The sequence below is a fragment of the Musca autumnalis genome, unplaced genomic scaffold (assembly GCF_047663935.1).
Source record: "Musca autumnalis isolate F117 unplaced genomic scaffold, ASM4766393v1 scaffold_4, whole genome shotgun sequence".
Taxonomy (NCBI): domain Eukaryota; kingdom Metazoa; phylum Arthropoda; class Insecta; order Diptera; family Muscidae; genus Musca; species Musca autumnalis.
The window spans coordinates 53,559,810-54,713,242 of NW_027411977.1; the positions used below are offsets into that span (position 1 = coordinate 53,559,810).

The window sequence follows — 1,153,433 nt, forward strand, 5'->3', positions numbered from 1 at the left end:
GTGTCCGTCTAAACTTTGTAATCAGTAGACAACGGAATTTAATGCAACCCCTATTTTTGGTCCGATTCATGTAAAATTTTGGGACTGGGCCAATTTGTGTCTCCTGATTACGTTGCAATCGAAACGTATAACATATGCAAAATTATGCAAAATGCATAAATTATTGCATATGAAATACCGAAAATCGAGAGGTATCGTTCTATTGGGGCTCTATGATGACCTGAACCTAAACCAACAAATTTTAGATGGAAAGTTGTTTACCCCCAAGGAAGACTTAATACCAAATTTCAGCCATTTTGGCGGGATATTGAGGCCACAACCTTCAAAATACCGAAAATCAGGAGGTACCGCACTATTGGGGCTATATGAAGACGTGGACCTATACCGACAAATTTCAAGTGGAAAGTTTTAAACCCCCAAGGAAGACTTAATACCCAATTTCAGCCATTTCGGAGGGATTTTGATGCCACAACCTTCAAAATACCAGAAATCCGGAGGTACCATTCTATGAGAGCTATATCGTCGGTGTCATGCTTAAGTGTTCCATACGCCATTTGCCTGATTCGAGAAAAACTTAAGTTAATGTTTAAGGTCATACAGGATAAAAATGGTGCGATAATCCAATACTTTAAGAGCTCAGTTCTACTTAACTAAACTCATAGAATATATCAGTAGTTTATTTAAGTCAGATATCTGTGATAGTCTAGAATTTATGGCCAATTTTTATAATTGCAAAAAGTTGATGAATTGTTCCATGGAATCTTTTTTTCATGTTTTTGGCAGTTTGTGTCACATGGAACACGTTTTGTCACATTTCAACCAAAACACTTTTTCTCAATCGTGTTCCACCTCCCTTATATGAAGTCCTATTGTGGAGTTGAAAAATCAGGACTTTAAATGAAACATTATTATAGGTTTCCTTAACACTTATCACTATTTTTTGTGGTAAAATCGGACAAAACGGATTGGTATTTTGCATTTCTAAGGTAACATAAAACATTAAAACGCGTTTTACTCATAATACCATTTTTTAAGTCGGTGTCCGCACTAACTTCAAGTCGAATGAACGTTTTTGTGTATACTTTTGTGGACTTACATCAAAATTTTGTCTTTATACCAGGGATTTTTTGTTTAAACGCTTGATCAATTTTCGTTTTCATATAACCATACAATATTCAAAAATATTTGGAATAGGAAACTATTATTCTTCAGTTCTTAAACCAAGTCCTTTAAAAAAATTTGTTCCATACGCCACATTATTCATAACTTGGCAAAAAATGGGCAATTTCTTGTTCAAAACGCCATCATTTTTGGTGCGGAACAATTCGTTTTTGTCTCTTTTTGTTCCATACGCCAAACGACATGGATATGGAACTAAAGAGTTCAAAGTTGTTTTGTTCCATACGCCAGGCTTAATGGATATGGAACAAAACGACAAGAGTTTTTGGATCACAAAGCGGATATGGAACATACTGGCATTTGAATATCTCAGAAACTATACGAGATAGAGAAGAACCGACCAAAAAATCTGAAAGAGCATGGTTCAAAACCTTGTAGGGTACCTTTATTTCAAAATGTCAAAAATGGCGTATGGAACACTTAAGTATGACACCGACGATATGAAGACGTGAACATATATCGAGAAATTTCAGGTGGAAAGTTTTATACCCCCAACGAAGACTAAATACCCAATTTCAGCCATTTCGGTGGGATATTGAGGCTACAACTTTCAAAATACCGAAAATCGGGAGGTACCGTTCCATGGGGGCTATATGAAGACGTGGACCAATACTGACAAATTTCAGGTGGAAAGTTTTATACTCCCAATGCGAACTTTATACAAAATGTCAGCCATTTAAATGTGATGTTGAGGCTACAACCTTCAAAATATCGGATATCGGGAGGTACCGTAAGTGTCGTTTAGGGTCACCTCTCGATGCATTTTTATTACCTCCATAATATAGGGTATATTGAGTTAATTATACCCTCAGCCTTTAGGCTTGAAAGGGTATATATCCAGCAAAATGTTCGATGAAAAATCATGAGTTGAATCATGGCATGACATGTCATATTTTTGTAATTTTCACTCACGAATTTTATATGAGCGTGACCCCTAAAAGATGACGTCCTTTTTTGGAATCCTAAGCATGTCATTTTAACCAATGCGTTGACATGTCATATTCACCAATGCTTTGACATGTCATTTTCACCAATGTTTTGACATGTCATTTTCACCGATGCTTTGGCCTGAATTTTTCATGTCTTGTTTGGAAAATGCTATATTTAAGTAAGATTTTCATGACAAACAAAACTCTTTATTAATTCAAACGAATAGCAAATGGGCTATATTGGTCCACGTTTTGATATATGTAGCCCCCATAGAACCGTACCACCCGATTTTCGGTATTTTGAAGGTTTTAACTTTACTATCACACCGAAATAGCTGACATTTGATACTCAGTCTTTGTTGGGATTATATAAAACATTTCCCCAGAATTTTTTCGGTATAGGTCCACGCCTTCATATAGCCCCAATAGAACGGTACCACCCGATTTTCGGTATCTTGAAGGTGTTAGATTCACTGTCACACCGAAATGGCTAAAATTTGGTACCTAGTCTTCGTTGGGTGTATACAACTTTACCCCCGAATTTTGTCGGTATAGGTCAACGCCTTCATATAGCACCCAAAGAACAATACCTCCCGATATTCGGTATTTTGTGGCATCAATATTCTACCGAAATTTTTGAAATTTGGTATTTAGTCTTCGTTGGGGGTATGAAACTTTGCACCTGAAATTTGTCAGAATAGGTCCACGCCTTCATATAGCCCCCATAGAAAGGTACCAGCCGATCTTCGGTATTTTGACGGTTGTAGCTTCATTATCACACAGAAATGACTGACATTTGTACTTATTCTTCGTTGGGGGTATACAACTTTCCCCCAGAATTTTGTCGGTATAGGACCACGCCTTCATATAGCCCCCATAGAATAATACCTACCTAGTTTCGGTATTTTGAAGATTGTGGCCACAATAATCCACCGAAATTGTTAAAATTTGGTATTTAGTCTTCGTTGGGGGTATAACACTTTCCATATGAAATTTGTCGGCATAGGTATAGGCCTTCATAAAGCCCCATAAAGGTACATCCCAATTTTCTCTATTTTGAAGGTTGTGGCCTCAATACTCCAACGAAATTTCTGAAATTTGGTATTTAGTCTTCGTTGGGGTACAAAACTTTCCACCTGAAAAGTTTAGGTAGAGGTCCACGCCTTCCTATTGCTTAAATTACGGTACATCCCGATTTTCGGTATTTTGAAGGTTTGTGGCCACAACTTTCAAAATACCGAAAACCATTCACCGAACGGGCTGAAATTTGGTATTTAATGTACGTTGGAGGTAAAAACTCTTCCGACTGAAATTCGTCGGTATAGGTCCACGCTTCGATATAGCCCCCATAGAACGGTACATTCCGAATTTCTTAATTCTTAGGATTGTGACGTCAATATCCCCCGAAATGACTGAAATTTGTTATTTAATCTTCCGGGGGTTATAAAATCTTCCAGAAGAGAATTTTCTGTACAGGTCTACGTCTTTCTATACCCCCATAGAAGCGTACATCTTCGATATTTTGAAGGTTTTACCCACATTATTTTACCGAAATATCGGAAGTTTGGTATTTAGACTTCCTTGGGTCTAAAAACTTTCCCCCAGAAATTTGTCGGTATAAATCGAAGTTTTGATATAGCCCCCATAGAACGGTACCACTCGAAGTTCGATATTTTGAAATTGCTAAAATTTGGTACTTAGTCTTCTTCATAAACGAAAGCAAGCTAATTGTTCCATTTTACTTCAATACAACTCATGGTGGAGGTTATAACAAGTTCGGCCCGGCCGAACTTAACACCGTTCTTACTTGTTAAGTTATAACATTTTCTTTTCAAAAGTCTTTACTTCTTCTTTTCAAATTCTTGTTCCTTTTCTTTTCGGACTTTTTGTTCAAGTTTCGAAAAACGAGAATGATTTCATTCTATGTCAGATTTAGAACAGACAAGAGAACTTTTATAATACCAAAGAGTGCAGTCCAATTATATTTTTAGCTCGATGTTTGGGACTTCCTTTTTATTGCAGTGTATGAACGACGTTTCGAGCTAGGTACAACACCAATTGTTTAGTAGTCGTACTTGTATGATATACAAGAAATGTAAGACAACATTACGACGAGAGTTTTAACAACTTTGCTCGTGATTTCGAGTCTCCGACAACATCAAGCCTATTGTAAATAATAAACCTTATATAGCTTTAAACATATTTAGATAAACAAAAGAAAATGTAAAGCTGTGTAAATAAAAAACACAAACATCATCTTCATTGGATCGATGGAATTGGTTCAAATGTTGACAAAATGATCGGAAATTGCACGGCTTCCTTTGCAGGATTCAACTGCCGATGAAAAGATCGGATCTTTCACGGCTTCCTTTGCATGGGTTCAAATGATAATGAAAAGATCGGATCTTTCACGACTTCGTTTGAACCTATGCAAAAGATGACATGACACATTTTGCTGAGTACACTTTGATACGACCAAAAATATGGTTCATCGAAATAACGGTTTTAGACCCCAAGTATGTTTGAACGAAATTCCTTTCAGACAATTTGGAGTCGACTTAGCCATGCCCATCTGTCTGTCTGGCTGGTGCGCACGATAACTCTCGAAAGAATCAACCAATTCGAACCAAATTTTGGGTATCGTAATATTTTGTCCAAACTTAGTTTAAGTTCGAAGATGTGCCATATCGGTTCCCTCCCTTGGCTACCTTCCCCACAAAAGTTCAACATTGTTCTGTAAAATGCTGTGAACGATAGCTCTTGAAGGGAGCGATTGATTTGGTCTAAACTTTGCCCATCGTATTATTCCCCCCAGATATAGATAGGATTCAAATATGGACTCACACACAAAATTCGGATAAAGAGAATTTTAAGAGCACCTCTCGGATCGGATTGATTTTTTTAGTAGGTTGTCCTTGCGGCTCCCTTTACGATGGTACAATTTTTTTCTTGCGCAAGTCCACACTTCTTGAGATATTATCCTAAAAGCTGCAAGAAACCCTGACGGCCCGAACCAAAATGGCAAATCCGCAAGATAATTTTCGCAGTGAGTTTCTGATTGGTGCAGACTTTGCACATCGTATTATTTCATCCAGTCATGTATCAGGTTGGAATATGGACTATATCGGTGTACTCCTTCCAGTACCTCCCCACACAATTCGGAAAAAGTGAAGTTTAAGAGCATCGTTTTGATTCTTTCTTTCAGTAGGTTGTTCTAGCGTCCTCAATTACAACGGTACAATTTTTTTCCGGAATAAGTCAATACTTCCAGAGTTAATGGCCTAAAATCTCCAAAACCCTGCATACTAAAATGGCTATTGTGCAAGATAACTCTAAAACTTTTTCAAAAATTTTGGTATCTACAGATTTTAAAGCAAACTTATGCTTTGGTTTGGTTTGGTTTCGTTTTTTTATCAGTGGTTGAGGGTATATCTCCGTCAGCACATCTGACTGATACTTTCTTACTTGTTTTGTAATGCATCGAACAAATAATTTGTGACCCCATAATGGTACACCAGTTCTACCCAATTTTTATATGCTCCACCATAATATGGAGGGTATAATTAAAGTATATATGGGGATTTCTGAGTGAAATCGGACACTTTTTCAAGATGAGGTTTCTGATTTTCTTTATTTTTTTGCTGTGGTGATGCTGCTGATTAACAAAACATGTTAGTATATTTTCAAATTTTTTTGACTAATGGTTCCAGAGATATCGCGCCTTGAAAAGGTCAAATTTTGTAAAAACTACATGCAAAGAAATACTCATAACTTCTTTAATATTGGTCCAATTTGAAAAAAAATCTTTTTTTGTATGTTTTGTTGTTTTATCAGCTATTAAATAAAAAATAGCAAAAAAACTTGCACAGTGGGCTTGGATGCTATTTTCGCGATTTAATATTTAAAATCAATTTTTAAAGATCTTCGACCCCTTCGATTTTCTTTAATTTTTTTTTGTATTAAACTACGTTCAATTACAAAAAATTTAAGTCCTATATGGTAATGGGATTCGGACGATTACTATTTTTTCTGAATTTTTTAAAATTTGTCAATTCAATTTTTCCTTTATACCATTGTCCAAAATTTATTATTTTATTAAAAAAAATTAAAAGTTTAATTTATAAATATTTGTTTTGATTTTATATTTATGAATTTATGCCAAACATCTTAAAAACTGCGTCAATTTTTGATATTGAAAATGCATCAACGAAAATTCCATTAAAGCCCACTGTACATTTTTTCTATTTTTTATGATAAATATATAATACATAATGATAAATATGTACTCTTAGCTTCAAAAATACAGGAAATACAAATTTTGGACAAAGGTATTAAGGAAAAATTGTATTGACAAATTTTAAAAAATTCAGAAAAAATAGTAATCGTCCGAATCCCATTACCATATAGGACTTAAAATTTTTGTAATTGAATGTAGTTTAATACAAAAAAACTTAAAGAAAATCGAAGGGGTCGAACATCTTTAAAAATTGAAATCAAGATACAGCTCGCACATTTTAAGATAGATCTTTGCAATTTGGTATGGACAACCCGATTTTCGGTATTTTGAAGGTTTTAGCCTCATTATGACACCAAAATGGCTGAAATTTGGTACTTAGCCTTCTTTGGGGGTACAAACCTTCCCCACAGAAATTTGTCGGTATGGGTCCACGCCTACATATAGACCCCATGATACGGTACCTCCCGACTTTGGGTATTTTGAAGGTTGGGGGCCACAATAATCCACCGAAATGGCTGAAATTTGGTAATTAGACTTTGTTGGGGGTATAAAACTTTACCCCAGAAATTTGTCGGTATGGGTCCACGCCTTCATATAGACCCCATAATACGGTACCTCCCGAATTTGGGTATTTTGAAGGTTGTGGCCACAATAATCCACCGAAATGGCTGAAATTTGGTAATTAGTCTTTGTTGGGGGTATAAAACTTTACCCCAGAAATTTGTCGGTATAGGTCCACAGCTTCATATAGTCCCCATAGAACGGTATCTCCCGATTTTCGTTATTTTGAAGGTTGTGGCCTCAATAATCCACAAAAATGGCTGAAATTTGTAACTTAGTCTTCATCGGGGGGTTTAAAACTTTCCCCCAGAAATTTGTCGGTATAGTTCCACGCCTTCATATAGCCCCCATACACACAGGTACATGTCCATGTCTTAATATAGCCCGCAATACAACTCGTGGTGGAGGGTATAACAAGTTCTGCCCGGCCGAACTTGACGCCGTTCTTACTTGTTTCTTTTTTTGTTTCTTATGCCCTACACAACAATGTTTGTTTTTCGAACAATTCGTTCCGCGAAATATTCGTCTTAAACCCCCATGTGGTATACCAAAATTCGTATCTTGACGAGATAAAACGATTTTGAGATGTGCGTCCGTCTGTCCGACCATTAAAAATTTTCACGTAATTTTGCATGGAGGTCGGGCTCAGACCAGAATACTTATTGCTAATGATCGCAAAATATTTACCAAAAAACTAAATTTTTGACCGATTTTGTAGCGGATCTGTGGGTCGCAATTGTAGTCTGATTGCCGTGGAATTTTATATAAGGTTTGGTTTGCACGCCCGCCTTGCACGCAGAATGTCGGTGGTTCGATTCTCCGCCAGGCAACCTCAAACATTTTTCAACGGTGGAAAAATACCCCTCAGTAATGTTGGTGACATTTCCTGAGTATTTCAGCCTTGACTCGGCGAGAGACTTCTCGGCCGTTCGTACTCGGCAGTAGGTCCCTGGATGATATGTGCCACCAATGTAAAACGTATTTAGAAGAGAAACTCTTGGCCTTTCCATTGATGTCAATATGTTGATGTGCGCGGTCAGATAAGCGAGTTACATCCTAGTATATACGAAAATCCCAGAATTTTAATTGTGTGTAGTGTAGTCATTATCAAACTAGAGGTCACAGTTATACGAGGGGAACTAGAAAAGTTTGCGGCCTAGGCAACACGCAGTGTCTCTAGGCGTCATTTGACATTTTTGTTTTTTAAAAGGTTGACAGTGTCTAGCCTAAGCCTACTCAGGACAGTTTGACAGCCTAAGCCTACTCAGGACAGTTTGACACACTACCATCTGTTGGGTTGTTTACAGTGGCATGATTGAGACACCTCCAAAACATGGTTTTTGAATGCTTTTCCAGCATCTTCTGGCGAATGCTGCGATTTTTCGGGCTCATACGCATAGTTCCAGGATTCGTCACCTGGATCCATCTTATAAATGTCTTTTGAAGCGCCGCGATCGTATTTTTTTAAATTTCTTTCACCGATCAACACGGGATCCGACGAGAAACCCCGAAAAATTGCCAACATAGATCCATGTTTTGGAATAGTCCCCTTATAACGGTACCTGCCGTTTTCGGTAATTTGAGGGTTTTAGTCACATTTATTGCCTGAATTTGGCATTTCCCACAGTCACGAAACTTATTCACCAAATTTTGTCAACGAAAGTTTAGTTATAGCCGCCGTATAACGGTACCTCCCGATTTTCGGTATTTTCACTGAACTACCAGTACTTTGACATTGCCCGCAATCACGAAACTTTTCCACCAAAAATTGTCAACATACGGCCACGTTTACATATTCCCTCGAACTACGGTACCACCCGATTTCGGTAAGGGTAAATAGAAGGCATCTAAGGGTTAAGGGTTTTTGCTTCATTTTTTGACTGAACTACCCGCAATGTAACATTTTATGTTCCCAGAAGTCACGAAAATTACTCATAAAAAATCTCAACATAGGATCGTGTTTATGTAGAACCCACAGATATAAGTACTTCCCGATTTTCGGTATTTCGAGGGTTTCAGCTATATTTTCTGACTGAATTTGTCACTTGAGGTTCCCTGCAACTACTCAATCAAAAATTGTCGCATAGGCCTATGTTTCTTTTCTTTATAGCACCTATACAAGGGTACCTTCCGATTTTAGCTAATTTAATTTTTTTTAGCTAAATTTTTTTCCGAATTACTTGTAATTTGACAATTCCCAGTGGTCACAAAACGTTTCCAAAAAATTATCAAAATAGGTCAACGTTTTGGTTTTCAGTTATACCCTCAGCATTTATGCTAACGAGGGTATATGCGTACACTTTAATACCGGCAAAATGCGCCCCATCGAAATAATGGTTTTAGACCCCAAGTATGTTTGGACGGAAACCGTTTCAGACAATTTGGAGTCGATTTAGCCGTGTGCGTCCGTATGTCTGGTGCGTACAATAACTCTCGAACGGATTAAGCGATTTGGTCCAAAATTTATTTATTGTCCAAACTTAGTTTAAGTTCGAAGATGGGCCATATCAGTCCACTGCTTCGGGTACCTCCCCACAAGAGTTCCAAATTATCTGTAAAATGGTGTGAGCGATAACTCACGCAGGGCACGGGTATCCCCCACAAAATTTCAAACTATTTCGGAAAAATTATGCGCACGATAACGCTCGAAGGGACTAACCGATTTTGTACATACTAAATATGGGCTATATCGGTTCTCTCCTTCGGGTACCTCCCCCACAAAAGTTCAGAACTTTTCGCTAAAGTGGTGCGCACAATAACTCTCGAAGGCAGTAACCGATTTGGTTCATATTTTGGGCATCGTAATATTTCTACGAAACATAGGTCAGTTTAAAATATGGACTATATATGTCAACTCCTATGGATACTCCATTTGGATCCCACAGTAAAGTTTGGAAAAGTGCAGGTTAGGACCTCCTCTCGAATAGTTTTGATTTTTCTTGCAACAGGCCGTACCGAAGGCGTCTATTACCGTGGCATAGTTTTTTTTTCAGTGGCAAGCCCATACTTCTTGAGAAAATGGCCCGAAACCTACGGCCCCCAGCATGTGTAGCGGCGGGTGCGCACGACAACTCCGGAACTGAATGCTGAGTTGGTCCACGCTTTGAATATCGTAATATTTCTTCGAATATTAGATGAGATTCGAGGATGGTGCTTAAACGTCTACTCCTTCCGGTACCTCCCCCACAAAAGTTCGAAAATATCCGCTAAAATTGTAAGTGCAATACCTCATAAACGGAGACACCAAACTTTGGATCTCGAAATATTTTGTCCAAACTTAGATTACGTTCAAAAGTGGGCCCTATCAGTCCATTCTTTTTCAGTAAGTTCATACGTCCAAAATTCTGAAGACCTCCTAAATACACAATTTTCTTGGTAAATAGGTGTTTCAGTGCACACACGCTGAGGGTATACCTCTGTCGGCAAAGCTGACTGATACTTTGTTACTTGTTTTTATCTACTTTTTCAATCAAGATTGGATGTCCTTTGGCATATATGGTTCGCAGTGGTTAAAAACTACTCTATCAAAAATTGTGAACATTGGCCTACGTTGTGGTATAGCCCCCATACCACCGGATTTGCTTAACTGTGATATTTGGGTTCCCAGTGCTACAAAAAATCTCGACATAAAACTGTGAAAATTATTAATTTCATGAAAGTTCAGAATATTTCATGGTGGAGAGTATAAATAGATCGGCCCGACCGACCCGACTATAGCCTTGGCTCCTTTGTTAAAATTTTCATTCCGTTTGTAACACATCGAAATATTCGTCAGAGACCCTATAAAGTGTTTATATTCTATACACTATTGATCAGCATAAAATGTTAAGTCGATATAACCATGTCCGTTTGCCGGATGAAATAAAGATACAGCTCGCAATATTTAAGATAGAGCTTTATAATTTAATACAGAAGTTTCTATTAAATGGGTTATTTCCTGATTTTCGGTATTTTGAAGGTTTTAGCCACATTTTCCCATAGAAATGGCTGATATTTTGTATTTAGTCTTCTTTGGAGCTACAAAACTTTCTCCCAAAAGTTGTAATTGCAGGTCCACGTTTTGATATAGCCCTAATAGAAAGGTACCTCCCGATTTTGGGTATTTTGAAGATTTTTACCTCATTCTCTCACCGAAATGCCTGAAATTTGGTATTTAGTCATTTGTGGGGCTTCAACACTTTCCCTAAGAAATGTGTCCGATGTGTCTACGTTTCGATTGGGAATGTACAACATTCCTTTGAGTTGATTGAGCCATGTCCGTCCGTCTGCCTGTCTGGCTGGAGAGCACGAACCTCTCGAACTGATAAACGGATTCGGTCCAAAATTTGGCTTTCGTAATATGTAGTCCAAACTTAGTTTAAGCTCGAAGATGGATTATATCGGTCCACTCCTTCCGGTGTTCGAAAAATTTGTGCGTACGATAACTCTTGAAGGGGGTAACCGATTTGGTCCATACTTCGAACATCGTGAAATGTATATCACACATAGAGGAAGTTCCAATATGGACTCACTCGGTTCACTCCTTCGGGTACCTCCCACTCAAAATTTTGGAAAAGTTTAGTTTAGCACCTGCTTTGATTTTTGTTGTAGCAACTTGTTTTCACTGCCCCCATCACAACGGTACAAGTTTCATCAGTATATACTTCCTGAGAAAATTGCCTAAAAGCTGTAAAAATCCGCATGTGCTGTGGATGGAGCGAGCGGTAACTCTCGAACAGATAAACTGATTCTATCCACAATTTGGCAATCGTAATATTTTGCCCAAAGTTAAATCAAGCTCTAAGATGGGCCTTATCGGCACGATAACTCTCGAAGGCAGTAACCGATTTGGTACATACTTTGGACATCATAATATTTCTACGAGACATAGATGAGGTTAGAATATGGACTGTATATGTCAACTCTTTCGGATACCTCCCACACCAAATTTCAGAAAAGTGCAGGTTTGGACCTCCTCTCGAATAGTTTTGAATTTTCTCGCAACAGGTTGCACTGAAGGCGTAAATTACCATGGTACAGGTTTTTTCAGTGGCAAGTCCATACTTCATGAGAAAATTGCCCGGTCACATTAAAACCTTCAGAGTTTCCACAACATTGCTCATGAAGGACTTTCATAGATTAGCTAGGCCTGTCTAATCATAATCATAATTCCTGCAGACTTTTCAGTAAAGGCTCCGACCATTTCTCATAAATGTTTTACAATTATTGTGAGCACTGGCAACTCTAATAAAATGAAAGAAGATTGCAAGTGAACATTACAAGGCATGTGTAAAAATGCAAAAACAATGAGAGGCGGGAGCAGTTTACTGTTATTGTGAATTAAAAATGTCTGGGATGTATTAAAAAACAACAACAACAACAGCAATACAATGAAATGTCATAAACCCCAAAATGTGCCGTTCAATTACTATTGACTGGCGACTGTGCCTTACACTTTCGTTCGTTTATCTTATCATCCACGAAAGTACATTCACAGACATGCAGGTATTTTTTCGTTGTTATTCGGGCTGATGAATGATTTGTGGTTAATTAATGTATGGGCAAATAAAACAAATATTTAATTTAATAGATGTGGTTGGAATTCTGACATTAACTGGGAAACGAACCACCCCCATTGAGCTGCTGATGCAATTATTATTTCCTCTTTTTGTTTGTTGCTTTGTATTCTACACCTGTTTCTCATTGTTTGTCTATCTGACATTTCTTGCATCTCTGACATTTTCATAGTACCTATCCCAACCACCTCCGACCCCACAAGTGACTGTTGGTTATACCGGCTTTCTTAGAAAACTTGATTGATTTTTTGCAAATAATTTAATTATTGCAGTGATGCAATACTCAGCCCAACACAAGTCGAATCACTTTTTTTAATATTTCCCCAGAAAGGCAACATTTGTAATTTTGTTGCGTTTGTTTTGTGGCCCCCCCTGGCTACAGCAACAACAATCAATGAGCAACATGAATGTGTATGCAACTCCCAGACATGCATCCCCAAAACACCTTGCCTTGCCGGTTGCGGCCCCAAAGAGAATTTTCAAAGAGTGTAAAGAAGTAAAATAAACAAAACAAAGTAAAATGTATGAATGAAAAGCACATCATCATAACAGATTGTAATAACAGTCAGCTACAATATTCACGGGTTCATTTGCGTCATTCTACCGGGCCATGTTATCGAGTCTGTAATGAATAACATAATGTACAATGTTTATGAAAACTAACATAGCCAACCGTCTCCTGAAATATTTGCAGCGATTCTCAATCTACGTAACAAAATCTTAAATTACACTGTGCGACAACAAAAAAATGACAAGGAAAATCGAGTAGATTATGAAAGTAGAGCTAAAAATATGAGACACGTGTATCGGCGTTTTTAAAGTTTACGTCGGAAAGTAACCAAAATAGGCGGGGCAAGTTCCGCCCATTTTTAAATTTTTCGAAATATTCGAGTTTAGATATCTTGGAATCCTTGCATTTCAGGTATATAGTGTCTTTGGCAACTTTACTACGTAGGGTGTGGGAAATATTTTTGTTAAAAATTTTAACCCTCATGCAGTTCAAAAAGGGGTCTTTTTTGTCCTTTTTTCGAAAATCTTTCAAAAACTCATTAAAAATGTGATCGTATCAAATCCGAATATTCTACAAAATTGTTCGCCATAAAATTTTACTATAGGTCTCAGAATACACCAAACCTGTAACTCTTGTCTAATCGCCAGGAATCACTAAAAATGAAAAACACGTTTTAGGGTTAAAGTTGGACTTCATCTGAGTTTATTCAAAATTGTCCCACAAAACAAACTTTTAAAGAGATGATGTCAGAGACAAAAATATTCTTCGTCAAATTTCACTATAGGTCACCAAAGAAATGAAATGTTTACTTACATTCTATAGCATGAAAATATCAGTATCAATTTTGCTGAAAAAACATGAAAATATTTCCTAATTTTTTTATGAAATTTTTTTCCTTCTTTTTTCTAGTTGATATAAATACTTGGTTATAAGTGAAAAGTGTCAAAGGATGAAAAATTCTACACAAAATTTCACTATGAGTTTAAAAATAAACCATAAATCTATGTACAAAAATTAGATTACTAATTTATATATATACTAGCAAATACCCGCTACTTCGTATGCGGAAAGGGAATAAAATATAAATAAATAATAATTTATATGAAAAAAATATTTCAAAATGGAAATTTTATCTTAACCTTTCACAACAATAGCGTACATTCAAAGTTCAAGGTTCTACTTTCAGCGGTTTCGAACGCGAATAGGCCCGTAAAATTTTCGGTATTCAAAATGGCCATAGAAATCCACGTTTTCTATATCTACATATCGACTTTGGAAATTTTAGAAATATAACATACCTATAGTGTCCCATTTTTAAGGTAGAATTAGACGTGACATAGCCATAACGCCATAACCATAGAAAACCGAAACCCAATTGGTTTCTTATGGTTATGTCTATGGCAATATGTTATGTTACTACTAATCGAATACATTGATTTCCATAGGTTTGGTTGAATCAGCTGATTGGTATGGCCTTATGGCTTTATGGTTATGTCACGTCTAATTCTACCTTTATGTTTTAAATTTTGACCTTGAATTCTCTCACATTTATTAGGACGGACATTTTGATGATTTAGAGCATTTTGAAGATTTTATGCATATTTTGCATGCGAAGTAACTGTATTTTCGGAATTTGCACAATGAAAGTTTTGAAAACTGTTTAAAAAAATTTGCTTAATGTGCATGCCTTGACATATACCTAAATGACTGTAATTTTTATGCATTTTTTGGCCACTTTGTTCCCCCTGACAACATAAAATTGTCGCATAGACGTGGTCCTTGAATTAACTTCCTAAAACGTTCAAAACAAAAAAACTTTTTGTTGAAAAGATACTTCACGTTTGACTACTTGATTTCAGTACATTGTGTAGAAACCGCCTTCGGTGAACATAAAATCAATGGAACAATATTCACTTTTCAGACTCAGGACTTTATCTCAGCGACGTCCTTACATAATTTCAGATTTTGTACGCATTTAAAAACTCCTTACTTAAACAAAAACATTGACCCTTATACAAAAATTTGGAATTCAAATCCAATCCGTTTATACAATACCAAAGTGGTACCAAATGTAATACTTTTCCAAACATAGGTTCAAGTCTCAAAAAAGAACATATTTATATCCCAACTACGAGTACATCCCAATCGCACTTTACTATTCGAGCTTTATCTGTTCCCCTAAAACAAATTATTGAACTATTTAGAACTTCTCGTATAAATAAAAATCATAGTTAGTAGTTAACTAACAACTTCATCCGTTCTCTCAAACTGAAATTGTACTAAATTTTGTACCATATAATACACTTCGTAAACTTATGATTCGAATTGCCAAAAATCCTTTGGAACATCTTTCTTACTCTTCATTAGTAACCCTCCTTCCAAACTTCAGGATTCCAGCTCAAATTCAATATGTCCTAAATTTAGTACTTTTCGTATACTTATGGTTTGAATGTACAAAAACATATTTGTTGCTCTTCATCAGAGACCCTCTTTCCAAATGACAGGATTCCAGCTCTATCCGTTTACCCAAATCCAAATTGTACTAAATTTAGTACTATTTAGTAATTTTCGACTTTGGTCCATCTTTGTTAATCTTCATCAGTGACCCTCATTCCAAATTTCAGGATTCCAGCTCTATTCTGTCACCCAAATCCAAATTGTACTAAATTTAGTACTTTTCGACCTTTGGTCCATCCTTGTTACTCTTCAGGAATGATCCTTATTACAAATTTCACGGTTCCAGCTATTCGTTCACCCAAATCCAAATTGTACTAAATTTAGTACCTTTCGTACACTTATAGTTCGAATTTCCAAAAACCCTACGGTAATTCTTTGTTATTCTTCATCAATGACCCTAACTCCAAATTTCAGAATTCCAGCTCTATCCGTTCGCCCAAATCCACTTTTTACTAAATTTAGTAGCATTTAGTACACATTAGTATGAGTTCCCAAACCACCATATTTTAATCCTACACTCCAACAGTAACCTGATCCCAAATTTCAGGGATCCTACTCTATCCTTTCACTCAAATCCAAGTTGTTCTAAATTTAGTACATTTTAGTATTTTTAGTACCCGTAAGTAGTACAATTATCCAAAACATCCTCTATCCTACAATCCAACAGTAATCTCAATTCCAAATTTCTGCATTCCACGTGTCTCCGTTCACCCAAATCCAAATTGTACCAAATTTAGTACCATTTCGTACTTTTCCTACCCATAAGTACGAATATGCAAAATTTCCTCTATCCTACAATCCAACAGTAATCTTAATTCTAAATTTCTGCATTCCACGTGTCTCCGTTCACCCAAATATAAATTGTGTCAAATTTAGTACCATTTAGTACTTTTCGTACCCATAAGTACTAATGTCTAAAACTTAATTTATCCTACAATCCAACAATAATCTTAATTCCAAATTTCAGTATTCCACTTGTCTCTGTCCACCCAAATCAAATTGTACCCAGCTTAGTACCATTTAGTACTTTTCGTACTCATAAGTACGATTTTCCGAAACTACCTTAATGCTACAATCTAAGAGTAATCTTAATTCCAACTTTCAGGTTTCCAGCTATATCCATGTTGTACTAAATTTAGTACCATTTAGTACCTTTCGTACACATAAGTACGAATTTCCTAAACCATTTCCTTATATCAACACCACAACCCAACCTTGATTCCCATACCAAATTTCAAGATTCTAGCTGTATCCATTCAAAATATACAATTGGTACTAAATTTAGTAAATTTTAGTACCTTTCGTACACTTGTAGTTCGAATTTCCAAAAACCCTTTGGTACACCTTTCTAGGTCTCCATCAGTTACCCTCATTCCAAATTTCAGAATTCTAGCTCTTACCGTTTGCCTGATACAAAGGGTACCATATTTAGTACCATTTAGTACTTTTCGTACACATAAGTACGATTTTCCAAAACTAACCACATTTTTTTCAACAGTAGTCTGAATTCCAAATTTCCGTTCACCCAAATACAAATTGTACTAAATTTAGTACCATTTAGTACTTTTCGTACGAGTGCGTATTTCCCAAACCATTTCCGTTTTTAAACAACACTTTCCAACCTTGTTTTCCATACCAAATTTCAAGATTCTAGCTATATCCGATCAAAATATACAATTGGTACTAAATTTGGTAACTTTTAGTACACTTAGACGTCGAATTTCCAAAAAGCCTTTGGTACATCTTTCTAACTTTCCATCAGTGACCCTCATGCAAATTTTCAGAATTCTAGCTCTTCCCGTTTGCTTAATACAAAGGGTACCATATTTAGTACCTTTTAGTACTTTTCGTACACTTCTAGGTCGAATTTCCAAAAACCCAGCCTTATCTCAACCCTACACACCAACAGCAACCTACACCCAAAATTTCAACTTTCTAGCTTCAGCGGTTTCGCCTGGGCGCTGATGAATCAGTCAGTGAATACCTCACCTCACTGCTCTTTTATATATATAGATTAACAGTCCAAAATTAAAACATATAATTTCATCCTAATCTATATATATAAACAAGTAAAAAAAGTATCAGTCGGCTTTGCCGACAGAGATATACCCTCAGCCTGTGTGTATGGAAACAATTTTTTCCCAAAAATATGTGTGTATTTAGGGGGTTCAAAAATTTTGGGCGTTTGAACCCACAAAAATGTTGATTAGGATTAAAGATCAAAAGTTATGCTAAGGAGATACCAAGAGGAATGGCAGCCACAACATATGGTGCCATAGGGGGTTTTTACACTCTTCGGGCTGTTTGATCAAGAAGTATGGACTTGCCCCTAAAAAACCTTTTACCATCGTAATTGAGGCAGCGAATGCAAGTTGCTTCAAGAAAAATCAAATTGATTCGATATGAGGTCTTAAAGTGAACTTATCCGAAATTTTGTGTGGGAGGTACCGGATGGAGTGGACAAATATAGTCCATATTTGAACCTGATCCATATCTGGTAGATATATTAGGATGTGTAAAGTATAGACCAATTCGGCCACTCCCTTCAATAGTTACCGTACGAACAATTTTTCCGAACATTTTTGAACTTTTGTGGGGGAGGTACCTGAAGGAGTGGACCGATATGGCTTATCTTCAAACTTAAACTATGTTTGGACAAAATATTACTAATGCCATATTTTGGACCGTATCGGCAGATCCGTTCGAGAGTTATCTTGAGCTCCAACCCCTCACACGGTGTCATAGGGGTTTTTTGCAACTTTCATGCTATTTTCTCAAGAAGTACGGACTTGCCCCTGATGATACTTGTACCGTCGTATGGAGGGCAGTGAATACAAGTTTCTAAAACAAAAATCAAAGCGATTCGAGAGATGGCCCTAAACTGATCTTTTCCGAAAATTTGTGTGGGAGGTACCCGAAGGAGTGGACCTATTGAGACCATATTGGAACCTCATATTACCCTTGTCGAAAGTTTACGCTATACAAAGTATGGACCAAATCGGTCACTCCCTTCAAGAGTTATCGTGCGCGCAAACTTTCCGAACATTTTCGAACTTTTGTGGGGGAGGTACCGGAAAGAGTGGACCGATATAGCCCATCTTCGAACTTAAACTAAGTTTGGGCAAAATATTACGAAAGCCAAAATTTGAACCGAATCAGTTCATCCGTTCGAGAGTTATCGTGCGCTCCAGCCAGCAGGACAGACAGACAGACAGACGGACGGACATGGCTAGATCGACTCCAAATTGTCTGAAACACATTTCGTCCAAACATACTTGGGGTCTAAAACCATTATTTCGATGAGGCACATTTTCATCGTATCAAAGTTTATATACCCTCCATAGCCTAAAGGCTGAGGGTATAAAGAGCAGTGAGGTGAGGTATTCACTGACTGATTCATCAGCGCCCAGGCGAAACCGCTGAAGCTAGAAAGTTGAAATTTTGGGTGTAGGTTGCTGTTGGTGTGTAGGGTTGAGATAAGGCTGGGTTTTTGGAAATTCGACCTAGAAGTGTACGAAAAGTACTAAAAGGTACTAAATATGGTACCCTTTGTATTAAGCAAACGGGAAGAGCTAGAATTCTGAAAATTTGCATGAGGGTCACTGATGGAAAGTTAGAAAGATGTACCAAAGGCTTTTTGGAAATTCGACGTCTAAGTGTACTAAAAGTTACCAAATTTAGTACCAATTGTATATTTTGATCGGATATAGCTAGAATCTTGAAATTTGGTATGGAAAACAAGGTTGGAAAGTGTTGTTTAAAAACGGAAATGGTTTGGGAAATACGCACTCGTACGAAAAGTACTAAATGGTACTAAATTTAGTACAATTTGTATTTGGGTGAACGGAAATTTGGAATTCAGACTACTGTTGAAAAAAATGTGGTTAGTTTTGGAAAATCGTACTTATGTGTACGAAAAGTACTAAATGGTACTAAATATGGTACCCTTTGTATCAGGCAAACGGTAAGAGCTAGAATTCTGAAATTTGGAATGAGGGTAACTGATGGAGACCTAGAAAGGTGTACCAAAGGGTTTTTGGAAATTCGAACTACAAGTGTACGAAAGGTACTAAAATTTACTAAATTTAGTACCAATTGTATATTTTGAATGGATACAGCTAGAATCTTGAAATTTGGTATGGGAATCAAGGTTGGGTTGTGGTGTTGATATAAGGAAATGGTTTAGGAAATTCGTACTTATGTGTACGAAAGGTACTAAATGGTACTAAATTTAGTACAACATGGATATAGCTGGAAACCTGAAAGTTGGAATTAAGATTACTCTTAGATTGTAGCATTAAGGTAGTTTCGGAAAATCGTACTTATGAGTACGAAAAGTACTAAATGGTACTAAGCTGGGTACAATTTGATTTGGGTGGACAGAGACAAGTGGAATACTGAAATTTGGAATTAAGATTATTGTTGGATTGTAGGATAAATTAAGTTTTAGACATTAGTACTTATGGGTACGAAAAGTACTAAATGGTACTAAATTTGGCACAATTTATATTTGGGTGAACGGAGACACGTGGAATGCAGAAATTTAGAATTAAGATTACTGTTGGATTGTAGGATAGAGGAAATTTTGCATATTCGTACTTATGGGTAGGAAAAGTACGAAATGGTACTAAATTTGGTACAATTTGGATTTGGGTGAACGGAGACACGTGGAATGCAGAAATTTGGAATTGAGATTACTGTTGGATTGTAGGATAGAGGATGTTTTGGATAATTGTACTACTTACGGGTACTAAAAATACTAAAATGTACTAAATTTAGAACAACTTGGATTTGAGTGAAAGGATAGAGTAGGATCCCTGAAATTTGGGATCAGGTTACTGTTGGAGTGTAGGATTAAAATATGGTGGTTTGGGAACTCATACTAATGTGTACTAAATGCTACTAAATTTAGTAAAAAGTGGATTTGGGCGAACGGATAGAGCTGGAATTCTGAAATTTGGAGTTAGGGTCATTGATGAAGAATAACAAAGAATTACCGTAGGGTTTTTGGAAATTCGAACTATAAGTGTACGAAAGGTACTAAATTTAGTACAATTTGGATTTGGGTGAACGAATAGCTGGAACCGTGAAATTTGTAATAAGGATCATTCCTGAAGAGTAACAAGGATGGACCAAAGGTCGAAAAGTACTAAATTTAGTACAATTTGGATTTGGGTGACAGAATAGAGCTGGAATCCTGAAATTTGGAATGAGGGTCACTGATGAAGATTAACAAAGATGGACCAAAGTCGAAAATTACTAAATAGTACTAAATTTAGTACAATTTGGATTTGGGTAAACGGATAGAGCTGGAATCCTGTCATTTGGAAAGAGGGTCTCTGATGAAGAGCAACAAATATGTTTTTGTACATTCAAGCCATAAGTATACGAAAAGTACTAAATTTAGGACATATTGAATTTGAGCTGGAATCCTGAAGTTTGGAAGGAGGGTTACTAATGAAGAGTAAGAAAGATGTTCCAAAGGATTTTTGGCAATTCGAATCATAAGTTTACGAAGTGTATTATATGGTACAAAATTTAGTACAATTTCAGTTTGAGAGAACGGATGAAGTTGTTAGTTAACTACTAACTATGATTTTTATTTATACGAGAAGTTCTAAATAGTTCAATAATTTGTTTTAGGGGAACAGATAAAGCTCGAATAGTAAAGTGCGATTGGGATGTACTCGTAGTTGGGATATAAATATGTTCTTTTTTGAGACTTGAACCTATGTTTGGAAAAGTATTACATTTGGTACCACTTTGGTATTGTATAAACGGATTGGATTTGAATTCCAAATTTTTGTATAAGGGTCAATGTTTTTGTTTAAGTAAGGAGTTTTTAAATGCGTACAAAATCTGAAATTATGTAAGGACGTCGCTGAGATAAAGTCCTGAGTCTGAAAAGTGAATATTGTTCCATTGATTTTATGTTCACCGAAGGCGGTTTCTACACAATGTACTGAAATCAAGTAGTCAAACGTGAAGTATCTTTTCAACAAAAAGTTTTTTTGTTTTGAACGTTTTAGGAAGTTAATTCAAGGACCACGTCTATGCGAAAATTTTATGTTGTCAGGGGGAACAAAGTGGCCAAAAAATGCATAAAAATTACAGTCATTTAGGTATATGTCAAGGCATGCACATTAAGCAAATTTTTTTAAACAGTTTTCAAAACTTTCATTGTGCAAATTCCGAAAATACAGTTACTTCGCATGCAAAATATGCATAAAATCTTCAAAATGCTCTAAATCATCAAAATGTCCGTCCTAATAAATGTGAGAGAATGCAAGGTCAAAATTTAAAACATAAAGGTAGAATTAGACGTGACATAACCATAAAGCCATAAGGCCATACCAATCAGCTGATTCAACCAAACCTATGGAAATCAATGTATTCGATTAGTAGTAACATAACATATTGCCATAGACATAACCATAAGAAACCAATTGGGTTTCGGTTTTCTATGGTTATGGCGTTATGGCTATGTCACGTCTAATTCTACCTTAAAAATGGGACACTATAGGTATGTTATATTTCTAAAATTTCCAAAGTCGATATGTAGATATAGAAAACGTGGATTTCTATGGCCATTTTGAATACCGAAAATTTTACGGGCCTATTCGCGTTCGAAACCGCTGAAAGTAGAACCTTGAACTTTGAATGTACGCTATTGTTGTGAAAGGTTAAGATAAAATTTCCATTTTGAAATATTTTTTTCATATAAATTATTATTTATTTATATTTTATTCCCTTTCCGCATACGAAGTAGCGGGTATTTGCTAGTTTTACATAATTCCATACTGGATCAAAATCTTGCAAAATCCTTTACTTTTTGGGAATATTGTTAAAGAAAGAAATGTTCCAAATGAAATTTCATTATGAGTCTCTGAATAAAAGAAATCTGTAACCATAACATATAACATTCTTAGCAGCACTTGTTTTTGATATATAGGTTTTAGGGCCATATTTTCCGATTTGCATACAGATTGTCGTTGTGATTGAAAAAAAGCCGTTACATGTGTCTAATATTTTTAGCTCTACTTTCATAATGCACTCGGTTTTTCCCATAGTGTTATACATATATGGCCCACCATGATTGTATCATGTGAGACACCTTCCTTAAATTTTGCCATTATTTCGTAAAATGAAATTATATTTTCTCATGTAAAATGTAAAGTTTGTATACCATCAGCCTCAGGGCCAATGATGGTACACACTAGGGCTATAAAAAAAAACAACAACAACAACAGAGATATACCCTTAGCCTATGTGAATTGAAACTTTCATCTACGGACAGATCGACACAATTGTTGAACTTTTGTGGGAGAGGTAACATAAAGAGAAGATCGTTGCCGGCCATTTTAGAAGATAAAGTAAATTTGGACAAAATTTTAGGAGATCCAATGTTTGGATAAATTTGGTTGCCCCGTTCAAAGGATATCGTGCATACCATTATAGTGAAATTTTTTAAATATTGGAGGAAGTTGTTGCGAATCTTCGAACTGATACTAAGTTTGTACACCTGTTGGGCTAATTTCTCAAGAAGTATGGACTTGCCCCTGAAAAAGCATTTACCATCGTAATTGAGGCAGTGAATGCAAGTTGCTTCAATAGAAATCAAAGTGATTCGAGAGCAGGTCTTACAGTGAATTTATCCAAAATGAGTGGACAAATATAGTCCATATTCAAACCTGATACATATGACAGATGTATTAGGATGTGTAAAGTATGGACCAAATCGGTCACTCCCTTCAAGAGTTATCGTGCGCACAATTTTTCCGAACATTTTTGAACTTTTGTCGGGGAGGTAGCTGAAGGTGTGGACCGATATGACTTACCTTCAAAGTTTGGCCAAAATATGACGAAGGCCAATCTTTGAACCGAGTGCGCACATCCGTTCAAGAGTTATCTTGCGCTCCAACCACTAGGGGCTTTTTGCACTTTTCAGGCTATTTGCTCAGGAAGTATGGACTTGCCCCAAATGAAACTTTACCGTCGTATGGGGGACGGTGAATACAAGTTGTTACAACGAAATCAAAGCGATTCGAGAACAGGTACTAAACTGAACATGTCAGATCTTTTGTGTGGGAGGTACCCGAAGAAGTGGATCGATTGAGTCCGTATTGGAACATAAGCTAGGTCGGGTAGAAATTTCACGATATGCAAAGTATGGACCACATCGATTGCTCCCTTTAAGAGTTATCGTGCGCACAAGTTTTGCGACAATTTTTGAACATTTGTGGGGGAGGTATCTGAAGGAGTGAACCTATTTTCGAACTTAAATCAAATCTGGACAAAATATTTCGATACCAAAAATTTGAACCGAATCGATTGTTCCGTTCGAGAGTTATCGTGCGCACAATCCAGCCAGACAGACAGACGGACGGACATTGCTAGATCTACTCAAAATTGTCTGAAACGTATATCGTACAAACATACCTGGGGTCTAAAACCATTATTTCGATGAGGCACATTTTTGGTCGTATCATTAGCATAAGTGCTGAGGGTATAAAAATATTTTTTCAAACAAAAAATTATTTATCTGACCAAAATATGTAGTCCGGTCAAAAGAGACATGCGTATAAGGGGGAAATAGCAAAAATTCCTACAAAGCTGAATTTTGGTGGAGAGCTAGGGTTGGCAATTAGAAGCAACGTCCTAAAAGTCCCCATCGATCCCATGTGTGCAAAACAAGTTATTCGGGGTCAAAGGTCATTTTTGGAGGCATTATTCAGTTTTTTTAATTTTTCCAAAAAACGGTAAGACTTAGCAAAAATAAAATAAAAGTTGTAGATTCAATAATTGCCTACAAGAGTGGTCTTTATGATTCTTAAAAAAGACTTACCATTTTCGAGATATCGCGATCTAAAGGTCAAATAAAAAATTAGCCGCTTAAGTACATTGTGAGGCGAACCGGTTAAAGTAACGACACTATGTGTTAGTTACTTCCATAAGCTTTTAAACGATATCCACTTTGCAGTAATCGGTTCAGTAGAACCGGGTCTAACCCGGTTTTTCTGGTCGAATAACCGGCGAACCGGATCCGCAACCGTTGAAAATTATACATTTCCGTAATCAGCGCAACAATCCCTACCTTCGGACAAAACTTGAAAAAAATCGGAGAGTTTTCGTTGGGGTCGTTCCCGTTGGGCTTTCGATTATACATGCGGGTTAAATGGGCTTTTTTTGCATAAAATGATTCTAACATTGAATAACTCTACTAAATACACTCCGATTTTGTTGGAATTTTTTTAGAAGATAGCTATAATTTCGCTCTTCAAGAAAATATATGTTTTTTGGGGGACAGACCCGATTACTTCGCTTATTTTAGCCGGTTCGTCTGAATATGCGCATATTTCCCTTATAAGTGCATAAAAATCATGTGTTTTTTAGAACAGCTATATCTCAAGAATGGTTCCTTCTAGGAACAAATTATAAATGTCAAACTTGTAGATAATTTTTCTGTCTACAATATTTACTTTAGTCACTTTTTGATTAGATCAACCGTTTTCAAAAAATAAATCCGATATCCTAAAAACCCTTAAAATTTGACCTTTGACCCCGAATAATTTTTTTGTTGCACACATGGGATCGATGGGGACTTTTAGGAGGACATTGCTTCTAATGGCAAACCCTAGCTCTCCACCAATATTCAGCTCTGTGGGAATTTTTGCTATTTCAATGTCTATTTTGACCGGACTAATGTGCTTATTTTGACTGTAACATAGAAACTATAATACCAATCTGTATGATTTTAGTCTCATTTGATTCACCGTAAAGTTTTGATCCACAACAAATTTTTATGTAACTTTATGACCGGTGACTGGACTTACATACATATGTATATACAATAATTTATCAATTTTATGTAGATTCTGTGAATTCTGAGTAAAATTTTACATGTATTATGCAATCTACTCGCTGAAGTCACTGTGAGAGAACTTTTTAGTAACAATTGTGCTCATTAAAATAATTAGCGTTTTTATAAAATGTTCCTTCTTAAAAACCGAAATAAAACCGCCATAACTTTTGTCCGCAACAACCAAAACTGGCTCGCGTGGGGAATTTTTTCTTAACCAATGTACCAAAATTCTTTGATGTAGCGCGAAAAATTGCCTTTTTTGAAGAGTTGCCGCATCTCTACGCAGCTGAATGTGTGCTGAAACACGATTTTTCGTATGCTTTGACTTTTGACTTAAAGCCGGAAGGACATGCAACTTAATAAATTAAGCCAAAAATCCTCTTATGTGACGAGGCCTTAATACCAAATTTCAGCAATTTTGTTAAAACAATGTCGCTAACCTTTAAAATACCGAAATTTGGGAGGTACCGTTCTGTGGGGGCTATATCAAAACGTTGATCTATACCGACAAATTTCTGGCGTAAAGTTTTTAGGTTCAAAGAAGACCAAATTTTCGATATTTCAGTAAGACAATGTGGTTAAAACCTAAAAAAAAAATACCGTAAATCAAGAGGTACGCTTCTATGGGGGATATAGCAAGACGTGGACCTATACTGATAATTCTTTTCTGGATCATTTTATAAGCCCTTGAATGACTAAATAACAAATTTCAGTTATTTCGGTGGAATAGTGTCGTCACATCCTTCACAATTACGAAAATCGGGAGGTAGCGTTCTATGGGGGCTGTATCGAAACGTGGACCTATACCGACAAAATTCTGTCGGAAAGGGTTTTACTTCCAATGTTGACTAAATACCAAATCTCAGCCATTTGGGAGGTACCGTTCTTTGGGGGCCAACGATGACTAAATACCAAATGTCAGTCATTTCAATAGATTATTGGGTCCATAACCTTCAAAATACCGAAAATCGGGAGGTACCGTTCTATGGGGGCTATATGAAGGAGTGGACCTAAGAACCAAATAAGCCGCGCGAACATGATCCCTAGTTAGAACGTATTGCAGATAAATTTTAAAAAAATGTTGACGACCTCCGTACATTTTTACAACACATGGTAAATAGTTCTTTAAAGAATATTTGTTTTTAGTTCGAATCGGATGCTTTTTTGTGTTTAATATTTTCTTCACCAAATCAAATGTTAAAAAAAAAAAAAATATTTCGTCCTATATGACGATTTTTTCCGCTCTAACAAACATTTTGTTGAAAATTATATCATAAAACGGAAAGAACACACCCCCACCATTCCACTGAATATCATATATGAGGCGCTCAGCGCCAAAACGGCCTAACCCACATAGAGATAGTTTCGAGAAAAACGAAGTTCAAAGAAAACAAGTTTTTAAAATATTTTTATAATTTTTTCATTAATCATAAATACATATTAGTTGTAATATTTGTTTTAGGTTAATCATTAGGTATTAGTTTACATAGATAAAAACTGTTTTAATCAGTTAATAAAAAAACTTAAGTGGCTTAGGCCGTTTTGGCATCCATTTAAAAAAAATATATTGATAGGAACTGAGGGTTAGGTCATTTTGTCTCCATTTATTAAAACAAAAGTTATGCAGATGAATAATAAAAATAACTGTGAGCATTTTAATTGATACATATTAATAAAAATTATTGGTCTTCTTCCTGGATATCTTCATCTTCGGCTCTCGAGTTTGTTTTTAAATTATTTTAAAATGCATGATTTACCCGTTGAGTTTCTGTAAATCCTTAAACTTTGCAACTTTAATGAATTTTCCTCCCGGATAAAGCGGTTCCAATTCAAAATTTAGTACTTGCTGGAGTTCCTTTTTGAAATATTAACTTCTTGAAATAAAGCATTTATGTTATTTGAATATTTGTATTGAATTATAAATGGCTTCGCATTTTGGAATTGATTTTTCTGTTTGATACTAGTTTCTCAATTGAGGATATGCTTTTTATTTCATCTGTCGTCATCTTTACCAAGTGACAAGATTCCCTTTTTGCCGTGAGGATTACACGATCCCAATCATCAGGCGTAAAAATGCCCTTATAATATTTTTTTCCTTTTCAATGAGACCAAAATCTTGATCGCATGGTAGGTATGAATGGTAAAACACTAAAAATTTCTGGTCTATCCGTTCCACTGAGAAGGTCGAATTATTGACTATGAATGTGCAAATATTGTTCATTCTTATGTTACAGTTTTGGCCACCACATTGATCGCGATACATTATTAACTTCTTACGTTGTACATTGACGCCAGGGCGTAAGTCAACTTTATTACATAACCTTTGGTTTTCACTTACAAAATCTTATCGAAAATTTATTTTTAAATTATTTTTCAAATATACTCCTGACTAAAACGTAACATGTCTAACCCACACGTATTTTTTTCCAGTATTCGATTTTGTCTATGTGGCTTAGGCCATTTTGGCGTCCACATTTTTTCAAACTTTCAGTAAAGGAAAAACGGTTTTCGGCATGTAGAATAACATAGGGTTAATCTATGCAATTGGGGATTTTTTTAGTATGTATTACAAAAGGTTCCGGTTCGTCCAGCATAGTCAGTTTGATTTTTTTGAAAATGTGGGTTAGGCCGTTTTGGCGCTGAACGCCTCATATATATATATATGTATTTGATTATTACCAAACTCTAACAAGTAAGCAAAGGCTATAGTCGGACGGGGCCAACCATGAGATACCCTACACCACAACCTCTAGGAATTAGCTATGTGCAAACGCCTTGCGCGCTGAATGTCCGGGTTCGATTCCCAGGCCTGGCCACATCAAATGTTCAACGGTGGCAAAATAATACTTAGTAATGTGGGCGATATTTCCGTAGTATTTCAGCCATGAAAAACGTCTCTACTAGTGGCAACTTAGGACACGCCGCACAGTGTTGCTGCTTCCATACAAAAGTGGACAAAAATAGAAGGAGTTGACCTAGGTTGATGAATTTTTGCACAAGTACTTGTAAGGGCATTGGAATAAAAAATTTTCAACTTTGGTCAATATCGGTTCAGATTTGGATATAGCCCCCCATATACATATCTTTCCCCGATTTTGCTATAACTCAGTCAATTTTGATTGAATAGCCTTCAAATTTAATATGTAATATTTTCTTATGCCCCTGAGTAACTTTACCGATTTTCACAAAAATCGGTTCAGATTTGGATATAGCCCCCATATATATCTTTCCCCGATTTTGCTATAACTCGGTCAATTTTAATCGAATAGCCTTCAATTTTAATATGTAATATTTTCTTAGGCCCCTGAGTAGCTCTACCGATTTTCACAAAAATCGGTTCAGATTTGGATATAGCCCCATATATATCTTTCCCCGATTTTGCTATAGTTTTTCCGATTTTGATTTGATTTCGCAAAAATTGGTACAGATTTAGATTTAGCCTCCATATATAGCCTTCAAATTTAACATGGGATGTTTTCTTATGCCCTTTTTAAGTTTCACCGATTTTGACAAAAATGTATGTAAATGGGGGCTATATCCAAATCTGAACTTATTTCTACCAAAATCGGTGAACCTATCCAGGGACCTAAGAAAATATCACATATCAAATTTGAAGGCTATTCGATTAAAATTGACGGAGTTATAGCAAAATCGGGGAAAGATATATATGGGGGCTATATCCAAATCTGAACTGATTTTTGTGAAAATTGGTAGAGCTACTCAAGGGCCTAAGAAAATATTACATATTAAATTTGAAGGCTATTCGATTAAAATTGACTGAGTTATAGCAAAATCGGGGAAAGATATATATGGGGGCTATATCCAAATCTGACCGATTTTTGTGAAAATCGGTGTAGCTGTTTAGGGGCCTAAGAAAATAACACATATTAAATTTCAAGGCTATTCGATCAAAATTGAACAAGCTGTAGCAAAATCGGGAAAAGATATATATGGGGGCTATATAAAATCTGAACCGATATATCTCAGAAGGTTGCAGGGATGGGCAGAATGTTTTTACACATTTCGCTTCAGATTCATATTTCCAATTAACGGAAATCAAGAGCCAAGGTGGCAATAGGTGGCAATCAAAAGATATACTCTATGAAATATTAAGAATTTATACTTTTTTTAAAAATATAAATTTTTAGTTCTTGATAACGGTACTTTGCCCATGTGCAGTTAATGTAAACTTTTTGCACTAAAATTTTTTTTTATAGCCCACCCATCAAATCCACATCCAAAACTTTTAATATTATCAACAAACTTTTCAGAAAATGTTATTTTAAATGTCGTCTAATTTTCATATGATTATCGCTTTAGATTATCTGGGAAATATTTTTCATATTTAAAGAGATATAACTTCATTATGGATGCACATATCGACAAAATTCTTTCAGATTCGTTGTATCGGATGTGTTTACTGTAAGAAAAAAACATAAACATATGTAAAAGTTAACATCACATTTTTTTGATTGTTGTCCACGCGGCAACACTGTGCGCCGTTCGGACTCGGCGATAAAAACGAGGTCACATATCAATAACTTATGCCCGTAATTTCTACGCGTAGTTATCTATGAGTTCATAGATATCCCCCGTGTAAGCAAAATTTCATAATTTCAATCCATAGGTAACGTTAACGGGTCGAAAACGGCCGTGTTACTTACACCAGGGATTTTGCCTGGTTGATCGTTAATGTGCTAAAAATTGTAAAACACTTATATGTGGCAATGTTTTTACGAAATCATGAATGAAAATAACCAATGTTACCACAGGTTTCCATATTTATATATAATTGTTCCACAAACATCCCATAAGGAACAAGGGAGACTTCTCTCATATCAATGAGTGCACCCCGATTCATATTAGATCAATGATATGGGACCTACAGTTTATTGCCGAGTCCGAACGGCATGTCAAAGACACCACTTTTGTAGAGATTTACATGGCTGAAATACTCAGGAAATGTCGCCAACATTACTGAATGGAATTTTGCCACCGTTGAAAAGTGTTTTGATGTTGTCTGGACAGGGAATCGAACCCACGACCTTTTGTGTGCAAGGCGGGTGTGCATACCATTGCACCACGGTGGCACCCAAACTTTCAAAAATTTCAAAATTTGCACGCATCGGTAAATGGCACGTAGAAATTACCAAACGCGTAAAGATAACTAATAGGTAGCTACCTACGCTGAAAGAAAATTACGTTGTATCAATTAAAATTTTCATTGATTTTGAACCAACGTAAGACTTCATTGTAACATCATTGAGTTTCATAAAATAATTTTCATTATTGTTTCGTAGTATTAATGTGAAAGTTTCATAGCGATAATAGAACTGTAACTTCAAACTACTTTATTGATTTAATAAAGAAGTATCATAGCATAATTGAGGAAATTTCATTGGAATAATGAAGAAACTCATTATTGTTATTTAATGAAACTTTTCATTTATTCAATGAAGCTCTACGTTGGTTCAAAATCAATGAAACATTTTTCTTTCTGTGTACCCGGTTACCTAGGGCTAGAAATTACGGGCATTAATATGAATCCATTGGTATAACAGAAGCCTTCCTTGTCCCTACTGGGATGTGTGTGGAACAATTATATAAAATATACATTTCTAAAAAATATTCTAAAATTGGAAAATTCACATTGATTAGCCCCTCCTGCTACATCTTCAAATTGTCTTTGAATGTCAGGTTTCTTTTCGGAATACACCTAAAATAAATAAATAAATATCTATATACAATGCACTCTGCTATGTCTCTGATATTTGATATTTGAGAAAATTGTGAGTTTGTTGAAGATCTATCGTCCAAAAATTGTGCACTGGTACCTCACATATTCTTGATAATGCACGTAATTTTGTGCTTTGCAGAGTATTTCGAAGATAGTTCAATGTGAATATATATTGTGATATCAAAAATATATTTTATACCGATAGAAATAACTAATAACGAATAGAAATTCAAATAATTTGCATGCAAGCAAGTTTATAAATCCAAAAATTATTCATATTCAATTACAGATAGTATAAGTCAGCTGCGCTAACGGTGATAGACCTTCATCCTCTGACAAAAAAAAAAAAAAAACACAATAATTAGGCCGCATAAAAATATATTGATTTTGTATCACGAGTTTGCTCCGAAATACGTGGAATCTGTAGGTATCGTAATGTGGGGCTATTTTAGTAAGCTAACTTCTGATTTCTGAAAAAGTTTGAGAATTATTTTTCGGATTTCTAATTTTAATTGGAACCGACAGGGGTCTTTGGAAATTTTTTACCATTACCTCAGGAAGTATTGACTTACCCCAGAAAAATCGTACCGTTGCAAAAGGGACGGTGAAAAAAACATTCTTCAAAACAAATCAAATAAATCCGATACGAGTCCTTGATGAAATAATACGATGTGCAAAGTTTGGACCAATCAGAAAATCCCCTTGAGAGTTATCTTGCGGATTTGCCATTTTATTTAGGTTTCCTGTTTGTTTTTCTGGGTTTCTTGGAGTTTTTCGGCCATAATCTCAGAAAGTATGAACTTACCACTGCAATTGTACCACTATTGTGGGCGAGGAGTGGACCTATATAGCCTATATTCGAACTTAAACTAAGTTTGGCCAAAACATTACGAAGTAGAAAATTTGGTTTAAATCGGAAGACCTGTTCCAAAGTTTTCGTGCGCACCAGCCAGCTAGGCAGTAAGAGAGACAGATGAACGGACAGGGCGAAATCGACTCCAACGAATTTCGTCAAAACATACTTGGGGTCCAAAACCATTATTTCGATGAGACATATCTTTGGTCGCAATTTGTATGTGATTTAGGGTAAATCCTAAAATAGAATAGATTGCGAGCCGACCCCAAGCTGCAATATTTGTATAAAAAATCAAGTTGAATAACTGAACTGAAAATTTCTCTGTCATGATAGAGACAATTCATTGTAGCATGGGAGGAAATTGTGGTTCTCCACACAAAGCTACTTTGCCCATGACATTAAAATTATACAAAGCGATTTTAATGCCAAAATTGGAAAGGAGAATATCTTTGGCCCAACATTCGGGAAATTCAGTCTCCACAGTGAAACATCTGATAATGGTATGAGGCTGATAGACTTTGCAGCTGCAAGAAACATGGTAGTTAGCAGTACCAGATATAAGCATCTCGATATTCATAATGGCACATGGCTGTCCCCAGATCAAAGAACAAGAAATCAAATTGATCACGTTGTGATAGATGGAAGACATGCATCAAGCGTGTTGGATGTACGATCGTTCCGAGGTGCAAACATAGACTCGAAGCACTACCTTGTTGCAGCAAAGGTACGTACCAGATTAAACGTAGCAAACAAAGTGCAAACAGACACAGTTCTATGTCTTTGTTATTAATTTTGCCTTCGAAATTTTGACTTTGACTTTGAATTATACCAAGAATTTTAAAAATTTTTGAAAACAAATTGCATATTTCTATAATTTGGCATGTTCTTTCTTCAAATCAAATTATAAAGCTCGCGTTTTTAAAAGTGAAAAAATCGGCTTTTTGCCCAAAAACCTGTCCGAATTATCTACAGTGCAGTGGCACGTGTTAACATATTCCGATTGTGCCCAGACTTTGGAAATTTTAAAATCTTAACACTTTAGGGGGGTGTCGCCTAAAAAATCCGATATCGATTTTTTTACTTTGAGTTAAAACCAGTCTAATGATTAACTAAGGCAATTTATTCCCGAATTTTGGACGAAAATAACTAATAGCAGTCCTTTTGCAACAGTATTCGAGGTCTCATATGAACATAAATGTTACCAGCGTTTAGAAATTCAACGAAAATAATTCCGGGCTGAGGCAACGTAATGACATTTTTGGTTCCACGTCGTTAAATATTTGTATTTCGTTCCATATTTGTAATTTTAGAACACTGTTCTGAAAATTATGAGGAATTAAAGATTATTAGACTCGAAAATTTCCCCGCAAATAATCCATTTCTTCAATAGGTTCTTTCCTGGCCAACTTACCTCATTCCTTTGACATTTATGTATTCATTTTGGACCGTTCGGTAAATAAATTGTATTTTCTAGAAGTAAGAATCGTTATTTTTGCAATTTTATCAGCAATAGTCCTCGTTCATAGTAAGCTTAAAATTTTAGTCGTAAGCAGACAGTATGAAGGCTTGTATAGCTAAATTGGTCCACATAATTTCTCGCAGTTTTCGACATTTATGCTGGTGAGGATTTATTATCGCCCATGTCCCCTATCTTTATCCTAAAGTGGTCTAATTATAAAAGTCGAAAAAAGGTAAAGTCAATTCTCCCGCTAATTGAGACATATGTGTTTAGTTTTCATGACTGATGGACCGTTGAACTTTAATTTAAGAGAAAATTTCTAAATATATAGTTTTTCTTAATAGGAGAGATGCCGTGCCACCAAAATTTTCAAACCGATATATTCGTTATTATTGCAAATGTAGTGTTTTTCTGATACGATCACATTTTAAAGGAGTTTTTAAACGTTTTTGAAAAAAGGGACCATATACCCCTTTAGTGACTCGCATGAGGGTTAATTTTTTTTCATAAAAGATACCCAGCATTGTTGTCAGTAACATTGCCATAGACACGTTATGCCTAAAATGCAGGGATTCCAAGGAATCTGATGTCGAATATTTCGAAACCTGTAGAAATGGGCGGAACTTGCCACGCCTATTTACGTTACTTCCCGACGAAAGTTGTCTATGTGTGTCTATATGTGTTTCGACGTAAACTTTCAAACGCCGATACACGTGTCTTTTTTTTGGTCCACTTTCATAATCTGTGCGGGGTTTGAAACCAGAATTTTTCCCTTAACCATTATGATAAAAATCGTAGATGTGCTCGCAAAAAAAAACATTGTTTACATTTTTTAAAATTGAATTGCAACAGAAATTTGTTACCACATAGCCACAATGGCCTTAAGGCTGAGGGTATAAAAATGCAAAAACATTAATTAACTAATTAATTAATTTCCTCAAGTAGCTGTATCCTAACTTTAAATTAATATTGCGAATAATTCTCTAATAGAAATCCCCTTAAAATTGCGTTTAACCTTAAGTAAATTTTAGAAGTCGCATTTTTAACAATTCTTTTCGCCGGTTGATAGTGTGATTTATTGAGAACAAAATTTGTTTGTTTAAATTCATTTCATATATTTATATAGAAGTACATACTTACCAAAATTCCCACTCACCCACAAAAGCACCATTAAATATTCAACATCCACCACAACTGCAGGGTTTTACTTAAAAATATCCTTTCAAGTTTTATTTTCTCCGTTTATTCAAAATAAATAATACATCCACATTTATGGTTTTTTCCTCTTTTTTTCACTTACATTTAATTTAACTTTTATTTCGCTTTATCTCTTCATTATCTTCTTTGCTTCAGCTTATCATTGGTTTACCACTACGTTTGTTTTTTTTTTGTTTTTTCTTTAAGAACTACTGGATTTTCTGGGATTTTTATCATCTTCTTTTTTTGTTTGGAAATTTTACAAAAATAGCTTAAGAAAGACAGTAAACAAAGAAGGTGAGGAAAAAAACATAAAAAATTCATTTATTATTATAAACTACTAAAACTAGAAAAAAAACATTACAAAAACACATGACTACATTCAAATAAAAAACCTATTTCCAGGGAGTTTTAAGATGGTGCAGCAGCACCAACTTTATCTCTCCCTCAGATCCTAATAAACGATGGAATGTGCAGCTTAAGATTACTCGGTATTCCCAAAGAAAGAAAGAACGAAACGAATATGAAACATTTCTATTTGGCTACGGCGAAAATTATGCTGGTGATGATGAGATGATGATGATGATTATGTCCTCCAAAGGCCAGGGCAGCTAAGCTGGCAGCTCCGGCATTCGGTTAGGTGACACTCATTTGCTCAACAAAGAGTTGGCTGGTCTCTTTGTAAGAGAAATAAAAAAATACTTATTTTTTCTTCTTGTTGTCTGTCATGAGGCAAAGCTACAGCATGTTTTTGTTTTGTCTTATACTTAATGTTTTTTTGTTTATTTTTCTTCTTCTTATACTGCTGGTTATTTTTTCTTCGTCGTATAAAACGTTGCCAGATGTTTGCATACTTATGTTGTAAGTGATTGAGTGTGTTGTTGTTGTCGTTATCTATGATGTATGTAAGTATGTGTGAATTGTAGACAAAAAGCCAAAAAGCCATTAGAATTATTTGGCTTTTGTTTTTTCTTATTTTTGTTTTCTTTTTTTTTTGTTTTACTAAAAAGCGTGTTTTTTCTTTCAAAAAATTCATTCATTTTTCATTCTATCATCATCAATGTTGCTTGGTTTCATTCTTCTTCTTTCGGCTTTCTTCTCATATATCTTTTCTTCTTCTTCTTATTCCTTCTTCAACGGTTTCCGGTTACAAACATAAATTTTGGTTTCTTATGATACTCATCCATTTATGGATAGACTTAGAACTGTTTTGAGAAAAAAACAAAGAAAGAAAGAAAAGAAGAACACAAAATAAAATTTCAATTACCACGTCTCTGCTTTGGGGTTTCGGATGCAGCATCCACAGCAGCATTGCCAACTCACCTTAACAAACAAAACATTCATCTACTTGGGTGCTAAGGGATGTAAAAATTGTGTATAAGCAGCCCCATTGGGTGAGGCAGCAGTACTCAATGCCTGCTCAGAGGAATCTGTCATAGGTATGGTAGGAATCATTGGAGGAGCATAATAAGGATATGAGGGACTTATATACTGCAATTTAAAGAAACGAAGAAACATACAGAGCAGAGAAAGATAATGTTAATTGTTGTTTATATGTATGAGAGTATGTGTGAATGTGTTTTGTTTTAAGAAAAATTTAATTTAATAAAAACAATTAATAAATTCAAATTGCAAATAGTTTTGCAAATTGTTGTTGCAAAACAAAATCATCATCTAAATCACCTGCAAAGGACCCATGGGTGGCATCATAGCTCCATATGGCATTACGGCTTCCGAGCCATTCAAATACATTCCGGGACCCTGTAGGGTATTCACTAGATCTGTCTTATATGGCGAAACGCTTAAATGTTGTGGCGACGAAGCCAATTGTAAATACTGCAAAGAGAACAGAAAAGGGTTTATAAAAAATGTGTTCAATTTTTTCATCTTTCCTCTTTAATTTCACCTAATAAGTTTAAAATTTTCTTCCTTGGTGTTTACAGAAATACTCGTATATAAAAACAATTATGAACGGCGTAATGCTCGGCCGGGCCGAACTTTGTGTACCCTCCACCACGAACTATATTAAAGTTAATAGGAACATTTTGTTTCCTTTCGTTTATTAACGTTAAGGCTTATTTCTTGGAGGATCAGAATATCTTAACTCATGAAAATCACTTAATTTTGATATCTTTCTTAGAGGAGGCTTTTTAACCATTGAGATTCCAAAATATCAAGTTACAAGAACTTCAGAAAGAAAATGTAGCAACACAATTTAACCGAAGAAACAAGTAAAAAGTAGTTAAGTTCGCCTGGGCCGAACGTTTTATATCTGTTTTTGTAACATAAAATATTCTTAACTAAAATGGAATATTGATTTTCGATTTAAATAGGTGCAAAAATTTCGACCACGGATACCCCAAATAACTAAATTATCTAATTTAAAAAAATGCATTTAATCAGGTTGTACCTTATTATGGAACCAATATCAAAGTGTGGATCCATCTTGACAATTTTTGGAGGAAAAGTTGTGTAGCTGCAGAGAACCTCATATGTCAAATTACGGGTAGTTCCGTCAAACTATATACCTAAGACCCAGAAAACACCGAAAATCTGGAGGTACCGTTATATGGGGACTATATCAAAACATCGACCTACGTTGACAATTTTTGGTGGAGAAGTTTCGTGACCACTGAGAAATTCATATGTCAAATTACAGTTAGCTTGGTTAAAACTTTTAGCTAAAACCATCAAACTACCCAAAAGTAAAGAGGCTATACTAAAACATGGACCTATGTTGACGATTTTAAGTTAAGAAGTTTCGAGACCACTTTGAACCTCATATGTCCAATTACAGCTAGTTCGGTTAAAAATTTTAGCTAAAACCCTCAAGATACCGAAAATCCCGAAGGGCAGTTATATGCGGATTAAATCAAAACATGTTGACAATTTTTGGTGGAGAAGTTTCGTGGCCACTTAGAACCTCAAATGTCAAATTACAGCTAGTTCGGTTAAAAATTGTAGCTAAACCCCTCAAGATACCGAAAATCGGGAAGTACTGTTATATGGGGACTATATCAAAACATGGACCTAAGTTGAAAATGTTTGGTGGAAAAGTTTCATGGCTATTGAGAACCTCAAATGTCAAATTACAGATATTTCGGATAAAAATGTTAGCTAAGACCCTCAAAATACCGACAAATCGGGAGGTCCCGTTATATGGGGGCTATACCAAAACATGGACCTATTTTGACAATTTTCAGTGAAGAAGTTTTGTGACCACTGAGAACCTCAAATGTCAAATTACAGCTAGTTCGGTTAAAAATGGTAGCTAAAACCCTCAAAATACCGAATATCGGGAAGTACTGTTATATGGGGACTATATCAAAACATGAATCTAAGTTGACAATTTTTGATGGAAAATTTTCGTGGCTAGTGAGAACCTCAAATGTCAAATTACAGCTATTTCGGTTAAAAATTTTAGCTGAAACCCTCAAAATACCGAAAAATCTAGAGGTCCCGTTATGTGGGGGCTATACCAAAACATGGACCCATCTTGACAATATTTGGTGGAGAAGTGTTGTGACCACTGAGAACCCTAAATGTCAAATTACAGCTATTTCGGTTAAAAATTGTAGCTAAAATACTCAAAATACCAAAAATCGGGAGGTACCGTTGTATGGGTGCTATCTATACCAACACGTGGGCCAATATATCCCATCTTCGACCTTATTACTTCAATGCGTTACAAACGGGTGGAGGTTATAACAAGAAAAAATTGCAGCAATTTCGAAAATTACACAAAAAATGCCTCAAAATATATAAAATTGGGTAATCGTACTTTTGTGGGGGAGGTACCGGAAGAGGTGGATCTATAAGCCGAAGGAGTGGACCGATATAACCCATCTTAGAACTTATTTTTATTTTGAGCAAAGTTTTACGACTGCTAAATTTTTGACCAAATCGGTTTATCCATTCGAGAGTTATCGTGCGCTCCATCCACTGCACATGGCGGATTTTTACAGCTATCGGGCCATTTTCTCAGGTAGTATGGACTTGCCCCTAAAAAACTTGTACCGTCGTAATGGGCGCAGCGAATACAAATCGTTACAAAAAAATCAAAACGATTCGAGAGGAGATCTTAAACTGTACTTTTCCGAAATTTTGTGTGGGTTGTACCCGAAGGAGTGGACCGATGTAGTCCATATTCGAACTTGATCTATGTCTGGTAGAAATATTACCGCGTGCGAATTATTAACGATATCAGTAAGTCACTTCGTGAGTTATCCTGGGCACCATTTTTGCGAAAACTTTTGAACTTTTGCAGGGGAGGTAACCAAGTGAATGGGCCGATATGACCCATCTTCGAACTTAAACTAAGTTTGGATAAAATATTACGAAAGCCAAATTTTGGACCAAATCGTTTAATACGTTCGAGAGTTATCATGCACTCCAGCCAGCCAGACAGACAGACGGATGGACATTGCTAAATCCACTCCAAATTGTCTGAAACGGATTTCGTCCAAACATACTTGGGGCCTAAAATGAAGACGTAGACCTTTACCGACAAATTTAAGTACTATACCGACAAATTTCTGGTGCTAAATGCTTATACCCACACCGGAGATTAAATACCAAATGTCAGCCCTTTCGGTGGGATACTGAGGCCACACCCTTCAAAATACCGAAAATCGGGAGGTATCCTTTTATGGGAGCTATATGAAGACGTGGACCTATACTAATAATTATCTTCTGGAATTTTTTTGCTCCCGTCGAAGCTAAATAACACATATCATTCATTTAGCTTTTATAATGACGCTGAAACCTTAAAAATTCCGGAAATCCCAAGGTATCCTTCTATGGGGGCCATATGTGGACCTTTACCGACTTTCTGGTGCTGAGTTTTATACCCCCAAAGAAGACTAAATACGTAAGTTCAGCCCTCTCGTTGGAATTTTGGGGCCACACCCTTCAAAATACCGAAAATCGGGAGGTACCCTTTTATGGGAGATATATGAAAACGTGGACTTATACTGATATTTCTGTTATGGGATGTTTTATACTCGCGTCGAAAACTATATAACAAATCCCAACAATTTTGGTTTGATAATGACGCTGAAACCTTCAAAATACCGAGTAGCGAGAGGTACTCTTCAATGGGCCCTTATGAAGACGTGGACATATAGCGACAAATTTCTGGTGCAAAGTTTTATACTCCCAACGAAGACTAAATACACAACGCAATTAAAAACGGCACCATAACCCACTACCGAAAAATAAATTGAAATCAGATTTCAGTAAATACGTTTGGATGCTTCCGAAAATCGGCAGATCGGTAGGATAATGCGACTAAAACCTTGAAATTGGCGAAAATCGGCCGGTAAAGTACTATGGTGTTTATATTGAATCGTGAACATATTCCAAGAATTCTCTGCAAGAATGTTTAATACCCATAACGGGGATAAAGTAGTCACTGTCTTCTTAGCTTTTAGTGAAATGTGTAGAGACCATTTGTTTTAACCTCCGGCTATATACGAATCTACAATCACACTCGTGATTTATATCATGACAGCTATAATACAGTGCGTCACCTTTAGGTGTTGTTTTGACGCCTTTCCCAATCCACAGTATTTCCGGTATTATATTAATATCGGTTTTTTACTTTGCAGGAACATCTGCCACTACGTAACTTGTCCCCTCTTTATAGAGAGTCTGTTTGCGGAGATCGTCAACCCGACGCCCGAACCATAGTTTGTATGATTCTTATGGGTGAACGAGCAACACAGGCTAGCTCACTACCTTTAGTGGGTGTTAGAGGCAGTTTGCCAGGTGAAACCACGAGAAGTCTGTATCCATTTGACCTGTATCAGGACCGTTCCTTGGTATCTTTCATGCCAAGCATTACTAAAGACCTCATTAGGAGGTACCATTCATTATATTGCCCTATACCAAAACGAGGACCTATTTATATATTTTTCTGTATGAAAATTCGCTGGCTGTTAAATCCTGTAAAGGATAACTGCAGATGTCTTTGTTTTGTTTACAGATGTGGACAAAAACATCAGAATACCCAAAATCGAACATTGGCGATATATGTATGTCTTATATAGTCTTTCTTCGAACTAGGCCTGCCTGCAAGCCAAAGATACGCTTGTGCATCATCTGTCAATTCGTTTGGATGCTAAAATTCGAGGTATATACCAGGACGGCCGATAAGTCCTGCTGTTATAAAACATTATTGTGGTTTAAAAGTTGTATAAAAAAAATCACAGTATGAACAAAGTAGGGAAACATGGGCAGCTTCACCATGCCGACGTCCGCAAACAGTTTATGCAACGTTGCTGGAAAAATTACTCCCCTTCCCCGTATAAACAATGAATTTCCCACTTTTTAAACTCACCTGATTTTCAAATGCCGCAGCTGGTTGTGTAGCTGTTGTAGCCATCATATAACCGGGTATCCATGGAGAACTAGCCAAGGGATAACTACCTATTTGGGGTGTACCAAAACGAGTATAGCCAGCTGTAGTACCATTTTGCTGAGCCCCTGGATCAGGGGTTACAGGTATACTTTCCATACCTGCTGTTCCGGCTGAGATATCCAAACGCGAACGATTATTGGGATCACGAGCTTTTAGCAAATTCTTTTTAGCCGATGAACCGCTATCAGCGAACTTAACCACCAATGGATCATTAGCACCCGGTATTGTAGTACCATTCAAAACTTGTATAATCTGTTCGCATTTTTCACGATTTTCCATGCGTGCAAAACCAACACCTGCAAATTTATCATGGAATCAGAAGAAGAAGAAAGGGGAGAAAGAAAAATGAAAATAAAAATGGTTAATTAATAAACCAACAAATTAAGTGGATTACAAATTGTAATCTATGATTTTTTGTTGTTGTTGCTAGTTTCTAGTGTTTGTTTTGCTGTTTTCATTTACCTCGAGAATTCAATTGTGCATCACATAGAATCTTGGTCGATACCACGTGTCCGTACTTCGATAACATTTTCTCTAAATCAGTCTCTTTGAAATATGGCGGCAAATTTGTGATGTACAAATTTGTTGGATCCTGTTCTTGTTGCTGTTGTTTTTTGAGTTTGGTTGGTAGGTTGTAGGTGGGTCGTGGGTGAGTGGTGTCGATGATGGTTTAAAGTTTTTTTCAAAAACAAATTTACAGTTAGTTAAGAATTCATATACAGGTGTGTTGTTGTTGGGTTTTTTTACTATTAGTTATGGGTTAATTGAGTAAATATATTGGGATGTTTGATGTTAGTTATAATAGCTACAATTACATGTGTGTTAGTATGTGTGTGTCTGCTGTTTGAAATGAGACATTTGGTAGTTATTATGATGGTGGTAGCTAGGTTGGTATGTTTTGTAACTACAATTATGTACTACTCAACTTTTGTAAAACAATTGTTAACTAAGGCCGGTCCATGTCTACTGAAAATTACTTAGTTTAAAACTCAGTTTCTAAGGGTTTTTTTGGTAAGAAAAAACAACTTTCTATTAACAAATATTTTTTTGTAACTAGAATAGAAGACAAGACACCATACCCATTTGTGAGACATATTGGGTAACTGTAAATTTTATTCTTTTTATTTTTGGATTAGTTTTGAATTACATTGCGAGATCAATATATAGATTTTTAGGAATGATAGAAGAAACCTGGTTTTCAATAATTTGGGTATGATGTTTGAGTAAAGAATTTCTATCTTCTTACTATTCAACAACTATTTATATAATTAATTTATAACATGTTTTTTATAACATATTTTGTGATCATGCTTAAGATCTCAATAAAATGGCAACTGTTCAAATGAACATGCTTCTAATGTCAATTGGCTATTTATTCACATACTTTTTTCTTAGTTTTGTAATTTTAATTTATTAATTTGAAAACACTTATGTATATAGGTAACTTTTTCAATTGCTATTGTGGGTTAAATGAACACTGTGTTACCCTGCATAAATAACCGAATAACCCATTACAAAATAATTTAAACAAAATACCGTTTGCATTGCCAGAAGTTTAAAAAATACAAGGCAAACATATTTATTTTACTCATTACCATATTACCACATATTTATTTTACTCATTATTTTACTCATTCCGAAGGACCCCACTTCACCTGCGGAATGAATACGAATTTCTTTATCTTATCTTTGAAAATTCGTTCGTAATTTAGGTTTTTACGAAAAGAAACATTGACCACTCCATTTTTTTAAAAATGTACATCTACAAAATTACTAAACCGACTCTTTTGGAATTTTCAGGGGATGAAAATAGGCTACATATTTTGTTGAATTTCGGTTTTAAAATTAATTTGTGAGATAATGGAGATTGTTTCTCTGACCTTACGTACTTAATTGGGGCCTAAAGAGCCGACCACGCCCATTTTTTATACCCTCAGCATTTATGCTAACGAGGGTATACACACTTTCAAAATGTGCCTCATCGATATAATGGCTTTAGACCCCAAGTATGTTAGGACGAACTGTGTTTCAGACAATTAGGATTAGCCATGTCCGTCCGTCTGTCTGTCTGGCTGGAGCGCATGATAACTCTCGAACGGATCAACCGATTCGGTCCAAAATTCGGCTTTCGAAATATTTTGTCCAAACTTAGTTTAAGTTCGAATGTGGGTTATATCGGTCCACTCCTTCCGGTACCTCCCCCACAAAAGCTCGGAGATGTAAGGAAAATTTGTGCGCATGATAACTCTCGAACGGATCAATCGATTCGGCCCAAAATTCGGCTTTCGTAATATTTTGTCTAAACTTAGTTTAAGTTTGAAGATGGGCCATATCGGCCTACTCCTTTGGGTACCTCCCCCACAAAAGTTCAATTTTTTACGAAGTGACTAACCGATTTGGTCCACATCGTAATATTTCTATCAGACATAGATAAGGTTCGAATATGTACAGCATCGGTTCACTCCTTCGGGTACCTCCCACACAAAATTTCGGAAAAGTGCAGTTTAAGACCTCCTCTCGAATCCTTTTGATTTTTGCTGTAGCAACTTGAGTTCGCTTCCCCCATTACGACGGTGCAATTTTTTTCAGCGGCAATTCCATACTTCTTGAGAAAATGGCCTGAATGCTCTAAAAACCCGCTATGGCACCATGTGTAGTGGATGTTGCGCGCGGTAACTCCTTCTATCCAAAATTTGGCAATCGTAATATTTTGCCCAAACTTAAATCATGTTCTAAGATGGGCCTTATCGGTCCACTCCTTTTGGCACCTCATCCAGAACAGTTCAAAAGTTTTCGCTAAAATGGTGCACACGATAACTCTCGAAGACAGTAACCGATTTGGTCCATACTTTGACCATAGAATATGGACTATATGTCAACTCTTTCGTGTACCTCCCACACCAAATTTCAGAAAAGTGCAGGTTAGTAACTCCTCTCGAATAGTTTTGATTTTTCTTGCAACTGGTTGCGCTGAAGGCGTCTATGGCCATGGTACAAGTTTTTTCAGTGGCAAGTCCATATTTTTTGAGAAAAATGACCGAAAACTGCAAAAAACCCGTAAGACCAGCATGTGCAGTGGCTGGTGCGCACGACAACTCTCGAACCGAATACTGCGTTGGTCCACACTTTGGATATTGTAACAATTCTTCGAACTTAAGATGAAATTCGAAGGTGGTGCTTATAGGTCTACTCCTTCCGGTACCTCCCCACAAAAGTTCGAAAATAGTCGCTAAAATTGTACTCTCGATATCTCATAGACGTATCAACCGATATGGTCCAAACTTTGGATCTCTAAATATTGTCGAAACTTAGTTCATGTTCAACTTTGGAGCCTATCTGTCCAATCCTTGTGGTACCACCCACACAAATGTTCAACATTTTTGTGTGATTAAGGGTCTGTTGGAGGATCCTTTGGACATTTTTACCGAAGGTTTTTCTAGCGGCCCTGTTTACAACGATATTATGTTTATCGTAGGCTAGTGTGATAAAAAAGCTCTATCGATATCCCCGCAAATTTTTGAGCTTTAATACTATCTATACTTTTGTCGGTTCATACGCCCAAAATTTTGAAAATCCCCCAAAATCCATAAGTTTTTTTTTTGGAAAAGAGTATTTTAAACCACATAGGCTGAGGGTATATCTCTGTCGGCGAAGCCGGCTGATACTCTTTTATTTGTTTTAATATGTTATGTCTACAAAACTACTGAACGGATTTTCTTGAAATTTGCAGACAATATTCATAGTTGTGCTACTGCGAAAATAGAAAATAATATTTATACAGCGGGGGTGGAGAGGTCCCCTGTCCCCTATTTATACCCAAAACCACAATGGTATTATGTATTTGTTCTTTATTTTGTATCATTGTCCTTTTTAGGAATATGTATATGTAGAATCTGATTTACGATCGAAAAATTCGATGACAGAGAAGCCAATCCGCAGCCGAGGAGCTGCTACCAACAGCGAAACCAGGTCACATAAGGTGGTTCTGTGGGTTCGAATCTTCGGCTTGTCTTTTTCACTTGCAACAATTTTTGATCGTTAAGCTCGACTCCAACGAGAAATTATTTAAAATTAATATTAATATGATCTTCGCCTTAATAGGCAAAAGATTTTTTTATTTTGGTCTTAACCTACAATCTTATTGAATATGAAATAAGATCGTAAACATGATCACATCCTGCCTTAAATAAAAAACTACATAAATATTTCTGTTGTTGTAAAGTTTTAAAGGTTTCTAATATTCTACAAATTTAAATGAAAATACTCTTAAAATCTCGAATAGAATAAAATAAATAATTTTGAACATAAAGAAAAATGAAGAAAATTAACTATTTTATACTTCGAAAAATGTTTTCAACCAACTGAGAATATAATTTAGCCGAAATCCCATATAGTTGTGTTTACGTAACCCTGAATTTGTATATTTAAACAATTAACCCAGATATGCCCAAGGCTTGATAGTGATCATGATAATTTTTTGCAATTTTTTTATATTTTCCTCTCAAAAATTAAAATGTTGTGTACTGGGCCCCTCCCAAATGGTGTCAAGATGTATTTCTAGCTATATCCTTGAGGCCAGAAATAAAAACGGTACTCTGATAAAGCTGATATGTCATGAAAACAAGAATTTTGTGTGTCCTATATACAGGACATTGTGCATATCTGGGTTAACAAATATCAAATGTTCTTTCCTACGGTTATACGAAGAGAAATATTACAATAGTGTGTGACAGTAAAAAACTTGTATTTATGGACTAATTGCTGGAAAGTGATGATCTTGTACTAGATTTAGTAAGTCAAGTGGATCGAAACTGTCACTCCATTCCATATACATATTGCTCATTTACTCAAGGAGTGGCACATCTCAAAAAATCAAGTTTAAGTTGTCGATTGAAATTTGACTTCCCAACTTAAAAATCATATTTTTTAAAGAGCTAGCCAGATATCATTACTAAATGCCTGTGCAAGGTCAAGCATGATTTGAAGTGTTTAAGTACTTCATAAACTCAAAACCCGTTTTTGTTGATTTATGCCAAACTTCTAGTAAATCAGATGTAACTCGTTGAGTTTTAGAGATATCAACACGAAAATTTGACACAAGATAAAGTAGAAGTCGAAGAAAAAATAGAAATAACTCCAAAAACTTATTATTTGAGTTATGTCACTTCTTGAGTAAATGAGCGATATGTCAAATAAAACCTTATATAGGAGATTTAATTGTCGAAAACTATATATAAAAAATTATAGTTTAGAACTTCTACAGATGCACTATTGTGTATCTGTTTTCAGCAAATTACACTGTGCAATAGTTTTAAGGTAATCTTGTACAAACAATTTGAGCTGAGGGGTTTTTGAAAGTACAAAACCAAACGACAAAACCCCTAGTTGGGTTATGTTGTGTCAGATCCAGCTTGGATTTTATGGCCCCATCTAAACTTGGATACATATTGACTTTTTAAAGAAATTCTGGGCTATATCTCTGAAACCTATGTGAATCTTCATCTGACCTCTGAATTAAATTTGTAGATAAGGGTAGGAGTAAAATATTTGTAGAAATAATGAACTCGAAAACGTGCATTTATTGCCTCAAATTTAAAAAAAAAAAAATTAAAAAATTCCATAAGTTGTATACATTTCGCACCAATTCTCCAAAACCGTTAATTATACCCTCAGCATTTATGCTAACGAGGGTATATACACTTTCATACAGGCAAAATGTGCCTCATCGAAATAATAGTTTTAGGCCCAACTATGTTTGGACGAAATGTGTTTCAGACAATTTGGAGTCGATTTAGCAATGTCCGTCCGTCTGTCTGGCTGGCTGGTGCGCACGATAACTATCGAACGGATGAACCAATTCGGTTCAAATTTTGGCTCTCGTAATATTTTGTCCAAAGTTAGTTTAAGTTCGAAGATGAGCTATATCGGTCCACTCCTTCCGAAAGTTCAAAAATGTTCGGAAAATTTGTGCACACGATAACTCTTGAAAGGAGTAACCGATTTGGTCCATACTTTGCCCATCGTGAAATGTGTACCAGACTTAGATAAGGTTTCAATATGGTCCACTCCTTCGGGTACCTCCCACACAAAATTTCGGAAAAGTTCAGTTTAGGACCTGCTCTCGAATCGCCTTGATTTTTGTTGTAACAACTTGTATTCACTATCACCCATACGAAGGTACATGTTTCATCAGGGGCAAGTCCATACTTCCTGAGAAAATAGTCTGAAAAATTCCTATGACACCGTGTGTAGTGGTTGGAGCGCAAGATAACTCTTGAACAGATCTGCCGATTCGACCTTCCTAATACTTTCTGCAACCTTAGTTTAAGTTCGAAGATAAGCAATATCGGTCCACTCCTTCAGGTACTTCCCTCACAAAGGTTCAAAAATGTTTGAAAAAATTGTGCGCACGATAACTCTTGATGGGAGTGGCCGATTTGGTCCATACTTTACACATCCTAATATATCTACCAGATATAGATCAGGTTCGAATAGGGACTATATTTGTCCTCTCCATCCGCTACCTCCCACACAAAATTTCGGATAATTTCACTTTAAGGCCTGCTCTCGAATCACTTTGATTTTTGTTGCAGCAACTTGCACTCGCAGCCACAATTACGACAGTAAAAGTTTTCTTCAGGGTCAAGTCCATACTTCTTGAGAAAACAGCCCGAAAGTTGTAAAAAGCCCTTATGGCGCCATATGTAGTGACTGGAGAGCTCGAACTGATGCTTATAGGTTCACTCCTTCCGGTACCTCCCCCACAAAAGTTCGAAAATATTCGCTAAAATGGTACGCGCGATATCTCATAGACGTAGCAACCAATTTGGTCCAAACTTTGGATCTCTAAATATTGTCGAAACTAAGTTTATATTGAAATTTGGGCCCTATCTGTCCGATCCTTGGGGTACCACCCACACAAATGTTGAACATTTTTGTGCGGTTAAGGGTCTGTTCGCGGATCCTTCCTGTTTATAGCGATTTTATGTTTTTCGTAGGCTAGTATGGTAAAAAAGCCCTATCTGTCGATATTCACGCAAATTTTTGCGCTTTAATCCTATCCATATTTTTGTCGGTTCATACGCCCAAAATTTTGAAAATCCCCCTAAATACATACGTTTTTTGGGAAAAAAGGATTTCAATCCACAAAGGCTGAGGGCATATCTCTGTCGGCAAAGCCGACTGATACTTTTTTATTTGTTTTTTTCTTAATGTTTTCTTTAAAAAAAAATATTCACAACTCTTTAGAACATGCCATTGTTGTCTCTATCACGTCGTTTTCAATATATTTTTCAGCGACGATTTAATAAGTATGTCAATAATGTGGTGAAATCCGAAACGCGAGAATAAACTGATGGTGTGAAGTGTGTTTGAAATACGTGTTGAAAAAGATATGATGTGGCCAATAACAGCAAGGCTAAAATCCTATTCGTTTCTGAGATAAAAGTCCGATAAATGCAAAAAACTGTAGTTTTAGCCCGGTTTAGATGAGGCCATAAAATCCGAACTGGATCTGACAGGACAAAACCCTACTAGGGTTTTTGTAGCCTCAATATGTACTTTCAAAAATTCGTACTAGAAGTTGTTTGCATTTTCAGTGTTGCATAGTGTTACCATCTTGTTTAAAGGCAGTACACAACCCATGCAGTTGATGACGTGGACATATGCGAGTAGCATGTGCTGTTTGAAGTGTTTTATGTTGTTGCTTCCGCTTACTTCTCCACTAAGGTAATAAATATATGGAGTTATAACTTATTGTTTTCATTACTAAGTATAAGCAGTGGTACAGATTGTCGGCTACATCACCATGTGTTGTGAGCTCAACATTTATTTTAATCTTCGCAAATATGACACAGTGTGTACTGTTTTCACCCAGAGACGTAGTCAGAAATGGCTCTTGACACCATTTCTCAGTCGGCTTTGCCGACAGGGATACACCCTCCGCCTGTGTGAATTGAAACACATACATATTTCCCAAAAAAAACGTTTGTATTTAGGCGGTCTTCAGAATTTTGGGCGTATGAACTTGCCGACAGATATATGGATTATGTTAAAATCTTAAAAGTCTTGCGCGGGAGGTTCTTAAGGAATGGACCGATATAGTCCGTTTTGGAAGTGTGTTTTAACTTTTGGGAGACATTCCTCTCGATAGGATCATTTTATCAGGAAGCATGGACTTTCCCACGAAAAATATCAAACGCTGTAAACAGGGTTACTAGGAGTACCTTCCGCAAAAAATTTCCAAAGGATTCTTGCACAGACCCTTAACCGCACTTAAACAAATATGTTGATCATTTGTGTGGGTGGTACCGATACGGCCCACTTTTCAACATAAAATAAGTTTGCACAAAATATTTCGAAATCGTAAGTTTGGACCAAATTGGTTGCTCCGTTTATGAGATATTGCGCTTACCATTGTAGCGGATATAATGGAATTCTGCGGGGGAGGTACCGGATGGAGTGAACCTATAAGCACCATCTTCGAATTTCATCTAATATTCGAAGAAATATAACGATATGCAAAGTGTGGACCATCGCAGTATTCAGTTCGGGAGTTGTCGTGCGCACCGGCCACTACACATAATGGAGGACATAAGGGTTTTTTACAGTTTCGGGCTATTTTCTTCTTGAGAAACTTGCCACTGAAAAAAACTGTACCATGGTAATAGACGCCTTCAGTGCAATCAGTTGCAAGAAAAATCAAAGGAGATACTAACCTGCACTTTTCCGAAATTTGTTGTGGGAGGTATACGAAAGAGTTGACATATAGTCCATATTCCAACCAGATCTATGTCTGTAGGAATATTACGATGCCGAAAGTATGGACCAAATCGGTTACTGGCTTCTAAAATTATCATGCGAACCATTTTAGCGAAAAGATTTAAACTTTTGTGGGGGAAGAACCCAAAGGAGTGGACCGATAAGACCCCTCATAGGACATGGTTTAAGTTTGGGCAAAATATTACGATTGCCAAATTTTGGATAGAATCGGTTTAACCGTTCAGGAGTTAGCGCACGCTACATCCACAACACATGGTGCCATAGCGGGTTTTTACAGCATTCAGGCCATTTTTTCAGGAAGTATGGAATTGCCCCTGAAAACAATTGCACCTTCGTAATTGGGGCAGCGAACACAAGGGGCTACAGCAAAAATCAAAAGGATTCGAAATTTTGTGTGGGAGGTACCCGAAGTAGTGAACCGATGTTGTACACATTCGAACCTTATCTATGTCTAAAAGTAATATTACGATGTGGACCAAATCAGTTAGTCACTTCGAAAAAAATTTTAACTTTTTGGGGGAGGTACCCGAGGGAGTGGGCTAATATGGCCCATCTTCAAACTTAAAATAAGGTTATACAAAATATTACAAAAGCTAAAATTTGCACCAAAACGGTTAATTCGTTCGGGAGTTATCGTGCGCACCAGCCAGCCAGACAGACAGACGGACGTTAATGGCTAAATTGATTCCAAGTTGTCTGAAACAGATTTCGTCCAAACATACTTGTGGTCTAAACCATTATTTCGATGAGGCACACTGGGGCCTCGAAGTTTCCATAGTAATTTATATGGGGCCAAAGGTGAATTTTCACGAAATAGCTCTAAAGGCAACCTTTATTGTCCAATCGATGAGAAATTTTTACCAGATCATTTCTGTGGCTAAACAAGTAATCCTACAAAAAATTTTGAAAATCGGGTCGGATTTTAATATAAGCTATATAGGGCCCATGGAAACTTTGAGGCCCCAGTGGCACGTGTTAAGATATTCCGCTTGTGCTCAAACCTTGGCAATCTTGAAATCTAACAAAACTAAACACTTTAGAGGGGTGCCGCATACAAAAATCAGACATCGATTTTTTAAAACCAGTCTAATGTCCATAGACAACGGGCTTCGATGCCCAAAGAAGCTTTCGATCGATCGCAGTGTCAAAAACTATTTTGGGGCGCATACTTCTGTTTTTGAATATATTCTCAGGAAAGGGGATGATGGCACAAACATAGCCGATACAAATAAAATAACTTATAAGAAAAGTAAAAATGTTATAAAAGAATAAATCCAAAATACGATTTCTATGGTATCTTATAAATACGTGTCTATGCTTTAACGGTAACATTTGTGATGGATTATTTGAAATAATTATCAAGTAAATCATATTTCTTTTAGAATTTCACCCCATCACTAATGTTTGTTTTAAATTTATAATACAACATAATTTACATAACAAATTTGTTCTAAATTAAATTGTCTCCATAGAAAATATGTTCTGGTTCAGTTACCAAATTAAATAAAATCTCGCTATTGTGGAAACACTATTGTAACGAAATACCTTTCTTGCTTTCATCATTAGATTCTGAAACTGAGCAGGATGTTATTTTATATATATTTTTTTTTTGTTTTCTGTTACATTTTGTCTGTGGATTTTGTTTCCTAAAAAATTAGCACATAACAACAAACAAAAAGAGTCCCTCCTGTAAATGAATGTCTTTACGTTAGAAGCGTTAGAAGGAAATAATGTTATAGTGGTGATAGTGTCCAGAGAACATACAGAAATGAAAACCAAAAACAAAAAAGAAGAACCAAAAAAAGAATAGTCCACTATTTTGCAAAGAAATGTCCTTTTCCCTCTATGTTGAGGTTCATTTGATACGTTTATATGTAAGTCGGTTCGTTCATTTGGTCTTAGCTGGTCCGTTTGGTCCCATGGTTTTTGTTCTAATTATACATAGGTTTTTTGTTATCAAGCATGCAATATAAACAAAAAAGAGTACAGGGAAAAAAACTGAAGGCAACGTGATAAATGAAAACTGAAAAAAGGAATAAAAACAACGTACTATGGCCGGCCTAAGGAGCACCCAAACACCCACTTTTGCCATTTGTGCTTTAATGCCTTTAGCTTGAAGAGATTTAACGGCATTCTCAGCATATGCCGGTGATTCGAAATCTACAAAGCCGTAACCTGAAAATAAGTACCAAAAAAGAAGAAAAAAAAAGACAAATCCACAAAACAATGAAAGAAGTTGAAAAAAATAGTATCAGAAAATATGTGAAAGATAAGTTTTTTTTCATAATATTTTTTGTGGTTTTGTTGGTTGTTTGGTTGGAGAGAGAAAAAAAAAACAGAGAAAAAATAACAAAGTTTCATTATGAATCTTTATGCGAAGATAAAAATTACGTTAATGATAAAACAAAGTTTAAACCGGGCATAAAAACTCTCATAAAAGAAGTATGAAAACGACGAACTTACCTTTACATTTTTTTGTTGTCTTATCAAATATAGCTTTGGCCGACACTATAGTACCATATCTGTAAGAGAAAAAGGAAGAAAAAATAAAATCAACACGAAAGCCAACAAAAAGAAGCTATAATCTCTGTCAAAAGAGAAACATTATTGCTGGCATTTGAGATAAGTAATCTCAAATGAATCTTAATTGTATTCTTAGTATAATTTTCTAAAATTGGTTTTTATAATTCTATGGGAGCTTTTAAGAAATTAATTTAGTGTGCTATTGGTAATATTTGAAACAGCATATCCCAAAAATAGCACCTACACCACAAATTTTATATTTTGTTTTTATATTTTATATTTTATATAATTTACCAGCTATACCCCGACCAAATATACATTAATTTGCAGGTTGCATTTAAATGGATTTAAGATTTGTAGGTTATTTTGTTAGATTAGAGGTACACATCCCCTGAGGCCAATCTATCCTAGAAAGAGTGCTTCAACCATGAGGATAATTATAAATTATTTTTATCATATATCCTATGGTAGTAAAGTACCAAATTTGAACTTGGGTTCTTTGTTACTTCCTCTGAGGCTACCCGTCCTATTTTTTCGCGACTTCATATAATAATATAAGATTGGTCCTTACCGTGGTTGATATTTCTCAAACATAAAGTGAGTCCGACAAATAAAATTTATTATTTTAATGCATTATGGAGTACCTTCCCCATGCCACTGCACTCTTACCTTATCATTAGTGACGTTATAAACTATAACTTGGTAATGAATGTTGACACTTGACAATTCTCGATAAAACAATTCTCGATAAAAAAATAATTTTTGTAGTTTGGTCCCATGGGGTTACTTCCCCCGCCAATTCCTAACATGATTTTTTGCTCGCGTCACATTAAAAAATTTCACATTCTCAAAATTTCAGCAAAATCTGTCAAGCGGCTTTTGAGTTATTAAGTCACAAACAAACGTATAAACAAACATTTTTTCATTTTATACATAGATAGAAGATCTTTACATTTATATATATATATTTGATATTTTATTTTTTATTTAATTTTTATGTTTTACTAGAAGACCTCGGTCCGCGTTGCTGGCCCGTCGTAATGAGTTTTAATTTTTTTAATTCTAAAATTGGTATTTTCTAACTAATTCCTTCGGGTCCATTGTCAAACCGAGGATTTTAAATTTATCAACAGATTTTCTCTGTAACCTTTCTTTTCTCTACGGACTTTGTCAGATTTTTTTCGCCCATTGCTGCTGTTTAGGATTTATTATCGTCCATGTCCCCTGTCTTTATCCTAACGCGATCTAATTATAAAAGTAAAAAAGCTAAAGTGTAATTCTCCCGCTTATTATATGTTTTTAGGTTTTCATGGCTGATGGAACGTTGGACCTCACTATTTAAGGAAATTTGTAAATATATAGTTTTTGTTGACGGGAGGCGCAACAACCGTTGTCTCGAAAATTAAATTGCAAGCCGATGCGCTCGAAAGTTTAGCAAATAAAGCGATTATAAAAAATAGGCCCCGAAATTCGTCTACAAATATATAGCATTTTGTACCACGGGACATTTTCTGAAAATTGCATGAAATTAGGTTCAGTAGATTTGGAAAAATAATGTACTGAAAAGAGTGGGCGTTGCCATCAGTTTTAAAGATATAACATATTTCAAAAAGTGAGCGTGGTCCGGTACTTTGGCTCAAAATATGTACCTAGGGTACACAAAAGCCCATTGAATACTAAAATGTATGCTGAATACACATATAGCGTCTAAAAAAAGGCGTGGGAAAGTACCTCACCTCCTCTGATATTCATAGAGTATACATTGTACATTCATAGTATATACAAACCATGTGCATTTGCTGCAAATTTCATGGAAATCGGTTCCGTAGTTTTGGAGATATAACATATTTAAACAACTAAGAACGGCGTCAAGTTCGGCCAGGCCGAATTTGTTATACCCTCCACCACGAGTTGCATTGAAGCAAAATGGAACAATTAGTTTCTTTCGCTTATGAAAAAGACTAAATACCAAATTTCAGAAAAATCGGTAAAAGAACATTTCTAACGTTCAAAATACCGAAATTCGGGAGGTACTGTTCCATGGGGGCTATATCCAAACGTCGATATATAGAATCAAAGAATACTAAATACCAAATTTCCGATATTTCGACAAAACCTTCAAAATTGTACGCCTTTATGGGGGATATAGGAACCCGTGGACCTATACTGATAATTCTCTTCTGGAATATTTTATAACCCCATGGAAGACTAAATAACAAATTTCAGTCTTTCGGTGAGATATTGACGTCACAACCTTCAGAATTACGAAAATCGGGAGATACCGTTCTAAGGGGGCTATATCGGAACGTGGACCTATACCGACGAATTTCAGTCAGAAAGGCTTTTACCTCCAACAAAGACTAAATACCAAATTTCAGCCATTTCGGTGGGTTGCTGTGGCCACAACCTTCAGAATATCAAAAAGAGGTACCGTTCGGTGGGCGCAATATGAAGGCGTAGACCTTTACCGACAAATTTTATATGGAACGTTTAATACCCCAAATGAAGACCAAATACCAAATTTCAGCCATTATTGTGGCCACAACCTTCAAAGTACTGAACATAGGGAGGTACGGTTCTATGGGGGTTATATGAGACGTGGACCTATACCAACAGAAAGTTGTGTATCCCTAACGAAGACAAAGCACCAAATTTCAGCAATTTTTGTGTAATAATGAGGCTAAAACCTTCAAAATACCGAAAATCGGGCGGTACCGTTCTATGGGGGATATATGAACGTATATATGAACGTGGACCGATATAGCCCATTTGCAATACCAAACAACCTGGGAATAATAGAAACTTCTATACCAAATTACAAAGCTCTATCTTAAAATTTGCGTGCTGTATCTTGATTTCAACAGACGGACATGGTTATATCGACCTAGAAATTTACCCTGATCAAGAATATATGTACTTTATAGGGTTTATAGGGTCTCCAATGAATATTTTGATGTGTTACAAATTTAATTATACCCTCCATATTATGGTGGAGGGTATAAAAAAGTACGCGTGGCCAGGTCTTTAAGCCCAAAAGAAGTACCTAGATTCTAGATAAATTCATAAATTTTCAAACCTATATATATGTTATTATTGCAAAGGTATCGTTTTTTTAAATATCAAACAATGTATGCAGTCTATTTTCGCCGGGGCCATCCTGAATATTTCAGTAAAATCGGTTCAGTAGTTTTGTAGATGTAAAATATATTAAAAAGTGCGCGTTGTCAAGTCTTTGGGTCCAAAATAAGTACGTAAATTCGGAGACACAACCACAATTGTCTCGCAAATTAATTTCCAAAACGATACATTCGTAATTATTATAAATATAGCATTTTTAAAAAATAGGATATAGGGGAAGTACCCCGCCCGCACAGAAATTCAACTAGGGGAGGCCATAACTGTATATTCCGTGACAATTTCAGGAAAATCGGTTCAGTAGTTTTTGTAGAAAAGATAAAAATTGAAAAAAGTGGGCGTAAATGTGGGCGTGGTCAAATTTTCTTTGCATATAAACTTAAGTCGGGTTATGACGAACATTTCAAAAAAAAAAAAAAAGAATTATACAAATCGGTCCAGCCGTTCTCAACTGATGCCATTACCAACGACATTTGATTTTTATATTTTATAGTTTATATTTTATATTTTACATTTTAAATTCTATATATTATATTTTATATTTAATTTTTGTTATTTTATATTTTACATTTTATATATTAAATTTTATATTTTATTTTTTATATATTTTTTTTTAAATTTTATCTTTTATATTTTACATTTTATATATTATATTTCATTTTTTATATTTTATATATTTTATATTATTTATTATGTTTTTCAAAATAGTCAGGCTTAATCCCATAGTCGTTGTTTTAATATTTAATTAAAACAACTTTAATTTATTAGTGGGAAAAAATTGGCGATGTTTACCAAGGGGTAAGCAGGGAATACTATAGTTTCAGATCTCGCCACAGATCTTCATCAGTTCCGTTATTTCTTGTTTTTCAACAAGAAACTTTTTATACCCAAGTGTCAATTGCTAGCTCAAATAGATAGATACAATTTTTTCCCACTAATAAATTAAAGTTGTTTTAATAAAATATTAAAACAACGACTATGGGAATAAGCCTGACTATTTTGAAAAAAAAATTGAAGTCGTCATCCCAAACAAAAAAACGCCAACCCTCCTAATTGTGCGACCGGGCACCGTCAAAATGTTGTTTATTGCTGTAGTATGCAATACCAAGAAATTAGTTATGTGCTTTTTCGTCGAGAATCGACGAACGCATAGCAGTGGAAAAAATTTGGTTTTGTTTGCAAGTGAAGTTGCTAGAGTTTAGGTAGTGCCAAAGAAATTCTCGATCAGAGTGTTTCTTTGCGCACGTATCTATTTGAGCTAGCAATTGACACTTGGGTATAAAAAGTTTCTTGTTGAAAAACAAGAAATAAGGGAACTGATGAAGATCTGTGGCGAGATCTGAAACTATAGTATTCCCTGCCTTACCCCTTGGTAAACATCGCCAATTTTTTCCCACTAATAAATTAAAGTTGTTTAATAAAATATTAAAACAACGACTATGGGATTAAGCCTGACTATTTTGAAAAACAAAATAGAAGTCGTCATCCCAAACAAAAAAAGCCAACCCTCCTATTATTTATTATTTTATTTTTCATATTTTGTATTTTTTATTTTGTTTTTTTTTTATTTTATGTTTTAAATTTTACATTTTGTATTTTACATTTTATATTTTATGTATTGTATTTTATATTTCATATTTTATATATAAAATATAAAATATAAAAAATAAAAAATATAAAGTGTAAAATACAAAATGCAAAATTAAAAACATAAAATACAAAATAAAAAAAATAAAATATAGAATATATATTACATTTTATGTTTTATATATTTTATTTTTTATATTTAATATTTTGTATTTTATATTTTACATTTTATATTTAACATTTTATATTAAATGTTTTATATTTTTTTATATTTTGTATATTTAATTTTTATACCCTATACCACAATGTGGAAAAGGGTATTATAAGTTTGTTTTGGTAAAAATTCATGTAACACCGCGAAATATTCGTCGGAGACCCCCAATGTGGTATACCATTCTTCATATCTCGACGAGATAAAGCGATTTTGAGATGTGTGTCCGTCCGTCAGTCCGTCCGTCCGTCCGTCCGTCCGTCTGTCCATTATAAATTGTAAACACGCTCCAGGCCGCAATTATGGACCGATCGTCACGAAATTTTGTATGGAGGTCGGGTTCAGATCAGAATAGATCCCTATTCTTATTGGTGATGATAGTGAAATATTTAGCGGGTGAAATGGACCAAAAATATAATATTTATCCAATTTTGTAGCGGCTCTGTAGGTCTCAATAATAGTCCGATAAACGCGTAATTTTAAATAAGGTAAGAGTATGTCACAAAGGAGAAGCTTGCAATTTGAGATGGCGATCGGATAATATTTAGAGGGTTAAATGGACCAAAACTTTTGTGTGAAAATTGTGAAAAATTTTAATATACAGCTTATATCTTAATTCCTGGAAGTGACATTCCGGACAAGTGAGATATACTTGAAAGTGTAACGCTTGACCTTTCAATTGATGCCAATTATGTTGGTGTGCATGATCAGATAACAGAGTTACAGCCTAATATATTCCGTTATTTGTTTGTAGTGTAATAATAAACTCGCTAGAAGTCGCAATTATACATCAATAGTCACGAAATTTTGCACCGGCTAAGAGTATAGAATGATGATCTGATATTCTTTAGCGGGTGAAATGGACCATAACTTTTGTATAAAAAATATAAAAATTTTATTTTTGGTCGATATTTTAATTCCTTGAGGAGATATATATTTCGCAAAGTAGCCTACATATGGAAAAAAAAAACTACTGACCTTTCCTCTGATGTAAATTGCAATAAAGTGTTTGCTAGATAACGGGCCTACTGCCTAATATATATTGGGATCTGTGTAGAGAACCACATTTTTATACCATGCTACATATTGTCTCTCCAAGAGTTTATGTAACATCACGAAATATTCGTCCTAGACCCCTTATTTGGTATGCCAAAATTCATATCTCGACGAGATAAAGCGATTTAGCGGTGTGTGTCCGTCCATTAAAAATTTTAAACAAGCTTAAGGTAATTTGAACTTCAATAACAAATTTCTTAAGGAGATTGTATTCGGGCCAGAATGAAATGTACCAAAAACAACATTTTAACCAATTTTGTAGCAGCTCTGTAGGTCAAAATAATAACCCGCAAAATTTTAAAGTTTGAGTTTATGATGAAGAAGAAGCGTACAAACCAACGTGAAGATCAGATAATACTTAGCGGGTTAAATGGACTGAAACTTTTGTGTGAAATTGGTAAAAATTTCAATAACGTAGCGGTTAAACAACGGAAGTAGTAGTACTACATATCACGATGGGGCCGATGATATGTTTTTGAGGCAAAAAATCACAGGGGCAAGCTAGACCTTCAAAATTTCGTGCAGATGTTTATAATCGGCCTAGAAGCTAATCTGCCAAATTTGGTTGATATCGGTTCATATATAGATATAGTTCTCATATATATGTTCGCCCGATTTCGAGTAATTGATGGACCAAACACGAAAGTTCTCTCCAATTATGATGATATTTGGAATATGTGGCGGCATTCGGACTGGAAATAAGTTTGCCAAGTTATTTTGAAATCGGTTCAGATTTGGATATGGCTCCCTTATATATTTTCGCCCGATTTGAGGTATTTCGTGCAATAAACACGCAATTTCTGTCCAATTTCGAAAAAAATTTGAAACGTAAGAAAAGAATTTGGTCTAGAAATATGTTTGCTAAATTATATTCAAATCGGTTCAGATTTGGATATAACTCCCATATATATTTTCACCCGATTTTAGGTATTTCGTGCAGCAATCACGCTATATACGTCCAATTGTGATGAAATTTAAAGTGTGTGACGGAATTTGGTCTAGAAAACATTATTGAGACATCATATTGAAATCGGTTCAGATTTGGATATATCGTTCATAAATTTTCTCTGTCGAAGTTAATTGTTTTCTCAATTTAGTTGGTTAATACCGAACTTCCTTGAGAACATAGTTTAAATATGTTTCTTTTCACAAATTGGCCGAAACAGAGTCGGCATGAGTCAAGGGTTTGGTATTGTTGCCGTGTTCATAGCAGACTTCCGAAGCAAGTTTTCTTCCTTGAATATAATCCACATTAGGGCGCCCATTCTTTTTTTTATCATTACCTTGTTCAAGCGTAAATACTGTGCCGCTAGCTAACCATAAGCTTTCAAATTGTAATACACGACATTTTGAGCTCCAATTTTTTATCCATTTTTGGTTAAGGCGTGCACAAATATTATAAATTTGCTTTTTAACTTCGGTCATGAAGTTGTCTTTGACACCTCGATTAAATTCTGCAGAAATCCATTCTATAAGGTGTTTAGGTTTTCGCTGATTTCCCAACCAAAAATTAAAAATATCCAATTTTTTAAGTTTTACGAAATCTGGAAGTTGATAATTTTTTTATTCGCAAGTATACGCAAAAATTCTTTTCTAAATCTGTTAGCCGACATTGTCACCTTTCACCAGATACATATTTTTACGAGAAAGCACCCTAAAGCCGAAAGTTCTACTCCAAAGAACACATGGACGATACCACAGACTACATCAAAAACCATCACTTACTGACACAACAAATTATTGACCACATCTAATATTACATTTACACTTTTAATAATAATCTTAATTTACATACCATTACCAGTATTTTCCATTTTTAAAAAATAGATAATATCAAAAGATCAGGTTTTGGCACCAAAATACTTAAATTGTTTAATTACGACTGAATGTCAGAAATAAACGGAATCATAATTATGAGATCTTTGACTGCTTGGCATGTCGCCGTGGGTCGTTGCCAGATTGTAAATTTTTGGTTTTGGAGGTTTAAAAGTGTTAAGAATATAATTCCGTTATTATTTGATTTCAATCGCTGACATGAAAAAATTACTTTTTGCCTCAAAAACCTGCCATTGGCCCCATCGTGCATATGTGGATTTCATTACATTTTATTTTGTGTGAACTAAATTTTCCTTTCCGGCTACAAACATGTCTTTGTCATGCTAGATAGCTTTTTGGTTTTGGTCATAAGTATTATACATTACATCTCTGATATTTGATAATTAAATTTTCACAATCATTGAAAAGAAGTACCGTGGAGAGCGATTGTACAGGGATAGTGGTATAGGGTATCCCATGGTCGGCTCCGTCCGACTATAGACTTTTCTTACTTGTTTTATTTTATATTTTATATTTTTGTATACTTTATATTAATTTTTGTTTTTTTATTTTATATTCCATATTTTACCTTTTATATATAATATTTTATATTTTACATTTTATATTTTTTATATTTCATATTTTTTATCTTATATTGTAATTTTATATATCATCGATACTTACTCTGAACATAAAATAACTAAATCTTTATCAGTCGTTCCTTCGGGCAAGCCGCGTATATAGACATTTGTTTTTGACAGTTGATCTGAACCTGATTGTTGATATTGCTGTTGTTGTTGTTGATGCTGCTGCTGTTGTTGTTGTTGCTGTGGCTGATGCGGCTGTTGATGTGGATGATGTAGATGCTGCTGCTGCGTATCAGTCGTTACCTGTGGCTGTTGTAAATGTTGCTGATATTGTTGAAGCTGAGCTGGTGGAGGCTGTGTGCCATTCAATGTGGTGGGACCCATCGCTGCTGTGTTGTTGTTGCTGCTGTTGGTACTGTTGTGATGGTTTGGATTCTGATGATGCTGTTGTTGCTGCGGTTGATAGTGCTGTTGTTGATGTGAATGATGCTGCGTCGCAGGGATTTTATTCTTAATCGAATTTTGACCCAGACCAGTTGTTGCTGTTACTGATGAGGGTGTTGTTGGAGTGGCACCCGTAACTACTATGGGATTGTTTGTATTTAAGACCTGATTTGTATTTGAAGTAGTAAATGCTGATTGTTGTTGGCTGAAATTTTGTTGATTCGTTAGCAATGCCGGTGTGGAATGCTGATGATGTTTAGAGTTGATGTTGTTTTGGTTTTGATTGTTATATCCAGCTGGATGATTAGTAGTAAATGTTGAATGCTGCTGAAAGCAAAGGAAGAAAAAATAAATAATGAAAATCAATAGGTTTTTGTGTTTGGCATTTTTCTTTATAGACATAAAAGGGTCAAATAACTTTTAATGAGTTTGATTTATTGTTGTTGTTTACTTGTTTTTGATTTTTTGGTTGCTACTTTAGTGACTTGATACTGATTGGAGGAGTAGTTAGAATAGTTTGCAAATAAAATAGAAAACAGTAATTTTGTTTCCTTAGCAATATGACAGATAAAATAATAAATTATTCAGGAATACTCTTTTATATACATATACATATGTACATAGATGTTTCAGAGGCGATGTTTCATTGTAAATCCTAGGACTTTCCATCCCATGTGTCAAGTGTTTGCAATTAATGTCAACAGTTTATGCCATAACTTTAGTATCTGTACAACCGTAGAAAAGAATGTGCGTATATGCACATACCTTTTTCCGTGGTTGTTTTTGTACTCAAACTTATTATCCAGGACACTTTATTAAATATTAGTGAACAAGTTTCCATTATGTTTCATATTTAAGTGGGGGTATGTTTATAATTGTAGGTTGGAAAAAGAAAGCATAAACCTTCATAACTTTGACAGTGTACATTAATTAGCGTTTTTATTGTTCGTTGTTTACCTTTTTTGTTAAGCATTGTTATTGGAGGATAGTTTGGAAAGGCTGGTTGGTATGAAACTCATTCTCTAAATAATACAATTGGCTTGGTAATATCTTATACAAAATTGTGCATTTAGAAAACGATCACATCATTTGTATCATCGCTTTTAAATCCCTTTAGAAGGATACTAAATATATTGAATTACTTGCCGTCGAATAATGAACCTTTTATGAACTTTGCTATTTTCATAACAAAGGAATATGTGAATGATCCCGAATTATTATACTGACGTTCGTTACAACAGATGTTTAACTTTAGCTGTATGTGTTTTTTTATTGTAATAACCTCTTGGCAACCAATGTAACTTTCACGTGATAACACGGTATTCTTTGTGCGTAAGAACATGAATATAGTGTACATAAGTATATATATAATTGAATGGAACATTTTTACATACCACAAGTATGCATACAATTATGGCTATTACACATGTGTTCCCACAATTGTAATGGTAATAAAGTAATTAAATCAGATACCAGTGTTTATCATCGAGTCCAAGCCAAACAAATGTAAACACAAAACAATGTAAAGAAAACGTTTTTTTTTTGGAATATTATATCCTCCACAGTGAAGAAGTATACACAACTTTAATGGCAGAATCAGTTTCCTTTTATTTACGAAAATATTAAGGATCTCCGCCACATCAAGACTGGGAACACAAAATGTCAAATTGAAGCTAATTTTTTCAAAAAAAATTTCTTAAAATTTCGAAATACCTGATATCGGCGGTATAGTTACTTCTACCTATGCACAATGGTCGCAAATCCAAATTTTCTGGCCAAAACTATTTCAACGTCCATTTAGTATTGAAATTAATTATTATTTATAATAAATGTGTACAAACAGCAATTCTTACGTTTTATAGACCAAAATGACCAAAAACTGCCAACATTTTTTGAACAGGGTGGTCCCGTTGTGTGGGGTCTAAACCAAAACATTGACCTATGTGTTGTTGTTATTGTTGACCTGTTGTGTATTTATTTGTGGTTGATTTATTTTGGCTTAAGGTCAATTGAAAAGAATTAGTTGTTTGTTGTATTTTCTTTTTTATTTTTATTTTCCAATATTTCGACTGTATTCTACAGTCATCTTCAGGGAATATTTGATGAGAAAAGCAACAGCTTTGTTACACCGACTGCGACAACAAACAACTAATTCTTTTCAATTGACCTTAAGCCAAAATAAATCAACCACAAACATTGACCTATGTTAATAATTTTTGGTACGAAGGATTCATATCTTCCAAGAGGTCAAAATACCAAAAAATATCTAAAATCGGACGGTACTTTTATGTGGGGGCTATGACAAAAAATGGACCTATTTTCAAAAAACTTACACTTACTTGTTTTCTACACTCTGAAACCCTTAAATATGAATTTTAAGGAAAATCGGTTGATAGATGCGGGTATTACCGTTCTATTTCAATTGGATACTAAATTTGGAGGTAGACAAACTTGGACATTTTTTTAAAAGTTTAAGAAGATTTAAAAAGTATTTGTAAAAAATAATTTTTAATATATATAAAAACATTGATTTTATTACGCTAATTTTACAAATTTCATCGTTCTTTTTGTAAATGTTATGAAAGTACTCATTAACAGCTTCCCGATTCATAATAACTTTGGTCTCACTTCTGTATATTTATGCAGCGACGCAATACAACAAAAATTGTATATTTTACAGCACAAAGTCTGTTTTATTTTTACGTAAAAAAGTGTCAATTTTGGTACTTCGCCAATCAACGAATACTAACGTTATTTACAAAAACTAATTATTTTCAGATGACTTGATGTGTTTTTTATTATTCTGTGCAAAAAAATAAAATTTCGAAACTTCAAAAATAGGGTTTTGGCCAAAAATTTCCTGATTGAAACCTATGTGCTATGTCCACAATTTTTGAAAAATAAGTCATTTCACCATTCTGAACCCCGTGCGAATGCGTTCACATGTTGCGGATCAAATTAATGGTTGCTCATAATTCAGCGGTTAGGGGGAGCTGCCTGTAATTCCTAGATCGACAAAGTGAATCTTTGGCACACTTACTTACTTAGTTGGCCTAAACAAAACATTTATCCTATAAGCTGAACTAAGAAAAAATTTCCATTGCTCTCTATTTGTTTCTCTATCGAAGCCTTGGCTTGCCAGCTCTGCGTGTACCGTGATGTGGCCCGATTTATACGCCTTTTTAACGGTTTCATCATCGCTCATTCTTATGACATGGCCTACACAACGCAATCGTTGTATCTCGATACGTTTATCTATACTGATATCGTTCTATAGCAGATACAGTTCGTGCTTCACACGACGTCGATATTCACTGTCAACGCAGATTGGCCCGTAAATCGAAAATTTTTCGAAGAATTTTTCTCTCAAACACACCAAGCACTGCCTTATCTGCTTGCGCAAGTACCCAGGCTTCGGAACCATACATTATCACGGGCGATATCAGTGTTTTGTAAAGCGTTGTTTTTATTTGACGAGATGTGGCTTTGTTTTTAAAATGCTTACTTAAGCCTAAGTAGCATCTGTTGGCCAATACAATTCTTCTTCTTATTTCGCAACTGATGTCGTTTGTTGTGTTCATGGAGGTGCCGAGGTAGGGTAAGTCTTTTATTACCTCAAAATTATAGGAATGGCGCGTCGACACCATCAATTTGAATTTCTCGCCGTTTACCGCCAGACCCACTTTAGCAGATTCTCCTTCGACATTTTTAAAGTTACTTCTTTTACTGATCGGCCCATGATGTCTATACCGTCAGCATAATCAAGTAACATGTGGCTATAGGTGTAAATTGTGCGATTTCTTTTAACATCTGTATCTCGTATAACGTTTCCCAGCAGAATGTTGAATATGTCACACGGGAGGCTCTTTTGGTACAGTTAATGTCATTTTACAAAGCGAATGAACTTTGCGGGGATACCAAATTCAGACATGGTTTGAATGTAGTGGGCTGTCGAAGGCTGCTTTATAATCGACAAAAGTGTGGTAGGTGTCGATCTGCATCTCTTGAGTCTTCTTTAGGATTTGCCGCATGGTAAATATCTGTTCAACGGTGGATTTGCCAGATCAAAAGCCGCATTGGTATGGTCCAATTATTTCGTTGACCATATGCTTTAGTCGTTCGCAAAATATCCCTGACACTATCTTTTAGGCAATAATGAGAAAAGACTCATGCCCCTGTAGGTAGTGCATACAGTCTTATCTCCTTTCTTGTGGACAGGACACAGAATGCAAACGCCGGATACTCGTTCTTTCTGTCAGATGGTGCTAACTAGCTAATGAATATACCTTATCAGCGTGGCGTTAGCACGCAATTACAAAGCAACAAATCTTCTTGAAAAACATGAAACCTTAGTATTTCAAATTCACATTTTATACACTCAGAATTTAGTTTAACGAGGGCACATACATTTTAATAAGACCAAAACAACCAGCTTCAACCGAGGATTTTATGAAAGTACAGAACTAAAGGACAAAAAATCTGGTCCGGTTTAAATGAGACCATAAAATCTAAACCCGATCTCACATCCCAAAACACAGCTAGGGTTTTTATAGTCTCAAAATGTAATTCAAGGAAATACCTACTTGAATTTGTTTTCATTTCCATTGTTGCGCGGTGTTATCGAGATTTAGCCCTATCTGCTCGTCTTTCTGTAATATATATATTATATTTTGTCCAAATTTAGATCAAATCAGACGTTGGAAAATATCGTTGTACTCCGTTGGGTACTTTCCCACAACAACAAAAATGTTCAAAAAATTTCCCTAAATTTCCAACCGATTTGACCCAAGCTGGAATATTCCTCGGTAACCTCCCACACAAGATTTCAAAATATTTCGCAATAGTACAGTTTATGGACATATTTTGGATTGCTCTGAAATATCCTTGTTCCCACTACTACGCGTTTTTCTGTGTCTTATATGGAATATCAAAGACATTAACTTCCCACAAGATTAAAAACATTAACACCATTAAACCTCAGTCTATGTGAATTGAAACTTTCATCTACGAACAGATCGAATGTATTTAGGGCCTTTTTGGACATTTGAACTTGCCGACAAAAATGTGGATTTAGATTAAATGTCAAAAGTGTTGAAGGAATGGACCAACATAGTCCATTATGGACGTGATTCTTTTTTTGTCATATCTTTTCGATAGATATCGCGCCCGCTAGTCATTTCTGTGGATTATCGTATAACTTCTGAACCAGTATGGCAGGAAGCATGGACTTGTCCACGGAAATCATAATATCACTGTAAACAGGACCACAAGGAACAGCATCGGTATACATTTCCAAAGGATCTTCGAACAGACCCTAAACTGCGCTTAGACACAAATGTTTAAGTTTTGTGAGGGAGGTACCCTAAGGACAGAACCGATATGAGACATTTTAAGAGGTCAACTAAATTTGGACAAAATATTAGGAGAACCCAAGTTTGGACCAAATTGGTTGCCCCGTTCAAGTGATGTCGTGCATACCACTTTAGTGATATTTTTTAAATATTGGAGGGAAGTACCGGAAGTTGCGGACCGGTATTGACCATCTTCGAACTGAAATTAACTTTAGACAAAATATGACGAAACAAATTTTGGACCAAATCGGTTGATCAGTTCGAGAGTTATAATACTCTCCAGCCACTACATATGATGCTATAGGGGGTTTTTACACCTTACGGGCTGTTTTCTCCAGAAGTATGGATTTGCCCCTGGAAAAACTTTTACCGTCGTAACTGAGGCAGCGAATGCAAGTAGCTTGAACAAAAATCAAAGTGATTCGAGAGCAGGTCCTGAACTGAACTGAAGGAATGGACCGATAGAGTCCATTTTGGAACCTCATCTATGTCTGGTAGAAATTCCACGATGTGTAAAGTATGGACTAAATCGGTTACTACCTTTAAGAGTTATCGTTCGCACAAATTTTCCGAACATTTTCGAACTTTTTGGGGGAGGTACCTGAAGGTGTTGACCGATATAACCCATCTTCGAACTTAAACTAAGTCTGGACCGTTATAACGCATCTTCGAACTTAAACTAAGTTTGGACAAAATATTACGATAGCCAAAATTTGGTTCGAATCGGTTGATCCGTTCGACAGTTATCGTGCGCGCCAGCAAGGCACACAAACGGATGGACATTGCTAAATCGACTCCAAATTGTCTGAAACGGATTTCGTCCAAACATACTTGGGGTCTAAAACCATTATTTCGATGAGGCACATATTGCCCGTATGAAAGTGTATATTAGGGTTATGACTTTTTGACATTTTTCCTCAAAAATGATTTCCTGTAGCAGGGATGAATGAACTTTTGCCTATTAATCACTATGCTATCGTTTATTCCATTGAAATATAAAAAAAGTTCACGCACAAATCGATTTTAAAAAAATATTTTTTTGAAAAAATATATGAAATAAAAAAAAAATTTTTTTCAAAAAATTATTTTTTTTGCACGAATGAATAAATATAAGCCTACTAATAACTATAATAACGTTTATTTTATTCAAATATTAAAAAAGTCGCGAAAAAAAGTCACTTTGAAAAAATTTTAAATTTTTTGTTTTTTGTTAAAAAATTATATTTTTGAATAAAAGCGTTTACGACATTTTTACGATTGTCAGAATTGAAGAAAAATAGTGAGAAATAAATTTTATGTCATTTTAATTATCTCATGTGGCTCTAAAGTTTATTTTCAATTATGTATGTATCTGTTTTCAGTGTCTTCAAAAAATTGTTCATAATTTTGATGAATTCAAATTTTAAAATCATTTTGTGCGTGAGGTTTTTTCACCGAATCACCTTATAATTAAGATTTTATGTAATCTTATGGCAAAACTCATCACGCTATGATGCAGGGATATGAGGTTATAAAAAAGTCATAACCCTAGTGTATATACCCTCGTTAGCATAAATGCTTAGCATAAATGCTGAGGGTATAATTAGATATTCTATTCTTATGAGCTGGAAAGAATTGATCCCATTTGCAATAAAATAACTGGCTTATAATATTGAAGAAAATATTATAATATTGAAGAAAATTGCAAATCATTGAAAATACCCACAAACACAGTTTGACAAACACCTTCCATCCATCCCGATTATATAGCCCTTTGGCTTAACATGTTTTATTGTCAAACAATGATTCTTTTATTGTACGTGTGACAAAAACGTTAAATTCGATAATTGTGTGTGTGTAAATTATCTCTTTGTCTGCTGCCATGTCATATTAAGAAATTAATTGCTCTGTTCCAGAACCTACAAGAAGCTACTAGTTTTTACTACGATAACATTTTTTCCTTTATGTTATCGGAAAAAATAGTAAAAATTAGTAGATTCTTGCAGTACTGGAACAGACCAAATAAAAGCAGACAATTAAGGAACCTATATATATGGGAAATGTTGCCAATTCTTTCGTATCCCATCTTCAAAAATGTAATTTTTTTCTTTTCTTCTTTTTTAAGAAAAAATTCCCCAGTACAAATCCGCTCGCGAGAAAATTTTTGGTTGCTGCGGACAAAAGTTTTACTTCTGTTTTTAAGAATAAATTGTTATAAAAACGTTAGTTATTTTAATGGGCACAATTGTCACCAAAAATTTATCACGAAGCGCCGCCAGTCAGTAGATTGCATTATATTTGTAAAATGTTACTCAGTATTCGCTGAAGACAACATTTTAAATGTGATCCGACTTTCTTTCAATATATAAAAATTAGGCCCGAAAATTATAATTTTTAGAAAATTGTTCGCACAAAATTTTCGTATTTGGATGCAGATTTCTGTGAAGCTGCGTATTCTACATTTACGCCACATATATATTTAATAACTCGTGAGTGCTACAATCGTAGTATATACGATTATTGTGAAAACCCCTTTTGCGGAACGAAATTAGAAGAAAATTTAAAAAAAAATCACTTAAAATCAGGCTTTAGAATGTCTGCGCAGTGGTAGAACAAATTTTAAAAATTTATACATTTGTGAGATAATCCTTATTTAGTTGGCTGCTACATCTACTTTGACAGGAATATCGTGAAAAGTGTGGTTTAAGCACAAATCGAAAGAAAACAAAAAAAAAAAACACGTTGGCTTCAAAACATTTTTACCCATTTTTAACATAAACATAGCCACAGCTCCCACGCAAATAATCTTTTAAGACCAATATTTTTTGCCAAGTCTAAAAACATTTCATTTTAGCCAAAGGCATTTAATTTGTATAATATACATCCACAATTCGCGAGTTATAAACGGGTAAACCATGCCTCTACCTATGTTAAATTTTCAATAATATTGCCCATATGAACATACAATTTGTGTATAATTGCAAATCTTATAACATTTATAACACTTCAAAATAATAGTAGCTATTAAAATTGGATATCCCTTTCTTCCGGTTTATTGACCTTTCCCCATAAATTGAATTTTTTTATTGCAAACTATTTTGTGGTTGTAACAAATTTAGAAATAAAATTTATTTGCACACAGACACACTCTTTTATTCAAATAAACAATAAAAATAAAAGTAACAATGTAAAAATATGTGTATGAGCATACATGTTGTATATGGCTGAAAATATAAAAATAAATGATATGAATTTTGTGGGTTTGTTTATTATACATTGTTTAATTAAAAGAGAAAATATACTATAAATATCTGCTTGTTTGTTTTTATCAATACACTCTTTTACAACGGGCATGAAATTTAATTATAACTAAAATACCCAATTTGATTACACTATGCAACACTGAAAATGCAAACAACTTCTAGTATGGATTTTTTGAAAGTACATATTTAGACTACAAAAACCCTAGTTGGGTTTTGTCCTGTCATCTAAACCGGGCTAAATCTACACTATTTTGCATTTATCAGGCCTTTATCTCAGAAACGAATAGGAATTTGGCCTTGCTGTCTTTAGCAATATTGTAGCCCTGAACTAGTAGAACTTGTCTTTTGAAGAAACTACTTAAGAAAAACTCCATCTAGGGCATCAAAATCTATAAAATATAGTAAATTTTACATAATTGCTGAAATTCTGGTCTGTACCGGCTAAACTGTTGGGAGTTGAACCAAGTAACCTTTTGCAAAAATCTTCCAAATAAAGTTCTCAACAATTCTTTAGAACATTCTGAAACTCTAAAATGCTTACTTCATGTTGTTTCATCGGTATTTTGCATCATATCTTTTACAACACGTATTTCAAACACAGTTCCCACCAACAGTTTATTCCCGCATTTCGGATTTCACTACATTATTGACATTTTTATTAAATCGTCGTTGAAAAATGTACTGAAAACAACGGGATAGAGGCATTTTACAACAATGACATGTTCTGAAGAGTTGTGTATTACATTCCAGGGAATATTTTTCCAAAAGAAAGTATTCAGAAAAAATTAACGGTTTTGGAGATACGGTGCGAAATGTATAAAAATTGTGGTATTTTGCATATATTTTGAAATTGTAGGCAATAAATGTAGTTTTTCGAGTTTATTTTTTTTATTTTATTCTTTTCCTTACCTACAAATTTGCTTCAGAGGTCAGAAGAAGATTCGCATTGGTTTCAGAGATATAGCCTCGAATTTCTTTAAAAACTCAATATTTAACCGTGTTTAGATGTGGCCATAAAATCCGAACTGGATCTGACACAACAAAACCCAACTAGGGTTTCTCCTTAAAAATGTTGCACAGTGTTATTGTGGCATGTGAAATAAAATTTAAATAGGTGTGGTGTATCCATATTAACAAGGACGATAAAAATACGCTTACATATAAATGGATATTGTATAATCACTGGATTTCAAATGTCAATTCCATTGTATATACGTCAAAAATAAACCCTCATAACGAAGGCTAACCCCGTAAAAAAGCCCTAATGCAACCTTATAACTGGGATTGAAGCATCGTGTATGTCAGACCGGCTCACAGAGAACAATTTTCTATTTAAGAGAAATTAGGAAAAAACAATTTTTGGACTATTCTTTTGATGTTTCATTGAGTTTTGAACTTTATTGTCCTCAAAAACGATTCCCTTGATTAAAACACGGTGCCCTTGAAACAAATTTAAATGGAAGGTGCTTATACCTGGGAAGTTTTTACGGATTCTGAAACTACAATGTTCATAGATGAGAAAAATCAAAAAAAAAAAAAAAAAAAAAAAAAAACAAGGAAAAAAGTATCAGTCGGCTTTGCCGACAGAGATATACCCTCAGCCTGTGTATATTGAAACAATTTTTTTTCCCAAAAAACGCATGTATTTAAGGAGTTTTTGGGCGTTTGAACTGACAAAAATGTTGATTAGGATTAGAGATCAAAAGTTTTGCGGAGGAGATACTAAAAAGAATGGATCTCCAGCCACTACATATGGTACCATAGGGGTTTTTTACAACTTCAGGGATGTTTGCTCAAGAAGTATGGACTTGCCACTGAAAAAACTTTTACCATCGCAATTGAGGCAGCGAATGCAAGTTGCTTCAACAAAAATCAAAGTGATTCGAAAGCAGGTCTTAAAGTGAACATGTATCCGAAATTTTGTGTGGGAGGTACCGGATGGAGTGACAAATATAGTCCATATTTGAACCTGATCTGTATCTGGTAGATATATTAGGATGTGTAAAGTATGGTCCAATTCGGCCACTCTCTTCAAGAGTTATCGTACGCACAATTTTTCCGAACATTTTTGAATTTTTGTGGGGGAGGTACCTGAAGTAGTGGACCGAAATGGCTTATCTTCGAACTTAAACTATGTTTGGACAAAATATTATTAAGGCCAAACTTTGGAAATGGCTTATCTTCGAACTTAAACTATGTTTGGACAAAATATTATTAAGGCCAAACTTTGGACCGAATCGGCAGACCTGTTCGAGAGTTATTTTGCCCTCCAACCTCCTCACACGGTGTCATAGGGGTTTTTTGCAACATTCAGGCTATTTTCTCAGGAAGTATGGACTTGCCCCTGATGAAACTTATACCGTCGTATAGAGGGCAGTAAATACAAGTTGCTAAAGCAAAAATCAAAGCGATTCGAGAGGTGGTCCTAAACTAAACTTTTCCAAATTTTTGTGTGGGAGGTACCCGACGGAGTGGACCGATTGAGTCCATATAAAATCCTGATCTAAGTCTGGTACACGCTCCACGATGGGCAAAGTATGGACCAAATCGGTTACTCCCTTCAAGAGTTATTGTGCGCACAAATTTTCCGAACATTTTCGAACTTTTGTGGGGGAGGTACCGGAAGGAGTGGACCGATATAGCTCATCTTCGAACTTAAACTATGTTTGGGCAAAATATTACGAAAGCCAAAATTTGAACCGAATCGGTTCATCCGTTCGAGAGTTATTGTGCGCTCCAACCAGACAGACAGACGGACGGACATTGCTCAATCGACTCCAAATTGTCTGAAACACATTTCGTCCAAACATACTTGGGGTCTAAAACCATTAGCATAAAGGCTGAGGGTATAAAAAAAATCGCCTGAGCGCTTTTTTAAAAAAATCGCGCTTCAAGTTGACATTTTTAAGGGTTATAGGGTTTTCCGATTTTTCTTGGAAACCGCAAGTGCCATCGAAATGGGACTAAAGAAAATGTTGTAGCTATGGAAATTCTCTGCAAGATAGACTTTTATGATATCTCCGTAATATTCCCGTTACTGAGATATAGAAGTTCAAATTAAAACAATGGATTGACCATATCGCCTCCTTATTTACAATGTTATGCACAGTGCTCCTTAACTAACTTTAAATCAAAAAACCGCTTACACCAGGGAAGTTTTTGCGGATTCTGCAACAGCAATGTTTATAGATGAGAAAAATCAAAAAACAAGAAAAAATCACTGGATGCATTTTTTAATAAAATGCGATCAAAATTCACATTTTTGGTATTTTTTAGTTTTCACGATTTTGCTTGAAAACCACAAGTCCTATTGAAATGGGACTAAGGAAAATGTTGTAGCAGTGAAAATTCTGTTCGAGATTGGCTGATTGATATTTTCCTAGATTTTACCTTTTTTGAGATATAGAGGTTCAGATCAAACTTTTAGATTTTTTCTTAGGTCTTCAGAATTAAGCTTGAAAGTTGCAACTCCCTTCGAAATGGGACTGGAGAATATTTTATAGCTGTGAAAATCTGCATAATCTCTACAAGACTGTTGTACCATTTGTTAGATATATACGTTTACGTTGGGAAATTGCAGTCATGACATTGTTTTATAAGGAGGCGATACTGTCAACCCACCGTCCTAATTTAAACATCTATATCTCAATAACGGTGAAACCCTAAAACCTAAAAAATCCTTAAAAATGTCAACTTGAATCGCGATTTATTTAATAAGCGATCCAGCAATCCATTGTCCTAATTTGAACATCTATATCTCAATAACGGTGAATATTACGAATACATCACGAAAGTCAATCTTGTAGAGAATTTTCGTAGCTACACAATTTTCTTTAGTCCCATTTCGATAGGACTTGCGGTTTCCAAGCAAAATCGCGAAACCCTAAAAAACCCTTAAAAATGTCAACTTGAATCGCGATTTATTTAAAAAGCACTCCGGCGTTTTTTTTTTTTTTTTGTTTTTTGATTTTTCTCATCTATGAACATTGTAGTTTCAGAATCCGCATAAACTTCCCACGTGTAAGCAACTTCCATTTAAATTTGTTTCAAGAGCACCGTGTTAAAATTAACAAATTAAAAAACAAAACTATAAAAATATTCATTTATTTGTATTTCAACAAAAACCGTAAGAGAATTTATGGGACAAACTTCACCATTCTGAGCAGGGCTGGAGTACGTATATCACCCTTGAAACAAATATGATAAGAGGGTCAATGTTGGCCACCCACGCAGAATTTTCAATAATCAAAATATGCAAATTTACACCATAAACGCCCGGACGAAAACTCGATTTTTCCACAGCGTCGTTTCGAATTTAGCTTCCATGTATATTTTCGGCCGATTTGTCCAAATTTCATAAAATTCGATTAGAAATTTAGTCTAGAAAAAATATTTGCAATTTTATGTTTAAATCGAACAGATTTGAATCTACCATCCATAAATATTTTCCCCATTTAATGTAGTTTATGTTCCACTCCCCAATTACGGTCAAAATTAATGGAAAAAATTTATATATTTTTATGTAACATTTTATGGTTACTTTAAAAAAAAAATTCTAAAAAATTGTATCACATTAGTAAATCATTGTTGATGACTATGCGTAGAAATGCTTATTTATAGTTATTGTGGTTTTATGTGGTTTACATACATATATTTCAAATGATATTTATACACAAATACTAATATTTCTAAACGTTGCGATATGTGGTTTCATTGATTTGAAACTGTTACAATATTTTTAAATTTATCGATTGAAAGTTGTCAGCAATTTGATATAGACAAAAAAGCACACAAATTTAAATATTTGATTTTCAGTAAAGTACCATATGTCGTCACAGGATGCTATGGAAATAAAATATAAACAAATACAATAAGGCATTTGGTCAAAAGGTTTTATTTTGTTTTCCTGCAGATTTTCATTTTAAATGTTTCCTTATATAAAATGAAGAAAAAAGAGTTAACCATCCAGAAAGTCACAGTCAGAATGTCAGGATTGTAGAAATACTATTTTGTATAAGATATAACAATTGCACTATGGGACAAAACTTGAATAAATCAGAAGTTTGATGTACCAATTCCGTTTTGTTTGACTCCATGGAAGACAAAAATACATTTATTAAGTTTCTAGTTTAGAGTTAAGCTTGATGATAGTAAATTATTTGCAAGTGAAAAAGGAACGCCAAGGACTCGAGCCCACATAGTCACCAAATTACATTACCTGGTTTCACTGGTGGTAAAGCAGATCTTCGGACGTATCGACTATGTAATGGCTTCTCTGTCCTAGAACTTATCGTTTCTCAAATGCAAATGTGTTTTTTACATTTACGCGGATACTTGGCCGCTGAAATGTATTTTCTTCACGACAAACGCTTTTTTGCGCTGCCTTTGAAGTTATGAGTTTTGGCTTTGAACGCTAACACGCCATGACAACATTTTTTGATATGTTTTCAAGGACGTGGGTTGAAATCCCAGCAGGGCTCAGCCTGTTTTTTATTTTTTGCAAATAATTTACGATCATCAAGCTTAACTCTAAACGAGAAAATAAATAAAAAATCATTAAAAATGATCTTCGCCCCAAAAGGCAAAATTTCAAAAAAAAAAAAAAAAAATACATTTCATTTTAGGTCACTTCATAAAATGATTTTATGACCGTAAATGTAGCAAAAAACCATTTTTAAACGGATTTCTATTATTTTTTCTTTTTTCTTTAGAAGGGCCAAATACTATATTTCAGATAAACCAAATATATTTTTAAATCAGTTAATAAATCATCGCCAGTGCGTATGATTGCTATTATTATCTTAATAACAATCATACGCTGTGGCTCCAATTTAAAAAAAAAAATATTAATAAATAAACAAAATGTTGAAGCACAAAACATTTCATAATTCCTCTATTTTTTAACGATTTTATTATTTTTACCAGGGTTACAAAAAAATTGTTTCTATTTGGACCATTATTAAAGAAGTTATGAGTTTTTCTTTGCTCATAGTTTTTACCGAATTTGATTTTTTCAAGGCTCAATATCACCGGAACTTTTAGTCAAAAAAATCTGAAACTATACTAAAATGTTTTGCTGATGAGCAGCATCACCACAGCAAAAACTAAAGGAAATCAAAAACCTCATTTTGAAAATCGTTGAGTAAAGACGGTAAAGTGAGTGAATAACAAGTAAAAAAGTATCAGTCGACTTGGCCGACAGAGATATACCCTCAGCCTATGTATATTGAAACAATTTTTTCCCAAAAAACGTATGTATTTAGAGGGGTTTAAAAATTTTGGGAGTATGAACCGACAAAAATGTTGATTAGGATTAAAGAGCAAAAGTTTTGCGCAGGAAATACTTAAAGGAATGTATCGACATGGACCAGTATGCAAGTGGATCTCCTGCCAGTACATATGGTGCCATAGGGGGTTTTTACACCCTTCGGGCTGTTTGCTCAAGAAATGTGGATTGGCCCCTGAAAAAACTTTTACCATCGTAATTGAGGCAGCGAATGCAAGTTGCTTCAACAAAAATCAAAGTGATTCGATAGCAGGTCTTAAAGTGAACTTATCCGAAATTTTGTTTGGGAGGTACTGGATGAAGTGGACAACTATACTCCATATGTGAACCTGATCTATATCTGGTAGATATATTATGATGTGTAAAGTATGGACCACTTCGGCTACTCCCTTCAAGAGTTAACGTACGTATAATTTTTCCGAACAGTTTTAAACTTTTGTGGGGGAGGTACCTGAAGGAGTGGACCGATATGGCTTATCTTCGAACTTAAACTATGTTTGGACAAAATAGTACTAAGGCCAAATTTTTAACCCAATCGGCAGATCCGTTCGAGAGTTATCTTGCGCTCCAACCACCTCACACGGTGTCATAGGGATTTTGTGCAACTTTCGGGCTATTTTCTCAGGAAGTATGGACTTGCCCCTGATAAAACTTGTACCGTCGTATGGGGGGCAGTGAATACCAGTTGCTAAAACAAAAATCAAATCGGTTCGAGAGCAGGTCCTAAACTGAACATATCCGAAATTTTGTGTGGGAGGTACCCGAAGAAGTGGACCGATTGAGTCCATATTGGAACCTCATCTAAGTCTGGTAGACATTTAACGATTTGCAAAGTTTGGACCAAATCGGTTACTTTCTATAAGAGTTATCGTACGTACAAATTTTCCAAACATTTTCGAACTTCTGTGGGGGAGGTACCGGAAGAAGTGGACCGATATAACCCATCTTCGAACTTAAACTAAGTTTGGACAAAATATTACGAACGCCAAAGTTTGGACCGAGTCGGTTGATCCGTTCGAGAGTTATCGTGCGCTCCAGCCAGCCAGACAGACAGACAGACGGACGGACATTGCTCAATCGACTCCAAATTGTCTGAAACACATTTCGTCCAAACATACTTGGGGTCTAAAACCATTATTTCGATGAGGCACACTTTGCCCGTATGAAAGTGTATATACCCTTCATAGCCTAAAGGCTGAGGGTATAAATAAGTGTTTTGTCTTTTCTTAAAGAAATTGTGCTTTTTAGTAAATTAAATGTGCAATACAATTAAATGTGCAAATATTTTATTGGACAAGGAAGAAATCTCATTTAATATTGGTAATAACATCAATACATTTTGCATATACATTGCAAATACATACGTACATACATACATACAGGTTTTGTATTGTCTACATGTCATGTTTTGTCTTTCTTTGGAATTTTTTATGTACCTGTTGTGCTTTTGCTTTTTTCTATGCCTTTCAATAAAACACCACCATTTATAAATGTGTGTATATGTTGGAGATAGCCAGTAAGCGCTTGCTGAGAGCAAGTGAGCATACATTTCAATGTGTTTCACATTGACATTTACGCTCCCTTGCTCTCAGAAAGCGCCCACTGGGTCATGGGTTTGTTTCTTTGTGGCTTTTAGGTTTGTATTTGGTTGCACCCAAACATATAATTTGTTTGCACCCAGACCTATAATTTGTTTGCACCAAACATATAATTTGTTCGCATCCAAACATATAATTTGTTTGCATATGTTATGTTTGGAACTTCTTGCAAACTAATATATGTTTGCTGCAAAATTTGTTTGGGACATACATATGTTAGAGAGGCTTTTTTTCTGTGCGTATCTATGGTGGGATATTTGTCATTATAATTGATACCCAAAAATGGAAATATGTAAAATATTGTGAAGGTGAGATTTTCTCCATTCCTCCGTCTTAATATTTTCCCTCTCTGGAATCACCATTTGCACCAAAAACGACGATCTTATCAAAATTGCGTCACCGCTGAAAATGCAATGTTGCGATGGTGGCTTGTACATACAACTGGTATATATGTATAGAAGTTTTTTCTGTTTCCATATACGAATAAGTATATGTATATTAGACTTAACCATTTATACCCTCAGCATTTATGCTAACGAGGGTATATACACTTTCACACGGGCAAAATGTGCCTCATCGAAATAACGGTTTTAGACCCCAAGTATGTTTGGACGAAATCCGTTTCATACAACCGATTCGGTCCAAATTTTGGCTTTGGTAATATTTTGTCCAAACTTAGTTTAAGTTCAAAGATGGGCTATATCGGTTCACCCCTTCCGGGACCTACCCCACAAAAGTTCGAAAATGTTCGGAAAATTTGTACGCACCATAACTCTTGAAAGGAGGAACCGATTTGATCCAAACTTTGCACATCGTGATATTTCTACCAGTCTTAGATGAGATTTCAATATGGACTCAATCGGTCCACTCCTTCGGGTATCTCCCACACAAAATTTCGGATAAATTCAAATTAGGACTCTCGAATAGCTTTAGAGCGCAAGATAACTCTCGAACGGATCTGCGAAGTCGGTCCAAAATTTTGCCTTCGTAATATTTTGCCCAAACATAGTTTAAGTTCGAAGCAAGCCATATCGGTCCACTCCTTCAGGTACTTCAACCACAAATGTTCGGAAAAATTGTGCGCACAATAACTCTTGAAGGGAGTAGCCGATTTGGTCCATACTTTACACATCCAAATATATCTACCAGATATAGATCAGGTTCGAATATGGACTTTATTTATCCACTCCTTCGGGTACCTATCACACAAAATTTCGGATAAGTTCACTTTAAGACCTGCTTCCGATAGCTTTGATTTTTGTACCGATACTTCGTCCAAACTTCAGTTTCAGTTCGAAGATTGGCACTACCGGTCCACAACTTCCGGTACTTCCCCCAATATTTTAAAAATATCACTTAAATGGTATGCACTATTTCTCTTGAACGGGTCAACCAATTTGGTCCAAATTTTGGATCTCCTAACATTTTGTCCAAATTTAGTTAAACTTCTTTAATGCCCCATATCGGTCCTCACCTTAGTATACCTCCCCCACAAAAGTTCAACATTTGTGTCCAAGTTTAGGGTCTGTTCGAAAATCCGTTGGAAATGCATACCGATGATGTTTGATATGGACCTGTCTACAGCGATATTATATTTTCCATGGACAAGTCCTGACTTACTGGTCCAAAAGTTATACGATGGCCCACTGAAATGGCTAGAGGGAGCGATATCTTTCGAAAAGATATGACTCCCAAAATAAGATCCACTTCCATTCCTTTAAGTACCTCTTCCGCAACACTTTTGAACTTTAATCCTAATCCACATTTTTGTCGGCAAGTTCAAATGCCCAAGAAGTGTTTCAATTCACATGGGCTGAGAGTATATCTTTTTTACTTTTACAGTTTTTTTTTTTTTTGAAAATACATTTTTGGCGACCTACAAATTACTATGGAAACAAAGATCACCCGGGTGTCACGGGTCAAATGGAAAAAAATTAGGAGGGAAGAGTTCAAACCTCAAAAATTTTTTTGGTTCGGTCTAAGGTACATACATATGTAGATAAGTACATATAAACAATTATGTACATACATATTTATGAATAATACGGATAAACGAATAGAACGTTACAAGAAAAGCAAAAAAAAATAACTCGCTCCAGAATCTGTACGTGTTATGTTGTAAATATTTGATTGATGACACAAAAAGTTCAATTCACTTTGATTTTGTTAAATCTTCTTATTCGCATATGTGTATGTCTCGCATGGCTATGGTGCAAGTTAAAGCTATACCCATCAATAACAACAATAAAAGCAAAAAAAGGAACAATAGGAACATGGAAGGCGTAATTGTAGCTATGGTTGTTGGATGTTATAAACAATACACACGAGACGTTATAATATTAAATGAAAAAAAACTCAACAACAAGAAGAAGAACAAAAACAACACTATAACCGATGGCAAAATTCAAAACAAAACGAAAAAAAAAAGAAAAGTGCCAAGAAAACAACTTTACTTTAACACGCGAACGTAGACCTTTGTGTAACTTCTGTAACACACAAACAAATCACATACCTATGTATATCACATACCAACATACATACCCAGCAAAATTTATTTGAAGTTGTTCTATGTGAAGTAGTGATTGAATAGCTTTTTTAGAAGCAGTCCACGCAGAGTCATGAAAAATGCATTCCGTTCTTCACATTTTGACAATGTCCGATTTGAATCCATTTCATACAATTTTCACATTTTGGCAATGTTTACATTTATAATAACTTTTTGCAAATAAAATTCTTAAGAACACAGGAAACAATTTATTTTATGGTATTTTAATTACTCAGCGAAATGTTTGTATACAAAAAGATAATCAAAGGGCAAGAAATGTCAAACTGCATATTTGTTTTTGGCCAAAAAAGTAGTTGAATCATGAGTGCAAGTGACTATGTCTTTTTACGTGAAAGAAGTCATGATTTTTACAAGGGCATGGTGCAGCTAGAATGCAATCAATTTTAGATGTTTATCACCTATTTTGCATGACTCTATGCAAGAAGCGTTTTAAGATGTTTTTGAATATTTTTGAGTAATAAATAAAATGTTCTACAAAAACATGAGTTTGGTAGTAATTTGAACGAAACGAGAGAAAGAGGGCATAAATATTAATTAGAAGTTACCACAACTCTTTTAAATACTTTTTCCAAATGGCCCTGAGGTCTCAAATCAGTGAAACATCCTCGCTTAATAGATGTTAAATTCTCCCATATCCTCAAAATGCATGCTTGCGAATCAATTTTTAAATGAATCGAAAAATCAATTCAAAATACATTCCATGGAATGTATATTTATTCACACAAAGAACTAATGCAAAATGTGTGCTTAAGAGGCAAATTAGACAGTATCCTCACTGCACCATGCCCTTGTAAAAATCATGACTTCTTTCACGTAAAAAGATGTAGTCCGAAATCACTTGCACTCATGATTCAACTACTTCTTTGGCTATAAACATTTTGCTGGGTATACATATACCTTCAACAATATAGTATAGACAACAAGCTGTGAACCACCACACAACGTTCACATTGTTACACCTGATTTTCAGAAATGACAAATGTAAACAACGAAAACGACGACAACAACAATTCGGCGAGACAAAGTCAGTCAGTCAGGCAAACCAGCAATTTTGTTCGTTCGCTGTGTTGTTTGGCTCAGGCAGTTCGAAAAGAATGTTGCTCTGTGCTACTACTCTGTTTTGCTTACACCTGAAGAATACATACATGCGAAAAAAAACTCTCACAGCGATACTAAATCAAGGGTGTTAAATCAAAATTGTTGGCAACATTGTTGCAAAAAAATATTTTACAAAAAATAAAGAAACATGAATCTCAAAGGAGAAATGCCAACGTCAACAAAGACATTGTCGTCAAAACGTTTTACAGTTGTAGTCAAGCAAAGTGACGAGAGTACAAGTTTAATAATGATGTTCATCAAGCCTGTGATATAGTGGTGGTGATGATGATGCTGCTGCTGGTAGTGGTGTTCCCACCCCCCACATAAAAAAATATAAAACAAGTCATAAATATGAAAAAAAAGAGGAAAGAAGAAAACCCCCATAAAGTAAAATTATAAGTAAAGTATTACAAGAACATACTTGAGGCAATACTTAAATTATACACTCGGGCGTACACAGGCTACACACCCACATAACGTTAGTTATGCACCCAACCAGCCGCCTATTCGGCTATACACTTTCGTTTTAGTATTCAGTAATACTTGCTCACGTCCACAGAGTACAAGGATTTTTTCTTTAACTTAGAAACTCATCTACTAACTAACGGCATACAGTTGTGGTTAATTTTGTAGCAAATGCTGCTGGAGAAATGGCGAAGAAGCAATTCAAGACTGACGTAACGAAAAGAAATGTATAGGAATTACTATAACGAAGAATTATTAAACAAAAACAAAACAAAATTTCAATTAATTTCATATTTGGATACAGATTTCTGTGAAGCAGTTTAGACTACATTCACGACCCTATATCAAACAATTCAGAATCGTTAGTTCTACAATCCTATATATAATTTTTTGAAAAAACTGTTGCGGAATGAAATCAGAAGGAAATTAAAAAAAAAACACTTAAAATCTAGCTTCAAAATGTCAGCATCATTTAACCGTAGACACAGATTAAATTTTGAAGAGTTGTACATTGGAGAGATTATCTTTATTTAGTTGGCTTCTACTTTTACTTTGACACGAAAATCGTGAACAGTGTGGTTTAATCACAAATCGAGAGAAAAAAACAGACACGTTGGCTTCAACCCATTATTTAACATAAATATAGCCACATTAGTCCATTAGTCTGTATGTGTGTATGGCCAGCTGGCGCCCACGATAACTCTCGAATAGATCAACCGATTTGTTTGGAACTTTAAGTCTCGTAATATTATGTCCTAACATAGTTTAACGGCCGACTCTATTTAATCCGGACGAATGTGGACTATATTGGACTAATCCACTGGGTACCCACCCCCACACATATTTCCAAAATTTTTCCCAAAAAAATTAGATTAACTGCATGTTTATGTATGTCGACCGAAAGGTTTCATGCGTTTCCAAAGTGAAAAAATCATTTTCTGTTCATGTAAACACCTTCAAAACGAAAATCTATGCGACCGACAACCCATACGAAATAACACGTACACTTTTCCATGTAAATTTGTGTTTATGCATTTCGAAAGGACTGTCTTTTGTGAAAAGAGAATGTCAAAATCACTTACTTGCTTTGTAGCTGTCGAGTAGAACGTACACTCGCGAATAACACCGAAAAGCTTAAATCAAATTTATGCAACACATTCTTGAAACAAAATAAAAATTTTAAAGACAGACGTTTTTAAGGTGATATCATTCATTATTTTGAAGAAATCAATTAAAAAAAATAATTTAAAATACCGGCACATTTCTATATATTTTATATTTTCTCAAACAAATCACCGGTGTTCGAAAATAAACACTATGGTATCGTACCGTACCGTTCTGTACGGTACCAAGGTGGATAGGTACACTACGGTAACACTGTGCAACACGAAAATATATTAACCATATATTGTGACTCCACAGTGTGATAGAACAACAAAAATGAGAACAGGTGTCTCGCCGTTTTTTCGTATCTCATCAACTTTCGAGGTTATTGACTTCCAAAGGTTTAAGGCTTTTATGTAAAAAGGGTCATTTAGTCAGGACTATATCTTCCAAACCGTTAGGAAATTTGAATTTATCTCAGAGGCAAAGTTGTAGCTCTTGTCTTAAAGAACGAATATTGTGAACACATATAATCCATCAAACTTCATCTGCAAGGTCAAAATCGCCATGGTCAAATTCCCTTTAAAATTTTTTCTCAAGTTTTGTTATACAGCTATCATACCGATCAAATTTGAAGCAAACAACCAACTACAAAAATGTACCTCAGATCTCAGAGACAAAAAGGTCGACTCCGGCACCGACTCCAGCAAAATTTGCTAGACTCCGAAACCTTGATTACGACGGTACAAGTTTTCTCATACTTCCTGAGCAAATCTCCCGGAAGTTGTTTTATACAAACAACTGCCTCCATATGCAGCGGCTGCTGTGCATAACCACGTTCGAACCGGATGCAGCTTTAGTCCAAATTTTAGATCTGGTAATATTTTGGTCAAACATAGTTTTAGTTCGAAAATACCCAACATTGGTCCCCTCCATAGTTTGCCTACCTCACAAAAGTTGAACATTTTTGTTTGAGTTCAGCTTATGATGTGTTCAAGGATTCTTTGGAAATTGTTACCGAAGCTAATCTGTGTGATTTGTTTAAAGCGATATTATGTTTTTCGTGGGCAAGTCCATGTTTCCTGGCATAATGATCCAAATAAGATTCACTTCCAAAAAAATGGAATATGTAGGTCGTTTACTCAGCGAGGGTATATACACGGGGAAAATGTGCCTCTTCGAAATAATGTTTGGACGAAATCAGTTTCAGGCAATTTTGAATCGATTTAGCCATTTCAGTCTTTCTATCTGTCGGCTGGTGCGCACGATAAATCTCGAACGGATTAACCGATTTGATTCAAAATTTGGCTTTCCTAATAGTTTGTCCAAACTTAGTTTAAGTTCGAAGATAAACCCTATGGCACCATATTTACACAGAAAAAAAGCCACCCTGAAAATTTTGAATAAAAGCTTTATCACCATATTTTTGTCGAATGGCGATAAAATATTACGAATATATAGGGAAAATGTTTATCAAACATGAAAATGTTACTAGAAAGCGATCGATAAACGATTCCAAACAAATAATTTATTGAAATTTGCTCATGGTTATTAATGAATTTCTGTTGTTAAAATGGTTTTCAACGTTTGTCACATGTTCTCGCTCTCAAGAGCGAGAGAAAAAACTTTTTTACGGCATAGAGAGAGAGAGAGAGAAAGCGCTACAACAATGTACATACTGTGTTTTTTCTTGAGATGTGAGTGTCGTTGCTACGTACATATATTTCAAAGCATGGTGATGGTATTTTTGCGGCATGAAGGAATGATACGTTTGTTTGGCATTAGGTTTGTTTATCTACCCAGCAAACACAATGTCGGACGTCCGACACGTCTGCTCAAAGTCGGAAGTTTTTTCCGACACGTCTGACCGAATAGTCTGACGAACTTTTTCCCTCTCTCTCTCTCTCTCTCTCTCTGAAGGGATTTTTCTTATTTTTTCTCTTGTGCTGCTTTGGCTATATTCATTGTAAATAAGCAGAGAGAAAAGAATTGTACATGTGGCGCTCGCACATGTTGGGCAAATTGTGTGTATTTCTTGATGTGCCGATGAAGTGCGAACGAAAAAATGAGTGCTCGGGTTTTAATTTCTGTGACGGAGAACAAATTTGGTTTATTTTTGTTATGCGTGTTGATGCATGATAGTGTTTAAAGATCATTCATAGTGAACCGTTGTATACACATTTGTTTATTTTTATAAAGTTAATGAAAGTAAATATTTTTTCGTCAAACTTCAACGCTATTTCGTGGAAAGTCATATGTTTTATAAATATTGCAAAGTTAAGTTTCATGTATATCAACTTTTGTATGTGAAGACATGTATTTTTTCATATATTAATAAAATGGTTTTACATATTTCACAGATCCTGTCTATAAATTTGTTGTTCCCACTGCTGGTGGGGACGTACGGATTTAAGAAAACCACTGGGTTTCGAATATCAATTCCGTTAGGTCAAATAAGTCCTCATAGAGAAGGTTAACCTTGCAAAAATCTACAATATAAACAGGCTATAAGATGATATTAAAACCCTTCATATGTTTATAGTAGGTGAACAAACATTTAAATTTAAGGATTTTAAGTTTTCATGAATTAACTGTGTACATTTTACACTTTTAAATAATAAAAACAAATTCTGTGCGAACGGCGGTAAATAAATCAGAAATTCATACAATAGTTCATCAGACTTCGGACCGTATTCGGTCCGAAAGTCGTCCAAAACTTCCGAATTTCATAAGATTTTTCTTCCGAATTCGGACCGATATCTGTCCGAACGTCGGTTAATAAATCAGAAATTCATACGACAGTTCATCAGAATTCGGACCGAATTCGGTCCGAAAGTCTGCAAAAACTTCCGATTTTCATCCGAATTTCGGTCAGAGAACACGTCAACCACGCCATATGACTTTCGGTCAGAGTTCGGACCGAATTCGCATCCGAATTCGGATGTTTATTCCGATTTTGGTTTGCTGGGTACTTGTGCTAGGGTGAAGTTTTGTATGTATACAATAAGTTTCTTACTGTTTTTTATGAACCTAACAAACGAAGAGGGAAGGAAAAAATGGTACGAGTTCTCATGTTTTTTTCTGTTTGGTGGTTAAGTTAGGCAGATAATATTTTTAACCGTCAGTTTGGTTAATTTTGGCAGTCTCTTTAAAGCATTAGTTGTGTGTGGATCGGTACTGCAGAAATAAATCAGTGTTTCTGTGTTTTCTTAAAGTAAAGGTGTCTTTCATGTAAATTAAATGCACAATACATTTTATAATTGAATTCACGTATCTGAAAAAGGAGAATAAGAATATTTTATTGGACAAAGAAGCAACCGCATGTGATATTGGTAATAACGTCAATACATTTTATATATGTATGTGAAATATGAATGTAATATATTATGTAATATATTTGTAATTACAGATATCCATTTTCCGCTGATGATTTTCAATGTGGCAGAAGAATGTGCTTTATTGCACAACTAACGAGAAGCGTTAAATGTGATTTCTTTGTTTTCTTTTATTAAAATTGAAGTGTGGCACTAAATAATTATTTACTTATGTTATTTATTAATCCATTCCGTTTTTCTTTCTTTCATCTGTTATTTGTATGTACCTATGTGTGTGCTGTTGTTTTTTGTTTGGCATTTTTATACGTTTTAATTAAATAAATAACCACCACCACCATTTATAAATGTGTGTATGTATCTTTTTTGTGGCTTTTGGGTTTGTATTTAACAAAAAACAACGAAATAATTGTAAATATGAACATTTTTTATCGATTGAAAAAATGCATTCAACAATTTTTTTAATCAAGAAAATATTTTGTTTTTATCAAAAACGTGGAATATTTTGATAAATATTTTTGTCAATATGTGAAATATTTTATCAGTTCACGATAAACAAATTCGATATATATTTTAGTCAATATTACAATTTTATTTTATCGAACTGTATTTTTACTTTGTGATCAAATAATTTTATCGAATTTTGTCAATATGACAATTTTCTTTATTGCCGGAAAATCGATAAATTTTTTGTTGAATCTTTAAATTTCTTTATCAAATGGCTACAATTTTTTTTTCTGTGTAACGGCTGGAGAGCGCAATAACTCTCGAACTGATCAACCGATTTGGTCCAAAATTAAAAAAGATCTACTTCCAAAATGGAGTATGTCGATCCACTCCATCAGGTACCTCCTCCGCATTATTAGTGAGCTTTAGTTCATACGCCCAGAAGGGCCACAAAATCTGAGACCTGCTTAATACATAATAATTGGGGAAAAAGACATTGGTTGATGAAGGTTTTAACTCGCACAGACTAAGGGTATATCTCTGTTGTCAAAGCCGACTGATACTTTTTCAATTGTTAAAGCACAAGCGGACAGCGACGTATTTAAGCACTGTTTCAAATATTTGAATATAAAATATTTAAAAGTAAACTTTAATACAGTCGGACCTCGATTATCCGTGATGGTCGGGACCGGAGGCATTACGGATAATCGATTTTCACGGATAATGGAGTCAACGCGTTTTATGCCGCTTTTGAACACATTTCTTAGGAAAAATGGAATAATATCGTACACATTTGCACAATAATATTTAACTGTGCTATTTTTATTATATTGGTTTGAGGAAAGAAATGAAATAAAATCAAGAATTCAAAAATTTACATCTGCATAAAAATCGTTCGGGAACATAAAATAAATAAATTGCTTATGCTTGTCTTGCTTAATTGTTTTTGTGATCGCATAAATACACAAATTGTGTGAAAAAGGAGAGTTTCTTAATCAAATTAATTGAAAGGTGTGCTTTTACTCCCTGACAATGGAGTTTATAATGGATAACAGATGCAATCGAAACAACGCCAACATTTCTTTTCTATCCCGGATAATGGAGGTTCCCGGATAATCGATTCACGGATAATCGAGGTTCGACTGTAACAATATTACAGACGAAAACGGTTTTAACGAACGGCGGATATAACGAACAAATTTTGTTGTTCCTACCCCCTGTTCTTATTTTACCTATTTTATTCATTCCAACCCAATGAACGCGGTTAAAACCAACAACTAAGAACGGCTTTAAGTTCGGCCGGAACGACTTGTTATACCCTACACCACGAGTGGTATTTAAGTGAAATGGAACAGTTAGTTTCCTTCCGTTTATGAAAAAGACTTAATACCAAATTTCAGCAATTTTGGTAAAACTATGTCGCTAACCTTTAAAATACCGAAATTTGGGAGGTACCATTCTAGGGGGCTATATTAAAACGTTGATCTATACCGACAAATTTCTGGCGTAAAGTTTTTAGACTCAAAGAAGACCAAATTTCCTATATTTCAGTAAGACAATGTGGATAATGCCTTGTTCATATTGACGGTAATTTGCTCTCTATTCGTTGTTCGAACCCAAATTACGATTTAATTACTTCATTTCCCATACAACATTTTGAGAACGAACGATTTTTTTACATTGTTCAATTTAAATTACTCTACGAACGAAGAAAATATTAGTCCCATCTCTAACAACTGAGAGTATTTATCGAAAAAATGAGAGAATTTATCGAAAAAATAGAAAATAGAAAATGAAAAATATATTCAAAATTCAAAAGTTTTTAGAAAATATGTAAAAGATGAATGGAAAGTGAGATACCAAATGGTTAAAATGCATTCAGTGGGAGGTTCAAAGTGTTCTCTATTTCCTTGATGGTACGTTTGTGGTCCATGTGTCCACAATTTCCTAAAAACTTGAAAACAAAAATGTAACAAATAGACAAAAGTCTGTATAACAAAAAGTAATAATGACATGTCTCTTTTCTACTGGTTTTGAAAATAGAGAAATCAAAAATGAATTGAAAAATACCAACAATTGGAAGAAAAAATAGAAAACATGAATGAAAGTTGTGCAGCTTCATACAGAATACATATTTGTGGGAAAGATAATTCTTTTTCCTGTTGATTTCAAATCATATTACGTTGTTTTGTGTTAAATTTCCATTTAAAACTGTTAATAAAAATAATAAAAAATTATCGAGTAAACGAACATACCTATTGTTTGACGTAGGCAGACAATACAAAAGGGACGTTGAACAGAGTTTGGCCTGAAAACTTGGATTTGGAACTATAGTGCATTGGAACAAATGTTTCTTTTCGAGCCAACTTATTGAGTATTGCAATGGCGTTAGATTTTAAGATATTAATTTCTTTGACCAATAGCAACAGCTTCCAGATGGCCTCCCATAATGTTTAAGAACACTCTTTAAACTTATTTTACAAATCTCCGTCTAATGCTACTTTAATAGTCTCAGGTGTAAATTACTAGGTGAGTAATTTATATTATGTATTCTGTTTTTGCTTTACAAATTTCCCCCACCATTCATTCCAATCATCTTTGGACATGCTGCTGATGGTCTAAAATATAATAAAAACGTGGGCAAAACAAAAGAAAAAAACACCTTGAAATGAAGAAAAGGAATATCGCCATTACAGCGGCAACAAAATTTCTTGGCAAAACCTCGTCTTATTCTTTGAGGCTGCTTCTTCCCCTTGAAATAATGTTTGCTTGGTTCTTTTTAGAAAAGAAGAAGCGGCTTCAGTTATTTAAGAGGTTAAAAAGAACTTTGTGGGTAACAGTTGTGTGAAGTAGTTCAGACTTAGTTTGTTAGGTTGCAAAGAAATGCGAAAAAGAAAACTTCTTAAAAAACTTAAAAACTTAAAATTTAAATACACATCAATTTAAAAAAAATATTAAACAAAACTGACACAAGTTGTTTTTCCCGAAAGAGGGTAATAAAAATTTCCATGAAACCCCCCAAAATAAATACAATTTAGTTTTTTTTTTTTTTTTTATCTAAAAACTCTTCAACATTAAGGCTTACTTGGTGGTTGACACTATTATTTCTACATACACACATATTGTGGCCATAAGTGCGAATGAGAGCCCACAAATCTCTGAAGATGGATGAATGTGTTTTCTTGTAACTTTTTTTCTTTATGTGTGTATGTGTGTTACAATTTTCTTGTGAAAGGATATGGATGTAGGTTGCCATTGTTCTTGGCGTTCGGTCGGTCATGTGTGGGTGAGAAAATGAAAAAATGAAACTAACTGCAAATGAAACAACAAGAAATGATTGCCAGGGTTGGGGGTAGATACGTTGGGTTATACTGAAGTTTGAATCATTTCTTATTGTCAGCTTAAGATTTCCTACAAAAGAGCCAAATGCTTTTGAGCTTGAGTAGCAGCATCATCTTTACCGTCAACACTCCCCGATCTCATTACCTTCATCTAGAATAAAAATTGTATGTGTGTAAGTGAAATAATAAAAGCCTATAGGGTTTCTTTTTTTCTACATATATTCAGTATGTTGTATTCATCGCCTGAATTTTGTAAATTCTCTATGGTATTAAAGTCAGATATTAATTTATTTCACATGGACTTAATATTGTCGAAATCGAGTATAAAAAGAAAAGTGAAAGCAGCACATGAATGAGTTTGCAGGGGATAAAAAAGATTAATATGGAAAACCCATTAATTTGCAATATGTACATGTGAGAAATAACCGATCAATGTGTATGTTAAAGTGTGTGTGTGTGTTGGGATTTTCGTTTTTAATATTTCATTCCCGTGTTCATGTGCCATTAATTAGAGTGTCAAGTGATGTAACAATCGGATTGGCGTGAGATGAGTGATAGGCTGTTTAGAGAGCTTATGAAAATGTTTTTTTAATAATAGATTGCTAAAACTTCAATAATACAGTGCTGCTGAAAACATTTTCAACTAAAATTCTTCTTTCTATGTGATAGTAGGGTAATGCTTTCCGACTTTTTCCATAAAAATCATTTGCTGTAGAACGAATGAATGGACTTTTGCATATTAACGACTAAAATAACTTTAATATTACAAACGTCATGCATGAACCACTTTGGAATTATATTTTTGCGAACAAAATATACATATTTTTAAATCATATAAATCCGAAACATTCAGGAAGAAGTCCGTCCGTCTGTCTTGCTGGCTGGAGCGCTGGCTGGGTTTGGCCTTCGCAATATTTTGTCCAAAATTATATTAAATTCGAACATGGGTCATATCGGTCCACACCTTCGCGTACTTCCCCCACAAAAGTTCAAAACTTTTCGCTAAAATTGTGCGCACGATAACTCACGAAGGTAGTAGCCGAGTTAGTCTATACTTTGCACATCGTAAAATTTCTACCAGGCCTGAAAGCTGTGAAAGCCCTACGGTACCAATTTAGTTTCCTAAATAAAAAATTTCATAAGTTTCAGTAAAAAAATATGTGGCTAATCTTCAAAATACCGAAATTCTGGGGTTACCGTTCTATGGGAGCTATATCAAAACGTCGATCTATACCTACAAATGTCTGGCGAAAAGTTTTTAGACTCAACGAAGACTATAATACCGAATTTCCGATGTTTCGGTAAGATAATGTGGCTAAAACCTTTAAAATAAAATCAAGACGTAAGCTTCTATGCTGATTAATTCTCTTCTGGAATATTTTATAACCCCATGGAAGACTAAAAAACATATTTCAGTCTTACGGTGGGATATTGATGTCACAACTTTCAGAAGTACGAAAATCGGGAGGTACCGTTCTATGGGGGCTATATCGAAACGTGGATCGACGACTTTCAGTTCGAAAGGTTTTTACGCAGACTAAATACCAAATATTAGCCACTTCGGTGGAATATTGAGGCCACCACCTTCAAAATACTGAATACAGGAAGTACCGTTCTATGGGGGCTATATGAAGGTGTGGATCTGTACCAACAAATTTCTGGAGGATTGTTTTATACCACCAACGAAGACTAAATACCAAATTTCAGCCATTTCGCTGGAATATTGAGGCCACCAACTTCAAAATACCGTTAATCGGGAGGTACCGTTCTATGGGGGCTATATGAAGGTGTATACCTATACCGACAAATTTCATATGGAAAGTTTTATTCCCCAAATGAAGACTATTTATCAAATAGCAGCCATTTCGGTGGAATATTGAGGCCACCACCTTCAAAATACCGTAAATCGGGAGGTAACGTTCTATGGGGACTATAAGTAGGCGTGGACCTATACCGACAAATTTCTAGGGCAAAGTTTTGCACCCCCAACGAAGACTAAGTACTAAATTTTAGACATTTCGGAGGGATCCAAACATAATATGTTTGGGTCCAAACAAATATATGTTTGCAACATTTTGTAACATATCTCAATTTGATATGTTTGGGTACCAACATATTTTTTATGTTAGAACATTTTTTTCATGGGTGGAGAGAGGATGTTTGTCGACGAGAGCAATAACAGTGATCTCGCGGCTGTGGATTGCTGTTTTATAATGAAGAGTTGTGTGTATTGTATAATAGAAGACGTAGAAGCGAAGAAGGGGGCTTTGGTGGCGTGTATGCGACAAACTCGTGTGTTTCTTGTTTTGTTGTTGTTAACCAACTTAGGAGGAGAAGAAGAAATGATATGAATTATATTTTATTTCTTTCTTCAGTGTTTTAGATGCCTTTGAAGAGTCAAGACGGTAAAGTGAGTGAATAAATCAGTTTTTTGTGTTTTCTTAAAGAAATTATGTTTTTTAGTAAATTAAATGCCCAATACATTTTATAATTGAATCGGAAAGTTGAATGGAATTATTTTATTGGGCAAGGAAGAAATCGCATTTAATATTGGTAATTACATACATACTTATGTATATTTGAAATATGGCATATCCATATTTATTTATTACATTACATAATCATTTGATTCTAGATGCCGATTCCCCGCTGATGATTTCAACTATGAGGATAATTTGTTTTATTTCACAACAAAGGAGAAGCGTTCAACTACGTTTCTATATATTTTTTCTTTTTAAAAGTGTGACTATTTAAAATTATTTCAATCAGTTTTTCTTTTATTAAATTGTGTTATGTATTTCTTTGGAATTTTGTATGTACCTATGTGTTTGTTGTTCTTTTGCCTTCCAATAAACAACCTCAACATTTGTGTGTATACTATGGAGATAGCCAGTGAGTTCTTACTGAGAGCAAGTGAGCACACATTTTAAAGTGTTTTACATTGAATTTTACGCTCTCTTGCTCTTAGTAAGCGCTCACTGGTGCATGTGTTTGTTTTTTTTGTGCCTTTTGGGTTTGTATTTTTTTGCACCCAAACATAAAATTGTTTCCACCCAAACATAAAATTGTTTGCACCCAAACATAAATATCTTTGCACCCAAACATATATATGTTTGCACCCAAACATATATATGTTTGCACCCAAACATATATATGTTTGCACCCAAACATATAATTGTTTCCACCCAAACGTATATTTGTTTGCAGACCCAAACATATATTATGTTTGGGACTGTTGCAAACATATATATGTTTGCTGCAAAATATGTTTGGGACATATGTTAGAGAGGCCGATTTTTTTTTTGCGTGTAGGCATAAAGAACAACAACGGTGATCGTCTTATAGAACTCTGCCAAACATTCGACCACATAATTGGTGGGTCCATATTCCCTCACAAAGACATACACAAATACACTTGGACATCCCCAAATAGTCAAACCCATAACCAAATTGATCATCTTTGCATCAGTCGCAAATGGAGAGGTTCCTTACAGGACGTGCGCACAAAACGAGGAGCAGATATGGACACTGACCGCGAACTTTTAATTGGTACGATTAAAATAAAGCTCCGTCACAACTATAAATGTAAATCGAAGAAGATAGGTAGGCAACTCGATGTGAATATACTTAATAACAATAATCAGAAGAGAGAGACGGTCAGTGAACTTCTAGAAACATGTATACCCACTAACAACAAACCATGGGAGGAAACAGTGAACGCGTTGAAAACAATCGCGGAAAAGGAAATAGGATACAGGAAGAAAGAAGCAAGAAAAATCTGGATATCTGACAACACCTGGAAATTAATACAGGAAAGGAATACCCTAAAGGAAAGACTACTCGGAAACTTCAATACCAACCAGCAATACAAAATAATAGCAAAAGCAGTAAAAAAAGCAGCCAGAACCGATAAAAGAAAATATATCGAAAACATAGCCATCGAAGCTGAGGCTGCAGCAGGAGCGAACGATGCCAGGAAAGTCCACCAGTTAATAGGCCGATTATGCAACAACAGTGTACGAGCTAATCGAGGGCTAAAAGATTCCAACGGACAGATAGTCACTAATCCCGAGGATCAAATCCATCTATGGAAACAACACTTCGAACGTATAAGTAATATTGATCATGACAACAATCAAAATTTCCCTATTCATCTGAATGTGAATACCCCCATTAACGTTTCGATAGATGTACATACGCCCACCGTAGAAGAGATAAGAGACGCCATATTAAAACTAAAGCGCAATAAATCACCAGGAGAAGACGAACTACTCCAAACAAATCCCACAACATCAGCAAACATTTTAGAACCTTATGTAAAAGACATCTGGGCAAATGAGCAATTTCCAGCTACATGGTCGAAAGGAGCCATCATAAAACTGCCAAAGAAAAATGACTTAACTGTCTGCGATAACTGGAGAGGCATAACCATATTAAACACAGTTTACAAATTAATGTCCATCCTTCTAAATGATAGATTGCAGAGCATAGAGAAGTCTCTGCGTGACGAACTAGCAGGGTTTCGACCAAACCGTAGCTGCTTAGATCAAATTAATACACTGCGCATAATAATAGAGCAATCCATAGAATGGAAAACTCCACTGTATCTCATATTTGTAGATTTCAAAAAAGCTTTCGACTCTATAAACCGCGATGCTATATGGGCAACACTAACAGCAAAAGGGGTACCGCAGAAAATAATAAATATTATCAAATCAATGTACGAGAGTACCACACTCCACGTTCGTCATAGCGGCCTCACAAGCGAATCCTTCCATACGAACGCGGGAGTTAAACAAGGTTGCCCCCTCTCCCCCCTTTTATTTGCAGCAGTTTTGGATGAGATTATGTTATATTTATGTTCCAAAAAAGAGGTATCAATTGGACCTTTGACAGGCAGTTGGAGGATCTTGATTATGCCGATGACATATGCTTATTGTCACATAATTTTAATCAAATGCAAAGCAAATTAGACGACCTCATTAAAATTGCAAAGACTGTCGGCCTAGAAATAAACATTGAAAAAACATATGCGATGCGAATAAATAATATTAGCGCAAACAGCTTTATGATTGACAATAATCCCATAAAATATGTCAAAACCTTCTGCTACCTCGGTAGCATCATGTCAGCAGATGGTGGAGTAAGCGAGGATATTAGCAGTCGGATAAACAAAGCCAGATCAGCATTCGGTCGCTTGAGAAGAACGTGGAAATCAGTCCACATCTCAAAAAATACGAAACTTCGACTTTTTAACAGCTGTGTCAAATCAACATTGCTGTATGGAAGCGAGACTTGGCTAATGACCAACAGTTTGGCGCACAAATTGCAAACATTTGTAAACAAATGTCTCCGTATTATACTGAAAGTGTTTTGGCCAAACACTATATCAAACGACGAACTGTTAAGACAGACAAATGAAGATCCAATACTTCAACAAATTACCAGACGAAAATGGAAATGGATTGGCCATACACTGCGCAAATCACCTAACAGTGTCACCAGAATAGCCCTGGAATGGAACCCACAGGGTAGCCGTCGACCCGGACGTCCAAAAAATACTTGGAGGAGAACCATTAATAATGATCTAAAAAAAATAAATAAATCTTTCGATGAAATAAAATTAATATGTCAAGATAGATTAACATGGAAATTTATTATAGAAGCCTTATGTTCCCAAGTGGAATAATAAAAGGAAAAAAAAAAGTTATATACATCAATTAAAGATCAAATACCAAATTTCAGCCATTTCGGTGGAATATTGAGACCACAACTTTCAAAATACCGAAAATCGGAAGGTACCGTTCTATGGGGGCTATATGAAGGCTTGGACCTATACCAAATAAGTTCTGGGGGAAAGTTTTGCACCCCAGCAAAGACTAAGTACAAAATTTCAGCCATTTCCGTGTGAAAATGAGGTTAAAACCTTAAAAATACCGAAAATCGGGGGGTACCGTTCTATGGGGGCTATATCAAAATATTGACCGATATAGCCCATTTGCAATACCAAACATCCTAGGAGTAATATAAACTTATATACCAAATTACAAAGCTCTATCTTAAAAATTGCGAGCTGTATCTTGATTTCAACAGACGGACATGGTTATATCGACTTAGAATTTTACCATGATCAAGAATATACATATATACTTTATAGGGTCTCCGATGAATATTTCGATGTGCTACAAACGGAATGACAAATTTAATTTTACCCTCCATATTATGGTGGAGGGTATAATGAAAACAGAGGGCGTGCTCAAATTAAAAACTTATGTTGGGTTATTACGAACATTTCAAAAAAAAAAAGAATTATCCAAATCGGTCCAGCCATACTCAACTGATGCCATTGCATACAAACGATATTTGATTGTTATTTACATAGATATATTGCATTTGTATATTCCCTGACAATTATAGGAAAATCCTTTGAGTAGTTTTTGTAGAAAGGATTAAAATTGAAAACAGTGGGCCTAAAAGTGGGCGTGGTCAAATATATATGGGCTATGACGAACATTAAAAAAAAAAGAATTATACAAATCGGTTCAGCCATTCTCAACTGATGCCAATACCAATAAACGACATTTGATTGTTATTTATATAGTTGGTAAGTTCATAAGTCAATAAAAAATAATTAAAAACATTTAAGTTTCAGTGTTTTATTTAGAAATGCACTTAAAACTAGAAAATAATTTGTCGCTTAGCCTCAATAAATATATTCTTTCTCATGATGGAATCTCCCAAATAAAACGCTTTGAAACATATTTTTTTAAATATAGCAAAGCCTATACCAATACCAAAAAAAAATGTGAAATAAAACAAATTCATCAACGGTGTTTTTTATTGAAGTTCACACTAAAAAGGAAAAGCAAAACTCGTGAATCGCTTTTAGAATAAAAACTGCTTCAAAATGCGTTAAATTTCCAATGACTACTATGCATAGTTTAATTTAGTTGCTTAAAATGACAAGCTTGCCATTTTGCCCCGGTAGTAATTCGTCGGTCCCCAACTGCTTCGTTTAGAGAACTTCGAACTGAATTTAATATTTCTAATTATAATTAGATAAATCAACATCATCATCACTTATTAAAAAAATAAGTAATTATTAATACGTATTAGTGTATTATTCCTAAATTTGTTTATTATATATTTGAAATATTCTAAACATTAATATTAATCTGTGGTTTATATAGACATACACACATATGTATGTACGTATACGTAGCACATGAGGCTTACAGTTATTGTATACACAGGATATACTTAAAAATAATTTGCCTGGAAGTAATGGTTTTCTACTTAGCAAGATTTATTATTTCCAATTAAGTCTGATTTGCCCTAGTTGAGATGAATGGGAGGAAAATGATTTGCAATATTATAATAAGGAGTAATTTCGTATATTGGAAAAAGGAAGCAATAAGAAGACAACGAATTACGGTAAGTAATTAAGAGTTGCTCTTTATAAGTAAGTTGCAGTCGAAAAAAATAGGACAGGTTGTAATATAATAGAGCCTGACCATGTGATGACACCGGCACAGATAAACCATACAGGATCAAAAATATCAAGTCGTACATTAGGGTATATTTTATTGAAAATTATGGCGATTGGGCAACGTTAACACCTGCCAATGGAACGAACTTTTTACATAGGTAAATTTTCTTAAAATCAATTATTTGACCGATTAATGTTAAACCAGTTCACCCTATTCAAATTGGTGAAAAGGTTTCAGTTTTCGATATAGCTTCTACTTATACCCTACACCACACGTACAGGTCGTATTTATTGTCCGATTCAGCTGAAATTTTGGGAATATAATTTTTTAGCCATGGGCAGAATGCTATTGCTTTTGGTGAAAAATCGGTTCAGATTTGGATATAGCTCCAGTATATATTTTCGGTCGATTTTACGTATTTGCTGCACCAAATACGCTATACACATCTGATTTTGATGAAATTTGAAATGTGTGACTGAATTTGGTCTAGAAATAAATGTGTCAAATTATATCGAAATTGGTTCAAATATTTTGTTAATAATTGGTTTCGTTAATTGAGAAATAATGTAAATGTTGCGAATTTTTTAAATAAAATGATAAAATATAAAAAAATGGGGTGACGTAGGGGATGAGAGATACCAAAGAACGGCCCTGACCGGCTTTAACATGGCAAAGTCCAGGATATATTTTGGTCCCTCTCTCATCTCAAGTGGACACTGACCTCCCCGTTGTGTCACCTGGGGAGCTGCCTTTAACACTCGTTAAAGGTAGCCGCGCGTTCATCCATAAGAACGTCAAAAACTTGGGTTTGGGCGCCGGGTTAGTAACCCTCCCCTAGAAAAAGCAGCCTACTATGAAAAAACAAAAGAAAAGAAAAACAAATCCCTCTAAAGTTGACGACCCCCGCAAACATTTTAAGGACCATGATCTGCGAATCTGCACCTGGAATGTTCGCACACTTTATAGAGAAGGTGCAGTTTACGCATTGGCAGATGTACGTGAAATATACAAGGCCGACATTACTGTCATACAGGAAATACGATGGAATTGCGTCACAACAACACCTAAAGGTGACGCACTGTATTATAGCTGCCATGACATAAAGCATGAGTTTGGTTGCGGATTTGTAGTTGGTCGGAGGTTAAAACACCTGGTTTCCAGTTTCACACCCGTGAATGAAAGACTTGCTACAATTCGAATAAAAGAAAAATTCTTCAACATCAGCTTTATTTGCGCTCATTCTCCCACTGAAGACAAGGACGAACAGACCAAAGATATATTTTATGAGCGCTTAGAAGAAACATATGACCCTTGTCCTAACCATGACATTAAAATTATTCTAGGCGAATTTAATGCCAAAATTGGAAAGGAAAATATCTCTGGCCCAACAGTCGGAAAATTCAGTCTCCACAATGAAATAATGGCATGAGGCTGATAGACTTCGCAGCGGCAAAAAACATGGTAGTTAGCAGCACCAGATTTAAACATTTCGACATCCATGACGGCACCTGGCTGACTCCAGATCAGAAAACAAGAAATCAAATTGATCACGTTGTGATAGATGGAAGACATTCATCGAGCGTGTTGAAAGTGCGTTCGTTCCGAGGAGCAAAATAGACTCGGACCACTACCTTGTTGCAGCAAAGGTACGCAGCCGGTTAAACGTAGTAAACAAAGTACGAACATACACAACACGAAAGTTAGACATCGGAAAGCTGCAATCACAACAGACAGCCACAGCTTATTCCACTCAACCCAATTGCTTAATCAAAGCACTCCTCATCCCGATAGCATATCATCGCAATGGCAAAGCATTGCCCATTCCATGCAAACAGCCGCAAAGTCCATACTTGGATACCAAAGACATCAACCAAGGAATCCATGGTATGATCAGTACTGTCGTGCTGCTACCGAAGAGAAAGATGCGGCATATAGGGCTACTTTACAAACCGTAGCAACGCGTAGCGCACGAGGAATGTATCGGGAGAAAAGGAGAGAGGAGAAACGTCTTTTCCCCAGGAAAAAGAGAGAGATGGAAAAGAGTGAGTGTAAAAAATTCGAGATGTACAAGAGCCAGAATGAAGTCCGAAAATTCTACCAAGGAGTGAAGCATCAAACTGATGGCTTTGGTACAGGCAACTCCTCCTGTAGAGACCAGCAAGGTAATTTGGTAAGTGATACAGTGTGCTCAGGATATGGAAAGAACATTTTTCAAAACTGTTGGTATCCAGCGAAGACGACGAAGATACCACAGATCCAATCCCAGAAGATGGTATTGCATGTATACCGCCCAGCCAAGATGAGGTAAAGACAGCAATAAATCGGCTGAACAATAATAAGGTACCAGGAGCCGATGGCTTACCAGCCGAGCTGGAGCAGACGAGACGCTGATAAGGTGTATTCATCAGCTTGTTAGCACCATCTGGCAGGAAGAACGAGTACCCGGCGATTGGAACCTGAGTATCCTGTGCCCCGTCCATAAGAAAGGAGGTAAGACTGTATGCTCTAACTATAGGGGCATAAGTCTACTCCCTATTGCCTACAAGATCGTGTCAGGGATATTGTGCGAACGACTAAAGCCTATGGTTAACGAGATAATTGGGCCATACCGATGCGGCTTTAGACCTGGTATTTACCCTGCGGCAAATCCTGGAAAAGACCCAAGAGATGCAGATGCGACACCTACCACCTTTTTGTCGATTATAAAGCAGCCTTCGACAGCCCGCTGCGTTCAAAGGTATTCCAAGCCATGTCTGAATTTGGTATCCCCGCAAAGCTCATCCGGCCTAGTAAAATGTCTTTGACTGACACGAGGTCCTCAGTTAAAATAGGAAAGAACCTCTCCGAAGAGTTTCAGACAAGGAGACAGCCTTTCGTGTGATCTCTTCAACATCCTGCTGGAAAAGGTTATACCAATAGCCACATGTTAAATGCTTATGCTGATGATATAGACATCATGGTACGATCAGTAAAAGAAGTAACAGATACCTTTATAAAGGTCGAAGGAGAAGCTGCTAAAGTGGGTCTGGCGGTAAGCGGCGAAAAGACCAAATTGATGGTGTCGACGCGCAAAGCGTCCATAGAGCTCGGACCAACTGTGGATGTTGGTACTTACAATTTTGAGGTAGTTAAAGACTTCGTCTACCTCGGCACTGCCATAAACACAACAAACAACATCAGTTGTGAAATAAGAAGAAGAATTGTATTGGCCAACAGATGCTACTTTGGCTTAAGTAAGCACTTCAAAAACAAAGCCACAACTCGTCAAACAAAAATAACGCTTTACAAAACACTGATACTATCCGAGCTGATGTATGGTTCCGAAGCCTGGGTACTTGCACAAGCAGATAATGCAGTGCTTGGTGTGTTTGAGAGAAAAATTCTTCGAAAGATCTACGGACCAATCTGCATTGACGGTGAATATCGACGTCGCATAACCACGAGCTGTATCTGCTATACAAAGACATGAATATAGTTAAACGTATCTAGATGCAACGATTGCGTTGGCTAGGCCATATCATAAGAATGAGCGATGATGAAACCGCTAAAAGGCGTATGAATACATGCCACATGGCGGTGCACGCAGAATCGGCAGGCATCAGCTTCGATGGAGCATATCAGTGGATCAAGAAATGAAAAGGCGCGGTATTCCAGAAAGCGAAGCGAAAAACAGAGGGAATTGTAGATCTTTTCTTAGTTCGGTCTATGGAACAAATGTTCTGTAATGGGCCAGCTAAGTAAGTAAGTAAGGTAGTTAGCCGTAGACGTCCCACGCATTTTATGAGATATACTAATAATATTAATATATAAAATCTTAATATATAAAAGAGCTTAGTGATGACGACGATAAAACAGTCACTCACTCAGGAGTGACTGGTATATCGTCGCCCAGACGAAACGGTGAAGCTAGAAGTTTGAAAATTTTGAGTGTGGATTGTTGTTGGTGTGTAGGTGTGAAATAAGGCAGGGTTTATAGAAATTCGAGCTAGAATTGTGAAATTTTTGAGTTAGAAAGATCTACCGAAGGGTTGCGCAAAGTAATCAACATAACATTGAAAAATATTTTGGGTTCTTTCTTCTTTTGTTTCCCTTAATCTTTGCTTTAATTTATTATTCGGAATGCTAGATTGTTAAGTTTTTACAAATTTACAACGAACAAATTATGTGGCAATACTTTCTTAATAATTGGTTTCGTTAATTGAGAAATAATGGAAATTTTGCGAATTTTTTAAATAAAAGATAAAAAAAATATGAAATTAATGTGATTTTGTTAATAAAATAATATTTTTATTGTGTTTAAGTGTTTTTGAAGTGCTTTAAAGTGACATGCTTAAGAAAAATACAATTCCACTTGCAAAAATGAAAGTGGTTTCAATTCCACTTTCGATCGGAATTTGTTTCTGTGACATGCCTGTATATCACATGTTTCGTAGGATTAATATATTTAGGAGTGATCACAGATTTAGGAGTACTCTTTCCTTCCTTAAAATCCAATTGGAATGCATCAATAATTTTTTTACATCGTTCATATTTTTTGTCAAGATTTATTTTAAGGCATTTCAGATTAGACTATTTTCTCTATAGTCCCGGCAATATTTGGGTATTCTTTTGTAGAAATGAGAGAGGGTATTACTGTAATTTCGTGCATGGTGATACTTAATTTAAATTAAAGACCTGTGCATGACTGGTTTGAGGCAATAAAAACGATTGTTAGAAGCTTGATTTTATTGCCGTTAAGAACTTAAGAAAGTAATGTGTAGAATAATAATATACTAAATTCGTATGGTTATTTTTTAATGTACCCCTTGTAGAAACTTAACAATTTTGGCTTCTAGTAAAACACCTTTTTGGGGGTTGAAATGTTTCACTTTCTTCTTTCCTTATTATTCAGAGAGTAGTAATACTTAATTAGGTTTATGGTCTTAATAATTATTCATTATTTCCGGTTAGGCATAACATTTTTCTATTCTTAATAATTTCTTAAGCACATTCATAAATGACCTTTGGCTTTGAAACTTTTCTGTTTTACCATTGCATGTTGGAACATGTAAATTTAATGTTTTATTAGCATTTTAGTGAGTGCGAGTAAGTATGCCAGCCCTATTCAGGGTGAGTTAGGTAGGTAACTAGGTATGTGTATGCTGCATTGTATAAATCAATTACAAAATGTGACAGTTTTACCCCCCTAATCAAAAAAAGAACACTCACACACACACCGACAAATATAGAGATTTAGCAAAAAATGAAATAAAATCTCATCAATTACGCATAAAATGGCTTTTGAAAACAAAAAAATTACCGGCTTTATATTTGCCGCAGAGCAACACACATCAACCAATCACAACAATGTTTTGCTGGACGGGGTAAAACGAAAATGAAATTTCAATACAAGTATACATATGTATGTGAATGTGTATAGGGAGGGTAGGTCGAAAACCCCCCAAAAAAGCAGACCATCAATAAAAATACTACAGAACATCTTAACCAAAAAAAGAAAATAAATATACAGAACAAAATATTTCTTAACAATGGTCTGCAATGGCATTTACATTTTTATATACAGTGGCTCAGATAAGTATACGTACCCCTTATAAAAATGAAGTTTAAGCTAAATCGTTGCATTTTTTATAGCAACAACTGCCCTGTGTGGTTCCATGGGGACAAAATAACCATAATTACACAAATTTATTTTAATTTAACATGACAGGAGATGACATTTCTCCCCTCCGGTTCGTTTGAAAGCGATTTTCTATGTTTCACGGCTACTAACTATAGATCTTCATGAAAAAATCCCATTTAAATGGCTCACATCGTTTCCTTTCGCAATATACTTGCCGACTGGGGTCATACTTACTTACTTAGCTGGCCCATTACAGAACATTTGTTCCATAGGCCGAACTAAGAAAAGATCTCCATTTTTCTCTATTTGTTGCTTCGCACTCTAGAATAACGTGCTTTTCATCTCTTCATCCACTTGTTTGCGCCATCTATTCCTTGACCTGCCAATTCTGCGTGCACCGCCAAGCGGTCCGTATTTATACGCCTTTTTAGCGGGTTCATCTTCGCTCATTCTTATGATATGGCCTAGCCAACGCAATCGCTGTATCTCGATACGTTTAACTATATTGATGTCGTTGTATAGAAGATACAGCTCGTGGTTCATGCGACGTCGATATTCACCGTCAACGCAGATTGGTCCGTAGATCTTTCGAAGAATTTTTCTCTCAAACACACCAAGCACTGCCATGTCTGCTTGCGCAAGTACCCAGGCTTCGGAGCCATACATCAGCACAGGTAGTATCAGTGTTTTGTAGAGCGTAATTTTTGTTTGACGAGATGTGTTTTTTTATTTTTGCCTTATTAAGGCGAAGGTCATTTGAGTTGAGCTTATTAGACCTATTATATACATTGAAAAATTAGGAGTCTACCGAAGTCCCACGCATTCAACAATTACGCTATGTTTCACGGGTGTTTATGCCGATCTTCAGGCGTATTGAATGTTGTTTTTGTGGCAGACGAAGGCAAAGCTTGGGAACTAGTATATATATCGCACTTCATAAGATAAATTCATACGCGAAATTATGTCAGTTAATTGAAACTCCAAACTTTTCCCATAGTCCTGCTTGGTAATCCCATTTTTCAATGTTCACAAATACTATGGTAAGTTTAATTCTGCGTCATTAGTAATTGCTCTCCTATATCAGAAGATTTTTGATCATCAATTATTGTCTACTAAAGTTTTGACAAGTTGATGGTGGCTCAGAACGCTAAGACGCCGGCAACCTTGACACTCAGTTGTCGGAGACCCAGGTTCGAATCCCAGCCTGGCTCATGCTGAAATTATTTTTTATTTTTGCCTTATTAAGGCGAAGGTCATTTATAGTGATATTTAATTAATTCTCTTTCGAGTTGAGCTTCTCAGACCTATTATTGTTTTTAAACTGCTTACTTAAACTAAACTAGCATCTGCTGGCCAATACAATTCTTCTTTTTATCTCACAACTGATGTCGTTTGTTGTTTTTACGGAGGTGCCGAGATAGACGAAGTCTTTTACTACCTCAAGATTACACTGTGCAACATTTTTAAGGTGATATTGTGCAAACAATTCGAACCGAGGATTTTTTGAAAGTACAGACCCAAACGACAAGAAACCCTAGTTGGGTTTTGCTGTGTCAGATCCAGCTCGGATTTTATGGCCCCATCTAAACATGGTTAAATATTGAGTTTTTAAAGAAATTCGAGGCTATATCTCTGAAACCAATGCGAATCTTCTTCTGACCTCAGAAGAAAATTTGTAGACATGGACAAGAATAAAATTTTTGGAGAAATAGCGAAATCGAAAAACTACATTTATTGCCTCAAATTTCAAAATATATGCAAAAATGCCGCAATTTTTATGGATTTCGCACCGTATCTCCAAAACCGTTAATTTTTTCTAAATTTTTCCTTTTGGAAAAATATTCCCTGGAATGTAATACACAACACTTCAGAACCTGTCATTGTTGTAAAATGAACAGAACATTTTTCAACGACGATTTAATAAAAATGTCAATAATGTAGAGAAATCCGAAATGCGAGAATAAACTGTTGGTGTGAACTGTGTTTGAAACACGTGTTGTAAAAGACATGATGCGAAATACCGCTGAAACAACATGAAGTAAACATTTTAGAGTTTCAGAATGTTCTAAAGAATTGTTGCGAACTTTATTTGGAAGATTTTTTCAAAAGGGTACTTGGTTCAACTCCCAATAGTTTAGCCCATACTGACTAGAATTTCAGCAATTATGTAAAATTTTCTATATTTTATAGATTTGATGCCCTAGATGGAGTTTTTCTTATGGGTTTTTTTCAAAAGATAAGTTCTACTAGTTTAGGGCTACAATATCGCTAAAGACAGCAAGGCCAAATTCCTATTCGTTTCTGAGATAAAAGCCTGATAAATGGAAAAAAGTGTAGATTTAGCCCGGTTTAGATGAGGCCATAAAATCCGCACTGGATCTGACAGGACAAAACCCTGCTAGGGTTTTTGTAGTCTAAATATGTACTTTCAAAAAATGCATACTAGAAGTTGTTTACATTTTCAGTGTTGCATAGTGTTATAAGAGCCAACTTCCACAGTTGGTCCGAGCTCAATGGACGCATTGCGTGTTGACAGACCGTTTACCGCCAGACCCACTTTAGCAGATTCTCCTTCGACCTTCATAAAGGTACTGATCGTCCCATGATGTCTATATCATCAGCATAAGCAAGTAACATGTGACTATTGGTGTAGGTTGTGCCACTTCTTTTGACGTTTGCCTCTCGTATAACCTTTTCCAGCAGGATGTTGAAGAGATCACACGATAGGCTGTCTGCTTGTCTGAAATCTCTTTTGGTACAAAACTCTTCGGAGAGGTTATTTCCTCGTTAAACTGAGGAACTCGTATCAGTTAAAGTCATTTTACAAAGCCGGGATAGCAAATTCAGACATGGCTTGGAATACCTTTGAACGCAGCGGGCTGTCGAAGGCTGCTTTATAATAAATTATACAAAAAGGTGATAGGTGTCGATCTGCATCTCTTGGGTCTTCTCTTGGATTTGCCGCAGGGTAAATATCTGGTCAATGGTGGACTTGCCAGGTCTAAAGCCGCTTTGGTATGGTCGAATTATCTCGTTGATCATTAGTCGTTCACACAATATCCCTGACAAGATCTTGAAGGCAATAGGGAGTAGACTTATCCCCTATAGTTAGAACGTAAAGTCTTATCTCCTTTCTTGTGTACGGGGCAAAGGATACTCAGGTTCCAATCGTTGGCTACTCGTTCTTCCTGCTAGATGGTGCTAACTAGTTGATGAATACACCTTATCAGCGTGTCGCCTCTGGTTTTGAACAGCTCGGCTGGTAAGCCATCGCCTTATTATTCTTCAGCCGATTTATTGCTGTCTTTACCTCATCTTGGTTGGGCGGTATACATTCAAAACCATCTTCTGGGATTGGGTCTGTGGTATCTTCCTCGTCTTCGCTGCTATTGGATACCAACAGTTTTGAAAAATGTTCTTTCCATATCCTGAGCACACTATCCCCCATTATTACAAGTCTTCTTTTGTTATTTATTGGATTTTTCGAACAGATTTATAGGGTTCCGGTTAACATAAAATTTAAAGTGATCATTAAATTCGAAGGAGGACCTTCTTAGCATTGAATTTTAATGTGTAAATTATATCTTCAAGTCCTCTAAATTGGTTTATTTTGCGATTGTAAATCCATCCAATAGTAAAAGGCAACCTGTAATAATGGCCCTATCTGTAGCAGTTACCAAATTAAGGTAATCTCTACAGAAGGATGTGCCTTTACCCAAGCCATCAGTTTGATGCTTGACTCTTTGGTAGAATTTTCGGACTTCATTCTGGTTCCTGTACATCTCGATTTTTTCACACTCCCGCTTTTCCATCTCTCTCTTTTTCCTGCGGAAAAGGCGTTTCTCCTCTCTCCTTTTCACCCGATATCTCTCTCGTGCTCTACGCGTTGCTACGGATTGTAAAGTAGCCCTATATGCCGCATTTTTCTCTTCGGTAGCAGCACGACACTCCTGGTCATACCATGGATTCCTTGGTGGAGGTCTCTGGTATCCAAGTATGGATTTTGCGGCTGTTAGCATGGAGTGCGCGATACTTTGCCATTGCGCTGATATGTTATCGGGATGAGGAGTGCTTTGATTAAGAAATTGGGCTAGTTGAGTGGAATATGCTGTGGCTATCTGTTGTGATTGCAGCTTACCGATGTCTAACTTTCGTGTTGTGTCTGTTCGTACTTTGTTTGCTACGTTTAACCGGGTGCGTACATTTGCTGCAACAAGATAGTGGTCCGAGTCTATGTTTGCTCCTCGGAACGAACGCACATCCAACACGCTCGATGAATGTCTTCCATCTATCACAAAGTGATCAATTTGATTTCTTGTTTTCTGATCTGGAGACAGCCAAGTGCCCTTATGGATGTCGAGATGTTGAAATCTGGTGCTGCTAACTACCATGTTTTTTGCAGCTGCGAAGTCTATCAGCCTCATACCATTGTCAGATGTTTCACTATGGAGACTGTATTTTCCGGCTGGGGTCATAAATTGTATTAATTTATAGTTTGTCGAAAAGTTTTTCTTCAAACGAAGATCGCTGTATATCAAAGGACACCACCTCCATTCATTTCCGATGCTCAGAAGAACAAGAAATACCTTCGGAATGTCGGAATGACAACCCCGGACCATTCTTCTCTTGAAACAGAACAAATATCCCACACTATGCAAATGTTGTTGTTGTTGTTGTAACAGTTTTTATTATTATGTTTGTATATTCGTTCCTCTGTACAATCCGGCTCTGGGTCTATCTCCAGTTCCAGAAAAGTGGCTGCTTCGATGGGATGTAGCCACAGATCCACTGGAGTTAGATGGGTAGGTATGCAAATAGTGTGCAAATAGTTTTAAGGCGTACGTATACTCTTCCGTGTTGTGAAAATTTAATTTCTTTAACTGTAATAAATATAGGTACATAGGTGTTATATTAAAATAAATTTGTGTAATTATGGTTATTTTGTCCCCAAGGGACCACACAGTTCAGTTGTTGCTATAAAAAATCCAACGATTTAGCCTAAACTTCATTTTTGAAAGGGGTACGTATACTTATCTGTGCCACTGTAGGAAAAAATAAACAAAAACCGAAATGAATAACAGTTTGGTTGACTGGTTGGTTGGCTATATTTACCAGACATTATCCAGAGAGAGAGAGAAAAAATGTAGTAGAAAACAACAACAGAACCCATAAGCTATGGCAACAATGCTACATTGAAAAGTACTTTATAAATGCGGTTGGATGTTGGCAAACAAGAGTGGTGGTGGGTGGTTCAATGGGGGGATCCTATAAATAACAATAACAAAATAACCATCGTCGTCGTCATCATCATCGTCGTCATCTTCAGACGGCATTTCGTTACACTAACAAATTCCACAAAAACACCCAAGGAAAAATGCGTACTAAGCAGCTGAACAGCAGTATCTGAGTGAATCATACGCTCAGGAGTAATTGATAAAATGAGACTAAGAGCCTGTTTTTGAGAGCAAGTTGCAGAAGCGTAGTAGTTGTTGTTATTATATGAATTTCATATGCCACAAACAATGCTCCTGAGTTACTGTTTGGAAATGAGCGAATGAATGGTGAATTGAACCCCAAGGGGGATTTTTGGTTTGAAGAGCATAGAAGAAAAAAAAAACAAGAGATTTCTTTCTCTAACACTGCACAGCAACTTTTAGGGCGTCACACGACGACCGACACACAGTAACAACAATAAAGATTAACATCCATACAGTCGGTCTGTCTGTCCAGTCCACAAGCCAGTCATCACAATTGCATACACATAAATACATGTACATACAAACATACGGTACTTACTATATCCAACTACAGATATTTACCGTCTTCCGACAAGAGTAAAAGATACTAAACACTAGTCTACAGCAATAGAGGGAAAGTATGACTTTTTATGAAGGCGAAAACTTTGTTTGGAAAACTCTTGTGAATGAGAATTCCCAGAAACTCGGTGCCGGTAGTTGTTGTATCGCATTAGGTCAATGCGCTTCGAATTATAAGCGAAGTATAGCTTAATGGGGGCTATATGAAAACTTCTCTACAAGTGGTGTCGTAAGACACGCCGTTCGGACTCGGCGATAAACAGTAGGTCCCATATCATTGAGCTAATATGAAGCGGGGTGCACTCATTGATATGAAAGAAGTCTCCCTTGTCCCGTCTGGGATGTTTGTGGAACAATTATTATATATATATATATATATTATAGCTTAATGCATTTGTATTTTCGTATGTAACCAAAGAAGTTTTGAAAGTTTTAAGACGTAAAACCTTCAAAATATTAAAAATTAAGAGGTAATCTTCTATGGGAGATATAGGAACTCGCGGACCTATACTGATAATTCTCTTCTGAAATATTTTATAACTGGAAGACTAAATAACAATTTGCAGTCTTTTGGTGGACTATTGACTTTACAACCTTCAGAATTACGATAATCGGGAGGTATCGTTCTATGGGGGCTATATCGAAACGTGGACCTATACCGAGGAATTTCAGTCAGAAAGGCTTTTACCTCAAACAAAGACTAACATTTCTGGGGAAAAGTTTTGCACCCCCAACGAAGACTAAATAACAAATTTCAGCCGTTTCGGTGTGCTAATGAGGCTAAAATCTTCAAAATATCAAATATCGGGAGGTACCGTTCTATGGGGGATGTATGAAGGCGTGTATCTATACCGACAAATTTCAGATGTATAGTTTTATACCCCGAATAAAGACCAAATACCGAATTTCAGCCATTTCAAAATACCGAAAATCTAGAGGTGAGCTTCTATGGGAGACATAGGAATTCGCGCACCTATACTGATAATGCTCTTCTGGAATATTTTATAACCTCATGGAAGACTAAATAACAAATTTCAGTGTTTCGGGGGGATATTGACGTCATACTCTTCAAAATTACGAAAACTGGGATGTACCGTTCTATGGGGGCTAAATGAAGCCTCTAAATTTGTGGGTATAAAATTTAGAGGGGAAAGTTTCGGTGCGATATTGAAGCTAAAACTTTCAAAATATGACAAATCGGGTAGTATCGGTCTATGGGGGCTATATCAAAACGTGGACCGATATAGCCCATTTGATATACCACACCTCCTAGGAGTAATAGAAACTTCTAGATTTTTTGAAATGTGTCACTCTTTGAGTAAATGAGCGATATGTTCCCTTTATTCTCATCTGTCGTAGTTTAGCAAAGGAAAGACTCGCTCAGAGAGACTAATGCACAAAATATTTGAGCACCACCGATTTACACTGCTTACTTAGCTATTGTTGGTGTACTATTTCTTTCTATTTATTTTGAATATTCGATTATGCTTCTGCATTGTAACCCCTTCTCCTCTCCCTTATTTACTACAACATCCCGATTAGTTGTTAACACTCTGTTTGTATGTGCGTACATGTGTGTATTTGCCAATTGGTTAGCATTTCTCCTGAACATTGTAGAACCTCCCAGATCAAGGGGACTAGAAAAATCTAAGTTGCAGCGGGCACATATAAATACGGGAAAAGAGAGGTTGGGAGTATAGTTATGAATTTTATCGCGACTTGTAATCATCGACTAGTAAAGAAGCAACCTGATTAGAGTACAGCTGTGTGTTTATTAGTTACTAAAGTAAGCTGTGTGCTAGTAGAGAAATAATGTCTTGCGTGAATAACTGAAGTTAATAAGGTCAATGACGCATTGTAGAATCGTAATCCAAAACGAACCATGTTTATAACCTCAGTATTTATGCTAACCAGCAACGACCAAAAATGTGTCTCATCGAAATTACGGTTTTATACCACCAGTATGTTTGGACTAAATTTGTTTCAGATAATTTGGAGTCGATTTATCCATGCCCGTCCGTCTATCTGTCCGTCTGGCTGGTTCTCTCGAACGGATAACCCGATTCGAATTAAATTTTGCACTTCATAATGTTTTGTTCAAACTTAGTTTAAGTTCGAAGATGGGGCATATCGGTCCACAACATCGAGTACCACCCCAAAAAAAGTTTAACAATTTTTTGTAAAATTGTGTGAACGATAACTCTCGAAGGGAACAATCGATTTGGTCCAAACTTTGCACATTGTATTATTTCTTCAAGATATAGATCGGGTTCGAATATGGAGTATATCGCTTCTCTCCAACTGGCACCGCCCACACAAACTTCGCAATAGGTGTAGTTTAAGAGCTCCCCACGGACAAAATCCGATAAAAATTTTGTTTTTGGTCCACTATTTTGCGATCATCACTAAGAGCTAATTGTTTCAATTATGGTTGGAACCCGACCTCCATACAAAATTTCGTGAGGATTGGTCCATAATTGGACGGACAGATGGACACACATCTCAAAATCGCTTTATCTCATCAAGATATGAATTTGGCATATCACATGTGGGATCTACGACGAATATTTCGCGGAGTTACATGAATTTTCGGAAAAAAACATACATATAATATGTGAACTAAAATAAACGATTCATATCGTTCGTTGCTTTAATGCACTATAACACGGTGCGCCTTAACTAAATTTAAATGAAAGCTGCTTTTTAGGGATTTTTAGGGTTTTCACTATTTTGCGGGTCGTATCGTAATAGGACTAAAGAAAATGTTGTAGCAGTGAAAATTCTCTATAAGATTGACCTTTATGACTTTTTCGTAGGATTTACCATTTTTGAGATATTGAAGTACAAATCGGGACAATGGACTGACTGTATCGCCTCCTTATAAAACAATGCCATGTACGGAACACCTAAACTAACTTTAAGTGAAAACAGATTACATCTGGAATGTTTTTGTGGATTCTGAAACAGCAATTTCGTTGGATGAATAAAATCAAAAAACAAGAATAAATCGATGTAGGGATTTTTAAATAAGTCGCGGTCAAAGTTCACATTTTTATACCCTACACCACTATGTGGTAAGGGGTATTATGTGTTAGTGCATTTGTATGTAACATACAAAAGGAAGCGAGATAGACCCATAGTTCCTTCTAGCGATATACATAGAATCACTTTCTGAGTCGATTTATGCATGTCCGTCCGTCCGTTCGCAACATTCGCATTTGTTGACCGATTTCGCTGAAAATTGGGGAATACCATTTTTTTAGCCGTCGGAAGATCAAGTTCGAAGATGGGCTATATCGGTCCAAGTTTTGGTATAGCCCCCATATAACAGTACCTCCCGATTTAAGGTATTTTAAGGATCTTAGCCGCATTTGTTGCCCAAACCAGCTGAAATTTTACATTTGAGGTTCCCAATGGCCGCGAAATTGCTCCACTAAAAATTGTTAAGATAGGTCCACGGTTCGGTATAGTCCCCATATAACGATACCTCCCGATTTAAGGTATTTTAGGGATCTTAGCCACATTTTTTGCTTGAACTAGCTGAAATTTTACATTTGAGGTTCTCAATGGCCGCGAAATTGCTCCACTAAAAATTGTCAAGATAGGTCCACGGTTCGGTATAGTCCCCATATAACGATACCTCCCGATTTAAGGTATTTTAGGGATCTTAGCCACATTTTTTGCTTGAACTAGCTGAAATTTTACATATGTGGTTCCCAGTGGCCACGAAATTTCGCCACTTAAATTGAGCCAAATTATATCGAAATCGGTTCAGATTTGGATATAGCTTCCATATATATGTTCGCCCGATTTCACGTATTTGCTACACCAAACACGCTATATACGTCCGATTTCGATGAAATTTGGAATGTTTGACTGAATTCGGTCTAGAAATAAGTGTGCCAAATTATATCGAAATCGGTTCAGATTTGGATATAGCTCCCATATATATTTTCGGCCGATTTCACGTATTTTCTGTACCAAACACGCTATATATTTCCGATTTCGATGAAATTTGGAATGTGTGACCGAATTCAGTCTAGAAATAAATGTGCCAAATTATATCGAAATCGGTTCAGATTTGGATATAGCACCCATATATATTTTCGGCCGATTTCGTTTATTTTCAGCTCCAAACACGATATATAAGTCCGATTTCAATGATATTTGGAATGTGTGACTGAATTCGGTCTGGAAATAAATGTGCCAAATTATATCAAAATCGCTTAAGATCTGGATATAGCTCCGATTTATATTTTACATATTCACAGTGGTGTAGGGTATTATATAGTCGGCCCCGTCCGACTTTGATCCTTTCCTTACTGGTTAGGTTTATTTTAGGTTTTCGCGATTTTGCTTGGAAACCGCAAGTTCTGTCTAAATGGAGCTAAAGAAAATGTTGTAGCTATGAAAATTCTCTACAGGATTGACGTTAATGATTTGTTCCCAGGTTGTACCATTTTTGAGATAAAGAAGCTCAGGTTACATTTTTAGGTTTTTTGTTAGGGTTTCGCGTTTTTGCATGAATACGGCAAGTCTTATCGATATGGGACCTGAGAAAATCTTATAGCTGTGAAAATTCTCTACAAGACAGATTGTGTGATTTTTTCTTAGGCTGTACCATTTTTTAGGAATATGAGTTTAAGTTGAGAAATTGCAGTGTTGGCATTGTTTTATAAGGAGACGATACAGCCAGTCAATTGTCCCAATTTGAAGTTCAATATCTCAAAAATGGTAAATCCCAGGAAAAAGTCATAAACACCAATCTTGTAGAGAATTTTCACTGCTACAACATTTTCTTTGGTCCCATTACTATTCGACCCGCGATTTCCAAGCAAAATCGTAAAAAACCCTAAAAAAGCCCTAAAAATCTGAACGTTGACCGCGATTTATTTGAAAATCACTCCGTCGATTTTTTTTTTCTTTTTTTGATTATTTGATTTTATTTAATTTCATATACGAAAAAACCATTTTTTAGAAGGTGGTGCTATTATTTTTTTTTTGCAGCTGTACATGTGCTGGCCGCAGAAAAATGAAGTAAATGGTTCGTAGATGACGATCCATTGCCGTAATATGTATTTCCAGGGTTTAAAATGCTAACGCCATATTAGAAAAAGCACCGAATTTTTGAAGCTTTGTCTGCTAAAATTTCTTCGAAATATGTTTAGCAACAATGAACAACGGCAACATGTAGCAACAAATTTCACATAAATATTGCTAGCGATGCTAATGCTATTTGATATTGTCGCTATAATAAAATAGCATCGGACATGCATACTCATATTTTGTAACACACATGATCAACACATATCAGGAAAAAGAATAAGCATAAAGTTTCAAAAGCTTAGCCAGGTTTTCAGCAAACAATTGTTTTTGAGATCAGGGTTACCAGTGTAATGCATTAAAAATCACAAAGGACATGTGAATTTTTGGTGAAGCCGTTCAATATATATTTTTTTATTTTTAAACAATAATAATTAGTATTATTTTGGTTCTACCATATTATGGAGGCATTTTGACATTAAATGACACCTTTTTATTACTGCGTTGGCCATTCTAATCACAAAACCACCCTCGGCTGCTAATTTGCTGCGATGAATGGTCAGCCGACTGCTAAATATGTAGCGTGGTTGTCGATTATGCCTAACGAAAAAAGCTTAGGCGTACAAAACGAAATAAGTAAACATGTATAAATATGCGTTCGGTTGCTGATTTAGCCGTGTGTGCCAATATTTTGTAGCAGTTGAAGCGTACCGCTAATGTTAATGGTTTTAGTTGCTGGCTTTTAAACCCTGTGTATTTCACTTATAATATGTGGTCCAAGAATGCGTTTGGAGGATATACATATGTAGGTAAAGACTTGCCTCAACATTTGTTAATTCTGAAGATAAATATGTATATCAATAATTAACCGTTATAACATGTTATTCACATATTGTGATTTTATTTTATCAACTATATAAATAAATGCATACATATGTAGATATGCATTTGTGTTCAGTTTTGGGTATCTCCCCTTACTTATATTTATTGGGCGAAATTATTAGTCACCACTAAAAAAAAATAACAAAAACACAAACTCTTTATTGCTTTTAGCGATAAGAGAAACGATTCAGAGTTGTGAAAATCAATAAAACGTTATCTTGCAAATGTGTTTTATGATAGCAGTTCGAATGATTTTAGCAGAACAATTAGTTTTGTTTGGTTTGTTTTTTTTATTTTGCTTTTGCAAACCAGTGTAAACAGCTGTAGAAAATACTATAAGTAACATATTTTGGCTTAAATGTCAAGCGTCATTTGCAGAGATTACATGCGATATTGGATACTGAAAATGAACGAATATTTAAGTATGAATGTATGAATTTTTGAAAAACCTCACAAATTTTGCAACACTAGACGACAATAAATGTTATTGGTTAATAGACTAGAGAAGAAACCACAACGCAAAGACATACGCGAAAATATTTAAATTGCCAAATTGAAACAAACGCGAGGGTAAAAACGTTTACTAACAGAATTGTTATGGGTGGTTCCGTATACCAGTATATAATATCGACTTACTCTTCGAGTGATATGAAATCAGAAAGTATTTGCAATAACACAGACATTTCATGCAATGTGGGTTAGTGATTAGGCGGAGTATTAAACATCTCTTCTCCACATTCACACCAGACAAACTAGCACAAATTAGTTCTTAAACCTTTCGGTGATTATATGCCATAGCCAGTTTTTGAAGTCCGTTTTAAGGCAAAATACTTATGGTTACCTTTTTTAATAATTTTGTATTTTTCCCTGAAGTGTTATCTAAAAATAAATCGTCAAAAAATGTTGATGGGTGGACCCTATACATTGTTATGTCTCAAAGAGCGAGCGCTCCCTTTCGATTTAAAATTTTCATGAAAATACCATCTTATAATTTGATATATTTTATTAACAAAAATTATTATCTTGTTAACATTTTGTAATTAATTCATTGCCTTAATCATTAATCATTGCCTAAATAATTAAAACGAAAAAAAGATCCGAAATATAGTTCAATAGACCTGCCAGATTATTTATATTTCATACTATGCCATATGGCATAGATTTTTCCCAACGGAAATGTTTCACTTTGGTTGACTCCCAGATCTATAGTAAACCCCGTATAAGTAGACTTCCAGGTCTTCTATATGAAGACCTTCAGATTTACCATGAGAAGACCTCCAGATCTACTATAAGAAAACCTCCAGATCATGTATAACAATTCCTGCAGATTTTCTAAAATAAGTTATTAAGATTTTCTCTAAGATGATCCCAGGCTTCTACCAGATGACCTCCAGCCCTTTTATAGGAAGACATTCAGGTATTCTGTAAGAAGTTCTTCATATCTGCTTAAAAAGACATTCGGGTCTTCTATAAGAAGTCCTCCAGTTTTTCTAAAAGAAGGCCTCAGATCTTCCATAAGAAGGCCTCAAATCTTCCATAAGGAGACCCTAGGTCTTCTTTAAGAAGAAGCTTTCAATGTTCTAAAAGAAGACCTCCTGTTATTCTATAAGAAGACCTTCTTAGTGAGAAGACGCCCTGATCTTCTATGAGAAGATGTCCTCCTCTTCTATGAGACGACCTTCTGCCCTTCTATGTGCAAACGTCCTGCTCTTCTATGAGAAGACGTCCTGCTCTTCTATGATCAGACCTCCTGCTCTTATATAAGAAGACCCCCTGCTCTTATATAAGAAGACCCCCTTCTCTTCTATAAGAAGACGTCCTGCCCTTCTATGTGCAAACGTCCTGCTCTTCTATGAGAAGACGTCCTGCTCTTCTATGATCAGACCTCCTGCTCTTATATAAGAAGACCCCCTGCTCTTATATAAGAAGACCCCCTTCTCTTCTATAAGAAGACGTCCTGCCCTTCTATATGCAAACGTGCAGCTCTTCTACAAAAATCAAGACTATTCGAAAGGAGGTCCTCAACTGCACTTTCCAACAACTGCACTTTCCAACATATTCGAACTCAATCTATGTCTGGAAGAAATATTGCGATGTGCAAAGTATGAACCAAACCGGTAAGACCATTCGAGAGTTATTGTACCCATAATTTTTGCGAAAAATATTGGACGAAAGGAGTGGACCGATATGGCCCATATTCGCACTTAAATTAAGTTTGGACAAAATATTAAGCCAGATTTTGGACCAAATTGGTTAATCCGTTCGAGAGTTATCGTGCGCTCCAACCAGTAAGAAAGACATACGAACGGACACACATTGCTAAATCGACTACAAATTGTCTGAAACGGATTTCGTCCAAACATACTTGCCCAGCAAAAATTCGGATCCGTTAGTCATTACGTAACCCATTACAAAGTAATGTAAACAAGCTTCTATTCGGATTACAAGCAATCTGAAAAGTAATGGGTTACTTCTTAAAAGATTTAGAATGCATGCCTTACTTTACTCCTCACTAAGTAACGACTATTAATCCTAGGGTTGTGTGTACAACAGTCACCGCCGGCACGCCGGATTCATAGAAGCACCCTTTCTTTTAGAAAGGGTTCATCTAAGCACCCTTTCTTTCAGAAAGGGTTCATCGAAGCACCCTTTCTTTCAGAAAGGGTTCATCGAAGCACTTTTTCTTTCAGAAAGGGTTCATAGAAGCACTCTTTCTTTCAGAAAGGGTTCATAGAAGTACCCTTTCTTTCAGAAAGGGTTCATCGAAGCACCCTTTCTTTGAGAAAGGGTTCATTTCTTTCCGAAAGGAAGCACCCTTTGTTTCAGAAAGGGTTCATAGAATCACCCTGAAAGGGTTCATAGAAGCACCCCGAAAGGGTTCATAGAAGCACCCTTTCATTCAGAAAGGGTTCATAGAAGCACCCTTTCATTCAGAAAGGGTTCATAGAAGCACCCTTTCATTCAGAAAGGGTTCATAGAAGCACCCTTTCATTCAGAAAGGGTTCATAGAAGCACCCTTTCATTCAGAAAGGGTTCATAGAAGCACCCTTTCATTCAGAAAGGGTTCATAGAAGCACCCTTTCATTCAGAAAGGGTTCATAGAAGCACCCTTTCATTCAGAAAGGGTTCATAGAAGCACCCTTTCATTCAGAAAGGGTTCATAGAAGCACCCTTTCATTCAGAAAGGGTTCATAGAAGCACCCTTTCATTCAGAAAGGGTTCATAGAAGCACCCTTTCATTCAGAAAGGGTTCATAGAAGCACCCTTTCATTCATAAAGGTTTCATAGAAGCACCCTTTCATTCAGAAAGGGTTCATAGAAGCACCATTTCATTCAGAAAGGGTTCATAGAAGCACCCTTTCTTTCAGAAAGGTTTCATAGAAGCACCCTTTCTTTCAGAAAGGTTTTATAGAAGCACCCTTTCTTTCAGAAAGGGTTCATAGAAGCACCCTTTCTTTCAGAAAGGGTTCATAGAAGCACCCTTTCTTTCAGAAAGGGTTCATAGAAGCACCATTTCTTTCAGAAAGGGTTCATAGAAGCACCCTTTCTTTCAGAAAGGGTTCATAGAAGCACCCTTTCTTTAAGAAAGGGTTCATAGAAGCACCCTTTCTTTCAGAAAGGGTTCATCGAAGCACCCTTTCTTTCAGAAAGGGTTCATAGAAGCACCCATTCTTTCAGAAAGGTTTCATAGAAGCACCCTTTCTTTCATGAAGGGTTCATAGAAGCACCCTTTCATTCAGAAAGGCTTCATAGAAGACTACCATCAATGAAAACTTCAAAAGCACCCCTTAAGCAAAATGTTTTTCAAATTTTCTGAGGGAGGTCCCGGAAGGAATTGTCTATATGGGCAGGCCTAATGGGACGTAATGTACGTTTGGAAGACATTTTACGATGTGGAAAGTTTCGGATATCAGAGGTTGGGATTTCTCAACGCTGATGGACCTTCTAGAAACGTACAAACGTCTTAGCACTGGGGTCCGGTCCCGTGAGAAAAAATCACCGACCCGTAGATTCGATAGAACCGGATAATCCACCTACCGCTATTGATCCGAAAACTGCATGAAGTCGGGAAACACCAACGGTGTCCGACAGAACAGTGCTGGTGACATTGCAATTCTAGAATGTAACAACGACAGGCAGCAACGGCAAGTGCTGCATTCTATTAAGCCCTGCTCGTTTCACCTCACCAAACCCGCTTTGGAACTTCTCAAGTAACGAGTTTTGTCAACCCTTCACTCAACACCAAACTATGCAGGAACCTCCACCCTCAACCTACCTACCTTGCGGAACTATTCAGTGGATAAACTAAAAACAGTCAGAATGCCATCCGCTTCGGGTCGAGGCAAAGATGTCAACCCAGGTCGAAGAATTTTTCGGATGAGTCTACCGGCAACACCAGATGGAAATATTGTTAATTCACCATCTTCACGCTATGCGTCGGATTCCGAGTCGGAACCAGGACCCACCACCATAATATGGAGAGTATAATTGAATTTGTCACTCCGGTTTTAGCACATCGAAATATTCTTAATCAGGGTAAAATTCTAAGTCGATATAACCATGTCCGTCCTTCTGTCTGTCGGTTGAAATCAAGAAACGGCTCGAATTTTTTAAGATAGAGCTTTATAATTTGGTATAGAAGTTTCCACACTTCAAGGATGTTTGATACGGAAAATGGGCTATAACGGTCAACGTTTTGATATAGCCCCCATAGAACGGTACCTCGCTATTTTCAGTATTTTTAGAGATGGACAGTGGGTAAATACCCAATGGGTAAATACCCGGTAAATTGGGTTAATTGGGTAAATACCGGGTAAATACCCATTTGTGGGTATTTATTTGGGTATTTACTATATTGAATCGCTAATACAACATCTTAGACCCTATTTCTGGGTTTAGGCTATGAAATCGATTCAAAATGGATAGTTTTACAATACTTTAAACAAGTGGGTAAATACTTGGGTAAATACCCGAGTATTTACCCAAGTGTTGGGTAAAAACTCATTAACTGCCGAACCACTTGACGTAGGCTGACAAAATTTGGCTCAAATCTTACTTATGTCAAGAGAATATCTAGCATTGAAAATGGGGTCTCTGGGTCCATGTTTTGAAATAGCCCCCATATAACCGTACCTCCCGATTTAAGGTATTTTTTGTCTATTTGCCTCATTGTACAATCATAGTGGCTGAAATTTGGCATAGTGAGTTCTCAATATGTAGCAAATACCCTTGCAAAAACTTGTCAACATAGGTCCACGTTTTCTAATAGCCCCCATATAAGTGTACCCCGATTTCGAGTATTTACCCAAATTTTGGGTAAAAACTCGTTAACTGCCGAACCACTTGACGTAGGCTGACAAAACTTGGCATAAATCTTTCTTATGTCAAAAGAACTTCTGGTACTGAACATGGGGTCTCTAGGTCCATGTTTTGATATAGCCCCCATATAACCGTACCTCCCGATTTAAGGTATTTTTCATCTATTAGCCACATTTTACAACCAAATTGGCTGTAAATTAGCACAGTGAGTCCTCAAGGAGTAGAAAATATCCTTGCAAAAATTTGTCAATATAGGTCCACGTTTTCTAATAGCCCCCATATAAGTGTACCCAGATTTCGAGTATTTACCCAAATTTTGGGTAAAAACTCTTTAACTGCCGAACCACTTGACGTACGCTGACGAAATTTGGCTCAAATCTTACTTATATCAAGAGAATATTTAGTATTGAAAATGGGGTCTCTAGGTCCATGTTTTAATATAGCCCCCATATAGCCGTACCTCCCGATTTAAGGTATTTTTTACCTATTAGCCTCATTGTACAATCATAGTGGCTGAAATTTGGCATAGTGAGTTCTCAATATGTAGAAAATACCCTTGCAAAAACTTGTCAACATAGGTCCACGTTTTCTAATAGCCCCCATATAAGGGTACCCCGATTTCGAGTATTTACCCAAATTTTGGGTAAAAACTCATTAACTGCCGAACCACTTGCACATTTCAGTTCTTAAGCAACCCTTAATATTCGTGTGCGTGGCACAGTGTGTAGTGTCTTTGGCTAGAAATCAGAGGGTACGTGGGGCAGACAGCGAAATAAAATAAAAGTAAGAAGTGTAATGAAATTAAAAACAAATTCTCTACATCAACTGTTCTAAAAATATATATTTTTTTCACCTTACTTTTCAACTTCTAGTGACCACAGAATAACTAGTTATTCTAGTGGTCATAAAATAACTAGAAATTGAGTGCGACATGCCCTTGTAAAAATAATGGGGAAGAAAGGGGGTTTGTGAGTAGTTACGGCTGCTAAAAATCCCTTACAAAACCCATGATTTTGGGAGGACTTTTTTGCTGGGTGGGGTCTAAAACCATTATTTCAATGAGGTACCTTTTGCCCATATGACGGTGTATATACCCTCATTAATGCTGAGGATATAATAAAGAGCAAATGGTGGTTGTACGCGTGGCCGAGCTTGTACTGTGTTCGGCTACAAATCAGAAGTTCGCATGATGAAATCCAGCAGAGAGCGAAATAAAACAAAATATGAAATGTGTTGAAATTGAAAACAAATTCCACCTCAACTGTTCTAGTAAAAAATAATTTAAAAAATAACCCCCCATATCTGTAGCTGATATTATTCGAATGTTCGGCACAACTTTCGAAAACGATTATCACTGTCGAATGTTTGGCAAATGTTTTTCGTGTGCACAGAAGCACGTTGTTCATTCGTTCGCCAAAAAGTTCGAAAACGATATCATTTTCGAACAATGGATCTCATCAGTTCCCTTGTTTCTTGTTTGTGGATATTCTCCACCGAAGTTATTTTTCAATAACTTCTTCAACAAAAAACGTTTTATACCCAAACATCAATCGTCAACTAGAAGTATAAAAGTTAACCAAGAAAAAACTTCAATGAGAAGTTTTTCTTTGGCAACCTCACACAACCCCGACGAAAGTGTCTGCAAAACAATATAAAAAATTTTTTGTTGAAGAAGTTATTGACTTCGGTGGAGAATATCCACAAACAAGAAACAAGGGAACCGATGAGATCCTGTGGCGAGGATCGAAACTAGTCTTCCCTGCCTTACTCCTTGGCGAACAATACTAATAATAAAATTAGTTTTTAAAATATTAAAACAACAACAATCAGATAAAGCCGGACTATTTGGTGAATGTTTTTTCCTCACAAGAAAATTTGTTTCGAAAAACATTTTTTACTATGAATTTTTTTTGTTTCAAAAAATAATTTTATGTTGTTTGTGTAAAATTCCTATTTGCTTTTTTCAAATAATTTCGGTATAAATACTACGTATAATATAAACAATAAGTGCTGATAAAGACAACATATGGGTAGGATGCCAGACAGAAGACAACAATGTTTATCAACAGTTAAATATCGAGTCAAAAACATAACAAAGAAATAAAAACGGAAAAGGTACATAACAGAAACATCAAGGAACTCCACAAAAAAAATGTTTTTCGCCACTATCGTAGAATCTATCGTCATTCATTCGCTAATAATATTATTGCCGACATTCGAAATCGAAGGTTTACCTGCCACAAACTGAGCGACGAATTAATCGTTTTGAATTCATTCTCGAGTGTCGCTCTCGAACAAAATATCCGCAAACCTATCGAGAAACAGTCGAAAACGATATCGTTTTCGGGAGCAATGGAATAATGATAAGCTACAATGTTTTAGTGTGTTTAGAAAACTAGAAAATAATTTTTCATGATGGAATCTCACAAATAAAACGGTTGCTTTTGAATTAAAAATTGTAACAATATTAAATGGCAAGCGTTTTATTTGAGAGATTCCATCATGAAAAATTATTTGCTAGTTTTAAGTGCATTTATAAATAAAACACTGTAACTTTTTTTATACCCTCCACCATAATATGGAGGGTATAATTAAATTTCTCATTCCGTTTGTAACACATCGAAATATTCATCGAAGACCCTATAAAGTAAATATATTCTTGGTCAGGGTAAAATTCTACGTCGATAAAAAAATGTCCGTCCGCCCGTGCGTCTGTTGAAATCAAGATACAGCTCGCAATTTTTAAGATAGAGCTTTTTCATTTGGTATAGAAGTTTCTATTACTCCTAGAATGTTTGTGGGCTATGGGCTATATCGGTCCACGTTTTGATATAGCCCCCATATAACGATACATCCCGATTTTCTTAATTTTGAAGGTTTTAGCCTCATTATCACGCCGAAATAGCTCAAATTTGGTAATTAGTCTTCGTTGGGGGTTCAGAACTTTCTCCTAGAAATTTGTTGGTATAGGTCCTCGCCTTATTGTGGCCACAATAATCCACCGAAATGGCTGAAATTTGGCATTTGGTCTTCATTTGGGGTATTAAAGGTTCAATAAGAAATTTATCGGTATAGGTCCACGTTTTGATATAGCCCCCATAGAACGGTACCACCCGATTTTCGGTATTTTGAAGGTTTTAGCCTCATTATCACGCCGAAATAGCTCAAATTTGGTACTTAGTCTTCGTTGGGGGTTCAGAACTTTCTCCTAGAAATTTGTTGGTATAGGGCCTCGCCTTATTGTGGCCACAATAATCCACCAATTTGGTACTTAGTCTTCGTTGGGGTACAACACTTTCTCCCATAAATTTGTCGCTATATATGTCCACGCCTTCATATAGCCCCCATAGAACTGTACCTCCCGATTTTTTGGTACTTTGTTGATTGTGGCCACAGTTGTAGGTATATGCCTTTCTGACTGAAATTCGTCGGTATAAGTCCACCTTTCGATATAGCCCCCGTAGAACGATACCTCCCGAATTTCGTAATTATGAAGATTGTGAAGTCAATATCCCATCGAAAAACTGAAATTTATTAATTAGTCTTCCATGAGGTTATAAAATATTCCAGAAGAGAATTATCAATATAGGTCCGCGGGTTCCTATATATCCCACAGAAGCGTGCCTCTTGATTTTCGGTATTTTGAAAGTTTTACCGAAATATCGGAAAATTGATTTTTAGCCTACTTTGAGTCTAAAAACTTTCCGTCATAAATTTGTAGGTATAGATCTACGATTTGATATAGTCACCATGGAACGGTAACTCCCGAATTTGAAAGTTAGCCTCATTGTTTTACCGAATTTGCTGAAATTTGGTATTTAGTCTTCTTCATAAACGAAAGGAAACTAATTGTTCCATTTTACTTCAATAAAACTCGTAGTGGAGGGTATAACAAGTACGGCCTGGCCGAACTTAACGCCGTTTTTACTTGTTTTGCTTATTTCAATTATTTTTTTTTTAACGTTTCAGTAATTAAATTTTGGTGAACACTGAGAACATCATAACAAAATTATAGCCAATTTTGGCCGAAAATGTAGATAAAAACTTTAAAATGCCTGAAATCGTGTGATACCGTTATATAGGGCCTAAACCAAAACCTTTACTTATAGCCATAATTTTTGGTGGGGAAGTTTCTGCACCATTGGGAGCTCCAAATGCCAAGTTTCAGCCAATTCGGGTTGAGAATGAAGATAAAATCCTTAAAAATCGTGTGGTACCGCTATATAGAGGCTACAGCAAAACCTTGACCTATGTCCAATATATGTGGTGAGGAAGTTTCTGTACCATTGTGAATCCCAAATGCCAAATGACAGCCAATTCGGCTTAAAAATGAAGTTAGAATCCTTAAAATACTTTAAATCGGGTGGTACTGCTATATGGGGTCTATAAGAAAAAATGTACCCATATTGGCTTGGTTTCGTATTCATTTATTGTCAGCCAAATCTGAAAAGTGTGCAAAGTTTTAATTCGATTGGTCAACTGCAGAAAATGAGTTACTAGATTTGAACTAAACGGACATCAAATCAAGTTAAAAAAAAGAAAAACTGTAAAAATAGATTTTTTTAGCTTATTTTTCAACTTCTAGTGATCATAGAAGTGTTAAAATAATGGGTTAGTAGGGTGTTTTAAGGAAGGAGTTGCGACTACCTAAAAGTGCTATATAAGAATTTTTTAAGGATTACGTATTTTTTTTGCTGGGCATAGTCACTTTCTTCTGTGTGCAAGGCGGACATACCACCACCAAATCACATCGCACAATTCAGTACAATTGGGGATTTTTGTGAAAGGATAGACCTGGAAACTTGAAATTTGGAATTAAGATTACTGACGGAGTATAGGATTGATATATGGGTATAGTTTTGGAAATTCATACTCATGTGTACGAAAAGTACTAGATGGTACTAAATTAATACAACTTGGATTTGGGTGAACGGATAGAGTTCGAAACCTGAAATTTGGAATTAAGATTACTGTTGGAGTGTAGGATTGAGATAGGATTGGAAATTCGTAAATTATTTGAACGAAAATTACTAAATGGCACTATATTTAGTACAACTTGGATTTGGGTTAACGGAAATAGCTGGAAACCTGAAATTTGGTATTAAGATTACTGTTGCAGTGTAGGCTTGAGATATGGGGTAGTTTTGGAAATTTGTACTTATGTGTACGAAAAGTACTAAATGGTACTAATGGATACGGATAGAGCTGGAATCCTGAAATTTTGAATTAAGATTACTGTTGGACTGTAGGATTGAGAAAGTTTTGGAAAATCATACTTATGGGTACGAAAAGTACTAAATGGTACTGAATTCGGTACACTTTGGATTTGAATGAACGGATAGCGCTGGAACCCTGAAACTTGGAACTAAGATTACTGTTGAAGTGTAGGATTGAGGTTGTTTTGGAAATTCGTACTTATGGGTATGAAAAGTACTAAATGGCACTAAATTTGGTACAATTTGTGTTTGGGTGAACGGATAGCGCTGGCCTGTAGGATTAAGGGAGTTTTGTAAAATTCGTACTTATGGTTTTACATTTCGTACAATTTAGATATGGTTGAACGGAGAGAGCTGGAATTATAAAATTTGAAGTTAAAGTTACTGTTTAAGTGAAGAATTGAGGTATTTGTGGAAAATCGTACTTATGGGTACGAAGAGTACTAAATGGAACTAAGTTTGGTACAATTTGATAATGGACAGATACTGTTTGAATCCTGAGATTTGGAATCAATATTAATGTTGTTATTTTTTATAATTGTCAGTGTAGGTAGGGTTGAGATTTGTGGTTGCCACAATACGTACCAGCAGTTTACGAAAATTACTAAATGGTACTCAAATTTTTGTTGGGTGTGGGGACGGAGCTGGAATCTGTATTTTTGGAGTTAGGGTATATTTAGTACGAAGTGTGCTAAAGAGGTTTAAATGTTGTATCGTGTGTAGGCACGGGTGAAATTTTAAAATTTGTTCTTAGAGTCACTGTTGGTATGTGGGGTTTGAGATGGTTTTGGAAATGCATACTATAAAAAGTTATTATAATATAATATTATTATTGTGTAAAGGGGTTAGCAGGAATTTTTGGTATTTTAGGAAGAGGTTTCGGAAATTCGTTCTTATGTATTTATATGTAAAGTACTATAATTTAGTTTGGGGGAACTGATAAAGCTGGAAATGATAATCGCGGTTGGTATAAGATGGTAATTTTTTGAGGTTATATCCACGTGTATGAAAAGTACTAAATTTGGTACGATGAACGATAATATAAGTAGTTTTTTAATGCGTAAAAATTCTGAAATTTGGTATGAGGGTCGTTGATGGCTGAAATGATATTGGAAATACCTAATATTATCAACGAAAAAATATTAAATGGTACTGAAATTTGGATTTAAGATTACTGTTGGAGTGGAGGATTTACTCGTAAGTAACCTTTGAAATTCGTTCTTATGTGTACCAAAAGTACTAAATTATACTTAATGTTATAAAATTTGGATTTGGTGAACGCATCGAGCTAAAATACTGAAATACAGAACTAAGATTACTGCCGAAGTGGAGGATTGAGTTAGTCATTGAAATTTGTACTTTTGTATGAAAAGTATTAAATGGTACAAAATTTTGTATAAGGAATTCGGAAATTTAGTACTATAGTTGCTGTTGGTGTGTAGGTTTGAGTTATGGATGTCATTGTGGATATATGTACATACAATTGTGAAATTCGGATTAGGATAGCAGTTGGGGTATAGAGTGGAGATAAGTAGGATGTTTTGGAAATTCATTAAATTTGGTTTTAGGAGAAAGATATAGCTGTAAATAGGTATAGCTGTTGCGATATACTTTTAGATATAAGGATGTAATTTTTGAAACTATTACCTATTATTTGTACTAAATTTGGTACCGTTTTGTTGTTGTATAAAGGGATATAGTTGGAATTTCGAATACTTGTATTAGGTTCAGTGTTAGTGTTTATATACGGAGTTTTTTTAAACGCATACAAATTCCGAAATTAGGTATGGAGGTCGCTGAGGGCTATGGTATTGAGCTGGTGTTGGAAATGCGGAAATACATTTTGGTATCACAAATTCCGAAATTACAACTATTTCGGTTGAAATTTTTTTTTGGAAATTAGAGCTACAGGTGTACGAACGGCATTTAAATAAAATTAAAAATCAATTAAAATAGGTATTGATACATCAAAATTTTTGTTTTCATATTAAGTATTGTTTATTTGTATATTCTTCCTATTCCGCATACGGAGTAGCGGGCATTTTGCTAGTTATTCGAACAAAATGTTCCATCACATTTATTATAGTACTTTTTTTGTGGATTTTTTTTCCAAGTCCTAAAAATTGATGTTGAGTTTTACTAACTTCGCCATCCTTCGCCACTCTCCTATTTTTTTTTAAGTATGTTCGAAATAGTGTCAAGTTTACAAGAAATTTGGTTACAGCTGCATACAGTTACATTTCCGTGTGTGACATTAAAAATACAGACGATGCCTCTGGTCGTTTCAGTGAATATGCTGTATTACTGTATTCTCAGTTTTTTTTGTTTGTTTTATGTTTTAATTGTTTGTTTTGGTTTTTTTTCTGTAAAAATTTAGACATTTTTGTTGTGGGATCTACTTATGAGTGTATTTTTTACATTTGTATTTTTTTGATATATATATGATCCTACATATAATATGAAAAACAAGTAAAAATGTAAAGTTCCGTCGTACCGAACTTTATTATATCCCCTACCATGAAATATTCTGACCTCAAATAGAATAATTTGTTTCCTTTCCTGTCCACGATACCATTCGGAGACGTTTTTTAGCAAACTACAGCCAATTCGAACCAAAAATGTAGATAAAAGCCTCAAAATAACTGAAATATGGAGGTACCGTAATATGAGGGCTATACCGAAACCTGGACCTAAGACCAACATTTTTGGCGCAGAAGGTTTTTGATCATTAAGAACTCCAAATGGCAAAGTAAAGCCAATTAGGGCCGAAAATGTACATAAAAACTTCAAAATACCTGAAAATGGATTGTACCGCTACATGGGGGCTATAGGAAAAACTAAAATCGGGAGGTATCGCAATATGAGAGCTATACCGAAACCAGGACCTAAGACCACAATTTTTGGCGCAGAAGGTTTTTGACCATTGGGAACTACAAATACCAAAGTACAGTCTATTAGGGCCGAAAATGTACATACAGGCTTCAAAATACCTGAAATCGGTTTGTACCGCTACATGGGGCCTATAGGAAAAACTGGACCCATATCGATGATTTTTTGCTAAAGTATTTTTTTACTTATTTTTAGCATATACTGAAAAAATCACATTGATCCGACGATTATAAATACTATTGTCGCTCCTTCCCACACAAGTTGGACCACAGTGCATCGGCTCCCCACCCTAACATCATCCGCTTACTTTTAAATCGATTCAAAAGATTTTCTTTTTTAATTTTAAACAAAAATATCATAAAATTGTTTATTCCTTAAATAACACAATTTTTCGTTGTTCTTATAATAATTTCGTCCAGTGTGTAGGTACATTCTCTAACTGTGTATCTAGAGAAGTTGTCGTGTATTGTAGACAAGAAGAAAAAAAAAATTGGCTAACTGAATAGATGTATGCTCTATGGCTGGTTGCTTGATTGGGTTGGTTTGGCTGCCTGGCTGGTTGGGTTGGCTGGTTGGTAGGTAGGTTAGCAGACTGCTGATGTCTGTATGTTTATACGTTGCTTGAATGGCTGGACTAAGTAGGAAGTGGGGGCCATAAGACATCGAAGATGACGACGACAATGATGATGAAGTGGAAAAAAAACGTGGCGGAATTATCTAAAAATTTTATTTTTGCAAGGCATCAAATCAATGCTGCTAAAATTGCTTGGCCTGACAAAAAAATAATAAATAGTGGTAATTGAATACCCCCCACAACCCACCGCCAACATCGTCATCAACACCTTGTCGCCCATAAAATCATCCATGACAAACCCGGCTGAGATGAAGTGAAAAAACTGGTAAACATATGGAAACTAAAAATAGATAAGCTGGTATACGAAACCACTGGAGCTCTGTGAAGCAATGTAGACAAGGGGGGTGGGTGAGGGTGCCAATGTTTGGCGCACAACGTCTAACGTCGCCAATACTCCAGCCGCACATAAGCAAAATGCAAATTGAACTTAGACATTAATCATCACCATCTTCATTATCAACTTCTTCCTCATTATTGTGTTTATGGAGATTGCAAAATAATTAAAAACTATAAGGAATCCAACTTGGATACCAACTAAGTAATACCGTTACTTACTTTCTTCTCTAAGCTATAATGTTTAATTTCCGCTTTCCTTTAAATCCTGGGAAACATATTGCACTTTCAATGCGGGTCTGGAGAAGGGGGAGGCGGTGAGTTATTATACGGCGACTGCGGCGGTAGAGATATCTTTTTACTTTATTTTGCTATTTCGTATTTCTTTTACTTAGATTTTCTTCTCTCGCTAAAAATATTTTACACTATTCTTGGTTGTTGTGGTTGTTGTAAATGAAGCACCATATTATTAATTTGCTCTATGAACAAATATTAAAATTTTCTTGCTTTCTATATAAGATTTGATAGTAGAAAAATATATTTAATTTTTTATGTGGGGAATAATTTATTTCACAAAAACTTCGGCGTTGCAATATTTTTTTCGCTAGCTATTTTCTTTGTTTTTTCTTCTTCTTTTTCTTGATTTTATCTTTTATTTTATTTTTGGGATAGTTCTCTAATGGAAAAGAGCAATAAGAATTTATTTGTATTAATTTTTGTTGTTTAATTTTCCCTTCCTATTTTTGTTGTATGTAATTATTATTATTATTAATTATTTGTTTTTGTTTTCTTTAATTTCTGGAATTAATATTTATTTAGTTATTTCTTTTTTGGTTTCCAGACGACGTTGCCGCTGTCGTTTTCTTTACATTAGATTTGAAATAATTTTTGTTGCTGTTGTTTTTTTTTTTTTTTTTGTTTAATTTGCTTTCTTCTTATGTGTGTATGTGTATGTACGGGGGTATGTGTGTTTTATTGTTTCTTTTTTTTGTATTGTTCTTTCTTTTACTTTTGGTGTGTATATTAAGCGCAATTGAGTACCCACAACTTGTAAAGAAAAAACGCGTCTGACGTTTAAAAACTCTATGCGAATGTTATACTCACAGCAAAAGATGACTACTGCTGGCTGCTTGTTTGCGGGGTTAGCTGACTGGCCCGACTGTAAAATGTACACGAGGCAACAACAATAGTTTAACACTCAGAGAGTCAAAACGATAGAGAGCTACACACAAATAATGTTATTATTACTGATGTTGCTTGCATAAACGTTGTATTCCATACAGAATAAAAACCGCTCACTAACTGCTCTCTGCCGCATTAGCAACATTGAATGAGTAAACTCACAACGGAAACCCCCAAAAATATTAGTGTGACCACTCATACGCTCATTTCCTGAACGTACACAACCCCACTTACCGTCGTCTCTTTGTGGTTGCACTGGAATCTAACATTATTTTGTCGTGGGTTTCGTTCTCATTTACAGTAATAGTAGCCAGTGATGCCAACGTAAGTAATGCTTATAACGGTAACATTATTTGGTTAACCGGAAATGGAAAGAAGTAAACAACTACTGAAGTATAAAATGGAGTTTCTTTTCGATTATGAAAGGCTCCGCGATGTCAAGGCTTATTCCTAGGAGCATTCGAATATGTTAACTCATGGTAGAACAAGAAAAGGTAACAGCAATACCCAGCTGACTGAACTGGGCTGTAATGTTAGTGTCAAATTCCATACGAAACAAAAAATTCAACTTTGTAAAAAACAAATTACATTTGAAAGAGGAAAAAAAGTTAGATGATAGCGAAGCCGCTCCACAATCGATGTGTCTGAGGAGCCTTCCTAAACCAAATGCGAAACATGTCTTGTCACACAGTAATGGTTGATAGGTTCGTATTGTCGGCTTTCCTTTTTCAAAAAGCATCTTGGTCAGTAAGCTCGTCTCTAACGAGAAATTAATTAAAAAAATTAATAAAAAATGAAATTCGCCTAATGGGCAAAATTTTCAAATAAAAATCAGCTAACGAGAAATTAATTTAAAACATTAATAATAAATGACCTTCGCCTAATAGGCAAAGTTTTCAAATAGAAATTTTTTATATTTATTTCTATGTTCGATGTATATTAGGGATATATATTTTTTGAAGAAAAAATATATTCATCAGAAAAAGAAACTATTTCCCATAAAGACTTCTTCATATAAATGACATGTAACCTCCTCCAAGTCCGAACGTCGTGCCGCACACTAAAACACCGTTTATAGAGGCGGTACAACATTTGTTAATATGGTGTGGTATTTTGATAAGTTTGAAAAAATAAATTCCTATTAAACATGTGTTTTTTGATTTTCAAAACAAGAGATTGAAACAGCTTCTCCTTTTTCAATGAATTTCCAGCGACCTCACCCTATTTGCAAGAATTCTACTTTCTGCGTGATATTATACAATTAGTGGAATGATATGGAAACATTCAAATTGAAAATCTAACGAGTTTTCATTCATGTTTTCCAACATATTAAATCAAATGTGAAAATATTATTAGTTTTTTTTAAATTCCAATAATTTATAGACATTTCCTTATTTTGTTTACATTTATCTTTGACACTAACGTTACAAACAAAAAGAAATTCCTATGTGGTTGTTGTTGAGTTGTATTTGTTGTAGTACTTACTTTTCCAGGCTTGTTCTACCATGATGTTAACTGAAGAATAAATGATTCTTGTTATGAATTTAAATACAGTTGATCATGCCTACAATGAATCGGTCACCCTTCCCAGCAAAAATCCTCATTACAAACCTCCTTTCCCACCCATTATTTTAACAAGGGCATGTCGCGCGAAATATCTGGTTATTTTGTAACCACTGAAAAAGGTAGATGGTAACCACTGAAATAAGTAGATACTGAGTAGATTCTGACTACTTATTTCAGTGGTTACAAAATAACCAGATATTTCGCGCGACATGCCCTTGTTAAAATAATGGGTGGGAAAGGAGGTTTGTAATGAGGATTTTTGCTGGGTTTCTTCCCATAATTCTACGATCAAATATAAAAAGATGAGATCTAGAACGCATTTTACACATGCATTTAACACATGTGTTTTGTCATTTATTTGAAAGATATTCTATGAAATTGACAACTTAAATGACGCATGTTTTTTACCCTGCACCATAGTATGGAGGGTATATTAAGTTGGTTTTTCTGTTTGTAACACATCGAAAATCTCGGGTTTTAGTGTAAGTAATGATTTTTATGAAATTCCAAGTACACAGTGTTATTACTCCTCACTAATTGACAACGGCAACGGTAAATTTTACAAAAACCAAAAATGATAGGGACAAAAGTTTACATACACCCCAATGAAATGCAATTTATGGAATTAACAGCAAAATTTATACATTTTATTGTTTTGGCGATTGTTCTCCGGGTATCAGAGATATATTTTAGAGAGAAAAAAATAATGTTTGGGGGTTAAACGTCGTTATTTAAAGTCAGACTTATTGTATAGCTCGTTAAAGCTGACAATTGCTTAATTCTGTGCGATTTTCAATAGTTTGGAGTCTTACAGGCATGTCATAGATTCCGAGCGGAATGGTTTTAATTCCGTTATTTCATTTCGTCGTTTTTGTTTTAGCATCTTCAGATTTCGATCGATTTGTTGAATTCCGAAAATCGTATTATTTAGTATAAATATGGCAACATTAGAGGAATCAAAAGAAAAAGAAAATCGGGAAAATATTGTGTTAAAAAAGCTTTTTTTGTGTGAAAAGAAAGATAATTTTTATTGGGTTTTCAATTTTTCTATTGTTGAGGTAATCGAGGCGCAAACTAATCAACATAACATTGAAAAATACCTTGCTTGAGTTATTTTTGTTTTGTTTTTTATCTTTGCTTTATTTTATCATTCGTAATGTCAGATTGTTTAGTGGTTTTCATGAAAAAAATATGTATGTGGCAATACATAGTTAATAATTGGTTTTGTTGATTGAGAAATAATGAAAATGTGCGATTTTTTGAATAAAATGATATAAAAAAAATATGAAATTAAATGTGGTTTTGTTAATAAAGCAATATTTTTATTATTTGTCAGTGTTTTTGGAGAGTTCTTAAGTGACATGTTTCCAAAAAATTACAATTCCACATGAGAAACCAAAAGTGGTTTCATTCCGAAAAATTTTCTCATTTTTCGGTTTGTGAAGAAGCTAAATACGGAATCAATTCCACTTTCGATCGAAATTGGTTTCTGTGACATGCCTGTTAGCCTAATTATCCCATCGAAATGGCTAAAATTTGGTGTTGGTCTCCGTCGGGGGTCGTACGCATTCCTGCAGAGAATTGTCAGTATTTTGATATAGCTCCCGTAGATCGGCACTGGTCGATTTTCGGTATTTTGGAGGATTTAACCTTAGTATCCTCTCGAAATGGCTGAAATTTGAGGCCTAATTATGACATTCGATTCGATCGAGTATTTCCTCAAGAATGAAAAAATCAAAGTATGAAAACGAATTCGCGCCACCAACCGTACATTTACTAACGTAGATGCATTAGCAATTTGTTACAACAATGTCAAAAAGTTTTACAAAAATACATCATTTCGGACAGTTTTCTAGCACAAATTCATTCCGAAATTATTATCGAAAGTATTATTCAACGATTTCAACAAATATTTACATTTTTCATTAAATAAACACATTTTTTACTATCTACCTTCTTAATGTTCTTCAAAGTTCAATTTTTTTCATTCACGAGCAAATACTCGATCGAATCGAATGTCGTAATTAGGCCCCTGGTAATATAATATAATATATTTTAAAGCAGAGAGTATATATGTATATTCGGCCCGATCGAACGTAACGCCGTTTTTACTTGCGCTCTGTATGCAATGTTGGTAAATTTTCGCTCATGTAGGCGACATTTTATGAATCCCCGTGCACTCATTGGTATGAGAAAAGTCTCCCGTGTCTCTTCGGGGATATGTATGGCAACATGTATATAATTCACAAGAAATTACTTCTATAAATTATAGTTGGAATTATCGAGATTGCTGTATTCAAAAATTTTATCCTTATCTAGGTATTCCAAAGATTGAAATCAATGTTCATGGAGTTTATAATGTCTCACTTCCCACATTTGGAGACCTTATCCGTAATTAAAAATTTTTCAAAAATCGGACACGATCTCGGTATTCTGATTCCAATGATGGAATAGCCCACAATTACCATTGTATAGTATTTCAATATCTGTAAGGTGCTATTTTAGACAGTTTTATCGGGAATTTCGACCTACTGACATCTCAAGTTATCGGGATTTTACTGTATTTCAAAATGTGAAGTTGGTCGCGCTTTACCACTTATTGAAGTCAGTGTATATAGTGTTCTGTAGTCAAGCTTACTAAAATTAGGTGTATTATCTGAAATAATACATTTTTGAAAATTTTGGAATGGCCTCGATATTTCACTTCCGCGATGACCATTCAGGATCAACTTTTAAAAAATACGGTCAAAAATATTATGGATTTAACGTTTTCTTAAAAAAAATTTTTGGGAGGACCATAGGGCACTCCACTTAGACGTTAAAAAAAAAATAGCTCACGACCTATTATGAGACCTAAAAACTCCACATACTAAATTTCATCAAATTCGGTCCAGCCGTTTCGGAGGAGTTTAAGTCAAACACCGTGAGAGGAGAGTTTTATATTTTAGATAGATATTCTTTTGTTGTTTTAAATATTTTTTATTAGTGGGGAGAAATAAAATTGTGTAATTGGAATTTCATAAAAATCATTACTTACACTAAAACCCGAGAATTAGGGGGTGTATGTAACTTTTCTCCCTAACTGTACATTGTTGATGAGGAAAAAATTCTAAGACGATGTAGCCATGTCCGTCTGTCTGTCTGTACTACGAGTAATCACTCTAGCGTCCGCAATAATTGAGATATAACGCTAATATTTTGCACCCGAGTTTTTTTCAAAAGGCAGGTCAAGTTCGGAAATGGGCTACAGAGGTCCACGTTTTGCTATAACCCCCATATAACGGTGCCAGCAGTTGTAAGGTATTTTAAGGATTTTAGCTACATTTTTTGACGAACTAGCTGAAATTTGACATTTGAGGTTTCCAATAGTAAAGAAATTTCTCCACTAAAAGTTGTCAAGATAGGACAGCGTTTTGTTTTAGCCCCCGTAAGTACCTCCCGATTTAAGGTATTTTGAGAATTTTATCTACATTTTCGGCCAAATAGGCTACAATTTGGCACTTGGAGTTTCAAGATATCAAAAAACTTCTGCATCGAAAATGGTAGAGATAGGTCCACGTTTTGGTATAGCCCACATACAACGGTATTTTTAGGCTTTCAGCTATATTTTTTAACCGAATTAGATTAAAATTTGCTCTCAATGATCAAACAACTTCTCTACCAAAAATTGCCAAGCTAGGTCCACGTTTTGATATAACCCCAAAATAACGTTGCCTCCGATTTCAAGTATTTTAACGCTTTTAGGTACATTTAAGCTACATTTTCTGATCGAATTAGCCTAAATTTGACATTTGAGGTTCCCAATGACCAAAAAGCTTCTTCACTAAAAATTTTCAAGATGGGTCCACGTTTTGGTATAGCCTCTATATAACGGTACCTCCCAATTAAAAGTATTTTGGAGATTTTAGCTAAATTGTTTGCCCGAACTTGACCTGAAAACCTCAAATGTCAAATTACAGACCTCTGGGACCCCAATTAACCCCCAAAATATCATGATGATCCGATCAAAATTGCTATCTGTAGCGTGATTACAAAAAAATCGAAAAATGGGATGTATTACCGATTATTGCGATATCTCCGTTTCTGAGCCACTGGCATGACACAAACGTACGCACTTCAAACCATGCCTAATATTGCCTAAAATCTCTAAAAAGTCATTGTTTTAATCAAGATATGTATTTTTATTAACTAGACTTTAAATTATTTCTTTAACATTTTTGTACAAAAAGTGCTCTTTTGACTACTCTCTACCAAACCAACAAAAATTTTGTTAAAATTTCTTTAATTTTAATATAATTACCGACATTATTATGTTTACGTCTCCACTAATTTTTTCTTAAGAGACATGGATTTTCGGTTGTTGTGAAAAACGCTCACTAATAACAAGTTAATTTCCGATATAATAAATGGTCTTAGCTCAATGAAATTTTTCACATAGTTAGCTGAGAGTATTGTTGAAGCTTTTTTACATTATTTTCATATTTTGTTACAGTAATTTTGAGTTATTTGAATTCAAATACGAAAGATGCCGACAAACTGGTACATGCCGGAGTTAGGAGCACTTACCCTATGCCATATTTTTTCATTAAACATGAGTAGACAGTGGATATTTTGAAATCACACTTTTTCACAGTTGACAACACTGCCAACGCACCAGACTCTGGCGACAACAACCTTACATAGTAGTTGCTCTCACTTCTCATGCCGATGGGAAAAATACTTATTACATTGGTATTTTAACATTTTTCAGTAGATTACAACAGAAGCAAACGCACATAACTAATTCCCCAGCAGAACGCACCTACACATATTCTCTTGAATTTGTTGTTTTTATTCCTACTGAGAGATAACCAACCGGCTCCAATCAGATGATAATTCTGAGAGCATTAACCCTCATAACAGAGAGTTAAAATTCTCATAAAACATTGGAAGGAAGAACAACATTTTTACCCTCATAGCGTATTAGCAGGTTGTTGTCGGCACTTTCTTTCTCACTACACAAAGAATGTCACAGATTCATAAAATTTAAGGGCGGAAAATGTATTAATAATATTGCATTACGATTTTGATACATTCGTGAAACTACACACACACACGAATACACAGACTGTATATATGTTTGTTGTATTTCCGTATGTGTTAATGGAACGAACACAAGAGATTTCAGCAGCAGCAGACAAACCTTTTTTTATCTCAAACTTTGATTCATACATTGTGGTTTGTGTACGACTAATAACAAAAGATACTACAGTGCGGGCCAGAAGACAGAGAAGATATAGTTTCACAATGTACCAGCTACCTAAACTAACAATGACGAAGTAAATATTGTAATCATTGCGTCCCCTATAACACCATGGAATGACACCCCCATGTTTGCAATTTTGAACATTCTTGTTGAGAGGTTTGTCAGATTTATCAGTAAATGTCCACGTTAATGTCGCATTTATAAGGAACTTTCAAACTGATCTCGCAATATTGTAACTTTTTAGATTTAGAATAGTGCCCATATAAGGGTCCCTTGCATTGCTATATGCAATATGAACGCATTTTGTACTGTTAGCTAAGATTACTTACTTCTCCCAGAATTTTTCAATCAAAACCACACAGATATACATACATTAGGGTTATGATTTTTTGATATTTTTTCAAAAATAAAAAATTAATATGAAATGACAAATTTTTTAAAAAAAAATACCCTTTTTCATATTAATGACTAAAATAAATCGGGATTTCCTTTATTTTTTGCTGTGGTAATGCTGCTCATCAGCACATTTTAGTATACTTTCAGATTTTTTGACTAACGGTTCCAGAGATATCGCGCCTTGAAAAGGTCAGATTCTGTAAAAACTATGTACAAAGAAATACTCATAGCTTCTTTAACCCTCTAGCCGGCAAGCATTCCTTTAGACGGGTCTCAGTAAATACGTTGATATGTAGCTATAATTTTTTAAATCTCGGTTTTGGCAGAAAATATCAGTAAAGAAACGAATAACGCTCTTAGTGACAAAAACGCAGTGATCATTTATTTGTCTGCTGGTTACTACTAATTATTGAGTGTCAAAGTAAATTTTTAGAAGAAATGTGTAAAATAATTATTTTTGAGAAGAGTGACATTTTCACAAAAGTATAAAACATAATTAATTCACAATTCACCCAAAAAAAAAAAAAAAATATTATTTTCGGATAGGTAAATGAGAAAGAATGTGTGTGTAGTGTTTTTTGAATCGTTTTTTTTGCGAAACATAGCTTTTACGTGCCGAAATTGCACACTGCATAAAGGCGGACCTGCCGGTTAAGTTAACTTTTGCCTACACATTGCTATATTCACAGGCAATTTGTATTTTAGTTTTATGTAAATATTTTTATATTTTAGACATTCAAGCTCGATGATAAATGTTTAAAAATGTTTTCCGTTTGCAAAAATGGACAATAATAATTGTTCCACAAACATCCCATACGGGACAAGGGAGACTTCTCTCATATCGATTCATATTAGCTCAATGATATGGGACCTACTGTTTATCGCAGAGTCCGAACGGCGCACAGTGTTGCCTCAGTGGACAAAAATCAAAAAATGTGTTCTTGACTTTTTTATAATTTTATGGTTTTTTTTTATTGAGAACACTTCAAATAGGACAAACCTCAAAGATGTTGTCGATATTTGGTGTTACTATAAAGTTATAGCTCGTTAAACATAGAACATTTTTCATATGTGACATTTACTATAATGTATTTAAAAAAGAAACCAATGTTCATGGAAATTTTATAAAGAAGTTATTGACATAATCCACATCTTTTGAATAGGGAATTAAAGAGTGGTCTATGGTCTTGCAATTTATAAAAAAAAGTTTACATATAATGTGTATACATAAGGTACCGTTATGTTGATTGAAACAGTAACGAGTTATACAAAACTCACGAATTTCGCTTCTTTCATGGAGTGTATCTAAAAATTGCAGCAAATTGCAGTTTCGACCATTTGGTACATGAAACAGACATCCCTTTCGAATTAAAAAATGCAAAGTTTATATCCTATAAAATCCGATTCTCGGAGCCACAACCATATCATCATAAACAATTTGTAAGAAAGTAGCAAGAATCCTTGTTTTGCCTCAGTGGATAAATTCACTTTATTTGACTGCATCGTTTTATATATCCAAATATGAACCGGTAAAACTGATCAGAGGCCCAAGCAAATAATAATTGTTCCACAAACATCCCAGAAGGGACAAGGGATACTTCTCTCATATCAATGAGTGCACCCCAACTCATATTAGCTCAATGATATGGGACCTACTGTTTATCCGCGAGTCCGAACGGCGTGTCTAAGACACCACTTGTAGAGAAGTTTTACAAGGCTGAAATACTCAGGAAATGTCGCCAACATTACTGAGGGGTATTTTGCCACCGTTGAAAAAAGTTTGATGTCGACTGGCCGGGGAATCGAACCCACGACCTTCAGCGTGCAAGGCGGGTGTGCATACCATTGCACCACGGTTGCACCCTCAATCAAATATCGCATATTAAATTTGAAGGCGGTTCAATTAAAATTGGCTGAGTTATAGCAAAATCGGGGAAATATATATATGTGGGGGCTATATCGAAATCTGATCCGATTTTTAATAAAATCGGTAAAACTGATCAGAGGCCCAAGCAAATATCGCATATTAAATTTGAAGGCGGTTCAATTAAAATTGGCTGAGTTATAGCAAAATCGGGGAAATATATATATGTGGGGGCTATATCAAAATCTGATCCGATTTTTAACAAAATCGGTAAAACTGATCAGAGGCCCAAGCAAATATCGCATATTAAATTTGAAGGCGGTTCAATTAAAATTGGCTGAGTTATAGCAAAATCGGGGAAATATATATATGTGGGGGCTATATCGAAATCTGATCCGATTTTTAACAAAATCGGTAACACTGATCAGAGGCCCAAGCAAATATCGCATATTAAATTTGAAGGCGGTTCAACTAAAATTGGCTGAGTTATAGCAGAATCGGGGAAATATATATATGTGGGGGCTATATCAAAATCTGATCCGATTTTTAACAAAATCGGTAAAACTGATCAGAGGCCCAAGCAAATATCGCATATTAAATTTGAAGGCGGTTCAACTAAAATTGGCTGAGTTATAGCAGAATCGGATAAATATATATATGGGGGATATATCCAAATCTGAACCGATATGGACCAAAATGGGAATTTTTCATTCCTATGCCCGCATAAGTACTTGTATAAAAATTCATCGACCTAGATCAACTCCTTCTATTTTTGTCCACGTTTACAAGGAAGCGGCAACACTGTGCGGCGTGTCTTAATACTCAGGCTGAAATACTCAGGAAATGTCGCTAAAATTACTTAGGGGCATTTTGCCACCGTTGAAAATTTTGATGTTAACTGGCCGGGGGATCGAATCCACGACCTTCAGGAGTGCAAGGCGGGTGTGCATACCATTACACCACGGTGGCACCCAATGTACGAAATTGTCACAAATTTTCAAACTTCAACCACGTTGGACCTAGAAAAATATATAGGAATTTTTAATATTTATAATGATATTTCAATAATGAGAGCTACTTTTGCAAAAATTCCAAAAAATTGAACCAATTTGTTTCCATCAAAAATATTTTCACTGATGACACCACAAGCAAATAAACCTCAGATAGGGAATATGGTGATCTTTTCACAATTCGTCCAATTATTGAGAGCCGTAAAAACAATTTGATATTGTGCCAAAAAACTGGTTATGCATTGTTAAACAAATGTGTTCTACGAAAATGTTGACAAAATTTCGGCAATATGTGCCCGCGAAGCCCCACAACTTCTGGCATATCCTTTGTGGCTGTGACGGTTTTTCCAATTATACAACGAAGTTGGCTATAACGATGCGATTCCTCAAATGCCTGACATAGGAAAATCAACCAGTGTGGTCATTGGATTATCATTGGCTATTTAGGATCGCAAGGGTAAAAATTACGTAAACTACAGAGATGTAAATCCGAATACACAAATGTACTGCTCCAAATGTATATTAAACATATGTTTAATATAACAATAAAAAAATGTATCCAAACTTATATTAAGAAACATTTATTCATGTCTTATTTACCTAAAAACTATCAATAAACAAATTTAAACAAGTAGGAAAAGCGTTAAGTTCTCTTTTTATACCCTCCACCACAAATTTCAGCCATTTCGGTGGATTAATGTGGCCACAACCTTCAAAATACCGAAAATCGGAAGGTACCGTTCTATGGGCGCTATATGATGGCGTAAACCTATACCTAACGAACACTAAATACCACAGTTTCATACCCCAAACGAACACTAAATACCACATTTCAGCCATCTCGGTGTGATAATCAGGCCAAAACCTTCAAAATACCGAAAATCGGGAAATATCGTCCTATGGGGTCTATAGCAAAAAGTGGACCTATATAAACATTTTATGGTAGAAGTGTTTCTTAGCCTCTGCAAACACAAAATACAAAGTTACAACCGATTCTGTTGTCAAATGGGACTAATACATTCAAAATATATTAAAGTGATGCGTACTTTATATGGGGCGTTATATGGGGGCTATAACAAAACGTGGACCTATATAAACCAACTTTGGTGCGAATTTTTTGGCCTCTGGAGACACAAAATACCAAATTACAACCAATTTGGTGGTAAAATGGGACAAATATCTTAGAAAGTCCTTAAAACGACGACGCGTCACGCGTCATTTTGCATGGGGGCTATACGAAAGCATGGACCTACATAGTCCGCTTTCAATACCAAAAGTCCTACGTACATATAATAGATTTTCCCTAAATTGCATCCACCTACGTCAATCCGTTCGGACGCTAGAGTGATTTCCAAAGACGGACGGACATGGCTATATCGATGTAGAATTGCACGCTGATAAAGAATATATATACTTTGTGGGGTCTACAATGATTATTTCGAGTAGTTACAAACGGAATGACAAACTTAATATACCCCCATCCTATGGTGGAGGTTTAATATTGGCCCAAATAGGAGAAATCATTCTTGTATTTTTTGTTGTTTTATCAGTTATATAATAAAACGTAGAAAAAAAATTGGGCACAGTGGTCTTTGATGCAATTTTCGCGATTTAAAATTTAAAATCAATTTTTATCATTGCGTGTACTTTTCGATTTTCTTGAAATTTTTTGTATTGAACTACGATTACATACAAAAATTTTAAGTCCTATTTGGTAGTGGGGTTCGACGGATTACTATTTTTTCTAAATTTTTAAAATTTTGTCAATACAATTATTCTTTATACCAGTTGTTTTGATGTTTTATTTAGGAATTTATCTTAAACATCTTAAAAATTCTCCATTTTCCGATTTAAAGAATAGTTAAGTAAATAAATTCCCAAACAACAAATGTCTCACACTGGTATACTGGTATCGTAGTTTAATACAAAAAAATTTCAAGAAAATCGAAGAGTACAATACAACAATTGATAAAAATTGATTTTAAATTTTAAATCGCGACAATTGCATCCAAGATAGCTGATAAAACAATAAAAAATACAAAAAAAAAAGATTTTATCTAATTGGACCCATATTAAAGAAGTTTTAAGTATTTCTTTGCAGAATTCGACTGTTTCAAGGCGCAGTTCCAGAGATACCTTTAGTAAAAACAAATCTGAAATGAAATGAATATTGTGCAGATGAGCAGCATCACCACAGCCAAAAATAAAGGAAATCAAAAACACTCAAAATGTGTACGATTTCATTCAGAAATATATATATTTTTTAATATAAATATTGAATAAAAAATAATTAAAAAAATTAAGATTCCGTGTTTTATTTATAAACGCACTTTAAACTAGAAAATAATTTGTTGCTTAGCTTCAATAAGTATATTCTTCCTCATGATGGAACCTGCCAAATAAAACGCTTGCCGTTTAATTTGAGAGATTCCATCATGAGTATGAATATACTTATTGAGGCTTAGCGACATATTAAGTGCATTTATAAAAAATCACTGAAACTTAATTTTTTTAATTATTTTTATTTTTTAACATTTTCGTAAATAAATTTTTTGACCACTGAGAAGTTCATAACCGAATTGCAGTCAATTCAGGCCGACAATGTAGATCAAAACTTTAAATTGCCTGAAATCGGGTGGTAGCGTTATATAGGGGCTATACCAAAACCTGGACTTATGTCTACAATTGTTGGTGGGGAAGTTTCTGTACCATTGTGAACTCCAAATGCCAAGTTGCAGCCAATTCGGACTAAAAATGAAGATAAAATTCTCAAAATAACTGAAATCGGGTGATACCGCTATATCAGAGCTATAAGAAAAAATGAACCCATATTGGTTTTGTTTTCACATTCATGTATTGTCATCCAACTATGAAAAGTGTGCAAAGGTTTAGTTCGATTGGTCAACTGAAACTGTGTGGAAAATGGGTTACTACACCATTTTAGACTGTAAATCAGAAAATAGCAGTCGTAATTCAGAAATTCCATTTGCAATTCAGATATTTTATTTGTAATTCAGATATTCCATTAGAAGTTCAGATATTTTATTTGTAATTCAGATATTCCATTTGAAATTCAGATATTCCATTTGACATTCAGAAATTACCTTTGATGTTCAGAATAGAGATGGGAAATGTGTAAATACCCAAATGGTAAATACCCATTAAAATGGGTAAATTGGGTACAAATGGGTAAATACCCAGGTATTTACCCAATATGTGGGTAAAAACTACAGAAACTAAAATCATCCAATCGGACGCGAAAACGCAGTATTTTAACAAATTTTAACTGACTTTGAATAAAATTACCTTTTTTGGAAATGTGACTAGTTAATATTTTACCAATTTTGGTCTATATTTATGGTAAATCTCTCATATATAGTTACAGCGTAATTTTTGACATATGAGGGCTTTTAGAACGGTTTGTTGAAGTTCTTCTTGAGGAAAAACGTAAATGCTGGACCGATATTCTTATTTCTTCATATATCTGATGGCTCAACTTTTGATTTCAGCTGATAATCTTGAGATTTTGGTCCTCTTCGACAAAGCTATATTTGCTGTGGTCTGCATTGATTTTCTTCCTACATACAACTCCAACGCTCGATTTTACATATAAAAAGTATAGTACGCGAGGTTAAACCGCTTTTTTTGTTTTCTTTTTGATTTTCTTTCTGACAGAAAAACAAAATTTTCATTTCAAAATAAATTTTTAAATACCCAAATAAACACCCGAAAAAGGTATTTATCGGGAATTTACCAGGTATTTACCCAAGTTTTGGGTAAATACCTGGTAGAATCCCATCTATAGTTCAGAATATTTCATTTGAAATTGAGAATATTTAATTTGAAATTCAGAACCCCTCAATTATTTTTTTTTTTTCAGAAAATAATTAATTTATGAAATATAATCTAAACAGAGAGACATGCTAGCGTTATAAAGTAATTCTGAATTTCAATTGAAATTTTTTGAATTTCAAATGAAATATCTGAATTTCAAATGGAAATTCTGAAATTCAAATGATATATTCTGAGTTTGAAATGGAATATCTGAATTTCAAATGACATTTCTGAATTTCAAATGAAATATTTGCACTCTAAATTATTCGCTGAAAATTGAAATGAAAATCACTGTGCTTTTTTGTTGAATTTTTATTTCGCATCTCCTAAAAAAATCAACAAAAAAATTACAGCGATTTCCATTGCAATTTTCCATAAATAATTTAGAGTGTGCTTATTGTTATTCAAATTTTTTTTTTTAAAAAATAATACAAATTCTAAGTGCGTGAGATTTTTTTATTGAATCATCTTATATCTAAGATTTTATCTAATCTTAGTTAAAAGCTCATCAAAATATGATAAAGGAGTAAAAGATTGTAAAAAAGTCGTAACCCTAATGTGCATACTACATACATACATATGTATGTATGTGTGTGTTGTTGTATAGCTAAATCTAAAATTGACGATGTGGTGGTTCGGTCGAACTGGTCTGTTAATTTATTTCACTTGAAATGTTTACTTGTTTGTTTAAAAATAATTTGCGGTTGCACTTGTAATGATTTAATTTTTCTTGAGTTATTCACCTCCTAAAATATGACACTTTAACGGTTATTAACCGATATAATATTATGGGTTTATCTTTGCATATTCCAAAATACACTCTAAACTTTTTTTCTGTTGAATTTCACAAAGATAATGATAGGCAACAAGATGCGACACAAAAATGCGTAACTTTCAAGAGCTTTGCTATTGTAAGATTTTACGCAAAATGGAATTAGACACAATATATTGTAATTTTACGCACTTTTTATGTAAATGTATGCAAAAGTATCCAAATAATCTTATTTCATTTATGTAAATAAAACAAGTAAGCAAAGACTACAGTCGGACGTGGCCGACCATGTGATACCCTACACCACTACCCATGGAAATCAGCAAATCAAAATTCATTTATGGAACAAATAAACTTATTGTAATTGTAAGAAATAACTTTGTGGATTCTGTTACCTTATAACATCAAGCTTAAATAATAATATAAGCTCTGTTCCTTTACGTGCAAGAATCTTCAAGTTTTACAACTTTTTACTCGAAAAGCGTTCCTTTACTTCAGACACCATACAATTCATATGGAAGCAGTTTACAACTTTTGCTACTTTTGCCGGTTTTACCACTTTCAAAAGTAAAGGAACAGACCAATAATAATTGTTCCACAAACATCCTATAAGGGACAAAGGAGACTTCTCTCATATCAATGAGTACACCCCGATTCATATTTCCTGATATGTGGACCTACAGTTTATCGCCGAGTCCGAACGGCGTGCCCTAAGCCACCACTTGTAGAGAAATTTTACATGAAATACTCAGAAAATGTCGCAAACTTATAATACCCTTTCCACATAGTGGTGTAGGGTATAAATACTAATAAAAGTAAATATAAATAAACTGTATATATTTAATTATATAAAATCCTCTAAACTTTAAATTACAGTGTACAACAAAAAGCAACTTTTTTTAAAATTACAAGAAACCATGCACAGATTATGAAAGAGGGTCGAAAATAGAAGACACGTATATCGGCGTTTTGAAAGTTTACGTCGCGAAGTACCCTAAATGAGTGGGTTAAGTTTCCCCTATTTGTACATTCGAGTTAGGTTTCCTTGGAATCCTTGCATTTTAGGCATATAGCATCTATGGCAATATTACTGCCAAAAATTCGAGGAATCTTTTATATACAAAATTTATCCAACAAACGGGTCATTAAAGGGATCTTTTTGGAAAAAGTGACCATTTAAATTGGAATTTAAATAGAATTTAAAAAAATGCGCAATTGGCTTGGATGTAATTTTCACGATTTAATATCAGGATTCGAATAATTACTATTTTTTCTAATTTTTTAAACTTGTCAATAAAATTTGTCCTATATGTGCACAATTTGTTATATTTAAAAAAAAACTGACCAGTGTTCCAGTGTTATCAACTTTTATTTGAACTTTTCATTCATAAATTTGCGTTTTAATTTTACCGATTTTTGTCAGTAACTCAAGAAATGAGTTAGAAAATAGCATTGAAGATGCCAATTCAAATTGTTTTCAAGCTGTAGTTATTTGATTATTAATGTAGTTAGTTTATTGTCCGGCTGATACAATAATTGCTGAACTATTTTCAAAATCGAAAAATTACGCAGTTTTTAAGATGTTTAAAATAAATTCCTAAATAAAACAACAAAACAAATATTAAACAAGTAAGAATGGCGTTAAGTTCGGCCGGGCCGAACTTTAAGGCGTGGCCTATACGAAAAAATTTCTGGGGGAAAGTTTTATACCCACAGCGAAGACTTTATACCAAATTTCAGCAATTTCGGAGGCCTTCAAAATGCCTAAAATCGGGTGTTACCGTTCTATGGGGACTATTGGAAGGCCTGGACCTGTACCGACAAATTTCTGGGGGAAATGTTATACCCAGAACGAAGGCTAAGTATCAAATGTCAGCCATTTCGGTGTGATAATGAGGCTAAAACCTTTAAAATACCGAAAATCGGGTGGTACCGTTCAATGGGAGCTATATTAAAACGTGAGACATATAGCCCATTTGCAATACCAAACATCCTAGGAGTAAAAACTTCTATACCAATTTAAAAAGCTTTATCCTCAAAATTGCAGGCTGCATCTTAATTTAAACAGACGTACGGACTTACAGACATACATGATGATATCGACTTAGAATTTTACCCTGATCAAGAATATAAATACTTTATAGGGTCTCCGATATATATATATTTTGATGTGTTACAAACGGATCGACAAAGTTAATTGTGCCCTCCATAATGTGGTGGAGGGTCTAAAAATGTACCTTTTCATTATTTGTTAAATAGCAAATGTCACTGTGCTCTTGAATCAACATTAAATGGAAGGTGCTTACACCTGGGAAGTTTTTGCGGATTCTGAAACTACAATGTTCATAGATGAGAAAAATAAAAAACAACAAAAAAATCGCCGAAGCGCATTTTAAACAAATCGCGATTCAAGTCGGCATTTTTAAGGGCTTTTTAGGTTTTCATGATTTTGCTTGGAAACCGCAAGTCCTATCGATATAGGACGAAAAAAAGATGTAGCAATGAAAATTCTCCACAAGATTGACCTGTATGATATATTCATAGGTTTTACGGTTTTTGAGATATAGAAGTTCAAATTGGGACAATGCACTGACTGCATCGTCTCCTTATAAAACAGTGTCATGACTGCCATTTCGCAACATAAACTTATATATCTCAAAAATAGTACAACCTAGGAAAAGATACGAAAATATTGTAGAGAATTTCACAGCTACAACATTTTCTTTAGTCCCATTCCGATAGGACTTGCGGTTTTTAAGCAAAACCCTGAAGACCTGAAAAAAATCTGAATGATAGATCTGAACTTCTATATCTCAAAAACGGTAAAACCTACGAAAATATTATGCAGGTCAATCTTGTACAGAATTTTCACTGCTACAAAATTTTCTTTAGTCCCATTACGATAGGACCTGCGCTTTCCAAGCAAACCCGTGAAAATCTAAACAAACCCTAAAAATGTGAGCTTTGGCCGCGATTTATTTAAAAATCCCTCCTGCGATTTTTTCTTGTTTTCGGATTTTTCTCACCTATGAACATTGCGGTTTCAAAATCCGCAAAAACTTCCCAGGTGTAAGCGGTTTTCATTTAAAGTTAGTTAAGGCGCACCATGTATGATATTGTTTTATATGGTAGCGATACAGTCAATGCATTGTCCCAATTTAAATTTCTATACCTCAATAACGGTAAAAATTACGAAATTATCATAAAGGTCAATCTTGTAGGGAATTTGCATAGCTACAACATTTCTTTAGTCCCATTTCGATAGGACTTGCGATTTCCAAGCAAAATTCTGAAAACCTAAAATGTCAACCTGAATCGATATTTATTTAAAAAGCGCTCCGGCAATTTTTTTGTTTTTTGATTTTTCTCATCTATGAACATTGTAGTTTCAGAATCCGAAAAAAATTCCCAGGTGTAAGCACCTTCCATTTAAAGTTGCTGCAAGAGCACCGTGTTGTGTCACACTTGTATAATGCGGTTTCTACACGGACTGTGTTTTACATAACGACTGTCACTTTTTATAGAACATAATTTTGTACACATGGTGTGAAACATAGAGACATTTCAATGCATCAAATTGACAGGGCAATACACAAGTACTTTCTTACGAATAGAACGAGCTCTATTCTTGTCTTTACAACAAAAGGAAAACAGCTGCTTCGTTTGTTCGCAATATAAAAAACGAAAACAACAGAAAACGAATGAAAATTTGGTATTGCAGTTTCTATTACTCCTAGGATGTTTGGTATTGCAAATGGGCTATATAGATCCACGGTACTACCCGATTTTCGGTATTTTGAAGGTTTTATCTTCATTATTATACTGAAATGGCTGAAATTTCGTACTTTGTCTTCGTTATGGGTATACAAATTTCCACCTGAAATTTGTCGGTATAGGTACACGCCTTCACATAGCCCCCATAGAACGGTATCTCCCGATTTTCGGTATTTTGAATGTTGTGGCCTCAATATTCCGCCGAAAAGGCTGACATTTGGTATTTAGTCTTCGTTGGGGTTATACAAAATTTCCCCAGAAATTTGTCAGTAAAGGTCCACGCCTTAATATCGCCCTCATAGAACGGTACCACCCGGTTTACGGTATTTTGAAGGTTTTATTTTCATTATTATACTGAAATGGCTGAAATTCGATACTTTGTCTTCGTTATGGGTATACAAATTTCCACCTGAAATTTGTCGGTGAAGGTTGTGGCTTCAATATTCCACCAAAATGGCTAAAATTTGGTATTCTGTCTTTGCCCGTACATGTCCACGCCTACATACATCCGCCATTTCCGACTGAAATTGCATTGGGCTATATAGATCCACGTTTTCAAATAGCATTAGCATCATTATTATACTGAAATGGCCGAAATTTGGTACTTTGTCAAAAAAATATCCGAAATTTCCACCTGAAATTTGTCGGTATAGGTCAACCCCTTCATATATCCTCCATAGAACGGTACCTCCCGATTTCCGGTATTTTGAAGGTAGTGGCCTCATTATTCCACCGAAATGGCTGAAATTTGGTATTTAGTCTTCATTTAGGGTACAAAACTTTTCAATTGAAATTTTTCGGTATAGGTCCACGCCTTCATATAGCCCCCATAGAACGGTATCTCCAGATTTTCGGTATTTTGGAGGTTGTGGCTTCAATATTCCACCGAAATGGCTGAAATTTGGTATTTTGTCTTTGTCTGTACAGGTCCACGCCTTCATATAGCCGCCATTTCCGATTGAAATTTGTCGATATTGGCCACGTTTCGATATAGCCCCTCCTAGAACGGTACCTCCCGATTTTTTGAAGGTTGTGACGTTAATAACTCACAGAAATGACTGAAATTTTTTTATTTAGTCGTCCATGGTGTTATAAAATATTCCAGAGGGGAATTATCAGTAGACAGCGGAATCCTATGCAAATGCATATATGGTTAGGATGGTCGTGGGGAAAATCTGATTAGACAGAAACTCGTTTTATTACAAAATAAAACGAATTTGGCCCAGAAATTTTTGCATATTTTTCATATCGTACATATTTGCATAAAATGAGCATATGCAAAAATTATTAAAAGATTTGTGGTCTAAATATCCCACCGAAATAACTGAAATTTGGTACTTAGTCTTCATTGAGGGTATAAAACTTTCCACCTGAAATTTGTCCGTATAGTTCCACATCTTCATATAGCCCCCATAAAACGATACCTCCCGATTTTCGGTATTTTGAAGGTTGTGGCTGTGGTTATTCATTTCTCATTTTATTGATTTTTCTGAAGAGAATTTTAAACAGAAAAATTGTACACACAAGCATTTTTGTACCTATTTTTGAAATATTTGTTGCATAAGAAAATATGTAAAATGCATAAATTTTGCAAATGCAAAAATTTATGCATTTTGCAAACTAATTGTTCCATTTTACTTCAATACAACTCGTGGTGGAGGGTATAAGAAGTTCGGGCTGGCCGCTCTTATTTGTTTATATTAGTTTTGTATAAAAGTGGTATACGTTCTCTTAATACCTTTACTAAACCTCAAAATTAAATATTTTATGTACCATTTCTTCGTCCACTGTTACTGATATTATTTCCTTTCAAACCAACTGTCATGGGCGCCACACAGTGAGACTGGCTTATAATTAACTCTCTCTTGGTCTCTTCTCATTCGTTGCCATCGACAATCGACAACTCAGTCATCAGATGTTTACAAAAACAACATCCGAACAGTACATCCAGTGGATACAGTTGTTTTTTGTTTTGATTGTATTTTCGGTATGCGGTATCCAAAGTGCGCAGTCTCCGTTATTCACCTGCCCTTCCACACACGTACGAGCTCACAACAGACTACGCCGCAAAGATTAACAGCAGACAGGGAGTGTTTCCTATACTCTCAGAGATTTTTCTTTGTACGGAATTTTAGCATAACATTTATTTCAATAGTGGTAGTGGTGTTTTTTTCTTCTTCTTGGATTTCGCAGAGTTTATTGTTGGCTGGCTTACAGCTGGTTTATCGGGTTGTTAACTGCTGACGATGATGTTAATAACAAACAACTAGCAGTTGGCCCAACAACAATAAATGGTCCAAACGAAAAAGAAAAACGAATAATAATTAGAAAATATGCCGGTTTTTTCGTTTCTGGCCTGAGTGAGAGCTAATTTTTCAATAAAAACAAACTTTAACATTTTAGACAAATATGTATAACACACTAACGTCGTTGTTGCAACCCATATGCATGCCCCCACTCAATAATTGATACATATCTTTGTAATGCAGTCGGTATCACGGTTTTTATAGAGATGGGAGAGAGAACATAAAACCGGCAACAACTTTTGAATCTCTCTTGGGTTGGTTAAAGCGGAGAATTAAGTCATTCTCAAAATGAATGCAAATTTTAGTGGAATGATCAGTTGCGGGTATTACCAACGTTTTTGTTGTTGTTGCTGTTGTCGAATGGTTTGTTTGAAACCTGTTCATTTGGATCTACATATGAATGTTATGCAATAAATGACAAATCTTTGTTTTCTGCAACACGTTTTAAACTGCACTTTATTTTTGTTTTAAAGAGACGTGTGTATCTGAAGAGGTTCTCAATTGAAAAGGTTAACAGATATTCATGTGTGATTCATAATTTTGATATTTACTGTGGGGCGTATCTAATTAACTGTGTAATTAAGCTATAAAAATTTTGGAAATTTTGAATAATTGGGAAATTTTTATTCTAAGAATTATAAACATATTATTATAGGTACTTTATAGCGCAAACACGGATTCAGAGGGAGAAATTTGAAGGTTGTAATAGATTAACATTTTCGGAATCGATCAGTGCACATATCAACATTACCAGTAACTGACCATTGCACAGTGCTCGAGAATGTTATTTAACTGACTGTAAAATATTTACGGAATCTAATAATACGCATGGGGTGCCACCGTGGTGCAATGGTATGCACTCCTGCCTTGCACACTAAAGGTCGTGGGTTCGATTCCCCGGCCAGGCAACATCAAAAATTTCAACGGTGGCATAATACCCCTCAGTAATTTTGGCGACATTTCATGAGTATTTCAGCCATGTAAAACTTTTCTACAAGTGGTGTCTTAGGACACGCCGTTCGGACTCGGCAATAAACAGTAGGTCCCTTATCATTGAGCTAATACATATGAATCGGGGTGCACTCATTGGTATGAGAGAAGTCTCCCTTGTCCCGTATGGGATGTTTGTGGAACAATTATTATATTATAATAATACGCATACAAGTGTTGCACGAAAAGTTTTTTGCCTACGCAACACCGTGTGTTTCCAGCCACACTTTGATTTTTTTTTATCGTGTTGTTATAATGTGTTGTTTACAGTTCACGAAGCTCTTGAACCAACTTTAGATTAAAGGTGCTTACACTTGGGAAGTTTTTGCGGATTTTGAAAATACAATGTTCATAGAAATTGCTTAGAAACCGCTAGCCCTATCAAAATGGAACTAAAGAAATTTTTCTCTAAAAGACTTTTTTACGATATTTTCGTATGTTCTACCATTTTTGAGATATAGAGGTTCAAATTGGGACAATTCACTGACTGCATCGTCACCTTATATCATAAAGGTCTGTCTTGTAGGGAATTTTTACAGCTACAATATTTTCTCCAATCCCATTTCGGTAGGACTAGCGGTTTCCAAGCAAAATTGTGAAAACTTAAAAAAAAACCCTAAAAATGTGAACTTTAACCGCGATTTATTTAAAAAACGCGATTTTTTTGTTTTTTGATTTTTCTCGTTTATGAGCATTGTAGTTTCACAATCCGCAAAAACATCTCTGGTGTAAGCTTCTTTCAATTAAAGTTGGTTCAAAAAAATCACTGTGCAAAAAATGGAATTTACTTGTGAACATTTTCGTCCGATAATTATACCCTCAGCATTTAGGCTACAGAGGGTATTTACACTTTGATACGACCAAAAATGTGCCTCATCGAAATAATGGTTTTAGACCCCAAGTATGTTTGTACGATATCCGTTTCAGACAATTTTGAGTAGATCTAGCAATGTCCGACCGTCTGTCTGTCTGTCCGTCTGTCTGGCTGGCTGGCTGGTGCGCACGATAACTCTCGAACGGATCAATCGATTCGGTTCAAATTTTGGTTATCGAAATATTTTGTCCAGATTCGATTTAAGTTCGAAGGTGGGCCATATAGGTCCAGTCCTTCAGGTACCTCCCCCACAAATGTTCAAAAATTGTCGCAAAACTTGTGCGCACGATAACTCTTGTAGGGAATAACCGATTTGGTCCATACCTTGCACATCGTGTAATTTCTACCAAACTTAGATGAGGTTCCAATATGGACTCATCGGTCCACTCCTTCGGGTACCTCTCACGCAAAATTTCGGAAAAGTTCAGTTTAGGACCTGGTCTCTAATCGCTTTGATTTTTACGCAAGTTGTATTCGCTGTCCTCTATACGACGCTATAAGTTTCATTAGGGGCAAGTCCATAATTCCTGAGAAAATAGCCTGAAAGTTACAAAAAAACCCTATGACACCGTGTGTAGTGGTTGGAGCGCAAGATAACTCTCGAACGGATCTGCCGATTCGGTCCAAAATTTGCCTTTCGTAATATTTTGTCTAAACTTAGTTCAAGTTTAAAGATGGATTATATCGGTCCACTCCTTCCGGTACCTCCCTCACAAAAGTTCGAAAATGTACGGAAAATTTGTGCGTACGATAACTCTTGAAGGGAGTGACCGATTTGGTCGATACTTTGCTCATTATGAATTTTCTACCGGACTTAGATGAGGTTCCAATATGGACTCAATCGTTAAACCCCTTCGAGTACCTCCCACACAAAATTGTGGAAAGGTTCAGTTTAGGACCTGCTCTCGAATCGCCTTGGATTTTGTTGTAGCATCTTGTATTCACTGTACCCTATACGAACCAACTTTAGATTAAAGGTGCTTACACTTGGGAAGTTTTTGCGGATTTTGAAAATACAATGTTCATAGAAATTGCTTAGAAACCGCTAGCCCTATCAAAATGGAACTAAAGAAATTTTTCTCTAAAAGACTTTTTTACGATATTTTCGTATGTTCTACCATTTTTGAGATATAGAGGTTCAAATTGGGACAATTCACTGACTGCATCGTCACCTTATATCATAAAGGTCTGTCTTGTAGGGAATTTTTACAGCTACAATATTTTCTCCAATCCCATTTCGGTAGGACTAGCGGTTTCCAAGCAAAATTGTGAAAACTTAAAAAAAAACCCTAAAAATGTGAACTTTAACCGCGATTTATTTAAAAAACGCGATTTTTTTGTTTTTTGATTTTTCTCGTTTATGAGCATTGTAGTTTCACAATCCGCAAAAACATCTCTGGTGTAAGCTTCTTTCAATTAAAGTTGGTTCAAAAAAATCACTGTGCAAAAAATGGAATTTACTTGTGAACATTTTCGTCCGATAATTATACCCTCAGCATTTAGGCTACAGAGGGTATTTACACTTTGATACGACCAAAAATGTGCCTCATCGAAATAATGGTTTTAGACCCCAAGTATGTTTGTACGATATCCGTTTCAGACAATTTTGAGTAGATCTAGCAATGTCCGACCGTCTGTCTGTCTGTCCGTCTGTCTGGCTGGCTGGCTGGTGCGCACGATAACTCTCGAACGGATCAATCGATTCGGTTCAAATTTTGGTTATCGAAATATTTTGTCCAGATTCGATTTAAGTTCGAAGGTGGGCCATATAGGTCCAGTCCTTCAGGTACCTCCCCCACAAATGTTCAAAAATTGTCGCAAAACTTGTGCGCACGATAACTCTTGTAGGGAATAACCGATTTGGTCCATACCTTGCACATCGTGTAATTTCTACCAAACTTAGATGAGGTTCCAATATGGACTCATCGGTCCACTCCTTCGGGTACCTCTCACGCAAAATTTCGGAAAAGTTCAGTTTAGGACCTGGTCTCTAATCGCTTTGATTTTTACGCAAGTTGTATTCGCTGTCCTCTATACGACGCTATAAGTTTCATTAGGGGCAAGTCCATAATTCCTGAGAAAATAGCCTGAAAGTTACAAAAAAACCCTATGACACCGTGTGTAGTGGTTGGAGCGCAAGATAACTCTCGAACGGATCTGCCGATTCGGTCCAAAATTTGCCTTTCGTAATATTTTGTCTAAACTTAGTTCAAGTTTAAAGATGGATTATATCGGTCCACTCCTTCCGGTACCTCCCTCACAAAAGTTCGAAAATGTACGGAAAATTTGTGCGTACGATAACTCTTGAAGGGAGTGACCGATTTGGTCGATACTTTGCTCATTATGAATTTTCTACCGGACTTAGATGAGGTTCCAATATGGACTCAATCGTTAAACCCCTTCGAGTACCTCCCACACAAAATTGTGGAAAGGTTCAGTTTAGGACCTGCTCTCGAATCGCCTTGGATTTTGTTGTAGCATCTTGTATTCACTGTACCCTATACGAAGGTACAATTTCCTCAGGGGCAAGTACATACTTCCTGAAAAAATAGCCTGAAAGTTGAAAAACAAACCCTATGACACCATGTTTATGGGTGGAAGCGCAAGATAATTCTCGAACGTATATTCCGATTCCGGCCAAAATTTGGCCTTCGTAATATCGTTTCCATACTTAATTTAAGTTCGTAGATAAGCCATATCGGTCCACTCTTTCAGGTACCTACCCCACAAAAGTTCAGATATATTCGGAAAAATTGTGCGCACGATAACTCTTGATGGGAGTGACCGTTTTGGACCATACTATACACATTCTCATAATATCTACCAGATATAAATCAGGTTTGAATATGGACTATATTTGTCCATTCCATCCCGTACCTCCCACACAAAATTTTTAATAAGTTCACTTTAAGACCTGCTATTGAATCACTTTGATTTTTGTTGAAGCAACTTACATTCGCTGCCTCAATTACGATGGTAAAAGTTGTTTCCATACTTCTAGAGAAAACAGCCCGAAGGGTGTAGAAACCTTTAAGTACCATTTCCTAATCAACATTTTTGTACCCCCTAAATACATACATTTTTTGTGAAAAGAGTGTTTCAATTTGCACAGGCTGGGGGTATATCTCTGTCGGCAAAGCCGACTGATACTTTTTTACTTGTTTTTCACACATTTCGACGTGGATAATCACGGCAAGAGTGCACCGATCAAATTGGATCTTTGTATGTCGATAAATGGCCATCCAATAGCACTGTGAAAAACTGGTTTAATGAATTCAATCGTGGTCGATACCTTTGGAATTTTTGTTATTGAAAAAAATTGCACAGTTTTGTGGTTAATGTCTACCTGCGAAAACCATTTTTTGTAAAAGAGTTTTGCAGTGACAACGCTTGCTCGAAAACGAATGGGCCGATCTTCATATATTTTGGTGTGAGTTTTAAGAACCTAATAATCTTGTCTATAAGCGATACAGAAATTTGAAAAAAATAGTGACCTGCAAAAGTCAAAATTTCGATTTTAACGATTTTTGCCCAAAAATCCGCCAAAACAAATTTAAAAAAATTTAAGCGAGACAGAATTTCCAAAAATCTATTTTAACAAAACTAGTGACCTGTAAAAGTCAAAATATCGATTTTAACAAACAAAATTGACTGATTTTAGCCCAAAAATCGGCAAAAATATTAAAAAATATGTCTCTCTTAAAGACAAGGTTTTTATGTATTTAATAAGCTCACTAAAATATACGAAGATTCGTGCTATCGTTGGCAACGACTTCAAAAATGGCATTTCGAGAAAAATGCGTTTTAAGTTTTTATTTCGGTTTACATGAATAAAAAATGTATTTTTGGTAAAATTACAAGGAGTCATCTATTCCCATACAGGGGCTCTTCCGCCGACGATGCAGCTTCTAAGATGGAAATTTGGTGTTGCCTTCGCAACATTCTTCCTTCACGAGTGCACTCGGCCGCAAGTCTCTCTGACAGTGCAATTCGTACTTGGTCGATTTTTTTTAGCATATTCGTGTGCGTTTTATCCATAGCTTACTCCGATCGAGCTCAAATAAAATAACAATGATTTTGTACCTTCGTTAAAAAGATCAATCGTAATCTATGCTGCTAAATTTACAACGATTGCTCCACTTGAAAGGGGTTTGGTGCAAATTTTCAAAATAAGTTGATTGAAGCTTTCGTTGCTATTTTGATTGAAGCCGCACTTCACTTTTAAATTTCACTAAATTTGAAATAGCATTAAAAACAACTCAAAAGTTTGAAATGCGATATTCACCATCGGATCACGATTAACCGTCCCATCAACATTAGTTTGCAGTTTCTTGGCAGAGGTACTGAAGTTTTCAGGTTGCGATTCATCATCTCTCTTGCAGAACATAGACTTCCGTTTGTCTGGTAGTTATTTCCGTATTTTATATGTTCGTCTAAGAGCTCGTGAAATTTTTTTCTTATCCATTTTGAAAAGTATAATAAAATACACTGTTTCTTGTTATGTAGAACAATCTCTTTCGCTGACACTTACTAATAGAAAAAAATAATGAATGACAGGCTTTATGATATGAAAACGCCCATTCACAGGTACAATACGGTATACCTGGACCTGGAAATAAATGAATGACCGTCCACATGTATCATTCATAGGTTACAAGTGAATTCATTTCAGGGAATTCCCAACAGGTAGCTATTGTGAGGTACATTAAAATTATGAAACAAGTAAGAACGGCGTTAAGTTCGGCCGGGTCGAACTTGTTATACCCTCCACCACAAGTTGTATTGAAGTAAAATGTAATAATTAGTTTCCTTTAGTGTACGAAGAAGACTTAATACAAAATTTCAGCAATTTCGGTAAAACAATGGCTATTTCAAAACGACGAACTACACCGACAAATTTCTGACGGAAAGTTTTTAGGCTCAAAGAAGACTAAATACCGAATTTCCTATATTTCGGTAAGATAATCTGGCTAAAACTGAAAAAATACCGAAAATCAAGAAGTACGCTTCAATGGGGATATAGGAAGACGTTAACCTGTACCGATAATACTCTTCTGGAATATTTTATAACTCGTGGAAGACGAAATAACGAATTTCAGCCATTTCGGTGGAATATTGAGGCCACAACGTTCAAAATACCGAAAATCGGGAGGTACCGTTCTATGGGGCCTATATGAAGGCATGGACCGATAACGACAAAATTCTGGGGGAAAGTTTTATACCACCGACGTAGACTAAGTACCAAATTTCAGCCATTTCGGTGTGATAATGAAGCTATAACCTTCAAAATACCGAATATCGGGAGGTACCGTTCTATTGGTGCTATATGAAGGAGTTGACCGATACCGACAAAATTCTGAGGGAAAGTTTTTTCCCCTAAAGAAGACTACGTACCAAATTTTAGCCATTTTGGTCTGATAATGAAGCTAAAACCTTCAAAATACCGTAAATCAGGAGGTACCGTTCTATGGGGGCTATATGAGGGTGTGGACCGATACCGACTAAATTCTGGGGGAAAGTTGAATATCCCTAAAGAAGACTACGTGCTAAATTTCAGCCATTTTGGTAGGATAATGAAGCTAAAACCTTCAAAATACCGAAAATCGGGAGGAACCGTTCTATGGGGGCTATATCAAAACGATAAAAACTTCTGTACCAAGTTCTGACTCTCTATCTTTAAAATTGCGAGCTGAATCTTGATTTCAACAGACAGACGGACAGATGGACATGGTCAAATCGACATAGAATTTTATGCTGATCAATAATATATGGTAATATTCAAAAAAGTTTTACAATCGTTGAAGTTGAGGTTCACCATTTAATAAGTCGCGAACTGTTAATATATTTTATAAAATATGAATATATTTATATTAATTGAAGTGTTTTAGCCATGATCTCATAATATGGACCATAACAAATAATTTTCGTGGAAGCTGCGTTGGTGGTAATATAAAAAAATGGGAAAAATGTGTTGAAGTTTACAAGTTTTTTTATGTTCTTTCTTGATTTCTGTCCAAACCACGCAAAACTCAAACCTGTGCTCAAAGAGAGAACTAAAGAATACCCCTTGGGCAAAATGGTTCTAGTGTATGACTTTTCGATATATACAGTGCATCCCCCTAAAATTGATGCTGACATTTTGAAGTTTTGATTTCAGTGTTTTTCGAATTTTTCTTATAATTAGAGGGTGAAACTCGATAATAATCGAAACTGGTATATAGGATTGTAGAACTCGCGATTCCACGTCGTTCGATGTATATCTCATGAGTGTGCTCCGTACAGCTTCCTAGTAATAGGAGTCCAAAGGCGAAAATTTGGTGCGTAAATTTTTTGAAAAAACCTATTTTTTGGCTTTAAAATTTACAACTGTCGTACAGGTACCCTTGAACGCCGCGTGATTTTAGTTTTTTTACGTGCCGGATCTAATAAGCTCTTCCGCGTTCGAATACATCCACTAAAACGCCAGATACAGATACCCTGAAAGTAGGAAAATCTGCAAAAATATATTTTGAAAATTCCGCGAATTGAACCGCGATTTTCTTTGATTATTTTTACATAAATGTAATCCTTTATACGCGATTATTATATTTGCCAAAAAGGTGTGTCACAAATTACAAAGATTCGGGAGTAATATCCCTATTTATCCCAAAATAGAATGTGGTGGCACATCCGCAGTTCTTGACGAATCTGTCTAAAATAATTTATATTGACGTATTTTTAATAGGCGGCCATTGAAATCGGATGCACCTTATAATCATATGCACGTCGCGTAATTTTTGCCCACTTGTAGGTTTTTTGAATAGTAAGATGCAACTGATGGCACACTTTGTCCGCTGAATAAAACATGGGAAAATCCATGCATATTGATAGACATGGACTCCCTGTATCCGAAAAGCACATGCACCTCAACTGATTTAAACGGATTCGCGAATTACACGCTTTTTAATTTTTGTGTTTTTTCTTTGGTTGTAATTTCATTATTACGCTCTACTACTTATTTCTATTGCTTATCGCAAAAAGCAAATATACTTTCGCGATGACAAATTATTTTCCTTGTAATAGTTTTAGCAAAATACTTCAGCTTTTGTATGGAAAATTAGCGAAATAGTAGAATAACTCCCAAAAATATTTCTCCATTTTTTCGCATTTAAGCAAAATATATATTTTTGAAATAAATTTCTACAATAAGTTTTCGTCTTTTGTTGTTGCTGTAATATGCATGCAATGAACCCAATCTTTATAATTTTGGTCTCACATTTGTCTACGCGTTGTCTAGATTCTGTACGAATTTTTAATTAATTTTTTAGAGATTTTTGTGGACTCCAAATTAGAATAAATAAAATTTACTCCAAGATTTCTTCATTTTTTTTTTATTTTCCGCGAAAATAAAAATAAATTTTGAAAATATTTTAGCATCTACGGATAGATATCAAATTCTGTGAACGATTTATATATATATTTTCTTATTACAACCCAAAGGGAATTTTTAAATATTTTTTCTTTATAAAGGAACAAACCCCCCTATAACTTTTGGGTGCAGCATCCAATTTTGTGAACGCGAACATATTTGAAACCACATTTTTTTTCTTAACCTAAGTACCAAAAATCGCGGATGTGCTCGCAAAAAAAATTTCAATTTTTTCAATGGTATTGGAAAGGAAATTTGAAATTTACCATATACGCTCGTTAGCATAAATTCTGAGCGTATAAAAATCAAAATATTTCAGTTTAAAGTATGTTCGAGGATCTATTCGACATTTGGATCGAAGGTTCTCGTTGTGATGGTATTTAGATAGTATTTAGCAAAAGGAAAGGAATCACTCCTAAAATAAGATCCACTTCCAAAATGGACAATGCGGTCTATTCCTTTATTAATTTTTGTCGGTAAGTCCATACGTCCAAAAAGGTCAACCATGTTCTGAAAACCCCCTAAATACATAATTTCAATCTGTCCATTGATGAAAGATTCAATTCACACGAGCTGAGGGTATGTCTCTGTCGGGAAGGCTAACTGATACTTTTTTTTGCTCTTTCCCCCAGGAAAGTTATTTCTTCAATCTCAGCTTTTCTCACGGTACCCCTCTCGTTCTCTACGCGTTGCTACTGTTAGCAAAGTGGTCCTATATGCATTTTTCTCTTCGGTAGCAGAAAAACACTTGTGGTCATACCATGGGTTTCTGTTATCCAAGTATGGATTTTGCGGCAGTTGACATTGAGTGGACAATACTTTGACACGGTGCTGATACGTTATCGGGACGAGAAGTACTTTGATTAAGCATTTGGGACAGTTGAGTGGAATGTGCTGTGAATATCTGTTGCGATTGCAGCTTTTCGATGTCTAACTTCCGTTGTGTGTCTGTTCTTACCTTATTTGCTACGTTTAATCGTTTATGTGCTCTTGCTGCAATAATATTTGATCTGAGAAAATTATGATTTTTCTGAATGGTACAAATACTACCCAGCAAAAATTCGTATCCGTTAGTCGTTATGTAACCCATTACAAAATAATGTAAAAACAGATGGTGGTGTACGTGTTAGCGTTTAAACAACCCTTAATGTTCGTAACCGTGGCCGAGTGTGTGGTGTGTACGGCTACAAATCAGTAGTTCGTATGATCAAGACCAGCGGAGAGCGAAATAATATAAAACAAGTAAGAACGGCATTAAGTTCAGCCGGGCCGAACTTGTTATACCCTCCACCACGAGTGGTATTGAAGTAAAATGGAATAATTAGTTTCCTTTTGTGTATGAAGAAGACTTAATACAAAAATGCATCAATTTCGGTAAAACAATGTGAGGTACCGTTCTATGGGGGCTATTTGAAAACGTCAATCTATACCGACAAATTTCTGGCGGAAAGTTTTAAGACTCAAAGAAGACTAAATACCAAATGTCCGTTATTTCGGTAAGAGAATGTGGATAAAACCTAAAAAATACCGAAAATCAAGAGGTACGCTTCTACAGGGATATAGGAAAACGTGAACCTATATTGATAATACTCTTCTAGACTATATTATAACCTCTTGGAAGTCTAAATAATTAATTTCAGTAATTTCGGTGGGATACTGACGTCACAACCTTTAGTATAACGAAAACCTGGAGGTACGGATCTAAGGGGGCTATATCGAAACATGGACCTGTACCGACGAATTTTAGTCGGAAAGAGGGGCAATATGAAAGCGTGGAACTGTACGGACAAGTTTCTGGGGAACAGTTTTATACCACCTTCGTTGGAGGTATAAAACTGTTCCCCAGAAATACCACATTTCAGCCATTTTGGTGTAATTTTGAGGCCACAGCCTTCGGGGGCTATATGAAGGACAAATTTAGAGAGGAATGTTTTATACTCGTAAGTAGCATAGAATATGTGCTATAACTTTCAAGTCGATCGGAACAAAATTGACTGAGATATGAGTGTTGGAAGGGAAAAATTAATTGTTATTTGTATGTAGCATAGAAATTTAAAACGTATTTTTCTCGAAATGACTTTTTGAAAACTCTAGCTCAAAAACTTATGAACCGATTGTCATATAATTTGTGAGCTTATGAAGGACATCAAAAACTAGTCCTTCGTCGATCGATTTTATTTTTAAAACATTTCTTTGTCCGGTTTATGACCAGAAAATTTCAGTTTTTTAAGCCAAAAATTGAAATTTTGATTTTGGGTCCACCATTTCTGTGATGGACAGATATTGGCAATTCGGCTCCGAATTGTGAGAAACAAATTTCGTCCAAACATAATTTTGAGTGGATATGTTGTTAACCACTGAAACTTAGAAATGTCAAATAACACCCTATTTACTTAAAAGGCGTGCATAAAACCTACAAAATAACTTAAATCAGACGGTACCATGACATGAAGGCCATGCTTGACATCGAATGACAAACGTAATATACCCTCCGTTCTATGGTTGAAGGTACCTTATTCTTACCCTATTGTTATAACCACATTTGTACATTTTAAAAGAAACCCGAAACATTTTATCGTTCAGCTATTTATGGAATTAAATGTTGCTCCTCAATTATGTTAATTATAATCATAGTAATATTTTGTATTTTATTTGTATTTTCCGTTAAGAAATCCCTTCCTTTGCAGTTTTGCAAATCGTTTTAACTTGGCCTTACCAATAACTGCTGACCATCTTTACAACACCAAATATTTAATATTTTCTTAATTTCCTTTGCAATCTTAAAGTTTAATTTAATGCATGGTCTATTCTGAGGTCTCTGGTCAGTGGCATAGCAGGACAAAAAAAGTAAAATAAAAATAGAAACAAGAGATTCCATAACAGCTTGAAGCTGTGTTTAAAGAGCAACATCTAACCAACTCAAGTGTGCCCACTTCAAAATGAAACTTTTCAAGTAATTGTCAGTTTGTAGATGAAACTTAAAGAAGTGGATGAGCACAAATTTATTACACTAGGGAACAATGATTGGTGATTTTAAGAAATAGGTCTGTAAAATATTTTTTTTTACATTTAACCATAATATGAAGGGTATAAATAAATTAAAATTGATCAGCATAAAATTCTAAGTCGATATCACCATGTCCAACTTCTGTCCGTCCGTCTGTTTTTAACATAGAGCTTTATAATTTGGTATGGAAGTCTCTATTACTCCTAGGATGTTTGATATTGAAAATAGGCTATATCGGTCCACGTTTTGATACAGCCCCCATAGAACGGTACCTCCCGATTTTCGGTATTTTAGAGGTTTTAGCCTCATTATCACACCGAAATGGCTGAAATTTGGTATTTAGTCTTCTTCCACCCGAAATTTTTCGGTATAGGTTTACGCCTTCATATAGCCTCCATAGAGCGGTACCTCCTAATTTTCGGCATTTTGAAGGTTGGAGCCTCAATATCCCACCGAACTGCCTGAAATTTGGTATTTAGTCTTCGCTGAGGGTATAAAACTTCCCACCTGAAATTTTTCGGTATAGGTCCACGTTTTCATATAGCCCCCATAGAACGGTACCCCCCGATTTCTGGTATTTTGAAGGTTGTATCCTCAATATCACAACGAATTTGTAATTTTGTCTTCGTTGGGGGAATAAAACTTTGCGCCTGAAATTTCTTGGTATAGGTCCACGCCTTCATATAGCCCCCATATTGCGGTACCTCCCAATTTTGAAGGTTGGGGCCTCAATATCCCACCGAACTGCCTGAAATTTGGTATTTAGTCTTCGCTGAGGGTATAAACCTTCCCACCTGAAATTTGTCGGTTAGGTCCAAGTCTTCATATGGCCCCCATAGACCGGGGGTACCGATTTCCGGTATTTGGAACATTGTGACCTCAATATCACAACGAATTTGGAATTTAGTCTTCGTTGGGGGAATAAAACTTTTCACGCGAAATTTGTTGGTCTATGTCTGTATATAGCCCCCATAGCACGGTACCTCCCGATTTTCGATATTTTGAAGGTTGTAACCACATTTTCTCACCGAATTGGGTGAAATTTGGTATTTAGTCATCTTTGGGGCTAACCAATCTTCCCCTGGAAAATTACCAGTATAGGGCCATGTTTTGATTTAGGCCACATATAACGGTACCTCCCGATTTTCGGTATTTAGCCATATTATCCCATCGAAATAACTGAAATTTGCTATTTAGTTCTTATGTGGGAAAAAACGTTCCACCTGAAATTTGTCCTGAAATTATTTTTCAATAACTTCTTCAACAAAAAACTTTTTATATCCGGGTCTTTCGATTCACTCTGGTCTATGAGAGAATTGCCGCAATTGGTATAACCGCAAAGTTTTTTTTTTAATATTAGCGTCTTCTGTGCCCTCTTTCCGACAGAAGCAGATATTAACAGACCAAGGATATACTCTGAGAACGCCTAGAGGCAGCATATGGCTGTTGTCCGACCCGTGAATTAAGGATTTATTCTCGGTGATTTAAATGCTAAAATTGGGAGGGAAAATACTCTGGTCCTGCGTCGGCAAGTTTCGCTCTCATGAGGTAACATCCGGCAACGGATTGAAGCTGAATGATTTATCAGCGACAAAAACATGGTAATGACACCTCGACATTTCCAAGCCACGTGGATGTCCAGGAAGAATAAAAGTTATTGAAATAGTTCGCAGTGTTAATGTGTGTGAGACGTCCCATCTGAAGAGCGAACATCGATGAATAGTTGTGCCCTGCGTTATATGAATGATGTTAGTTCGCTTTTGGAGGGCAATAACCGTCGTGTTCTAGATTTTAATTCGTCATAGGTAATGGGAGGGGTACAATACAGCCCGAGCAAATTGATAACTCCAGATTTTGCAAGGTGAACTAATACGCTCCTATGAGGATAAGAGGAGATTTACACAGTTCGCGAATCATAACATTTGTGGCACCCGGTTTGATAAATGACGTGACGTGGCAATTCCACATTTCGCTTGTCTCATTTCACCTTCCTAATATCGACTCTATTAATAGACTACCCGACTTCATAAACTCTGACCGCAGTACTTTTCTTAACCGCGGAAAAGCTGATTGGTAAGGGTTTAGAGATTTCGAGAATTTGACGGGACACCATCATAGCTGCAGCCGCTCGCTACATACCCATTCTTGATCCCACTCGAATCCGGGAAAAAGCGATGATGAAATGGCTTTTACTTTCATTGGTGTGACAACTCCTGAAAGGGTAGTTTTGCTACTACAGCCAGGCAAGGATGCTAGAAAAGGTGAATTGTACAGGCCTTGTACCTTCTCCCCATATTGGAAGCTGTTGTCAGTTGCCCAATATAAACAAGGATTCCGAAAAGTACACAGTGCTACAGCAGCATTACACACCATACCCACACATATCAGTTGAGGACTGAAACTCCTGTAGTGGTTAAAATATAGTAGAACAAGTAAAAAAGTATCAGTCGGCTTTGCCGACAAGATGTACCCTCAGCCTGTGGGAATTGAAACACTTTTTTTCTAAAAAACTTATGTATGGGACCAGGTACCTAAAGGAATGTTGCGACATAGTCCATATTGGAAGTGTGTCTTATTTTGAAAATCATTCCTCTCGATATATATCGACCCCACCAGTCATTTCAGTTGGTCAACATATAATTTAGACCATTATATGGACTTGCTTTGGGTGATACACTAAGGAGTGGACCGAAAGTTCCCACTTTTGAAAATATACTAAGTTTGGACAAAATATTTCGAGATCCAACGTTTGGACCAAATCGATTGCTCCGTTTACCATTTAATATTTTCGAAATTCTATGGGGGAGGTACACGAAGGAGTCGACCTATAACTAAACGAATTTCATCTAGTATTCGAAGAAATATTACTATGTATATGCAAAGTGTGGGCCAACGCAGAATTCGGTTCTAAAGTTGTTGTGCGCACCAGTCACTACACATGCTCTCATTTTCTCAAGACGTATGGACTTGCCACTGAAAAACATGTGCCATAGTAATAGGGGCCTTGAAAGCAAGCTGTTTCAAAAAAAAAAATCAAAACGATTCGAGAGGAGAACCTAAGATGCACTTTTGCGAAATTTTGAGTTGGAGGTACCCGAAGGAGTTGACATATATAGCCCATATTCCAACCAAATCTATGTCTCGAAAAATATTACGGTGTGGAAAGTATGGACCAAATCGGATACTGCCTTCCAGAGCTAGCGTGCGCACCATTTTAGCGAAAAGTATTGAACTTTTGTTGGCGAGGTACCCAAGGGAGTGGACCGATATGGCCCATATTAGAAGTTGATTTAAGTTTGGGCAAAATATTACGACTGCACAAATTGTGGATCGAATTGTTTTATCCGCTGGAAAGTTTTCGTGCGCTGCATCCACTACACATGGTGCCTTAGCGGATTTGTACAGCTTGCGGGCCATTTTCTCAGTAAGTATGGACTTGCTCCTGAAAAAACTTGTACCGTCGTAATGGGAGCAGTGAATACAAGTTATTACAACAAAAATTAAAGGGATTCGAGAACAGCTCTTAAATTGTACTTTTCCGAAATTTTGTGTGGGAGGTACCCGAAGGAGTCGACCGACATACTCCATATTTGAACTTGATAAATGTCTAGAAGATATATTACGATGTGGTCCAAATCGGTTAGTCCCTTTAGAGTTATCGTGTGCATAGTTTTTAAGAAAAAATTGAACTTCTGTGGGGGAGGTACCCTAGGGAGTGGACCGATATGGACCACCAAAGAACATCAACTAAGTATGGACTAAATCGGTTAATCCGTTGGAGAGTTATTGTGCGCTCCAGCCAGCCAGATGGACGGACAGGAAACGGATTTTGTCCAAGCATACTTGGGGTCTAAAAGCATTATTTCGATGAGGCATATTTCGCCCGTATGAAAATGCATATACCTTCGTTAGCATAAATGCTGAAGTCGATATACGAAGTTGAAGACCCGGAGGGAGTTCTCTACGGCGCATTGATATCTCCGGGACTGCTTAAAGTCACCGTTTCTAAAATTCTACACCCTTTAGACGGCAGAAAGGTCATAAAATATGTGGGTTATTGTACGAGCTTGACGTCGGGCCCTATCGTCGATGATATCTGTGATAGGTTAAATATCTACATAGCTGACTTATTAAAGTTCTTTTGACTAAGGGATATAAAAATATGTGCAGTTAAATGTACTGTTCAATCTGGGTCACCCAGGATTGGTTAGAATTTACACTGTTGTAGTGGAATAGTTTGTTCTAAGGTATAGGGTGCTCTTGAACCAACTTAAAATAGAAGGTACTTACACCTTGGAAGTTTTTGCGGATTCTGTAACTACATTGTCCATAGACGAGAAAAATAGAAAAACAAAAAAATCGCCGGAGCGCTTCTTAAATAAATCGCGGACAAAGTTCACATTTTTAAGTTTTTTTTAGGTTTTCACGATTTTGCTGGGAAACCGCAAACTCCACCCTGGTGGAACTGAAGAAAATGTTGTAGCAGTAAAAAAAATTCTCTACAAGATTGTCCTTTATGATATTTTCGTAATTTTTACCATTTTTGAGATATAGAAGTTCAAATTGGGATGTCATGTCATTCAATGTCATGTACGGTGCGCCGTAACTAACTTTTAATAAAAACCGCTTACACCTGGGAAGTTTTTGCGGATTCTGAAACTACAATGTTTATAGACGAGAAAAATCGAAAAACAAACAAACTCCGGATCGCTTTTTAAAAAAATCGGGCAATAACGAGAAAAATAAAATTGATCAACAGATGTCACTTTTGTCCAAGTAAACTTTTTAAAAGTAAAACCACCTTTATCCACAAAAATATTTAAATATTTCAAATAAACCAACTTGTGATCCAGTGTAAATTTCTATATATTTTTGCCCTTTAATTTCTACCCAGCATAACGTCAATATTTCTAAGGTTAACTTTGGAAGCTGTTATTTCGTATATGAAATAAGTAGTGCGTGTGAGCCGGCCACACAAGTTTGCCCCGAGAAAATCAAAGTGCATTAAACTCCAAGGAATATACCACCAGAGTACCTAAATACACAACCCTACAGACGAAGAAGTGGACACACACACACATATGTACGTATTTTTAGTTTACTTTGTTGGCTGAATAGTTTAAGACAAGTTCAAAAACTAACGAAATCCCTTATGGATGCCAAAACAAAGAGATGTCAGAATGTTGTAGTACATTTTTCAAACATGTGAACGTGTGTGTGTTTATTTGTGTGAGGATTCTGTTTAAAAATATTTAATATTTCATAAAGTAAAGTTAACAACATTTTCAACTTCACCAGTCTCCTAACTATGTTTTCTTTCCAGCCGACCATCTAGCAAACCCCTTGTAATAAAATGTGCAGCTTAACAACACAATATTCATAAACACACCCACACAGATAACAGTTTTGTGCTAATATTTAAAGTTGCTTGTAAAAAAAAGATACGAGGAGTGATATCAAAACAAAGTATTGTGTTTTTATTCTATTTCCTGGCGAAATATTTTGACACTGTCGATCAATGTGATAGGGGTGGGGGATGTCCATAATTATTGAAATGATGCTGCAGATTGTATTAAAAGAAGTCAGAACTGACTAAACAGTCCTGCATAATCGTCGCAGTTCTGCATGGATGCCAATGACAGACATGGCTTGGAATACCCTTGATCTTATTGAGCTGTCGAATGCGGCTCATTTGAATTAATAAGTGAAATGGGTTTCTTCTCTTCTCTATGATTTGGTCTAGAGTAAATATTAGACCTACAAGGATTTTCTATTTCTAAAGCCGCATTATGTTCTGAGACACAATTCACATCTCACTTCACGCCTCAAGCGTTTTGCTCACCCAATTTACTCCAATTTGTTTGCGAATTTTTGGGGCTAAGATTCCTTATAGTATTTAAAATACTCAAAAAATAAGCGAAAATTGGGTGAACCAAATGCTTGAGGCGTGAAGTGAAAGGTGAAGTGTGTCTCAGAACATACCCGATAGTTTTTAGTCGTTCACAACTCAATCAATTCACAACTCGATCAATTGAAGCATGTTCCTTGTGGCCGCCGGATAGGCAGGCAGTTCATCAGCTCCCGCTGCTTTTTTGTTCTTCAGCCGAATAAGTACTGTCACGACCTCACTTTGGCTAATCGATACCAAAAAATGATAAAATGCGGCTTCAATATCTTCAGTACGCTATATGTATCACTTAAAATGTTCCTATCATCATCTTTGCCGTAGAATTTTCCTGCACGTTTTGGTTAAAATTACTTACTTCCGAATAATTGCTGTCATGACTTCACTTTGGCTAGGTGGTAAACACACAATGCCATCGTTTGGAATTAATTTTTTGGTTCCCAGCCCATAATCGACACAAAAAACATGATAAAATGCTGCTTCCACATTCTCAGTACACTATCTGTGTCAGTTGAAAGTCTCCCTTTATCACATTAGCGGGAGAATGTGCCTGCACTCTCTGCCGTACTAAATAATTGCTATGTTTGTTGTAACAGTATGCTTTATTACGGTCTGTGAATATCTCCAGTTCTTGGAATGAGGCTGCTTCGATTGGTTATAACCACGAAGCTAGAGGAGATAGTTGAGTAGGTTTGGCAGGGCAGTTGAAAAAGGTACAGTGTATCGTACGGACCTGTACTGTATGCTGGACGGATGTTTTGCACGGTGTCATTGATCCTTTCCCCATACAAACTTAGAAGGCAGCGCCATCCGAAGCGTAGTTGAGCCAAAACTTTGGTTTGTGGTGGCAGCTGACGCTCCTTACACAGAAAAAAAAAATCCGGCGATAAAAAAATTTTCATATTGACGAAATTCGATAAAATTATTTGATCACAAAGTAAAAATACAACTGATAAAATATTTCACATATTGACTAAAATATTTATCGATTTTTTATATTGAACTGATAAAATATTTCACATCTTGACAAAAATATGTATCAAAATCTTCCAAATTTTGTATCAGCATTCAGTGGTTATTAGAATAGCTACCAATAAACATTAGGGTTATCACTTTTTTGCAATTTATGCAATTATTAAAAATACCACACCGTAGAGCTCGAAAAACTACTATGAAATATTATTATTTAATTTTATTTGTTAAAATGACATATACGCTTTCCGTAATAACTTATTAATAGTTTTAATCTAACTTAAAATCAATTTCGACCCATTCTCGATTAATAATTGTAAATTTGAAAATTTTTTATCGATTGAAAAATATGTATTGAACAATTTGTTTCATCAAGAAAATATTTTGTTTTATCAAGCACAATGTGGAATATTTTGATAAATATTTTTGTCAATATGTGAAATATTTTATCAGTTGTATTTTTACTTTGTGATCAAATAATTTTATCAAATTTTGTCAATATGGCAATTTTTTTATCGCCGGAAAATCGATAAATTTTTGATTGAATCTTTGAATTTTTTTTTATCAAATGGCTAAAATTTTTTCGGTGTAGCTCCGATAGATGGGGATGATCTCCGAGCGACTTCATCTGTGTGAATGATATTTAAACTTGCTTGATAGGCTTGTTGATCTAGAAGTTATTTTTTGTAACATTGGACCTCTCATTCAAGATCATGAAGATCCCTCCTGACATGCCTGGGAGATAGAATTCTATCCACCATACTGTGAGGTAGGATTCTATCCACCATACTGTGATTAGGATGACTGTCAGAGTAACACCCGGAAAAGTACTGCAATGAGAGCATGCCAATATGTTGCTGTACCGGAACAATCGTTGTCTCCTTATGTGAATAGTACAAACTTTTCCATCGTACTGCACCTTATCACAGATCGACCTATCGCGTTATATGTGGTCAACAGTGTTTCCTTATATGCCTCCCAAAAAATGGCCAGGGACTTGAGAACCTTGTTCTTAGATCTCAGCCTGTCACAGATAGCTTTGGCATGAGTGGACGATGTAAGCATGTATGCCGAATTTGACCCCTAGAATGTTGTTGTAGTTGGTGGTCAGAATTCTGCTAACTTTGACCATGATATTCAGCTCAGTGTTCACCACCGCAGTTCATGGGGTGATCAGAGTAGCCGTGGATTTAGTGGCGGGTTTTGCATATTCTTCGCGTGGCAAAAGTTGGTAAGATCAGTCAAACAGGAGTTTAGCCTTTCACAGATGACATCAGGAAAGGTACCTGATGCCAAGATTATTAATCATCCGCATACATTACGATCTCAATGCCGACAGTGGGGGTGGAATATCGAAGAGGTAGAGGTTAAATAGTTCCGGACATATCACAACGCCTTGGGGAAGTCCCTGTTTCACTCTACGGAGTTTGGACTACCTGTTTCTGAATTTACGACTGGCATCCACACGTATAATTGATTAACCAACGTTTCAAACTTGGCCGGAGGGTTGTCTGCTCAATGTGCTCAAACAGAGTTTCAAACATGGTCGGAGTGTAGTCTACAAAATGTCGTCATACAGAGTACAGTGCTTGACAGTATTGAAGGCTTTTGATAAGTCGAGCGCGACCATAACTATTCTATCGCACGGTTTACTCTGGTTGAGTCCTCGACTAATATGGGTTCGTACGGAACTTGTTATCGGCAACTGGATAGCTCTGTCTAACGTTTGGGGGTAGTAAAGCCTCAAGAGTATTTTCTAGGAGCGTAAAATGTGACATTAGACTGTACAATTAACCTTTGCCGGCAACATTGCCTGGCCTCAGTAGTGGTAGCACTATGTCCATTTCCACACTACGGGAACGATTTTGGTGGCTAGCTACAGGTTGAGAACTTTGGTGAGATATTCCACTCCCGGCTCATTTAGATGTTTCAACATTTCCGTGGAGATTACACCAGAGCCAACACTTTGTACGATGGCATTCTCAACATGCATACATATGTTCCCAAAACATCTTTGAAGGGACAAGGGAGACTTCTCTCATATCTATGAGTGCACGCCGATTCATATTGGCTCAAAAATATGCGAGCTAATTTTTATCGCCGAGTCCGAACGACGTGTCTTACGACACCTCAAGGCTGAAATACCAAGAAAACGTAAGCCAACACTATACCAACATTCGGCAGCCCTTTACTCGCGACCAAGCAAAGAGAGCTTCTCTCTCCACTCACTAATTGAAAGACCATGCACTGACAACAGTGTTTGTGTGCCGATTGCTACATTATACAGAGGGGATTTGCAACCGCCAAAAATGTTGATGTTCTGGTCAGGAATTGAACCGCAGACCTTCTGAGGTCAGACGTGCTCACCTCTGCACCACGGTGGCTCCTAACATCATCCGTTGCAAATTGTGGTGGTCTCTCCTCGGCAGGAAGCGATCGAATGCCACGTAATACTCTATTCTTGGCTCTACCTTCTCGCTCTTCTCTTCACTACCAGTCGATTAAAATAACTTGCGCTCCTTTTAAGATCTATCAGCGTAACGTCTTCAAACGTGACTGAGGCCCAATCTTCCTTCTTTCCAGGCAGGAATCGAGAGTGACTCTAATGTTCCAATGTTGCAACTCTTCAGATGATTTAGCCACTTGTTCCGTTTAAGCTCACCGACCAACCTGTTAACCTACAGTATTATAGTGACAGCTCCCTGACTCTTGGGTTCGCTCGACGAAGCTAATCACGCTCATTTGCTAATCCCGCCGTATTCAACCAGCAGGTATAAAGCGAACGGCTGCAGCTGTGAATTCCTTTCTGCTACCCGAACATCTGAAAGGTTTGGCAGATTTCTGAAGCAGGGAAGCAACTCCAATTAGCTTTTTCATGACTGCTGAAAGTCCGCTTTCAGAGGTGATGATATGGGGCGGTCTACTGATGGAGACAATTATTGGGAGAAGATCTGACCCAATACTTTTCATCGAGGATGTAATGTAATGCGTTCAGCTTTGTATGATAGACGTGGAATCCAGGACACCGTTTAAACGCCTGGAAGACTTGGAATGCGATGATGAGGTATGTCTACTGAGCCAAGTATCTAGTAACCTCCAGGAAAATATCAACTCTATTAAAAATGAGTCGCGTTCAGTCGGGCTCGAAATCAACATCTCAAAAACTAAGTACATGCTGGGAAGATATGGAGCGAACTCTGATTCATACATCCGCATCGACGATGTTGACATCGAATGGGTAGACACATTCAATTACCTTGGTAGTCAAATAACGATAAAGATTTGAGCTGAAGAAGACATCAACGTTCGATTAAATAAAGCAAAGGCTGTTTTCGCATGCTTCAGCCAATTTAAAGATCCCGACAAATCTCAACACACACCAAGCTTCGTGAATGTTAAATCTGTCTCTGCTTTTACGGATGCAAAACCTGGAAACGCACGAGTTCAAAAGACACCCGTCTACAAAGCATCACAAATAAATGTCTGCGGCAAATTTTAAATATTTGGTGGCCGAACCGCATACGGAATGCTAAAATATTGAATATCTCCAATCAAATTGCAGTTCCCTTTGAGATAAGTCAACGGAAATGGCGTTGGCCACTCGATACGTAAACCTGCAGAAAACATTGCTCGTCAAGCGCTTCGTTAGAATTCATAGGGTCGAGGCCGGCGTGATGGTTGCACCAGCTAAAATGTGGAGAAGGTCGATTGACACAGAACTACAAGCCCCAAACTATTCATGGAACGACGTCAGTCAAGCATCGCACAACAGAGTTCGATATAAAATAATGGTTGAGGTCCTATGCTCCATAGGGAGTGAAGGATAACAGAAGAGGAACTGACCCAAGAGAAAAAACGGGTTGGCAGATGATCAATCTGCTCAGCCAGCACTATAGAACAAACAAACAAAACATTGTTGCACAACATCCCATACGGGACAAGGGAGACTTCTCTCATATCAATGAGTGCACCCCGATTCATATTTAGCTCAATGATATGGGACCTACTGTTTATCGCCGAGTCCGAACGGCGTGTCTTAAGACACCACTTATGGAGAAGTTTTTCAAGGCTGAAATACTCAGGAAATGTCGCCAACATTACTGAAGGGTATTTTGCCACCGTTGAAAAATGTTTGATGTTGCTTGGACGGGGAATCGAACCCCCGACCTCTGCGTGCAAGGCGGGCGTGCATACCATTGCATCACGATGGCACCCAGCACTATAGCCCTCTGGTTAATGCTGAGGACCGAATGCCACAACTTATGTTGAGCATTAAGTCCCCCAAGAACAGACGGCTATGACCTTCTAAAAGCGGGCTAATGTTGGCCCTATAACCCGGATTACAGTTATTTATCGGTGGGATGTATACGTTAAGCAGCGCTACCTTGGCAGTTTCACACCTGACTGCTAACCCCATATATTCCATGCACGGTTAATTAAATCTAGGCTCAAGCGAGATAAATCTGTATTGAACTGACTGGTGCGATAGGAAAGCAATCCCCCACCCTCACTTCTGGTGTGATCCTTCCTCAGTACGTTGTAACCATTACAACGCTGTAAGCTGCAGTTGTTGTTGTTGTAACCCCCATAGGTATTCTTGTATCGGTGCTAGAAATAATAGGTAAAAGAAAGAAAAGCATCCACGTCCAGCCCAAGAAAGCGCGCCGCTGCCACTGGATGTGTTCCTAGTGACTCCCGTGTCGGGTCTGTTGGATTTGCAAGACATGCGAAGAGGTGTCGTGTGATGTATGGTTATTGGCCACATTTTGGGCAGGTGTCTCATATCTCAGGATTTACGGTAAAGATAACTATTTAGGTACCTAGAGATACCAAACACCTCTCATCGCCTCGCTTATGGGTAGAACTCTCACACAACACTGCTCGCATACAATGAAGTGTACTTCTCTACCGCCCTTGTATGTGCCAGCTTTAAGGAATTTTGTATGTCATCATTCCAAGGGTTTTGGGGGATGTTTTGAAGCTCCTTACGAAAGTCCTATATGACTGACACGTTTATTTCAGAAGATGTCTGTTAGGTGGGTGGTCTACTTTCTTGCATTTCATTGCGTATTGTTTCGTTAGTAACGTGCAGTTGGATTTCACGGGGAGAAGCTTAGTTTCGTGATGAAGATGTTCTTCGGGGCATTGGAGTGGCACCCGGTAGTGCAGTATTCTGAACCGTTTTGAGGTATTACCATTGTGTAATACTAATACCTGGTGACCATATTGGGGCTGTATGATCCATAATAGGACGGCCTATTGCTATGTACGTGGTCAGGATTATATCCGTGACCTTCCCCTCTTTCAGTATTTTATTCCTTTTCCCTACGTTCACAGTCAACACCTCGGGGGCATTGGAGTGGCACCCGGTAGTGATGCGCAGTGCAGTATTCTGAACCGTTTTGAGGTTTCTCATTGGGTAATAATAACACATGGTGACCATATTTGGGCTGCGTAGTCCATAGGAGAACGGCCTATTGCTATGTACGTGGTCAGGATTGAACCCGTGTCCTTCCCCTCTTTTAGTATTTTATTGATTTTCCCTACGTTCATAGCCACTACCTCAGCATGCTTGCAAAAGAGGTATATTTGGCGAAAGTGACGCCCAATATTTCAGTATTCTTGATCGTCGGAATAAACTATCCCCGAATATGAATTTCTAATCCTGGGTTAGCACTTTTTTCCTCGAAATCAAAGTGGTAGCTGTGGACTTTGGGGCAGATACTTGTAGATTTCGATCTTCAAAGAATTCGTTGGTGGTGGGGATAGTTATTTATATGTGACTCAATGTCTTTGAAGTCTCTGCCGATTGACATTACAGTTCAGCCGCCGGCGTATGATATTAAGCACACGTTATCAGGTGGATTGGTGGCCTCCGATACATTAACATTAAAGAGACCCCTTGGGATACCCCTACTTGTTCTTTCTGGGAGGAGATTTGTGAATACCTAGGGAAAACGTCTCCATAAAGTCCTTCGGGAGAATGGTATGGTTTACTCTGTAGACGGCTTTCGACAAGTCCAGAGCCACTAATATGGTTTTTATACCCTCAGCCTTTAGGCTAGCAAGGGTACATACACTTTGATACGACGGTTTTAGACCCCAAGTATGTTTGTTTCAGGCAATTTGGAGTCGATTTAGCCATGTCCGTCCTTCTGTCTGGCTGATGCGCACGATAACTCTCGAACGGATCAACCGATTCGAACTAAATTTCGGGTATCGTAATATTTTGTCCAAACTTAGTTCAAATTCGAAGACGAACAGTATCGGTCCACTCCTTCGAGTACCTCCCCCACAAAAGTTCAAAATTTTTCTGTAAAATAATGTGAACGATAACTCTCGAAGGGAGCAATCGATTGGTCAAAACTTTGCACATCGTATTATTCCTTCCAGATATAGATCTGGTTCGAATATGGATTATATTGGTCCACTCCATCAGGTACCTCCCACACAAAATTCGGTTTTTAAGCGGTGTTTAAGAGTTCCTCTCGGATCGTTTTGAAATTGGTTTCAGTAGGTTGTCCTTGCGGCTCCCTTTATGAAGGTACAAATTTTTTTGAGCAAGTCCATACTTCCTGATATGTTGGCCTAAACGCTCCAAGAAACCGTGACGGCACCAACCAAAATGGCAAATCCGCAAGATAATTCTCGCTGGGAGTTTCAGATTGGTGCAGACTTTGCACGTTGTACTATTTCATCCAGTCATGTATCAGGTTGGAATATAGATTGTATATGTCCACTCCTTCGAGTACCTCCCACACAAATTTCGGATAAAGCGGAGTTTAAGAACTCCTCTCGGATCGTTTTGAATTTTTTTCAGTAAGTTTTTCTTGCGGTTCCCTTTACGATAGTATATTTTTTTTTCTTGCGCAAGTCCATACTTCCTGAGATTTTGGCTTAAAAGCTCCAAGAAACCCTGACAGCACCAACCAAACGGCAAATTCGCAAAAAATTATCGCAGGGAGTTTCTGATTGGTGCAGACATTGTACATCATATTATTTCATCCAGTCATGTATCAGGTTGGAATATAGACTAAATCGGTCCACTCCTTCGGGAACCTTCCATACAAAATTCGGATAAAGCGATGTTTAAGAGCTCCTCTCGCATCGTTTGATTCTTTTTTCAGTAGGTTGTTCGAGCGGCCTCATTTGCAACGGTACATTTTTTCCGGAGTAAGTCAATACTTCCTGAGATAATGGCCCAAATGATGCAAAATTCTGCCGGCACAGACTAGAATGGTTATTGTGCAAGATAACTCTAAAACTTTTTTCAAAAATCTGTTTCAAACTTAGTTTAACGTAATTTAATATTTCGAGTGTGTGTGTGTAGGTGCTAGCCATGTGGGCAGGTTTGCCCTATGTTTCAGTGTGTGCTGTAGGTGTAGGTTAGCTTGGTTTCTTGCACCGCCGCGGTCAAAAGAATCCAAAGCAGTCACTCTGGGATATGCTGCTACCAACACAGAAAACCAATACAATTTCAAACATGTGCATATTGAGGTGGCTGCCGCTGGACCGTTCTGGGTTAATCCGGCCTCGGTGATTGTCAATTTTCTTAAATATTGTCATTATAAAATTGGTGTTCTCTTTAAGACACTTGAAATTTTATAATGATAATATTTAAGAAAATTGACAATCACCAAACATGACATTATCGTCCAGAAACACTTTTAAAAACTATTCATATGCAAATATTTAGAAGTGTATAAAACGGATATGATAATATTGTATGGGAATTATAACCGTGTATCACTACTACCACAACAACAACGGACTGTATAAACAAACGATATGAAATTCTCTGTGTAAAAAGTGAATTCCAGTGAACATGTAAACATGGTTGTTGGCGTATGTGTGTACTTTAAATTAATTTTAACTAAAATCAGATGACAATGGCATGGAATTGTCGACAACACGGTGTAACTGTAATAGGGAGGAATGAAATGCAAACATGATACTTATATGATGATGATGATATCCATCGTTGTCTTTGACGTTGTCGTCAACGCATTGTGGCGCTCGTGTTTGCCTTTAATTCTTTGTTTTATGCTGTTGTTGGTTTTTTGCTTTGTGTTCTGTATTTCCTTCTTTGGTATTTTGTTCCCAAGTTTTGTCACGTTTTTTTCTTCTGCTTTGTTTTACTCTTGCATGGTAAAAAGAAAACAAATTCATAAAGTATCATATGATGGATACAAGAAGTTGTCACATAGAGAGGGAAAGCGAGGGTGGGGGCGTTATAAGGGACAATAGATGCTGACAATGACGTAACATCATGGAATGTCATCAAAGGACAAGAGACAAAAAATCAAAAAAAAAAGTATGAGAGTTGGTTTTTATTAATTTACAGTGGTGGTCAAATATTTAAGTATAGAATGGCAAAAAAAAAAATGAGATAAGACTGTGTGTTCAAATTACATATGGGTAAGTGTGCTTCCTATAGCATACAAGATACTATCGCGAACGACCAAAGGCTAACTAGTAGGAATAAAATATTTAGGTTTTGTAAATGCGCATTAGGTTTGGTAAATGCAAACCCAAAGCTGATCAACTTTTCACCACAGGCCAAATCCTGAAGAAGGCCATCTTTTTGCAAGGCCACTTTCGATATCCATCAACCAAAAATACCTCGACCCCGACTCCAGACCAGTTTTTTTTCATGACTGCGGCTCCGACTCCTGGCCGATTCCGAGGTAAAATTAACAAGTGAGCAAAGGCTATAGTCGGGACGGGCCGACCATGTGATACCCTACACCACTACCCCTGTGCATAAGCTTTTCACTGGTAAACATTTCTTTTAGGGAATATAAACCGACTACGACCAAAAATAATATTCCTCTTTGTCTCTGGGACCCCCATAAGCAACCAAATGGGATGCATTACCGACTATTGCGATATCTCTGTTGTTTGAGCAGATACGACAACCTACTTTACATCGTTGTAAAGCTGATATTTTCTAATTTCCTTGCCAGGTTGATATACCTCTTAAAGAAACAGAGATATTGGCTTTGAAATAAAACGTAGACCTTTTCTCCAAATAAGTTTTTGCCCATTCCGACCCTTGAATATTATCCGACCATCATTAAAATCAGTAGGCTTCTTCCTCTGTGGGACCCCCATTAACCCCTAAACTTTCGTGACCATCCGATCAAAATTGCGACCTGTGGCGTGATTACAAAAAATCGGAAATGGGATGCATTATCGATTATTGCCATATCTCTGCTATTTGACCACCTATGACAACCTAATTTACATGGTTGTAATGGTGATATTTTCTATTTTCCTTGCCAGATTTTGCGTTTGATATACCTCTTAAAGAAACAGAGATATTGGCTTTGAAATAAAACGTTGACCTTTCTCCAAATAAGTGTTCGCCCATTCCGACCCCTGAATATTATCCGACCATCATCAAAATCAATAGGCTTCTTTCTTTTTGGGACCCTCATCAACCCCCAAAATTTCGTGACCATCCGATCAAAATTGCGATCTGTAGCGTGATTACAAAAAAATCGGAAAATGGGATGCAGTATCGGCTATTGCCATATCTTTGCTATTTGACCACCTACGACAACCTGCTTTACACCGTTGTAAAGGTGATATTTTCTACTTTCCTTTCCAGGTTTTTTTGATATACCTCTTAATGAAACAAAGATATTGGCCTTGAAATAAAATATTGACTTTTCTCCAAATAAGTGTTTGCCCATTCCGACCCCTAAATATTATCCGACCATCACCAAAATCAATATGCTTCTTCATCTGTGAGACCCCCATTAACCCTGAAAATTTCGTGACGATCCGATCAATATTGCGACCTGTAGCGTGATTTCCAAAAAAATAGAAAAATGGGATGTATTACCGACTAATGCGATATCTCCGTTATTTGGTTACCTACGCCGACCTAGTTTGCATCATTGTAAAGACGGGATCTTCTAGTTTCATAGTCAGGCTTTGCTTTTGGGAAATTTTCAACCAAAGCTGTGATATTTGTCAATATAATTAAAATCGCTAAAATGAAAATTGGGGTTTTATTTGCTACTATTGCGATATCTTCGTTGTTTGATCACCTACGAGCACCTACTTTACATCATTAGAAAGGTGATATTTTCTGCTTTCATTGTTAGGTTTTGCTTTTGGTATACCCCATATAGAAGCTGAGATATTGGCTTTGGAAAAAAACGTTGTCTTTTTATACACCTAAGTTTTTTGCCCTTTTCTACCCCTAAATATTATCCGACCATCACCAAAATCAATAGGCTTCTTCCCCTCCGGGACCCCCATCAACACCCAAAATTTCGTGACGATCCGATCAAAATTGCGGCCTGTAGCGTGATTACAAGGTTTAGATGGACAGACGGACAGACGGACAGACGGACGGACTGACGGACGGACACACATAGCCAGATCGACTCAGCTCGTCGAGACATTCATTTTGATATATATAAGTATGGGTCTACGACCATTATTTCGATGCGTTACAAACTTTTTGGCCAAAACCAACTTATAATACCCTCCCCACATAGTGGTGTAGGGTATAATAAAATGTGCACAAATGTTTAACTTTTTTCAATATTTGGGCCCATATAGGCTAATCTCAATACTCAACTACAGAACATAACTGTGAAGTAACATTCATAAATGCCCGAAGACGTAACCCACAAAAACAAAACTTTACAGGAGAAGCAAAAGACGTTATAAAATTAAAAACTGTTTTACGGAATAATAATCTTATGAAGGCGAGTATAAGGGATGTTATCGATTATATACGAAAGGGAATAAGTAGTGAAACCAAAACCGCTGAAATGCTTAGTTTTGAGATCCTCCATTAAAACAAAATATGCAACATTATCCAATTTTCCAAAGTGCCATTTCTTGAATAGGATCGTTGTTTTTGAACGTAGAAGCTTGAAATTGCCAGGGCATGTATTTTAGCCTTATGTATCAGATTACGTCAAAAAACGAATTTCGATTTTCATGTCGGTTACGTTTTCCGGCATTTATGGTGACGATATCTATATTGTTTCTACTGAATTTTAGCATAAAAACAAGTAAGAAAAGTCTATAGTCGGACAGAGCCGACCATGGGATACCCTATACCACTATTCTTGGACAATCGCTCTCCACGGAACTTCTTTTCAATAATTGTGAAAATTTAATTATCAAATATTAGAGATGTAATGTATAATACTGACCAAAACCAAAAAGTTATCTAGCATGACAAAACATTTTTGTAGCAGGAAAGGAAAATTTAGTTCACACAAACTAAAATGTAATGAAACCCACTTATGTAGTACTACTACTTCCGTTGTTTAACCGCTACGTTATTGAAATTTTTACCAATTTCACACAAAAGTTTCAGTCCATTTAACCTGCTAATTATTATCTGATCTTCACGTTGGTTTGTACGCTTCTTCTTCATCATAAACTCAAACTTTGTTTAAAATTTTGCGGGTTATTATTTTGACCTACAGAGCCGCTACAAAATTGGTTAAAATTTTGTTTTTGGTCCATTTCATCCCCTGAACATTTCACGATCATCACCAAAAACTAATCATATATATTCTGGCCCGAACCCAACCTCCTTAAAAAATTTGTTACAGTCGGTCCACAATTGCGGCCTTAAGCTTGTTTACAATTTTTAATGGACGGACACACATCGCTAAATCGCTTTATCTCGTCGAGATATGAATTTCGGCATACCAAATAAGGGGTCTAGGACGAATATTTCGTGGTGTTACATAAACTTTTGGAGAGACAATATGTAGCATGGGATAAAAATGTGGTTCTCTACACAGAACCCATTATATATTAGGCAGTAGGCCCCTTATCTAGCAAACATTTTATTGCAATTTACATCAGAAGAAAGTCAGTAGTTTTTTTCCATATGTAGGCTACTTTGCGAAATATATATGTCATCAAGGAATTAAAATATCGACAAAAAATAAAATTTTTTTTATTTTTCATACAAAAGTAATGGTCCATTTCACCCGCTAAGAATATCAGATCATCATTCAAAATTGTAGGCATCTTTTTCGACCTATACTCTTACCCGGTTTCGCGGTGTTACATGAATTTTTACCAAAACAAACTTATAATACCCTTTTCCACATTGTGGTATAGCAACAAAATACAAGTTGGAAAGTTTTTATTGATTTTCTTTTTTTTTGTACTAGTTTATTCTGGAAGGAACTCTTCCCCGTGAGCTTCAAAAATATGTGAAAATGAAATGGCAATACACATCATAAGCATTTATATATTATAAGTAGACAGCGGAATCCTATGCAAATACATATATGGTTTTTGCATATCGTGCATATTTTGACATATTTGCATAAAATTAGCATATGCAAAACCATATGCAAAAATATGTACAAGGATCCAAATATCCCACCGCAATGGCTAAAATTTGGTATTAAGTCTTCGTTAGGGGTATGAAACTTTACACAAGAAATGTGTCCGCATGAGCCTTCATATAGTACGGTACCTCCCGATTTCCGATATTTTGAAGATGGTGGCCTCAACATCACACTGAAATGGCTGAAGTCTTGTGTAAGGTCTTCGTTGGGACGGTACCTCCCGATTTTCGGTATTTTAAAAGTTGTAGCCTAAATATCCCACCGGAATAACTGAAATTTGAAACTTTCCACCTGAAATTTGTTTGTATAGGTCCACGTCTTCATATAGCCCCCATAGAACGGTACCTCCGGATTTCAGGTATTTAGAAGGTTGTGGCCTCAATATCCCTCCGAAATGGCTGACATTTGGTGTTAAGTCTTCTTTGGAGGTATAAAACATTCCACCTGAAATTTCTCTGTACAAGTCCACGTCTTCATATAGCCCCCATAGAATGGTATCTCCCGATTTTCGGTATTTAAAAAGTTGTAGCCTCAATATCTCACCGAAATTACTGAAATTTGGTATTTAGTCTTCGTTGGGGGTATAAAATTTCCACCTGAAATTTGTTGGTATAGATCCACGTCTTCATATAGCCCCCATAGAACGGTACCTCCGGATTTCAGGTATTTTGAAGGTTGTGGCCTCAATAACCCTTCGAAATGACCGAAATTTGGTATTTAGTCTTCTTTGGGGTATAAAACTTTCCACCTGAAATTTCTCGGTATAGGTACACGTCTTCATATAGCCCCCATAGAACAGTACCTCCCGATTTCCGGTATTTTTAGGGTTGTGGCCTCAATATAGCTCCGAAATGGTTGAAATTTGGTATTAAGTCTTCCGCAAAACGCTTTTACAAAAAATGGGTTCCGCAGGTAGCCATTTACCACAAAACTGTGCAATATTTTTCAACAACAATTCCAAAGGTAGTTTAAGATGTGCTCTTTCTTATGAATAAAAGATTTACCTAAAAATATTGGTAATTTTCTCAGAAAAAAATTATGAAAATTGGGTTTTTTGGTCAGCACAACTAGGGATAACTCCTTAATATTAGACCAGAATGATTTCTCACAAAATACAAGATGAGATGAGCCCTTTGTGAGAAGACCAGCAGGATTTCTCTCAGAAGACTTTAAGGACTTATATAGAAGAAGTTAAATGTCCAGTTATTATTCGATTGTCATAGAACTTTACTTTTGCTTGCGATAATTAAAGGTTCAATTGGACCAAAAATTATTCTCGAAAATAGAGATGAAAAGACTAGACTTCAAAGGTTAGTAAATATCCTGTGAATCGCCCTCAAACTTAGTATAATATGTGGCTTGCTTATACATATGTTTTCTTATAGTTTTCTTTTAATTCCAATAATAATTTTGAAAAAAATATTTGGTGTAACGAATTTAATGTTATATTTCTACAAAAAATTGCCCGGAATCGAGTCGTTTTCGACTCAAACTCCGACTCCAACTAAAATGCTCGACTCCGACTCCGGAACCCTGATATCCACCATATAAGGCAAAAGGTGTTTCAGGGCACATCAGAGGGTGGCTTCCCCACAAAGCTCACCTGACTGCAAAATAATTAACTGATGCAAGCCTCCCAGTTCATATTTTATATGTTAAGGTCTCTTCAGCTGTGTTTGGATTACAAGTCCATACTATATAGTTTTTGAAAGTCCTATACTATGCCAACATTCACAAGAAAAAATTTTCCAATAGCCCTGTTATAATAAAAATGCACCAAAAAGTGCTAAATTTTTTGGCTCATCTGAATAGTTTTGAATCAAATAAAATTGCAAAAGGTACTACCTATGCAAATTTTGCCCAGTTGTTTGTTTTAATTTAATAATTAAATAAATAAATAATTAATACCATTTTTCGAGCATTTATGACGCATGTGGTCAACTGTAGTTGAGTTCTGGGCATGATAATAATGCTTCATTTATATTGCAAGGAAAGTTTAATAATGAAACTTGGACCAAAATACCAAAAATTTTCAATGACCTTTGTAGTTTATCGATTCTAATATTATGGCTAACACTTGGTATTTGCTCCCAGACAATCGAATCTTAAGAGGGGTCTTACAAATCAAATCAAACAGTAATTTAAAGCATGGTTATAAAAAGTTTTTGTTGGAACATTTCTTGTTTTTGTATGAAAGTTCTTGGTACCTTTTCCTGCTTGAGATTGGAAATCACGTACTAAATAATGTGGGTCAAACTTTATGTCGGATTTACCGGAATATTCCATTTAAATAAATTAAAGCAAAAAACTGGGAAAAGTTTGCAAAGGTAGTACCTTTTTCAATTTTATTTGATTCAAACCTATTCAGATGAGCCAAAAAACTTAGCACTTTTTCGATACATTTTTATTATAACAGGGATATTTTCCGAAAATATGGCAACACCGTTGAAATTTTTCTTGCGAATGTTAGCATAGTATAGGACTCTCGAAAACTATATAGTTTGGACCTGTAATCCAAAGAGACCTTCAAACATGAAAAGAAAAAACGTCAAACCCATTCAGAGGAGCGGGAGTGTATGTCAGTTCCACACCGTATTTTTCTAACAAAATATAACGAATTTGATATACTTTTGCTCTTTACTGTTGCTACTTTTACATTCATGACATGTTAAATATATGTATGAATGTATATTTTTGTTGTATCCATCTTTTCAAACAATTAATCTTGTAGATTTTTTTCGCTATGTACATATGTAGGAATTTATGGAGGAATATAGAACGCGACACCAACGAACCAGCCAACCAACTGCTTGGTCATCTCATGCATTTTAATCACATTATTAATGGTCAAAGTTTACTTTGACTTCGTGATTTTTCATAATTTTGTTCCCTTTTCTAGCAATTGTTGGCTTAGCATAATTAAAAGTTTTTTTGTTGTTGATTATTTGACATTTCTTAAAGGGAAAGGATCTCAAAACAAAACTAACAACAAAACAAGACTCATAGGACAAATTACGGATATTTGATTGGGAATAATAGAAGCGCTATTCATATTGATTAGCTTGATTTTGAAGAAAACACATATGAACATACATAAATAAGTACGTACATATGTTAATGTGTCATTTTTTCCTGCGGAAAAGACGTTTCTCCTCTCTCCTTTTCTCCCGATACCTCTCTCGTACGCTACGCGTTGCTACTGATTGTAAAGTAGTCCTATATGCCTCATTTTTCTCTACGGTAGCAGCACGACACGCATGTTCATACCATGGATTTCTTGGTGGAGGTATCTGGTATCCAAGTACCGATTTTGCGGCTGTTTTCGTGTATTGCGCAATGTTTTGCCATTGTCCTCATATGTTATCGGGACGAGGAGTGTTTGATTAAGCAGTTGGGACAGTTGAGTGGAATATGCTGTGGCTATCTGTTGTGATTGCAGCTTACCGATGTCCAACTTCCGTGTTGTGTCTGTTCGCACTTTTTTTTGCTACGTTTAATCTGGTGCGTACCTTTGCTGCAACAAGGTAGTGGTCCGAGTCTATGCTTGCACCTCGGAACGATCGTACATCCAACACGCTTGATGCATGTCTTTCATCTATCACATCGTGATCAATTTAATTTCTTGTTCTTTGATCTGGCGACAGCCAGGAGCTCTTATAAATATCGAGATGCTTAAATCTGGTACTGCTAACTACCATGTTTCTTGCAGCTGCAAAGACTATCAGCCTCATACCATTGTCAGATGTTTCACTGTGGAGACTGAATTGAAACTGAAACTGCACCTTCTCCATAAAGAGTGCGAACATTCCATGTGCAGATTCGCAGATCATGGTCCTTAAAACGTTTGCGGTGTTCGTCAACTTTAGTTGTTATTGTGACGTCTTTCCCAATCCTTCTTATTTCCTGTATGGAAGTAATGGCGGCCTTGTACTTTTCAAGTACATTTGCCAATGCGTAAACTGCACCTTCTCCATAAAGAGTGCGAACATTACAGGTGCAGATTCGCAGAACATGGCCCTTAAAACGTTTGCGGTGTTCGTCAACTTTAGAGGGGTTTGTTTTTCTTTTCATTCGATTTTTCATAGAAGGCTGTTTTTTCTAGGGGAGGGTTATTAATCCGACGCCCAAACCCAAGTTTTTTACGTTCTTATGGGTGAACGCGCGGCACATGTTAGCTCACTATCTTTAACGGGTGTTAAAGGCAGTTCTCCAGGTGACACCAGGGGGAGGTCAGTGTCCAATTGAGATGAAAGAGGGACCAAGATAAATCCCGGGCGTTGCCATGTTAAAGTCGGTCAGGACCGTTCCTTGGTATCTTCCATCCCCTACGTTACCCGCGGACCTATATCCATAATTATACCCTACACCACTATGTGGGAGGGTATTATAAGTTGGTTTTGGCCAAAAAGTTTGTAACGCATCGAAATAATAGTCGTAGACCCATACTTATATATCGGCCTTTTTGTAGAAAATTTACTTCTGTTGAAACTGAGGTATGGGGTATTGTATCTCGCGAATTGTTGTAATATACCATAACTTTTGAACGCATTTAGGTAAAATAAACTGTTTTAGCACGATTCGCCGATGGATTTCTTAAAATTATAATTTGAGCGGAAGCTGTGGTCTTATTAATGTAAAAAATAGGAAAAAATCGTTGAAGGAAACGAGTTTTTATACCCTCAGCCTTTAGGCTAAGGAGGGTATATACACTTTGATACGATGAAAATGTGCCTCATCGAAATAATGGTTTTAGACCCCAAGTATGTTTGAACGAAATGTGTTTCAGACAATTTGGTGTCGATCTAGCCATGTCCGTCCGTCTGTCTGTCTGTCCTGCTGGCTGGAGCGCACGATAACTCTCGAACGGATGAACCGATTCGGTTCAAATTTTGGCCTTCGTAATATTTTGCCCAAACTTAGTTTAAGTTTGAAGGTGAGCTACATCGGTCCACCCCTTCCGGTACGTCCCCCACAAAAGTTCGAAAATGTTCGGAAAGTTTGTGCGCCCGATAACTCTTGAAGAAAGTGACCGATTTGGTCCATACATTGTATAGTGTAAACTTTCTTCCAGAGTAATATGAGGTTCCAATATGGTCTCAATAGGTCTACTCCTTCGGGCACCTCCCACACAAAATTTCGGAAAAATTCAGTTTAGGGCCATCTCTCGAATCGCTTTGATTTTTGTTTTAGCAACTTGTATTCACGGCCCTCCATACGACGGTACAAGTTTCATCAGGGGCAAGGCCATGCTTCCTGAGAAAATAGCATGAAAGTTGCAAAAAAACCCCTATGACACCGTTTAAGGTGGTTGGAGCACACGATAACTCTCGAACGGATCTGCCGATTCGGTCCAAAATATGGTCTTAGTAATATTTTGTCCATAATTCGGTCCACTCCTTCAGGTACCTCCCCCACAAAAGTTCAAAAATGTTCGGAAAAATTGTTCGTACGGTAACTCTTGAAAGGAGTGGCCGAGTTGGTCTATACTTTACACATCCTAATATATCTACCAGATATAGATCAGGTTCAAATATGGACTATATTTGTCAACTCTATCCGGTACCTCCCACACAAAATTTCGGATAAGTTCACTTTAAGACCTGATATCGAATCACTTTGATTTTTGTTGAAGCAACTTGCATTCGCTGCCTCATTTACGATGTTAAAAGTTTATTTAGGGGCAAGTCCATACTTCTTGAGCAAACAGCTAGAAGAGTGTAAAAACCCCCCGTGGCACCATATGTTGCGGCTGGAGATCCACTTTCATAACGGTCAATGTCGATCCATTCCTTTTAGTATCTCCTCCGCAAAACTTTTGATCTTAAATCCTAATCAACATTTTTGTCTGTTCAAACGCCCCAAATTTTTAAAACCCCCTAAATACATACGTATTTTGGGAAAAAATTGTTTCAATATACACATGCTGAGGGTATATCTCTGTCGGCAAAGCCGACTGATACTTTTTTACTTGTTTAATTTAATTTTCAATTAGTGGCTTTACAATACAATGTAGAGTATAATGTTCAAAGAAGAAGTTAAAGAATACACTTCAGAGATGAAGTTTCTAATGTATGATTTTTTAATATAACCAACGCATCAATCTCAAACGGATGCTGACATTTTGAAGACTGAAAAATTGGGTTTTTTGAATTTTTGCTCTAACCGGGACGCGCAACTGTACTCGTTTAAAAACTGATTATGAGATTGTAGTACTCGCAATTACTCATTTTTTGATGTATAACTCGGGCGTGTAGCCTTCAAACGTTCACAACAATCTCAGCTTAAAGTCGAAATTTTTGTGCGTAAATTTTTCTAAAAAAACAGTTTTTTGGATTCAAAATTTACAAATGCCATTCGATTTCAGTGGAAACCCGCGTGAATTTAGTTTTTTTTACGTTCTGAATCTAACAAGCCTTTGCGCGTCTAAATCCATCCACTAGATGAAAATCTGCAAAAAATATTTTTGAAAATATCGCGTATTTAGACGCGTTTTAGATGTGTTATTCCTACTTAGATATATAGAGCGAAAGGCATATTTAAAATGTGCGAAAACAGATATTGAAAAACGTTCGCGAATCCGGAGATATAATAGATTTTTTCTAAAAACTGAGTGCGATGCTACATCCACGGTTCTTGATGGATCGCATTGAAATGACATAGGATGATGTATTTTTTAATGGTGATCATTGAAATCGGATGCGCATAAAATGCAAATGTACTTCGTGGAAATTATGGGCATTTTACTGTTTTTTGCACCCTGACATGCAACTGATGTTACATCGTGGTCGCCAAATGGAATTTCGCAAAATGTATATCAGATAAGAGGGATTGATTCGCTGTTCGGATGCGCATCTTGTGATTTCCACTATTACGCGGTTTCTACGCGTTTCAAATGTTGTAATATTCAATATAACATTATTTCAATGTTATGCTACAATTGGAATTCCTTGTGATTTAATATAATGTTCTAAAAATATTCGCCAATAGGAAAACTATAAGTGAAAAAGTTGTTGCAACGGAATATCTTCATTATTGCGTGAAATTTGGACGAAAATGACGAAGACCTCAATCATTTTTTCTTCAACCTTTCCTATAAAACCATAAAAAAAATAAAATTAGAATAACATAATTTGTATTTTTATACCCTACACCACTATGTGGGGAGGGTATTATAAGTTGGTTTTGGCCAAAAAGTTTGTAACGCATCGAAATAATGGTCGTAGACCCATACTTATTTATACCAAAATGAATGTCTCGACGAGCTGAGTCGATCTGGCTATGTGTGTCCGTCCGTCAGTCCGTCCGTCCGTCCGTCCGTCCGTCTGTCCGTCTGTCCGTCTGTCCATCTAAACCTTGTAATCACGCTACAGGTCGCAATTTTGATCGGATCGTCTCCAAATTTTGGATGTTGATGAGAGTCCCGGAGGGGAAGAAGCCTATTGATTTTGGTGATGGTCGGATAATATTCAGGGGTCAGAATGGGCAAAAAACTTATTTGCGGAAAAAGTCAACGTTTTATTTCAAAGCGAATATCTGCGTATCTATAAGGGTTATATTAAAGGCAAAGCCTTGTAATGAAAGCGGAAAATATCACCTTTACAGCGATGTATGATAAGTTGCCGTAGGTGGTCAAACAACGAAGATATCGCAATAGTCACTTATAGAACCCAACTTTTCATTTATTCGATTTTAATTCTAATGACGAATAACACAGCTTTTGTTGGATACTTTCCAAAAACAAAACCTGGCTATAAAAGTAGAAAATCCTGTATTTACAATGATGCAAAGTAGATCAGCGTAGGTGGCCAAATAACGGAGATATCACAATAGTCGGTAATACATCCCATTTTTCCACTTTTAAAGAAATCACGCTACAGGTCGTAATTTTGATCGGATCGTCGCCAAATTTTAGGTGTTGATGGCGGTCCCGCATGGGAAAAATCCTATTTATTTTGGTGATGGTCGGATAATATTTAGGGGTCGAAATGGGCAAAAAACTTTTTTTGGAGAAAAATACAATGTTTTTTCCAAACCGAATATCTCAGCTTCTATAGGGAGTATATCAAAAGCAAAACCTGCTAATGAAAGTAGAAAATATAGCCTTTGCAAAGATGTAAGGTAGGTTGTTGTAGGTGGTCAAACAACGAAGATATCGCAATAGCCGCTAATAGAACACAACTTTTCATTTTTGCGATTTTAATAATAATGAAGAATATGACAGCTTTGGTTGGGGACCTTCCAAAAATGAAAGTAAAAAATCCCATCTTTACAATGATGCATAGTAGGTTGGCGTAGGTGGCCAAATAACGGAGATATCGCAATAGTGGTTAATACATCCCATTTTTCCATTTCTTTGTAATCACGCTACAGGTCGCAATTTTGATCGGATTGTCACGAAATTTTTGGGGATAATGGAAGTCCTACACAGGAAGAAGGCTATTGATTTTGGTGATGGTTGGATAATATTCAGGGGTCGGAATGGGCAAACAACTTATTTGGAGAAAAAGTCAACGTTTTATTTCAAAGCGAATATCTCCGCTTCTATAAGGGGTATATCAAAAGCAAAACCTGCTGATGAAAGTAGAAAATATCAACTTTGCAACGATGTAACGTAGGCTGTCGGAGGTGGTAAAACAATGAAGATATCGCAATAGCCGCTATTAAAACACAACTTCTCATTTAAGTGATTTTAATAATAATGACGAATAGCACAGCATTGTTTGGGGACCTTCCAAAAGCAAAGTCCGACTATGAAAGTAGAAAATCCCATATTTACAATGATGTAAAGCATGTTGGCGTATGTGGCCAAATAACGAAGATATAGCAATAGTCGTTAATATGTCCTATTTTTTAATTTTTTGTAGTCACGCTACACGTCTTAATTTTAATTGGGTCGTCACGAAATTTTGGGTGTTAATGGGGGTCCCACAGAGGAATAAACCTATTGATTTTGGTAATGGTCGGATATTATTCAGGGGTCGGAATGTAATGGTTGATGGTTGGCATACATCCCACTTTTCCATTTTTGATTTGGGTTGTACAGTCGATGCACTTAAATGCGTTTCAATAAAATTGACCTGTATCAATGAAGACATTCAGAGCAAAGGCGCTAAGCCATCCCAATTTGAATATTTTGAATTTACCAGTCAAAAGCTTATGCACAGGGGAAGTGGTGTAGGGTATCACATAGTCGGCCCTGACCCGACTATAGCCTTGGCTCACTTGTTTTCGTCATATTTTCATTGTATTTTTGCAAATAACACGAATACTATAGCTCCAAACTTCACGACTTAGATTTCATTTTATTCCTCACAATGTCTGGATGCTGCTATAATTTTTTTATATATATTTTTTGTAAGTATAAGCGCTATTGTTTCAAAAATATGTTTGTAAATACGTGAAATTATTTAACAAATTTAATTTTTCGCGAATCCATTGAAACTTTTTGAATTTTTTTGCATATTCTCAAAAGGTGCGAATTCAGTTAACGATAATTGGATATAACAACATACTATATTAAGCCACGATTTTTTTAGAATTTTTTCTAATTAGCATAATTAAAACGGTCATATCTTTTGCGCGCAACGATCAAAGTTGGTAACGAAAACAGATTTGGAATGACGATTTTTTCTTAATCTATGTACCAAAAATCATAGATGTAGTATCAAAATTTTTTTTTGATTTTTTTGAAATGGAAAAGACGATTTTAGACATTTTTGCTGATATACCAAAATGAATGTCTCGACGAGCTGAGTCGATCTGGCTATGTGTGTCCCTCCGTCAGTCCGTCCGTCTGTCCATCTAAACCTTGTAATCACGCTACAGGTCGCAATTTTGATCGGACCGTCACGAAATTTCGGATGTTGATGGGGGTCCCGGAGGGGAAGAAGCCATTTGATTTTGGTGATGGTCGGATAATATTTAGGGGTCGGAATGGGCAAACAACTTATGTGGATAAAAATACAACGTTTTCTTCCAAAGCGAATATCTCAGATTCTGTATGGGGTATACCAAAAGTACAACCTGGCAATGAAAGTAGAAGATTCCATCTTTAGAATGATGCAAACTAGGTCGGCGTAGGTGACCAAATAACGGAGATTTTGCAATAGTCGGTAATATCCATTTTTTTGGAAATCACGCTACAGGTCGCAATTTTGATCGGACCGTCACGAAATTTCGGATGTTGATGGGGGTCCCGGAGGGGAAGAAGCCATTTGATTTTGGTGATGGTCGGATAATATTTAGGGGTCGGAATGGGCAAAAAACTTATGTGGATAAAAATACAACGTTTTCTTCCAAAGCGAATATCTCAGATTCTGTATGGGGTATACCAAAAGTACAACCTGACAATGAAAGTAGAAGATTCCGTCTTTACAATGCTGCAAACTAGGTCGGCGTAGGTGACCAAATAAAGGAGATATCTCAATAGTCGGTAATACATCCCATTTATACATTTTTGTGGAAATCACGCTACAGGTCGCAATTTTGTTCGGATAGTCACGAAATTTTGAGGGTTAATGGGGGTCTCACAGATGAAAAACCCTATTGATTTTGGTGATGGTCGCATAATATTTAGGGGTCGTAATGGGCAAAAAACTTATTTGGATAAAAAGACAACTTTTTTTTCCAAAGCGAATATCTCAGCTTCTATATGGGGTATACCAAAAGCAAAACCTGACAATGAAAGTAGGTGATCAAACAAACAAGATACCACAATAGTCGCAAATAAAACCCATCTTTTAATTTTTGCGATTTAAATAATAATGACGGATATCACACCTTTGGTTGGGGACCATCTAAAAGCAAAGCCTGACAGAGAAAGTAGAAAATCCCATCCCATGACTATCCGATCAAAATTGCGACCTGTAGCGTGATTTCCAAACAAATGGATATTACCGACTATTGCAAAATCTCCGTTATTTGGTCACCTAAGCCGACCTAGTTTGCATCATTCTAAAGATGGAATCTTCTATTTTTATTGTCAGGTTGTACGTTTGGTATACCCCATACAGAATCTGAGATATTCGCTTTGGAAGAAAACGTTGTATTTTTTATCCACATAAGTTTTTTGCCTATTCTGACCCCTAAATATTATCCGACCATCTTCCCCTCCGGGACCCCCATCAACATCCGAAATTTCGTGACTGTCCGATCAAAATTGCGACCTGTAGCATGATTACAAGGTTTAGATGGACAGACGGACAGACGGACGGACACACATAGCCAGATCGACTCAGCTCGTTGACACATTCATTTTGGTATATGGTAACATGGGGCGCCTTCGCCACTGGGGCGGCTACGCCAGCGCTGATTTTCTCGCAAAATACAAGTGCTAGAAAAAATCCGTTAAAGGGAAAATTGTGAGTTTAATATAGATCTATCATCTCCCAAAAGTTGGCAGTTGTGTCATAAGTATGATAGCGGACGCATGCGGTTTTGAGTTTTCAGGGTATTGGGGAAAATAATTATGGTAGGTATTTTTTGTGATATCTCCTTTACCTTTTGTGATATCAAAAACACGTTTTATACAGTTAGAAGACAACTACTGAAGAATATAAATCCCAATAATTCGCACGAAAAAAGCAATTGCAAATGTTAATATCTTAATATTATGCAATATGTAAGGGGTGGGGCGCCTACGCCATGATAGGGGTGTGGTGGGTTAATGTTAGAAATTTGTCATGTTTAATTAAATTTTTTGTACCATAGATAAACCACACTATACTGTGAAGTTAAAATCAAATATTATTCTAAACGTATCTTGTTTTAGTTATATTATGATTTTTGTACCTAAATTCAAGGTACCTACTTCAATTAACCGCTAGAATCGGTTACTTTGGTGATTTTTAAAATCATTTTTCATTATTCAATAGAAAAAATGTTCCTTTTTTGCATAATGTTGGTATTTAAGGAAACAGTATGGTAAATTAAAGTTTTAGAGTTCGTTGTAGAATGTTCAATATCGATGGCGAAGCTGCCCCATGGGTGGGGAGGCTTCGCCATGTTTTAGCCATTTTGTAAATTCTCAAAAATAATATTTTAAAAATAAAATTATAACCATTTATATATCAAAACTTATAGCTAAGATATGCTAATATTTGTACCAAAAATAATATTTGAAAAAACTTTAACGGTGTCGGTATGAGAACATTTTAAACAAAAACGTGGCGAAGGCGCCCCATGTTACCATATATAAGTATGGGTCTACGACTATTATTTCGATGCGTTACAAACTTTTTGGCCAAAACCAACTTATAATACCCTCCCCACATAGTGGTGTAGGGTATAAAAACAACTTATATCGGGAGATACGCTTACAGGGGGCTATATCAAAACGTGGACTCAGATACCCCATTTTCAATACCAGAAGTTCAGTCGATATATTAAAGATTTGAGCAAATTTTTTCAGCCTACGTCAAGTGATTCGGCAGTTCAAGAGATTTTACCAACATTTGGGTAAATACTCGGGTATTAACCCAAGTATTTACCCACATGTTTGTAATATTGTAAAACTATTTTGATTTCAGAACCAAACCCAGGGATTGGGTGTAAGATGTTGTATTGGCGATTCAAAATAGTAAATACCCAATCCTGTATTTACCCACCGTGTGATATATGAAATGCATTTATATAATATAAAATTATATATATGTACTAGCCGGCCCGGTCCGCCTTGCTGGCCCTTGAAACAGTTTTATGTTACCTTTTCTTAAAACATCTTCGGAAATGTTGGTGTCTATATGAAATTTTGACGGTATGTTAACTGATGACTTGAGGCATGCATTTATTTCATCTGCTGGAATAGTATAACTGAAAGTGTTTGTCTGAAATATAAACGTGAATTGCTCTTAAATCCTTAAAGAATTGTTCTAAAGCTTCTTGGGAATTTTTATGTGCCATCGTACATTCGTTCCAGATGATAACTTCTATTTAATATTGCATGTGTTCAATTGAAGCAAAAGAATGTCCAGTGGAAGCTTAAGGGTCGAATGTGTCGTCCTTGTACCTTCTTATAATGTATACCTGAAAGCTATATCTATCGATATGTTACCTTCTAATTTAAAGACTTGCTTTCCAATAAGATCAAAGCTTCGTTATGCATAACATCTGGTATTTCCATTGATTTGTAACATATTTCAGAAATTGGGAGTGATCGGATCTTAATGCTAAAATATGTAACACGGGTTGGGAAAACGGACACGTTCGTAAATTTATATAGCCTATTTCCGCCGGTGGCCAAACCTGTACATCATCTGAAAATGAAATCGGTTCAGAAGTTTTGGAGATATAACGTATTTAAAAAATGGGCGTGCTAAAAGTGTTTTAAAATAAGGAGGGCATGGGGGGGTACCCCGTCCACACCGATTAAAAAAAATCAATTCAAAAAAATTTATAGCCAATTTTCACCACGGGTGTTCATGGTGGGCCATCGCTGTACATACTCGGAAATTTTAAAGAAAATGGGCTCAATACTTTCAGAGATATAACATACATAACAAAATGGGCATGGTCGGGTCTTTAAGCCATAAATAAGTACCTAGGATCGGAGATTCAACCACCGTTGCATCGCAAATTTATTTTCTAAGTCATACGTTAGTAAGTTTTGTTGCAAAGACAGAGTTTTAATAAAATAGGGCAAAGGGGAAGTACCCCGCCCACGCAGAAATTCAACAAAATATATAGCCTATTTTCACCAGGGGTCATCACTATCCATTCTCTGAAATTTTCAAGAAAATCGGTTTAGTAGTTTTGGATATATAAGATATTTAAAAAGTGGTCTGGGTCCAAATGAGTACATAGGGTCGGAGACACAAGCACCATTGTCCCCGGGTTCAACAAAATATATAATCTATTTTCACCACGGGTCCTCCCAGAAGATTCTCTGAAATTTTCAAGAAAATCGGTTAAGCAGTTTTTGATATATAAGCTATTTAAAAAAGTGGACGTGGTCGGGTCTTTAGGCCCCAAATTAGTACCAAGGATCAGAGAAAAAACAACCGTTGTCTGGCAAATTAATTTTCTCTCCAATACGTTCGTCAGTTTTGCTAAAATAGCGTTTTTAAAAAATAGGACATAGGGAAGTTACCCCACCCCCTCCAAAATGCAAAAAAATATATAGCCTATTTTCACCACCGGTGTTCCCTGTACATTCTCTGAAATTTTCAAGAAAATCGGTTCAGCCGTTTTTGAGTCTATACGGAACATACAAACACACAAACATACTAACATACACACATTGTCTTTTATATATAAGAAGATAAAATAATACATATATGGTAAAAACCAAAAATGTTTTACAATCGATGAATCCAAGATTCACTCACTCAGAATTCGCAAACTGTTAGCATGTGCTATACAGTATGACTAAAATTCTTTAAAATGAAGTGTCTACCATTAAAATTAATTTTCGTGCAAGCTGTGTTGGCATCAATGTAGAAAAATGGGTCAAAATGGGTTGAAGCCAACAAGTTTTTTTATATTCCCTTCCGATTTCTGGCTTAACCTTACATTTTATAGTCCTATGCCCAAAGAAAGAATCACAGAATACTCCATGGGCAACATGATACTAATGTTTGATTTTTCGATATATCCACTGCACCCACCTAAAATTGATGCTGACATTTTGAAGCCGGAATTTTCGGGTTTTTTGAATTTCTTTAATAATCCGGACGCGCAACAAAATAATATTTCAAACTCATAACTGGATTATAGAACTCGTGATTTTACGTCGTTTAATGTATATCTCATGAGTGTGCACCTTACAGTATCCTAGTAATTGGAGTTGTAAGCCAAAATTTGATGCGTGAATTTTCTTAAAAAACATTTTTTTTTGCGCGTAAATTTTACAGCTGTCATTCAAGTTGTAAGCCAAAATTTGATCCGTGAATTTTCTTAAAAAACCTATTTTTTGCGCGTAAATTTTACAGCTGTCATTCAAGTCCCTTTAAACCCCGCATGAATTTAGTTTTTTACGCGACGGGTCTAATGAGCCCTTCCATCATGATTCCCTTCCATGATCCATCCAATAAAACCGCGGATATAGATACCTTGGAAATAGGAAAATCAGCCAAAATATATTTTGACAAACACGTGTACTAAACCACAATTTTCTTTAAGATTTTTTACATAAATGGAGTCCTTTATATGCTATTATAATATTTGCGAAAACGCCTGTCATAAATTACATAGATACGCGAATAATACGGCTATTTTACTCAAAATAGAATGTGGAGGCACATCCGCGGTTCTTGAAGAATCTATTTGAAATATGTGTATATAGACGTATTTTTGATGGGTGCTACTGAAACCGGTTTTTTGCATTGTGTGATGCAACTGACGGCACACTTTGGCCGCTGAGTGAAACATCGAAATATGCATAGATATTGAAAGAGATTGATTTGCTGTATCCAAAATCGAATGCTCATCAACCGACTTTAATTAATTCCCGAATAACAGGTTTTTTTATTTTCATATTTTTTGAATGATTGTAATTTCGATATTGCTCTTATCCTTATAAGTAGACATAGATGCAACCCCTATATTTGGTCCGATTCATGTCAACTTTTGGGACTGGCCATATTTTTGGCTTCTGATTACATTGCAATCGAAACGTATGACATATGGAAAATTATGCAACAAATATTTCAATATAAGGTACAAAAATGTTTGTGTGTAAAATTTTTCTGTTTAAAATTGTCTTCAGACAAGTCAATAAAATAGAGAAATGTATAACCACAACCACAATCTTCAAAATACAGAAAATCGGGAGGTATCGTTCTATGGGGGCTATATGAAGGCCTGAACCTAAACCGAAAAATTTTAGGTGGAAAGTTTTTTACCCCCAAGGAAGACCTAATACCAAATTTCAGCCATTTCGGAGGGATATTGAGGGCACAAATCCGGATGTACCGTTTATGGGGGCTATATGAAGACGTGGACCTATACCGACAAATTTCAGGTGGAAAGTTTAATACCCACAACGAAGACAAAATGCCAAATTCCACTATTTCGGTCGGATATTGAGGCCACAACCTTCAAAATACCGAACATCGGGAGGTACCATTCTATGGGGGCTATATGAAGACGTTGACCTATACCGATAAGTTTCAGGTGGAAAGTTTTATATCCCCAACGAAGTCTTAATACCAAATTTCAGCCATTTCGGAGGGATATTGTGGGTACAACCTTCAAAATACCGAAAATCGGGAGGTACCATTCTATGGGGGCTATATGAAGACGTTGACCTATACCGATAACTTTCAGGTGGAAAGTTTTATACCCCAATGAAGACTAAATACCAATTTGCAGTCATTTCGGTAGGATATTGAGGCCACTACCTTTAAAATACAGAAAATCAGGAGGTATCGTTCTATGGGGGCTATATGCAGACGTGGACCTATACCGACAAATTTCAGGTGGATTGTTTTATACCCGCAAGGACGACTTAGTGCCAAATTCTAGCCATTTCGGTGGGATATTTAGACCACAAATCCTTGAATATATTTTTGCATATGGTTCTGCATATGCTCATTTTTTGCAGATATGTAAAAATATGTCAAAATATGCAAAAATGTCTGGGCCTAATTCGTTTTATTTTGTAATACAACGAGTTTCTGTCTAATTAGATTTTCTCTACGACCGTCCTAACCATATATGCATTTACATAGGATTCCGCTGTCTACTTACAAGGTATCACTGTAAGCAACTTAGCATTCGTGATTGTAAACCATATTTCTTGATAAATTTTTAGCAGTATACATGTATGTAATTTTTTTCTCTTTTGTTGTTGCTATAATATGCAATTTATATACTCAATCTCCACAAATTCGGTTTCATACTTTTCTATGCATTGTCTAGATTCTGTAGATATTTTTTATTTATTTTTTAGAGGTTTATACGGACTCTGAGGTAGTATCATTTAGATTTGCTCCCAGATTTTTTTTTAATTTCTTGATTTTCCGCGAAAATAAAGACAAATTTAAGAAATTATGGAGCATCTGCGGATGGATATCAAATGCTGTTACTGATATATGCATACATTTTCTCAATACAACAAATAAGAAATTTTAAAATATTTTTTCTTTATAAGAGAATCTTCTTCTTCTTTATTTACTCATCCGTTATCCGGAGAAGAGAATAAAAACCGCTATAACTTTTGCGCGCATCAGCCAATTTTGTGAACGCGATCAGATTTGAAACTAGATTTTTTCCTTAACCTCTATACCAAAAATTGTAGATGTGCTCGCAAAAATTTTTTATAATTTTTTTCAAATGGTTATGTCGTGTGCCTCTATACCTTGTTTTCACATAAATATCTGCTTACAGTGACTTCTACAAAGTGCGGAAGTTTTTTTCATCGAATCACTTTATAATTAAGATTTTATGTAATCTTAGGTAAAAGCTCATCAAAATATCATACAGGGATACGAGGTTGTAAAAAAGTCCTAAGCCTAATGTCCATAGAACACTTAAATCTATCAGTACTGTGATTTGAACTGTAGGTTCAGCAACTAAGCTGACGGGCAGCGTCGTCGTCATTGCCAGTTACAATAGATTGACTTTACATAGCATCTGAGATACACCTGCTTTCGGTAAGTCATGGGAAAATCCTTCGCTCTCTTTTTTTTTTTTTTGAAAATTGTAGATAAAATACTGGCATACTTTGATCAATTGGTTCCTCCTGTTCGTCCTCACCAATATACATTTCTATGTACGATGTAAAGTTGTAAACTACTCTAGTCGACCAAATCCCATCATTTCTTCATCCATCCATCTAGTCAATCAAACCTGTCCATCCCTTTAGCTCGTTAAATGAAACATTATACAACTGAAAATGGGCAAAGCTCAAATAACTCTTCCAACTTTTATACTGAATAAATAAATAAAAGCATAAAACTTTACACCCAAAAAATCTTCATAAAAAATCCCAAAATTTCTATATTCAAAAACTGACTTGTTAAAAATACAATACAAAAGTTCACAACTTTGTTTTTTTTTTTGCGCGCACTGCTTTCACTCACAACATTTTCCTTGATGTTCCTATTCGCAGTGTTGATATTATCCGCAAAAATATGGAAACTCTACTTACTAACTACCATTCGTCGTAGAATCCATGCTGTGCGAAATGTTTCTCAACTAAATTCGGCTAAGCTCAAATAACTTTTCTTACTTTAACACTGAACTGAAAACCATAAAACTCTATGCCCAACAAATACAATTTGCGTAAATATTTCGTGGAAGGGATATAAAATAATTCTAAACTAAGTTTTACCCAAAAACAGAGTTGCTACAGACCGAAACACAGAAAAATAATAAACGCCAAAAACCCTTTTAGTTGCATCAGCAACGATGGATGGATAGATGGTTGCATTCTCGACATAGTCGTTGTAGCTTCTTTGGCAAAAACAATGCTAACAAACAAATAAAATACTTAGAAGAAAACTTTTCCTACACCGCCAACGGTTGTATAATGGGTAGGATGTTGAAACAGCCTCAAATTGTGTAAACAAATCAAGCGGTAATGTACGATGGCAATATTTTTGTACATGGATGCAACTGCATCTTCATCAGAGACGTAATGTCAAGTAAATCCTTATAAAATTCTAAAAATTTTATGTCACCTAATGTGATGTGTATGTAAAGGATGATAAACAGAAATCAGTTGTTCTTATCGACTATGGTAATGGTTTAGACTTATACTCGTCCCTCTTTCATCCTAGGGGTAGTTTACACTAGCCATCAATGTCATATGTGCTGTAATGTTTTTATAGTCGCTAAAGTGTGCAGTATTGGCAATTTTATGCAATTTACTTTTTGCGTTCACACCAGCAAAAAAGCAGAGAAATTACGTCTTCACTTTGTATGAATGGGTAGATATGGAATGTTTTTATTTCGATTTGACATATGACATTGATGGCTAGTGCAAACAACTGCTTAGATGAAAGAGATACTGAGAGCAACATATACTTTCACGGAATGCTTTCTCCCCTGGGATACAAAAAGCTTAAGTTCAGACTCTTTTTGCCCAATGCATTCTTATGACATCTACACAAGGGGGTCATTGTACCACTATGCCTCCAAATATCAGTACATATTTGTTATAGCCTCAGTCTTTAGACTAACGGGGGTATATCGACAATGTTTTTGAAAATTTATAACTTGCGAATTGTGGTTGTATATTATACAAACTATATGCTTTTGAATAGAATGAAATGCTTTTAGACTTGGCACATAATATTGACCTTAAAAGTTGATTTGCGTGGAAGCTGTAGCTACATTTCGGTGGGTTATTGGTGACTACAATAACCCTTCAAAATATCGAAAATCGGGAAGTACCGTTCTATGGGGGCTATATGAAGCCGTGTGCGTGAACCTATACCCACACATTTCATACGGAAAGTTTTATACCCCAAGTGAAGACTAAATACCAGATTTTAGCCATTTCAGTGGATTTATTATTTGTATTAAACATGATGTTAGTTTAGCTATAATATCCATGCTATGATATCAATCATTATTTTTGTTTGTATTGGATGTACCGCGAAATTAAAAGTTTTTAATTTTTTTGAAATGGATTATGAATACCGAATAGGAAACAAATTTGGCAATATTTCCCATATACACTTTCATATGTGCAAAATGTGCCTTATCCAAATAATGGTTTCATACTTGGGATATGTTTGGACGAAATTAGTTTCAGACAATATGGAGTCGATTTTTTGGTTGGATGGAGCGTACGATAACTGTCGATCGGATCAACCGATTGGGACCCACATTTGGGCTTCGTAATATTTTGTCCAAACTTAGTTTAAGTTCGCAGATGGGTATCTACTCTACATTATTTCCGGTATTTCCCCCACAAAAATCAAAAATGGTGCGCACGACAATTATCGACGGCAGTAACCGGGTTTGTCTATACTTTGCATATCGTAAAATTTCTTCGAGGTATAGATCAGGTCTGAATATCAGGCACCTCCAACACAAAATTTCGGAAAGGTGCAGTTTAAGGCCTGCTCTCTAATCCCGTTGATTTAGTTTGTAACAACTTCTAGTCACCCGGTACCTCATCTAAAAACTTGAAAAATTGCCACCAATGGTACGCGCTATATCTGTTGAATGCAGCAACCGGTCTAAACTTTGGATCTCCTAATGGTTTGTACAAATATAGTTTAACTACGAACATTTTCAATATATGTCTTCTCTTTAGGGTACCTTCCCCACAAAAGTTCAACATTTTTGTTCGAAGATCCTTTGGAAAATTATGTTTTTCGTGGACAAGTCCTTGCTTCCTGACAAAGTGGTACAAAACCTCTAGATATACGATGATCAAATGAAATGAGTGAAGGGAGTCCTAAGTATCGAAAAGAAATGACTCCCAAAATAAGATCGACTTCCGAAATTGACAATGCCGATTCATTCCTTCCGGTACCTATTTAGAGCTTTAATCCGAATATAATTTTTGGGCAAATTTAGGGGGAATACATAATTTCACTATAAAAAGTACCGAAGTACCCCCGCAGCCAATTCAGAACCATTTCACATACTCTAGTGCCAAACGTTGACAAATTTTATGTGGAACTAAAAATACAAAATTCATACTTTTAGTATGTTCCAGAGCTACAAGAAAAATTTTTTTGCTATATTTCGATAACATAAAGAAAAATTGTTTTGGTAATGATTTGTATATTCTTTCAAATCCTGGAACAGGAATATCCAAGATTGACATTTTTTATAAATGTATGTATGCAATTTGCTAGAAATTTTAAAAATCTGGATGTATGTACCTTTATATTGGGAATATACCAAAACATTGACCTATATTGATCATTTTCTTAGTGGAGATCTTCCACCCGATGAGAATCCGAATCCTTATCATTTAAAAATCTTTACTTCGGGCCGTATCGTAATACCTTCCAATCTGAGAACCTGTAATACCTCTTCTGTGGGGGCCATATTAGTACTGACAAACTGTCGATAGTCCGACTATCGTTTTGATTACTGACGTAAAACAAAGTTTACATCGGACTCCAAAACATGTTTTTTGGCTATCTGTCGCAAATTATTTAAAAAATAATTTGTTTAAAGTTAAATATAAACTTACTTTACGATAGCGATTAAACCATAGACTATCGATAGTTTGCCAGCTCTAGGCTATATTAAAAAAAAATATACCCACAATCCTCTGTATGCATGTTTTTTATGCATATCGAATACAAACTACCTAATTTCTGTCATGACGATGGGATAATGAGGGTAAAACCTTTAAAATACCGAAAATCGGGAGGTACCGCTCTATGAGGCTACATCAGAACGAGGATCTTCTCAAACCTTCAAAATACCGAGATCGGGTGGTACCGTGGTATTGGACCCATATCAACAAGTGGACCGATAGAATCCATTTTCAATACCAAACATCCTAGGAGGAATTGCAACTTCTGTACCAAATTAAAAAGCTCTATCTAAAATATTTGCAACATTGTTCAGATTTCATAGATATGTTGTTGTTTTATACTGAATGAAAATGATTTATTTTTTACTTAACAAGTAAAAAAAGTGTCAGTCGGCTTTACCGACAGATATATACCGTCAGCCAATGTGAAGTGAAACTTTCACCTACGGACAGATCGAATGTATTTAAGGTCTCATCAGAATTTTGTGGCCCTTTTTGGACATTTGAACTTGCCGACAAAAATCTGGATTAGAAATTAACTGCCCTAAGACACAAATGTTGAACTTTTGTGGGTGAGGCACCCTTAGGGAGGGCCAATATGGGGCATTTTAGAAGTTAAACTAATTTTTGAAAAAAATATAAGGAGATCCAAAGTTTGGACCAAATTGGTTGCGCCATTCAAGTGATATCGTCATAGCACTTTAGTGACATAGGGGTTTTTTACACCTTTCGGACTGTTTTCCCAAGAAATATGTACTTGCCCCAGAAACAAACTTTTACAGTCGTAATGGAGGTAGCGAATGCAAATCGCTTCAACAAAAAATCAAAGTGATTCGAGAGCAGGTCTAAAAGTGAACTTATCGGAAATTTTGTGTGAGAGGTACCGGAAGGAGTAGACAAATATAGTCCATATTCGAACATGATCTATATCTGGTAAATATATTAGGATGTGCAAAGTATGGATAACGTCAGTCACTTCCTTCAAGAGTTATCGTGCGCACAATTTTTCGAACATTTTTGAACTTTTGTGGGGGAGGTACCTGAAGGAGTGGACCGATATGGCATATCTTCAAATTTAAACTATGTTTGGACAAAAAATTACGAAGGCCAAATGTTGCACCGAATCGGCAGAACCCTTCGAGGATTATCTTTCGCTTTTTGCATCTTTCAGGCTATTTTCTCAGGAAGTATGGACTTGCCCCAGATGAAATTTGTACCGTCGTATGGAGGGCAGTGAATACAAGTTGTTGCAACAAAAATCGATGCGATTCCAGAGCAGGTCCTATTTTGAACTTATCCGAAATTTTACGGAGGTACCCGAAGGCGTGGACCGATTTAGTCCATATTGGAACCTCATCTAAGTTTGGTAGAAATTTCACGATGTGCAAACTTTGGACCAAATCGGTTACTCCCTTCATGAGTTATCGTGCGCACAAATTTTCCGAACATTTTCGAACTTTTGTGGGGGAGGTACCGATGGACCGATGGGTTATCTTCAAACTTAAACTAAGTTTGGACGAAATATTGCGAAAGCCAAATTTTGGACCAAATCGGTCCATTTGTTCGAGAGTTATCGTGCGCACCAGCCAGCCAGACCGACAGACGGACGGACATTGCTAAAGCGACTCCAAATTGTCTGAAACACATTTCGTCCAAACATACTTGGGGTCTAAGACCATTATTTCGATGAGGCACATTTTGACCGTATGAAGTGTATTAGCATAAATACTGAGGGTATAAAAAAATAATAAAAAGTACATTTTCGATGAAAAAAGTACCATTTTAGTACTTTTTTCCATCCCTGTCTTGTGGACAGGCTTACCCCACCCAAGCACGAAAGTAGTAAACTTCATGATCTGGAGAGAGAGAGGTTCAGAGGTATAAGCGAGAACCTCTAGATCGGTGGTGCTCAAAATATTTTATGCATTAGTCTCTCTGAGCGAATCTTTCCTTTGCTAAACCACGACAGAAGAGAATAAAGGGAACATATATTGTTCTTGCAGTCACGCTATCGTATATGGGTGATCTTGTCTGGTCTAGATCAGCCGTGTGCACCGGGCATCAACTGGTGGCTGCTGTAATATACTCTTAATTTAATTAATTCAACAACACTTGGACTTTTAAGAACTTTTTGTAATTATTATTTAATAGATTTTAGATTAAAATTATATTGTCACAATTAAAAATCAATTTAGAAAAACCATGAAAAATGGCAAATGTTAAATTCTCTTAAAGTCTGTTCCGCTCACCATTGGTCCAGATCGGTGGTGCTCCAAGTATTTTTCCAAAATTTAGCATTCGTAATATTTTTGTTTGTAGATCGGTCCACCGCTTCGGGCAACTCCCCCACAAATATTCAAAATTTTCTGTAATCTATCGATTTGGCCCAAACTAGTACATCGTATTATTCATTACAGATATAGATCAGGTTCGAATATGGACTATATCGATCCCGTCTTTTGGGTACCTCAGGGATAATTTGGGATAAGTGCAGTTTGTGGCTCCTGTCGGATCTACTTTATTATACCACCATCCACCATAATATGGAGGGTATAATTCCGTTTGTAACACAACGAAATATTCATCGGAGACCCTAAAAAGTACATATATTCATGATCAGGGTAAAATTCGGAGTCGTTATAACCAAGTCCGTCTGTCCGTCCGTCTCTTGAAATGAAGATACAGCTTGTAATTTTAAAGATAGAGGTTTGTAATTTGTTAAAGAAGTTTCTATTACTTCTAGGATGTTTGGTATTGCAAAGGGCTATATCGGTCCACATTTTGATATAGCCCTCATAGAACGGTACCACCGATTTTCGGTATTTTGAAGGTTTTAGCTTCATTATGACACCAAAATGGCTCAAATTTGGTATTTAGTCTTCGCTGGGGGCATAAATCTTTGCTCCAGAATTTTGTCGGTATACGCCCCCGTAGAACGGTACCACCAGATTTTTGGTATTTTGAAGGTTGTGGCTTAAATATTCCTCCGAAATGGGTGAAATTTGGTATTTAGTCTTCATTTGGTTATAGAACTTTCCATATGAATTTTGTCGTTATAGGCCCACGCCTTCATATAGCCCCCATAAAACGGTAACTCCAGATTTTTGGTATTTTGAAGGTTGTGGCCTCAATAATCCTCCGAAAGGGTTGAAATTTTGTATTTATTCTTTATTTGGGGTATAAAACTTTCAATATAAAATTTGTTGATATAGGTATATGTCTTTATATAGCCCCCATAGGACGGTACCTCCATATTTTCGGTATTTTGAAAGTTTTGGTGTCATTATTCCTCCGAAATCGCTGAAATTGTTTATTTATTCTTCCTTGGTAGTATACAACTTTCTGGTAGAAAAGTGTCGGTATGGGTCCACGCCTTAATATAGCCCCCATAGAGCAGCACATCACAGTTTTCAAAATTTCTCTGAAATGGCTGAAATTTGGAAGGTATAGGTCCACGCATTCATATTGCCCCCATTGAAGTGTACTTCCCGATTTTCGGTATTTTGAAGGTTGTGCCTTCAATATTCCACCGAAATGGCTGAAATTTGATATTTAGTCCTCACTGGGGGTATTTAACTTTACCCTCTAAATTTGTCAGTACAGTCCATGCCCTATAGCCCCGATGGAACGGTACATCCCAATTTTCGGTATTTTGAAGGTTGTGGCCTCAATATTCAATATTGACTTTGGCGCCGCTAGATCAGTGATTTCGAACAGTGTGCGACGGGGAGTTTTAGGATATTGCTTTCAATGGCAAACACTAGCTCTCCACCAATATTCAGCTTTGTGGGAATTTTTCCTATTTCATTGTCTATTTTGACTGGACTACTTGTGACGCCACACAGTACTGTCATTATACCTATAGTGTATTGCCATTTGTGTCTCTACCCCTGTCTTTGACGCACAAACTAACATACGCCTCTGTTCCTTAGTTCTCTCTTGCACTGCTAAACTAATTTAATTTCTCTGATTTTAGACACAAAAATTATGATATTGTATAAACAGCATCAACTTTTCTAACGAACGCAGAACGAACCCCCATGCCTTAAAAACTCAACTGAATTTATGGTAATTTTACAACAAAATCATGTAAAAACGAAATATTAACATGTATTTATGTTAGTTGTTGTAAGTTCTTGGCTGTTTTGTATTCAAGGCACAAATAAATTCAACTCTTTACTTTATTATACTTTAACGTTGGGTGCAATAGGGTTGCGGCGGGAGTGGTGTTGAAGTAGACATCTTGAAGAAAACTTAAATAACATTTAACAATTTTTGGAAAAGTAAAAAAGAATTTTTGAGAAACCAACTAACATAACCGCACACTAATAAATACAACAAACTATTCTTTAGCGTGGTTTTTGCAAGGAGATGGATGGATGGATGCATTTCTAAGAATTGATAACAATATTTATACATTTGTATTGTAGTTGTGTAAGTGAGTGTGTGTGTTCGATGAAATACAAAACTTTGTAAATACAAACTCTTTATAATGCACTTATTCACTTAGCTACGCTGGGGGTACGTAGAAAGCTAACGCAGAATGGTCCAACCTTGCAAGAGTACATATTTGACAAGATTTCCGCGAAATTGAATACTGAAGTAGGGTAAATAATTGATAGTTAGTGGTACAAATAATAGTAATTTCCTCATGATTTTACGTTTACCTCATAACAGTGAAAGGTGTACGTACACACGTGTCATCCACAATCAGAAGGTTCCAAGAAAAGAGTTATGGAAAAGTGTGGGCTTCTTTCAGCGAAAAGAAGCAAAAACAAGTAAGAAAATATAAGTCAGCTATGCTGACAGAGATATACCCTCTGTCTCTGATCAAAAAAGAAAAAAGTAAGATCGGTGTTAAGTTCGGCCCGACTGAACTTGTTACACCCTCCCCATGAGTTGCATTGAAGAAGACTAAATACCAAACTCCAGTAATTTCGGTAAAACAATGTGGCTATCTTTAAAATAAGAAAAAAAAATAGGAAGGTACCGTTCTATGGGAGCTATACGAATTTTCGGTGGAGTATTGCAGCCACAATCTTCAAAATAACGAAAACTGAGATGTACCGTTCTATGAGGGCTATATGAAGGCGTGGACCTATACCGACATATTTAGAGGGGAAAGTTGAATACCCCCAAACAACGAAGACCAAGCACCAAATTTCAGCCATTTCGGTGTGATAATGAAGCTAAAACATTCAAAATACCTAAAATCGGGTGGTTTCGTTCTATGTGGTCTATATCAAAACGTGGACCGATATAGCCCATTTGCAGTGCGAAACATCCTAGGAGTAATAGAAACTTTCATACCAAATTACAAATCTCTATCTTAAAAATTGCGAGATATATCTTGATTTCAACAGACGGACGGGCTGACAGAATTTTACCCTAATCAACAATATATGTATATATATACTTTATAGGGTATCAGATGAATTTTTAAAAATTGTACGCACGCTACAAACCGCAATTATGGAACAATCTTCACGAAATTGTACAGAGGTCAGGTTTAGACAAGAATAGACATCTATAGATATTGGCGATGATCGTTTAATATTTAGGGGGTGAACTGGACCAAAAACTTAATTTTTACACAATTTTGTGGTGGCTCTGTAGGTCGCAATGTAGTATAATTGGCGCGAAATTTTATGTAAGGTTTGTGCTTACGACAGAGAAGTAGCTTGTAATTTACGGACAACTTACGAAAACTAAACTTGAAAACCAACCCTTGACCTCTCACGTGATGCAAATTATATCAATGTAGCAGTTGGATCAAGGAACTACTGTCTAACATCACGGTGCGCCTGAACCAACTTTAAATGAAAGATGATTGCACATGGGATGTTTTTGCGGTTTCTGAAACTACAATGTTCAAAGATGAGAAAAACCTAAAAACAGCTGGAGCGCTTTTTAAATTAATCGAGATCAAAGTTCACATTTTTAGTCCTATTGAAATGGGATTAGAGCAAATGATTCGTAGAACAACTACAGCAATGATTCCGCCGACAATATAAATGCTATCGTAGTAGTCGTGGCGGTAAATAAGATCAGAGCAGTCTCGGAAGTGCATTCACGCCATACATCCATTTCATCTCACCGGTACAAACGGAACAGATACACGGCCTTAGGTTATTCTCTATCCCAAAATAGCTGGGATCAGACATTCCGTGACATGTTGCTGCTCCAATGGTGAAAAGATATACGAACACAAACACATAAGAGTCTGTTTTGATTAGTAAAATATTACTACGTTCCATAATACTGATAGCTCTTCAAGAGATCTTCATTACGTTTTCTTTACTATAAATCTATGTCATCATCTAGAGCTTTCAAAAGGAATTGTTTATTTCTTCGAGAGCGCAAAATAATCTTCCCATGTCTGTGTTAAGCTAATATTGATTACTTGAAATGTATGTAGGAAATATTTGCAAAAGAGTTTAAATATAAACAGATATTAAAACCCGCACATTTTTGTAGTTAATCTTATACTGCCTTTAGGAAACATAATAGAGATATATATGAATGTATAGTGTTATGTATGTATGAACATTTTTATGAAAAATGCACAGAAATTTACATTGAATACATACATCCATGCAAGTGCACATATGTATTTTGCATAATATTTCGTTTGTTGTGGTGCTTGTGGTTTTCTTTGGTATATCCTATGAAGTTTTACCCATTGTGCAGGGAATACGCGTATGCATAATAGGTGTTTTTATAATGTAAAACAGTACTTGGCAATAATATTGGGGAATGATATAAAGGAAAATAAGTTATTATACTCTCAGCCTTTAGGCTAGAAAGGGTATATGACGGAAAATCAAAAAATTTAACATTGATGAAGCCAAATTTTGCACTATTATAATACGCGATCTATTCAAGTGCACCACAACATATGATCATAGTTGGTTGGACCAAATTATGTGTTTTTAATCGAAGCTCAAAAATGCGACTAAAAAAGTTAATTTGCGCGGAAATTAATAAAAATAGGTAAAACACGTTGAAGCAAACGATTTTTTTACGTTGTTATTCGATTGCCGGTCAAACCGTTTAAAGTACGGATATCTGCCCAAAGTAAAAGTAGAATAATACAAAATGAAGATTACACTTCTAACGTATCACTTTTTAAAATGTCCACTGCATCCACCTTTTATGAATGCTGACATTTTGAAGCCAGATTTTAGGTGTTTTTTGTATTTTTTATTTAACAAAGACGCGCATTTTGCTTTTGCTAAGAACCATTAATAGGATTAAAGTACTCGCGATTACGTATAATTTGATATTTGACACAGCATCGCAGTAATCCACTGCCAAAGACCAAAATTTAGTGCGATATTTTTTCGAAAAACCCTATTTTTTGGGTACATTATTAACAATATCCTTTTGTTGTGCTGGGACCCCAAGATATTTTAGTTTTTTGACGCTCCGGATCATAAAAATCATAGATCGTGAAAATCCATACACTAAAACGGCGAAACAGCAACTGCAAAAACCGGGAAATGTGCGAAAAGTGTTTTTGATCATATCGCGGATTTAATCGCGTTTTCTGTGGATGATGAAACTAACACATTACTCTTGGTTTTGCGAAATCAGCGGTTTAAAAAATTTAGTGGCATGGGAGCTGTATCCGATTTATCCCAATAATAGTGTGTGATGCTACATCCATGGATTTTGATGGATTTGATCGAAATAGGATTAGAACGATGTATTTTTCCACGGTTGATAAAGAAATCGGACGCGCATAAAAAGTGTATGTACTTTGTGCAAATTATAAGCGTTATACCGTTTCTTGCACACTACGATGCAGGCGATGCACAATGTCGCGAGTTCATATTAACTGTGGCCAAAAATAGAAGGAGTTGTTGTAGGTGCATCAATTTTGGTACACGTACCTATTATTGACTTACAATCTTCAGGACAAAAATTGGGTTGGTCGGTCCACGTTTTGATATAGCCCCCATAGAACCGTACCTCCCGATTTTCGGTATTTTGAATGTTTTAGACACAATGACCAACCGAAAGTATTCAAATTTTGTGGTTAGTCTTCGGCAGAGGTATCAAACATTCCAACAGAGAATTGTGGGCTTAGGTCTATGTTTTGATATAGCCCCCATACAACGGTACCTCCCGATTATCGGTATTTTGAAGATTTTAGCCTCATTATTACACCGAAATTGCTGAATTTTGGTATTTAGTCTTCGTAGGGGGCATTATCCCCTTACCTTGAAATTTGTCTGCATAGGTCCACGCCTTCATATATACCCCATAGGACGGTACCTCCCGATTTTCGGTATTTTGGAGGTTTTGCCTGATTATCACACCGAAATGAATGAAAATTGGTATTAAGTCTCCGTTGTGGGACTTATAACCTTCCACCAGAAATATGTCGGAATAGGTCCTCGTCTTCCTATAGCCCCATAGAACCGTGCCTCATCATTTTCGGTATTTTGAGTGTTGTGACCTCAATATCCACCCGATATGACTGAAATTTGGTGTTTAGTTTTCATATTGTTTGTGAGCATATTGAATATATCAAACTTTTGTCTTTATATATGAGAAATTCCCTTTAAAAATTTTGTTTGACCGATTAGTGGTCAAAAAACGGTAAATTTTTTGTAAAAAATCGAATTTAGATTTTACGCTGTTCGCAATTTTTTTAAAAATTTATATTTTTAAAATTCTCTCGTTCTAAAGCAAGATTTGTAGGTACTTAATAAGCCCACAAAAATATCACGGTGCTCTTGAAACAATTTTAAATGGAAGGTGCTTACACCTCGGAAGTTTTTGCGGATTCTGAAACTACAATATTCATAGATGAGAAAAATCAAAAAACAAAAAAAAATCGCCGGAGCGCTTTTGAAATTAATCGCGATTTAAGTTGACATTTTCAGGGGTTGTTTAGTTTTTCACGATTTTGCTTAAAAACCGCAAGTCAAATCGAAGTAGAGCTGAAGAAAATGTTGTAGCTATGAAAATTCTCTATAAGACTGACTTTTATGGTACTTTCGTAGTTTTTACCATTTTTGAGATATAGAAGTTCAAATTGGTACAATGCACTGACTGTATCGCCCCCTTATAAAACAATGCCATGAAGGGTGCGCCTTAACTAACTTTTGATGAAAACAGCTTACACAGGAAAAGTTTTTGTGAATTCTGAAACAGCAGTATTCATAGATGAGAAAAATCCAAAAACAAGAAAAAATCGATGTAGCGATTTTTAAATAAATCGCGGTCAAAATTCACTTTTTTAGGTGTTTTTTAGGTTTTCACGATTTTGCTTGGAAACCGCAAGTCCAATCGAAATGGAGCTAAGGAAAATGTTGTAGCTGTGAAAATTCTCTAGAGGATTGAAGTTTATCATTTGTTCCCAGCCTGTACCATTTTTGAGATAAAGAAGCTCAGTTTACATTTTTAGGTTTCGCGTTTTTGCTTCAATACGGTAAGTCTTATCGATATGGGACCTGAGAAAATCTTAAAGCTGTGAAAATTCTCTACAAGACTGGCTTAAGTAACTTATCCTAAGTTGTAACATTGTTTTAGATATATAAGTTTAAGTTGGGAATTTGCAGTCATGACATTGTTTTATAAGTGGGCGATACAGAATTGAATTGAATTTGAATTGTCCCAATTTGAACTTCTATATCTCAAAAACGGTAAAACCGACGAGAATACCATAAAGGTCAATCTTGTAGAGAATTTTCATAGCTACAACATTTTCTTCAGTCCCATTTTGATAGGACTTCCGGTTTCTAAGCCAAATCGTGAAAGCCTAAACAACCCCTAAAAATGTCAACTTAAATCGCGATTTATTTGAAAAGCGCTCCGACGATTTTTTTTGTTTTTTGATTTTTCTCATCTATGAACATTGTAGTTTCAGAATCCCCAAAAACTTCCGAGGTGTTCCTTCCATTTAAAATTGTTTCAAGAGCACCGTTATATATGATGATCGGTTCATTCGTTTTCGCGCTATAGCCAACACCGCAGAACGATTTGTTAGAAAAGGGGGTATCCTCTCTGCGAGGTGGTCGCTGAAAAAGAGAAATGACATATTCGTCTGCAAACCTCTGCAGTTGGGACCTTTATATATTTGAAGTACTCACTTTTTACTACTCATACAGCAAAAAGTATCGATATACACTTTTATACCATTTTTTCCCACTCCACTCAATTTAAAATTTGGAAACTAAGATGTTTTATGAGACGTTTAGTTTGCGAGGATGGGTTGGCATCTATTAAAATAAATACTAGCTACAGGATTTCTGGATTAGGAGAGTTCCCAGAGCGACTAAAAATGTACCAGCGCATATTTATTTATTTATTTTATTTTTATTTTGATTCCTACACAGCAAGATTTAAATCTTATAAGTTAGAGTGCAGGATTATACAATGAGAAACAGTAAACAAGACCTTACAGGTGGTCCTGCGTGTCAATATAACCATTCTACGTTGTTTAGTTTTCCGTACGGCAGGCCGCGTTTTGACTTTCAACGGCAGATGATTCTTGCTTCAAAAATAATGGTAACTTTTATAGTAAGCCAATTTGCATGATGTTTATAATTTTTTTTGTCCTCTCGTTGTGTATCAAAATTTTTGAAATTCCTTTGCAGAGACAGTGTATAAAATGAAATCATATCCCGCAACATCCACCTGAAGATTTGCTACAATTTCTTCGAATACCGTCCGTCCCATGCTGGCATTGACAAAGTTTTTTGAACGCCATATTTCAAAAACATACAAATTTGAAAACACACATTCATACTGTAATCCTAAAAACATCATTTTTTATAAAATAAGATCGAAAAAAAAAATGCAAAACAACAACAACGCCGATTGCTTGAAAACATCCAAAAATCCATTCACAAAACATCGAGTATACTCAGTATAATGAAAACTGAATACCGCTCGGCAACTTTCGGCAGACGAGATAATTTTTTTCTAATTCTGGACACTTTCACGAACATTTAAATAAAAATAACGTGAGGATCCGCGAGGATCCAAGGTACTAAAAGTCTATTTCTTTTCACAATATTAAATAAAAAACACTCACGAAACGACAAAAATGTTGTTTGGGATTAAGGATCTAAAAGGAATGGATCGACATTGACCGTTATGGAAGTGGATCTCCTGCCACAACATATGGTGCCATAGGAGGTTTTTACACTCTTCGGGCTGTTTGCTCAAGAAGTATGGACTTGCCCCTAAAAAAACTTTTACCATCGTAATTGAGGCAGCGAATGCAAGTTGCTTCAACAAAAATCGAAGTGATTCGATATCCGAAATTTTGTGTGGGAGGTACAGGATAGAGTGGACAAATATATATATATATATACAAATATATATATACCTGAAGGAGTGGACTGATATGGCTTATCTTCGAACATAAACTATGTTTTGACAAAATATTACTAAGAACAAATTTTGGACCGAATCGGCAGATCCTTTCTAGAGTTATCTTGCGCTCCAACCACCTCACCTCAAAGGGGTTTTTTGCAACTTTCAGGCTATTTTCTCAGGAAGTATGGACTTGCCGCTAATGAAACTAGTACCGTTGTATGGGGGGCAGTGAATACAAGTTGCTAAAACAAAAATCAAAGCGATTCGAAAAATGACCCTAAACTGAACTTTTCCGAAATTTTGTGTGGGAGGTACCCGAAGGAGTGGACCGATGGAGTCCATATTGAAACCTCATTTAAGTCTGGTACAGGTTTCACGATGGACAAAGTATGGACCAAATCGGTTACTTCCTTCAAGAGTTATCGTGCGCACAAATTTTCCGAACATTTTCGAACTTTTGTGTGGGAGGTACCTCAAGGAGTGGACCGATATAGCCCATCTTCGAACTTAAACTAAGTTTGGGCAAAATATTACGAAAGCCAAAATTTGAACCGAATCGGTTCATCCGTCCGACAGTTATCGTGCGCACCAGCCAGCCAGACAGACGGACAGACAGACAGACGGACGGACATTGCTAAATCAACTCCAAATTGTCTGAAACACATTTCGTCCACACATACTTGGGGTCTAAAACCATTATTTCGATGAGGCACATTTTGCCCGTATGAAAGTGTATATACCCTTTCTAGCCTAAAGGCTGAGGGTATAAAAACACAAAAATACGTATTAACTAAAATTGTCGGATTTAAATCCTCATATAGCAAAAACTACTTCACGTACCAGTACCAAACTTCAGATTCTTCTTAATTAATATGTTTTCTATCACTCCCCATCAATAAATTTGTTCAACGAAGTATTTAGTTTTTACCATTTTTTAACCACGGTCGTGATACTGTGCGATGCTACATCTGAGCCGCCAAAGTAAATCCTGGCAAATGTGTACAAATTAAAAGAGAAGAATTCGCTGTATTGATAAACCGCATGCGCATCAAGTGATTTGAGGATTTCGAGATTTACACGCATTTCAAAATGAACATTACCCGATACAGTTTTATTTGAAGATTATATCCCATTCAAAGGAACCCAACATTTAGTTGAACGTTACCCATATCTTCCTCTGGACGTTAGCGTGTACCCGAGAAGTGATTAGAATAAAAAATGTGATTTTTTGCGTGAAATTTAACTGAAATAGAAGAATAACTCCGATCTAATTTTCTTATATTTTCTTCAACTAACTCACAAAATAAATTTAAAAAATTTTTTCTCTTACAAACATTTTCTAACTTCCCTCAATATATTTTGACTATAGCCTTTTCTCACTTGGTTAAAAATATGTACGTAATTTAAACATCGTGATGATTCAAATGAACCCGGTTTTCATTTGAATCATCGCGATGTTTAAATTACGTACATATTTTTAAACAAGTGAGAAAAGGCTATAGTCGGTACGGGGCCGACTATGTGATACCCTACACCACTAACTCTGTGCATTATCTGTTCACTCGAAAACATTTCTTTTAGGGAGATAGGAAAGTTTTCACCTATCTGGCTTTTATACCGAATGACTTAAGGCGAACTGATCCAAAATAATTAATATTTACTTTTATATTTGACTACTACCGACATCACCAACATCAGTAGGCTTCTATCTCTGGGAGAAAATTTCGTGATGATCCGATCAAAATTCCAACCTGTAGTGTGATTGCAGAAAAGTGGAAAAAGGGTTGTATTACCGACTATTGCGATATCTCTATTTTTTGACCACCTACGTCAACCTACTTTGCACAATTTTAAAGATGGGATTTTCTACTTTCTTAGTCAAGCTTTGCTTTTAGATGGTCCCCAACCACTTTGTGCCAATTATAAGCGTTATAGCGTTTCTTGCACACTACGCTGCAGACGATGCTACATCTTAGCCGCCAAAGTAAAAATCCTGGCAAATGTGTACAAATTAAAAGAGAAGAATTCGCCGTATTGATAAACAGCATGCGCATCAAGTGATTTGAGGATTTCGAGATTTACACGCATTTCAAAATGAACATTACCCGATACAGTTTTATTTGAAGATTATATCCCATTCAAAGGAACTCAACATTTAGTTGAACGTTACCCATATCTTCCGCTAGATGTTAGTGTGTACTCGAGAAGTGATTAGAATAAAAAATGTGATTTTTTGCGTGAAAATTAACTGAAATAGAAGAATAACTCCGATCTGATTTTCTTACATTTTGTACAACTAACTCACAAATTAAATTTAAAAAAATTTTCTAACTTCCCTCAATAGATTTTGTTTGCTTTTGCTATAATATGCAAACCGTGTTCATTTGAATCACCGCGATGTTTAGATTACGTACATATGTTCAAACAAGTGAGAAAAGGCTATAGCCGGTACGGGGCCGACTATGTGATACCCTACACCACTACCTCTGTGCATTATCTGTTCACTCGAAAACATTTCTTTTAGAGAGATACGAAAGTTTTCACCTATCTGGCTTTTATACCAAATGACTTAAGGCGAACTGATCCAAAATAATTAATATTTACTTTTATATTTGACTAGGGTGCCACCGTGGTGCAATGGTATGCACACCCGCTTGCACGCTAAAGGTCGTGGGTTCGATTCCCCGGCCAGTCAACATCAAACACTTTTCAACGGTGGCAAAATACCCCTTAGTAATGTTGGCGACATTTTCTGAGTATTTCAGCCTTGTACAACTTCTCCACAAGTGGTGTCTTAAGACACGTCGTTCGGACTCGGCGATAAACAGTAGGTCCCATATCATTGAGCTAATATGAATCGGGGTGCACTCATTGATATGAGAGAAGTCTCCCCTGTCCCGCCTGGGATGTTTGTGGAACAATTATATATTATTACTACCGATATCACTAACATCAATAGGCTTCTTTCTCTGTGAGAAAATTTCGTGATGATCCGATCAAAATTTCAACCTGTAGTGTGATTGCAGAAAAAGTGGAAAAAGGGCTGTATTACCGACTATTGCGATATCTCTATTATTTGACCACTTACGCCAACCTACTTTGCACAATTTTAAAGATGGGATTTTCTACTTTCTTAGTCAGGCTTTGCTTTTAGATGGTCCCCAACCAAAGGTGTGATATCCGTCATTATTATTAAAATCGCAAAAATTATCTTCGTTGTTTGATCACCTACTTTACATCATTAGAAGGGTGATATTTTCTACTTTCATTGTCAGGTTTTGCTTTTGGTGTACCCCATATAGAAGCTGAGATATTCGCTTTGGAAAATAAAGTTGTCTCTTTATCCAAATAAGTTTTTTGCCCATTCCGACTCCTAAATATTATCCGACCATCACCAAAATCAGTAGGCTTCTTCCCCCATCAACATCAAAAGTTTCTTGACAATCCAATCAAAATTGCGACCTGTAGCGTGATTACAAGTTTTAGATGCTTAGCTAGATCGACTCAGCTCGTCGAGACATTCATTTTGGTATATATAAGTATGGGTCTACGACCAGTATTTCGATGCGTTGCAAACTGTTTGGCCAAAGCCAACTTATAATACCCTCCCCACATAGTGGTGTAAACATATAGTATGTAGGAAGCCATAAATTAACACTGTTTCAAAATATAATGAATAATTAGAATTGAAACCGCCATAACTTTTGCGCCCAATAACCAAAATTAGTATCTCGAACAGATTTGAAAATGGGAATTTTTTTCTGAGTCCATGTACCAAAAATCTTTCCTGTAGCTTCAAAAATATTTTTATTTTTTTTTTTCAAATGGAATATTAAAAAAATTTGACAAAAATGAAAAGATAGTCAAGCTCGAGGTCAAATTGTTTTTTATTTATTCTTCATCGATATTTCGCAATTACTTTAAATTGCATCGAAATATCGATGAAGAATAAATAAAAAACATTTTGACCTCGAGCTTGACTATCTTTTCATTTTTTAATAAAGGAAAAAAGGTCGAATAAACACAACAAATTAAAAAAATTTGACTTTTCCTCATATACACTTTCATACGGGCAAAATGTGCCTCATGGAAATAATGGTTTTAGACCCTAAGGGCCATTATTATATGTGTTCTTTTACTATCTGATGGATTTTAAAACGCAAAATAAACCATTTTCGAGGGATTAAAAATATAATATTTACATTGAATGTTAATGATAAGAAGCTCCTCTTTGAAATGCAATCATCACTTATAACTTTAGGTTAACCGGAACGCTATAAATCTGTTCGGTAAATCCAAAATATAACAAAAGAAGACTTATAATAATGGGGGTAAGTATGTTTGGACAAAATGTGTTTCAGACAATTTGGAGTCGATTTAGGAATGTCCGTCCGTCTGTCTGCCTGTCTGGATGGCTGGTGCGCAAGATAATTCTCAAACGGATGAGCCGATTTGGTCCAAAATTTTTTCCAAACTTAGTTTAAGTACGAAGATGGGCCATATCGGTCTACTCTTTCAGTTACCTCCCCCATAAAAGTTCGGAAATGTTCGGAAAAATTGTGCGCACGATAACTCTTGAAGGGAGTAACCGATTTGGTCCATACTCTGACAATCGTGAAATGTGTACCAGACTTAGATAAGGTTTCAATATGGACTCAATCGGTCCACTCCTCCGGGTACCTCCCACACAAAATTTCGGTAAAGTTCAGTTTAGGGCCTGCTTTCAAATCGCTTTGATTTTTGTTGTAGCAACTTGTATTCACTACACCCCATACGACGCTATAAGTTTCATCAGGGGCAAGTCCATACTTCCTGGGAAAATAGCCTGAAAGGTGCAAAAAACCCCTATGACACCGTGTGTAGTGGTTGGAGCGTAAGATAACTTTGGAACGGATCCGCCGGTTGGGTCCAAAATGTGACCTTCGTAATATTTTGTGCAAACTTAGTTTAAGTTCGAAGATAAGCCATATCGGTTCTCCCCTTCAGGTAACTCCCCCACAAAAGTTCAAAAATGTTCGGAAAAATTGTGCGTACGATAACTCTTGATGGGAGTGGCAGATTTGGTCCATACTTTACACATCCTAATATATCTACCAGGTATAGGTCAGGTTCGAATATGGACTATATTTGTCCACTCCGTCGGGTACCTCCAACACACATTTTCGGATAAATTCACTTTAAGACCTGCTCTCGGATCACCTTGATTTTTGTTGAAGCAACGTGCATTCGCTGCCTCAATTATAACAGTAAAAGTTTTTTCAAGGGCAAGAAGTATGGACTTCTTGAGAAAAAAAGCCCGAAAGTTGTAAAAACCCCCTATGGCACCATATGTAGTGACTGGAGAGCTCGAACCGAATACTGCGTTCGTCCACACTTTGGATATCGTAATATTTCTTCGAATATTAGATGAAAAAAAAAATCAATCAGCTTTGCCGATAGAGATATAACTTCAGCCTGTGGCATAATGAAAACAAGCGAATCCAGCATGGGTTGTTTTTTCCCAATGCGTCACTGTTGTTATCAGTAGTGAACGAACTATCCGAAAAATGTTTACCATTTTTTCGCGAATAGGTCTCAACCTCTTCTTAAGTGTACATTTTTATACCCTCCATCATATGGGGGGTATAATCAAATTTGTCATTCCGTTTGTTACACGTAGAAATATTCGTCGGAGACCCTATAAAGTATATATATTATTGATCAGCATAAAATTCTATGTCGATTTGACCATGTCCGTCTGTCCGTCCGCCTATCTGTTGTAATCAAGATACAGCCCGCAATTTTAAAGATAGAGAGTCAAAATTTGGTACAGAAGTTTTTATTACTTGCAGGATGGTTCATTATCCTACCAAAATGGCTGAAATTTGGTACGTAGTCTTCTTTAGGGGTATAAAACTTTCCCCCTGAATTTTGTTGGTATCGGTCCACACCTTCATATAGCCCCCATAGAACGGTACCTCCCGATTTTCGGTATTTTGAAGGTTTTAACTTCATAATCACACCGAAACGGCTGAAATTTGGTACTTAGTCTACGTTGGTGGTATAAAGCTTTTCCCAGAACTTTGTCGGTATCGGTCCATGCCTTCATATAGCCCCCATAGAACGGTACCTTCCGATTTTCGGTATTTTGAAAGTTGTGCCTCAATATTCGACCGAAATGGCTAAAATTTGGTATTTAGACTTCGTTGAGGGTATTCAAACTTCTCCTTTAAATATGTCGGTATAGGTCCATGCTTTCATATAGCCCCCATGGAAAGGTACCTCCCGATTTTTCGTATTTTGAAGGTTGTGTCTTCAATATTCCACCAAAATGGCTGAAATTTAGTATTTAATCTTCAATGTGATATAAAACTGTTCGTCAGAAATAAGTCTGTACAGGTCCACGCTTTCATTTTGCCCCATTTCTGACTAAAATTCGTCGGTATAGGTCCACGTTTCGTTATAGCCCGCATAGAACGGTACCTCCGGATTTTCGTAATACTGAAGATTGTAACGTCAATATCCGAATAACCGAAATGTCTGAAATTCGTTATTTTGTCTTCCAAGAGTTATAAAATATTCCAGAAGAGTATTATCACTATGGGTCCACGTCTTCCTATATCCCCATAGAAGGGTACATCTTGATTTTCGCTATTTTTTAAGTTTTAGCCACATTCTCTTACCGAAATATAGGAAATTTGGTATTTAGTCTTCTTTGAGCCTAAAAACTTTCCGTCAGAAATTTGTCGGTATAGATCGACGTTTTGAAATAGCCCCCATAGAATGGTGCCTCACATTGTTTTACCGAAAGTGCTGAGATTTAGTATTAAGTCTTCTTTTACTTCAATACAACTTGTGGTGGAGGGTGTAACAATTTCGGCCCGGCCGAACTTAACGCCGTTCTTGCTTGTTGAACTTTTTTTGGGGGAGGTGTCGGAGGAATTCAAGTGATATAGTCCATTTTCGAATTTGATGTAAATCTGGAAGATTAATTGCCAAATCGGGTACTCTCTTTATACCCTCAGCATTTATGCTGATGCGCGCGATAACTCTCGAACGGATTAACTTATTCGAACCAAATTTTGCACTTCGTAATGTTTTGCCCATCCTTAGTCCACTCCTTCACCGTACCTCCCACACAAAGTCCAAATTTTTTCTGTAAAATTGTGTGAACGACAACTCTCGAAGGGAGCATTCGATTTGGTCCAAACTTTGCACATCGTATATATACTTCCAGATATAGATCGTGTTCGGATATGGACTATATCGGCACATTCCCTCGGCTTCGAACTTAAATTAAGTTGGGCAAAATATTGCGAAAGCCAAATTTTGGACCGAATCGGTTGATCCATTCGAAAGTTATCGTGCACTCCAGCCAGCCAGACAGACAGACGGACGGACATTGCTAAATCAACTACAAATTGTCTGAAATGGATTTCATCCAAACATACTTGGGGTCTAAAACCATTATTTCGATGAGACACATTTTGCCCGTATGAAAGTGTATATACCCTCGTTAGCATAAATGCTGAGGGTATAAAAATGTTGCATAGTGTAATAAAGCAACACAACGAGTTCTTACATTTGAATACTCATATCTCAGACAATTTTTGTCCGATAGAGTCGGAATTTTTTCCACAATTTCAGTTTGGGCTGTACACCGCCATCATAATAAGGAACAATTTCTTTAATGATTCCAAACATCGCATCTATTTTCTCATTATCACGATATCCATTTCTAAACTGTTCCATGATATTTACTTTTTTCTCAGGATCTTCAAAATTGGCTATTCTTTTTTCATATTCCATCACTTTCTTCATAAACTCATTCTCACGATTCAGCAGCTCGTTCTCTCGTTTCAAAAGTTGCAGTTCCTTCCTTATCATAATAAATTCTGCAGCTTCATTCCTCTTTTCTGTCATTGACTCATTCTGATGCACTTCATCAATTCTTTGTAACTTCCTTTCAGTTTCAATTTCATCCTCTGTTTCTTTTCCTCAATCCTTGGCAAAATCATTGCGTTCATCTTCATTATCCGCTTCATCCGCCACAACCTTTGCCAATTCGGGACAATCGCCTCTTTCGAAAGCAGGAATTTCGTTCAGCCTTAGTATAACCACCAACGAATCTTGGGAGTTATGTTCGCAAAGTGAAGCGGACATAACGCCAAAAATTATTTTGGAACTTATGTCCGGGCACCTATTAATACATCCAGGCATTTATCAGGTTAGAATATGGACTATATCGGTCCCGCTCTTCGGGTACCTCCCACACAAAATTTGGGAAAATGCCGTTTGAGGACATGGACATATATTAAATATTTTATAATAGCACCGGTTTCATTTTACTATCATTGCACTGTTGAGACACATGATTATACTTGTATATGTATTTATGTATGTATGTTTACACGTATGGTATTTGCTTTCAATGCATCTTTATTTGATGTAGTTTTGCAAAAATTCGATTATAATCTTCCCAAAAAAGTAGCACGCATTTGTAATAGTCCGGTCAAAATAGACATTGAAATAGCAAAAATTCCCACAAAGCTGAATTTTGGTGGAGAGCTAGGGTTGGCCATTAGAAGCAACGTCCTAAAAGTCCCCATCGCTCCCATGTGTGCAAAAAAAATTATTCGGGGTCAAAGGTCAAAATTTAAGGGTTTTTAGGTTTTCGGATTTATTTTTTGAAAACGGTTGATCTAATCAAAAAGTGACTAAAGTAAATATTGTAGACAGAAAAATTATCTACAAGTTTGACCCTTATAATTTTTTTCTTAGATGGAACCATTCTTGAGTTATAGCTGTTCTAAAAAACACATGATTTTTATGCACTTATAAGGGAAATATGCACATATTCAGACGAACCGGCTAAAATAGGCGAAGTAATCGGGTCTGTCCCCCCAAAAATATATATTTTGTTGAAGAGCGAAATTTTAGCTATCTTCTAAAAAATTCCAACAAAATCGGAGTGTGTTTAATAGAGTTATTCAATGTTAGAGTCATTTTATGCAAAAATAGCCCATTTAACCCACATGTATAATCGAACGCCCAACGGGAACGACCCCAACGAAAACTCTCCGATTTTTTTCAAGTTTTGTCTGAAGATAGGGTTTGTTGCGCTGATTACGAAAATGTATAATTTTCAACGGTTGCGGATCCGGTTCGCCGGTTATTAGGCCCGAAAGGCCAAATTTAAAAACCGGGTTAGACCCGGTTCTACTGAACCGATTACTGCAAAGTGGATATCGTTTGAAAGCTTACCGAAGTATCTAACACATAGTGTCGTTACTTTAACCGGTTCGCCTCATAATGTACTTACGCGGCTAATTTTTTATTTGACCTTTAGATCGAGATATCTCGAAAATAGTAAGTCTTTTTTAAGAATCATAAAGACCAATCTTGTAGACAATTATTGAATCTACTTTTGCTAAGTATTACCGTTTTTGAGAAAAATTAAAAAAAAAAAAAACTGAATAATGCCTCCAAAAATGACATTTACCCCGAATAACTTGTTTTGCACACATGGGGTCGATGGGGACTTTCGGACGTTGCTTCTAATGGCCAACCCTAGCTCTCCACCACAATTCAGCTTTGTGGGAATTTTTGCTATTTCCCCTTATACGAATGTCTATTTTGACCAATGAACGGAAACAAACAAAACGATTCCCGTACCAATCACACAAAGCCACAAACTTTTCAGTTTCTCTGAATAGTTTCATTCTCACAACCAAAACAAAAACACAAACTTTTCAATGTAAAAAGATGGAAACCGTACGATTGCGGAAATGTAACTTCAGTTATGCTTTGCCGAGTTGTTTCATTCACCACCGAAACAAGAAGTATTTTTGGGAAACGTTTGCCGTGCGTATTGTCAATGTCACACTCAGACACACACACACATGTGATTGCTTAACAACCCTATAAGTTAGCATCAGCATACCACAGTGAATTGTATCAACCACCAAACGTTTTTGATTTATTCACATGTGTTTAGTACTATTCCGTTTTCTATCTGTTCTTGTGGAGTTGAGTACTTTTCGCTTTTCGTTTTGTTCGCACTCACGAATATAAACAAAACAAAACTAAACAGCGAGCTCGGCCAACGAGGGTTATGTTTCGTTTTGTATTGTTCCTATGGAAAATACGAAACGAAACGATTGGAAATGTTATTTAAAGTATTTTTACGTACTCTGATTTTGACCGGACTATAATGGCAACATGTAAAAACTGAATAAAAATATCTACTCAGGACACAGCAGCAAACTAGTAGGAAAATTACTTTAATAGCACTTAAAGTTTGTATCGTTTAAATTCTATGTGTTTTCAGTGCGAAAATGGAAAAGGAGTAGCATATTGGTTGAATGTGTTGGAACTCGTTAAGTATGACTCTGTCAAAACAAATTCCTTAGGTCATAATACCTCAACTAATTCTGTTAATTAAAAACTTTTATAAATAATGCACGGTGCGCCTTAAATAACTTTAAATGAAAGGTGCTTACAACTGGGAAGATTTTGCGGATTTTGAAACTGCAATGTTCATAGATGAGAAAAATCCTAAACCAAGAAAAATCAAAAACCTAAAATAAACGTAAAAATGTGAACTTTGATCATTTACTCATTAATACTGAGTAAAAATTCGTAGTCGTTATATAGCATAATTGCTCCACAAACATCACAGGAGGGACAAGGGAGACTTCTCTCCCGTTGAAAATTTGATCTTGCTTGCCGGGGAATCGAACCCACGACCTTCAGCGTGCAAGGCGGGTGTGCATACCATTGCACCACAGTGGCACCAAGCAAAAAATCCGATCCGTTAGTCATTATGTAATCCGTTACAAAGTAATGTAAACCAAAATAACTACTTACAGTACTCCTTACAAAGTTATGTGTACGGTGGCACAGAGCGTGTGTGTCCGACTACAAATATTAAGGTTGTGTGTTCAACGCTCACCGTCGGCACGTGCGTTTTTTGGAATTAAAAGCAGTAAATAAAGAATCAAAGTCGGGCGGGTCCGAGTATGTGATACCCTACACCACTGTGAATATGTAAAATATGAATCGGAGCTATATCCAGATCTTAACCGATTTCGATATAATTTGGCACATTTAGTTCCAGACCGAATTCAGTCACACATTCCAAATATCATTGAAATCGGACTTATATAGCGTGTTTGGTGCAGCAAATACCCGAAATTGCCCGAAAATATATATGGGAGTTATATCCAAAGCTGAACCGATTTCGATATAATTTGTGACATTTATTTCTAGACCGAATTCAGTAACACATTCCAAATTTCATCGAAATCGGACATATATAGCGTGTTTTGTGCAGCAAATACGTGAAATCGGGCGAATATATATATGGGAGCTATATCCAAATCTGAACCGATTTCGATATAATTTGGCACATTTATTTTTAGACCGAATTCAGTCGCACATTCCAAATTTCATCGAAATTGGACATATATAGCGTGTGTGGTACAGAAAATACGTGAAATCGGCCGAAAATATATATGGGAGCTATATCCAAATCTGAACCGATTTCGATATAATTTGGCACACATATTTGTAGACCGAATTCAGTCACACATTCAAAATTTCATCAAAATTGGACGTATATAGCGTGTTTGGTGCAGCAAATACGTGAAATCGGGCGAAAATATATATGGGAGCTATATCCAAATCTGAACCGATTTTCACCAAAAGCAATAGCGTTCTTCCTATGGCTTAAAAAGTTGTAGTTCCCAATTTTCAGCTGAATCGGACAAAAAATGCGACCTGTACGTTGCGAACAAAAATACATGGACAGACGGACAGACGGACGGACATGCATAAATCGACTCAGAAAGTGATTATATGTATATCCCCAAAAGGAACTATGGGTCTATTTCGTTTCCTTTTGTATGTTACATACAAATGCACAAAGACATAATACCCCTTACCACAGTGTGGTGTAGGGTATAATAAACATGTAAGAACGGCGTTAAGTTCGGCCGGACCGAAGTTTTTATACCTTCCACCACGAAGTGTAATAACGTAAAGAGGAAAGGAAAGAAGCAGAATATTTTAACTGATAATAAACACTCCCACTAAAAGACTCATTATGGGGCGACATTGTTGTTCTTTCCAAAACATGGACCAATATAGCGATTGGTAATGGAAAGCAATAATCGATTTTTCAACTATTCGATTTTGGTCTAAAACTAGAAGTGCGATTATTGCATTTGTCCTAAAATTCGACTTTCGACTTTTTCATAACCGCAGAAAATCGTCTGGGAACTCGACTTTCGACTTTTTCATAACCGCAGAAAATCTTCTGGGAACACAAAAATCCAATTAACAACCAATTCGGTAGAAAAATGTGACTAAAATCTTCAAAAACCTTGGTGGCTCCGCTTATATCGGAGCTATACCAAAACATGAACCTACACTGTCTGATTTTTTGCAAGGGATGTTTTGTACCTGTATAATTGTCTTTTACCTTTTGCGAAGACTAAATACCAAAATTCAGTCATTGCGTTTGAATAATGTGGCTAAAACTTTAAAAACAACGAAAATGGGAGGGTACCGTTCTATGGGGTCTATATGAACGTAGGCCTACATCGACAAATTTCATATGGAAAGTTTTACACCCGCAAAGAAGGCTAAATACTAAATTTCAGCTATGACGATGTGTTAATGGGGCTTAAACCTTCAAAATACCGAAAATCGGGAGGTACCGTGCTATGGGGGCTACATGAAATGAAAATGGCGCAACTGTCTATGCTTTCGTTGACATTTTGCACAAAGAGAAATATAAAGGATAAAAAATAACTCATTTTATTTAATAAAAATATATAAACGTACATTTTAGTTTTCTGAAAAATTTGTGCGTGTGACTGCGGACGTACCTTCTCATATCCACAAAACCGAAAAAACGCGAAATTTCTATTTATTTCAATGAATTTTAGGTTAGAGGTTTATAATCCGATAATATCGATAGACAAAACTATCTATCGATATTGAATTTTTAAAAAATAATCGATATTATCGATAATTCCATCTATAACATACAGTCATGGTTATATCGACTTAGAATTTTATGCTGATCAAGTATATATCACCAATATTTTTTATTTAAAATTTAACATAGTTGAAGCCAAGGTTTACCCTTTTAGAACACGCGACTTGTGATTGTATATTATACAAATTAAATGTTTTTGGCTAAAATGAGATGTTTTTGGACGTGGCAAAAAATATTGGCATCAAAAGTTAATTTGCGTGGATGCTGTGGCTATATTTATGTTAAAAATAGGAAAAAAATGGGTTGAAGCCAACGTGCCTTTTTTGTTTTCTCTTGATTTGTGAATAAACCAAACTTTTCCCGATTTTCCTTTCAAAGTAAAAGTAGAAGCAAACTAAATAAGGATCATCTTACTAATGTATTACTTTTCAAAATTTGATATGCTTCTACCATTAAATGATGCTGACATTTTGAAGCCAGATTTACAATGTTTTTTGACATATTCTTCTAATTTCATTCCGCAAACAGTTTTTTTTTTTCAAAAAATCGTATATAGGATTGTAGAATTCGCGATTCTGAGTTATTTGATATATGTGTCGTGAATGTAGTCTACACAGCTTCATAGAAATCTGCACCCAAATACGGAAATTTTGTGCGAACATTTTTCTAAAAATCATATTTTTCGGGCCTAATTTTTACAATTGTCATTCGAATTCCTCGTACTTGATTGCACATTTTAGTTTTTTACGTTCCGGATCCAATAAATCATCCCCGTGAAAATCCATCTACTAAAACGCGAGTTACGAGAAATTCCAAAGTAGAAAAATCACCTAAAAATGTTTTTGAAAATACCGCGTACTTTATTGCGATTTCTGCGGTTCGTTTCCACTGCAATGAAACAACAAGTACAGCATCTTCGTTTTAGCGGAAACAGAGATTTGAAAACTTCAATGATAAGGGAGCCACATTCATTTTATCCCAAAAAATAGTGTGGGATGCTACATCCACGGTTCTTGATTTATCGCCTTGAAATAGATATATATCGATGTAGATTTTCATGGTGGACATTGAAATTGGATGCGGACAAAAATTGTATTACCTTTGCGCAAATTAGCGACATTTTATAGGGTTTTTAATGCTAGGATGCAGTCGATGCTACATCTTAGCCTCCAATGTAAATTTCGAAAAATATATACAAATTAAAAGATATGGTCTTGCTGTACATGAAAATCACATGCGGATAAAATGATTTTGAAAATTACGCGATTTACATGTATTTTCAAATTCATATAAATTAAAATTGGTTATGTGACCCCTATTTCCATTTCAGAAGCCTTGAGATATATCTTCACCAACCCAATTATCTTCCTCAATAGGAAAGCTTTTATATGAATGTCTATAAAGCAAAATCCGTATATTTTCTTGGGAGATTTAAGCAAAATGAAGGAAGTATTCCTATAGATTTTTCCAAATTTTATACTACATAATGAATGTGAAAAAATATTTTTTCAAACAAAAAATTATTTTTTTAACCAAAATTGTGTTTATTTTGGATGTGACATCGAAACTATAATACCAATCTATATGATTTTAGTCTCATTTGATTCGCCGTGAAGTTTTGCTTCCATACGAATTTTTTCGTAAAACTTTCGAAAAAAGTTGACTTACATCCAAAAATTTATCAGTTTATTACACATTTCGCGAGTACTGAGTAATATTTAACAAAGATTATGCAATCTACTAACTCAAGCCACTTCCAGATAACTTTTTAGTAGCAATTGCTCGCGGTAAAATAATTAGCGTTTTTATGATAATTTTTTCTTTAAAACGAAATTACAACCGCCATAACTTTTGTCCGCATCAACAAAAAACTGGCTCGCGAGCGGATTCGTACTGGGAATTTGTTTCTTAACCTATGTACCAAAAATCTTTGATGTAGCGCGAACAAAAATTTAAAATTTTTTTTGAAATGGAATTTGAAATATTTGACAACATTTGTGATATACACTTCATAGGGTATCCAACGAACATTTCTATGCGTTACAAACGGAATGACAAATTTAATTATACCTCCATATTATGGTTAGGGTTATGACTTTTTGATACATATTTTTTCACAAAAATGATTTCCTGTAGTGAGAATGAATGAACTTTTGCCCATTAATGCCTCAATTTTCAATTCAATTTTATTATAAAACAAGTAAGCCAAGGCTATAGTCGGACGGGGCCGACCATGCAATACCCTACACCTTTACCCCTGGGAATTAGATTTCCACATATCAAAATTTCTTTATGGAACAAATAAACTTATTGTAAGAACTAAATTTGTGGATTCTGGTACCGTATCACACCAAGCTTAAATAATAACATAGTAACAATCATCCCAAAAGGGACAACGCTCAATGATATGGAACCCACAGCTTATTTCCGACTCCAAACGGCGTGTCCTAAGACATGACTGAAATACTCAGACAATGTCGCAAACCTTATTGAAGGATATTTTTCAACCGTTGAAAAAGGTGGCAAATCGACCCATGCTGCAATGTATGTATAAAACTCCAATTGGACAATTAAAACGTTAGGGCACCATGTAGTTGTAATAATGCATCAACCCATTATATATTATGCAGTAGGTCCGTTATCTAACATACACTTTATTTCATCAGGGTAAGTAGTTCCATTTTCATATGTAGTCTACTTTGCCGGTACATTCCCTCCAGGAAGTAAAATATAGGCCAAAAATATTTTTTTGTATTTTTCATACAAAAGTAATGGTCCATTTAACCCACTAAATAATATCACGTCATCATCCAAAATTGTAAGCATCTTCCTCTACCAAACTCCCAATCTCGTGTAAAACTTCGTGATTATTGGGCTATGATTGCGACCTCTAGCGTGTTTATCATTACACTACAAACAAATAACAGGGTAAATTAGGCTGTAACTCTGTTATCTTACCATGTACACCAAAACAATTGACATCAATAGAAAGGTCAAGCGTTCCTCTTCCAAGTACAGCTTACTTGCCCGGAATGTCTCTTCCAGGAATAAAGATATAATCTGTATATTAACATTTTTCACAATTTTCACACAAACGTTTTGGTCCATTTAGCCATCTAAGTATTACCTGATCGCCATCTCAAATTGCAAGCTTCCTCTTTGTCATATACCCTTACCTTATTTAAAATTTCAAGGCGATCTGACTATTATAGCGACCTACAGAGCATCTATAAAATCGCATAAAAAATTATGTTTTTGGTCTATTTCACCCCCTAAATATTTCGCGATCATCACCAATTAAAATAGCGATATATTCTGATGTGAAACCGACCTCCATACCAAATTTCGTGACGATCAGTCCATAATTGCGGCCTGGGTTTTAATTACAATTTATAATGGTCAGACGGACAAACGGACGGACGGACGGATACACATCTGAAAATCGCTTTATCTCGCCAAGATATGAAGATTGGTATACCACATTGGGGGTATCCGACGAATATTTCGCGGTGTTACATAATTTTTTACCAAAACAAACTTATAATACCCTTTCCACATAGTGGTGTAGGGTATAAAAAGGTTCCGCACAAACCACTTTGAAAACAAAAAATTATAAAAAAATTCTTTGAAATAAAAAAAATATTTGTCTCAAAAAATTATTTTCTGTTGCACAAATGAATGGCCTTTTGCCTATTAATGACGAAAATAACTTTTATTCCATTTAAATTTTAAAAAAAGGTCCCGCAAAAACCACTTTTAATTTTTATTATACATGAAATTAATTTATATATAATACAAAATGATATGTATGTTATGATACGTTGATAAAATTAGTGAGAAACAGCGGTTATGTCATTTTAGTTATGTCGTGTGCCCCTATTCCTTGTTTTCAGTTAAATATCTGCGTACAGTGGCTTCAAAAAATTGTCAAAAGTTCTGAAAAACAAAAACTTTCAAAGCATTTTGTGCGGAAGCTTTTTCGATTCGAATCACTTTATAATTAAGATTTTATGCAATCTTATGTATAATCTCATTACGCTATCATACAGGGATATGAGGTAGTAAAAAATCATGACCCTAGTCCACATATAAGCATTTTAACAGACCTTAATGTTCGTAGAAGTGGCATAGTGTTAAGTGTTTTCGGCTACAGATAAGAAGTTCGCATGATCAAATCCAGCAGTGAGCGAAATAAAATAAAAATATGAAGTGTGTTGAAATTGGAAACAAAATTCACCTCAACTGTTCTAAAAATACAAATTTTTAAGCTTATTATTCAACTTCTAATTTTCTTGTTATAATAACGTGTTAGTAGGCGGTTTAGTAAGTAGTTACGACTACCAAAAAGTACTATAAAAACCCCATTATTTATTAAGATTTTTTTTGCTGGGTATGAAAATGTTTCTACAACAAACATGGCATTCCCCTTATTGTTCAACCAACCATTATAAATGAAAATGACAACTGATGATGATGTTGATGTTGAAAATGAATGCGTTAAGAGCTACTTAAACATTGCAAACATTCAACGGCAAATGTTATGGTATTTTCTGCTCAGCAATGTTCAGCGTGCTTTTACTAAAGGAACTCCGTTGTTTGTGTTAGCGTTCACAGGTAAACATTGCCTGAAATGGGTCACGCATAAGCGGATTAAAAGTACAACCGTTAACATCTTTCACTGTGGCAATCAGGCAATTAAAACAAACATAAATATACATGCATGTACAGGATGTTGGTCGAATGTTGGTCCTAATGAGGTTGAGTATGTGAAAGGTGATAGAATAGAAATTATAGTTTTGAATGCCGCATTGGCTACTTCACATTTTGTTGGAACCAACATAACATTTGTCCTTCAAACCCAACAAAGGATAAGGATTTTTAAATGGCACCATTATTTGTAATGGACATAGACACAGCTAATTGATATTAAATGCTTCCTCTCATTTGACCTACATATTATCCGACCGTCATCAAGGCAATAGGCTTCTTCCCCTCCGGGACCCCCATCAACACCCATTTGGTGAGGATCCCCATCCAAGTTGCGACTTGACGGACGGACATTCATAGCCAGCTCGACTCCGCTCGTCGAGACATTAATTTTGGTATATATAAGTATGGGTCTTACTTACTTACTTAGCTGGTCAATTACAGGACAGAACTAAGAAAAGATCTCCAATTCTCTCTATTTGTTGCTTAGCTCTCTGGAATACCGCGCCTTTTCTTCTCTTCTTCCACTTGTTTTCTCCATCGATTCCTTAGTCTGCCAGTTCTGCGTGTACCACCATGTGGCCCGTATTTATACGCTTTTTTAGCAGGTTCATCATTGCTCATTCTTATGATATGACCTACCCAACGCAATCTTTGTATCTCGATACGTTTATCTATACTGATGTCGTTGTATAGCAGATACAGCTCGTGGTTCATACGACGTTGATATTCACCGTCAACGCAGATTGGTCCGCAGATTTTTCGAAGAATTTTTCTCTCAAACACACCAAGCACTGCCATGTCCGCTTGTGCAAGTACCCATGCTTCGGAGCCATACATTAGCATGGGTAGTTTCAGAGTTTTGTAAAGTGTTACTTTTGTTTGACGAGATGTGGCTTTGTTTTTAAACTGCTTACTTAAGCCAAAGTAGCATCTGTTAGCCAATATAAATCTTCTTTTTATTTCACAACTGATGTCGTTAGTTGTGTGTTTGTGCCCATGTAGACGAAGTCTTTTACTATCTCAAAATTATAGGAGCCAACTCCACCAGTTGGTCCGACCTCTATGGACCCGTTGCTCGTCGACACCATCAACTTGGTCTTCTCGTCGTTTACCGCCAGACCCACTTTTGCAGATACTCCTACGATCTTCGAAAAGGTATCAGTTACTTCTTTTACTGATCTCCTTTGATGTCTATATCGTCAGCATAAGCAAGTAACATGTGGCTATTGGTGTAGATTGTGTCATTTCTCTTAACGTTTGCCTCTTGTATGACCTTTTCCAGTAGTATGTTGAAGAGATCTCACGAAAGGCTGTCTCCTTGTCTGAAACCTCGTTTGGTATAAAACTGTTCGGAGAGGTTCTTTCCTATTTGAACTAAGGATCGAGTGTCAGTTAAAGTCATTTTACAAAGCCGTATGAGCTTAGCGGGGATACCAAATTTAGACATGGCTTGGAATACCTTTGAACATAGGGGCTGTCGAAGGCTGCTTTATAATCGACAAAAAGGTGGTACGTGTCGATCTGCATCTCTTGGATCTTCTCTAGAATTTGCCGCAGGGTAAATATCTGGTCAGTGGTGGACTTGCTAGGTCTAAAGCCGCATTGGTATGGTCCAATTATTTCGTTGGCTTTAGTCGTTCGCACAATATCCCTGACACTATCTTGTAGGCGATAGGGAGAAGACTTATTTATACCCCTATAGTTGGAGCACAAAGTCTTGTCTCCTTTCTTCCACATTTCAGGAATAAAGTCTTCCCAAGGTTCAATTTTCTGAATTTCAAGAACGCATGTCATAAAGCAAAAAAACTGTTTTTTTTCTGAGAGATTGAAAAAGAAACATTTTTGGCGAGTTGTTGGTTTTTGTTATTATTGACTAACAACCCACCAACCAAACCAGAGACAAATTTTGCAGTTTTTTTAATTAATGCTTTTATTTTGTATTTTTGTAATTTACCGTTTCTTCTAATGGATTTTCACTGTAGTTGTTATCGTCTTGTGAACATAGCAGAACATTACGAACCCTATGTACGTTGAGTCTATCATCACTACGTTGAGATATTAGATGTTGCCTTTATATTAAAGAATTTACAAAATTGTAAATGCGAACTACTTCAGCCAATCACTTTGTTTTTTCGACACCAAACGCACTGTAGTTGTTTGGTTTGTCAGTTAACTAACTGTGGCAGTGTGTGTGGTTTGTTGATAAAGTCTCAATGTGATGGTGAGACGATGGTGGGGTTGTGTTGTGGTTTGTTGATACATTGTCAATACGATGGTGAGACGATGAGACCATCAAAAGAAAACGAAAACTAAGTTGAGAGCATTTACCAAACAAGAGAGGAAATATGAGAGCAAATAGTGAAATATAGGGAAAAAATAATAAAGTGATTTTGCATCTTATGAAAATCTTACATATTTTGAAAAAATAGTGGCTTTCGGATGGAAAAAGAAACTGCACATGTATCTTATGTGAGGTACCTGTACGGTATGAAAAAACTACATCACGAACGAAATTATGTAAAAATTCTTGATACATTTTGTTCTGTGTGTGGACGGGACACAGGATGCTCAGGTTCCAATCGTCGGGTACGCGTTGTTCCTGCCAGATGGTGCTAACTAGCTGATGCATACACCTTATTAGCGTGTCGCCTCCGGTTTTGAACAACTCGGCTGTTAGGCCATCGGCTCCTGCTGCCTTATTATTCTTCAGTCGGTTTATTGCTGTCTCTACCTCATCTTGGCCGGGTGGTATACATTCAATACCATCTTCTGGGATTGGATATGTGGTATCTTCGTCGTCTTCAGTACTATTGGATACCAACCGTTTGGAAAAGTGCTCTTTCCATAACCTTAGCACACTATCTGTATCAGTTGCCAAATTACCTTGGTGGTCCCTACAGGAGGATGTTCCTCTACCAAAGTTTGATGTTTCACTTCTTTGGTAGAATTTACGCACTTCATTTTGGCTCCTGTACATCTCGATTTTTTAACACTCCAGCTTTTCCATCTCCCTTTTTTTCCTGCGGAAAAGACGTTTCTCCTCCCTCCTTTTCTCCCGATACCACTATCGTGCGCTACGCGTTGCATCTGATTGTAGAGTAGCGCTATATGCCGCATTTTTCTCTTCAGTAACAGCACGACACTCCAGGTCATACCATGGGTTCCTTGGTGCAGGTCTCTGAAATCCAAGTATGAATTTTGCAGCTGATTTCATGGAGTGGACAATAATTTGCCATTGTGCTGATATGTTATCGGGACGAGGAGTGCTTTCATTAAGCAATTGGGCCAGCTGAGTGGAATATGCTGTAGCTATCGTACCTTATTTGCTACGTTTAATCTGGTACGCACCTTTGCTGCAACCAGGTGGTGGTCCGAGTCTATGTTGGCACCTCGGAACGATCGCACATCCAACACGCTTGATGAATGTCTTCCATCCATCACAACGTGATCAATTTGAATTCTTGTTCTTTGATCTGGAGACAGCCAGGTGCCCTTATGAATATCGAGATGCTTAAATCTGGTACTGCTAACTACCATGTTTTTTGCCGTGCGAATTCTATCAGCCTCATTCCATTGTTCGATGGATTTCACTATGGAGACTGAATTTCCCGACTATAGGGCCAAAGATATTCTCCTTTCCAATGTTGGCATTAAAATCGCCTAGAATAATTTTAACGTCATCGGCAGGACAACGGTCATATGTTTCTTCTAAGCGCTCGTAGAATATAACTTTGGTCTGTTCGTCCTTATCTTCGGTTGGAGCATGAACGCAGAAAAAGCTCATATTGAAGAATTTTGCTTTTATCCGTATTGTAGCAAGTCTTTCAGTCACTGGGGTGAAGCTGGAGACCAGATGTTTTAAACTTCTACTAACTATAATTCCGCAACCAAACTCATGCCTGGTGTCATGGCAGCTATAACACAGTGCGTCACCTTTAGGTGTTGTTGTGAGGCCTTTACCAATCCATCGTATTTCCTGTATGGCAATAATGTAGGCCTTGTACTTTTCAAGTACATCTGCCAATGCGTAAACTGCACCTTCTCTATAAAGAGTGCTAACATTCCAGGTGCAGATTCGCAGATCATGGTTCTTAAAACGTTTGCGGGGGTCGTCAACTTTAGAGGGGTTTGTTTTTCTTTTCTTTCGTTTTTTCATAGTAGCGCACATGTTAGCTCACTACCTTTAACGGGTTCCCCAGGTGACACCACCGGGAGGTCAGTGTCCACTTGAGATGAAAGAGGGACCAAGATAAATCCTGGGCTTTGCCATGTTAAAGCCGGTCAGGACCGTTCCTTGGTATCTTCCATCCCCTACGTATGGGTCTACGACCATTATTTCGATGCTTTACAAAGTTTTTGGCGATAAAGCTAAAAGCTCATTATCTAATCTTAGCTAAAAGCTCATTAAAATATAATACAGGAATATAAGGTTGTAAAAACGCCATAATGCTTTCAGTGGATGGCAGTGATGTTCACCACTGCGAAGTTAAATAAGAGATGATCGGATTTGTGCTTTACATGTGTCCTTAGTTAGAATATTGATATTTTATTGAACTTTGTTAAAGATTATGTGCTTACTTACAGCTTACTTTTTATTACCTATTTCAAATTTGACGTATGACCGATATGATTTTGGGGCTTTTAAAAAATGTTACCCATTAGTAAAATGTAATTATTAATTGTGGATTTCTATTACCATCACTCTCTAGATTTTTCCAACCCACTTCAAATATTGTTGCTCAATTGAAAAACATTTTATCTGGAGTCTATTGCACTGCAATGCATTCCAGTTGAAAATCCTTAAAATGTTAGCTCCACCTTTTCGAAATGCAGTGACAACAGGAGACAGAAAACAGAAGTATGATGGCGGTGATGATGATGATGTTGATAAAAACCACTACCAACTACACGCTCTTCTTTGCGGTATTAGGGTCGTCGTCAGAATGGTGGTATGAGTGCACCGCCACATAAGTGTATAAGTGGCTTAATAAATAAGAGAAAATGGGACATGTGGTTTTTATAAAACGGCACTGTGATATTTTAAATACACATGACAACTACATGCCACCATCTCAGGTTAACAAAATGGTGAAATGTGAAAGAGTGTGGTGGTATTTTTAAAAATACACACAGACGCACAAAACGAAAATATATGACATCTGTTTTAAGAACTTTAAAGCATTTATTAAAATGTACTAACAAATAAGAAAAGTATGCAATGATACAGAGTAAACTTTAAGTCAAACCAGCATGTATATATTTCCTACAATATAACGGTCATGTATTAAAAAATTAAACAATAAAGAAAAGAGAAATATTATCTTATGATGTTTATATGGGAGTGGAAGGTAAATAGAATTTAAATTAAAATATTGAAAGTTTAAAGATTCATGTGTAACAATTGCGATTTTCAAACGGATGTTTGATGAAGAAAGAGTTGAGGTATTTGGGGATACTCGTCCCCACAAGGCCTTCTCTCAAGGCAAAATTCAAATTGCATAATGTAGAAACATACTACCTCACACCCGATAAGAAAAGGTTTGTGAATGACAATCAGAATTTAAGAGGTAATATTCTTACACCATATTAAGCTGATAAATTATGCTAAACTTATAATTTTATATAATAAAAAATAAATTCAAATAAAATTCAAATTTATTGATTTCTGTGAATCGTTTCGTTTAACATTCAATAAACGAATTAAACGATTTTTTTGCAATTTCCAGCAATCTTTCCTGTCAATCAATTCCCAGCCACTAATTGTCATTGCTATTAATCCATTGACGGAAATTTGTTAAATTTAACTTGACTGCTTTTTTTGTGAAGGAGTGGCAATGTATAAAAAAACAACCAACAACTTCGGTAATATGATCTGTTCAAGCGTGGATGTTCTAATTTTTTACTTTTGATTTTTAATTCGAAATTTAATTCGACCTTTAGTAAGTCGGATGATAAGCGTGGACTTTTTAAGTAATTTTATCACCTACCATGCGCCCTTATGCGTGAATTTTTTAAGTAATTTTATCACTTATCATGGAGTTTTTAAGCGTGGATTTTTTAAGTAATTTTATAACCTACCATCCGACCTTTTAAGCGTGGATTTTTAAGTAATTTTATAACCTACCATCCGACCTTTTAAGCGTGGATTTTTTAAGTAATTTTATAACCTACCATCCGAACTTTTAAGCGTGGATTTTTTAAGTAATTTTATAACCTACCATCCGACCTTTTAAGCCAGGATTTTTTAAGTAATTTTATAACCTATCATCCGACCTTTTAAGCGTGGATTTTTTAAGTAATTTTATAACCTACCATCCGACCTTTTAAGCCAGGATTTTTTAAGTAATTTTATAACCTACCATCCGACCTTTTAAGCGTGGATTTTTTAAGTAATTTTATAACCTACCATCCGACCTTTTAACCGTGGATTTTTTTAAGTAATTTTATAACCTACCATCCGACCTTTTAACCGTGGATTTTTTAAGTAATTTTATAACCTACCATCCGACCTTTTAACAGTGGATTTTTTAAGTAATTTTATAACCTACCATCCGACCTTTTAACCGTAGATTTTTAAGTAATTTTATAACCTACCATCCGACCTTTTAAGCGTGGATTTTTTAAGTAATTTTATAACCTACCATCCGACTTTTTTTAGGCGTGGATTTTTTAAGTAATTTTATAACCTAACATCCGACCTTTTAAGCGTGGATTTTTTAAAGTAATTTTATCACGTACCAGGTTACCCTTAAGCGTGGATTTTTTAAGTAAATTTATAAGCTACCATCCGACCTTTTAAGCGTGGATTTTTTAAGTAATTTTATAACCTACCATCCGACCTTTTAAGCGTGGATTTTTTAAGTTATTTTATAACCTACCATCCGACCTTTTAAGCGTGGTTTTTTTAAGTAATTTTATAACCGACTCTCCGACCTTTTAAGCGTGGATTTTTTAAGTAATTTTATAACCTACCATCCGACCTTTTAAGTGTGGATTTTTTAAGTAATTTTATAACCTACCATCCGACCTTTTAAGCGTGGATTTTTTAAGTAATTTTATAACCTACCATCCGACCTTTTAAGCGTGGATTTTTAAGTAATTTTATAACCTACCACCCGACCTTTTAAGCGTGGATTTTTTAAGTAATTTTATAACCTACCATCCGACCTTTTAAGCGTGGTTTTTTTAAGTAATTTTATAACCGACTCTCCGACCTTTTAAGCGTGGATTTTTTAAGTAATTTTATAACCTACCATCCGACCTTTTAAGCGTGGATTTTTTAAGTAATTTTATAACCTACCATCCGACCTTTTAAGCGTGGATTTTTAAGTAATTTTATAACCTACCATCCGACCTTTAAAGCGTGGATTTTTTAAGTAATTTTATAACCTACCATCCGACCTTTAAAGCGTGGATTTTTTAAGTAATTTTATCACGTACCATCCGACCTTTTAAGCGTGAATTTTTAAGTAATTTTATAACCTACCATCCGACCTTTTAAGCGTGGATTTTTAAGTAATTTTATAACCTACCATCCGACCTTTTAAGCGTGGATTTTTTAAGTAATTTTATAAATTACCATCCGAACTTTTAAGCGTGGATTTTTTAAGTAATTTTATAACCTACCATCCGACCTTTTAAGCGTGGATTTTTTAAGTAATTTTATAACCTACCATCCGACCTTTGAAGCGTGGATTTTTAAGTAATTTTATAACCGACTCTCCGACCTTTTAAGCGTGGATTTTTTAAGTAATTTTATAACCTACCATCCGACCTTTTAAGCGTGGATTTTTTAAGTAATTTTATAACCTACCATCCGACCTTTTAAGCGTGGATTTTTTAAGTAATTTTATAACCTACCATCCGACCTTTTAAGCGTGGATTTTTAAGTAATTTTATAACCTACCACCCGACCTTTTAAGCGTGGATTTTTAAGTAATTTTATAACCTACCATCCGACCTTTAAAGCGTGGATTTTTTAAGTAATTTTATCACGTACCATCCGACCTTTTAAGCGTGAATTTTTAAGTAATTTTATAACCTACCATCCGACCTTTTAAGCGTGGATTTTTAAGTAATTTTATAACCTACCATCCGACCTTTTAAGCGTGGATTTTTTAAGTAATTTTATAAATTACCATCCGAACTTTTAAGCGTGGATTTTTTAAGTAATTTTATAACCTACCATCCGACCTTTTAAGCGTGGATTTTTTAAGTTATTTTATAACCTACCATCCGACCTTTTAAGCGTGGTTTTTTTAAGTAATTTTATAACCGACTCTCCGACCTTTTAAGCGTGGATTTTTTAAGTAATTTTATAACCTACCATCCGACCTTTTAAGCGTGGATTTTTTAAGTAATTTTATAACCTACCATCCGACCTTTTAAGCGTGGATTTTTTAAGTAATTTTATAACCTACCATCCGACCTTTTAAGCGTGGATTTTTAAGTAATTTTATAACCTACCACCCGACCTTTTAAGCGTGGATTTTTAAGTAATTTTATAACCTACCATCCGACCTTTAAAGCTTGGATTTTTTAAGTAATTTTATCACGTACCATCCGACCTTTTAAGCGTGAATTTTTAAGTAATTTTATAACCTACCATCCGACCTTTTAAGCGTGGATTTTTAAGTAATTTTATAACCTACCATCCGACCTTTTAAGCGTGGATTTTTTAAGTAATTTTATAAATTACCATCCGAACTTTTAAGCGTGGATTTTTTAAGTAATTTTATAACCTACCATCCGACCTTTTAAGCGTGGATTTTTTAAGTAATTTTATAACCTACCATCCGACCTTTGAAGCGTGGATTTTTAAGTAATTTTATAACCTACCATCCGACCTTTTAAGCGTGGATTTTTAAGTAATTTTATAACCTACCATCCGACCTTTTAAGCGTGGATTTTTTAAGTAATTTTATAACCTACCATCCGACCTTTGAAGCGTGGATTTTTAAGTAATTTTATAACCTACCATCCGACCTTTTAAGCGTGGATTTTTAAGTAATTTTATAACCTACCATCCGACCTTTTAAGCGTGGATTTTTTACGTAATTTTATAACCTACCATCCGACCTTTTAAGCGTGGATTTTTTAAGTAATTTTATAACCTACCATCCGACCTTTTAAGCGTGTCATTTTATAACCTACCATCCGACCTTTTAAGCGTGGATTTTTTAAGTAATTTTATAACCTACCATCCGAACTTTTAAGCCTGGATTTTTTAAGTAATTTTATAACCTACCATCCGACCTTTTAAGCGTGGATTTTTTATGTAATTTTATAACCTACCATCCGACCTTTAACCGTGGATTTTTTAAGTAATTTTATAACCTACCATCCGACCTTTTAAGCGTGGATATTTAAGTAATTTTATAACCTACCATCCGACCTTTTAAGCGTGGATTTTTTAAGTAATTTTATCACCTACCATGCGACCCTTAAGCATGGATTTTTTTAAGTAGGTTTATCTATCATCTACCATGGGCCCTTCATCGTGGATTTTTTAAGTAATTTTATAACCTAACATCCGACCCTTAAGCGTGGATTTTTAAAGTAATTTTACCACCTACATTGCGACCTTTAGTCGTTGATTTTTTAAGTAATTTTATCTTCATCCAACCCTAAAGCGTGGATTTTTAAATTAATTTTGTCACCTACCATTGTCATATAATTGTCATATAATTTTGTGGGCTTATCAAGGACATCAAAAACTAGTGCTTCATCGATCGATTTTATTTTTTCCCCCGTTTTATGACGACAAAACGTCCGTTTTTCAAGCCAAAAACTGAAATTTAGAGTTTATGGTTCCACAATTTCTGTAAAACCTAATATTTTTAAAAAACAACCGATCGATGAAGGACTATATCTTCTTGTTCTATATAAGCATACACAAATATATAACGATCGGTTAATTAGATTTCGAGCTAGAGTTGACACCGCAAAACGCTTTAATAAAAACAGGTCAATTGCTACAAAAATACGTAGTAGCTTTTAACCAGAAAAATTCAGAAAATAGATTAAGATGTGCTCTTTCAGATGAAACAAACATCTACTTAAAAACGTTCATAGTATTCTTAAAAAAATAATGAAAACTCGATTTAATTTGGCTTTACAACTGGGGGTCACCCCTTAAGCGTGAATTTTTGAAGTAATTTTATCACCTACCATGCGACCCTTAAGCGAGGATTTTTTAAGCAATTTTATCACCTACCATGCGACCCTTCAGCGTGGATTTTTTCAAACAACATACGACCTTTAAGTGTGTGTTTTTGAAGCCAGTTTGTTACCTACGATCCTACCTCTAAGCGTGGATTTTTTTAAGTGATTTCTCTCACCTACTATTCTAATTCAGTTATGCAAATTATTTAATAAAACAGATTTATGGCGAGATTAATTTACAATTTTTGGAACGATCATAGCTGAACATTCATACATATGTACATATAACATACTATTTACTTTATTCCAAAAAAAAAAAATCCAAAAAAGAACACTTCCAAAAGCAGGCTAGCATTAATGAATAGTTTTTACAAAGTTTACATTGTCAACACTCTCATACAAACTACCGTACACTAACATGTCAGACAGGCGACTAGCCATAAATCCAAGCTGCGTTTTTGTACAGTTATACGTGACACATGTACGTAATATCCCAACATACATACATATTTATACACTCACACAAACTTTTAGTGAACAACGCCTTTGAAAGGATATTAATTTTAAATTAAAGAAAATGCAGATATTGCACATAACAACGTCACTTGTTACAGGTTTTTTTCCTCCTTTGTTCTGTTTTGTGTGCGCCTTTGCTGTTTGCCATTTGCTTGTTCATCGTTTGTCTTACCAGCTATGCACATTGTACAACGGATGCAAATATGGAAATGCCTTTTCGTCTTGTTCTATGCTTTGTTAGCCGGATATCGAAGTGTATCTATGGATCGTAAGCGAAAAGGGGGGAGAGGGAGGGCGGTAAGGCCTGATTATTCTTTTACATACATCAGCAGCATCCTTTTGAAGTAACATTTTCACATTCTCGTGAGTATGAATTTGTTTGTCTTCGTAAAAATATTGGGTTTTTTTGTGCCATGGTTTCTTCCCTCTCTACATTTCAGAATAGACAAAGCGATAGACAGACCATATGTGTGTGAATGTATATTTTTGTATATCGGACTAATGCTAAAACACAAATAAATATCAAGGAATAAGTACAGTGGTATTTTTATGATAATTTAGATGATAAAACAACAAAACATACAAAAACGATATTTTTCATATTGGACTAATATTAACCCACTTGGTGCGAGGAATCTTAAAATTTTTTATGAAAATTTTATTTTTGAGAATTTCTAATCATTTCTTAACAAAAAACTTTTTTCTCTAAATCGTGTAGTTTTCCTGCAATCGGGCCGTCTTTTATGAGTGCCGAAAACTTTGAAGGGTAATATAGGTGTATTCTTACATGACAATCCCTTGGCTTTTGATTGAGAAAATACTCTAACTACATTCCTAACAAATCCCTGAAGTTATATGAATGTAACATTTTTGATTAAATTTTTATGGCATATTTAAACTTTTCATCAAAAGTTGAAAATTACAAAAAGGCGAATTTTTGAATTGCCACGGTGCTCTTGAATCAAATTTAAATGGAAAGTACTTACACCTGGGAAGTTTTTGCGGATTCTGAAACTACAATGTTCATGGATGAGAAAAATCAAAAAACAACAAGTAAGAACGGCGTTAAGTTCGGCCGGGCCGAACTTGTTATACCCTCCACCACAAGTTGTATTGAAGTAAAATGGAATAATTAGTTTCCTTTCTTGTATGAAGAAGACTTAATACTAAATTTCAGCAATTTCGGTAAAACAATGTGAGGCACCATTCTATGGGGGCTATTTCAAAATGTCGATCTATACCGACAAATTTCTGACGGAAAATTTTTAGGCTCAAAGAAGACTAAATACCAAATTTCCTATATTTCGGTAAGAGAATGTGGCTAAAACTTAAAAATACCGAAAATCAAAAAGTACGCTTCTATGGGGATATAGGAAGGACCTATACTGATAAGACTAAATACCAAATTTCAGCCATTTTGGTGGAATATTGAAGACACAACCTTTAAAATACGAAAAATTGGGAGGTACCTTTCCATGGGGGCTATATGAAGGCATGGACCTATACCGACAAAGTTCTGGGGGAAAGTTTTATACCACCAACGTAGACTAAGTACCAAATTTCAGCCATTTCGGTGTGATAATGAAGCTAAAACGTTCATAATACCGAAAATCGGGAGGTACCGTTCTATGGGGGCTATATGAAGGTGTGGACCGATACCGACCAAATTCTGGGGGAAAGTTTTATACCCCTAAAGAAGACTATGTACCAAATTTCAGCCATTTTGGTAGGATAATGAAGCTAAAAGCTTAAAAATAACGAAAATCGGGAGGTACCCTTCTACGGGGGCTATATGAAGGTGTGGACCGATACCAACAAAATTCTGGGGGAAAGTTTTATACTCCTAAAGAAGACTATGTACCAAATTTCAACCATTTTGGTAGGATAATGAAGCTAAAACCCTAAAAATACCGAAAATCGGGAGGTACCGTTCTATGGGGGCTATATGAAGGTGTGGACCGATACCGACCAAATTCTGGGGGAAAGTTTTATACCCCTAAAGAAGACTATGTACCAAATTTCAGCCATTTTGGTAGGATAATGAAGCTAAAACCTTAAAAATACCGAAAATCGGGAGGTACCCTTCTACGGGGGCTATATGAAGGTGTGGACCGATACCAACAAAATTCTGGGGGAAAGTTTTATACCCCTAAAGAAGACTATGTACCAAATTTCAACCATTTTGGTAGGATAATGAAGCTAAAACCCAAAAATACCGAAAATCGGGAGGTACCGTCCTATGGGGGCTATATGAAGGTGTGGACCGATACCGACAAAATTCTGGGGGAAAGTTTTATACCCCTAAAGAAGACTACGTACCAAATTTCAGCCATTTTGGTAGGATAATGAAGCTAAAACCTTAAAAATACCGAAAATCGGGAGGTACCGTTCTATGGGGGCTATATGAAGGTGTGGACCGATACCGACAAAATTCTGAGGGAAAGTTTCATACCCCTAAAGAAGACTACGTACTAAATTTCAGCCATTTTGGTAGGATAATGAAGCTAAACCCCTAAAAATACCGAAAATCGGGAGGTACCGTCCTATGGGGGCTATATGAAGGTGTGGACCGATACCGACAAAATTCTGGGGCAAAGTTTTATACCCTTAAATAAGACTACGTACCAAATTTCAGCCATTTTGGTAGGATAATGAAGCTAAACCCCTAAAAATACCGAAAATCGGGAGGTACCGTTCTATGGGGGCTATATCAAAACGTGGACCGATATATCCCATTTTCAATACCAACCATCCTGCAAGTAATAAAAACTTCTGTACCAAATTTTGACTCTCTATCTTTAAAATTGCGAGCTGTATCTTGATTTCAACAGACAGACAGACGGACGGACGGACGGACGGACGGACAGACGGACATGGTCAAATCGACATAGAATTTTATGCTGATCAATAATATATATACTTTATAGGGTCTCCGACGAATATTTCGATGTGTTACAAACGGAATGACAAATTTAATTATACCCTCCTTATGGTGGAGGGTATAAAAAAAATCGCCGGAGCGATTTTTAAAAAAATTGCGATTCAAGTTGACATTTTTAGGGGTTGTTTAGGTTTTCACGATTTTGTTTGGAAACCGCATATCCAATCGAAATGGAGCTGAAGAAAATGTTGTAGCTGTGAAAATTCTCTACAGGATTAAGGTTTATGATTTGTTCTCAGGCTGTACTAGTTTTGAGATAAAGAAGCTCAGTTTACATTTTTAGGTTTTTTTTTTTGTTAGGGTTTCGCGATTTTGCTTGAATACGGTAAATCTTATCGACATGTGGCCTGAGAAAATCTTATAGCTGTGAAAATTCTCTACAAGACTGGCTTATGTAATTTTTTCTAGCTTGTACCATTTTTTTAGATATATAAGTTTAAGTTGGGAAATTGTAGTCATGACATTGTTTTTTAAGGAGACGATACAGAATTGGCTTGAATTTGAATTGTCCCAATTTCAACTTCTATATCTCAAAAGTTGTAAAACCTACGATAATATCATTAAGGTCAATCTTGTAGAGAATTTTGATAGCTAGAACATTTTTTTATTCCCAATTTGATAGGACTTGCGGTTTCCAAACAAAATCGCACAGACCAAAACAACCCCTAAAAATGTCAACTTGAATCGCGATTTATTTAAAAAGCGCTCCGGAGATTTTTTTTTTGTTTTTTGATTTTTCTCATCTATGAACATTGAGTTTCAGCATTCGCAAAAACTTCCCAGGTGTAAGCACCTTCCATTTAAATTTGATTCAAGAGCACTGTGTTGCTTGTGTTTTAGACCAAATGCGTAGAAATACGTAGAACAAATGAAACTTTATAGAAGTTAAATGACAGATAATAAACAATACTATAACAACATTCAAAAAACCCACAAAAATATGCGAAAATACCCGAGTTTTACATCAATTTTTGCAACCATTTTTGGTGGCGTTTAAACGGTCAGTGGCTTTAAGTGGGTTAAAGACGTTATGAGTATTTCTTTGCATAAAGTATTTCCCTGGACCCATTAGTCAAAAGAAAAAATTTATCATAAAGCTCGATTTCCAACGAGAAATTAATTTAAAAGAATCAAGTAAGAAAAAGTTTGGCCGGTCCGAACTTTTTATACCCTCCACTACGAACAGTATTGAAGTGAATACAAACAAGTTAAAAAGTGTCAGTCAGCTTTGCCGACAGAGATATAACCTCAGCCAATGTGAATTGGAACTTTCATCTACGTACAGATCGAATGTATTTAGGGTCTCTTCAGAATTTTGTGGCCTTTTTTTAACATTTGAACTTGCCGACAAAAATGTGGATTAGGAATTAACACAAATGTTGAACATTAGTGGGGGAGGTACCCTTAGGGAGGACCGATATGGGCCATTTTATAAGTTATAAGTTGAAAAAATATTAGGAGATCCAAAGTTTGGACCAAATTGATTGCACCATTTAAGTGATATCGTCCTAACATTTTAGTGGCATTTTTTAAATATTGGGGAGCTGTATTGGAAGTTGGGGACCGGTATTGCCCCATGAAAGTAAGTTTGGATAAATTATGATGAAGACTAAATGTTGCACCAAATCGGTAGAACAGTTCGAGAGCCACATATGGTGACATATGGTTTTTACACCTTTCGGGATGTTCTCCCAAGAAATATGGACTTGCCCCTGAAAAAACTTTTACCGTCGTAATGGTGGTAGCGAATGCAAATCGCTTCAACAAAAATCAAAGTGATTCGAGAGCAGGTCATAAAGTAAAGTACCAGAAGGAGTAGACAAATATAGTCCATACTCGAACCTGATATATTTGGTAGATATGTTAGGATGTGCAGAGTATGGATTACATCGGTCACTCCCTTCAAGAGTTATCGTGCGCATAATTTTTCCGAACATTTTTGAAGTTTTGTGAGGGAGGTACTTGAAGGAGTGGACCGATATGGTTTAACTTAAACTATGTTTAGACAAAATATTACGATGGCCAAAATTTGGACCCAATTGGCAGATCCGTTCGAGATATATCTTGCGTTCCAACCACTACACACGGTGTCATATGGGTTTTTTACACCTTTCAGGATATTTTCTCAGGAAGTATGGACTTGCGCCTTATGAAACTTGTACCGTCGGATGGGGGACAGCGAATACAAGTTGCTACAACAAAAATCAAAGCGTTTCGAGAGCAGGTCCTAAACTGAACTTTTTCGAATTTTTTTGTGGAAGGTACTCGAAGGAGTGGACCGATAGAGTCCATATTGGAACTTCATCTACATCTGGTAGAACTTTCACGATGTACAAAGTGTGGTCCAAATCGGTTACTCCCTTCAAGAGTTATCGTGCGCACAATTTTCCGAAAATGTTAACTTTTGTGGGGGAGGTACCGGAAGGAGTGGACCCATATAACCCATCTTCGAACTTAAACTAAGTTTGGGCAAAATATTACGAAAGCCAAATTTTGAACCGAATCGGTTGTTCCGTTCGAGAGTTATCGTGCGCACCAGCCAGCCAGACAGACAGACGGACGGACATGGCTAAATCCACTCCAAATTGTCTGAAACACATTTCGTCCAAACATACTTGGGGTCTAAAACCATTATTTCGACGAGGCACATTTTGCCCGTATGACAGTGTATATATACCCTTTGTAGCCTAAAGGCTGAGGGTATAAAAATACCGAAAATTTGTAGATATCGTCCTATGGGGACTATATGAAGACGCGGACATATACCGACAAATTTCAGGTGGAAAGTTGTATACCCCCAACGAAGAGTAATTACCAAATTTCAGTAATTTCTGTAGGATATTGATTAAACAACCTTGAAAATACCGAAATTCGGGAGGTACCGTTCTATGGAGGCTATATGAGGGCGTGGACCTATACGAACAAATTTCAGGCGAAAGTTCTATATCCATAACGAAAACTAACTATTAAATTTCAGCAATTTCGGTGGGATATTGAAGTCACAACCTTCCAAATACCGAAAATCGGGAGGTACCGTTCTATGGGGGCTATACTAAGGCGTGGACCTGTACTGACAAGTTTCTGGGGGAATGTTTTATACCCCCAACGAAGACTAAATACCAAATATCAGCCATTTCTGAGGAATAAAATTCACACCATGCCTTAATATATGTTGCTCTTGGCATACGAAGTGTTGCAGAACAAAATGTGCAGTACATCAGGGACTATAATGCGTTTAATTATGATGCGTGTGCCATGGACGTGAATACAATAGACTTTAGCGGCCTCTACTATACGTCTGATGTAAACAATAAGGTTAATTTATTTAATTCGATAGTTCTTGAGCTTTTTGAGAGACATGTTCCACGTAAACGATTGGTAAATCGTAGAAGCACACCATGGATGAAAGAAACATGTATAATGCAAGCCAGAGAAAAAAGAGATATGGCATACAAGGCATTTACTGAAAATAGGTGTCAAGAACGATGGACGACATTTTGTAAATATAGAAATAAACTTAAATCACTTATGAGAAAACGCAGAAATGCATATTTCCAAACCCGTTTCGGATCATCATTGCAATCTGGGAAATGGAAGGAATTTAGGAATATAGGTGTAGTGGACAATGTTCTCGAATTAGGCGAACATCCGGATGTGAATGAACTAAACAATTACTTCATTCTGCCTCCACCTACCAATGTCCCAGATGTGATTTTTCGAAACTCGGATCATGAAAATGTGCCAAATGAGTTTGAATTTCAATCTGTGGATGATTTTGATGTATACATGGCTTTGTGTGGCATTAAATCCAACGCTATTGGTGTTGACGGGGTATCATCTAAGTTTATTAAACTTGTATACCCGCTTATTTCTCGGCACTTGCTGCACATATATAACTATATTCTTATGACATCCACGTATCCTGATTCGTGGAAAATAGCTAGGGTTGTTCCACTTCCCAAAAAGCAGAAGCCTCATAATTGTTCGGATTTCAGACCTATAAGTATTTTACCCGTGTACTCAAAAGTTTTGGAAGCTATTATGAATAAGCAAATAGTGTCTAGTGAGAATGTTTCTGGCAAAATATCGGAGTTCCAATCGGGGTTTAGGAAAAATTTTAATACCACTACATTACTCACAGGGTTGACTGATGAGATTAGGTCTAATATTGATAACAAAAACATATCAATTCTTATCACACTAGATCTTAGCAGGGCATTTGAGTCTGTTTGTCATGAGTTGTTTTTGAATAAATTGTTTTCTGAATTTAAATTTTCTAAAACATCATGTGCACTTATAGCGTCTTTTTTATTTGGGAGGAAACAGTTTGTGAAGATTGGGAACTCTGTATCTGGAGTCATGTCAGTGGGCACGGGTGTCCCACAGGGGTCTATTTTAGGACCATTATTTTTTAGTTTGTATATAAACGACATTTTTGAAAGCATGTCAGAAGTCATTAGCCATTTGTATGCTGATGATTTGCAAATACTTGTTTCATCGCCTAAAGATGATGTGCATGGGTTGGTAGCTGATATCCAAACACATTTGTGTAATGTTGAAAACTGGTGCTCACTAAATTTCATATCTCTAAATATTGTTAAATCCAAAGCAATAGTTTTTAATGCAGATGTTTCAGAGGTGCCATGTATATATGTAGGTGGCAGTTTGATAGAATATGTAGATTGCATTAAGATTTTAGGTATATATGTTGACCAACAATTGAATTTTGATTTCCACATAAATTACATCTTATCTAGAGTAACCTTTGGATTACGACGTATGCATGGAGTTTCTTGTAGTTTATCTACTAAAATGAGGAAGGTTTTAGCTTGGGCTTTTTTAATGCCAATTATACTGTATGGGCTTGAGGTATACACCGGAACAACAGGTACGAATATCACGTCTTTGACACGATGTTTCAACAGAATAATTAGATACGTATATGGGTTACGTATCAATGACCACGTTACACAGCATGTGTATGATTTCTTAGGGTGTTCATTTGATACATTTATAAAAACAAGGTTGCTCACAATGTTCTACAAGGCATTCAAAAATGGTTCTCCACAATACATAACATCAATTTTTTCATTTGGCCCTTCCGTGCGACAATACGCATTGGTTTGTCCAATATTTACTTCCCTGATAAAGCAACACTCGTTTGAAGTTAGGGTATGTAGGCTTTGGAATACTTTTATACCATACCATGAAAGACATTTTTCTCACACCATTTCTTCCTTTAGAAGTAAAATAATCCTTTATCTTGTATAGTTAAAACATCATTGTTGGTAGTGGATTTTTGTTTATTTTGTTTATTTTATATATTTTTTTAAGGAAATGCTCCATACCCATGATGTATAGATTATTTTTAGTTTTAAGTAGTTAGTATATTTATGTATGTATATACGCCATTAAAACATGATTTAACTATGTAATTAAATAGGCCATTAGGCTTAATTATTATGAATAAATTGAATTGAAATTGAAAATTGAAAAATTGAATATTGAGGCCACAACCTTCAAAACACCGAAAATCGGGAGGTATGTTCTATGGGGGCTATATTAAGGCGTGGACCTATACCAACAATTTACATATAGAACGTTTAATACCCCAAATGAAGACCAAATATCAGCCATTTCGGTGGTTTAATGTGGCCACAACCTTCAAATTACCGAAAATCGGGAGGATCCGTTCTATGGGGGCTATATGAAGACGTGGACCTATACCTTCAAATTCTTGGGGGAAAGTTTCCCCAACGAAGACTAAATACCAAATTTCAGCGATTTCGGTGTGATACTTACTTAGCTGGCCCATTACAGAACATTTGTTCCATAGGCCGAACTAAGAAAAGATCTCCATTTCTCTCTATTTGTTGCTTCGCACTCTGGAATACCGCGCCTTTTTATCTCATCATCCACTTGTTTGCGCCATCTATTCCTTGGCCTGCCAATTCTGCGTGCACCGCCAAGCGGTCCCTATTTATACTCCTTTTTAGCGGGTTCATCATCGCTCATTCTTATGATATGGCGTAGCCAACGCAATCGCTGCATCTAGATACGTTTAACAATATTGATGTCGTTGTATAGCAGATACAGCTCGTGGTTCATGCGACGTCGATATTCACCGTCAACGCAGATTGGTCCGTAGATCTTTCGAAGAATTTTTCTCCCAAACACACAAAGCACTGCCATGTCTGCTTGCGCAAGTACCCTGGCTTCGGAGCCATACATCAGCACGGGTAGTATCAGTGTTTTGTAGAGCGTTAGTTTTGTTTGACGAGATGTGGCTTTGTTTTTAAACTGCTTACTTAAACCAAAGTAGCATCTGTTGGCCAATACAATTCTTCTTTTTATTTTACAACTGATGTCGGTTGTTGTGTTTACGGAGGTGGCGAGGTAGACGAAGTCTTTTACTACCTCAATATTATAGGAACCAACTTCCACAGTCGGTCCGAGCTCAATGGACGCATTGCGCGTCGACACCATCAAATTGGTCTTCTCACCGTTTACCGCCAGACCCACTTTAGCAGATTCTCCTTCGACCTTCATAAAGGTATCAGTTACTTCTTTTACTGATCGGCCCATGATGTCTATATCATCAGCATAAGCAAGTAACATGTGACTATTGGTGTAGATTGTGCCACTTCTTTTGACGTTTGCCTCTCGTATAACCTTTTCTAGCAGGATGTTGAAAAAAATCACACGAAAAGCTGCCTCCTTGCCTGAAACCTCTTTTGGTACAAAACTCTTCGGAGACGTTCTTTCCTATTTTAACTGAAGATCTTGTGCCAGTTAGACTCATTTTACAAAGTCGAATGAGCTTTGCGGGGATACCAAATTCAGACATGGCTTGGAATACCTTTGAACGCAGCGGGCTGTCGAAGGCTGCTTTATAATCGACAAAAAGGTGGTAGGTGTCGATCTGCATCTCTTGGGTCTTCTCCAGGATTTGCCGCAGGATAAATATCTGGTCAATGGTGGACTTGCCAGGTCTAAAGCCGCATTGGTATGGTCCAATTATCTCGTTGACCATTGGCTTTAGTCGTTCGCATAATATCCCTGACACGATCTTGTAGACAATAGGGAGTAGACTTATGCCCCTATAGTTAGAGCATACAGTCTTATCTCCCTTCTTGTGGACGGGGCATAGGATACTCAGGTTCCAATCGTCGGGTACTCGTTCTTCCTGCCAGATGGTGCCAACTAGCTGATGAATACACCTTATCAGCGTGTCGCCTCCGGTTTTGAACAGCTCGGCTGGTAAGCCATCGGCTCCTGCTGCCTTATTATTCTTCAGCCGATTTATTGCTGTCTTTACCTCATCTTGGCTGGGCGGTATACATTCAATACCATCTTCTGGGATTGGGACTGTGGTATCTTCGTCGTCTTCGCTGCTATTGGATACCAACAGTTTTGAAAAATGTTCTTTCCATATCCTGAGTACACTATCTGTAGCAGTTACCAAATTACCTTGCTGGTCTCTACAGGAGGATGTGCCTGTACAAAAGCCATCAGTTTGATGCTTGACTCTTTGGTAGAATTTTCGGACTTCATTCTGGCTCCTGTACATCTCGAGTTTTTCACACTCCCGCTTTTCCATCTCTCTCTTTTTCCTGCGGAAAAGACGTTTCTCCTCTCTCCTTTCTCCCTGTATCTCTCTCGTGCGCTACGCGTTGCTACGGATTGTAAAGTAGCCCTATATGCCGCATTTTTCTCTTCGGTGGCAGCACGGCACTCCTGATCATTCCATGGATTCCTTGGTGGAGGTCTCTGGTATCCAAGTATGGATTTTGCGGGCGTTTGCATGGAGTGGGCAATGCTTTGCCATTGCGCTGATATGTTATCGGGATGAGGAGTGCTTTGATTAACCAATTGGGCTAGTTGAGTGGAATATGCTGTGGATATCTGTTGTGATTGCAGCTTACCGATGTCTAACTTTCGTGTTGTGTCTGTTCGTACTTTGTTTGCTACGTTTAAGCGGGTGCGTACCTTTGCTGCAACAAGGTAGTGGTCCGAATCAATGTTTGCGCCTCGGAACAATCGTACATCCAACACGCTCGATGAATGTCTTCCATCTATCACAACATGATCAATTTGATTTCTTGTTTTCTGATCTGGAGACAGCCAAATGCCCTTATGAATATCGAGATGATTGAATCTGGTACTGCTAACTACCATGTTTCTTGCAGCAGCAAAGTCTATCAGCCTCATACCATTGTCAGATGTTTCACTGTGGAGGCTAAATTTCCCGACTGTTGGGCCAAAGATATTCTCCTTTCCAATTTTGACATTAAAATCGCCTAGAATGATTTTAATGTCATGGGCAGGGCAACGGTCATATGTTTCTTCTAAGCGCTCGTGAAATATATCTTTGGTCTGTTCGTCCTTTTATTCAGTGAGAGCATGAGCGCAAATAAAGTTGATTTTGAAGAATTTAGCTTTTATTCGAATTGCAGCAAGTCTTTCATTCACCGACTAACTACAATTCCGCAACCAAACTCATGCTTTACGTCATGGCAGCTATAATACAGTGCGTCACCTTTAGGTGTTGTTGTGACGCCTTTCCCATTCCATCGTATTTCCTGTATGGCAGTAATATCGGCCTTGTACTTTTCAAGTACGTCTGCCAATGCGAAGGCTGCACCTTCTCTATAAAGAGTGCGAACGTTCCAGGTGCAGATTCGCAGGTCATGGTCCTTAAAACGTTTGCGGGGTTCGTCAACTTTAGAGGGGTTTGCTTTTCTTTTCGTTCGCTTTTTCATAGTAGGCTGTTTTTTCTAGGGGAGGGTTACTAACCGACGCCCAAACCCAAGTTTTTAACGTTCTTATGGTTGAACGCGCGGCACATGTTAGCTCACTACCTTTAACGGGTGTTAAAGGCAGTTCCCCAGGTGACACCACGGGGAGGTCAGTGTGGACTTGAGATGAAAGAGGGACCAAGATAAATCCTGGGCTTTGTCATGTTAAAACCGTCAGGACCGTTGCTTGGTATCTTCCGTCCCCTACGTCACCCAAATTTCGGTGTGATAATGATGCTAAAACCTTCAAATACCGAAAATCGGGAGATATCGTCCTATGGGGGCTATATCAAAACGTGGACCTCTATAAACATTTTATGGTAGAAATGTTTCTTAGCCTCTGGAAACACAAAATACAAAGTTATAATCGATTCTGTGGTCAAATGGGACTAATACATTCAAAATATCTTAAAGTGACGCGTACTATATATGGGGCTTTATATGGGGGCTACACCAAAACGTGGACCAATATAAACAAACTTTGGTAGAAATGTTTTTTAGCCTCTGGAAACACCGATTCGGTGGTAAAATGGGACAAATATCTTAAAAATTCCTTAAAACGACGACGCGTCGCTTTGTATGGGGGCTATACGAAAACGTGGACCTACATAGCCCGATTTCAATACCAAAAGTCCTACGTACATATAATAGATTTTCCCAAAATTTCATCCACCTACGTCAATCCGTTCGGACGCTAGAGTGATTTCCACAGACGGACAGGCGGACGGACATGGCTATATCGATGTAGAATTGCACACTGATCAATAATATATATAATTTGTGGGGTCTACAATGATTATTTCGAGTAGTTACAAACGGAATGACAAACTTAATATAGCCCCATCTTATGATGGAGGGTATAAAAATCTAAGAATGTTCTGAAATGTTTTGCTGATAAGCAGCATCACCACAGCAAAAAATAAAGGAAATCAACAAACCTCATTTTGAAGAAGTGTCCGATTTCATTCAGAAATCCCCATATATACCTTATAGGGCCGAAAATGAATATTTTAGTGCGTTACAAACGGAAAAACTAAACCTAATTTTCTTCAAATGCGAGAATCAGAAGTGGCTAAAATAAGATACAATTTGCTTCACTGCTCAACTTGTAAAAGTCCAAAATTTGCATTTTCTAACTCATGTACGAACGTATGTATGTATATTGCAAATGTGTTTGTGTGACTTCATTGTACAAAAGCCAAATACTGCACGAACTTTCTGAGCGAATAGACAGACCAGCAGCACAAAAATTCATCGATTAAAATGAGCAAAAAGAACAAAAATGTCAACACGCGACGACTTGGAATTTCGATTAAGTTGGCATCATTTCTACATCTACAGTCATCTCATTTATTTTCTCTTTACCCGCTAGCAAACGAACTCTCCTCTTGCTTGGGAAAGTGTCACTTTCTTGGCACTATTCTAATATCGTTTTTTTTCTACACGACACGTAACACCAAAGCGACAAATTCTTGGTGCAAAAGGGGAGGGAAACTAAAAAAAGACATAATGAAATCTTAACAATAGAGGTCTTATTCTAATAATTTAAGGTTACCATTTTTATTAATAACCCAAAATGCCACATAAAATAAGATTTAAGGCTATTTTTCTATTTTTTTAAGCCATCAGCATTATTTGTACATTCCAAAAGAAAACATATGGTTTTCAATAAATGGTAGCATACAAAGGAGTTTGGTATTTAGCTATAAATCTCGCATATAATATTTTCAAGTTGCTGGCTCAATTAGAAAGAAAATATGAATGTTTTTTAGACTTTCCAAAACAATATTAAATTTAATTTTTTAGTTTTTTTTTAGATTTTAGCTCTGCAACACTTAAAAATTATTGCCACAGCTATTTGTTTCGGTGTTATTTGTAATATGGAACAACACAACGAACGGTGTTTTTTGTTATAAATAATTTGATTTTAATTCGTTATTAAATAAAATCCCCATAAACATTATTTGAGTATTATTATCGAATTCACACCAACGAATAAATATTACGTGTTTTATTAAAACGAAAAAAAGTATTCAATTTCAGCAACATGGACATGCCGTTATTATAAAAAAAAACTCACAAACACCCATACACATCAATATTTATGATGCTGATTGCTGTTTACATTTCATCACCACCAACACTTGCACCACTACATACATGGCAATGGTCATCATCGACATTGTCGTCGTCAACAGAATCCTCACCGACGACATCGCCTTCGATATTTGATAGCTCGTTATTTGCCCAATGCCACATTGAAGCGTGACACCAACATTCGCTGTTCATAAGGATAAAATGTCGGGAGTTAACAAATCATGCATGTTGTTTCATGGCGATATGAGTTTCAAGCACCAGCTGAATATCACATTAAATGCACTTTGACACCAGTAATATTTTCAATTCCCATAGGCAAATATCGATATTTATATTTGAGTGGGCGACAACAACCGCACAGAGAGAAAAAAAAACCGTAAAATTAAATAAGTGATTGTGGTTAGCCTAGCAATGAATTGGTAAAATTAACTGAAAATAAAACAAAAGGGCATTGAGACAATTTCAATATGGGCAGTTATAAATATTATTAAGTTTCACGAGATAATTTTAAACAAAAAAAAAATTTATACAAATTAAAATGCAGACTTTTTTGTGTGTTTCAATTTTCTGAGAATAAATTAAAAGAATAAAAATAAAAGACATGTTATGCAGTTGATGTCATCTCTTTGTAACACTGTACAACAAAATCGAACTTTTTTTTAAAATTACAAGAAACTCCGCACAGATTATGAAAGAGGGCCGAAAAAGGAAGACACGAGTATCAGCGTTTTGAATGTTTACGTCGGGAAGTAACCTAAATAGGCGTGGCAAGTTCCGTCCATTTCTACAGGTTCTGAAATATTCGACATCAGATTCCTTGTAATCCTTGCATTTTAGGTATAAAGTGTCCTTGGAAATATTACTGACAACAATGCGGGGTATCTTTTTATGAAAAAAATTAACAAGTTTAAAGTGGGGTGTAGTTAAAATTGATTACTTTTGGGGATGGCAGAGAATACTAGTTTCGTCCAACGCCACTTGGACTCATCAGTTCTCTTAGTTCTTTGTATTGAAACAAAGAACCCTTCCCCAATTTTATGACGACTCGAGCTCAAGAATAAGTGTGACTGATGAATTCGTTTCAATGCGAATTCAACCGAAAACACCTAAAAACTCTCGTAGCCGCATATGTAAACCAAATTAACTATTCCCACTGTCATGTGTCTCCACATTGCAGAGAATGCACATAACTATTTTGATAGTTGTTGAAAAATAACAACAACCAATCGTCCACGGTGCTCTGTGTCTATTTTTAGATTCACTTTGGCAGTTTTGTTGAGATGTATGTTTTACTTACTATTTGTTGTAGTCAATTTTAACTACAACCCACTTTAAACTTGTTGTTTTTTAAATTTGAAAACAACAAATATGAGATTAAGCTTGACTACAACAAATAGTAAGTAAAACATACATCTCAACAAAACTGCCAAAGTGAATCTGAAAAAAATTAACCCTCATGCGAGTCAATACAGGGGTCGTTTTGTTCCCTTTTTCAACAACTTTTAAAAACTCCTTTAAAATGTGATCGTATCAGATCAAAATATTCTACAAAATTATTTGTCATAAAATTTTACTGTAGGTCCCCGAATACGCGAAAACTCTAAATCGTACCTAAACGCCAGGAATCTGCCAAAAGTAAAATCATGTTAATGTACTTTATCTGAGTTTATTAAGTTTTGTCCCACAAAACTTCATTGTATATAGAAGACGTCAAATCGTGAAATCGGAGTAACTAGCCATATCCTAACTAAATTTGTTATGAGCATTCATGATACACACATGTATGTCAGATCCTAGGGTTAATTCAGTCAATTTTATCAGAGCAGGAGTAGCTGCCATCACTAGAGTGTTTAGGACCATGCCAAAACAATGGATGTTTGGAAACAATGGATGTTTGGACTCGTATGTCAGATATATATTAACTGGGCAATAGCCGTAGACTATCCCCGCATTTTCACATACAATATCAGGAACCTATGACTTATCCTGATGACGTTATTTTAGTTTATAATACTAAAATACTTACTTTTTCAAAGTCCGATCTGGGTTATCAATATTTTCCTATATATTCACCATAAAAACAGTTTGGATCGAACACACATTATCTTCTGAAAGAATTTATTATCAAAAAAACTTCAATAAAATATATTTTGTGACCGCAGATAATAAAAATGTGAATTAAAACGGTAGAATATGGTCCTAAATCATATATAACAAGTAAAAAGTCGTTAAGTTCGGCTGGACCGAACTTTTTATACCCTCCACCATAAAATAATGTTAATTAAAATGGAATAATTAGGAGACTTTCACAATTTTAGGTGGAAAAACTTTTCGACAATGGGGAGTCTATCCATTGTCGAAAACTGCCTCCCACTATTGCTTAAATTACACTGTGAACACAAATGTTCGGGCAGAGATAATTCCTTTTGGAGATGAAAGCCCTTGGTGTGTGTATATTAAAAACCCCGAAGGATAGATGCGCTGTCAGTCGAACTTCCGCGTTATTGCGTGATGAAGTTTTTGCAAGAGACCCTGTAAGCCATCATGAATTATCACTATATCTTTGTTTGTTGTTTTTGTAGAGGACTTAAACAACAGTGAACAAAGATATAACGCTAATTCCTGATGGCGCCATAACGCGGAAGTTCGACTCACGGCGGATCTGTCCTTCGGGGTTCATAATATACTCACCAAGGCCTTTCTTGCCCAAGTGGAATTTCCCGTGCCCCAGGAATTTTCCGTACCCTAATCTAATCTAAAAAAATGTGTTCAGCTAGGTGAAAGGTACCACCTACGGGGCTATATCAAAGAGTCAACCTATCTTTAAATTTTTTGGCGGAAATGTTTTATAGCTGCAGGGAACTTCAAAAGTCACATTGAGGGTAGTTTCATCAAAACAATGTAGACCCTCAAAAATGGACCCATGTTGACGAATTTTAGTGAAGAAATTTCGTGACCACTGAAAATTCCCGAAAATCGGGAGGTACAGTTATATGGGGGGATATACCAAAACATGGACCTATATTGACGACTATTTTTTGAATAGACAAAATTGTAGCTAAATTCTCAAAATACCGATCATTACAGCTAGTTCGGTTAAAAATTGCAGCTAAAATTCTCAAAATACCAAAAATCGGGAGGTACCGTTATATGGGGGCTATACCAAAACATGGACCTATGTTGACGATGTTTGGTGGAGATATTTCATGACCACTGAGAACCTCAAATGGCAAATTACAGCTAGTTCGGTTAAAAATTGTAGCTAAAATTCTCAAAATACCGAAAATTGGGAGGTACCGATATATGGGGGCTATACCAAAACATGGACCTATGTTGACGATGTTTCGTGAAGATGTTTCATGACCTCTGAGAACCTCAAATGTCAAATTACAGGTAGTTCGGTTAAAAATTGTAACTAAAATGCTCAAAATACCGAAAATCGGGAGGTACGGTTATAAGGGGGTCATACCAAAACATGGACATAAGTTGACGATGTTTAGTGGATATGTTTCATGACCACTGAGAACCTCAAATGTCAAATTGCAGATAGTTCGGTTATAATTTGTAGCTAAAATTCTCAAAATACCGAAAATCGGGAGGTACCGATATATGGGGGCTATACCCAAAACATGGACCTATGTTGACGATGTTTCGTGAAGATGTTTCATGACCATTGAGAACCTTAAATGTCAAATTGCAGATAGTTCGGTATAAAATTGTGGCTAAAATTCTCAAAATACCGAAAATCGGAAGGTACCGTTATATGGGGACTATACCAAAACATTGACCTATGCCCATATCCTTTGGGATATAAGTATGTTGATCACTAGGAACCCTAAGTGCCAAATTATAGCTAATTCGTCTGCAAATGTGGCGAAGAACATCAAAATACCTCAAATCCGGAGGTACCGTTATATGGGGGGCTATACCAAAGAGTGGACCGATATAGCCCATCTTCGAACTTGACCTGCCTATGGAAAAAAGACCCTCGGGTGCAAAATTTCAGCACTCTATCTCAATTATTGCGGACGCTAGAGTGATTACAACAGACGGACGGACAGACGGACATGACTAGATCGTCTTAGAATTTTATCCTGATCAAGAATATATATAATTTATAGGGTCGCAAATGATTAGTTCGATGTGTTACAAACGGAATGACAAACTTAATATACCCTCCATACTATGGTGGAGGGTATAAAAAGCGAAAGCTTCTGGAGATGTTAAATATTATAGCTACAAATTTCTTTTGTTTAGAGACACATAATGAAATTTGATTTGGAACATTTCTTCTTTTGCCACAACCCCCAAAAAGTGAGGTAGTTTAGGAGATTTTGCCTCACTATGAAATAAATTTTAATTAACCCCCTGTTTTTGTAAAAAATCTTTTTCACTCGAATTGTCAAATTTTGTAGATCGATTTACTCGCTTTAGCTCAAATGTAGAGCGCTGATTTTTAAATGAGGTATCCTTAACGATATATGAAACGGGTATACGACAAATTAGGTATGTATGTCTTCTGGGGGCTGAGCTATGGACGCCTAAATTATTACGAATATAGACGAACGAACAAAAATAAGTTACAACAAGTAAGAAAAGTCTATAGTCGGACGGAGCCGACCATGGGATACCCTATACCACTATCCCTGGACAATCGCTCTCCACGGAACTTCTTTTCAATGATTGTGAAAATTTAATTATCAAATATCAGAGATGTAATGTATAATACTTGACGGTGAATATCGTTGACGGTGAATATCGACGTCGCATGAACCACGAGCTGTATCTGCTATACAACGACATGAATATTGTTAAACGTATCGAGATGCAGCGATTGCGTTGGCTAGGCCATATCATAAGAATGAGCGATGATGAACCCGCTAAAAAGGCGTATGAATACATGCCACATGGCGGTGCACGCAGAATTGGCAGGCCAAGGAATAGATGGCGCAAACAAGTGGATGATGAGATGACAAGGCGCGGTATTCCAGTGTGCAAAGCAACAAATAGAGAGGAATGGAGATCTCTTCTTAGTTCGGCCTATAGAACAAATGTTCTGTAATGGGCCAGCTAAGTAAGTAAGTAAGTAATGTATAATACTTATGACCAAAACCAAAAAGTTGTCTAGCATGACAAAGACATTTTTGTAGCAGGAAAGGAAAATTTAGTTCACTCAAACTAAAACGTAATGAAACCCACTTATGTAGTACTACTACTTCAGTTGTTTAACCGCTACGTTATTGAAATTTTTACCAATTTCACACAAAAGTTTCAGTCCATTTAACCCGCTAAGTATTATCTGATCTTCACGTTGGTTTGTACGCTTCTTCTTTATCATAAACACAAACTTTGTTTAAAATTTTGCGGATTATTATTTTGACCTACAGAGCCGCTACAAAATTGGTTAAAATTTTATTTTTGGTCCATTTCATCCCCTGAACATTTCACGATCATCACCAAAAACTAATCATTTCTATTCTGGTCCGAACCCAACTTCCTTAAAAAATTCGTTACAATCGGTCCATAACTGTTTAATTGTTTGAAATTTTTAATGAACGGACACACATCGCTAAATCGCTTTATCTCGTTGAGATATGAATTTTGGCATACCAAATAAGGGATCTAGGATGAATATTTCGTGGTGTTACATAAACTTTTGGAGAGACAATATGTAGCATGGGATATTAGGCAGTAGGCCCGTTATCTAGCAAACACTTTATGTAGGCTACTTTGCGCAATGTATATGTCCTCAAGGAATTAAAATATCGACCAAAAATAAAATTTTTATATTTTTCATACAAAAGTAATGTTCCATTTCACCCGCTAAAGAATATCAGATCATCATTTAAAATTGTAGGCATCTTTTTCGACCTATACTATTAACCAGGGCAAAATTTCGTGACTATTGATGTATAATTGCGACTTCTAGCGAGTTTATTATTACACTACAAACAAATAACGGAATATATTAGGCTGTAACTCTGTTATCTGATCATGCACACCAACATAATTGGCATCAATTGGAAGGTCAAGCGTTCCACTTTCAAGTATATCTCACTTGTCTGGAATGCCACTTCCAGGAATTAAGATATAAGCAGTATATTAAAAATTTTCACAAATTTCACACAAAAGTTTTGGTCCATTTAACCCTCTAAATATTATCCGATCGCCATCTCAAATTGCAAGCTTCTTCTTTGTCATATACTCTTACCTTATTTAAAATTTCGAGGGGATTGGACTATTATTGCGACCTACAGAGCCGCTAGAAAATTGGATAAATGTTATGTTTTTGGTCCATTTCACCCGCTAAATATTTCACGATCATCGCCAATAAGAATAGGGATCTATTCTGATCTGAATTTCGTGACGATCGGTCCATAATTGCGGCCTGGGGCGTGTATACAATTTATAATGGACAGACGGACGGACGGACGGACGGACTGACACACATCTCAAAATCGCTTTATCTCGTCGAGATATGAAGATTGGTATACCACATTGGGGGTCTCCGACGAATATTTCGCGGTGTTACATGAATTTTTACCAAAACAAACTTATAATACCCTTTTCCACATTGTGGTATAGGGTATAAAAACAGGGGGTAAGAGTCTAAAAGTTTAACAAATAATTTCTACCCATAATATCTAATTTTGTAACGTCATTTTCCTAACAAAGTAAATTTCATGTTACTTTCATGCATCAACTCGAAAAAAGAACAAAACTAATTTATTCAAAAAATATTTGGGTGTTTTGTTGCCAAACTTGATGTATATATTTTCTTGATATATATTGTAAATACATATTTCATTTATTCGGCGGCTTATATTGAAATTTGATGTAGATTATTTTTGTCTTTGACGTCTTCAATCTAGAATGAAGTTTTGTGGGACAAAACTTAATAAACTCAGATAAAGTACAACATTAACCCTAAAACGTGATTTTACTTTTGACAGATTCTTGGCGTTTAAGTACGATTTAGAGTTTTGGTGTATTCGGGGACCTACAGTCAAATTTTATGACAAATAATTTTGTAGAATATTTTGATCTGATACGATCACATTTTAAAGGAGTTTTTAAAAGTTTTTGAAAAAGGGACCGAAAAGACCCCTTTATTGACTCGCATGAAAGTTAATTTTATTCATAAGAAGATACCCCGCATTGTTGTCAGTAATATTGCCAAGGACACTTTATACCTAAAATGCAAGGATTCCAAGGAATCTGATGTCGAATATTTCAAAACCTGTAGAAATGGGCGGAACTTGGCGGAATTATCTTGTAATTATTTTTTGTGTTGTACAGTGTAATCAAATATGTATTCTCACTATAAATTGCAAATTGATTTATATTAAAACTAGCCGACCCGGTCCGCGTTGCTGGCCCTTGAAACAGTTTTATGTTACCTTTTCTTAATTATATTCTTCTTGCATCGCTAATTAGTCCGAAACTGCAAGTGACTATAAATAAAAAATCTTCAGAAATGTTGGTGTCGATATGCAGGTTTAACATACCGCCAGAGAACTGATGACTTGAGGCATGCATTTATTTCATCTGCTGGAATACAATAATATGAAAACTAAAGGCGGATTGCTTCTTAAATCCTTCAAGAATCGATATAAAGCTCCTGGGGGTTTTTTGTGCCATCGCACATTTGTTCCAGATGATAAATTCTATTAAATATTGCATGTGTGCCCTTCATTCAAATGAATGTCCAGCGGCAACTTAAGGCCCCACTGTATCGACCTTCCACCTTCTTATAAGGTATTTTATATATGAGCTATAGGTATCGATATGTTGCCTTCTAGTCTAAACACCTGCTTTCCAATAAGACCAAAGATTCGTTATGTATATTTCGACTGGTATTTCCATTAATTTTTAATATATTTAAGTGGGAGTGGTCGGGTCTTATGGTTAAAATGTGTTATCAGGGTCAGGGGTGCTCCTCCGAAATTCAACAAAATATATAGCCTGTTTCCACATTGGCCATCCCTGTATATCATCTGAAAATGACATGGAAATAGATTTTGAAGTTTTGGAGCTATAACATATTTAAAAAAAGGTGGGCGTGGTTGGGTCTTAAGGACACAAATAAGTGCCTCGAGTCGGAGACACAACCATCATGTATATCGAATTAATTTTTAAACCCCGCTCTGCCGAAATTCAACAAAATATATAGCTTATTTTTACCAGGGGACATTCCTGTACACACTCTAAAAAATACATGAAAATCGGTCTAGAAGTTTTGAAGATTTAACATATTCAATAAATTCATAATCGGGCCTTTAGGTCCCAAATAAGGACCTAAGGTGAGAGTCACAACCACCATTGCAAATTCATTTTCAAACCAATATGTTCGCAAGATTTACAAAAATAAAATTCTTAAAAAATATGGCCCGCACTCACAGTTGTCTGGCAAATTTATTTTCTAACCGATACGTTCATATATTTTTCGAAAACAGTGTTTTCACAAAATGGGGGCTAGGGAGGTACCCCACCCCCTCCAAAGTTCAACCAAATATTTAAGCTATTTCCATAACTGGTCATCCCTTTACATTCTTTGAAATTTTTAAGAAAATCGGTTAAGGCACCCCACCCCCTCCAAAATTCAACCAAATATTTAAGCTATTTCCATCACTGCTCATCCCTTTACATTCTTTGAAATTTTTAAGAAAATCGGTTAAGTAGCTTTTGGATATATAACATATTTATAAAAGTGGGCGTGGTCGGGTCTTTAGGCCCCAAATAGGTACATAGGGTCGGAGATTCAACCACCGTTGCCTCGAAAATTAATTTTCTAACCGATACGTTCATAAGTTTTGCAAAAATAGCGTTTTTAAAAAATGGGATCTGGGGGAGGTTCCCCGTCCCCACCGAAATTCAACCAAATATTTGACCTATTTCCACCACTAGTCATCCCTATCCAATCTTTTACATGTTCAAGAAAACCGGGTCAGTAGTTTTGGATATAAAACATTTTTATAAAAGTGGGCGTGGTCGGGTCCTTAGGCCCCAAATGAGTACATAGGTTCGGAGACAAAACCGCCATTACTTACTTACTTACTTAGCTGGCCTTTTACAGAACATTTGTTACATAAGCCGAACTAAGAAAAAATCGCAAATCCTCTCTGTTTGCTGCTGTATTTTCCCAATCTGGAATACGTAGTTTACTGATATCTCGTTTCACTTGTTCGCTCCAACGAAGCTTTGGCCTCCAGATCTGCGAGAACCTCCATGCGGCCCGTATTTATACGCCTTTTTAGCGGGTTCATCATCACTCATTCTTATAACATGGCCTAGCCATCGCAATCGTTGTATCTCGATTTGTTCAACTACATTGATGTCATTGTATAGTTGGTACAGCTCGTTGTTCATACGACGCCGGTATTCGCCGTCAACACAGATTGGCCCGTAGATCTTTCGAAGAATTTTTCTCTCGAACACACCCAGCACTGCCTTATCTGCTTGAGCAAGTACCCATGCTTCGGAACCATACATTAGCACGGGTAGTATCAGTGTTTTGTAAAGTGTTTGACGAGAGGTGGCTTTATTCCTAAACTGTTTACTCAGCCCAAAGTAGCATCTGTTAGCCAACACTATTCTTCTTCGTATTTCACAACTGATGTTATTTGTTGTGTTTATGGCGGTGCCGAGGTAGACAAAGTCCTTTACTACCTCAAAATTGTAGGTACCAACATTCACAAATGGTGCGGGGTTTGTGGTAAAATTACGCGTCGATACCATCAACTTGGTTTTTTCGCCGTTTACTGCCAGACCAACTTTAGCAGATTCTCTTTCGACTTTTGTAAAGGTGTCAGTTACTTCCTTTACCGATCGACCCATGATGTCAATGTCGTCGGCATAAGCCAGTAACATATGGCTGTTCGTGTATATCGTTCCATTTCTTTTGACCTTCGCGTCTCGTATGACCTTTTCCAGCAGGATGTTGAATAGATCACACGACAGGCCGTCTCCTTGTCTGAAACCTCTTTTGGTAATTAACTCTTCGGAGAGGTTCTTTCCTATTTTAACTGAGGATCTCGTCTCAGTTAATGTCATTCTACAAAGCCGAATGAGCTTTGCAGGAATGCCAAAATCAGACATGGCTTGGAACACCTTTGAACGTATAGGGCTGTCGAATGCTGCTTTATAATCGACGAAAAGATGGAAGGTGTCTATCTGCATTTCTTGGGTCTTTTCCAGGATTTGTCTCAAGGTAAATATCTGGTCAATGGTGGATTTGCCAGGTCTAAAGCCGCACTGATAGGGTCCAATAATTTCATTGACCATAGGCTTTAGTCTCTCACACAATATGCCAGATACTATCTTATATGCAATAGGGAGCAGACTTATGCCCCTGTAATTGGAGCACACAGTCTTATCACCCTTCTTGTGGACTGGACATAGGATGCTCACGTTCCAATCGTCGGGTACGCGTTCTTCCTGCCAGATGGTGCTAACTAGCTGATGCATACACCTTATCAGCGTGTCGCCTCCGGTTTTGAACAGCTCGGCTGGTAGGCCATCTGCTCCTGCCGCCTTATTATTCTTTAGCCGGTTTTTTGCTGTCCTTACCTCATCTTGGCTGGGCGGTATACATTCAATACCATCTTCTGTGATTGGATCTGTGGTATCTTCGCCGTCTTCTCTGCTATCGGATACCAACAGTTTGGAAAAATATTCTTTCCATATCCTGAGCACACTGTCTGTATCAGTTACCAAATTACCTTGTTGGTCTCTACAGGAGGATATGCCTGTACCAAAGCCATCAGTTTGATGCTTCACTCTTTGGTAGAATTTTCTGACTTCGTTCTGTCTCCTGTACATCTCTATTTGTTCACACTCCCTCTTTTCCATCTCTCTCTTTTTCCTGCGGAAAATACGTTTCTCCTCTCTCCTTTTTTCCCGATACCTCTCTCGTGCGCTACGCGTTGCTACTGATTGTAAAGTAGCCATATATGCCGCATTTTTTTCTTCGGTAGCAGCACGGCACTCCTGGTCATACCATGGATTCTTTGGTGGAGGTCTCTGGTATCCAAGTACTGATTTTGCGGCAGTTTGAATGGAGTGGGCAATATTTTGCCACTGTGCTGATATGTTATCGGGACGAGAAGCGCTTTCATTAAGCAATTGGGTCAGTTGAGTGGAATATGCTGTGGCTATCTGTTGTGTTTGCAGCTTAGCGATGTCCAACTTTCGTGTTGTGTCTGTCCGTGCTTTATTTGCAACGTTAAGACGGGTACGTACCTTTGCTGCAACGAGGTAATGGTCCGAATCTATGTTTGCTCCTCGGAACGATCGTACATCCAACACGCTCGATGAATGTCTTCCATCTATCACAACGTGATCAATTTGATTTATTGTTCTTTGGTCTGGAGACAGCCAAGTGCCCTTATGAATATCGAGATGCTTAAATCTGGTACTGCTAACTACCATGTTTTTTGCCGCTGCGAAGTCTATCAGCCTCATTCCATTGTCTGATGTTTCACTATGTAGACTGAATTTCCCGACTGTTTGTCCAAAGATATTCTCCTTTCCAATTTTGGCATTAAAATCGCCTAGAACAATTTTAATGTCATGGGCAGGACAACGGTCATATGTTTCTTCTAAGCGCTCGTAGAATATATCTTTGGTCTGTTCGTCCTTGTCTTCGGTTGGAGCATGAGCGCAGATAAAGCTGATGTTGAAGAATTTTGCTTTTAATCGAATTGTAGCAAGTCTTTCATTCACTGGGGTGAAGCTGGATACCAGATGTTTTAACCTCTGACCAACTACAAAACCGCAACCAAACTCATGCTTTGTGTCATGGCAGCTATAATACAGTGCGTCACCTTTAGGTGTTGTTGTGACATCTTTCCCAGTCCATCGTATTTCCTGTATGGCAGTAATGTCGGCCTTGTACTTTTCAAGTACATCTGCCAGCGCGTACACTGCACCTTCTCTATAAAGAGTGCGAACATTCCAGGTGCAGATTCGCAGATCATGGTCCTTAAAAAGTTTGCGGGGGTCGCCAACTTTAGAGGGGTTTGTTTTTCTTTTCTTTTTTCATAGTAGGCTGCTTTTTTCTAGGGGAGGGTTACTAGCCCGACGCCCAAACCCAAGTTTTTAACGTTCTTATGGGTGAACGCGCGGCACATGTTAGCTCACTACCTTTAACGGGTGTTAAAGGCAGTTCCCCAGGTGACACCACGGGGAGGTCAGTGTCCACTTGGGATGAAAGAGGGACCAAGATAAATCCTGGGCTTTGCCATGTTAAAACCGGTCAGGACCGTTGCTTGGTATCTTCCATCCCCTACGTCACCCTCAAAACTGCCATTACCTCGCAAATTAATGTTCTCGACGATACGTTCGCCAGTTTTGCTAAAATAGTGTTTTTAAAAAAAGAGAACATAGTGGAGATTCCCCGCCCCTCCGAAATTCAGCAAAATATATTACCTATTTTAACCGCGACCTTCCTGTACATTCTTTGAAATGTTTAGGAAAATCGTTTCATGGATATATAACATATTTAAAAAGTGAGCGTACAAAAATAGCGTTTTTAAATAATAGTACATAGGGAATGTACTCCGACCCTCCGAAATTCAACAAAACATATAGCCTATTTTCACCACGGGTCCTCCCTGTACATTCTCAGGTCAATGGGTTTAGTAGTTTTGGATATATAACGTATTTAAAAAAGTGGGCGTGCTAAACGGTGACACAGAGCGTGTGCCTCCGACTACAAATCCTAGGGGTGTGTGTTCAACGATCACCGTCGGCCGGGTAGAAAGAACTGTTGGTGATGCTCACGTAAGCCCATGTAAACGATTCTGAACCACTGTGCGTCGCATACGTCATCCGAGCACAAACCAATGTCAATAGGTAGTCTTTACGGATAGAGTGCTTCGTTAGCATAGCCTACGCAGCCCGAACACTCAAACTCCTTGCCGAAAGCTTAGTTCATATTTACATTAGGCAATTTTCTTTGCGACAATTGTCACATTGATATAAAGAGAGGTGAGACATATGGTAACCCTTTGCCTTTCAACTCGCTCTCACCTACAAACGGACAATTGTAGCAAGGAAAATTGCATAATGTAAATATGGACTTACATCCACGAAAACGGTTATTGCAGTATTACATTCCTTCAAATTTGAACTATGTAATTAGATGATTTAACATTACAATCTTTTGCGAGTTCCGTTTGCGCACCTATGAGACGACCGAGATTCCATTCCCATGAGACGACATCTGGAAGGGATAAAACTTTCGACTAGCCTGATGCTTTTACACTCTTAAACAATTGATGTTTATAACATAAAATATTGACTATTAAATATTAAAAAAAAATATATATTTCTTTTTTATATTCATAATATTCCCCGTGACTTGAAATTTGAGGAATATTAAAATTTGACTTGAAGTTTGTTGTTAACTACAATTTTTATAGCATTTTCCTATGGTCGGAACAGATGACCTTTTATGATGTTCCTCTGCCCTGGAACGCGAAGTCAATTGATTTCTTTATGTTCATGTCACTTTATGTGGCTACGCTTTTTATAGTACATGAAAGGTAAATTATCAGAAATTGATGATGTCAAGATGTGGTCCAGTAATTCATCATTCAACGCAACAAAAGACTATGAAGTAGATAAGCGTGAGTTCGGATGAAAATGTGTGGCAGTGGGCATATTTAGGTATTTGAATAAAAATAATACTTAAGAAAGGAACTCCTTTTCTTTGTTCAGCCATTTTCCAATATTTTTGCCTTTTTTTTTACAATTTTTTTGTATTTACTATGGGTGATGGATAACATGGCAGAATATGCCTGTAATAGTGTTATCTTAAACAATATTTTTTCTTTGACTGTCCTCAGAAAATTGGTACAAAGCCCCAATGGTTGAATATGTAACAAAAAAATCCCAGGATTTTTTCTACCATCGCACGACCAAGTGACTGAATGACATACGATTGGTAGAATCTATGAATTTTTGTGAATTTACAGTCGACTGAATGTGAATAAATGTGGGATATTTGGAACAGATGAATTGGCTTGTGTTTTCATGGAATGCATGGAAGAGGAGGAATGGCAGACATAAAGAATTGAACGACAATTCAATGGCTAACTGATTGAGTGAGTGTTGAATGAGTGACTGACTGACTGTCTAGAGCAGGCAAACAGTCAAGATTCTGTAAGTGATTGATTTGTACGTTTTGTCATTCAATGTATATGGGTAATTACTGTGATTTAAGCAATTTGGAGAGGAAAAGGCAAAAGATGGGTGGGGTAATATTTTATTTTTCTATCTTAAAACTCTGTTTGCATGGGCAATCGTATACTATAGGGATATTTTGAGAGATTCTGGAAAAACTATTAAAGCAAATTTGATGGAAGAATATTGTCCATTCAAATGTGAGTAAAAATACATACAGGCCCCTTTGTGGTATGTACATGCATATGAAAAGGTTTCATATGAAATTATTCGGTAAAACCATTTAGAGATATTTTATGGAAAATTGAATAAAGGTTTTGCTACAAAGAAATAAGAACGATTCAAATCATAAAAGAATGAATATCACAAATAATATTGTAAAGAAAATAGTTTGAAACTAATTAAAAATTGGAAAAATAATTTATAAAGAAATAAGCAAGCAGAGGCCTACTCAATCAAGATAAGAACTTGGACGTTAAGAAATGGGCGTTTTCCCACAGGAATGAGAAAGAGGATGGTACATTCTTGTGGTGGGAATTTGATATTCCTCACTGACCAGACATCGGTTACTCCCTTCAAGAGTTATATTGAGTACAATTTTTCGGAACATTTTTAATCTTTTGTGGGGAGATATCCGAAGGAATGGTCTGAAATGACCCATCTTCGAACTTATACTAAATATTACGGAGGCCAAATTTTGGACCCAATCGGTTGATCAGTTCGAGAGTTATCGTGCGCTCCAACCAGACAGACAGACGGACAAACATGGCTAAGTCGATTCCAAATTGTCTGAAACGGATTGTGTCCAAACATACCCCATTATTTCGATAAGGCACAGTTTGTCCGTATGAACCCAGAAAAAATCCTCCCAAAATAATGATTTTTTCTGTACTTTTTGGTACAAAACCCTCTACTAACCCATTATTTTACCAAGGGCATCAGCTAAAAAAACGTATGTTCTATTTTTAAAATATTTGAGGTGGAATTTATTTTCAATTTCAACACAATTCATATTTTTTATTAAATTTTATTCCGCTGTCTGATGGAGTTGATCTTGCAAAATTCTGATTTATAGCCGAACACACTTCATACTAGGTCACGCGTACGAACACTAAAGGTTGTTTAAACGCTTACATGTATTTGCATGTGCACCACCAACTGTTCTTTGTTTTGTTTAACAAAAAGTGCCCGGCCGGCGGTGAGCGGTGAACACACAACCCTCTGATTTGTAGTCGGACACACACGCTCTGTGCCACCGTACTTAGAACTTAGTAAGGAGTAACATAAGTTAGGTTAGGTTGAAAAGAGGGGTGATACTAGATCACCACATGCCCATGTGGACATACACTTAAGCCATAAGTAGGCCTGTTGTGCGCTCTAATTTTGGGTTAAGGAAGGTTCTCTTTATATTTTTTATCTCTTTTTATTTTTAACTTAGTCTAGGATCTCTGTCCTATTTGCATAGTCTCTGATCTTTTTGAACTCGATTGTCCTAATTTGGTCGAGTCCTGGTATAATGTCATTCCCTAGTAACTGGGTCCTCAGATTTGTGAAGGCTTGACAATGACAGAGGTAATGTTCCAACGTTTCGTCGTCCTCTCCGCATGGTCTGCATTCACTGTTTTCTGCACAACCTATTTTGTGCAGGTGCGCTTTTAGACCTAGGTGACCTGTAAGGATTCCTGTCAGTCTACTAATATCTTTTTGACTTAGTAAAAGTAATTCTTTTGTTTTGTCCTCGTCTGGGTTTCCCCATAGGATTTTTGTGTTTTTTCCCTTCTCTTCACTACTCCAGAGGGATATATGTGAATTTTTTGCCCATGTCTTTAGTTCTAGTCGCGTAGCTTTAAACGGCTTAGCGTTTTCTAGACTTACCGTGGGTTGCTCCTTGGCTTGTTTTGCCAAGGAGTTTGCTATTTCATTACCCCTAATCCCGGTATGCCCTGGTACCCATATAATGTTTACCTTACCGTATTGGGAGTAATTATTTATAGATTTAATACATTCCAAGACAGTTCTAGATTTCACTGTCTTGGTTGATATAGCTCTAATAGCTGCTTTGCTGTCCGTAAGGATATTTACAGTGGTAATCCTTGTGTAAGTATCAAACCAAAGCAGACACTCTGTTATTGCCCGGAGTTCCGCCTGCAGGATCGTGTTATGATCCGGCAGTCGGAGGGAGATTTCGTTTCCGGTTCCATTATATAAAGACCAAGTACGGTTCTCCCCCCTAGCACAGCCCCATCCGTAAACCCACAGCTTCCAGCGCGAATCTGTGCTAGAGCTCCCCCGATTCACATGTCTCTGTCAGGTATTGACACTTCACACAAGGCTACTTCACTAGGTTCAGGTATACGGTCCGATACTACCTGATTTATAGATTCACCCGTTGTGACCTTTAATATGTTTTGGTGGCTCTTTTCGATCCTCTCGCTCATCGACTTTAGCCTTGCAGCTGCGATGGCTGCCTCATACCTTACCTGAATATCTATTGGGTGTACAAACCAAATTGTTTCTAAAGCCCTAGTCGGTGTGGTCCTCATTGCCCCGCTAATGCTTAGGCAGCATGTTCTTTGGACCTTTTGCAATATTTCCACATTGCATTTTTTGTCCATGTCTGTTCACCATACCACAGACGCGTACGTTAGAATTGGTCTAATTACGCTTCTGTAAAGCCAGTGTATCATCCTAGGATTGAAACCCCATTTTGAGCCTATATGAAACCCCATATTGGGCCTTGTTGGCCCTTTCTTGTATATGGTCTTTCCATTTAAGTTTCCTATCAAGAATTACCTCTAGATATTTAACTGTACAAGAGATAATTGATAATTCCCTTCGCCGGGATGAAATCATGATATTGGTAGCGATCAGTAAAATTTTGCAACACTGTCAGTTCCTTTTGAACAACATTACTCTCTGTAATAGAGGGTAATAAATGAAAAAACAGCGAAGGCACGCGCAAAGGGAAATTTGTTAAAAACAAAATTCCAACAATAACATCACAGGCAACTGTGGTGATGTTATTTTCAACTCACAGAATTCGAGGAATTCTTAGTTGATACGTGCTGACATGTTGCAGAATATTTTGATTTTGGTGTTTCTTTGGAAAAGCCCAAAAGTGAGTGTGATTCTCATTTATATGGGAATACTAGACACTTAAAGAGTTCGGTTTTTCGCTAAAAAGGCATCATTTCAAAAACTAAGAAGCCAATTGATAACTCCCTTCGCCGGGATCAAATCATGATATTGGTAGCGATCAGTAAAATTTTGCAACACTGTCAGTTCCTTTTGAAAAACATTACTCTCTGTAATAGAGGGTATTAAATGAATTTGAGCCAAAGGGGGAATACTCTACTCAAGCAATCGAATGTACAAGAGATATTTATTGTCTTATTTAGAAAAACTGGTTCCTCGTAGTGTCCCATTTTCGTTTTCCTAGTGAATAGACATAATTCTGTTTTTTTTTCGGGTTGACATTCAGACCTCTCAGCCTGGCCCAGTTAAACGCAATTTTTGGAGCCGTTTCTGCTCTTCGACAAAGTTGATTCGGATTCTTCCCCTCAGAAGTATTATAACGTCGTCTGCGTAGCAGACTGGGTCAATTCCTTCTTCGATTAGGGTCCTCAAGAGACTATTTATGGTGGTAACCCACAACAGAGGTGAAAGTATCCCTCCCTGTGGCGTTCCTTGTCCAACTTTGTCTATTATTTTAAAGTCGTATAGCCAGTGTTGCCGACAGTTTTTGATCGGAAATCGTCAAAAAAATCGTCAAATCGTCATCAAAATTTGGAAAATCGTCAAAAAATCGTCAACATGGTCCAAAACTCGGTTTGATTACCGTTTAATGCGATTTTTCGCTGATATTTTTGTGAATGAGACTGGCAACATAAGATATACAATTCACAGCAATAAATCTAACCCAATATAACTTAAATACCACTATAACAAGTAAAAAAGTATCAGTCGGTCGGTATCAGTCATCTACGGACAGATCGAATGTATTTAGGGTCTTTTCAGAATTTTGTGGACCTTTTTGAACATTTAAACTTGCCGACAAAAATGTGGATTAGGATTAAAGTTTTGTGGACGAGGGAATGGACCGACATAGTGCATTACGGAAGTGGATCTTATTTTGAGAGTCATATCTTTTCGATATGACGATGGACTTGTCCACGGCAAACGGATCTCCGAACAGACCCTAAACTGCACTTGGATCAACTGTTGAACTTTTGTGGGGAGGTATCCTAAGGAGAGGACCGATATGGGCCATTTTAGAAATTAAACTAAGTTTGGACAAAATATGACGAATGCCAAATTTTCGGTTTATCAGTTCGAGAGTTATTGTGCTCTCCAGCTACTACATATGGTGCCATAGAGTTTTTTTACAACTTTCGGGCTGTTTTCCCAAGATGTATAGACTTGCCACCTGAAGGTGTGAACCGATATGGCTTATCTTCGAATCTAAACTAAATTTAGACAAAATACTATGAAGGCCAAATTTTGGATCGAATCGGCAGATCCGTTCGAGAGTTATCTTGCGCTCCAACCACTACACACGGTGTCGTAGGAGTTTATTGAACCTTTCAGGCTATTTTCTCAGGAAATATGGTTTTGCCCCTGATTAAACTTGTACCGTCGTATGGGGGGCCGCGAATACAAGCTGTTAGAATAAAAATCGAAACGATTCGAGAGCAGGTCATAAACTGAACTTTTCCGAAATTTTGTGTGGGACCGATTGAGTCCATATTGGAACCTCATCTAAGTTTTGTAGAAAGTTCACGATATGCAAAGTATGGACCAAATCGGTTACTCCCTTAAGAGTTAGCGTGGCACAAATTTTCCGAACATTTTCGAACTTTTGTGGGGGAGGTACCGGAAGGAGTGGACCGATTAACCCGTCTTCGAACTTAAACTAAGTTTGAGTTCGAGAGTTATCGTGCGCACCAGACAGACGGACGGACATTGCTCAATCGGCTCCAAATTGTCTGAAACACATTTCGTCCAAACATACTTGGGGTCTAAAACCATTATTTCAATGAGGCACATTTTGCCCGTATAAAGGTGTATATACCCTCGTTAGCATAAATGCTGAGGGTATAAAAACAGCTTCCAGAAGATGATAGTTTCCTATGGTTAACGAGTTTGCAGTAATGCAGCGTGGTACTCATTGTCATTTTGAATGACAGCTTAGCACAAATATCGCTTGCTTGACAGTGTGACCTTCGATGTTTGTCGGTACACGTACATTCTGGCTGTTTGGTAGTCGGAAAACGATAAAAATTGTCATGTAAAACTGGCTGACAGCTTAAAGAGGTCATTAGTAGTAATAAAGCTGAACTCATATTTTTTACAACAAAATAGATATAATTAATATTTTATCTCGAAAACTTTTTAAGGAAGATTTTCATCCATTAACAAAACTAAACGAAAATTTTCAGCTGATGTAATTTGAATGTATGAAAATACCTGTATTCCAGATATGTGCCAAAATATAGCAAATCCGTCTGGAAATTGCTATAAAATATTAAAAAATCTCAAAAATCGAGTTTGTAACATTGTTTTTCCAACAATCTTTCGTGAAACTTTGGTCAAAATGTAGTTACCGTCTTTTATTTCATGAATTTCTGGCTTAAGTGAAAAATCGTCATTTTGGACCATAAAATCGTCAAATCGTCATTTTTCAATTTTGGGCCAAAAAATCGTCAAAATGACGATAAATCGTCAAATTCGGCAACACTGCGTATAGCCCGCAGCTTATCCATCTGTTCCTTAGCATGTGGTTTATCCAGTTCCTTAAGGTCCTGTCTACCTGAAACTCATCTAAGGAGTGGATAAGTGTCTCGGTGCTTACGTTATTGAAAGCGCATTCGATGTCGATGCATACAGCAAGTGTGTACATTTTAATTTCGAAGGTTCTTTCTATGTGGTGTACTACCTCATGCAATGCCGTTTCCACTGATCTGCCTTTAACGTATGCGTGTTGTTTGAATTTAAGCATATCGTTGGGGATCTTACTCTTTAACATGGTATCGACTGTCCGTTCCATTGTTTTGAGTAAGAATGAAGTTAAGGGGTCGATTATGGATAGCAACCCAACTCCAGTTGCGTTGCCCACAGCAAATTTAGTAATAGAATTTTCTATTTCTGCATTAAAATTTATACTTTTTTACAATTAAATTAATAGCTGAAGGTTCAAAACACTGATATTGATTGAATTTGACACAAATTTTCGTCTTTTTGTTCATTTTAGTTGAATGATTTTCTTTTCTGGCAACGCAACTACAGTTGAGTTGCTATCCATAATCGACCCCTAAACTTATCGGTCGATAAGATTTTGGTGTTGCATAACTTGCCTCGCCAGGTTTGGGTATAAAGACTACCCTTGCCTCCTGCCAGGCCATGGCAGTGTATGAAAGTTTTAAGCATGCATTGAAGATCCCGACCAGTTTGGACACAATAATGTCCACTTCGCTCTGTAGTAAAGCCGGGAAGATCTGGTCTGGTCCAGCTGCTTTATATGGTGAAAAGCTTACGATGGCTTGTTGGACCATTAAGCTGTCGATCTTTGGCGCCTCTTCCGATAAGTTAATACATTCCGTCGATGCCTCAGTGTTAACCATGGTATTCTGCGGGAAGTGCGTTTTCATCAGAAGGCCTAGAGTTTCTTCTGTTGTTTCAATCCTTTTTCCATTTCCATCGACCAATTGCTCAGTCTCCGTATGGGTTTTAGGTAGAAACTTTTTAATCTTTGAAACGTCATTTACACTATCCACATGTTCGCAAAAAAACCAATATGTTTATTACCTTTAGTCATTTTGTTCATCAGGGCTAGTGTTGCAGTTTCGCTCTGATGGAGGTTGATCTGGATGTCCTCAATCATTGGTCCTCCAGTAGGTTGGCTTCTTGGGAGTCGCTAATTTCGTCTGCTCCTCCCTCCTGTAAGTCTTTTGGTAGGTTGACCTCCTGGTTGTTTGGTTTGGCAATCTCCTCCTCACCAACTCTTGCCTTTCCAATTTTGAAGAAGACCGAGTTTGAGACGAAGAATGCCTTGCCCTTGGTTTTGACGAGCCCGGCTAGCGAGAGATCGTCGATCCCCATCACAAGGAGAGTGCCGTCTTCCTTTTCCTCCCTGTGGAAGACCTCCCATCTCTCCACCTTTAGGGCCTCGTTTTTGTACGCCAAAGACCTCGAGCATGCGCTCCGTCTCGAGCTTGCAGTCATACACCTTGACGTACACCGATGCTTTGGTTAGATGACGAATTTCGTCTTTCCTCACCAGTTTTAGTCTGCCACCTTCCCATGGAGTTGCTATACTGCTGACTACCTCCCCGAGAGCTGCAGAGTTTGTGTGTGAGTCCAGGTGGTACAACAGGAGGTCCCCCCTTGGCTCCCAGCAGTTTATTTTTATTGAGACTCGCCCTTGCAGGATTTGTTCCAATATTTTATCGTTGATCGATTTCTCGATCTCCGATAAGTAGTCATGTGTAGCCTTCCAGATCCTTTACTAGTATCGATTACTGCGTAGCACAGCTCGTCCTTGTAGTATCTCTTGGCTACCTTGGCTTAAGTCGGTGGCTGCTCCGCTCCGGTTTCCGCGTCCATCTTCCTCTTCTGGGTGGCAGTAGGCTTCTTTACTGAGTCCTTGGCCACCCCAGATGCCAGGGCACGCACATCTGTGGGAAATTGCTCACGATCGCATGATATCGAAGGGGTGTGACTCGTAGGCAGATAACTGGTCCACGCCGGCACTGGGTTTATTAGGCCCTGCACCGTAACTTTTTCTTCTTTTTTCCTTCCATATTTGTTTTTTGTTTTAGGGGAACATCCTCATAGTCAGTTTTTTGTCCGCGGGAAACTCAAGGTTTCCAGAGGTGGATAATCCCACTCCTCTGCCCCAGACCCACCATGCAATAGGTATTGGACAGAGTGGTACGACCATCCACCTCCCCCTATCCGCCGGTGGGGACGCGCCCGGTAGGAGAACTAACAAATAGAGTTGTATAGTTCATGAACGAACTAGTTCAATTGAACGATTCATTGAAAAGAGCGTATGAACTAGATCAGTCGATATAGTTCATTATAGTTCAATAGTTCACTGAACTATATTCAGTCGGTGACCGTACGATCAACGAACGATTCACAATCTAGTTCAACATGTCGTTCACAAATACATAAAGTGACGGCGTCGTCTATGTTAAGGGATGCCTTCGTAATGTGATCAGTTTGTTTATGTTTTGGATCAAGGTACATGGAATAGCTGTCCGAAAATGGAGATTTCTACAAAAACATAGAGACATAACATATTACAATATGTCGAATCGATTACCTAATGAATTTGCCTTTTTGGATAGAAAAAAAGGGAAAACATAAAAAGAAACACACACGCACAAAGCTTTTGTACAATCTACACAACACAACATAACACTTTTTGCCAGCCAACTAAACGAAGGATTTTTTTTTCTAAAATTAATTAATCTTTCTTTAAGAATGCAATAAAACTATGTAAATGTAATATTTTTGTTATGGAGTAGATAAATTATATTAGTCTTTTGTTTGTTTGTATTTGGTGTATGTATGCGTTTTCATCAAACGACCGATTAAAAGCCGGTGAACGATTTTTATCCGAATTATTGAACTGGACAGTGAACTATGAACTAGATTACTGACCTAGTTCAGTTTAAAGAGCTGAGCTATTGAACTAGATCTTTCAAATGAACTAGATTGTACAACTCTACTAACAAACTCCCGTTATTTTTGTTTGCATTACTTTGTAATGTATTACGTAATGACTAACGGATACGTATTTTTGCTGGGAAAGTGTATATACTCTCGTTAGCATAAATGCTGAGGGTATAAACACCATAATCCCTTGAGAACTTCCAGATAAGAACATAACAATAACAGTACTGTTTATGAGTGAGGAAGACTGACAGGCATACCATTGGTCATAAAAGCTAATGCAGAGCATTCGGTGAGACGGCTCAGGACCAAATCAAACCAAATTTGAGCAAAAGTAAATTGTACTGAATTTTTAAAATAAAACAAACTTACATCTAGCGTTGTCCAGAGTTGAGCTAACAATAGACATACTCTGCTATTTATTCGTATGTATCGCCCCTCTTTTTAACATAACCTATATTATTATATAAATTATGTATATTATATGTTCATTTTGTATGAATTTGAATTTATTGAATAATGCATTTAACAATTTATTTCTAAATTGTTCTTAATATATATCTAGAGGCTATAAGCATGGGAAATCCAGAGTTTTTATGAATAATTGCTTTTAATAGGTTTACAACACATCCTACAGTCATTTATGTCCTACAGCTTGTAGCTATTTTGTTAATTTGTAGCTTTACACATTTATGTTATGATTTTAGAAACTGTCAATCGAAACGGTAAAAGTTCATATCCTAAAACTAAAGATATCAATGAGAAAAATGTATATCTGTATGTATATACTTCTGTATGTATATATATCACCGACGTACGCAGGGGGGGGGGGCACGGGGGGCCCCACCCCCGAAATGGTTTGGTCGAACAAAATTGGTTAAGCTGCTGTAACTAGTTATTATATTTTTTTTCTCATAAAAATGTTTGTATTTTTGGAGATTTCAAATTAAAACTTATATTTTCTTAAGTTTCTGAACAGAAAATGTACATCATTAACAAGTTTTGTAAGAAAATATTTAAAAAAAATTTGTTTGTATGCTGTTTTTGAGAGAAACTTCCAATGAAATCTGAATTACTTCTTCATGTCATATCATTCCACTATCAAATGCAAATTCCTTAATGAATATACTACAAGTTTATGTTATATTCGAACTATATAGAGCTCTCGAGGCTTAAAACTCATCCTGTAACAACAAAAATAACGAGTTCAGTTTTGTGGGAATGCACACTGGTCCCAACCTGCGATAAAAATCGATATCAGCAAATCTCTGCGACAATTTAGCAAGTTTTCGCTAAACATATTATATTTTAGTATTCCAGCACTGTTTTCGTAATTTATAACACTATTTAACAAGACAATACAGAAGAAGTTGACATTTGCGTATAATCTCTTAGAAACTTTAAAAACATTAGTAAGTTTGTGACTTCTTACAAGGCAAGTAACTCAAAATTGAAAGGATAAAATTATTTTTTTCGAAATGAAATTTTTGTACAAGGTGTTGTAATTACTTTTACATAAAAAATTGTACACATTATTCGCATCAAATGTGCTGGAAATCACATTTTTATAATACTTTCTTGTGGGTTTTTTTCCAAGTCCTAAAAAAGGTTTTTGATCATTGAGAACTCCAAATGGCAAATTACAACCAATTCGAGCCGAAAATTTTGATAATATCTTCAAGATACCTGAAAACGAGAGGTATCGTAATATGAGAGCTATACCGAAACCTGGACCTAAGACCACAATGTTTGGCGCAGAAGGTTTTTGATCATTAAGAACTCCAAATGGCAAATTACAACCAATTCGGGCCGAAAATTTGATAATATCTTCAAGATACCTGAAAACGGGAGGTATCGTAATATGAGAGCTATACCGAAACCTGGACCTAAGACCACAATTTTTGGCGCAGAAGGTTTTTGACCATTGGGAACCCCAAATACCAAAGTACAGCCAATTAGGGCTGAAAATGTAGATAAGAAGAAGATTTTTTGAAAGTACAGACCCAAAGTACAAAAGGCCTAGTTGCGTTTTGTTGAGTCAGATCTAGCTTGGATTTTATGGCCCCCGCTAAACATTGTTAATTATCGACTTTTTAAAGCAACACGGGGATATGTCCCTGAAACCAATGCAAATCTTCTTCTGACCTCTGACGCAAATTTGTAGATAAGGGTCAGAATAAAATACTTGGACAAATATTGAACTGGAAAAAACTACAATTATTACCTCAAATTTTATAATATTTCTAAAAATTATATAAAATGTATAGATTTCGCACCATATCTCCAAAACTGTTAATTTTTTCTTAATGTTTTCATTTGGAAACATAGCAACGACAACGGCGCCAATATTCTTAAAAATTAGGCTAAGATCCTAAATATTACACTGCTCAACAAAATTGAAAAAGTTGAATGTTTCAACCGAAAGTGTTGTTGTTTCTAAATGAAATCGGCGAGCTATTTTCAAATCTGGTCACGGTGTTTCTCCATCAGCTCTTGTTCTTGAGATATAGCTCAAAATCGGTTTTTACGAGTTTTACCCAGAATTTCGTTATTTTCGGATACAAACAAATATTTTGTGCGGGTTTTTCGACACTAATATATTAAGAAGATGCTATACACTCGATACAAAACGTTTTTTGAAATAATTATGGCGAATATATATCAAAAAATATAGAAAACATACGATGAATCTTGTAAAAATTGCATATTTTGAGTACTTTAAGCTGTAATTACGTCATTGGGGGAAGTCATGGGAGCTTCATATGGCATTCCGTATATGCTCAGGGTGTCTACTATATATTCCTGTATTCAAATATATAATATAAAGTTCATGGCGCCCACGATTCGCCCATAACCTTAAAATCGTCATGAAGAATCCAGAAGAACAGATTCGAACTTCCGAGTTATGGCGTGATGAAGTTTCTGCTGTAAGGCATCTAAAATTAGCGTTGTATCTTTGATAACTGTTGTTTTAGCTTATTTATGCAGTCAAATCGAATGGAGATTATTTTCATAGAGCATTTCAAGCTTCTAACTCGCTTCCTTCAATGTCCTTTTCGTCCTTTATTTTAAGAACCGCTATAAAAGTACCACAGGTAAGATTTAGAGTTCTGATGTAGACTTTTTTAGATTAGATTTATTTTGTTTTCTTCGTTATTTACAATTCATAGGCACAAAGGTATTGTTTAAGTAAGAATTAATATATTTCAGTTAAATTTGCATTGTTTGGAAATGCACGCTTTTCGCACTATTTTCATTGTGTTTAATTTGCATACTCGTTAGAAAACGGCCTACTCCCTTTTTGTTACAACATTGATATGTCATCTAGGAGTTTTCTAACGAGTGTTGTTTTTGCGCCTACGCGACCTTTCGGCATTATTATTGACACTTCGTTTTTCGATCGCCACTCGTAACACAGGTAATCTGTTCTCCATACTTTTCCCTTTATTTTTAATTTATAATTTATTTACTCAATAAAGCTTCTGCTTTTATTATTTGAAAATTAAAACGTTCGTGTTTTTATTTATCTCTTTTTCGAAACGCAATTTCGGCGCCTTTACAGGTATAATATTTGATATTGAGAAACAACAAAATAAGTTTGATATATTGAAAATAACACTGTGCGTAATTTGTTGAGTCATGTTTTATTAACCATATTCTGACTCCACACTGTGATACGAGGGCAGTTCGGAAACTTCTTAGCCTAGCACAAGAAGCGCGATATAAACAGAAAAAAGTTAAGTGTTTTGGAAACTTCCATCTCTGTGTTCAAAATGACACATCCGCAATTTTTTTACAATAGAAAAATTAGAAATGCGTGCTGTCATTAAATATTTACATAAAAAGGTTTATCGGGACAAGAAATTCATAATGATATGGTGAATGTGTTAGGTGAAAGTGCTCCTTCATATGCAACAGTAAAAAATTGGGTTGCTGAATTTAAACGAGGTCGTACAAGCATTGAAGATGAACCACGTAGTGGACGTCCAAAAACAGCAACAACAACAGAAATTGTAGCCAAAGTGCATGAAAGGTATTAAATGATCGACGAATAAAAGTGCGTGAAATTGCTAATATCATGGGCATCTCAAATGATCGAGTCCATTTAATTTTGCATGAAGAACTACAGATGAAAAAGCTTTCTGCAAGATGGGTGCCGCATTTGTTAACAGTCGATCAAAAACGCATAAGAATGAACATTTCTCAAGCTTGTTTGGATCGTTTTAAGCGAAATAAAATGGATTTTAAGCGTCGTTTCATAACTGTTGATGAGACATGGATCCACCACTATACTCCAGAGACAAAAAAAATCCAAACAATGGACTGAAGCTGGAGGAAGTGCCCCAAAGAAGGCAAAAAGAATTCAATCGGCTGGTAAGGTTATGGCAACGATTTTTTGGGACTTCAAAGGTATTTTATTGATTGACTATCTGCAAAAGGGTAAAACAATAAATTCAGAGTACTATTGCAACCTTTTGGATCAATTAAATGTACAAATTCGAGAAAAACGTCCTGGCTTATAACACAAAAAAATAATTTTTCATCAAGACAACGCTCCAGCGCACAAGAGTGTTTTAACAATGGCTAAAATCAACGAATTAAAGTACGAGTTGCTTTGACCACCCACCTTATTCTCCTGATTTAGCTCCCAGTGACTTTTACTTGTTCCCAAATCTAAAAAAAATTCCTTGCTAGCAAGCGTTTTACCTCAAATGAAGATGCAATTACAGTTGTAAACTACTATTTGAAGACCTTGAGGAAAACTATTTTAATCAAGGGATAGAATTGCTAGAAAAGCGTTGGACTAAGTGTATTGAAGTTTCAGGAGATTATATTGAAAAATAAAAATATTGTTGAAAAACTAACTATTCTCTTTCATTGATAGGCTAAGAAGTTTCCGAACCGCCCTCGTAGAACACCAAAAATTAGAAGACACGTGTCTCGCCGTTTTTTCGTATCTCATCAACTTTCGCGGTTATAGGCCTTCAAAGGTTTGAGGCTTTGATGTAAAAGGGGTCATTTAGTCAGGACTATATCTTCCAAACCGTTAGGAAATTTTAATATATCTTAAAGGCAAAGTTGTAGCTCTTGTCTTAAAGAACAAAAATTGTGAACACATATAACCCATCAAACATCTGCAAGGTCAAAATCGCCATGGTTAAATTTCTAATAATTTTTTTTCTCAAGTTTTGTTATACAGCTATCAAACCGATCAAATTTGAAGCAAACAACTAACTACAATAATGTACCTCAGATCTCAATAAACATCTTTCTAGAATATACGAACACTGTAGAAACGGACCTTAATGTTAAAAATAGCAAAATAATTGCGATTTTTATCCTCTTTTCTCGGCTTCTGCTCCATAGATACTAAACCGTTCAAAATTCAAGAAAACAATCGGCCACAATAGTGTAGCAAAGGCATCAATAAACAACTTTCTGGAACGTGCTAAATGTCTATGAACGGTTCTTAATGCTAAAAATAGCAAAACACTTTTGAAAATATTCAATTTTTACACTTTTTTCTACAATTCTGGTCCACAGATACCGAATCGCCCAAAAATTAAGGATTCCGTCAGCCACAAAAATGTACCTAAGATTTAAATAAACAACTTTTTAGAACATAGGAATGATTCTTAGGGCTGAAATTTACGAACAATTAAATTATTTTTAACATTCCCCCTGCTCAGGTTTGGAAATAACAAACTGTTAAAAACTCAAGGAAATTTGAAAGGTTTGTTATTTACGGACCTGAACCGTTCCTAGAATCTTCATTTGTTCTAGAAACTTGTTTGTTGAATTCTAAGGTACATTTTTGTAGTTGACTGTATCCTTAATTGTGGGCGGTTGCGTATCTTTGAACCAGAGTCGGAGAAAAAAGTATAAAAATTGGATATTTTCAAAAGATTTTTGATATTTTTACCATTAAGAACCGTTCATTGACATTTCGCATGTTCCAGAAAACTGTTTATTGAAGCCTTTGCTACACTATTGTGGTTGATTGTTTTCTTGAGTTTTGAACGGTTTAGTATTTATGGAACAGAAGCCGAGAAAAGAGGATAAAAATCGCAATTGTTTTGCTATTTTGACCGTTAAGATCCGGTTCTACAGAGTTTGTATATTCTAGAAAGATGTTTATTGAGATCTGAGGTACATTTTTGTAGTTGATTGTTTGCTTCAAATTTGATCGGTTTGATAGCTGTATAACAAAACTTGAGAAAAAATTTTAAAGAAATTTGACCATGGCGATTTCGACCTTGCAAATGAAGTTTGATGGATTATATGTGTTCACTATTTTTGTTCTTTAACCCATTTCGTACTTAGTGTTCGATTTTCGAACAGTATATAATCACTTCTTTTCAAAAAAATATTTATAGATGAAAAAGGTTAAATTTTAAACGAGTTGTGGTATATATAAAGCCTAATCTGTCAGCAAATAAAAATTCGCTTGAAAACCCCCCCTCCCCCTCGATGTTAAGGGTAGATTTTTGAAATTTATATTTTTGGATACTTTTTAAATTAATTTTAAAAAATTATAAATAAAAAAATGAAATTACAAAAGTAATAATGGGGAATTATTGCCAATATAAGTAGCCGTTTCACAAAATATATAGAACTGGATTTACATGCGCAAGCGCGACTTTACAGATGTGCAAAGTTGACTGTTCGAAATTGCGAACGCTGGTACTTAACCTACATATCGATGGGTAAATCAAAACGTGGAAATTTACTGACAAATTGCGGGGAAAAGTTATTATAGCACCATATAAGACTAAATACTAAATTCAGCCATTTCTGAAGGATAGTGCGGCTAAAATCCTGAAATACCCTAGAATCGTTAGGTACCATTCAACGGAGGCTATATTAAACGTGGAGTTAAGTAGCCTCAAAAAAGACTAAATATGCATTAAATTACAACCATTTCTGTAGGCTAATGCAGCTAAATCCTTGAAATCTCCCGAAAATCGGGCGGTACCGTTCTATGGGGAGCAATCCAAAACGTGGACCAGTGCTGATACATTTCGAGGAAAAGTTTTGTAGGTCCAAAGAAGTCTGAATACCAATATTCAACCATTTTTTCATACAAAAATGGTGAAATAAATCAATAAAACGGGAAATAAATCAATTTTATTTTACTTCTATAAATAGAGCTTAAGCGCCAGTGTTCGAAATTTCGAACACCACTTTCCGGGAAAACGAAAAATCGGAAAATTTTTTTGAGTTGATTTTTGACATCAGTTGGTCCTAATTACCCTAAAAAAGTGCTTTGTTTTTAAAAAATAAATAAAAAATTTGTCGCGGTACGATATGGGTTAAGACAAGAGCTACAACTTTGCCTCTGAGATAAATTGAAATTTCCTAACGGTTTAGAAGATATAGTCCTGACCAAATTACCCTTTTTACATCAAAGCCTCAAACCTTTGGAGGCCTATAACCGCGACAGTTGATGAGATACGAAAAAACGGCGAGACACGTGTCCCCTCTTTTTTGGTCATCTGTCACGCTGCGGTGTCAGAATATGGTTAATAATTTTTGTGTTGCACAGTGAAAGTTGTCTGTCAAATTTTGCAAATTTTAAAATTCTGTTAATGCATAAAACATAATAATTTAATGTGCATTTAAAATAGTTGTTGAATTGTGCAATTTCTATACTTACGGGCATTTTGTACATAAATTAAAAATGCTTCCCATCCATTTTCTACATACCCATTTAAAATGTTTAATAACTCTTGTTCATCTAAAGAAACATCCGTTTCTAGTGAGAAAACATAATTCGGTATGAAATCCGGTAATATTAAGAATCTTTAGAGAACATACCGCTAAAGCTTATCTAGTTCCTCAAACAAACCAAAGCCCCCATATTCCTGCTGCGTAGGCCTGAGTTGTTCGACAAACGCTCTGTAAAATCGCCCACTTTGCCACTTATGACATTTGAGGCCTATTTAACACTTCTTTCCAGGTTTCATTTATGTATGTTTTCGACTTGTTATTTATATTTTCAACATGTTTGGGAAAGGTCATTTTTACACCCTCAGCATTTATGCTAACGAGGGTATATACACTTTCATACGGGCAAAACGTGCCTCAATCGAAATAATGGTTTTAGACCCCAACCATGTTTGGACGAAATGTGTTTCAGACAATTTGGAGTTGATTTAGCCATGTCCGTCTGTCTAGCTGCTGCGCACGGTAACTCTCAAACGGATCAACCGATTCGGTCCAAAATTTGGCTTTCGTAATATTATGTCCAATCTTAGTTTAAGTTCGGTCCACTCCTTCCGGTACCTCCCCCACAAAAGTTCGGAAATGTTCGGAAAATTTGTGCGCACCATAATTCTTGAATGGAGTAACCGATTTGGTCCATGCTTTGCCCATCGTGAAATGTGTACCAGACTTAGATAAGGTTTCGATATGGACTCAATCGGTTCACTCTTCGGGTACCTCCCACACAAAAATTCGGAAAAGTTCAGTTTAGGACCTTTTCACGAATCGCTTTGATTTTTGTTGTAGCAACTTGTATTCACTGCCCCCCATATAACGGTATAAGTCTCATCAGGGGCAAGTCCATACTTCCTTAGAAAATAGCCTGAAAGGTACAAAAAAGCCCTATGACACCGTGTGCAGTGGTTGGAGCGCAAGATAACTCTCGAACGGATCTGCCGATTCGGCCCTCATTTGGCCTTCGTAATATTTTGTGCAAACTTAGTTTGAGTTCGAGGATAAGCCATATCGGTCCACTCCTTCTGGTACCTCCCCCACAAAAGTTCAGAAATGTTCGGAAAAACTGTGTGTACGATAACTCTTGATGGGAGTGACTGATTTGGTAAATACTATACAAATCCTAAAATATCTACCAGATATATATCAGGTTCGAATATGGACTATATTTGTCCACTCCTTCGGGTACCTCCCACACAAAATTTTGTATAAATTCACTTTAAGACCTGCTCTCGAATCAGTTTGATTTTTGTTGAAGCAACTTGCATTCGCCTCTATTACGGCAGTAAAAGGTTTTTCAGGGGCAAGTCCATACTTCTTGAGAAAACAGCCCGAAAGTTGTAAAAAAAACCCCTATAACAAAATTTCGGAAAAGTTCAGTTTAGGACCTTTTCACGAATCGCTTTAATTTTTGTTGTAGCAACTTGTATTCACTGCCCCCCATATAACGGTATAAGTTTCATCAGGGGCAAGTCCATACTTCCTTAGAAAATAGCCTGAAAGGTACAAAAAAAGCCCTATGACACCGTTTGTAGTGGTTGGAGCGCAAGATAACTCTCGAACGGATCTGCCGATTCGGTCCTCATATGGCCTTCGTAATATTTTGTGCAAACTTTGTTTTAGTTCGAAGATAAGCCATATCGATCCACTCCTTCTGGTACCTCCCCCACAAAAGTTCAGAGATGTTCGGAAAAACTGTGTGCACGATAACTCTTGATGGGAGTGACTGACTGAAAATATTCCCTAAAATGGTACGCGCGATTTCTCATAGACGAGGCAACAGATTTTGTCCAAACTTTGGATCTCTAAATGTTGTCGAAACTTAGCTTAAATTCAAATTTGGGCCATGTCTGTCCAATCCTTGTGGTACCACCCACTCACATGTTTAACATTTTTGTGTGGTTCGAGGATCCTTTGGACATTTTTACCGAAGTGGCCCTGTTTACACCCATATTATATTCTTTGTAGGCTAGTGTGATAAAAGAGTCCTATTTATCGATATCCCCAAAAAATTTTGAACTTTAATCCTATCCATACTTTTGTCGATGCATACGCCCAAAATTTCGAATTTTAAAAATATAGCTTTGTAATTTGGCAGCTTCTATTATTCCTAGGATGTATGGCATTGCAAATGGGCTATATCGGTCCACGTTTTGATATAGCTCCTATGGAACGGTACCACCTGCTTTTCGGTATTTTGAAGGGTTTAGCCTCATTTTCACACCAAAATAGCTGAAATTTGGTAATTAGTCTTCGTTGGGGTATACAAATTTTCCCCAGAAATTTGTCTGTATATATAGCCCCTCATTATTCCACCGAAATGGCTGTTTGGGATCAACGGGGCGCCTGAACTGACTTTAAATGAAACTTGCTTACACCTTGGAAGTTTTTGCGCATTCTGAAACTGCAATGTTCATAGGGCTTTTTAAATAAATATTTGACAGCGATTTATTTAAAAAGGCCTCCGGCAATTTTTATGCCTTTTTTAGGTTTTCGCTATTTTATTTGGAAACCGCAAGTCCTATGGAAATGGGACGAAAGAAAATGTTTTGGCAGTGAACATTCTTTACGAGATTGACATGTATGATATTTTCGTAGGTTTTACCGTTTTTGAGATTTAGAAGTTTAAATTGGGACAATGCACTGACTGTATAGCCTCTTTATAAAACAATGTCATGCTGGTGCGCCTTTTTTAAATTCCTTAAGTTTTCCACAATCATAAATTTCTTTGATTCGTGTGGCCTTTTTTTTATAACTGAATCGCCCAAAAAAGACGTCCATATTTCATATAGATTTCCCTTAGCATTTCCTATCCCCTGTTAATGCCAATGATTGAGTGTTGTACTTAATTAAGGTTGTGATTTCTTTATTACCCTTACAAAGACAAACTATCATTAGCAACAACATGGAAGAATTGTTGTAAGGGAGGTTCTGTGTTGTGAAAAACCATAACTTTAGAAAATAATATATTTTAGTTTCTACTGGTGTTATTGGTAATAACAGTCAAATAGCAATTTCCAAGAGCCTCTTGTTGATTCTTCCATTGAATAGAAAGTTGTACTTTTCAGACCATTTATACCACAACATTAAATGGATTTGGAAAATCTTAACATATCATTAACATTATTACACTTATCCATTTACAGACCGCAAGCCGTTAAGGTCAACCGAAACTAATGCCATATGTTTAGTGCCATATCTTTCAAGTTAAAGGTGCTGCCATCCATGCTCTTACTTTATGCTATTTGGGCGGTTTCCTAGTAGGAATTTGAATAAATTACATAAATGAGGTCAATTAAATCATGTTGAACCATATCTTGTGGTTAGTTTTGTTGTTACGGTATGATTGAATTGTGAACACAACTAGTAAGGACAAGATTACGGTTTTAGGCCTAATAAAATTATACATGGTTTATTTTTTATTAAGTAATATCAGAATATTGATGCAAATATTAAAAGGGAAATGGCGTATGATATGTAATGAGGGGAATGCAAACTAGAGACTAATGTCGTGAGTAACATGTTTGTCATCGTCAATGATTACCATCTAACAAATATGCATATATCAACCAGCTGCAACTATAAAAATACAAAATCGTTTTATATCTTAAAAAATTGTTTTCACTTTATCATATCTTGAACAAAAAAAAATTCATCTGCTAGAAGCTTTTAAATTTAAATTAATTAATTTTTGGGCTTCTTTTTCATTTCCTATTTTATCACGGAAATAACTGCAAATCATATATAAATATTCCATTGAATTTCAAATGTCATAAAAACCAAAATAATTCATATCTATAAATCAATCACCATAAATAAATGACTGCATTGAAATTCAATACCTTCACATATTGTTTTTGTTCGTCCACATCTCGCCAACAGCAAATCAAATAAAATAAATCTTTAAAAAGATTTGCATTTCAAATTTTGTACGGAAAATGAAATTATTGCCAAAATATAATGGATTTTATGTAATTATATTTTATTGTTTGACGACTTTCATTGAGGCCATGCTATCCATGAAAGATTGTTCGCAATGCCTATCAATTTGCAGGCACACAGTTAGCCAACTAATTTTTTCCAATTATAGGAAAAAACGTTTAATTTTAAATAAAAGTGGTTATATCAATATACATATCGTCGGTGTCATGCTTAAGTGTTCCATACGCCATTTTTGACATTTTGAGATAAAGGTACATTACAAGGTTTTGAACAGTGTTCTTTCAGATTTTTTGGTCGGTTTTTCCCTATCTCTTATAGTTTCTGAGATATTCAGATGCCAGTATGTTCCATATCCGCTTTGTGACCCAAAAAATCTTGTCGTTTTGTTCCATATCCATAAAGCCTGGCGTATGGAACAAAACAACATTGAACTTTTTAGTTCCATATCCATGTCGTTTGGCGTATGGAACAAAAAGAGACAAAAACGAATTGTTCCGCACCAAAAATGATGGCGTTTGGAACAAAAAATTGCCCATTTTTGCCAAGTTACTGAAAAGTGTGGCGTATGGAACAAATTGTTTTAAAGAACTTGGTTTAGAAACTGAAGAATAATGGTTTCTAAATCCAAATATTTTTGAATTTTCTGTTGTTATATGAAAACGAAAATTTATCAATCGTTTAAACAAAAAATCCATAGTTTAAAGACAAAATATTGATGTAAGTCCACAAAAGTATACGCAAAAACGTCCATTCGACTTGAAGCTAACCGTTAAATCCCGTTAAAATGTTTTATGTTACCTTAGAAATGCAAAATATCAATCCGTTTTGCCCTATCGAAATTTTTACCACAAAAAAATTGCGATAAGTGGGGGAAATCCCTTAAATAAATGTTTTAAGAAACCTATAATAATGGTCCTTATTGTATTTATATGAGAAAATAAATATTTCATTTAAAGTGCTGATTTTTAAACTCCACAGTAGCACTTCATATAAGGAGGTGGAACACGATTGGTAAAAAGTGTTTTGGTTGAAATGTGACAAAACGTGTTCCATGTGACACAAACTGCCAAAAACATGAAAAAAAGATTCCATGGAACAATTCAACAACTTTTTGCAATTATAAAAATTTGCCATAACTTCTAGACTATCACAGATATCTGACTAAAATAAACTACTGATATATTCTATGAGTTTAGTTAAGTAGAACTGAGCTCTTAAAATATAAAGGTTATTTCAAGAATTTCAAATTTTAAAAGAGAATTGAAATCATTTTTGCTTTGTAATATTGATATACTTCTGATGTAATTTATAACCATTTTTCATTTTATAATAATAAATATTTATGTACATTTATAAATGATACGTTCGTACACGAAATTGTAAACCAATTAGCCCCTACAAAGTCTACAAGACGCTGGGGCAATATTTTTGAATTGTAAACTAATATTTATGAATAAAAGTGAATTAATAAAAAAAAAAAAAAAAAAAGTATTGGATTATTGCACCATTTTTATCCTGTACTAGCGGACCCGGCGAACTTCGTCTCGCTATTAAGGAATAAAATTTCATACAAAAACTCAATTTTCGATTTTTCCAATTTTCCGACTTTTCCAGAGGGATTTTCCAAAATTTTCTTCCGTAAAGACCTTCTCCTCGAAAATGCGAATAACTGACAATAAATTTTACAGAAATCGGCCTAGCCGTTCTCATTTTATGAATTACTATACATTTTTTACACCATTTTTATATATATAGATGACCTTAAACATTAACTTGAGTTTTTCTCGAATCAGGCAAATGGCGTATGGAACACTTAAGCATGACACCGACGATATGGGGATTTGAGTGACTGAGTGAAATCAGACATTTTATTAAAATAAGGTTTTTGGTTTCCTTAATTTTGGCTGTGGTGATGCTGCTCATCAGCAAAACAGTAACGTGCCTTGAAAAATGTGAATACTGTAAAAACTGTATGCAAAAATTTCTCATAACTTTTTTAATATTGGTCCAAATAGAAAAACACCTTTTTTATACCCTCCACCATAGTATGGAGGGTATATTAAGTTTGTTTTTCCGTTTGCAACGCATTGAAATACTCATTTGCGACCCTATAAAGTATATATATTCTTGATCAGGGTAAAATTCTAAGTCGATCTGAGCACGTCCGTCAGTCCGTCTGTGGTAATCACTCTAGCATCCACAAAAATGGAGATAGGACGCTGAAATTTTGGGAAAATGCGTCTTTTGTTTGCAGGCAGGTCAAGTTCGATGATGGGCTATATCGGTCCACGTTCTGGTATAGCCCCCATATAACGGTACCCCCCGATTTACGGTATTTTGACGTTTTTAGCTACATTTTCAGACCGATTTGGCTATAATTTGACATTTAGGGTTCTTAAGTATCATCAAACTTATATAACAAAATTTGTGCACATAGGTCCACGTTTTGGTATAGCCCCCATATAACGGTACCCCCCGATTTGCGGTATTTTGACGTTTTTAGCTACATTTTTAGACCGATGTAGCTATCATTTGACATTTAGGGTTCTTAAGTGTTGGTAAACTTATATATTAGAAGTTGTGGACATAGGCCCACGTTTTGGTATAGCACCCATATAACGGTACCCACCGATTTGCGGTATTTTCACGTTTTTAGCTACATTTTCAGACCGATGTAGCTATAATTTGACATTAAGGGTTCTTAAATGTCAATAAACTTATATAACAAAAGTTGTGGACATAGGTCCACGGTTTAGTATAGCCCCCATATAACGGTACCCCCCGATTTACGGTATTTTGACGGTTGTAGCTACATTTTCAGACCGACTTAGTTATATTTTGACATTTAGGGTTCTTAAGTGTCATTAAACTTATTTAACAAAACTTGTGGACATAGGTCCACCTTTTTGGTATAGCCCCCATATAACGGTACCCCCGATTTGCGATATTTTGACGTTTGTAACTACATTTTCAGACCGATTTAGCTATAATTTGACATTTAGAGTTCTTAAATTCAGTAAACTTCTATAACAAAAGTTGTGGATCTAGGTCCATATAACGTTACCGCCCGATTTCATTTGACATTTGAAATTCTTAGTGGTCACCACACCTCTCCACCAAAAATTGTCAACAAATCCCCCATATAACGGTACCTCCCGATTTTCAGTAATTTGATGATTTTAGCTACAATATTAACGATACTTCCCGATTTTCGGTATTTTGAGGATTTTACTTAAAATGTTTAACCGAACGTAGGTCCATGTTTTTGTATAGCCCCAAAACAAACCTCCCGATTTTCCGTACCTTAGCTTTATTTTTTGGACGAACTTTCTGTAATTTAAATTTTAAAAGTCAACAAAAATTCTGCAACAAAAATTGTTCATTTAATTTCATATTTTCGTATAGCCCACATACCTCCGAACTAGCTGTTAATGACATTTGAAGTTCCCATGTTATGTACCAATTTTCGGTATTTTGAGGATTCTAGCTGCAATTTTTAACCGAATTAGGAGTTATTTGACATTAAAGGCTCCCATCAAAAACTGTCAACATAGGCCCATGTTTTATTATAACCCCTATATAACAGTACCTCCCAATTTCTAGCCCACCAAAAATTGTCAACAGTTAGATATAGGCACATAAAAAAGGGCCTCCCGAATGAAGCATTTTATGTACATTATCTGACATTTTAACGTACTCACTTAAAGTTGGGGACAGGAATGAATATTTTATGGTGGAGGGTATGAAAAGTTCGGCCCGGCCGAACTTAATGCTTTTTTACTTGTTGTATTTTTAACCTTTTTATCTAATAAAAAGAGAAAACAAGTGAGCAAAGGCTATAGACGGGACGGGGCCGACTATGTGATACCCTACACCACAACCCCTGTGCATAAGCTTTTCACTGGTAAACATTTCATTTAGGGAATATAAACCGACTACCACCAAAAATAATATGCCTCTTTGTCTCTGGGACCCCCATAAGCAACCAAAATTTCGTGACCATTCAATCAAAATTACGACCGACTATTGTGGTATCTCTCTTGTTTGACCACCTTCGCCAACCTGCTTTACACCAATGTAAAGGTAATATTTTCTTCTTCCATTGACAGGCTTTGCCGTTGGAATACCCCTACTAAAAGCCAATATATTCACAAAGAATAAAACTTTGAATTTGTCTCCAAATGATTTTTTCCCCATTCCGACCCCTAAATATTATCCGACTATCACCAAAGTCAATAGACTTCCTTTTATGTGGGACCCGCATCAACTCCATAAAAATTCGTGATGATCCGATCAAAATTGCGACCTGTAGCGTGATTACAAACAAATCGGGAAATGTGATGCAGTACCGACTATTGCGATATCTCTGTTGTTTGAGCAGCTACGACAACCTCCTTTACATCGTTGTAAAGGTGATATTTTCTACTTTCCTTACCAGGTTTTGCTTTTGATATAACTCTTAAAAAAAACAGAAATATTGGCTTTGAAATAAAACGTAGACCTTTTCTCCAAATAAGTTTTTGCCCATTCCGACCCCTGAATATTATCCGACCATCATTAAAATCAGTAGGCTTCTTCTTCTGTGGGACCCCCATTAACCCCTAAAATTTCGTGACGATCCGATCAAAATTGCGACTTGTGGCGTGATTACAAAAAAATCGGAAAATGGGATGCATTATCGACTATTGCCATATCTCTGCTATTTGATCACCTAGGACAACTTAATTTACATCGTTTTAAAGGTGATATTTTCTACTTTCGGCGCCAGATTTTGCTTTTTATATACCTCTTAAAGAAGCAGAGATATTGGCTTTGAAATAAAACGTTGACCTTTCTCAAAATAAGTGTTTGCCCATTCCGACCCCTGAATATTATCCGACCATCATCAAAATCAATAGGCTTCTTTCTTTTTGGGACCCCCATTAACCCCCAAAATTTCTTGACCATCCGATCAAAATTGCGACCTGTAGCGTGATTACAAAAAAATCGGAAAATGGGATGCATTATCTACTATTGCCATAACATTGCTATTTGACCACCTACGACAACCTACTTAACATCGTTGTAAAGGTGATATTTTCTACTTTCCTTTCCAGGTTTTGCTTTTGATATACCTCTTAAAGAAACAGATATATTGGCTTTGAAATAAAAGTTGACTTTTCTCCAAATAAGTGTTTGCCCATTCCGACCCCTAAACATTATCCGACCGTCACCAAAATCAATATGCTTCTTTATCTGTGAGACCCCCATTAACCCTCAGATTTTCGTGACGATCCGATCAAAATTGCGACCTGTAGCGTGATATCCAAAAAAATAGAAAAATGGGATGTACTACCGACTATTGCGATATCTCCGTTATTTGGTTACCTACGCCGACCTAGTTTGCATCGTTGTAAAGACGGGATCTTCTACTTTCATAGTCTTTGCTTTGCTTTTGGAAAGTTTTCAACCAAAACTGTGATATTTGTCAATATAAAGACGCAAAAATGAAAAATTGGGGTTTTATTTGCTACTATTGCGATATCTTCGTTGTTTGATCACCTACGAGCACCTACTTTACATGATAAGAAAGGCGATATTTTCTGCTTTCATTGTCAGGTTTTGCTTTTGGTATACTTCATATAGAAGCTGAGATGTTGGCTTTGGAAAAAACGTTGTATTTTTATCCACCTAAGTTTTTTGTCCTTTCCGACCCTAAATATTATCCGACCACCACCAAAATCAATAGGCTTCTTCCCCTCCGAGACCCCTATCAACATCCAAAATTTCGTGACGATCAGATCAAAATTGCGACCTGTAGCGTGATATCAAGGTTTAGATGGACAGACGGACGGACGGACGCACATAGCCAGATCGACTCACCTCGTCGAGACATTCATTTTGGTATATATAATAGGCCGGGGCGATTTGTATGGAAGGAAAAAAGTGTTATCGGGCGCCTGAAGATTCTGATTTTTGGGATTGTACTGAGCAAAAAAGTCAACTAGACCATATGTCTACGGTGAAAATCGAGCCCCCGGATTTTGACTTGAAGTTTTTTTTCAAGGATGTTTGGATATTTTGGCATATAACAACCAAACCACTGAGATGTTCGATCCAACACAAAGACAACAATTGTAGCCAAGACAATAATAAAGAACTCTCTAGCACATCGCAAAAGCATTGGAACGCTCCTTCAAGTAGTTATGGCCTCGAGAAGGTGCACATTTTTCGGAAAATATCGATAAACGACACTGTGCTACAAAATGGAACTCAAAGTCAGTGGGTGGAAAATTTCTTTTGGAGAAGAAAGCCCTTGGTGAGTGTACTGAGAACCCAAAAGAAAATTTTCACCATAGGTCAAGTTTCCGAGATATTGCGTGATTAATGGTTTAATTTTGGCCCCTTAATTTGTGATCAAATAGCTTTATATCTCTCTAAAGCGTTATTGTAGCTTCATTTTGACATTACATGTCTTCAGTCAAATCGAATGGTGAATCTTTTTGTAGAATATTTCACCCCTCTAACTCAATTCCTTTCATGTCCTTTTCGTCCTTTATTTTTTGAACCGTAGTAAAAGTACCACAAGGCGAGATTTTACAGCATCCAAATATTCTACAAAAATGTTGTTCAGAAGATTTCAGGTACGGTTCTCATTGATGACCAATCGATATTTCCCCGTTTCCATGGTTCATTTTGACATTTTACCGGTTTTTGTTCAGAAAACTATGTTTTGTTTTTATGTATATTCGTTATTGGTCTGTGTTGCTCCTGAAATACTTACCATAAATAGCTCTTGTAATGACGAACACGTTAATAACAAATTTTATTGGAGGACAGATCCGGTTATCTAAATTTTTGAACCGGATATTCTGATATCAAAACCGATTTTGGAACCGGTTTTAAGTAACCGATTATCCGAATATGTATATCATTAGAAAGCTAATAAAATGGTCAACCAAATGACAGCAAGTAGCTGATTACAACTTTGTTGCTTACGAAAATATATATTGAACAAAACAAAAAACATTATAGTTTTGGATAAAGTGTAGGAAAAATAAGAAATAGAACATTTTATAATTTTGCGCTATGGAAAAATGAAAATGATAAGGACAGTTATTGACGTGGTTCAAATTTCTGAGTTAAGGCGATATTAATTCATTCTTGATGAACTTTAAGTGTATGATAAAAAAACAACATAAAACATACATAACTCAGAAGTTTGACCTATGACATAACTGCCTTTCCAGATTTATAATATTATCTTAATCGTCTTTCATCGCCAAAAAGAACCCAGTGATATTTTACATCAAAATCGGTTTAAGAACGCGGTTTTTTTGTTCTAGCTTCGTAACCAACAAAGTTGTAATCAGCTACTTGCTGTCATTTGGTTGACCATTTTATTAGCTTTCTAATGATATACATATTCGGATAATCGGTTACTTAAAACCGGTTCCAAAATCGGTTTTGATATCAGAATATCCGGTTCAAAAATTTAGATAACCGGATCTGTCCTCCAATAAAATTTGTTATTAACGTGTTCGTCATTACAAGAGCTATTTGTGGTTAGTATTTCAGGAGCAACACAGACCAATAACGAATATACATAAAAACATAGTTTTCTGAACAAAAACCGGTAAAATGTCAAAATGAACCATGGAAACGGGGAAATATCGATTGGTCATCAATGAGAACCGTACCTAAAATCTTCTGAACAACATTTTTGTAGAATATTTGGATGCTGTAAAATCTCGCCTTGTGGTACTTTTACTACGGTTCAAAAAATAAAGGACGAAAAGGACATGAAAGGAATTGAGTTAGAGGGGTGAAATATTCTACAAAAAGATTCACCATTCGATTTGACTGAAGACAAGTAATGACAAAATGAAGCTACAATAACGCTTTAGAGAGATATAAAGCTATTTGATCACAAATTAAGGGACCAAAATTAAACCATTAATCACGCAATATCTCGGAAACTTGACCTATGGTGAAAATTTCCTTTTGGGTTCTCAGTACACTCACCAAGGGCTTTCTTCTCCAAAAGAAATTTTCCACCCACTGACTTTGAGTTCCATTTTGTAGCACAGTGTCGTTTATCGATATTTTCCGAAAAATGTGCACCTTCTCGAGGCCATAACTACTTGAAGGAGCGTTCCAATGCTTTTGCGATGTGCTAGAGAGTTCTTTATTATTATCTTGGCTACAATTGTTGTCTTTGTGTTGGATCGAAAATCTCAGTGGTTTGGTTGTTATATGCCAAAATATCCAAAAATCCTTGAAAAAAAACTTCAAGTCAAAATCCGGGGGCTCGATTTTCACCGTAGACATATGGTCTAGTTGACTTTTTTGCTCAGTACAATCCCAAGAATCAGAAACTCCAGGCGCCCGTGATGGTGTTCAAATCGCCCCACTCTAATATATAAGTATGGGTCTACGACCATTATTTCGATGCGTTACAAACTTTTTGGCCAAAACCAACTTATAATACCCTCCCCACACGGTGGTGTAGGGTATAAAAATTTGCACAGTGGGCTTGGATGTAATTTTCGCTATTTAATATTTAAAATCAATTTTTATCAATGATTGTACTATTCGATTTTCTTGAATTTTTTAATGTCATATTTGGAAGTGGGATTTGGATATTTACTATTTTTTCTAAATTTTTCAAGGCGCGATATCTCTGAAAACTTTAGCCAAAAAAAGTCTGAAACTATACTAAAATATTTTGCTGATGAAAATTATAACAACAGCAAAAATAAAGGAAATAGAAAACCTCATTCTGAAAAAGGGTCCGATTTCACTAAGAAATCCCTATGTGTATCTTCAAGAATTAACCACATTCCAAAATCTTTAGAAATTTTGGTAAAAATACTGATAAAGACAACTATTAATTATACCATCATCATTTATGCTCACGAGGGTATATACACTTTGCCTCATCGAAATAATGGTTTTAGACCTTAAGTATGTTTGGACGAAATCCGTTTCAGACAAGTTGGAGTAGATTTAGTAATGTCCGTACGTCTGTCTGTCTGGTGCTCACGTTAACTCTCGAATGGATCAACCGATTCGAACCAAATTTTGGGTGTCTTAATATTTTCCCTTAACTTAGTTTATGATCGAAGATGGGCCATATCGGTCCACTCCTTCAAGTACCTCCACCACAAAATGTTCGGAAAAATTGTGCGCATGATAACTCTTGAAGGGAGTGAACAATTTGGTCCATACTTTACACATCTTAATATTTCAATCACATATAGACCAGGTTCGAATATGAACTTTATTTGTCCACTCCTTCGGGTACCTCCCAAACAAAATTTCGGATAAGCTCACTTTAAGACCCGCTGTCGGAGCACTTTGATTTTGTTTGAGAGGCAAGCCCATTCTTCTTGAGAAAACAGCCCGAAGTGTGTAAAAACCCCCTATGGTACCATATGTAGTGGCTGGAGAGCCAGCAGTCATGGCATTGTTTTATAAGGAGCCGACACAGTCAGTGCATTGTTCCAATTTAAACTTCTATATCTCAAAAACGGTAACACCTACAAAAATATCATAAAGGTCAATCTTGTAGAGAAATATTTTCATAGGTCTATCGGCTTTTAAACAAAATATTTAGAACCTAAAAACCCTTTAAAAATGTGAACTTTGAACGGGATTTATTTAAAAAGCCCTCCGGCGATTTTTTTTAGTTTTTTGATTTTTCTCAGCTATGAACATTGTAGTTGCAGATTCCGCAAAAACTTTCCAGGTGCTCTTTTCATTTAAACTTGGTAAAGCCGCACAGTTTAAATTGATTTTTTGGCATAAAGCTCATACATATCTCCAGATTTGAGATATCACGTTACAGCTTGCAATATTTTAGAAAGAATTGTATAATTGGTACAGAAGTTTATATCAATCGAAGAACGTTTGGTATTGAAAATGGGATAATCAGTCCATATTTTGATTTAGCCGCATAGAACTGTATCTCCCGATTTCGGTATTTTCATGGTTTTAGAGGAATTATCCTACCGAAATGGCTTAACTTCGGTATTTAGTAATCCCGCATAGAATACTCGCTACAGGTCCTAGTTTTTATATAGCCTCCACAGAATCGTACCTCGCGACATTCGGTATTTTTTAAGGTTTGTAGCCTCTCTTGGAGGCAAAAAACATTTCTGCAGAGAATTCTTGGTATATGTAAGATCACTTTCTGATTGATTTTTCGATATTTTTTGGTTTTAGTATCATTATCCCCTCGAAATGTTTACAATTTAGTATTTAGTCTTCGTTGTGGGTATAAAATATTCCAGCATAAAATATTCGTTACAGGTCCAGGTTTTTATGTAGCCCCCATAGAACGGTGCTTCCTGATTTTTGTTACTTTAAAGCCTTTGGCAGCATTATTCAACAGAAATGGCTATATTTCGTATTTAGTCTCCTTTGGAGGTATCAAAATTTCGTCAAATAATTGGCGTTATAGGTCCACGTTTTGATATAGCCATTATATACCATACCTCCCGATTTTTTGGGGATTTTGAATGTTTTAGCCACATTATCCAACAGAAATGGCTGAAATCTGGTTTCAATATAATTTATGGTGGAGGGTATAAAAGCTCGGCACTGTCAAACATAACAGTGTTTTTACTTCTGGTTAACAAATTGGTGATTCATTGAACACGTTATTATTTTACACTCCTCAACATGAAGGTGTCCGATGATGATTTGGATAGATTATAGATACACAATTTTTAGACTTTCTAGTTATTTAAAAATCGTTGAAATTAGGAAATTTTACATTATCGGGGTTGATGGCGCTTTCCCAATTATTGAAGCCGTAGTCACGGGTTATCTAGTAAAGCATACTAAAATTAAGGATATTATTTATAATTATACATTTTTGAAAAATTGGGCTCACCGCTGTATTCTACTTCCAAGATGAACATTCAGGATCAGGACAGTTATTATCATAGTATTGAAAACAATTTTTAAACAATACGTTCAAAAATATCTTGGTTTTCGCGTTTTCTTAAACTTTTTGTGGAGGGGCAGGGGTACCCCTCCCCTTACCCCTGTAAAAAATAGGTTACTACCAACTCTAAGATGATTTCGAACATCATGACAGTCTCGAAGAATTTTTGTATACATATAGATACAATTTTAACCAGGGTTTCGGAGTCGGAGTCGTAGTCTACGAGTCGGAGTCGAGCAATTTTGCTGGAGTCGGAGTCGAAATTTTTTCCACGTTATAGAAATACAACATTAAATTTGGAACAAGAACATTTTTTTAAAAATCAGTATTTTTTTTAAAAGAAAGGTATAAGAAAACATATATGTAAACGGTATATTATACTAAGTTAAAGGACAATTCACAGGATATTTACCTCTGAAGTGTAGTTGATTCATCCTTATTTTGTTGATCCAATTGATTCTTTACATTTTTGCAAACAAAAGTAAAGTTCTATGATGTGGTCTCTTTGCGAAATCTTATCTGGGGGAGGAAAAATTCCTTTTCGGAATGAAAGCCCCAATTGAGAACACCAAAGGATCCCATAGCTGAAATTTCTGAGTTATGACATAATGAATTTTTTGATTGACCCCCATCAATCATTGAGAAAATAGCTTTATATATCTGTTTGGAGATATTGTTTCATCATTTTTAGATGACATGTTTTCAGTTAAATAGAATGATGAACCTTTCTGTCGAATATGCTGTCCTTCTAGCTCAGTTCCTTCCATGTCCTTTTTGTTCTTGAACTCAAAAAGTACAACAAAATGAAATTTTCTAAAAAAATATTCCACCGAAAATTATATGTAGGTCTCCCATTTCCAAGAAATCGATATTGTCAAGTTTTCATTTTCTTTTATCAGTTTTACTCGTTACTTTCTCAAAAAACCGTATGTTTATGTAGTTTGGTAAGTTTCGCAAAAAATCGGGTGGATACGCTTCTGAGTTATGGCATCGTAAATTCTTTGTTGGTCAACGACAGATTCATCCCGCCATAACTTAGAAGTCTGACAAACGGTGAAACTTTCTTCTAGGATTCATTATATACTCAAAGAGGGCTTTAAGCATAGTACACACGGTCCAACAAAACTGACAGTCATCGAGGTATATTTCGTTAATATCAAAGTCTAGCTGAATAATTACTTTCCTAATCACTAAATTATACCTTAAATGTTGTATTTCAATCATTTTTAGCTAACAAAAAGTTTTTATTTGCCAGAAAATTGCCGTAAAAGTACGTTGACTGTCAGTTTTGTTGGATGCTATGCTTTAGATGTAGACATTCAAATAACCGGATCTGTCCGCCAGAAATAGATATAGTTCATATGTACCCGAGTTTTCTACACAATCAATAGCAATGAAATTCAATGAAATACATAATCATAGAGTTTTCATGAGGAAGGATCGGGTAAAAGTGATAAAGGACAATGAAAACATGGCAATATCGATTTCTAGTCCTAGTGGACCGACCCTACATAAAATTTTCCTAGCAACATTTTTGTAGAATATTTTCATGCACGAAATCTCATCATCTGCTAACTTTTCAGTTCCAGAAAACATCCATCTGCCTACGTGCTGAGTGGTGTACACAATATATCTCAAATATTTCACTAAAATTATCCACTCCACACCAAAGTTCAAAATGTGAGCGCTGAATTTTAGTTTAAGGGGTGATCCCTACTTATAAATTTCTGAAAAAAGGAGAAATTATAAAAAGCATAGAATATGTGGTAAAATTTTTAAGTCGATCGGAACAATATTTCCTTAGTATGAGCGTTAGATGGGAACAATTTATTTTATTTTGTATCCAGCATATAAATCGAAATCGGCCACAAAAATATATGACAATTGGTTTATTAGTTTTAGAGTTGGCACCGCAAAATGCTTTAATAAAAACAGGGGTTTGTAGACGGCCTCAAAACTTCGTAACATTTTTCTCTTTCAGGTGAAGAAAAAAAAATCTGCGAAAAAATTGAGTAATAATTAAGTAAAAATTAGGGCTAAGCACACTAAAATGTTGGCTAACATCCAGTTGGAATTGCTTATAATTTTTATTGCATGTGGTCCTTTTGATTTGTATTGTCCATTTCATTTATTTTGTTCATTTTCACATATTTTGACAGCTTAAAGATTTTCTCACGCGGAAGTGTTCCGTCCAGAATATACTCGTGCAAAAAAGGAAAACTTTCTAACTTTGCTATTTTTCAATATAAGATTCGGCAGAAACAATATTGATATGCTCGAATGTATTCGAACGAATGCCCTTTCTAATGAATATGTAAGGAAAAACTAACACATTAGCCTATATAGGCCAAAATGTAGGAAAAAGTTAAAATTTTGTGCATATTTTATTCATTTTTAGTGGTATTCACTCTCGGAGTCGACCCGGAGTCGGAGCCGGAGTCGTGAAAAAAACTCGTCTGGAGTCGGAGTCGAGCCAAAAATACCTCGACTCCGAAACCCTGATTTTAACCATAATTATTTCTCTTTTGTTGTTGTTGTAATATGCAATTTATATATCCAATATCTACAAATATGGTTTCATATTTTTCTACGCATTGTCTATATTCAGTAGATATTTTTAATTTATTTCTTAAAGTTTGTACCAGATTTTTTATTATTTAAAAATAAATATAGTACATATTTAAACATCTACGAATAGATACATAAAAACAAATAGGACATTTTTAAATATTTTTTCTTTATATGAGAATAAAAACTGCTATAACTTTTGCGCGATCGGCCAATTTTGTGAACGCGAACGGATTTAAACCATTTTTTTTTCCTTTAACCTCTTTAGATGTACTCGCATTTTTTTTAATTTTTTTCAAATTATATTGTAAAAGAAAATTGGTTTTTACCATACATATCTGTGAGAATTAACCACATTCCAAAATCTTTAGATATATTGGTAAAACTACTGATAAAGTACAACTATTCATTTTAAGCACTAACCACCAACAAAAACGTTGTAAAAATAATCAAATTTGAGTTTTGGACCATAAATGTGATGTAATTTACAATCACAGTTACATTTTATACACAGTATTTGTTTATAACAATTATAATCAACATATATTGAAAACAAGTAAAAAAGTATCAGTCGGCTTTGCCGACAGAGATATACCCTCAGCCTGTGTATATTGAAACAATTTTTATCCAAAAAACGCATCTATTTAGGGAGTTTTAAAAATGTTGGGCGTTTGAACTGACAAAAATGTTGATTAGGATTTAATATCAAAAGTTTTGCGGAGGAGATACTAAAAAGAATGGATCTCCAGCCACTACATATGGTACCATAGGGGTTTTTTAGACCTTCAGGGATGTTTGCTCAAGAAGTATGAACTTGCCCCTGAAACAACTTTTACCATCGCAATTGAGGCAGCAATGCAAGTTGCTTCAACAAAAATCAAAGTGATTCGAAAGCAGGTCTTAAAGTGAACATGTATCCGAAATTTTGAGTGGGAGGTACCGGATGGAGTGGACAAATATAGTCCGTATTTGAACCTGATCTATATCTGGTAGATATATTAGGATGTGTAAAGTATGGACCAATTCGGCCACTCTCTTCAAGAGTTATCGTACGCACAATTTTCCGAACATTTTTGAACTTTTGTGGGGGAGGTACCTGAAGGAGTGGACCGATATGGCTTATCTTCGAACTTAAACTATGTTTGGACAAAATATTACTAAGGCCAAACTTTGGACCAAATCGGCAGACCTGTTCGAGAGTTGTTTTGTTCTCCAACCTCCTCACACGGTGTCATAGGGGTTTTTTGCAACTTTCAGGGTATTTTCTCAGGAAGTATGGACTTGCCCCTGATGAAACTTATACCGTCGTATGGAGGGCAGTGAATACAAGTTGCTAAAGCAAAAATCAAAGCGATTCGAGAGATGTTCCTAAACTGAACTTTTCCAAAATTTTGTGTGGGAGGTACCCGACGGAGTGGACCGATTGAGTCCATATTAAAACCTGATCTAAGTCTGGTACACGCTCCACGATGGGCAAAGTATGGACCAAATCGGTTACACCCTTGAAGAGTTATCGTGCGTACAAATTTTCCGAACATTTTCGAACTTTTGTGGGGGAGGTACCGGAAGGAGTGGACCGATATAGCTCATCTTCGAACTTAAACTAAGTTTGGACAAAATATTACGAAAGCCAAAATTTGAACCGAATCGGTTCATCCCTTCGAGAGTTATCGTGCGCTCCAGCCAGCCAGACAGACAGACAGACGGACGGACATTGCTCAATCGACTCCAAATTGTCTGAAACACATTTCGTCCAAACATACTTGGGGTCTAAACCCATTATTTCGATGAGGCACATTTTGCCCGTATGAAAGTGTATATACCCTTCATAGCCTAAAGGCTGAGGGTATAAAAAAATAATTTCTAACGTAGCCAGTAACACATTTCGTGATAATTTCTGGAGCCCAATGGACAGAATTTGAACACTGAACCCATCCCTTTGGCTACGTCCGTGTATTGGTTTACATGTGCTCTAGACGAACGTTTTCATACCTTAGTATACAACATTGTCATACAATTATGTTAACAAACCAGCCAGCAATGCCTCAAACCCTCCCCATGTTTTGCATTTCATTACGATTTCATTGTCCTTTTTTGTTCATTGTTTTGAAATAATCAAGGGAATGAATTGCATTGTTGAATAATAAGACAATGTCTTATAATGCAAATTGACAATTGTCTCTGAGGCATAACTTTTATGAATAACTTTTTTTCTAATGTTGGGTGGAGAATGTACAAACGGACATTTAGGAATATGGCCCTTAACAATTTACCTTACATATATTAAATAACAATTAAATGGTCAACATTTAAATTTGCATAATTCTAATTCTACAAAAAAGGGAAATAGAAAAATATTTGTTGCATAGCCTACAGCAGCGTCGCCCATAATATTTCCATCAATACTACAGCATATGTGTATGCATTGGTGAAAAAAACAACAACCACATGATATTCATCGTTTGTTTATTTACACGTACACTGTACGTGAGAGAGAGAAGCAAATGCAAAAACAACTCAGTGGGCGCCCTCACTATACTTCTTTGCAAAGACAGCGCGTCTCTGGCCTACAGCAAGAAAAGTGAATTAGAGCAACGAATTGTAATATTTATATTTACGGTTAATTTGTGTGTCCGATATTTTCTTCAGTAACTTCTCATCATGCTAGATAGCACATGTTGATTATGTAGAATTGCAACACAAGTATATAAATCACCGCTATTTTTCACTGCAGTAGTTTACCAATTGAACTAATTTATTATGTTTTATGTATCTCTAAATAATAGCTCACGGTCATTGTTACATGCCACAATTTTCTTTTATTTTTTGAAAATATTTTTAATAAAAAATATCATAAAACATTAAAGAGATCATAAATTAATGAAAAAAATCATAGCTAACAATATTCATAATCTCACAGACACACACGTTTTGAAAATAGTTTGGTATTTTCTTCATCCTCATCAATGAACGCCTACAGCAAAAAGCAATCTTTTATCGAAGTGGGTAGTATACAATTTTTTGGGAGTAAAACAAAACTGTAATACCAGGCTTCTATAGAATATGAGACCTACGTACTGGGCATTTATCAAATCGAAAACTTCCGTAGGAGGGACTCTGTAGGAGCGTTCTATTGAACAGAAGACCATCGTAGACAAGTTCTATCAAATAGAAGACCTCAGTAGGAGGCTCCTATCAAATGGAAAACCTCTATGAGAGGATTCTATCCAAAAGGTGACCTCCGTAGGAGGCTTCTATCGTACAGAACATCTCTGCAGGAGGCTTCTATCATACAGATGACATCCGTAGGAGGCTTCTATCATATAGAAGACATCCGTAGGAGGCTTCTATCATATAGAAGACATCCGTAGGAGGCTTCTATCATATAGAAGACATCCGTAGGAGGCTTCTATTATATAGAAGACCTCCGTAGGAGGCTTCTATCATATAGAAGACCTCCGTAGGAGGCTTCTATCATATAGAAGACCTCCGTAGGAGGCTTCTATCATATAGAAGACCTCCGTAGGAGGCTTCTATCATATAGAAGACCTCCGTAGGAGGCTTCTATCATATAGAAGACCTCCGTAGAAGGCTTCTATCATATAGAAGACCTCCGTAGGAGGCTTCTATCAAATAGAAAACGTCCGTAGGAGGCTTCTATCAAATAGAAAACGTCCGTAGGAGGCTTCTATCATATAGAAGACCTCCGTAGGATTCTTCTATCATATAGAAGACCTCCGTATGAGGCTTCTATCATATAGAAGACCTCCGTAGGAGGCTTCTATCATATAGAAGACCTCCGTAGGAGGCTTCTATCATATAGAAGACCTCCGTAGGAGGCTTCTATCATATAGAAGAGCTGCGTAGAGGTTTCTATCATATAGAAGACCTGCGTAGGAAGCTTCTGTCATATAGAAGGCCACCGTAGGAGGTTTCTATCATGTAAAAGACCTCCGTAGGAGATTTCTATCATGTAGAAGACCTCCGTTGGAGGCTTCTATCGTATAGGAAACCCCCGATGGAAGCTTCTATCATATAGAAGACCTCCGTAGGGGGCTTCTATCATATAGAAGACATCCGTAGGAAGCTTCTATTATATACAAGACATCCGTAGGAGTCTTCTATCAAATAGGAGACCTCCGTACGAGGATTTTTTTCAATTAAAAGAAATCTGTAGGAGCGTTATATTAAACAGTAGACCTCGGTAGGAAAATTCTATCAAATAGAAGACCTCACTAGGTGGCTCCTATCAAATGGAAGACCTCTGTAAGAGGCTTCTATCCAAAGTTCTATCCTATAGAAGACCTCCGTAGGAGGCTTTTATTATATAGAAGACCTCCGTAGGAGGCTTCTATCACATAGAAGTCCTCCGTAGGACGCTTTTATCATGTAGAAGACCTCCTTAGGAGGCTTCTATCATATAGAAGACCTCCGTAGGAGGCTTCTGTAATATAGAAGACCTCCGTATGGGGCTTCTATCATATAGAAGACCTCCGTAGGAGGCTTCTATCATATAGAAGACCTCCGTAGGAAACTTCAATCATATAGAGGACCTCCGTAGGAGGCTTCTATCATATAGAAGACCTCAGTAGGAGGCTTCTATCAAATAGGAGACCTCCGTACGAGGATTTTTTCAATTAAAAGAAATCTGTAGGAGCGTTATATATAGACATGCGTAGGAGGCTTCTATCATATGAAAGAGCTGCGTAGAGGCTTCTATCATATAGAAGACCTGCGTAGGAAGCTTCTGTCATATAGAAGGCCACCGTAGGAGGTTTCTATCATGTAGAAGACCTCCGTAGGAGATTTCTATCATGTAGAAGACCTCCGTTGGAGGCTTCTATCGTATAGGAAACCCCCGTTGGAAGCTTCTATCATATAGAAGACCTCCGTAGGGGGCTTCTATCATATAGAAGACCTCCGTAGGAAACTTCAATCATATAGAGGACCTCCGTAGGAGGCTTCTATCATATAGGAGTCCTCCGTAGGATGCTTCTATCATACAGAAGACCTCCGTAGGATGCTTCTATCATTAGAAAACCTCCGTTGGAGGTTTATCTCATGTAGAAGACCTCCGTAGGAGGTTTCTGTCATATTGAAGACGTCCGTTGGAAGCTTCTATTATATAGGAAACCCCCGTTGGAAGCTTCTATCATATAGAAGACCTCCGTAGGGGCTTCTATCATATAGAAGACCTCCGTAGGTGGCTTTTATCATATAGAAGACCTCCGTAGGGGCTTCTATCATATAGAAGACATCCGTAGGAGGCTTCTATTATATACAAGACATCCGTAGGAGGCTTCTATCAAATAGGAGACCTCCGTACGAGGATTTTTTCAATTAAAAGAAATCTGTAGGAGCGTAATATGGAGGCGTAGGAGGCTTCTATCATATAGAAGACCTCAGTAGGAGGCTTCTATCATATAGAAGACCTCCGTAGGAGGCTTCTATCATATAGAAGACCTCCTTAGGAGGCTTCTATCATATAGAAGACCTCCGTAGGAGGCTTCTAAAAAATAGAAAAACCTCCGTAGAAATCTTCTATCATATAGAAGACCTCCGTAGGAGGCTTCTAACATATAGAAGACCTCCGTAGGAAGCTTCTATCATATAGGAGGACTCCGTAGGAGGCTTCTATCATATAGAAGACCTCCGTAGGAGGCTTCTAACATATAGAAGACCTCCGTAGGAGGCTTGATTCATATAGAAGACCTCCCTAGGAGGCTTCTATCATATAGAAGACCTCCGTAGGAGGCTTCTATCATATAGAAGACCTCCGTAGGAGGCTTCTATCATATAGAAGTTCTCCGAAGGAGGCTTCTATCATATAGAAGACCTCCATAGGAGGCTTCTAGCAAATAAAAAAACCTCCGTAGAAATCTTCTATCATATAGAAGACCTCCGTAGGAGGCTTCTAACATATAGAAGACCTCCGTAGGAGGCCTCTGTAGGAGGCTTCTATCACATAGAAGACCTACGTAAGAGGCTTCTATCACATAGAAGACCTACGTAAGAGGCTTCTATCACATAGAAGACCTTCGTAGGAGGCTTCTATCACACAGAAGACATCCGTAGGAGGCTTCTATCACATAGAAGACCTCCGTAGGAGGCTTCTATCATATAGAAGACCTCCGTAGGAGGATTCTATCATATAGAAGTATGGAGGATTCTATCACATATGGAGGATTCTATCACATAGAAGACCTCCGTAGGAGGCTTGTTTTATATAGAATACCTCCGTAGGAGGCTTTTATCCCATAGAAGACCTCCGTAGGAGGCTTCTATCCCATAGAAGACCTCCGTAGGAGGCTTCTATCACATAGAAGACCTCCGTAGGAGGCTTCTATCACATAGAAGACCTCCGTAGGAGGCTTTTATCAAATAGACGACCTCCATACGAGGCTTCTATCATATAGAAGATCTCCGTGGGTGGCTTCTATCATGTAGAAGATCTCCGTGGGAGGCTTTATCATATAGATGACCTCCGTAGGCTTCTATCATCTGTATACCGCACACATATTACGCTTTCTTATTGACAATCTCTCTTTGAAGTTTCCCATGCCATTCGAGCCACACCCCATGCATACAGGCGTGTTCTTCCATGTTTTCTTAGTGGCCAATAACTAGTAACGAAATCTTCAGTTTTTCATAAGCCAAAAGCTGAATAATAATAAAATAGAATAGTTCAAATTTAATAAGTAGCATGGCACATCGTAGGAGGAAGTTATATATGTTTGCTTTTCCTTTACGGATATCTCGGCCGAGGCACAATTTTAATGTTCCAAAAAAGATATGCAGGCTCTAGGCAATTTGGAAATTTCAGCTGTTCTTTTTGTTGTTATTGCAGGGCAGTAGCTCTTTGATCTGTGTGGCAATGCGTTTAATGTTGATGCTTCCAGATGCCTCCGGCTTTATTTCCTTTGCTGAGATTTTATATATTTTGGCTTGTGTGAGTGTGCTTTTCCCGTTTTATTCAATGTTTTTTTTTTTTGTTTTTACAGAGATATGGCCTGGCAATAAATTAAATGTGCGCCATAAAAGGGCAAATGTTAAACTCACAAACACACACTTTTAAATTTTCATATAAATAATTTTTAGCTTTCTGAATAATCCTCCCAACGGCATGGCCAACAACAAAAACTTTTCTTCAAGTTTCAGCTTCAACATGCATCACGCAGCAAAGCACATATTAAATGTCTGTTGCAATATTGAGTCGGTTTTTGTCTGTTCTTCTTCTTGTTCGTTTTTTTTTGTTTTTGTGTTCTGGAATTTGTTGTTTTGGATCTTTTGGTTTCTGGCTTATTTGCCACTGACAATGCCATGCATTTTATTGCAATTCAAATCCTCCCACGCCTTGTAGGACAATAATAACATTTCGGACAAAGAAAGTTCCGAGAGTTCGTTGTTGTTGAAGTGAAGAGCATTTTATGGTTAAAACTATTATCTTACAACCAAAGCTGTGGGGCGTGGAGCGTACTGAGATTTCATATAAGATTTGGTCTTAATTAATTTTAGTTTTCCAAAGTTATTTTTTTAATGAAATTATTTTCATTTTAAGTATTTAAGCTGATATTTCAATGTCTTTGGATAATAATAGCCAGTGGGGATTTTCATTGAAGAGATTTAAAATTTAAAATAAGTTTTAATATTTAAATGACATATATGATTTAGTTTAGATTTATATTAATATTTATGTTCTCTGCATAACTAAAAATACACCTAATTTGAATATTTGTCCTGTGGATTGATTTCAGTTAACTTAACCGTACATAAGGACAACAAACATGTGTGGGAGATGTATATAATAAATAATAAATAAATTTCCATATTTGTTCTACAAATCACCATTTTGAAATGGTGCAAGCAGGGTTTTCTTGAATTTTTCGTAGCCCATATCTAGCGAAGTATTGACTTTCCAACGAAACAAATAAAATTAAAAAAAAATATTAATAATACAAAACATTCTTTATATTAAATTTAACAGAAAATGTTGAAAATTTTCGTCAAATGTAGTCGAATGTGTTGTCCGTTATAGTCAAACTTCGAACTTGATCTAAGGTTGAGAGAAATATTTGGATCTGAAAAGTCTATACTGTCTGACTGTTTGCAAGGGATGTTTGTACCTGTATAAATGTTTTATACCTTTAGCGAAGACTAAATACCAAATTTCAGTTATTCCGTTTGAAAAATGTGGCTAAAATGACTGAAAGTTTTATCCCCCAACGAAGACTGACTATCAAATTTCCGCCATTTCGGTGGGATATTGAGGCTACAACCTTCAAACTACAGAAAATCGGGAGGTACTGTTCCATGGGGGCTATATTAAGGCGAGGACCTATACTGACAAATTTCAAGTGGAAAATTGTGCACCCCAGCTAAGATCATATACCAAATTTCAACCATTTCGGTGGGATATTGAGGCCACAACCTTCAAAATACCGAAAATCGGGAGGTACCGTTCAATATGAAGACATGAACCTACATATATCGACAAATTTTAGGTGGAGTTCTTTATACGCCCAACGAAGACTAAATACCAAATTTCAACCATGTCGGTGGGATATTGAAGCCACAACCTTCAAAATACCGAAAATCTGGAGGTACGTTTTACGGTGGCTATATGAAGGCGTGGACCTATTTCATATGGAACGTTTAATACCCAAATAAAGACCAAATACCAGATTTCAGCCGTTTCGGTGGATTATTGTGACCACAAACCTCACAATACCGAAAATCGGGAGGTACCGTTCTAGGGGGGGCTATATGAAGGTGTGCACCTATTTGGACAAGTTTATGGGGCAAAGTTTTACACCCCAAGGAAGACTAAGTACCAAATTTCAGCCATTTCGGTGTGATAATTAAGCAAAAACCTGGCAAATACCGATAATCTGGTGGTACCGTTCTATGAGGAATATATCAAAACGGGGACTGATAAAGCCCATTTGAAATACCAAACAACTTAGTAGTAATAGAAACTTCTAAACGAAATGACAAAGCTCTATCTTAAAATAAGCGAGCTGTATCTTGATTTCAACAGACGGACGGACACGCGGACCTGGTTATATCGACATAGAATTTTGCCCAGATCAAGAATATATACACTTTAGAGGGTCTCCGATGAATATTTCGATGTGATGCAAACAGAATGATAAAATTAATTATACCCTCCTTTATGAGAAATTGAGAACAAATTCCACCTCAAATATTCTAAAAATAAAACATATGTTTTTTAGCTTATCTTTCAACTTCTATTGGTTATGACTTTTTGACATTTTTTCTCAAAAATGATTTCCTGTAGTGAGAATGAATATTTGCCTATAAATGCCCAAAATAACGATAAATCCATTTTATAATAAAAAAAGGTTCCGCACACACCACTTTAAAAAAAAATCCTATGAAACGAAAAAAATTTTTCTCAAAAAATAGTGAACAACGAACACTTATGGCATTTTGGTTATGTCGTGTGCCCCTATACCTTAAATACCGGCTTACAGTGATTTAAAAAAAATCCAAAATTCTGAAAAAAATAAAAAATTTAAAAGTATTTTGTGCGGAAGCTTTTTTTATCGAATCACTTTATTATTAAGATTTTATGTAATCATAGGTAGAAACTAATCAAAATATCATACAGGGATACGAGGTTGTAAAAAAGTCATAACCCTAGTGGCCATAGAATAAGTAATTATTTTAGTGGACACAGAATAACTAGATATTCAGTGCGACATGCCCTTGTTAAAATAATGGGTTTTGTAAGTGGATACGTCTACCAAAAAGTACTATAAAAATCAATTACTTTGTGAGGACTTTTTTGCTGGAAATAAATCATGGCACAATTACCAAGGTAGTGGTTTCACACCAGCTGTTCGAATATGAAGTGTCAAATTCCTTTATAAAAAAATATTTTTGTTGTAATTTCCCCAACAACATAAAGAAAATTTTGAAATAACATATTACAAATATGTCGATGCCACTACCTGCTTTAAAAGGAAAGAAAGTGTTTCAAGAAAACCATACAATTCGCTTGTATAAAAACCACTGCAACTCTATGAAGATAAGTTTGTCCACTCACCTGCTAAATATATTTGATAAAATTACCGCAGCTGTGTTTCTTCTTCTGCGGGACTTACCATCGCTAAGGCGTATACATAGATTATAACAATTAAAAAAGTCTTTCGGATGTAATGATAACATGTTCTGTAGAACTTTCCCTTAAATACGCGTATATATTTATACCCTTAGCATTTATGCTAACGAGGGTATATTCACAATCATACGGGCAAAATGTGCCTCATTGAAATAATGGTTTTAGACCCCAATTATGTTTGGACGAAATGTGTTTCAGACAATTTGGAGTCGATTTAGCCATGTCCTTCCGTATGTCCCTCTGTCTATCTGGATCAACCGATTCAGTCCAAAATTTGACTTTCGTAATATTTTGTCCAAACTTAGTTTATGTTCGAAGATGGATTATATCGGTACACTCCTTCCGGTGCCTCCCCCACAAAAGTTCGCAAAATTTGTTCTCACGATAACGCTTGAAGGGAGCAACCGATTTGGTCCATACTATGCACATCGTAAAATGTCTACCAGGTTTAGGCGAGGTTTTAATATTGACTCAATTGGCCTACTCCTTCTGGTACCTCCCACACAAAGTTTCGGAAAATTTCAGTTTAGGATCTGCGCTCGAAACGCTTTGATTTTTGTTGTAACAATTTGTATTTACGGCCCCCTATACGACGGTATAAATTTGATGTGAAGCAAGTTCATACTTCCTGAGAAAATAGCGTGAAAGATGCAAAAAAACTCCTATGACACCGAGTGTAGTGGTTGGAGCGCAAGATAATTCTCGAACGGGTCTGCCAATTCGATCCAAAATTTGGCATTCGTAATATTTCGTCCAAACTTAGTTTAAGTTCGAAGATAAGCCATATCGGTGCAGGTACCTTCCCCACAAAAGTTCAAAAATGTTTGACAAATTGTGCGCACGATAACTCTAGAAGGGAATGACCGTTTTGGTACATACTTTGCACATCCTAATATATCTACCAGATAAAGGTCAGGTTCGAATATAGGCTATATTTGTCCACTCCTTCGAGTACCTCTCACACAAAGTTTCGGATAAATTCACTCTAAGACCTGCTCTCGAATCACTTTGATTTTTGTTGAAGCAACTTGCATTCGCTGCCTCAATTGCGACGCTTAAAGTGTTTTAGGGGTAAGTCCATACTTCTTGAGAAAACAGCCTGAAAAGTGTAAAGACCCCTATGACACCATATGTAGTCGCCGGAGAGAAGAGGACGATAACTCTCGAACTGACCAATCGATTTGGTCCAAAAAGTTCAATATTTGTGTCTAAGTGCATTTTAGGTCCTGTTCAAAGATCCTTTGAAAATATATACCGATGCTATTCGTTGTGGACCTGTTTTCAGCCATATTATGTTTTCCATGCTTCCTGGCATACTGGAACAAAAGTTATACGATGACCCACTGAAATGACTAGTAGGCGCAATATCTATCAAATAGATGTCGGATCATTCCATTAAGTACATCCTCCGCAATACTTTTGAACTTTAATCCACAATTTTGTCGGCAAGTTCAAATGTCCAAAAAGGGCCACAAAATTCTTAAAAGACCCTAGATACATTCGATCTGTACGTAGATGAAAGTTTCAATTCACATTCGCTGAGGTATCGGCAAAGCCAACGATACTTTTTATTCCCTCCACCATCATATGGAGGGTATAATTAAATTTGTCATTCCGTTTGTAACACATCGAAATATAAGATATATATTCTTGATCATGGTAAAATTCTAAGTCGACATAACTATGTCCGTCTGTCCGTCCGTCTGTTGAAGTCAATACACAGCTCGCAATTTTTCAAATGGAGCTTTGTAATTTGGTATAGAAGTTTCTATTACTCCTAGGATGTTTGGTATTGCAAATGGACTATATCGGTCCACGTTTTGATATAGCCCCCATAGAAGGGTACCACCCGATTTTCGGTATTTTCATTTTTTTAGCATCATTATCGCACCGAAATGGCTGAACTTTGGTACTTAGTCTTCGATGGGAGTATAAAACTTTCCCTCAGAATTTTGTTGGTATAGGTCCATAGAACGGTCAATAGAACGGTACCACCCAATTTTCGGTTTTTTTTAAGTTTGTGCCATCAATATTCCACCGAAATTATTGAAATTTGGTACTAAGACTTCCATTTCAAAGAAATTTGTGGGTATAGGTCCAAGCCTTCATTTAGCCCCCATAGAACGGTACCGCCCGATTTCCGGTATTTTGAAGGTTGTGGCCTCAATATTCCTCCGAAATGGCATACTTTTGGTATCTAGACTTCGTTGGTGGTATAAAACTTTGGTTCAGAAATTTGTCGCTACAGGCCCACGCCTTAAGATAGCCCCCATAGGAGGGTTCCGCCAGATTTTCCGTATTTTGAAGGCTGTGGCCACAGCAACCCACCGAAATGGCTGACATTTGGTTTCTAGTCTTTGTTGGGGGTATACAACTTTCCCTCAAAAATTTATCGGAACAGGTCCATGCCTTCATCTAGCACCCGTAGAACGACACCTCCCGATTTCTGGTATTTTAAAGGTTGCGGCCTCAATATTCCATCGAAATGGCTGACATTTTTTATTTAGTCTTCATTTGGGTTGACATTTGGTATTTAGTCTTGGTTGGGGGTATTAAACTTTCCCCTCTAAATTTGTCGGTATAGGTTCACGCCTTCACATAGCCATATAAACGGTACATCCCAATTTTTGATATTTTGAAGAGTGTGGCCTCAATATTTCACCGAAATGGCTGAAATTTGGTCCACGCCTTCATACTGCCCTTATAGGTTTGTGGCCACAACCTTCAAAATACCGAAAATCAGCCTGTAATTTGGTATTTAGTCTACGTTGGAGGTAAAAAGCTTTCCGACTGAGTGTTGTGACGTGAATATCCCACCGAAATGTCTGAAATTTGTTATTTCGTCATCCATGGGGTTATAAAATATTCCAGAAGATAATTATCTGTATAGGTCCATGTCTTCCCAGCAAAATAATTTAGAAGTAGTGCAATGTGGACTAGTTCTGTCACGGCATGTTTTGATGCAGTTCAAACGGAGTCGTGAAAAAGGCACTCCACTCCTCACATTTTAACTGCATTTGGATGCAATCCAAAGAATCACCTCCACTTGTCACATTTTAACAACATCCGGATGCAGTTCAGCGGAGTCGTGAAAAGGGCACTCCAATTCCTCACAATTTAACAGCATCCGGATGCAGTCCAAACGGAGTCGGTACATTTTATTAGCAGTTGTTAGAGATCCCTACATGTACATAAATCAGTTTGTGCATCTCTACAGGCAGCGGCATAAGCGAGACAAGCATGTTAACATTTCCAAACATTTGTTAATACAACCTAAATAATATTTAATTTGTGAACATTTTTCCGGTAACTCCCGAGAAGAAAATTTCCCAATGGAGTGCTGTTGGAGTACATGTCGAAAACTTAACTGGTGATGGGAAAAAAACCCATTTAGCAGATGAAACAAAAACAGTTCAGCTTGGAGTAAATGGAGAGCGGAGGAAACACGCATGTTTGCGATTGAATTCAATGGAGAATTTTCATAATTTGTGTTAATGTAATAAAGTTCTTAATATTTTTGTTTTACATAAATAATAAATGCATTTTTTTGTTCTGGGATATTTTGTAATGGCTTGCACAATTTCCGCAGAATGCCTGTATCAAAACACGTGCTTTGGACTACCTCCTATTCTACCCCAAAGGGTTAGTTAAAATGCTATGCCAAAGGGTCAGTTAAAATGCAGTGCCAGAGGGTCAGTTTAAATGCAGTGCCAAAGGGTCAGTTAAAATGCAGTGCAATGGAGTGTCTATTTCAGTAGTCATGCTCTTGTAAAAATCATGAGTGAAAATGTATAATTTGATGCACTTCCAGATCACTTGTACATATCATTTAACTGTCTCTTTGGAGGCAAACTTTTTGCTGGGTTCCTATATCCCCCATAGAAGCGTACCTCTTATTTTCGATATTTTGAAGTTTTTGGTCACATTACCGAAATATCGTAAGTTTGATATTTAGTCTTCTTTAAGCCTGAAAACTTTCCGCCAGATACTTGTCGGTATAGATCGAAGTTTTGATACAGCTCCCATACAACGGTACCCGCCGAAGGGTATTTTAAAATTGCTGAAATTTGGTATTTAGTCTTCTTCATAAACGAAAGGAAACTAATAGTTCCATTTTACTTCAATACATCTCGTGGTGGTGGGTATAACAAGTTCGGCCTGGCCGAACTTAACGCCGTTTTTACTTGTTTAACCCTATTCTTAAGAATAACAATCCCATTCCTATTCCTTTATCTAAAATGAGCTACTAATTAAAATGTTGAGATTAGATAAAGAAAAATGTCAATTAATTAGTTTGTAAGATATGTTATCTTCATAAAATAAGGCCAGAGGAAATAACTTCTTTAAATCTGACAAGCAGTTGGAGGAAATCTTATTAATTTCTATCGTGTTTTTGTGTCACATTTGTTTTTGCTCTCAGAGTTTTGGAGAGGATGCAAGGAAAGCGAAAAAATAATGCCTAAAAGCACTCAATAGAAGTAGAATAAGCGACTTTGTGTTCGCTTGTTCATTTATCAGGAAATTTGTTTTTTTCTGTTGTTGTTCTTGGTAGTATTTTTTATCCATTTAGTTGCTGCAATTGTATTCTCATTGTAGTTATGTACAAAGTGTGTATTTACGTAGGTGTTTTGGTTGTTGGAACTTAAGTATTAAAAAGGTAATTAATTTTATTTTGTTGCTGCTACTGCAGTTGTTCGTTACAGAATCATATTGGTGGGGGCGAGGTGAGATGAGAAAATGGTAAACTAGGGGCAAAGGAAAAAAAACAACTATTTAATTCACTTACCTTTCCTTTAATTGGTGTAGTACTGTAAATTGGATTTGTATTTGGCATAAAACCAGCAGTTGTTGCAGTTGAGACACCACCGCCAGCAGCAGCAATCTCATGGCCAACACCTACTATGGCTGTACTTCCGCCAACACCAACACCACCACTAGTAACAATATTACTGGCATTGTTGCTAACAAACCAAGGCGAGTGTTGTTGATGGGCATGTGGCAGGGGGACATGCTGTTGCGGAGCATACTGTTGCATCGTGGGACCATTATAACGAAATGGAGGCGGTGGTGTAGCCTGTTGTGTGGGTCCCAAATACTGGACTGTCTGCATATTCATTGTTGTCCTTGGGAATGCGGGCTCAGATGATATGCCACAATTACACAGACACTCTTATAATCACCGACAACGACAGTTGGAAGACAGAGATAGATGAAGTGTGTATGTATGTGTGGATGGATGTACAACTGAAATAGAAATGAAAATTTTGTATAAAAATTAATTAAAATAAAATACAAAATTACATAAACTAGATTCACTGTATGGGGGTAAAGTTCAAATAAAAACCTTTGAACTACAAAATAGTATAAAATAAAATAACAACATCTTGTTGAGTTTACCGATATAAGCTTTATGATATCTATGTGTAAACTTTGAACTAATTTTCCAGAAAGAATTAAAATCCATGTACCAACCAAAGCTATGATGATGTGACATTACACACACTAAATAGCACAAACAGTTTTTATCTAAATCAGACATGTATTAGCAAATTAAAGTTTGTGACAGTCTACACAGTGATTTGAAACAGTTTACGTGCTCAGCAAATTTGGCTGGACTTTGACTCGAAATCGTAGCTGGAATTAGGCGATGATAAATATCAGGTTTTGGCCTTGATTGGTTTTAGCATGACAAATCCATGTCTCGGCCTCTTATTCTTCTGAAGTGAACGCCGACATTTCCACGAATTCCCATGGGAAGCCACAAAAACATTTGTTATTGGAAATGATCTGAAATGTGTCGCGCCAAATTAAAAAACAATCCACATAATGAAAGCTTTAAGTGAGTGAAAAAGGATATTTTGAAAATATTCAAAGATGTATGGGGATTTCTGAGTGAAATCGGACACTTTTTAAAAAAGTGGTTTTTGATTTCCTCTATTTTTTGCTGTGTTGTAGAGCTGGCAAAAAATCGATGGCACTATCGATAGTATCGATTTTTTTAATTCAATATCATTAGATATAGATATTAATTTTTATACCCTAGACCACTATGTGGGGAGGGTATTATAAGTTGGTTTTCGCCAAAAAGTTTGTAACGCATCAAAATAATGGTCGTAGACCCATACTTATATATACCAAAATGAATGTCTCGGCGAGCTGAGTCGACCTGTCCGTCTGTCCATCTAAACCTTGTAATCACGCTACAGGTCGCAATTTTGATCGGATCGTCACGAAATTTGGGATGTTGATGGGGGTCCCGGAGTGGAAGAAGCCTATTGATTTTGGTGATAGTCGGATAATATTTAGGGGTCGAAAAGGGAAAAAAAACTTAGGTGGATAAAAAGACAACGTTTTTTTCCAAAGCCAATATCTTAGCTTCTGTATGGGGTATAGCAAAAGCAAAACCTGACAATGAAAACAGAAAATATCGCCTTTCTAGTGATGTAAAGTAGGTGCTCGTAGGTGATCAAACAACGAAGATATCGCAATAGTAGCAAATCAAACCCCAATTTTCATTTTTGCGATTTTAATTATATTGACAAATATCACAGCTTTGGTTTAAAATTTTCCAAAAGGAAAGCCTGACTATGAAAGTAGAAGATCCCTTCTTTACAATGATGCAAACTAGGTCGGCGTAGGTAACCAAATAACGGAGATATCGCAAAAGTCGGTAATACATCCCATTTTTCTATTTTTTGGAAATCACGCTACAGGTCGCAATTTTGATCGGATCGTCACGAAAATTTGAGGGTTCATGGGGGTCCCACAGAGGAAGATTTTGGTGATAGTCGGATAATATTTAGGGGTCGGAATGGGGAAAAGCTCATTTGGAGACAAGTTCAAAGTTTTATTCTTTGTGAATATATTGGCTTCTAGTAGGGGTATTCCAACGGCAAAGCCTGTCAATTCTTCAATTTTTTGCAATCAAGCTACAGGTCGTAATTTTGATTGGATGGTCACGAAATTTTGGTTGCTTATGGGGGTCCCAGAGACAAAGAGGCATATTATTTTTGGTGTTAGTCCGTTTATATTCCCCAAAAGAAATGTTTACCAGTGAAAAGCTTATGCTCAGGGGTAGTGGTGTAGGGTATCACATGGTCGGCCCCGTCCCGACTATAGCCTTTGCTCACTTGTTATTTTTGTGTCCTTTTAATTGATAAAAGCAATTGTTTTTTCTCCTTAATATTTCTGTGATGTACTTGTGCAAAAAGTCAAGAAAAACATAGACATATCCGCCATTTTTATTTCCAACTTAGTGGTGATGACAAATTAACGATAATATCGACAGCTATCGATTTTTTCGAAAATATCTAATGTTGGGAATATCGATTGTTTGTCAGCTCTACTGTTTTGATGCTGCTCATCACCAAAACATTTTAGAATGTTTTCAGATTTTTTTTGAGTAACGGTTTGAGAGATATCGCGCCTTGAAAAAGTCGAATTCTGTTAAAACTATATGCAAAGAAATACTAATAACATCTTTACTATTTAAAAAAAATCTTTTTTCGTATTTTTTGTTGTTTTATCAGCTATTTAATAAAAAAAAAACAGAAAAAATGCACAGTGGGCTAGGTTGCGATTTGCGCGATTTAATATTTAAAATCAGTTTTTAACACTCATAACATCTTCAATAATGGTCCAAGAAGAAAAAACTTTTTTGTATATTTTATTTTTTTTATCAGCTTTCTAATAAAAAAAAAAACAAAAAAAGTGTTTGCACACTGGGCTTTTTTGCAATTTTCGCGATTTAATATTTAAAGTCAATATTTATCAATGATTTTACTATTTCTTGAAATTTTCTTCGATTCCCGCCACCAAACAGGACTTAAAATTTTTGTAATTAATTGTAGTTTAATACAAACAAAAGAAAATCGAAGAGTACAATAATCAATAAAAATTTATTTCAAATATTAAATCGTGAAAGTTCCATCCAACCCCACTTTGCAATATTTTTTTCTCTTTTTTATTAGATAACTGATTAAACAAAAAAAAAAAAACACAAAAATACAAAACAAGTAAGAACATCGTTTTTGTTATACCCTCCACCACGAGTTGTATTAAAGTAAAATCGAACAATTTGTTTCCTTTCGTTTATGAAGAAGACTAAATACCAACTTTCAGCAAGTTCGGTAAAACAATGTAGATAACCTTCAAAATACCACAATTCGGGAGGTACCGTTCCATCGGGGCTATATCAAAACGTCGATCTATACCAACAAATTTCTGGCGGAAAGTTGTTAGACTCAAAGAAGACTAAATATCAAATTTCCGATATTTCGTTAAAACCTTCAAAATGCCGAAAAACAAGAGGTATGCTTCTATGGGGGATATAGGAACCCGCGGACCTATACTGATAATTCTCTTCGGGAATATTTTATAACACCATTGGAGACTAAATAACAAATTACTGAAATTTCGGTGGGATATTGACGTCACAACCTTCAGAATTTCCAAAATCAGAAGGTACCGTTCTATGGGGGCTATATCAGTCAGGAAGGCTTTTACTTCCAACAAAGACAAAATACCTAATTTCAGCCATTTCGGTGGGTTACTGTGGCCACAACCTTCATAATACCGAAAATCGAGAGGTACCGTTCTATGGGGGCTATAAGAAGGCGTGAACCTATACCGACAAATTTCTGGGAGGAAGTTTTATACCCCTAAAGAAGACTAAGTACCAAATTGCAGCTATGTCGGTGTGATAATGAGGCTAAAACCTAAACAAAAACAAAATACGGGAAAATAGGGAGGTAAAGGCGTGAATCTATACCGACAAAATTCATATGGTACGTTGAATAGCCCAAATTAAGACCAAATATCAAATGTCAACCATTTCGGTGGAATATTGAGGCAACAACCTTTAAAATACCGGATATAGGGAGGTACCGTTCTATGGGGGCTATATTAAGGCGTGGACCTATACGACAAGTTTCCGGGAGAAAGTCCAAATACCAAATTTCAGCCGTTTCGATGGATTATTGTGGCCACAACCCTCACAATACCGAAAATCGGAAGGTACCGTTCTATGGGGGCTATATGAAGCCGGGGACCTATTCCGACAAGTTTATGTGAGAAAGTTTTATACCCCCAACGACGACTAACTACCAAATGTCATCCATTTCCGTGTGATAATGAGGCAAAAACCTTCGTAATACCGAAAAGCGGGAGGTACCGTTCTATGGGGGCTATATCAAAACGTGGACCGATATTGTCCTTTTACCAAACATCCTACGAGTAATAAAATCTTCTATACCAAATTACAAAGCTCTATCTTAAAAATTGCGAACTGTACCTTGATTTCAACAGACGGACGAATGGACAGAGGGACATTGTTATATCGACCCTGCACCCATTACGACGGTACGACATTTGCAGGGGCAAGTCCATACTACCTGAGAAAATATCTCGAAAGTTGTAAAAAACACCTATGGACTTTATATATTTCGGTAGCAACTGGAGGCACATTTCATTACCCCGTAGGCGCTTGCTCCCAGGTTTTATAGTTTTCGAACTGTGGGTCCAACTCTACATGAATATAATTTCAAGAAGTCCCAAAATTTTCGATATCGGAAATTGATTTCAGATATCCACTTTATATATTTCGGTAGCTATTGGATGCACATTTCATTCCCCCGTTGGCGCTTGTTCCCAGGTTTTATAGTTTTGGAACTATGGGTCCAACTCTTCATGGATATAATTTCAAGAAATCCCAAAATTTTCGATACCGCAAATTGATTTCAGATATGGACTTTATATATTTCGGTAGCTACTGGAGGCACATTTCATTCCCCCGTCGGCGCTTGTTCCAGGGTTTTATAGTTTTCGAACTGTGGGTCCAACTCTTCATGGATATAATTTCAAGTAGGGCCAAAATTTTCGATATCGGAAATTGATTTCAGATATGGACTGAATATATTTCGGTAGCTAGTGGAGGCACATTTTATTCCCTCGTTGGCGCTTGTTTTCAGGTTTTATAGTTTTCGAACTGTGGGTCTAACTCTTCATGGATATAATTTCAAGAAATCCCAAAATTTTCGATACCGGAAATTGATTTCAGATATGGACTTTATATATTTCGGTAGCTACTGGAGGCACATTTCATTCCACCGTTGGCGCTTGTTCCCAGGTTTTATAGTTTTCGAACTGTGGGTCCAACTCTTCATGGATATAATTTCAAGAAGTCCCAACATTTTCGATATCGGAAATTGATTTCAGATATGGACTGAATATATTTCGGTAGCTAGTGGAGGCACATTTCACTCCCTCGTTGGCGCTTGTTCCCAGGTTTTATAGTTTTCGAACTGTGGGTCCAACTCTTCATGGATATAATTTAAAGAATTCCCAAAATTTTCGATACCGGAAATTGATTTCAGATATGGACTTTATATATTTCGGCAGCAACTGGAGGCACATTTCATTCCCCCGTAGGCGAACGATAACTCTCGAACCGATCAACCGATTTTGTGTAAAATTTCGCCTTCGTAATATTTTGTCCAAACTTAATTTATGTTCGAAGATGGGCAATATCTGTCCACACCTTCCGGTATCTCACCCCAAAGGTTAAAAAAGCGGAGCAATCAATTTGGTCGAAACTTTGGATCTCCCAATATTTTGTCCAAAATTTAGTTTAACTTTTAAACATGTGCACATGCACAGAAAAGTTTAATATTTTTGAACAAGTGCAGTTTAGGGTCTATTCGAAGATCCTTTAGAAAGTTATGGTCTTGTTTACAGCAATATTATGTGTTTCGTGGACAAGACCATACCTCCTGACATGGTGGTCCAAAAGCTGTAAATTATACTGTGACCAACTGAAGTTTATTGGTGGATATATCGAAAAGAAATGACTCCCAAAATAAGATCCACTTCTAAAATTTACTATGTCGATCTTTTTCTTCAAGTACTTCATCTGCAACACTTTTGAGCTAATCAACATTTTTGCCGGCAAGTTATAATGTCAAAAAGGGTCATAAAATTCTGAAAACATAATTTTTGTGGAAAATAATTTTGGTTGTGTAGCCGGTATTCGTTCTGTCCGAAGTTGGAAGTTTCAATTCACATAGACTAAGGGGAAATATCTCTGTCGACAAAGCCGACTGATACTTCTTTAAAGCAGTCGCGATGATATTACAAAACATATTGGTGCTGCAACAATACACATTGTTATTCTTCTACAATATATATACAATACAATACAATATATCTATGTATACAATATATCTACAATATATTGCCAGAGTACCTTATTGCTCCTATTATACAAGACTATTTTTGTTGTTTTATCACCTCAAATGTGGAGTAACCCTTAGCTGGAGCGCACCGTAACTCTCGAACGAATCAATCGAATTGGTTAAAAATTTGGACCTCGTTATAGTTTATCCAAATTGAGATAAAGTTCCAAGATAGGTCCGATCAATCCACTCCCACGGTTTCCTCCTCCACAAAATTCCAAAATTTTTTGCATAATGTTGCGCAAGATATCTCTCGAAAGGAGATATCGTAAAGGGGTAGAAATTGCCATACAAAGATTCGGAAAAGTGATGCTTTCGAACTTTTTTTGCAAAAGGTTTCTGTAGGCAAACCATTCCTCGGTTATTATTACGTCAATAAAGTCGGTGAAAGGTAGTCAGGAAGACTTAATACAAAATGTAAGCCATTTCAGTGTGATGTTGAGTCCACAATCTTCAAAATATCGGAAATCGGGAGGTACCGTTCTATGGGGTGTGAAGTTTCATATCCCTAACAAAGACTTAATACAAAATTTCTGCCATTTCGTTGGGATATTTAGACCACAAATCCTTGTATATATTTTTGCATATGCTAATTTAATGCAAATATGTCAAAATATGCACGATATGCAAAATATTTCTGGGCCTAATTCGTTTTATTTTGTGATAAAGCGAGTTTCTGTCTAATCAGATTTTCTTTACGACCATCCTAACGATATATAACAAAAACATTGTTCCACAACATCCCTTACGGGACAAGGGAGACTTCTCTCATATCAATGAGTGCACCCCGATTCATATTAAGCTCAATGATATGGGACCTACTGTTTATCGCCGAGCCCGAACGGCGTGCCTTAAGACACCACTTGTAGAGAAGTTTTTCAAGGCTGAAATACTCAGGAAATGTCGCCAACATTACTGAGGGGTATTTGTCCACCGTTGAAAAATGTTTGATGTTGCCTGGCCGGGGAATCGAACCACTGACCTTCTGCGTGCAAGGCGGGCGTGCATACCATTGCACCACGGTGGCACCCAAACGATAACGATATATGCATTTGCATATGACTCCGCTGTCTATTAATTATTTAAGAATCAAGCTTCTTTTTGTGTGCTTCTTCTATATCCCGAAAGGCAGCCTGACAGTTGTATAAGAAAACCTTGCATTAGATCCAAAGAAGTGGATATTTTATACGTTTTTTTGCTAGTTCTACATTGACGGTGAAAGTGAACCCCGACTATCTACAAACCCACAGCCAAACTCATCTTTTTCTTATGACAGCTATAATAAAATGTGTTACAGTGAGGTGTTGCGAAGTCTATCGCAATCGACCTTCTTTAAAAACAGTTCGTACATTACAGAATCTGATTAATGATCTGAGATCTCAATCAATTGACTCATATGCCTTATCATTGTACCGCGACGATCCACAATTGTAAGCTGCCGGTTTATTCACTAGCCATTTAAACTCTTTATACCCTCTGTAGAGCGAAATAATACAGTGGTTGATTAACAGTGAATGATTGATTTTATTTCGAAATTATTATGTCTATTTATACTAAATCATAATTTACATTTATAAGAATATAATATCTAAATACTACGTTAATTGTATTTGTGTGGGTGTACGCGTGCGGGATCATATTGCAACAATGTCAAAATCAGAACGACAATTGTCGTTGGACGTGTGAACGAAATATGTCATACGACACCAAGAGGTATTTGGAGTAACTGACCACCGACAACATGAATGAATGAAGTCAGTGACTCTTTGTTGGTGAATAATATTAAAGTATTATGAGCTGTTAATATTTTGATATTGAAATGGATGAAGTTAAATAATATAAACATTTATGACACACGTACACTACACCTTCCCTTTTTAGAAGAATGATGATACAATGTGAAATTGGATTATCATTCTTTAACATAGTTTTTTATGTACTAGGTATTTTAAACATTTTCTTATTCTTATTATGTTTTATATTTACGTAGTTTAGTTAGATAGCTAGTTTTATTATACTTAACATTTATATTTAAAATATTTTGTATTTTTTAAACATTTGTTCTCATTTTTAAAACATTTTTTTTCTCATTTTTAACACATTTTTTCATTTTTAACACATTTTTAACACATTTGATCAAATGTGTTTTGTTTTTCTATTTATTAAATGGTTTTAATCTATCTTTATGAACTAGTTGTTGCTTTCCTTTGCTATCCCTAATTTTTATATTATTTCTATCATTTACGTCAGATACCGTATATGGTCCTAAATATTTACTCTGTAGTGTACGTATTTATGTGCGTCATTATTATTAATGACTTCATAGACATTGGGCTTATTATCATTACACTGTCCATTAATTTCTTTAGTATTACCTGCGCAGGTATTTTCCTGATTTTTAGACGATCTTGTCATTATCTTCATGATATTACTTGTCATGTCCTTAAGTTCATCTACCGTAATACGGGATAGTGCGTCTGCTACGCTATTGTCCTTCCCCTTGAGGTATTCTACTATAAAATCATATTCTTCCAAATCTAATCTAATCCGTGTTAGTTTGGAGCTTGGATTCCGCATAGAAAATAGATATACAAGTGGCCTGTGATCTGATCTTACCAAAAATTTTCTTCCATATACATAGGGTCTAAAATGTTTGATTGCCCAGTGTATCGCTATTAACTCTTGTTCTATAGTAGATTTGTTGGATTCTCCCTTTGTAAAAGTTCTTGATGCATACGAAACTGGAAGTTGTATTCCATTATAATCTTGCGTTAAAACAGCGCCACATGCATGTTTGCTGGCGTCTGTAGTTATACAGAATTCCTTTTTGAAATCTGGATATTGTAACAGCGTAGGTTTCATTAATTCATTTTTCAAATATTTAAACGCCATATTACATTCAGGTGTCCATTCAAACGGAACATTATTTTTGCTCAAACGAGTTAAATGACGAGAGTGTTCTGAAAAATTTTTAATGAAACGTCTGTAGTAGTTACAAAATGCTACAAACCGTTTAACGCTATCAGCATCTGTGGGCGTTGGATATCTTTTAATAACGTCATATTTACTTTCATCAGGAAGTATGCCCTTATCAGTACATTTATGACCCAAAAACGTAACTTCATGCATAAAAAATGAACACTTTTCTGGGTGTAGTTTCAAGCTGTAACGTCTGCATAATTGAAAAACATCTCTTAAATTTTTGAACATGTGTTTTTCAGAGCATCCTACTACTATTAAATCGTCCATGTACAGAAATGCTTGTGATGGTTTCAGTCCTGAAAATGCAAGAGTCATCATGCGTTGGAAAGAGTTTGGTGCTATTTTCAATCCGTATGGAAGTCGAGTATATCGATAAGAACCATTGCTGGTTGAAAATGATGTTATGTTACGGGATTCTTCTTCTAACTCAATCTGATGAAATCCAGACATAAGATCAAGGCATGAAAAATATTTTGCTCTACCGAGTTGATCAAGAATATCATATATTCTTGGAAGGGGAAATTTATCTGCTATCAACTTTTTATTTACTTGACGGTAGTCTACTACTAACCGCCATCTTTTCTCGGAAGAGTTTGGTAATGATTTCTTGGGTACCAGGAGAAGTGGGCTATTATAATCGGAAATAGATGGCTCCACTATTTTATCCTTAATTAATTTTGAGACTTGTTTATCTATTTCTTCCTTATGAGATTCAGGTATTCTATAATTTTTGATATATATTGGCGTTTTGTCACTCAATCTAAGTTTTTGTTTGTAGAAATTATTTGATGTTATAGGTTCACTGTCAATACCGAAAATATCGCTGAATTCAGCACAGAGATTTCTGAGGCCTTCTTTAAAGAGAAAAGGAAATTTTAATTTACTCAGAACTTCTTTAGTTCTTTTATCTGTTTGTTGACATTCCGTTATTATATCATAATTTTCTAATGATTCAAATTTAATATTTTTACTGTTTAATGTAACATCATCTTTAGTTGTATTTATTATTCTTATAAAAGCTGCATCACTTTCTACTATTGTGCTAGCTATGAATATTCCTGGTTGAATTTCTTGATTTGGCACTAGTACTGATTTTTCATTGGTTACTAAACGTGTTTGTTTAATCACTTCTTATCTGGCAGGAAGTAAAATAGCGTTTTCTTTAATTTTGTGAATTAATGGGATTCGTATACAACCGTGGAAATTACGAGGTCTTAAAGCGAAACTGTCATTTCCACTTTTAAAATCTAATAAACAATTATATTTTTTCATAAAGTCCATTCCAAGTATTCCGTCACATTGAATGGGGAAACTCTGTGGGACAATATGAAAATTGTGTGGCACAATAAAATTAGATAATTTAAGATTAACGTCTATTGATCCTAAAGATTTTATGACTCCTTTCCCGATACCTGATAGATTAGTTATATTATTTTTATTCACGTTTTCGTATTGTCCATATAAATTCTTTAATAATGATATGTCAGCACCAGTGTCAACTAGCAATATAAGTCTACATTTTGTGTCGGCATTTTTAACTTCTATAAAATTACTTAGACTGAGATTAAAATAATATATTTCATTTATTCTGGATCGCTCAAGGGGGGCAATTCGTTTCCCGATTGTGTTACATTTACACTTCGGTTATTGTTCCTTTGTCTGTTGTGATTACCACATCTTTTATAAGAATGACCTTGTTGTCTGTTATTATGGTATCTGCGATTGTCTCTATTTTGATTTCTATTTTGATTTTTGTTTTGATTTCTACTTCTATTATTTCTACCTCTTTGGTTGTAGTAGAATACCGAATTGTTACCGTCCGTTGCCTCGGTGCAACTATTGACGAATTTGCTAACGGCATCATTCATAGTATTGAATGTTCCCGCTTCCATTATAATTTTAACTTTGCTATTAGAACAATTCTTTGTCATTGCTTTTATAGCATGCTGTGTACTGTACTTCCTTGCAGTATTATTTGCTAATCCGTCCGAGATATAGGCTTGCTCAAGGGATTTTGTTAATTCTTCTATTTCTTTTACAAATTGACTAGCGGTCTTGTTGTTTTGTCTAAGGTTCATCAATTTGGCAGTAACCACTTCCACTGATTCGCCCTTAACTGTGTTTCTTAGTGTTTCAATTATGTCTCTTAGAGTTGTCTCATTACTAATTAGATTTGTTGCTGTACCTGTAAGTTTGGTTTTCACCAAAGCGACCGATATTTCTTCATGTTCTTCTTGTAGAGTAATAAGTAATTCTAAAGCGACAATAAATTTCTTAAGGTTTTCCGCTTTCCCATCAAATTCTGGAAGCATACTTGATGCCATTTTTAAAAATTCTGCCTTCGGTTGAGCCATTTTGCTTTCTTTTGTAAATATGCTTGGTTGTAATATATCCTTATTGTTCAATTCTGTATTTGTGGATGATTTTCCTGAAATTGTTGTTATTTCTACATCTATTTTATTTGGTCGGTATGGTCTATTACTTCAATGTTGTTAATTAAATTAGCGTTTGGGTTTGAAATTTTGGACTCTTCTGATCCCATTTTTACAATACAATATTTAAGTTTATATTTAAAGTATAAAATATATTTTTATATTACAATAGCTATTTAAGTCTATATGTAATGTATTAAAAAAAATTGTTTGCCAAGAGCGAATTACGTCTTCTGGCCCTGACTGGTGCTGGGTGAGCACTCAGTTGTATAACTAATTTTATATATTAATATAATATTTATTATATATGCTGGTTTTTTTCGCCATTCTTCCTGGTTTCAAGAAAGTTTGAAATTTCGTCTTCTAAAGCCTTAATTCGTTCCCATAATTCAATACATCTTTTCCAGCTCGGTGGAGGATCGCTATTTATTACGCTCAATAAGATAGATATCTGTCTCTTCCTTCGGGCTGTGAAGCCACCCCTTCTTCTTCGGTGGGTGATTACAGGCAGTTTTTCCTCTATCGTCTTAGAATCCGTCTTCCTCTGCCGGTTCCTATATTCTTCTATGCTAATAGCTTGTGGACCCTCTTTGACGGTCGTCCTTCTATTCATGGCAATTTTTCCTTCTTCAGTAGCAAACTGCATACGGTATTGGAATTAAATTTAAATTAATTCCTTTTATGGGCGAGCACTTTAAAACGTTAATATACCCGTTCTAATCAACATTTTCTTTTGTTTTTATAGTGCCATGGGCGAGCACTTTATAATATTATTTTTCCGTGCAGTGCAGATAGAGCACTTGTCACGGTCGCCATGTAGAGCGAAATAATACAGTGGTTGATTAACAGTGAATGATTGATTTTATTTCGAAATTATTATGTCTATTTATACTAAATCATAATTTACATTTATAAGAATATAATATCTAAATACTACGTTAATTGTATTTGTGTGGGTGTACGCGTGCGGGATCATATTGCAACAATGTCAAAATCAGAACGACAATTGTCGTTGGACGTGTGAACGAAATATGTCATACGACACCAAGAGGTATTTGGAGTAACTGACCACCGACAACATGAATGAATGAAGTCAGTGACTCTTTGTTGGTGAATAATATTAAAGTATTATGAGCTGTTAATATTTTGATATTGAAATGGATGAAGTTAAATAATATAAACATTTATGACACACGTACACTACACCTCAGCATTTATGCTAACGAAATTATATACACTTTAATACGGGCAAAATGTGCCACATCGAAATAATGGTTTTAGATCCCAAATATGTTTGGACGAAATCCGTTTCAGACAATTTGTAGTCGATTTAGCAATGTTCGTCTTTCTGTCTGGCTGGCTGGAGCACACGATAACTCTCGAACGGATTAAGCGATTTGGTCCAAAATTTGATATTCGTAATTTGTTGTCCAAACTTGGTTTAAGTTCGAAGATGGCCCATATTGCTCCACTCCCGCGGTTACCTTCTCCACAAAAGTTCAATTTTATTTTCAAAAATCATGCGCACGTTAACTCTCGAAGAGACTGACCGATTTTGTACATACTTTGCAAATCGTAATATTTCTACTAGGCACAGATAAAGTTCGAATATGGACTACATCGGTCCACTCCTCTTCTTGAATCGTTTTGATTATTGTTGTTACAAATTGTATTCGCCGAATCCATTACGACGGTACAAGTTGTTTTCAGGGGCAATTACATACTTCCTGAGAAAAACTTTGGCCAAAAGCTGAAAAAACCCGCTTTGACACCATGTGTAGTGGATAACTCTCGAACGGATAAACCGATTCGGTCCAAAATTCAAGAGTCGTAATATTTTGCGCAAAATTAAAAAAAAATTCTAACATGGGCCATCCGTCGGGTACCTCAACCATAAAAGTTGACAACTTTTCGCTAAAATGGTGCGCACGATAATTCTCGAAGGCGAACCGATTTGATCCATACTTGGCACATCGTACTTTTTCTACGAGACATATATCCGGTTAGAATATGGACTATATACATATGTCAACCCAATTTCGGAAAAGTGTAGTTTAGGACCTTCTCTTGATTTTTCTTGCAACATGTTCAAAGCCCTTATTACTCCTTGAGAAAATTACCCGAAAGCAGTAAAAAACCCCTACGGCCAGAATGTGTAGTGGCTGATGCACACGACAACTCTGGAACCGAATACTGCGTTGGTCCATACTTTGTATATCATAATATTTCTTCGAATCTATGTATATAAAAGAGCTCAGTGAGTGAGTGAGTGAGTGACTGAGTGACTGACATATCATCGCCCAGACGAAACCGCTGAAGCTAGAATCTTGAAATTTTGGGTGTGGGTTGCTGTTGGTGTGTAGGCGTGAGATAAGGCTGGGTTTTTGGAAATTCGACCTAGAAGGGTACGAAAAGTACTAAAAGGTACTAAATATGGTACCCTTTGAATTAGGCAAACGGGAAGAGCTAGAATTCTGTAATTTGGAATGAAGGTAACTGATTGAGAGTTAGAAAGATGTGCCAAAGGGTTCTTGGAAATTCGACCTATAAGTGTACGAAAAGTACTAAAATTTACAAAAATTTAGTACAAATTGTATATTTTGAACGGATATAGCTAGAATCATGGAATTTGGTATGGAAATCAACGTTAAGAAGTGGTGCTTCAAAAAGGAGATGGTTTGGAAAATTCATAATAATGTGTACGAAAAGTACTAAATGGTACTAAATTTGGTACAATGGGGATTTGTTGAACGGATAGAGCTGGAATCTCGAAATGTGGAATTGAGATTACTGGTGGAGTGTTGGATTGAGGTAGTTTTGGAAATTCGTACTTATGGGAACGAAAAGTACTAAATGGTACTAAATTTGGTACAATTTGGATTTGGGTGAACGGATAGAGCTGGAAACCTGAAATTTGGAATTAAGATTACCATTAAAGTGTAGAATTGAGTTATGAGGGTAGTTTTGTAAATTCGTACTTATGTGTAAGAAAAGTTCTAAATGGTACTAAATTTGGTACAATAGGGATTTGGGTGAACGGATAGAGCTGGAATCCTGAAATTTTGAATTGAGATTACTGTTGGAGTGTATGATTGGGGAAGTTTAAAAATTCATACTCATGTGTATGAAAAGTACTAAATGGTACTAAATTTGGTACAATGGGGATTTGGGTGAACGGATAGAGCTGGAATCTCGAAACTAGGAATTGAGATTACTGGTGTAGTTTAGGATTGTGGAAGTTTTGGAAGTTCGTACTTATGGGTTCGAAAAGTACTTAATGGTACTAAATTTAGAACAGTTTGGATTTGGGTGAATGGATAGAGTGAGAGAGATATACTAAAGGGTTTTTGGAAACTATTAGTGTACGAAAAGTACTAAATGGTACTAAATTTGGCACAATGGGGATTTGTGTGAACGGATAGAACTGGAATACTGAAATTTGGAATTAAAATTACTTTTGAAGTGTATGATTGAGGTAGTGTTGGAAATTCGTACTTATAGGTACGGAAAGGACAAATTGGTACTAAATTTGGTACAACTTGGATTTGGGCGAAGTTTTGAATTAAGATTACTGTAAGGGTGTAGGGTGCACTAAGTGTACGAAAAGTACTAAAATTTACAAAATTTAGTACCAATTGTATATTTTGAACGGATATAACTAGAATCATAGAATTTGGTATGGAAATCGAGGTTGGAAAGTGGTGCTTCTAAAAGGAGATGATTGGGAAAACTCATACTTATGTGTACGAAAAGTATTTATATGAAAAAGTACTAAATGGTAATTAATTTGTTGCAATGGGGATTTGGGTAAACGGATAGGGCTGGAATCTCGAAATTTGGAATTGAGATTAGTGGTGGAGTTTAGGAGTTTAAAGGTATTAAATGCTACTCAATTTGGTACAATGGGGATTTGGGTGAACGGATAAAGCTGGAATCCTGAAATGGGGAATTGAGATTTCTGTTGTGTAGGATTGAAGTAGTTTTGGAATATCGTACTTATGGAATGGAGCTGGAATCCTGAAATTTGGAAATAAGATTACTGTTAAAGTGAAGGATTGAGGTAGTTTTGGAAAATCTTACTTGTGGATACCAAATAATTATATATTTGGTACAATTAGGAATTGGACAAACGGATACAGCTGGAATCTTGATATTTAGAATTACGATTACTGTAATTATTTTATACTTAAAGTACTTAATGGTACTCAGTTTGTTTTTGGGTGTAGGGACAGTGCTACAATCTGTATTTTTTGGAGTAAAAGTGAGTATTGGTGTGCAACGTTGATCTCGCTGTTAATGTGTAAGGGTGAGATACGGTTGACCTTTTTGAGAATCGAACTAAAGGTGTACGTACAGTACTAAAATTAATATTGATTAAAATTGGTATTAGTGCACCAACATTTTCAGTGTTTGCAATTTCCATATTATATATTGTTTATATTTTTTATATCCTTTCCGCATACGAAGTTGCGGGCACTTTGCTATCTATAAATATAAAAGAGCTTAGTGATGAGTAAGTGACTGACTGGCATATCATCGTCCAGACGAAACCGCTGAAGCTAGAAAGCTGAAATATTGACTGTGGGTTGCTGTTGGTGTGTATGGGTGAGATAAGGCAGGGTTTTTTGGAAATTCGACCTAGAAGGGTACGAAAAGTACTAAAAGGTGCTAAATATGGTACCCTTTGTATTAGGAAAACGGGAGGAGCTAGAATTCTGAAATTTGGAATGAGGGTAACTGATGGAGAGTTAGAAAGATGTACCGAAAGAGTTGTGGAAATTCGACCTCTACGTGTACGAAAAGTTACAAAATTTAGTACCACTTGTATATTTTGAACGGATTTAGCTAGAAACTTGGAATTTGGTATGTAAATGAAGGTTGGGAAGTGGTGTTTATGAAAGGAAATGGTTCAGGAAATTCGTACTCATGTGTACGAAAAGTACTAAGTGGTACTAAATTTAGTACAATTTGGATTTCGGTGAAAGGATAGAGCTGGAAACCTGAAATTTGGAATTAAGATTACTGACGGAGTATAGGATCGAGATATGGGGGCAGTTTTGGAAATTCGTACTTATGTGTACGAAAAGTACTAAATTTAGTACAACTTCGATTTGGGTGAACGGATAGAGTTGGAAACCTGAAATTTGGAATTAAGATTACTGTTGGAGTGTAGGATTGAGATAGGTTTGGAAATTCGTAAATTATGTGAACGAAAAGTACTAAATGGTACTATATTTAGTACAACTTGGATTTGGATTAACGGAAATAGCTGGAAACCTGAAATTTGTGATTAAGATTACTGTTGCAGTGTAGGATTGAGATATGGGTAGTTTTAGAAATTTGTACTTATGTGTACGAAAAGTACTAAATTGTACTAAATTTGGTACAATTTGGAATTGATTGAACGGATAGGTCTGGAAACCTGAAATTTGGAGTTAAGGTTACAGTTGGAGTGTTGGATTGAAGAAGATTTGGAAATTCGTAATTATGGGTATGAAAAGTACTAAAAAGTACTAAATTTTTTAGAATTTGTATTTGGGTGAACGGATAGAGCTAAAATCCTGAAGTTTGGAATTAACATTACTGTTGGATTATAGGATTGAGGTAGTTTTGGAAATTCGTACTTATGGGTACAGAAAGTACAAAATGGTACTAAATTTGGTACAATATGTATTTGGTGAACGAATAGAGCTGGAATCCTGAAATGTGGAATTAAGATTACTGTTTGAGTGTAGGATTAAAGTAGTTTTGGAAATTAGTACTTATGGGTACGGAAATTTTTAAATGGTACTAAGTTTGGTACAATTTGGATTTGGGTGAACGAATAGAGCTGGTATCCTGAAATTTGCAATTAAGATTACTGTTGGAGTGTAGGATTGAAGTAGTTTTGGAAATTCACTACTATAATAATTGTTCCACAAACATCCCAGGCGGGACAGGGGAGACTTCTCTCATATCAATGAGTGCACCCCGATTCATATTAGCTCAATGATATGGGACCTACTGTTTATCGCCGAGTCCGAACGGCGTGTCTAAGACACCACTTGTAGAGAAGTTGTACAAGGCTGAAATACTCAGGAAATGTCGCCAACATTACTGAGGGGTATTTTGCCACCGTTGAAAAGTGTTTGATGTTGACTGGCCGGGGAACCGAACCCATGACCTTCAGCGTGCAAGGCGGGTGTGTATACCATTGCACCACGGTGGCACTAAATTTGGTACAATTTGTGTTTGGGTGACGGATAGCGCTGGAATCCTGAAATTTGGAATTAAAATTACAGTTGGCCTGTAGGATTGAGGGAGTTTTGTAAACTACGTACTTATGGTTACGATAAGTATTAAATTTCGTACAATTTAGATATGATTGAACGGATAGAGCTGGAATTCTGAAATTTGGAATCAAAGTTAATGTTAAAGTGAAGAATTGAGGTAGTTTTGGAAAATCGTTCTTATGGCTACGAAGAGTACTAAATGGAACTAAGTTTGGTACAATTTGATAATGGACGAACTGAGACATGTGGTTGCCAATGCATTAATGGTACTCAATTTGTTGTTGGGTGTGGGGACGGAGCTGGAATCTGTATGTTTGGGGTTAGGGTGAGTATTGGTGTGTAATATTGTTATATTTATGAAGAGTACTAAAGAGGTCTAAATGTTGTATCGTGTGTAGGCACGGGTGGAATTTTAAACTTTGTTGTATGGGGTTGGGGTTAAGATATGGAGATGGTTTTGGAAATGCATACTATAAAAAGTAGTAAATAGTATAGAATTTGATATAATTTGTTATTGTGTAAAGGGGTTAGCAGGAAGTTTTGGAATTTTAGCAGGAGGTTTCTGAAATTCGTTCTTATGTATTTATATGTGTAGTATTTTAATTTAGTTTGGGGAACTGATAGAGCTGGAAATGAGAATGGCGGTTGGTATAAATGGTTGATATTAGAAGATAATTTTTCGCGGTTACACCCACGTTTTGAAAAAAAAACTAAATTTGGTAAGATAAACGATAATATAAGTAGTTTTTTAATGCGTACAACTTCTGAAATTTGGCATGAGGAAATACCTAATATTAGGTAACGAAAAATTACTAAATGGTACTGAAATTTGGAATTAAGATTACTGTTGGAGTGGAGGATTTATGTAACATTTGAAATTCGTTGTTATGTGTACCAAAAGCACTAAATTATACTTAACGTGATAAAAATTGGATTTGGTGAACGCATCGAGCTAAAATCCTGAAATATAGAACTAAGATTACTGCCTGAGTGGAGGATTGAGTTAGTCATTGAAATTTGTACTTTCGTATGAAAAGTATTAAATCGTACTAAATTTTGTATATATAATTCGGAAATTTGGTACTATAGTTGTTGTTGGTGTGTAGGTTTGAGTTATGGATGTCATTTTGGATATACGTACCATAAGAGGTAGAGTGGGATATAGAGTGGAGATAAGGAGGATGTTTTGGAAATTCATTAAATTTGTTTTAGGAGACAGATAGAGCTGTTAATAGGTGTCGCTGTTGCGATATAGTTTTTGATATAGGAATGTAATTTTTGAAAGTATTACCTATTATAAGTACTAAATTTGGTACCGTTTTGTTGTTGCATAAAGGGATATAGCTGGAATTTCGAATTTTTGTATTAGGTTCAGTGTTAGTGTTTAGATAAGGAGTTGTTTTAAATGCATACAAATTCCGATATTAGGTATGGAGGTCGCTGAGGGCTAAGGTTTTGAGCTGGTGTTGGAACTGCGGAAATACATTTTGATATCACAAATTCCGAAATTACAACTGCTTCTGTTGGAAAACGAGGATACAATTTTTAAACTATCCGCACCGTTGTAATGCGTCAAGGTTTTCTTTTTTTCTTTTTGGAAATTAGAACTAAAGGTGTTCGAACGGTATTTAAATTAAAAATCAATTAAAATAAGTATTATAAATCCCAATTTTGTATACTAATTATTGTTTATTTGTATATTCTTCCTTTTCCGCATACGAAGTAGCGGGCATTTTGCTAGTCTATATTAATAAAAGAGTAAAGTGATTGACTGACTGACTGATTGATTCATCAACGTCCAGACGAAACTTCTGAAGCTAGAATCCAGAAATTTTTGGTGAGGATCACTCTTGGTCCGAAGGGGTCAGATAAGGCTGGGTTTTTGGAAATTCGAACTGGAAGGGTACGAAAAGTACTAAAAGGTACTAAATATGGTACCGTTTGTATTTGGCGAACCGGTAGAGCTAGAACTTTGAAATTTGGAATGATGGTCACTGATGGAGTTTAGGAAAGATGTGCTAAAGGGTTTTTAGAAATTCGAACTATAAGTGTACGAAAAGTACTAAAGTGTACTAAATTTGGTACCAATTCGTATTTTGTGAACGGATAAAGGTTAAAGGTTGAAATTTGGTGTGAGAATCAAGGTTAAAAGGTACGGTTGACATAGGAAAAGTGTACACATGTGTACGAAAAGTACTAAATGGTACTAAATTTGGTACAATTATGATTTGGGCGAACGGATAGAGCTGTTAGAGAGTAAAATGGTGGTAGTTTTGAAAATTCGCACTAATGGGTACGAAAAGTACTAAATGGTACTAAAATTTGGTACAATTATGATTTGGGCGAACGGATAGAACTGGAATCCTGAAATTTTGAACTAAGGCTACTGTTGGAGAGTAAAATTAATGTAGTTTTAAAAATTCGTACTTATGGGTACGAAAAGTACTAAATGGTACTAAATTTGGTACAATTTGGATTTAGGTTGAACGGATAAAGTTGGCATCCTGAAATTTTGAATTAAGGCTACAGTTGGAGGGTAGAATGGAAGTTGTTTTGAAAATTAGTACTTATGGGTACGAAAAGTACTAAATGGTACTAAATTTGGTACAATTATGATTTGGGCGAACGGATAGAGCTGGAATCCTGAAATTTTGAACTAAGGCTGCTGTTAGAGAGTAAAATGAAAGTAGTTTTGTAAATTCGTACTTATGGGTACGAAAAGTACTAAATGGTACTAAATTTTGTACAAATTGTATTTAGGTTGAACGGATAGACCTGGAATCGTGAAATTTTGAATTAAGGCTACAGTTGGCGGGTAGAATGGAAGTAGTTTTGTAAATTCGTACTTATGGGTACGGCAAGTACTAAATGGTACTAAATTTTGTACAAATTGTATTTAGGTTGAACGGATAGACCTGGAATCGTGAAATGTTGAATTAAGGCTACATTTGGAGGGTAGAATGGAAGTTGTTTTGAAAATTTGGTACAATTATGATTTGGGCGAACGGATAGAGCTGAAATTTCAAACTTATGGGTACGAAAAGTACTAAATTGTACTAAATTTGGTACAATTCGGATTTAGGTTCAACGGATAGAGTTGGAATCCTGAAATTTTGAATTAAGGCTGCAGTTGGAGGGTAGAATGGAAGTAGTTTTGAAAATTTGTACTTATGGGTACGAAGAGTACTAAATGGTTCTAAATTTGGTACAACTAGGATTTGGGCGAACGGATAGAGCTGGAATCCTGAAATTTGAATTAAGGCTGCTGTTAAAGAGTAGAATGGAAGTTGTTTTGAAATGGTACTAAATTTTGTACAATTTGTATTTAGCTTGAACGGATAGACCTGGAATCCTGAAATTTTGAATTAAGGGTACGGTTGGAGGTTAGAGTGGAAGTTGTTTTTAAAATTCGTACTTATGGGTGCGAAAAGTACTAAATGGTACTAAATTTGGTACAATTATGATTTTGGCGAACGGATAGAGCTGGAATCCTGCAATTTTGAACTAAGTCTACTGTTGGAAAGTAAAATGGAAGTTGTTTTGAAAAGTCGTACTTATGGGTACGAAAAGTACTAAATGGTACTAAATTTGGTACAATTATGATTTGAGCGAACGGATATAGCTGGACACCTAAAATTTTGAACTAAGGCTACTGTTGGAGGTTAAAATGGATGTAGCTTTAAGAATTCGTACTTAGAGTACGAAGAGAACTAAATAGTACTAAATTTTGTACAATTACTATTTGGGCAAACGGATAGAGTTGGAATCCTGAAATTTTAATTAAGGCTGCTGTTAGAGAGCAGAATGGAACTAGTTTTGAAAATTCGTACTTATGGGTACGGCAAGTACTAAATGGTACTAAATTTTGTACAATTTGTATTTAGGTTGAACGGATAGACCTGGAATCCTGAAGTTTGAATTAAGATTGATGTTGTAGTATGGAGATAATTTGGTAATTCCTTCTTATGTGTTACGAAAAGTAATAAATTTTGTACAATTAAGTTTTGGGTCATCGGATAGAGCTGAGTTTCTGGAATTGAGATTACTGTTGGAGTATAGTATTAAGGTAGTTTTGGAAATTCGTACTTATGGGTACGAAAGTTCTAAATGGTACCAAATTTGGTACAGTGGGTATTTGGGGAACGGATAGAGCTGGAATCCTGGAATTTGGTAAGACTACGGTTGGAGTGTAGGATTGAGACATGGAGGTAGTTTTTGAAATTCGTACTTAGGGATTCGAAAAGCACTAAATTTGGTACAATTTGAATTTGAGTGCACCAATAGCGCTAGAATCCTGTTTTTGGAATTAAGATTACTGGTGAAGTGAATTATTGTGGTAGTTTTGGAAAATCGTACTATTGGGTGTAGGGACAGTCCTGGAATTTGTATTATTTGGATTTAGTGTGAGTATTGGTGTGCAATGTTGGACTCGGTGTTAATTTTCAGTGTTCGCCATTTCCATATTATATATTGTTTATTTGTTTTTTATATCGTTTCCGCATACGAAGTAGCGGGCACTTTGATAGTATTAGATAAAATTCGAAGGTGATGCTTATAGGTTTACTCCTTCCGGTACCTCCCCCACAAAAGTCCAAAAATTTTCGCTAAAATGGTACGAGAGATATCACATAAACGGAGCAATCGATTTAGTCCAAACTATGGATCCCGAAATAATTTGTCCAAACTTAGTTTATGTTCAAAAGTGGGTCCTATCGGACCACTCTTCGGGCTACCACCTACACAAATGTTTAATAGTTTTGTTTAAGTGCGGTTAAGGGTCTATTCAAAGATCCCTAAGGCCCATTTTCAAAATGGAATATGTTAATCCATTTCGTTAGGTACCTCCATCGCAAAATTTTTGGTCTTTAACCCCGAAATTCCCTGAAATTCTCACCAAAAATTCGGATCCACTCGTTATTATGTAACCCATTACAAGATAATGTATACAAAAATAACTACTTATATTACTACTTACTAAGTTATGAGTACGGTGGCACAGTGCGTGTGCTTCCGACTACAACTCCTAGGCTTGTGTGTTCAACGCTCACTGTCGGCCGGGTACTTTTTGTTAACAACACAGAGAACAGTTGGTTGTGCACATAAAAGTGTTTAAATAGTCCTTATTATTCGTACTCGTGGCATAGTGTGTAGTGTGTTCGGCTACAAAGCAGAAGTTCATGTGTTCAAGTCCAGCAAAGAACGAAATTAAAAAAGTGTGAAGTTTTTGAAAATGAATACAAATTCCACCTCAACTATTCTAAACATACAAAATATTTTTTTTTTTATTTTATCGCTTATTTTTCATCTTCTAGTGGTCGTAGAATAACTAGAAATTCCGTGCGACATGCCCTTGTTAAAATAATGGGTTTGTAGGGTTTTGTAAGAAGTTACGATTACCAAAAAATTACTATAAAAATCCATTATTTATTAAGGATTTATTTTTGTTGGGAAGTACCTAAGTTTTTTTGGAAAGAAGTGTTTCAATTTACACAGCCTGAGGGTATATCTCTGTCGGCAAAGCCGACTGATACTTTTTTATTTGTTTCTGACTTATTTTCTGCAAGATGTTATGCTGTCAATGCATTCATTTGGAATTGGCTGCGGAGTTACTCTGCACATTACAGGATAATAATATGTATGGCCTTGCGACCGAGGTTGGGCCAGTTGTACCACAAAAATAACGGAACTAATGGCTCCTCATAAAAATTTCCGGCATGCTCTTTGGTCTCGAAGTTTCACTCCATCAATAACATTCGTCGAGATTTTCAGAAGTTCACAGAAAACCATATCTATTAAGCTTTACTTTCCTATATCGTTCGAATTCAAAAATTCCCACATTCTAACTTCAGCCGTAGCGCCAATTGGTCCTATATCATAACGCATCTCTTTAAGCAAGAACTTCCCAACTATCATCAATTTTAGACCTGCGCAAGAAACCATTGTCACCACCTGTGCAAGCATCAAAGCCGTAGAGAAAAAATCCCACACACACACACCTTCACCCCAAATGCATTTGGGATGGCAAACATTATTATTTGAAAGGACTAAATTGCATAATTTGAACATTTGTTTTAAATTTCATTGCATTGCAACTGACAAAGCTCACTCTGTTCTATGGATGGCAGCAGCTGCTGCAACAATAAACAATGTGGTTCGGTCTGTCGGTCGGTGGGTGGGTGGTGAATGGATTAAAGAATTTGGCTTTAGGTGAGTGCAAAAATGTTTCGAGTGGAATGTGTTTTATTGAGAATATGTAGAATGGAATTTGTAGGGGATATTTGTAGATTAAGCAGGTGTTTCCAGCCCACATTGATTGAAATAGTTTTATGTTGTAGATGTCAATGTACAGATGGATTGATATGCTATTTTGGTCCGGACATTAAAGCATGTTTGAGCGTACATCCATGTACATTCAATCGTTGTACTCGTTAAAATCCTTTTAAAAAAGATCATCAGTTGTTAGTCAGAAAATCATGTTGCACAACAGCTATAAATACACACAAGTATGGGTACGTGCATACATGCAGTACAACATACATATAGCACCCTTGCTTACATTGTCTGTCATCACAAATGGTAGGCAGCAAGCAGTATTAGGGTCAATGTATATAGAAACGAGAATGAGATGTGGCTTCCATGTGATTTATTTCTATTACTCATACCGGGTGAAGTGTTTGTTGTGTCATATGGGTGGTGCAAAATGAAACCGGAAATTAATCAGCAATTTTATATGTCAGCAGCTATTTGTATTTGCCCGTCGCCATCATTATTTCGATTATTTTTCTATTAGCATATGTCCGTGATAGTAATTTATTTCATGCAAAAAAACTGTTGGCGTTTTAGAGGACTTTTGCCCATTGGCAAATTGGAAAAAATTATAATTGGCTTGATGCATGGACAATATGTGTTTGATGGTAGGAGATTATGATGATGATTGATTGCCGAACATTGAGTAAAAGCTTTTATCGAAAATTAATTAAATTATAATTTTAAGTGTGAAAATTCTTCTGTGAAAAAGTGCTGTATTAAATTCTAGGAAAATTACCTGATTGGAACAAAAAAGTGTTATCAACTGTTTCTTTGAATTGAATGCCCCAGTGCCGGTAGAGGTTATTGATCTGCCTGCGAGACAGGCTACAATCAGCAAATAGGTACCACAGATGTTCGTGCCTTGACATCTGTGGTCCTAGGTTCTTCTACATGTTCATAACCTATAGGCAAATACAGGATTAGGAGACAGAAAAGCTCAGAGGAAGAAGGAAGAGGAAGTTTAATATTTATTCAGCCTTAAGAGGCAGATAACAATGCAAATTTCGAATTTGATAGCAACAGCATGACAAACAATTGTTGTGAAAATTCACACACACACAATTTTGTTAACCTTTATATGTATACTAGCAAATGCCCGCTACTTCGTATGCGGAAAGGGAACAGAATATATAATCAATATTTAATACGGGAATGGTGAATGCTGGAGATTCTGTTGTACAAAGACCTATGTTTATTACCAATATTTTTTTCGAGAATTTACAATTTAATTTACAAAAAAAATCTGCCGTATCGCATCCCTACACAACTACCATATTTTTTATTTCGAATTTCCAAAACTACGTATGCTATTGCAAATTTCAGATTTGACTCCTAGTTTTAACCCTTCCAACATATATTCTAACCCCAATTCACTTGTCCAGCTTTATCTGTTCCCCTGAAACCCATTATAGTACTATTTAGTACTTTTTGTATAAATAAGTACGAATGTAAAAAACCTCCTCCCTAACTCCACTCTAAACATCAATTGCTAATCTAATGCCGAATTCCAAAATACCAGTTCTACCCCTTTCAAAATCACAAATTGTACAAAATTCTATACCATATAGCAAATACCAAAAGGTACCAAATTTTGTACCATTTAGCACTTTTCGTACACGATTTTCCAAAATGTACTTTCATATCTATCCGTTCACCTAAACCCAATTTATAGCCAATGTAGTTCCATTTAGCACTTTTCCATAAGTACGAATTTCCAAAACTACCTCAATCCTACACTCCAACAGTCAATCCCACGGCAGCGGGTTCTATCGTACCGGATTGACCCGAAACCCTAGTGTTTCGGCCAGCGGCTGCCAACCCAGCATCAAACCTATGCTTCTACGTAGTTTTGCATGCTGCTACAACAACAACAACACTCCAACAGTAATCTGTTCACACAAATAGAAATTGTAGCGAATTCCGTACCATTTAGTACTGCTTCGTGCACGTTAGTACGATTTTCCAAAGCTACCTCTATATCTCAATTCTATATTCCAACAGTAATCTTAATTCCATATTTCAGGATTCCAGCTCTTCAAATCCAAATCATACTAAGCTCACTACCATTTAGGACTTTTCGACCTTTGGTACATCTATCTTACTCTTCATCAGTGACCCCCATTCCAAATTTCAGGATTCCAGCTCTATCCGTTCACCCAAATCCAAATTGTACTAAATTTATTACCATTTAGTACTTTTCGTACCCTTATAGTTCGAATTTACAAAAACTTTCATTGTTACTCTTCATCAGTGACCCTCATTGCAAATGTTGGTATTCCAGCTCTATCCGTTCACCCAAATCCAAATTGTACTATATTTAGTACCATTTAGTACTTTTCGTATACTTTTAATTCGAATTTCCAAAACCTTTCTTTTTTACTCTCCATCAGTGACCGTAATTCCAAATTTCAGAATTCCAGCTCTATCCGTTCACCCAAACTTAAATTGTACTAAATTTAGTACAATTTATTACTTTTCGTACACTTATAGTTCGAATTCCAAAAACCTTTAATTTTTACTCTTCAGCAGTGATCCTCATTCCAAATTCCAGGAATCCGGCTCTATTCGTTCACCCAAACCTAAATTGTACTAAATTTAGTACCATTTAGTACTTTTCGTGCATTTATAGTTCGAATTTCTAAAAACCTTTCTTCGTTACTCTCCACCAGTGACCCTAACTTCAAATTTCAGGATTCCAGCTCTATCCGTTCACCCCAATCCAAATTGTACTAAATTTAGTACCATTTAGTACTTTTCGTACCCCTATAGTTCGAATTTACAAAAACCTTTCATTGTTACTCTTCATCAGTGACCCTCATTCCAAATGTTTGTATTCCAGCTCTATCCATTCACCCAAATCCAAATTGTACTAAATTTAGTACCATTTAGTACTATTCATGCACTTATGGTTCGAATTTCCAAAAACCTTTCTGATTTACTCTCCATCAGAGACCTTAATTCCAAATTTCAGGATTCCAGCTCAATTCGTTCACCCAAACCCAAATTGTACTAAATTTAGTACAATTTATTACTTTTTGTACACTTATAGTTCGAATTCCAAAAACCTTTCATTTTTACTCTTCATCAGTGATCCTCATTCCAAATTTCACGATTCCAGCTCTATCCGTTCACCCAAATCCAAATTGTACTAAATTTAGTACCATTTAGTACTTTTCGTGTACTTATAGTTCGAAAACTTTTCTAAAAACTTTTCTTTGTTACTCTCCATCAGGGATCCTCATTACAAATTTCAGGATTCCAGCTCAATCCGTTCACCCAAATCCAAATTATACTAAATTTAGTACCATTTAGAACTTTTCATGTACTTATAGTTCGGATTTCCAAAAACCTTTCTTTGTTACTCTCCACCACTGACTCTAATTTCAAATTTCAGGATTCCAGCTCTATCCGTTCACCCAAATCCAAATTGTACTAAATTTAGTACCATTTAGTACTTTTCGTACACTTATAGTTCGAATTCCAAAAACCTTTCATTTTTACTCTTCATCAGTGATCCTCATTCCAAATTTCAGGATTCCAGCTCTATCCGTTCACCCAAATCCAAATTGTACTAAATTTAGTACCATTTAGTACTTTTCGGACCCTTATAGTTCGAATTTCCAAAAACCTATCTTTGTTACCCTTCATCAGTGACCCTCATTCCAAATGTTTGTATTCCAGCTCTATCCGTTCACCCAAATCCAAATTGTACTAAATTTAGTACCATTTAGTACTATTAATGCACTTATAGTTCGGATTTCCAAAAACCTTTCTTTGTTACTCTCCACCACTGACTCTAATTTCAAATTTCAGGATTCCAGCTCTATCCGTTCACCCAAATCCAAATTGTACTAAATTTAGTACCATTTAGTACTTTTCGTACACTTATAGTTCGAATTCCAAAAACCTTTCATTTTTACTCTTCATCAGTGATCCTCATTCCAAATTTCACGATTCCAGCTCTATCCGTTCACCCAAATCCAAATTGTACTAAATTTAGTACCATTTAGTACTTTTCGTGTACTTATAGTTCGAAAACTTTTCTAAAAACTTTTCTTTGTTACTCTCCATCAGTGATCCTCATTACAAATTTCAGGATTCCAGCTCAATCCGTTCACCCAAATCCAAATTGTACTAAATTTAGTACCATTTAGAACTTTTCATGTACTTATAGTTCGGATTTCCAAAAACCTTTCTTTGTTACTCTCCACCACTGACCCTAATTTCAAATTTCAGGATTCCAGCTCTATCCGTTCACCCAAATCCAAATTGTACTAAATTTAGTACTTTTCGTACACTTATAGTTCGAATTCCAAAAACCTTTCATTTTTACTCTTCATCAGTGATCCTCATTCCAAATTTCAGGATTCCAGCTCTATCCGTTCACCCAAATCGAAATTGTACTAAATTTAGTACCATTTAGTACTTTTCGTGCACTTATAGTTCGAATTTCTAAAAACTTTTCTTTGTTACCCTCCATCAGTGACCCTCATTACAAATTTCAGGATTCCAGCTCAATCCGTTCACCCAAATCCAAATTGTACTAAATTTAGTACCATTTAGTACTTTTCGTACCCCTATAGTTCGAGATTACAAAAACCTTTCATTGTTACTCTTCATCAGTGACCTTCATTCCAAATGTATGTATTCCAGTTCAATCTGTTCACCCAAATCAAAATTGTACTAAATTTAGTACCATTTAGTACTTTTCGTACCCTTATAGTTCGAATTTCCAAAAACCTTTCATTGTTACTCTTCATCAGTGACCCTAATTCCAAATGTTTGTATTCCAGCTCTATCCGTTCACCCAAATCCAAATTGTACTAAATTTAGTGCCATTTAGTACTTTTCGTACCCTTGTAGTTCGAATTTCCAAAAACGCTTTGGTACATCTTTCTAACTCTCCATCAGTGACCTTCATTCCAAATTTCAGAGTTCTAGCTCTACGCGTTCGCGTAATACAAAGGGTACCATATTTAGTACCTTTTAGTACTTTTCGTACCCTTCCAGTTCGAATTTCGAAAAATCCAGCCTTATCTCACCCCTACACACCAACAGCAACCCACACTAAAAATTTCAAGTTTCTAGCTTCAGCGGTTTCGTCTGGGCGATGATATGTCAGTCACTCACTCAGTAACTCAGTCACTCACTCACTAAGCTCTTTTATATATATAGATTATTTATTATTTATTATTTATTATTTATTATTTATTATTTATTATTTATTATTTATTATTTATTATTTATTATTTATTATTTATTATTTATTATTTATTATTTATTATTTATTATTTATTATTTATTATTTATTATTTATTATTTATTATTTATTATTTATTATTTATTATTTATTATTTATTATTTATTATTTATTATTTATTATTTATTATTTATTATTTATTATTTATTATTTATTATTTATTATTTATTATTTATTATTTATTATTTATTATTTATTATTTATTATTTATTATTTATTATTTATTATTTATTATTTATTATTTATTATTTATTATTTATTATTTATTATTTATTATTTATTATTTATTATTTATTATTTATTATTTATTATTTATTATTTATTATTTATTATTTATTATTTATTATTTATTATTTATTATTTATTATTTATTATTTATTATTTATTATTTATTATTTATTATTTATTATTTATTATTTATTATTTATTATTTATTATTTATTATTTTATTATTTATTATTTATTATTTATTATTTATTATTTATTATTTATTATTTATTATTTATTATTTATTATTTATTATTTATTATTTATTATTTATTATTTATTATTTATTATTTATTATTTATTATTTATTATTTATTATTTATTATTTATTATTTATTATTTATTATTTATTATTTATTATTTATTATTTATTATTTATTATTTATTATTTATTATTTATTATTTATTATTTATTATTTATTATTTATTATTTATTATTTATTATTTATTATTTATTATTTATTATTTATTATTTATTATTTATTATTTATTATTTATTATTTATTATTTATTATTTATTATTTATTATTTATTATTTATTATTTATTATTTATTATTTATTATTTATTATTTATTATTTATTATTTATTATTTATTATTTATTATTTATTATTTATTATTTATTATTTATTATTTATTATTTATTATTTATTATTTATTATTTATTATTTATTATTTATTATTTATTATTTATTATTTATTATTTATTATTTATTATTTATTATTTATTATTTATTATTTATTATTTATTATTTATTATTTATTATTTATTATTTATTATTTATTATTTATTATTTATTATTTATTATTTATTATTTATTATTTATTATTTATTATTTATTATTTATTATTTATTATTTATTATTTATTATTTATTATTTATTATTTATTATTTATTATTTATTATTTATTATTTATTATTTATTATTTATTATTTATTATTTATTATTTATTATTTATTATTTATTATTTATTATTTATTATTTATTATTTATTATTTATTATTTATTATTTATTATTTATTATTTATTATTTATTATTTATTATTTATTATTTATTATTTATTATTTATTATTTATTATTTATTATTTATTATTTATTATTTATTATTTATTATTTATTATTTATTATTTATTATTTATTATTTATTATTTATTATTTATTATTTATTATTTATTATTTATTATTTATTATTTATTATTTATTATTTATTATTTATTATTTATTATTTATTATTTATTATTTATTATTTATTATTTATTATTTATTATTTATTATTTATTATTTATTATTTATTATTTATTATTTATTATTTATTATTTATTATTTATTATTTATTATTTATTATTTATTATTTATTATTTATTATTTATTATTTATTATTTATTATTTATTATTTATTATTTATTATTTATTATTTATTATTTATTATTTATTATTTATTATTTATTATTTATTATTTATTATTTATTATTTATTATTTATTATTTATTATTTATTATTTATTATTTATTATTTATTATTTATTATTTATTATTTATTATTTATTATTTATTATTTATTATTTATTATTTATTATTTATTATTTATTATTTATTATTTATTATTTATTATTTATTATTTATTATTTATTATTTATTATTTATTATTTATTATTTATTATTTATTATTTATTATTTATTATTTATTATTTATTATTTATTATTTATTATTTATTATTTATTATTTATTATTTATTATTTATTATTTATTATTTATTATTTATTATTTATTATTTATTATTTATTATTTATTATTTATTATTTATTATTTATTATTTATTATTTATTATTTATTATTTATTATTTATTATTTATTATTTATTATTTATTATTTATTATTTATTATTTATTATTTATTATTTATTATTTATTATTTATTATTTATTATTTATTATTTATTATTTATTATTTATTATTTATTATTTATTATTTATTATTTATTATTTATTATTTATTATTTATTATTTATTATTTATTATTTATTATTTATTATTTATTATTTATTATTTATTATTTATTATTTATTATTTATTATTTATTATTTATTATTATTATTTATTATTTATTATTTATTATTTATTATTTATTATTTATTATTTATTATTTATTATTTATTATTTTTATTTATTATTTATTATTTATTATTTATTATTTATTATTTATTATTTATTATTTATTATTTATTATTTATTATTTATTATTTATTATTTATTATTTATTATTTATTATTTATTATTTATTATTTATTATTTATTATTTATTATTTATTATTTATTATTTATTATTTATTATTTATTATTTATTATTTATTATTTATTATTTATTATTTATTATTTATTATTTATTATTTATTATTTATTATTTATTATTTATTATTTATTATTTATTATTTATTATTTATTATTTATTATTTATTATTTATTATTTATTATTTATTATTTATTATTTATTATTTATTATTTATTATTTATTATTTATTATTTATTATTTATTATTTATTATTTATTATTTATTATTTATTATTTATTATTTATTATTTATTATTTATTATTTATTATTTATTATTTATTATTTATTATTTATTATTTATTATTTATTATTTATTATTTATTATTTATTATTTATTATTTATTATTTATTATTTATTATTTATTATTTATTATTTATTATTTATTATTTATTATTTATTATTTATTATTTATTATTTATTATTTATTATTTATTATTTATTATTTATTATTTATTATTTATTATTTATTATTTATTATTTATTATTTATTATTTATTATTTATTATTTATTATTTATTATTTATTATTTATTATTTATTATTTATTATTTATTATTTATTATTTATTATTTATTATTTATTATTTATTATTTATTATTTATTATTTATTATTTATTATTTATTATTTATTATTTATTATTTATTATTTATTATTTATTATTTATTATTTATTATTTATTATTTATTATTTATTATTTATTATTTATTATTTATTATTTATTATTTATTATTTATTATTTATTATTTATTATTTATTATTTATTATTTATTATTTATTATTTATTATTTATTATTTATTATTTATTATTTATTATTTATTATTTATTATTTATTATTTATTATTTATTATTTATTATTTATTATTTATTATTTATTATTTATTATTTATTATTTATTATTTATTATTTATTATTATTATTTATTATTTATTATTTATTATTTATTATTTATTATTTATTATTTATTATTTATTATTTATTATTTATTATTTATTATTTATTATTTATTATTTATTATTTATTATTTATTATTTATTATTTATTATTTATTATTTATTATTTATTATTTATTATTTATTATTTATTATTTATTATTTATTATTTATTATTTATTATTTATTATTTATTATTTATTATTTATTATTTATTATTTATTATTTATTATTTATTATTTATTATTTATTATTTATTATTTATTATTTATTATTTATTATTTATTATTTATTATTTATTATTTATTATTTATTATTTATTATTTATTATTTATTATTTATTATTTATTATTTATTATTTATTATTTATTATTTATTATTTATTATTTATTATTTATTATTTATTATTTATTATTTATTATTTATTATTTATTATTTATTATTTATTATTTATTATTTATTATTTATTATTTATTATTTATTATTTATTATTTATTATTTATTATTTATTATTTATTATTTATTATTTATTATTTATTATTTATTATTTATTATTTATTATTTATTATTTATTATTTATTATTTATTATTTATTATTTATTATTTATTATTTATTATTTATTATTTATTATTTATTATTTATTATTTATTATTTATTATTTATTATTTATTATTTATTATTTATTATTTATTATTTATTATTTATTATTTATTATTTATTATTTATTATTTATTATTTATTATTTATTATTTATTATTTATTATTTATTATTTATTATTTATTATTTATTATTTATTATTTATTATTTATTATTTATTATTTATTATTATTATTTATTATTTATTATTTATTATTTATTATTTATTATTTATTATTTATTATTTATTATTTATTATTTATTATTTATTATTTATTATTTATTATTTATTATTTATTATTTATTATTTATTATTTATTATTTATTATTTATTATTTATTATTTATTATTTATTATTTATTATTTATTATTTATTATTTATTATTTATTATTTATTATTTATTATTTATTATTTATTATTTATTATTTATTATTTATTATTTATTATTTATTATTTATTATTTATTATTTATTATTTATTATTTATTATTTATTATTTATTATTTATTATTTATTATTTATTATTTATTATTTTTATTTATTATTTATTATTTATTATTTATTATTTATTATTTATTATTTATTATTTATTATTTATTATTTATTATTTATTATTTATTATTTATTATTTATTATTTATTATTTATTATTTATTATTTATTATTTATTATTTATTATTTATTATTTATTATTTATTATTTATTATTTATTATTTATTATTTATTATTTATTATTTATTATTTATTATTTATTATTTATTATTTATTATTTATTATTTATTATTTATTATTTATTATTTATTATTTATTATTTATTATTTATTATTTATTATTTATTATTTATTATTTATTATTTATTATTTATTATTTATTATTTATTATTTATTATTTATTATTTATTATTTATTATTTATTATTTATTATTTATTATTTATTATTTATTATTTATTATTTATTATTTATTATTTATTATTTATTATTTATTATTTATTATTTATTATTTATTATTTATTATTTATTATTTATTATTTATTATTTATTATTTATTATTTATTATTTATTATTTATTATTTATTATTTATTATTTATTATTTATTATTTATTATTTATTATTTATTATTTATTATTTATTATTTATTATTTATTATTTATTATTTATTATTTATTATTTATTATTTATTATTTATTATTTATTATTTATTATTTATTATTTATTATTTATTATTTATTATTTATTATTTATTATTTATTATTTATTATTTATTATTTATTATTTATTATTTATTATTTATTATTTATTATTTATTATTTATTATTTATTATTTATTATTTATTATTTATTATTTATTATTTATTATTTATTATTTATTATTTATTATTTATTATTTATTATTTATTATTTATTATTTATTATTTATTATTTATTATTTATTATTTATTATTTATTATTTATTATTTATTATTTATTATTTATTATTTATTATTTATTATTTATTATTTATTATTTATTATTTATTATTTATTATTTATTATTTATTATTTATTATTTATTATTTATTATTTATTATTTATTATTTATTATTTATTATTTATTATTTATTATTTATTATTTATTATTTATTATTTATTATTTATTATTTATTATTTATTATTTATATTTATTATTTATTATTTATTATTTATTATTTATTATTTATTATTTATTATTTATTATTTATTATTTATTATTTATTATTTATTATTTATTATTTATTATTTATTATTTATTATTTATTATTTATTATTTATTATTTATTATTTATTATTTATTATTTATTATTTATTATTTATTATTATTATTTATTATTTATTATTTATTATTTATTATTTATTATTTATTATTATTATTTATTATTTATTATTTATTATTTATTATTTATTATTTATTATTTATTATTTATTATTTATTATTTATTATTTATTATTTATTATTTATTATTTATTATTTATTATTTATTATTTATTATTTATTATTTATTATTTATTATTTATTATTTATTATTTATTATTTATTATTTATTATTTATTATTTATTATTTATTATTATTATTTATTATTTATTATTTATTATTTATTATTTATTATTTATTATTTATTATTTATTATTTATTATTTATTATTTATTATTTATTATTTATTATTTATTATTTATTATTTATTATTTATTATTTATTATTTATTATTTATTATTTATTATTTATTATTTATTATTTATTATTTATTATTTATTATTTATTATTTATTATTTATTATTTATTATTTATTATATTATTTATTATTTATTATTTATTATTTATTATTTATTATTTATTATTTATTATTTATTATTTATTATTTATTATTTATTATTTATTATTTATTATTTATTATTTATTATTTATTATTTATTATTTATTATTTATTATTTATTATTTATTATTTATTATTTATTATTATTATTTATTATTTATTATTTATTATTTATTATTTATTATTTATTATTTATTATTTATTATTTATTATTTATTATTTATTATTTATTATTTATGATTTATTATTTACTATTTATTATAATTTCCGGATTCCAGCGCCATCTCTCCATCCAAATGCAATTTATACCAAATTTAGTATTTTCGTACTTAAAAGTACGAATTTCAGAATCACCTCAATCCTACACTTCAAAAGTAGTTTTAATTCCAAATTTCAGTATTCCATCTCTATGCGTTCACTCACATCCAAATTGTACCAAATTTAGTACTTTTCGTACCCATAAGTACGAATTTCCAAAACTTCCTCAATCGTACACTCCAACAGTAACCATAATTCGAAATTTCAGGATTCCAACTCTATCCGTTCACCCAAATATAAATTGTACCAAATTTAGTACATTTAGTACTTTCCGTACCCATAAGTATGAATTTCCAAAACTATCTTAATCCTACACTCCATCAGTAACCTTAATTCCAAATTTCAGGATTCCAACTCTATCCGTTCACCCAAATATAAATTGTACCAAATTTAGTACATTTAGTACTTTCCGTTCCCATAAGAATGAATTTCCAAAACTACCTCAATCCTACACTCCATCAGAAAACTTAATTCGAAATTTCAGAATTCCAACTCTATCCGTTCAACTAAATTTAAATTGTACCAAATTTAGTACCATTTAGTATTTTCCGTACCCATAAGTATAAATTTCCAAGACTAACTTAATCCTACACTCCAAAAGTAATTAAATTCCAAATTTCAGAATTCCAGCTCTATCCGTTCACCCAAATACAATTTGTACCAAATTTAGTACCGTTTACTACTTTTCGTACCCATAAGTAAGAATTTCCAAAACTACCTCAATCCTTTACTCCATCAGTAATCTTAATTCCAAATTTCAGGTTTCCATGTCTATCTAAATCCAAATTGTACCAAATTTGGTACCATTTAGTACTTTTCGTACACATAAGTATGAATTTCCAAAAGTACACCCATATCTGAATCGTACGCTTCAACGGTAATCTAAATTCCAAGTTTCAGGTTTTCAGCTCTATCCGTTCACCCAAATCCAAATTGTACCAAATTTAGTACCATTTAGTACTACTCGTACACATTAGTACGAACTTCCAAAATCATTTCCTTATATCAACACCACTTCCCAACCTTAATTTCCATACCAAATATGAAGATTGTAGCTATATCCGCTCAAAATATACAATTGGTACCAAATTTAGTAACTTTTCGTACACTTATAGGTCGAATTTCCAAAAACCCTTTGGTACATCTTTCTAACTCTCCATTAGTTACCCTCATACCAAATTTCAGAATTCTAGCTCTTCCCGTTTGCCAAATACAAAGGGTACCATATTTAGTACCTTTTAGTACTTTTCGTACCCTTCTAGGTCGAATTTCCAAAAACCCAGCCTTATCTCACCCCTACACACCGACAGCAACCCACAGTCAAAATTTCAGCTTTCTAGCTTCAGCGGTTTCGTCTGGGCGATGATATGTCAGTCACTCACTCAGTCACTCACTCACTCACTCACTCACTCACTAAGCTCTTTTATATATATATAGATGCTTGCGTTTCATTCTTACAGTAAACACATCAGATAAGACGAATCTATTTTTGAAACTGTTGTTGATAATATGAAAAGTTTTTGATGGGGATAAATATAAAAATATATCTAAATACTAGCTGACCCGGTTCCGCGTTGCTGGCCCGTTGTTCGGATTTTCCGTGTAAACATTAGAAATCTATCTACATTTTATACCCTTAGCATTTATACTAACGAGGGTATATGGTAAATTTCAAATTTCCTTTGCAATTACATAGAAAAAAAATTAAAAACTTTTTTGGCGAGCACATCCGCCATTTTTGGTACATGGGTTACGAAAAAAATCGTGGTTTCAAATTTGTTTGCGTTCACAAAATTGGATGCTGCACTCAAAAGTTATATGCGGTTTTACTCTCTTGTAAAGAAAAAATATTTAAAAATTCCTATTGTGTTGTAATATGAACATGTATATATGAATCGTTAGCAGCATTTGATATCTATCCGTAGATGCTAAAATAGTTGCTAAATTTATTTTTATTTTCGCGGAAAATCAAAAAATATTGAAGAAATCTTGGAATAAATTTTATTTATTCTAAATCAGAGTCCAAAAAATCTCTAAAAAAATAATTTAAAACTACGTACAGAATCTAGACAACGCGTAGAAAAATGTGAGACCAAAATTATAAAGATCGCGTTTATAACTTGCATATTACAGCAACAACAAAGAACGGAAACTTATTATTAGAAATTATTTCAAAAATATATTTTTGGTAAAATACGAAAAATTTGAAAAATAAATGTTGGGAGTTATTCTATTTTTTCGCTAAATTTCGATTCAAATCCTGAAGTATTTTGCTTAAACTTCTACGAGAAAAGTAATTAGTATCGTGAAAGTATATTTGCTTTCTGTGATAAGCAATATAAATAAGAAGTAGAGAGTAATATTGAAATTACAATCAAAGAAAAAACATAGAAGTTATAAACCGAATAATTCGCGAATTGGTTAAAATCGGTTGAGGTGCATGTGCTTTTCGGATACAGGGAGTCCATGTCTATCAATATGCATGGATTTTCCCATGTTTCATTCAGCGGCCAAAGTGTGCCATCAGTTGCATCTTTCTATTCAAAAAACCTTCAAGTGGGCAAAAATTACGCGATATGCATATGATGATAAGGTGCATCCGATTTCAATGGTCCCCTATTAAAAATACGTCAATATAAATTATTTTAGACAGATTCGTCAAGAACTGCGGATGTGCCACCGCATTCTTTTTTGGGATAAATAGGGATATTACTCCTGAATCTTTGTAATTTGTGACACACCTTTTTGGCAAATATTATAATCGCGTATAAAGGACTACATTTATGCAAAAATAATCAAAGAAAATCGCGGTTCAATTCGCTGAATTGTCAAAATATATTTTTGCAGATTTTCCTACTTTCAAGGTATCTATATCCGGCGTTTTAGTGGATGGATTCGACCGCGGAAGAGCTCATTAAATCCGGCACGTAAAAAAACTAAAATCACGCGGGGTTCAGGGGTACCTGTACGACAGTTGTAAATTTTAAAGCCAAAAAATAGGTTTTTTCAGAAAATTTACGCACACAATTTTCGCCTTTGGACTCCTATTACTAGGAAGCTGTACGGAGCACACTCATGAGATATACATCGAACGACGTGGAATCGCGAGTTCTACAATCCTATAAACTAGTTTGGATTATTATCTATTTGCACCCACTATTTATAAGAAAAATTCGAAAAACCCAGTTTTCAAAACTTCAAAATGTCAGCATCAATTTTAGTGGGATGTAGTGTATATATCGAAAAGTCATGCACTAGAACCATGTTTCCCAAGGGGTATTCTTTAGTTCATTCTTTGAGCACAGATTTGAATTTTGAGTGGTTTGGCCAGAAATCAAGAAAGAACACAAAAAAACTTGTTTACTTTAACACATTTTTCCCATTTTTTAATATTACCACCAACGCAGCTTCCACGAAAATTATTTGTTATGGTCCATATTATGAGATCATGGCTAAAACACTTCAATTAATATAAATATATTCATATTTTATAAAATATATTAACAGTTCGCGACTTATTAAATGGTAAACCTCAACTTCAACGATTGCAAAACTTTTTTGAATATTACCATATACACTATCATACGGGCAAAATGTGCCTCATCGAAATAATGGTTTTAGACCCCAAGTATGTTTGGACGAAATGTGTTTCAGACAATTTGGAGTCGACTTAGCCATCTCCGTCTGTCTGTCTGGCTAGTGCGATAGTCGTGCGATAACTCTCGAACAGATGAACCAATTTGGTCCAAAATTTGGCTTTTGCCTTTACACATCCTAATATATCTACCAATTATATATCAAGTTCGAATATGGACTATATTTGTCCACTCCTTCCGGTGCCTCCCACACAAAATTTCGGATAAGCTCACTTTAAGACCTGCTCTGGAATCACTTTGATTTTTGTTGAAGCAACTTTCATTCTCTGCCTCAATTACGGTGGCAACAGTTTTTTCAGGGGCAAGTCCCGAAAACAGCCCGAAAGGTGTAAAAACCCTCTATGGCACCATATGTAGTGTCTGGAGAGCACGACAACTCTCAAACCAAATACTAAGTTTGTCCACACTTTGCATATCGTAATATTTCTTCGAATATTAGATGAAATTTAAATACGAAGGTAGTGCTTGTACAAAAAATTAGAAAAAAAAATCGCTATTATGGTACGCGTGATATCTCATAAAGAGAGCAACCCGGTTGAGGGTCTGTTCGAGGACTCCTTGAAAAATTTTACCTAGTGGTCCTGTTTACTGCTATATTATGTTTTTCGTAGGCAAGTACATGCTTCCTGATACAATGGTCCAAAACCTCAGAATTATATGGTGACCAACTGAAACGACTGGTGGTCGCGACATCTTTCGAGGGGGATGATACCAAAAATGTACTGTGTCGGTCCATTCCTTTAGATACCTTTACCGCAAAACTTTTGAGCTTCTATCCAAATCAATATTTTTGTCGTTCATACGCCCAAAATTTTGAAACCCCCTTTAATATAAACGTTTTTTGGGAAAAACGTGTTTCCATTCACACAGGCTGAGGGTATATCTCTGTCGGCAAAGCATTTGTATGTAACATACAAAAGGAAACGAAATAGACCCATAGTTCATTTTGGCGATATACATATAATCACTTTCTGAGTCGATTTATACATGTCCGTCCGTCTGTCCATGTATTTTTGTTCGCAACGTACAGGTCGTATTTTTTGTCCTATTCAGCTGAAAATTGGGGAATATTATTTTCCTAGCCATAAGAAGAACGCTATTGCTTTTGGTGACAATCGGTTCAGATTTGTATATAGCTCCCTATAATATTTTAGGCCGATTTGACTTATTTGCTGCACCTAACACGCTATATAGGTCCGATTTCGATGAAATTTCGAATGTGCAACTGAATTCCGCCTATAAATATGTGTGCCAAATTATATCGAAATCGGTTCAGACCTGGATATAGCTCCCATATATATTTTCGGCCGATTTGAGGTATTTGCTGCTCCTAACACGCTATATAGGCCCGGTTTTGATGAAATTTGGAATGTGCGACTGAATTCCGTCTATAAATATGTGTGCCAAATTATATCGAAATCGGTTCAGATTTGGATATAGCTCCCATATATATTTTCGGCCGTTTTGACGTATTTGCCTGACCAAACACGCTTATACGCCCGATTTTGATGCAATTTGGAGTGTGCTACTGAATGTGGTCTAGAAATAAATTTGCCAAATTATATCGAAATCGGTTCAGATTTGGATATAGCTCCCATATATATTTTCGTCCGATTTGACGTATTTTCTGCACCAAACACGGTATATACGTCCGATTTTGATGAAATTTGGAATATGCGACTGAATTCAGTCTAGAAGTAAGTGTGCAAAATTATATCGAAATCTGTTTACATTTGGATATAGCTTGTAACGTGACCGTTTCATAGAATTCCCACATCTCATTCGACCCGCATTGATATCCAACCCACCTTAATATTTCCATTATACCGTCAGTACCAAACATACAAACTTACCCCATACTCAATAGTGGCCTATCATCCATCATATAGTATATGTTGGGTTCAGTGCAGTCAACAACAATCCCATTCAATTATAATTCTCATTCACTTCGTGCAACCGACTGAATATGTATTCTGGTTTTATTCACCCATGTGGTCGATCACCAGCCGAACAAGGTACGAATAGACGTGTGGCTCGTCCGCAGTTTACCATACTAGTTAGCTAAGATTCGACCCAGCTCAAAGCAAGCTCTCAGCTCGTAGCGAGCACCCAGCTCATAGCAAGCTCTCAGCGCTTGGCACGCTCCCAGTTCTTAGCAAGCTTACAGCTCTTAACAAGCTCCCAGCTCATAGCAAGCTCTCAGCTCATAGTCAGCTCAAGCTCATAGCCAGCTCCATGCTCTTAGCCAGCTCCCATTAACCGATCTCTTCCCCCACAGCAACCCGAGCCGAGGCACACACCCGACAACTACCGACAGCAACACGAATACGACAGAACCGAGCCGACAGCAACACGAATACCACAGGGCCGAGCCACATACCCAACGAGCCGACATCAATAGGAATGCCACAGATCCGAGCCACTAGACAGCAACCCGAATACTACAGAAGCGAGACACACACAAGACGATTGTAGACGAGCCGACAGCAATCCGAATACCACAGAGCCGAGCCACACACCCGACGACTGCCGAGTTGACAGTCACCCGAATAGCCGACAACATCCGAATACATCAGAACCGACGGAAGTATACACAATTGCCATTGAGTCAACAACAACAACACGGCTAGCATTGAACCATATCAAATTTTGATGAAATTTGGAATGCGTGACGCAATTTTGTCATGTAATAAGTGTACCATATTATATAGAAATCAGTTCAAATTGGTAAATACCTCCTATATTTTACATATTCACAGTGGTGTAGGGTATCATATAGTCGGCGCCGCTACAGGCAGCAATTATAATCAGATCGTCACGATGCTTACAAAGTACTCTTCACCCGATAAGCTCTTTTGTAGATATCCTTGTAGATTCCAAACTGGCTGGTGGCACACTATTGCTGCTTTCTGAGACGAAAACCTTGAGTTGCAATGCCTGTATAACTCAATAGGGTTTGTTTGTTGATGCTGCATTGTCATCCTAACTAAGATTGTCTTTACTGATGTCGGATGAGTCGGTGATACTTTGGAAAACTCAGGTATCCCACTTGTATGGAAAGGAGTGGCAAAAATAGTTCTAATCGAGCAACCACCTCGAGATTTTAAAAAATGTTCAATTTAGGTCAATATATGACCATATTCTCCAAATTTATATCAATTATAATCAAATTTATATCAATTTTGTCCACGGGCTTAACCACTATGAATCGGTGAGTTAGTAAGCGTGGATGTAGTTGCTTCCATTGTCCTCCCATTGTTGGCATCTGCAGGTTCGCCTCCGGAATAAACAATGTGGCATTTGCTCTAAAGTTTCAGTTTATTGAAGTTCTTTTCGTCTTTGCCCATCCTATCGGTTTTTACCTTGAGGACATCAAAGAGTTCCTTCAATGAATCAACATTTCCGTAGGAAATAAAATAAAGAAATAGTTTGCCAATTTTGGTCATAACTCCAATGTAATTAGACACAACAGCAAAAACAAAAAAAAAAAATATTTATGACCTTTCATCTGTAGTTTTTTTTTCTGTCTTGTTGGTATATTTAAATGCCTAAGTAAATTCATGAATTCTGCGGAATGTGCCTACACAATTGGGTGTAATAAAACCTTTTTACGCAAATGTTCATTCAAATCACAATAGAACATTTTGGTTTTTCTTTTTGTTGTTCTTCAACAACCTTTTCAGCATTTTCTTAACTACTTGAGGCCTATTTTAATATACAATTTTCCTTTTTGGAATTTCGTGGTTCAGCAAAAATCAAGTTGATACACACATAAAATCCGATTGATGTAAGAAAGCCAAAAACAAAAAAGAAACTTCAAGCAGCACTTACAAATATTTAAATAAATAAATAGTTTGTTTCAAGCTAACACAGAAAAATCAATGACTATAGCAAGTGTAGTGGGATGGAGAAGGGTTATACTTCTAAGATAAAGATAAATATTGTAATATATGTATGTATGTATGTGTAGCTGGGTGTGTTTATGTCTGAACGATTGACTTTAAGAGTTTGGGTTTTATGGAGAGATTGTAATCTTGAACATTTAACCAAATCGAACCCCCCAAAACAAAATATCGAAATCGAAAAATGTTAAATCAAAAGACTTGTTTCCTTCAATCAATATTTTCGTCTTTGGTAACCATAGAAAATATGTAAATTTTATGACATTGCCTGTAAGGGTTTCGGTGTAAATGTGTGTGTTCGTTTGGGCATACGTACATATCCGACAATGTAAATCCATAAAGTGATGGACCGAATGAACGAACATACATTTGCATTTGAAAGAACGTGTAAACCTCAAAAACCAAAATAAATATACAAATAACACAATATTGGTTGCTTTCTTGGTTGGTATTAAGAATTCTAAAGCAGGATGCTTAATTTTATATGTAAATGTATTGAAAAGGTTATTTGTTTCGTAGAGGATACTTCTTGCTACATTGTATTGAATTCATGCTAAATAAATTTAGAGAAATGTTCAAAATTTCTTGGGGTTTTAAAGTTTACATTTGTAATGCAAAGGGTTACTTTAAAAATGTCAAATAATATTGTATAATGAGGAATTTCATTGGTAATAATTTTGTCTGGAATTTATTTAGAATATTATGGACAATTTTTCCATCATCTTATTGATATATGGTAAAAAACAAATTTCTTTTGCAATTCCATTTGAAAAAAAAAAATAAAATTTCTTTTAAGAGCACATCTGCGATTTTTGGTATAAAAGTAGGTTTAGGAAAAAAACTTGTTTTCAAATCCTTCCGCTTTCACAAAATTGGCCGCAAAAGTTATGGCGGTTTTTATTCTCATATAAAGAGAAACATTTAAAAATGTCTTATTTGTTTTTTTCATACAACTAAACCTTAAAACAAACCTTAAAAAATTAATTAAAATTATCTACAGAAACTAGAAAAAATTAAAACCAAATTTATAGAAATTGGGTACATAAATTGGACAGGGACGTACGCAGGATTTCATTTCGGGGGGACCCACTTGACCAAAAATCATGAGGACTAAAATGTTGTTTATTGTTACTTAAAGCTATTTTAAAGGTTTTTAGTTGATTTTATATAATATTGCCACAAAGTTTTTTATTAAATAGAGAGAGATCACAATATTTTAGATACAAGATTGAAAATTGGAACAGAGTATAATATATTAGTCCTTGCATGTTTAGAATTAAAAATGAATCATATCAGACCACGTTCGGTATAGTCCCCATACAAAAGTTTTTATACAAATTCTCCAACAGAATTGAAGCAATAACTAAAAAATCTTTCAAACAAGTAAGCCAAGGCTATAGTCGAACGGGGCCGACCATATAATATTCTACACCTTTACCCCTGCGAATTAGCTTTCCGCATATGAACATTTTTTATGGAACAAATAAACTTATTGTAAGACCACACCAAGCTTAAATAATAACATAAGATTTGTTTCACAAACATCCCAAAAGGGATGACGCTCAATGATATGGAATCCATAGCTTATCTCCGAGTCCGAACGGCGCGCCGCGGCGTTTCCTAAGACACCACTTGTAGAGTAGTTTTACATGAATGAAATACTCAGAAAATGTCGCAAACCTTTCTGAAGGATATTTTGCAAGCGTTGAAAATTTGAGTTTGTCTGGCTGGGGAATCGCTTTGAAAGAAGGTGGCAAACGACCCCTGCTGCAATGTATGTATACTAGGGCTATAACCAAAAAAATACCACCACATAGCCGTGTAGAGCATGGAAAACTATTATGAAATACGGCGTCAATTTTTCTCTATCGCGAAAAAAGTTTCCGCACCAAATGCATTGAAGTTCAGTAATGCATTTTTTAATTTTAGCTGTTATGACAACATATTTGCTTTTATTTAAATTTTTTATTTTTTTGTAATCTAATTTAAAATCATTATCAAGGCGTTCTGGACCAATTTTTTCTCAAATCGCGCCATTTCGGAGCATTTTATGAATTTTTGACACTATTGCAGTTTTTGCTTTTTCTTTATAAACTCGTGAATTTTATGTTTATATTTTTTGTACCTACCGGACAAAAGAATATGGGGTCATTTGCAACGAAGTCGCGAAAGTTACAGGCTGTTTTTGTTGACTTTGCCTGTGAGAATCGTACATGTTTTTTACAAAAATACAACACCAGTACCACGTGGGGAATTTTGTCCTAATAATGAAAACGCGTTTTTAAGATCGATTCGGTGAAAAAAGTTTCCGCGCCGACTGTAATTACTAAAACCCTTTTGATATTTTTTCTACTTATTATTTTAAATTTGCTTTGTTTGAATAAATATTCATAGAAAGAAATACAATTCTCACAGGCAAAGTCATTAAAAACTGTCTGTAACTTTCGCGAATTTGTTGCAAATGACACCATATTCTCTTGTCCGATAGGTACAATAAATATAAACATAAAATTCACGAGTTTATAAAGAAAAAACAAAAATTGCAATAGTGTCAAAAAATCCTAATATGGTCCGAAATGGCGCGATTTTAGAACAAATTGGTCCAGAACGCTTTGATAATGATTTTAAATTAGATTACAAAAAAATAAAAATTTTAATGAAAAGCAAATATGTTGTTATGACAGATAAAATTAAAAAATGCATTGCAGAACTTCAATGCATTTGGTGCGGAAACTTTTTTCGCGGTAGAGAAAAATTGACACCGTATTTCATAATAGTTTTTCATGCTCTACACGACTATGTGGTGGTATTTTTGATATTTGCAAAAAAGTGCAAAAAGTTATATCCCTAATGTATACAAATCCAATTGGACAATTAAAACGTTAGGGCACCATGTATTTTGCAATAATGCACAAATGGGAATGAGAAAATGTGGTTCTCTACACAAAATCCATTATATATTAAGCAGTAGGCCCGTTATCTAGCAGACACTTTATTGCAATTTTCATCAGTGGGAAGATCAGTAGTTCCATTTTTATACCCTCAGCCTTTAGGCTAAAGAGGGTATTTACACTTTGGTACGACCAAAAATGTGCCCCATAGAAATAATGGTTTTAGACCCCAAGTATGTTTGTACAATATCCGTTTCAGACAATTTTGAGTAGATCTAGCAATGTCCGTCCGTCTGTCTGTCTGTCGGTCTGGCTGGCTGGTGCGCACGATAACTATCGAAAGGATCAATATATTCGGTTCAAATTTTGGTTTTCGAAATATTTTGTCCAGATTCGATTTATGTTCGAAGATGGGTCATATAGGTCCACTCCTTCAGGTACCTCCCCCACAAATGTTCAAAAATTGTCGCAAAACTTGTGAGCACGATAACTCTTGTAGAGAATAACCGATTTGGTCCATACTTTGCACATCGTGTAATTTCTACCAAACTTAGATGAGGTTCCAATATGGACTCAATCGGTCCACTCCTTCGGGTACCTCCCACACAAAATTTCGGAAAAGTTCAATAAAGGACCTGGTCTCGAATCGCAAGATAATTCTCGAACGGAAATGCCGATTCCGGCCAAAATTTGGCCTTCGTAATATTGATTCCAAACTTAGTTTAAGTTCGTAGATAAGCCATATCGGTCCACTCCTTCAGGTACCTACCCCACAAAAGTTCAAAAATATTCGGAAAAATTGTGCGCACGATAACTCTTGATGGGAGTGACCGATTTGGTCCATACTTTGCACATTCTCATAATATCTACCAGATATAGATCAGGCTCGAATAGTGACTATATTTGTCCACTCCATCCCGTACATCCCACACACAATTTTGGATAAGTTCACTTTAAGACCTGCTATTGAATCACATTGATTTTTGTTGAAGCAACTTACATTTGCTGCCTCAATTACGATGGTAAAAGTTGTTTCAGGGGCAAGTCCATACTTCTTGAGAAAACAGCCCGAAGGGTGTAAAAACCGCCTATGACACACCCATGGTCTATGTCGGTCCATTCCTTTAAGTACCTTTTCCGCAACATTTTCTGAACTTTAATCCTAATCAACATTTTTGCCGGTTCATATGACCAAAATTTTGAAACCCCCTAGACACATAAGATTTTTGTGAAAAAAGTCTTTAAATTTGCACAGGCTGAGGGTATATCTCTGTCGGCAAAGCCGCATGATACTTTTTTACTTGTCATATGTAGTCTACTTTCCCGGTATATGCTTTCCAGGAAAAATATATAGATCAAAAATCTTTTTTTTTTTGTATTTTTCATACAAAAGTACTCTTACCTTATTTAAAATTTCGAGGTGATCTGCCTATTATTGCGACCTACAGAGCATCTACAAAATCGGAAAAAAATTATGTTTTTGGTCCATTTCACCCGCTAAATATTTCTCGATCATCCCCAATAAGTATAGGGATCTATTCTGGCCTGAACCCGACCTCCATACAAAATTTCGTGACGATTGGTCCATAATTGCGGCCTTGAGCGTGTTTACAATGTATAATGGACAGACGGACGGACACACATCCCAAAATCGCTTTACGAGTATCTCATCGAGATGTGAAGATTGGTATACCACATTGAGGGTCTCCGACGAATATTTCGCGGTGTTACATGAATTGTTATCAAAACAAACTTATAATACCCTTTCCACATTGTTGTGTAGGGTATAATGAATATTACCCATATAGATTTACGATTTGGTGTAAACCAGAATTTTCAACCACATCCCACATAATTTTTAAAAATATCGCCATTAATATGGATTTTGGAAATCCTTTTGGTGGGAGAATCTCCATGCAAAAAGTGGTGAAAATAGATCCACGTTCGAATACAGCGATTGCATTCGCGTATATGTATGTCGAATAGAGATATACAGTGTTTGGAGAATATAACGCCGTTCCTTCTTATAGTACATATCCGGATATCACACACTAACTTCTGTCCCATTTTGTATAACACTATGCAAACAACTTCTAGTATGTATTTTTTGAAAACACATAATTAGACTACAAACACCGTAGTAGGGTTTTGCCCTGTCAGATCCAGTTCGGATTTTATGGCCTCATCTACACCGGGCTAAATCTACACTTTTTTGCAATTATCAGGCCTTTATCTCAAAAACGAATAGGAATATGGCCTTGCTGTCTTTAGCAATATTGTAACCCTAAACTAGTAGAACTTATCTTTTGAAAAAAAACTACATAAGAAAAACTCCATCTAGGGCATCAAAATCTATAAAATATAGAAAATATTACAAAATTGCTGAAATTCTGTTCAATATCGGCTAAACTATTTGGGGGTTGAACCAAGTAACTTTTTGCAAAAATCTTCCAAATAATGTTCTCAACAATTCTATAGAACATTCTGAAACACTAAAATGCTTACTTTATGTTGTTTCAGCGGTATTTTGCATCATATCTTTTACAACAACTATTTCAAACACAGTTCACACCAACAATTTTTTCTGGCATTTCGGATTTCACTACATTAATTACATTTTTATTAAATTGTCGTTGAAAAAATGTACTGAAAACAATTGCATAGAGGCATTCTACAACAATGACTTGTTCTGAAGAGTTGTGTATTACATTCCAGGGAATATTTTTCCAAAAGAAAATATTCAGACAAATTTAAGGGTTTTGGAGATACGGTGCCAAATCTATGAAAATTGTGGAAATTTTGCATATTTTTTGAAATTTAAGGCAATAAATGCATTTTTCGAGTTCATTATTTCTCCAAATATTTTATTATTGTCCTTGTCTACAAATTTGCTTCAGAGGTCAGAAGAAGATTCGCATTGGTTTCAGAGATATAGTCCCGAATTTCTTTAAAAACTCAATATTTAACCATGTTTAGATGGGGCCAAAAAATCCGAGCTGGATCTGACACAACAAAACCCAACTAGGGTTTCTTGTCATCTGGGTCTGTACTTTCAAAAAATTCTTAGTTCGAATTGTTTGCACAAGATCACCTTAAAAATGTTGCACAGTGTTATTGTAAGAAAATAATATTCTTTAATGTCATAAATTACATAAATTACGTTACAATTTTACCAGAAGAAATAGAGTCCGCGAAAGCCAACTAAAAATTCAGAAAACAAGTAAAAAAGTATCAGTCGGCTTTGCCGACAGAGATATACCCTCAGCCTGTGCAAATTGAAACACTTTTTTCACAAAAAACTTATGTGTTTAAGGGGTTTCAAAATTTTGGTCGTATGAACCGACAAAAACGTTGATTATGATTAAAGTTCAAAAATTTTGGGGAAAAGGTACTTAAAGGAATGGACCGACATAGACCATGGGGGTGCCATAGGTGGTTTTTAAACCCTTCAGGCTGTTTTCTCAAGAAGTACGGACTTGCCCCTGAAACAACTTTTACCATCGTAATTGAGGCAGCGAATGTAAGTTGCTTCAACAAAAATCAAAGTGATTCAATAGCAGGTCTTAAAGTGAACTTATCCAAAATTTTGTGTGGGAGGTACCGGATGGAGTGGACAAATATAGTCCATATTCGAACCTGATCTATATCTGGTAGAGATTATGAGAATGTGTAAAGTATGGTCCAAATTGGTCACTCCCATCAAGAGTTATCGTGCGCACAATTTTTCCGAATATTTTTGAACTTTTGTGGGGTAGGTACCTAAAGGAGTGGACCGATATGGCTTATCTACGCACTTAAACTATGTTTAGAAACAATATTACGAAGGCCAAATTTTGGCGGAATCGGCATATACGTTCGAGAATTATCTTGCACTTCCACACATAAACATGGGTTTGTTTTTAAACTTTCAGGCTATTTTTTCAGGAAGTATGGATTTTCCCCTGAGGAAACTTGTACCTTCGTATAGGGGACAGTGAATACAAGATGTTACAACAAAAACCAAGGCGATTCGAGAGCAGGTCCTAAATTGAACTTTTCCGAAATTTTGTGTGGGAGGTACTCGAATGACTTTACCGATTGAGTCCATATTGGAACCTCATCTAAGACTGGTAGAAATTTCATAATGTGCAAAGTATGGACCAAATCGGTTATTCCCTACAAGAGTTATCGTGCGCACAAATTTTGCGACAATTTTTGAACATTTGTGGGGGAGGTACCTGAAGGAGTGGACCTATATGGCCCATTTTCGAACTTAAATCTAATCTGGACAAAATATTTCGATACCCAACATTTGAACCGAATCGATTGATGCGTTCTAGAGTTAACGTGCGCACCAGCCAGCCAGACAGACCGACAGACAGATAGACAGAGGGACGGACACTTAAATTTAAAATTGTCTGAAACGGATATCGTACAAACATGCTTGGGGTCTAAAACCATTATTTCGATGAGGCACCAAAAGGCTGAGGGTATAAATATTTCCACAAATTTATTAATTCACTTTTACTCCATTTTATTCTTCGAGTAAACTCGTATTCTATTTCGAGCATTTTCACTCCCACTCGTTTTTTTCTAGCAAAACTCGTACTCTTCATGTACTCGTACTCGCAAACACTTTTCACTCGCGAGTAAAAACGATCAAGTCTGAAATATGCTTCGCGAGTGACGAGTAAAAATAGAGTATATTTGTTATATTTTTTTTCTTCTCGCGCAAGTACTCCCGCTCGAACTCGCTCGAATTTCACTCGCGAGTAGAATTCGTATTAGAGTATTTCGGAGCTCTGGTTTTTAAGGATACGCTTCAGCGAAATTAAAGAATATGTGCCATTTATGATACTATTTTCTAAAGTATAAAACTTACAATTAATATAACAACATTGGTATAAATAGATGTTACTAAACTTGGTCGTTGTCACATCTGATATACATATGTATCTGCTGAGCTGAATAACCACTAGCGAAACGACTGTAACCTATTGGTCGCATGTGTTTGACATCGCTAGACATCATATTTCACGACAACATCTTAGCACATAATAGCTCAGTTAATTAAATTAATTAAAAATATCATACAAATTGACCTACACACTAACGAAGCAATTTGATCTCATTAAATCACTTTAAAAATATAAAATTATCCTGCTCTTATTTTTTTCTTGTTACTATATTTTTATAGTCCATTGATTGCAAATTATGCCCAGTGGGATCTGTTGTTTTTATTTTCACGACAAAGTGGGGATATTGCACACAAAATGTCGCTTTTACATACGTATCTATGTATATAGTTATGTAAATACACACCTGTGTAATAAGATATAGCTTCGGGTAAGAGAGTTCGGCGATAACAGTTGTTATGCAAAACAAAAGAATGATTAAGTTTGTGTACGAGGCAAGGCTATTAAGTTGCTCCCTCCGTTCGTTTAATAATTAAATATTCCAAAGCGAATTTTAAACGAATGATTTGCGTTTGTACAGTTATTGGTATACTTGTAATCAATGTAAGTCCTCTATTGTTGTAAAGAAGTACATATTTGTTAAAAAGGATTAACATATCTGAACGATGGATTTTTTTCAATGATGTTGATCATTTTAATTTAATAAAACTTGGAATATATATAAAATTGACCATTATAATCATACGAACCCTCAAAGAAAATCAACCGTAGAGAATTCATTTGGGGTGAATTTATGCTCGACATTTATGTGAACATGAATAAATCAACCATAAATTAATGATTGACAAAGTGATTTATGTCATGGTATGATGCTCCAAAGTCACATCAATGTAGCAACATTTTAAAATATTCCAGAATGCATTTACCAATAAGCATAAGAGGCATATATAACGTTTGTTATATAAGTGTGTACATATATGTATTTATGTACATATGTATATGTACATATATATGTGCATGTTTATCTGTAATTGTAGTTATAGGAAACAAGTCATCTTTGTAAAATAGGTTTTTATCTAATTTATTTTATATTCTAATAATAAACTATACGAGAAAACAGAAAAATAAGGTTGATAAATGACTCTAACCATATAAATAACCAGTAAAACATTCGATGACAAATATGCCGTTCAATCATATATAAAATGTGATTTTGGATAACATCATCTAAGATGAATCGCACATTCTTCTTGTTTTTTTTTTAAGAAAACAAGTAAAGAAGATTCAGTCGGCTTTGCCGACAGATATATACCCTCAGCCAATGTGAAGTGAAACTTTCACCTACGGAACTTGAAGTTGCCGTCAAAAATGGGGATAAGGAATTAACTGGACTAAGACACAAATGTTGAACGTTTGTAAAGGGAGGTACCTTTAGGGAGGACCGATATGGGCCATTTTAGAAGTTAAACTAAATTTTGACAAAATATTAAGAAATCCTAAGTTTGGACCAAATTGATATCGTCCTAGCATTTTAGTGACATTTTTTATATATTGGGGAGAAGTACCGGAAGCTGTGGATTTGTATTGCCCCATGAAACTAAGTTTGGATATAACATGACGAAGACCAAATGTTGTGCTCTCCGACAGCCACATATCGTGATATAGGGATTTTTTACACCTTTCGGGCTGCTTTCCTAAGAAATATGGACTTGCCCCTGAAAAAAACTTTTACCGTCGTAATGAAGCTGGCAAATGCAAATCGCTTCAACAGAAATCAAAATTATTCGAGAGCAGGTCTTAAAGTGAACTTATCCGAAATTGTGTGAGAATGGATTACATCGGTCACTCCCTTCAAGAGTTATCGTGCTCACAATTTCTCCAAACATTTTTGAACTTTTGTGGGGGAGGTACCTGAAGGAGTGGACCGATATGGCTTATCTTCGAATTAAAACTATGTTTGGACAAAATATTACGAAGGCCAAATTTTGGAACGAATCGGCAGATCCGTTCGAGATCCGCTCCACCCACTACACACCGTGTTATAGGGGCTTTTTGCACCTTTCAGGCTATTTTCTCAGGAAGTATGTACTTGCCCCTGATAAAACTTCTGCCGTCGTATGGGGGGCACTGAATACTAGTTGCTGCAACAAAAATCAAAGCGATTCCAGAGCAGGTCCTAATCTGAACTTATCCGAAAATTTGTGTGGGAGGTACCCGAAGGAGTAGACCGATTGTGTCCATTTTGGAACCTTATCTAAGTTTAGTAGAAATTTCGCGATGTGCAAAGTATGGATCAAATCGGTTACTTCCTTCAAGAGATATAGTGCGCTCAAATTTTCCGAACATTTTCTAACTTTTGTGGGGGAGGTACCGGAAGGAGTGGACCGATATAATCCATCCTTGAACTCGAACTAAGTTTAGACAAAATATTACGAAACCCAAATTTTGGACCGAATCGGCAGATCCGTTCGAGAGTTATCTTGCGCTCCAACTTTTCCGAAATTTTGTGTGGGAGGTACCCGAAGGAGTGGACCGATTGAGTCCATATTGGAACCTCATCTAAGTTTGGTAGAAATTACACGATGTGCAAAAGTATGGACCAAATCGGGTATTCCCTACAAGAGTTATCGTGCGCACAAGTTTTGCGACAATTTTTGAACATTTGTGGGCAGGTACCTGAAGGAGTGGACCTATATGGCCCATCTTCGAACTTAAATCGAATCTGGACAAAATATTTCGATAACCATAATTTGAACCGAATCGATTGATCCGTTCGAGAGTTTTCGAGCGCACCAGCCAGCCAGACAGACAGACGGACGGACATTGCTAGATCGGCTCAAAATTGTCTGAAACGGATATCGTACAAACATACTTGGGGTCTTAAATCATTATTTCGATGAGGCACATTTTTGGTCGTATCAAAGTGTAAATATCCTCTTTAGCCTAAAGGCCCCTAAACATGTGGTCATTTCATTTGAATGTTTTTGGCTAACGATGTTCGCCAACTCTTTAACATAGCATCACCACCAACCCTGAATGTTCACTTAAATGTTTGGACTAAAAAATAATGCTGCACCCATAGGAATTCTAATGGTGTATTAAATTATTTATACTCTCCACCTTCATTTAATTTGTCATTCCGTTTGTTACACATCGAAATATTCATCGGAGAGTCTTATAGTTTGGTACAGAGGTTTCTATTACCCCTATGATGTTTGAAATTGCAAACGGGCAATATCGGTTCACGTTTTGATATAGCCCCCATAGAACGGTACCTCCCGAATTTCGGTATTTTGAAGGTTGTGATGTTTCACACTTTGGTAAAATTTTCGAAATGCATTGTGGTCGCTGTGCATCTCGATTTTTTCACACTACCGCTCTTACATTTATTTTTCTGTGGAAAAGGCGTTTCTCATCTCTCCTTTTCTACAGACACCTAACTCTCATTGCTACTGATTGTAGAGTAGCCCTGTATTCCGCATTTTTCTGTTTAGAGCTTCTGGTGTCCACGCAACACACTGGGCACTACCTTATAGGCAATATGGAGCAGATTTGTACCCCTATAATTTAAGCATACCGTTTTATATCCTTTCTTGTGGACGGGACAAAGGATGCTCACGTTCCAATCATCGGGTACGCATTTCTCCTGCCAGATAGTGCTAACCAGGTAATACGTACACCTAATCAGCATGTCGCCTACAGACTTGAACAGCTCGGCAGGCAAGTTATAGGCTCCTATACTCCTATTAGTCTTCAGTCAGTTTATTGCTGTCCTGACTAGAAGGTGTACACTCAATATCCTCCTCCGGGATTGGATCTGTTGTATCTCCATCGTATTCGCTAGTATTGTATGACAACAGTTTGGAAAAAGTATCTTTCCATATCTTGAGCACACTATCTGTATCTTTAACCAGATTACCTTTCTCGTTTCTACAGGAGGGTGTGTATGTACCAAAGCCATCAGTATAATTTTTCACCCTAAGGAGTGGACCGATATTGTGGATACTCAAACATGATCCACATTTGGACGAAATATTACGAAAAGAATTTTGAACCAAATCATTGATCCGTTCGAAAGTTATCGTACACATCATTATATAGGAAAAATTTAAGCTTTTGTGGGGGAGGTACCGGATGATGTGGACCTATATAGCACATCTTCAAACTTAAAATTTGGACAGAATATTACGAGGACCAAATCGGTTAATTTCTTCGAGAGTTATTGTGCGCTCCAGCCAGCCAGATAGACAGACGGACATAGCTAAATCGACTCCAAATTGCCTGAAACGAATTTCGTCCAATTATATTTGGAGTCGTAACGTATCGCCGTCTTGTTTAAAGGTAACTCTGTCCTGATCAATGACATCCAACTCCGACCATAAAAAAATCATTAATTATCTCTCGTTAGCGCAATCCATTCACAGTAACTGTTGATCCAACGTCATTTCCGAACCTAGACTTTGTCATGCTGAATCCGTTTCTTGTTATCTTTCAACCCTCCTAACGTAAGATAGTCTATTTTCAACAGAAAAGGCATAGGCGGCCGATCATGGACTGGTTTTGACTTTTTTCTCGATATAGTAAAATTATATTAACCCATGCAGATATACTCGTTTTTTCACACTCCTGCTTTTTCCATTTATCATCTCTCTTTTTTCCCCTATACTACTAATTGCAGAGTAGCCCTATGTTCCATTATTCACTCAGGCTTATAGCATGCGTTCCAGGGTGGAGACCTTTGGTTGCCAAGTATGGATTTTTCGGCGGTTTGCATATAGTGTCCTCTGTGGTGATATTTTATCGGACCGAGCAAAAAATTCAAGTCGCATTGCTTCAGGTATCCTCACACCTACACGCAGGAAAATATGTGTTAGAAATATGTTTGGATGCAACCACAAATATTTGTTTAGGACTTGTGGCAAACAAATAAATGTTCGAATCCAAATATAACTTGTTTGTGTTCAAACAAATATATGTTTGCAACATTTTGTAACATATATAAATTTTATTTGTTTGGGTACCAACATTTTTTACCTTCAGCCTTTAGGCTAGGAAGGGTATATATACAATTTCATACGGGCAAAATGTGCCTCATCGAAATAATCGTTTTAGACCCAAAGTTTGTTTGGACGAAATGTGTTTCAGACAATTTGAAGTCGATTTAGCAATGTCCGCCCGTCTGTCTGGCTGGTGCGCACGATAACTCTCGAACGAATCAACCGATTCGGTCCACAATTTGGCTTTCATAATATTTTGTCCAAACTTAGTTTAAGTTCGAAGATGAGCTATATCGGTCCACTCCTTCCGGTACCTCCCCCACAAAAGTTCCAAAATGTTCGGAAAATTTGTGGGCACGATAACTCTTGAAGGGAGTAACCGATTTAATCCATACTTTGCACAACATGAAATTTCTACCAGACTTAGATGAGGTTCCACTATGGACTCAATCGGCCCTTTCCTTCGGGTACCTCCCACACAAAATTTCGGCTAAGTTCAGTTTAGGACCTGCTCTCGAATCGCTTTGATTTTTGTTGCAACAACTTGTATTCACTTCCCCTCATACGATTTTACAAGTTTCATCAGGGGCAAGTCCATACTTCCTGAGAAAATGGCCGGGAAGATGCAAAAAGCCCCTATGACACCTTGTGCAGTGGCTGGAGCGCAAGATAACTCTCGAACGGATCTGTCGAATCGGTTCAAAATTTTGCCTTCATGAAATTTTATCAAAACATAGTTTAAATTCGAAGATGGACTATATCGGTCCACTCCTTCGGGTACCTCCCCCACAAAACTTCAAAAATGTTAGGAAAAATTGTGCGCACAATAACTTTTGAAGGGAGTGACCGATGTAATCTATACTTTGCACATCCTAATATATCTACCAGATATAGATCAGGTTCGAATATGGACTATATTTGTCTACTCCTTCTGGTACCTCTCACACAAAATTTCGGATAAGTTCACTTTAAAACCTGCTTTCTAATCTCTTTGGTTTTTGTTGAAGCAATTTGCATTCGCTACCTCCATTACGACGGTAAAAGTTTTTTCAGGGGCAAGTCCATATTTTTTGGGAAAACACCCCGAAAGGTGTAAAAACCCCTATGTCACCATATGTGGCGGTCGATAACTCTCGAACTGTTCAACCGATTTGGTCCAACATTTGGTCTTCGTCATATTATATCCAAACTTAGTTTCATAGGCAATACCGGCCCACAACTTTCGGTACCTCTCTTTAATATTTAAAAAATGTCACTAAAATGCTAGGACGATATCACTTGAATGGGGCAACCAATTCGGTCCAAACTTTGGATCTACTAATATTTTATCAAAATTTAGTTTTACTTCTAAAATGGCCCATATCGGTCCTCCCTACAAAAGTTCAACATTTGTGTCTTAGTGCAGTTAATTCCTAATCCAGATTTTTGTCGGTAAGTTCAAATGTCCAAAAAGGGCCACAACATTCTGAGGAGACCTTAAATACATTCCATCTGTTCGTATGTGAAAGTTTCACTTCACATTGGCTGAGGGTATACCTCTGTCGGCAAAGCCGACTGACACTTTTTTACTTGTTTTTTAATTATGTACATTGTTGCTCTCTTACGGACAGTCTGCTAATAAATTTCGGTTTAGAGCGCAAAAGTGTTGAAATTTTTGCGGATGGGATTCCTGCAGGGATGAACCGCCATGGTCCGTTTTTAATTTTGGGTATCATTCGTTTCGATAGTTATTGTATCAACCAACCATTTTAGTTCGTCAAAGCAGGACTTTTGGGAGCTCTTGTAAGCATTGGCTTGCCGCAAAAAGATTACATCGCTGTAATTAGAATCACAAGGAGAATCTTCGATGGAAATTTAAAAGCAAAATCTTCGAAACTTTTGTGAGGGAGGTAGCGGAAGTTGTTGTCCGTTATAGTATATTTTTGGAATTGATTTACGATAGATTTTTTAAGCTTTTGAACCATTATGCCTATAGGCATGGACTTGCCCACGAAAAAGATTATATCATTACAAACAGGAAAACAGGGAGTACCTTCTGTAAAAATTTCACAAAGACATCGAAAATCCCTTATGCTACACCTAAGAAAAAAATGTTTCATTTTTGTGAGAGAGGTACTCGAGTTTGTTGTCCGATATACACCTTCTTGGAACTTGAATTTTCAGACAAATTTTACGATGGGTAAAGTTGCAGCCAAGAGGATTTTCAGTTCGTAAGTAATAGTGCTCATCAGTAACTTAAGGGATTTATTAAAGCTTTTGGGCTATTATCACAGGAAATATGGAGTTGCCGCCGAAAAACGGTACCGCTGTAATGAGAACAGCGAGAGAAAACTTCTGCAAAAAAATATAAACGAATCTTTAAACACATTTTTATAAAATTTTGTGTGGGAGCTACCCGAAGGAGTGGACCGATATTGTGGATACTTAAACCTGATCCACATCTGGACGAAATATTACGAAAAGAAATTTGGACCAAATCGGTTGATCCGTTCTAAAGTTGCCGCACACATCATTACCAAATCGGTTGATACCTTCGAGAGTTATCGTGCGCTCCAGCTAGCCAGACGGACATAGCTAAATCGATTCCAAATTGCCTGAAACGAATTTCGTCCAAACATATTTGGAGTCGGTACGTATCGTCGTCTTGTTGCAAGGTAACGTTGTCCTGATCAATGACATCCAACTCCAACCATAAAAAATTATTAATTATCTCTCGTTAGCGCAATCCATTCACAGTAACTGTTGATCCAACGTCATTTCCGAACCTAGACTTTGTCACGATGAATCCGTTTCTTCGTATCTTGCGCCCGCCCGAACGTAAGATAGTCTATTTTCAACAGAAAAGGCATATGCGGCCGATCATGGACTGGTTTTGACTATTTCTCAATATATTAAAATTATATTAAACCATTGATACACATTTTAAAATAGCTTATATGCATATGCGGATATACTCGTTTTTTTTTCACACTCTCGAGAGGTACGTGTTACTACTAATTGCAGAGTAGCCCTATATGTTGCATTTTTCACTCAGGCTTATAGCATGCGTTCCAGGGTGGAGGCCTCTGGTTGCCAATTATGGATTTTGCGGCGGTTTGCATATAGTGTCCACTGTGGTGATATTTTATCGGACCGAGCAAAAAATTCAAGTCACATTGCTTCAGCTGTGTGTATGGTGTAATAGAAGACGCAGAAGAATAAACAAAACGAAGACGGGAGTATAAACAAGTTTGTTTTTGCTTTGGTTGTGTATGCTGTCAAACACGTGTTTTTCATGCTTTGTTGTTGTTAACCAACGTAGCAAGCCAAGAGGAAAAGCAAAAAATGGTATGAATTATGTGTTCTTTTTTCTTCAGTTTTCTAAATACAATCGTTGAGTAATGACTGTAAAGTGAGTGAATAAATCAGCGTTTTGAGGTTTCTTAAAGAAATGGTGCTTCTTAGTAAATTAAATGCCAAATACATTTTATAATTGGAAATTTTATAATTGAATCAATGAGGTGAGTGGAAATATTATTTCATTCCGTTTTTCTTTTTTTTAAGCCTGTTCCCCCATACCATTGCTATCGCAAACGATTCGTTTTCGAATGTTTTTCGATAGTTTTGCGGATATTTTGTTCGAAAACGACACACGAGAACGAATTGAAAACGATTCATTCGTCGCACAGTTTGTGGCAGGAAAACCTTCGAATTCGAATATCGTTAATAGTATTATAAGCGAATGAAAGATGATACTTTTTACGATAGTGCCGAAGAAGCATTTTTGGCGGACATGACATGATTACCTTTATCTGACGTCTCTTGATAGTTCTGTTATGTACCTTTTTCTTCTTTGTAATGTTTGCTATTCAATGTGTGTAACTGTTTACCCCCCATACCATTGCTATCGCAAACGATTCGTTTTCGAATGTTTTTCGATATTTTGCGGATATTTTGTTCGAAAACGACACACGAGAACGAATTGAAAAAGATTCATTCGTCGCTCAGTTTGTGGCAGGAAAACCTTCGAATTCGAATATAGTTAATAATATTAATAGCGAATGAAAGATGATAGTTTTTACAATAGTGGCGAAAAACATTGTTGTCTTGTATTTGTAACCTAGCCATATGTTGGGTTTATCATCACTTCTAGCTAGCATTTATATCACTACCTAGCATTTATATTGAAAATATTTACAAAAAAAAAAAAAAAAAAAAAAAAACGCAAATGGGAATTTTATACGAACTACATAAAATTATTTTTATACCCTACACCACTATGTGGGGTTTTATATAGTTGGTTTTGGCCAAAAAGTTTGTAACGCATCGAAATAATGGTCGTAGGCCCATACTTATATATACCAAAATGAATGTCTCGACGAGCTGAGTCGATCTGGCTATGTGTGTCCGTCCGTCTGTCCATCTAAACCTTGTAATCACGCTACAGGTCGCAATTTTGATCGGATCGTCACGAAATTTTGGGGGCTAATGGGGATCTTACAGAGAAAGAAGCCTATTGATTTTGGTAATGGTCAGATATTCAGAGGTCGGAATGGGCAAAAAACTTATTTGGAGAAAAAGTCAACGTTTTATTTCAAAGCGAATATCTCTGCTTCTGATGAAAGTAGAAAATATCACCTTTGCAACTATGTTACGTAGGTTGTCGTAGGTGGTCATACAACGAAGAAATCGCAAAAGCCGCTAATAGAACACAACTTTTCATTTTTGCGATTTTAATAATAATGACGAATATCACAGCTTTGGTTCCGGTCCTTCCAAAAGCAAAGTCTTACAATGAAAGTAAAAATCCAATCATTACAATGATGTAAACCAGGTTGCCGTAGGTATCCAAATAACGGAGATATCGCAATAGTCGGTAATACATCGCATTTTTCCACTTTTTTGCAGGTTGCAGTAGGTATCCAAATAACGGAGATATCGCAATAGTTGGTAATACATCCCATTTTTCCACTTTTTTGGAAATCACGCTACAGGTCGCAATTTTAATTGGATCGTCACGAAATTTTGGGTGTTATTGGGGGTCCCACAGAGGAAAAAACCTTTTGATTTTTGATAATGGTCGGATATTATTCAGGGGTCGGAATGTGAAAAAAAATATTTGGAAAAAAGGCTAACGTTTTATTTCAAAGTTAATATCTCCCTTCTATAGGAGTTATATCGAAAGCAAAACCTGTCAAGGAAAGTAGAAAATATCACCTTTACAACGATGTGAAATAGGTTGTCATAGGTGGTCAAACAACAGAGATATCGCAATAGTCGGATCCTCACGAAATTTTGGGGGTTGATGGGGGTCTAACACAGAAAGAAGCTTATTGATGGTTGGCATACATCCCACTTTTCCATTTTTTATTTGGGTTGTAATGTCGATGCACTTAAATGCTTTTCAAAAAAAATGACCTGTGTTAATGAAGACATTCAGAGCAAAGGCGATAAGCTATCCCAATTTTAATATTTAGAATTTTATTAGTCAAAAGCTTATGACCAGGGATAGTGGTGTAGGGTATCACATAGTCGGCCCCGACCCGACTATAGCCTTGGCTCACTTGTTTTTCTGTATTGATTTCAAGACCGACCTTTTTTGCCATGTTATCCAGGTCATTAAGTTTGCTCCCCATTTTTCACTTTTTTGGAAATCACGCTACAGGTCGCAATTTTAATTGGATCGTCACGAAATTTTGGGTATTATTGGGGGTCCCACAGAAGAAAAAACTTTTTGATTCTTGATAATGGTCGGATATTATTCAGGGGTAGGAATGTGACAAAAAAATATTTGGAAAAAGACCAACGTTCTATTTCAAAGTTAATATCTCGCTTCTGTAAGAGGTATATCGAAAGCAAAACCTGGCAAGGAAAGTAGAAAATATCACCTTTACAACGATGTGAAGTAGGTTGCCATAGGTGGTCAAACAACAGAGATATCGCAATAGTCGGTAATGCATCCTTTTTCCACTTTTTGTGCAATCACACTACAAAATTTTGATCGGATCCTCACGAAATTTTGGGGGTTGGTGGGGGTCTAACAGAGAAAGAAGCCTATTGATGGTTGGCATACATCCCACTTTTCCATTTTTTATTTGGGTTGAACCGCCGATGCACTTAAATCCTTTTCAAAAAATTGACCTGTGTTAATGAAGACATTCAGAGCAAAGGCGCTAAGCTATCCCAATTTTAATATTTTGAATTTTATTAGTCAAAAGCTTATGAACAGGGGTAGTGGTGTAGGGTATCACATAGTCGGCCCTGACCCGACTTAAGCCTTGGCTCACTTGTTTAAAACTAAAAAATTTCCGAAGTAAAAAATGTTTCTCGTAACATTTTTTCTTGTGAAGAAAAACATTCGCCAAATATTCGAAAATGATATCGTTTTTAAACATTTGCCAATTCTTCGAATGTGATATCGTTTTCGAAAGTTGTGCCGAACATTCGAATAATATCCGTAATTGGTATGAGGGGAAGTTCGGATATTATTCGAATGTCCGGAGCAACATTCGAAAACGATATCACTGTCGAAGGATTATCAAATGTTTTTCGAGAGTACACAAGCACGTTGTTCTTTTGATCGTCAAAAGTTTAAAAAGGATATCATTTTCGAACATTTTGCAAATGTTTTTTCTTCATAAGAAAAATTGTTTCAAGAAACATTTTTTACTTTGGAAATTTTTGACGTTTTAAAAAATAATTTTATGTAGTTCGTAAAAAAATCTCATTTGCTTTTTTCAAATATTTTCGATATAAGTCCCGTTAGGCGAGTTTACTTGCGGCAATTGTCAGTTTGTAGGTGAGAGGGGGTGCTAAGAGGCAAAGGGTTACCATATGCTTCACCTCTCTCTCCTACAAAATGACAATTGCCGCGAGTAAACTCAAGTTCGAAGATGGGCTATATCGGTCCAAGTTTTGGTATAGCCCCCATATAACGGTACCTCCCGATTTAAGGTATTTTAAGGATCTTAGCCGCATTTGTTGCCCAAACCAGCTGAAATTTTACATTTGAGGTTCTCAATGGCCGCGAAATTGCTCCACTAAAAATTGTCAAGATAGGTCCACGGTTCGGTATAGTCCCCATATAACGATACCTCCCGATTTAAGATATTTTAGAGATCTTAGCCACATTTTTTTGCTTGAACTAGCTGAAATTTTACGTATGTGGCTCCCAGTGGCCACGAAATTTCGCCACTTAAAATTGTTAAGATAGGTCCATGTTTTTTTGTAGCCCCCATATAACGGTACCTCCCGATTTTAGGTATTTTCACGATTTTCCCCAAAGTGGAGCCATACTTTGCCATTTGGAGTTTAATGAGTTCAAAAAAATTACTTTAATGTTTGTTTTGGTTATTAAAAAACTTCTTCGTGGCGTTGGAGCTAAGTACTTTCATCATTAAGCTAAGCATTTGCGTATTGGAATGTATACTAATTATTCCATTTTTAAATATTTCGACTGGTGTAGAGTATTACATAGTCGGCCCCGCCCGACTTTGGTCTTTTCCTACTGGTTTTTATGTACCTCTGTGTCTGTTGCTACTTTTGTGTTTTGATTTCTATGCATTTCATAAACCACCACCATTTATAAATATGTATATGTTAGAGAAGCCAGTGAGCGCTTAGCGAGAGCCAGTGAGCATACATTGAAATTTACGCTCCCTTGCTCCCAGTAAGCGCCCACTGTTGTACGGGGTTGTTTTTGTTTTGTGGCTTTAGGGTTTGTATTTATATTATATCTAAACAAGTATTTGTTTGCACCCAAACATAACGTTTTTGCACCCAAAAAAAATTTTGAAGGACCCAAACATATGTTATTTTGAGGACTCATTGCAAACACATATATGTTTACTGGAAAATATGTTTGGGACATATGTTAGAGGCGTATTTTTCCTCCGTGTATGGTTAAAGTCGTGCCAATTGAACTTTAATTATGACATCCAGCGGCTGAAGGTATGTTATCCGACAACATAAATAAATATAATTGGCATCAGTGAAAAGGTTAAGCTGTCTGCTTTTGTGTAGAATGTTCTTTGCTGGAACATAGACCATACAGTACTTTTTTTTCGAATTATTATTTCGAAGTTTGGGCAAAACAATCTTATTGTGGTGTATTGTATAAAGGTAGAACACATCTGCAATTGCAAACAATAACAGCCTTTAATTGCGATTTAATTTTTTTAACTACCTTTGTATAATACAAATAATACACATATTCATACATAGATAACCTATGGATATCATCCGCATAATTTTAATGCACATTATTCGCATTATTCCCATATAACCGTGTTATTCGAAACTTCGTTGTTGTTGTCGTTTACTTTTGTCCGTTTAAACATTTTCATGCCGCGTAAATATTTAATGCATTTCTCTCGCCGCCTTATTTACGAATGACTTTAATTAAACATATTTAAGCGTTCAAATATTCATGGCACATAATCACTTAGTCACACGCACGAACGCGTGGTAAAGACTTCAACACAATTCAGCAAGTTTTGGTCCAAAAATCCATTAACTCGAAAGCCACACATATGCACACATTAGCAGTTTTATATGCGCGTATGTGTGTGTATGCGCTAAAAATAGGAATATTTTCTTCAAACATAATAATGTGTGCATAATTGTATAAACGTTGTGTTTCAGCGATTCGTTGGTGTTTAATTTCGCATGTTGATGGAGTTTCGACGGTTTTGTCATATAGCGTGATAGTGGTGGTGAAAGTATATCCGCATATGCATATAACTTATTTTAAAATGTATATCAATGGTTTAATATAATTTTAATATATTGAAAAAAAGTCAAAACCAGTCCTTGATCGGCCGCCTATGCCTTTTCTGTTGATTCAACAGTGTTGAAAATAGACTATCTTACGTTAGGGCAGGCGACATAGGGGATGAAAGATACCAAGAAAGGGATTCAACATGACAAGGTACAGAACATATCTAGGTTCGGAAATGACGTTGTATCAACAGTTACTGTGAATGGATTGAGCTAACGAGAGATAATTAAGGAGAGATAAAGTCCGACATTTCTACCAAAGAGTGAAACATGAATCTGATCGCTTTGCAACAGGTACATCCACGTGTAGACTCTAGCAAGTAAAAGCGGTAACCGATACAGATAACATGCTCAGTAGGCCGAACAGTCGAAATCAGTGATCTAGTGGCACGAAATTAATAACTTGCAACCGAATGAAGATATGTTTCAGAACTTTTGCACAAACTCAGTATGTGTCCATGGATAATAATGGACTAAATATGAACAACATTGGCTAATATTTTGGTATAGCCCCTATATAACGGTACCTCCTGATATTCGCTATTTTGAGGGTTTAAGCAATCCTTTCCTTCCAAATTAGTTGCAATTTGTTTCATAGAGTTTCTAGTGGTCAATAAACTTTTCCACGAAAAATTTTTAACATAGGTCCACGTTTGGGTATAGACCCCTTTAAGGTACCTCCCGATTTTCAGTATTTTGGGGGATTTAAGCTACATTTTCCGCCCAAATTAGGTGCAATCCTGTATTTCCCAATGGACACAAGCATTCTCCGCCATAAATGGACATAGGTCTACATTTTGATATTGCCCCCATATAACGGTACCTCCCAATAAATGGTAGTTTGAGGATTTTGTCCACATTTGCTGCCCAGTTTTATGAGTTTCAGAATTTTGGAATCTGTACACCAAGAAACCGGAACCGATAACTGAATACGAACATTTTGCTACAACAACAACAACCCTTTACGTCAAATTCTAGACATGACTCGAAAGAGAAGGATCGATATTTGTTGAACATAAGGCTGCCTTTGGCACCATGATGCAATGGTATGCACACCCGCCTTGCACGCTTAAGGGTTTTTTGTTCGATTCCCCGGCCAGGCACCATCAAATTGTCAACGGTGGTAAAATAATAATTGTTCCACAAACATCCCAGATGGGACAAGGGAGACTTCTCTCATATCAATGAGAGCACGCCGATTCATATTGGCTCAATGATATGGGACCTACTTTTTATTGCCGAGTCCGAACGGCGTGTCTTACGACACCACTTGTAGAAAAGTTTGTCATGGCTTAAATACTCAGGAAATGTCGCCAGCATTACTGAGGGGGAATTTTGCCACCGTCGAAAATTTGATGTTGCTTGGCCTGGGATTCGAACCGCAGACCTTCTGAGTGCAAGGCGGACGTGCTAACCATTGCACCACGGTGGCCCCCAACGGTGGTAAAATACCCCATAGTAATGTTGGCGACATTTCCTGAGTATTTCAGTATTTCGGTATGTTCTTTACGGATAAAAAACTTTAAAGTAAACCCTAAAGAGAGTCCTTAAGATGTTACAGCAAATATCGAAGAAACGCAAAAAATTTAAAAATTTCACTTTGACAAAACTTTTTATTTCATTGAAGCCAACATTGTAGAATAATACAAAAGAACGAAAGTTCAATTTCATTCAACAAAACAATATTTAATGGTACATTGTCATTGATAATTGCTAATTGGCTGTTTAATGTTTAGTTCAGTGTGCCCAAAAAAAACCCTCGCCACAAAAGACTTACGACGAACAAACCGTATGACAACAATAACGTGGATAGCAAAAAAACGCAAAAGAAATTAAATGAAATTGTTATGTTTTCAATTACGACGACAACAAAACTAAACGAAGAAATTGGAATTGATAACGTTTGAAAAGCTTGCTATTGTTCCGCGTTTCAAGTGACATAAGGATGACTAGGAGAATGAGAATAAGAAGACAAAACACGCGAAACAGATGGACAAAATGGCAAAACTATTGTTAGCAGCAGGCATGCAAGTGAAAAAAAAGAAAAATCAAGCAAAAACGCACATACAACAACAACCAAGAACGTAAGTTAAATGTAATGACTTTTAAACAACTTGGTCAACAACAGCACACAAAGTATAACAGCAGATCGGTCAACAACAAAAACAAACGATGACAATTACAACACCACCATCGACCACGGAGGATGGTAAATGACAAAAAACAACATTACCCATCATCGGAATAGTGTACACTTTGTGTCTTGCTTTGAGAAGGGGGAGGGTGATTGTGGTGCCAAATGCTTTGCTCATTGCTTCTCTTGGCTAACACCACTCCACCAATAGTTGGTAGAACACAAAAGTGTCATAACAGAAAGCCCTGAAAAGACCTATTTAAACATTTTACATTAGAATTGCAGTAATGACAATGATGCGTTTTCAAGTACATACGTATAAGAATTTTATATCGAATTAAATTTGCGGGATAACGTTGAAAGACCAATCCAATTGAATATGTAGGTCCAACACAGCGGGTGACGTAGGGGATGAAAGATACAAAGGAGCCATCCTGACCGGCTTTAACATGACAAAGCTCTGGATTTATCTTGGTCCCTCTTTCATCTCAAGTGGACACTGACCTCCCCGTGGTGTCACCTATGGAACTGCCTTAACACCCGTTAAAGGTAGTGAGCTAACATGATTCGCGCGTTCACCCATAAGAACGTTAAAAACTTGGGTTGGGCGTTGGGTTAGTAGCCCTCCCCTAGAAAAAGCAGCTTACAATGAAAAAACGAAAGAGAAGTAAAACAAACCCCTCTAAAGTTGACGAACCCCGCAAACGTTTTAAGGACCATGAACTGCGAATCTGCACCTGGCATGTTCGCACTCTTTATAGAGAAGGTGCAGTTTACGCATTGGCAGATGTAATTAAAAACTACAAGGCCGACATTACTGCCATACAGGAAATACGATGGATTGTGAAAGGCGTCACAACAACAACTAAAAGTGACGCACTGTATTATAGCGGCCATGACACAAAGCATGAGTTTGGTTGCGGATTTGTTGTTGGTCGGAGATTACAACATCTGGTCTCCAGTTTCACCCCAGTGAATGAAAGACTTGCTGCAATTCGATTAAAACGCAAAATTCTTCAACATCAGTTTTTTAGCGCTCATGCTCCCACTGAAGACATGGACGAACAAACCAAAGATATATTTTACGAGTGCTTAGAAGAAACTTATGACCGTTGCCCTGCCCATGACATTAACATTTTTCTAGGCGATTTTAATGCCAAAATTGGAAAGGAGAATATCTTTGGCCCAACAGTCGGGAAATTCAGTCTCCACAGTGAAACATCTGACAGCGGAGGAGTAAACATAGACTCGGACCACTACCTTGCTGCAGCAAAGGTATGTACCCGGTTAAAAGTAGCGAATAAACTGCGAACAGACAAAACACGAAAGTTAGACCCCAGTAAGCTGCAATCACAACAGATAGCCACACCATATTCCACTCAACTGGCACAATTGTTTAATCAAAGCACTCCTCGTCCAGATAACATACAAATGGAAAAGTATTGCCCACTCCATGCAAACAACCGCAAAATCAGTACTCCAGCAAGGAATCCACTAGGAGTGTCGTGCTGGTACCGAAGAGAAAAATGCAATGCGTAGCGCACGTGAGAGGTATCGGGAGAAAAGAAGAGATGGGTAACGTCTTTTCCGCAGAAAAAAGAGGGAAATGGAAAAGCGAGAGTGTGAAAAAAACGAGATGTACAGGAGCCAGCATGAAGTCTGACAATTCTACCAAAGAGTAAAACATAAATTTGATTGCTTTAGTACAGGCACATCCTGATGTAGAGACCAACAAGGTAATTTGGTAAGTGATGCACAGAATGCGCTGAGAATATGGAAAGATCATTTTACCAAACTGCTGGTATCTATAGCAGCGAAGACGACGAAGATACCACAGATCCAATCCCAGAAGATGGTATTGAATGTACACCGCCCAGCCAAGATGAGATAAAGTCAGCAATAAACCGGCTAAAGAATATTAAAGCAGCAGGAGCATGGCTTACCAGCCGAACTGTTCCAAACTGGAGGCGACACGCTGATAAGGTGTATGCATCAGGTAATTAGTTAGAACCATCTGGCAGGAAGAACGCGTACCCGACAATTGGAACCAGAGTAGCCTGTGTCCCGTCCACAAGAAAGGAGATAAGAATGTATGCTCTAACTATGGGGGCAAAAGTCATCTCGCTAATGCCTACAAAGATTGATTGCCTTCGACAGCCCCCTACGCCCAAAAGTATTCCAAGCCATGTCTGAATTTGATATCGCCGCAAAGCTCATTCGGCTTTGTAAGATGACTTTAACTGTTACTAGGTCCACAGTTAAAATATGAAAGAACCTCTCCAACAATTCAGTTCCAAAAATGTTTCAAACAAGGAGTCAGCCTTTCGTGTGACCTGTTCAACATCCTGCTGGAAAAGGTTATACGAAATGCAAATGTCAGAAGAAATGACAGCAACAGCCACATGTTACTTGTTTATGCTGATGACATTGACATCATGGGAGGATCAGTAAAGAAAGTAACTGATACCTTTAAGAAAGAAGAACGAGAATCAACAAAAGTGGGCCAGACCCACGAGAAGACCAAGTTGCTGTTGTCGACGCGCAATGCGTCCATAGAGCTCGGACCAACTGTTGAAGTTGCATCCTATAATTTTGAAATAGTAAAGGACTTCGTCTACCTCGGCACTGCCATAAACACAACAAACAACATCAGTTGTGAAATGAAAAGAAGAATCGTATTGGCCAACAGATGCTTCTTTGGCTTAAGTAAGCAGTTTAAAAACAAAGCCACATCTCGTCAAACAAAAACAACCCTTTATAAAACACTGATACTACCGGTGCTAATGTATGGTTCCGAAGCCTGGGTACTTGCGCAAGCAGACAAGGCAGTGCTTGGTGTATTTGAGAGAAAAATTATTCGAAAGATCTACGGACCAATCTGCGTTGGCGGTGAATATCGACGTCGCATGAACCACGAGCTGTATCTGCTATACAACGACATCAATGTAGTTAAAAGTATTGAGATGGAACGATTGCGTTGGCTAGGCCATATAATAAGAATGAGCGATGAAGGCGTTTAAATACGGGCCACATGGCGGTGCACGCAGAATTGGCAGGCCAAAAAGTGGATGGCGCAAACAAGTGTATGAAGTGATGACAAGGCGCGGTAATTCCAGAAAGCGAATCACTAAACAGAGAGAATTGGAGATCTTTTCTTAGTTCGGCTTGTGTAAAAAATGTTCTGTAATGAGCCAGGTAAGTAAGTATGTAAGGTCCAACACAGCGGTCAGCTAAAAACGGGCGGTAGGTACGGTTATATGGGGGTTATACCAGAAAGTGAGCCAATGTCCACAATTTTGGATAGAGAAGTTGTTAACCACTGGGAACCATAAATGTCAAAGGACATCCCATATTGTACAAAATTATGGTAAAAATCCTAAAAACTTGAAATCGGTGCCAACGTCTTATGAGCTCATATAAAAACGTTTTGTGATGACTGGGAAACTTAGATGTCAAATGACAGGTAATACTCAAATTATTTAAAATCGGAAAATACCGTTATGTGGGTTCTATACGGAGACATGGAAAATTTTTGGTGGAGAAGTGATAGGATAGGATAGGATACTTCAGTCAAAAAAAGGTGAGATGTTTCGTGAAGTAATAGAAAAACAGCTAAAACTCACAAAGTAGCGAAAATCTGGTGATACAGTGTTTGGTGGAGAATTTTCGTGACTGCGGGAAACCTCAAATATAAAACAAGTAAAAAAGTATCAGTCGGCTTTGCCGACAGAAATATACCCCAGCCTGTGCAAATTGAAACACTTTTTTCACAAAAAACTTATGTATTTAGGGGGTTTCAAAATGTTGGTCGTATGAACCCACAAAAATGTTGATTAGGATTAAAGTTCAAAAAATTTGCGGAAAAGCTACTTAAAGGAATGGACGGACATAGACAATGGGGCTGCAATAGGGGGTTTTTACATCCTTCGGACTATTTTTTCTGGAAGTATGGACATGCCACTGAGGAAACTTGTACCTTCGTATAGGGGCAGTGAATACAAGATGTTACAACAAAAACCGAGGCGATTCGAAAGCAGGTCCTAAACTGAACTTTTCCGAAATTTTGTGTGGGAGGTACTCGAAGGAGTTTACCTATTGACACCATATTGAAACCTCATCTAAGTCTGGTAGAAATTTAATAATGTGCAAAATATGGAACAAAACGGTTACTTCCTTCAAGAGTTATCGTACTCACAGATTTTCCGAACATTTTCGAACTTTTGTGGGGGAAGTACCCGAAGGAGTGGACCCATATATTCCATCTTTGAACGTGAACTAAGTTTGGGCAAAATATTACGAAAGCCAAATTTTGGACCGAATCGGCAGATCCGTTCGAGAGTTATCTTGCGCTCCAACCTCTACACACGGTGTTATAGGGTTTTTTGTAACTTTCAGGATGGAGGTACAGTTTTTGGTGGAGAATTTTCGTGACTGCGAGAAAGCTCAAATATACAATTACGGGTAGTTCAGTCAGAAAATGTAGCTAAAACCCCCAACATACCGAAAATCGAGAGGTACCGTTATATGGTAGCTATACCAAAACATAGACCTATGTTGACGATTTTTAATGAAGAAGTTTTGAGAACCTCAAATGTCAAATTACAGCTAGTTCGGTTAAAAATTGTTGCACAAAATCCCCAAATTACCGAAAAAACGGAGGTACTGTTATATGGGGGGCTTACATAAACATGGGCCTATGTTGGCACTTTTTGCTGAAGAAGTCTTACGACCCCTAAATGCCAAATTACAGCTAGTTCGGTTAAAAATTGTAGCTAAAAGCTTTAAAATACCGGTAGGTACCAAAACATGAACCGATAAAGATCATCTTAGAACTTAGCCTGCCTGTGGAAAAACATAATCAAAAATATATTCGCATGCAAAAATATAGCGCTCTATTTCAATTTCGCGGACACTAGAGCGATTACAACAGACGGACAAACGGAGATAGATAGACTCCGAATTGTATCCTGATCAAGAATTTATATCTATAAAGTTGCAAATGATTATTTCAATCTGTAACAAATGAAAAAAGGAAACGTGATATACCCTCCATACTATGCTGGGTATAATTATAAGTCATTATAGCAACGTGATATAAACAGCGTACCGTGGGAATAATGCCTGGGTTTTGTGTCAAAAATACATTTTTGTACCCTCCACCATAATCTGGAGGGTATAATTAAATTTGTCATTCCGTTTGTAACACATCGAAATATTCATCGCTGACCCTATAAAGTATTTATGTATATTCTTGATCAGGGTAACATTGTAAGTCGATATAACCACATCCGTCTGTCCGTCCGAGTGTTGAAATCAAGATACAGCTCGCAATTATTAAGATAGAGCTTTGTAATTAAGTATAGAAGTTTCTATTACTCCTTGGGTGTTTGGTATTGCAAAAGGAGTGTATCGGTCCACGTTTTGATATAGCCCCCATTCAACGGTACCACCAGATTTTCGTTATTTTGAAGGTTTTAGGTTCATTATCACACCGAAATGGCTGAAATTTGGAACTTAGTATTTGTTGGGGGTATAAAACTTTTCTCCAGAATTTTGTCGGTATAGGCAAACGCCGTCACATAGCCCCCATAGAACGGTACCTCCCGATTTTCAGTTTGTGAAGGTTGTGGCCTCAATATTCCTCCAAAATGAATGAAATTTGGTATTTAGTCCTCATTTAGGGTATAATTTTTTCCATATGAAATTTGTCGGTACGCCTTCATTAGCCGCCATAGAACGGTACCTCCCGATTTTCGGTGTTTTGAAGGTTTTGGCCTCAATATGCCTCCGGCTGAAATTTGTTATTTAGTCTTCGTTGGTGGTAAAAACTTTCCCCCAGAAATGTGTCGGTACAGGTTCACGCCTTAATATAGACCCGATAGAACGGTACCTCCTGCTTTGCGGTATTTTTAAGGTTGTTGGTTGAAATGTCTGAAATTTGGTATTTATTCTGCATTTGAGGTATAAAACTTTTACGTTAGACATCGTTGGGGTTGCAAAACTTTCCACCTAAAATTGGTAGGTATAGGTCCACGCCTTCATATTGCCCCTATAGAAGTGTACCTACCGATTTTCGATAGTTTGAAGGTTGTGATTTCAATATACCATCGAAATGGCTGAAATTTTGTATTTAGTCTTCATTGGGGGTATTCAACTTTCCCCCCTAAATTTTTCGGTATAGTTTACGCCTTTATATTGCGCCGATACATCCCAATTTTCGGTATTTTGAAGGTTGTGGCCTCAATATTCCACCGAAATGGCTGAAATTTGGTATTTACTCTTCGTTGGTTGTATAAAACATTCCCCCTGAAATTTGTCTGTCCAGGTCCATGCCTTCATATATCGCCCATAGCACGGTATCTTCCGAAATTGGGTATTTTGGAAGTAAGCTAGAATGCTAGAATTTGGTATTTTGTCTTCTTCATAAACGAATGGAAATTAATTGTTCAGTTTTACTTCAATACAACTCGTGGTGGAGGGTATAACAAGTTCGGCCGGACCGAACTTAACGCAGTTCTTATTTGTTTTAGACTTAGACTTTCAGAAAATGTATTATACTTCGTAAAAGTTGTCGTATACGTATTGGCTATTGTAATTATTGTTAAATGTCTAGTATACGCACCGAAGTACATGCATACATTTTTCTATTCTTTGATTACTGCTTTCAAAACTTCTTCTGGATTATCGAGTTTAAATATCGTTTAAAACATCAGCAAGACCCAAATTGTAGATAATCTATTCAATTAGCAAAACAATTTTATTAACTCACCCCCATGGTAATTATTTCCCGGCTTCTACCATAAATGTTGTGAATAAAACCCGCTAAGTTGACAAGAATACCCAAAGACATTCTTTGAAGACACTTAACAGAAGTAGAGACAAACAATAGCCGCCGTCACAGCTTTAAACATACGTACAAGGCATGGCAATCATTTGCGCGGAAGCCAGAAAAAACAGTTAATACAATTCATGGCATAACTTAAGCCAAGAGCAGAACTGAAACTGAACAAATGCTAAATGAAGAAGGAACGCAAAAAACACCCAAAGTACTTCAAAAAGTTTGATGTCAAGCAATTGGAGAAATACTTTTGGTGAAAAGAAAACGACTTTGAAAAGAAAAATGACAGCAACAAATGACAACGACAATCGACACTGGTATGTGCGTTAATTAAATTTTATCAAGTTTTTCTTGTCTGTTTTTTTATTTGGTTAACAGACATAACGCAGAGCTAGCAAAAGGGTAATATATTTAGGAGACATTAAAAACTATTATTTGTTTTTATGAAACAACTGCTTATTATGCAGACAACGTAACGATCATAAATAAAGATAATCAGGCTCGGACCAAAAAAATGAGGAAAACAATAATTATACCGTATGTAAAATATATTGATTTTGTATCAGTTTACTTCAAAATATGTGGAATCTGTAGGAACCGCAATGTGCGGCTATACAAATTCACTATCATATAGCAAAGGTTTGTAGTAAGGAAACAATTGATTCATAAAGAACTCGAAATATAAAATTATGTTAAAATATTTTTGAAAAAAATTATAGAAAAAGTTTGAGAGTAATCTTACACACTGGTAATTTTATAATGTGCCGGTAGGGGTTTTTTTAGAACTTTTGGCCCAATCAGAAACACCCTGCGAGGGTTATTTTGCGGATTTGAAATTTTAGTTGGTGCCATCAAGTTTTGTTGGAGCTTTTAGGGCATTATTTTAGAAAGTATGGACTTCCGCCCAAAAACAATTGTACCGTCGCAAAGGCGGCCGCAAGGACAACCAGCTGAAAAAATTTCAAAACAACCCGAAATTAGTTCTTAAACCTTAATTTTTCCGAACTTTGTGTAGGATATACCCGAAGGAGTGGACCGATATAGTTCATATTCGAACCCGATAAATAGAACGTCATTCCAGAGTTATCCAGAGTATTTGAAGGAGTGGACAAAAAAGGTTCCACTTCGAACTGCAACTAAGTTTGGGCAAAATATTACGAAGTGCAACCAGACACACGGACATGGTTAAATCGATTCCAAATTGTCTGAAACGTATTTCGTCCAAACATACTTGGAGTCTAAAACCATTATTTCGTTGATACATATTTTTGGCAGTATCAAAGTGTTAGCCTAAAGGCTTCGGAGGAATATAGACGCCACAACCTTCAAAATACCGGATATCGGGAGGTACCGTTCTTTGGGGGCTATATGAAGGCGAAAACCCATACCAACAAAATTCTGGGAGGGAAATTTTATACCCTTAACGAAGGCTAAGTACCAAATTTCAGCCATTTCGGTGTGATAATGAAGCTAAAACCTTCAAAATACCGAAAATCGGGTGGCACCGTTTTATGCGGGTTGTACTAAGGCGTGGTCCTGTACCTACAAATTTCTGGGGGAAAGTTTTATACCCCCAACGAAGACTAAATACCACATTTCAGCCACATCGGATGAATATTGAGGCCACAACATTCAAAATACCGAAAATCGGGAGGTACCGTTCTATGGGGGCTATATCAAAACGTGGACCTATACCGACAAATTTAGAGGGGAAAGTTGAATACCCCCAATGAAAACTAAATACAAAGTTTCAGCCATTTCAATGGATTATTGTGGGCATACCCTTCAATATGCCGTAAATCGGAAGGTACCTTTCTATGGGGGCTATATGACGGCGTGGACCCATACCACAAAATTCTGGCCATTTCGGTGTAATAATGATGCTAAAACCTTCAAAATACCGAAAATGGGTGGTACCGTTCTATGGGGGCTATATCAAAACGTTGACCGATATTGCCCATTTGCAATACCAAATATCCTAGGAGTAATAGAATCTTCTATACCAAATTACAAAGCTCTATGTTAAAAATTGCGAGCTGTATCTTGATTTCAACAGACGGACCGAAGGACATAGTTATATCGACTTAGAATTTTACCCTGATCAAGAATATATCGCTGCTCATTTACTCAAAGAGTGACACATCTCGAAAAATCCAGTTTCGAGAAAAACGCGTTTTAAGTTGGCGATTGAAATTTGACTTCCAAACTTAAAAAGATTATTACACAAAGACTAAAAAAACCTACATGGACCATATTTTGCAAAAACCTAGCCAGATATCAGTGCTAAATTTCTGTGCAAGATCAAGCATGGTTTGAAGTGTATTAGTGCTTCATAAACTCAAAACACTCTTGTATTGAATTATGCGAAACTCGTAGTAAAAGAGCTGTAACATGTCGAGTTTTGAGATAAGAGCACGAAAGAGTGGACCAATTAAGTCCTTATCATAACCTCATCTAAGTCTGGTAGAAATTTCACGATGTGCAAAATACGGACTAATTCTGTTATTCCTTTCAAAAGTTATCGTGCGTACAAATTTTCCGAACATTTTCGAACTTTTGTGGGGGAGGTACCGGAAGGTGTGGACCGATATATTCCATCTTCGAGCTTAAACTAATTTTGGACAAAATATTACGAAAGCCAAATTTTGGACCGAATCGGTTGATCCGTTCGAGAGTTATCGTGCGCTCCGGACAGCCAGACATACAGACGGACGGACGGACATTGCTAAATCGACTCCAAATTGTCTGAAACACATTTCGTCCAAACATACTTGGGGTCTAAAACCATTTTTTCTATGAGGCACATTTTGCCCCTTTGAAAGTGTGTATGGGAAATGTTGCCAATTACATTAACGATTTTATATACATACCCAGCAAAATGTTCGATGCCAAAGATGCCATTCAATCATGGGTGAAAGTGATCTGGCATGTCATCTTTTTAGCATCTTCATCGATGAATTTTATATGAGCGTGGACCCCAAAAGATGCTATTCCTTTCTGGATCCAAAGCATGTCATTTACACCAATGCTTTGACATGTCATTTTCACCAATGCTATGGTATGTCATATCCACCAATGCTTTGGAATGTTATTTTCACCAACCCTTTGCAATGACATTATGATTACGACGAGAGTTTTAACAACGTAGGTTGTGATTTGGAGTCTCTGACAGCTTCAAACTTATTGTAAATAATTAATCTTATATATTTAGAAATATATTTTTCACGACTTCCTTTGCATGGCACAGTGTCCGATTTTCAAAAAAACCTGGCCAAAAATCGAAAAAAAAATGTTATCAATTTACACTAAAAAGGGTCAGATATTGTTTATAGGATCCCAGTGCGTGTAGTTATGAAAAAATATATACATTTCTTGTTTAATAAGTGGGTATAAAAGCAGGTCGAAGTGACCATATTTGGAATTTTATTTTTTTTTAATATTTAAGTTGTTAATTTTGTTTTTTCAAAATAGTCTGGCTTAATCCCATTCCTATTGTTTTAATATTTTAAAACAACTATTTTATTAGTGGAAAAGATTTGGCATTGTTCGCCAAGGGGTAAGGCAGGGAATACTATAGTTTCGATCCACGCCACTGGATCTCATCAGTTCCCTTGTTTCTTGTTTGTGGATATTCGCCACAAATACGTCGCCAATGAATTGTGCGTTCTTTAATAATTGATGTCGGTACTTGTTATTTTTTTTTCAAGATCTATTTTCACAATAAATTATGAAAATAGTTGTTAGTAAGATAGAGTTGGGCCGCGTAATTTATCATTTCATAAAAAAAGGAAGGGTTTTTTACCAATTTCCATCGAAACATCCTGCACATATTTGCACTTTTCGTTTTTATGGGATATTTTGTCTTGCAGGTATATACATATTTTCTTTCATTCAGAATGTCAGAATGTAGTATAGGGTCACTTTCTGGCATTTGGGCATAATTTAGAGTTTTGATATATTATAAGACCTATAGTAAAATTTTATGGCGAACAAATTTCTACAATATTTTGGTCTGATCCGACCACATTTGATAGCAGATTTTAAAGATTTGTGGAAAAAGGGACCAAAAGGTCCCCTTTTATGACTCGCACGAGGGTTAATTTTTTTAAAACAAATATTCCTTGCATTCTTGTCAGTAAAGTTGCCAACGACATTATACAACTAAAGGGCAAGGATTCCAAGTGATCTTAACTCAAATATTTCCAAAACTGTAGAAATTGTGGAAGCTTGCACCCCTATTTTAGTTTCTTGGTTTTCTGGCAAAATTGATACCGATATTTCCTTGGTATGTAATGCAAATAGAGATTTCATTTCTTTGGTGACTTATAGTGAAATTTAGCTGAGAACATTTTTGTCTTTGACGTCATTCTTCTAAAACGATGCTTTGTATGACAATGTTGCCAAAACTTTGATGAAGTACCCTAAAATGTTTTTCTAATTTGCATATTTCTGGAGTTAAGGTAAGATATAGAGTTTTGGTGTATTCTAGGACCTATAGTAAAAATTGATGGCGAAAACATTTGTAGAATATTTTGATCCGATAAGATCACATTTTAAAGGAGGAGGGACCAAAAAGACCCCATAAATGACCGCCTGAGGGTTAAATAATATCAAAAACGTAATCAGCGGCCCGAAAAACATAAGAACCAAAGGTTAGGTCAAAATCCATTCATTTTTAGAGTTTTGGCCAGGTTTTTCGGAAAATCGGACACTGTGCATGGGTTCAAATGCTGATGAAAAAATGGGATCTTTCACGACTTCCTTTGAACCAATGCAAAAGATTCCATGAATTCAAGTCATCGCATAGAACCCCTTCCTTAAAATTTTGCTGGGTAGGTTAAGAAAAAATTCCCCAGTACAAATCCGATCGCAAGCAATTTTTTGGTTGTTGCGGACAAATGTTATAGCGGTTTTACTTCTGCTTTTAAGAAAAAATTATTATAAAAACGCTAATTATTTTATTGAGCACAATTGTCACTAAAAAGCTATCACGAAGTGACGTCATTAAGTAGATTGCATAATATTTGTAAAGTGTTACTCAGCATTCGCGGAATTTACAAAAAATGGACAAAATCTTAAATGTAATCCGAATTTTTTGAAAATATAGGTCCATTTACCCTTCAAAAATTACAAAAAAAATTACAGTTTTATATAAAGACTCCACGGGAAATCAAATGAGACCAAACTTATAATCATTGGGATAGTATTTAGGATATTATAGCCAAAATAAGCACATATTTGTGTTACAAAAAACAAATTTTGGTTTGGAATAATAGTCTACACATGCATTCTAGAGTTGAAAATATTGGTAAAATTCTATACGAGTACTTCTTTTATTTTTCTTGAAACTCCCAAGAAAATGAGTGGATTTTGCTTTATCTACATTCACATAGAAGGTTTCCCATTGAGGAAAGTGATCGGGTTGAGGAAATAAATCATTAGACTTCTTAAACGGAAATAGAGTTCAAATAAACCTCTTTAACTTATATGCATTATTAAAATATGTGTAAGTCGCGTAATTATCAAAATCGTTTTGTCCGCATCTGATTTTCATGTACAGCAAGACCATATCTTTTAATTTGTATATATTTTTCGAAATATAACTTGGACGCTGCATCTAAGCATTGAAAAACCTATAAAACATCTCTAATTTGCGCAAGGTACAATAAATTTTGTTCCGCATCCGGTTTTAGTGTCACCACGAAAGTCTACATCGATATATATCTATTTCAATGCGATCAATCAGGAACCGTGGATGTAGCATCATACACTATTTTTTGGGATAAAATTAATGTAGCTCCCTTATCAGTGAAGTTTTTAAATCTCTGTTTCCACAAAAATGAAGATGCTGCACTAGTTTTTTCATTACGGTGGAAACGGCCCCCAGAATACGCGATAAAATGCGCGATATATTCGAAAACAATTTTAGGTGATTTTCCTACCTTGGAATTTCCCGTATCTCGCGTTTTAGTAGATGGAATTTCACGAGTAAAAATTTATTAGATCCGCAACGTAAAAATCCAAAATATTCAGTCAAGTACCAGTAAATCGAATGACAATTGTGAAAATTAGGCCCGAAAAATATGATTTTTAGAAAAATGTTCCCATAAAATTTTCGTATTTAGATGCAGATTTCTGTAAAGCTGTGTAAAGCTACATTCACGACACATATATCAAATAACTCAGAATCGCGAGTTCTACAATCCTATATACGATTTTTTTGAAAAACCTATTTGCGGAACGAAATTAGAAGAAAATTTCAAAAAACACTTAAAATCTGGCTTCAAAATGTCAGCATCATTTAATGGTAGACGCAGATCAAATTTTGAGAAGTAATGCACTAGTGAGATGATCCTTATTTAGTTGCCTTCTACTTTTACTTCGACGGGAAAATTGTGAAAAGTGTGGTTTAATCACAAATCGAGAGAAAACAAAAAAGACACGTTGGTTTCAACCCATTTTTATCCATTTTTTAACATAAATATAGCCACAGTTTCCACACAAATTAACTTTTAAGGCCAAGGTTTTTTGCCAAGTCTAAAAACATTTCAGTTTATCTAAAAGCATTTAATTTTTAAAATATACAACCACAGTTCGCGAGTTATAAAAGGGTAAACCTTGGCTTCGACTATGTTAAATTTTCAACTATGTTAAATTTTCAAAAATTTTATTGGGTCTCCGATGAATATTTCGATGTGTTACAAATGGAATGACAAATTTAATTATAGCTTCCATATTATGATGGAGTGTATAAAAAATTACCCTATTTGTCAATTTCAAAAAATCGAAAAAAATTTTATTGACATGTAGATTTTATCCATTTTTTAACATAAATATAGCCACAGTTTCCACACAAATTAACTTTTAAGGCCAAGGTTTTTTGCCAAGTCTAAAAATATTTCAGTTTATCTAAAAGCATTTAATTTTTAAAATATACATCCACAGTTCGCGAGTTATAAAGGGTAAACCTTGGCTTCAACTATGTTAAATTTTCAACTATGTTAAATTTTCAAAAATTTTATTGGGTCTCCGGTTAATATTTCGATGTGTTACAAACGGAATGACAAATTTAATTATAGCTTCCATATTATGGTGGAATGTATAAAAAATTCCCCTTTTTGTCAACTTCAAAAAATCGCAAAAAAATTTTATTGACAGGTAGTATAGAGTGTGCCGCAAAAATTTCAAGTCGATTGGAGCAAAGTTGGCTGTGATATGACCCTTCAAAGTGGAGAACCCGTAGTGGTTTGTGTGTTTAGGCGTACTTTATTTGTTTATTATACCACTTCTTTTTGCATAATTTTAATGTACCTCACAATGACTACCTGTTGGGAATTCCCTGAAATGAATTCTATTAAATTCTTATCCATATGGCGAGGTAGAAGTCATAAAGAAGGAATGTATCGGCCACGTCCCAAAGCGTATGGGGTCCCGCCTTCGAAAATTTACAAGAAAATTGATTAACAAGCTCACTGTCTACTATGGACTTGCAATTCGACGCCATTCGAATTCAATTCACGATAGGCATGAGGCAATATGGGCGACATTTGATCATTACATTCAAGCGATACAAATCCACGTCACGAGAAATCTCCAACCGGTGAAGACTCGTGGTGTTCATATCAACGGGCTCGGGAAAGATAAGAGGCTTTCATACACGATTACAGATCACTTCCATCAAATGTGTTGGATGCTATTAGACAACGATCTAAGTAAAGAGTCTTTACTCGAAAGATGCGTCGGCGGCTTCAATCAAAATAGCAACGAAAGCTTCAATCAACTTATTTGAAAATTTGCCCCAAGTGGAGCACTCGTTATAAATTTAGCAGCTTACATTGCGATTGGTCTTTTGAACGAAGGTACAAAATCATTGTTATGCTCGATCGGAGTGAGCTGTGGACAAAACGCACACGAATATGCTAAAAAAAATCGACCAAGCACGACTTGCACTGGCAGAGAGACGTGCGGCCGAGTGCACTCGTGAAGGAAGAATGTTGCGAAGGCAACACCAAATTTCCATTTTACAAGCTGCATCGTCGGCGGAAGAGCTCCTGTATGGACCAGGAATAGATGACTCATTGTTATTTTACCAAAAATACATTTTTTATTCATGTAAACCGAAATAAAAACTTAAAACGCGTTTTTCTCGAAATGCCATTTTTGAAGACGGTGCCAACGATAGCTCGAAAATGGATAGACCGATCTTCGTATATATAGGTGTGTTTATTAAATACATAAAAACCTTGTCTTTAAGCGAGACAGATTTTTTTCGGAAAAAATCGCTTCATTTTTTCGTTAAAATCGAAGTATTGATTTTACAGGTCACTATTCTTGTTAAAATAGATTTTTGAAAATTTTGTCTCGCTTAAAGACAAGATTATTAGGTTTTTAAAACGCGCACCAAACTATATGAAGATCGGCCCATTCGATTTCGAGCAAGCGTTGGCACCGCAAACCCTTTTCAAAAAATGGGTTTCGCAGGTAGCCATTTACCACAAAACTGTGCAATATTTTGCAACAACAAAAATGCCAAAGGTAGTTTAAGATGTGCTCTTTCACAGGAATAAAAAAATGTATCTAAAAATATTGGTAGTTTTCTCAGATAACCCCCTAATACAGCCCCAATAAAACGGTACCACCCGAGTTTAGGTATTTTGAAGGGTTTAGCTTCATTATCACACCGAAATTGCTGAAATTTGGTATTAAGTCCTCATTTCAGGTATAAAATTTCCCCATGAAATTTGTATGTATAGGTCCACGACTTCATATAGCCCCCATAGAACGGTACCTCCCGATTTTCGGTATTTTGAAGGTTGTGGCCACAACAACAAACCGAAATGGCTGAGATTTTTTATTTAGTCAACGTTGGAAGTAAAACACTTTCCGACTGAAATTCGTCGGTATAGGTCCACGTTTCGATATAGCCCCCCATACAATGGTACCTCCCGATGTTCGTAATTGTGAAATATGTGACCTCAATATCCCACCGAAGTGACTGAAATTTGTTAGTCTTTCGTGGGGTTATAAAATGTTCCAGAAAAGAATTATCGGTAAAGGTCCACGTATTCCTATGTCCCCCGTAGAAGCGTGCCTCTTAATGTACGGTATTTTCTAGGTTTTAACCACATTATCTTACTGAAATATCGGAAATTTAGTATTTAGTCTTCTATGAGCCCAAAAACTTTACGCCAGAAATTTGTCGGTATAGATCGACGTTTTGATATAGCCCCCCATAGAACGGTACCACCTGAATTTAGGTATTTTGAAGGTTAGCGACATAGTTTTACCGAAATTGCTGAAATTTGGTAGTAAGTCTTCTTCATAAACGAAAGGGAACTTATTGTTCCATTTTACTTAAATACCACTCGGCCCGTCCGAACTTAAAGCCGTTCTTACTTGTTTTATTTAATATACTTCGATTTTTTGCAAAAAAAAAAACACGGTGCTCTTGAAACAATTTTAAATGGAATGTGCTTACACCTCGGAAACTTTTGCGGATTCTGAAACTACAATGTTTATAGATGAGAATAATCAAAAAACAAAAAAAATCGCCGGAGCGCTTTTTAAATAAATCGCGATTTAAGTTGACATTTTTAGGGGTTGTTTAGGTTTTCGCGATTTTGCTTAGAGACCACATTTCCTATCAAAATGGGACTAAAACAAATGTTGTAGATATGAAAATTCTCTACAAGATTGACCTTTATGATATTCTCGTCGGTTTTACCGTTTTTGAGATATAGAAGTTCAAATTGGGACAATTCAAATTCAATTCAATTCTATATCGCCCCCTTATAAAACAATGTCATGACTGCAAATTCCCAACTTAAACTTATATATCTAAAAAAATGTTACAACTAAGGATAAGTTACTTAAGCCAGTCTTGTAGAGAATTTTCACAGCTTTAAGATTTTCTCAGGTCACATGTCGACACGACTTACCGTATTCAAGCAAATTCGCGAAACCCTAACAAAAAAACTAAAAATGTAAACTGAGCTTCCTTATCTCAAAAATGGTACAAGCTGGGAACAAATGATAAATGTCAATCCTCTAGAGAATTTTGACAGCTACAACATTTTCTTTAGCTCCATTTCGATTGGACTTGCGGTTTTCAAGCAAAATCGTAAAAACCTAAAAAACACCTAAAAATGTGAATTTTGACCGCGATTTATTTAAAAATCCCTACAGCGATTTTTTCTTGCTTTTGGATTTTTCTCATCTATGAACACTGCTGATTCAGAATTCACAAAAACTTTCCCTGTGTAAGCGGTTTTCATCAAAAGTTAGTTAAGGCGCACCCTACATGACATTGTTTTATAAGGGGGCGATACAGTCAGTGCATTGTCCCAAGTTGAACTTCTATATCTCAAAAATGGTAAAAACTACGAAAATACCATAAAGGTCGATCTTGTAGAGAATTTTCATAGCTACAATATTTGTTTTAGTCCCATTCTGATAGGATATGCGGTTTCTAAGCAAAATCGCGAAAACCTAAACAACCCCTAAAAATGTCAACTTAAATCGCGATTTATTTAAAAAGCGCTCCGGCGATTTTTTTGTTTTTTGATTGTTCTCATCTATGAACATTGTAGTTTCAGAATCTGCAAAAACTTCCGAGGTGTAAGCACCTTCCATTTAAAATTGTTTCAATAGCACCGTGAAAACAGTCTTAGGATTTTTTCGACTACAGCCTTAACCAAATTATTCTACTTCGCACCCTTGATTGTACCAAACAAGTCATTTCATTACTTAATACCTTTAAATTGTAAAATAATTAAAAACAAATATATCACGAAAAATGTCTAAAATTGTCTTTTCCATTTCAAAAAAAATTAAAAAAAAATTTGATACTACATCAATGATTTTTGGTACATAGGCAAAAGATGCCTCTATCTCACAGTATTTAACATGGCGATCTCGCATTATCCGTTTTGCACAACGACCGATTTTGGGCGACCCTCACAACCTTCGTTTTTTGGCGAGTGCCGACCACGGTTGAATCCATTGAACCAGTTTTTCATAGTCCTATAGGATATCGACATACAAAGATTTAATTTGACCGATGCGCTCTTGCAGTAATTATCCACGTCGAAAGTTGTGAAAAATTCTTGGACGATAATGTTTACGTAAATTAAGTAAATTCCGTTTTTTTTGCAAAGCGATTTTTTCAAGTCAGTGAAAACAACACATAACACGTAATAAAGTATCAGTCGGCTTTGTCGACAGAGATATATCCTCAGCGTGTGTAAATTGAAACACTTTTTGCCAAAAAACTTATGTATTTAGGGGGTTTAAAAATCTTGGGCGTATGAACCGACAAAAATTTTGATTAGGATTAAAGTTCAAAAGTTTTGCGGAGGAGATGCTTAAAGGAATGGAACGACATATAACATGGGGGTGCCATAGGGGGTTTTTACACCCTTCGGGCTATTTTGTCAAAGTGATCCTTTGAAGGTCACACACCCAAGTTATGCTTTAAAAATTGCGAAATTGCGAGTACTACATTCACATAATAAGCTTTTAGATAAATCCGGCTTCGCGTCGCGATTAGAGCAAAAAGTCCAAAAACCCCATTTTTCAGTCTTCAAAATGTCAGCATCCGTTTGAGGTATATAAAGTGGATATATTTAAAAATCATACATTAGAAACCTCATCACTGAAGTGCATTCTTTAACTTCTTCTTTGAGCATTAAGTTCTACATTGTGTTATAAAGCCACTAATAGGGAATTAACACACATTTTTTTCTATTTGTTATACCCTCAGCATTTATGCTAACGAGGGTATATACACTTTCATACGGACAAAATGTGCCTCATCGAAATAATGGTTTTAGACCCCAAGTATGTTTGGACGAAATGTGTTTCAGACAATTTGGAGTCGATTGAACAATGTCCGTCGGTCTGTCTGTCTGGCTGGAGCGCACGATAACTCTCGCTTCAAATTTTGGCTTTCGTAATATTTCGCCCAAACTTAGTTTAAGTTCGGAGATGGGCTATATCGGTCCACTCCTTCCGGTACCTCCCCCACAAAAGTTCAAAAATGTTCGGAAAATTTTAGCGCATGATAACTCTGGAAGGAAGTATTCGATTTGATCCATACTTTACACGTCCTAATATATCTACCAGACATATATCAGGTTTGAATATGGACTTCATTTGACCACTCCTTCGGGTACCTCCCACACAAAATATCGGATATGTTCAGATAAGGACCTGCTCTCGAATCGCTTTGATTTTGCACAATGCCCCCCATACGACGGTACAAGTTTCATCAGGGGCAAGCCCATACTTCCTGAGAAAATAGCCTGAAAGATGCAAAACTCCCCTTTAACATCGTGTGTTGTGGATGGAGCGCAAGATAACTCTCGAACGGATCTGCCGATTCGGTCCAAAATTTGGCCAAACATAGTTTAAATTCGAAGATAAGCCATTATCGGTACACTCCTTCAGGTACCTCCCGCACGAAAGTTCAAAAATGTTCGGAAAAATTGTGCGCACGATAAGTCTTGAAGGGAGTGACCATATGTGACACTCGGAGCACGATAACTTTCGAACTGTTCAACCGATTTGGTCCAACATTTGGTCATCGTCATATTATATCCTAACTTAGTTTCATGGGGCAATACCGGTCCTCAACTTCCGATACTTCCCTCAATATTTAAAAATGTCACTAAAATGCTAGGACGATATCATTTGAATGGGGCAACCAATTTGGTTCAAACTTTGGATCTCCTAATATTTTGTCAACATTTAGTTTAACTTCTAAAATGGCCCATATTGGTCCTTCCTAAAGGCACCTACCCCACAAAGGTTCAACATTTGTGTCTTAGTGCAGTTAGTTCCTAATCCACATTTTTGTCGGCAAGTTCAAATGTCCAAAAATTGCCACAAAATTCTGAAGTGACCTTAAATACATTCGATCTGTCCGTAGGTGGAAGTTGCACTTCACACTGGCTGAGGGTATATACATATCTGTCGGCAAAGCCGACTGACTCTTTTTTACTTGTTTACATTAAAACGACCACAGCTTCCGCTTATTACTTTAAGAAACAAATCGGTGAATCGGGCTAAAACAGTTTATTTTACCGAAATGCGTTCAAAAGTTATGGTATAGTACAACTGTTCGCGAGTTACAGTACCCCATACCTCTGTTTCAACATAAGTTAATTTTCTACAAAAAAGTCGATACGTATGTCAAAGTAGAATTTGTACTTCCGTAGGCCTATTCTGTATTTCTTTGGTTTTGTAACAACTACAAAACAAACAAATGAAATTGTTGTAAAATAAACAATGAGTAAAGTTGTTAAAAAGTTACAGAATAGACCCCTTGCAGATCAGTGGAATAACCAACCGATAGAAATTATTAAATAACAGCTGTCCTATTTCTTTGAAAAAAAAAACCATCCTTCCTCATTTCTCAGCGAGCGAAGTAAATATGTATCTAAAGATGTAATATCTTATTGCCAATTCCTACATTTTCATTAATTTTTTGAGAATTGCGTTTGCCATTTAAACTTTAACTTAAGTGCCACTAACGGTTTCTAATAATTATTTTTCAACTTTTCTCAAGTACCAGTCATAGATAACATCCAGGCCATCCTATTCGTAACGTAATACTACAAGCAATGTAGTTAAAATTATTTGAAACCAATGTTACATTGGCCCCGTCCTTTAAGCCGTTTGCGACCAACAAAATAAATAGAGCCAACGTACCACTCATTCTCTGCTAAGATGGTATGGAATGTAACTTAGGAAAATGCTTTCTATTGTCGGATATTTCAATGTGTCTGTTCGAATGTATTTCATTTTCGATTTCTTTATTTCCATTTTCCTCTCCGCCATGGATGTTGGAATTATTTTCACTTGGTTTTTATTTGAGATTAATGGTTTTATTGTTATAGTTGAAGCTATGGGCTTTGTTCTGTGGGAACATAACCATAATGTTGTTAGTGAATTGGTGTGTGGCTCTGTGTATGTGTTTGTATGAGTGAGTGGGGTGCGTGAAATCTAAACTTTTTCCATATAGCATTTTTCAATTTATCGCACACAATTCATTCATTTGCTCAACTGTTCAACATTGTTCACAGTCGTCGCCATCGTCAACATTGTTACGCCAAAGTTGTCGTTCAAAATTGTCATTGTGACATTTAAGTTAAGATGGTGGGTTACGTTTTGTGAATGTCGCCATTTTTAATGGAAGACAGTCATGAAATACACAAGTTTTAAAGTCAAACCACAGTCATGGCAGCAGCAGTGGCAAAAGTATTGGCTAACCATGGCAGTGCAATGGTGTCAACGGGAACAATAGTATTCGCAATAATTTTTTATTGTTACACAGTGTTTAGGATGGAAGCTAATATAAGAATGTGGCAATCATTACAAGACCCTATTCCGTAGTCATAAGATGTCTCTCTGAAAGAGTCCTACGAGTACATTTTTACCGGAGAATAAAACACATAACTGATGATACAATTACACATATATAAAGAAATCTAATAAATGATACAGGGCCTAGCTGAAGACTTGAAGGTAACCTTTAAATTTGGAAATGAATAAAACAAACAAGTAAAAAAGTATCAGACGGCTTTGCCGACAAAGATATACCCCCAGAATGGATTGTCCACGAAAAACATAATATCGCTGTAAACACGACCACAACGAACAGCATCGGATCTTCAAACAGACCCTAAACTGCACTTAGACAAAAATATTGAACTTTTGTGAGGGAGATACGGAGAAAAGTTAAACTAAATTTTGAAATAAAAAATTTAGGAGATCCAAAGTGTGGACCATATTAGTTGCCCCGTTAAAGAGCTATCATACGAGGGCTGAACGATAACTATCTGGCCTAACAATGAAAACGCGAATATTTACCATCAAAAACGGTTTTACTGTTTTCTTAAGTAGTCTCCAGCATGATTTATATACTTTTTCGTGCGCTCAAACCTATTGGCGTAACACTTTTTCCACTCCGAAAGAGACACCTCCAAAGCATGGGTTTTGAACGCTTTTAGAGCATCTTCGGGCAACAAAAATCGTTGACCACGCCATTTTTTCTTGATATGCTGGAATCAAATGAATTCATTGCATCCCCAGTCAAGGCTGTACGGCGGACATTTGACGTTTTTTTTCGGTCAAAGAGGCGCTGCACACTGGTCCCAACCTGCGCCAAAAATCGAAAAATCGATATCAGCAAATCTCTGCGACAATTCAGCAAATTTTCTCTAAACATATTATATTTTAATATTCCAGAACTGTTTTTGTAATTTATAACGGTATTTAACAAAACAAAACAGAAGAAGTTGACATTTACCTATGATCTCTTAAAAACTTTAAAAACATCAGTAAGGTTGTGACTTCTTACAAGGCAAGTAACTTAAAATTGAAAGGATAAAATGATTTTTTTCGAAAGCCCACATTGTCATGATGCAGAATGATTTGTCTTCTCTTGTTCGTTTTTCGAATTTATCAGATGACTTCAGGCAAACAAATTATAGTGTACCACTCAGAATTAACCGTCCTATACTTCGCAAGCCGAATAGTCGCCACACGTCCAGTTTTTCTGAAGAAACTGGCAACCTTCTGCTTCGAAGTGCATCTTACATCAACAACTTTCGTTTGATTTGGCTCGCTTTCGAAGACTCAAACTACCGATTCCTGCTGTTGTTTAAGGCATCTAAGCATAGATCCTAGATTCACAGGAGCCTTTTTTTTTTGATCAATTGTCCTATTTTGCTGGATCTAACGAGAAAAATCCATTTTTGCGGTGTTTATGCAGTATCAAATGTTAGTTGGTGGAAGACATGTCCAAGGATGCCTCTATCACACGGTATTTAACGTGGCGATCTCGCATTATCCGTTCATGCACGGTTTTTTTTTTTTTTTTTTTTTTTTTGGCACAACGACCGAATTTTGGCGACCCTCACAACCTTCGTTTTTTGGCGAGTGCCGGCCACGGTTGAATTCATTAAACCAGTTTTTTATAGTCCTACAGGATTGTCCTTTATCGACATACAAAGATTTAATTTGACCGATGCATTCTTGCGGTAATTATCCACGTCGAAAATTGTGAAAAATTTTTGGATGTAAATGTTCACAAGTAAAATCCGTTTTTTTGCAAAGTGATTTTTTCAAGTCAGTGAAAACAACACATAAAAACACGACAAACTGTCCTGAGGAAGTCTAAGCTAAAAACTGCCAAACATTCAAAAAAAAAAAAAATCAAATGGCGCCTGACAATACGTGGTGTTCCCTGGGCCAGGTAGTTTTTGTGAAATTTGTAAGTGAATTTTTTTAAATGCAGGGGGGAAGTACCGGATGTTGTGGACCGGTATTGTCCATCTTCGAACTGAAACTAAGTTTGGACAAAATATGACGACCCCCAAATTTTGGACCAAATCGATTGATCAGTTCGAGAGTTATCGTGCTCTTCAGCCACTACATATGGTGTCATACGGGCTTTTTACACATTTTGGGCTGTTGTCTCAAAAAGTATGGACCTGCCCCTGTAAAAAACTTTTACCGTCGTAATGGAGGCAGCGAATGCAAGCTGCTTCAACAAAAATCAAAGTGATTCGAGAGCAGGTCTTCATGTGAACTTATCCGAAATTTTGTGTGTGAGGTGAAATATAGTCCATATTCGTACCTGATCTATATCTGGTAGAGTAAAGTATGGATCAAGTCGGTCACTTTTTTCAAGAGCTATCGTGCCTATAATTTTTCCAAACATTTTTTATCTTTTGTGGTGGAAGTACCTGATGGAATGGAGCGATGTGGATTATCTTCGAACTTAAACTAAGTTTTGGATAAACTATTACGAAGACCAAATTATTGACAGAATCGGCAGATCCGTTCGAGAGTTATCTTGCGCTCCAACCACTACACACGTCTTTTGCCCCTGTCAGGCTACTTTTTCAGTAAACTGATACCGTCGTATGGGGGGCAGTGAATACAAGTTGTTACAAAAAAGAAAAAAAAAACAAAATGATTCGAGAGCAGGTCATAAACTGAACTTTTCTGACATTTTGTGTGGGAGGTTCCCAAAGGAATCGACCGATTGAGTCCTTGTTGGAATCTCATCTAAGCCTGGTAGAAATTTCACAATGTGAAAAGTATGGACCAAATCGGTTACTACCTTTAAGAGTTATCGTTCGCACAAATTATCCAAACATTTACGAACTTTTGTGGGGGAGGTACCGGAAAGAGTGGACCGATATAACCCATCTTCGAACTAAAACTAAGTTTGGACCAAATATTACGAAAGCCAAATCTCGGACCGAATCGGTTGATCCGTTCTAGAGTTATCGTGCGCTCCAGCCAGCCAGGCAGTCAGACGGACTCCAACTCCAAATTGTCTGAAACGGATTTCGTCCCAACATATTTGGGGTCTAAAACCATTATCTCGGTGTGGCATACCATCGTTACCATGAATGCTGAGGATATAAAAAACTACGGACGACGTTATTTATACCTCAGTCTTTAGGGTATATTCACTTTGATATGACCAAAAATATGCCTAATAGAAATAATGGGTGTAGACACCAAGTATGTTTGGTCGAAATCCATTTCTGACAATTTGGACGCGATTTATCCATGTCCGCCCGTCTGTCTGTCTGGTTGGTGCGCATGATAACTCTCGAACGGATCAACCGTTTTGAACCAAATTTTGCACTTCGTAATATTTTGCCCAAACTTAGTTTATGTTCGAAGATGGGTCTTATCAGTCCACTCCTTATGGTACCTCCCTCCACAAAAGTTCAAAATTGTCTTTGTGAACGATAACTCTTTGAACGATAACTTTCGAAGGGAACAATCGATTTGGCCCAAACATGGCATATCATATTATTCCTTCCAGATATAGAGCAGGTTCGGATATGGACTACATTGGTGTACTCCTTCGGGTACGTCCTATACAAAATTTGAAAATAGTGAAGTTTAGGAGCTCCTCTCGGATAGTTTTGAATTTTTTCAGCAGGTTGTCCATGTAGCCCCCTTTACAACGGTACAATTGTTTTCGGGTGCAAGTCCATACTTCCTGAGATAATGACCTAAAAACTCCAAGAAAGGCGGAAGGCACCAACTAAAATGGAAGACCGCAAGATAACTCTCGCAAGGAGTTTCTGATTGGTGCACTCTTTGCACATTGCATTACCTTATCCATTCCTGTATCAGGTTGGAATATGGACTATATCGGTCCCGTCGTTAGAGTACTTCCCACACAAAATTTGGGAAAGTGAAGTTTGAGGACTCGTCTTGGATCTGTCTGAAATTTTGTGCAGAAGGTTGTTTTCAAGGTTCCTATTACAATGGTATAATTTTTTTCCGGAGTAAGTCCATACGTCCTGAGATAGTGATCCAAAATCTCCAAAAATTCCACGTATTTTGAAGCAAACTCGAGATACAAAATGAATATATTTTATATACGGCATTTGCTTCCTTTTTTGGTCATAGGTTTAGGGTATATCTCCGTCAGTACAGCTGACTGATACTTTCTTACTTGTTATTCTCTGCCATCTATCCAATTTAAGATCAGGACACCAATTGATCACCTGAAGAACCTTTTAAGAGCGATAGCGGCATGTTGCATGGGCTAATTAGTGCAATTCCATTCCACATCAGCGTAATGGCAATGAGAAGAAGTATGTAAGCAGTAGAAAAAGGCATACACGGCTACCATACAAACAGTAGCATACGAGAAAGATATCGCAGAAAACAGAGAGAGAGAGAGAGAGAGAGAGAGAAATCGAAAAGCGGCAGTGTAAAACATGACGATGCAAAGGTGTTGAAGTGTCTTCAACAACTAGTTTAAGATAGCAACCTAAGAAATACATGAATTTCCGTTACATATTATGAATGTAAAATTTGAATTATAATTGCCACTTAAACTTTCATATGGTAACCTTCGACATACAGAGCTTTCACTTAGCTGCATTTTTGTAACCGCAATAAGGAAAATAACTCCTTTTTATTTCTCCGCTGAACTGCTACTTACACTTGAGGGAGTTGCCACCGCTCATTCGCTTAAAGAAGCTACAGTCCACTAAAGGCCAACACCCCCATTTGTACAAAAGGAGTCGAATGAAGTCTGAAATTTCTACCAAATAGTAAAACATGTGATGACTTTGGTACAGGCAAATCATCCTGTTTTTGCAAAAAAAAAAAAAAACAAATAACTCACTTTAATATTTACCTAATTCTATGAATTCACACCATCAGATAACATATAAAATAAATGCATTTCCCTTTACTGTCTCCATTCACTGTTTCTGTTGTTTGGATGGATGTTTTCACTACTGTTGGTGTGCTTTAAAACACAAAACTTTTTAATCGCTTTTGAAATGGTGGAACAGCTTGAAAGGATTTTATTATTACTTTGGATTTTTGCTGAGGATTAAAAGATTGGCCAAAAAGCCTACACCGAGAAACATTTGTTAATAACAATGAATAAAAAACGAAATGGAATTAAATGCACACACATACTGACACAGTACATAAACACCCGCAGCTAAAACTTCAGTAGGAAACTTCAGTTTCACTTAAACAATAGTAAAAAGATTTTAAAATAATAATGGCGATTATGGTGACAATGTTGTTGGTACCACAAACAAAAGAAGAAGAAGTAATAACAACATCAATTGGGAAAATGACGTAAATGTATTATAAATGTTTTTAACTGGGTAACAATAAGAACAATAATTTAATAGAAATAACGACGTTTTATTACTTTAATGCAACTTTTTGTTGACAAGCAAAAAGTATCAGTCGGCTTTGCCGGCAGAGATATACCCTCAGCCTATGTGAATTGAATTTTTCATCTACGGACAGATCGAATGTATTTAGTGTCTTTTCAGAATTGTTGGCCCTTTTTGGACATTTGAACTTGCCGACAAAAATGCGGATTAGGATTGAAGTTCAGAAATGTTGTGGAGGAGGTACTTAAAGGAATGGATCGACATAGTCCGTTATGGAGGAAGTGGATGTTATTTTGGGAGTCATATCTTTTGGATAGATATCGCGGCCATTAGTCATTTCAGTGGGTTATCGTATAACTTTTGGTCCAGTATGCCAGGAAGCAGGGACTTGTCCACGGATAACATAATATCGCTGTAAACAGGACCACAAACAGCATTGGTATACAAATTATCCAAAACGGAACTTAGACACAAAGGTTGAACTTATGTGGGTGAGGTACCCTAAGGTGAGGTACCCTTGCACAAAATATAAGGAGATCCAAAGTTTGGACCAAATTGGTTTGCCACGTTCAAGGTATATCGTGCACACCATTTTAGTGAAATTTTTTAAATATTGGGGGGAAGTACCGGAAGGTGTAGACCGGTATTGCTCATCTTCGAACCAAATTTTGAACCAAATCGGTTGATCAGTTCGAGAGTTAGCGTGCTCTCCAGCCACTACACATGGTGTCATAGGGGTTTTTTTTACATCTTTCGAGATGTTTTCTTAAGAAGTATGGACTTGCCCCTGAAAAAAACTTTTACCGTCGTAATTGAGGCAACGAATGCAAGTTGCCCCAACAAAAATTAAAGTGATTCGAGAGCAGGTTTTAAAGTGAACTTATCCGAAACTTTGTTTGGGGTAGGATGCGTAAAGTATGGACCAAACCGGTAACTTCTTCTAGTGTTATCGTGCGCACAATTTTTCCGAACATTTTTAAAATTTTATTGGGGAGATACCTGAAGCAGTGGACCGGTATGGGTTATTTTCGAACTTAAACTAAGTTTGGACAAAATATTACGAAGGCCAAAATTTGGACCGAATAGGCAGATCCGTTCGAGAGTTATTTTCCGCTCCGACCACTACAAACGGTGTCATAGGGGTTTTATGCATCTTTCAGGCTATTTACTCAGGAAGTATGGACTTGCCCCTGATGAAAATTGTAGCGTCGTATGGGGGACAGTAAATACAAGTAGTTACAACAAAAACCAAAGCGATTCGACAGGAGGTCCTAAACTGAACTATTCCGAAATTTTTTGTGGGAGGTACCCGATGGTGTGGACCGATTAAATCCATATTGGAACATCGTCTAACTCTGCTAGAAATTGTACGATATGCAAAGTATGGACCAAATCGGTTACTCTCCTTAATGGTTATCGTGCGCACTAATTTTCCGAACATTTACCAACTTTTGGGGGACAAAATATTTCGAAAGCCAAATTTTGGACCGAATCGGTTGATCCGTGAGCTCCAGCCAGCCAGACGGACAGACAAACAGACGGACGGACATGGCTCCAAATTGTCTGAAACGGATTTCGTTCAAACATACTTGGGGTCTTAAACCATTATTTCAATGAGGCACATTTTGTCCCCATGATGCGCCCAACGACAAAAATAAAAAAAATCATGACATCGTTTTAAAAATTTAAAAATACAAATCGCTTCAAAACATTCCAAATTTTTCGAAACTCAACTTATTTTTTCCATTTTTTGCGGTTCTTGAGGAGAAAAAGCATCACAAACATGACTAATTTTGAAGCAAAAATTGTATTTAAAACTGAGAAAAAATGGTTATATTTTAAGCGAATTTATGAAACAAAGGACTATTTTTAATGCCTTAACTTAAGTTGAATCATTTAGTAAATTGCCTTAGCTTCATTTTCCTAGTTATGAAAATTCCTCTAAATTGCAAGGGTTGCCATATATTTTGGTTATAATATCGGTCAAAATGAAAATATTTAATATAGATGTATGGATTTCCTTAAAGTTTAAGTTACTTTCCACAAATTCGCACAATTGGCTACTAGTACCCAAATAAAGTAAGTAATTTTAAGTAATTTTATTATCCTTTATTAAATTTGGTTTCAATATAATGATTTTTGTACTATTAGCGATTTCTATGGTCATGGTAACTTAGAGCTGTAATGAAAACTCGCGAAAAAAAGATTTGGGGGTATACACTTTAACAAATAAAAAGTGGAGATTTTTCCCCGCATTGAGAACCACAAATACATTATTACAAGTAATTCTGCAGACAAATTTGTTTAAATCTTATAAAGTACTAAGAAAAGGATGGTAACCCTATATGGAGACTGTTGACAAAAATGGACCGATATGACATTTCTTTATAAGATGGTGTTCTGAAGTCTGAGATCATTATAAGAACATAGTCGCTTAGAATATTTGGTTGACATCTGCCCAAATAAATCGATACATAAATCATAGGAGAGCAAACCAAATCATGGACCAATACTGAAAATTTTTCGTGGGGATGCTTACAACGCAATAATAACTCCTGGTACCGGATTACAGCAAATTTGGTTGAACAATGTCTTGGTAACAGTAAAATACTTAAATTCAAGATGATTCGTTTCATGGGAACTACGTGAAATTTTGGACCGAGGACCCCAATATTTTACGTAGAGTGTTTTTAGGCCACTATGACCCATTGATAACAATTTCAGTTCGATATAGCATTTAGAAGTATTTTTGTCACACCTTCCCATGTAAGTGCCACCACTGCACAGTGGATGCGCCCAACGACAAAAATCAAAAAATTCATGTCGTCGTTTCAAAAATTTCAAAATGCAAATAGCTTCAAAACATTCCAAATTTTTTGAAACTCAACTTATTTTTTCCATTTTTCGCGGTTCTTAAGGAGAAAACGCCTCATGAACATGACTAATTTTGAAGAAAAATATGTATTTAAAAATGAGAAAAAATACTTATATCCTAAGCGAATTTATGAAACAAAGGACTATTTTTAATGCCTTAACTTAAGATGACTCATTTAGTAAATTGCCTAAGCTTCATTTTCTTCATAGTTATGAAAATTCCTCTAAATCGCAAGGGTTGCCAAATATTTTGGTTATAATATTGGTAAAAATGAAATTATTTAATATAGATGTATGGATTTCCTTAAACTTTTAGTCACTTTCAACAAATTCGAACAAATGGCCACTAGTGCCAAATTGTAGCCTAGCCTGTTGATTTCAAAACTGTATAGACTTTTTGCGGAAATTTGCGGTTTTGGCAGTTATGATCAAAAGTTTAACTCCCTTTTTTATTTATATTTTTTTGAATTTTTAAAATTATTTTTATTATGTTTTATTATATGTATGTTGAATGAAATATTTTTTGTGCTTATATATTGTAATAAGCATTGAACGGAAACAAACAAAACGATTCCCGTACCAATCACACAAAGCCACAAACTTTTCAGCTTCTCTGAATCGTTTCATTCTCACAACCAAAACAAAAACACAAATTTTTAATGTAAAAAGATGGAAACCGTACGATTGCGGAAATGTAACTTCGGTTATGCTTTGCCGAGTTGTTTATTCACCACCGAAACAAGAAGTATTTTTGGGAAACGTTTGCCGTACGTATTGTCAATGACACACTCAGACACACACACATGTGATTGCTTAACAACCCCAGCAAACCAATCGTACCGACTTCGTAACGAAATCGGAACGAAATGTCGGACGTATCGTCCGAAATCGTAACGATATCTTAACGAAAGTTGTATGAAGTGGTTGACATAATTTCGGAACAAAATGTCGCAGCGACATCGGATCGATTTCGGTCCGATTTCGTAACGAAATCTGAAGAAAATCCTTAAGAAATTCGGAAAGGAAATTTCTATCCGACATTCGTTCCGAAATCTGAACGAAATCGGTACAAAATCTGAACTATTTCCTCTCCGAAAAATCGTTTAGAAATCGGAACGAAATCTGAACGACTTTGCTTCCGAAATTGTTCAGACGTGTCGGACATCAGACATTTGGTTTGCTGGGACCCTATAAGAGAGCATCAGCATACCACAGTGAATTTTATCAACCACCAAACGTTTTTGATTTATTCACATGTGTTTAGTACTATTCCGTTTTCTATCTGCTCTTGTGGAGTTGAGTACTTTTCGCTTTTCGTTTTGTTCGTACTCACGAATGTAAACAAAACAAAACTAAACAGCGAGCTCGGCCAACGAGGGTTATGTTTCGTTTTGTATTGTTCCTATGGAAAATACGAAACGAAACGATTGGAAATGTTATTTAAAGTATTTTTACGTACTCTGGTAATAAGACTATTATTTATGCTATAAGCGATTTCATTTGCCATGACGTGGACAATTTTTAAATATAAATAATTATTAAGGATATATGTATGATATGTTTAAATAAAATGAATAAGTCATGCAACTAAATAAAAAATAATTCTACTGTACAAAATAGTGTTGACAAACCATTTACTAATTCGTGGGCCTTTATTTCAACATATTTTACAATGTTCAAAACATTTACATAAAACAGTTTTTGCGTATGTTTGGGAATATTTTAGAGGTATTCACTTCCTACTGTTTGACCATGCCGAAACGCTGATCTGTACTGAATAATTTAAGAAGGAATTTCCCACTTGAAAACCAAAATTACATTATTACAGGCAATTCTGGTGGAAATGTTGGTTAAATCCTATAAAGTATAGAAAGTGGATGGTAACCCTATGTGGAGGCTGTGGCCAAAAGTGAAGCGTTATCCTATTTCCTTATAAGGTGACGTTCTCAACTTTGAGTTCGCTATTAAAGCCTACTTCGTTTGAAAATGTTGTTAATATATTTAAACTACCTTAAATCGAGATAAAAATCATAGAGAGAGTAAACGAAACCATGGACCAGTACCGACAATTTTTCGCGGGGAGGTTTACTATACAATTATAACTCTTTGTACGGGATTACAGCAAATTCGGTGGAAAATGTGTTGGTAACAGTAAAATACTTCAAATCCGGATTATTCGTTATGTGGGAACAACGCGAAAACTTGGACCTAGGGCTACAATATTTTTATTATAGTATTTGTAGCCCGCTACGGGCCTTTGATACTGTGCACTGTGCCTAGTTAGCATAAATGCTGAGGGTATAAAAAATATGAAATTTCAATTGTTTGCAACTGAAATAGGTAGACACACATATAGATAGATGGGTAACAAACACACACAATAGATACGAAAGGGATCATAGAACGCTAGGACTAGCGGTTTCCAAGCAAGATCGTAAAAAAAAAGACCGCAAAAACTTCCCAGGTGTAAGCACATACCATTTAAAGTTGCTTCAAGAGGACCGTGTACATGAAATTATGAAAGTACAATAATTAAGTTTTAATAAAAATAAATTTGTATGTTATATTTGAACAGCCTTTGTCTGTCAAAAAATATCATCGTAACCTATCAGATGATCGGACTTAACCACCCGTAAAATGTAGGATAATGGTGGGATGTGTGGAACTTTGGTAGACTGCTAACTTTTCAATGTACCCCCAACTCGAAAGAGAATTAAGTGAAAATATTTATCATTTCAAATTTTCATAGAATAAGATTGGAGTTAATTTGGTTTTGCATCCGAAACGTTGCCGTGTGTACGTGATCAGAGAACGTTTTATGCAGTAGAATCTTGGCCGAGCATAATTGTGGTACATATCCGTCACGTCATGTAATTAAATAAAGCGTGGTTAGCGCATAAACGAGATATACAGATTACCTGTTATAACTATATTGTTTAAACCGGTACACCGAATACAACTTACTAGTTTTTTGTCTATCATTTCTGACTACTGAATTAACTGGTTACTGGTAATCAAAGAAGGGACAAGTGGCTTTCCAAAGACTATCGAATTGACTGCTTTCTGGTAATGCAATGAAGAGACAATTGCCCTTCACACGACTGTCGAATTGGGTGGTTACTGGTAATGCAGTGAGAGGACAATAGACCCGCTCTTATGACATCCCGATGTTAAATTCACCAGTCTATAGCATTGCGAGTAAATTAGGTGGTAACTAGTTGTGCTTACTAGTAGCCAGCAAAATTGCTAGTTATTCCCTAGTTATCCGAACAACACAAAGCCAAGTATCATCAATCTAACAGCGAATATCAACAACTCGATCGAATATCAAATCAAGTAACATCAGACCTACTAAAAAGAACCGTGAATAATCTACCCGACTACTACAAGCCGAGTCAATTCGAATACTATAAGCCGAGAATCATCAAAATGACTTCGACGCCAAGTATTATCATGCCGACTACACTAAGTAGCATAAACCCACACCATCAAGTCTGTGACAGTTTTGGACTGAAAAAACGCCTTGGAGGCACTAAAGTCAATCGTAACTTTGTGTTGGGTCCCGGGTTGTTGCAACATCGAAGGAAATTATCGGAGTTAAGCGATATCGAAATCAACCGATATCGAAGTAGACAACTAGAACAAAGATATTGGGAAAAGGCTAGTCAGATTTGACACTGTGAATGTACATATAAGGTAACAAAGGCAATTTTGCCAATCCTTTCCAAGCGAAGAGCCACATATATACTCTCCATGACGAAATCTGACCTTAAACTAACTGTAGGACTAATTGCGGGTCAAATTGGAAAGAGATTATCACGGTTGATGACACAATCCAAGCTCTGACAGTTTTCTACCAAACCGAGCCAACAAGTCTGCTTCTCCTTGTTAGTTGTCGGAGATAGATGGAGTGAGAAGGAACTACCGCACCAAAAAAAAAAAAAAAAATGGTAAATAATCCCTCTTATTTAACAACACATTTTTCAATAATTTACTTTAAATTTTGTAATTAATATCTTTACTCTGTCCTTAATATCTATTTTATACAACTAATTTTTTCAGCACTCTATAAGGACGAACACAAGGTCTGAATCCTGAATCCTTAACGATGAAATTCGATTTATTAGCTGCAGAGAAATTCAACGTCAAACAGCAATAAAAATACAAAAAATTAAAAAATTGGAAAATGTTTTTTAAAAATTAAAATTTTTATATAGAAATTAAATCTCTGTGACAAAACAAAACTTTTATTTTTGGCCAGGAAAATCATTTCTTGAAACATTGTGTGCCGCACAGTGGTTCAGAATCGTTTTTTCGTGGTCAAAATTCTGTAACTTTTGAACGGATAGAGATACATTCATAATTCTTTTTCGGTTAGACAGATAACACAATCAGCTTTCAGACGAATTATAAGCGGTCATGTTCGGTCTGGAAGTTGCAGAGAAATTCAAGGCCAAAAATAAACTTTTGAGGTTTTTAACTATTTTTCATCAAAATATGAGAGTTTTTGTGGTTTTTATATCTTCCAATGTATTAAAGATGGTCAAACACCAACAATTAAACAAAATAATTACCAAAAAAACTAAAAAAAAAAAATTCGAAAAAATGTCGAAAAAATTTTTTTTCAAAAATTTGTAAAAAAAAATTTACAAAAAAATTAAATTTTTTCAAAAATTAAAAAAATTCTCCTTGGGTTTTAATAAAACTTATATAACTCGTATAAAAACTCATATACTCAAAAAAGTTGTAATTTGTGTCAAAAAACTGTAATTCATATGAAACAGTATAGAAAAACACACATTTTTACCCATGTAATTTCAATAAATTGAAAAAAAGTATTAAACGGACGGAACGGGACGGGTACAATAGTATATATGGGCTGGAAGAGGAGACTTTCGGGCATCTTTCTGTGAAAACGGAACTTTGTTCCATGTTGTTCCACAAAAGTTCTAGTCCACTAAATTTGGAATTTCATAAAATTTAGTACCCGAGGAAAAATAAAATAGATCAAGTATGTAAATGCTACGGTAATTTATTAAAACGATTTTTAAAGGCCACAATCCTACCTACCTTACAAAAAACAAAAAACACAATAACTGTTATAGTTTCAGAGAAATAGCTTCGTCTTTTTCCAGAAATTTGCAAAAATGACGTATTTCCCAAAAATGGGGAAAATGCTCGTTTTTAGGGGCACGCCACGCCCACACCTTCCAATATTTGGGCCTAATTTTTTGATTTTTGGCCAGGAAAATCGATTCCTGAACCATTGTGCGCCGTAAGTATTAGTTATGGATTAGATCATATACATCGGGCCCACCACTTGGTTTACTGAATATTAGTAGTTTTTAGAAAAAAATTATAAAATATTAAATAATAAAAAAATGTGAACAAGTAAGAAAAGGATAAGTTCGGCCTGACCGAAATTTTTATACACTCCACCAAAATTAAATGGAAAGAGAACGGAATAATTAATTTCCTTTCATCAACGAAATTACTTTGCTCCGCCTAAGTAACCTTAAAAATACCGAAAATCGGGAGGTACCGTTCTATGGGGGCTATATCAAAACGTGGACCCATATATCCCATTTTCAATACCAACCATCCTGCAAGTAATAAAAACTTCTGTACCAAATATTGACTCTCATGGTTAAATCGACTTAAAATAATATATAGACTTTATAGTGTCTCCGACGAATATTTCGATATGTTACAAACGGAATGACAAATTTAATTATACCCTCCATTTGGTGGAGGGTATGAAAAGAGAGAAATTCCCAGCAAAATGTTTGTAGCCAAAGAAGTAATTGAATCATGAGTGCAATATATTTCGGACTGCATCTTTTTACGTGAAAGAAGTCACGATTTTTACAAGGGCATGGTGCAGCGAAGATGCAGTCTATTTTGCTTCTCAATCACACCTTTTGCATTAGTTCTTTGTAGTGAATAAAAATACATACTAAGTAATCTTTTGGAATTTATTTTTCGTTTCGCTTAAAATTTTTTTAGTAAGCATTATAATGATATCGGAGAATGTCATTTGGAAGAGTAATTTAAATGAGTTATGGTTACTTTTAATTTATGGTCTGCTTCTCTAAGACGATTAGAACTCAAATTCGTTTGAATTACTACCAAATTCATGTTATTATGGGAGTGTTTTGTTTGATCAAAAACAAAAATGAATTAAATATTAAAAAAACAACACTAGTTTGGTAGTAGTTGGAGCGAATTTGAATTCGAATCGTTTTGGTAAAACAGGTCATTATTTTTATATTACAAACGTATTGTTGTTGTTTTTATATTTTAAAACAACTAGTTTATTAGTGGAAAAGATTTGGCATTGTTCGCCAAGGGGTAACGCAGGGAATACTATAGTTCCGATTCTAGCCACAGAATCTCATCAGTTCTCTTGTTTTTTGTTTGTGGATATTCTCCACCGAAGTTATTTTTCAATAAATTCTTCAACAAAAAACTTGTTATACCCAAACATCAATCGTCAGCTCGAAGTATAAAGGTAAGCAAAGAAAAAAGTTCAATGAGAAGTTTTTCCTTAGCAACCTCATACAACTCCGACGAAAGTGTCTGCGAAAACAATTCAAACCTCTTCCACTAGTATGTGTCGTCGAATTTCGACGAATGCACACACCAAAATTTGGTTGGTCTGCTTTACAGCAAAAACAACACACGTCGTGCCAGTGTCTTCAATTAGAAACATTGTGGCGTTTTTATTGGGATAGCGTTTGCAAATTTGTTTTTTCAAAATAGTCTGGCTTAATCCCATTGTTGTTGTTTTAATATTTTAAAACAACTAGTTTATTAGTGGAAAAGATTAGTGGAAAACAAGGGAACTGATGAGATTCTGTGGCGAGAATCGAAACTATAGTATTCCCTGCCTTACACCTTGGCGAACAATGCCAAATCTTTTCCACTAATAAACTAATTGTTTTAAAATATTAAAACAACAACAATGGGATTAAGCCAGACTATTTTGAAACAAGTAAAAAGTCGTTAAGTTCGGCCGGGCCGAACTTTTTATACCCTCCACCATAAAATAGTTTTAATTTAAATGGAATAATTAGGGTCCTTTTACAATTTTAGGTGGAACAACTTTTCGACAATGGATATACTCTTACTGTCTCCCACTATTGCTTAAATTACACTGTGAACACAAATGTTGGGGCAGAGATAATTCCTTTTGGAGATGAAATCCCTTGGTGTGTGTATATTAAAAACCCCGAAGGACAGATGCGCCGTGACTCGAACTTCCGCGTTATGGCGTGATGAAGTTTTTGCAAGAGACCCTGTAAGCCATCATGAATTAGCATTATATCTTTGTTTGTTGTTTTTGTAGAGCACTTAAGCAACAGTGAACAAAGATATAACGCTAATTCCTGATGGCCCACAGGGTCTCTAACAAAAATTTCATCACACCATAACGCGGAAGTTCGACTCACGGCGGATCTGTCCTTCGGGGTTCATAATATACTCACCAAGGCCTTTCTTCCCCAAGAGTAATTTTCCGTGCCCCAGACTTTCACCTCCATTTTGTTACACAGTGTTATCTAATCTAATCTAAAAAAATGTGTTCAGCTAGGTAAAAGGTACCACCTACGGGGCTATATCAAAGAGTCAACCTATCTTTAAATTTTTTGGCGGAAAAGTTTTATAGCTGCAGGGAACTTCAAGAGTCAAATTGAGGGTAGTTTCATCAAAACAATGTAGACCCTCAAAAATGGACCCACGTTGACGAATTTTAGTGAAGAAATTTCGTGACCACTGAAAAATCGCGAAAATCGGGAGGTACAGTTATATGGGGGGATATACCAAAACTTGGACGTATATTGACAATTATTTTTGAATAGACAAAATTGTAGCTAAAATTCTCAAAATACCGATCATTACAGCTAGTTCGGTTAAAAATTGCAGCTAAAATTGTCAAAATACCGTAAATGGGGAGATGCCGTTATATGGGGGCTATACCAAAACATGGACCTATGTAGACGATGTTTCGTTGGAGATGTTTTATGACCACTGAGAACTTCAAATGTCAAATTACAGCTACATCGGTTAAAAACTGTAGCTAAAATTCTCAAAATACCGAAAATTGGGAGGTACCGTTATATGGGGGCTATACCAAAAAGTGGACCGATATAGCCCATCTTCGAACTTGACCTGCCTATGGAAAGAAGACCCTCGGGTGCAAAATTTCAGCACTCTATCTCAATTATTGCGGACGCTAGAGTGATTACAACAGACGGACAGACGGACATGGCTAGATCGTCTTAGAATTTTATCCTGATCAAGAATATATATACTTTATAGGGTCGCAAATGATTAGTTCGATGTGTTACAAACAGAATGACAAACTTAATATACCCTCCATACTATGGTGGAGGGTATAAAAACAAAATTGCAAACGCTATCCCAATAAAAACGCCACAATGTTTCTATAAACGTATATTGCAATATACTAAAAGGAGTTTACATTTAAAAGAAAAAATAAAATAAAAATCGTTGTAGGTACTATTTAAAGAAATTGAAACAAAATAACTGAAAAGAATTGCTGCACCATGCCCTTGTTAAAATCACGACCTTTCGGCATTATTATTGACACTTCGTTTTCGATCGCCACTCGTAACACAGACATTCTGTTCGCCTTACTATGTTCCCTTTACACTACTCAATAAAGTCTCTGCTTAATATTGAATTTGAAACTAAAACGTTCGTGTTTTTTTTTTTCTTTTATTTTTCGAAACCCAATTTCTGCGCATTTACACAAACATTTTGCCTGTTAATTATAAAATAAATTGTTTATTGTGTTATTAAGAATTTAATTTGCAAAAAGTTATTATAAACGTAAATATTGCTTAGATGTGAAATTTTATGAAATGGATTCAAATAGGACATTGTCAAAATGTGAACAACGGAATGCATTTATCATAACTCTGAGTGGACTGCTTCAAAAAATTCTGTGCAATCACTACTTCACAAAGAACAAGTTCAAATATATTTTGCTGAGATGTTAACCCGTAGTAGTAGTTCTAGTATTAAGCTTATATAAAGAGTCCGAACGTGTGTCAAAAATGGTACGACACGTCTTATTTGGCTTATAGAAAATATCCGTTAGTTTACTTATTATTTTCAAAAATGTGGAACGTGTCACTTCGAACTGCCTAAATATATATTTTGATATGATAAATGTATGGAAAATCGATTGAAATGTTAGCATAGACAACGGTAAATTTGTTTTTCCTGTTGCTGTATAAAACCATTTCCAAATGTTATAAAATATGCAAATCTGAAATTCGTATAGTTCTTTGTTATAAGCATCAAATCTAATCCAATTTCCGGTTGTACGGAGTAGTCTGGTCATCGTTTACTTTGAATTCGCTGCTAAACGCTAATATTTTGGATGGGAATATTTTATATTTAAATTTAATTTATGTGCCAACACATGAGAATAATAAAAATGAATAATGTTTTCGTTTCATTTTGTTTGTGTTCTAAAATAAACATACAAACATGTAAAAAAAACCCATATGAATACAATGCTTATAGTTTACATATGATATAGTCGGCAGCGGCTAAATACACTACATATAAAAATATGCTACATTGTTTTAATTTGAAGCTAGACAACATAATTATATATTGTTTAGTAATTTAAAAAGTTGTTATTTTTAATTGTTTGCTATTTGGAATGTTAAACTATAGCTGCTCCTTAAAAGCTAAGATATATTATATGGAACATAAGAATTTTAAATAATTTGAATATTTTTTAATGAATTCATACCTAACTGTGATCTATAGGGTACATAAGCTATCATTGAAATATATTATATGTTCCATAAACACGTGTGCAAATTTGCATGTGGTTTTATAGCCTTCAATATGTTATGATATGCTGCTGTATATCTAAAAGTTTTAGTACAGTTTGTATGATTTTTTTCGGTTACTTTCATTTGGAATATGTTTAACGTTGTGTAAATTGCGGTCAATAGTATGTGGCAATAATGCCCGTGCTGCTGCTGGTATTCAATGAACCAGAATTCATATTTTGTTTTCTTTCGTTCATCCCCAAAGTTGTTGGCCTGGTTTAAGTGAGTTTTTTCTTTTCTTTTTTGAAACCCAAAACAAACAAAACGAAAAATATAACGGCAGCAGCCAGCAATATTCAGGATTTTGATAGAGTGAGCAAAAATGCTTATTTGTTTTCGCAGTGATATGTTATCTTGTTGTTGTACATACATACATTTTATATATATCTAAAGAAACATAAATAAAAAAGAAATATGTTTTGGGGAATATATACATACATATGTACATATATCCTTCGAGTGTTAATAAAGATTTGCGACCTATTGATTTTTGTACGGGGTCACACGTTTCCTAGCAAATCTTGTGCAAACATTGACCGAATAAAAGCACCCAACAATCAATAAATCAATACTAATTTGTACAAGTACATTTCTATAAAAATTATTTAGTCGATGATAGAAAAAACAACTTAAAGAAGACAAAAATAGCCATTCAAAATAGAGAACAATTGAAGCAAAACCATACACATATTTATGCTTGAAACACGTTTATTATAATTTATATGAGAAATGTTTTAATTTGTCGTTCGGTCCCACCCTAACAGTTTCGAAAGTTCGCCATAAATTTAAAAAATATATATATATAAAATATATAATACTAGCAGACCCCGGTCCGCGTTGCTTGCCCGTCGTAATTAATTTTATTGACAATTTTTATGGACTTTATGCTTGACAATTCAAAAATAGATATTTTCTACTTCACTTCTTCAGTCCATTGTCAAACCAAAGAGGATTTTAAATTTATTAACAGATTTTGTCTTTCTTTTCTCTTATGGACTTTGTCGAATTTTGTGCCCATTGATGCTGTTTAAGATTTATTATCGTCCACGTCCTATGTCTTTACAATAAAGCAATCTAATTATAAAAGTTTAAAAAAATTTAAGTCTAATATTCCCTCTTATTTCCATCTTATGTTTTAGTTTTTCATGCCTGATGGGCCGTCGAACCTCACCATTTAAAGAAATTTTTAACTATATCGTTATTTTTGATCATGGGCGCAATTTGCAAGCCGATGCACTCATAAGTTTAGCAAATATAGCGATTAGAAAACAATAGGTTCAGTAGTTTTGGAAAAATATGTATTTAAAAGAGTGGGAGTGGTAATCAGTTTTCTAGATATAACATATTTATTTTGGCTCCAAATCATAAGTTTGGCTTATACATTTTAATGAAAGGCATGGGAAAGGTACCCAAACTCAACACTCGTAATTTTTACAAATGTCGTGATTTTTATTTATATAGATATAGCATTTTTAAAGAAATAGGGGAGGTACCCCGCTCCTTCCCCTATACCCAACATCAACATTCGTAATTCTTGCAAATATCGTGATTTTTATTTATATAGATATAGCGTTTTTAAAGAAATGGGGGAAGTAGCCCATTTTAACCGGGGGCCATCCCTGCACATTCCCTGGCAATTTCAGGAAAATCGGTTCAGTAGTTTTTGTAGAAATGGTAAAAAATTAAATAAGTGGGCGTAAAAGAAGCGTGGTCAAATATCCTCTGTTTGACGCTACATGAACGATTTTTGGTACATGGATTGAGGAAAAATTCCCATTCTCAAATCTGTTCGAGATACTAATTTTGGATATTGCGCGCAAAAGTTATGGCGGTTACAATTCTGATTATTAGAAAAAATCTTATAAAAACGATATTCATTATATCGAGAAAAATTGTTAATTTATGGCTTCCCACATACTATATGTTTACTGAGGTCCCATAACTTTAGTGCAAAAGTTGTAAATTTTCGCGGAAATGAGGGAATATTTCAAAACAATTGGTAGTTTGCAACTTGTTTAAATAAAATTCAAGCTGTTTATGCATCCGAAAAATATATAAAAATATGTACGTAATCTAAACATCGCGAAGATTCAAATGAAAATGAAAACCATACAAATCCGTTTAGTGGTTTGCATATTATAGCAAAAACAAAAAATATATTGAGGAAATTTATAAAATTTTTGTATAAGAAAATATTTATTAAAATTTATTTTGTGAGTTAGTTGAAGAAATTGTATTAAAAATAGGTCGGAGTTATTCTTCTATTTTAGTAAAATTTCACGCAAAAAATCACATTTTTTATTATATTTACTTCTCGAATACACGCTAACATCTAGTTCAAATCAAGTTCAAATAGATTTTGGGTTCCATTAAATGGGGTATAATCTTGATATAAAACTCTATCGGGTAATGTTCATTTTGAAATGCTTGTGAATCGCGAAATCCTCAAAATAGCTTGATGTGCCTGTGGTTTACCAATACACCGAATTCTTCTCTTTTAATTTGTACACATTTGCCAGGATTTACTTTGGCCGCTTTTTATGCGCATCCGATGCCACTATCAAAACAAACATTGTTCCACAACATCCCATACGGGACAAGGGAGACTTCTCTCATATCAATGAGTGCACCCCGATTCATATTAGCTCAATGATATGGGACCTACTGTTTATCGCCGAGTCCGAACGGCGTGTCTTAAGACACCACTTGTGGAGAAGTTTTACAAGGCTGAAATACTCAGGAAATGTCGCCAACATTACTGAGGGGTATTTTGCCACCGTTGAAAAATGTTTGGTGTTGCATGGCCGGGGAATCGAACCGCCGACCTTCTGCGTGCAAGGCGGGCGTGCATACCATTGCACCACGGTGGCACCCACTATCATCCAAGAAAAAATACATCGATCTAAACCTATTTCGATAAAATCCATCAAGAACCGTGGATGTAGCATCACACACTAATTTTTGGGATAAATCGGATACAGCTCCCATGCCTCTAAATTTTGTAAACCGCTGTTTTCGCAAAAAACGCGAGTGATGTGTCAGTTTCTTCATTGCAAAGGAAAAGATCCACAGAAAACGCGACTAAATCCGCGATATTTCCAAAAAAATTTACGCGCATTTTTCGGTTGCAGTTGCTGTGTCTAGTGGATAGATTTTCACGATTAATGATGTATATGATCCGGACCGTCAAAAAACTAAAATATCTTGGGGTCCCAGCACAATCAAACGGATATTGTAAATACTGTACCCCAAAAATTTGTCGAAAAAATATCGCACTAAATTTTGGACTTTGGCAGCGGATTACTCTGATGCTGTCTGGGCTACATGGTCAAAATACATATCAAATTATGCGTAAGAGGGATGCAGTGGAAATTTTGAAATGTGATACATTAGAAGTGTAATAATCTTCATTTTTATTCTTCTACTTTTACTTTGGACAAATATACGTTATTTAAACGGTTTAAATGTTAATCGAATAACAACGTAAAAAAACTCGTTTGCTTCAACGTGCTTTTACCATTTATCTGTTTTTATACCCTCCACCATAGGATGGGGGTATATTAAGTTTGTCACTACGTTTGTAACTACTCGAAATAATCATTGTAGACCCCACAAAGTATATATATTCTTGATCAGCGTGCAATTCTACATCGATAGAGCCATGTCCGTCCGTCTGTCCGTCTGTCTGTCTGTCCGTCTGTGGAAATCACTCTAGCGTCCGAACGGATTGACATAGGTTGATGAAATTTTGGGAAAATATGTTATATTTACGTACGACTTTTGGTATTGAAAGCGGGCTATGTAGGTCCACGCTTTCGTATAGCCCCCATACAAAATGACGCGTGACGCGTCGTCGTTTTAAGGAATTTTTAAGATATTTGGCCCATTTTACCACCGAATTGGTTGTAATTTGGTACTTTGTGTCTCCAGAGGCCAAAAAATATTCCTACCAAAGTTGGGTTATATAGGTCCACGTTTTGGTATAGGCCCCATATAAGGCCCCATATAAAGTACGCGTCATTTTAATATATTTTGAATGTATTAGACCCATTTGACCACAGAATTGGTTGTAATTTGGTATTTTGTGTCTTCAGAGGCCAGAAAACATTCCTACCAAAGTTGGGTTATATAGGTCCACGTTTTGGTATAGTCCCCACATAAGACCCCTTATAAAGTACGCGTCATTTTAATATATTTTGAATGTATTAGACCCATTTGACCAAAGAATCGCTTGTAACTTTGTATTTTGTGTTTCCAGAGGCTAAGAAACATTTCTACCATAAAATGTTTATATAGGTCCACGTGTTGATATAGCCCCCATAATACAACGTGAACGTTTTAGCCTCATTATCACACCGAGATGACTGAAATTTGGTATTTAGTCTTCTTTAGGCGTATAAAACTTTCCCCCAGAAATTTGTAGGTATAGGTCCACGCCATCATATAGCCCCCATAAAACGGTACCTTCCGAATTTCGGTATTTTGAAGGTAGTGGCCACATTAATCCACCGAAATGGCTGAAACTTGTGGTGGAGGGTATAAAAAGTTCGGCCTGACCGAACTTAACGCTTTTCTTACTTGTTATTCAATTACGCGGTCACAGCTTCCGAGAAAATTAGCTTTTTTTTCCACATTTTTGAGCGTTGATTAAAAACACTTCGTCATATTTCGTGGTACACTGCAATATTTCGCGAATTATAACTGTGCAAACCTTGGCTTCATCAATGTAAATTTTTTTCTTGACTTTTCGTCATATACATTTTCATACGGGCAAATGTGCCTCATCGAAATAATGGTTTTGGACCCCAAGTATGTTTGGACGAAATCCGTTTCAGACAATTTGGAGTCGATTTAGCTATGTCCCGAGTATTTACACTACAATGCAATTGTAGTCTGCAAATTTTCGCGGATTCTTCGCGATATCTCAAAAATAAAATACGTCAGATCCTTCCTTGGATAAATACGAACATTTTAAGACAAACGCGAAACAAATCGGTTGTAAATTGGTAGAGTTTTTGATTTACGTACGAACGTCATTTGAGTTTTATATAATAAACTCAACAAGTAAAAAAGTATCAGTCGGCTTTGCCGACCGAGATATACCCTCAGCCTGTGTGAATTGAAAAGTTTTTTTTTCCAAAAAAAATATGGATTAAAGCTCAAAAAATTGTGAAGGATATCGATAAATAGGGCTTTAGTACCATACTTGCCTACGAAAAACATAATATCGCAAAAATGTTGAACAATTGTGTGGGTAGTAGCCCAAGAAATGGATCGACACGATCCTCATTTGAACATAAAATAAGTTTGGATAAAATATTTTGAGATCCAAAGTTTGGACCAAATCGGTTGCTACGTTTATGAGATACCGCGCGTACCATTCTAGCGAATATTTTCGGATTTTTCTGGGGTTGGTACCGGAACTGAGCACCACCTTCGAATTTCTTCAAATATTTGATGAAGTATTACGATATCCAAAGTGTTGACGAACGCAGTATTCGGTTCGAGCTCTCCAGCCACTACATACGGTGCCATAGGGGATTTTTACACCTTTCCGGCTGTTTTCTCAAAAAGTATGGACTTGCCCCTGAAAAAAAATTTTACCGTCTTAATTGAGGCAGCGACTGCAAGTTACTTCAACAAAAATCAAAGTGATTCGAGAGCAGGTCTTAAAGTGAATTTATCCGAAATTTTGTGTCGGAGGTACCCGAAGGAGTGGACAAATATAGTCCATATTCGAACCTGATCTATATCTAGTAGATATATTAGGACGTGTAAAGTATGGACCAAATCGGTCACTCCCTTCAAGAGTTATCGTGCGCACAATTTTTCCGAACATTTTTGAACTTTTGTGGTGGAGGTACCTGAAGGAGTGGACGGATATGGCATATCTTCCAACTTAAACTAAGTTTGCACAAAATATTACGAAGGCCACATTTTAGACCGAATCGGCAGATCCGATCGAAAGCTATCTTGCGCTCCAACCACTACACACGGTGTCATAGGTTTTCTTTGCCGTTTTCAGGCTATTTTCTCAGGAAGTATGGACTTGCCCCTGATGAAACTTATACCGTCGTATGGGGAGCCGTAAATACAAGATGCTACAACAAAAATCAAAACGATTCGAGAGCAGGTCCTAAACTGAACTTTTCCGAAATTTTGTGTGGGAGGTACCCGAAGACGTGGACCGATTGAGTCCATATTGGAACCTCACCTAAGTTTGGTAGAAATTTCACGATGTGCAAACTTTGGACCAAATCGGTTACTCCCTTCAAGAGTTATCGTGCGCACAAGTTTTTCGAACATTTTCGAACTTTTGTGTGGGAGGTACCGGAAGGAGTGGACCCATATAACCCCTCTTCGAACTTAAACTAAGTTTGGACAAAATATTGCGAAAGCCATATTTTGGACCAAATCGGTTCATCCGTTCGAGAGTTATCGTGCGCACCAGCCGGACAGACAGACAGACGGACGGACATTGCTAAATCGACTCCAAATTGTCTGAAACACATTTCGTCCAAACATACTTGGGGTCTAAAACCATTATTTCGATGAGTCACATTTTGCCCGTATGAAAGTGTATATATCCTCGTTAGCATAAATGCTGAGGGTATAAAAATATAATGTATAAAAGGTAAAATGTAAAATTTAAAACATAAAATATAAAAATATCTATATAACGGGTAATTTTTTAAGAACTATAGGAAAGTTTTTCAAAAAAAAAAAAAAAAAAACGCATCAAATTCAGAAAAATTCATGAAATCTTTATTTGAATCGATAGTACGGTCCATATAATTTAATGTTTGAAGATTACTTCATGCAAATATTGACCGTGACTGCGCCTCAAATGGTCCATCCGCTTAGTCTAATTTTGGCATACTCTTTCCAACATTTCGGCCGGTATCTCGTGAATAAATGCATCAAAGTTGTCTTCCAATGCGTCAATTGAAGCGGGCATGTGTGTATATACATGAGCATGTTAAAGCCCCACAAAAAATAGTCTAAAGGCGTTAAATCGCACAATCTAGGCGGCTGAACACAATTTTTCGATAAAAAAAGTGGATCTTCGGCCAACTTTCCAAGAGCCCATTCACCAAAACTTCTACGTTGCGGTAGGTCGTTCGGATTCAATTCTAGCATTCTTGCAAGCGTTGTTCGTTTGTAAGACGATTCATTGTTAAATTATAGACCAAACTGAAGATGTTTGACAGTGAAACAAAACACGAAACGTGCGTCAGCTGTTTAAACCAGTGTTGCCAAAAAGATAATAGATAAAAAATCACCCTTTATATAAAGCTGAGTACACATTGTCAGTTTTGAATGACAGCTTTGTTGTTGCTTGCTAGTGTGGCCGTTCATTTTTGTCATTCATCATGCAACCACAAAATATTTTGTGGTTGCTGGACGGTTGGACAGTTATCGATAATTGCAAAAAAATCGTCATTCGAAACTGACAATGTGTACCCAGCTTAAAAGAGCTTAGTGATAACTGAGTGAGTGACATATATGGTTTTGTATTCGTGCATGAAACTAGGGGTTCTTAAATCGAGTTCCATACTAGAGTAACTTTATGAAATTGCAGTAGTGGGGAAATCGATTTAAGAACCCCTAGTTTCACGCACGAAAACCAAGCAATTGACAATAAGGAAGTTGGCATATATCATCGACCAGACGAAACCGCCGAAACTAGGAAGTTGGAATTTTGACTGTGGGTTGCTGTTTGTGTGTAGGGGTGAGATAAGGCTGCGTTTTTTGGAAATTCGTCTTAGAAGGGTACGAAAAGTAATAAAATGTACTAAATATGGTATCCTTTGTATTCTGCAAACGGGAAGAGCTAGAATTCTGAATTTTAGAATGAGGATCATTGATGGAGAGTTTGAAAGATGTAAATTTCGTACCAATTGCATATTTTAAACGGATATTGCTAGAATCTTGAAATTTGGTATGGGAATCAAGGTTGGGAAATTGTGTTGATGTAAGAAAATGGTTTTGCAAATTCGAACTTATGTGCATTAAAAGTACTAAATGGTACTAAATTTAGTCAACTTGGATTTGGATGAACGGATAGAGCAGAAACATGAAGTTTGGAATTAAGATTACTGACGGAGTATAAGATTGAGATATGGGGGTTGTTTTCGAAATTCCTAATTATGTGTACGAAAAATTCTAAATGGTACTAAATTTTGTACAACTTGCATTTGGGTGAGCTGATAGAGCCGGAAACTTGAAATTTGGAATTAACATAAATGTGTAAGATTGAGATATGGGGTAGTTTTAGTACTTATGTTTAAAAGTACTAAATGGTACTAAATTTGGAACAATTTGTATTTGGGTGAACGGAGGCCTGAAATTTGAAATTAGCGCTGGAATCCTGAAAGTTTGAATAAAGGTTACTGTGGGAGTGTAGAATTGAGGTAGTTTTGGATATTCGTACTTATGGATTCAAAAGTGCTAAATTTGGTACAATTTCGATTTGGGTTAACGAATAGAGTTGGTATCCAGAAATGTTTAGCTAAGATTACTGTTAAAATGAAGGATTGGGGTAGTTTTTTAAAATCGTAGTTATGGGTACGAAGAGTTCTAAATGGTACTGAGTTTAGTACAATTTGGTAATGGACGAACGGATACAGTTGAAATCTGCAGATTCGGTCTATATGGTGTAGGAACAGAGTTGGAGTTCTAAAATTTGTTCTTAGAGTCGCTTTTAGTATGTGGGGTTAAGGTATGGATATGGTTTTGGAAATGCATATCTACTATAAAACGTACTAAATGGCACAGAATTTGGTATAATTTGTTATTGTGTAGGGGTTAGTTTTTGAAATTGTATGAGGAGGTTTCAGAAGTTTGTGTTTATGTACTTATATGTAAAGTAATATATGTGTGTTTGGGGGAACCGGTAGATCTGTAAATAAAAGTCGCTGGTGGTGGAACGATAATATAAGGAGTTTTTTTTAAATGCGTACAAAATTCTGAAATGGGCTGAAATGGTATTGGAAATATTTACCATAAGGCTACGAAAAGTGTTAAATGGTACTAAAATTGGACTTGGTTTTATTGTTTTACAAGAATGTTTTACAGTATGAGGACAGAAACCCCTAATTAAAATGCCTCACGAAATCTGGCTCGCTGTTGATATGTAAGGGAAAGATACGGCTGATTTACTTAAATAAAAATAAATATTAATTAAAATTGGTATTAATACAACAAAATTTTCAGTGTTCGCAAATTCCAAGTTAAATATTGTTTATTTGTTGTTTATATCCTTTCCGCATACGAAGTAGCGGCACTTTGCTAGTGAAATATAAAATAAGAAGGCTCAAAATACCTCAAATTGGGGGGAACTGTTATATGGAATTAGTACAAAATATAAACCGACAAGGTAAATTGCATAACGTGCGACAAGTGTCCTCGAGAAAAACATATACTCATAAACACGTGCCTATTTCTCATCAATATAAATTCCTGTGCTCACATATTGCAGCTTTGTTACAATTTCTTAATAGCGACTTCTTTTAAATATCTTTCTTCTTTCTACAAACTTCAATCTTCAGCTAGTTTTATAAGCTCATATTTATGTATGCACCTTCCAGGACATCATTTGAGCTAATCGTCGATTTTACAAAGCATCTATTAAGAAAATTTGTTATAGCTTTATTATCCATACAAAACTTTTGAACCTTAGCGATTATTGTTAGTGTGGCATTTTCACCTTTTTGACATTCTTAGGTGGTAGTCTGTAAATTTGTTCAACACCTTTGGATAGTACATACCGTAAGAATAAGAAGTTTTGCCACTGCAAAGAATTTACTTCAGCGTTTACTTAGTTTTTTTTTTATTTTCTACACGACATAAAACCCCCTTAGAGAAGTTGCAGTGTATTCCATTAAAGGAAAGAACATGAGGACAAGAAAACAGTGGGCTTCATAAGAATAACAACATATATCATGTACTGTTGTTTTTAAACACTCAGCCTTTATGCTAACGTTAAATGTCTCATCGTGCAAAATGATTTTGGACCTTAAGTATATTTGGACGAAATCCATCGCACTATTTGGAAACAATTAATAGACTAATTATATTAAAATAATTATTTTTTTCCACGTTAGCCACAGTGCCTCATAATCTTTGTGCCTTACAAAGTGGTTACATAACGTTGTATGATCTTTCTACCTCATTTTGTGTGTTCCTCTTTTACATTTCTTGACAATTTGTAATTTTTATCATAATCATTAAAAATTTGACACGTACAACATTTGCAAAGGCATTAAAAAGTACTGATGTTTCTTGTTGCTCCATTCTAATAGCTCCATACGGCAAGACACTGATGCAGTATCGCTGCTGATAGCAGGGGCTATGTGTTGAAGCTGCTGATGATGCATATCCTCTTGAAGTAGAAAACATTACTACCATTAAGACTACTGGCAGCGCCCAACTTGCTGCTTGCTATCAATACAGTTTTCTTTTTAATAATAGTTCTGTTGAGAATAGCAAAATAAAAAGGAGTTGTAGATGGTCATAGTGATTACAAAGGTGGCCGAACAATTTTATGATGAGAAGGATTCCTATAGAAGGTAAATGAGAGTGGGACTTTAATAAATATTTGAGTTTTCGTCGAATGTTTTTAAAGCCATGAATTAATTTCATGTGGGATATTGGCCTCCCCTTGGTGTCATCTGGGGAGCTGCCTTTAACGCCCGTTAAAGGTAGTGAGCTAACATCTGCCGCGCGTTCTCCCATTAGAACGATAAAAACTTGGGTTGGGCATTAGGCTACTAACTCACCCCGTCAAAGCAGTCTACTATGAAAGAACAAGGAACAAGTAAAAAATTATCTGTCGGCTATACCGACAGAGATATACTCTCAGCCTGTGTGAAATGGAACTTTCATCCATTGACAATATGGAATCGAATACGGGCTACGCAACCAAAATCATTTTCCCCAGATTTTGTGGTCCTTTTTGAACGTATGAACTCGCCGAAAAAATATATATTTAATTTAAAGCTCAAAAGTATTGCGGAGAAGGTAATTGAAGCAATAGACATAGTCCATTTTGGAAGTGGATCTTATTTTGGGACTAATGTCTTTTCGATAGATAGCGCGTCCTCCAGTCATTTCACTTGGTCACCGTATAACTTAGTTTTTTTTTCCTCTATGTCAGGAAGCATGGACTTGCCCACGAAAAATATATTATCTCCGTAAAAAGGACCAAATGTAGAAGCATCTGTATACATTTCCAGAGGGTCTTCGACTCTAAACAGAACTTAACAAGTAAAAAAGGATCAGTCGGCTTTGACGACAGAGATATACCCTCAGCCTGTGTGTATTGAAACAAAATTTTCCCAAAATACCTATGTATTTAGAGCGTTTTAAAAATTTTGGGCGTTTGAACCAACGAAAATGTTGATTAGGATTAAAGATCAAAAGTTTTGCGGAGGAGATACTAAAAGGAATGGATCGACATTGACCGTTATGGAAGTGGATCTCCAGGCACAACATATGGTACCATATGGGGTTTTTACACTCTTCGGGCTGTTTGCTCAAGAAGTATGGACTTGCCACTGAAAAACTTTTGCCATCGTAATTGAGGCAGCGAATGCAAGTTGCTTGAACAAAAATCAAAGTGATTCGATATCAGGTCTTAAAGTGAACTTATCGGAAATTTTGTGTGGGAGGTAACGGATGGAGTGGACAAATATAGCCCATATTTCAACCTGATCTATATCTGGTAGATATATTAGGATGTGTAAAGTATAGACCAATTCGGCTACTCCCTTCAAGAGTTACCGTACGAACAATTTTCCGAACATTTTTGAAATTTTGTGGGGGAGGTACCTGAAGGAGTGGACCGACATGAGTTATGTTCAATCTTAAACTATGTTTGGACATATGTTGGACCGAATCGGCAGATTCGTTCGAGAGTTATCTTTCGCTCCAACCACCTCACACGGTGTCATATGGTTTTTTGCAAGTTTCATGCTATTTTCTCAGGAAGTATGGACTTGCCCCTGATGAAACTTGTACCGTCGTATGGAGGGTAGTGAATACAAGTTGCTAAAACAAAAATCAAAGCGATTCGAGAGATGGCCCTAAACTGAACTTTTCCGAAATTTTTTTGTGGGAGGTACCTGAAGGAGTGGACCTATTGAGACCATATTGGAATTTCATATTACTCTGGTAGGAAGTTTACGCTATACAAAAAATGGACCTAATCGGTCACTGCCTTCAAGAGTTATCGTGCGCACAAACTTTCCGAACATTTTCGAACTTTTGTGGGGGAGGTACTGGAAGGAGTGGACCGATGTAGCTCATCTTCGAACTTAAACTAAGTTTGGCCAAAATATTACGAAAGCCAAAATTTTAACCGAATCGGTTCATCAGTTCGAGAGTTATCGTGCGCTCCAGCCAGCAGGACAGACAGACGGACGGACATGGCTAGATCGACTCCAAATTGTCTGAAACACATTTCGTTTGGACGAGGGTCTTGGGGTCTAAAACCATTATTTCGATGAGGCACATTTTCATCGTATCAAAATGTATATACCCTCCTTAGCCTAAATGCTGAGGGTATAAAAAATGGGAGGTACCTAAGGAGAAGTCCGATATGGGTCATTTTCGAAGTTAAACTAAATTTGAAGATAATTTCAAGATAGTCGTGCGTACCGAACTTAAACTAAGTTTGGACATAATTTTACGGAGGCAAAATTTTGAATCGAATCAGCTGATCCGTTCGAGAGTTATCTTGCGCTCTGCTCTGTAGGGCTTTTTCGGCTTTCGGCCATTTTCTCAGGAAGTATAAATCTACCCCTAAAAAGTTGCACCGTCGTAATGAGGGCAGCGAATACAAGTTGTTATAACAAAGCGATTCAAGAACAAGTCTTAAACTAAACTTATCCGATCGATAGAGTCCATGTTAGAACCACATTTATGTCTTGTAAAAATTTCACGATGTATGTATCAAAACCGTTACTCCTTTCAAGAGTTATCGTGTGCACAATTTTTCCCTTTCAAACATTTTTAAACTTTTGTGCGGGAGGTACCCGAAGTAGTGGACCAATATGGCTCATTTTCGAACTTAAGTTTGGATAAAATATTACGAAGGTCAAATTTTTTACCGAATCGGCTAATCTGTTCGAGGGTTATAGTGCGCTCCAACCACTACACATGGTAGGTTTTTTTTTAAATTTTTGGGCTATTTCCTCAGTATGTATGGACTTGCCCTGAAAAAAACTTGAACTGTCGTAATGGAAGCAGCGAATACAAGTTGTTATAATAAAAACCAAGAGGATTCGAGAAGAGGCCTTAAACTACACTTTTACGAAATTTTGGACCAGAAGGAGTGGACCGATATAGTCCATATACGAACTTGACCTATGTCCCGCAGTTGTAACAAATAGGTTACTCCCTTGGAGAGTTATCGTGCGCACAATTTTAGCGAAGAATTGTGAACTTATGTGGGGGAGGTACTCGAAAGAGTGGACCGAACTAACTAAGTTTGGGCAAGATATTACGAATGCCAAATTTTGGACTCGACCGGTTGCTTCGTTCGAGAGTTATCCAATCCCCATGATCTGCGAATCTACACCTGGAATGTTCGCGCTCTTTAAAGAGAAGGTGCAGTTTACGCATTGGTAGTTGTACTTGAAAAGAACAAGACCGACATTTCTGCCATACAGGGAATACGATGGAACGGGAAAGGCGTCCAACAACACCTAAAGGTGACGCACTATATTACAGCTACAATGACACAAAGCATGAGTTTGGTTGCGTATTAGTAGTTGGTCGGAGGTTAAAACATCTAGTCACCGGATTCACCGCAGTGAATGAAAGACTCGCTACAGTTCGATTACATGCAAAAGTCTTCAACATCAGCTTTATTTGCGCTCATGCTCCCACTGAAGGCAAGGACGAGCAGACCAAAGACGTATTTTACGAGCGCTTAGAAGAAAACGGTCATACCGTTGTCCTACCCATCACATTAAAATTATACTTGGCGAATTTAATGCCAAAATTGGAAAGGGGAATATCTTTGGCCCAACAGTCGGGAAATTCAGTCTGTACAGTGAAACATCTGACAATGGTATGAGGCTGATAAACTTTACAGCTTTGCGAACAGACACAACACGGAAGTTGGACATCGGTAAGCTGCAATCACAACAGCTAGCCACAGCTTATTCTACTCAACTGGCCCAACCGCTTGATCAAATCACTCCTCGTCCCGATAACATATCAGGACAATGGCAAAACATTGCCTACTCTATGCAAATAGCCGCAAAATCAGTACTTGAACCAGAGACCTCCACCAAGGAATCCATGGTATGACCAGGTGTGTCATACTGCTACCGAAGAGAAAAATGCGGCATATAGAGCTACTTTGCAATCAGTAGCAACGCGTAGCGCGCGAGAGAGATATCGGGAGAAAAGGAGAGAGGAGAAACGTCTTTTTCGCAGGAAAAAGAGAGAGATGGAAAAGCGGGAGTGTGAACAAACCGAGATGTACAGGAGACAGAATGAAGTCCGAACATTTTACCAAAGAGTGAAATATCAAACTGATGGCTTTGAAACTGGCACATCCTCCTGTAGAGACCAGCAAGGTAATCTGGTAACTGATACAGATAGTGTGCTAAGTATATGGAAAGAGCATTTTCCCAAACTGTTGGTATCCGATAGTAGCGAAGTTGAGTCCCAGGAGATGGTATTGAATGTATACCACTAGGCCAAGATGAGGTAAAGACACCAATAAACCGGCTGAATAATAATAAGGCAGCAGGAGCTGATGGCCTACCAGCCGAGCTGTTTAAAACCGGAGGCGACACGCTGATAAGGTGTATGCATCAGCTAGTTAGCTCCATCTGGCGGGAACAACGAGTACCCGACGATTGGAACCTGATCATCCTGTGTCCCATAAGAAAGGAGATAAGACTTTATGCTCCAACTATAGAGACATAAGTCTTCTCGCCTACAATATAGTGTCAGGGATATTTGTGCGAACGACTAAAGCCCATGGTCAACGAAATAATTGGACCATACTAATGCAGCTTTAGACCTGGCAAGTCCAACATTGAGTAGATATTTACCCTTCGGCAAATCCTGGAGAAGACCCAACATATGCAGATCGACACCTACCACCTTTTTGTCGGTTTCGGGCAAGGAGACAGCCTTTCGTGTGAACTTTTCAAAAACCTGCAAGGAAAGGTTATACGAAGTGGCACAATCTACACCAATAGCCACATGTTACTTGATTATGCTAATGATATAGACATCATGGGACGATCAGTAAAATAAGTAACCGATACCTTTATGAAGGTCGAAGGAGAATCTACTAAAGTGGGTCTGGCGGTAAACGGCGAGAAGACCAAGTTGATGGTGTCGACGCGCAATGCGTCCATTGAGATCGGACCATCTGTTGAAGTTGGTTCCTATAATTTTGAGGTAGTAAAAAACTTCGTATAGCTCGGCACCGCCGTAAACACAACAAACGACATCAGTTGTGAAATAAAAAAAAGAATTGTATTGGCCAACAGATGCGTAACAGCCGCCTTTGCAAAGATTGAAAAAGTATCCGTCAAAGTGGGTTTGGCAGTCAACGGCGATAAGACAAAGTTTATGTTATCAACACGCAAGTTGTCTAGTAGACCCGGAGCAACTGTGGATGTTGATAAATACAATTTTGAGGTAGTATATGACTTTACTTACCTCGGCGCCGCCATAAATAAAACTAACAACATAAGTGGATAAGTGGAGATGCACTCCTAGAACTGCAACTGCATCTGCGTGAATGATATTCAAACCTGTGGTGGTGTACTGGAAGTATTTTTGTTTCCTCAGCGTTGTACTTATATTCGCGGACCACAATGGCACCACATAGCTTACCAGAGAGCGAACTGTCCCGTTATACATATGGGGTCAACAAGGTTGTTTTATCTGCACTGTTGCCGGCAAGCGACATGAGGACCATGTCCTACATCACAGCTCGTCCCAGATAGCTGGGGCATGCGCGGGACACATAAACATGCTGTGGAATGTGACCCCTAGAATATTGGGGTATTTATGTTAGGTTGAAAAGAGGAGTGATGCAGGATCACCACATGTCCGTGTGGACATACACTTAAGCCATACGGAGGCCTGTTGTGAGCTCTAATTTGGGGTCAGGATGATGTTGTGTAATTAAAGTATTAAAATACATTAGTTAAAATCCTGATTATTTTATTGACGTTAGTCTAGGATTTCTGTCATATTGACATAGTCTCTTAATTTTTTGAGCTCAATTGTCCTAATTTGAGCGAGTCCTTGTATTATGTCGCTCCCTAGTAGCTGGGTTTTCGGGTTTGTGAAGGCCTGGCAATCACAGGGGTAGTGTTCCAACGTTTCGTCGTCCTCTTCGCATGATCTGCATTCACTGCTTTCTACACAACCGATTTTGTGCAGGCGCTACCATAGATCATGACATTTACATAGCTCAGTGCTCATTTCCGCAGATTATGTAGTGAACAGAGTGATGGTTGACTTAGTGGCGGGTATTTGCATATACCTCGTTTAGAAAGAGCTGTAAGATCAGTCAAATAGAAGTTCAGCCTTTTACAACTGTCATTAGGGAAACCGGGCCACAGTCCCGGTTCCGTTTGGGGACCAACTGGTATTAGTCTTCATGATTACGAGGTCGTACCAGAGACTTAATTCTGGGAGCACGGGTACCGGCAAGCCCCTGGTCTTTGTAGCAGTTTCGGACTGGGGCCGGTAGTTTGTGCGGCCCTTCGGGTAGTATCGTGGTGGCTGTGGTTGCCCAAAATCGCGGGAAGAGTTCGAAGAGCTCAAATGGGGTATCATTCTCTACCGGCTGTCTGCGACATAAAAAGACATGAGTTATAGATGGTGCTCCGCATTAAACCAAGGTGGTGAACAGGGCCAAACACCTGAACGCAATTGGTACCTTACTACGGTGTAAGGGCGCTAGTTGGTCGCTTGTAAACAGCTCGCTGCTGAGAGCGCCGTGACATTAGGCCGTCTGGCAGGTACCCACGCAAATCAACTCCACTTTCTGTCATCAGGGAAGGTACCCGACCTGTATAGGCAAAACAGTTCCAGAGATATAACGGCACATAAGGAAACTCTCTGTTTTACACTACGGGCCTTGGGATTTCTTGTTCCTGAATTCCAATGTTTTAAGCATGGCCGGAGGGTAGTTTGCTCAATGACCTCAAACGGCGTGGAGTGCTTGACAGTATCTTGCGAAACTCTTCGGATCAGTCAGCGTAACGTTGCCCAACGTGACTGTGGTCCTATTTTCCTTCTACCCAGGATTCGACAGTGACTTAACCGTTGCGCACATTTTACTAATTCCGACTCCAATGTTGCAACTCTTCAGATGATTTAGCTACTTGTTCCACCTGTGCTCACCGACAAATCTGTTAACTTCCACTCTCAGCTCCCCAACACTTGGGTCACTGAAGTTGGCTCGACGAAGCTCATCACAATTATTTGCTAATATCGACGCCTCTGTTAGGAAAAGTCCCCCCTGCCCGAACATCAGACGGATTGGGCAGATATCTGAAATGCTGTTAAGTGAACTCTCTCAAAACTCGGCCAATTAGATCTCCCATGTTTGATGAAAGTACGGCGTTTAGAGGTGATGAAGTTGGGCAGTGTGCTGATGAAGACAATTATAGGGATATGGTCTGACCCAAGATAAACGAGGGGTTGCTAGGTGACGTCATTTGTCAGAACACGTGACACGATGTTTAAATATCTAGCGATCTGTGGCACTCTCCGCTTATTCTGGTAGGGATGTCCTCAGTGATCGTGCAAAACGTAGAGCTATCAATCTGCTCAGAGCGCACTATATCCCCTTGCCCCATTGCCGAGGACCGAATGCCACAATTTATGGTGAGTATTAGGTCCCCCATATAATCCGGAGTTCAGCTATTAATCGGCGGGATGTATACCTCAAGCAAATCTGCCTTGGCAGTTCCACATCTGACTGCTACCCCCAACACTTCATGTAAGGGTGATTAGACCCAGGCTCAAACGAGATATGTCTGTATTGAACTGACCGCTGCTGTGTTCACGCAGCATGCATCCACATAAACCATGTCGTAGTCCCTCTTATAGATCAATCCAGAACAACCTGCACATGCACCCACTCCCGGCATCTATTGAATATCACCGAAGTTTGTGATTGGTGGATATGGATGTGACGAAGCGAACACACCTATATTGGTTTTGGGGTTTCCTCCGTCCCGGCATGGACCAAAAGAATCCGTAGCCGGCATTCGGGATATGCTGCTCCCAATACAGGAAAACCATACAAATACAAACATGTGTACGCTGAGGTGGAAACCGCTGGCCGGTGTTGCGGTGTCAAAGAACTCGATGCCGTTTCATTGGCAGTCTGGTAATATACAGGTAGCTTGCACAGGGCGACATTTTTCAAATCTCTTGGAAATCTATTGTAAGGAAATGAGAAAGATATCGCAAATCCAAACCCAGGCGATACGCTGCAATCTATAAGAGAGGAGACAACATTGTGTGCTCAAACTATAGAAGAAAATGTTTGCACTCCATTGCAACCATTCACCATATAATCATATTGCCTACACTTTTGTCGATTATTAAGCAGTCTTCGACAGCTCTATACATTTAAAGATATTCCAAGCCATGTCTGAATTTGGTATTTCTGCAAAGCTCATTCTATTTATGTTATTCAGTTGGGTTTCATTGTTTATTATGCTGGGGGTGTTTAACATGAAGTTCCCATTTTCTGGCACAGAATTTGTATGCGTATGTTTATCAGATTTATATTTTAAAATCAACCAATTACATTCTGTTTATCATACATCACTTATTTCTCGGTATACTTCCCCTAAACTGTGTACACCCACCATCTATCTATCTATTTACACCCACCTACTTATGTAGTTAGGATGTCGAATGTGTAGAGGTATTTGTATTCTATGTCATGCATAAATTTCCAATACGAGCAGAAAATAAAATCTACAAATAACAGTCTCACAGCCACCTGGCACCTGCTAACTTCTTCATTTCCACCTTCACACCGCCGTATCCACCAACCAAAGGAGACACCAGAAAAAAACTCTGAAATAGCAAAATGGGACCGTAACAATGCAGTTACTAATAGTCGACTAACACTTACATGCCAAACAAGCTTACCGAGCCATAGCAGCAGCAACAGTAATTCTCATTTTGACTTCAAACTCCTAAAGACGTCTAACATCAACCAGCAGACGTTACGGTGAAACGAGCACGTGCTGTATTGGCTTTTTTTTTTGCAATCCCGTCGCTCACGACCCCTGGTTCGTGCCACACTGTCCTCGACGTGAAGAAAAAATTTTGGTGTTTTGGTTTTTTTTTGGGTTTTAACGGAATATGCTGCAATTCTGGGCAAAAATAGCGAAAGCTAAAAAAATAGACTTTAAAGAAAGTAACTCCTCGGGCATCTCATCTCATCGCATCACAGCATAGTGTATATGGTACATACTGTTATCATTGATAGTCTTTGGGAGAAACAACATAAGCAAGATGAAGGGAAAGAAGAGAAAGGAGAAGGTTTGGCTGAAGTAGCAGTAAGAGTAGCAGCACTGCTGTTGAATTCATTTATAAACATATCCCATCAACTAGGATGACATTCAAACACACATTTACGGGAATGAAGGATGCTGAATTGTATATTTATTTTTTTCTTGTGTCTGTGTGTGCGTGACTATGTGCACATTAAGTACTTAAAACGTGCTTAGAATTTTTCACAATTACCAAAAATGACGACACACATACACACGAACCCATAGACGACGGACGACTCATTGCACAAATCATCAAAATCAAGATATATTAGATACCAAAAAGGACTTGCCGAAAATGAAGAATTTTGCAAAAGAATTTGTAGAATATTTTTGTTGTTGTTGTTGGTTTTTTGATGCTATTATTAAAAGACTTTAAATTATTAATTGTAGATGACTTTGGATATTTGCTATATTTATGGGGGGTGGGTTCATCAGATAAAATTTGGACAATGTACACAGGTATGTTTAATTATATAGGGTCATGTTTAAAGCACGTGAGCAAAGGCTCTCTGGGAGTATATAGATATAATTGAGGAAGTATAAGCACAACTCCGGACCTACATGTATGATAAAAGGAACATGTAATGAAGGCATTCAATGAACTATGTGGAACAAACGTTCCCCAGAAGACCTTCGACTAACTTAACAATTTGAATACGAGCACGACTCCCAATTCACAGAGGTTGTGTTTTGCAGCGCGGAACCCATAATCCATTTTTTAAAGTTTCACAAAACTTCTGGCAAAGGAAAAAGGATACAAGACCGTCATCCTTTAAAAAAAGCTAAATTGATCAAAATGTGATAGATGGAAAAATCGAACCGGGTCACTACTTTTATATACCCTTCATCTTAATATGGAGGGTATAATTAAATTTGTCATTCCGTTTGTAACACATCGAAATATTTTCCGATGACCCAATAAAGTATATATATTCTTGATCAGGGTAAAATCTAAGTCGATATAACCACGCCATCTCTCCGTATGTCTGTCTGTTGAAATCAAGATACAGCTCGCAATTTGTAAGATAGAGCTTTGTCATTTGGTATAAAACTTTCTATTACTCCTGGGATGCTTCGTATTGTAAATGGTCTATATCGGTCCACGTTTTGATATAGCCCCTATAGAACGCTACCACCTGATTTTTGGTATTTTGAAACTTTTTATTCATTATCACACTGAAATGGCTGAAATTTGGTACTTAGTCTTGGTTGGGGAAACAACTTTCCCTGGTATAGGTCCACGCCTTAATATAGTCTCCATAGAACGGTACCTCCCGATTTTCAGTATTTTGAAGGTTGTGGCCACAACTACCCACCGAAATGGCTGAAATTGATAGTTGGTCTTCGTTGGGGATAGAAACCTTTCCCCCACAAATTTGTCGGTACAGCTCCACGCCTTAATATAGCCCCCATAGAACGGTACCTCCCGATTTTCGGTATTTTGAAGGTTGTGGCCACAACAACCCACCGAAATGACTGAAATTTGTTAGGTTAGCATAATTCTGAAAGTTTTGACGTCAATATCCCTCCGAAAAACTGAGATTTGTTATTTGGTCTTCCATATCAGTATAGGTCCACGTCCTCCTATATCCAACCCTCTTGATTGTCAATATTTTTAAGGTTTTAGCCACATTATCTATGAAAAAACAAAAGAAAAGAAAAACAAATCCCTCTAAAGTTGACGACCCCCGCAAACGTTTTAAGGACAATGATCTGCGAATCTGCACTTGGAATGTTCGCACTCTTTATAGAGAAGGTGCAGTTTACGCATTGGCAGATGTACATGAAAAGTACAAGGCCGATATTACTGCCATACAGGAAATACGATGGATTGGGAAAGGCGTCACAACAACACCTACAGGTGATGCACTGTATTATAGTTGCCACGACGTAAAGCATGAGTTTGGTTGCGGATTCGTAGTTAGTCGGAGGCTAAAACGTCTGGTATTAAGCTTCACCCCAGTGAATGAAAGACTTGCTGCAATTCGAATAAAAGCAAAATTCTTCAGCATCAGCTTTACTTGCGCTCAGGTTCCCACTGAAGAAAAGGACGAACAGACCAAAGATATATTTTTCGAGCGCTTAGATGAAACTTATGACCATTGTCCTGTCCAGACATTAAAATTATTCTAGGCGATTTTAATGCCAAAATTGGAAAGGAGAAACATCTGACAATGGCATGAGGCTGATAGACTTCACAGCGGCAAAAAAGATGGTAGTTAGCAGCACCAGATTTAAACATCTCGACATCCGTAAGGGCACCTGGCTGTCTCCAGATCAGAAGAAATCAAATTGATCACGTTGTGATAGATGGAAGACATTCATCGAGCGTGTTGGATGTGCGTTCGTTCCGAGGACTAAACATAGACTCGGACCACTACCTTGTTGCAGCAAAGTTACGCACCCGGTTAAACGTAGCAAACAAAGAACGAACAGACACAACACGATAGTGAGACATCGTAAAGATGCAATCACAACAGATAGCCACATCATATTCCACTCAACTAGCCCAAATGCTTAATCAAAGCACTCCTCATCCCGATAACATATCAGCGCAATGGCAAAGTATTGCTCACTCCATGCAAACAGCCGCAAAATTAATACTTGGATACCAGAGACCTCCACCAAGGAATCCATGGTATGATCAGGTGTGTCGTTCTGCTACCGAAGAGAAAAATGCGGCATATAGGGTCACCTTACAATTCGTAGCAACGCGTAGCGCACGATAGAGATATCGGGAGAAAAGGAGAGAGGAGAAACGTCTTTTCCTCAGGAAAAAGAGAGAGATGGAAAAGCGGGAGTGTGAAAAAATCAAGATGTACAGGAATGAAGAATGAAGCCCGAAAATTCTACCAAAGAGTCAAGTATCAAACTGATGGCTGATGGCAGCAAGGTAATTTGATAACTGATACAGATAGTGTGCTCAGGATATGGAAAGAACATTTTTCAAATCGGTTGGTATCCAATAGCAGCGAAGACGACGAAGATACCACAGACCCAATAGCAGAAGATGGTATTGAATGTATACCGCCAGCCAAGATGAGGTAAAGAAAGCAATAAATCGGCTGAAGAATAATAAGTGCTGTTCAAAACCGGAGGCGACACGCTGATAAGGTGTATTCATCAGCTAGTTAGCACCATCTGGCAGGAACAACGAGTACCCGACGATTGGAACCTGAGTATCCTGTGCCCCGTCCACAGGAAGGGAGATAAGACTGTATGCTCTAACTATAGGGGCATAAGTCTACTCCCTATTGCCTACAAGATCATGTCAGGGATATTGTGCGAACGACTAAAGTCTATGGGCAGCGAGATAATTGGACCATACCAATGCGGCTTTAGACCTGGCAAGTCCACCATTGACCAGATATTTCCCCGGGGTCAAATCCTGGAGAAGACCCAAGTGATACAGATCGACACCTACCATCTTTTTGTCGATTATAAAGCAGTCTTCGACAGCCCGCTGCGTTCAAAGGTATCACAAGCCATGCTCATTCGGCTTTTTAAAATGACTTTAACTGACACGAGGTCCTCATCAGTAGTGGATGTATCTGTATCTGACATCAATATAGTTAAACGTATCGAGATGCAGCGATTGCGTTGACTAGGCCATATCATAAGAATGGGTGAAGATGAACCCGCTAAAAAGGCATATAAATACGAACCGAATGGCGGTGCACTTAAAATTGGCAGGCCAAGGAATAGATGGTGCAAACTAGTGGATGAAGAGATGAAAAGACGCGGTATTCCAGAGTGCGCAGCAACAAATAGTGATAAATGGATATCTTTTCTTAGTTCGGCCTATGTAACAAATGTTCTGTTATGGGTCAGCCAAGTAAGTGAGTAAATAAGTAAGTTAGTAAGTAAAGCACATTATCTTACCGAAATATCGGTAATTTAGTATTTAGTCTTCTTTGAGTCTAAAAACTTTCCACCAGAAATTTGTAGGTATAGATCGACGTTTTTATATAGCCACAGTAGAACGGTACCTCCCGAATGTCGGTATTTTGAAGGTAAGCCACATTGTTTTACCGAAATTGCTGAAATTTGGTATTTAGTCTTCTTCATAGACGAAAGAAAAGCTCAATATCAACTGCTACTTACAGCGTTGTTATGGGTACAACGTACTAAGCAAGGATCGCACCAGAAGTGAAGGTGGAGCATTAGCATTCAACTTACACCAGTCTGTTCAATTAAACCTATCTCACTTGAGCCTGGCTCTAATAGACAGCAAATGGAATGTATGAGGGTAGCAGTCAGGTGTGGAACTGTCAAGGTAGAGTTGCTCAAAGCATACAACCCGCCGATAAATAGTTGTATGAGTACTCAAATTATAGGCCCAACATTTAAATGGTCATAAACGACTGGACCCTGGCATTAAGTCCCTTAATGCTCATCAGGAGTTGTGGCATTCGGTTCTGGGTAATGACTGACTGAGCTGATTGAAAGCTCTACGTTTTGAACATTCACTGAGGATGCCCCTACCAGAATTAGTAGAGAGGGCCATACTTCGCCAGACACAACCATCGTAACAACTGGTCTGACATTTGACGTCACCTGGTAACTCCTTGTTTCTCTTGGTTCAGACCATATCCCTATAATTGTTTCAATCAGCATACCACCCAACACCTTTACCTCCGAGCAAGCTAAATGGCCTAGTTACAGAGAGTATACCAATCACCGCTTTAGAAAAGTGTCCAAATTTTCTGATGTTTGGGTAGCAGAAAATGCGGTTTCGTCGTTTCTCTTGGTTCAGACCAACTCCCTATAGTTGTCTCAATCAGCAGACCACACGAAATCATCAAATAGGAACGCCACACTTTCACCAATCATTGGCCTTGCTTTTGAGATCTCACCAATCATTGCTTTAGAGAACTGACCAACCTTTCTGCTGGTCCAATACCCGAAGTGAGACCAAATTTCCCAGCGAAAGTGTCAACCTCAGTTAAGAGCTGACTGACACTGAAAATAACTAGATTATCTGAAGAGTTGAACTATTGGAGAGGAATAACATATTTGTGGGCAACGTTTAAGTCACTCTCGAACCCTGGTAAGAAGGAAAACAGGACCTCATATACTTTTGGCAACGTTACAATGATTGATCCGAAGAGTGCGCATGTTATTTTAATTGACAATTTCTCGAGCTATCCGGAACTGCCACAATATACATAGAATAATGGCGCAAATTCGGTGTCACCGTGGTGCACTGGTATGCACACCCGCCTTGCACACATAAGGTCGTGGGTTTGATTCCCCGGCCAGACAACATCAAATCACTTTTCAACGGTGGCAAAATACCCCTCAGTAATGTTGGCGACATTTCCTGAGTATTTCAGCCATGTAAAACTTCTCTACAAAAGTGGTGTCTTAGACACGCTGTTCGGACTCGGCGATAAACTATAAGTCCCATATCATTGAGCTAAATATGAATCGGGGTGCACTCATTGATATGAGAGAAGTCTCCCTTGTCCCTTATGGGATGTTTGTGGAACAATTATTATTATAATTATAATGGCGCAAATACGATTAGGAACGCTAAGTAGTCCAATATGTGTGCCTTACGGTATAATTGTGGTAATGCTGAACCAGCTGAATGCACCGGGAGTTGTGTATCTCACCAAAGTTCTCAATCTGTAGCTAGCCACCTACATCGTATCTGAAGTCTGGTAAATGGACAGGGTGGTGGACAGGGTGATTCCAGCAAAGGGGAATCGTCCAATCAGATTACGCTTTTTTCTCAGAATTTGTTACTAACTCCGAGCAGAGATCATCAATGAGTTACTTGCCCCCGTAAGCCAATTGAGCACGCACAAGTTTTTTGGGCCTTTTGCTTTTTTAACGCATGTGTTTTCTCGCACTCGGTATTTTTTCCACCACCACAAAAAATACTTACGACGCATCAAGACCGTTGCTTGTGCGTAATAAGTAAAACAAGTGTCCATCGTATTTTGCACTGTATACAAAACTCGCAATCGTAGATAGTTTGCCAATTGGCTTATCAAGTAGAATCACACACAACACTACAAAAATAAACAATTGTAATTTTATTTGTTGTTGTTTCGTTTGTGTATGATTTTCTTTATTTGCTTGGAGTGTTATGTGTGTTTTTGCATGTTTTTTTAACGTTTGAAAATCAGTGTTAGAAACTGATCTTAGCTCTCACTCTCTCGGAGAGCACGGGACAATCGGTTGAATTACAAGGGTTGAAAACAATACTTGATGTGCAATGAGCAAACAAGTAAGACAGAACATGTCATTGCGTATTTAAAACTACTTGGCAAAGCATACGCAAGTGTCAAAAAATATCCATTTTTAAATAACTTATTTTTTGAGTGGCTAGCCACACTCGTACATATTTTGAGAATGGCAAGCAACACTTGCATTTATTTTTTAGAGTAGCAAGCCGCACATACGCTTGTTTTTTAGCATGTGGCTTATGAGTGTCAAAATCAGCTACTTGCGCACTTCTCTGACTCCGACCCTCAACCCAAGTTGTTATCGTTCTTCTGAATGAACGGATTGCACGACACAACTTAGCCCACTACTAAAATAAGTTCCTATTTTAGCAAACAGTAACGAATTCCGAAATTTATATTTTAAAATTTAAGAACAATAAACTCGTTTGTATGGTACAAAAACAAAAAGATATCCAACATAAAATATTTAAATTTCTTCATATTACTGCAGAAGGAAGGATAAGCTTTCGATGTGACTACAATTGCGACATGTTGTAACTAAAGTCATTCCAATTATATTTGTGGTGAGCATACAATTGTAACACTCATGGCCTGGACCACATTGCGTCGACATATGTTTGAAGCTTTATTTTTCGGGATTCATGTTTACCATCATCAGCTATATTAAAATAACCAGTCACAATAATAGCTGAGGATTGTATCCAGACGTGTAATTTTATACACACACTCTCTCATCCCCAAATTTATTTGTAGACTTGTGTCTTCCTATTCTTCTTTTGCCAAAAAAGGCATCACTGAAGTCTAGTCGTTGCGGATGGTAGACATGACCAAAGTCCATTTATAGCAGCTACCACGTTTCGGTTGTATTGTTTTATTTTATTGTGGCAATGCCATGAATGACATTCATGATTGTTATGCTACAAATATACATACAGCCACAATCAGTTGAATTTGGCCGTTGCCACAATTGTTTTGTGTTGCTGCTATTGGTGTGACAAGACCAAGAAAATGGTAACGAGGGAATCTTTTTGTGGTCAAATATTTGGTACTCATTTTATGGTCGTCTGCTTTCAGAGTGGGGTGGGTTTAAACATTATGTTTGAAGAAATATGCTACTGCGTTCAGAGCAAAAGTTAAAACATAATTTTAACAATCTCTATAATGACTTTATTAAGTTGTATCGTTGGCCGTTGGTCTCATCCTTGTTGAAGGGGGGAGAGGGGTTATTGGAAACAAAGGGGTTTTGTTGGCAAATACTAAAGTTATTGGAAATACTCTGCAGCAGTGGTGTATTTAACGGGTAAGTAACGAAGAAAAACTAAAGGCAATTGAAGGACACACAGAAAATAACAAGCACTGTAGGAATTGCCTATGAAAATAAGAAAATGAAATATAAAGAACAAGAAGGAAGAACTCTTTAGCAACTGATGTAATACGAGAAAAATATTGCGTAAATGAAACTGAAACAAGTAAAAAAGTATCAGTCGGCTTTGCCGACAGAGATATACCCTCAGCCTGTGTGAATTGAAACTTTCATCTATTCACAATATCAAACATAAAACTGGCTGTACATTAGGGTTATAACATTTTTGCAATTTTTGCAAATATCAAAAATACCACCGCATAGCCGTGTAGAGCATGACAAACTGCTATGAAATATTATGTAATTTTTTCTCTATCGGGAAAAAAGATTCCGCACCAAATTCATTGAAGGTATTGGCGAGGCATTTTTTTTTTTGGTTATAGCCCTACTGTACATTTCCAAAGGATCTTCGAACAGATTCTAAACTGTCCTTAAAAAAATTTTGAACTTTTGTGGATGAAGAGCGATGTGGACCATTTCTGAAGTAAAACTACCTTTGGACAAAATGTTAGGAGATCCAAAGTTTGTACGGTTGCTGGTTGCTCTGTTCAACAGATATAGCGCGTATCGGAAGTTGCGCATCGAGTGTGCCCATCTCCAAAATTAATTAAAGCTTGGATAAATATTACGGAAGCCAAATTTTGGACCGAATCGGCTGATCCGATCGAGAGTTATCGTGCGCTTCATTCAGCCACTTTACATGGTTCCATAGGGATTTTTATAACTTTAGAGCTATTCTCTCAGGACGAATGGATTTGCGCCCTAAAAACTTGTACCGTCGTAATGGCGGCAGCGAATGTAATTTATAACAACAAAGATCAAAGTGACTCAAGAGAAGGCCGCAAACTGCATTTTTTGAAATTTTGTGCGGGAAGTACCCGAAGGAGTTGACATATGCAGTCCAAATTCGAACCTGATCTATGTCTTTTAGAAATATTACGATGTTCAAAGTACGGACCAAATCGGATACTCTCCTTCAGAGTTATCGTGCGCACAAGTTTTCCGAACATTTTTGAACTTTTGTGGGGGAGTTACGGGAAGGAGTGGACCGATATAACTTATCTTAGAACCTAAACTAAGTTTGGACAAAATATTGCGAAGGCCAAATTTTTAGACCGAATCGATAGATCCGTTCGAGAGTTATCTTGCACTCCAACCATTACACATGGTGCCAAAGGAATTTTTTTGTAACTTTCAGGTTATTTTCTCAGGAAGTATGGACTTGCCCCTGATGAAACTTGTACCGTCGCAGTGAATACAAGTTGTTACAACAAAAATCAAAGCGATTCGAGTACAGGCCCTAAACTAAACTTATCCGACATTTTTGTGTGGGAGGTACCCGAAGGAGTGGAACGATTGAATCCATATTTTAACCTAATCTAAAATTGGTAGACGTTTCATGATTTGCAAAATATAGACCAAATCGGTTACTCCATTCAAGAGTTATTGGATGCACAAATTTTGCGAACATTTTTGAAATTTTTTTGGGGAGGTACCGGAAGGAGTGGACCGATATAACCCATCTTCGAACTTAAACTAAGTTTGGACAAAATATTACAAAAGCCAATAACATTTTTGAGCTACTTTAACAAATTCTTACGTGTTTTCTCAAAAATAATGTTTATTTTTGGAAATGTAAAATGAAAAATTATATTCTTCAGAAGGTTCTGTACTGAAAATGTATTTTATCAAGGCACATTTATATAAGGTAGAAGTCACAAACAGCTGTATTTTATACATTTTTTGTAAATTTGGTTTTCAAAATGTAATAGGGTCTACTCAAGAAATGAAAAAAATCGAAATTTTCATTCAGAAAATACTTTTGTGTAAGAAAAAGGACCTACGACAGTTCTGAATGCATTATTTTTACATTTTGATTTAAATTTGTTCTATTTTCGAGGATTTTCAAAATGTATTTATGTTTTTCCTCAGAATAAATTGAAGAACGTCCCTATTATTCAATATTTTTTTGACATCAAATTTTCATAACAACAATGTTTTTGTAAATATGTTACTTGTTGCAATTCATGCATCTACCTTATATAAATGTGCCTTGTGTTTTATTAACAAGTTGTCTATGAAATATTTATTTATTTATTTTTTTTTTTTTTGTTTTTTTTTTTTTGTTTGAATGAGAGAAACTTCCAGTTAAATCAAAATTACTTCTTTATGACATGGCATTTCATTATCAAATAATAAAACGTCGCGGGAATTTGTACTGAATATAAAGGTCTTGAGACTTTAAACTCATTCTGTATTTAAAAAGACAAGTAAGAACGGCGAAATTGTTATACCCTCCACCACAAGTTGTATTGAAGTAAAATGGAATAATTAGTTTCCTTTCGTGTATGAAGAAGACTTAATACTAAATTTCAGCAATTTCGGTAAAACAATGTGAGGCACCGTTCTATGGGGGCTATTTCAAAACGTCGATCTATACCGACAAATTTCTGACTGAAAGTTTTTAGACTCAAACAAGACTAAATACCAAAATTCCTATATTTCGGTAAGAGAATGTGGCTAAAATTTAAAAAAGACCGAAAATCAAGAAGTACGCTTCTATTGGGATATAGGAAGACGTGGACCTATACTGATAATACTCTTCTGGAATATTTTATAACTCTTGGAAGACTAAATAACGAATTTCAGCCATTTCAGTGGGATATTGACGTCACAATCTTCAGTATTACGAAAATCGGCAGGTACCGTTTTAAGGGGGCTATATCGAAAAGTGGACCTATACCGACGAATTTTAGTCGGAAATGGGGCAATATGAAAGCGTGGACCTGTACAGACACATTATTGGCGAACAGTTTTATATCACATTGAAGACTAAATACCAAATTTCAGCCATTTTGGTGGAATATAGCCACAACCTTCAAAATATCGTTCTATGGGGACTATATGAAGGCGTGGACCGATACCGACAAAATTCTGGGGGAAAGTTTTATACCCCTTAAAAAGACTACGTACCAAATTTCAGCCATTTTGGTAGGATAATGAAGCTAAAACCCTAAAAATACCGAAAATCGGGAGGTACCGTTCTATAGGGGGTATATCAAAACGTGGACCGATATATCCCATTTTCAATACCAACCATCCTGAAGTAATAAAAACTTCTGTACCAAATATTGACTCTCTATCTTTAAAATTGCGAGCTGTATCTTGATTTCAACAGACAGACGGACGGACAGACGGACCTGGTTAAATCGACATAGAGTTTTAAGCTGATCAATAATATATATAATTTATAGGGTCTCCGACGAATATTTCGATGTGTTACAAACGGAATGACAAATTTAATTATACTCTCCATATGGTGGACGGTATAATTACGAGTTCAGTATTGGACGGATTAGAAGTGCATGCAAGGGATTGTCTATTGGAAAAAATGTACGATATATCAAGGGTTTTCCGTAGAGTATGTCTCGAAAACCAATTGGAAAATTGTTTTAATGCCTTAATCGAAATTTTAGATAAATTTGTTTTTAAATAGTAGGAGAAAATAATGAATAACATTTTATTGTTGTGGGTCATAAAGTGCTAATATCTGCTATAATTAGCATATCCACCTGAATTTTTTCCTATCATTAACAAAGTTGTAGCTGAAAACAACCGTAAACGAAATTTATGCTCATACATTGGTTATATGGTATTAAAATCTGCTGTAATTTGTACATTGTCCCTCAACCTTTAGACTAACGATAAGCATGTACATCATCAAAACAATGGTCTTTGACTTCTCATATATTTAAAAAAAACACTCAGACACATATCTTTGAAAATGCTATTCGACAATCTCATGTATTTATTTTACCCCATTTTATCACCGCAAATACGGTGATAGTAAAGAAGGACGCGAACCCCCCAGACGACTGTAGCTGACAGTAATAAAGGCTCCCGCAGTCCTACTTTTATCATCATTCTAAGATGCCCTCGAAAGGTTATAGAAAAATTGCATCAAAAGTTTTCCTCTTTTAGGCAGTACATTACAATACCAAATTTCGTGACGATCGGCCCATAATTGCGGCCTGGAGTTTGATTACAACTTATAATGGACAGACGGACGGACACACATCGCTATATCGCTTTATCTCGTCGATATATGAAAAATGGTATGTAACATTGGGGTCTACGAACAATATTTCGCGGTGTTACATGCATTTTTAGAAAAACAAACTTATAATACCCTTTACCCAAATATTGGGTAAAAACTCCTTATCTACCGAACCACTTGACGTTGGCTGACAAATTTTGGCTAAAAACTTTCTTATACAATAGTATTAAACGTATTGAAAATGGAGTCCCTGGGTCCATGTTTTGGTATAGCCGTACCTCCCGATATCAGAAACCCATATTGGGGCTACAAGAAAACGTGGACCTACGTCGAAAATTTTTTGCAAGGATATTTTATACATATTGGGAACTCACTGTACCAAATTACAGTCAGTATGATTGTAAAATGTGGCTAATAGTTAAAAATACCTTAAATCGGGAGGTACGGCTATATGGGGGCTATATCAAAACATGGACCCAGGGACTCCATTTTCAATACCTTTATTACTATTGATATAAGAAAGTTTTGAGCCAAATTTTGTCAGCCAACGTCAAGTGGTTCGACAGTTAATGAGTTTTTACCCACTTTTGGGTAAATACTCGAAATCGGGGTACCCTTATATACCCTACCCTATATTGACCAATGTTTTGCAAGGATATTTTCTACACATTGAGAACTCACTGTGCCAAGCTACAGCCAATATTATTGTAAAATGTGGCTAATAGACAAAAAATACCTTAAATCGGGAGGTACGGTTATATGGGGGCTATATCAAAACATGGACCCAGAGACCCCATGTTCAGTAACAGAAGTTCTGTTGACATAAGAAAGATGTAAGCCAAATTTTGTCAGCCTACGTCAAGTGGTTCGGCAGTTAATGAGTTTTTACCCAACACTTGGGTAAATACTCGGGTATTTACCAAAGTATTTACTCACTAGTTTAAAGTATTGTAAAACTATCCATTTTGAAACGAATTTACAACCTTAACCCAGGAATAGGGTGTAAAATGTTGTATTTGCCATTCAATATAGTAAACACACAAATAAATACCCACAAATGGGTATTTACCCGGTATTTACCCACCGTGTCTATTCAAATCCCACTCCCAAATGAACATTTTGTTTAATACAAACACAATTTATGAAAATCGAAGGGTACAATCATTGTTAAAAATTGATTTTAAATATTAAATCGCGAAAATTGCACCCAAGTTTACTGTGCAATTTTTTTTTTATTTTTTATTAGATAGCTGATAAAAAACATTATTTAAGAAGTAATGTGTATTTCTTTCCATATAGTTTTTATAGAATTCGACTTTTTCAAGGCGCGATATCTCTGGAAGCGAATTTACTCAGAAATCCCCATATATACTTTTTAGAGGGTATAAAGAAGACCGATTCTCAAAAGGTAAAATTCATTCTCGGCAAAATCGCCAGGAAATATGCAAATGGTCAGTGCATGAACGTGATTAGTTGGACACTCTGACCTGCACAAAAATTGTCGAAGAAGACGATTCCTCAAAAACGTGGTCAAACGTTGGTGTGGTCAATGACAAGAAGGGTGGGTGGTGGCTATCATATATCATCACTGCAATAGGAGGCAAAATAAAATCACAGTAGTCTGAAATGGTCATGAAGCATGTCCTAGCACAGGATGGTTACCATGTCTACAATTTTCCAGCATTGTTGTTTCTGGGAGCATGTCCTAACATAGGATGATCACTATATCTCCACTTCCATGATTGCCCGATTGTATTTGATTGCCACATCCTAAATTGCTCACTCACAAGAAGCTCCAGCAAGCGAGGTTTGATAGCTATGAAAGCCGTTCACCCGCATGACACCATCTTATAGGTTGCGACGCAAAATTAGTAGATCAATACGTCAATAAGCCATAGCCAATGCCAATCTGATTGATTACCAAATTGTATAACAGCCACCATCCAAAAAATTCCTATATAAAAGTTTCTTCTCTTATTTCACATCTGCTATGCATTTTCACTTTAATCTATAATTTGCATAAGTAATCGTTATTTGCAACTAACTTAAATTATGTTTTTAAAAACTTCTTAGATAACCTAATGAACCTTAACAAAAACTATATTTATTATGCACTTATATAATTGCATTATGATTTCGTCAAGTTTAATTACTTGAAAGGAAACTTTTTGACAACAATAATTAAATTTTATTTCACTTTGGATTCTCGACACAACAACTCTCTACGACGCAATTCATTCAAATAACATCAGGCAAACAACAAAACGACACAACTGCTCTTCGGTAATTATTCAAAATAGCAATTGATAAAAGTTTTCCATTTGAATACTATTCAAGAGTTCCACCACTACTCATCATCTCATCGTCATAGTCGATGTTGCCACTGCTAGAGCAACAGAAAGAGCATCATCATGCTGCTGTTAATGGTGTCAACAAGTAAGTTGGAATTGAATAGGTACAAACAGCACCAACATCGATGCTGACAAGGACAAGCAAATTCCAAGTAAGAGAAAAACTTTTGAATTTTCAAAAAGTATTTCATTTAAATTAACACAAACAACCAACCATGTCATCAAGAATTGCCCTCATAAAATGGCTGTTACTTATGTACCTACCACCCGCTTACTACCACCCTATTAACCGAAAACAAATCCCATTTACCATTATTATCACCAAAACAACAGCGACTGCAACAAAGCGGAGTAAATAATGAAACAAAAATAAAACAACATTATCAAGAGAAAATAGAACAACAACAGATGCAACAATAAATTAAGAGACAAAATACTAAAAGCATGAAAGTTGGTGTGACAAATGAAACTAACGGATGTGCATTCATTTTGTAGAAATGTATGTAAAATTGTTGTCAAACTAATGTGTACCAGAATAAACAACATTAACAACACTTGTTTGCCTAAACTTTCCTAAGCGTTTCCGTAGGTGAGGCAACTGTATATAACGTTTATAGGTAGCAAAGAATTTGTTTTCTTTGTACATTGTAAGTAGTTTGTATGGGGTTGGCCAAGAAAGAGTATCCTACTATGTGAATACCCTACGCAGAATACAACAACAGAATACTATTTTCAATATTGAGATAATAGAAAGGACGAACAGCCTCTTCACAGACAGCCAAATTTAAGTTCACAAGTATAAGTAAGAATGAACTTCAAAAATTCCAATAGAGGTAAATTTTAAACTGATGACATTAATACAGCTCTATACAGGTGACGTAAGGAATGAAAGATACCAAGGAAAGATACAAGAAACCATATTGATCACGTTATGATAGTCGGAAGACATTCATCGAGCGTGTTGGATAACTTCAATGAATGTCTTCGATACGATCGTTTCCAAGAGCAAAGATCGACTCGGACCACTACCTTGTTGCATCAAGGCGTAACAACACGGAAGTTGGAGATCGGTAAGCTGCAATAACAACAGATAGCGACAGAATATTGCACTCAAATCGATTAGTTGTCAATGAGAGTCGTACCTAAAAATTTCTGAGCGACATTTTTGCAATACATTTCGAAGCTGAAAAACGTCATATTGTGGTACTTTTATTACATACTTACTTAGCTGGCCCATTACAGAACATTTGTTCCATAGACCGAACTAAGAAAAGATCTCCAATTCTCTCTGTTTAGTGCTTCGCTTTTTGGAATACCGCGCCTTGTCATCTCTTCATCCACTTGTTTGCGCCATCTATTCTTTGGCCTGCCAATTCTGCGTGCACCGCCATGTGGCTCGGATTTATACGCTTTTTAGCGGGTTACTCATCGCTTATTCTTATTATATGGCGTAGCCAACGCAATCGCTGCATCTCGATACGTTTAACTATATTGATGTCGGTGTATAGCAGATACAGCAAGTGGTTCATGCGACTTCGATATTTGCCGTCAACGCAGAACGGTCCGTAGATCTTTCGAAGAATTTTTTCTCTCAAACACGCCAAGCACTGCCATATTTGCTTGCGCAAGTACCCAGGCTTCAGAACCATATATCAGCACGGATAGTATCAGTGTTTTGTAAAGCGTTATTTTTGTTTGAGGAGTTGTGGCTTTGTTTTTAAAGCCAAAGTAGCATCTGTTGCCCAATACATTTCTTCTTTTTATTTCACAACTGATGTCGTTTGTTGTGTTTACTGCGGTGCCGAGGTATACGAAGTCTTTTACTACCTCAAAGTTATAGGAACCAACTTCAACAGTTGGTCCGATCTCAATGGACGCATTTCACATCGACTCCATCAGCTTGGTCTTCTCGCCGTTTACCGCCAGACCCACTTTAGCAGATTCCCCTTCGACCTTCATAAAGGTATCGATTACTTCTTTTACTGATCGTCCAATGATGTCTATATCATCAGCATAAGCAAGTAACATGTGGCTATTGGTGTAGGTTGTGCCACTTCTTTTGACGTTTGCCTCTCGTATAACCTTTTCCAGCAGGATGTTGAAGAGATCACACGAAAGGCTGTCTCCTTGCCTGAAACCTCTTTTGGTACAAAACTCTTCAGAGAGGTTCTTTCCTATTTTAACTGAAGATCTTGTGTCAGTTAGAGTCATTTTACAAAGCCGAGTGAGCTTTACGGGGATACCAAATTCAGACATTGCTTGGAATACCTTTGAACGTAGCGGGCTGTCGAAGGCTGCTTTATAATCGACAAAAAGGTAGTACGTGTCGATCTGCATCTTTTGGGTCTTCTCCAGGATTTGCCGCAGGGCAAATATCTGGTCAATGGTGGACTTGCCAGGTCTAAAGCCGCATTGGTATGGTCCAATTATTTCGTTGACCATGGGCTTTAGTCGTTCGCACAATATCCCTAACACTATCTTGTAGGCGAAAGGGGGAAGACTTATTCCCCTATAGTTGGAACATAAAGTCTTATCTCCTTTCTTATGGACGGGACACAGGATGCTCAGGTTCCAATCGTCGGGTACGCTTTCTTCCTGCCAGATGGAGCTAACTAGCTGATCCATACACCTTATCAGCGTGTCGCCTCCGGTTTTAAACAGCTCGGCTGGTAGGCCATCATCTTGGACGGGTGGCATACATTCAATACACCTTCTGAGATTGGATCTGTGGTATATTCGTCGACTTCGCTACTATTTGATACCAACAGTTTAGAAAAATGTTCTTTTCATTACCTTGCTGGTCTCTACAGGAGGATGTGCCAGTTCCAAAGCCATCAGTTTGATGTTTCACTCTTTGGTAGAATTTTCGGACTTCATTCTGTCTAATGTACATCTCGATTTGGTCACACTCCCGCTTTTCCATCTCTCTCTTTTTCCTGCGGAAAAGACGTTTCTCCTCTCTCCTTTTCTCCCGATACCTCTCTCGTGCGCTACGCGTTGCTACTGATTGTAAAGTAGCCCTATATGGCGCATTTTTCTCTTCGGTAGCAGCACGACACTCCTGGTCATACCATGGATTCCTTGGTGGAGGTCTCTGGTATCTAAGTACTGATTTTGCGGCTGTTTGCATGGATTGGGCAATGTTTTGCCATTGCCCTGATATGTTATAGGGACGAGGAGTGATTTGATTAAGCAGTTGGGCCAGTTGAGTGGAATATGCTGTGGCTATATGTTGTGATTGAAGCTTACCGATGTCCAACTTCCGTGTTGTGTCTGTTCGCACTTTGTTTACTACGTTTAATCTGGTACGTACCTTTGCTGCAACAGGGAAGTGGTCCGAGTCTATGTTTGCACCTCGGAACGATCGTACATCCAACACGCTTGATGCATGTCTTCCATCTATCACAACGTGATCAATTTGATTTCTTGTTCTTTGATCTGGCTACAGCCAGGTGCCTTTATGAATATCGAGATGATTAAATCAGGTACTGCTAACTACCATGTTTCTTGCAGCTGCAAAATCTATCAGCCTCATACCATTGTCAGATGTTTCACTGTGGAGACTAAATTTCCCGACTGTTGGGCCAAAGATATTCTCCTTTCCAATTTTGGCATTAAAATCGCCTAGTATAATTTGAATGCCAAGGGCAGGGCAACGGTCATAAGTTTCTTCTAAGCGCTCGTAAAATATATGTTTGGTCTGTTCGTCCTCGTCTTCGGTGGGAGCATGAGCGCAAATAAAACTGGTGTTGAAGAATTTTGCTTTTATTCGAATTGTAGCAAGTCTTTCATTCACTGGCGTGAAGCTGGAGACCAGATGTTTTAACCTCCGACCAACTACAAATCCGCAACCAACCTCATGCTTTGTGTCATGACAGCTATAATACAGTGCGTCACCTTTAGGTGTTGTTGTCGGCCTTGTACTTTACAAGTACATCTGCCAATGTGTAAACTGCACCTTCTCTATAAAGAGTGTGAACATTCCAGGTGCAGATTCGCAGATCATGGTCCATAAAACGTTTGCGGCTTTCGTCAACTTTAGAGGGGTTTGTTTTTCTTTTCTTTCGTTTTTTCATAGTAGGCTGTTTTTTCTAGGGGAGGGTTACTACCTCGACGCCCAAACACAAGTTTTTAACGTTTTTATGGGTGAACGCGCGGCACATGTTAGCTCACTACCGTTAACGGTGGTTCCCCAGGTGGCACCACGGGGACGTCAGTGTCCACTTGAGATGAAAGAGGGACCAAGATAAATCCTGGGCTTTGCCATGTTAAAGCCGGTCAGGACCGTTCCTTGGTATCTTCCATCCCCTACATCACCCTGTGGTACTTTTATAGTGGCTCTTAAAATAAAGGACGAAAAGGACATTGAAGGAAGCGAATTAGAAGGTCGAAGTGCTCTACGAAAATAATCCTCATTCGATTTGACTGAAGACATGTCATCACAAAAATAAGCTAAAGCAACATTGAACCAAGATATAACGCTAATTCCTGATGGTTTACAGGGTCTCTGGCAAAAACTTCATCACGCCATAACGCGGAAGTTCGACTCACGGCGTATCAGTCCTTCAGGGTTCTTAATATACTCACCAAGGCCTTTCTTCCCCAAGAGGAATTTTCCGTGCCCCAGCCTTTCACCTCCATTTTGTTGCACAGTGTAATTTAATGACGAAGAATTTATCACTAGTTTTATCTTCGGGCGGGTCAGGGTACTAGAAGGGCTCATAATATTGCATCTGATTTGTCGTCAGTTTTTCATCCACCTTGACCAGAATCTTCTTCTTTATTTGTGGATCTGTTTTTCACAATTTACACCAATAGCCGCATGTTACTTGCCTATGCTGATGACATAGACATCATGGGACGATCAGTAAAGGAAGTAACTGATACCTTTAGGAAGATCGAAGCAGAATCTGCGAAAGTGGGTCTGGCGATAAACGGCGAAAAGACCAAATTGATGGTGTCGACGCGCAAAGCGTCCATAGAGCTCGGACCAACTGTGGAAGTTGGTACCTACAATTTTGAGGTAGTTAAAGACTTCGTCTACCTCGGCACTACCATAAACACAACAAACAACATCAGTTGTGAAATAAGAAGAAGAATTGTATTGGCCAACAGAGCCACATCTCGTCAAACAAAAATAACACTATACAAAACGCTGATACTACCCGTGCTAATGTATGGCTCCGAATCATGGGAACTTGCGCAAGCAGATAAGGCAGTGCTTGGTGTGTTTGAGAGGAAAATTCTTCGAAAGATCTACGGGCCGATTTGCGTTGACGGTGAATATCGACGTCGTATGAACCACGAGCTATATAAGCTATACAAAGACATGAATATAGTTAAACGTGTCGAGATGCAACGATTGCGTTGGCTAGGCCATATCATGAGAATGAGCGATGATGAACCCGCTAAAAAGGCGTATGAATACATGCCACATGGCGGTGCACGCAGAATCGGCAGGCCTAAGCTTCGATGGAGCATACAAGTGGATGAAGAAATGATAAGGCGCGGTATTCCAAAAAGTCAAGCGAAAAACAGAGAGGAATGGAGATCTTTTCTTAGTTCGGTCTATGGAACAAATGTTCTGTAATGGGCCAACTAAGTAAGTAAGTAAGTTTTTCGGATAAAATGCAATTATACAATAGTATATTATTACATCTTAATAAGTTTTAATATTTTATATTATGAAATTATTGACAGCTCTCAGTTTTTAGCAGCATGTAGCAGATTTGTTTCACATCTGTATCCTGTCCATTCCTGGATATTACTTATCCAGAATCCTAGTAACATATCCCAGCAAAATTTGACGGAAGGGGTTCTTTTCGATGACGTGATTTCATGTCATCTTTTGCATTGGTTCAAAGGAAGTCGTGAAAGATCCGATCTTTTCATTAGGATTTGAACCAATGCAAAGGAAGTCGTGAAAGATCCGATCTTTTCATCAGCATTTGTACCCATTCCATCGATCCAATAGAGATGATGTTTGTGTTTTTATTTACACACCTGTTTATTTTCATATTGGTATGTTCCAGTACTGCAAAAATCTACTAATTTTTACTATTTTTTCCGATAATATAAAGGAAAATTGTTATCGTAGTAAAAATAAGTAGATTCTTGCCGTTTCTGGAACAGACCAAAGTTGTTAGAACTGTCGTCGTGATGTTGTCTTACATTTCCTGCATATCAAACAACTAAAACTTCTAAACAATTGGTATTATATGAAGTCCCAACCATCGAGCTAAAAATAGAATCGGACTGCACACATTGCTATTTTAAAAGTTCCCTTGTCTGTTCTAAATCTGACATAGAATGAAATCAATCAAATCTCGCTTCTTGGAATTTGAAAAAAAAGTCCGAAACGAAAAGGAACAAGAATCTGAAAATAAAGAAGAAACTACTTTTGGAAAGAAACAATTAAAAATAAAATAATAAGGCATAAATGGTATTTTCCATAAAAAGTCTCTCCACCCCGTTCGTTACATTTTGTTCTTAGAGATCCCTAAAGCAAGCCGGGTTGTAGATCCCTACATATTTCCGTCACTAAACAAAAGAGTATAAATTACCAAAATGTTGTTATAAAATAACAAAATTATAAAATAAAAGTAATTTACTAAAAAAAAAAATACTTAAAGGAGTGCATTTGGAGTCCATGTCGAAATCTGAACTGGTGATGGGAAGATAATTGAAAAAACCTTTTGTAAGATGAAACAATATCAGTTGCGGAGAACGGAGGAAGTAATCTTTTGCGTTGCAGCGGTGGTGATTACATTGCAATTTTGGATGTAAACTTTCGAAAAACTAAACTGATAAATTAATTGTAGCTATTTCATGAATTCGTTTGAATTAATAAAGAGTTTTGTTTTTTCATGAAAACCATATTTCAATACAGCATTTCCATTTTCCAAACAAGACATGAAAATTTCATGCCAAGGGGTTGGTGAAAATGACATGCCAAAGCATTGGTTAAAACGACATGTCAAAGCATGGGTGAAAATGACGTGTCAAAGCATTGGTGAAAATGACATGTCAAATCATTAGTGGAAATGACATGCCAAAGCATTGGTGGAAATGACATGCTTAGGATCCAGAAAAGAACGTCATCTTTTGGGGTCCACGCTCATATAAAATTCATCGATGAAGATGCTAAAAAGATGACATGCTAGATCACTTGCACCCATGATTGAATGTCATCTTTGGCATCGAACATTTTGCTGGGATTTTTTTGTAGACCATTTAAAAATGTATGTTTTAATTTTGACTCAACTGTTAATGTACATTTCAACAAAATGGCATCTTTATTTCTTTTTTTTTTTTGTTAACAAGCAACAGCTTAATTTTCTTACAAAGAAATAATGAATGAACTATACTTTAAGCTGACAGAAAATAACTTCATCTGCAAATAAATAAGCAACAGCCAAGGAGTGCAAGCAGAATAAGAAACAACAAAAAACCTGTGTGTTGCAGACATCACGTAAAATATTTCTTCGCCAAGAGTTGCGAAGACTCTATAGGTACATACATAGAAAACATAAAACTAAACTTTTGAATTTTGTATCAAGCGTGCAACAAAATATATATTTCCATGCAGCTCTTTAAAGTTTCTAATATAAAAATGTTATTTGTTCCACATGTTGTTGTTGCATATGATTATGGTTGTTTATATAATTTGGTAATTGTTTAATATATATAAATATGAACATAATTGTGTTTACGTTTCTTGCTCGAGAAAAGTATATCCTTGTACCTTCAGGATGTTCGTGGAAAATACTGTTTTTAATAATGAGAATAAAAATACAAAACATAAATACAGTGGCTGGCAAAAGTTATAGTGGTGTAAAACATAAAATGTATTATACAAAGTAAAAATTATATAAAATACAATATACTATATAAGAATAATTTAAAAAATTAAGCTACAGTGTTTTATTTATAATGCACTAAAAGCAAGAAAATAATTTGTCGCTTAGCATCCAGTGCAAAGTATATTCTTCTTCATGATGGACTCTATCAAATAAAACGTTTGCCGTTTAATTTTGTCACCATTTTTAATTTAAATGCAGGCATTTTATTTGAGAGATTCCATCATTACGAAGAATATACTACTTGATACTAATCGACAAATTATTTTACAGCTTTTACTGCATTTATAAATAGTGTATAGAGCATTTATAAGTGAGCATTTATAAATAAAACACTGTAACTTAATTTTTTCAAATTATTTTTTATTCTCAACTTTTTAGTAAATACAATTTGTTTGACCACCGAGAATCATAACTCATAACCAAATTACAGCCAATGTTGGCCAAAAATGTGGATAAAAACTTTAAAATGCTCGAAGTCGGGTAGTACCGTTATATGGGGGCTTTAGGAAAAAAGTGGACCCACATTGGTTTTGATTCTATATTCATGTATTGGGTGACGTAGGGAATGGAAGATACCAAGCAACGGTCCTGACCGGTTTTAACATGGCAAAGCCCAGGATTTATTTTGGTCCCTCTTTCATTCCAAGTGGACACTGACCTCCCCGTGGTGTCACCTGGGGAACCCGTTAGAGGTAGTGAGCTAACATGTGCCGCGCGTTCACCCATAAGAACGTTAAAAACTTGGGTTGGGGCGTCGGGCTAATATGCGCTCATGCTCCAACCGAAGGCAAGGACGAACAGACCAAAGATATATTCTACGAGCGCTTAGAAGAAACATATGACCGCTGTCCTGCCCATGACATTAAAATTGTTCTAGGCGATTTTAATGCCAAAATTGGAAAGGAGAATATCTTTGGACAAACAGTCGGGAAATTCAGTCTACATAGTGAAAGATCAGACAATGGAATGAGGCTGATAGACTTCGCAGCGGTAGTTAGCAGTACCAGATTTAAGCATCTCGATATTCATAAGGGCACTTGGCTGTCTCCAGACCAAAGAACAATAAATCAAATTGATCACGTTGTGATAGATGGAACACATTCATCGAGCGTGTTGGATGTACGATCGTTCCGAGGAGCAAACATAGATTCGGACCATTACCTCGTTGCAGCAAAGGTACGTACCCGTCTAAACGTTGCAAATAATGCACGGACAGACACAACACGAAAGTTGGAATTCGCTAAGCTGCAAACACAACAGATAGCCACACCATATTCCACTCAACTGACCCAATTGCTTAATGAAAGCGCTTCTCGTCCCGATAACATATCAGCACAATGGCAAAATAATGCCCACTCCATGCAAACTGCCGCAAAATCAGTACTTGGATACCAGAGACCTCCACCAAAGAATCAATGGTATGACCAGGAGTGCCGTGCTGCTACCGAAGAAAAAAATGCGGCATATATGGCTACTTTACAATCAGTAGCAACGCGTAGCGCACGAGAGAGGTATCGGGAGAAAAGGAGAAAGGAGAAACGTCTTTTCCGCAGGAAAAAGAGAGAGATGGAAAAGAGGGAGTGTGAACAAATAGAGATGTACAGGAGACAGAACGAAGTCCGAAAATTCTACCAAAGAGTGAAGCATCAAACTGATGGTTTTGGTACAGGCATATCCTCCTGTAGAGACCAACAAGGTAATTTGGTAACTGATACAGATAGTGTGCTCAGGATATGGAAAGAACATTTTTCCAAACTGTTGGTATCCGATAGCAGTGAAGACAGCGAAGATACCACAGATCCAATCCCAGAAGATGGTATTGAATGTATACCGCCCAGCCAAGATGAGGTAAGGACAGCAATAAACCGGCTAAAGAATAATAAGGCGGCAGGAGCAGATGTCCTACCAGCCGAGCTGTTCAAAACCGGAGGCGACACGCTGATAAGGTGTATGCATCAGCTAGTTAGCACCATCTGGCAGGAAGAACGCGTACCCGACGATTGGAACGTGAGCATCCTATGTCCAGTCCACAAGAAGGGTGATAAGACTGTGTGCTCAAATTACAGGGGCATAAGTCTGCTCCCTATTGCATATAATATAGTATCTGGCATATTGTGTGAGAGACTAAAGCCTATGGTCAGTGAAATTATTGGACCCTATCAGTGCGGCTTTAGACCTGGCAAATCCACCATTGACCAGATATTTACCTTGAGACAAATCCTGGAAAAGACCCAAGAAATGCAGATCGACACCTTCCATCTTTTCGTCGATTATAAAGCAGCATTCGACATCCCTATACGTTCAAAGGTTTGGAACACCTTGTCTGATTTTGGTATTCCTGCAAAGCTCATTCGGCTTTGTAGAATGACATTAACTTAGACGAGATCCTCAGTTAAAATAGGAAAGAACCTCTCCGAAGAGTTTATTACCAAAAGAGGTTTCAGACAAGGAGACGGCCTGTCGTGTGATCTATTCAACATCCTGCTGGAAAAGGTCATACGAGACGCGAAGGTCAAAAGAAATGGAACGATATACACGAACCGCCATGTGTTACTGACTTATGCCGACGACATTGACATCATGGGTCGATCGGTAAAGGAAGTAACTGACACCTTTACAAAAGTCGAAAGAGAATCTGCTAAAGTTGGTCTGGCAGTAAACGGCGAAAAAACCAAGTTGATGGTATCGACGCGTAATATTTCCACAAACCCCGCACCATTTGTGAATGTTGGTACCTACAATTTTGAGGTAGTAAAGGACTTCGTCTACCTCCGCACCGCCATAAGCACAACAAATAACATCAGTTGTGTTGGCTAACAGATGCTACTTTGGGCTGAGTAAGCAGTTAAGGAATAAAGCCACCTCTCGTCAAACAAAAGTAACACTTTACAAATCACTGATACTACCCGTGCTAATGTATGGTTCCGAAGCATGGGTACTTGCTCAAGCAGATAAGGCAGTGCTTGGTGTGTTCGAGAGAAAAATTCTTCGAAAGATCTACGGGCCAATCTGTGTTGACGGTGAATATCGGCGTCGTATGAACAACGAGCTGTACCAACTATACAATGGCATCAATGTAGTTGAACAAATCGAGATACAACGATTGCGATGGCTAGGCCATGTTATAAGAATGAGTGATGATGAACCCGCTAAAAAGGCGTATAAATACGGGCCGCATGGAGGTTCTCGGAGATCTGGAAGGCCAAAGCTTCGTTGGAGCGAACAAGTGAAACGAGATGTCAGTAAGCTACATATCCCAGATTGGGAAAATACAGCAGCAAACAGAGAGGATTGGAGATTTGTTCTTAGTTCGGCTTATGGAACAAATGTTCTGTAAAAGCCAGCTAAGTAAGTAAGTATTCATGTATTGCCATCCAAATCAGAAAACTGTGCAAAGTTTTAGTTCGATTGGTAAACTACAACTGTGTTATAAATGAGTTACTACATTTGAACTAAATAAAACACTGCTGCTCAATAATCGAGAAAAAGGTCGAGGATTTGCCGCAAGGAAAATATGTGGTCAATTGTGGATTTACCAGGTCTAAAGCAGCAACGGTATGACCCATAGGTTTTAGTCCTCATACACTCCACGTCAGTAGAATAGAACACCTAAATTGTTCTTACTGTTAGCTTATTTATCCCAATACGAATGATATAAAATATAGCAGGTAAAATATAAAAAAAAACTACTTTTTCCAGGCACTGTTTGTCTATGACTAAAAATTTGCCAGTGCGAAATGGTTGAGCTAAAATTTAAGCAGACACCTATCATACTCGTACACATAAATATGTATGAATACATTCACATTCACAAATAAGTTTAATCGTATTGTAGAGAAGTGGTAGCTTGGAAGTTTAAATAACACAAACATCAAGTCTTCTGTTATTTTCCATCTGCCGGTTTTTGGGAAGACCAAACTATTCCTTGAATGTTATGCTATGGTTAGATATGAATAAACCTAAATGACGTTGCACATTGCTAGGCTAAATATAGACAATTTTCGGCAGAAATAGTAATTTGCACACTTAGAACATAAAAAGGAAAATAGCACTTATAATGCGTATAATGAAAATTTATAGAGAATATGATAATTTTTATTATTTCTTTTTTTACTAATTTCATAGAATATAACTGCTGCATGCATGCTCCTGTGAAATTTCAATTAAATTTTTAATTATACCAAACTTTGGGTATACCATAAAGAGACATTAGAGTTTGAAATTTAAGTTCATGTAATGGGAGGTGATAACTAGATATTGTTTGTTATTCGTAAATGGAATAGACAAATTATGTATAAGGATTAGAAATAAACATTTAGTCATTTGGCCTGTACATATATAAATATACATACATAGAATAAAAAATACTTTAGGGAAAGCCAAGGTGCACATTACACTATGCGACACGAAAATTATTAACCATATTTTAACACCGCAGTTTGATAGAATACCAAAATGATAGGACACGTGTCTCGCTACTTTCCTCTGCCTCCAAAGGTTTGAGTTTTTACATAAAAATGGATAATTTTTTCAGTATTGCAAAGTCGTAGATCTTTTCATAAAGAACAAAAATTGGGAAAATATAAAATCCATCAAACTTCATCTTCAAGGTCAAAATCGCCAAGGTAAAATTTCTTTCAACATTTTTTCTCGGGTTTTGGTCTACAGATATGAAACCGATCAAGTTTGAAGCAAACAACCAACTACAACAATGTACTTTAGAAATCAATAAACATCTTTCTAGAACATACGAACTCCGTATAAATGGTTCTTAAAGGTGAAAATACCAAACAGTTAGAAATGGGATCTTTATCCTTTTATGTAGCAAAGATATCAGTAAACAATTTTCTGGAACATATCGTCACCATAAATGCCAAAGTCGTATCTAACAAAATAATAATTTTATAGGAGAAGCAAAAAAAAAAAAAAACAAAACGTTATAAAATTAAAAACTGTTTTATGGAATATTAATCTTATGAAGGCGAGTATATTGGATATTATCAATCGTATACGGATGGAAGTAAGTAATGAAACCAAAACCGCGGAAACGCTTGGTTCTGGGATCCGTCATTACAACAAAATCTGCAATTCCGAAATGTCTTTTCATGTTATTCATGACCGTTGTTTTTTAACGTAGAAGCTTAAAATTTTGCAAGAGCATGTATTTTAGTCTTATGTATTAGATTCAATCAAGAAACTAATTTTGACTTTTTTGGAGATACTACTTCGGGCATTTTTGGTGACGATATATATTGTCTGCGAAAGGTTCTTAAAAGTCAAAATTGCAAAATACTTTAGAAAATATTAGATTTTTATACTTTTTATCGTTTCTGGTCCTATATACCGAACTCTTCAAAATTCAAGAATACAAACAACTACAAAGATCTACCTTAGATCTCAATAAACAACTTTCTGGAACATATAAACTTCCAATTACTGCTTTTTCAAGCACAAAATTCGATTATTATTGATTAGTGTTTCCTGCTCAGGTCCATAAATTATAAACCTTTCCAATATCTTTGAGTTTTGAACAGTTTGTTATTTCCAGACCTGAACAGGAGGAAACGTTAACAGTAATTTAATTATTTTGAAAGTTGTATATTGAAGTCTTAGGTATATTTTTTCGTTGACTGCATCCTTAATTTTTGGGCGGTTCGATATATGTGGACCAGAATCCGAGAAAAAATTATAAAATTAGAATATTTTCTAAAGTGTTTTGCTATGTTTACCTTTAAGAACCTATCGCAGACAGTTTACAGATATATTTGCTACATAACACTGTACAACACAAAAAATAATTACAAGATAATTCGGCCAGATTATGAAAGAGGACCGAAAAAAAGAAGACACGTGTATCGGCGTTTTGAAAGTTTACGTCGAGAAGTAACTTAAATAGGCGTGGCAAGTTTCGCCCATTTCTACAGGTTTTGAAATATTCGACATCAGATTCCTTGGAATCCTTGCATTTTAGGTATAAAGTGTCTTTGGCAATATTACTGACAACAATGCGGGGTATCATTTTATGAAAAAATTAACATACAGGTCGCATTTGTTGACCGATTTCGCTGAAAATTAGGGAATACCATTTTTTTAGCCGTCGGAAGATCAAGTGCGAAGATGGGATATATCGGTCCACGTTTTGGTATAGCCCCCATATAACGGTACCCCCCGATTTACGGTATTTTGACGTTTTCAGCTACATTTTCAGACCGATTTGGCTATAATTTGACATTTAGGGTTCTTAAGTGTCAATAAACATATATAACAAAACTTGTGGACATAGGTCCACGTTTTGGTATAGCACCCATATAACGGTACCCCCCGATTTGCGGTATTTTGACGTTTTTAGCTACATTTTCAGACCGATTTAGCTATAACTTGACATTTAGGGTTCTTAAGTATCAATAAACTTATATAACAAAAGTTGTGAACATAGGTCCACGTTTTGGTATAGCCCCCATATAACGGTACCCCCCAATTTACGGTATTTTGACGTTTTTAGCTACATTTTCAGACCGATGTAGCTATAATTTAACATTTAGGGTTCTTAAGTGTCAATAAACTTATATAACAAAAGTTGTGGACATAGGTCCCCGTTTTGGTATAGCCCCCATATAACGGTGCCCCCCGATTTACGGTGTTTTGATGTTTTTAGCTACATTTTCAGACCGATATAGCTATAATTTGACATTTAGGGTTCTTAAGTGTCAATAAACTTATATAACAAAAGTTGTGGACATAGGTCCACGTTTTGGTATAGCCCCCATATAACGGTACCCTCCGATTTGCGGTATTTTGACGTTTTTAGCTACATTTTCAGACCGATGTAGCTATAATTTAACATTTAGGGTTCTTAAGTGTCAATAAACTTATATAACAAAAGTTGTGGACATAGGTCCCCGTTATGGTATAGCCCCCATATAACGGTGCCCCCCGATTTACGGTGTTTTGATGTTTTTAGCTACATTTTCAGACCGATATAGCTATAATTTGACATTTAGGGTTCTTAAGTGTCAATAAACTTATATAACAAAAGTTGTGGACATAGGTCCACGTTTCGGTATAGCCCCCATATAACGGTACCCCCCGATTTACGGTATTTTGACAGTTTTAGCTACATTTTCAGACCGATTTAGCTATATTTTGACACTTAGGGTTCTTAAGTGTCAATAAACTTATATAACAAAACTTGTGGACATAGGTCCACGTTTTGGTATAGCCCCCATATAACGGTACCCCCGATTTGCGGTGTTTTGACGTTTGTAGCTACATTTTCAGACCGATGTAGCTTAAATGTCAATAAACTTATATGACAAAAATTGTGGACATAGGTCCACGTTTTGGTATAGCCCCCATATAACGGTTCATTTAAGTTCATATTTTCGTATAGCCCAGATACCTCCGAACTAGCTGTTAATGACATTTGAAGTTCCCACGTTATGTACCGATTTTCGATATTTTGAAGATTCTAGCTAAATTTTTTAACCGAATTAGGAGTTATTTGACATTAAAGGCTCCCATCAAAAACTGTCAACATAGGCCCATGTTTTATTATAACCCCTATATAACAGTACCTCCCAATTTCTAGCCCACCAAAAATTGTCAACATACATAGTTAGATATAAGCACCCGAAGCATAAATGTACATAAACATTATCTGACATTTTAACGTACCCACTTAAAGTTGGGGACAGGAATGAAAAGTAATTATTCCATTTTAGTTCAGAATATTTTATGGTGGAGGGTATGAAAAGTTCGGCCCGGCCGAACTTAATGCTTTTTTACTTGTTGTTTTAGCAACTTGTATTCACGGCCCTCCATACGACGGTAAAAGTTTCATCAGGGGCAAGTCCTGAGAAAATAGCCTGAAAGTTGCAAAAAACCAATATGATACCGTGTGGTGGTTGGAGCGCAAGATAACTCTCGAACGGATTTGCCGATTGGGTCCAAAATTTGGCCTTAGTAATATTTTATCCAAACATAGTTTAAGTTTGAAGATAAGCCGTGTGGTTGCAGCGCAAGATAACTCTCGAACGGATCTGCCGATTCTGTCCAAAATTTGGCCTTAGTAATATTTTATCCAAACATAGTTTAAGTTTGAAGATAAGCCATATCTTAAGGTACCTCCCCCAAAAAAGTTCAAAAATGTTCGGAAAATTGTTCGTACGGTAACTCTTGAAGGGAGTGGCCGAATTGGTCTATACTTTACACATCCTAATATATCTACCAGATATAGATCAGGTTCAAATATGAACTATATTTGCCAACTCCATCCGGTACCTCCCACACAAAATTTCGGATAAGTTCACTTTAAGACCTGATATCGTATCACTTTGATTTTTGTTGAAGTAACTTGCATTCGCTGCCTCAATTACGATGGTTAAAGTTATTTAGGGGCAAGTCCATACTTCTTGAGCAAACAGCCCGAAGAGTGTAAAAACCCCCCATGGCACCATATGTTGTGGCTGGAGATTCACTTCCATAACGGTCAATGTCGATGCATTCCTTTTAGTATCTCCTCCGCATTAATCCTAATCAACATTTTTGTCGGTTCAAACGCCCAAAATGTTTTAAACCCCCTAAATACATACGTATTTTGGGAAAAATATACGCAAGCTGAGGGTATATCTCTGTCGGCAAAGCCGACTGATACTTTTTTACATGTTACATCAAAGCCTCATACCTTTGGAGGCCTATAACCGCGTAAGAAAAACGGCGAGACACGTGTCTTCTCTTTGTTGGTCTTCTATCACACTGGGGTGTCAGAATATGGTTAATAAAAAAATTACACACAATTTTATTACGAACTATTGTAATATATATCATACAAATGTGATATCAAACTAATTTGCGTGAAAACTATGACCTCGTAAGTGAAAACAAGTTAGCAACTGCTATTGCCGGGTTCGACCATTGCAATAATTGCTCACAACTTTCGACATGGATAATCACGGCAAGAGTGCATCGATCAAATTAAATCTTTTTATGTCCATAAAGGAGCATCCTATAGCACTATGAAAAACTGAATTCATTCGTGGCAGACACTCGACAAAAAACGAGTGAGGGTCGCCCAAAATCGAACGTTGTGCCAGAAAAAATAAAGCCGTGCGTGAACGGATAATGCAAGATCGCCATGTTATATACCGTAAGATAGAGGCATCCTTGGGCACCAACAAACATTTGATATTGCATGAACACCTAGTCGCAAAAATGAATATTTCTCGCTAGATCCGGCAGAATTGGTCAATCGCTCAAAAAAGGCTCTTGTGGATTGATGCAAAGAAATTGCGAATGAAAACAATCGCGGTGATTTAAACGACAGTTATATTATCGTCACAGACGATGAATCTTGGATCTATTCTTAGGAGCCCGAAACAAAACAACAATCGACCTTTAGTTCCTTCGAAGGCGAGCGAAATCCACTACAATTTGTATGTCTGAAGTCTCCTGAAAAATTCGAAAAACGAACATGAGAAGACGAACCGTTCTGCATCATGACAATGCGAGCTCTCACACATCGATTGAAACCAGCGCCTGTTTGACCGGTTAAAACGTAGAATTGATGGGTCATGCGCCATACAGCCCTAACTGGGGATCCAAAGACTTCATTTGATTCCAGCACATCAAGAACAAAGGCGTGGTCAACGATTGTCGTTGCCAGAAGATGCTGTTAAAGATTTCAAAAACCATTTTTGGAGTTGTCTCAATCAAGCCACTGCACAGTGGATCAATTTGTGCTGCTGCGAAGAGCGTTTTAAGAAACCACGAGCGTAACATTCTCCCCCCTTTCCCCTCTGGAGCGGTATACGGTAAAAATTGTTTTATGCTGTTAATACAAAATGACATGAACAAAGCTTCCGTTTATCTTATTATGCAAAAATAGGCTTGGGGAAACAAAACAATCTCCAAAACAACATAAAATCCAACCAATTTAGCGGATTAAAAAAATCAAAATTTTTGTCTGAATATTGGTAAAATTTTTAATATAGATCTTATAGCGTTCTTCCTGGAAGGCACGTACCGCCAGCGTAAAACAAATTTGGAAGAAGATTTCTTCATCTTGCCACTGATGCCAATTATGTTAATGTACGTGGTCAGATAACAGAGTTATACGCTAATATATCCATAGAAACCCAATTCTAGGGCAGCTTTAGTCAGCGACCCATTATTTATAGTCTGGCACTATACCGCAGCAGATTTTAATACTGAGTAATCTTAAACCCATGACCTACTTTGGAAAATTATTCCCGAGGTGGGCATCATGACTAATACCTTAGATCAAATTTAAGTATATGATCGAATTGGCATTACAAAATACACTAAGAAAATATGCAGCTAACTCGAATTCCACAACACGCTAAAACACTATTTTTTAATGAAAATTAAGCTAGCACAAAAGCACAAAAAGCGCGGTATAAACAGAAAAAAAGTTAAGTGTTTTGGAAACTTCCATCTCTGTTATGAACACATGTTAAATTTTTTTTCGATCTGGCAACTACTTCATATAGAAACAGGTGTTCAAAAAAGACGCATCCGCAATTTTTTTACAATGGAAAAATTAGAAATGCGTGCTGTCATTAAATATTTACATAAAAAAGGTTTATCGGGACAAGAAATTCATAATGATATGGTGAATGTGTTAGGTGAAAGTGCTCCTTCATATGCAACAGTACAAAATTGGGTTGCTGAATTTAAACGTGGTCGTACAAGCATTGTAGATGAACCACGTAGTGGACGTCCAAAAACAGCAACAACGACAGAAATAGTATCCAAAGTGCATGATATGGTATTAAATGATCGACGCATAAAAGTGCGTGAAATTGCTAATATCATGGGCATCTCAAATGATCGAGTCCATTTTATATGGCATGAAGAACTACAGATGAAAAAGCTTTCTGCAAGATGGGTGCCGCAATTGTTAACAGTCGATCAAAAACGCATAAGAATGAACATTGCTCAAGCTTGTTTGGATCGTTTTAAGCGAAATAAAATGAATTTTAAGCGTCCTTTCATAACTGTTGATGAGACATGGATCCACCACTATACTCCAGAGGCAAAAGAACAATCCAAACAATGGACTGAAGCTGGAGGAAGTGCCCCAAAGAAGGCAAAAACAATTCAATCGGCAGGTGAGGTTATGGCAACGGGTTTTTGGGACTTCAAAGGTATTTTATTGATTGACTATCTGCAAAAGGGTAAAACAATAAATTCAGAGTACTATTGCAACCTTTTGGATCAATTAAATGTACAAATTCGAGAAAAACGTCCTGGCTTACAACACAAAAAAATAATTTTTCATCAAGACAACGCACCAGCGCACAAGAGTGTTTTAACAATGGCTAAAATCAACGAATTAAAGTACGAGTTGCTTGACCACCCACCTTATTCTCCTGATTTAGCTCCCAGTGACTTTTACTTGTTCCCAAATCTAAAAAAATTCCTTGCTGGTAAGCGTTTTACCTCAAATGAAGATGCAATTACAGTTGTAAACCACTATTTTGAAGACCTTGAGGAAAACTATTTTAATCAAGGGATAGAATTGCTAGAAAAGCGTGTATTGGACTAAGTGTATTGAAGTTTCAGGAGATTATATTGAAAAATAAAAATATTTTTGAAAAACTAACTATTCTCTTTCATTGATAGGCTAAGAAGTTTCCGAACCGCCCTCGTAAAAATATGATTACACGAAAACTAAAAAAACTACTTGGATTATATTTGTGAACAGCTAGCCAGATATCACTGTAAATTTTTTGGTGCAAGATCAAGCATGATTTGAAGTGTTGTAGTGTTTCATAAACTCAAAAAACCTTTTGGTTAAATTATGCCAAACTCGTAGTATATGAGCTGTAACTCGTTGAGTTTTAGAGATACCGACATGAAAATTTGACACAATATAAAGTGGATGTCGTCGAAAAAAAATAGAAATTGCTAACTCAGAAAACGCAATTTTTGAGTTATGCCACTCTTTGAGTAAATGAGCGTTATATTCGCTTGCCCATTACGACGGTCAATTTTTTTAGGGTCAAGTCCATTCTTCCTTCGAAAATGGTCCGCAAAAATGTAAAAACCCGGTCAGCAATAATGACTGTTGAGCACGTAACTTACGAAATTAGTGAGACCGACACTTTGCACTCCGTACAAATTTTTTCCCAATGTACGTCAACCTATTAGAGGGTTAATATCGGTCAACATATACGGATACCTCCATACCAGAAGTTCAAAATTTCACTTAAGTGTAGTTTAAGGGCCGTCTAAAGATCAATCCTGTTTTAAGCTATATTATGTTTTCCGGGGCTAATAGCTCTAAATCCTACTATGACCAACTAAAATGACCGGTATTCAAGATAAGTAGGAAGGGAATAGTTCCCAAAATAATAGCCACATTCAAAATGAACTATGCTTCCCCATTCCTTTAGGTACCTATACCGCAAAACTTAAATCCAAAGCAAATTTATTAGTAAAATGTAAGCATTTATTCGGAACATCCACAAACGTTAAGATAAATAACCACAATGTTTCGGTATTTTTGTCGGCAAGTTCATACTTCCAAAAAAGGAAACAAAATTCCATGAACCCCTCTAATATATACCCAGCAAAATGTTTGCCTCCAAAGATGCAGTTAAATTATATGTACAAGTAATCTGGAAGTGCATCCAATTATGCATTTTCACTCATGATTTTTACAAGTGCGTGACTACTGAAAGATTCACTCCATAGCACTGCATTTTAACTAACCCTTTGGCACTGCATTTTAACTGACCCTTGGCACTGCATTTTAACTGCAAATGGATGTGATTCTTTGGATTGCATCCAAAAGCGGTTAAAATGTGAGGAATGGAGTGCCTTTTTCATGACTCAGTTTGAACTGCATCAAAACATGCGGTGATAGAAGTAGTCTACATTGCACTGCTTCCAATTTATTTTGCTGGGTAATTTTTGAGGAGTTAATCTGTCCATAAATCTCTCAAATTCGCAGATGCAAAGCCGACTGATACTTTTTATACCCTCCACCATAGTATGGAGGGTATATTACGTTTGTCATTCCGTTTGTAACACATCGAAATAATCATTTGCGACCCTATAAAGTATATATATTCTTGATCAGGATAAAATTCTAAGACGATCTAGCCATGTCCGTCTGTCCGTCTGTTGTAATCACTCTAGCGTCCGCAATAATTGAGATAGAGTGCTGAAATTTTGCACCCGAGGGTCTTTTTACCATAGGCAGGTCAAGTTCGAAGATGGGCTATATCGGTCCAATCTTTGGTATAGCCCCCATATAACGGTACCTCCGGATTTGAGGTATTTTGACGTTCTTCGCCACATTTGCAGACCGAATTAGCTAGTGATCAACAAACTTATATTCCAAAGGATATGGACATAGGTCCATGTTTTGGTATAGCCCTTATATACCGGTACCTCCCAATTTTCGGTATTTTGAGAATTTTAGCTACAATTTTTAACTGAACTAGCTGTAATTTGCCATTTGAGGTTCTCAGTGGTCATAAAATATCTCCACCAAACATTGTCAACATATGTCTATGTTTTGGTATAGCCCCCATATATCGATACCTCCCGATTTTCGGTATTTTGAGAATTTTAGCTACAATTTTTAACCGAACTAGCTGTAATTTGCCATTTGAGGTTCTCAGTGGTCATAAAATATCTCCACCAAACATTGTCAACATATGTCCATGTTTTGGTATAGCCCCCATACATATATCGGTACCTCCCGATTTTCGGTATTTTGAGAATTTTAGATACAATTTTTAACCGAACTAGCTGTAATTTGCAATTTGAGGTTATCAGTGGTCATGAAACATCTCCACCAAACATCGTCAACATAGGTCCATGTTTTGGTATAGCCCCCATATAACGGTACCTCCCGATTTTCGGTATTTTTAGAATTTTAGCTACAGTTTTTAACCGAAATAGCTGTAATTTGACATTTGAAGTTCTCAGTGGTCATAAAACATCTCCAACGAAACATCGTCAACATCGGTCCATGTTTTGGTATAGCCCCCATATAACGGTATCTCCCGATTTTCGGTATTTTGAGAATTTTTGCTGCAATTTTTAACCGAACTAGATGTAATGATCGGTATTTTGAGAATTTTAGCTACAATTTTGTCTATTCCAAAATAATCGTCAATATACATATGTCCATGTTTTGGTATATCCACCCATATAACTGTACCTCCCGATTTTCGGGAATTTTCAGTGGTAACGAAATTTCTTCACTCAAATTCGTCAACATGGGTCCATTTTTGAGGGTCTACATTGTTTTGATGAAACTACCCTCAATTTGACTCTTGAAGTTCCCTGCAGCTATAAAACTTTTCCGCCAAAAATTTAAAGATAGGTTGACTCTTTGATATAGCCCCGTAGGTGGTACCTTTCACCTACCTGAACACATTTTTTTAGATTAGATTTGATAACACTGTGCAAAAAAATGGAGGTGAAAGTCTGGGGCACGGAAAATTCCTCTTGGGGAAGAAAGGCCTTGGTGAGTATATTATGAACCCCGAAGGACAGATCCGCCGTGAGTCGAACTTCCACGATATGGCGTGATGAAATTTTTGTTAGAGACCATGTGGGCCATCAGGAAATTGCGTTATATCTTTGTTCACTATTGCTGAAGTGCTCTACAAAAACAACAAACAAAGATATAATGCTAATTCATGATGGCTTACCGGGTCTCTTGCAAAAACTTCATCACGCCATAACGCGGAAGTTCGTCTCACGGCGCATCTGTCCTTCGGGGTTTTTAATATAAAAACACCAAAGGCTTTCATCTCCAAAAGGAATTATCTCTGTCCCAACATTTGTGTTCACAGTGTAATTTAAGCAATACTGGGAGACAGTAGGAATCTACCCATTATCGAAAAGTTGTTACGCCTTAAATTGTGAAAGTACCTTAATTATTCCATTTTATTTAACACTATTTTATGGTGGAGGGTATAAAAAGTTCGGTCCGGCCGAACTTAACGACATTTTACTTGTTCTTGTTTTTTTTTTGTCTTTTCATTGCTAGCCCAACGCCGGCACATGTTAGCTCACTAACTTTAACGAATGTTAATGGCAGCTTCTAAGGTGATACCACGGGGAGGCCAGTATCCGCTTGAGATGAAAGAGGGCTTTGCCAGGTTACAGCCGGTCAGGGTTCTTGCTTGGTATTTTCCATCACATACGTCATCCTTTATATCTTCCGCTCTCCATTAAATCCAAACACATCTCAGTTTACTACTTCTGCTAGAGTGGTTTTATATTACCTTCCCAACATCCGTTTAGATTTTCACAAAGATGTCCACTAAAATGTTAGTTTTCACGAATTTATATACATTTAAATATGTTCTCACAACATCCCACGAAGGAACAAGGGAGACTTCTCTAAAGAATTCCTCAAAAATATTTGGATACTACAATAAGTAAAACTTGAAGTGGTCTTCACAAATTTATGTGGAAAGTGTAATTTTGGCGTTTCAGCGTTGTTAGTGCAAAAATATTGTAATTTGCAACAATTTTTAAACAATTAATTAAAATGTTATATTTATGAATGAATAATAAATACAATGTGCACATTTAAAAATATTTATACTAAAATCATTACATTGTATTTCCAAACAAAAAATTAAATAAGTCAATTAACTGTCACCTAAAGTAAAACAACGTTTAAAAATCACGTATGAATATTGTATGACATAATATATGAATATGTGTTTAAAAATTCGTTATTATAACAAAATCTAAAAAAAAGAGTTCCAATCCTGTATTTATAATTCATAATTTATATTATTTTTATGTCATTTGCATTTTAGCTGAACCCTGAAATGGCCATAACAAAAATTATATTTTAAATATTTATGAGTAACAAACAATAGCTGAGAGAATTGTTTTAATTAAAAACTATTTCATGGCTTTATTAAGCATTTAGAAACCCATTTCAACGTCAGAAAAAAGACCACCAAGGCACAAAACAACAACAAAATTGCACAACTATTTAATACCAGAGAAAACAAAACGAAATCATCAGAAGCAGCAGCAACAAAAAAAAAACCAACTTTAAACTGAAACAAACAAAAACAACAACGAACAAACTAAACAAATATGCAAACAGGAACTGTAAAACACTTTGAAATTCTCCAGAAAACAACCCCCCAACAAATGAGTGGTTGTGGCAGCAGAGGGCATCCAAACCAAACAATCAACCTACGAACCAGTGCTCCAGCTCGAGTCAACCTCCTGCACCCAAATTCACACAACTTAACTCAACTGAAACAGAAACAGGACAAAGTTTATCCTTTAACGAGCAATTGCATAGATGAAGCGTTTTTTTTTTGCTGTTTTGTTTTTGCGATTTGCTAATGTTTAATACTTAGACAGACGTCGGACAACTCTTGCATTGATGGTGATCAGACGAAATGTGGAAGAATGGACGGGAAAGGAAGTGGAAAAAAGCGTCAACTAAAAATGAGAAAAATATATTTAAACTGTTATAACTATTATTGCTTTAACACACAATTTCCATGGAAAGAGGAGAATAGAATAAATATGAATATGTACGACGAGCGTGTGTGTGGCGTGCGTATGTGCAATGCCATCCGCAACAAAGTCCTAAACACAATTTGCTTCATAAAGAAAATTTTACACAATGTTGTCACTACATTTGCCAATTGCACTGTGTGCAAAGTGGAGGGTTTCGAGAATGAACAAGAAATATATAGTAATGGTTTAAGAGCTCTTAGGCAAATGTCTGCTTTCAGTTTATAATATACATACATAACAACAAATCTATAGATGCAGGTTCACGAATAGATAATACCATATTATTATATTATAGATTATCAGTTTAAGTCGCTTTACAAGTTCGAATGAGCTTTGTGAGGATACCCAATTCAGACATGGCTTGGAATACCTGTTAGCGTAGTGGACTGTCGAAGGCTAATCGACAAAAGGGTGGAAGGTGACGATCTGCATCTATTGGGTTTTCTCTAGGGTAAATATCTGGTCAATGGTGGACTTGCCAGGTCTAAAGCCGCATTGGTTTGGCCCAATTATTTCGTTCACCATAGGCTTTAGTCGTTCTCATAATATCCCTGACACTATCTTGTAGGCAATGGAGAGAAGATTTATCTGTGGTATCTTCGTCATCTTCGCCAGTGTTGGATACTAACAGTTTGGAAAAATGTTCTTTCCATATCCCAAGCACACTATCTGCATCAGTTACCAAATGAACTTGCTGGTCTCTAAAGGTGAATGTCCCTATAACAAAGCCATCCGTTTGATGTTTAACTCTTTAGTACAATTTGCAGACTTCATTCTGGCTCCTGTACATTTCGATTTTTTCAAACTCCCACCTTTCCATTTCTTTGTTTTTTCCAGCGGAAAAGACGTTTCCCCCTCTTCTTTTCTCCCAATACCTCTCTCGTGCGCTACCGTTGCTACAGATTGTAAAGTAGCCCTATATGCCACATTTTCCTCTTCGGCACCAGTACGACACTGCTGATCATATCGTGGGTTCCTTGGTTGTTATTGTAACAGTGTTTATTGTTATGTTTGTATGCTCGTTCTTCTGTTCAATCTGGCTTTGGGTCTATCTCCAGTTCCAGGAAAGTGGCTGCTTCGATGGCATGTAATCACAGATCCACTGGAGTTAGATGAGTAGATTTGGCGGGGTAGTCGAAAAAGTGTTTTGTGTCGTGCGGCCCCTGCCGCATACTGGGCAGATGTCTTGAACGGCGCGGTCGATTTCCGCCCAATAAAAATTTAGGCGACTGCAATATCCCGTAGCGATCAGGGACGTACGCAGGGGGTGGGGGCACCGAAATGTGCATTATAAAGTGATAATATCTGCTATAAATAGCGTTCCTATTTGAATTTTTTCCTGTCAGTAACAAATTTGTAGGTGAAAACAACCGTAAACGAAATTAATGCTCAAACTTTCGTTACATGGTATTGTATTAAAATCTGCTGTTATTTGTATTGTATTACGGTGCTCTTGAACCAGCATTAAATGAAAGATGCTTAGATGAGAAAATCGAAAAACAAAAAATTGCATTTTTATTGTTTTTTAGTTTTTGACGGTTTTGCTGGGAAACCACAAGCCCCATCAAAATGGAACTAAAGAAAATGTTGTAGCAGTGAAAATTATCTACAATATTGTTCTTATACGATATTTATGTAGTTTTTACCATTTCTGAGATATAGAAGTTCAAATTTGGACAACTCACTGACTGCATCGTCGCCTTATAAAACAATGTCAGGACTACAATTTCCCAACTTAAACTTATATATCTCAAAAATGGTACAACTGAGTAAAAAAATGACGAATCCCAATCTTGTAAAGATTTTTCACAGCTACACGATTTTCTGTAGTCCCATTTCGACAAGACTTACTGTTTTGAAGCAAATCGTGAAAACCTAACAAAAAAACCTAAAAAATGTGACCTGAACTTCTATATCTCAACAAGTAAAAAAGTAACAGTCGGCTTGGCCGACAGAGATATACCCTCAGCCAATGTGAATTGAAAATTTCATCTACTGACAACTGGAATGTATTTAAGGTGTTTTCTGAATTTTATGGCCCCGTTAAAGGGATATCGTGCATACCATTTTAGTGACATTCTATAAATATTGGGGGGAAGTACCGGAAGTTGTGGACCGGTATTGCCCATCTTCGAACTGAAACTAAGCTTGGACAAAATATGACGAATGCCAAATTTTTGACCAAATCGGCAGATCAGTTCGAGATCTATCCTGTTCTCCAGCTACCACATATGGATTTTTTACACATTTCGGGCTTATTTCTCAAAAAGTATGGACTTGCCCCTGAAAAATATTTTACCGTCGTAATTCAGGCAGCGAATGCAAGTTGCTTCAAAAGAAATCAAAGTGATTCGAGAGCAAGTCTTAACGTGAACTTATCCGAAATTTTGTGTGGGATGTACCCGAAGGAGTGGACCAATTGAGTCCATATTGGAACCTCATTTAAGTCTGTTAGAAATTTTACGATGTGCAAAGTATGGACTTAATCGGTTACTCCCTTCAAGAATTATCGTGCGCACAATTTTTCCGAAAATTTTTGAACTTTTGTGGGGGAGGTACCTGAAGGAGTGGACCGATATGGTCCATCTTCGAACTTAAACTAAGTTTGGACAAAATATTATGAAAGCCAAATTTTGGACCAAATCGGCAGTTCCGTTCGAGAGTGATCTTGCGCTCCAACCACTACACACGGTGTCATAGGTGTTTTTTTGCACCTTTCAGGCTATTTTCTCAAGAAGTATGGACATGCGCCTGATGAAACTTGTACCGTCGTATGGGGCAAATCTTGAGCAAAGTCCAATCCGATTTTTTCGAGACCTAGAGTAGGTTCGAATATGGATTATATCGTTTCACTTCTTCAAATACCTTCAACACAAAATTTCAATTACCCGATTTGACGGAAACATCCTAAAATTACGTATGTACATATCAAATTCTGAAACTGGTTGGCTATATAATTTATAGAAAAATTGGCTATGTAGCCCGTATTCGATCTGTTTATATATAAAAGTCTCAACTCACACAGGCTGAGGGTATATCACTGTAGGCAAACCCGACTGTAACTTTTTACTTGTTTTCCAGAAAACAAAAGTTATGCATTTTCATAAGTTTGTCTCCGCTGTGCCGACAGGAGTGATTGGTCGTTGGAAAGTTTTTAAGGTCATCGAGTCCATTAACATCTAGTCGTACAATTAAGATAGAAATAAGCGGGAACAACAACATTGATGTATCAGATGGAGTTTTTCTTCTTAAACTATTTTTTCAGGATTTAGCTAAAATGGTGCCGAGCGTTTTTAGAGATATTTTTTCGACCATGTGTTAGCGTAGTCTCAAACAGTACTGCGAGTTGGATTCGGAGTCTATGAGTCGTAGATAGCCGGACGATGCAATCTGATATTGATTTTTTTTCTTTTTTTAATGTAATTTTCTGAATTATTAGTTGGCTTTTACGGACTCTATCACTTCTGGTAAAATAGTAAAGTTTTGGTGTTTTTATGCACTAACAAATATTATTTTCTTACAGTAATACAAAACTTTTTTAATGGCACTGAACTTAGTGTGTGATAAAGAAGAAACGGCGTTATGTTCAGATAGAACTGTTTATATCCTCCAAACAATGTATATATCTATTCGAAATATTCGCGAATGCAATCCCTGCGTTCGAACGTGGATCTATTTTCACCACTTTTTGCATGGAAGTTTTCCCAACAAAATGATTTCCAAAATCCATATTACTGACGATATTTTTAAAAACTATGCTAATAGCCTCGAATATAGAAAATGTTTCGAAAGCTATTCGCTGCGGGATTTAGAACCCAAAATTCCAAATAAGAGCTAATGTGGTTGAAAATTCTGGGATACACCAAAACGTACATCTATATGGGTAATATTAATTTGAAAGATTTTTTAGTTATTGCTTCATTTCTGTTGGAGAATTTGGTTAAAAACTTTTGTAAGGAGACTATGCCGAACGTGGTCTGATATGGTTCATCCAAGGACTAATATTTATTATAATCAGTTCCAAATTTCAATCTTGTATCTAAAATATTGTGATCTCTCTCTTTTGAATGTATATACTTTGTGGCAATATTGAATATACATAAAATCAATTAAAACCCCTTTAAAATAGCTTTACGTAACGATACACAACATTTTTAATTTTCATGATTTTTGGTCAAGTTGGGCCCCCCCCCCCGAAATGAAATCCTGCGTACGTCCCTGGTTGCGATAGATGGGGGATGTACTCCAAGGACTTTATTCACACTATATTTGCTTATGAACTTAGCAACTGCATCCGTGTGAATACTATTTAAACCAGCATGATATGCCTGTTGATCTAGGGGTTCTCTCCCATATTGTTGGACCTCCCTCTCTAGAGCATGAATACCTTTCCTGATATGATATGAAGAATCTTTGCCTCCTCATTAAGATGGTCCACTGTTGTTGTTCTCAGGGCGGCATTCTGACATGTTTGAACCTTTTTCAATTCGTATCACATAATCCAGGGGACCAAACTGGCGCCGCATAGTTTATCACAGACCGACCTATCGCCTTATATGTGGTCAACAAGGTTTCTTTATCTGCACCCAAGTGCTGCCGGCTAGGGACCTGAGGACTTTGTTCCTACTTTTCAGTTTTTCGCAGATAGCTATGGCGTGCGCGCATGACTTGAAAGTAGTGTCGAATGTGACCCCTAAAATTTTAGGGCAGTTTCTGCTACCGTCGACCACGACATTCAATTCTCTTCCAATCTGCGCTATTCATGTGGCGAACCGGGTGGCTGTAGATTTTGTGGCGAAAATCTGCATATTCCTCGAGTGGAAAAAGGTGGTAAAATCGGTTAAATAGGAGTTCAGTCTCTCACAGATGTCATCAGGGAAGGTACATGACACCAGGATCGTGCAATCATCCGCATACGTTACGATCTCGATGCCGCCTGGGGGCAGTATACAGGAGAGGTAGAGTTTAAACAGTTCCGGAGATATCACCCCACCTTGGGGAACTCCCTGTTTCACTCTACGAGGTTTGGACTTCTTGTTCCTGAATTCCACGTACGACTGCCGTCCACACATATAGTTGACTATCCAACGTTTCAAGCTTGCCCGGAGGGTTGTCTGCTCAATGTTCTCAAACAGAGTGGAGTGCCTGACTGTATCAAAGGCTTTTGATAAATCAAGCGCCACCATCACTGTTCTATCACACGGCGGTCTCTGGTTGAGTCTTTGACAAATATATTTGGAGATGGCCTGCAGCTCTGTTGTCGTGCTGTGCTGCTTACGGAATCCATGCTGATGATCAGCAACTTCCTGATACTGGGGAGGACTAAGGCCTCAAGGGTCTTTTCTACGGGCGACAAAAGCGAAATCGACCTGTACGATTCACTTTTGCTGGCATCCTTGCCTGGCTTCCCTGCCCATTTTCCAGACTTCGGGAACAATGAGGGTGGCTAGCGACAAGTTGAGAACTTTAGTGAGATACTCCACTCCCGGCTCATCCAGCTGCTTCAGCATTACCATGGATATTCCATCAGGGTCCAACGCTTGGATGATTTAGCGTTCATCCATTGTTAACTGTGGTGGTTCATTCTCGGCAGGAAGAGATCTGATGCTATGTAGTACTCACTTCTTCGTCCTGTCATACTCGAGGTGCTCGAAAACTGTCGATTGAAATAACTTGCGCACCTCTTCGGTTCAGTCAACGTAACGTCGCCAAACGTGACTGAGGTCCTTTTTTCCATCCTTCTTCTTATACCGGCTCCAATGTTGCAACTCTTCAGATAATTTAATCACTTGTTCCGCTGTTCGCCGACCAGCCTGTTAACTTCCAGTGTCAGCTCCCTGACCCTTGGGCCATTGGGGTTGGCTCACGCTCATTTGCTAATCCCGTCGCCTCTGCTGGGAAGTTTAGTCTTACTTCGGGTAATCGACCAGCAGGGATATAACAAGCGGCTGCAGCAGTGATCATGTCTCGGAACGTCCTTTCCGCTACCCGATCATCAGAAGGATTGGCCAGTTCTCTGAAACGGTGATTGGTGAACTCTCTAAAACTCGGCTAATCAGCTTTCCTATGATTGACGAACGTGTGGCGTTCAGAGGAGCTGAAATCAGGTGGTCTGCTAATGGAGACAATTATGGGGAGATGATCTGATCCAAAGGAAATGACGGGTTGCCAGGTGATGTCATTTGGCAGACTAGGTGACACGATGGTTATGTCTGGCGAACTGTGACACTCTCCTCTAATTCTGGTAGGGGCGTCCTCATTGACCGTGCAAAACGTAGAGCTTTTAATCTGCTCAGCCAGCGCTGTACCTATCTGGTCGTTTCCGAGGGCCGAATGCCACATCTCATGATGCGCATTAAAGCCCCACAGGACCAGACAATTATGGCCTTCCAAAAGCGGGCTAATGTCAGGCTCGTAATCTGAGATAGATCTATTTCTCGGCGGGAGCTATTCTCGGCAGCAACTCTATCTCGGCATTTCCACACCTGACTTCTACCCCCATACATTCAATGTACGGGTCATTAGAGTCAGGTTCAAGCGAGATATGTCGGTATTGGACCGACTGTTGCAATTGGAAAGCTAATCCCCACCTCCACTTCTGGTGCGATCCTTCCTTAACACGTTGGTTTCTTATAGAGCTGCGACCTTGATGTTCTTCCGACTCATGAAATCTACAATTTCCTCGATCTTACCTCAGAGTCCATTGCAATTAAATTGCAAAAAAGGATGTGTTTTCTGGGATTGGAACAACAACGGCTGGTGTTAAAGGCTGAGTGTGCGGTTGCTGTCGAGGGGACTGCGGGGAGTTTCATAATCAGACGACGAGGGAGTTTCGTAATCCGATGACTACTCACGGGGGACTGTATTCACGCAGCATGCAGCAACAAAGTCCCTGTCGTAGTCCCTCACATTCCAGGTGTATATTCGCAGATCATGGTCCTTAAAACATTTGCGGGGGTCGTCAACTTTAGTTTTTCTTTTCCTTTGTTTTATCATAGTACAGGGTGGCGCAAAAGTAAACTTCCGATGATTTTTGGCTGTGATTTAAGAAACTTAAAAATTTTGATTTTTATTGTGGATTATTTTTATTTGGTCTTTTAATTTTTTTACATCAAGTCGAGAATATGATGTCAGATAAATGGCCGCCGCCACAGTTGATTGTCATTTGAGCCCTTTTTATGGCATATTCAATCACTTTGGCCAAAACTTCCGGCGATAGGTCCTCACATTCTTGACCCACGACTCCACGACTTGACATAAACCCACGACTTCAAAAAGCCCCACAAAAAGAAGTCTGGACGAATCTGCGACGAAATTCACGTTGTGCCAATGTCACAGACCGATTATTGGTCAAATAAATAGTCACCAATATTCCGTGTTCTGGAGCAGTGTAGCGTTACATTGTTTATTAACGTGTATTTCGCATGTGTTAACTACACAAATGTCAAAACAGAACTGACATTAGGGGTCAAACGCAAAATTGATAGCATTTTCTGATAGGAGGATTACTTTTGCGCCACCTTGTATGTTCCTTTTTGGAGGGATGGGTTACTAGCCCAACGCCCAACCCAAGTTTTTAACGATCTTATCGGTGATCGCGCGGCACATTTTAACTCACTAGCTTTAATGGGGGTTAAAGGCAGCTCCCCAGGTGACACCACGGAGATAAATTCACCAAGATTAACCCTGGGCTTTGTCATGTTAAAGCCGGCCAGGAAAATTGCTTGGTTTCTTTCATCCCATACGTCACCCTACTTCAACAGATGCTACTTTGGTTTAAGTAAGCATTTTAAAAACAAAGCCACATCTCGTCAAATAAAAATAACACTTTGCAAATCCGTGATACTACCTGTGCTAATGTATGGTTCCGAAGCGTGGGTACTTCCGCAAGCACATAAGGCAATGCTTGGTGTGTTTGGGAGAAATATTATTAAAAAAGATCAACGGTAGATATTAACGCCGAATGAACCACGATTACGTTGGCATATAAATATAGGCCGCATGGTGGTACATGCGGAATTGGATGCCATGGATGGAATTGGATGCTAATTGAAGATATGAAGCAACATATAGAGAGGAATGGAAATATTTTCTTAGTTCGGCTTATAGGGCAAATGTACTTTAGAGGGCCAAGTAAGTAAGTAATTTTTCTACCAGAAGTAGATCAAATTCGAATATGGACTATTATATTTGTCCCCCGGGCACCTCCCCCACAAAAGTTAAAAAACTGATCACTAAAATGGTGCGCAGTATAACTCAAGAAGGAGAAACCGTAGGATGGAATTTGGACTACATCGGTGCACACTGGTGTCATGAGTAGTCCTCAGTGCGGCATTCTGGCAGATTTGAATATTCGTTCAATGCGAAGCGCTAACATTCGCATATCACGCTGGCGCCGCATAGCTTACCACAGACCAGCCTATTGTAAGAGGTCAAAAAGGTTTCTTTGTCAGCACCCCAACTGCTGCCGTCCAGCGACTTGAGGACCCTGTTCCTTCTTCTGATCTTATCGCAAATAGCTGTGGCTAGTGGTCGAAATCAGTACACCATCGAACAATATGCTCCGTGGGAGCCTCATTTCAATCGTCCAAGTGGTGAATAGTTTGGCCGTCCGACAATAATCTTTCTTTCCAGTTTTATTATGTTTTTGAACAAAATAGTATTTTTGTTGTCACTAATGTACATTCAAAGACTGCATTTATGTCCACCGTTGTTTAACGTTTATTTGAAATCACAGTGCATGGCTTCTGAAACGACAACAACAACAACAAAAACATAACTAAAGAAAAACTGTTATAAAGTTGTCAACGAAACTTTGGTGTTTTTTTTTCCTCCAGAGTATCAGCAGACTTTGTCGAATGTTTGTAGCACATTTGGCTAAATCCACTGCCAACCCACATAGTTATCGGCAAAAATATCCCCAGTAGTTCTTTGTGGCTCGTATAGTGCTGCTGCAATGCATGCTGAATGAAGTAAAGTATGGTAACTGATGTTCAATGGGCTGCCGATATCTTCTGTGCAGTTTAGTTTGTATTCAGTTATTAATATCGATGCTCAAAGTTTAACCAGCTATTTTTGCATTGAAAAGTCAAAGCAACAGCAACATCATCGCCATACTCATCATCGTCATCCGCATATTCGTCGACGAGAGAACAGAAAGTTTTTGTTAGTTTTACTTTTGTCATTTACCTTTTGCTTTTAACTTTTGTAAAAAAAAATACAATTTGGTTCTCATTTTCATGTGAGATCTGTTGCTGTTTTGCCACAAGGATAGAGGGCTGGCTGAAATGTTTCGAGTTTGTTGTTATTTTTTACTGATTCCATTTTTTTCTTCTTACTTTTTGTGGGTGATTTTGATTCGTTTGTAAACCTAATTTTGTTTGTAATTGTGTTTGAACAAGTGTTCCTTTTACGATAACATTGAAAGTAAATCAAGTAAGAAATTTCGATAGACATGAGTTGTGAGTGTGTGTTTTTTGCTATTTCAGAATGAACAATTTTTAAATGTTGTTTGTTATGTTATGATGCGATTCACTTTCAATTAAAAAACTGATAGCTCTTGAATCTAGGTGAGTGGATAAATGTGAAAGAGTTCAAACGATGGAAACATAATTTTATCTCAAATTTTAACTTTACGTTTACGAATAACTGTTCATGAGTAATGTGTGGTACTGTTAGTTCACGGAGGAAAAAAGGCCTCTCTAACATATGCCCCAAACATATATTGCAGCAAACATATATATGTTTACAACAGTCCCTAACTTAACATATGTTTGGATGCAAACAAATATTTCTTTGGATGAAATATAAACGCAAACCCAACAAGTAAAATAGTATTAGTCAGCTTTGCCGACAGAGATATACCCCCAGACTGTGTATATTGAAACAATTTTTTCCCAAAAACATATGCAATTAGGGGGTTTTAAAAATGTTGGATATATGAACCGACAAAAATGTTGATTAGGATTAAAGATCAAAAGTTTTGCGGAGGAGAAGGAATGGTTGAAGTAGCGAATGCAAGTTGCTTCAACAAAAATCAAAGTGATTCGATTGCAGGTCTTAAAGTGAACTTATCCGAAATTTTGTGTGGGAGGTACCGGATGGAGTAAACAAATATAGTCCATATTTGGACCTGATCTATATCTGGTAGATATATCAGGATTTGTAAAGTATCGACCAATTCGGCCACTCCATTCAAGAGTTACCGTACGAACAATTTTTCCGAAAAATTTTGAACTTTTGTGGGGGAGGTACTTGAAGGAGTGGACCAATATGGCTTATCTTCGAAATTAAACTATGTTTGGACAAAATATTATTAAGGCCAAATTTTCGCTTTCCGCTCTAACCACCTCACACGGTGTCATGGGGGTTTTTTGCAACTTTCAGGCTATTTTCTTGCCCCTGATGAAACTTGTACCGTCGTATGGGGGCAGTGAATACAAGTTGCTGAAACAAAAATCAAAGCGATTCGAGAGCAACTTATTCCAAATGTTGTGTTGGTGGTACCCAAAGGAGTGGACCGATTGAGTCCATATCCATTTCACGATTTGCAAAGTATGGACCAAATCGCTTCAAAAATTTTCCCTTCTGTAAAATTTCCGAACATTTTCGAACTTTTGTGGGGGATGTACCGGAACAAGTGGACCTATATAACCCATCTTCGAACCTAAACTAAGTTTGGACAAAATATTACGAAAGCCAAAGTTTGGATCGGATCGGTTGATCCGTTCGAGAGTTATCGTGCGCTCCAGCCAGCCAGACATGGCTAAATCAACTCCAATTTGAATGAAACGCATTTCGTCCAAACATACTTGGGGTCTAAAACCATTATTTCGATGAGGCACATTTTGCCCGTATGAAAGTGAACCCAGCAAAAAAAGTCCTCCCAAAATCATGGGTTTCGTAAGGGATTTTTGGCAGCCGTAACTACTCTCAAACCCAATTTCTTCCCAATTATTTTTACAAGGGCATGTCGCACTCAGTTTGTAGTTATTTTATTAGCACTAGAATAACTAGTTACTCTGCGGCCAATAGAAGTTGAAAAGTAAGGTGAAAAAAATTCTATTTGTAGAACAGTTGAAGTAGAGAAATTGTTTTGTTGTCATCACACTTCTTACTTTTATTTTATTTAGCTGTCTGCTCGAATTGAACCCACGAACCCTCTGATTTCTAGCCAAAGACACTACACACTATGTCACGCCCACGAATATTAAGGGTTGCTTAAGAACTTAAATGTGCAGTAGACATGTGCACCACGAACTGTTATTTTTTAATTTTAAAAAAACTCGCGTACCGACGGTGAGCGTTGAACACACAACCGTAGGATTTATAGTTGGACACACACTCACTGTACCACTGTCGTCATTACTTAGTGAGGTGTAAAGTAAGTAGGTTTACCTTGTAATTTTTTTAAGAAGAAAAGAAGCTTGTTTCATTACTTTGTAAAGGGTTACGTAATGACTACAGGACCCAAATTTGTGTTGGGTATATACCCTCGTTAGCATAAATGCTGAGGGTATAAAAAGTACAAAAACATACACACACATTTATAAATGGTGATTGTTGTTTCTTTTATTGAAATGCATAGAAATACCAAACACAAAAGCAACTACAGACACGGTGCTCTTGAATCAAATTTAAATGGAAGGTGCTTACACCTGGGAAGTTTTGCGGATTCTGAAACTACAATGTTCATAGATGAGAAAAATCAAAAAACAAAAGAAATCGTCGGAGCGCTTTTTAAATAAATCGCGATTCAAGTTGTCATTTTTAGGGGTTGTTTAGGTTTTTGCGATTTTGCTTGGAAACCGCAAGTCCTATCAAAATTGAAATAAAGAAAATGTTGTAGCTATTAAAATTCTCTACAAGATTGACCTTAATGATATTTTCGTAGGTTTTACAACTTTTGAGATAAAGAAGTTGAAATTGGGACAATTCAAAATCAATTCAATTATGTATCGTCTCATTATAAGACAATGTCATGACTGCAATTTCCCAACTTAAACTTACATATCTAAAAAAAATGGTACAACATAGGCAAAATAACATAAGTCTTCTAGAGAAATTTCACAGCTATAAGATTTTCTCAGGTCCCATGCCGATAAGACTTGCCGTATTCAAGCAAAATCGCGAAAACCTAAAAATGGGAATTTTGACCGCGATTTATTTAAAAATCCCTACAGCGTTTTTTTCTTATCTATGAACATTACTGTTTCAGAAATCACAAAAACTTCCCCTGTGCAAGCGTTTTTCATTAAAAGTAGTTAAGGCTCACCACTCATGATATTGCTTTATAAGGGGGCGATACTGTCAGTGCATTGTCCCAATATGAAATTCAATATCTCAAAAATGGTAAATCCTAGGAAAAAGTCATGAAGGTAAATCTTGTAGAGAATTTTCACAGCTACAACATTTTCTTTAGTTTTATTACGATACGGCTCGTGGTTTCTAAGCAAAATCGTGAGAACCTAAACAACCCCTAAAAATGTGTACTTGAATCGCGATTTATTTAAAAAGCGCTCCGCGATTTTTTTATGTTTTTTGATTTTTTATGAACATTGTAGTTTAAGAATCCGCAAAAACTTCCCAGGTGTTCCATTTAAATTTTATTTAAGAGCACCGTACAGACGCATAGGTACATACAAAATTCCAAATGCAAGAAATAACATAAAAAATAATAAGTAAAAATCTTTAATTTTAACAAATGGAAAATGGTTGAACGTTTCTCGTTAGCTGTGAAATAAAACACATTCTCCTCAAAATTGTAATCATCAACGGGAAACCGGTATATGGAACCAAATGATTATAGACAGGTACATCCATATTTCTAATATATGCATGTATATGAAAAATGTATTAATGTTATTACTAATATCAAATGCGATTTCTTCTTTGTCCATTAAAATATTTCCATTCAACTTTTTGATTCAATTATAAAATGAATTGGACATTTAATTTACTAAACAGGACCATTTCTTTAAGAAAACACAAAGCACTGATGTATTCACTCACTTCACCGTCTTCATTCTACGATTGTTTTGAAGAAACTGAAGAAAAAAATGCTCTCTGCAATTCTCGCAAAAATAAAAAATAACTCATACCATTATTTTCCTTTTCTCTTCGCTAACTGGTTTGGTTAACTGGGAGTTACAGAATACAATGTCTGCTTGTGGAAGAATAAATCGCAAAAACAACAACAAAGGAAGAAGCACAGGCATTTGGCCTCATACACACCACCAAAGCAAAAACTAACTTTTTCACCCTTCCGTCCTCGCTTCGGTGTCATCTATTGCACCACACACACAGCTCTTTCTTATAAAATAATTGAGAGCCCTGTTGTTAGGCTATTTGACAATAATTTTCTCTCTACCCATAAAATATATGTTTAACATAAAAAATATTTTGGTAACCGAACAAAAAAAACTTAAGATATGTTACAAAAGGTTGCATACTGTATATTCGTTTGGACCCATCATGATATGTTTGGATCCAAATATATATTTGTTTGCAAGCAAACCCAATTATATATTTGTTTAGGTCGAAACATCTTTCTACCATATATTTTTCCGCGTGCGAAAATCGAAAAGAATTTCCAATATTGGGAAAGCTTGAGGGGACAAGAAGTCCTTGTCAAGAACCAATTTCAATTAACAAATTTCGTTGGACATGTGCTTATATCGCTCTATCTGACCTTCTTTCACAGATATGTTTTTTTCTTATGCTGGAGGGAATGAAGGGTGACGTTGGGGATGAAAGATACCAAGAACCAGCCCTGACCGGTTTTGATATACCAAAGCCCAGGGCTTATTTTGTTCCCTCTTTCATCTCACGTGGACACTGACCTCTTCGTGGTGTCACCTGGAGAACTGCCATATACACCCATTAAAGGTAGCCAGCTAAGGTGCAGTTCAGATGTACTTAAAAAAATAGATATTACTGCCGTACATGAAATGCGATGGATTGGGAAAGCCGTCACAACAACACCTAAAGGTGACCAACTGTATATTAGCTGCAATGATATAAATATAATGATATATGGTTGCGAATTTGTAGTTGGTCGGAGATCAAAACATATGGTTCCTTCTAGAAAAAATTATAAAAACCAAACTTATAGATAACTTTTCTGTCTACAATATTTACTTTAGTCACTTTTCGATTAGATCAACCGTTTTCAAGTAAATCCGAAAACCTAACAAACCCTTAAAATTTGACCTTTGACCCCGAATAACTTTTTTGCACACAAGGGATCGATGGGGACTTTTAGGACGTTGCTTCTAATGGTAAACCCTAGCTCACCACCAAAATCCAGCTTTGTGAGAATTTTTGCTATTTCCCCCTTACACGCATGTCTATTTTGACTGAGCTAATTATTCAACATGAGTTTTATTTGCGCTCATGCCCCTAGTGAAGAAAAGGACAAACAGACCAAAAATAGATTTTACGAGCGCTTAGAAGAAACACATTATAATTGTCCTGCCCATGACATTTAAATTATTGTAAGCGATTTTAATGCCCATATTGGAGAGGAGAATATCTTTGTCCCAACAGTTGGGAAATTCAATCTCCACAATGAAACATCCGACAATGGTATGAGGCTAATAGACGCAGCGGCAAAAAATGGTAATTAGCAGTACCAGATTTAAGCATCTCGATGTTTATAAAGACACCTTGCTGTCTCCAGACAAAAAAAAAATCAAATTGATAACGTTGTGATAAATGAAAGACATTCATCGAGCATATTGAATGTACGATCATTCCGAGGTGCAAACATATACTAGGACCACCACCTTGTTACACCAAAGTAACGTATCCGATTAAATGTAGCAAATAGAGTACGAAGAAACACAGCACGGAAGTTAGCCATCGGTAAGCTGCAATCACAACAAATAGTCACACTTAACTTAAAGCCCTCCTCGTCTTGCAAACAACCGCGTGACCAGGAGTGTCGTGCTGCTAGCGAAGGGAAAAATGGCTTTGGTACAGGCACATCCTCCTGTAGAGACCAACAAGGTAATTTGGTAACTGACAAAGACGGTGTGCTCAGAACAGAAAAAACGAGAATTTTTTCCTAAACTTTTTGTATCGAATGCTAGCGAAGACGACGAAGATACCACAGATCCAATCCCAGAAGGTGTGTTGAATGTATACCATCCAGCCAAGATGAGGTAAAGACAGCAATAAACCGGCTGACAGTAGGAGGCGATGGTCTACCAGCCGAGCTATTCAAAACCGGTGGCGAGACGCAGATGAGGTGTACGCATCAGCTAGTTAGCACCATCTGGCAAGAAGAACACTTATCCGACATTTGGAGCACGATCATCCTGTGTCGTGTCCACAGGGGCATAAGTCTGCTACCTATTGCTTATAAAATATATAACGCCTAAATAATAGGGCCATACCAATGCGGCTTAAGATCTGGCAAATCCACCAGATATTTACTTTATTTTAATTTTACAAATCCTTAAGAAGATACAAAAGATTCAGATCGACACCTATCAGCATTTTGTCGATTATAAAGCAGCTTTCGACAGCCCTATACGTTCAAAGGTATTCCAAGCGATGTCTGAATTTATTATCACCGGAAAGCTCATTCGGTTTTGTAAGGTGACATTAACTGATAGGTCCTCAGTTAAAATAGCTATGAACGTCCCCAAACTGTTTAGTACCAAAGAGAGTTATCAGACAATGAGACAGTCTTTCGTGTGATCTCTTTAACATCCTGCTGGGAATGGTTACACGAGATTAAAACGTAAAAATAAGTGGCACAATGTACACCAATAGCCACATGTTGCTTGTTTAAGCTGCCGATGATGACACCGCCATAAACACAATCAACAACATCAGTTGTGAAAAAATAAGAAGACTAGTACCGGCTAACAGATGTGTTCTTTGGCTTAAGTAAGCAGTTTAAAACACTTTATAAAACACTGATAATACATGTGTAGTTGCTCAAGCATGTAAGGCAGTTCATGGTATGTTCGAGAGGAAAATTCTTTGAAAAGATCTATGGCCCAACCCGTGATGACGGTGAATATCGACGTCTTATGAAACACGAACTGTATCGCCTATACAACGACATCAGTATTGTTAAACGTATCGAATTGCAACGATTGCGTTGGCTAGACCATGTCTTGAGAATGAGCGATTATGACCCCACTAAAAAGGCGTATAAATACGGCCCCATGTCGGAATCTACAAGTGAAAGACGAAATCAGAAAACACAATATTGGCCACAAATAAAGAGGTAGAGTTGTTTCTATTACTTCGGCTTATGAAACAAATGTTCTGTAGAGGACAGTCAAGTATGTAAGTAAGTAAGAATCCGATTAAATTGGGGATATTCCAAAAGAAAAGCCTGCCAATGGAAGATGATACAAGTAACAAAGCATTAAGTTTGGTCGCTCCGAAATTTTTATGCCCTCTATCCTTGAATATTCTGAACTTTTATGAAATAAGTTTCATGACTGCAGGGAACATCAAATGTGGCATTTCGGGTAGTTTAGTAAACAAATGTACCTAAAACCCTCAAAATCGGGATGTACCGTTATATGCGGTCTATAACAAAATATGGACCTATGTATATTGAAAATTTTTGGCGAAGAAGTTTCGTGACTGCAGGGAACCTCAAATGTCAAATTCTGTCAAAAAAAAAAAGTACTTATAACCCTCAAAGTACCGAAAGTCGCGAGGTAGCGTTATATGGGGGCTATACCTAAACGTTCACATGTGTTGACAATTTTTGGTAGAAAATGTTCGTGACTGCAGAGATTCTCAAATATTATGTTTCGGGTAGTTCAGTCAAACAAAAAAAAAACATGAAGCTTAAACTCTCAAAATACCGAAAATCGGAAGGTACCGTTATATGGGGTATATGCCAAAACATGGACCTGTGTTGACAATTTTTAGCGGAGAAGTTTCGTGACTGCAGCGACCATCAAATTTCAAATTCTGTCCAAAAATGTAGCTTAAACCCTCAAAATACCAAAAATCGGGTGATATCATTTATGGGGGCTATTCCAAAACATGGATTTTTGTTGACAAATGTCAAGTTACTAGTAGTTCAGTCAAGAAATATAGGTAGAACCCTCAAAATACCCAAAATCGGGAGGTACCGTCGTCATATGGGGGCTATACCTAAACATGGACCTATATTGAACATTTTTATACCCTCAGCATTTATGCTAACGAGGGTATATACACTTTCATACGGGCAGAATGTACTCATCGAAATAATGGTTTTAGACCCCAAGTATGTTTGGACGAAAAGGGTTTTTTCCCACAATTTGGAGTCGATTTAGCCATGTCCGTCCGTCTGTCTGTCTGGCTGGCTGGAGCGCACGATAACTCTCGAACGGATCAACCGATTCGGTCCAAAATTTGGCTTTCGTAATATTTTGTCCAAACTTAGTTTAAGTTCGAAAATGGGTTATATCGGTCCACTCCTTCCGGTACCTCCCCCACAAAAGTTCGAAAATGTTCGGAAAATTTGTGCGTACTATAACTCTTGAATAGAGTAACCGATTTGGTCCATACTTTGCACATCGTGAAATCTTTAACAGATTTAGATGAGGTTCCAATATGGACTCAATCGGTCCACTTCTTCGGGTACCTCCCACACAAAATTTCGGATGAGATACGTTTAGGACCTGCTCTCGAATCGCTTTGATTTTTGTTGGGACAACTTGCATTCACTGTCCCCCATACGACGGTACAAGTTTCATCAGGGACAAGCCCATACTTCCTCAGCAAATAACCTGAAAGGTGCAAAAAGACCCCAATGACACGGTGTGTAGTGGTTGGAGCGCAAGATAACACTCAAACACCTCAGCCGATTCGGTTCGAAATTTTGCTTTCGTAATATTTTGCCCAAACTTAGTTTAAGTTCGAAGACAGGATATGTCGGTCCACTCCTTCAGGTACCTCCCCCACAAAAGTTCAAAAATGTTCGGAAAACATGTGAGCCCGATAACTCTTGAAGGGAGTGACCGATTTGGTCCATATTTTACACATCCAAATTCGCTGCCTCAGTTACGACGGAAACATTTTTTTCAGGGGCAAGTCCAAACTTTTTGAGAGAACAGCCCGAAAGGTTTAAAAAAAAACCCCATTGACACCATATGTAGTGGCTGGAGAGCACGATATCTCTCGAACTGATCAACCGATTTGGTCAAAATTTTGCCTTCGTCACATTTTGTCCAAACTTAGTTTCAGCTCGAAGATGCGCAATACCGGCCCACAACTTCAGGTACTTCCACCCCTCCCCCCCATATTTAAAAAATGTCACTAAAAGGTATGCACGAAATCTCTTGGTCCAAACCCAGTTGGTCCAAACTTTGTATCTCCTAATATGTTGTCCAAATTTTGTTTATCTCGGCCCTTAGGGAATCTCAATCACAAAAGTTCAACATTTGTTTCTAAGTGCAGTTTAAGGTCTGTTCAAAGATCCTTTGGAAATGTATACCGATGCTGCTCGATGCGGTCCTGTTAACAGCGATATTATGTTTCCATGTCCATGCTTCCTGGTATACTGGTCCAAAAGTTATACGGTGACCCACTGAAATGACTTGTGATCCACATCCAAAATAGACAAAATTCAGAAAAGACTCTAAATACATTCGATCTGTCCATAGACACACATAGGCTGAGGGTATATCTCTGTCGGCAAAGCCAACTAAAACTTTTTTACTTGTTGGTGAATAAGTTTTGTGACTGCGGGTAACCTCAAATGTCAAATTCAGTCTAGAATCCTCAAAATACAGAAATGTGGACCTATGTTGAAAATTGTTGGTGCAAACGTTTTGTGACTGCGGCGATTCTTAAATGTCAGGTTGCAGTTAGTTCAGATAAAATGTAGATTAAACATAATTAAATACCGAAAATCGGAATGTACTGTTTATGGGAGCTATATCAAAAATGGGCCGATATAGTCATCTTTGTACTTGACCAGCCTCTGACAATAGAATAGTCGGGTGGAAAAATGTAGAGCTCTAGCTCAATTTTCGCAGACGCTACAGTGATTACAACCGACGGACATGACTAGATTGACTCAGAATTTTATTCTGATAAAACAAACTTAATATACTCTCCATACTATATATCATGTATGGTAACATGGGGCGGCTTCGCCACTGGGGCGCCTTCGCCAGCACCGATTTTCTTGATAATTATAACTGCTACAGAAATGCCGTTAAAGGGAAAATTGTGAGTTTAACGAAGATCTTTCATCTCCCAAAAATTGGTATTTCTATCAAATATATGATTGCTGATGAACGCGGTTTCATGTTTTTGGGGTATTGCGAAAAATATTCATGGTAGGTATATTTTGTTATATCTTGTATACCTTTTGTGATATCAAAATTATATTTTATACCGTTAATAGACAACTACTGAAGAATATAAATCCAAATAATTTGCATGATAAAAGTAATTATAAATGTCATTATATTCATATTATGAACTATGTAGGGGGTGGGGCGGCTACGCCATGATAGGGATGTTGTGGGTTAATGTGAGAAATATGTCAGGTTTAACTTAAATTGTTTATGCTATTGATATACCACGGTATAATGTGAAGTTGAAATCAAATATTGTACTAAACCTATCTAATTTGGCAAAAATTTCATTTTATGCCTAAATTCAAGGTACCTACTTCAATTAACGGCTAGAATATGTTTCTTTTTGTAAATTTTAGAATAATTTTGATTATTAAATAGAAAACATGTTCCTTTTATGCATAATGTTGATATTTGGGGAGGAAGTATGGTAAATGCCAGTTTTAGGGTCCGTTGATATATGTCCTATGTCGATGGCGAAGCTACCCCATGGGTGGGGAGGCTTCGCCACTTTTTAGACATTTTGTAAATTCTGATAAATAATATTTTAAAAACAAAAATATAATCATTTATATATCAAAATTTATAGTCAAGACATGCTAATATTCTTACTAAAAATAATATTTGGAAAAACTTTAATGATGTCGATATGAGAACATATTGAACAAAAACGTGGCGAAGGCGCCCCATGTTACCATATATCATTTGCTATATTTCTATTATTTAACCACATTTGATAACGCAATTGGGATCGATTTAAAGCTTAGAATGTCATCATTAATATAAGTCACTTTTGCTGAAATTCGCCCAACGCGTTACCAAAAGTGGGCAAATACCAGAGACGCTCAGATATGCCAATTTCCAATTTGCGGAATATTATTTCTATGGTCTATATTTCTGATTCTGTTGAATATATTCTAAGGTAAATGAATACCAAATTTGTTGACAGCGATGGTACAATATCTGAGTTATAGCAAAAGCGCTAATATATTAAAATGTGTATATAGTAAAGTTTTTGTTTTATTAACATATTCATACATCTGCTTCTATTTGGTGTATCTAAAACATGTAAAATGCTAACCTAGGAGGGTCTCAACAGTCAGATCACACAAATTATATATTTTAATTAAATTACTTTATAACTTAATAGTTATACATTTTTTAACAAATGTCTTATGTTAAAAAAAAACCCTAAAATTTATGCAAAGCCACTAATATTAAACATTAAAGCACCTTTTCCGTTGCTAGTAAAAATAATTAAAACAGAAAAACCCAAAACAAGAAAAACATTTTTGGAATTCCAAAATACAAGCAGCGACTGCAGGAAATGCTACTAAAACAACAGCAAAACTATTGCCAAAGTAGAACTTTGCCAAGACGGAGTTCATTTTCTTTGTTTTTAATGAAGTTCTCCTTAAGAAACAAGACCTGAGGGGGCAACCTTAAACACACACACACACACTTGGTGAATGAGTGCGTGCAATTTGTGTAAGCCAGGCATCAGGACACAAGAAGGCACATCATTAAAACGAAACCTCCTTGAAATTAAATTCAAACTCTAATTTACACTCGCACACACACACTCACACACAGATGTCCTGCCAGTTGCACATTGAAGCGGCATCCCAAAAAGTCTGCAGCAACAATAATTTGAAATGCAAACCGTACCTTCTGGCAACAAAAGTTCTAATTTTTTTGCTTTTCTTCGCCTGTTTTGGTAAAAACTTTCAATGAACAAGGCTAAGATTATCATTAGAGGCAACTAGGGGAAAGAAATAATTATAACCTGAAACTTAAAGGTGGGTTATGACAAAACGTTGAAAAAGAAATAATTTATGAATTGGACAAAGTTCCAACTCAATTCATATTCGTCACGTATCAAAGATAGTTGGAGGAAAATGACAAGAAACTAGTTTTAATAAATTCCGGTGGTTTCTTGAAGAATAATGCTTGATGTATATTAAAATGATATTAATTGAGACAATGCGAAAAACAAAGTCGTTGCAATCTTTCGTAATGAAATGAATTGATTGAAAAATAATTACAGTCCACAGAATAGGGGAGAAATATCAATCAAATAATCGGAGTGATCATATAATGGAATAGCATTTACTCAATTAATTGAATTGAAATAATAATGAATTGCAGAATCCAAAAAACGAGAGTTTTTTTCGCATTGCGTTTTTGGCCAAATTTACGTCTGGAAGTCATAATAAAATTCGTGGAGAAAAAAATCTTCGGTTGTATATTTGTGTATTGAAATTTATTGTAAATGTTTTGATAGAAAAAAGTTTAACAGGTAAGAAAGTATCAGTCAACTGTTTCCTTTTTTATATCACGAGTTTGCTTCAAAATACTTGGAATCTGTATATATGGTAATAATTGACATAATACTAATCATTGACATATACCAAAAATTTTTAGTAAGCAAACTTCTGATTCATAGAGTACTCGAAATTTTTAAGCTTTTAGGACATTATCTCAAGAGGTATTGTAACGTGACAATATGATCACGTACATAACACAACAACTACTACTACTACCAAATAACCCCTTACAGTCTTGGGTAAACAGCGCTTTGACAACACTCCACCATACATAGTCTCTACCTGAGACAAGTGGTATAACAGGCCTCAGACTGGTAAATTTAACTCCAGTGTATTTATGCAATCATTGTAGTCAGTGCTTAGAGCGAATAATTCGCATTCACTTCATGCCTCGAGTCACTCATATATTTCACAGTTGGTTGCTGATGGCGCACTGGCTACTGCAGGGAGTTAGCTACGCGGCACAGCGGTCGAAATCACTGATCTAGCGGCGCGAAATTAATAACTTGGAAACGAATGGAGATATCTTTCTGAAATTTTGCACAAATTCAATCTGTGTCCGTAGGTAATAATGGACTAAATGCGAACAACATCGGCTAATATTTTGGTATAGCCCCCTTATAACGGTACATCCTAATATTCGGTATTTTTAGGATTTAAGCCACCCTTTCCTTCCAAGTTAGTTGTAATTTGGTACTTAGGGGTTCCAGTGATAACTAAACCTTTCCACCAAAAATTGTGGACATAGGTTCACGTTTGGGTATAGGCCCCTTTTATGGTACCTTCCGTTTTACAGTATTTTGGGGGTTTAAAGCCACATTTCCGGCCAAAATAAGGTGTAATTTGGTATTTGGGTCCCCAGTGGACACAAACATTCTCCATCAAAAAATGTGGACATAGGTCTACGTTTTGATATTGTCCCCATATAACGGTACCTACCAATATTCGGTATTGTTAGGATTTTGTCTACATTTTCAGACCAAATAAGCTGCATTTTGGCATAAGAGGTTTTCATTGGTTATACACCTTCTCCACCAAAAATTGTGAACATATGTCTACATTTTGATATAGCCCCCAAGTAACTGTACCGACTGATTTTGGGTATTTTAAGGATTTAAGCTAGTTTTCAAGACCCTTTTTCAGCAAGATTTGCATCTATTTGCAGCCAAAAGTTGAGTATTCGGAATCTAGGAAGTCCAATTTTATTTGTCGAAAAAGAATTGGACTGGACCTTAGAGAACCTTTGTAGTTACGCTCCATTCAACAAAAGTATATTGCACTAAAAACATAAAAAATAATAATTATTGAAAATGTATTGCTATATAACTATGTAACATCAGGCCCCAAACATTTTTGTTAAATTTAACTTAAACCCTCCCCTATCAATAAAAAATAAACTTTGTTTAGTTTTATTACGAATTTATTTAACAATTAAGCAAATATGAAATAAGGTTTTTAGCAACAATTTTGTTAAAATCTGATGCATCAGAATTTCTTACACTTGACAGTGAATTACTGAGTGAATATTTACAACAACAAAAAAGTAAAAGCAAAATTTTAGTCAGCAGAGTGTCTGTAATCGATACAACGGAAAACATTTCGCAACTTTATACTTTGATTTTTTGACTTTCGCTCCGCTAGATTAGTGGTTTCGGCCATTGTGCGCGGGTTGGAACTAAGGCAGCATTCGTCACACAACAACAACAATTTGAGCAAACACTGTTGTCAGTGCATGGTTTTTCAATTAGTGAGTGGAGAGAGAAGCTCTCTTTGCTTGCTCGCGAGTAAAGAGGTGCGAATTCTGAACTAAGGGCTGTTCTAAATCCGCCAACGTACACCTAGGTGTTACCGAGTTGGGAATACTTTTTGGAAGCTACCCATTGAATTGTGGTGGCTAATAAATTGCACTGAACCTTCAGGTTTCTCAGTTCTGTAGGGCTCTATAGTCATCTGCTCTATTCGGCACTGGACCTTCGGGTTTTTCAGTTCTACAGGGCTTTCGAGTCATCTGTTCCATTCGGCACTGGACCTTCGGGCTTTTCAGTTCTAAAGGGCCTTTGGCTCAGCTGTTCCACTGTATGGGTAATAATAGTACATTGTAGAAACTAGATCGTAGCCCTAGAATAACACCTGAGCGACGAATCCATCGTTTCAACACGCGAACGCCGTACTCATCGTGTTCCCGAACACCGATACCCGAGCGTCAACACCCGAACACCGTATCCAACGTGTTTCCGAACATCTAATACATCGTCGAACCGTTCATCTGCAGCCGAACATCGAGTACATCGTCGTCCCGATCATCGACAGCAGAACACCGAATACATCATCGAACCAATCATCTGCAGCCGAACACCGAATACATCGTCTTACCGATCATCTGCAGCCGAACACCGAATTCATTGTCTAACCGATCATCGACCGCCGAATAGGGAAAACATCGTCTTTCCGTTCATCTGCAGCCGAACACCGAATACATCGTGTTCCCGATCATTCACACCCAAACACAGACAACACCGTTTCCCTCGAAGAAGAACCCGCTAATTCCTCAACTTGGATGAAATATTACGATGTACAAAGTTTGGACCAATCAAATACTCACTCCGAGGGTTATCTTGCGGATTTTTTTAGGTGGTTCCGTTAGATTTTAATGGAGCTTTCAAAAACTAGACCGTAGTAAGGACAACCTGCTGAAAATATCTTCAAAGAGGAGCTCTTAAACTGCACTTTTTACGAATTTTGTGTGGCAGGTAACCGAAGTGCTGGGCAGATATAGTTCATATTCGAACCAGATCTATATCTGGAAGGAATAATACGATGTGCAAAGTTTTGACCAAATCGATTGCTCCCTTCGAGAGTTATCGTTCAGACCATTTTACAGAAATAACGGACGAACGGTGCTCTCAACATACTTGGGGTCAAAAACCATTACTTCGATGAGGCGCATTTTTGATCGTATCAAAAAATACGAGTATATATCCTCGTTAGACTAAAGGCAAGGGTCTAAAAATTACTTCACACATGTCAATAAACAATAATTTTCACAAAAATCAGGGTTTCAGAGTTGAGCGATTTCTGGCTGAATTCAACTACATAAATGATGGCTTGGATATATAGCCGATACAGCTCGTGATTCATACGTCATCGATATTCACCGCCAATGAATATTGTTCCATAGATATTTTTACTCAACTCTCAACACTAAGCACTGCCTTATCTGATTGCGCAAGGCTTCGGAACCATACATTAGGACGGGTAGTATCAGTGTTTTGTAAAGTGATACTTTTGTTTGACGAGATGTGGCTTTGTTTTTAAATTGTTTAGTAGCAGATGTTAGCCAATATTATCCTTCTTCTTAATTCTTATATGGCGGTGCTGAGGTAGACGAAGTTTTTACTACCTCAAAATTATAGGAACAAACTGCCAAAGTTTTCCAAGTTCTGTGGACGCATTTCTCGTCGATACTATCAACTTTGTCTTTTTGCTGTTTACTGCTAGAGCCACTTTAACCAGAACCTTATTAATGTAGCAGTTACTTCCTTTGGTGATCGATCCATGATGTCAATGTCGTCAGCATAAGCAATTAACATGTGGCTATTAGTTTATATTGTGTCACTTCGTGTGATGTTTACATTTCGTATAACCTTTTCCAAGAAAGAGACACACGAAAGGCTGTCTCCTTTACTGAAACCCTTTTTGGCACTGACGTGTTCGCAGAGGTTCTTCTCTATTTTAATTGAGGACCGGGTATCAGTTAAAGGCATCTTACAAAGCCGTTGAGTTTTGCGGGGATACCAAATTCAGACATGACCTGAAATTTCTTTAATGGTAATTCGATGTCGGGGGCTGCCATATAATCGGCAAAAATATGGTAAGTTTCGATCTGCATCTCTTTAGCCTTTCCAAGGATTTGCCGTAGGGTAAATATCTGATCAGTTGTAGATTTGCAAAGTCAGTGGCAATGCATTAATATGGCCTAATTATTGCATTATCCATAGGCTTTAGTGGTTCGCATAATATGATATAAGCAATAGGGAGGAGACTTATGCCCCTTAAACTAGAGCACACAGGATGTTCATGTTTCAATCAGTGGGTACTCGTTCTTCCTGCCAGAGGATGCAAACTAGCTGATGCGTGTCGCCTCCTGCTTTGAACAGCTCGGCTGGTAAGCCATCGGCTCCTGCTGCCTTATTACTCTTCAGTCGGTTTATTGCTATCTTTGCCTCATCTTGGTCTGGCGGTATACAGTCAATATCATCTCCCAAATTACCTAGCTGGCCTCTATAGGAGGACGTGCCTGTTCAAAAGCCATCAGATTGAAGTTTCACTGTTTAGTAGCATTTTCGGACTTTATTCTGGCTCATGTACATGTCGATTTTTTCACACTCCCAGCTTTTCATTTCTATCCTTTTCCTGCCGAAAAGAATTGTCTCATCTCTCCTTTTCTCCCAATATTTTTCTTGCGCTGCTACTGATGGTAGAGTAGTCCTATATGCCGAATTTTTCCCATCGGTGGCAGCACGACACACCAGGTCATATGATGGGCTTATTGGTAGAGGTCTTTGCTTTCCGAGCAAGGATTTTGCGGATCTTTGCGTGCAGCGGGTAATACTTTACTACTGTGCAGATATGGTATCGGAACGAGCAGTGCTTTGATTAAGCACTTAGACCAGCTGAGTTCAATACGAGGGTCACTAGTAAACTATGTGACCTACAAGAGACTTTTTGAGCGATTGTCAACTTGTGCCGAATCTAATGAGAACAAACTTTCTTTACGGACAGGTGTTCATGCAATATCGAATGTATGCTGGTGAAAGAAATGCCTAAGGATGCCTCTATCTCACGGTTTGTCACATGACGATCTTGCATTATCAGTTCACGCACGGCATCAATGGTTTTGGACGACTTCCACGACCTTCGTTTTTGAGCGAACGTCGTCCACGATTGAATTCAGTAAACCAGTTTTTCACAGTGATAAAGATAGGATGATAGTTCCTAGCTTTACAAAGATTTAGTTTGATCGATGCACACGTTTCGCAAAAATCCACGTCGAAAAGTGTGAAAAATTATGGAACGTAAATGTTCTCAGTCAAATTCCATTTTTTGGCAAATAAATTTGATTATACGTCAAACTGAATATGTTTGTGTTAAACATATCATCAGTATTTAGTGTTGCCTAGGCTCGCAAATGTTCGATTAGTCTTTGCACACACTTTGATACGACCAAAAAAATGTATCATAGAAAACAATTTGGGGTCGATTTGGAGTGAAATTTAAGAGTTCCTTTCATGTCGGTTTGAACTTTTCAGCTAGTTGCAATGGCAACCCCCTTTACGACGGTATAAATTGTTTCAGGGTCAAGTCTATACCTTTTGGCGCACTCAGGATACTGCTTTGGCTCAAACTTTGCATATCGTATTATTTCTTGAAATCTTTTATAAAGATCAAAGATGAACCACACCTCTCACACCTAGAAAATTGTTTATTGAGATCTTTGGTACATTTTTGGACGGTTCGGTATCTGTGGACCAGAATCGGAGAAAAGAGTATAAAAATCTAATATTTTCGAAAGTTTTTTTCGGCCTTCAGAACCGTTCATAGACAGTTCGTATGTTCCAGAAAGTTATTTACTGATACCTTTACTATATTACTGAGGTTGATAGTTTTCTTGAATTTGGCAGAAACCGAGAGGAGGATGAAACTAACATTTGTTTTGCTATTTTGGCCATTACGAACAGAGTTCGTATGTTCTAGAAAGTTGTTTATTGACATCTAAGGTACATTTTTGTAGTTGGTTGTTTACCTCAATTTTGATCGAGAAAAAATTATAACGGAAATTTGAACCTGACGGTTTTGACCTTGAAGATGAAGTTGAATTGATATTATGCTTTCACAATTATTATTCTTTAAGACAAGAGCTACAACTTTGCTTCTGCAAGTAAACCCAAATTCTTAGCCGTTTATAAAATATGAGCCTGACAAATCGATCACTTTTGACATCAAGGCCTCAAGTTTTTGGGGGTCTATAACCGCGAAAGTGGAAGTGATATGGCAAAACGTGTCTCCTTATTTTTGGTTTTCTATCACGCTGTGGTGCCAAAATATAGCTAATAAACCATGACTCAAAAGTTAACACACAGTGTAACACTATTATCTGGTTATACAAAATTTGGTTTTGCCTAATATTTGTATCTATTTAATATTGTAATATTGCAAATTTGTGGTACACTCAATATTTAATTAAAATTATAAACATTAATATCCATATAAATATTATTTCCATTTAAGGAAATAAACAAAAACTTTGTGAGTCTTTGGTATGTTGGAGACTTGCAGATTTAATAATTTGCCATTCCACAAATGAAATTAACAGAAGTTGTTTTTTTTTTCTTTTTTTGTAACCGTTTTTTAAAAGCCGGTTGCAGACAAAGGTCTCCAATCGCTCTCAATAAATCTGTTTCTATGCGCAATGCGCATGACATTTTTGAACTTCCGGTGCTCTCAAATTCTCTCAAAAAATCAATTACAGTTTCTGCAGAGAGAATTAGAGTAATTCAATGGAATAAAAATCGAGAGCCGTAAAGAGATTTCCCTAACACAATTCTTATCAGCCAGCAAACAAAGCAAAAGCCGGAAGTCTTCAAATATTATCAACATGTGAAGCAGCAGCTGATTGAAATACAATTTAGTTGTATCTTGATAAGTATGTCTGTATGTATGACAAATGTAGTTGCTGGTTTATCTTATTCCTGCAAAGTCTTGTTGGTCTAAAATTATACTTCGCAGACGTAAAAATAAATTTGATTTAGATAACAGAGATAACGAGCAGAAGATGAGTTAATTTAGCAAACTTGAACAAAACACTTTTTAAGTTTTTGTGTGTTTTTAAATCGTAATTTCCAAAGTTATTAGTAAAGGATGGTAATTAACAAACAGTGTTTGAAAATATGTAGTATAATGTTTAATGCTTTTTTATATTTAATTGGAATGTACTAATACTACATTAAAGATTGAATATGAATTTAATAATAAATACAATAACACTACCCCTTGTCGTATGATTTATTTCTAGTACCTTAAAATGGAGTAATAATACGCTCTGGGTTCCTTTGATTTTCTTTTAGACATATGTAATTCAAATAAAAATATTTACCGTCGCACAGAGGACGAAATCATTGAACTAGCGGCGCGAAAGTCAAAAAATCAAAGTATAAAATTGCGAAATGTTTTCCATTATATCGATTACAGACACTCTGCTGACTAAGATTTTGTTTTTACTTTTTGACGGATTCTAATAAAATTGTTGCTAAAAACCCGACCTCATATTTGTTTAATTGTTAAATAAATTCGTAATAAAACTAAACAAAGTTTATTTGTTATTGATAGGGGAGGGTTTAAGTTAAATTAAAATAAAATGTTTGGGGCCTGAAGTAACATAGTTATAAAGCAATAAATTTTCAAAAATTATTATTTTTTGTATGTTTTTAGTGCAATATACTTTTGTTGGATGGAGCGTAACTACAAAGGTCCACCGAGGTTCGGTCCAGTTATTTTTTAATAATTAAATTGGACTCCCTAGATTCCAAATAGCTGCAAATAGCTGCAAATCTTGCTGATAAATGGTCTTGAAAAATAGCTTAAATCCTCAAAATACCCAAAATCTGTCGGTACGGTTATATGGGGGCTATATCAAAATGTAGACCTATGTTCGCAATTTTTGGTGGAGAATTTTTGTGTCCACTGGGAACCCCAAATACCAAATTACACCTAATTTGGTCGGAAAATGTAGCTTTAAATCCCCAAACTACGGAAAGTCGGGAGGTACCTTAAAAGGGACCTATACCCAAACGTGGACCTATGTCCACAATTTTCGGTGGAAAGGTTTAGTGATCACTGGGAACCCTAAGTACCAAATTACAACTAATTTGGAAGGTAAGGTGGCTTAAATCCTCAAAATATCGAATATCAGGAGGTACCGTTATATTGGGGCTATACCAAAACATTTGCCTATGTTGTTCATATCTAGTCCATAATTACCCACAGACACAGATTTAGTTTGTGCAAAATTTCAGAAAGATGTCTTCATTCGTTTCCAAGTCATTAATTTCGCGCCGCTAGATCAGTGGTTTCGACCACTGTGCGTCGTCGCAAGTGGTTCAGAATCGTTTTTCCTGGTCAAAACTCTGTAACTTTTGAACGAATAGAGATATTTTCATAATACTTTTTTTGTTCGACAGATAATACTTTCAGCTTTTCGACACATCAGAAGCCACCAAATTCGGTATAGGAATATATAGAAATTCAAGGTCAAAGATAAAATTTTGAGTTTTTTTCACACTTTGCATCAAAATATGAGTTTTTTTAGTTTTTCATATGTTTTAACCCGTTAAAAAAGGTCAAACCCCATAAACAAACCATAAAAATGCAAAAAAAAACATTTTTTCGGAAAAAAAAAATTCAAAAAAAATATTTTTTTTCCAAAATTAAAAAAATATTCCCTGGATTTTCATAAACTCTTATAAATGTTATAAAAATACATGTATTAAAAAATTTTCATTTGTGTGAAAAAGGGAAACGGTATAGAAAAAACACACATTTGTATTTACACATGTAATTTAAAAAAAATTAAAATAGTGTTAGACGGACGGAACGGGACTGGTACAAAAATATACATGCGCTGAAAGAGGATACTCGTGGGCATCATTCTGTGAAAACCGAACTTTGTTCTAAGCTGTTCCCTAAAAGTTCTAGTTCACTAAACTTGGAATTTCACTAAAATTTAGTACCTGAGGAAAAATAAAATAGCTCACTTCGTGTAAACGCTACGGTAATTTATTACACCGGTTCTTAATGGCAACAATCCTACATACATAACAAAAAAACAACGAACACAATATCTGTTATCGTTTCTCAGAAATAGCAGTTTTTTCTCCAGAAATTTGCAAAAATTACGTATTTTTCAAAATTGGGAAACATTTTTCGTCTTTAAGAGCACGCCACGCCCACAACATCCAATATTTTGATCTAATTTTTTGCTTTCCTTAGTTCCAATATGTTCACTATTGAATGCCATATAGAAATTAACAATCGGTGATAACAAAAAATGGGAGTTTTGGCCAGGAAAAGCGATTTCTAAATCACTGTGCGTCGTCCGATATGACGCCTGTATCTAACATGCATGCCTTGATTACTGAGGACGAGACTGCGAAACTCCCGTCGTAAGTGACATTGGGTGATTTACATACCCTACGTTTTTGACATAGGGGAAAAAAGATACCAGAACGGCTTTAACATGGAAAAGCCCAGGATTCATGTTGGTCCCTTTTTCATTTTGAATGAACACTGACCTCTCAGTGGTGTCATTTGAGAAGCTGCCTAACATGTGCAGCGTGTTAACTCGTACGAAGGATGCTATACAAGTTTCTGGCCTAGGCAACACCAAGTGTTGCCAGGCGCAATTTGACATTTCCTTTGGAAGGTTTGATAAGTTTTAGCATAAACGTACTCCGTACAGTTTGACGTAAAACTATGTGTTGCGCTGTTTATAGTGACATGAAAAAAAAAATCAATTTGCCAAAAAACCTTTACTTGTGAACATTTTCATCCGATATGGATGTGGATTACCACGACTAGAGTGCATAGATGAACTTAAATTTTTGTATGACAATGAAATGTTATCCTTTAACGCTCATGGCCGACGCACGTGGAAAGACGAAGATCTTCCAAATACGGTCATTGTGCCCGAAAACTGTGATTCCGTGCATGAAATGATAATACAAGATCGTCATATGACATACCGTAAAATAGAGGCATCTTTGGGCATTCCTTCCAGCAGCATACATTCCATATTGCATGAACAATTTTCGGTAAAAAGATTTGTTTTCGCACAATTTGACAATCGCTCAAAAAATTGGTCGTGTTTTTTGGAAAGCTTCAAAAGAAGTTTGTAAGATCGTCACAGGTGACAAATTATGTATTTATGCGTATGAGCACGAAACAAAACAGCTATAGACCGAGTGGGTCCTCGAAGATGAGCCAAATCCGACGAAAGGTGTTCATGGAGGAAGCACTTCGAAGTAAACGAAACTGGCCATGTGGCTACTTTTCCCCTGAGCAACGTAGAATGGTCAGTGGTAAACCACAATTTTTTTTTTTTTTTTGCCTGAAGTCTTCTGAGAAATTCGAAAAACAAACAAGAGAAGACGAATCATTGTGCACCATGACAATGCGAGCTCTCACACATCGGCTCAAACCAGCGCCGTTTGTACCGGACAAAACGTAGAATTGATGGATCGTCAGTCGTACAGCCAATTTTTTTGATTCCCGCACATGAAGAAAAAGGCGTGGATCTATGTTCGTCGCCAGAAAATGATTTTGAAGAGTTCAAAAACCATGTTTTGGAGGTGTCTCTTTAGGAATAAAATGTGTTAGAAAACAATCAAATTTATTTGTGGTGATAAATATTCGCGTTTTCATTATAAGGCCAGAAACTTATATAGTATGCCTCGTAAGAACCTTAACAACTTGGAAAGTTACAAACCACCCTAGAAAAACATCGCACTATGAAAAAACGAAAGAAAAACGTTTCAAGGACAATGATCTGCAAATCCTGGAATGTTTGCACGCTTTATAGAGAAACTACAAAATACAAGTCCGATATTACTGTCATACAGGAAATACGATGGACCGGAAAAGGCGTCACAACAACACCTAACACTGTATTATAGCTGCCATGATATAAAGCACGAATTTGGTTGCGGATTAACAGGCCCGGACATGAATCTCTCGGACATGACTCCCAAAATGATTTTGGGCGTTACAAAGTATTACCCACTTCATGCAAACAGCCGTAAAATCCACACTTGGATACCGGAGTCACCCATTTAGGAATCCATGGTATGATCATGGCTGCTCCGAAGAGAAGAATGAAAAACAAAACAAGTAAAAAAGTATCAGTCGGCTTGGCCGACAGAGACATACCCTCAGCCTCGGACTTAAAGAAAAGAAAATAACACACAATACTTCTGACGTCTATATAATACGTTTGCACCAAATCGGTTTTCCCCTTCCAGGGTTATCTTACGTACTACCTAGATTAGTTGGGGCCGACAGGGTTTTTGGAGCTTTTGGGCCATTATCTCAAGAAGCAAGTATATATATAATTGTTCCACAAACACCCCATACGGGACAAGGGAGACTTCTCTCATATCAATGAGTGCACCCCGATTCATATTAGCTCAATGATATGGGACCTACAGTTTATTGCCGAGTCCGAACGGCGTGTCTTAAGACATCACTTTTGTAGAGAAGTTTTACATGGCTGAAATACTCAGGAAATATCGCCAACATTACTGAGGGGTATTTTGCCACCGTTGAAAAGTGTTTTGTTATTGCCTGGACGGGGAATCGAACCCACGACCTTATGTGTGCAAGCGGGTGTGCATATCATTGCACCACGGTGGCACCCCAAGAAGTAAGTACATGCCCCTGAAAAACATATACCGTCGTAATGGGCAAAGCTAAAACAAGTTGTTACAGCAAAAACCAAAGGGATTCGAAGTACAATGTTTGGACCGATTCGGCTGATCCGTTCGAGAGTTATCGTGCGCTCCAGTCGCTACACATGGTTCCATAGGGGTATTTTAAACCATTCGGACTAATTTGATTAGGATATGGAAAGAGCATTGGTCCAAACTGTTGGTATCCTATACTAGTGAAAACGACAAAGATACCACAGATCAAATCCCAGAAGTTTGTATTGATATCAGTAGTCAGTAGTAGAGGCGACACGCAGATAAGGGTATGCATTAGCTAGTTAGCACCATCTGCAGGAAGAATGGCACTATAGGGTTATACGTATTGCTAAATTTTAGGCACGTGTCTCTTGAACGGAGCAGCCAATTTGGTCCAAACTTTAGATCCCGTAATATTTTGTCCAAACTTAAGTTCGAAAATGGGCAATATAGGCCTACTCCTTATGCTACCTCCCTCACTTAAGATCAACATTTTCGTCTAAGTGCAGTTTAGGGTCTGTTCGAGATTCCTTTGGAAAGTTTTTACCTAAGCTACTTTTTGTGGTCCTGTATACAGCGATATTATATCCTTCGCGGGCAAATCCTTGCTTCCTGACACAATGGTCAAAAAAGCTCTAAATTATACGGGGACCAACTGAATTATTTTAGTGCGATATCTATCAAAACCAATGATTCAAAAAAAAGAACCACCTCCAAAAAGGACAATGTCATTCTATTTCTTCATACCACATCCGCAACACTTTTGAACTTTAATCAAATTTCATATTTTAGTCGACAAATTCATACGATAACTTCCGAAAACACGTAAGTATATGATTTCTTGGTTGTGTGGTCGGGGCCTGGGGCTATATCTCTGTCTGATAATTTTTCTGAAACTTAAAGTACTCATTAAATTATAAAGTTGCGAGAAACATGAACTTTTTGTGTAAAAAAAATCTGTAATAACTATACATTTGTTTCCTTAGCCTTTTAAAATCCAAACAATGGGAAAAATTTTCATTATAATAATCAACCATCACCTATAGAAGAATTGACAATTTATATTGAAAAAACCTCCCACACATTCCTATTTACCTTATTTTTCTTTACATTACAGATCTTTATATTAGCTTGGGATATAATTAAACTAAATTCAATACCGTTTAAAATTGTACACAATGTTAACAAGATATACATAATTGTCATGGGTGTTACACGCATTAACACAAACTAATTTATTGCCTAAAGTCAGAGGTAAATAACAAATAAAAGTCATTTCAGCTGAGACATTTATATTGTTAAATTGTTGTTGGAAGGAATACCACTGAAAAACTTAAAATGTACAGACTAAACACGCATGTAGGTACATTAGGGTTATGACTTTTTTTACAACCTCGAATCACTGTACCTTACTTGGTCCATCCGACTCAAACAGGTTAAATTTGCTTTCATTGAAAAAATAACAGTCTGTTTGGGTCGGATGGACCAAGTAAGGTATGGGGTATAGCAAATACGACCTTGGCCCCAAATCACACAACTCCAACCGTAAAGCACGGAGGAGGAACTGTTATGGTATGAGGTTGTAAGAGCGCTTCCGGTTAAGGGAATTATGGATAAGAGTGTTATTTAAACATTCTGAAGCATAGTTTCGGGACTACATTTCAATTTTATCAAGATAATGACCCCAATCACAAATCACACATTGTTCGAAAATGGATGCTATATAACTGTCCAAAAATGATTCAAAGACCTCTCCAATCCCCGGATTTGAATCCTATAGAAAATTTATGAAGTATTTTGGAGACAAATATGAAAAATGCCTTGCATGAAGAATAGGGCAAAATTCAGATTCCTTGCACGGATAATTTCGTTAAGTCTATGCCAAAAAGGCTAAAAGCTGTAAAGAATAACAAAGAATATAATACCAAGTGCTATACACCTAGGAAATCCTTTTTGTTTGATAAAACTTAAAGTGTGGATACTTTCCATTGTGAGGTAGAAATCGACGCACTGTGGTCCCACTTGTATTGGAAGGTGCGACAAAAATATTTATAATCGTCGGATCAATCTGATTTTTTCAGTATATGCTAAAAATAAGTAAAAAATACTTTAGCAAAAAAATCATCAATATGGGTCCAGTTTTTCCTATAGCCCCCATGTAGCGGTACCACCCGATTTCAGGTATTTTGAAGGTTTTATCTACATTTTCGGCCCTAATTGGCTGTACTTTGGTATTTGGGGTTCGCAATGGTCAAAAACCTTCTGCGCCAAAAATTGTGCGCTTAGGTCCAGGTTTCGGCATAGCCCTCATATTACGGTACCTCCCGATTTCAGGTATTTTGTAGATTTTATCAACATTTTCGGCCCGAATTGGTTGTAATTTGCAATTTGGAGTTCTCAATGATCAAAAACCTTCTGCGCCAAAAATTGTGGTCTTAGGTCCAGGTTTCGGTATAGCCCTCATATTAGGGTACCTCCTTATTTCAGTTATTTTGAAGTTTTTATCTACATTTTCGGTTCAAATTGGTTTTAATTTGCTATTTGGAGCTCTTAGTGGTCAAAAAAACGTCTCCGACTTGTATCGTGGACAGGAAAGGAAACAAATTATTCCATTTGAGGTCAGAATATTTCATGGTAGGGGATAAAATAAAGTTCGGTGCGACCGAACTTTACATTTTTACTTGTTTTTCATTTTATATGTAGCATCATACATACATATATCAAAAATATACAAATGTAAAAAATACACTCATAAGTAGATCCCAAAACAAAAATGTCTAAATTATTAAAGAAAAAACTCAAAACAAACAATTAAAACACAAAACAAAGAAGAAACTGAGCATACAGTAATACGGCATATTCACTGAAACGACCAGAGGCATCGTCAGTATTTTTAATGTCACGCACGGAAGCGCAAATATATGCAGCTGGAACCAAATTTTTTGTAAACTTGACACTATTTCGAACATTCTTCAAAAAATTTGGAGAGTGGCGAAGGATGGCGAAGTTAGTAAAACTCAACTTCAATTTTTAGGACTTGGAAACAAAAATCCACAAAAAAGTATTATAAAAAATGTGATTTCCAGCAAATTTAATGCGAATAATGTGTACAAAATTTTATGCAAAAGTAATTAGAAAACCGTGTACTCAAACTTCCATTTCGAAAAAAATAATTTCATCCTTTCAATTTTGAGTTACTTGCATTGTAAGATGTCACAACCTTACTGATGTTTCTAAAGTTTTTAAGAGAACATATGTAAATGTCAACTTCTTCTGTTTTGTCTTATTAAATACCGTTATGAATTACAAAAACAGTGCTGGAATATTAAAATATAATATGTTTAGAGATAATTTGCTGAATTGTCGCAGAGATTTGCTGATATCGATTTTTCGATTTTTGTCGCAGGTTGGGACCAGTGTGCGACGGTGTTTAATAATTTTTATTTTTTTATCTAAATTTACGTAATATTTTCTCGTCCTCATATGTTTCAGATCTTTCATTTTAAATTCAAGTAATCGTAGCCACTGTGAGTAACTATTATGTTTGGATCATCGTTGATGTTAAATTTTTCGTTGAAATTAAATAATTAACCCTTCTTGGGAGCGAAATTTGTACATTTATTGTGCCTAAAGAAAAGATTTTTTTTGTTTGAAATTTTGCCTGTTAGTGCGAAGATCATTTTTAATGATTTTTATCAATTTTGTATAAAAACACATTTTCATTTGAGTTCGAGGACAAAGAAGCCATCCCACAGTCGATACGTCTGAAGAGCTGCTCAACTAACAGCGAAACCGGGTCACGTAATTTGGTGACTGTGTGGGTTCGAGTCCTTGGCTTTCCTTTTTCACTTGCAAAAAATTTTCGATCATCAAGCTTAACTCTAAACGATAAAATTAATAAAATGATTTGTATTTAATACCCCCGTGCGTCTTTTGAAATGTAAATAAAGCTCGCAACATTTATAATTTAAGTCTTATTAATGAACTACTAGGGTGTTTGGTATTGATACATTACATTGGTCTACGTTTTAATATAGACCCCAAATGGGAACACAAATCTTACTGCAAAAAATTGTCGGTTAGGTTAAAAAATGTATTTTTATTGCCTCCACCGTAAGGTGGCGTCAGGGACGTACCCAGGGGGGCCCCTTTTTATACCCTCAGCATTTATGCTAACCAGGGTATATACACTTTCATACTGGCAAAATGTTCCTCATCGAAATAATAGTTTTAGACCCCAAGTATGTTTGGACGAAATGTGTTTCAGACAATTTGGAGTCGATAGAGCAATGTCCGTCCGTCTGTCTGGCTGGTGCGCACGATAACTGTCGAACGGATCAACCGCTTCGGTCCAAAATTTGGCTTTCGTAATATTTTGTCCAAACTTAGTTTAAGTTCGGAGATGGGTTATATCGGTCCACTCCTTCCGTTACCTCCCCCACAAAAGTTCGGAAATGTTCGGAAATTTTGCGCGCACGATAACTCTTAACGGAAGTAACCGATTTCGTCCATACTTTGCACATCGGGAAATTTCTACCAGATTTAGATGAGGTTTCAATATGGACTCAATCGGTACACTCCTTCGGGTACCTCCCACACAAAATTTCGGAAAAGTTTAGTTTAGGTAAATAGGCCTAAAGAAAATATTGTAGCTGTGAAAACTCTACACAAGATAGATCTTTATGATAGTTTCGTAGGTTTTACCGTTTTTGAGATATATGAGTTAAAATTGAGACTATGTACTGACTGTATCTCCTCCGTATAAAACAATATCATGCTCAGTGGAAGATGGGAAGATTTCGCGGATTCTGAAACAGCAATGTTCATAGATAAGAAAAATACAAAAAACAGAAAAAATCGCAGGAGGGATTTTTAAATAAATCGCGATCAAAATTCACAATTTTAGGGTTTTACGATTTTGCTTGGAAACCGCAAGTCGTATCGAAATGAGTCTAAAGAAAATATTGTAGCTGTGAAAAATCTCTACAAGACCGACCTTTAGGTTTTTTTCGTAGGCTTTACCATTTTTGAGATATAGAGGTTCAGTTCAAATTTTTAGGTTTTTATCTTAAGTCTTCAAGATTTTGCTTGGAAATCGCAAGTCATATCAAAATGAGACTAAAGAAAATGTTGAAGCTGTGAAAATTCTCTACAAGGATGAATTAGTTTTACCTAGGTTGTTCCATTTTCAAGATATATAAGTTTAATTTGGGAAATTGCAATAATGACATTGTTTTATAAGGAGGCGATACAGTCAGTGCATTGTCTCAATTTGAACTATATCTCAAAAACGGTAAAACCTACGAAAATATCATAAAGGTCAAGCTTGTGAAGAATTTTTACAGCTACGACATTTTCTTTATGCCCATTTACATAGGACTCGCAGTTTCCAAGCAAAATCGTGAAAACCTAAAGAACCCTTAAAAATGTGAACTTAAATCGCGATTTAGTTGAAAATCCCTCCGGCGATTTTTTTTTTTGTTTCTTGATATTTCTCATCTATGAGCATTGTAGTTTCAGAATCTGCAAAAACTTCCCAAGTGTAAACACCTTCCATTTAAAATTAGTTAACGCGCACCGTGTGCATTGTAGTAAATAAAATCATTTTTAGGACACTCAAATATTGGCAAAGCAGAAACATAAAATGACACATACAGTTTGTGCGTAAACTCAATCGATATACTCCTTCGGGTACCTCCTACACAACATTTCGGAATAGTCTAGTTTAGGAACAGCTCTCAAATCACTTTGATTTTTGTTGTAGCAGCTTGTATTCACTGCCCCCATACGACGGTACAAGTTTCATCAGGGGCAAGTCCATACTTCCTTTGAAAATAGCCTGAAAGTTCTCAAACAACCATATGACACCGTGTGTAGTGGTTGAAGCGCAAGATAACTCCCGAACGGATCAACCGATTTGGTAAAAAATTTGGCCTTCGTAATATTTTGTCCAAACAGAGTTTATGTTCGAAGATAAGCGATATCGGTCCACTCTTCAGGTACCTCCACCACAAAAGTTCAAAAATGTTCGGAAAAATTGTTCGCACGATAACTTTTGAAGGGAGTGACCGGTTTGGTCCATACTTTATACAACCTAATATATCTATCAGATATAGATCAGAAAAGATATAACCCCCAAAATAAGACCCACTTCCATAATGAACTATGTCTGCTAGGCCGGGGCGATTTGTATGGAAGGAAAAAAGTGTTATCGGGCGCCTGGAGGTTCTGATTCTTGGGATTGTACTGAGCAAAAAAGTCAACTAGACCATATGTCTACGGTGAAAATCGAGCCCCCGGATTTTGACTTGAAGTTTTTTTCAAGGATTTTTGGATATTTTGGCATATAACAACCAAACCACTGAGATTTTCGATCCAACATAAAGACAACAATTGTAGCCAAGACAATAATAAAGAACTCTCTAGTACATCGCAAAAGCATTGGAACGCTCCTTCAGGTAGTTATGGCCTCGAGAAGGTGCACATTTTTCGGAAAATATCGATAAATGACACTGTGCTACAAAATGGGACTCAAAGTCAGTGGGTGGAAAATTCCTTTTGGAGATGAAAACCCTTGGTAAGTGCACTAAGAACCCAAAAGAAAATTTTCACCATAGGCCAAGCTTCCGAGATATTGCGTGATTAATGGTTTAATTTTGGCCCCATAATTTGTGAAAAAATAGCTTTATATCTCCCTAAAGCGTTATTGCAGCTTCATTTTGACATTACATGTGTTCAGTCAAATCGAATGGTGAATCTTTTTGTAGAATATTTCATCCCTCTTACTCAATTCCTTTCATGTCCTTTTCGTCCTTTAGTTTTTAAACCGTAGTAAAATTACCAAAAGACGAGATATTACAGCATCCAAATATTCTACAAAAATGTTGTTCAGGAGATTTTAGGTACAGTTATCATTGATGACCAATCGATATTTCTCCGTTTTCATGGTCCTTTTTGACATTTTACCCGGTTTTTGTTCTGTTTTTATGTATATCCGTTGTTTTGTTTTTATGTATATCCGTTATTGGTCTGTGGTGCTTCTGAAATACTTACCATAAATAGCTCTTGTAATGACAAACACGTTAATAACTAATTTTATTGAAGGATAGATCCGGTTATTTAAATTTTTGAACCGGATATTCTGACATTAAAACCGATTTTGGAACCGGTTTTAAGTAACCGATTAACCGTATATGTATATCATTAGAAACTAATAAAATTGTCAATCACATGACAGTTAGTAGCTTTTTTTTCCTTTTGGGTTCTTAGTGCACTCACCAAGGGCTTTCATCTCCAAAAGGAATTTTCCACCCACTGACTTTGAGCCCCATTTTGTAGCACAGTGTCATTTATCGATATTTTCCGAAAAATGTGCACCTTCTCGAGGCCATAACTACCTGAAGGAGCGTTCCAATGCTTTTGCGATGTACTAGAGAGTTATTTATTATTGTATTGGCTACAATTGTTGTCTTTATGTTGGATCGAAAATCTCAGTGGTTTGGTTGTTATATGCCAAAATATCCAACAATCCTTGAAAAAAGCTTCAAGTCAAAATCCGGGTGCTCGATTTTCACCGTAGACATATGGTCTAGTTGACTTTTTTGCTCAGTACAATCCCACAATCAGAAACTCCAGGCGCCCGTGATGGTGTTCAAATCGCCCCACTCTAATGTCGGCCCATTAGTTTAGATATCTCCTCTGCAACACTTTTGAACTTTAATTCTAATCCACATTTTCGTCGGAAAGTTCAAACGTCCAAAAAAGGCCACAAAATACTGAAAGGACCCTAAATACACATAAGCTGAGGATATTTGTATCTCTGTCGGCAAAGCCGACTGTTACTTTTTTACTTGTTCAATATTTAAATGAAATAAAATGTATTAATAAGCAAAAGGTCATAAATTCGTGCAACAGAAATTTTTTTTTTGAGAAAAATATTCTTTTCTGTTCATAGCATTTTTTCAAAAAAAAAAAAAAAAAAAAAAAAAAAATCTATGTGGTTGTGCGTTTCTGTTTTTAATAATTAAATAGAATGAACGTTATTTTTGGAATTAATAAGCAAACAAGTTTATTCATTCTCGCTACAGGAAATCATTTTTGAGAAAAAAGGTAAACAACTCATAACCCTAATATACATATGTATGTAATGCATATACATGTAGAAACATTTACCTTTATCGTTTAGCTTATTTCGTTCATGTTTAGAAACTTTAAATTACAAGCGCAAAAAAGAATCGTATTTTTACAAACACATACATACATACCGGTTACAAACGAATTTGTCCTTAGGACACTTGTTCATTGTTAAGGATAAAAAAATATTAGCCTAACAAAAAAAGAAGCAGACAAAGGTAAACGTTTACACGAAGATTGTTGCTTTTTATTTTTAATGACCGTTGTTTTCTTTAAATTTATGTACTGTTTATGTCGTTGACTGGCTGGCTGCAAATGTCACATTATAAGATTTTTCTTTGTTAGAATCTGTTTTGTAGTCTTCTTTGCTCGGTTGCTGCAAGCATAGACTGAGATATGGGTTAATGATTAAAATATTTAAACACATGATAATATTAAATTCCTGTGAAATTTGCTAAATTATATTTTAGATTTATTGAAAATATAAACGTGTCTAGACAGCAAATTAAATTCTCGGAGAATAAATGTGAAAGATTAAAGACAACAGTTAAGTATGAGGACTCTCATTTTAAACAATTTTCAAATCTACACCCTGTCTTCAAGCACTAACAGATAAAAAGTCAGAATGAAATAAAACAACTAAAATCACTTGAATAATTATTTTTATTCTTTCGCTTTTAGTTAGACATCAACTAGAGAACAGAGAACATTCTAACCCTCTCAACTAAATGGTGCGTATCCTATGAGACTATTATGAAATCATTCAAAATTAAAAAAAAAAAACAAGCGTTATCAACTATTTTATATGAGTGTCCGTTGGAAAAGAGCTTTGTACTTATTATCTACATAATGGCTGTGGGTAGTCGCGGGAATAAACGTTTGCTGTTTGCTTGCCTGTTACATGACCATAACATTAACACAAACACTTTCGCACGAAGAGATTAAAAGTGGATGAGTTTTTTTTAAATGGCTTTTAGTTGTCAAGCAGTCTATGTTAATGTGGCAAATATGCGCAGGAAATGAAAAAGATAAACTCTTTAATTGCCTTTTTTTTAAATTAGACAGACGAATGAACTTTGAAGGGTGTGAGGAACTGGTGTTGACGTAAAAATTAAAATCACACTTAAGGAACTTATTAAATAAACCCCCCCGAAATGGTAATTTATTAGAAATTTCTTATTACTTTCTTATTACTCATAAACCATCAAATTTTGTCCGTTGGGGGGCCCAACAAAATGGTGTCGAGATGCATTTCTCGCCACATCCCTGCACTAGACCATATATGTATCTATGTTGAAAACAGAGCCTCCCGATTTTGACTTGAAGTTTTTTTTTTTATCCACAAGGATAAAACTGCCTGAATGATTGAATCGTTGTTGCTATGTACTAGAAAGTTCTTAATTATTGTCTTGGCTACAATTTTTGTCTTAGTTTGTATCGATATCTCGGTGCCCGGACATAACTCCCAAAATGAGCGGACATAACTCCCAAAATTCGTTAGGAGTTACGTCTGTGAAGCAAAGCGAACATAACTCCCACAAAAAACGCGGACATAACTCCCAAAGATTTTTTATACCCTCCACCATAAGACTACTACTCGAAATAATCATTGTAGACCCCACAAACTATATATATTCTTGATCAGCGTGCAATTCTACATCGATATAGCCATCCCCGTCTGTGGAAATCACTCTAGCGTCCGAACGGATTGAAGTAGGTGGATGAAATTTTGGTAGAATCTATTATAAAGGGTGTTTTTTTAAGCCCGATAGAACTTGAAATTGTAAAAAATAACACAAAAAATTAAATTGTAATCAATTTTTTTTTTATTCGAAAGATCAATACGGGACATTAACATTTAAAAATGATTTCGGGCATATGGGCACCGCGGCTGTTCTTGACGAAGTGCATTCTGGACGTCCAATTTTTGGCCACTTTTTCGAGCACTGCTGGCCGTATGTGACGAATAACACGAACAATGCTGGCCTCCAAGGCATCAATTGTTGCTGGTTTATCAGCATAAACCAGTGACTTCAAGTAGCCCCACAGGAAATAATCGATAGGTGTCAAATCGCACGACCTTGGAGGCCAATTGACAGGTCCACTTCTCGAAATCAACTTATCGCCAAATTTTGATTTCAATAAGTCGATGGTTGCGTTCGCAGTATGGCACGTAACGCCATCCTGTTGAAACCACATCTCCTCCGGATCAATGTCATCCACATTTTCACACAAAAAATCATTGATCATGGTGCGGTAACGATCTCCATTGACCGCAAAGCGAGCTCCGGCCTCAGTTTTGAAGAAATAAGGTCCGATGATGCCACCAGCGTGAAAACCGCACGATACGGTGCATTTTTCTGGATGTAATGGAGTCTGTAGGGTCTCTTGTGGATTGGTCTCACTCCATATGCGGCAATTTTGCTTATTAACAAACCCGGTAAGCCAAAAATGCGCCTCATCGCTAAACACAATTTTGAGATAAAACAACGGGTCGAATAGACGACTGATTTTCAAAGTAAATTTGGATAATTTCGTAGCGTTGTTCAAGCGTGAGTCTATTCATGATGATTTGTCAGAGTTTACTGAAACAAATAAAAAAAAATGTTTCATAAAAATTTAATTTTTTGTGTTACTTTTTACAATTTAAAGTTCTATCTAGCTTAAAAAAACACCCTTTATGTATGTAGGTCTTTTGGTATTGAAAGCGGGCTATATAGGTCCATGTATTTGTATAGCATCCATACAAAGTGACGCATGACGCGTCGTCGTTTTAAGGATTTTTTAAGATATTTGTCCCATTTTTTCACCGAATCGATTGTAATTTGGTATTTTGTGTTTCCAGAGGCTAAAAAACATTCCTACCAAAGTTTGTTTATATAGGTCCACGTTTTGGTGTAGCCCCCCATATAAAGCCCCATATATAGTACGCGTCACTTTAAGATATTTTAAATGTATTAGTCCAATTTGACTACAGAATCGGTTGTAACTTTGTATTTTGTATTTCCAGAGGCTAAGAAATATTTCTACCATAAAATGTTTATATAGGTCCAAGTTATGATATAGCCCCCATAGGACGATATCTCCCGATTTTCGATATTTTGAAGGTTTTGGCCTCATTATCTCGCAGAGATGGCTGAAATTTGGTATTTAGCCTTCGTTGGGGGTATAAAACTTTCCCCCAGAAATTTGTAGGTATAGGTCCACGCATTCATATAGCCCCCAAAGAACGGTTCCTCCCGAATTTCGGTATTTTGAAGGTTGTGGCCTTCATTTGGGTTACTAAACGCTCCATATAAATTTGTTGCTATAGGTCCACGCTTTTGTATATCCCCCAAAGAACTTACCTCCCGATTTTCGGTGTTTTGAAGGTTGTGGCCTCAATATTCCTCAGAAATGGCTGTTATTAGGTATTTAGTCTTCATGGTGGGTATAAAACTTTCCGCCAGAAACTTTGTCGATACAGGTCCACGCCTTAGTATAGCCCCCATAGAACGGTAATTCCCTATTTCGAAGGTTGTGACCTCAATATCCCACCGAAATTACTGAAATGTGGTAGTAAGTCTTCGTTAAGGGTATACAACTTTCCACCTGAAATTTGCGGTATAGTTCCACGCCCTCATATAGCCCGTATAGAACGGTACCTCCCGATTTTCGGTATTTTTGAAGGTTTTAGCTATATTATCCTACCAAAATAGCTGAAATTTGATATTTCATCCTTTTTTGGGATGCAAAACTTTCTCCCAGAAATGTTTTGATGTACACCCATGGAAAGGTACATCCCAATTTTCGGTATTTTAAGGGGTTTAGCCTCATTATAACACCGAAATGGCTGAAATTTGGCATTTAGCCTTCATTGGGAGTATACAACTTTATAGCGGAAAATTATAAAACTTTCCACCTGAAATTGGTCGGTATAGGTCAACGTCTTCATATAGCCCCCATAGAACGGTACCGCCCGATTTTCGGTATTTTGAAGGTTTTAGCATCATTAATCCACCGAAGTGGCTGAAATTTGGTATTTAGTTCTTTTCTAGGCTCCAAAAATTTCCCTCAGAAATTTGTCGGTATACGTCCACGTTCTGATGTACTTGGCTGCAAGTTTGTACTTAGTCTTCGTTGAGGGTATAGAACTTCCCACCTGAAATTTTTCTGTATAGTTCCATGTCTTCATATAGCCCCATAGAACGGTACCTCCCCATTGGTGGTATAAAACTTTCCACCTGAAATTTTCCGGTATTATTCCATACAGCCCCCATAGAAAGATACCTCCCAATTTTAGGTATTTTGAACGTGTTTATTTTACGAACCTTATGTATACAGGTCAACGTTTTATACAGCTTCCATAGAACGGTGCTCCCGATGTTGTTAACTATCCAAATCCAGAATATCCAGGTTTAGGTCTAGTCGTTATTGTCCAATTTAATGTATTATATATTTCGCTTGGGTGACGTAGGGGATGGAAGATACCAAGCAACGGTCCTGACCGGTTTTAACATGGCAAAGCCCAGGATTTATCTTGGTACCTCTTTCATCCCAAGTGGACACTGACCTCCCCGTGGTGTCACCTGGGGAACTGCCTTTAACACCCGTTAAAGGTAGTGATCTAACATGTGCCGCGCGTTCACCCATAAGAACGTTAAAAACTTGGGTTTGGGCTTGGCTTGGGTTAGTAACCCTCCCCTAGAAAAAACAGCCTACTATGAAAAAACGAAAGAAAAGAAAAACAAACCCCTCTAAAGTTGACGAACCCCGCAAACGTTTTAAGGACCATGATCTGCGAATCTGCACCTGGAATGTTCGCATTCTTTATAGAGAAGGTGCAGTCTTCGCATTAGCAGACGTACTTGAAAAGTACGAGACCGATATTACTGCCATACAGGAATTACGATGGATTGGGAAAGGCGTCACAACAACACCTAAAGGTGACGCACTGTATTATAGCTGCCATGATGTAAAGCATGAGTTTGGTTGCGGATTCGTAGTTAGTCGGAGGCTAAAACATCTGGTATCAAGCTTCACCCCAGTCAATGAAAGACTTGCTGCAATTCGAATAAAAGCTAAATTCTTCAACATCAGCTTTATTTGCGCTCATGCTCCCACTGAAGAAAAGGACGAACAGACCAAAGATATATTTTACGAGCGCTTAGAAGAAACATATGACCGTTGCCCTGCCCATGACATTAAAATCATTCTAGGCGATTTTAATGCCAAAATTGGAAAGGAGAATATCTTTGGCCCAACAGTCGGGAAATTCAGTCTCCACAGTGAAACATCTGACAATGGTATGAGGCTGATAGACTTTGCAGCTGCAAAAAACATGGTAGTTAGCAGTACCAGATTTAATCATCTCGATATTCATAAGGGCACCTGGCTGTCTCCAGATCAGAAAACAAGAAATCAAATTGATCATGTTGTGATAGATGGAAGACATTCATCGAGCGTGTTGGATGTACGATCGTTCCGAGGCGCAAACATTGATTCGGACCACTACTTGTTGCAGCAAAGGCACGCACCCGCTTAAACGTAGCAAACAAAGTACGAACAGACACAACACGAAAGTTAGACATCGGTAAGCTGCAATCACAACAGATAGCCACAGCATATTCCACTCAACTAGCCCAATTGCTTAATCAAAGCACTCCTCATCCTGATAACATATCAGCGCAATGGCAAAGCATCGCCCACTCCATGCAAACAGCCGCAAAATCCATACTTGGATACCAGAGACCTTCACCAAGGAATCCATCCGAAGAGAAAAATGCGGCATATAGGGCTACTTTACAATCCGTAGCAACGCGTTGCGCACGAGACAGATAAAGGGAGAAAAGAAGAGAGGAGCAACGTTTTTTCCGCAGGAGAAATACAGAAATGGAAAGGCGGGAGTGTGAAAAAACGGAGATGTACAGGAGCCAGAATGAAGTCCGAAAATTCTACCAAAGAGTCAAGCATCAAACTGATGGCTTTGGTACAGGCACATCCTCCTCTAGAGACCAGCAAGGTAATTTGGTAACTGATACAGATAGTGTCCTCAGGTTATGGAAAGAACATTTTTCAAATCTGTTGGTATCCAATAGCAGCGAAGACGACGAAGATACCACAGTCCCAATCCCAGAAGATGGTATTGAATGTATACCGCCCAGCCAAGATGAGGTAAAGACAGCAATAAATCGGCTGAAGAATAATAAGGGAGCAGGAGCCGATGGCTTACCAGCCGAGCTGTTCAAAACCGAGGGCGACACGCTGATAAGGTGTATTCATCAGCTAGTTAGCACCATCTGGCAGGAAGAACGAGTACCCGACGATTGGAACCTGAGTATCCTGTGCCCCGTCCACAAGAAGGGAGATAAGACTGTATGCTCCAACTATAGGGGCATAAGTCCACTCCCTATTGCCTACAAGATCGTGTCAAGGATATTGTGCGAACGACTAAAGCCTATGGTCAACGAGATAATTGGACCATACCAATGCGGCTTTAGACCTGGCAAGTCCACCATTGACCAGATATTTACCCTGCGGCAAATCCTGGAGAAGACCCAAGAGATGCAGATCGACACCAACCACCTTTTTGTCGATTATAAAGCAGCCTTCGACAGCCGTATACGTTCAAAGGTGTTCCAAGCCATGTCTGATTTTGGTATTCCTGCAAAGCTCATTCGGCTTTGCAGAATGACATTAACTGATACTCGGTCCTCGGTTAAAATAGGAAAGAACCTCTCCGAAGAGTTTATTACCAAAAGAGATTTCAGGCAAGGAGACGGCCTGTGGTGTGATCTTTTCAACATCCTGCTGGAGAAGGTCATACGAGACGCGAAGGTCAAAAGAAGTGGAACAATATAAACGAACAGCCATATGTTACTTGCTTATGCCGACGACATTGACATCATGAGTCGATCGGTAGAGGAAGTAACTGACACCTTTGACAAGTCGAAATGGAATCTGCTACAGTGGGTCTGGCGGTAAACAGCGAGAAGACCAAGTTGATGGTGTCGATGCGCAATGCGTCCATAGAGATCGGGCCAACAGTGGATGTTGGCTCCTATAATTTTGAGGTAGAAAAGGACTTCGTCTACCTCGGCACCGCCGTAAACACAACCAACAACATCAGTTGTGAAATAAGAATAACAATAGTGTTGGCCAACAGATGCTACTTCGGCCAGACTAAGCAGTTTAGGAATTAAGACACATCTCGTCAAACAAAAACAACGCTTTACAAAACACTGATACTACCCGTGCTGATGTATGCTTCCGAAGCCTGGGTACTTGCGCAAGCAGACGAGGCAGTGCTTGGTGTGTTTGAGAGAAAAATTCTTCGAAAGATCTATGGACCAATCTGCGTTGGCGAAGAATATCGACGTCATATGAACCACGAGCTGTATCTGCTATACAACGACATCAGTATAGATAAACGTATCGAGATGCAACGATTGCGTTGGCTTGGCCATATCATAAGAATGAGCGATAATGAACCCACTAAAAAGGAGTATAAATACGTGCCACATGGCGGTGCACTCAGAATTGGCAGGCCTAAGCTTACATGGTGCAAACAAGTGGATGAAGAGATGAAAAGGTGCGGTATTCCAGAAAGCGAAACAGTAAACAGAGAGAATTGGAGATTTTTTCTTAGTTCGGCTTATGGAACAAATGTTCTGTATAGGTCAGCTAAATAAGTATTTGCGCCTGCTGCGCTTTTCATTTTCCAGAAAATATTTGCATACTTTAAAAAGAGTTTTTATTTTCTTAAATACATATTTAAAATATTTTTGTAAAGCATCGCACGATTTTTCTCAAAAATATTTTCGCCTGCACTGATTTTTGTTTTCCAGAAGGTTTTTGCATATTTTTACAAAAACTTTTTATTTTCTTAAATAGTGAAAATATTTTTGTAAAAAATCGAGCGATTTTTTCAACAAGATTTTCGCCTGCTGCGCTTTTCTTTTTTCTTAAAAAGTGGAAATATTTTGTAAAAAATAGGACGATTTTTTTCAAAAATATTTTCGCTTGCGGCGCTTTCGTCTTTCAGAAAGTACTTATAGTACTTATAAAAAAGTTTGCATTTTATTAAAAATTTAAAAGATTGAAAAAATGGCGCGATTTGTATCAAAAATATTTTTGCCTGCGCCGCTGTTTGTTTTTCAGAAGGTTTTTGCAAATTAATACAAAAACTTTCTATTTTCTTAAATGGTGAAGATATTTACGTAATTTTTTTTTTTTTTTTTTTTTTTTTTTTTTTGTAAAAAATCACGCGATTTTTTCAAAAAATTTCGCCTGCTGCACTTTTCTAGAAATGGTAATTAAATATATATTTTTAAATAGCTTTACATTTTCTTAATATGAGCAAATAGTTTTGTAAATCGCTTCATAAGCTTCACTTCCATTAATCTTAATGGCTAAAAAAAAAACAAAAATATATACGGGGATTTCTGAGTGAAATCGGACACTTTTTCAAGATGAGGGTTTTGATTTCCATTTTGTTTTTCAATTTTGTTTTTCAAAATAGTCAGGCTTAATCCCATAGTCGTTGTTTTAATATTTTATTAAAACAACTTTAATTTATTAGTGGTTTCCTTTATTTTTTGCTGTGGTGATGCTGCTCATCAGCAAAACAATTTAGAAATTTTGAGAATTTTTTGACTAACGGTTCCAGAGATATAGCGCCTTGAAAAAGTCAAATTCTGCAAAAACTATGTGCAAAGAAATACTCATAACTTCATTAATATTAGTCCAAAAAGAAACAATCTTTTTTTGTATTTTTGTTCTTTTATCGGCTATCAAATAAAATAAATAAATAAATAAAATGTGCACAGTGGGCTTGGATTCAATTTTCGCGATTTAAAATTTAAAATCACTTTTTATCAATGATTGATTGTGTATACACATCCGGCAGGCAACATTTTGCTGAAATGTTGAATACACATAGTTCGATTTGTATTGACTACTACCTATTTTTCTTAAAAATTTTAAATCAATTATAAATTGTTTTAAAAAAAGCTATTTTTAATTTTCTTATACATTTGACATAAAAATTGTATTTAGAAAACAAAAATACAATTAATTTTTAAAAACAGACATAACTCCCATTGGATAAAAAAAACTTCAAAATCGGAAGACCCGATTTTCACCGTAGACATATGCTCAGTACAATCCCAGGAATCAGAAACGCAAAGGGTCAAATAAGGTTTTCAGTTCGGTACCTCCCGATTTTCGGTACTTTGAGAGATCTAGTTACATTTTTTGGCAGAACTACTTTAATTTGACAATTAATGTTCCCAGAGGACACAAAATATCTCCACCACAAGTTGTCTACATAGGTTCATGTCTCGGTATAGCCTCCATATAGGGTACCTCCCGATTTTCGGTATTGTGAGGATTTTAGCTAAATTTTTTTACCGAACCACCTGTACTTTGACGTTTGAGCTTCCCGGTGGTCACAAAACATCTCCACCAAAAATTGTCGGCATAGGTCCATGTTTTGGTATAGCTCCCATATAACGGTACCTCTCGATTTTCGGTATGTTGAAGGGTTTAGCAAAATTATTTGCGCCGAACTAAATGCAATTGGCCTTTTAAGATTCTAAAAGGTCACAAAACGTCTATACCAAAACGTGTGAACATAGGTTCACGTTTTGGTATAGCCCCCATATAACAGTACCTTCCGATTTTAGGTGTGTTGATGAGCAAAATTCGGAAGACTCCGTCTCCTAAACCCTGTTCAGAAGAAGAATGCGACATATAAAGTTACCCTACAATCAGCAGCAACACACATCACATCACAGTAGTACAGAGAAAACTAAAGGTTAGATCAAAATATTTTTTGCAGAAAAAAAGAGCGAAAAGTAAAAATGAGAGCAAGAGACATCGAACAGGCATCAGAATAAAGTTCGAAATTTTCAGCAATAAGTGAAACATCAAACTGAGGGCTGCTCCAAGCTGCGGATATCGAACAGCAGAACTATACCATTTAATGAGTTCAAGAATGATTTAAAAGAATAAGCAATAGAAAAAAATCTTAATCAGCTGCTTGCTATGGCTTACCTTGTTATGATTGTACCATGGAGGTGACCATTATAGTTGATCTTCGAACTTGGCGTAAGTTTAAGAGAAATATAATCAGGACCACAGGGACCACATCCTGCAAAAATTCAAAACGATACCTGAACAGATTTAAAGCTACAGTTAGTATACTTTTTTTGAACATCTTTTCGGATGTTACTCGAGAAGTTAACCGAAACCGTTTTTCACCCAAAAACACCATTAAACCAAAAAACGGGGGTAATATAAATATGTTTGTATTAATTGCAATATTTTCTGACAAGTTGGAACCGATCTACTCTAGCTATCGTATTATTTCGTCCAAATTTAAATCAAGTTCAGCGGGTTGTGGATTATATCGGTCTACTCCTCCGTGCATATCGGTCTACTCAAATTTTGTGGATGTAGCGTTGGTAGTCCTTGTGGTTTAGATCATAATGATAAACAGCCAAGAAATACCCGAGATTGAAATACGCTCAAATACGAGCGGGAGTACTCGTTTGTGTGAAAAAATTCGAGTATATTCTAATTGACGTAGGGGATGAAAGATATGAAGAAACGGTTCTGACCGGCTTTAACATGGCAAAGACCAGGATTCATCTTGGTCCCTCCTTCATCTCAAGAGGACACTGATCACCCTGTGGTGTCACCTGGGGTGCTGCCTTCAGCACCCGTTAAAGGTGGTGAGCTAACATGTGCCGCGGGTTCACCCCTAAGAACGTTAAAACTTGGGTTGGTCGTTTGGTTAGTAACCCATCCCTCCAAAAACCACTAACATATCCCTCCGAAATTTTTTTGTGTAGCAGGTACCCGAAGGAGTGGACGGATATGGCATATCTTCGAAGTTGATTTTCGAACTCCCGATTTTCCTTATTTTTAGGATTTTAGCTAAAATTTTTAGCCAAGCTTACCGTAATTTGTCATTTGAGTTTCCTAGCGTTCACAACACATCTCCACTGAAATTTGTCAATATAGGTCAAATTTTTTATATTTCCCCCATATAACAGTACCTCTCGATTTTAGGTATTTTGAGAACTTTAACTACTTTTTGTCCGAACTACTTGTTATCTGACATTTGACTTGCAAAGTGGTCACAAAATTTTTCCACCAACTATCTGTCATTTGACATTTGAGTTTCCTAGTGGTCAGAAAATGTCTTCATCAAAAATTGTCAGCGTAGCTCCAAACTTTGATATAACACACACAAAAGAATACGCCCGATTGAAAAAAATTTTACACATTTTCTGAGCTGATATAGGCATTCGGGTTTCTGCAGTCACAGAAAATCTCTATTTAAAATTGTGGGCAGAAAGGAAAATTAAATAATATGTGTTTCATGATGAAGGGTACAAAAAGTTCGGTCCGGCCGAACTTAACGCTTTTTTACTTGTTTTTTACTTATTTTCTTCATACTATTTTTAAAATATTCTCTAAGGGAGTTATTACCTCCTGTCGGTTCATTAACAAATACCCAGAACAACTTTCAACTTATAATCATAATATTTCCTAGAAAATTGAAGTATGAACGAATGTATGTATGTAAAAGTGAGATTGTATTGTGTTGTCATAAATCATTTTTGAAAAAAAAAACACAACTTCTACAGACAGCTGTAGATTGTTGCTGTTTTTTTTTTTTTTGCGTTACTATACTTCCCACCATTTTCACAGGAATTTATTTGACTGGCGCTCGGGGAGCATTAAAAGAAAGTTCAACATTTCAGTTTGAACTTTATTAAAAGCGAATCGAAATTGAACGGTTTATCAGTTACACAATCAGAGTTCAATAAAACATGACTACAGTGATTTATTTGTGTGTAATCGTAAAGACCTTAAAGTTATGTTTACAACACGCGCCCTCTCCCGCAAGTAGAAAAATATAATTTAATATTTGGTTTTTTTTTTCACTGAATAGCGAACAAATGAAGTGAAAAATTTAAACACAAATAGTAAGTAATTTTTTTATTTAATTTGTATTTCCTTTTGGTTCCTGCTGCATAAATTACTTCCTCATTCTATTTAGATAATAGTTTGCTTAGTTCTCTTTTTTGTTTTTTTGTGTAAAAGTACCTAGCTTCTGTTTGGTCGTAGAGTTTTTTCTACACTTGTATATATTGATGTAGTTTATGTAAAGTTAGCGCAGTTGGTTACACCATAGTGGCGCAATGTTATAACTGACGACGATGTTGACCTTAATTACGCTTTAATGAGTCTCCACTTTATTTACTTCCACTTTATTTCTACTTATCAACAAAAATTCAGGAATTGTTTATTCACCATTCGGTTTATTTCAAAATTTTTGCTGCCTTTTTTTCAATGGCCTCTTCTAGAGTAGAAACAAAAAACAGATTTTGCGTGACAAGAATTTTAATAAAATGTAACCCAAAGTAACTAACTATTAGAAGCATTCAATTTACGTACACAGAAAAAAAATTGATAAACGACTTCTAATATCGAATTAAATTTGGATTGTTCTTGCCGATGGACAAATTGTTATATATACAAACGTGTTTATCAAACATTTCCCGAAACGTTTTCAGGTTTTTAACGTGCTTATTTTGTTCACATGGTTATTTAGTGAAAATATAACAGATTTTAACAGATTTCCAAAAAGTTAGCTACATTCAAAATACACAGTTTGATAAAGCTATTTATCGGAAAGGTTTTTTCTCTGTGTAGTTGGTACATCTACAGAACATTTGTCCTAAATTTGTTACTTTGTTTTTCCAATTTGGAATACCGAGTTTTTCGATCTCGTCTTCCGCTTGTTTCCTCCATCGAAGCCTAGGCCTTCCAATTCTGCGTGCACCGCCATGTGGCCCGTATTTATACGCCCTTTTTAGCGGGTTCATCGACGCTCATTCTTATGACATGGACTTGACAACGCACAGTAAGAAAAAATACCGATCTAGTGTGCAGAAAATCAAAAAATGGACTTCAAAGAAGACACGAAACATTAGTACAGTATTAAACTAGAGTGTTGACAGTACTTAGCGGCATATATAAAAATTGGAAATAATTAGTCAGAACGGAGTTACGGTACCATTAACATAAATATTTTTTGCAGTGTTCACGATTATGTGTTGCGGTTGTAAAATTGTGATAGACGTGGGCAGTCTTTGAATACATTATTGTCGAAGCTTTTTTATTTTTGATTTATCGTAAAGGTATTTAATTTAAGTATATAGTTTTAAAAGGCATAAATTATGTTAATTGAGATGTTACGGGTTAATGATATGTAACTTCCATTTTATTATTAGTCGAGTTTAGCTTCTATTTTTGTTTTAATTATACCCTACACCACTATCTGGGGAGGGTATTTTAAGTTGGTTTTGCCCAAAAAGTTTGTAACGCATCGAAATAATGTTCGTAGGCCCATACTTATATATACCAAAATGATTGTCTCGACGAGTTGAGTCGATCTGGCTATGTGTGTCCGTCTGTCCATCTAAACCTTGTAATCACGCTACAGGTCGCAATTTTGATCGGATCGTCACCAAATTGTGGGTGTTGGTGAGGGTCCCGGAAGGGAAGAAGCCTATTGATTTTGGTGATGGTCGGATAATATTTAGGGGTCGGAATGGGCAAAAAACTTATTTGGAGAAAAAGTCAATGTTTTTTCCAAATCAAATATCTCAGCTTCCGTAAGGGGTATACCAAAAGCAAAACCTGCTAATGAAAGTATAAAATATCGCCTTTCTAACGATGTAAAGGAGGTTGTTTTACGTGGTCAAACAACGAAGATATCGCAATAGCCGCAAATTACACCCAACTTTTCATTTTTGCGATTTTAGTTATAATGACGAATATCACAGCTTTGGTTGGCGACTTTCCAAAAGCAAAGTCTGACTATGAAAGTAGAAAATTCAATCTTTACAATGATGCAACGAAGGTTGGCGTAGGTGCCCAATTAACGGAGATATCGCAATAGTCGGTAATACATCCAACTTTTCCTTTTTTTTTGTAATCACGCTACAGGTCGCAATTTTGATCGGATCGTCACGAAATTTTTTGGGTTATTGGGGGTCCTACAGAAAAAGAAGCCTATTGGGGTATGTTAAAAGCAAAACCTGCTAATGAAAGTAGAAAATATCACCTGTCTAACGATGTAAAGGAGGTTGTCGTAGGTGGTCAAACAACGAAGATATCGCAATAGCCGCAAATTACACCCAACCTTTCATTTTTGCTATTTTAATAATAATGACGAATATCACAGCTTTGGTTGTAAAGTCTGATTATGAAAGTAGAAAATCCAATCTTTACACTGATGTAAAGCAGGTTTGCGTAGGTGGCCAAATAACGGAGATATCGCAATAGTCGGTAATACATCCCATTTTTTAATTTTTTTTAATCACGCTACACGACGAAATTTTGATTGGATCGTCACAAAATTTTGGGTGCTAATGGGGGTCTCACAGAGGAAAAAACCTATTGATTTTGGTAATGGTCGGATATTATTCAGGGTCGGAATTTTGGCCAACGTTTTATTTGAAAAAGAATATCTCTCTTCTGTAAGAGGTATATCGAAAGCAAAACCTGGCAAGGAAAGTAGAAAATATCACCTTTACGACGATGTGAAGTAGGCTCTCATAGGTGGTCAAACATCAGAGATATCGCAGTAGTCGGTAATGCATCAATTTTTTTTCCATTTTTTGTGTAATCACACTACGTGTCGGAACTTTGATCCGGATCCTCACGAAATTTCGGGGGTTGATGGGGGTCTCACAGAGAAAGAAGCCTGTTGCTAGTTGGCGTATATCCCACTTTTGACCTGTATTAATGAAGACATTTAGAGCAAGGCGCTAAGCTATCCCAATTTTAATATGTTGAATTTTACCAGTCAAAAGCTTATGCACAGGGGTAGTGGTGTAGGGTATCACATAGTCGGCTCGGACCCGACTATAGCCCTGGCTCACTTGTTTTTTATATATCTTATCTAGAATAATTTCTGAAATTATTCCCTGCGACTTTTTGCGATTTTAAATTTTTAAGGAAAAATGCCAATTTGGCGCAGGAAGCCTTTTTAAGATTGCTCCAAATAAAATTACGATTCCGGGAAAAATTTGTATCCAACATATCAGATATCACTTTGAATTGGTCACAGCACAGCAGATAAGAAAATAAAAATTAACAAGTAAGAACGGCGGTAAGTTCGGCCGGGGCGAACTTGTTATACCCTCCAACACGTGTTGTATTGAAGTAAAATGGAACAATTACTTTCCTTTCGTTTATGAAGAAGACAAATACCAATATTTATATAAGATAATACCAACACTTAAGAGCTTCTATGCTTCTATGGGGGATCTAGGAAGACTAATAACTACTAATAATTCTTTTCTGGAATATTTTATAACCCCATAAAAGACTAAATAACAAATTTCAGTCATTTCGGTGGGATATTGACGTCACACCCTTCAGAATTACGAAAATTGGGAGGTATCGTTGTATGGGGGCTATATGAAGGCGTGGACCTGTACCGACATATTTTTGGGGGAAAGTTTTATGCTACCAACGAAGACTAAATACCAAATTTCAGCTATTTCAGAAAAAATGGAGGCCACAACCTTCAAAATACCGAAAATCGGCAGGTACCTTTTATGGGGGCTATATAAAGGCGTGGACCTGTACCGACAAATTTTTGGGGGAAAGTTTTATACCACCAACAAAGACTAAATACCAAATTTCAGCCATTTCCGTGTGATAATGAAGCTAAAACGTTCAAAATACTGGATATCGGGAGGTACCGTTCTATGGGGGCTATATAAAGGCGTGAACCTGTACCAACTAATGTCTGGGGGGAAAGTTTCATACCCAAAAGGAAGACTAAATACCACATTTCAGCCATTTCGGTGAAATATTCAGGCCACAACCTTTAAAATACTACACCATTTTCAACTGTTATTCAGAAAATACCAGTTGTAATTCAGACATTTTATTTGAAATTCAGATGTTTTATTTGTAATTCAGACATTATATTTGTAATTCAGATATTCCGTTTCAAATTCAGAATACTTCATTTGAATTTCAGATTTTCCATTTGAAATTCAGAAATTCCATTTGAAATTCAGAATATTGCAATTGAAATTCAGATATTCCATTTGCAATTCTGAATTTTCATTTGATATTCAGAATTTTTCTATTGAAATTCCGAATTTTCATTTGAAATTCAGGAATTCCATTTAAAATTCAGATATTCCATTTTGAATTCAGAACACGTCAATTGAAATTAAGATTTTTCATTAGAAATTCAGAAATTCCATTTGAAATTCAGAATACATCAATTGAAATTCAGAAATTTTGAATTGAAATTCAGAAATATTCAATTGAAATTCAGAAAATAATCTATTAAACATATATTTAATAATGTATTGAGTTTTATTTACATTAACAAGAAAAACAGCGAACGACTAAAGTGATGATAGGATTGTAAAAAAATGGCGGAAAATTAAGGACGCATAGCAATGACAATACAACGCATTTAATCAATATGCTATGCAAATGCATAATGTTAACAGTTAAAAACAAATGTAAAATAATCTATCGTCCCACCGGTATATCTTCCAGAGATAGGGCTTCTTCGTGGAGTGTTGAGGAGTGTTGAATGGCTCGACTGCAGTCGCCGACACTAATAGTTAACAATGCTTCGTCTATTACAGATTCCAAATATTGCAACCGATGTTTGGTGGTGTCACGGTTGGAATGGTCAAATTCCCTTTAACATAAGTTTTTATTTTACTCCATATAATTTTGATTGGGTTTAATTGAGGAGGATACGGCGCTAATCATAAAAGAGACGCGGGGGATTACAAAAATATTTCCTCCAATCTATTGTGACATGGAGCGTTATTCACAACAAGAACGAGTTCCGACAATTGGTTCCTCATTTCCACCCATTTGGACAAAACCGACTGGACCCATTCTTTTGCATCGTTTCGTCTGAAGGCTCCACGGCGTCGATACGTTTTTATTATACTGCACGCGCCTATCGCTCCAATGAGATAAACATTAGGACCTCTGGACGTTAGGAGAATTTACACTGCCCTAGTACCAGGTTAATTATACCCTACACCACACAGTGGTAAGGGGTATTATGTCTTTGTGCATTTGTATGTAACATACAAAAGAAAACGAAATAGACCCATAGTTCCTTTTGGGGATATACATATAATCACTTTCTGAGTCGATTTATGCATGTCCGTCCGTCTGTGTGTCTGTGTGTCTGTCCGTCTGTCCATGTATTTTTGTTCGCAACGTACAGGTCGCATTTTTTGTCCGATTCAGCTGAAAATTGGGAACTACAACTTTTTTAGCCATAGGAAGAACGCTATTGCTTTTGGTGAAAATCGGTTCAGATTTGGATATAGCTCCCATATATATTTTCGCCCGATTTCACGTATTTGCTGCACCAAACACGCTATATACGTCCAATTTTGATGAAATTTTGAATGTGTGACTGCATTCGGTCTACAAATAAGTGTGCTAAATTATATAGAAATCGGGTCAGATTTGGATATAGCTCCCATATATATTTTCGGCCGATTTCACGTATTTTCTGTACCAAACACGCTATATATTTCCGATTTCGATGAAATTTGGAATGTGTGACTGAATTCAGTCTCGAAATAAATGTGTCAAATTATATCAAAATCGGTTTAGATCTGGATATAGCTCCGATTTATATTTTACATATTCACAGTGGTGTAGGGTATCATATAGTCGGCCCGCCCGACTTTGACCCTTTCCTTACTGGTTTTAATTTGTTATTAGTATTCTGAATTATAAATGAAATTTTCTGAATTTCAATTGAAATATTCTGAATTTCCAATGGAATATCTGAATTTCAAATGAAAATTCTGAATTTCAATTGACGTGTCTGAATTTAAAATGAATATTCTGAATTTCAACTGATATTTTCTGAATTTAAAGTGGAAACTCCGAATTTCAATTGAAATATTCTGAATTTCAAATGGAATATCTGAATTTCAAATGTAGTATATGAATTTCAATTGAAATTTTCTGAAATTTAAATGAATTATCTGAATTTAAAATGGAATTTCTGAATTTAAATTGACGAGTTCCGAATTTCAAATACAATTTCTGAATTTCAAATGGAATATCTGAATTCCAAATACAATGTCTGAATTACAAATAAAACATCTGAATTTCAAATAAAATGTCTGAATTACAACTGGTATTTTCTGAATTACAGTTGAAAATGGTGTAGAAATCGGGAGGTACCGTTCTATGGGTGCTATATGAATGCGTGGACTTATACCAACAAATTTCAGGTGGAAAGTTTTATACACCAAAAGATAACTAAATACCAAATTTCAGCCATTTTGGTAGGATAATGAAGCTAAAACCTTAAAAATACCGAAAATCGGGAGGGGGGGCGATATATAAAAACGTGGACCGATATTTCCCATTTTCAATACCAACCATCCTACAAGTAATAAAAACTTCTGTACCAAATATTGACTCTCTTTCTTTAAAATTGCGAGCTGTATCTTGTTTTCAACAGACAGACGGACGGACAGACGAACATGGTTAAATCGACATAGAATTTTATGCTGATCAATAATATACATACTTTATAGGGCCTCCGACGAATATTTCGATGTGTTACAAACGGAATGACAAATTTAATTGTACCCTCCATATGGTGGAGGGTATAAACATGTTCGTCCTAAGGTTCCTGGGATAAGGGGGACGTACGTAAATGAAAGTAGTAAAGCGTCTCCAAACAAACTGCTAAATGCAATTTTTATTGCATTTCCATCTCAGATTTCATCCATTTCAGTTGGATGATGTGGCTAAAATTTTAAAAATACTTATATCGGGAGGTCCGGTTACACTATGCAACACTGAAAATGCAAACAACTTCTAGTATGGATTTTTTGAAAGTACATATTTAGACTACAAAACTCCTAGTAGGGTTTTGTCCTGTCAGATCCAGTTCGGATTTTATGGCCTCATCTAAACCGGGCAATATTGTAGCCCTAAACTAGTACAACTTATCTAGAACACATAAGAAAAACTCCATCTAGGGCATCAAAATCTATAAAATATAGAAAATTTTACATAATTGCCGAAATTCTGGTCAGTATCGGCTAAACTATTGGGAGCTGAACCAAGTAACCTTTTGCAAAAATCTTCCAAATAAAGTTCTCAACAATTCTTTAGAACATTCTGAAACTCTAAAATGCTTACTTCATGTTGTTTCAGCGGTATTTTGCAACATATCTTTTACAACACGTATTTCAAACACAGTTCACACCAACAGTTTATTCTCGCATTTCGGATTTCACTACAGTATTGACATTTTTATTAAATCGTCGTTAAAAAATGTACTGAAAACAACGGCATAGAGGCATTCTACAACAATGACATGTTCCGAAGAATTGTGTATTACATTCCAGGGAATATTTTTCCAAAAGAAAATATTCAGAAAAAATTAATGGTTTTGGAGATACGGTGCGAAATATATAAAAATTGTGGAATTTTTGCATATATTTTGAAATTTGAGGCAATAAATGTAGTATTTCGAGTTCATTATTTTTTCAAATATTTAATTCTTGTCCTTATCTACAAGTTTGCTTCAGAGATCAGAAGAAGATTCGGATTGGTTTCAGAGATAAAGCCCCGAATCTCTTTAAAAACTCAATATTTAACCATGTTTAGATTGGGCCATAAAATCCGAGCTGGATCTGACACAACAAAACCCAACTAGGGTTTCTTGTCGTTTGGGTCTGTACTTTCAGAAAATCCTCATTTCGAATTGTTTGCACAAGATCACCTTAAAAATGTTGCACAGTGTTATATAAGGGCTATGTCAAAACGAGGACCTGTACCGACAATTATCTGTAGGAATATTTTATAACCCAAATGAAGACTGAAATACCAAATTTCAGCTACTTCAAAAATCGGGAGGTACCGTTCTATGGGGGCTATATCAAAACGTAGACCTGTTTCGACAATTCTCTGTCGTAATATTTTATATCCCCAACTGAGGCTAAATAAATCAGTAAAATAAGGAAAATCGAGAGGTACCGTTATATGGGAGCTTTCCAAAAATATATACATATATATAAAACATAAAAAAATTATCAAATATATCAATAAATAAAGTAAAATTGTCAATAAAAGCTATTATTATCCAAATTATATATACACATACAATAAAACATTGACTTTTATTTTCTGCACGCTATATCTGTATTTTTCCCACTGCGGGAGGGTGGGTTATTGCCGAAGATATTATGTACCTAAAATGGAAGGATTCCAGTAAACCTTAATTAAATTATTTGAACCTTAATTAGATTATATTGTCAGCGGACGCTGCGAGTATGTAAGAAAACAATATATTCTTTGTCTGTAATTTGGTTTAATAGCCGTTCAAAGTGGCGTTCGTTGGAAATTTACTCGCAACGTTTCGTAAAATCGAATTGTAGGTGTTCAGAAAACAATTCATACATCCAAAAATAATAATAATAATAACAGTTTTTGTTTATTTCTTTTTGGTAAATAAAGCGTGTTCAAAATTTTCAGTGATGCCAGTTTTTGAATAATTGGTGTTAAATATAAAGATGCTTAAAACACTAATACATTTTTATTTGGTATTTTGTATTGCAGATACATATATACAGATTTTCATCTATTCAAAATGTCAGAATGTAGTATAGGGTTACTTCCTGGCCTTTACACAAAATTTAGAGTTCATAAAATTTTACGATAGGTTCAAGAATACCTATAGTAAAATTTTATGGCGAACAATTTCGTAGAATATTGTGACTTGATACGATTTTAGAGAAGATTTTTAACGATTTTTTTAACACCAAATTCACCATAAAGATCCTTACTAAGGTTTATTTTTTTAATAAAAGCATCCATCGCATTCTTGTCAGTACACCAAGAAATCTCAACTCAAATATTTTTAGAAATGTAGAAATGATGATAACTTGCTCCCTATTTTAGTGTATGGGGTTTTGCCATATTAATATCATGTATTTATACCTGGTATGTAATGCAAATAGAGATTTTATATATTTTGTGACTTATAATGACAATTTTGCATAAACTCAGATGAAATACGACTTAAACCCTAAAATGATTGTGCATTTTGATGTTTTCTAGGACCTATAGTAATGTTTTACGGGGAAAATTTTTAAAATATTTTGATCTGATACGATCACAATTTATAGGAAATGGGAAAATCCTTTTTTATGAACTCGCGTGAGGTGAAAAATGAAACCAGCAGCCCAAATAACATAAATACACAAGGTAAGGTCAAAATCTATTCACTTTTATAGTTTTTGCCAAGTTTTTCGGAAAATAAGCCACTGTATCTCATTCAGATAAAAGTATGTAAGTATTATCATGCCAACTACAACACCCTTTTGTGAAGTTAATTAGCTACATTATTATTAGTTTATGCATTATTTGTAACAAGAGATATAAGAAGTTGAAAATTATAGAAATAAAAAGAACTAGTAAGAAAGGCAACAGTCGGGACAAGACACAGTAGAAACAACTCGGATATAGCGTCCAGAAATTATAACATCAAAAGTTGAATATATGGTCAGCTAAAATTCACAAATAATTCTTATTTCTTCAGTTGCACTGAAAATTAATTCCGTTTTGGTTGGTAGGTTTTAAGTTGGTAGCAATTTTGTTACTGAAAGACGTTAAATATCAGAGACACAGAAAAAGACAATCGGTTCAAAATTTTTGGAATTTTAACTATTCCCTTAAAACAAAAGTCTTTTGTCTAAGCATTAAATCGATAACAGTGAAAATGTATGAGGATCTATGAATGTAACTCCTCGTCCTTTCAAGGAGTCACTATTTACCAAATTAATTCTTATCCGCCCATAGTTAATGTCCAAAAGTTGATCTATTATGACTGACAGTGGTTCAGAAATATTCGATAAAAAGTTACAGAATTTTGAAAAGGAAAACATGATTCTGAACCACTGTGCGACTGTAGCCTTTTCGTACTTGTACGCTTATGTTTTTCAATATCATGTGGTGCCCATAAAGGACTAGTATTGTATGCGTAACAGAATGAAAAACAAATACATAACATTTAATCTGGTAATTTTAAAGTACTTACCTGGTTTAATTGTTATTTGAACATAGGAAAATGTAACTGATTTATAACTGATTTACCTGAAATAAAAAAACAGTTCTAGTAAGATTATTATGTTTGTGTCACATCATTTTGATTACTAAATATAAATTATTATTGAAGTATCTTAAAATATCACTTTTATAGTATAGATGACATAAGAAACATGAATTTTTCGTCAACTGAAAACTGAAACCTTTGAAAGAATTTAAAAAATTTGAGGGCGAAAAAAGGTCGGCGGTTGAAATTATGTGATCATAACCACTTATTAAGCACCAAAAAAAGCAATGTTTCAAGATTTTTATGTTGAGAAATATTGCATAGTTTTGTGACAAATGCCCGCTAACGAAAGCTATTTGCGGTGCCCACTGTAACTCAAAAACGAATAAACAGATCAACATATATTTTAGTGGGATCATAAAGCACCTAATAATAATGTCAATGAGGAAAACGGAAATAATAAAAATAGGTAAAAAAAGCTTTTTAAATTAAACGGTTTTATGTTAAACATACATTGCAATGTTTAAGACAAATGTACTAAAAACCAAAAAATAATAAAATAGATACAGTCGTGGGAATTATAAACATATGCATAGACTAGACTAAAATAAAACCGTGGGGCACGTCAATTGTCTACAAATTATCGACTTAATGTGCGATAGAAGAATCGTTTAATTCGTCGTTAGGCAGTTGGAAATTACTTACTATTTTCTTGCTCATGGAAATTCCAATAGTTATACACTCCATGTAAATAAAAGAGATGTTTCAACTAGTTTATCGTTGGACATTCACACTGCTGGCTGGCGAGGAATCGTTTCACTGCTCGTAGTTTGTCTTTAATCGACAGAGTACTACTCGCTCACCACTATGAAACCCTAAAACTCGCTTATAATCGCTTATAGTTGTCAGTTGAACACCTGCCTAATTATAGTGTAACATTACAAAACAAACATTTTAATCAACGATTGTAGACAATTGACGTGCCCCACGGTTTTATTTTAGTCTAGTCTATGCATATGTTTATAATTCCCACGACTGTATCTATTTTATTATTTTTTGGTTTTTAGTACATTTGTCTTAAACATTGCAATGTATGTTTAACATAAAACCGTTTAACTTAAAAAGTTTTTTTACCTATTTCTATTTTCTAGTTTTTAGTTTTTATTTCGCATTCTGTTTAATTCATTTAGTGCTTCATTATTGCAAGGTTTCTTGCCCGTTAGTTTATTGCAGTCCAACTCCTCTATACGTAGTTCCTGCAAAGATCTTACTCTACTAAGAGCCACGTAGGCTTGACCTTCTTCAAACAGTTTCGCACCTAAGTATACGACTGCGTAATCCACAGTGCTGGCCTGCATTTTATGTATTGTAGAAGCCCATGATAGTATTAAAGGCAACACACATTTGTGTGTATCGCTCCCGTTGTTTTGTTAACCTGACTTCATATTCTTCAGGCGTTTCTGACGCTATCATCTGTGTGTATCGCTCATGTTGCTTTTTTAACCTGGCTTCATATTCTTCAGGCGTTTCTGACGCCGTCATTTGTGTATATCGCTGACGTTGCTTTTGCTTTATACTTTTCTTTCGCTTTTTGAAGCCTCCGTTTACGTTGTGTTGCAGTTTCTGTTTTAATTGTGTTTGTATTTTTTATATATTTTTTACCATTTTGTTCCCACGAGTAATGGACATTTAAACGGTCGACCCCCCAGAGGTCCAATAAAGGGGCAAGGCTATGTACAACCAGATGCGCCTGAGTCTTGAGGGGAAAACGCTAACGACATATCATTTTTATCCACCCTAATGCCATACAGTTCTCGGCGCGTTTGAACCTTTCACCTTCACTTGGGTGGTGTACCGCTAACGACGTATCATTTTTAGCCACCCTAACGCCACACAGTCCTCAACACGATAAAAAATCTTGACTTGGGTGGTGGATTCAGATTCAATTTCTAAATTTAAATCTTAATTATACGCCATTTAGTTCCTGCGCCCATCTTAAATATTGAGGTCGTATAGTGCACTGTATTCTTCTTGTCAAGCCCTTTTATTTGATACCCATATTGGTGGGATAGATAAAAAATTGTTATCAGCCATTTGGTAGCGGCGGCCATCTTAGATTTCAATTTTGCATAGTAAATTGTATTCTACTTGTAGAGACCTTTCATTTGATACCCATGTTGATGGAATTGATAAAACCTAAGTTATCCGTCATTTTGTAGAGGCCGCCATCTTGGATTTTAATTTTATATAGTACATTGTATTCTACTGGTTGAGCACTTTCATTTGATACCCATATTGATGGGATTGATAAAACCTACGTTATCCGCCATTTTGTAGCGGCCGCCATCTTGGATTTCAATTTTTATAGTATATTGTATTCTGCTTGTTGAGCCCTTTCATTTGATACCCATACTGATGGGATTGATAAAACCTACGTTATCCGCCATTTTGTAGCGGCGACCATCTTGAATTTATAATGATAATGAATAAACATAATTGTATTGTCACCAAAATCCAAAGTGTATACAAAATTTCAGATTAATCGGTTGACAGGAAGAGGGTGAAATTTGAATAACTAAATTTGACCCAAGAATAAATAATAAATAAAACAAACGGGGTGAGCTAAATAAAACCATTTAAAAATATCAGTTTGAAAAAAATGATGAATTTTCAAAGTTAAATTTTCGATTTTCAGATGGAAAAAACTGATAGTTTTTCGCCTCAAATTCGTCAAAAAATAAAAAAGGTCTCTTGCTTAATGACTAGATTTGAATGTGTTTAATAATGCAGTGTGTAATTTTTTGAGTCATGGTTTATTAACCATATTCTGACACCGCAGCGTGATAGAAGACCAAAAATAAGAAGACACGCGTCCCGGCGTTTTTTCCTATCACTTCAACTTTCGCGGTTATGGGCCCCCAATGACCTAAGGCCTTGATGTCAAAAGGGATCATTTTGTCAGACACATATCTTCTAAACCGCTAGAAATTTGGATTTACTCATGAAAGTAAAGTTGTTGCTCTCGTTCTAAAGAATAATAATAATAAAATCCATTAAGCTTCATCTTCAAGTTCAAATTTCGATTATATTTTTTTCTCGGATTTTACTACGCAGATATCAAACCGATCAAAATAGAAGCAAACAACCAACAAGAAAAATGTTCCTTAGATCTCAATAAACAACTTTCTAGAACATACGAATTCTGCAGAAACGGTTGGCCACAATAGCATAACAAATGCGATGTTTATTCTCTTTTCTCGGTTTCCGTTCAAAATTCAAGAAAACAATCAAACACAATAGTGTAGCAAAGATATCAGCAAACAACATTTTGGAACATACGAAATGTCTATGAACGGTTCTTACATGCGAACATAACAAAAATCCTTTGAATATATTAAAATTTTTTATATTTGTTCTCATATTCTGGCCCACAGATACCGATCCGTCCAAATATTAAGGATACAGTTAATTACAAAAATTTACCTAAGATTTCAATAAGCAACATTCTAGAACATAAAAGGATTTCAGGAGTGATTCTAGTTGATTGTTTGCTTCTATTTTGATCGGTTTGATATCTGCAGACTCAAATCCGAGAAAAAATATGATTATTTTTGGTCTTCTATCACGCTGTGGTGTCAGAATATGGTTAATAATTTTCGTGTCGCATAGTGCACACAGAAATTCATCCACTGCACAGTGGTTCAGAATCGCCTCTCCTGGTCAAAGTGCCCTAACTTTTGAAAGGATACAGATATTTTCATATTTTTTATACCCTCTACCATAATATGGAACATCGAAATATTCATCGGGGAACCTATAAAGTATATATATTCTTGATCAAGGTAAAATTCTAAGTCTGCCTGTTGAAATCAATATACGGCTCGCAATTTTTAAGATAGGGCTATGTAATTTGTTATAGAAGTTTCTATTACTCCTAGGATGTTTGGTATTGAGAATGGGCTATATCGGTCCACGTTTTGATATAGCCACCATAGAACGGTACCTCCTGATTTTTGGTATTTTGGAGATTTTAGCTTCATTATCACACCGAAATGGCTGAATTTGCTATTTAGTCTTTGTTGGAGGTATGAAACTTTCCACCTGTCGGTACAGGTCCACGCCCTCATATAGCCCCCACAGTACGGTAACTCCCGGTTTTCAGTATTTTCAATGTTGTGGGCTCAATATCCCTCCGAAATGGCTGAAATATGGTGTAAGGTCTTCATTGGCTGTACAAAACTTCCCACCTGAATTTTGTCGGTATACGTTCAAGCATTCATATAGCCCCCATAGGGCGGTACTTCCCGATTTTCGGTATTTTGAAGGTGGTGGCCTCAATATCCCACCAAAATGCCTGAAATTTAGAATTTAAGCTTCGTTGGCGGTAAACAACTTTCCACCTGAAATTAGTTGGTTTACGTCCAAGTCTGCATATAGTCCCCATAAAACGGTACCTCCGATTTTCGGTATTTTGAAAGTTGTGGCGTCTATATCCCAACGAAATGGCTAAAATTTGGTATTTAGTTTTCCATGGGGGTAAAAAATATTCTAGAAGAGAATTATCGATATAGGTTCACGTCTTCATATACATAGCTCCGATACCGATTTTCGGTATTTTGAAGGTTGTGGCCTCAATATCGCGCCGAAATGGCGGACATTTGGTTTTTAGTCTTCGTTGTGGGTATAAAACTTTCCACCTGAAATTTGTCGGTGTAGGTCCACGACCTTATATAGCCCTCATAGGACAATACCTCCCAGGTTGTGGCCTCAATATTCCCCCGAAATTGCTGAAGTTTGGTATTTAGTCTTCATCGGGATATAAAACTTTCCACCTGAAATTTGTCGACATAGGTATGCGTCTTCATATAGGTCCCATTGAATGGTACCCCTGATTTTCGGTATTTTGAAGGTTGTGGCTTGCCTCAATATCCCACTGAAATGGCTGAAATTTAGTAGTTAGTCTTCGATGGGCGTATAAAACTTTTCACCTGAATTTTTTCGGTATAGGTCCGCTTTCATATAACCCCCATAGAATAGTACCTCCCGATTTTCGGTATTCTGGAGGTTGTGCCCCCAACATCCCAAAACTTTTCACCTGAAATTTGTGGGTATTGCTCCACGTCTTCATATAGCCCCCAAAGAACAGTCTTTCAGTTAGCCTATTTCACTTCTCCGAGGAATAAGACTTGACGTGGCTCAATTTTTTTATAAACGAAAATAAACTAATTGTCTCATTTTACTTATATACAACTCATGGTGGAGGGTATATAAATTTCGGCATAGCCGTACCTAACGCCGTCTTACTTGTTTTATCTATTTTTGGTTTCCTTAGTTTTAATATGTTTACTATTGAATCCGTTGTAGAAAATAACAATCAGTGACGACAAAAAATTGAGGTTTTGGTCGCTTCGGTGGTGCCTTCGCAACATTCTTCCTTCACGAGTGCACTCGAATGTATTCGTGAAGTGCAATTCATGCTTCGCCGATGTTTTTTTTTATTTTATTAAATTTTATTATTTTACAATGTTAGTATTTTATCCCAACCCCTTTGAAGCTTCATTGGGACGACTTTTATAAAAAACTATTACAATAAGCCGTGTTACAATGACACGAATTACACTGTGCAACATTTTTAAGGTGATCTTGTGCAAACAATTCGAACTGAGGATTTTTTGAAAGTACAGACCCAAACGACAAGAAACCCTAGTTGGGTTTTGTTGTGTCAGATCCAGCTCGGATTTTATGGCCCAATCTAAACATGGTTAAATATTGAGTTTTTAAAGAGATTCGGGGCTTTATCTCTGAAACCAATCCGAATCTTATTCTGACCTCTGACCGGACAAACCCTACTAGGGTTTTGTAGTCTAAATATGTACTTTCAAAAAATGCATAATAGAAGTTGTTTGCATTTTCAGTGTTGCATAGTGTTACACTGTGCAACATTTTTAAGGTGATCTTGTGCAAACAATTCGAACTGAGTATTTTTTGAAAGTACAGATCCAAACGACAAGAAACCCTAGTTGGGTTTTGTTGTGTCAGATCCAGCTCGGATTTTATGGCCCCATCTAAACCTGGTTAAATATTGAGTTTTTAAAGAAATTCAGGGCTATATCTCTGAAAACAATGCGAATCTTCTTCTGACCTCTGAAGCAAAGTGGTAGATAAGAACAAGAATAAAATATTTGGAGAAATAATGAACTCGAAAAACTACATTTATTGCCTCAAATTTCCAAATATATGTAAAAATTCCACAATTTTTATACATTTCACACCGTAACTCCAAAACCGTTAATTTTTTCTGAATATTTTCTTTTGCAAAAATATTCCCTGGAATGTAATACACAACTCTTCAGAACATGTCATTGTTGTAAAATGCCTCCATGCCTCTATTTTCAGTACATTTTTCAACGACGATTTAATAAAAATGTCAATAATGTGGTGAAATCCGAAATGCGAGAATAAACTGTTGTTGTGAACTGTGTTTGAAATACGTGTTGGAAAAGATATGATACAAAATACCGCTGAAACAACATGAAGTAAGCATTTTAGAGTTTCAGAATGTTCTAAAGAATTGTTGAGAACATTATTTGGAAGATTTTTGCAAAAAGTTACTTGGTTCAACTCCCAATAGTTTAGCCGATACCGACCAGAATATTAGCAATTATGTAAAATTTTCTATATTTTATAGATTTTGATGCCCTAGATGGAGTTTTTCCTATATGGTCTGTCCAAAGGATAAGTTCTACTAGTTCAGGGCTACAATATTGCCAACGACAGCAAGGCCAAATTCCTAATCGTTTCTGAGATAAAGGCCCGATAAATGCAAAAAAGTGTAATTTTAGCCCGGTTTAGATGCGGCCATAAAATACGAACTGGATCTGACAGGACAAAACCCTACTAGGGTTTTTGTAGTCTAAATATGTACTATCAAAAAATGCACACTAGAAGTTGTTTGCATTTTCAGTGTTGCATAGTGTTATTAGCGTGTTTATGTGTGTTGTGTCTAAGGCTCACTCCGATTGAGTTCAAATAAAATAACAGTGATTTTGAACTTCCATTGAATAGACCAACGAAAATATAAGATGCTGCATTTGAAACTAGTGCTCTATTTGAAATGTTCTACAGGAATATTATTTTATAGAACTCATTAATGACCTATCAGAATTCAGTAACTTTTATCGATTCATAAATTGCTAAAATTAATTTCGTTGTAACAACTACAAAACAAACCAATGAAATTGTTGTAAAATAACAATTTGTGACAATTTGTCAAAACATGTAAGAGTGCGATACAATCTGTTAAAGAACATTTGATTATTAAACGGTAAACCACTATGTGAAGAGGATATTGTGTGTTTGTTTTGAACCAAGAAGTTTGAAATATTTAAAAATTGTTTGTAGAAAACCCAGACGTTCAACATATCCGATGAAATAGAACAATATGGAAAGGAACGTCATGAACGACTTTAACATGATAAATGCCAAGATATACACTGGTTAAGGATCAAATTCGAATATATGTAGGATATAAAGATCCACGGTTACTTCCCATATTTTATAGGCGAGTCCGAAACTAATTGTGTTACTACTCCACTTGTAGAGAATTTGTTCATGATTGAAAAACTCAGGAAATGTCGCCAACATTACGCTGAGGAGTATATTTGCCACCTTTGAAAATGTGGTGTTTTCTGTCCTTGGAATCTAACCCGGGAATTCAGTATGCAAGCAAGTGTGCCTACGATTGCACCAAGGTGGACAAGCACACACTTTGTGGAATAATTACCCTAAAGCTATAAAACGCTATTTGGTTGGTGGTCGTAGAGTTTTACAGCAAAATTGCTAGTGCGCGAATTAACTCTTGAAAAAATTTAAAATATGTTTTTTGTTGTAACAACTACCACAAAATGATATTTTCGAATTTCAAGATTCTAGCTTCAGAGGTTTCGACATCAAAGTTAAGTTTATGAAATTTTCGGAATTTACTCAAAAATCGTAAGTCTTAGCTAATGTAACAGTACATTACAATAGTTCTGCAAAATAAGTGAACATTTAAAAATTTGGCATCCAGCTGCGGTTTTTGATTACTTGAAATGGAGACATTGCTTACAAGTCTACCGTCACATTGTTTTTATTTTTCAATTAGTATATGCATTAGGGATATAACTTTTTGCACTTTTTTGCAAATATCAAAAATACCACCACATAGCCGTGTAGAGCATGAAAAACTATTATGAAATGTGGTGTCAATTTTTCTCTATAGCGAAAAAAGTTTCCGCACCAAATGCATTGAAGTTCTTTTAACGTTTTTTTAACCTATCCGACAAGAGAATATGGAGTCTTTTGCAACTAATTCGCGAAAGTTACAGGCTGTTTTTGTTGACTTTGCCTGTGAGAATTGTATTTTTTTCTATAAATATTTATTGAAACAAAACAAATTTAAAATTAGAAGTAGAAAAATCATTAAAAGGGTTTTAGTAATCAGAGTTTGTGGGGAGACTTTTTTCACCGAATCGATCTTAGAAACGCGTTTTCATTATTAGGACAAAATTCCCCACATGGTACTGGTGATGTATTTTTGATATATTTGATTTAGAAAACAAATACGATTCTCACAAGCAAAGTCAACAAAAACAGTCTGTAACTTTCGCGAATTCGTTGCAAATGACCCCATATTCCCTGGTCCGATAGGTGAAAAAAATAGAAACATAAAATTCACGAGCTTATAAAGAAAAACCAAAAATTGCAATAGTGTCAAAAAATCCTAATGTGGTCCGAAATGGCGCGATTTGAGAAGAAATTGGTCCAGAACGCTTTGATAATGATTTTAAATTAGATTACAAAAAAATAAAAATTTTAATGAAAAGCAAATATGTTGTTATGAGAGATAAAATTAAAAAATGCATTACAGAACTTCAATGCATTTGGTGCGGAAACTTTTTTCGCGATAGAGAAAAATTGACACCGTATTTCATAATAGTTTTCCATGCTCTACACGGCTATGTGGTGGTATTTTTTTGGTTATAGCCCTAATATGCATGTGGATATGTAAATACACATATGTATGTTATTCAAGGCACAGTGGGATATTTTTGATATAGGTACTACACTTGTCAAAGAAGCCAATTATTGTTGGCAGGTACACAGATAAAAACAAATTAATTCAATTTATGAATAGTGGTCTAAAGTAGTTTCCAATGTTCAGAATTTTACATTGTATGATACTAATTCATAAAGCAATAAATACTGATTTCTTTATTGAATGAAACATAAACATGGGGGATGTCTATTTTCTTTTGCAAAATATGAACCAATTCATTATTTCAAAATAATCTTCTTTAAAGCAAGAAAAATTTACTTATATTTAAAAGTCTGTTTATATTTTTTATAAATTTATTTTTTCTATAAAAATTTTGTTTTTTTTTTTCTTTTTATTTTGAAATTAGTTTTTTTATTTTATTATACTAGGGTATACCACCACTATGTGGGGAGGGTATTATAAGTTTGTTTTGCCCAAAAAGTTTGTAACGCATCGAAATACTGGTCGTAGACCCATACTTATAAATACCAAAATGAATGTCTCGACGAGCTGAGTCGATCTGAGTCTGAATTTTGAACGGATCGTCACGAAATTTTGCATGTTGATGGGGGGTGCCGGAGGGGAAGAAGCCTATTGATTTTGCTGATGGTCGGATAATAATTAGGGGTCGGAAAGGGCAAAAAACTTAGGTGGATAAAAAGACAACGTTTTTTTCCAAAGCGAATATCTTAGCTTCTATGTGGGGTATAACAAAAGTAGGTGCTCGTAGGTGATCAAACAACGAAGATGTGACAATAGTAGCAAATAAAACACCAATTTTCAGTTTTGCGATTTTAATTATATTGACGAATATCACAGCTTAAGTTGTAAACTTTCCAAAAGCAAAGCCTGACTATGAAAGTAGAAAATATCACCTTTACAACGAAGTAAACTAGGTTGTCGTAGGTGGTCAAATAGCAGAGATATGGCAATAGTCGATAATGCATCCCATTTTCTGATTTGTTTGCAATCACGCTACAGGTCGCAATTTTGATCGGATCGTCACTAATTTTTTGGGAGTGGATGCGGGTCCCACAGAGGAAGAAGCCAATTTAGTTTGGTGATGGTCGGATAATATTCAGGAGTAGGAATAAGCGAAAAGCTTATGTGGAGGAAAGTCAACGTTTTTTCTTATGCGAATATCTCCGTTTCTGGTTGGAGTATTCCAAAAGGAAAACCAGTCAATGGAAGAAGAAAAGATCTCGTCTAAATTGATGCAAAGTATGTTGGCGTAAGTGAGCAAACCGAGATATTGCAAAATTCAGTAATAAACCCAATTTTTACATTTTTTGTAATCACGCTACAAGTTGGAATTTTGATCGGATAGTGACAAAATTTTGGGGGTAGATGGGGGCCCAACAGAGGAAGAAGCCTATTGATTTTGGTGATAGTCGGATAATATTTAGGGGTCAGAATTGGGAAAAACTCATTTGGAGACAAATTCAAAGTTTTATTCTTTGTGAATATATCGGCTTCTAGTAGTGGTATTCCAACGGAAAAACCTGTCAATGGAAGAAGAAAATATTACCTTTACATTAGTGTAAAGCAGGTTGGCGAAGGTGGTCAAACAAGGGAGATAACACAATAGTCGGTAATGCATCCAATTCTTCAATTTTTTGCAATCAAGCTACAGGTCGTAATTTTGATCGGCTGGTCACGAAATTTTGGTTGCTTATGGGAGTCCCAGAGAGAAAGAGGCATATTGTTTTTGGTAGTAGTCGGATTATATTCCCTAAAAGAAATGTTTACCAGTGAATAGCGTATGCACAGGGGTTGTGGTGTAGGGGATCACATGGTCGGCCCCATCCCGACTATAGCCTTTGCTCACTTGTTTTGAAATGAGTTTTTTTTTGTAAATTTTGTAATTATTATTCTTTAAACGTTTCTCTTCTAATTGATTTTTCCTAATGAATTATGTTGTCTTGTAAATCAGAACAATGTGAACCATATGTACATACATATTGAGTCCATCCGCACTATGTTGAGTTATTAGAAGTTGCATTTATATTAAAGGAACTCCAAATTGTATATGCGAAATAATGCTATTGATGTAGTGAGTGTTTTCCGACAACAAACGAAATCTATACGTGTTTGGTTTGTTAGTGTGATAGTGGTGGATGTTTAGGCTGTTGTGCTTTGTTGACACGGAGTCAATGTGCGTGTAGACACGATGGAGGGGAGGAAAGACAAAAACAATAGCAGCAAACCCACAACATCTTTATAGGCAAAACAGAAAAACCGGTTTTTACCAGAAAAACAAAATAATGGTGAATGTAGGGTAAACTAGAAAAATTATTTTTGTATTTTAGAAAAGCATTCATACTTTTGCAAAAATAGTATTGTGTACATGAATATAAAAATGTGTCCATTCACTTTTGATTTTTCAAAATAGTCTGGCTTAATCCCTTTTGTTGTTTTAATATTTAAAACAACAAGTTTATTAGTGGAGAAGGTTTGGCATTGTTCGCCAAGGTTTGGCATTGTTCCACAAACAAGAAACAAAGGGAACTGATGAGATCCAGTGGCGTGGATCGAAACTAGTCTTCCTTGCCTTACCCCTTGGCGAACAATGCCAAACCTTCTCCACTAATAAACTTGTTGTTTTAAATATTAAAACAACAAAAGGGATTAAGCCAGACTATTTTGAAAAATCAAAATTGTAACAGCTATCCCAATTAAATAAACGGCACCAATGTTCTGTGTCCATTCACTTTAAAAGAGGCGCGTTCAAATTATGGACAAAAAAAATATGAACGAAATTAGTAAAAAATTCATACTTTTGTTTTTTTTTCTGTGTATTGTGTGTGTGAAGATAAAAACTATTTTGAGAAATCACCAACACATTTAGCCAAGACACATTTTCTCACGTATAACAGATATAAAGCAGTTTTATACAACAGTTCAGTCGTGTTTTTTGGAACGTATCAACGACGCAAAGCGAGGTCTTGGTGCAGTTTTTTGGAAAGGAGAGATCATCAGCTTTCCAACGGTACAATCCATATAGGAGCATCCTTTTTAGATCCTGAGTAGTAGGCAAAAACATATTATATTCTTGAACAATCGTCCTTTTCCCAAAAAGCTTTTTGATATCCTCAGCATTTATGCTAACGAGGGTATATACAGTTTCATACGGGCAAAATGCATCGAAATAATTGTTTTAGACCCCAAGAATATTTGAACGAAATGCGTTTCAGACAATTTGGAGTTGATTTAGCCATGTCCGTCCGTCTGTCTGTCTGGCTGGAGCACAAGATAACTCTCGAACGGATCAAACGATTCGGTCCAAAATTTGGCTTTCGCAATATTTTGTCCAAACTTTGTTTAAGTTCGAAGATGGGTTATATCGGTCCACTCCTTCCATTACCTCCCCCACACAAGTTCGGAAATGTTCGGAACATTTGTGCGCACTCTTAAAGGAAGTAACCGATTTGGTCCACCTTTGCACATCGTGAAATTTCTACCAGACTTAGATGAGTTTCCAATATGGACTCAATAAGTCCACTCCTTCGGGTACCTCCCACACAAAATTTCGGAAAGGTTCATTTAACGACCTGCTCTCGAATCGCTTTGATTTTTGTTGTAGCAACTTATATTCACTGCCCCCATATAACGGTATAAGCTTCATCAGGGGCAAGTTTATACATCCTGACAAAATAGCCTGAAAGGTACAAAAAGGCCCTATGATACCGTGTGTAGCGTTTGGGGCGCAAGATAACTCTCGAACGGATCTGCCGATTCGACCCACAATTTGGTCTTTGTAATATTTTGTGCAAGCTAAGTTTCAGTTCGAGTATAAGCCATATCGGTCAACTCCTTCAGGTACCTCGCCCACAAAAGTTCAAAAATGTTCGGAAAAATTGTGCACACGATAACTCTTGATGGGAGTGACCGATTTGGTCCATACTTTACACATCCTAAAATATCTACCAGATATAGATCAGGTTCGAATATGGGATATATTTGCCCACTCCTTCGGGTTCCTCCCACACAAAATTTTGGATAAGTTCACTTTAAGACCTGCTATTGAATCACTTTGATTTTTTTGAAGCAACTTGCATTCGCTGCCTCAATTACGGCAGTAAAAGTTTTCTCAGGGGCAAGTCCATGCTTCTTGAGAAAACAGGCGACCGTTGTAAAAACTCCTGTGGCACCATATGTAGTGACTGGAGTGCTCGAACCGAATATATTACCTATATTATGTTTTTCGCAGGATTGTGTGATAAAAAAGCCCTTTCTAAGATATCCCCGCAATATTTTGAGCTTTAATCCTATCCATACTTTTGTCGGTGCATACGGCCAAAATTTTGAAAACCCCCCTAAATACATGTTTTTTTTTTTTTTTTTGGAAAAAAAAAGTATTTCAATCCAAACATGCTGAGGGTATATCTCTGTCGGCAAAGCTGACTGATACTTTTTTACTTGTTTTTAATTTTTTCTCAAATGAAATTCTTATCGATTTTCATTTCTGAAAAGTGGACGTATCTTTTTTAGATCCTGAGATATAGTTAAAACATAAATTCTTCAAAAACGATTTGTTTTTACCATCTGTTATAAAACTGTTATATTTATGTTATACGTGGGAAAATGTGTCTTTGTTAAATGTGGTGTTGGTTTTTGAAAATCGTTTCATCTTCGCACACATGCAGGTATTATTTATTGTTACTCAATGGAATATTGTTAGTGTTCGCTACCTACCAACTTTTTAAAATAGAAGCCATTGTAAAGTATTAGAGATGAATGGATCCATTATATTCCTTTTGTTTAGAATTTCTACATGCAAAACAACATTTTATATTCTTGCCAAAAAACCTTAACTCACATGTTGTTTTCAAAAAAAAAAAAAGAAAAAAAACAAGCAATGCAATGTGAACAAGAAGTGCAAAATCTACAACAACAACTACAAAGTCAAGTCACTATGCATACAGATAAGTCAGAAAAAAATATTTAATTACATGTAAATACCAAACAAAAAAATTACAAGATATATAGTTTTTTGCTTCTGAATCAAGATTGCAGGAAGAAGGATAAGACAACAACAACAAATGTATTAGACATAGCCAAACTTTGTGATTTTATTTATTGTTTATTTTCAACATGTCTAGAATTTGAAATGTAAAAATCGAATGTAAATATCTACCCAAAATATAAATATTTATACAAATATGTGTGTATGTATTCAAGCAACACATATCGATAAAATCCAACAACATATGCATAGATATTACTTATGTAAACGACCAAATTCGAATTTCGTTTTGGCAATCAGTGCATCCATAATAAACCAAATATGTCTGTAGAGATTTTTTCCTTTGTTTTAAAAGAACAAAATAACAATCGTACGGTCATCAACGTGCCAAAAAATATTTAGGCATTCCAAAGCATATGCTAGAATAGTAAGGAGGTAACTTTGCAAGATTTGGTTAATTAATGGAAGAATAATTTTAGTTGAAACACTCAAAAGACATCAAAACTTTGATGGACCCTATTACTTAGGTCTAGAATATCAGCGTCTTTTTAAGTGTAAACCGAATGTACTTAACGCCCAGAAAGGCTAAGAAAATCTACAAAAATATAGAGGGTTATCATCAATGAAATTTTCCCGTGAGTTTCGTCTTTCCGCCGTTGCAACTTAAGGGAGAAAATGAAAAAATTCACGGGGAATTGCCTTCATAATGTTTATAAGGGCTAGACCACGAAGAGAGACGGAACAGGATAGTTAAAAATTTTATAGTGCAGTTGTGTAAATTGTGTAAAATCTATTCAAAATTCCTTTTTTATCTTTGTAAAAGTCGAAATCTTAACAATGAAAACATACTGCCCTCCTATATGGAAATTACGAAACGTGTTCCATTCAATTAAAGTGCAAATACAATGCCAAGTATTATATGCAATTATAAAACCAGTTTAACAAAGAATCAATTAAATTTTATTTGCAATTCTTAATTTTTCTGTTTACATTTGTTTTATTAGGAACGGAGAAATTTAAGGAATTTAAGAGCTATGATATAGGTGCTTATAGCTAACCATGTACAGTTGCCCAGCAAAATGTTCGATGCCAAAGATGCTATCCAAGAATGGGTGCGAGTAAAATGGAATGTCATTTTTTCAGCATCTTCACTCATTCTTTTTACAAGAGCGTGACCCCCAAAAGATGCAATTCATTTTCAGATCCTAAGCATGTCATCTATAATAACTCGATGGAATGGCATCTTCAACAATTCTTTGGCATGGCATCTATACCAATCCTTTGGCATGCCATCTTAATCAATTTCCAAGAATAGCATATTCACTTAACTTTGGCATGTCATTTTCACCAACCCTTTGGCATGTAATTTTCACGTCTTGTTCGGAAAATAGAAAATGCTGTATTGAAATGATTTTAATTTTTTTATTTTATTAATTCAAAGGAATTAATGAAATAACTATAATTTATCATCATAAAGTTTACATCTATAATTGCAGTTTGTTCTCGTTGTTGTAACAGTAGTTAATATGTTTGTCTATCAGTCGTAAGAATGTGGCTATTTCGCTATTTATATGGTTTGAAACCACAAAGCTGCAAACGTAAGTTTCTTAGCAGGATTGGTAGGGCAATTGAAAAGGAGCAGTGTGTCTCGGGGGCCTGTGCTGTATGCTGGGCAGATGTTTTCCACGGTGTCATCAGTACTTGCCCTATAGGAATTTTGACGGCTGCACCATCCCGAGCGTATTGACCCAAACTACTCGGGTTTGTCCTGACACTGGCGCTTCTCAGCTGCGATAGATGTTGGATGTTCTCCAAGGACCGCATTCACACGATAACCGTTTACTGCATGCGACTGCATTCGTGTGAATGCTACTTAAACCTGGTTGAAAGGCTTGTTGATCTAGAAGTTCTCTCTTGTAACGTTAGACTTCTCTTTCTAGATTATGAGCACGGCTTGCTCTGAGTGAGTCCTCTGCTAATATGGAGATGGCCTTCAGCGCAGTTGTTGTGCGGATCCTATGCTAATGATCGGCAACTGGAAAGTTATTTCTGATGCTGAAAGAACTATAGCCACAAGGGTCCTTGCTACGGGCGACAAAAGCGAAATCGGTTTGTATGATTCACTTTTGGCATCCTTTTCGGGCCTCAGAAGCTGGCCTATTTTCCTGACTTCGGGAACGATGTGTTTGGCAAGCGACAGGTTGTAAATTTAAGTAAGAAACTTGACTTCTGGCCGTCCCAGCTGTTGCAGTCTAAACACCGCCGCTGCACGCAACAGAGTTTACTTCCTTCGCAACAGGTTTTGATTCATCTTACAAAAGGATTTTACTCCAACTGCAGTTTACTATTTCGTGAATTTTATTTTACAACGTTTAGGGACTTCTTGAGCAGGGTTCTCTAGAGCAGGCAAGGAAACTTTTATAGTTGGTCTGTTCCTTTACTTTAAAAAATTGTAATTGTTGCAAAAATGGTAAAAGTGGTGAACTGCTCTCATATAAATTGTATGCTTTTAAAAGTAAGGAAACACTTTGCGGGTAAAAAACTGGTAACCTAGGGCACGTAAAGGAACACGACTTCTTTCGAATGGGTTCAAATGCTGATGAAAAGATCGGATCTTTCACGACTTCATTTGAACCAATGCAAAAGATCCAGTGAAATCATGGCATCTCATGGAACCACTTCCATAAAATTTTGCTGGGATGTGTTCAAACTAATAGGAGTGCCCATACACAAAAACATGATCAAAGTTCTCCATTTCGGCCAATTATGTATTTGTTTAACATTGCTGACATCCCAACTGTTAATTCATTAACAGAAATGTGTCAATTTGTTTTAAATTATTTACAGTTTACATCAACAATATAAATCGTCTTAAAATTTTTTGTTCACAAAAATTGGAGTGTGGAAGAAAAATGACAACAAATATATTTCCAGTCGAATTAACGACTAAAACTGTAATTATTTTAGTTGATAGTACTAAATCCAATAGATTTGAAGTTTGTTTGACAACAAAAGTCCTTTGGTAGTATCCAAAAACAGGTTGTTGTCTTTGTGACGATTTTTCATATAAATTGATAAATTATTGGGCAATTCAATGGATTTTATAGACAAAACCTCTAATGATTAGAGTTGTTTAACATTTTGGCTGGTACATCGAACATTATATAATGATTGATATACCAAAAATTTGTGTATTTTGATCCTTGAGCCCAGGTTAAGCCAATTTCCATTAGCCCCTTATGTAAGGACCGGCCAAAAAAGCGTATCTATAAGTCATTTATTTCTCGGCCGAATAACACTATGAAACACTAAAAATGCAAACAACTACTAGTATGCATTTTTTGAAAGTACATATTTAGACTACAAAAACCCTAGTAGGATTCAGTCCTGTCAGATCCAGTTCGGATTTTATGGCCTCATCTAAACCGGGCTAAATCTACACTTTTTTGCATTTATCAGGCCTTTATCTCAGAAACGAATAGGAATTTGGCATTGCTGTGTTTAGCAATATTGTAGCCCTAAACAATTAAATTTTATCTTTTGAAGAAAAAAACACATAAGAAAAACTCCATCTAGGGCATCAAAATCTATAAAATATAAAAAAAATTTTACATAATTGCTGAAATTTTGGTCAGTATCGGCTAAACTATTGGGAGTTGAACCAAGTAATCTTTTGCAAAAATCTTCCAAACAAAGTTCTCTACAATACATGCTAACTTCATGTTGTTTCAGTGGTATTTTGCATTATATCTTTTACAACACGTATTTCACACAAACAGTTTATTCTCGCATTTCGGATTTCACTACATTATTGACCTTTTTATTAAATCGTCGTTGAAAAATATACTGAAAACATGCATGTTCTGAAAAGTTGTGTATTACATTCCAGCGAATATTTTTCCAAAAGAAAATATTCAGAAAAAAAATAACAGTTTTGGAGATACGGTGCGAAATGTACAAGAATTGTGGAATTTTTGCATATATTTTGAAATTTGATGCAATAAACGTAGTTTTTCGAGTTCATTATTTCTCCAAATATTTTATTCATGTCCTTATCAGAGGTCAGAAGAAGATTCGCATTGGTTTCAGAGATATAGCCCCGAATTTTTTTTAAACACTCAATATTTAACAATGTTTAGATGGGGCCATACAATCCGAGCTGGATCTGACACAACAAAACCCAACTAGGGTTTCTTGTGGCATATACATATGAGCCAGTTTTTTACACGCTATGTTAAAAAGCAAACTTTAAATAAATACTTTTGAAGTTGCCCTACGAAATATAGAAAATATGTTTTTAGGTTTTGCATCATATATACAGTTTTCTATAGGAACTAATCTAAATTAAGTATTTTTGAACGAAAATCGTGAGTTTATGTATAAAAAAATGATTTTAATGTAATCAAAGTCGGACTATCACGAAATGGTGCAAAACTACGATTCAACCGTTCAAGCTTTGACAAATTTTTGAATAGAAGCGAAAATGATTGTATACACAAAATTTACATCCTGAGGACTTCAATATATTATTTGGTCGAGGAATAAATGCATTATAGATGCGCCTTTTGGTCGATCCTTTAATAAATGATTAATGGAAACTGGTTGAAACTTGGCGCAGGGATCACAATCCACTAATTTATGGGATACTAATCATTATGTTTTGTTTGAGGAAACACTCAGAGTCCCAGCAAAATGTTCGATTCCAAAAATGCCATTCAATCATGAGTGCAAGTGATCTGGCATGTCATCTTTTTAGCATCCCAGCAAAATTTTATGGAAGTGGTTCCATGAGATGCCATTATTTCACTGGATCTTTTACATTGGTTCAAATGAAGTCGTGAAAGATCCGATCTTTTTAACAGCATTTGAACCCATGCAAAGGAAGTCGTGATAGATCCGATCTTTTCATCAGCATTTGAACCCATCCCATCGATCCAATAGAGATGAATTTTGTGTTTTTATACCCTACACCACTATGTGGGGAGGGCAAAAAACATAGGTGGATAAAAAGACAACGTTTTTTTTCCAAAGCCAATATCTCAGTTTCTGTATGGGGTATACCAAAAACAAGACCTGACAATGAAAACAGAAAATATCACCTTTCTAATTATGTAAAGTAGGTGCTCGTAGGTGATCAAACAACAAAGATATCGCAATAGTAGCAAATAAAACCCCAATTTTCATTTTAGCGATTTTAATTATATTGACGAATATCACAGCTTTGGTTGAAAGTTTTCCAAAAGCAAAGCCTGACTATGAAAGTAGAAGATCCCGTCTTTACAATGATGCAAACTAGGTCGGCGTAGGTAACCAAATAACGGATTTTTTTCTATTTTTTTGGAAATCACGCTACATTTCGCAATATTGATCGGATCGTCACGAAAATTTCAGGGTTAATGGAGGTCTCATAGATGAAGAAGCATATTGATTTTGGCGATGGTCGGATAATATTTAGGGGTCGGAATGGGCAAACACTTATTTGGAGAAAATTCAACATTTTATTTCATAGCCAATATCTCTGTTTCTTTAAGAGGTATATCAAAAGCAAAATCTGGCAAAGGAAGTAGAAAATATCACCTTTACAACCTTTACAACGATGTAAATTAGGTTGTCATAGGTGGTCAAATAGCAGAGATATGGCAATAGTCGGTAATGCAGCCCATTTCCGATTTTTTTAATCACGCCACAGGTCGCAATTTTGATCGGATCGTCACGAAAGTTTAGGGGTTAATGGGGGTCCCACGGAGGAAAAAGCCTACTGATTTTAATGATGATCGGATGATATTCAAGGGTCGGAATGGGCAAAAACTTATTTGGAGAAAAGTTCTACGTTTTATTTCAAAGCCAATATCTCTGTTTCTTTAAGAGGTATATCAAAAGCAAAACCTGGCAAGGAAAGTAGAAAATATCATCTTTACAACGATGTAAAGTAGGTTGTCGTAGCAGGTCAAACAACAGAGGTATCGCAATAGTCGGTAATGCATCCCATTTTCCGATTTGTTTGTAATCACTCTACAGGTCGCAGTTTTAATCGGATCTTCACGGGATCGTTGGGAGTTGATGCGGGTCCCACATAGGAAGAAGCCTATTGATTTTGGTGATAGCCGGATAATATTTAGGGGTCGGAATGGGGAAAAACTCATTTGGAGACAAATTCAAAGTTTTATTCTTCGTGAATATAGTGGCTTCTAGGGGTAGGGGTATTCCAACGACAAAGCCTGTCAATGGAAGAAGAAAATATTACCTTTACATTGGTGTAAAGCAGGTTGGCGAAGGTGGTCAAACAAGGGAAATACCACAATAGTCGGTAATGCATCCCATTCTTCCATTTTTTTGCAATCAAGCTACAGGTCGTAATTTTGATCGGATGGTCACGAAATTTTGGTTGCTTATGGGGGTCCCAGACACAAAGAGGCATATTATTTTTGGTGGTAGTCGGTTTATATCCTCTAAAAGAAATGTTTACCAGTGAAAAGCTTATGCACATGGGTAGTGGTGTAGGGTATCACACGGTCGGCCCCGTCCCGACTATAGCCTTTGCTCACTTGTTTTTTTATACACATTTGTCTAAATATACAAGATTAATTATTTAGAATAGGCTTGATGTTGTCGGAGACTCGAGAACACAACCAACGTTGTTAAAACTCACGTCGTAATGACAATGTCACTGCAAAGGGTGCAAAAAATATCGAAAATCGGGAGGTAGATATGGTAGCTACATCAGAAATTGGACCCAATAATTCTCTGCAGAAATGTTTTATGTCTCCATGGAGACTAAATACAAAATTATAGCCATTTCGATTGAATAATGTGGCTAAAACCCTTGCGAGTACCGGCACCGTTTTATAAAGGATATTCTTAAAACATTTCGGTAGGATAATGCGGCTAGAGCAAAGTTTTATAAGGGCTATATAAATATGTGGACCGATATAACCAATTTTAAATAACAAAAATCCTACCATTAATATAAACTTCTAGGCCAAATTTTAAAGCTCGCTAAGCTGTTAAATATTGCGATTTCTACAGACAGACGGACATCGTGATATACACTTATTTTTTTATGCTGAATATACCCATTGTAGGGTCGCCCGAGACCCGATGTGTTTCTAACGGATTCACAAAGGTAATTATACCCTTCATCTTATAGGGGAAGGTATAAATAAAGGAATTTTCTACATGAAGTCTGGAGATACCATAGGGTAAATAGGGTAATTCCAAAGCATCTGTTTATTTTATGAAGTTTCAAAAAGAATGCATAATAATCGTCAATTCATTATTAATACAAAATAAATAAATATGAAGATAAATGCTTACAAGGAAAATCCGAACAACATGCCAGCAACGCGGACCCGGGTCAGCTAGTATAAAATATATAATATATTTTTATACCCTCAGCATTTATGCTAACGAGGGTATATACACTTTCATATGGGCAAAATGTACCTCATGGAAATAATGGTTTTAGACCCCAAGTATGTTTGGACGAAATGTGTTTCAGACAATTTGGAGTCGATTGAGCAATGTCCGTCCGTCTGTCTGTCTGGCTGGCTGGAGCGCACGGTAAGTCTCGAACGGATCAGCCGATTCGGTCCTAAATTTGGCTTTCGTAATAATTTGTCCAAACTTAGTTTAAGTTCGACGATGGGTTATATCGGTCCACTCCTTCCGGTATCTTCCCCACAAAAGTTCGAAAATGTTCGGAAAATTTGTGCTCACGTTAACTCTTGAAGGGAGTAACCGATTTGGTCCATACTTAGATGAGGTACTCCTTCAAGTACCTCCCACACAAAATTTCGGAAAAGATTAGTTTAGGACCTGCTCTCGAATCGCTTTTTGATTTGCCGCAATTTATATTCACTGCCCCTCATACGACGGAATAAGTTTCATCAGGGGCAAGTCCATACTTCCTGAGAAAGTAGCCTGAAACGTGCAAAAAAACCCCTATGACACCGTGTGTAGTGGTTGGAGCGCAATATAACTCTCAAATCTATCTGCCGATTCGGGCCAAAATGTGGCCTTCGTAATAGTTTGTCCAAAGTTAGTGTAAGCTCGAAGATAAGCCATATTGGTCCACTCCTTCAGGTACCTCCCCCACAAAAGTTCAAAAATTTTGGAAAAATTGTGCGCACGATAACTCTTGATGGGAGTGACCGATTTGGTATACACTTTACACATCCTAATATATTTACCAGATATAGATCAGGCTCGAATATGGACTACATTTGACCACTCGGGTACCTCCCAAACAAAATGTTGGATAAATTCACTTTAAGACCTGCTCTCCAATCACTTTGATTTTTGTTGGAGCAACTTGCATTCGCTGCCTTAATTACGACAGTAAAAGTATTTTTAGGGGCAAGTCCATACTTCTTGAGAAAACAGCCCGAAAGTTGTAAAAACCCCTATGACACCATATGTAGTGGCTGGAGAGCTCGAACCGAATACTGCGTTTGTCCATACTTTGGTTATTGGAATATTTTTTCGAATATAAGATGAAATTCAAAGGTAGTGCTTATAGGTCCACTCCTTCCGGTACCTCCCCCACAAAATTTCGAAAATATTCGCTAAAATGGTACGCGCGATTTCTCATAGGCGTAGCAACCGATTTGATCCAAACTTTGGATCTTTAAATATTGTCGAAACTTAGTTTGTGTTCAAACTTGGGCCCTATCTATCCAATCCTTCTTGTGTCACCCACACAAAAGTTCAACATGTTTGTGTGGTTAAGAGTGTGTTCGAAGATTCTTTGGACATTTTTACCGAAGGTTTTCCTATTGGCCCTGTTTACAGCGATATTATGTTTTTCGTAGGCTAGTGTGATAAAAAAGCCTTATCTATCGATACCACCCCAAATTTTTGAGGTTTAATCCTACACGGTGTGCCTTAACCAAATTTATATGGAAGGTGCTTACACCTCGGAAGTTTTTGCAGATTCTGAAACTACAATGCTCATGGATGAGAAATATCAAGAAACGAAAAAAATCGCCGGAGGGTTTTTCTAATAAATCGCGATTTAAGTTCACATTATTAGAGGTTCTTTAGGTTTTCACAATTCTGCTTGGAAACCGCGAGTCCTATGTAAATTGGCCTAAAGAAAATATTGTAGCTGTGAAAATTTTCCACAAGATTGACCTTTATGCTATTGTCGTAGGTTTTACTGTTTTTGAGATATTGAAGTTCAAATTGAGACAATGCACTGACTGCATCGCCTCCTTATAAAACAATATCATGATCAGTGCGCCTTAACTAACTTTTGATGAAAACCGCTTGCACATGGGAAGATTTCGCGGATTCTGAAACAGCAATGTTCATAAATAAGAGAAACGGAAAAAATCGCCGGAGGGATTTTTAAACAAATCGCGATCAAAATTCACATTTTTAGGGTTTTTTTAGGTTTTCACGATTTTGCTTGGAAACCGCAAGTCGTATCGAAACGAGTGAAAGGAAAATGTTATGGCTGTGAAAATTCTCTACAAAACAGACTTTTAAGTTTTTTTCGTAGGTTTTACCATCTTTGAGATATAGAGGTTCAGTTAAAATTTTTAGGTTTTTATCTTAAGTCTTCAAGATTTTGCTTGGAAACCGCAAGTCATATCAAAATGGGACTAAAGAAAATGTTGATGGTGTGAAAATTTTATACAAGATTGGATGATTTTATTTTTCCAAGGTTGTACCATTTTCAAGATATATAAGTTTAATTTGGAAAATTGCAGTAATGACTTTGTTTTATAAGGAGACGATACAGTCAGTGCATTGTCTCAAATTGAACTTATATATCTGAAAAACGGTAAAACCTACGAAAATATCATAAAGGTCAATCTTGTGGAGAATTTTCACAGCTACAACATTTTCTTTATGCCGATTTACATAAGACTCGCGGTTTCCAAGCAAAATCGTGAAAACCTAAAGAACCCCTAAAAATGTGAACTTAAATCGTGATTTATTTCAAAATCCCTCCGGCGATTTTTTTTGTTTCTTGATATTTCTCATCTATGAGTATTGTAGTTTCAGAATCTGCAAAAATTTCTGAGGTGTAAGCACCTTCCATTTAAAATTAGTTAAGGCGCACCGTGACTATCCATACTTTTGCCGGTTCATACGCTCAAAATTTTAAAAACCCCCCTAAATCCATAAGTTTTTTTTTTTTTTTTGGGAAAAAGTATTTCAATCCTCACAGGCTGAGGGTATATCTCTGTCGGTTAAGCCGACTGATACTTTTTTACTTGTTTCCTTTGTTGTCACCTTTTTAAATATTTACAGTGTGGTTTAAGGTGCGATAAGTACTAAAATGGTGTATTTATAATGAGATAATAATATATCCTCCATAACCAACCTGACTAATATGGTGGTTATACATACAATATGTAATTCATTCATCTGCTTGGGTCTTTAAAAATGATTTATTAAATTAATTATTATTAATATATGTATCTGTTCTTTTACAATTGTCATAAAATATGCAAAAAATATCTGATGGCAATTAATTACCGCATGACATATTATTTTGTTTTACCCCTAGGGATTACCTATTAATAAATGTTAATATCATTTCAAACAATTTTTTTTTTCTTCTTGTTATGAAAACTATAGTAATTATGTTATCTTAACCATGCAATAAAATGTTATATTGACATTAACAACGATACAGGTACACTCACCGTTTAAAAAGAAAAAAAAAAATAAATCAACAAATTTATGTATCTAAATATTTTTACATAATATGTAATTTCATCTGTACTGTAATACTGCCATGTCCTCCAATCAGAATATTCATTTATATACAAAGATTTTTCCAAATGTCTCTCTGTCAATTATCCTGTTAAATTTTCTATTATCTTCTAGACTTGGCAATTCCTTTGTTTTCACACGTTTCACGGTTGAATGTTTGCATTATTGGAAGATGCTCGAAAAAGCTAAGATTTGTTTGTTGGATTTTCTGTTTTTGCTTAAGGGCGAATGCATTAATTACGCTGCATGTTATTTTCAATTTCATGTTTTCTTCTTAGGAATTTTCCATTTCCTTGAGTTTTGTACTCTCTTACCCCGAATTCATGTTGCAGACAATGACAAATGCACAACTATTTTCTTTGCCATTATTTTTTTATGTTTTATTTTCTTTCTTCTTCTTATGCCAGAAGGTTTATATTTTCTTTCTTAAGTTTGTTTTTGTGTGTGTGTGGGGGGGGGGGGGGGTTTCATTATCAAAGGAAACCAGATAATCTGTTGGAAATCTATAGTAACAACGAAGTTAATTAACTTTTGAATGGGAACAAATCAATTATTGTTAACAACAGATAGAGGTTTTTAGGCTAAATTTGTGGCTGTACGATTTAAAGTAAATACGAAAATAAATAAATGAAGATAAAATTGTGTTTTTCAGGTAACGTGGCTTACAGTACATTTACATCGAAGTTTTACCACACAACCATGCTTTCCATATCAGAAGCGAGTTTCCTCTGACATGTATGTTATTGGCTATGACCGAAGTACGATCGGTAAGATTCGATAGTAATAAGGACACAATGGAGTTGTTAATGTCCAGAAAGGGGATGATTTCTTTCGGCACAAGTGGTATTCATCTTTAATTTATAAGATCTTTTCACATTAAAATGTATGTAAAACTACAAAATTTCTGAGATTAATTGACGAATAAATTAATTAAAAGCACAGCTGATTGCTATCCAATAATCTATACAATTATATTAAAATATTTGCTAATACTAAACTATTTCAGAAATATTTAGTGTTTTTTTTTTGCAAATATTATTAACATACATACATACAAATGTACAATTCATACATAAATTGTTTCCAATTTTACCATATAGTATAAATCCTCCTTATTTATTTCACAAAACATACATCATTGCTTAATACTGTTAACGACCGACCAAACATACGTGCGAGAATAAATGTTTGAGGCTGAAATAATTAATATTGGCTATCAATAACTTATGTCGGTTGACAGATGTAATTACGTTGTATTGTTCTTTAACTTGCAATCACGTTTTCTATACTCCACATACTTCATGTACATCATCACCATCATCATCCATACAACAATTGGAGCAGCATATTGGTGGATGCTGATATTTTAAAGGCCACTCACTGTAGAGTATGCTACATATATAGGCGTGTTTTCTACTTCTACAAACGTTACAGATTGCCTGGGACATTGTGATTTATATAAATATGCATTTTAGTTGTTGTGTATGTATCATGCATGCCAGTGACCTTTTACTAATTGCCCACAAATAAATGTTGATATCTTAAATATAAGGAAAGCGTGGTGAAAGTATGTATGTATGTAGAACGTGAAAGTTTAATAGAGTGTTCCGTATAATTTTGCACAGTCTTTAAAAAATAAGAAGCATTTTTTGCTAAAATTAAACACAAGTTTGCTACAGTGCACAGTGGTAAAATCGTCAAAATTTCGAAAATCGGGAGGTACATTTATATGGGGGCTATACCTAAACGTAGACCGATATTGACCATTTTTGCATGGAGGTATTTGGTTCACTCAGAACTCAAAATGCCAAATTACAGCCAAATCAGTTGGAAAATTTCGCTAAAATTGTCAAAATACCGAAAATCTGAGGACCTATGTATATTGAATATTTTTTGCAAGGAGGTAGTTTATTCACTCAGAACTCAAAATTCAAAATAACATCCAAATCGATTGGTTAATTTGGCCAAAATCTGGCGGTACCTTTTTATGGGAGCTATACCCAAATATGGACCTACATCCACTAAAAATCGTTTTCTATCTTTTTGGCTTGTTATACACCTACGTTTTAAATTTGGAGGCGGTAGCTCGATTAGAACTATTTGTGGCACTCTTTTCCATACAAGTGGGACCACTGTGCAGTGGTACTATTTGTTATTGTGAGAACGCAATATATTCGTTCTTGCATTTGACAGTTATCTGGTTATGTATGGCTCCCAGTTAAAGTCATATCTGGTCAATGGTTAATGTGCCAGGATTAAAACCGCATTTCGTCCCTGACACTATCATGTAAGCAATAGGGATCATACTTGCGCCCTCCTGTCTTGTAGACGGGACACAGTATGCCCAGATTCCAATCTTTGGGTACGCGTTCGTCGTCTTCGCTAGTAAATGTTCTTTCCATATACTGAGCACACTATCTGTATCAGTTACCAAATTAACTTGCTAGTCAGTGATACCTGGCTTATCCCGGTGCTCTTGAAACAAGCCATCAGCTCCTGCTGCCTTATTATTCTTTAGCCGGTTCATTGCTGTATTTACCTCATCTTGGCTGGGCGGTATACATTCAGCACCATCTTCTGGGATTGGATCTGTGGAATCTTCGTCGTCTTCGCTGGATACCAACAGGTTTGAAAAATGCTCTTTCCATATCCTGAGCACACTATCTGTATCAGTTACCAAATTACATTGCTGGTCTCTACAGGAGGGGGTGCCTGTACCAAACCCACGAGTTTGATGCTTCACTCTTTGGTAGAATTTTCGGACTTCATTATGGCTCTTGTACATCTCGAATTTTTCACACTCCCACTTTTCCAGCTCTCTCTTTTTCCTGCGGAAAAGACGTTTCTCCTCTCTCCTTTTCTCCCGATACCTTTCTCGTGCGCTACGCGTTGCTATGGATTGTAAAGTAGCCCTATACGCCGCATTTTTCTCTTCGGTAGAAGCACGACACTCCTAATCATACCATGGATTCCTTGGTTGAGGTCAAGTATGGATTTTGCGGCTGTTTGCATGGATTGCGCAATGCTTTGCCATTGCGCTGATATGTTATTGGGATGAGGAGTGCTTTGATAAAGCAACTGGGCTAGTTGAGTGGAATACGCTGTGGCTGTCTGTTGTGATTGCAGCTTACCGATGTCTAACTTTCGTGTTGTGTCTGTTCGTGCGTACCTTTGCTGCAACTAGGTAGTGGTCCGAGTCTATGTTTGCTCCTCGGAACGAGCGCACATCCAACACGCTCGATGAGTGTCTTCCATCTATCACAACGTGATCAATTTGATTACTTGTTCTTTGATCTGGAGACAACCAGGTGGCCTTATAGATGTCGAGATGTTTAAATTTGATGCTGCTAACTACCATGTTTTTTCCGCTGCTAACTACCATGTTTTTTCAGCCTCATGCCATTGTCAGATTTTTCATGGTGGAGACTGCATTTTCCGACTGTTGGGCCACAGATATTTTCCTTTCCAATTTTGACATTAATATCGCCTAGAATAATTTTAATGTCATGGGCAGGACAACGGTGATATGTTTCTTCTAAACGCTCATAAAATATGGTAACATGGGGCGCCTTCGCCACGTTTTTGTTCAAAATGTTCTCATATCGACATCGTTAAAGTTTTTCCAAATATTATTTTTGGTAAGAATATTAACATATCTTGACTATAACTTTTGATATATAAATGATTATAATTTTGTTTTTAAAATATTATTTTTGAGAATTTACAAAATGTCTAAAAAGTGGCGAAGCCTCCCCACCCATGGGGTAGCTTCGCCATCGACATAGGACATATATCAACGGACCCTAAAACTGGCATTTACCATACTTCCTCCTCAAATATCAACATAATGCATAAAAGGACCATGTTTTCTATTTAATAATCAAAAATGATTCTAAAATTCACAAACAGAAACATATTCTAGCCCTTAATTGAAGTAGGTACCTTGAATTTAGGCATAAAAACGACTTTTTGCCAAATTAGATAAGTTTAGCACACTATTTTATTTCAACTTCATATTATAGTGCGATATATCAATAGCATAAACAATTTAAGTTAAACCTGACATATTTCTCACATTAACCCACTACACACCTAACATGGCGTAGCCGCCCCACCCCCTACATAGTTCATAATATCAATATATTGACATTTATAATTACTTTTATCATGCAAATTATTTGGATTTATATTCTTCAGTAGTTGTCTATTAACGGTATAAAATATAATATTGATATTACAAAAGGTATACAAGATATCACAAAATATACCTACCATGAATATTTTTCGCAATACCCCAAAAACATGAAACCGCGTGCATCAGCAATCATACATATATTTGATAGAAATGCCAATTATTGTGAGATGAAAGATCTTCGTTAAACTCACAATTTTCCCTTTAACGGCATTTCTCTAGCAGTTATAGTTATCAATGAAATCGGCGCTGGCGAAGGCGCCCCAGTGGCGAAGCCGCCCCATGTTACCATATATCTTATTTTGTCTTCTATGGGAGCATGAGCGCAAATAAAGCTGATGTTGAAGGATTTCGCTTTTATTCGAATTGTAGCAAGCCTTTCATTCACGGGTTTGAAGCTGGAAGCAAGGTGTTTTTACCTCCGACCAACTACAAATCCGCAACCAAACTCATATACTCATATACTTTATGTCATGGCAGCTATAATAGAGTGCGTCACCTTTAGGTGTTGTTGTGACGCCTTTCCCTTTCTATCTTATTTCCTGTATGGCAGTAATGTCGGCCTTGTACTTTTGAAGTACATCTGCCAATGCGTAAACTGCACCTTCTCTTTAAAGTGTGCGAACATTCCAGGTGCAGATTCACAGGTCATGGTCCTTAAAACGTTTGCGGGGGTCGTCGACTTTAGAGGGATTTGTTTTTCTTTTCTTTTGTTTTTTTCATAATAGGCAGCTTTTTCTAGGGGAGGGTTACTAACCCGGCGCCCAAACCCAAGTTTTTAACGTTCTTATGGGTGAACGCGCGGCACATGTTAGCTCACTACTTTTAACGGGTGTTAAAGGCAGCTCCCCAGGTGACACCACGGGGAGGTCAGTGTCCACTTGACATAAATAAATAAGATAAATCCTAAATTTTGCCACGTTAAAGCCGGTCAGGACCGTTCCTTGGTATCTCTCATCACCTACGTCACCCCATCTATGAACATTGCTGTTTCAAAATCCGCAAAAACTTGCCAGGTGTAAGCGGTTTTCACTTAAAGTTAGTTAAGGCGCACCATGTATGGCATTGATTTTATAAGGAGACGATACAGTCAATGCATTGTCCTAATTTGAACTTCTATATCTCAATAACGGTAGAACCTACGAAAATACATATCATAAAGGTCAATCTTGTAGAGAAATTTAAATTTTCGATAGGACTTGCAATTTCCAAGCAAAACCGTGAAACCTAAAAAACCCCTAAAAATGTTAACTACAATCGCGATTTATTTATAAAGCGCTACGGCTATTTTTTTGTTTTTGATTTTTCTCATGTATGAACATTGTAGTTTCAGAATCCGCAAAAACTTCCCAGGTGTAAGCACCTTCCATTTACTTTCCATTTCCATTACAAAACATGTTCAGCACATAACCAGGATGGCTCTTGAATTGAATCTGCACAAAGTACGATAGGTCGCCCTCGAGACCAAGAAACACATGACGACCAACAATAACCCCAGAAGAGCAAGATGACGATGCTTTATGGAAGCGTAATGCTTCTAAGAGGAGTAACAGTATTAAAAGAGGTCAACAGTTCCGAGGTTAGGGGCATGGTTAACTGTGTCGAAGGCCTTCTATAGGTCAAGACTCACAGTGACTTCTCGGTCGCACAGCCTGTTCTGGTTCAAGACTAGTTCAGATCCGGACGATGTAACCGCCTCAATTTATATTTGGCCAAAATTTAGGGCACGATACCGAATATACGACACGCTGCGTTTTGTTTAAGTGCCTAGCTAAATCCGCTTACCTGCCTTCTGATTCTTTATGGACGCAGGCAGTCCAGGTGGCACACTGTTTGTGTCAGGAAAAGGAACCAGAAATGTATCTAAAACCCCCCAAAACACCGAAAATCAAGAGGTAGTGTCATATGGGGGCTATAGCAAAATATGGACATTTAGTCCGGTCAAAATAGACATTGAAATAGCAAAAATTCCCACAAAGCTGAATTTTGGTGGAGAGCTAGGGTTCGCCATTAGAAGCAACGTCCTAAAAATCCCCATCGATCCCATGTGTGCAAAAAAAATTATTCGGGGTCAAAGGTCAAAATTTAAGGGTTTTTAGGTTTTTGGGATTTATTTTTAATAAATATTGTAGACAGAAAAATTATCTACAAGTTTGACCCTTATAATTTTTTTCTCAGAAGAAACCATTCTTGAGATATAGCTGTTCTAAAAAAACACATGATTTTTATGCACTTATAAGGGAAATATGCACATATTCAGACGAACCGGCTAAAATAAGCGAAGTAACCGGGTCTGTCCCCCAAAAAATATATATTTTCTTGAAGAGCGAAATTATAGCTATCTTCTAAAAAAATTCCAACAAAATCGGAGTGTGTTTAGTACAGTTATTTAATATTAGAGTCATTTTATGCAAAAATAGCCCATTTAACACACATGTATAATCGAAAAAAAAGCCCAACGGGAACGACTCCAACGAAAACTCTCCGATTTTTTTCAAGTTTTGTCCGAAGGTAGGGTTTGTTGCGCTGATTACGGAAATGTATAATTTTCAACGGTTGCGGATCGGGTTCGGCGGTTATTAGACCCGGAAGGCCAAATTTAAAAACCGGGTTAGACCCGGTTCTACTGAACCGATTACTGAAAGCTTACGGAAGTATCTAACATATAGTGTCGTTACTTTAACCGGTTCGCCTCATAATGTACTTACGCGGCTAATTTTTTATTTGACCTTTAGATCGAGATATCTCGAAAATGGTAAGTCTTCTTTAACAATCATAAAGACCAATCTTGTAGACAATTATTGAATCTACAACTTTTACTTTAGCGGGCTTTTGCTAAGTATTGCCGTTTTTGAGAAAAATTAAAAAAAATTAATAATGCCTCCAAAAATGACTTTTGACCCCGAATAACTTGTTTTGCACACATGGGATCGATGGGGACTTTTAGGACGTTGCTTCTAATGGCCAACCCTAGCTCTCCACCAAAATTCAGCTTTGTGGGAATTTTTGCTATTTCCCCCTTATACGCATGTCTATTTTGACCGGACTAATTGACAATTTTGGAGGATGAGTGTTGTGCCCAGTAAGAACCTCAAATGTCAAATAGCAAGTACTTCGATCGAAAAAAAAAATAACTAAAATTCTCAAAATACCAACAATCGGAACGTACCGTGAGATGGGGTTTATACCAAAACATGGGCCCATGTCGACAATTTCAGTGAAATTTTTTTTTTGCCGCAGGGAATTTCGAATATCATATTACAACCACTTCGGTCAAAAAAATAACTAACGGTCTCAATACAGTTAAAATCATGAGGTACCGTGAGATCGGGCCTATACCAATTTCTGGACGAGAAGTGTTGTGACCACCAGATATGTCTGTGGAACAATTATTATTATTATAGTCTTATTGTACCGACCTGGTATAGAACTTGATTGTGACCTTCCTTTCCTTTTTGATTCGATATACAGTGGAGGCCAATACATTTGCAACAAAATTGCACGTTTTAGGAAATTTTATTTCAAATATTTTTTTGAAAGTAAAATTAAGTATTTTTTGCAATTTTTTATAGCTTATTGTTTTAAATACAAGAAAATAAAAAGTTTTGACATGTTATACAAAAAGAAACTGAAGAAAAATAATTTAAAAAAATTAAGTTTCAGTGTTTTATTTAGCCTCAATCAATATATTCTTTCTCATGATGGAATCTCACAAATAAAACGCTTGGCGTTTAATTTTGCCACCATTTATAATTTAAATGTAAGAGTTTTATTTGAGAGATTCCATCATGAAACTTAATTTTTAATTATTTTATTATTTTGAACTGTTTAGTAAATACATTTTTATGAACAATATTAAAGTCAATTTAGGCCTAAAATTTAGATGAAAACTTTAAAATTCCTGAAAAAATGCCGTTTAGTACCGTTATATAAAGGCTATACCAAAACCTGGATTTACTCACTTACTTAGCTGGCCCATTACAGAACATTTGTTCCAAAGGCCGAACTAAGAAAAGATCTCCAATTCTCTCTGTTTTTCGCTTCGCTTTCTGGAATACCGCGCCTTTTAATTTCTTCATCCACTTGTATGTTCCATCGAAGCTTAGGCCTGCCAATTCTGCGTGCACCGCCATGTGGCATGTATTCATACGCCTTTTTAGCGAGTTCATCATCGCTCATTTTTATGATATGGCATAACCAACGCAAGCGTTGCATCTCGATACGTTTAACTTTATTCATGTCTTTGTATAGCTGATATAGCTCGTGGTTCATACGACGTCGATATTCACCGTCAACGCAAATCGGCCCGTAGATCTTTCCAAGAATTTTCCTCTCAAACACACCAAGCACTGCCTTATCTGCTTGCGCAAGTACCCTTGCTTCGGAGCCATTCATTAGCACGGATAGTATCAGCGTTTTGTATAGTGTTATTTTTGTTTGACGAGATGTGGCTTTGCTTTTAAATTGCTTACCATAGTTGCATCTGTTGGCCAATACAATTCTTCTTATTTCACAACTGATGTTGTTTGTTGTGTTTATGGCAGTGCCGAGGTAGACGAAGTCTTTAACTACCTCAAAATTGTAGGTACCAACTTCCACAGTTGGTCCGAGCTCTATGGACGTCGACACCATCAATTTGGTATTTTCGCCGTCGACCCACTTTCGCAGATTCTGTTTCGACCTTCCTAAAGGTATAAGTTACTTCCTTTACTGATCGTCCTATGATGTCTATGTCATCAGCATAAGCAAGTAACATGTGGCTATTGGTGTAAATTGTGTCATTTCTTTTGACATGTGCATCTCGTATTACCTTTTCCAGCAAAATGTTGAATAGGTCAGACGAAAGGCTGTCTCCTTGTCTGAAACCTCTTTTGGTACTGAAATGTTCGGAGAGGTTCTTTCCAGTTTTAACTGAGGACCTAGTATCAGTTAAAGTCATCTTACAAAGCCGGATGAGCTTTGCGGGGATACCAAGTTCAGACATTGCATGGAATACCTTTGATAGAAGGGGACTGTCGAATGCTGCTTCATAATCGACATAAAGGTGATATGTGTCGATCTGCATCTCTTGGGTCTTCTCAAGGATTTTCCGCAGGGTCTGGTCAATGGTGGACTTGCCAGGTCTAAAGCCACATTGGTATGGTCTAATTATTTCGTTGAACATTGGCTTTAGTCGTTCGCACAATATCCCTGACACTATCTTATAGTAAATAGGGAGAAGACTTATGCCCCTATAGTTGGAGCATACAATCTTATCTCCTTTCTTGTGGACGGGACACAGGATGCTCAGGTTCCAATCGTCGGGTACGCGCTCTTCCTGCCAGATGGTGCTAACTAGCTGATCAGCGCGTCGCCTCCGGTTTTAAACAGCTCGGCTGGTAAGCCATCGGCTCCTGCTGCTTTATTATTCTTCAGCCGGTTGATGGATGTTTTTACCTCATCTTGGCCGGGCGGTATACATTCTATACCATCTTCTGGGATTGAATCTGTGGTATCATCGTCTTCGCTACTATTGGATACCAGCAGATTGAAGAAATGTTCCTTCCATATCCTGAGCACGCTATCTGTATCTGTTACCATATTACCTTGCTGGTCTCTACAGGAGGATGTGCCTGTACCAAAACCATCTGTTTGATGTTTCACTCTTTGGTAGAATTTTCGGGCTTCATTCTGGCTCCTGAACATCTCGATTTGTTCACACTCCCGCTTTTCAATTTCTCTCTTTTTCTTGCGGAACAATGGTGGACTTGCCAGGTCTAAAGCCACATTGGTATGGTCCAATTATTTCGTTTACCACGGGCTTTAGTCGTTCGCACAATATCCCTGACACTATCTTATAGGCAATAGGGAGAAGACTTATGCCCCTATAGTTGGAGCATACAGTCTTTTCTCCTTTCTTGTGGACGGGACATAGGATGCTCAGGCTCCAATCGTCGGGTACGCGTTCTTCCTGCCAGATGGTGCTAACTAGCTGATCAGCGCGTCGCCTCCGGTTTTAAACAGCTCGGCTGGTAAGCCATCGGCTCCTGCTGCTTTATTATTCTTCAGCCGGTTGATGGCTATTTTTACCATCTTCGGGGATTGAATCTGTGGTATCATCGTCTTCGCTACTATTGGATACCAGCAGATTATAGAAATGTTCCTTCCATATCCTGAGCACGCTATCTGTATCTGTTACCAGATTACCTTGCTGGTCTCTACAGGAGGATGTGCCTGTACCAAAGCCATTTGTTTGATGTTTCACTCTTTGGTAGAATTTTCGGGCTTCATTCTGGCTCCTGTACATCTCGATTTTTTCACACTCCCGCTTTTCTATTTCTCTCTTTTTCTTGCGGAAAAGACGTTTCGCTTCTCTCCTTTTTCCCCGATATCTCTCTCGTGCTCTACGCGTTGCTACTGATTGTAAAGTAGCTCTATATACTGCATTTTTCTCTTCTGTAGCAGCACGACACTCCTGGTCATACCATGAATTCCTTTGTGGAGGTCTCTGGTATCCAAGTATGGATTTTGCGGCTGTTTGCATGGAGTGGGCAATATTTTGCCATTGTGTTGTTATGTTATCGGGACAAGGAGTGCTCTCATTAAGAAATTGGGTTAGTTGAGTGGAATATGCTGTGGCTATCTGTTGTGATTGCAGCTTCCCGATGTCCAACTTCCGTGTTGTGTCTGTTTGCAACGTTTAATCTGGTACGTACCTTTGCTGCAACAAGGTAGTGGTCTGAGTCTACGTTTGCACCTCGGAACGATCGTACATCCAACACGCTCGATGAATGTCTTCCATCTACCACAACATGATCAATTTGATTACTTGTTCTTTGATCTGGCGACACAATCTTTTTTGTAGCTGCAATGTCTATCAGCCTCATGCCGTTGTCAGATGTTTCACTGTGGAGACTGAATTTCCCGACTGTTGGGCCAAAGATATTCTCCTTTCCAATTTAGGCATTAAAACCGCCTAGAATAATTTTAGTGTCGTAGGCAGGGCAACGTTCATATGTTTCTTCTAAGCGCTCGTAAAATATATCTTTGGTCTGTTCGTCCTTTTCTTCAGTGGGAGCATGAGCGCAAATAAAGCTGATGTTGAAGAATTGCAGCAAGTCTTTCATTCACTGGGGTGAAGCTGGATACCAGATGTTTTAGTCGCCGACTAACAACAAATCCGCAACCAAAATCATGCTTTACGTCATGGCAGCTATAATACAGTGCGTCACCTTTAGGTGTTGTTGTGACGCCATTCCCAATCCATCGTATTTCTTGTATGGAAGTAATATTGGCCTTGTACTTTTCAAGTACGTCTGCCAATGCGAAGACTGCACCTTCTCTATAAAGAGTGCGAACATTCCAGTTGCAGATTCGCAGATCATGGTCCTTGTGGGGTTCGTCAACTTTAGATGGGTTCGTTTTTCTTTTCTTTCGTTTCTTCATAGTAGGCTGTTTTTTCTAGGGGAGGGTTACTAACCCGACGCCCAAACCCAAGTTTTTAACGTTCTTATGGGTGAACTCGCGGCACATGTTAGCTCACTACATTTAACGGGTGTTAAAGGCAGTTCCCCAGGTGACACTACGGGTAGGTCAGTGTCCACTTGAGATGAAAGAGGGATCAAGATAAATCCTGGGCTTTGCCATATTAAAACCGGTCAGGACCGTTCCTTGGTATCTTCCATCCCATCATTTTTGGTCCCCATTGGGAACTCCAAATACCAAGTTACATTTAATTCGGCCTAAAAATGAAGATAAAATCACCAAAATACCTGAAATCGGGTGGTACCGCCATATGGGTGCTGTAGGAAAAAATGGGCCCATATTGATGTATTGTCATCCAAATCTGAAGAGTCCAACTGGTAGTAGTCTTTGGCTACGAAGCTGGGCAGAGGCTATATTCTGTGGGTTACCAGTCCCGGACTCTTGAGTTCAACTGGTAGTAGTCTTTGGCTACGAAGTGGGCAGACGCTTTTCTCTGTGGGTAACCAGTCTCGAACTGTTTGGAGTTCAATTGGTAGTAGTATAGTTTGTATTCTACGAAGCCTGACCGCAGGCTATATTCTGGTACCGCGGGTGTCAGGAGCCCCTAGGTCCAAAAAGATCTAGCCTGGCAGTTTGGTGCAGGCCCCTATTGGGAGCATCGCGGTGGCTGTGGTTTATACCAAAATCGTGGGTAGAGTTCCGGCTCAAATGTGGAGTTGCATTATCAACCGGGTGCCTGACCCATAGCCCTTGGTTTGGGGCGAACACGTCCAAATGCGTGGAATCGAATTGGTACTCACCTTTGTGTTGAGGGCGCCGATGGACGCATTATTTCCATCCGGTGTGCAGAACACTGTGGGGTTAGACCGGAAGGTAGGTACCCACGTTAATCACGGCATATCTGTGTCAAAATTGAGTTACCAGATCTGAAATAAATAAAACACCCTTAAAACACTATAAAAATGGACCAAAATTGGTTTTGATTCCATATTCATGTGTTGTCATCCAAATCTGAAAAGTGTGCAAAGTTTCAGTTCGATTGGTCAACTGTAACTGTGTGGAAAAATAGTTACCAGATTTAAACTAAACGGACACCAAAGCAAGTTAAATAAAACACTGTAAAAACATAACACGCCTTAAAATTTAATGGTCAAAACATATGCAATTGAAACAAATCCGATGCAAAAATCTTCAATATCATTTTTTGTATGATTCAAATAATTTTAATTTCTTTTGGGAAGATTAAAAGTGAATAAAATTTTGAAACTGATATCAGTCATACGTACTTCTTCGGCGGAGTGTCGGGTCGTACGGGAGAAGCATGGACATGGGCTCAGGGTCAAAATGTTCAAAATTAATGGAAAATTCTTTCACATTTCAGTTGTCAATTTTATAAAATTCAAAGTTAAGAGTGCAGATGCATCAGATGTCTGGGTCTCGAAAAACATATGCTCGTTGGAAATGGGTCCATAGCTGAATGATGGATACTAAGTACCAAAAAGAAAATCACTATGTACATACAGTGTTCTTCGGGCATGGTTCTTCTTCTTATTATATTTCGTTACACATGACATTTCTATGTTGCACATTTGAATTCAACATTTTCAATTGCATTTTTGGACCACAGTGCAACTGCAGACATGTGCATGCGAAATGAAATAGAAAAAACACAAATAATTCTATGAAAATATCGAAAAGCATAGAGACGCTGTGTATGCGGCCGCCCAAATAGTGTTTTTGAGAAAAGAAGGAAAATCACTGATGTCCTATGTGCCACAGGCACACTAACACAAATGCCTTTTATAATGATAAGCGTATGTGTGGAAGTGTGTCGGTGTGTGTTTGTGACAAAATGTACCATGTATGATTGTAGCAAAACATTATGCGGATATTTGTAACAAACAGGCATAATGTGTAACTTGTGTCAATGTACATATGTATGTAGTCATGTGGTGTACATAATTTGAGCGTGTGTATGTTATTTGAAATCTGTTGTTCTTGTTATCAACAGAAATCGTTAGAACAGAATCAGTTCGCCGTTTGTGTGTGTGTAAAGATGTTTATGTATTGGAACTGCCACTGGCACTAGGAATTTTTGGTTGCCATATCTATAGCATTACATCAAAGACGGTGAATATATTTTTGTGTTTGCGAGAGCGTAGTAAAAATAACACAAACATGTTTGTGTGTGTGTGAATGTTTATGGGATGCATTGCAAGACGTTGCAGCCCAAAAAGTTGTTCAACAACGCCAATTGCTGTTTTGGAAAATTGAATAACGATCTGAAAGTTCAAAATATCGTTATCGTTTTGTTACTTCTGTTTCTATTCTTCGAGCCGGTCGATGCCTGTTGGTACTTGTTTATCGCCGTACAGTTCCCCGCCCCTAATAGAGCTGTGTGTGTTTTCGACGCATTGAATAGATGGCTGGCTGTTTAGTTTAGTTGCCTGGCGGTGGTGGTAACAAGGAATCAAGGCAATTGGATGTGTTGCAGCCAAAGAATTATTACTACACATTTGAAATGCTTTGCTCCACACATTTGAAATGGTTTTTGCTTAACTTTTTACTTGATTTTATTGTGTTTCCTATTAGTTTTTTTCTGGGCCGTTTGTTTTCTCTTTACAAGTATTCAACGGTTCCAATGGATGTTTGCTGCTTCGTTGCTGGTCGTTTGGCTAAAATGTTTCAACATTAAAAATATTTATGAGCAATGCGGTTACTTTTAATAAGAGTTCTTCCCATATTTTATTAAAAACTTTATTTTTTCGTTTTCATTTGCAGCCATTACAATTTGTTGTGTGGCGAAAATAAACGATTAATCAGTTTGAATAGTTTAAATGTTGTTCGTGAAGTGATGAAGAATGCGAGGTATTTTTTTTTAGCAAAATAAAACTTTTATTGGTTTGCAAAATTTATGAAAAAATAATAAGTTTTAGTTAAAATTGTGTACAATGCCACAGGGAGAATTTTAATGAAAAAGCTAAAGGACACGAAGAAAAATAGCGTACAAAATAATATCTGAAAAAGAAAAGGGCAAAATATTTTTTTAGTTTTAATTCTAGTGTGCGTAGTTGACAAGTTATTTGTAGTCGAAGACTAAAACAAATGTACATTATTTAGATAATGTATTCTATACACATTCCCAACAAAGACTTAAAGTTATAAAGACCCAGAAAGCCAATTGTCGGATGTCCGACACATCTGAACAATTTCGGAAGCAAAATCGTTTACATTTCCTTCCGATTTCTATACGATTTTTCGTACGGGAATTCGTTCAGATTTCATTCCGATTTCGGAGAGAATGTCGGAAGTAAATTTCACTTCGAATATACCAATGTTTTTCTTCCGATTTCGGTACGACTTCGGAACGAAATGTCGGAAACAAATTTCCCTTTGCACAACAACCAACTTTTGTATGTATCTAACAGCAAGGGGTTGGTTTGACTTTTGCGTGTTGTTGAAAAACAAAGTGGCTGTATCATTCGAGAACGTGGATATCCTTCTTGATGGGCCTGGGTATGTCGGACAAAACTGGCGTCACATAGCTTACCACAGACCGACCTATCGCGTTATATGTGGTCAACAAGGTTTCTTTATCCGCATACCAAGTGCTGTCGGCTAGCGACTTTGGGATCTTGTTTCTACTTTTCAGTTTGTCGCATATAGCTGCGGCATGCGCAGACGACGTGAACGTAGTGTCAAATGTGACCCCTAGAAGTTTGAGGCAGTTTGTGGTCGGAATTCTGCTACCATCGACCACGATAGTCAACTCTCTTCTATACTGCGCTGTCCATGTGGTGAACTGAATGGCCGCAGATTTAATGGTGGACATCTGCATGTTCTTCGCGTGGAAAAAGGTAGTAAGTTCGGTTAAATAGGAGTTCAATCTCCAACAGATGCCTGGTGTCCACGCATATAATATTTCCAATATTTCATGCTTGGCCGGATGGTTGTCTGTTCAATGTCCTCAAACAGCGTAGAGTGCCTGACAGTATCAAAGGCTTTTGATAAGTCAGGCGCCACCATCTATTCTATCACACGGCGGTTTCTGATTGAGTCCACTACAAATATGTGTGGAAATGGCGACTAGCGCTGTTGTCGTGTTGTGCTGCTTACGGATTCTATATTGATGATCGGCAACTGGATAGTTATTTCTGACGCTGGGGAGGACTAAGGCCTCAAGGGCCTTTGCTACGGACGACAAAAGCGAAAACGGCCTCTACGATTCACTTTTGCTGGCATCCCTGCTTGGCTTCAGTAGCGGGACCACCCTGCCTATTTTCCAGACTTCGGGAACCATGCGGGTGGCTAGCGACATGTTGAGATCTTTAGTTAGATATTCCACTCCCGACTCATGCAGCTGTTTCAGCATTACCGTGGAGATACCATCAAGGCTTTGGATGACTTAGCGTTCCTGATGACATTCGCAACATCACAAATTATTAATTGTGGTGGTTCATCCTCGGATGGGGTGGTTCATCCATGCGACATAATGTTCCTCTCTTCGCCCTCCCCGGTGCTTGATAAGCTGTCGATTGAAATAACTTGGCACCTCTTCGGGTCAGTCAGGTCCTACCTTCCCTCCTTCCGGGGTTCGAGAGTGACTTAACCGTTGCCCACAATTCACTTAAACCGGCACCAATGTTGCAAATCTTCAGGTGATTTAACCACTTGTTCCGTTTATGCTCGCCGACCAGCCGGTTAATTTCCAGTGTCAGCACCCTGACTCCGCGGTCACTGGGGTTGGCTCGACGAAGCTCATCACACTCATTTGCTAACCCCGTCGCCTCTGTTGGGAAGCTTGGTATCACTTTGGGTATTCGATCAGCAGGTATATGGCGAGCGGCTGCAGGAGTGATGATGTCTCGGAACGTCCTTTCCGCTACCCGAATATTAGGAGAATTGGGCAGATCTCTGAGGCGGTGATTGGTGAACTCTCTGAACTCGACCAATGAGTTTTTTTTTCATGATTGACGAAAGTGAGCGGTGATGATATCTCGGAACGTTCTTTCCGCTACCCGAACAGCAGAAGAATTGGGCAGATCTCTGAAGCGGTGATTAGAGAACTCTCTGAAACTCGGCCAATCAGCTTTCCCATGATTGACGAAAGAGGTGATGAAATCGGGGCCTGCTAATGAAGACAATCATGGAAAGATGGTCTGATCCAAGAGAAATGACGGGGCGGCAGGTGTCGTCGTAGAGCTATTAAGCTGATCACCCAGCGCTGTACCGAATGCCACATCTCATGTTGTGCATTAAAGTCCTCCAAGACCAGACGGTTATGACCTTCCAAAAGCCGGCTAATGTCAGCCACATAACCTGAGATACAGAAATTTATCGGCGGGATGTATACGTTCAGCAACTCTAACTCGACAGTTTCACACCTGACTGCTACCCCCCTTCCATTCCATGTACAGGTCATTAGAGTCAGGCTCAAGCGAGATAGGTCTGTATTGACCACTTTTGGTACGATCCTTCCTCGGTACGTTGTAACCATTCCAACACTGTAAGCTGCAGTTGTTGTTGAGCTTGGTTTCCAGCACCGCCGCGACCTTGATATTCTTCGGACACATGAAGTGCACTATTTCCTCGATCTTAACTAGGAGTCCATTGCAATTAAATTGCAAAAAGGATGCATTTTCTGGCATTGGAACAACCACGGCTGATGTTAAATGCTATGTGCGGTTGCTGTTGGAACATAGCATGCAGCAACATAGTCCCTTACATGGACAAGTCCGGAGCAACCACATAGATGCAACAACTCCTGACATCTATTGCACCTCACCGAATGTTGGATATGGGTGAAGATGCGGGTGTAACAAACCGAGCAAACCTGGGTACTCCTCCGTCCCGGCACTTCCGGCATTCCGGGATATGCTGGTCCCAACACAGAAAAACGATACAAATACAAACATATTATGTACACTGTGGTAGCAGCCGATAACCGGAACACGGATGTTGTGTGGTTCGGGGTCAATCCGGTTCTAGAGAACCTGCCGCCGTGGGGTTGGCAGTGTAGTTATACCCTCAGCTTTTATGCTAACAATTTCATACGGGCAAAATGTGCTTCATCGAAAAAATGGTTTTAGACCCCAAGTATGTTTTGACGAAATGCGTTTCGGACAGTTTGGAGTCGATTTAGCCATGACCGATTTGGACCAAGTTTTGCACTTTGAAATATTTTGTCCAAACTAAGTTTAAGTTCGAGAATGGGCCATATCGGCCCTCTCCTTCGTGAAATTTTCATCAGACTTAAACGAGGTTTGAATATGGACTCAATCGGTCCACTCCTTCGGGTACCTCCCTCACAAAATTTCGGAAAAGTTCAGTTTAGGACCTGCTCTCGAATCGCTTTGATTTTTGTTTTAACAATTTGTATTCACTGCCCCCATACGACTGCACAAGTTTCATCAGGGGCAAGTCGATACTTCCTGAGAAAATAGCCTGGAAGGTGCAAAAAAAACCTATGACACCGTGTGTATTGATGGAGCGCAAGATAACTCTCGAACGGATCTGCCGATTCGGTCCAAAATTTGAGCTCCGTAATATTTTGTCTAAACTTGTTTAAATTCGAAGATAAGCCATATCGGTCCACTCCTTCAGGTACGCCCTCCACAGAAGTTCAAAAATGTATAGAAAAATTGTGCGCACGATAACTTTTGAAGGGAGTGACCGATTTAGTCCATAGTTTACATCTTATCATATCTACCAGATATAGATCAGGTTCGAATGTGGACTATATTTGTCCACTCCTCCGGGTCCTCCCACACAAAATTTCGGATAAGTTCACTTTAAGACCTGCTCTAGAATCACTTCGTTTTTTAATGAAGCAACTAACATTCGCTGCCTCTATTACGAAGGTAAATGCTTTTTCAGGGGCAAGTCCATACTTCTTTAGAAAACAGCCCGAGAGGTGTATAAAACCCCTATGGCACCATATGTAGTGGCTGTAGAGCACGATAACTCTCGAACTGATCAACCGATTTGGTCTAAAATTTGACCTACTTCATATTTTGTCCAAACTTAGTTTCACTTCAAAGATGGACAGTACCGATCCACTTCCGGCATTTCCGCTAATAGTTAAAAAATGTCGCTGAAATATTATGGACGAAATCTCTTGAACAGGGCTACCAATTTGATCCAAACTTTGGATCTCATAATATTTTTTTCCAATTTTAGTTAAACTTCTAAAATGGTCTCTATCAGTCCTCTCTTTAGGGTACCTCTCACACAAAAGTTCAATATTTGTGCCTAAATGCAGTTTAGGGTTTGTTCGAAGGTCCTTTGGAAATGTATACCGATGATTTTAGTTGTGGTCCTGTATACAGCCATATTTTGTTTTCGGTGGTCAAGTCCATACTGGAATGACTAGTGGCCGCGACACCTATCGAAAAGATATCACTCCCTAAATAAGATCCTCTTCCATAATTGACTATGTCGGTCCATTCCTTCAAGTACTTCCTCGGCAACACTTTTGAACTTATATCCTAATCCACATTCTTGTCGGCAAGTTCAAATGTCCAAAAAGGGTTACGAAATTTAGAAAAGACCCCAAATAGATTCGATCTGTCCGTAGATGAAAGGTTTAATTCACATGGGCTGAGGGTATATGTCTATCGGCAAAGCCGACTGATACTTTTTTACTTGTTTTTTGCTGTTATAGAAAATTAAATTATAATCATATTAATTATAAAATTATGTCGCCCTTAGGTGTTGCTGCAATAACAATTATCAAAACTTTTTTAAATATCAACATGTGATTTTTCACTCTCGAAAAAGTTACTTTAAACACTTTAATTGCTTAGTGCGAAATTATGTTAATTCAAAAAGTGTTATTTAAAATTCGTTTTATTTCGCAGCACGCACCGCACAATATATGTACACAAAAACACATATACACACCCATACAAGCTCTCAAAGTAAGGTATAAATACAATGCCACTATTCAAATGCAATGCAAGGCAGGCCCATTACCAAATGCAAATGTAACATAGCCACAGGAGCTGAAACTGTACAAGAGGAGAGCCTCCACTTCGGGGCACCCTGGCAAAAAAAAACACAAAAATAAACACCCATACAAAATAGTATAGGGTACACTTTGGATCTTTTGTTGCTTGCTAGTGCCTGTAGTGGTACTCAGTACACGTTATGACGTAGAGCAACCAGCCAACCACTAGAATGGGTAACCTGTTTTTTCGGAGCCAGAAGAGGGCGTAGTCATTTTGTATGCATATCCTTTTGTTCCAAATGTTTGAATAAAAATTAAATGCAAACAAAAAACGTTTAAGTAAGCGTTATAATAATAATCAGAATAATGACGACGATGGCGACAATAACAAGAATGGCAAAATGCAGATGACGAAGCAATTGAAAGGAATGTGATGACGGCAACAATGTCTTAATGGCAACAATAAAAATTGGGCAAGTTAGGCATGCTGCACCGATGCTTCGCTGCTGCAAAAATTAATTTTTAAAATTAGGGAATCTACGGCAAACTGTACACATAAGCGCTTAGTGGAAATTTAAGAAAATTTGTTTTAATTCAAGCCAATTGGTATATAGTCTTTTGAATTCACTCTAGTCAAATATAAACTGTCTATTAAACATGGAAACAATTCTAAATAATTTAAAAAGACATATTTTATGGGAAATTTTAACTATTTATCGAGATTTTCTCCAAAGACAATAAATAATGTAGAAGCTTCAAAATCATTTATTCCAAATCACACACAAGCAAAACCTGGCGACAACTAAAATATACGTATATCGGCGTCTTGATAGTTTAGGTCGGGAGGTTCTCCGGCAATATTACTGACAATGCTCCAAGGACATGTTTGGAGAAAGCGTTAATCTCTCAATAAAGGAGATTTTTTTTGAACAATTTATTTTTTTTTTTTTAAATAAGATGTAATAGATTTATTTATTGTACAACAATGTATGTGATTGATGGTCACGGCTACTGTAAAAAGGAGCCCTAATATTTCTCTCAAACTGAAATCGTGTTCCATGGACTATCAAATATCACGGACAACTGCTTCCATAAAAGTCAAAACTGTTCGTTTAATGCAGTTCAAGTTATTAAAATGTTCATCGATAGCCTAAAACCTGAGGATATAAAAAATGTATACCGTTATTATCGGAATCGGTAGCCAGGTATCCTCAGCTTTTAGACTAACGAGCAAATATACAATTGGTATAATGGAAATTGTAACAATAATAGCTTTATGCCCGTAATTTCTAGCCCTAGGTAACCTGGGTAGGTAGCTACCTCTTAGATATCTTTACCTACGCCTTTGGTAATTTCTACGTGCCGTTTACCGAGGCGTGTAAATTTTAAAAACATGTGGTAACATTGGTGATTTTCATTCATGATTTCGTAAAAACATTGCCACATATAAGTGTTTTACAATTTTTAGCACATTGGCAACGACCAACCAGGCAAAATCCTTGGCGTAAGTAACACGGCCGTTTTCGACCCGGTAACGTTACGTATGGATTGAAACTATGAAATTTTGCTTACACGGGGGATATCTATGAAATCATAGATAACTACGCGTAGAAATTACGGGCATTAGACCCCAATTATGTTTGGGCGATATTCGTTTCAGTCGATTTGGAGTCGATTTAGCAATGTCCGTATGTATGTCTGGCTGGTTTGTGCGCACGATAACCTTCGAATGGATTAAGCGATTTGGTGCAAAATGTGGCTTTCGTAATATTTTGTCGAAACTTAGTTCAAGTTCGTAGATGGGCAATATCGGTCCACTCCTTCGGGTACCTCCCCCACAAAAGTTCAAAGTTTTTCGCTAATGTGTGCGCACGAAAACTATTTAAGGTAGAATCCGATCTGGTCCAAAATTTTAACATCGTAATATTTCTTGGGAGCCACCGTGGCGCAGTGGTAATCACGTCCGCCTTTTACTCAGAAGGATCCATATCTGACCAGAAGAACAACATTTTCGGCAGTGGCAAATCCCCTCCGCGTAATGTTAGCATACATTAGCGATAAAAAGAAGGTCACATATCACTGAGCCAATATGAATCGGCGTTCACTCTCTGATATGATAGAAGTCTATCATGTCCCCCAGGGATGTTGTAGGAACATACGTATCTAATATTTCTTTTAAACATAGATCAAGTTCCAACATAGAATATATCGGGACCATCATCGCTCATTCTTAATTCATGACCTAGCCAACGCAATCGTTGAATCCCGATACTTTTAACTATACTCAAACGTTATTCACTATCACATTTCTCGAAATTTAACCCTTTATCACAGCTTTCGAATGAGTCTTTGGAAAGGGTCCTAAGAAGCACCCTTTCCTTTGGAAAGGGTCTTAAGAAGCACCCTTTCCTTTGGAAAGGGTCTTAAGAAGCACCCTTTCCTTTGGAAAGGGTCTTAAGAAGCACCCTTTCCTTTGGAAAGGGTCTTAAGAAGCACCCTTTCCTTTGGAAAGGGTCTTAAGAAGCACCCTTTCCTTTGGAAAGGGTCTTAAGAAGCACCCTTTCCTTTGGAAAGGGTCTTAAGAAGCACCCTTTCCTTTGGAAAGGGTCTTAAGAAGCACCCTTTCCTTTGGAAAGGGTCTTAAGAAGCACCCTTTCCTTTGGAAAGGGTCTTAAGAAGCACCCTTTCCTTTGGAAAGGGTCTTAAGAAGCACCCTTTCCTTTGGAAAGGGTCTTAAGAAGCACCCTTTCCTTTGGAAAGGGTCTTAAGAAGCACCCTTTCCTTTGGAAAGTGTCTTAAGAAGCACCTTCTCCAAAGGAACCTTTCCTTTGACATTGTTTTATAGGGAGACGATGCAGTCAGTGAATTGTCCCAATTTGAACTTCTATATCTCAAAAATGGTAAAACTTACGAAAATATCATAAAGTACAATCTTTTAGAGAATTTTCACTGCTAAAACATTTTCTTTAGTTTTATGTTGATGGGGCATACGGTTTCCCAGCAAAATTGTTAAATTACAATAATACAAAATAAAAGCATTAAATAAAAAGATAAAGAGATACGAGAAATGCCAAGGTAGGAAAATCACCTAAAATTTTTTTGAAAATATTGCGCATTTTATCGCTTATTTGCGGGCCGTTTCCACAGCAATGAAAAAAACTTGTACAACATCTTTGTTTTTGCGGAAACGGAAATTTAAAAATGTCACTGCTAAGGGAGCTACATTAATTTTATCCCAAAAAATAGTGTGTGATGCTACATCCACGGTTCTTGATTGATCACCTTGAAATAGATATATATCAATGTAGATTTTGATGGTGACACTGAAACCGGATGCGGAGCAAAATTGCACTTTGCGCAAATTAACGATGTTTTATAGGTTTTTTTAATGCTAAAATGCAGCCGACGCTACATCTTAGCGTCCAAATTAAAATTCGAAAAAGATATACAAATTAAACGATATGGTCTTGCTGTACGTGAAAATTTACACGCGGACAACATGATTTTGATAATTACGCGATTTACACATATTTTAAAAATGCATATAAATTAAAACGCTTTATTTGAAATCTATTTCCGTTTAAGAATCCTAATGATTTATCTCAACAACCCGATAATTTTCCTCAATGGGAAACCTTCTATGTGAATGTAGATAAATGTTTTCAACCTTAGAATGCATGTGAAAAATATTTTTTCAAACCAAAATTTATTTTTACCGTGTTTTATTTAACTTGCTTTGGTTCGTTTAGTTAAAATCTGGTAACTCATTTTTAACACAGTTGCAGTTGACCAATCGAACTGAAACTTTGCACACTTTTCAGATTTAGATGACAATACATGAATATGGAATCAAAACCAATATTGGTCCATTTTATAGTGTTTAATTTAAATTGCATTTCAAATCTGGTAACTTAATTTTGACACAGTTGCAGTTGACCAATCGGACTAAAACTTCGCACACTTTTCAGATTTGGATGACAATAAATGAATATGAAATGAAAACCAATATTGGTCTGTTTTTAACATTTCTACAGTGTTTTTACGGTGTTTTATTTAAATTGCATTTCAAATCTGGTAACTTAATTTTGACACAGTTACAGTTCACCAATCGGACTAAAACTTTGCACACTTTTCAGATTTGGATAACAATACATGAATATGAAATTAAAACAAAGATTGGTCCATTTTATAGTGCTTTTACGGTGTTTTATTTAACTTGCATTTCAACTCTGGCAACTCATTTCCACATAGTTGCAGTTGACCAATCGAACTGAAACCTTGCACACTTTTCAGATTTGGATGACAATACATGAATATGGGCCCAATTTTTCCTACAGCCCCCATAAGCGGTACCACCCAATTTGAAGGTATTTTGAGAATTTTATCTTCATTTTTGTCCGAATTGGCTGCCATTTGGCATTTGGGATTTCCAATGATACAGACATTTCTCCACCAAAAATTGTGAACATGCATAGGTCCAGGTTTTGGTATAGCCCCCTTATAGCGGTACCACCCGATTTCAAGTATTATGAGGATTTTATCTTCATTTTGAGGCCGAATTGGCTGTAACTTGGCATTTGGAGTCCCCACAAAAAATTATGGAGGCGATACAGTCAGTGCATTGTCTCAATTTGAACTCCTATATCTCAAAAACGGTAAAATCTACGAAAATATCATAAAGGATAATCTTGTGGAAAATGTTCACAGCTACAACATTTTCTTTAGGCCCATTTACATAGGACTCGCGGTTTCCAAGCAATATCGCGAAAATCTAAAGAACCCTTAAAAATGTGAACTTAAATCGCGATTTATTTGAAAATCCCTCCGGCAATTTTTTTTGTTTCTTGATATTTCTCATCTATGAGCATTGTAGTTTCAGAATCTGCAAAAACTTTGGTTAAGGCACACCGTGTATAATAAAATTGTATGCTAAATAAATATTTACAGTTTCCTTTAATTCAGTTAAATATTCTTCCAATATTATAACAAATTTAACAGTTTCATTCTTAAATTAAATTTTGTCATTAAATTCCAATTTAAATTTATAAATTTAAAAAAATTTTAAAATTTAGCCTCAGCAGGGCTCTGTACAGTACGCTGTTGTTGGTTCGTGTCTAAAATTTAATTTTCCAATTTCAAATCCAATTTATCTTCACACACATGGTAAATGGACCTATATTTTGAAAATATTCGGGTTACATTTAAACTTTACGCGAAAGATTTCAAGACGAAAATGGAGAACATAAAAATCAATCCAGACCAAGTTCTCATTTCATTTGACGTGGCATACCGGTTAATCTAGCTCTAAACACGATAGAGGATAAGCGGGACACAACCATTTATGGACATTTTGACGCTGTGTATTAAGGATAAAAGATATTTCATATCGTCTGCTCCGTCGGAAAAGGTCGCAAGTCCACTTTTATTGGAAATCGTTTTTTGTTACAGGATAATAGTACAAGTCAAAACACGTCGTATGATACAAAGAAAATGGTAGTATGTCGCGTTTTTCTATATGTTTTGCCCTTGTCGGAAAAGGTCGTAAGTCCACAATACGTACAAATTTGAGTACGAAAAGGTCGTAAGTCCACAGGAAAATGTATACTTTAAAAGAATACTACAGTTAATGTAGTTCAGATATATTGTTTAACGTCATCCATGGTTGGGGCACAATGTAAAGAACTAGCCTACGCCTTTGGATGATAATCGGATGATATTTGGCGGACCCTGTGGACCAAAATTTTGAACAAAAATGTGATAATTTCTACATTGCAACGAAAATTTACATTTGAAACCTATTTTCCCCTATAAGCGAACTGATTATGAAAGATGGACTTCTGGCCTTTTCATTGATACAAATTGGGATGCTGTATGTGTTCAAATACCTCATATATTGAAAAATTTGTAAAAAAAATCAAAACTTTTACTGTTTTTACTGACATATATCTTACTTAACTTTATCAAATGGTAATTTGTGATTTCTCTAGGGACATTTATTCACATAACGAGATTCACATAACGAGAAGATTAGTTTGTATTCTGAATTCAACAAAGTAATACCTTCTAACAGACGGGTAAGTGCAATGTTTATATTATTAAATGATTCTAAAATAATAATTGATTGAAATGATATTAAACTAAGAAGGCATCATGATTTTTGCTAACAAAGAGCAGTATGAATTTGGAATGGAATTAGACGATTGTGTCATGGTGTCTACATGGTTTGCAGACAAAAACAAAAGATGTAGGGAGTTGGGGCAGAAATACTTGGGAAGACAAAAAAGAACACAATTTGGGATTACAATGTAGCGAAGAAACCAAATTGAAGGAAAAGGTCGTAAGGCAAAAATACAAGGTCGTAAGTACAACGTGTCATGTTTTATATTAAATATTAGCCGAACCGGTCCACGTTGGTGGCCCTTGAAACAGTTTATGTTACATTTCTTATGTCAATTATATTTTTTTGCATTGCAAATTAGTTGGGATATGCAAGTGACTAACAATAACAAGTAAGAACGTCGTTAAATTCGTCCAGGCCGATCTTATTATACCCTCCACCATGAGTTATATTAAATTTTATTTCAATTAGTTTCCTTTCGTTTATGAGCAATTTCGATAAAACAATGTGGCTAACCTTCAAAATACCGAAATTCGGGAGGCACCGTTCTATGAGGCTATATGAAGGCGTGGACCTATACAGACAAATTTATGGGAGAAAGTTTTATACCCGAAACGAAGAATAAATACCAAATTTCAGCCATTTCGGAGGAATATTAAGGCCATACCTTCAAAATACCGGACATCGGGAGGTACCGTTCTATGGGGGCTATATGAAGGCGTCAATACCAAACATCCTAGAAGTAATAGAAACTTCTATATCAAATCACGAAGATCTATCTTAAAAATTGAGAGCTGTATCTTAATTTCAAAAGACGGACAGACGGTCATGGTTATACCGACTTAGAATTTTACTCTGGTCGGGTCTTATTGCTAAAATATGTACCCAGGATTGGGGAAACGGAATCGTTCGTAAGTTTTATATATAGCGCATTTAAAAAATAGGGCACAGGTGTAACCCGCTCCTCCAAAATTCAACAAAATATATAGCCTATTTCCACCAAGGGACATCCCTGTGCATAATCTGAAAATTACATGGAATAAGTCCTTAGGGTCGGAGATTCAACAACTGTTGCCTCGCAAATTAATTTTCTGACCGATACTTTATAAATTTGCAAAAAAGCGATTTTTAAAAAATAGGGCCTGCCCCCGCCCCTTCCGAAATTTAAAAACTATAAAGCCTATTTTCACCTAGGTTGTTCCTTGTATATTCTCTGAAATTTTCAAAAAAAAAATCGGTTCAGCCGTTTTTGAGTCTATGCTGAACATACACACATTGTCTTTTTTATATAAGATTTCACACAAAAGTTTTGGTCCATTAAACCCGATACTAATTATCTCATGTTAAATCACCATGTTAAATTGCAAGCTTATTCTTTGTCTTAAACTCAAATCATTCTTAAAATGTCGCTCCGATCGGAATATTACTGCGATTTACAGGACAGCTACAAAGTCGGAAAAAAATTGTGGATTTGGTCCATTTCACACCTTTCGATCATAACCAACATCTAATGGGGTCACTTCAGGTCGGAACCCGACCTCTCCACAAAATTTCGTGACGATCGGTCCAAAATTGATTCCTGGAGTTTTATTACAATTGTTAATGGATGGACGGACGCACATAGCTAGATCGCTTTATCTCGTCAAGATATGAAAAATGGCAAGGGGAGGCGTCTACGACGAATACTTCGCGATGTTACACGAATATTGGACAAAACAAACTTATAATAGCCTTTCCACATTGTTTCGTAAAGTTTAAATATTTTATTTTAAAAACGTCCGTAAATTGTAGGAAAAGGTCGTAAGTCCCTACAAAAATACAAAACTGTACAAGGAAAAGGTCGTAAGTCCAAAGACATCCAATTATCTCCCAAACACGACGGAATTTTATCACACAAAGTACAGGTATTGAAGCGGAATAAATAAACTAAGAATTCTGCCTTTACCACCATAATAAAATCTTTAATACAGAAAGCGCTGGAATGTTTTTTCTTCCTCCTGAAAAATTTATTGAGAGGGACTTACGGCCTTTTCCGATGGAGCAGACGATATATGACGACAAAATTTACGAACAAAATAAAGGTATGCCAATGGGTTTTCCTGCCTCCCCCGTCAACGCAGATATTGTCATGGAACAACTACTGGACTCATCATAGAAGAAAATGCACACAAAACCGAAGATATTGACTAAGTATGTGGATGAAATTTTTACGATCATGAAAAGAAATGAAATAATGGAAAATTTGGACATTCTGAACTCATTCACCTCACACATACAATTTACGATGGAGATAGAAAAAGACAACAAATTAACCTAACTAGATGAAATTGTGATTAGAAACGAAACACAATTCAAACATGACTGGTAACAAAAACCTACGGACTCAGGGCGACTAATTAATTTTACATCAAAACACCCAAGAAGAACTATTATAAACACAGCATCTAACTTTATAAAAAGAGTATTAGACATAAGTGATACAATCTTTCATAAGGAAAACCTTTATAGAATTAGAGATATAATATAATAATAATTGTTCCACAAACATCCCAGACGGGACAAGGGAGACTTCTCTTATATCTATGAGTGCACCCCGATTCATATTAGCTCAATGATATGTGACCTACAATTTATCGCCGAGTCTGAACGGCGTGTCTTTGGGGAATCGAACCCACGACCCTCAGAGTGCAAGGCGGGTGTGCATACCATTGTACCACGGTGACGCCCTAAGAATTAGAGATAATCTGCATAAAAATTACTTTCCCCCCTTAACTATAGAGAACCTTAAAAGGCGTGCAATTAATCAAAACACAACTACAACACGAGATACCTGCGAGAAACTATACAAACCGACGACATACATACAGGGGTTTTCAGAAAGATTAAATTCCAAGATTCCAATATATATGACAACACAAAATATGAATTAGCGTTCAAAACTACCAACACGTACAATAATGTGTTTAATAAACTGAAGAATAAACTAAAAGACGAGGATAAATCCAACTTAGTATATCGTATAAATTGTAAGGGAGACAAGTCCGACATATGCCAGAAGGTATATGTTGGCACTACTAAGACTAAATTAAAGACAAGGATATCCGCGCACAAGTCCGACCAAAAAGCTCACAATAGGCCTCTGTAAGACGGCATTGGCGGCCCACTGCAAATTGACGGGGCATACCCCTGACTTCAATAATGTTCAAATTCTGACTCAAGAGAATAACTACCAATGAAGATTCACTCTTGAGATGTTACATATAATTAACACTCCAAGCAATATAAGACTTAATTACAAAACTTACACAGACAACTGCGCTCATATATACAGACACATAGTTAACAAATACAAACCCGACAAACTTTAGTTGAAGTAAGTTCGCTGACGATCAGACAACGACAACTTTCTTTAAGTAACTTTGTAATTTTGTATTCTCATTTTAAAAACTGCTGATATGAGTTTATACTTGTAGTTCCCTGATGATGATTGGAGATTCCAATCGAAATATTGGAAAATAAAACAAATTATTAAAAATCACAACATCGATTTTCTATTTGTGAAAAGCCAAACAATACGTCAAACAGCAGCACATAATTTTGTCACAACCCACTCTAAAAACTTGGTGCTTTTAAATATAAAAACAATTTAACTTTAACTTTAATTTAACTTTAAATATAAAAACAATTTAACAGGGATTAAGCAGGTTATCTTTATAAATAAAACTAAGATACATCTTGACAAAACGCCCAAAGTGAAACTAAAAGAAAACAAATTATTTTTACGAACGTGAGCGGAAACTTTCCTTATATTGCGATGATTATAGGATTATTTGAAAAATCCTTCATCACAATGTTTTATATCTCTTAAATATAATCAATATATTTAAAACATTCATAACTTTGTGTACTTAGCAAGTGACTGAATGAATTCAATTGACCTGCACAATCAATCACACACATTTATATATGCTCTTTACATAAACAACTACAAAAAATGTTTATTTTATTATTTTTGCAAAAATACATTTCATAGTTCAATTGAAATATTTAATTAAAACTAAAATATGTGTTATCAAAAAAACTTTTAAGAATTTCTATGACGAAAGGAAATCTATAAAATATTTTACAAAATTATGAAAGGACATAAGAGTTTATAAACAATCTCGGATTATTTAATTGTATTGTTTGCATGTTTGAAAGATGTATTGGTGAGAAACAAAAGTTCTAAAAATGGAATTTAAATTATTATTTACATATTTCAAGATAGAAATTTGGAAGAGGAATGTTCATCAATACCGGTATTGTTGTGTATTTTTCCATATGATTTATCAAAGAAAATAGATTTCGGTTGCATAAATTTGTATTTCTCCATTGCTCTGCATCTGTGGCAAAAATGTGCCACCGTTGTGTTGGGCCCATACCAATGTGTTGACCATGTTAATAGTTGTTTTCCAATGAGGTATAGTGCCTCATCTGAACCCAAACAATTACCTCACCCAAACATTCCAGTAAATCTATTAGGAAATTTCATAAAAATCGTCAAAGATTTTTGGTAACAGTTCAGAATGTCAAAACTGCATTACTTCAGGAATGCGGTTAGTAAGGACTTCACGCAAAAAAAACGACAGAACCTGGTGTTTTTGAGTGAAAAATCTTTGAAAGTAACATGCATTGACGTTGTTTGATGAGTTTGCAAGTTCGTTTTTCTGCTAAATCTGGCTCTGGGGTATCTCCAGTTCTAGGAATGTAGCTGCTTCGATGGTTTGGCAGGGCAGTTGGAAAGGTGCGGGAGTATGCCACATGTTGGACAGATATTCTGCACAGTGTCATCAGAATTTAGACGGCCAAACCATTATGAGCGTAGTTGGATCAATACTTCTCCTCCTCAGATGCGTTAGATTTTCACAGATGGCCGCATCACACGATAGTTGTTTATGGCATCTGCGTCTGTGTGAAGGCTATTGACAGGCTCGTTGATCTAGGGATTATTTGCTGTAACGTTGGACCTTTCTTTTTAGATCATGATGATCCCTGCTGCTTCGGTTGGAGGTCCTATCCACCATATAGTGATTAGGAGGAATCTCATGGTAACATGCGAGCCAGTACTGTACAAGAGAATGCCGTTGTGTTGCTGTAGTTAAAGAATCATTGTCTCCTCATGTACAGAACACATGACAGGCCTGAATATTTTTCCATCGCTTTGCACTTATGCATATTCGCGGACCCCACTTGCGCCGCATAGCTTAACACAGACAGACCTATCGTGTTATATGTGGCCAACAAGGTTCCTTTATCTGCTCCGTAAGTGCTGCCGGGAACTATAGAACTTTAGAATCTTGTTTCTACATCCCTGCTTGTCACAGATAGGTGGTGAATACGCGGACAACCTGAACGTCGCTGTCGAATGTAAGCCCTAGAATCTAGGGGTAGTTGGTGGTCGAAAATCTGCTACCCGATGGTAACTCAGTGTTCACCTCTGCAGTCCATGTGGTGAACTGAGTGGTCGTAGATTTAGTGGCGGATATTTGCATATTCTTCGCGAGGAAAAATGTGGTAACACCAGTCAAATAGGAGATCAGTCTATCACATATTACACCAAGGAAGGTACCTGAGCACAAAATCGTACAGTCATCCGCATACATTATGATATCTATGCCACTTAGATGGTATGGAATTTCGGAAATGCAAAAGTTAAATAGTTTCGGAGTTATCACCACACCGTCGAGAACTCCTTGTTTCATTCTACGTGGCTTGGGCTTCTTGTTGCTGAATTGATTATCGAACGTTCCACACTTGGCCGAAGGGTAGTCTACTCAATGTCCACAAACAGCGTATAGTGCTTGACAGTATTAAAAGGCTTTCAGGAAGGGTATATAGAAGCACCATATTTTTCACGAAGGATCTATAAAAGCAGGACGGCTATATAGAAGCAGCATATCTTTCAGGAAGGGTATATAGAAGCAGCCTATCTTTCAAGAAGGGTCTATAGAAGCAGCCTATCTTTCAAGAAGGGTCTATAGAAGCAGCCTATCTTTCAAGAAGGGTCTATAGAAGCACCTTATTTTTCAAGAAGGGTCTATAGAAGCACCCTATGTTTCAGGAAGGGCCTGTAGAAGCACCCTATCTTTCAGGAAGAGTCTATAGAAGCACCCTTTCCTCCAGGAAGGGTCTATAGAAGCACCCTTGCTTTCAGGAAGAGCCTATAGAAGCACCCTTGCTTTCAGGAAGAGCCTATAGAAGCACCCTTTCTTTCAGGAAGGGTATATAGAAGCACCCTTTCTTTCAGGAAGGGTCTGAAGAAGCACCCTTTCTTTCAAGAAGGGTTTATAGGAACACCCATTCAGGAAGGGTCTGTAGAAGCTACATTCTTTCAGGAAGGGTCTATAGAAGCATCCCTTCTTTCAGGAAAGGTCTATAGAAGCGACCTTATTTTCAGGAAGGATCTATAGAAGTACTCTTTCTTTCAGGAAAGGTCAGTAGAATCACAATTTCTTTCAGGAAGGGTTTATAGAACCACCCTTTCATTCAGGAAGGTTCTATAGAAGCAGTCTATCTTTCAAAAAGGGTCTATAGAAGCACCCTATTTTTCAAGAAGGGTCTGTAGAAGCACCCTTTTTCAGGAAGGGTCTATAGAAACGCCCTATTTCTTAGGAAGAGTCTATAGAAGCACCCTATCTTTAAGTAAGGGTATATAGAAGCACCCTATCTTTCAAGAAGGGTAAATAGAAGAACATTTCTTTCAGGAAGGGTCTATAGCAACACCCTATATTTCAGGAAGTGTCTATAGAAGCACACTATCTTTAAGGAAGGGTCTATAAAAGTACACTTTCATTCAGGAAGGGTCTGTAAAAGCACCCTATCTTCCAGGAAGGGTCTATAGAAGCGCCCTTTCTTTCAGGAAGGGTCTATAGGAGCACCCTTTCTTTCAGGAAGGGTCTATAGAAGCACCCTTTCTTTCAGGAAGGGTATAAGGAAACACCCTTTCTTTCAGGAAGGGTCTGAAGAAGCACCCTTTCTTTTAAGAAGGGTCTATGGAAACACTCATTCAGGAAGGGTCTACAGAAGCAACTATATACTATAGAAGCACCCTTTCTTTCAGGAAGGGTCTGAAGAAGCACCCTTTCTTTCAAGAAGGGTTTATAGGAACACCCATTCAGGAAGGGTCTATAGAAGCATCCCTTCTTTCGGGAAGGGTCTATAGAAGCAACCTTTCTTTCAGGAAGGGTCTATAGAAGCACTTTTTTTCAGGAAGGGTCTATAGAAGCACAGTTTCATTCAGGAAGGTTCTATGGAAGCACCATTTCATTCAGGAAGGATCTACAGAAGCACCCTTTCTTTCAGGAAGGGTATATAGAAGAACCGTTTCTTTCAGGAAGGGTCTATAGAACCACCCTTTCTTTCAGGAAGAGTCTATAGAAGCACCCTCAGGTAGGGTATACAAAGTACCCTTTCTTTCAGGAAGGGTTTATAGAAGCACCTTTTTCTTTCAGGAAGGGTCTATGGAAGAACCCTTTCATTCAGGAAGGGTCTATAAAAGCGCCCTTTCTTTCAGGAAGCGTTTATTGAAGCACTGTTTCTTTCAGGAAGGGTCTACTGAAGCACCGTTTCTCTCAGGAAGGGTCTATTGAAGCACCGTTTCTTTCAGGAAGGGTCTATAAAAGCAACTTTCTTTCAGGAAGTGTCTATAGAAGCACCCTAACTTCAGGAAGGGTCTATAGAAGAACGTTTCTTTCAGGAAGGGTCTATAGAAGCACCCTTTCCTTCAGGAAGGGTCTATAGAAGCACCCTTTCTTTCAGGAAGGGTCTATAGAAGCACCCTTTCTTTCAGGAAGGGTCTATAGAAGCACCCTTCCTTCAGGAAGGGTCTATAGAAGCACCCTTTCTTTCAGAAAGGGCCTATAGAAGCATCCATACTTTCAGAAAGGGTATATAGAAGCATCCATGCTTTCAGAAAGGGTATATAGAAGCACCCTTTCCTTAAGAAAGGATCTATAGAAACACCCTTTCTTTCGGAAAGGGTCTATGGAAGCACCTTTCTTTCAGAAAGGCCTCTTTTATTGAATAGATGAAGACTCACCTAGGGCAGGCTTCTCTTGTGTAGACTAGAAGGTGGCTGAAAGGGAGACCCGTCTGTACAATAGATGTCACAACTACTCTCAGACACTATCACTGTTCTATCGTACGCCTTGCTCTGGTAGAATTCTCACCTAATATGTGTGGAGGGGGCATGCAGCGCTGTTGACGTGCCGTGCTGCTTACGGAACCCATGCCGATGATCGGAACTGGATTGCTATTTCTGATGTGGGGAGGAGTAAAGCCTCAAGAGTCTTTGCCACTGCCGACAAAAGCGAAATCGGGGCCACCCCATTTCTCAGACTTGATGTGGCTGGCTAGCGACAGGTTGAGAACTGTAGTGAGATACACGACTTCCGGCTCATTCAGCTGTTTTAGCATTACCATGGAGATTCCATCAGGGCCCAACGCTTTGAATGATTTAAATTCCTGATGACAATCGCAATATCATTGCACTTCGGCAGGAAGAGATCCAATGCGGGGAAGTACTAGTCTCTTTGCCCTGTCACACATTGGGTGCTCGACAAACTGTCGATTAAAATAACTTGAGCCCTCTGCGGATCAGCCAACGTGACGTCGCCAAACATGAATCATGGCCTACCCTCCATCTTTCTAGGGTTCGAGAGTGAATTAAGCATTGCTTCCAATTCACTTATTCCGGCTCCAATACTGCAACTTTTCAAATTTTTTACCTATTCCTCTTATTCTCACCGACCTACCTATTAACTTCCAGTGTCAGCTCCCTGACTCTTAGGTTACTGGAGTTGCCACGACGAAGATCATAAGGCTCATTTGCTAATTCCAACGCCAATGAGTACTATTGGAAAGCTTACCGAGATAGCAATCCCCTGCGCTAATATATATAATTATAATTGTTCCACAAACATCCCATACGGGACAAGGGTTAACATTTTTAAAAAATATTGCTGGATGTCGCGACATTCACTGTTTTTGGGATAAACCCTGCAGTAAGGGTAATTATTTTGACCACAGATCCTTTATGGAAAATTATGCCGGGACAACATGGGTACCTTTGGAAAACTTATTGAGACAGTTATCCCATGATCTATAAAAACTTTAAAAAATATTGCCCCATGTCGCGATGTTTACTGTTTTGGGAATGACCCTGCAATAAGGATAACTGTTTTGACCAAAGATCCTTTAAGGAAAATTATGTCAGGTCAACATGGGTACCATTGGAAAGCTTTTCGAAATTGCTATTCCCTGAGCGTTAAAATATATTGCCCTATGTCGCGATATTTACGGTTTTGAGAATGACCCTGCAATAAGGATAACTGTTTTGACCAAATATCCTTTAAGGGAAATTCTGCCAGGACATCATGGGTACCATTAGAAAGCTTATCGAGACAGCTATTTCCTGAGCTTTAAAATATATTGCCCCATATCGCGATATTTACTGTTTTGGGAAGGACACTGCAATAAGGATAACTGTTTTGACCAATGATCCTTTAAGGAAAATTCTGCCAGGACAACATGGGTACCATTCGAAAGCTTATCGAGACAGCTATTTCCTCAGCTAATAAAGTCTTTAAAAAGTATTGCCAAATGCCGCGATATTTACCGTTGGTTCTTAATACTAACTACAAGTTTTTATTACTAAAAAAGCTCCATGGGTTGATTATACCTTCCACCTTGCTGGCAATTATTTGTCCGCAAAACCGGTATTTATAGGAGCATATCGGAAGTTATGGTTAGAGCTCTTGCAATTGCGTCTACCAATTCTCCATAATGCTTTGTCGAAAATCGAGATGCAAGAGTGAAACATATAAGTCAAAACCATTTTACTGCTAATCACAGCTATTACGAGATATCAGTAAGCTCTTACGTCATACCGTAAAGAGAAACAAATATTCATTCATGTTTGTATTTTATAATATGACAAAAGAACAAACCACAAATACCATTAAAAATGCAACCTTACCTTTTTGTCTATTTCAAGGATCATGAACTTTACAATAAATTCCAATGTAAACTTTTCCACTCATCTCAATTGCTCCACTTTCACATCTATTGTCGTTTATCCTTTTGATGTATCCCAATGTATCTTCTGACACACGAAATATAAACGTGTGAATTTGGATTTTGGGGGACATGCATGGGTCAGTGTGAATGAATAGTGTGTGGAGAATAACCAACGACCGACAAAAATGCCAACATGACAAACCGACAACAAAAAAAAGCAAACATAAATTTTCAATTTAGGTCAAGAGTAAAGTGGGAAGTGTGAGTGGGTGTGTGTGTGTTCAAACATCCTTTTAAAGCGTAAATATGGAGTCATGTTGTCGTCGAACAAAGGTTATCCAACACATACGCAGACACACACATGTCATTTATATTTGCTAAGAAGCTGTGAAGGCGGGCGTATGGACAAGAGAACAACGTGAATAAATTGATTTTGAAGTTTATTGATAAACACATGTATCAATAAATCATTTTAACAAGTTGGGGTTTTTTCCTATCATGCTGTGTATTGGTTGGTGGTACTCAATTTCATTTCAAAGAATGGTTGTTTTCTTTTCTTTCTTTCTTTCTTTTCAGGAATGAAAGTGTATTGCTGAAATAAATACAATGAAATGAATCGGTATTTTGTTTAAGGAAAATACATGCTTGTTTTTTTTATGTAAGACTTTTTGATTTGTTAAGAGGTTCGACCACTCTTAAGATACCCCTTATGAAGGCCAGCAATACTGGCTACTAACTAAAAATACTACATATTGACTCCATTTTTCCAGACAATTTTAATGTCAACATTTGAAAAGGGAAATCTATAGTAGCTGATTTCCGAAACGTCAGTTGCTTTGTATTCGTGCATGAAACTAGGGTTTCTTGAATCGAGTTTCATTCTAGAGTAATTTTATGAAATTGCAGTAGTGGGGAATTCGATCTAAGAACCCCTAGTTTCATGCACGAATACGAAGCAACTAACGTTGCTTTTCTCAAAAATTATGCCCACGATAACATCGTAATATTTCTTAAAGACAGATGAATTTGAATATGGACTACATCGGTTCGGAAGTGCACTTTAAAACCTCCTCTCGAATCCTTTTTATTTTTGGCACCATGTGTTGTGGATGGAGATTTTATTATCGGCAACTTCATACGCCCAAAATTCAGAAGACCCCCTAAATACCTAGGTTTTTTTGGAAAAGGTTTTTCAATTCACACAGGCTTAGGATATACCTCTGTCGACAAAGCCGATACAATAACACAGTAATTACAAGAACAAGTAAAAGGGCACTAAGTTCGGCCGGGCCGAACTTTTTACACCCTCCAACACGAGTTGTATTGATGTAAAATGGAAAGTACTAAGCCCTTCCGTTACCTTAAGGTTTATTAATAGGAGAAGTGGAAAAATCCAGCGGTGACTCGAGCTGAAACACTTCAGTTTACCTAAGTACGTTCAAAGGTCATGGAATATTACAACTGTTCGCGAGTTACAATACCCCATACCTCAGTTTCAACATAAGTTAGGTTTCTTCAAAAAGCTTGATATATCATATTTCAGTCAATTCTGTGGCATATTGAGGCCACAACCTTTACAATACCAAAAATAAGGAGGTACCGTTCTATGGGGGGCTATATTAAAACTTTGATCTGCACTACCAAATTTCTGGGAGAAAGTTTTGTGTCCCCAAAGAAGGTTACATACCAATTTTCAGTCATTTCGGAGTGATAATGAAGTCAAACCCTTCAAAATACCGAAAATCTAAGATTTACAGAAATATTACGATGTGCAAAGTTTAGACCACCATCCACTACTATTGGTAGCCGTAGGGGTTTTATAAAGCTTTAGGGCCATTATCGTAGGAAGCTGGTCCTACCTCTAAAAACTTGCACCATTGTAATGGGGGCTACAAACACAATTTAATGCAAAAAATAAAGTTATTAGAGTCCATTTTCGAACCTGGTCTAGGCCTGGTAGAAATATTACGAGAGTTATCGTTCGCACAAATTTAGCTAACAATTTTGAACTTCTGTGGGGGAGGTACCGGAAAGATAGGAGCGATATGGGCCATCTTTGAACTTAAACTAAGTTTGAACAAAATATTATAAAGGCCAAATTTATGACCGAATTAGTTTACCCATTCGAGAGCTGTCGTGTTCAAGCCAGACAGACGGACGGTCGGACATGGCTCAAGCGATTACAAACTGTCCAAAACGGAATTCGTGCAAACGTACTCATTATTTCAATGAGGCACACCTAAAATTGGAGAGTACCGTTCTAGGGGGGTTATATCAGAACGCGGACTTGTATTAACAAATTTTCGCGATAATATTTTGTAGCCCCACGCAAGAGTAAATACCAAATTTCAGCTATGAAAATTATGATAAAATCTTCAAAAATGACTAAACAGTTATATCAAAACGTGGGCCGATATACCTCATTTTGAATACCAAGTCCCCAAGGAATAATGGAAACTTCTGTACCAAATGATAAAGCTTTTTCTTAAATATTGCGAGCTGTATCTTAATTTCAACAGACGGACGGACAGACGAAGGTGGTTATACATAAAATTTTATGCTGATCAAGAACATATGGGGATTTCTGAGTGAAATGGGACGCTTGTGCAAAAGTGATTTTTGATTTCCTTCATTACACCCTCCATCATAATATGGAGGGTATAATTAAATTTGTCATTCCGTTTGTAACACATCGAAATATTCATCGGGGACCCTATATATATATATATATATATATATATATATATATATATATATATATATATATATATATATATATATGGCGAAAAACAAAAATTTTTTACAATCGATGAATCCGAGTTTCACCCTTTCAGAATTCGCGAACTGTTAACATATTCTAGTATGATATACATTCTTTAAACTGAAGTGTTTTAGGAGGAATCCCATAAGGTCGACCATTAAAATTAATTTACGTGGAAGCTGTGTTGGCATCAATGTAGAAAAATAGGAAAAAATGGGTTGAAGCCAACAAGTTTTTTTATGCTCCCTTCCGATTTTAGGCTTAACCTTACATTTTATAGACATATGCCCAAAGAAAGACTCAAAGAATACTTCATGGACAATATGATTCTAGTGTATCATTTTTCGATATATCCACTCCATCCACCTAAAATTGATGCTGACATTTTGAAGCCGGAATTTCGGGGTTTTTTGAATTGTTTTAATAATTCGGACGCGCAACAAGATAATATTCAAAACTCACATTAGGGTTATAAAACTCGTGATTCTACGTCGTTTAATGCATATCTCATGAGTGTGCTCCTTACAGCATCCTAGTAATTGGAGTCTAAAGGCCAATATTTGATGCGTTATTTTCTTTAAAAAAAAAAACTATTTTTTGCGTTTAAAATTTACAAGTGCCATTCAATTTCCTTTGTACCCCGCGTGAATTTAGTTTTTTTACGCGACGGATCTAATGAGACCTTCCATCCACTAAAACCGCGGATATAGATACCCTGAAAATAGGAAAAGCAGCAAAAAATTATTTCGACAAATCCGCGTACTAAACCGCGATTTTCTTGAAATTTTTTTACGTAAATGGAATCCTTTATACGCGATTATAATATTTGCGAAAACACGTGTCATAAATTACAGAGATTCGCGTGTAATATGGGTTTTTCACCAAAAATAGAATGTGGAGGCACATCCGCGGTTCTTGAAGAATCTAATTAAAATTAGTATATTTGGACGTATTATTGATAGGCGCTGACGAAACCGGATGCGCATCAAAATCGTATGCACATTGCGCGACTTTTACCAACTTTAAGGTTTTTTGCAGTGTATGATGCAACTGGTGGCACACAATGGCCCCTGAGTGAAACATCGAAATATGCATAAATTTTGACAGAGATTGATTCGCTGTATCCAAAAACGGATGCGCATCAACCGACCTTTAACTAATTCGCGAATAACAGGCTTTTTAATTATAATATTAATTGAATGATTGTAATTTCAATATTACTCTTAATTTCCTACCCTTTATTATTATCACAGTAATCAGTTAAACTCTCGCGATGGTAAACCATATGTTTTGATGAAGTTTTAACTGTATACATTCATTATTCTATGGGATTTTAGCAAAATAGTTGGAGAACTCCCAAATATTTTTATCTAATTTTTAGAATCAAACCAAAAAAATATTAGCAAGAATATTTTCCAACAATAAGTTTTTCTCTTTTGTTGTTGCTATAATATGCAATATAGGTACCCAATCTCTATAAATTTGGTATCATATTTTTCTACGCATTGTCTAGATTCCGCATATATTCTTTAATTTATTTTTTGAGGGTTTGTACGGATTCTGGGACAGGATAATTTGGATTTACTTCAAATTTTTTTTATTATTTGTTGACTTTCCGCGAAAATAATAATAAATTTAATAACTATTTGAACATCTACGAATAGATATGGACTGCTGTTAACGATTTATGCATACATTTTCTCATAACAACAAAAAAGATATTTTTAAATATTTTTTCTTTATATGAGAATAAAAACCGCTATAACTTTTGCGCGCATTGGCCAATTTCGTGAACGCGAGCAGATTTGAAACCGGATTTTTTTCCTTTACCTCTGCACCAAAAATCGTAGATGTGCTCGTAAAAAAATTTTTTAATTGTTTTCAAATGGAATTGTGAAGGAATTTTGTTATTCGCCATATATATATATATATATATATATATATATATATTCTTGATCAGGGTTAAATTCTAAGTCGATATAAACACGTCCGACCGACCGTCTATTGAAATCAAGATACAGCTCGCAATTTTCAATGTAGCGCTTTGTAATTTGGTATAGGAGTTTCTATTACTCCTAGGATGTTTGGTATTGCTAATGGGCTATATCAGTCCACGTTTTATCATTATCACACCGAAATTACTGAAATTTGGTATTAAGTCTTCGTTGGTGGTATAAAATGTTCCATCAGAATTTTGTCGGTATACGTCCACGCCTTCGGTATTTTGCATGTTGTTGCCACAATAACCCACCGAATTGTCTGAAATTTGGTATTTAGTAATCATTTGGGGTATTAAACTTTCCATAAGAAATTTTTGGTATAGGTCCACGCCTTCATATAGCCCCCATAGAACGGTACCTCGCGGTTTTCGGTACTTTGAAAGTAGTGGCCTCAATATTTCCCAGAAACGGCTGAAAATTGGTATTTAGCATTCTTTGGGGACATTCAACTTTGCCTTCTAAATTGGTCGGTATACGTTCACGCCTTCTTATAGCCCCCATAAAAAGGTACCTGCCGATTATTGGTATTTTTAAGGTTGTGGCCACAATAACCCACCGAAATGGTTGAAATTTGGTATTTAGTCTTCGTGGGGGGTACTCAACTTTCCCCTCTAAGTTTCACGGTATAGGTCTACATAGAACGGTGCCTCCCAATCTTCGGTATTTTGAAGGTTGTGACCACAATAACCCACCAAAATGGCTGAAATGTGGTATTTGGTCCTCGTTGTGGTTAAAAAGCTTTCCACCTGAAATTTGTAGGTATAGGTCAAGCCTTCATATTACCCCCATAGAACGATAACTCCCGATTTTCGCTATTTTAAAGGTTGTGGCTTCAATATCCCACCGAAATGACTGAAATTCGTTATTTAGTCGTTATTTAGTTATAAAATATTCCAGAAGAGAACTCCCATAGAAGCGTACCTACTGATTTTCGGTATTTTGAAGAATTTAGCCATCTTATCCTACCGAAATATCGAAAATTTGGTAGTCTTAGTCTTCGTTGGGGGTATAAAACATTCTCCCAGAAATTTGCCGGAATAGTTCGACGTTTTGATATAGCCCCCATAGAACGGTACCTCCCGAATTTCGAAGGCTAGCCACATCGTCTTACCGAAATTGCTGAAATTTGGTATTTAGTCCTCTTCATAAACGAAAGGAAACTAATTGTTACACTTTACTTCAATACAACTCGTGGTGGAGGGTATAACAAGTTCGGCCCGGCCGAACTTAACGCCTTTCTTACTTGTTATACTCTCAGCCTTTAGGCTACAAGTGTATATCGTCTGCTACGTCGGAAAAGGTCGTAAGTCCCTCTCAATAAAGTTTTCAGGAGGAAGAAAAAACTTGCCAGAGCTTTCTGTGTTAAAGATTTTATTATGGTGGTAAAGGCAGTATTCTTCGTTTATTTATTCCGTTTCAATACCTGTACTTTGTTTGATAAAATTCCGTCGCCTTTGGAAGATAATTGGATGTCTTTGGACTTACGACCTTTTCCTTGTACAGTTTTGTATTTTTGTAGGGACTTACGACCTTTTCCTACAATTTACGGACGTTTTTAAAATAAAATATTTATACTTTACAAAACAATGTGGAAAGGGTATTATACGTTTGTTTTATCCAATATTCTTGTAACATCGCGAAGTATTCATCGTAGACCCTCTCCCCTTGCCATTTTTTCATATCTTGACGAGATAAAGCGATCAAGCTATGTGTGGGCGTCCATCCATTAACAATTGTAATAAAACTCCAGGCCTAAATTTGGAGCGATCGTCACGAAATTTTGTGGAGCGGTCGGGTTTCGACCAGAAGTGACCCCATTAGATGTTGGTTATGATCGAAAGGTGTGAAATGGACCAAACCCACAATTTGTACCCGGCTTTGTAGCTGTGCTGTATATCGCAGTAATATTCCGATCGGAGCGATATTGAATGATTTGAGTTTAAGACATAGAAGAAAGTAGCAATTTAACATGGTAATCAGATAATAATGAGCGGGTTTAATGGACCAACACTTTTGGTTGAAAATTAGTAATTTTTTTAATATTTGGACTGGTATCCACGTTTCAATTGTCCCACCGTTTTAATTGTTTGTTGGACGCTAGAGGACGTATTTAAAAGATAATAATAATTGTGGATGATGATCGGATAGTATTTGGGGATGAAAATTACCAAATGGTGTTAAAATTGGCAAAAATTAATTTTTGGTGCATATTTTAATTTATGCAGGACCAATTTCGGTTAAATAGCTTATAAGAGGAAAAAACTGTTGACCTTACTCTTGATGCAAATTACAATAAAGTAGAGGTTAAATGACGGAACTGCCTAATATATAAGTGGGTGAGAACTCCAATGCAGTTATTCCATTATTAGTTGCTTGGAGATTAACTCTTCCACTGATCCTATAAGTTCAGTTCAAACAAATGATCTCCATTTGGCGTGTATTTTAAACCACACAGACCCGTCACTTTTCGTCATCGGAATGGTATCAAAAAATTAAGCGTTCTTAAAACTTTTAAAAAATTATGATCCGAATACATACAAATGTATGATAATACGGCTCGGCTTACAAATGCAATATAATCAGCGGAAACATCAATATTTTTATTTTGCAAGGCACAAAGGACGTATTCCGTATGAGCACATAATAAAATACTTGATTTTTTTTAAATTTTAAGTAAGATAGCAACAAAAAACAATAAAAAATTGGGATTTTTTCACAAATTTTGCAATATGTATGGTATTTGGACATATATAGCATCCCAATTAGTATCAATGAAAAGGCTAGAAGTCCGTCTTTCATAATCAGTTCGCTAATAGGGGAAAATAGATTTCAAATGTAAATTTTCGTTGCAATATAGAGTTTATCACATTTTTGTTCAAAAGTTTGGTCTACAGGCTCCGCCAAATATCATCCGATTATCATCCAAAGGTGTAGGCTAGTTCTTTACATTGTACCCCAACCATGGATGACGTTAAACATTATATCTGAACTACATTTGCTGTAGCATTCTTTTAGAGTATACATTTTCCTGTGGATCTACGACCTTTTCGTACTCAAATTTGTACGTTTTGTGGACTTACGACCTTTTCCGACAAGGGCAAAACATATAGAAAAACGCCACATACTACCATTTTATTTGCATCATACGACGTGTTTTGACTTGTACTATCATCCTGTAACAAAAACGCGATTTCCAAAAAAAGTGGACTTACGACCTTTTCCGACGGAGCAGACGATATGAGGAAATAAAAAAATTTTTAAGTTTTCCATAAAAAAAAATTAAAAAAAAATGTAAGCTACATGAAAGATTTTTGGTACATAGATTGGGTAAAAATTCCGATTCTCTAATCTGTTCGAGATACTAATTTTGGTTGTTGCGCGCAAAAGTTATGGCGGTTTTAATTCTGATAATAAGAAATAAATCTTAAAACAACGCTACTCATTATATTGCGAAACGTTGTTAATTAATGGCTTTCTACGTACTATATGATTACTGAGGTCCCATAACATTAGTGACAAAGTTGTAAATTTTCGCGGAAATTAAGAAAGAATTAAAAAAATTGCTTGCATGCATCGGAAAAATATTTTAAAAATATGTAAGTAATCTAAACATCGCGACGATTCAAATGGAACTAAAAATATAGAAATCTGTTTAGCGGTTTGCACATTTTATCAAAAACAAAAAAATATATATATTAAGGGACGTTATAAAATATTTGTAAGAGAAAATATTTTTCAAATTTTTTTGTGAGTCAGTTGAAGAAAATGTAAGAAAATTAGGTCGGAGTTATTCTACTATTTAAGTTAAATTTCACGCAAAAAATCACGTTTTTATTCTTATCACTTCACGAGTACACGCTAACATCTAGCGGAAAATATGGGTAACGTTCAAATAAATGTTGGGTTCCTTTGAATGCGGTATAATCTTCAAATAAAACTGTATCATTTGAAATGCGTGTAAATCGCGAAATGCTCAAAATCGCTTGATACGCATGCGGTTTATCAACACGGCGAATTCTTCTCCTTTAATTTGAACACATTTGCCAGGAATTACTTTGGCCGCTAAGATGTAGCGTCGTCTGCAGTTTAGTGTGCAACAAACTGAAAAACGCTTATAATTTGCACAAAGTGCATACACTTTTTATGCGCATCCGATTTCACTACCAACCGTGGAAAAATACATCAATCTAATCCTATTTCGATCAAATCCATCAAGAACCGTGGATGTAGCATCACACACTATTTTTGGGATAAATCGGATACAGCTCCCATGCCACTAAATTTTTTAAACCGCTGTTTTTGCAAAACCGCGAGTGATATGTCAGTTTTTTCATTGACAAGAAAACGATCCACAGAAAATGCGACTAAATCCGCGATATTTTCGGTTTTTGCAGTCGCTGTTTTCGCCGTTCTAGGGGATGGATTTTCACGATCTATGATTTATATGATCCGGACCGCCGAAAAACTAAAATATCGCGGGGTACCAGCACACTCAAAAGGATATTGTAAATACTGTAACTAAAAAATATGTTTTTTAGAAAAAATATCGCACTAAATTTTGGCCTTTGGCAGTAGATTACTCTGCTGCTGTGTGGGCTACATAGCCAATATACATATCAAATTATGCTTAATTGCGAGAACTTTAATCCTACTAATTGTTTTTTGCAGTTAAATTAAAAATACGAAAAACACCTAAAATCCGGCTTCAAAATGTCAGCATCCATAAAAGGTGGAAGCAGTGGAAATTTCGAAAAGTGATACATTAGAAGTGTAATCTTCATTTTGTATTTAGTCCGGTCAAAATAGACATGCGTATAAGGGGGAAATAGCAAAAATTCCCACAAAGCTGAATTTTGGTGGAGTGCTAGGGTTGGCCATTAGAAGCAACGTCCTAAAAGTCCCCATCGATCCCATGTGTGCAAAACAAGTTATTCGGGGTCAATGGTCATTTTTGGAGGAATTATTCAGTTTTTTTAATTTTTCTCAAAAACGGTAATACTTAGCAAAAGCCCGCTAAAGTAAAAGTTGTAGATTCAATAATTGTCTACAAGATTGTTCTTTATGGTTCTTAAAAAACACTTACCATTTTCGAGACATATCGATCTAAATGTCAAATAAAAAATTTGCCGCGTAAGTACATTATGAGGCGAACCGGTTAAAGTAACGACACTATGTGTTAGATACTTCCGTAAGCTTTCAAACGATATCCACTTTGCAGTAATCGGTTTAGTAGAACCGGGTCTAACCCGGTTTTTAAATTTGGCCTTTCGGGTCTAATAACCGGCGAACCGGATCCGCAACCGTTGAAAATTATACATTTCCGTAATCAGCGCAACAAACCCTACCTTCGGACAAAACTTGAAAAAACTCGGAGAGTTTTCGTTGGGGTCGTTCCCGTTGGGCTTTCGATTATAAATGTGGGTAAATGGGCTATTTTTGCATAAAATGACTCTAACATTGAATTACTCTACTAAACACACTCCGATTTTGTTGGAATTATTTTTAGAAGATAGCTATAATTTCGCTCTTCAAGAAAATATATATTTTTTGGGGGACAGACCCGATTACTTCGCTTATTTTAGCTGGTTCGTTTGAATATGTGCATATTTCCCTTATAAGTGCATAAAAATCATGTGTTTTTTAGAACAGCTATATCTCAAGAATGGTTCCTTCTAAGAAAAAAATTATAAGGATCAAACTTGTAGATAATTTTTCTGTCTACAATATTTACTTTAGTCACTTTTTGATTAGATGAACCGTTTTCAAAAAATAAATCCGAAAACCTAAAAACCCTTAAATTTTGACCTTTGACCCCGAATAATTTTTTTTGCACACATGGGATCGATGGGGACTTTTAGGGCGTTGCTTCTAATGGCAAGCCCTAGCTCTCCACCAAAATTCAGCTTTGTGGGAATTTTTGCTATTTCAATGTCTATTTTGACCGGACTAATTCTTCTACTTTTACTTTGGACATATGTCCGTAATTTGAACGGTTTAATCAGCAATGAAATAGTAACGTAAAAAACCTCGTTAGCTTCAACGTTTTTTTCCTATTTTTTTTTTTTTTATTTTACGCGGTCATAACTTCCACGCAAATTCAATTATTTTGCCAAATTTTTGAGCTTTGTTCAAAAACACTTGAATTGATCTAGCCATGGTCATAGTTACTGGTAAATTGCAATAGTTCGCGTATTATAATAGTGCAAACCTTGGTTTAATGGAAACTAAATTTTTTTGATATTCACTCATATCAGGAAAAATGTCTAAAATTGTCTTTTCCATTTCAAAAAAATTAACAAAAATTTTTGATACTACATCAATGATTTTTGGTACATAGATTAAGAAAAAAATCAGCATTCCAAATCTGTTTTCGTTACTAACTTTGATCGTTGCGCGTAAAAGATATGACCGTTTTAATTATGATAATTAGAAAAAATTCTAAAAAATCGCGGCTTAATATAGTTAGCTGTTATATCCTATTATCTCTAACTAAATTCGTACCCTTTGCGATGATGCAAAAAATAATCGCAAAGTCTCAATGGATTCGCGAAAAATCAAATTTGTTAAATAATTTCACGTATTTACAAACATATTTTTGAAACAATAGCGCTCATACTTACGAAAAAAATATAAAAAAATTATAGCAGCATCCAGACATTGTGAGGAATAAAATGAAACCTAAGTTGTGAAGGTTGGAGCTATAGTATTCATGTTATTTGCAAAAATACGAAGAAAATATTACGAAAAAATTAAAATCATATTATTCTAATTTTATTATACCCTATACCACAATGTGGAAAAGGGTATAATAAGTTTGTTTTCCCAAAAATTCATGTAACGCCGCGAAATATTCGTCGTAGACCCCTCATGTGGTATACCAAACTTCATATCTCGACGAGATAAAGCGATTTAGCGATGTGTGTCCGTCCGTCCGTCCGTCCGTCTGTCCGTCCATTAAAAATTGTAATCAAGCTAGAGGCCGCAATTATGGACCGATTGTCACGAAATTTAGTATGGAGGTCGGGTTTGGACCAGAATAGAACTGATTAGTTTTTGGCGATGATCGTGAAATGTTAAAGGGATGAAATGGACCAAAAACAAAATTTTTTCTCGATTTTGTAGCCGCTCTGTAGGTCGCAATAATAGTCCGATCGGCGCGAAATTTTAAACGTAGTTTTGGTTTGAGATGAAGAAGTAGCGTGCAAGTCAACGGTATGATCGGATAATATTTAGCGGGTTAAATTGATCAAAACTTTTGTGTGAAAATTGGTAAAATTTCTAATGCACATCTTATAACAGCTAGCCCGGAAAGCTAGTGCACAGGGATAGTGGTATAGGGTATCACATGGTCGGCCCCGTCCGACTATAGTCTGTTCTTACTTGTTTTTTTATGGTTTTATAGCAAAAGTTGGAGAAAAAACGTTCGAGTTCTTCAGCATTTTCGTCAAAATTTCACGCAATAATGGTGATTTTCCGTTGTAAAAAATTGTTCGCTTATAGTTTTCCTATTGGATAATATTATTAGAACCTTATATTAAATCACAAGGAATTCCAATTGTGGCATAACGTTAAAATAATGTTATATTGAATATTACAACATTTGAGACGCATATAAACCGCGTAATTATGAAAATGACATGATGCGCATCCGATTTTCCAACACAGCGAATCAATCCATTTTATTTGATGTACAGTTTGTCAAATTCTATTTGGCGGCCACGATGTAGCATCTGCTGCATATTAGGGTGCAAAATACAGTAAAATGGTCATAATTTCCGCGAAGTTCATTTACATTTTATGCGCATCCGATTTCAATAATCACCATTAAAAAATACATCATTCTATGCCGCTTCAATGCGATCCATCAAGAACCGTGGATGTAGCATCGCACCCAATTTTTAGAAAAAATCTATTATATCTATTATATGGTCTGAAAGATAACTCTCGAAGGGAGCAATCGATTTGGTCAAAACTTTCCAGATATAGATCTGGTTCGAATATGAACTATATCTGTCCACTCCTTCGGGTACCTTCCACACAAAGGGCTCCTCTCGGATGGTTTTGCCATTTTTTTCAGTAAGTTTTCCTTGCGGCTCCCTTTATGACGGTACAATTTTTTTCTTACGGAAGTCCATTCTTCCTGATATATTGGACTAAAAGCTCCAAGAAAACCCTGACGGCACCAACCAAAAAGGCAAATCCGCAAGATAATCCTCGCAGGGAGTTTTTGATTGATGCAGGCTTTGCGCATCGTATTATTTCATCCAGTCCTTCGGGTACCTCCCACACAAGATACGGATAAAGTGAGATTTAGGAGCTCCTTTCGCATCGTTTTGACTCTTTTTCAGTAGATTTTTGGAGGGGCCTCATCCTAAGATAATGGCGCAAAGCTTCAAAACCCTGTCGGATATTGTGCAAGATAACTCTAAAACTCTTTCAAAAATTTCTTTCAAACTTATTTTAACATAATTTAATGTTTTGAGTCCTTTATGAGGAAGTTTGGTTGTCAAAAATTGGCGGTATATGTCAATGATTTGGTACAAGCCCACGTAACGGTAAAGCAAACTCGTTATATAAAATCAATATATTTTCTATACGGCATAATTATTGTGTTTGGTTTGGTTTTGTTGTTTTTTTCTTGGACAGTGTTGTTTTTTCTTCAGATACCTCCCCCACTAAAGTACTAAAATGTTCGGAAAAATTGTGCGCATAATAATTCTTGAATAGAGTAACAGATTTGGTCCATACTTTGCATCTTGTCGAATTTCTACAAGACACATATCAAGTTCGAATATGGACTATATCGGTCCACTCCTTCGGGTACCTACCACACAAAAGTTCGGAAAAGTGCAAGTTAAGACCTTCTCTCAAATCGATTGGATTTTTGTTGTAATAACTTGTATTTGCTGCGATGAAAGGAGTTTTTTTTCAGGGGTAAGTCCATACCTCCTGAGAATATGACCCGAAAGCTGTAAAAACCCACTAAGACACCATGTGTAGTGGATGCAGCGCACGATAACTCTCCAACGCATAAACCAATTCGACCAAAAATTTTGCAGTCGTAACATTTTGCGCAAACTCAAATCAAATTTTAAGATGGGCCATATCGGTCCACATTTTGGGAACCTCCCCCAAGTAGTTTAAAACTTTTCGCTAAACTGGTACCCATGATAAATCTCGAAGGCAATAACCGATGTGGTCCATACTCGGCGCATCGTGATATTTCTACAAGACATACATATATCAGGTTATAATATGGTATATATATTAGGGTGGGGCGATTTGTGTGGAAGGAAAAAAACCTTAATGAGCCCTTCGCGTTTCTGATTCCTGGGATTGAACTGAGCAAAAAAGTCCACTGGACCATATATCTACCGTGAAAATCGAGCCTCCCGATTTTGACTTTAAGTTTTTTATTGACGTTTTTTGGATATTTTGGCATATAACAGCCAAACCAAAGAATGTGCACATTTTTCGGAAAATGTCGATAAATGACATTGTGCTACAAAATTAGACCCGAAAAATATTCAAGTGTTCTGACGCAAAATTATATCGTGTTTCGATCCATGGACAACGACAATGCCTTTATTTCGTTTGGGTCCCTTCGTTTTATTTTTTTATAACGGTAAAAGTAGTGAAAATCTGGGTTTCTTACATTTTCAAATTTAAACGGGCATATCTTATTTTTTCCACAACGGATTTATTTTGATCCTTCTTCCTTTTAAAGGGGTGAATAATGTATTAGAGAGTTTTTAATTACTGTCTTGGCTACAATGTTTGTCTTTGTGTTGGATCGAAAATCTCAATGGTTTGGCTGTTATATGCCAAAATATCCAAAAAACGTCAATAAAAAACTTAAAGTCAAAATCGGGAGGCTCGATTTTCACGGTAGATATATGGTCCAGTGGACTTTTTTGCTCAGTTCAAGCCCAGGAATCAGAAACGCGAAGGGCCCATTAAGGTTTTCAAATCGGCCCGGCCTAATATATATATATATGTCAACTCTTTCTTTTTTGATTTAGGAATTTGTCTTATACATCGTAAAAACTGAGTTATTTTTCGATTTTGAAAATAGATTAGAAATTATTGAACCAGCCGGACAATAAACTAAACAAACTGATTATACAGCTCGGGAATTATATGACTAGGCTTCCGAGCCAAATAATCTACTAAATATGAAAGTGATATCTTCTTCAGAAGATGATTATTTAAACACGAATGAGGATTTAAATTTGAAATATGCAATCATTAAACCTATCGCGGGCACCAAAAAAACTTCATTCAGTAATACCCACAAATGTTGGTACAGTAATAGCTAAACCATTCTTAAAATCGCAAAATGAAAAAGTTTTTAATATGTTTAAGTTAAATTCCTAAATAAACAACAAAACAAATGTTAATAAATGTAACACAGTGGTAAAAACTTTATTGACAAATTTTAAAAAAATTTAGAAAAAATAAGTAATTATTCGAATCCCACTACCAAATAGGACTTACAATTTTTGTAATTAATCCTAGTTTATTACAAAAAAATGCAAGAAAATCGAAGAGTACAATCATTGAAAAAATTGATTTTAAATATTAATCCGCGAAAATTGCATCCCAGCCCACTGTGCAAAATTTTTTCTATTTTTGATTAGATAGCTGATAAAAAAATACAAAAAAGAATTTTTCTATTTGGACCAATAATAATATTTAAGTATTTCTTTTTAAGGCGCGATATCTCTAAAACCGTTAGTCAAAAAAATCTGAAAATGTACTGAAATGATTTGCCGATGAGCAGCATCACCACAGGATCTCCGACGAATATTTCGATGTATTAAAAACGTAATCACAAAGCCAATTATACCCTCTACATTATGGTGATGCTTATAAAACTGACCTTTTTCTGAAAGTAAAGGCATCCCATTAATTACGTTATTAAAAAGGTCACCAGACATTTTAAACTTCCTTCTGCAGCAGTATATTCAGTAGTATGTAAGTAAAACCAATAGACCGTGTGGCAGCCTAAGGATGTGACATTTTAAAAAAATATATAACATATGGATATCGAAACTTTTGTATTTCATGATAAACTGAAATAGATGTACATACATATAAATACTTGTTTACTATAAATGACAATTTCTATTAATGCACGAACAGTCGTCAAAAATAAATACTCCTTCGAAATTCTATTAAAAGAAATGTCGATATTTACTCTTTACCCTCAAAAACAATATTCAGATGCAAATACCAGAAATTCGTTCTGCTACTTATCCTTCAATTTATCTCAACTCTTGTCTTTGGCATGAAAAACAAAAAAAAAAAAACAACAATTTAAAGTTACTTTGGCTTCATGTAATATTTGTCCCCCAACCATACTTTTGTAATCAAAACTATAAGAGAATAATATATACAAGGATAGTAACGTGGAAGACATTGTTACGCATTCCAGCGCGCTCACACACGCATACACTCAGACTCATTTCATAGCCTCTTTATTCACTTGACATCAATGTGGAGTATAAGGAAGTAATTCTGCTGTTATAACGGGGCGCCTTAAGAGACAAGGATGTAAGTAGAAGGATAATATTTGTTCTAGAGCATATTTTATGGTCTCTGTGGCGTCTGGAAATCTGTGCGAACAGCCCACATGTAAGTATTTATGGACTATTTCCATATAACAACAGACACACACATATAACACGAACACATGGACACTAACTTCTTTAGCTATGTGTGTGTATGCTGCGTGTTATTTTGCTGTTGTCGCTTTTGTATAATACTGATATATTAAAAATATATACTCCAAAACAAAAACAAAAAATATGAAAAGTTAAATGTTAAACAGAAAAACCACTTGGCAACAAAATTTCTTTGAAATTGCGTGTGCGGACAAGCACACTTAAAGGAGGACGAAAATACAGTATTTCAATGAAATATAATCTTAAAAATATTTACGTATATTTGTGTATTGTATTGAGCATATGGACTCCTGTTCCAACCCGGTGGATGAAAAAACTAGATATAATTCGTATAAAAAATTTGTTCTTCAACATCAATACGAGTATAACCTTCGTCCATGCCCTGACCGAAGGCAAGGATTAACATAGCAAAGATACGCAAAAAAAAAACAAAAAGATCAGGATTTTTATACCCTACACCACTATGTGGGGAGGGTATTATAAGTTGGTTTTGCCCAAAAAGTTTGTAACGCATCTAAATAATGGTCGTAGACCCATACATATATATTCCAAACTGAATGTCTCGACGAGCTGAGTCGATCTGGCTATGTGTGTCCGTGCGTCCGTCTGTCCATCTAAACCATGTAATCACGCTACAGGTCGCAATTTTGATCGGTTCATCGCCAAATTTTGGGTGTTGATGGGGGTCCCCGAGAAGAAAAGAAGCCTATTCATTTTGGTGATGGTCGGATAATATTTAGGAGTCGTAATGGGCAAAAAACTTATTTGGAGAAAAAGTCAAAGCAAATATCTCAGCCTCTGTAAGGGTAAGTAGAAAATCACACCTTTACAACGATGCGAGGTAGGTTCGAGCAGGTGGTCAAACAACGGAGATATCGCAATAGTCGGTTATGCATCCCATTTTTATACCCTCCACCATAGTATGGAGGGTATATTAAGTTTGTTTTTAAATGGTTTTATTTAGCTCACCCCGTTTGTTTTATTATTTATTCTTGGGTCAAATTTAGTAATTCAAATTTCACCCTCTTCCTGTGAACCGATTAATCTGAAATTTTGTATACACTTTGGATTTTGGTGACAATACAATTATGTTTATTCATTATCATTATAAATTCAAGATGGCCGCCGCTACAAAATGGCCGATAACATAGGTTTTATCAATCCCATCAATATGGGTATCAAATGAAAGGGCTCAACAAGCAGAATACAATATACTATAAAAAATTGAAATCCAAGATGGCGGCCGCTACAAAATGGCGGATAACGTAGGTTTTATCAATCCCATCAATATGGGTATCAAATGAAAGGATTAACAAGCAGAATAGAATATAATATAAAAATTGAAATCCAAGATGGCGGCCGCTACAAAATGGCGGATAACGTAGGTTTTATCAATCCCATCAATATGGGTATCAAATGAAAGGGCTCAACAAGCAGAATACAATATACTATAAAAAATAACGTAGGTTTTATCAATCCCATCAATATGGGTATCAAATGAAAGGGCTCAACAAGCAGAATACAATATACTATAAAAAATTGAAATCCAAGATGGCGGCCGCTACAAAATGGCGAATAACGTAGGTTTTATCAATCCCATCAATTTGGGTATCAAATGAAAGGGCTCAAAAAGCAGAATACAATATACTATAAAAAAATTGAAATCCAAGATGGCGGCCGCTACAAAATGGCGGATAACGTAGGTTTTATCAATCCCATCAATATGGGTATCAAATGAAAGTGTTCAACCAGTAGAATACAATGTACTATATAAAATTAAAATCCAAGATGGCTACCAAATGGCTGATAACAATTTTTTATCAATCCCACCAATATGGGTATCAAATAAAAGGGTTTGACAAGAAGAATACAGTGCACTATACAACCTCAATATGGATGGGCGCAGCCACTAAATGGCGTATAATTAAGATTTAAATTTAGAAATTGAATCTGTAATTTAGGTATCTGATTAATCCAGCCTGAATCCACCACCCAAGTCAAGATTTTTTATCGTGTTGAGGACTGTGTGGCGTTAGGGTGGCTAAAAATGATACGTCGTTAGCGGTACAGTTGGACTGCAATAAACTAACGGGCAAGAAACCTTGCAATAATGAAGCACTAAATGAATTAAACAGAATGCGAAATAAAAACTAAAAACTAGAAAATAAAAATAGGTAAAAAAACTTTTTAAGTTAAACGATTTTATGTTAAACATACATTTCAATGTTTAAGATAAATGTACTAAAAACCAAAAAATAATAAAATAGATACAGTCGTGGGAATTATAAACATATGCATAGACTAGACTAAAATAAAACCATGGGGCACGTCAATTGTCTACAAATTATCGACTTAAAACCTACGTTATCCGCCATTTTGTAGAGGCCGTCATCTTGGATTTCAATTTTTTATAGTATATTGTATTCTGCTTGTTGAGCCCTTTCATTTGATACCCATATTGATGGGATTGATAAAACCTACGTTATCCGCCATTTTGTAGCGGCCGCCATCTTGAATTTATAATGATAATGAATAAATATAATTGTATTGTCACCAAAATCCAAAGTGTATACAAAATTTCAGATTAATTGGTTGACAGGAAGAGGGTGAAATTTGAATTACTAAATTTGACCCAAGAATAAATAAAACAAACGGGGTGAGCTAAATAAAACCATTTAAAAACGATTGTTGCAGTCACAATACTACATACGGAATCTAACAATATATTTACAATAATATTTTGCTCTTCGAATATTGTTGGATTAATAAATAAAAAAAAGGAATAACTTCAGTTTTGAGAAAAATACAATTATCCAACATTTTAAAAACAAATTAACTTCTAGTCAATTAAAAATCCCACTCCACAAGACACTGATACTTTCCATAATTATGTATGGATCCCAAGCATAGGTACTTGTGAAATTCTACGAAAAATTTATGGACCCAATCGCGTTGACGGTGAAACGCGCATCGTATGAACCACAAGTTGTACCATCAGACCGAAATCTATATACATATATAGTAAAACGTACCGGGCTACATTGATTGCATTGGCTAGGTCATTTCGTTAAGATGGATAAAAATGCCTCCGCGCGAAATGCATATCGCTCATTTACTCAAAGAGTGACACATCATGAAAAATCAATGTTCGAGAAAAACGTGTTTTAAGTTGACGATTGAAATTTTACTTTCCAATTTAAAAATATTATTACACTAAAACTAAAATAACTACTTGGACCATATTTTGCAACCAGATAGCCAGATATCAGTGCTAAATTTTTGTGCATGATCAAGCATGATTTGAAGTATGTTAGTGCTTCATAAACTCAAAAAACTTTTGTGTTGAAATATGCGAAACTCGTATTAAATGTGCTGTAACTCGTCGAGTTTTAGAGATATCAGCATGAAAATTTTACAAAAGATAAACTACTATAAACTATAAACTACTTTACTGGTGAAGTAAAGTAGAAGACCTGTGAGTTTTGAAATATATTCTTTGCTTTATTGTGGAACAAAACGTTCTGTTTAAGTTGTCATGAAGGACAACGTAGTTGTAAAAGAACCCCTAAAAAATATATTAGGCCGAAGTAACGTCGTTAAACTGCTACATTATTGTAATTTGTATGTCCTCCAACCAGCCAACACTTAAATTTGGAAATTTTTCATACAAAGTTTATGGTCAATTTCACCCGCTAAATACTATTCCCGGGACTTCACTCTTATTAATGGGGACAATCCGATTCATATTCGCTCAATGATATGGGACCTAGTTTTGATAGTCAAGTCCGTACGGTGTGTCTTATGACAACACTTGCGGAGAATTTGTACATGGCTTTAATACTCAGGAAATGTCGCCAACATTATGCTGAGGAGAATTTTGAAAATGTAATTTGGACGAACGCAGATATACACGGCACCATGGTGCCACCCAATGATCTCAATTCTTACCTGGTGCAAATTTTTGTTAGTATTGAACTATAACTGGGACTTTAAGTAAATATTAGACCAAATGTTGCATATACAAATCTTGTATTTAAACGAGAAAATTTTTGTTAGTTTTTTTGGACAAAAACTTCAACTTTTCATTAAAATCAAAATTTTGATTTTAACAATTCAATACTATTTTTTAGGTAGATATTTTAAAATTCTGTTTCGCTTAAAGCTAATATTATTAGGTTCTTAAAACTCCCACCAACATACATATATGAAGATCGGACCTTTATTTTTCTAGCTATCGTTGGCACAGCAAAACACTTTTACAACAAGTAAAAAAGGATCAGTCAGCTGCCGCAACAGATATGTATATACCCTCAGCCTCTGATCTAAAGAAAATAAGTAAACACAATACTTCAGACGTCTATGGAGATTGTTTTGAGTTTTTGTGTCAATTTCTCAGGAAGTATAGACTTGTCCCCGAAAAAAATGTACCCTCGCACCCTCAGAAGTCGATTTTTCTTGGCAAACCCCCCATTTTTTTTGTCACCGATTGTTAATTTCTATATGGGTTTCGATAGTAGTAAGTAAACACATTGAAACGAAGGAAAGCAAAAATGATACCAAAATATTGGAAGGTGTGGGCATGGCGTGCTCCTAAAGACGAAAAATATTTCCCAATTTTGGAAAATACGTAATTTTTGCAAAATAGCTATTTCTCATAAACTATAACAGATATTGTGTTCATTGTTTTTTTGTTAGGTAGGTAGGATTGTTGCCTTTGCACGAATTGAGCTATTTTATTTTTCCTCGATTACTAAATTTAAGTGAAATTCCAAGTTTAGTCGACTTTTACTTTTAGCGAACAGCTTGGAACACAGTTCCGTTTTCACCGAATGATGCACGAGAGTGTCGTCTTTCAGTGCATATACACTTTTGTTCCTGTACCGTTCGGTCCGTTTAACATTTTTTAAATTTTTGAAATGATATGGGTAACCATGTGTGTTTTTTCCGTACCGTTTCCCATAAAAATTATAGCATTTTTACCCAAATGGAATTTTTTTATTATATGAGTCTTTATAAGAGTTTTATGAAAACCCAAGGAGTATTTTTTAAATTCTGGAAAAAATATAAATTTTTTGAAACAAAAATTTGAGAAAATTTTTAATTTTTTTTATGGTTTTGTTTATTGGGTTTTGAGCATTTTTAACATATGAAAAACTAAAAAACACTCATTTTTGATGCAAAATATGAAAAACACTACATTTTTTAACTTTGACCTTGAATCCCTCTGCAACCGCTAGACCGAATATTTTAATATTTCGGAAAGTGTTATCTGTGCCCTGTGTCCCGTCCACAAGAAAGGAGATAATACCGTATCCTCCAACTATAGGGCCATAAGTCTTATTGCTTATAAGATAGTGTCAGGGATATTGTGCGAACGACTAAAGCCAATGGTCAACGAAATAATTGGACCATACCAATGTGGCTTTAGACCTGGCAAGTCCACCATTGATCAGATATTTAACCTGCGGCAAATCCTTGAGGAGAAGTAAGAGATGCAGATCGACACATATCACCTTTTTGTCGATCATAAAACAGCTTTCGACAGTCCCCTCCGATCAAAGGTATTCCATGCAATGTCTGAATTTGGTATCCCTGCAAAGCTCATCCGGCTTTGTAACTGACACTAGGTCATCAGTTAAAATTGGAAAGAACCTCTCCGAACAGTCAGTACCAAAAGAGGTTTCAGACAAGGAGGCAGGCTTTCGTGTTACCTATTCAGCATTTTGCTGGAAAAGGTAATACGAGATTCAAATGTGAAAAGACATGGCACAATTTACACCAATAGTCACATGTTACTTGCTTATGCTGATGACATAGACATCAAAGGACGATCAGTAAAGGAAGTAACTGATACCTTTAGGAAGGTCGAAGGAGAATCTGCGAAAGTGGGTCTGGCGGTAAACGGCGAAAAGACCAAATTGATGGTGTCGACGCGCAAAGCGTCCATAGAGCTCGGACCAACTCACTATAGGTAATTTGGCCTGTTTTTGAGGCAAAAATTAATAGCGGTGGATATGTGGGCTTTTTATACATTTTTATTGCTTTATATGTAAAAGTAAGATAAAACAAAGAATTACAATGGAAAATTCGGATATAGCGAACATCGGTTATAAGAAACTACGTTCATAGCGAACAAAGTTTTATGTTTCCAAAGAATTTTTCTTAATATTTGTATATACATCGAACTTCTTAAAACGATCACGATTATAACAAACAAAAATTGTTACCCCGCTAGTAGAATTTTTTACAATTTGTTTGGATTTTCAGGCCCGCTTTAAAACACAAGCGATAGCGACGAATTTAAGCACTGTTTCAAATATTTTAACATATGATATTTAAAAGTAGGCTTTAATAAGAATTTTACAGACGAACTTGTTTACAACGAACACCGGATATAGCGAACAACTTTTCTTTTTCCTACCCCCTATTCTCATTTTACCTATTTTATTCGTTCCAACCCAATGAACGCGGTTAAAACAAAAGAAAAATGGTTACAATGAACTAAAGTACTGATCCGCCAAAAGATTTTTATAAACGTTGATATGTTTAAAATATTGATTGGCGAAAAGATCTTTATAAATATTATTTTTTTAAAGGACCAAATAAATCACGCAATCGTGATCCCTAGTTAGAACATATTACGGCTATAATTAACAAAAATGTTGACCACAACACGCCTGTACATTTTTAGAACACCAGGTGAATATTTCTTTAATGAAAATGTCTTTTTAGTTCAAATAGGATGCTTTTTTTGTGTTTAATATTTCCTTCACCAAACAAAAAATTTAAAAAATATATATTTTTCTGCAAGGAGGTCACCTTCAAAAAAGTGATATAACTCAAAAAACGCAAAAAATCGCACCTTGGTAATTATGCAGTTGATTCAGAACCCTTTGCTGAAGATATTCCCGGTAGCAGAATTACGGTCAAAGTTGGACAATTTTGTAAAAGTCTATAATATAAAACTATAATTTTGTAAAAAAAATAATTCTTAGATTGTATCCTATATGACGATTTCTTCTGCTGTAACAAACATTTTGAAGAAAATTATTTCTTAAAACAGAAAGTACACACCACCACCATTCCACTGAATATCATATCTTTGTATTTAATTATTACCAAACTCTTACAAATTGCGTTTAAATTCTGCTCCGACTTTTAATCTTTTTTAACATTTTGATTTTAACTTCGAATTATACCGCGAGTTTTGAATATTTTTGAAAACAAATTGCACATCCATAGAATTTGACATGTTCTTTCTTCGAATCAAATTAGAAAACTCGCGTTATTAAAAGTGCAAAAATTGACTTTTTGCCTAAAAACCTGTCCAAATTACCTATAGTGCAACTGTGGAAGTTGGTACCTATAATTTTGAGATAGTTAAAGACTTCGTCTACCTCGGCACTGCCATAAACATAGCAACCAACATCACTTGTGAAATAAGAAGAAGCATTTTATTGGCCTACAGATGCTACTATGGTTTAAATAAGCAATTTAAAAACAAAGCCACATCTCGTCAAACAAAAATAACACTATACAAAACGCTGATACTGCCCGTGCTAATGTATGGCTCCGAAGCATGGGTACTTGCACAAGCAGATAAGGCAGTGCTTGGTGTGTTTGAGAGGAAAATTCTTCGAAAGATCTACGGGGCGATTTGCGTTGACGGTGAATATCGACGTCGTATGAACCACGAGCTATATAAGCTATACAAAGACATGAATATAGTTAAACGTATCGAGATGCAACGATTGCGTTGGCTAGGCCATATCATAAGAATGAACGATGATGAACCCGCTAAAAAGGCGTATGAATACATACCACATGGAACAAATGTTCTGTAATGGGCCAGCTAAGTAAAAAAGTAAGTTATCTGTCGAACAAAAGAATTATGAACATATCTCTATCCGTTCAAAAGTTACAGAGTTTTGACCAGGAATGTTTACAGTGACTTAAAAGAATCAATCGTCAGATAACTTTTCACAACTTTCGAGTTAAGAGTTAATCGATAAATCTTTGTATAACGTTGAAGCACCATCCTATAGCAATGTAAACAATTAATTTAAGGAATTCTATTGAGCCAAATCAAACGAATGTTGTTCATAGAAGAAACACTTTGAAGCAAATGGTTGTCTTTTTCTCCGGCAAAATTGGCCATGAGGAGACCCGCTTGAGCAACGTAGGAGTTCAATTTTGAGTGGTAAACCATAATTTGTTTGCCTAAAGTTTTCGGAGAAATTCGAAAAACGATGCGAGCTCTCACACATCGATTCAAACCAGTGCCTTTCTGACCGAACAAAACGTGGAATTGACACCCAATGTCTTCTTTTTATTACTGACTTGGCACCCAGTCTTCTTTTTATTACATCTACGAAAAAGCGTGGCCAACGACTTTCTTCGCTAGAACATGCTCTTGAAACGTTTAAAAACCACGTTTTGAGGGTGTCTCAATCGTAGTGGAAAAAGTGTTTCAACAATTGGTTTTAGCGCACAGTACAAATATTTTTGATGATAAATATGCACGTTTATATGATTAGGCCAGAAACTTTTCTAGTAGCCCTTACCTGAAAAGAAAAGTAAATACCTTATTAGGATATTATTTTTGAACAATTAAATGAAGAAAAATACTTGTATAGTTGGTGTAACCTGAATGTACAATCAGATGGAACATTTAGCGCCCCTTCAAGGTTAACTGTTATCTACCCTTTAAATATAAATATAGACGGAGATTTAAATTTTTACTTATAGTATTTTAATTCAAAAGACGTTGAAATACTGCGAAAAACGTCATAGTTCCTCATACCGGTTACGACATCAGCAATCTACTAAATAATTTTAGTTCGAAGGCCTGTTTACTATTAATGTTAATGATGCATTCTTATTTATAAACCTTAAAAACGTATTCTACCCTAATCTTATCGGCTAGATCATTCAGACTTCTAATACCGCGGAATGGAGTGTGCGTGGAAATAACGAATTCTTTTCCATAAACAAGTTTTTTCGCTGGAGGAAAAAAGTGGTAAAATTGTGAGTATCCTGATTCTATACTAACACTTTTGGCAGTGTCAGTATTTAACTCGTCAATACAATTTGACAATCGCTCAAAAACAAGGAATGTGTCGTTTGGTGAAAAAAAAATTGAAAAAATACGATCGCGGTGCTTCATGGATCTATGCGAAAGCGCCCGAAATAAAACAATCGATCGTGTTGGTCTTCGTAGAACCACTGGGAAACTCAAATGTTAAACTACAGGTAGTTCGGTCAAAAAAATGTTGCTTAAACTTTAAAAATTCCCAAAATCGGAAGGTACCGTTATATGGAGGCTATACCAAAATATGGACCTATGTTGACGATTTTTGGGGGAGAAGCTTTGTGACCACTGGAAACCTTAAATATTAAATTACAGGTAGTTCGGTTGACAAATGTTGCCCGACTCCTCAAAACAAATAAAATCGGAAGATACAGTTATATGGGGGTTATGCCAAAACATGGACCTATGTTGAAAATTTTTGGTGCAGAAGTTTCATGACTGCAGGGAACCTTAAATGTCAACTGAAGGGTAGTTAAGTAAAAAACGGTGTCTAAAACCATCAAAATACCGAAATTCGGAAGGTACCGCTATATGAGGGCTATACCAAAATATGGACCTATGTTGATAATTTTTGATGAAGTTTTCTGGCCGTTCAGTTAAAAATTATAGCTAAAATCCTCAAAATACCGAAATATGGGAGGAACCGTTATATGGGGGTTATACCAAAACATGGACCTATACGGTACTCTTGAACCAACTTTAAATGAAATGGGCTTACATCTGGGAAGTTTTTGCGGATACTGAAACTACAATGTTCGTAGATGAGAAAAATCCAAAAACAAGAAAAAATCGCTGCATGGATTTTTTAACAAATCGCGATCAAAGTTCACATTTTTAGGTTTTTTTAGGTTTTCGCGATTTTGCTTGGAAACCCCGCAAGTCCTATCGAAATGGGACTAAAGAAAATCTTGTAGCTTTGTTTCTAGGTTTTACCATTTTTGAGATATAGAAGTTCAGTTCACATTTTTATTCTTTTTTTTAAGTTTTCACTATTTGCTTGTCGCAATGGGACCGAAAAAATCCTATAGCTGTGAAAATTCGCCATAAGATTGGATTTCGTAACATTTTCCTAGGTTGTACCATTTTCGAGATATATAAGTTTAAGTTGGGAAATTGCAGTCATGATATTGTTTTATAAGGAGACGATAAAGTCAGTGAACTTCTATATCTCAAAAATGTTAATACCTACGAAAATATCATAAAACTTAATCTTATAGAGAACTTTTACAGCTACATTTTCTCTAATCCCATTTCGATAGGAATTGCGGTTTCCAACCAAAATCGTTAAAACCTAAAAATGTGAACATTGACAGCGATTTATTTAAAAACCGCTCTGGCGATTTTTTGCTTTTTGATTTTTCTCATCTATGAACAATGTAGTTTCAGAATCCGCAAAAACTTCCCTGGTGTAAGCACCACCTTCCATTTAAAGATGGTTCAAGAGCACCGTGCCTATATAGAATTAGAAGATGGAGAAGTTTTGTGGCTACTGGCTCAAATGTCAAAAATAATAAAATAATACGATGTCTATAGGAAAGCATGGACTTATGTTGACAATTTTTGGGAGTTTCGTGACTGCAGGGAGGCTCAAAAGCTGTAGTTAAAACCCTTAAAATACCGAAAATTGGAGCTATACCAAAACATGGATCTGTGTTGACAATTTTTTTGTAGAGAATCGTCGTGACTACTAACAACCAAAAATATCAAATTACAGCTAGTTCGGTTATAAATAGTAGCTAAAACCCTCAGAGATACCGTTATATGGCGGCTCTATCAAAACTTGGGCCTGTATAGCCCATCTTCGATCTTGACCTGCCTATGACAAATATAATCTCGGGTGCAAATTGCTCTTAGACACAAATGTTGAACTTTTGTTGGGGAGGCATCCTAAGTAGATGACCAATATGGACCATTTTAGAATTAAACTAAATTTGGACAAACTATTCGGAGATCCAAAGTTTGGACCAAATTAATTGACCCGTTCAAGAGATAGCGTGCTTACCCTTTTAGTGAAATTAAATATTGGGAAGGAGTGGACCGTTATTGTCCATCTTTGAACTGAAACTAAGTTTGAACAAAATATGACGAAGGCCAAATTTTGGACCAAATCGGTTGATCAGTCCGAGAGTTATGGTGTCTCCAGCCACTACATATGGTGCCATAGGGGCTTTTTTACACCGTTAGGGCTGTTTTCTCAAGAAGCATGGACTTGCCCCTGAAGAAACGTTTACCGTTGTAATACAGGCAGCGAATGCTTCAAGTTGCTTCCACAAAAATCATAGTAATTCGAGAACAGATCTTAAGGTGAACTTATCCGAAACTTTGTGTGGGAGGTACCCGAAGGAGTGGACAAATAAAGTCCATATTCGAAACTGATCTATATCTGGTAGATATATTAGGGTGTGTTAAGTATGCACCAAATCGCGCATTTCGAAAATTTTTGAACTTTTGTGGGGGAGGTAACTGCAGTAGTGGACGGATATGGCTTATCTTCGAACTTAAACTAAGTTTTGACAAAATATTCCGAAGGCCGAATTTTGGACCGAATCGGAAGATCCTTTCGAGAGTTATCTTGCGCACCAGCCATTACACACGGTGTCATAGGGGTTTTTGCACCTTTCAGGCTATTTTCTCAGGAAGTATAAACTTGCGCCTGATGAAACTTATACCTTCGTATGAGAGGCAGTGAATACAAGTTGTTACAACAAAAGCGATTCGAGAGCAGGTCCTAAACTGAACTTTTCCAAAATTTTGTGCGGGAGGTACCCTAAGGAGTGGACCGATTGAGTCCATATTGGAACCTCATCTAAGTCTCTGTAGAAATTTCATCGTACTAATGGTTTTAGATTCCAAGTATATTTGGACAAAATCCGTTTCAGACAATTTGGGGTCGATTTAGCCATGTCCGGCCTTCTGTCAGTCTGGCTGGTTGGAGCGCACGATAACTCTCAACCAAATCACCCGATTGGGTCCAAAATTTGGCCTTCTTAATATTTTGCCCTAACTTAGTTTAAGTTCGAAGATGGGTCAAATCGGTCCGCTCCTTCGGGTAACTTCCCAACAAAAGGTCAAAAATGTTCGGAAAATTTGTGCACACGACAACCCTTGAAGGGAGTAACCGATTTGGTCCCTACTTTGAACATCGTGAAATTTCTGCCAGATATAGATGAGGTTTCAATACGGACTATAAGTCCATAGGATAGGATAAGTTCAGTTTAAGACCTCTTCTCGAATCGTTTTGATTTTTGGTGTGACAACTTGTATTCACTGCTCCTCTTACGATGGTAGAAGTTTTTTTCAGGGGCAAGTCCATACTTCCGGAGAAAATAGTTCGAAAGTTGTTAAAATACCTATGGCACCATGTGCAGTGGTTGGATCGCACTATAGCACTCTAACTGATCAACCGATTTGGTCTAAAATTAGTCCATCGTAATATTTTGTCCAAACATGTCGGTCCACTCCTTCGTGTACCTCTCCCACAAAAGTTAAAATGTACTGTTACTTAAAAGATCGCAAGTTTAAATGTCCCAAAAGGTCCACACAATTCCGAAACCCCCCTAAATACATAATTTTTGGGAAGAAGGATTTTGGTTTTGTAGCCAGTATTCGATCTATTCGTAGATGAAAGTTAAAATTCTCTGCGGCAAAGCCGTCTGATCCGATCATACTTATTCAATAAAAATGTCTACTTTCCTAACATCATTAATTTCATTTCAAAATAATTCGGTAGATGGTGTGTTAATTATTTAGCTCCCAAATGCTGACTTCGATGAATATATATGTCAATGCAAGTACAAAAATGTAAAAACAGTGCTCGAAGTGTAGAAATGATTCACGTTGTCACCGACCCCAAGTCATTGGTAGGAAAAAAGTGAATTTCTAATAAAAAACAACATAACATATGGAGCACTAGTAATTCAGATAAGTACCCAAGGGGTATTACAAATATTAATGCTCGTTACAACTAGTTAGTAAGACGAGATAGTTAATATGTATATATAGACTTGACAAGTCTAAATATAACCATGTGCCTGAATGGCTTATTGTGTATGTGTATCTTCGCTTTAAATCTGTGAAATGTAAAGGAAAAGATTTATATTGCAAAGGAGGAAGACATAAAAAACAAACACTCGCACAAACTAGAAAAACAGACGCCAAATAAACGCACCATTGCGGTAGCAGACGACAGGCAACCTGACAAGAAACAAGAAATACCTGCAGTAAACTGCAGTGATTTTGAAAATGCAGAAAAAAAGTCATTCTACAAATGAAACACCTTATTTCGTCTAGATGCCAGACCATCCCAGTCTCAACTGAACACACAGACACAATACATACATACATATTTCATGTGAGCAGTTTTAAAGCTGCAATACAAACAAACACACACCGACTGCTTGTGTATGTGATGGCGTACTTGAAACTTACTAAAAGATGCAGAATACGGTAAAACTGAAAGCTTAGTTAGAAATGAAAAATTACGAGGGTACTGCCACCATAATATGCACGTTTAAATGTTAGTTTTATGTAGGTGCACCTACATACATATGTATGTATGTGTCTTTTGGCTATAACGACATGTCTATCTATCTCTAGCTGTGTACGTGTTTATAGTCATAATGTTTTGCTTATGCTTGCATCAAACGAAAAAAGCCAGTAGTAAATAAAAATAGAGCCACTTACCAGATCCTTAACAAGACAAGTGCAATACCGAGAGGAATGAAATTGAAATTACAACAACAAGTGTTACATATCATAGGTGTATGTGGATATGTAAGTAAATTTTAAATTAGTTTTTAACTATGGAATTTATGCACTTGGAACTGGTTAAAAAAATGTGAAAAATATAACAAAGCAATTTCTGGGCATCTGTTTGCTAAACACCTGTCATCAAACATCAAGGATCTGTGATATCGGGTCGAGAAGTTTTGGCAAACTGTATATTAATACCAGAACGATTAGATTGCATTATGCAGTCACGTCATAATGCAATCTAATCTGGGGGAGTCGCGAGATTAGATGACGACGACTCGCTTGGGGCTCTGTTTACGCAGCATGCAGCAACATATTGTCGTAGTTCCTCGCATGGTCGTGTCCAGAAACGATCAGAGGGGTATAATGCTGGAGGAAAATCCTAACAGAATTAGCGGAGAGTGTCGCACTTCGCCATACACATCCATTGTGTCACCTGGTCTGATTTCACCACCTCTGAATTCAGCACTTTCGTCAATCATGGGAAGCCTAATTGGCCGAGTTTCAGAGAGTTAACTAAACACCGCTTCAGAGATCTACCCAACCCTTCTGATGTTCGCTTAGCAGAAAGGTCGTTCCGAGATATCATCACTGCTGCAGCCGATGTGAGACCAAATTTCCCATTTGCATTTGCAAATGAGCTTGATTATCTTCGTCGTACCAACCCTAGTGCCCCCAGAGGCAATGAGGAGGAGTAAACAGGAAGAAAAAAGGTTGGTCGGTGAGTATAAACGGAGCAAGTAGTTAATGGGGTGTTCCCTCTACAGAAGCCATGCATGGATGTCAGCAAATGCGAATCGTACATACCGATTTAGCTTTTGTCGCTCGTAGTAAAGACCCTTGAGGCTTTAGTTCTCCCCAGCGTTAGAAATAGCTATCAAGTTGACGATCATCAGCATGGGTTCAGTAAGCTGCACAGCACGACAACACAACACGACCACACGTATATATTAGGTGAGGAGTCAACGACTTATCGAAAGCCCTTTGATACTGTTATTCAGAACATCACGTAGACAAACCTTCGGCCAACTTGAAACGTTGGAATATCAATTATATGTGGAATTGAGGAACAAGAAGTCCAAGCCCCACAAACTACCACCAAATTCTAAGGGTTAGATTGGACAGCATGCCACAGTTGTCTGCGACAAGCTGAGATGTAGGAACAAGGTCCTCAAGTCCCTAGCCGGCAGCACTGGGGGTGCAGAAACGTTGTTGACCACATATAACGCGATAGGTCGGTCTGTGGAAATCTATGCGCCGCCAGTTTTGTCCGCAAATATAAGTGCAACGCGATGGAAAAACAAATAAAAACGGCGTTAAGTTCGGCCGGGCCGAAGTTGTTATACCCTCCATATGAAGAAGACTAAATAACAAATTTCAGCAATTTCAAAATACCGAAATTTGGGAGGTACCGCTCTATGGGGGCTATATCAAAACTTCGATCTATACCGACAAATTTCTGGCGAAAAGTTTTTAGACTCAAAGAAGACTAACTACCTAACTTCCGATATTTCGGTATGATAATGTGGGTAATAATTGTTCCACAAACATCCCAGATGGGGCAAGGGAGACTTCTCTCATATCAATGAGTGCACCCCGATTCATATTAGCTCAATGATATGGGACCTACAGTTTATCGCCGAGTCCGAACGGCGTGTCTTAGACAGCACTTGTAGAGAAGTTTCACATGGCTGAAATACTCAGGAAATGTCGCCAACATTACTGAGAGGCATTTTGCCACCGTTGAAAATTGTTTGATGTTGCTTGACCGGGGAATCGAACCCACGACGGGTGTGCATACCATTGCACCACGGTGGCAATGTGTGGGTAAAACCTTCGAAAACCCGAAAATCAAGGAATACGCTTCTATGGGGGATATAGGAAGACGTGGCCCTATACTGATAATTCTCTTCTGGAATATTTTATAACCCCATGGTAGACTAAATAACAAATTTCAGTCATTTCGGTGGGATATTGACGTTACAATTCCAGAATTACGAAAATCGGATGGTACCGCTCTATGAGGGCTATATGAAGGCGTGGGCCTATACCGACAAATTGCATAGGAACAGTTTTGTACCCCAGATGCAGAACAAATACCAAATGTCAACAATTTCGGTGGACTTGCTCGAATGTTACCGAGAAAGAGATCTTTATCACATGGCATCCAGGCAGTAGCGATATTCATGATCTAGAAAGAGAGGTCCAGCGTTACAAGAGAGAACCCCTAGATAAACAAGCCTACAAGAGAACCTCTAGATCAACAAGCTTAAAGTAACATTCACACGAATGCAACCGCAGATGCCATAAACAACTATCGTGTGAATGCGGTCCTCGGAGAACATAACCCATCTATAGCAGCTGAGGATCGTTAGCTGCCACGACAAACCAGAGTAGTTTTGGTTCAAATACGCTCGGGATGGTGCAGCCGTCTGAATTCACATAGGGCAAGGATCAATGGCACCATGCAAGACATATGCCCAGCATGCGGCACAGGCCCGTATGGCACACTGCACATTTTCAACTGCTCTGTCGAACCTACTCAGTAGATCTGTGGTTATATCCCATTGAAACAGCCCCATTCCTAGAACTGGAGATAGACTCGGAGCAAGATTCAGTAGAAAACGAACTTACAAACATATAATAAAAACAATGTTACAAAAACAACAAAAAATTTGATAATAAGCAGAAACAGAAACGCACACTTAATAAAAGTAGACAATCCGGTACTAAAGCAAGCTATACAATTCCATTATCTAGGTGTCACCATAAGCGAATATGTGCAAAGGGATAAGGAATTAAACTGTAGATTTTTAGCCGCCGAAAATCTTTACTATTGGTTAAACCGAAATTTTATAAGCAAATGAGAGGTCTCAAGGAAAGGTACATAAAAGTTGTGACAAAAAAAATCCCCCTGGTTATTTTTGCCCACACCTAACACTTTGACCATATGTATACCTCATTTTCAATAAATAATAACAAAACTATTTGCTTTTTGTTCTGGCTGGCATAAATACAAACTACATGGGAACCCTCATCACTACCTTTAGTGGTAATAAGCACACTGCGTTACCACAACAGCATAAACGTATCACTGCCATTGGTGGAGATGATCACTTGATATCTTGTTGTGATGACAAATTCGAGTAAAGAAGTTCCCGTTACTAAACTGCGAAACACGTGATGGAGACGGGTATAAAAGGGGCGAACAAACCTCAAATTGGGACAGTCACTACAAGACCACGAACGTGAACACATCTTCCTGCGGTAAATAATTTATTCAGAAGATTAGCCTTGGACACCCTAAGAGTACTTATCCAGATCTCTAAGTCTGGAATCCTGAATAATCCTCTTATCCTTGCATCCATACATATCCGTTTAACCGTACATATCCCTGTAGATTGGTCTGAGTACTTATTATGGTCTCTTACCGCCGTACCCTTGAATATCCTCGTAGATTGCTCTAGTACTTATTAAGGTCTCTTGCAGCAGTAGCCTTTAATATCCTCTAGATTGGACTGAGTAATTATTAAGGTCTCTTGCCGCTGTAGCTTTGAATATCCTTGTAGTTTGGCTTGAGAACTTCTTAAGGTCTCTTGCCGCCGTAGCATTGAATATCCTTGTAGATTGACCGGAGTACTTATTAAGGTCTATTGCCGTCATAGCCCTGAATATTCTTGTCGATTGGCTTGAGTACTTATTAAGGTCGCTTCCCGCCGTAGCTTTGAATATCCTTGTAGATTGGTCTGAGTAAAAATTAAGGTATCTTGCCGCTGTAGCCTTGAATACCCTTGTGAATTAGGTTGAGTACTTATTAAGGTCTCTTGCCGCCGTAGCCTTCAATACCCTTGTAGATTGGGTTGAGTACTTATTAAGGTATCTAGGAGCTGTAGCTTCGAATATCCTTGTAGATCGCTTGAATACTTATTAAGGTCTCTTGCAGCCGTAGCTTTGAATCTCCTTGCAGACTGCTTGAGTACTTATTAATTTCTCTCGCATATAAACTGATCCCGTTGAATTTTAAGATTCATCCCATAGCCGGGTCTCTGATTCATCAATCCGCGGCTTCCTGTGTTATGGAGTACTTATCTCAAATCGAAGAACATATTCCTTAAATTTCCAGTGAGGACCGAGGACCGAAATATCATTTTTATACCCTACACCACTATGTGGGGAGGGTATTATAAGTTGGTTTTCGCCAAAAAGTTTGTAACGCATCGAAATAATGGTCGTAGACCCACACTGAGTCGATCTGGCTATGTGTGTCCGTCCGTCCGTCTGTCCGTCTGTCCATCTAAACCTTGTAATCACGCTACTGGTCGCAATTTTGATTGGATCGTCCGAAATTTTGGATGTTGATGGGGGTCCCAAAGAGAAAGAAGCCTATTGATTTTGATGATGGTCGGACAATATTCAGTGGTCGGAATGGGCAAATACTTATTTGGAGAAAGGTCAAAGTTTTATTTCAAAGCCAATATCTCTGTTTCTTTAAGAGGTATATCTAAAGCAAAACCTGGCAAGGAAAGTAGAAAATATCACCTTTGCAACGATGTAAAGTAGGTTGTCGTAGGTGGTCAAACAACAGAGATATCGCAATAGTCGGTAATGCACCCTATTTGCCGATTTTTTTGTAATCACGCTACAGGTCGCAATTTTTATCGGATCGTCACGAAATTTTAGGGTTTAATGGGGGTCCCACAGAGGAAGAAGCCTACTGATTTTAATGATGGTCGGATAATATTCAGGGGTCGGAATGGGCAAATACTTATTTGGAGAAAGGTCAACGATTTATTTCAAAGTCAATATCTCTGTTTCTTTAAGAGGTATATCTAAAGCAAAACCTGGCAAGGAAAGTAGAAAATATCACCTTTACAACGATGTAAAGTAGGTTGTCGTAGCTGCTCAAACAACAGAGACATCGCAATAGTCGGTAATGCATCCCATTTTCCGATTTGTTGTAATCACGCTACAGGTCGCAATTTTGATCGGATCGTCACGAAGTTTTTGGGAGTTGATGCGGGTTCCTCATAGGAAGAAGCCTATTTAGTTTGGTGATGGTCAGGAGTCGGAATAAGCGAAAAGCTTATGTGGAGAAAAGTCAACGTTTTTTTCTTATGCGAATATCTCCGCTTCTGGTTGATTTTTTCCAAAAAGAAATACCCGTCAATGGAAGAAGAAAAGATCTCGTTTATATTGATGCAAAGTATGTTGGCGTAAGTGAGCAAACCGAGATATTGCAAAATTCAGTCATATACCCAATTTTTCCATTTTTTATAGTCACGCTACAAGTTGGAATTTTGATGGGATAGTGACGAAATTTTAGGGGTAGATGGAGGCCCCACAGAGGATGTAGCCTATTAATTTTGGTGATAGTCGGAAAATATTTAGCGGTCGGAATGGGGAAAAACTCATTCCCAGATAGCATTTAGAAGACTGTTTTTTCAAAAATCACATTGAGGAGTCTTTTTAGAGTCCTTTTGGTGATCAAAAATTGATTAGGTCGCTTGTGTGATCAGAAAGGGACTCGAAAGTGACTCCCTGTAATGATTAAAAAGAGTTCAATTTAAAATACAACAACAAATGTGTAGCAATCACAAATAAATCATTGAGGTGCTTAAAATGTGACAATTTTTTGTTTTTTGTTGTCACATTTTGATCTTCATGAAGATTGAAAAATGCTTAATCAAAAAAGGGTCATGTCTCCAAATTTGGAGACAAATTCAAAGTTTTATTCTTTGTGAATATATCGGCTTCTAGTAGGGGTATTCCAACGGCAAAGCCTGTCAATGGAAGAAGAAAATATTACTTTTACATTGGTGTAAAGCAGGTTGGCGAAGGTGGTCAAACAAGGGAGATACCACAATAGTCGGCAATGCATCCAATTCTTCCATTTTTTGCAATCGGATGGTCACGAAATTTTGGTAGCTTATGGGGGTCCCAGAGAGAAAGAGGCATATTATTTTTGGTGGTAGTCGGATTATATTCCCTAAAAGAAATGTTTACCAGTGAAAAGCTTATGCACAGGGGTAGTGGTGTAGGGCATCACATGTTCGGCCCCGTCCCGACTATAGCCTTTGCTCACTTGTTTATATATTAAGTAGAATAAGTCAAGTGTAGAGCGTAACTCGCTAGTAACGTAACAATAATAAGTGCGTCAAACGGTAACAACTGCCTTTTTATACCCTCCACCATATGGAGGGTATAATTAAATTTGTCATTCCGTTTGTAACACATCGAAATATAAAGTATATGTATTATAAAGTATAAAGTATATATATTATTTATCAGCATAAAATTCTATGTCGATTTATGTCCGTCTGTCCGTCCGTCCGTCCGTCTGTCTGTTGAAATCAAGATACAGCTCGCAATTTTAAAGATAGAGAGTCCATATTTGGTAAAGAAGTTTTTATTACTTGCAGGATGGTTGGTATTGAAAATGGGATATATCGGTCCATGATATAGCCCCCATAGAACGGTACCTCCCGATTTTCGGTATTTTTAAGGGTTTAACTTCATTATCCTACCAAAATGGCTGAGATTTGGTATTTAGTTATTGTTGGCTGTATAAAACTTTCCACCTTAAATTTGTTGGTATAAGTTAACGCATACATATATGCCCCATAGAACGGTACCACCCGATATTCGGTATTTTGGAGGTTTTAGCTTCATTATCCCACCAAAATGGCTGAAATTTGGTATTTATCGTTGGGTGTATACAACTTTCCACCTGAAATTTGTTGGTATAGGTTTACGCTTTCATATAACCCCCATAGAATGGTACCTCCCGATATTCGGTATTTTAAAGGTTTTAGCTTCATTATCCCACTATAATGGTTGAAATTTGTTTATAAGTCTTCGTTGAGGATATAAAACGTTCCACCTGAAATTTGTTGGTATAGGTCCATGCCTTTATATAGCCCCATTTCCGACTGAAATTCGTCGGTATAGGTGCACGTTTCGATATAGCCTCCTAGACCAATACCTCCTGATTTTCGTAATTCGGAAGGTTGTGACGTCAATATCCCACAGAAATGACTGAAATTTGTATTTTGTCTTCTTCATAAACGAAAGGAAACTAATTGTTCAATTTTACTTCAATACAACTCGTGATGGAGGGTATAACAAGTTCGCCAAGGCCGTACTTACTTGTTCTTTTTGTCTCCTTTAAATAAATTGTCTGTAAGGATCCTTGGACCCCGACTAGTTACTCTAGCCAAGGGGGAAAACCCGTCGTTACAAAGTCAAGAATAAGTGAAATGAAGTTATACCTGTTCGTTCGTCTGGCTGGTGCGCACTATAACCCTCTAATGAATCAGTCCGTTTCGTCCAAACTTTGCAAATCGTAATATTTTGTCCAAATTTTAATCAAGTTCGAAGATGGACTATAGCGAACAAAGCCTTCCGGCATCTCTCTAAAAAAGTTCAAAAGTTGTCTCTAAAATGGTGCTTAGGATAACTCTTGGAGGGAATAACCGATTTGGTCCAAACTTTACACGTCGTTATATTTCTTCCAGACATACATAAATTAGATTCGAATATTGACTATATCGGTCCACACATTCGGGCAATTCCCACACAACAGTTATGTTGTCATGTCCATTGTCTAGGATAGTTTTGAAATATTTTGCAGTTGGTTGTCCTGGCCGCTATTACTACGCTATGTATTAAACGCAATATGTTCATAGTCCAAATAGTCTTTGCTCTGTAGTAAAATAACGAATCAGCTTCAAGTAGTATTTCGCTTTTTTTATTTCAAAGTAAATTACATGTCCCACTTGGTGTGTTCAGCTATTTGAGAAAATACTTATGTAAGAGTTTCGAATACAAAGCAAGTGCATTTCCTGTTGTCATTCGGTCATCTACTTCACATACCCTACACTTGAAAGATGTTGGTATATACAACATGGTACGATTAAATACATAAATATACATATGTTAACAACAACTTTGTCTGTTAAACTGTCATTCTGAGCCACATTTTTTTATTAATTGAGGTTTTTTTATTAATTCCAAAGTATGTACTAAAGGCATCTAGCTATTACAAGCAAAGTTAGAAATTCGAAATATTATATACATAAATGTACATGGAGTGTACAAAATTTCGAAATTTAGTTCGGTCTTGTGCCATTCGCCTTATTTCAGGCCGTGTTTTCCCTTTGATTGGAATTCTGCTTCAACTGAACTTCTCCAGGTTGTTCGAGGGCGCTCTTTGTCTCTATTGCGCGTGCCTTGTGGGTTCCATTGTAAGCTCCGTAGTGTGTGCCCAATCCATTTCCTTTGCCTGATTTCTGTATCGAGTGGCTTCATATTGCAGGTTGTCATCAGGTTCTGGTTACTGATTTTTAGCGGCCAGAAAATGTTGAGTATTCTTCTCGTACATTTATTAAGAAATACTTGCAATTTAGATGTGATTGATGTAGTGACTTTCCATGTTTCGCAACCGTATAGCAAGACACATTTCACACTGGTGTTGAAAATGAAAATTTTTTGTTTTTTGGAAATTTGTGAGGATTGCCAAACTCTAGATAGTGAAGCGTATGCTTGGCGAGCTTTGTTTATTCTTTGGTAACATCCACATCTGCTCCTCCCCGTTTGTCTATGGTGCTTCCCAGGTATATGAATTCGTTTACTTGGGAGTGCCATTAAGCAGTACGGGTTCGGTGGTCGACGTTCCAATTCTCCTTAAATTTGTCTTTTCTACGTTTATTTTTAACCCAACTGCTAGGCTGTTTACATTCAGACTGTCGATTTTCTTCTGAATACATGATCTATTTCTCCTGAATCCTGCCTGTTCTTTTCTAATATTGGGTTCTATTGCTGGTCCGATACAGTCCAGGATGATAAATGATAATATCTTTTGTATTGTATTTAATAGTGTTATACCCCTCCAGTTTCGACACTCACTTAAATCGCCTTTTTTGGGATAGTAATGATTAGGCCTACTATCCAGTCTTGCGGAATAACCTCTAAATTCCAGCCTTCACCGACGAGGGGATAAATATATTCATGTAGCATTGAGTATTTGAATATTTCTGCGGGGATGTTGTCTGGGCCACGAGATTTATTATTTTTTTAGTTTTGTGATAGCATTTCTTATCTCACAAACTGATGGCGGTCTCGTAGATATGTCCCTCCTTTGGTTTCGGCGCTCCTGTTGCGGGTTTATAAGAACTCTTGAAGTAGATTGTGAGGTTGATTCATAAAACTCCTTCCAACGTTGTAGTTGTCCTGGTATTGTGGTGAGGATTTGCCCATTTGCATCTTTTATGTTCGTCACAGTGTGATTTTTTCGGAGCTTAATTGTCTTACCGCTTTGTAGACATATCGCGTATCTCCTCGTATCGCCGCACCTTCCGCATCTCCGACTTCTTTACGTTTTTGTTTATTGCATTATATTCTCTTCTCATCAGCAAAATATCTTCGTGGGGTTTAGCTGTTTCTATCTTAAGTTTTCAGATTTTTCTCTCGTCTACTAGCTTCCAGGTTTCATTGTTTGTTCAGGGTTTTTCGTGGTGTGTAGAACAACCTTGGACTTCCTGTGCTGTTTCTTTGCAGGCTGTTGCTATTTCTGACCAACTGCAGCGTTGTTGGCGAAGTTTGCAGTCTAATGTGCTGGAGAACCTTTCTGCTATCGTTGTGGTCTTAAGACTTTGGATGTCGAGTTTGGGCTTTGTGTTCCTTTGGTGGTAAAATGCTTTGGGCCGCAGTTTCACTATTCCAACAAGGAGCTGGTGATCACTATATACGTCTGCCCCTCTTATAGTTTTAACATCCATCAGACATCCCAAAAACTTTCTGCTAATGAGAAAGTGGTCAATTTGGTTGCGCGTTATTCCATCTGGTGATTGCCAAGTATATTTATGAATACACTGTGCAACATTTTTAAGGTGATCTTGTGCAAACAATTCGAACTGAGGATTTTTTGAAAGTACAGACCCAAACGACAAGAAACCCTAGTTGGGTTTTGTTGTGTCAGATCCAGCTCGGATATTATGGCCCCATCTAAACATGGTTAAATATTGAGTTTTTAAAGAAATTCGGGGCTATATCTCTGAAAGCAATGCGAATCTTCTTCTGACCTCTGAAGCAAATTTGTAGATAAGGACAAGAACAAAATATATGGAGAAATAATAAACTCGAAAAACTACCTTTATTGCCTCAAATTTCAAAATATCTGCAAAAATTCCACAATTTTTATACATTTCGCACCGTATCTCCAAAACCGTTCTTTTTTTCTGAATATTTTCTTTTGGGAAAATATTCCCTGGAATGTAGTACACAACTCTTCAGAACATGTCATTGTTGTAAAATGCCTCTATGCCATTGTTTTCAGTAAATTTTTCAACGACGATTTAATCAAAATGTCAATAATGTAGTGAAATCCGAAATGCGAGAATAAACTCTTGGTGTGAACTGTGTTTGAAATACGTGTTGTAAAAGACATGATGTAAATACCGCTGAAACAACATGAAGTAAGCATTTTAGAGTTTCAGAATGTTCTAAAGAATTGTTGAGAACTTTATTTGGAAGATTTTTGCAAAAGGTTACTTGGTTCAACTTCCAATAGTTTAGCCGATACTGACCAGAATTTCAGCAATTATGTAAAATTTTCTATATTTTATAGATTTTGGTGCCCTAGGTGGAGTTTTTCTTATGTGGTTTTTTCAAAAGATAAGTTCTACTAGTTTAGGGCTACAATATTGCTAAAGACAGCAAGGCCAAATTCCTCTTCGTTTCTGAGATAAAGGCCTGATAAATGCAAAAAAGTGTGGATTTAGCCCGGTTTAGATGCGGCCATCAAATCCGAACTGGATCTGACAGGACAAAACCCTACTAGGGTTTTTGTAGTCTAAATATGTACTTTCAAAAATTCATATTAGAAGTTGTTTGCATTTTCAGTGTTGCATAGTGTTATATTGGTCTACTCCTTCCGGTAACTCCCCCACAAAAGTTCGAAAATCTTCGGAACATTTGTGTCCATGATAACTCTTGAAGGGAGTAACCGATTTGGTCCACTCCTTCGTGTACCATCCACACAAAATATCGGAAAAGTTCAGTTAAGGACCTGCTCTCGAATCGCTTTGATTTTTGTTGTAGAAACTTGTGTTCTCTGTCCCCCTACGACGGTACAAGTTTCATCGGGTGCAAGTCCATACTTCCTGAGAAAATAGCATGAAAGTTGCAAGACATCGTGTATAGTGGTTGAAGCGCACGGATCTGCGGATTCGACCCAAACTTTGGCCTTCATAAAATTTTGTCCAAACTTAGTTTAAGTACGAAGACAAGCCATATCGGTCCACTCCTTCTAATATTGTGTCAAAATTTAGTTTAACTTCTAAAATAGCCTATATCGGTCCTCTCCTTAGGGTACTTCGCCCACAAAAGATCAACATTTGTGTCTAATAGGGTCTGTTCGAAAATCCTTTGGAAATGTATACCGATGCTGTTAGTTGTGGTCCTGTTTACAGCGATACTATGTTTTCCGTGGACAAGTCCATGCTTCGTGCCATACAGGTCCAAAAGTTATACGATGACCCACTGAAATGACTATGGACGCGATATCTATCGAAAAGATATGACTCCCAAAATAAGATCCACATCCATAATGCACTATGTAGGGCCATTCCTTCAAGTATCTCCTCCGCAACACTTTTGAACTTTAATCTTAATCCACATTTATGTCGACAAGTTCAAATGTCCAAAAAGGGCCACAAAAATCTGAAAATACGCTAAATACATGCGATCTGTCCGTAGATGAAATATTCAATTCACATAGGCTACTTTTTTACTTGTTATTATATTATAATCCGCTGTCTGCTGGATTTGACCTTGCGAACTTCTGATTTGTAGCCGAACACACTACATACTAGGCCACGCGTATGAACATTAAGGGTTGTTTAAACGTTTACGTGTGCTTGCATGTGCACCACCCACACAACCTTCTGATTTGTAATCTGACACACATGCTCTGTGCCACCGTACTCATAACTTAGTAAGGAGTAACATAAGTAGTATTTTTTGTTTACATTACTTTGTAATGGGTTATATGATGACTAAGGGATTTGAATTTTCGCTAGTTGTGTCCAGCGTCAGAAATGGAAGAGGGCACTAGACCGAATGTTTGCCGATCATATAAGTTGAGTTACAACAGTACCGTCGGAAAATACTAGATATTTTATGTGGCTGTTTAGTGACATTTTGGCGGCACCAAAATCCTGCTTTATCAAGTCCACGATTGTTATGTAAAGAAATCTGCTAGGACCACTGTTACATTGTCGAGAACGAGATTGCCGATGAGTAAGCACGTGCGGGATCATATTTTCTCAATATTACAATTCAGGTATATGTAACTACATAAACGTTACCGGACGCAGGGTCTCGAGGATTACGTAACCGCTTTTATCTATTCGTAGAACTTTTTCCCTACATTTACTTAACAAGATCTAGATCAGAATTACTGTAGGGGTCAGAACATGTTGGTAGGATAAATGCAATGTCGATCACTGCAGGCAATGTAAGGAATGGACAGAGACCATCGAGCATCTTCTAGGTTAGAATACAATGTTAAACAAAGCTAGACACACTAGACACCCCTTATTGTCGTCTGTCCTTTTCTTAAGAAGTCTTAGATGTCTATGGAAAAGCGCATTCGAGCGTCAAACTAATTGCATTCAACTGGCGGGAAGTTATCTTTCTTTCACTTTTTAGCCAAAAAATCCTTACAAAATACTGGGTTTTTATATTAATTTTTGGTTGTAGTAGCTACTTACAATACCCCCATACTAAACCATTATATTAACAAAGGCATGTCGTGGGGTCCAAACAAATGTATGTTTGCAACGTGTTGTAACAATTCTCAATTTTTTTTGTTTGGGTACCAACATATTTTTTATGTTAGAACATATTTTTATGAGTGGAGAGAGGATTTTTGTGAAAGAGCGTCACAACAGAGCTCTCGCTTTTTTTATAATAAAGAGCTGTGTGTATGGTGCACTAGAAGACGTAGAAGCGATGACGGGAGCGTGAAAAAGTGTGCTTTTGCTTTGGTGGTGTATATGCGGGTATGCGTGAGAACAAATAATTCAATTTTATTCTCTTCATAGGAATTTTTTTCTTCTGTTTCCCCACGACAATCGTTGAGTAAAGACGGTAAAGTGAGTAAATATATAATTGTTTTATGTTTTCTTAAAGTAATGGTACTTTTTAGTAAATTTAATGTCCAATACATTTTATGATTTTATAATTGAATCAAAAAGATTAATGGAAATATTTTATTAATTTAATTTATCTTATTAACCTAGATATGCTTCTTTCTAAAAGAGTGACACTATTTTTTATATTTGGAATATTGTATGTACCTGTGCGTCTGTTGTTGCTTTTGTGTTTGGTATTTCTATACATTTCAATAAAAGAAAAACCACTACCATATATAAATGTGTATGTTTTTTTGTTTTTGGATTTTTGGTCTGTATTTATATTTCTCCTAAACAAATAATTGTTTGTGCTCAAAACATATATTTGTTTGCACCCAAACATATAGTTGTTTTCAGGACCCAAACATATGTTATGTTTGGGACTGTTGCAAACATATACATACATATATGTTTGGGACAAATCTTAAAACGGCCTTTTTTTCCTCCGTGTAGAAGTTGAAAAACAAGCTCTAAACAAGTAAAAAAGTATCAGTCGGCTTTGTCGACAGAGAAATACACTCCGCCTGTGTGGATTGAAATACTTTTTGTCCCAAAAACAATATGTATTTAGGGGGTTTCCAAAATTTTTGCCGAATGAACCGACAAAAATGTGGATAGGATTAAAGCACAAAAATTTGCGGGAATATCGATAGATAGGGCTTTTTTACCATACTAGCTTACGAAAAACATAATATCGCTATAAACAGGAAGAATCCTCGAACATACCCTTAACCACACAAAAATGTTGAACATTTGTATGGGTGGTACCCCAGGGATCAGACAGATAGGGCCCACATTTGAATATAAACTAAGTTTCGACAACATTTAGAGAACCAAAATTTGGACCAAATCGGTGGCTAAGTCTATGAGATATCGCGCGTACAATTTTAGCAATATTTTCGAACTTTTGTGGGGGAGGTACCCGAAGGAGTGGACCTATAAGCACCACCTTCGAATTACATCTAATATTCGAAGAAATATTAGGATATCCAAATTGTGGACGAACGTAGTATTCGGTTTGAGCTCTCCAGTCACTACATATGATGCCATAGGCGTTTTTTACAATTTTCGGGCTGTTTTCTCAAGAAGTATGGACTTGCCCCTGAAAAAACTTTTACTGTCGTTATTTTGGGCAGCGAATGCAAATTGCTTCAACAAAAATCAAAGTGATTCAAGAGCAGGTCTTACAGTGAATTTATCCAAAAATTTGTGTGGGAGTCCATATTCGAACCTGACCTATATCTGGTATATATATATATATTAAAATATGTAAAGTATGGACCAAATCGGTCTCTCCCGCACAATTTTTCCGAAGATTTTTAACTTTTGTGGGGGAGGTAAGTGAAGAAGTGGACCGATATGGCTTATCTTCGAACTTAAACTAAGGTTGCACAAAATATTACGACAGCCACATTTTGGACTGAATCGGCAGATCCGTTCGAGAGTTATCTTGCGCTCCAACCACTATACACGGTGTCATAGAGGTTTTTTTTGCACTTTTCAGGCTATTTTCTCAGGAAGTATGGACTTGCCCCTGATGAAATTTTGTACCATCGTATGGGGGGCAGTGAATACAAGTTGCTACAATAAAAATCAAAACGATTCGAGAGCAGGCCCTAAACTGAACTTTTACTTTGTGTGGGAGGTATCCGAAGAAGTGGACCGATTAAGTCCATATTGAAACCTTATCTAAGTCTGGTACACATTTGACGATGGGCAAAGTATGGGCCAAATCGGTTACTCTCTTCAAGAGTTCTCGTGCGCACAAATTTTCTGAACATTTTCGAACTTCTGTGGGGGAGGTACCGGAAGGAGTGGACCGATATAGCTCATCTTCGAACTAAACTAAGTTTGGACAAAATATTACGAAAGCCAAAATTTGAACCGAATCGGTTCATCCGCTCGAGAGTTATTGTGTGCACCGGCCAGACAGACAGACGGACGGACATGGCTAAATCAACTCCAAATTGTCTGAAACGCATTTCGTCCAAACATACTTGGGGTCTAATACCATTATTTCGTTGAGGCACATTTTGCCCGTATGAAAGTGCATATACTGTTATTTTATTTCGCTCTCTGCTGGATTCGATCATTCGAACTTCTGATTTGTAGCCGAACACACTACACACTCGGACACGCGTACCAACATTAAGGGTTGTTTAAACGCTAACATGGGCACCACAATTTGTTTCCTATTTTGTCAGCAAAAAGCTCCCGTGCCGACGCACAGTGGTTCAGAATCGTTTTTTTCCTGGTCAAAACAATGTAACTTTTAATCGGATAGAGATATTTTCATAATTTTTATTTCGTTCGACAGATTTAAAAACACTCGATTACTGTGTAGTAGTCAGAGAAATTCAAGGTCAAGGTTAAAATTTTTAATTTTTTTCATATTTTGCATCATAATATGAGTGTTTTTGGGGTTTTCATAAGTTCTAACTATTTAAAAAAGGTCAAACACAAATAAACAAACCACAAAAATACAAAAAATTAAAAAAATGGAATTTTTTTCAAAAAATTTAATTTTTTCCGATATTAAAAAAATACTCCTTGGTGTTTCATAAAACTCATATAACTCTTATAAAAACTCATATATTTAAAAAAAACGTCCAATTGTGTAAAAAAGCTATAATTTATATTTGAAACGGTATGGAAAAAACGTACAAAGTTCTAGTCCACCACAATTGGAATTTTACTAAAATTTAGTGTTTTCCAAAATTGCGAAAAAATGGTCGTCTTTAGGAGCACGACACGCCCACGCCTTCTAATATTTTGACTTAATTTTTTGGTTCCCTTTAGATTCAATATGTTTACTATTGAATCCCAAAAATGGGTGTTTTTGGCCAGGAAAATCGATTCCTGAACCACTGTGGGACGGTGAGCGTTAAACACACCACCCTAGTATTTGTAGTCGCACACACACGCTCTGTGGTGCATTGCAAAATGACTAACGGATCCGAAATGTTTTAATCGATACCATTCCATTTATATAGGGTATATGACAGCCGTCTTCATCGGCCTTAAACCTTTATCACTTTTAGTCATTCTATAGCTATGTAGTCTAGTGACTTTAATTGCGAAATTCTCTAAAGAAAAAAAAAAAAAAATGAAAAAACAAAGCAAGATTTTAGTACATATTACTCGTCTGTAACACTTACGGAATGTGTTCACAAACATGATTATGTTTTCTGTTCTCTACTTCTCCATTTCTGTTTTCTTCATTTTTAATTAACTTGAACAAAATCCTTTTACCAAATGTACTCACACACGTTTGCACTTAATTCGTTGTTACTGTTTTGTGTTTTTTTTTTTTATTTTTATTTTTTTAAATCACCTATTTGTATGTGGAGGCGGCAGCGGCAGTGGTTCCTTTTTATTTTTGTTGAAGGTGATGCTTACTGCTTTTGTGTTTTTGTTGTTATTTTGCTGTATTGTTTAAAAGAAGTACTTTGTTGTTACATTTTTTTCTTTTTCCCCTCCGCTCTGAATAAACTCAAGTGGGTCTAAAGTTAACAAAAATGTTAAATTTTACTACTAGCCAAAAATTACAAAATACCATCATGGTACACAAAGCAAATATGTTTGTATGTACGTAAGCAACCAACCATCAACCAGCAAACAACCACTTGTAGCAAAAGGGTTGGTTGTTGAGCGAAAGAGGATTTAAAAGAATTTTACATACAGCTTCAAATAGAGGAAGTTTTCACAGTGTCCACAGATTTAATGTAAAGCAAAATGACGACATCACCAACCATCACCGGAAGTTGTTATTTTTTGACATTGGATTTTATTTTTACTGCTGATGGTTGGTTGGCTGGTTGCAGCAGTAACACTAACATTACCAACACCATTAACTCATGAACAAACACTACTTGAAAAGGAAAAACCCTTTAATTTGCTGTCATACGAGAAATAAAAGACTGTAATTTGTTTAACGAAGAACCGGTCTATAACGTTGCAAAACTTGGTGGGGATACTGAGTGCCTGTGTAGATTGGGACACAAAGGTAAAGGAGTTATTAAAAAAAATATATATATATTTAATAAATTTAAAAAGACGGAATAATTTCTTAAGTAAATATAAACAAGTAAAAAAGTATCAATCTACTTTGCCAACAGAGGTATACCCTCAGCCTGTGTGAATTAAAAAACCTTTTTCCCAAAAAACTTATGTATGAATTTGCGTATGAGTTAGCGAACAAAGATATGGATTAGGATAAAATCTCAAAAATTTTGGGGGGAGGTACCTAAAGGAATGGAACGAAATAGTCCATTTTAGGATTGTGTCTTGTTTTAGGAGTCATTCCTCTCGATAGGACTATTACATCAGGAAACATGGACTTGCCCACGAAGAACATCATAGCGCTGTAAACAGGACTACTAGGGGAACCTTCGGTAAAAATGTCCATAGGATTCTCGCACGTATGTTGATCATTTGTGTAGGAATGGACCGATAGGGCCCACTTTTGAACACAAAATTAAGTTTTGACCAAATATTACGAGATCCAATCTTTCGACCAAATCGGTTGCCCCGTTTATGAAATATTGCGCTTACCATTTTAGCGAATATTTTCGAACTTTTGTGAGGGAGGTACCGGAGTGGACCTACAAGCACCATCTTCGAACTTTATCTCAGAAATATTACGATATGCAGAGTGTGGACCAACGCAGTATTAGGTTCTGGAGTTGTCGTGCGCACCAGCCACTACACATGCTGGCCGAAGGGTTTTTTACAGTTTTCGGATCATTTTCTCAAGAAGTATGGACTTGCCACTGAAAAAACTTTTAGGTCCAAACCTGCACTTTTCCGAAATTTTGTGTGGGAGATATCCGAAGGAGTTGACATATATAGTCCATTCGTATTCTTTTAGGTCCTAACCTGCACTTTTCTAAAATTTGGTGTGGGAGGCAGCCGAAGGAGTTGATATATATAGTCCATTCGTATTCTATCCTGATCAATGTCCCGTAGAATTATTACGATGTCCAAAGTATAGACCAAATCGGATACTGCCTTCGAGAGTTATCGTGCGCACAACTTTAGCGAAAAGTTTTGAATTATTGTGGGGGAGTACCTAAGAGGGTGGACCGATAAGGCACATCTTAAACTTGGTTTAACTTTGGAAAAAATATTACGATTTTCAAATTTTAGATCGAATCTGTTTTTCCATTCGAGAGTTACCACGCGCTTCATCCACAACACATGGTGCCATAGACAGTATTTTCAGTTTTCAGGCCATTTTCTCAGGAAGTATGGACTTGCCTCTAAAAAATTTGCGCCTTCGTAATGGGGGCAGCGAATACAAGTTGTTACATCAATAATCAAAAGGATTCGAGAGGAGGTCTTAAACTGCAGTTTTACGAAATTTTGCGTGGGAGGTACCCGAAGAGTGGGCCAATATGGCCCATCTTCGTACTAAGGTTGGACAAAATCGGTTGCTTCGTTAAAAGTTTGATATTTTGAGAAAAATGTTTGGACCAAACTACCTGTAACTTGATATTTGTGTTCACTGAAAATTATTAACAGTCTATGTTTTGGTATAGGAATATGTATTTTGAGGATTTTAGCTAAATTTTCAGTCCTAATTTGGCAGTTAGGGTTCCCAGTGGTCAAAAAAATTATCCCAATCGACAAGAGCCATTTTTGATCGATTGTCGACTTGTGCAACGACTGGATGCAACGAGAACAAACACTTCTTACGGGCAGGTGTTGATGCAATATCGCATAGATGGTGGTGGGCGAGCTTCGCGACCATCGTTTTTAAGCGAGCGTCGACTACGATTGAATTCATTAAACCAGTCTTTTGCAGTGCTTCATCGCCATACAAAGATTTAATTTCTTCGATTTACTCTTGGCTTGATAATCTACGTTGAAAGTTGTAGTAAATGGTCGGACGAAAATGTTCTGAAGTAATTTCCATTTTTTGGCAAATTGAAGCCTACCTTGACCCGTCTGGACAGTTTGTGGAACAATTATATAAATTATACGAGTGTCGCCGGGCGTCATTTGCCACTTTTTGGAAAGTTTGACAATTTTTAACCTAAGCGTACTAAGGACAGATTGACATACGATCATGTGTTGTATTGTTTACAGTGACATTAAAAAAAATCACATTCGTCCGATAATTTTCACAACCTTCGACGTGGATATTCGCGCGGAAGAGTTCATCGATCAAATTAAATATTTTTATGTCGATTAAGAATCATTCTATAGCACCTGGTTTAATGAGGGTCGTCCAAAAACGGTCGTTGCGCCTGCAAAAAAACGCATGATCGCCATGTTATATACCGTGAGATAGAGGCATCTTTGGGCATTTATTCCACCAACTAATATTTGATATTGCATGAACACTTGGCGGCAAAAATGGGGTTTTTCTCGTTGGATCCCGTGTTGATCGGTGCAAGAAGTTTCGAAAAAATACGATCGCGGTGCTTCAAAAGACGTTTATAAGATGGATCCACGTGACGAATCATGGAATTATGCGTATGAACCCGAAAACTAGCAACAATCGCCCGATGATGCTGTAAAAGCGTTCAAAAAAACATGTTTTAGAGGTCTCTCAATCAAGCCGCTGTAAACAACCCAACACATGGTCGTATGTCAAACTATCCTGAGTACGCTTAGGCTGAAAACTCTCAAACTTTAAAAAAAATGTCAAATGACGCTTGGCGACACTGCGTGTTTTTTCACGTCACTGTAAATAACCCAACACATGTTCTAGGCCAAAATTTGTCAATCTTTACAAAAACAAAAATGTCAAATTGCGCATACCAATGCTTAGTGTTGCCTACACCAAAAACTTTTCGATCAGCTCTCTATATGAATATGCTCCCACAAAAATATCAGAAGGGAGACTACTTTCATATCAATAAGTGCATCGCGATTCATTTTAACTCACTGGAATTGGATTTATTTTTGTTTCCGGTACTCGGGAAATGTCGGATTCATTTTCAAAACAGTTCACAAAGCGAAATATTGGACCCCTTATTTAGATTACCTCAAAATCCCGATACACGTGTCTTCAATTTTTCGGTCCTCTTTCATAATCTGCACGTGGTTTCTTGTTATTTAAAACAGGTGAGCAATGGCTATAGTCGGGACGGGCCCGACTATGTGATACCCTACTCCACTACCCCTATACATAAGCTTTTCACTCGTTAACATTTATTTTAGGGATATACTAAAGTTCTCACCTATCTGGCTTTTATATCGAACTGAACCAAAATAATAAATATTTAATTTTATATTTGACTACCGTCGACATCAACTTGGTACTGATTGAAAGCTTTGCTGGTCTTCTTGATTAGCATTTTATATGTCTTTAATGCAGCAAATAGAAGTAGAAGTATTTGTCATTAAAGTAACTACTTCAAGATATCTAAACTGTGGTAGCTTATCGCAGTTTGCAATAACTCTGACATTTTACCATAAATGTCACATTTTGTATTAATTTAAAGCTCAGATGGTTCAGTTTCATTATGAAGCTCCCTACTTTGAATATGTCCCACAAAATAAGAAATAACTGACATGGAAATAAAATTTCATATATTGGAAATTGGGATATCCCAGCGTCCTTTTCAACATCACAGGCATTCCACCTTACTTACTTACTTACTTACTTACTTACTTACTTACATACTTACATACTTACTTATTTACTTACTTACTTAGATGGCCCTTTTCAGAACATTTGTTCCATAAGCCGAACTAAGAAAAGATCTCCAATTCTCTCTGTTTGTTGCTTCTCTTTCTGGAATACCGCGCCTTTTCATCTCTTCATCCACCTGTTTCCTCCATCTAAGCTTAGTCGTGCACCGCCATGTGGCGCGTATTTATACGCCTTTTTAGGGTTCATCGATCATTTTTATGATATGGTCTAGCCAACGCAATCGTTGCATCTCGATACGTTTATCAATACTGATGTCCTTGTATAGCAGATACAGCTCTTTGTTCATACAACGTCGATATTCACCGTGAACGCAGATTGGTCCGTAGATCTTTCGAAGAATTTTTCTCTCAAACACACCAAGCACTGCCATGTCTGCTTGAGCAAGTACCCAGGCTTCGGAGCCATACATCAGCACGGGTAGTATCAGTGTTTTGTAGAGCGTTATTTTTGTTTGACGAGATGTGGCTTTGTTTTTGAACTGCTTACTCAAACCAAAGTAGCATCTGTTGGCCAATATAATTCTTCTTTTCATTTACAACTGATGTCGTTTGTTGTGTTTACGGAGGTTCCGAGGTAGACGATGTATTTTACTACCTCAATATTATAGGAACCAACTTCCACAGTCGGTCCGAGCTCAATGCACGCATTGCGCGTCGACACCATCAACTTGGTCTTCTCACCGTTTACCGCCAGACCCACTTTAGCAGAATCTCCTTCGACCTTTATAAAGGTATCAGTTACTTCTTTTACTGATCGGCCTATGATGTCTATATCATCAGCATAAACAAGTAACATGTGACTATTGGTGTAGATTGTGCCACTTCTTTTGCCGTTTGCCTCTCGTATAACCTTTTCCAGCAGGATGTTAAAGAGATCACACGAAAGGCTGTCTCCTTGTCTGAAACCTATTTTGGTACCAAACTCTTCGGAGAGGTTCTTTCCTATTTTAAGTGAGTTAAAGTCATTTTGCAAAGACGGATGAGCTTTGCGGGGATACCAAATTCAGACATGGCTTGGAATACCTTTAAACGCAGCGGGCTCTCGAAGGCAGCTTTATAATCGACAAAAAGGTGGTAGGTGTCGATCTGCATCTCTTGGGTCTTCTCCAGGATTTGCCGCAGGGTAAATATCTGGTCAATGGTGGACTTGCCAGGTCTAAAGCCGCATTGGTATGGTCCAATTATCTCGTTGACCATAGGCTTTAGTCGTTCGCACAATATCCCTGACACGATCTTGTAGGCAATAGGGAGTAGACTTATGTCCCTATAGTTAGAGCATACAGTCTTATCTCCCTTCTTGTGGACGGGGCACAGGATACTCAGTTTCCAATCGTCGGGTACTCGTTTTCCTGCCAGATGGTGCTAACTAGCTGATGAATACAACTTATCAGCGTGTCGCCTCCGGTTTTGAACAGCTCGGCTGGTAAGCCATCGGCTCCTGCTGCCTTATTATTCTTCAGCCGATTTATTGCTGTCTTTACCTCATCTTGGCTGGGCGGTATACATTCAATACCATCTTCTGGGATTGGGACTGTGGTATCTTCGTCGTCTTCGCTGCTATTGGATACCAACAGTTTTGAAAAATGTTCTTTCCATATCCTGAGTATACTATCTGTATCAGTTACCAAATTACCTTGCTGGTCTCTACAGGAAGATGTGCCTGTACCAAAGCCATCAGTTTGATGCTTGACTCTTTGGTAGAATTTTCGAACTTCATTCTGGCTCCTGTACATCTCGATTTTTTCACGCTCCCGCTTTTCCATCTCTCTCTTTTTCCTGTGGAAAAGACGTTTCTCCTCTCTCCTTTTCTCCCTGTATCTCTCTCGTGCGCTACGCGTTGCTACGGATTGTAAAGTAGCCCTATATGCCGCATTTTTCTCTTCGGTAGCAGCACGACACTCCTGATCATACCATGGATTCCTTGGTGGAGGCCTCTGGTATCCAAGAATGGATTTTGCGGCTGTTTGCCTGGAGTGGGCAATGCTTTGCCATTGCGCTGATATGTTATCGGGATGAGGAGTGCTTTGATTAAGTAATTGGGCTAGTTGTGTGGAATATGCTGTGGCTATCTGTTGTGATTGCAGCTTACCGATGTCTAACTTTCGTGTTGTGTCTGTTCGTACTTTGTTTGCTACGTTTAAGCGGGTGCGTACCTTTGCTGCAACAAGGTAGTGGTCCGAATCAATGTTTGCGCCTCGGAACGATCGCACATCCAACACGCTCGATGAATGTCTTCCATCTATCACAACATGATCAATTTGATTTCTTGTTTTCTGATCTGGAGACAGCCAGGTGCTGTCGAGATGATTAAATCTGGTACTGCTAACTACCATGTTTTTTGCAGCTGCAAAGTCTATCAGCCTCATACCATTGTCAGATATTTCACTGTGGAGGCTGAATTTCCCGACTGTTGGGCCAAAGATATTCTCCTTTCCAATTTTGGCATTAAAATCGCCTAGAATGATTTTAATGTCATGGGCAGGGCAACTGTCATATGTTTCTTCTAAGCGCTCGTAAAATATATCTTTGGTCTGTTCGTCCTTTTCTTCAGTGGGAGCATGAGCGCAAATAAAGCTGATGTTGAAGAATTTAGCTTTTATTCGAATTGCAGCAAGTCTTTTATTCACTGGAGTGAAGCTGGATACCAGATGTTTTAGGCTCCGACTAACTACAAATCCGCAACCAAACTCATACTTTACGTCATGGCAGCTATAATACAGTGCGTCACCTTTAGGTGTTGTTGTGACGCCTTTCCCAATCCATCGTATTTCCTGTATGGCAGTAATATCGGCCTTGTTCTTTTCAAGTACGTCTGCCATTGCGAAGACTGCACCTTCTCTATAAAGAGTGCGAACATTCCAGGTGCAGATTCGCAGATCATGGTCCTTAAAACGTTTGCGGGGTTCGTCAACTTTAGAGGGGGTTGTTTTTCTTTTCTTTCGTTTTTTCATAGTAGGCTGTTTTTTCTAGGGGAGGGTTACTAACCCGACGCCCAAACCCAAGTTTTTAACGTTCTTATGGGCGAACGCGCGGCACATGTTAGCTCACTACCTTTAACGGGTGTTAAAGGCAGTTCCCCAGGTGACACCACGGGGAGGTCAGTGTCCACTTGAGATTAAAGAGGGACCAAGATAAATCCTAGGCTTTGCCATGTTAAAACCGGTCAGGACCGTTGCTTGGTATCTTCCATCCCCTACGTCACCCAACAAAATATGACAAATAAAATCGATCAATGAAATTCTAGATTCTGATGTCCTTTCTAGATTTTTATAACCTCAGCATTTATGATAACGAGGTTATATGAGGAAAAGTCAAAATTTTTTAGTTTCCATGAAGCCAAGGTTTGCACTATTATAATACGCGAATTATTGTAGTTTACCAGTAACTATGACTATTGCTGGATTAATTTAGATGTTTTTGTACAAAGCTCAAAAATTTAGCAAAAAAATTTAGTTTACGTGGTAGTTACGACCGCGTAAAGGAAAAAACATAGGTAAAAACACGTTGTAGCTAAACAGGTTTTTTACATTGCTATTCGATTTCTGATTAAACCATTCAAATGACGGACATCTGTCCAAAGTAAAAGTAGGAGAATACAAAATGAAGATTACACTTCTAATGTATCACTTTCCAAAATTTCCACTGCATCCATCTTTTATGCATGCTGACATTTTGAAGCCGGATTTCAGGTGTTTTTTGTATTTTTTATGTAACTGGGACGCGCATTCGGATATTTCGAAAAACCAATTATAGGATTAAAGAACTCGCGATTTCGCATAATCTGATATGTATATTGAGTTTGTAGCCTACACAGCAGCAGAGTAATCTACTGCCAAAGGCCAAAATTTAGTGCGATATTTTTTCTAAAAAACCTATTTTTTGGGTACAGTATTTACAATACCGTTTTGAGTGTGCTGGTACCCCGCGATATTTTAGTTTTTCGACGATCCGGATCATATGAATCACAGATCGTAAAAATCCATCTACTAGAACGGCGGAAATGGCTACTGCAAAAATTGAAAAATTTACGAAAAATATTTTTCAAAATATCGCTGACTAATTCGCGTTTTATGTGGATCGTTTCTATTTCAATGAAGAAAGTGAATCATCACTCGCGTTTGTCCGAAAACAGCGGTTTGAAAAATTTAGTGGCATGGGAGCTGTATCCGATTTATCCAAAAAATACTGTGTGATGCTACATCCACGGTTCTTGATGGATTTTATTGAAATATGTTTAGATCGATGTATTTTTTCACGGTTGATAGTGAAATCGGATGCGCATAAAAAGTGTATGCACTTTGTGCAAAATATAAGCATTATACAGTTTGTTGCACACTAAACTGCAGACGATGCTACATCTTAGCGGCCAAAGTATATCCTGGCAAATGTGTACAAATTAAAAGAGAATAATTCGCTGTATTGGTAAACCGCATGCGCATCAAGTGATTTTGAGGATTTCGCGATTTACACGCATTTCAAAATGAACATTACCCGATACAATTTTATTTCAAGATTATACCCCATTTAAAGGAACCCAACATTTATTTGAAAGATATCCATATCTTCTGCTAGATGTTAGCGTGTTTTCGAGAAGTGATTAGAATAAAAAATGTGATTTATTGCGTGAAATTTAACTAAAATAGAAGAAAAACTCCGACCTATTTTTCTTACATTCTGTTCAACTAACTCACAAAATAAATTTTAATAAATATTTTCTCTTACAAAAATTTTATAAATTTCCTCAATATATTTTTTGTTTTTTTGCTTAATATGCAAACTGCGAAACGGATTTGTATAGTTTTGGTTTCATTTGAATCTTCGCGATGTTTAGATTACGTACATATTTTTTTAAGTATTTTTCAGAGGCATAAACAGCTTGAATTTTATTAGAACAAGTTGTAAACTACCAATTGTTTTGAATGCTTTCCTAATTACCGCGAAAATTTACAACTTTTTCACAAAAGTTATGGGACCTCAGTAAACATATAGGATGTAGGGAGCCCCTAATTAAGAGAGTTTCTCAATATAATGATTAGAGTCTTTTAAAGATTTTTTTCTTTTTATCAGAATTGAAACCGCCATAACTTTTGCGCGCAACAACCAAAATTAGTATCTCGAACAGATTTAAGAATGGGATTTTTTTCCCAATCTATGTACCAAAAATCTTTCATGTAGCTTAAAAAAATTTTTTTAATTTTTTTTTTATGGAAAACTAAAAAATTTTGTCTTTTCTTCATATACACTTTCATACGGGCAAAATGTACCTCATCGAAATAATGGTTTTAGACCCCAAGTATGTTTGGACGAAGTCCGTATCAGACATTGGGCTTTCGCAAAATTTTGTCCAAACTTAGTTCAAGTTCGAAGATGGGTTATATCGGTCCACTGCTTCAGGTACCTCCCCCACAAAAGTTGGAAAATGTTCGGGAAATTTGTGCGCTCGATAACTGTTGAAGGGAGTAACCTATTTGGTCCCTACTTTGCACATCGTAAAATTTCTACCACTCCCACACAAAGTTTCGGAAAAGTTCAGTGTAGGACCTGCTCTCGAATCGCTTTGATTTTTGTTGTAACAACTTGTATTCACAGGCCCCCATACTACGGTACAAGTTTCATCAGGTGCAAGCCCATACTTCCTGAGAAAATATCCTGAAAGCTGCAAAAAACCCCTATGACACCGTGTGTAGTGGTTGGAGCGCAAGATAACTCTTGAACGGATCTGCCGATTCGGTCCAAAATTTGGCCTTAGTAATATTTTGTCCAAACATAGTTTAAGTTTGAAGATAAGCCATATCGGTGAACTCCTTCAGGTACCTCCCCCACAAAAGTTCAAAAAAGGTTCGGAAAAATTGTTGGCACGATAACTCTTGAAGGGAGTGACCGATTTCGTCCATACTTTACACATCCTAATATATCTACCAGATATAGATCAGGTTCGAATATGGACTATATTTGTCCACTCCTTCGAGTACCTATCACACAAATTTTTGGATAAGCTCACTTTAAGACCTGCTCTCGAATCACTTTAAAACAACTTACATTCGCTGCATAAATTACGACGGTAAAAGTTTTTTCAAGGGCAAGTCCATACTTCCTGAGAAAACAGCCCGATAGGTGTACAAAAATCCCTATGGACCATATGTAGTACCACGATAACTATCGAACTGAGTTACTGGCAAACAGGTCCAAAAGTTATAAGATGACCACCTGAAATGGCTAGTTGGAGCAATATTTATCGAAAAGATATGACTCCCAAAATAAGATCCACTTCCATAAGGGTCTATATCGGTCCATTCCTTTAAGTTCCTCCTCTTCAACACTTTCGAACTTTAATTCTAATCCACATTTTCGTCGGCAAATTCAAATGTCCACAAAGGATCACAAAATTCTGAAAAGACCCTAAATACATTCGATCTGACCGTAGATGAAAGTTTCACTTCACATAGGGTGAGGGTATATCTCTGTCGGCAAAGCCGAGATATACTTTTTTACTTGTTATAGAATCATCTAATAATTAAGATTTTATGTAACTTTATTTATAAGCTCTTCAAAATAGACCTTTGTGAGAAGACCAGTAGGACTTCTGACAGAAGACTTGTAGAACTTGCACAGAATACGTTAAATGCCCAATTATAATTCGAAAATCATATAACTTTAATTTTGATTGCAAAAAATTGAAGCATCGATCGGACCATAAACTATTCTCAACATGCATTTTGTAATCAAAATAGAGATGAAAAGATTTGACTTCAAAGGATAGGATAGTAGATATCCTGTGGATGGCCCTCTAACTTAGTATAATATACCGTTTGCTTAATTGTTTTTTTTTTATATTTTTCATTTAAAATAAATAATGAATTTTTGAAAAAATTTTGGTGTCCCGAATTTAATGTTATATTTCTATAAAGTAGAAACCAGTAAGGAAAGGATCAAAGTCGGGCGGGGCCGACTATATGATACCCTACACCACTGTGAATATGTAAAATATAAATCGAAGCTGTATCCAGATCTTAACCGATTTCGATATAATTTGGCACATTTATTTCCAGACCGAATTCAGTCACACATTCCAAATATCATTGAAATCGGACTTATATAGCGTGTTTGGTGCGGCAAATACCAAATCAGAACCGATTTCCATATAATTTGGCACATTTATTTCTAGACCGAATTCAGTCGCACATTCCAAATTTCATCGAAATCGGAAATATATAGCGTGTTTGGTACAGAAAATACATGAAATCGGCCGAAAATATATATGGGAGCTATATCCAAATCTGAACCGATTTCGATATAATTTGGCACATTTGTTTCTAGACCGAATTCAGTCGCACTTTCAAAATTTCATCAAAATCGGACGTATATAGCGTGTTTGTTGCAGCAAATACGTGAAATCGGGCGAAAATATGTATGGGAGCTATATCCAAATCAGAACCGATTTCGATATAATTTGGCACATTTATTTCTAGACCGAATTCAGTCACACATTCCAAATTTCATCCAAATCGGACATACATAGCGTGCGTGGTACAGAAAATATGTGAAATCGGCCGAAAATATATATGGGAGCTATATCCAAATCTGAACCGATTTCGATATAATTTGGCACATTTATTTCTAGACCGAATTCAGTCGCACTTTCAAAATTTCATCAAAATTAAACGTATATAGCGTGTTTGGTGCAGCAAATACGTGAAATCCGGCGAAAATATATATGGGAGATATACCCAAATCTGATTTTCACCAATAGCAATAGCGTTCTTCCTATGGCTAAAACAATTGTAGTTACCAATTTTCAGCTAAATCGGACAAAAAATGCGACCTGTACGTTGCGAACAAAAATACATGGACAGACGGACGGACATGCATAAATCGACTCAGAAAATGATTATATGTACATATATCCCCAAAAGGAACTATGGGTCTATTTCGTTTCCTTTTGTATGTTACATACAAATGCACAAAGACATAATACCCCTTACCACAGTGTGGTGTAGAGTATAAAAATGCCCGGAGTCAGAGTCGACTCCGAAACCCTGCTTTCCACATAGCGGTGTAGGGTATAAAAAGTTTAATTTTGTTGTGCAGTGTTTTTAAAGACTAAAAATTAAGTAACGTTAGCAAAAATCTCATTCTGCCTCATGGTACTTTGAAGTTAAAAATAGTTATGTTAAAGAAAAACAAGAAATTCACAAATAATATGATGACGATTTCTAAAATTGTTTTGTTGGATTTAAGTTGTGATTTATGTACCTTATTTAATATTATTGTCCTTTAAAAAATACTACATAGCCAAAAATAAGCGCACGTGTAGATCTATTCTATATTCATTTGGCATGGACCAAACTGAATTTCTGTTTCTACTCCATGAACAAAAGAAAAATCTTAAAGGTGTTGCTGCTTTTGCTGCTATCGTCACCAGCGTTTCTTTTAATATTTCAAGCTGTGTTTGGCTTAATTAAAGATACAGCTTAAGGATAAAAGTGTAACGAAAATATAAGTACACGAATTTTTTTCATCAAAATGCCTTCTCTCCACTTTTTTCCTCTCCTCTTTTATGTTCAGAAAAGTCATTTTTGCTGTTGCCTGCAATTCCATTTAATCAAGTCTATTTGAATAGGTGGCACACGAAAAAGCAACAGTGCCAAGAAAAAAAAAACGAACAACACAAGAGCGTCTTACAAACCCAAAGACATTTTCTTGTGATAGAATAGCGAGCGAAGAAAAGTTGAAGCTGCCAAAAAAACTTGTAATTAGTAGATACTTGTTTGCTTGTCGTAAAATTCAGTTAATACCGTGGCCCTGACAAAAACCATTTTTAGCAATGAATTGCTCTTATGCTACTTTTGTTGTTGATGAAAAATGTCTGATTAAGGTTAATGAGCTCATTGAATCATTTTTTCCAAGCATGATTTTCTTGCAATAAAGTGCTTATGTATGCACGTGTTCAGTATTGCTTAGAAAGGATGAACAATGTTTGTGAGTTCATGTTTATAAATGCTTTATAAGAAATATTTGCAGACAAAAATACAGACTCATGTATCGGGAAATAACGGTTTTGGGCCCCAAATCTGCATGGACATAATCCGTTTCAGAAAATTTGAAGTCGGTTAAGCCCTGTCCGATTGTCTGTGTGTGTTTGTGTGCACGATCACTAACTAACCGCTTTTCAAACTTTGCACAATGTTCAGGTTCGTATATGGACTATATCGGTCCACACCTTCAGGTACCTCCCACACAACATTTTTCGCAAAAGAGGAGATTAAGAACATGTCTCAGATCTTTTTGAAAATTTTTGCAGCAGATCGTACTTGTAAGTTGCAACACCTATTACGATGGATGGTCCAAAGTTTCAAAAACCATGACTGTCACCAACTAAAATTGGTTATGATTATAATTTACAAATTGAAAATTCGATTTAGACGAAATTTTGCACTTTGTTGAACGTACCTTAAGTTCTAAGGACTTTGGGTACCTCCTTCACTAAACTTCAAAATTTCCGTAAAGACTATTAACAGCGTTTCAATATTTTCAGGGGCAAGTCCATGCTTCCTGACATAATGGTTCAAAAGCTCAAAATTATATCCTGTTCCAAGACGAACTGTGTCGGTTCATTCCTTCAGATAAGAAGGATTATTATTTTATTATACTGTGAATACTGTGTTTATTGGTTCTGTCAGTGGAACAATAAGGCCCACTCTTTACGGTGAATATGTGATTCTGCGAACATTTTTCTTGAAACAAAAAAACTGCTTCCCGACAACCTATCCCTATCATGACCTTAACTACTCCATAGTGTGGTCAATTACCTATGATCCGAGGTCAATGACCTTATTCTGGGGTCCAGGATCGTTATTTCGGAATCAATGACTTTAAATCAATGACAGTAATCTTTTATCCTGGTCGGGGAGATTCTTTTCGAGGGCAATGGTCGTTCATCCGAGCTAAAGTATCTTTTTGAATGACTTTATATCCAGTCCGGTGTCAGTTACCTTTAATCTCGGGGATAATGACTTTAAACATGTGGTCGACGACCTTTTAATAGGTGGAGGAGGTTTGTCTTTAACCGAAATCAATGTCTTTTAATATTGTTTCAATCACCTGCTATACAGTAGTCAATGACTTTCAAGTCGTCGAGGACAATGATCTTTAATTCGAGGACAATGATCTTTATACTGGAAGCAATGACCATTAATCTGGTGCCAATCACCTTTTATCCGGTGTCAGTGACTTTAAAGGCAGAGTCATTAACCTTTAATCCAGACTCTATTACGTCTAGTCCGGGCTGAATGGAATTAATCAGCTTTTATCCGAGGTCTTAATTAGCTGGCCCATCACAGAACATTTCTTCCATAAGCCGAACTAAGAAACGATCTCCAGTTCTCCCTGTTTGTTGCTTCGCTTTCTGGAATACCGCGCCTTTTCATCTCTTCATCCACTTGCTTGCTCCATCTAAGCTTAGACCTGCGTGAACCGCCATGTAGGACGTATTTATACGCCTTTTTTGCGATTTCATCATCCCTCATTCTTATGATATGACCTAACCAATGCAATTGTTGCATCTCGATTCGTTTATTTATACTGATGTCGTTGTATAGCAGATACAGCTCGTGGTTCATACGACGTCGATATTCACCATCAACGCAGATTGGTCCATAGATCTTTCGAAGAATTTTTCTCCAGACACGCCAAGCACTGCCTTGTCTGTTTGCGCAATTACCCAGTCTTCGGAACCATACATCAGCACGGGTAGTATCAGTGTTTTGTAAAGCATTATTTTGGTCTGACGAGTTGTGGTTTTGTTCTTCAATTGCTTACTTAAACCAAAGTAGCATCTGTTGGAAAATGTAATTCTTCTTTTTATTTCACAACTGATGTTGTTTGTTGTGTTTACGGCAGTGCCGAGGCTCACAAAGTCTTTTACTACCTCAAAATTATAGGACACCATCAGCTTGGTCTTCTCGCCGTTTACCGCCAGACCCACTTTAGCAGAGGTCAATGACCTTTAAATCGAGGTGAGTGACATATAATCCTGAATCAATAATCGTTAATATTTTTCAAATCATCTGTTATTCAGAGCCAATGACATTTATTCCAGGCCAGTAACCTCTCGTCCGTGATAAAATACCTTTAGCCCGGGTCTATGACTTTAATATGAGCTAATTAACATTTATATCGGTGTCAGTAACCTTTAATCATGGATAAGTGACCTTTAATTCGAGGACAATGACATTAAACCGGAAACAATGACCTGTTACCTGCGGTCAATCACATTTTATCAGGGGTCAATGACTTTTAATTTATTATTTAATACGTTCTTTATAACCTTTGGCCTGAGTGAATGGCATAAAACCCGGATCAACCTTTTATCCGGAGTCAATGACCTATAAACCCAAGGCAATGGCCTTTAATCCGAAATCGATGACGCTTAATCTGGTGTCAATCAGCTTTTTTGCGGAGTCACTGATCTTGAATCCGGAGTCAATGACACCAAATAATAATGGGAAAGTCACCTTTAATCCGAGGCCAATGGCCTCAATGGCGTTTAATCCAGGTTGAGTGAAATATAACCCAGAGTCAATCACCTTTTATCAGCGGTCAACGAACTTTAAACCGAGTTAAATGACCTTTAATCCGGAATCAATGATCTTTAATATAATTTCAATCACCTGCTATTCGGGGGTCAATAGTCTTTAAGGCGGGACATTGACATTTAATCCAGGACCAATGGCCTTTATATCAAGTGAGCTTTACTCCGTGGTAACTGACTTTTAATCCGACGTCAATGACCTTTAATCTGATATATGTAGCATTTTATTCGGTGCCAATAACCTTCAACCACGAGTCAAAGACCTTTAATCCTACGTCAGTGACCTATAAACCATGGTCAATAACCTTTTATGTGAGGACAGTGACCTATGATCCGGAATCAGTAACTTTTAGTATGGTTTCATTTACATGTTATTCGGGGGTCGTAAAAAATAATCTCTAATACGAGTACAATGACTTTTAAGTCAGGCTGAATAAAATTTAATACGTTCTCTATAACCTTTGACCGGAGTGAATGACATAAGACCTGGATCAACCTTTTACCCGAAGTCAATGACCTTTAAAACAAAGTCAATGGTCTTTAATCGGAATTCGATGACGTTTAATCTGGAGGCAATCAGCTTTTTTGCGGAATCACTAATCTTTAATCCGGAATCAGTAACACCAAATAATGGGTATGTCACCTTTAATCCGAGTACAATGGGCTAAATGGCGTTTAACCCGGGATCAATCACCTTTTATCCGCTGCCAACAAACCTTCAACCGAGTTCAATGACCTTTAATCCGGAATCAATAATCTTTAATATAATTTTAATCACATGCTGTTCTGGGGTCAATGGTCTTTAATGCGGGACATTGAAATTTAATCCGGGACCAATAATCTGTATATAACGTGAGCTTTACTCCGGGGTAAATGACCTTTAATCCGATGTCAATGATTTTTAATCTGATATATGTAGGATTTTATTCGGTGCCAATAACCTCCAATCACGAGTAAAATACCTTTAATTCTATAAAACATGGTGAACAGCCTTTTATATGAGGCCACGGAACCTTTGATCAATAACACTTAGTATGGTTTCAATCACCTGTTATTCGGGGTTCGTAGAAAATAATCTTTAATACGGGATCAATGACCTTTAATTCGAGTACAATGACATTTAAACCGAAAACAAAGACCTATTATCTGTTGTCAATAAACTTTTATCCGGGGTCATTGACTTTAAAGCCAGAGTCAATAACCTTTAGTCCGCGATCTATGACTATTAGCCTGGGTAAATGAGGTAAATCGCCTTCCATTCGGAGTAAACCTATAAAAATCACATTTTTGAAAATAGTTTTATTTAAAAAAAATGTCTCAAATTTTCTACAATGAAATGCTTTTTAGATACTGAGTAATAGGCTAATATATTCTTGAAAAATCGACAATTTTCAAAAAATTTTTTCGGTTTTCATTTCTGGAAAGTTGACACCTTCGGCTGTCGAACGCAACTTTCCGTATGTGCGCATCCTTTTTAGATCCTGAGTCTAAAACATATATTTTAAAGAAAATAATTTTGTCAAAATCGTTTTTATCCTCGGACGAATCTCTTATAAAACTCTTATACTGATGGTGGTTGTTGTTTTTTTTTTTCTCCTATACTTAAAATCGATTTTATCTTCACACAAGTGTCTCCCTTGTTTCTTCTGGGATGTTTGTGGAACATTTATTACATCACATTTATCCGAAGTCAATGACGTTTACATCGCAGTCGGAGTTCTTTAATGTGGGTTTAATGATATTTTATCAGGGGTTTACGATCGTCAGTGCGGCATAAGTGACCTTTAATCCGGAGGAAAAGACATTAAATTCGAGGTCAATTACATTTTATCTGGGGTCAATAATTATTTATTTGGAGCCACAGATCTTAAATCAAAGATCAACGAACTGTAATATGGACTGAATCAACTTTAATTGTATACGGGATCACTCATTTTTAATCCATTTCGTTGGTTTTCGATTTTTCGAACAGTAAAATCATTTTTTTTTTTTTTCAAAAAATTGTTTATGGATGAGAACAGATAAAATGTTAAGCATATCAATGAGTGCACGCCGATTCAGCATGGCTGAAATACTAAGGAAATGTCTCCAACATTACTATTTTGCCACCGTTGAAAATTTGTTTATGTTGCCTAGCCGGCAACACGATCTTCAGCGTGCAAGGAGGTTGTGCATTAGGACTATAACCAAAAAAATACCACCACATAGCCGTGTAGAGCATGAAAAACTATTATGAAATAAGGTGTTATTTTGTCAACAAATACGATTCTCACAGGCAAAGTCAACAAAAACAGCCTGTAACTTTCGCGAATTCGTTGCAAATGACCCCGTATTCTCTTGACCGATAGGTACAAAAAATATAAACATAAAATTAACGAGTTTATAAGGAAAAAACAAAAATTGCAATAGTGTCAAATGATCCTAATATGCTCCGAAATGTCGCGATTTGAGAACAAATTGGTACAGAACGGTTTGATAATGCTTTTAAATATAATAGTTTTTCATGCTATACACGGCTATGTGTTGGTATTTTTGATATTTGCAAAAAAGTGCAAAAAGTTATATCCCTAGTGTGCATACCATTGCAGCACGGTGGCACCCAAGTGAAACTATATGGTGAAACTAGACCAATTAATAACGTATGTGTTGGCATTGATGGTAAAATATCAAAGTTATTGCAAAATGCGTTTAGGTATCTCAATTTTAATATTTTGAAGTATTTATTTAAATTGACAAATACCTCTGCCTCTCTCCTCAAAGCTTACAATCAGTACCAAGTAGATTGTCGATAGTAGGCAAATATAAAACTGTACAACACCAAAAATAATTACAAGATAATTCGGCCAGATTGTGAAAGAGGACCGAAAAAAAGAAGACACGTGTATCGGCGTTTTGAAAGGCGTTGCAAGTTCCGCCCATTTCTACAGGTTTTGAAATATTCGACATCAGATTAATTGGAATCCTTGCATTTTCGGTATATAGTGTCTTTGGCAATATTACTAGCAACAATGCGGGGTATCTTTTTATGAAAAACAAGAAAGAAAAGTCTATAGTCGGACGGAGCCGACCATGGGATACCCTATACCACTATCCCTGGACAATCGCTTTCCACGGAACTTCTTTTCAATGATTGTGAAAATTTAATTACACTGTGCAACATTTTTAAGGAGATCTTGTGCAAACAATTCGAACTGAGGATTTTTTGAAAGTACAGACCCAAACGACAAGAAACCCTAGTTGGGTTTTGTTGTGTCAGATCCAGCTCGGATTTTATGGCCCCATCTAAACATGGTTAAATATTGAGTTTTTAAAGAAATCCGGGGCTATATCTCTGAAACCAATGCGAATCTTCTTCTGACCTCTGAAGCAAATTTGTAGGTTAGGACAAGAATAAAATATTTGGAGAAATAATAAACTCGAAAAACTACAGTTATTGCCTCAAATTTCAAAAATGCAAAAATTCCACAATTTTTATACATTTCGCACCGTATCTCCAAGACCGTTTTTCTGAATACTTTCTTTTGGTAAAATATACCCTGGAATGTAATACACAACTCTTCAGAACATGTCATTGTTGTAAAATGCCTCTATGCCGTTGTTTTCTGCCAATTTTTCAACGACGGTTTAATAAAAATGTAAATAATGTAGTGAAATCAGAAATGCGAGAATAAACTGTTGGTGTGAACTGTGTTTGAAATACGTGTAGTAAATGATATGATGCAAAATACCGCTGAAACACATGAAGTAAGCATTTTAGAGTTTCAGAATGTTCTAAAGAATTGTTGAGAACTTTATTTGGAAGATTTTTGCAAAAGGTTACTTGGTTTAACTCCCAATAGTTTAGCCGATACTGACCAGAATTTCAGCAATTATGAAAAATTTTCTATATTTTATAGATTTTGATGCCCAAGATGGAGTTTTTCTTCTGTGGGTTTTTCAAAAGATAAGTTCTCCAAGTTTAGGGCTACAATATTGCTAAAGACAACAAGGCCAAATAACTATTCGTTTCTGAGATAAAGGCCTGATAAATGCAAAAATGTGTAGATTTAGCCCGGGTTAGATGAGGCCATAAAATGCGAACTGGATCTGACAGGACAAACCCCTCCTTGTGTTTTGTAGTCTAAATATGTACTTTCAAAATTAGATAGTAAAAGTTGTTTACATTTTCAGTGTTACATAGTGTTATCAAATATCAGAGATGTAATGTATAATACTCATGGCCAAAACCAAAAAGTTATCTATCATGACAAAGGCATTTTTGTAGCAGGAAAGGAAAATTTAGTTCACACAAACTAAAATGTAATGAAACCCACTTATGTAGTACTACTACTTCCGTTGTTTAACCGCTACGTTATTTTTATAATTTTTTTAAATTTTACCAACTTCACACAAAAGTTTCAGCCCATTTAACCCGCTCACGTTGGTTTGTACGCTTCTTCTTCATCATAAACTCAAACTTTGTTTAAAATTTTGCGGCTTATTATTTTGACCTTCAGAGCCGCTACAAAATTGGTTAAAATGTTGTTTTTGGTCCATTCATCCCCTGAACATTTCACGATCATCACCAAAAACTAATTATTTATATCCTGGTCCGAATCCCACCTCCTTAAAAAATTCGTTACAATCGCTCCATAATTGCGGCCTTAAGCTTGTTTACAATTTTTAATGGACGGACACACATCGCTAAATCGCTTTATCTCGTCGACATATGGATTTTGGCATACCAAATAAGGGGTCTAGGACGAATATTTCGTGGTGCTACATAAACTTTTGGAGAGACAATAAGTAGCATGGGATAAAAATGTGGTTCTCTACACAGAACCCATTATATATTAGACAGTAGGCCCGTTATCTAGCAAACACTTTATTGCAATTTACATCAGAGGAAAGGTCAGTAGTTTTTTTTTCCATATGTAGGCTACTTTGCGAAATATATATGTCCACAAGGAATTAAAATATCGACCAAAAATAAAATTTTTATATTTTTCATACAAAAGTAATGGTCCATTTCACCCGCTAAAGAATATCAGATCAGCATTCAAAATTGTAGGCGTCTTTTTCGACCTATACTCTAACCCGGTGGCAAATTTCGTGACTATTGATGTATAATTGCGACTACTAGCGAGTTTATTATTACACTACAAACAAATAACGGAATATATTAGGCTGTAACTCTGTTATGTGATCATGCACACCAATATAATTGGCATCAATTGAAAGGTCAAGCGTTCCACTTTCAAGTATATCTCACTTGTCCGGAATGTCACTTCCAGGAATTAAGATATAAGCTGTATATTAAAAATTTTCACAATTTTCACACAAAAGTTTTGGACCATTTAAGCCTCTAAATATTATCCGATCGCCATCTCAAATTGCGAGCTTCTACTTTGTGATATACTCTTACCTTATTTAAAATTACGCGTTGGTCGGACTATTATTGAGACCTACAGTGCCGCTAGAAAATTGGATAAATATTATGTTTTTGGTCCATTTCACCCGCTAAATATTTCACGATCATCACCAATAAGAATAGGGATCTATTCTGATCTGAACCCTACCTCCATATAAAATTTCATGAAGATCGGTCCATAATTGCGGCCTGGAGCGTGTTTACAATTTATAATGGACAGACGGACGGACGGACACACATCTCAAAATCGCTTTATCTCGTCGAGATATGAAGATTGGTATACCACATTGGGGGTCTCCGACAAATATTTCGCGGTGTTACATGAATTTTTACCAAAACAAACTTATAATACCCTTTTCCACTTTTCCATGTGGTATAGGGTATAAAAATTAACCCTCATGCGAGTCACTATAAATGCTATAATGAGGACAGCTACTCCTGCTCTGAAAAAATTGACTGAATTAACCCTTGAAATCGAAGTAGCTAGTCATATCATAACTAAATTTGTTATGATCGTTCATTATACACACATGTATGTCAGTTTCTAGGGTTAATTCAGTCAATTTTATCAGAGCAGGAGTAGCTGTCATCATTATAGTATTTAGGACCATGCCAAAATCATGGATGCTAGGACACGTATGTCAAATATATATTCACTGGACAATAGCCGTAGACTATCCCCGAATTTTCACATACAATATCAGGAACCTACGACTTATCCTGATGACTTTATTTTAGTTTATAGTACTAATATACGTAATTTTACAAAGTCCGATCTGGGTTGTCCATATTTTCCCTATATATATTCACCATAGATATTTCAAAAATAGTTTGGATAGAGCACACATAATCTTCTGAAAAAATTTATTATGAAACAAACATCAATAAAATATATTTTGTGACCGCACGAAATGTGAATAAAAACGATAGAATATGGTCCCAAATCGTATATAAAAAGCGAAAGCTTTGGGAGATGTTAAATATTATAGCTACAAATTTCTTTTGTTCAGAGACTTATAATGAAATTTGATTTGGAATATTTCTTCTTTTGACACAATCCCCAAAAAGTGAAATATTTTAGGAGATTTTGACTCAGTATGGAATAAATTTTAATTAAGAGTCTAAAAGTTTAACAAATAATTTCTACCTATAATATCTAATTTTGTAACGTCATTTTATTAACAAAGTGTTTTACTTAGATATATAGTTTTTTCTGGGACTTATAGTGAAATTTTGTGTAGAATATTTCTTCTTTTAGCAACTTTCGTCTAAAACTAAATTTCATGTAACTTTCATGCATCAACCCGAAAAAAGAACAAAACTAATTTATTCAAAAATATTTGGGTGTTTTGTTGGCAAATTTGATGTATATATTTTCTTGATATACATTGTAACTACATATTTCATTTATTCGGCGACTTATATTGAAATTTGATTGAGAATATTTTTGTCTTTGACATCTTCTATCTAGAATGAAGTTTTGTGGGATAAAACTTAATAAACTCGGATAAAGTAGAACATTAACCCTAAAACGTGATTTTACTTTTGGCAGATTCCTGACGTTTAGGTATGATTTAGAGTTTTGGTGTATTCGGGGACCTATAGTAAAATTTTATGACAAATAATTTTGTAGAATATTTTGATCTGATACGATCTCATTTTAAAGGACTTTTTAAACGTTTTTGAAAAAAGTGACCAAAAAGACCCCTTTAGTGAATCGCATGAGGGTTACGTTTTTCATAAAAAGATACCCCACATTGTTGCCAGTAATATTTCCAAAGACACTTTATACCTTAAATGCAAGGATTCCAAGGAATCTGATGCCGAATATTTCAAATCCTGTAGAAATGGGCGGAACTTGCCCCGTCTATTTAGGTAACTTCACGAGTAAACTTTCGAAACGCCTATACACGTGTCTTCTTTTTTTCGGTCCTCTTTCATAATCTGTGCGGGGTTTCTTGTAATTTTAAAAAAAGTTAAATTTTGTTGTACAGTGTTATTTTGTTTCAGTTAGTCATTTGTTATAAAAGCCAGGGTGTGTGAAAACTTTAGTATCTCAATAAAATAAATGCTTATCAGTGAAAGGCTATGCACATGGTGTAGTGGTGTAGGGTATCACATGGTCGTCCCCGTCCCGACTATAGCCTTTGTTCACTTGTTTTCCTTTAAACTACTTTTAAAAGAGCACTTATTCCAATCATATTGATAATTTTTTGTATGCTGTACTTTTTGTGTAAGTTCTTTATCGGTTTGCATTGCTAAAATATTAATAATAAACTTTGATTTTTATGTCAACAAAAAGAAAAAAATAACAACTATTGACAAATGTCAAAGAGTTTCATTTGTTTAAAAAAGTAGTTGACAATCTCATTTCATATGAATGACAAGAAATTATTTGCATTATAAGTTCTCGGTTACTAAAAGCATTTAAAGAAGTGCCATTGATAAGTTGAGAAAGCTGTGGATTATATTTACACGACAAATAGTTGGAGATGAGGAGTCAACTGATGGCCTTGGGATTATGTTCTAAATATCCAAATGTACGAAATCGTATCCAACCTTTATATTAAATTGTATACTCTTTGTCATGTTATATCTGTGGAAAATTTATCAGCCCAATCATGAATATCAACTCCACGTGAGATGTTTCACAATCACATTTAAGTTGCAACTGCAGAAAGACAAAAGTCACGGGGAATTTACATTCATGATCGGGCTATATATTAAGACATACAATTTATTCATCTAAAACAGTGATACCTTTCATACTACCCCGTTATTTCATATTCGTTGTTATACGCTCGTAGAAAAAAAAACTAAAGAAAGAGTTTTTCTCTGCTAAGCTTTGTAAGCGTCCTTATTCGCGTTGGAGTCTATTAGCATTTAAGCCACTTGTGAATATCTAGAGAAAATGTGCTTATACACACAAACACACAAAGAATGCATATATTTATGTAAATAAGTATGTATGTCGAATTTTCAAACGTATACATACATATATTGTTTATTTAATGGTTTCTTGGAAAATTTAAGTTAACCATTTAAATTTTTGAAGTTTTGCATTTTCAACACATTTGCAAGATTTCTTACAACTACAACAGCAATACAAACACAATCCGCATGAAAACGAACAAGAAGTCACTCTAAAGCAGCGACGACCACAGAAATACAACCAAAGCGAAGACATGTATGAACGTATGAGTGAAAAAAGCAACAACCACATTATTTTTTTGTTTGTTTTCATTCATTTACACTGTACGTGAGAGAGAGAAGCAAATGCAAAAATAACTCAGTGGGCGCCCTCACTATACGATCTAAGCAAAGAAGCTCGTCCCTGCTCTAAAGTATAAATTACGTTACTTGAGCAAATGTTAGCTGACTGTTACGTGTTCCATATAAAAGAAATCTACAAAATATTGTGATAAGCAAAGTCGTCTACAAACGAGAAATTCCAGAATAGAAAGGAATAGTGTGTTAAGAAGCAACTGTGTTCAAACAGCACGCGTTCAATAATCCGAGAAAACAGCCACATATTTTTGAACGATTTCACAATACAGAAGCAAAATTCTAGCCACATATTATGAAAATGTTTACTATGTTTACTTCCAAACAAGACAATTTCACATTTTTTCATGGCAGCAAAAAATGCTGTTATACTATTGTTACGATTGTAACTGATAGATTTATGTTAATTTAGATGAAATTCTGTTAATTTAAGAATTTGAACTGTAACGTAAATTTGTATACCCTCTGCATTTATGCTAACGAGGGTATATGGCAAATAACAAAATTCCTTTGCAATTCCATTTGAAAAAAATTAAAAAATTTTTTCGCGGGCACATCTACGATTTTTGGTATAGAGTTAAAGGAAAAAAATCTGGTTTCAAATCTGCTCGCATTCACGAAATTGCCCGATTCGCGCAAAAGTTATAGCGGTTTTTATCCTCTTATAAAGAAAAATATTTTAAAATTTCTTATTTTTTGTATTGAGAAAATGTAAGCATATATCAGTAACAGCATTTGATATCCATCCGTAGATGCACCAAAGTTTCTAAAATGTGTTTTTATTTTCGCGGAAAATCAAAAAAATTAAATAAATCTGGCAATAAATTCAAATTATACTAACTCAGAGTCCGTATAAACCACTAAAAACTAAATTAAAAATACGTACAGAAACTAGACAACGCGTAAAAAAATGTGAAACCAAAATTATAAACATTGGCTTTATAAATTGCATATTATAACAACAACAACAAAAGAGAAACAACTCATTGTTGGAAAATATTGTTACAAATATGCATGTATATTTTTTGGTTTGTTTCGAAAAATTAGAAAAAAAATATTTGAGAGTTATCCAACTATTTCGCTAAAATCTAATAAATAATAGTATTCTGTATTAAATAAATTAAAGTATTCTGCTAAAACTTTATCAAAATATATGGTTTACCATCGTGAAAGCTTAACTGCTTACTGTGATTACTTATAAGGAAATTAAGAGTAATATTGAAATTACTATCATTTAAAAGATATGAAAATTAAAAAGCCTATAACTCGCGAATTAGTTAAAGTCGGTTGATGCGCATCCGATTTTGGATAAAGCGAATCAATCTCTTTCAATATTTATGCATATTTCGATGTTTCAGTCAGCGGCCATTGTGTGCCGCCAGTTGCATCATGCAGTGCAAAAAACCTTAAAGTTGGTAAAAGTCGCGCAATGCGCATACGATTTTGATACGCATCCGGTTTCATCAGCGCCCATAAAAATACGTGAATATACACCTATTTCAAATAGATTCTTCAAAAACCGCGGATGTGCCTCCACATTCAATTTTTGGCGAAGTACCCATATTACTCGCGTATCTCTGTTTTTATGACACGTGTTTTCGCAAATATTATAATCGCGAGTAAAGAATTCCATTTATGTAAAAAATTTTAAAGAAAATCGCGGTTTAGTACGCGGATTTGTCAAAATATATTTTTGCTGCTTTTCTGATTTTCAAGGTATCTATATCCGCGGTTTTAGTAGATAAATTCGATCGCGGAAGGCTTCATTAGAACCGTCGCGCAAAAAAAATTAATTCACGCGGGTTTCAAAGGAAATTGAATGACAGTTGTAAATTTTACACGCAAAAAATATGTTTTGTAAGAAAATTCACGCATGAAATTTTGGCCTTTCGACTCCAATTACTAGGATGCTGTAAGGAGCACACTCATGAGATATGCACCAAACGACGTAAAATCACGAGTTCTATAATCGTGTTATGAGATTGGAATATTATCTTCTTGCGCGTCCGGATTATTATAAAAATTCAAAAAACCCCGAAATTCCGGCTTCAAAATGTCAGCATCAATGTTAGGTGGATGCTGTGGATATATCGAAAAATCATACACAGCTATCTTATTGCCTATGGAGTATTCTGTGATTCATTCTTAGGGAATAGGTCTATAAAATGTAAGGTTAAGACAGAAATCGCATGGGAACATAAAACACTCCTAAAACACTTCATTTTAAAGAATTGTAGTCATACTTTTTAGAATATGTTAACAGTTCGCGAATTCTGAAAGGGTGAAACTCGGATTCATCGATTGCAAAACATTTTTGTTATTTACCATATACACTTTCATACGAACAAAATGTGCCTCATCGAAATAATGGTTTGGTATGTTTGGACGAAATCCGTTTCAGACAATTTGGTGTTGATTTAACCATGTCCGTCTGTCTGTCTGGCTGGATGGAGCGCACGATAAGTCTCGAAAGGATCAACCGATTCAAATGATTTGGTCCATACTTTGGACGTCTTGAAATTTCTAGTAGACTTAGAAGAGGTTACAATATCGACTCAATCGGTGAAGTCCTTCGTGTACTTCCCACACAAAATTTCGGAAAAGTTCAGATTAGGACCTGCTCTTGAATCGCATTGATTTTTGCTGTAACAACTTGTAGTCATTGCACCACCCCCCCAGCCCAAAAGGTGTAAAAAAAGGTGAAGTGCTTACGTGCTTCTAAAACTCAAAAACGTTTTTGTCGAATTATGCCAAACCCGTAGTAAATGAGCTGTACCTCGTTGAGTTTTGGAAATATCAACATGACAATTTGATACAAGATAAAGTAGAAGTTGTAGAAAAAATAGAAATTGCTAACTCAAAAAAATGCGTTATCAAAAAATGTCACTCTTTGAATAAATGAGCGATATGTAGTGGCTGGTGTGCACGATAACTCAACCGACTTCGCCTGAAGGTATATCTCTTTCGACAGGGCTGATATTTGTTTATATGCTTTATCTTATTTTTCAACTTACAATGACCATAGGATAACTATTGATTCAGTGCGACTTCAAATTTAGTTCTGTTTAGTTCAAATCTAGTAACTAATTTTCCACACAGTTGCAGTTGACCAATCGAACTAAAACATTACACACTTTTCAGATTAGCAATACAGAATACGAAACCAAACCAATATTGGCCAATTTTTTCCTATAGCCCCTACATAGCGGTACCACCGGATTTCAAGTATTTTGAGGATGTTATCTTCATTTTTAACCCGAATTGACTGTAACTTGGTACATGACATGAATTGCTATGGTACAGAAGCTTCCCCACCAAATATGGTGGACCTAGGTCCAGGTTTTGCAATATCCCCAATATAACGGTACCACCCGATTTCAAGCATTTTAAAGTTTTTATCAACATTTTCTGATCAAATTGGCTGTAATTTGGTTTTCTAGTTTTTAGTCCAGGAGAAGGTGGTTCTGAGGTTCAGAGGGAACATCCGAAAAACATCCTACGAACCTCCTAACAACCTCCTCCTAGACTAAAAACTAGAAAATAAGAATATAATTAAAACAAGTAAAAAAGTATCAGTCGGCGTTGCGGACAGAGATATACCCTCAGCCTATGTGAATTAAAAATTTCATCTACGGACAGATGGAATGTATTAAGGGTCTTTTCAGAATTTAATGACCCTTTTGGGACATTTAAACTTGCCGACAAAAATGTGAATTATAATTGAACGTTCAAAATTGTTGTGGAGAAAATTGACCGACATAGTCCATTTTGAAAGTGGATCTTATTTTAGAGTGATATCTTTTTGATAGATATCGCGCCCACTATCACGATTTTCAAACATACCCTAAACTGCACTTAGACACAAATGTCGATCTTTTGTGCGGAAGGTACCATAAGGAGAAGATCGATATCGGCCATTTTAGAAGTTAAACTAAATTTGGAGAAAATATTAGAAGATCCAAAGTTTGGACCAAATTGGTTGCCCCGTTCAAGAGATACCGTGAATACTATTTTAGTCACATTATTTAAATATTAGGGGGAAGTACCGGAAGTTGTTGTCCATCTTCGAACTGAAACTAAGTTTGGACAAAAAATGACAAAGTTCAAATTTTGGACCAAATCGGTTGATCAGTTCGAGAGTTATAGTCCACTCCAGCGACTACATACGGTGACTACATAGGAATTTTTACACCTTTCGGGCTGTTTTCTCAGGAAATATGGAGTTGCCCCAGAGAAACGTTTGCCGTCGTAATTGAGGCAGCGAATGCATGTTGCTTCAAAAAAATCAAAGTGATTGGCGTGCAGGTCTTAAAGTGAACTTATCCGAAATTTTGTGTGGGAGGTACCCGAGGGAGTTGGCAATACAGTCCGTATTCAAACCAGACATACATCTGGTAGATATATTATGATGTGTAAAGAATGGACCAAATCGATCACTCCCTTCAAAATTTATCGTGCGCACAATTTTTCCGAACATTTTTGAACTTTTGTGGGGAGGTATCTGAAGGAGTGGACTGTTATGGCTTATCTTTGAACTTAAACTAAGTTTGGACGAAATATTACGAAGGACAAAGTTTGGACCGAATCGGCATATCCGCTCTAGAGTTATCTTGCGCTCCAACCACTACACACGGTGCAATAGGGTTTTTTTGCAACTTATTAATGATTTTAGCTTAACAAGTTATATGTTTTTGTAACAACTCGGTAATCCGGACAATTCGATAATCCGGACATCGCCGAAACATGTGGTGGCCGGATTATCGAGACTATACTGTATCTCTATAAATAAAACCTATTGAAAGGTCCACATTTCTTTGGAACATCCACCATTGTCAAGAAAAATATTGTTACAGTTCAATAGCTCGTATCTTCACAAGTTCATACTTCCTGAAAAAAGACCTCACAATTCTGAAAACCCACACAATAAATATTTTTGGGCAAACAAATTTGGGTTGTGTAGCCGCTATTCAATCCGAATCTCTGTCCGAATGTTAAAGTAAAACTGTAATTGTAAGGTTAAATGTTGACGAAAATATAATGGTGATAAACTCATAAATAAATATACGATGTCTTTAAAAATCATGGAACCAGCAGAAACTCCTTGATCTAGATTTTTATAGTCATCAGTACTAAACGATTTGGGTTTACTTCTTGTATTTATATCACATCCTGAACTTCCGTTTGTAAAGCCGTCCGATACTTTCATTACTTGAAAAATTAAACCTTTTTTGAGAAGAAATCTTCTATGGCACCAATTGGGTTAGATAAGCTAGAAACTATTCTTCATCTTCCGATTTCAAATTTTAAGCATACTATTCAGTATTTGCCCACATTCAGAAAATTTGTTAAACACTCACAAAATACCATCCATCGTCAAGATGTTAAGAGCCACTACATATATAAACATACATATATAGTGTAAAGCTTCGACTCAGACATTCGAATAAACAAATCCATTTTAGACTTAAATGTAGCCTCCCTCCATCCAACCCCATTCGTATCAGCTCATCTGTAGTGCTGCTGTTTGTTGTGTATGGAAATGTAAAAGTTGGTGAAATCGTTAAGTGAAGAAGCCAAAAATCTTTAAGCCCGAATAAGGAAGCTTGATAGGGGGAGAGAAGGAAGCGAAGAGATGAGAGGACTTTATGAGAAACACTAGCAAATGGCTGAGGAATCAGTGACATCAAAAATAAGTAGCGTAAAAGTTACCGATTTTCACACGCTATTACACATTACAATGATGACGTTGAAAACAGCAGCGACAACACGATGCTTTGCAGCAGGCAGTAAGTGCTATGGTGAAACAAAGGCAGGAGTCTGATGGAGGCTGAAGTTGTAACTATGCTACATAGAAGTTGCATGTGTAAATTGGGGAGACCGAAATGTATATTGTGGATGGAATTCCATTGCCTTTGGACATTACATGTATCTACATGGAAGTCATCTTATGAACATATGAGAATACGAACCAAATCCTCCCTTCCCTGAAGTTGGACGAAAAATTGCAAACCGATATAGTGTTAATGGAACACAACAACACCACTGACTTATTGTTGAGCCATTCACCATTACAGCTGCATTCAAAGTCATTGTGCGGTTGTGTGCTCTATTTGCACACTGAAGCAAGGACATTGACAACGACAGCAACAATAACAACAACAACTTTTACCCACAAAAAATGAAACCATTTTGTTTTCGTCTATGAGTAATTTTCGGTGTCCTTTTCCTTTGATTTTCTTTCTTCTGTGTGTGGACCCCACACATATATTCCAATGTGGTGCACACACACATACAAGAGTGAAAAGAAAATTAAATGACTTGTGTTAAGGAAATTGTAAAGAGGAATGTTATGCTAATGGGTCGAATACATGATTAAATGTTTCGAATTTCAACAAGTAGGGAAATATACAGCGTGTGGTGAGATAACCGTGTGATACGCTATACTGAAATCATTTATTATTGTAACATGGTGATGTACGGGAAGGATTTATAGCAAGCGACGGTCCTGGGCGGCTTTAACATGGTTAAGCCCAGGACTTATCGTGGTTCGACTTTTGTATGTATCAAGTGGACACTGAACTTCTCGTGGCGTGACCATGGGAACTGGCTTTAATACCCGTTCAGGGTAGTGAGGTAACATGTGCAGCGCGTTCACCCATAAAATCTATAAAAACCTATCATCGTCTCCGTAAATGGACCACCTGAAATCATACCAAATGTTCCAGCAGAGGCGACGGAACATTTGCTAGTTCTGCCAGAGCGGGATGAGCTTCATTGCACGAAACCCTGAAGAAACGCTGAAGATTTTTTCGCAAGGCTGACATAAGTGAAAAAAGTGGCTCGACCACCCACCAGGAGCAATGCAACATTGCTACAAGATTAAGTAAATTGTGTACAGTGGTAAAATCCCTCTCGATTCCGGCAAGAAGGATGTAAAAGCGGCTATTACTTTCAACGGCGTGACAGACCCGAAGATTTGCGCGTGTTAATTTAATTAGAGTAATAGGGCGTAGAGGAGTGTGCTAGCCGAGGAGGTACCAGCACAATTTGCGATGAGCGATGTTGCAGATTGCCATCCGAAATGCGACTTCAACCAAAGCGCTGGGCCCACAATGAATCTCAATGGTAATGCTTAAGCAAGTGGATGAACCCAGAGTTGAGTACTTCAAAAGTGTACCAAAAGCCTGGAATGTTGGCAGGGTGGACCGCTACTGAAGCCAGATGACAATGCCGAACCGTACAGGCCAATCTCCTGAGTAGCTTATAACTACTTAGATGACTTAGTCCAGTTCCAGGAATATAAAAATATAAGCTTCCAAGTCCACTGCCACATTTGTCATCACACTGGCGGCTGAAATTAAGCTCCTGCTGAACATATTAGTTGATGGTGTCCTGATTCCGACAACAAGCTACCCAAAAGCATTGAGTGCAACGTCCGATAACATGTTTAAATCGTTCGCACAAACCACAGCTACTTGCTACAGGATCGCTTGGGGCCTTGACAAAAAACCTTGGTGTCCTCTTACAAAGCAATAGCCTTGTCTTTGGAAGTCTATGCGGCGCCAGTGTGGTATCCAAATGTGTACGCTCCGCGGTGGAGGGATATTCAAACTAGCCAGAATGTCGCCCTGAGGACTGCAGCAGGGTGCCCCTTACGACACCAGTGCACCATCTTTATGAGGAGGCTTCACCACAGTAAAATACAGTCAATGCAGTATCTGCTTGGGTGTTATCGCTACCCTACCCAGGTACGTAAGAAGAGATATCTTCATGATCTAGAGAGGGGTTCAAAGTTACAATCTTGAAGCTCTAGATAAACGAGCCTATCAGGCTGGCTTGAAAAGCATTCACAGTGAAACAGACATGGGCCCGCACAACACACAGCATCTTTTCAACTGCCCTGCCAAACCTACTCATTTAACTCCAGTAGATCTGTGGTTACATCGTATCGAAGCAGCCACTTTCCCGATCAGCATAATACCAGATGCCAAGGGGTTTTAGCCAATTTAAGACCCGGACGATGCAGCCGTCACAATTCGTATTGGAGTTGGACACCACGCTGATTCCGGCCTAGTCAACTAAGGGAGATGGGAGTAACATGGAAGAAGAGGACTTAGACTCAGGTGCTCAACTGGCAGCAATCCTAGTCCCAGCTTCTTTCTCTATCGGCGCATTTCGTTAACAAATTTCAAAGGCAGAATGCCATAGGGACACTGACTGACGTTGTAGAATCCAAGGAGACTCCAACAACAGACAATGAATTTAAGCGCAAATCTGCCAAAGAAATTAAGGATACAAAACACTACAAAGATGCTGTGAAACGTATTCGCTATTCCTAAGGCCCTCAGCCTTTGTTCAAGAAGCATATGGCTTCTCAGACAATCAAACCTTCGATATCCTAAGCAGCTGTCCTTGACCTGAAAGGTAAGTATTAAAAGCCCAGTACTGAAGAGATAGCTATCTACTCCTCGTGAAATCCGACCTCCATGGCTCATTGTCATTAACTGTCATAACAAGATTTCCTTGGTCCGTATGTTTATGAATTGGTGAAATTTGGTAAGCGGCTTATCTTACTGTAATCTCCATATCTGAGATACCATCCTCATAGGTGTTACCAGAATCGGCTCCCCAACTACCATGGACAGAGAGCTCATACTGAGAATGCTGGAACTTTAGAATCCAGATCTTCTTCTGGTTGAACTATTCCTAGTCTAACCCCTTGTAAGGAGAATGGAGGGATAGACACTAAGGTGGCTGTAGACCCAACAGTACTGGAGTATTTGAGGAATCGTGAGGGAAAATTTAAATTCGGGTTGATAGGGATTCCTTTCCGTCCGAATACACCTGGTCGTCTGGTGGTGAATCTGCACCATTGCAATGCAGTAGACATTGCTTTAGTTCAGGAGCCTTATATTTACAAGAATATATCTTCTGAACTAAGGAATGCCAACTTTGACTTCTTCGCTTTGTCCCGGGAGGAGAAGGTGACGAAGGATGTTAAATTTAATTGTTCTATCTAATTACACTAAACCTGAGTGTACGCAATATACTGAACGAGAAGATGGACATGCGTAACGTATAACAATGTGGTAAGGCCTGTCCTTTCCTACGGATGTCTTGTCTGGTAACAATCATTTCGCAAAAAATTTCGGGCAAACTGGACAAGCTTCACAGAGCAGCCTCGAATCTAATAACCGAAGTATCGCATCAGAAGTGAAGTCTAGAGACCTATGTCAAATGATTTTGGCTCGTACGATACATGGAATGTATCGGAGTAGCAGTAGAGTTGCTTATCGTATCGCCCTGTTTTGGAAGGACATGACCGTCTGGTCTCATCATGAATTGTGGCATTTGGTCCACGGAAATTATATTAGTGCTAGCTGAGCATATTGATAGCTCTACATTTTGCAGTCAATGAAGAGGGCCCTACCAGAATTAGCGGAGAGTTTCACAATTCGCCAAACATAACCATCAGTTCACCTGGTCTGACAAATGACGTCTATTGACAACCCGTCGTTTCTCTTGGGTCAGACCATCTGCCCCTGGAGTAGAGTATCTTACTAAATTTCTCAACCTGTCGCTAGACACCCGCATCGTTCCCGAAGCCTGGAAAATAGACAGGATGGTCCCGCTACTAAGGCCAGGGAAGGATGCCAGCATAGATAAATCGTACAGGCCGATTTAGCTTTTGTAGGAAAGACTCTTGAGGCTTTAGTTCTCTTCATAAGCAGCACAGCACGGCATCTCCACATATATTATTCGAGGATTCAACCAGAGCTAACCGTGTGATAGAACAGTAGTGGTATTGCTTGACTTATCAAAAGCCTATGATACTGTCATGCACTCTGTGCTGTTTGAGGACACCGAGCAGACAAACCTCTGGCCAAGTTTTAATCGTTGGATTATTAATTATATGTGTGAACGCCGGTCGTAAGTGTAGTTCAGGAGCAAGAAGTCCAAGTCCCGTGGAGTGAAGCAGGGAGTTTCCAAAGGTGGGGGACTGTTTAACCTCTATTCCGCCCTCCAGGCCTTGAAATCGCAACGCATGCGGATGATTGTACGTTCTTAACGCCAGGTAACCCTTCGTAATGTCATTCGTGATAGGCTGAACACCTATTTGGAAGAAGTTCCTAAGTCCAAATCCCTAGCCGGCAGCACTGCAGATATAAAAAACTGGTTGACCACATATAAAGCGATAGGTCTGCCTGTGGTAAGCAATGCAGTGTCAGTGTGGGCCGAGAATATAAGTGTAACGCGATTGAAAAATATTCACACCTGCCAGAATGCAGCCCAGAAACTGCAATAGGATGCCTCCTCATGTCTTCAGTGGACCATCTACCTGAGGACACAAAAATTGTTCCACCATAGCGAAATAATTAATGACATGTTCTCAGTACACTACTTGCTCGGGTATTTCCATAAGAGCCATCCTAATAACCTAGGCATTCCATTTCCTTCAAGTCTACCTCAATAACATAATCAATAGCTTGAAGCAGCTGGGACGGCGCAACCTGAAAACTGCTCCAAACGACCACCACTCTAAAATTCTCTAAAACGAACATATTCTACATGTTTATAAAACACTTATTTCTACTTTTTACCTTTATTGTTTTAATATATTAACCTAACCTAACACCCATTTTCGGTTTGAGTTTGGTAGAATTAAATAATTAAAATTCGAAACACTGTGAAAGTGAAAGATAGTTTCCCATTTCCGTTTAAATACGCGCCTATATTATAAATACAGCAAATGGGCTACTACGAATTACCCATGCAAACGTTAATGTATATTTTGCCGAATTTGAGTACAGGGTAAATGTATTCATAACAAGGATCCTTTATGCAGCTGATGTTACAATTTTTGTTCCATTTCTTCTTGCTTGTTTTCATTATTTTTACTGTTGAACATACATGTGTATGTATCAACATACAGACATTCATACATACATATGTCTACATTCATACATATGCAATTTTGAATAGCCTTAAGGAGGCCATTGAATTGAGTGCGGAATCTCCACGAAGAGCAGCAACAACCAACCATGTAGTAACTAGCAAAACGATGAAACGTGCGTTTGCTCTACTACCAAAAAAACAGATACAGTACAATACATACCGGCGGTTGGAGGCAATAGCGGGGAATTCAAGTGTAAATGCAGATGAACCGTCATGCAACTTGCACTTTTCATAATTATGTGTGGCAAAAGTATTTACTCTGTCCTTTAACGAGCCGTTTTGTTACAGTCGCTTGTAACTCCGGAAATATTAACGACGAGTAAAACAAAAATGGTGACATGAAAATCATTTTAACAAGAGTGTCATCTTCTGCACGCTCATCTTTATCCGGCTAGTACTGACTGTCATATCCAGTTACAATAATGGCGATGATGACATCTTAAATGAAACGTCGTCGTAGTAGTACGAGTAACTTGTCGACTTTTTAACATTTAACTGAATGTTCTCTTTTTGTTTGGGTTTTCTGCTTTTTGCTTCCGAGGAATGAAGAATGTTAAGCAATAAGGAAATGCTTAATTATTATGGAAAAAGTGGCACAGGCTTAGGGTATGGTTAATTAATAAGAATATTCCCAATCTAATACTTTCATCTCACTGACCTGTAGTGCGATTCTGTAACTTTTTTTAATAACGAACCGACATCGGTAGTTAACGAAAATATTCGGTTGAGTTAACGAATGTCCTATTCTGTAACTTTATGTTACCGATTGTAAAAATCGTTAGCTCATACTGACGAATATCGATTGGAAGGAAATGTCAAATATTATAACGTTATAATAATAATAACGTCGGGAAAAAATGAAATAAAACTTGTTTTTATTATCATAAAATTATAAAATGACCAAAAAAAGCCCAACAACAAAAAATAAAAGTCAAATATTATATTTTAATATTAATTAAAATATATTTTGAAGCTGAAAACATTATTTCGTCGCGAATACAAAACATGAAGCGTTTAAGAAGGAAACAATTCAGACTTTTAAAGGAATGTGGCTCAAATGTGTCTTTTGGATGGCTACGGATGCCAGTAATGAAGCATTTCTTAAGATGTTTTTATTGTGTGTGTGATTTAAAAGTAATAAAAGTGATAAAACCACCATTAATCTTTTTAAAAACGCAGTTGTATTTTTTATTTAAAATTTGGGATCATATTTTGGGTTGTGGCGCTCTGTATCAAATTTCAGCTATGATATTTGACATGACTTAAGCCCCCTCAGTGATCATGGATCCACGTTACCGTCATTTGAGTTTATATATTCACATATTCAATTCACGCCCACATTAAAAGAAATGTCTCATAGCGGAGAGTATGAAAAGTTCGAAAATCCAAGCTTATACGCCATTTTTAGCATTCTGATTGTTAGTGATGCTGAGTTTAGATCTATGAGAATATCACAGAACTAAGTAGGTTATAGTAATACTATTCACGTGTCACGTACTATTTTATTCACGTCACGTGCCTCCTAGAAAGATAGTGTTAAGGACATTGGTATAGGTCTTACATAGCAGTACCACACTTGAGTTCTTTTGAAGCATTAGCTAACGTTTTTCCTCTTTAATAAGTAAAACAAAGGTTAGCGCAGTCTTCATACGTAGGGTGGCATGGGGTAGCCTCGCCAATGTTGCGCCTTCGTCAGCGCCGATTTAATTGATTCTACATAAAGGTGTTCTAAAGAAAAGTTATGAGTTAATCGAAGGTCTACAAGCTCTATTTCATGATCTTTATGCAGTTTCAATAAAATCGGCGCTGTAGAAAGCACAATAGTGGGGAAGCTGCCCCATGTTATTCTACACAGTTAACACTTGTGTAAATGCATTAAGAAGATTTTTCTCAATAAGGCGGAATTTACCTTGTGTACTCTTCTTATTAACATAACATATGTCCATATGAAAACGCCGTTGTTAAAAGAAATCAGCGAAATATTGTAATAATGTACTGTCGTTAAGACTTAACAACTACTTTTTTTTGGTTGTTAACTTAACAATAATTTTCGGTAGTTAACGACAATATTTACCGACAAAAGTCGTTAAAATTTTTATACAGAATAGCACTTACCGAAAATTATCGTTAACTACTGACATTCGTCGTTAATTCTGTCGTTAAGGAGTTACAGAATCGCACTACTGACTACGATGTAGCTTCAGGGCTTACATACATTTAACACCAGCTTAAAGTAAAGAGATATCATGTGCCGCGCAACACGCGGCAATAAAACGATTAAACTTCAGGTGGAGGTGGGTGTTTGCTAACACACCCATGAAAATACTCGTATACCTTAATAAACAAAATGAAGTAGACGTCTAATAAACCACCAGTAATGTTTACGACACCTGAAAATGTTTTGCGGACCATGATCTGTGAATCAGCTCTTGTAACATGGACCATTGTTGCAGAGAATGAAAGTACAAGGCCGTTATTGGATTTTATTTAAACATCGTGAGGAACACGTCCTTTGGTCTATACAAGTGTACGGTCTCAATAAGCAAAAACTACAAATACGTATCCCGTATTACAAAATGAATTGTAACAAGTAACAAAGGCGTTAAGTTCACCCGGGCCAAACTTATTATACCCTCCACCATGAGATGTATTGAAGTAAAATGGAACAATTACTTTCATTTCGTTTATGAAAGTACAAAACTCTTCCGCCACACTAACATAATCCGAAGTACCAAGTTACAGTCATTCAATTGGGCCAGTGCGTGTAGAACCTTCAAGATATTTAAAATTTGGAGGTACCTTCATACTAAAACATGAACAATATGATAATTTTCTTCGTGGGGCTTTTCTACTCATTGAGAATCCGAAACACCGAGTTACAGTCACTACAGTAGAGGACTTCACATCTAGCGGTATCATAGGACCTTTCAATCTAAGAACCCCTAGTACAAGATTTCAGCCATTTCTGTAACATAATGTGGCTAAAACCTTCAAAATACCGAAAATCGGCATGTTCAGTTCTATAGGTGCTATGTGAAGATGTGGACCTATACTTATAATGCTCTTCTTGACGCCACAAACGTCAAAATACCGAAAATCGGGGATACCGTTCTATGCGGGCTATATGAAGACGTGGGCTTACACCGAAAAATTTCTAGTGGAAAGTTCTATACCCCCAACGAAGACTACATACCCAATTTCAGACATTTCGATAGGATGTTGAGGCACAACCTGCAAAATATCGAAAATCAGGAGGTACCGTTCTATAGGGGAAATATGAAGACGTGGACCCATACCGACAATTTTCCTGTGGAAAGTTTTATACTTCCAATGAATTATCAATTTCCGTGGGATATTGAGGCCACAATCTTCAAAATATCGAAAATCGAGAGGCACAGTTCTAAAGGGGCCATATAAAGACGTGGAACCATACAAACAAATTTCAGGTGGAAAGTTTTATACCCTCAACGAAGACTAAATACCAAATTTCAGTCTTTTCGTTAGAAATTGAGGCCACAATCTTCAAAATACCTAAAATCGGTATGTACCGTTCTATGGTGCCTAGAAGACGTAGACGTGTACCAACAAATTTCAGGGTGAAAGTTGTGATTTTGAGACCACGACCTTCAAAATACTGAAAATCGGTATCTACCGTTTTATGGCGGCTATATGATGAAAAGTTTAATATCCTCATCGAAGAATAGATATCAAATTTCAGTCATTTCGCTGGTATATTGAGGGCACAACCTTCGAAATACCGAAAATCGGGAGGTACCGTTCTATGCTGATCAATATAGGAACTCCGACGAATATTTCGATGTGTTACAAAAGGAATACCAAAGTTAATTATACCCTCCATATTATGGTGGAGAGCATAAAAATACCTCAGCCACCTATGTATTTTGAAAGGCCTTGGTAAAATTTTTTCATCGATTGGACCATAAATGTAACTGTCGATAAAATTGGATATATAAGTTTTTTTCGATCAAATGGTAAAAATAGGGGGTAGGTCTTTCAAACTTTTTTTGAGTTTTCTACTTTAGAGCATTTTCGTGTAATTCACACAAATTCACAAATTATTATGGAAACAAAGATCGCTCAGATGGCACGGGCTAACGTTAACCGGTCGCCATAAAATTGGATACATAAGTTTTTATCGATGAAATGGTAAAAATAGGGGGTAGGTCTTTCAAACTTTTTTTTGTGCTTCCTACTGTACTAGATGGTATAGTATACTTTTGAAGGTATAGTTCAGAGAAGAGATCATGTTAATGCCCATACGATTGTAGACCCCGACACCAATAACATTTTATTACACTTTCTTGTTTCAACTAAAACAACTTAAATTCTTCTTAAATTCTAAGTTTTTATTGAATATTCTAAAAAGTGTTCTGCATTAAAGTATCGACACAAATGTTTTATTGATAACAAACAAGTCTATTGAAATGTATTACATTCATTATGTGATTTGTGTGTCTTGTTGTGTGTGCCGTATATTATTCCTTCAGGATATGTTCACATTTGTATATCAATCACTTTCTTTTTAGAATTCAATTTACTTGAACTCAATACATTTTCAATTTTCTCAAAAGCCATCTTAAATAATAAATCTATAAAAAATTCTATCGTCAGAAACAAGAAAAATAATAACAAATAGCTTAAGCTACAAAAACAACAACAAAAAATATGGAATAGAAAATCATTGAAGATTTACGTATGCAAACATAAAACTCAACAAGTAATACATTAAATTGTAATATTATCCTTTCGATTGAAATGTAAAGAAAGGATAATAATATTCATTTATATAGAATGAATGTAATAGAAGTAGTATAGCGTCGTTTAGTCGCCTGAATGATACATTAAAAGAGTGTGAGTTATTATCAACTTGGATGTCAGAGCCGTTAGCCAAAGAACACTTTGTAATAAGAATAAGAAGTAGCCTACGAAAAGCATAATATCGGGCCACTAGGAAAACTTTTGGTAAAAATGTCCAAAGGATCCTCGAACAGACCCTTAACTACACAAATATGTTGAACATTTGTATGGGTGGTACCCCAAGGAGTGGGCCAATAGGGCCCAAATTGGAACATAAACTAAGCATGGAAAATATATTTAGAGATCGAAAATTTGGACCAAATCGGTTGCTACGTTTGTTAGATATTGCGCTTATCATTTTAGCGAATATTTTTGAACTTTTGTAGGACCTATAAGCACTACCTTCGAATTTCATCTAATATTCGAGGAAATATTACGATGTGCGAAGTGTGGACTAACGCAGTATTCGGTTCGAGCTCTACAGCAGCATCCGGCAAAAAGAGGCACACGTGCCCTTGATGAGAATAACAACAGACCAACCACCATTCAGTCTTCGTTCAGAAGTCAATGAAGAAGGTTCAGTTGTCGCTTGTTTCAATAATTTTTAATTTTAGCAATGCATTAACGCACACGCTGTTTGTGGAGAGAGCGAGAAAGTGTAGTATGCGTGAGCCCGCAAACAATATGTTTGTATTATAGTCCGGTCAAAATAGACATTGAAATAGCGAAAATTCCCACAAAGCTGAATTTTGGTGGAGAGCTAGAGTTTGCCATTAGAAGCAACGTCCTAAAAGTCCCCATCGATCCCATGTGTGCAAAAAAAAATATTCGGGGTCAAAGGTCAAATTTTAAGGGTTTTTTGGTTTTCCGATTTATTTTTTGATAACGGTTGAACTAATCAAAAAGTGACTAAAGTAAATATTGTAGACAGAAAAATTATCTACAAGCTTGACCTTAATAATTTTTTTCCTAGAAGGAACCATTTTTGAGATATAGCTGTTCTAAAAAACACATGATTTTTATGCACTTATAAGGGAAATATGCACATATTCAGACGAACCGGCTAAAATAAGCGAAGTAATCGGTTCTGTCCCCCACAAATATATATATTTTCTTGAAGAGCGAGATTATAGCTATCTTTTAAAAAAAATTCCAACAAAATCGGACCTTGTTTAGTAGAGTTATTCAATATTAGAGCCATTTTATGCAATAATAGCCCATTTAACCCACATGTGTAATCGAAAGCCCAAAGGGAACGACCCCAACGAAAACTCTCCGATTTTTTTCAAGTTTTGTCCGAAGGTAAGGTTTGTTGCGCTGATTACGGAAATGTATAATTTTCAACGGTTGCGGATCCGGTTCGCCGGTTATTCGACCCGAAAGGCCAAATTTAAAAACCGGGTTAGATCCGGATCTACTGAACCGATTCCTGCAAAGTGGATATCGTCTGAAAGCTTACGGAAGTATCTACCACATAGTGTCGTTACTTTAACCGGTTCGCCTCATAATGTACTTACACGGCTAATTTTTTATTTGACCTTTAGATCGCGATATCTCGAAAATGGTAAGTATTTTTTTAGTATCATAAAGACCATTCTTGTAGACAATTATTGAATCTACAACGTTTACTTTAGTCGGCTTTTGCTAAGTCTTACCGTTTTTGAGAAAAATTAAAAAAACTGAATAATTCCTCCAAAAATGACCTTTGACCCCGAATAACTTGTTTTGCACACATGGGATCGATGGGGACTTTTAGGACGTTGCTTCTAATGGCTAACCCTAGCTCTCCACCAAAATTCAGCTTTGTGGGAATTTTTGCTATTTCCCCCTTATACGCATGTCTATTTTGACCGGACTATTAGTGCCGATACCTGCTGTACAGCCACTACATATGGTGACATAGGAGTTGTTTTTTATACCCTCCACCATAGTATGGAGGGTATATTAAGTTTGTCATTCCGTATGTAACACATCGAACTAATCATTTGCGACCCTATAAAGTATATATATTCTTGATCAGGATAAAATTCTAAGACGATCTAGCAATGTCCGTCTGTCCGTCCGTCTGTCCGTCTGTTGTAATCACTCTAGCGTCCGCAATAATTGAGACAGAGTGCTGAAATTTTGCACCCGAGGGTCTTTTTTCCATAGGCAGGTCAAGTTCGAAGATGGGCTATATCGGTCTACTCTTTGGTATAGCCCCCATATAACGGTACCTCCGGATTTGAGGTATTTTGACGTTCTTCGCCACATTTGGAGACCGAATTAGCTATAATTTGGCACTTAGGGTTCCTAGTGATCAACAAACTTATATCCCAGAGGATATGGGCATAGGTCCATGGTTTGGTATAGTCCCCATATAGCGGTACCTCCCGATTTTCGGTATTTTGAGAATTTTAGCCACAATTTTTAACCGAACTATCTGCCATTTGACATTTGAGGTTCTCAATGGTCATGAAACATCTCCACCAAACATCGTCAACATAGGTGCATGTTTTGGTATAGCCCCCATACATATATCGGTACCTCCCGATTTTCGGTATTTTGAGAATTTTAGCTACAATTTTTAACCGAACTAGCTGTAATTTTCCATTTGAGGTTCCCAGTGGTCATGAAATATCTCCACCAAACATCGTCAACATAGGTCCATGTTTTGGTATAGCCCCCATATAACGGTAACTCCCGATTTTCGGTATTTTGAGAATTTTAGCCACAATTTGTAACCAAACTATCTGCAATTTGACATTTGAGGTTCACAGTGGTCATGAAACATCTCCACCAAACATCGTCAACATAGGTCCATGTTTTGGTATGGCCCCTTATAATCATACCTCCCGATTTGCGGTATTTTGAGCATTTTAGTTACAATTTCTAACCGAACTAGCTGTAATTTGACTTTTGAGGTTCTCAGTGGTTATGAAACATCTCCACGAAACATCGTCAACATAGGTCCATGTTTTGGTATAGTCCCCATATAACGGTACCTCCCGATTTTCGGTATTTTGAGAATTTTAGCTACAGTTTTTAACCGAACTAGCTGTAATTTTCCATTTGAGGTTCCCAGTGGTCATGAAATATCTTCACCAAACATCGTCAACATAGGTCCATGTTTTGGTATAGCCCCCATATATCGGTACCTCCCGATTTTCGGTATTTTGAGAATTTTAGCTACAATTTTTAACCGAACTAGCTGTAATTTTCCATTTGAGGTTCCCAGTGGTCATGAAATATCTCCACCAAACATCGTCAACATAGGTCCATGTTTTGGTATAGCCCCCATATAACGGTACCTCCCGATTTTCGGTATTTTGAGAATTTTAGCCACAATTTGTAACCAAACTATCCGCAATTTGACATTTGAGGTTCACAGTGGTCATCAAACATCTCCACCAAACATCGTCAACATAGGTCCATGTTTTGGTATGGCCCCCTTATAATCATACCTCCCGATTTTCGGTATTTTGAGCATTTTAGTTACAATTTCTAACCGAACTAGCTGTAATTTGACTTTTGAGGTTCTCAGTGGTTATGAAACATCTCCACGAAACATCGTCAACATATGTCCATGTTTTGGTATAGCCCCCATATAACTGTACCTCCCGATTTTCGGTATTTTGAGAATTTTAGCCACAATTTGTAACCGAACTTTCTGCGATTTGACACTTGAGGTTCTCAGTGGTCGTGAAACATCTCCACGAAAAATCGTCAACATATGTTTATGTTTTGGTATAGCCCCCATATAACGGTACCTCCCGATTTTCGGTATTTTGAGAATTTAAGCTACACTTTTTAACCGAAATAGCTGTTATTTGACATTTGAAATTCTCAGTGGTCATAAAACATCTCCAACGAAACATCGTCAACATAGGTCCATGTTTTAACATAGCCCCCATATAACGGTATCTCCCGATTTTCGGTATTTTGAGAATTTTAGCTGCAATTTTAAACCGGACTAGCTGTAATGATCGGTATTTTAAGAATTTTATCTACAATTTTGTCTATTCAAAAATTATCGTCAATATAGGTCCACGTTTTGGTATATCCCCCCATATAACTGTACCTCCCGATTTTCGGGAATTTTCAGTGGTCACGAAATTTCTTCACTAAAATTCGTCAAAATGAGTCCATTTTTGAGGGTCTACATAGTTTTGATGAAACTACCCTCAATTTGACTATTGAAGTTCCCTGCAGCTATAAAACTTTTCCGCCACCCGTAGGTGGTACCTTTCACCTAGCTGAACACATTTTTTAGATTAGATTAGATAACACTGTGCAACGAAATGGAGGTGAAAGTCTGGGGCACGGAAAATTTCTCTTGGGGAAAAAAGGCCTTGGTAAATATATTATGAACCGCGAAGGACAGATCCGCCGTGAGTCGAACTTCCGCGTTATGGCGTGATGAAATTTTTGTTAGAGACCCTATGGGCCATCAGGAATTAGCGTTATATCTTTGTTCACTGTTGCTTAAGTGCTCTACAAAAACAACAAACAAAGATATAAGGCTAATTCATGATGGCTTACAGAGTCTCTTGCAAAGACTTCATCACGCCATAACGCGGAAGTTCGACTCACAGCACATCTGTCCTTCGGGGTTTTTAATATACACACACCAAGGGCTTTCATCTCCAAAAGGGATTATCTCTGCCCCAACATTTGTGTTCACAGTGTAATTTAAGCAATAGTGGGAGGCAGTAGGAGTCTATCCATTGTCGAAAAGTTGTTCCAGCTAACATTTTGAAAGGACCCTAATTATTCCATTTTAATTAAGACTATTTTATGGTGGAGGGTATAAAAAGTTCGGCCCGGCCGAACTTAAAGACTTTTTACTTGTTTTTTACTCCTTTAGTGCTGTTTTCTCAAGAAGTATGGACTTGCCCCTGAAAAAACTTTTACTGTCGTAATTGAGGCAGAGAATACAAGATGCTTCAACAAAAATCAAAGTGATTCGATTAAAGTGAATTTATCCAAAATTTTGTGGGGGAGGTACCGGAAGGAGCGGACTGATATAACCCTTTTTCGAACTTAAACTAATTTGGACAATATATTACGAAAGCCAAATATTGACCGAATCGGTTGATCCGTTCGAGAGTTATCGGGCGCTCCAGCCAGACAGACGGACGGACATGGCTAAATCAACTCCAAATTGTCTGAAACCCATTTCGTCCAAACATACTTGGGTCTAAAATCATTATTTGGATGAGGCACATTTTGCCCGTATGAAAGTATATATACCCTCGTTAGCATAAATGCCGAGTGTATAATTAGCAGTTTGGGTAACGATGGTGTATTTCTTAGTTGGCCCTATACTGTGATGTCGTTGTATAGCCAATACAGTTCGTGGATCATACGGCGCACAGTGTTGCCACAATGGGAAAAACTGAAAAATGTGATGTTAACTTTTATATATGTTTACGTTTCTTTCTTACAGTAAACGTATCAGATACGACGAATCTGAAAGAATTTTGTCGTTATGTGCATCCATAACGAAGGTATAGCTCTTTAAATATGAAAAAATATTTCCCAGGTACACTAAAGCGATAATATATATGATTATTATTTAATTAATTAATATATATGATTATTAAACGACCACTAAAATAATTATTTAATAATATTAAAAGTTTTGAATGGGGAGTACAATAAGTTGATACCAACAGGACATGGGCAAAGTACCGTAATCAATAATTAAAAATTTAATTTTGATAAAAAAACTATAAATTCTTAGTATTTCGTGGAGTATATCTTTTGATTGTCACCTTGGCTTTCCGTTAATTTGACATTTCTTCCGAAGCGAAATGTGTAAAAACATTCTGCCCTGCAACCTTGTGAAATATATCGGTTCAGATTTGAAAATAGCCCCTATATAGCCTTTAAATTTAATATGTGTTATTTTCTGAGTAGCTACACCGATTTTTACAAAATTGGTTCCGATTTCTATATAATCCCCATATATATCTTTCCCCGATTTTTCTATAATTCGCTCAATTTTTGATGCATAGCCTTCAAATTTAACATGAAATATTTCCTCCGGCCCCTGTTCAGTTTTACGAGTTTGATTTGATATCGGTACAAATTTGGATATACCCTCCATATATCGGTGAAACTACTCAGGGGCCTAAGAATATATCACATATACAATTTGAATGCTATTCGATTAAAATTAACAGAGTTAAAGCAAAATCGGGGAAAGATATATATGGGAACTATATCCAAATCTGAGCCGATATGGTTGTTGACATTTTTCATTCCTGTTCTCTCATAAGTACTAGTGCCAAAATTCATCAACCTAGGTCAACGCCTTCTGTTTTTGTCCACATTTGAAGCGGCAGCACTGTGCGACGTCGATATTCACCGTCAACGCATATTGGCCCATAGATCTTTCGAAAAAATTTTTCTCTCAAAGACACCAAGCAATGCCTTAACTGCTTGCGCAGGTCACGGTGTGCCTTAACCAAATTTAAATGGAAGGTGCTTACACCTGGGAAGTTTTTGCAGATTCTGAAACTACAATGCTCACAGAATATCAAGAAACAAAAAAAATCGGCGGAGGGATTTTTAAATAAATCGCGATTTAAGTTCACATTTTTTGGGGTTCTTTAGGTTTTCACGATTTTGCTGGGAAACCACGATTCCTATGTAAATGGACCTAAAGAAAATGTCGTAGCCGTGGACTTTATGATATTTTCGTAGGTTTTACCGTTTTGAGATATACAAGTTCAAATTGAGACAATGCACTGACTGTTTCGCCTCCTGTTTCGACTTTTTTGATTGATGATTTTTTTTAAGCAACTTGCATTCCCTGCCTCAATTACGACGTAAAAGTTTTTTCAGGGGCAAGTCTATACTTCTTGAGAAAACAGCCCGAAAGATGTAGAAAAAACCCCCTATGGTACCATATGTAGTGGCTGTACGGTAACTCTTGAACTAATCGATTTGGCCCAAAATATGGCCTTCCTCATATTTTGCCATACGATAGGCAATACCGGTCCACAAATTCCGGTACTTCCCCCGAATATTTAAAAAATGTCAGTTAAATTGTATGCACAATATCTCTTGAACAAATTTGGTCCAAACTTTGGACCTCCTAATATTGTGTCCAAATTTAGTTGAACTTCTAAAATGGAGGAACCTTAGGTACCACTTCCACAAGATCCTATGGAAATGTATACCGATGCTGTTAGTTGTTGTCCTGTTTACAGCGGTATAATGTTTTCCGTGGACAAGTTCATGCTTCCTGGCATACTGGTCCATAAGTTATACGATGACCCACTGAAATGACTACACGCAGAGAAAAAAATATGTTTGATCCAACAATATTCCAAGAGCAAAATATGTATTGCTAACATATTGTTGGATTCCTCATGTAGTATTGTAAATCCAAAAATAGTTTGTGTCAACTGAACAATATTTCTCTCTTTTCTTCGAAAATTTGTTTCTCTTCTCTCGCTATTCGATGCCGTGTTGAAAAAACAATTTTGGTGAGTTGTGGTGTGTTTGTATGACATGCTGCCTTTACCTTTGTTTTTGTGTGTATGTACTTGTGAGACTCTTGTTATACCCTATACCACAATGTGGAAAAGGGTATTATAAGTTTGTTTTGGTAAAAATTCATGTAACACCGCGAAATATTCGTCGGAGACCCCCAATGTGGTATACCAATCTTCATATCTCGACGAGATAAAGCGATTTTGAGATGTGTGTCTGTCCGTCCGTCCGTCCGTCCGTCTGTCCATTATAAATTGTAAACACGCTCCAGGCCGCAATTATGGACCGATCGTCACGAAATTTTGTATGGAGGTCGGGTTCAGATCAGAATAGATCCCTATTCTTATTGGTGATGATAGTGAAATATTTAGCGGGTGAAATGGACCAAAAACACAATTTTTATCCAATTTTCTAGCGACTCTGTAGGTCTCAATAATAGTCCGATCAACGCGTAATTTTAAATAAGGTAAGAGTAGATCACAAAGAAGATGCTTGCAATTTGAGGTGGCGATCGGATAATATTTAGAGGGTTAAATGGACCAAAACTTTTGTGTGAAAATTGTGAAAATTTTTAATATACAGCTTATATCTTAATTCCTGGAAGTGACATTCCGGACAAGTGAGATATACTTGAAAGTGAAACGCTTGACCTTTCAGTTGATGCCAATTATGTTGGTGTGCATGATCAGATAACAGAGTTACAGCCTAATATATTCCGTTATTTGTTTGTAGTGTAATAATAAACTCGCTAGAAGTCGCAATTATACAGTATCGGCCAAAACTAAAGCACCCCCTCAGTAAATTTTTTTGAAATCATAATTTTTTAATGAAAACTAAATTATAAATTTATTTTTTATTTTTCTTTTTATTTATTTATATCTTTATAATTGAAAAATGCAAAAATAAGGAGATCAGAATTTAATAAACAAAAGTTAAAATTCAAAAAACATTTTAGGTCGCAAATATAAGCGGACAAAACTAAAGCACCCCCCCATTTGAGGTACAGCAAAAACTATTGAAATCAATATTTCGCTGCTTATCCTCTATTCTGGATGACACAATCACATCTTTTAGGCATAAAGGATACTAAATTTTTAATTATTGCAGGCGAAATAATCGGTTTTCGGAAAATTTAGCTTAAATCCTCAAAATACTGAAAATCGGAAGTTACCGTTATATGGGGGCTACACCCAAACCTGAGCCCAGGTCCACGATTTTTAGTGAATATGTTTTGTGACCACTAGGAACCCTAATTACCAAATTACAGCTAATTTAGTAGGAAAATGTGGCTTAAATATCCGAAATACCGAAGATCGGAAGGTACCGCTATAAGGAAGCTATACCAAAACATTAGCCGATATTGTTCATATTCATCCAAAAATGATGCTACAGCATTCTCTGGTCAAATACTAAATCCCTTAGGTTTAAAAATTAGCAAAAGAACGAATTGCAAAAGAACGGTAGACGCCGGCTTATTCAGTCGACGACCAGCAAAAAAAAAACTTCCGCCTCCATGTTTTACAGCGTCTTTGCAATATTTAAGATTTAAGGGTTGACCATTTGGTCCAAGCCTTTTACCATCTGAATACTTTAAATTAAACATAGATTCATCGGAAAACAGTTCAAATGGGTCTTGGCGAATGCCAGTCTGGCTCCTTCATTTTTAGTCGATATGAAAGGTTTTTTTTGCTGGTCGTCGACTGAATAAGCCGGCGTCTATCGTTCTTCTGTAATTCGTTCTTTTGGTAATTTTTAAACGTTAGCGTATTGTATTTGACTAGTGGATGCTGTAGCATCATTTTCGGATGAATATGAACAATATCGGCTAATGTTTTGGTATAGCTCCCTTATAGCGGTACCTTCCGATCTTCGGTATTTCGGATATTTAAGCCACATTTTCCTACTAAATTAGCTGTAATTTGGTACTTAGGGTTCTTAGCGGTCACAAAACATATCCACCAAAAATCGTGGACCTGGGTCTACGTTTGGGTATAGCCTCCACATAACGATACCTTCCGATTTTCAGTATTTTGAGGATTTAAGCTAAATTTTCCGAAAACCGATTATTTCGCCTGCAATAATTAATAATTTAGTATCCTTTATGACTAAAAGATGTGATTGTGTCATCCAGAATAGAGGATAAGCAACGAAATATTGATTTCAATAGGTTTTGTTGTACCTCAAATTGGGGGGTGCTTTAGTTTTGTCCGCTTATATTTGCGACCTAAAATATTTTTTTGAATTTTAACTTTTGTTTATTAAATTCTTAATTCCTTATTTTTGTATTTTCCAATTATAAAGATATAAATAAATAAAAAGAAAAATAAAATGTAAATTTATAATTTAGTTTTCATAAAAAAATTATCATTTCAAAAAAACTTACTGAGGGGGTGCTTTAGTTTTGGCCGATACTGTATATCAATAGTCACGAAATTTTGCACCGGGTAAGAGTATAGGTCGAAAAAGATGCCTACAATTTTGAATGATGATCTGATATTCTTTAGCGGGTGAAATGGACCATTAATTTTGTATGAAAAATATAAAAAATTTATTTTTGGTCGATATTTTAATTCCTTGAGGACATATATATTTCGCAAAGTAGCCTACATATGGAAAAAACTGAACTTTCCTCTCATGTAAATTGCAATAAAGTGTTTGCTAGATAACGGGCCTACTGACTAATATATAATGGATTCTGTGTAGAGAACCACATTTTTATCCCATGCTACATATTGTCTCTCCAAAAGTTCGTCCTAGACCCCTTATTTGGTATGCCAAAATTCATATCTCGACGAGATAAAGCGATTTAGCGATGTGTGTCCGTCCAATAAAAATTGTAAACAAGCTTAAGGCCGCAATTGTGGACCGATTGTAACGATTTTTTTAAGGAGGTTGGGTTCGGGCCAGAATAGAAATGATTAGTTTTTGGTGATGATCGTGAAATGTTCAGGGGATGAAATGGACCAAAAACAAAATTTTAACCAATTTTGTAGCGGCTCTGTAGCTCAAAATAATAACCCGCAAAATTTTAAACAAAGTTTCAGTTTATGATGAAGAAGCGTACAAACCAACGTGAAGATCAGATAATACTTAGAGGGTTAAATGGACTGAAACTTTTGTGTGAAATTGATAAAAATTTCAATAACGTAGCGGTTAGACAACGGAAGTACTAGTACTACATAAGTGGGTTTCATTACAATTTAGTTTGTGTGAACTACATTTTCCTCTCGTGCTACAAAAATGTATTTGTCATGCTAGATAACTTTTTGGTTTTGGTCATAAGTATTATACATTACATCTCTGATTTTTGATAATTAAATTTTCACAATCATTGAAAAGAAGTTCCGTGGAGAGCGATTGTCCAGGGATAGTGGTATAGGGTATCCCATGGTCGGCTCCGTCCGACTATAGACTTTTCTTACTTGTTTTTATTTGTTTCTGTTTTGTTTCATTCTTCTTTCCTTTTCATGTTTGTTATGGTGTTTAATTATTCCTTATGTTGTGGTGGGTTCTTGTGGCTTTTTGTTTGTCTTTGTTGTCAGCCAATGCAGCAAACCATGTATTGTGTTCATCAATGATTGCAATATTATACGCGACATTTATATCCCAGTTATGCGAAAAGTGTATATGAGAAGTATATGCACTCAAATCAAAAATTTCTGGGCTGGTTTTCTGTATTGACAATACTTTTTGTAAACAAAATTAGATTATGATAGTTCCTACAATCGGTATTGTTAACGATTTTAACAATATTGCGGAAATTCGAAAGTTGTTTTTGTTTTCTATGTTTGGAACAAAAGATGGTATTTTTGGATTTGGATTACAATGTTTGAACAAAACAAATACATTTTTGGAACCAAAACATATATTTTTGTTCCAACAAAAGCGAAAAATATTTTTTCTCTGCGTGTAGTGGGCGCGATATCTAGCGAAAATATGTGACTCCCAAAATAAGATCCACTTCCATAATGGACTATATCCTAATCCATATTTTCGTTGGCAAGTTCAAATTCCAAAAAAGGCCATAAAATAATGAAAATACCATAAATACATTCGATCTGACCGTACACGAAAGTTTCAATTCACATAGGCTGAGGGTATATCAAGCTTTTTGTAGAAAATTAACTTATGTTGAAACTGAGGTATGGGGTATTGTAACTCGCGATCAGTTTTACTATACCAAAACTTTTGACCGCATTTCGGCAAAATAAACGGTTTTAGCCCGATTCACCGAGGGGTTTCTTAAAATAATAATTTGAGCGGAAGCTGTGGTCGTACTAATGTAAAAAAATCGGAAAAAATCTTTGAAATAAACGAGTTTCATTATGTTATTTTCCAATTAGTGGTTATACAACACAATGTAGAGCTTAATGCTCAAAGGAGAAGTTAAAGAGCACACTTCAGAGTTGAAGTTTCTAATGTATGATTTTTTAATATATCCACTGTATCTACCTCAAACGGATGCTGACATTTTGAAACCTGAAAAATGGGGTTTTTTGCTCTAATCGGGACGCGCAGCTGGATTTCCCTAAAAGCTTATTATTGGATTGTAGTACTCGTAATTTCGCATTTTTTAATGTATAACATGAGGGTGTAGCCCTCACAGGATCACAGTAATCTGCGCCTAAACACGAAATTTTTGTGCGTAAATTTTTCTCAAAAACCTATTTTTTTGGTTTAAAATTTACAAACGTCATTCGATTTCCGTGGAATCCCGCGTAAATTTAGTTTTTTACGTTCTGAATCTAACAAGCCGCGACGCGTAAAAATCCACCCACTAGATCGGCGGATATGATACCCCTCAAATTTCGAAAATTTGCAAAAAATTAAATTTGCATATTAAAACGCGTTTTGGATGTGTCAGTTCTACTTAAATAAATAGATCGATACGCGTGTTTAAACTGCGCGAAAACAGATATTTCAAAACTATCGCTAATCTAGAGATATAAAAGATTTTTTATAAAAATTGAGTGCGATGCTACATCCACGGTTCTTGATGGGTCGCATTGAAACGGCATAGAATGACGTATTTTTTAATGGTGATTAGTGAAATCGGATGCGCATAAAATGTAAATGAACTTCGCGGAAATTATGACCATTTTACTGTATTTTGCACCCTTAAATGCAGCAGATGCTACATCATGGCCGCCAAATAGAATTTTACAAACTGTACATCAAATAAAAGGGATTGATTCGCTGTGTTGGAAAATCGGATGCGCATCATGTCATTTTCATAACTACGCGGTTTATATGCGTCTCAAATGTTATAATATTCAATATAACATTATTTTAACGTTATGCCACAATTGGAATTCCTTGTGATTTAATATAAGGTCAGTCAATGCCAAGAAATTGAACGACTGATGACACTGCACGACGACTTCCAGTTACACAAAAAAATGAAAGAAGCAGCCGGCATTTACAGAAATACCAATTCATCAGTCCTTTACAACAATAATAATGAACCCGTTTTTGAAACTGCTGAGAAGAAAGATATCTGGAAAGAATACATACAATACTTATTCAGAGACTCTACCAGATCGGATTATAACAACCGGATATCACAGCAAATGACAGGCGAGGCAATCACGAACAATGAAGTTGAAGATGCATTAAAATCCCTCCGAGAACGAAAAGCCACGGGTCCTGACGAAATACCTGCCGAAATACTAAAAATGATAAATGGTGACAATGTTCACCTGCTAACAAAACTATTTAACTACATATATGACACCGGACAATACCCCCAGGATTGGCTGAAGTCCACATTTATAACCATCCCAAAAAAATCTCACCCGAAAAGATGCAACGATTACCGACTTATCAGCCTAATGAGCCATGCCCTAAAAATCTTCCTTAAAATTATACATAAACGGATATATGAAAAATGCGAAAAGGAAATGGGTGAAACACAATTTGGATTCAAAGAAGCAAAAGGAACGCGTGAAGCACTATTCTGCGTTCAAGTGTTGGTTCAAAAATGTAGAGATGTCAATAAAGATATATTTATGTGCTTTATAGACTACGAGAAAGCATTTGACACCGTACAGCATGACAAGCTCATGGATATTCTGGCGTCAATTGGAATAAGCGAGAAAGAAATTAGATGCATTAAAAGTCTGTATTGGCATCAAAGTGCACATGTTAATATCGATGGAGAAATTACGGAAGAAATATCTATATCCAAAGGAGTAAGACAGGGCTGTACACTGTCCCCATTATTGTTTAATATTTATTCCGAAAAAATATTCAAGGAATCAGTTAACAACGTCCAAGAAGGAGTCCTAATAAATAATGAATACGTAAACAATATCAGATACGCTGACTATACTACCCTAATAACAGACAGCTTATCGGGTCTACAAAACCTTGTCACAAGACTAACTGCGTGTAGTGAAACATATGGGTTAAGATTAAACACCAATAAAACAAAATATATGATAATAAGCAAGAAAAATAATTTTGAAAACATGAATATAACAATTCATAACACTCCACTCGAGAGAGTGTCGAGCTTCAAATATCTCGGGTTTTCAATAAATGATCAGTGGGATAACTCCAAAGAAATTAAATGCCGGATAGAAATGGCAAGAAACGCCTTTCACAAATACAAAAGAGTATTAACAAGCCATGATATTAACATTGCAACAAAGACAATGTTCATAAAGGCCTACATATGGCCAGTTTTGTTATATTCTGTGGAAGTATGGACTTTAAAAGCAATAGATGTCAAGCGCTTAGAAGCCTTCGAAATGTGGATATATCGAAGAATTCTTAAAATACCGTGGATAGCTCACGTATCAAATGACGAAGTTCTACGAAGATTGAATAAAACAAGAGAACTCTTCCATCACATAAAAAGGAGAAAAATTTCATATCTCGGACACATAATGCGAAACCCAAAATACCGCATCCTGCAAAGAATTCTACAAGCCAAAATAGAAGGTAAACGCAGCAGAGGAAGACAAGAGATGTCCTGGCTTCAAAATATTCAACAATGGACAGAATTTCGAAATGCAGAAAATTTAATAAGTGTCGCAAGGAACAGAGATTTATATTCATATTTTATCAATAATATATAAAGAAAATTATACATGAAATGTAATATGGTCGCTAACATTCGAATATCGAATATGCAATAAAGAAGAAGAATAATATTATCCAATAGGAAAACTATAAGCGAAAAATTTGTTACAACGGAATATCATCATTATTGCGTGAAATTTTGACGAAAATGCCGAAGAACTCAAACATTTTTTCTCCAACTTTTCCTATAAAACCATAAAAAAATAAAATTAGAATAATATGATTTTAATTTTTTCGTAATATTTTCTTCGTATTTTTGCAAATATCATGAATACTATAGCTCCAACCTTCACAACTTAGGTTTCATTTTCTACCTCAAAATGTCTGGATGCTGTTATAATTTTTTTATATATTTTTCGTAACTATGAGCGCTATTGTTTCAAAAATATGTTTGTAAATACGTGAAATTATTTAACAAATTTGATTTTTCGCGAATCTATTGAGACTTTGCGATTATTTTTTGCATCATCGCAAAGGGTACGAATTCAGTTAACGATAATAGGATATAAGAGCTAACTATATTAAGACGCGATTTTTTAGAATTTTTTCTAATTATCATAATTAAAACGGTCATATCTTTTGCGCGCAACGATCAAAGTTAGTAACGAAAACAGATTTGGAATGCTGATTTTTTCTTAATCTATGTATCAAAAATCATTGATGTAGTATCAAAAAATTTTTTTGATTTTTTTGAAATGGAAAAGACAATTTTAGACATTTTTCCTGATATCTCTGTCGGCAAGGCTGATACTTTTTTACTTGCCTTTTTTTGAATTTCCTATGCCCTAAATGTTTTCCATTTAATCCAAAATTTTACGGCGATCGGTTAACGTTAACCCGCTCTAACCTAGCGATCTGTGTTTCTTTGTAATTTGTATGTGGCTCAAAGTGCATTTTCACTAAAATTCTCGATATGCCATAATTATGGTCCGATCGATGAAAAAACTTTAACAGTTCATTGCTGTAACTAAAAACGATTTCTACAAAAATTTTGAAAATGTTTGCCTTAGTTTTGAATCGAATATCTGAATGGTTTGGCTGTTATATTCCTATGGACAGATGCATAAGTCGGCTACGCGATCAAAACTTTCTTTTAAATCGTAAGTGTTCTAATTAAATGACCGGCCTTCGGCCGGGAATTTAAGAATTTCTCCTATGTACAGGTGCAAATTCGCCTACGCGACCTGGAAATTAAGATATTCTCCTATAAACAGGTGTAGGAACAACTCTAGTTTAGTAAAAACTCTCAGATTTTTTTTTTTAATTTTGTTTCGCTGATCTCGGGAATGTATAAAATTAGCGGGGGACGGTCCCGGTTACCTGGTTATTTGGCCCGAAAGTCCGGATACAAAACCCGGGTTAGACCCGGCTCTACTGATTGATACAGCTCAAGGCAAGTCAATTCATTGGAAAGCTTATGGCCCTTAGAATATTGACATTATAGGTGTCTACGGAAAATGTTTAAGTTCAAAATTTTCTTTAATATTATAAATCTTTTTCTAAATAGCAGGCCTTTGGTCGGGGATTTAAGTCTTTATCCTACGGACAGGTGCAAATCTCGGAAACGGAGACACAACTTTATTTAAAACTAGCTGAACCCGATGCGCTTCGCTACACCGAATAAGGTAAAATATATTTTGATACATTTATATGTAGATCAATTTTCGCCACACATTCCAACTTTCATTAAAATCGGGTATATATAGCGTGTCTGGTGCATCAAATACATGAAATCTGACAAAAGTATATATATGAGCTATATCCAAATTTGAACCGATTTCAATATAATTTGTTAAATTTATTTCTAGGCCCAATTCCGTCACACTTTTCAAATTTTATTGAAATTGGACATATATAGCGTGTTTAATGCATAAAATACATGAAATCGGCCAATAATATATATATGGGAGCTATATCCAAATCTGGACCGATTTCAATATAATTAGGCAAATTTATTTCTAGACCAAATTCTTTCACTCATCCAAAATTTGGAGACAATATCTGTTCCCATTCTATAGATATTTGCTTAAAAATCTAAATTTTTTGGAGGTACCTCCGATTCTGGTGCTATATCTCCGGATAAACGCAGAATTTCAGAAATTTTTATAGCCTATGTTACTTTCAGACCATGTAGTGATATACTCTGAAATTTTCAGGAAGATCGGTTCAGCGGTTTTTGAGTCCATAAACTTCAAACAAACAAATAAACAAACGTACAAACATTTTTCTACTTTATATATATATATATATATATATATATATATATATATATATATATATATAGATAGATTATAATTGTTTCTCTAAGGAAAATATTAAAACAGCCTTTTTGTTAGCATATTCTACGTTTTTCAATATTTTTAAGACTCAGACGGCATCTAAACAATTATAAAAAACAATTTTGTTAAAAAAACAATAACAAAACAGTCCGTAAATGTTTATTTATGTTGTAACAACGAAAAAGAGAAACAAACCACAGCAACGCTGGCCTTCGGCCGGCGATTTAAGACTTTCACATATGGCCAGATGCAAATCTCGGAAACGGGAACAACATTTTCGTTTTTCTATATTTATAAAAGAGCAATGAGGTGAGGTATTCACTGACTGACTGATTCATCAGCGCCCAGACGAAACCGCTGAAGATAGAAAGTTGAAATTTTGGGTGTAGGTTGCTGTTGGTGTGTAGGGGTGAGATAAGGCTGGGTTTTTGAAAATTCGACCTAGAAGTGTACGAAAAGTACTAAAAGGTACTAAATATGGTACCCTTGGTATTAGGCTAACGGGAAGAGCTAGATATTTGGAATGAGGGTAACTGATGGAGAGTTAGAAAGATGTACCAAAGGGTTTTTGGAAATTCGAACTACAAGGGTACGAAAAGTATTAATGATACTAAATTTAGTACAATTTGGATTTGTATGAACGGATAGAGCTGGAATCCTGAAATTTGAAATTAGGGTTAATTGTGGAGAGTAACAAAGAAAGGTTTTTGGAGATTCGAACTACAAGTGCACGAATAGTACTAAATGGTACTAAATTTAGTACAATTTGGATTTGGGTGAACGGATTGAGCTGGAATACAGACATTTGGAATGACGGTCACTGATGAAGAGTAACAATGAAAGGTTTTTGGAAATTCGAACTATAAGGGTACGAAAAGTACTAAATAGTACTAAAGTTAGTACAATTTGGATTTGGGTGAACGGATAGAGCTGGAATCCTGAAATTTGGAATGAGGATCACTGATGAAGAGTAACAATGAAAGGTTTTTGTAAATTCGAACTATAAGGGTACGAAAAGTACTAAATGGTACTAAATTTAGTACAATTTGGATTTGGGTGAACGGATAGAGCTGGAATCCTGAAATTGGAAATTAGGGTCACTGGTGGAGAGTAACAAAGAAAGGTTTTTGTAAATTCGAACTATAAGGGTACGAAAAGTACTAAATAGTACTAAATTTAGTACAATTTGGATTTGGGTGAACGGATAGAGCTGGAATCCTGAAATTTGGAATGAGGATCACTGATGAAGAGTAAAAATGAAAGGTTTTTGGAATTCGAACTATAAGTGTACGAACAGTAATAAATGGTACTAAATGTATTACAATTTGGGTTTGGGTGAACGAATACAGCTGGAATCCTGAAATTTGGAATTAAGGTCACTGATGGAGACTAAATAAGAAAGGTTTTTGGAAATTCGAATTAAATGTATACGAAAAGTACTAAATGGTACTAAATATAGTACAATTTGGATTTGGGTGAACGGATGGAGTTGGAATACAAACATTTGGAATGAGGGTCACTAAAGAAAGGTTTTTGGAAATTCGAACTATAATGGTACGAAAAGTACTAAATGGTACTAAATTTAGTACAATTTTGATTTGGGTGAACGGATTGAGCTGGAATACAGACATTTGGAAAGAGGGCCACTGATGAAGAGTAACAATGAAAGGTTTTTGGAAATTCATACTATGAGGGTACGAAAAGTACTAAATGATACTACATTTAGTACAATTTTGATTTGGGTGAACAGATTGAGCTGGGATACAGACATTTGGAAAGAGAGTCACTGATGAAGAGTAACAAAGAAAGGTTTTTGGAAATTCGAAATATAAGTGCACGAAAAGTTCGAAATGGTACTAAATTTAGTACAATTTGGGTTTGGGTGAACGAATAGAGATGGAATCCTGAAATTTTGAATGAAGGTCACTGATGGAAAGTAAAAACGAAATGTTTTTGGAAATTCGAATTAAAAGTATACGAAAAGTACTAAATGGTACTAAATATAGTAAAATTTGGAAATGGGTTAACGAATAGGGCCGGAACCCTGAGATTTGGAATGGGAGTCACTGATGAAGAGTAAGAAAGGTGTACCAAAGGTCGAAAAGTCCTAAATGGTAGTGAGTTTAGTATGATTTGGATTTGAAGAACTAGAATCCTGAAATTTGGAATTAAGATTACTGTTGGAATATAGAACTGAGATATGGAGGTAGCTTTGGAAAATCGCACTAATGTGCACAAAACAGTACTAAATAGTACGGAATTCGCTACAATTTGTATTTGGGTGAACAGATTACTGTTGGAGTGTAGGATTGAGGTAATTTTGGAAATGCGTACTTTTGGAAAAGTGCTAAATGGAACTACATTGGCTATAAATTGGGTTTAGGTGAACGGATAGAGCTGAGGTATGAAAGTACATTTTGGAAAATCGTGTACAAAAAGTGTAAATGGTACAAAATTTGGTACCTTTTGGTATTTCCTATGTGGTATAGAATTTTGTACAATTTGTGATTTTGTAAAGGCTTGAACTGGAATTTTGAAATTCGGTATTAGATTAGCAATTGGTGTTTACAGTGGAGGTAGGGAGGAGGTTTTTTAAAATTCGTACTTATTTATACAAAAAGTACTAAATAGTACTATAATTGGTTTCAGGGAACAGATAAAGCTGGAAAAGTAAATTGGGGTTAGGATATATATATGTTGAATATAAGGAAGTCATTTTTGAAACGTTTACCTATGTGTACGAAAAGTTGGGTAACATGTTGTACCAAAACCATTTTGGTATTGTGTAAACAGTTAAGGTACTAAATTTGGTGTTGGGTGTAGGAACAAAGCTGGGATTATATAATTTGGAAATACGTTATTTGTACAAAAAATACGAAATTGAAAAATAATTGTTATGAAGATCACTCTAAAATTTGAGACAAAGTTCTGAGTTTGAAAAATTGTACTGAATATTGTTCCATCGATTTGATGTTAACGCCAAGGCGTTTCTAAATAATGTACTGAAATTAAGTAGTCAAACGTGAAGTATCTTTTCAAAAAATGTTTTTTGTTCTGACCGCTTTGGTATGTTAATTTGAAAACGTGGTCCAATGCGACAACTTTGCTAAATAGAAGTTATTTACCCCCTGATAATAAAAAAGCCTAAATTAAAATGCCTCCAAAAATTTTCGTTATATACGGTTGACTTACCCGTGCACATTAAGTAACATTTTTTGTAAAAACCTTTCATGCCACAAATTCCGAATTTCGGTTGGAAAATGAGCATAAGGTCTTCAAAATACTCTAAATCTTCAAAATATTTCTGCTAATATAAGTGGATTGAAATGGACATATTTTAGAATAAACTTTTATATCCTCTGAGTATTCAAGGTCCAAATTTAAAGAAAATTGGAAAATAAAAATTTGCTCTTCTTTTAAAATACACTAAGTCGAGAGGTACCGTTATATGGGGATATACGAAAACGTGGATTTTTATGGCCATTTTGAATGCCGAAAATTTAACGGACCTATTCGGGTTCTGGGCGAAACCGCTAAAGCTAGAACCTTGCATTGTAAATGTTCGTGATTGTTGTTGTGAAGGGGTGAGATAAAGTTTAGTGTTTGGAAATTCGTCCTGTAAGGGATTGCTGTGTTAGTGAAGGGTTAAAACCAGGAGTCAAATCTGAAAGTTGCAATATGATACGTAGTTTTGGAAATTCAAAATAAAAAATATTGTAGTTGTGTAGGGATGCGATACGGCAGATTTTTTTTTTTTAAATTCTGACTACAGTCGAAAAAAATATTGGTAATAAAAATAGGTCTTAGTACAACAAATTAAATATTGTTCATATATTTTGTTCCCTTTGTGCATACGAAGTAGCGGGCATTTGCTAGTAAATAATAAATTTTGCATAAAACAATGTTGTCAAGATTGTTAGGGGCATATCTCTGGATCCAGAGAAGGTATTGCAACATATAGCACCATTTTGGAAATTATAAAGTGCAAACTGTCATCTGGCTTACATTTTTGAGGGTTTTATGGAAAAACTCGGGTCCAAAAATCGGTTTCTGGGCTATATCATATAAACACATGAAAATAACACCATCGTATGACTTTTTGGATAGGTATTTCTATAGGCTTTTCAATAATAACCATTTTGTGGCATTCGGTTCAGTAGAGCCGAGTGGGTTTTCTCTTTCTTATGGAGAGTGCTTTTGACACCAGCTCAAAGTACTCTCCATAAGATTAAAAACGATACCTATATTGCCCACGTAAGAATTGTAAAATGTCAAAGCCCATATCTCGGTAAGTATGGACTTCTCTCGGAAACTATATATCATTGTGTTCAGGGTTCCAATGAATATCATCCGAGAGGTGTCCAAGTACATATCCGAAGTGTCAAGACCCATATCTTGGGAAGTATAGACTTCCCAGGAAAACTATATATCATTGTTTTCAGGGTTCCAAGGGCTATCTACTGTAAAAAATTTCAGCCGGATCCGAAAGGCACCCCTAAACGAAATGGGAACAAGTGTCGTTTAGGGGCACCTCTCGGATCGGTCCGAAATTTTTACCATAGGTAGCCCTTGGGACCCTGATTCCAACGATATATAATTTTCCGTGGGAAGTCCATACTTCCCGAGATATGGGTCTTGACATTTCGGAAATTTCGTACTTTCACACCTTTAGGTTGTTTAGAGCAGGGACGAGCTTCTTTGCTTAGATCGTATAGTGAGGGCGCCCACTGAGTTGTTTTTGCATTTGCTTCTCTCTCTCATGTACAGTGTAAATAAATGAAAACAAACAAAAACATAATGTGGTTGTTGCTTTATTCACTCATACGTTCATACATGTCTTCGCTTTGGTTGTATTTCTGTGGTCGACGCTGGTTTAGAGCATAGCCGACCAAGAAGAGCGAGCGCTTAAATTGTTTATGTGTGGGTAAAATTACACTGACAGAACAGGGTGATGATTTTCATATTGATTGTGAAATGAAAAATATATTGTTGGCGCGTTCGCTTTGTATGACTTAAATTAAAAATATTATAAATAACTTCATAATTTGAAAAGTATTTTTCATCATATGTTAATTTTTTTGAGAGAAAAAACAAATTGTATATAAAAATGATTTTTTAAGAATTTCTAAGCATACATACATTTTTTATTGTTGCATTGCAGACGAGGCATTCTGCGTCATTAAAAATATTAATACAAAACAAAAATCATTTTCAAATTCTTCCCTCCACATATTTGCTGTACAACTGCAAAATCTTTTCTGTGTACCCAAAAATAAACAAATAAAGCGGCATCAATCTGCTTGCATGAAATTCAGTACAAGACTGAAGTAAAAAAATCAAAACATTTGCTCTCTTACTTTGCGTTCGGGTCGCGTGTGTGTGATTTGCCGAAAAACTTCGTAACCAAATCAATACCCACGAACGGGTTTGGTTTAGAGGCACCTCTGGGATCGGGCTGATATTTTTACAGTAGATAGCCCTTGGCATATTGAATACAACGATATATAATTTTCCGGGGGACGTCCATACGTCCCGAGATATGGGTCTTGACATTTCGGAAATTTCGTACTTTCACACCTTTAGGTTGTTTAGAGGCACCTCTGAGATCGGGCTGAAATTTTTACAGTATATAGCCCTTGGCACACTGAACACAACGATATATATCCGAGAAGTGCCCATAAACAACCTAAAGGTGTGAAAGTACGAAATTTCCGAAATGTCAAGACCCATATCTCTGGAAGTATGGAGTTCCCCCGGAAAATTATATATCGTCGTATTCAGGATGCCATGGGCTATCTACTCAGCCCGATCCGAGAGGTGCCCCTAAACGACATTTAAGCCACGAAATGTAAGCGAAAATATCAAAAGTCAAACACTGTAAAAATGTCTTTTTAATTCACTACAAAATCTACATATGTTCTTCTATTTGAAATACTGTAACACATTCTCTTTAAATTGCAACACAAAACCTCTTTAAAACAGTTCTCTTAAATCACTTACCTTTGCAAACACAAAGCTCCAACAAAGAGTATAAACAAACAGCAATGCTAATAAAAAGTCACCACTTTGATTTTTGTTTACTTTTTGTTGTTGTTTATTTTATTCGTCGGCGCGGCGGATGTTTATTTTATGAGGTTAAAATTTATTGCAAATTCTGGGTCTGCTTATTTGAATTTAACAACTACACACATTTTCAGATTGGTTTCTATTTTTGTTTTTGCTGTGAGTATTAATTGATGCATTAAACCAGACGAATGTGGAATAATCGCACAAATTCACAACAACAGACAGTCACCACCACGCTTTACACGTTTTATTATTTGTTTGGTCCAATGCACTTTCTTCTTCTTCACTTTGACACTTTGTTTTACGACCGACCGGCCTCCTCTTTGTTGTTTTGCATTACACTTTGCTATTTTATATTTGCGGGCGACATTTGTTCAGACTTGCACTTTTTGTTGTTGTTGTTGCCGTCTACTACCTCTTCCACCGATTATATCTGTCTGGGGGATGTCTATTTTTTGTTGTTATGATAAGCACTTCTTTGCTGAACCGGTGTTTTTATCCTCTTTGTTCTTGTTTGTGTCCATGTCTTTCTTCCGTAACCAAACACAATTTACAATTTGTTCTTCTAATTAGATTTCCAATAATCATCACTTATTTTCACTTTAATTTTCACACTATTTTTTCAAATTTCAACAGGGAAATTTAATTTAATTTATTGTAATGAATAAACATACAGTTCAATGACAACCGCAAAATTAAATTAAAAACAAACGAATGACAAACACAACTGCACTCAACTCGAATGCAAAACAATCGCTATGTTGCAATTGGTAAAATGTCAAAATATATTTTTGCCGTTATTGTGAATGATAAAACAGCTGCAGAACTATTCTCAGGGTGCGTATGCAGCGGGCACAAAGAGAACTAAGTTATTGATTGGGTGGTTGTCTCCACTATTCCCATGTAGTTTCAAATTCCTCCACCAGGGTAAACAATTATTTTATACAGATATGTACAATCAGAGAAAAATGTATTAATACACTACATATACCAACATTCGGTACATGGTTTTTCAATTAGTGAGTGGAGAGCAGCCGTGCACGCGTCTTTACGAAAAAATTAACTACAACTCTCTTTCCCATACAAAAACCCAAAACAGCATTCTCTTCTTGTGCACCATTGGTGGAGAGAGAAGCTCTATTTGCTTGCTCGCGAATAAAGAGGTGCCGAATTCTGACATAGACTGAGTAATTTTAGGCAGAGGAATTGTTAATTTTCTTATCCTGGTGAGAGAGGGTGTTGAGTGGCAAAGGGTTACCATATGCCTCACCCCTCTCTCCATCAAACTGACAATTACCGCAGGGAAAATGTAAATATAGTCTTAGTTTAAGTTCGAAAACGTTCGGAAAATTTGGTTCATACTTTGCACATCGTGAAGTTTCTACCAGACTTAGATGAGGTTCCAGTATGGTACTCAATCGGTGCATTCCTTCAGGTACCTCCAACACAAAATTTCGAAAAAGTTCCGTATAGGACCTACTCTCAAATCGCTTTGATTTTTGTTCTATCAACTTGTGGTCGCTGTACCCTATACGACGGTACAAATTTCATCAGGGGCAAGTCCATACTTCTCGAGAAAATAGCCTGAAAGATGAAAAAACACCTACGACACCGTGTGTAGTGGTTGGAGCGCAATATAACTCTTGAACGGATCTGCCGATTCGGTCCAAAATTTGGCCTTCGTAATATTTTGTCCCAACTTAGTTTAAGTTCGAAGATAAGCCATATCGGTCCACTCCTTAACGTACCTACCCCATAAAAGTTCAAAAAAGTTCGGAAAAATTGTTCGTACGGTAACGCTTGAAGGGAGTAACCGATTTGGTCCGTACTTTGCACATCGTAAAATGTGTACCAGACTTAGATAAGGTTTCAATATGGACTCAATCGATCCACTCCTTCGGGTACCTCTGAGTATTTAATTAGACTGGGAATTGTTAATTTTCTTTTCCTAGCAAATATCCGACTAAACGTTTTTTCGTATTCAGTGGTGTGCTAAAATAAACGTACGACAAAATTTAAGTCTAGAAAAAAAATTTGGTGGCGTTATAAGGCCAGCTGATTTCACACAATGCACAGTGGATCCGCTTGTATGGAGAAAGTTGGCAAAAATAGTTAGAGTGTAAAAATCAAGCCGATGCGCTGGTCACAGATTTGTGGTGTTGCGAAGAGTGTTTTAAGAAACCACGAGCGTAACATTCTCCCCCCTCACCACTCTGGAGGGGTATACGCTAAGAACTGTAGTATGTTGTTTATACAAAACAAGTAAGAACGGCGTTAAGTTCGGCAGGGCCGCACTTGTTATACCCTCCACCACAAGTTGTATTGAAGTAAAATGGAATGGTTAGTTTCCTTACGTGTGTGAAGAAGACTTAATACTAAATTTCAGCAATTTCGGTAAAACAATGTGAGGCACCATTCTATGGGGGCTATTTCAAAACGTCGATCTATACCGACAAATTTCTGACTGAAAGTTTTTAGGCTCAAAGAAGACTAAATACCAAATTTCCTATATTTCGGTAAGAGAATGTGGCTAAACCTTAAAAAAACCTTAAAAAATAGCGAAAATCAAGAAGTACGCTTCTATGGGGATATATCAAGACGTGCACCTATACTGATAACACTCTTCTGGAATATTTTATAACTCTTGGAAGACGAAATAACGAATTTCAGCCATTTCGGTTGGATATTGACGTCACAATCTTCAGTATTACGAAAATCGGGAGGTACCGTTCTATGGGGGCTATATAGAAACGTGGACCTACACCGACGAATTTTAATCAGAAATTGGGCAATATGAAAGCGTGGACCTGTACAGACATATTTCTGGCGAACAGTTTTATATCACATTGAAGACTAAATACCAAACTTTTGCCATTTTGGTGGAATATTGAAGACACAACCTTCAAAATACGAAAAATCGGGAGGTACCTTTCCATGGGGGGCTATATGAAGGCGTGGACCTATACCGACAAATTTAATGGGGAAGTTTGAGTACCCCCAACGAAGTCTAAATACTAAATTTCAGCCATTTCGGTGAAATATTGAGGCCACAACGTTCAAAATACCGAAAATCGGGAGGTACCGTTCTATGGGGGCTATATGAAGGCATGGACCGATACCGACTAAGTTCTGGGGGAAAGTTTTGTACCACCAACGTAGACTAAGCACCGAATTTCAGCCATTTCGGTGTGATAATGAAGCTAAAACCTTAAAAATACCGAAAATCGGGAGGTACCGTTCTATGGGGGCTATATGAAGGTGTGGAAGTTTTATACCACTAATGAAGACTACGTACCAAATTTTAGCCATTTTGGTAGGATAATGAAGCTAAAACTTAAAAAATACCGAAAATCGGGAGGTACCGTTATATGGGGGCTATATCAAAACGTGGACCGATACATCCCATTTTCAATACCAACCATCCTGCAAGTAATAAAAACTTCTGTACCAAATTTTGAATCTCTATCTTTAAAATTGCGAGCTGTATCTTGATTTCAACAGACAGACGGACGGACGGACGGACATGGTCAAATCGACATAGAATTTTATGCTGATCAATAACACTGTGCAACATTTTTGAGCCAATCGCGTGCAAACAACTTCTGTCCAGAATTTTATGAAAGTAGAGGACCAATAGGCAAAAACCATATTTGGGTTTTGTTTTCTTAGATCGGGTTCTGTTTTTATGGCCTCATCTAAACATGGTTAAAAATCGAATTTTTAAAACAAATCGGGGCTGTATCTCTGAAATATACTAATCTTGTTTTGACATCTGCAGCAAACTTGTAGATAAGAGCAAGAAGAAAATATTTGGAGGAATAGTGAACACGAGAAATTGCATTAATTGCCTCAAATTTTATAATACATCTAAAAATTCTATAATTGGTGTATATTTCGCAGCGTATCTCCCAAAATGTTAAATTCTTCTTAATGTTACCTTTTGGGGAAATATTCTCTGGAATGTAATACACAACTCTTCAGAACATTATATTTTTGTAAAATGCCTCTATCGCCTTGTTTATAGCAAATTTTTCAACAACAATTTGGTAAATATTTTAATAATTCATTGAAATCCCCAAACTGAGAATATACGGCCTGTGTGAACATTGTTTGAAATAAGTTTTGTAAAAGGTATGTTATGAAATACCCTTTCAACATCGTGAAATAACCATTTTAGAGTTTCAGAATGTTCTGAAGAATTGATGGTCAAATTATTTGGAAAATTTTTAGAATGGTTACTTGTTTCAACTCCCAACAGTTTAGTTGTTACTGACCAGAATTTCAGAAATTATGTAAACTTTTCTATATTTTATCGAGTTTGATGCGCTAGATGCAGCTTTACCTAGTTCATCTGTTTCACACATAAGTTCTACTACTTCAGAGCTACAATACTGCTGAAGACCGCAAAGCAAAATTCTTATTTGTTTCGGAGATAAAGGTCCGATCGTTGGAAAAAAGGCTTATTTTAGGTCGGTATAGATGAGGCCATAACATTTAAACCCGATCTAAGAACACAAAACCCAATTAAGGTTTTTGTACTCTCAATATGTACTTTCAGAAAATGCCCATTAGAAGTTGTTTGCATTTCCAGTGTTGTTGTGTAGGGTCTCCGACGAATATTTCGATGTGTTACAAACGGAATGACAAATTTAATTATACCCTCCATATGGTGGAGGGTATAATGACATGAACAAAAGGCCTGATTATCTTATGGTGCAAGAATAGGCTTGGGGAAACAAAATTATTCTCCAAACCAAAATAAAATCCAACCAATTTAGCGGATTAAAAAATCAATATTTTTGGCTGAAAATTGGTAAAATGTTTAATATAGATCTTATAGCGTTCTTCCTGGAATGCTCGTACCGCCAACGTAAGACAAATTTGGAAGAAGATTTCTTCATCTTGCCACTGATACAAATTATGTTAATGTGCGTGGTCAGATAATAGAGTTATACGCTAACATATTCATAGAAACCCTATTCTAGGGCAGTTTTATTCAGCAACCCACCATTTATAGTCTGGCAATAGATGGCAGCTGATTTTATTATTTTTGTTGAAGCAATTTGCATTCACTGCCTCCATTACGACGGTAAAAGTGATATCTAGCGAAGTCCACACACATCCAACATCCAAACGATCGTACCATATTGGTTGGATGTCTGTGGACTTCGCTAGATATCACCTTTTCAATACAAAACTGCTTAGGTAATGATAAGCTCAATTAATTCAAGTAAATAAAACTTTGATTTTTGTTGAAGCAATTTACATTTACTGCCTCTATTACTACGGTAAAAGTTTTTTCAGGGGCAATTCCATACTGCTTGAGAAAACAACCTGAAAGGTGTAAAAACCCCTATGGCACCATATGTAGTGGCTGGAGAGCAGTATGACTCTCGAACTGATCAACCGATTTGGTCCAAGATTTGTCCTTCGTCATATATTGTCCAAACTTAGTTGCGATTCGTTCGATGGGAAATACCGCAAGCACACTTGTTCAAATTTAATTTAACTTCTAAAATGACCCATATCGGTCCTGTCCTTAGCGCACCTCCCCCACAAAAGTTCAACATTTTTATTTAAGTGCACGTCAGGAACTTATCGAAGATCCTTTGGAAAATTATACCGATGCTGCTCCTTTTGGAAGTTGATCTTATTTTGAGGAGTTATTTCAGTTGGTCACCGTATAACTTAGAGCAGGACCACAAAATTCGGTAGGGAAAAGAATTTTGGTTGCGTAGCCGGTGTTCGATTCAATATCGTCCATAGATGAAGGTTTGAACTTGCACAGGCTAAGGGTATATCTCTGTCGGCAAAGACGACTGATACTTTTTCACTTGCTGTACCTTAATGTCATATAAGTATAGCAATCAACAACCAACGTAAATTTAATTTAAAACAAGTAAAAAAAGTATCAGTCGGCTTGGCCGACAGAGATATACCCTCAGCCTGTGTATATTGAAACAATTTTTTCCCATAAAACATAGGTATTTAGAGGGTTTTAAAATTTTGGAACGCATGAACCGACAAATATGTTGATTAGATTAAAGAGCAGAAGTTTTGCGGGGGAATTACTTAAAAGAATGGGTCGACATTGACCATTATGGAAGTCGATCTCAAGCCACTACATATGTTGCCATAGGGGGGTTTTACTCCCTTTGGGCTGTCTGCTTAAGAAGTGTGGTTTTGACCCTGAAAAAACTTTTACCATCATAATTGAGGCAGCGAATGCAAGTTGCTTCAACAAAAATAAAAGTGATTCGATAGCAGGTCTTAAAGTGAAATTATCCGAAATTTTGTTTGTGAGGTACTGGATGAAGTGGACAAATATAGTCCATATTTGGACCTGATCTATATCTCGTAGATATATTAAGATGTGTTAAGTATGTACCAATTCGGCCACTCCCTTCAAAAGTTACCGTACAAATAATTTTTCCGAACATTTTTCAAATTTTGTGGGGGAGGTACCTGAAGGGGTGAACCGATATGGCTTATCTTCGAACTTAAACTATGTTTGGACAAAATATTACTAAGGCCAAAATTTAGACCCAATCAGCAGATCCGTTGGAGAGTTATCTTGCGCTCCAACCACCCCACACGGTGTCATAGGGGTTTTGTGAAACTTTCAAGCTATTTTCTCAGGAAGTTTGGACTTGCCCCTGCTGAAACTTGTACCGTCGTATGGGGGGCAGTGAATACAAGTTGCTAAAACAAAAACCAAAGCGATTCGAGAGCAGGTCCTAAACTGAACTTATCCGAAATTTTGTGTGGGAGGTACCCGAAGGAGTAGACCTATTGAGTCCATATTGGAACCTCATCTAAGTCTGGTACATATTTGACGATGAGCAAAGTATGAACCAAATCGGTTACCCCCTTAAAGAGTTATCGTGCGCACAAATTTTCCGAACTTTTTCGAACTTTTGTGGGGGAGGTACCGGAAGGAGTGGACTGATATAGCCCATCTTCGAACTTAAACTAAGTTTGGGCAAAATATTACGAAAGCCAAAATTTGAACCGAATCGGTTCATCGGTTCGAGAGTTATCGTGCGCTCCAGCCAGCAGGACAGACAGACAGACAGACAGACGGACGGACATGGCTAGATCGACTCCAAATGGTCTGAAACACATTTCGTCCAAACAAACTTGGGGTCTAAAACCATTATTTCGATGAGGCACATTTTCATCGTATCAAAGTGCATATACCCTCCTTAGCCTAAAGGCTGAGGGTATAATGAGCGAGCACTAAATTTGTTGAAACATTTCCTTTTTTTGGAAGCCAGAAATGTCTATATACGAAATATTTGTGGTTATTTACCATCTGAGGATGTTTCTAAAACTTTTCAAGTTTATAGAATCCCGAATTTCCAATGATACCGTCCGTTATAACTTCAATAGATCAGTGTTAACTATTGTGATAACGGCCCAATCACTACATTCATATGCTTTTTGAGACCCAAGCTGACCCCTGATTTTTCTGATAAACTGTATAATTGCACTCTAAATTCCCAATGTAATTACATCGAAAACGGAAAGGTTAAGAAATTTGCATTACTTCTGAAGTTTCTGACCTTTGGACCCATACTCATGCTTCTCCCGTATGACCCGCCACACCGCCGATGAAGTACATTTGACTGATATCAGTTTTAAAGTTTTACTGACTTTTAAACTTCCAAAAACTAAAACAAATGATTTGAATCATATAACAGCCTTTCTGTGAAAAATGTACTTATGTTGAAACTGAGGTATGGGGTATTGTAACTCGCGAGCAGTTTTACTATACCAGAACTTTTAAACGCATTTCGGTAAAATAAACTGTTTTAGTGCGATTCGCCTATGAATTTTTTAAAATAATAATTTGAGTGGAAGCTGTGGTCGTTTTTATGAAAAAAAATAGAAAAAACAAGTAAGAAAAGTCTATAGTCGGACGGAGCCGACCATGGTATACTCTATACCACTATCCATGGACAATCGCTCTCCACGGAACTTCTTTTTAATGAGTGTGAAAATGTAATTATCAAATATCAGAGATGTAATGTATAATACTTATGACCAAAACCAAAAAGTTATCTAGCATGACAAAGACATTTTTGTAGCAGGAAAGGAAAATTTAGTTCACACAAACTAAAATGTATGAAACCCACTTATGTAGTATTACTACTTCCGTTGTTTAACCGCTACGTTATTGAAATTTTTACCGATTTCACACAAAAGTTTCAGTCCATTTAACCCGCTAAGTATTATCTGATCTTCACGTTGGTTTGTACGCTTCTTATTCATCATAAACTCAAACTTTGTTTAAAATTTTGCGGGTTATTATTTTGACCTACAAAGCCGCTACAAAATTGGTTAAAATTTTGTTTTTGGTCCATTTCATCCCCTGAACATTTCACGATCATCACCAAAAACTAATCATTTCTATTCTGGCCCGAACCCAACCTCCTTAAAAAAATCGTTACAATCAGTCCATAATTGCGGCCTTAAGCTTGTTTACACTTTTTAATGGACGGACACACATCGCTAAATCGCTTTATCTCGTCGAGATATGAATTTTGGTATACCAAATAAGGGGTCTAGGACGAATATTTCGTGGTGTTTCATAAACTTTTGGAGAGACAATATGTAGAGACAATATGTAGGCAGTAGGCCCGTTATCTAGCAACCACTTTATTGCAATTTATATCAGAGGAAAGGTCAGTAAGCTACTTGGCAAAACATATATGTCCTCAAGGAATTAAAATATCGACCAAAAATAAAATTTTTATATTTTTCATACAAAAGTAATGGTCAATTTCACCCGCTAAAGAATATCAGATCATCATTCAAAATTGTAGGCATCTTTTTCGACCTATACTCTTACCCGGTGCAAAATTTCGTGACTATTGATGTATAATTGCGACTTCTAGCCAGTTTATTATTACACTACAAGCAAATAACGGAATATATTAGCCTTTAACTCTGTTATCTGATCATGCACACCAACATAATTGGCATCAATTGAAAGGTCAAGCGTTCCACTTTCAAGTATATCTCACTTGTCCGGAATGTCACTTCCAGGAATTAAGATATAAGCTGTATAGTAAAAATTTTCACAATTTTCACACAAAAGTTTTGGTCCATTTAACCCTCTAAATATTATCCGATCGCCATCTCAAATTGCAAGCTTCTCCTTTGTGATATACTCTTACCTTATTTAAAATTACGCGTTGGTCGGACTATTATTGAGACCTACAGAGCCGCTAGAAAATTGGATAAATATTATGTTTTTGGTCCATTTCACCCGCTAAATACTTCACAATCATCACTAATAAGAATATGGATCTATTCTGATCTGAACCCGACCTCCATACAAAATTTCGTGACGATCGTTCCATAATTGCGGCCTGGAGCGTGTTTACAATTTATAATGGACAGACGGACGGACGGACAGACACACATCTCAAAATCGCTTTATCTCGGCGAGATATGAAGATTGGTATACCACATTGGGGGTCTCCGACGAATATTTCGCGGTGTTACATGAATTTTTACCAAAACAAACTTATAATACCCTTTTCCACATTGTGGTGTGCACCTATTTCCACTGTGAAATTATGGCTAATTAATAAATCCTTCATTTAAAATGGTTCTTGTCCAGTTTATGCTACTTTCCTAGGGAAGAGGATGTGGAGTCCTTAGAGGACTCATCATTTTTCACCTAAAAATTTACAAATATTTCACATTTCTCATTTGGATTCCTATTTTTTGTTGATTATTATTGCATTTAATATTATTCCCTTTCAGAATGCGTACATTGTGGTAAATCGTGAAGCAACTTTAAATGGAAGGTGCATACACCTGGGAAGTTTTTGCGGATTCTGAAACTACAATGTTCATAGATGAGAAAAAGCAAAAAACAAAAGAAAAATGCCGGAGCGCTTTTTAAATAAATCGCGATTCAAGTTGACATTTTTAGGGGTTTTTACGATTTCGGTTGGAAACCGCAAGTCCTATTGAAATGGGACTAAAGAAAATGTTGTAGCTATGAAAGTTCTCTACATGATTGACCATTATGATAATTTAGTAGGTTTTACCGTTATTGAGATATAGAAGTTCAAATTGGGACAAGGTATTGAATGTATCGCCTCCTTATAAAACAATGTCATGGCTGCAATTTCCCAAATTAAACTTATATATCTCAAAAACGGTACAACCTAGGAAAAAATTATGAAAGCTAATCTTGTAGAGAATTTTTACAGCTAAAAGACTCTCTCTAGTCCCATTCCGATAGGGGTACCGTTTTCAAGCAAATCGTGAAAACCTAACAAAAAAGCTAAAAATTTTACCTAAACATCTATATATCTCACAAATGGTAAAACCTAGGCACGGTGTGCCTTAACTAAATTTAAATGGAAGGTGCTTACACCTGGGAAGTTTTTGCAGATTCTGAAACTACATGATATTGTTTTATAATGGGACGTTACAGTCAGGGCATTGTCTCAATTTGAACTTCCATATCTCAAAAACGGTAAATCTTACGAAAATACCATAAAGGTCAATCTTGTGAAAAATTTTCACAGCTACAATATTTTCTTACGGCCCATTTACATAGGACTCGCAGTTTGCAAGCAAAATAGTGAAAACCTAAAGAACCCCTAAAAATAAATCGCGATTTATTTGAAAATCCCTCCGGCTATTTTTTTTGTTTCTTGATATTTCTCATCTATGAGCATTGCAGTTTCAGAATCTGCAAAAACTTCCCAGGTGTAAGCACCTTCCATTTAAAATTAGTTAAGGCACACCGTGTAGGAACAAATAATAACCGTCAATCCTCTAGAGAGCTACAACATTCTCTTTAGCCCCATTTCTATAGGACTTGCGGTTTCCAAGCAAAATCGCGAAAACCTAAAATAAACCTAAAAATGTGAATTATGATCGCGATTTATTTAAAAATCCCACCAGAATCTTCCCAGGTGTAAGCGGTTTTCACTTAATGTTAGTTAAGGCGCACCATGTATGACATTGTTTTATAAGGTAGAGATACAGTCAACACATTGTCCCAATTTGAACTTTTATATCTCATTAACGGTAAAACCTACGAAATTATCATAAAGGTCAATCTTGTAGAGAATTTTCATAGCTACAACATTTTCCTTAGCCCTAATTCCATAGGACTTGTGGTTTCCAACCAAAATCTTAAAAACCTAAAAACCCTCTAAAAATGTCAACTTGAATCGCGATTTATTTAAAAAGCGCTCCGGCGATGTTTTTCTTTTTTTGATTTTTCTCATATATGAACATTCTAGTTTCAGAATCCCCACAAACTTCCCAGGTGTAAGCACCATCCATTTAAAGTTGCTTCAAGAGCACCTTGAGGTTTATGTAAAGTAAAAAAGACAGGAGGTCTAATGATAGTGAGTGCTCGTAAGACACTGATTTTTATTCAAAAAATATTTCACTTACGAACTGATTATGACAACAGGTGTGTTCGTATACTCAATAATTTGTATAAATTTGTACAAGTCCAGTAACTTCTTGTAAACGACTAAGGTCTTTTGCATTGTACTGAAGAGTAAACGAACAGCATCCAGTAACAATTTGTACAAATTGTGAGTAAACGAACACCACATAATCCAACTTAACTTAATGCAGCACAACGGACATAACTTATTTTTTCCACAACGGTTATTTACAGCTTATTATGTTTAAAATGTGAAAATAATGTCTTTCGAACAAGCCATAATTTTTAAAAATCGGGTAACAAATGGTTAACTTATATTGATTTAAATGTGACAAAACGCAAACGGCTGCGTACAAGACACCAAACAGCGAAATAATATACTTATATGAAGAATCAATCACTACATTTGCCATTATAAAATCAAACATGTAAAAACGTGTTAAGTTCGGCCGGGCCGAACTTTTCATACCCTCCACCATAAAATATTCTTAACTAAAATGGAATAATTAGTTGTTGTCCTGTCCCCAACTTTAAGTGGGTACATTATATCTAAGTGGGTACCTTATATCTAACTATGTATGTTGACAATTTTTGGTGGGCGAGAAATTGGGAGGTACCGTTATATAGGGGTTATAATAAAACATGGACCTATGTTGACAGTTTTTGAAGGGAGCCTTTAATGTCAAATAACTCCTAATTCGGTTACAGAAACTTCGTCCAAAAAATAAAGATAAGGTACGGAAATTCGGGAGGTTTGTTTTGGGGCTATACCATAACATGGACCTACGTGGCTAAACATTTTAAGTAAAACCCTCAAAGTACCGAAAATCGGGAAGTATCTTTATATTGGGGCTATGTTGAAAATTGTTGATGCAGATGTGTAGTGACCACTACAACCTTCAAATGTCAAATTACAGTTAGTTCGGTAAAAAATTGTAGCTAAAATTGCCAATTACTGAAAATTGGGAGGTACCGTTATATATCCGAACATGGACCTATGTTGACAATTTTTTATGGAGAGGTGTTGTGACCACTAAGAACTTCAAATGTCAAATTACTGCTAGTTCGGTTTAATATTGTAGCTAAAATCATCAAATTACTGAAAATCGGGAGGTACTTTTATATGGGAGCTTTATCAATACATCGACCTTTCATGACAATTTTGTTCAAATGTTCAAATTACAATGTCAAATGTTCAAATTACAGATAATTCGGCTAAAACTTGTAGGTAAAATTCCGAAATCCGTTATACCGAGGTACCGTTATATGGGGCTATACCAAAACGTGGACCGATGTAGCCCATCATCGAACTTGACCTGCCTGCAAACAAAAGACGCATTTTCCCAAAATTTCAGACAATTTTGGTGGAGAGGTGTTTTGACCTGTAAGAACTTCAAATGTCAAATGTTCAAATTACAGCTAATTCTGTTAAAACTTGTAGGTAAAAATCTCAAAATACCGAAAATCAGGAGGTACCGTTATATGGGGCTATACCAAAACATGTACCTATGTTCATAATTTGTTCGAATATAAGTTCTCTGGTCACTAAGAACCCTAAATATCAAATTATAGCTATATCGGTCTAGAAATGCGACTTAAATCGTCAAAATACCTGAAATCGGGCGGTAACGTTATATGGGGGCTATTCCAAAACATTGATCTACGTCCACTAGTTTTGTTATATAAGTTTATTGACACTTAAGAACCCTAAATGTCAATTTATAGCTAAATCGGTCTGAAAATGTAGCTAAAAACGTGAAAATACCATAAATCTAGGGGAACCGTTATATGGGGGCCATACCAAAACGTGGACCTTTGTGCACAAGTTTTGTTATTTAAGTTTAGTGACGCTTAAGAGCCCTAAATGTCAAATTATAGCTAAATCGGTCTGCAAATGTAGCTAAAAACGTCAAAATACCGTAAATCGGGGGGTACCGTTATATGGGGGCTATACCAAAAGGTGGACCTATGTCCACAACTTTTGTTATTTAAGTTTATTGACACTTAAGAACCCTAAATGTCAAATTATAGCTACATCGGTCTGAAAATGTAGCTAAAAACGCCAAAATACCGTAAATCGGGTTATATGGGGGCTATACCAAAACGTGGACCTATGTCCACAACTTTTGTTATATACGTTTATTCACACTTAAGAACCCTATATGTCAAATTATAGCTAAATCGGTCTGAAAATGTAGCTAAAAACGGCAAAATACCGTAAATCGGGGGGTACCGTTATATGGGGGCTATACCAAAACGTGGACCGATATAGCCCATCATCGAACTTGACCTGCCTGCAAACAAAAGACGCATTTTCCCAAAATTTCAGCGTTCTATCTCCATTTTTGTGGATGCTGTGTGATTACCACAGACGGACGGACGGACGTGCTCAGATCGACTCAGAATTTTACCCTGATCAAGAATATATATACTTTATAGGGTCGCAAATGAGTATTTCAAACGGAAAAACAAACTTAATATACCCTCCATACTATGGTGGAGGGTATAAAAACGAAGTGGCCCAAAGAAACCAAAGGTGAATATATACATCAGAACCCCTGCAAAAAAATGTTGTCAACTTTTGTAGCACAGTGTACTTATCTATTCTAATAATGAATAGAGAACATTGAAATGCTGCTTGTTCACTAGATCACTGAATAGTTCAATACTCTCTTTGCCTGCTGGAGAGCTGATAATTTACAAATCTCACCCAAAAGCATGTCAAACATTTGTTTGTACAGTGTATATATTATTTTGAGCACCTAGAAACAAACAATTCCGTATTCCAAACACATCCCATGCATGTAATCAACACTCTCAATTCCCTTTGTAATAAAACAAAGCTTTGTAAATGTACTACCTTTTCTTTGTAATGAAATCAAACTTAATGAGTTGCTTATTAAGGTCTAAACTTAACAAATAATTAGCGGCATGTGAAACAATTTACTACTTAAAACACATGAAATCAGTTTGGCAGCTCAGTTTCCGCTCGTCATTGAAATGGTGTTCTTTACGGTCATCTTTATCGGTTTATTAATATTAACATTTCTGTGGGCATTGCGCATCCATGTAACTACAAAATATCGTCGCAAACTTACTGATCATATTCCTGGGCCTTATTGCATACCGATTTTGGGTTGTGTCGGCGAAGCTACAACGTTAACGCCTGACAGTAAGATTAACAAATAGTAGAAGAAAATCTATGTGTTATACCCTAGACAGACGGCAGAGTTAATTTGCATTAAAAATGTCCTAATTTGAATTAATTTTTCACCCTGACAGACGATAGTTTCTGCATTTATGAAACAGCTGTTTGTTTGTACCCAGCAGACCATTTCATAAAGCTTTACAAAAGTTCGCCAAAATATGCGAAACAAATACACTTTCTACCTTTGACCATTTCACCACGATGAAGCAAAAATAAATTTAATTTATTCGCGATATTTTTGAGTCTTTTTAATGTTATAAAAATATTGCAAAACATTAAAAAACATTTGAAGAAGTTATAATTTTCGATAGAATTGGTATGGTGGGTAATAAAATTTTTTGTGAAAATAAATATTTGAAAAAGTGATTTGTTAGAAGGCGTGAAAAACGAATAGCTGATATTCTACTCGCGAAAGACCACTACTTATTTTGAAGAAACGCGAAAATTGCTGATTTGCTTTCCCTTTTTATTTTCTTAAACATGGACATTTGACAAAAGACAATTGATTTTCAACAGCATTGCCATATTGAAATTGCTAAATTCAGTTTAAATTTCCTTTGATTTTGTGCATTAAGAATGTGGATAATGCACGAATTAATTTGAATTAAGGCAGTTAATGCAAATTAACGCTGCCGTCTGTCTAGGGTATTAATTCAATACAAAAAGTGACATAAATTTTTATATTTTCGCATTCAGAGCTGTGGATGGAAAATGAAGAAAATAAAGTGATAGTGGAAATAGTTGTTATAAGTTCATAAATAGAACTTTAATTTGCTGCAAATAATAATTGTATTAGTCCATATCTACATTAGGCAATTTTCCTCGTGGCAATTGAAAGTTTGTTGGTGAGAGAGGGTGTTGAGAGGCAAAGGATTACCATATGCCTCACCTCTCTCTTCTTCAAACTGACTATTGCCGCAAGGGAAATTGCCTAATGTAGATATGGACTTAAGTACAATAATATGCTGTTTATATTAGAGCTTTTTGCAGGGTGAACCTTCTTTATGAGGATTTGTTTCAAATATAGGCAATGGAATTGACATTTAAAACCCAGTCGGTTTGTTAAATCCGCTTATATATAAACGGGGTATAAGTCGAAGTCAACGCACGAGTAATTTCATAAAATAAACAATTAAAAACAATCAGTTGACTTTTCCATTAACTATACAACTTCAGAAAAAATAGAAACCGGAGTGGTGCACTTAAATGTCAGATCACCAATTCAAAAATACTATATTGTAGGTGACCAAGGAAGTTTTGGAAGTTTAAGCGTATTTTTTCCGTTAACAATCAACATAGTCTACACGAAATGTAGCTCATAATCCTTAATATATCGCAAGAATGCCATTTGGTCGGGGTTTTGCAACTGGGGATGCCAACTGTTCCGAGGTAAAAATCGCCACAGAAAAGTTGTATTGAAAACCACCACAAAACTCTACTGACTATGACCAACTGTTATGCAGAAAGAGAGATATTTAAAAAATAGCACATACACGTTTTAATCCATTTTTCAATAAAATATCCCAATTCCCATGCTTTTCTGCAGTTTTGAACACTATCTGGACTCTAACAAGTAAAAAGGTATCCGTCGGCTTTGCCGAAAGAGATATACCCTCAGCTTATCTGAATTTAAACTATCATCTACGGACAGATCGAATGTATTTATGGTCTTTTCAGAATTTTGTGGCCCTTTTTGGACATTTGAACTTGCCAACAAAAGTGTGGATTAGGATTAAAATTCAAAAGTGTTACGGAGAAGGTACTTAAAGGAATGGACCGACATAGTCCATTACGAAGTTGACCTTATTTTTGATAGATATCGCGCCCACTAGTCATTTCAGTGGGTCATCGCATAAATTTTGGACCAGAAAATCGATATCGGTAATTTTGGAAGTTAAACTAAATTTGGACAACATATTAGGAGATCCAAAGTTTTGAACAAATTGGTTGCCCAGTTCAAGAGACATTTTGCATTTTGCATTTTTAGTGAAATTTTTTTAAATATTAAGGGGGTAGTACCAGAAGTTGTTGTCCATCTTCGAACTGAGACTATGTTTGGGCAAAATGTGACGAAAGGCAAATTTTGGACCAAATCGGTTGATCAGTTCGAAAGTTATAGTGCTCTCCAGCGACTACATATGGTGCTATGGGCTTTTTACACCTTTCGGGCAGTTTTATCAAGAAGAATAGACTTGCCTCTTAAAAACTTTTACCGTCGTATTTGAGGCAGCGAATGCATGTACCTTCAACAGAAATAAAAGTGATTCGAGAGCTGGTCTTAAATTGAACTTATCCGAAATTTTGTGTGGGAGGTACGGAAATGAGTTGACAAATATATTCCATATTCAAAACTGCAATACATTTGGTAGATATATCAGGGTGTGTAATGTATGGACCACATCGGTCCCTCCCTTCAAGACTTATCGAGCCCACAATTTTTCCGAACATTTTTGAACTTTTGTGGGGGAGATACCTTAAGGAGTGTACCCATATGGCTTATCTTCGAACTTAAGCTAAGTTTGGACAAAATATGACGAAGGTCAAAATGTGGACCCAATCGGCAGATTCGTTCGAGAGTTAACTTGCGCTCCAACCACTACACACGATGTTATAATGGTTTTTTGTACTTTTAGGCTAGGACTTGCCCCAGATAAAAATTGTACCGTCATATGGGGGGCGGTGAATACAAGATGTTGCAACAAAAACCGAAGCGATTCGAAAGCTGGTCCTAAACTGAACTTTTCCGAAATTTTGTGTGGGAGGTATCCGAAGGAGTGGACCGATTGAGTCCTTATTGGAAACTCATATAAGTGTGGTAGAAATTTCACGATGTGCAAAGTATGGACCACATTGGTTACTTCCTTCAAGAGTTATCGTGCACACAAATTTTCCGAACATTTTCGAACTTTTGTGGGAGAGGTACCGGAAGGAGTGGACCGATATTACCCATCTTCGAACTTAAACTAAGTTTTGAAAAAATTTTACGAAAGCCAAATTTTGGACCCAATTAGCTCATCCGTTCGAGGACGGACATTGCAAATTGTCTGAAACGCATTTCGTCCAAACATACTTGGGGTCTAAAACCATTATTTCGATGAGGCACATTTTGCCCGTGTGAAAGTGTTAGCAATAAATGCTGAGGGTATAAAAAACCTTAAACTTTACATGTTCCAAATTTTGTGTGGGAGATACCCTAAGGAGTGGTACGATATACGATCCATATTTGGACGTAATCCAAGTATGTACCCGAGTGCTATGTTAGGCACAACCAAGTTTAGTTAGTGGCGGCTGATTTTTTGAAGCTCCAGGGCCATTATCTCAAAAAGTATGTACTTGTCCCCGAAAAAGAATACACCGTCAAGGAAAAGAATACAAAGTCAAAATTTCGATTTTTAACACAAAATGTGCCGTTTATTGACCATTAATCGGTCAAAAAAAATTTAAGGAAAATTCTCTTATTTGAAGACAAAATTTTGATGTATTCAATAAACTCACAAAAATATATGAAGACTGAACACCAAATTTCTGTAATTTTGGGTGGATAATGTGGCTAAAACCTTAAAAACCCGAAAATTGGGCGGTACCGTTCCACGGGGGTTATATCAAAACGTGAACCAATACCAACAATTCTCTGTAAAAATATTTCGCAAGACCTGGCGAAGACTAAATACCAAATATCAGCTACATTGGTTGTTTAATGTGGCTAAAACCTTGAAAATACCGAAAATCGGGCGATACCGTTCTATTGGAGCTATATCAAAACGTGGACCTATGTACATAATTTTTATCAGAAAAGTTTTTTGGTCCATTGGGAACCCTCAATGCAAAATTTCGGCGTATTTGGGCGTGAAACATATGTAAAATCTTCAAAATTCCGAAAATCGGGAGGTACCGTTATATGGAGTCTATATCAAAACGTGGACCTATGTCCATAATTTTTATCGGAAAAGTTTTTTGTAAAGTGAAAACCCGCATCCCAAAATTCAACCAATTTGGTTGAAATATTCAAAATACCGAAACATAAAGAAGTACCGTTGCATGGGGACTTCCCAAAACGTGGACCGACCTTCCCAATTTTTTGCTCTCGACATTGTCAGTGAACTATAATATTTATACTAAAATTCATCTGCCAACGCACGGTGGTCGAAAGCACTGATCTAGCGGCGCGAAATTAATAACTTGCAAACGAGTTGAGATACGTCACTGAAATTTGGTACAAACTCAGCTTGTACCTGTGGGTAATAATGGGCCAAATATGAACAATATCGGCTGATATTTTTGGTATAGCCCCCTTATAACGGTACCTTAAGATTTTCGGTATTTTGGGGATTTAAGCCAAATTAACTGTAATTTGGTACTTATAGTACATTTATATATAACCGGATTTATCAAACCCACTGGGTTTCAAATGTCAATTCCTTTGCGTATACGTCAAATAAATCCTCATAAGGAAGGTTAACCCTGCAAAAGGCTATAATATAAACATGGCCTTAGGGTTCCTAGTGGTCACAAAATATTTTCACCAAAAATTAATTTAAGGTATTTTGAATATCATGACCACATTTTTAAACCAACTTGGCTGTAATTTTGCATTCTATGTTCTCACTGCGTATGAAATGTTCTTACAAAACATTTTCAACACGGATTTATGTTTCGATGTAGGCCCTTTTATGGTACCCCCGATTCGTTGAATTTTTACTTTTTATCCCATATTTAATAACATATTTAGCTATAATATGTTATTATAGTGTCTCCGGGGGTAGAAATCCTCCTTGCAAACATTTCTCAAGGTAGGTCCATATTTTGATTTAGGTCCCATACAAATGCACAGCTAAATTTGTATGAATTTCATCCAAAATCCCTTATTTTAAAAGTGCAGTCATCAAAAGATTTGCAAATATTTGCAGTCCTAATGGGGTTATTCCGTATCCAGAGAGTCCAATTTCATTCCCCAAAAAATAATCGAACCTAAGTTTGGCCAAGTTTACAAGATGCACTCTATGGAATAAGCGCGTACAACCCATCAAAACACTAAAAAAATTAATTTTTTGAAAATTTATTGCTATATAACTAAGTACCTCTAGACCCCAAACTAATTTTTATAATTTAAATCACACCATCTGCTATTAATTAAAAATAAGTCTTGTCCAGTTTCATTACGAATTTATTTAACATTTAAACATATATGAAGTTAATTTTTTGCAACAATTTTTTAAAATCTGATGCAATAAAAACTCTTATATTTGATAGTGAATAACTGAGTGAATATTTACAACAACAAAAATGAAAAACAAAATCTTTGTCTACAATGTGTCTGTAATCGTTACAATGGAAAATATTTCGCAATTTTATATTTCGATTTTTTGACTCTCGCGCCGCTAGATCAGTGCTTTCGACCAGTGTGCAACGCCTCGAAAAAAATTACAAATTTCATAACGATTCGTGAGGTGTCACTAAACTGCACTTATTTCAAATTTTTTGTGGGATGTACCTGAAGGAGTGGACCGATATAATCCATATTCGAACCTGATGTATGCCTAGAGGTAGTATTACCATATGCAAAGTTTGGTTCAATTCGGTTACTCCCTTCGAGAGTTATCGTGCGCACAAGCTTTGCGACAATTCTTGAACATTTGTGGGGGAGGTACCTGAAGGATTGGACCTATATGGCCCATCTTCGAACTTAAATCAAATCTGGGCAAAATATTTCGATATCCAAACTATGAACCGAGTCGATTGATCCGTTCGAGATTTATCGTACGCACCAGCCAGACAGACAGACGGACGGACATTGCTTGATCTACTCAAAATTGTCTGAAACGGATATTGTAAAAACATACTTGGGGTCTAAAACCATTATTTCCATGAGGCACATTTTTGGTCGTATCAAAGTGTATATACCCTCTTTAGCCTAAAGGCTGAGGGTATAAATATATGAATATTTCACTTGCTTCACAATATACTTATTTTCGTTTGCTTTAAAAGTGATGACAATAAACAAACAAGGGAATTCGGGCAAATTCAGGTCGTAGTTTTCATTTGCTGTCAAAATTTGTTGTGTGAAATATCCACAAAAGGTAGAAAAAAACGAAAAAATATTGCTTAAATAAAGATGTTGTACACAGATATTCTTTATAGAAGCGAAATATTTCTTATTAATTTTTGATTAGACATATGTTCTGACAGCAAATGAAGACATCAGTTGGTGTTATTGTATCACAATTTTTATTGCATCACGAAAATAAAAAAATTGCTACAACTCCTTAAAAGTGGTTTTTGTACGTCAAAAATCACCATAAGTAGCGGGAAAACCACAAAATTGGCATCCCTGTTTGGAACATTCGGCCATAATCGAGAGAAGAATGGAGATTAAAAATATAGCGCTGTATAAAAGCAGCTCTGCTTAGAACGGTGAAATGTTTCACCATAAATTCTCTTTTGGTTTTTGTTGAAACGATCCATTTTCAAAATCGAAAAATGAAGCAGTTTTTAAGACGCTTAAGATAAATTGCTAAATAAAACAACAATTTTTTTTTGTAGAATAACAAATGTTTCACACTAGTGTAAAGGAAAAATTGCATTGACAGATTTTAAAAAATTAAGAAAAAATAGCCTTTATTTATTTGAATCCCACTATCAAGTAGGAATTAAAATTCTTGTAATTAGTCGAAGTTTAATACAGAAAAATGTCAAGAAAATCTAAGAGAACAATCATTGATAAAAATTGATTTTTAAATTAAATTAAATCGTGAAAATTGCATCTAAGCTCACTGCGAAATGTTATTCTATTTTTTATTAGATACACAGAAAAAAATAATTCATTCAATATATGAATAGTGTTCAAAAAAATTTTCCAATGTTCAGATTTTTGTATTTTATGAACCTAGTTCATGAAGCAATAAATACCGGTGGTTTCTTTTTTGAATGAATCATAAACATGTAATATATGTATTCTATTTTGCAAAATATGAACAAATGCATTTATTTTAAAATAATCTTCTTAAAAAAAAAAATGCTTATATTCCAAATTTCTTTTTATATTTTTCAAACATTTATTTTTTCTATACAAGTTTTTGTTTTTTTTATTTTATTTTGAAACTATTTTTTAATTTTATTTTCAAATTTAGTTGTGTTTTTTATTTAATTTTGTAATTCCTGTTCTTTTAAAGGGTTCTCTTCTAATTGGTTTTCCTAATTAATTATGTAGTATCTTGTAAATCAGAACAATGTGAACCATACGTACATACACACTAAGTCCATCAGCACTAGCTTGAATTTATAGATGTTGCATTTATATTAAAGTACAGTCAAAATCGCTTATAACGTCGGTCAAGGGACCGACCAAAATTGGACGCTAAAAGCGATAGTCGTTATAAACGATATTTATAAAAGAGGTGACATTTTATTATGCATATTTACTTTTGGGTATAAATAGGCTTTTTAATTAAGTAAATAAATAAATTCAATTCAATTTTTACTTTTTCATTTTTACGTATAAATCTATTTTAAAGACTTAAAAACAAAATAAAAAAATACGATATTAAATTCAATCTTCCGCAAATATATTACGTTATTATAGGACATAGTTCTATTTAAAATAGTATGGTATTTTAGTTTAGGCTTTAAATTCAAAGATAAGTTTTCAATTTAACTCAGACCTGAGTTTTGAAAGGGTTTCCAGAACACATTCATTTCTTGTAACATCTTCTGAGTAAATAAATTGTTGAGGAGTTTCGACAGCAAGACACGAATCTGACACTGACAGTAATTGAAATTCTGATCCTGTAATATCCTCAATTTCTTCGTTAGAATTGCCTTCATCTAAAACTCCTATTATACGTGGTAAAAGTGAAAACATTGTTAGGATGGCAATTAATTCAACAATATATTCCACGTGTTGGACGAAATGAGAATGAAGATAAATGTTGTATTTTATTTGAGTTTGAAAAAATATACATACAACAAAATATTGAGAGAAATGTTCTTCCTCGTATGGTTCGACGTTATAACCGATAGCAAAATTCAAATATTTCACAAAAAACGACGTTACAACCGATATGACGTTATAAGCGATGACGTTATAAGCGATATTTATTTGTGTGGAATATAAAGGGCAGAAATTCGGGACTTTTGGATTTCGTCACTATAAGCGATATGACGTTATAAACGACGACGTTATAAGCGATTTCGACTGTAATTCAAAAATTGTATTTGCGAATTAGTGCTATTGATATGGTGAGTGTCTTCCGAAAACAAACGAAATCTATGGTGGTTGGTTAGTGTGGTAGCGGTGAGTAGTGGTGGTTGTTTAGGCTGCTGTGCTTTGCTGACACGCAGTCAATGTGCGCGTAGATACGATGGAGGTGAGGAAAGACAAAAACAATAGAAGCAAATCCACCATATCTTTGTAGGCAAAGCACAAAAACCGGTTTTGCCACAAAATAGTGGTTAACGTAGGAGAAACTATGAAATTTATTTTTGTATTTTAGAAAAGCATTCATACTTTTGCAAAAACAGTATTGTGTGCATGAGTAAAAAAATTTTTCCATTCACTTTAAAAGAGGTACGTTCAAATTATGGGCAACAAAAATTATGAACGAAATTAGTAAAAAAATTCATACTTTTGTTTTTCCTGTATAGCTGATAAAATAAGAAAAAAAAATACAAAAAAATGTATTTCGTCGTTGTTTATAACGTCATATCGGTTATAACGACGATATCCAAAAGTCCCAAATCTCTGGAGCCCTTTATAACCCTATCGCTTATAACGACATATCGGTTATAGCAATTTGAACTAATTTCTACATAATATGGTACAGTTATTATTAGACAAAATTCCGTCACACATTCCAAGTCTCATCAAAATTGGATAAATCAGCCGAAAATATATATGGGAGCTATATCCAAATCTGAATCGATATCGATACTATTTGGCATACTTATTTCTAGACCGAATTCAGTCACACATTCTAAATTTCATCAAAATCGGACGTATATAGCGTGTTTGATGCAGCAAATACGTCAAATCGGCCGAAAATATATATGGAGCTATATCCAAATCTGAACCGATTTCGATGTAATTTGGCACATTTATTTTTAGACCGAATTCAGTCACACATTCCACATTTCATTGAAATCAAACATATATATAGTGTTTGGTGCAGCAAATACATCAAATCGGCCAAAAATATATATGGGAGCTATATCCAAACCTGAAGCGATTTCGATGTAGTTTGAAACATTTATTTTTAGACCAAATTCAGTCACACATTCTAAATTTGATCAAAATCTGACGTATATAGCGTGTTTGGTGCAGCAATTACGTCAAATCGGCCGAAAATATATATGGGAGCTATATCCAAATCTGAATCGATATCGATACTATTTGGCATACTTATTTCTAGACCGAATTCAGTCACACATTCTAAATTTCATCAAAATCGGACGTATATAGCTTGTTTGATGCAGCAAATACGTCAAATCGGCCGAAAATATATATGGGAGCTATATCCAAATCTGAATCGATATCGATACTATTTGGCATACTTATTTCTAGACCGAATTCAGTCACACATTCTAAATTTCATCAAAATCGGACGTATATAGCTTGTTTGATGCAGCAAATACGTCAAATCGGCCGAAAATATATATGGGAGCTATATCCAAATCTGAACCGATTTTCACCAAGCGCAATAGCGTTCTACCTATGGCTAAAAAAATTAAATTACCAAATTTTCAGCTGAATCGGACAAAAAATGCGACCTGTACGTTGCGAACAAAAATACATGGACATACGGACATGCATAAATCGACTCAGAGAGTGATTATATGTATGTATATCCCCAAAATGGAACTATGGGTCTATTTCGTTTCCTTTTGCATGTTACATACAAATGCACAAAGACATAGTACCCCTTATCACAGTGTGGTATAGGGTATAAAAAATATGAAAATATACTGAAATGTATTGCCGATGAGCAGCATCACCACAGCAAGAAATAAAGGAAATCTAAAACCTAATTTGGAAAAGTGTCCGATTTCACTTAGAATTCCCCATATACATATATTCTTGATGCGCATACAACTCTAAGTCTATATAACTATGTCCGTGTGTCTGTCCGTCTGTTGAAATCAAGATCCAGCGAGCTATATAATTTGGTACAGAAGTTTCTATAACTTCCACGATGTTTGGTATTGAAAATAGGCTATATCGGTCCCCTTTTTAATATAACTCCATAGAACCGTACCTCCCGATATTCAGTATTTTGAAGGTTTTAGGAATTTTGTCTTCTTAGGGGCTAAAAAACGTTCCCATAGAAATTTATCAGTATTGGTCCACGTTCCCGATCTCACCGAAATGACCAAAATTGGTAGTTGGTCTTCCTTGGAGCTAAAAAAACTTCCCCTCCCCAGAAATTTATCAGTATAGATCAACGTCTTGGGTGCCACCGTGGTGCAATGGTGTGCACACTCGCCTTGCTCGCAGAAGGTCGTGGGTTCGATTCCCCGGCTAGGCAACCCCTCAGTAATGTTGGCAGGTTCATAATTTCGTATATTCCCAATATAAAGATACCGCCAGATTATACGTATTTTGAAGGCTGTATATCGATGTCTCATTGGTATTAACTATGTTTAAATGAAAACGATATTCTTCAGTTAGCATGGCGCAAGAGCTTAGTATTTTCATAAAAGAAAGAAAACTAATTGTTCCATTTTACTTCAAGACAACTCTCGGTGAAGGTTATTAAACGTTTGGCCCGGCCGGCCGAACATAACGCTGTTCTTACTTGTTTTTTACTTCTTTATTTTAAACCACTAAAATCCCCATTTTGGTATCATTTCATTTCACTCCATAATCGTGGTGACACATGTCATATTAATTGTTGTGAGCAGATTTATGTGACCTAGCGTAGCTTTTTTATTACTTAACCTTTGTTAGCAATAACATAAAAAAAATACATTTGATATTAAACCTGGCTTAACTGAAAACTCTAAGCTTAACGAGGAGTACACACCATAATTCAAAACTGACACAGTCAACTTAATTTTACGACAATTTTCTGGCAAATAAAAACTTTTGTTTAGCTTAAAATGTTTGGAATATCATATGAAAAGTATCATTTAGAGATTGGGAAAGTAATTATTTAGCTAGACATTGATATTAATGAAATATACTTTAATGTCTGTCAGTTTTGTTGGTTTGTATGTACTATGCATAAAACTAAAAACACAATTAGTGGCGTGTGAAGCAAATTAATTAATCGATAATTTATTCTTTCTATAATTATTGGAAATGCATCTACTTAAATCATATAAATTCAGTTTGTCAGCTCAGTTAACACTTGTTATTGAAATGGTGTACCTAACGACAATGATTGTCCGAAATAAATGTGAGAGCATTTCTGGTAGAGTAATGTGCCTTTGTTTAACAATGTCTGACATAGGAAAAAATAGAAAAAGTATCGAAATACACCTGATCAAATTCCTGGTCCTTATTGTATTCCTGACAGTATGATTATTGATTGGTTATGGCCACTTATTGAGCAGGAAAAAACATTTTTCATGATTTTTTACAAGAAATCTGCCAAACTTGTTTAGAAGATTTTGTTTTCCTGTGATAGGTCACACTGTTTTTTCTAAAGCAGTTTGCGGTGCCCACTATAGCTCGAAAACGAATAAACCGGTCAGCATATGTTTTTGTGGGATCACTAAGAACATAATTATCTTGCCCTTAAGCGAAGCGGAATTAAATAATATCCATTTTAAAAATATTGTGATCTGTCAAGATCAACATTTCGATAGTAACTACAAAAATGCATAGTTTTTTTTTTTTGGCATAAATCCGTCATTTTCTCTTGCTTTCAAACAAGCTTTTTATGTTTATAATAATCCCACAAAAACATATGAAGATCGGATCATCCGTTTTCGAGCTACAGTGGGCACCGCATTCCTAAATGACATTTCGAGAAAACCGCATTTAAAACTCCGATGTTACATACAAATCACAATGAATTTTCCATTGCTAACGCTCATATCTCAGCTAATATTTGTCCAATCGACATGAAATGCAACATATTATATTCTACCTGTACTTGAAAATGAGGCAATAAAAAAGGTTCGATTTTATAAAATTTGTTTTTCCAGCGCCTTCAAGACTTTATAAGGGCTAACAATGGTTCTATTCGCTGTTTTGGTACTTCTAATCTGCATATTTTTATCCGTAAGTTGGAAGAGTTCCTTGTATTACTTAAAGTTTGGTTAGCATTAAACTGAATTTGACTGTGGACCAAATACCAAATTTCGGCCATTTTGATGAGATAATGTGGATAAAACCTTCTAAATTCCCAGAATTGGGAGGTACCGTTGTATGGGGCCTATAACAAAAAGTAGACTTGCAGTGACAAAATTGTGGGAAAAAGTTTAGTAGGCCCAAAGAAGACTAAATACCAAAGTTCATCCCATTAGGTGGCATAATGTGTCTAAAATCTTCAAAATACCGAAAATCAAGAGATGCCGTTATATATACCGATAATTTTCGGCCATTTCAGTGAGATTGAGATGTACCGTTATATGGAGTCTATATGAAAAAATATAGCCTATTTTCAATACCAAACAACGTAGAAATAATAGAAACTTCTGTACCAAATTATAAAGGTCTATCTTAACCAGTAAAAAGTATCAGTCGGCTTTGCCGACAGAGATATACCCTCAGCCTGTGTATATTAAAACATTTGTTTCCCAAAATACGTATGTATTTATGGGTTTTTAAAAATTTTGAAGCGACAAAAATGTTGATTAGGATTAATGATCAAAAGTTTTGCGGAGGAGATACTAAAAGGAATGGATCGACATTGACCGTTATGGAAGTGGATCTCCAGCCACAACATATGGTGCCATAGGGGGTTTTTACACATTTCGGGCTATTTGCTCAAGAAGTATGGACTTGCCCCTAAAAAAACCTTTACCATCGTAATTGAAGCAGCGAATGCAAGTTGCTTCAACAAAAATCAAAGTGATTCGATATCAAGTCTTAAAGTGAACATATCCGAAATTTTGTGTGGGAGGTACCGTATGTAGTGGACAAATATAATCCATATTTGAACCTGATCTATATCTGGTAGATATATTAAGGTGTGTAAAGTATAGACCAATTCGGCCACTACCTTCAAGAGTTACCGTAAAAACAAATTTTCCGAACATTTTTTAACTTTTGTGGGGGAGGTACCTGAAGGTGTGGTACGATATGGCTTATCTTCAAACTTATACTATGTTCGAGAGTTATCTTGCGCTCCAACCACCTCAAACGGTGTCATAGGGGTTTATGCAACTTTCAGGCTATTTTCTCAGGAAGTATGGACTCGCCCCTGATGAAACTTGTACCGTCGCACACTGGTCGAAACCACTGATCTAGCGGCGTGAAAGTAAAAAAATTGAGCTAAAAAATTGCGAAATATTTTCCATTGTATCGATTACAGACACTTTGCAGACAAAGATTTTGTTTTTTCATTTTTGTTGTTGTAAATATTCACTCAGTTATTCACTATCAAATACAAGAGTTTTTGTTGTAACAGATTTTCAAAAATTGTAGCAAAAAAATAACTTCATATTTGTTTAATGTTAAGTAAATTCGTAATGAAACTGGACAAGATTTATTTTTAATTAATAGCAGAGGGTGTGATTTAAATTATAAAAATTAGTTTGGGGTCTGGAGGTACTTAGTTATATAGCAATAAATTTTCAAAAAATTCAATTTTTTAGTGTTTTTATGGGTTGTACGCGCTTGTTCCATAGAGTGCATCTTGTAAACTTGGCCGAACTTGGGTTCGATAAATTTTTGGAGAATGAAATTGGACTCTCTGGATACGGAATAACCACATTAGGGCTGCAAATATTTGCAAATCTTTTGATGAATGCACTTTTAAAATAAGAGATTTTTCATGAAATTCATACAAATTTAGCTGTGCATTTGTATGGGAGCTAAATCAAAATATGGATCTATCTTGAGAAATGTTTGCAAGGAGGAGTTCTACCCCCGGAGACACTACAATACCATATTATAGCTAAATATGTTATTAAATATGGGATAACAAGTAAAAATTCAACGAATCGGGGATACCATAAAAGGGGCTACATCGAAACATAAATCCATATTGAAAATGTTTTGTAAGAAGATTTTATACGCAGTGAGAACACGGAATGCAAAATTACAGCCAAGTCGGTTGAAAAATGTGGTCTTGATATTCAAAATACCTTAAATTGGGAGGTACGGTTACATGGGGGCTATATCAAAACGTGCACCTATGTCCATAATTTTTGGTGGAAATATTTTGTGACCACTAGAAACCCTACCAAAACATGAACCGATATTGTTCATATTTGACACATTATTACCCACAGGTACAAGCTGAGTTTGTGCAAAATTTCAGTGAGGTATCTCAATTCGTTTGCAAGTTATTAATTTCGCGCCGCTAGATCAGTACTTTCGACCACCGTGCGTCGTATGGAGGGCAGTGAATACATGTTGCTAAAACAAAAATCAAAGCGATTCGAGAGATGGCCCTAAACTGAACTTTTCCGAAATTTTGTGTGGGAGGCACCCGAAGGAGTGGACCGATTGAGTCCATATTGAAACCCTATTTAAGTCTAGTACACATTTCACGATGATCAAAATATGGAACAAATTGGTTACTCCCTTCAAGAGTTATCGTGTGCACAAATTTTCCGAACATTTTCGAACTTTTGGGGGGGAGGTACCGGAAGGAGTGGACCGATATAGCCCATCTTCGAACTTAAATTAAGTTTGGGCAAAATATTACGAAAGCCAAAATTTGAACCGAATCGGTTTATCCGTTCGAGAGTTATCGTGCGCTCCAGCCAGCCAGACAGACGGACGGACATTGCTCAATCGACTCCAAATTGTCTGAAACACATTTCGTCCAAACATACTTGGGGTCTAAAACCTTTATTTCGATGAGGCACATTTTGCCCGTATGAAAGTGTATATACCCTCGTTAGCATAAATGCTGAGGGTATAAATATTGCGAGCTAGATCTTGATTTCAACAGACAAACGGACGGATTGGTTATATCGACTTGACCAAAAATCATGAAATTTAAAAATGTTGTGTAACGTTACGTTAATCTATTTTAAGGGGTTTTTAGTTGATTTTATATGCAATATTGACAAAAAGTATATAACTTCAATAGAGTTCGCCAATTTTAGATATTTCTCCTTGGATGTTTAGAATTGACATCCATTTACCCAGAAAAATGTTCGATGCCAAGAATGGGTGCAAGTGAAATGGAATGCCATTTTTTAAGCATCTTCACTCATTCTTTTTACAAGAGCCTGGCCCCCAAAAGATGCAATTCATTTTCAGATCCTAGGCATGTCATCATCACTAACCCTTTGGAACGGTATCTTCAGCAACTCTTTGGCACGGCATCTTTATCAACCCTTTGGCATGGCATCTTAACCAATTCCCTAGAATAGTATTTTCATTAACCCTTTGGCATCATCCTAATGAATTATCTTTAATTATCATCAAAAAGTTTACATCAGAAATTGCAGTTTTTTTGTTGTAACAGTATTTTATATGGTTGTATGTTCGTTTTTCTGCCCAATCTGGTTCTGGGTGTATCTCCATCGCCTGAAATTATAAATAGATAAAAATTGAAGATTAATTAACTTAATTAATTGTTTACCTAATAACCATGAATTTTTGTCTTCATTTTCGTAATTTCTCCTCAGTCGTTAGCATAAATGCTGAGGGTATAAATATTGCGAGCTGGATCTTGATTTCAACAGACAGACGGACGGATTGGTTATATCGACTTGACCAAAAATCATGAAATTTAAAAATGTTGTGTAACGTTACGTTAATCTATTTTAAGGGGTTTTTAGTTGATTTTATATGCAATATTGACAAAAAGTATATAACTTCAATAGAGTTCGCCAATTTTAGATATTTCTCCTTGGATGTTTAGAATTGACATCCTTTTACCCAGAAAAATGTTCGATGCCAAAGACGCTATTCAAGAATGGGTGCAAGTGAAATGGAATGTCATTTTTAAGCATCTTCACTCATTCTTTTTACAAGAGCCTGACCCCCAAAAGATGCAATTCATTTTCAGATCCTAGGCATTTCATCATCACTAACCCGTTGGAACGGTATATTCAGCAACTCTTTGGCACGACATCTTTTTCAACCCTTTGGCATGGCATCTTAACCAATTCCCTAGAATAGCATTTTCATTAACCCTTTGACATCATCCTAATGAATTATCATTAATTATCATCAAAAAGTTTACATCAGAAATTTCAGTTTTTTTGTTATACGAGGGCATTTCGGAATCTTCTTTGCCTAGCACAAAAAGCGCGGTATAAACAGAAAAAAGTTAAGTGTTTTGGAAACGTCCATCTCTGTTATGAACACATGTTAAATTTAGTTTCGATTTGGCAACTCCTTCATATAGAAACAGGTGTTCAAAAAAGACGCATCCGCAATTTTTTTACAATGGAAAAATTAGAAATGCGTGCTGTCATTAAATATTTACATAAAAAAGGTTTATCGGGACAAGAAATTCATAATGATATGGTGAATGTGTTAGGTGAAAGTGCTCCTTCATATGCAACAGTAAAAAATTTGGTTGCTGCATTTAAACGTGGTCGTACAAGCATTGAAGATGAACCACGTAGTGGACGGCATCTCAAATGATCGAGTCCATTTAATTTTGCATGAAGAACTACAGATGAAAAAGCTTTCTGCAAGATGGGTGCCGCATTTGTTAACAGTCGATCAAAAACGCATAAGAATGAACATTTCTCAATCTTGTTTGGATCGTTTTAAGCGAAATAAAATGGATTTTAAGCGTCGCTTCATAACTGTTGATGGGACATGGATCCACCACTATACTTTAGAGACAAAAGAACAATCCAAACAATGGACTGAAGCTGGGGGAAGTGCCCCAAAGAAGGCAAAAACAATTCAATCGGCAGGTAAGGTTATGGCAACGGTTTTTTTGGGACTTCAAAGGTATTTTATTGATTGACTATCTGCAAAAGGGTAAAACAATAAATTCAGAGTACTATTGCAACCTTTTGGATCAATTAAAATTACAAATTCGAGAAAAACGTCCTGGCTTACAACACAAAAAAATAATTTTTCATCAAGACAACGCACCAGCGCACAAGAGTGTTTTAACCAGGGTTTCGGAGTCGGAGTCGAGCAATTTTGCTGGAGTCGGAGTCTGAGTCGGAAAAAATAACTCGACTCCGACTCCGGGCAAAATTTTTTCCACGTTATAGAAACATAGAATTAAATTTGGAACAAGAACATTTTTCTAAATCATTATTTTAAAAGAAAATTATAAGAAAACATATATGCAAACGGTATTTTATACTAATTTAAAGGACAATTCACAGAATATTTACTATCCTCTGAAGTGTAGTTTATTCATCCCTATTTTGTTGATCCAAATGATTCTTTACATTTTTGCAAACAAAAGTAAAGTTCTATGGCAATAAAATTAAGATTGGACCTTTAACCTCTTTCGTCAGAAGTCTTACTGGTCTTCTCACAAAGGTCTATTTGTATTCTCATGAGAAATCATCCTTGTCCTCTATTAAAGACATTGTGGTCTCTATGTATTTCGGTAAATTTCGCATAATCTATTAACTATATATCAAATTCAGATTAAATTCGTTGTTTGTCAACGACAGATTCATCCGGCCATAACTCAGAAGTCTGACAAACGGCGAATCTTTCTTCTAGGATTCTTTATGTACTCAATGAGGGCATTAGATGTAGACATTCAAATAACCGGATCTGTCCGCCAGGAACAGACATAGTTCATGTGTATCCGAGTTTTCTACACAAGCATTAGCATATAAGAAATTCAATGAAATACATAATCATAGAGTTTTCATGAGAAAGGATCGGGTAAAAGTGATAAAGGACAATGGAAACATGACAATATCGATTTCTTGTCTTAGTGGACCGACCCTACATAAAATATTCCTAGCAACATTTTTGTAGAATATTTTTTTGTAGAATATATCTCAAATATTTCAATAAAATTATCCACTCCACACCAAAGTTCAAAATGTGAGCGCCGAATTTTATTTTGTATGCGGCAAATAAACTGTGTTCTTCTCGAAATCGGCCACCAAAATATATGACAATTGGCTTATCAGTTTTCCAGGAAGTGTTGTGGTTGGCACCGCAAAATGCTTTAATAAAAACAGGGGTTCGTAGACGGTCTCAAAACTTCGTAATATTTTTCGCTTTCAGATGAAGACAAAAATCACGTAATAAGTTACGTAGTTTTCTCGGAAAAAATCATGAAAAATGGATTTTATTGAGCTTTACAACTGGGGGTCTCCTTTTAAGGCTAAGCACACTAAAATGTTGGGTTACATCCAGTTTGAATTGCTTATAATTTTTATTGCATGTAGCCCTTATGATTTGTATTGCCCCTTCATTTTCACATATTTTGAAAGCTTAAAGATTTTCTCACGCGGAAGAATTCCGTCCAAAATATACTCGTGCAAAAAAGGAAAACCGACAAAAACTTTTTTATTTTATTCATTTTTAATGGTATAGGAATTCACTCTCGGAGTCGACCCGGAGTCGGAGTCGGAGCCGGAGTCGTGAAAAAAACTCGTCTGGAGTCGAGTAAAATCAACGAATTAAAGTACGAGTTGCTTGACCACCCACCTTGTTCTCCTGATTTAGCTCCCAGTGACTTTTACTTGTTCCCAAATCAAAAAAAATCCTTGCTGGCAAGCGTTTTACCTCAAATGAAGATGCAATTACAGTTGTAAACCACTATTTTGAAGACCTTGAGGAAAACTATTTTAATCAAGGGATAGAATTGCTAGAAAAGCGTTGGACTAAGTGTATTTAAGTTTCAGGAGATTATATTAAAAAATAAAAATATTTTTGAAAAACTAGCTATTCTCTTTCATTGATAGACTAAGAAGTTTCCGAACCGCCCTCGTAACAGTATTTTATATAGTTGTATGTTCGTATTTTTGCCCAATCTGGTTCTGGGTGTATCTCCATCGCCTGAAATTATAAATAGATAAAAATTGAAGATTAATTAACTTAATTAATTGTTTACCTAATAACCATGAATTTTTGTCTTCATTTTCGTAATTTCTCCTCAGATGTTGCTTTAAATCACTTATCTTCCATACCAAAGAGTCGTGAACCGATCCCTGATGATGTGCAGAAACGTATCTGATGCTTAATTTGTGATCGCAAACCTGCAGGACAATTTTTATGATATATAAGACATATGTGCATTATTTTTTTTTTTAATTTAAAGTATACCACTGTTGCATTAAGGCTGTAGAAACCTTTCCGGTTCAAGTATTTCAGTCATTCCTCCTTACTTGGGGTAATAATTTTAATACAGCCGTTTATGCACCAAGAAATCCAGTTGTAGAAATATTCTTTAATTTCATATTTTTGATCTTCCTTTGTGGGGAAGGATATCCATTTTTGGCACAGCCTTTTATGCATTGCTTCGATGTACTCATGGAAAACTTTACTGACTGACGCCTGTGCGGAGCTGACACTGAAATCATTGCCAGCACCCTTTTGGTAACTTCCTTCAGCAAGTATCCGCAGCGTTGCAGCTAGTTTTATTTCATTTGGCACACTCGTTGACTTTTTCCGATCGTGTAGCTCTGACAAAATTTGCTCCAAAACATAATTGAAAGCTTCCATGTTAATTCTAAAGTAGGTAACAAATTTAAAAGAAACATTTTATAGTTTGGAACACAAGTAATTTCATTTTGTACTTACTGAGAATTTGTCATTGAAAATATATTTGACTGTTGTCTCAATAGTTTCCGCTTTGTTTTTAACTTGCCAACAGTATACTCATCTTCATCTTCGGAAGAAAATAAAGCCACACTTAACATGTTTCTTAATTGTAATACAAAAGAAATGCATATAATTTAACTGACGCTGACCACTTGTTATTTTTCTTTTGTTTACCAAATTTTCAACTTCGACAACGACTATGAAATCCGTCGTACGACAACGCCTACCGTAATAAGGCTGATTATCTTCCCATCACCAGTTCAGATTTCGACATGGACTCCAACTGCACTCCATTAAACATTTCGTTTGTTTGTTATTTTATGACAAATGATCATGAGGTAGGGATCTTTAGAGAAAATGCATCTAATACCCCGTTTAGACTATGCTTGGTTTTGCAAATCCAGTGGATTTAAGTTGTCATTGTCATACAATATATGTCAAATACATCGAGACAATAAGTCAAATACATATCAGGAATATTGTCATTATTTCGCGCTACATCAACGATTTTTGATATGTAGGTTAAGAAAAAAATTCCCTGTAAGAATTTTGTCGCGAGCCAATTTTTGGTTGTTGCGCTTTTAAGTTATCCCGCTTTTATTTCGCTTTTTAAGAAAGAAAATATTATAAAAACGCTAATTATTTTAATGAGCACAATTGTTACAAAAAATTTCCCTCGAAGTGATTTCAGCGAGTAGATTGAATAATAACTGCAAAATGTTACACAGAATTCGCGGAATGTACATAAAATTGATAAATTATTGAATATAAGTCAACTTTTTTCAAAATTAAGGCCCATTTAGTGGTCATAAAATTACATAAAAGACTACAATCATACAGATTGGTGTTATAATTTCGATGTTACAGCCAAAATAAGCACATATTTTGGTCAAAAAAATTATTTTTTGTTTGAAAAAAATATTTTTAGTAGAAAATATTGTAAAAATCTGTAGAAATACTTCCTTCATTTTGCTTAAATCTCCCAATAAAATAGAGAGATTTTACTTTATTGCCATTCATATTAAAGCTTTTCCATTAGGGAAGGTAATTGGGTTGATGAAGATATATCTCAAAGCTTCTGAAATGGAAATAGAGGTCAAATAACCCATTTTAATTTATATGAATTTTAAAATACGTGTAAATCGCGTAATTATCAAAATCATTTTGTCCGCATGTGATTTTCATGTACAGCAAGGCTATATCTATTAAGTTGTATATATTTCTCGAAATATAATTTGGGCTCTCAGATGTAGCATCGGCTGCATCTTAGCATTAAAAAACCTATAAAATATCGCTAATTTGCGCAAAGTGCATACAATTTTTGTCCGCATCCGATTTCAGTGTTCACCATGAAAATCTACATCGATATATATCTGTTTGAAGGCGATCAATCAAGAACCGTGGATGTAGCATCACATATTATTTTTTGGGATAAAATTAACGTAGCTTCCTTATCAGTGAAGTTTTTAAATCTCTGTTTCCGCTAAAACGAAGATGCTGCACTTGTTTTTTCATTGCAGTGGAAACGATCTGCAGAAAACGCGATAAAATACGCGATATTTTCAAAAACAATTTTAGATGATTTTTCTACTTTGGAATTTCTCGTAACTCGCGTTTTAGTAGATGGATTGAGTTATTGGATCCGGAACGTAAAAAACTAAAATGTGCAATGGAGTACGAAGTATTCTAGAGACAATTGCAAATATTAGACCCGAAAAATATGATTTTTAGAAAAATTTCTGCATTTGGATGCAGATTTCTATGAAGCTGTGCAGACTACATTCACAATATACGTATCAATTAACTCAGAATCGCAAGTACTACAATCCTATATATGATTTTTTTAAAAACCTGTTTGCGGAATGAAATTTGAAGAAAATTTCAAAAAACACTGTAAATCTGGCTTCAAAATGTCAGCATCATTTAATGGTAGAAGCAGTTCAAATTTTGAAAAGTAGTGCATAAGTGAGATTATCCTTATCTAGTTTGCTTCTGCTTTTACTTGGACAGGAAAATCGAGAGAAGTATGGTTTACTCACAAATCGAGAGAAAACAAAAAAAGACATGGTGGCTTCAACCCATTTTTACCCATTTTTTAACATAAATATAGCCACAGCTTCCACGCATATTATCTTTTAAGGCCAATATTTTTTGCCACGTCCAAAAACATTTAATTTTATCTAAAAATATTTAATTTGTATAATATACAATCGCAAGTCGCGTGTTCTAAAAGGGTAAACCTTGGCTTCAGCTATGTTAAATTTTCAAAAATATTGGTGATATGTATTTGAATATATTATGTTAAAAATTTTATTTATGTTGTTGGCAAATTTACAACAATAAGTTTGATACCACTGCCTTTTAAAACCTCCCAGCAAAATGTTCGATGCCAAAGATGCCATTCAATCATGGGTGCAAGTGATCTGGCATGTCATCTTTTTAGCATCTTCATCGATGAATTTTATATGAGCATGGACATCTTTTGGGGTCCATTCATTTTTGGATCCAAAGCAAGTCATTTACACCAATGCTTTGACGTGTAATTTTCACCAATGCTTTGGCACGTCATTTTCACCAATGCTTTGGCATATCATTTTCACCAACCCTTTGCAATGACATTATCAATACGATGAGAGTTTTAGCAACGTTGGTTGTGATTTAGAGCAGAGTGAGGCAGAGAACATTTTTGGGTCTCTCTTGTGCTCTCAATGAGCGTAAATTTGTTGTTGTTCACAACGTGTTAGCATCTACACAGGCTGTGAGCGATAACAAATTTACTCTCACTTAGAGCACATTGGCTCTCTTGTGAGTCACAATGCCTCCTCCTGATTTAGAGTCTCCGACAACATCAAACCTATTGTAAATAATTAGTCTTATATATTTGTAAATTTTACACGCACACGACCCGAATGCACAGAAAGAGCGTACAAAAGAGAACAAATGTTTTGATTTGTTATTGTGTTATATCTTGCGTGAATACAAACTTATTAACACACTGTTATAAGTTGCCAATATCACTGTGCAACACTGGAAATGCAAACAACTTCTAATGGGCATTTTCTGAAAGTACATATTGAGACTACAAAAACCTTAATTGGGTTTTGTGTTCTTAGATCGGGTTTAAATTTTATGGCCTCATCTATACCGACCTAAAATAAGCCTTTTTTCCATTGATCGGTCCTTTATCTCCGAAACTAATAAGAATTTTGCTTTGCAGTCTTCAGCAGTATTGTAGCTCTGAAGTAGTAGAACTTATGTGTGAAACAAATGAACTAGGTAAAGCTGCATCTAGCGCATCAAACTCGATAAAATATAGAAAAGTTTACATAATTTCTGAAATTGTGGTCAGTAACAACTAGACTGTTGAGAGTTGAAACAAGTAACCATTCTAAAAATTTTCCAAATAATGTGACCATCAATTCTTCAGAACATTCTGAAACTCTAAAAGAGAATACTATTTTGAGTTTTTGTATGGGAAAGAGAGTTGTAGTTAACTTTTTTGTAAAGAAGCGTGCATGGCTGGTGTAGATGCTAACACGTTGCGAGCAACAACAAATTTACGCTCATTGAGAGCACAAGGGAGATCCAAAAACTTTCTCTGCCTCACTCTGGTTTAAATCAGCCATGCACGCGTCTTTACGAAAACGTTAACTACAACTCTCTTTCTCATACAAAAACCCAAAATAGCATTCTCTTCTTGTGCACCATTGGTTTAAAATAGGGATGCACAAAACAATATATGTGATTGTAGTGCTAAGAGTACCAAATTTACTCTCCGATTGAGCACAAAATTTAAACATGTTATTTTTAATAGATTTTCTCGCCAACGACTGAGCGCAAGAGAATAAAAAACAAATTTACGCTAGAGTACTGTTTTGTGCATCACTAGTATAAAACAATGGTGAGCAAAATAGGAAAAGAGAATATTTAAGGGAGAATTATTATTTAATTTTTCTTGTTGTTTCATTACATATTTCAACATTTTTAAGCATTAATGTTGTCTAAAATCGTTGTACAAATGAATTATTAAAGAATAATTAAAAAAATACTTAAACGCCCAAGTGTTGTTGAATTAATTAAATTAAGAGTATTTTACAGAAACTACCAGTGGATGGCCGTGCACACCATTGGTTTAAATGCTGATGAAAAGATCGGATTTTTCACGACTTCATTTGAACCAATGCAAAAGATCTAGTGAAATCATGACATCTCAAGGTATCACTTCCATAAAATTTTGCTTGGTACGAAATTTTATGGCGATCGGTTAGCGATAACCTGTGCACCATGACGGATCTTTATTTACATAGTACCATAGACTAATTAAGTAGAGACTACGAACGCTCTCATTTTTCATTCTCAACCAGATGTCGCACGAATCGATTTGGGGCTAGTCATCTGACTCAAGCCAGACTGGGGCTAGTCAAATGACTCAACTTCGAAAACAATTTATTTGTTTTTCTACCAATTAGGATCTTTGTTTGCAAACTTCGCCACTTTAAAATGTACTTTACATGTGAAATTAACTATGTCAGTCTTTTTGATAGGCATATAGTTCGTAAATGTTAATATTTTTAGGAGTTTTCGTTTGAGTGAAACAAGTAGCTGTCACTCAAACCACAAACATGCGTAAACGACATCTGTTTCGCCGCAGATAAATGGTGAGAGCCATTCTTTGTCTCTACATTAATTAGTCTATGATAGTACTTTGTCTTTGCGACAAAGTTAGGAGGGTTGGCGTTTTTTGTTTGGGATGACGACTTCTATTTTGTTTTTCAAAATAGTCAGGCTTAATCCCATAGTCGTTGTTTTAATATTTTATTAAAACAACTTTAATTTATTAGTGGGAAAAAAATTGGCGATGTTTACCAAGGGGTAAGGCAGGGAATACTATAGTTTCAGATCTCGTCACAGATCTTCATCAGTTCCCTTATTTCTTGTTTTTCAACAAGAAACTTGTTATACCCAAGTGTCAATTGCTAGCTAAAATAGATACGTGCGCAAAGAAACAATCTGACGGAGAATTTCTTTGGCACTACCTAAACTCGAGCCACTTCACTTGCAAACAAAACCAAATCTTTCCCACCGCTATGCGTTCGTTGAGTCTCACCGAAAAAACATAACTAATTTGTTAATATTTCTTAATACAGCAATAAACCAACACTTTCTCGGCAGTGCCCGGTCTCACAATTAGGAGGGTTGGCTTTTTTATTTGGGATGACGACTTCTATTTTGCTTTTCAAAATAGTCAGGCTTAATCCCACAGTCGTTGTTTTAATAGTTTTGTCTTCTTCCTCTCTTTGTATAGAAATGCTGGATAAATCTTTTGAAGTTTATGCAATGTATGGAGACATAATAAAAGGGTGGATATTGGATCATCTTTTTATAATCACATCAAATATTGAGCTGTTCGAACAAATATTAGCACATCCCACAGAAATTCGTAAGTCAAGATTATACACAATTTTAAAACCATGGCTTGGTACGGGTTTACTAATGAGTGACGGACAAAAATGGCACACTCGGCGTAAAATTATAACACCGACATTTCACTTCACAATATTGGAACAATTTATCGAAGTTTTTGATAGACAATCAACGGTACTGTTAAATTGCTTATCTGAGAGAGCTGATGGCGTGACAGCTTTCGACATTATGCCGTATATTTGCTCAGCTGCCTTGGACATAATAACGGAAACTGCTATGGGTGTTAATGTAAATGCTCAAACGGATAAAAATATGCCATATACAAAGGCGGTAAAAGAGTGAGTATTAAGGGAAATGGACTAAAGAAGAAAAATTAAATCTTCTGATTGATACGAAGACATGAGCACATTAGCAAATGGAGAATATTGCCTATTACTGTGTCTGGTTTTATATTTACAGATTGACTAGTCTTGTGATTTGGCGTATTATTCGATTCTATCTTAATCATGAATGGCAATTTTCTATTTTATGCCCGTTGAAGAAGTTACGACACGATAAACTTGTTGGTACTATGCACAAATTCACAAGAAATGTTATTGAAGAAAGGCGCAAAGAATTGGAAAAACAATTAAAATCCAATGCAAATAATGAGAATCATGATCCACATGATATTGGTATAAGGAAACATATGGCCCTAATGGATGTTCTGCTACAAGCAACAACAGTTGATGGCAAACCATTGTCAAATGAAGATATACGCGAGGAAGTGGACACATTTATGTTTGAAGGTCACGATACAACAACTACGGCGCTTAGTTTCACATTGTATCTAGTGTCACGACATCCTGATGTCCAGCAGAGGCTCTTAGATGAAATATATAATGTTTTTGGAAAAAACATTGTCGAGCCATTCACTTTGCCTAAGTTAAATGAATTAAAATATATGGAGTGTGTCATAAAAGAGTCATTGCGTTTATATCCACCGGTGCCTATTATCGGGCGAGAAATTGCAGAAGATATTCATTACAGTAAGTAAAAATTCATAATATTGTTCACTGCATTTGCAAATATTCCCAATAAATTTCAATGTATTTTCTTGTGACGTTACAGCCCACTCTAAAATAGGCGATGGTATAATTCCAGCTGGAACACAATTCATAATATCACTGTTTAATGCACTCCGAGCACCATCATCTTATGAAAATCCAAATGATTTTAAACCAGATCGACACAATGAATCTACTGCCAATAGTTCTTTCGTTTACGTTCCTTTCAGTGCTGGTTCACGCAATTGTATCGGCCAACGTTTTGCAATGCTTGAAATGAAAACTGTCCTTTGTAAAATTCTGCGAGAATATGAATTGCTGCCACTGGGACTCGATATTAAACCAATACTTGGTATTATCTTACGTTCGGAGACTGGTATGCAACTTGGCATAAAAAAGAGGGTGATGGCAGAAAAACATGCATAGATCAATATTAACAAACGTATTTTTATGTCAACAATTTATTGTTATAAACCACATTTTAACAACTGCCTCTTTTCGATTTTAATGTTGTAAAAAATTTTATATATAACATTTCATTCGGAATATAAGTCTGTGATAAATTAAATTCTTACAAAAAATCGTTGGTGTATTCCCACATTAGTTACCAAAAATATTTTTAACATTTTAGATATTTAAAATAATAATGCAATATTGAATAAATATATTGAATAAATAAAATATAAATAAAACGTTCAATTTCTTAAAAAAAGTGACTATACACGAAGAAACGGCACGCGTTAAAATCAAAAATAAATCAACATTAAAAAACAAACTTTATGTTTTTTATTTCTATTGACCTAAAGCCAACCGAACAGAAGAAGATAGTGATCAAAGGTCAACAATAATTATACGAAAAATAACTATAATATAATAATAATTCTTCCACAAACATCCCAGGGGGGGACAGGGGAGACTTCTCTCATATCAATGAGTGCACCCCGATTCATATTAGCTCAGTGATATGGGACCTACAGTTTATCGCCGACTCCGAACGGCGCACAGTGGTAAAAAATGGAGATCTGGCGTGCAGAAAATAAAAGTCGTTGTTTTATTGCATGTTTATCCATAATTGTGATAAGAACAACTTTAGGTTGACAATTTTATTTCATTTATTGATATAATTGTTCTATTTGTATTATTTATATATTTTTGATACCCTCAGCATTTATGCTAACGAGGGTATATACACTTTCATACGGACAAAATGTGCCTCATCGAAATAATGGTTTTAGACCCCAAGTATGTTTGGACGAAATGTGTTTCAGACAATTTGGAGTCGATTGAGCAATGTCCGTCCGTCTGTCTGTCTGGCTGGCTGGAGCGCACGATAACTCTCGAACGGATCAACCGATTCATTCCAAAATTTGGCTTTCGTAATATTTTGACCAAACATAGTTTAAGTTCGAAGATGGGTTATATCGGTCCACTCCACAAAAGTTCGAAAATGTTCGGAAAATTTGTACGCACGATAACTTTTGAAGGAAGTAACCGATTTGGTCCGTACTTTGCAAATCGTGAAATGTCTACTGGACTTAGATGAGGTTCCAATATGGACTCAATCGGTCCACTCCTTCGGGTACCTCCCACACAAAATTTCGGATAAAATCAGTTTAGGACCTGCCCTCGAATCGCTTTGATTTTTGTTTTAGCAACTTGTATTCACTGCCCTCCACACGACGGTACAAGTTTCATCAGGCGCAAGTCCATACTTCCTGAGAAAATAGCATGAAAGCTGCAAAAAACCCCTATGACACCGCGTGAGGTGGTTGGAGCGCAAGACAACTCTAGAACGGATCTGCCGATTCTGTCCAACATTTGGCTTTCGTAATACTTTGTCCAAACATAGTTTAAGTTCGAAGATAAGCCATATCGGTCCACTCCTTTAGGTATCTCCCCCACAAAAGTTCAATTGTTCGTACGGTAACTCTTGAAGGGAGTGGCCGAATTGGTCCATACTTTACACATCCTACTGTATCTGCCAGATATAGATCAGGTTCAAATATGGACTATATTTGTCCACTCCATCCGGTACCTCCCACACAAAATTTCGGATAAGTTCACTTTAAGACCTGATATCGAATCACTTTGATTTTTTTTGAAACAACTTGTATTCACTGCCTCAATTACTATGGTAAACGTTTTTTGTCAGAGGCAAGCCCATACTTCTTGAGCAAACAGCCCGAACAGACCATACGTAGTGGCTGGAGATCCACTTCCATAATGGTCAATGTCGATCCATTCATTTTAGTATCTCTTACGCAAAACGTTTGATCTTTAATCCAAATCAAAATTTTTGTCGGTTCAAACGACCAAAATTTTTAAAACCCCCTAAATACATACGTTTTTGGGGAAAACATTGTTTCAATATACACAGGCTGAGGTTATATCTCTGTCGGCAAAGCCGACTGATACTTTTTTACTTGTTTTATCTAACTCCCAAGACTGGGTCTTTTTATCTTAGACACGGAAACGAGGATCTCCCTTCGTCTGCCGGATCATAACACGATCCTCCAGGCCGAAATCCGAGCGATCACAGAATGTCTGAACTGGTTTAAAACAAATACAAGGCCACTCACAGTTAACATCCTTACGGATAGTAAAGCAGCAATTAGAGCTATAACAACTAAGGCAACAATATAGAAAACTGTCTTACAGTGTAAAAATTCAATTAACGACTATTCCCATTATGACTCGGTAAACATTATATGGGTACCAGGACACATAGGGATTACGGGAAACGAAGTAGCAAACTCCTTAGCAAAACAAGCCAGGGAGCTACCTACAGTAAGTCTAGACAATGCCAAACCTTTAAAGGCGGCGCGTATAGAACTAAAAGCTTGGGCAAAGAATGCTCATGTATCCCTATGGAATAACCAGGAAAAGGGAAAAACTACAAAAGTCCTATGGGGAAACGCAGACCAGGACAAAACAAGTGACCTCCTAGTGATGAGTAAAAAGGATATCAGTAGACTGATCGGTGTCCTCACAGGGCATCTAGGACTACAAGCGCATCTGCACAGGATAGGCTGTGCAGAGAATAGTGCATGCAGGGCATGTGGCTAGGACAACGAAACGTTGGAACACTATCTCTGCCACTGCCAGGCTTTCACAAACTTGAGAACTCAACTAATGAGAAACGACATAATTACAGGACTCGACCATATCAAGGACATCGGGTTCAAAAACTTGAGGGACTACGTCAATGGGACGGAACTCCTAAACTAACAACAACAACTTCCAGGGCACATAAAATTAGAGCGCACAACAGGCCTCTTCTGGCTTAAGTGTATGCCCTTTCTTTTTAAGGACATGCGGTGATCTTATCACCCCTCTTCTCAACCTAACCTAACTCCCATAGGGTGGTACCTCCGGATTTATGTAATTTTGGTGATTTTAGCCGCATTATCCAACCGAACTGGCTGCAATTTGGATTTAGACTTCGTTGGGGGTATACAATATTCCGACGGAGAATGGTTGGCACAGGTTCACTTTTTGATATAGACCCCATTAGAACGTACCGCCCAATTTTGCTAATGTTGAAGATTTTAGCAGCGTAACCCATTGAAATGCCTCAAATTTGGCGTTTAGTGTTCGTTGGGGGTATAAAATATTCCAACAGAGAATTGTCGGTACAGTCCACTTTTTGATATAGCCCACATAGAACGGTACTGCCCCATTTTCGGTATTTTTAAAATTTCACCCACATCATCCAACCGAAATGGCTGAAATCTGATTCGAATAATCATAATTTATGGTGAAGGGTGTAATAAGAGTTCAAAATCACCACATTCTGCACTTCTTGGTAACAAAAACTTGTATTTAACAGTTTGTTTGGAGACACATCACTGCATTAATTTTCCTACATAACCCCGTATCGTTGGAACCGTAGGACGGACTTTTTCATTTTGCAATTTCTTCTTTGCTATGCTGTTATCAATTCCAAGTGATGTCTGACCTTATTTATCAAAATGTTTCATAAAAATTTGTATAAAACCAAAAGTCGCAGGTAAAAATGTATGACATTATTCCAGACAAGATATTAATATCCTTCGATATAATTTCTCTGTTTCCCAGTGTACCAGTCAACCTGGCACTAACTACAATTAAAAACAAATGGACGACAATCAAAGAACATACAAATATTCCCATGGATTTATTTATTGAAATTTTGACCATATGTATTAAAGACTCCAGATATTTCTTATACAAGGATAAGATATTTGAACAACAAAGAGGGATGCCAATGGGGTCGCCATTATCTCCCATTATTGCAGATATCGTAATGGAAGAACTATTAGACGAAACGATGGAAAAGCTAAACATAAAGCCGAGAATACTTACAAAATATGTGGATGACATATTTTGTATTGTCAAGAAAAATGAAGTAGACAACACACTGGCAGCACTAAATTCATTTAACAAACAATTAAAATTCACAATGGAGTGTGAATCTAACAAAACACTACCATATCTTGACAGCATAATTCACAGAAAAGGGAACATACTATTGCTAGATTGGTACCAAAAGCCAACTGCTTCGGGAAGAATCATTAATTTTTATTCCAAACATCCGAGACAAATGAAAATTAACACGGCAAGAAATTTCATAAAAAGAGTATTCAGTATTAGCGATAAAACCTTCCACACCAAAAATGAAAAAGAAATTCGAAAAATCTTAAGAATGAATGACTTCCCGAACAGAACGGTCTGTGAATTAATAAAGCAAGTAAAAGCACAAAAACCAAACCACACAGATAGGGAACCAAAAGTGTATAAGAGATCTACGTACATTCAAGGATTTTCAGAAAGAGTTTACAAATCCAATTTGTATAATAATGACCAATACCAATTGGCATTTAAAAGCAATAACACCAACAATAAGTTTTTCAGTCGAACGAAGGCAAAACTTGCAAATGACGACAAATCCAATGTTGTGTATGAAATAGGGTGCAACGGAGATAAGTCCAACTCATGTAAAAAAGTATACGTTGGCACTACCAAAACAAAGCTCAAAACCAGGCTTAGTGGTCACAAGTCGGACCAAAAAGCTAAAAACAAACCCATAGAACAAAAAACAGCTCTCGCCGCACACTGTGCCCAAACGGGTCATACTCCTAACTTCAAAGACGTAAAGATTCTTGCCCAAGAAAACAATTACAAACGTCGGTATATGCTCGAAATGCTGCACATAATCAATGTTCCTACAGAAGAAAGGATGAATTTCAAAACGGACACGGAACACTGTGCGCAGATTTACAGGAATGTTATACAAAAACATCAAAAGAGGAAAGAAAATTTAGTTGGAAATCACCTGTGATGAAGAACAGAACATAAAGTTGCAATCCACGTAACACTTAAAAGTAATTATAAATTGTAAATTTTGTTTATATTTATGTAAAATGTTTTGTTTTTGTTTTACTTAAAGACAAAAATCCCTGATGATGATCGTCGAAGACGATCGAAATATCGGAAAACTAATAAAGATATAAAACAAAATCACCATTTGTTTTATTGAAATGACCTAGAGCCAAACAAAAACTTAAGAAGAAACTAAAAAATTAAAAGAAAAATGAAAGCTTAACTCGGCTAATTTCCATACTAAACCCCTATTTTAATTGAAGAATTTAGAAAAAATTACCTTACATTTATTTAACCCGAAACATCTAAATTAAAATAACTTATGGGATACAAAACTGTTTAATTTATTTAAATAACATTACCATATATCAAAAATACAAAACATTCCGCAATAATATATTCACAGAATTCACACGTCTATCGCAATTTTACACCTAAAAAGGTCATCGTTAACATTGTAAAAAATATCGATTTTAAATGTACCGTTATCCCGTTATAACTAACTGTTGCTAATTATTACATATGCCGTTGAGTACAGTCACCACTCTAGTTCAATACTGTACTAGCGTTTCATAGTTTCCTTCTTCTTCTTTATTTGCAAATCCGTGTTCGGATATTAGCGATAATAAATTTTTTTTTGGTTCATTCATTACAATATGTTACTATTTAGTGCATGCATTTTTTTGTAATATTCATTCTGTAATGGTGAGTTGTCTACATTTTGCAGCATTTAATAGATTTCTTTCATCAGAGATATGTGTCCAGTCATATATATTCCGTAACCATGTAGTTTTTCGTCTCCCTCTGGTTCGTTTACCCTCAATAGTTCCTTTGAGAATCGCTTGTGGAATCTTGTATTTGTTGTTCCTCATTAGGTGGCCGAGGTATCCTGTTTTTCTTCTTCGGATAATCTTCAGAAGTTGTCTTTCAGCATTCATTCTTCTTAAAATATCTTCGTTTGTTGTACGAGCAGTCCATGGAATCTTGAGTGTTCTTCGATATAACCATATTTCAAAAGCCTCTAGTTTTTTCTCATCTACTGATTTTATTGTCCATGTTTCAGCTGCGTACAGCAACACGGACCAAACGTAGCATTTAATAAAGCGCAGTTTTGTAGGAAGGGCTATATCATGGCTTGTTAGGACTTTATTGTATTTAAAGAAAGCACTTCTGGCCTGTTCTATGCGGCATTTTATTTCAGTTGATGTACTCCATTCTTCATTAAGCAATACTCCAAGATATTTAAATTTGTTTACGCGTTCAATTTCAGCGTTGTTTATCAACAATGATGTGTTGGTTATGTGTGAGTTATTCCTGCTGACAATCATATATTTGGTCTTTTTCGTTTTTTTTCTCAAGTCATATATATATGCAGATCTAGAGTGCACCCCGATTCCTATTAGCTCAATGATATGGGACCTAAAGTTTATCGCCGAGTCCGAAAAAATGCAGATCTAGCGTGCAGAAAATAAAAGTCGATTTTTTATTGTATGTTTATCCATAATTATGATAAGAACAACTTTAGATTGACAATTTTATTTCATTTATTGATATAATTGACCTATTTGTATTATTTATATATTTTTTTTATCTAACTCCCATAGGGCGGTACCTCCGGATTTATGTAATTTTGATGATGTTAGCCGCATTATCCAACAGAAATGGCTGCAATTTGGCATTTAGTCTTCGTTGGGGGTATACAATATACCGACGGAGAATGGTTGGCACAGGTCCACTTTTTGATATAGGCCCCATTGGAAGGATTTTGGTAATTTTAAAGATTTTAGCCGCGTTATCCAACTGAAATGGCTGAAATTTGGCACTTAGTCTTTGTTCCACTTTTTCCACTTTTTGATAAAGCCCCCATAGAACGGTACTACCCGATTTTCGGTATTTTTAAAATTTGACCCACATCATCCAACCGAAATGGCTGAAATCTGATTTGAATATACATAATTTATGGTGGAGGGTGTAATAAGAGTTCAAAATCACCAAATTCGGCACTTCTTCGTAATTAAAACTTGTATTTAACAGTTTGTTTGGAGACACATAACCCCGTATCGTTGGAACCGTAGAACGGACTTTTTCATTTTGCAATTTCTTCTCTGCTATGCTGTTATCAATTCCCAATTGATATCTGGTTTTATTTATCAAAATGTTTCCCATAATCGTAGTTTTATTTGAACCAATCTTAAAAAATGCTTAGTTCCCGAATTGGCATATTTCATACAAATTTATATAAAACCAAAAGTCGCAGGTAAAAATTTATGACATTATTCTAGACAAGATACATAAAAAATTAAAAGAAAAATGAAAGCTTAACTCGGCTAATTTCCATACTAAAACCCTATTTTAATTGAAGAATTTAGAAAAAATTTTCTTACATTTATTTAACCCGAAACATCCAAATTAAAATAACTTATGGGTTACAAAACTGTTTAGTTTATTTAAATACCATTACGATATATCAAGAATACAAAACATTCTGCAAAAATATATTTACAGAATTCACACGTCTATCGCAATTTTACACCTAAAAAAGGTCATCGTTAACATTGTAAAAAATATCGATTTTAAATGTACCGTTATCCCGTTATAACTAACTATTGCTAATTATTACATATGCCGTTGAGTACAGTCACCACTCTAGTTCAATACTGTACTAGCGTTTCATAGTTTCCTTCTTCTTCTTTATTTGCAAATCCGTGTTCGGATATTAGCGATCATACATTTTTTTTGTTCATTCATTACAATATGTTACTATTTAGTGCATGCATTTTTTGTAATATTCATTCTGTAATGGTGAGTTGTCTACATTTTGCAGCATTTAATAGATTTCTTTCATCAGAGATATGTGTCCAGTCTTATATATTCCGTAACCATGTAGTTTCTCGTCTCCCTCTGGTTCGTTTACCCCCAATAGTTCCTTTGAGAATCGCTTGTGGAATCTTGTATTTGTTGTTCCTCATTAGGTGGCCGAGGTATCCTGTTTTTCTTCTTCGGATAATCTTCAGAAGTGGTCTTTCAGCATTCATTCTTCTTAAAATATCTTCGTTTGTTGTACGAGCAGTCCATGGAATCTTGAGTGTTCTTCGATATAACCATATTTCAAAAGCCTCTAGTTTTTTCTCATCTACTGATTTTATTGTCCATGTTTCAGCTGCGTACAGCAACACGGACCAAACGTAGCATTTAATAAAGCGCAGTTTTGTAGGAAGGGCTATATCATGGCTTGTTAGGACTTTATTGTATTTGAAGAAAGCACTTCTGGCCTGTTCTATGCGGCATTTTATTTCAGTTGATGTATTCCATTCTTCATTAAGCAATACTCCAAAATATTTAAATTTGTTTACGCGTTCAATTTCAGCGTTGTTTATCAACAATGATGTGTTGGTTATGTGTGAGTTATTCCTGCTGACAATCATATATTTGGTCTTTTTCGTGTTTATTCTCAAGCCATATTCTTCACTACATCGAGTTAGCTTATCTATTAATTTTTGTAAGCCAGACATACTGTTTGATAGTACTGTGGTATCGTCGACATAGCGTATGTTGTTAATCAGTTCTCCGTTAAATCTGACACCAGTTTTTTCTTTATTTACCGACTCTCTGAATATCCTTTCTGCGTAGATGTTAAATAATAGTGGCGATAAAATGCAGGCTTGTATTACTCCTTTTGATGTGGGAATTTTATCTGTCGTCTCTCCACCAATTTTTAAATTTGCAACCTGATGCCAATATAAGTTTTGTATACATCTTAACTCCTTTCCATCAATTCCTATTGATTTAAGAATTTCGATAAGCTTGTCATGTTGGACTGTGTCAAAAGCTTTTTCGTAGTCCACAAAACATAAAAATACGTCCTTTTGCATTTCCCTGCATTTTTGAATTAATACGTGTATACTTAAGAATGCTTCTCTTGTACCCATTCCTTCTTTAAACCCAAATTGTGTTGCTCCCATATATTTCTCGCATTTCGGATAGATCCTTGTATGTATGATTCGGAGGAAAACTTTAAGTGCATGAGACATTAGGCTTATTAACCTGAAATCGTTACATCTTCGTGCATTATTTTTTTCGGTATGGCGATAAATGTTGACAGAAGCCAGTCATTGGGATATATGCCTGTATTATAGATATTGTTGAACAGAACGGTTAAGATGCGATGTCATCTATTAGTTTTAGTACTTCTGAGGGTATTTCATCCGGTCCCGCTGCTTTCTTATCTTTTAATACTTTTATTGCAACTTTCACTTCCTCTTCGCTTATTGGGCTTCCAGTTGGTTCAATTTGCATTGAGTGAATGTTGTATGCCGACCTTTCATTATCTGTATATAACTCTTTTATGTAATTTTGCCTTGTCTTCTTCTTTTCTAAGATGTCAAATACAGCTTTGTTGTTATCGTCGATTAAAATTTCTGGTGATGTTCTACGATATACCCCTGACACTTCCTTTAATTTATTATGGAGATTATAGTCATCATGTAATGCTTGCAGAACTTCTATTTCTTGACACTGACGATTTATATGGGCAGTCTTTGCAGCACGTGTTGCTGTTCGGATCTCTTGATTTAGTTCCCAATAGACTTCATAGTTTTTATTTTTGTATTATCTCCTTTCATTGCGGAGATCTCTTATATCATCTGTCATCCATTCTTCCGTTTTTCTATTTTGCCTTGTTGCAGGAATATTCCCCAGCAAAATAAATCGGAAGCAGTGCAATGTAGACTACTTCTATCACGGCATGTTTTGAAGCAGTTCAAACGGAGTCATGAAAAAGGCACTCCATTCCTCACATTTTAACCGCTTTGGGATGCAATCCAAAGAATCACATCCATTTGCAGTTAAAATGCAGTGCCAAGGGTCAATTAAAATGCAGTGCAAAAGGGTTAGTTAAAATGCCGTGCTTTGGAGTGCATCTTTCAGTAGTCACGCTCTTGTAAAAATCATGAGTGAAAATGCATAATTGGATGCACTTCCAGATTACTTGTACATATAATTTAACTGCATCTTTGGAGGCAAACATTTTGCTGGGTCGTTGTACTGAAATTGATCACATTTTTTATGTTTTCCCATAAACTGTTTAGGTTTTCATAGTCGATGTCATTGAGATTAGTCTTTAAGGTTTCTCTCACCACGTACTTGGTTATAGGATTATTGAGTTGTTCAATATTTGATGTTATTCTCGTTTTAGTTTTACGGATGGAAGAAAGTTTGATTCGAATATTGCACATTAAAAGATTATGGTCTGATGGTACATCGGCCCCAGGTAGAACATTTTGTTATGCAGGAATAATATCTATTGTTTATTATGATGTAATCAATTTGTTTGTTTGTTTCCTTCAAGTCAATTTTTTGATTTTCTGCACGCTAGATCGGTATTGTTTCCCACTGTGCGGCGTGTCCTAAGACACCACTTGTAGAGAAGTTTTACATGGCTGAAATACTGAGGAAATGTCGCCAAAATTACTGAGGGGTATTTTGCCACCGTTGAAAATTTGATGTTGCCTAGTCGGGGAATCGAACCCACGATCTTCTGAATAACTAAATACCAAATTTCATCCATTTCGGTTAGATATTGCTGCCACAAGCTTCAAAATTCAGAAAATCGGCAGGTGCCGTTCTATAAAGCGGTGGTATTAAAACGTGGACCGATATAGCCCATTTTCAATACTAAATATCCTGGGAGTAATATAAACATCTGTACTATATTACAAAGCTCTATCATTAATATATCGAGCTGGATATTGATTTCAACAGGCAGATGATCATGGTTATATAGATTTAGAATTTTATGCTGATCAAGAATATATGGGGATTAAATAAATCGAATTATGTAAATAATTTAAATTAACGGCCAAACTGGTGCCCTATAGTAAAAAAGGTAATCAACAGAAAAACAACCATCGGTAACCCTGGCGGCCAATAGTTAAACTAAATAAAGTCATCAGCAGTGCGAACAAAGCAACATCAGCTGGGTTAGCTGTGTGGGTGTGATGACCAGCCACCGCCAACGGGTATAAAAGGAGGTTGCGAACAGACAATCGAGACAGTCGGCTGATGTGCTGAGTGGGGTTTATAACGTTCCCTTGGCAAAGTGGAAGTAGTGTAGCATTAGTCTGTTGAGTTGCGGATTGCCGTGCCCTCAGCGAAACAGAACTTAGTTTGTGTTGTGTGTTTATAGTCAGGTGGGGGATTGCCGTGCCCCTGGCTGTAGACATACATATTTGTGTGTTTTTGGAGTCAAGTGGGGGATTGCCGTGCCCTTGGACCCATACATATTTGTGGAACGTGTATGTGAGTTTAAAGACAGGAGGGGAATTGCCGTGCCCCTGGCTTTAGACATATTTGTGTAGTGTGTGTGTTTGAAGTCAAGTGGGGGATAGCCGTGCCCTTGGCTTCCGACATATACACAACTGTAGTTCCATGTCAACGGTCTTTGGCTTCTGCTGTGCCAAAACGGTTACCAATGTAATCTCCTTAGGTCATAAAAAGCTCGATTAATTTAATTAATCTCACAAATAATGACCTTCGCCCCTAAAAAGGCAAAAACTTAAAAATAAAACATTCAGCTGAGCCCGGCTGGGATTCGAACCTGGGTCGTCGCCAACTAACAGACAATGTTGCTGACGTCTTAGCGTTCTAAACCACCACCACCAAACGGTTACCAACAATTCTACCGTCAGTATTCTTCGGGACGCTGCCGTGCCAAAGCCGCTGCCAACTATTCTGCCATCAACATTCATCGGGCCGCTACCGTGCCAAAGCCGTCGCCATGTATTCTGCCATCAACCCCCATCGGGCCGCTACCGTACCAAATCGCAGACAACTATTCATCGTCATAATAATGTTCAATACAGTGTTGTGTAAAGTGTATTTTTTAATAATAAATAAAGTAATGTTTATAACGTTTTAAAGAAAAATCAACTGTGTGCATTTCCTCTCTCTAATGCCCTATAACAAATAAGTTCTTGTGACGACCCTGGCCCTGCTGAACCTACCCCAGCTTCAAAGTGAAATTACGTCGTCACATAGTGAGAAGAAATAGAAGAGTATACTTGGAATTTCATAAAAAATATTACTTACTCTAAACCCAAAATTTATAGGGTGTATATAAACTTTTGTTCCGACTATATATTGACAACTTTTGGTGGAGAAGTGTTGTGATCAATAGGAACTTCAAATGTAAAATTACAGCAAGAAAAACAAATAGAATTCTCCAAATACCAGAAATCAGGAGATACTCTTAGGGAGGTCTACACCAAAAAGTGGAACTATATTGACAATTTTTAGTGAAAACGTTTTGTGAGTGTTCAAAATCTCCAATTTCGAAATATCGGGTCCGAGGGTCCGCTAAAACCCACAAAATGCCGAAAATCGAGAGGTAACGTTATATGGGAGCTACACCAAAACATGGACCTATGTTTACGACGTTTAGTTTAGTTTTCTGACTATTTAGAATCTCATATGTCAAATTACAGATAGTTCGGTCAACAAATGCAGATAAAATGCTCAAAAGTCCAAAAATCGGGAGGTATCGTTATATGGGGTCTATACGAAAACATGGAGCTATGTCTATAATTTTTGGAATATAAGTTTTTTTGGTTACTAGGAAACCTAAATGTCAAATTATTGCTATTTCGGCTTGAAAATGTGAATAAAAACCTTAAAATACCAGAAATCGGGCGGTACCGTTATTTGGGGCCTATACAAAAACGTGGAGCGATATAGCCCATTATCGAACTTGACCTGTCTGCAACAAAAGACACATCTTCCCAAAATTGCATTGTCTTGTCTCTATTATTGTGGATGCTAGATTGATTACAACAGACGGACGAACGAACGATTACAACAGACGGACGACTCCGAATTTTACCCTGTTCCAGAATATATATATTTTATAGGGTTGCAAAAGCGTTACAAACGGAAAATAAACTTAATATACTCCATACTATGATGGATGGTATAAAATAATATAAACAATTTAGAAACGTTTAACATATTTATTGAACAATTAAAATCGTGCATTTAAATTGGTTCCCTTCCTTTTTATACCAAGTTCCATCCATACCAGTTTAAATTTGTATAATATATATTTCAGAACAATCATCACACGTTTCAAGCCGTCGCCCTCTTTTTTAGGCCAAGTTGCATACCAGTTTCCGAACGTAAAATAAGAGCTAATGTAAGTTTAATATCAAGTCCAATTGGCAGCAATTCATATTCTCGCAGAATTTTACAAAGGACAGTTTTCATTTCAAGCATTGCAAAACGCTGGCCAATGCAATTTCGTGGACCTGCACTGAATGGAACGGAAATAAATGGACTATTAATAGAAGAATCCATCTGTCGATCTGGTATAAATTCAGTTGGATTTTGAAAAACTGTTGGATCTCTAAGTCCGTGGAAGAGATACATAATGAATTGAGTTCCAGCTGGTAAAACACCATCACCTATTACGGAGTGGCCTGTAATTTCAAAAATACCAATAAATATTGGATAATCATTATAGAATGTTCGAAACTTACTGTAATGAAAATCTTCGGTAATTTCTCGTCCTATCATTGGAACGGGTGGATATAAACGTAAAGACTCTTTAATAACACACTGCATATAGTTCAATTCATTTAATTTTGTAATAGTGAATGGCTCGACAGTGTTCTTTCCAAAGATGTTATAAATTTCGTCTAAGAGCCTCTGCTGGACTTCAGGATGCCGTGAAATAAGATATAATGTGAAACTTAGTGCTGTAGTTGTTGTATCATGACCTGCAAACATAACTGTGTCCACTTCTTCACGTATATCTTCGTCGGATAAGGGTTTACCATCAGCTGTCGTTGCTTGAAGTAAGACATCCAATAAGGCCATATGTTTTCTTATACCCAGACCATGTGGGTCTGGATCATTACTAGTGTTTTTAGATTTCAGTTTCTTTTCCAATTCCTGACGTCTTTCCTCTATAACACTTTTTGTGAATTTGTGCATTACCTTTATGAGTTTATCTTGTCGCAGTTTTCTAAATGGATGTAGAATTGAGAAAACCATTTCATTGTTAAGATAGGCTCGAATACAGCGCCAAACCGATTGACTGGTCATTCTGAAACAAATAGGAATTAAGTAATTTTGTATCTACAATGAGGCAGTTAAGAATTTTTTGTTTTGTTTTTGTTTTTTAAATAAATGACAAAACTATGATAAGCTCTGCATGTTCCGCCATTTGGCGCGTATTAATATGACTTGCTAGGAGGTTCATCAGCGCTCATTCTTATGACATGGCCTAGCCAACGCAATCGTTGTATCTCAGTAGGTTTAACTATATTGGTGTCGTTGTATAGCGGATACAACTCGTGGTTCATACGACGTCGATATTCACCGTCAACGCAGATTGGTCCCTAAATCTTTTGAAGAATTCTACACTCACCACCCACCAAGTACTGCATTATCTGCTAGCGCAAGTACCCAGGCTTCGGGACCATACATTATCACGGGCAGTAGCAGTGTTTTGTAAAGCGTTGTTTTTGATTGAATAGATGTGGCTTTGTTTTTAAACTGCTCACAATTCTTCTTCCTATTTCACAGGTGATGTTGTTTGTTGTGTTTATGGAGGCGCCGAGGTAGACGAAGTCTTTTACTACCTCAAAATCAATGAACGCAAATAAACAAAACTATTCCCGTACCAATCACACAAAATCAGAATCTTTTCAGTTTATCTGAATCGTTTCGCTCTCAAAACAATACAACAAAATCTTTGATGTCATCGCCTGCACGTTGTCGTAACAACAGAGAATAAAGAATTCAAATGAGAGCTATGTCATCCGTTGTTTAACAAAGGGACATTACTCTCCCATCAATGTTCTTCGGCTATGCATTGCCGAGTTGTTGCATTCACCACCGAAACAAAAAGAATTTTTGGCAAACATTTGATGTGCGAAATGATCAATGTGACACTCAGGTACACACACATTTGATTGCCTAACTACCCTATCAGCTAACATCATCATTAGTGAGTGGAGAGAGAAGATCTCTTTGCTTGCTCGCGAGATGCGGAATGTTGTTTTTTCAAACACCAAATTAATCATTCATGTGTTTTGAACTATTTTCGTTCATTTGGAATTGAGAACATTTCGCTATTCGTTTTGTTCGCACTCACGAATTTAAACAAAACGATACAAAACAGCGAGTACGGTCAACGTGGGTTATGTTTCGTTTTGAATTGTTCCTATGGAATATACGAAACGAAACCATTGGAAATGTTTCATAAAGTATTTTTTACGCTGCTAAAAATTATAGGAACCAACTTCCACTGCTGGTCCGATCTCTATGGACGCATTGCGCGTCGACACCATCAACTTGGTCTTCTCGCAGATTCCGTTTCGACTTTTGCAATGGTATCAGTTATTTCCTTTACCGATCGACCCATGATTTCAATGTCATCGGCGTAAGCAAGTTACATATAGCTGTTTGTATATATTGTTCCACTTTTTTTGACCTTCACATATTGTATAACCTTTTCCAGCAGCATGTTAAATAAGCCACACGAGATGCTGTTTCTTTGTCTGAAACCTCCTTTGGTATTAAACTCTTCGGAGTGGTTCTTTCCTATTTTAACTGAGGACCGAGTATCTACTAAAGTCATTTTACAGGGGCGAAAGAGCTTTGCGGGGATACCAAATTCAGAGATGGCTTAGAATACCTTTAAACGTAGGGGGCTGTCGAAAGCCGCATTATAATCGACAAAAATGTGGTAGGTGTTGATCTGCATCGCTTGGGGTTTCTCCTGGATTTGTCGCAGGGTAAATATCTGGTCAATGGTGGACTTGCCAGGTCTAAAGCATATCCGACCAAGAAGAGCGAGCGCTTAAATTGTTTATGTGTTGGTAAAATTACACTGACAGAACAGGGTGATGATTTTCATGTTGAGTATGAAATGAAAAACACAGGAAAAAAGTTGTCACGGCGTGTTAGCGTTCAGAGCCAAACATAGTGGTGGGTGTGTGGGTTCGAATCGTCGGCTTTCCTTTTCCATTTGCATTATAGATCATAAAAAAGCTCGATTAATAAATTAAAAAAAAAAACTTAATACTAAAAATGACCTTCGCCTAAAAAGGCATTCTGCGTCATTAAAAATATTAATACAAAACAAAAAATCATTTTCAAATTCTTCCCTCTACATATTTGCTGTACAACTGCAAAATCTTTTCAGTGTACCAAAAAAAAAAAAAAAAAAAAAAAAAAATAAAGCGGCATCAACCTGCTTGCATGACATTCAGTACAAGACTGAAGTAAAAAAAGTCAAAACATTTGCTCTCTTACTTTTCGTTCGGGTCGCGTGTGTGTGATTTGCCGAAAAACTTCGTAACCATATCAATACCAACGAACGGGTTTGGTCTAAAGCAGGGGTGAGCTCGCCTGTGTGCTAGCACACAGCCAAATTGCGAAAACGTACTCTTAGTTTTTCGTGAACCATCAACAATTAAAAGTTTATGCAATTTTTAATTTAAATTTTTTAATAATTTGCATTGTTGACGATTTTAGACAACATTAATGTTTAAAAAATTTTGAAATAAGTAATGAAACACCAAGAAAAATTAAATATTAATTCTCTCTTAAATTTCCCTCTCTCCCCATTTTGCTCAGCCCTAGTCTAAAGCAAACCCGTTCGTGGGTATTGATTTGGTTACGAAGTTTTTCGGCAAATCACACACACGCGACCCGAACGCAAAGTAAGAGAGCAAATGTTTTGATTTTGTTTACTTCAGTCTTGTACTGAATTTCATGCAAGCAGGTTGATGCCGCTTTATTTGTTTATTTTTGGGTACACAGAAAAGATTTTGCAGTTGTACAGCAAATATATGGAGGGAAGAATTTGAAAATGATTTTAGTTTTGTATTAATATTTTTAATGACGCAGAATGCCTCGTCTGCAATGCAACAATAAACAAGTAAAAAAGTATCAGTCGGCTTTACCGACAGAGATATACCCTCAGCCTGTGTATATTGAAACAATTTTTTTCCAAAAAACGCATGTATTTAGGGAGTTTTAAAAATTTTGGGCGTTTGAACTGACAAAAATGTTGATTAGGGTAAAATATCAAAAGTTTTGCGGAGGAGATACTAAAAAGAATGGATCTCCAGCCACTACATATGGTACCATAGGGGTTTTTTAGAACTTCAGGGATGTTTGCTCAAAAAGTATGAACTTTCCCCTGAAACAACTTTTACCATCGCAATTGAGGCAGCGAATGCAAGTTGCTTCAACAAAAATTAGAGTGATTCGATGTCACGTCTTAAAGTGAACTTATCCGAAATTTTGTGTGGGAGGTACCGGATGGAGTGGACAAATATAGTCCATATTTGAACCTGATCTATATCTGGTAGATATATTAGGATGTGTAAAGTATGGACCAATTCGGCCGCTCCCTTCAAGAGTTATCGTGCGCACAATTTTTCCGAACATTTTTGAACTTTTGTGGGGGAGGTACCTGAAGGAGTGGACCGATATGGCTTATCTTCGAACTTAAACTATGTTTGGACAAAATATTACTAAGGCCAAACTTTGGACCGAATCGGCAGACCTGTTCGAGAGTTATTTTGCCCTCCAACCTCCTCACACGGTGTCATAGGGGTTTTTTGCAACTTTCAGGCTATTTTCTCAGGAAGTATGGACTTGCCCCTGATGAAACTTGTACCGTCGTATGGAGGGCAGTGAATACAAGTTGCTAAAGCAAAAATCAAAGCGATTCGAGAGATGTTCCTAAACTGAACTTTTCCAAAATATTGTGTGGGAGGTACCCGACGGAGTGGATCGATTGAGTCCATATTAAAACCTGATCTAAGTCTGGTACACGCTCCACGATGGGCAAAGTATGGACCAAATCGGTTACACCCTTCAAGAGTTATCGTGCGTACAAATTTTCCGAACATTTTCGAACTTTTGTGGGGGAGGTACCGGAAGGAGTGGACCGATATAGCTCATCTTCGAACTTAAACTAAGTTTGGACAAAATATTACGAAAGCCAAAATTTGAACCGAATCGGTTCATCCCTTCGAGAGTTATCGTGCGCTCCAGCCAGCCAGACAGACAGACAGACGGACGGACATTGCTCAATCGACTCCAAATTGTCTGAAACACATTTCGTCCAAACATACTTGGGGTCTAAAACCATTATTTCGATGAGGCACATTTTGCCCGTATGAAAGTGTATATACCCTTCATAGCCTAAAGGCTGAGGGTATAAAAATGTATGTATGCTTAGAAAGTCTTAAAAAATCATTCTTATATACAATTTGTTTTTTCTCTCAAAAAAATTAACATATGAAGAAAAATACTTTTCAAATTATGAAGTTATTTATATTATTTTTAATTTAAGTCATACAAAGCGAACGCGCCAACAACATATTTTTCATTTCACACTCAATATGAAAATCATCACCCTGTTCTGTCAGTGTAATTTTACCCACACATAAACAATTTAAGCGCTCGCTCTTCTTGGTCGGCTATGGTCTAAAGTCGCATTGGTAGGGTCCAATTATTTTATGGACCATAGGCTTTAGTCGTTCGCATAATATCCCTGACACTATATTGTAGGTAATATGGAGAAGACTTATGCCTCTACACAAAAAAAAATAAATAGTGCATTTCAGGAATAGTTTTCATAAAGTCTTGCCAAGGTTCAAATTTCTGCATTTCAAGAAAGGCTTTCATAAAGCAAAAAAAAAAAACTGTTTCTTCTGAGAGATTGAAAAAAAAAACAATTTTGCCGAGTTGTTTTTGTTTTTATTGACTAGCAACCGCACCACCACACACCACGAATCAAAGCAGACACAAATTTTGCTGCTTTTATACCCTCCACCATAACATTATGCAACACTGAAAACGCAAACAACTTCTAGTATGCATTTTTTGAAAGTACATATTTAGACTACAAAAACCCTAGTAGGGTTTTGTGCTGTCAGATCCAGTTCGGATTTTATGGCCTCATCTAAACCGGACTTTTTTGCACTTTTTTGCATTTATCAGGACTTTATCTTAGAAACGAATAGGAATTTGACCTTGCTGTCTTTAGCAATATTGTAGCCCTAAACTACTAGAACTTATCTTTTGGAAAAACCACATAAGAAAAACTCCATCTAGGGCACCAAAATCTATAAAATATAGAAAATTTTACATAATTGCTGAAATTCTGGTCAGTATCGGCTAAACTATTGGGAGTTGAACCAAGTAACCTTTTGCAAAAATCTTCCGAATAAAGTTGTCAACAATTCTTTAGAACATTCTGAAATCTAAAATGCTTACTTCATGTTGTTTCAGCGGTATTTTGCATCATATCTTTTACAACACGTATTTCAAACAAAGTTCACACCAAGAGTTTATTCTCGCATTTCGGATTTCACTACATTATTGACATTTTGATTAAATAGTCGTTGAAAAATGTACTGAAAACAACGGCATAGAGGCATTTTACAACAATGACATGTTCTGAAGTGTACTACATTCCAGGGAATATTTTTCCAAAAGAAAATATTCAGAAAAAATTAACGGTTTTAGAGATACGGTGTGAAATGTATAAAAATTGTGTAATTTTTGCAGATATTTTGAAATTTAAGGCAATTATGTAGTTTTTCGAGTTTATTATTTCTCCAAACATTTTATTCTTGTCCTTATCTACAAATTTGCTTCAGAGGTCAGAAGAAGATTCGCATTGGTTTTAGAGATATAGCCCCGAATTTCTTTAAAAACTCAATATTTAACCATGTTTAGGTGGGGCCATAATATCCGAGCTGGATCTGACACAACAAAACCCAACTAGGGGTTCTTGTCGTTTGGGTCTGCATTTTCAAAAAATCCTCAGCTCGAATTGTTTGCACAAGATCACCTTATATATATTCGTGATCAGTGTAAAATTCTAAGTCGATTTAGCCTTGTCCGTCTGTCCGTCTGCTGTAATCCGGCGATCTTCCGAATGAGTTAAGATATAGAACTGAAAATTTGTACACATAGGTCTTGGGTCTGAACTTAGATCAAGTTCGAAGATGGCCTATATCGGTCCATATTTTGGGATAGCCCCCATATAACGGTACCGCCAGATTTCAAGTATTTGACGTTTTTAGCTAGATTTTCTGACCAAATTAGCTATAATTTCACATTAAGGGTTCTCATTGTAGGAATTAGCTATGTGCAACCGCCTTGCACGCTGAATTTCCGGGTTCGATTCCCATCAAATTGTCTACGGTCTACCCCTCAGTAATGTTGGCGATATTTCTTGAGTATTTCAGCCATGAAAAACGTCTCTATAAGTGGCAACTTAGGACACGCCGTTCGGACTCGGCGATAAAAACTACGTCACATATCAATAATTTATTAAGAATCCAATGATATAAGAAAAGCCTCCTTGTCTTTACTGTTTGTGGAAAAATATATAAATTATAAATTTCTAAAAAATATTCGGAAATTGGAAAATTCACATTGATTAGGTCCTCCTGCTACATCTTTAAATTGTCTTTGAATATCAGGTTCCTTTTTGGAATACACCTAAAGTAAATAAATATATACATATTCTACACTTGTACCTCACATATCACGATGTGCCTTAACCAAATTTAAATGGAAGGTGCTTACACCTGGGAAGTTTTTGCAGATTCTGAAACTACAATGCTCTCAGATGAGAAATATCAAGAAAAAAAAAATCGCCGGAGTGATTTTTAAATAAATGGGGATTCAAGTTTACATTTTTATGGGTTCTTTAGGTTTTCATGATTTTGCTTGGAAACTGCGAGTCCTATGTAAATGGGCCTGTGAAATGTTATAGCTGTGAAAATTCTTCACAAGATTGTCCTTTATGATATTTCCGTAGGTTTTACCGTTTTTGAGATATAGAAGTTCAAATTGAGAAAATGCACTGACTGTATCGCCTCCTTATACAACAATATCATGCTCAGTGCGCCTTAACTAACTTTTGATGAAAACCGCTTACACATGGGAAGATTTCGCGGATTCTTAAACAGCAATGTTAATAGATAAGAAATATAAAGAAAACAGAAAAAATCGTCGAAGGGATTTTTAAAAAAATCGCGATCAAAATTCACAATTTTAGAATTTTTTTAGGTTTTCACGATTTTGCTTGGAAACAAGTCGCAAGTCGTATCGAAATTAGTGAAAAAAAATGTTGTAGCTGTGAAAATTCTCTACAAGACTGACCTTTAAGTTTTTTCGTAGGTTTTACCTTTTTTTAGATATAGAGGTTCAGTTCAAATTTTTAGGTTTTTATCTTAAGTCTTCAAGATGTTGCTTGGAAACCGCAAGTCATATCAAAATGGGACTAAAGAAAATGTTGAAGCTGTGAAAATTCTCTACAAGACTGGATGATTTATTTTTTCCTAGGTTGTATCATTTTCAAGATATAAATGTTTTATTTGAGAAATTGCACTAATGACATTGTTTTATAAGGAGGCGATACAGTCAGTGCATTGTGTCAATTTGAACGTCTATAACTCAAAAATGATGTGAGATGTGTAAAGTTTCGACCAATCAGAAAATACCCTTGAGATTTATCTTGCGAAATTACGGCGCAAGTACAATCTGCTGAAAAAAATTCAAAACGATTCGAGAGGACTCTTAAATTTCTCTTTTCCGAATTTTGTTTGGGAGGTACCCTAAGGTGTGAACCGATCTAGTCTTATCCGATCTATCTGGAAGGAATAATACGAGTAATATATGGAAAGTTTCGTTCACACAATTTTTCGAAAACAATTTTGAACTTTTTTGCGGGAGATGCGACAAAGCCTACATTCGAACTTAAACAAAGCTTGGGAAAAATATTACGAAGTATAAAATTTGGTTCTAATCAGTAGATCCTTTCGACAGTTATCGTGCCCACCATCCAGCTAGATATTAAGAGAGACAAATGAACGGACAGGGCTAAATAGACTCCAAATTGTCTGAAACGAATTTGGGGTCTAAAACCAATATTTCGATGAGACACATCTTCGGTCGCATATCCTTTGTATCCCCTTCACCCTAAATCCTGAGGTATAAAATAGGTGGCGAAGCGACCCTATGATGCAATATTTGTATAAAAAATCCAATTTGACAACTGAACTGAAAAATTCTCTGTCATGATAGAGAAAATTTTTAGCATGGGAGGAAATTGTGGTTCTCTACACAAAACCCATTATACATCTTAACATCTCGCCGAGATATGAAGATTGGTATACCACATTGGGGGTCTCCGACGAATATTTCGCGGTGTTACATGAATTTTTACCAAAACAAACTTATAATACCCTTTCCATAGTGGTGTAGGATATAAAAGAGATGGACATAGGTCCATGTTTTGGTATAACCTCCAAACTTATATTCAAACACAAACTTATATTCAAAAAATTACGCACATAGGTCCATGTTTTGGTATAGCCCCCATATAAAGGTACCTCCCGATTTTCGGTAGTTTGAGAATTTTAACCAACATTTTTAACCGAACCGAAATTTGACATTTGAAGTACTCAGTGGTCATCATACCTCCCCATCAAATATGTTGGGCTACATTTTTGACTGAACTTCCCGTAATTAGACATTTGGGGTTCCCTACAGTCACGAAACTTTTTCACAAATTGTCAACATAGGTTCATGTTTGGGTATGGCCCTCATGTAACGGTACCTCCCGATTTTCGGTATTTCAATGGTTTTAGCTAACTTCCCTACAGTTAAGGTTCCCTATCGGTGTAGCCTAATTATCATATATTCGGTATAGCCCCCATAAAACGATAAATTCCTATTTTCGGCAGTTCGAGAATTATATCTTAATTTTTAACCTAAATAGCGGTAATTCGATATTTGAGGTTCCCTGTGGTCGCAAAACTTCTACACCAAAAATTGTCAACGCAGGTCCATGTTTTGGTATAGCCCCCATACAAACCTCCCGATTTTCAGCATTTTGAGGATTTTAGCTTCATTGTCTGTCGTTTGAAATTTGAGAGCTAACAAAATTTCTACAACAAGAATTGTTAATTGTTAGGTCCATATTTTCATATAGCCCACATATGTACAGCGGTACCTCCTGATTTTCGGTATTGTGAGTATTACAGCCACAATTATTAACCGTACTAGCTGTTATTTGATATTTGAAGTTCCCATTGATCACAATCCACTAGAAATATTCATGATAGGTCTAAGTTTTGATATAGCCTCTGTTTATTCGGCCCGAAGCGACCAAATGTTTATTCGGCCCGAAGCGACCAAATGTTTAGCCCGCACTATAGGGACTTGGGGGAAAACAAGTGCAGCAAGACTCCCCAATGGAGCCAGTACGCCCAATGCGTACGATTGGCCGTCAATATAAAAAGAAATAGAAATAAAATAAAAACACAATAGTTTTTAGTAAAAGAGTTTGGCTCGACTGCCGGTGTTTATTTAATGGTAAACAATATTACCTTTCGAATAATTATGTACAACGATATGTACTAATGCTTACGATAAAGCGCGGGTAAAAGTTGCTTGCGATTCAAGCGGTCGATCGATTCTGTTTATTATTATGTTTGTTTGTTTTGTTTTGTGTTGACATCTGCATAGATGCTTCAAGAGGGCGGTTGTCAAGTGAATATTCGTTGAAATCTCTCATACTATTACAGGGGTGTAATAAATGGGAATGAGGAGATTTCAACGAATATGTCTATGCAATTCATAGGACCAATTTAAATGTAATAATCAATTCTAACTTAAACAGCTTCCATATAACGTTACGTACCGATTTTCGGCATTTTGAGGATTATAGCTAAAATTTTTAACCGAACTAGGAATTATTCGACATTTAAGGTTCCCGGTGTTCGCAAAACTTCTCCACTAAAAATTGTCAACATATGTAGGTCCGTGTTTGGTATAGCCCCCTTATAACGGTACCTCCCGAGTAGAATTTGTCCTATATTATTCCACCAAACTACCAGTAATTTGACATTTGAGATTCCCAGTGGTCACAAACTTCTCCATCAAAACCTGTCAACATAGGTCCTTGTTTTGTTATAAACCCTATATAACGGTACCTCCCATAGAAAAGTGCCGCCCAAATGAAAACTTTTTAGGTACATTATCTGACATTTTTAGGTACCCACATAAAGTTGTGGACACGAATGAAAACTAATTATCCCCTTTTAGTTCAGAATATCTTTTATTACTTACTTACTTAGCTGGCCCATTACAGAACATTTGTTCTATAGGCCGAACTAAGAAAAGATCTCCAATTCTCTCTATTTGTTGCTTCGCTTTCAGGAATACCGCGCCTTTTCATCTCATCATCCACTTGTTTGCGCCATCTATTCCTTGGCCTGCCAATTCTGCGTGCACCGCCAAGCGGTCCGTGTTTATACACCTTTTTAGCGGGGTCATCATCGCTCATTCTTATGATATGGCCTAGCCAACGCAATCGCTGCATCTCGATACGTTTAACAATATTGATGTCGTTGTACAGCAGATACAGCTCGTGGTTCATACGAAGTCGATTTTCACCGTCAACGCAGATTGGTCCGTAGATCTTTCGAAGAATTTTTCTCTCAAACACACCAAGCACTGCCATGTCTGCTTGCGCAAGTACCCAGGCTTCGGAGCCATACATCAGCACGGGTAGTATCAGTGTTTTGTAGAGCGTTATTTTTGTTTGACGAGATGTGGCTTTGTTTTTAAACTGCTTACTTAAACCAAAGTAGCATCTGTTGGCCAATACAATTCTTCTTTTTATTTCACAACTGATGTCGTTTGTTGTGTTTACGGAGGTGCCGAGGTAGACGAAGCCTTTTACTACCTCAATATTACAGGAACCAACTTCCACAGTCGGCCCGAGCTCAATGGACGCATTGCGCGTCGACACCATCAACTTGGTCTTCTCACCGTTTACCGCCAGACCCACTTTAGCAGATTCTCCTTCGACCTTCATAAAGGTATCAGTTACTTCTTTTACTGATCGGCCTATGATGTCTATATCATCAGCAAGTAACATGTGACTATTGGTGTAGATTGTGCCACTTCTTTTGACGTTTGCCTCTCGTATAACCTTTTCCAGCAGGATGTTAAAGAGATCACACGAAAGGCTGTCTCCTTGTCTGAAACCTCTTTTGGTACTAAACTCTTCGGAGAGGTTCTTTCCTATTTTAACTAAGGACTTCGTGTCAGTTAAAGTAATTTTGCAAAGACGGATGAGCTTTGCGGGAATACCAAATTCAGACATGGCTTGAAATACCTTTGAACGCAGCGGGCTGTCGAAGGCTGCTTTATAATCGACAAAAAGGTGGTAGGTGTCGATCTGCATCTCTTGGGTCTTCTCCAGGATTTGCCGCAGGGTAAATATCTGGTCAATGGTGGACTTGCCAGGTCTAAAGCCGCATTGGTATGGTCCAATTATCTCGTTGACCATAGGCTTTAGTCGTTCGCACAATATCCCTGACACGATCTTGTAGGCAATAGGGAGTAGACTTATGCCCCTATAGTTAGAGCATACAGTCTTATCTCCCTTCTTGTGGACGGGGCACAGGATACTCAGGTTCCAATCGTCGGGTACTCGTTCTTCCTGCCAGACGGTGCTAACTAGCTGATGAATACACCTTATCAGCGTGTCGCCTCCGGTTTTGAACAGCTCGGCAGGTAAGCCATCGGCTCCTGCTGCCTTATTATTCTTCAGCCGATTTATTGCTGTCTTTACCTCATCTTGGCTGGGCGGTATACATTCAATACCATCTTCTGGGATTGCGACTGTGCTATCGACGTCGTCTTCGCTGCTATTGGATACCAACAGTTTTGAAAAATGTTCTTTCCATATCCTGAGTACACTATCTGTATCAGTTACCAAATTACCTTGCTGGTCTCTACAGGAGGATGTGCCTGTACCAAAGCCATCAGTTTGATGCTTGACTCTTTGGTAGAATTTTCGGACTTCATTCTGGCTCCTGTACATCTCGATTTTTTCACACTCCCGCTTTTCCATCTCTCTCTTTTTCCTGCGGAAAAGACGTTTCTCCTCTCTCCTTTTCTCCCTGTATCTCTCTCGTGCGATACGCGTTGCTACGGATTGTAAAGTAGCCCTATATGCCGCATTTTTCTCTTCGGTGGCAGCACGACACTCCTGATCATACCATGGATTCCTTGGTGGAGGCCTCTGGTATCCAAGTATGGATTTTGCGGCTGTTTGCATGGAGTGGGCAATGCTTTGCCATTGCGCTGATATGTTATCGGGATGAGGAGTGCTTTGATTAAGCAATTGGGCTAGTTGAGTGGAATATGCTGTGGCTATCTGTTGTGATTGCAGCTTACCGATGTCTAACTTTCGTGTTGTGTCTGTTCGTACTTTGTTTGCTACGTTTAAGCGGGTGCGTACCTTTGCTGCAACAAGGTAGTTGTCTGAATCAATGTTTGCGCCTCGGAACGATCGTACATCCAACACGCTCGATGAATGTCTTGCATCTATCACAACATGATCAATTTGATTTCTTGTTTTCTGATCTGGAGACAGCCAGGTGCCCTTATGAATATCGAGATGATTAAATCTGGTACTGCTAACTACCATGTTTTTTGCAGCTGCAAAGTCTATCAGCCTCATACCATTGTCAGATGTTTCACTGTGGAGACTGAATTTCCCGACTGTTGGGCCAAAGATATTCTCCTTTCCAATTTTGGCATTAAAATCGCCTAGAATGATTTTAATGTCATGGGCAGGGCAACTGTCATATGTTTCTTCTAAGCGCTCGTAAAATATATCTTTGGTCTGTTCGTCCTTTTCTTCAGTGGGAGGATGAGCGCAAATAAAGCTGATGTTGAAGAATTTAGCTTTTATTCGAATTACAGCAAGTCTTTCATTCACTGGAGTGAAGCTGGATACCAGATGTTTTAGTCTCCGACTAACTACAAATTCATGCTATAATACAGTGCGTCACCTTTAGGTGTTGTTGTGACGCCTTTCCCAATCCATGGTATTTCCTGTATGGTAGTAATATCGGCCTTGCACTTTTCAAGTACGTCTGCCAATGCGAAGACTGCACCTTCTCTATAAAGAGTGCGAACATTCCAGGTGCAGATTCGCAGATCATGGTCCTTAAAACGTTTGCGGGGTTCGTCAACATTAGAGGGGGTTGTTTTTCTTTTCTTTCGTTTTTTCATAGTATGCTGTTTTTTCTAGTGGAGGGTTACTAGCCCCACGCCCAAACCCAAGTTTTTAACGTTCTTATGGGAGAACGCGCGGCACATGTTTGCTCACTACCTTTAACGGGTGTTAAAGACAGTTCCCCAGGTGACACCACGGGGAGGTCAGTGTCCACTTGAGATGAAAGAGGGACCAAGATAAATCCTGGGCTTTGCCATGTTAAAACCGGTCAGGACCGTTGCTTGGTATCTTCCATCCCCGAATCTTTTATTATTCGGGTATATTCTGAGACACACTTCACCTCTCACTTCAAGCCTCAAGCATTTTGTTCACCCCATTTACGCTTATTTTTCAAGTATTTTATGGGCGGAATAGGGTGTACTCTTCTTTTTAAATACCCTAATGAATCTCAGACCCGAGAAATTCGCAAAAAATTGAAGTAAATGGGGTTAAAAATGTGCATGAGGCGTGAAGTGTGTCTCGGAACATATCCGATTATTTATTTTGTAGTATTGTAATTTACCGTTCCTTCTAATGATTTTCACTGCAATTGTTATCGTCTTTGTGAGCATAGCAGATTTTGCCTTTATATAACGCACTGTTGTTGTTTGGTTTGAAGTTAACTACCCTGCAAACATTTCTCAAAATTGTGGAGGATTGTTCGCTCAGATTAATCTTCTGTGATTCCCATCGACGATCATTGGACGATTGTTTACATTTTTTCTTAGATTTTTCAAATGAAAAGTTCGCATCTACAATTTTTTTAATTTCTTTAATATAAAGGCAACATCTAATATCTCGACCTAGTGTTGATAGACTTAACATGTATGTATGTACATATGGCTCGTATTGTTCTGCTATGCTCACAAGACGATAACAATTTCAGAGAAAATCATTAGAAGAAACGGCAAATGACCATAATGGTAATGGTAAAATGTTCAAAAGATAGAACCGTTCAACGCCCACATGTTTTCAAAGAGAACTTTTTTGGTGTACGGGAACGCATTTCGGGGAAAAATGTTCAAAATGTGTAAAAACTTTTTAGTTCTGGAACGAAGCAGCAAAATTTGTGTCTGCTTTGATTGGTGGTGTGTGGTTGGTAGTCAATAAAGACAAAAACAACTCGGCAAAATTGTTTTTTTTTTCAATCTCTCAGAAAAAAAAACAGTATTTTTGCGCTTTTTGAAAGGCGTTCATGAAATGCAGTAATTTGAAACTTGGCAAGACTTTGTGAACACTATTTCTGAAATGCACTAATTATTTTTTTCTGTGTACATTCTTTCTTTTTCCTGCGGAAAAGATGTTTCTCCTCTCTCCTTTTCTCCTAATACCTCTCTCGTGCGCTACCCGTTTTGTGGATGGTGGAGTAACCCTATATGCCGTATTTTTTTCTTTAGTAGCAGAACGACTGGTCATGCCATGGATTCCTTGTTGGAGGTCTCTGGTATCCATGTACTGATTTTGCGGCTGTTTGCATGGAGTGGGAAATGCTTTGCCTTTGTGTTGATATGTTATCGTGACGAGGAGTGCTATGATTAAGCAATTAGCCCAGTTGAGTGGAATATACTGTGGCTATCTGTTGTGATTACAGCTTACCCATGTCTATATTCCGTGTTGCTGCAACAAGGTGGTAATCCAAGTCTATGTTTGCCCCTCGCAACGAACGTACATCCAACAGGCTCAATGAATGTCTTCCATGTATTACAAAGTGATCAGTTTGATGTTTTGTTCTTTGGTCTGCCCTTATGAATATCGAAATGCTTAAATCTGGTACTGCTAGCTACCATGTTTTTTGCAACTGCAAAGTATATTAGCCTCATACCATTGTCAGACGTTTCACTAAAGACTAAATTTCCTGACTGTTGGGCCAAAGATCCTTTCCAATTCTGGCATTAAAATCGCCTAGAATAATTTTAATGGCGTGGGCAACGATCATAAGCACTTATAAAATATATCATTGGTCTGCTCGTCCTTGTCTTCAGTGGGAGCATGAGCGCAAAATAAAACTGATGTTGAAGAACTTTGCTTTTATCCGTATTGTAGCAAGTCTTTCATTCACTGGAGACCAGATGTTTTAACTTTCGACCAACAACAAATCCGCAATCAAGTTCATGCTTTATGTCATGGGAGCTATAATACAGTGCGTCACCTTTAGGTATTGTTGTGACGTCTTTCCCAATCCATCGAGTTTCCTGTATGGCAGTAATGTCGGCCTTGTACTTTTCAAGTACATTTGCCAATTCCTAAACTGCACCTTCTCTATAAAGAGTGCGAAAATTCCAGGTGCATATTCGCAGATCATGGGTTTGTTTGGGAGGGTTTTGTTATACCCTCCACCATATGGAGGGTATAATTAAATTTGTCATTCCGTTTGTAACACATCGAAATATTCGTCGGAGACCCTATAAAGTATATATATTAGTGATCAGCATAACATTTTATGTTGCTTTGACCATGTCCGTCCGTCTGTCTGTCTGTTGAAATCAAGATACAGCTCGCAATTTTAAAGATAGGGAGTCAAAATTTGGTACAGTAGTTTTTATTACATGCAGGATGGTTGGTATTGAAAATGGGATATATCGGTCCACGTTTTGATATAGCCCCCATAGAACGGTACCTCCCGAATTTCGGTATTTTGAAGGTTTTAGCTTCATTATCCTACCAAAATGGCTGAAATTTGGTACGTAGTCTTCTATAGGGGTATAAAACTTTCCCCCAGAATTTTGTCGGTATCGGTCCACACCTTCATATAGCCCCCATAAAACAGTACCTCCCGATTTTCGGTATTTTGAAGGTTTTAGCTTCGAAATGGTTGGTACTTACCCCCAGTTTTTGTAAAAAATTTTATTCTTCTCACACGAATTGTCAAATTTTGTAGATCGATTCACTCGCTGTAGCGCAAATGTAGAGCGCTGATTTTTAAATGAGGAATTCTTAACGATATGTGGAACGGGAATACGAAAAATTAGATATGTATATCTTCTGGGGGCTGAGCTATGGATGCCTAAATTATTACGAATATAGACGAACGAACAAAAATAAGTTACAAAAACAGGGGGTTAGTCTACGTTGGTGGTATAAAACTTTCCCCCAGAACTTTATCGGTATCGGTATTTTGAACGTTGTGGCCTCAATATTCCACCGAAATGGCTAAAATTTGGCGGTACTTAAACTTCCCCTATAAATTTGTCGGTATATGTCCACGCCTTCATAAAGCCCCCATTGAAAGGTACCTCCCGATTTTTCGTATTTTGAAGGTTGTGTCTTCAAAATGGCTGAAATTTGGTATTAAGTCTTTAATGTGATATAAAACTGTTCGCCAGAAATATGTCTGTACAGATCCACGCTTTCATATTGCCCCATTTCTGACTAAAATTCGTCGGTATAGGTCCACGTTTCGATATAGCCCCCATAGAACGGTACTTCCCGATTTTCGTAATACTGAAGATTGTGACGTCAATATCCAACCGAAATGGCTGAAATTCGTTATTTCGTCTTCCAAGAGTTATAAAATATTCCAGAAGAGTATTATCAGTATAGGTCCACGTCTTCCTATATCCCCATACAAGCGTACTTCTTAATTTTCGGTATTTTTTAAGTTTTAGCCACATCCTCTTACCGAAATATAGGAAATTTGGTACTTAGTCTTCTTTGAGCCTAAAAACTTTCCGTCATAAATTTGTCGGTATAGATCTACGTTTTGAAATAGCCGCCATAGAATGGTGCCTCACATTGTTTTACCGAAATTGCTGAAATTTAGTATTAAGTCTTCTTCATACACGAAACGAAAACTAATTATTCGATTTTTCTTCAATACAACTTGTGGTGGAGGGTATAACAAGTTCGGCCCGGCCGAACTTAACGCCTTTCTTACTTGTTTTTCTTTTCCTTTATTTTTTTAATAGTAGGATGCGTTTTTGTAGAGGTAGGTTGCTAACCCGACCGCCAAACCCAAGTTGTTATCGGTCTTATGGGTGAACGCAAGCCCATTACCTTTAACGGATTTTAAAGGTACCTCCCCAGCTGACACCACGGGGAGTTTAGTGTCCACTTGAGATGAAAGAGGGACCGAGATAATTCCTGGGCTTTGTCATGTCAAAGCCAGGTCAGGACCGTTGCTTGGTACCATTCACCCCCTGCTTCCCCCAACAACTCAAAACTAAACAATTCTAAAATGACTCTTAATTTGTTGTAATACTTACTCCTGTACTGCCATAGTGTACGGCATATTTTTATTCGTTTGAGCATTTACATTAACACCCATAGCTGTTTCCGTTATTATATCCGTGGCAGCAGAACAAATGTACGGCATAATGTCGAAAGGAGTCTTGCCATCCGCTCTCTCAGCCAGACAATCTAACAGCACCGTCGATTGTCTATCGAAGACTTCTATGAATTGTTCCAGAATTGTAAAATGAAATGTTGGTGTTATAATTTTACGCCGCGTGTGCCATTTTTGTGCGTCACTCATTAGTAGACCCGTACCAAGCCATGGTTTCAAATTTGTATACAAACATGATTTACGAATTTCTGTAGGATGTGCTAATATTTGTTCGTATAGCTCAATATTTGCCGTGCATATGAAAAGACGATCCAGTACCCATGCTTTTATAATATTTCCATGTTTGCCTATTAGTTCGTATGTCGTTTCCAGGTATTCTAGAAAATAAGATTATTAGATTAAAAAAAAAAATAATTAATTAAAACAAGTAAAACTATAGCCTTTAGTCGGACGCGGCCGATCATGTGATACCCTACACCACAACCTGTAGGAATTAGCTATGTGCAACCGCCTTGCACGCTGAATGTCCGGGTTCGATTTCCATCAAATTGTCTACGCTGCCAAAATACCCTTAGTAATGTTGGCGATATTTCCTGAATATTTCAGCCATGAAAAACGTCTCTACAAGTGACAACTTAGGACACGCCGTTCGGACTCGGCGATAAAAACTAGGTCACATATCAATAACTTAATATGAATCCATTGAACTTAATATGAATCCCTTGTCCTTACTCGGATGTTTGTGGAAAATATATAAATTATACATTTCTAAAAAATATTCGAAAATTGTAAAATTCACATTGATTAGCCACTCATGTTCAATTACACACCAAAGAAGATAGTATAAGTCAGCTGCGCTAACGGTGATATACTCTCAGCCTCTGCCGTATAAAAATATATTTATTTTGTAACACGAGTTTGCTTCAAAATACGTGGAATCCGTAGGTATCGTAATATGGGGCTATACCAAATCAATTTTAGTAAGCTAACTTTTGAGTTTTCGAAAAGTTTGAGAATTTTTTTTTCAGATTTGTAATTTTAGTTGGAGCCGGCAGGGGTTTTTGGAACTTCTGGACTATTATCTCAGGAAGTATGACTTACCCCGCAAAAGAGACCAGAATAGGGACCGTGAAATAATCAAATAGATCCGATACGGGTACTCAAACTGCACTTTTTCCAAATTTTGTGTGGGAGGTACTCGACGGACGGCCCGATATAGTCCATATTCCAACCTGATACATGACTGGATAAAATAATAAAAATGTGTAAAGTTTCGACCAATCAGAAAATCCCCTTGAGAGTTACCTTGCGGATTTGCGGCGCAAGTACAATACGCTGAAAAAAATTCAAAACGATTCGAGAGGACTCTTAAATTTCTCTTTTCCGAATTTTGTGTGGGAGGTGTAGAGCGATCTAGTCTTATCCGATCTATATCTGGAAGGAATAATAATGTATAGAAAGTTTGGAGCAAATCGATTGCTCACTTCGCCAGTTATCGTTCACACAATTTTTCGAAAACAATTTTGAACATTTTTGGGGGAGGTGTGGACCGACATAGCCTACATTCGAACTTAAACAAAGCTTGGGCAATGTATTACGAAGTATAAAATTTGGTTCTAATCGGTAGATCCGTTCGAGAGTTATCGTGCGCACCAGCCAGCAAGACATTAAGAGAGACAGATGGACTCTAAAAATCCAATATTTCGATGAGACACATCTTTTGTCGTATTTTCTTTGTATCGCCTTTACCCTAAATCCTGAGGTATAAAATAGTTGGCGAAGCGACCCCATGCTGCAATATTTGTATAAAACATCCAATTGGACAACTGAACTGAAAATGTCTCTCTCATGTTAGAGACAATTTGTAGCATGGGAGGAAATTGTGGTTCTCTACACAAAACCCATTATATATTAGGCAGTAGGCCCGTTATCTAGCAGACACATTATTGCAATTTGCATCAGGGGTTGGTTAGTAGTTATTATTCCATATGTAGGCTACTTTGCCGGTATATGACCTCCAGGAATTAAAATATGGACCAAAAATAAAATTTGTATATTTTTCATACAAAAGTAATAGTCTATGTCACCCGCTAAATAATATCAGATCATCATGCAAAATTAAAGGCATTTCCTTCTACACTACAAACAAAAAACTGGAAAATTAGGCTGTAGCTCTGTTATCTGATCACGTACATCAAAGTAATCGACATCAGTGCAAAGGTCAAGAGACCGTCTTCCAAATATAACTCACTAGGGAAAGGTGTGTCTTTCAGGAACAAAGATATAAGCTCTATATTTTTTACCAATTTTCACACAAAAGTTCTGATCCATTTTACCCTCTAAATATTATCTGATCGGCATCTCAAATTGCAAGCTACTTCTCTGTCATATACTCTTACCACATTTAAAATTTCGCGTTGATCGGACTTTTATTGCAACCTACAGAGCCGCTTCAAAATTGGATAAATAATATGTTTTTGGTTCATTTCACCCGCTAAATATTTCACGATTATCTCCAACAAAAATATGGATCTATTCTGGTCTGAACCCGACCTCCATGCACAATTTCGTGACTATCGGTCGATAATTGCGGCCTGTAGTTTGATTACAATTTATAATGGACAGACGGACGGACGGAGGGACGGACGGACGGACACACATCTCAAAATCGCTTTATCTCGTCGACAAAATTCATCTCTTTTGGATCGATGGAATAGGTTCAAATGCTGATGAAAAGATCGGATCTTTCACGACTTCCTTAGCATGGGTTCAAATGCTGATGAAAAGATCGGATATTTCACAACTTCATTTGCATTGGTTCAAATGCTAATGAAAAGATCGGATCTTTCAGGACTTCGTTTGAACCAACGCAAAAGGTGCCATGAAATCACGTCATCGCATGGAACCCCTTCCTTCAAATTTTGCTGGGACGAATATCCAAAACTACTTCAACAGTAATTTTAATTCCAAAATTCAGGGCCCTAGCTCTATCCTTCACCCAAATTGTACCAAATTTAGTACCATTAAGTACTTTCCGTAGCCATAAATACGAATTTTCAAAACTCAATCCTACAGTTCAACAGTAATATTAATTCTAAATTCCAGCTCTATTCGTCCGCACAAAGTCAAATTGTATCAAATTTAGTATTTTCGTACACATAAGTACGAATATCCAAAACTACCTCAATCCAACACTCCAACGGTGATCTTACTTCCAAAATTCAAGATTGCAGCCCTATTCCCAAATTTAGTACGCTTCGTACCAATAAGTATGAATTTCCAAAACTACCCCCATATCTCAATTTTACACTTCTACAGCAATCTTTATTCCAAATTTCAAGTTTTCAGCTCTAGTCGTTCACCCAAATGCACATAATTTAGTATCATTTAGTACTTTTCGTGCACATAAGTACGAATTTTCAAAAACTACCTCCGTATATCAATTCTACACTTCAACAGCAATCTTAATTTCAAATTTCAGGTCTCCAACTCTGTCATCTATCTTCACCCAAATCCAAGTTGTACTAAATTTGGTACCATTTAGTAGTCTTCGTACACAGAGGTATGAATTTCCAAAACCATTTCCTTATATAACATACTTTCCAAACTTGATTCTTATACAAAATTTCAAGATTCTAGCTAAATCCGTTCAAAATATGCAATTGGTACCAAATTTAGTATCTTTTAGTACTTTTCGTGCACTTATAGTTCGAATTTTCAAAAACCCTTTGGTACATCTTTCCAGATCTCCATCAGTGACCCTCATTCCAAATATCAGAATTTTAGCTCTTCCCGTTTGTCTAATACAAAGGAACCACATTTAGTACCTTTTGGTACTTTTCGTACCATTCTAGGACGAATTTCCAAAAACCCAGCCTTATCTCACCCCTACACACCAAGATCAACCCACAGTCAAAATTAAAACTTTTTAGCTATAGCGGTTTTGTCTTGGCGATGAAATGTCAGTCAGTCACTCATCACAAACTAGCATAGTGCCCGCTATTTCGTATGCGGAAAGGATATAAATATAGACCTGTGCCCAAAGAAATAATGACAGAATACTCCATGCGCAACATGATACTAGTGTATGATTTTTCGATATATCCACCTAAAATTGATGCTGATATTTTGAAGCCGGAATTTCAGAGTTTTTTGAATTTTTTTTTTTAAAATCCGGACGCGCAGCAAGATAATATTCCAAACTCATAATACAATTATAGAACTCGTGATATTACGTCGTTTAATGTATATCCCATGGGTGTGCTCCTTACAGTATCCTAGTAAGTGGAACCTAAAGGCCAAAATTGGATGCGTGAATTTTCTTAAAAACCTATTTTTGCGTGTAAAATTTACAAGTGTCATTCAATTTCCTTTGAACCCCGCGTGAAATTAGTTTTTTTTACGCAACGGATCTAATGAGCCCTTCCGCGATCTAATCCATACACTAAGACCGCGGATATAGATACATTGGGAATAGGAAAATCAGCAAAAATATATTTTGACAAATCCGCGTACTAAACCGCGATTTTCTTTAAAATTTTTTATATAAATGGAATCCTTTATACTCGATTTTAATATTTGCGAAAACGCGTGTCATAAATTACAGAGATACTCGAGTAATATGGGTCTTTTACGCAAAATATAATGTGGAGGCACACCCGCGGTTCTTGAAGAAACTATTTTAAATAGGTGTATATCGAAGTACTTTTGATGGCCGCTAATGAAACCGGATGCGCATCAAAATCGTATGCACATTGCGCGACTTTTACTCACTTTAAAGGCGAGAACAAACACAATGGATTTTAGTTGCTTATTTTTTCCGCCTCGCTTCAAGGCGCAAAAGTGAAATTGTACTGTTTTTAGTAGGACCGACCACAATGAAGCGAGGCTTCAGGCCACAAAGTTGAAAATTGTCCAACTTTTGAATTCTTCGCCAGGCTTCATTTTTGACATTTCGTGTCGACATTCAATTTGATATAAACACGTGTTCAATCTGAAATTAAAATAGGTAAAAAAACTTTTTAAGTTAAACGGTTTTATGTTAAACGTACATTGCAATGTTTAAGATAAATGTACTAAAAACCAAAAAATAATAAAATATATACAGTCGTGGGAATTATAAACATATGCATAGACTAGACTAAAATAAAACCGTGGGGCACGTCAATTGTCTACAATCGTTGATTAAAATGTTTGTTTTGTAATGTTACACTATAATTAGGCAGTTGTTCAACCGACAACGATGGACGTGTGATAAGTAGGGCTAGAATGTGGAAACAAGCTAGCAAGCTTGATTATAAGCGAGTTTTAGGGTTTGATAGTGGTGAGCGAGTAGTACTTTGTCGATTAAAGACAAACTACGAGCAGAGAAACGATTCCTCGCCAGCCAGCCAGCAGTGTGAATGCCCAACGATAAACTAGTTGAAACATCTCTTTTATTTACATGGAGTGTATAACTATTGGAATTTCCATGAGCAAGAAAAAGTAAGTAATTTCCTCACCGTCTGCGGGCCAACTGCCTAACGACGAATTAAACGATTCTTCTATCGCACATTAAATCGATAATTTGTAGACAATTGACGTGCCCCACGGTTTTATTTTAGTCTAGACTATGCATATGTTTATAATTCCCACGACTGTATCTATTTTATTATTTTTTTGGTTTTTAGTACATTTATCTTAAACATTGCAATGTATGTTTAACATAAAACCGTTTAACTTAAAAACTTTTTTTACCTATTTTTATTTTCTAGTTTTTAGTTTTTATTTCGCATTCTGTTTAATTCGTTTAGTGCTTCATTATTGCAAGGTTTCTTGCCCGTTAGTTTATTGCAGTCCAACTCCTCTATACGTAGTCCCTGCAAAGATCTTAATCTACTAAGAGCCACGTAGGCTTGACCTTCTTCAAACAGTTTCGCACCTAAGTATACGACTGCGTGATCCACAGTGCTGCCCTGCATTTTATGTATAGTAGAAGCCCATGATAGTATTAAAGGCAACACACATCTGTGTGTATCGCTCCCGTTGTTTTGTTAACCTGGCTTCATATTCTTCAGGTGTTTCTGACGCTATCATCTGTGTGTATTGCTCACGTTGCTTTGTTTACCTGGCTTCATATTCTTCAGGCGTTTCTGACGCCGTCATTTGTGTATATCGCTTACGTTGCTTTTTTAACCTGGCCTCATATTGCTCAGGTGTTTTTGACGCTAATTGTTCCAGCTGTTTCTGTAATCGACTATTTCTATCACCTTCACTTTCTTTAGCTCGTTTTGCTTTATACTTTTCTTTCGCTTTTTGAAGCCTTCGTTTGCGTTGTGTTGCAGTTTCTGTTTTATTTCTGTTTGTATTTTTTATATTTTGTTTTACCATTTTGTTCCCACGAGTAATGGACATTTAAACGGTCAACCCCCCCAGAGGTCCAATAAAGGGGCAAGGCTATGTACAACAAGATGCGCCTGAGTCTTGAGGGGAAAACGCTAACGACATATCATTTTTATCTACCCTAATGCCATACAGTTCTCGGCACGTTTTAACCTTTCACCTTAACTTGGGTGATGTACCGCTAACGACGTATCATTTTTACCCACACTAACGCCAACACAGTCCTCAACACGATAAAAAATCTTGACTTGGGTGGTGGATTCAGGCTGGATTAATCAGATACCTAATTACAGATTCAATTTCTAAATTTAAATCTTAATTATACGCCATTTAGTGGCTGCGTCCATCTTAAATATTGAGGTTGTATAGTGCACTGTATTCTTCTAGTCAAGCCCTTTTATTTGATACCCATATTGGTGGGATTGATAAAAAATTGTTATCAGCCATTTGGTAGCGGCGGCCATCATAGATTTCAATTTTGCATAGTAAATTGTATTCTACTTGTTGAGACCTTTCATTTGATACCCATATTGACGGGATTGATAAAACCTACGTTATCCGCCATTTTGTAGCGGCCGCCATCTTGGATTTAAATTTTTTATAGTATATTGTATTCTGCTTGTTGAGCCCTTTCATTTGATACCCATATTGATGGGATTGATAAAATCTACGTTATCCGCCATTTTGTAGCGGCCGCCATCTTGAATTTTAATTTGTTTATAGTATATTGTTGTTGAGCTTGTTGAGCCCTTTCATTTGATACCCATATTGATGGGATTGATAAAACCTACGTTATCCGCCATTTTGTAGCGGCCGCCATCTTGAATTTATAATGGTAATGAATAAATATAATTGTATTGTCACCAAAATCCAAAGTGTATACAAAATTTCAGATTAATCGGTTGACAGGAAGAGGGTGAAATTTGAATTACTAAATTTGACCCAAGAATAAATAATAAAACAAACGGGGTGACCTAAATAAAACCATTTAAAAAATGGAATTTGGCTGTAGTTTTTATGTTCGGTACTAATTATTTACAAACAATTCATATTAAAAATTGAATTTTATTTGATATATTGAAATAATTATGTTTATAGCACCTAGGCCTAGTAAAGAAATAAGCTAAGCACGAAAATTAAGCTAAGAGCTGACTGTGTTCTCACCTTAAGGTTTTTGGCATTGTGGGATGCAACTGACGGCACCCAATGGCCGCTGAGTTAAACATCGAAATATGCATAAATATTGAAAGAGATTGATTCGCTGTATCCAAAATCGGATGCGCATCAACCGACTTTAACTAATTGGCGAATAGCAGGCTTTTTAATTTTCATATTGTTACGGAATTAGATTTAACTAATCTCCGTGTAGACGTTGTTTTATTCCCCGATACGATTTGTACCAAATAAAACAGGGTTCGTTTTAGATTACGTTTCTACAATGCTTTATTTACTTTATTACACTTATTCAGAACCGACTTTAATTACAAAGCACACAGCAAGTCTCTAGTTAGCACGCAGCTCTTATTTAACCGATCTGTTCAGTTCAACGCTTAAAACACGACTACTCGTCATTGCCAGTTCCCCTGCATTTATATCCCAAAGTCTCCCTGTTCGAGAAATATCTAGAGCATATGGCAACACCTCGAATCTGTACAACGAACACACAGACGCACATTCGCACTAAGCGAACAACCATACTCACATACATACATGGGGGATGATCAATGACGTAATTACAACAACAAATAAATGTAAGAAAAGAAGTGACAAACTAAACAATAATTACATGACTATGGCAAAACAAAATAAAAGCACATTAATGAAAGGTAAAGTAACATCCAGAATAATGAAGAGAGTTCTACATGGTAGTTGTTGCTGCTTAAATAAAGTAACTGCGTAATAAAAACTTTACGTTACAATTCAAATTTTTAAATTAACGGAAATTAAACTAAACTAACTTAAACCTATCAGTTACATTCGTAACAATATTTTTGAATGATTGTAATTTCAATATTACTCTTAATTTCCTATCCTTATAAGTTATCACAGTAAGATGTTAAGTTTTCGCGATGGTAAACCATCCTTCTTGATGAAGTTTTAGCAGTATACAGTAATTATTGTGTGGGATTTTAGCGAAGTAGTTGGAGAACTCCCAAATATTTATACCCTACACCACTATGTGGAAAGGGTATTATAAGTTTGTTTTGCTGAAAATTCATGTAACACCGCGAAATATTCGTCGAAGACCGCCAATTTGGTATACCAATCTCCATATCTCGACGAGATAAAGCGATTTTGAGATGTGTGTCCGTCCGTCTGTCCATTATAAATTCTAATCAAACTCCAGGCCGCAATTATGCACCGATCATCACGAAATTTTGTATGGAGGTCGGGTGTTGATTGCCTGCGGGGACTTGCGTTCATAAAACTCCAGTTTATTGTTAAAACCATGCTATTATCCAAAGAAATATTCTACTGGTATAGTTTACAGATTTTAGAGAAATAACATCCTACCCCCCGTAAATCGCTATATACATATAAGATTTACTAAAATTTTATTCGTTCTAATCGCCAATTTGGGCCGGAACCTCTTCAGCAATTCACTTGGCGTCTTAAATGCGGTAGATCTTGCGATTCTTGATGAAAACTTCAGCCATTCTTCCCAATTTCAGTTAGGTCAAACCTGGTAAACATTCTTGAACCCAACAGTCTTTGATTTTCTTCGTAACTTTTCTTTTGCAATGCCACACACACATTTCATCGGTAACTCTTTACTGTTTTCGTCTGAGTTTCTATTAAAAATCTGTTTCCGCCAATTTTCTTCAACGTCATAATAAATGTTCGGCCCATTTGCCCATGTAACATCCGGGTTGTATCTTGCAGTAACTTTGATCTGGTTGTTTCGTCCACAGGATTCTCTTTGTCGTGTATCCAACGCCATTGCTCTATTTCTACTTGACTCCAATATATCATATGGCCTGTTCGCAACATATGGTTTATAGCAGCGATGGTCGGACCGTATCCAATGTCTTTCCTTTCTCTTTTTCGGACAACCTTTAATCATTTCATAATGACTTTTGGTATATTCTGGATCTTCCAACATCTGTTTTTCGCTTTCCACAATACTCGAAGCACGTCTATCCTCCTCCGACGTAAGCGTTTTCATATCAGATTTCACTCCAAAAGTTTCCATATTACTTTTCATACCTTTCTCCAATCGATTAGCCATTAAAACTCGCTTACAGGATGCATTTGAGGGCTTATTTTTGGGTCCATAAACGATACATCCCAATCTTGTTTTCACTCCTATTAGACTAGAATTGGGTGAAGTCGCGGGAGTTTCTAAGGGAGTTGTCAGAAATGCGTGATTTAGGCTGATAATAATACGTGGTTTTACCGCACAATAACTCTTATATGGGATTAGATCAAGATGAGAATTGTCACTCGACCCAGTTTTATCTAAATTTTGTTCTGGTAACGAAAGGTTCGACGAGGTGTACACATTTGATATATCATATTTTTCTGCTCCTTCATAAGTACCACTTATTCTCAACTTAATATTTTCGCAGTCCTCACGCGAAGTTTGCTTATTCAACCACTGGATGTTGAGAGAATCTTTCTCGCCTTTTATGCCAAGTTCATTTACCAGCGCCTTATCGATTATAGTACCATCCGCTCCGTCATCCACCAACGCAAATGTTCGTACGTTTTTCTTAATACCATATAAGATAACTGGAACTACTTGAAATAAAATATCCCCTCGGCCACGACCAACATGGCAGTTTCTCATCTCGGAATTGTCGTTTCTTTTTGGCTTATCTGAGTGAAGTAAAACATGATGCACCTCGTTGCATTGTTGACATCTTATCTTCTTAAAACACCGTGAAACTCTGTGGCCAACCTTGAGGCAACTAAAGCACATTCCTAATCGTTTCACTATCTCGGTGCGTTTACCAATGTCGGAATCCAAAAACATTTTACATAGATCCGCTTGTTTGCAACTTCCCCCACAAATAGCATGCTTTGAATTTTGCATGTAACTAGAAATAATTTTATTTTCCTTTCTTTGTTGAATTGTATTTTGAATTGAACGGGGTAAATTGTTTTAATAAAAATTTGTTGATTGCCTGCGGGGTCTTGCGTTCATAAAACTCCAGTTTATTGTTAAAACCACGTTTTATTAAAACAATTTACCCCGTTCAATTCGAAATACAATTCAACAAGGAAAGGAAAATAAAATTATTTGTAGTTACATTCAAAATTCAAGGCATGCTATTTTCAAATAACAATATTAAATCTCAAAGCATGCTATTATCCAAAGAAATATTCTACTGGTATAGTTTACAGATTTTAGAGAAATAACATCGGGTTCAGACCAGAATAGATCCCTATTTTTATTGGTGATGATCGTGAAATATTTGGCGGGTGAAATGGACCAAAAACTTAATATTTATCCAATTTTGTTGCGGCTCTGTAGGTCGCAATAATAGTCCGATCAACGCGAAATTTTAAATTAGGTAAGGGTATATGACGAAGAAGAAGCTTGCAATTTGAAATGATCATCAGATAATATTTAGAGTGTTAAATGGACCACAACTTTTGTGTGAAAATTGTGAAAATTATTAATATACAGCTCATATCTTTATTCTTGGAAGACATATTCCAGGTAAGTAAGATATACTTGGAAAATAAACTTTTGACCTTTCTATTGATGCCAATTGTGTTGGTGTACATGATAAGATAACAAAGTTACAGCCTTATATATCCAATTATTTGCTTGTAGTGTAAAAATAAACACGCTAGAGGTCGCAATTATAACTCAATAGTCACGAAATTTTGCACGACTTTAGGTCGACGAAGCTGCCTACAATTTTGGATGATGATCTGATATTATTGAGCGAGTGAAATGGTCCATTACTTTTGTATGAAAAATGTAAACATATTATATTTGGTCCATATTTTAATTTCTGGAGAGCATATACTGCCAAAGTAGCCTACATATGAAAAAAGAACGACTGACCTTTCCACTGATACAAATTGCAATAATGAGTTTGGTAGATAACGAGGCTACTGCCTAATATAAAGTGGGTTTTCTGTAGAGAACCACATTTTCCTCCCATGCTATAATTGTGTCTATCATGACAGAGAAATTCCCAGTTTGTACATTATTGCGAATAACGTGGAGCCCAGGCGTATTAATTGTCCAATTGGATTTTTTATACATACCGCACCTGTTCAACAGAAGGGTAGTAACTAAAAATTTTAAAATTTTTATTAAGAAAATAAATTACCCCTACCTACTGTAAAAATCTGCCATTTTATTGTCTATTTTTTTGTCAGAAATACTGGTATTTCACTTTTCATACTACTACTTATGTACCAACAATTTTTGCCTCTACTGAAAAATATGAAAGTTTGAGTTACTACCTTTTTGTTGAACAGGTGTGATATATTGCACCATGGGGTCGCTTCGCCACGTTTTGTTCAAAATGTGCACGGTGTCTCTACCGTTAAAGTTTTTTTTGGAATATTAGTTTTGGTGAAAGTGAAGGCACCCACTGACCTCCTCCTGACGTATAATTTTGGGACTTATACATACAACAATTAACCGCCAAGTCCGAACGGCGTGCCCTAAGACACCACTTGTAGAGAAGTTTTGCATGGCAGAAATACTCAGGAAATGTCGTTAACACTACTAAGGTGCCTACAAAGGGTTATTTCGCCACCTTTGATCGATTCCCCGGCCAGGTAACTTCAATTGGTGGGAAAATACCCCTTAGTAATGTTGGCGACATTTTCTGAGTATTTCAGTCATGTAAAACTTCTCCACAAGTGGTGGCTTAGGGCACGCCGTTGGGTCTCGGCGATAAACTGTAGGTCCCCATATCAGGAAATATGAATCGGGGTGTACTCATTGATATGAGAGAAGTCTCCTTTGTCCCTTATGGGATGTTTGTGGAACAATTATTATATTATTATCTAAGCTTGATGTGATAAGGTGGCAGACTCCAGAAAGTAATTTCTTACAATAAATTTATTTGTTCCATAAATTCATTTTGATTTGCTGAAAGCTAATTTCCCGTGGTAGTGGTGTAGGGTATCATATGGTCGGCCCCGTCTGACTATAGTCTTTGCTTACTTGTTTTTTCTATTTTTTTTAATCGACCCAAAAAATATATTTGGAATAATATTTTAACAATAAGTTTTTTCTCCTTTGTTGTTGCTATAAGTAATATTAAGCAATTTATAAAGCCAATGCTTACAATTGTGGTTTCATATTTTTTTACGCGTTGTCTAGATTCCGTAAGTATTTTTAATTTATTTTTTAGAGATTTATACGGACTGTGACGTAGTATAATTTAGATTTGCTCCAATTTTTGTTCATTTTTTTGATTTTCAGCGAAAATAAAAACAAATTTAAGAATGGATATCAAATGCTGTTACTGATATATGCATACATTTTCTCAATACAACAAATAATAAATTTTAAAATATTTTTTCTTTATAAGAGAATAAAAACCGCTATAACTTTTGCGCGCATCGGCCAATTTTGTGAACGCGAACTGATTTGAAACCAGAATTTTTTTCTTAACCTCCATACCAAAAATCGAGGATGTGCTCGCAATTTTTTTTTAAATTTTTCAAATGGAATTCTAAAGGAAATATCCCTCATTTACTCAAAGAGTGGCATAAATCAAAAAATGCGATTTCTGAGTTAGCAATTTCTATTTTTTCTACAACTTCTACTTTATCGTGTGTCAAATTTGCATGCTGATATCTCAAAAACTCAACGAGTTACAGCTCATTTACTACGAGCTTCGCATAATTCAACAGTTTTTTGAGTTTATGAAGCACTAAAACAATTCAAATCATGCTTGATCTTCCACAGAAACTTAGCACTGATATCTAGCTAGCAGTTTGCAAAATATGGTCCAAGTAGTTATTTTAGTTTTTGTGTAATAATCTTTTTAAATTGGGAAGTCCAATTCCAATCGCGAACTTAAAACGCGTTATTCTCGAAACTGGATTTTTTGAAATGTGTCACTCTTTGAGTAAATGAGCGATATGTATGTATACTAAAATAAATATTTGTTCAAAAAACTAAAATCAAAATTTTCTTTATAAAAATTTATAAAAGGCATTTAGAAATCTTTGCCGGTGCGGAAACTTTTTCATCGAATCGAACTAAAACACGCGTTTTCGTTATCAGGACAATATTCCGCACATAGCATTGGCGTGGTATTTGTTTTGTTATTGCCATAATACACATATCACACACAAAATATTTCTAAAGTTTCACCAAAACGTTTCATCGACAGTCAATCTTTTGCGTTAGTATTAAAAATATACGAATATAGTAAATATCACTTATTTATCAGATATTTTTTTCTTGTGCTAATTTCATCTTACTCTCAGGCTTTGTGTTTATTGCTGCACCCACACATCCCAAAATGGGAAAATTTGGAAGTCCCGGAATATGATCGGTAAGCATGCGCTTTTTTTCTGTTGTAATTTTGATTCGCAATGCCCATGTACATATTAATAGCACTAGAAGAATTAAAACTAACGTGAAGTAAACCATTTCAATGATAAACGCCAACTGAATTGTCAAAGTTATTGCATATGACATATATACACATTTGTAGTTTCTTTTCAATCTGAAAAGAGGGACTATGACAATAATTTATTTATTAATCGCTGCAGTAACACTGTGAACAAAGTCAAGCATTTATAATTGTTCGCACAGAATAACAAAAAAATTGTTCGCGTTTTATTGTTGGACTGCAGAATTTTACATGTTTGTAGCAGCTAAAGCTAACAGCAACATGTTTTACAGAGGAAATTAAATTGATTAAATTGATTAGCCACGTGCGGAGGCAGGGTAGACTATAGTTTCGCTTGAAGCCACTCAATCTCATCAGTTTCATTTTTCTTGTTTGGGATCTATTCCGCAGAGGATATTCTCTTATATAACAATAAAACCAGCCATAAGGCTTAGGGTATAATAAATGTCAGCATCCATTTTAGGTGGAAACAGTGCATATATCAAAAAAAAAATAAATAAATTTTTTCTTTGAGAAGACGTCAAAGAACTCTGACCTCCCCATGGTGTCACCTGGGAAGCTGCCTTTAACACCCGTTATCCGTAGATCGGGGGCCAAGTCACTAGATGCGCCACAAATAGCCTCTCTAATGAAAATGTCAACCTCAGGCTTCACGCGCCGGTCTCTGTTTTCAACGATGAAGAAATGACGTCCGAATAAAAGGCGGGATAAACTTTCAACACCAGTCATCTAACAGGAAATGGTCAGATACCAAAAGCGGAGTAAGGAGGCAAGTTTGGATGCCACCTTCTCAAGAAACACCGATACTTTTAAGGTAGCAGCCCTACCACCAGACTAGGCACCATTAGGCCAATCCCCTATTGACGCTGAAACACAAACGATTACAAACCCGAAGAAAAGAAACGCAAAACAAACCGATTTTTTTGATGACGAACCCTGCATGCCCACGGATAAGATTCGCAACATGGAACGTAAACTCTCTATTCCAAACAGGAAAACTTGCACAATTAACTGCAGAATGCAATAGGCTAAATATCCCCATAGTCGGAATTAGCGAAATGCGTTGGAATGGAAGCGGTGACTTTACAAGTTCACAAGGAGACCGGCTCCTATACTCCGGACGCAAAGAAGGAGAGCCCCATACACACGGCGTTGGCGTTTTCGTCAGCAGGAAATTGCGCGACTCCGTAATATCTTGGTCAGCTATCTCAGAGCGGATAATTACGATTCAGTTGAATAGCAGCATCGGAAAAATTACCATAGTCCAATGTTATGCCCCCACGGAAGTCTCAGATCTACAAACGAAAGAAAATTTCTACGATGATCTAAATCGAACTTTACGACACGTCGACAAAAAAGACATACTTATATTGATGGGCGATTTAAATGCACGCATTGGCAATAATAATGTCGGATTCACGAACATAATGGGAAGGCACAGCCCCGGTGAAAAAAATGCTAATGGAGAATTGTTTTTGGAAATATGTGCAAAATTCGACCTCGCGATAGGCGGATCATTCTTCCCACATAAAACTTGTCACAAAATAACATGGCGCTCACGAAATACACTCATCCCAGTAGAGAGTCAGATAGATCATTTCTGCATTGGCAAAAAGAATTTTTAAATGCTGCAAGACGTGAGAGTGCTACGTAATGCCGACATCGCCTCAGATCACTTTCTTCTGATAGCTAAACTTAAAATCATGCTCCAAAGACATACTCGCCAATCCACAGCCAGAGAACCGAAACGCCGCCCTTTTAACATGCAATTTGAAGAAACAAAACGTAATTTTCTGTCCAATTTTTCATATAAATACCGGCAGATGCCTTCAACACAATCGCTGAATCTCAATATAGAAGCTGAATGGACGAAAATTAAAACCGCATTGTCTGAGACTGCTGTCGAAACAGTGAACTTTCACAGAAAAGATCACAAGGAATGGCTATCCCAAGAATTTTGGAATTTGGTAGAGGAGCGACGTAAAACCAATACAAAATTACGAAAAACGGAAAAAGACCCCCTCCAAAAATCATCATTACAAGCTAAAATTTCACAACTTATCAAAAAAGTGAAGAAACAAGCCAGAAACGATAAACGCAGTTTTATAAATTCTATATGGCTGCCGAAGCCGAGGCGGCAGCAAGTCGTGGAGACTTAAAAACAGTTTTTAATATAACGAGAAAACTTTCGGGGAAAAAGCTAAATTCAAACATATGTACCTATTAAAGACAAATTCGGAATGATTCTCAGGGATACAGACGCACAGCTCAAAAGATGGAAGGAACACTTTGAGGATATCTTAAATCGCACCATCGAACCAGCTACCGATTTAAATATTGACGGAGTACAAAGCCACACCTACAACCGTCCTACGGAATACATAAATTCGGGTACCCCCTCAATAAACGAAATAAAAGATGCAATAATATTATTAACAAATGGTAAAGCAGCAGGTATCGACAATCTGCCTGCAGAATTTTACAAATGTGACCCAGAATATTTCGCTGAAATACTCTCACCACTAATAACCAAAATCTGGGAAACTGAAACGATCCCGTCAGAGTGGAAAGAAAGCCTAATAATAAAAATACCAAAGAAAGGGCACCTAAGAAATTGCAGCAACTGGAGAGGCATAGCTCTAACACCATCTATATGCAAAATTTTCAACAGAATAATACTCACCCGCATACTCGATCCACTTGACAAATGCCTTCGCAAAGAACAGGCAGGGTTCAGACCTAACCGTTCCTGTGTGGACCAAATAAATAGTTTGCGATTGATAATCGAACAGTGCAACGAGTTCAATACGCCATTATATTTGACCTTCGTTGATTTTGAAAAGGCCTTCGACGCTCTAAATAGGAAAAAAATCTGGGAGGCACTTGAGAACAAAAGCGTCCCTACAAAAATAATAAATCTTATAAAAGCACAATATACCAACTCAACAATGAGAGTCTTTCACAACAGCAAAATTAGCGAAGCTTTCAAAACTATCAGCGGAGTTAAACAAGGATGTCTGCTCTCTCCACTCCTTTTCATAACCACGCTAGACGAAATATTGTCATATTCAATAAATCAAAACAAAGGCATACCTTGGAGACTACATCATAACCTCGAAGATTTGGAATATGCCGACGACATCGTGTTGCTTGCTACTACCAAAGAAAATATGCAATCGAAAATCAATCAATTATCTGAGCAAGCAGCAAAATTTGGCCTACACATAAACGCCGAAAAAACGAAATGTATGCATGTTAAATCAAACCAAACCCCTACATTCTGTCTAAACGGGAAACGTATTGAAAATGTAGATAACTTTAGCTATCTTGGCAGCAACATCAACCCGAACGGTGGAGCAATTGTCGACGTCGACATGCGCATCCAAAAAGCCAGAAGCGCATACTGCAGTCTAAAAAATATATGGAACTCTGGGGCATATTCTCCAAAAACCATATAACACATATAAAATGCCTGCGTCAAGTCGGTACCATTGTATGGATCTGAAACCTGGCTAGTGAATGAAAATATTAAGAATAAACCGCAAGTTTTCACCAACAGATGTCTTCGCAACATTCTTAAAATATGGTGGCCAAGAACCATATCAAATGCAGACCTTCTTCAACTGGCTCAACAAGAAGATATAAACACACAAATAAAACGACGTAAATACAACTGGATTGGACACACACTCCGCAAGCCTTTTGACGATGTATGCCACGAAACGTTGAGCTGGAATCCTCAGGGTAATCGCAGCAGAGGACGGCCAAAAACCACCTGGCGAAGAACCATTCTTAATGAAACTGGAAAATCTTTTAATGAGTTAAGATATATTGCTTCGGATAGAGTAAGATGGAGATTCTATGTAAATAGTTTATGTTCCTGATGGAATACGCTAATAAATAATCCGTAGTGAGCTAACATATGCCGCGCCTTCACCCATAACAGCGATAAGAACTTGGGTTGGGCTAGTAATCCACCCCGTCAAAACACAGCTTATTATGAAAAACAACAAAGATAAACACAAACGTTTTAAGGACCATGATCTGCGAATCTGCACGTGAAATATCTGGACCCTTTACAGAGCAGGTACAGTTTACACACTGGCGGATGTACTTCGTAAGTACAAAGCTGATATTATCGCCTTACAGGAAGTGCTACGGAACCGGGCAGTCGTAAAGCTCACAAACGATTACACTCACTATTATAGCTGTCATGAAACGAAACTTGAGTTATGTGTTGGATTTATGGTAAATAAAAAATATCTCGTCTCCAGATTCATACCGATTGATGAGAGAATTGTCACAATCCATATAGAATCAACCATGCCCCGACCGAAGAAAAAGATGAACAGACCCAAGATATATTCTACGAGCGCCTAGAGATATCATATGACCGCTGTCATGGCCATGACATTATGACAAATAGGGAGGGAAAATATCTTTGGTCCCAGCCTTCATGAGCTAGCATCTGACAACGGAATGAGACTGATCGATTTTGCAGCGACAAAAAACTTGTTAATGAGCAGCACCAGCTTCCAGATGGGAAAACAAGAAACTAGATTAAACATGTTATGATAGACGAAAGAAACTCGTCCAGTATATTCGGACCATTTTCCTGAAAAACAGGTCGGAAGACGGCACTCTTTGTCCCGAAAATGACCTAACATAGGCTGGAAGACGGCACTCCAAGTCCCGATAATGTGGAAGCGCAGTGACAAAGAATTGAAAGTGACAAAGAATTGAATAGACAGAATGTGGCCATTACATTAATTTCTTTTTATACCCTACACCACTATGTGGTGAGGGTATTATAAGTAGGTTTTGGCCAACAAGATTGTAACGCATAGACATAATGGTCGTAGACCCATTCTTATGTATATCACACTAGCGCAAGTTATAATCTGCAAATGTGTGTTTTTGACCATCACTGATCTAAACCTTGTAATCACGCTACAGGTCGCAATTTTGATCGGATCGTCACCATATTTTTGGTCCCAGAGGGGAAGAAGCCTATTGTTTTTAGTGGTGGTCGGATGATATTTGAAATGGGCAAAACACATATTTGGAGAAAAAGTCAACGTTTTATTTCAAAGCGAATATCCCCGCTTCAAAAGCAAAATATGCTAACCCAACTTTTCATATTTGCGATTTTAATTATAATGACGAATATCACAGCTTTGGTTGGGGAAAAAGAAAGCCTGACTGTGAAAGTAGAATATCCCAACATTACAATGGTGCAAAGTAGGTTGACGTAGGTGACCAAATAACGGAGATATAACAATAGTCGGTAATACATCCCATATTTCAATTTTTTTCGAAATTTCGCTACAGGTCGCAATTTTGATCCGATCGTCACGATCGGGGTTCGGTAATGGGGTTCCCACAGAGGAAGAAGCCTATTGATTTTGGTGATGGTCGGATAATATTCAAGGATCGGAATGGGCAAAAACTTTTTGGCATAAAAGGTCAACAGTTTATATCACAGTCAATAGCTCTGTTTCTTTAAGAGTTATATCAAAAGCGAAACCTGGTAAAGAAAGTAGAAAATATCACTTTTACAACGATGTAAAGTAGGCTGTCGTAGGTGTTCAAATAACAGAGATATCGCAATAGTCGGTAATGGATTCCATTTTCCGATTTTTTTGTAATCACGCTACATGTCGCAATTTTGATCGGATCGTCACATTTTTTTTGGGAGTTGATGCGGGTCCCACAGAGGAGGAAGCCTATTAAGTTTGGCAATGGTCGGATAATATTCAAGAGTCGGAATAAGCAAAAAGCTTATGTGGAGAAAAGTCAACGTTTTTATACCCTACACCACACAGTGGTAAGGGGTATTATGTCTTTGTACATTTGTATGTAACATACATAAGGAAACGAAATAGACCCACAGTTCCTTTTGGGGATATACATATAATCACTTTCTGAGTCGATTTATGCGTGTCCGTCCGTTTGTCTGTCCGTCTGTCCATGTATTTTTGTTCGCAACATACAGGTCGCATTTTTCGTCCGATTCAGCTGAAAATTGGGGACTGCAACTTTTTTAGCCATAGGAAGAACGCTATTGCTTTTGGTGAAAATCGGTTCAGATTTGGATATAGCTCCCATATATATTTTCGCCCGATTTCACGTATTTGCTGCACCAAACACGCAATATACGTCCAATTTTGATGAAATTTTGAATGTGTGACTGAATTTTGTCTACAAATAAGTGTGCAAAATTATATTGAAATCGGTCCGGATTTGGATATAGCTCCCATATATATTTTCGGCCGATTTCACGTATTTATTGTACCACACACGCTATAAATGTCCGATTTCGATAAAATTTCGAATATGTGACTGAATTCAGTCTAGAAATAAATGAGCCAAATAATATCGAAATCGGTTCAGATTTGGATATAGCTCCCATATATATGTTCGCCCGATTTTACGTATTTGCTGCACCAAAGACGCTATATATGTCCGATTTCAATAAAATTTGGAATGTTTGACTGAATTCGGTCTAGAAATAAGTGTGCCAAATTATATCGAAATCGATTTGGATATAGCTCCCATATATATTTTTGGCCGATTTCACGTATTATCTGTACCAAACACGCTATATATTTCCGATTTCGATGAAATTTGGAATGTGTGACCAAATTCAGTCTAGAAATAAATGTGCCAAATTATATAGAAATCGGTTCAGATTTGGATATAGCTCCTATATATATTTTCGGCCGATTTCGTGTATTTTCTGCTCCAAATACGATATATAAATCCGATTTTAATGATATTTGGAATGTGTGACTGAATTCGGTCTGGAAACAAATGTGCCAAATTATATCAAAATCGGTTAAGATCTGGATATAGCTCCGATTTATATTTTACATATTCACAGTGGTGTAGGGTATCATATTGTCGGTCCCGCCCGACTTTGATCCTTTCCTTACTGGTTTTCTTATGCGAATATCTCCGCGTCTGGTAGGAGTATTTCAAAAGGAAAGCCCGCCAATGGAACAAAAAAAGATCTCCTTAATATTGATGCAAAGAATGTTGGCGTAAGTGGGCAAACAACCGAGATATCGCAAAAGTCAGTAATATATCAAATTTTTTCATTTTTTGTAATCACGCTACAGGTTGGAATTTTGATCGGATAGTCACAAAATTTTGGGGGTTCATAGGGACCCCACGGAGGAAGAAGCCTATTGATGTTGGTGATAGTCGGATAATATTTAGTGGTCGGAATGGGGAAAAACTCATGTGGAGACAAATTCAAAGTTGTATTCTTTGTGAATATATCGGCTTCTAGTAGAGGTATTCTAACGGCAAAGCCTGTTAATTGCATTCTTCCATTTTTCCATTTTTTGCAATCACAGGTCGGAATTTTGATCGGATGGTCACGAAATGTTGGTTGCTTATGGGGGTTATATTTCCTAAAAGATATGTTTACCAGTGAAAAGCTTATACACAGGGGTAGTGGTGTAGGGTATCACATGATCGGCCCCGTTCCGAATATAGCCTTTGCTCACTTGTTTAATTTTCTTTTCTTTATTTCTCTTTATTTAATTAACATTTTCATGAGTCCCGCTATTTATGAATTTACCATTGGTCATTACATACCCTGCTCTCGTCATAAAATATCATTAGTTCACAATACTCGATATATTGGTTTTTTTTTTAGTTCAGCGCATAACAATGAGAATTATTTCTGAAGTGTGTAAAAGTAATTCTAATTCACTTCTTTTTGTTCTCCGAATACGTATTTCGGTTTTCAACAACAGAAGTCGCCAAGTGCTGGAGTTCGACTGTAGATACACGAAGTTGACGTGTGGCAGTGTCGGAATACAACGACCGAGGGTCACAACACGAACATACCAAGCCGAGGGCCACAACACGAACATACCAAGCCGACAACACCTAGCCGAGTATGATCGGCCCAAGCCGAGGGTCTCAACAAGACTACACCAAGCCGAGTGGCCTCAACACGACCACATCAAAATACTACACTAAGTCGAGTATCATCAAACCGAGTCGCTTCAACACGACTACACTAAGCCGCGTATCATCAACTCGAATACAACAATCCGAGTTGTATAGTACGAGTACTACAGCTGAGTATCAACACATCAACCACTACCACTGGGTACGTTCGAGCGACGCCGAGCCGACTACAACAACTTTACCAATATCCTTTTAACTCGTGCCACCCAGCTGAGACGAATAACACTGTGCAACAAAATGGAGGTGAAAGTCTGGGGCAAGGAAAATTCCTCTTGGGAAAGAAAGGCCTTGGTGAGTATATTAAGAACCCCGAAGGACAGTTCCGCCGTGAGTCGAACTTCCGCGTTATGGCGTAATGAAGCTTTTGCTAGAAACCCTGTAAGCCGTCAGGAATTAGCGTTATATCTTCTTTCACGGTTGCTTTAGCTTATTTTTGAGATGACATATCTTCAGTCGAATCGAATGAGGATTATTTTCGTAGAGCACTTCGATCTTCTAATGTCCTTTTCGTCGTTTATTTTAAGAGCCGCTATAAAGGTACCACAAGATGACGTTTTTCAGCTTCTAAATTTTCTGCAAAAATGTCGTTCAGAAAATTTTAGGTACGGCTCTCATTGACAACTAATCGATTTTGTCGTTTTTTAAAGAAAATCGTGGTTTAGTACGCGGATTTGTGAAAATATATTTTTGCTGATTTTCCTATTTCCCAGGTATCTATACCGGCGGTTTTAGTGGATAGATTCTATCGCGGAAGGGCTCACTAGATCCGCCGCGTAAAAAACGAAATTCACGCGGGTTTCAAAGGAAATTGAATGACACTTGTAAATTTTAAACGCAAAAATAGTTTTTTTGAGAAAATTCACGCATCAGATTTTGGCCTTTATACTCCAATTACTAGCATACTGTAAGGAGCACACTCATGATATATTCAATAAACAACGTAAAATTACGAGTTCTATAATCCTATTATGAGTCTGAAATATTATCTGGTTGCGCGTCTGGAATATTAAAAAAATTCGAAAAACCCCAAAATTCCGGCTACAAATTGTCAGCATCAATTTTAGGTGGATGCAGTGGATATATCGAAAAATAATACAGTAGTATCATGTTGTCCATGGAGTATTCTGTGATTCTTTCTTTGAACACTTAGTTTTAAAGAATTACAGTCATACTATATAGAATATGTTAATAGTTCGGGATAGTTCCAGATTGAAAACTTATAAAATGGACAACTGAATATCTCTGCATTACTTTCCAACTAGTTATCCATTAGTTTGAAAATAGTCAGTTACAAAGCAATTATTATACAGACTAACTATAAATTAGTTGAAAAGCCAACTACAGATCAACCAGTTGAAAACGTTGAATGTTCAATAGTGTGTTTTCGACGCAAATAATTCTCATATACACTTCCGTAATTATTTCGATATAAATGCAATTATACAAGCAAGTTTTGATACAATCGCCATACCAAAGGTGGAACAACAAGGAATCATACTGGAAACAACTGGTGTCAAAATAAAAAGTCAATTATAAAAGTAAAAGAATAAAATATAATAAATAAATAAATGTTTTTTTCACTCTATTTAAGACAAAAACAACATATTTAAACTGACTATAAAAAGTCAAAAAATAGTTAGATATAAATTAGTTCAAAATAGTTGGTTTATAACTAGTTTATACCCTACACCACTATGTGGAAAGGGTATTATAAGTTTTTTTTTTTTGGGATCAATTCATGTAACACCGCGAATTGGTATACCAATCTTCATATCTCGCCGAGATATAGCGATTTTGAGATGTCCATCCGTCTGTCCATTATAAATTGTAATCAAACTCCAGGCCGAAATTATGGACCGATCGTGACGAAATTTAGCATGAAGGTCTGATTCAGACCAGTATAGACACATATTGTTATTGGTGATGATCGTGAAATATTTAGCGGGTGAAATGGACCAAAAACATAATGTTTATCCTACTTTGTCGCTGCTCTGTAGGTCGCAATAATAGTCCGAGCTCCTCGAAATTTTAACTAAGGTAAGAGTATATGACAAAGAAGAAGATTGCAATTTGAGACAGTAATCAGATAATATTTATTTTAATATTCAGCTTATATATGTACGTATTCCTGGAAGATACATTTGGAAGGCCATTTCTTGACCTTTCCATTATTGCTAATTATAACAGAGTTACAGCCTAATATACCCTGTTATTTGTTTGTAGTGTAATCAGAAGCGCGCTAGAGGTCACAATTATAGATCAGTAGTCACGAGATTTTGCACGATGTAAGAGTGTAGGTCGAAGAATATGCCTAAATTTTTGGATGATGATCTCATATTACTTTTGTATGAAAAATATAAAAATTTTAAATTTGGTTCATATTTTACTTCCTGGGGGGCATATACAAACAAAGTAGCCTACATATGGAAAAAGAACTACTGACCTTTCCCCTGATGCAAATTGCAATAATGCGTCTCCTGGGTAACTGACGGGCCTACTGCCTAATATAATAGGTTTTGTGTAGAATACAACATTTTCCTGCCATGCTACAATTTGTCTCTATTATGACAGAGAAATTCCCAGCATAATTGCAAATTAATTGTCCAATTTAATTTTTTATACATACATATGAATATTGCAGCATGGGATCGCTTCCCCACCTTTTTTTCAAAATGCACTCGGTGTCGCTACCGTTAAATTGGTTTGAAATATTAATTTTGGTGAAGGCACCCACGCCTCCTGGCGTATAATTAGATATGAATGTTTGAATTTTTTTGGGAGTCATAAAATTGTTTCCATGTAAATTATTTGTATTTCTACTCATTGTTAGTTGTTTTTTACCGATTAAAATATATTTTTGATATCACAATATATATCCACAATGAACTATTTTCGAAATACCTTAAAAAGAACAAAATCGCGTACATTTCCAATCATACATACATACTATGTATGGTACAAGTGCACTTTTTGGACGATAGATCTTCAATAAACTCACAATTTTCCCTTTGAAAATTTGTATATAGCATTTGTAGTGTTATATCCGCTTCTGTAAGGGGTATATCAAAAGCAAAATCTTAAATTGATTTAAAGGAAAAAAAATAACTTTTTAAGCGAGAAATGGGAAAATCCCCATTGTTGTTGTAAAAAAACAAAACAAAATGCATTTGAAAGAAGAAAAGTTCGAGGACATCGAAGCCGCTCCACATCCGATATGTCTAAGGAGACTTTACCAAAGTCGAAACATGCATGTCACATAATGGTGGGTGTGTGGGTTCGAATCGTCGTCGGCTTCCTTTTTCACTTGCATTATTCATTGATCATCAAGCTCGATTCCAATGAGAAATTCATTAAAAATTAATACTAAAAAATGATCTTCGCCTAAAAAAGGCAAAATTTTCAAATAAGAATAAAATCAGCTGAGCCAGGCTGGGGTTTGAACCCACGTCCTTGAAAAACACAAGAAAAAAGTGTTGTCACGGCGTGTTAGCGTCCAGAGCCAAACTCATTACTTTCAAAGGCAGCGCTAAGAGTTTGTCATGAAAGCACAACTAAATGGGAAAATCCCCATTGTTGTTGTAAAAAACAAAACAAAATGCATTTGAAAGAAGAAAAGTTCGAGGACATCGAAGCCGCTCCACATCCGATATGTTTGAGGAGACTTTACCAAAGTCGAAACATGCATGTCACATAGTGGTGGGTGTGTGGGTTCGAATCGTCGTCGGCTTCCTTTTTCACTTGCATTATTCATTGATCATCAAGCTCGATTCCAATGAGAAATTCATTAAAAAATTAATACTAGAAAATGATCTTCGCCTAAAAAAAAGCAAAATTTTCAAATAAAAATAGATGTATTTATTTTTCTGGAAGTTTGATAAAAGTTTTAATGTAAGGAAAACACTAAAAAATGGTTTTGTTCAGTGTCGCCACTAAAACCATGCGTACATCCATGCACATGTTTACTTGTCGGCTGCTCAACGACGACTGATTGTTAATCTCATTGTGAGTACACGTATCATGTAGTCTAGGGGTGAGCACGCCTGTGTGCTAGCACACAGGCAAATTGTTAAAACGTACTCTTAGTTTTTTGTGAACCATAAACAATTAAAAGTTTATGCAATTTGTTATTTATATTTTTTAATAATTTGCAATGTGTACGATTTTAGACAACATAAATGCTTAAAAAATGTTGAAATAAGTAATGAAACATCAAGAAAAATTAAATATTAATTCTCTCTTAAATTTTCTCTTTTCCTATTTTGCTCACCATTGATGTAGTCCAATGATGAACAAAACAGTACTCTAGCGTCGATTACTCTTAAGTCTGTGTTTAGACACGCAAATTTCTCGGGAAAGTAAATTGAGTTTTTTGGGAGAGAGCAGAGAGGAAAGAGCTCCTCAATACTCTTTCCTACCCCCTATTGCCTAAAAACTGAATTTACTTTCCCGAGAAATTTGTGTGTCTAAACACAGACTAAGCGCAGCCATAATTGACACAAGTACAATCAAAAATATACACATTGTCTTATAAATATTTTTAAACAATATGCAACTTTTACTATTTTAGAATACAATTAAAGTTTTAAAACATAAAAAAGTTAAGAAATGCCAACAAAAATGCGGTGTGAAATATTTAAAAGAAAATGTGTCAGAATTTCTTTGTGTATCCCTGATGTAGTCACATTAACGTATAAATATGGGAGATCTTGGCTGCTCTAAGCCACTGATGGGCAGAAATGCTCTGCCTCACACACTAAAGTGTAAAAAATACATGAGTCTCTCGCAATTTGCCCATCATTGCTCTAAGCCAGAGACTCGCTTCTTTGCAAAGACAGTATAGCAGCCAAGATCATACATATACGTTAACGTATATGAAAATAACAATCAGTCGTCGTTGAGCAGCCGACATGTAAACATGTGCATGGATGTACGCATAATTTTAGTGGGGACACTGAACAAAACCGCACACACCCGCCACATGTTTACTGGTCACAGTTCTAACAAGCACTGAATGCTGACACAAACTTTCTTGTGATTCTCTCACTACTTTACTCTCTTTTTTATTTTGAGCATCAATGCAGTATAGTGAGGGCGCCCACTGAGTTGTTTTTGCATTTGCTTCTCTCTCTCTCTCTCACTTATAGTGTACGTGAATGAAAACAAACAATAAACCAGTGTTAATCACCACTGGCCTCTCGAGCCGTGTCTGTGTTCACACAGCAACAACAAATTCAACCGCTGCGTTTGTGTTGGGCACACACACGAGATTGTCTATCCCTCTCTAGATAAACATCGTGTGCGTTGATTCATTGCTAAAACAAAGAAGATGATCTGTGGTGAGAGTAACGTTCAAACTCACCACAATTGAGATTGTGTGTATTCACACAGACACGGCTCGCGAGCCCAGTGGTGATTAACACTGCATTAGAGCAGGCCTGCACCCGGTGCTCAGAATAGTTGATGTATTAGTAGTGGTAAGACACTCTCCCCATTGCTAAGCAATGGCAAACCAGAAATAAAGAGAGAATACGTGTGGTTTGTTTTTACGCTACCCTGTAGGAAATGTCAATAGTGAATCTATACTGACTTACTACTGACATTGTCAACAGTACTACTGACAAACTGTAGACAACTAATGTAATTTCCTATAGACATTTTGTATGAACGTGTCATTCGAAAGTCAATACTGACAATGGAACTAGTATGTCAATAGTAAGTCAGAAGTTCCTGAGGAAACATGTGTTGACATTGGAGGTAGTGAGTCAATAGTACATAATGGGTCATATGGAGACATTGGTATCAAATTGTTCACTATTATGTTTTGTTGGCCTATTTGAAACTTTTTATATATTAAAAGGCTATATAGTGTGTTTTATAAGACGATGAACTTATACTTATATACCAGAAGAATTGGTTGATTTATCTGCTTAAAATATTTCTTCTTCTGCTGCACTTCGCTTTTTATTAGGCGATTCGCTGAATATTGATATAACATCTAAGAATTGAAAGGAATGAACATGTACAAATAAGCATAAATAAACAAAATGTCCTAAAATTTTCTTACATTACAGCCGTATAAACATTGCAAAAATATCGCAATCAATTTTTGCCAAATAACCCTTCAACATTCTAACTCATTATTATGCCGTGTCCAAATATCAGATGTAAGTTGCGTTCATCATTTCCAGCGAGACGGGACAATATTCGTCATCTTCTCTAAAGATTCCATAAAATGTCTAATAGTCGAAGTTTCACCACAAATGTTGTCAGCCGCCTGCATTTTGATATAGAATTGTCTATTTTTTCACTTGTTTGTTACTTTCCTTTTCTAATTTCCTTTGCTCATACTTGTTGTTATTAAAATTATATGTATATTTTATTGATTTTTCACAAAAAACACATTATTTTATGCCAAACAATTAAGAAAATGAAGAAAAAATAAGAAGCTTCGTTGGGCTATCAGTTTGCACTACAAACAATGCTTCTTCTTATTAAGGTAAAAGTATCAATTGTTGACAACCTGTTGACAAAGTGTTGACTTTGTCACCATAATAGTAGACAAAGTGGTGACATGTCGACACATGTCCCCATGCTTCCTACAGGGTACCGTAAGGAAGCGAACACCGATGCATTCGAGTGTTCATCCCTGCAAAGTATGTGCATATTACTCGAAACATATTCGAAAACAAGCCCAGGAAAGTGTGCAGAAATTCTTAGAATAAATCTTGCTGAAAATCTGTTCAATTTTAATGAAATTTTGAGAAATCCGTAAATTTTCTGAGAAAGTTTTGGGAAACCTCGTAAAAGAATCTAATATCAGAACCCTCGGCAAAAATTATTTAATGGGTTGCTATAAAATATAGTTTGGGAATTCCCGACTTTTTTCCATTCCCGGGAAATCGGGAATAAAAATTTCTCATTCCCGGGAACCCGGGAATTCCCGGGACTTTGAGAAATCGAGTTCGTGGGGCATAGACGTGACAGAGAGAAAACATAAAGGAAATAAATACAATATTAACGACGATGAGCCAAAATCTTGAAAGTACCAATACATCTTATATGGCAGCTAGTCAAGCCAACCAATTCGTCCTGACTAATTTGCGGAGATTATATAAATTGCTGTTTGCCACGACCATCCTCGCAAAGACTTCCTTCATTTAAAAGATTGCTGAGCGACTCTATTTTTTAGGTCAATGATATGGGACGTTCTTTTTATGGTTCGAACGACGTTTCGATCATAGAAAAAATACGTTGATAAAGGATTTTTACAAGGTTGACCTTTTACGTACAAAGCTTCACAATTGCACCACGGTGGCATCAAAGATATAGATATATAAACATACAAACTATAGTTATTACTGTCCTCCATTCCTAATGTACACGATTTGCCACTTACACATTATTAGACAGCGGAATTTTATTTAACCTAAATTTTTTGTCCGATTCATGTCAAATGTTGGGACTGGGCATATTTTTGGCTTCTGATTTCATTGCAATCGAAACACATGACATATGCAAAAATATGCAAAATGAATAAATTTTTGCATATGCAAAATTTATGCATTTTACATATTTTCTTATGCAACAAATATTTCAATAATAGGTACAAAAATGTGCGTAAAAAAATTCTCTTCAGACAAGTCAATAAAATAGAGAAATGTATAACCACAGCCACAACCTTCAAAATACCGAAAATCGGGAGGTATCGTTCATTGGGGGCTAAATGAAGGCCTAAACCTAAATCGACAAATTTTAGGAGGAAAGTTTTTTAACCCCAAGGAAGCCTAAATACCAAATTTCAGCCATTTCGGAGGGATATTGATAGCTAAACCTTCAAAATACCAGAAATCTGGAGGTACCGTTCTATGGGGGCTATATGAAGACGTGGACCTATACCGACAAATTTCAGGTGGAAATTTTATACCCACAACGAAGACAAAATTTCAGTCATTTCGGTGGGATATTGAGGCCACAACCTTCAAAATACCGAAAATCGGGAGGTACCATTATATGGGGGCTATATGAAAATGTGGACCTATGCCGACAAATTTCAGGTGGAATCTTTTATACCCCCAACGAAGACTAAATACCAATTTTCAGTCTTTTCGGTGGGATATTGAGGCTACCTCTTTTAAAATACCGAATATCGGTAGGTACCGTTCTATGGGGACTATGTGAAGACGTGGACCTATGCAGACAGATTTCAGTTGTAAAGTTGCATACCCCTAACGAAGACTTAATACCAAATTTCAGCCATTTCGGTGGGATATTTAAACCACAAATCCTGGAATATATTTTTGCATATGCTCATTTTATGCAGATATGTAAAAATATGTCAAAATAGCACGATATGCAAAATATGCGAAAATGTCTGGGCCTAATTAGTTTTATTTTGTAATAATACGTGTTTTTGTCTAATCCGATTTTCTCTTCGACCATCCTAACCATATATGCATTTGGATAAGATTCCGCTATCTAAACATTATACAGTTTTTACAATAATTGTGGGGAAAACAACGATTCAAATCGATCACAGAGTTTATATCTTAGCATATTAATATACTTCAAGAACGTCATTAATAAAAATATGGACTACAATAAAAAGGAATTGGCTCCAAAAAGTTAAGATTTAAGTTTATAAAGAATTCGACTTCCAGAAAAAAAAAACAATAATTATTGAGAGGACCAAAATGTATGTATTTCACACGAATTATCGCGACTTTTACTATGGACCCTAAGTTTGTTACAAACGATTGGGAATTACGAATTATCGGGCATGAATAATCGCTATTCCACTATATTTTCAACATTAAATAACTATAAGACAAATAAGATAAGACTTATATATAAAAAATACAAATTCCCGTATTCCCGGGAATTTCAAAAAAATTTCCCGGGAAATCCCGTCCGAAAATAATCGAGAATTCCCGGGAAATCCCGGGTCGAAAATTCCCGACCAGAAACTCTACTATAAAATGACGTTTGGCCATGGCACAATTACCAAGGTAGTGCTATAACACCAGCTGTTCGAATATGAAGTGTCAAATACCTTTATAAAACATTTTTTGTTGTAATTTCCCCAATAACATAAAGAAAATTTTGAAATAACATATTATAAATATGTCGATGCCACTACCTGGTAGATAGATATGTCTTGCCTTTGTCTTAATAAGGTAAAAAATAAAAGAGAAACCCTGCATTCAGTAGCAACAAGAAGTGCGAAGGAAAAATATCGGGAGAAGGAAGGAGAAGCGTATTTTCTGGAGAAAAAAGAAAGAGCAAGGAAAATTTGCGTTTCAGAAACTCGATATGTTCAGGAGTCAGAATGAAGTACGAAAACTTTACCAGAGTGTAAAACACCTGACTGAAGGGTGCAAAGATGATGAAGAAAATCTGGTAACTTATACATATAGCTGGAAGGGGAATTTCATGAAGTTCTTAGTATCGAATATGGGCAGTGAAGAAGATACCCTAGAACAAAACGACGACTTTGAATGTTACTACCTAACAGTTAAATTCTCTATCATAAGAGATTATAAAAAAAACAAAAAAAAAAAATGTGGTTTTCTTTTTGGTAACTTCTGCTACGTCTTTATTGTTAAATGCGAGTTTTAATACTAAATTAAAATTATTGTAATTAAAAATTATTACGATTTATTATGCTAAAAGCGCTTATTAATAGTTTCCTGTGGTTGCGCTGTAACCTGCTGTAATATTTAATAACATATTCTCTTTTTAATTAGATATTTAAATCACTAAAAATGCATTTTAATGACTGAATTCATTAAAATGTACGATTTGGTAAATCGCGGTTTGTTAAATCGTGATTTTGTTAATCATGTTTTACTAAATCATGATTTGGTTAATCATGTTTTACTAAATCATGATGAGATACATGATGTTTTATTTGCGTCAATTTAAAAGAAGTAAGGCAAGGTACCAATTTTATAACTAGAATGATCTTCCACGGTTGCGCCATTTACCAATATAAGAAAAATTATTATTGAAGCTACATTACCAGTTGAACAAATAGAAGTTTCTTTTGCAAACCATTGAATATCTCTATAACACTGTGCAAAATTTTTTAAAGTGATCTTGTGCAAACAATTCGAACTTAGGACTTTTTGAAAGTACAGACCCAAACGACAAGAAACCCTAGTCGGGTTTTGTTGTGTCAGATTCAGCTCGGATTTTATGGCCCCATCTAAAAATAGTTTAATGTTGAGTTTTTAAAGAAATTCGGGGCTATATCTCTGAAACCAATGCGAATCTTCTTCTGACATCTGAAGCAAACTTGTAAATAAGGACAAGAATAAAATATTTGGAGAAATAATGAACTCGAAATACATAATATTAATAATACATTTATTGCCTCCAAACCAAACCAATTAGCCCCTACAAAGTCTACAAGACGCTGGGGCAATATTTTTGAATTGTAAACTAATATTTATGAATAAAATCGAATTAATAAAACAAAAAAAAAAAAAAAAATAAAAAAATAAAAAAATAAAAATAAAAAAATGAAAAAATTCCACATTTTTTATATATTTCGCACCGTATCTCAAAACCCGTTAACTTTTTCTGAATCTTTTCTTTTGGAAAAATATTCCCTGAAATGTAATACACAATTCTTCGGAACATGTCATTGTTGTAGAATGCCTCTATGCCGTTGTTTTTAGTACATTTTTATACCCTCAGCATTTATGCTAACGAGTGTATATACACTTTCATACGGGCAAAATGTACCTCATCGAAATAACGGTTTTAGACCCCAAGTATGTTTGGAGAAATGTGTTTCAGACAATTTGGAGTCGATTTAGCAATGTCCGTCCGTCTGTCTGTCTGGCTGGCTGGTGCGCACGATAACGCTCGAACGGAAGAACCGATTCGGTTCAAATGTTGGCTTTCGTAGTATTTTGTCCAAACCTAGTTTAAGTTCGAAGATGGGTTATATCGGTCCACTCCTTCCGGAACGTCCCCCACAAAAGTTCTAAAATGTTCGGAAAATTTGTGCGCACGATAACTCTTGAAGGGAGTAACCGATTTGGTCCATACTTTGCACATCCTGAAATGTGTACCAGACTTAGATAAGGTTTCAATATGGACTCAATCGGTCCACTCCTTCGGGTACCTCCCACACAAAATTTCGGAAAAGTTCAGTTTAGGGCCATCTCTCGAATCGCTTTCATTTTTGTTTTAGCAACTTGTATTCACTGCCCTTCATACGACGGTACAAGTTTCATTAGAGGCAAGTCCATACTTCCTGAGAAAATAGCATGAAAGTTGCAAAAACCCCTAAGACACCGCATGAGGTGGTTTGAGCACAAGATAACTCTAGAACGGATCTGCCTATTCTGTCCAACATTTGGCTTTAGTAATACTTTGTCCAAACATAGTTTAAGTTCGAAGATAAACCATATCGGTCCACACCTTCAGGTACCTCCCACACAAAATTTCGGATAAGTTCACTTTAAGACCTGATATCGAATCACTTTGTATTTTGTTGAACAAACTTGTATTCGCTGCCTCAATTACTATGGTAAACCTTTTTTTTCAGAGGCAATTCCATACTTCTTGAGCAAACAGCCCGAACAGACCATAGGTAGTGGCTGGAGATCCACTTCCATAAAGGTCAATGTCGATCCATTCATTTTAGTATCTCTTACCCAAAACGTTTGATCTTTAATCGTAATCAAAATTTTTGTGGGTTCAAACGACCAAAATTTTTAAAACCCCCTAAATACATACGTTTTTTGGGAAAACATTGTTTCAATATACACAGGCTATATCTCTGTCGGCAAAGCCGACTGATACTTTTTTTCTTGTTTTATCTAACTCCCATAGGGCGGTACCTCCGGATTTATGTAATTTTGATGATTTTAGCCGCATTAACCAACCGAAATGACTACAATTTGGATTTAGACTTCGTTGGGGGTATACAATATTCCGACGGAAAATGGTTGGTACAGGTCCACTTTTGATATTGGCCCCACTGGAATGTACCGCTCGATTTTGGTAATTTTGAAGATTTTAGCCGCGTAACCGCGTGACGTAGGGGATGGAAGATACCAAGCAACGGTCCTGACCGGTTTTAACATGGCAAAGCCCAGGATTTATCTTGGTCCCTCTTTCATCTCAAGTGGACACTGACCTCCCCGTGGTGTCACCTGGGGAACTGTCTTTAACACCCGTTAAAGGTAGTGAGCTAACATGTGCCGCGCGTTCTCCTATAAGAACGTTAAAAGCTTGGGTTTGGGCGTCGGGCTAGTAACCCTCCCCTAGAAAAAACAGCATACTATGAAAAAACGAAAGAAAAGAAAAACAACCCCCTCTAATGTTGACGAACCCCGCAAACGTTTTAAGGACCATGATCTGCGAATCTGCACCTGGAATGTTCGCACTCTTTATAGAGAAGGTGCAGTCTTCGCATTGGCAGACGTACTTGAAAAGTACAAGGCCGATATTACTACCATACAGGAAATACGATGGATTGGGAAAGGCGTCACAACAACACCTAAAGGTGACGCACTGTATTATAGCTGCCATGACGTAAAGCATGAATTTGGTTGCGGATTTGTAGTTAGTCGGAGACTAAAACATCTGGTATCCAGCTTCACCCCAGTGAATGAAAGACTTGCTGCAATTCGAATAAAAGCTAAATTCTTCAACATCAGCTTTATTTGCGCTCATGCTTCCACTGAAGAAAAGGACGAACAGACCAAAGATATATTTTAGGAGCGCTTAGAAGAAACATATGACAGTTGCCCTGCCCATGACATTAAAATCATTCTAGGCGATTTTAATGCCAAAATTGGAAAGGAGAATATCTTTGGCCCAACAGTCGGGAAATTCAGCCTCCACAGTGAAACATCTGACAATGGTATGAGGCTGATAGACTTTGCAGCTTCAAAAAACATGGTAGTAAGCAGTACCAGATTTAATCATCTCGATATTCATAAGGGCACCTGGCTGTCTCCAGATCAGAAAACAAGAAATCAAATTGATCATGTTGTGATAGATGCAAGACATTCATCGAGCGTGTTGGATGTACGATCGTTCCGAGGCGCAAACATTGATTCAGACCACTACCTTGTTGCAGCAAAGGTACGCACCCGCTTAAACGTAGCAAACAAAGTACGAACAGACACAACACGAAAGTTAGACATCGGTAAGCTGCAATCACAACAGACAGCCACAGCATATTCCACTCAACTAGCCCAATTGCTTAATCAAAGCACTCCTCATCCCGATAACATATCAGCGCAATGGCAAAGCATTGCCCACTCCATGCAAACAGCCGCAAAATCCATACTTGGATACCAGAGGCCTCCACCAAGGAATCCATGGTATGATCAGGAGTGTCGTGCTGCCACCGAAGAGAAAAATGCGGCATATAGGGCTACTTTACTATCCGTAGCAACGCGTAGCGCACGAGAGAGATACAGGGAGAAAAGGAGAGAGGAGAAACGTCTTTTCCGCAGGAAAAAGAGAGAGATGGAAAAGCGGAATTGTGAAAAAATCGAGATGTACAGGAGCCAGAATGAAGTCCGAAAATTGTACCAAAGAGTCAAGCATCAAACTGATGGCTTTGATTCAGGCACATCCTCCTGTAGAGACCAGCAAGGTAATTTGGTAACTGATACAGATAGTGTACTCAGGATATGGAAAGAACATTTTTCAAAACTGTTGGTATCCAATAGCAGCGAAGACGACGACGATACCACAGTCCCAATCCCAGAAGATGGTCTTGAATGTATACCGCCCAGCCAAGATGAGGTAAAGACAGCAATAAATCGGCTGAAGAATAATAAGGCAGCAGGAGCCGATGGCTTACCAGCCGAGCTGTTCAAAACCGGAGGCGACACGCTGATAAGGTGTATTCATCAGCTAGTTGGCACCATCTGGCAGGAAGAACGAGTACCCGACGATTGGAACCTGAGTATCCTGTGCCCCGTCCACAAGAAGGGAGATAAGACTGTATGCTCTAACTATAGGGGCATAAGTCTACTCCCTATTGCCTACAAGATCGTGTCAGGGATATTATGCGAACGACTAAAGCCAATGGTCAACGAGATAATTGGACCATACCAATGCTGCTTTAGACCAAACCCGTTCGTAGGTATTGATATGGTTACGAAGTTTTTCGGCAAATCACACACACGCGACCCGAACGCAAAGTAAGAGAGCAAATGTTTTGATTTTTTTGCTTCAGTCTTGTACTGAATGTCATGCAAGCAGGTTGATGCCGCTTTATTTGTTTTTTTTGGGTACACTGAAAAGATTTTGCAGTTGTACAGCAAATATGTGGAGGGAAGAATTTGAAAATGATTTTTTGTTTTGTATTAATATTTTTAATGACGCAGAATGCCTCGTCTGCAATGCAACAATAAAAATGTATATAAACAAAGGAGAGGATTCGAAATGCGGTATATCGTCACCATAAATGCCCGAAGACGTAACCGACATGAAAATCGAAGTTCGGTTTTTTACGTAATCTGATACATAAAGCTAAAATACATGCTCTGGCAAAATTTCAAGCTTCTGCGTTCAAAAACAACGATCCTATTCAAGGAATTATATTTCGGAAAATGATTTAATATCGCAGATTTTGTTGTAATGGACGATCTCAAAACTAAGCACTTCAGCGGTTTTGGTTTCACTACTTATTCCCCTTCGTATATGATCGATAATATCCCATATACTCGCCTTCATAAGATTAATATTCCATAAAACAGTTTTTAATTTTATAACGTTTTTTGCTTCTCCTGTAAAGTTTTGGTTTTGTGGGTTACGTCTTCGGGCATTTATGGTGACGATATGTATCTGTTTGCTTTGATGAAAGCACTGATATAAGGGACACAAGTCAAATGCTAATTTATATTAGAACCGTAGACAATTTGTTCAATGCATTTGAAGAAATTTTAAAGTTGAAATCGCTATCATTAATTAACTGTTAGCAATCGCAGTTTTAATAAAAGAAACTGAAGTGGATACTTTTGAATGTGATTCACTGTATATTATTTTTAATTTTAGTCATACAAAGCGAACGCGCCAACAATATATTTTTTCTATTTGAAAATTTTGCCTTTTTAGGCGAAGATCATTTTTAGTATTATTTTTTTTTTAATTTATTAATCGAGCTTTTTTATGATCTATAATGCAAATGAAAAAGGAAAGCCGACGATTCGAACCCACACACCCACCACTATGTTTGGCTCTGAACGCTAACACGCCGTGACAACTTTTTTCCTGTGTTTTTCATTTCATACTCAATATGAAAATCATCACCCTGTTCTGTTCTGTCAGTGTAATTTTACCCACACATAAACAATTTAAGCGCTCGCTCTTCTTGGTCGGCTATGCTTTAGACCTGGCAAGTCCACCATTGACCAGATATTTACCCTGCGTCAAATCCTGGAGAAGACCCAAGAGATGCAGATCGACACCTACCACCTTTTTGTCGATTATAAAGCAGCCTTCGACAGCCCGCTGCGTTCAAAGGTATTCCAAGCCATGTCTGAATTTGGTATCCCCGCAAAGCTCATCCGTCTTTGCAAAATGACTTTAACTGACACGAGGTCCTCAGTTAAAATAGGAAAGAACCTCTCCGAAGAGTTTGGTACCAAAAGAGGTTTCAGACAAGGAGACAGCCTTTCGTGTGACCTCTTCAACATCCTGCTGGAAAAGGTTATACGAGAGGCAAACGTCAAAAGAAGTGGCACAATCTACACCAATAGTCACATGTTACTTGCTTATGCTGATGATATAGACATCATAGGCCGATCAGTAAAAGAAGTAACTGATACCTTTATGAAGGTCGAAGGAGAATCTGCTAAAGTGGGTCGGTAAACGGTGAGAAGACCAAGTTGATGGTGTCGACGCGCAATGCGTCCATTGACCTCGGGCCGACTGTGGAAGTTGGTTCCTATAATATTGAGGTAGTAAAAGACTTCGTCTACATCGGCACCTCCGTAAACACAACAAACGACATCAGTTGTGAAATAAAAAGAAGAATTGTATTGGCCAACAGATGCTACTTTGGTTTAAGTAAGCAGTTTAAAAACAAAGCCATATCTCGTCAAACAAAAATAACGCTCTACAAAACACTGATACTACTCGTGCTGATGTATGGCTCCGAAGCCTGGGTACTTGCGCAAGCAGACATGGCAGTGCTTGGTGTGTTTGAGAGAAAAATTCTTCGAAAGATCTACGGACCAATCTGCGTTGACGGTGAATATGAACGTCGCATGAAATACGAGCTGTATCTGCTATACAACGACATCAATATAGTTAAACGTATCGAGATGCAGCGATTGCGTTGGCTAGGCCATATCATAAGAATGAGCGATGATGAACCCGGTGCACACAGAATTGGCAGGCCAAGGAATAGATGGCTCAAACAAGTGGATGATGAGATGAAAAGGCGCGGTATTCCAGAGTGCAAAGCAACAAATAGAGAGGAATGGAGATCTCTTCTTAGTTCGGCCTATAGAACAAATGTTCTGTAATGGGCCAGCTAAGTGAGTAAGTAACCAATTCAAATGGCTGACATTTGGCATTTAGTTTTCGGTGGGGATATAAAATATTCCAACAGAGGATTGTCGGTACGGGTCCACTTTTTGATTTAGCCCACATAGAACGGTACTGCCCGATTTTCGGTATTTTTAAAATTTCACCCACATCATCCAACCGAAATGGCTGAAATCTGATTTGAATAATCATAATTTATGGTGGTGGGTGTAATAAGAGTTCAAAATCACCACATCCTGTACTTCTTGGTAATTAAAACTTGTATTTAACAGTTTGTTTGGAGACACATCAATGCATTAATTTTCCTACATATCCACGTATCGTTGGAACCGTAGGACGGACTTTTTCATTTCGCAATTTCTTATCTGCTATGCTGTTATCAATTCCAAGTGATATCTGATCTTATTTATAAAAATGTTTCCCATAATCGTAGTTTTATTTGAACCAAACTTAAAAAATGCTTAGTTCCCGAACCAAAAGTCGCAGGTAAAAATTTATGACATTATTCTAAATTAAAATAAAATATAATTTAAAAAAATTAAGTTTCAGTGTTTTATTTAGAAATGCACTTAAAACTAGAAAATAATTTGTCGCTTAGCCTCAATAAATATATTCTTTCTCATGATGGAATCTCTCAAATAAAACGCTTGCCGTTTAATTTTGCCACCATTTATAATTTAAATGCAAGCGTTTTATTTGAGAGATTCCATCATGAGAAAGAATATATTTATTGAGGCTAAGCGACTTTTTAGTAAATACACCTTAACTTTTGATTAAATAAATTTTTTCGTGTAGTTCCGTTGGTGGGTAAATGTCTGTATCTATGGAAATGCCAAATGACAACTAATTCGGGCAAAACTTAAGAAAAGCAATGAACGGAAACAAACAAAACGATTCCCGTACCAATCACACAAAGCCACAAACTTTTCAGCTTCTCTGAATCGTTTCATTCTCACAACCAAAACAAAAACACAAACTTTTCAATGTAAAAAGATAGAAACCGTACGATTGCTGAATTGTAACTTCGGCTATGCTTTGCCCAGTTGTTTCATTCACCACCGAAACAAAAAGTATTTTTGGGAAACGTTTCCCGTGCGTATTGTCAATGACACACTCAGACACACGCACATGTGATTGCTTAACAACCCTATAAGTTAGCATCAGCATACCACAGTGAATTTTATCAACCACCAAACGTTTTTGATTTATTCACATATGTTTAGTACTATTCCGTTTTCTATCTGCTCTTGTGGAGTTGAGTACTTTTCGCTTTTCGTTTTGTTTGCACTCACGAATGTAATCAAAACAAAACTAAAAAGCGAGCTCGGCCAACGTGGGTTATGTTTCGTTTTGTATTGTTCCTATGGAAAATACGAAACGAAACGATTGGAAATGTTATTTAAAGTATTTTTACGTACGCTGAAGAAAAGTGTGCAAAGTTTCAGTTCGATTGGTCAACTGCAACTGTGTGGAAAATGAGTTACCAGATTTGAAATGCAATTCAAATAGTACACGTTAAAACACTGTGAAATGGACCAATCTTTGTTTTAATTACATGTATTTTATGTATTGTCTTCTAACTCTGAAAAGTGTTCAAAGTTTTAGTCCGACTGGTCAACTGCAACTGTGTTAAAAATGAGTTACCAGATTTGAACTAAACGACCAAAGCAAGTTAAATAAACCACTGTAAAAACACTTGAAATTGGGTGGAGCCGTAATATGGGGGCTACACAAACACCTGGACCTATGTCCATAATTGTTAATGAGCACGTTTCTGTACCATTGGAAGGTAGTTGTAGTTGTCAAAAAACAGCCAATACGGGCTTAAAATGACGATAAAATACCTTAAATCGAGTGGTACCGCTGGATGGGAGCTACAGGAAAAAATGGACCCATATTGGTTTTGGTTTCATATTCATGTATTGTCATCCAAATCTGAAAAGTTTGCAAAGTTTTAGTTCGCTTGGTCAATTACATCTGTGTTGAAAATGAGTTACCAGATTTGAAAAGGAAATTAGATAAAAAATTGTAAAACAGTGTTAAAATTGACCAATATTGGTTTTGATTTCATATTCATGTATTGTCATCCATATCTGAAAAGTGTGCAAAATTTTAGTTCGCTGGTCAGTTACACCTGTGTTGAAAATGAATTACCAGATTTGAAAAGCATGTAAAATTGAACACTGTACAACACTGTAAAAATGGACCAATATTGGTTTTGATTTCATATTCATGTATTGTCATCCAAATCTGAAAAGTTTGCAAAGTTTTAGTCCAATTGGTCAACTGAAACTGTGTGAAAAATGAGTTACCAGATTTGAAAAGCAAAATACCGGAAATCGGGTGGTACCGTTATATGGGGGCTATAGGAAAAAATGGACCCATATTCAGTTTGGTTTCGTATTCACGTATTGTCATCTAAATCTGAAAAGTGTGCAAAGTTTTATTTCGATTGGTCAACTGCAACCGCGTTAAAAATCAGTTACCAGAGTTGAAAAGGGGGTTAAGTTAGACACCGTAAAACCACTGTAAGAATGGACCAATATTGGTTTTGATTTCATATTCATGTATTGTCATCCAAATCTGAAATGTGTGCAAATTATAAGTTCGATTGGTCAACTGCAACTGTGTGAAAAATTAGTTACCAGATTTGAAAAGCAAATTAGATAAAACACTGTAAAACAGTGTAAAAATGGACCAATATTGGTTTTGATTTCATATTCGTGTATTGTCATCCAAATCTGAAAAGTGTGCACAGTTTTACTAAGATTGGTCTACTGCAACCGTGTTAAAAATGTGTTACCAGATTTGAACTAAACACACACCAAGGCAAGTTAAATAAAACACTGTAAAAACACTGTAAAAACACTGTAAAAACGTATGGGATACAAAACTGTTTAATTTATTTAAATACCATTACGGTATATCAAAAACACAAAACATTCCGCAAAAATATATTTACAGAATTCACACTTCCATCGCAATTTTATACCTAAAAAAGGTCATCGTTAACATTGTAAAAAATATCAATTTTAAATGTACCGTTATCCCGTTATAACTAACTGTTTCTAATTATTACATATGGCGTTGAGTACAGTCACCAATCTAGTTCAATACTGCACTAGCGTTTCATAGTTTCCTTCAAGTCCATTTTTTGATTTTCTGCACGCTAGATCGGTATTGTTTCCCACTGTGCGGCGTGTCCTAAGACACCACTTGTAGAGAAGTTTTATATGGCTGAAATACTCAGGAAATGTCGCCAATATTACCGAGGGGTATTTTGCCACCGTTGAAAATTTGATGTTGCCTAGCCGGGGAATCGAACCCACGATCTTCTGCGTGCAAGGCGGGTGGGCATACCACTGCACCGCGGTGGCACCCATTACGAATAACAAAATACCAAATTTCATCCATTTCGGTTAGAGCTTGCTGGCACAAGCTTCAAAATTCTGAAAATCGGCAGGTGCCGTTGGACCGATATAGCCCATTTTCAATACTAAATATCCTGGGAGTAATATAAACATCTGTACTATATTACAAAGCTCTATCTTAAATATGTATATCGAGCTGGATATTGATTTCAACAGACAAGATGGTCATGGTTATATAGATTTAGAATTTTATGCCGATCCAGAATATATGGGGATTTCCGACTGAATTAGTTAATTTTTGCTGTGTTGATGCTGCTCATCAGTAAAACATTTCAATATATTTTCAGATTTTTTGACTAACAGTTCCAGAGATATCGAGTATTTTTATTAGCTATCTAATAAAAAATTGAAGAAAAAAAAATGCATCTTTGTGTTTATTTCAGCTTTAGTCCATATTTTGTTGTATTCAAGTACCTATTTGAATAACAACAAAATGTTTTACAGTGGATATGAAATTGATTAGTTGCGGGCGGAGGGTAGGGAATACTATAGTTTCAGTTGTCACCTAACAACTTCATCAGTTCCCTTTTCCGCCGACTCTGTATCGATAAACAGGTCAATAAGCCCATCCAGCAAATTAAACAAAATGAGAAATTTGTTTAATTTGCTGGATGGGCTTATTGACCTGTTTATCGATACAGAGTCGGCGAAAAAGGGAACTGATGAAGTTGTTTGGTGACAACTGAAACTATAGTATTCCCTACCCTCCGCCCGCAACTAATCAATTTCATATCCACTGTAAAACATTTTGTTGTTATTCAAATAGGTACTTGAATACAACAAAATATGGACTAAAGCTGTAATAAGCACAAAGATGTAAAATTCTGCAGTCCAACAATAAAAAACGCCAACAACGAAAAAAAAAATGATTAGGGTAAGTGCACCTAATGTCGGCATGTACCAGTAGTCGGCACCTTTTGAATTTGAACTCAAATAACTAAAAATTGAGAAAACAAAATAGGAAAATAATCTTAAAAATGCTTCAACAATATTGTCAGCTAACTTTATATCAAATTTCATTGAGCTAGGACCAATTATTATATCGAAATTTAAGTTTTTGTCAGTGAGGGTTTTTCACCACAACCGAAAATGCATGTTTCTTAAGAAAAAAATTGTGGAGATGTTAACCTTATAAGCTCTGTAATTATTTTAACATGAAGAAATTTTCCACAAGATTTGTGTTATGTAGGTAGAGAACTGTTAAAAGAACACTTTAGAAAAAGAAATTTTTAAAAAATATTTACAATTGTGCAATTTTTGCTGATGCCGACTTTAGGGACAAAAAAATATAAAATTTGCCTGAAGTCGGCATGGGGTTATAAACATTGATTTTTATCGATTACTTTTAGCTAAAGATTATAAAAAATACTAAAGAAATACCTTAAAGGCTAATTAATAAAAAAATAGTTTCAATTTGAAAGGAACTTTAGCGATTTTAAGCAATATTAGCCATGATTTGAAGTACGTACGTTGTGGGGTGCCGACAACTGGGTAATAGATGCCGACTATTGGGTACGAACTAATTTATTTAAACAATATGTTAAAATGTCCTTATTTTTTGAAGTAAAATCAATAGAAATGTATATAATAAACTTGAAATGTATAAATAACTAATGCTTAAGCTATTGTTCTTTCAAATATTTAAGAAAAAAATGTAAAGTATGCATCGTTTCTTTATTTAAATATAACATGCCGACTACTGGATCATATCATGCCGACTATTGGGGAATGGTGCCGACTACTGGTAAAAAAGCAGTATTTCACTAAAATTGTATTTTTTGCATGTTGAACAGAAATAATCAAAAAAATTGTTTATATAATCTAAAACTACACAAAATAACGAATCATAACAACTTAAATTTAATTTGATTGGATATTTAGACTCGGAATGACATACGGCAGAAGATACGAGAATCCTTAAAGTGCCGACTACTGGTGCACTTACCCTATGTCATTTTAGATATGTCGTGTGCGCCGATACCTTGTTTTCAGTTAAATATCTGCATACAGTGTATGTTTTTAAATATTGTTTATTAGTTGTAACGATCAAAAGTCGTAGCCACGTTTTTGATTACAGAAGTGTACTTCTTATTTACATTAAAAAAATCGACAGAAAAAAAAACAACCATCGGTAACCCTGGCGGTCAATTTTTTTTTTCCTTTTATTATTCCACTTGGGAACATAGGGCTTCTATAATACATTTCCATGTTAATCTATCTTGACATATTAATTTTATTTCATCGAAAGATTTATTTATTTTTTTTAGATCATTATTAATGGTTCTCCTCCAAGTATTTTTTGGACGTCCGGGTCGACGGCTACCCTGTGGGTTCCATTCCAGGGCTATTCTGGTGACACTGTTAGACGATTTGCGCAGTGTATGGCCAATCCATTTCCATTTTCGTCTGGTAATTTGTTGAAGTATTGGATCTTCATTTGTCTGTCTTAACAGTTCGTCGTTTGATATAGTGTTTGGCCAAAACACTTTAAGTATAATACGGAGACATTTGTTTACAAATGTTTGCAATTTGTGCGCCAAACTGTTGGTCATTAGCCAAGTCTCGCTTCCATACAGCAATGTTGATTTGACACAGCTGTTAAAAAGTCGAAGTTTCGTATTTTTTGAGATGTGGACTGATTTCCACGTTCTTCTCAAGCGACCGAATGCTGATCTGGCTTTGTTTATCCGACTGCTAACATCCTCGCTTACTCCACCATCTGCTGACATGATGCTACCGAGGTAGCAGAAGGTTTTGACATATTTTATGGGATTATTGTCAATCATAAAGCTGTTTGCGCTAATATTATTTATTCGCATCGCATATGTTTTTTCAATGTTTATTTCTAGGCCGACAGTCTTTGTAATTTTAATGAGGTCGTCTAATTTGCTTTGCATTTGATTAAAATTGTGTGACAATAAGCATATGTCATCTGCATAATCAAGATCCTCCAACTGCCGGTCAAAGGTCCAATTAATACCTCTTTTTTTGGAACATAAATATAACAAAATCTCATCCAAAACTGCTGCAAATAAAAGGGGGGAGAGGGGGCAACCTTGCTTAACTCCCGCGTTCGTATGGAAGGATTCGCTTGTGAGGCCGCTATGACGAACGTGGAGTGTGGTACTCTCGTACATTGATTTGATAATATTTATTACTTTCTGCGGCACCCCTTTTGCTGTTAGTGTTGCCCATATAGCATCGCGGTTTATAGAGTCGAAAGCTTTTTTGAAATCTACAAATATGAGATACAGTGGAGTTTTCCATTCTATGGATTGCTCTATTATTATGCGCAGTGTATTAATTTGATCTAAGCAGATACGGTTTGGTCGAAACCCTGCTTGTTCGTCACGCAGAGACTTCTCTATGCTCTGCAACCTGTCATTTAGAAGGATGGACATTAATTTGTAAACTGTGTTTAATATGGTTATGCCTCTCCAGTTATCGCAGACAGTTAAGTCATTTTTCTTTGGCAGTTTTATGATGGCTCCTTTCGACCATGTAGTTGGAAATTGCTCATTTGCCCAGATGTCTTTTACATAAGGTTCTAAAATTTTTGCTGATGCTGTGGGATATGTTTGGAGTAGTTCGGGGGGTATGCCGTCTTCTCCTGGTGATTTATTGCGCTTTAGTTTTAATATGGCGTCTCTTATCTCTTCTACGGTGGGCGTATGTACATCTATCGAAACGTTAATGGGGGTATTCACATTCAGATGAATAGGGAAATTTTGATTGTTGTCATGATCAATATTACTTATACGTTCGAAGTGTTGTTTCCATAGATGGATTTGATCCTCGGGATTAGTGACTATCTGTCCGTTGGAATCTTTTAGCCCTCGATTAGCTCGTACACTGTTGTTGCATAATCGGCCTATTAACTGGTGGACTTTCCTGGCATCGTTCGCTCCTGCTGCAGCCTCAGCTTCGATGGCTATGTTTTCGATATATTTTCTTTTATCGGTTCTGGCTGCTTTTTTTACTGCTTTTGCTATTATTTTGTATTGCTGGTTGGTATTGAAGTTTCCAAGTAGTCTTTCCTTTAGGGTATTCCTTTCCTGTATTAATTTCCAGGTGTTGTCAGATATCCAGATTTTTCTTGCTTCTTTCTTCCTGTATCCTATTTCTTTTTCCGCGATTGTTTTCAACGCGTTCACTGTTTCCTCCCAAGGTTTGTTGTTAGTGGGTATACATGTTTCTAGAAGTTCACTGACCGTCTCTCTCTCTTCTGATTATTGTTATTAAGTATCTTCACATCGAGTTGCCTACCTATCTTCTTCGATTTACGTTTATAGTTGTGACGGAGCTTTATTTTAATCGTACCAATTAAAAGTTCGCGGTCAGTGTCCATATCTGCTCCTCGTTTTGTGCGCACGTCCTGTAAGGAACCTCTCCATTTGCGACTGATGCAAAGATGATCAATTTGGTTATGGATTTGACTATTTGGGGATGTCCAAGTGTATTTGTCTATGTCTTTGTGAGGGAATATGGACCCACCAATTATGAGGTCGAATGTTTGGCAGAGTTCTATAAGACGATCACCGTTGTTGTTCTTTATGCCTAGGCTATGTTTTCCCATTACGTGCGTAATACCCTTATTTTCGGTTCCGATTTTAGCATTAAAGTCTCCAATGAGCACAATTATGTCGCGATTTGGGATGTTTCGTAGCGTTGCGTTCAGTTGGTTGTAAAACTCGTCTTTTATTAAGGAGTCGGCATCCTCTGTCGGAGCGTAGCATTGTATAATGGAGACACATTTTTTGACGTTGCTTCGGAATCTTGCAGTGATTATGCGATCCGATATGGCAAGCCAGGAAATGAGAGATGTTCGATTTTGTTTTGAGATTATTAAACCGACCCCGCTTTCGCCTCTAGTCTCCTTACCGCAGTATATGACCAGGTCATATACTGGCGGTCAATAGTTAAACTAAATAAAAATAAAGTCATCAGCTGTGCGAACAAAGCAACATCAGCTGGGTTAGCTGTGTGGGTGTGATGACCAGCCACCGCCAACGGGTATAAAATGAGGTTGCGAACAGACAATCGAGACAGTCGTCTGTTGATGGGTGATGTGCTGAGTGGGGTTTATAACGTTCCCTTGGCAAAGTGGAAGTAGTGTAGCATTAGTCTGTTGAGTTGGGGATTGCCGTACCCTCAGCGAAACAGAAATTAGTTTGTGTTGTGTGTTTATAGTCGGGAGGGAATTGCCGTGCCCCTGGCTGTAGACATACATACTTGTGTGTTTTTGGAGTCAAGTGGGGGATGGCACCAGACATATTTGTGAACGTGTGTGTTTAGAGTCAGGAGGGGGATTGCCGTGCCCCTGGCTTTAGACATCAGTGTGTTCTAAGTCAAGTGGGGGATTGCCGTGCCCTTGGCTTTAGACATATTATTTGTGGAGTGTTTGGAGTCAAGTGGGGGATTGCGTGCCCTTGGCCCCATACATATTTGTGGAACGTGTGTGTGAGTTTAGAGACAGGAGGGGAATTGCCGTGCCCCTGGCTTTAGACATATTTGTGTAGTGTGTGTGTTTGAAGTCAAGTGGGGGATAGCCGTGCCCTTGGCTTCCGACATATACACAAATGCAATTCCATGTCCACGTTCTTTGGCTTCTGCTGTGCCAAAACGGTTACCAACAATTCTACCGTCAGTATTCTTCGGGATGCCTACACCAAAAAGTGGAACTATATTGACAATTTTTAGTGAAAACGTTTTGTGAGTGTTTAAAATCTCCAGTTTCGAAATATCGGGTCCGAGGGTCCGCTAAAACCCACAAAATGCCGAAAATCAAGAGGTAACGTTATATGGGGGCTATACCAAAACATGGACCTATGTTGACGACGACTTTTAGTTTAGTTTTCTGACTATTTAGAATCTCAAATGTCAAATTACAGATAGTTCAGTCAACAAATGCAGATAAAATTCTCAAAAGTCCGAAAGTCGGGAGGTACCGTTATATGGGGGCTATACATGGACCTATGTATATAATTTTTGGAATATAATTTTTTTGGTTACTAGGAAACCTAAATGTCAAATTATAGCTATTTCAGTTTGAAAATGTGAATAAAAAAACTTAAAATACCAGAAGTCGGGCGGTACCGTGGAGCGATATAGCCCATGATCGCACTTGACCTGTCTGCAAACAGAAGACGCATCTTAACAAAATTTCATCGTCTTGTCTCTATTATTGTGGATGCTAGATTGATTACAACAGTCGGACGAACGGACATGCACATATCGACTCAGAATTTTACGTTACAAACGGAAAAAGAAACTTAATATACCCTCCATACTATGATAATATAAACAATTTAGAAACGTTTAACATATTTATTGAACAATTAACATCGTGCATTTAAAGTGGTTCCCTTCCTTTTTATACCAAGTTCCATCCATACCAGTTTAAATTTGTATAATATATATTTCAGAACAAACATCACACGTTTCAAGCCGTCGCCCTCTTTTTTAGGCCAAGTTGCATACCAGTTTCCGAACGTAAGATAAGAGCTAATGTAAGTTTAATATCAAGTCCAATTGGCAGCAATTCATATTCTCGCAGAATTTTACAAAGGACAGTTTTCATTTCAAGCATTGCAAAACGCTGGCCAATGCAATTTCGTGGACCTGCACTGAATGGAACTGAAATAAATGGACTAGTAATAAAAGAATCCATCTGTCGATCTGGTATAAATTCAGTTGAATTTTGAAAAACTGTTGGATCTCTAAGTCCGTGGAAGAGAAACATAATGAATTGAGTTCCAGCTGGTAAAACACCATCACCTATTACGGAATGACCTGTAATTTCAAAACTACCAATAAATATTGGATAATAATTATAGAATGTTCGAAACTCACTGTAATGAAAATCTTCCGTAATTTCTCGTCCTATCATTGGAACGGGTGGATATAAACGTAAAGACTCTTTAATAACACACTGCATATATTTCAATTCATTTAATTTTGTAATAGTGACTGGCTCGACAGTGTTCTTTCCAAAGATGTTATAAATTTCGTCTAAGAGCCTCTGCTGGACTTCAGGATGCCGTGAAATAAGATATAATGTGAAACTTAGTGCTGTAGTTGTTGTATCATGACCTGCAAACACAACTGTGTCCACTTCTTCACGTATATCTTCGTCGGATAAGGGTTTACCATCAGCTGTCGTTGCTTGAAGTAAGACATCCAATAAGGCCATATGTTTTCTTATACCCAGACCATGTGGGTCACGATCATTACTAGCATTTTTAGATTTTAGTTTCTTTTTCAATTCCTGACGTCTTTCCTCTATAACACTTTTTGTGAATTTGTGCATTACCTTTATGAGTTTATTTTGTCGCAGTTTTCTAAATGGGTGTAGAATTGAGAAAACCATTTCATTGTTAAGATAGGCTCGAATACAGCGCCAAACCGATTGACTGGTCATTCTGAAACAAATAGGAATTAAGTAATTTTGTATCTACAATGAGGCAGTTAAGAATTTTTTGTTTTGTTTTTTAAATTAATGACAAAACTATGATAAGCTCTGCATGTACCGCCATTTGATCCGTATTTATATGACTTTCTAAGGGGTTCATCAGCGCTCATTCTTATGACATGGTAGGTTTAACTATGTATATTGATGTCGTTGTATAGCGGATACATTTCGTGGTTCATACGACGTCGATATTCACCGTCAACGCAGATTGGTCCCTAAATCTTTCGAAGAATTCTACACTAAACACCCACCAAGTACTGCCTTATCTGCTAGCGCAAGTACCCAGGCTTCGGGACCATACATTATCACGGGCAGTAGCAGTGTTTTGTAAAGCGTTGTTTTTGATTGAATAGATGTGGCTTTGTTTTTAAACTGCTCACTTAAGAAATAAATAGCATATGTTGGACAATACAATTCTTCTTCGTATTTCACAGCTGATCAATTCAATTTCAATTTTGCCAAAGGCCATATTTATTTGGATAGATATCTTACCTACTAACAGAATGGCTTACTACAGTAAGTAAGTATTTTAAAAGAAATCCCGTAGCTACTTCCCTACCTACTCCATATTTCACAGCTGATTTTGTTTGTTGTGTTTATGGAGGCGCCGAGGTAGACGAAGTCTTTTACTATCTCAAAATCAATGAACGCAAACAAACAAAATGATTCCCGTACCAATCACACAAAGTCAGAATCTTTTCAGTTTCTCTGAATCGTTTCGGTCTCAAAACAAAAGCTCAAAATCTTTGATGTCAACGCCTGCACGTTGTCGTGACAACAGACAATAAAGAATTCAAATGAGAGATATGTCATCCGTTGTTTAACAAAGGGACATTACTCTCCCATCAATTCTCTCTCATTTATTTTGGACACCAATGTACAAACTTTTCAATGCAAAAATATGAAAACCGTACGATTACTGAAATGTTCTTCGGCTATGCTTTGCCGAGTTGTTTCATTCACCACAGAAACAAAAAGAATTTTTGGCAAGCATTTGATGTGCGAAATGATCAATGTCACCCTCAGGCACACACACATTTGTTTGCTTAACAACCCTATCAGTTAACATCATCATTAGTGAGTGGAGAGAGAAGATATCTTTGCTTGCTCGCGAGATGCGGAATGTTGTTTTTTCAACAACCAAATGAATCATTCATGAGTTTTTAACTATTTTCGTTCAATTGGAATTGAGAACATTTCGCTGTTCGTTTTGTTAGCACTCACGAATGTAAACAAAACGAAACAAAACAGCGAGTTCGGTCAACGTGGGTTATGTTTCGTTTTGAATTGTTCCTATGGAATATACGAAACGAAACCATTGGAAACATATATCTGTTTGTATATATTGTTCCACTACTTTTGACCTTCGCATCTTGTATAACCTTTTCCAGCAGCATGTTGAATAAGTCACACGAGATGCTGTTTCTTTGTCTGAAACCTATTTTGGTACTAAACTCTTCGGAGTGGTTCTTTCCTGTTTTAACTGAGGACCGAGTATCTACTAAAGTCATTTTACAAGAACGAAAGAGGTTTGCGGGGATACAAAATTTAGAAATGGCTTGGAATACCTTTAAACGTAGGGGGCTGTCGAAGGGCGCCTTATAATCGGTCAAAAGGTGGTAGATGTCGATATGCATCGATTGGGTTTTCTCCAGGATTTGCCGCAGGGTAAATATCTGGTCAATGGTGGACTTGCCAGGTCTAAAGCCGCATTGGTAGGGTCCAATTATTTCGTTGACCATGGGCTTTAGTCGTTCGCATAATATCCCTGTCACTATATTATAGGTAATATGGAGAAGACTTATGCCTCTACACAGAAAAAAAATTATTCGTGCATTTCAGGAATAGTGTTCATAAAGTCTTGTCAAGGATCAAATTTCTGGATTTCATGAACGCATTTCATAAAGCAAAAAAAACTGCTTTTTCTGAGAGATTGAAAAAAAAACAATTTTTCCGAGTTCTTTTTGTTTTTATTGACTAACAACCACACCACCACCAATCAAAGCAGACACCAATTTTTCTGCTTTTTATTAATTACACTGTACAACACCAAAAATAATTACTAGATAATTCAGTCAATTTGATCAGAGCAGGAGTAGCTGCCATCATTATAGTATTTAGGACCATCCCAAAACCATGGATGTTATGACTCGTATGTCAGATATATATTCAGTGGACAATATCCGTAGACTATTCCCGCATTTTCACATACAATATCAGGAACCTATGATTTATCCTGATGACGTTATTTTAGTTTATAGTACTAAAATACGTAATTTTTCAAAGTTTGATCTGGATAGCTCCCCAGCTGACACCACGGGGAGTTCAGTGTCCACTTGAGATGAAAGAGGGACCAAGATAATTCCTGGGCTTTATCATGTTAAAGCCAGGTCAGGACCGTTGCTTGGTATATTTCACCGCCTGCTTCCCCCAACAACTCAAAACTAAACAATTCTATAATGACTCTTAATTTGTTGTAATACTTACTCTTTTACTGCCATAGTGTACGGCATATTTTTATTCGTTTGAGCATTTACATTAACACCCATAGCTGTTTCCGTTATTATATCCGTGGCAGCAGAACAAATGTACGGCATAATGTCGAAAGGAGTCTTGCCATCCGCTCTTTCAGACAAACAATCTAACAACACCGTCGATTGTCTATCGAAGACTTCTATGAATTGTTCCAGAATTGTAAAATGAAATGTTGGTGTTATAATTTTACGCCGCGTGTGCCATTTTTGTGCGTCACTCAATAGTAGACCCTCACCAAGCCATGGTTTCAAATTTGTATACAAACATGATTTACGAATTTCTGTAGGATGTGCTAATATTTGTTCGTATAGCTCAATATTTGTCGTACATATGAAAAGACGATCCAATACCCATGCTTTTAAAATACTTCCATGTTTGCCTATTAGTTCGTATGTCGTTTCCAGTAATTCTAGAAAATGAGATTAATAGATTAAAAAAATAATAAATAATTAAAACAAAATAACTGACAGTATTTTATTTATAAATGAACTAAAAAGTAGGAAAATAATTTTTCTCATAGCCTCAATAAGTATGTTCGTCTTAAAAAGGGGATCCCTCAAAAAAAAAAAAAAATTGTCAACATTATGTATGGATATGGAAAAGGTGAAGAATGAAAATTTTATTGTTAATTAATATTTTATTTCATTTATGTACGCTTGGTCCCCTTTAGTTCGAATTTCCAAAAAATAGGCCGTCTATCACCCCAAAACGTCAACAGCGGTCAATATATTTAAGGCATTTCAATCGAAGGATAAAAACTTTCTTGAAAAAACTTGTCACATATGCCTACGTTTCTAAATGAACTTACTAAAATGATAAAAAAAATAAAAAATAAATTCTTTTGAAATTTTGCCTTTTTAGGGCGAAGATCATTTTTAATGAGTTTTGTTAATTTTCTCGTTTAGAGTTAAGCTTGATGATCGGAAATTATTTGCAAGTGAAAAAGGAAAGCCAAGGACTCGAACCCACATAGTCACCAAATTACGTTACCTGGTTTCATTGCTGGTAAAGCAAATCTTCGGACGTATCAACTATGTAATGGCTTCTCTGTCCTAGAACTTATCGTTTTTCAAATGCAAATGTGTTTTTGTACATTAACGCGGATACTTGGCCACAGAAATAAATTCGTTGAAAAGATTATTTACGTTCCAATACTTGATTTTAGTATGTTACTCCGAAAATGCCTTCGTGTTCACATAAAAGCAATGGTACAATATTTACTATTTTTTTTTCAGATCCAGGACCTTATCACCTAATGCCTATGGTATTACATGTAGAATCTCATACATTTTAAGTGGGAATTTTCATAAGCATTCTGGTTTAATTCCAACAGTGATTCCATAACAAATTTTAAAGCGCCGGAATTAAAACTACTTTAAATATCAGTGAATGAATGTTTAGTACTATTTAGTACCTCTAGTACACCTATAGTGGGTGACGTGGGGGATGGAAGATACCAAGGAACGGTCCTGACCTGTTACAACATGGCAAAGCCCAGGATTTATTTTGGTCCCTCTTTCATCTCAAGTGGACACTTACCTCCCAGTGGTGTCACCTGGGGAACTGCTTTTAATACCCGTTAAAGGTAGTGAGCTAACATGTGCCGCGCGTTCACCCATAAGAACGTCAAAAACTTCGGTTTGGGCGTCGGGTTAGTAATCCTCCCCTAGAAAAAACATCCCACTATGGAAAAACGAAAGAAAAGAAAAACGAACCCCTCTAAAGTTGACGAATCCCGCAAACGTTTTAAGGACCATGATCTGCGAATATGAACCTGGAATGTTCGCACTCTTTATAGAGAAGGTGCAGTCTTCGCATTGCAGACGTACTTGAAAAGTACAAGGCCGATATTACTGCCATACAGGAAATACGATGGATTGGGAAAGGTGTCACAACAACACCTAAAGTGACGCACTGTATTATAGCTGCCATGACACAAAGCATGAGTTTGGTTGCGGTTTTGTAGTTGGTCAGAGGTAAAACATCTGGTCTCCAGCTTCACCCCAGTGAATGAAAGACTTGCTACAATACGGACAAAAGCAAAATTCTTCAACATCAGCTTTATCTGCGCTTATGCTTCAACCGAAAGCAAGGACGAACAGACCAAAGATATATTCTACGAGCGCTTAGAAGAAACATATGACCGTTGTCCTGCCCATGACATTAAAATTTTTCTATGCGATTTTAATTCCAAAATTGGAAAGGAGAATATCTTTGGCCCAACAGTCGGGAAATTCAGTCTCCACAGTGAAACATCTGACAATGGTATGAGGCTGATAGACTTCGCAGCGTCAAAAAACATGGTAGTTAGCAGTACCAGATTTAAGCATCTCGATATTCATAAGGGCACTTGGCTGTCTCCAGACCAAAGAACAATAAATCAAATTGATCACGTTGTGATAGATGGAAGACATTCATCGAGCGTGTTGGATGTACGATCGTTCCGAGGAGCAAACATAGATTCGGACCATTACCTCGTTGGCGCAAAGGTACGTACCCGTCTTAACGTTGCAAATAAAGCACGGTCAGACACAACACGAAAGTTGGACATCGCTAAGCTGCAAATGCAACAGATAGCCACAGCATATTCCACTCAACTGACCCAATTGCTTAATGAAAGCGCTTCTCGTCCCGATAACATATCAGCACAATGGCAAAATATTGCCCACTCCATGCAAACTGCCGCAAAATCAGTACTTGGATACCAGAGACCTCCACCAAAGAATCCATGGTATGACCAGGAGTGCCGTGCTGCTACCGAAGAAAAAAATGCGGCATATATGGCTACTTTACAATCAGTAGCAACGCGTAGCGCACGAGAGAGGTATCGGGAAAAAAGGAGAGAGGAGAAACGTCTTTTCCGCAGGAAAAAGAGAGAGATGGAAAAGAGGGAGTGTGAACAAATAGAGATGTACAGGAGACAGAACGAAGTCCGAAAATTCTACAAAAGAGTGAAGCATCAATCTGATGGCTTTGGTACAGGCATATCCTCCTGTAGAGACCAACAAGGTAATTTGGTAACTGATACAGATAGTGTGCTCAGGATATGGAAAGAAAATTTTTCTAAACAGAAGATGGTATTGAATGTATACCGCCCAGCCAAGATGAGGTAAGTACAGCAATAAACCGGCTAAAGAATAATAAGGCGGCAGGAGCAGATGGCCTACCAGCCGAGCTGTTCAAAACCGGAGGCGACACGCTGATAAGGTGTATGCATCAGCTAGTTAGCACCATCTGGCAGGAAGAACGCGTACCCGACGATTGGAACGTGAGCATCCTATGTCCAGTCCACAAGAAGGGTGATAAGACTGTGTGCTCCAATTACAGGGGCATAAGTCTGCTCCCTATTGCATATAAGATAGTATCTGGCATATTGTGTGAGAGACTAAAGCCTATGGTCAATGAAATTATTGGACCCTATCAGTGCGGCTTTAGACCTGGCAAATCCACCTTTGACCAGATATTTACCTTGAGACAAATCCTGGAAAAGACCCAAGAAATTCAGATCGACACCTTCTATCTTTTCGTCGATTATAAAGCAGCATGCGACAGCCCATTTGTGAATGTTGGTACCTACAATTTTGAGGTAGTAAAGGACTTCGTCTACCTCGGCACCGCCATAAACACAACAAATAACATCAGTTGTGAAATACGAAGAAGAACGTGTTGGCTAACAGATGCTACTTTGGGCTGAGTAAGCAGTTTAGGAATAAAGCCACCTCTCGTCAAACAAAAGTAACACTTTACAAAACACTGATACTACCCGTGCTAATGTATGGTTCCGAAGCATGGGTACTTGCTCAAGCAGATAAGGCAGTGCTTGGTATGTTCGAGAAAAAAATTCTTCGAAAGATCTACGGGCCAATCTGCGTTGAAGGCGAATATCGGCGTCGTATGAACAACGAGCTGTACCAACTATACAATGATATCAATGTAGTTGAACAAATGGAGATACTACGATTGCGATAGCTAGGCCATGTTATAAGAATGAGTGATGATGAACCCGCTAAAAAGGCGTATAAGTACGGGCCGCATGGAGGTTCTCGCAGATCTGGAAGGCCAAAGCTTCGTTGGAGCGAACAAGTGAAACGAGATATCAGTAAGCTACATATCCCAGATTGGGAAAATACAGCAGCAAACAGAGAGGATTGGAGATTTTTTCTTAGTTCGGCTTATGGAACAAATGTTCTGTAAAAGGCCACCTAAGTAAGTAAGTAAGTACAGGAAATACGATGGATTGGGAAAGGTGTCACAACAACACCTAAAATAGCTGCCATGACGTAAAGCATGAGTTTGGTTGCGGATTTGTAGTTAGTCGGAGACTAAAACATCTGGTATCCAGCTTCACCCCAGTGAATGAAAGCCTTGCTGCAATTCGAATAAAAGCTAAATTCTTCAACATCAGCTTTATTTGCGCTCATGCTCCCACTGAAGAAAAGGACGAGCAGACCAAAGATATATTTTACGAGCGCTTAGAAGACACATATGACCGTTGCCCTGCCCATGACATAAATATTATTCTAGGCGATTTTAATGCCAAAATTGGAAAGGAGAATATCTTTGGCCCAACAGTCGGGAAATTCAGTCAGGAAATTCATGTACGATCGTTCCGAGGCGCACACATTGATTCGGACCACTACCTTGTTGCAGCAAAGGTACGTACCCGTCTAAACGTTGCAAATAAAGCAAGAACAGACACAACGCGGAAGTTGGTCATCGATAGGCTGCAAACACAACAGATAGCCACAACATATTCCACTCAACTAGCCCAATTGCTTAATGAGAGCACTCCTTGTCCCGAAAACATAACAACACAATGGCAAAATATTGCCAACTCCATTCAAACAGCCGCAAAATCCATACTTGGATATCAGAGACCTCCACAAAAGATCAATAGCAAGGCGTAGCGCACGAGAGAGATGTCGTGAGAAAAGGAGAGAAGAGAAACGTCTTTTTCGCAAGAAAAAGAGAGAAATGGAAAAGCGGGAGTGTGAAAAAATCGCGATGTATAGGAGCCAAAATGAAGTCCGAAAATTCTACCAAAGAGTGAAACATCAAACATATGGCTTTGGTACAGGCACATCCTCCTGTAGATATCAGCAAGGTAATTTGATAACTGATACAGATAGAGTGCTCAAGATATGGAAGGAACATTTCTCCAGTCTGCTGGTATCCAATAGTAGCGAAGACGATGTTACCACAGATCAAATCCCAGAAGATGGTATAGAATGTATACCGCCCGGCCAAGATGAGGTAAAAACAGCAATCAACCGGCTGAAGAATAATAAAGCAGCGGGAGCCGATGGCTTACCAGCCGAGATGTTTATAACCGGAGGCGACGCGCTGTAAGGTGTATGCATCAGCTAGTTAGCACCATCTGGCAGGAAGAACGCGTACCCGACGATTGGAACCCCGTCCACAAGAAAGGAGATAAGACTGTATGCTCCAACTATAGGGGCATATGCCTTCTCCCTATTGCCTATAAGATAGTGTCAGGGATATTGTGCGAACGACTAAAGCCAATGGTCAACGAAATAATTGGACCATACCAATGTGGCTTTAGACCTGGCAAGTCCACCATTGCGCAGTGGATCCACTTGTATGGAGAAAGTGGCCAAAAAATATTTAGAGTGTAAAAATCAAGCTAAGGCGCCGGTTACAGCTTTGCGCTGCTGCGAAGAGTATTTTAAGAAACCACGAGCGTAAAATTCTCCCCCCTTTCCTTCTAGAGGGGGTATACGGTAAGAATTGTTTTATGCTGTTAATACAAAATGACATGAACAAAGGTGCCGAATCTTCAGATGCAAAAAAGGCTTGGGGAAACTAAACAATCTCCAAAATAACATAAAATCCAACCAATTTAGCGGATTAAAAAAATCAACATTTTTATCTGAAAATTGGTACAATTTTTGATATAGATCTAATAGCGTTCTTCCTGGAAGGCACGTACAGCCAACGTAAGATAAATTTTGAAGAAGATTTCTTCATCTTGCCACTGATGCCAATTATGTTAATGTACGTGGTCAGATAATAGAGTTATACGCTAATATATCCATAGAAACCCTATTCTAGGGTAGCTTTAGATATTGACCCACCATTTATAGTCTGGCACTAGATGGCAGCTGATTGGAATGCTGAATAATCTTAAACCCATGACCTACTTTGGAAAATTATTCCCGAGGTGCGCACTGGTGGGCATCATGACTAAAACCTTAGCTCAAATATAAGTTTATGATCGAATTGGCATTACAAAATACATTAAGAAAATATGCAGGTAACTAGAATTCCACAACACGTTAAAACAATATTTTTTAATGAAAATTAAGCTATTACCTCCTTCTTCAGAATCGACTGCAATATTTTGCTATACGTATAAGTTTCGCGATATTTTGAATATATTTACTTGTACTTAAAACAAAGGTTGTACTCACATCAAAAAATATTAGTCAAATGTTCCGACTTTTGTAGCTATTCTTAAGAAGATCGCGTTCGAATGAAACAAAAACTAATATATTTTTAAAAAGGTCCATGTCATAGCTGTCAGAGTTGCCAGATGTTGTACCAAAATTTTGACATTAATTTTTTTATTTTTGGCCAATGGGCGGATCCACTGTGCATTGACAAGATAATTACCCTGCGGCAAGTCCTGGAGAAGACCCAAGAGATGAAGATCGACACATATCACCTTTTTGTCGATTAGAAAGCAGTATTCGACAGTCCCCTCCGATCAAAGGTATTCCACGCAATGTCTGAATCTGGTGTCCTCGCAAAGCTCATCCGGCTTTGTAAGATGACTTTAAATGATACTAGGTCCTCAGTTAAAATTGGAAAGAATCTCTCCGGACAGTTCAGTACCAAAAGAGGTTTCAGACAAGGAGACAGCCTTTCGTGTGACCTATTCAACATTTTGCTGGAAAAGGAATGCAAATGTCAAAAGAAATGGCACAATTTACACCAATAGCCACATGTTATTTGCTTATGCTGATGACATAGACATCATGGAACGATCAGTAAAGGAAGTAACTGATATCTTTAGGTGGGTCTGGCGGTAAACGACGAAAAGACCAAATTGATGGTGTCGACGCGCAAAGCGTCCATAGAGCTCGGGCCAACTGTGGAAGTTGGTAGCTATAATTTTGAGGTAGTTAAAGACTTCGTCTACCTCGGCACTGCCATAAACACAACAAACAACATCAGTTGTGAAATAAGAAGAAGAATTGTATTGGCCAACAGATGCTACAATGGTTTAATTAAGCAATTTAAAAACAAAGCCACATATCGTCAAACAAAAATAACACTATACAAAACGCTGATACTACCCGTGCTAATGTATGGCTCCGAAGCATGGGTACCTGCGCAACCAGATAAGGCAGTGCTTGGTGTGTTTGAGAGGAAAATTCTTCGAAAGATCTACGGGCCGATTTCCGTTGACGGTGAATATCGACGTCGTATGAACCACGAGTTATATAAGCTATACAAACACATATATATAGTTAAATGTATTGAGATGCAACGATTGGGTTGGCTAGAAGCAGAAAGCGAAGCGAAAAACAGAGAGAATTGGAGATCTTTTCTTAGTTCGGTCTATAGAACAAATGTTCTGTAATTGGCCAGCTAAGTAAGTAAGTACACCTATAGTTTATTACTCTTTAGATACACTAATAGTAAAATTCCAGCCTTATTCCCATACGCAATACCAAAATGGTAGACACAGAAAAAATGGCCTCTCTAACGTACATCAGGAAAAATGTCTAAAATTGTCTTTTTCATTTCAAAAAAATCAAAAAAAAATTTTGATACTACATCAATGATTTTTGGTACATAGATTAAGAAAAAAATCAGCATTCCAAATCTGTTTTCGTTACTAACTTCGATCGTTGCGCGCAAAAGATATGACTGTTTTAATTATGATAATTAGAAAAAATTCTAAAAAAATCGCGGCTTAATATTGTTAGCTGTTATATCCTATTATCGTGAACTGAATTCGTAACCTTTGCGATGATGCAAAAAAATAATCGCAAAGTCTCAATGGATTCGCGAAAAATCAAATTTGTTAAATAATTTCACGTATTTACAAACATATTTTTGAAACAATAGCGCTCATACTTACGAAAAATATATAAAAAAATTATAACAGCATCCAGACATTTTGAGGAGTAAAATGAAACCTAAGTTGTGAAGGTTGGAGCTATAGTATTCAAGTTATTTGCAAAAATACGAAGAAAATATTACGAAAAAATTAAAATCATATTATTCTAATTTTATTTTTTTATGGTTTTCTAGGAAAAGTTGAAGAAAAAATTTTTGAGTTCTTCGGCATTTTCGTCAAAATTTCACGCAATAATGATGATATTTCGTTGTAACAAATTTTTCGCTTATAGTTTTCCTATTGGATAATATTATTAGAACCTTATATCAAATCACAAGGAATTCCAATGGTGGCATAACGTTAAAATAATGTTATATTGAATATTACAACATTTGAGATGCATATAAACCGCGCAATTATGAAAATGACATGATGCGCATCCGATTTACCAACACAGCGAATCAATCCCTCTTATTTGATGTACAGTTTGTCAAATTCTATTTGGCGGCCACGATGTAGCATCTGCTGCATATTAGGGTGCAAAATACTGTAAAATGGTCATAATTTCCGCGAAGTTCATTTACATTTTATGCGCATCCGATTTCAATAATCACCATTAAAAAATACATCATTCAATGCCGTTTCAATGCGATCCATCATGAACCGTGGATGTAGCATCACACTCAATTTTTAGAAAAAATCTATTATATCTCTGGATTTACGAGAGTTTTTAAATATCTGTTTTCGCACAGTTTAAACACGCGTATCGATCTATTTATTTAAGTAGAACTGACACATACAAAACGCCTTTTAATATGCGATATTTTTAAAATAATTTTTTGCAAATTTTCGAAATTTGAGGGGTATCATATCCGCCGATCTAGTGGGTGTATTTTTACGCGTCGTGGCTTGTTAGATTCAGAACGTAAAAAAACTAAATTTACGCGGGTTTCCACGGAAATCGAATGACGTTTGTAAATTTTAAACCAAAAAAATAGGTTTTTGAGAAAAATTTACGCACAAAAATTTCGTGTTTGGGCGCAGACTGCTGTGATCCTGTTAGGGCTACATCCTCATGTTATACATTAAAAAATGCGAAATCGCGAGTACTACAATCAAATAATTAGCTTTTAGCGATATCCAGCTGCGCGTCCCGATTAGAACAAAAATTCAAAAAACCCCATTTTTCAGGTTTCAAAATGTCAGCATCCGTTTGAGGTAGATACAGTGGATATATTAAAAAATCATACATTAGAAACTTCAACTCTGAAGTGCACTCTTTAACTTCTCCTTTGAGCATTAAGCTCTACATTGTGTTGTAAAACCACTAATTGGAAAATGACATAATGAAACTCGTTTAATTCAACGATTTTTTCCGATTTTTATACCCTCCACCATATGGAGGGTATTATTAAATTTGTCATTCCGTTTGTAACACATCGAAATATTCGTCGGAGACCCTATAAAGTATATATATTATTGATCAGCATAAAATTCTATGTCGATTTGACCATGTCCGTCTGTCCGTCCGTCCGTCCGTCCGTCCGTCTGTCTGTCTGTTGAAATCAAGATACAGCTCGCAATTTTAAAGATAGAGAGTCAAAATTTGGTACAGAAGTTTTTATTACTTCCAGGATGGTTGGTATTGAAAATGGGATATATCGGTCCACGTTTTGATATAGCCCCCATAGAACGGTACCTCCCGATTTTCGGTATTTTTAAGGTTTTAGCTTCATTATCCTACCAAAATGGCTGAAATTTGGTACGTAGTCTTCTTTAGGGGTATAAAACTTTCCCCCAGAATTTTGTCGGTATCGGTTCACACCTTCATATAGCCCCCATAGAACGGTACCTCCCGATTTTCGGTATTTTTAAGGTTTTAGCTTCATTATCCTACCAAAATGGCTGAAATTTGGTACGTAGTCTTCTTTATGGGTATAAAACTTTCCCCCAGAATTTTTTTGGTATCGGTCCACACCTTCATATAGCCCCCATAGAACGGTACCTCCCGATTTTCGGTATTTTGAAGGTTTTAGCTTCATTATCCTACCAAAATGGCTGAAATTTGGTACATAGTCTTCTTTAGGGGTATAAAACTTTCCCCCAGAATTTTGTTGGTATCGGTCTACACCTTCATATAGTCCCCAAAGAACGGTACCTCCCGATTTTCGGTATTTTGAAGGTTTTAGCTTCATTATCACACCGAAATTGCTGAAATTTGGTATTTAGACTTCGTTGGGGGTACTCAAACTCCCCTTTAAATTTTTCGGTATAGGTCCACGCCTTCATATAGCTCCCATGGAAAGGTACCTCCCGATTTTTCATATTTTGAAGGTTGTGTCTTCAATATTCCACCAAAATGGCTAAAATTTGGTATTTAGTCTTCAATGTGATATAAAACTGTTCGTCAGAAATATGTCTGTACAGGTCCACGCATTCATATTGCCCCATTTCTGACTAACATTCGTCGGTATAGGTCCACGTTTCGATATAGCCCCCATAGAACGGTACCTCCCGATTTTCGTAATACTGAAGATTGTGACGTCAATATCCAACCGAAATGGCTGAAATTCGTTATTTCGTCTTCCAAGAGTTATAAAATATTCCAGAAGAGTACTAGAAGCGTACTTCTTGATTTTCGGTATTTTTAAGTTTTAGTCACATTCTCTTACCGAAATATAGGAAATTTGGTATTAAGTCTTCTTTGAGCCTAAAAACGTTCCGTCAGAAATTTGTCGGTATAGATCGACGTTTTGAAATAGCCCATATAGAATGGTGCCCAGGGCTGCGGAGTCGGAGTCGGAGTCGGAGTCTGGAGTCGGAGTCTAGCAAATTTTGCTGGAGTCGGAGTCGGAGTCTGGAGTCGTGAAAAAAAGCTCGACTCCGACTCCGGGCAAACTGTTTTTTTCTACATTTATCAAAAGAGTTTTTATTTTTTTATGATAGAGAGATTAACTTTATTAACATTTTGATAAATCGTTTATTCATTTTATAGGAAATCTATGAGTAAACTTGTAAGCAAAGGATTTATTATATTTAGTAATGTTCTATGACAAAAGAATTATAATTGCATCTTTCAATATGAATCGATTTCTTAATATACCATCACATTTATGACAAAACTTATATACACTCTGGAATACTAGTTTTAGATCTCATATATTTATACTTCACAATATAATGTGGAAAAAGTATTATAAGTTTATTTTGTCCACAATTAAGGGGTTATGGTCACTTATTGTGGACGAAAAATTAAATTTTTCATGAATTTTTACAAGTAATCTACCAATTTTTTCCAAAAGATATTGTTTTCATCTGATTTATAATACCTTGAGCTACTATCAGATTTTTTTCTTTTTTTTTTTTTTTTGTTGAAAAATATTGCACAGTTTTCTGACAAATGGCCACCTTCGAAACGCTGTTTTTAATAAAGCAGTTTGCGGTGACCACTGAAGGTCGAAAACGAATAAACCGATCAGCATATGTTTTTGTGGGATCATTAAGAACATAATAATCGTGTATTTAAGCGAAACGAATTAAAAAATATGCATTTAAAAAAAGGGAACTGTAGAAGTCAAAATTTCGCTTTCGTAAAATCTGTAAGTAACTAATTACTGATGGCATACCCATCTTCATATTTCGACAAAAGAAAACGAAAAAGATATGTGACGCGTCCCACAGAGGGGAAATTTGTGTTAAAAGTTGATCGAAAGTCCTAGAAAGCTCATTTATACTTCGATTGATATAATATTTTGCACAAAGCATATCTTCTGCACAAGGATTAATCCTATAGAAAATAATGAAAATCGGTCCAGATTTGGATGCAGCTTCCATATATATTCGCATCTGATATGAGATAAAAATGCACCAAAATCACTGAAATTTGACACATGCAACCTGAACTAGCCTTAAAAAACATTGCACAGTGGATCCACCCATTGGCCAAAAATAAAAAAATGAATGTCAAAATTTTGGTACAACATCTGGCAACTCTGACAGCTATGACATGGACCTTTTTAAAAATATATTAGTTTTTGTTTCATTCGAACGCGATCTTCTCACGAATAGCTTCAAAAGTCGGAACATTAGACTAATATTTTTTTGTTGTGAGTACAACCTATATTTTAAGTGCAAGTAAATATATTCAAAATATCGCGAAACTAATAGGTATAGCAAAATATTATAGTGGATTTTGAAGGAGAAGGTAATAGCTTTATTTTCATTAAAAAATAGTGTTTTAACGTGTTGTGGAATTATAGTTAGCTGAATATTTTCTTAGTGTATTTTGTAATGTCAATTCGATCATATACTTAAATTTGACCTAAGGTTTTAGTCATGATGCCCACCAGTGCCCACCTTGGGAATAATTTTCCAAAGTAGGCCATGGGTTCAAGGTTATTCACTATTAAAATGAGCTGCCATGTAGTGCCAGACTATAAATGGGGGGGCGAATACTAAATCTGCCCTAGAATAGGGTTTCTATGGATATATTAGCGTATAACTCTGTTATCTTACCACGTACATTTACATAATTGTCATCAGTGGCAAGATGAAGAAATCTTCTTCCAAATTTGTCTTACAGATGTATATATAGTCCCATATACATATATTTCATTCCAAATTTTATTTTTTGAAATTTACTTAAATAAAATTTTTCTCAATTCACATGAGAAAAGCCGTGAATGTTTCTGAATAATGAAAACATATTTGATAGGTGTTGGTTTAGTTTGATAAATTAGAGCCCCGGTTATAACGCGGAGCAAAATTTAGTGTGAGTAAACCTTTCAATTCCATATAAAAATATTTCATATTTTAGTTAAGAAAAATTAGATTTTTTCGGAATGGCGCAAATATGCGCAATTTTTTATGATTGAATCTGATATTTGAGGCTCAATCGCATAAAACATTAGGAGAAACTATGGTCGTAAAACGACGGGGAAATAGACTTTTTTGAAATTGTAGTAATCTTAAAAATGATCATAAACAATTTTCATAAAGAGGATATGTATTACCATTATTAAAGAGCAAAGATGTAAAATCAATCTGAAAATTTTAAATGCTAATCTTGTTCGGAGACTGTACAAAAACAATAAATCTTGAAAAATATTAGTTTTCGCGAAAATAATGTAATTTTAATGTTCACCTAATTTAGTTAGTTTTCGAAAATTTACTTTTTGTTTTCAGTAAGGCTGAGTTCAATCGACTGCTGCATTGGATTGGTTAATCTTACAAAGTCGAGGATGGTTATAGCAAATGTAGAAAAGAGTCTGGTTGCCGTTTATCAACATTTTTTCATAAAAAAACGATTTTTATATTTTGAGTTTTGAGCAACTTTATGCCTATGTCTCCCCTCTGTGCGTCCGTACAAAAAAAATTTAATCAAACTCGTCAGTTCTACTTGTTTTTGTTTTAAATTGATAATCGGAGTGTATACTCGTACATATATTTCGGCAAACTCTACTGAAACTTTCTAAATTCTTTCTGTTGTTGTTGTTCTTTTTGATATAAGATACAGCAGATTCAATACGGAACATCAATTTTACAGCGCATTGCATTACAAATTGTCTTAGAGAAAAGAACACATAAGCATATAGGGTCCTAGTATAGGAAAAGTTGAAAAATTTAGCAAATTTTATTAATTTTTAGTGGTATAGGAAATTACCCTCGGAGTCGACTCCGGAGTCGGAGTCGTGACTAAAAACTGGCCTGGAGTCGGAGTCGGAGTCGAAGGAAAAATGGCTCGACTCCGAAACCCTGATGGTGCCTAACATTGTTTCACCGAAATTGCTGAAATTTAGTATTAAGTCTTCTTCATACCCGAAAGGAAACTAATTATTCCATTTTACTTCAATACAACTTGTGGTGGAGGGTATAACAAGTTCGGCCCGGCCGAACTTAACACCGTTTTTACTTGTTCTTCAATACAACTTGTGGTGGAGGGTATAACAAGTTCGGCCCGGCTGAACTTAACGCCGTTCTTACTTGTTTTACACTAGTACGACCACAGCTTCCGCTCAAATTATTATTTTAAGAAACCCCTCGGTGAATCGGGCTAAAACAGTTTATTTTACCGAAATGCGGTCAAAAGTTATGGTATAGTAAAACTGATCGCGAGTTACAATACCCCATACCTCAGTTTCAACATAAGTTAATTTTCTACAAAAAGCTTGATATGTATTTGTTTGCAAGCAGACAAATTATATGGATGGGTGCAAACAAATTATATGTTTGGATGTAAACAAATACAAACCCAAAATCCAAAATAAAAAAACAAACAAATGCACCAGTGGGCGCTTTTTGAGAGCAAGGGAGCGTAAATGTCAATGTGAAACACATTGTTTGAACAAAATATTACGAAGGCCAAATTTTGGACCGAATCGGCAGATCCGTTCGAGAGTTATCTTGCGCTGCATCCACTACACATGATGTCATAGGGGCATTTTGCATCTTTCAGGCTATTTTCTCAGGAAGTATTGACTTGCCCCTGATGAAACTTTTACCGTCGTATGGGGGGCAATAAATACAAGTTGTTGCAACAAAAATCAAAGCAATTCGACAGCGGCTCCTAATCTGAACTTATTCGAAATTTTGTGTGGGAGGTACCCGAAGGAGTGGACCGATTGAGTCCATTTTGGAACCTCAGCTAAGTTTAGTAGAAATTTCACAATGTGCAAAGTATGGGTCAAATCGGTTACTTCTTTCAAGACTTATCGTGCACACAAATTTTCCGAACATTTTCGAACTTTTGTGGGTTAGGTAACGGATGGAGTGGACCGATATAACCCATCTTCGAACTTAAACTAAGTTTGGACAAAATATTACGAAAGCCAAATTTTGGATCGAATCGGTTGATACTTTCGAGAGTTATCGTGCGCTCCAGCCAGCCAGACAGACAGACGGACGGAAATTGCTCAATCGACTCCAAATTGTCTAAAACACATTTCGTCCAAACATACTTGGGGTCTAAAACCATTATTTCGATGAGGCACATTTTGCCCGTATGAAAGTGTAAATACCCTCGTTAGCATACAGGTAAGGTATGAAGCAGCCATCGCGGCTATAAGACTTAAAGCGATGAGCGAGTGGATCGAAAGAGACCACCAAACATACCACCAATGCATATTACGGTTCACAACGGGTGAATCTATAAATCAAATAGTATCGGACCGGATACCAGAATCAAGTGAAGTAGCTCTGTGTGAAGTTCTAATACCGGACAGAGATATGTGGATCGATGGAACCCTTGCACAGATTCCCGCTGGAAGCTTCGGGTTTACGGACGGGGCTGTGTTAGGGGGGAGAACGGGACTGGGTCTTTATATCGTAGACACGGAAACGAGGACCTCCCTTCGTCTGCTGGATCATAACACGATCCTCCAAGCCTAAATCCGAGCGATCACAGAATGTCTGAACTGGTTTAAAACAAATACAAGGCCACTCACAGTTAACATCCTTACGGATAGTAAAGCAGCAATTAGAGCTATAACAAGTAAGGCAACAATATCGAAAACTGTCTTAGAGTGTAAAAACGCAATTAACGACTATTCCCATTATGGCTCGGTAAACATTATATGGGTACCAGGACACATAGGGATTACGGGAAACGAAGTAGAAAACTCCTTAGCAAAACAAGCCAGGGAGCTACCTACAGTAAGTCTAGACAATGCCAAACCTTTAAAGGCGGCGCGTATAGAACTAAAAGCTTGGGCAAAGAATGCTCATGTATCCCTATGGAATAACCAGGAAAAGGGAAAAACTACAAAAATCCTATGGGGAAACCCAGACCAGGACAAAACAAGTGACCTCCTAGTGATGAGTAAAAAGGATATCAGTAGACTGATCGGTGTCCTCACAGGGCATCTAGGACTACAAGCGCATCTGCACAGGATAGTGTGCAGAGAATAGTGAATGCAGAGCATGTGGCGAGGACAACGAAACGTTGGAACACTATCTCTGCCACTGTCAGGCTTTCACAAACTTGAGAACTCAACTAATGGGAAACGACATAATTACAGGACTCGACCATATCAAGGACATCGGGTTCAAAAACTTGAGGGACTACGTCAATGGGACGAAACTCCTAAACTAACAACTTCCAGGACACATAAAATTAGAGCGCACAACAGGCCTCTTCTGGCTTCAGTGTATGCCCTTTCTTTTTAAGGATATGTGGTGATCTTGAATCACCCCTCTTTTCAACCTAACCTAACCTAACCTAACCCTAGCATACATGCTGAGGGTATAAAAAATATATAGAAACATCGTTGAACGCTTCTCCTTAGTTGTGAAATAAAACACATTTTCTTCAAAGTTCAAATCATCAGCGGGTAATCGGTATCTGGAATCAAATGATTAAATAATGTAATAAATAGGTACATCCATATTTCAAATAAGTATGTATGTATATGAAAAATGTATTGATGTAATTACCAATATTAAATAAGATTTCTTCCTTGTCCAATAAAATATTTCCATTCACCTTTTTGATTCAATCATAAAATGTATTGAACATTTAATTTACTAAAAAGCACAATTTCTTTAAGAAAAGACAAAATACAGATTTATTAACTCACTTTACCGTCTTTAATCAACGATTGTCTATAGAACACTGAAGAAAAATGATTAATACCATTTTTTTCTTTTCCTCTTCGCTTGCTAGGTTGGTTAACAACAACAAAGGACGAAACACACGTGTTTTACGCATAAACATCACAAAACTTCTGTGTCTCCTATTACATCATACACACAGCTCTTTAATATAAACCGGCATTCCGCAGCCGCGAGAGCCCTGTTGTAGCTCTCTTTGACAAACATCCTCTCTCCACCCATGAAAAATATGTTCTAACATAAAAAATATGTTGGTACCCAAACATATAAAATTGAGATATGTACAAAATGTTGCAAACTTATATTTGCTTGGTCCAAACAAATAACGTTTGGGTCCAAACATATATTTGTTTGCAATCAGTCCCAAACAAATATATGTTTGATATGATATTTTCCATCATCCACAAATGCTGCTGCACAGTGTATTCCATAAAACAGTTTACTTATTAATTTGTTAGTTTCGACTTTTGGCATTTATGGTGACGAATTTGCAAAATCTCTACCTAACATTTCAAAATTCTACTTCGTCCACTTTACACAACAAAGGGTTATACAAAATTCTACAACATTTAGTACAAATTTCAGGATTCCAGCTCTGTTCGTTCTCCCCCAATCCAAATTGTACAAACTTCTATCCCAAATTTCTATCCAGCCTAACCCGTTTTATACATTCTCAGGATTCTAGCTCTCAATTGCACCAAATTTGGAACCATGTAATACTTATAAATACACATAACTACAAATTTCCAAATTTAAATTTTTAGTTCCAGATGTCATGATTCCAGCGTTATCCGTTCAACCACACACATCTCAATCCTAAAATCCAACTATAATCTTATTTCCCAATTTCCCGATTCCATCCCTATCCTAAATCCTATACTCCAACAGTTACTTTAATTCCAGATTTCAGCATTTCATCTCTATCCGTTCACCTGATTCAAATTGTACCAAATTTAGTACTATTTAGTACACATAAGTACGAATATCCAAAAGTACCTGCATATCTCAAAATTACACTCCAACAGTAATATTAATTAAAAAATTCAGGATTACAGCTCTATCCGTTCTCCTAAATCGAAATTGTATCAAATTTAATACCATTACTACTTTCCGTACCCATTAGTACGGATATCCAAAACTACTCCAACAGTAATTTTAATTCCAAATTTCAGGTTTCTAGCTCCTCCTGTACCAAATTTAGTACCATTTAGTACTTTCCGTACCCATAAATACGAATTTTCAAAACTCAATCCCACAGTCCAACAGTAATCTTAATTCTAAATTTCAGAATTTCCAAAACTACCTCCATATCTCATTTTTACACTTCTACAGTAATCTTAATTCCAAATTTAACGTTTCCAGCTCTAGCCGTTCATCTAAATCCAAGTTGCACAAAATTTAGTACCATTTAGTACTTTTCGTGCACATAAGTAAGAATTTCCAAAACTACAGCAATCTTAATTTCAAATTTCAAATTTCAGGTTTCCAGCTCTAAATTTGGTACTAAATTTTGTACCATTTAGTAGTCTTCGTACACTGAGGTACGAATTTCCAAAACCATTTCCTTATATAAACATACTTTCCAACCTCGATTCCCATAAAAAATTTCAGGATTCTAGCTATATCTTTTAGTACTTTTCGTACAAAAAATTTTTCAAAAACCCTTTGGTACATCTATCCAGCTCTCCATCAGTGACCCTCATTCCAAATATCAGAATTTTAGCTCTTCCCGTTTGTCTAATACAAAGGGACCATATTTAGTACCTTCTGGTACTTTTCGTACCATTCTAGGACGAATTTCCAAAAACCCAGCCTTATCTCACCCCTACACACCAAGAGCAACCCGCAGTCAAAATAAAACTTTTTAGCTCCAGCGGTTTTGTCTGGGCGATGATATGTCAGTCAGTCACTCTCTCATCACATATACATATATGGTAAAAACCAAAAATGTTTTACAATCGATGAATCCGAAAACCCATTGAGAATTCGCGAACTGTTAACATATTCTAATTAGTATGACTGAAATTCTTTAAAATGAAGTGTTTTAGGAGTGATCCTATAATTTCAACCATAATTATTAACATCTTTGTGTTTATTTCAGCTTGAGTCCATATTTTGTTGTAATTCAATTGTCTGAATAACAACAAAATATTTTAAAGTGGATATGAAATTGATTACACTGTGCAACATTTTTAAGGTGATCTTGTGCAAACAATTCGAACTGAAGATTTTTTGAAAGTACAGACCCAAACGCCAAGAAACCCTAGTTGTGTTTTGTTGTGTCAGATCCAGCTCGGATTTTATGGCCCCTTCTAAACAAGGTTAAATATTGAATTTTTAAAGAAATTCGGGGCTATATCTCTGAAACCAATGCGAATCTTCTTCTGACCTCTGAAGCAAATTTGTAGATAAGGACAAGAAAACAATATTTGGAGAAATAATGAACTCGAAAAACTACATTTATTGCCTCAAATTTCAAAATATATGCAAAAATACCACAATTTTTATACATTTCGCACCGTATCTCCAAAACCGTTAATTTTTTCTTAATATTTTCTTTTGGAAAAATATTCCCTGGAATGTAATACACAACTCTTCAGAACATGTCATGTTTTCAGTACATTTCTCAACGACGATTTAATAAAAATGTCAATAATGTAGTGAAATCCGAAATGCAAGAATAAACTGTTGGTGTGAACTGTGTTTAAAATATTTGTTGTAAAAGATATGACGCAAAATACCGCTGAAACAACATGAAGTAAGCATTTTAGAGTTTCAGAATGTTCTAAAGAATTGTTGAAAACTTTATTTGGAAGATTTTTGCAAAAGGTTACTTGGTTCAACTCCCAATAGTTTAGCCGATACTGGCCAGAATTTCAGCAATTATGTAAAATTTTCTATATTTTATAGATTTTGATGCCCTAGATGGAGTTTTTCTTTTCAAAAGATAAGTTCTACTAGTTTATGGCTACAATATTGCTAAAGACAGCAAGGCCAAATTCCTATTCGTTTCTGAGATAAAGGCCTGATAAATGCAAAAAAGTGTAGATTTAGCCCGGTTTAGATGAGGCCATAAAATCCGAACTGGATCTGACAGGACAAAACCCAACTAGGGTTTTTGTATTCTAAATATGTACTTTCAAAAAATTAATACTAGAAGTTGTTTGCATTTTCAGTGTTGCATAGTGTTAGTTGCGTGCGAAGGGTAGGGAATACTATAGTTTCAGTTGTCACCAAACAACTTCATCAGTTCCCTTTTTCGCCGACTCTGTATCGATAAATTCGTATTCTTTGCGAAGCAAAGACGACATAAAAACAGTGGTGGATATGAAATTCTTTAGTTCGACTCAAATTGTAGGGTAAACAGCTTTAGGGCCATACAGCAAATTTGTCATTTTATTTAATTTGCTAGATGGCTTTATTGACCTGTTTATCGATACAGAGTCGGCGAAAAAGGGAACTGATGAAGTTGTTTGGTGACAACTGAAACTATAGTATTCCCTACCCTTCGCCCGCAACTAATCAATTTCATATCCACTTTAAAATATTTTGTTGTTATTCAAACAATTGAATTACAACAAAATATGGACTCAAGCTGAAATAAACACAAAGATGTAAAATTCTGCAGTCCAACAATAAAAAACGCCAACAACATAATTATTAATTTACGTGGACGCTGTGTTGGCATCAAAGTAGAAAAATGGGTAAAAATGGGTTGAAGACAGCAAGTTTTTTATGCTCCCTTCCGATTTCTGGCTTAACCATACATTTTATAGACCTATGCCCAAAGAAAGAATGACAGAATACTCCATGCGCAACATGATACTAGTGTATGATTTTTCGATATATCCACTGCATCCACCTAAAATTGATGCTGACATTGTGAAGCCGGAATTTCGGGTTTTGTTGTTTTTTTTTTAATAATCCGGACGCGCAACAAGATAATATTCAAAACTCATAATAGGATTATAGAACTCGTGATTTTACATCGTTTAATGTATGTCTCATTAATTTGCTCCATACAGCATCCTAGTAATTGAAGCCTAAAGGCCAAAATTCACGCATCCAATTTTGGCCTTTGATGAATTTTGTGTTTTTCTTTATACACATTTTTCTAAATATATAAGATTAATTATTTACCATAGGCTTGATGTTGTCGGAGACTCGAAATCACAACCAAAGTTGTTAAAACTCTCGTCGTAATGATAATGACATTGCAAAGGGTTGGTGAAAATAACATGCTAAAGCATTGGTGAAAATGATCTGTCAAAGCATTGGGGTAAATGACATGCTTTGGATCCAAAAATGAATAGCAACTTTTGGGGTCGACGCTCATATAAATGAAGATGCTAAAAATATGACATGCCAGATCAGTTGCACCCATGATTAAATGACATCTTTGGCATCGAACATTTTGCTGGGTATTTTTTGAATGATTGTAATTTCAATATTATTCTTAATTTCCTATCCTTATAAGTTATCACATATGTATATGGTAAAAACCAAAATTCTTTTACAATTCCATTTGAAAAAAATTAAACAAAAATTTTGCGAGCACATCTTCAATTTTTGGTATGGAGGATAAGAAAAAAATTCTGGTTTCAAATCTGTTCGCGTTCACAAAATTGGCAGATGCGCGCAAAAGTTATAGCGGTTTTTATTCTCTTATACAAAAAATATTTTAAAATTTATTTTTTGTTGTATTGAGGAAATTAATGCATATATCAGTAACAGCATTTGATACCCATCCGTAGATGCACCATAATTTCTAAAATTTATTTTTATTTTCGCGGAAAATCAGAAAAATTAAAAAAATCTGGGAGCAAATCTAAATTATACTACCTCAGAGTCCTTATAAACATCTAAAAAATAAATTAAAAATACGTACAGAATCTAGGCAACGCGTACAAAAATATGAAACCATAATTATAAACATTGGCTTTATAAATTGCATATTATAGCAACAACGAAAGAGAAAAAACTTATTGTTAAAATATTATTCCAAAACTATTTTTTTGCTCGATTAGAAACAAAATATTTGGGAGTTCTCCAACTGTTTCGCTAAAATCCCATACAATAATTAATGTATACTGCTAAAACTTCATCAAGAAATATGGTTTACCACTGCGAAAGGTTAACTGCTTCCTGTAATGACTTGGAAATTAGGAGTAATATTGAAATTACAATCATATATATGAAATATGAAAATTAAAATGCTTGTTATTCGCGAATTAGTTAAAGTCGGTGGATGCGCATCCAACTTTCGATACAGCGAATCAATCTCTTTCAATACCTATGCATATTTCGATGTTTCACTCAGCGGCCATTGTGTGCCGTCAGTTGCATCTCACAATGCCAAAAATGTTAAAGTGGGTAAAAGTCCCGCAATGTGAATACGATTTTGAGGCGCATCCGGTTTCATTAGCGCCCATCAAAAATACGTTAATATACACCTATTTCAAATAGATTCTTCAAGTACCGCGGTTGTGCCTCCACATCCTATTTTGAGTAAAATACACATATTACTCGCGTATCTCTGAAATGTATGACACGCGTTTTCGCAAATATTATAATCACGGGTATGTAAAATTATTTAAAGAAAATCGCGGTTTAGTACGCGGATTTGTCAACATATGTATATTTTTGCTGATTTTCCTATTTCCAAGGTATCCATATCTGCGGTTTTAGTGGATGAATTCGATCGCAGACGGGCTCATTAGATCCGTCGCGTAAAAAAAACTAAATTCACGAGGGGTTCAAAGGAAATTGAATGACACTTGTAAATTTTGAACGCACAAAATAGGTTTTTTAAGAAAATGCACGCATGAAATATTGGCCTTAGACTCCAATTACTAGGAAGCTGTAAGGAACACACTCATGAGATATACATTAAACGACGTAAAATCACGAGTTCTATAACACTGTGCAACATTATTAAGGTGATCTTGTGCAAACAATTCCAACTGAGGATTTTTTGAATGTACAGACACAAACGACAAGAAACCCTACTTGGATTTTGTTGTGTCAGATCCAGCTCGGATTTTATGGCCCCATCTAAACATGGTTAAATATTGAGTTTTTAAAGAAAGTCGGGGCTATATCTCTGAAACCAATGCGAATCTTTTTCTGACCTAAGGACAAGAATAAAATATTTGGAGAAATAATGAACTCGAAAAACTACATTTATTGCCTCAAATTTTAAAATATATGCAAAAATTACACAATTTTTATACATTTTGCACCGTATCTCCAAAACCGTTAATTTTTTCTGAATATTTTCTTTTGGAAAAATATTCCTTGGAATGTAATACACAACTCTTCAGAACATGTCATTGTTGTAAAATGCCTCTATACCATTGTTTTCAGTACATTTTTCAGTGAGGATTTAATAAAAATGTCAATAATGTAGTGAAATCCGAAATGCGAGAATAAACTGTTGGTGTGAACTGTGTTTGAAATACGTGTTGTAAAACATATGATGCAAAATACCGCTGAAACAACATGAAGTAAGCATTATAGAGTTTCTGAATGTTCTAAAGAATTGTTGAGAACTTTATTGGGAGATTTTTGCAAAAGGTTACTTGGTTCAACTCCCAATAGTTTAGCCGATACTGACAAGAATTTCAGCAATTATGTAAAATGTTCTATATTTTATAGATTTTGATGCCCTAGATGGAGTTTTTCAAAAGATAAGTTCTACTAGTTTAGGGCTACAATATTGCTAAAGACAGCAAGGCCAAATTCCTATTCGTTTCTGAGATAAAGGCCTGATAAATGCAAAAAAGTGTAGATTTAGCCCGGTTTAGATGTGGCCATAAAATTCGAACTGGATCTGACTGTAGTTTCAAAACAAGTGAGCAAAGGCTATAGTCGGGGCGGGGCCGACCATGTGATACCCTACACCACTACCCCTGTGTATAAGCTGTTCACTGGTAAACATTTCTTTTAGGGAATATAATCCGACTACCACCAAACATAATATGCCTCTTTCTCTCTGGGACCTCCATAAACAACCAAAATTTCGTGACCATACGATCAAAATTGCGACCTGTAGCGTGATTGATATATTCACAAAGAATAAAACTTTGAATTTCTCTGCACATGAGTTTTTTTCCTTTCCGACCCCTAAATATTATCCGACTATCACCAAAATCAATAGGCTTCTTTCTCTGTGGGCCCCCATCAACCCCCAAAATTTCGTGACTATCCAATCAAAATTCCAACCTGTAGCGTGATTACAAAAAATGGAAAAATTGGATATATTACTGACTTTTGCGATATCTCGGTTGTTTGCCCACTTACACCAACATATTTTGCATCAATATAAAGGAGATATTTTCTTCTTCCATTGGCGCGCTTTCTTTTTGGAATACTGCTACCAGAAGCGGAGATATTCGCATAAGAAAAAAACGTTGACTTTTCTCCACAAAAGCTTTTTGCTTATTCCGACTCCTGAATATTGTCCGACCATCACCAAGCTTAATAGGCTTCTTCCACTGTTGGACCCGCATCAACTCCCAAAAAATTCGTGACGATCCGATCAAAATTGCGACCTGTAGCGTGATTACAAAAAAATCGGAAAATGGGATGCATTTCCGACTATAGCGATATCTCTGTTGTTTGACCACCCACGACAGCCAACTTTACATCGTTGTAAAGGTGATATTTTCTACTTTCCTTGCCAGGTTTTGCTTTTGATATACCTCTTAAAGAAACAGAGCTATTGACTTTGAAATAAAACGTTGACCTTTTCCGAAATACGTTTTTGCCCATTCCGATCCCCGAATATTATCCGACCATCATCAAAATCAATAGGCTTCATGCTCTGTGGGACCACCAATAACTCCCAAAATTTCGTGACGATCCAATCAAAATTGCGACCTGCAGCGCGATTTCGTAAAAAAATTAAAAATGGGATGTATTACCGACTATTGCTATATCTATATATTTGACCACCTACGCCAACCTACTTTGCATAATTTTAAATATCCGATTTTCTACTTTCTTAGTCAGGCTTTGCTTTTAGAAGGTCCTCAACCAAAGGTGTGATATCCGTCATTATTATTAAAATCGCAAAAATTAAAAGTTGGGTTCTATTAGCGACTAATGCGATATCTTCGTTGTTTGACCACCTACGACAACCTTCGTTACATCGATGTATAGGTGATATTTTCTACTTTCATCGCCAGGTTTTGCTTTTGCTATACCCCATATAGAAGCTGAGACATTCGCTTTGGAAAAAACGTTGTCTTTTTATGCAAATAAGTTTTTTGCCCATTACGACCCCTAAATATTATCCGACCATCACCAAAATCAATAGGCTTCTTCATCTGTGAGACCCCCATTAACCCTCAAATTTTCGTGACGATCCTATCAAAATTGCGACCTGTAGCGTGATTTCCAAAAAAATAGAAAAATGGGATGTATTACCGACTATTGCGATATCTCCGTTATTTGGTTACCTACTCCAACCTAGTTTGCATCATTGTAAAGACGGGATCTTCTACTTTCATAGTCAGGCTTTGCTTTTGCAAAGTTTCCAACCAAAGCTGTGATATTCGTCAATATAATTAAAATCGCAAAAATGCAAATTGGGGCTTTATTTGCTACTATTGTGATATCTTCGTTGTTTGATCACCTACGAGCACATACTTTACATCATTAGAAAGGTGATATTTTCTTCTTTCATTGTCAGGGTTTGCTTTTGGTATACCCCATATAGAAGCTAAGATATTCGCTTTGGAAAAAAACGTTGTCTTTTTATCCACCTAAGTTTTTTGCCCTTTCCTAACCCTAAATATTATCCGACCATCACCAAAATCAATAGGCTTCTTCCCCTCCGGGACCCTCATCAACATCCAAAATTTGGCGACGATCCGATCAAAATTGCAACCTGTAGCGTGATTACAAGGTTTAGATGGACAGACGGACGGACGGACTGACGGACGGACACACATAGCCAGATCGACTCAGCTCGTCGAGACATTCATTTTGGTATATATAAGTATGGGTCTACGACCATTATTTCGATGCGTTACAAACTTTTTGGGCAAAACCAACTTATAATACCCTCCCCAAATAGTGGTGTAGGGTATAAAAATCATACTAGAAGTTATTTGCATTTTCCGTGTTGCATAGTGTAATCATATTATGAGTTTTGAATATTATCTTGTTGCGCGTCTGGATTATTAAAAAAAAAATCAAAAAACCCCGAAATTCCGGCTTCAAAATGTCAGCATCAATTTTAAGTGGATGCAGTGGATATATCGAAAAATCATACACTAGTATCAAGTTGTACATGGAGAATTCTGCGATTCTTTCTTTGGCCATAGATCTATAAAAGTAAAGTTAAGCCAGAAATCGGAAGGGAACATAAAAAACCTGTTGGCTTCAACCCATTTTTAACCATTTTTCTACATTGATGCCAACACACCTTCCACGAAAATTAATTTTAATGGTCCACATTATGGGATTTCTCCTGAAAGACTTCATTTTAAAGAATTTCAGTCATACTAATTAGAATATGTTAACATTTCGCGAATTCTAAATGTGTGAAACTCGGATTCATCGATTGTAAAACATTTTCGGTTTTTACCATATGTATTAAAATAAATATTTGTTCAAAAAACTAAAATCAAAATTTTCTTTATAAAAATATATAAAAGGCATTTAGAAATCTTTGTCGGTGCGGAAACTTTTTCATCGAATCGAACTAAAACACGCGTTTTCGTTATCAGGACAATATTCCGCACATAGCACTGGCGTGGTATTTGTTTTGTTATTGCCCTAATACACACATATCACACACAAAATATTTCCAAAGTTTCACCAAAACGTTTCATCGACAGTCAAACTTTTGCGGTAGTATAAAAAATATACGAATATAGTAAATATCACTTATTTATCAAAAATTTGTTTCTTGTGCTAATTTCATCTTACTCTCAGGCTTTGTTTTTATTGCTAGACCCACACATCCCAAAATGGGATAATTTGGAAGTCCCGGAATATGATCGGTAAGCATGCGCTTTTTTTCTGTTGTAATTTTGATTCGCAATGCCCATGCACATATTAATACCACTAGAAAAATTAAAACTAACGTGAAGTTAACCATTTCAATGATAAACGCCAACTGAATTGTCAAAGTTATTTCATATGACATATATACACATTTGTGGTTTCTTTTCAATCTGAAAAGAGGGACTATGACAATAATTTATTTATTAATCGCTGCAGTAACACTGTGAACAAAGTCAAGCATTTATAATTGGTCGCACAGAATAACAAAAAAATTGTTTGCGTTTTATTGTTGGACTGCAGAATTTTACATGTTTGTTGCAGCTAAAGCTAACAGCAATATGTTTTACAGAGGATATTAAATTGATTAGCCACGGGCGGAGGCAGGGTAGAATATAGTTTCGCTTGAAGCCACTCAATCTCATCAGTTCCATTTTTCTTGTTTGGGATCTATTCCGCAGAGGATATTCTCCTCTATAACAATAAAACCACCGATTCTGTATCGATAAACAGGTCAATAAGACCATCGTATCAAAGTATATACCCTTCTTAGCCATAAGGCTTAGGGTATAATAAATGCCAGCATCCATTAAATTAAATCATCTTGTTCAAGGCGATATTATTAAATTTTTTTCTTTGAGAAGACGTCAAAGAACACTGACCTCCCCATGGTGTCACCTGGGGAGCTGCCTTAACACCCGTTACAGGCAGTGAGCTAACATATGCCGCGCCTTCACTCAAAAGAGCGATAAAAACTTGGGTTGGGCTAGTAATCCACCCCGTCAAAACACAGCTTATTATGAACAACAAAGATAAACGGAAACGTTTTAAGGACCATGATCTGCGAATCTGCATGTGAAATGTCTGGACTCTTTACAGAGCAGGTACAGTTTACGCACTGACGGATGTACTTGGTAAGTACAAAGCTGATATTATCGCCTTACAGGAAGTGCTATGGAACCGGGCAGACATAAAGATCACAAACGATTACACTCACTATTATAGCTGTCATGAAACGAAACTTGAGTTAGGTGTTGGATTTATGGTAAATAAATAAAAAATATCTCGTCTCCATATTCATACCGATTGATGAGAGAATTGTCACAATCCATATAGAATCCGCCATGCCCCGACCGAAGAAAAAGATGAACAGACCCAATATATTTTCTACGAGTGTCTAGGGAGAGCATATGACCGCTGTCCTGGCCATGATATTATGACAAATAGGGAGGGAAAATATCTTTGGTCCCAGTCTTCATGAGGCAGCATCTGACAGCATCTCACTCTGGCGTCCGCAATAATTGAGATAGAGTTCTGAAATTTTGCACCCTAGGGTCTTTTTTCCATAGGCAGGTCAAGTTCGAAGATGGGCTATATCGGTCCACTCTTTGGTATAGCCCCCACATAACGGTACCTCCGGATTTGAGGTATTTTGACGTTCTTCGCCACATTTGCAGACCGAATTAGCTATAATTTGGTACTTAGGGTTCCTAGTGATCAATAAACTTATATCCCAAAGGAATATGGGCATAGGTCCATGATTTGGTATAGTCCCCATATAACGGTACCTCCCGATTTTCGGTATTTTGAGAATTTTAGCCACAATTTTTTACCGAACTATCTGCAATTTGACATTTGAGGTTCTCAATGGTCATGAAACATCTCCACGAAACATTGTCAACATAGGTCAATGTTTTGGTATAGCCTCCATATATCGGTACCTCCCGATTTTCGGTATTTTGAGAATTTTAGCCACAATTTGTAACCGAACTATCTGCAATTTGAAATTTGAGGTTCTCAGTGGTCATGAAACATATCCACTAAACATCGTCAACATATGTCCATGTTTTGGTATGACCCCCTTATAACCGTACCTCCCGATTTTCGGTATTTTGAGCATTTTAGTTACAATTTTTAACCGAACTACCTGTAATTTGACATTTGAGGTTCTCAGTGGTCATGAAACATCTTCACGAAACATCGTCAACATAGGTCCATGTTTTGGTATAGCCCCCATATATCGGTACCTCCTAATTTTCGGTATTTTGAGAATTTTTGCTACAATTTTAACCGAACTAGCTTTAATTTGCCATTTGAGGTTCTCAGTGGTCATGAAACATCTCCACCAAACATCGTCAACATAGGTCCATGTTTTGGTATAGCCCCCATATAACGGTACCTCCCGATTTTTGGTATTTTGAGAATTTTAGCTGCAATTCTTAACCGAACTAGCTGTAATGATCGGTATTTTGATAATTTAGCTACAATTTTGTCTATTCAAAAAATAGTCGTCAATATAGGTCCATGTTTTGGTATATCCCCCCATATAACTGTACCTCCCGATTTTCGGGAATTTTCAGTGGTCACGAAATTTCTTCACTAAAATTCGTCAACATGGGTCCATTTTTGATGGTCTACATTGTTTTGATGAAACTACCCTCAATGTGACTCTTGAAGTTCCCTGCAGCTATAAAACATTTCCGCCAAAAAAATTAAAGATAGGTTGACTCTTTGATATAGCCCCGTAGGTGGTACCTTTCACCTAGCTGAACACATTTTTTTTAGATTAGATTAGGGTACGGAAAATTCCTGGGGCACGGGAAATTCCTCTTGGGCAAGAAAAGCCTTGGTGAGTATATTATGAACCCCGAAGGACAGATCCGCCGTGAGTCGAACTTCCGCGTTATGGCGCCATCAGGAACTAGCGTTATATCTTTGTTCACTGTTGCTTAAGTGCTCTACAAAAACAACAAACAAAGATATAGTGTAATTCATGATGGCTTACAGGGTCTCTCGCAAAAACTTCATCACGCCATAACGCGGAAGTTCGACTGACGGCGCATCTATCCTTCGGAGTTTTTAATATACACACACCAAGGGCTTTCATCTCCAAAAGGAATTATCTCTGCCCCAACATTTGTGTTCACAGTGTAATTTAAGCAATAGTGGGAGGCAGTTTTCGACAATGGATAGACTCCCCATTGTCGAAAAGTTTTTCCACCTAAAATTGTGAAAGTCTCCTAATTATTCCATTTTAAATAACATTATTTTATGGTGGAGGGTATAAAAAGTTCGACCCAGCCGAACTTAACGACTTTTTACTTGTTTTTTAATTAATATTTTCATGAGTCCCGCTATTTATGAATTTATCATTGGTCATTACTAGACATCGGATTTTAGCATGTTTTTTATTTCTTATCCGATTGGACTCAAATTTTGGATCTAGGCGTTTTGAGGGTCAATTATTCGATATTTGGGTCATATCAAAAATATGCAAAATATATGCAAAAAATATACAAAATATGCTAAAAATGCAAGTATTTTTTTTGACAAAAATCGTCAATTAAATTTTGAAAATCATCAAAAAGACCTAAATCAGTTTTCACAAGGTGAGAAAATGTCAAATAACCCAGCATTCCTATTACAACATAATTTGCTGCCTATACAAATGTAGATAGATAATGGGAAAAATTTCAAAAACTCAACCAGAAATGTCAAATCAACGTGTCCAAATATGGTGATAGTTTCTAATTGTTTAGCAGAAAAACAAAGGAGCTAGAGTTAGTCATCGCTGTTTTTGTTTAGATAAAAACGCAATTTTTTCTAGTTTTTGGAAAAAGGGTTCGTTTTTAGCGCAAAATGGGAAAAAGTACTAGAGCACCATTTACGATTCCAGGTTCTGGAATATAACTATAATTAGAAGTATACGTTTTGAATATCTACATATTGGATTTGAATATATTTTATAGTGTTTAGTCCTTTATTCAGTATATGCAGACCTAAATTGGCAATTTTTGTTCTTTGTGGTCAAAAAGCTTCTTTGGAAATATGCTCTAACTGCCGCTTTAATATTGATGACATGGTTTTAGTTTAATGCACTGAAAATACATAATTTTATAATATCGATCTATATTGTACGCATACAACCGCTTAATGCAGAATTGGAAAATGTTCACTCCTCGGCGAAAAGTAATGCATTATTGTTATACCCATCCACGATGAATAATAAGCAAAATGAAGAACGCCCAATGATTAGTGCAAAATAACATCACTTAGAAAAACCACACAAAAGAGGGGTAGTGGTAAAATAAGTCAAAAACCTTGGAATTGTCTTTAAAATGACAAAACCACTCACATATTTCTGCTAGAAAAGTATTGGGAATGCTAAAAAATATAGGTCATTCATTCCTGCTACAGGAAAACAATTTAGATAATACAGTCGAAAAGTCATAACCCTTTCGTATACACAATTAAAGCTTCGTTCCCGTACTTTTTAATGGTAAAACTCGTAAAAGAGAGCACTGCAAAAAATTTGTTGTCACACACAAGTTTCTTGAAATAGTTCGGGAACGGAAAAATGTAAAATACGTCAAAAAAGCTGGAACAAATGTCAAAGTCGGCGTATCAGCCAATCAGCCGGCAACCATGTTACTATTTTTTTACTCGACCAAATTTGTCGTGTAAAAAGTTTTTAAAGAGAGCGTCATTCAGCGCCATTTTTGTTTAAAGAGAAGTGAACATTTTACAACTTTTTTGTGTACGGGAACGTTTTTTCGAGTAAAATGTGTAAAAGTCGTAAAAATTGTAAAAACTTTTTAGTTCTGGAACACAGCTTAATTAATTTATTATTACCAATGCTTCGAATTTTGACAGTTGTTTAATGGAGAAGTTGGTGAAAAATTGTTTCACCAACATTTAGTAAAAATTATCGAGTACAAGGACAAACCTTTCATGACACATTAAGAGCAGTATCGATAACTGTCCAACCGTCCAGCAACCACAAAACATTTTGTGGTTGCATGATGAATGACAAAAATGAACGGCCACACTAGCAAGCACCAACAAAGCTGTCATTCAAAACTGGCAATGTGTACTCAGCTTTAGTCTTGTTGTATAGGTTATAAATAAATATATTAAGAAAAATATTCGCCGCAATAGTGCCAAATGCACCTAAAAGGCAAAGATTTCAAGGAATATTAATTTACAAAACGATGAAATTCCACATCTGTCTCTAGGTTTGCTTACATCCTGATGTAAACTTTAAAAACGCCATATTTCTAGCACTACTTTCACAATCTGATTGGCTTTTTCTTTTTCCGATGGATGGATAAGTGCGAATCTATGCAGATCATCAAAAGGAACTGTGGGTCTATTTCGTTTCATTTTGCATGTTGCAAATTCATCAACTAAGACATAATACCCTTAGGGTATTAAAATATAGTTATGCCCAAAAAGGGAATATTTTTGTCGATTCGACTAGAATACGCCATAATGAAGCGAATCTAGTAGTTTTCAACATTTAACAAATATTGATTTTAAAAGAATTTCACTTTTGAAAATTATTTTCCGTGTGGAAAATTCAGAGGGAAATATTCATAATGGCACCGTATATATTTATACCCTATACCACAATGTGGAAAAGGGTATTATAAGTTTGTTTTGGTAAAAATTCATGTAACACCGCGAAATATTTGTCGGAGACCCCCCATGTGGTATACCAATCTTCATATCTCGACGAGATAAAGCGATTTTGAGATGTGTGTCCGTCCGTCCGTCCGTCCGTCCGTCTGTCCATTATAAATTGTAAACACGCTCCAGGCCGCAATTATGGACCGATCCTCACGAAATTTTGTATGCAGGTCGGGTTCAGATCAGAATAGATCCCTATTCTTATTGGTGATGATCGTGAAATATTTAGCGGGTGAAATGGACCAAAAACATAATATTTATCCAATTTTCTAACGGCTCTGTAGGTCTCAATAATAGTCCGATCAACGCGTAATTTTAAATAAGGTAAGAGTATATCACAAATGAGAAGCTTGCAATTTGAGGTGGCGATCGGATAATATTTAGATGGTTAAATGGACCAAAACTTTTGTGTGAAAATTGTGAAAATTTTTAATATACAGCTTATATCTTAATTCCTGGAAGTGATATTCCGGACGAGTGAGATATACTTGAAAGTGGAACGCTTGACCTTTCAATTGATGCCAATTATGTTGGTGTGCGTGATCAGATAACAGAGTTACAGCCTAATATATTCCGTTATTTGTTTGTAGTGTAATAATAAACTCGCTAGAAGTCGCAATTATACATCAGTAGTCACGAAGTTTTGCACCGGGTAAGAGTATAGGTCGAAAAAGATGGCTACAATTTTGAATGATGATCTGATATTCTTTAGCGGGTGAAATGGTCGATATTTTAATTCCTTGAGGACATATATTTTTCGCAAAGTAGCCTACATATAGAAAAAAACTACTGACCTTTCCTCTGATGTAAATTGCAATAAAGTGTTTGCTAGATAACGGGCTACTGCCTAATATATAATGGGTTCTGTGTAGAGCACCACATTTTTATCCCATGCTACATATTGTCTCTCCAAAAGTTTATGTAACACCATGAAATATTCGTCCTAGACCCCTTATTTGGTATGCTAAAATTCATATCTCGACGAGATAAAGCGATTTAGCGATGTGTGTCCGTCCATTAAAAATTGTAAACAAGCTTAAGGCCGCAATTATGGACCGATTGTACCGAATTTAAGGAGATTGGGTTCGGGCCAAAATAGTAATGATTAGTTTTTGGTGATGATCGTGAAATGGACCAAAAACAAACTTTTAACCAATTTTGTAGCGGCACTGTAAGCCAAAATAATAACCGCAACATTTTAAACAAAGTTTGAGTTTATGATGAAGAAGAAGCGTACAAACCAACGTGAAGATCAGATAATACTTAGCGAGTTAAATGGACTGAAACTTTTGTGTGAAATTGGTAAAAATTTCAATAACGTAGCGGTTAGTAGTAGTAGTACTACATAAGTGGGTTTCATTACATTTTAGTTTGTGTGAACTAAATTTTCCTTTCCTGCTACAAAAATGTCTTTGTCCTGATAGATAACTTTTTGGTTTTGGTCATAAGTATTATTCATTACATCTCTGATATTTCATAATTAAATTTTCACAATCATTGAAAAGAAATTCCATGGAGAGCGATTGTCCAGGGATAGTGGTATAGGGTATCCGTCCGACTATAGCCTTTTCTTACTTGTTTTTATACACTCCACGTCAGTAGAATAGAACACCTAAATTTTTGTTAATGTTAGCGTATTTATCCCGAAACGAATGAATCTACGATTTTAATCTTGTAGGGATTTAAAGCCTATGATGTTCCGTATCAATCACAGAAAGAATTATGTTTCTAGCTTTTCGCGAAATGATTTTCTGATCATTTTTCTCATAGTACTATGAAAATCATTTTATTTTCGTGAATTGTGGAGATATTAACGCCGTATTTTCTTTCAGTCGATAGAGCGGGGCTTTCTTATCATTTTTCACCAATTAAACCATATAAATAATTCCGCGGACGCCGAAATAACAGGTTAAGCGGGTTTAAATTGACAGATAATAGAAACATCTCGGAATATTAATGAGAGTCGCGCAGCTATGTCATATTTCTTCACAATAAGATAGAATATGACACAGACAACCTCGACGGATACAATCGAGTGCTTCGGATGCTGAAAAGATGGAACATTTTCAAAATAAGTATGAAAAACTTCAAAATTTCTTATAAAAACCTTGACTTTTTCTTCAATAAAATGACTTTTCCGCTAACAAGTCTGCCGTTTAAAGGTTTGGACATGTGATCCACATTTAAAGGAAGATAATCTGATATGAAAACATCCGCTATTTTAATACACTGAGGGAAAATGTAGCACAAATTCAAATTGAACACACCCTTTGGTCTTTGCATTTTATATGTGTTCTTATTTCGGCGTCCGCGACTGTTCTCAATAGTGTTATGTTCCAATAATAATGGACCAAGTTATGCTCTCCATACCGGATTTTACGAATTAATCTTTTTTTAACAGAACTCGCGTATGTAAAAGTCCCTTTTTGGCTGGAAAACACAGTCATGGAAATTGATGTTTTAGGTTGCGTAAGTTGCTTTTAAAAAGTATTAAAATTTCGCTCAGAGTATTAAAATAGCGGTTGTTTTCATATCAGATTATCTTCTTATAAATGTGGAGCATATTTCCAAACCTTTAAACAGCAGACTTGTTCGCGGAAAAATCATTTTATTGAACAAAACGTCAAGGTTTTTATAAGAAATTTTGACGTTTTTCATACTTATTTTTAAAATGTTCCATGTTATCAGCATCCGCAGCACTCGAATGTATCCGTCGAGGTTGCCTGTGTCATATTCTATCTTATTGTGAAGAAATATGACATAACTTCGCGACTCTTATTGATATTCCGAGATGTTTCAATTATCTGTCAATTTAAACCAGTTTACGCTGTTATTACGGCGTCCGCGGATTTATTTATATGGTTTTATTGGTGAAAAATGATTAGATAGCCGCGCTTTATAGACTGAAAGAAAATTCGGCGTTAATATCTCCACAACTCGCGAGAAAAAAATGACTGTTCTATCCTGATGGCTGAAAATAAATGCCTATTTGTTATAGTACTATCGGAAAAATGATCAGAAAATCAATTCGCGAAAAGCTAGAAACATAATTTTTTCTGTGTTTGATACGGAACATCATAGTCTTTATATCCCTACAAGATTAAAAACGTAGATTCATTCGCTTCGGTGTAAATAAGCTAACATTAACAAAAATTTAGGTGTTCTATTCTACTGACGTGGAGTGATGTTTTTAATTAATAAAATATGAAAGATTTTATGTAATATTCAATATTTTCTTAGTCTTAATTTCTAGCCCATTTGTTATTCTGTCAGACAATTTTGGCAGAGCAGAAACTATCAACATATTTGGATACGTACATTTTGACATTTCTGATTGAGTTTTTGAACAAATTTGTATTAGAAAGCAACTTATGTTGTAATAAGAAGGCTGGGTTATAGGAAATTTTCTAAGGCTTTTAGTCCAGATTTATTGCTGTGGCGGAATAATAATTAATAACATGATAATCTGCTAAGAAATCGACGTTTAACGGCAATAAAATTAATTTAGAACACTTTTTGATGAGTTTCCAAATTTAATTTGATGATTTTTTTTCAAAAAATTACTAGCATATTTGACATATTTTTTGCATATTTTTTTCATATTTTGTGCATATGCAAAATATGCAAAAAAATAAAAAATATGAGCCTGTCATTATATTTGGTCAAATCAGAATTTTCGTATCTTCATTAATAAAAAATATGCAAATATGCAAAATCCGATGTCTAGTCATTACATACTCTGTTCTCGTCATAAAATATCATAAGTTCACAATACTCGATATAATGGAATTTTTTTAGTTCAGCACATAACAATGAGAATTAATTCTGAAGTGTGTGAAAGTCATTCTCATTCACTTCTTTGTGCTCCCCGAATACGTATTTCGTTTTTCAACACCAGAAGTCACCAAGTGCTGGAGTTCGACCGTGGATGCACGAAGTTGACGTGTGGTAGTGTCCGAGTACAACTACCGAGGGTCACAACACGATCACACCAAGCCCACGACACCTAGCCGACACACAGAGGGGTGAAATCTCAAAAAACGGATATTAATTCAAAAATGAAAATTCAGTTTTTGGTATAACTGTCATTACATGGTTATAGGGTATAAAATTGCACGTCACTAACCGAAATGTCAAGATCATATGTTGTTTACTTTTACAGTTACACGTTGTTAAAGTTGAAGAATTTTTTAAAACTTCAAAAGTAACATAAAAAAATTAAATTTTCTTGTGTTTAAAGTGCAATATCTTTTTCTGTGCATCAAAAGTGGCCATTATAGAATGGAATCGTCAACTTCAGGTAGTAATCAGAATTTTACAAAAATATAATTATAGCAAAAGTGGTTTAGAAACATATTCAAAAATTAATTTAAAATGTATCCATTTTTTTTGAAATGTATATAGAGTATTAAAAAAAGTAGCGCGAGGTAGCGCGATAATGATATTTTTGTATTTTAGTCCTGAGTGTTGTCTTTCGAAATCAACTCAAAACTCGTGCCGTTTTTTGCCGTTATGTTTTTATTGAAGAAATGGTGAAAATAGTACTTCATTAAAAATCTGGGAATTTTAAACATAATATATTTTCTACTCGTTATTGGAGCTATGGTTGTTATTTGTTTATTGTGTTTGTTCTTTAGCGTTGTGTTATTTGTTTTTACTGTACCTGCGACAAACTATTATGGATCGTCAGTGTGATATTATTCCTAAAAAATTTAGTATAATTTCTTTTCAGAAAGTAGTATTTTTATGTACATAGAACCACTTTTCACACACTAAGAAATATATTCTGCTGTATACTTATTGGGGCACCACTATAATAAGCTGTTTAACCGTAATTTTTACGACATCCAATGTAAATTTTGTAAAAATGTTCTTATAGGAATGGGTAAGATCTTCAAAATATGTCAAATTTGACTGCTCCTGCGTATGGAGGTTATTCCGAAGCGAGAATATATGGGGACGATATTTTGTATAAATAATTTTAGTCCCTTCAAAATGCACGATTTACAATTTAAGCAAATTTAGTTTCAATATATAGCTAAAATGTTCAAAAAAAAAACCAAAATTTTACTGAAACTTTATATAGGGGATATACAAAAAACTGACCTATGTCCAAAATTTTTCCCACGATGAATTCTTAGGCACTCGAAACTATAAATTCTAATTTGCAGAAAAATTAGGACTAAAAGTGTGGTCAAGATCCTCGAAATCAATAAAATCCGGAAATACCTTTATAGGGCAGCTACATTAAGAGATTGATCTAACTTTATAATTCATTGCCAAATATTAGCTTCACTAATAATAACAAATATTGGAAGGTTTTAGCTTAATGAAGTATGCAATGTAGACAAAACCGTAAAAACACTTCATATTTTTATGAGGAATTCGAAAATACCTCTTTTTCCCTTAATATGCAATAGAACTGTGTTCCGTTATATTGATTGAGGCGTAAACATTACAAAAATATTAACATTAGACCACCCAAATGCTTCCCTGAATTAATCTCCGTTTTTTGAGATCTCACCCCACTGTGCGACGGCCACAACACGAACTACCAAGCCGACGACACCTAGCCGAGTATCATCGACCCAAGACGAGGGTCTCAAGAAGACTACACTAAGTCGAGTCGGTTCAACACGACTACACTAAGCCAAGTAACATCAACCCGAATTCAACACGCCGCACAGTGCGAAATATGGGAAGTTTAGTGGAACTTTAAGGAATTTTGAAAGTACATAAAATTAATTAAATTTTAATTGAATTCGTTAGCAAAGTACTCCACTGCAAATGTCCCATACTCAGTTTGGCGATTTACTCCGCGAAATGACTTAAAAATGCACTTAAAGTTGCACTTTTGTTTGATAATTTTTTTTCTAAGAAATATAATTCGGATTCATTAAAAAATAGAGTGGCGTGGACAAATGGTAAGTCAGTATGCCATGATTTATTTTTCTTAATGTTTTACCAAACAATTCTTTGGTTTTACTCTTTAAAAAAATGCAAAAACTCTTATCGTTTCCGTGCAATCTTAATCGGAAAAAAGTGCTTTTTTGAAGTCTTCAAAATTATTTTTTTTATTTTCCGTGGATATTTCAAAAGTGAGTCACGTACATTCACGTTTTAAGATATATATGATCTATAAGATTGGGGTCTCCTCTGTTCGCAGATCCATAAAACAGCTGCGGTAACGTGCGGTCTTCGGAGAAATGCAATTTTTTTTAAATGACTTCGGAAATTTCATTTACTTCCATTTTCCAAAGTGGAAGGTAAACGCGGCGATTAACGCCGTTGTTGACTGTGTTATGAAGAAGTGGACTCACTAATTTTAACAAATGATGATTTCTGTTAAATTAAGAATCCTCTCGCAATTTTTCATAGTTTTGACCAGTGTGACCAGATCTAAAAAAGTGTTGCAGCTAAATCTGCTTTGAAATAATGCTAAAAAATGCTAAAATAAATTTTAAAATGCCAAAAAATAATGCTAAATTTAAAAACGTCATTTTTTAATAATATATACCCTCCGCCATAATATTGAAGGTATACTAAGTTTGTTTTTTCGTTTGAAACGCATTAAAATAATAATTTGCGACCCTACAAAGTATATATATTTTTGATCAGGGTAAAATTCTTAGTCGATTTATACATGTCCATGTCAGGTAATCGCAAAAATTGAGATAGGACACTGCAATTTTAAAAAGTTGCGTCTTTTGTTTGCAGGCAGGTTAAGTTCGAAGATGGACTATATCGGTCCATCATTTGGTATATACATACATATATAACGGTTCCGGCCAATTTCTGGTATTTTGCTGTTTTTGGCTACGTTTCAGGCCGAATTAGCTACGATTTGGTATTTAAGGTTCCAAAAAACTTCTCCATCCAAAATTATGAACATTTTTTTAGAATAGAATAGCCCCATATAACGTTATTATTTTGGTATTTATATATATTAGGCCGGGGCGATTTGTATGGAAGGAAATAAGTGATAGTGGGCGCCTGGAGTTTCTGATTCTTGGGATTGTAGTGAGCAAAAAAGTCCACTAGACCATATGTCTACTTTGAAAATCGAGCCCCCGGATTTTGACTTGAAATTTTTTTCAAGGATATTTTTGCCAAACCATTTCTCAGAAACTTGACCTATCCTGAAAATTTCCTTTTGCGTTCTTAATACACTCACCAAGGGCTTTCATCTCCAAAAGGAAATTTCCACCCACTGGCTTTGAGTCAAAATTTGTAGCACAGTGTAATTTATCGATATTTTCCGAAAAATGTGGACATTCTCGGGGCCATAACTGCCTGAAGGAGCGTTCCAATGCTTTTGCTGTGTACTAGAGAGTTCTTAATTATTGTCTTGGCTACAATTTTTGTCTTTGCGTTGGATCGAAAATCTCAGTGGTTTGGCTGTTACATATATGCCAAAATATCCAAAAAACCTTGAAAAAAAACTTCAAGTCAAAATCCGGCGGCTCGATTTTCACCGTAGATATATGGTCAAGTGGACTTTTTTGCTCAGTACACCACCTAATGTATATACGTTGGTATGTTGACGTTTTTAGCTAAATTTTCAGACCTAGTGGTCAAAAAAGAATATACCACATATTGCGGACATACCTTCATTTTTTCGTATAGCGTATTTCGGATATTTTTATGCTTTTATAGCTAAATTTTCAGACCAGATCGAATTAGTTGTAATTGGCTCTAATTAGCATTTATGCTTAGTAGTGATCAACAAACGTCACCACCAAAAGTTGTGGATATAGGTCAAGGTTTTCGAATAGGTCTTTTAAAACGGTACCGGCTGATTTAAGGTACGTGGGTATCATTTGGGTTCAAAGTGGTTAAAAACTTCTTCAGCATTAATCGCGGACACATGCCCACGTTTCGGTGGCCTCATATAACGTCGCCATTGATTTTAGATTTTTAAGTTTGTATCTGAATTTTCGGACAAAATTTTATGTCATTTGATTTTTATAGTTCCCAGTGGTCAAACAACTTCTCCATCTAAAATAATTGGCACTGGTACTTTCGTAACAAAAAGAAAAAACTAATTATTCCATATAAGTTCAGAATATTTCATGGTTGGGAGTATAACAAGTTCGGTCTGGCCAATCTTAACGTTTTTTACTTGTTCTATTCTATTTTCATATTCACATTTTCATTTCCTGCCATATGTGCAGTCAATTAAAAAATTTTAGTTTTTTTTATAAAAAACACGAAAATAATTGGGATTTTGTGGATAGAATAATGCTAGATTAATAATTGAAAATGCTAAAGAAAAATGCTAAATGCTAAATGGAAAAATTGCGGCTAAATACAAAAAAATAATGCTAAATTTAGCTGCGAAAATGCTAAAATGGTCACACTGGTTTTGACCTGTAAATATTGGTGATTAATATATAGTGCAACATTTTTGAATGCTGTGGTGCAAATACCAATATACGTTAAAAATTGTAATGCAGTTCCAACCTGAACTTGATCTGAGAGATATTAGTAATAAAATTAATGGTACAGACCTGCTAAATAGCCCAATAAACATTAAAGATACAAATGAAAACAACAAATTATTGACATTTTACTCTTTAATGGATGTGCAGGGTTGTGAGGCTTCACCCAGAAGTGGACCTATGTTGACAGCTTTTATGTGAGGAGGATTTTTATTCGCTAAAATCTTAAAATTTACATTTGCATCAAAATCTGTTGCAATTTTTGTCTTCAACATTTAAAATACCTAATATGAGGGAGCCCGTCATATGGGGGCTATACCAAAAACGCGTAACTACGATGTTAAAATTTTGCACAGAGGTTTTCTATCTACGAAGAACATTTATTTTATTTATTTATTTAAAATATTTATTATAATAACAAATTATAATAAAATTATAGTAATAAAGCACTAGCAACACAGGCTATCGGCTTATGAAGAACATAAAATGCCAAAATACAACCAAATACGTTGGGAAATGTGTCGGTAACATTTAAAATATGTTCCATCGATCGGTACCGTTCAATGGGGTCTATACCAAAACGCGAACCTATATTGAAAATATTTTGTACATAAGTTTTCTATCCGCTGAAAGCTCAATATACCAATTTGCAGCAAAATCGATTCAAAAATGAATGTAGAACGTAAAAAAGACAGCCGCCGTTACATGAACGCTACGGGAAACCGCGGGCCTATGTGGCCCAATTTGAGCCCCACACTATCCACTTATATAAGAAACATTTTTGCAAAATTTTAGGAATCTACGTTCGCACTGTGCGCCGAGTCGTTTCAAAACGACTACATCAAGCCGAATACAACAAGCCGAGTCGCTTCACATACTACACTAAGTGGAGTATCATCAAACCGAGTTGCTTCAACACGACTACACTAAGCTGAGCATCATAAATCCGAATACAACACGCCGAGTCGCTTCAACACGACTACACTAAGCCGCGTATCATCAACTCGAATACAACAAGCCGAGTTGTTTAGTACGAGTACTACAGCCGAGTATCAACACATCAACCACTACCACTGGGTACGTTCGAGCGACGCCGAGCCGACTACAACAACTTTACCAATATCATTCTAACTCGTGCAAGCCAGCTGAGACGAATAACACTGCGCAATGGAGGTGAATGTCTGTGGCACGGAAAATTCCTCTTGGGGAAGAAATGCATTGGTGAGTATATTAAGAACCCCGCCGTGAGTCGAACTTCCGCGTTATGGCGTAATGAAGCTTTTGCTAGAGACCATGTAAGCCGTCAGGAATTAGCGTTATATCTTCATTCACTGTTACTTTAACTTATTTTTGAGATGACATGTCTTCAGTCGAATCGAATGAGGATTATTTTCGTAGAGCACTTCGACCTTCTAATTCGCTTCCTTCAATGTCCTTTTCGTCCTTTATTTTAAGAGCCGCTATAAAATTACCACAAGATGACATGATAAAGTTTTTGCTAGAGACCCTGTAAGCCATAAGGAATTAGCGTTTTATCTTTGTTCACTGTTGCTTTAGCTTATTTTTGAGATGTCATGTCTTCAGTCAAATCGAATGAGGACTATTTTCGTAGGGCACTTCGACCTTCTAACTCGCTTCCTTCAATGTCCTTTTCGTCGTTTATTTTAAGAGCCGCTATAAAAGTACCGTTTTTCAGCTTCTAAATTTTCTGCAAAAATGTCGCTCAGAAAATTTTAGGTACGGCTCTCATTGACAACTAATCGATTTTGTCGCGTTTTTAAAGTCATTTTTATACCCTCCACCATATGGAGGGTATAATTAATTTTATCATTCCGTTTGTAACACATCGAAATATTCGTCGGAGACCCTATAAAGTATATATATAAGTGATCAGCATAAAATTTTATGTCGATGTGACCATGTCCGTCTGTCTGTCTGTTGAAATCAAGATACAGCTCGCAATTTTAAAGATAGATAGTCAAAATTTGGTACAGAAGTTTTTATTACATGCAGGATGGTTGGTATTGAAAACGGGATATATCGGTTCACGTTTTGATATAGCCCCCATAGAACGGTACCTCCCGATTTTCGGTATTTTGAAGGTTTTAGATTCATTATCCTACCAAAATGGCTGAAATTGGGTACGTAGTCTTCTATAGGGGTATAAAACTTTCCCCCAGAATTTTGTCGGTATCGGTCCACACCTTCATATAGCCCCCATAAAACGGTACCTCCCGATTTTCGGTATTTTGAAGGTTTTAGCTTCATTATCCTACCAAAATGGCTGAAATTTGGTACTTAGTCTACGTTGGTGGTATAAAACTTTCTCCCAGAACTTTGTCGGTATCGGTCCATGCCTTCATATAGCCCCCATAGAACGGTACCTCCCGATTTTCGGTATTTTGAACGTTGTAGCCTCAATATTCCAAATGACTGAAATTTGATATTTAGACTTCGTTGGCGGTACTCAAACTTCCCTTTTAAATTTGTCGAGGTATTTTTTAAGTTTTAGCCACATCCTCTTACCGAAATATAGGAAATTTGGTACTTAGTCTTCTTTGAGCCTAAAAACTTTCCGTCAGAAATTTGTCGGTATAGATCGACGTTTTGAAATAGCCCCCACAGAAGGGTGCCTCACATTGTTTTACCGAAATTGCTGAAATTTAGTATTAAGTCTTCTTCATACACGAAAGGAAACTAATTATTCCATTTTACTTCAATACAACTTGTAGTGGAGGGTATAACGCCGTTCTTACTTGTTTACATTTACCCCTGTTTGCTCAGAAAAAACTCTGTTTTGTGTTTTTGCATGTTCTGTAAAGAATATACAAAAACAAAATATAGTCTTTTCTGAACAAAACAGGGTAAATGCACAAAACGACCACGAAAACGCGACAAAATCGATTAGTTGTCAATGAGAGCCGTACCTAAAATTTTCTGAGCGACATTTTTGCAGAACATTTCGAAGCTGAAAAACGTCATCTTGTGGTACTTTTATAGCAGCTCTTAAAATAAACGACGAAAAGGACATTGAAGGAAGCGAGTTAGAAGGTCGAAGTGCCCTACGAAAATAATCCTCATTCGATTTGACTAAAGACGTGTCATCTCAAAAATAAGCTAAAGCAGCAGTGAACAAAGATAAAACGCTAATTCCTTATGGCTTACAGGGTCTCTAGCAAAACTTCATCACGCCATAACGCGGAAATTCGACTCACGGCGGATCTGTCCTTTGGGATTCTTAATATACACACCAAGGGCTTTCATCTACAAAAGAAATTATTAAATTTGTGTTCATAGTGTAATCAGTATATCACCATATCCGCAAATATTCACATGCTTCTCATAATTTAAGCACTAAGAGGTATTTTCACTTAAGGTTTCGTGGGTACTTGAGTTGAGCCGGGCTGCAACTAAACTTACCTCAGCCTCAGATAAAACTCTAGTTACTAAATAACCCACTCTCTTCAAAATATATGTATATGGTAAAAACCAAATTTCCTTTACAATTCCATTTGAAAAAAAATTAAAAAAAAAATTTTGCGAACACATCTACAACTTTTGGTATAGAGGTTAAGAAAAAAATTCTAGTTTCAAATCTGTTCGCGTTCACAAAATTGGCCGATGCGTGCAAAAGTTATAGCGGTTTTTATACTCTTATAAAACAAAATTATTTTAACATTTCTTTTTTGTTGTATTGAGGAAATGTATGCATTTATCACTAACAGCATTTGATACCCATCCGTAGATGCACCATAATTTCTAAATTTTTTTTCACTTTCGCAGAATATCAAAAAAATTAAAAAAAAATCTAAAGCAAATCTAAATTATACTCCGTATAAATCTTAAAAAACAATAAATTAAAAATACGTACAGAATCTAGAAAACGCGTACAAAAATATGAAACCAAAAATTGCATATTATAGCAACAACAAAAGAGAAAAAAAAATTATTGTTAAAATATTATTCGAAAATATATTTTTTTGATTCGATTAGAAAAATTAGAAAAAAATATTTGGGAGTTCTCCAACTATTTCGCTAAAATCGCATACAATAATTAATGTATACTGCTAAAACTTCATCAAGAAATATGGTTTACCTTCGCCGGAGCTTAACTGCTTACTGTGATAATTTATAAGCATACACGCAAAAAAAAAAAACACGGCCTCTCTAACATATGTCCCAAACATATTTTGCAGCAAACATATATATGTTTGCAACAGTCCCAAACGTAATATATGTTTGGGTGGAAACAAATATTTGTTTGGGTGGAAACAAATATATGTTTGGGTGCAAACATATATGGGCAAAATTATTGAAAATTTAACATCGTTGAAGCCAAGGTTTACCCCTTTATAACTCGCGAATAGTGGTTGTATATTGTACAATTTAAATGCTTTTGGATAAAATGAAATGTTTTTAGACTTGGCAAAAAATATTGGCCTTCAAAGTTGATTTGCGTGGAAGCTGTGGCCATATTTATGTTAAAAAATGGGTAAAAATGGGTTGAAGCCAACGTGACTTTTTTTGTTTTCTCTCGATTTGTGATTAAACCACATTTTTCCCGATTTTCCTGTCAAAGTGAAAGTAGAAGCCAACTAAATAAGGATCATCCCACCAACGTATAACTTTTCAAAATTTGATCTGCGTCTACCATTAAATGATGCTGACATTTTGAAGCCAGATTTTAAGTGTTTTTTGAAATTTTCTAATAATTTCGTTCCGCAAACAGGTTTTTCAAAAAATCATATATAGGAATGAAGAACTCACGATTCTGATTTATTTCATATATGTGTCGTGAATGTAGCCTACACAGCTTCAGAGAAATCTGTATCCAAATACGAAAATTTTGTGCGAACAAATTTCTAAAAATCATATATTTCGGGTCTAATTTTTACAATTGGCATTTGATTTACTCGTGCATGATTGCAAATTTTGGATTTTTACGTTGCGGATCTAATAAATCATTACTCGTTAAAATCCATCTAGTAAAACGCGAGATAGGAGAAATTCCAAGGTAGGAAAATCACCTAATATTGTTTTTGAAAATATCGCGCATTTTATCGCGGATTCTGTCGGCCGCTTGCACTGCTATGAAAAAACTAGTGCAGCATCTTCCTTTTTGCGGAAACAGAGATTTAAAAACTTCACTGATAAGGGAACTACATTCATTTTATCCCAAAAGTAGTGTGTGATGCTACATCCACGGTTCTTGACTGATTGCCTTGGAATAGGTATATATCGATGCAGATTTTCATGGTGACACTAAAACCGGATGCGGAACGAAATTGTATGAACTTTGCGCAAATTAGCGATGTTTTATAGGTTTTTTAATGCTAAGATGCAGAAGATGCTACATCTTAGCGTCCAAATTATATTTCGAAAAATATATACAAATTAAAAGATATGGTCTTGCTGTACATGAAAATCACATGCGGACAAAACGATTTTGATACTTACGCGATTTACACATATTTTAATAATGTATATAAGTTAAAGCGGTTTATTTGAACTCTATTTCCGTTTAAGAAGTCTAATGATTTATTTCAACAACCCGATAACTTTCCTCAATGAGAAACCTTCTATGTGAATGTAGATAAAGCAAAATCCGCCCATTTTCTTGGGAGTTTCAAGAAAAATAAAAGAAGTACTCCTATAGAATTTTCCAATATTTTCAACACTAGAATACATGTGAAAACTATTATTCCAAACCAAAATTTGTTTTTTGTAACACAAATATGTGCTTATTTTGGCTATAATATCCTAACTACTATCCCGATGATTATAAGTTTGGTCTCATTTGATTCCCCGTGAAGTCTTTCTTTAAAATTGTTACTTTTTTGTAATTTTTGACGGGTAAATGGACCTATATTTTCAAAAAATTCGGATTAAATTTAAAATTTTGTCAATTTTTTGTAAATTCCGCGAATGCTGAGTAACATTTTACAAATATTATGCAATCTACTTAATGACGTCACTTCGTGATAACTTTTTAGTGACAATTGTGCTCAATAAAATATTTTGCGTGTTTATTATAATTTTTTCTTAAAAGCAGAAGTAAAACCGCGATAACATTTGTCCGCAACAACCAAAAATTTGCTCGCGAGCGGATTTGTACTGGGGAATTTTTTCTTAACCTATGTACCAAAAATCGTTAATGTAGCGCGAAAAGAAAAAATTCAATTTTTTGGAAATGGAATATGAAATAATTGACAGTTTTGCCCATATATGTTTGGGTGCAAAGATATATACGTTTGGGTGCAAACAAAGATATGTTTGGGTGCAAACAATTTTATGTTTGGGTGCAAACATTTTATATGTTTGGGTGCAAAAAAATACAAACACAAAAAGAACAAAAAAAAACAACCACATGCACCAGTGGGCGCTTACTGATAGCAAGGGAGCGTAAAATTCAATGTAAAACACTTTAAAATGTGTGCTCACTTGCTCTCAGTAAGAAGTCACTGGCTATCTCTATAGTATACATACAAATGTTGTGGTTTTTTATTGAAAGGCAAAAGAACAACAAACACATAGGTACATACAAAATTCAAAAGAAATACATAACACACTTTAATAAAAGAAAAACTGATTGAAATAATTTGTAAATAGTCACACTTTTAAAAAGGAAAAATATATAGAACGTAATTGAACGCTTCTCCTTAGTTGTGAAATAAAAAAAAATTGTCCTCATATCTATATCCCCGATTTTAGTGTATGGATTAGATCGCTGAAGAGCTTATTAGATCCGTTGCGTAAAAAAACTAAATTCACGCGCGGTTCAAAGGAAATTGAATGACACTTGTAAATTTTACACGCAAAAAATAGGTTTTTAAAGAAAATTCATGCATCAAATTTTGGCCCTTAGGCTTCAATTACTAGGATACTGTAAGGAGCACACTCATTATATACACAATAAACAACGTAAAATTACGAGTTCTATAATCCTATTATAAGTCTGAAATATTATCTTGTTGCCCGTCCGGAATATAAAAAAAAAATCAAAAAATCCCGAAATTCCGGTTTCAAGATGTCGGCATCAATTTTAGGTGGATGCATCGACAAATCATGTAGCAGTATCATGTTGTCCATGGAGTACTCTGCGATCCTTCTTCGGACGCATGTCTATAAAATGTATGGTTAAGCCAGAAATCGGAAGGGAACACAAAGAACATTGTTGGCTTCAACCCATTTTTATCCATTTTTCTACAGTGATGCCTACACAGATTCCACGTATATTAATTTTAATGGCCGACATTATGGTATCCCTCCTAAAACACTTGGCTTTAAAGAATTACAATCATACTATATAGAATATGTTAACAGTTTGCGAATTCTGAATTGGTGAAACTCGGATTCATTGATTGTACTTGGTTACCAAAAATGACCACCTAAAAATCCTTGGTACGATCAAGTGTGTCGGTAGGCCTTCTAAAGAAAAGAATGCGGCAAACAGAGGGTTGAATGTGTGGTACTTCGGTGAACTACTAATTTTTCAAAACACCTCTTAGGTCATAACAGCTCAACTCGAAAGAGAATTAATTCAAATATCACTATAAAACAGAGCTCACCAACCACTACAAATGCAACCGCTCCGTTTGTGTTGAGCACACACTCGATAAACATCCTGGGGGACTTTTCTCAACTGGTTGAAATATAGTTAGTTATAAATGCAGTATTCTACAACTAACTACAAATTGGTTATAAAGTCATCTATAGATCAACCAGATTGAAAAGTAAAAAAATGGACAACTGACTATCTCTGCATAACTTTTCAACTAGTTATCAATCAGTTTGAAAATAGTCAGTTACAAAACAATTATTATACAAACCAACTATAAATTAGTTGAAAAGCCATCTACAGATCAGCCAGTTGAATGTTCAATAGTGTGTTTTCGACGCAAATAATTCTCATATACACTTTCGTAATTATTTCGATATAAATGCAATATACAATTATACAAGCTGGTTTTGATAGACTCGCCATACCAAAGGTGGAACAACAAGGAATCATACTGGAAACAACTGGTGTCAAAATAAAAAGTCTATATTAAATGCAAAAGACAAAAAAGAAGTCAAAAATAAATAAAATATAATAAATAAATAAATGTTTTTTTTTACTCTCTTTAAGACAAAAACAACATTTTTAAACTGACTATAAAAAATCAAAATATAGTTAGATATAAATTAGTTAAAAATAGTTGGTTTAAAAATGGTTGGTTTATGGTTAAAAGTAATGCAAGGATGGACAATTGTCCATTGCCTAATTGCGTAATGGAAAATAACCTTGTGCAACATTTTTAAGATGATCTTGTGCAAACAATTCGAACTGAGGGTTTTTTGAAAGTACAGACCCAAACGACAAGAAACCCTAGTTGGGTTTTGTTGTGTCAGATCCAGCCCGGATTTTATGTTGAGTTATTTTATATTGAGTTTTTAAATAAATTCGGGGCTACATCTCTGAAACCAATGCGAATTTTCTTTTGACCTCTGAAACAAATTTGTAGATAAGGACAAGAATAAAATATTTGGAGAAATAATGAACTCGAAATACTACATTTATTGCCTCAAATTTTAAAATATATGAAAAAATCCCACAATTTTTATATATTTCGCACCGTATCCCCAAAACCGTTAATTTTTTCTAGATATTTTATTTTAGAAAAATATTCCCTGGAATGTAATACACAATTCTTCGGAACATGCCATTATTGTAGAATGCCTCTATGCCGTTGTTTTCAGTACATTTTTTGACGACGATTTAATGAAAATGTCAATAATGTAGTGAAATCCGAAATGCGAGAATACACTGTTGCACAGTGGATCCACCCATTGGCCAAAAATAAAAAAATCAATGTCAAAATTTTGGTACAACATCTGGCAACTCTGACAGCTATGACACTCTGACAGCTAAAAATATATTAGTTTTTGTTTTATTCGAACGCGATCTTCTTAAGAATAGCTTCAAAAGTCGGTACATTTGACTAATATTTTTGTTGTTATTACAACCTATATTTTTAGTGCAAGTAAATATATTTAAAATATCGCGAAACTAATACGTATATCAAACTATTATAGTGGATTTTGAAGGAGGATGTAATAGCTTACTTTTCATTAAAAACTAGTGTTTTAGCGTGTTGTGGAATTCTAGTTAGATGCATATTCTCTTAGTATATTTTGTAATGCCAATTCGATCATATACTTAAATTTGACCTAAGTTTTTAGTCATGATGCCCACCAGTGCCCACCTGGCGAATAATTTTCCAACGTAGGCCATGGGTTTAAGATTATTTAGTATTAAAATCAGCTGCCATCTAGTGCCAGACTATAAATGGTGGATCGCTGACTAAAACTGTTCTAGAATAGGGTTTCTATGGATATATTAGCGTATAACTCTCTTATCTGACCACGTACATTAACATAATTGGTATCAGTGGCAAGATGAAGAAATATTCTTCCAAATTAGTCTTACGTTGGCGGTATGTGCCTTCCAGGAAGAACGCTATAAGATCTATATTAAAAATTTTACCAATTTTCAGACAAAAATATTGATTTTTTTAATCCACTAAATTGGTTGGATTTTATGTTGTTTTGGGGATTGTTTTGTTTCCCCAAGCCTATTTTTGCATCATAAGATAATCGGCACCTTTGTTCATGCCATTTTGTATTAACCGCATAAAACAATTCTTACCGTATACCCCCTCCAGAGGTGAAAGGGGGGAGAATGCTACGCTCGTGGTTCCTTAAAACACTCTTCGCAGCAGCACAAAGCTGTAACCGGCGCATTGCACTATAGGTCAAACAGCCCATTTTACTGCCCAAAAGTCAGATTTCGCACTTTGTATTTTCACTTATTTTGTGTTACTTTCTTGTAAGAAACACTTCAAATATAATAAAAATAAATTTTGTTTTTGTATGAGAAATTATACCGTTACATGGCAGGCTGCCAAATATGTATTATCCAAATATCTTTAAAAACTTGTTGACGAAATATGTTTACTTGTATACGTTCAGGTTGAAACAAATTCACAATATTAGCATAAGTAACGATTTGATTAGAAAGTATTCGATATATATTTATCAAAAATGCCCTCCTATCATCATTTATGTTTATAAATAGTTATTAAATGGGTGTTAACTTTGAATTTTAGAAGAAAGTAGAACATTTTGAGGTTATGTACGCTTTTAAAGTCTCGGCAATGTTCGGCAATGAAAGTGAAAATTGAAATTGGTTCATTAACTCGTGCCGAAGGCAGAAAATTTTATGTGATTTTGCGTAAATTTGCTCGACAAGAATTATACAACTTTTTTTAGGTTACCATATTTTATATAATATTGGTTTTTTTGAAGTCAGGGTTAAACCTCTTACCAAATAATGTTAGCCAAATTGGAGTCTACAGCATTCTAATGTGTTTTAAAGTCAAATTATTTACAAATCTTTTATAAATATATACAGTTATAGTCAAAATATGTCACATCATATTGTGGGATTTTCAAGGTAATAAGTTTAAGGCATATTCACATTAAAACTAAAACGAAACACAACAAAAAAGCTTCTGAACTTATCAGACGTCGATGCCTTCAATTCTGTAGACAAATAACAGAACTTCCAGTTTTTGTCCCCAAAGGGTTAAGGTACCAGTTGAGTATTTGGTCCATAAAGGGTTAATTTTTTGGCCCACGTTGCTCCATTTTTCTACCTGAACCTAAAAACGCTATATTAACTTAAACCAAATACTTTTTTAACTTTAAGACTTTTGGCCAATAAAATGACCCGTTTGACCTATAGTGCATTGGCTTGATTTTACACTCTAAATATTTTTGGCCACTTTCTCCATACAAGTGGATCCACTGTGTGTTGGTGTGAACTGTGTTTGAAATACGTGTTGTGTTGTAAAAGATAGGATGCAAACTACCGCTGAAACAACATGAAGTAAGCATTTTAGAGTTTCAGAATGTTCTAAAGAATTGTTGAGAGCTTTATTAGGAAGATTTTTGCAAAATGTTACTTGGTTCAACTCTGATCAGAATTTCAACAATTATGTAAAATTGTCTATATTTTATAGATTTTGATCCTCTAGATAGAGTTTTTCTTATGTGGTTTTTTCAAAAGATATGTTCTACTAGTTTAGGGCTACAATATTGCTAAAGAGAGCAAGGCCAAATTCCTATTCGTTTCTGAGATAAAGGCCTGATAAATACAAAAAAGTGTAGATTTAGCCCGGCTTAGAAGAGGCCATAAAATCCGAACTGGATCTGACAGGATAAAATCCTACTAGTGTTTTTGTAGTCTAAATATGTACTTTAAAAAAATGCATACTAGAACTTCTTTGATTTTCAGTGTTGCATAGTGTAATCGAAAAATAACCACTTGTGGTTATTTATACCCTACACCACTATGCGGAAAGGGTATTATAAGTTTGTTTTGGGAAAAATTCATGTAACACCGCTAAATATCGGTCTTAGATCCCCAATGTGGTATACCAATCTTCATTCTCGACGAGATAAAGCGATTTTGAGATGTGTGTCCGTTTGTCCACTATAAATTGTAATCAAACACCAGGCCACAATTATGGACCGAACGTGACGACAATTTGCATGAAGGTCGGGTGCGGACCAGAATAGACACCTATTGTTATTGGTGATGATCGTGAAATATTTAGCGGGTGAAATGGACCAAGAACATCATTTTTATCAGATTTTGTAGCTGCTCTGTAGGTCGCAATAATAGTCCGATCGCCTCGACATTTTAACTAAGGCAAGAGTATATGACAAAGAAGAAGCTTGCAATTTGAGATAGTTATCAGATAATATTTAGAGGGTTAAATGGACCACAACTTTTCTGTGAAAATTTTTAATATACAGCTTATATACGTATTTCTGGATGATACATTCCGCCCACGTAAATAACATTTGGGAGGTCATTTCTTGACCTTTCCATTAATGCCAATTATAGCTTTGTTCCTTTACTTTTTTAATGGTAAAAGTGGTAAAAGAGAAAAGTGTCAAAATTGCTCAAAATTGCTCTCCCATGAACATTTTTACCAGAAAAGTAAAGGAACGGAAAAATTATAGTTCTGGTAGCAATGTCAAAAATAAACATAAAAAATCAATTTTCGTCTTTTATTTCACAGTTTTTAATTTAGTTTTGTCAGCGTTCGACTTTTTCTTCTGGTTTTCGTCCATTTTTTTCTTCATTGTGAAATAATCGACAAACAAAAGTCGAAAAATCAGTTCTACCATTTTTTACCTGCAGAAATTTGTCGGGTAGCCTGTGGTAGAAGAGAAAGGCATATGTGCTCTATCTCCTCTCTCACTCTCTTAAAAATTGCTGCCAGTTTTACCACTTTTTGGGGTTAAGGAACACTTTGCAGGTTAAAAATGGTAACCTCAGGTAAGTAAAGGAACACAGCTTATGTTGATTTACGTGCTCAGATAACAGAGTTACAGCCATATACCCTGTTAGTTGTTTGTAGTGTAATCAGAAGCACGCTATAGGTCGCAATTATAGATCAATAGTCACGAGATTTTGCACGATGTAAGAGTTTAGGTCGACGAATATGCCTACAACTTTGGATGATGATCTCATATTATTACTTTTGTATGAAAAATATAAAAATTTAAAATTTGGTCCATATTTTACTTCCTGGAGAGCATATACCAACAAAGTAGCCTACATATAGAAAAAGAAATACTGACCTTTCCCCTGATGCAAATTGCAATAATGTGTCTCCTGGGTAACTGACGGGCCTACTGCCTAATATAATGCTACAATTTGTCTCTATCATGATGAAGGTACCCACCACCTCCTGGCGTATAACTAGGTATGAATACTTTTGGAAGTCATAACTTTGTTTGCATGTAAATTATTTGAATTTCTACTCATTGTTTGTTGTTTTTTACCGGTTAAAATATATTTTTGATATCACAATATATATCCACAATGAACTATTTTCGAAATACTTTAAAAAGCACAAGATCGCGTGCATTTCCAAGCATAGTACAAGTGCACTTTTTTGACGAAGAAGATACCCTAGAACCGAACGACGACGTTGAATTTTACTACCTAACAGTTAAATTCTCTATCATACGAGATTATAAAAAAAAAAAACAAAAAAATATTTTTGATTTCCTTTTTGGTAGCTTCTGCTACGTCTTTATTGTTAAATGCGAGTTTTATAACTAACTTAAAATTATTGTAATTAAAAATTATTACAATTTATTATGCTAAAAGCGCTTATTAATAGTTTCCTGTGGTTGCGCTGTAACCTGCTGTAATATTTATTAAAATTTTCTCTTTTTATTTAGATATTTAAATCACTAAAAATACATTTTAAATGACTGAATTCATTGAAAATTACAAGGCATATATAATGGACGCCTTCGATAAATGCTTAGAAGCCGGTAACGAGATTCTCAAAATAGAGGAATGGTTAAAAGAGGAAGACTTCTCGGACTATTCAGGAGAAGCTTTAGACTTTGAGAAAAGTGAATTTACCAAAGTATGGACAATATATATCATACTAGTGGACCCTGCGAACCTCGTTTCGCAGTCTGTTAGGCATTGAACATAACGATTTCTGTTTAAACATGTCATGCAATTATTATTATCACAATGGAGAACACCCGTGGTTAATTTTAAACAAATTTTGGGTTTGAACTTTTTATAGCGATTTAGAATCTTGGTTTGTGATTTAGAATCTTCTTATACTCGATACTTAAAAAACCTAAAAAAGCCAATTCTAAATTCCCTTCGCCGGGATGAAATCATAATATTGGTAGAGATTGCCATTAGAGGCAATGTCCTAAAAGATCCTAACGACAACCCTAATGTTCGTCTTACCAAAGATGTAAATATACTAATACCCTAGACAGACGGCAGCGTTAATTTGCATTAACTCCCTTAATGCACATTAATTCGAGCATTATCCACATTCTTAATGCAGAAGATAGAACAGTATTTAATCTGCATTTACTAAATTTTAATATGGCAATACTGTAGGAAATTCTATTGATTTGCACAGAGAACAAAGGCCGATATTGCAGTGCAAAAACAGATAATGCAGTGCAACCAAAATTTTGCAGTTCAAACAACAACAAAATACATGTTAACCAGCAATCAGCTGTTTCGTAAATGCAGAATTTGTAGTCTGTCAGGGTAAAAATAAATGCAGTTCCTAATTCAAATTAACGCTGCCGTCTGTCTAGGGTATAAGATGGGAAAAGTCAATTGTGAAACATTAACTGTAGATGGAGTCCACCTCTGTTGTTACGATATCACACCAACATTCTTGCTCTGTTCCAGAACCTGCAAGAACCTACTAGTTTTTACTACCATAACATTTTTTCCTTTATGTTATCGAAAAAAAATAGTAAAAATTAGTAGATTCTTGCAGTACTGAAACGAAAATTGTTAGGGGTAGTTTACACTATATGTAAATGTCATATGACATGCCATTTTCCATCGTTATATATTCACTAATATGCGCAATATTGGAGATTTTCCTTATGTCATTAATTCTGTGCGTTCACCCCAACAAAAATATAATAAAATTACGTCTCTACATTGCCTACGTGGGTAGATATTGAATGTTTTTTTATTTCGTGTCATATGACATTGATAGATAGTGTAAACTACCTCTTAGTCATCAAATTTGATGGCATTAACTTATGTTTTTTTTTTATTAAATAAAAAAGTAATGAAAGAAATTTTAGCCACAAAACACGACGTTTATGTTTTCTGTGGGGATAAATGGGAATCAAAAGCGATTAACATTCTGTCATCTATTCCAGTAAGTTGATTAGCCATCTATAACCAAAATTCGGTACTATTATCACATGTTTTTTGGACATTGTATCTGTTCGAGCCTTTATTTCTATCCATTCTGAAATATTTGCATTCGGCATCCCTGGGTTCTGCCCAGAATTGTGTTCTGTATGCTCTTATTCTCTCTCTGAATTGTACTTAACTTTTCCTTTATAAATTTCTTCTAATAAAACACTTGTAAACTAAGCATCAACCAGTACTGTTGTCCTTGGTAAGAAGTTGTTCCGTTTCACTGAATTCAATGAAGAAGGACCATTATTGTTCTTATTCCAAACCTCTAATACATTGAATTTTCTTTTCCTCTTTCCATTTCTATATTCCTTGGTGGATGAATTTTGAGGAAAGTATTTCCATTATTTAAATATTTTCGAGGCTCACAGATAGAAACCAAATGCCCTTCATTTCTGTGAGAACAGCCACAATTGGCGTTTTCACTGTCGATCTCATTTGTAAAGAGAAATTATTCGGGATTAAGGGTAAATTTGCAACGGCTTTTTTACGAAAATGGTAGTTCTAATCAAAAGTAAATTTTATATATGGAAAAATTCTTCACGGGCTGTCAAACATATTACATCTAACATAAATAACGTTTTTTAACACGTTCGCGGACGCAAGCAAATTCAGAGAGGTGAAAAAAATGACACCCAATTATTTTCGAAATTAGTTTTTTTGTTTTTATTTATTAATTATTGATTATAATTATTATTTTTTATTTATTATAGAGTGTATCTTGTTGAAATAAATAGTATTATGTATATTAATCACCAAAACTTAAGATTGTATACAAGTAAATGAACAAAAATTGGCTGACAATGTGAATGCTATAGCATTCACGTCATTTTGCATCGGAATGCTATAGCATTCACGTCCGCGAACGTGTTAACGGAAAATACGTGGAAAGTTATGCTTAGTAAGATTGTGATTAAGAATTAAAAAAAAAGGTTAGACGTTATAAAGAATTCATGGCGTAGACATGTGATGAGTTTTTTGTGTAGTTTGGAGTAGAACTCTCGATATCGCGACGTATCCGCGAAACCATATATATGTATGTGGTAGAAGGTAATAGCGAGTACTACATGTGTAGAAAAATGTATCCGCGTATGGCCGCGTAGTGACACATACAAATTTGGATATTTTTAAGTACAGTAGAATCGCGATAATTCGTACCACGATAAATCGAAATTGTCGATAATTCGTATAATCTGGCGGTCCCTTGAAGCCAGTTCCTACGCATTTTAACCTCGTTAAATCGAAAACCTCGATAATTCGTATAAAATGGCCGGACCCTTGGATTACGAATTATGTATCGAGATTCTACTTTATTGGGCTGTGCTGGGAGTGGACTTGTCAATATGACACAAGTCACCATATGTGATAGCATTGACATCTTTTATGTTATGTACTAAATTTAAAAATGTTAACCTGTATTTATAAAGTAAAGGATGCGATTGCGGTATTCTACTTCCAAATTATCAATAAACAAGTGAGCAAAGGCTATAGTCGGGACGGGGCCGACCATGTGATACCCTACACCACTACCCCTGTGCATAAGCTTTTCACTGGTAAACATTTCTTTTAGGGAATATAAACCGACTACCACCAAAAATAATATGCCTCTTTGTCTCTGGGACCCCCATAAGCAACCAAAATTTCGTGACCATCCAATCAAAATTACGACCTGTAGCTTGATTGCAATAAAGGGAAGAATTGGATGCATTACCGACTATTGTTGTATCTCCCTTGTTTGACCACCTTCGCCAACCTGCTTTACACTAATGCAAAGGTAATATTTTCTTTTTTCATTGACAGGCCATTTGCCGTTGGAATACCCCTACTAGAAGCCAATATATCCACAAAGAATAAAACTTTGAATTTGTCTCCAAATGAGTTTTCCCCCATTCCGACCCCTAAATATTATCCGACTATCACCAAAATCAATAGGCTTCTTCCTATGTGGGACCCGCATCAACTCCCAAAAAATTTGTGACGATCCGATCAAAATTGCGACCTGTGGCGTGATTACAAAAAAATCGGAAAATGGGATGCAGTACCGACTATTGCGATATCTCTGTTGTTTGAGCAGCTACGACAACCTCCTTTACATCGTTGTAAAGGTGATATTATCTACTTTCCTTGCCAGATTTTGCTTTTTATATACCTCTTAAAGAAACAGAGATATTGGCTTTGAAATATAACGTTGACTTTTCTCGAAATAAGTGTTTGCCCATTCCGAGCCCTGAATATTATCCGGCCATCATCAAAATCAATAGGTTTCTTTCTTTTTGGGACCGCCATTAACCCCCCAAATTTCGTAACCATCCGATCAAAATTGCGACCTGTAGCGTGATTACAAAAAAATCGGAAAATGGGATGCATTATCGACTATTGCCATAACATTGCTATTTGACCATCTACGACAACCTACTTTACATCGTTGTAAAGGTGATATTTTCTACTTTCCTTTCCAGGTTTTGCTTTTGATATACCTCTTAAAGAAACAGAGATATTGGCTTTGAAATAAAATGTTGACTTTTCTCCAAATAAGTGTTTACCCATTCCAACCCCTAAATATTATCCGACCGTCACCAAAATCAATATGCTTCTTCATCTGTGAGACCCCCATTAACCCTCAAATTTTCGTGACGATCCGATCAAAATTGCGACCTGTAGCGTGATTTCCAAAAAAATAGAAAAATGGGATGTATTACCGACTATTGCGATATCTCCGTTATTTGGTTACTTACGCCGACCTAGTTTGCATCATTGTAAAGATGGGGTCTTCTACTTTCATAGTCAGGCTTTGCTTTTGGAAAATTTTCAATCAAAGCTGTGATATTTGTCAATATAATTAAAATCGCAAAAATGAAAATTGGGGTTTTATTTGCTACTATTGCGATATCTTCGTTGTTTGATCACCTACGAGCACCATCTTTACATCATTAGAAAGGCGATATTTTCTGCTTTCATTGTCAGGTTTTGCTTTTGGTATACCCCATATAGAAGCTGAGATATTGGCGTTGTCTTTTTATCCACCTAAGTTTTATGCCCTTTCCGACCCCTAAATATTATCCGACCACCACCAAAATCAATAGGCTTCTTCCCCCCCGGGACCCCCATAAACATCCAAAATTTCGTGACGATCCGATCAAAATTGCGACCTGTAGCGTGATTACAAGGTTTAGATGGACAGACGGACGGACTGACGGACGGACTGACGGACGGACACACATAGCCAGATCGACTCAGCTCGTCGAGACATTCATTTTGGTATATGTGAGTATGGGTCTGCGACCATTATGCGTTACAAACATTTTGGCCAAAACCAACTTATAATACCCTCCCCACATAGTGGTGTAGGGTATAATTATGGAGGTCACAATTACTATTGTATTGTATACCAATACGTCTAATAATCTCTGAGATTTCGCTTTTGGCTAAAACCCGTTGTGGGAGAGGTCCCCCGCCCCCTCCATTTTTCGGTATAAAAACTACCTTACGATCTATTCTAAGACCTAAAGAATCTACAGCCAAAGAATCTACAGGTCATTGGGGCCATAGTGCAGAGGTAGGCTTTATTTTATTACACAGTTTACTGATATGTATAAATTTCTGTTTGTTGCTTCGCTTTCTGGAATACCGCGTATTTTCATATCTTCATCCACTTTTTTGCTCCATCTAAACTTAGGCCTGCCAATTCTACGTGTACCGCCATTTGGGACGTATTTATACGCCTTTTTTGCGGGTTCATCATAGCTCGTTCTTCTGATATGGCCTAGCCAACGCGCAATCGTTGCATCTCGATACGTTTACCTATACCAATGGTGTCCACGGGCATCCATTGGTGGCTTCTGTAAAATACTCTTACTTTTTTTAATCCAACAAAACTCAGACGTTTAAGTATTTTTTGTAATTATTATTTAATAAATAATTTCATCCACGATTTTAGATTAAAGATGTGTTTTTTTTTTTCAATTAAAAAAACAATTTAGAAAAACCATGAAAAACGACAAATGTTAAATTCTCTTAAGTTCTGTTTTGCTCACCATTGATCCATACTGATTTCGTTGTGTAGCAGATACAGCTCGTGGTTCATACGACGTCGATAATCACCGTCAATGCAGACTGGTCCATAGATCTTTCGAAGAATTTTTCTCTCAAACACACCAAGCAAATATATGTTTGTAGCATTTTCTATTTTTTATGATAGAACCTATTTTTTATGGGTGGAGAGAGGATGTTTGTCAAAGAGAGTAACAACACTGCTCTCGCGGCTGTTTAATAACACTGTGCAACATTTTTAAGCTGATCTTGTGCAAACAATTCGAACTGAGGATTTTTTGAAAGTACAGACCCAAAGGACAAGAATCCCTAGTAGGGTTTTGTTGTGTCAGATCCAGCTCGGATTTTATGGCCCCATCTAAACATGGTTAAATATTGAGTTTTTAAAGAAATTTGGGGCTATATCTCTGAAACCAATGCGAATCTTCTTCTGACCTCGGAAGCAAATTTGTAGATAAGGACAGGAATACAATATTTGGAGAAATAATGAACTCGAAAAACTACATTTATTGCCTAAAATTTCAAAATATATGCGAAAATACCACAATTTTAATACATTTCGCACCGTATCTCTAACACCGTTAATTTTTTCTGAATATTTTCTTTTGGAAAAATATTCCCTGGAATGTAATACACAACTCTTCTTATATGGTTTCTTCAAAAGATAAGTTCTACTAGTTTAGGGCTACAATATTGCTAAAGACAGCAAGGCCAAATTCCTATTCGTTTCTGAGATAAAGGCCTGATAAATGCAAAAAAGTGTAGATTTAGACCAGTTTAGATGAGGCCATAAAATCCGAACTGGATCTGACAGGACAAAACCCAACTAGGGTTTTTGTAGTCTAAATATGTACTTTCAAAAAATCCATACTAGAAGTTGTTTGCATTTTCAGTGTTGCACAGTGTAATAAAGAGCAGTGTGTATGTTATAATAGAAGACGTAGAAGCGAAGAAGGGGCTTCCGTGCTTTGGTGGCGAGTATGCGTCAAAAAATATTTTTCGCTTTTGTTGGAACAAAAATATTTGTTTTGGTTCCAAAAATGTATTTGTTTTGTTCAAACATTGTAATCCAAATCCAAAAATACCATCTTTTGTTCCAATCATAGAAACAAAAACAACTTTGTGGTGTTTGTATGACATGCCGCCTTTATCTTTGTTTTTGTGTGTATGTATACCAACAATGAGACTCTTGTTTTTATTTGTTTCTGTTTTGTTTCATTCTTCTTCTTTATATCATTCTTCTTTCCTTTTCATGTTTGTTATGGTGTTTAATTATTCCTTATGTTGTGGTGGCTGCTTGTAGCTTTTTGTTTGTCTTTGTTGTCAGCTAAAGTAGCAAACCATGTATTGCGTTCATCAATGCTCGTAATATTATACGCTATATTCATAACAAAGTTGTGTGGAAAGTGTATATGAGAAGTATATGCACTCAAACCAAAAAATTTATTATCTGGTTTTCAGGGCTGACAATATGTTTTGTAAAAAATTTAGATTATGATTGTTCCTACAATCGGTATTGTTAACGATTTTTACAATATTGCGGAAATTCGAAAGTTGTTTTTGTTTTCTATGTTCGGAACAAAAGATGGTATTTTTGGATTTGGATTACAATGTTTGTACAAAACAAACACATTTTTATACCCTCAGCCTTTAGGCTAAGGAGGGTATATACACTTTGATACGATGAAAATGTGCCTCATCGAAATAATGGTTTTAGACCCCAAGTATGTTTGGACGAAATGTGTTTCAGACAATTTGGAGTCGATGTAGCCATGTCCGTCTGTCTGTCTGTCCTGCTGGCTGGAGCGCACGATAACTCTCGAACCGATGAACCGATTCGGTTCAAATTTTGGCTTTCGTAATATTTTGCCCAAACTTAGTTTAAGTTCGAAGATGGGCTATATAGGTCCACTCCTTCCGGTACCTCCCCCACAAAAGTTCGAAAAAGTTCGGAAAATTTGTGCGCACGATAACTCTTTAAGGGGGTAACCGATTTGGTTCATACTTTGCTAATAGTCAAATATGTACCAGACTTAGATGAGGTTCCAATATGGACTCAATAGGTCTACTACTTCGGGTACCTCCCACACAAAATTTCGGATAAGTTCAGTTTAGGACCTGCTCTCGAATCGCTTTGGTTTTTGTTTTAGCAACTTGTATTCACTGCCTCCCATACGACGGTACAAGATTCAGCAGGGGCAAGTCCAAACTTCCTGAGAAAATAGCTTGAAAGTTTCACAAAACCCCTATGACACCGTGTGGGGTGGTTGGAGCGCAAGATAACTCTCCAACGGATCTGCTGATTGGGTCCAAATTTTGGCCTTAGTAATATTTTGTCCCAACATAGTTTAAGTTCGAAGATAAGCCATATCGGTCCACTCCTTCAGGTACCTCCCCCACAAAATTTCAAAAATGTTCGGAAAAATTATTCGTACGGTAACTTTTGAAGGGAGTGGCCGAATTGGTCCATACTTAACACATCTTAATATATCTACGAGATATAGATCAGGTCCAAATATGGACTATATTTGTTCACTTCATCCAGTACCTCCCAAACAAAATTTCGGATAAGTTCACTTTAAGACCTGCTATCGAATCACTTTTATTTTTGTTGAAGCAACTTGCATTCGCTGCCTCAATTATGATGGTAAAAGTTTTTTCAGGGGCAAAACCACACTTCTTAAGCAGACAGCCCAAAGGGAGTAAAACCCCCCTATGGCAACGTATGTAGTGGCTGGAGATCGACTTCCATAATGGTCAATGTCGATCCATTCTTTTGAGTAATTCCCCTGCAAAACTTCTGCTCTTTAATCTAATCAACATATTTGTCGGTTCATGCGTTCAAAATTTTTTAAAACCCTCTAAATACCTACGTTTTATGGGAAAAAATTGTTTCAATATACACAGGCTGAGGGTATATCTCTGTCGGCAAAGCCGACTGATACTTTTTTTACTTGTTGGAACCAAAATAGATATTTTTGTTCCAACAAAATCGAAAAATATTTTTTCTCTGCGTGCGGCTTGGAATGCCTTTGAACGTATGGCATTGTCGAAGGCTGCTTTATAATCGACAAAAAGGTGGTAGGTGTCGATATGCATCTCTTGGGTCTTTTCCAGGATTTGCCGCAGGTTAAATATCTGGTCGATGGTGGATTTGCTAGGTCTAAATCCTCATTGGTAAGGTCCAATTATTACACTGACCATAGGCTTTAGTCGTTCTCACAATATCCCTGACACTATCTTGTAGGCAATATAAGGAGAAGACTTATGTCCCTATAGTTAGAGCATACAGTCCTATTTCCTTTCTTGTGAACAGGGCACAGGAGGCTCAGGTTCCAATCGTCCGGTTCTCGTAATTCCTGGCAGATAGTGCTAACTAGCTGATGAATACTCCTTACCAGCGTGTCGCCTCCGGTTTTGAACAGTTGGGCTGGTAAGCCATCGGCTTCTGCTGCTTTATTATTTTTCACCTGTTTATCGCTGTCTTTACCCTGTCTTTGGCTGGGCGGTATACATTCAATACCATCTTCTGGGGTTGGATCTGTGGTGTCTTTGTCGTCTTCGCTACTATCGGATACCAACAGTTTGGAAAAATGTTCTTTCCATATCCTGAGCACACTATCTCTATCAGTTACCAAATTACCTTGCAGGTCCCTACAGGAGGATGTGCCTGCACCAAAACCATCAGTTTTATGTTTCACTTTTTGGCAGAATTTTCGGACTTCTGTACATCTCGATTTGTTCACACTCCCGCCTTTCCTGCGGAAAAGATTTTTCTCCTCTCTCCTTTTCTCCCGATACCTCTCTCGTGCGCTACCCTTTGCTACTGATTGTAGAGTAGCCCTAAATGCCGCATTTTTCTCTTCGGTAGCAGCACGACACTCCTGGTCATACCATGGATTCCTTGGTGGAGGTCTCTTGTATGAAAGTATGGAGTTTGCGGCTGTTTACATGAAGTTGGCAATACTTTGCCATTGCGGTGATATGTTATCAAGATGGGAGGTGCTTTGATTAAGCAATTGGGTCAGTTGAGTGGAATATGTTGTAGCTATCTGTTGTGTTTGCAGCTTACCGATGTCCAACTTCCGTGTTGTGTCTTTTCGCACTTTGTTTGCAACGTTTAATCTGGAACGTACCTTTGCAGCAACAAGGTAGTGATCCGACACTATCCTTGCACCTCGAAACGATCGTACATCCAACACGCTCGATGAATGTCTTCCATCTATCACAACACGATCAATTTGATTTCTTGTTCTTTGATCTGGTGCCCTTATGAATATCGAGATGCTTAAATCTGGTATTGCTAACCACCATGTTTTTGCAGCTGCAAAGTCTATCAGCCTCATACCATTGTCAGATATTTCGCTGTGGAGACTGAATTTCCCGACTGTTGGGGCAAAGATATTCTCCTTCCCAATTAAAATCGCCTAGTATAACTTTAATGTCATGGGCAGGGCAACGGTCATATGTTTCGTCTAAGCGCTCGTAAAATATATATTCGGTCTGTTCGTCCTTGTCTTCAGTGGGAGCATGAGCGCAAATAAAGCTGATGTTGAAGAATTTTGCTTTTAATCGAATTGCAACGAGTCTTTCATACACTGGGGTGAAGCTGGAGAGCAGATGTTTTAACCTCCATTTATAAATTAAACACTGCAACTTTTTTTAATTATTTTTTATTTGAATCAAGGCATATTTAGTCCCAATTTACATTAGGCGAGTTTACTTGCGGCAACTGTCAGTTTGTGGGTGAGAGAGGGTGTTGAGAGGCAAAGGGTTACCATATACCTCACCTCTCTCTCCATCAAACTAACAATTGCCGCAAATAAACTCGCCTAATGTAAATTGGGACTTATACAAGGTAGAAGTGACAACCTGGTGCACACTTACTTTTATTGTAAATTTAGTTTTCAAAATGTAATAAGGTCTACTCATGAAATTTGAATCTTCTAAATTTGTTACCATAAAATATTGCTTTTCATCCTAAACGTGTAATAAAAATTACCAACGAGAGTTCTGAATGCGTTATATTTATATTTAATAGAACAAATTTGAATATTCTATTTTAGAGAATTTTTAAAACGTATTTTTTCCTTAAAAAAAAAAATGAGGAACAACAAAGTAGCATCTGTTGGCCAATATAATTCTTCTTTTTATTTTACAACTGATGTCGGTGCTTGGTGGCGAGTATGCGTCAAACACGTGTGTTTCTTGTTGTTAACCAACGTAGCAGACATAGCTTGGAATACCTTTGAACGCAGCGAAGGCTGCTTTATAATCGACAAAAAGGTGGTAGATGTTGATTTGCATCTCATGGGTCTTCTCCAGGATTTGCCGCAGGTTAAATATCTGGTCGATGGTGGATTTGCTAGGTCTAAAGCCTCATTGGTGAGGTCCAATTATTACACTGACCATAGGCTTTAGTCGTTCTCACAATATCCCTGACACTATTTGTAGGCAATATAAGGAGAAGACTTATGCCCCTATAGTTAGAGCATACAGTCCTATTTCCTTTCTTGTGAACAGGGCACAGGAGGCTCAGGTTCCAATCGTCGGGTTCTCGTACTTCCTGGCAGATAGTGCTAACTAGCTGATGAATACTCCTTACCAGCGTGTCGCCTCCGGTTTTGAACAGTTGGGCTGGTAAGCCATCGGCTTCTGCTGTTTATTATTTTTCACCTGTTTATCGCTGTCTTTACCCTGTCTTTGGCTGGGCGGTATACATTCAATACCATCTTCTGGGGTTGGATCTGTGGTGTCTTTGTCGTCTTCGCTACTATCGGATACCAACAGTTTGGAAAAATGTTCTTTCCATATCCTGAGCACACTATCTCTATCAGTTACCAAATTACCTTGCAGGTCCCTACAGGAGGATGTGCCTGCACCAAAGCCATCAGTTTTATGTTTCACTTTTTGTTAGAATTTTCGGACTCCTGTACATCTCGATTTGTTCACACTCCCGCCTTTCCTGCGGAAAAGATTTTTCTCCTCTCTCCTTTTCTCCCGATACCTCTCTCGTGCGCTACCCTTTGCTACTGATTGCAGAGTAGCCCTAAATGCCGCATTTTTCTCTTCGGTAGCAGCACGACACTCCTGGTCATACCATGGATTCCTTCGTGGAGGTCTCTTGTAGCAAAGTATGAAAGTATGGAGTTTGCGGCTGTTTACATGAAGTTGGCAATACTTTGCCATTGCGGTGATATGTTATCAAGATGGGAGGTGCTTTGATTAAGCAATTGGGTCAGTTGAGTGGAATATGCTGTAGCTATCTGTTGTGTTTGCAGCTTACTGATGTCCAACTTCCGTGTTGTGTCTTTTCGCACTTTGTTTGCAACGTTTAATTTGGAACGTACCTTTGCAGCAACAAGGTAGTGATCCGACACTATCCTTGCACCTCGAAACGATCGTACATCCAACACGCTCGATGAATGTCTTCCATCTATCACAACACGATCAATTTGATTTCTTGTTCTTTGATCTGGTGCCCTTATGAATATCGAGATGCTTAAATCGGGTATTGCTAACCACCATGTTTTTTGCAGCTGCAAAGTCTATCAGCCTCATACCATTGTCAGATATTTCGCTGTGGAGACTGAATTTCCCGACTGTTGGGGCAAAGATAGGAGCATGAGCGCAAATAAAGCTGATGTTGAAGAATTTTGCTTTTAATCGAATTGCAACGAGTCTTTCATACACTGGGGTGAAGCTGGAAAACAGATGTTTTAACCTCCATTTATAAATTAAGCACTGAAACTTTTTTTTTAATTATTTTTTATTTGAATCAAGGCATATTTATACAAGGTAGAAGTTCCAACCTGGTGTACACTTACTTTTTTTGTAAATTTCGTTTTCAAAATGTAATAAGGTCTACTCATGAAATTTGAATCTTCTAAATTTGTTACCATAAAATATTGCTTTTCATCCTAAACGTGTAATAAAAATTACCAACGAGAGTTCTGAATGCGTTATATTTATATTTAATAGAACAAATTTAAATATTCTATTTTAGAGAATTTTTAAAACGTATTTTTTTTTTGAATATATTATGTCAAAATATATTATGTCAAAACTTCTTCATTTTGTTGGAGAAATTACAAAAAATTATACAGTTGGACACTAAGCCCACCTGATTTTAATGTTTGTTGTCAAAAACATTATTGTGATTAAAAATACAAAGAAACTCTAATCACATTAATATAAATCTTTTATGTGTGTTGTCAAAAGTTGTTAAAAAGTTGTCTGAATGGCCGACCTTCTATAGGCCTTAGATTTGACACTTTATATTCGAACAGCTGGTGTGATACAACTACCTTGGTAATTGTGCCATGGTTTGAATATAAGGTTTGTAATTTGTATGTAAAATAGAAAATATACAACAATATTATGACTACCACATCAATCATTAAAATACAGTTCTGCTTCCGTTAAGAATGCGACAGTTATCATTTTCATCCACCATTCGTGAATATTATTGTAGTACAACTAAACACAGTCATTTTTCTTCAAGGTAACAAAAGAATGTAGATGGCACACTCATGTTTATATAAAATCCCATTGGTGTCACTTGTACGTTGCTGTAATTTCATGATAGATGTTGTTAAAGTGCGTTCAATAACACCAATGGTTAATTGCAAGCAGAAATTTATCCAGCTTAAACTTGCAAGTTATCAGTGAAGAACTGTAAACAATGTGTGGTTACAGAAAACTTTCTGCAACAGTTTGTTCAAATTTATACAAACTTTTGGGTAACCAGACAGACCTAATGTTTCGGTATACACTACCCTGTAGGGAATCAAACTGAAAATTGCATTCAAATCCACTGTGAAAAACTTATATTTTATATTAAGTAAAAACTTGAAAAAGACAAGGAAAAAAGTCTTGTCACGGCGCGTTAGTGTTCAGAGCCAAAACTCATAACTTTCAAAGACTATGGTAATAAGCGTTTGTCATGAAAGCCATACAACATTCAGCATTGCAAAAAAAAAACAAATTACATTTGCATTGCAAATTGCATTTGAAAGAGTAAAAGTTAGATGATAGCGAAGCCGTCCCACATCCGATATGTCTGAGGAACCTTCATTACCAAAGGCGAAACATGTCATCCCAGCAAACCAATCGTACCGACATCGTAACGAAATCGGAACAAAATTCGGACGATACGTCCGATATCTGATCCGAAATCGCAACGACATCTTAACGAAAGTTGTATGAAGTGGTTGACATAATTTCGGAACGAAATGTCGGATCGACATCGGATCGATTTCGGTCCGATTTCGAAACGAAATCTGAAGAAAATCCTTGCGAAATTCGGAAAGGAAATTTCTTTCCGACATTCATTCCGAAATCGGTACAAAATCTGAACTATTAGAAATCGGAACGAAATCTGAACGACTTTGCTTCAGAAATTGTTCAGATGTGTCGGACATCAGACATTTGGTTTGCTGGGATGTCACATAGTGGTGGGTGTTGTAACGCCCAAAAGTCACCATGTTCGTTTTTGGAGTTCATTATCTTATTTTAATTAAAATTTACATTATTCTATTACACTATGATACAAATGTTGACAAAATTTTTTTGCAAGGGTTCTGATGCATAAATTCGGTTTTGTGGGAGTCCATAGAAGACGAAAATACCTTTGGATTCTTTGGGTCACTTCGGGTTTTGATTTTATAACAGTAAATGTAGTGAAAAATGGGCTTTCTTGGATTTTCAACTTTAAACGAACATTACTTCTTTTTTCCACAGCCGATTTGCACGCACTATTTTTTATTGGAAATGGGAGAATAATGTCTTTCGGACAAGCTATAGATTTTTAAAATCGGTTAACAAATGGCTAGGTAATAGTGGTTTAAGTGTGACAAAAACGCATTAAAAAAAGTAAAATGTTTTTCCTTGTGCTCTAGGCTGCGTAAACGATACCTAACGGTACAATTATTTACTGTTAGCAAGTAGGAAATTTAGTTGGCTTTCCAAAATGGGAAAAACCAACGCAATCGGTTAAAAAATGAAAGCGTTATGGCATTTTTTGTGTTTTAACTTTTTGGTTTTTTTAATATTTCCCTTTATAAAAGATTGGAACCTTAGCATGTATGATTTTAGTTGTGATTATCTTGCTTTACAATTACGCACAAGGTACTAATCTTTTATAAAGGAAAATATGAAAAAAACCAAAAAGTTAAAACACAAAAAATGCCATAACGCATTAATTTTTCAACCGATTTCGTTGGTTTTTCCCATTTTGGAAAGCCAACTAAATTTCCTACTTGCTAACAGTAAATAATTGTACCGTTAGGTATCGTTTACGCAGCCTAGAGCACAAGGAAAAACATTTTACTGTTTTTTAATGCGTTTTTGTCACACTTAAACCACTATTACTTAGCCTTTTGTTAACCGATTTTAAAAATCTATGGCTTGTTCGAAAGACATTATTCTCCCGTTTCCAATAAAAAATAGGGCGTGCAAATCGGTTGTGGAAAAAAGAAGTAATATTCGTTTAAATTTGAAAATCCAAGAAAGCCCATTTTTCACTACATTTACCGTTATAAAATCAAAACCCGAAGTGACCCAAAGAAACCAAAGGTATTTTCGTCTTCTATGGACTCCCACAAAACCGATTTTATGCATTAGAACCCCTGCAAATTTTCACTGTAGCACAGTGTTATTATAGTATTTCTGTATGGTAAATTGAATTTAAAATTGTTATGTTTATGGTATAACTGAAATGAGAATGAATTACATTTAAGTTATTTACATTACAAAATTATTTGTTTAAGTTTAACGGTCGAAACAAAAAGAAACCCTAGTGGGAAAGGGATAAATTAATACATGTAAATTAAGCAGAGCCCCTAGCGGTATACATTGGCATTGCAGTAATGTTTACGTGTTCCTGTCATGCTCTGACATTTCAAGTGATCATTGTCGATTGACAGTTGACCAGGCGAAATCATATAAAAGGAGGTGCATTTCACATACTAGGGGCAGTCGTCTGTTGATGATTGCTGAGATAAGGTGGTTGATTAGAAGAAACGGCGCGCAACCTTGGTTGAATTGAGTCGAAGTATTCTAAGCAATATTCCTTGGCTCATAGTGGGGACTGTACTACGGCGACGGGTGGGTGTGTAGAAATACACACTATTCTCTAGCTGTGCGACTGAACCACGGCGACGGGTGGGTGTATAGCAATATACACTATTCTCTAGCTGTGTTGACGCTACTGTACTACGGCGACGGGTGGGTGTGTAGCAATACACACTAATCTCTAGCTGTGCGACGCGACTGAACCACGGCGACGGGTGGGTGTGTAGAAATACACACTATTCTCTAGCTGTGCGGCGCGACTGAACCACGGCGACGGGTGGGTGTATAGCAATATACACTATTCTCTAGCTGTGTTGACGCTACTGTACTACGGCGACGGGTGGGTGTGTAGAAATACACACTATTCTCTAGCTGTGCGACGCGACTGAACCACGGCGACGGGTGGGTGTATAGCAATATACCCTATTCTCTAGCTGTGTTGACGCTACTGTACTACGGCGACGGGTGGGTGTGTAGCAATACACACTATTCTCTAGCTGTGCGACGCGACTGAACCACGGCGACGGGTGGGTGTATAGCAATATACACTATTCTCTAGCTGTGCGGACGAAATACTACGCTGGACGTAGGGTCAAGCCGCTGCCACATTTTTCGTCGATATTCATCGGGCTGCCGCATTGCCAAGCCGCTGCCACATCCTTCGTGGATCTTCATCGGGCCGCGCATAGTCAAGCCGCTGCCACATTTTTCGTCGATATTCATCGGGCTGCCGCATTGCCAAGCCGCTGCCACTTCCTTCGTGGATCTTCATCGGGCCGCGCATGGTCAAGCCGCTGCCACATCATTCGTCGATATTCATCGGGCCGCCGCATTGTCAAGCCGCTGCCATCATATTCGTCGATATTCTTCGAGCCGCAGCATTGTCAAACCGTCACCGATACGAGTTATTCACCGTTCACCAACCACATCTTCGTTCGTCGATTTCCCCATAAATCATCATCCCTCAGCGATCTTCCGGCTCTCGTCATTCTAATACAACGGTCACACCAAACGTCGTCATAGATTAAGATAATGAGGACTGGATTATGTGTAGTGTAGTGTTAAGTGTTTTTATTAAATAAACTGTTTATAACGTTTTAAGAAAATCAGTGTGCTTCTCTCTCCTTGTTGTTCCCAAATCAAAAATAAATTCTTGTGACGACCCTGGCCCCTGCTGAACCTACCCCAGCTTCAAAGTGAAAACACGTCGTCACAATGGCGCCCGAGCAGGGACTATAAAAGGAGAGAAAGTAAAAAAAAACCAATATCGAGTGCTTAAAAACAAGTTACAAAACGAAATATCAAAGAAACCAAAATTAAAAAAAAAAACAAGAAAACTAAAAGTGTACGATATATACAAAAATAGTGGAAATCTATGGAAAAAAAAATGGAAAACAAAGGGTTAAAAGTGTCATGGGTTTACTTGCTCAAGCAAGAAGATTTGACTTCGTATTTAACTGAGTTTAACCTTGATGCGTCCGGAAAAGTCGACGAACTACGTAAAAGATTGGCCAAATTTCTACACGGCAACCATGAGGAAAAGTTAGTAGCCCGATTATTAGAATTACAAACCAAGCATGAGTGTACGAGTCCGGGCAAATCGACGACAACGCCTTTCACTACCCAGATACCAGTTTTAACGCTGACACCGTGTAGTTCGAAATCAATAGTGTCATCGCCCATTAAAGAGGAAAAGGTCTATCCTACAAACTCGCTGAGGGTGTGCCCCACTAATAAAACAACCATTGTGACTGAAAGAATAAATAAACAAATGGAAAATCTGTCAATACGGATAATGCACAAAGTAATTTGCAGCCACATGAACCCAACAATCATACACGTCAACTGCCTATCCTAGATCAAATACACAAATGGAATATTCGATTTGATAATGGTAAAGACCCCATTGGATTCGTTGAAAGGGTCGAAGAATTAGCTGAAATGTACGCAGTGGATCTAAATCAGTTAACAAAAATTATGCCGGAATTGCTCCGAGACAAAGCTTTAATCTGGTTGAGGAATAATCACGGCCAGTGGGCCACATGGAGTGAATTCAAACAAGACTTTTTAAACTTCTTTCTGCCACCACGGTATTTCGAAAAGCTGGATGATGAAATCAGAAAGAGAACGCAGCGACACCGGGAACCATTTAAGGAATATGTGTTGGCCATTCAAAATTTAATGCAACATACAAACATGACGGAGGAACAAAAATTAGAAAGGATTTTTAGAAACTCCCAATCGGATTACCAATGGTATATTCGTCGAAAGGATTTTACATCTTTGTCGGAGTTGATTACTTTGGCCGATGACCTGGAGTGCATTCCAAATCCTGGGCGGCAGGAGCCTCCCCGACATCAACAGTATTTTAACCGACAGATTGACCACTCTAAGCATAATTTTTACCGCACAGATCGGGAGGATCACCCCCAAAAAAGAAATTCTAATCTGGAAGAATCAAATAAAAATGGACCCTCTCCGAAACGTAGCCATCAAAATTCTACCACTTTTAATTGTGAAGAATACCGCCTGACCGCAACTGTTTTAATAGAAGGACGTTTGGTAACAGCAACCGTTGACACGGGAGCTACCAGCTGCTTCATAAAACGAGAGTTTGCAGATGGTTTAAAGAAAAATCTTATTTACAAACGACAACAAGCGAATGTCATCCTGGCAGACGGAACAGCGGTAAACATCACAAAATCGGTTATATTGCAGGTCATGTTTGGAAACCAAAGCTCCAATTGTCCGTTCCTGATAATGCCGCAGTTCAAAGAAGATATTATTTTGGGACTGGAGTTCTTAAAATTATTTCCCACCACCATCCATTGCGCAGGATTGAGTGTGAAATTAAGCAAGCCAACAAGCCAAGTTGAACATTGTACTATGGTTGCCGCCGCTGACAACACACAGAATGAGGTAAGAGAATTAGCCAAGCCTCCAGAAAATATCTTACCCAAACCTAAAGTAATTACTAATGAACTGACTAAGGAACAACGAAGGATTATTGAAGAGTTCTTAGCCGAAGAAGTTCTACTATTTCAGAAACTAAAAGGTCTGTCATCGATAGCAGAACATAAAATCGTAATGACCGACGACCGTCCCATAAAGCTAAGGTACGCTCCTCGCAATCCTGCTATGCAGGCCATTATCGATGCAGAGGTAAACAAACTTATTGACCGAGGCTGTATAGAACCTTCCAAGAGCCCATACAGTTTCCCAATAACTCTAGTGAAAAAGAAAAATGGAGATTGGCGAACTTGCATGGACTTCCGCCAATTGAATAAACGATCCGTGCCGGACGCATATCCCTTACCCCGGGTGGACACAATCTTGAATCGCTTGCGAGACGCCAAATATGTCAGTAGTTTGGACCTCAAAGATAAATACTGGCAGATTCCCATGGCCACAGAAAGTAGAAAATACACTGCCTTCGCGGTAGCCGGAAGAGGCCTCTACCAATGGAAGGTCATGCCTTTCGGGTTGCACTCCGCACCCGCAACTTTTCAAAGGGCATTGGATAGTGTCATTGGGCCGGAAATGGACCCTCACGCATTTGCCTATCTAGATGATATCATCGTAATTGGGAGAAATTTCGAGGAACATCTACGCAACTTACGAGAAGTGTTCCGGAGACTTCGAGCGGCCAATTTAAAGATCAACGTGGACAAATGCGAATTCTTTCGTAAGGAAACCAAATATCTGGGCCACGTCGTTAGCAGTGATGGGATCAAAACTGACCCAGATAAGATTGCCGCCATTGCAGAAATGAAAGCTCCTACATCGGTGAAAGAGGTCAGCAGATTCCTTGGCGTGGCTTCGTGGTACAGACGATTTGTACCGCAGTTCGCAACCGTAGCACAACCCTTAACGTCGCTGCTCAGAAAGGGAAAGCATTGGAAATGGGGGCCAGAGCAAGAAACAGCATTTGTCACTCTGAAAAGCCGATTGACCCAGGCACCTGTGCTTACCTGTCCGGACTTTTCCAAAACATTTTCCCTACAAACGGACGCCAGCGACTTCGGACTGGGAGTCGTTCTCACGCAGGAATTAGAAGGAGATAAGCGGGTTATTGCCTATGCTAGCCGACATTTGAACCAGGCCGAAAGAAATTACTCGGCCACCGAAAAAGAATGTTTGGCTATAATTTGGGGCATCAGGCAGATGAGACCGTACCTAGAAGGTTACGAATTCATAGTCATCACGGATCATCTGGCACTGAAATGGCTTAATTCTATAGAAAGCCCCACTGGCCGTCTCGCTCGCTGGGCCCTCGAGTTGCAGCAATATAATTTCACAGTGAGATATCGACGGGGAAAGCAGAACGTGGTCGCCGACGCACTCTCCAGACAGCCGGTGGAGATGCTAGAACTAGCCACAGTCAAAGAAAACAGCAGCTCCTGTCCGTGGATACGTAAACTGAAGCAAGCCATCAACAAACAACCGAAAAAGTACCCTGATTATTCCATTGTGGAGGGCCATGTATACCGTCATATACCGAGACAAGTGAACGACGAGGATTGCACTCCATGGAAGCTCTGCGTACCCACTTCATCAAGGGACCAAGTTTTAAAAGAAACACACGATAGTGTCACCGGAGGTCATCTTGGGATTAGAAAAACGAGCAACAAAGTGGCAAGTCGATATTGCTGGCCGGGCATGTTCCAAGACATCAAGCGATATGTAAAGCGATGTGAATCTTGCCAAAAATACAAGACCAACCAACAAAAGCCAGCAGGAGAAATGCTAACAAGGATCCCAGAGGAACCGTGGGCAACTATTTGCGCCGACTTCGTGGGACCCCTTCCTCGATCCAAGCATGGCAATACAATGCTCCTAGTAATAATGGACAGGTTTTCAAAATGGACGGAGTTAATATCCCTTCGAAAAGCAACTACTGAGGGGTTAATAAAGGGTTGCCGAGAGAGAATTATTGCGAGGTATGGAGTGCCAAAAGTGTTGATTACGGACAACGGAACCCAATTTACCAGTCGAAATTTTGAGAAATTTCTGAAAGAAATGGGAATAAAACATCAGCTGACCGCACCATACACCCCGCAAGAAAATCCCACGGAGAGAACAAATAGAACAGTAAAGACCATGATCGCGCAAGTGTCGCAGCAGCAACATAATAAATGGGATGATGCATTGCCCGAAATAATGTTAGCTATCAACACTAGTGCATCAGAGTCCACTGGCTATTCCCCCGCGTATTTGACGCAAGGTAGAGAACCCCGATTACCTCAGGCCTTGTATGATCAAGTCACAACTGGAACTGGCGCACGAATTGTATTACCAGAAGAACGAGCACAGGAGCTGAAACAAATATTTTCAATAGTTCGCCGCAACCTTGCTAAAGCGTCACAAGAACAAAAGAGGCATTACAACCTGCGTCGTCGAGCGTGGAAACCCAAAATTGGTGAAAAGGTGCTTGTTCGTCTGCACCCCCAGTCAAAGGCCATTGACAACTTCGCTGCAAGGCTTGCCCCAAAATACGGAGGCCCGTTTGTAGTGGAACAATATAAGTCGCCAGTCATCGCAGTGGTCCGAGGGCAGAACAATGACATCCGCACAATGCATCTGAGTGGGATGAAACAGTATTTTGAATGATAAATTCGCATAGACCAGTCGTAGAAGAGTTTATCCATCACCATAGTTCCTTTGAATTCCGCCTTTGATAAGTATCTTGTTCCACATATATGAATGAATGTTTTTGTTTTTCTATTTGTAGATTTCACATCCATAGAAGAAAATATTAATTCACACCAATTCCAATCCGAAAGAAGCATACAATACAATTGATTTGAATGATGGAGCAAGATAGCCCCAATACCAAAAAATTTAAGCGAGCTAAACAACAATTTCGAGCCAATATGGAACGGATCAACGCACAGAGACGTCGAACGATATTTCTCGATGACGGCCCTAGCACTAGTCGTAATGCACGGGGAAATAAAGTGCATTCACCCAAGCCAAGTCAAGCTCGGCAATCATCACCACCAGCGGCATCTCGACAGATATTTTACCGAATGAGCCATATCACCCAAAACGAAGAACCCGATATGAAGTTAGTTGATGACATCACCAGTTCTGAAGAAGGTGATGACCTGTCTCAGCAATCTATTGAAATAACAAACCCTACTCGGGAAGTTCCTAGAACACCTACCTAAGTTGAGGGCAGTGCATCATCGCAAATCAAAGACCGGACACCCGTTACTGTCACGCCGTCCACATCAATCGGTTCGGAGATTCCAGTTACACCAGGAAAATGGTATTTCGAAGAAGACGAGCAATCAACTCTCCCACGCTCTACAATGGAAGAGTCAGATGAAACCGAATCCCTGGGTGACATGGATAACGATTGCCGTAATACGTTGTATGGTTATATGGAAAGATCAGTGGCTCTACGGTCACCGTCCCCAATGACACTTAGCAGTACTTCGTCAGATGGTTATACCCCTACCCCGCCAAAAAGATATGGGCTAGGGTTCATTAATCAACAAGATAGACAATACAAGTACCTCGGTTGTCGATGCTACGAGCGAACAGTCACGGTCAAACTACTGATACCGGACACTGACAACGATGTCACCCTTGGATTAACGAATGGGGCGGAAGAGTCTCGGCAGACTACCCCCAATAGGTCAGCGACTGAGTCTGTCGAACAAACGCACCCGGCAGCTCATGTTGAACCAGTCCTGGAGATTGGGTCAGTCCAGACTATGGCCAGAGTCGACTATATTGCGCCAAGTGGAGTCCCAGATGCGAAATCCCCAACAAATATGAGGGAAGTGAGACATAAGGTAGCCTGCGGGTCGCCTTTACCCCAGAGTGATCACGGAAAAACAGAGGTGGAGGAGAGGCCGATTTCATCAGGTCATGTTCGCTCAGAGTTAGAAGAAGACTCAAGAGCGAACAGTCACGGTCAAACTACTGATACCGGACACTGACAACGATGTCACCCTTGGATTAACGAATGGGGCGGAAGAGTCTCGGCAGACTACCCCCAATAGGTCAGCGACTGAGTCTGTCGAACAAACGCACCCGGCAGCTCATGTTGAACCAGTCCTGGAGATTGGGTCAGTCCAGACTATGGCCAGAGTCGACTATATTGCGCCAAGTGGAGTCCCAGATGCGAAATCCCCAACAAATATGAGGGAAGTGAGACATAAGGTAGCCTGCGGGTCGCCTTTACCCCAGAGTGATCACGGAAAAACAGAGGTGGAGGAGAGGCCGATTTCATCAGGTCATGTTCGCTCAGAGTTAGAAGAAGACTCAAGATCCTCTGAGTATAGCTTTGTGACGGTGTCCGAGGAACCTAGTTTCGAATGGTGGACACAGTGTCGGGCATTGATCGGTATACCATCACCACCTCCCCTAAGTATACCCATAGAGCCGGAAAACGCACCAAAAATAGATGTTCCGATGCCGCCACCGACAACTAACGAATCGCACTTATCGCGTCATACTCCAAGCAAATCAGGAAGTCACCCATCAGTACCAGTTGACTCTGCATCATCGACCAGTTCGTCGTCATCCAGCAAAAATTCATCATCCAGCACCAGTGCAGCTTCGTCAACTAGTTCAGGGACTTCAAGCACAATCACAGCACCACCCCTAAAACAGATACGTACCAGCCAACAGTACCTGGACGAAATATTTATACCCAACACCGAAGAGAGAAAAACTCAACCAGACGCACCGCTCCACAGTGTCAATACACCACAATCCCCAGCACCAACCCAAACAAACCAATTAGCCGTAGATGAAACACATGCTAGTGAAAACTTTGCGGAAAGTCGCATCGACAAATTGAAGGGCAAATGGAAGGAAGGCCGCAGAACCAAGCTATTTGTAAAGCAAGACGGGCGGCAATACCGCATCATCATTTCAAACGACGGGGCAGTAAAAGTATTTCTTCGGACCTCTGCATCAGTCCCAAATATTCGGTCACATTCGACACGGTCGAACCCCAGTCGTAATGGCGGAGACTAAGACTATTTGAATGCCATTCCTTTAGGCTTCCCTGTTATTGGGAAAACAATAGCAACGTGTAAGCTCACCACGGGGAACAGATAAAAATCAGAGGGACGAAGGGAAGCCATGTAACGCCCAAAAGTCACCATGTTCGTTTTTGGAGTTCATTATTTTATTTTAATTAAAATTTACATTATTCTATTATTATAGTATTTCTGTATGGTAAATTGAATTTAAAATTGTTATGTTTATGGTATAACTGAAATGAGAATGAATTACATTTAAGTTATTTACATTACAAAATTATTTGTTTAAGTTTAACGGTCGAAACAAAAAGAAACCCTAGTGGGAAAGGGATAAATTAATACATGTAAATTAAGCAGAGCCCCTAGCGGTATACATTGGCATTGCAGTAATGTTTACGTGTTCCTGTCATGCTCTGACATTTCAAGTGATCATTGTCGATTGACAGTTGACCAGGCGAAATCATATAAAAGGAGGTGCATTTCACATACTCGGAGCAGTCGTCTGTTGATGATTGCTGAGATAAGGTGGTTGATTAGAAGAAACGGCGCGCAACCTTGGTTGAATTGAGTCGAAGTATTCTAAGCAATATTCCTTGGCTCATAGTGGGGACTGTACTACGGCGACGGGTGGGTGTGTAGAAATACACACTATTCTCTAGCTGTGCGACGCGACTGAACCACGGCGACGGGTGGGTGTATAGCAATATACACTATTCTCTAGCTGTGTTGACGCTACTGTACTACGGCGACGGGTGGGTGTGTAGCAATACACACTAATCTCTAGCTGTGCGACGCGACTGAACCACGGCGACGGGTGGGTGTGTAGAAATACACACTATTCTCTAGCTGTGCGACGCGACTGAACCACGGCGACGGGTGGGTGTATAGCAATATACACTATTCTCTAGCTGTGTTGACGCTACTGTACTACCTCGACGGGTGGGTGTGTAGAAATACACACTATTCTCTAGCTGTGCGACGCGACTGAACCACGGCGACGGGTGGGTGTATAGCAATATACACTATTCTCTAGCTGTGTTGACGCTACTGTACTACGGCGACGGGTGGGTGTGTAGAAATACACACTATTCTCTAGCTGTGCGACGCGACTGAACCACGGCGACGGGTGGGTGTATAGCAATATACACTATTCTCTAGCTGTGTTGACGCTACTGTACTACGGCGACGGGTGGGTGTGTAGCAATACACACTATTCTCTAGCTGTGCGACGCGACTGAACCACGGCGACGGGTGGGTGTATAGCAATATACACTATTCTCTAGCTGTGCGGACGAAATACCACACTGGACGTCGGGTCAAGCCGCTGCCACATTTTTCGTCGATATTCATCGGGCTGCCGCATTGTTAAGCCGCTGCCACATCCTTCGTGGATCTTCATCGGGCCGCGCATTGTCAAGCCGCTGCCACATTTTTCGTCGATATTCATCGGGCTGCCGCATTGCCAAGCCGCTGCCACTTCCTTCGTGGATCTTCATCGGGCCGCGCATGGTCAAGCCGCTGCCACATCATTCGTCGATATTCATCGGGCCGCCGCATTGTCAAGCCGCTGCCATCATATTCGTCGATATTCTTCGAGCCGCAGCATTGTCAAACCGTCACCGATACGAGTTATTCACCGTTCACCAACCACATCTTCGTTCGTCGATTTCCCCATAAATCATCATCCCTCATCGATCTTCCGGCTCTCGTCATTCTAATACAACGGTCACACAAAACGTCGTCATAGATTAAGATAATGAGGACTGGATTATGTGTTATGTGTAGTGTAGTGTTAAGTGTTTTTATTAAATAAACTGTTTATAACGTTTTAAGAAAATCAGTGTGCTTCTCTCTCCTTGTTGTTCCCAAATCAAAAATAAATTCTTGTGACGACCCTGGCCCCTGCTGAACCTACCCCAGCTTCAAAGTGAAAACACGTCGTCACAGTGTGTGGGTTCGAGTCATTGGCTTTCCTTTTTCAGATGCATTATTGATCATAAAGCTCCATTTCCAACAAAAAATTAATTAAAAAACTTTTTTATGCGGACCAATATTAAAGATTTCATGAGTATTCATTTGAATATAATTTCTATAATTCGAAATGTTCTAGAGGAGAAGCATCAATATAGTCAAAAATAAAGTTAATCAAAATACTTTTCTCCAAACTGCCCGATTTCAAACAAACAATTTAGTTACATTTATAGAATTTATTGAAGAATAACCATGGTTCATTTTATGTGGTTACCCTCTTTTTCATGCCAAGTTGCATACCAGTTTCCGAACGTAGGATAATACCAAGTATCAGTTTAATATCAAGTCCTAGTGGCAGCAATTCATATTCTCGCAAAATTTTACAAAGGACGCTTTTCATTTCAAGCATTGCGAAACGTTGGCCAATACAGTTTCGTGAACCTGCACTGAATGGAACAAAAATGAATGGACTGGTAATAGAAGAATCCCTATGTCGATCAGGTATAAATTGTGTTGCATTTTGAAAAACGGATTCATCTCTAAGCCCATGGAAAAGATACATCATGAGTTGGGTTCCAGCAGGTAGAACACCATCACCTATTTCGGAATGGGCTGTAATTGCAAAAACAAAACCAATAAATACTTCAGTATATCTGTAGCATTGTTGGATCCAGTATGAACTTACTGTAATGAAAATCTTCTGTAATTTCTCGTCCTATAATAGGTACGGGTGGATATAAACGTAATGACTCTTTAATAACGCACTCCATATATTTCAATTCGTTTAGTTTTGTTATAGTGAATGGATAGGCAATTCTCTTCCCAAAGATGTCATAAATTTCATCTAAGAGCTTTTGTTGGACTTCAGGATGCCGAGAAATAAGATATAATGTGAAACAAAGTGCCGTAGTTGTTGTATCATGGCCTTCAAACATAAATGTGTCCACTTCCTCGCGTATATCTTCATCTGACAATGGTACACCATCAGCTGTCGTTGCCTGCAATAAGACATCCATTAGGGCCATATGTTTTCTTATACCAATGCCATGTGGATCGTGATCTGTAATATATTTTTCAGATTTTAAGCGTATTTCCAGTTCACGACGTCTTTCCTCAATAACGCTTTTTGTGAATTTGTGCATTATACTTATTAGTTTAGTTTGTCGTAGCTTCTTAAATGGATGTAAAATTGAGAAGACCATTTCATTGTTAAGATAGGTTCGAATAAAGCGCCACATCGATAGGCTGGTCATTCTGAAAAAAATTAGAAATCAAGTAAACTGTTATCTAGAATGAATCAGTTAGGAGCTAGGAGTTAGGAGCAGATTATGAAAGTAGGGCTATATATATATAAGACACGTGTATCGGCGTTTTTCACCTTGACATCGGAAAGTAACCAAAGTAAGCGGGGCCTTTTAATGAACAGCATGAGGGTTAAAATTTTTAACATAAATATTCCTCATGCTCTTGTATTTAAAGTTGCCAAAGACACAAAATCGAATATTTCGGAAAAACAAGAAATGGGCGAAAAAACGCCGATACACGTGTCTCATTTTATTTAGCCCTACTTTCATAATCTGCTAATTCTATCCCATCATTTTGAAAAAAAAATTGAATTTTGTTGCACAGTGTAATTGACAAAAGTAAGATAAGCTTCCTTTATATGTGAAGTATATCCCGATGTTTTAAATATTCAGAAATAGCCCGGTTATTATCCGGTAACATCTACGTAGATATAATAAACTAGATCGAAAAAAGGAGATATGTATGTATTTCGAAAAATGATCGGATAGTATAGGGTGTTTTTTAAGCTAGATAGAACTTTAAATTGTAAGAAGTAACACAAAAAATTAAATTTTGATGAAACTTTTTTTTATTTGTTTCAGTATACTCTGACAAATCATCATGAATAGACTCACGCTTGAACAACGCTACGAAATTATACAAAATTTACTTTGAAAATCAGTCGTCGATTCGCGCAACTTATAGATGTTGTTTTATCGCAAAATTGTGTTGAGCGATGAGGCGCATTTTTGGCTTAACGGGTTTGTTAATAAGCAAAATTGCCGCATATGGAGTGAGACCAATCCACAAGAGACCCTACAGACTCCATTACATCCAGAAAAATGCACCGTATGGTGCGGTTTTCACGCTGGTGGCATCATCGGACCTTATTTCTTCAAAAAAAAGCCCGGAGCTCGCGTTACGGTCAATGGAGATCGTTACCGCACCATGATCAATGATTTCTTGTTTGAATATATGGATGACATTGATCCGGAGGAGATGTGGTTTCAACAGGATGGCGCTACGTGCCATACGGCGAACGCAACCATCGACTTATTGAAATCAAAATTTGGCGATAAGTTGATTTCGAGAAGTGGACCTGTCAATTGGCCTCCAAGGTCGTGCGATTTGACACCTCTCGATTATTTCCTGTGGGGCTACGTGAAGTCACTGGTTTATGCTGATAAACCAGCAACAATTGATGCCTTTGAGGCCAGCATTGTTCGTGTTATTCGTGACATACGGCCAGCAGTGCTCGAAAAAGTGGCCAAAAATTGGACGTCCAGAATGCACTTCGTCAAGAACAGCCGCGGTGCCCATATGCCCGAAATCATTTTCAAATGTTAATGCCACGTATTGATCTTTCGAATAAAAAAAAATTTTGATTACAATTTAACTTTTTGTGTTATTTTTTACAATTTCAAGTTCTATCGGGCTTAAAAAAACACCCTTTATTTAGGGAGTGTATTGACCATTGTGGGAAAAATATCCAAATTTAATTTTTGGTCCAAATTTTAAATTCTGGGGCATATTCCGACAAATTACGAACAGGAAAGCCAACTCTTGACGTCTGCCTTGATGCGAATTATAACAATAAAAAATAATGCAAAAATATACAGTATAGTCTTGATAATCCGGACACTCGTTAATCCGGACACTCGTTAATCCGGACAACGCGGTAATCCGGACACTAGAATTTTTTACATTGTAGACTCTGTAATCCGGACACCACTTATTTTTCTTACCTCGATAATCCGGACATCAACAGTTTTTTCTAACGTGAGCATTATACCCTAGACAGACGGCAGCGTTAATTTGCATTAACTTCAAATTAATTCGCGCATTATCCACATTCTTAATGCACAAAATCAAAAGAAATTTAAACTGAATTTAGCAATTTCAATATGGCAATGCTGTTGACAATCAATTTTCTTTTGTCAAATTTCCATGTTTAAGAAAATAAAAATGGAAAGCAAATCAGCAATTTTCGCGTTTCTTCAAAATAAGTAGTGGTCTTTCGCCAGTAGAATAGCAGCTAATCGTTTTTAAAGCCTTCTAACAAATCTCTTTTTAAAATTTTTATTTTCACAAAAATTTCATTACCCACCATACCAATTCTATCGAAAATTATACCTTCTTCAAATGTTTTTTAAAGTTTTGCAATATTTTTATAATATTAAAAAGACTCAAAAATATCGCGAATAAATTAAATTTATTTTTGCTTCATCGTGGTGAAAAGGTCAATGGTAGAAAGTGTATTTGTTTCGCATATTTTGGCGAACTTTTGTAAAGCTTTATGAAATGGTCTGCTGGGTACAAACAAACAACACAAACAACTGTTTCATAAATGCAGAAACTATCGTCTGTCAGGGTGAAAAATTAATTCAAATTAGGACATTTTTAATGTAAATTAACTCTGCCGTCTGTCTAGGGTATTTGATTCTTATTTATTTAAGTAACATTTTCGTTCTTAGCAATAACAATTAGAATATAAATCAGAAAAATTTAATTTTTCAAAGTTTTCGGTCCAAATCTCGACTTTTTAGCAAGCCACTGTTGACTCAGTTACGCAGTCAATACGGAAATAATAATCTGAATCTGTCGAATGATTTTTCTACCGTTCAACCATTGAAGGCTGATATGATAAGCACCAATATTTAAAACCTAGTGTCGAGTAGCCTATTTCCCTGAAAAATTAATGTTGAATGTTCCTTTCCTCCAAAGGAATTAGTTCATTAGCTCTATAATTAGTAAGAATGTCCATTAGGAGCACGTAATGTATTCCAAGAATACATTACCTAAATTTTTTTATAATATTGAAAGCTTTGGTATTTATATCTTAGTTTATTGGGATTTAAGGCTGAACGTGGAAACGAGTAGAGACCATTTATAGAATTTCAATAAATTATTAAAAAAATCGTATTCTTCGACATTAAAAATCACGACGAAAATACTCAGGCAATGAAACCTAAGTTATACTGGAGGAATATAAGAAGTAAATGTGGTAGCCAGGAAATCGACTCCCAGTTTTAAAATGGTCGCAGCCCGTGGTATTTTTTTAAAATGAATTCGATTACCTTAGATGTCAAAGTATAATATTATAAGTAGGTATAATATTATAAGTATTGATGACACACAACACATGGTCAGGTTTTGCTGCTTTAACTGACAACAAATACAAACATAAATACTCCATTGTTCTCATCCAAGCACTCACTCCAATATCGGGTAATACAACAAGAGGTACTTTTTTTATACCCTCCACCATAATATGAAGGGTATAATTTTGTTTGTCATTCCGTTTGTAACACATCGAAATATTCATCGGAGATCCTATAAAGTATATATATTCTTGATCAGGGTAAAATTCGAAGTTGATATAACCCTGTCCGTTCGTCTGTTGAAATCAAGATATAGCTCGCAATTTTTATACCCTCCACCATAAGATGGGGGGTATATTAAGTTTGTTATTCCGTTTGTAAGTACTCGAAATAATCATTGTAGACCCCACAAACTATATATATTCTTAATCAGCGTGCAATTCTACATCGATATGGCCATGTCCGTCCGTCTGTGGAAATCACTCTAGCGCCCAAACGGATTGAAGTAGGTGGATGACATTTTGGTATAATCTTTTATATGTACGTAGGACATTTGGTATTGAAAGCGGGCTATGTAGGTCCACGTTTTCGTGTAGCCCCCATACAAAGTGACGCGTAGTCGTTTTAAGGAATTTTTAAAATATTTGTCCCATTTTACTACCGAATCGGTTGTAATTTGGTATTTTGTGTCTTTAGAGGCTAAAAACATTTCCAATAATGTTTGTTTATATAAGTCCACGTTTTGGTATAGCCCCCATATATAATACGCGTCACTTTAAGATATTTTGAATGTATTAGTCTCATTTGACCACAGAATAGGTTGTAACTTTGTATTTTGTGTTTCCAGAGGCTAAGAAACATTTCTACCATAAAATGTTTATATAGGTCAACGTTTTGATATAGCCCCCATAGGACGATATCTCCCGATTTTCGGTATTTTGAAGTTTTTAGCCTCATTATTACACCGAAATGGCTAAAATTTGGTATTTAGTCTTCGTTGGGTGTATAAAACTTTCCCCCAGAAATTTGTAGGTATAGGTCCACACCTTTATATAGCCCCCATAGAACGGTTCCTCCCGATTTTAGGTATTTTGAAGGTTGTGGCCTCAATATTCCACCGAAATGGCTGAAATTTGGTATTTAGTCTTCGATGGGGGTATACAACTTTCCAGCGGAAATTTGTCGGTATAGGTCCACGTCTTCATATAGCCCCCATAGAACGGTACCTCCTGATTTTCCGTATTTCGAAGTTTTTGACCTCAATATCCCACCCAAATAACTGAAATGTGCTAATAAGTCTTCGTTAAGAGTATACAACTTTCCACCTGAAATTTGTCGGTATAAGTCCACGCCCTCATATAGCCCCCAAATTTTCGGTAGTTTTGAAGGTTTTAGCTATATTATCCTACCAAAATGTCTGAAATTTGGTACATAGTCTTCATTAAGGGTATAAAATTTTCCACCTGAGATTGGTTGGTATACGTTCACGCCTGCATATAGCCCCCATAGAACGGTTCATCCCGATTTTTGGTATTTTGAAGGTTGTGGCCTCAATATTCATCCGAAGTGGCTGAAATTTGGTATTAAGTCTTCGTTCGGGGTATACAACTTTCTCCCAGAAATTTGTTGGTAAAGGTCCACGTCTTAATGGAGCCCCCATACCACCCGATTTTCGGTATTTTGAAGGTTTTAGCTTCATTATCACACCGAAATGGCTGAAATTTGGTACTTAGTATTCGTTGTGGGTATAAAATTTCCCCCCAGAATTTTGTTGGTATGGGTCCACGCCTTCATATAGCCCCCAAAGGACGGTACCTCCCAATTTCCGGTATTTTAAAGGTTGTGGCCTCAATATTCCTCCGAAATTGCTGAAATTTGGTATTTAGTCATGATTTGAGATATAAAAGTTTCCATATGAAATTTGTCGGTGTAGGTCCACGCCTTCATATAGCCCCCGTAGAACGGTACCTCTCGATTTTCGTTATTTAGAAGTTTGTGGCAGCAACAACCTCCCGATATTTGTAATTGTGAAAGATGTGACGTCATATACCACCGAAATTACTGGAACTTGTTATTTAGTCTTTCATGGGGTTATAAAATGTTCCAGAAACGAATTAGAAGCGTGCCTCTTTATTTTTTAGGTTTTAACCACATTATTTTATTGAAATATCGGAAATTTGGTATTAACCCCCTGTTTTTGTAACTATTTTTTTTCGTTCGCCTATATTCGTAATAATTTAGGCATCCATAGCTCAGTCCCTAGATGGCATACGGACCTAATTTTTCCTAGACACGTTCCATATATAGTTAAGAATTCCTCTTTTAAAAATCAGAGCTCTACATTTGCCCTGACGCGAGTAAATCGATCTACAAGATTTGACAATTCGTGTGAGAAGAATGAAAACTTTTACAAAAACAGGGGGTAAGTCTTCTTTGAGTGTAAAAACTTTACGCCAGAAATTTTTCGGTATAGATCGACGTTTTGACATAGCCCCCATAGGACAGTACCTCCCGAATTTCGGTATTTTGAAGGTTAGCGAAATTGTTTTACCGAAATTGCTGAAATTTGGTATTAAGTCTTCTCCATAAATGAAAGGAAACTAATTGTTCCATTTTATTTAATTACCACTCGTGGTGGAGGGTATAACAATTTCGGCACGGCCGAACTTAAGGTCGTTCTAACTTGTTTAACAGCCTTTTTTGACAGATCATGCGTGAGTTGTGTCACGTGTTCATGTTATGTTTGTTTTGTGCTGTTTGACATTTTATCATGGAAAAGCCTACGCCTCTACAACGTTTACAAATCGTTCAACTTTATTACGAAAATTAGCGTTATGTGGGGAGTGTGTTTCGAGCCTAATTTTCAGTGATGAGGCACATTTAGGAAGAAGAGCAACTTAAAGAGATTCTAGAGCTGTAATTTCATCCAGAAAAAATATCGGTTTGTGGGTCGGTGGAATCGTTGGGCCCTATTTCCCCAAAATGATGCCAGTTAGGAATTCACCGTCAGTGGTGACCGTAATTGTGCCGTAATAACCGACTATTTGATGTCTGAAACTGAAGGTCGTAATTTCGGCGACATTTGGTTTCAATAAAACGGTGCCTCTTCCCACACATCGCATCAATCAATGGATTTATTGAAAGAACACTTTGGCCACCAAGATCGTCTCACATCACTCCGCTTCGATTCCCACCAAAATTGTTCTTTCCGAAAAAAGACAATAAAATTGTCGAAGAAAAGAGAATAGTATTGTCCAGTTGACAAGAACTATTGTTGGATTTGACAAAAACAATTGTTTAAATTGACAAAAACAATTATTGGTGTCATAATACTACATAAGGAATCAAACAATATCTTTACAATACATATTTTGCTCTTCGAATATTATTGGATCAATTATATTTTTTCTCTGTCTGTATGTAGTAACTTTTGCGACTCCTACCTAAAGTGAAGCGGCGAGGCAAATTTCTTTTTGAAGAAAGTTAAGGCCTCGTCCTTTCTGAACATTGTTCTAATGGATTCCCAAATTTGTTTGTCCCAAATTTGTTTATAGTGTTTACAGCTTTACAATAATTTACTCTGTTCAAGAACTTGTAAGAAACTACTATTTGTGAAGTTTTGAAAAACTGCTTCCTTTATAAATTTGTTAAAAGTTAAAAAAATAGAAGATTCTTGCAGGTTCTGGAACAAAGCATTTTTTAATCACCACTTAAAGTTATTTCAAATTCCCCAAATACTCACTCTTTTACTGCCATAGTGTATGGCATATTTTTATCCGTTTGAGCATTTACATTAACACCCATAGCTGTTTCCGATATTATATCCATGGCAGCAGAACAAATGTAAGGCATAATGTCGAAGGGGGTCTTTCCATCCGCTCTCTCCGACAAACAATCTAACAGTACCGTTGATTGTCTATCGAAAACTTCTATGAATTGTTCCAGTATTGTAAAATGAAATGTTGGTGTTATAATTTTACGCCTTGTGTGCCATTTTTGTCCGTCACTTATTAGTAAGCCGGTACCAAGCCATGGTTTTAAAATTTTATATAAAATTGACTTGCGACTTTGTGTAGGATGCGCTAATATTTGTTCGTACAACTCAATATTTGATGTGCATATGAAAAGATGACCCACCATCCATATTTTTATAATACTTCCATATTTGGCTTGCGTTTCATATGATGCTTCCAGCAATTCTAGGAAATTAGAAATGGATAATTGAATGGTTAATCGTATTCTAACTGACATTTTCGAATATCCGAAGATACGTGGCGTGTAGAAATGGGCGCGTGCCTAATTTTTAGAACATGGAACAAAATTTGTATGCACATTCACGAACAAACACGGCGTTTTTCAAGAAGGCACGAACACGCACACTCACGCACGAAATAACAAAAAAAAAGAGATTTTCATATAGTTGTACAATTATTTGTTCAAAAAATATTCATACATATATACTTCTAAAATATACATATTGCAAAATATTTACATATTCTTATTTAAATCATTATTTCCAGATGTGGACAAAAATTTCTCGCTCGTTGCTGAGCTGTCGGGTATAGCCAAAATGTTCCTGGCTAATTGTTTTAAAAATTTGACATTAGACACTTTCCAAAAGTTTAAAACGTCAGTCTGGCAAAATACGGCACACAGTGTTGCCGCTTCCATACAAAAGTGGACAAAAATAGAGGGACTTGACCCAGGTTGATGAAATTTTGCACAAGTACTTATAAGGGCATATGAATGAAAAATTTCAACTTTGGTCCATATCGGTTCAGATTTGGGTATAGCCCCCAAATATATCTTTCCCCGCTTTTGCTATAACTCGGTCAATTTTGATCGAATAGCCTTCAAATTTAATATGTGATATTTTCTTATGCCCCCGAGTAGTTTCACCGATTTTCGTAAAAGTCGGTTCAGATTTGGATATAGCTCCCATATATATGTATATCTTTCCCGATTTTGCTATAAATCGCTCAATTTTTGATGAATAACCTTCAAATTTAACATGGGATGTTTCCTCAGGCCACTGTTCAGTTTTACCGATTTTGATTTGATTTCGCAAAAATCGGTACAGATTTGGATATAGCCTCCATATATATCTTTCACCGATCAATTTTTGAAACATAGCCTTCAAATTTAACATAGGATGTTTCTTATGGCCTTTTTCAGTTTCACCGATTTTGACAAAAATCGGTTTAGATTTGGATATAGCTCTCATATATATTTTCACTAACCACGCAATGTTTGTGAGATATTGATTAAGTTAGGATTGATTTGATCTTAATCTCATTCTGGACTTGGTACATATGTATATGCTCTCAAGAATAATATATATTGAATTCCAACGTGTTCTTATATCTTGTTTTAAAATTTTCGACATTTTTTTGTTTAGCTCCGAGTGTTTAAAATGTCTTACAAACTTTTTTGAGCCGTCAATCAGTTTTCTCAATTCGGGAAGAGGATGTTTTTCAACAATATCATCCATAACTAAGTTCAAATTGTGGCAAGCGCAAGGTATACGTTTAAATCTTTTAAGTTTCGAAACATCGTTGGAACCATACTCGGTTACAAATACAGAATTTCCCAACTTGTCTTCAATTTTAGTAAGATAAACAACAGATTTTCAAAGACAGTACATTGCGTTACCCGCTGAGTTGTTTTTGTATTTGCTTCTCTCTCATGAATAAAACAAATGGCAAACAAACATCATCTTTTTGTTCTGGCCTCTCCATAACAAAACGGCAAAAAGTCCCAGACTAAAAACACGAAGCAAATAATTTTAGGAAAACTACAGTTGATGAATTTTTTGGTCGGTTTTGCACGGTCTCTTGCACGACTTCTAAAGGGAGCCCAAAAATTTAGCACGATCGTGGCACATAGTGCAGACCGTGTTTGGTCGTGTCGTGCAAAATCGTGCCATGAAAAAAAAGCACGATCACGCACTGCCAAAAATTTATTCCGGCACGACACGCACAAACACGGCGATTTTCGAGAAGGCACGAACACGCACTACTCACGGCACAACACGCGCCCACCTCTAATTGGGGCAATACTCCCAAAGTGGTACTAATGTGGTATTTTTTTGCTCTAATGGTCTCCCGCTATTATTTCCATGACAAATTTAATTTATATAAATCGTAGAGCATCTCCACTATCGAGTAGTCAATTTCGGTTTATTGATCTTCGTTGGAGTACGAACAGACACAACACGAAAGTTAGACAACATATTCCACTCAACTAGCCCAATTGCTTAATCAAAGCACTCCTCCCAATTGCTTAATCAAAGCACCACTCCCGATAACATATCAGCGCAATGGCAAAGCATTGCCCACTCCATGCAAACAGCCGCAAAATCCATACTTGGATACCAGAGACCTCCACCAAGGAATCCATGGTATGATGAGGAGTGTCGTGCTGCCACCGAAGAGAAAAATGCGGCATATAGGGCTACTTTACAATCATTAGCAAAGCGTAGCGCACGAGAGAGATACAGGAAGAAAAGGAGAGAGGAGAAACGTCTTTTCCACAGGAAAAAGAGAAAGACGGAAAAGCGGGAGTGTGAAAAAATCGAGATGTACAGAAGCCAGAATCAAGTCCGAAAATTCTACCAAAGAGTCAAGCATCAAACTGATGGCTTTGGTACAGGCACATCCTCCTGTAGAGACCAGCAAGGTAATTTGGTAACTGATACAGATAGTGCACTCAGGATATGGAAAGAACATTTTTCAAATCTGTTGGTATCCAATAGCAGCGAAGACGACGAAGGTACCACAGTCCCAATCCCAGAAGATGGTATTAAATGTATACCGCCCAGCCAAGATGAGGTAAAGGCAGCAATAAATCGGCTGAAGAATAATAAGGCAGCAGGGGCCGATGGCTTACCAGCCGAGCTGTTCAAAACCGGAGGCGACACGCTGATAAGGTGTATTCATCAGCTAGTTAGCACCATCTGGCAGGAAGAACGAGTACCCGACGATTGGAACCTGAATATCCTGTGCCCCGTCCACAAGAAGGGAGATAAGACTGTATGCTCTAACTATAGGGGCATAAGTCTACTCCCTATTGCCTACAAGATCGTGTCAGGGACATTGTGCGCACGACTAAAGCCTATGGTCAACGAGATAATTGGACCATACCAGTGCGTCTTTAGACCTGGCAAGTCCACCATTGACCAGATATTTACCCTGCGGCAAATCCTGGAGAAGACCCAAGAGATGCAGATCGACACCTACCACCTTTTTGTCGATTATAAAGCAGCCTTCGACAGCCCGCTGCGTTCAAAGGTATTCCAAGCCATGTCTGAATTTGGTATCCCCGCAAAGTTCATCCGGCTTTGTAAAATGACTTTAACTGACACGAGGTCCTCAGTTAAAATAGGAAAGAACCTCTCCGAAGAGTTTGGTACCAAAAGAGGTTTCAGACAAGGAGACACCCTTTCGTGTGACCTCTTCAACATCCTGCTAGAAAAGGTTATACGAGAGGCAAACGTCAAAAGAAGTGGCACAATCTAGCCCAATAGTCCCATGTTACTTGCTTATGCTGATGATATAGACATCATGGGCCGATCAGTAAAAGAAGTAACTGATACCTTTATAAAGGTCGAAGGAGAATCTGCTAAAATGGGTCTGGCGGTAAACGGTGAGAAGACCAAGTTGATGGTGTCGACGCGCAATGCATCCATTGAGCTCGGACCGACTGTGGATGTTGGTTCCTATAATATTGAGGTAGTAAAAGACTTCGTCTACCTCGGCACCTCCGTAAACACAACAAACGACATCAGTTGTGAAATAAAAAGAAGAATTGTATTGGCCAACAGATGCTACTTTGGTTTAAGTAAGCAGTTTAAAAACAAAGCCACATCTCGTCAAACAAAAATAACGCTCTACAAAACACTGATACTACCCGTGCTGATGTATGGCTCCGAAGCCTGGGTACTTGCGCAAGCAGACATGGCAGTGCTTGGTGTGTTTGAGAGAAAAATTCTTCGAAAGATCTACGGACCAATCTGCGTTGACGGTGAATATCGTCGCATGAACCACGAGCTGTATCAGCTATACAACGACATCAGTATAGTTAAACGTATCGAGATGCAGCGATTGCGTTGGCTAGGCCATATCATAAGAATGAGCGATAATGAACCCACTAAAAAGGCGTATGAATACATGCCACATGGCGGTGCACGCAGAATTGGCAGGCCAAGGAATAGATGGCGCAAACAAGTGGATGATGAGATGAAAAGGCGCGGTATTCCAGAGTGCGAAGCAACAAATAGAGAGGAATGGAGATCTCTTCTTAGTTCGGCCTATAGAACAAATGTTCAGTAATGGGCCAGCTAAGTAAGTAAGTAAGATCTTCGTTGGAGAAGAAAATAACCACCACGGAGAAGAAACAGATCCACGCCATTCTCAAACCAGCACTCCGATGTATGCATATTTTTACAGAAATCATTTATATAACAGTTGTATAACTGATGTTCTGTCTTTGATTTCTCATTCAGAAAGCCTCAATACCGGAGAAGATTCAAGAACCCATAAGAAATCACTCAAGAAGATTATTTTCAGATCAATCACTTTTAACTTTTCCCTACATAACATTGGTATTCTTTCCTTGGCACTATAAATGCGTCATTTCCTACGGAACACTGAGAATCGTTTTCTTGATATGACAAAGAATAATGAATTCAATTCGATTTCGATAATATACAATTCTCGATTCTAACTTCCTCATCGAATTTCTAGAGTCACCATCCCCACGTCTCTGGGAACACAATCCACGTAACATTTGTATAAGATCAAAAATGATTGTGTCAGTTGCCTCAATTGGAATCACTCATTCGAAATTAACATTTAAATATTCGGTATTGGATACAACCATTTTCTTAGTACACAAAAAAAATGTATAAATTTTGTTTCAGAAACTTTTCATAATCTCAACGTGGTTCTGAACATAATTACAACAGCTACAATTACTTGAGTAAAAGATCACGGTTCTTAAATATATGAGGACGAGAGATATTATATTGATTTAATAATGCACAGTATACAAATTATTCCTAATAATACTGCAAACATTCTACGTCGTCCTAAATAAATCAAATCAAAGAATAAACTGCAATGTGCATTTGACCTCTGCAAGGTGATAGCACTCTCTTAGATAACACATATTTGAACTCACGTAATCAATACGATATTATAAACAATATTTAATAATTCAAACTATTGTAATACTATACTTATATTTGCATTTTGGTCGCCAACTTTCGAAAATCGAATAGGCAAATAAAGAAGAATCAATACCCGTCCGCGAGTCGCAGTTCCCCGGGTCCACTAGTTTATTATATATTTGTTTCTTTGTTTACACTCATCTTACTGTCAGGCTTTATTTTTATTGCTTCACCCACACATCCCAAAATGGGATAACTTGGAGGTCCCGGAATATGTTCGGTAAGTATGCGACTATTCTTTGTAGTAATATGGATTCGCAATGCCCATATACATATTAATATCACTAGAAAAATTAAGACTAACGCGATGTAAACCATTTCAATGATGAACGTTAACTGAATTGTCTGAATAAGTTCACATGATATATAAACATTTGTAGATTATTTTCCATATAAAAAGACAGTATAAACAATGTATTAAGGGTTTTTTATATTTGAACTATGAAACCCATCTTATTAACCTGTGCAGTAATTCTGTCAGCAAAGTCAAGCTTTAATAGTTGTCGAAACACTGATAACCAAAATAAACAATAACAAGTAAGAACGGCGTAAAGTTCGGCAGGGTCGACCTTTTTATGCCCTCCACAACCACTGTAAATATGAACAATTAGAACTACTAAGCTCTTCTCTACGTTATGTATAATTCCTTGGATGAGAATAATATCTTGGGCGTTGTCTTTTGTAAGTAAAATTGAAACAATAAACAAATTGCTAACAAATAACAAGTAACTTATCTCCAACTTTTGCCGCTGAGTCATCCAAGTCCACGATGTTAGGATACATCATTTTTTTCTTGCGGGAGTTGTGCTTCATTGGCCACGGACAGTCTCCGTAATTCCACTAATCATTGTATTTTCTATTTTTTATCTCCATTGCAAATATAAATAAACATTAAAAAAGTAAATAAACGAACACATAAAAACTACAAAAAATAATTTAACCAACGTTTGAATTTTCATTTCACATTATTAAACACTTCATATTTACCTTCAGCGAAGTTAATTATCCTTTTGAGCGTTGTCATCTGTAAGCAAAATTGAAAACCATAAAACAATTTTTAGTAATTTATCTGGTTTTCTTTCTACACATTACACGGTGCTCTTGAAGGTGGAAGGTGCTTACACCTGGGAAGCTTTTGCAGATTTTGAAACTACAATGTTCATAGATGAGAAAAATAAAAAAAAAATAAAAAAAATCGCCGGAGCGCTTTTTAAATAAATCGCGATTCAAGTTGACGTTTTAAGGGGTTGTTTAGGATTTTGCGATGTTGCTTGGAAACCGCAAGTCCTATAATAATGGGACTAAGGAAAATGTAGCTATCAAAATTTTCTACAAGATTGATTTGTAAGATATTTTCGTAGGTTTTACCATTTTTGAGATATATGTAGAAGTTCAAATTGGGACAATGCACTGACTGTATCGCCCCCTTATAAAACAATGTCATGAAGGGTGCGCCTTAACTAACTCTTAATAAAAAACGCTTACACAGGGGACGGTTTTCTGAATTCTGAAACAGCAATGTTCATAGATGAGAAAGATCCAAAAACAAGAAAAAATCACTGTAGGGATTTTGAAATAAATCGCGGTCAAAATTCAAATTTTTAGGTGTTTTTTAGGTTTTCACGATTTTGCTTGGAAACCGCAAGTCCTATATGAATGGGCCTAAAAAAATGATGTAGCTGTGAAAATTCTCTACGATTTTTTTTTCAGACATAAACCACTATAACTTAGCCATTTGTTAACCGATTTAAAACAATCATAGCTTATTCAAAATATATAATTCACCCCTTTAAAAGGAAGAAGGATCAATAGATATCCGTTGCGAAAAAATGATATGTCCGTTTAAATTTGAAAATGTAAGAAAACCAGATTTTCACTACTTCTACCGTTATGAAAAAACAAAACGATGTGATCCAAACGAACTAAAGGCACGATAAAATTTTGCATCAGAACGCTTGAATATTTTTCTGGTCAACTTTTGTAGCACAATGTCATTTACCGACATTTTCCGAATAGTTTGCACCGTCTCAAGGCCAAAACTGCCTGAATGAGTATTCCAATACTTTTGTGATGCACTAGAGAGTTCATGATAATTGTGTTGGCTACAATTTTGGTCTTTGTGTTTGATCGCAAATCTCAATGGTTTGACTGTTATACGCCAAAATATTCAAAAATCGTCAATAAAAAACTTCAAGTCAAAATCGGGAGGCTCGATTTTTATCGTAGATATATGGCCCAGTGGAATTTTTTGCTCAGTTCAATCCCAGGAATCAGAAACGCGAAGGGCCCATTAAGGTTTTTTCCCTTCCACACAAATCGCCCCGCCCTAATATGTATGTAGCCAATATATAAACAAAGACATAGAACTGTAAAGACTGGAAAAGATGCATAATGCAAATATGTTTATGAAACAAAGTATATAAACATTTTATCAACAACAGGAGTATGTTACGAGTAATGTTAAAAACTCCATTAAAGCGCATTTCGGCTTTTCCACTAATAAATTAGTTGTTTTAAAATAATAAAACAACAACAATGGGATTAAGCCAGACTATTTTGAAAAACCGAATTGTAGGAAAGCAAAAAGTTGGACTTAGGATTGTATTTCATAGCAGTTTCCAGTTCATTGAATATGAACTAAGGGGTAAAAAACGCCTGAAATTGTTAACTACTTAACAGAATGTTGTTATGATATCGTAACAACAGAGCTTAACTCCATCTATTGACAAATGTTAACAATTGAGTTTTCCAATCTTAATGAATTTACATCTTTGATACCCAGCAAAATGTTCGATCCCAAGGATGCTATTGAATCATGGGTGCAAGTGATCTGGTATGTCATCTTTTTAACATTTTCACTCATGAATTTTATATGAGCGTGACCACCATAAGATGACATTCATTTTCGGATCTTAAGGTGACATTCATTGTCGAATCCTAAGCATGTCATTTTGACCAAAGCTTAGACATGTAATTTTTACCAACCCTTTGGCATGACATTTTCATGTTTTGTTTGGAAAATGGAAAATTCTGTATTGAAATATGATTTTCATGACAAACCAAACTCTTTATTAATTCAAACTAATTCATGAAATAACTAGAACTAATTTATCAGCATAAAGTTTACACCCAAAATTTTAATTTAATCACCGCCGCTGCACCGCAACAGAGTTTACATCGTCCACTCTCAGCCACTGATTTTAGCTCTGTCCCTTTACGTGCAAGAATTTTCATGTTTTACCACTTTTTACTCGAAAAGCGTTCCTTTACTTCAGACACTATAGAATTCAAATGGGAGCAGTTTACAACTTTTGATACTTTTGCGGTTTTACCATTTTCAAAAGTAAAGGAACATACCATTTGTTTCATCTTACAAAAGCTTTTCTATTATCTTCTCATCACCAGTTCAGATTTCGACATGGACTCCAACAACACTCCTTTAAGAATTTCTAGTTCGTGAACTTACATTTATTTTGTAATTTTGTAATTTTATAACAACAATTTTGGAAATGTATACTCTTTTGTTTTGATGTCGCTACATGTAGGGATGTACAAATCGACTTGTTTGTTTATAGTGATCTGTACAAATGATTCAAATTCTGATGAAAAGATCGGGTCTTTCACGACTTCCTTTGCATGGGTTTAAATGCTAATGAAAAGATCGGATCTTTCACGACTTGCTTTGAACCAATGCAAAATATGCCATGAAATCACGTCATCGCATAGAACCCCTTCCTTCAAATGTTGCTGGGTATAAGCTGTGTCTTTTTACGTAATAATTTGTAATAATTATTACTAATGTTGCAGATTTTGACAGTTGTGTAAAGGAAAAGTTGCTGAAAAAATGTTTCAGCAACATTTAGTAAGTAAAAAGACACCCACATAAATGTGTTCTTTTTATGATTGTCAAAAATTTAATTTGTTTTAAAGAGACACAATAATTAGAAGAGAAATTTTATAACTTAACAGATTTACAAAGAATACAAAACGCAAAAAGGAATTTCAAAAATGTTTCATTTATTTAATGAAACTCTTTCATTTATCTGATGAAACTGTTTCATTAATTTTTAAAGCAAACCAAACACATCGAATATATAAATTTTTCGCCTTTGTTTAAAAAGATGTTTGCGTACTAGTGTTTTTAGCCCATTCTATTTAGTTAGAATTCAAAACATACATATTTTTCATTACATCAATGAAATCCGTTTCGTTTATACAATGAAACCAAAAACCATTAAATTTTAAATAACGTAAAGTTTCATTGCCTGATTGAAACATTTCATTATATTAATGGAACGTTTCATAGCATCAATGAAAAATAATCAACGAAACCCGTTCATTGATACAACGAAGCATTTTTCTTTCAGTGTACTATTTAGGGTCTCTGAAGAATATTTCAATGTGTTACCAACGCACACTTGTCTGAAATCCATTTTTTGTGGCCAAAACTATTTGTACGTCCTTTTTGTATTGTTATTTAGTTTTATTTATAACTAGCAAAGTGCCCGCTACTTCGTATGCGGAAAGGATATAAAAAACAAATAAACAGTATAAAATATGAAAATGGCGAACACTGAAAATTTTATTGCACTAATACCAATTTTAATCAATATTTATTGTTATTTTAGTACTGTTCGAATCCTCTTTAGTTCGATTTGAAAAAGATCAGCAGTATCTCACCCTTACATATTAACAGCGATACCAACTTTGCACACCAATACTCACCCTAAATCCAAAGAATACAGATTTCAGCACTGTCTCTACACCCAACAACAAATTGAGTGCCATTAAGTACTCTTCGTACCCATAAGTACGAATTTCCAAAACTACCTCAATCCTACTCTTCAACAATAATCTCAATTTCAAATTTCAGGATTCCAGATTCCAAATCCCAATTGTACGAAATGTAATACTTTTCGTTCTCATAAGTACGAATTTCCAAAACAACCACAATCCTACACTCCAACAAAAATCTCAATTCCACATTTCAGGATTCCAGTTTTATCCATTCACCCAAATCCCCATTGTACAAAATTTAGTACCATTTAGTACTTTTTGTACTCTAAGTACGAATTTCCAAAACTCCTTAGTTCTACACTGCAACAGTAATGTCAATTCCGAATTTGAGGATTCCAGCTCTATCCGTTCACCCAAATCCAATTTGTACTATATATAGTACCATTTAGCACTGTTCGTACACATAAGTAAAAATTTCCAAGAGTACCTCAATTCTATACTTCAACAATAATCTCAATTACGAATTCAGGATTCGTTCACTCAAATCACCATCGAACCAAATTTTGTACCATTTAGTACTTTGGTCACTTCATCAGCGACACTCAGTCTAAATTTGAGGAATCAAGCTCTATCCGTTCACCCAAATACAAATTGTACTAAATTTACTACCACTTAGTACTGTTCGTACACATAAGTACGAATTTCCAAAACTTCCTCAATCCTACACTCCACCAGTAGTCTCAACTTCAAATTTCGAGATTCCAACTCTATCTGTTCACCCAAATCGTAATTGTACCAAATTTAGTACCACTTAGTACTTTTCGTACCCATAAGTACGAATTTTCAAAACTATTTCCATTCTATTCTCTAACATCAGCCTTAATTCAAATTTCAGGATTCCAGCTCTATCCGTTCGCCTAAATCGTAATTGTTCCAAATTTAGTATCATTTAGTACTTTTCGTACCCATAAGTACGAATATTCAAAACTTCTTTCGTTCTACTCTCCAAGAATAGCCTTAGTTCAAAATTTCAGGATTCCAGCTCTAGCCGTTCGCCCAAATCGTAATTGTACCAAACTTAGTATCATTTAGTACTTTTCGTACCCATAAATACGAATTTTCAAAACTACTTCCGTTCCACTCTCTAATAGCAGCCTTAATTCAAATTTCAGGATTCCAGCTCTATCCGTTCGCCTAAATCGTAATTGTTCCAAATTTAGTATCATTTAGTACTTTTCGTATCCATAAGTACGAATTTTCAAAACTACTTTCATGCTACTCTCCAACAGTAACCTTATTTCAAAATTTTAGGATTCCAGCTCTATCTATTCGCCCAAATCGTAATTGTACCAAATGCAGTACCATATAGTAATTTTCGTACCCATAAGTACGAATTTTCAAAACTACTTTCGTTCTACTCTCCAACAGTAGCCTAGGTCAAAATTTCAGGATTCCAGCTCCATCCGTTCGCCCAAATCGTAATTGTACCAAATTTAGTACTTTTCGTACCCATAAGAACGAATTTTAAAAACTACTTCCATTCTACCCTCCAACTATATCTTTAATCCAAAATTTCAGGATTCCAGCACTATCCGTTCGCTTAAATCATAATTGTACTAAATTTAGTATCATTTAGTACATTGCGTACCCATAAGTACGAATTTTCAAAACTACTTCCATTCTACTCACCAACAGTAACCTTAGTTCAAAATTTCAGGATTCCAGCTCTATCCGTTCGCCCAAATCGTAATTGTACCAAATTTAGTACCATTTAGTACTTTTCATACCCATGAGTACGAATTTTCAAAACTACTTCAATTTAACCCTCCAACTGCAGCCTTAATTCAAAATTTCAGGATTCCAGCTCTATCCGCTCAGCCTAAATCCAAATTGTACAAAATTTAGTACCATTTAGTACTTGTCGTACACATAAGTACGAATTTTCAAAACTGCTTCCATTCTACTCTCTAACAGCAGCCTTAATTCAAATTTCAGGATTCCAACTATATCCGTTCAGCCTATATCCAAATTGTACCAAATTTTGTACCCTTTAGTACTTTTCGTACCCATATGTACGAATTTTCAAAACTACTTCCTTTCTACTCTCTAACATCAGGATTCCAACTCTATCCGTTCGCCTGAATCATAATTGCACCAATTTTAGTATCATTTATTACTTTTCGTACCCATAAGTACGAATTTTCAAAACTACTCCCATGCTACCCTCCAACTGTAGCTTTAATTCAAAAATTTTAGGATTCCAGCTGTATCCGTTCAACCTATATCCAAATTGTACCAAATTTAGTACCATTTAGTACTTTTTGTACCCATAAGTACGAATTTTCAAACTACTTCCATTTTACTCTCGAACAGTAGCCTTAGTTCAAAATTTCAGGATTCCAACTCTATCCGTTCGCCCAAATCATAAGTGTACCATTTAGTACCATTTAGTACTTTTCGTGCCCATATGTACGAATTTTCAAAACTACGTCCATTCTACCCTCTAACAGTAGCCTTAGTTCAAAATTTCAGGATTCCACCTCCATCCGTTCGCCCACGTCGTAATTGTACCAAATTTAGTACAATTTAGTACTTTTCGTACCCATAAGTACGAATTTTCAAAACTACTTCCATGCTACCCTCCAACTGTAGCCTTAATTCAAACATTTCAGGATTCCAGCTCTATCCGTTCAACCTATATCCAAATTGTACCAAATTTAGTACCCTTTAGTACTTTTCGTACCCATAAGTACGAATGTTCAAAACTACTTCCATTTTACTCTCCAACAGTAACCTTAGTTCAAAATTTCAGGATTCCAACTCTATCCGTTCGCCCAAATCATAAGGGTACCAAATTTAGTACCATTTAGTACTTTTCGCACCCATAAGTACGAATTTTCAAAACTACGTCCATTCTACTCTCCAACAGTAGCCTTAATTCAAAATTTCAGGATTCCAGCTCTATCCGTTCAACCTTTATCCAAATTGTACCAAATTTAGTACCCTTTAGTACTTTTCGTACCCATAAGTACGAATGTTCAAAACTACTTCCATTTTACTCTGCAACAGTAACCTTAGTTCAAAATTTCAGGATTCCAACTCTATCCGTTCGCCCAAATCATAAGGGTACCAAATTTAGTACCATTTAGTACTTTTCGCACCCATAAGTACGAATTTTCAAAACTACGTCCATTCTACTCTCCAACAGTAGCCTTAATTCAAAATTTCAGGATTCCAGCTCTATCCGTTCGCACAAATCATAATTGTACCAAATTTAGTACCATTTAGTACTTTTCGTACACATGTGTACACTTTTCCTAAACCACCTCCTTATGTCAACCGTACCTTTTAACCTTGATTCTCACACCAAATTTCAACCTATAACCTTTATCCGTTCGCAAAGTACGAATTGGCACCAAATTTAGTACACTTTAGTACTTTTCGTACACTTATAGTTCGAATTTCTAAAAACCCTTTGGTACACCTTTCTAACTCTCCATCAGTGACCTTCATTCCAAATTTCAAAGTTCTAGCTTTACCGGTTCGCCAAATACAAACGGTACCATATTTAGTACCTTTTAGTACTTTTAGTACCCTTCCAGTTCGAATTTCCAAAAACCAAGCCTTATCTGTCACCTTCGGACCAAGAGTGACCCTCACCCAAAATTTCATGATTCTAGCTTCAGCCGTTTCGTCTGGGCGTTGATGAATCAATCAGTCAGTCAGTGAATCAGTCACTCTACTCTTTTATTAATATAGATAACTGTCACAAAATATTAATTCAGAATTATTTTCACCCTGAATTTCCATTTCACCATTAAACATGGTGATCCCATTTTATGGGGTCTAAACTAAAACTTCGACCTATGTTTATAATTTTTGGTGCGAAGGGTTTATATCTTCTAAGAAATCAAAATGCAAAATTACAGCTAAATCGGCTTAAAAATATGGCTAAAATTGTCAAATTGTCTTAAATTGGAGCTACCCTTATATGGGGGCTATACCCCAACGTGGGCCTATGTCGACAATTTTTGGTTGAAATATTCTCTGGATTCTAAAAATAAAAATAGCAAGTTTTCAGGAAAATCGGTTCAAAATTGTGTTTCTTAGAATTAAATTTTTACCAGCCGAATATGAAATATTTCGGAATTTGATATAGCCTGAAAAAATTGTGCATTATTTATCGCAACGAATCGCACCTTAAAATGATTTTTTTATTAAAGTATACACATCAAAGTAATTTTGATTTTTTTTTCTAACATCGACCACTCTTCTTCTTTATTTGCTAATTCGTTTTCCGAATGTTAGCGACCAATACAATACAAATATTTTTTTATAAATACATATGGATACAATATTTGTAATATTTTTTTGTTTATAGATTGCTTAGTATATCTGCAAATGCCTCTCTATCTCTAGCCTTAAACAATAGGATTGTAATGTCTCGGATGCCAGTCCATTCTGTGATGTTATCGATCCATGTTGTCTCCTTTCTGCCTCTAGCAGGCCTTCCTTCTATCCTTGTGCGGATTACAATTTGCAGTAATTTATATTTTTGATTTCGCATTATATGTCCCAAATATGCTGTCTTTCGTCTTTTTATAACTGCGATAAGTTCTCTTTCGCAGTGCATCCTTCTTAGAACATCGGCATTTGTCACATGGGCTGTCCAAGGAATTTTCAGAACTCTCCTATAGATCCACATTTCAAAAGCTTCAAGTCTTCTTATATCAGCTGTTTTTATGGTCCATACTTCCATTGCGTACAATAGCACTGACCAGACATAGGTTTTGATAAAACGAATCTTTGTTTCAAGATTAATGTCATGACTCGTAAACACTCGTCTGTATTTTGAAAATGCTTCTCTGGCCAGTTCAATTCTGCATCGTATTTCTTTTGAACAGTCCCACTGTTCAGTTATTGTAATTCCTAGATATTTGAAACTTTTAACCCTCTCCACATTGGTGTTGTGAATTTTCAATGTTGCATTATTGTGGCCATTTTTTTGCTTATAACCATGAATTTTGTTTTACTGATGTTAATTTTCAAACCATATTTCTCGCTGTGTGTTGTGAGCTTATTCACAAGATTCTGGAGACCAGATATGCTATGCGACAGTAAAGTTGTATCATCAGCATATCGTATGTTGTTCAGAAATGTTCCATTTAAAGGAATGCCTATTGGAATTTTGTTTATCGATTCTTCAAAAATTTTTTCTGAATAGATATTGAATAGCAAAGGTGATAATATGCACCCTTGTCTGACTCCCTTGGATATATCAATACTATTTGTCATTTCCCCGTTCACTTCTATTTGTGCAGTTTGATTCCAATATAGACTTTTAATACATTGTACTTCTTTCTGATCTAGGCCAATGGAGATGAGGATGTCAATCAACTTATCGTGTAACACTGTGTCGAAAGCTTTTTCGTAATCAATGAAGCATAGAAATAGGTCTTTTTGTGCGTTTTTACATTTCTGAACCAATGTTTGTATTGAAAAAAGTGCTTCTCGGGTTCCCATACCTTCCTTGAATCCAAACTGGGATGTTCCCATGGCTTTTTCACATTTTGAGTATATTCTGGAGTGGATAATACGCAGAAATATTTTTAGAGCATGGCTCATAAGGCTAATAAGTCTGTATTCGCTACAATATTTTGCATGGCATTTCTTCGGAATGGTAATAAATGTTGATTTTAGCCAATCTTGCGGGAATCGGCCTGTATCATATACATGGTTTAATAATTTTGTTATAATTTCTATATTTTCTTCATCTATTAGTTTTAGGATTTCCGAGGGAATCTCGTCCGGCCCACAAGCTTTCTTATCTCTCAGACTGTTTATAGCAGTTTCAACTTCTCTTCTACTTATTGGTGTTCCTGTAAGAGGATGTTGCGTCTGTTCTTCAAACGTTGTTCTATGTTCATCTGTAAAAATTTGTTTTATATAATCTCTCCAGATATTTTTCTTTTCTTCAATGTCAAAAACAGGATCATTATTATTGTTGCAAAGTACTTTTGAGGGAGTTTTGCGGTATACACCAGCAAGTTCTTTTAATTTTCTATGGAGATTAAAATCGTCGTGAAGGCTTTTTAATCTTTCAATCTCCTGACATTGTTTAATTATGTGGTTGTTTTTTGCTATTCTTACAGCGGTTTGGATTTCCCTATTTAGTTCCCAATATCGTTCAAAATTTATGTTTTTGTGTTTTCGTCTCTCTTCCATCAAGTCGAGAATATCCTGTGTCATCCACTCTTTCTGTTTAGATATTTTGTGGTATCCAAGGGTATTATCCGCTAGGGGCTTTAGCGTAGTCCTTAGTGCGTTCCATAAGTCGTCAACGTTTTCAGTATTTATGTTTCTCAGTTCTTGATTTATTTTATCTCGGAAATTTGTTTTGAATGTGGTATTTTCAAGCTTTGCCACATCGAGTTTACGGCGAATCTTCCGTTTTTTGCTCGTGGCAATTTTTATGCGCAACTTCATCATCAGAAGATTGTGGTCTGAAGGAACATCAGCACCTGGATACGTTGAACATTTCATAACCGAAGATCCGTATCTGGTATTAATTAATATAAAATCTATTTGATTTCTCACAATAGTGTCCCTTCTATCTTGCGGTGATTTCCACGTGTATAGTCTTCTTGGGGGAAGACAGAACATTGTATTTGTTACCATCATTTTATGTTCCTGACAAAACTGAATTAGTCTATCACCCCTTTCATTTCTTTCGCCAAGACCGTATTTTCCTGTTATACCTTGACACTTTTCTGTTCCTATTTTAGCGTTGAAGTCGCCTTGAATTATTGTTATTTCGTGGCTTTTTGTCATTCTTATTAAGTCGTCGATTTCCTCGTAAAAAGATTCAATTTCATGATTACTTTTGTCCGCAGTAGGTGCATATACTTGGATTATGTTTATATCAATTGGTTTACATTGAATTTTAAGCAGCATAGTCCGATCCGACTTAAAAATATAACCCGTTACGCTTTGCGCTATGTTACTTTTTACTATAAATCCCACACCGTTTCTGTGATGTTCGGTAGAATTGCCAGAGAAGTATATTTTCGCGTTTTGGGAGCTAAATTCACCGTTTTGTGGCCACCAGGTCTCACTTATTCCGAGTATATCGACCACTAGCGATCAAAATTATTTCGGTCCAGAAAAATTTTACTATTGAAACAAAATGTAAGAATTTAAGAGTCTTCCAGAAATATGTTGATAACTTTGTTCTTAGACCGAATTTATCTTCTGTTCTCTGGGATGTTTGTGCAAAAAATCACATCATATAAATGGAGAATTTGCTGCAAATCAAATTCTCCATTTATATACACAGTGCTATGTTTTGTGAAAACATGTGTCTTTGCTGCATATTCAATGGAATTGATAAGTTTAATGGAAGGTTTTACTAAAATGATGTAAACTTGACATTAGCAAGTAGAGAATCGTAACAAGTTAACTGTAACTTGTCCTCTAAAAATCTACGACAATTTTACGGCGTTCCGTTATTTTTGTGCCAACTTAATTAAAGTTGACATTTATTGAGTCTTGTTACGAATTATTAAAAGAAATTGCAAACATAAATAGGGCATACTTAGTTGTAAGTGTTGTATTATTTTAATAAACATTGACACTAATAAAGAAGAAAATAAAAAAGCAATAAGCACCTTATTTTATTAGCATTAATTTATCAAAGGTTAATTAACTAAACACAATCAACAATAATAAACAAGATAGTAACCAAAAATACACACAATCAAATAAGAAAGTGTTATGCCAGGCCCAACTTTTTATACCCTCCACCATTAAATATTCTGAACTTATAGTTAACTGTTGTTATAAGGCACCACAACGTGTGGCTGTATCCACAATTTTTGATGGAGATTTTTTTAACCACTGGAAACCATACATGTCAAAGAGCATCCAATTGTGACGTAAAATGTAGATAAAAATCTAAAAATAATTGAAATCGCTGGTTCGGTTTTATGACTAACTATTTCTAATTATTATATATGCCATTAAGTACAGTCAACGCTCTTGTTTAATACAGTACTAATGTTTCGTACTTTCTTTCAAGTCCATTTTTGTATTTTCTGCAGGCTAGATGGGTATTTTTCCCACTGTACAACGGTCACACTGATTGTAAGCGAACTATTACGAGCCGGTGAACGATTCTGACTCGAATGATTGAAGTAGGTAGTGAACTATAAACTAGATTACTGAACTAGTTTATTTATTTATTTATTTGTACAAAAGGCAACAGTTTGTGCAAATGCAGAACAGTAAAAGTTATCTCGGCACAATAGAGTATGGTGTACCACAGGGCAGCGTTTTAGGGCCTTTGCTGTTTAAGGTTTTTCTAAATGATATCTCTAACCTAAAGCTGTGTGGAACGTGTCCAAAATAGAGCACTAAAAATTGTTCATGATCTCCCTCGTTTACATGCAACTACATCCTTGTATAAAGATATCTGTAAGCAAATCCTACCAATATATGGATTATATAAAATGCAACTGCTAACATATATGTTTAAAGCAGTACATATCATTGGTTATCACTATATAAATTTTACTGTAAATCAATCTCGAGTTAATACTCGTAACAGCTCCAACTTGCACATTAAGAGGTGTCGGTTGGAAACAACGAAACAGAGAATAGAACATAGTGGTTGTACAGAGTACAATCATCTCCCTATTGCTGTGAAAAATGCAGCAACCATCTCAGTTTTCAAAAACAGATTAAAAGAATTTTTACTGAATAATATGGAAATGCTTCTAATGTAATTAGATAAATCGTAATTTTTATGATGAAGTTTGCTGAAACATTTTAACAATGTTATATATTTTTTTTATTTTTTATTTATTCATTAATATGCTAAGCCTGTAAATATTTGCCGACTCGTCCCAATAATGCCTTAATGGCGCTGGGGCACTCATTGTATTGTTATATAAATAAATGAAATGAAAAAAAAGCTAGTTCAGTTAAAAGAGGTAAAGTATGTGAACTAGATCTTTCACAAACCGACTTAACCGTTAGGCCATGTTTATATTATAGCCTTTTGCAAGGTTAACCTTCTTAATGAGGATTTATTTGACGTATACGCAAAGGAATTGGCAATTTGAAACCCAGTGGACTTGTTAAATCCTGTTATATATAAACGTACTATTACACACATTAGAGCTTTTTGCTGTGTTAACCTTCATGAGAATTTATTTACATATACAGGCAATGGAAATGTAAACGCACGTTGAAATGTAAACGTACTTTAACACATCACTTCTAAAATACAGCTCTTTCTCCGCAGAGAATATCACGTTCATCCACCATTCTTTAACATTACTGTAGCAAAACTAAACACAGCAATATTGTCTTCACTGTAACATACTAATGTAAATGGTTGGTTGTAATAGAGTAATGTAGATGGATGGTAAAATACCAAAAGACGCCACATGGACATTGCTGGAATTTGATGATAGATGTCGCGAAGCTACGAACAATAAATACATCCACATTATAACTATAGCTTCGTTCCAGTACTTTTTTAATGGTAAAAGTGTCAAAAGAGAAAACCGTACATACATACATACATACACATTTTTGCAAAATGTGCTGGAACGGAAAAATGGCAGAAACGTCATAAAAGCTGGAACAAATGTCAAAGTCGTGTCAGCCAATCCGAAGCCGGCAAACATGTTGCACATTTTTGCTCGCCCAAATTTGTCGTGTAAAAAGTTTCTAAAGAGAATGCTATTCAGCGCCATTTTTGTTCAAAGAGAAGTCAACATTTTGCAACTTTTTTGTTGTACGGGAACGCATTTCGGGTAAAAATATGCAAAATGTGTTAAATGTGTAAAAACTTTTTAGTTCTGGAACGAAGCTTATGTTTCGGCTAAATTGCTGACCACCAAAGAAATATTAAGAATATCCTAGACAAAGCCTGTATGACATTATTTCGTATAATCCACGACCGAAATCGAGCAACAGTTCGGTATTTTACGAATTTGGCAGGAGATATGTATATATTGGCGTGCCCAATGAAAATATGTCGACAGAAACGATTCTTGCTGCTTTTAATTTCTAACTTACTATAGTAGTTAAACTCAGAAGAGAAGGCAAACTGTCAAAGCTGAAACGATAGAAGCAATATTGTAGACCTAAACTAGTAAAACTTATCTGTAGACATCGGATTTTTGCATGTTTTTTATTTCTCATCCGATTGGACTCAAATTTTGGTTCTAGGCGTTTTAAGGGTCTAGTTTTCGATATTTGGGGTCATATCAAAAACATGCAAAAAATATGCAAAAAATATGCAAAATATATGCAAAAAATATGCAAAAAATATGCCAAAAAATATGCAAAATATGCAAAAAATATGCAAAATATGCAAAAAATATGCAAAATATGCAAAAAATATGCAAAATATGCAAAAAATATGCAAAATATGCAAAAAATATGCAGAATATGCAAAAAATATGCAAAATATGCAAACAGTTTTTGGCCGAAAATCGTCATAAAAGTCGTAAAATTGTCAATTAATGTTAGAAAAATCGTCAAAAATCTTCAAAGTGTTCTAAATTAAGATAGTTGGTTGTTTAACGTCGATTTTTTAGCAGATTATTGTTTTACCGAGACCTCTTACGACAGTGTGGTGTATGGTATAAAAGTATGGTATTGTAATACAATTTTTTTATTATTAAACTATTTAAAAATATAAAATTTGATAAAATATCAAACGTTCTATGTAAAATTCAATATTTTCTTTGTTATAATTTGTAGCGTTGGGCTGGTTATTGTTCAAAGGGAACAAATCTATGTCGGATTTTTAAGGCAGCAACCGCATAAAGTTTTTAGTTTGGTCAGATTTAAAGACTGTCAAAGTTTGAGCACAATTGGAATATGTTAACATGTGCTACTGGGGCCTCGACGCTATGAAAATCTCGATTTTTTGGCTCTTTAGCGATTTCGGCAACCCATTTCTCTGGAATGGTTAAAGTTTTTTGGCCATTCAGTTCTTAACATTTCTTGCTGAACAACAAACTACGTAAGTATTACGGAATTCGAGATAATAAAGCCAATGTCCTGAAAAACGTTACTAGGTACGCCTTTGTGCGAAAATGGAGACTATTAAAAAAAGTCTTCATTTTTATCAATTTTTGGAATGAAAACAAATGTCTTTTACATTTTGTTCTAAATTAAATTTATTCGAGAGTCAGACATCATGTGCTTTTGCAGCTTTCTGGGTACAGCTGACTACGTGAAGAACGCTCTGCTATGTAGTTCGCAACTTTCAAGTTTGAAATTCGGAGTTAATGTTCAATCTCTTGAAGAACAAGAATTATGCTAGACCTTTTTTTAGAATTTTCGGCAGTTGCTCATTTGGAAGTTTGGATCGAATATTTCTGAAGAAATTTGAATATTTGCTTTGTTAAGATTTTTGTCGGCTTTTGGCTCTTAACGGCATTTTGTACAGTTGGATCAAACAATGCCAGGTCAGCAAGTTCAGGACTAAGATACCACAGAATATTAATTATGTTGTTATTTCCTTTTTCTGAAATTTGTGTGTCAATGTTTTCATATTACAATACATTTTCAATGAGGTCTAAGTCTTGTTATGATGCTAAACGTATTGTAGAATCCAAAGAACCATCTTTCCCGAAAACAATCAAGCGTGACTTCAAGAAAATCGTAACTATGCAATTGTCATTGGTGCTCGACCCCTGTAAGGTGTATAGGAACGTTACTAGTATCACTATGGCTACAGTAGAAGCTATCGGAGAGGATTCCTACAAATATAAGATCTCTAGAAGCTTTATCCATGAACAGCGAAGAATAAACCGTGAAAAATAAACTCAACAGCTTCAAGGAACGAGGCTATTTGTGTGCACTGCCATGGAAAACTATTCAAATATTCTCAAAACAGAGAAGAAAAAATGGGTTGCTGTTCTGGTATCACATGGGGGTAAAAAACAACTCCTAGGCGATCGTGAAACAGACAGTAGCTCATGGGAGAAACAAGAACTAGAAATGTACAAATGTCTAGAAAAATGGGGTCTCACCAGCTCGAGCAGATATTAGATCGAGAGCTTCTGTACCACCGTACAAACTTGTTAGAAAATTGTTGAGAGGGATTTTTGACTGCATGTTTGGAAGTACATCCGGACATCAAACAAACATATTCAAGCGATTTCTATAAGAATAGTCTGCGATTGACAAATCCAAGTTCGAAGTAGGCGAGAGTGTTTTAAAACTACTGCCCAGCCCACTTCCCAAGAACAAGAGGCCGTATAAGCACCTTGCGTTTAAATCGTTCGAGACTGGACGCCCCCAGAATGTTTTTTCTATTTTATTTATTTATTTGGTATTCCACACGACAACAACTGAGTGTTATAAGTGAGAGTTTGGGTTATTGATTTTACAAAACGTATAATGAACAAGATAATGTTTATATAGATATAATATAGGATATATTGGATGAACATTATCAATAGGTTAAAAAGAAATAGTGACAATAGATTGGGTTTAATACAAAAAATAGTAAAAACGATATTCAGAAATCTTTTTAGGTCCAAAACAAGACCTAAACCGCATTGAAGATTTACTTAATACGAAAGACATTCACAAACAAATATCAGATAAAGGAAATAACAAAATGATAAATCATATGTGGTACCTTAGTCCTGAAATTATTGGTCTGGCATTGATTGATATAATAGTGCAAAACGCCGTAAAGATCCAAAAGACGACAAAAATCTTAACAAAGCAAAGGTTGAAATTTCTCCAGAAATAATCGATCCAAACTTACAAAAATCAACTGCCTAGAAAAAGGTTTACCAGGCATTGCTGTTCAAGAGATTAAACTTTAACTCCGAATTTCTTGAAAAAGATCCTGCAATTTGACCACAGAACATCAACTACCAGGAGGGGTAAAGGATGGTAAATAACTTGAAAATTGTGAGCGACATAGCAAGGAGTCGAGTTCATCACCAAGTTGTCATCTTTACCCAGATGGCTCCAAAACCACATTATGTCAGTCCCTTAATGCCCGTAATTTCAACGCGTAGTTAGCTATGTGTTCACTGATATATATCTCCCGTGTAAGCAACATTTTAACAAATGTCCATCTTTGTAAACACAAAATTGCATTTGAAAAAGGAAATGTTTGATGGATAGCAATGCCATTCCACGGCCGATATGTCTGATGAGTCTCTACAAAAGGCAAACATGTCACATAATGGTGGTTGTGGAGGTTCGAATCTTCGGCTTTTCACTTGCAAATATCATCGGTCATTAAGCTCGACTCCAACGAGAAATGAATTAAAATAGATCTTCGCCCTAATAGGCAACATTTTCAAATAAAGTAAAATATACTCGTTTTCATTCCCAAAAATTTGATAATATAGGAAGAAAAAAAAGTTGTGTTTTTTTTAATAGACTCCATTTTTGCCCTAAGGTCTTTTTCGGGACATTGGGTTTATTGTCTCGAATTCAGTAACACTTACGTACTTTGTTGTTCAGCAAGAAAGGTGAAGAACAGAATAGCTTTTAATTAAATGCGTAATACGGCAAGTAGCTTTAAGCGTTCCACATATATGGGCCGTCGAAGTCGCCAAATAGCAAAAAAAACAAAAAAAAAGATTTTCATAACTTCGAGACCCCAGTACCACGTGTTAACATATTCGAATTGTGCTCAAACTTTGGCAATCTTAAAATCTAACTATACTAAAAGGCTTAGGCGGCTCCCTGGCTAAAAAATTCCGAGATCGATTTGGTCCTTTGAGTTAAAACCAGCCCAATGCTACAAATTAAATTAAAATGCTGCAAAAAGAAAATATTGAATTTTACACAAAACGTTTGATATTTTATCAAATTTTATATTTTTACATAGTTTAATAATTAAAAAATGGTATTACGGTACCATATTTTAATACCCTACACCACACTGTCGTAAATGGTCTCAATAACAAATTAATCTGCTGAAAAAATCGACGTTATACGGTCTACAGTCTTAGTTTAGAACACTGTTATGTATTTTTTATGGTTTTTCCAACTTTAAATGACAATTTTACGACTTTTATGACGATTTTCGGCCAAAATCTGTTTGCATACTTTGCATATTTTTTGCATATTCTGCATATTTTTTGCATATTTTGCATATTTTTTGCATATTTTGCATATTTTTTGCATATTTTGCATATTTTTTGCATATTTTGCATATTTTTTGCATATTTTGCATATTTTTTGCATATTTTGTGCATATGCAAAATATGCAAATATGCAAAATAAATACGAAATATGACCCTGCCATTGAATTTAGATTTCTCTGAAACGAATTTTGGTCCAATCAGAATCTTTAATATTAAAAAATATGCAAATATGCAAAATCCGATGTCTACTTATCTGTTAAACAGACCATATAAGAAAAACTCCATCTAGGGCATCAACATCGATAAAATATAGCAAATTGTATATAATTTCGAGAATTCTGGTCGGTATCAGCTAAACTATTGGGAGTTGAACTAATTAACCTTTGCAAAAATCTTGCAAATACCTACAGTTCTCAGTAATATTTCAGAACACTCTAAAAAATTATTTCATGCTGTTTTATATATCATAGCGTGATGACTTTCTACATAAGATTACATAAAATGTTAATTATAAAGTGTTTCGATAAAAAAGCTTCTGCACAAAAAGCTTTTAAAGTTTTTATTTTTCAGAACATTTTACAATTTTTTGAAGTCACTATAAACAGATCTTTAACTGAAAACTAGGTATAGGGGCACACGACATAACCGAAATGACATAACCCGACAAATACCCTAGACAGACGGCAGCTTTAATTTGCATTAAGAACTGTATTCCATAGTTTAAATTGTTTGCACAAGATTACATTAAAAATGTTGCACAGTGTTATTATGGGAATCTCCCCTTAGTTTATAATAGGGAGGAAGTATTGCCCATAACTATATAATTTTAAAACCTATTAAAGAAGGTACCTGACTCAGAGACCCTCGAAAAGACGACGAAAGAACATACTAAAACGCAGTCATTTCGGACCATATTAGGTTAAACTAGTAAGAACGACGTTAAAGGCCTAGGTACATAATAAGCCTCGTTAGCGTGCTTCTGATAAAAGAATAAAAAAGGGCAACCTAGTTCGAAAATTGGCTCAGCCTTCTTTATACTTTTAACAGACGCAAGCAAGGAAAGCAGGCGAGGCAGCTTATGTACCCAGGTCAAAAGTTTGGCCGGACCGAACTTTTTATAGCCTCCACAATGAACTGTATTTAAATGAATAAAAACAACTAGTTTCCTTTCGTTTATGAAAGTAGTAAGCTCTTCCTCTTATTGCAGGAGTAGTAAAATTCAACTGATAATACTCCCATTAAACGAGCTCATATGGGACGTCATCGTTATTCTTTCCAAAACATGAACCAATATGTACCATTTTCCGAATTTAGTAAACTAAGCAATCTCTGTTCGAAAACTTGTCAAAAAAAACCCTTAAGTGGTGGCTACGCTTATATGGGGGCTATACAAAAACGTGAACCTACATAAATGCCTTGTACCTGTAGCAAATACTAAATACCAAATTTCAGTTATTCCGTTTGAATAATTTGGCTAAATTTGTTCTATTGGGGCTATATGAAGACTTGGGCCTATACCGACAACTTTCTGGTGGAGAGTTTTATGACCCCAACCAAATTTTTAAACATTCGGTGGGATACTGGAGCCAAAATCGTCCAAATATCGACAATTTGGTGGGGCAGTTCTGCGGGGGCTATATGAAGACTTGGACCAATACCGAAAGATTTAATTTTGAAACCTGTATACCCCCCAACGAAGACTTAGTACCTAAATTGCAGCCGTTTCGGTGGGATATTGATGCCACAATCTTCAAAATACCGTTCTATGGGGGCTATATGAAGATGAGGACCTATACCGACAAATTTCAGGTAGAAAACCTTATACCCACAAATTTCAGGCATTTCGGTGGGGTATTGAGGCCATAACCTTCAAAATACCAAACATCGGGAGGTACCTTTGAATGGGGGTTATATGAAGGGGTGTCGGATATATACTGACAAATTTCAGGTGAAAAGTTTTATACCTCCAACGAAGACTAAATACCAAATTTCAGCATTGTCGGCCTGATAATGAAACTAAAACTTTCAAAATCGTGAGGTATCGGTTATATGGTCGATCGATATAGCCTATTTTCAATACCAAATATCCTAGGAGTAATAGAAACATCTATACCAAATTATATAGTTCTAAATTGCGAGCTGTATCTTGATTTCACCAGAAGGACGGACATGGTTATATCGACTGAGAATTTTATGCTGATCAAGAATATATATACTTTATGGTGTCTCCATCGAATATTTCGATGTGTTACAAACGGAATGCAAATATAATTAAACCCTCCATATTATGGTGGAGGGTATACAAATTAGGGGTTTTTGAAAGGGACACAAAACTCCTTCTTAGCCCGCGTAACTTCTGGAAAATAACAAATTGGTAACTTTTGGGATAGGTTAGCCTAACCTAACTTTAGGGATACCTCCCTAGGGTGGCGCCGACAGGTTAATTCCTTTGTGAAACGTGTAACATCCTTACCTTTTTACTTTGGCGATATTTTTTTTATTTTTAAGTCTGCAGTATTACCCCAATGGCTTAAACTTTATCATTACTTTCTGTTAGAGAGAGTAATGTTTTTCAAAACGAACTGACAGTGTTGCAAATATTACTGATCGCTACCAATATCATGATTTCATCCCGGCAAAGGGAATTATCAATTGGCTTTTCAGCTTTTTGAAATGATGCCTTGTTTAGCGAAAACCCGAACTCTTTAAGTGTCTAGTATTCTCAAATAAATGAGAATCACACTAACTTATCGTATGTTTTATTTGCCCTATAATCAATGAAATTAACAACTTTAATGACCTGTTTTATTAGAACACGTTTGAAGTAAATTTGCCATAAATGGATATAGAATATAAATACATAATTTTGACATTTTTATAAAATTTATTTCATAGCATAACATTTAAGATTCCAAGATTCATATCAGTTCGACATTTTATAATAGTTTTTTCTTTAGAATAAATATCGCACTTTTCAAGTCGTCGCCCTCTTTTTAATGCCAAGTTGCATACCCGTTTCCGAACGTAAGATTATACCAAGTACACGTTTAATATCAGGTCCTAGTGGCAGCAATTCGTATTCACGCAGAATTTTACAAAGGACGGTTTTCATTTCAAGCATCGCAAAACGCTGACCAATACAATTTCGTGAACCTGCACTGAATGGAACAAAAATGAATGGACTATTAATAGACGAATCTCTATGTCGATCGGGTATAAATTCCGTTGGATTGTGAAAGACTGATTCATCTCTAAGTCCATGGAAAATATACATCATGAGTTGGGTTCCAGCAGGTAAAACACCATCACCTATTTCGGAATGGGCTGTAATTGCAAAAAAAAAAAAAAAAAAAACAATAAATATTTCAGTATATCTGTAGCATTTTTGAATCCAGTGTGAACTTACTGTAATGAAAATCTTCTGTAATTTCTCGTCCTATAATAGGTACGGGTGGATATAAACGTAATGACTCTTTAATAACGCACTCCATATATTTCAATTCATTTAGTTTTGTTATAGTGAATGGATCGGCAATTCTCTTCCCAAAGATGTCATAAATTTCATCTAAGAGCTTCTGCTGGACCTCAGGATGCCGTGAAATAAGATATAATGTGAAACAAAGTGCCGTAGTTGTTGTATCATGACCTTCAAACATAAATGTGTCCACTTCCTCGCGTATATCTTCATCTGACAATGGTACACCATCAGCTGTCGTTGCCTGCAATAAGACATCCATTAGGGCCATATGTTTTCTCATACCAATGCCGTGTGGATCATGATCAGTAATATTTTCTTTAGATTTTAAGCGTTTTTCCAGTTCACGACGTCTTTCCTCAATAACGCTTCTTGTGAATTTGTGCATTATCTTTATGAGTTTATTTTGCCGCAGTTTCTTAAATGGATGTAAAATCGAGAAAACAATTTCATCGTTAAGATATGTTCGAATAAAGCGCCACATCGATAGGCTGGTCATCCTGAAAAATTAGAAATAAAGTAAATTGTTATCTGCAAAGAGTCAGTTAAGTATTTTACTTCTTTAAAAATGTACAAAACCATGGAAAAAAACGTTCAAAAATGGTCTGCTCATTATTAGTGAACTTTTTTGTTTCCAGCAGATTATGAAAGGGGATCGAAGTCATGTGCAACGACGTTTTGAACGTTTGAAAGACTTTTACTTTTTAGATTTCCTGTAATCCTTGGAACATTTATGTGGGAGATGAATCCTACATTATATATGGAAAACAACCCAGCAAAATTAAATGGAAGTGATTCCATGTGAAATCATGATTTCACTGATTCTTTGGCATGAGTGCGAAAGGAGTCGTGAAAGATCCGATATTTTTCATAGAATTTTCATGAGTGCAATTGAATTCGTGAAAGATCCGATCTTTTTCATTGAATTTTGATGAGTGCAATTGAAGTCGTGAAAGATCCGACCTTTTTCATCGAATTGTCATGAGTGAAATTGAAGTGGTGAAAGATCCGATCTTTGTCATAATATTGTCATGAGTTTAAATAAATTGATAAGTACCCGCACAATAAATTATCAAATACTCATGTACCCGAATAATTGTGTACTTGCAGAGGTAATTGTTAAAATGAAAATAAAAGTCAGATGAAAGTGATCGATAGTGGCAAAATTTATATATTTTAATTAAAAATACAATGTAAATTGATATAAGATAAAAGAAAAATATATTTTGTGTTTGGAAACCTGTTTCGTTTTGTGGATATTATAAAGAAGTATGAAAGATACCACGAGCTCCACCAGCCCACCAACACCGATATAGTAAAACATATCGAGCTGCAATTATTGGGTTGGCTGGGCCGTGTCAACAGGATGGATAAAGATGCCACCGGTATATTAATACGAGCCATTTGACGTTACGCCACCCGAGGGAAGAACAAAACTCCAATGGAAAGATCAAGTTCAATATGATATCACAAAACATGGCATCCAAAGTTAGGTAAGCAAAGTAGAAGATCGGTATAAAAGAGACCATTACATGGTAACTATTACAGGATAAGTTTTTCTTTTGAAATAACATAACAGAATTCAAATTTATACTAGATTTCCCAAATGATGAGCTTGGTTCAGAGATTGAAACATAATTTAAGGAATATTGGAAAAACGGAACCCCAAGTTGAAAGAAATATCTTGCAGCCATCGGAAGAGATAAATATGATATTCCAGATTAATATAATATATAATTTTGAAAATTACATACAAAATAAAGAAAAATAACATTGCATTCTTATTAATTCAACAAATTACATAATTGTATTGCAAATTTTATTTCTGATTGGCGAAAATTCGGATCCAAAGCATTGGTGCAAGAAGCCATGACAATGAACTTGTGCAAGAAGTCATGACAATGAACTGGTGCAAGAAGCCATGACAATGAACTGGTGCAAGAAACCATGACAATGAACTGGTGCAAGATGCTATGACAATGAACTGGTGCAAGATGCTATGACAATGAACTGGTGCAAAATGCTATGACAATGAATTGGTGAAAGTGTGTGTCACTCCCTTGTAAATGTCATTGGTGATTCACCTAAATTTTCACGTATGATATGTCACTTGCACCCATAATTCAACTCATGATTTGTCATCGAACATTTTGCTGGGAAACTATTGACCTTTCTATTCTCTTCCGTTAACTATGTACATTTATATACAAATTTTTCATACCGGAAATTGACAGAAAAATTGATGCCAATGCTATAATTTTTATGATATGTTTGAACCCACTGCATTCTTTGAGTGATCATGTCCATCATTACACCAAGGTTATCCTTATTAGATACTGAAGCTTTAGCAATGGAAATAAAACTATATAAATCGACTACAATGTGTCCGCTACCTCATCACCACCGAATACTAACGGTACACAATTAATATACTTTCCGTATGACCCGTTTCTTTAAGACGATTCGATTTCAAATCCAAGCTTCTATTATTGTAAAACAATTTGAATTCAAATCGTGTTAGTAAAACAGACCAGTCGGGTAGTTTGAATTTCAAGAACAATGTTTTCATTTTAACCTATAATGCTAAGGGTCACTGGCCTTCACTCAATAATTTAGTACTTTTTATACCATCCAACATAATATGGAGGTTATAATTAAATTTGTCATTCCGTTTGTAACACATCGAAATATTCATCGGAGACCCTGTAAAGTGTATATATTCTTGATCAGGATTAAATTCTAAGTCGTTCTAACAATGTCCGTCTGTTGAAGTCAAGATACAGCTCGCAATTTTAAAGATAGAAATTTGAACACTGACCCTAATTTGGTATAGAAGTTTCTATTATTCCTAGGATGTCTGGTATTGCAAATGGGCTATATCGGTCCACGTTTTGATATAGCGCCCATAGAACGGTACCTGCCGATTTTTGTTATTTGGAGGGTTTTAGCTTCATTATTACACCGAAATGGCTGAAATTTGGTACTTAGTCTTCGTTGGGGGTATAAAACTTTCCCCCAGAATTTTGTTAGTATGGGCCCACGCCTTCATATAGTCCCCATAGAAGGGTATCTCCCGATTTTCGGTATTTTGAAGGTTGTGGCTTCAATATTCCTTTGAAATGACTGAAACTTGGTATTTAGTCTCCGTTGAGGATATTAAACTTTCCCCCAGGAAATTTGTAGATTCACGCCTTCATATCGACGCCTCCAAACAATAGTATGCTAAGTCGACATAGCATGTTTCAAGTTCTTTACATTTTTATATTTAACGTCTTTTAACTTAAATTCTGTCAAATTTTGGTAATAATCGGACAATCCGAACAAAAGTTATAAACAAATATTTACATAGCATAGTACTGAAGGTCAATGAAAGTTCCAAACTTTTAGAGCTTGTCCTGCAAAACTCACTGCTCAGAATTAGCAAACTATTATTTGGAGGTGTCGAACGTCCTTTAACATAAATTCTGTCAAATTTTGGTAATGGTCGGTCAATTCGAACAGAAGTTATAAACAAATATTGACTTAGCATAGTACTGAAGTTCAAAAAAATTTCCACACTTTGAGAGCTTCCCCTGTAAAACTCACTTTTTAGACTTAGCATACTATTATTTGGAGGTGTCGATATATCCCCTATAGAACGGTATCTCCCGATTTTCGGTATTTTGAAGGTTATGGCCGCAATAATCCACCAAAATGGCTGAAACTTGGTATTTAGTCTTCGTTGAGGGTATTAAACTTTCCCTTCTAAATTTGTAGGTATTGGCCAACGCCTTCATATAGCCCCCATAGAACGGTACCTCCCGATTTTCGGTATTTTGAAGGTTGTGTATTCATCCGAAGTGGCTGAAATTTGCTATTTAGTCTTCGTTGGGGGTATAAAGCTTTCCCCAACAATTTTTGGTACAGGTTCACGCTTTAATACAGCCCCCACAAAACGGTACCAACCGATTTTCGGTATTTTGAAGGTTTTAGCTTCATTATTAAACCGAAATGGCTGAAATGTGGTACGTAGCATTTTGTTCCCCCCAGCATTTTGTTGGTATGGGTCCACGCCTACATGTAGCCCCCAAAGAACGGTACCTCCCGATTTCCGATATTTTGAAGATTGTGGCTCCAATATTCCTCTGAAATTGCTGAAATTTGTTATTTAGTCCTCATTTGAGGTATACAACTTTCCATATGCAATTTGTTGGTATAGGTCCACGCCTTCATATAGCCCCATGGAACGGTACCTCCCGATTTCCGGTAATTTGAAGGTTGTGGCCACAACAACCCACTGAAATAGCTGAGATTTGGTATTTAGTCTACGTTGGAAGTAAAACCCTTTCCGACTGAATTTCGTCGGTATAAGTCCACGCTTCGATATAACCCCCATAGAACGGTACCTCCCGATTATCGCAATTGTGAAAGCTGTGACGTCAATATCCCACCGAAATGACTGCAATTTGTTATTTAGTCTTTCATTAGGTTATAAAATTTTCCAGAAAGGAATTATCAGTATAGGTACAAGTCTTCCTATATATCCCATAGAGGCGTACCTCTTGATTTACGGTATTTTTTAGGTTTTAACCACATTATTTAACATAAATATCGAAAATTTGGCATTTAGTCTTCTTTGAGTCTAAAAACTTTACGCCAGAAATTTTGTTCTCACCCGAATTTCGGTATTTTAAATGTTAACGACATTGCTGAAATTTGGTATTAAGTCTTCTTCATAAACGAAAAGAAATTAATTGTTCCATTTTACTTAAATAGCACTCGTGGTGGAGGGTATAACAAGTTCGGCCCGGCCGAACTTAAAGCCGTTCATACTTGTTTACACATATATTACGCATTTCCCAGAACTATTCCATCACCCAATACTAAATGTAGTACTTTTAATTACTTTTCGTATGCTTATATATATTTCCCAAAACCATTTCCTTATTTCAACCCTAACCCCAGATGTTAGAATTCCAATTCTATCCCTTCATCTAATACCAAGTGTAGTACTTTTCATAAGCTTATAATTATTTTCCGAAGCGAAATCCTTATTTAAAACCTACACATCAACAACAAGCCTCATTCCAAATTTCAGAATCCCAATTCTATCATATCACATAATATCAAAATGTATCAAATTAAGTGCTTTTGTACATTAGTACCCATTCCAAAGCGACATCCCTAGCTCACTAGCAAGGACCCTAATACCAGAACACCTTTCACCCATTTCGTGCACTTATTGTACGCAATCCCAATTCAATCTTCTTTCCTCAATCGTACACATCACTCTTCTTATATCGTTCTTATGCCAAATTTCAAAACTCCAGAAAGACCCAATACCAAATATCTTTTTGGTACATATTTTCCAAATCACCTAAATATCTCAATCCCACACAATAACATTACACTTAACACCAAATTTCCGAATTATAAAATTAAACGTTAAACACCTTATAGTATGTTTTTCCAAAACTACATCCTCATCTGAACCGTAAACATGAACACTGACCCTTATGCCAAATTTCTGAGTAACACTTTTACCCACACACCCTAAAAGGAATTTAGTAGTATTTAATGGCTTTTCTTCGGAATGTATTTCCAAAACAACCTCCACATCTCAAACCTACACCCAACACTGCCCCTAATACCAAAATTCAGAATTCAAACCCTAAAGGATGTACGGCATTTTGTATTGGGAATACCATTTACCAAGTTTTAGTATCTTTAGATTAGCAACACTGACCCTTGCACCAAATTTCAGAATTCCAACTCTATCCCTAGACCCATGTCACAATTTAGTACTTTTTATAAGTGCTATAGTATTTCCAAAACCAACTACACACCAACTAACAGCTTTCTTCCTACAACTTTTCAGAACTCAACTACAGTCCCTACAGCCTATACGAAATTTAGCTCTATTTAGTAATTTTCAGAATTTTAACTATATCCATACACCCAATAAAAAATTACGTAACATTTGGTACCTTTCATACTCTTATAGAAAGTATTTCCAAAACCGACTACATTCACAATCCCACAGACAAAAGCCAAATTCCAGAATTCTACTTCTCTTCCACCCAATACGCATTTTAGTACCACCTCGTCCATATATCAACAATACGCATCAAGAGCTATCTTCATTCAAAATTTCAGAATTACAACTCAATTCCTACAAATTATACGCAATTTAGTACATATTTCCAAAACAACCTTCATATCTCAACCTTACACAAAATTTAGTATTCTTACCCCCAATACCAAATTTTCTACTTACCGTACACATAAGCACGAATTTCTAAAACTACCTCCATATCTCAATCCAGAACTCCAAGAATAATCTTAATTCCAAATTTCAGGATTCTAGTTCTATCCGATAACCCAAAAACAATTGTACCAAATTTAGTACACATAAGTAGGCATTTCGAAAATTACCTCCATATCTCAATACTTTAATACAACATAAACTGAATTCCTATTTTCAGATTTCAAATCGGAATTGTACTAAATTTTGTACACATAGGTACGATTTCCCAAAACTACCTACAATGCAACAGTAACCTTAATTCAAAATCTCATGTTTCCAGCTTTATCCGTTCATCCAAATTGTACCAAATTCAGTATCATTTAGTAACAGTAATAATAATTCTAAATTTCAGGATTCCAGCTCTATTCAATCACCTTAATCTAAATTGTTCCAAATTTGGTACTATTTAGTACTTTTCGTACCCATAAGTACGAATTTCCAGATCTACCTCAAATCTTCAATCCAACAACAATCTTAATTCCAAATTTCTGATTCCACCTCTATCCGTCCACCCAAATCCAGATTGTACCAAACTTTGTACTTTTCGTACCCATAAGTACGAATTTTCGAAACTACCTCCAACTTACCATCCAACCGTAATCTTAATTCCAAATTTCAGGATTGCTGCCCAATCCGATCACATAAATCCAATGTGTACCAAGTTTACCCAGCAAAAAAATCCTTACTAAATAATGGGTTTTTATACCCTCAGCCTTTAGGCTAAAGAGGGTATTTACACTTTGATACGACCAAAAATGTGCCTCATCGAAATAATGGTTTTAGACCCCAAGTATGTTTGTACGATATCCGTTTCAGACAATTTTGAGTAGATCTAGCAATGTCCGTCCGTCTGTCTGTCTGTCCGTCTGTCTGGCTGGCTGGTGCGCACGATAACTCTCGAACGGATCAACCGATTCGGTCCAAAATTTGGCTTTCGTAATATTTTGTCCAAACTTAGTTTAAGTTCGGAGATGGGTTACATCGGTCCACTCCTTCCGGTAACTCCCCCACAAAACTTCGGAAATGTTCGGAAAATTTGTACGCACGATAACTCTTGATGGGAGTAACCCATTTGGTCCTCACTTTGCACATCGTGAAATTTCTACTAGACTTAGATCAGGTTTCAATATGGACCCAATCCGTCCACTCCTTCGGGTACCTCCCACACAAAATTTTGGAAATGTTCACTTTAGGACCTGCTCTCGAATCGTTTTGGTTTTTGTTGTAGCAACTTCTATTCACTGTCCTCTATACGACAGTACAACTTTCATCAGGGGCAAGTCCATACTTCCTGAGAAAATAGCCTGAATGGTGCCAAAAACCCCTATGACATCGTATATAGTGGTTGGAGCGCAAGATAACTCTTGAACGGATTTGCCGACTAGGTCTAAAATTTGGCCTTCGTAATATTTTGTCTAAACTTAGTTTAAGTTCGAAGGTAAACCATATCAGGTCCAATCCTTCAGGTACCTCCCCCCAAGAGTTCAAAAATGTTCGGACAAATTTTGCGCATGATAACTCTTGATGGTAGTGACCGATTTGGTCCATACTTTACACATCCAAATATATCTACCAGGTATAGGACAGGTTCGAATTTGGACACATATTTTGGATAAATTCACTTTAATACCAGCTCTCGGATCACTTTAATTTTTGTTGAGGCAACTTGCATTCACTGCATCAATTACGACAGTAAAAGTTTTTTCAAGAGCAAGTCCATACTTCTTGAGAAAAAAGCCTCTATGGCACCATATGTAGTGACTGAAGAGCTCGAACCGAATACTGCGTTCGTCCAAACTTTGGATATCGTAATATTTCTTCGAATATTATATGAAATTCGAAGGTGGAAGGAGTGGACCTTCCGATACTTCCCCCACAAAAGTTCGAAAATATTCGCTAAAATGGTACTGTAAATATTGTCGAAACTCAGGTTAAAATAGCCCTATCTACCGATATCCCCGCAAATATTTGCGCTTTAATCCTATCCATATTGTTTTGAAAACCCCCCTTAATACGTAAGTTTTTTTTTTTGGAAAACAAGTATTTCAATCCACACAGACTGAGGGTATATCTCTGTCGGCAATTTCGACTGATACTTTTTTACTTGTTATAGTAATTTTTGGTTGCAAAACCCCCCTACTAAATCATTATTTTAACATGTCGGGCATGTCGCACTGAGTTACTAGTTATTCTGTGACCACTAGAATAACTAGTTATGCTATGGCCACTGGAAGTTGAAAAATAAGCTATGAGCTAAATAAATAGTTTCTATTTTTATAAGAGTTCTGGTGGAATTTGTATTAAATTTCAACACACTTCATATTTTTATTTTATTTCGCTCTTTGCTGGATTTGAACTCACGAACTTCTGCTTTCTAGCCGAATAAACTACACACTATGCCAAGCGTACGAATATTAAGGGTTTTTATACGCTTACATGTGCACCACCAACTGTTTTTTTTTTAACAAAAAGTACCGGGCCGACGGTGAGTGTTGAACACACACAGAAAAAATATTTCAGGAATTCCCAGCAAACCATGGTTTCATTTTAGTTTGTTGTCAGCTGTTTAGTAAATGCAAAAACTGTCGTCCGTCAGGCTAAAATTAAATGCACATCTTAATGCAACTTAACGCTGCCGCCTGTCAAGGGTACTATACTCTCATTTCAAATTTCTAGCTCCACCGGTTCGTCAAATGCAAATGGTACCATATTTAGTAACTTTCAGTACTTTTCGTACAATTCTCGTACGAGTTTCCAAAAACCCAGCCTTATCTGACACCTTCGGACCAAGAGTGACTCTCACCCAAAATTTCAAGATTCTAGCTTCAGCCGTTTCGTCTGGATGATGATGAATCATAAAGTAAGTCATCCATTTATTATGTTATTGATATAGATAAATATTTTAGGATCATCACCAATAACTACATACATATGTATATGTGTCTAATTTTGTCGGAACTCACTTTCATACAAAATATCCTGTCGACTGGTCGGGGGTACACACATAGCTTAATTGCATTATCTTATTGAGGTATGAAGTTCGGTATGGAGCACAGCTTCGGGGTAATCAAGCGACCCAACTTAAAATTAATTAACTCTAAACGTTATTTCAAATTTCCCAGTACTCACTCTTTTACTGCCATAGTGTATGGCATATTTTTATCCGTTTGAGCATTAACATTAACACCCATAGCTGTTTCCGTTATTATATCCATGGCAGCAGAACAAATGTACGGCATAATATCGAAAGGAGTCTTTCCATCCGCTCTCTCAGCCAGACAATCTAACAGCACCGTTGATTGCCTATCGAAAACTTCTATGAATTGTTCCAGTATTGTAAAATGAAATGTTGGTGTTATAATTTTACGCCTAGTGTGCCATTTTTGTCCGTCACTCATTAGTAAACCCGTACCAAGCCATTGTTTCAAAATAGTATACAAACATGATTTGCTAATTTGTGTAGGAGTTGCTAATATTTGTTGGTAAAGCTCAATATTTGATGTGCATATGAAAAGACGATTCAACATCCATATTTTTATTATACTTCCATATTTGTCACGTGCTTCGTATGTTGCTTCCAGAAATTCTATGATATTAGAAATGGGTAAATAGTTTATAAATTATGAATTTTTTGATTATTTTATTACTCTGATCTTACTGTCAGGATTTATTTTAATTGCTTCACCCACACATCCCAATATGGGATAACAATGAGGTCCCGGAATATGATCGGTAAGTATGCGACTATATTTTGTACTGATATGGATTCGCAGTGCCCATATAAATATTAATATGATTAGAAATATTAAGATCAATGTGAAGTAGAGCATTTCAATGATGAACGCAGACTGATTTATCAAAGAGATTTTTAATGATGTGTAAACATAAGTAGATTATACGCAACACGAAAAGAGAGAATAAAATTATTGAATAAAGCCGTATTTATATTTGACCTATGGAAGCATCGTCGCTATCTTTTGTCCGTCGTATATAAACATAAGTTGATTTTTCGGAGCATGAAAAGAGATAATAAAATAACTGATTAAAGTCGTATTTATGCTTGAGCTATGAAAACATATTCTTTATCTGCGGCGCAATGCTATCAGCATAGTAATGCTTTTATAATTGTTTGAATACAAAAAAATGAAAAATTAACAATACATAAATTATCAGTGTAATAAGAACTTACATCATGAATTTGGTTCCAGCTGGTAATTATTGCAAATATTTATGACATGCTCGAATCCAATCTGAGCATACTGTAGTGAAAATCTTCTGCAATTTCACGTCCTATAATAGGTACTGTTGATTATACACGCAATGACGGAAATTTCACTTTGATTAAAATAAAACAATTAGTCTTTCGACGATCGGAAGTCTTATAAATGAAAAAAAAAAATTGTATTTTACGAAAATGCAACAGAAACTGGCATTCATTATTTTACTTATGTACATAGACGGTGACGCATGGTCTCACACACCAGCTATGTTACAAAAAAATACAGAAGATGTGTTCACTAATGGCTATGTTTTTGTACGCTCCACCATAATATGGAGGGTATAATAAAATTTGTCTTTCCGTTTCTAACACATCGAAATATACATCGGAGGCCCTATAAAGTGTATAGTCTGCTACTCACGGAAATGTCATAAGTCCACTTTTTTGGAAATCGCGTTTTTGTTACAGAATGATAGTACAAGTCAAAACTCGTCGTATGAAAAAGAAAGAAAAAATGTTGTGTTTTTCTATATGTTCTGCCCTTGTCGGAAAAGATCGTAAGTCTACAAAACGTACAAATTTGAGTACGAAAAGGACGTATGTCCACAGGAAAATGTATACTTTAAAAGAATACCACAGCTAATGTAGTTCAGATATAACATTTAACGATTTTTATTAATTTATTATTCGTTTTAGAGTTAAGCTTGATGATCGAAATTTTTGCAAGTGAAAAAAGAAAGCCAAGGACTCGAACCCACACAGTCACAGTTAGTTGGGCAGCTCTTCAGACATATCGACTGTGGAATGGTTTCTCTGTCCTAGAACTTTTGGGTTTTCAAATGCAAATGTGTTTGTATACGATTGAGCAATGTCCGTCCGTCTGTCTGTCTGGCTGCAGCGCACGATGACTCACTAACGGATGAACCGATTCGGTTAAAATTTTGGCTTTCGTAATATTTTGCCCAAACTTAGTTTAAGTTCGAAGATGGGCTATATCGGTCCACTCCTTCCTGTACCTCCCAAACAACAGTTCGAAAATGTTCGGAAAATTTGTGCGCATGATAACTCTTGAGTAACCGATTTGGTCCATACTTTGCACATCCTGAAATGTGTACCAGACTTAGATAAGGTTTCAATATGCACTTAATCGGTCCACTCCTTCGGGTACCTCCCACACAATAATTTGATATGTATATTGATTATGTAGCCCACACAGCATCACAGTAATCTACTGCCAAAAGCCAAAATTTAGTGCGATATTTTTTCTAATAAACCCTATTTTTGGGTACAGTATTTACAATATTCCATTGAGTGTGCTGGTACCCCGCGATATTTTAGTTTTTCGGCTGTCTGGATCATATAAATCATAGACCGTGAAATTCGATCCACTAGAACGGCGGAAACTGGTACTGCAAAAATTGAAATATTTGCGAAAAATGTTTTTGAAAATATCGCGGACTAATTTGCGTTTTATGTGGATCGTTTCCATTTCAATGAAGAAACTGACACATCGCTCGCGTTTTTGCGAAAACAGCGGTTTAAAAAAATTAGTGGCATGGGACCAGTATCTGATTTATCCCAAAAATACATATACGGTTCTTGATGGATTTTATTGAAATGTGTTTAGATCCATGTATTTTTCACGGTTGATAGTGAAATCGGATGCCCATAAAAAGTGTATGTAATTTGAGCAATAAACGCCATACAGTTTTTTTGCGTACTAAACTATAGAAACCGAGTGCACATCAAGTGATTTTGAGTATTTCGCGATTTACTCGTAGTCCAAAATGTATACACTTTGGGGAATAATACAGTTTTCCTTCAACATTATTCCCCATTTAAAGGGACCCAAAATGTACTTGAACAACTCTCATATCTTTCGCAAGGTGTTGGTGAGTATTCGGGAAGTGATTACGATAATAAATACGTGAATTTTACCTAAAATAGATGAATAACTCCGACTTATTTTTCCTTCATTTTCTCTAACTAACTCGCAAAAGAAATTCGAAAAAATATTTGTTTCATACAATCGTTTTTTAATTTGCTTAATATTTTTATATCCTCCACCATAATATGAAGAGTATAATTAAATTTGTCATTCCGTTTGTAACACATCGAAATATTCGTCGGAGACCCTTAAAGTATATATATATTCTTGATCAGGCTATATAAACGTGGGCTATATAAACGTGAACCGTTTAAATATAGCCCCCATATAACGGTGCCTCATCGAAATAACGGTTTTAGACCCCAAGTATGTGTGGATTGATTATTGCTTATGTAGACATCTGGGGTGCTTCTGAAATATTTACCACAAATAGCTCTTGTAATGATGAACACGTAATAAAAAATTTTCTTGGAGGATAGATCCGGTTATCTCAAATTTTGAAACGGATATTCCGACATTAAAACCGATTTTTGATCCGGTTTTAAGTAACCGATTAAACTTATATGTATACCATTAAAAAGCTTATAGAGTTCTCAATCAAATTAAATTAATTCGCTTATAAAAACTTTGCTAGTTGCAGTTCTAGAACAGCGAATACAACTTGCGTAAACAAAAATCAAAGCGATTCGAGAGATGGCCCTAAACTGAACTTTTCCGAAATTTTGTGTGGGAGGTACCCGAAGGATTTGACCGATTGAGGCCACATTGAAACCTTATCTAAGTCTGGTACACATTTTACGATGGGCAAAGTATGGACCAAATCGGTTACTCGCTTCAAGAGTTATCGTGCGCACAAATTTTCCGAACTTTTTGTGGGGGAGGTCGCGGAAGAAGTGGGCCGATATAGCCCATCTTCGAACTTAAACTAAGCTTGGGCAAAATATTACGAAAGCCAAAATTTGAATTTTTCATCCGTTCGAGAGTTATCGTGCGCACCAGCCAGCCAGCCAGAGAGACGGACGGACAGTGCTAACTCAACTTCAAAGATAGAAGAATAAAATGTTCTACAAAAAGATTCGCCAATCGATTTGACTGAAGACATGCCACCTCAAAACGAAACTACAACAACGCCAAACTGAGATATGGAGCTGTTTTCCCAAGTATTATAAGGAAAAAAAATCAAAAACTTCATCGCGCGATATCTCAGAATATTTCCTTTTGGGTTCTTAGTATACACATAAAGTGCTTTCATATCCAAAAGAAATTTTCCACCCCCCAGACTTTGAGTTCCATTTTGTGCCACAGTGTAATAGATTATTTTTATTAAATTAGGGATATTTTGCAATGGCTTGCATTTTTATTGCATCTATGAACCGAATAGTGCCTTTAAACTCCATCCAAAGCACTGCATCAAAACACGTGCTTTAGATGCAAATTGGACTGCATCCTACTCTACCCTAAAGGGTTAGTTAAAATGCGATTCCGAAGGGATAGATAAAATGCAATGCCAAATGGTTAGTTAAAATCCAGTGCTAATGGAGTGCATCCTTCAGTAGTCACGCTCTTGTAAAAATCATGAATGGAAATGCATAATTTGATGCACTTCCAAATCACTTGTACATATCGCTCATTTACTCAAAGAGTGGCATAACTCAAAAATGCGTTTTCTGAGTTAGCAATTTCTATTTTTTCTACGACTTCTACTTTATCTTGTGTCAAATTTTCATACTGATATCTCTAAAACTCGTCGAGTTACAGCTCATTTACTAAAAGTTTCGTATAGTTCAACACAAAAGTTTTTTGAGTTTGTGAAGCACTAAATCACTTCAAATCATGCTTGATCTTGCACAGAAATTTAGCACTGATATCTGGCTATCTCTTTGCAAAATATGGTTCCAGTAGTTATTTTAGTTTTTGTGTAATAATCTTTTTAAATTGGTAAGTCAAACTTCAATCGTCAACTTAAAACGCGTTTTTCTCGAAAGTCGATTTTTTGAAATGTGTCACTCTTTGAGTAAATGAGCGAAATGATTTAACTGCATGTTTGGAGGCAAAACTTTTTGCTGGGATGTGACCTGGTTCGCTGTTGGTTTACACAGGTCATAAATCATATTGGCTGTAGAGTGGCTTCTCTGGCAATGCTTTGATACCCACACTCGTACTGAAGTTATTGTAACTGTAATATTGGAGTTAAGAGACTAAGATTTCCTATCGAGCTTTGATTTTCCAAATGCAATGTGTTTCTTTATAAATTTATTTGTGGATATATAGATTGTCCGGAATTATTCGGTTTGCTTGGATTCAAACTCCCTTCAGGGTCCCTGAGATGCTCAAAATAAACCAATTGTAAGAGTATTCAGTACATTTAAGATTATAAATACCAAACATAACTTGTATTTTACATTTAGTATAGATAAGTTCAAGGAATTCTTAGATTTACATTATGTCTGTTTCAGAACTTGCAAGAATCTGTAAGTATTTAGGACGATAACTATTTTCAAAATAGTAAAAATCATTAAATTCTTGCAGTTCTGGAACAGACCAATTATTGTAATAACATCCAGTCTGTAAAGATTATATTTCCATATACTGAATAAATGATTGTGATCTGTGGTTAACAAATCATGCCAACATTCCGTTTTTGCCTTTTGTAACAGCAAAATATTCTATGATCAACAACAAAAACTATAGCTGCCTACGGCATTGATATTAATCGCGAGAAAGTAAACTTGACTTAGTAAAGAGACAACAAATTCAACTCAAGTAAATCCACCAGCATTCAGTATCAGTTGAGAAGTCGATGAAGCACGTTGTGCTCTCGCTTATTTGAATTGCTTTGTACATATATATATATAGCAGAGTGAGGCATACAACAATTTGTGGAAAGAACACATTGTACTGACATCTCGCGGAAGTTCTCTTGCTTCACACTAGCGGGCAGTTTCCGTACGTCGTACATATTACGAAATGTATGAAAAGTACGAAGATAAGTTTTAGTTGCCCGACATTTTTTCGGAAACTTTGAATGATTGGTACATCAACGTACCATGTCACGTCCAAGATTAACATAGCACAGCGATTTACAATATTACAATGTCATTGAAAGATACTCTTATTACACTGTGCAACGTTTTTAAGGTGATCTTGTGCAAACAATTCGAACTGATAATTTTTTTAAAGTACAGACCCAAACGACAAGAAACCCTAGTTGGGTTTTGTTGTGTCAGATCGGGTTTTATGGTCCCATCTAAAAATTGGTTAAATATTGAGTTTTTAAAGAAATTCGGGGCTATATCTCTGAAATCTTCTTCTGACCTCTGAAGCAAATTTGTAGGTAAGGACAAGAATAAAATATTGGAGAAATAATGAACTCGATAAACTACATTTATTGCCTGCCAATTTTCTACATTTCGCACCGTATCTCCAAAACCTTTAATTTTTTTCTGAATATTTTCTTTTGGAATGTAGTACACAACTCATCAGAACATGTCATTGTTGTAAAATGCCTCTATGTCGTTGTTTTCAGTACATTTTTCAACGACGATTTAATAAAAATGTCAATAATTTAGTGAAATCCGAAATGCGAAGATGCAAAATACCGCTGAAACAACTTTAAACTTTGAAATATTTTAGAGTTTCAGAATGTTTTAAAAAAATTTTGAGAACTTTATTTAGAAGATTTTTGCAAAAGGTACTTGGTTCAAATCCCAATAATGTAGCCGATACTGACCAGAATTTCAGCAATTATGTAAAATTTTCTATATTTTATAGATTTTGATACCCTAGATGTAGTTTTTCTTATGTGTTTTTTTTCAAAAAATAAGTTCTACTAGTTTAGGGCTACAATACTGCTAAAGACAGCAAGGCCAAATTCCTATTCGTTTCTGAGATAAAGGCCTGATAAATGCAAAAAGTGTATATTTAGCCCGGTTTAGATGAGGACATAAAATCCGAACTGGATCTGACAGGACAAACCCCTACTAGGGTTTTTGTAGTCTAAATATGTACTTTCAAAAAATGCATACTAGAAGTTGTTTGCATTTTCAGTATTGCATATTGTTATAGAATTAACAAGTGAGTAAAGGCTATATTTGGGACGGGGTCGACTATGTGATACCCCACACCGCTACCCCAGTGCATAAGGTTTTCACCCGTTAATATTTCTTTTAAGGACATACTAAAGTTTTCACCTATCTGGCTTTTATACCAAATGACTTAAGGCGAACTGAACCAAAATAATTAATATTTAACTTTATCGAAAGCTTTGCTGGTATTCTTGATTAGCATTTTACATGTCTTTATTACAATAAATAGAAGCAGAGGTATTTGTCATTAAAGTAAAAACTTCAAAATATTAAAATTGTGATAGCTTAGCGCCTTTTGCAATAACACCGATATTTAACCAAATATATCTAACAGAAGCAGAAATATCTGACATGGAAATAAAATTCAATAAATTGGAAATTGGGATATCCCAGCGTCTTTTTCGACATAACAAGCATTTCACCAATTTTGGTAACTCAATTGGGAAAATTTTAAAGCTCAGAATGTCTTCATTGTTGAAACGCATCCAACCAAAGCTGAGATACTCATCAGTACGTTTCAAATAAAACAAGTAAAAAAGTATCAGTCGGCTTTGCTTTGAAATTTGTCGGTATAGGCCCACGCCTTCATATAGCCCCCATAGAAAGGTACCTCCCGATTTTCGGTATTTTGTAGGTTGGGGTCACAATAATCCATCGAAATGTCTGAAATTTGGTATTTGGTCTTCTTTTGGGGTACATAACTTTCCATATGACATTTGTCGGTATTTGCCACGCCTTAATATAGCCCCCATAGAACGGTACCTCCCGATTTTCGGTATTTAGAAGGTTGTGACCTCAATATTCCCCCGAAATAGCTGCAATTTGGTACTTAGTCTTCGTTGGTGATATAGAACTTCCCCCACGCCCGCATATAGCCCACAGTACCTCCCGATTTTCGGTATTTTGAAGATTGGGGCCACAATAGCCCACCGAAATGGCAGAATTTGTATTTAGTGTTCGTTGGTGGTATACAATTTTCCCCCAGAAATTTGTCGGTACACGTCCAAACCTGCATTTATTCCCCATAGAACGGTACCTCCCTATTTTCGGTATTTTGAAGGTTAGCCACATTGTTTTACCGAAATTGCTGAAATTTTGTATATAGTCTTCTTCGTAAACGAAAGGAAACTAATTGTTCCATTTTACTTCCATACAACTCGTGGTGGACAATATAACAAGTTCGGCCCGTCCCAACTTAACGCCGTTCATACTTGTTTAAGACAGGCCATTCATACCTTACGTCAATAGCTAGCTTCGAAGAGCAGTATGATTATATCATTAAAAAATCATACTGTATACAAAATGGTCCATTAATGTTCTAATACTTCCTAACCACGTGCGCAGGTTCGTTATTACTTACAGCGTGATTGCAAGAAAACATGGGCTGTTCGTGGGAGAACATCGCTGCATTAGCAACACTTCCCATTGTATTTAACACCTGAATGAATTGTCTGACAATGACTAGTCCTATATTTCGGTTTGAATATTTTTTCATACTTCTTGAGCTGTAAAAACCGTGATCTGTAAAAACCCACCAAGTGTACACTGAAAGAAAAATTGTATCAATGAACGGGTTTCATTGATTATTTTTCATTGATGTTATGAAACGTTCCATGAATATAATGAAATGTTTCATTAATGAAATTAAACTTTACGTTATTTAAAATTCAATGATTTTTGGTTTCATTGTATAAACGAAACGGATTTCATTGATACAATGAAACTTTTATTTTCTATAAATTTAAGAAAAATATGTATGTTTTGCATTCAAAGTTTTAAAAAAATCTTTTAAAAAATGGCGAAAAATGTATATATTCGATGTGTTTGGTTTGGTTTAAAAATGAATGAAACAGTTTCATTAAATATATGAAAGAGTTTCATTAAATAAATAAAACATTTTTGAAATTCCTTTTTGCGTTTTGTATTCTTTGTAAATCTGTTAAGTTATAAAATTTGTTTTCTAATTATTTTGTCTTTATTAAACAAATTAAATTTTTGAAATCATAAAAAGAACACATTTATATATTGGCTACATACATATGTATAGAATCACATACATAAATATGTATGCATGAATATTTGCCAAAACTACCAGGAACGTCATCAACTGTACAAAAATTCGCTATTGTCGCCGATTGGCGTTGGTATACATAAATATTCATCCACATTAAAAAGAATGCTCTTCTCAGTTCTTTGTTATTGTTTGTATTGTTGTTCATTGAATTCCATTTGTGGTTGTGTGTGAGTATTTAACAAGCAGAAAAAAAACTCGTGTTGGCAAAACAACCACCATTTTCTTAGCTACAGCAAACAATGTTCAAGAACATTGTTTTAGTTTGCGCTAAACCACAGTCAAGTGTGGATGAAAAAAAAGTTATTCTACGTCTGGTGTTTTCAACTTTAAAAACTGTGATGGGTTCAACATGAAAAGAAAATGTAAATATTATTTTTAGGTGTTCAATTGTTCTTTTAAGTGAATTTTCATTTATATTTTTCTTGTAATGAAAGCATTCAATAGAAAATCTAAAGATGAGTGGAATGGCGTTACCATTGGCCAACGAAGCATCTCTTACTTAGAAAAAGAAAATAATGTTGTATAGTTTTCTGTCCAACGGCGAAAGTTAAAGGTAAAATAATGGTTAGAAAGAAAACCAGATAAATTACTAAAAATTGTTTTATGGTTTTCAATTTTGCCTACAGATGACAACGCCCAAAAGAATAATTAACTGCGCTGAAAGTAAGTATGAAGTGTTTAATAATGTGAAATGAAAATTGAAATATTGGTTAAATTATTTTTTGTAGTTTTTATGTGTTCGTTTATTTACTTTTTTTAATTTTCATTTATAGTTGCAATGGAGATAAAAAAATAGAAAATCCAATGATCAGTGGAATTACGGAGACTGTCCGTCGCAAATGAAGCACTACTTCCTTAAGAAAAAAACAAGTGAGCAAAGGCTATAGTCGGGATGGGGCCGACCATGTGATACCCTACACCACTACCCCTGTGCATAAGCTTTTCACTGCTAAACATTTCTTTTAGGGAATATAATCCGACTACCACCAAAAATAATATGCCTCTTTCTCTCTGGGACCCCCATAAGCAACCAAAATTTCGTGACCATCCGATCAAAATTACGACCTGTAGCTTGATTGCAAAAAATGGAAGAATTCGATGCATTATCGACTATAGTGGTATCTCCCTTGTTTGACCACCTTCGCCAACCTGCTTTACACCAATGTAAAGGTAATATTTTCTTCTTCCATTTACAGGCTTTGCCGTTGGAATACCACTACTAGAAGCCGATATATTCACAAATAATAAAACTTTGAATTTGTCTCCAAATGAGTTTTTCCCCATTCCGACCCCTAAATATTATTCGACTATCACCAAAATCAATAGGCTTCTTTCTGTGTGGAGCCCCCATCTACCCCCAAAATTTCGTCACCATCCGATCAAAATTCCAACTTGTAGCGTGATTACAAAAAATTTAAAAATTGGGTTTATTACTGAATTTTGCAATATCTCGGTTTGCTCACTTACGCCAACATACTTTGCATCAATATAAACGAGATCTTTTCTTCTTCCATTGACGGGTATTCCTTTTGGAATACTCCAACCAGAAGCGGAGATATTCGCATAAGAAAAAAACGTTGACTTTTCTCCACATAAGCTTTTCGCTTATTCCGAATCCTGAATATTATCCGACCATCACCACACTAAATAGGCTTCTTCCTCTGTGGGACCCGCATCAACTCCCACAAAATTCGTGACGATCCGATCAAAATTGCGACCTGTAGCGTGATTACAAACAAATCGGAAAATGGGATGCATTACCGACTATTGCGATATCTCTGTTGTTTGAGCAGATACGACAACTTACTTTACATCGTTGTAAAGGTGATATTTTCTACTTTCCTTGCCAGGTTTTGCTTTTGATATAACTCTTAAAAAAACAGAGATATTGGCTTTGAAATAAAACGTAGACCTTTTCTCTAAATAAGTTTTTGCCCATTCTGACCCCTGAATATTATCCGACCATCATTAAAAACAGTAGGCTTCTTCCTCTGTGGGACTCCCATTAACCCCCAAAATTTCGTGACGATCCGATCAAAATTGCGACCTGTAGCGTGATTACAAAAAAATTGGAAAATGGGATGCATTATCGACTATTGCCATATCTCTGCTATTTGACCACCTACGACAACCTTCTTTACATCGTTGTAAAGGTGATATTTTCTACTTTCCTTGCTAGGTTTTGCAGATATACCTCTAAAAGAAACAGAGATATTGGCTTTGAAATAAAACGTTGACCTTTCTCCAAATAAGTGTTTGCCCATTCCGACCCCTGAATATTATCCGACCATCATCAAAATCAATATACTTCTTTCTTTTTGGGACCCCCATTAACCCCCAAAATTTCGTGACGATCCGATCAAAATTGCGACCTGTAGCGAGATTACAAACAAATCGGAAAATGGAATGCATTACCGACTATTGCGATATCTCTGTTATTTGAGCAGCTACGACAACCTACTTTACATCGTTGTAAAGGTGATATCTTCTACTTTCCTCGCCAGGTTTTGCTTTTGATATACCTCTTAAAGAAACAGAGACATTGGCTTTGAAATAAAACGTTGACCTTTCTCCAAATAAGTGTTTGCCCATTCCGACCCCTAAATATTATCCGACCATCATCAAAATCAATAGGCTTCTTCATCTGAGGTACCCCCGTCAACACCCAAAATTTCGTGACGATCCGATCAAAATTGCGACCTGTAGCGTGATTTCCAAAAAAATGGAAAAATGAGATGTATTACCGACTATTGCAATATCTGCGTTATTTGGTCACCTACGCCGACCTGGTTTGGATCATTGTAAAGACGGGATCTTCTACTTTCATAGTCAGGTTTTGCTTTTGGAAAGTCCCCAACCAAAGCTGTGATATTCGTCATTATAATTAAAATCGCAAGAATGAAAATTTGGGTTTTATTTGCGACTATTGTAATATCTTCGTTGTTTGATCACCTACGAGAACTTACTTTACATCATTAGAAAGGTGATATTTTCTACTTTCATTGTCAGGTCTTGCTTTTGGTATATCCCATATAGAAGCTGAGATATTCGCTTTGGAAGAAAACGTTGTCTTTTTATCCACATAAGTGTTTTGCCCATTCTGACCCCTGAATATTATCCGACCATCACCAAAATCAATAGGCTTCTTCCCCTCCGGGACCCTCATCAACACCCAAAATTTCGTGACGATCCGATCAAAACTGCGACCTGTAGCGTGATTACAAGGTTTAGATGGACAGACGGACAGACGGACAGACGGACGGACGGACGGACGGACTGACGGACGGACACACATAGCCAGATCGACTCAGCTCGTCGAGACATTCATTTTGGTATATATAAGTATGGGTCTACGACCATTATTTCGATGCGTTACAAACTTTTTCGGCAAATCCAACTTATAATACCCTCCCCACATAGTGGTGTAGGGTATAAAAAATACTGTATCCTATCATCGTGGACGTGTACAGGGGATGACTCAGCGGACTCAGGGGATGACTGGAGGTAAGTTATTGTTTAGAAAACCAGTCAATTTGTTAGCAATTTGTTTATTGTTTCAATTTTACTTACAGATGACAACGGCCAATACTATCATTAATGTGCTTAATATCTGAGTTATTAAGTATGACTTGTTGTATTAATGGTCAAAACTAATTGCAATAAAATGAAATAAACATATTTAGCATTGACTTCATTTTTGTTCATTACGTGAGTATGAAATGACTTCATAACATGAATGAAATCCTACGTTGTATCAATGAAATTTGTCATTGATTTTGAACCAACATAAGGCTTCATTGCATAAATGAAGAACTGTCATTACAACAATTAAAGTATTTCATTGCATTAATGAACAAGTTTCATTGCATCAATGAAGGACTTTCATTGCAATAATGAAAAAAGTTTCATTGCATTAACGGAAAAGTTTCATTGCATGAATGAAGGAGCTTCATTGCATGAATGAAGGAGTTTTATTGCATTAATGAAAAAGTTTCATTGCATTAACGAAAAAGTTGCATTGCATTAATGAACAATTTCGTTAATTTTACTTCAATGAAACTCAATGAAACTTTTTTCATTTATTCAATGAAGGCTCAAAATCAATGACTACTTTCAATGATACAACGTAGGATTTCATTCATATTACGTAGCTTTTTCTTTCAGTGTATAAAAAAATAAAAACAACAGTTCTAAGTTGTACATCAACCCACTCTACATAACAAAAGAATTTACTCATTTGACTAACTACATGCAGATGGCTAACAAAATCCCCCTGTTTTTAAGTAGTTACCCTCTTTTTCAGGCCTAATTGCATACCAGTCTTCGAACGTAAAATAATGCTAAGTATAGGTTTAATAGGAAGTCCTAGTGGCAGCAATTCATATTCTCGTAGAATTTTACAAAGAACCGTTTTCATTTCAAGCATTGCGAATCGTTGACCAATACAATTCCGTGCGCCAGCACTGAAAGGAACATAAATGAAGGGATTAGAAATACTAGATTCGTTGTGCCGTTCGGGTATAAATTCCGTTGGATTATCATAAATTGACGGCTCTCTGAGTGCATTGAATATTGAGATTATGAATTGAGTACCAGCTGGAACAGTACCATCACCTAGTTTGGAATGAGCTGCAAATAGAAGAAACAATATATTAAATCTGCATTTTTAATTACAACATTTGGCTAATATTTTCTGAACTTACTGTAGTGAAAATCTTCTGTAATTTCCCGTCCTATAACAGGCACAGGAGGATATAAACGTAATGATTCTTTAATAACACATTCCATATATTTCAAATCATTTAATTTAGACAATGTGAATGGCTCAACAATGTTTGCCCCAATGATATCATATATTTCATCTAAGAGCCTCTGCTGAACTTCAGGATGTCGAGACACCAGATATAATGTAAAACTAAGCGCTGTAGTTGTTGTATCATGACCTGCAAACATAAATGTATCTACTTCTTCGCGTATTTCTTCATCTGAAAGCGGTTCGCCATCAGTTGTTGTTGTCTGTAGTAAGACATCCATTAGAGCCATATGTTTTCTGATACCGATATTATGGGGATCATGATTCTTCTCATTATTTATATTGGTTTTAAAACTTTTCTCCAACTCTCGCCGCCTCTCTTCAATAACATTTCTTGTAAATTGATGCACTGTGTTTATGAGTTTATCTTGTTGCAGCTTTTCAAATGGACACAAAATGGAAAAAATCTTTTCATTTCAAAGATGGGCTAGAATAAAACGCCGATTCATAAGAGCAGTTAATCTGAAATAAAACGATATAGTTTGTTTTTGTGTTACTTGCATTCGGTTTTGTATTTTGGGTGGCTTCTTTCTTTACATTGGTGGGACGCCTGTTGATCTAAGACAGAGTACGCATTGGACAACACTAAGGACAATTAACAATGTGTGTTTCGTTTATGTGAAGATCTATTGAATAATAAATTTCTAATTAAATAATTCTTAATGCATTGTAGTTAACTCATTTTTAGCTGAACAAAAGTTCTTTATTCATAGCAAATAGTTTTGAATGTGGCTTGACTGTCCTTTAAAGTCGTAGCATGTACTGCCTTAACTCATCGATCTTAAGGCGAAAGGGCAATACGAGGGGTATACACTTTCATACGGGCAAAATGTGCCTCATCGAAATAATGGTTTTAGTCGTTTGGACGAAATCAGTTTCAGTCAATTTGGAGTTGATTTAGCCATGTCCATCCGCCTGTCTGTCTGGCTGGCTGGAGCCCACGATAACTCCCAAACGGATCAACAGATTCAGTCTAACATTTGGCTTTCGTTATATTTTGCCCAAACTTAGTTTAATTTCAAAGATGGGTTATATCGGTCCACTCCTTCCGGTACCTCCCCTGTGCGCACGATAACTCTTGAAGGTAGTAACCGAATTGGTCCATACTTTGAACATCGTGAAATTTCTACCAGACTTAGATGAGGTTCCAATATGGACTCAATCGGTCTACTCCTTCGGATACCTTCCACGAAACAACTTACAGCTTTTCACTTTGCACTTATCAAAAAATAGTTATTTTGAAAAATGATAACTTTTTTTGTTCCACGAAATAACTTTTCAATTTCTATTTGCAGTTAGCAATTTTTTTTAAACCGTTCTCTTTAGCAAAGTTGTTGTGCTCTCTTGCTTAATTATTCCGCCGTCTTGCTAAGCCTCTCAGTTCTCTTGCAAAGTGTGGTTGCTATTTGTTCCACAGAAAATTTTATCATCTTTGCATTATTTTCTACTTAGTAATGATAAATTATAAATAAAATAAATTAAATGAAATAAAATAATATGAAGTGAAATGAAATAAAGTAAAACAGATAAAATAAAATAAAGTGAAAAAAATAAAATAAAATGAAGTGAAATAAAATAAAGTAGAACAAAGTACAATAGAATAAAATGAAATGAAATAAAGTAAAAAAAAAAATAAAATGAAGTGAAATAAAAGGAAAATTGATTAAAATGAGATAAAATAAAATGAAATAAAATAAATTGAAATAAAATTAAATTAAATTGAAGCAAGTAAAACAAAATAAAGTAAAAAATATTAAATAAAGTAAAGTAAAATAAAATAAAATCGATCATTGGTGGCGTCGTTTTTTATTGGGATAGCTAATACAATTTTGTTTTTTCAAAATTGTCTGGCTTTATCCCATTGTTGTTGTTTTATTATTTTAAAACAACTAATTTATTAGTGGAAAAAGGTTGGCATTGTTCGCCAAGGGGTAAGGCAGGGAAGTCTAGCTTTGATCCACGCCACTGGATCTCATCAGTTCCCTTGTTTCTTGTTTGTGGATATTCTCCACCGAAGTTGTACTCGTTGAAGAAGTTATTGAAAAATAACTTCGGGGGAGAATATCCGCAAACAAGAAACAAGGGAACTGATGAGATCGAGTGGCGTGGATCGAAACTAGTCTTCCCTGCCTTACCCCTTGGCGAACAATACCAACCTTTTTCCACTAATAAATTAGTTGTTTTAAAATAATAAAACAACAACAATGGGATTAAGCCAGACTTATATAAAATAAAAATATACTCTCAAATAGTTTAGGCTAAGTGTAAAATCGAGAAACATCGATCTGTATGAGGGTTCGGAGTTTGGAAGTTCGGAATGGGGTGCTTCGCAGGGTGGAACTTCGGAGGGGATGGTTCGGAGGGTGAATGTTCGGAATGGGGTGGTTCTGACGTTGGAAGTTCGGGATAGGGTGGTTTGAAGTTTGGAATGGGGTCGTTGCCAGGGTGGAATTTCGGAGTGGGTCGTTGGTTTGAAAGTTTGGAAAAAAGAAATCCGATCCTTATAATTTCCTAAAAAATATTAAAAAAAACACTTCATTTGTCTTCCTTGTTTGCCCTTAAAAATCTTTAAAAACACGTCTATTGTCTTCCTTGGTTGCCCCTAAAAATCTTTAAAAAATCCAAGCCTATTGTCTTCCTTGTTTGCCCTTAAAAATCTTTAAAAACACGTCTATTGTCTTCCTTGGTTGCCCCTAAAAATCTTTAAAAAATCCAAGCCTATTGTCTTCCTTGGTTGCCCCTAAAAATCTTTAAAAAATCCAAACCTATTGTCTTCCTTGGTTGCCCCTAAAAATCATTAAAATATCCACGCCTATTGTCTTCCTTGTTTGCCCCTAAAAATCTTTACAATATCCACGTCTATTGTCTTCCTTGGTTGCCCCTAAAAATCATTAAAATATCCACGCCTATTGTCTTCTTTGGTTGCCCCTAAAAATCTTTACAATATCCACGTCTATTGTCTTCCTTGGTTGCCCCTAAAAATCTTTAAAATATCCACGCCTATTGTCTTCCTTGGTTGCCCCTAAAAATCTTTAAAATATCCACGCCTATTGTCTTCCTTGGTTGCCCCTAAAAATCATTAAAATATCCACGCCTATTGTCTTCCTTGTTTGCCCCTAAAACTCTTTAAAAAACACGTCTATTGTCTTCCTTGGTTGCCCTTAAACATCTTTAAAATATCCACGCCTATTGTCTTCCTTGGTTGCCCCTAAAATCTTTAAAATATCCAAGCCTATTGTCTTTTTTGGTTGCCCTTAAACATCTTTAAAATATCCACGCCTATTGTCTTCCTTGGTTGCCCCTAAAATCTTTAAAATATCCACACCTATTGTCTTCCTTGGTTGCCCCTAAAAAATCTTTAAAATATCCACGCCTATTGTCTTCCTTGGTTGCCCCTAAAATCTTTAAAATATCCAAGCCTATTGTCTTTTTTGGTTGCCCCTAAAAATCTTTAAAAAAATCCAAGCCTATTGTCTTCCTTGGTTGCCCCTAAAAATCTTTAAAAAAATCCAAGCCTATTGTCTTCCTTGGTTGCCCCTAAAAATCTTTAAAAAAATCTAAGCCTATTGTCTTCCTTGGTTGCCCCTAAAAATCTTTAAAATGTCCACGCCTATTGTCTTCTTTGGTTGCCCCTAAAAATCTTTAATATATCCACGCCTATTGTCTTCCTTGGATGCATCTAAAAATCTTTAAAATATCCATGCCTATTGTCTTCCTTGGTTGCCCCTAAAAATCTTTAAAATATCCACGCCTATTGTCTTCCTTGGTTGACCCTAAAAATCTTTAAAATATCCACGCCTATTGTCTTCCTTGGTTGCCCCTAAAAATCTTTAAAATATCTACGCCTATTGTCTTCCTTGGTTGCCCCTAAAAATTTTTAAAATATCCACTCCTATTGTCTTCCTTGGTTGCCCCTAAAAATCTTTAAAATATCCACGCCTATTGTCTTCCTTGGTTTCCCCTAAAAATCTTTAAAATATCCACGCCTATTGTCTTCCTTGGTTGCCCCTAAAAATCTTTAAAATATCCACGCCTATTGTCTTCCTTGGTTGCCCCTAAAAATCATTAAAATATCCACGCCTATTGTCTTCCTTGGTTGCCCCTAAAAATCTTTAAAATATTCACGCCTATTGTCTTCCTTGGTTGCCCCTAAAAATCTTTAAAATATCCACGCCTATTGTCTTCCTTGGTTGCCCCTAAAAATCTTTAATATAACCACGCCTATTGTCTTCCTTGGATGCCCCTAAAAATCTTTAAAATATCCACGCCTATTGTCTTCCTTTGTTTCCCCCTAAAAATCTTTAAAATATCCACGCCTATTGTCTTCCTTGGTTGCCCCTAAAAATCTTTAAAATATCCACGCCTGTTGTCTTCCTTGGTTGCCCCTAAAAATCTTTAATATATCCAGGCCTATTGTCTTCCTTGGTTGCCCCTAAAAATCTTTAATATATCCACGAATATTGTCTTCCTTGGATGCCTCTAAAAATCTTTAAAATGTCCACGCCTATTGTCTTCCTTGGTTGCCCCTAAAAATCTTTAAAATATCCATGCCTATTGTCTTCCTTGGTTGACCCTAAAAATCTTTAAAATATCCACGCCTATTGTCTTCCTTGGTTGCCCCTAAAAATCTTTAATATATCCACGCCTATTGTCTTCCTTGGTTGCCCCTAAAAATCTTTAAAATATCCACGCCTATTGTATTCCTTGGTTGCCCCTAAAAATTTTTAAAATATCCACTCCTATTGTCTTCCTTGGTTGCCCCTAAAAATCTTTAAAATATCCAAGCCTATTGTCTTCCTTGGTTGCCCCTAAAAATCTTTAAAATATCCACGCCTATTGTCTTCCTTGGTTGCCCCTAAAAATCTTTAAAATATCCACGCCTATTGTCTTCCTTGGTTGCCCTTAAACATCTTTAAAATATCCACGCCTATTGTCTTCCTTGGTTGCCCCTAAAATCTTTAAAATATCCAAGCCTATTGTCTTTTTTGGTTGCCCTTAAACATCTTTAAAATATCCACGCTTATTGTCTTCCTTGGTTGCCCCTAAAATCCTTAAAATATCCACGCCTATTGTCTTCCTTGGTTGCCCCTAAAATCCTTAAAATATCCACACCTATTGTCTTCCTTGGTTGCCCCTAAAAAATCTTTAAAATATCCACGCATATTGTCTTTTTTGGTTGCCCCTAAAAATCTTTTAAATATCCACGCCTATTGTCTTCCTTGGTTGCTCCTAAAAATCATTAAAATATCCACGCCTATTGTCTTCCTTGGTTGCCCCAAAAAATCTTTAAAATATTCACGCCTATTGTCTTCCTTGGTTGCCCCTAAAAATCTTTAAAATATCCACGCCTATTGTCTTCCTTGGTTGCCCCTAAAAATCTTTAAAATATCCACGCCTATTGTCTTCCTTGGTTGCCCCTAAAAATCTTTAATATATCCAGGCCTATTGTCTTCCTTGGTTGCCCCTAAAAATCTTTAATATATCCACGAATATTGTCTTCCTTGGATGCCTCTAAAAATCTTTAAAATGTCCACGCCTATTGTCTTCCTTGGTTGCCCCTAAAAATCTTTAAAATATCCATGCCTATTGTCTTCCTTGGTTGACCCTAAAAATCTTTAAAATATCCACGCCTATTGTCTTCCTTGGTTGCCCCTAAAAATCTTTAATATATCCACGCCTATTGTCTTCCTTGGTTGCCCCTAAAAATCTTTAAAATATCCACGCCTATTGTATTCCTTGGTTGCCCCTAAAAATTTTTAAAATATCCACTCCTATTGTCTTCCTTGGTTGCCCCTAAAAATCTTTAAAATATCCAAGCCTATTGTCTTCCTTGGTTGCCCCTAAAAATCTTTAAAATATCCACGCCTATTGTCTTCCTTGGTTGCCCCTAAAAATCTTTAAAATATCCACGCCTATTGTCTTCCTTGGTTGCCCCTAAAAATCTTTAAAAAACACGTCTATTGTCTTCCTTGGTTGCCCTTAAACATCTTTAAAATATCTACGCCTATTGTCTTCCTTGGTTGCCCCTAAAATCTTTAAAATATCCAAGCCTATTGTCTTTTTTGGTTGCCCTTAAACATCTTTAAAATATCCACGCTTATTGTCTTCCTTGGTTGCCCCTAAAATCCTTAAAATATCCACGCCTATTGTCTTCCTTGGTTGCCCCTAAAATCCTTAAAATATCCACACCTATTGTCTTCCTTGGTTGCCCCTAAAAAATCTTTAAAATATCCACGCATATTGTCTTTTTTGGTTGCCCCTAAAAATCTTTTAAATATCCACGCCTATTGTCTTCCTTGGTTGCTCCTAAAAATCATTAAAATATCCACGCCTATTGTCTTCCTTGGTTGCCCCAAAAAATCTTTAAAATATTCACGCCTATTGTCTTCCTTGGTTGCCCCTAAAAATCTTTAAAATATCCACGCCTATTGTCTTCCTGGGTTGCCCCTAAAAATCTTTAAAATATCCACGCCTATTGTCTTCCTTGGTTGCCCCTAAAAATCATTAAAATATCCACGCCTATTGTCTTCCTTGGTTGCCCCAAAAAATCTTTAAAATATTCACGCCTATTGTCTCCTTGGTTGCCCCTAAAAATCTTTAAAATATCCACGCCTATTGTCTTCCTTGGTTGTCCCTAAAAATCTTTAATATATCCACGCCTATTGTCTTCCTTGGATGCCCCTAAAAATCTGTAAAATATCCACGCCTATTGTCTTCCTTGGTTGCCCCTAAAAATCTTTAAAATATCCACGCCTATTGTCTTCCTTGTTTCCCCCTAAAAATCTGTAATAAATCCACGCCTATTGTCTTCCTTGGTTGCCCCTAAAAATCTATAAAATATCCACGCCTATTGTCTTCCTTGGTTGCCCCTAAAAATCTATAAAATATCCACGCCTATTGTCTTCCTTGGTTGCCCCTAAAAATATTTAAAATATCCATGCCTATTGTCTTCCTTGGTTGCCTCTAAAAATCTTTAAAATATCCACGCCTATTGTCTTCCTTGGTTGACCCTAAAAATCTTTAAAATATCCACGCCTATTGTCTTCCTTGGTTGCCCCTAAAAATCTTTAAAATATCCACGCCTATTGTCTTCCTTGGTTGCCCCTAAAAATTTTTAAAATATCCACGCCTATTGTCTTCCTAGGTTGCCCCTAAAAATCTTTAAAATATCCACGCCTATTGTCTTCCTTGGTTGCTTCTAAAAATTTTTAAAATATCCACGCCTATTGTCTTCCTTAGTTGCCCCTAAAAATCTTTAAAATATCCACGCCTATTGTCTTCCTTGGTTGCCCCTAAAAATCTTTAAAATATCCACGCCTATTGTCTTCCTTGGTTGCCCCTAAAAATCATTAAAATATCCAAGCCTATTGTCTTCCTTGTTTGCCCCTAAAAATCTTTAAAAAACACGTCTATTGTCTTCCTTGGTTGCCCTTAAACATCTTTAAAATATCCACGCCTATTGTCTTCCTTTGTTGCCCCTAAAATCTTTAAAATATCCAAGCCTATTGTCTTTTTTGGTTGCCCTTAAACATCTTTAAAATATCCACGCCTATTGTCTTCCTTGGTTGCCCCTAAAATCTTTAAAATATCCACACCTATTGTCTTCCTTGGTTGCTCCTAAAAAATCTTTAAAATATCCACGCATATTGTCTTTTTTGGTTGCCCCTAAAAATCTTTCAAATACCTACGCAAATTGTCTTCTTTGGTTGTCCCTAAAAATCTTTAAAATATCCACGCCTATTGTCTTCCTTGGTTGACCCTAAAAATCTTTAAAATATCCACGCCTATTGTCTTCCTTGGTTGCCCCTAAAAATCTTTAAAATATCTACGCCTATTGTCTTCCTTGGTTGCCCCTAAAATTTTTAAAATATCCACTCCTATTGTCTTCCTTGGTTGCCCCTAAAAATCTTTAAAATATCCACGCCTATTGTCTTCCTTGGTTTCCCCTAAAAATCTTTAAAATATCCACGCCTATTGTCTTCCTTGGTTGCCCCTAAAAATCTTTAAAATATCCACGCCTATTGTCTTCTTTGGTTGCCCCTAAAAATCTTTAAAATATCCACGCCTATTGTCTTCCTTGGTTGCCCCTAAAAATCATTAAAATATCCACGCCTATTGTCTTCCTTGGTTGCCCCAAAAATCTTTAAAATATCCACGCCTATCGTCTTCCTTGGTTGCCCCTAAAAATCTTTAATATATCCAAGCCTACTGTCTTCCTTGGATGCCCCTAAAAATCTTTAAAATATCCACGCCTATTGTCTTCCTTGGTTGGCCATAAAAATCTTTAAAATATCCACGCCTATTGTCTTCCTTGGTTGCCCCTAAAAATCTTTAAAATATCCACGCCTGTTGTCTTCCTTGGTTGCCCCTAAAAATCTTTAATATATCCACGCCTATTGTCTTCCTTGGTTGGCCATAAAAATCTTTAAAATATCCACGCCTATTGTCTTCCTTGGTTGACCCTAAAAATCTTTAAAATATCCACGCCTATTGTCTTCCTTGGTTGCCCCTAAAAATCTTTAAAATATCTACGCCTATTGTCTTCCTTGGTTGCCCCTAAAAATCTTTAATATATCCAAGCCTATTGTCTTCCTTGGTTGCCCCTAAAAATCTTTAAAATATCCACGCCTATTGTCTTCCTTGGTTGCCCCTAAAAATCTTTAAAATATCCGCGCCTATTGTCTTCCTTGGTTGGCCATAAAAATCTTTAAAATATCCACGCCTATTGTCTTCCTTGGTTGCCCCTAAAAATCTTTAAAATATCCACGCCTATTGTCTTCCTTGGTTGGCCATAAAAATCTTTAAAATATCCACGCCTATTGTCTTCCTTGGTTGCCCCTAAAAATCTTTAAAATATCCACGCCTGTTGTCTTCCTTGGTTGCCCCTAAAAATCTTTAATATATCCACGCCTATTGTCTTCCTTGGTTGCCCCTAAAAATCTTTAAAAAATCCACGCCTATTGTCTTCCTTGGTTGCCCCTAAAAATCTTTAAAATATCCACGCCTATTGTCTTCTTTGGTTGCCCCTAAAAATCTTTAAAATATCCACGCCTATTGTCTTCCTTGGTTGCCCCTAAAAATCTTTAAAATATCCACGCCTATTGTCTTCCTTGGTTGGCCATAAAAATCTTTAAAATATCCACGCCTATTGTCTTCCTTGGTTGCCCCTAAAAATCTTTAAAATATCCACGCCTATTGTCTTCCTTGGTTGGCCATAAAAATCTTTAAAATATCCACGCCTATTGTCTTCCTTGGTTGCCCCTAAAAATCTTTAAAATATCCACGCCTGTTGTCTTCCTTGGTTGCCCCTAAAAATCTTTAATATATCCACGCCTATTGTCTTCCTTGGTTGCCCCTAAAAATCTTTAAAAAATCCAAGCCTATTGTCTTCCTTGGTTGCCCCTAAAAATCTTTAAAAAACACGTCTATTGTCTTCCTTGGTTGCCCCTAAAAATCTTTAAAATATCCACGCCTATTGTCTTCCTTGGTTGCCCCTAAAAATCATTAAAATATCCACGCCAATTGTCTTCCTTGGTTGCCCCTAAAAATCTTTAAAATATCCACGCCTATTGTCTTCCTAAAAATCTTTAAAATATCCACGCCTATTGTCTTCCTTGGTTGTCCCTAAAAATCATTAAAATATCCACGCCTATTGTCTTCCTTGGTTGCCCCTAAAAATCTTTAAAATATTCACGCCTATTGTCTTCCTTGGTTGCCCCTAAATATCTTTAAAATATCCACGCCAATTGTCTTCCTTGGTTGCCCCTAAAAATCTTTAAAATATCCACGCCTATTGTCTTCCTTGGTTGCCCCTAAAAATCTTTAAAATATTCACGCCTATTGTCTTCCTTGGTTGCCCCTAAAAATCATTAAAATATCCACGCCTATTGTCTTCCTTGGTTGCCCCTAAAAATCTTTAAAATATTCACGCCTATTGTCTTCCTTGGTTGCCCCTAAAAATCTTTAAAATATCCACGCCTATTGTCTTCCTTGGTTGCCCCTAAAAATCGTTAATATATCCACGCCTATTGTCTTCCTTGAATGCCCCTAAAAATCTTTAAAATATCCACGCCTATTGTCTTCCTTGGTTGCCCCTTAAAATCTTTAAAATATCCACGTCTATTGTCTTCCTTGGTTGCCCCTAAAAATCTTTAAAATATCCACGCCAGTTGTCTTCCTTGGTTGCCCCTAAAAATCTTTAAAATATCCACGCCTATTGTCTTCCTTGGTTGCCCCTAAAAATCTTTAAAATATCCACGCCTATTGTCTTCCTTGGTTGCCCCTAAAAATCTTTAAAATATCCACGCCTATGGTCTTCCTTGGTTGCCCCAAAAAATCTTTAAAATATCCACGCCTATTGTCTTCCTTGGTTGCCCCTAAAAATCTTTAAAATATCCACGCCTATTGTCTTCCTTGGTTGCCCCTAAAAATCTTTAAAATATCCACGCCTATTGTCTTCCTTGGTTGCCCCTAAAAATCTTTAAAATATCCACGCCTATTGTCTTCCTTAGTTGCCCCTAAAAATCTTTAAAATATCCAAGCCTATTGTCTTCCTTGGTTGCCCCTAAAAGCCTTTAAAATATCCACGCCTATTGTCTTCCTTGGTTGCCCCTAAAAATCTTTAAAATATCCACGCCTATTGTCTTCCTTGGTTGCCCCTAAAAATCTTTAAAATATCCACGCCTATTGTCTTCCTTGGTTGCCATTAAAAATCTTTAAAATATCCAGGTCTATTGTCTTCCTTGGTTGCCCCTAAAAGTCTTTAAAATATCCACGCCTATTGTCTTCCTTGGTTGCCCCTAAAAATCTTTAAAATATCCACGCCTATTGTCTTCCTTGGTTGCCCCTAAAAATCTTTAAAATATCCAGGTCTATTGTCTTCCTTGGTTGCCCCTAAAAATGTTTAAAATACCCACGCCTATTGTCTTTTTGGTTGCCCCTAAAAATCTTTAAAATATCCACGACTATTGTCTTCCTTGGTTGCCTCTAAAAATCTTTAAAATATCCACGCCTATTGTCTTCCTTTGTTGCCCCTAAAAATCTTTAAAATATCCACGCCTATTGTCTTCCTTGGTTGCCCCTAAAAATCATAAAAATATCCACGCATATTGTCTTCCTTGGTTGCCCCTAAAAATCTTTAACTCCTAAAAATCTTTAAAAAATCCACGACTATTGTCCTTTTTGGTAACTCCTAAAAATCTTTAAAAAATCCACGACTATTGTCCTTTTTGGTAACTCCTAAAAATCTTTAAAAAATCCACGACTATTGTCCTTTTTGGTAACTCCTAAAAATCGTTAAAAAATCCACGCCTATTGCCTTCTTTGGATGTCCCTAAAAATCTTTAAAAAATCCACGCCCATTGCCTTCTTTGGATGTCCCTAAAAATCTTTAGAACAACCACGCCTATTGTCTTCTTTGAATGTCCCTAAAAATCTTTAAAACATCCACGCCTATTGTCTTCTTTGGATGTCCCTAAAAATCTTTAAAACAACCACGCCTATTGTCTTCTTTGGATGTCCTTAAAAACCTTTAAAAACAACCACGCCTATTGCCTTCTTTGAATGTCCCTAAAAATCTTTAAAATAACCACGCCTATTGTCTTCTTTGGATGTCCCTAAAAATCTTTAAAACAACAACGCCTATTGTCTTCTTTGGATGTCCTTAAAAACCTTTAAAAACAACCACGCCTATTGTCTTATTTGGATGTCCCTAAAAATCTTTAAAAACAACCACGCCTATTGTCTTCTTTGGATGTCCCTAAAAATCTTTAAAAAATCCACGCCTATTGTCCGTTTTGGTAAATCCTAAAAATCTTTAAAAAAATCCATGCATAGTGTCCATTTTGGTAACTCTTAAAAATCTTTAAAAAGTCCACGCCTATTGCCATTTTGTTACTATAAAAATCCACTCTTATTTCCCCTTTGGTTTGAAGGGTGAAAGTTCGGAAAAAAGTAATTCGATCCTTATAATTTCTTGTCATTACCGTGTTTTCCCTATTTCCGAACAAAATCTCCCGTCGAAACGTTCAAAAATTAGGCCTTCGTCATATTTTGTCCAAACTTAGGTTCCGTTCGAAAATGGCAATATTAGTCCACAACATCCGATACTTCCCTCCAATATTTAAAAATTCCACTAAAACGTTATCTCTTGAACAGGGCAACCAATTTGGCCCAAACTTTGGATCTCTTAATATTTTTTACTCTCCTTAGGGTATATCCCCCGCTGTTGTTCAACATTTGTGTCTATGTGCAGTTTAGGGTCTGTTCGGAGATCCTTTGGAAATGTATACCGATGCTGTTCGCTATGGTCCTGTTTGCAGGAATATTATGTTTTCCGTGGACAAGTCCATGCCTCCTGGCATACTGGTCCAAAAATTAAACATTGACCCACTGAAATGACAAGTGGGCGCGATATCTTTCGAAAAGATATGACTCCAAAATTATGATCCACTTCCATAACAGACTATGTCGGTCGATTACATAAAGTACCTTCTACGCAAAAGTTTTGAACTTTATTCCTAATCCTCATTCTTGTCGGCCACTTCAAATGTCCGAAAGCGCCACAAAATTCTGCAAAAAATCCTAAATACATTCCAACTGTTCGTTGATGAAAGTTTCAATTCACATAGGCTGAGTGCACATCCCTGTCGACAAAGCCGACTGATACTTTTTCTACTTGTTTTGTTGTCAGTGCCTAACGCAAAAACTCTACTCAAACATTTATTGCGTTTTTAGGTTTACTCCTTATGCAGTTTCCCCTTCTCTGACATACTTACTCTCTTACCGCCATTGTATATGGCATATTTTTATCCGTTTGAGCATTAACATTAACGCCCATAGCTGTTTCCGTTATTATATCCAAGGTAGCTGAACACATGTACGGCAAAATGTCGAAAGGTGTCTTTGCATCGGCTCTCTAAGATAAACAATTTATCAACACCGTTGATTGTCTATCGAAAACTTCTATGAATTGTTCCAGTATTGCGAAATGGAATGCCGGGGTTATAATCTTACGCCTTACATGCCATTGTTGTCCACCACTCATTATTAAACCTCCACCTAGCCATGGTTTAAGTACTCCATACACACTTGATTTGCGGGTTTGTGTAGGATGTACTAAAATCTGCTCAAATAGCTCAACATTTGAAGTAAATATAAATAGATAATCCAATACCCATCCTTTTACAATATTTCCATATTTCGCATGCGCTTCAAATGATATTTCCATCATTCCTATAAAACAGAAATAGGCAATAACAAATTTAACATGTGAAAATATTAGAACAACATTTATCAATTAAAAAAAAGGATCAAATAAATTCAATTTTTCTTACTGTCAGGCGTGAATGTTGTTGCTTCAGCCACACAACCCAAAACAGGGATATTCAGTGGCCCAGGAATATGGTCTGTAAGTTTGCGACGATATTTTGTAGTTATATGGATTCGTAATGCCCATATTAATAAAATTAGAGCGAAAGTAATGGAAATTGCCGTGAACACGAACATTTGCCGTAACAAGTGCAAACTGATCTTCTAAAGCAATTTCATTGGAATAATATATTGGTTAATTTCGACACATTAATAAACACAAGTCGAGCGGAAACCAAACAAAGCTAATGTTTTATGAATATGTAAATGAGATTAGAAATTGATTGTTTGTTTGTGTTATGTAGATCAGAGGTCAGAAGTTCGATTCTGTAACTTGGTAACAACAGAAATACACAAGTGATCTGGAACGACTTCAAAATACAGTGCCCGTAATAAAGATAGGTTCACATGCAAATTTCTAATTTTTTGATAATTCAGATGACTTTTATTGGAATTTTTAATTTTATGCTATGAAATTGGGCACTTCCCATGATCTCAATATATAAAATTTTTGATTTTGATACCACATAAAAATTTTGAAAATTAAAAAAAAAATCTTTTTTTTGGTGCGAAATAATGATAGGTTCCTTGCAAGTTTGGACGATTTACACTTATAAATTCGAGGAAAACTCTTTAAAAATCATTGATTTCTTGGATCGTCAATGTCCAACGAGTCCATTCCATATCCTAAGCATACAATTACTTTGAATTTACTACTTTTTGAATACTAATATTTCGAATTTCTAAAAACTCTTTGGACATCTTTCTTACACTTCATCAGTGACTCTCAGTCCAAATTTGAACAATCCAGCTCTATCCGTTCGCCCAAATCCAAAATGAAATTAATTTAGTACCATTTCCAAAAACCCGTATCAAAGAGTTTCGTACTCTACCGGAAGGTGCTCTGCTGGATATTCTAAAACAACGTAGGGTGTTGTACGATGAATCTGATATTACTGTCTTACAATAAATGTATGTGAAACTGACGTCTTTAAAATCCATGATAATTGGTCTGATGGTCCTTGAAAAATTATTCCTTAAAAATCCATGCTGAAATCTTCACCGGAAGGCCGATAAATTAAATAGTAGGATAGGATCTCAGTCACAAGTTGTTTGCGCAAGTTTTTTTCAATCGACAGTTTATTGAGCATCCCAGCAGTGACAGGGCGAAGAGAAGAGCACTACGTTGCATTAGATTTCCTCCTGCCGAGGATAGACGACCTCAATTTACAATGGATGATGTTGCGAATGTAATCCGGAACACTAGAAGCATCCAAAGCGTTGTGCCCTGAGAGAATCTCCATGGTAATCCTAAAACAGCTGGATGATCCGGAAGTCAAGTATTTCACTAAAGTTCTCAACCTGTCGCTAGCCACCGGCATCGTACCCGAAGTCTGGAAAATAGGCATAGTGGTCCCGCTACTGAAACCAGCAAAGATTAATCGTACAGACCGATTTCGCTTTTGTCGCCCGTATCATAGACGCTTGGGGCTTTAATCCTTGCCAGCGTCACAAATAGCTATACAATTGTCGGTAATCAATATATGCTTCTTTCCGCACTGCACAACAACAGCGCTGCACGCCATCTCCACACATATTAGTAGAGGACACAAACAGAGCAAGCCGTGTGAGCCTTTGGTTGTCTGCAACCAAGTTTGAAAGGTTGGATAATCAATTACATATATGTGTGGACGACAGTCGTCCACGTACGACGGAAGTATTTCTTTTTTTGCCATTATTCATTTTGTGCATTCAAAAAAAGTGTTGTAACCTCTAAAAAATTCTGTTTTAGTTTATTCTCGGCAAATGCCGTTCGTTTATTTTTGTACCCTCCTCTGTAATATGAAAGGTATATTAAGTAAGTCATTTCATTTGTAACTAAGAGAAATTATTATTTGCTATCCTATAAAGTATATATATTATGGTTACGAATTTTTTGCATTTTTTCTCAAACATGACTTTCTGTAGTGACGGTGAATGAACTTTTTCTTATAAATACCTAAAATACCATTCATTCCATTTTATTATAAAAAAAGTTTCCGCACAAACCACTTGGAAAATTTTTTTAATATTATGAGATGCAAAAAAAATCTCAAAAAACTAATTTCTTGTTGCACGAATAAATGACCTTTTGCCTATTAATAACTTTTATTCCATTTAAATATTGAAAAAGGTCCCGCACAAACTACTTTTAATTTTTATGATATATGAAATAAAGTTATTTATACTATAAAACAAGTGAGAAAAGGCTATAGTCGGTGCGGGGACGACTATGTTATACCCTACCACTACCTCTGTGCATAATCTTGTCACTCGAAAACATTTCTTTTATGGGGATACGAAAGTTTTCACCTATCTGGCTATGACTTAAGGCGAACTGAACCAAAATAATTAATATTTAATTTTATATTTGGTTATTGACATCACCAACATCAATAGGCTTCTATCTCTGTGAGAAAATTTCGTGATGATCCGATCAAAATTTCGACCTGTAGTGTGATTGCAGAAAAAGTGGAAAAAAGGGATGCATTAACGACTATTGCGATATCTCTATTATTTGACTACCTACGCCGACCTGCTTTGCATAATTTTAAAAATGGGATTTTCTACTTTCTTAGTCAGGCTTTGTTTTAGAAGGTCCACAACCAAAGGTGTGATATCCGTCATTATTATTAAAATCGCAAAAATGAAAAGTTGGGTTCTATTAGCGACTATTGCGATATCTTCGTTGTTTGACCACCTACGACAACCTACGTTACATCGTTGTAAAGGTGATATTTTCTACTTTCGTTGCCAGGTTTTGCTTTGCTTGCTTTTTGTATACCTTTTATAGACGCTGAGATATTTGCTTTGGAATAAAATGTTGACTTTTTCTCCAAATAAAGTTTTTGCTCTTTCCGACCCCTAACTATTATCTTCTTCCCCTCCGGAACCCTCATCAACACCCAAAATTTCGTGACGATACGATCAAAATTGCGACCTGTAGCGTGATTACAAGGTTTAGATGGACAGACGGACGGACACACACAGTCAGATCGACTCAGCTCGTCGAGACATTCATTTTGGTATATACATATAAGTATGGGTCTACGACCATTATTTCGATGCGTTACAAACTTTTTGGCCAAAACCAACTAATAATACCCTCCCCACATAGTGGTGTAGGGTATAATGATATATATGCAATAATACGATGATAAAATTAGTGAGAAACAAACGATCATGCCATTTTGCTTATGCCGTGTATTCAGTTAAATACCTGCTTACAATGACTTCAAAAAATGTCCAAAGTTCTGAAAAATAAAAACTTTGTGTGCGGAAGTTTTTTTATAGACTTACTTTATAGTTAAGATTTTATGTAAACTTAGGTAAAAAGTCATCATGATATCATACAGGGATACGAGATTGTAAAAAAGTCATAACCCTAATATACATATATTCTTGATCTAAGTCGATATAGCGATGTCCGTCCGACCGTATGTTGTAATCACGCTAACTTCGGAATGAGTTGAGATAGAGGGCTGAAATTTTGTATACATGTGTCTTTGGTTTGATCTTAGATCAAGTTTGAAGATGGGCTTATCAGTCCAGATTTTGGTATAGCCGCCATATAACGGCACCGCCGGATTTCAGCCATGTTGGCGTTTTTAGCTACATTTTCAGACCGAATGAAATATAATTTGGCACTTAGGTTTCCCAGTAGGCAAGAAATGTCTCCACAAAAAATTATGGGCATAGCTCCAAGTTTTGTTGTAGCCCCCATATAACGGTACCATCCGATTTCGGGGATTTTAACGTTTTTAGATCGTATTAACTATAATTTGCATTTTGGGTTTATAGTGACCAAGTAACTTCTCCACTTAAAACTGTGGGCATAAATACTTTCGTAACTGGAAGAAATAGTATTTCATGGTGGAAGTTATAGAAAATTCGTCCCGGCCTAACTTAACCCTTTTTTACTTGTTTTATATTTTTTTGTTTTGGGAGAATAAACGAACATACCTAATGTATCAGCGACAACAATAACAACGCATAACGTTACAGAAACTGCAGTAAACGAATATCATTGTAAGCTGTGACGAAATTTGACCTTGAATGGATTATTGAATAGATTAGTAAGGGAATATAAACTAAAAGTAATCATTACAATTCAATTAGGGAGTCCAGTTTAACAAACTTTAATGCAAATATGGGGACAATTAAATGAAATAAAAAAAAAAATATTTAAAAAAGTAAACTGTTGTTAAGTGTGGACGGGCCGAACTTTTTATACCCTCCACTATAAAATATTCTTAACTAAAAAGCAAATTTTTTTAAAATTATTTGACATCGGATATCCCAATGCCTAATTACTTAATCTAATCTAAACAAGTAAGAAAAGCGTTAAGTTCGGTCGGGCCGAACTTTTTATAACCTCCACCACAAATTTCAGCCATTTCGGTGGATTAATGTGGCCACAACCTTCAAAATAGCGAAATTCGGAAGGTACCGTTCTATGGGGGCTATATGATGGCATGGACCTATACCTACAAATTTCTGGGGTAAAGTTTTATACGCCTAAAGAAGACTAAATAACAAATTTCAGCTATCTCGGTGTGATAATGAGGCTAAAACGTTCAAAATATCGAAAATCGGGAGATGGGGTCTATATCAACACGTGGACCTATATAAACATTTTATGGTAGAAATGTTTCTTAGCCTCTGGAAACACAAAATACAAAGTTACAAACGATTCTTTGGTCAAATGGGTCTAATACATTCAAAATATATTAAAATGACGCGTACTTTATAAGGGGCCTTATGTGGGGGCTATACCAAAACGTGGACCTATATAACCCAACTTTGGTAGGAATGTTTTTTGGCCTCTAAAGACACAAAATACCAAATTACAACCAATTCTGTGGTCAAATCGGTCTAATACATTCAAAATATATTAAAATGACGCGTACTATATATGGGGCCTTATATGGGGGCTATACCAAAACGTGGACCTATATAACGCAACTTTGGTAGGAATATTTTTTGGCCTCTGTAGACACAAAGTACCAAATTACAACCAATTCGGTGGTAAAATGGGCCAAATATCTTAAAAATTCCTTAAAACGACGACGCGTCACGCGTCATTTTGTATGGGGGCTATACGAAAGCGTGGACCTACATAGCCCGCTTTCAATACCAAAAGTCCTACGTAAATATAACATATTTTCCCAAAATTTCATCAACCTACGTCAATCCGTTCGGACGCTAGATTGATTTCCACAGACGGACAAACGGACAGACGGACGGACATGGCTATATCGATGTAGAATTGCACGCTGATCAAGAATATATATACTTTGTGGGGTCTACAATGATTATTTCGAGTAGTTACAAACGTAGTGACAAACTTAATATACCCCCATCCTATGGTGGAGGGTATAAAAATGTGTTCAATCAGTTGCTACCTTTATATGGCGGCTACATCAAAGTGTGGACCTACGTTAAAATTTGTTTGTGGAAAAGTTTTGTGACTGCAGCAAACATAAAATGTCAAATTACGGGTAGTTCAGTCAATCAATGTAGTTAATACCCTCAAAATACCGAAAATTGGGAGTTATACCAAAACATGGATCTATGTTTACAATTTTTGTTGGGAAGTTTCGTGGCTAAAGAGAAACTCAAATGTCAAATTTTGAGTAGTTCCGTCAAAAATTGTTCACAAAATCCTGTAAATACCAAAAATCGGGAGGTCCCTTTATTTGGGGCCTATACCAAAACATGGACCTATCTTGACATCTCTTGATGGAGAAATGTTGACAATATAAGCTTCAAATGTTAAATTACGGCAAGTTCGGTCAACAAATAAAGCTAAAATACTCAAAATACATAATAAAAAAAAGACTATTGGGAATTTCAAATGTCAAATTAATGGTAGTTCCATCAAAAGATGTAGACAAAACCCTCAAAATACCAAAAATCAGGATATACCGTTATATGGAGGCAATACCAAAACATAGACCTATGTTAACGATTTTTGATGGAGAGCTTCCGTGACCACCGGGAACCTCAAATGTCAAATTGCGGGTTTAAATGAAGGCTTAAATCATCAAAATACGAAAGTCAGGAGGTACCTTTATATGGCGGCTATACGATTTTTGATGGAGAACTTTCTTGAGCACTGAGAACATAGATTGTCAAATTCGGTTAACATTTTTAGCTAAAACCCTCAAAATACCTTAAATCCGGAGGTACCGTTGTATGGGAGATATACCTAAACATAGACCAATGTTGACAGTATTTAATGGAGTTGTGTTGTGACCCCTAGGAACCTTAAATTTCAAATTACTTGTTCGGTTAAAAATTTTAGGTAAAACTTTCGAAACAACGAATATCGTGAGGCACCGTTGTATAGGACCTATACCTAAACATGGACCGATGTTGAGACAGTTTTTGGTGGAGTAGTGTTGTGACCCCTAAGAACCTTAAATGTCAAAATACAGCTAGTTAGGTTAAAAATTATAGCTAAAAACCTCAAAATACCGAAAATAGGGAGGCACCGTTGTATAGGAGCTATACCTAAGCATGGACCGATGTTAACAGCTTTTGGTGGAGTAGTGTTGTGACCCCTACGAACCTTAAATGTCAAATTACAGAATGTTTGGTTTCAAATTTCAGATAAAACCCTCATAATATCGAAAATCTGGAAGTACCGTTGTATGGGAGCTATACCTAAACATAGACCTATGTTGACAGTTTTTAGTGGTGTAGTGTTGTGACCACTAAGAACCTTAAATCCCAAATTACAGCTAGTTTGGTAAAAAACTGTAGCTAAAACCCTCAAAAGACCGAAAATCGTTGTATGGGAGCTATACCTAAACATGGGCCTATTTGTGAAAATATTTTTGTAAAAAATCGCGCGATTTTTCAAAAATTTTGATTTTTCAAAATAGTCTGGCTTAATCCCTTTTGTTGTTTTAATATTTAAAACAACAAGTTTATTAGTGGATTTTTCAAAAATATTTTCGCCTGCGGCTTTTTTCTGTTTTATAAAAGTACTTGCAATTGTTTAGAAAAACTTTGTATTTTCTAAAACTGTAAAAATATTTTTGTAAAAAATCTCTTGATTTTTTTTTTAAATATTTCGCCTGCTACGCTCTTCGTTTTTTAAAAAATATTTGCATATGTTTACAAAAATTTTGTACTTCCTTAAGTTGTGAAAATATTTTTAAAAAATCAATTCAAACAGAATTAGAAAAAATGGAGAGTAGAAGTTTCAATATGTTAAAATTGTAAAAAAGTATAACCATCAATTAGTTACATATTACAAACTATTGAATGAATATCTTTAAAATTTTTTTTAAATACACCAGAAATTTAGGGCTTTATTTAGACCCCAAATTTAAGTGAATAAATTTTTTGGGGCGTGGGGATAGTTTGGGTCTTAATTGCATTTTCGGTGTTTGGCGTGATATTGCATTTGCCAAATGCACCTCAATTTCAAAAATGTATTTTGGCCCCAATGACATTTTGGGGCATAAATGTTATATTTTTTTTGGACCATTTTTCAAATTGAAAAAAAAAACCAAAAATTGCGGCCCATTTTCATTTCCGTTTGGGGTGTTATTTCATGGGGCCTTATTTCTGTACGCCTTTTATGGAAGATATACCTTTCTAGCTCACTTTTTGCGGACGCTGTGAATACAACAGACGAGCATGGGTATATCGACTCAGAATTTTATCCCGATCAAGAATATATATACTTTATATGGTCATAAATGAAATAAATAATAATGACAATGAACTAAATTTCAACAGACATTTGCTCCAACAATGACATACATACATACATTTTATCAATATAATATTTGTATGAGACTACAAATATTTCTGCACCATGTAACCTTATTTAAATATGCGCATGCAACCATTAAAGTGTGAATGTCAAGGCAAAATGCAACAACCTTCCGGTAGATTATGACTAACCAACCCAAACATCAGCAGACTTTGCTCAACTGTATGCCAAGAAATTTTGTGGTGCAGTCACCATAAACATGGCTTAAGGATTTTTGCCTGCTTAGCATGAATATCATTACGACATTATATATCAACATATTTATACAGAAATTCATACTTATTAGAAAGCAGTAGACAGATGAAGCGACAAATGAAGATGCCTTGCTGCCAAGTGGAGTCTGGACGAATATGAGGCGTATATAGGCGCTCTCGTATAGTTATCGTTGTAGGAGAATATTTTATTACGAGGTTGACTGGGGAATTATGGATATATAATTCATTTAAAAAAAACATGTATCAGGGAATATACTTCTTGCCATAAGATAAAACTAAATATTGTCTTAGATAGTTAATAAGCCAAAGGTTAAAATTTAATAAATAAACAAATCATAAATATTGATTTGTTGATGATGCCAAATTTTGCAACATCAGATTTTAAGAAAATTGTGGCTAAAAACTGACTTCATATTTATTTAATTCATAAATAAATTCTAAATAAAGCTGAAAAAAAAATTATTTTATTTGCCTTATTAAGGGGAAGGTCAATTATAGTGATTGTATTTAATAAATTCTCTCTCGAGTTGAGCTATTATGACCGAAGAGGTACTTTGAATTAGGAATCTACCGAAGTCCCACACATCATCCAACCATTATACTACGTTCCAAGGGTGGTTAAGTCCGATCGTCAGGCATATTATAAATTTATTTTTATTTAATCGTGGAGGGTGTGATTTAAATTATAAAAAATAGTTTGGGCCTGAGGGTACATAGATATATAGCAATAAATGTTCAAAAATTATGATTATTGTTACGAATGTAACTGATAGGCTCAAGTTAATTGAGTTAAATTTCCGTTAATTCAAAAATTTGAATTGCAGCGTAAATTTTTGTTTCAACAACAACTACCGTATATAATTTTCTTAATCTTTCTAGTTCTTACTTTCTATATTTATTTTGTTATTGTTGTACATTTATCCATAATGCAACTATCGCTTAGTGTAGGTTTCCCCTATTGTTGTACTTTCTTTTATGTTTGTTTTGATAGTTCAACCCTGCAAGCAGTTGAAGTAGTTCTAGAAATAAAAATAAAAATATTTGAAAATTTTGCCATTTTAGACGAAGATAATTTCTTTAGTATTAATTTTTATTTACTTTCTCGTTGGAAATCGAGCTTTATGATCAATAATGCATCTGAAAAAGGAAAGCCGTCGACTCGAACCCACACACCCACCACAATGTGACATGACAGCTTTCGCCTTTTGGTAAAGAAGGCTCCTCAGACATTTCGGATGTGGGACGGCTTCGCTATCATCTAACTTTTACTCTTTCAAATGAAATTTGTTTTTTTATTACAATTCTGAATGTTTTGTTCAGTAATTGTATGGCTTTCATGACGAACGCTTAGCGTAGTCTTTGAAATTTATGAGTTTGGCTCTGAACACTAACACGCCGTGACAACACTTTTCTCCTTGTGTTTTTCAAGGACGTGTGGTCAAACCCCAACCTGGCTCAGCTGATTTTCTTTATTTGAAAATTTTGCCATTTTAGTCGAAGATAATTTTTTTTAATAATTTTTTATTTTTTTATTTATTATACCCTATACCACAATATGGAAAAGGGTATTATAAGTTTGTTTTGGTAAAAATTCATGTAACACCGCGAAATATTCGTCGGAGACCCCCAATGTGGTATACCAATCTTCATATCTCGACTATATAAAGCGATTTTGAGATGTGTGTCCGTCCGTCTGTCCATTATAAATTGTAAACACGCTCCAGGCCGCAATTAAGGACCGATCGTCACGAAATTTTGTATGGAGGTCGGGTTCAGATCAGAATCCCTATTCTTATTGGTGATGATCGTGAAATATTTAGCGGGTGAAATGGACCAAAAACATAATATTTATCCAAATTTCTAGCGGCTCTGTAGGTCTCAATAATAGTCCGATCAACGCGTAATTTTAAATAAGGTAAGAGTATATCACAATAGAGAATCTTGCAATTTGAGATGGCGATCGGATAATATTTAGAAGGTTAAATGGACCAAAACTTTTGTGTGAAAATTGTGAAAATTTTTAATATACAGCTTATATCTTAATTCCTGGAAGTGACATTCCGAACAAGTGAGATATACTTGAAAGTGGAACGCGTGACCTTTCAATTGATGCCAATTATGTTGGCGTGAATGATCAGATAACAGAGTTACAGCCTAATATATTCCGTTATTTGTTTGTAGTGTAATAATAAACTCGCTAGAAGTCGCAGTTATACATCAATTGTCACGAAATTTTGCACCGGGTAAGAGTATAGGTCGAATAAGTAAGAAAGGCGTTAAGTTCGGCCGGACCGAACTTGTTATACCCTCCACCACAAGTTGTATTGAAGAAAAATGGAATAATTGGCTTCCTTTCGTGTATGAAGAAGACTTAATACTAAATTTCAGCAATTTCGTTAAAACAATGTGAGGCACCATTCTATGGGGGCTATTTCAAAACGTCGATCTATACCGACAAATTTCTGACTTAAAGTTTTTAGGCTCAAAGAAGACTAAATACCAAATTTCCTATATTTCGGTAAGAGAATATGGGTAAAACTTAAAAAATACCGAAAATCAAGAAGTACGCTTCTATGGGGATATAGGAAGACGTGGACCTTTACTGATAATGCTCTTCTGGAATATTTTATAACTCTTGGAAGACGAAAAAACGAATTTCGGCTCCGTCCGACTATAGACTTTTCTTACTTGTTTTTATTTATTTTTTAATTTTTTTTTTATTTTTATTTATTTTTTATCTTTTTTCTACATTATTTTTTTTTTCATTCTAAAAATGTGATGTTTTGTTGCCTGACTTGGGAAGCGAACCCGGACCTTCAGAGTGCAAAGCGAGTATGCTTACCACTGCACCACCGTCTCATATAATCATCAGATAGAAAATGTTCTATATTTGTTCAAATGTGTTGAATCATTAAATAAATGTAAACAATCGCCTTGGAAGTCACTCAGAAGTCATTCCGAAGTGTCGGCATACGCGATAAAACGTAATCACAATAATCTTCCTTGGCGTGTCGTCGGAGAGCCCACTTAGGCGAGGGAGTACGAAACTCACTTCCAATTGCTGGCAGTGAATTACGTCATTGCTGTCATTCGATTCTCTTGTCGCCCGTGTATGTAAGTGTTGCTGTTCGCCTAGTGCGAGTGTGCGTCTGTGTGTTTGTTGCATGAATTGGATTCTAGATGTTGCCAGATCTTCTGTCTAGAAACATCAGGAACAAGATGCGATTTGGATAAATACAGGGGAGTTAGTTGTGTTTGATACGTCAAACTGAAAAGTCTGTTAAAGAAGTAAATGAAAGCTGTGTGCTTAACGGAGAAGGAAAGCTGTGTGCTTAGTAATTATAGTCGGTTGTGAATAGTTCCAATAAATTAGATAAATCATTGTAGAAATGTAATCTGAAACGAACCCTGTTTTATTTGGTACAAATCGTATCGGGAAATAAAAAACCTTTACACGGAGATTAGTTAAACCTAATTCCGCAACAATATTATTGTGTTTTAAGTGTAATATACTTGTGTTGAATGCAGCGTAACTACAAATATTCTGTGATGTTCAGTCCAATGCTTTTTTGGCGAAGTTAGTTGGACTTCCTAGATTCCGAATAACCAAATTGTCTACAACTAACCGCAACTGTTTCCAATAAATGCCTGGAAAATGTAGCGTAAATCTTAAAAATTCACAAAATCGGGCGGTACAGTTATAGTTAAGCTATATCCTAGACCTATGTTCACAATTCTTGGTGGAGAAGATGTATGACCACCGGGAACCTCGAATGTCAAAGTTCAGCTTATAGGGTCCGAAAATGTGTATAAAATCCTTAAAATACGGAAAATCGGGGGTACGGTTATATGGGGCTTATCCAAACGTGGACCTATGTCCACAATTTTTGTAGGAAAAGTTTAGAGACCACTAGGAACCCTAACTACCAAATTACAACTAATTTGGTAGGAAAGTGTGGCTTTAATCCTCAAAATACCAACAATCTGGCTATACCAAAACATTAGTCGGTGTTCTTCATATTCGGCTCACAGACACAAAGTTTGTGCAAAATTTCAATTCGTTTGCAAGTTCCTACTTTCGTGGCGCTGGATCAGTGATTTCGACCACTGTGATATTTTCGCTCAAAACATTTGAAGTATTGGAGCACATTTTCTTGCGAAAAAGTGGAGCGCCCTGTGATATCGGCTTTTTGCTAGCTTGAACTTGCGCCATTGAGCCCCAGACCGTGTTATGAGCTTTGCAATACTCTGACTAACTTCGTCTACCATATTGTGGACCTTCTCTTTAATGAGAATTTTCACGCTGTGTGCTTGTCGCAGTACCTTGGATATTTGCTAACGATCGCTTGATGGCCGGGAGTGTCTCGTAAACACATTAACCAACACGCGTTGGTACTGGGTTATTTCAATCCCGCTGCCGCCGATTCTATGCACCGATTTGACTCGGTGCAATATTCGACCAGGGCCCGTCACCTCAACATTTATGTGTTTGGGTTCGTATACTTTTTCAGCATGAGAGCGGGAATATATCGCGGAATGCCTGCTCCGAGTTTGTTTGGTCCGTTTCGGGATCTGTTCCGTTTGCCAGATCCGCATCCACCATATATCAACTTCGGTGAGATGTAATGAATGTAGAGAATAGGTGCAGGAGTTAAGTTGCTAGTTGCGCGTCAGAGCATCTAGACACCTTCGCAGTCTCCCCAACAACAACAAACGCAGCATCCAACACCCCAAGTTGTTGTTCAGCGCCACGAAAATGCATCATTTCTGCAATTCAATTCCAACGGTCTCCGCATCAAAGTCAGTGAAATGGTAGACTTTATGAGTCGAAAGAACATCGTGGTCGTTGCGATACATGAAACCGAAACTTACCATCACTTGTCATCGTTATACACCAGTCTGTCCAGTACAAACCTTTCTCGCTTGAGCTTGACTATAGTGACCGATACATAGAACGTATGGGGATAGCAGTAAAGTATGGGACTGGCAGAGTAGAGTTTCTTCATACCGTCGATGAATAGCTGTGCCTTAGGTCCTATGCCCGATATTAGTTCGCTATTGGAGAGCAATAACCGTCTGGTGCTAGGGGACTTCAATGCCCATCAGGGCTGGCCGAGCAAATTTTTAGTTCCACACTTTGCACGGTAACTGAAGACCCTTCTACGACGATTAGAGGAGATTACCATAGCTCGCCAGACATCAGCATTGTGGCACTGATAAATGACGTGTCCTGGCAACCCGAAATTTCCCTTGGTTCAGACCATTGCCTGATCATGGTCTTCGTAAAAAGACCACCCGACTTCATAACCTCTGACCACAGTACTTTTCTGAACCATGGAAAAACTGATTGGCAAAGGTTCAGAGAATTTACCAATCCCCGCTTCAGAGAGCTGTTCATTCCCTCAGATCCTAGGGTTGCTGAGAGAATTTTCCGGGAAATCACTGCTGCAGCTGCTTGCTATATACCTTCTGGTCTAATACCAGAGGCGACGGGACTAGCAATGAGCGTGAAGAGCTTCGTCGTAAAAACCCGGAAGACCCAAGAATTAGAGTACTTACTGTTGAAGTCAACAAGTTAGAGGCTAGATCACCTGAAGCAATGCAACATTGTTATAGCATTAATCACGAGACCAGGAAAGAAGGATGATAGAACAGCTGTAACTTTCAACGGCATGACATTAACTGATCCGATGAGGTGAGCGAGTTATTTGAGAGTGATAGGACGAAGAGGCGTGTGCTAAACTATACATCCGAGAAGGTACCACCACAATTTACGATGGACGATGTTGCAGACATCATCCGAAAAGCGAAATCATCCACCTGCGGCGCAAAGTGGTTCAGGAATCGATATTCCTGTTTGTTTGATTGTTAATTTCTATGGGATTCGATATTGAAATTAAGGAAAGAAAAAAAAAATGGATCTAAATACTGGAAGGTGTGGGCGTGGCGTGCTCCTAAAGACGAAAAATGTCTCCCAATTTTGGAAAATACTTAATTTTTGTAAATTTCTGGAGAAAGAATAAATTTAGTGGACAAGAACTTTTAGGGAAAAGCTTGGCACAAAGTTCCGTTTTCACACAATGATGCCCGAGAGTGTCCACTTGTATCACATATATACTTTTGTACCCGTTGAGTTCCGTCCGTTTAACACTTTTTACATTTGTATATCCTCCACCATAATATGGAGGGTATAACTAAATTTGTCTTTCCGATTATAACACATCGAAATATTCATCTGACCGTCCGTCTGTTGAAATCAAGATACAGCTCGCAATTTTTAAGATAGAGCTTTGTAATTTGGTATAGAAGTTTCTATTACTCCTATGTTTCTATGTTTGGTATTGCAAATGAGCTATATCGGTCCACGTTTTGCTATAGCCACCATAGAACGGCTGAAATTTTGTACTTAGTCTTCATTTGGGGTATAAAACTTTCCCCAGAAATTTTTCGGTATAGGTCCTCGCCTTCATATAGTCCCCATAGAACGGTTACTCCCTATTTTCGGTATTGTGAAGATTGTGGCCACAATAATTCACCGAATTGGCTGAAATTTGATATTTGGTCTTCATTTGGGGTATTAAACGTTCCATATGTAATTTGTCGGTACAGGTCCACGCCTTCATATAGTGCCCACTGAACACATCTCCGGCTTTTCGGTGTTTTGAAAGTTGTGGCCTTAATATTCCTCAGAAATGGCTGAAATTTGGTATTTGGTCTTCATTTCAGGTATTAAATGTTCCATATGAAATTTGTTCGTATAAATCCATCCGTTTACATATAGACCCCATAGAACGGTACCACCTGATTTTCGATATTTTGAAGGTTTTAGCCACATTATCACACCGAAATGGCTGAAATTTTGTTCTTAGTCTTCGTTGGGGGTATACAACTTTCTCCCAGAAATTTGTCGGTATAGGTCCACGTCTTCATATAGCCCCCATAGAACGGTACATTCCGATTTTCGCTATTTTAAAGTTGTGGGCACATCAACCCATCGAAATGGCTGGAATTTGGTGTTTAATCTTTGTTGGAGATAAATGCCTTTCTGACTGAAATTCGTCGGTATATGTCCACGTTTCCATATAGCCCAGATAGAACGGTACCTTCCGATTTTCGTAATGTGAAGGTTGTGACGTCAATATCCCACCGAAAGACTGAAATTTGTTATTTAGTCTACAATGGGGTTATAAAATATTCCAGAAGAGAATTATCGACGTTTTGATATAGCCCCCATTTTGAAGGTTAGCCACATTGTTTAACCGAACTTGCTGAAATTTGGTATTAAGTCTTTCTCATAAACGAAATGAGACTAATTGTTCCGAACTTTTCGCCGGTCTTCCTTGTTTGAAATTACATGGCTAAAAATGTGTGATTTTTTCCATACCGTTTCCCATATAAATAATAGTTTTATCACAAAATGAACATTTTTTAATACACCAGTTTTTATAAGAGTTTTATGAAAACACTAATAGTATTTTTTTTCAATAGTTGAAAAAAATTTAATTTTTTGAAAAAAAAAAATTAAATTTTTTTTAGAAAAAAAAAATTAATTTTTTGTTTTTTAATGGTTTTTTATTGGTGTTTGACCTTTATTAAATTTTTAGAACATATGAAAAACTCAAAAACACTCATATTCATAAAAAACTCATTTTTTTAACTTTGAACTTGAATTCCTCTGCGACCGCTGCACGGTGGTCGAAAGCACTGATCTAGCTGCCCAAAATTAATAACTTGCAAACGAATTGAGATACGTCAATTTGGCACAAACTCAGCTTGTACCTGTGGGTAATAATGGGCCAAATATGAACAATATCGGCTGATCTTTTGGTATAGCCCCCATATAACGGTATATTAAGATTTTCGGTATTTTTAAGATTTATACCCTAGACAGACGGCAGAGTTAATTTGCATTAAAAATTCCTTAATTTGAATTAACTTTTTACCCTGACAGACGATAGTTTCTGCATTTATGAAACAGCTGTTTGTGTTGTTTATTTGTACCCAGCAGACTATTACATAAAGTTTTACAAAAGTTTGCCAAAATATGCGAAACAAATGTACTTTTCACCACGATAATGCAAAAATAAATTAAATTTATTTGCAAAACTCTAAAGGAACATTTGATATTATTTTCGATAGAATTGGTATGGTGGGTAATGAAATGCATGTGAAAATAAAAATTTTAAAAATAGATTTAATAGAAGGCGCGAAAGACCACTACTTATTTGAAAGAAACGCGAAAATTTCTGATTTGCTTTCTTTTTTATTTTCTTAAACATGGAAATTTGACAAAAGACAATTGATTTTCAATGAAAATTGTGTCTCAGAGCATGAATATGATCTCTCTCCTACGTGAATATTGTCTCTCTATTACAGCATTGCCATATTGAAATACCTAAATTCAGTTTAAATTTCCTTTGATTTTGTGCATTAAGAATGTGGATAATGCACGAATTAATTTGAATTTAGACAGTTAATGCAAATTAACGCTGCCGTCTGTCTAGGGTATTAAGCCACAATTTCGTAGCAAATTACCTGTAATTTGGTACTTAGGGTTCCTTGTGGTCACAAAATATTTTCACCAAAAATTATGGACATAGGTGTACGTTTTGATATAGCCCCCATGTAACCGTACCTCCCAATTGAAGGTATTTTGAATATCATGACCACATTTTTAAACCAACTTGGCTGTAATTTTGCACTCCGTGTTCTCACTGCGTATAAAATCTTCTTACAAAATATTTTCAACACAGATTTATGTTTCGATGTAGCCCCTTTTATGGTACCCCCGATTCGTTGAATGTTTACCTGTTATCCCATATTTTATAACATATTTAGCTATAATATAGTATTATATTGTCTCCGGGGGTAGAACTCCTCCTTGCAAATATTTCTCAAGATAGGTTCCTATTTTGATTTAGCTCCCATACAAATGCAGAGCTAAATTTGCATGAATTTCATGCAAAAACCCCTTATTTTAAAAGAGCAGTCATCAAAAGATTTGCAATTATTTGCAGCCCTAATGTGGTTATTCCGTATCCAGAGAGTCCAATTTCATTCCCCAATAAATAATCGAACCTAAGTTCGGGCAAGTTTACAAGATGCGCTCTATGGAACAAGCGCGTACATTAGGGTGGGGCGATTTGTGTGGAAGGAAAAAACCTTAATGAGCCCTTCGCGTTTCTGATTCCTGGGATTGAACTGAGCAAAACGTCCACTGGACCATATATCTATCGTGAAAATCGAGCCTCCCGATTTTGACTTTAAGTTTTTTATTGACGTTTTTTGGATATTTTGGCATATAACAGCCAAACCAATGAGAGTTTCGATCCAACAAAAAAAAAAAAAAAAAAAAAAAAAAATTGTAGCCAAGACAGTAATTGAAAACACTCTAATACATCGCAAAAGCATTGGAGCGCTTCTTCAGGCAGTTTTGGCTTTAAGAATGTGCAAACTTTTCGGAAAATGTCGATAAATGACATTGTGCTACAAAATTTGACCGGAAAATTATTCAAGCGTTCTGATTCAAAATTCTATCGTGTTGGGATCCATGGACAACGAAAATGCCTTTATTTCGATTGGGTAACTCTGTTTTATTATTTTATAATACTAAAAGTAGTGAAAATCTGGGTTTCTTACATTTTCAAAGTTAAACGGACATATCTTATTTTTTTCACAACGGATTTCTATTGATCCTTCTTCCTTTTAAAGGGGCGAATAATATCTTTCGAACTAGTTATTATTTTTTAAATGGGTTAACAAATGGCTAAGTTATAGTGGTTTAAGTCTGAAAACCCCCACAAAAAAACTATAACTGAATTTCTCACAATTTTCAAAATAAATATTGAACATAACAAAAAAACATTATATTTTTGAAAATTATGAGAAATTCAGTTATAGTTTTTTTGTGGGAGTTTTCAGACTTAAACCACTATAACTTAGCCATTTGTTAACCGGTTTAAAAAATAATAACTAGTTCGAAAGATATTATTCGCCCCATTAAAAGGAAGAAGGATCAATAGAAATCCGTTGTGAAAAAAAGAAGATATGACCGTTTAAATTTGAAAATGTAAGAAACCCAAATTTTCACTACTTTTACCGTTATAAAAAAATAAAACAAAGTGACCCAAACAAACTACAGGCATTGTCGTTGTCCATGGATCCCAACACAATATAATTTTGCATCAGAACGCTTGAATATTTTTATGGTCGACTTTTGTAGCACAATGTCCTTTATCGATATTTGCCGACAAATGTACACTTTATCAAGGCCAAAACTGCCTGAAGGAGCATTCCAATAATTTCGCGATGTACTAGAGAGTTCTTAATTATTGTGTTGGCTACAATTTTAGCCTTCGTGTTGGGTCGCAAATCTCAATGGTTTGGCTGTTATATCCCAAAATATCCAAAAAACGTCAATAAAAAACTTAAAGTCAAAATCGGGAGGCTCGATTTTCGCGGTAGACATATGGTCCAGCAGACTTTTTTGCTCAGTTCAATCCCAGGAATCAGAAACGCGAAGGGCCCATTAAGGTTTTCAAATCGCCCCAGCCTAGCGTACATCCTATAAAAACACTAAAATTGAATATTTTGAAAATGTATTGCTATATTACTAAGTACCTCCAGACCCCAAACTAATTTTTACAATTTAAATCACACCCTCTGCTATTAACTAAAAATACATCGTGTCCAGTTTCATTACGAATTTATTTAACATTTAAACAAATATGAAGATAATTTTTTGCAACAATTTTTTTAAAATCTGATGCAACAAAAGCTCTTTTATTTGATAGCGAATAACTGAGAGAATATTTACAACAACAAAAATGAAAAAACAAAAAAGCTAAAGGCACACTGGTCGAAACCACTGATCTAGCGGCGCGAAAGTCAAAAAATCGAACTATAAAATTGCGAAATATTTTGTTTTTTCATTTTTGTTGTTGTAAATATGTCGGAAAGCTGAAAATGTTATCTGTCGAACAAAAAAATAATTATGAAAATCTCTATCCGTTCAAAAGTTACAGAGTTTTTACCAGCTTTTTTACAATTTTCAATTTTCTATCCACATTTTTGTTTTTTGTATCAGGTGAACACCTCTCTAGTCAGGTATTTGTCGGTGGCAAATATAAATTTCCTGTGGCTAGTGATCACGCTAATCTGTTCGGAAGCAGCTTTTATTACAGGTGATTTTCGTAGTTAAGAACAAAATAGTATAATTATCCTCTTCTTTTTAAAATTTGCCTTTACTGAATAATCCACACAAATCGCATATATATGCAGATATAATGCAGAGCATAGCCGATAGTTTTGCACCATGATACATTTAACTGGTGACGCCATAATTTAACACATTCTAACTTTCTATGGGGAGAAATTTACACGAGATTCTGTTTTTGTGAGCTTTTTTCAATTTATTTTCCCCAAAGCAGAAATGGTTTGCGACTGCAACAGAGATTCTATCACAACGAATGGCATCCTTCCTTCCGAGTTATCAACGAAAAAAATGAAAATATGTTGTTGTCATCAAAACACAGGCGCAACTAATGAAGCTGATTACGACAAATGACAGTAAGACTTAAAAAATGACTGTAAGCCAGTTCCTATATTTCACATACATATTTAGTTGACTCAGTGACTGAGTAACAACGGTCAATGACTGTTCATGAAAGAAGACAATTTCGTTGGTAAAGGTCTTTAAAACTTTAATACAATTTCAACATTTGTTGTATTTGTTCCGTGCACAAAACTATTTGCTTTGAAGTTCGCCCTGAATTGTATTTGAACATTGGTTTGCAATCAGTTTTGACATTTAACTTCCTTGGGTTTTCAAGACACACATGCAAACACTCATGCATACGTACATATAAATGTCCTCCTGCATATTCACATTGTATTTATATGTCCTTTTGTTGATTTGAAAGTTAAACCAATTTTCCTTGAAGGCATTTTACCAAATATATTGTCCTGACGTCATAAGGGTCTTCTTTGTTTACATGTAAACAATTGTGGGGGTGTGTGTGGCTATGCTTACGGAGATTTTAGAATCGCATCAGATTTGTGTGTTCGACTGTATTGTGCTTTGCCTGTCGGCAGGTGTATATGGGATGCTGACAAATTTGTTGTCTATTGTTTGTTAGCTTATTTGGTTGTCCTTTGTCTTGTCTAGGAAAAGTTTTCGTCTGTACCATTTGCAGATGTCATTGCATATGTGATTTTAATATTCCTTTGATATTTTCTTTGTTTGGGTTTGTTGTTGTTTATAATCGACAATGCTTAGTTAGCATACAAATCAATTTTAAATAAATAATTTAATCTACATATTCATGTTATTATTTGCAAACAATTTATGAAAATTACGAAAGAAGATAAAAAAAATACTAAAATTAGTACTATAGGATAACTATGCCAAGCCGAAATTTTGGAATAGAAGAAATACGAATAAAATAATCAGCAATTTTACTTATTCTAATAACACTGTGCAACAGCTGATCTGGGGCTTGGGAAATTCCAAGTGAGGGGTTGATTGTATTCGCTTAGTACACCAAAAACCCAAAAGGGTTGTGGGTTCTGAGGCCAAACTTTTTTTCAGCCCCTTATATACATATAACCTTGACCAAAGGCAATGGGACCCCAATAATTAGCGATTTACTTCGCAAGATATATAACTTTGGATTATACACAGAGTCATTGAGTCATCATTGGTATAGACCCCATATAAGCGTATCCCCCGATTTCGATTATTTTTTACGTTTTACCCATATCTTCCAACAAATTTCACCAAATGTTGGTATTTTAGTTCTTAGTAAATAGAAAAGGTATCCTATAGCCCTCATATATACATAGGTACTCCCCCGGTTTAAGTACTTTGAGGGTCTTTGCCACATTTTCTAATTATTTAGGCTCTAATTTGGCATTTTCGTTTCCCAGAGGACCTTTTCGCAGGAAATTGTCAACGTAGGTCGATGTTTCGGAGTAGCGCCCATATAAAGGTACCTCCTGATTTTACCTATTTCGAGAGTATTGCCCTCGCTTCCCCGAAAGATTTGGCTGAAAAGTTGTATTTTGGTTTTTTCCTTTCCTTCAGAAATTTCCCAATATAGGTATATATTTTGGTATAGACTCAAATTTAACGGTACCTCCCAAGTCTGGGGTGTGACAAATTCTAGATGGAGTTGATGATATTAGGTCAGAAGAGAAAATCCCAAAAGGACTTTGAATTCTCACACTAAATTCTTATTTTATGATAAAGTCCCCATATTTCGGTAGCTCCCAAGTCCACGTTCCCAAACGATATTGTCTGGGTGGTGAAAAATTGTAAATGGTAAATTAAAATGGATGGTATTAGGCCACAAGAGCAAAACACTAAAAAGGTTTTGAATTCTCAGTCCAATTTTTTCATTTATAAAATTTGTTCCTTCATAGGTAAATTAGTATGCACTTGAATTTGATCCCCTGTAACTTGAAGCGTTGAGATGTTGAGAACGTTTTGCGGAAGGATCCTATCAGAAGCGGAGGAGGAGGACTTGCCTTCCTTATACACCAATTTGTCCAGTACAGCCCAATCCCTAGTGACCCATATATTGCATGTGTGGGGATAACAATGCCAATGTATAGCTGTGCCTTCTGTTATATGGCCGACATTAGTTCACTATTGGTGTTGGGGGACTTTATTGCTTATCATTAGCTTTGGCGTTCCGTCCTAGGCAACGGACACAGAGTACAGCTTTACTGAGCATACGAGGATATTGCCGAAGCTCGCCAGAAGTTATTAGAGTTGTGTAGTTGGGGAACGAACTAGTTCCAAGGAACCATTCCGGACAAGGAACTATTGGAACTATACACGGTGCGCCTAAACCAAATTTAAATGTAAGAAGCATGAGAAAAATCGAAAAAAACTAAAAAGTCGCCGGTAGGCTTTTTAAAAAATCGCGGTCAAAGTTCACACTTTTAGAGTTTTTTTTTTTAGTTTTCACGATTTTGCTTGAAAACCGCAAGTATTCTGGAAATGGGACTAAAGAAAATGTAGCAATGAAAATTCTGCACAGGATTGACCTTTATGATATTTTCGTAGGTTTTACCATTTTTGAGATATAGAAGTTCAAATTGGGACAATGCACTGACTGTATCGCCTCCTTATAAAACGATATCATGCACGGTCCGCCTTAACTAACATTAAATGAAAACCGCTTATACCAAGGACCTTTTTGCGGATCCTGAAACAGCTATGTTTGTAGATGACAAAAATCCAAAAACAAGGAAAAATCGCCGGTGGCATTTTTAAATAAATCGCGGTCAAATTTCAAATTTTTAAGTTTTTATACCCTCCACCATAGTATGGAGGGTATATTAAGTTTGTTTTTCCGTTTGTAACGCATTGAAATAATCATTTGCGACCCTATAAAGTATATATATTCTTGATCAGCGTAAAATTCTGAGTCGATCTGTGCACGTCCGTCCGTCCGTCCGTCTGTGGTAATCACTCTAGCATCCACAAAAATGGAGATAGAACGCTGAAATTTTGGGAAAATGCGTCTTTTGTTTGCAGGCAGGTCAAGTTCGATGATGGGCTATATCGGTCCACGCTTTGGTATAGCCCCCATATAACGGTACCCTCTGATTTACGGTATTTTGACGTTTTTAGCTACATTTTCAGACCGATTCAGCTATAATTTGACATTTAGGGTTCTTAAGTGCCAATAAACTTATATAACAAAACTTGTGGACATAGGTTCACGTTTTGGTATAGCCCCCATATAACGGTACCCCCCGATTTACGGTATTTTGACGTTTTTAGCTACATTTTCAGACCGATTTAGCTATAAATTGACATTTAGGGTTTTTAAGTGTCAATAAACTTATATAAAAAAAGTTGTGGACATAGGTCCACGCTTTGGTATAGCCCCCATATAACGGTAACCTCCGATTTACGGTATTTTGACGTTTTTAGCTACATTTTCAGACCGATTTAGCTATAATTTGACATTTAGGGTTCTTAAGTGCCAATAAACTTATTCAACAAAACTTGTGGACATAGGTCCACGTTTTGGTATAGCCCCCATATAACGGTACCCCCCGATTTAGGGTATTTTGACGTTTTTAGCTACATTTTCAGACCGATTTAGCTATAATTTGACATTTAGGGTTCCTAAGTGCCAATAAACTTATATAACAAAACTTGTGGACATAGGTCTACGTTTTGGTATAGCCCCCATATAACGGTACCCCCCGATTTACGGTATTTTGACGTTTTTAGCTACATTTTCAGACCGATTTAGCTATAACTTGACATTTAGGGTTCTTAAGTGTCAATAAACTTATATAACAAAAGTTTGGTATAGCCCCCATATAACGGTAACCCCCGATATACGGTATTTTGACGTTTTTAGCTACATTTTCAGACCGATTTATCTATAATGTGGCACTTAGGGTTCTTAAGTGCCAATAAACTTATATAAGAAAACTTGTGGCCATAGGTCCACGTTTTGGTATAGCCCCCATATAACGGTACCCCCCGATTTACGGTATTTTGACGTTTTTAACTACATTTTCAGACCGATGTAGCTATAATTTAACATTTAGGGTTCTTAAGTGCCAATAAACTTATATAAGAAAACTTGTGGACGTAGGTCCACGTTTTGGTATAGCCCCCATATAACGTAACCGACCGATTTCAGGTATTTTGACGTTTTTAGCTGCATTTTCAGACCGATTTAGCTATAATTTGATATTTAGGGTTCTTAGTGACCAAAAAACTTACATTCGAAAAAATTATGAACATAGGTACATATTTTGGTATAGCCCCATATAACGGTACCCCCCGATTTACGGTATTTTGACGTTTTTAGCTATATTTTCAGACCGATGTGGCTATAATTTGACATTTCGGGTTCTTAAATGTTAATAAACATATATAAGAAAACTTGTGGACATGGGTCCACGTTTTGGTATAGCCCCCATATAACGGTACCCCCGATTTACGGCATTTTGACGTTTTTAGCTACATTTTCAGACCGATTTAGCTATACCAACCGATTTGGAATAGCCCCCATATATCGTTGCCGCCTGATATCAGGTATTTTGACGTTTTAAGTCACATTTGTGACTTAAAAGGTGACATTTGTGACCAAAAAAACTTATATTCAATAAAATTATGAACATAGCTCCATTTTTTGGTATAGCCCCATATAACGGTACCTCCCGATTTTCGATATTTTGAGAATTTTACCTAAAAGTTTTAACCGAATTATCTGTAATTTGAACATTTGACATTTTCACCACACCTCTCCACCAAAAATTGTCAAGAAAGGTCGATGAATTGATAAAGCCCCCATATAACGGTACCTCCCCATTTTCAGTAATTTGATGATTTTCGCTACAATATTAAACCGAACTAGCAGTAATTTGACATTTGAAGTTTTTAGTGCTCACAACACCTCTCCATCAAAAATTTTCAACATAGGTCCATGTTCGGATATAGCCGATTTTCAGTAATTTGATGATTTTCGCTACACTATTAAACCGAACTAGCAGTAATTTGACATTTGAAGTTTTTAGTGCTCACAACACCTCTCCATCAAAAATTGTCAACATAGGTCCATGTTCGGGTATAGCTCCCATATAACGGTGCCTCCCAATTTGAAGTAATTTTGCAATTTTAGCTACAATTTTAACCGAACTGTAATTTGACATTTGAAGGTTGTAGTGGTCACCACACATCTGCATCAACAACTTTCAACATAGCCCCATATAACGATACTTCCCGATTTTCGGTACTTTGAGGATTTTACTCAAAATGTTTAACCAACCTAGGTCCATGTTTTGGTATAGCCCCACAACAAACCTCCCGATTTTCCGTACCTTAGCTTTATTTTTTGGACGAACATTCTGTAATTTTAAATTTAAAAGCCAACAAAAAGTCTGCAACAAAAATTGTTCATTTAAGATAATATTTTCGTATAGCCCACATACCTCCGAACTAGCTTTTAATGACATTTTAAGTTCCCACGTTATGTAAGGATTTTCGGTATTTTGAAGATTCTAGCTACAATTTTTAACCGAATTAGGAGTTATTTGACATTAAAGGCTCCCATCAAAAACTGTCAACATAGGTCCATGTTTTATTGTAACCCCTATATAACGGTACCTCCCAATTTCTAGCCCACCAAAATTGTCAACATGCATAGTTAGATATAGACACCATAAAAAAGGGTCTCCCGAATGAAGCATTTTATGTACAATATCTGACATTTTAACGTACCCACATAAAGTTGGGGACAGGAATGAAAACTAATTATTCAATTTTAGTTCAGAATATTTTATGGTATGGTTTTAGGGTATGAAAAGTTCGGCCCGGCCGAACTTAACACTTTTTTACTTGTTTTGTTTTCAACATTTTGCTTGAAAACGGCAAGTCCTATCGGAATGGAGCTACAGAAAATATTGTAGCTGTAAAAATTCTCTAGAGGACTGACCTTTACCATTTTTGAGATGTAGAAGTTAAGGTCACATTTTTAGATTTTTTCTTAGGTTTTTACGATTTTGCTTGGGAACGGCAACTCTTATCGAAATGGGACTAGAGAAAATCATATAGCTGTAAAAATTCTCTACAAGATTGACTTTTGTTATTTTTCCTAGGATATGCCATTTTTGAGATATATAAGTTTAAGTTGGGAAATTGTAGTTATTTCATTGTTTTATAAGGAGGCGATACAGTCAGTGCATTGTCCCAATTTGAACTTTTATATCTCAAAAATAAAGGTAAAACCTACGAAATTATCATAAAGGTCAATCTTGTGCAGAATTTTCACTGCAACATTTTCGTTAGCCCCATTTGTATGGGACTTGCGGCTTTCAGCAAAATTGTGAAAACCTAAAATATCCCTAAAAGTATGAACTTTGACCACGATTCATTTAAAAAACCTTCCGGCGATTCTTTTAGTTTTTCGATTTTTCTAATCTATGAAAATTGTAGTTTCAGAATCCGCAACAACTTCCCAGGTGTAAGCTCATTCCATTTAAATTTGGGTAAGGCGAACCGTGTATATCCAGCTCTTACGTTAATATAGTTGCTCTAGTTCCTTTCGTTCTTCTCGTTCCTTTAACGTTGCTGTTTAGTCCATATCCAATTCCGATTATTGTCTCTGTAAACAGACCACCCAATTTCTTAACCTCCGACCGCCGTACTTTTCTGAACCATGAAAAAGCTGATTGACAAGGGTTTACAGCATTTATCTATCACCGCTTCAGCGGGCTGTCCAATCCCTTAGATCCTCGGGTAGCTGAGATAATTTTGCGGGACATCATCACTGCTGCAGCAACATTGGTACAGGATTAAATTATGGGCAACGATTAAATCACTCTCGAATCCGCTAAAGAAGTATGATAGAACCTCTTTTAGTTGCAACTGCGTGACAGTAACTAATCCGATGAGGTGCGATTGTTGTTTGAACCGTCAATTTATAGAACACATCGAGAGGAGGTTTCACCACAATTCACGATGGGCGATGTTGCATGCGTCATAAAAACGCGAAATCATCCAGAATCTCAATGAAAATGTTTTAGTAGCTTTATGAACCCGGAGTTGAGTATTTAAAAAGTGTCCTCAATCTATGGTTAGCCATACATATTGTTCCAGAAGCCTAGCCTGGACCACTTATCACTCCATGATATTGAGTCTAACGATGGATAGTATGTTTATGTCACCTGCGCAAGCTCCAGCTATTAGCTACAAGATCAAGGACGGATGAAATGAGCCACTACCACAAGATATTGCCTGTAACATTGGATACTATGTCTAATTTGCATGCACAAGCTACACCTATTTGCTACAAGATCGAAAGTAGGAACAAGGTCCTCGACATCAAGTGTGGGTGCTGAACAAGAAACCTTGTTGATTTGTCAGCACGCAATAGGCTGCTCCGTTGTAAGTTATGCGGCGCCAGTGTGGTATGCAAATGTTAACGCTAGGCTGTGGAGGACTACAACAGGGTGCCTTCTCATGACACCAATGGACCATCTTCATGAGGAGACGAAGAAAGAACCCCAGCTACCAAGACCAACATGAGTGTTTTTAGACCAGCTAAAATCCGGACTATGCTGCTGTCTCAATCCATTATTTATTTCATATTTTATTCCATTAACTTCCACTGGAGCATAGGGCGCTACTACCGTTTCCGTCTCACTCGGTTTGGAGCTATATATCTAAGTTGACCCCAGGTAAATCCGATAGAACTCATTTCGGCTTCTGTGGAACGTCTCCAGATTTTCTGTGATCTTTCAACCTTTCTTCCTTCTTGACTGAACGGTTTCCATCGGATTTCAGATTCCACATCCATCTGATTTGCTTGGAGTAAGAGCTCTGCGTTTGTTATTACACGCGCCCAAAATATACGTAGAATCCGGCGAAGGCAGCAATAATAAGTAAAAACTTGCAGTAGTTTTGCAAAACCATTGGTGACCATCCGGGTGACGTAGGGGATGGAAGATACCAAGCAACGGTCCTGACCGGTTTTAACATGGCAAAGCCCAGGATTTATCTTGGTCCCTCTTTCATCTGATGTGGACACTGATCTCCCCGTGGTGTCACCTGGGGAACTGCCTTTAACACCCGTTAAAGGTAGTGAGCTAACATGTGCCGCGCGTTCACCCATAAGAACGTTAAAAACTTGGGTTTGGGCGTCGGGTTAGTAACCCTCCCCTAGAAAAAACATCCTACTATGAAAAAACGAAAGAAAAGGAAAACAAACCCCTCTAAAGTTGACGAACCCCGCAAACGTTTTAAGGACCATGATCTCCGAATCTGCACCTGGAATGTTCGCACTCTTTATAGAGAAGGTGCAGTCTTCGCATTGGCAGACGTACTTGAAAAGTACAAGGCCGATATTATTGCCATACAGGAAATACGATGGATTGGGAAAGGCGTCACAACAACACCTAAAGGTGACGCACTGTATTATAGCTGCCATGACGTAAAGCATGAGTTTGGTTGCTGATTTGTAGTTAGTCGGAGACTAAAACATCTGGTATCCAGCTTCAGTCCAGTAAATGAAAGACTTGCTTCAATTCGAATAAAAGCTAAATTCTTCAACATCAGCTTTATTTGCGCTCATGCTGCCACTGAAGAAAAGGACGAACAGACCAAAGATATATTTTACGAGCGCCTAGAAGAAACTTATGACAGTTGCCCTGCCCATGACATTAAAATCATTCTAGGCGATTTTAATGCCAAAATTGGAAAGGAGAATATCTTTGGCCCAACAGTAGGGAAATTCAGCCTCCACAGTGAAACATCTGACAATGGTATGAGGCTGATAGACTTTGCAGCTGCAAAAAACATGGTAGTTAGCAGTACCAGATTTAATCATCTCGATATTCATAAGGGCACCTGGATGTCTCCAGATCAGAAAACAAGACATCAAATTGATCATGTTATGATAGATGCAAGACATTCATCGAGCGTGTTGGATGTACGATCGTTCCGAGACGCAAACATTGATTCGGACCACTACCTTGTTGCAGCAAAGGTACGCACCCGCTTAAACGTGGCAAACAAAGTGCGAACAGACACAACACGAAAGTTAGACATCGGTAAGCTGCAATCACAACAGATAGCCACAGCATATTCCACTCAACTAGCCCAATTGCTTAATCAAAGCACTCCTCATCCCGATAACATATCAGCGCAATGGCAAAGCATTGCCCACTCCATGCAAACAGCCGCAAAATCCATACTTGGATACCAGAGGCCTCCACCAAGGAATCCATGGTATGATCAGTAGTGCCGTGCTGCCACCGAAGAGAAAAATGCGGCATATAGGGCTACTTTACAATCCGTAGCAACGCGTAGCGCACGAGAGAAATACAGTGAGAAAAGGAGAGAGGAGAAACGTCTTTTCCGCAGGAAACAGAGAGAGATGGAAAAGCGGGAGTGTGAAAAAATCGAGATGTACAGGAGCCAAACTGATGGCTTTGGTACAGGCACATCCTCCTGTAGAGACCAGCAAGGTAATTTGGTAACTGATACAGATAGTGTACTCAGGATATGGAAAGAACATTTTTCAAAACTGTTGGTATCCAATAGCCGCGAAGACGACGAAGATACCACAGTCCCAATCCCAGAAGATGGTATTGAATGTATACCGCCCAGCCAAGATGAGGTAAAGACAGCAATAAATAGGCTGAAGAATAATAAGGCAGCAGGAGCCGATGGCTTACCAGCCGAGCTGTTCAAAACCGGAGGCGACACGCTGATAAGGTGTATTCATCAGCTAGTTAGCACCATCTGGCAGGAAGAACGAGTACCCGACGATTGGAACCAGAGTATCCTGTGCCCCGTCCACAAGAAGGGAGATAAGACTGTATGCTCTAACTACAGGGGCATAAGTTTACTCCCAATCGCCTACAAGATCGTGTCAGGGATATTGTGCGAACGACTAAAGCCTATGGTCAACGAGATAATTGGACCATACCAATGCGGCTTTAGGCCTGGCAAGTCAACCATTGACCAGATATTTACCCTGCAGCAAATCCTGGAGAAGACCCAAGAGATGCAGATCGACACCTACCTTTTTGTCGATTATAAAGCAGCAGCAGCCCGCTGCGTTCAAAGGTATTCCAAGCCAAAGCAAAGCTCATCCGGCTTGGCAAAATGACTTTAACTGACACGAGGTCATCAGTTAAAATAGAAAAGAACCTCTCCGAAGAGTTTGGTACCAAAAGAGGTTTCAGACAAGGAGACAGCCTTTCGTGTGGTCTCTTTAACATCCTGCTAGAAAAGGTTATACGAGAGGCAAACGTCAAAACGTCAGTAAAAGAAGTAACTGATACTTTATGAAGGTCGAAGGAGAATCTGCTAAAGTGGGTCTGGCGGTAAACGGTGAGAAGACCAAGTTGATGGTGTCGACGCGCAATGCGTCCATTGAGCTCGGACCGACTGTGGAAGTTGGCTCCTATAATATTGAGGTAGTAAAAGACATCGTCTACCTCGGCACCTCCGTAAACACAACAAACGACATCAGTTGTGAAATAAAACAAACAGATGCAACAAACAGATGCTACTTTGGTTTAAGTAAGCAGTTTAAAAACAAAGCCACATCTCGTCAAACAAAAATAACGCTCTACAAAACACTGATACTACCCGTGCTGATGTATGGCTCCGAAGCCTGGGTACTTGCGCAAGCAGACATGGCAGTGCTTGGTGTGTTTGAGAGAAAAATTCTTCGAAAGATCTACGGACCAATCTACGTTGACGGTGAATATCGACGTCGCATGAACCACGAGCTGTATCTGCTGTACAACGACATCAATATTGTTAAACGTATCGAGATGCAGCGATTGCGTTGGCTAGGCCATATCATAAGAATGAGCGATGATGACCCCGCTAAAAAGGTGTATAAACACGGACCGCTTGGCGGTGCACGCAGAATTGGCAGGCCAAGGAATAGATGGCGCAAACAAGTGGATGATGAGATGAAAAGGCGCGGTATTCCAGAAAGCGAAGCAACAAATTGAGAGAATTGGAGATCTTTTCTTAGTTCGGCCTATAGAACAAATGTTCTGTATTGGGCCAGCTAAGTAAGTAAGTAACATATTTAAAATCATTCGACTACTTATACAAAATTTTCTGTGTAAATTTACATTATTTGCGATTCCGTGTTTTTACACTTAGGAAAGTGGACATACTGTGGGCATTTGAGAACTTATGCCCCAACACCCCTTTAGATTTTAAACCCGTTGAAGGATTTCCGCCCTATAAAACTCACAAATATCACAGTTGCAGAATCATACTCAACCCGGTCTTACGTATACTTTATATTTATGTATGCACATATCATTAACTTTAGATGAGATATAGTTTCTTCATACTTCGAACTTTTTAAAGAATAATATTTCAAAAGTTTTCCCTTTTGGCATTACAAACTCACACATGATTTCATATGACACGACATTTTAGTTCATAGAATTCGACACGACTTCTTTTCTTTGTTCTCGCCAACTTCAGTACAAAGCATATCGTTTGAAAGCTTAAGCCTGAAGGTGAAACTACATCCCAACAAGCGATGTGTGTCTGTTGGTGTGTACTTAAATCTAATATGATTGAGAATTTCCCACGAGTGCAGCGAACAAATTCAGTAGTTACCGGAGCTCTTGGTTTATCGTTCTTTTATTCAGTAAAAGACTTTTGAATACTTTTGTGTTTGCGTTTAGTTTGCTTGAAATTTATACTTCTGAATGCCAGTGAACATGTTTTCCTTTTTTCTTCTTCGTGTTAGAAACCAGTAACCCCGAAAAAAACTGCATGCAATTTAAAGATGGAAGGTACTTTCATTCCATTGCATGCCGTTTGTTGTATTGGGCGGATTTCATTGCCTCTGCCTCTTTACATTTCATCTCGTTTAGCTATTCCTAAGAGGCTGTTGCATCCCCAGAGTATTGACTGATGCTGCCACCACCGACAACAACAACCACCACAAGGAAACAAACCACAATAAAATTAAGTCAAAACCGTTTGCTGTTCACCTTTGTATGTGGCACAATTTTTTGTTGAAGGCAAGTTGTGTGAATGTTTCTTAGGGTCCTATTCATTCCTTTTGAAATCACAACTCCTGTGCAGAAATTTGATTTAGGTAATATATGTTAAGGTAGAAGGTTGGGCAGAAAGGAAGAAGGATTTTTTCTTTTTCATAAGAATAAGTTTGGCTTATGAGACAGACACAGAGATTCACATGAGTATTTGGATTATCCTGCCACCGTTATTGGCCCAGCATTCGTTGGGTTGTTGCACGGCAAAGTTTTGCATAATAAATTTTGAATTATGCATGTCATGAAGCGAACGGTATTGTGTTTTTGAGGCGTAGAAAATTAATTGGGTTACAATTGAATTGTTTGCCAAATGAGGCAGATAGTTGGGAAAGTTTTGATAAATCCGTTTTCAGTGAGTGTGGGTGTTTGTGATAACTTAATTACCTTTCTTCCCTAAATGGAAGATGTACATACAAGGGAGTAATTACTATGTATATGAACATTAAAATTATAATAAATAATAAAGATATTAATAAGTGAAACTAGAATATTGCATTTGCACGGAGATCACAGATGGCGTGAAGGGGTGAGATAAGGCTACTTTTCAAATTCATACTATAAGGGAAGGAAAATTTTCAAAATACTATGAAATAATGTTATAATAGTGTTACTTAATTATATCCTAAACCAAAATGTAGAAATATTTGTCCTAGTCCCCCTTTCTCATCCTCATATCTCGACAAGATAAAGCGACTTTGCGATCGATGTCTGTCTGTCTATCAAACTCTGAAAAAGTCGATTTATGTAAAAACTATATGCAAAGATATACTCATAAACGCTTTAATATTGGTCCAAATAGAAAAAATCGTTGTTTGTTTTTTTTTTGTTGTTTTATCAGCTATCTAATAAAAATAGAAACAAATTTTGTCCAGTGGTTTTGAATGCAATTTTCGCGATTTGAAATTTAAAATCAATTTTTATTAATGATTGTACTCTTCGATGTTCTTGAATTTGTTTTATATTAAACTACGATTAGTTACAAAAACGTTAAATTTGTCAATAAAGTTGTTCCTTTATACCAGTGTGAAACATTAGTACTAGACATCGGATTTTAGCATGTTTTTTATTTCTTATCCGATTGGACTCAAATTTTGGAACTAGGCGTTTTGGGGGTCAATATGCAAAAAATATGCAAAACATATGCTAAATATGCAAATGTTTTTTTTTTACGAAAATCGTCAATTAAATTTGGAAAATCATCAAAAATCTAAATTAAGTTAACGTCGTTTTTTGTAGATTATTATGTTATTGAGACTCTCCAGATATTCCACCGCAGCAATAAACCTGGACTAATAAGACTTAAATCAGTTTTCACAAAGCGAGAAAATGTCAAATAACCCAGCATTCTTATAACAAAATAAGTTGCTTTCCTATGCAAATGTAGGTAATGGAAAAATTTCAAAAACTCAATCAGAAATGTCAAAATCATAGTTTCACTCGGCCAAAATTGTCAAGCAGAAAATCAAAGGAGCTAGTGTTAATCATCACAATTATTTTAGGTCATCACAATTGTTTAGATAAAAGCGCAATTTTTTCTAGTTTTTGGTATAAGGCTACGTTTTTTAACAAAAAATGAAAAAAAGTTCTAGAGTACCATTTACGATTCCAGGTAGTGCAATATACCTATAATTAGAAGTATACGTTTTGAATATCCACATATAACATTTGAATATATTTTATAGTGTTTAGTCCTTTATTCAGTATATACAAAAATAAATTGGCAATTTTTGTTGTTTGTGGTCAAAAAGCTTCTTTGGAAAAATTCTCTAACTGCCGCTTTAATATTAATGACATGGTTTTAGTTTAATGCACTAAAAATACATAATTTTATAATATCGATCTATATTGTACGCATACAACCGCTTAAGCCTGAATTGGGAAATTTTCACTCCTCGGAGAAAAGTAATAGATTTTTGTTATATCCATCCACGATGAATAATAAGCAAAATGAAAAACACCCAATGATTGGTGCAAAATGACATCACTTAGAAAAACCACACAATGGTAGTGGTAAAATAAGTCAAAAACCTTGGAATTGTCTTTAACATGGCAAAACCACTCATATATTTCTGCTAGAAAACCATTTGGTGCTCTTGAAGCAAATTTAAATGGAAGGTGCTTGCACCTGGGAAGTTTTTGGAGATTCTGAAACTATAATGTTCATAGATGAGAAAAATCAAAAAACAAAAAAATCGCCGTAGCGCTTTTTAAATAAATCGCGATTAGAGTTGACATTTTTAGGGGTTGTTTAAGTTTTCACGATTTTTCTTGGAAACCGCAAGTCCTATCAGAATGGGACTAACGAAAATGTTGTAGCTATCAAAAGTCTCTACAAGATTGACCTTTATGGTATTTTCATAGGTTTTACCATTATTGAAATATAGAAGTTCAAATTGGGACAATGCACTGACTGTATCGCCCCCTTATAAAACAATGTCATGAAAGGTGCGCCTTAACTAAATTTAAATGAAAACCGCTTACACAGGGAAAGTTTTTTGAATTCTGAAACAGCAATATTCATATTTGAGAAAAATCCAAAAACAAGAAAACATCGCTGTAGGGATTTTTAAATTAATCGCTGTCAAATTTCACATTTTTAGGTGTTTTTTAGGTTTTCACGATTTTGCTTGCGGTTTCCAAAGTCCTATCGAAATGGTGCTAAAGAAAGTGTTGTAGCTGTGGAAATTCTCTAGAGGAATTACCGGTATGACTTGTTCCTAGGTTATTTCATTTTTGAGATAAAGAAGCTCAGGTTACATTTTTAGGTTTTTTTGTTAGAATTTCGAGATTTTGCTTGAATGCAGCAAGTCTTATCGATATGGGACCTGAGAAAATCTTAAAGCTGCGCGAATTCTCTACAAGACTGGCTTATGTAACTTTTTCTAGGTTGTACCATATTTTAGATATATAAGTTTATGTTGGGAATTTGCAGTCATGACATTGTTTTATAAGGGGGCGATACAGAATTGAATTGAATTTGAATTGTCTCAATTTGAACTTCTATATCTCAAAAACGGTAAAACCGACGAGAATACCATATAGATCTATCTTGTAGGAAATTTTGATAGCTACAACATTTTCTTTATTCCCATTTTGATAGGACTTGCGGTTTCCAAAATTTGCAAAAACCTAAACAACACCTAAAAATGTCAACTTGAAGCGCGATTTATTTAAAAAGCGCTCCGGCGATTTTTTTGTTTTTTTTTTCTCATCTATGAACATTGTAGTTTCAGAAACCGCAAAAACTTCCCAGGTGCAAGCACCTTCCATTTAAATTTGTTTCAAAAGCACCATGTCATTCCTGTACTCGATAATTTTTACTAATTATTACAAATGCTTCGAATTTTCATAGTTTTTAATAGAGAAGTTGCTGAAAAAATGGTTTCAGCTACATTTAGTAAAAATTATCAAGTACAAGGATAAACCTTTTATAATACATTAGTCCTGTTGTATAGGATATAAATAAATATATTAAGAAGAATATTCGCCGCAATATTGTCATTGAAGTTGCCAAAGGCACTATACACCTAAAAGGCAAAGATTTCAAGGAATCTCAATTTCCAAAAAGATGAAATGTCACATCTGTCTCAATTTAAAAATGTATTACTATATAGCAACCACGAGTGCTTTAATAATTGAAAATAATTTATTTTCTTTACTATTCGTTAATCCGGACAATTTTATAATTCGGGCACCGCCGAAAACTATAGTGTACGGATTACCGAGATTATACTGTATATATGGAAGCAATATCCAAATCTGAAACGATTCTTACCAAAATAAATAGGCATCGCCCTAGCTCAACAAAAACTGAAATTTTTACGCGAATTGGTCAATAAATGTGGCCTGTTCTTTGTTGTCCAAAAAACATGGCCGGACCGATAAGTGCGAATCTATGCAGATCATCAAAAGGAACTGTGGGTCTATTTCGTTTACTTTTGCATGTTGCAAACTCATTCACTAAGACATAATACCCTTAGGGTATTAACATATAATTATCAGTGCAATCAATAATAAAAATTCCGTGCGAAATTTGTTCTCTTTCCCCAATTTCACAATTTTTTATTTCCATATTTATACCCAAAAAGGGAATATTTTTGTCGATTCGACTAGAATACTCCATAACAACTTTTAACAAATATTGATTTTAAAAGAATGTCACTTTTTTAAATTATTTTCCGTGCGGGAAATTCAGAGGGAAATATTCATGATTTCCCGGTATATGTTTTTTATATGTTATATGTTTTAAGTAATATATGAAAGATTTTATTTAATATTAAATATTTTCTTAGTCTTAATTTCTAGCTCATTTGTTTTTCTGTCAGATAATTTTGGACGAGCAGAAACTATAAACATATTTAGATACGTTGATTTTAACATTTCAGATTGAGTTTTTGAAAATATTTGTAAATGAAAGCAACTTATGTTGTAATAAGGAGGCTGAGTTATATAACATTTATTAAGTCTTTTAGTCCAGATTTATTGCTGTGGCGGAATAATTATTAGTAATCTGCTAAGAAATCGACGTTTAACGGCAATAAACTTAATTACTTGCATATTTTGCATAGTTTTTGCATATTTTGTGCATATGCAAAAAAATAAAAAATTCATTGCATTCAGTGTTCTTCAAAACGAATTTTGGTCCAATCAGAATTTTCGTATCTTTATTAATAAAAAATATGCAAATATGCAAAATCCCATGTCTAATTATTACCAAAAAATAAAAAATATATTTTTTAACATTTGTTTTGTAGTTTTATGTGGAAATTTATCTTAAACATCTTAAAAACTGTGATGTGTCATTTTTCTATTTTAAAAATGGTTTAGCTGTTATTGTACCAGTCGGACAATAATCTGACTAAATTGATGATTAAACATGTAAAAAAGTATTAGCTAGATATACTCTCAGCCTATGTGAATTTAAACTTTCATCAACGGACAGATCGAATGTATTTAGGCACGGTGCTCTTGAAGAAAATTTAAATGGAAGGTACTTGCACCTGGGAAGTTTTTGCAGATTCTGAAACTACAATGTTCATATATGAGAAAAATCAAAACAAAAAAATCGCCGAAGCGCTTTTTAAATAAATCGCGATTCAAGTTGACATTTTTAGGGGTTGTTTAGGTTTATGCGATTCTACTTGAAAACCGCAAGTCATATCAAAATGAGAGTAAAAAAATGTTGTAGCTATCAAAATTTCCTACAAGATTCATCTTTATGGTATTCTCGTCGGTTTTACCGTCTTCGAGATATAGAAGTTCAAATTGAGTCAATTCAAATTCAATTCAATTCTGTATCGCCCCCTTATAAAACAATGTCATGACTGCAAATTCCCAACTCGACTTATCCACCCGTGAAACGTAGCGTAATGGTTGGATGCGTGGGACTTCGGCAGACTCCGTGTAGGGTCTTCCCAGAATTTGAAGATTTGAACTTGCCAAAAAAATCTGGATTAGGTTTAAAGTTCAAAAGTGTTGTGGAGGAGGTACTTAAAGGAATGGACCGACATAGTGCATTATGGAAGTGGATCTTATTTTGGGAGTCATATCTTTTCGATGGATATCGCGCATACTAATCATTTCAGTGGGTCACCGTATAACTTTTGGACCAGTATACCAGGAAGCGTGGACTTGTCCACGGAAAACATAAAATGGCTGTAAACTGGAGCACAACGAACAGCATCGGTATACATTTCCAAAGGATCTTCGAACATACCCCAAACTGCACTTAGACACAAATGTTGAACTTTTGTGGGGGAGGTACCCCAAGGAGAAGATCGATATCGGCCATTTTAGAAGTTGAACAAAATTTGGACAAAGTTTGGACCAAATTAGTTGCCCCGTTTAGTTTATACAAATACTATATGAATAAACTAGCAAAGTGCCCGCTACTTCGTATGCGGTTAATATACAAAACAAATAAACAATATATAATACAGAATGGTGGACACATTTTGTGTACTAATACGTACTACTTGAGTTCGATTTTCGTCACGCCTACCTACACATCAAGACCAATCCACATTTTTGAGATATTTTAATTGAGGTTCTCAGCGCAAATACGGCCTAACCCAACAACCGCCATCCTCATTTCCAGCTCTATCTGTCCCCCAAAACCAATTGTAGAACTATTTAGTACTTTACATGTAAATACATAAATACGAACCTCCTCCTCCCAGATAGCATTTAGAAGACTGTTTTTTCAAAAATCACATTGAGGAGTCTTTTTTAAGTCCTTTTGGTGATCAAAAATTGATTAAGTCGCTTGAGTGATCAGAAAGGGACTCGAAAGTGACTCCCTGTAATGATTAAAAAGAGTACAATTTAAAATACAACAACAAATGTGTAGCAATCACAAATAAATCATTGAGGTGTTTAAAATGTGACAATTTTTTGTTATTTATTGTCACATTTTGATCATCTGGAAGATTGAAAAATGCTTAATCAAAAAAGGGTCATACAGGTGTTTGAAAAGTGATTATAATTATGTATACTCTGATCATATTTTGAACAGTTAGGTGATTAAAAACTGATTGCTTTGTTTTATTTTTATTTGATTGTAAATAAAAAAATAAAATTCTCATATACACTTTCTACAAAATTTTGATATAAATGTAACGTATAATATTAAAGGTACAGACAAACACAACACAACAGGTTTTGCCAAGTGAAATGAAGAAGCAGTATACTAACCACCAAGCAACAAAAAGGATAATTAAAAGACATAACAAAGCAGAAAAGACTATAAAACAAAGGAAAGAAACAAAGAAGAATAAAAAGAAAAGTTTTTAATTTATTTCGTCTAACAAAAAGACTCATAAATGATTATAAACATGACTCTAAAAAGACTCGAAAAAGGGTCCGAAATTAATCAACAAAACACCAATAAATGATTGAAATACGACTCGAAAAAGACTCATTTGTGATTTGTTTAGGAGAGTCGCCTGAGGTTATGTTTTCCTACCGACAAAGGAGTCATTTATGATCAGAAAATGAGCTCATATTCTAGCTTTTTAATCGTGCAGTCGGATCAAAAAAGACTCGAATTTGATTAAAATTTTCAAAAAATGCTGACTGGGCTATTATTTCAAAATTCCCTTTACACAATAACAAATTGTAACAAATCCTTTTCGTATATTTATGGCACATATTTCTTAAATCGGTCGTTATAAGCATATGATAACAGTAATCTTAATTCCAAATCTCACGAATCCAGATCTATCTGTTCATCCAATACAAAATTGTACCATACATGGAACCATTTCGTACCCCTAAGAGTACCTAATTCCACATTTTAGGATTCGAGCGCTATAATTTCACCCAAATCCCAATTGTACAAAATAGTAGTACTTTTTGTAAGCATAAGCACGAATTTGCAAAACTAAGTACGCATTTCCAAAACTAACCCCAACAGTAATATTAACTCCAAAATTCAAGATTCCAGCTCTAACCCTTCGCTCAAATCCAAGTTGTACCAAATTTAGTACCGTTTAGTACTTTTCGGACATATAAGTACGAATTTCCAAAACTTCCTCAATCCTACACCCCAACAGTAATTCCAAACTTCAAGATTCCAGCTCTAGCCGTTCGCTCAAATCCAAATTGAACCAAATTTAGTACTTTTCGTACTCATAAGTACGAATTTCCAACCCTACTTCCATATCTCAATCCTACACTCCAACAGTAATCTTAATTCCAAATTTCTTGATTCCAACTCTATCCGTTCGCTCAAATCCAAATTGTACCAAATTTAGTACTATTTAGTACTTTTCCTTCCCATAACTAAAAATTTCCAAAATTTTATCAATCCTACAATTCAACAGGTATTTTAATTCCAAACTTGAGGATGGCAGCTACATCAGATCACTGAAATCCAAATTGTACCAAATTTAGTACCATTTAGTACTTTTCGTACCCATAAGTGCAAATTTTTAAAACTACCTCAGTGCTATGTTCAAACAATAAGCTTAATTCCGAATTTCAGGATTCCAGATATATCCGATAACTCAAATCCAAATTTGGTACCATTTAGTACTATTCGTATCCAAAGTACAAATTTCTAAACCTACCTCTATGAACACTCCAACGTCAATTTTAATTCCGAATTTCACGATTCCAAATGTATCCTATCACTGAAATCCAAATTGTACCAAATTTAGTACTATTTAGTACTTTTCCTACCCATAACTTCAAATTTCCAAAACTTTATCAATCCTAGTACTTTCGTACCCATGAGTACGAATTTCTACAACTACCTCAATCCTACACGCCAACAGTAATTTTAATTCCAAATTTTAGGATTACAGCTGCATCCGATGACCGTAATCCAAATTGTACCAAATGTGATACCATTTAGTACTTTTCGTATCCAAAGTACAAATTTCCAAACCTTCCTCTTTCAACACTCCAACAGTAATCGTAATTCCGAATTTCAGGATTCCAAATGTATCCGATCACATAAATTAAAATTTGGTACCATTTAGTACTTATCGTACCCATAACTAAACATTTCTGAAACTTCATCAATCCTACTTACCAACAGTAATCCTTATTCCGAATCTCGGGATTCCAGCTATATCCGTTCACCCAAATCCAAGTTGTACCAGATTTGGTACCATTTAGTACTTTTCAAAACTACCTCAGTGCTATGTTCAAACAATAAGCTTAATTCCGAATTTCGGAATTCCAAATACATCCGATAACTCAAATCCAAATTTGGTACCATTAAGTACTATTCGTATCCAAAGTACGAATTTCCAAACCTACCTCTATCAACACTTCAACAGCAATTTTAATTTCGATTTTCACGATTCCAAATGTATGTCATCATTGAAATCTAAATTGTAACAAATTTAGTACTTTTCCTACCCATAATTAAAACTTTCCAAAACTTTATCAATCCTACACTCCAATATTACTCCTTATTCCAAATCTCGGAATTTCAGCTATATCCATTCACCCAAATCCAAATTGTACCAAATTTGGTACAATTTAGTACTATTCGTACCCAAGAGTACGAATATACACAACTACCTCAATCCTACACGCCAACAGTAATCTTAATTCCAAATTTCAGAATTACAGCTGCATCAGATCACCGTAATCCAAATTGTACGAAATTAAGTACCATTTAGTACTTTTTGTTCCCATAGGTCCGAATTTCCAAACCTACCTCTATCCAACAGTCCAAAAGTAATCTTAATTTCGAATTTCAGGATTCCAAATGTATCTGATCACCCAAATCCAAATTGTACCAAATTTGGTACCATTTAGTACTTTTCGTTGCCATAAGTACGAATTTCCAAAAGTATCCCAATCCCACACTCCAATAGTAATCTTAATTCCAAATTTCACTATTCCAGCTCTATCCGATCACTTAAATACATAGTGTACCAAATTTGGTACCATTTAGTACTTTTCGTATCCAAAAGTACGAATTTCCAAAATACCTCTATCCTACACCCCGACTGTAATCCTAATTCTAAATTTCAGGATTCCAGCTCCATCCGTTCCCCCAAATCCAAATTGTACCTTATTTGGTACTATTTAGTACCTTTCGTACCCATATGTACGAATTTCGAAAACTACCTCCATATCTCAAACCTACGCTCCAACAGTAATAGTAATTCCAAATTTCAGAATTCCAACTTTATCGGTTCGCCCAAATTCAAATTGTACCAAATTTAGTACATACCATTTAGTACTATTCGTACACATGAGTACACATTTTCAAAACCACCTCCTTATATCAACTCATCTTCTAAACCTTGATTTTCACGTAATATCAAATAGTACTAAATTTAGTAACTTTTAGTACTTTTCGTACACCTATAGTTCGAATTTCCAAAAACCATTTGGTACACCTTTCTAACTCTTCATCAGTGAACCTCATTCCAAATTTAAGAATTCTAGCTCTTCGCATTTGCTTAATACAAAGGGTACCATATTTAGTACCTTGTAGTACTTTTAGTACAGTTCTAGTTCGAATTTCCAAAAATCCAGCCTTATCTGACACCTTCGGACCAAGAGTGACCCTCACCCAAAATTTCAAGATTCTAGCTTTAGCCGTTTAGTCTGGGCGTTGATTATCAGTCAGTCAGTCAGTCAGTCAGTGAGTCATCATTACTGAACTCTTTTATAAGTATAGATATAAAAATATTTTTAGTGTCATTTTTTAAAAATGGGGGGAAGTACCGGAAGTTCATGACCATCTCCGAACTGAAACTAAGTTTGAACAAAATATGACGAAGGCCAAATTTTGGATCAAGTCGGTTGATCAGTTCGAGAATTACAGTGCTCTCCAGCGACTACATATGGTACCTTGGGGGTTTTTACACCTTTCGGACTGTTTTCGTAAGATGTATGGACTTGCCCCTAAAAAAGCTTTTACCGTCGTAATTGAGCCAGCAAATGCAAGTTGGTTCAACAGAAATCAAAGTGATTCGAGAGCAAGTCTTAAAGTGAACTTATACAAAACTTTTGTGCGGGAGGTACCCGAAGGAGTGGACAAATATAAACTAAGTTTGTACAAAATATTACGACAATTTTGGACCGACTCGACAGATCCGTTCAAGAGTTATCGTGCGCTCCAGCCTGATTCGATACCTCTGGAGCCGTTAGTTTAAAAAAAATCTGCTGATGAGCAGCATCAACACACCAAAAAATAATGGACATCAAAAACCACTTTTTGAAAATTGTCCGATTTCATATATTCTTGATCAGCATACAATTCTAAGCCGATATAACCATGTCCGTTTTTCTGCTGGAATTTTTAAAATGGAGCTTTATAATTCAGTACATAAGTTTCTATGACTCTTATGATATTTGGTACTGAAAATATGTACCTCTCGATTTTCGATAATTTTAAGGTTGTGGCCTCAATATTCCACCGAAACGGCTTAAATTTTGTATTTAGTATCCGCTGAGGATGAAAAGCTTTCTACCTTAAATGTTTTAGTATTACTTGATGCCTTTATATAGCCCCCATTGAACCCTTCAAAGCTTTCTACCTTAAATGTTTTAGTATTACTTGATGCCTTTATATAGCCCCCATTGAACCCTTCCGAACCGAAACGGCTCAGAGTTGCAATTTAGTAACCATTGAGGGTATAAAGCTTTCCACCTGCAAATTGTCGGTATTGTCCCCATAGAAAGTTCTAGCCACATAATTCAACCGGAATTACTGAAATTTGTCATTTAGTCTTCGCTCAAGGTACAAACAATTTCTAAAGGCTGAAGATATCCCTTGCAAAAAATCTGACAGCATAGATCTACGTTTTGTTATAGCTGCCATTTAAGCCCCCATTTAAGATTTTTTGAAGATCTTAGTCATATTTTCCAACCGAATTGGTTGTTAATTTGACTTTTGTTGACCCAGAAGATAGAACATTTACTCGCAAAAAATTATCCGTATACATATGTACATATATCTAGGGTTTGGGTGCCACCGTGGTGCAATGGTACCCGCCTTGCACGCTGAAGGTCGTTGGTTCTATTACCTGCCAGGACACATCACATTTTCAATGGTGGCAAAATACTCCTCAGTACTGTTGGCGTAATTTTCTGAGTATTTCAGCCATGTAAAACTTCTCTACATGGACACGTCGTTCGGACTCGGCGATAAACTGTCACATTATCATTGAGTGAAGTCTCACTTGTCTATTCTGGGATGTTTGTGGAACAATTATACATTATTATATATCTAGGTTTTAGTCTAGCCACCATGAAATGGTATTGCCCAATTTTATACATTTCGAGGGTATTTTTTTAAAATGTTCGAACAGAGATTGCTCTAATTTGGTATTGTGTGTTATGAGTGTTATCATCAGTCAAGATATTCTGCTCATGCAAGGTATAAGAAGAAAGGCTTAGTACTTTCATAAACGAAGCTAATTGTTCCTAATTTATTCTCGGTCGAACTTTACGCCGTTCTTACTTGCTTTAAACTAAAATTGTCATTTCTGGTTCACAGCAGGTATAAATTCACTCTACGAAAATTGCGACATATGTATGTACGTCCACTCTTTGGAATAGCCTCCATATAACGGTTTATTTTAATAATAAATATTATGCCTTTCCCTCTTTCATGGTGTAACAAATTGAATTTAGGGGACACAAAAAATACTTTTAATGAGTTTTTAACACCCCACTTTCATAACAGTGCAGATGCCGTTGTTGAAATTGATTTTCTTGTTTATGTATTTAAATTTGTAACAATCTAAATTCTGGGACATTTCCCTGCGTTTTTTTGACATTATAATAAGCCTTTGGTCAAATAAGAAAGGTGTACACCCTACTTAACTCTCAACTACCACGTAAAAAGAGCTGAAGTATTAAAAAATTAGAAAAATATACATATATTAATATTTTTTATTAAATTAAAATATCAATTTTACCTTTTTTATAGAGTGTTAAAAATTCATTGTATAAAATCCACCACTGTGATAAAAAACTCTGAACAGCATTAATTCATTTATGTTTTGTGATGTTTTCTTTCCTGGCGTCCATCGAAAATAAAAAAAATGCTCTCAACTACCGGAAATGAGAAGCGAGTGTTGAATATTTGAAATGGCTATCAAGGTTATATTTACAGGCAGTTAATGGGGGGTTGATGATGGGCCGACCGACCATTCGTCCATAGCACTAGTAACTAGCAACAGGACATTTACATTTATCAAATTATCGCTGCTCAGAGGAAAGAAGAAAAAAAAACAATTAACAAATGAATAGAAAAACTTGGTGTTGTTAAAATTGATATTTATTTTCTGTATTTCTCCCACCCTCCCAAAAAATGTACAGATATTAAAATTTTAATGAAAATATGAATTACAAGTGTTAATGGGTGAGAAAAAAATGAAATTTCATTTCCTATGATGTTTTTTTACATTTGTTTATTATTTTATAAAAACATTAATTGAAGTCAATTGGAAACAGTCACGTTATGTCGTACAATTATAAAGTAAATTAATGTACAAATGTTGTTCTAAAGTTATTGAAAAGAAAACAGATGCCAGACGTGCTTTTACCATTGTTTTTTTGCATCTAATGTTTGGAAAACTGTATGAAAAAAATCAATCTTAACTTGTTCTTATACTTATTCTACAAGGACTCTCTTTATACCCTCAGTTTTTAGGCTTGAAAGGGTATATGCACTTTGATACGACCAAAAATGTGTCTCATCAAAATAACAGTTTTATACCCCAAGTATGTTTGGACGAAATTCGTTTCAGACAATTTGGAGTCGATTTAGCCATGTCCGTCTGTCTGGTTGGCTGGTGCGCCCGATAACTCTCGAACTGATCAACCGATTCGAATCAAATTTTGGGTATAGCAATATTTTGTCCAAACTTAGTTTAAGTTCGAAGATGTCCACTCCTTCGGGTACCGCCCCCACAAAAGTTCAAAATTTTTTCTGTAAAATAGTATGAACTATAACTCTCGAAGGGAGCAATCATCCACTCCTTCGTGTATCACTCACACAAAATTCGGATAAAGTGAAGTTTAAGAGTTCCTATCGGATTGGACATTTTTTGAGTTGGTTGTTTCTTGCGCAAGTCCATACTTCTTGAGATATTAATCTAAAAGCTCCAAGAAACCCTGACGGCACCAACAAAAATGGAAAATCCGCAAGATAATTCTCGCAGGGAGTTTCTGATTGGTGCATAGTTTGCACATCGTTTTACTTCATCCAGTCATGTATCCACTCCTTCTGGTACCTCCCACACAAAATTCGGAAAAAGTGAAGTTCAAGAGCTCCGTGTTGATTTTTTTTCAGTAGGTTGTTCTAGCGGCCTAATTTACAATGGTACAATTTTTTCCGGAGTAAGTCAATACTTGCTGAGATAATGGCCCAAAACCCTTCCGGCACATAATAAAATGGCTATTGGGCAACATAACTCTAAAACATGTTAAAAAATTTCTTCCAAATTTAGTTTAACGTAATTTAATATTTCGAGTCCATTATGAAGAAGTTTGGTTATTAAAAATTGTTTGTATATGTCAATGATTTGGTATAGGCCCACTGCACTGTGGTTTAGCTTGTATGGGAGAGAGCGACAAAAATATTTCTAATCAAGATATCGATCTAAAAATTTTTCGGTAAACTCGTAGTGACTAAAAGATAATTTTCCACAAAAATCGTCAGGATTGGTCCACTTTTAGGTATAGACCCCCCATAGCGGTACTTCCACTTTTTTATTAATTTCAAGATTTTGGGTATGTTTTCAGAGTGAATTCGCTGTAATTTGACATTTTGTATTCGTTGGTGGTATTAAACATCTTTCGTAGGTCCATGCTCGATAGAGGTCCATGTTTTGGTATATCCCCCATATAGACGTACCTCTCTTTTTTATAATTTCACTATTTTGGTCATATTTTCCAACTGATTGTGCGCAATTTGACATTTCGAGTTTATAATCTGTATCAAACATTCTTGCAACAATTCATCAATATATGTCCACATTTTGGTAAAGTCATATATCATGTTAACTCCCGATATTTGACCTATTTAAGTATTTGGCCTAATTTTTTTACAAACACGTTTGTAAAAATCATGACATTTTATGAATTTATTCCTGACTAGGATTAACTGGTAACAAGTATCAACAATATGAGGCACAAAATATTGTTACTAGGAGGGTTAACATTTGGATCTAGGGAGTACCAGATTATATTAGATGTAAACAATGTCCTTATGAGACGTTTAGATCGCGAGGATGGGTTGGCATCTATTACAATAAATATTAGCTACAGGATATCTCGATTAGGAGAGTTTCCAGATCGACTAAAAATGTACCAGGATATATAAACAGTAAACAAGACCACACAGGTGGTCCTGCTTGTCAATTTCACCATTCTACGTTGTTTGGTTTTCTGTGTGAAGCTTAGTTTTTACTTTCAACGACAGATAATTCTTGAAGTGGCATGCATGTTTCAAAAATAAGGGAGCATTTACAGCAAGCCAATTTGCATAATGTTTATAATTTTTTTGTTCTCTTCTTCTGTATCCAGATTTTTGAAATTCCTTTGCAGAGATAGTGTATACGATCTGACAACTTAGAGAAATCGTATCCGCGAGGATCCAAGGTATTAAAAATCTATTTCTTTTCACAATATTGAATAAAAAACACTCACAAAAATACATTTCAAAAGAGATCAATTTTACTACAAAATAAAGATGCAACTTTATGGTGTTATCAATTAAAAACAATAACAATACCATTAACTTTAACTTACATTTCTTACTATAGTAATTTTACATATTACTTTTTTGTGATATCACTTGTAACTTGTCACTACGTTAATGGAAATTTCCATGCCTCAATTTCTTCAAATGGAAAAGCTCACTTCTGTGGCTCTGCTTTAGCAAGTGCCGTTAGAAGTTGTAAAAAGAAAGCCGGAATACTAAAAATTGGTGTGTCTACGATAGATTTGAATAGCTACAATCATAATTTGTAGACATCGATTTTTGTATTTTTGTCGCGGGCTGGGACCACAGTGCACTGTACCTACAGAAAGCAAACTCGTGATAAAAAATCAATATAATTTATATACGGCATAATTATTGTGTTTGTTTTTTTTTTGTGGCTGAGGGTATATTTCCGTCAGCACAGTTCACTGATACTTTCTTACTTGTTTTAATACAACGTCAAATAGCATTCGTTATACATACGTTCATGTAAATTTGGGAAATAAAATAGAACAAATTATATATGTTGCTCAACATGGATATATAATGTAATTAAAACTTGGTTGACAATAGGGATACGTAAAATCGATTTCGGTTAATCGATTACACCGTGCAATAGCCAATCTGGGTGTGAGAAATTGCAAGTAGGGGTGATAGTATTAGGTAAGTAGTGTTTTGGATTCTCAGGCCAAACTTTTTTTAGAGCTCCAATATTATGCGCTACACTTCGCAAGATTAAAGATAAAGCTTTAATTTAATAGAAACCATATATGCAAAAATTCATCAATATAGGTCCACGTTTGGGTATAGCAGTCTTATGTAGGTACCCCCTGATTTAAGCTATTTCGAGGGTTTGGCCATATTTTCCAATTGATTAGGCAATAATTTGGCATCTTTGTTTCCCAAGGGCCAAGACCTGACCTAATACCATAAACTCCATTTGGAAGCTTTGAAAATTGATAGAGACCTTTGGATTACATATAAAGTCATTGGTACACAAAATCGGTCATGGCGGTCCATTTTTTTGGTATATCCTCCATATAAGAGTATACCCCGATTTCCAGTATTTTTTACGTTTTACCCATATTGTCTAATAAATTTTGCCAAATATTGGTATTTTGAGTTCTAAGTAAATTGAAAACTTCTATGGAAAAAATCATTAATATAGGTCCACGTTTTGGTATAGCCCTCTTATATAGGTACCCCCTGATTAACGCTATTCCGAGGGTCATGGCCATATCTTCTAATTGATTAGGCTCTAATTTGGCATTTTTGTTTCTTCCTTCACAAGATTTTAAAAAGCTATATATTTGGTATATAACCCATATAACGGTACCTCCCAAGCCCACGTTCCGAATCGAATTCCAAATGAAGTTGATGGGCTTAGGTCAGAAGTGAAAGGGGTTTTAAATTCCCAGGCCAATTTTTCATTTTATGATAAAGTCCGCATACCCGTACCTCCCAAGTCCACGTTCCCAACCTATACTGCCTGGGGAGTGAAAAATTCCCCATGGTGGTTATGGTATTAGGTCAAATCTTTGCACTTGGGAAACAAAGATGCCAAATTAGAGTCTAATCAATTGGAAAATATGGCCAAGACCCTCGAAATAGCTCAAATTAGGGGGTACCTATATAAGAGGGTTATAATAAAACGTGGACCTATATTGATGTTTTTAGGGTGATATATACAGTGACCATCACTGAAAATGGTGCAACCTGAAATAAAAATGTAAACGATGATAACTTGGAAACGAGTTAAGATTTTTTAACAATACAAAAAAGAATTTTGTAAGCTGAGAAGATGTCTTTAAGTTGACATACGAAAATATACCGTTTACAGTACCGTTATACTAAAAATTTACGGGGAAAAAAATAAATGGACATTTTTAAAATGAACATTGAAAATGAGGCACCACTATAATCGACTAATAATTTCCAAATTTTTCGCTTTTTATTCCATTTTAGTAGTCAGTGGAATGAATAATTGGTTTCCTATCGTTTTCAGCAGTTTTGTCATTGATTCTGATAGAAAAAATGATTTTCCTGACGTAATTTTTGCATGATTGCAATTAATGTCGCTTTGTAGGCAATTTGACTAGAATTTTCTAGTTTTTTCTAGTTTTTATTTTCAATATTTCTGAAAACTATTTTCAATCAGGGCAACGCCGTTAAAGACTAATATGGCAAGCCTGGCTAATACAGGATCTTCCATGTATCATTAGATTGTTTGTACGTACTCTAGACATAACTTTTAATAATTTTTCATAGTCATTTTTTGGAAAATAACTTCAATAAAAATAGGTAAAAAAAAACTTTTTAAGTTAAACGGTTTTATGTTAAACATACACTGCAATGTTTAAGATAAATGTACTAAAAACCAAAAAATAATAAAATAGATACAGTCGAGGGAATTATAAACATATGCATAGACTAGACTAAAATAAAACCGTGGGGCACGTCAATTGTCTACAAATTATCGACTTAATGAGCGATAGAAGAATGGTAGGGGAAGTACCCCGCACCTTCAAAAAGTCAACAAATTATGTTGCCAATTTTCACCAGGAGTCATCCCTGTATATTCCCTGACAAATGTTACTCATTCTGTGTACCTTCTTTATTTAAATACGTACGTACAAACATGAGGGCCATGGTAGCTCTAAAAATATTTTTTTTTCTAAAAGGGTAATTTAAGGACATACCTCGGCAGCAGGTTGTTTTCGAAGCCCATGGTGCGGCGGTATATCTATTTTTGGGGGCAAGAACCAAAAGGTTCTATAGAAGCTGCCGGCACCAACTAAAGCGTGAACATGATAATAATAATAATAATAATAATAATAATAATAATAATAATAATAATAATAATAATAATAATAATAATAATAATAATAATAATAATAATAATAATAATAATAATAATAATAATAATAATAATAATAATAATAATAATAATAATAATAATAATAATAATAATAATAATAATAATAATAATAATAATAATAATAATAATAATAATAATAATAATAATAATAATAATAATAATAATAATAATAATAATAATAATAATAATAATAATAATAATAATAATAATAATAATAATAATAATAATAATAATAATAATAATAATAATAATAATAATAATAATAATAATAATAATAATAATAATAATAATAATAATAATAATAATAATAATAATAATAATAATAATAATAATAATAATAATAATAATAATAATAATAATAATAATAATAATAATAATAATAATAATAATAATAATAATAATAATAATAATAATAATAATAATAATAATAATAATAATAATAATAATAATAATAATAATAATAATAATAATAATAATAATAATAATAATAATAATAATAATAATAATAATAATAATAATAATAATAATAATAATAATAATAATAATAATAATAATAATAATAATAATAATAATAATAATAATAATAATAATAATAATAATAATAATAATAATAATAATAATAATAATAATAATAATAATAATAATAATAATAATAATAATAATAATAATAATAATAATAATAATAATAATAATAATAATAATAATAATAATAATAATAATAATAATAATAATAATAATAATAATAATAATAATAATAATAATAATAATAATAATAATAATAATAATAATAATAATAATAATAATAATAATAATAATAATAATAATAATAATAATAATAATAATAATAATAATAATAATAATAATAATAATAATAATAATAATAATAATAATAATAATAATAATAATAATAATAATAATAATAATAATAATAATAATAATAATAATAATAATAATAATAATAATAATAATAATAATAATAATAATAATAATAATAATAATAATAATAATAATAATAATAATAATTGTTCCACAAACATCCCATAAGGGACAAGGGAGACTTCTCTCATATCAATGAGTGCACCCGGTTCATATTAGCTCAAAGATATGGGACCTACAGTTTATCGCCGAGTCCGAACGGCGTGTCTAAGACACCACTTTTGTAGAGAAATTGTACATGGCTAAAATACTCAGGAAATGTCGCCAAGATTACTGAGGGGTATTTTGCCACCGTTGAAAAGTGTTTTGATGTTGCCTGGCCGGAACACACGACCTTATGTGTGCTAGGCGGGTGTGCATACCATTGCACCACGGTGGCACCCGTGAACATGATAGTTTACGTATTAATCATCCGATTCGAAGGTCTATACCGGGCATCAGCTCAGGTACCTCCTTCACAAAAGTTCAAGTGCTGCTCAAGGATTGTTTTGCAATATTTGAAGAGTGATAAGTCCTTGCTTCGAAGATGAAATATTTCGGAGAACTGTTTGTTCAAAGTCCTTCACAGAAGATCAAAACTTTCGCTGAGGTGCTGTCAAGGGCTGTTCGCGGATCGTTTTGAAATTCCTCTTGCGATTCTGTTTACAACAATATAATTCTTTTCGTCGACAAATCCATACTGTGAGAATTCTTCTTCTTTTCCGTTTAACTCCTTGAGGAGCATAGGGCCTCTACAAACAACCTCCAGGATGTTCTGTCATTTGCTAGTGCTTTTATTTCGCTCCATGATTTTCCGGTGCTTTCTAACTCCTTCATAAGACTTCTTTTCCAGGAGTTTTTAGGTCTTCCTTTTTTCTGCTCCCTTGGGGATTCCAATCTAGGGCTTGCCGGCATAGTTCTTCGTTATTTTTCCTCAACGTGTGCCCTATCCACTTCCATTTTCTCCTTTGTATGATGGTTGTTAATGGATCTATACTGCACCTTTGGTAGAGGTCGGAAATGGTTATGACATTTGGCCACCAATTTTTTAATATGTATCGAAGACATCGATTTGTAAATGACTGTAGCTTCGAACATAATGCTATTGTTGTCAACCAGGTTTCACATCCGTAAAGCAATACTTTCTCACATTATAACACAAAAAAATCAACGGGCTTGTTTCCACGATAAAGGGCGGGCTGCTTCGATTAACATGTATGGGTGAACTCAAATTATTTAAAATATACGAACTTTTTTTTGGAGTGGCGCCGAAAGCGGTTGCGTCGTTTCAACATTCCTTTTAGGACACTCTATTTCTGGTCAAAATTGTTGTATTCATATTTCACCTCATTTGCTCAACGACGTTATTATTAACTTTAGTTGTACCAAATTAGAAAAACTTTCAACAATAAAAATAAATTAATTAATTTCACTTGCCGTGCAAATTGTTAGTTAATCTTAAAACTTGTTAACCAAATGACTTTGTGTTAATTTGAGCAAGAAGAAATTTTTAAGTAAACTTTATGTGCACTTATTTGCTTTTACTTTGAACAAACTTCTTGCTTTTGTACTTCAGTTAATGTCGACAAGGAAAGGCATTGAACAAAATCAAAGTAAGAAGCGGAAAGCACAAGAATTGTTACAAATCCAATTTATTTTTAGAGCTAACATTCGTATGGTGTACGACCGACTGACTATATTGTTGAGAAAATCGGACTCAATTCTCCCATCAAATTAAATCAAGTAGACTAATGCAATGAAATTGCTTTGGTTTGGTTAAGATTGCGTTTTGCTTCTGACGAGGTCCCTTTAGTCCAATAAAAGATTTATATAAAATTCGTTGAAGTACCGGCATACATGGGCCCTCATGTTTGTACCTACGTACATATGTAAGTATAGAAGGCACACACAATGAGTAACATTTCACCAAGAAATTTATTTGTGTGTCTTTTCAATGCTTTTTGAGAGGGGGTGGTTATAATAAAACAATGGCCAAATTGATAACGTGTGCCCTTACCACCCGTACATTTTGACGTACATACATACACACAAACATCCAAATAGTACAGCCCTATGATGAGGCAAAAACCAACAAACAAACGAATAAACAGATAAAACCTGAGATTACTGATTGTATAGTGGTCAATTGTGAATATATCCTCAATTTCTAGGACTTTATTAAATTTTCACAAATACAAAAGAAAATGACTACAATATAGAATGTACGAATGTGTTTTCTCTCGATGTAATGTTTCCTCTATGAATCGCTTTTTATTGCTTTAGGCAATAATTCATATCGTACAATGACATCAAATTGTAGTTTGGTCTTTTGATTCTGGTAATCAAATAATATGAATTCGATTTCTCGATAATATCGAATCAAAGATAAGGTAACATCAATGATGATGCCACAATAAACAACTATCAACAATTAAGAATAATGTTTAATTTTTGAAATATTAAATAATTGCTCTGTTCCAGAACCTGCAAGAATCTACTATTTTTTACTACGATAACATTTTTTCCTTTATGTTATCGGAAAAAATAGTAAAAATTAGTAGATTCTTGCAGTTCTGGAACAGACCGTATGTTTTTCTTTTTATTATTTGCTCTGTTCCAGAACCTGCAAGAAGCTACTATTTTTTACTACGGTAACATTTTTTCCTTTATGTTATCGGAAAAAATAGTAAAAATTAGTAGATTCTTGCAGTACTGGAACAGACCATATTATTATTATTACAGTGTTTTTATTATTACAGTGTTTTATTTAACTTGCCTTGGTGTGTGTTTAGTTCAAATCTGGTAACTCATTTTTAACACGGTTGCAGTTGACCAATCGAACTAAAACTTTGCACACTTCTCAGATTTGGAAGACAATACACGAATATGAAATCAAAACCAATATTGGTCCATTTTTACACTGTTTTACAGTGTTTTATCTAATTTGTTTTTCAAATCTGGTAACTAATTTTTCACACAGTTGCAGTTGACCAATCGAACTTAAAATTTGCACACATTTCAGAATTGGATGACAATACATGAATATGAAATCAAAACCAATATTGGACCATTCTTACAGTGTTTTTACGGTGTCTAACTTAACCCCCTTTTCAAATCTGGTAACTGATTTTTAAAGCGGTTGCAGTTGACCAATCGAAGTAAAACTTTGCACACTTTTCAGATTTAGATGACAATACGTGAATACAGTGTTGTACAGTGTTCAATTTTACATGCTTTTCAAAACTGGTAACTCGTTTTTAAGACAGTTTCTTTTCAGATATGAATGACAATACTTGAATATGAAATCAAAACCAATATTGGTTAATTTTTACACTGTTTTACAGTTTTTTATCTAATTTGCTTTTCAAATCTGGTAACTCATTTTTCACACAGGTGTAGTTGACCAATCGAACTAAAACTTTGTACACTTTTCAGATTTGGATGACAATACATGAATATGAAACCAAAATCAATCCAGCGGTACCCCTCGATTTAAGGTATTTTATCGTCATTTTAAGCCCGTATTAGCAGCTTTCTGACAACTAGGTACAGAAACGTACCCATTAAAAATTATGGACATAGGTCCAGGTTTTGGTATAGCCCCCCTAAAGCGGTAACGCTATATTATAAAAAAATTAAAAATAATTATAAAATTAATAAGTTTCAGTGTTTTTTTTAAATGCACTAAAAACTAGAAAATAAGTATGTAATTTAAAAAATTAAGTAAAGTAGAAAATAATTTTGATGATGGAATCTCTCAAATAAAACGCTTGCAGTTCAATATTATCACAAGTTTTAATTTAAATGCAAGCGTTTTATTTGAGAGATTCCATCATCAAAATTATTTTCTACTTTTAAGTGCATTTATAAAACACTGTTACTTAATTTTTTAAATTACATACTTATTCAGATTTAGATGACAATACATGAATATGAAACCAAAACCAATATGGGTCCATTTTATCCTATAGCCCCCATACTACGGTACTAGCCGACTTTTGGTATTTTTGGGATTTTTGTCTTCATTTTTAGCCCGAATTAACTGTAACTTGGCATTTGGAGTTTTCAATAGTCCAGGGACTTCCCCACTAAAAATTGTGGACGTAGGTCAAGGTTTAATATAGCCTCCATATAACGGTACCACCCAATTTCAAGCATTTTAATCTACATTTTCTGCCCAAATGGACTGTAATTCGGCATTTGGGGTTCACAGTGGTCAAAAAAATGTATTTACTAAAAAGTTAAAAATAACAAATAATTTAAAAAAAATTAAGTTTCAGTGTTTTATTTAGAAATGCACTTAAAACTAAAAAATAATTTGCCGCTTAACCTCAATAAATATATTCTTTCTCATGATAGAATCTCTCAAATAAAACGCTTGCCGTTTAATTTTGCCACCATTAATAATTTAAATGCAAGCGTTTTATTTGAGAGTTTCTATCATGAGAAAGAATATATTTATTGAGGCTAAGCGACAAATTATTTTTTAGTTTTATGTGCATTTCTAAATAAAACACTGAAACTTAATTTTTTTAAATTATTTACAAAAATATTATCACAATTTAAAAAAAGTTTTTGTAAAAATATTTGCGATTTTTTACAAAAATATTTTCACAATTTAGGAAAATAAAAAGTTTTTGGAAAGGTATTCAAAAATATTTTCACAATTTAAGGAGATAAAAAATCGAAAATATTTTTGAAAAAAAAATCTCGCGCTTTGTTTCAAAAATATTTTCGTTTTTCAGAAATATTTAAATATGTTCATAGTTTAAGAAGATAAAAAGTGTTTGTACAAATAGTGAAATACTTTCTGAAAAAAACGAAAATATTTTTAAAAAAATAGCGTGGTTTTCTTAACGAATATTTTTACAATTTAAAACTTCTCCTAACTGCTACTTACATAATTTCGATTTTAAATAATTTAATGAAAGCAGTTGGATTTTGTGGATATTTCGGTAATGGTCGGCACTTAGGCCTTCTCAAATATATAATTCCGCTTACATTCTAACTTCTTCTCTAAAATTTTAAAAAAAATGTATAACTATAAATTTCAAAATCAAGCAAAGAAATAATTTACAAATTAACAAAAAATCGTTGGGAGTTATGTCCGCGATTTTTTTGGGTGTTATGTCCGCTCGGCATCATGGGCATAACTTCCAACGAATTTTGGGACTTATGTCCACAAAGCGCAGGGGACATAACGCCCAATATCATTTTGGGAGTTATGTCCTTGGGAGTTATGTTCGGGCACCAACGGTACCCCCGATTTCGATATTTTGAATGTTGTGCCTCGACATCACCGATTTTCGGTATTTTGAAAGATGTAGCCTCAATATCCCATCAAAATAACTGAAATTTGGTATTTAGTCTTAGTTGGGGGTATAAAACTTCCCACTTAAAATTTGTCGGTATACGTCTTCATATAGCCACCATAGAATGGTACCTCCGTATTTCTGGTATTTTAAAATTGTGCCCCGATATCCCTCCGAAAGGGCTATAATTTGGTATTAAATCTTCCTTGGGGGTATAAAACTTTCCACCTAAAATATGTCGGTTTAGGTTCAGCCCCCCATATAGCTCCATTGAACGATACCTCCCGATTTTTGGTATTTTGAAGGTTGGTGCTGTGGTTATACATTTCTCTATTTTATGGACTTTTCTGAAGAGAATTTTCAACAAAAAAATTGTACACGCAAACATTTTTGTACCTTTTATTGAAATATTTCTTGCATAAGTAAATATGTAAAATGCATAAATTTTGCATATGCCCACGTTAATATATGCATATGCAAAGTTTATGCGTTTTGTATAATTTTGCATATGTCATATGTTTTGATTGCAATTTAATCAGAAGCCAAAAATAGGGCCAGTCCCAAAATTTGACATGAATCCGACCAAATATAGGGGTTGCAAAAAATTCCGCTGACTACTTGTAAAATAAAGACCGGTACATCTACCATACAGGAAGTGGGATGGTCATCATTTCAATTGGATGAATTAAAACTTACGAAGGAAAATTGACAGGTCTAACATCATAGACAGAATTTCGAATGTGAGCTGTACCACTCCTACGAGTACCTATCTCTCAATATTTCCAAAAATTTTGAAATAGGACTAATGAAAATGTTGTAGCAGTGAAAATTCTCTGGCAGGGCAGTTGAAAACGTGCACATCGTCGTGCGGGCCTGTCTCGCAAGCTGGACAGATGTTTTGCACGGTGTCATGGCCTATTAGAATTCAGATCCCATCCCGAGCGTAGTTGAGCCAAACTACTCTGCTTTGTTGTGGCAGCTGGCGCTCCGAATGTGTGGTAGATCTTTTTCTAGATTAAGAAGACCTCTCCTGGCACGCCTGGGTGGGAGGTCATATCCACCGTATGGTGTTTAGAATGGCTCTCACGGTAACCCCCGAGCAAGTGCTGCAACGAAAGCATGTCATTGTTTTGCTGCTGTTGTTGTTGTAGCAGCATAAACAACTATGTAGAAGCCTAGGTTTGATGCTGGGTTGGAAGCCGCTGGCCGAAATATTATCCGGTACGAAAGAACCCGCTGCCGTGGGATTGACCTGTTGATTGATTGTTTTGCTGTACTGACAGAGTCTTTGTCTTTGTAGATGATCCACTTAAGATGATCCCTGTCTCAGTTGTCTGGGCGGCATTCTGACAGTGTAAATTTGTTTTCTTCTCGTTGCACTTATATTCGTGGACCATACCGACACATAGCTAACTACAGACTAGTTCCTAGGTCTCAGCTTGTCGCAGAAATATGTGCCCCTAGATATTGTTGGGTAGTTTGTGATCGGAATTCTGCCACCAACGACGACGAAATTCTACTCATTCCTCACCTCTGCAGTCCATGTGGCGAACAGAGTGACCGTAGATGTAATGATGGATATTTGCAGTTTCCTCGTGTGGAAAAAGGTGCTAAGATCAACCAAATATAACTTCAGCCTATTAAGAAGGTACTTGACGGCAAGGCCGTACAATCGTCCGCATACGTTACGATCTCAATGTCGTCTGGAGGCGGGGAATACGTGAGAACTACAGATTATACCGTTCCGGAGATATCACTCCATCTTGTAGAACTCCCTACTTCACTCCACGGAGCTTGGACGTCTTATTCCAGAGTTCCACGTACGACTGGAGTCCACACATCAACGGCTTTTGATAAGTCAGAGAGACACCTTCACTGTCCTATCACGCGGCTTGCTCTGGTTGAGTCCTCGTCTGATATGTGTGGAGATGGCGTGCAGCATTGGTGTCGTGATGTGCTGCTTATGGAACCCATGCTGATGATCGGCAACTGCATAGCTAACTCTAACGTTGGGGAGGACTAAAGACTCTGGGGTCTTTACTACGGGCGACAATAGCGAAATCGGTTTGTGTGATTCACCTTTGCTGGCATCCTTGCCCGGTTTCAGTGGCGGGACCATTTTGCCCATTTTTCAATCTTCGGGAACGATGTGGGTGGCTATCGACATGTCGAGAACTTTAGTGAGATACTCGACTCCCGGCACATCCAGTTGCTTCAGCGTTACCATGGAGATTCCATCAGGGACATTCGCAATATCATCTATTATAAATTGCGATGGTTCATCCTCCGCAGGAAGAGATCTAATGCGACGTAGTACTCTTCTCTTCGCCCTGTCTCTCCCGCAGTGCTCGACAAACTGTCGATCAAAGTAACTTGCGCAAATCTTCTTATAGTCAGGGTAACGTCACTAAACTTGACTGAGGCCATATCTCCCATCTTTTTCAGGTTTCGAGAGTGACTTACCCATTGCCTACAACCCATTTATTCCGGCTCTAATGCTGCAACTGTTCAGATGATTAACCACTTGATCCTCTTATGCTCACCGACCAACCTGTTAACTTCGAGTATCAGCTCATTGACTTTGGCTCTCATTTGCTAATTCCGTCTCATCTGCCGGGAAGTTTGGTCTCACTTCGGGTATTCGACCAGCAGGTATATGGCGAGCTGCAGCAGTGATGGTGTCTCGGAACGTCTGTTCTGCTACCCGAACCTCGGAAGGGTTGGGCAGATCTCTGAAGCGGTGATTAGTGAACTCTCTGAAACTCGCTCAATTAGCTTTCCTATGATTGGCGAAAGTGCGGCATTCAGAGGTGATGAAGTCGGGCGATCAGCTGAAGGAGACAATTATGGGGAGATGGAGAAGATGGTCTGATCCAAGAGAAATGACGAGTTGCCAAGTGACGACACTTACAAGACCACGATGGTTATGTCTGGCAAACTGTGACATTCATTGACCGTGCAAAACGTTGATTTGAATAAACTAAAGATGCCTCAGCATACAACAGACTGCCGCATCACGTCTGTGTTAAACAAGAAAAGACGCAAAGCTCTTTACCCGTTGAGGTATTGGAAGACACTAAATTAAATTATATAATATTCTTCTTAGCCTACCCTTTCTTATACAATTCTTATCAATTGGCTCTACATTCTGAAATTATAATAATAATAATAATTGTTCCACAAATATCCCAGAAGGGACAAGGGGCACTTCTCTCATTCTAAAAACACAACCATATAATTACGCGAGAATTGTCCCGCAAAGCGTTTGCCATAACAAGGGTTATAAAACCTGAAGTGCACACAACTCACGGTGAGCCTTAACTAATTTTAAATGGAAGGTGCTTACACCTCGGAAGTTTTTGCTGATTCTGAAACTACAATGCTCATAGATGAGAAATATCATGAAACAAAAAAAAAAATCGCCGGAGGGATTTTAAAATAAATCGCGATTTAAGTTCACATTTTTAGGGGTTCTTTAGGTTTTCACGATTTTGCTGGGAAACCGCGAGTTCTATGTAAATGGCACTAAAGCAAATGTTGTAGCAGAGAAAATTCCCCTCTGGTCGTTTCCGAGGACCGAATTCCAGAACTCATGATGAGTACTAAAGTCCCTAAAGACCATACGGGGCAATGTTGGGCCTATAACAGCTATTATCGGCGGGATGTATACGTTTAGCAACTCTACCTCGGCAGTTCCACACCTGAATGCTACTTTCCATGTACGGGTCATTGGAGTCAGGCTCAAGCGAGATAGGTCTGTATTAAACATATTGTTGCAATATGAAAGCTAATCCCCCACCTCCACTTCTGGCTTCCACTACAGCTATTTATCGGCAGGATGAATACGTTCAGCAACTCTACCTCAGCAGTTTCACAACTGATTGCTACATTCCATGTACGGGTCATTGGAGTCAGGCTCAAGCGAGGTATTAAACAGACTGTTGCAATAGGAAAGTTAATCACCTTTCACTTCTAGCGTGATCCTTCCGTGATTCTTTGTAACCATCACAACGCTGTAAGCTGCAGTTGTTGTTGCGATTTGTTTTCTGCACCACCGCGACCATGATATTCTTCCGATTCATGAAGTCTATTATTTCCTCGATCTTATCACGGAGCCCATTGCAATTATATTGCCAAAAGGATTGCCAAGGATGGTCCCTGTCGTATTCCCTCGCATGGAGGGATCCAGAACAACCCATTAGATGCACCCACCCCCGATGTCTATTGCATCTCACCGAAGCTTGGATTTGGTTGAAGATGCGGATGTGACAAACCGAGCATAAATACCCAGCAAAAAGTTTGCCTCAAAAGATGCAGTTAAATCATATGTACAAGTGATTTGGAAGTGCATCAAATTGTGCATTTTCACTCATGATTTTTACATGAGCCTGTCTACTGAAAGATGTACTCCATTAGCACTGCATTTTAATTAATACTTTTTATTGCATTTTAACTAAACTTTGGCACTGCATTTTAACTATTCCTTTGGAATCGCACTTTAACTTACACTTAGGGTAGAATAGAATGCAGTCCAATTTGCATCCAAAGCACGTGTTTTGATGCAGTGCTTTAGATATAGTTTCAAAGATGCATATAGCAGTTCAAAGATGCAATAAAAATGCAAGTCATTGTAAAATATCCCAGAATAAATAAAAAGTATTTATTATTTGTGTAAAACAAAAATAATACGAACTTTATTACATTAACACAAATTATGAAATTTCTTCACCACACCTGACACCTGAGCAGGTACTGTAACGAAAGCATGAGATTATGTTGTTGTACTGGAAGAATATTTGCCTCTTCATGTAGATGATCTACTGGAGTCACAAGGAGGCACTTTGTTGCTGTTCTCAGGGCGGCATTCTGAAATGTACATATGTTTGTACATATCGCAAATGTGTTTGTTTCCTCCGCTCTCCATTTAATTAAAGCTGTATTGTTCTTGCCTCATATATGTATATGTATGTCAAAGCGGTTTTTATACCTGCAAATGAGGGTATTTACACCTTCATACGGGCAAAATGTGCCTCATCGAAATAATGGTTTTAGGCCCCAAGTATGTTTGGACGAATTGTGTTCAGACAATGTGGAGTTGATTTAGCCATGTCCGTCCGTCGGTCTGTCTGGTTGGAACGCACGACAACCCTCGAATGGATCAACCGATTCGGCCCAAAAGTTGGCTTTCGTAATATTTTGTCCAAACATAGTTTAATTTCGAAGATGGGTTATATGTTCGGAAAATTTGTGCGTACGATAACTCTTGAAGGAAGTAACCGATTTAGCCCATACTTTGCACATCGTAAAATTTCTAGCAGACTTAGATGAGGTTCAAATATAGACTATATTTGTCCACTGCTTCGGGTACCTCCCACACAAAATTTTGGATAAATTACGGCAGTAAAAGTTGTTTAAGGGGCAAGTCCATACTTCTTGAGATAGCAACCCGAAAGTTGTAAAAAACCCCTATAGGACCAAAAATAGTGGCTGCAGAGCTCAAACCGAATACTGCGTTCGTCCACACTTTGGATATTATAATATTTCTTCGAATATTAGATGAAATTCGAAAGTATTCGCAAAAGTTCGAAAACATTCGCTAAAATGGTAGACATAGCAACCGATTTGGTCCCAACTTTGGATCTCTAAATATTGTCGAAACTTAGTTTAGGTTCAAATTTGGGCCCTATCTGTCCAATCTTTGTGTTACCACTCACATAAATGTTGAACATTTTTGTGTGGTTCGAGGATCCTTTGGACATTTTTACCAAAGGTTTTCCTAGTGGCCCTGTTTACAGCGATATTATGTTTTTCGTAGGCTAGTGCGATAAATATAAGCCCCATCTATCGACATTCCCGCAAATTTTTTAGCTTTAATCTTATCCATACTTTTGTCGGTTCATACGCCCAACATTTTGAAATTTCCCTAAATACATGTTTTTTTTATTTGGAAAAAAGTATTTCAATCCACACAAGCTGAGGGTATATATCTGTCGGCAAAGCCGACTGATACTTTTTAACTTGTGTATTGTCTTCCCATCGCCAGTTAAGATTTGGAGAAGTTCTCCAACAGCACCCCATTAAACATTTTTTTTTTCTCATAAATTACCTTAAGAATTTTCGCAAATTATTTTATTTTATAAAAAATTTTTAGAAATGTTAACACGCTTTTCCGTTTTTGGTAGAATTTATGCCGGAGTGCTGTAGGGATGTACAAACTGACTTATGTACTTGTAGGGACCTCTAACATCTGCTAATGAAATGTAATGAACGGGATGCCTTTTTCAGGACTCCGTTTGATCTGCATCCGGAAGTTATTAAAATGTGAGAAATGGATGCCAGTCGTTAGATTGCATCGGAATGCTGTTAAAGTGTAAGGAATTAAAATGCATTTTTTACGACTCTGATTGAACAGTATCCGGATGCAGTTAAAATGTGATAAATGGATGCCATTCGTTGGATCGCATGCACATAAAATGTGGGAAATGATTGCCCTTTTCACGACTCCGTTAGAATTGCATCAAAACATGCCGTGAAAGAACTAATTAATTTTACTGGGTATATAAGTGGTCCTGGATTTTCCTCCGTCCCGACACGGACCAAAAGAATCCGGAGCAGGCATTTTGTAGTCACTGGGAATCTCAAATGTTAAATTACCGGTAGTTCGAAAAAAATATAGCTAAAAACCTCAAAGTTCCTAAAAGTACCGAAAGATGGACCAATGTTAACAATTGACGGACTGACGGACTTGGCTAAATGGAATCCCTGACTATAATTACAAATGATTATTTCAGTGCGATTCTGTGGTATCTTCGTTGGCTTCCAACAGGGTTTTCATTGCAGGATATTTTAGAGACATTTTCTGTACATTTTGCTTTCAAAAGTTCAATTTTAGTCCGTTATACAATAAAATTTTAATTCTACATAGTATGGACCCGTAACTTACGTGTGTAACAACTATTCAATGTTTAAGATTTTCATGTATTGTACTACATTCAAACTAAAAACATATCATGAAATATCGTCGATGGCCACATTTTCACATTGACCAAACTAATTGCCATCGATTGGTAATGACTTCACTACAATTAAGCGGCAGCTTGTTACGATGTAACGCATAAAGTCAGCAGCACAGCAATGTTTCTTTCACTCACAACATAAAATATATACTATCAAATTCCCACATGTGCTAAGTGTATCGAGGTTATTCGAAGATTAACTACAGGCCATAACTTTTATGTTTTCTTTTTTTTTTCTGGTGGAATTTCGTGGTGTTCTTAACGAAATGTGAAACTATAAATGGAGTCGAATGTCCAACACACTGGCATTCTATGGTGGCTGGTGATGACTATAAATAGTTTATTGTGTTCTGGCATGATTCATGACTTTCTTTATTTTAAACCATTGATAGGTTTAATTGAACAGAGTCACGGGTCGATTGTAATGTTAATATTTCAACGAAAATTACAAAGAAAATGTCGAAAGATTTTATAATTACAGAAATGAAAACTGTGTCGTAAATTCCATTGAGTTTTAATTAATTTTTGGCAATCGTAAGGAATAAAGGATACGAGTACGTTTTTCGATCATGGCACCAAGATCAATTTTTGGACTTAAATTCCCAAGCCAATTATTTAAAGTCACGATTAAATGGCTCACCTAGCGTGAACATGGAAATAATAAAAGTTCGTAGGATATATCTATGGAATGATCCTCATTATCCTTAGTTTGAGTATTGATGAATGAGCCTTTGGCTTATTATAAATCAATATATAATTAGGATTCATTGTGTTATGGCAACTAATAACACCATTCCATGGCATGGAAAAAGGACTTGACTAGTATTTTATACCCTACACCACACTGTGGTAAGGGATATTATGTAGAGCTGGCAAAAAATCGATGGCACTATCGATAGTATCGATTATTTTTAAAAAGGTCAATATCGATAGTTAGTTTGGTCTATCGATAATATCGGATTAAAACTCCCTAACTTAAAATGTATTGAAATGAATAGAAATTACGCGGCTTTTCGGCTTTGATGATGTGAGAAAAGAAGTCCGTAGTCACACATACAAATTTTTCGGGAAAGTAAATTGTATTTTTGTGTATTTTTATTAAAAAAAGCAATTATTTTTTCTCATTCTAATTCTGTGAAATACTTGTGCAAAAAACCAACAAAATATAGACATTTCCGCCATTTTTATTTGCAAACTAATGTTAGTATCTATAGCTATCGATTTTCTGAAATGAAATATCAACAAGTAAAAAAATATCAGTCAGCTTTGCCGACAGAGATATACCCTCAGCTTATGTGAATTGGAACATTCATCTACGGACAGATCGAATGTATTTAGAGTTTTTTTCAGAATTTTGTGGCACTTTTTGGATATTTGAACTTGCAGACAAAAATGTGGATTAGGATTAAAGTTCAAAAGTTTTGCGGAGGAGGGTGTGGCCCGACATAGTGCATAACGGAAGTGGATCTTATTTTGAGAGTCATATCTTTTCGATAGATATCGCGCCCACTAGCCATTTCAGTGGGTTATCGTACACCTGTTGGACCAGTATGCCAGGAAACATAGACTTGTCCACGGAAAACATAATATGGCTGCACATCATAGGTATACATTTTCAAAGGATCTCCGAACCGGCCCTAAACTGCACTTGGACACACATGTTGAACTTTTGTGGGGGAGGTATCCTAAAGAGAGGACCGATATGAGCCATTTTAGAAGTTAAACTAAGTTTGGACAAAGTATGACGAAGGCCAAATTTTGAACCAAATCGGTCTATCAGTTCCAGAGTTTTTGTGCTCTCCAACTACTACATATGGTGCAATAGGGATTTTTTACAACTTTCGAGCTGTTTTCCCAAGAAGTATGGACTTGCCACTGAAAAAACTTTTACGTTGTAATTGAGACAGCGATTGCAAGTTGCTTCAACAGAAATCATAGTTAGTCAAGAGCAGGAGGTACCCGAAGGAATGGGCAAATATAAACCATATTCAAACCTGATTTATATCTTGCAGATATATTAGGATGCGTAAAGTATGCACCAAATCGGTCCGTCCCTTCAAGAGTTATCGTGCGCACAATTTTTCCGAACTTTTTTGAACTTTTGTGGGGGAGGTACCCGAAGCAGTGAACCGATATGGCTTATCTTCGAATTTAAACTAAGTTTGGACAAAATATTATGAAGGCCAAATTTTTGATCGAATCGGCAGATCCGTTCGAGAGTCATCTTACGCTCCAACCACTACACATGGTGTCATAGGGGTTTTTTGGACCCTTCAGGCTATTTTCTCAGGAAGTAGGGATGTACCCCTTATGAAACTTATACCGCCATATGGAGGGCCGTGAATACAAGATGCTACAACAAAAATCAAACCAATTCGAGAGCAGGCCCTAAACTGATCTTTTTCGAAATTTTGTGTGGGAGGTACCCGAAGGCGTGGACCGATTGAGTCCATATTGGAACCTCATCTAAGTTTGGTAGAAATTTTACGATGTGCAAACTTTGGACCAAAACGGTTACTCCCTTCAAGAGTTATCGTGCGCACAAATTTTCCGAATATTTTCGAACTTTTGTGGGGCAGGTACCGGAAGGAGTGGACCAATATAACGAGTTATCGTGCGCACCAGCCAGCCAGACAGACAGACGGACAGACATTGCTATATCGAATCCAAATTGTCTGAAACACATTTCGTCCAAACATACTTGGGGTCTAAAACCATTATTTCGATGAGGCATATTTTGCCCGTATGAAAGTGTATATACCCTCGTTAGCATAAATGCTGAGGGTATAAAAATTTCTAATATTGGGGATATCGATAGTTTGCCAGCTCTAGTGTCATGCCTTTGTGCAGTTGTATGTAACATGCATAAAGAAACGAGATGTGTCTATAGTTCCTTTGGGGATATACATAGAATCATTTTCTGAGTACATTAATGCATGTCCGTCCGTTCGCAACATACATGTCGCATTTATTGTCTGATTCAGCTTTTGGGGAAAATCGGTTGAGATTTGGATATAAATATATATTTTCGGCCGCCTTTACGTATTTTCTCCCCCAAACACCCTATATACTCCCGATTTGGATCGAATTTGGATTGTGTGATTGTATTCAGGCTAGAAAAAAATGTGCCGAATTATATCGAAATCGGTTCAGGTTTGGATATAGCTCCCATATATATTATCGGCCGATTTCACGTACTTCCAACACCAAACACCCTGTATAACTCCTATTTAGGTCAAATTTAAAATGTGTGACTGTATTGAGGCTAGAAATAAATGTACCAAAATGTATTGAAATCGGTTAAGCTCGGATATAGTTCCCACATATATTTTCGACCGATTTCAGGTATTTGCTGCACCAAACATGCTATATGTCACATTTGGATGGAATTTCGAATATGTGACAGAATTCGGGCTAAAATTAAATGTGTCAAATTATATTAAAATAGGTTCAGATTTGGAAATAGCTCCCATAAATATTTTCGACCGATTTCAAGTATTTGCAGCACCGAACACGCTATATATGTCCGGTATATATATTCGGGCACGCTATATATATTCGGGCTAGAAATAAATGTGCTAAAATATATCGAAATCGGTTCAGATTTGGTTATAGCTCCCATATATATGTATTTTCGACCGATTTTGATGAAATTTGGAACTTGTGACTTAATGTGATCTAGGAATAAATGTGCCAAATTATATCAAATCTGTTCAAATTAGGATATTGCTCCATATATATATTCTGCCGATTTCAGGTACTTTCAACACCAAACACGCTATGTATGTCCGATGTTGAAGAAGTTTTTAATGTGTGACTGAATTCGGGCTAGAAATAAATGTACCAAAATATATCGAAATCGATTTAGATTTGGATACAGCTCCCATATATATTTTCGGTCAATTTACGTTTTTGCTGCTCCAAACACGCTATATAATCAGATTTAGATGAAATTTGGAATGTGTGACTGAATTCGGGCGAGAAATAAATGTGATAAATTATATCGAAATCCGTTCAGATTTGAATAGAGCTCCCATATATATTCTCGATTTCACATATTTACTGAATCAAACACTCTCTGTATGCCCTATTTCGATGAAATTTGGAATGTTTGAATGAATTCTGTATAGAAATTAATGTAGAAAATTATATCGAAATCGGTTCAGATTTGGATATAGCTTTTATTTGGATGATTTCAAGTATTTGCTGCATCAAACCCACTATATATGTCCGATTTCGACGAAATTTGGAATATGTGACTTAATTTGATTTAGAAATAAATGTGCCAAAATATATCGAAATCAGTTCAGATTTGGATATTACACTTATTTGCTGCAACAAATACGTCATTTATGTCCAATTTCGATTAAATTTGGAATGCGTCACTGAATTCTGTGTGGAAATATATGTGCTACATTATGTCGCAATCGTTATTTGATGCACCGAAAACTCTATATCTGTCCAATTGTGATGAAGGTTGGAATGTCTGACGGAATTTGGCCTAGAACTATTTGTCAAATCATATTAAAATTGTTTCATATTTGGATATAGCTCGAAATCCGTTTGAATTACTACCAAACTCCTGTTGTTGTAGGAAATGTTTGTTTGATTGAAAATAAAAATTCAAATATTGCACTGTGCAACATTTTTAAGGTAATCTTGTGCAAACAATTTGAACTGAGGATTTTTTGAAAGTACAGACCCAAACGACAAAAAACGCAGTTGGTTTTGTTGTGTCAGATCCAGCTTGGATTTTATGGCCCCATCTAAACATGGATAAATATTGACTTTTTAAAGCAATTCTGGGCTATATCTCTGGAACCTTTGTTAATCTTTATCTGGCCTATGAAGCAAATTTGTAGATAAGGGCAAGAATAAAATATATGGAGAAATAATGAACTCGAAAAACTACATTTATTGCCTCAAATTTTATAAAATATCGAAAATTTCCATAATTTGTATATATTTCGCACCAAATCTCCAAAACCGTTAAGTTTTTCTTTATGTTTTCTTTTGGAAAAATATTCGTTTGAATTATTACCAAACTCCTGTTGTTGTAGGAAATGTTTGTTTGATTGAAAATAAAAATTCAAATATTGCACTGTGCAACATTTTTAAGGTAATCTTGTGCAAACAATTTGAACTGAGGATTTTTTGAAAGTACAGATCCAAACGACAAAAAACGCAGTTGGTTTTGTTGTGTCAGATCCAGCTTAGATTTTGTGGCCCCATCAAAACATGGATAAATATTGACTTTTTAAAGCAATTCTGGGCTATATCTCTGGAACCTTTGTTAATCTTTATCTGGCCTATGAAGCAAATTTGTAGATAAGGGCAAGAATAAAATATATGGAGAAATAATGAACTCGAAAAACTACATTTATTGCCTCAAATTTTATAAAATATCGAAAATTTCCATAATTTGTATATATTTCGCACCAAATCTCCAAAACCGTTAAGTTTTTCTTTATGTTTCTTTTGGAAAAATATTCGCTGAAATGCTATATGTTAAAGTACACAACTCATCAGAACATGTCATTGTTGTAAAATGCCTCTATCACATCGTTTTCAGTATATTTTTCAACGACGATTTAATAAATATGCCAATAATGCGGTGAAATCCAAAATGTGAGAATAAACTGTTGGTGTGAACTGGGTTTGAAATAAGTGTTGTAAAAGATATGATAAAATATACCGCTAAAACAATATGAAGTAAGCATTTTAGAGTTTCAGAATATTCTGAAGAATTGTTGAGAACTTTATTTGGTTTTTTTTTTTTTTTTTTTTTTTTTTTTTGAATTCATTTATTTCAGTTTTAATTCATTACAAAAGTTATTTGTTGCCCCAGCGCCTTGAAGCTTTATAGGGGCTTACTAAAAGTACAAAAATTCATAAAGAACGGATTCTGTATTATCTCATTTAAAATTTTGAATATGGAAACAATTCACATGAAACTGGTATGAAAATTTAAGGAAATAAGAAAAATTTACATCAGAAGTATTTCGATATTTCTTAACAAGTATAACTTTATTTCTCGTTTAAATGAAGAAATTCTTGAAAGATTTTTAATGTTGTCGGGTATATGGTTAAATTCTATGCACCCACTGTGCTCTATTCTTTGTTTCGATGTTTCCAGTCTGCATCTTTTTACTCTTAGATTTGCTCTATTCCTGGTGTTGATCATAGTTTGATTGACGTCAAAATGAATGGAACGTGGGCCAATGTTATTAATTGCTTTATATATATATGTTATCAGTTGTAATTTATAAGTACCATACAATGGCAATATGTTTTTGGTTACATTGCTATATAACTGCAAAGTTGGGTAAAGCCTTGGCAAATTGTAAACAATTTTAAGAGCTTTGTTCTGTACTCTTTGGAGCGATTTCAATTGCGCAGTTTTCCTATGAGCATAGACCAGTGCCATGTAGTTTAGATGACTTTGTATTAATGCATTGTATAATAAAAGTTTGGTTCTGGTATCAAATTTTTGTCTGAATTTATGTAGAATTCCTACAGCAGGAGCAATCTTATTTTTTAACTCATCAATATGCAGATTCCATGTTAGATTATGTTGCATATATATTCCCAAATACTTAAGAGATAGACTCTCATAAATAATCGTATCGGCAATTGTTATATTAAATGTTGCGTCATGTTGTGAACAGCGGGGTCGAAACCTTATAATTTTCGTCTTATTAGAGTTAACTATAAGTTTGTTCAATCGACAGTACTCCATGATAAGATTAGCATCATGCTCCATTTGACATTTTAGCACTAGTTCGTGATTATATGGATACAGAAGTGCAATATCGTCTGCGTACATAATTAGTTTTCCATATAGATCTAAATTAGATATGTCATTTATATAAATTGTGAATAACAAGGGACCCAATACGCTGCCCTGCGGTACTCCATGCTCCACAATACCAATATCACTTTTAATGCCGTTGATTTCTACATATTGTTTTCTGTTCGCAATATAACTCGCTATTAGTTTTAGCGCGTTCCCTTGAATTCCATAAAGTGTTAGCTTGGATAGCAGAATCTGATGATCGACCAAATCAAACGCTCTTGATAGATCGTAGAACACTGCACCGACACCACCAAAATTCGAATCCAGTCCCTCACATATTAAGTTTACCACATTTACTATTGCTTCTTGAGTGCCGCTTCTTTTTTTAAATCCATATTGTCTTGCATACATCTGTCCCGTCTCCTCCAAAAAGTTCGACAACTGTTGATATATTATTTTTTCATATATTTTATCAAATAATGATAGTAACGCTATTGGACGGAAATCACAAACTTTGCTTGCATTCCCAGACTTAGGAATAGGAGTTATCTTAGATATTTTAAGAATCTCCGGATAAATTGATGTGTCTATCATACTATTGAATATTGATGTTAAGTGCTCACTAATATAGTCCTTCGAAGCAATCAACACTTTGCCGGAAATTCTGTCATGACCAGGACTTTTACTAGGATCTATATTTGCTATTAAACTATCAATCTCCGATCTATTGACATAATATAAACAAAATCTTGATGGACATTGTGTTATGCTATGCAAATCGTTAAAGTGGTCTCCAACGTTGTATGGTATTTTACTTCTTAACATTCTTGGAATATCCAGAAAATAGTCATTGAAAGTGTTCGTTTTAACAGCATTGTCATCAACAACTTCTCCCATATCATTTCTTAATAGTATCTCCTTATTGAGCTTCCTTCCCAAGCATTCGTTCAAAAATTGCCAGCATTTGCGTGGATTTTGGTTAAAATTTTCAACATTATTGCTTAAATATGAATTCATACTCATGCGACTAGCAATTTTTATTATTCGGCTAACGTTCCTCAACGTATATTCATTGTTCGCATCTCTTCCAATTCGTTTCCTCTTTGCCAAAAGTTTTGCTTTAAAAGCTCTTAGTGCTTGTAGGTTCTTATTTTCCCAAGGCGTTAACAGGGTTTTTGACAGTACTTTAAGTTCTTTATCTGTAGTGTTTTCATTAACAATTTCAGTAATTGTAGTTACAAAACGTTCCATATCAGAAGAAGGATTTCCTAAACAAGTGAAATTTGCAGCATAATTCTGAATACTTGCGGCAATGTTATTATAATTATACTGTTTGATGGATTTAGTGGTCACTTCGCTACTTCGAATATTACTTCTTAAACTGCACCATATAATATTATGATCTGATAACTCGCATTCTATTGAGCTGACATTCAATATTCTTGATTCGTTACTGTAGACATGATCTATTGACTTTCTGCTTACTGGACGTGTTACCAATGTGTGGCATGACTCATAGTCTACTGAAGATAAAGTCGAGAATATGTCTGAAAACCCACTAGCTTCAAGCAAATCAATATTAGCATCCCCAATAACTATTGATGCTGTACGACAGCAACCACACAATTCGTTTTCAAGATATGTTAGGAATGAAGTCGTATTACATTTCGGCGAGCGATAGAACGTAGTAATTTTTAGAGGAACTCCATTTATTACAAAATTATCTAACGATATTCGTATGGCTTCGACGTATGCTTTACTCTCACAAAGATCTACAACATATGATATATTACTGCGTACATAAAATGACACTCCACCATATCCGTCTTTTCGACAACAGTGAATTGAGTTATATCCAGGAAGATTATACAACTGAATTTGGTTACTGTGAAACCATGTTTCCTGAATGGCTATCACATTTGGTAAAACAGGAAACTCTGATATTAGTAATTTGAATTTGTTAAATTTACTAATCGACGAAATACTTCTGATGTTTACAGATAAAATATTGAAATTATATTCACCATTTAATATTAAACTTTCAGAAAATGAATCAGAATTTTCAAAATAGTTTTGGTTAATCATTATTATTGATTGAAATTATTAAAAACATAATAATACATATACGGGATAATAATTTGAATTAGTTTCTTTGATCTGGCGATACAAATGCGGCTTGTCCATCGTTGTCATCTGTATCATCATCAGAGGCATGCAAAAGTCTCATGGATCTTCTACTTCGTAGGTTGGTTGTAGTAGCTTCAAGTAAAATTTCATCAACATCCTCTTTCGTGTGTATAATCTTCGGCTTATTTATGGCACTTTTCTTTACAAATATCCTGCTTCCCTTCGTGAAAATATAATTGTATCCAACGGTTTTTAGGGATTTAGCGTAATTAAACAGTTCTAGTGATTCTTTGCTCAGTAAATCATTTATATACACTTGCTTAGTATTATCATTATTTTTTAATTTATTTTTAGCTTCCATAAGTTTATCTTTCGTTGACTTTGTGTTGAATTTCACTATTAAGGATTGCTTTTTATTATTTGAATTGTTTTTCTTTAAAAAATAAGCTTCATCAATATTGCTTTCGCTGATTTCAACACCAACTGTTTCTGATATTTCAATTACAGTTTCTACTGCATTCTTGTTTTCTTGAACTGATATTCCATTAATTATACAGTCTTTTTTCACACGATGGTCGTTCAACATTTTCACCGTTTCCTGGAGTGTTTTTACTTCACCTTTAAGCTTTACATTTTCTTTTTCAACATTCTCAATTCTTTTACTATTTTCGAATGTATTCTTCATCAAATTTTCAAATTTAGAAGACATGAACTCAACCGATTCCATCAGACGATCTATGTTATTAAGCTTTTCTTCCATGCGATGTAATTGTTTTTCAATGTTGGATTTATTAACTCCACTACAAAACTGGCATAAAAACTCCTCATCTTTATTTTTCAGTAAATGCTCGAATCGTTTCTTATCAATTTTTTCACATCTCGCATGATATATTTTCGAACAATTATCGCATTCTATAAAATCGTCTTTATTTTCAACCACTTCCAGCTTACACTGGCCACATAAAATCTTTTTGTGTTTTACACTTCTTCGTCCCGTAGTGGATGGCATGTTTATATTATTTCAGTGTGCAATTTCCGGTTTAAATATTGATATGTGTGTGTATTAGCTTTCAAATTTAAGAAGATTTTAGAGTATACTTTTAGGCTGATTAAATTCACCACAGTTTATAATTTTCAAAGCGTATTTCAAGCAATATTTTTAGGGATTTAGAGTAATAAAAAAAGCTTTTTTTATTTTTAACATTAATTTAACATTTTTAGATTTAATCTCATTTTAGAACATTATCCATTTAATTTGACGTTTATTTTCAATAACACTCTCACTCTCTCAATTGCATTGTTTCCTTTGGTATTTTTATTTATTTTTCATGCATCCACTAAACAAACGATCAGAATAACAATATTTTTTCTTAAAATGTTTATGCTTTTCAACATCGAATTGAAGTTCTAATTGAATAATTCAAAAAAGCGTTGTTTAAATTGTGTATTGATCACTTTCACTAAACTTTAATGTTCGTAATGACCGCGAAATTTATTTTTTAGACGGAGCTTAATAAAAACACGTCCGCTCAGTGCAAAGTATCTCTTTACTTGGTTCAAATCCCAATAGTTTAGCTGATACTGACCAGAATTTCAGCAATTATGTAAAATGTTCTATATTTTATCAATTTTAAAGCCCTAGATGGAGTTTTTCTTATGTGGTATGTTCAAAAGATAAATTCCCCTAGTTTAGGGCTTCAATATTGCCAAAGACAGCAAGCCCAAATTCCTAATAATTTCTGAGATAAAGGCCCAATAAATGTAAAAAACTATAGTTTTAGCCCGGTTTAGATGGGGCCATAAAATCCGAACTGGATTTAACAGGACAAAACCCTACTAGGGTTTTTGTAGTCTCAATATGTACTTTCAAAAAATGCATACTAGAAGTTGTTTGCATTTTCAGTGTTGCATAGTGTTATTCAAAAAACAGAAATTTGGTAATAGATCGAACGAATTTCAATTCATCTTATCGAATCGTCTTAGTGAAACAGGTCATATACGAGTATGTATCTAACCAATTTTGATGAAATTCTGAATGTTTTACAGAAATCTCTCTAGAAATAAGTTTCTAGAAACAGAGGTGTATGGTATCATATAGTCGGCCACGCACGACCTTTCCTTACTGGTTTTTTTTACTTTATATTAGCGCACATTATTGCCACTAATAAGAATGACTTGTAATCACTTCAATCACGGGTATTGATTTATAAAAAAGTTATTATTTCTCCTTGTAAATAAAAAAGTTTCCAAATTCAATTGAATTGTATGGCAATTTTCAGTTTATAAACAGCAATGGATTGAATGTAATAACACTGTGCAACAGTGGAAATGCAAACAACTTCTAATGGGCATTTTCTGAAAGTATATATTGAGACTACAAAAACCATAATTGGGTTTTGTGTTCTTAGATCGGGTTTAGATTTTATGGCCTCATCTAAACCGACCTAAAATGAGCCTTTTTTCCAGTGATCGGACCTTTATCTCCGAAACTAATAAGAATTTTGCTTTGCAGTCTTCAGCAATATTGTAGCCCTAAAGTAGTAGAACTTATGTGTCAAACAGATGAACTAGGAAAAGCTACATATAGCGCTTCAAACTCGTTAAAACATAGAAAAGTTTACATAATTTCTGAAATTCTGGTCAGTAACAACTGAACTGTTGGAAGTTGAAACAAGTGACCATTCTACAAATTTTCCAAACAATGTGACCATCAATTCTTCAGAACATTCTGAAACTCTAAAATTGTTATTTCACGATATTTAAGGGGTATTTCATAACATACCTTTTACAAAACTTATTTCAAACAATGTTCACACAGGCTGTTTATTCTCATGTTGGGGATTTCAATGAATTATTGAAATATTTACCAAATTGTTGTTGAAAAATTCGCTATAAACAAGGTAATAGAGGCATTTTGCAACAATATAATGTTCTGAAGAGTTGTGTATTACATTCCAGAGAATATTTTCCCAAAAGGTAACATTAAGAAGAATTTAACATTTTTCGAGATATGCTGCGAAATATACACAAATTATAGAATTTTTACATATATTATAAAATTTGAGGCAATAAATTCAGTTTTTCGAGTTCACTATTCCTCCAAATATTTTCTTCTTGCTCTTATCTACAAGTTTGCTGCAGATGTCAAAACAAGATTCGTATTGGTATCGGAGATACAGCCCCGATTTGTTTTAAAAATTCGATTTTTAATCATGTTTAGATGAGGCCATAAAAACCGAACCCGATCTAAGAAAACAAAACCCAAATATGGTTTTTGCCTATTGGTCCTCTACTTTCATAAAATTCTGGAAAGAAGTTGTTTGCACGAGATTGGCTCAAAAATGTTGCACAGTGTAAATAAATATCAACTGAAAAAAATGTTTTCATCGATTTTCGAAAAAAGGAACATAATTTCGTTTCATCGCTATTGTAAAAACAACTTCATCTGAACAAGTGTTGTACTCAAACTTTTCTGTCCACTTTGGCCAACAACAAAGGCAATAATAACCGTATTGATACGACTACAATATCCTTTGGATTGAAGTGAAAAAGAATACAAGTTTTCAACTTTATAGAAGGGCGTTATGGTTGGTTTATGATGTTGTTGAGTTTTCGTTTCATCTACACATAGAATAAAATATTTTTTTTTTCAATTTGACATGGTATGTCGAAATATTAGTCGGAGACACTGGAAAGTATATATGTATATTCTTGATTAGTATAGAATTCTAAGTCGATAGAACCATATTCGTCTGTCTGTTGAAATCAAGATACTGCTCACAATAATTAAGATAGGGCTTTATAATTTGGTACAGAAGTTTCTATTCTATTCTCCCAGGAATTGAAAATGTATTGAAAATGGAGTATATGAGTCTACGTTTTGATATAGCCCCCATAGAATGGTGCATCCCAATTTTTTGTATTTTTAAGGTTTTGGCCTCACTGTCGCACTGAAATGTCTGAAGTTGGCATTAAGTCTTCCCTGGGGTTACAAAACTTTCCTTCAGAAATTTGCCAGAGAAGGTCCGCTAGATTTTCCGCATTTTTCATGGTTTCAGTCTTATTATCACTCTGAAATGGGACTAAAAAGCTTTTCCCCAGAAATTTGTCTGGACAGCTCCACGCTTTGATATAGCCCCCATAGAACTGTAGCTCCCAATTTTCCGAATTTTTAAGGGTTTAGTCTCATATCACGTCGAAATGTCTAAATTGGTAATAAGTCTGCTTGGGACTACAAAAATTTCTTCAGAAATTTTAGTACTTTCATAAAAGATAGGAAAATAAATATTTAATTTTACTTCAATACAACTTGTGGTGGAGAGCCCGGCCGAACTAAACGCCGTTCTACTTGGATTCACATTGATTTCGCTTTGTGTAGAAGAAACAATTTTCTTACATTTATATGGGATGGACATAACAATAACACAAACAAGAACAAGGACAAACAATTGAACAAATCACTTGAAAAGTAGAAAATTGCAACATTATTAACGCAATAGACGAACAACTTCGTACAATTGCCTGGGTTGTCATCAAGGAAAGGATGTGAAAAGAGTAGTAGTAATGGTACACTTACGTTTAACAATATCTGGTACAAGAGGTTTTTCATTCAACGTCGGTATTCACCTTCAGGGGGCATCGCGGTTTCAGGTTGATCAAATGTATTTAGTTATCCAAAAATTTGATCATCCTGAAACCACTAAGGAATCCTTAAAAAATCATAGCTAAACTTTGAGATATTTGGGTAGGCACATGCTGGAGGCCGATCCCGGTCAAGATCCGACGTCCGCCTGGCCCAAATGGAGAGTATCTTAAGGGGTGACCCCCACTTGTAAATTTCAGAAAATCGAACAATTTTTTATTGACTTTTTTTAAAGTAGAAGTAGCATAGAATATGTGGTAAAAATTAAAAGTCGATTGCCTGAGATATGAGCTTTGGAAGGGAAAAAATTATTGTGTTATGTATGTAATGTAGAAACAAAAAACTTGTTTTTATCGAAATGAAATTTTGAAAACGGTGCCAACTATAGCTCAAAACTAATGAATTAATGTCGTACAATTTTGTGGGGTTATCAAGGATATCCAAATTAATTCTTTCATTGATTGCTTTTTTTAAAAATGTTGTTGTTCCTTTTATGACCAGACAACGTCATTATACCCTCCACCATATTATGGAGGGTATAATTAAATTTGTCATTCCGTTTGTAACACATTGAAATATTCATCGGAGACCCTATAAAGTATATATATTCTTTATCAGGGTAAAATTCTAAGTCGATATACATAGGCATGTCCGTCTGTCCGTCCGTCCATCTATTGAAATCAAGATACAGCTCACAATTTTTATACCCTCAGCCTTTAGGCTAAAGAGGGTATTTACACTTTGATACGACCAAAAATGTGCCTCATCGAAATAATGGTTTTAGACCCCAAGTATGTTTGTACGATATCCGTTTCAGACAATTTTGAGTAGATCTAGCAATGTCCGTCCGTCTGTCTGTCTGTCTGGCAGGCTGGTGCGCACGATAACTCTCGAACGGATCAATCGATTCGGTTCAAATTTTGGGTATCGAAATATTTTGTCCAGATTCGATTTAAGTTCGTAGATAAGGCATATCGGTCCACTCTTTCAGGTACCTACCCCACAAAAGTTCGAAAATATTCGGAAAAATTGTGCGCACGATAACTCTTGATGTGAGTGACCGATTTGGTCCATACTTTACACATTCTCATAATATCTACCAGATATAGATCAGGTTCGAATATGGACTATATTTGTCCACTCCATCCCGTACCTCCCACAACAAATTTTGGATAAGTTCACTTTAAGACCTGCTATTGAAACACTTTGATTTTTGTTGAAGCAACTTACATTCGCTGCCTCAAATACGATGGTAAAAGTTGTTTCAGGGGCAAGTCCATACTTCTTGAGAAAACAGCCCGAAGGGTGTACATTTTCCGCAAAATTTTTGAACTTTAATCCTATACAACATTTTTGTCGGTTCATACGACCAAAATTTTGAAACCCCCTAAATACATACGTATTTTTTTTGAAAAAAGTATTTCAATTTGCAACAGGCTGAGGGTATATCTCTGTCGGCAAAGCCGACTGATACTTTTTTACTTGTTAAGATAGAGGTTTGTAATTGGTATAGAAGTTTCTATTACTCCTATGATGTTCGGTATTGAAAATGGGCTATATCGGTCCACGTTTTGATATAGCCACAATAGAACGGTACAACCCGAATTTCGGTATTTTGAAGGTTTTAGCCTCATTATCACATCGAAAGGGCTTAAATTTGGTATTTAGTCTTCGTTGTTGGTAAAAAACTTTCCCTCAGAAATTTGTCGGTACAGGTCCACGCCTTAATATAACCCCCATAGAACGGTATCTCCCGATTTTCGGTATTTTGAAGGTTGTGGCTGAAATTTGGTATTTAGTATTTCTTGGGGGTATACAACTTTTCCCCAAAAATTTCCCGGTACAGGTCCACGCCTTAATATAGTCTTCGTTGAAGGTATACAACCTTCCCCCAGAAAATAATATAGCCCCATAGAACGGTACCTCCCGATGTTCGGTATTTTGAAGGTTGTGGCCACAATAACCCATCGAAATTGCTGAAATTTGGCATTTAGTTTTTGTTGAGGTTATTCAACTTTCTCCTCTAAATTTATCGGTATAGGTCCACGCCTCCATATAGTCTCCATAGAACGTTACCTCCCGATTTTCGGTATTTTGAAGGTTGTGGCCACAATAGCCCACCGAAGTGGCTGAAATTCGGTATTTAGTCTTCGTTGGGGTACCTCTGAATTTGTCAGTATAGGTCCACGCCTTCTTATAGCCCCAATAAAGCGGTACCTCCCAGTATTCCGTATTTTGAAGGTTGTGGCCACAATAGCCCACCGAAGTGGCTGAAATTCGGCATTTAGTCTTCGTTGGTGTACCTCTGAATTTGTCGGTATAGGTCCACGCCTTCATGTAGCCCCCATAAAACGGTACCTCACGATTTTCGGTATTTTGAACCCCACCGAAATGGCTGAAATTTGGTATTTAGTCTTCGTTGGAATTTCCGATTGAAATTCGTCGTTATAGGTACACGTTTCGATATAGGCCCCATAGATCGGTACCTTCCGATTTTCGCAATTCTGAAGATTGTGACGTCAATATCCCACCGAAATATCTGACAATTTTTATTTAATCTTCCACTGGGTTATAAAATATTTCAAAAGGATACCTATCAGTATAGGTCCACGTCTACACGCAGAAAAATTTATGTTAGAAATATGTTTGGATCCAAACAAATATATGTTTGGGACCGGTTGCAAACAAATATATGTTTGGATCCAAACATAATATGTTTGTGTCCAAACAAATATATGTTTGCAACATTTTGTAACATATCTCAATTTGATATGTTTGGGTAAAACATTTTTTTATGTTAGAAAATTTTTTTCATGGGTGCAGAGAGGATGTTTGTCAACGAGAGTAATAACAGTGCTCTCGCGGCTGTGGAATGCTGTTTTATAATAAAGAGTTGTGTGTATTGTATAATAGAAGACGTAGAAGCGAAGGGGGCTTTGGTGGCGTGTATGCGTCAAACTCGTGTGTTTCTTGTTTTGTTGTTGTTAACCAACACAGGCGAAGAAGAAAAGAAGAAATGATGTGAATTATATTTTTTTTCTTTCTTCAGTGTTTTAGTTGCCTTTGTAGAGTCAAGACGGTAAGGTGAGTGAATAAATCAGTGTTTTGTGTTTTCTTAAAGAAATTGTGCTTTTTAGTAAATTAAATGCCCAATACATTTTATAATTGAATCGGAAAGTTGAATGGAATTATTTTGTTGGACAAGGAAGAAATCGCATTTAATATTGGTAATTACATACATACTTATGTATATTTGTAATATGGCATATCCATATTTATTTATTACATTACATAATCATTTGATTCTAGATGCCGATTCCCCGCTGATGATTTCAACTATGAGGACAATTTGTTTTATTTCACAACTAAGGAGAAGCGTTCAACTACGTTTCTATATATTTTTCCTTTTTAAAAGTGTGACTATTTACAAATTATTTCAATCAGTTTTTCTTTTATTAAAGTGTGTTATGTATTTCTTTGGAATTTTGTATGTACCTTTGTGTTTGTTGTTCTTTTGCTTTCAATAAAAAACCACAACATTTGTGTGTATACTATAGAGATAGCCAGTGAGTTCTTACTGAGAGCAAGTGAGCACACATTTCAAAGTGTTTTACATTGAATTGTACGCTCCCTTGCTCTCAGTAAGCGCCCACTGGTACATGTGCTTGTTTTTTTTGTGCCTTTGGGTTTGTATTTTTTTGCACCCAAACATATAAAATGTTTGCACCCAAACATAAAATTGTATGCACCCAAACATATCTTTGTTTGCACCCAAACATATATATCTTTGCACCCAAACATAAATATTTTTGCACCCAAACATATATATGTTTGCACCCAAACATATATTTGTTTGCAGACCCAAACATATATTATGTTTGGGACTGTTGCAAACATATATATGTTTGCTGCAAAATATTTTTGGGACATATGTTAGAGAGGCCGTTTTTTTTTGCGTGTACCTATGTATATCCCCAATAGAAGCGTACCTTTTGATTTTCGGTATTTTCAAGGTTTTAGACACATTATATTACTGAAATTTCGGAAATTTGCCTTCTTTCCACAAGAAATTTGTCGGTACAGATCGACGTTGTGATATAGCCCATAGAACGGTACCCGAATTTCGGTATTTGAAGGTTAGCCACATTGTTTTACCGAAATTTCTGAAATTTGGTATTTAGTCTTATTCATGAATGATTGTTCTATTTAACTGCAATACAACTCGTGGTGGAGCGTATAACAAGTTCGGCCCTGCCGAATTTAACGCCGTACTTACTTGTTTAAGTCAAAAATTGAAATTTTGATTTTCATAGTCCACCATTTCAGTAAAATCATATATTTTTCAAAAATCGATCGCTGAAAGACTAGATCTTTATATTCTAGATAAGCCCAGAAAAAAATATAACGATCGGTTAATTAGCTCTCAAGCAAGAGTTGGCACCGCAAAACGCTTTAACAAAAAAAGATTTCTTGGATGGTCATTTGCACAAAACGACATATTTTTCAAAAAAAAAATCAATGATGTGCTCTTTTAGATGAAAAAAATTTACCGACAAAGTTTCGTAGTTTTCTTGCAAAAAAATGTATGAAAAATTGCCTTTTTGGGCTATATAAGTGCGGGTCACCCCTTATGAGTGATATCGAATTTGGCGCAAAGCAGCTCGACAGTATGCACTGCATACGAACTTCGGACTCGGCGATAAACTGTAGGTCCCATATCATTGAGCTAATATGAATCGGGGTTGCACTCATTGATATGAGAGAAGTCTCCCTTGTCCCATCTGGGATGTTTGTGGAACAATTATATATTATATTACTCCGAAATCGTTCAGAAATCAGTACGAATATTCGGAAGTGCCACATTTACATCTTCGCTCATAAAACTGATACATACATATATTTATCTGAAGCAGCGTCTAAAAGTAGACTTCACCCGGGAGCCCTGCGTTCACGAAAATGAAGCCCCACGAAAACGATCCAAAAATCGTGCTTAACTGTTAATTAAAAACACCACAAAAGATTTTTTATGGATTTCACCGTGCCAAGAGTGGAACTGGAAAACAGTAAACAGTTTTGTTGTTATTCACATGTTTGAATTCAACAAAACATGGACTCGAGCTGGAATAAACACAAAGATGTAACCTAAGAAACTTTAATATACAATGACTTTAATTCTATCCATAAAGAAATATTCGATAAATTATGTTCACTCATTTCAATTTGGGCTTTGTCGATTGCCACTTCCATAAGAACCCTTAAGTGTTCACATTTTTTACGATAACAATTTGTGGCTTTTTGGTAATGTTTTATGTGTTTTCCCTTTATTCTATGAAAATAGGGTGACCATAGACTATAAAAAGCCATAACACAATAGGTGAAATCGAATTTTCTATACAACTACATTGTATCTGATCACCTCGTTAATAGGAAATGTATGAATTTGTGTTCGGTACTTTTTATACAGTAGAACATTACAATTGCTATGGATTTTAGGATAAGACATTTTGAAATCGTCTGCCTTTGAGTATTAGCGGTTGGCTTCAAACATTTCCGCTACTTATCACATGCTTTGTGTTTGTGTTGCTGTGTACATTTGAACTCAAAATAAAGGTGTGTAATATAAATTTGTGAGGTTTTGTTCGTTCTATCGTATGGCTGCTTTTGGCTGTACATAATAAACGTATAAAACAATTGTTGAAAAAGTGAAACCCAAAAAAATAACAAAAAATTGCCACTAGTGGAATAATAAAAATTGCAATAAAATGTAATTTAAAAATAAATTTTATATATTGCGCGGGACGGGAGAAAGTGTACATAGACGTACATACATACATACATATACGAACATTTTATATTATAAGAAAACAAGTCTATTATTTTCTTATATAACAATGAAGGAGCGATACACTGGAATTTTGGCTATTTAGTGAGTGATTTATGACGGAAGTATTCGCTAAAGCTTATATGCATATAAGTATATATTATTATATCTCAATTATCAACAATGAACATAAATATTTCCCCATCACATAATAGAAGGTATATTAAGTGTGTCAGGAACACAAGGATGAGCTGACGGAAGTCGAGAATGTACTAATGACCAATACTTTGGCCATAACACTAATTGCATTCTATCTGAATCTAGAATATCAAATTCATATCAAATTCATATATTCTTATAATTCAAATACCTTCTTGTACATAACAGCAAATGGATATCACAAGAAACCAAATTGATAATATTGTATGTACTTACTTACTTAGCTGGTCCATTACAAAACATTTGTTCCACAGACCAAACTAAGAAAAAATCTCCAATTCTCTCTGTTTAGTGCTTCGCTTTCTGGAATACCGTGCCTTGTCATCTCTTCATCTACTTGTTTGCGCAATCTATTCATTGGCCTGTCAATTCTGCGTGCACCGCCATGTGCCTCGATTTTTTAGGCCTTTTTAGCGGGTTCATCATTGATCATTCTTATTATATGGCCTAGCCAACGCAATCCCTGCATCTCGTTTAACTATATTGATGTCGTTGTATAGCAGATACAGCTTGTGGTTCATACGACGCCGATATTCACCGTCAACGTAGATTGGTCCGTAGATCTTTCGAAGAATTTTTCTCACAAACACGCCAAGCACTGCATTATTTGCTTGCGCAAGTACCCAGGCTTCGGAACCATACATCAGCACGGGTAGTATCAGTGTTTTGTAAAGCGTTATTTTTGTTTGACGAGTTGTGGCTTTGTTTTTAAAGTGCTTACTTAAGCCAAAGTAGCACCTGTTGGCAATTACAATTCTTCTTTTTATTTCACAACTGATGTCGTTTGTTGTGTTTACGGCTGTGCAGAGGTATACGACATTTTTTACTACCTCAAAATTATAGGAACCAACTTCAACAGTTGGTCCGACCTTAATGGACGCATTGCGCGTCGACACCATCAGCTTGGTTTTCTCGCCGTTTACCGCCAGACCCACTTTAGCAGATTCTCCTTCGACCTTCATAAAGGTATCGGTTACTTCTTTTACTGATTGGCCCATGATGTCTATATCATCAGCATAAGCAAGTAACATGTGGCTATTGGTGTAGATTGTGCCACTTCTTTTGACGTTTGCCTCTCGTATAACCTTTCCTAGCAGGATGTTGAAAATATCACCAGAAAGGCTGTCTCCTTGCCAGACATGGCTTGGAATACCTTTGGAAGTAGCGGGCTGTCGAAGGCTGTTTTATGGTAGGTTTCGATCTGCATCTCTTGGGTCTTCTCTAGGATTTGCCGCAGGGTAAATATCTGGTAAATGGTGGACTTGCCAGGTCTAAAGCCGCATTGATATGGTCCAATTATTTCGTTGACCTTGGGCTCTAGTCGTTAGCTCAATATCCCTGACACTATCTTGTAGGCGATAGGGAGAAGACTTATGCCCCTATAATTGGAGCATTAAGTCTTATCTCCTTTCTTATGGACAGGACACAGGATGCTCAGGTTCCAATCGTCAGGTACGCGTTCTTCCTTCCTACACCTTATCAGCGTGTCGCCTCCGGTTTTAAACAGCTCGGCTGGTAGGCCATCACCTCCTGCTGCCTTACTATACTTCAGCCGATTTATTGCTGTCTACCTCATCTTGGCCGGGTGGTATACATTCAATACCATCTTCTGGGATTGGGTCTGCGTATCTTCGTCATCTTCGCTACTATTGGATACCAACAGTTTGAAAAAATTCTCTTTCCATATACTTAGCACACTATCTGTATCAGTTACCAGATTACCTTGCTGGGCTCTACAGGAGGATGTGCCAGTTCCAAAGCCATCAGTTTGATGTTTCACTCTTTGGTAGAATTTTCGGACTTCATTCTGTCTCCTGTACATCTCGACACACTCCCGCTTTTCCATCTCTCACTTTTTCCTGCGGAAAAGACGTTTCTCCTCTCTCCTTTTCTCCCCGTATCTCTCTCGTGCGCTACGCGTTGCTTCTGATTGTAAAGTAACCGTTTATGCCGCATTTTTCTCTTGGGTATCTTGGTATCACAACGTGATCAATTTGATTTCTTGTTATTTGATCTGACGACAGCTAGGTTCCCTTATGAACATCGAGATGCTTAAATCTGGTACCTTGTTTCATGCAGCTGCAAAGTCTATCAGCCTCATACCATTGCCAGATGTTTCACTGTGGAGACTGAATTTCCCCACTGTTGGGCCAAAGATATTCTCCTTTCCAATTTTGGCATTAAAATCGCCTAGTATAGTTTAAATGTCATGGGCAGGGCAACGGTCATAAGTTTCTTCTAAGCGCTCGTAAAATATATCTTTGGTCTGTTCGTCCCTGCCTTCAGTGGGAGCATGAGCGCAAATAAAGCTGAATTTTGCTTTTAATCGAATTGCAGCGAGTCTTTCATTCACTGGGGTGAAGCTGGAGACCAGATGTTTAAACCTCTGACCAACTACAAATCCGCAACCAAACTCATAGTTTGTGTCATGGCAGCTACAATACAGTGCGTCTGTAAGGCAGTAATGTCGGCATTGTACTTTTTTCAAGTACATCTGCCAATGCGTAAACTGCACCTTCTCTATAAAGAGTGCGAACATTCCAGGTGCAGATTCGCAGATCATGGTTTTTATTTTCTTTCGTTTTTTCATAGTAGGCTGTTTTTCCTAGGTGAGGGTTACTAACCCGACGCCTAAACCCAAGTTTTTAACGTTCTTATGGGTGAACGCGCGGCACATGTTAGTTCACTACCTTTAACGGGTGTTAAGGCAGTTCCCCAGGTGACACCACGGGGAGGTCAGTGTCCACTTGAGATAAAAGAGGGACCATGGTAAATCCTGGGCTTTGCCATGTTAATGCCGGTCAGGACCCTTCCTTGGTATCTTCCATCCCCTACGTCACCCAATGTTGTAATAGATGAAAAAATACTCATCGAGCTTTTGCATGGTTGACGAAAACCAATTGTACCTTCAATGCAGTTTATGGTGGAGGGTATAAAAAATTTGGCCCGGCCGAACATAATGCCGTTCATACTTGTTTGTATAAAAGTTTTTTTTTTGTCAAACGTCAATATACCTGAAATCGATTGGTACCGGTTAGTGGTACCAAAACGTGGACCAAAATAGCCATCCATACTATGGTGGAAAGTATAAAAATGAACACCGACTTGCAAGTACAGAGGATGTAGACCTGGCAAACCTACCGTGGATAAGATCTTAAGTTTTTATGTTTCCTACTTCATTTCATATAGGGACAGTTGACACAAAAATATAATTTAATTATATTTTTAGGAAATATTAATCAATGCCGAAAAGCAAAGAAAAATCAACCAAATTAGTTCATTTCAATTTTCAATTTAAAAATGTCATTGGTACACTTCATTAACCAGAAATTTAATAACTTTGATTTGAAAGTAAGCGCTTAAATCACTGAAATGTACAAACGAAAAAAATGAAAAATCTCCAAGATTGTTTTGTACAAGCATTGGCCTTGCCATCGTTGATCATTGCCACCATTAGCTAACTATGAAGGAGCAACCAATTGGCATCGTTACTAATGCAACGGAAGCCATTAAATATTCGAATCACGTCATTTGTTCATGTCCGATATTTCTAAAAGATTTTTATCGTTTAAATCACGTAGCAATTTTTTGCCATATTCTCAGCCAAGAGGACCATTTCTTCCTTTTTTGCAGGATGATAGTAAATGCATTAGTTATGTTTAATAAAAAATTTATCAATATTTAATAAAAATAATAGAAATTAGATTTTTTGAATCTAGTTGGAAAAATGCGTAACTTATTCAATGTATGTATGTGGGATCTATCTTTTATCTCAACAAAAGAAGAAGTATATTATAAGTAGGTCGCTTAATCAGCCCACAAGGCATTGCATAGTATAAAAAGCCTACAAAAATTAAGCTAATTTCATAAAAAGAAATGGTAATTGATGTAGAAGTAGGGACTAACTTTTAAATGAAATTACGAAATTGTTTTGAACTTTTAATCCACGATAATTAGGGTGCCACCGTGGTGCAGTGGTATGCACGCCCGCCTTGCACACAGAAGGTCGGTGGTTCGATTCCCCGGCCAGGCAACATCAAACATTTTTCAACGGTGGCAAAATACCCCTCAGTAATGGTGGCGACATTTCCTGAGTATTTCAGCCTTGTAAAACTTCTCTACAAGTGGTGTCTTTAGACACGCCGTTCGGACTCGGCGATAAACAGTAGGTCCCATATCATTGAGCTAATATGAATCGGGGTGCACTCATTGATATGAGAGAAGTCTCCCTTGTCCCGTATGGGATGTTGTGGAACAATGTTTTGTTTTGTAATTAGGAAGCTAATATTTTTTAAAATATTTAATATTAAAAATAAATTTCATTAAAAATGGAATTAAGTATTCGAATAAAACACCAAAATGCCAACAGATTCTTTGAATAAAATTCATTTTTCATTATTTCACAATGTAATCCTTAATTTATTGAAGGCTAAGATTACCGAGTGCATTCTTTGTGAAATAAATATTTTGTTGGTTAATAAATTATACAATTTGCTGCACTAATTAGTTTGCTTAATCCTTTACGTTTTAATTGTTTTCAGATGATAATGTTTTACTACAAGCCATTCGTTTAACATCAAAACGGTATTGAAATTCAACATTTTTATACAGTGCTTGCTATTAGATGTATTTTCATATACATTAGAACTTCGATAATTCGTAATGCAAGGACCGGTCATTTTCTACGAATTATCGAGGATTTCGAATTAGCGGGGTTAAAATGCGAAGGAAATGGCTTCAAGGGACCCGCAGTTTGTTACGAATTATCAATGATTACGAATTGTCGCGGTTCTACTGTATTTATTTGGATGAGAGATACCAATCAATGGTCCTGGCCATCTTAAATATGACAAAGCCCAGAATTTATCTTCGTACCTCTCTCATCTCAAGTGGACAATGACATCCCCATGGTGTCATCTGTGAAGCTGCCTTTAACACCCGTTAAAGGTAGTGAGCAAACATGTGCCGCGCGTTCACTCATAAGAACGTTAAAAACTTTGTTTGGGCTAAAAAACCACCCTCCCAAAAGCAATATACTATGACAAAACAAAGGAAAAGAAAAAACTCCCTTTATATGAGAATCTGCACCTAGAATGTTCGCACTACTTATAGTGAGGGTGCAGTTTGGCAGATGTACTTTAAAAGTACAAGGCCGACATTACTGCCATACAGGAAATACGATGGATTGGGAAAGGCGTCACAACAACACCTTTTTAAATTTTTCAAGAAATATGTAAAGTATTGGGGGAAGTATTCCAGAGAATAATTTAACTACATCGGTATACAATAGGGTTATAACTTGTTTTTTTCTCAAAAACGATTTCCCATAGCGAGAATGAATAAACTTTTGCCTATTAATGCCAAATGTAACGTTCATTCCATTTAATTAATAACAAATATTATGAAAATAAATAACATTTTTCTAAAGGAAGTAAAAGAGATATACCCTCAGCCTGTGCGGATTGAAATAATTTTTTTTTTTCAAAATTTTGGGCGTATGAACCGACAAAAGTATGGATAGGATTAAAGCTCAACAATTTGCGGGAATATCGATAGATAGAGCTTTTTTATCACACTAGCCCATGAAAAACATGCTGAAAATAGGGCCACTAGGAGAACCTGCGGTAAAAATTTCCAAAGGATCCTCGAGCAGACCCTTAACCACACAAAAATTTTGAACATTTGGTGCCACAAGGATTGGACAGACAGGGCCCAAATTTGAACATAAACTAAGTTTCGACAATATTTAGAGATCCAACGTTTGGACCAAATCGGTTGCTAAGTCTATAAGAAATCGCGTGTATTTTTTTAGGGAATATTTTTGAACTTTTGTGGGGGAGGTAGCGGAAGGAGTGGACCTATAAGCACCACCTTTGAATTTAATCTAATATTCGAAGAAATAGTACAATATCCAAAGTGTGGACGAACGCAGTATTCGGTTCGAGCTCTCCAGCCACTACATATGGTTCCATAGGGGTTTTTTACAACTTTCGGGCTGTTTTTTTAAGAAGTATGGATTTGCTCCTGAAAAAAACTTTTACTGTCGTAATTGAGGGAGCGAATGCAAGTTGCTTCAACAAAAATGATTCGAGAGCAGAAAGCTGTAAAAACCCGCTATGGCTCCATGTATAGTGGATGGAGCGCATGATAACTCTCGGATAGATAAACCGATTCTGTTCAAAATTTGGCAGACGTAATATTTTGCGCAAATTTAGAACAAGTTCTAAGGTGGGCCATATCGATCCAATCCTTCGGGTACCTCCCCCACGACAGTTCAAAGCACATATGAGCTATATATGTGTACCCTAAAAGTGAAGTTTAGGACATGCTCTCGAATCGTTTTGATTTTTCTTGCAACAGGTTGCACTCAAGTCTCCTATTACGATGGTACAAGTTGTTTAAGTGGCAAGTCCATACTTCTTGAGAAAATAACCCGAAAGCTGTAAAAAACCCATGAGGCCAGCATGTGTATTGGCTGTTGCGCACGACAAGTCTCGAACCACTTACTGAGTTGGTCCACACTTTGCATATCGTAATATTTCTTCGAATATTAGATAAAATTCGAAGGTGGTGCTTATAAATCCCCCCCCCCCCCCCCCCCACAAAAATTCGAAAATAGTCCCTAAAGTGGTACGAGCGATATCTCATAAACAGAGGAACCGATTTGGTCCAATCTTTGGATCTTGAAATATTGTGTCCAAATTTAGTTTATATTCAAAAGTGGGCCGTATCGGGCCACTGCTGGGGTACCTACCACCAACACAATTGCTCAACATTTTTGTTTAAGTGTGGTTAAGGGTCGGTCTGAAGATCCTTCGGAAATTTTTACCGAAGGTACTCCTAGTATCCCTCTTTACAACGATAATATGTTTTTCATGGGCAAGTCCATGTTTCCTGATATAATTGTCCAAAGGTCTGAGTTATATGATGACCAACAGAAATGATTGGTAGACACGATATCTATCGAGAGGAATGTCTCCCAAAAAGACACACTTCCAAAATGGACTATGTCAGTTAATTCCTTTAATTCAAATTCATATTTTTGTCGGCAAGTTCATACGCCCAAAATTCTGAAAACCCCCAAATACATAGTTTTTTGGGAAAGAAGTTTTTCAATTAGCTGAGGCTGAGGGTATATCTATGTCGGCAAAGCCGACTGATACTTTTCTATTTGCTATTTCATATCATTTTAGAATATTTAATGCCGAGGTTATAAAAAGTTCGGCACGGCTGAACTAGGGGATTTTTTTATTCCCTTTTTGTGTACTATTTGGTTTCTTTTGCCAGTTCCTCCTCATTAGAAATGTATTCTATGGGATTTAATTTCCTTCCCATATTACAATTTGAATAATTAGTTTTTCGATTTGAGTGTTTGTTTTTCCTAATGTATATCAAGCTTTTTGTAGAAAATTAACTTATGTTGAAACTGAGGTATGGGGTATTGCAACTCGCGATCAGTTTTACTATACCATAACTTTTGACCCCATTTCGGTAAAATAAACTGTTTTAGCCCGATTCACCGAGGCGTTTCTTAAAATAATAATTTGAGCGGAAGCTGTGGTCGTACTAATGTAAAAAAATCGGGAAAAATCGTTGAAGGAAACGAGTTTCATTATGTTATTTTCCAATTAGTGGTTTTACAACACAATGTAGAGCTTAATGCTCAAAGGAGAAGTTAAAGAGTACACTACAATGGAAGAGCCCCTTTAGAAGATGAAGCAAGAACATTTCTGCATGGATTGAATGGAGAGAGAAGGAAATAAACACAGTTGCGATTTAATTTAATGAAGAATGTTTATGTAATAAAGTCCTTAAAATTTTTGTTTTACACAAATAATAAATTTATTTTATTTATTCTGGTATATTTTGCAATGCCTTGCATTTTTATTGCATTTTTGATCTGATCAAAAACACATTCCGAAGAGTACCTTCTCATTCAATCCAAAGCACTGCATCAAAACACGTGCTTTGGATGCAAATTGGACTGCATCCTATTCTAGTCTAAAGCGTTAGTTAAAATGCAGTGCTAATGGAGTGCATCTTTCAGTATTCACACTTTTGCAAAAATCATGAGTGAAAATGCATGATTTCATGTCATTCCAAATCACTTGTACATATGAATTAACTGTATTTTTATACCCTCCACCATAATATGGAGGGTATAATTAAATGTGTCATTCAGTTTGTAACACATCGATATATTCATCGGAGACCCTATAAAGTATATATATTCTTGATCAGGGTAAAATTCTAAATCGATATCGATATCCGTCTGTCCGCCTGTCCGTCCGTCTGTTGAAATCAAGATACTTACTTACTGGCCCGTTACAGAACATATGTTCTATAGGCCGAACTAAGAAAAGATCTCCATTTCTCTCTGTCTATTGCTTCTCTTTCTGGAATACCGCGCCTTGCCATCTCTCCAACCACTTGTTTGCGCACATCTATTCTTTGGCCTGCCAATTCTGCGTGCACCGCCAAGCGGCTCATATTTATACGCCTTTTTAGCGGGTTCATCATCGCTCCTTCTTATGATATGGCCTAGCCAACGCAATCGTTGCATCTCAATATGTTTAACTATATTGATGTCGTTATATAGCAGATACAGCTCGTGGTTCATGCGACGTCGATATTCACCGTCAACGCAGATTGGTCCGTAGATCTTTCGAAGAATTTTTCTCTCAAACACACCAAGCACTGCTTATCTGCTTGCGCAAGTACCCAGGCTTCGGAACCATACATCAGCACGGGTAGTATCAGTGTTTTATAAAGCGTTATTTTTGTTTGACGAGATGTTGCTTTGTTTTAAACTGCTATCTTAAGCCAATGTAGCATCTGTTAGCCAATACAATTCTTCTTTTTATTTCACAACTGATGTCGTTTGTTGTGTTTACGGCAGTGCCGAGGTAGACGAAGTCTTTTACTACCTCAAAATTATAGGAACCAACGTCAATAGTTGGCCCGATCTCTATGGACGCATTGCGCGTCGACACCATCAACTTAGTCTTCCCGCCGTTTACCGCCAGACCCACTACGTGGTAGTTACGACCGCGTAAAGGAAAAAACATAGGTAAAAACACGTTGAAGCTAAACAGGTTTTTTACATTCCTATTCGATTTCTGATTAAACCATTCAAATGACGGACATCTGTCCAAAGTAAAAGTAGGAGAATACAAAATGAAGATTACACTTCTAATGTATCACTTTCCAAAATTTCCACTGCATCCACCTTTTATGGATGCTGACATTTTGAAGCCGGATTTCAGGTGTTTTTTGTATTTTTTATGTAACTGGGACGCGCATTCGGATATTTCGAAAAACCAATTATAGGATTAAAGAACTCGCGATTTCGCATAATCTGATATGTATATTGAGTATGTAGCCCACACAGCAGCAGAGTAATCTACTGCCAAAGGCCAAAATTTAGTGCGATATTTTTTCTAAAAAAACCCTATTTTTGGGTACAGTATTTACAATATCGTTTTGAGTGTGCTGGTACCCCGCGATATTTTAGTTTTTCGACGATCCGGATCATATGAATCACAGATCGTAAAAATCCATCGACTAGAACGGCGGAAATGGCTACTGCAAAAATTGAAAAATTTGCGAAAAATGTTTTTCAAAATATCGCTGACTAATTCGCGTTTTATGTGGATCGTTTCTATTTCAATGAAGAAAGTGAATCATCACTCGCGTTTGTGCGAAAACAGCGGTTTGAAAAATTTAGTGGCATGGGAGCTGTATCCGATTTATCCAAAAAATACTGTGTGATGCTACATCCACGGTTCTTGATGGATTTTATTGAAATATGTTTAGATCGATGTATTTTTTCACGGTTGATAGTGAAATCGGATGCGCATAAAAAGTGTATGCACTTTGTGCAAATTATAAGAGTTATACACTTTGTTGCACACTAAACTGCAGACGATGCTACATCTTAGCGGCCAAAGTAAATCCTAGCAAATGTGTACAAATTAAAAGAGAAGAATTCGCTGTGTTGGTAAACCGCATGCGCATCAAGTGGTTTTGAGGATTTTGCGATTTACACGCATTTCAAAATGAACATTACCCGATACAGTTTTATTTCAAGAGCATACCCTATTAAAAGGAACCCAACATTTATTTGAACGATCCCCATATCTTCCGCTAGATGTTAGTGTGTATTCGAGAAGTGATTAGAATAAAAAAATTGATTTTTTGCGTGAAATTAAACTAAAATAGAAGAATAACTCCGACCTATTTTTCCTACATTTTTTTCAACTAACTCACAAAATAAATTTTAATAAATATTTTCTCTTACAAAATTTTTATAAATTTCCTAAATATATTTTTTTGTTTTTGCTATAATATGAAAACCACTAAACGGATTTGTATAGTTTTGGTTTCATTTGAATCTTCGCGATGTATAGATTACGTACATATTTTTTATATATTTTTCAGATGCATAAACAGGTTGAATTTTATTAAAATAAGTTGCAAAGTACCAATTTTTTAAACTCTTTCTCAATTTCCGCGAAAACTTAAAACTTTTTCACTAATGTTATGGGGCCTCAGTAATCATATATTACGTAGGGAGCCCCTAATTAAGAGAGTTTCTCAATATAATGATTAGAGTCTTTTAAAGATTTTTTCTTTTTATCAGAATTGAAACCGCCATAACTTTTGCGCGCAACAACCAAAATTAGTATCTCGAACAGATTTAAGAATGGGATTTTTTTCCCAATCTATGTACCAAAAATCTTTCATGTAGCTTAAAAAAAAATTTTTAATTTTTTTTTTTATGGAAAACTAAAAAATTTTGTCTTTTCTTCATATACCCTCGAGGGTATAAATATTATCACCTGTTCCTTTGCCTATTAATAACCAAAATAACCCAGTCAGCATTTTTTGAAAATTTTAATCAAATTCGAGTCTTTTTTGATCCGACTGCACGATTAAAAAGCTAGAATATGAGCTCATTTTCTGATCATAAATGACTCCTTTGTCGGTAGGAAAACATAACCTCAGGCGACTCTTCTAAACAAATCACAAATGAGTCTTTTTCGAGTCGTATTTCAATCATTTATTGGTGTTTTGTTGATTAATTTCGGACTCTTTTTCGAGTCTTTTTAGAGTCATGTTTATAATCATTTATGAGTCTTTAGGGAGTCATTTATGAGTCTTTTTGTTAGACGAAATAAATTAAAAAAATTTTCTTTTTATTCTTCTTTGTTTCTTTCCTTTGTTTTATAGTATTTTCTGCTTTGTTATGTCTTTTAATTATCCTTTATGTTGCTTGGTGGTTAGTATACTGCTTCTTCATTTCACTTGGCAAAACCTGTTGTGTTGTGTTTGTCTGTACCTTTAATATTATACGTTACATTTATATCAAAATTTTGTAGAAAGTGTATATGAGAATTTTATTTTTTTATTTACAACCAAATAAAAATAAAACAAAGCAATCAGTTTTTAATCACCTAACTGTTCAAAATATGATCAGAGTATACATAATTATAATCACTTTTCAAACACATGTATGACCCTTTTTTGATTAAGCATTTTTCAATCTTCCAGATGATCAAAATGTGACAATAAATAACAAAAAATTGTCACATTTTAAACACCTCAATGATTTATTTGTGATTGCTACACATTTGTTGTTGTATTTTAAATTGAACTCTTTTTAATCATTACAGGGAGTCACTTTCGAGTCCCTTTCTGATCACATAAGCGACTTAATCAATTTTTGATCATCAAAAGGACTCTAAAAAGACTCCTCAATGTGATTTTTGAAAAAACAGTCTTCTAAATGCTATCTGGGAACTTTTATTCAATTTAAATTTCATTTAAAATTTGAAAAAGGTCACACACAAACCATTTTCAATTGATATGATATATGGAATAAACTTATATATGATATAAAATTATATATTTATGTAATGATATGGTGATAAAATTGTCTAGAAACAAAAGCTTATGTCATTTTGGTTATGCCGTGTGGCTTTAGAGCTTGTTATACATTTTGGTATGGGTCTACGGATTCATATAGCCCCCATAGAACGGTACCTCCCGATTTTCGGTATTTTGAAGGTTGTGGCCTCAATATTCCTTCGAAATGACTGAAATTTGATAATTTGTCTTCTTTGGGGGTACGAAACGTTCACCCAGAAATTTGTCGGTACAGGTCCACGCCTTTATATAGCCCCCATAGAACGGTTCCTCCTGATTTTCGGTATTTTGAATGTTGTGGTCTCAATATTCCTTCGAAATGACTGAAGTTTGGTAATTTGCTTTATTATCACACCGAAATAGCTAAAATTTGGTACTTAGCCTTGGTCGGGGGTATAAAATTCCACCCCCCCCCAGAATTTGTTGGTATTGGTCCACGCCTTCATATAGCCCGCAAAGAACGGTACCGTTGTGGCGGTAAACGGTAAAGTTGTGGCCTCAATATTCCTCCAAAATGGCTGAAATTTGGTATTTAGTCCATATGAAATTTGCCGGTGTAGGCCCACGACTTCCTATAGCACCCATAAAACGGTACCTCCCGATTTTCGGTATTTTGAAGGTTGTGGCCTCAACAACCCACCGAAATGGCTGAGAGTTGGGTCTACGTTGGAACTAACACTCTTTCCGATTGAATTTTACCGAAATGGCTGAAATTTGTTATTCAGTCATTCATGGGGTTATAAAATGTTCCAGAAAAGAATTATCAGTATAGGTCCACGTCTTCCTATATCCCCCATAGAAGCGTACCTCTTGATTTACTTTATTTTTTAGGTTTGAAATATCTGAAATTTGGTATTTAGTCTTCTTTGCGTCTAAAAACTATACGCCAGAAATTTGTTGGTATAGCTCGACGTTTCGAATTTGGTATTTTTAAGGTTAACGACATTGTTTTATCCAAATTGCTGAAATTTGGTATTAAGACTTCGTTATAAACGAAAAGGAAACTATTTGTTCCATTTTACTTAAATACCGCTCGTGGTGGAGGATATAACAAGTTCGGCCCGTCCGAACTTAAAGCCCTTCATACTTGTTTTCAGTTATATATAAAAAAGCTCGTATATAAAAACGGTAAAAGCTTTTTATCGAATCACCCTATAATTAAGTTTTTATCTAATCTTAGGTAAAAGCTCATCAGAATATGATACAGGGATACGATATTTGAAAATTTAACGAGTAACTCCCTGTTTTTGTTACTTATTTTTGTTCGTTCGTCTATATTCGTAATAATTTAGGCATCCACAGCTCAGCCCACAGATGACATACAGACTTAATTTTTTGCAGATGAGTTCCATATATAGTTATGAATTCCTCATTTTAAAATCAGCGCTCTACATTTGCGCTAAGGCGTGTAAATCGATTTACAAAATTTGACAGTTCGTGTGGGAAGAATAACAATGTTTACAAAAACAGGGGGTAAGAGTGGCGTTAAGTTGGGAAGTAAAATGGAACAATTAGTTTCCTTTCGTTTATGAAGAAGACTAAATACCAAATTTCAAAATAACGAAATTCTGGAGGTACCGTTCTATGGGGGCTGTATCAAAAAGTGGACCGATATAGCCCATTTGCAATACCTAATATCCTGGGAGTAATAGAAACTTCTATACCAAACAGACGGATAAACGGGCATGGTTATATCGACTTAGAATTGTACCCTGATCAAGAATATACAGTATCGGCCAAAACTAAAGCACCCCCTCAGTAAATTTTTTTGAAATGATAATTTTTTTATGAAAACTAAATTATAAATTTATTTTTTATTTTTCTTTTTATTTATTTATATCTTTATAACTGAAAAATACAAAAATAAGGAGATCAGAATTTCATAAACAAAAGTTACAATTGAAAAAACATTTTAGGTCGCAAATATAAGCGGACAAAACTAAAGCACCCTCCCATTTGAGGTACAGCAAAAACTATTGAAATCAATATTTCGTTGCTTATCCTCTATTCTGGATGACACAATCACATCTTGTAGGCATAAAGGATACTAAATTATTAATTATTGCAGGCGAAATAATCGGTTTTCGGAGAATTTAGCTTAAATCCTCAAAATACTGAAAATCGGAAGTTTCCGTTATATGGGGACTACACCCAAACGTGAACCCAGGTCCACGATTTTTGGTGGATATGTTTTGTGACCACTAAGAACCCTAAGTACCAAATTACAGCTAATTTAGTAGGAAAATGTGGCTTAAATATCCGAAATACCGAAGATCGGAAGGTACCGCTATAAGGGGGCTATACCAAAACATTAGCCGATATTGTTCATATTCATCCAAAAATGATGCTACAGCATTCTCTGGTCAAATACTAAATTCCTTAGGTTTAAAAATTAGCAAAAGAACGAATTGCAAAGGAACGGTAGACGCCGGCTTATTCAGTCGACGACCAGCAAAAAACCTTCCGCCTCCATGTTTTACAGCGTCTTTGCAATATTTAGGATTTAACGGTTGCCCATTTGGTCCAAGCCTTTTACCATCTGAATACTTTAAATTAAACATAGATTCATCGGAAAATAGTTCAAATGGGTCTTGGCGAATGCCAGTCTGGCTCCTTCATTTTTAGTCGATATGAAAGGGTTTTTTTTTGCTGGTCATCGACTGAATAAGCCGGCGTCTATCGTTCTTCTGCAATTCGTTCTTTTGCTAATTTTTAAACGTTAGCGTATTGTATTTGACTAGTGGATGCTGTAGCATCATTTTTGGATGAATATAAACAATATCGGCTAATGTTTTTGGTATAGCCCCCTTATAGCGGTACCTTCCGATCTTCGGTATTCCGGATATTTAAGCCACATTTTCCTACTAAATTAGCTGTAATTAAGTATTTAGGGTTCTTAGTGGTCACAAAACATATCCACCAAAAATCGTGGACCTGGGTTCACCTTTGGGTGTAGCCCCCATATAACGGTAACTTCCGATTTTCAGTATTTTGAGGATTTAAGCTAAATTCTCCGAAAACCGATTATTTCGACTGCAATAATTAATAATTTAGTATCCTTTATGCCTAAAAGATGTGATTGTGTCATCCAGAATAGAGGATGAGCAACGAAATATTGATTTCAATAGTTTTTGCTATACCTCAAGTGGGGGGTGCTTTAGTTTTGTCCGCTTATATTTGCGACCTAAAATGTTTTTTGAATTTCAACTTTTGTTTATTAAATTCTGATCTCCTTATTGTTGTATTTTTCAATTATAAAGATATAAATAAATAAAAAGAAAAATAAAAAATAAATTTATAATTTAGTTTTCATAAAAAATTATCATTTCAAAAAAATTTACTGAGGGGGTGCTTTAGTTTTGGCCGATACTGTATGTACATACTTTATAGAGTCTCCAATGAATATTTCGATGTGTTACAAACAAATTTAATTATTCATTATTATTCATTATTCATTCATATTATGGTGAAGGGTTTAATTATATCAACCATGATGTAAATTCTATTTTGCACTATCTCCGCCAAAAAGGTCTATTGTACTAAAAGAGTAATAAATACTCTTTGAGTAAAAGCAAAATTAGTCTATTGACAGATACATGATTGTGTAACAGAATTTGTCATTATCATACAGACGGTCGGGCGCTAGAATTTGTCACTATTGCTCTGCATTAAATCTCTATCAAGAAACCCACTATCGGCCTTCAGAAATTATTTGTGATAAGATCTGCGATTTGGCACGAATATTTCATTATAATAATACCCAGGAATTGGCACCAAAATATATTTAGGAAAATAACTATAATTTATTTTCTTTGTTAAAATGAAAACTACAGAACGGTACTTCCCGATTTTCGGTTTTTTGAAGGTTGTGGCCAAAATATCGACTCAAATTCAAATTTGTCCGAAATGGTAGAAAACCTCCACGCAGAACATTATCAATGCAGGTTAATACTTTGGTATGTTCGCAGGTACCTACTAATTTTACATATTTTCGGTTTGTGCATGCATCGTCCGTTTCTGAATGTATAGGAATCATCGATGTCTCATTGATATTAAATCTTGTTTAAAAGAAAGTGAGGAAGTATACGAGGTAACCGTTATTTTAATTTTCCAAAAAGTACTTAGTTATTCATTAAGTATTTATTTATTCATACTATTGTGGAATAGTTTGAATTTTAACCGAATATACCATTTCAACAAACTCACTGTAAACGAAATTATATTTTTTCGTCATATTTCACATGAAAGAGAATACGAAATCCGTAACATAAATGAAACATGAGCTCGTGTTAAGCCTTTTCAATCCACTGAGATATAAAAAATATTAAAACATATAATATAATGCAATATGTAATGCGATATTATACAAGTGTTCGTATATTAGGGTAGAAAATGTTATGAATCAATCAATGAATCAATGATTTAAAAAATATAAATATCCCAAATAATGCCTAGTAATTGAAACAGCATGAAGCTTTACAAATCTTTTCATCCGAATATACATTTATGATATACCCTTATTCATGAAACTTTCGACTTGTAATACATACAGAAAATATGAAAAATAACAATAATACATAGTGGTTAATTGAAACGAACGAATATTGAGCGTAACATGCCATACAATACTCCCCCCATCAGACAAACCAACAAAACCATCTGAACTTCTGATTCAACACACAGCTCCAGTTCAACAATTGTAACAATTGTGGGGCATAATGAATAGCCTGGATGATATTACATGTGTACTCAAGTTGCAAATATTATATTGGGATATTTAACGTACGAAGCTATACATACTGTATAATATGAAGCCATTATTTACGCAATTGTGCTGGGCAGAGGTCAGCCAGACCAATGTTTTCGTGTGGTGTTAAAAACTTAAGCTTTATTATGGTGAAAATTCAATCGAAATAGTGAATTTATGTATTTAATTGTTTTTTATTTTTGTTGTTAACAAATAAAAGCGGATATTTGTCGGATTTTATTTGCATATACATACATATGCATTTATATGTGATACAATAACCACTCCCACTCAAATGAACTTAAACTCAGCTGTTAACGGACGAGAAAATTATAATTTTCAACAACTGAAAACATGACATGCAATGATGCCAGTAAAGGTGAACCTTACAGAACAAACAGCTTAACATCAATCTTTCCTGTATTCCAAACCCTCCAGGCGGTACAGATATCGTTACATTTACGGCTCATTGAACGCACTTGGCGTCGGGTAACTTTCCTAATATCATTTTTGAAGCTTTCCTAATATTACTTTTTCCTGCGTGAGGGATATGCAAATATCCACCGCTAAATCTACGGCAACACTGTTTACCAAATAGACTGCGAAGATGAGCACCGAACTGAATGTCGTAGTCAATGGTAACAGAATTTAGATCACTAACTACACCAATATTTTAAAGGAAACATACAGCTATATGCGATAAGTTGAGATGCAGGAACAAGGTCCTCAAGTCCCTAGCCGGCACAACATGTGGTGCAGAGAAAGAAACGCCGTTAACCACATATAACGCGATAGATCGATCTGTGGTAAGCTAAGTGGCGCCAGTGCCTTCCCCAAACATAAGAGCATTACGATGGAATAATATTCAAACCTGTCAGAATGCCGTCCTGCGACCTGCTACAGTGTGCCTCCTCATGTCATCAGTAAACCATCTGCATAAGGTGATCAAGATTCTTCTAGTACAACAACATGACGGCATTCACTAGCTACAGTACGTGCTCCGGTGATACAACGAGAGTCGTGCTAATCACCGTATGGTGGTTCGGACTTCCTCACTCAGGCATGTGGGGAGGTATTTTCTTGATCCAGAGAGAGAGAGAGGTCCAGCGATATGAGCGAAACCCCTATATAGTACAACGATTGATGAAACCGTGCAAAACATCTGCCCAGCATGCGGTATAGGTCCGCACAACACACTGTACCTTTTCAACTGCCCTGCCAAACCTATTTAACTAGCTGCAGTACGTCTTGGGTTACAATCCAACGAAGCAAACCCTGTCAGCCGTTCTGAAAACACTCCAATCATATATTTTACGAGCTTAAAAAAAAACTCCCTTCAGCTCGTCTATATAAACGTCTTACTGCTCGCCTATATCGACACCCTTTAGCCCGTTTCTATAGACGCCCTTCAGCTAGTCCATAAAGACCTTCTTAATCTCGCTCCCCGTAGGCTCGATTATAAGGACTCCCTAAGGCTCATCTATAAAGACTCCCTTTAAATATTTCCTTATGCACTTATATAAAGACTCCATTTGACTCGCCTATAAATATTCCCTTAAGCTCGCCTATAAAGGCTTTCTTAAGCTCGTCTATAAAGACTCCCTTAAGCTCGTCTATAAAGACTCCCTTAAGCTCGTCTATAAAGACTCCCTTAAGCTCGTCTATAAAGACTCCCTTAAGCTCGTCTATAAAGACTCCCTTAAGCTCGTCTATAAAGACTCCCTTAAGCTCGTCTATAAAGACTCCCTTAAGCTCGTCTATAAAGACTCCCTTAAGCTCGTCTATAAAGACTCCCTTAAGCTCGTCTATAAAGACTCCCTTAAGCTCGTCTATAAAGACTCCCTTAAGCTCGTCTATAAAGACTCCCTTAAGCTCGTCTATAAAGACTCCCTTAAGCTCGTCTATAAAGACTCCCTTAAGCTCGTCTATAAAGACTCCCTTAAGCTCGTCTATAGAGACTCCCTTAAGCTCGTCTATAAAGACTCCCTTAAGCTCGTCTATAAAGACTCCCTTAAGCTCGTCTATAAAGACTCCCTTAAGCTCGTCTATAAAGACTCCCTTAAGCTCGTCTATATAGACTTAAGCTTATCTATAAAGAATCCCTTAAGCTCATCTATAAAGACTCACTTAAGCTAGTATCTAAAGACTCTCCTTACCTCGTCTACAAAACTGCCTTAAGCTCGTCTATAGGAACTCCCTTAAGCTCGTCTATAGGGACTCCCTTAAGCTCGTCTATAGGGACTCCCTTAAGCTCGTCTATAGGGACTCCCTTAAGCTCGTCTATAGAGACTCCCTTAAGCACTTAAGCTCGTCTATAAAGACTCACTTAAGCTCGTCTATAAAGACTCACTTATGCTCGCCGATACAGACTCACTTAAGCTCGTCTATAAAGACTCACTTAAGACTTCTATAAAGACTCAATTAAGCTCGTCTATAAAGACTCACTTAAGCTCCTCTATAAAGGCCTCTGCACGTACGGCGCGGTGAGCATTGCGTTACAACAACCACATGAAAACTTCAAGAGCAAAGTTGGCATCACTTCCAAATTTTTCATGTGGTTGATGTTTTAAACGCGCAACGCGTCACATAAATGACCGTATGTATTTGGCCCATAAAGACTCTCTTAAGCTAGTCTCTAAAGACTCCCTTAACCTCGTCTATTAAGACTCCCTTTGGCTCGTATATAAAGACTCCCTTAAGCTCATCTTTAAAGACTTCCCTAAGCTCGTCTATAAAGAATCCCTTAAGCTCGTCTATAAAAACTCCCTAAAGCTCGTCTATAAAGAATGCATTAATCTCGTCGATAAAGACTACCTTGAGCTCTTTGATAAAGTCTCACATAAGCCCGTCTATAAAGACTCCCTAAAGCTTGTCTATATAGAAACTCCCTTAAGCTCATCTATAAAGACTCCCTTAAGTTCGTCTATGAAGACGACCTTTAGCTCGTCTACAGAGACTCCCTTAAAGTCGTCTCACATCTCACTTCACGCCTAAAGCATTTTTTCACCCCATTTACTCCTACTTTTTGCCAATTTCTTGGGGCTAAGATTCATTAGGATATTTAAAAAGAAGAGTACACTCTAGTCTGTCCATGACATAATCGAAAAAAAAACATTCCTCTCACTTTACAAGAGAAAACATTCCTCTCACTTTACAAGAGAAATGAAGTGTGCCTCAGCTCGTCTTTAAATACTTTTTTACAAATACACATAATACAAATACCTTAAGCTTGTTCATAAAGACTACGTTATGCTCGTCTATTAAGACTCCCATAAACTCGTCTATAAAAATTACATTGGGCTCGTCTATAAAGACTCTCTTAAGATCATCTTTATATACTTCCTTAAGCTCGTTTATAAAGACTCCTTTAGCTCCTTTAGAAGACTCAAACCATCTTGTCTCTAAAGACACCCTTTATCTCGTCTATAAACAAACTCTTCAGCTCACCTATAAAGACTCCCATCAGCTTGTCTACAAAGATTCCCTTCATCTTGTCTAAAAAGACCCCCTTTAAGAACATCTATGTATAAAGTCTACCACCTTTAGGCTCTTCCAAAATTTTTTATTTAGTACTAGATTGAATTTGTTATTTGATTACATTCTAATAAAACTTATCCATCATTTGTTACCCCCAGATATTACCCATAAATTTCCCGGTTTGCCGTAAATCCATTCTTACTTATTTGATGTTTCACTTGAAACACTTTTTATTCAATTTATTTTTAATCCTCTTATATGAAATTGATTACAAAAAATAAACAGCATATATATGAATTTCCTGTACATCCATTTGCTTTTTTTAACGGAAATTAAATGACATACTCGTAACGTTATTACTACAGTTACTCTTGACAAAGTTACAGCTAATAAAACAAGATTAATTGGAATAACTATTATTTTTCAGAATTATTAAAAAAAATGATTTTTTAGCTGCGTATGTCAACAATAGCTTTCGTAAGTTAATTTGTCCAAAGGTCCAAAGTAATTTTATTAACAGCAACACTTTGTGATAGAAAGTATTACTTTGTATATAACGCTATAATGGACGCGACAATGTGATTCAACAATAATATAATAAATTGCAAAGCAAACAAGTTCATAGACTCACCTTGACCGAACCTATGTACATTAGGATGACCCAAAAAACAAAATTTCGTTCTTTTTAGGATTTCCTACCCCCGAATTTTTTTCCATTTGATCCAAAAACCTTGTATATGAAATTTTATGGCAATCGGTTAACGTTAACCCATGCCAACCTAGCGATCTTTGTCAAAGGTGAATTTTCACGAAATTCTCTAAATGCCACAAATATGGTCCAATCGTTGAAAATATATTACCAGTTCATTATTTTGGCTACGATTTCTAAAAACAAATTAAAAATCCGATCGGATTTTGATATTGCTACAATATGCATATTTGGCCGATTTTGGATATTCTGGACCCTATATAAATAAATCGGAATCCGATCCGATTTTCAAAATTGTTTGTAGACATCGTTTTTTGGCAACAATAATGAACTGCTACAGTTTTTTCTTCGATCTTACCATGAATATGGCATTGGATTAAATGGAAAAAAATAATGGTAGGAAATTAGAAAAAATGTTTTTTTTTTGGGTCACTCTAATGTACATATACTTACATCCTATGTTATGATAAATAAAAAACAAATAAGAACGGCGTTAAGTTCGACCGGACCGAACTTTTTATACCCTACACCACGAACTGCCTTGAAGTAAATATAAACAATCAGTCTAAATTCTTGGAGAAGAATAATATTTTAACTGACGGTAATCACTTTATACTGAAAAGTTTCTGTGTGGTTCTATGGGGGTTATATAAGGACGTAGACTTACACCGACAAATTTCAAGTGGAAGGTTTTATGCCCCCCAGCGAAGACTAACTACAAAATTTCAGCTAGTTCGGTGGGATATTGAGGCCACAACTTTCAAAATACCGAAAACCGGGAAGTTCTATGAGGGGCTATATGAAAACGTGAACCCACCAACACCTACAAATTTTAGATGGAATTTTTTTTAGCCCCAATGAAGACTAAATACCAAATTTCTGCCATTTCGATGAGGCTAAAACCTTTAAAACTCCAAACAAGTAAGAACGGCGTTAAGTTCGGCGGGGCCGAACTTGTTATACCCTCCACCACAAGTTGTATTGAAATAAAATGGAATAATTAGTTTTCTTTCGTGTATGAAGAAGACTTAATACTAAATTTCAGCAATTTCGGTAAAACAATGTGAGGCACCATTCTATGGGGGCTATTTCAAAACGTCGATCAATACCGACAAATTTCTGACGGACAGTTTTTAGGCTCAAAGAAGACTAAGTATCAAATTTCCTATATTACGGTAAGAGAATGTGGCTAAAACTTAAAAAATACCGAAAATCAAGAAGTTAGCTTCTATGCGGATATAGGAAGACGTGGACCTATACTGATAATACTCTTCTGGAATATTTTATAACTCTTGGAAGACGAAATAACGAATTTCAGCCATTTCGGTTGGATATTGACGTCACAATCTTCAGTATTACGAAAATCGGGAGGTACCGTTCTATGGGGGCTATATCGAAACGTGGACCTATACCGACGAATTTTAGTCAGAAATGGGGCAATATGAAAGCGTGGACCTGTACAGACATATTTCTGGCGAACAGTTTTATATCACATTGAAGACTAAATACCAAATTTCAGCCATTTTGGTGGAATATTGAAGACACAACCTTCAAAATACGAAAAATTGGGAGGTACCTTTCCATGGGGGCTATATGAAGGCGTGGACCTATACCGACAAATTTAAAGGGGAAGCTTGAGTACCCCCAACGAAGTCTAAATACCAAATTTCAGCCATTTCGGTGGAATATTGAGGCCACGACGTTCAAAATACCGAAAATCGGGAGGTACCGTTCTATGGGGGCTATATGAAGGCATGGACCGATACCGACAAAGTTCTGGGAGAAAGTTTTATACCACCAACGTTGACTAAGTACCAAATTTCAGCCATTTCGGTGTGATAATGAAGCTAAAACCTTCAAAATACCGAAAATCGGGAGGTACCGTTCTATGGGGGCTATATGAAGGTGTGGACCGATACCGACAAAATTCTGGGGGAAAGTTTTATACCCCCAAAGAAGACTACGTACCAAATTTCAGCCATTTTGGTAGGATAATGAAGCTAAAACCTTCAAAATACCAAAAATCGGGAGGTACCGTTCTATGGGGGCTATATGAAAGTGTGGACCGATAACGACGAAATTCGAGGGAAAAGTTTTATACCCCCAGAGAAGACTACGTACCAAATTTCAGCCATTTTGTTAAAAATACCGAAAATCGGGAGGTACCGTTCTATGGGGGCTATATGAAGGTGTGGACCGATAACGACGAAATTCGAGGGAAAAGTTTTATACCCCTAAAGAAGACTACGTACCAAATTTCAGCCATTTTGGTGGGATAATGAAGCTAAAACCTTAAAAATACCGAAAATCGAGAGGTACCGTTCTATGGGGGCTATATCAAAACGTGGACCGATATATCCCATTTTCAATACCAACCATCCTGCAAGTAATAAAAACTTCTGTGCCAAATTTGGCATTTCTATCTTTAAAAATGCGAGCTGTATCTTGATTTCAACAGACAGACGGACGGACGGACGGACGGACAGACGGACATGGTCAAATCGACATAGAATTTTATGCTGATCAATAATATATATACTTTATAGGGTCTCCGACGAATATTTCGATGTGTTACAAACGGAATGACAAATTTAATTATACCCTCCATATGGTGGAGGGTATAAAAATCGAGAGCTACCATTCTATGGGGCTATATCAAAACGTGGACCGATATAGCCCATTTCAATACCAAACATCCTAGGTGTATTAGAAACTACTATATGAAATTATAAAGCTCTACATTAAAAATTGCGACCTGTATCTTGATTTCAACGGACAGAATATATGGGAAATGTTGCCAATTCCTTCATATTGCATTCAGTGATGCCAGATAAGATTTGTATGTATTCCATTATTTCAGTTCAAATTATTACTATATAAGACAAAAAATAAAATGTTAAGTAATGAAATCAATTCATAAAACAAAACAGTTTTGTGACAAATGACCACCACGAAAAACTGTTAAAAAAAAAACGGTGTTCACAGGTCGAGAAGGACTGTGCCGATCATCATATATTTTTGTGGGTTTATTGAGTACGCCACCACCCCAACCCTCACTTGCCGCTTCTGGGATTTTTGTGGAACAATTATACTATACTATTAGGTACATAAAAATATGTTCTTTAAAGAAGAGATTCTTTTAAATTTTGAACGTTTTTGGCCAAAAACTACACAATTTCTTAACAAATTTTGAATTTTAAAAATCCACAAATTTTTTAATTAATATTTTTTAAATTCCCTCGTCTAAAGACAAGATTTTTAGATACTTAATAAGCCAATAGAAATATGTGATGATCCCTCCAGTCGTTTTCGAGATAGATCGGACATCGCAAGGCGCTTTTAAAAAAACAGTGTCTCGTAGATGGTCATTTGCCACAAAACTATGCAATATTTTTCAACAAAAAACTAGTACAAATATAGTTTTTTTTCGGGTTAACCTCCTTTATGAGGATTTATTTGACGTATACACAACGGAATTGACATTTTTAAACCAGTGGCTTTATCAAATTCGGTTATATAAACGTACTATAATAAGGTGATAGATTTAGGTATGTATAGTTGTCAGTGCTACCAATCACAATATTCACACAAAACGCAAATTTTATGTGGAAAAGTTGCCATAACTAAAAATCGGCGCCTTAGGGGTAAAAATCGGTATTTCTACTTTTTTGGTCTAAAAATCGTCAAAATGCCGATAAATCGGCAAATCTGGCATCCCTGATTGCATTATTAACAAATTTAAATTTTCTTTTCGCGCTACATCAACGATATTTCGGTATATAGGTTAAGAAAAAATTCCCCAGTACAAATCCGCTCGCGAGCAAATTTTTGCTTCTTGCGGACAAAAGTTATCGCGGTTTTACATCTGCTTTTAAGAATAAATTATTATAAAAACGTAAATTATTTGTCACTAAAAGTTATCAAAAAGGGACGTCATTGAGTAGATTGCATAATGTTACTCAGTATTCGCGGAATTTACAAACAATTGACAAAATTTTAAATGTAATAATCCGTCAAAAAATACAAAACAAATAGTTTTAAATAAAAACTTCACGGGAATCAAATGAGGCCAAAATTATAATGATCGGGATAGTAGTTTGGATCTTATAGCCAAAATAAGCACATTTTTGGGTAACAAAGAATTAATTTTGATTTGAAAAAATAGTTTTCACATGCATTCAACGGATAATGCGATATCGCCGAGTTATATACCGTGAGATACATCCATCTTTGGGAATTTCCTCCACCAACTAATATTTCATATTGCATAAACACCGGGCCGGAAAAATGGATTTTTCTCGTTAGATCAAACACAATTGGAGAATCGCTCAAAAAAGGCTCTTGTGGATAGTTTCAAAGAATGAAGCACTTCGAAGCAAAAAGTTGCCTGTTTCTTCGGCTAAACTGACCGTGTGGCGAATATACGTCTTGAGAAATATAATACGGTTAATTCTGAAGTCTCCTGAGAAGATCGCAAATCGAACAAGAGAAGACGAATCGTTCTGCATCATGACAATGTGAGCTCTCACACATTGATTCAAACCAACGCCTGTTTGACCGGACAAAACATGGAATTGATGCGTCATCCGCCGTACAACCTTGACTGGGGATCCAATGACTTTATTTGATTTCAGCACATCAAGAAAAAAAGGCGGGTCAACGGTTTTTGTTGCCTGAAGATGCTGTAAACGCGTTTAAAAACCATGTTTTGGGCGTATCTTAATCCGAGGGGAAATGTGCTTCGCCAAAAGGTTTGACCCCACGAAAAAGTGTATAAATCATGCTGGAGACTACTTAAGAAAACAATAAAACCATTTTTGATTGTAATTATCCGCGTTTTCATTGTTAAGCTAGATAGTTATCGTTCAGCCTTCGTGGAAGGTTTCCCATTGGGGAAAATGGTCGGATGGTTGAGATAAATCATTAGGCTTCCCTAACGGAAATAGAGTTCATATAAACCGTTTTAATTTATGTGCATTTTCAAAATATGTGTTAATCACGCAATTATCAAAATCAATTTGTTCGCATGTGATTTTCATGTGCAACAAAACCATACCTTTAAATTTGTATATTTTTCTCAGAATTTAATTTGGAGGCTAAGATGTCCATCATTTTTTATAAAACCTGTTTGCGGAACGAAATTGGAAAAAAACACTTAAAATCTGGCCTCAAAATGTCAGCATTTTTTAATGGTAGACGCAGATCAAATTTTGAAAAGTTATACATTGGTGAGATATTCCTTATTTAGTTGGCTTCTACTTTTACTTTGACAGGAAAATCGTCGAACATATCGCTCATTTACTCAAAGAGTGAGACATTTCAAAAAATCTTGTTTCGAGAAAAACGCGTTTTAAGTTGGCGATTGAAATTTGAAATAAATATAATAACTACTTGGACCATATTTTGCAAACAGCTAGCCAGATATGTATCAGTGCTAAATTTCTGTGTAAGACCAAGCATGATTTGATATTAATTATGCCAAACCCGTTGTAAATGAGAAGTCTTAGAAAAATAGAAATTGCTAACTCAGAAAATGCATTTTTTAAGTTATGCCACTCTTTGAGTAAATGAGCAATATGATACCCTACACCAGCGACGTACGCAAGTGAGGGCCATGGGGACAGTATGTCCATGGTTTGACATAGTTCCCATATAACGGTTCTCCCTTTTCCAGTTACTTTAGTGATATTTATCTACATTATCTGTCTAAATTTGCTGTAATTCAAGGTAGTCAAAAAACGTCTCCGCAATAAATGGTAGACGGTACTCCCAAATTTCAGCTATTTGCAAGTTGTTATCTACAACTTCGACCTAAATTGGCTGTAATATGGCAAGTAGGTCTGGTCTATGTAGATCCATGTTTTGGAATAGCCCGCATAAAACCATACTGTCCGATTTAAGATATTAGGAGGTATTTTTCACATTCGTGTTCAAAGTCGTTAAAAGAACTTGTACAACAAAATTAGCGGACAAATGTAGGTCCACGCTTTGTAATGGACCCATAAAAATTTAGCATTTTCGGGCAAGATGGGTGTCAATTGGCATTTACAGTTCCGAGTAATAAAAACATATCCGTCAGAAATTGTCAACATTGACCCACATTCAAGTTTTAGCTGACCAAATTAAGTAAAATTAGGAATTTGTGGTTAGGTTTACTTATTTTTATGGTCTTGTTGTATCTTTGACATCTATTCCAAGGGTTTGGAAAGGTTATTTGTTTGGGACAGGTATCAAACAAATATATTTTTGGATCCAAAAATAATAAAAACTATTCTCATTTACCCATTTATCAACGTTTTAGTGCTATTCTTGAAAGGTATTAAGGTGAACGCAGAATTACTGGGCTATGTGTATGTATATTTGAAATGTGGATGTGCCTATTTGTTACATTTTATAATCATTGGATCCCAGATGCTGATTTCCCGCTGATGATTTCAACTTTGAGGAAAATGTGTTTTATTTCACAACTAAGGAGAAGCGTCCAACGATGTTTCTATATATTTTTTCTTGTTAAAAGTGTGACTGTTTAAAAATTATTTCATTCAGTTTTTTATACCCTCCACCATATGGAGGGTATAATTAAATTTGTCATTCCGTTTGTAACACATCGAAATATTCGTCGGAGACCCTATAAAGTATATATATTATTGATCAGCATAAAATTCTATGTCGATTTGACCATGTTCGTCCGTCTGTCTGTGGAAATCAAGATACAGCTCGCAATTTTAAAGATAGAGAGTCAAAATTTGGTACAGAAGTTTTTATTACTTGCAGGATGGTTGGTATTGAAAATGGGATATATCGGTCCACGTTTTTATATAGCCCCCATAGAACGGTACCTTCCGATTTTCGGTATTTTTAAGGTTTTAGTTTCATTATCCTACCAAAATGGCTGAAATTTGGTACGTAGTCTTCTTTAGGGGTATAAAACTTCCCCCAGAATTTTGTTGGTATCGGTCCAAACCTTCATATAGCACCCATAGAACGGTACCTCCCGATTTTCGGTATTTTTAGGATTTTAGCTACCTACCAAAATGGCTGAAATTTGGTACGTAGTCTTCTTTATGGGGTACAAAACTTTCCCCCAGAATTTTGTTGGTATCGGTCCAAACCTTCATATAGCCCCCATAGAACGGTACCTCCCGATTTTCGGTATTTTTAGGATTTTAGCTTCATTATCCTACCCAACTGACTGAAATTTGGTACGTAGTCTTCTTTAGGTGTACAAAACTTTTCCCCAGAATTTTGTTGGTATCGGTCCAAACCTTCATATAGCCCCCATAGAACGGTACCTCCCGATTTTCGGTATTTTTAGGATTTTAGCTTCATTATCTTACCAAAATGGCTGACATTTGGTACGTAGTCTTCTTTAGGTGTACAAAACTTTTCCCCAGAATTTTGTTGGTATCGGTCCAAACCTTCATATAGCCCCCATAGAACGGTACCTCCCGATTTTCGGTATTTTGAAGGTTTTAGCTTCATTATCACACCGAAATGGCTGAAATTTGGTACTTAGTCTACGTTGGTGGTATAAAACTTTCCCCCAGATCTTTGTCGGTATCGGTCCAAACCTTCATATAGCCCCCATAGATCGGTACCTCCCGATTTTCGGTATTTTGAACGTTGTGGCCTCAATATTCCACCGAAATGGCTGAAATTTGTTATTTAGACTTCGTTAGGGGGTACTCAAACTTCCCCTTTAAATTTGTCGGTATAGGTCCACGCCTTCATATTGCCCCCATGGAAAATTACCTCCCGATTTTTCGTATTTTGAAGGTTGTGTCTTCAATATTCCACCAAAATGCCTGAAATTTGGTATTTAGTCTTCAATGTGATATAAAACTGTTCGCCAGAAATATGCCTGTACAGGTCCACGCTTTCATATTGCCCCATTTCTGACTAAAATTCGTCGGTATAGGTCCACGTTTCGATATAGCCCCCATAGAACGGTACCTCCGGATTTTCGTAATACTGAAGATTGTGACGTCAATATCCAACCGAAATGGCTGAAATTCGTTATTTCGTCTTCCAAGAGTTATAAAATATTCCAGAAGAGTATTATCAGTATAGGTCCACGTCTTCCTATATCCCCATAGAAGCTTACTTTTTGATTTTCGGTTTTTTTTTTAGTTTTAGCCACATTCTCTTACCGAAATATAGGAAATTTGGTATTTTGTATTAAGTCTTCTTCATACACGAAAGGAAACTAATAATTCCATTTTACTTCAATACAACTTGTGGTGGAGGGTATAACAAGTTCGGCCCGGCCGAACTTAACGCCGTTCTTTTATTAAAGTGTGTTATGTATTTCTTTGGAATTTTTTATGTACCTATGTGTCTGTTGTTGCTTTTGTTTGGTATTTCTATGCCTTTCAATAAACCACCACCATTTATAAATTTGTTTATATGTTAGAGATAGCCAGTGAGCGCTTACTGAGAGCAAGTGAGTATACATTTCAATGTGTTTTACATTGAAATTTACGCTCACTTGCTCTCTGTAAGCGCCCACTGGGTTTGCTTTTTGTGGTTTTGGGTTTGAAGTGGTTTGCACCCAAACTAATATTTGTTTGCACCCAAACATATAATTTGTTTACACCCAAACATATAATTTGTTTGCACCCAAACATATAATTTTTGCGGGACATATGTTATGTTTGGGACTGATTGCAAAGAAATATATGTTTGTTGCAAAATGTGTTTGGGACATATGTTAGACTGGCCTTTTTTTCCTCCGTGTGTATATCCCGATTTATACCATCAACCTTTAGGCTAACGAGGGTATACTCATATACACTTTGATTCGACCAAAAATGTGCCTAATCGAAATACTGATTTTAGACACCAAGTATGTTCGGACGAAATTCGTTTCACAAAATTTAGAATCGATTTAGCCCCGTCCGTCCGTCTGTTATGCTGGCTGGTGCGCACGATAACTCTCGAGCGGATCAACCGTTTCGAACAAAATGTTGTACTTTGTAATATTTTACCCAAAACTAAGTTTAAGTTCGTACAAGGTCCACTCCTTCGGGTACCTCCCCACAAAAGTTCAAAATTTTTCTGTAAAATGATGCGAACGATAACTATCGAAGGCGATATCGTATCGATTTGGTCCAAAATTTGCACATCTTATTATTCCTCTCAGATATAGATCGGATTTGAATATGGGTGTGCAAGTTGAGGAGGAACAAGTTGAGTGCGGGGCAGTTGAGCGGGTACCTCCCACAAAATTTCGGAAAAGTGCAGTCGCACTCAAATCCACTATTACGATGGTACAAGTTTTTTTGAGTGGCAAGTCCATACTTTTTGAGAAGATGATCTCAAAGCTTTAAAAAAAACCCTACGGCCAGCACACGACAACTCTCTAACCGAATACTGCTTTGGTCCGAATTGAATTTCGAAGATGGCACTTATATAGGCCCACTCCTTCCGGTACCTCCCTCACAAATGGAACAACCGATTTGGTCGAAACTATTGATCTCGAAATATTTTGTCCAAACATAGTTTATGTTCAAAAGTGGGCGCAATCGGTCCACTCCTTGGGGTACCACCCACTCAAAGGTTCAACATTTTTGTGCGGTTAAGGGCCTGTTCGGGGATCCTTTGGATCATGTACATGTTTCCTCATATAATGGTCCAAAAGCTTTAAATTAATGACAGATGGGTGCTATATCTATCGAAAGGAATGACTCCAAAAAAAGACCCACTTCCAAAATCGAATATGTCGGTCCCTTCCTTTAGGTACCTCCACCGCAAAACTTTTGAGCTTAAATCCAAATCCATAATTGTTCCGTTCGTACGTCCAGAATCTTGAAAACCCGCTAAATATATAAGTTTTTTGGGAAAAAGTGCTTCAATGCAAATAAGCTGAGGGTATATCTCTGTCGGGTAAGCCGACTGATACTTTTTTACTTGTTTAATGACAAACATGCTATATCCGACTCCAAAGTTAGTAAACATCTTTTTAGAACTAGCTTGCAGTTGCAGTAATGCTTTTTTTATTATTTAGCAAAAAGTCACGCTAAAAAAACACAACAACAAACACAAAGTACTAAGCTTACTTTATACACAAACTTGCATTTCGAAAACAAAACTTGTTTCAGTAAACGAATGTGAGCCATATGGTGAAGATGTCCGCATTGCTTATTGCGATCGTTGCTATCAGTTTTATGTTTATGTGTCATTTAGTCATCGACTCAAGACACAAAGTGATAAACAAACGAATTGTGGGTTTACATGCCCTCTCATTGCTAGAATCCATACAATTTTCATATAGAGTAAATGACAAAAGTATGCTTGGCGTTTCTTTATGAAAAGTGCATTTTGTATTGAAATTATTTTTTAATCAACAGATGTTTTTGAATTAACTGGAAAATTATTTCGAAAATATGCTGCAATCATTGGTGTATGGGGTTTTCGTCGTTTTGTAATTTTCTCAATTGACACTAAATTAAATGAACAGTTATTGGTGAGCCCTGTTCACATTGCTAAACATCGAAATTATGAAATTCTTAAATCATGGCTGGGTACCGGTCTGCTGTTGAGTGACAAACGAAAATGGCACCATCGTCGCAAACTTCTTACACCAGCTTTTCATTTTAAAATATTGGAGGATGTTCTTGATGTCTATGATCGACAGTCTACAATTGCCTTGGAATGTTTAGCTGTGAAAGCCGATGGGAAAACCGCATTTGATGTATATCCATTTATGTGTTTGTTTGCATTGGATGTTATTGCAGAGGCAGCAATGGGTACAAAAGTCAATGCCCAGCTTGATAAAAATATGCCGTATACATCAGCAGTTAGAGAGTAAGTAATTTATTTCAAAGAAAAACACAAGTATGAGTGCTTTTGTCCAATACTGTAATTTTAGAATTTAATTTCTTGATAACATGCCGGCTTATCAGTCATCTCCTGCAGTTTAATCGGCGTCTAAAAATAAAAACAATTTGATATGGTCAAGTTATTGTGTACACAACAACGCACTGTGGTCGCAAACTGCGACAAAAAAATCGATGTCAACAAATTTCAATGACAATTCAGCAAATTATCTCTAAATATACCACCATATTGTGGAGGGTATAAATAAATGTGTCATTCCGTTCGTAACACATCGAAATATCCATCGGAGACCCTATAAAGTATATAAATTCCTGATAAGGGTAAAATTCTAAATCGATATAACCATGTTCGTCTGTCCGTCCATCTGTTTAAATCAAGATAAAGCTTGACATTTTGAAGGTAGAGCTTTGTAATTTGGTATAGAAGTTTCGACTACTACTAGGATGTTTGGTAATGCAAATGGGCTATATCGGTCCACGTTTTGAAATTGCTCCCATAGAACGGTACCACCCGATTTTCGGTATTTTGAAGGTTTTGGCTTCAATATTCCACCGAATTGGCTCAAATTTGGTATTTAGTTTTCGCTGTGGGTATAAAACTTTCCCCGATAGAACGATACCTCCCGATTTTCGGTATTTTGAAGGTTATGGCAACAATAACCCATCGAAATGGCTGAAATTTGCTATTTAGTGTTTGTTGGGGGTATACAACTTTCCCCCAGAAACTTCTGGTTACAGGTATAGCCTCCAAAAAATATTCCACCGTAATGCATGGTAGAACAAAGAAGTTAGAGTAAATACTACAACAAATACAAACCAATAACAACCACATAGGAATTTGTTTTTGTTTGTAATGTTAGTGTCAACTGTACATGTAAACAAAACAAGGCAATATCTATAAATTATTGGAATTTATAAAACTAATATTTTTCACAGTTGATTGAATATTTTAAATAACAAGTATGTTTGGACGAAATGTGTTTCAGACTATTTGGAGTCGATTTAGCAATGTCCGTCCGTCTGTCTGGCTGGCTGGCTGGTGCGCACGATAACTCTCGAACGGATGAACCAATTTGGTCCAAAATTTGCCTTTCGCAATATTTTGTCCAAACTTAGTTGAAGTCCGAAGATGGGTTATACAGTCCACTCCTTGCGGTACCTCCCACACAAAAGTTCGAAAATGTTGGGACAATTTTTGCGCACTATAACTCTTGAAGGGAGTAACCGATTTGGTCCAAAGTTTGCATATCCTAAAATTTCTACCAAACTTAGATGAGGTTTCAATATGGACACAATCGGTCCACGCTTTCTGGTACCTCCAACACAAAATTTCGGAAAAGTTCAGCTTAGGACCTGCTCTCGAATAGTTTTGATTTTTGTTGTAGCATCTTGTATTCACGGCCCCCCATACGGCGGTACAAGTTTCATCAGGGGAAAAACCCTACTTCCTGACAAAATATCCTGAAAGGTTCAAAATACCCCTATGACACCGTGTGTAATGGTTGGAGCGCAAGATAACTCTCGAACGGATCTACCGACACGATCCACAATTTGGCCTTCATAAATGTTTGTCCAAACTAAGTTTATGTTCGAAGATAAGTCATATCGGTTCACTCCTTCAGGTACCTCCCCCACAAAAGTTAAAAAATGTTCGGACAATTTATGGGCACGATAACTCTTGAAGGGAAGGACCGATTTGGTCCACACTATACGCATCCTAATATATCTACCAGATGTAGATCAGGTTTGAATATGGACTATATTTGCCCATTCCTGCGGGTACCTCCCACACAAAATTTCGGATAAGTTCATTTTAAGACCTGCTCTTGACTTACTTTGATTTTTGTTGAAGCAACTTGCAATCTCAATTACAACGGTAAAAGTTTTTTCAGTCCAAGCAAGTCCATACTTCTTGGGAAAACAGCCCGACAGTTGTAAAAAACCCCTATGGCACCATATGTAGTAGTTGGAGAGCACAATGACTCTCGAACTGGTCCAAAATTTGGCCTTCGTCATATTTTGTCCAAACTTAGTTAAACTTTTAAAAATGCCCCTCCCCTTAGCATACCTCCAACACAAAAGTTCAACATTTGTGTCCAAGTGCACTTTAGGATCTGTTCGAAGATCCTTTGGAAATTTATACCGATGATGTACAGCCATATTGTGTTTTCTGTGGACAAGTCCATGCTTCCTGGCATACTGGTCCAACAGGTGTACGATAACCCACTGAAATGACTAGTGGGCGCGATATATATCGAAAAGATATGACTCTCAAAATAAGATCCACTTCCGTAATGCACTATGTTGGTCCATTCCCTCCTCCGCAAAACTTTTGAACTTTAATCCTAATCCACATTTTTGTCGGCAAGTTCAAAAGTCCAGAAATTGCCACAAAATTCTGAAAATACCCTAAATGCATTCGATCTGTCCGTAGATGAAAGTTCCAATTCACATAGGTTGAGGGTATATCTGTGTAGGCAAAGCCTACTGATACTTTTTTACTTGTTTTTGAGTCAAGGTTTATTAACCATATTCTGACACCGCAGCGTGACAGAAGACCAAAAATAAGAAGATACTTGTCCCCGCGTTTTTCCCTATCACTTCATTTTCGCGGTTACGGGTCCCCAAAAATCTGAGGCCTTGATGCCAAAAGGGATCATTTTGTCAGGCAAATATCTTCTAAACCGCTAAGAATTTGAGTTTACTCGGCAAAGAATAATAATTGTGTCTTAAAGAATAATAATTGTGAACCCATTAAATCCATTAAACCTCACCTTCAAGGTTAAAATCGTCAAGGTCAAATTTCTCTTTTAATTTTTTCTCGGATTTTAGTCTACAGATATCAAACCTATCAAAATTGAAGCAAACAACCAACTAGAAAAATGTACCTTAGATCTTAGTAAACAACTTTCCAGGACATACGAACTCTGTAGCAACGGTTCTTAATGGTCAAAATAGCAAATCAAATGTGATTTTTATCCTCTTTTCTCGCTCCCTGCTCCATAAATACTAAACCGTTCAAAATTCAAGAAAACAATGGACCACAATAATGTAGCAAAAATATCAGGAAACAACTTTCTGGCACATACGAAATGTCTATGAACGATTCTTAAATATGAAAATAGCCAAAAACTTTTGAAAATATTCGATTTTTATACTTTTTTCTCGGATTCCGGTCCACAGACACCGAACCGCCCAAAAATTAAGGATACTGTCAACTACAAAAATATACCTAAGATTTCAATAAACAATTTCCAAGAACATAAAAAGATTCTAGGAACGGTTCTTCATTATGTAGCCCCCATAGAACGGCTCCTCAAGATTTTCGGTATTTTGAAGTTTGTGGCCCCAACAACCCACCGAAATGGCTGAAATTTGGTATTTAGTCTATTTTGGGGGTAAAAGCCTTTCCGATTGAAATTATTCAGTATACTCGTAGGTACACGTTTTGATATGGCCCCCATAGAACGGTACCCTCCGATTTTCGTAATTCTGAAGGTTGTGACGTCAATATCCCACCGAAATTACTGAAATTTTTTATTTAGTCTACCATGGGGTTATTAAATATTTCAGAAGATAATTATCAGCATAGTTCTACGTATTCCTATATCCCCCATACAAGCGTACCTCTTGATTTTCGGTATTTTGAAAGTTTTAGGCACATTATTATCGGAAATTTGTCGGTATAGATTGAAGTTTGGAAATAGCCCCCTAGGAACGGTACCTCCCGAATTTCGGTATTTTGAACTTTAGCCACATTGTTTTACCGAAATTGCTGACATTTGGTATTTAGTCTTGCTAACAATCCAAAGAAAACTTATTGTTCCATTTTACTGTGGTGGAGGGTATAACAAGTTCGGCCCGGCCGAACTTAACGCCGTTTTTAGTTGTTAGTAATAAAAACTTGTATTTAGTTTGTTTGGAGACGTATCACTGCATTAATTTTAGTAGGACGGACTTTTTCATTTTGTAATTTCTTGTTATATTCCAACAATGTTTTTGTAATTTATAACGGTACATAAGAAAGAAAAAATGGCATTTACCTATGATTTCTTTAAGACTTTAAAAACGTAAGTAAGGTTGTAACTTCTTACAAGTTATTGAATATAAAAAAAATATCGAAATGGAAATTTTAGATAAAGATATTTTAATTACTTTTTCATACAAATCTGTCGAAATTATTCGCATAAAATGTGCTGGAAAATTTATGTTTTAAACTACCTTTTTTGTGGATTTTTTTTCAAGTCCTCAAAAGTGAAGTTGAGTTATACTAACCATGCCATCCTATGCCACTCCCAATTTGTTTTTGGAGAAAGTTCGAAATAGTGTCAAGTTTAAAAAAATTTGGTTCCAGCTGCATATATATATATTTGCATTTTCGTGTGTGACATCAAAAATGCTAATGAAAATTGTTGTGTTTTTGGTTATGTTATTTTGGTTTTTTCGTTCAAGATTTAGATATTTTTGTTTAGGTATATATTTATGAGTGTATTTTTTACACTTGTATATCCTTGATATATTATTCTCTATACAAAGTGAAAAACAAGTAAAAATGTTAAATTCGACCGGACCAAACTTTATCATACCCCCCAACGTGAAATATTCTGATCTGAAATGGAATCAGGCGGAGACGTTTTCGGACCACTGAGAACCCCATAACCAAATTACAGCCAATTTAGGCTAAAAATTTAGATAAACATTTCAAAAAACTTGAAATACGACGGGGGGGCTATAAGAAAAAGTGGGTATTGATGATTTTATGGCTAAAGTAGTTTTTACTTATTTTAAGCATTTACTGAAAAACATCTGATCTATACGACGATTAGAAATATTTTTGTCGCATCTTCCATACAAGCAGGACCACTGTGCAGTTTAATCGGTGTCAAAAAAAAATAAATAAAAACCATATCAACTTCTTTTGTTATTGTGTACAAAACAACGTAGTGAAAGACACGAGACTTGAGGTAATTGACATTGTCGTAGTTACAGATAAGCCACATACGAGTACATATATTAATGAACTACATACACACGGTGATTCTGAATCGCTTTAACTGGAATATCTTTATAAATAAAAATCAAATGTCGTTCGGTGGTAATTGCATCAGTTTAGAACGGCTGGACCGATTTGGATAGTTTTGTTTTTTTTTTTTGAAACGTTCGTCAGAACCCAACTTTGATGAAAAAAATTACCACACCCACTTTTATCAATTTTCAAATTCATTTTTTTTCTACCAAAACTTACGAACCTATTTTTCTGAAATTATCAGGGAATGTACAGTGATGGCCCCCAGTGAAAATAGGCTACATATTTTGTTGAATTTCGGAGGTACATTTCAAATCTATATAATCTTCTTTATAAATGAAAATCAAGCGTCGTTCGTTGGTAATTGCATAAGTTGAGAACGGCTGGACCGATTTGAATATTATTTTTCTTAAATGTTCGTCATAACCCAACTTTGGGTTTTTAGGCGAGAAAATTTTACCACGCCCTCGTTTATTCCCACTTTTTTCAATTTTCAAGTTCATTTTTTCTACAAAAACTACTGGATGGTCCCCGATAAAAATAGGCCACATATTTTGTTGAATTTCGATTCGATTTTTTTAGAGGTGGTACGGCATCTCCCCTATCAAGAAAAACGATATACATATTTAAAAATTGCTTTAAATGGTCAGCCATACAAGTATCAAAAAGCGGATAATTCGGCTTTACCATTTTTTACCTTTTATAATTCGATCGCGTTAGAATAAAGATAGAGGACAGGGACGATAATAAATCCTAACCAGCATCATTGGGCGAACAAATCCCTTAGCGAAAAGAAAAGTTACACAGAAAATCTGTTGATAAATTGAAAATCCTCAATGAATAACACGGCTTGACAATGTACCCGAAGAAATGAGTGAGAAAGTACCTATTTGTGAATTGTAGAGCATAAAGTCCATAAAAAGTTGTTTTTAAAAAAAAACTGGTAAGATTTTAGTAAGTTGTTGTTGCTTAATTGGTGATACCTTATGTTTTTCTTCGGAGCAATTTCCATCGAAAATCTGTTGCTGAGGAATTTATGGACAAAAGTCCATGTTTTCACTGTTATTAGTAACAATTATACTATTTTTACAAAAAAAGCTATTTCCTCAGCCAGTTTCAACTGAAACTTTCATCATAGAATTGAATACCGGCTACGCTGCAAAAATTCTTCTCCCCAAAAATTATGTATTTAGGAGATTTTCAGATTTTGTGGTCCATTTTTGACATATGAACCTTAGGGTTATGACTTTTTTACAAACTCTTATCCCTGTATGATATTTTGATGAGTTTTTACCTAAGATTATATGAAATGTTATATAAAATATAAAATCCGCTCAAAACGCTTTTATAGTCTTCATTCGTTCAGAATTTTGGAAAAATTTTTGAAGTCACTGTAAGCGGATATTTATCTGAAATTGGGGTATAGGGGCACACGACATAACCAAAATGAAATAATCGTTTTTTCTCACTAATTGTATCCTCATATTATTACATATATCGTCTGCTCCGTCGGAAAAGGTCGTAAGTCCACTTTTTTTGGAAATCGCGTTTTTGTTACAGAATAATAGTACAAGTCAAAACACGTCGTATGATACAAAGAAAATGATAGTATGTCGCGTTTTTCTATATGTTTTGCCCTTGTCGGAAAAGGTCGTAAGTCCACAAAACGTACAAAATTTGTACTACAAATTTGAGTACGAAAAGGTCGTAAGTCCACAGAAAAATGTATACTTTAAAAGATTACTACGGCTAATGTAGTTCAGATATAATGTTTAACGTCATCCACGGTTGGGGTACAATGTAAAGAACTAGCCTACACCTTTGAATGGTAATCGGATGATATTAGGCGGAGTCTGTGGACCAAACTTTTGAACAAAAATGTGATAATTTCTATAATAATAATAATAATAATAATAATAATAATAATAATAATAATAATAATAATAATAATAATAATAATAATAATAATAATTGTTCCACAAACATCCCAGATGGGACAGGGGAGACTTCTCTCATATCAATGAGTGCACGCCGATTCATATTGGCTCAATGATATGGGACCTACTTTTTATTGCCGAGTCCGAACGGCGTGTCTTACGACACCACTTGTAGAGAAGTTTTCATGGCTTAAATACTCAGGAAATGTCGCCAGCATTACTGAGGGGGAATTTTGCCACCGTTGAAAATTTGATGTTGCTTGGCCTGGGATTCGAACCGCAGACCTTCTGAGTACAAGGCGGACGTGCTAACCATTGCACCACGGTGGCCCCCAATAATAATAATAATTTCTATATTGCAACGAAAATTTATATTTTAGATTTTCTATTTTCCCCTATAAGCGAACTGATTATGAAAGATGGACTTCTGGCCTTTTCATTGATACAAATTGGGATGCTGTATGTGTTCAAATACCTCATATATCGAATTTTTTTTTAAAAAATTAAAATTTTTACTGTTTTTACTGTCGTATATCTTACTTAACTTTATCAACTAGTAATTTGTGGTTTCTCTAGGGACATTTATTCACATAACGAGATTAGTCTGTATTCTGAATTCAATAAAGTAATACTTTCTAACGGACGGGTAAGTGCAATGTTTATATTATTAAATGATTCTAAAATAATAAGTGATTGAAATGTTATTAAACTAAGAAGGCATCATGATTTTTGCTAACAAAGAGCAGTATGAATTTGGACTGGAATTAGACCATGGTGTCATGGGTCTAGTTCTCTATGGTTCAGATTCACCGTGAATTCTGAAAGCTCTGATGATAAACTTCCTAAACGCAGGAAGACATTACATGCAGACAAAAACAAAAGATGCAGTGAGTTGGGGCAGAAATACGTGGGAAGACAAAAAGGACACTATTTGGGATTACAATGTAGCTAAGAAACCACGTACATTAACGGAATTAATCATGAAATTTAATTGAAGGAAAAGGTCGTAAGGCAAAAGTACAAGGTCGTAAGTACATCGTGTCATATTTTATATTCAATATTAGCCGAACCGGTCCACGTTTCTGGCCCTTGAAACTGTTTATGTTACCTTTTCTTATGTCAATTAAATCTTTTTGCATCGTCGTCGTTAAATTCGGCCAGGCCGAACTTGTTATACCCTCCACCATGAGTTGTATTGAATTTTACTTCAATTAATTTCCTTTCGTTTATGAAGTAGACTTAATACCAAATTTCAGCAATTTCGGTAAAACATTGTGGCTAACCTTCAAAATACCGAAATTTGGGACTCACCGTTCTATGAAGCTATATGAAGGCGTGGACCTATATAGAGAAATTAATGGGAGAAAGTTTTATACCCGAAACAAAGAATAAATACCAAGTTTCAGCCATTTCGGAGGAATATTGAGGCCACACCTTCAAAATACCGGAAATCGGGAGGTACCGTCCTATGGGGGCTATACGAAGGCGTCAATACCAAACATCCTAGAAGTAATAGAAACTTCTATACCAAATCACGAAGATCTATCTTAAAAATAGCGAGCTGTATCTTAATTTCAAAAGACGGACAGACGGTCATTGTTATACCGACATAGAATTTTACTCTGGTCGGGTCTTATTGCTAAAATATGTACCCAGGATTGGGTAAACGGAATCGTTCGTAAGTTTTATATATATAGCGCATTTAAGAACAGGTGTAACCCGCTCCTCCGAAATTCAACAAAATATATAGCCTACTTCCACCAAGGGACATCCCTGTGCATAATCTGAAAATTACATGGAATAAGTACTTAGGGTTGGAGATTCAACAACCGTTGCCTCGTAAATTCATTTTCTGTGGCATACTTTCATAAATTTTGCAAAAAAAGCGTTTTTTAAAAAATAGGGCCTGCCCCCGCCCCCTCCGAAATTCAAAAAATATAAAGCCTATTTTCACCTCTGTTGTTCCTTGTATATTCTCTGAAATTTTCAAAAAAATCGGTTCAGCCGTTTTTGAGTATATGCGGAACATACAAACATACACACGTTGTCTTTTGTATATAAGATTTCACACAAAAGTAATTATCTCATCACCATGTTAAATTGCAAGCTTATTCTTTGTCTTAAACTTAAATCATTCTTAAAATTTAGCTCCGATCGGAATATTACTGCGATGTACAGGACAGCTACAAAATCGGGTAAAAATTGTGGGGTTGGTCCATTTCACACCTTTCGATCATAACCAACATCTAATGGGGTCACTTCTGGTCGGAACACGACCTCTCCACAAAATTTCGTGACGATCGGTCCAAAATTGACCTGGAGTTTTATTACAATTGTTAATGGATAGACAGACACACATAGATAGATCGCTTTATTTCATCAAGGTATGAACAAATTGCAAGGGGAGGGGGTCTACGACGAATACTTCGCGATGTTACACGAATATTGGACAAAACAAACGTATAATACCCTTTCCAAATTGTTTTGTAAAGTACAAATATTTTATTTTAAAAACGTCCGTAAATTGTAGGAAAAGGTCGTAAGTCCCTACAAAAATACAAAACTGTACAAGGAAAAGGTCGTAAGTCCAAAGACATCCAAGTATCTCCCAAACGCGACGGAATTTTATCAAACAAGGTACAGGTATTGAAGCGGAATAAATAAACGAAGAATACTGCCTTTACCACCATAATAAAATCTTTAATACAGAAAGCGCGGGAATGTTTTTCCTTCCTCCTGAAAAATTTCTTGAGAGGGACTTACGACCTTTTCCGACGGAGCAGACGATATATCTTTTATATTATATATGTAACTTTATATCATAAAAATTAAAAGTGTCTGTGCGAGACCATTTTCAATATTTAAATGGAATAAAAGCATTTAGTTATCATTAATAACTTATCAATAGGCAAAAGGTCATTCATTCGTGCAACAGGAAATTATTTTTTTTCGTTTCATAGCATTTTTTCAAAAAAAAAAAAAAAAACAATTGAAGTGGTTGGTGGGGAACGTTTTTTAAAATAAAATGGATTTAACGTTATTTTAGGCATTAGTAGCAAAGTTCATTTATTCTCACTACAGGAAATCATTTTTGAGAAAAAATCTCAAAAAGTCATAACACTCGTTAGTTTAAAGACTGAAGGTATAAACAACAAGCAAAAACTTTTATACCCCCCCCCCCCCCCCCCCCCACTAGTTGTTGAAATAGTAAATAGGAAACAAATTCTTCTACTGACCCTTCCGCCTCTTCAATGCTTATTCCTAGGAGAAACGGAATATGCTAACTGAAGATCAATTTCGTTATGGGTAATTGTGTAGAAATTGAACATACGTTGCACCGCATGTTTGGAGTACTGTAACGAGCGATCTGTTGTTCGTCGACACAAACTTTCAACGTATTTCGATGAAATTAACTGTTTTAGCACGATTCACCGAGGGAAATATATGTTGCAGCAAACACGTTTTTGTTTGTTATTGTCCAATTATTACCTTTAGAACGCAGTGCACAGCTTAATGCTGAAAGAGAAAGATAAAGAAAACACTTCAAACGTAAAGTTTTCAATATATCATTTTTCGACTCTTCACTTTAACCGCGTCAAAAGGATGATGCCATTTTGACCTATATTTGTCTAAAAGCTTATTATGTGATTTTTATTACTTACTTACTTAGCTGGCCCATTACAGAACATTTGTTCCATAAGCTGAACTAAGAAAAAATCTTCATTTCTCTCTGTTTCTTGCTTTTTGGAATGCCTCGTCTTTCCATCTCCTTGCGTCCACCGCCATGTTGCCGGATTTATACGCCTTTTTAGCGGGTTCATCATCGCTAGACAGCGGAATTTTATGCAACCCCTATTTTTGGTCCGATTTATGTCAAATTTTGGGACTGGGCATATTTTTGGCTTCTGATTACATTGCAATCGAAACATATGACATATGCAAAATTATGCTAAATGCATACATTTTTGCATATGCAAAATTTATGCATTTTACATATTTTCTTATGCAACAAATATTTCAATAATAGGTACAAAAATGTTTGTGTGTACAACTTTTCTGTTTAAAATTCTCTTCAGACAAGTCGATAAAATATAGAAATGTATAACCACAGCCACAAACTTAAAAAATGCGAAAATCGGGAGGTATCGCCTATGGGGGCTATATGAAGGCCTGAACCCAAACCGAAAAATTTTAGGTGGAAAGTTTTTTACCCCCGAGGAAGACTTAATACCAATTTTCAGCCATTTCGGAGGGATATTGAGGCCACAACCTTTAAAATACCGAAAATCGGGAGGTACCGTTCTATGGGGGCTATATGAAGACGTGGACCTATACCAACAAATTTCAGGTGGAAATTTTTATACCCCCAACGAAGACTAAATACTAAATTTCAACCATTTTGGAAGGATATTGAGGGCACAACCTTCAAAATACCAGAAATCCGGAGGTACCGTTCTAGGGGGGCTATATGAAGACGTGGACCTATACCGACAAATTTCAGGTGGAAAATTTTATGCCCACAGCAAAGACTAAATGCCAAATTTCAGTCATTTGGTGGGATATTGAGGCCACAACCTTCAAAATACCGAAAATCGGGAGGTACCATTATATGGGTGCTACATGAAGACGTGGACCTATGACGAGAAATTTCAGTTGGAAAGTTTTATACCCCCAAGGAAGGCTTAATACCAAATTTCAGCCATTTCGGAGGGATGTTGAGGGCACAACCTTAAAAATACCAGATATCCGGAGGTACCGTCCTATGGGGGCTAAATGAAGACGTGAACCTATACCGAGAAATTTCAGGTGGGAAATTTTATACCCCCAATGAAAATAAAATACCAAATTTAAGTCATTTCGGTGGGATATTGAGGCCACAACCTTCAAAATACCGAAAATCGGGAGGTCCCACTCTATGGGGGCTATATGAAGATGTGCACCTATGCCGACAAATTTCAAGTGGAGTGTTCTATACCCACAACGAAGACTAAATACCAATTTTCAGTCATTTCGGTGGGATATTGAGGCTACAACTTTCAAAATACCGAATATCGGTAGGTACCGTTCTATGGAGGCTATTTGAAGACGTGGACCTATGCGGACAGATTTCAGTTGTAAAGTTGCATACCCCTAACAAAGACTTACTACCAAATTTCAGCCATTTCGGTGGGATATTTAGACCACAAATCCTTGAATATATTTTTGCATATGGTTTTGCATATGCTCATTTTATGCAGATATGTACAAATATGTCAAAATATGCACGATATGCAGAATATGCAAAATATGCAAAAATTTCTGGGCCTAATTTGTTTTATTTTGTAATGAAACGAGTTTCTGTCTAATCAGATTTTCTCTACGACCATCCTAACCATATATGCATTTGCATAGGATTCCGCTGTCTAATCATCGCTCATTCTTATGATATGGCCTAGCCAACGCAGTCGTTGCATCTCGATACGTTTATCTATACCAGCGACGACCACAGAAGTACAACTAAAGCGAAGACATGTATGAACGTATGAGTGAAAAAAGCAACAACCACATTATGTTTTTGTTTGTTTTCATTCATTTACACTGTACGTGAGAGAGAGAGAGAAGCAAATGCAAAAACAACTCAGTGGCCGCCCACACTATACGATCTAAGCCACTGATGGGCAGAAATGCTCTGCCTCACACACAAAAGTGTAAAAAATACATGAGTCTCTCGCAATTTGCCCATCAATGATCTAAGCAAAGAAGCTCGTCCCTGCTATACGGTCTAAGCAAAGAAGCGCGACCCTGATCTATACTGATGTCGTTGTATAGCAGATACGGCTCGTGATTCATACGACGTCGATATTCCACGTCAACGCAGATTGGCCAGTAGATCTTTCGGAGAATTTTTCTCTCAAACACACCAAGTCCTGCCTCGTCTGCTTTCGCAAGTTCCCATGCTTCAGATCCATACATGAATGTGGATATTATCACTGTCTGGTAGAGTGTAAGTTTTGTTTGAGTTGAGATGGTTTTGCTTTTGAACTGTTTACTTAGACCAAAGTAACATCTGGCCAATATTATTCTTCACTTTATTTCAAAACTTATGTTGTTAGCTTTATTTATTGTGGTGCCGAGGTAAATACAGTTATTTACTACTTCAAAATTTTATTTATCAACGTCCACAGATGGTTCGGGGGTAGTGTTTTTTTCTATTTTAACTGAGGAACTAATATCAGTTAAAGTCATCTTACAAAGCCTAATGAACCTTGCGGGGATACCAAATTTAGGCATGGCTTAGAATACTTTTTTGCGTAGGGGGCTGTCGAAGGCTGCCTTATAATCGACAAAAAGATGGTAGATGTCAATCTACATCTCTTGGGTCTTCTCCAGAATTTGCGCAAAGTTAAATATCTGGTCAATGGTGTACTTGCAGGTCTACAGCCGCATAGGTATGGTCAAATTATTTTATTGAACATAGGCTTTAGTCGTGCACAGAATATCCCCGACACTATCTTGTAGGTAATAGGGAGAAGACTTATACCCACATAGTTAGAGAATACAGTCTTGTCTCCTTTCTTGTGACGGAGCACAGGATACTGAGTTTCCAATCGTCGGGTACGCGTTCTACCTGCCAGATGGTGCTAACTAGTTGATGCATACACCTTATCAGCGTGCCACCTCCGGTTTTGAACAGCTCGGCTGGTAAGCTCCTGCTGCCTTATAATTCTTTAGCCGGTTTATTGCTGACTTTATCATCAGCATCACATCTTGGCTGGGAGGTATACATTCAATACCATCTTCTGGGATTGGATCTGTGGTATTTTCGTCGTTTTCGCTACTATTGCACACCAGCAGTTTGGAAAAATGCTCTTTCCATATCCTGAGCACACTATCTGTATCAATTATCAAATTAACATTCTGGTCTCTACAGGAGGATGAGCCTGTACCAAAGCCATCAGTTTGATGCTTCAATCTTTGGTAGAATTTTCGGACTTCGTTCTGGCTCATGTACATCTAGATTTGTTCACACTCCCGCTTCTCTATCTCTCTCTCTATCTCGCGGAAAAGACGTTTCTACTCTCTCCTTTTCTCCCGATATTTTTCTCGTGCGCTATTCGTTGCTACTGATTGTAAAGTAGCCCTATATGCCGCATTTTTCTCTTCGGTAGCAGCACGACACTCCTGGCCATACTATGGATTCCTTGGTGGAGGTCTCTGGTATCCAAGTACTGATTTTGCGGCTGTTTGCATGGAGTGGGCAATGCTTTGCCATTGCGCTGAAATGTTAGCGGGATGAGGAGTGCTTTGATTGAGCAATTGGGCTAGTTGAGTGGAATATGCTGTGGCTATCTGTTGTGATTGCAGCTTACCGATGTCTAACTTTCGTGTTGTGTCTGTACGTACTTTGTTTGCTACGTTTAAGCGGGTTCGTACCTTTGCTGCAACAAGGTAGTGGTCCGAGTCTGTTTGCGCCTCGGAACGATCGTACATCTAACACGCTCGATGAATATCTTCCATCTATCACAACATGATCAATTTGATTTCTTGTTTTCTGATCTGGAGACAGGCAGGTGTCCTTATGAATATCGAGATGATTAAATCTGGTACTGCTTACTACCATGTTTTTTGCCGCTGCAAAGTCTATCAGCCTCATACCATTGTCAGATGTTTTACTGTGGAGACTGAATTTCCCGACTGTTGGGCCAAAGATATTCTCCTTTCCAATTTTGGCATTAAAATCGCCTAGTATAATTCTAATGTCATGGGCAGGGCAACGGTCATAAGTTTCTTCTAGGCGCTCGTAAACTATATCTTTGGTCTGTTCGTCTTTGTCTTCAGTGGGAGCATGAGCGCAAATAAAGCTGATGTTGAAGAATTTAGCTTTTAATTGAATTGCAGCAAGTCTTTCATTCACTGGGGTGAAGCTGGAGACCAGATGTTTATACCTCCGACCTTTAGGTGTTGTTGTGACGCCTTTCCCAGTCCATCGTATTTCCTGTATGGCGGTAATGCCGGCCTTGTACTTTTCAAGTACATCTGCCAATGGGTAAAAACTGCACCTTCTCTATAAGGAGTGCGAACATTCCAGGTGCAGATTCGCAGATCATGGTCCTTAACACGTTTGCGGGGTTCGCCAACTTTAGAGGGGTTTGTTTTTCTTTTCTTTCGTTTTTTCATAGTAGGCTGTTTTTTCTAGGGGAGGGTTACTAAACCGACGCCCAAACCCAAGTTTTTAACGTTCTTATGGGAGAACGCGCGGCACATTTTAGCTTACTACCTTTAACGGGTGTTAAAGGCAGTTCCCCAGGTGAAACCACGGGGAGGTCAGTGTCCACTTGAGATGAAAGAGGGACCAAGATAAATCCTGGGGTTTGCCATGTTAAAGTTAACTTCCATCCCCTACGCTACTATTTCAAAAAATATGTTTGCAAATACGTAAAATTTGTCATAAATCTTATTTTTCGAGAATCCATTTAGATAGACACTTCGGAAGTGTTTTCGCATCATCGCAAAGGGTACGAATTCAGTTAACGGTAGTGACATACAGCAGCTTATCATATCAAGCCGCGATTTTTTTGGAATTATCTTTTGAGCGCATCGGTCAATATTAGTTAAATAAAAACATAATGGAATGAAGATTTTTTTTTCTTAATTTATATATGTACCAAAAATTATTTATGTAGCATTAAATAATTTTTAGATTTTTTTTAAATGGAAAACTCAATTTTACAAATTTTTGCTCATATACGAGTTTTGTTCAGATATTTTTGGATATTTTGATTTTTCTCGTTCGTTTGATTTTTTTGAGTGCGTTATGTTTAAACAGACATCTCCGATTTGTGCTGAACAATATCAGCAATTGGGATGTTATTTTGCTTGGACGCTGTTGGGTTTGTTTTCGATGTTTGCAATAAATCGAAAAACGAACATTTGCAATACAATACAATTTCCAATACTGTTTGAACAGACTTCGTACGTATTCGCATACGTGCATATTATATCAGCATATGGAAATGAAAGATTACAACAATTAAAACAATGCTGCTTATGATTTACTTCGTAGTATTTAACGGCTAGTTCAAATAATTCCATCAACGAAGCAGGATGTATAATTTCTTGTTTATACTTTTGTTTACCGTCGCTCTTGTGCTTACGATTTTAATAAGTATCTGCTCTAAGAAATACCGACGAAATGATCTCGACAATATACCGGGCCCATTAAGTTTTCCAATTGTCGGTTCTGTGCATATTATATATAAAATTAATCTGAAAAGTAAGGCAAAGAATCCTATATAGGTCTCAGCAAACAGCTTTTAATAAATATTTTGTTTTAGATATTTTTGCAAAAATGGATGAATTTTGCGCCAAATACGGACCTATTTTTGGTATGGCGGTTTTTAATCGTAAGGCCATAATGAGTATGGATACTGAAATGAATGAAAAGCTATTGGCCAGTAATGTTCACATTACAAAACATAGGAATTATGGAATACTACATCAATGGCTGGGTGTAGGTCTTCTCATGAGCGATGGCAAAAAATGGCATTCACGCCGTAAGATAATTACACCAACATTTCATTTTAAAATATTGGAAGAATTCTTAGATGTATTCGATCGTCAGACAGCGATTGCAGTGCAGTGTTTGAGCAATAAAGCAAATGGCCAAACGCCATTTGATGTTTATCCATACATGTCTATGTTAACATTGGATATTATTGCTGAATCGGCAATGGGCACCAAAGTTAATGCCCAAACTGATAAGAACATACCATATACACAGGCAGTAAAAGAGTGAGTATTATTTGGAACTTAGAAACAATGTTAGCTGTATGTGTAAAAGACCAAGTAAACAGGTGTTAAATTCGACCGGTTCGAAACCATCCAGCAAAGCGAAACTTCAAAAAACAGCCGTGACTCTGTAAAAAATTATTACCAAATACTGGGTTTTTATAATAAGTATTGGTAGTTGTAACTACTTACAACCTGAACCTTCGCCCCGAATAACTAGTTATTTTATAACCACTAGTTATGGTATGGCCACTAGAAGTTGAAAAACAAGCTAAAACATATGTTCTCTTTTTAGAACAGTTGAGGTGGATTTTTTTTCAATTTCAACACACTTCATATTTTTATAGTGTTTTATTTAACTTGCTTTGGTATCCGTTTAGTTCAAATCTAGTAACTCATTTTCCACACAGTTGCACTTGACCAATCGAACTAAAATCGAATTTTCAGATTTGGATGACAATACATTAATGTTAATTAACCAATATCGGTACATTTTTTCCTATAGCCCCATATAGCGGCTGTAACTTGCCATTTGGAGTTCCCAGAAACTCCCCCATCCGCCCAAAAATTGTGGACATGGGTCAGATTTTGGTGTAGCCCCCAAAAAACGGTACCACATTTTCGGCCTAAATTGACTGTAATTTGGTTATAGACTTCTCATTGCTCAAAAAATGTATTTACTAAAAAGTTAAAAATAATTAATAATTAAAACAAATAAAAAGTATCAGTCAGCTTTGCCGACAGATATATGGTAAATTTAAAATTTCCTTTACAATTACATAGAAAAAAAATTAAAAACTTTTTTGGCGAGCACATCCCCCATTTTTGGTACATGGGTTAAGAAAAAAATCGCGGTTTCAAATCTGTTCGCGTTCACAAAATTGGATGCTGCACTCAAAAGTTATATGCGGTTTTACTCTCTTGTAAAGAAAAAATATTTAAAAATTCCTATTGAGTTGTAATAAGAACATGTATATATGAATCGTTAGCAGAATGTGATATCTATCCGTAGATGCTAAAATAGTTGCTAAATTTATTTTTATTTTCGCGGTAAATCAAAAAATATTGAAGAAATCTTGGAATAAATTTTATTTATTCTAAATCAAAGTCCAAAAAATCTCTAAAAAAGTAATTTAAAAATACGTACAGAATCTAGACAACGCCTAGAAAAATGTGAGACCAAAATTATAAAGATCGCGTTTATAACTTGCATATTACAGCAACAATAAACAACGGAAACTTATTGTTGGAAATTATTTCAAAAATATATTTTTGGTTAAATACGAAAAACTTGAAAAATAAATGTTGGGAGTTATTCTATTATTTCGCTAAATTTCGATCCAAATCCTGAAGTATTTTGCTTAAACTTCTACGAGAAAAGTAATTAGTCATCGTGAAAGTATATTTGCTTTCTGTGATAAGCAATAGAAATAAGAAGTAGAGAGTAATATTGAAATTACAACCAAAGAAAAAACACAAAAATTAAAAGGCGTGTAATTCGCGAATTCGTTGAAATCAGTTGGGGTGCATGTGCTTTTCGGATACAGGGAGTCCATGTATATCAATATGCATGGATTTTCCCATGTTTCATTCAGCGGCCAAAGTGTGCCATCAGTTGCATCTTACTATTCAAAAAACCTTCAAGTGGGCAAAAATTACGCGATGTGCATATGATTATAAGGTGCATCCGATTTCAATGGCCCCCTATTAAAAATACGTCAATATAAATTATTTTAGACAGATTCGTCAAGAACTGCGGATGTGCCACCACATTCTATTTTGGGATAAATAGGGATATTACTCCCGATTCTTTGTAATTTGTGACACACCTTTTTGGCAAATATAATAATCGCGTATAAAGGATTACATTTATGTAAAAATAATCAAAGAAAATCGCGGTTCAATTCGCGGAATTGTCAAAATATATTTTTGCAGATTTTCCTACTTTCAAGGTATCTATATCCGGCGTTTTAGTGGATGGATTTGACCGCGGAAGAGCTCATTAGATCCGGCACGTAAAAAAACTAAAATCACGCGGGGTTCAGGGGTACCTGTACGACAGTTGTAAATTTTAAAGCCAAAAAATAGGTTTTATCAGAAAATTTACGGACCACATTTTCGCCTTTGGACTTCTATTACTAGGAAGCTGTACGGAGCACACTCACACGATGTAGAATCGCGAGTTCTACAATCCTATAAACTAGTTTCGATTATTATCTAGTTGCACCATCTAATTATAAGAAAAATTCGAAAAACACTGAAATCAAAACTTCAAAATGTCAGCATCGATTTTAGGGGGATACAGTGTATATATTGAAAAGTCATACACTAGAACCATATTGCCTAAGGGGTATTCTTTAGTTCTTTCTTTGAGCATAGGTTTGAATTTTCCGTGGTTTGGCCAGAAATCAAGAAAGAACACAAAAAAACTTGTAAACTTCAACACATTTTTCTCATTTTTTTATATTACCACCAGCTTCCACGAAAATTATTTGTTATGGTCCATATTATGAGATCGTAGCTAAAACACTTCGATATATATAAATGTATTCATATTTTATGAAATATATTAACAGTTCGCGACTTATTAAATGGTGAACCTCAACTTCAACGATTGTAAAACTTTTTTGAATATTACCATATACCCTCAGCCTATGTGAATTAAAACTTTCATCTACGACACAATTGTTGAACTTTTGTGGGGGAGGTAACATAAAGAGAAGATCGATATCGGCCATTTTATAAGTTAAAGTAAATTTGGACAAAATATTAGGAGATCCAACGTTTGGATAAATTTGGTTGCCCCGTTCAAGGTATATCGTACATACCATTTTAGTGAAATTTTTTAAATATTGGAGGAAAGTACAGGAAGTTGTTGCCAATCTTCGAACTGAAACTAAGTTTGGACACCTTTTGGGCAGTTTTTTCCAGAAGTATGGACTTGCTCCAGAAAAAGCATTTACCGTCGTAATTGATGCAGCGAATGCAAGTTGCTTCAACAGAAATCAAAGTGATTCGAAAGTAGGTCTTAAAGTGAATTTATCCAAAATTTTGTGTGGGAGGTACCCGAACGAGTGGACAAATGTAGTCCATATTCAAACCTGATATACATATGGCAGATGCATTAGGTCACCCCCTTTAAAGTTATCGTTTGGACAAAATATTACGAAGGCCAAATTTTGGACCGAGTCTGCAGAACCGTTCAAGAGTTATCTTGCGCTCCAACCACTAAACACGGTTTTTTTGTAATTTTTCAGGCTATTTGCTCAGGAAGTATAGACTTGCCCCAGATGAAACTTATACCGTCGTATGGTGGGCGGTGAATACAAGTTGCTACAACAAAAATTAAAGCGATTCGTGAACAGGTCCTAAACTGAACTTTTCGAAATTTTGTGTGGGAGGTACCCGAAGCAGTGGACCGATTGAATCCATATTGGAACCTCATCTAAGACTGGTAGAAATTTCATGATGTGCATAGAATGGACCAAATTGGTTACTTCCTTAAAGAGTTATCGTGAGCACAAATTTTCCGAACATTTCCGAACTATTGTGAGGGAGGTACCGGAAGAAGTGGACCGATATAACCCATCTTCGAACTTAAACTAAGTTTGGACAAAATATTACGAAAGCCAAATTTTGGACCAAATCGGCTCATCCGTTCGAGAGTTATCGTGCGCTCCAGCCAGCCAGCCAGACAGACGGACGGACATTGACTCCAAATTGTCTGAAACACATTTCGTCCAAAAATACTTGGCGTCTAAAACCATTATTTCGATGAGGCGCATTTTGCCCGTATGAAAGTTTATATACCCTCGTTAGCAAAAATGCTGAGGGTATAAATATTAAGTTACAGTGTTTTATTTATTAATGCACTTAAAACTAGAAAATAGTTTTTCATGATCGAGTCTCTCAAATAAAACGCTTGCCTTTTAATATTGTCACAACTTTTAATTCAAATACAAGTAACTTAATTTTTTTTATTATTTTTTATTTTATTTTGTTTTGCTCTCTGCTGGATTTGATCGTGCGATCTTCCGATTTGAAGCCGAACACACTAAACATTATGCCACGCGTACGATCATAATTGATAAAGTAGTTATATTCGTTTACATTACTTTGTAATGGGTTACATAATGACTAACGGCCCCGAATTTTTGCTTTGTATGTTTTTAATATTTTATTAAAACAACTTAAATTAATTAGTGGTTGTTAGGGTTTAGCTAGTCCCAAAGAAATTCTCGATCAGCGTACTTCTTTGGACACGTATCTATTTGAGGGAACTATTGGGACTTGGGTATAAAATGTTGTTTTTTTTTTAAACAAGGGAACTGATGAGGATCTGAGGCAAGATCAAAAATTGTAGCTTTCCTTGCGCTATCCCTTGGTCATCATCAATTTCCACTAATAAATTAAAGTTGTTTTAATAAAATATTACAACAGCGACTATAAGATTAAGTCTGACTGTTAAAAAAAAAAAAAACAAAATAAATCCTACGAGGGCGGTTCGGAAACTTCTTAGCCTATCAATGAAAGAGAATAGTTAGTTTTTCAAAAATATTTTTATTTTTCAATATAATCTCCTGAAACTTCAATACACTTAGTCCAACGCTTTTCTAGCAATTCTATCCCTTGATTAAAATAGTTTTCCTCAAGGTCTTCAAAATAGTGGTTTACAACTGTAATTGCATCTTCATTTGAGGTAAAAAGCTTGACAGCAAGGAATTTTTTTAGATTTGGGAACAAGTAAAAGTCACTGGGAGCTAAATCAGGAGAATAAGGTGGGTGGTCAAGCAACTCGAACTTTAATTCGTTGATTTTAGCCATTGTTAAAACACTCTTGTGCGCTGGTGCGTTGTCTTGATGAAAAATTATTTTTTGTGTTGTAAGCCAGGACGTTTTTCTCGAATTTGTACATTTCATTGGTCCAAAAGGTTGCAATAAAACTCTGAATTTATTGTTTTACCCTTTTGCAGATAGTCAATCAATAAAATACCTTTGAAGTTCCAAAAAACCGTTGCCATAACCTTACCAGCCGATTGAATTGTTTTTGCCTTCTTTGGGGCACTTCCTCCAGCTTCATTTCATTGTTTGGATTGTTCTTTTGTCTCTGGAGTATAGTGGTGGATCCATGTCTCAACAACAGTTATGAAACGACGCTTAAAATCCATTTTATTTCGCTTAAAACGATCCAAACAAGCTTGAGAAATGTTCATTCCTATGCGTTTTTGATCGACTGTTAACAAATGCGGCACCCATCTTGCAGAAAGCTTTTTCATCTGTAGTTATTCATGCAAAATTAAATGGACTCGATCATTTGAGATGCCCATGATATTAGCAATTTCACGCACTTTTATTCGTCGATCATTCAATACCATATCATGCACTTTGGCTACAATTTCTGTTGGTGTTGCTGTTTTTGGACGTCCACTACGTGGTTCATCTTCAATGCTTGTACGACCACGTTTCATTCAGCAACCTAATTTTTTACTGTCCCGATAAACCTTTTTTATGTAAATATTTAATGACAGCACGCATTTCTAATTTTTCCATTGTAAAAAAATTGCGGATGCGTCTTTTTTGAACACCTGTTTCTACATGAAGGAGTTACCAGATCGAAACAAAATTTAACATGTGTTCATAACAGTGATGGAAGTTTCCAAAACACTTAACTTTTTTCTGTTTATACAGCGCTTTTTGTGCTAGGCTAAGAAGTTTCCGAACTGCCCTCGTATATATTTAAATGATAATGTATATTTTTGTCGCCGAAGGCTTCAAAATTCTGGGAAAATTAATTTTTGGGAAAAAGGAGTCCGGTTTTATAGCCGGTATTCGTTTTTTACATAGATGATAGTCTCAATTCACACAGGCTATGTCGGCTATGCTGACTTATACTTTTTACTTGTTTCGTTTTCATTTTATAGAACTTCTTCTTTTTCGAGAAAACGTTTAAGTGAGTGTTGAAACTCTTTTATGGAGAATATTTTTACATGATTGGCCTCTCTTGCTATAAATATGAACAAGATGAACTTTAGTGAACAATTATTTATTTCAATAACATATCGTCGGTGTCTCCATACGCCATTTTCCCGTTTCGAGATAATCGCATTTTAATGTTTGCGTCAAAACTGCTTGGAGACGACTTAAGAAAATATTTATATTTTTGACTTGAATTATTAATAATATTACATAGAATATATTTGCAAAATTTTAAAGGAACATCTGTGGAACATAAAATTATAGAAGATTTTTTTAAAAATAGAATTGTTGTCGATTTGTTCCATATCCACACTTATGACACAAATGTGAAATATTGTATATCACTAGACAGCGGAATTTTATGCAACACCTATTTTTGGTCCGATTAATGTCAAATTTTGAGACTGGGCATATTTGCATATGACATATTCAAAATTATGCAAAATGCATAAATTTGTGCATATGCAAAATTTATGCATTTTACATATTTTCTTATGCAACAAATATTTCAATAATAGGTACAAAAATGTTTGTGTGTACAATTTTTCTGTTTAAAATTATCTTCAGACAAGTCTATAAAATAGAGAAATGTATAACCACAGCCACAACCTTCAAAGTACCGAAAATCGGGAGGTATCGCTCTATGGGGGCTATATGAAGTCCTGAACATAAACTGACAAATTTAAGGTGGAAAGTTTTTTACCCCCAAGGAAGACGTAATACCAAATTTCAGCCGTTTCGGTGGGATATTGAGACCAGAACCTTCAAAATACTGAAAATCGGGAGGTACCGTTCTATGGGGGCTATATGAAGACATGGACCTATACCGACAAGTTTCAGGTGGAAAGTTTTATACCCACATCGAAGACAAAATGCCAAATTTCAGTCATTTCGGTGGGATATTGAGGCCACAACCTTCGAAATACCGAAAATCGGGAGGTACCATTTTACGAGGGATATATGAAGACGTAGACCTATACCGATAATTTTCAGGTGGAAAGTTTTATACCCCCAACGAAGACTTAATACCAAATTTTAACCACTTCGGAGGGATATTTTACTTATAACTAATTAATGATTATATGTGGCACAGAGTGTGAATATCCGACTACAAAACGTGAGTTCAACGTACACAGTCTGCAAACTAGTTTTTTGGGACCAAATGCCATGTATTATAGATAAGCAGTTAATATTCGTAAACTGGGCACATTCTGCAGAATGTTTAGCTACAAATCAGATGTTCAATCCCAGCAGAGGACAAAACAATTAGAAACCGGGTCAAGTTCGTCCGGGCCGAATTTTAATATCCTTCACCACACGTTGTAATAATAATATATAATTGTTTCATAAACATACCAGACGGGACAAGGGAGACTTCTCACATATCAATGAGTGCACCCCGATTCATATTAGCTCAGTGATATGGTACCTACAGTTTATCGTCGAGTCCGAACGGCATGTCCTAAGACACCACTTGTAGAGAAGTTTTACATGGCTGAAATACTGAGGAAATGTCGCTTACATTACTGAGGGGTTCTTTGCCACCGTTGAAAGGGGATGTGTCTTGTAACATATGTATATATTGTTACGGAATTAGGGTTTGAACTAAATCCCGTGTACACATTGTTTTATTCCCCGATACGATTTGTACCAAATAGAACATGGTTCGTCTTGGATTACGATTCTACAATGCTTTATTGACGTTATTCACTTCAGTTATTCACACAAGACTGTTTCTCTACTAGCACACAGCTAATACTCCAGTAAACACAAAGCCTTACTCTATTCAGGTTACTTCTTTACTGTTTAGTTTACACTTACGGTTTAAAACTCGCGGTTGATTATTCACTACTCACTCCCAGCTTTTCCTTCCCCGTATTTATATGTGCCCGCTGCTACATGGAATGTACTAGTCTCCTTGATCTAGGAGCTTCTACAATGCACATTGGTCTGAAATCCAATTTTTCTGGCCAAAACTATTTGTACGTCCTTTTTGTATTGATATTTAGTTTTATTTATAATTACTGTCACAACATATTAATTCAGAATTATTTTCACCCTGAATTTCCAAAAAACCGTTAAAATATATTAAACAGGGTGACCCCATTGTATGAGGTCTAAACTAAAACTTCGACCTATGTTCATAATTTTTAGTGCGAAGGGTTCATATCATCTAAGAGATCGAAATGCAAAATTACAACGAAATCGTCTTAAAAATACGGCTAAAATTGTCAAATTATCTTAAATTGGGGGTACCCTTGTATGGGGCCTATACCCCAACGTGGACCTATGTCGACAATTTTTGGTTGAAATATTCTCTGGACTCTGAAAATAAATCTTCTTCTATATTTCTGTAAGATAATTTGGCTAAAACTTTCAAAAACACTGACAATTGGAATGTACCTGCTATGGCTGGTATATGACAACGTGGACCTGTACCGAAAATTCTCGGCAAGAATGTTGCTTGTTCCCAGCGACGACTATTTATCGAATTTTACCCATTTCTGTAATATAATGTGGCTAAAACCTTCAAAGTTCAAATTGGGTGGTTCTATGGAGCCTATATCAAGACATGGACGTATACCGACAGTTCTCTGCGAAAATATTGTATATCTTCAGCGAAAACTATATATCGAATTTTACTCACTTCTGTAGGAAAATGCGACTTAGACCTTGAAATGCCGAAAATCTGTTCGTACCTTTCAAAACGTGGAACGATACTGGCAAATTTCTGGCGAAAAATTTTATTTTAGTAGAAATGTTCTTTAGCCTCTGGAAACACAAAATACCAAATAACAGTCAATTCGGAGAGATAGTCGGGCTAATACTTCCAAAATTATTTAAAGTGGAACAAATCATTGCGGTCAATCCTCTAGAGAATTTTAACAGCTACAACATTTTCTTTAGCCCCAATTCGATTTTTCTTGCGGTTTCCAAGAAAAATCGCGAAAACCTAAAATAAGCCTAAAAATAAGAATTTTGACCGCGATTTATTTAAAAATCCCTCCACAGATTTTTTTCTTGTTTTTGAATTTTTCTCACCTATGAACATTGCTGTTTCAAAGTCCGCAAAATACTTCCCAGGTGTATGCGGTTTTCAGTCATTGCATTGTTCCAATTTGAACTTCTATATCTCAATAACGGTAAAATCTACGAAATTATCATAAAGCTTACTCTTGTAGAGAATTTTCATAGCTACAATATTTTCTCTAGGCCCATTTCGATCGGACTTGCGGTTTCCAAGCAAACTCGTGAAAAGCTAAAAACCCCTAAAAATGTCAACTTGAATCGCGATTTATTTAAAAAGCGCTCCGGTGATGTTTTTTGATTTGTCTCATCTACGAACATTGTAGTTTCAGAATCCGCAAAAACTTCCCAGGTGTAAGCACCTTCCATTTAAAGTTGCTTCAAGAGCACCGTGACAATCAATTCGGAAGGCGTCACATTATATGGTGGCTATAACAACACGTGAACCTATGTATATAAATAATTTTTCCTATAATATTTTTTTGTCTCTGGTAACACAAAATACCAATTTACAACTAATTCGGAGGGCAAATCGGGCTGAAAAATTATTAAAGGTAATGTGTAATGTTATGTGGAGAGTAAACTAAAACGTGGATCTATATAAAAAATTTTTTGTAGAAAAGTTTTGTAGCCTCTGGAAACAAAAAATATCAAATTACAACCAATTAGGTGGTCAAATGGGGTTAATACCTTCAAAACTTCTTAGAGTAAGGGGGCTAAACCGAAACGTGAACCTACATATGAGGCGCTCAGCGCCAAAACGGCCTAACCCACATAGAAATGGTTCTGAGAAAAACGAAGTTGAAAGAAAACAAGTTTTTAAAATATTTTTATAATTTTTTTATTAATCATAAATACATATTAGTTGTAATATTTGTTTTAGGTTAATCATTAGGTATTAGTTTACATAGATAAAAACTGTTTTAATCATATATAAAAATAAAAAAATTGAAGTGGCTTAGGCCGTTTTGGCATCCATTTAAAAAAAATATATTGAGAGGAACTGAGGGTTAGGCCATTTTGTCTCCATTTATTAAAACAAAAGTTATGCAGATGAATAATAAAAATAGCTGTGAGCGTGTTAATTGATACATATTAATAAAAATTATTGGTCTTCTTCCTGGATATCTTCATCTTCGGCTCTCGAATTTGTTGTTAAATTATTATAAAATTCATGATTTACCCTTTGAGTTTCTGTAAATCCTTAAACTTTGCAGCTTTAATAAATCTTCCTCCCGGATAAAGCGGTTCCAATTCAAAATTTACGTACTTGCTGGAGTTCCTTTTTTAAATATTAACTTCTTGAAATAAAGCATTTATGTTTTTTGAATATTTGTATTGAATTATAAATGGCTTCGCATTTTGGAATCGAAGGCACTGAATCTTAAGCGACTCAACTTTTGAAGTCTTGTCTTCGGAGATTTTTCTGTTTGATACTAGTCTCTCAATTGAGGATATGCTTTATTTCATCTGTCGTCATCTTTACCAAGTGACATGGTTCCCTTTTTGCCGTGAGGATTGCACGATTCCAAATCATCAGGCGTAAAAGTGCCTTATAATATTTTTTTCCTTTTCAATGAGACCAAAATCTTGATCGCATGGTAGGCATAAATGGCCAGACAATAAAAATTTGTGGTCTATCCGTTCCACACAGAAGGCCGAATTATTGACCATGTATGTGCAAATATTGTTCATTCTTATGTTACGGTTTTGGCCACCACATTGATCGCGATACATTATTAACTTTTTACATTCTACATTGACGCCAGGTCGTAAGTCAACTTTATTACATAACCTTTGGTTTTTATTTACATATTCTTCTCGAAAATTTATTTTTATATTATTTTTCAAATATACTCCTCATTAAAACGTAACATGCGTTTTTGGCCTAACCCACACGCGTGTTTTTTATTTCAAGTATTCGATTTTGCCTATGTGGCTTAGGCCATTTTGGCGTCCACATTTTTTTTAAACTTTCAGTAAAGGAAAAACAGTTTACGGCATGTAGAATAACATAGGGTTAACCTATGCAATTGGGGATTTTTTTAGTATATATTACAAAAGGTTCCGGTTCGTCCAGCATAGTCAGTTCGGTTTTTTTGAAAATGTGGGTTAGGCCGTTTTGGCGCTGAGCGCCTCATATATAGCCCATTTTCAATAGCAAAAGTTCTACGGAACTACAATACTTTGGACCAATTTTTCAGCAGAAAACATCGAGTCACGTTCTTTGGTCATCGTTCTTATACCTTAACCGGATTCTTAATTTGTTTAATTTCTATTCGTAAAATTCTCAAATCACTCTCTTTAACCCCACTCTTCTTCCTCTTGCAGAATGACAGCAATGATGGCTTGGCGTTTTCTTCGTATACACATTCAAAATGAAATTACATTTACACTGTTCTACCCGTTAAAGAAACTGCGACAAATGAAATTGATCAGTATTATGCACAAATTTACTCGCAATGTTATTGAGAAACGACGTCAAGAGCTGGAAAATATGCTGGAGTCTAATGAAGAATCGGATGTTGGTAGCAAGAAACGTATGGCCCTCTTAGATCTTCTTTTACGGGCAACAATCGATGGTCAACCTTTAAGTGATGAGGATATACGTGAAGAAGTTGATACATTTATGTTTGAGGGTCATGACACTACAACATCGGCCTTAAGTTTTACATTATATTTGTTGGCACGTCATCCTCAAGTACAAAATAAATTATTAGCTGAAATACGCAACGTTTATCCCAACGAACAGCACCAGAAATTTACTCTAATGAATCTCAATGAACTGAAATACATGGAATGTGTGATTAAAGAAGTGCTTCGCTTGTATCCCTCGGTGCCGATAATAGCAAGAGAAATTGTAGAAGATTTTAAATATGGTATGATGTAATTTTAATTTGTTTTATGTGGAAAAGTAATTTACTTTTTTTCTTGTTCTTTCCTTTAGAACACTCAAAACTTGGTAGTGGTGTTATACCAGCTGGTACTGAATTTATGGTATCCCTCTATGGTATGATGCGTAATCCTAACCGATTTCCCGATCCTTTGGAATTTCGTCCCGAACGTCATCAAGAACTAGATAGCAATAGTAGTTTTACTTTTGTGCCCTTTAGTGCGGGGCCACGTAATTGCATTGGCCAAAAGTTTGCCATGTATGAAATGAAAGTTATTTTGGTCAAAATATTACACCGCTATGAACTTTTACCAATGGGCGAGGATATTGCACCTATTATGAATATTGTAATGCGTTCAGATACTGGCATGCAGCTGGGGATGAAAGAAAGGAAGAATGAAAATTGCACGTGATATTTAGGATTATTCAAGTTGGGAAAACTCGGGGGTATTCAAATTGGGACGTACATATATTATTAAAATTATTTTATTGAGATTCTATAAAGGTAAAACGTATGAATCAGAGGCAAGAACGTGTGATACCGCAGTATACCTATGCACTTTGAAGTAAATAAGTAAAAAAGTGTTTTAGTCGCATTCACAAATACATACTTGTCTGGGGACATGGAAATGGGAAAAATTATGTAATTATAGGGCACATGAATGACACTGATAATAAATACACCTAAGCATTATTTTATAACTAAAAACGGTTGTTTTGCATTTTACAAATTGCCGTTGTAACAGCTTTTCTTGTGCTGTGTTGTACCAAAATTCATATACCGGCGAGTTAAACGATTTTGAGATGTGTGTCCGCCCGCCCATTAAAAATTTTAATCAAACTTACTTACTTGGCCCATTACAGAACATTTTTTCCATAAGCCGAACTAAGAAAATATGTCCAATTCTCTCTCACGGTGCTCTTGAATCAAATTTAAATGGAAGGTGCTTACACCTGGGAAGTTTTTGCGGATTCTGCAACTACAATGTTCATAGATGAGCAAAATCAAAAAACAAAAAAATCGCCGGAGCGCTTTTTAAATAAATCGCGATTTAAGTTGAAATTTTTCGGGGTTGTTTAGGTTTTTGCGATTTTGCTTAAAAACCGCAAGTCCTATCAAAATGGGAATGAAGAACATGTTGTAGCTATCAAAATTCTCTACAAGATTGACCTTAATGATATTTTCGTAGGTTTTACAACTTTTGAGATATAGAAGTTGAAATTGGTACAATTCAAATTCAATTCAATTCTGTATCGTCTCCTTATAAAACAATGTCATGACTGCAATTTCCCAACTTAAACCTACATATCTAAAAAGTGATACAACCTAGGAAAGATTACATAAGCCAGTATTGTAGAGAATTTTCACAGCTATAAGATTTTCTCGAGTCCCATGCCGATAAGACTTGCCGTATTCAAGCAAAATCGCGAAACCCTAACAAAAAAACCTAAAAATGTAAACTGAGCTTTTTTTATCGTAAAAATGGTACAGCCTGAGAACAAGTCATAAACGTCAATCGTGTAGAGAATTTTCACAGCTACAACATTTTCTTTAGCTCCATTTCGATTGGATTTGCGGTTTCCAAGCAAAATCGTGAAAACCTAAAAAAACCTAAAAACGTGAATTTTGACCGCGATTTATTTAAAAATCCCTCCGGCGATTTTTTCTTGTTTTTGGATTTTTCTCATCTATGAACATTGCTGTTTTAGAATTCACAAAAACTTCACCTGTGTAAGCGGTTTTCATTAAAACTTAGTTAAGGCGCACCCTTCATGACATTGTTTTATACAGTCAGTGCATTGTCCCAATTTGAACTTCAATATCTCAAAAATGGTAAAACCTACGAAAATACCGTAAAGGTCATTCAAAGTCGTGAAAACCTAAACAACCCCTAAACATTTCAACTTGAATCGCGATTTATTTAAAAAGCGCTCCGGCTTTTTTTTATTTTTCTCATCTATGAACATTGCATTTTCAGAATCCGCAAAAACTTCCCAGGTGTAAGCACCTTCCATTTAAATTTATTTCAAGAGCACCGGGCTCTGTTAGTTGCTTCGCTTTTTGGAATACCGCGTCTTTCTATCTCTTTTTCCACTTGTTCGCTCCATCGCAGCCTTGGCCTGCCAGTTCTGCGTGTACCGCCACGTGGCCCGTATTTATAGCCCTTTTTAGCGGGTTCATCATCGCTTATCGCTGTGTAGCAGATACAGTTCGTGGTTCTTACGACGTCGATATTCACCGTCAACGCAGATTGGCCCGTAGATCTTTCGAAGAATTTTTCTCTCAAACACACCAAGCACTGCCTTATCTGCTTGCGCAAGTACCCAGGATTCAGAGCCAAACATTAGCACGGGAAGCATCAGTGTTTTATAAAGCGTTGTTTTTGTTTGACGGGATGTGGCTTTGTTTTTGAACTGCTTACTTAAGCCAAAGTAGCATCTGTTGGCCAATACAATTCTTTTTTTATTTCACAGGTGATGTTGTTTGTTGTGTTTACGACGGTGCCGAAGTAGACGAATTTTTTACTACCTCAAAGTTATAGGTACCAAATTCCACTGTTGGTCCGACCACTATTGACGTATGGCGCGTCGACACCATACACTTTGTCTTTTCGCCGTTTACTGCCAGACCCTTTTTTGCTGATTCTACTTTGACCTTCTTAAAGGTATGAGTTACTTCCTTTACTGACCTACCATGATGTCAATGTCATCGATCGTCAGTTAAAATAGGAAAGAACCTCTCCGAAGGGTTTGGTACCAAAAGAGGTTTCAGACAAGGTGATGGCCTCTCGTGTGATCTTTTCAACATTGAGGTGCGAAGGTGAAAAAAAGTAGCACAATATATACAAACAGCCACATGTTACTTGCTTATGCCGATGACATTGACATCATAGGTCGATTGCTGTTTTCAAATTTAAAAACAACAACTTTAAAGTGGGATGTATTTAAAATTACTTAGTTGAATTCGCTTTTAAACGAATTCATCAGTCACATTTATTCTTGATCTCGAGTCGTCATAAAATTGGGGAAGGGTTCTCTGTTTCAATACAAACAACTAAGAGAACTGATGAGTCCATCCCCTAAAGTAATTAATTTTAACTACATCCCACTTTAAACTTGTTGTTTTTAAATTTGAAAACAACAAATATGAGATTAAGCTTGACTTTCCTACAAATAGTAAGTGTTGCATTTATATTTAAAAATTGTATATGCGAATTTTATAACCAACCACTTAGTTTTTTAACAACAAACTAAAATAGTGTATGTACATACAAAAGGTGGTTGTTGTGCGAAGGGAAATTTGTTTCCGTTAAGGGCATCACAGAATTACGCAATATTTTGCAACAAAAAATTTAAAAGTAGTATAAGATGTGCATAATTAGGGATAAACCTTTAAAAGTGGTTTGTGCGGGATCTTTTTCAATATTTGTCATTAATAGGCAAATAATAATAGAAAAATGTTTAGTCACTAATAGGCAAATAATAGGCATCATCTAAATGGAAGGGCTAAAACATCGATGTCTCATTGGTATTCTAATTGTTCCACTATAGATCAATAAAACTCCTGGTGGAGGGTATACAAATTTTGACCCGGCCGAAATTGAAGCCATTCCCAGCAAAAAAAGTCCTGCCAAAATAATAGGTTTTCATATTACTTTTTGGTAGTCGTAACTACTTACAAAACCCCCTACTAACCCATTATTTCAACAAGGGCATGTCGCACTGAATAACTAGTTATATTATGACCAATATAACCACTAGAATAACTAGTTATTTCATGGCCACTGGAAGCTGAAAAATAAGCTATAAGTTAAAAAATTATATTTTCTTTTTTTAGAATAGTTGAGGTGGAATTTGTTTTCAATTTCAACACACTTCATTTTTATACCCTCCACCATAGGATGGGGGTATATTAAGTTTGTCACTACGTTTGTAACTACTCGAAATAATCATTGTAGACCCCACAAAGTATATATATTCTTGATCAGCGTCCAATTCTACATCGATATAGCCATGTCCGTCCGTCTGTCCGTCTGTCCGTCTGTCCGTCTGTGGAAATCACTCTAGCGTCCGAACGGATTGACGTAGGTTGATGAAATTTTGGGAAAATGTGTTATATTTACGTAGGACTTTTGGTATTGAAAGCGGGCTATGTAGGTCCACGCTTTCGTATAGCCCCCATACAAAATGACGCGTGACGCGTCGTCGTTTTAAGGAATTTTTAAGATATTTCGCCCATTTTACCACCGAATTGGTTGTAATTTGGTACTTTGTGTCTCCAGAGGGCAAAAAATATTCCTACCAAAGTTGGGTTATATAGGTCCACGTTTTGGTATAGCCCCCATATAAGGCCCCATATAAAGTACGCGTCATTTTAATATATTTTGAATGTATTAGACTCATTTGACAACAGAATTGGTTGTAATTTGGTATTTTGTGTCTCCAGAGGCCAGAAAACATTCCTACCAAAGTTGCGTTATATAGGTCCACGTTTTGGTATAGCCCCCATATAAGACCCCTTATAAAGTACGCGTCATTTTAATAGATTTTGAATGTATTAAACCCATTTGACCAAAGAATCGGTTGTAACTTTGTATTTTGTGTTTCCAGAGGCTAAGAAACATTTCTACCATAAAATGATTATATAGGTCCACGTGTTGATATAGCCCCCATAATACAATATCTCCCGATTTTCGATATTTTGAACGTTTTAGCCTCATTATCACACCGATATGGCTGAAATTTGGTATTTAGTCTTCTTTAGGCGTATAAAACTTTCCCCCAGAAATTTGTAGGTATAGGTCCACGACATCATATAGCCCCCGTAGAATGGTACCTTCCGAATTTCGGTATTTTGAAGGTTGTGGCCACATTAATCCACCGAAATGGCTGAAATTTGTGGTGGAGGGTATAAAAAGTTCGGCCCGACCGAACTTAACGCTTTTCTTACTTGTTTTTATTTTATTTTTTACTGCGCCATCTCCCGGATTTGAACACACGAACTTCTGCTTTGTAGCCCAACACACTACACACTCGGCCACACACACGAACATTAAGGGTTCTTTAATGACTTACATGTGCACCAACAACTGTTCTTTGTTTTTTTTTAACAAAAAACACACGACCGGCGCGCCGGTGAGCGTTGAACACACAACCCTCGGATTTGTAGTCGGACACACAAGCTCTGTGCCACCGTACTCATTACTTAGTAATGAGTAATATAAGTAGTTATTTTTGTATACATTACTTTGTAATGGGTTGCATAATGACTAACGGATCCAAAGTTGTGCTTGGTTCTTACTTGTCTGTCGGCTGGACCGATTTGGATAATTCTTTTTGTAAAATGTTCGCCATAACCCGCCTTTGGTTTTTATGCAAAGAAAATTTTACCACGCCCACTTTTTTCAATTTGTATCTTTTTTACAAAAACTACTGAACTATTTTGTTCTGAAAATGTCAAGGAATATACAGTGATGGCCCCCGGTTAAAATGGGCTACAAATTTTGTTGAATTTCGGAGGAGGCGGGTTACTTCTCCTACACCCCACTTCTTTAAAAATTCTATATTTACAATAATTACGAGTTCATAGGTTTAGAAATTAATTTGCGAGACAATTGAGGTTGTGTCTCCGATGTTACCTACTAAGTTGGGACCCAAAAATGGTTTTAGACCCCAAGTATGTTTGGACGAAATCCGTTTCAGACAATTTGGATTTGATGTAGCCATGTTCGGATTAGGACATGCTCTCGAACAGCACACATTCAGCGGCGTAGAGTCTGTGTGCTGAAACACGATTTTCGTATGCTTTGACTTTTGACTTAAAGCCGGAAGAACATGCAACTTAATGAATTAAGCCAGAAATCCTCTTATGTGACGAGACCTTAATCCATATTTTTGTCGGCATGTTCAAATATCCAAAAAGTGTTTCCATTCACATGGACTGAGGGTATATCTCTGTCGGCAAAGCCGACTGATACTTTATTACTTGTTTTTTTTTTTTTAATAATATATGGCCAATACTGCTGAAAAAAATTTCATGAAATTTGAAGCAAAATCTCAAGGTGTGCCGTTGTTATGTATATTTAATGATTTTCGGAGCAGGTGGGGTGCCTTCCCCACGCATTTCTGTTAAACGCTATATGTATAAGCCAAACCTTGATTATATCTGTTTCATCATTAATTTTGGTAGGCAATGGGGTAGTGTGTATTCTAGGTACATATTTGGAGCCAAAATACCAGACCACACCCATTTTTATACCCTACACCACTATGTGGGGAGGGTATTATAAGTTGGTTTTGCCCAAAAAGTTTGCAACGCATCGAAATAATGGTCGTAGACCCATACTTATATATACCAAAATGAATGTCTCGACGAGCTGAGTCGATCTGGCTATGTGTGTCCGTCCGTAAGTCTGTCCATCTAAACCTTGTAATCACGCTACAGGTCGCAATTTTGATCGGATCGTCACGAAATTTTGGGTGTTGATGGGGGTCCCGTAGGGGAAGAAGCCTATTGATTTTGGTGATGGTCGGATAATAATTAGGGGTCGGAATGAACAAAAAAGTAATTGGGAGAAAAAGTCTACATTTTATTCCAAAGCAAATATCTCAGCGTCTATAAGGGGTATATAAAAAGCAAAACTCGGGAAATGAACGTAGAAAATATCACATTTGAAACGATGTAACGTAGGTTGTCGTAGGTGGTCACACAACGAAGATATCGCAATATTCACTAATAGAACCCAACTTTTCATTTTTGCGATTTTAATAATAATGATGGATATCACACCTTTAGTTGGGACCCTCTAAAAGCAAAGCCTGACTAAGAAAGTAGAAAATCCCGTCTTTAAAATTATGCAAATTAGGTTGGCGTAGGTGGTCACATCGACGCCTCCAAACAATAGTATGCTAAGTCGACTTAGCATGTTTTCAAGTTCTTTACATTTTTATATTTAACGTCCTTTAACTTAAATTCTGTAAAATTTTGGTAATGATCGGACAATCCGAACAGAAGTTATAAACAAATATTTACTTAGCATAGTACTGAAGGTCAAAGAAATGTCCAAACTTTTAGAGCTTGTCCTGCAAAACTCGCTTTTCAGAATTAGCAAACCATTATTTGGAGGTGTCGAACGTCCTTTAACTTAAATTCTGTCTAATTTTGGTAATGATCGGTCAATCCGAACAGAAGTTATAAACAAATATTGACTTAGCATAGTACTGAAGTTCAAAAAAATTTCCAAACTTTGAGAGTAGTCAAATATAAAACTAAATATTGCAAATAATTTTCAGATCATCAAGCTTAACTCTAAACGAGAAAATTAACAAAAACTAAATATTAATTATTTTGGTTCAGTTCGCCTTAAGTCATTTTGTATAAAAGCCAGGTAGGTGAAAACTTTCGTATCTCCGTAAAAGAAATGTTTTCGAGTGAAAAGATTATGCACAGGGGTAGTGGTGTAGGGTATCACATAGTCGGTCCCGTACCGACTATAGCCTTTTCTTACTTGTTTTTAAATATGTAATATCTTAAAAACTGATGACCACGCCCATTCTTTTCAATATATTATTTTTTGAAAACAACTGAACCTAATTTCATGCAATTTTCAGAAAATGTTCAAGAATGTCGCGTGGTCCAAAATTCCCTTTGTTTATAGACGAATTACCCGGGGCTTATTCTTTTATAATCGCCACATTTGCTAAAGATATGAATGCATCTGCTTGTAAATTAATTTTCGAGACAACGGTGTTTGCGCCTCCGAATAAGAAAAACAATATATTTACAAATTTCCTTAAATGGTGAGATTCAACGGTCCATCAGCCATGAAAAACTAAAACATAATTCTCAATAAGCGGGAGAATTCGACATAACCATTTTTTTTAACTTTTATAATTAGATCGCTTCAGGATAAAGGCAGGGGTCACGGACGATTATAAATCCTAAACAGCATCAATGGGCGAAAAAATCTGACAGTCCGTAAGAGAAAATAAAGGTGACACACAAAATTTGTTGTTAAATTTAAAACCCTCCTCGTTTTGACAATGGACTGAAGAAAATACCAATTTTTGAATTGTCAAGCATAAAGTCCATAAAAAATTGTCATTAAATCTCATTATGAAGGGCCAGCAACGCGGACCGGGGTCTGCTAGTTATAAATAAAATTAAATTATTTATTTATTTATTATTTTTTTTTTGAAATAGAGTGTGAAAGGTTGAGTATACCCTCGTTAGCCTAAAGGGAGGAGAATATATCTATCCTATTTGGTTCCAGGAAAAACAGGTCACAACGCAACAACAGGCCTGCTCTGGTGTAAGTGTCTGACGTTTTAATCGAACCTTTGTTTAACCTATACTACTTCTAATAATATGTAATTTTTAATCACTATGTGAATTTGAACTTTACGATGATTAATCAGTTAATTATTATTTGCTGTTCTATAAAACATGCCTAACACCTGTTTATAGAATAGATATAAAAAGGTGGATTTTAATGTTTTTCTTTATTTAAAAATTAAAAATATCACAGTATACATATTTATGCTAAAGATCTCTTTTTCATTGCCAGCTGCATACCGTTAACGGAACGCAAAACAATGTTTACTGTCGGCTGTACAGGTTCACCCATTGGCAGAAGTTCAAAATTATGCAGAATTTTAGCCAGAGATAATTTCATTTCATACATTGCAAACTTTTGGCCAATACAGTTACGTGGCCCGGCGCTAAATGGTATGGAATTAAAATTATATTCTGGACTTATGTCGGCAAAACGTTCTGGTCTAAAAACTTCAGGATCTTTAATAAATTTAGGATCATTAAGAGCAAGAAAAATATTTAAGATAAATTCGGTGCCAGCTGGTATGGTACCATTGCCTATGCGGGAATGGGCTAAAATGGGAAAAGATGAGAAGGAAATATAAGAAATAAATTTAATTTTCAAGAATTCTCAAATTGCTCTTACTATAATGAAAATCAGTCTTTATTTCTCTTCCTATTATGGGTACAGCTGGATACATGCGCAACGATTCTCGTATAACCCATTCCATATATTTCATATCATTTAAATTCATTAATGTGAATGGTGTTGATAAATCACTGCCATAGACTTGATGAATTTCAGCTAAAAGTTTATTTTGTACTCGAGGATTTCTGGCCAATAAATAAAGGGTAAAACTGAGGGCCGTAGCAGTTGTGTCATGGCCTTCGAACATAAATGTATCGACTTCCTCTCGGATATCTTCATCTGTTAGCGGTTTGCCATCTATAGTCGACTGCAACAATACATCCAATAGAGCGGAACGTTTTTTGAAACCAACATCATTTTCAGTGCTGCTTTCGTCTGATTGTTGGCCGCTGCTTTTTAACAGGGTTTCACGTCTTTCTTCAATAACTTTTTTGGTAAAGTCACGCATTATCTTTATGAGTTGTATTTCACGTAGTTTCTTTCGTGGATGCAATATAGTGTAGACCAAGCTATTATTGAGATGTATTCTAACGAATTTCCAAGCAGATAATTCAGTCATTCTGAAATAATAAAAATATAGTACAAATTTGGAATATTTTGTTTTCATCAAGTTAAGAATATTTAACTCACTCGCTGACGGCCTTTGTATACAGGACATTTTCATTCGTTTGTGCATGAACCGGAGTACCCATGGCCGTTTCAGCAATGATATCCAGGGTATAACACGACATCAATGGATAAACATCAAATGCTGTCTTACCATCGGCCTTTGCTGCTAAATTGTCCATTAAAACTTTCGATTGGCGATTGAAAACTTGTAGAAAATCTTCTAATATTTTAAAATGGAATGCTGGGGTTATGATCTTACGACGTGAATGCCATTTTTTGCCATCGCTGAACAGCAGACCAACACCCAACCAATTCTTAAGCAAACCATATAACCTTTGTTTGGAAATGTGTGTACTACTGCTGAGAATTTGTTCATTTAGTTCTGCATCAGATGAACCAATTAGAAGACGATTGAAGGCCCATATACGCATTATTGAGCCATGTTTTTTCTTATATTCCTGTGAGACCTCATATGTATCTGCAATATATTCAATGTCATAAAGCTTATTTTCTTGTAATAATTTCGAAAAATAATATTACTTCTGGGATTGATTTTCAATATAAACTCCAAGCATCCCACTATGGGTATTGCCGTTGGCCCAGGTATGTTGCTGACAGCATCTCGTTTACTCTTTGTCGACTTATGCAATTGATATGCCCAACAAGTGAGGAAAAACAACACGAATGCCAACAAATACATCCTTTCCAATGAAAATCAAATCTTAACTAAGCTACGCAAACTGCAAGCAATCGAAATGAACTCCCCAAATGGACTGCATGCTAATCTAATCGTGTCACATTTAGCTAATTTAAATGTTAATCTATTATTTAATATTCTATAGTCAAGAAATATGAATTTGAAGTTGTATTTGAACGCCATAAATGATATTTAAAAATAACTTCTAAGTAAATATTAAGGTGAAATAGCGCTTTTCGAGTACGCAGAAAACATTTGTTCTAACGCTGTTTTTTTGGCAGCATTATCTTGTAAATATATTGCTGATTTTTTTATGGGATCTGACCGGGATTATTGAACATTTTTTAGTATTCATTCATCAGTTATTAACTCGTCAGCTGCTAGTATATATTTAAAAGAAAGTGCAAGCTTAAAGGAAATGAAATACAATTTTTAAAATTTTTAGTAATGGAATAGTGAATCCTTTTTAATAATATTACCTATTGTAATCCTTATGTAAACTTTCAATAATACTATGCGACACGAAAATAACTAACCATATTTTATTACCGCAGCGTGATAGAAAACCAAAAATAAGAAGACACGTGTCCCGGGGTTTCTCCTTATCACATCAAATTTCATGGTTATGGTCCCAAAGACCTGAGGCCTTGATGTCAAAAGGGATCATTTGTCTACTAAACCGCTAAGAATTTGGATTCACTCGTGGAAGCAAAGTTGAAGCTCTCGTCTTAAAGAATAATTATTGTGAACACGTAAAATCTATTCAACCTCATCTTCAAGGTCAAAATCGTCATGGTCAAAATTCCCATATACTTTTTTCTCGGGATTTAGTCTACAGATATCTAACCGATCAAAAATTGAGGCAAACAATCAACAACAAAAATGTACCTTAGATTTCACTAAACAACTTTCTAGAACATACTAAATAGCAAAACAATTGCGATTTTTTCCTCTTTTCTCGATTTCTGCTCCATAGATACACAACCGTTCAAAATTCAAGAGAACAATCAACCACAATATGATATATCAAATATCAGTAAACAACTTTTTGGAGCATACGAACTGAACTATCTATGAACGGTTCTTAACCGTGAAAATAGCAAAACAAAAACTTTTGTAAATATGCGATTTTTATACTTTTTTCTCCGATTTCGGTCCATGATACCGAACCGCCCAAAAATTAGGGATGCGGTCAACTACAAAAATGTACCTAAGGTTTCAGTAAACAACTTTCTAGAACATATAAATTCTTTAAGCTGAAATTCACTAACAAATAAATTATTTTTAACGTTTGCCCCTTATCGGGCCTGGAAATAACAAACTGTTTAAAAATCTAGGTAATTTGAAAGCTTTGTTATATACGGACCCGAACATGTAATACTGATCTGAAATAATCGAATTTTGAGCTTGAAGAACCGTTCCTAGAATCTTCATATGTTCTAGAAAGTCGTTTACTGAAATCTAAGGTACATGTTTGTAGTTGACAACATTCTTAATTTTTCGGGGTTTCGTGGGCCAGAATCGAAGAAAAAAGTATAAAAACCGCGTTTTATACCCTCAGCCTTTAGGTTAGAAGGGTATATGCACTTTGATACGAAAAATGTCTGTCTGGTTTGTGCGCTCGACAACTCTCGAACAGTTCAACCGATTCGACCCAAATTTTGGGTATCGTAATATTTTGTCCAAACTTAGTTTAAGTTCGAAGATGGGTCATATCGGTCGACTCCTTCTGGTACCTCCCCCACAAAAGTTAAAAATTTTTCTGTAAAGTGGTCTGATGGTTTGCAATTTTTTCGGTAAGTTTTCCTTGCGGCTCCCTTTATGACGGTACAATTTTTTTCTTGCGGAAGTCCATACTTCCTGAGATATTGGCCTAAAAGCTCCAAGATACCCTGACGGCACCAACCAAAATGGCAAATCCGCAAGAAAATCCAAGAGAAAAAAATATGTTTGATCCAACAATATTCCAAGAGCAAAATATGTATTGTTAACATATTGTTGGATTCCTCATGTAGTATTGTAAATCCAAAAATAGTTTGTGTCAACTGAACAATATTTCTCTCTTTTCTTCGAAAATTTGTTTCTCTTCTCTCGCTATTCGATGCCGTGTTGAAAAAACAATTTTGGTGAGTTGTGGTGTGTTTGTATGACATACTGCCTTTACCTTTGTTTTTGTGTGTATGTACTTGTGAGACTCTTGTTTTTATTTGTTTCTGTTTTGTTTCATTCTTCTTTCCTTTTCATGTTTGTTATGGTGTTTAATTATTCCTTATGTTGTGGTGGGTTCTTGTGGCTTTTTGTTTGTCTTTGTTGTCAGCCAATGCAGCAAACCATGTATTGTGTTCATCAATGATTGCAATATTATACGCGACATTTATATCCAAGTTATGCGAAAAGTGTATATGAGAAGTATATGCACTCAAATCAAAAATTTCTGGGCTGGTTTTCTGTATTGACAATCATTTTTGTAAACAAAATTAGATTATGATAGTTCCTACAATCGGTATTGTTAACGATTTTAACAATATTGCGGAAATTCGAAAGTTGTTTTTGTTTTCTATGTTTGGAACAAAAGATGGTATTTTTGGATTTGGATTACAATGTTTGAACAAAACAAATACATTTTTGGAACCAAAACATATATTTTTGTTCCAACAAAAGCGAAAAATATTTTTTCTCTGCGTGTAGTTTACATTTTTGTGTTTAATTCTTTCTTTCCGCTATCCATGGATCTTCTTTTTTTGCGCATGTTGTTTCCGATTATATTTTTTGTGACATCTTTTATGCATTTTTTTTACTTGGTTCCATAGGTTTTCGACATTACATATTGTTGCATTTATTTCAGTGAGATCGGCATTTAATTGTTCCTTTATCGTTTGTTTCGTTAATGGGTCATTCAGTTTTTCAATATTGATTCTTGGTTCCGGCTTTTTCTTGCGAATAGTAGCAAGTTTAATTCTTAAATTGCACATTGAACGGTTATGGTCTGAGGGGACATCAGCAACAGGATAGGTAGAACATTTTGACACACACGTACAGTACCTCTTATTTATCAAAATGTAGTCTATTTGGTTTCTTACTATGTTGCCATTATTATCCTGAGGTGATTTCCACGTATAAAGTCGCTTTGGGTGAAGACAAAATAATGTGTTGGTGATTGAACGGGGAATGTTTATTATCATCAACGTGTGCCTTAACCAAATTTAAATGGAAGGTGCTTACACCTGTGAAGTTTTTGCAGATTCTGAAACTACAATGCGCATAGATGAGAAATATCAAGAAACAAAAAAATCGCCGGAGTGATTTTCAAATAAATCGCGAATTAAGTTCACATTTTTAGGGGTTTTTAGGTTTTCACGATTTTGCTTGGAAACCGCGAGTCCTATGTAAATGGGCCTACAGAAAATGTTGTAGCTGTGAAAATTCTCAACTAGATTGACCCGTATGATAGGTTTTACCGTTTTTGAGATATAGAAGTTCAAACTGAGACAATACACTGACTGTATTGCCTCCTTATAAAACAACATCATGCTCAGTGTCCCTTAACTAACTTTTGATGAAAACCGCTTACACATGAGAAGATTTCGCGGATTCTGAAACAGCAATGTTCATAGATAAGAAAAATAAAAGAAACAGAAAAAATTGATGGAGGGATTTTTAAATAAATCGCGATCAAAATTCACAATTTTAGGGTTTTTTTAGGTTTTCACGATTTTTCTTGGAAACCGCAAGTCGTATCGAAATGAGTCTAAAGAAAATGTTGTAGCTGTGAAAATTTTCTGTAGGTTTTACCATTTTTGAGATATGGAGGTTCAGTTCAAATTTTTAGGTTTTTATCTTAAGTCTTCAAGATTTTGCTTGGAAACCGCAAGTCATATTAAAATGGGACTAAAGAAAATGTTGTAGCAGTGAAAAATTTTCTACAAGATTGGATGATTTACTTTTCCTAGGTTGTACCATTTTCAAGATACACTCCACGTCAGTAGAATAGAACACCTAAATTTTTGTTAATGTTAGCCTATTTATCCCAAAACGAATGAAT

General features: G+C 36.1%; 10 protein-coding genes and 1 pseudogene across 47 annotated transcripts; 3 read left to right on the plus strand and 8 right to left on the minus strand.

Moving 5' to 3' along the window:
- Positions 1–35,579: 35,579 nt before the first annotated feature.
- On the minus strand, positions 35,580–720,158 carry LOC141403450 (protein alan shepard-like). Of its 33 annotated transcripts, none has more exons than XM_073985877.1 (12): positions 719,333–720,156; positions 548,712–548,758; positions 320,300–320,757; positions 60,754–61,424; positions 52,206–52,264; positions 51,826–51,917; positions 41,424–41,565; positions 41,060–41,257; positions 40,881–40,969; positions 36,224–36,376; positions 35,864–36,031; positions 35,580–35,745 (listed from the first exon to the last, which is right to left on the minus strand). In XM_073985877.1, exons 3-11 carry the CDS (start codon positions 320,627–320,629, stop codon positions 35,885–35,887), a joined length of 1,881 nt encoding a protein of 626 aa, XP_073841978.1. In that variant the 5' UTR covers positions 320,630–320,757; positions 548,712–548,758; positions 719,333–720,156; the 3' UTR covers positions 35,580–35,745; positions 35,864–35,884. The 33 variants fall into 33 exon arrangements, with proteins under 33 accessions (XP_073841978.1, XP_073841976.1, XP_073841977.1 ...); XM_073985875.1 differs by having other exon boundaries at positions 51,793–51,917; XM_073985876.1 differs by lacking the exon at positions 548,712–548,758 and having other exon boundaries at positions 719,333–720,158.
- A 13,639-nt stretch (positions 720,159–733,797) lies between these two features.
- On the plus strand, positions 733,798–761,119 carry LOC141401662 (cytochrome P450 4d8-like). Its single transcript, XM_073982000.1, has 4 exons — positions 733,798–734,004; positions 759,180–759,636; positions 759,758–760,326; positions 760,409–761,119. Exons 1-4 carry the CDS (start codon positions 733,833–733,835, stop codon positions 760,768–760,770), a joined length of 1,560 nt encoding a protein of 519 aa, XP_073838101.1. The 5' UTR covers positions 733,798–733,832; the 3' UTR covers positions 760,771–761,119.
- A 12,569-nt stretch (positions 761,120–773,688) lies between these two features.
- LOC141401456 (cytochrome P450 4d8-like) lies at positions 773,689–806,097 on the minus strand. The gene is made up of 4 exons (XM_073981716.1): positions 805,896–806,097; positions 792,025–792,481; positions 774,234–774,802; positions 773,689–774,173 (listed from the first exon to the last, which is right to left on the minus strand). The coding sequence occupies exons 1-4, from the start codon at positions 806,065–806,067 to the stop codon at positions 773,824–773,826; spliced, it is 1,548 nt and encodes a 515-aa protein (XP_073837817.1). The 5' UTR covers positions 806,068–806,097; the 3' UTR covers positions 773,689–773,823.
- Positions 806,098–840,310: 34,213 nt separating this feature from the next.
- Positions 840,311–870,815, minus strand: LOC141400830 (cytochrome P450 4d8-like). The gene is made up of 4 exons (XM_073980396.1): positions 870,639–870,815; positions 843,956–844,412; positions 840,850–841,418; positions 840,311–840,789 (listed from the first exon to the last, which is right to left on the minus strand). The coding sequence occupies exons 1-4, from the start codon at positions 870,808–870,810 to the stop codon at positions 840,440–840,442; spliced, it is 1,548 nt and encodes a 515-aa protein (XP_073836497.1). The 5' UTR covers positions 870,811–870,815; the 3' UTR covers positions 840,311–840,439.
- Positions 870,816–913,194: 42,379 nt separating this feature from the next.
- LOC141401536 (uncharacterized) lies at positions 913,195–923,520 on the plus strand. Its single transcript, XM_073981831.1, has 2 exons — positions 913,195–915,122; positions 919,312–923,520. Exon 2 carries the CDS (start codon positions 920,673–920,675, stop codon positions 921,573–921,575), a length of 903 nt encoding a protein of 300 aa, XP_073837932.1. The 5' UTR covers positions 913,195–915,122; positions 919,312–920,672; the 3' UTR covers positions 921,576–923,520.
- A 255-nt stretch (positions 923,521–923,775) lies between these two features.
- LOC141401535 (cytochrome P450 4d8-like) lies at positions 923,776–937,500 on the minus strand. The gene is made up of 4 exons (XM_073981830.1): positions 937,315–937,500; positions 931,682–932,138; positions 924,240–924,808; positions 923,776–924,166 (listed from the first exon to the last, which is right to left on the minus strand). Exons 1-4 carry the CDS (start codon positions 937,484–937,486, stop codon positions 923,817–923,819), a joined length of 1,548 nt encoding a protein of 515 aa, XP_073837931.1. The 5' UTR covers positions 937,487–937,500; the 3' UTR covers positions 923,776–923,816.
- Positions 937,501–958,913: 21,413 nt separating this feature from the next.
- Positions 958,914–974,833, minus strand: LOC141400788 (cytochrome P450 4d8-like). 5 transcript variants are annotated; one of them, XM_073980286.1, is made up of 5 exons: positions 970,000–974,833; positions 969,469–969,658; positions 968,940–969,396; positions 959,456–960,024; positions 958,914–959,373 (listed from the first exon to the last, which is right to left on the minus strand). In XM_073980286.1, the coding sequence occupies exons 2-5, from the start codon at positions 969,638–969,640 to the stop codon at positions 959,024–959,026; spliced, it is 1,548 nt and encodes a 515-aa protein (XP_073836387.1). In that variant the 5' UTR covers positions 969,641–969,658; positions 970,000–974,833; the 3' UTR covers positions 958,914–959,023. The 5 variants fall into 5 exon arrangements, with proteins under 5 accessions (XP_073836387.1, XP_073836386.1, XP_073836385.1 ...); XM_073980285.1 differs by having other exon boundaries at positions 969,469–969,780; XM_073980284.1 differs by having other exon boundaries at positions 969,469–969,784.
- A 6,775-nt stretch (positions 974,834–981,608) lies between these two features.
- On the minus strand, positions 981,609–996,445 carry LOC141400787 (cytochrome P450 4d8-like; annotated as a pseudogene).
- Positions 996,446–1,064,961: 68,516 nt separating this feature from the next.
- On the minus strand, positions 1,064,962–1,069,661 carry LOC141404356 (uncharacterized). Its single transcript, XM_073987888.1, has one exon. It carries the CDS (start codon positions 1,069,121–1,069,123, stop codon positions 1,068,131–1,068,133), a length of 993 nt encoding a protein of 330 aa, XP_073843989.1. The 5' UTR covers positions 1,069,124–1,069,661; the 3' UTR covers positions 1,064,962–1,068,130.
- Positions 1,069,662–1,109,617: 39,956 nt separating this feature from the next.
- LOC141400765 (cytochrome P450 4d8-like) lies at positions 1,109,618–1,139,831 on the plus strand. Of its 2 annotated transcripts, none has more exons than XM_073980250.1 (4): positions 1,109,618–1,109,944; positions 1,110,007–1,110,463; positions 1,138,561–1,139,108; positions 1,139,177–1,139,831. In XM_073980250.1, exons 1-4 carry the CDS (start codon positions 1,109,776–1,109,778, stop codon positions 1,139,533–1,139,535), a joined length of 1,533 nt encoding a protein of 510 aa, XP_073836351.1. In that variant the 5' UTR covers positions 1,109,618–1,109,775; the 3' UTR covers positions 1,139,536–1,139,831. The 2 variants fall into 2 exon arrangements, with proteins under 2 accessions (XP_073836351.1, XP_073836353.1); XM_073980252.1 differs by lacking the exons at positions 1,109,618–1,109,944; positions 1,110,007–1,110,463 and adding exons at positions 1,126,518–1,126,711; positions 1,126,773–1,127,229.
- A 137-nt stretch (positions 1,139,832–1,139,968) lies between these two features.
- On the minus strand, positions 1,139,969–1,149,482 carry LOC141402953 (cytochrome P450 4d8-like). Its single transcript, XM_073985080.1, has 3 exons — positions 1,148,718–1,149,482; positions 1,148,083–1,148,686; positions 1,139,969–1,147,994 (listed from the first exon to the last, which is right to left on the minus strand). The coding sequence occupies exons 1-3, from the start codon at positions 1,149,123–1,149,125 to the stop codon at positions 1,147,660–1,147,662; spliced, it is 1,347 nt and encodes a 448-aa protein (XP_073841181.1). The 5' UTR covers positions 1,149,126–1,149,482; the 3' UTR covers positions 1,139,969–1,147,659.
- Positions 1,149,483–1,153,433: the final 3,951 nt, after the last annotated feature.

Bases quoted from the DNA above. Each gene is read 5' to 3' on its own strand.
- LOC141401456 (XM_073981716.1), bottom strand. From the start codon at position 806,067: ATGGTTTACTTCACGTTAGTTTTAATTCTTCTAGTGCTATTAATATGT. The intron at 792,482-805,895 runs GTAAGATGAAAT...CTTATTTTCTAG, and splicing joins AATAAACACAAAGCCTGAGA to AATACCTGGAAACGACATAC. The intron at 774,174-774,233 runs GTAAGTTTCGAA...TTGAAATTACAG, and splicing joins TACCGAAGATTTTCATTACA to GCCACTCCGTAATAGGTGAT.
- LOC141403450 (XM_073985865.1), bottom strand. From the start codon at position 320,629: ATGAATATGCAGACAGTCCAGTATTTGGGACCCACACAACAGGCTACA. The intron at 61,428-320,299 runs GTAAGTGAATTA...CTTTGCTTTCAG, and splicing joins CTACACCAATTAAAGGAAAG to CAGCATTCAACATTTACTAC. The intron at 51,918-52,205 runs GTAAGTTCGTCG...ACTTATTTTCAG, and splicing joins GACAACAAAAAAATGTAAAG to GTTACGGCTTTGTAGATTTC.
- LOC141401662 (XM_073982000.1), top strand. From the start codon at position 733,833: ATGGTGTTCTTTACGGTCATCTTTATCGGTTTATTAATATTAACATTT. The intron at 759,637-759,757 runs GTGAGTATTAAG...TTATATTTACAG, and splicing joins TATACAAAGGCGGTAAAAGA to ATTGACTAGTCTTGTGATTT. The intron at 760,327-760,408 runs GTAAGTAAAAAT...GTGACGTTACAG, and splicing joins TGCAGAAGATATTCATTACA to CCCACTCTAAAATAGGCGAT.
- LOC141400830 (XM_073980396.1), bottom strand. From the start codon at position 870,810: ATGGTTAACTTCACGTTAGTTTTAATTTTTCTAGTGGTATTAATATGT. The intron at 844,413-870,638 runs GTAAGATGAAAT...CTCATTTTCTAG, and splicing joins AATAAAAACAAAGCCTGAGA to AATTACTGGAAACGACATAC. The intron at 840,790-840,849 runs GTGAGTTTCGAA...TTGAAATTACAG, and splicing joins TACGGAAGATTTTCATTACA to GTCATTCCGTAATAGGTGAT.
- LOC141400788 (XM_073980286.1), bottom strand. From the start codon at position 969,640: ATGCTCTACTTCACATTGATCTTAATATTTCTAATCATATTAATATTT. The intron at 969,397-969,468 runs GTAAGATCAGAG...CTAATATCATAG, and splicing joins AATTAAAATAAATCCTGACA to AATTTCTGGAAGCAACATAC. The intron at 959,374-959,455 runs GTAAGTTCACAC...TTGCAATTACAG, and splicing joins TACAGAAGATTTTCATTACA to CCCATTCCGAAATAGGTGAT.
- LOC141401535 (XM_073981830.1), bottom strand. From the start codon at position 937,486: ATGGTTTACATCGCGTTAGTCTTAATTTTTCTAGTGATATTAATATGT. The intron at 932,139-937,314 runs GTAAGATGAGTG...CTAATTTCCTAG, and splicing joins AATAAAAATAAAGCCTGACA to AATTGCTGGAAGCATCATAT. The intron at 924,809-931,681 runs GTGAGTATTTGG...AATTTTTTTCAG, and splicing joins TACACTATGGCAGTAAAAGA to AATGACCAGCCTATCGATGT.
- LOC141400765 (XM_073980250.1), top strand. From the start codon at position 1,109,776: ATGGTGAAGATGTCCGCATTGCTTATTGCGATCGTTGCTATCAGTTTT. The intron at 1,110,464-1,138,560 runs GTAAGTAATTTA...TTCCTCTTGCAG, and splicing joins TATACATCAGCAGTTAGAGA to AATGACAGCAATGATGGCTT. The intron at 1,139,109-1,139,176 runs GTATGATGTAAT...TCTTTCCTTTAG, and splicing joins TGTAGAAGATTTTAAATATG to AACACTCAAAACTTGGTAGT.
- LOC141401536 (XM_073981831.1), top strand. From the start codon at position 920,673: ATGGCCAGAGTCGACTATATTGCGCCAAGTGGAGTCCCAGATGCGAAA.
- LOC141402953 (XM_073985080.1), bottom strand. From the start codon at position 1,149,125: ATGCGTATATGGGCCTTCAATCGTCTTCTAATTGGTTCATCTGATGCA. The intron at 1,148,687-1,148,717 runs GAGTGAGTTAAA...AACTTGATGAAA, and splicing joins TGTATACAAAGGCCGTCAGC to ACAAAATATTCCAAATTTGT. The intron at 1,147,995-1,148,082 runs GTAAGAGCAATT...ATTCCCGCATAG, and splicing joins AAAGACTGATTTTCATTATA to GCAATGGTACCATACCAGCT.
- LOC141404356 (XM_073987888.1), bottom strand. From the start codon at position 1,069,123: ATGCCATCCACTACGGGACGAAGAAGTGTAAAACACAAAAAGATTTTA.